Source organism: Opisthocomus hoazin, chromosome 3 (assembly GCF_030867145.1).
Source record: "Opisthocomus hoazin isolate bOpiHoa1 chromosome 3, bOpiHoa1.hap1, whole genome shotgun sequence".
Taxonomy (NCBI): domain Eukaryota; kingdom Metazoa; phylum Chordata; class Aves; order Opisthocomiformes; family Opisthocomidae; genus Opisthocomus; species Opisthocomus hoazin.
Genome location: NC_134416.1, coordinates 18,747,204 through 19,900,636, shown reverse-complemented (window position 1 = coordinate 19,900,636; position 1,153,433 = coordinate 18,747,204). Strand labels below are relative to the sequence as shown.

The following is a 1,153,433-nucleotide window of genomic DNA, read 5'->3' as shown; positions in this document are numbered from 1 at the left end:
TAATACATAATAATTAACAATTCTGCATAAAAAAAATTCAGAAATTCTCAAGGCCCATCTCTAGTTTGAAACTTGGGTTGCTCAACGGCACCAAACTATGTCCCCTCTCGTCCAGCCAGGACTCCACAAGGAAAGACAGGCCAACAAGGTGAGGTGGTGGAGTTGCTCTGTATGTGAGGGAGCAACTGGAATGCATTGAGCTCTGCCTCGGGGTGGAAGAAAAATAAGTTGAGAGCTTATCGGTAAGAATTAAGGGACAGGCTCATATGGATGACACTGTTGTGGGTGTTTACTACAGGCCACCTGACCAGGAGGAGGAAGTTGATTAAGCCTTCTACAAGCAGCTGCACACAGCCTCACAGTCACAGGCCCTGGTTCTTGTGGGGGACTTCAACCACCCTGACATCAACTGGGAAGATCATACAGCCAGGCACACACAATCCAGGAGATTCCTACAGAGCATCGATGATAACTTTCTGATGCAAGTGGTGGAGGAACCAACAAGGAAAGGCTCTCTGCTGGACCTTGTATTAACAAACAAGGAGGGACTGGTGGAGGATGTGAAGGCTGGAGGTAGTCTCGGCTGCAGTGACCATGAAATGGTGGAGTTGAGGATCCTGCGTGTAGGAAGCAGGGCAATAAGCAGGATCAAAACCTTGGACTTCAGGAGAGCTAACTTTGGCCTCTTCAGGGAGCTACTGGGAGGAATCGTATGAGTCAGGGCTCTAGCAGGCAGGGGGGTCCAAGGGAGACGGTCACTGTTTAAACATCACTTCCTCCATGCTAAGGCTCGGTGCATCCCCCTGAGAAAGAAATCTGGCAAAGGAGTGATTCTGTAAGAGATGCAGCCCGTGGGAAGGACTCATGTTGGAGTAGTTTGTGGAGAAGTGTCTCCCATGAGAGGAACCTCCATGCTGGAGCAGGAGAAGAGTGTGAGGAGTCTTCCCCCTGAGGGACAAAGAGCGGCAGAGACAACCTGTGATGAACTGACTATAACCCTCATTCCCCATCCCTCTGCACCACTCGGGGGAGGAGGGAGAGAAACGAATTGAAGCTGAGCACAGGAAGAAGGGAGGAGTGGGGGAAGGTGTTTTAAGATCTGGATTTTTTTTTCTTAATATCCTACTCTGATTTGATTAGTAATGAATTAAACTTCCTTTTTTCTCCTGAAGTTCAGTCTGTTTTGTCCATGACAGTAGTTACTGAGTGATCTCTCCCTGTCCTTGTTTGGACCCTTGAGCCGTTCATCTTATTTACTCTCCCCTGTCCAGATGAGGAGGGGGAGTGATAGAGTGGTTTTGGTGGGCACCTGGCATTTATCCAGGCCAAACCAAAATTATGGGTTAGTACAAAAAATTGCTACATGTCTAAGCAGAGGCAAACCAGCTTTCAAAAAAAAGCAGTGACACTCCTAGAGTTGCTTTTCTATGTGATGAGCTACAGGTTTAAAAGCAGTCATTGAAAACCCTCGTAAAATCACATAACATGGAAGAAAAATTTGTCGAAGTAATCACAGAATCACAGGATCAAAAAATGGTAGGGGTTGGAAGGGACCTCTGTGGTGAAACTAGTCCAAACCTCCTGCCGAAGCAGGGTCACCTACACTAGGCTGTAGAGGACCTTGTCCAGGTGGGTCTTGAATATCTCTAGAGAAGGAGACTCCACAACATCCCTGGGCAGCCTGTTCCAGTGCTCCATCACCCTCAGAAGGAAGAAGTTCTTCCTCATGTTCTGACGGAACTTCCTCTGCTTCAGTTTGTGCCCATTGCCCCTTGTCCTGTCACTGGACACCACTGAAAAGAGTTTGGCCCCATCCTCCTGACACCCACCCTTCAGATATTTGTAAGTATATATTAGGTCCCCTCTCAGCCTTCTCTTCTTCAGGCTGAACAAGCCCAGCTCCCTCAGCCTCTCCTCGTAGGGGAGATGCTCCAGTCCTCCCCTCACCATCCTTGTAGCCCTCCGCTGGACTCTCTCCAGTAGCTCCTCATCTTTCTTGAAGTGGGGAGCCCAGAACTGGAGACAGTACTCCAGAAGAAGCCCCACTAGGGCAGTGTAGAGGGAAAGGAGAACCTCCCTTGACCTGCTGGCCACACTACTCCTAATGCACCTCAGGATCCCATTGGCTATCTTGGCAGCCAGGGCACACTGCTGGCTCATGGTTAACCTGTCGTCCACCAGGACACCCAGGTCCCTCTCCGCACAGCTGCTCTCCAGCAGGTCCACCCCAAGCCTGTACTGGTGCATGAGGTTGTTCCTCCCCAGGTGCAGGACCCTGCATTTGCCTTTGTTGAAACTCATCAGGTTCATCTCTGCCCAGCTTTCCAGCCTGTCCAGGTCACGCTGAATGGCAGCACAGCCTTCCGGTGTATCTACCACTCCTCCCAGTTTGGTGTCACCAACGAACTTGCTGAGGGGACATTCTAACTCTTCATCCAGGCCGTTGATGAAGAAGTTAAACAAGACTGGGCCCAGTACTGACCCCTGGGGGACACCACTAGTTACCAGCCTCCAACTAGACTCAGCGCCGCTGATGACAACCCTCTGAGTTCTGCCATTCAGCCAGTTCTCAATCCACTTCACCGACCACTCATCCAGCCCACACTTCCTCAGCTTCCCTAGGAGGATATCATGGGAGACTGTGTCGAAAGCCTTGCTGAAGTCAAGGTAGACAACATCCACGGCTCTCCCTTCGTCTACCCAGCCAGTCATGTCATCGTAGAAAGCTATCAGATTGGTCAGGCATGATTTCCCCTTGGTGAATCCATGCTGACTACTCCTGATAACCTTCTTTTCCTCCACTTGCTTGGTGATGAACTCCAGGATAAGCTGCTCCATTACCTTTCCCGGGATGGAGGTGAGGCTGACCGGCCTGTAGTTCCCTGGGTCCTCCTTCTTGCCCTTTTTGAAGATTGGAGTGACACTGGCCTTTCTCCCGTCCTCAGGCACCTCTCCTTTCCTCCAGGACCTCTCAAAGATGATGGAGAGTGGCTCAGCAATGACATCCGCCAGCTCCCTCAACACTCGTGGGTACATTCCATCGGGGCCCATGGATTTGTGGACGTCCAGATCACTTAAGCAATCCCTCACATAGTCCTCCTTGACCAAGGGAAAGTCATCCTCTCTGTAGGCTTCCTCTCTTACCTCTGGGGCCTGGGATTCCTGTGGGCCTGCCTTGGCACTGAAGACTAAAGCAAAGAAGGCATTCAGTAGCTCTGCCTTCTCCGATCCTAATATTAATTAGAAGAAACGTTCCACTTCCCACCCATCACCCTAAAATATTAAATTTAAGGCACTTATAAAGAAGCATAACTCTTTTTGTTGTCTGCAGTAGAAGAATAGTTATAATCATATTTAACTAGTTAATGTTTACAAAGCACTTTAAATCCTTGGATGAAAGGTACTAGGTAAATTCTAAGCATCATCACCATTATGATTTTTCTATGGTCTAGTAACACAGTTAATGATGTCTGCAGTCTTTTCAACAAATAGGTTATAAGAAGTATTGATTTTTGAGTTATTTCTATTGACCGGTGTTAGATATGAACAAGGCTAAATTTTCTTTTCTTGTCATTTACAAGTTCATTTATAATTTTCTTCTTTTCATTCATCTAAATGATCAAATTTTGCTGGATTTTCCTGCCATACATATTTTTCAGTAATTCAGATGCACCTGAAGCTTTTTTAGAGGAAGATATATGCTTGATCATAGCTTAGCTGCTGACTGTAGCTTCTTATAAAATAAATGGAGGAAAACAAATGCAATATATTATACGTTATTCCATTTTTTCTTTTTTTCTTCAGTATCAGTACGTAGACATTTTATTTCAGACATGTATCAGCTGGTCCACTGATGAGCTGGGTTTTGGGATTCTTTGAACACTACAGAGCTCTTTGCAAATGCATTACCCTACATACAGGATCCAATGTTGTAATTTAGGCATTTCAAAGTCTGAGCTGAGTAGGTCATCCATCTCTCTCTTACAGGTAATTAGAATGTTTTTAAAGACAATTCATCCCATCGATTTTGGGTGTGTCCTGTTTTTCTTCTGCAAGATATACTGAAGAAAGGTGATCATCCTTTCAGAGAATTTCTGTTTTTACAGGGTAACCAGAACAGTACACATTTTTTTCATAAAGTATTGTTTTAAAGTTCAGCCTCAGGAAAGGGGCTGAAGGAGATTGCACCAGTACTCTTCTGCTCCTGTAAGATGCCATCCCCTTTAGATATATGCTAGTCTGATTCACATAAAGAAGCACTATCCATCTCTCCAGGGGAAGTGTTGCCATTATGAAGAAAATAAATGTAGTTTGATAAAGAAACTGAAGTCAGATTTGGAGAAAGGATGAAGTGTTGCAGAGAGAACAAAATGGACCATGCTGTTTAGAAAATAGGGCACAGTCACAGGGAGGTTGAGGAAACCAGGGTTCAAATTTCTGCTCTCAAAATCTTTCTGTATTTTATCCAGTGACAGTTTAATGACAAAACCGGGACATGTGTGACTTGCACAGTGGTAAGTCTCTAGGCACCAGTAGACATACAGTGAGAAAAAGTTCAAAGAAATTAGTCAGGACTTTTTAAAAAATTTCATTAATGCAGTTAGGAACACAGATCTAAGTTAGTAACTTAAGAACAAATCAGTTTTAGAACATTTTAATAACATCATTAGATTGGTACGTCAAAATGTAGGGAGGGGTTCCCAACTAAAAATTCTAGTTTTGTTTCTGTGTTAGGAGTGCTACTATAGGAGATATAGAAATTTTTTCTGATATGTTTCTACCATATTAGAATGAAACACATCAGTCCTACTGAAACGGGTAAGTCAAAACAAGATTGCTTTTTCTTTCTGAAAATTTAGCGGAAAATTTCTCAGCTTCAATTTTAAAAATAATAATAGTAAAAGAAGCAGTATTTTTGTTACACCAAGACATTAGGTTTTCCTGGTTTTGGATGGGATAGGGTTAATTTTCTTCCCAGTAGCTGCTGTGTTTTGGATTTAGTATAACCAGAATGTTGATAACACTGATTTTTTTAGTTTTTGCTATGAAATTAAAAACTTTTTTCAATTTCTCATGTTCAGCTAATGAGCAGGTGTGCAGGAGCTTGGAGAGAGCATGGCCAGACAGCTTCCCCATGGAGTTAAGCAGTCTTGAAACTGCTGGTGTCCTGCTGATCTAAACTGTCTAAAGGCTGCTTCTCACCTCTTCACTTCTTGTGTAAAAATTGCTACTTATACATGATTGTGAACTGAACAGAGTAGAGTATGGAATAAGCAGAGTAGCACATTCCTAGTAACCAGGCAGTCTGGAAACAATTTACCCATGTTCCTACAATCTGTGCATTCTTTTAGTTTGTTAGCTTCGCACACTGCCACAAGAACACTCTGAAAGTACTTTCTACCTCATAAATCCACAAGTTATTGCACCTAAGAAAGGCTTTTATTCTCCATCTTAGAGTGAACGTACTCACATATTTGTAAGCATACTCACCTTACCAGGAATTTGTATCTGTATCACATTTCTTGGCTCCTGGAAGCCATTTTGACTTACACAAATCAAAATGATGGGAAAAGATAAGCTGCGAGAGGATTCAAAAAATTAGGGTCAGAATTAACGGTTTAATTCAATTACAATGCTCAGCATTAATTGTTTAAACAAAAATGCCAGGTTTATTTGTTTTGGTTTTTGGTTGGGATTTTTTTCTTCAAATAAACACTCTGGTTTGTTCTTATTTTTATTTTTTTTAATAAACATAGAATAATATAAATACTATTATTGGTATTTTCTGGTATCTGAAGCCAGTCTCTATATATTACTTGTAATATATGAACCCCGAATACAGAGTTACCAGAATAAATGGAACAGGGATCACACTGTTCTATATTTGCAGTAAGAGGGAAACTTTTGACATCTACACCTTTCTATATTAAAGATGCTATCAGTCAGCTCCCGTGAAGTATTGTGAACAATTAATGGTGTCCAATCAAGTAGATCACTGTTATCAAGGATTAGAGGCTTCTTCTAATGTTTATTTTCCAGAAATAAAAATGCAGTTTCTATATATTTTATCATTTTTCCATTCCTTCCCCATCCAAATTTAACTAGTTTCACAGGGGCTGTCATGGCGGTAAGAGATTGTCCAGAGTTTGCAGAGGAGACTAAATCATGTTATGGTTCAATATGGAACCTGTGAACCACAGCAATGATGAATTTCTCTGTATTCCAGAGTTCAAGTGGTTCAGTAGGAACTCATGTAGGTAACTCCCATCCTTATTAGGAGGGATATCAGGGAGGATCAGAAAACATGAAGAGATTAGTTAGAGATACCTGCATGTGCATTTTTTTATTTGGGACAGAGAAGATAAACACAAATTACTAGTAGCCTGGAGACAATGCTACCAGTTACTCATCTTCTCTACTGCCATAAAGCACGTATGTGCCAGATCCTTAGCTAGTATAGCTAAGATCCTTAGCTATTACAAATTAATAACTTCAGTTCAGTAAATGAGCTTTACTTAAGCCTATGCAGAGTCTAGTAAAGTTTTCAGTCACCCTATATCTAATTTTTGAATCATTGGGTTCTGTATGGCGAAATGGGATTATTTTCCTGGAGAATATCTAGAACAATATAAATTATTAGGTCTCTGGTAGAAATGGAGTACAAACAGGACCAAAATTCTAGTCTATAATGAAGAAATGAAATACAGCATCTGACGACTGCACTTGCTTGAATGTTTCTTAAAGATCTTCGCAAATTTATGATTACTGCATCAAAAAAATTTCTAAAAGAAAAGCAATAGGCAGAAAGGAAAGGGAATGAAGTTGTTTGTTCACTACCATTGATTGATAAACTTTGTTGTATGTAACTGATCTTTGAATATAATAGAAAGAAATCTAGAAATATTCCTAGATATGCCCTTGTTTTTCACACTTGCGTTTGGATCTCAGCTTTTCCACATAGATCTTTAAAGACTAAATAGGGTTGTTCTTGAACATAAAAAAAATTTTCATCTGAGCATTCTTTTTAAAACTGCTTACAAACTTCTGATGTTTAATAGTTTTTCTACATTTCTACAGTTCTACATTTGTCTGTAAGTCTTATTATGCAATTTCTGAGATCATCCCAGCTTTGTACCCATTTTAATTGTACATGTTTTTGTCTCATCATCTCACATTTTCCAAGGTACTCTGTAAAAAATTATTTGATGCTTAGAATGCCTCAATTAAATATAGGCAATATCCTTATTTAGAAAGGGAAAATACATAACTCACAAGTACTTGAATAAAATGTATTAGAACTCAATTTTACACTGTAAATTTAAGCATCTTTGTTTTAACAGTTGTCTACTTCCTAATACATAATAATTAACAATTCTGCATAAAAAAAATTCAGAAATTGCTTTATTTTAAACTTGGAACCATAACAGTAGTCCATGTAAATATTGATTTTCTTTTTATATTGTCACAGCAGCACATAAAACTATACCATCAGCTTTCTATTTTGGGATCCCAATACAAGATGCCTGCTTCCGGTATTTCCATTTATTGCAGTATCAGATTCCTGAGCATGTATTAAACTTCAGTCCATTACTGAACCATGTATTGTTTCTTCTTGCTTAGATTTTCCTTTGTACAGTCTGCCTAAAGAAAATACTAAATGGACGCTCTTTGACTCTGCTTCCTCACGTTTTCTTTTCATAAGGACCTATCAGCCAATTCTTGAGACCTCAGTGCAATTTTGAACAGTACTCTTTATTAATTTAGAGAAGCATATACCATAACCTGAATTTACATTGTCCTTTAAAAAGAAATACAGAAAAAAATTGCTGTAGAAAATAAATATTACATTAGCACAGAATGCTGCCGCCTGTTTGCTTTCTTCCTCCTAATTTTAAATGTTCAAACTCAAAAGAATATCCCAAACAAGTTTCAGCCTGCTATGTCTAGATGGATATAGAAGCCTGGATATTCTTATTCAAGGTAAATAGTAAAACTAATTTTAGTTTCAGTATGATAGCTACCCAGAGCAAGATCTGTTGTTACTGGTTTACCCTTAAATTAAATTTAAATTGCTTAAAAAAAAAGGATAAATAAAATCCCACATGACACTTTTTTTCTGTTCTTTTTTCATGTCAGAAGTATATAGTCACAGAAACAAAAATTAGATGAGTCTGGAAGGCAGCTTTGTAGATCATCTAAACAAATCTTTTTAGCTCAACTCAGAATCAGGTGATGCAAGCTTCTCAGAAGCATGTGCATTTAGGCTTTGAATAGCCTCAAAGATGGAGTGTCCACAGCCTCTCTGTGCAACCTGCTTCAGTTCTCAACAGCCCTTGTAGCAGAACTTTTTTCTATATGTTTAAGTAGCTTTTCCTATGTTTCAGTTTTGGCCTGTTGTCCCTTGTCCTGTCACTGAGCACCACTGAAAAAAGCCTGATTCCACCTTCTTTACCCCTCACCCCCATGAACATTTTATAAACATAGATAAGATTCACCTGAGTCTTCTGTTCTCTGGGCTAAGCAGTCCCAGTTCTGTCAGCCTTTTGTATGAAAGATGCTTCAGTCCCTTTAACATCTTTGTGGCCTTTCTCTATACTCAATGCAGTATGGTCATGTCTCTCTGGTAATGGGGAGCCCAGAACAGGACACAGCGTCCGGAGGTATGTCACCAGTGTTGAAGGAGGGATCACACCACTCAACCCACAGGCAACACTCTACCCAGTGCAGCCCCAGAGGCTGTTTGCTGCTTTTGCAACAAGGGCATACTGCTGGCGCATGACCGACTTGCCCTCCACCAGGACTCCCAGGACTTTTTCTGCAAACCTGCTTCCCAGATGGTTGGCCCCAGCCTGTACTGCTGCAGGAAATTATTCCCCTCCAGCTACAGGACTTTACAGGAGCCATTGTTGAAGTTTACAGACTTCCACACTGCCCATTTCCACAGCCTGTCAAGGTCATTCTGAACAGTAGCACCACCACTGGTGAATCATTCTTCCTAGTTTTGTATCATTTCAGCCTTTTTGAGAGTACATTCTGTCCCATCGGACCACCATACACAACAGGTGCACATCAGTTTCTTAGCTCTGTGGATAAATCTTGATACAGTTCATAACAACATGGACTGGTTGGCAGTGTGTTCTCTTCCTCGACACATCAGTAGGAAACCGTGGAGCCCTGACTGGACGAGAGGGGACATAGTTTGGTGCCGTTGAGCAACCCAGGCTTTGTGCCGGAGATGGGCCTGGAGGGAAGTGGAAGCGGAGCACTACTGAGAGGGCAGAGTGGCGAGCGCGGAGCGCTGGCGCAGGGGGACTGCCGCACTGCTGCTCCTTGCCTTCTCGCCACTTCCTGCCTTGTCATCGCTTCCGCGTTGAGATGACGCTCTGCTCCAATCGCAGCAGTTGTGCCCATTCACAATCCATACAGCCAATCAGAGGCTGTATTTGTTTTGGTATATAAACCTTGTTTTGCTGATTAATAAAGGAGGACGATTTATGCTCATATTGAGTTGACATCGTTACTGCCGATCCGTCCCCCACTCCAACAAATGGTAGCAGAGGATGGTTGATTTCCCTGCTGCGGGGGCTGGTTCCCCGCAGAAATCTCCGAGACTGCCGTAAGCAGCGAGAGGAGGGGGAGTGGGTGAAGACGGTTGGGAGACGTGCTGCCTGGGTGCATAGTCGCAGGGCAGACATGGAAGACGTGCTGCCCGGGTACGTAGTCGCAGGGCAGACATGGGGGAGGTGCTGCCTGGGCGCATAGTGGCAGGGCAGACACGTACGGCTGCCTCCCAGAGAAAAACGGGCCCGCCGGTGCTGCCTGGAGCAGACACAGTTTAAGGTGAGGCCGGAGCCGCAAGCATGGAGGTCGAGGCTGCGGCGGCGTTGCTCATCGATATTCTCTCTAAGAGAGGAATAGACACAACAGCGGAGCAACTCGTGGAGTTGATTAAGTTGGGGCAGCGATGGGGTCACTTTGTGGATACCCGGCTACTGTATTCTGTCTCGGAATGGCAAAAGCTGGGAGAGACAATGTGGGAAAAGACAATAGTGGGAGAGGAAAAGGAAGAGAAGGAAATAAAGACTCTGCAGGGGCTCTGGCGAACAGTATTAGGGACTTTAAAGGCTATAGAGGCAGAACGAGGGACAGCGTGTGCGGCGGCACAGGTACTAGGTCCTGAATCCAGGAAGGATAAAGTGCCTAAGCCTGGGAAATTAGTACTGGTTTCTAATCTACCGGCGGTAAAAGAAATGACTGGGTCTACCTGTAAGTCGATTGCCATGATCCGGGCGAGTGCGGAGTGTAATTCGGACGCTGTTAAAGGGGTGGGGAACCTTGCCGGAAGTTGCCCTTAGAGAGGCCAAGCAGAGGAATGAGCCTCATCTGGAAGTGCTGCAACTCCCAGGGAGAGGGGAGGAGTGGCTAGTACCGCCCACGGAGGGGGCTAGGGAAGAGGCATGGCCTGCAGCATCGGCCCCTCCTCTCTATCCTCCGTTGCCACCCCCCAGCGGGGTGTCTTTGCTCTGGACTCCCCCTAGTGGTGAGCGATACGAATTGCAGGAAAAGAAAGCGTGTGATCTTTTACAACTGGTTGTACAGAGTCTTCAGGAAATGAACTTACAGTTACAGCATATGTCAACCACCGCTAGCTCCCCCAAGCTAGAAAATGAGGTTTCCTCTCCAGAATGTTTAATCGGGTCCCCAGCTTCGGTCAGACCTGGCTGCTGGGGCGGTGTCATGAGGGACGCTATCCTGGATGGACAGTGGGGTGCTGCTGCCGACATAGGAAGTACCCAGGCGTTAGCCTGTCCTGTGGCACAGGTTAATGGTCAGGGCAAATGGGAACCACATGACTGGAAGATTTTACAACAGGCCCGTAATACCATATCGCAATATGGAGTGAGATCTGAGGCCACTCGACAAATTGTCACCTGGATTTTCTCTGCTGACTTGATGTGCCCGCACGACTGTCGGAATTTAATGCGATTGTTGCTAACCTCTACTCAGTTCTTATTGTGGGGGTTGGGGTGGCAGCAGCGGGCAATAGATGAGGCCATGTGACATCAGGATCAGCGAGATCCTTATCATGGAGTAACACCAGAGATACTCATCGGACAAGGAATCTACGCTAACTTGGAAAGGCAGTTAACCTACCCCGCCCATGTGCTTCTGTTGTTGACGCGTCTTGCGCTGGAAGCTTTCCTTGCGCTGCCTGGTTCGTCTGCTCTATCCTTCGGAACCATTGTGCAGGGAGCCACCGAGAGTTAGAGTAACTTCATTGACCGGCTGTAGGACGCGGTAATGAATCCCCAGACTTAAACGATGAGAGCAAGCAACAGATGTTTCGTGTACTGGCTTTTGACAATGCCAACAGAACTACAAAGCAGGTACTTGCCAGTCTGCCAAAAGGAGCAGGAATCGAAGAGATGCTGTCCAGAGTAGAGAGAGCTAGTGCAGAAAAGCAACAGGCAACAGCTGCTGCCGCCGTGCAAAGTGCAATCAAAGAAGTCGTCCAAATGCTCGCAGCTGTGGTGCAGCAAAACGGCGCTCAGCAGATGAGGCAGGCATACCGCGGTAGTTGCTATCGGTGTGGAGAAGTGGGACACATCCAGCGTGACTGCCGTGGTGCCGTCTGGTGTGAGAACTGCCAAAAAACTACCTACGCCACAAGAGTGTGTTCAGGAAACGGGAGGAGGAGCGCAGAGAGAGGCCGCGTGCAGAAAGAAATGAATCCTTCAGGCAAGACAAGAGCTTTTTGGAACAGCGTCCAGCCGGAACCAGAGGCAGCTTGGGAATCGACTTGGAGACCACAATAGAAGTCATCCTCAACAACACGACCGTGCATGAGATTCCTAGCAGCGCGGCTGGGCCATTGATCAATCCGAACAGTAAAATAGAAGGACTTTTGGTGGGACGCTCCTCTGCAGGCGTCAAAGGACTCCTTATCATTCCTAAAGTTATCAACACCGACTATGCGGGGCGGGTCCACATTACGACTCATACCCTTTGTCCTCCTCTGTTTGTCCCAAAAGGCAGCCGGATAGCACAGGTTGTAGTGATAAGTAATCCGCTCAACCGTTCTTCAGCCACAACTTTCCGTGGGAATCAGAGCTTCGACTCTGCAGGTCCTGCAGTATGTTTCACTGCAAGGATGGACCAGCGGCCCACCCTGCGCCTCGTATTAAGCCACAAGAACGTGTCAGTACAAATCGACGCAATGCTAGATACTGGAGCTGATGTCACGATCATAAGCACTGTTGTTTGGCCAGAGGAGTGGCCAGTGGGTGCTCCCGCAAAAGCTATCGCAGGTGTAGGGGGACACTCTTCTCCCATGATGAGCAAATACCCTGTGCGAATAACCTTTCCCGAGGGGCAAGAGGTCAGTTTGAAGGTCTATGTCATGCAGCTGCCTGGAAATCTAGCAGCCCTGATTGGGCGCAAGGTTTTGAGTCAGATTGGAACTGTTCTGACTACTACTCCTTTTTAGTCATGGGAACTGGCGAGCAGTCGCCCAACCCACCATTAACCTGGCTTTCCAATGAACCCGTGTGGGTTGACCAGTGGCCCATGACGAAAGAGCGACTGCAAATAACAAGGCAATTGGTGGCAGAACAACTCGCTGCAGGCCACATCAAACCTCAGTCAGCCCATAGAATACCCCCATTTTCATGATTCCAAAAAAGAGTGGTAAATGGCGTCTCCTGCATGACCTGCGTAAAATCAATGAGCAAATGCAACCCATGGGAGCCTTACAACCTGGAATGCCATCACCTGTTATGCTTCCATCGGGTTGGCACGTGATCATTGTCGACTTAAAGGACCGTTTTTTCACCATTCCTTTGCATCCATGAGACACTCAGCAATTTGCCTTTTTAGTACCGGTTACCAACAAAGCAGCGCCTTCAGAGTGATATGAGTGGGTGGTCCTGCCGCAGGGCATGAGAAACTTGCCCACGCTATGTCAACTATGTGGCTTGGGCCTTAGCCCCACTCAGGAAACAATGGCCGAACACGATTATTTACCATTATATGGATGACATCCTTTGCTGTCAACGAGAAGCCTTCGGGAACGATTCCTTGACGCAACTGACTACTGTTTTAGCCAGCAAAGGTCTTGTTGTCGCTCCAGAAAAAGTTCAGCGATCCACACCATGGAAGTACCTTGGATGGCGCATTTCTAACGCCAAGATCCAACCACAAAAGGTGGAGTGGACAATGAACGTGCGCACACTAACTGATGTACAGACTCTACTCGGAGATATCCAGTGCGTGCGAACTGTGCAGATATTTCCAATGCTGACATTGCACCGCTGACGTCGCTATTATGCGGCTCACACCCCAGCAATGTGGTCACTCTATCAGAGACACAACAGACAGCCTTGCAACACATCGTACGGAAACTTCAGACAGCCTGGACCGCTAGACGACTTCTAACCCTACCTGTCTCCTTGCTTATTTGCAACCATGAAGGGTCGCCTTATGCCCTTGTTTGTCAGTGGCAAAACAAGAAGGGGGAGACACAGGACTGTGTAATGTCTTCGAATAGCCCCGACTCTGCCCCTGACAAGCCTGCTAAGGGCGATGATCCATTTCACATATTAGAATGGGTATTTTTAAGCGTGCAGCCGAAAACTAGTATACAGACATGGTCAGAGGCCATAGGAGAGCTAATCAGAAAAGTCAAGACGCGGGTAGTGGAAATGGCAGGACAGGAGTCAGAGGACATCAGTATACCTGTCAAGGCAGCAGACTTAGAATGGTAGCTGAGATATGCCCTACCCATACAGGAAGCCCTGATAGGCTATGGTGGGAGGATACATTCCCAACAACCAAAAGGGAAATTGTGGCATGTCTTGAAACGCAATCAATGGCTTGAGAAGCCCAGAGTTCAGGAGAAGCCGCTGGCCGGAGGGGTTACAGTATATACAGATGCAGGCAAGAGGCTGCGCAAGGCAGTCTGTGCTTGGCAGGAGGGAGGCCAGTAGTGTCATCGCATAATACAGGGACAGGATGGAGATTCGCTGCAGACCTTAGAATTGACCGCCGTGGTCTGGGCCTTAACTAATTGGCTGAATGAGCCTTTAAGTGTCGTAACCGACTCCCTTTATGTGGCTGGAGTGGTGCCACGGGTCGCAGATGCCTTGCTTAGGGAAGCGATTAACCCTGTATTAGGTAAACTGTTCATCCTGTTGTGGACCGTACTGTCTCAATGGGCCGCACCTTGTTGTGTCATCCACTTACGTAGTCATCAATGGGATCTGGGACTAGGGCACGGTAACCAGATTGCTGACAATTTAGTTAGTCCCGCATGCCCTATGCCTCGAGTAGACAAGTTTCAGCAGGCCAGACAGAGTCATGAAAATTTCCAGCAGAATGCGAAGGGCCTGCGGAGGCAATTTGGGCTGACAGAGAATGAGGCTCGTTATATTGTACAGGCCTGTCCCAAGTGTGGAAATCAGGGTCCAGGAATAGGCCAGGGGGGTAAATCCAAAAGGACTGCAGGCACTTGCGCTATGGCGGATGGATGCTACACACATCCCAGAATCTGGGCGACTGAAGTACATGCATGTTACAATAGACACCTTTTCAAAAATGATATGGGCTACTGCTTTACCTGGGGAGAAAGCACAACATGTTTGTAAGCACCTGCTTGCATGTTTTGCGGTGCTGGGTGTGCCTGAAATAATTAAGACTGATAATGGACCTGCCTATGTCAGTCAAAAGCTAAGATCATTTGTATTGATGTGGGGAGTTAAGAACACCACAGGGATTGCCCATTCTGCAACTGGGCAGGGGCTCATAGAGCGTACTCATTGCATGCTGAAAGACTATTTACACAAGCAGCGAGGGGTTGAAGCAGAAGCGCAACCAAGGTTGCATCGAGCTCTTTTTACATTGAACTATTTGTGCCTTATGGGTGATCGGGAAGCACCGCTGGTGGTTATACACCAGCAGAACCTAAGGTTCAATAGCTCAATGACTCTTCCGCAGTTTAAAGTAATCTATAGGGACCCGACTACTGGAGAGTGGGCTGGACCAGTAGCAGTAATCTTTACCGGTTGAGGATATATGTGTGTTTCCACAGATCGCGGTCCAGTCTGGGTGCCTAGCCGAGCCGTGAAGCCTGCTTTGAATCAGCAAGGAGAGTTGGCCGAGGAGCAACGAGCAGACTCTCACAAACAGAACAATCGAGTAGAACTCGTCAGGGTCGATGAGTCTTAAACCGCACACCAGTCAGATACAACTAAATAAGGCTTATTGGGCGGATTGCTCACCCCACCCTTTGGTAGTTGCCCGCTTGCCTTAAGGAGTTAATTGTGGAAGGTTTGCATATATGTATTGTGTTGATTGTTGTTGGAATTATAATGTGTCTTTGCTTTCACTGTCTTAAAAAACTGTTTCCAGGATGATCGACTACGCCTGGCTTGCTGAAAAACAGGAAGGGGGAGTTGTGGAGCCCTGGCTGGACGAGAGAGGACATAGTTTTGTGCCGTTGAGCAATCCAGGCTTTGTGCCGGAGATGGGCCCGGAGGGCAGTGGAAGCGGAGCACTGCTGAGAGGGCAGAGCGGAGAGCATGGAGCGCTGGCGCAGGGGGACTGTCGTACTGCCGCTCCTTGCCTCCGTGCCACTTCCTGCCTTATCGTCGCTTCCGCGTTGAGATGGCGCTCTGCTCCAATTGCAGCAGTTGTGCCCATATATGGTTAAGGGTAACCAGCCAATCAGAGGCTGTAGTTGCTTTGGTATATGAACCTTGTTTTGCTGATTAATAAAGGAGGACGATTTATGCTCATATTGAGTCGACATTGTTACTGCTGATCCGTCCCCCACTCCCACAGGAAACAAACTTAAAAAACCTAAAAAATACATTATCTTCCACACGCCTACACAGTCTGACAAGCCTGTCATTTTGACAACTAGATGTATCTTATTAAGGAAGTAATTATTTCTAAAGATATTGGCTTGACTGGAGGGAAAATAAAACTGTCCACCTTATGTCTTTTAATCAGATGTTACTTAGTGAACTTTGCTAAGCAAGCTACTCAGTGTCTGGCATTCTCTTTCTAATTAAAAATGGTATCCTCATGAGTGCAGTGGAGGTCTTGTTAAGATTAAATTTTCAACAGTTGTCTGTATCTATTGGTGACTATGTTTTAGAGAGTGTCAGAATGCTTACTATCCTGGAGCACCTTTTTGTAGACAGACTTAAGGGGAACAGCTGTAGGTAACAATCAATCATATTTGGTTCAGTGACAGAATTTAATTAGCTGACAACAAAGTGAAATGCTCTATAAAATAGATGACTTGTTATTCATGTACAAATACATTTCCTTTTCAGGTCTTTATTTAACATGTAAGAGACAAGTGAAATATCAGCATATAATGATGATCCATGACTGACTCCAAAATCAGAGGCAATATTATCACCCCTCCCCTCTTCGCATTGACAGGATGCTTGCCTTGTAATTAGTAGTATTAATCTTTCACCAATAACATTATTTTTGTTTCTTTCTTCTCAGTACTTAGTCTGATATATCTGCTTTTTTAATTGATTATTAATGTAAGATGTGTCAGCTGGTTACAGATATGTTGATTCTAGACAAATGCAAGACTTGTCGCTGCAGGAGTGAAAAATAGGGTCAGGTATTCTCTCACCGTTGTAATAATGATTCATGAAAGGCAATTTTAATAATGAAGTATCTGTTTTCTCGATATTTTACTATCTAGATGAATTTACACCCTAATTGGGTACTTTGGATCCTTTAGACATCGAGAAACGTGGTATAGCATAAGAGAAGATCTCTAGAAAATAACACCTTGAGGAAGAAGATGGCTATGATTGGAGAAATTCATATCCACCAGTTGGAAAGGACAAAAAAGGGGCAGGGAAAATTTTTCTCTGCTTGACTTAAATTTTGCCCAGAAGACATCAAGTTGAATTAGACTTTGCTTGGCGTGGTGGTGGGGGACAACAGCAAGGATTTCTTGTTATATCCAACAGTACAGTACTGAGCTGAACTTAGATATGGAGAACTGTTTTTATATTCTTCCTTTTCACATCTTCGATCTGTATTTTAATCACTTATTGAGTTATAAAGTGTTTTGAAAGTGGGCTTTCTGAATGACGCTTTGTAAAGTTAATACTCTGTGTAGAACAAAAAAATTAAATGTTACAGAATACATCATATGATTCAGCCAACAAACATTCAGACTCTCTGGCCCAGTGAACCATGATGCTGTGACTCTCACCAAAGCTTGAACTGTATAAGAAAACACTAAGTGTTTCAGCGACATCACAACTTTGGTAATTTTTTATATTAACTCACTCACTAGAGGTAGCATATTTCAGTCTAGAATTCCTTTAACAGAAATATGTGCACTGTGCTGTTCTTCCCACATGTACAAACTTGCTTCCCAGATGCATTAGCCTTCCTTTATCACTTCTGTAATACAGCAAAATGCACAATAGCTCCGCTCATGTAAAGAAGATCTAGACATGATCAGAGTGCATATGCTCTATGGACACTCGTGTTTCCCCGGTGTAGGAAAGATCAATCAAAGGTCCAACACAGATCTTAGAAAATATACAAAATTTCACCAAGTTGATATGTACAGATTTATTTTTTATGGAGGGAAAGGATGTGTGGGAAGATCTAGATGTATACACATAATGTTAAAAATATACTGAGTATTCCATACTTTCTTCAAATTCATGTATGCTTAAATGTCCACAATTTATCATTTTTCTTTTCATGTAATAGCATAGACACATGGCTCTCATCTAACTCACTCTCTCAGCATTCCGGATGGAGAAAAATAAGCATATTATGCTTGCATTTATCCTGTGCTGTTCCTGAACAATGTTTATGCTCTTTAGTGGCCTCTGCAGCCTAGCATTAGAAGGAAGAGCCCTTACGTTATTTAAAGACAGCAGAGAAGTTGCCTGTTCAGAGGAGAAGACGATCCAAAAGTGAGCTAAAAATCAATTTTCACATTCCTTCTGACTCGCCCCCAGTCATCTGACAAGTCACTAGCACATACTGTTCAAAGAGCACAGCATCTGTAGGAAAGGTGCTTTGGTGGAGAAGCACCATCAGACTGCAGTTACTCTTCCTTTCTCAAGGACACAGAAATATTTTAAATGTATAGGTTTTCTTTTAAATCAATAGCTTGTTCGTCTGAGATGTCTTGGACAAACTCTTCTGTAACTCTTCTCTTACTTCTTCTACTCTTCTGTAACTCATTATTGAAAACAGCAAATGTTATTTTGCGTGAACTGTGCCATGAAAGATATGAGAGTGTGAAATGATGGTGTGTCTTTATCAGTGAAGAATCAAGAAAATCTTAGTTATTGGTAATATACTGAAATTGTAGTGTTCACACTTTTTTTATTTAAATAATGCAAGCTGTAATAAGAATAGTTTGCAGGTTCATAAGACATTTACTTAAAACTTCTCTTACTCTGAAGTACAATGTGAAGGGGAAAATATAAATGTGCTACCTTTTTGTGTGGATTTTGCCACCATAAATTTCACAGAAAAGGTTGAAGCAGTGTCTAAGCCAATTATTTTCAGGTGAATGGTTTGGTTGGAAGTAATTTCCTGATTTGACTGGTGTTTTACTATTGATCTTAGGACATCCCTAATTTCATCCTTTCATATGCGGAGCTGCAGGGCAGAATTTTTAGCCTATGTTTACAAGGCTGTGGAGAAAATATAGCTCAGTTGTTCTATCTATTTTTGGAAGCTGGCTAATTGAGCAAAGAGGCAGATTGGTTCTAACATCAATAGATTATGGAAAATTAACTGGGGTTGATAGACCTGCATTTTAGACGTATTAGGCATTGTTTTTATTTGGCCTGGATAAATGCCAGGTGCCCACCAAAATTGCTGTATCACTCCCCCCCCTCAGCTGGACAGGGGAAAGGAAATATGAAGAAAGGCTAGAGGCTCAAGACAAGAACAGGGAGAAAACACTTACCAATTACTCTCATGAACAAAAAAAATTGAACCTGGGGAGAAAAGGAAGTTTAATTCATCACCAATCAAATCAGAGTAGGATAACGAGAACTAAAGCTAGATCTTAACACACCTTCCCCCCACCCCTCCCTTCATCCCGGACTCAATTTCACTCGCATTTCTCTACATCCTCCCACCCCAAGCGGCGCAGAGGGATGGGGAATGGGGGTTACGGTCAGTTCATCACACACTGTCTCTGCTGCTCCTTCCTCCTCAGGGGGAGGACTCCTCACACTCTCCCCCTGCTCCAGCATGAAGGTTCCTCTCATGGGAGACACTTCTCCACAAACTTCTCCAATGTGAGTCCTTCCCATGGGCTGCAGCTCTTCATGAACTGCTCCAACATGGATCCTTCCCACGGGGTGCAGTCATTCAGGAACAGGCTGCTCTAGCGTGTGTCCACCAAGGGGTCACAAGCAGTGACAACAAGCCTGCTCCCGCATGGGCTCCTCTCTCCATGGGTCCACAGGTCCTGGCAGGAGGCTGTGTCAGCATGGGGCTCCCCACGGGATCACAGCTTCTTTCAGGCATTCACCTGCTCCAGTGTGGTTTCCCTTCCATGGGCTGCAGGTGGATATCTGCTCCACTGTGGACCTCCATAGACTGCAGGGGAACAATCTGCCTCACCATGGTCTTTCAGCACAAGCAGCAAGGGCAGACTCCCTGCTCCAGCGTCTCGAGCTCCTCCTCCCCTCTGCTTCTTCACCGACCTTGGTGTCTGAAGAGTAGTTTCTTTCACATAGTCTCACTCCTCTCTCTCAACTTCTGCCTCACTGCAGTGTTTTTCTTCCCCTTCTTAAATGTGTTATCACAGAGGCACTACCACTGTCGCTGACTGGCTTGGCCTTGGGCAGTGGTGGGTCAATCTTAGAGCCTGCTGACTCTGCCTTTATCATACATGCGGGAAGCTTCTTGCAGCTTCTTACAGAACCCCCCCCCCACTACCAAAACCTTGCCACATAAACCCATAACAGATAAGCAGTTGCGTCCGTACTTTACAAGATCAGTTATCCTGATTGCACACACCAATCAGGTAAATGTAGGCTTAAATGCCTATTTATATGCAAGAGCAATTTATCCTGTCTACATAGACAATTGCAGATAAAGCATATGTGAACAGAGTTCACAGTTACATCTGCAAAAAGCAAATGGGTTTGTGTATTTATTCTGTTTAAACATGAGGATTTTGGGCAAAAATCTCCTGCTTGACCTGTGCTTTATTTTACATTTCTTTTCAACTGTGGAATTATGGAACTAGAAAAAATAATCCAAAGTGTAAAATAATACAGAACTTCACTAATGTTAAAAGTGAAGAGTAGTATTTAAAACAGATAAAATACTGAAGATTACTCAAAATAATATGCAGTAGCAACTTCATGAACATTATTTGGAACTAAGCATCACAATAGTTTCTTATCCATATGACAGTTTATTTCTGTACTCTTAAAACCACACAGAGACAGATGTGAGACATACTGCACTGGATCACCACACAAGAATAAAACCAGAAAGATTAATATCTTTCTAACAATCATGAATTTAAAAATATCATTTGCCTGTCATTGTAGCATGGGTATTTATGTGCATTAAGAATGTACTTTTGATTAAGAGTTTTCATGAGCTACGTTAAATCTGATCCGTTTCTGGGTTTAAATCTCCTTTGTTTTAACATTAAACTTTGAATAGCAAGTTTAAGTGGCAGATAAGAAAAAAGTGAATTAGTATACTGATATATACTGAAAAGTGAGTATACCAATTTGGAATACAGTATGGCATCCATGAGTCTCAGACTTTCCCAGTGGAAGCCGTGATATTATACCCTTTCAGCACTCAATCATATAATACAATTCAAGACCAAAGATTAATGTTGTTATTACCCATTTGTGTCCAGCAGAAATGAAATTTCTGATACAAAAATTTTGAAGTGATATTAACCTGTTGGGAGTATTGCCTAGCTTTTGAACATGGAAACGTTACCAGCCTAACTCTAAGTCAATACAAAGGGAACATTAATAAATGAAGCGTAACATCGCTACATTATCTACCAGGGGTTTTTTTTCATTACAGAGATGAAGAATGATTCAGGAGGCAAAAAATAGTTCTAGAAAAGATATTAAAGCAAAGGTGGACCAAAATCTCTCTTGGGAGCTGGCATAGGTTATCACTAAGTTCAGAAGAAACAGTGAACAATGTTTTTATCTGGTAGAAGAATGCCCTAGAATCACAGCATTTGTTGGAAATGTACTTCCCCCGGCTTGTATGCAGGAATAAGTAAAAGGTTTCCTTTAACATTCTCCACCTAATTAGACAGGCTGATTTAAAATGCCCCATCCTTTTTAATTATGTGTTTTTATTGTGTTTAGACATTAAGTATACAGTAGATTTCTTCTCTATTACTGGCATTAAATGTAATATTTAAACTCTAACAACCAAGCAGAAAAGTAAAATGCTGACTTCTTAATCAACAGGGAAATTCTCTTTCACTTTAGCAGCAGCTGGATCAAGCTCATGGAGAAGACTTTCTTTCAGTGCCTACTTTTCATTGGTGTTTCCGCCCTTGAAGATTAATTTCATATGATTAAGGAGTGCGGGAGATGCTGGGTAGGTTGATGAAGTGTGACGAAGAAGGACCAAGAGACCTGGCCACCACTGGAGGAGTCAGCAGGGAGCAGGGCCAGATGATTTTGTCTATACTATTTGGAGGACACTGTCCAGTGCAGGCGGGACTGGTGGTGCCTCACAGGGATGTGTGAGTGCAACCACCCCCAATAGCTCTCCACCTGGCAGCCCCCAGCTTCCAGCAGGCCCCTGGCCTGTCAGTCTGGCATGTGTAAAAGTCCAAGGTCAGGCACAGGTATGAGATCTGCCTGATGGGTTTGGGAACCCCAGCTCTCTAAGGACTCTTTGGTCCAGCTTACTCTTTGTATAGGGTCAGTGCAAACATTACTGCATCTATCTCTGAGTGTGTTGTCACAATGAATTCTGCACTTTATTTGCCTTTGCTTTAATAGATTACTCTCACTGAAAATGAAATGAAAAGTGACCTGTATCTGTTTATTCCTTGGACTACAGTACTAAAGGGATAGGATAAATAAAGTTAGACGTCTAACGTCTCTTAAAAAAAAGGACAGTCTTTTTGGATTGCAAGAGTCAGTGGAGATGGGAAAGCTGCTTAGATGGGGACTCAGAAAAGAACCTTAGCCAATGTTCCTTGAATTACTGTCTGCATAGTCTTTATTTTCCTCTCTTTATTGCTTTCTAACCTCAGCACATAGTAATATGATTACTCCAAAATACCAGTTGTCAGTGTGGGTAAAGTAATAGATTTTCTCTCCTCTGTCTTAATTGAGAGATTGGTCAGAAATAAAGTCATTTTATTCTTCACATCACTTGAAGGCAAACCAGGTCAGGAAGAAAACAAATCATTTTCCAATGTTTCAGTGTTTTGCACTTTCAGATTCCCTACTGGTCTGATTAAAAGAAACTGAAGAAACAAGTGGCTGAATTTGGGAATTAAACTGTAAGTCTGACATGATGTCTCTCTTGCAGTTTTCTGCTCAAATGGAACAATTAAATCATTGTTGCTTAACAACTTGTTTTTAACAGAAGTGTTATTCAAGGTAATTTTAAAACTCTCCCTCAAACTGCTTCAGGAAGCTGTTTTTTCTAAACTCCCAGTATTCAATGGTTTGCAGTCTCAATTCTACAGGAAACCCAGATACTGAAAGGTGGTTACAAAAGGAGGCATTATGTAAAAAAAAATTACTAAATATCTGAATTATTAAATGAAATCTCAAGAGCTGAGACTTCACAGAGAGATGGTCTTGTGTCTTACACTATGCTTTCTGAGTTAATTATATTCCTAATCTTCACTTTCCTTTGTAAGTGTTCATTTAATCCGTTCCAGGGAAAAAATGTTTTTAAAAGGTTTTCAGGAGGAACAAATCCATGTTTAACTAATTTAAGAGTAATCGTGTAACTCCCAGAGGAGCAAACTCAGAAATATGTCCTGACATCTATTTAGATTTTAGTGATAAGTCCTTTGATGCCAGAGACTATATGACTTTTATAAGATTTCTGGTGTATCCACAGATTTCAGTGGAAATTGGTTCTCTAAGCAGTCTTCGAAACCAGACATTATTTATCTTTATTCATGAAATATTTTCCTTTGCATTCTTACGGATGAATGTTTATATTAACCAAAGATATCAAAAGTAAACTTATTGTAAGGTTGTTTGCAATATTTAGACACAACATTAGGTACTGCTAATAAATTTAGACTTTTTAGGAATATGCTTGCTATTTGTTCATCTTGTATCCCTGTGGCAAGTGTAAGTGTTACTTAAGTTCACCTTTTGGATGTTTTTGATATTAACTGAACTTGCATTCACCTTGGAAAGGGTTTGGAGACTTCGAGATAAATTTTCATAACCTCAGAGGAATTATTGTGTTTTTAAATATATTATATTTTTACATTTAGTTTCATGTTGTATTTGAAAGAATATTGGAAATAAAGACATACATTTTTATTATTCATTCATTTTTATTGATTGGAAGAATCACAAAATCACAGAATCACAGAATCACAGAATCACAGAATCACAGAATGTTCGGGGTTGGAAGGGACCTCTGTGGGTCATCTAGTCCAACCCCACTGCCGAAGCAGGGTCACTTACAGCAGGCTGCACAGGACCTTGTCCAGGCGAGTCTTGAATATCTCCAGAGAAGGAGAATCCACCACCTCCCTGGGCAGCCTGTTCCAGTGCTCTGTCACCCTCAGAGGGAAGAAATTCTTCCTCATGTTCAGACGGAAGAAGAAAGGAAAGGGTAGAAAACGAATGACTTTTAGCAATTGAAGCCTGAAAAGGAGGCTCATATTAAAAAAAAATATTAAGACCAAAAAGGATGGTCTAGAACAAACAGATCAGGAGTAATTACAAATATTCTTTCTGTTCATTTCATTTAATTATAAAATGTAATACAGATAGAATTCTACAGTTGGTAATAAGGGATAGACACCATCACTAGTAGCAGATAAGACAAATCAATATTTTAAATGATGGTAGTTTGAAGGATGCAGCAGTTATGGATTAGGCATTAAATTACTTGGTACTCTAGGGATGAATATGGCTCTAATGCAATGATTATTCTGCACACGAAATTGTTTGGTAGCTGTTAATGTCACATGAAGCAGGAATGACTTTTGTCCCAGGTTGCAAGAGAAGGGCAAGGTATGAGACTCTGGAGTGCAGAGAAAATTAAAACAACTTCCACGAGTTGTTAACAAGAAAATGCTGACAAAATACACTCTTTAAAGAACAGGGTCATGGATAAAATTACATAATTGAGGCTGTCTGCTTACATTTCAGGAGCCATCTCTGATACGAGTAGGCTACATACTGTCTGAGCCGTATTTTCAGAGGCACTTAAAAAAGGGGTCACAAGTCCAGTTTTCAAAGAAGACTTTGACCTTTTTCCTCATATGAGTCATTTCTGCAGCATTAAGCCTCTAAATAGGGAATCATGGCACCTAATTAATATAGCCCCAAAATAATATTGAAGTGCCTCTGTATTTTAAGGATCTTGATTTAGGATCACTCAATTTGATTTTCAGAGTTCTAAACAAAGCCCTTAGGAAACAAAACTTTTGGAAGACTGCTAAATGGTACACAGTGCCACTCATAATTTTTAAATTGTGACGCTCAGCACAGAATCTCAATTTTGTATTACTTGTATATCATGTTTCAGAAATACAGAACAGGGTAGAAGACCAATACGTTTGGAATGATTGTCCAGAGAGTATGCGACATCTCCATCCTCAGAGATACTCAAAAGCTATCTGGACAAGGTCCTGGACACCCTAGTCTAGATGACCCTGCTTGATTAGGCGATTGAACTGCATAACTTCCAGACGTCCCTTCCAAACTCAGTCATTCTGTGATTCTCTCATTCTCTAAGAAAAAAGTTACAAAGAGCAAGGAACAGGAAACACTGAAGGCAGGATTTTGGGACACCACTGGCATGTGGGAGATATAAAAGTCTGTGTGCCCTTCAGTTGGATATCCTCTCTCCTGCTTCATTAAACAACTGAATCTGACCAGGAAAGAAATTAAAGACTGGCAGTACAATGTGTGAGAATCTTGTGTCAGGTGCAGGGGGTGTGCTATGGATTTGAGTGCATTAGGAGGACTAGGGGAAAAGGTCTTAACTTGTATGTCAGTCAGGATTAGCACAAGTTACTCTTGGTTTCTCCTGCCTGCCAGGCCAGCGACAGTTCTAGGCATGTGTGACTGACAGAACATATTTGCTCTCTAATTTCTGTATGCAGTTTTGTATTAAACTTTTTCCAATGAAATAGTAAAGTGGGCAGTAGAAAAGAATGCTATTGAAGTCTTGTGGGCAAGTATGACATTACCTCTGTCCTGAGAGATGTGTGTATGCTTCGCTGGGAAAACCCTCTGTACTTGGTGTGGAGCCAGCACCTCCTGGTGCTATAGTAAGATTAGGGGCATGGGTCATGTCAGGGTTGGGGATCACCGCTATGGAACTAGGAATCTAAAAGAAGGAATTTTCCTAGGGATTTAGAAGCTGTTCTATAGTTGTGTTTTAACCCCAGTATGCAGCTCAGCCCCACACAGCCATTTGCTCACTCACCTGCAGTGGGATTCTTGAGACAATCAGAAGTGTAAAAGCGCAAAACTCATGGATTGAGATAAAGGCGGTTTAACAGGTAAAGCAAAAAGTACATGTGCAAACAAATCAAACCAAGGAATTCATTCACTGCTTCCCATCAGCAGGCAGATGTTCAGCCATCTCCAGGAAAGCAGGGCTCCCTGATGTGTAACAGTTCCTTGGGAAGACAAACGCCGTAACTCCAAACATCCCTCCCTTTCCTCCTGCTTCCCCACAGCTTTTGCTGCTGAGTAGGACAGCATAAGGTGTGGAATATCCCTTTGGTAAGTCAGAATCAGCTGTCCCAGTGTGAGAAGCAAGAAAGGCCTTGACACTCGGTAAGCGCTGTTCAGCAAGAATTAAAACATTGAGGTGTTATCGATATTGTTTTCATCACAAATCCAAAACAGAGCACCATACAAGCTATTATGAAGAAATTTAACTCTATCCCAGCCAAAACCACTACATCTGTACAATATATTGCTACCTAGAAAGTCACTGAAAATTTCTGGTTTGAGTAAAAACCTTGAAGGAAGGACCCAGCAGTAAAAGGAAGGTGTAAAATTTGTTGTGGTTTCTTTTTTAATTGTTTCATCTGAATGATTTATCTGACTAATAGGAACATTTCTCTTTCAGTAGCTCTGTTTAAAACTCACCTTGTTTCCAGTTTATGGTTTAATTAAAAATCTCTGCTAAAAGATGTAAAATAATGTTGATTTTTAAAAAATGTATTTACCTCAAGAAAATGGTATAGTTAATCATTCTTCAGAGCATTGACACACAGAGTCCTATCACATCACGCAGAGATACTCAACCATAAAAACCAGAGGAACAGTAATACTGAAAATAAATTACCTGGGTTAGGCAAGGATTCAGATATGCAGGAGTGTTTCAATATGCCTTTATGCTTTTACCTACACATCCAGAACTCAAGGTAGACAGACTGGAAACATTAAATATTCTAAGCACTTTAGAAGAAAGCAAACAAAACAGAAAGGGGAACAAAAGATGTCTCCTCTTTTGCAGCTTGGACTTCATTTTTATGATTTAGTTAAACTTTTGCATGTATATACGTTGTTATTTTTTTTTTCCCCAAAAGTATTGCATTTTTCCTCTTTAACTAATTATAGTATATCCCTGGGGTTAGGGTTATTTTTTTGATGGATGTTTTGGGCTGTTTTTTGGGACATACTACTTATTTTTCTGCATATAACTTACAAGCTCCAATAGGACAGAATCATGGAATGCTTTGGAATACTTATTTTATTTAGAATATTATTATAACTAAAATCTCTACACTGTTTCTTTGTTGCTGCAAGATTCACAGGGCAGCAGGGCAGAGAAGAGATCAGGGTAACGTTATTTTAGACCTTAATATTGAGTCTAGCGGTTTACTTCCACTTCAGAAGAGAATGATGGCATATGAATTCTCTGCTGTAAACAAAACTTAGACTTTAACCTGTTTTGACATTACAGTTAATTTGAACTTCAGTTGTGTATTTTGTCATATAACTCTGTAAAAAACAACATACAAAATAGCACATAAGAAAGGAGCTCTTAGGTATTTCCTTCCTTTTTCCTTCTTTATAGGATATTGGTGGTGGGTTTAGCAACTTGTGTGAAAATAGTACAAAATATTAAAGAAAGTTTCTTCATATATTCCAGAAATCAATTTACAAACAATTGATGAAAACAAATATTTTAGAGACAGTTTTAATGTTTGGAACACTTTGAAAGAATAAAAATATATTGTATTTAAAAGTTTGGCACTGATATATTCATAACATCCATAAACAGCTACATGTATTTCACAGAATCACAGAATGGCAGGGGTTAGAAGGGACCTCTGGAGACCATCTAGTCTAACCCCCCCTGCCAAAACAGAGTCACCTAGAGCAGGCTGCACAGAACCTTGTCCAGGTGGGTCTTGAATATCTCCAGATAACCTCCCTGGGCAGCCTGTTCCAGGGCTCTGTCACCCTCAGAGGGAAGAAGTTCTTTCTCATGTTCAGACGGAACTTCCTATGCTTCAGTTTGTGCCCATTGCCTCTTGTCCTGTCTCTGGGCGCCACTGTAAAGAGTCTGGCCCCATGCTCCTGACACCCACCCTTAAGACATTTATAGGCATTTATAAGAGCCCCTGTCAGCCTTCTCCAAGATAAACAAGCCCAGCTCCCTCAGCCTTTCCTCGTAGGAGAGATTCTCTAGTCCTTTAATCATCTTTGTAACCCTGATATAGTTCATCATATACAGTTTCAGTTATTCTTTTTTTTTTCTTTAGTATAACAGGTAGTTCTACTATGTAATGTACTTTTTTACATATTGAGTTCACTAATCACATCTCATCTCTGTACCTTGGCTTATAATTCTTGATTGCTTTTCTTGTTTTTCTGACCAATGTACCCAATCTTCTCTGCCCTATGAACAAAGAGATATCCTCTAGCTGCTTGTAACCTATATGCATTGGTGTATGATCATTTCGGGCAGGTATCGGTCTGTTGACTGATCTTAAAAAATAAGCAAGTTATATGTTTTGTTGATCCAAAAGATCAGAAACATAATCAAGTACACTGTACTTCAAAGAATATCTAAGTAGCACTTGCTTTCCTGCTCCTTTTCACTGTTGCAGCATATTTGGTTTCAAGTCACTGGGCAATGGGAGAGTTTCTGTGTGCTGAGCAATTAAAATATTGAAAATGTTTGATACTAATGTGCATTGTTTTTTTCTGTATCACTCTTCTGCCTTTCTGATAAGCCTCAGGGCAAGATCATGTCTGTTTCCTGCTCCCTGGCAATCTCCACAAATTATTTGACAGCTTGTGGTCACCTAACTGTGAAGTGATATTGTACCAATGTGGGCCTCTGTCAGATATATGTTCAACATATGGTTCTCAACTGGAAAAGCTTTAGGCGATCAGTATGTGATAGTACATGATGGGTCAGAACGTTTCCATTAATACCACTTTCAGATATTGCTTCAGCTGCTGCTTTAGGTTTATTTTGTGGCCTGTTCTCACAAATTTCTTATTGCAGCTATTCTGCCACACTTCTTACAGTAACCTAACGCAGCGTATATTTATAAGCCTACTAAATACATTGGATAGAGCTATTTAACACATCTTAAGAGTTCTCTTAATTTATATTTTAAATGTGTGACAAAGCAAAAAGAAAAGCTTGAAATAACTCTAGTGGTAAACAGTTCATTTTTTAAGTTGATGTCTATGTACTTTAAAGCAGGTCATTAAAAAAGAAAAGCTAATGTTGAAGAATACTGCAGAGGTTTGCCTCAAGTTTTTTTTTATAGTTTTTGTTAACTCAGAACAGGTCTTCCACATTTGCAGGGATGGTATATGTAACATAAACATTCGACTAAGTTGTCCCATAGTATTTCTGTCATGGAAATAGTAAGTTTTCTGGAAATGTAAACAGGGATTTATTTTTTTAAACATTTTTATGTTTTATTTTTAATATTTCTGTATACTTTTTTTTTAAAGCAAGGATTTGGAAAGGGTAGGGAAGGAAGTGTACAAGGATGAAGGAAAATACAAAGGCAGAAATTAAAATTACCAGAAGACATCAGTGTGCTCTGGAAATAGTTACACTGTTGTCCTTCTTTCGGTATGATATGCATTAATATATCAGTCTTTATTCCAGTGTTTCTGTATGCCAAAAGAAGTAGCTAATTTTCTGCATGCTAATTGAAAAAAAAGATCAATTTTAAATATCCAACAAAAAAAGAGATATTACTTTCTGCGTTAATATTTATATTACATATTTGATTATCAGAAAGAAAATAAAGAAAAAAAATTAAAGGGCTCTTTCAGATAAAATCTATTTTTTATATTTATGTGTAGATTTAATTTTTAATTTTTTATTTCTTTTAAAGCTATTCTTGCTGTTTCCAAGTTACACATTCCACACTTGACTTTTCTTCAATGAAATTTATAAATATTTGCTTAAAATTAGTCCAGCTAATGGCATGCAAGAGAGGAGGGATGTATCTTCATTATTATTTACACTTATTTTTTCTTTAGTTATTTGTCTGTATTTCAGTGTTCAATTTTAATGGAGATCAAAGATTTTATGTTAGGCTGAGACAGAGAGGTTCATGTGACTGGGTTCTTATTTTAATGAGTATCTTCAAAAGAATGTGGCAGCACCAAACCCAGAACAAGTCATAGACAAAACTAATTAGCTGAAATAATCTAATTAGCTAAAATAACATCAGGTCTTGTCTTGGTTATATTACCAAAAAAGCAGTTCAAACACATACCCTACTGAGCATCATTCAACCAAGCAGAGATTTTACTCCAAGTTAATTTCAGGTTTTAAAGTTGGAACATGTTATAATGATTTTCTGAGAAGACAGTACAACATCCATTTTTAAAACATTTAATTCATTTCCTCACAGTTATATACAGAGCTTTAAAATCTGATGTATTAGAGATGCTGTGGTGCAGTTCTTCCAGTGATCCATCCTTGTAACAACCATTTTCAGAAAACATCTATAAATGAACTGCGTAATTTGAGCTGTATTGAATTTTTGAGTCATGAGCAACCTACGAACTGCATTATTATAACACTATACCGGCCTATGCACTTCCAAACTTCTGCTCCTGCATATGCAAATTCTACATTATTGCATGCCCCCTTTCTTTTGTCTCATATGCAAATTTATAGACTGATGGGTAAAAGATATTCTTAGAATTTGAAAGAGAGAGATGTAGTTATCATCAGGTTGGCTGGCGCTTGTATTTGAAGTTCTGTGAAAATGTTCAAATCAGTAAGCTTTACAGAAGGGAGGTCTATGTTTTCTAGTTAATTTTGTGTGCTTGTTATAAGCATTTGTGGCTGCAGTTCCAGCAGTGTTTGATTCGGAAAGTGTGTGTACTCTGTAAATGCTAAGATCACCTTCTTTGAGTGTCATTGGTGGTATTAGACCTAGTGCCATAGTCAGTTCTGTTCAGTGGATTCATACTAGTTTTCAAGTGAAGTCAGCAGATGAGGACTGAGCTCCAAGTTCAATTAAATCCAAAGGATGGAATTGAATCCAAACTGGTGATACTCAGAATAAACACTGTAATCACCAAGTACTGGATAAATGGAGGTCACCACTACCACCTTCTCTGAAAGATACTTTTCCTGTTCATCAGGGGTATAAGGTTACATAAGAGATTGATTGCTAGAGGTGAGAATGGCAGAAGAACAGCTGACGTTTACATGCTAGTAAAGCTTTAAAGGCTCTATTTCCAACCTCAGAGCTTGTGGGCAGTCTGCAAGTAGAAGGAATCTTATCAGCAGAAAATGAGATGCTAGGGCCAAACAAGAAGAGTAAGAGCAATTCCACTGTATTGCTAATTGATCGAACTTTGCAGCTATCATTCTTTTCTGAGACAACTAAAAGAATCATCGACCCTCTGGTGAAATAATTCGGACCTGAGATCACAGACAGTGCCTGAAATAAAGAAATTAATCTCTGTCTCTGGAGTGAATCTTCTGGGGTAGTTTCACACCCAGATTTCTTGGAGCAAGATGTTGACCACCAATTCATAGGATGTTCTAGACAAACTCTGAATAGCCTGTGATGAAGTTGCTCTTTTTTGCAATAATTTCATAATGGAAGTGAAGGGAAAAAATACTGGGAAGCCTTATTTCAGAACTTTCCAGAGATTTAGACTTGAGTGATTATTGAATATAAAACATATACAGCACAGAATAGAAGAAAGAGCAATTTCCTTTAAATGGGTCTAAGTTTTAAGACTAGTCTTCCTGAAAAATTTAAATTACCAGATTTTATTAGGTAATCCCTATGACAGTATTGTCATTTTGACGAAAACTAACATTAGACTCTGGTTTAAAAAATCTGTTTAGACATAAAAGCTGCATTACTATATAGAAAATTATCAGCTTCATCTCTGAAAAGAGTCTTTTAGCTTTATCATTTATTTCTATGATAAAGTAAACATTTTTCATATTCTGAAAAATCTTTGCTACTATGACATTTTTCTAAATATAAAGGCAGAACTCTCCACTCATCAGACTTTCAGTGCTGCAGAATTTGCTTATTTTCAAGTCAGAGCTACACCTATTTGCACTGTTAAAAGGATTCAATAAATCTATTTCTACTAAGTGTAAGGATTATTTCACAAGGTAATATATTCTACAGCTGCTGTCTTGAAACTCATTTTTATATCATTGTAGCCCATCAGCACCTCATATTGTTATGCTACTATTATTTTTTTTCTGTAATAATTCAAAATGACATAATTGAAAAAGTAATTATAGGCATGAGAGCTATTTTATACTACATTTTTCCAGTACAGACACCTTCCCCTGTGTGCACAACTGTAGTAATTAGTTTTGGTTTGTTTTCTTCCTCATCTGGGAGTTAGCAGGAATCTGGCCATAACTAATAAGTGTATGATTAGTTTAGAACCTTTTAATCCATGCACTCCTTTCTACAGACATCCTTAATAACATTTCTAGAGGCTCCACTGGGATTCTGAGTGGTGTGATCATGTTAATACAGTCACAAATTACATTCTAGTAATCCTGCATTTATTGAAGAGGATTCTTATTAGAAGAATAAATGCAACTAATTTTATACTTTGCAGATTTCAAGAAAAAAGCTCTCCAACTCTTTCCAGTGCTTCACTAGCATTTTCCTATAAATCTAAGATTTATTCAATGCAACAAACACGCACTGAACTCAAATGTAACTTCTACTCCTATGATGATGTATATAATAACACTTAGTAGTAATTTAGTGATTTTATGGGGTAATTAAATAAAAGTCTAATTTGACGAGGTCATCCTCAGATCTGTTTCAAATTAGAATGAAAGGTATCATGTATCATTTCTGCCATATGTCAGCATTCAGAATACTTAGCTAAGACCAGGAATCTCCATACTCTTAGATGTAGCAAAATAGAATGAAAGAATGTCCATCCACTCAAAAGTTTAGAATGGAAAAAGAAATACTGGTAACTTTACAGACTGGAGATGAGTAGAGGCTAAGTGACCCACTCAAGGTCAAGCAATAAGCCTACAGCAGGAACAGAACCCTTCTTAAGCACAAAATTATTTAATCAGTGTTTTCTGACAGTAAAACCAATGTGAACCTAAGGTATATCCTTAGATACTTCTTCTGTGCACATACAGTAATAACACTTCGGCATTATTATTAGTTTGAATATGTGTAAATTATGTTATATAGCACATACCAGCAAAGGAATTGATGTTTTTGATTAACCAAAAAATCCATGAATAAGTATATTTTGATTAAATAAAAAAGGATTTTGGAATTGGGAAAAAAAAGCATTTGAGAAAATGTAAAAGTTTTCTTATTGAGGTGCAGTGAGGACAACCAGGTGAGCAGGTCTGATTAGCAAAGGTATATGAAGGGCAGGTCCTGCTTGACTAATCTGATCTTATCCTGTGCATGGGTCACAAAAAACCCCGTGCACTACTACAGGCTTGGGGAAGAGTGGCTGAAAAGCTGCCCGGCGGAAAAGGACCTTGGGGGTGTTGGTTGACAGCCGGCTGAACACGAGTCAGCAGTGTGCCCAGGTAGCCAAGAAGACCAACGGCATCCTGGCTTGTATTAGGAATGGTATGGCCAGCAGGACTAGGGAAGGGATTGTGCCCAAGTACTCAGCACTGGTGAGGCCACACATCAAATACTGTGTTCAGTTTTGGGCTGCTCACTACAAGAAAGACATTGAGGTGCTGAAGCATGTCCAGTGAAGGGCAACAAAGCTGGTAAACAGCCTAAAGCACAAGTCCTCTGAGAAGTGGCTGAGGGAGCTGGGATTGTTTAGTCTAAAGAAAAGGAGGCTGAGGGGAAACCTCATTGCTCTGTACAACTAGCTGAAAGGAGGTTGTAGCAAGGTGGATGTCAGTCTCTTCTCCCAACTAAGAAGTGATAGGATGAGAGGAAACAGCCTCAAGTTGTTCCAAGGGACATTTAGATTGGAAATCACAAAAACTTTTTCACCGAAAGGGTTATCAAGCATTGGAACAGGCTGCCCAAGGAAGTGGTTGAGTCATCATGCCTGGAGATATTTAAAAGGTGTGTACATGTGGTGCTTAGGGACGTGATTTAGCGGTGGACTTGGCAGTGTTAGGTTTACAGTTGGACTTGATAATATTAAAAGTCTTTCTCAACCTAAATGATCCTCTGATTCTGCTGCCAGTTAACTTTCACCATTCCCAAAAATTCAATGAACTTTCACATTTGTACACAGGTATTCTATCTTTACTGTGGATGTTATTTGGAAACTATTTTCTCCCATTTCCAAGTTATTTTATATTTGTCTATTTACTAGTCAACCCTCTGACATATTGCCTTTGCTCTTTTGACGTCTTGTTGAAGCACAATGAATTCTCACCAATTAGTTTGTATTAAGATATTTGGAAGATATCACTATTTTTTTCCAAAATCTTCTAACCAAGGGGTGCAGGGAAGTGACACTGTATTTCCTCTAGCAAAATTCTCTTCGTTATATTTTTCCCTAGAGACAGATTAAAACAGCTATCTGCCTAGAGTAGCAAAACGAAACAAAGTCAAAATCCTAGCTCCAGCTCTTTCAGTTTAAATGTTTTTATAAATGTCTCAATCTCCTATTTTTCTCATTTTGCCAGGTTCATGCCATAAATGAAGAGATAGGTTTTGCAGAAGGATGGTATTTGGGCTATGCTTCCAGACTTATGGCATATTTAGGTGAACCTATGCCATGCAAACCTCTTGGCTTTGGTTTCCTTTTCCTTTTGGTTGTCTTACACAGTGTGCAGAACAGGAAGACACTAATAGTTTCTCCATTTTACCATCAAAACCTGATTACAGTTGGCCGTAACTTATTTTTAAAAATTTCCTTACAGAAGTTGTTCTGCAAAGACATGATTTGACTCACTTCCAGCAGCCAGTAGGCTGGTTTGGTCAACAGAAACCTTGCTTTCTTTAAATTCAGGGTCCTGACGTTACACTTTGCCTGACCCTTATTCCTCAGCACAGCGAACTCCACCAGCAAATGCTCACTGCATCTGGGGTGGCCTTCAATCATGATGTTTCTGATGAGCTCACTTGCACTGGTGACCATCAGGTCCAGTATTGCAGCCCCTCGGGTAGGGCTGTCTATTACACAGAATCACAGGATGTTCAGGGTTGGAAGGGACCTCTGTGAGCCATCTAGTCGACCCCCCTGCCGAAGCAGGGTCACCTACAGCAGGCTGCACAGGACCTTTTCCAGGTGGGTCTTGAATATCTCCAGAGAAGAAGACTCCACAACCTCCCTGGGCAGCCTGTTACCTGGCTTTAGAAATTATCCTCAAAGCACTTGAGGAGTCACCTGGACTGCCTGCAGCTCACTGTGCTACCTTACCAGCAAAAGTTGAGGGGGTTGAAGTCCAACAGCAGGATGAGAGTGTGCGAGAGCAATGCCTCTTGTAGCTGAAATAAGGAGCTTTTGTCAATAGGCACCTCTTGATTTGACTACCTGTAGTAGGCACCAGCCACAAGGTTCCCTTTATTGCCTTGGCTCTGATACCTACACCAAAGCTTTCTATGTGCTTGTCACTCTTCTTCAGAGACAGCTCTTCGTAAAATCATAGATTCATTAAGGTTGGAAAAGACCTCTAAGATCATCAAGTCTAACTGCCAACACAACGCCGTGTCTTTTAAACCATGTCCCGAAGTGAAATATCTACATGTTTTCTGAACACCTCCATGGAAGGTGACTCCACCACTTCCATGGGCAGCCTGTTCCAATGCTTGACCACTCTTGCAGTAAAGAAATTTTCCCTAATATCCAATCTAAACCACCCCTGATGCAACTTGAGGCCATTTCCTCTTGTCCTATGACTAGTTACCTGGAAGAAGAGACCAAAACCTGCCTCACTACAACCTTCTTCCAGGTAGCTGCAGAGAGAGACAAGGTCTCCCCTCAACCTCCTCTTCTCCAGACTAAACAGCCCCAGTTCTCTCAGCCGTTCCTCGTAAGACTTATTCCCAGGACACTTCACCAGCTTTGTTGCCCTTCTCTGGACACGCTCCAGCAACTCAATGTCCTTCTTGTAGTGAGCAGCCCAAAACTTAACACAGTATTTGAGATACAGCCTCAGCAGTGCTGAGTACAGGGGCACAATCCCTTCCCTAGTTCTGCTGGCCACATTATTCCTGATATGTCAGGATGCCGCTGGCCTTCTTTACCACCTGTTCATCTGGCTGTCAATCAACCTTCCCAAAGGTCTTTTTCCTCCATGCATCTTTCCAGCCACTCTTCCCCAAGCCTGTAGTGTTGCATGGGGTGGTTGTGACACAATTGTAGGACCCGCTGCTTGCTCTTGTTAAACCTCATGCAACTGGCCTCAGCCCATCGATCTAGCCTGTCCAGATCCCTCTGCAGATCTTTCCTACACTCCAGTAGATCAACGCTCTCACCCAGCTTGGTTTCATCTGCAAATTTACTGAGGGAGCACTCAATCCCCCATCCAGACATTGATAAAGATGTTAAACAAGACTGGCCCCAAAACTGAACCCTAGGGAATACCATTTGTGACTGGATACTAGCTGGATTTAACTCCACCACGACTCTCTGGGCTCAGCCATTCAGCCAGTTTTTTATTCAGTGAAGAGTACACATGTCTAAGCCACGAGCTGTCAGTTTCTCCAAAGAATGATGTGGGAGACAGTATCAAAGGTCTTACTGAAGTCCTGGTAGATGATGTCCACAGCCTTTCACTCATCCACTAGACGGGTCACCTGGTCATAGAAGGAGATCAGGTTGCTCAAGGAATACCTGCTTTTCATGAACCCATGCTGTCTGAGCCTGATCCCCTGGTTCTCCTTCACGTGTCCAGTGAGCACATTCAGGATGAATCGCTCCATAATCTTGCCAGACCTCAGGTCAGGCTGACAGGCCTGTAGTTCCCGGGATCCTCCTTCCGGCCCTTCTTGTAGACGGGTGTTACACTGTCGATCTTTCAGTCATCTGGACTTCCCCTGTTAACCAGGACTGCTGATGGATGACGGAGAGTGGCTTGGCCGTCTCCTCCGCCAGTTCCCTCAACACTCTTGGCTGGATCCCACTTGGACCCATATATTTGTGAGTGTCTAGGTGGCGTAGCAGGTTGTTAACTTTTTCCTCCTGGATTACGGGCATTTTATTGTGCTCTCCTTCCCTGTGTTCCAGCTCTGGGAGGCTGACTTCCCTGGGAATAACCAGTCTGACTGTTAAAGTCTGAGACAAAGAAGGCATTGAGTACCTCAGCTGCTTCTTCATCCTTGTTGGCAATGTTCCCCCCTGCATCCAATAAAGGATGGAGATTCTCTTTAGCTCTCTTTTTGTTGTTAATATATATGTAAAAATGTATTTTTGTTATCACTTACAGCAGTGGCCAGTCTGATTTGTGCCTGGGCTTTTGCCTGTCTAATTTCCGCTCTGCATAATGTAACAAGACCCTTATATTTCTCTTGAGTTGCCTGCCCTTTCTTCCAGAAATAGTAAGCCCTTTTTTTTTTCCTGAGTCCCAGCAAAATCTCCTTGCTTATCCAGGCTGGTTGTCTTCCCCACAAATTTTTTTTTCGGCACATGGGAACAGCCTTCTCCTATGCTTTTAAGACTTCCTCCCTGAAGAATGTCCAGCCTTCCTGGACCCCTTTTGTTGTCCCAAAAGTGGGATTGTTTACTTAGTGTGCAGTACACTAATGTAAACACAGAGCAGAGGTATTTTAATTATTGTGTATTTACCCAGGTATGGGTGTTAGGGGATAATTCCACAAAGCTAGCACACGGCTTAGCATAGTCACAACAACTACATATTCTTTACATAAACAAAGAAATAACTCATTACATTCTGATTGGTTCATCGCTTTGCACTCTTGTCTTAGAAGTATGCTCCTTCATTACATAGCTATGCATGCTCGAAAGATGGGAGAGTGCAGTCTTTTTGGTTCTGTTCTTAAATCCCTAGGGTAGCAAGGAGCTGCAGAATCAGCCTTTCCCATTTGAATGTGAACTATTTCTGGCTTTCTTCTGGATGTAAATAAAAGAATGAACCTTTCAGGTCCAGTACTGTAAAAAAAACATTATTCTCAAATACTTATCACAGAATCACAGAATGGTAGGGGTTGGAAGGGACCTCTGTGGGTCATCTAGCCCAACACCCCTGCCAAAGCAGGTCACCTACAGCAGGCTGCACAGGACTGCGTCCAGGCATGTCTTGAATATCTCCAGAGAAGGAGACTCCACAACAGCCCTGGGCAGCCTGTTCCAGGGCTCTGTCACCCTCAGAGGGAAGAAGTTCTTCCTCATGTTCAGACGGAACTTCCTGTGCCTCAGTTTGTGCCCATTGCCCCTTGTCCTGTCACTGGGCACCACTGAAAAGAGCGTGGCCCCTTCCTCTTGACACCCACCCTTCAGATATTTGTAAGCATTTATTAGGTCCCCTCTCAGCCTTCTCTTCTTCAGGCTGAACAAGCACAGCTCCCTCAGCCTCTCCTCGTAGGGGAGATACTCCAGTCCCCTCACCATCCTTGTAGGACTCTCTCCAGTAGCTCTTCGTCTTTCTTGAACTGGGGAGCACAGAACTGGACACAGTACTCCAGATGGGTCCTCACTAGGGCAGTGTAGAGGGGAAGGAGAACCTCCCTCGACCTGCTGGCCACACTCTTCTTGATGAATCCCAGGATGCCATTGGCCTTCTTGGCAGCCAGGGCACACTGCTGGCTCATGGTTAACCTGTCGTACACCAGGACACCCAGGTCCCTCTCCACAGAGCGGCTCTCCAGCAGGTCCACCCCAAGCCTGTACTGATGCATGGGGTTGTTCCTCCCCAGGTGCGGGACTCTCCATTTGCCCTTGTGGAACCTCATCAGGTTCCTCTCTGCCCAGCTTTCCAGCCTGTCCAGGTCTCGCTGAATGGCAGCACAGCTTTCTGGTGTATCTACCACTCCTCCCAGTTTGGTGTCATCAGCAGACTTTGTAAGGGTACATTCCAACTCTTCATCCAGGTTACTGATGAAGAAGTTAAACAAGACTGGGCCCAGTACTGACCCCTGGGCGACGCTACTACTTGTCAGCCTCCAACTAGACTCAGCGCCGCTGATGACAACCCTCTGAGTACTGCCATTCAGCCAGTTCTCTATCCACCTCACAAACCACTCGTCCAGCTCACACTTCCTGAGTTTCCCTAGAAGAATGTTATGGGAGACTGTGTTGAAAGCCTTGCTGAATTCGAGGTAGACAACATCCACGGCTCTCCCCTCATCTACCCAGCCAGTCATGCCATTGTAGAAAGCTATCAGATTGGTCAGGCACGATTTCCCCTTGGTGAATCCATGCTGACTACTCCTGATAACCTTCTTTTCTTCCACTTGCTTGATGATGACCTCCAGGATGAGCTGCTCCATCACCTTTTCCGGGATGGAGGTGAGGCTGACCAGCCTGTAGTTCCCTGGGTCCTCCTTCTTGCCCTTTTTGAAGATTGGAGTGGCACTGGCCTTTCTCCAGTCCTCGGGCACCTCTCCTGTCCTCCAGGACCTCTCAAAGATGATGGAGAGTGGCTCAGCAATGACATCCGCCAGCTCCCTCAGCACTCGTGGGTGCATTCCATCGGGGCCCATGGATTTGTGGGTGTTTAGATCACTGAAGCGATCCCTCACGCAGTCCTCCTCGACCAAGGGAAAGTCGTCCTCTTTGTAGGCTTCTTCTCTTACCTCCGGGGCCTGGCTTTCCTGAGGATCAGTCTTGGCATTGAAGACTGAAGCAAAGAAGGCATTCAGTAGCTCTGCCTTCTCTGCATCCCCCGTCACCAGGACACCCGCCTCATTCAGCAGTGGGCCCACATTGTCCCTAGCCTTCCTTTTGCTGCTGATGTAGTTGAAGAAGCCCTTCTTGTTTTTTTTGACATCCCTTGCCAGCTTCAATTCCAGGTGGGCTTTGGACTTCCTCGTCGCATCCCTGCACACTATGACCACATTCCTGTATTCTTCCTAAGTGGCCTGCCCCTCTTTCCACATTCCATGGACCTTTCTCTTCCACGTCATCTCTGCTAGAAACTCCTTGTTTAACCATGCAGGTCTCCTGCCTCCTTTGCGCGATTTCTTTCTCAGGAGGTTGCACCGCTCCTCAGCATGGAGGAAGTGACATTTAAAGAGCGACCTGCACTCATGGAGCCCCCTGCCTTCGAGTGCCTTGGCCCACGGGATTCCTCCCAGTAGCTCCTTGAAGAGGGCAAAGTCAGCCCTCCTGAGGCCCAAGGTTTTGATCCTGCTTATCGCCCTGCTTCCTCCACGCAGGATCCTGAACTCAACCAATTCATGGTCACTGCAGCCGAGTCTACCTCCGACCTTCACATCCTCCACCAGTCCCTCCTTGTTTGTTAACACAAGGTCCAGCAGAGCACCTTTCCTTTTTGATTCCTCCACCACTTGCGTCCAAAAGTTATCATCGATGTTCTGTAGGAACCTCCTGGATTGCGCCAGCCTAGCTGTATGGTCTCCCCAGCGGATGTCAGGGTGGTTGAAGTCCCCCATGAGAACCAGGGCCTGTGACTGTGAGGCTGCTTGCAGCTGCCTGTAGAAGGCCTCATCAACTTCCTCCTGCTGGTCAGGTGGCCTGTAGTACACACCCACCATAATGTCACCCTTATGAGCCTGTCCCTTAATTCTAACCCATATAGCTCTAACCTTGTTCCTCATTTGCCCCCAGGCCAAGCTCAATGCATTCCAGTTGCTCCTTCACATATAGAGCAACTCCATCACCTCTCCTTGTTGGCCTGTCTTTCCTAAAGTGTCTGTAGCCATCCATGACAGCACGCCAGTCATGCGAGTTGTCCCACCACGTTTCTGTGATGGCAACGAAGTCATATCTATCTGTTGGCGTGGGTTACGGAAACGTTGTAACGATGTGACGCCATTATGAGTATGATCGTTCACCTTTATTAGTCAGCAAAAACAGAGATTATATAGCAAAACTATTACAGCATCTGAATGGTTAAACCCCCAATCCATATATAGGCAAAACTACTGCAACTCGTTGTGATTGGTGCAGAGCTGCCTCTCGATGTGAAAACAGTGCGGTGGCAAGATACAACAGTGTGGCAGGAAGGAAGTGACAGTGTGGCAGGAAACGGTGACGTTCCCCCTGCTCCAGTGTCCCGAGCTCGTCGCTCTCCCTTCCCAGCAGGGTTCCGTGTCAGCCGCTCCCAAGGCTCACCTCCGGATTGGAACCTGGGTTGCTCAATGCACCAAGCTATGTCCCCTCTCATCCAGCCAGGACTCCACAATTCCTCCTTCTTGTTTTTGAGCAAGCCAGGTTTGCTTCGTCATCTTGGAGAGAGCCCTTTTAAGACAGCTGCAGGAAATACATATTATAATTCCAACAGCAAGTAACACGATACATATACGCAAAATTTCTATAATTAAACTCTTAAGCCAAGTGGGCAGATTACCAAAGATTGAGGTGAGCAATCCATAAAAAAATCGGCACTGCAATTACTCACTTGAATCTCCTTTGTACATCTGCCTGCACTATAATTACCAAAATGAGTAACATTGTAACTAGGTACTCCTATTAGACAGGTGCGAAAAGGTCCTGTTGCGGAAGCAAGAGACAAACAAAATGCTGATTGGCCCGTTTCGTTCACCCAGGTAACCCATAGATTTTGTCGGGGCTCAGTGCGGTAAAGGGTTTCTTCGCCTACTAAAATCTGACAACATGTAAAGAGTACGGCTAAGAGGGTAACCACTTGTTTTCCTGCCATTCCCTTCAAAACTGATGTAAGCATCGCACTCTCGTCTTTCCCCCTCCGCTTTGGGGACGGTCCAAACAGCAGACACTAACTTACTTTGACTATATTAAAAGAACTACTTACCCATACGGTTTTAACTCTCAGGTTTGCTAACCTTACTTACTTCAAGCGGCTACAGAGATAAGCATTGCTTCCCTTTGTCTTGAGCTTTGTAACAATTAAAACGCGAGCTACGCTGCACCCTATTAAAGGTACTGATCACACCTATGCTTCGCAAACGATATTCAACGTCGCTGCTATGGTTAGCAAGTGTAACAATTACATAAAACCCGAGGCTTACAGATCTTACAAAACATCACAGGTGGTATCAGTGACAAGTACCTCCTGGTAACCACTCATATACTCTTCCCTCTATTCAGGTTACTTCTACTTGATTGCTCTGCTCGTGAGAGTCTGCTTGTTGCTCCTCAGCTAACTTGTCTTGCTGATTCAAAGCAGGCTTCACGGCTCGGCTAGGCATCCAGACTGGACCGCGATCTGTGGAAACACACATATACCCTCGACCGTTAAATATCACTGGTACGGGTCCAGCCCATTCTCCAGTAGTCGGGTCTCTATAGATCACTTTAAACCGCGGTAAAGTCATTGCACTATTGAATTTTAAGTTCTGGTGATGCACCACAACAGGCGGTGCCTCCTGATCACCCATAAGGCACAAATAGTTTAAAGTAAAAAGAACTCGATGCAACCTTGATTGCGCTTCGGTTTCAACCCCTCGCTGTTTATCTAAGTAGTCTTTGAGCACGCGATGAGTGCGCTCTATGAGGTCTTGCCCTGTCGAAGAATGCGCGATTCCCGTGGTGTGCTTAATTCCCCACGTCAACAAGAATGATCTCAGCTTTTGACTGACATAGGCAGGTCCATTATTGGTCTTAATTTCTTCAGGGACCCCCAGTACTGCAAAACATGAAAGCAGATGTTTACAAACATGTTGCGCTTTCTCCCCAGGTAAAGCAGTGGCCCATATCATTTTTGAAAAGGTGTCTATTGTGACATGCACGTACTTCAGTCACCCAAATTCAGAGAAGTGCATGACGTCCATCTGCCACAGCGCAAGTGCCTGCAGCCCTTTTGGATTGACCCCTTGGCCTATACCTGGTCCTTGGTTTCCACACTTAGGACAGGCCTGTACAATATAACGAGCCTCATTCTCTGTCAGTCCAAATTGCCTCCGCAGACCTCTTGCATTTTGGTGAAAATTCTCATGACTCTGTCTGGCCTGCTGAAACTTGTCTACCGGAGGCATAGGGCATGCGGGACTGACTAAGTTGTCAGCAATCTGATTGCCGTTCCCTAGTCCCAGATGCCATTGGTGGCTACGTACATGAATGACACAACAAGGTACGGCCCGTTGAGACAGTACGGTCCACAACAGAATAAACAGCTTGCCTAATCTAGGATTGACTGCCTCCCTAAGCAAGGCATCCGGTATTCGAGGCACTATCTCGGCTACATAAAGGGAGTCAGTTACAACATTTAAAGGCTCATTTAACCAATTAGTTAGCTCTAAAATTTGCAGCGAATCTCCATCCTGTCCTTGTATCATATGATGACACCACTGGCCCCCTTCTTGCCAAACACAAACTGCCTTACGCAGCCTCCTGCCTGCATCTGTATACACTGTGATTCCTTTGGCCAGTGGCTTCTCCTGAACTCTGGACTTCTCAAGCCATAGACTACGCTTCAAGAACTTCCACAATCTCCCTTTCGGCTGTCGGGAATGTATCCTTGGACCATAGCCTAACAGAGCTTCCTGTATGGGTACAGCATGCCTCAGCCACCATTCCAAATCTGCTGCTTTGACCGGTATACTGATGTCCTGCGGCTCTTCCCCTGTTATTTCCACTATCCTCATCCTACCTTTTCTGATTAGCTCTCCCACAGGTTCTGATTGTGTCTGTGTACTAGTCTTCGGCTGCACACTTAAAAACACCCATTCTAGTATGTAAAATGGATCATCGCCCCTAATAAGCTTGTCAGTGGCAAAATCAGGACTATTCAACGATGCTGTACAGGAATGAGTCTCCCCCTTCTTGTTTTGCCACTGACAAACAAGGGCATATGGTGACTCGGCAGGGTTACAAATAAGCAAGGAAACAGGTAGGGTTAGCAATCGCCTAGCAGTCCAGGGTGTTTGAAGCTTCTGTACGATGTGTTGCAAAGCTGCTTGCTGCGTCTGTGATGGGGTGACTGCTGTGCTGGGATGCGAGCCATGTAGTAGTAATGTCAATGGTGCAATGTCAGCATTGGAAATACCAGCACAGTTGCACACCCCCTGGATATCTCCAAGTAAAGTCTGTACATCAGTCAATATGCGCAAATTTGTCACTAACTCCACCTTCTGTGGCTGGATCTTAGTGTCAGAGATGCGCCACCCCAAATGCTTCCATGGTGCAGATCGCTGAACCTTTTCTGGGGCAATAACAAGGCCCTTGCTGGCTAAAACAATACTCAGCTGTGTCAGCGAATTGTCATTGAACGCTTCTTGTTGACAGCAGAGGATGTCATCCGTATAATGATAAATGATTGTATTCGACCATTGCTCCCTGAGTGGAGCTAAGGCCCAAGCCACATAAAGTTGACACAGCGTGGGTGAGTTTCTCATGCCTTGTGGCAAGACAACCCACTCATATCGCTCTGAAGGTGTTGCTTTGTTAGTTACCAGTATCAAAATGGCGAACCATTGAGTGTCTCGGGGATGTAAAGGTATAGTGAAAAAGCAGTCTTTTAGGTCAACAATGATCACGTGCCAACCCGACGGAAGCATAGCAGGTGATGGCATTCCAGGTTGTGCAGCTCCCATGGGTTGCATTTGCTCATTAATCTTACATAGGTCGTGTAACTGGCACCATTTACCACTCTCTTTTGAAATGACGAAAATGGGGGTATTCTATGGGCTGACTGAAGGCTTGATGTGGCCTGCAGCGAGTTGTTCTGCTACCAATTGCCTTGTTATTTGCAGTCGCTCTTCCGTCATGGGCCACTGGTCAACCCACACGGGTTCGTTGGAAAGCCAGGTTAATGGTGGGTTGGGCGACTGCTCACCAGTGCCCACGAGTAAAAAGGGGTAGTAGTTAGTACAACTCCAATTTGACTCAAAACGTCACGCCCAGCTAGGGCTGAAAGAGTTTCGGGCAGCTGCATGACATAGACCTTTAAATTGACCTCCTGTCCTTTAGGAAAGGTTATTTGCGCAGGGTATTGGCTCATCATGGGAGCAGAGTGTCCCCCCACACCTGCAATAGCCTTTGTGGGAACACTTAGTGGCCACTCCTCCAGCCAAACACCCGTACTTACGATTGTGATCCATTAACCTGTACCACAGGACAGGCTAAGGCTTGTGTACCTCTCATAATGGTGGCAACGTTGCACTGTCCATCTAGGATGGCATCTCTTACAACACCGCTCCAGCGGGCAGGTGTGATCAGTGCCGGAGGCCCAGCTAAACATTTCGGAGAGGAAGCCTCGTTTTCCCGGTGGGGGGGGGTTGGCAATGATTGACATATGCTGGAACTGCAAGCTCATGTCTTGAAGACTCTGCAAAACTAACTGCAAAAGATTGCAAGCTTTTTTTTCCTTGCAATTAGTTCTGGCTGCCATCAGAGGGAGTCAGGAGTGGAGACGCCTCGCTGGAAGATGGCAAAGGTGGATAGAGAGGAGGGGCCGATGTTGCAGGCCGCGCCCCAGGAGGGGCCGATGTCGTAAGCCGCGCCCCTTCTCCCTCCCCCTCTGGGGGTGGTACTAGCCGCTCCTCCCCTCTTCGGGAAGGCAGCCGCTCCTCCCCTCTTCCGGAAGACAGTCGCACTTCCGCGCCCGACTCCTCCCCGCTCCCCGGGGGCGGTCATACTACCGTGTCCGGCTCGCATTTCGAGTTGATCTCTCTAGCGGCAACTTCCGGTGGGCCACCCCCCTCTGCGCCCAGACTGGAACCGCACTCCGCACTCGCCCGAATCTTGGTAATTGTGTTACAGGTGATCCCAGTCATCCCTCTAACGGCAGGTAGCCCGAAAACCCGTGCTAATGTCCCAGGCTTAGGCGCGTGATCTTTCCCGGGCTCCAGAGCTAGCATCTGAGCTGCAGCACACGCCACCTTTCGTTCAGCTTTCATGGCTTTTAAGGTCTGTAATACTGTTCGCCTGAGCTCGTGGACGGCTTTCATCTCCTCTTCCTCCTTTTCCTCCCCTGTTATCATCCTTTCCCACGTTGTCTCTCCTAACTCTTGCCATTCCGAGACGGAAAACAGTAGCAGGGTATCTGCAAAGTGACCCCATAGTTCCCCCAGTTTAATCAACTTCATGAGTTGCTTTGCCGTTGCGTCTATTCCTCTCTTAGAGAGAATACCGACGAGCAACGTTGCCGCAGCATCCACCTCCATGCCTGCGACCACGGCCTCCACGTTAAAATTTATCTGCGCCAAGCAGCCCCAGTGTGGCTTGAAAATTCCTGGGAGTCGGCGATCTGTGTCTGCCCTGCGCGTTCGCACCCAGGCAGGACCCTCCCAGCCGTTGTTCCCACGCCCCCTCTCTAGCCGCTCACCACAGACTGAGGGACTCCTGCAGGGAAACTGTCCATCCGCTGCTACCAAATGTTAGCGTGGGTTACGGAAACGTTGTAACGATGTGACCCCAATATGAGTATGATCGTTCACCTTTATTAGTCAGCAAAAACAAGGTTTATATAGCAAAACTATTACAGCATCTGAATGGTTAAACCCCCAATCCATATATAGGCAAAACTTCTGCAACTCGTTGTGATTGGTGCAGAGCTGCATCTCGATGTGAAAACGGTGCGGTGGCAGGAAACAACAGTGTGGCAGGAAGGAAGTGACAGTGTGGCAGGAAACGGTGACGTCCCCTTCCCCCTTCGAAGCTAGTTTAAAGCCCTCTCCTATGACAACAAAATATATGGATTAGGAACTACTGGATGCACATCAACTCATTTCCAGTTAATTTCTCTTAAATCCTGTACTCCTGTGTCCCGGCCTTTCTGACTGGCAAAACTGGAGTATTATATGAAGACTGACATTCTGTTAATAGTCTGTACTGAGTAAAGTAATTTATCAAATCCATTTTGGCTTCCGATTTAATAGGATGCTGTCTCTTTCTTACCAGTTGTCCTCCAGGTTTTGATTCAGTTTTTACCAACACAGCATTTTCACTTTTCGTGGTCACTTTTTTGCCCGTACTGTAGGTACCACAGAGTGCAGGATCCCCTCAGGGCTGTTGACATGTTCTTATTATTTCATAGTCAATAAACAAAATTTCATTTTCCAGGTAGTTTCTTTTGGTAGATGTAACAGTATCAGTTTATCAGAAAAGATGGTTTGTGTTCTTAATTTACAAAGTAAATATCACCCTAAAAGAAGAATGGGGGACGCTGGCATATAGAGAAACTCACGAGATACCTCTTTATCTCAAATTTAACATTCCATTGGTTTCAGAAATGGTTTCAAAGCTCACTTTCCCATGACCTCAACAATAGGATATATACATGTTACTTAAAGGTCCCTTACAACTAGTCACTACAAAGTGAGTGGTCCCCCATGCCTATCAGAAAATGTATAATTTCATTCCCTGAATTGGAACCAGGGGATGAGCTGAAGAATTTTAATGTTCTCCCCTCATCCCCTTCAGTCTGAAGCTGAAATTCCTAATACAGGAATATAGGTCAGCCTCCTGCAAAGATCCCCCTTGGGTAATCGGTTTCATCTTTGGGCATTCATTTTTCCAATGTCCTTCCTCCCTACAGTATGCACTCTGATCTAATCCTAATGAGTGATTTACAACAGGCATAGACCGGGGGTTCCAGCCCCGGCCTCTGACTCCTACCAAGTTCCCCGCAACTGCTGCAGCTAGCAATGGAGCCTGCAGCTTTCTGTCTTCTGTTTTATCCTTTTGTTTTTCCTTTTCTCTGTTTCACCCCTATTAATCTATTTCTGTCAATTGAGATGTAGACATTGCTTCTACTCCATCAACTTCATTTGCAGTTTCTTTTTCCTGCTCATCCTCTGCACAATTCTTGTGTTTTTTGTTTTGTTTTTTTTTTTTTTTTTTTTAACTCTGTTCTCCCTTCCCCTCGCCTCCCCCCCCCCCCCAGTACAGAAATACCAAATTTATCCAGGTGGTGCCTTGTGGACACAAACTGCTCAAATTTTCTACCAAAAGTCTAAATTTAAAGAAAGCTCTGCTGCAAAACTTTAAAGCCTATTTGTTGCATTCTGATTGGTTCATTGTGTTACACGCTTATCTTAGATGTATGCTCTTTCCTTACTTAACTACGCACACTCGCAAGCTGGGGGAGTGCAGTCTTTTTGGTTCTGAATTGAGTTGGTGGTTGCAATCTCCCCCTGCCGCCTTTACCTTTTTGCTAGTTACCCTAGATCTTTGTTAACTTCGTGCTTCTTCAGCATTAGTCCTGCTTTCAGCACCTTCTGGGCTGTATGTTCCCCTTTTATCAGTCTGTCAGCTCCTCTGCAAGACAGTGAATGTTAGTAAGGCATGCATTGTTTATACAAAGTAGTCAGGCCTAAATTAAACAATGTCACTACAACCTAAGCATTTCTGCCCTATGTCATTACAACCTAAGCATCGCTATGCTCTGAATGTTTCTATCCGATATCACTTTGCTGTTCAGGACTCTCCCAGGGGACCCTCTCAAGCAGCATCTTGAACAGGCCAAAGTCTGCCCTCTGGAAGTCCATGGTGGTGGTTTTTCTGACCTCCCTCTTAACTCCACCATGAATAGAGAACTCTATCATCTCATGATTGCTAAGCCCAAGATAGCCTCCGACCACCACATCTCCCACCAGTCCTTCTCTGTTCGTAAACAGCAGGTCAAGTGAGACACCTCCTCTCATAGGCTAACTTACCAGCTCAGCCTTCACACTCTATCCATTTCTTGATATGAAGGGTAACACCTTTGTCCTTCCTGCCTCACCTGTCCCTTCTGAACAGCCTGTAGCCATTGGTAGCTGCACTCCAGTCACAGGATTTATCCCATCAAATTTCAGTAATGACAAGAAGGTCATGGCTTTCTAGCAGCACGGTGGCTTGCAACTCCTCCTGTTTGTTGCCCATGCTGTGTGTATTGGTGTAGAGGCACTTCAGCTGGGTTGGCCTTTGGATGTGTGCCTAACACCTCAGCAGTCCCTGGCTCTTCTCTGTTTGTCAAACTTCATCCCATTTTCCCTCTAAAACTCGTTTAAAGCTTTTCTTATAAGTCTGGTCTGCTACTGGTGAAGACCTTTTTTCCCCACTGGGTCAAGTGAATTCCACAAGCTCCCAACACACCCAGCTTCTCAAACGGAGATCCACAGTCATAGAAGCCAACAATTGGAGTATGGCACCAGTCACGCAGCCAAACATGCATCTGTTCTATTCATCTTCTCCTTCCTAAACCCCTTCCTCTGACTGGGATAATAAAGGAGAACTTCACCAATGCTCCAAATCCTTTTAACGTTGCTCCAAGGGGCATATAGTCTCTTTTGATGGTTCTAAGTTGCCTTGTCACAGGAGCATTGGACCCCACATTGGATAGTAGAAGTGGATGGCAATCTGTAGGGTTCACCAGGCTCAGCAGTCTCTCAGTGACATCACGAATGCAAGCTTCTGGTAGGCAAAATTCTCTAAGTTGTTGGATGGCATCCAAAGTTGTTTGGATGGCCATCCAAAGTTGTTTGGATGTCAAATGGGTGCTTCAGTACCTTGCTATAAGGTATCCCCAATTACTAACACTGTATGCGCTTTTCTGGTGGCACAGGTTCTGACACAGGTTGGTGGATGGATAAACTTTGCATGATTGGCTTCTCTCTTCTCTTACTCACGTACTTAACTATCCACTTTCAATTTCAGTGACTTTTTCACTAATGGATCAGTATTGTGACATGTTTCTGGAAGTTCTTATAGGCAGCTTTAGATCTGATTTTTTTTTTAATCACTTATCTGCATACTTTGCCTCCTTAATATGACAGGTTCTCCTATATATGTTGGACAACACAGAAGCTGACTCGGACCTCTGGTAAATCCCAGAATTATTCCCCCTTTATTGTAAAAACTGACCATTTATTTTTGTCATTGGTTTCAATCATTCACTATTAATCTACAAGAGGGCATTTGGTATTTGCCTGTTACATCTCAAAGTTTTTAAGAGTTTTTGACAGCTGGCCTTGCTAAAATATTTTGAATATAAGAAGTATGATGTAGACTCCTAAATTAAACTTACTGTCTGCTACAAATAGTTATTCTGTGGGGCACAACTGCTCTCTGTAAAAGTCACATTGACTCTCCCCCAAAAATATTTACTCATGTATCCTCTAATACCATTTCTTCTAGGACTATAAGTGAGTTTCAAATGGAAATTGCTGGTCTATAATTCTCCAGAAGAAAAATCAAGATATGTTTATGAACCCTTATTTTATTTGCCACATTCTGTTCTTCTCATTTTAATGCTGATTTAAAAGGTATTTTGTACACCACAGTTTGCAGTTCAGTGAGTTTATGTTCCTCTAGCATTTCTTCAGCGAATATAATCAAGTGGTGGCAAGTTAGCACTATTTGCATTAGTAGTTTTGAATCCCTTCTATTGACACTTCTAAGGCAATTCCTCACATTTCTTGTCTTTTCTCTGCTGTAGAAACTTCCCTGTAGCAAATACTGAAACTATCTTCCTTGAGTATGGATTTTCTTATGTATGCTACTTTTTCATCTTACCTATATACTGGGTTAGTGCTAGCCTGCAGAAAGCTATTTGCTTAATATAAACTGAAATATCTCAATATTAGTTATAACGCCTTGAGAAATTTGCTTCTCAAAATCTCTAAAAATTTTTTTCTGTTCTACTCATTTTGATATGGTTTCTACCTTTGAAGGGTATTTTTTATCCACTAAAGGCCTATTCTAGGCTGCTTTCTAATCATGTTGAGGAATTATTTCCTTCCTTATGTAGTCTTTTCAAAGTCCATTTTGTAAGGCAATCTACATTTAGCCTAAGCTTCTAATAATGTATCATTCTGCAAGCATGCAATAAGCAGTTAAATTTCTTTCTAAAGCACCTCTTCATCTTCCGAGCTCAAAAGTAGAATTTTGGGCCCTCCCAGCTATTTAGAAAGATGTTTTTATGTACCTTTTTTTCTAATGTGAAGTGGCTTTTGTATTCTGACATCTCAAACTAGGTGTTGGGCACTTTTCAGGACTAAATCAGATGTTTTTTCTTATGTGAGTTTTCCAAGTAATTACTCCAAAAACAATAACTGTTAGCTTTCAAACATTTAACCTTCATTACATCCTGATGTATAATTTCTCTGGCCTGTATAGTGTCAGTCTACAGTTATTACTTTGTTTTCAGTGTTGGCAGATTATTTGATCGCCTGTAGCACTTCATGGTCTTTGTCCTAATCATTCACCCATGCCAGGGAAGCCATGCCAGGTCCCTCCATACACTGGAACCAGGTCAGGAGTATGCAGAGTGGAACAGTGGATTTACAGTCCTGCTCCAAACTCCCGTATTTAGATGCAGAGCTGCTTGACATGAACCATCAAATCGCACTGATCACATGATTTGCTACTCTTTATATTCTCTATTTCCCCCCTTTCTTTTCCCTGATTCTTCCCCTTCTACCACTCTGAACCCTTCCCAAATAAACAGTATTAATTAGTTTTTTATTCCATTAGTCACAGCTCTGCTACATGCGTACCTAGACTAATATTTCTGATACTGCTAATGGATGACCTTGGCGGTGCACAGTGCTGCTGACACAGTTATCTCAGTGCTGCTGGACTTGGGTCACTGTACTCCCTGAGGGGGTAAAGCACCCCCAAGGGTCTGTGAGGCTTAGCTCTTTCCCATGTAACTCTCCTTGCACACTCATGAGATCCAGACATCATTCGCAGAGCTGTCTGTGACACTTGTCAGCTTTTCGCAGTCATCTGTTTCATTCACTGGTTTCCTCATGTGATGTGCAGTCATTTCTCATGTTCAGTTAAATTATCTTAACCTCAGTCTAGGGTCAAATAAGTGTCTCAGACATTCTGCAGCCTTAACGCTCCAGTAAAGCTCAAAGATATTGATGCTCCTCAAAGCTTAAAAGAAAGGCTTAAACTCAAAGAAGTGTCAGATGTGTCACTGCCTTGTATTGGAATTTTCTTCACTAGTAACAGGATTTTAGGTATTGGATAACTTGCTTATTTGTATTTCTATTCCCATTGTTTCCTCTGAAAGACTACAGAAAATACAGAAAGGCACAACAAGGTGAATGTCCTAAGACAGCATGATTGTACCAGCTCATAACTAGTATCCTATCCTTGGCTGGCACACGGAAACAATAATAAACCCAACTATCTGAAATTGAAGAAGAGACCAAACAATTATTTGCATATAAAGAAGTTGTTCAGTTCTCCTTATAGCTTTAGAAAATCTTTGGAAATTGAGAAAAAATTCCAAAACACTGGATACAGGGCTTCAAAGGGTGAATCAGGTGAATCCTGGGAATTACTAGGGGAAACTACTGAAGACTGAGCTAGAAATAGAGTGAATCAGACATACAGAAAATGTAAGAACTCTTCTAGTCAAGAACATTAATCAAGACGTAAAAAGAACAAGATAACTGGAATTAGGTTTATGGTGTTCTCCATTTCAGAGGAACAAAAAATGGGAGAATTAATGCTTCACTGATGTGTCTTAGAACATTGCAGGGCTACGTCATATCAGTATATCATTCAAAGTAAATGATCCTTCTTTAATAACATTCATTTAACTTCAGTAAATTTTGTTTCATTCCATGACGGATTGTTTGTAGTGGGGGTTTTTGTTTGTTTATTATTTTGCTTTTTCTTTTGGAATCGGGCCCAGGCAGAGGGTGGCATGATTTCAATACTGCCAGAGAGGAGAGATTAAAGCAAAGAGGGGCAGTGGTGACCGGAAGCTCTTCCAAAACAAATAACAACCCTTCTTTGATATAAAAGAATCGGTTCCCTTATTATAGGTCTTCCACAAAAATCCAACCACTAATCCAACAAAAGAGTTGTCCTTACACATGGCCCCAACCATCAGCTTTCTAGAGAAAACGTATTTAAAATATTCATCCTTTTCTCCACCTCACTGCACCCACTGAACAGTGGTCTGTTCAGGATGCTAGTTGAGGGAGTCCCTTGGGAGAGAGTCCTGAAGGGCAAACAGGTCCAGGAAGGCTGGACATTCTTCAAGGAGGAAGTCTTAAAGGCACATGAGAAGGCTGTCCACATGTGCCACAAGACAAACTAGCGGGGAAGAAGAGCAGCCTAGATGAACAGGAAGATTTGCTGAGACTCAGGAAAAAAAGGAGAGTTTAGCAATTTGGAAGAAGGGGCAGGTGAATCACAAAGAGTACAGGGATCTCATTAGGTCACGCAGAGAGCAAATTAGAAAAGGTAAAGCCCAGGCAGAACTCAGGATGGACACTGTTGTAAGGGATAACAAAAATATATTTTTCCATATATATTAACAACGAAAAGAGAGCTAAAGAGAATCTCCAACCTTTATTGGATCTGGCGGGGGAATATTGCCAACAAGGATGAGGAAAAGGCTGAGGTACTCAATGCCTTCTTTGCTTCAGTCTTTAGTAGTCAGACTAGTTATTCCCAGGGAAGTCAGCCCCCCAGAGCTGAAAGACGGGGATGCAGAGCAGAATAAAGTTTCCAGGAGGAAGCAGTCAATAACCTGCTACACCACCTAGAAACTCACAGCTCTATGGGACCAAGTGGGATCCAGCCAAGAGTGTTGAGGGAACTGGCAGAAGAGCTGGCCAAGCCACTCTCCGTCATCCATCAGCAGTCCTGGTTAACAGGGGAAGTCCAGATGACTGAAAGATCGACAGTGTAACACCCGTCTACAAGAAGGGCCGGAAGGAGGATCCTGGGAACTACAGGCCTGTCAGCCTGACCTGAGGTCTGGCAAGATTATGGAGCGATTCATCCTGAATGTGCTCACTGGACACTTGAAGGAGAACCAGGGGATCAGGCTCAGAGAGCATGGATTCATGAAAGGCAGGTACTCCTTGACCAACCTGATCTCCTTCTATGACCAGGTGACCCACTGAGTAGATGAGTGAAAGGCTGTAGATGTTGTCTATCTGGACTTTAGTAAGGCCTTTGACACTGTTCTCCACAGCATCCTCCTGGAGAAACTACCTGCCCATGGTTTAGAAGAGTGTATACTTCTCTGGTTAAAAAAACTGGCGGAATGGCCAAGCACAGAGACTGGTAGTGAATGGAGTCAAATCCAACTGGCGGCTGGTCATAAGTGGTGTTCCCTAGGGCTCAGTTTTGGGTCCAGTCTTGTTTAACATCTTTATCAATGATCTGGATGAGGGGATTGAGTGCTCCCTCAGTAAATCTGCAGATGACACCAAGCTGGGTGGAAGTGTTGATCTAGTCAAGTGTAGGAAGGCTCTGCAGAGGGATCTGGACAGGCTAGATCGATGGGCCGAGGCCAGTTGCATGAGGTTTAACAAGACTAAGCGGCGGGTCGTACAATTGTGTCACAACCACCCCATGCAACGCTACAGGCTTGGGGAAGAGTGACTGGAAAGATGCATGAAGGAAAAAGACCTTTGGGGGGGTTGGTCGACAGCCAGATGAACATGAGCCAGCAGTTTGCCCAGGTGGTCAAGAAGGCCAAAAGCATCCTGACTTATATCAGGAATAATGTGGCCAGCAGAACTAGGGAAGGGATTGTGCCCCTGTACTCAGCACTGCTGAGGCTGTATCTCAAATACTGTGTTAAGTTTTGGGCTGCTCACTACAAGAAGGACATTGAGTTGCTGGAGCGTGTCCAGAGAAGGGCAACAAATCTGGTGAAGTGTCCTGGGAATAAGTCTTACGAGGAACGGCTGAGAGAACTGGGGCTGTTTAGTCTGGAGAAGAGGAGGTTGAGGGGAGACCTTGTCTCTCTCTGCAGCTACCTGAAAGAAGGTTGTAGTGAGGCAGGTTTTGGTCTCTTCTTCCAGGTAACTAGTCATAGGATAAGAGGAAATGGCCTCAAGTTGCATCAGGGGTGGTTTAGATTGGATATTAGGGAAAATTTCTTTACTGCAAGAGTGGTCAAGCATTGGAACAGGCTGCCCATGGAAGTGGTGGAGTCATCTTCCTTGGAGGTGTTAAAAAAAAGTTTAGATGTGGCTGTTCGGGACATGTTTTTGCAGTCATTGTGTTGTTGTGTTGGCAGTTGGACTTAATGATCCTAGAGGTCTTTTCCAACCTTAATGATTCTATGATTCTATGATCATTCTTGGGCTTGAAATAGTTGGGGATAGCTGGTTTACTTACATGATACTCTAACTAGATAAAAAGAAGAGCACAATCCTACCTTAGGCAAGAAGAAGTTGTAGCAACAATTTTAGTCCATTATTCGAAAGGAGCAGAGGGTATGCTAAGAATTATGCTAAAAACACATTGTCGTTTTTGAAAAATAGCAATATGACATAGGCAATATGAATAGGCCCCCCATGGAAAAGGTGTAATCACCTTCCCTGGAGGTGTTGAAAAAATATTTAGATATGGCACTTCAGGACATGATTTAGCAGACATGGTGGTGGGTTGACGGTTGGACTTGATGATCTTAGAGGTCTTTTCCAACCTTAAAGATTCTGCGATTCTATGGTTCTACTAACACAGCTCTACAAACTCTTTACTAACACAAAACTCATCCATCAGTCAGTCCCATCGTTGATCACTCTTTTCTTGATTCTCTACCTTATTTCACCCTTGTTAGCACTTTTCCAGAATAGAGAACATTTAACAGTGAACAGGTTTACTATGTAAGGATTAAACAGAAAGAACTTCCAGAGTAGTGCAAACATTGCATCCAAAATAGAAGCAATTCTCAGTGCTGCCAGACCAGTAACACCATGGCATTTACATGGGATAAAGAAACATACCTTGCCCGTCAATCCATAAATTTACTCATAATCTCATTAGATTCCTAACAGTCTATTCAAAATTTGTTGTTATTCAAGTTACAATGATGCTAATATTTACAATCTGAAGTTTCTAACAACACCACAGTTTAATCCAACGGACACAGTCTTTCCTGAATCTATCCCATTCCCTTGGCATTATGCTCACTCTTCCTACACCTTCTGTGTCCTAAAGTTCATTAGGCCATTTCACTTAGAATCATAGGATCATTAAGGTTGGAAAAGACCTCTAAGATCATCCAGTCCAACCGGCAACCCATCACCACCATGCCCACTAAACCAAGTCCTGAAGTGCCATGTCTACACATTTTTTGAACACCTCCAAGGATGGTGACTCCACCACTTCCCTGGGCAGCCTGTTCCAATGCCTGACCACTCTTTCAGTAAAGAAATTGTTCCTAATATCCAGTCTAAACCTCCTCTGATACAACTTAAGGCCATCTCTTCTCATCCTATCACTAGTTACTTGGGAGAAGAGACCAACACCCACCTCACTACAACCTCCACTTACGAAAGTGGGAGTAAGGTTTAACCGTAAACTATGTGCATCATAATGTTTTTTCTAGGACTGTGACATACATAGTAAGCATTTCTTTTTCCTCACTTTGGAATGTACTTGAGGTTATGTTTATGCATTTTGCTAACATATTTTACACCTTGGTCTTTCATCACTGATCAACAATTCCATATGATATCAGAATTTATTGCATGTGGTACCTTTTACACACACTGGACATCTGTTCTGTGTTCCCTTTGTTAGCCCTAAACCTGGTATCACCCTACTCCCAAGGTCTCCTTCCTTTAAAGACTGGTAATTAACCACTAATAATTTGTTTCTTGCCTGGAGCTTCTCATTTCCATTTGTGTTCATATTTTCAAGATTTCTGCTATCCTCCTATGCTTGCACTCCCCAGCATGAACACACATAATAAACACCCAGGTATTACTTCCTATTAATTACAGAAATGTATCAAAATTATAAGAACAGTAGGTGCTACTTTACAGAATTGCCCAAATCTAAACCGAAACTGTTACTGGCAATAGTTATCGTAACAGGGTTGTAATGAATGCCTTCTTTGCTTCAGTCTTCAGTTTTCAGGTTTTCAGTCTTTCAGGGTGATACTGAATGCCTTCTTTGCTTCAGTTTTCAGTGCCAAGGAAGGCCCTCAGGAATCCCAGGCCCCAGAGGTAAGAGAGGAAGCCTACAGAGAGGATGACATTCCCTTGGTCAAGGAGGACTGTGTGAGAGATCGCTTAAACGATCTGGATGTGCACAAATCCATGGGCCCCAAAGGAATGCACTCACGAGTGCTGAGGGAGCTGGCGGATGTCATTGCTGAGCCACTCTCCATCACCTTTGAGAGGTCCTGGAGGCAGGAGAGGTGCCCGAGGACTGGAGAAAGGCCAATGCCACTCCAATCTTCAAAAAGGGCAAGAAGGAGGACCCAGGAAACTACAGGCCGGTCAGCCTCACCTCCATCCCGGGAAAGGTGATGGAGCAGCTTATCCTGGAGTTCATCATCAAGCAAGTGGAGGAAAAGAAGGTTATCAGGAGTAGTCAGCATGGATTCACCAAGGGGAAATCATGCCTGACCAATCTGATAGCTTTCTACGATGGCATGACTGTCTGGGTACATGAGGAGAGAGCCGTGGATGTTGTCTACTTCGACTTCAGCAAGGCTTTCGACAGAGTCTCCAATAATATCCTCACAGGAAAGCTCAGGAAGTATGGGCTGTATGAGTGGTCGGTGAAGTGGATTGAGAACTGGCTGAATGGCAGAACTCAGAGGGTTGTCATCAGCGGCGCTGAGTCTAGTTGGAGGCTGGTGACAAGTGGTGTCCCCCAGGGGTCAGTACTGGGCCCAGTCTTGTTTAACTTCTTCATCAGTAACCTGGATGAAGAGTTGGAATGTACCCTCAGCAAGTTTGCTGATGACACCAAACTGGGAGGAGTGGCAGACACACCCGAAAGCTGTGCTGCCATTCAGCGTGACCTGGACAGGATGGAAAGCTGGGCAGAGAGGAACCTGATGAGGTTCAACAAAGGCAAATGGAGGGTCCTGCACCTGGGGAGGAACAACCCCATGCATCAGTACAGGCTTGGGGTGGACCTGCTGGAGAGCAGCTCTGCGGAGAGGGACCTGGGTGTCCTGGTGGACGACAGGTTAACCATGAGCCAGCAGTGTGCCCTGGCTGCCAAGAAAGCCAATGGGATCCTGGGGTGCATTAAGAGAAGTGTGGCCAGCAGGTCGAGGGAGGTTCTCCTTCCCCTCTACACTGCCCTGGTGAGGCCTCATCTGGAGTACTCTGTCCAGTTCTGGGCTCCCCAGTTCAAGAAAGATGAAGACCTACTGGAGAGAGTCCAGCGGAGGGCTACAAGGATGGTGAGGGTTCTGGAGTATCTCCCCTACGAGGAGAGGCTGAGGGAGCTGGGCTTGTTCAGCCTGAAGAAGAGAAGGCTGCGAGGGGACCTAATATATATAGTTACAAATATCTGAAGGGTGGGCATCAGGAGGATGGGGCCAAACTCTTTTCAGTGGTGCCCAGTGACAGGACAAGAGGCAATGGGCACAAACTGAAGCACAGGAAGTTCTATCTGAACATGAGGAAGAACTTCTTCCCTCTGAGGGTGACGGAGCACTGGAACAGGCTGCCCAGGGAGGTTGTGGATTCTCCTTCTCTAGAGATATTCAAGACCCACCTGGACAAGGTCCTGTGCAGCCTGCTGTAGGTGAGCCTGCTTCGGCAGGAGGGTTGGACTAGATGACCCACAGAGGTCCCTTCCAACCCCTACCATTCTGTGATTCTGTGATTCTGTAACAGATAGACAAGGAAGATCCTGGCAGGCCAATGTAAGCCCAGAGTAAGGAAGCTTTACCAATCCTATTCCTGAGGCCTTGCAGAGTCAGTAAGAAACCTTTTTTCTTTTAGTACCTGTAGTGATAGCATATTACAGGACAGAGAAAAGTCAGATATTGGGTAAGAGAGATGAATCCCTGATTGCATGTTGATTGCACTTACAGAACATGTATGGCCCCTACAGATGGAATGCATTTTAAAGGCTGCAGTTGTATGTCACAATATATGAGAGGATGTCTTGATCAACATCACTGGCTCACCAGAAATCCCTTTGACATATTATTTAAGAAATCACAACTATGTATGTGTCACTGGCGCTTGTTAAAAGAGGATGCAGCTGCTATAAACCAATTATGTATAAATTACATGAGGCTTGAAGGTCAAGAAAATCAGTAGCATTCAATGAAGTATTATGGGACTAAGCAGATCTTCTTATGTATAGCAAGAAATGTAGTTATATACTATTCTCAACTTATATTGTACCTTATCGTAACACTTCACCCTGAAAGTACCAGGTTGATCTTGAATATTTCAGTGTTCTCATATGGCAAGATTGTGCCAGAACGCCTTCTTTTTGTCCAGTTTACTTTTTCACCAGCAATTTAAACACGGAATTTGCTTCAAACTTCATGCCAACCCCCAAAAGTAGAAACACTTGCTAGACTGAACACTAATCAGCATAGTTCGGATCATCAAGCCTATCCATAGCTTCCAGTATCATGCCAACTCTGAGCATTATTCTGATTCAAAGTCCAAATTCCTCTCTGTTTTTTTGTCTTAGAGCTCCAAATGGGGTTCTTTCCTATCTCTAATAGAAAAGAAAAAATCCAAAATAATTTTTTGTTTTAGGATTTTGTACACCTGCAGCAGCATTATCAGAAAGAAGCCTAAAGCAAAACAGCTGTTAAAAGCTGACCATAATCCATCCTACTCATAGAATATTACATTGTATTATGTTTAACAATATTATCTTTGGGCAGGCTGTAGGCTAGTAAAGGCACTTACACTGAGGATCTCTTCCAGCTGCACAAAAGATAAGACTGGAGAGGAAAAGAAAAGTGTGCAGTGTTTTTTAAAACTCAGTATGCATTTATTCAATTGACATTATTTTCAAAGTGTGACTTTGAGTAAGTGTCTAAGGAAGGGTTCTGAAAAGTCGACCTCTTACAGAAGTCTCAATTTGGTGAGGGTAATCACTTCTATATCACCAAAATGCTCTTTAATTGAATGTCAAGCTGCCTGCATTTGTTAAAAAAGCCCTCTTTCCTCAAGCCCTCCATACTCTTTGGGAGCTTTTGTTTGATTTGTTTTCTGTTTTCTCCTCGTGACCTTACATTCTGACCAAGGAGACAAAGTCCCTTTTTGTTCCTTCAGAAAATATAAAAAAATTCTATATGTATCTATGCCTTTTTAAAAGCATAGGACATAGTACTCTACATTTAGACTGGTCTGTTTACAGACCTTTGTCTTGTACTTTACATCTTCAGGCAAGTGCACAGCTTGTTTTATGGACTCTGTCAACCCCAGTTTGTTTCAGAGCACTTATGTCTGTCACAGGTTGCTTGTAAACAGACTGCCTTAGGAATGTATACTTCTGTCACACATGTTTGAATATCATAAGTGGTCTTCCTTTCGCAATATACTTTGCTGAGGGAAAGTCATACGTGACCAACAAATTTGTCTCTTTTCTTTGCTCACAGTCAAATATCCTTTGTTTGTAAATATGAAAGATAAAATGTCTGCTTCCTACTAACCTTAACCAAATATATTACTATATGCTGTGAAAGCAATCTGACAATGCTAACAGTATTTGTCTGCCACATATATCACAGAAAAAACATGGATTTTTTTTCCCCCCACACCAAGTATTCTAGAATTATCATAAGATTTCTTTGGGATTTTGTTATATGAAGAACAAGTTTGTGAAGGCTGTTTATTTGTTATACATTCCTTCCATTAATCACAAAAATTCCTCTTTCATGTTTTGCAATAGTTGACCTACAAGTAAAGACAGTGCTCAGTGCCTGGCTAGTGGCTTAAAATCTTCGGCAAAACTTAGTACCTTGTGAACACTATCTACTAATCATAGTAGCATAGCACTCATTAGACAGGCTTCAAAACAGAAGTTACTCTGTGAGCTTAGGTTGATTTTAGTCAATATTGTTTGCAACATTCCATTAACTGACACTGCCTATATATTTTAACTGTAGAATTTTAAATGAATATGAGTGAAATTCCTGCTGGGACTCTGTTATACACTACCCAAACAGAATGAAGAGGCAGATGAAGTTTTGTACAAGAGGCTGGCAGAAGTCTCACAATCACTAGCCCTTGTTCTACTGGGGGACTTTAATTTACTGGACTTCTGCTGGAAATGCAACACAGCAGAGAGGAAACAGTCTAGGAGGTTCCTGCAGTCTGTGGAAGATATATTCCTGATACAGCTGGTAAGTGAACCTACAAGGGGAGGTGCCTCGCTTGATCTGCTGTTTACTACCAGAGTAGGACTGGTGGGAGATGTGGTGGTCGGAGGTCATCTTGGGCTTAGCAACGGTAAGACGACAGAGTTCTTTCTTTGTGGTGAAGTTAAGAGGGGGATCAGCAAAACCGCCACAATGGACTTCTGGAGGGTAGACTTCGGATTGTTCAGGACGCTGGTTGAGAGGGTCCCCTGGGAGAGAATCCTGAAGGGCAAAAGGGTCCAGGAAGGCTGGACATTCTTGAGGAAGGAAGTCTTAAAGGCACAGGAGGAGGCAGTCCCCATGTGCTGCAAGACGAACCAGCGGGGAAGAAGACTGGCCTGGCTGAACAGCGAGCTCTTGCTGGGACTCAGGAAAAAAAGGAGAGTCTACCACTTAAGGAAAAAAGAGCAGGTAACTCAAGAGGACACAGGGGTCCTGTTAGGTCATGCATAGAGGAAACTAGAAAGGCAAAAGCCCGGCTAGAACTCAGGCTGGACACTGCTGTAAGTGATAACAAAAATATATTTTTGCAAATACATTAGTAACAAAAAGAGAGCTAAAGAGAATCTCCAACCTTTATTGGACAATGGGGAGAATATTGCCAATAAGAATGAGGAAAAGGCTGAGGTACTTAATGCCATCTTTGCCTCAGTCTTTAATAGTCAGACTAGTTATTCCCAGGGTAGTCAGCCCCCCAGAGCTGGAAGACAGGGATGGAGAGAAGAATAAACTTGCCAGGAGGAAGCAGTTAAAAACCTGCTACACCACCTGGACACTCACAGGTCTATGGGCCTAAATGGGATCCACCCAAGAGTGTTGAGGCAGCTGGCAGAGGATATGATCAAGCCATTCTCCACCATCTATAAGCAGTCCTGGTTAAAAGGGTAGGTCCCATATGACTAGAGGCTTGTCATTGTGATGCCTATCTACAACAAAAATTCGAAGGAGGATCCCAGGAACTACAGGCCTGTCCGCCTGACCTCAGTGCCAGGCAAGGTTATGGAGTGATTCATTCTGAGTGCACTCACTGGACATGTGAAGGAGTTCATGAAAGTCAGATTCAACCTGATATCCTTCTATGACCAGCTGACCCGCCTAGTGGCTGAGGGAAAGGTTATGGATGTTCGGGACATGTTTTTGCAGGCATTGTCTTGTTGTGTTGACAGTTGGACTTGATGATCTTAGATGTTTTTTCCAACCTACGAGTCTATAATTCTATGAAAAGAAACCAAATAATGAAACTAATGTTCTGATTTCTTTATATTTGTCTTATACAGCTCTTCAAATTACTTACTTGTTTTGGTTTGATTTTTTCCCATTTAAAGGAAACTATATCAAGACCTTGTTATTTTTCTAGACTTTTGGCTACAGTTTGTGTCTTTTATTTTGCAATGTTCTTACTTTAGACAGATTTAATGAGCGTTTTATAGCACATTTTATAGGTGCAAATAACCATAATAATGGTGGCAGGAAGAAGGTTTCTGCCAAGACAATAAAATCTATGGTCAGTTCTTCGATTAAGAGCTTTATTTTATGTGGATGCAAGCAATAGGTATTTTTTTCTCACTTCTCTAAAATGATAACTTCTGAGTGAGCTCTGTTGCTTAGGAGATATATCACCTGTGAAAAATATCAAAGTTTTAGAAATTACAAGTAATTAATAGAGTTTGAGAACAATGTTAATAAATATTTTCACAGTTTGAACTGCTTTTGATTCAGTCATATCTGTACTTACTTTCTCTACCACAAGTTCTTGTGAGCAGTTTTTGTTTGCTCAGATCTGAGGGGATATTCTTCCTCCTTACGTAGCAACATTTGCTCTTTATTTGTTGAACATCTATGTCTTTCAAGTAGAGAAACAACTGTGATTCTCTTACTGCTATTAAAGCCAGTCTCATAAAGGTTATCTGTGCGAATACTAACGTCAGGAAACTATCAGTGAGAGGGATAGTTGAAAAAAAGTAAACAAATGAAGTTTTTTATAAGTATGAAGTTCTAAAAGCAATTATTTAGTTCTTATCCTTCAGAGTTTCAGACCAGTTTAGTAGAATGTCAGTCTCACCCTTGGCTAGTGTTGCAGTTCCCTTAAGGGAACAAAGCTCTTGTATGCTGCATCTATAACGGAAAGGGAAGAATTACAACACGTTAGTAGACTCTGGACAAAGATTTGAAAAATCTGTGTCAATTCTGAACTTGATTATATGGGTACTTCCACACTTCTAAATGCTTCTACTACAAGGAGTAACCCCCAGCCCCTAGACCAAGGCTATAAAGTGCTTGTAGTTCACACATCTTAGTATGAGACACTTCCAAAGCTGGTTGAGTCTTACATGGTATCTGGAGTTTCTCAAACACGTCTGATATTGCAGGGGGCACTTCAATTCTGTTTGTGAGTTAAAATGCTGCATAAAGCGTGCTGCAGTGCGGTACTTATGGTACATACCAGAGAAACTGAGGTGTGACAGAATGTCAGAGAAGCTCGAGAGGTGCTCAAAAGTGCAAAGCAGCCAGAGTAATGGTTAGTTCACTAGGCAGAGCAGAGGGACATAAACACAGTGCATTCTCACCTGTAAATATTATTGAAAGCATACCTGGAGTTAACTATCCGCAGAATCTAGCAATTGCATTTTGTTTTGGCGAAGGTTATTTTTCTTTCCAGAAAGAGAAGCCACAATAGTATGCAATGTGGACCATCAGGAGACTGAGACCTGGGAGTGAGCTAGAAAACTCAATTATTTTACAATGCAGATGTTTTCTCAGTTTGGTAGGGAGAACAGCAAAGCAAATGGCAAAATGTAATTATCTTCTAGGAAATTGTTACTATTAGCAAGAAACTACTAGACGCTAAACGAGAACAATTTCCTCAGATTTCAAGGCTCTGTTGTTACACCAAGAGAGGCAGAGCTGTTTAGTGCAAATGTGTTGTTGCACAGATGAAGGGTCTGTCTGTACTCAGTGATGTCAAATGTCCAGTAGGAAAACCTTGAAAACTGAAAGGCGTGATAGAGTTGAAGAAAACAGTTTGTTTAGGAGCATTTAGATTGCTGTATTAGCATAGCATAACCTGGAAGAATTATCAATGTATTCACAGGTAAAATCAAAAGCCTCCTTCCATGGAAGAAAAAAGCCCCACCTATGTTTGTCAGATTTGTCATTGTCACAAATATAGCTGTATAAGGCACATCCAGAATCCTAGGGAATCTGGTTTGCAACAGACATTTCTTGTTACTTAAACATCAAGAAAACTGAAGGAAAAGTCCCAAAATTCTCAATGCTTATTTGGTCAGCATGTCTTTGATTTTTCTGGGAACTAGATATTACTCCATGTAGTGTATACTTTGTGCAGTGTAGCTATTGAAGATGAGCTGTTTAATCCCATGTGTATATCGTCTGCATAGAGATGTGAATAAACTGAGTTGCACTGAGCAGTCATGATTATCTGTACTTCTACAGTAACTGGTACTTCAGCACCTTGATGTGTGTAAATACTAACGAAGTCACACAGTGTCATTCCTATTGTAAGAACTGCTATTCTCCATGTTACTGATAGGTCAGATATGGCTCAGAAAATTTCTATTTGAAGTTCATCATAAAATCAGTTAAGTACAACAATGGTAGAGCAAATACACTCGGAGAAAATTATTGTTATCTAACGTAACAATTTTTCTTTACAGATTGTTAATGATACTTTTACTCTACTGCTCTGTGATGTCGATCTCCATGATTTGTACAATATTAGCTGTGTACAGCTGACAACTGTTGATATTCTAAGAATAAGATGACTATTGAAGAAATAAAACCTGAATTTCTCCACGAATCCCTTGTAATTTCAATATTAGGCTTATATGAAGGAATGAAAAGTAATCAACTTTGGCAAACACAGCAGGAAAAAAACAAAGGCAGACATGGTAATGCGGTCTTTATCTTAAAGTTTATCACATCTGTAACCTGTTGAAAGAACTAAAGGAACCTCAGAGTATCCTGAAACACGGATGATGTGACCTTTCCATTTCTCATCCTACGTCTTGCCTGAAGCCAATGTAGATGGGAGGGATAAACAGAAGGTGCACCTTTTAACTTAAGGTAAACTGAAATGTTTTGGTTTCAGCTGTCAGAAAATATAAAATCCATAAAAATATTAACTCTGTTATGCTTACATATTTTATTAAATATTTTCCTCAAGACAAAATAAAAGAAAGATAAAATAAAAATTGAAACATTATGAAATTGAAGGTTTTTTAGTTTTGTGGGGTTTTTGAAAATCTGTTAGAAAGATGTAGTTATCATCTAGGTAATTATTGTAATAGACTAAAATAGGATCTAAGTAAAGGTTAACCAAATTCATAAAGCCATATGGTGCACAAAGCTTCTCAAAATTGAATAATCATAATAATTTACTGAAGATTGCCATGATGAACTCGTCGTTGCCTGGCACTGGTGTTATCAGGTGGATGTATGGGCTAAGATCTGTTACTGATACTCAGATAATGGCAGTAATCTGATGTTCAGAGGGAACTTCCCATGTCACACTTTGTGCTCATTGTCTCCAGTCCTGTTACTGGGCATCCTTCAAAAAAAAGCCGGGCTCCATTCTCTTTGCACACTCCTTTCAGGTATTAACATATATGAGTATGATCCCCCCTGAGTCTTCTCTTCTCTAGGCTGAACAGTCCCAGATATTTACTCAGTGATCAAGCAATCCAGGAACTTTCTGGAATGCATTGATGATAACATCCTTCTCCAGGTGACCAAGAAGCCAACATGGAGAGGTGTTATGCTGTAGCTTATTTTCACCAACAAGGAGGGACTGGTGGGGAATGTGAAGCTGAAGGGCAACCTTGTCTGCAGTGACCATGAAATGGTGGAGTTGAAGATACTTTGGGCAGCAAGGAGAGTGCACAGCAAACTCAGTACCCTGGACTTCAGGAGATGAGACTCTGGCCTTCTTCAGGGATCTGCTCGGTAGAGTGCCATGGCATAAAGCCCTGGAGGGAAGAGGGGCCCAGTAACGCTGGTTAATACTCAAGGATCACCTCCTCCAAGCTCAGGAGTGATGCATCCCAACAAAGAGGAAGTTAGGTGAAAATGTCAGGAAGCCTGCAAGAATGAAGAAGGAACTCCTGGAGAAACTGAAACACAAAAAGGAAGCCTACAGAGGGTGGAAGCAAGGAGATATAGCCTTGGAGGAACACAGTAACATTGTCTGAGCAGTCAGGGAGCAGGTTAGGAAATCTAAAGCCCTGATAGAATTAAATCTGTCCAGGGACAGCAAAGGCAACAAAAAAAGCTTCTATAGGTACATCAGTGACACTCTGGTCCCACTCCAGAAGGAAACCAGAGACCTGGTTACCTGGTTACATGGACAAGGCTGAGGAAATCAATCATTTTTTTCCTCAGTCTTCACAGGCAAGTGCTCCAGCCACACCACTGAAGTCGCAGGTGGCAAAGGCAGGGACTGGGAGAATGGAGAGCTGCCCACTGTAGAAGATCATGTTCAAGACTTCTAAAGAACCTTAAGGTGCACAAGTCCATAGGACCTGACGAGGTGCATCCATGGGCCCTGAGAGAACTGGTGGATGAAGTTGCTAAGGCACAATCCATCATAATTAAGAAGCTGTAGCAGTCCAGTGAAGTTCCCACTGACTGGAAAACAGGAAATATAACCCCATTTTCAAAAAAGATAAACAGGAAGATCCCGGGAACTACAGGCCAGTCAGTCTCCTCTCTGTGCGCGGCAAGATCATGGAGCAGATCCTCCTGGAAACTATGCTAAGGCACATGGAAAATTAGGGGGTGATTGGTGACCACCAGTATGGCTTCCCTAAGGGCAAATCACACCTGAGAAATTTGGTGGCCTTCTACGATGGGCTTACTGCATTGACAGAGAAGTGAAGAAGAAACTGATGTCATCTACCTGGACTTTAGCAAAGCATTTGATACTGTTCCCCACAAAAATCCTGTCTCTAAATTGGATTTGATGGATGGACCAATCAGTGGATTAAGGATTGGCTGGTGACACTCAAAGACCTACTGTCAACAACTCGATATCCAGCTGAAGACCAATGACTAGAAGCGTTCCTCCGGGATCTGTATTCGGACTGGTGCTGTTTAACATCTTTGCTGGCAACATGGACAGTGGGATTGAGTGCACTCTCAGCAAGTTTCCTGATAATATCAAGCTGTGTGGCTTGGTCAACACACTTGAGGGAAGTGATGCCATTCAGAAGGACCCAGACAGGCTTGAGAGGTGGGCCCACGAAAAACACATGAAGTTCAAAAAGGCCAAGTACAAGGTCCTGCACAAGGGTTGGGGCAATTCCAAGTGCAAAAAGAGGCTGGGCAGATAATGAATTGAAAGTAGCCCTGAGGAGGGGGGCACACGGGGCTAGTTCATAAGGAGCTCGACATGATCAGCACTGTGGTTCACAACCCAGAAGGCCAACAATAACCTGGGCCGCATCAAATGAAGTGTGGCCAGCAGGTTGAGGGAAGGGATTCTGCCCCTCTGCTCTGGAGACCACACCTGGAGTCCCGTGTACAGCTCTGGAGCCCTCAGCATAGGAAAGACGTGGACCTTTTGGAACAGAATCACAGAATCACAAAAATCACAAAATCACAGAATGGTAGGAGTTGGAAGGGACCTCTCTGGGTCTTCTACTCTAACCCCCCTGCGAAAGCTGAGTCACCCAGAGCAGGTTGAACAGGACATTGTCTAGGTGGGTTTTGAGTATCTCCAAAAAAGGAGAGTCCACAAACTCTCTGGGCAACCGGTTCCAGTGCTCTGTCACCATCAGAGTATAAGAAGTTCTTCCTCATGTTCAGATAGATCTTCCTGTACTTCAGCTTGTGCCCATTGCCCCTTGTCCTGTCGCTGGGCACTACTGAAAAGAGTGTGGCCCCATCCTCCTGACACCCACCCTTCAGATATTTATAAGCATTTATGAGACCCCCTCTCAGCCTTCTCTTCTTCAGGCTAAACAAGCCTAGCTCCCTCAGCCTCTCCTCGTAGGACAGGTGCTCCAGTCCCCTCATCATGCTCGTAGCCCTCCGCTGGACTCTCTCCAGTAGCTCCTCATCTTTCCTGAACTGGGGAGCCCAGAACTGGACACAGTACTCCAGATGGGGCCTCACCAGGGCAGTGTAGAGGGGAAGGAAAACCTCCCTCGACCTAATGGCCACAGTCCTCCTAATGCACTCCAGGATGCCATTGGCTTTCTTGGCAGCCAGGGCACACTGCTGGCTCATGGTCAACTTGTCGTCCACCAGGACACCCAGATTCCTCTCCACAGAGCTGCTCTCCAGCAGCCTGTACTGATGCATGGGGTTGTTCCTCCCCAGGTGCAGGACCCTGCAATTGCCTTTGTTGATCCTCATTAGGTTCCTCTGCGTCCAGCTCCCCAGCCTGTGCAGCTCTTGTTGAAAGGCAGCACAGCCTGCCGGTATATCCACCACTCCTCCCAGTTTGGTGTCATCAGCAAACTTGCTGAGGGCACACTCTATCTTTTCATTCAGGTCATCGGTGAAGACGTTGAAGATGACTGGGCCGAGTGCTGACCCCTGGGGGACACCACTAGTTACAGGCCTCCAACTAGACTCTGCACCACTGGTGATAACACTCTGAGTTTTGCCATTCAGCCACTTCTCAATCCACATCACTAACTGCTTATCTAGCCCACGCTTCCTGAGCTTCCCTGTGAGGATGTTATGGGAGACAGTGTCAAAAGCCTTGCTGAAGTCAAGGTAGACAACATCCACTGCTCTCCCCTCATCTACCCAGCCAGTCATGCCATCATAGAAAGCTATCAGATTATGATATTAACTAGCATGTTTCTGCTTTTTTTAATGGAAAATACCAGTAATTACTGTGATCCTTGTGCAACAGAAGTTGTGTATTATAGATGGCTTTTACATCTGTCTTGTATATTGATACCCAGCTAATTGTGAAATTAAGATTCTTGTGAAATCTTTAGTAGTTCTAAGGAATTTCATATTAGTCTGTGGTCAGTTGTCGTTGGTCAGTGTCACCCTATCACTTCTTGGGTGAACTGTAAAGACAGGATACTTGATTCCTGTAAAGCAAGTTTTTGCTCCCTCTCTTGGGAAAGGGAATGGAATGTAACATTAAAAAAATGTATTATTTGACAATATTGAAGTATTGCATGTTTTAATTTGATTGAGCCCAACTGATTTTAATTCTGCAGGAGAAAGTCAGCTGTGGCAAGAGTCCAATCACTAACATACTCTTTAAAGTATTTATAAGATTAGTACAATAGTCTGAATATTCCAGGATCTCTTAATGTCTATCACACCATTTGTCTTATCTTTTCATCGCAAATTTAACTATAAACTAAAAGGTCTGGTGTGTTATATGTGAAGTAATGTGCTTTTCCAAAAGAGTTTTACATCTTGTCCAGAAATATAAATGTGTGAACTGTGTATTGTTCAGTCAGAAGAATGACACTCATCTCCTTTGTAAAATGTCTGAAGATATCCTCATGAAAAATATTCTGCATGAACTAAGGATTGACATTGTATACTTTGACAAGGAGGTTACTAGAAGTACAAGAAAAAGGTATGTAAAGTTAGTATTATTTGTAGAAAAATTAAATACCACTTCTTTAGACTGACAGACTATTTCTTATAATTATTACTGTACTCAGAAATAATTCTACATTTGAATTAATCTCTCTGTTTCCTGTTTTTTTGAAACCTTTAAAAATATACCTACTAAAAATCTAATGATTCTAGGTCATGATTTCTATGGCATATTTCTTAAGCATTGTGTAAGATATCATGCTTGTAGAAATTCCTTGGGGAAAAAAAAAAAAACATAAAACACAAAATAAAGAAAAAATCTAAGCCACAGCAATATCTTGCTGTTAAAGTCAAAATTAACAAGTTTTATATATACATATACTATGTAAGTCTTTTTCTTCATTAATGCGTAGCATTTCTCAGATGATAGTGACAGGTGATACTGGTTTGGTAGGTATTCTACTTGTATCACCAGATACTGCTTTGCCAGCAGGTATCTGAACAGTTTCCCTACTTACAGCTTTTTCAATTCATTTTGCAGAGAAGATAAATAATTTCAAATATTTATTTCATGATTTGACCTATCCCAATTGCCGTTTTTGAATGGAGTTAGAGGAAAAATAAGGTCTATATGTAGAGCTCTGTTTCAGTAATGTTTTAAACGCAAGCTTTTAAAATGCATTCAGTGAGGACAGGATAAAAGAAGGAAATTAGCACTGTGTGGATAGAGGAATCAAACTATTCCTCTTGCTTCTTCTCAGTATTTCTTTCTTGCAACAATTGTCCTTAAAATATTTGACTTCATGACATACAGAGGTGAATTCTGACAAATAAACTGCAAAAAATTTGGCCTATGAAATTTACTATGAAATCCGCATCAGCAAGTAGAAAGCAAAATAAACAACACAATGATGCCAATGGAATGGTCCATGGGAAAAAAAAAGCATAAAGTAGTTCACTCGATTTTATGTGTCACATTTGTTGTATTCATCCATACTCCATATATGTGTCTTAATCTTCCTTCTCTAAACCAAATAAAGAAGGATTAGATTTAGCAGATGCAATTAGGTAACTTCATTCTCAGCTCTGCCTAAATGTTAGCTGACATAAGATCCTACACGAAAATAAAGGTAAAGAAGTAATTTTGACTGTGATTTCCAGCATCTGTCAGCTGCTAAAAAGTGTGTAAGAAACAACAGAGGAAAGGCTCTCTCTGTTTTGCTATGTGACTCTCTGAAAAAAGTGGTTGAATCTCAAATGTGGTTATTAACTTAGGCATATATTTTGCTATTTTAATCTAAAAGAGTGGTTTGCACAGTGGCCTAAATGAATTGTTACTGCTGCTTGTCATGCCTCTGGCACTTTGCTGCTTTATGCAACTGATTGCCATATGTATGCTTTGAAGCTGACCTCATAACCAGAATGAAAAGTATTTTCAATCTTTCCCATTGATGCTAGGTTATTACAAACCCAGGTTGCAAATTTGATGGAGACCAAAGGTGGTCAGAAAACAGCACTACTTACCAAGGCAGAAGGATTTGAATGTTATTTGTTTAATATAATACATACGAGGAACAAGTTGCAACACTGAATATTTTGGCTAGATATAAGGGAAAAATAAATCACAAAGAAATTGCTGCAAGAGGATGGCCAGAGTATGTGGAATCTATACAAGCTACACTATGACTAAATTGCAACAGTAGTTTAAGGGTCTGTTGAAACAGGTCATTGAACTGGTTTTCAGGGTCTATAACCACTATAAAACCTAAAAGAAAAATGATGTCCACAAAATGCATGGCGATATTTTAGTGATTTTTGCAATGGCCGTGGAACTGTGTAGCAATCCACTTAAGCTAACCAATCAGAACAGAGAAGAAAAGAAATATGTACATCCTCCTACCTCGGATGTATACACCTGATTCTGGGTTGTGAAGGGGTAGCTATTTCAGCTATTTCTTCTGACATAAAAGCAAGCTTAAAGAGACGTGGACTTCTGAAGGGCAGTCTTTGTACTGTTCAGAATGCTGTTCGAGAGAGTCCCTTGGGAGAGAGTCCTGAAGGGTAAATGGGTCCAGGAAGGCTGGACATTCTTCAAGAATTAAGTCTTAAAGGCACAGGACGAGGCAGTCCCCATGTGCTGTAAGACTAACTGGCGGGGAAGTTGACCAGCTTGGCTGAACAGGGAGCTTTTGCTGGGACTCAGGAAATAAAGGAGAGTTTACAACTTTTGGAAGAAGAGGCAGATGACTCCAGAAAGGTACAGGGATCTCATCAGGTCACGCAGAGAGAAAATTAGAAAGGCAAAAGCTGTGGTGGTGCAGCCTCCCTCACACCTGGCAATCCCAGAGCCAGGGAACATTGTATTCTTGCTTGCACTGCAAGAATAGTTTGCTGGAGTGCATTGAATTGGGATGACTCGGCACTTCTCTTTGTACAAGAGCTGTGAGATGGGCTGATCAGAGACCCCCTGACCGCACCAGAATTTCCTGATGCCTGGCATCGCACTTGCCTAGTAAATGTCAGAACTGTACATTCTGGGTAGTGCTAGAATTTGATAGTTGCTGTCTAAATATCAAGATTGTATCATGTGGCCTGTGACCAGGATGGAAAATTACTGATGCCTAAAGTCAATCGTCTTGAGACCCTATAAAGAGAGGTACCAAGGAAGGCCCTTTGAGCCCTTCTGGTCAGCAGCAGGCTGCACCCAGTAACTCCCTTTGAGGGGGATGCCTCTCAGAGTAACTTGTGAACTACCTGGGCTGACCTCCTTGAGACTCAACCCTCACCCATTGAGAAATCGATTTGAAGTGAGTATTTCACTGAACTTGAGGGGAATTTTTATGATTGAGTGCATGTGTGTGAATCCAGTCAAAAAATAACATTCTATTACTGAGACTGTAGTAGAAAATTACTTTAAATGAGTCTATAAATGCAAAGTTAACCAGTGATTAATAGTTGTTAAATACCTGTGATTCTCTCTTTAAACTGTGAATACACCAAGAATTGCTGCTAAGCGTATTCCTCAGACATAAACTGTTGTGGTCTACAGCTGGTTCTGGAAGCAGATCCAACCGCACCTAGGCTTCTCTTTGAGAAGGAATTCAGAAAGCATGGGGTCCAGTCCAAACCTTGTGACTCATGGGGGGGTCTCCCTACCCTCTTACACTTTTCCTTTAATCTGTAAAAAATATTTTCTACTCTAAACCTCCTTTAATTTTGTATTCCATATGTTTAATGAGTAAAAGAGTGAACCTTGCTAACGAACTTTGTAACATCACATTCTCTAAATTTCGAGAAAAATCTTTTCTTGCAAAATGTTTGAGTGATACTTTATGTGACCTAACGACTCAATCGCGACAAAAGCCCAGCTAAAACTCAATCTGGCCACTGTTACAAGGGAAAACAAAAAAGGTTTTTAAAAATGTATTAACAAAAAAGGGAGAGCCAAGGAGAACCTCCATCCTCTGTATGATGAGGGAGGAAACATTGCCAACAAGGATGAGGAAGCAGCTGAGGTACTTAATGTCATCTTTGCCTCAGTCTTGAACAGTTAGACTGGTTATTCCCAGGGTAGCCAGCCCCTCTGAGCTGGAAGACAGGAAAGGAGAGCAGAACAAACCTCCCATAATCCAGGAGACAGTTGTTAACAACCTGCTATGCCACTTGGACACTCACAAATCTATGGGGCCAGGTGGGATACACCCAAGAGTGTCAAGGGAACTGGCAGGAGAGCTGGCCAAGGCACTCTCCATTATTTATCAACAGTCCTGGCTAACAGGGAGATCCTAGATGACTAGAGGATTGCCAGTGTGATATCCATCTACAGGAAGAACCGGAAGGAGGATCCCGGGAACTACAGGCCTGTCCACCTGACCTGCTCTGTAGGGCTGAGTATTGCTTGTGATGACACAACATTCCACGCCAAGAGCCAATCAACACATAATAATTGACTTGGTCCCACCTCACGAAAAGATTTTCCAAACATATAAAAACTGGCACTGGAAAACTCTCTTTAGGAGGAGGAGCCAAACAAGAACTTTACCTGATGGATGGGTTGATAAGCCTGAACCTCTTTTCCTCCTGCAAGAAGGGACACCTTTTTGGTAAGAGTCGCGCCTCTGACTTTGTCAGACGTATCCCTGGGAACACATTGTTAACTAAAGCGCAAAACCATTACGTTGAGCTCAAGTTTCGTAGACAGTGCAATTATCAACAGCAATCCCGAATCTGTGATACCTGTCGCTTGAATAAATTACCTGTTGTTTCAACTTTGCAAAGCTGTTTCAGTGAAAGTCCTTGGAAGGGCTCTGGCAGGCAAGTTGAATCTGATCAGTGGCTACACACTTAACCCTTTAGACGTAAACCGTTGACCAAGTCTGGGACAGGGAGTAGATGCAGCTGCACCTAGACTCTTCTCTGAGAGAGAGTTTAGAATGCAAGTGGGTCTGCTCTGAACCTTGTGACTCAATGGGAGGGCTCTCCTTTTGCTGCTTATCAGACTCCTTTACCCCTTTTAATGTGACAATGACTACTCTCTCCTCATCATTAATTTTAGTTCCGTCAATCTTTGTGCCACCTGCTAATGTAATCAGCAATGAAGTGATATTTACTTTGAGACCATTCATGAAAATGTTAAATAATATTGATTTTATTATCAGTCAGTTTGGACTCCCCTTAAGAAATTTGCTATTCAAACACGACTCCCCACAGGCAACCATGTTTTGAAATACGTCAGTCCGGTAATACTTAATCCATGTAATATCTCCTAGCTTTCAGAGAATCACATAACAGATGATATTTGAAGGCATCTCGGGAGATCGTGTAGCCCAAACACACATGCTTAAAGTAGGGGCAACTAGAGCAGGTTACGCGGGGCCAAGTGCAGTCAGGTTTTGAACATCATCAAGGTGGGAGGAGACTCCACAACTTCCACAACTTACACTACCTCGTGGCAACCTCTTCCAAGTTTGACTGTGACAGCCTTTTCCCACATGACAGATGCTCCAATTATTTAATCATCTTTACAATCCTACTTTTCCTAAAACGTACTACTTTTTAAAAATCAAGATGTCACAGCTGTGACATTGAATTGTGAGCTGAGCAATGGTCCAATCATTTGTGACTTTGTCAGTCTCACCAAAAAGGACCCAGACTTTTAAGAGTAACATTATCTAGAAAGCCTTTCTGATTATTAGGAATTCTTTTCCTTTAACAACTTATTTGATTCTAGATCAGGATTTCTATTAATCTACCTAAAATAAAGTATTAAATTTATTAGTTCTAGTATTACTTAAATCATCTTACCTGTTTTTTTCTGAATATTGGCATAATTTTATTTCCTTTTTAGTCTTCCATAGTTTTCCATGTAGTCCCAGGTTACTCATCCTTGCTCCTACCCTCTGTATGCCTCCTTTTTGTGTTTGAGTTTGGCTAGGAGCTCCTTGTTCATCCAAACAGGCCTTGCATTTTCAACTCACAGAATCACAGAATCACAGAAAGTTAGGGGTTGGAAGGGACCTCTGTGGGTCATCCAGTCCAATCCCCCTGCTGAAGCAGGGTCACCTACAGTAGGCTGCACAGAACCTTGTCCAGGTGGGTCTTGAATATCTCCAGAAAAGGAGACTCCACAACCTGTCTGGGCAACATGTTCCAGTGCTGTCACCCTCAGAGTGAAGAAGTTCTTTCTCATGTTCAGGTAGAACTTGCTGTGTTTCAGTTTGTTTGCTTCATTTCTTGCTTGTTGAGATGGACTGCTCTCCAGAGCCTTATCCCATTGGACTCTACCAAGAAGATCCTTGAAGAGGCCAATGTTTGGTCTCCTGAAGTTCAGCACTGTGATCTTGCTTTTTGTCCTCCTCCAGCTTCTCAGGATCCTTAACACCATCATCTCACAGTCACACTGCCAAGGCTGCCTTCGACCTTCCCATCCTCAATAGGTCTCTCCTTGTTTGTGAGTAGGAGGTCCAGCAGAGCACCTCTCCTCGTTTCGCTCTTTTATCACTTGAGTCAGGAAGTAGTATTCCATGCTCTCCAGGAACCTCCTGGATTGCTTATGCCCTGCTGTATTTCCCTCCAACAGGTATCAGGGTGGCTAAAGCCACCCATGAGGACTAGAGCATGTGAACGTATGGCTGCTTCCAGCTATCTGTAGAGGGCCTGATCTGTTTATTCTTCCTGGTCATATGACCTACAGCAGACACCCACTACAAGGTCACCCATACCAGTCATCTCTGTATCCTTACTCCATAACACAGGGAAACAGGAGAGAGTTGTGAGTTCTGAAGATACTTTTACCTTCTGGACTGAGAAATGGATGAATATTTCATTAAAATCAAACAAAGAGTGAAGGAAAATTAAAGATCTCTAGTGACAAGAGATTTTATATGCTTCCATGTGAAAATAGTTCCTTTCTTCAGAAATGCAATAATTTCCATTAATATAATTCTTTGAAAAATTGTTGACATCAGTCTTAAGAAGTAGCCATTCCATATGTTGTTTTAGTAAGAATGTCAAAGACGTAAATTTGTATGAGTGAATATAAGACATTTCTAATCAGCTACATTACGAAATCACTACTTTAACATTGTTAATAAATTTCCCTAATTAACATATACTTATTGTTGCAGTAGTATAGCACACATAGCTAGAGATAAGATTTCCTTTTTCAATAGTCTGTATTTTTCCCACAAAGGCAGTTCATTATACAACTATATGGAAACTGATATGGATCATACCAGATGGGACAAATATTATGTAAACATAATATAGGTTAAAACAGGCATAAAATATTTTACACATAAGTGACCTTTAAAGTTATACTGAAAGCAAAATATACATAATCTAATATGGAGGACAGATTTTAATATTTGAAATAAAAGAACATTAGGGAAGAGTATAGAATAGCTAATAACAAAATAAGATCTGTGTTACTTTTCACTGCGTATTTAAAATATATATATATGATTTTCTCATTATTTCATGCTCACTGTTATGTATCAAACTTGTTTGATAATTAAGATTCTCCAAATAAAAATTATACTTATATATACATGTACATACACATGTAATCATGATACACATTAATAACTTCAACAGAAATTATAATTACTTATTTAATAGATCTTCCTTTTACTTATTTTGCACATCCTCAGTAATACATTTTGAAGCAGTAAAAACCCATCCATTCACAGTAGACATACCACCACATTAAATGAACACTATCCTCAGCAATACCTTTTGGAGCAGTAAAAACCCACCCATTCACAGTAGACATATCACCACATTAAATGAACACCTCTTGATTTCTGGATTTTTAAAAACCAAATGCTATTAATTAAATAAAAGCTCTGCACATGAGCATTTCAAATGTTAATTATTACAATTAAACTTGGATGTTAAGTCCTTTATTTTCTCAAGTTTGCTATTAGTTCTTTAGTGTCCACTAAATATTTTTGAATAATTCTTTGTATTTCCTATTTAAAGTTAATTGTCATTCAGTACTGAAATTAGCATGTAGAATCAATTACAGTGTATCATCTGGTGACTGAATGGACTTAAGTCTTACAAACAAGTTGTCATGAATAAAAATTACTTAACTTTATTGTTTTCACATTGTTTCTAGCAACCCTGTTATCAAGATCTCGATGAACATGAGCACAGTTGAAGTGAATTAATTGCTTCCAAAAGCTGAGTGAATATATCTATAATTTTTAATCAGCTAGAATTTATATGGCAAAACTTCCATTCTATAACTTATGCTCTAAAACATTCTGAATTTTCTTACCATGGAGAGAGTGTGCTCTATAGCTGAATCACCCATCAAACTGTTGATCTATAAAGTACTGTGAGCTGTTTAGAAATGTATAGTTTATCAGTATAGGACACACTCTTAAAGGATTTGCAATTAAATTTCTTGTGCCACTTGTACATCTAAAGTGAGAACGGAGGAAATTTAGTATAAAATGACATTCCTGCTATTGTAGTGATATTTATTTTTCCAGTTTTGGTAATTTTCACTTTTTTTACTGTAATTTTTTTTTTCTGGAGAAATTTTGTTCTTGCTTCTCTTCTCTTCTCTTCTCTTCTCTTCTCTTCTCTTCTCTTCTCTTCTCTTCTCTTCTCTTCTCTTCTCTTCTCTTCTCTTCTCTTCTCTTCTCTTCTCTTCTCTTCTCTTCTCTTCTCTTCTCTTCTCTTCTCTTCTCTTCTCTTCTCTTCTCTCCTCTCCTCTCCTCTCCTCTCCTCTCCTCTCCTCTCCTCTCCTCTCCTCTCCTCTCCTCTCCTCTCCTCTCCTCTCCTCTCCTCTCCTCTCCTCTCCTCTCCTCTCCTCTCCTCTCCTCTCCTCTCCTCTCCTCTCTCTCCCCTCCCCTTCCATTTCCTTCCTCTTCTCCTCTCCCCCTCCGTCCCTCCCTTCCTCCTCCCTTTCCCTGCTATTGCATTTATAGTGGTATTCTATATGGCAAATATTACATTCTCCAAAAACAAGGGTATCATATAGAAAATTTTTTTTGTGCAGGAATCAGCAATGTGTTATATAACCTTTTGAGTTACAAAATTGTATTCAGACTTTTACAATGAGAGATTCTAGTACCTGTTTTCTTTTCATCTCAGTCTGGTGCTGTGGTCCACACCGATGTTCCCAGTGCTTTCTTCAGATGATACGGAATAATCTGAACCTTTCTCTGCAGTCTTATGTCTGTGCTTGAATTAGCCCAGATTCTTTATTGTCTGGGAAAGCTATGCAGCCATAAGTTATTTCACTCCAGAGCACACTTCAGCATTTACTCTTCTACTGGATATTTTGGCTGAAAATCTCACACAAGAAGAAACCTCACATGCTGTGAAGGAAAAGAAACCAGATTTTTGCTTTCTTGGCAAATACAAGTCATAGAATGAGGGGGGTAAAAATATACATGACAGTAACAAATGGCACTAACAAAAATAGAGTCAACATTGCTGGATAATCCATGTTATATCTATTTCAGTAAGTATTTTATTAAATAAATACTTAGATCTACCAAATGTTAATTTAGTGGCTGCTCTTAAAGAGTATGGATTACTGTCTTGGTACGACAAAAAAGGTTTATTTTACTAATAGAAACAGCCAAATAAGAGCTTGGTAACTAGATAGCGTATTAGGAAGTTAATCTTGCCTGGCCAATGATTAAGGTTCCTCTGTTAGAGGAATTAAAAAATAAAATGTATGCTCTTCCAGAAAGATTAATATGGTTTTGGTGAATCCTGTGTTATTGATTTGTAAAACCAGTTATTTGTGACTTTGTATGTCAGCTGAATAATTAAACCTGAAGAAATTGTAGATTTTGCCCTAGAAGAGGACTAGGCAATCAGGTTTAAATCTTTGTTCTAATCTAAACAAAGTAGATAAGTAACCTGACAGTCGAGCTGAAGTTTCCATTGGGAAACTGCAACAGGAATGAATATTTTGCTTCATTCGTCTGCTCCAGTTTTCCTCACAACATGTTTCTAAAATGCATATACAGTCCTGAAACCAATTACTGAGGGTATCTCAAGCAATCCTTTACAATTCATTGAACTACAGTGAGTTGGATTGTGTATAAATTGTTGGCAACATTTGAAACAGTCTTTTACCAACAACTTAAGCAGAGTCAAATACAGACACTATTTTATTACAAGTGGAGGCTTTAAAGAAAACGTCACTGATAGAACACCAGGTTTAATTCAAAACTATACCAAGAAAAATCCAAGACTAGAGATATCTTTTGTAAAAAAAATATTAGCTTTCAGTCAAACTGATGTTTAAATAAGTCCCACCAAAAGAAATCTTTGGAAATGCATGCTGCCATTATCGAATGAATAATTTGAAAGTACTTGATAGCCTCTGGAAAAACATAAAATCATAAAATCATTGAAGTTTGAAAAGACCTCTAAGATCATCAAGTCCAGCTGTCAACCCAACACCACCATGTCCCGAAGTGACATGTCTACGTGTTTTTTGAACACCTCCAGGGAAGGTGACTCCACCACTTCCATGGGCAGCCTGTTCCAATGCTTGACCACTCTTGCAGTAAAGAAATTTTCCCTAATATCTAATCTAAACCTCCCCTGATGAAACCTGAGGCCATTTCCTCTTATCCTATGGCTAGTTACCTGGGAGAAGAGATCAACACCTGCCTCTCTACAACCTCCTTTCAGGTAGTTGTAGAGACTGATAAGGTCTTCCCTCAGCCTCCTCTTCTCCAGACTAAACAGCCCCAGCTCCCTCAGCTGCTCCTTATAAGATTTGTTCTCTAAACCCTTTACCAGCCTCTTTGTTCTTCTCTGGACACACTCCAGCACCTCAATGTCCTTCTTGTAGTGAGGGGCCCAAAACTGAACACAATACTTGAGGTGCGGCCTCACCAGTGCCGAGTACAGGAGCACAATCACTTCACTAGTCCTACTGGCCACACTATTCCTGATACAAGCCAGTATGCCGTTGGCCTTCTTGGCCACCTGGGCACTCTGCTGGCTCATGTTCAGCTGGCTGTCGACCAACCCCCGCCAAGGTCCTTTTCCTCCATGTATCTTTCCAGCCACTCTTCTCCAAGCCTGTACCATTGCATGTGGTTTTTGTGACCCACTTGCAGGACCCAGGACTTGCCCTTGTTAAACCGCATACAAATGGCCATGGGCAATTGACCCAGTCTGTGCAGATCCCTCTGCAGCGCCTTCCTACACTCAAATAGGTCAACACTCTCACCCAACTTGGTGTCCTCTGCAGACTTACTGAGGAACCACTCAATCCCCTCATCCTGATTTTTGGTAAAGATGCTAAACAATACTGGACCAATATTTAGAACAACAATTGATAATTATGAGATCAACATTCACTCCTTTCTTGCGCTTCATTTGTCTCTGGCTGCTTCCCTTGCGGGAGAGCAGAACTGCGGATCAGAACTCCGCACCCACTTCGTACTTGCTTGTACATCTCATTCACACACAGTCATATAACGTTAACTTGGAAACCAAAAAATGCAATAAGCCCACCCTCACGGACCCCACCCATGAACCGAAATGCTATCAGTCCCTCTCAGAGCCCACTTGTAAACCAATATGTTGTCAGCCCCTTTGCGGAGCCCGCCTGTGAACTGAAATGCCATCAGCCCCTTTGTGGAACCTGCCTGTAAACCAAAATGCCGTCAGCCCCTACTTCAGTCTTTTCCCTAATGTATTTGCAAGTAGAGTATTTTGCAGCTGCCTTTCATAGTAGGAAATTACTGACTTTCCCCCAGGCTCAAGTAGTCAAGCATAAATAAAGAATAAAATGCTAGTTCCCTTCTTGCTACTGGTAACTTTATCCATATACTGTGATGGTGCCATAGGACCTGCACAGTATACATAGGATTAAAAAAAAAATAACAAGGAAAAAAATTGCTCCCTTGTTTTTTGAATAATTTACCCATACAGGTATATAAAATTTCATTTGTCGTAATTCAGAAACTAACCACAAAGGGAAATTGAAAACCAAGACAGCAAAATTTTTAAATTTCAAATGTCAGTGTAGATCATCTGCAAGTTTTCTAAATGTAGGCGAAGTAAAGTCTCCCTGAACTTGGCTGAATTTTGAATAAACTTTTTTTGTAGATCTGTCTTTTCTTAGCAGATATAAGGGCAAACTTTTTTTTTTTCTATTTCATATTTTCATTTCACTTTGTTGCTTAAATGAAACTCTTTAGTTTAACAGAAATTAAAAAAGAATCATAACCTAGATCTTTACATTGTGGAGTCATTCTATTTTGGAATAAGGATTTATTCAGTCATTTTATATGTTTTTTTACATTAAATACATTACTGAATAACAGTCTTTCAAACTTTTATTAGCTATTAAATCTAAAGAAGATTACAGCAGTATTGACCTAATCCAAATAGCTACAATGTTTAATTGACCTTAGGTGAGTTCATTAGTGAAAGATACGATAAACCTTTGCTATCCTTTGCAATAAACTTGGAAGAAACCTGTTATAACTGCTTGAAGAAACTTTTTAAAATCCTGATAACAAGCCTGTATAGTTTATATATTTGTATATTTTCTATAATTATTTTGCATCCTTCTATTCAGTGTATAATTTGACCAGCCCTTCTGCTCTTCAAGAAACTTTCATTCTCATTAATCATAGTTTAATTTTGCTTTCAGAAAACTCTTCATTTTTGTGTACATTCTCCTCTTCCGTTATTATTACTAAAAATTTTATGGTAGGAGAATACAGAAAAAATTATAACTTGTTTTTTCTTCAGATTCTAGTTCCAAATTAGGAACATTCCCATCTCTCTCCGTTATTTCAATGCAGTTCTCTACCTGTCAAGGTGTCTCACTTTTCAAGTCTCCAGCACCTCATACTCAGGCACTTAGCTGAGAGTCTGAAGGACCTGAGCACAAACTTCTACAATCCTCAGTTTCTCAGAAGGCTCTTGTGATCGTTTGTGTCGTGCTATATCTTATACGCATGGTAGTAGCATAGAACTGGGCAGCAGATATAGAGAACAGATGAAGTTTTATGTATGGCAATTTTAAACAAAATCTTCTGCGATATAAATTGGGGTGAATCCAGTCAAGGATGAACTCAAAGAATTTGCGTAGCATTCCTCAGTATGTTTTTAAATCTCTCCTCGTTAGCTGAAATAGGTCACGCCTCAATAAAAAAGTGGACTCATGATTTGAATATTTTTAGGAAAGTGATATAGGCATTGTTGGGAGGAATGAGGGAAGAAGTTTGTGCCTTACTGTCTTTTTGCTTCAGTTTATATCAGAGCTAGTTTCCTTCCATGGTTGGATGATTAACAGAGGAGTGGGGACCTGAGCAGTTTCCTATGCTTTTCTCCAGTGTGGCAAGCTTTGATTAGCCTGACCAGTCAGCCATCAAGGAGAGCAAAGTTCAATTAATCCCCATTTCCTCTAAGACCCTTTGCAATGAAATGTTCGTACCTGAGATGCCTGTTAACAGACACTGCCCTGGAAGCTGCTGTAACTGCACACTGTGTGTATTAACAGGGCTGCCTGCAGCTATGTGAATGTCCAGACCCTTAAAACAAAACATCAGGTACATTATACAAAACAACAAAATGCCTAATTATTAAATATGAAAATAGAGATTGTTCAGCTGTTTTGTCTTGTTCTTCTTGTCAGAAGTTCAGTCTTTTTAGCTGCTTGAAACACATTGAGGTCGGAAGAGTAATAATTCCAGGTCTGCTCTGCTTGGGAGATTCTACTCTGCCTCCAAAAAGCTTTAAGTCTTAAAGTGGATCCAGAGAAGCTTGTGATCCTTATGATGAGACTTGTATATAGTTATGTGGTTACTGTTTTTCAATATTGATAAAAGTATTAAAAATTACAAATATACAGGATATGTCCAGAGGAAACACTATGTATTATCTATTTATGAGAAAGCAACATTAAAATACTTTGAACGAAACTGATTATCTCTGTCTTCTTTCATTTTTCCCCTTTAAGTACGAGCAGATGGTTTCAGCTTCTCTGTTTTTCAGTCTAATAAGTGCTTGTAAGTTTATGTTAAACTGACCTCTGACTTACAGAAAATTTATACAGAAGATTCTGTACTAAAATTGAAAAGAGTGTTTATTTTTATTGGCCTTTTCTATCATTTACTATTCTCAGAGCTTATCATTCTCCTGTCTGTAACGTCTCAGTTCTCCACAGTAGTATCCACCCACATTAATAGTTTGGAAAGCTGGCATCACAGAAGATGTTGAAATAAAATAGTAACAGGAGTAACTCACATAATCATTCTCCTGTCCTTATATTCTCAATAGCAATTAATCTCTCACAATCCTCCTCATATCAAAATACTTCTGTAGCCAAGAAATGATAACAGAAAATAAAAGCTAATATTTTATAAAGGCAAATTATTCTTTAACTGTGGTAAAAAAATGTCATTTGTCTGAACCATTACTCGCCTTTTCTTTGGGTTACCTTATGTTTTGAATTTTGAAATCTTAACTTCACATGCAAAAGATAAATACAGAAAACCCTTTTTACCCTACTTCTACCCTGTAGAACAATAAAATATTGCCTTTTTCAGTCTCTGCAGTGTCTAGAATGAAAAGTGAGTATGTAAGTGTGATTCGTCAATACAGGACACTTTCAAGACTGAGCTACCACTCATCCGGCATGGGTGAGTCATAAGTATTTACCCCTTTCCTTAGTTAGAAAATTCAAGTTTATCACCAGAATCTAAGGTTAAACAAACCTTTATAGAACTTTTCCAGCTTATAGCAATGCCTTTTTTTTCCACTTGAGTGAGAATATAAGAGCCTCTGAACACTTCAGGCCTTCAAATCCATATAGATTAAAAAAAACACTGAAAAAACCCAGAAGTTTAATCTATGCTCAGATAACCTATATCACCATCTTTATGCTTCTCCAGCATGCATAAGATGGGTTTTTATTAATATTCTGACAGAATATGAACAAAGCATATTATTGACGTCCAGATCGCTTAAGAGATCCCTCACACTGCTCTCCTCGACCAAGGGAAAGTCGTCCTCTTTGTAGGCTTCTTCTCTTACCTCTGGGGCCTGGGATTCCTGAGGGCCAGTCTTAGCACTGAAGACTGAAGCAAAGAAGGTATTCAGTAGCTCTGCCTTCTCTGCATCCTCCGTCACCAAGACACCCGCCTCATGCAGCAGCGGCCCCACATTGTCCCTAGCCTTCCTTTTGCTGCTGATGTAGTTGAAGAAGCCCTTCTTGTTGTTTTTGACATCCCTTGCCAGCTTCAATTCCAGGTGAGCCTTGGCCTTCCTCGTCGCATCCTTGCATGCACTCACCACTTTCCTGTATTCTTCCCAAGTGGCCTGCCCCTCTTTCCACATTTCGTGGACCTTTCTATTCCACCTCATCTCCGCTAGAAGCTCCTTGTTTAACCATGCAGGTCTTCTGCCTCCTGTCCTCGATTTGTTTCTCAGGGGGATGCATTGCTCCTGTGCATGGAAGAAGTGTCGTTTAAAGAGCGACCAGCACTCATGGACCCCCCTGCCTTCGAGAGCCCTGGCCCACGGGATTCCTCCCAGTAGCTCCTTGAAGAGGGCAAAGTCAGCCCTCCTGAGGTCCAAGGTTTTGATCCTGCTTATCGCCCTGCTTCCTCCACGCAGGATCCTGAACTCGACCATTTCATGGTCACTGCAGCCGAGTCTACCTCCAACCTTCACATCCTCCACCAGTCCCTCCTTGTTTGTTAACACGAGGTCCAGCAGCGCGCCTTTCCTTGTTGGTTCCTCCACCACTTGCATCAGAAAGTTATCATCGATGCTCTGTAGGAAACTCCTGGATTGCGCCTGCCTAGCTGTATGGTCTTCCCAGCTGATGTCAGGGTGGTTGAAGTCCCCATGAGAACCAGGGCCTGTGATTGTGAGGCTCCTTGCAGCTGCCTGTAGAAGGCCTCATCAACCTCCTCCTCCTGGTCAGGTGGCCTGTAGCACACACCCACCGTAATGTCACCCTTATGAGCTTGTCCCTTAATTCTAACCCACAAGCTTTCGACTTGTTCCTCATTTGGCCCCAGGCCAAGCTCAATGCATTCTACTTGCTCGCTCACATATAGAGCAACTCCACCACCTCTCCTTGTTGGCCTGTCTTTCCTAAAGAGTCTGTAGCCATCTATGACAGCATGCCAGTCATGCGAGTTGTCCCACCACGTTTCTGTGATGGCGACCAAGTCGTAGCCGTCCTGCTGTATAATGGCTTCCAGCTCCTCCTGTTTATTGCCCATGCTACATGCATTGGTGTAAACACACTTGAGCTGGCTGTCAATCTCACCCCTGGCCTTGGCATGCCAAGCCTATCCTCATCCCTAGTGAGCTGGGCGATGTCCCCTTCCCCCTTCGAACCTATTTTAAAACCCTCTCAATGAGCCCCGCCAGCTCGTGGCCAAGAATCCTTTTTCCCCTTTGAGGCAGCTGCGATCCACCTGTCGCCAGCAGGCCCGGTGTTGTGTACTCCTCCCCATGATCAAAGAAGCCAAAATTTGACCGATGGCACCAGTCCCTGAGCCATTTGTTAATCCGGAGAGTTTTCCTGCCTCTTTCAGTGCTGTTCCCTGCCACTGATGGGATGGAGGAAAACACCACCTGCGCCCCTGATCCCTCAACCAGTCGCCCCAGTGTCCTGAAGTCCCTTTTGATTGCCTTGGGAGTTCTTTCTGCTATCTCGTCCCAGCCAACCTGCATTACCAAGAGGGGGTAGTAATCAGAAGGCCGCACCAGACCAGGGAGTTTCTTCGCAACATCCCTAACCCGGGCCCCAAGGAGGCAGCAGACTTTCCTGTAGGATGGGTCCAGTCGGCAGATCGGGCCCTCTGTTCCCCTCAGAAGGAAATCACCTATGACAATGACCCTCCTTTTTTTCTTAGTTGAGGCAGTTGTAATTCTTGGGGCTGTCTGACTCATTCTAGGCAACCCCCCTTGGATGGAGCTTCACCTTCACCCACATCCTCTGTGGCCGGTCTCTCACATTCCAGACCCCCATATCTGTTGCTTAAGGGCAACTGGGCAGGTGAGGGAGGCCGGGGGGAGATTCGCTTGTCCCCGCGAGCAGGGACCCATTTCCATTCCCCCCCCATCTCTTAGGTCCCCTCTTTCTGCTCGGTGGCAAGAAAGTCCAGTTCCCATCTGCTGCTGAGTTCTGTCCAAGGACTACCTGGCACTGCCCAGTAGCTCCTGGTGGGATGCCAGCACCCTGGCACCCAACTCTGAGAAACTCAGTATTCGTTTTGTATATTTCACATTATGTCTTTTATCATTTTGTCTTTTATTATTAATATTATTAGTGTTATTAGCTAAACTTTTTGTATTCAATTTGTAAGTCTCTCCCCCTTTTCCTCCTTCTCCCTTTCTCTGGTGGAAGGGTGGGGGTTAATAGAGAGCATCTGTCACTCGGGTTATTGATGCCCTGCTTTAAACAGTGACAGATTATTATTGGCGCCCATCGTGGGGCTCGAGGGCTCAAGAGCAGGTCTGAGTTTGAACTCAGGTTCTGGCAGGAGATTAGGCTCGGTCAAGAAGTTATAAGGTTTTTCTTTGTATAAGGTTTTTGTTTGAGAGTTTCAAGGAGTTTGGAATTGAAGCAGGCAGCTTTCATTCACCATGCTGAGTGCCTTGACATTAAGCTTGATAGTATGCGACGCCTTTTTAGACTTCATTCAGACCTAGGTGTCATGGTACTGTTTGGGTTGTTTACCACTGGTTTCATGCTGTTTATGAATTTTAGGCGTAAGAAGAATGGCATTGTTGTGATGTGGGGTTTACTACTGAGCTTTATCATAAGATCAGCCATTATCATTCAAATGTCTCATTTTTATCGAGTAATGAAAATGAAAAGTGCAAAACCCAAACCAGTGCCAACACGTTCATTTGAGTACTACAGGAGTTACCTTGTGGATTTTTTCAGTAATATACTTTAAATTTGAGAAATCATATGTTTTTTTGTTATGCTAACCTGACTTTGCCAAAGTTTGGGAATTTTGGATGTGCTTGGAACTATCAAAACCTGTTGCTATCTTCAGTTTTCCTGAATGTTTTTCTGGTGTTGTGTGAGATTAAACTTTGGTGCAGGCGTAAGTGCCATGGAATTAATGTAGCTCTTTCATGAGAACCAGAGATAGTTATGCAGTCCTTGTCCCTGGAGGAGTTGTGAGGTACAAAGAAAGATTGTAGCCATCATGAAGGTGAGTCACTTATCACCTGGTTGATTCGATGCTGGGATTACGGGACAGATAGTTCTGGCTTAGATGGCAGGGAAGCCATATAGTTAGGATCCCTGGCCACAGATGGTGGCACTGATAAGGTTATTGGGCAAAGGGCAGAAAATCAAAGCTTCTGGAGGTGAATCTTGTGTGCAATAAGGATCGGATATCCCTCTAAGAGTGATATAATTGGCCGTCTAAGCAAATGGACCACCATGGCGAAAGGTATTAAGTATCTGAGAGAACTAGCTGTGTGAGAGATAATTCACAGAGACCCCCAGAAAATTGTAAAACCTGACAAAGTGCCATACACCCAACCTTTATTGCAGAAGGTTGTGCAGAGTGCACCATTGACATATGTCCACTTATTGGCAATAATTAACTTAATACAAGATGACAAAGGAGCAACTGTGGGTGAAGTGGTCATCAAATTGTGACGATTAGAAGACAGTGTATCTTCCCTTATACAGGCCTGCATCTCAGCAGTGGAGAAGATGACTAAGGCAGCTGAGAGAAATGAGAACATGTTACAAAAACTACTTGACAAACTCGATTTTCTATGTACAGGAGCCCATGCTGGAGCTGTTAGGAGGAAAAACCCTTTTTTGGGATCAGCTTGAGAGAAACAGAACACATCACGGGGTAACTTGTAGATTTTCCTGTGTGACCAGGGGGAAGATATGAGGAAATGGGATGGAAAACCTACTGCTGACCTAGAGATATAAGTATGTGAGTTAAAAAAGAAAGTGTCCAAAAGGAAAGTTCCTTCGGTTTGAAGTGGGCTGTTCTCCAGAAAGGGTAAGTGGACTTCCGGTTCCTCCCTAACGGACCCAAATAAAAAAAATTAGAGGGGCCCTGCCTCCAGCCAGGTGGAGGAGACGGATGACCGAGTTTATTAGACTGTGTGGATTTGATGGCCTGGTACGTCAGAACCATGTGAGTATAAAGCTTTGGGGATCCCAACAGCTAACTGTATGGGAGGCTGAAATGAGCCTAACCTGAAATGAGTGGCAGAAGCACCCGATTGTGACTGACCCCAAGGCTCCGTGCATCCTTGGCATAGACTGTGTCATGAGAGGGTATTTCAAGGACCCAAAAGGGTATTGGTGGGCCTTTGGCATAGCTGCTTAGGAGGAGGAAGAAATTAAACATCTGTCTATTTTGCCCATATGGCCAGTGAGAAAATCTACTGGAGAGTGCAGACTGACAATAGACTACCGTGGCCTGAATGAAGTCACACCACGGATGAGTACTGTCATGCCAGACATGCTAGAACTTCAATACCAGCTGGAGTCTGAGGCAGCCACCATTGACATTGCTAATGCATTCTTCTCAATCTATTTGGCAGCAGAATGCAGGCCACAGTATGCTTGCACTTGGAGGGGCATCCAGTATACCTGGAATCGACTGCCCCAGGGGTGGAAACACAGTCCCACCATTTGCCATGGACTGATCCAGACTGCGCTGGAAAAGGGTGAAGCTCCAGAACATCTACAGTACATCGATGACATCATTGTGTGGGCTGATACAGCAGAATAAGTTTTTGAGAAAGGGGAGAAAATAGTTCAGATCCTTCTGAAAACTGGTTTCGACATTAAGTGAAGTCAAGGGACCTGCGCAAGAGATCCAGTTTTTGGGAATAAAATGGCAGGATGGTGTCCTGGGTTAGGCCAGGACAGAGTTAATTTTCACCGGAATCCAGGAAGGGGCACAGCCGGGGCTGGCTGACCCCACCTGGCCAAACAGAGGCGGGTATTCCATACCATGTGCCATTATGCTGGGTTCTGGGGGGGGGGGGGGGGGCCGGCGCGGTGGGAACTCTCTCACGGTTCGGGAGTTGGCGGTGGCGGTTGTGGAGGGCGGCTCTCCGGGTTGTGCGGTTTGTGTTGGGTTTTCTCCTTTTCTGTATCGTTGTTGTTACTGTTCCTTTTGTTTACTGTTATGTTAAACTGCCCTTATCCCGACCCACCAGTTTCTGCCTGTTTATCCTGATTCGGCTGCAGCTGGCAACAAAAGTGCCATGCTGCCGCCCCTCCCCCCGCCATGGTGCGGAGGAGAATGGAAATAAAACAGGCAGAAACTGGTGGATTGGGATAAGGGCAGTTTAACAGAACAGCAAACTAAGGGAACAGCAAAAACAACGATACAGATAAGGAGAAAACACAACACAAACCACAAGACCCAGAGAGCCCCCCTCCATGACCGCTGCCTGCGCTCCCGAACCGCAAGTGAATTCCCGCCCCCAGCTTCCCCCCACCGAAACACAGCATGACGGCACATGGTATGGAATACCCTGCTCTTCATTTGATGTCACTTCCTCCATGCTCAGGAGCAGTGCATTCCCTCAGAAAGAAATTTAGCAAAAGAGGCAGGAGAAATGCATGGTTAAACAAGGAGCTTCTAGCGGAGATCAGGCAGAAGAGAAAGGTCCATGGAATGTGGAAAGAGGGACAGGCATCTTGGGAAGAGTACAGGAATGTGGTCAGAGCATGCAGGGATGCGACGAGGAAGGCCAAAGCCCACCTGGAATTGAAGCTGGCAAGGGATGTCAAAAAAAACAAGAAGGGCTTCTTCAACTACATTAGCAGCAAAAGGAAGACTAGGGAAAATGTGGGGCCGCTGCTGCATGAGGCGGGTGTCCTAGTAACAGAGGATGCAGAGAAGGCAGAGCTACTGAATGCCTTCTTTGCTTCAGTCTTCAGTGCCAAGGAAGGCCCTCAAGAATGCCAGGCCCCGGAGGTAAGAGAAGAAGCCCACAGAGAGGATGACTTTCCCTTGGTCGAGGAGGACTGTGTGAGGGATCACTTAAGTGATCTGGATGTCCAGAAATCCATGGGGCCCGATGGAATGCACCCACGAGTGCTGAGGGAGCTGGCGGATGTCATTGCTGAGCCACTCTCCATCATCTTTGAGAGGTCCTGGAGGACAGGAGAGGTGCCCGAGGACTGGAGAAAGGCCAATGTCACTCCAGTCTTCAAAAAGGGCAAGAAGGAGGACCCAGGGAACTACAGGCTGGTCAGCCTCACCTCCATCCCAGGAAAGGTGATGGAGCAGCTTATCCTGGAGGCCATCAACAAGCAAGTGGAGGAAAAGAAGGTTATCAGGAGTAATCATCATGGATTCACCAAGGGGAAATCATGCCTGACCAATCTGACAGCTTTCTACGATGGCATGACTGTCTGGGTAGATGAGGGGAGAGCGTGGATGTTGTCTACCTTGACTTCCGCAAGGCTTTCGACACTGTCTCCCATGATATCCTCACAGGGGAAGCTCGGGAACTGTGGGCTGGATGAGTGGTCGGTGAGGTGGATTGAGAACTGGCTGAATGGCAGAACTCAGAGGGTTGTCATCAGCGGCGCTGAGTCTAGTTGGAGGCTGGTAACTAGTGGTGTCCCCCAGGGGTCAGTAGTGGGCCCAGCCTTGTTTAACTTCTTCATCAACGACCTGGATGAAGAGTTGGAATGTACCCTCAGCAAATTTGCTGATGACACCAAACTGGGAGGAGTGGTAGACACACCGGAAGGCTGTGCTGCCATTCAGTGTGACCTGGACAGGATGGAAAGATTGGTGGGCAGAGAGGAACCAGATGAGGTTCAACAACGGCAAGTGCAGCGTCCTGCACCTGGGGAGTAATAATCCCATGCACCAGTACAGGCTTGGGGTGGACCTGCTGGAGAGCAGCTCTGTGGAGAGGGACCTGGGTGTCCTGGTGGATGACAGGTTAACCATGAGCCAGCAGTGTGCCCTGGCTGCCAAGAAGGCCAATGGGATCCTGGGGTGCATCAAGAAGAGTGTGGCCAGCAGGACGAGGGAGGTTCTCCTTCCCCTCTACACTGCCCTGGTGAGGCCTCATCTGGAGTACTGTGTCCAGTTCTGGGCTCCCCAGTTCAAGAAAGATGAAGAGCTACTGGAGAGAGTCCAGCGGAGGGCTACAAGGATGGTGAGGGGACTGGGACGTTTCTCCTACGAGGAGAGGCTGAGGGAGCTGGGCTTGTTCAGCCTGAAGAAGAGAAGGCTGAGAGGGGATCTAATAAATGCTTATAAATATCTGAAGGGTGGGTGTCAGGAGAATGGGGCCAAGCTCTTTTCAGTAGTGCCCACTGACAGGACAAGGTGCAAAGGGCACAAACTGAAGCATAGGAAGTTCCGTCTGAACAGGTGGAAGAATTTCTTCTTTCTGAGGGTGACAGAGCACTGGAACAAGCTGCCCCGGGAGGTTGTGCAGTCTCCTTCTCTGGAGATATTCAAGACCCGCCTGGACAAGTTCCTCTACAGCCTACTGTAGATGACCCTGCTTCGGCAGGAGGGTTGGACTAGATGACCCACAGAGGTCCCTTCCAACCACTACCATTCTGTGATTCTGTGATTGTCTGTTTGGACAGGTTGGGGTCAGCCCCCCTGCCTGTGTCTCTTCCTGGATTGTCCTGGCCAAACCCGGGACATTATCCACCCTTTATTCCATACCAACTACATCATGCCCAGGTCCCCCATTGTCCAGTTGATCACCACCACTTCTCCTGTCTCCAGATATTATTCCCCTAGTTTGTGGATCATCACTCTAAAGTGTCCGTTGAGTTCATTTATTCCATGACTTCGGGCTCCATCTGTCGTAACAGTCTTCCATGGCAGGAGAAGTGACGTGTGGTGATGGGCAGTCACTTGCTGCATCCGGAGCTCACGGCTGATGTATCTGGTGCGGCCCGTGCCCACAGTCTGCAGGTTGGAGACATCGATCTTGATGAAGTTGTTGGGTGCCAGTTGTTGAAAACCAGGTCCAGTCCCATCATCATTGTGATCTGCTAGGTTTTCATCAAAAAAGTCCATCCTTCTTTAATCTGGACTATTCTTACTACGATACCACTGGTACAACACATAACAATTATAACAGTGATAACAGACAGTGACAGGGTTATTTTAACATTACCTTTATACAATTTATCTACGGACTATTCTCACCCCAAATAAAATACCCATGAGATACACATCGGATTTCCCCATCCTTCTGCATTACCCACCAGGTACACCCAGGTCCTTGAGCAAAAGCATTCCCGCAGACGGGCTTGCCTTTGCCCGAGGCAGGATTAACTCAGACTGTCTTCCCTAACATGTTCTGCATGTGCACTACAGGGACTTTATCCCCTTCTACGGGGCGCTGAGGTTTTGATTGGGCAGGACCAGCCCGGTTCGTGGATCCTCTGGTGTTTACCAACCAGGTGGCCTTTGCTAAATGAGTATCCCAGTTTTTGAAAGTCCCAAACCCCATTGCTCTCAAAGTGTTTTTTAGCAGCCCATTGTACCCCTCGATCTTTCCAGAGCCTGGTGCATGGTAGGGGAAATGATAAACCCAGTCAATAACGTGTTCTTGGGCCCAGGTGTCCCGTTGTCTGACTCAATTATTTTGGGAGTGCCATGTCGCCACAGGACTTGTTTTTCAAGGCCCAGGATGGTATTCCGGGCGGTGGCATGGAGCACAGGGTAGGTTTCCAGCCATCCGGTGGTGGCCACCACCATTGTGAGCACATAGCGCTTGCCTTGGTGGGTTTGTGGCAGTGTGATGTAGTCAATCTGCCAAGCCTCCCCATATTTATATTTTAGCCACCGTCCTCCATACCACTGAGGCTTTACCCGCTTGGCTTGCGTGATTGCAGCGCATGTTTCACATTCATGGATAACCTGTGCGATAGTGTCCATGGTCAAGTCCACCCCTCGGTCACGAGCCCGTCGGTATGTCGCGTCTCTTCCTTGGTGGCCCGAGGTGTCATGGGCCCACCGAGCTATGAAGATTTCACCCTTATGTTGCCAGTCCAGATCCCCCTAAGCTACTTCAATCTTGGCAGCCTGATCCACCTGGTGATTGTTTTGATGTTCTTCATTGGCACGACTCTTAGGGACGTGGGCGTCCACGTGACGGACTTTTACAGCCAACTGCTCCAGCCGGGCAGCAATATCTTGCCACAATGGGGCAGCCCAGATGGGTTTGCGTCTGCGCTGCCAGTTGTTCTTCTTCCATTGCTGCAGCCACCCCCACAAGGCATTGACCACCACCCAAGAGTCGGTGTAAAGATAGAGCACTGGCCACTTCTCTCGACTGGCAATGTCTAAAGCCAGCTGGATGGCTTTCACCTCTGCAAACTGGCTGGACTCACCTTCTCCCTCGGCAGTTTCCGCGACTTGTCGTGTAGGGCTCCCTACAGCAGCCTTCCACCTCCACTGCTTCCCCACAATGCGACAGGACCCATCCGTGAACAGGGCATACTCTTTCTTATCTTCTGGCAGCTGGTTATACAGTGGGGCCTCTTCAGCACGTGTCACCTCCTCCTCTGGCGATGCTCCAAAATCTTTGCCTTCTGGCCAGTCCATGATTACCTCCAGAATTCCTGGGCAACTGGGGTTTCCCATTCGGGCACACTGGGTGATCAGCACAACCCACTTACTCCACGTAGCATCGGTGGCATGATGCGTAGAGGGGACCCTCTCTTTGAACATCCAGCCCAGGACTGGCAATCGTGGTGCTAGGAGGAGCTGTGCTTCAGTGCCCACCACTTCTGAAGCAGCTCGAACGCCTTCATATGCTGCCAGAATCTCTTTTTCAGTGTGAGTACAGTGGGCCTCCGATCCTTTGTATACCTGGCTCCAAAATCCAAGGGGTAGACCTCAAGTCTCCCTTGGTGCTTTCTGCCAGAGACTTCAGGTTGGGCCATTCTCCCTGGCTGCGATGTAGAGCATGTTTTTATCATCTTGCCCTGACCGGACTGGACCAAGGGCTACGGCATGAACTATCTCCCGTTTAATTTGTTCAAATGCCTGTCGTTGCTCAGTGCCCCATTCAAAATCATTCTTCTTCCGGGTCACATGGTACAGAGGGCTTACAATCTGGCTGTAATTTGGGATGTGCATCCTCCAAAAACCCATAACACCCAGGAAGGCCTGTGCTTTTATTTTGCTGGTTGGTGGAGACATAGCTGCTATTTTGTTGATGACATCCATTGGGATGCCACAAAGCCCATCCTGCCATTTTATTCCCTAAAACTGGATCTCTTGCACAGGTCCCTTGACTTTACTTCGCTTAATGGCGAAATCGGCTTTCAGAAGGATCTGAATTATTTTCTCCCCTTTCTCAAAAACCTCCTCCGCTGTGTCACCCCATACAATGATGTCATTGATGTACTGCAGATGTTCTGGAGTTTCACCCTTTTCCAGTGCAGTCTGGATTAGTCCACGGCAAATGGTGGGACTGTGTTTGCAGTGGGGCAGTGGATTCCAGGTGTACTGGACGCCCCTCCAGGAGAAAGCAAACTGTGGCCTGTGTTCTGCTACCAAAGGGATGGAGAAGAATGCATTAGCGATGTCAATTGTAGCGTACCACTTGGCTGCCTTTGACTCCAGCTGATACTGAAGTTCTAGCATGTCTGGCACGGCAGCACTCAGCGGTGGTGTGACTTCATTCAGGCCACGGTAGTCTATTGTCAGTCTCCACTCTCCAGTAGATTTTCTCACTGGCCGTAAGGGACTATTAAAGGTTGAGCGAGTTTTGCTGATCACTCCTTGACTCTCCAGCTGGCGGATCAGCTGATGAATGGGGAGAAGGGAGTCTCGGTTAGTACGATGTTGTCGCCGGTGCACCGTTGTGGTTGTGATTGGCACCTGTTGTTCTTCAACCCTCAGCAACCCCACAACGGAAGGATCCTCCGAGAGACCAGGCAAAATGGACAGCTGTTTAATTTCTTCCGTCTCCACAGCAGCTATGCCAAAAGCCCACCGATACCCCTTTGGGTCCTTGAAATACCCTCTTCTAAGACAGTCTATACCACGGATGCACGGAGCCTCGGGGCCAGATACAATGGGATGCTTCTGCCACTCCTGCCCAGTGAGGCTCACTTCAGCCTCCAATACACTCAGCTCTTGGGACCCCCATGTCACTCCAGAAATGCAAATGGACTCTGACCCTTTGAAATCTGATGGCATTAAAGTACACTGTGCACCAGTGTCCACTAGAGCTTTATACTCATGTGGATCTGACGTGCCAGGCCACCGTATCCACACCGTCCAATAAACGCGGTTGTCCCTTTCCTCCACCTGGCTGGAGGCAGGGCCCCTCTAATCCTCGTCAGAGAATTTGCTGCTCACCTGCTGTAAGAATGACTTGGAGGTCCCTTCCAGAGGATCGGAATCCAGAACAAACTGTCTACCTGGTCTGGAGAGCTGGCTGCTGGAAACTGGAGCGGCATGTTTCCTAAGAGAATCCCCTTTGGTGATTGTTTTACCTCGCAACTCACACACTCGTGCCTCTAGACTTGAGGTAGGTTTTCCATCCCACTTCCTCATGTCCTCTCCGTGGTCACGCAGGTAGAACCACAGGGTGCCTTGTGGTGTGTAGCCTCTGTATTCTTTCTCCTGAGCAGAGGAACGCTTGCACCTGATAGCTGAGAATCTTGGCCCGTACAGGTGGGGAGTAGGACATGCTCTCTTCGAGTCGCTGGAACTTCTGGGGACAATTTCCCATGGCTGAAAAGGGAGAGGAAGAGAAGTTTTCTTCATATTGCCCGAGTCGGACAGCTACCTCATCCACTGTTTGTGCCTCCTTACCTTTCCGGTTTACAACTGCCAGTGAGTTGGCATATGAGGAGGGTGCGCTCCGCACAAACTTCCTCCAAATAGATGGTGTGCACTGGACTTCATCTGGGTCTGTGGGTAACTGGTCTTCATCTGGTTCATAGTTAACCAGCTCCCGCGCAGCTAATTCCCTCAGGTACTGAATACCCCTCTCCATACTGGTCCACTTGCCAGGATAACATACAAAATCGTCACTGAAGGTGTACCTCTCCCTTAAGCCTGACAGAAGTCTCCTCCAGAGGTTCAGGACTTGTTCCTTTTTCCCAATGGCCTTGTCAATGCCCCCATCCCTGGCCAGGGATCCCAGCTGCTTGGCTTCCTTGCCCTCTAACTCCAAGCTGCTGGCCCCATTATCCCAGCACCGCAGCAGCCAGGTGACAATGTGCTCACCTGGGTGGCAGCTGAAATCTTTCCGCATGTCTCGCAGGTCGCTCAGGGACAGGGACCGGGTGATGATCTCTGTCTCTATCTCCTGCGATGATCCCGGCTCATCATCATCCCTCCCGGTGCAGAGGCTCGCGACGAGGGACCCTTTCTCCGGTGGCAAAACCGCAGCGGCGAGGCGGCAAAAAGTGCCGAGAGAGAGAGGAGACCCCAGCCCCCCCCCTCAGCGGAAAGCGGGAGGTGCCGACGAGCAGCAGCTCTAACTCAGCGTGGGCGGATTCGAGTGTGACAGTGGCCGAACCCCCTCACGGATAAGAGCAGCCCCCAGGGAGCGCGAGCGACCAGGAGCGCGGGCGAACAGAGGCGGCGCAGCAGTTCGCGCAGGCAGGGCGAGCGGGGAAGGCGACTGGCAAGGCACAGCCGCCCCTTCTGGCAACTCAAGTAGTGGGCATCGCTCTTCCAGGAGATATTCTAGCCATGGTTACCACCCGTGGTAAAGCTGTTGCTCGAAGGCGTGTGGGGACCCAGACGGAGGCCCCACGCAAGAATGTCGGTGTCCAGGTCTCTGGCTGCAGGGAGTGCCTGAGCCTGGCGCTCGTACCGGAGGACAGCAGAGACAACGGCTGTGTTCAGTGCGAGCAGGTGAATGACCTGCTCAGCCTGGTGGCAGAGCTGAAGGAGGAAGTGGAGAGGCTGAGGAGCATCCGGGAGTGTGAGAGGGAGATCGACTGGTGGGGCAGCACCCTGCCCTCCCTGAGGCAGAGGCAGCAGGACGCGGCTCCACAGAAAGCAGAGAACCCCCTACCCTCTTGCCACCGAGCAGAAAGAGGGGGCCTAAGAGATGGGGGGGAATGGAAACGGGTCCCTGCTCGGGGGGGGCAAGCGAATCTCCCCCCGGCCTCCCTCACCTGCCCAGTTGCCCTTAAGCAACAGATACGGGGCTCTCGAATGTGAGGGACTGGCCACAGAGGATGTGGGTGAAGGTGAGGCTCCATCCAAGGGGTTGCCTAGAACGAGTCAGACAGCCCCAAGAATTACGACTGGCTCAACTAAGAAAAAAGGAGGGTCATTGTCATAGGTGATTCCCTTCTGAGGGGAACAGAGGGCCCGATATGCTGACCGGACCCATCCCACAGGGAAGTCTGCTGCCTCCTTGGGGCCCGGGTTAGGGATGTTGCGAAGAAACTCCCTGGTCTGGTGCGGCCTTCTGATTACTACCCCCTCTTTGTAATGCAGGTTGGCTGGGACGAGATAGCAGAAAGAAGTCCCAAGGCCATCAAAAGGGACTTCAGGGCACTGGGGCGACTGGTTGAGGGATCAGGGGCGCAGGTGGTGTTTTCCTCCAACCCATCAGTGGCAGGGGACAGCACTGAAAGGGGCAGGAAAACTCACCTGGTTAACAGGTGGCTCAGGGACTGGTGCCATCGGTCAAATTTTGGCTTCTTTGATCATGGGGAGGTGTACACAGCACCGGGCCTGCTGGCGACAGGTGGAACTCAGCTATCACAAAGGGGAAAAAGAATTCTTGGCCACAAGCTGGCGGGGCTCATTGAGAGGGCTTTAAACTAGGTTCGAAGGGGGAAGGGGATATTGCCCAGCTCACTAGGGATGAGCCTAGGCTTGGAGTGCCAAGGCCAGGGGTGAGATTGACAGCCCAGCTCAAGTGTGTTTACACCAATGCACGTAGCATGGGCAATAAACAGGAGGAGCTGGAAGCCATTATACAGCAGGACGGCTACGACTTGGTCGCCATCACAGAAACGTGGTGGGACAACTCGCATGACTGGCATGCTGTCATAGATGGCTACAGACTCTTTAGGAAAGACAGACCAACAAGGAGAGGTGGGGGAGTTGCTCTATATGTGAGGGAGCAACTGGAATGCATTGAGCTTGGCCCGGGGGCAAATGAGGAATGAGTTCAGAGCTTGTGGGTTAGAATTAAGGGACAGGCTCACACGGGTGACATTACGGTGGGTGTATACTACAGGCCACCTGACCAGGAGGAGGAGGTTGATGAGGCCTTCTACAGGCAGCTGCAAGCAGCCTCACAGTCACAGGCCCTGGTTCTCATGGGGGACTTCAACCACCCTGACATCCGCTGGGAAGACCATACAGCTAGGCAGGCGCAATCCAGGAGGTTCCTACAGAGCATCGATGATAACTTTCTGATGCAAGTGGTGGAGGAACCAACAAGGAAAGGCGCGCTGCTGGACCTCGTGTTAACAAACAAGGAGGGACTGGTGGAGGATGTGAAGGTTGGAGGTAGACTCGGCTGCAGTGACCTTGAAATAGTCGAGTTCAGGATCCTGCGTGGAGGAAGCAGGGCGATAAGCAGGATCAAAACCCTGGATTTCAGGAGGGCTGACTTTGCCCTCTTCAAGGAGACCCTGAAAGGAATCCCGTGGGCCAGGGCTCTCGAAGGCAGGGGGGTCCATGAGTGCTGGTCGCTCTTTAAACAACACTTCTTCCATGCACAGGAGCAATGCATCCACTTGAGAAAGAAATTTAGCAAAGGAGGCAGGAGAACTGCATGGTTAAACAAGGAGCTTCTAGCAGAGATCAGGTGGAAGAGAAAGGTCCATGGAATGTGGAAAGAGGGACAGGCCACTTGGGAAGAGTACAGAAACGTGGTGAGAGCATGCAGGGATGCGACAAGGAAGGCCAAGGCTCACCTGGAATTGAAGCTGGCAAGGGATGTCAAAAAAAACAAGAAGGGCTTCTTCAACTACATCAGCAGCAAAAGGAAGGCTAGGGACAACGTGGGCCCACTGCTGAATGAGGCGGGTGTCCTGGTGACGGAGGATACGGAGAAGGCAGAGCTAATGAATGCCTTCTTTGCTTCAGTCTTCAGTACTAAGACTGGCCCTCAGGAATCCCAGGCCCCGGAGGTAAGAGAAGAAGCCTACAAAGAGGACGACTTTCCCTTGGTCGAGGAGGACTGTGTGAGGGATCGCTTAAGTGATATGGATGTCCAGAAACCCATGGGGCCCGATGGAATGCACCCACGAGTGCTGAGGGAGCTGGCGGATGTCATTGCTGAGCCACTCTCCATCATCTTTGAAAGGTCCTGGAGGACAGGAGAGGTACCCGAGGACTGGAGAAAGGCCAATGTCACTCCAGTCTTCAAAAAAGGCAAGAAGGAGGACCCAGGGAACTACAGGCCGGTCAGCCTCACCTCCATCGCAGGAAAGGTGATGGAGCAGCTTATCCTGGAGGCCATCATGAAGCGAGTGGAAGAAAAGAAGGTTATCAGGAGTAGTCAACATGGATTCACCAAGGGGAAATCATGTCTGACTAATCTGATAGCTTTCTACGATGACATGACTGTCTGGGTAGACGAAGGGAGAGCCGTGGATATTGTCTACCTTGACTTCAGCAAGGCTTTTGACACAGTCTCCCATGATATCCTCCTAGGGAAGCTGAGGAAGTGTGGGCTGGACGAGTGGTCGGTGAAGTGGATAGAGAACTGGCTGAATGGCAGAACTCAGAGGGTTGTCATCAGCGGCGCTGAGTCTAGTTGGAGGCTGGTGACAAGTGGTGTCGCGCAGGGGTCAGTACTGGGCCCAGTCTTGTTTAACTTTTTCATCAACGACCTGGATGAAGAGTTAGAATGTACCCTCAGCAAATTTGCTGATGACACCAAACTGGGAGGTGTGGTGGATACACCAGCAGGCTGTGCTGCCATTCAGCGTGACCTGGACAGGCTGGAAAGCTGGGCAGAGAGGAACCTGATGAGGTTCAACAAGGGCAAGTGCAGGGTCCTGCACCTGGGGAGGAACAACCCATGCACCAGTACAGGTTTGGGGTGGACCTGCTGGAGAGCAGCTCTGCGGAGAGGGACCTGGGTGTCCTGGTGGATGACAGGTTAACCATGAGCCAGCAGTGTGCCCTGGCTGCCAAGAAAGCCAATGGGATCCTGGGGTGCATCAAGAAGAGTGTGGCCAGCAGGACGAGGGATGGTCTCCTTCCCCTCTACACTGCCCTGGTGAGGCCCCATCTGGAGTACTGTGTCCAGTTCTGGGCTCACCAGTTCAAGAAAGATGAAGAGCTACTGGAGAGAGTCCAGCGGAGGGCTACAAGGATGGTGAGGAGATTGGAGCATCTCTCCTACGAGGAGAGGTTGAGGGAACTGGGCTTGTTCAGCCTGAAGAAGAGAAGGCTGCGAGAGGTCCTTATAAATGCTTATAAATATCTGAAGGGAACTTCTTCCCTCTGAGGGTGACGGAGCACTGGAGCGGGCTGCCCAGGGAGGTTGTGGAGTCTCCTTCTCCGGAGATATTCAAGACCCACCTGGACAAGGTCCTGTGCAGCCTGCTGTAGGTGCCCCTGTTTCGGCAGGGGGGTTGGACTATATGACCCACAGAGGTCCCTTCCAACCCCTACTATTCTGTGAGTCTGTGATTCTGTGCGATCTGCTGTCTTTGCGTCTTTCTTTAGTTTTACAGGGTCCACTGCTACCGGCACAGGTTGGTTATTGGGCTCAGCCGCGATGCCTGCTGCTGGAGCTAGAGCTGCAGCAACTGCCGTGCCCGCCGGGGAAGCTGGGACAACGCCGGGGAAGCTGGGACAATGCCAGTGGCTGCAGCAGCCGTGGTGCAGGTCGGGCGGGCTGTGACTGCCTGCTGGGCTGGAGCAGCTGAAGGGCCGGCTGGGGGGCAGCTCCAGTCAAGTGCCTGCCGCTTCTTTTCCCCCCCTTTCCCCTTTAGGGCACTGAATAGTGTTGAACACAGAAGGTCGGTAGGTGTGGGCCAGACCCCAGCACATTGAAGTGATTTGTATCTCTCTGGAGTTCCCAGGGTGGCAGCACACTTTTTGTAGATATTTTACTAGATTGTCCGGATTCTGTACTTGTTCAGGGGTGAGTTTAAAACACACCGGTGGTGCCCGCTGCTCTAGACTCCTGCCCATGTTGTCTCACACACCCAGCCACTCACAGCTATCCAGCCCCGGGGCAGGTCTCTGCATGATGTTCTTAACTACTTGTTTAACCCTAAACAAAACCTGCAACCCATTCAGGAGGCATAAGAGAAAGAGAGTGCTGGCCTGAGCATCCTACGGGTACTTGAAATTCTCAAAAGCAGTTAGGACCAGCCTGAGGGAGAGAGGGGAGGCAAAAGAGTGGGGGAAGGCATCCCCTCCGGTTTTCCCCACAGATCGGGTTGATTATTAACAGATTCTAACACATAGGATTCAAGGTATGGAAATGACCTCAGTGCCGCATGCAAATACAATCCTAATTTCAAGCACAGTGATGCTGTCATGTCATAAGTCAACATCATACAGTACAGTAAAATCATAGTCCTGATCCTTTTCCCCGAGGTAATGAACATCACCACAGGGAACAAGTACAGCAAGTACGGATTCCAAAACCACAGCCATCTGATCAAAAACAGAAACATTTTTATCGGCAACTGTTTAATTAACACAGTAAATATGTACAACAAATTATAACAAAATCTAAGAAAGCTGTTTTAACACCCACTGCTCAGCCTTGCGTTATCCCCACCCCATGCTTGGGCACCAAATTAAGTGTTCTGGTTCGGTTGCAGCTGGCAACAAAAGTGCCATGCCGCCGTCCCTCCCTCCACCGTGGTGCGGAGGAGAATGGAAGTAAAACAGGCAGAAACTGGTGGGTTGGGACAAGGGCAGTTTAATAGAACAGCAAACTAAGGGAACAGCAACAGCAACGATATATAAAAGGGGAATACACAAAACAAACCAGCAGAACAGAACCGCTCTCTCAGACTGAACCCCCGCTGTGCCCTCCCGAGCAGCGAGTGAGCTCCCGCTGCACCGCTCCCCTCACCAGAATCCAGCATGACAGCACATGGTATGGAATACCTGGCTCTGTTTGGCCAGGATGGGGTTGGGTCAGCCCACTCGGCTGTGCCCCTTCCTGGATTCTGGTGAAAATTAACCCTGTCCTGGCGAAACCCAGGACACTGTTTCTTTCCATTCTCCTCCGCACCGCGGCGGGGGGAGGGGCAGCCGCGTGGCGCTTTTGTTGCCGGCGGCAGCTGAACCACAACAGGGAGCTGGCCCAGGGAAAGTTAATTGCAGCTCGGGAGCATGCAGAACATTGGGTGGTAAGAGTTTTTCTCTGCTTTTCGCACTTTTGTTTTGTATATTCTTCTTATCAGTGTTCTTGTTGTTACTATTTGCTTCAATTGCTGTTTTTTTAAACTGCCCGTATCCCAACCCATGAGATTTTTTCCTTTTTCTTTCCATTCTCCTCCCCACCTCAGCGGGGGTAGGTGCAATAGAGCGACCATATGGTCCTTTGTTGTTGGCCATGGTCAATCAAAGACAAGCCCATTAAGAGCTGCCTCTATGCCCATAAAGAAGGGCAGTCTTGTCATATGTGGTAGAGATTTTCAAGAAGAAATATGACATATTTCAGGGATTTGGATTGTTTTTTTTAATTCTTACAATCCTTCATAAATATGTATTTTTTTTTACTGAGTCATTTTTATAATGTCGTCTATTAATTTTTTTGAAATCATATTCTCAAAAAATAAACTTTGTGTCTGATAGATAGCTTCATATTTTAAATCCCATTTGCCATTTCGTATACTTAAATTCCTCTGAACATTTAAATTAAGTACTAATAGGTGACCTGGAGTTCTCTCCTTTCTTCTGTTCTGGGGTTTTTTTTACCCTGTGGAAAATTATTCTTAAGCAAAAATATATGAACTCCAGTAAAGCAAGTAAGATCAGCGAAGGGCGAAGCAGACTAAAATTCAGTTCTGGAGTACAGATAATAACTATATGTAATGATAACAGAGTTGTCATAAACGTTTGTCTCTACCTTTTTGTTGTCCTCCATAATAGAGAGGGCGGTGTCCACAACGTGCACCTCTCAATATGTGAAGGGCTAAAAGAGTCACACTAAATGCACAATGCTGTTAAACAAGGACCATTATCATTAATAAATATTTATAAGATTTAAATAAATAAGAGTAGGGCAATAATTAGTTCCTTCCTCCTTCTTGCTTTTATTTTCTGAGAGTGTATCAGAAGACAGGATGATCAACAGACGTATTCTCACAACATGCAAAGTTTCATCACTATCGGGTCCTTGTTTCGTAATCCTCTCTTGTTCGTTTACCCTCTTAGAATCGTAGAATCGTATAATAGTTTGGGTTGGAAGGAAGCTTTAAAGGTCATCTTGTCCAACCACTCTGCAATGGGGTGGGACATTTTCAACTACATCAGGTGGCTTACTTTTACTGTCCTTTGAACCAAGACCTGTATTGTCTGAAGGTAGAATTCAGAACATATGAAGCTATTTCTAGTATTAACTCTTCTATATGTATAAAGATATCTCCAACTCTGAAAGTGTGCAACACCTGAAAAGAAGCAGGAAAAACAGAAATGTCTCCTTCCATAAACTGCCTACATTACATTTTAATATTTTCTCTACTGTGTTTTGGTGGTTCTGCTTATGTCAGTCTTCATGCTTTGTGTCAAAAATGAAATTGGTCTCAGGAATCACCTCTGGAGTCTGCAAAGAGTCATCACTTGAAGAAGTACAGAAATTTCTCTTCTTACAGAAAGGAGAGCTTAGACCTCATGCTGGTAGTTTCATAAAGCCTCAGTTAGTTGTCCAAACTAGCAGACTGTTTCAGCATCTCTACAAATAGGAGTTTTATAAGAACACTTGTTTTAATACTTTTCCTAATTTTCATTATGGACAACTGATTTTTGTTGCCTTTCCATTTTCCTTTCCACAGACCATTCATTTCAGCTACTTCTTTATTGACTTTTTTCTGGCATGTTTCCATTGCTTGGGATATTGGCCCACAGATTCATTACTTTAATGTCTGTGATTTGGTAGAATAATATAAGAGCTTATTTTACCTTTCTAAATCATGTCTGGCATACTGGAGAACTTGCTTCTTGAAGTCCATTGCTTGTTCTTACTTTTATCCAGCACAAATACAAACTCCAATGAAAACCTTTCTGTAGTTCTGCAGTTCTTCATCCCCATTTTCAGTTCAGACTCAGAACTACTATTGCTAGCAGTAATAATAGTAACTCAGTATTTTCACTGTGATTTACATTCATAATATAAAATACAGATGTTAGACTGTTTTCAACATCCTTCACTCTGTCAGATGAAGTGGGACAAAAAGTAAAGTTAATTAAAATAATTGGAAAAGTTGAAGTATGAGATTTTTGTTAAATGTCACAGAAAATCCCAGTCTGCAGTAGGATGTTGATATGTTAATTAACTTGTACTTTCACTAAAATAAAATGTTAAATAAGATCTCCACAGACTTTATAAGTAGAACAGCTTGAATAATGCTTATCCTTAATCTAAACAATCTTCTCATGAAATAATTATTTGGGCTCTATTACATTCATTCTTACAGTAATGTATTCTTATCTTCTACAAAGATAAGTAAAGTTATAATTAATTTTAATATTTAATTACACATATTTCTTTTTAGTTTTTTAAAGAGTATTCATCATAGACCTTTGGCTGAAACAAGGACACAGGAATTTGAAAATCCTTTCGTCATGAAGCTGGGAAAGTCACAACTTTCACATAGAAATTAAAATACAAATCAAGTTTCAGGGGCAACCTTTTGACCTGCCACTTTGACGTGATCCAGAACATAAGAAATTTGTCTCACATTTGGGGTAAGAGATAAATTTATAACGCAATCAGTTTTGGGTTTTTTTTTAAAATCCATTTCCCTTCTTTCAAAGAGGAATTTAGAATGTCTTGTTTCTGCAGCTTCAGTAGAAGACAGTGCTAATGACAATGTACCCAGTCCCTGTTCCAGTCAGAAAACAATATTCCAAAAGTATCTCAACTTGTTTTAGTTATATTTCCCATATTTATTTTGTGGCTTTAATGTCTTTTCTTCTGTTTAATGTTCCCTTTTCACTTAGTCCTCTAGGTCTTCCATAAATATGAAAAATGCAACAAAAAATAGTCAATAAAATGTCTGTGACTACATATGGTTTATAAATTACTTTTGTTTATTGAGTCAAGCCATGGCTGAATAATTCCTTATGCTATTTAATACGTGACCCACTTTATTATCAACAGCCTCTGTAGCAGGTTGTAGCTACCTGATATACAAAAAACTCTAACAGGTTGGTACAATAACTTACATAAAAGTATGCTTAATTGTCCCAAACCCACACTAGTACATCTTTATGATTTTATTAGAAAATGTGATCTGCATCTTTGACTGCACAGGACTGTGTGAATGGAAACTTAGAGCCTTAGAAAGCAGTAGCAGGTTGACTGGGAGAAGACTGTTCTATTATTGGTGTAGCAGCTGCCAAGCGTATACCAATCCAGGAAGTTCATATCATTGAACACATACTTATATGCCTTTCACTATTACTATGGCATTTTGTTGTAAGAAATCACATAATCAATGTGTGAATATTTCCTCTGTGTGCATTTAAGTTGGTAGTGGATGACAAAACACAGAATCACAGAATGACAGACTGTGATTCTGTGCACAGAAGTCTGGCATCAAATTACAAGCAAGACACCAGTAAGCTGGAAGAAATTTAGATTATGTGGAGAAGAAAACTATTTAAAAGATTTCTGTAGAGACACAAGTGAAGACAGTGTTTTTGGAAAAAGTGCAATTTTCTATAATAGGATAAAATGGGAAAAGATCAATTTGAGGCAAAATGTTAAAATTTGCTTAACATTCTGTTGAACTAATGGGGGCCTTATATTTAACTGATTTAGTAGGACTTATTAAAAACAGCTCACAATCTGGTATAAATATATGTTTTCTGTCTATCAAATTTATTAGATGAGGGTATTATATGTAGAGAGCTATACCATTATTTTGTAATTCCGTGTTTACAAGACATTTTGAAGTACCTTTTTATGCTGCATTTTTGGCACACAAATACAATGAATAGGTTTCTGTTGTCCACCATTATGGCTGAAAAGGAATGTACAGTTGAAAACTTTACAAAAATATTATTACTTTAAAATCTAGTCATATATAGAAAGTTACATGTACTATTGTAATTTTAGATTGATGGTTTAGTAACAAAACTGGCAAAAAGCCTTTTCTGCTGTAGGCAAATAGCCTATGAAAATTGCAGATATCTAACGTGACTTCTCAGTCACACCAGAATTAATTCACAGTTCTTTTTTTATTTTTAAAAAAATTCTTTCATGCTTTCACTTGAATTATAGCTTTAGTTGGGTGGGTCTACTACTAATGTGAATCTACTATGCTGCAAATACTTGCTTAAAACCTTTAAATGTCAAGAGGATGATGCTTAGCTTCCTTCAAGGCAGATCAAAAAGTCCAAAAGTTCTCTGGGGCTTTTCGGGCTTCTATTCACCATTACAGGATGTGAATCAGTTAAGACTTTCCCCTTGAACAGACCAGGCATCTGTAACACTCAGGTTCACATTGATGTCTTCAGTATTGCTTATTTTTAGACCTGGAGTAACACAGGATTAAAGTCTGCAAAGAGAGGACTGAGAGTCTACTGTGGATCTGCTGGTAGACCCCATGGAGGGTGAACAGATTGATGACTCTGTAGCTCTATCAGTCAGAGGTGTGAAACAACTCACTTCTCTGTAGACTATGTGACATCATTTTACCAGCACTGTATATTTATCTGCAAAGCACAGTATTGGTTCAAATAAAGCGAAATTCTGTGCTGTGACCACCAGTCATCACTGGTTTCCACCTGGACATTGAGCCATTGAATGCAACTCTTTGAGTGCCACCATACAGCCAATTCCTTATCCACAAAGTCGTCCATCTGTCATATTAATATTTGTTCATTTTAGAGACAAGGTTGTTGTATGGAACAGTGTCAAATGCTTTGCACAAGTCCAGATAGATGACATCAGTTGATCTTCACTCATCTACCAATGCTGTAACCCCATCATAAAAGGCCACAAAATTTGCAGGCATGATTTGCCCTTAGTGAAGTCATATTGGCTGTCACCAGTCATCTTCTTATTTTCCATGTGCCTTAGCATAGTTTCCAGAAGGATCTGCTCCATGATCTTGCCAGGCACAGAGGTGAGATTGATTGGGCTGTAGTTCCCTGCTCTTCCTTTTTTCCCTTTTTAAAAATAGTGGTTATGCTTATCAATTTCCAGTTACTGAGAACTTTACCAGCCTGCCACAATTTTTCAAATAAGATGTATGGTGGCTTACAGCAGCTTCATCCGCAAGTTCTCTCACAGAATCACAGAATCACAGAATGGTAGGGGTTGGAAGGGACCTCTGTGGGTCATCTAGTCCAACCCTCCAGCCGAAGCAGAGTGGCCTACAGCAGGCTGCATAGGAACTTGTCCAGGCAGGTCTTGAATATCTCCTGAGAAGCAGACTCCACAACCTCCCTTGGCACCCTGTTCCAGTGCTCTGTCACCCTCAGAGGGAAGAAATTCTTCCGCATGTTCAGACGGAACTTCCTGTGCTTCAGTTTGTGCCCATTGCCCCTTGTCCTGTCACTGGACACCACTGACAAGAGTCTGGCCCCATCCTCTTCACACCCATCCTTGAGATACTTAGAAACATTTATTAGGTCCCCTCGCAGCCTTCTCTTCTTCAGGCTGAACAAGCCCAGCTCCCTCAGCCTCTCCTCATAGGAGAAATGCTCCAGTCCCCTCACCATCCTTGTAGCCCTCCGCTGGACTCTCTCCAGTAGCTCCTCATCTTTCTTGAACTGGGGAGCCCAGAACTGGACAGAGTACTCCAGATGAGGCCTCACTAGGGTGAAGTAGAAGGGAAGGAGACCCTCCCTCGACCTGCTGGCCACACTCCTCCTAATGCATTCCAGGATCCCACTAGCATTCTTGGCAACTAGAGCACACTGCTGCCTCATGGTCACTCTGTCATCCACCAGGACACCCAGGTCCCTCTCCACAGAGCTGCTCTCCAGCAGGTCCACCCCAAGCCTGTACTGGTGCATGGGGTTATTCCTCCCCATGTGCAGGACCCTGCATTTGCCTTTGTTGAACCTCATCAGGTTCATCTCTGCCCAGCTTTCCAGCCTGTCCAGGTCACGCTGAATGGCAGCACAGCCTTCCGGTGTGTCTACCACACCTCCCAGTTTGTTGTCATCAGCAGACTTGCTGAGGGGACATTCTAACCCTTCATCCAGGTCGTTGATGAAGAAGTTAAACAAGACTGGGCCCAGTACTGACCCCTGGGGGACACCACTAGTTACCGGCCTCCAACTAGACTCAGCGCCGCTGATGACAACCCTCTGAGTTCTGCCATTCAGCCAGTTCTCAATCCACCTCACCGACCACTCGTCCAGCTCACACTTCCTTAGCTTTTCTAGGAGAATGTTATGGGAGACTGTGTCGAAAGCCTTGCTGAAGTCGAGGTAGACAACATCCACGGCTCTCCCTTCATCTACCCATGCAGTCATGCCATCGTATAAAGCTATCAGATTGGTCAGGCACAATTTACCCTTGGTTTCACACAGTATTTTACAGTTTACTTCATAAACTTATCCCTAGCTAAATGAAGTAGCATGGCACTTCTAAAATATATCTCAGTTGTTCTGTAGAGGCCATTGGTAGACAATTCAGCCATGTAGAATATGTCCCAAAGAAGTCATGTCTTGAAAAATACAGATTTTGGGACTCTGCCTTGACGTTGGATGGGGAAGCATCCCAGTGAAATGCAAATGTCATGATTACAAATACTGCAGAAAATAATAAATGAGCAGGAAACTGTCATTTGGAATTTATGTTGGAAAAGCTGCTTATACAGCCTAAAATCTTGACTAGAAAGTCAGAGACTGACCTTACAGATATCTAGTTTATAAATACTATCTTAATTAAGGCATGCTTTTCTTTACTAGAGCTACCTACTCAGTCAAAGATTGCCTTAGTTTTCTCTAAATGTTACTAGCTGTTCTGTCTCTTTGTTACAATGCTAGATGGTGCAGGGCCTGATGTATGACTAGTCTCCAACACCACTGCGTAGAACACTGTAAATATGTCAACCAGTACCTGCACTTATTCTGATTAACTGACTCCATGGACAGTTAGATCTTCAGAGAACATGTTTCTCATTATTTCTGCTGCTAATCTTTTGGAAAATATATTACATGTACAACAGCTCCATGTCTGCAAGTTACCCAGACCAAGACAATGGAAATGATGCACTTTATAATAACCATTGAATCATATGGGCTGTTAGAGCACTCAAGTTCCTCTACATTTTTCAAGCAGAATTTGAGGAGAGCTACTGAATGGAGTTGAACTACACCCTGTAAATAGAGCAGAAATTCTTACTTTCTAAGAGGCAGTGATTTGTTTTGTTTTGTGTTTAATGTCTGCTGTGATCACTGAAAATTTTCAAAACTTGTGTTTCTAGCTGCTTTCTATTTGCAGTGAGGTTGCTGTTATTGTCATTTACAGTAACAAATACGTCTTTTCATTTCTGATGATAAACTGGTCTTCCTACCAGGATGTTCTTTACAACATCTAAATGGAATCAGAATAATAAAATGGTCAATCCTTTCCGAACGAAGCGTAGTGACAGATGAAGTTGGCAACCCTCAGTGCTTAAATGAGTGCTTCACCAGTATTCTAAATGGAAGCAGATGGCAATTTCCCAGAGATTGTGCACGTTCCCCGGGGCAGAGGAGGAATGTTACAACACTCCACCATTGCACTGGAGCAGATAATTAGACAATTAGATCTATTAAAAGCTGACAAAGGGAAAAGTACAGATGAACCATCTCCTTAGGCTTAAATATGGCAATACTTGTAATAGCCCATATAGAAAGTCACAGTGAACACATAGCTTATGAATTTTAAGACTGATTTATTGTAATTTATGTATGTATGAGCATATACAGACCTAAGGTATACTAGGTATATTTTACATGTATACATATAAACATGCACATTTATACCCGTATATTACATATATGTGTGATTACAAATAATTATTTTTCTTTTGAAACAATGGTGAGTATGTTAAAAGTCCAAGGCAAAAGTAATTTATGCTCTAATATCTCCCATTGGACTTTATTCCACACAGATCTGTTTCAGGATTCCAAAATGTGAGTCTGGGACATATTCTCTCTCTCTTGGAGGCTAGTTATCTTCCCCAGTGCATCTGGAAGAGACAAATGTTCCCAAGAGTATTAAGAGGAGAGAGAACTTCTCCACTTCTTAAAGCATATATTTGCTAGGAAATGTCTTCAATGTGGACTGTATGCATGTGTGTGTGCGTCCTTCAGCACCAGCCAGATGAGCCCAGTTTAATGACTTGTGTCACAGAATTAAAGTTTTATAAAGTATTATTAGTTGTGGGATGTGTCATAAAGCTTCTTTGAAACCTATGAAAAGAAGTAGGTTTTAGGTAAGGGGATCCTTGTCAATGTTAATGTAGGAAAAATTCCACATGTAAAATCTGACATGAGACAGTCAGTTAGCAACTGTCTGTTCATGTGATGTTGCAGTTAGTAAATGGGCTGGTGGAATTGGAGCTAATTTCACTCTCATTATATTTGTTGTGTAAAACACTGACACTATAAATGCTGCAATTTAACTATATTAATTAGACCTGCTCATTTTTGGTGCACAGGTGTCAGTTATAGATTTTACACTTTGGTTCTTGTATGTTTCTTGCTGTTGAAGGAAAAAGGGATATTCAAAGGGCCTTTCCAATCTTCTCTTTTCTTAGCTGAAAAATGAAGTTGTAACTCTAAATCTCTGTCTCTCCCTGTATATCCAGGTATACATAGGCATTTTATTAATAATCTATTGTTAATTATGTAATTATATGCTCAATAGAATTTTAATATGATATTTATTGTTAATATGTTATCAATAAGTTATTAATAATATTATACTATTTTTTACCTCAAGTCATGACTCAGGAAGCAGTCATTGTGCCAGGTACTATACAAACACAGAAGAAGAAAAAAATGTATTAATCCACAGTTCAAAAATCTATACAATACAATATTTTAAGAAATGCATGTAATAATATGAATTAAATCAATGACAGATTGTGTCAAGTAATATCAAATCAAATAAACTTTGGAAGATCCTGATCATATGAAACTCAATAGATCACACAGATAATATGACATGAAGCAGAACATACCTTTTCATCTCTGATGTAGTGTGACATAGAACGGAGAAATGAAAATATAAGAAAGTACAAAAGTTCATCAGAATAAAATAAATCAAGGAAAGACAGAATCATAGAATCATAGAATGGTAAGGGCTGAAAGGGACCTTAAAGATCATCTAGTTCCAAGCCCCCTGTCATGGGCAGATCAAGTGTGAAGTAACAGGGAAAGAGACAGCAAGCAGTCACTAGGAGACAAAGCCGCAGCTAAACAATATCATCAGCTTCTAACGTGGTCAAGACTTTTCAAAACTGAGTTAATTAAAAATAATTTTTCTTTTTAAGAGGCAGGAAAACTGACTGCCTATAGCCGTTCAGTTGCTTGAGACTATCATGCTTGCTTTACTCTATATCAATATCTTCCCTCTTCTGTTGTTCTTTTGCATTGCATATCTAAGCAAAGTAGAAACTTCCTTAGGTAATTTCTCTGCAAACAAGGAGATCTTTTTCTAAATTGTTTTCCAGTTTTACTTACTTTTAAAAAAATCGTCTCCTTGAACTATCCCTGGCTTGTTCTGCACATCAGTGACAGTTTTACATTCTCTTCCAGTATTTTCTGAGTATTTTACAGTTTCTGTGACTTATTTTAGAGGCCAAGAATATAAATGGTCTTCCACCACTGTATTGTAATTCTAATGCCAAATATTTTTGCAGGTTTCAGAGAGCTAGTTCACACCCATGTGCACACAGATAGGTTTTATCCATATGTGGTTGTCATTGAGGAAAGAAACTAACAAGGACAACTCTCCTTGTCTTCATTGTACAGCAATGAAACCTGTTCATTGTACTGGTAAATGCCATCTTTAATGCAGGAAAGCTAATGTCTCTATATTCCCTCACTGCATCTTTTCAGAGTTTGATTTCCTTACATTCGCTAGGAGATTAACCTTCATCAGATAGTTAGCATCTTTGAAGTTTCCTTAAATGACTTCTCAGGGGAAGAAAAAAAAACAGAAAAAAAAAAAATTAAAAAGACTTTACAAGTAATTGGGCTTCATATAGATTAACTGGGAGGAACAAAAGTAGTTCAGGCTACACAATCCAAAGATTCCTTCTGGCATTAAATTCAATGAATCAGTGACTTGGTCCTTAACTACTTCTCCTTTCTACTTAAGTAATATGAATAAATTACTGAACAATGGAAAAGGCAAGAACGGAGTGAAAAGTTCATGTTAAAAGCAAGTAGTGATTGAGATATTTTTTTAGTATCATTAACACTGCTGTTCTCTGAACTTGAATGGAAGAAATAAAAGTTGTTTGTCTATTACATGGAGTGTAATCTACAAAACTTCTGGTAAAACAACGTGTCCTGGGTTTGGCCAGGACAGGGTTAATTTTCACCAGAATCCAGGAAGGGGCATAGCCGGGTGGGCTGACCCAACCCCAACCTGGCCAAACAGAGCAGGGTATTCCATACCATGTGCCGCCATGCTGGGTTCCGGTGGAGGGGAGCTGGGCGGCAGGAACTCACTCGCGGCTCTGGAGTGCGGGCTGCGGTCGTGGAGGGCAGCTCTGAGGGTCATGCGATTTGTGTTGTGTTTTCCTCCTTATCTGAATCGTTGTTGTTCCTGTTCCCTTAGTTTGCTGTTCTGTTAAACTGCCCTTATCCCGACCCACCAGTTTCTGCCTGTTTCTTTCCATTCTCCTCCACAGTCCAGCGGGGGGAGGGGCGGCCACGTGGCGCTTTTGTTGCTGGCTGCAGCCAAACTATAACATTAAATTTAGTGCTTAATGTGGGGCGGGGATAATGGCAGGGTTGAGCAGTGGGTGTTAAAACAGCTTTCTTAGATTTTTGTTAATTTTTTTGTTATACCCATTTACTGTGTTAGTTAAATAGTCGCCGGTAAAAAATGTTGCTGACTTTGATCAGATGGTTGTGGTATTTGAATCCTTATTTGCTGTATCTCTTCACTAACATGTTGTTCATTACCTCGGGGAAAAGGATCAGGACTATGATTTTGCTCTACTGTACGATATCGACTTATGACATCATAACATGAATGTGCATGAAATTAGGCTTGTATTTGCATGCAGTACTGCGGTCATTTCCATACCTCGAATCCTATGTGTTAGAATCTGTTAATAATCAAACCTGATCTGTGGGGAAAACCGGAGGGGATGCCTTCCCCCACTCTTTCGCCTCCCCTCTCTCCTTCAGGCTGGTCCTAACAGATTTTGAGAATTTTTAGTGCACGTAGGATGCTCAGGCCAACACTTTCCTATTGTTCTGCCTCCTGAATGGGTTGCAGGTTTTGTTTAGGGTTAAACAAGTAGTTAAGAACATCATGCAGAGACCTGCCCCGGGGCTGGATAGCTGTGAGTGGCTGGGTGTGTGGGACAACATGGGCAGGAGTCTAGAGCAGCGGGCACCACCGGTGTGTTTTAAACTCACCCCTGAACAAGTACAGAATCCGGACAATCTAGTAAAATATCTATAAAAAGTGTGCTGCCACCCTGGGAACTCCAGAGAGATGCAAATCACTTCAATGTGCTGGGGTCTGGCCCACACCTACCGACCTTCTGTGTTCAACACTGTTCAGTGCCCTAAAGGGGAAAGGGGGGGAAAAGAAGTGGCAGGCACTCGACTGGAGCTGCCCCCCAGCCGGCCCTTCAGCTGCTCCAGCCCAGCAGGCAGTCACAGCCCGCCCGACCTGCACCACGGCTGCTGCAGCCACTGGCGTTGTCCCAGCTTCCCCGGCGTTGTCCCAGCTTCCCCGGCGGGCACGGCAGTTGCTGCAGCTCTAGCTCCAGCAGCAGGCATCGCCGCTGAGCACAATAACCAACCTGTGCCGGTAGCAGTGGACCCTGTAAAACTAAAGAAAGACGCAAAGAGAGCAGATCGCACCGGGAGGGATGATGATGAGCCGGGATCATCGCAGGAGATAGAGACAGAGATCATCACCCGGTCCCTGTCCCTGAGCGACCTGCGAGACATGCGGAAAGATTTCAGCTGCCACCCAGGTGAGCACATTGTCACCTGGCTGCTGCGGTGCTGGGATAATGGGGCCAGCAGCTTGGAGTTAGAGGGCAAGGAAGCCAAGCAGCTGGGATCCCTGGCCAGGGATGGGGGCATTGACAAGGCCATTGGGAAAAAGGAACAAGTCCTGAACCTCTGGAGGAGACTTCTGTCAGGCTTAAGGGAGAGGTACACCTTCAGTGACGATTTTGTATGTTATCCTGGCAAGTGGACCAGTATGGAGAGGGGTATTCAGTACCTGAGGGAATTAGCTGCGCGGGAGCTGGTTAACTATGAACCAGATGAAGACCAGTTACCCACAGACCCAGATGAAGTCCAGTGCACACCATCTATTTGGAGGAAGTTTGTGCGGAGCGCACCCTCCTCATATGCCAACTCACTGGCAGTTGTAAACCGGAAAGGTAAGGAGGCACAAACAGTGGATGAGGTAGCTGTCCGACTCGGGCAATATGAAGAAAACTTCTCTTCCTCTCCCTTTTCAGCCATGGGAAATTGTCCCCAGAAGTTCCAGCGACTCGAAGAGAGCATGTCCTACTCCCCACCTGTACGGGCCAAGATTCTCAGCTATCAGGTGCAAGCGTTCCTCTGCTCAGGAGAAAGAATACAGAGGCTACACACCACAAGGCACCCTGTGGTTCTACCTGCGTGACCACGGAGAGGACATGAGGAAGTGGGATGGAAAACCTACCTCAAGTCTAGAGGCACGAGTGTGTGAGTTGCGAGGTAAAACAATCACCAAAGGGGATTCTCTTAGGAAACATGCCGCTCCAGTTTCCAGCAGCCAGCTCTCCAGACCAGGTAGACAGTTTGTTCTGGATTCCGATCCTCTGGAAGGGACCTCCAAGTCATTCTTACAGCAGGTGAGCAGCAAATTCTCTGACGAGGATTAGAGGGGCCCTGCCTCCAGCCAGGTGGAGGAAAGGGACAACCGCGTTTATTGGACGGTGTGGATACGGTGGCCTGGCACGTCAGATCCACATGAGTATAAAGCTCTAGTGGACACTGGTGCACAGTGTACTTTAATGCCATCAGATTTCAAAGGGTCAGAGTCCATTTGCATTTCTGGAGTGACATGGGGGTCCCAAGAGCTGAGTGTATTGGAGGCTGAAGTGAGCCTCACTGGGCAGGAGTGGCAGAAGCATCCCATTGTATCTGGCCCCGAGGCTCCGTGCATCCTTGGTATAGACTGTCTTAGAAGAGGGTATTTCAAGGACCCAAAGGGGTATCGGTGGGCTTTTGGCATAGCTGCTGTGGAGACGGAAGAAATTAAACAGCTGTCCATTTTGCCTGGTCTCTCGGAGGATCCTTCCGTTGTGGGGTTGCTGAGGGTTGAAGAACAACAGGTGCCAATCACAACCACAACGGTGCACCGGCGACAACATCGTACTAACCGAGACTCCCTTCTCCCCATTCATCAGCTGATCCGCCAGCTGGAGAGTCAAGGAGTGATCAGCAAAACTCGCTCAACCTTTAATAGTCCCTTACGGCCAGTGAGAAAATCTACTGGAGAGTGGAGACTGACAATAGACTACCGTGGCCTGAATGAAGTCACACCACCGCTGAGTGCTGCCGTGCCAGACATGCTAGAACTTCAGTATCAGCTGGAGTCAAAGGCAGCCAAGTGGTACGCTACAATTGACATCGCTAATGCATTCTTCTCCATCCCTTTGGTAGCAGAACACAGGCCACAGTTTGCTTTCTCCTGGAGGGGCGTCCAGTACACCTGGAATCCACTGCCCCACTGCAAACACAGTCCCACCATTTGCCGTGGACTAATCCAGACTGCACTGGAAAAGGGTGAAACTCCAGAACATCTGCAGTACATCAATGACATCATTGTATGGGGTGACACAGCGGAGGAGGTTTTTGAGAAAGGGGAGAAAATAATTCAGATCCTTCTGAAAGCCGATTTCGCCATTAAGCGAAGTAAAGTCAAGGGACCTGTGCAAGAGATCCAGTTTTAGGGAATAAAATGGCAGGATGGGCTTTGTGGCATCCCAATGGATGTCATCAACAAAATAGCAGCTATGTCTCCACCAACCAGCAAAATAAAAGCACAGGCCTTCCTGGGTGTTATGGGTTTTTGGAGGATGCACATCCCAAATTACAGCCAGATTGTAAGCCCTCTGTACCATGTGACCCGGAAGAAGAATGATTTTGAATGGGGCACTGAGCAACGACAGGCATTTGAACAAATTAAACGGGAGATAGTTCATGCCGTAGCCCTTGGTCCAGTCCGGTCAGGGCAAGATGATAAAAACATGCTCTACATCGCAGCCAGGGAGAATGGCCCAACCTGAAGTCTCTGGCAGAAAGCACCAAGGGAGACTTGAGGTCTACCCCTTGGATTTTGGAGCCAGGTATACAAAGGATCGGAGGCCCACTGTACTCACACTGAAAAAGAGATTCTGGCAGCATATGAAGGCGTTCGAGCTGCTTCAGAAGTGGTGGGCACTGAAGCACAGCTCCTCCTAGCACCACGATTGCCAGTCCTGGGCTGGATGTTCAAAGAGAGGGTCCCCTCTACGCATCATGCCACCGATGCTACGTGGAGTAAGTGGGTTGTGCTGATCACCCAGTGTGCCCGAATGGGAAACCCCAGTTGCCCAGGAATTCTGGAGGTAATCATGGACTGGCCAGAAGGCAAAGATTTTGGAGCATCGCCAGAGGAGGAGGTGACACGTGCTGAAGAGGCCCCACTGTATAACCAGCTGCCAGAAGATAAGAAAGAGTATGCCCTGTTCACGGATGGGTCCTGTCGCATTGTGGGGAAGCAGTGGAGGTGGAAGGCTGCTGTAGGGAGCCCTACACGACAAGTCGCGGAAACTGCCGAGGGAGAAGGTGAGTCCAGCCAGTTTGCAGAGGTGAAAGCCATCCAGCTGGCTTTAGACATTGCCAGTCGAGAGAAGTGGCCAGTGCTCTATCTTTACACCGACTCTTGGGTGGTGGTCAATGCCTTGTGGGGGTGGCTGCAGCAATGGAAGAAGAACAACTGGCAGCGCAGACGCAAACCCATCTGGGCTGCCCCATTGTGGCAAGATATTGCTGCCCGGCTGGAGCAGTTGGCTGTAAAAGTCCGTCACGTGGACGCCCACGTCCCTAAGAGTCGTGCCAATGAAGAACATCAAAACAATCACCAGGTGGATCAGGCTGCCAAGATTGAAGTAGCTTAGGGGGATCTGGACTGGCAACATAAGGGTGAAATCTTCATAGCTCGGTGGGCCCATGACACCTCGGGCCACCAAGGAAGAGACGCGACATACCGACGGGCTCGTGACCGAGGGGTGGACTTGACCATGGACACTATCGCACAGGTTATCCATGAATGTGAAACATGCGCTGCAATCAAGCAAGCCAAGCGGGTAAAGCCTCAGTGGTATGGAGGACGGTGGCTAAAATATAAATATGGGGAGGCTTGGCAGATTGACTACATCACACTGCCACAAACCCACCAAGGCAAGCGCTATGTGCTCACAATGGTGGTGGCCACCACCGGATGGCTGGAAACCTACCCTGTGCTCCATGCCACCGCCCGGAATACCATCCTGGGCCTTGAAAAACAAGTCCTGTGGCGACATGGCACTCCCAAAATAATTGAGTCAGACAACGGGACACCTGGGCCCAAGAACACGTTATTGACTGGGTTTATCATTTCCCCTACCATGCACCAGGCTCTGGAAAGATCGAGGGGTACAATGGGCTGCTAAAAAACACTTTGAGAGCAATGGGGTTTGGGACTTTCAAAAACTGGGATACTCATTTAGCAAAGGCCACCTGGTTGGTAAACACCAGAGGATCCACGAACCGGGCTGGTCCTGCCCAATCAAAACCTCAGCGCCCCGTAGAAGGGGATAAAGTCCCTGTAGTGCACATGCAGAACATGTTAGGGAAGACAGTCTGAGTTAATCCTGCCTCGGGCAAAGGCAAGCCCGTCTGCGGGAATGCTTTTGCTCAAGGACCTGGGTGTACCTGGTGGGTAATGCAGAAGGATGGGGAAATCCGATGTGTATCTCATGGGTATTTTATTTGGGGTGAGAATAGTCCGTAGATAAATTGTATAAAGGTAATGTTAAAATAACCCTGTCACTGTCTGTTATCACTGTTATAATTGTTATGTGTTGTACCAGTGGTATCGTAGTAAGAATAGTCCAGATTAAAGAAGGATGGACTTTTTTGATGAAAACCTAGCAGATCACAATGATGATGGGACTGGACCTGGTTTTCAACAACTGGCACCCAACAACTTCATCAAGATCGATGTCTCCAACCTGCAGACTGTGGGCACGGGCCGCACCAGATACATCAGCCGTGAGCTCCGGATGCAGCAAGTGACTGCCCATCACCACACGTCACTTCTCCTGCCATGGAAGACTGTTACGACAGATGGAGCCCGAAGTCATGGAATAAATGAACTCAAGGGACACTTTAGAGTGATGATCCACAAACTAGGGGAATAATATCTGGAGACAGGAGAAGTGGTGGTGATCAACTGGACAATGGGGGACCTGGGCATGATGTAGTTGGTATGGAATAAAGGGTGGATAATGTCCCGGGTTTGGCCAGGACAATCCAGGAAGAGACACAGGCAGGGGGGCTGACCCCAACCTGTCCAAACAGACAATCACAGAATCACAGAATGGTAGTGGTTGGAAGGGACCTCTGTGGGTCATCTAGTCCAACCCTCCTGCCGAAGCAGGGTCATCTACAGTAGGCTGTAGAGGAACTTGTCCAGGCGGGTCTTGAATATCTCCAGAGAAGGAGACTGCACAACCTCCCGGGGCAGCTTGTTCCAGTGCTCTGTCACCCTCAGAAAGAAGAAGTTCTTCCACCTGTTCAGACGGAACTTCCTATGCTTCAGTTTGTGCCCTTTGCACCTTGTCCTGTCAGTGGGCACTACTGAAAAGAGCTTGGCCCCATTCTCCTGACACCCACCCTTCAGATATTTATAAGCATTTATTAGATCCCCTCTCAGCCTTCTCTTCTTCAGGCTGAACAAGCCCAGCTCCCTCAGCCTCTCCTCGTAGGAGAAACGTCCCAGTCCCCTCACCATCCTTGTAGCCCTCCGCTGGACTCTCTCCAGTAGCTCTTCATCTTTCTTGAACTGGGGAGCCCAGAACTGGACACAGTACTCCAGATGAGGCCTCACCAGGGCAGTGTAGAGGGGAAGGAGAACCTCCCTCGTCCTGCTGGCCACACTCTTCTTGATGCACCCCAGGATCCCATTGGCCTTCTTGGCAGCCAGGGCACACTGCTGGCTCATGGTTAACCTGTCATCCACCAGGACACCCAGGTCCCTCTCCACAGAGCTGCTCTCCAGCAGGTCCACCCCAAGCCTGTACTGGTGCATGGGATTATTACTCCCCAGGTGCAGGACGCTGCACTTGCCGTTGTTGAACCTCATCTGGTTCCTCTCTGCCCACCAATCTTTCCATCCTGTCCAGGTCACACTGAATGGCAGCACAGCCTTCCGGTGTGTCTACCACTCCTCCCAGTTTGGTGTCATCAGCAAATTTGCTGAGGGTACATTCCAACTCTTCATCCAGGTCGTTGATGAAGAAGTTAAACAAGGCTGGGCCCACTACTGACCCCTGGGGGACACCACTAGTTACCAGCCTCCAACTAGACTCAGCGCCGCTGATGACAACCCTCTGAGTTCTGCCATTCAGCCAGTTCTCAATCCACCTCACCGACCACTCATCCAGCCCACAGTTCCCGAGCTTCCCCTGTGAGGATATCATGGGAGACAGTGTCGAAAGCCTTGCGGAAGTCAAGGTAGACAACATCCACGCTCTCCCTTCATCTACCCAGACAGTCATGCCATCGTAGAAAGCTGTCAGATTGGTCAGGCATGATTTCCCCTTGGTGAATCCATGATGATTACTCCTGATAACCTTCTTTTCCTCCACTTGCTTGTTGATGGCCTCCAGGATAAGCTGCTCCATCACCTTTCCTGGGATGGAGGTGAGGCTGACCAGCCTGTAGTTCCCTGGGTCCTCCTTCTTGCCCTTTTTGAAGACTGGAGTGACATTGGCCTTTCTCCAGTCCTCGGGCACCTCTCCTGTCCTCCAGGACCTCTCAAAGATGATGGAGAGTGGCTCAGCAATGACATCCGCCAGCTCCCTCAGCACTCGTGGGTGCATTCCATCGGGCCCCATGGATTTCTGGACATCCAGATCACTTAAGTGATCCCTCACACAGTCCTCCTCGACCAAGGGAAAGTCATCCTCTCTGTGGGCTTCTTCTCTTACCTCCGGGGCCTGGCATTCTTGAGGGCCTTCCTTGGCACTGAAGACTGAAGCAAAGAAGGCATTCAGTAGCTCTGCCTTCTCTGCATCCTCTGTTACTAGGACACCCGCCTCATGCAGCAGCAGCCCCACATTTTCCCTAGTCTTCCTTTTGCTGCTAATGTAGTTGAAGAAGCCCTTCTTGTTTTTTTTGACATCCCTTGCCAGCTTCAATTCCAGGTGGGCTTTGGCCTTCCTCGTCGCATCCCTGCATGCTCTGACCACATTCCTGTACTCTTCCCAAGATGCCTGTCCCTCTTTCCACATTCCATGGACCTTTCTCTTCTGCCTGATCTCCGCTAGAAGCTCCTTGTTTAACCATGCATTTCTCCTGCCTCTTTTGCTAAATTTCTTTCTGAGGGGATGCACTGCTCCTGAGCATGGAGGAAGTGACATCAAATGAAGAGCAGGGTATTCCATACCATGTGCCGTCATGCTGTGTTTCGGTGGGGGGAAGCTGGGGGCGGGAATTCACTTGCGGTTCGGGAGCGCAGGCAGCGGTCATGGAGGGGGGCTCTCTGGGTCTTGTGGTTTGTGTTGTGTTTTCTCCTTATCTGTATCGTTGTTTTTGCTGTTCCCTTAGTTTGCTGTTCTGTTAAACTGCCCTTATCCCGACCCACCGTTTCTGCCTGTTTCTTTCCATTCTCCTCCACAGCCCAGTGGGGGGAGGGGCGGCAGCATGGCACTTTTGTTGCCAGCCGCAGCCAAACCATAACACAACAGTAAATAATATTTGAGACACGGTAAAGAGGTAATGGTTTTCGAAGCTAAGTAATTAGAAGATGATTTCAAACGCATAGAAATGAAATAATGTGGCAGCTCATGTAAACTGTAATGTTAGAATTAGGATTATTTATGAAGACATGCATTTTGAAGTTTTACAGTAATTCGAGTAGTTTAGAATACTGTAAACAATACACTGAAGACATTTGTATCAAGTCTAAATTTAATGCTCTTTGAATCAGTTGAAGGAGGATTCAAGTTTTTTTTGTCAGCTGCTACTCAAATTAAAAATTTTACAAAATTTAGATAAAATAATTTAATTCATTTTATAAATAGATACTACTTTTATTATTATATAGAAACTTGATTCTGAATGGTTCTTTATTACTACTGAAAGAGTTTTGTGTCTGAACTTTTTACTCAGCTCATAGAATTGCTGGGTTTGAGGGAGCTCATAAAGGTATCTAATTCACTGTTTAAATAGCTTGATGTCATTTTTGGCAGATGCTCTTCCCGCTCTTTCTAACAGTGGTGGTGGAGAGTCCACAGCCTTCCCAATCTAGTGCAACGCTCTTCTATCCTTACTACCAGATGTCTCATCTCTTAAATTTCTTTGCTACAATTATTATTCATGCTGCATGTGTGTACATGGGAAATAGGAAAACAGGAGAACATAGCTGGTTTGATTAATTGTTCCAATATTTTTTCAGGAACTAATATTACACAAGGTATATCTTTATTTACTGATTCTTCCTTTCTGACTTTACAAAAATAGAGACTATAGTGCTTTTTTGAGTCTTTCAGTATCTCACCAAGTTTCCATGAGTTCTCAAGAGATAAATGGCTTTGGGTCTGAGATTTCATTAGCGAAGATCTAAGTGTCTTTATATGAAATTAACCTATAAAATGAAAACACACAAATTACCTGAGTACTTTTATTATTTCTTTCTTCTTCCTGACTAAGATTTTATCTTTCTCATTGTATTTACCACTTGTTCTGTGTTCATACATCTAATACAATGTGATTTACTTAATTTTTGTTGGGATCACTATCAATTTCATAGTCTCCATCTTGCTATTAACTTTCTTGTGTTCCACAATTGCTTGTGTATATTTTCTCCTCTTCCCACACATTTCTTTTGTGTATTAGCTTTTCTGATTTTGCTCATGTCAAATTATTCTTAGTACTTTGTCCTAGGTTTCACTTTGTCGATACATCTTTTTTGTGTTTGAGATTCACGAAGAAACATCCTGATTTATCAAAGTTGATTTTTTTAAAACATGCCCACGCTTTCTTGCAGTAGGATATTTCGTATGTGTTCAATACCATTCATCAAAAAGGAATAATATTGTGTGACTTATTTACCACTCTTGACCTACTTCTTAGGGTGTTTTACTTACTTTCAGAGTTTAATTATTTCAATGTAATATACTACGATACTACATAAAATATTTTTATTTCTGCATTTCTATTAAAATAATGCAAATGAAAATATTTTATTCCTTCATAAACTGCATTTTGATGTTGTTTTTTCTCCTTAACACAAGAATCATGAACATTCATTCTTTGACGACTCTGACCTAAATTGATTTTCTTCTTATAGTCTCAGTCTTCCTAGTTGTTGAATGAAATGTAAGACAACTTGTTTTGGAGGTGTTACATATCACTACATAATCAAAATAATCACTGGGATTCAGCTAAACAAACATTACCTCCTTGTCAATAGGTATTACATTTTCACTAGTGACCTAAATTGTCTTTACAGTCACTAAAAAAGCAAAAAGTTAATTGTAGGGCTGTAAATTATGTGATCTAGGCTAGGGTTTTATTTCCTTACAGGTAGTTTAGCTGATAAGCTCTCATGTAGCTACACAGAATCAGGTGAGGTAAAATTCTACTAAATGTGTCATACTGTTCTACCTCTCACAGTACCTAACCAGGTAGTTAAAGTATCCCAAAACCAATAATTCCAACCCTTTACATGATTCTGCTGTTTTCTCAAATAAATCTGTATCTACCTGCCCTTCTAGAATTGTCAGTTAACTCCTGTCATAAAGTAATTCATTAACTTTCTTCTCGAATACCTGTCACGTATTTTGGATTCTAGAAGATGTGCATTTGGTCTTGACATACAAGGCAAACACTAGTCATTTAGGAAGTCATCATGGTCCTTGTATGACACAGTAATGGACCTCTTCATCTCCATTACTTTGGGTGAACTTCTTTTCTTCATACTTATCCTTAGATATTTGTTAACACTATTACAGTAACTATAGATAAGAAAATTGTACTCTGTGCTTCCATAATTTTGTGATAGGAATGCTGATCTACCATTTCCTTCTCCTCTCACTTCAGTGATTACATACACGTCTGTCATCACCTCTTTAACTTCATTTCTACTATACTGTATTTCCTCATTCAAGAATCCCTTTCCTCTCACTTTCATGATGAGAGCTTTCTTCTTGGTTTGCTTAGCTGTCCTAAAAGTAAAAAGTATAAAATTCTATTGTCTGAATGCTTTGGTATCTGTCTACAACTCTTACTTTATGCTTCATATATATGCATAAATGTATGAAGCATAAAGTAACGTATCATATCATATCTTTTAATATCTTTTCACGTGTGTGTGTATATATATATACACACACTGACACATGCTTTTTGCCTTACCTTTATTTTTTTAACCCTTTTCCCTGTTTCTTTTTTATCAAATTTCATGTCGTGTTCATTCATTCCTTCACATCTTAATTTTTGGATTTCATGAACAGGCCATTCTACGCCTCTTTTAGATACTGATAACAGTAACAACAAATTAGAGATGCAGATTACTTCTTCCATAAGCCTGTTTAGTGCTAAGTACTCTGAGTGTGAAGAACTAGTTTATGAATTAAACATTTTCATGAACCTTTGAAATAAAGCATAGTCTGATTTCAGGCAATTACAAAACAATAATTCAGAAATAAGCTTACATCCTGAGGTAATTCTTCAACTCATGGTAAAAGTTGAAGTTGTTTGGTGCGATTCCACTGATAACATTAATGTATGTCATCATTGTTCAAAAGCCATCAGGGCTGTTAATTCAAATGGAAAAGTCAGAGACATGTGAATTTTTCCTTCCTGAAGTACAGTTCTTTTAATTTTGAAGTTAGGACTGAAGCTCTTAAAGCTATATTAAAACTTGATGCCTGACAATGCTATGCCGAAAAGGAGCTTTTGAAAAAAGCATGCAAGATATCCTCTGAAGATCTCCCTGAATAATCTAAGATTAGGCATTTTGAATGCATTTTCACAAATTGTCACAAAAGTAAACAAAATGAAGTGTTATCTTTTACATGTACTAATCTATAACGATTTTTTCAAAGTAGCATCAATATGGAATGGCACTTTTCTGAAAAGCAGGAACTTTCTCAGTTGTTAGGGTAACAATTTATTGGGATTTTTTTTAGCTAATAGGTTTATATAGCTGTCCTTTCCCTAACAAACAAATGTATTGTGTTAGTTAAGACTGTGTCCTAGATCCTCATCACAGGTAACTTAAAAAACTGCTGTAAATAAAGGAAATGTTAAACAGAATGCAAAAGAGATGCTAGCTTCTAACATGCACTGGATGCAGAGTATATATGAGGCACAGAATAAAAGCCCCATATTAGCATGTTCTGCAAATGGCTCTTAGAAGCTTTACAACAGGTAAGACTTTCATCCATATAACACGAAAGTGCTTCGTTTATCCCAGTTAGTGACAGTACATTAATAGACTTGATTATCATTTTCTGACCTCATTTCGCAGTTCCTGACATTTAATGCTGAGAATTTTTAGCAGGGAATAATACATTAAACCAGAACTTGTTTACTGCATACCTTGATATTTGGATTTTGCTATCTAAGTAAGTCAATTGCTCATCTGAGTATGCACAAATTGCCTTGATGAAAATCTAATATACACTGAAATAACCTGAAACTGTAACATCAGCTAATATGTCTACGAGCACATACATGTACATGCACATAGACCTACAATGACTTTAAATCCCCAAATTCTATGAAGTTCTTAACTTTATAAATTAATTCCTCGAAAGTTAGAAAATGAGAAGTCACATGTATAGCTTCATTTTATCCATGTACTCTTTAACTGTTTGATTTGTATACATATATTATTTTCAATAGTGCCTTTATGAGATGATGAATTTAATATTTTCTGCAAGATCTCTGTCTTTTTTTGTGCAGAAATAGAATTGTTCTGTATGTGAATCTTAATAGTATAGAATACCTATTATCTGGAAGAAAAAAGTGTCCCTCTATTACTGAATCTTAATTTTAAGTGGTTAGAGCCAGGAGATTATAGTACTATAAATGATCTTTTATGGTTATTCGAATATTACCTTTGGAACTGAATATTAAGCTTGCATTTGCTGCACAGTTTGCACATAATGTTGGACAAAGCAATTGCAACAACTTGACATGTGTTTTTAGTAATTTCATGTATAATTTCTTGAAAAACTTTTAAAGACAACACAACCAAGGCATTTGTTGAAATGTTATATTCACACCTTCCTCTGAAGTGAAGCTGAATTGTCTGCAGAGCAGTCTGCATTTCTAGTAGTATGCTAAATGGTGTCAGGGAACAGTTCCAAACACTGGAAATCAATTGTCTTTAGGTTGGGAGGATATTCCCCATTAGAATACAGACTTCAAACTCACAATTTAGCTTTGATTTCGATTTGCAAAACCCTCCTCAAAAAGATCCCAAGAAAGGCTCAGAGACTAGTATTGGCTACAGATAATTTCCAATAGGCAGTGAAGATGTAGTCATAGAATCATTAAATAGTTTATGTTGGAAAGGACGTTTAAAGGTCATCTAGTCCAACTCCCCTGCAATGAGCAGGGACATCTACAATTAGATCAGATTTCTCAGAGCCCCACCCAACCTGACCTTGAATGTTTCCAGGGATAAGACACTTGCTAACTCTCTGGGCAACATGTTCCAGTGTATCATCATCCTCATTGTAAAAATGTATTCCTTATGTCTAGTCTAAATCTACCCTCTTTTATCTTAAAAGCGTTACCCTTTGTCCTACCACAGCAGGCCCTGCTGAAAAGTTTGTCCCCATTTTTCTTCTAAACCACCTTCAGGTACTGAAAGGCTGCTGTAAGGTCTCCTTGGAGCATTCTCTTCTCCAGCCTGAACAACTCCAACTCTCTCAGCTTTTCCTCACAGGAGACGTGTTCAATCCCTCTGGTCATTTTTGTGGCTCTCCTCTGGACCTGTTCCAACAGGTCCGTGTCTTTCCTGTGTTGAGGGGTCCAGAGCTGCATGCAGGACTCCACGTGGGGTCTTACCAGAGCAGAGCAGAAGGGCAGAATCACCTACCTTGACCTGCTGGCCATGCTTCTTTTGATGCAGCCCAGGATACTGTTGGCCTTCTGGGTTGCGAGTGCATATTGCTGCCTCATGTCCATGATGAAATCCTATTCATAGAAATAAGAGGAGGTAATTTGGACAATGGATGCTTTCAGTGCGAGAGAATAGTCCATGGTGTGTATAAATTTCTGTTGTAGATATAGATACAGTACCCTACGTTTACTACTTCCTTTTATTTAAGAAAAGTTTCAAATAACTCATCAAGCTGAAAGACAGACGTTTTTGGCCATGAAAGAAAATGAAAGCTTATAGTCACAGAATACTCATTTCTTAATCTAGATAGGACATTAGTTTCTTTACTTTCTCCTGGATACGATAAGAGGACAATACACATCTCTAATGAAAGACCTCCTAATAAAAACTCCATTACCCTGGTCTATCTGAGCTGCTTGACAGGATGTTCATTATCCCTAATAATACTGTCCTTCTGTTTTTATCTCCCTTTGGTCCTGTAATAAAGGGATTAAGTGCTCATAGCAGAGTTAAGACTATGACACTACAATGGAAAAGCCAGCCGCACGTTCAGAAAATATTTCCAGGTTGTAATCGATGGCCTTGCTGGACTTGTCAAATGCAAGACAAAAGACAAACAGACTGAGGCATCAAGAGCCGAAGAGCTAACAAAGGAAGTAAATAACTGGTGCTTATCTTATCAGACAAAAGTAAAGGGGGATAGCCCATCACTGTAAACTCAGTGATCTGTGGGGCGCCGCGGAGGCTGCGCAGCCAGAGATTGCTTCAGAGATTGCTTTAGACAAAGCACAGATGGCCCCCAAATACACATACCAAGATGCCCGCTCCGAAGGCGTGTCACACTGCTGAGTCCCGCTTCTGATGACACGACATTCCATGCTAAGAGCCAATCGATACACAATAATTGACTTAGTCCCACCTCTCAAAAAGATTTCCAAACATATAAAAATTGGCACTTGAAAACTCTCTTTGGGAGGAGGAGCCAAGCGAGAACTTCACCTGACGGACGGGTCGACGGGCCTGAACCTCTCTTCCCCGCCCAAGAAGGGACGCCTTTTTGGTAAGAGTTGCGCCTCTGACTTTGTCAGACGTATCCCTGGGAACACATTGTTAACTAAAGCGCTAAACTATTACTTTGAGCTCAACTTTTCTAGACAGTGCATTTATCAACGGCAATTCCGAATCTGTGATAACTGTCGCTTGAATAAATTACCTATTGTTTCAACTTTGCGAAACTGTTTCAGTGAAAGTCCTTGGAAGGGCTCTGGCAGGCAAGTTGAATATCAGACTCCCCTTACCCTCCCCCCCCCACTTTAACGCGACAGTAGAAAAATTGGCATAGTTGGCAGGATTGCCATGGATAAACTGCTACAAAAATATAAGTGTGCACCTTCACAAGCAGGAATTGAGTGGGCCCAGAAATTCTGGAAAGATGAGGATAAAGTTGTAGAAAATATAAAACAATGTTTCAGTGAGCAAAAGATCAAAGGCACTAAAGGTAAAAAATTTATTTGTGCTGTATTAGGGGCTTGCCTATCTTGCGCGCAGAAAGAAATTAAAGAGTCTCCACCACCTGAAAAAATTGCAGATGTAGAACATGCTGCACTAAAATCAGAAAATGAAGTGTTAAAAACTTCACTGACTTTTGAAAAGGAAAGTCAAAAGAAATTTGAGACACAAATCGACACCCTAAAAGGCGAAATCGGTTATCTTAAATCGCAATTGTTTTGGGCCAATAGGCACGAAAAACATTTAGAAGAAAAATTAAATCTGTTATTAAACCAAATATCGTCCTCTGTCTCAGCTAAACACGTCTGCAAATTAACACAATATGCGGATCCCGAGACGTGGGATGGAGACATCTGAGACAGTGATGATAATGGTGAACTGGAGGAAATTTCTGATTATGATTTGGCCCCAGAACCTATACCTATTCGACCATTGATTAAAACAGAAACCACCGATGAGGGTGGAGAACAGGCTCGTACTACTGTACGAACCATTCCATGGTCTCCTGCTGAATTGGCAAAATTGCAGGAAAAATATTCCAAGCATCCGGAGGAATCCGAGACGGAATATGTGTGTCGAGTCTCCCTTACCGGGTGAGATCGAATCCTCTTAAATGAGGAAGAAGCAGGAGGCTACTGGGGTCCTGGAGTATTCCTAACTACCACTCCAGGTAATCATAATTATTCATTAATTATGCGAGCTGCTTATTGGGCTGGTGGCTTAGACCCACATGACAGAGGAGAACCTTCTGTTATAAAAACCTCAGGGTTCTCCGATTTGGTGACATCTGTGCAAAAGGCTGCCTGCATACAAGCAATGCATGAGCGGGATGTGTTAATAAGATCCCCAATCTTAGCCCCTATAGATCCAGCAAGATTAACTCCACTGATCCGAGGCCTCCCAGACAGTTTAAAAACATATGTGGCCAATATACAAGATCGACTTCAAGTCGCTCGCCTCAGACAAGGCCGACGCCCACGTCGAGGGCAGGATCAGGATCAGGACCAAGCTCAAAATCAAGTAATCACTTGGAGTGAATTTGTACAAGATATAGTAAACTACGGGCGCAGGATGGGATGGATCAGATCCTCACAGTTATCTGATCCACCACCTCGGCGACTTCGCCAGATTCACAGCCCTAAGGCTAAGCCCGAATGCAAATTAAAATTTGATACGAAGCGTAACGAGCTCTGGCGTAAAGCTTGAGCTATTGGGGTGCCACGGCATCTAGTGATTGGTATATCCATGACTGACCTAAAAATTCTCGTACAGTCGTTAAGCCATAAGCTTAATTCAGCAAAGACAGGTCAGCCGGCAGAAAACAAAGCAACTTTTAACACTGCACCCTCCGCCCCACAGCAGGAGCTAATTGATCTGACGGACCCTCAGACAAAAAACGCCCATCTGCGGGGAGGGCTGTGAGCCTCGTTCCTCGGCGGGTGCTAGCTATACAGTGGCTCTCTGATACACCTCCCGAAACTGTCATTGCCATCCCGGTGGGACCAAAGAAAGTTTTTGTAAATTTTCTCATTGATACTGGTGCTCAAATTTCGGTAATCACCACGGAGACTGCAACATGCTTAAATGTAAAACCTGGTCACCGTAAAGTAAAATTTACAGGCATTGATGGAGTCATAAGGAAATGCCCTACAGCAAAAATTACCCTGTGGCTCCCGGGCGAACAAAGATTAACCCACACTGAAGTATTGGTCGGTGCTGCTAACACTAATATTTTGGGATTTGATTTGTTGTATGGCAGAGTGTGGAAACTCCCTGATGGTTCAGTTTGGAGTTTTACTGGGTGAGAAATTAAACAGAATGAGCCTAAAAAAATTAATTTATTAGAAATGTCCATATCTTTACCACCATCAAAGATTACTAACACAAAACAGTACACCTTACCAGCAGCTGTGCAATCGGGTATTGACGGGGTGGAAAAAGACTTAGAAAACCGAGGCATCATCACTCGTACACACTCACCCTATAATTCCCCTGTCTGGCCAGTAAAAAACCAAACGGACAGTGGAGACTCACGATTGATTACAGGCGATTAAATGCCAACACCGCACCTTTAACTGCAGCTGTACCGAGCATTGCAGAATTAGTAACTCAGATACAGGGAGCATCTCACACATGGATGGCAACTTTAGATGTAAAAGATATGTTTTTTATGGTTCCACTCCAGGAACTTTATAAGGCCCAATTTGCTTTTACCTGGAAAGGGATACAATACACCTTTAACAGGCTGCCTCAGGGATATAAACATTCCCCCATGATTGCTCACAATGCTTTAGCTAAAACACTGAGTGGAATTCCTATTCCATTAGACGTTACTATATATCAATATATAGATGATCTTTTGATTGGAGGGGAACAATTTGACACTGTTAAACAGGCTATGGATGATGTGACATTGCAATTAACAACCTTGGGTCTGGAAATTCCCCCATCCAAGTGTCAGGGACCAGCACAGGAAGTTAAATTCCTAGGGGTCTGGTGGATCAAAGGAGCCTTCTCTATCCCTCCTGACACACTGGAGAAAATAGAAGAGGGACAGGATCCCTCTAATGTTAAGGAATTGCAACAAGTTTTAGGAACTTTAGTATACTGGCGTAAACATGTCCCTGGATTTTCTATCATTGCTCGACCCCTTTACAATTTACTGCAAAAAATGAAATCATGGGAGTGGACAAATCAACATTCTAATGCCCTGGAGACACTGGTAAAAGAATTGAGACTTTTTCAGCAGCTAGGTCCTGTACATCCCTCTGATCCAATTCATGTGGAATGGGGATTTAGTGAACACGGTTCTCACTGTAATGTTTGGCAAAAAAGACCTGAAGGGCCTGAGTGTCCACTTGAGTTCAGTTCAAAGTACTTTAATGATACTGAATCGCAATACTCAGATCTGGAAAAGGGACTATTGTCTTTGGTACGAGCTGTAAAACGAGTGGAACAAATACGAAAAAAACAGAATGTAATCGTTCAAGGACCTTTCCGCCTCCCAGACACAATTTGTAAAGGGACGGTGCCGCCTGCTGGCATTGCCCAAAAGCCCACGGTCCGTAAGTGGTATGCCTATCTGGAAAGCATCCATGACATTATGCCTATTACAGAGGGCAGCACTAAAGTGTCTAAACTGCAAAAAGATATAGATAATACTTCACTGTTCCAAACTCCTCCAAGCAAACCATCTCCAATTCGGGAGGCACTTCCTCTAACAGAAACCAGCAACCTCTAAGGGGTATGGTTCACTGATGCGTCATCCTACAGGCAAAATAAGGAGTGGAATTATAATGCAGTGGCACTGGAAGTGGCCACAGCAGAACGGGTCAGCGAAACAGGTAAAGGAAGTGCACAAGTGGGGGAGCTTAGGGCAGTCTTACTAGCTGCACAACACGGTGCTGACTATATTTACACTGACTCATATGCTGTTTTTAAAGGAGCTACCGAGTGGGTTAGTCACTGGGCAGCCAACGACTGGCAGGTAAATAGAGTCCCAGTCTGGCAAACTGACAGCTGGAAACAATTGCTAAAAATAGGAGAACAAAGGATACTGCACATTGGTTGGGTGAAGGGGCATGATCGATCAGCCTCTATTGCTGCCCAGTTCAATCAACAAGTTGATAGCCTCACACGGCTACACAAAATTGGTATTGTAAGTGATGAATTAGAATGGGAACGTTTACTTGAATGGTTACATGTAAAACGAGGGCACACTGGCTGAGCTGATTTGTATCAGGAAGGCATAGCCCGAGGATGGCCTGTGTCAACAAAACTGTGTGAACAAGTGGTCACTGCCTGTTCACAGTGTCGCCTGCGACTTAACAAAGATCATCCAAGTAAGGCACCTCCCATGAACATCCAAAATAAAAAAACACTGTGGCACACCTGGAAAATTGATTACATAGGTCCATTGAGACCCTCAGGGGGTAAAAAACATATGTTAGCAGGGGTGGAAGTTGTTTCAGGATTTACCATGGCAACAGCTGTCCCGGCTGCAACTGGAGATAACACAGTTTACAGCCTGAAGGAATGGTTCAGCACCCTCCCCCTTCCTGAGGAGATTCAAAGTGACAACGGATCACACTTTACAGCTACAGTGGTACAAGACTGGGCAAAAGAAGAAGGAATTCGGTGGGTATTCCATACTCCGTACTACCCCCAAGAAAATGGTATTGTTGAGAGAACAAACGGGTTAGTTAAGCGGTTTGCTAAAACCCACGAATCTGGGTGGCATCTGCGATTATCCAATGCCATCTATCAATTAAATAATAGATGGGCTGGAGACGGCTGTCCCAAAATGAAAGCATTCTCTGCTCCTGCCACAACTCTGGTGCCAAAGGCACATGTAAAACCAGAACACCCTACTGGCTTTTACGCAGGCCAGCCAGTGCTGGTTAAAATGCCTGAGACTGGAACAGTGGCACTAGTATTAACAAAACCAAAAAATCTTTACGCTTGGGAATTGAAAGTTAGCTCTGGAAAACTGCGTCGAATCAGTGCTAGATGAATAGTACCTACCTTTTAACCTATTATATGCCGGTTTCAATGACAACCGAGCGTTTTCCTTTCTTTTCTGTTTACAGGTATTTTCCAAATGCTGGGAAACTACGCCTGAAAACACAGACTGTCACGTGTCAAAACAGACTGCCATCAAGGACTGCTAATTTATACTTCTAGTCCTAATCTGTGGAATCATCTGTGAACCAAAGTTTCCAGAAGGTCGAAACAATCTAACAAAAAGGACAATAGTGATTTAATTTTGATAGGAATACTGATTTCTAATTTTACTTGTATATTATGTGACCTTTTTTTTTAGTTTTTACTTTATTGTTTGGGTTACTGTTTTTATAATGCACAATAGTTTTATTTTGTTATGGTTTTGATAGTTATAATTTACTATAGAATTGTCAATATGAATCTTCTATCATGCATTGGCAGTGGTACACAAATATGTGTAAGTTTAACATGTGTTTACATATTATGTGTAACAATTGTGCATGTGTTCCATAGAGATTATAATCAAAAAACAAAGAAGTCTTTGGGTATGATAGAGGAAAACACAGCCTTTAAGTTGTTACAAGGATTTCTTAGAATGATGAATTGGACTCAGGGAACCACTTGTCTTATGTTGCCAACGACCCCTGCAGAGGGACTCTCTTTTATGGTTATTCCCCTTGACTTAAAAGGAGCACTGCTGGATTTATGGGAAATGAAAGACAATATCATCTCCATACCATGGGGAAGTGGAATTACCTACAAACATTATACTTATCCTTCAAATCTTAACTATACCAACATATGGTCTAATTCTAACTGCACTCGAGAGCTTGACAAAAATTTCCTGAATTTAAACAACAAGATAAAATTGTCTATCGACTGCACGGAGGTACCCTGGCTTGACCAGCCTCCTCGACCATTCTGGGGTGTACCTATTACCTTTAAATATAGTATCCCAGTACAAGCTGAATGGTGTATTGAATTTCCCTCAAACTATGGATCTAAGTGTAGTCCACAATCTAATGATGTACCTTGAATGTGGACTATTGCTGATCATAGAACTCGTTTTACACAATGGGGAGAAAAGCCTCCAATTACCATGCCGCTAGGGCCAGTCCAATTATGGAATTGTACTAACAAGATAACTTGTTCTAATATTGATGACTACCCATGGGTATGGATGGTTGCAGACCTTTACCATGCTTTAAGAAGTGTATGTTTATGTCATAGTTATAGTGCTCCAATCCCTAAGACAAGGTCAGAGTGTATGATAAAAGTGGATCCCAAACAGCTTAACACATGGGCATATCGTATAGTTTCTAGCAACAATGCTGAGCCACAGGCCAAAAGATGCCGAGTTCCTTTCCAACATTATCTAAATGGACATAATAGCCTCGATGAACTCGAAAATAGTACGTGTAGCACTTTAATGCTACCTGCACCGCCTGAAACTGTATGGGTGTGTTCTAATGGACAAATATCAGACTACATTCAACCCTACTGGGATGGATTAGAATGTACTCTAGGTATTCCAAGCTTGTGTCCTACTATAGCTTTTAATTTCATTCAATCCTTAACAAAATCACGAGGACATAGAGCTAAAAGACAGTCTCAAATGTGGAACTCTATGCAAGAAAATGGTAATCTTTTTGCTTGGCCGAGCTATTATACACCAGCAATGAGAATAAACTTGGGAATGAAAGCTTTTTGGGGTTATTGGACAGTAATTACCAATAATCGATTATATATAGAAAATTTGACATGGCAAGTAGAATCCCTAGCAAACTGGACAAAAACAGCAATTAATGCAGTTGACTTGCAGCTGCAAGCTACATCCAAAATGACCCTACAAAACAGGTTAGCCTTAGATAAGATTTTGTTAAAAGAAAGTGGTGTTTGCGGATGGCTAAATGCCTCCTATCCTTATGAAACCTGTTGTGTTTCTATCCCAAATGTATCCGTCACTTTACATCAAGCCATGGATGAAATGCGTAAGATTGCGGAACAGTCTCGAGAACTCCGTGAAAATAAGAAGCAGAAGCCCTGGGAATGGACGGGGTGGATCTCGAAAGTTTTTAATGGACCTGGACTAAACATTAGTGGATGGATACAAAGTTTGATTCAATATGTACTGATGTTTATTGTACTCCTTATTGATATTTGTGTGGGTTTATCATGTGTACAATCTTCATTAGCTAAAACTTTAAGTACGCATATTAGAATGCTTAAAGTTCATAACCCTGATTATGTTCCTTTAATTCCTTCTCCTATTAGGGAGGAAGATGAGCCCCTCAACCCGTCTGAACCTAAATTCATCTAATATTCCTTTTTGACGAGATGTGACTAAAGTCACGGGGTGGATAATGTAATTGATGGCCTTGCTGGACTTGTCGAATGCAAGACAAACGGACTGAGGCATCAAGAGCCGAAGAGCTAACAAAGGAAGTAAATAACTGGTGCTTATCTTATCAGACAAAAGTAAGGGGGGATAGCCCATCACTGTAAACTCAGTGATCTGTGGGGCGCCGCGGAGCCTGCACAGCCAGAGATTGCTTCAGAGATTGCTTTAGACAAAGCACAGATGGCCCCCAAATACACATACCAAGATGCCCTCTCCGAAGGCGTGTCACACTGCTGAGTCCCGCTTCTGATGACACGACATTCCATGCTAAGAGCCAATCGATACATAATAATTGACTTAGTCCCACCTCGCAAAAAGATTTCCAAACATATAAAAATTGGCACTTGAAAACTCTCCTTGGGAGGAGGAGCCAAGAGAGAACTTCACCTGACGGACGGGTCGACGGGCCTGAACCTCTCTTCCCCGCCCAAGAAGGGACGCCTTTTTGGTAAGAGTTGCGCCTCTGACTTTGTCAGACGTATCCCTGGGAACACATTGTTAACTAAAGCGCTAAACTATTACTTTGAGCTCAACTTTTGTAGACAGTGCATTTATCAACGGCAATTCCGAATCTGTGATAACTGTCGCTTGAATAAATTACCTATTGTTTCAACTTAGCGAAACTGTTTCAGTGAAAGTCCTTGGAAGGGCTCTGGCAGGCAAGTTGAATATCAGACTCCCCTTACCCCCGTCTTTAACGAGATACAGGTATATTAAATTTACAAATAAAGACATAGATACATGCTGCCTATTAACGCAAAAAATTCTTCCCACACACTGGACCTTCAACCTTTCAGATCGTATAATGAAGGATACTTTTATTCTTAATCACTAAGAGCACAGACCTTCTGCTCTGGTGAGACCCCACCTGGAGTCCTGCATCCATCTCTGGAGCCCTCAGCACAGGAAAGACATGGAGCTTTTGGAGCAGGTCCAGAGGAGGAACACAAAAGTGATCAGAGAGCTGGAACACCTCTCCTATGAGGAAAGGCTGAGAGAGTTGGGGCTGTTCAGCCTGCAGAAGAGAGGTCTCCAGGGAGACCTTAGAGTAGCCTTCCAGTACCTGAAAGGGGGCCTATAAGAAAGCTGGAGAGGTACTTTTTACAAGGACATGTAGTGATAGGACAAAGAGTAGTGGCTTCAAACTGAAAGAGGGTAGATTTAGTTCAGATATAAGAAACAATTTCTTTATTCTGAGGGTGGTGGGGCACTGGAACTTGTTGCCCATAGAAACTGTGGATGTCCCCTCCCTGGAAATGTTCAAGCCCAGGCTGGATGGGGCTTCGAGCAAAGTGATTCAGTGGAAGGTGTCCCTGCCCAGGGTAAGGGGGTTGGAACTAGATGATCTTTAATATCCCTTCCATCCCAATGTATCCTATAATTCTATGAAAAAAGGACTTGTTCAGACCCTAAATAAAATAAAAACTGATCACTGCCTCTGCTCAGAACGTCCGTGTCCTGGAATTACCTAAAACTCAGTAAACACATCACTGTTCCCTAATTCTAGCCACCTGATCTTTAGAGCATATATATCTCAGCAAATGGCTGTCTGCATCCTGCCTGAGTCACAAGAAAAGTAATGAACACCTAGACAGAAAATAATTACACTCTCTCGGTGGCCCAGTATATTAGGATGTGATTAAATGAAATCTACAGCATGCCAGAAGATTCAGAACATTTCAGAAATGTCAATACTGTATTTGCTTGAAAAAGTAGTTCATTGTAGAGGAGGAGAACGAGATACCATCAACTTTTTACAATGACCCAAAGTTTAGAGCCTCTGTTCAAGAAGTAGTAGAGCAGAAAATTCAGTGCCCTTCCTGGCTTCAGACCTCTCTAACTTCTTAAAACATCTTTTTAAGCTCTTCTCTGAGTATGCTTTGTTTATATGTTGTACTTCTATATTTGAAGGCTTTTAATCCAAAGGCATGGGCAACCCAGGGACTAGAAACTCTAAAATTTGATTTCTCTGGATGCATGGATACTCTGACCACTACTACACTGAAGTCAAGTTGCCTTTTTCTTGTTTAATATATCACTCCATGAACCATTCTTTTTTTGTTGTTTTCCTATATAATGGCACAGATGCAGTAAGGTATGGAAGAAGAATCAGGGTGCCACTAATGAAAATTGGTTAACATTTAACGTACAACTCCTGGGGGACTGCCTAGTTAACTTCACCTCAACAAGCAGAAACATTAAAACCAATTTATCATAGATGATTCTTTTGCTCCTAGGTTGTTAGATATGAGTCAGGAATCATCCATAGCTCCTACAGCTGTGTTATTTTGAAGGCTACAACAACTGAACTATTGTGTTATGCATTAAATGAGCAGTCTGAAAACCTACGGAGCTGAAGTCCAGAGACTACTTAGATTTCCTTCAGGTTTTGAGAATACGTATGATTACCAAAAGGTAGTCCCTGTCTCAATAGAAGCCTAAACTCAGTCTACTTATCTTCTTTTAATGAAGCTTTTGAATGGGATGCAGTTGAAAAGACATAAACTTAAAGACTCTCTCCTGAATTCAAAAAAAAAGAAACAAAACCCGTGGCTTGATATTGTTACAAATCATATTATATTTCAGTTTGAAAAGTTAATGTTTGGAAAAGTAGCAATCAACTGAAAATGAGATCTTATAATGGGAAATTTGTGTTTCCTGCAGTATTATGTGACACTGCCAACACCACAGTCAGCATATGAGATTCTACACATAATCTGACAGCAAAGAATATAGTTGTAAATACTGAAATAATGAATATTGCACAAATACGTTGGAATAAAAATCTGAATAGAAATCCAATCTTTTGCTGAAGGGAACAGGTTAGATAATAGATTTTGCATATGTTCTTAAAGTATTTCATCTAAAACATGAACAGTAACTCTAGTATTTCACAATATTTTTTCTAAATTGGCGATCACAAATGCAAGTTAAATGTGTTCATTAAAGTACAGAAAACAAGACCATAAGTTATTTATAATATTGTACTACAATTTTGCCAGCTAAACTGATTAAAGCACTGTTGTTTCAGACTGTACTGAACCAAAAAAATATCATTTTATGTTTGCATTTTTCGTATCTTGGAAATTTCCCTAAAAACCCATGTAATTACTGTGCTGTAGAAATGCGAGATCAGAACATGAGTTTTCCTTACAATTTCCTTAAAATTCTGATATGAATAAATAGACAGTAGTTGAGGGGAAGAGAAGTTTCGACCCTCTTCTTAGAACACGGGAACTGTTGGAGCAGTAATACTCCTTCTAGGCAATAACACAATCACAGAATGGTAGGGGTTGGAAGGGACCTCTGTGGGTCATCTAGTCCGAACCACCTGCCAAAGCAGGGTCACCTACAGCAGGCTGCACAGGACCTTGTCCAGGCGGGTCTTGAATATCTCCAGAGAAGGAGACTCCACAACCTCCCTGGGCAGCCTGTTCCAGTGCTCCGTCACCCTCAGAGGGAAGAAATTCTTCCTCATGTTCAGACGGAACTTCCTGTTCCTCAGTTTGTACCCATTGCCCCTTGTTCTGTCACTGGGCACTACTGAAAAGAGCTTGGCCCCATCCTCCTGACACCCACCCTTCAGATATTTATAAGCATTTATTAGGTCCCCTCACAGCCTTCTCTTCCTCAGGCTGAACAAGCCCAGCTCCCTCAGCCTCTCCTCGTAGGAAAGACGTTCCAGACCCTCATCATCCTTGTAGCCCTCCGCTGGACTCTCTCCAGTAGCTCTTCATCTTTCTTGAACTAGGGAGCCCAGAACTGGACACAGTACTCCAGATGAGGCCTCACCAGGGCAGTGTAGAGGGGAAGGAGAACCTCCCTCGTCCTGCTGGCCACACTCTTCTTGATGCACCCCAGGATCCCATTGGCCTTCTTGGCAGCCAGGGCACACTGCTGGCTCATGGTTAACCTGTCATCCACCAGGACACCCAGGTCCCTCTCCGCAGAGCGGCTCTCCAGTAGGTCCACCCCAAGCCTGCACTGATGCATGGGGTTGTTCCTCCCCAGGTGCAGGACCCTCCATTTGTCTTTGTTGAAACTCATCAGGTTCCTCTCTGCCCACCAATCTTTCCAGCCTGTCCAGGTCATGCTGAATGGCAGCACAGCCTTCCGGTGTGTCTACCACTCCTCCCAGTTTGGTGTCATCAGCAAACTTCGTGAGGGTACATTCTAACTCTTCATCCAGGTCGTTGATGCAGAAGTTAAAGAAGACTGGGCCCAGTACTGACCCCTGGGGGACACCACTAGTTACCAGCCTCCAACTAGACTCAGCGCCGCTGATGACAACCCTCTGAGTTCTGCCATTCAGCCAGTTCTCTATCCACTTCACCGACCACTCATCCAGCCCATACTTCCTGAGCTTCCCTAGGAGGATATTATTGGAGACTGTGTCAAAAGCCTTGCTGAAGTCGAGGTAGACAACATCCACGGCTCTCCCCTCATCTACCCAGACGGTCATGTCATTGTAGAAAGCTATCAGATTGGTCAGGCACGATTTCCCCTTGGTGAAGCCATGCTGACTACTCCTGATAACCTTCTTTTCTTCCACTTGCTTGTTGATGGCCTCCAGGAGAAGCTGCTCCATTACCTTTCCTGGGATGGAGGTGAGGCTGACCGGCCTGTAGTTCCCTGGGTCCTCCTTCTTGACCTTTTCGAAGCTACAGTGTCACTACATTGACCTTTCTCCAGTCCTCAGGCACCTCTCCTGTCCTCCAGGACCTCTCAAAGATGATGGAGAGTGGCTCAGCAATGACATCCGCCAGCTCCCTCAGCACTCGTGGGTGCATTCCATCGGGGCCCATGGATTTGTGGACGTCCAGATTGCTTTAGCGATCCCTCACACAGTCCTCCTCGACCAAGGGAAAGTCATCCTCTTTGTAGGATTCTTCTCTTACCTCCGGGGCCTGGGTTTCCTGGGGGCCAGTCTTAGCACTGAAGACTGAAGCAAAGAAGACATTCAGCAGCTCTGCCTTCTCTGCATCCTCCGTCACCAGGACACCCGTCTCATTCAGCAGCAGCCCCACATTTTCCCTAGCCTTCCTTTTTCCTGCTGATATAGTTGAAGAAGCCCTTCTTGTTGTTTTTGACATCCCTTGCCAGCTTCAATTCCAGGTGAGCCTTGGCCTTCCTCGTCGCATCCCTGCACGCTCTGACCACATTCCTGTATTCTTCCCAAGTGGCCTGCCCCTCTTTCCACATTCCATGGACCTTTCTCTTCTGCCTGATCTCTGCTAGAAGCTCCTTGTTTAACCATGCAGGTCTTCTGCCTCCTTTGCTCGATTTCTTTCTCAGGGGGATGCACCGTTCCTGAGCACGGAGGAAGTGTTGTTTAAAGTGCGACCAGCAGTCATGGACCCCCGTGCCTTCGAGAGCCCTGTCCCAGGGGATTCCTCCCAGTAGCTCCTTGAAGAGGCCAAAGTTAGCCCTCCTGAAGTCCAAGGTTTTGATCCTGATTGTCACCCTGTTTCCTCCATGCAGGATCCTCAACTTCACCATTTCATGGTCACTGCAGCCGAGTCTACCTCCGACCTTCACATCCTCCACCAGTTCCTCCTTGTTTGTTAACACAAGGTCCAGCAGAGCGCCTTTCCTTGTTGGTTCCTCCACCACTTGCATCAGAAAGTTATCATCGATGCTCTGTAGGAAACTCCTGGATTGCGCCTGCCTAGTTGTATGGTCTTCCCAGCGGATGTCAGGGTGGTTGAAGTCCCCCATGAGAACCAGGGCCTGTGATTGTGAGGCTGCTTGCAGCTGCCTGTAGAAGGCCTCATCAATTTCCTCCTCCTGGTCAGGTGGATTGTAGTACACACCCACCATAATGTCACCCTTTTGAGCCTGTCCCTTAATTCTAACCCATAAGCTCTCAACATGTTCCTCATTTGCCCCCAGGCCAAGCTCAGTGCATTCCAGTTGCTCCCTCACATATAGAGAAACTCTACCACCTCTCCTTGTTGGTCTGTCTTTCCTAAAGAGTCTGTAGCCATCCATGACAGCATGCCAGTCATGCGAGTTGTCCCACCACGTTTCTGTGATGGCGACCAAGTCATAGTCGTCCTGCTGTATAATGGCTTCCAGCTCCTCCTGTTTATTGCCCATGCTACGTGCGTTGGTATAGACACACTTGAGCTGGGCTGTCAATCTCACCCCTGATCCTGGCACGCCAAGCCTGGGTTCATCCCTAGTGAGGTGGGCGATGTCCCCCTCCCCCTTCGAACCTAGTTTAAAGCCCTCTCAATTAGCTCTGCCAGCTCATGTCCAAGAATCCTTTTTCCCCTTTGAGATAGCTGTGATCCGCCTGTCGCCACCAGGCCCGGTTCTGTGTGCACCTCCCCATGATCAAAGAAGCCAAAATTTCACCGATGGCTCCAGTCCCTGAGCCATTTGTTAATCCGGAGAGTTTTCCTGCCCCTTTCAGTGCTGTTCCCTGCCACTGATGGGATGGAGGAAAACACCACCTGCGCCCCTGATCCCTCAACCTGTGAGGCTCAACAGTGCAGCATAGTAGAATATTGTGAGGAGAGCAAAAAGAGAGTAAAAACTCCTTTTCTTATAGTCTTCATGGCATACACCAATAAAGAATCTTTAAAAACTAGATCGCAAGTGAGGCAAAGTCAAAATTCACTGCCACATTGCTCAAGATTTTACTATTAAGCCCTCTGGGTGTTATAAGTCACCAACTCAAATCTTCAGAAGCCATGTGGCTGTGATTTGCATGCCTTAAAAATCTACACAGTTTCACAGTCTGTCCTGGCTTTTTACAGGTCCAACTACTGTACTCTAAGATCATGTTATCATGCTGATGTTATTAGACAGCTAGATCCAGGGTAAACTCGGCAATGTCAGCTCTAAGCTCCTAGTCACTTGGTTCTTCACACAGCTTGAAATGTGCATTGTTAAGTTTTTTCAGTCAGTTCAGGCACACTAATAGCCACATGATGTAATCTTGACTCTAGGGATTCATGTGAGATATTTAGGATTTTGAGATACTCAAAAGCAAATAAAAAACAATCATTAAGATAGCCGTCAGCATTTAACACGAGTGTAGCATCTTATTTTTTCGTGATCTCAACCTGAGAACTACCATCAGGGGCAAGTTATATCTTGGAAAGCTTGAAATTCATAAGAACTAAAAATAGGAACTTGCACTAAAAATTGCCGAGCAACTGTTTCCTGTACTGTTTTAGTTATCTGTCTTTGACTGGCTTCTGCTTTTCATATCTCATGCAGTTCTGTTATGTCTTGCTGTGTCTAGCTTGAATTCCTACCTCCCAAGTTTATGAATCCCTTGTAGAAATTACTGGAAGTTTATCTATATGCCATCCTGGAAGTCATGTTCAGTGTTGAAGCATCACTTTCACTGAAGATAGGAGCAACATTTCCCACAGTCAAAGGATATGGGTGAAAAAGAAATTAAGCATTTGAAAGAAATGGGAGGACTATGACTACTGAAAAATAGAAAAAATTAGTATGCTGTAGCCAAATAGAGACTATTAATATGTTTGTGACCAGGCTAAACTATTACAGAGACTTTATCTCTCAGGCACTAAATGAATATTCATCTGTATAATGCTGAATCTCTTTCTTTATCAAAGAAGATTCAATAAAGAACCAGATAAAACTTTTTAAAGAAAACTTGTCAGCAACAATTTTCATACATATATTTTCTGTTGATTTTTCTTTCTTAGTTCTTTTTGACAGGAGCAATATTCTTTATATATAGTTCAAATGATGCAGAAGACATTGAACTGTCATAAAACTGAATAAGAAAATTTCATAATTTTATGGCTACGGAAGAGTCCTGTTCATTTAGATCCACATCAATCTGTTACTGACTTTGTGTAAGGGAAGGACTAAAACATATAGGACAGAAGTGACAAATCTTGTACAATATTTATAATGTTTTGTAGAATAAATAAATTATTCATAAAATACGTGCAAGGGAAGGGTTTCCTTCTTCATTCTATCAGCTTATCCTACAAAAAAGTGCAATGGGATGTGAACCTAAATAAAACCATTCCCTAGATATTATTCCACATTTGCATATCAACATTCATTAATCCTCCTTGTACTTTAACAGTGATTCATTCCTGTGCCTGATGCTATTAGGCACCTTTTCTTCTTTTCTGTCAGATCTTTTTCCTTTTAGAGTACGTATTTTATTTAAATTTTATAGTGGTGTAACTGTATTTCTCTAACTGCTTCCAAAGTCCCATTGTTTTCTACTTTGTCCAGTTCTGGGCTCTCCAGTTCAAGAAAGATGAAGAGCTACTGGAGAGAGTCCAGCAGAGGGCTACAAGGATGGTGAGGGGACTGGAACATCTCTCCTACGAGGAGAGGCTGAGGGAGCTGGGCTTGTTCAGCCTGAAGAAGAGAAGGCTGAGAGGGGACCTAATATATGCTTACAAATATCTGAAGGGTGGGTGTCAGGAGGATGGGGCCAAGCTCTTTTCAGTGGTGTCCAGAGACAGGACAAGGGGCAATGGGCACTAAGTGAAGCATAGGAAGTTCCGTCTGAACATGAGGAAGAGCTTCTTCCCTCTGAGGGTGACGGAGCACTGGAACAGGCTGCCCAGGGAGGTGGTGGAGCCTCCTTATCTGGAGATATTCAAGACCCACCTGGACAAGGTCCTGTGCAGCCTGCTGTAGGTGACCCTGCTTTGGCAGGAGGGATGGACTAGATGACCCACAGAGGTCCCTTCCAAACCCTACCATTCTGTGATTCTGTGATTCTGTGAGACTAATCACTGAGGTAGGTGAACATTGAACTAGCAGGTCATTGTTTTCAGATCAATATTCTTTCTAAATACCATTCTTCCTCCTTCCATATTTCTGAAATGTACCTTTCTGTCAACTTTCAAGACACTTTAATAGATGTCAGGAATTTCCTTAACAGCTGGTAGTTAAAATAATTAATGAAAGGATTGGCTTCTACTTATTCATAAAGAACTATCAATTTTTTAATGTCTTGTCACTGAAAGCTTCTGGTTTTGAAGATTTGCAAGGTCCTGCACATGGGTTAGGTCAATCCCAGGAACAAATACAGGCTGGAGGCTGAAGGGGTTGAGAACAGCCCTGAGGAGAAAGACTTAGGGGTGCTGGTTTTTTAAAGTAATTTAAAACTAGAATAAGAGAAGAGTTCTTATGTGGTGAACTCCTCAGCTAATTTCTGAATCTGAAATGGCACAAAAATTTCTGAGTTCTAAAAGATTACAGAATTAAAAACTGAATTTCTGAAAACCTCATTAATTTACTCTTCTGGAAATATTTTGGGAGGAATTTTAAATCTTTTCAGTAATCATAAAATGAGAAATATGCCTATTATCCAGTTGTTACAGATATTTTCACTCTTAGATCTTGTTTAAAACAATGGGAACATTTGTTCTTAAATTCCTTTGAAGTTCTGATTACATAAATCTCATTAAATACCTACTTTTTAAGCAGCTTAGTCTCAAGTCCTCATAAAGTCTCCTGCCATTGCTGGGCTATAATTCCACTTTTTCAATCCCACTGAGCTATGTTACAGCTGGTTTTCTATGTCTAGTCACTGATATTCCCTGATAAGTAATATTAGCTTTCCTTATTGGAAATGTTTATTATTATATTGTTAGAATTTGATCCAAAGTCAGGCGACTGGAATACCTTTCTCATTAATGCATTTATTTATAATGTGGCAATTTCACTCCATGATAAACTTAAGCTAAATTCGTCACGAGATATCTACCGTTCAATTCAGAGCTTGCTCCTCTATTCACATTTTAGTGGTTCATGCTCTAGTGTTCCTCCAGTGCGAGAGGGTCAAATCTATGTACCCAGCAGCATCAACAATGGAGACAAACATTTGTTCAAGGATGTCATTTCATATGTCTCTTTCAAATCAGTCAGAAAACTTAGTGACACAACGATTAAACATTGGCTTGACTATTCATTGTCATTTTCTTTCTTTCTCAATCAACATTTTGTCCTAGCAAGTCTTTCGAGATTATTGAAACAGCTGAGAGGACATCTGATTTCTAAATACTCCTTTAGATCTTCCAGGACATTGACTTGAGCTTGGGAGTTTTAGCAGACCACAAGGTCTTCCTAAGTTCTGTATAAATACTTACGCAGGATCCTTGAAGGTTTACACTGTTGAAATTCCAAAAAATGGTGGTAAACAGTAGGTAAACTTACACAAGGTTCAATCTTAGGCATCTGAGTAGATTTGAAAATATGAGTTTAAGAACCAAGTGGTCTTTGAAAGCAGATCTTTTGACATTTCATTTAAGTAATTGAATAATTTTTCATATATTAAACAGTTCAAAATTAATCACTTCAAAGCCTACTAGTGCTAATTATGGACCAGAGGTTACACACCTCTTTGGATGTGGGAGACACATGTTCAGGGACTATTTCCACCTGAAAGGCTGAAACCTGTATTCATACCTCCTTTGTTAATACTTGTTCCATCAAATCATTGGACTTTCTGTTGTGGAGCTATCTTAGTGTCTCCTGATGAAGCAATTCAATATCTTACATAATGAATACCATTTTCTGGGTTAGAGGAATAATTTAAAGATAATTCAAGACAGAAAAACTATTTAAAATATCATTTAGTAGACTTTTTATTTCTATTGGAGGATTCTGAACTTGGATGCTTATGACCCTAAACAGGTTGTGGCTTCTTTTTGTGTCACCTTGCTACATCAAAATATATCAACAGTCATTTTTTTGGCTGTTATCCAAAACTCACTAGACCTTACCTGGGACTTAAGCTTTTGAATCTTTTTCCTATTGGCTGGCTTATGTATCTGGAACTTACAGTCTGCTGGCTTTCTCATCCACCTACTATTTTCTATGAAATGTACTCAGCTCCTAATGCTGTCTGCTTCAAACGTAGATACTGCTGTCGTTGTACAGGTAAAGTTTTTGGTGAAGTATACCATTAAATTCCTTTTACATTCCCAAAGAAGTTGGACTGTATTAGATACCTATTTTTATTTTCAGCTCTTCTTTCAAAACTTTGGTTTCCAGAAACATGAGAGACGTGCCCACCAGAACTAGACTGAATATTCATCTTTATTTTTCTAAGTTGTATCTTAAAAAAAGGAGATTAATATAAATAGAATTGAAATATACAAGATTCAGCAAAGTATATTTATACTAGAATATAATCTTTAGAATATTTTTGAAAGCTAAATCCCTACTTATGTTAAATACTGTCTTCAGAAAAACCAATTGTTTGCTTCAGAAAGTAAAACTGAGCCTGATGTGACTATTGTCACTAAGCAATCTGAAATAGAATTAGGTGAATGACTATAAATTATGTAGTTATAGATCTTACACATTCCCAAACATAAAAACAAAAGTTATCTTAAGTTATGTCTATATTACAACTGAAGCTGGGACTGCAACATGGAGGTAGACTGAGACAGTGTTTTTTTTTCCTAAAACTAAGTAGAAGGAAGTGTGCTGAAAAATTCTCAGTGTAATTGAGGTTTGAGCTTATTAGAGAAAAGAATAAGCTAAAGGCTGACCTGTAATAGCTTTTTCAAAATCGTCTCACATCTTCACTGAAGAGGCTACTTGTGGTTTCCAAATGAAAACATAAAAATGCTTATTCCTTCTGTGATCACAACTTCTCATCACATATATCTCTGATGAACTGCATGCATTCAGATCAAATTAGGTATGTCTGAAAATGTAACGTAAAGTGTTATACTCAAGTGTTAGCCACTGAACATTTAAGAAAACAAATTTCTTGCTCATCCACGATATAAAACAAGGAAGCATGTAGAATCCAATATAATCAAAATTTTTCTTTATTTAATTTAACTTGGGCATAAAATTCCATTTATTGGCCGTTTCAAGCAACATAATGTTTTCATAGTTAGTGGGGTGTGTTGGAATCAACAAATTAAGTGGTCCTCTGCCCAACCCACCAGAGAATGTTTGTGGTACTGGTTACTGCAGAGAATATGACTGTGGCTGCTATATTCCTTTGTAACGTACTTACAGTTGATGCAACTGCCTCAGCTTCAAATCTAGTGAAGCAAAATCCCATCTTCCTTAGAAGTGCTTGAAGCAGATCGCAGGCCCTTTCCCTTGTTTAAACTCTATTACTGTGCAAGAAAGATAAGCTATATATTTTGACTCTACACAGTCATTGTAAAACAACGTAAGATGATAAACAGTACTTGAAGTAAGCTAGAAACTCTACCTCCTACTCCCAGGGGACTCTCTGAATAGCCTTCTGAAATACCAGATATTCTGTGCTTCTTTCTCTCCATGTCTTCAATTATGGTATGGAAATGGAACTGCTTCTATGGGAAAGATGATAGCACAGTGTGTTATAATATCATTGTCCTGGGTTCGGCCAGGACAGGGTTAATTTTCACAAGAAGCCGGGAAGGGACACAGCTGGGCGAGGGCTGACCACAACTGGCTAAACAGAACAGGGTATTTGATACCATGTGCTGTCATGCTGGGTTCCAGGTGGGGGAGCTGGCCAGGGGGAAGTGAGTCACAGCTTGGGAGCGCATGGGGCATCAGGTGGTAAGAGCTGCTCTGTGCATTTCGCTGTTTGTTTTGTATATCTTTCTTATCAGTATTACTGTTCGCTTTGCTGTTCTGTTAAACTGCCCTTATCCCAATCCATGAGTTTCTTGCCTTTTTCTTTCCATTCTCCTCCCCACCCCAGTGGGGGGAGGGGCGATAGAGTGACCGCATGGTCCTTTGTTCCTGGCCAGGGCAAACCATGACAGAAGCTTTGATATTATCCCTGCAATTTATACTGTGACCAATTTGGGAATCCATATCAGCTAACTGATTTCCACTGTACTTTTAAATTTACTTTATCTCAGCTAATATTTCTTCATGATGCATCAGGCAGACAGTAGAGAGTAGAGTAGCAGAAATGGCATCAATTACAAGAATAGAGTACTGCAGAAAAACAGATCCCATGACTTAGCCCTTTATAAAGAATTTTCAGTAGCTGCAGACATTTCAGAAGCTGACATTCTGCAGTTCTTCCAATACACTGAAACTCTTCTCATTTGCTTTGGGATAGTGCCAATAACTTTATTGTTTTGTGGGGTTATTTAAGGTTTTTGTGTTCTTTGCGTGAGAAGAAATGTTGACAATGACAGACGGATTCTATACTTTTCTGTCTATTTGAGAAGCAGTGAGACTACATGATCCTTTCCCAGAAGAAAAAAGGAAACCCTTAATCAAAAGTAGCCTGTTTTCTTAGGGGATACAGACACATCCAATTATATCACATAACAGCTGCTGACACCCTTCCAGAGAACCACAAAGTATAAGTCAGAGCAGGAACTGAAAGTTGTATCTTTTAATATGTAGCCTTACCATATAGAATTGTCATTGCTAGTAGCAGTCTATGAACTTTATACCGCGATTGCAAGGCTCAGGACTAGTGTTTGTCAGGCTTGGTGTGTCTGAATCCACCAGTATCCCCAAGTCCTTCTGTGCAGGGCTGCTTCCAACACATTCATATCCCAATCTGTATTCATACTGGGGATTTCTCTGACCCAGGTGCAGGACCCTGCGGTTGTCCTTATTGAACTTCATGAGGTTCACACTGATCCACTCCTCAAGCTTGTCAAGGTCCCTCTGGATGGCTTTCCTTCCCTCAAGAGTATTGACTGTACCACTCATCCTGGTGTCATGTGCAAACTTGCTGAAAATGCACTCAATCCCATCGTCTATGTCATTAATAAAGATATTAAATAGTATTTGTCCCAGTACGGACCCTTGAGGGACACCACTCAGTGGTTTACATTTGGAGGCTGAGTCATTGACTGTAACTTTGGATGCAGTCATGCAGCCAATTCCTTCTCTTTCAAACAGTCCATCTTTCAACCCCATATCTCTGCAATTTAGAGGTAAGAATGTTGTGGATGACAATCATAAAAGGTCTTACAGAAGTCATTCCATTGTAGAAGTGGTTTCAGGTGGAGAAATACTGGCCTCGTGATAACAGAGTTCTTTAAAAGTGCAGAAACAGGATGCAGCAATTCATTTTCAATGTAAGTTGGAGACGCTGGCCACTGAAGAAAAAGCACTCTACCAAACATATGAAAATGACTCCAAGTGGGCCGTAGAGAGAGGAGGAAGAAACTATCAATATGAACATCATATCTGCTCATCTTGGCAAAGGGCTCCAGATACTAAGAATTCACAGTAATACTCCACCACATGTTGGGGTCGATATAGCTTGAGAATTAGCACGACTAGGAGGCTGCTGGTAAAAGACAGCTAAGAAAAGCCGTTGAGAAAGTTCTGATAGTGCACATGGTATGAGTTAGCAAAACAAGATGTGTTCAAGGACATGCAGGCAGTCTGTTGCTATTTTTGTTAGTGCATAGTTACCAATTATAAGGGAATGTGGGGCGTGTGAACAGTGTGTGATTTATGTCTGTAGCCTATCCGAGGTAAGCGTAATCGTGTGTACAGATATGGTAAATGTATATAACCGCAGAAGCGGGGGAATAAAAGTATCCAGCTCTGTATCTTACCAATGCATGTGAGAGTCGTTCCCGTCCTTTCACGGATGCTGAGACCCGGCATTATGGTGACCCTACGGATTTATTATCGCAGCCAGAGAAAAAAAAGGCACAGAACTGCCAGCTGGTGAGGTAAGCCGGGCTGCCCGAGAAAGACAGGAGTGGATCCGCGGCACGCCAGGGGGGGCATGAACATCTGCAGCATGGGTTCCACTGTATCAGCATCAGAAAACATGGCGCTGAAAAGCCTGTTGGAATTGGCAGATCGAGCCAACGCTAAGTTAACCAAAGGAGACACATCGGGACTATTATTATGGTGCCGCCACCGAAAGCTGATAACAATGGATCAGCTATTCGATCCATATGCGTGGCACAGAGTTGGGACGGACTTGTGGGACTCTGTGCAGGTCGGAAACAAAGAGGCACGGCAATTAGCCCCTGTTTTCCGAACTGTTAAAAATGTGATTGCTGATATGAAGGACGATGCTACTGTGGCTGCAGCTGCCGCGAGAGCTGTTTATGCAATCAGTCAACCCGCTGGAGAGTGTCAAGATCCCTGTACGGCGCCCCACGTGTACCCCGTTCGTTCCAGTGAAACTGTGTTTTGGGAAGGACCGAGTATTGAATTGGGAGACTGGGCACCGGCGCCACCTATGGCCCCACCATTGCCGGAGAATGTGCCGCTCCCGGACTCTGATTCTCAAGAAATGGATACTGACTTGCCCGAAGGACCAACATCACTATTATACCCAAAGATTCATGAAAGTGAACTTACAGACATATTAAGAAAGTAGCAGGATCAAATGACAAAGCTGCTGGACGAGATGCAATGACTAGGTAAAGGATCCCGTAACGCCACGATTAAACAGGCATATTGAAAGGCTCACGAGGCCATAACGGATGGTTTGCGAGTGGTCGAGCAGCACATATGTGGGGAGTCGGACGGGATGGGGGACGTGATTTCAGGGGGGTCAAATAATGGAAGCATTAACTAAAGCTCACTGCCAGAGCATTTGCAGCGGCGCTGGGTTAGGCCCTTGTTGGAAGACGGGGAAATTAGCTTAGCTGATGCTGATCACTATTTACGCAGTAAATACGGTAAGGGGGTGGGGGATGACGAACGTGAGACGTGGAAGTGGGGCATGAAGTGGAGAGAGCAAGGAGGGGGGGCATCCGGTGTTCAAAAGCCTGATTGTGCATGCGGTGGGTGTGGTTTGCAGGGACCCGGCAGTACAGAGGGGGGTGGTGTGGCCGCTGGAAGTCAGAGTGGACACGGGACACCCCCGATACGCGACCCTAATTTTAATATGGGACAACGATGGAGGAGGGTAATAGAAAATGCTGTAATTGAAGGACTAATGCTACCATACAGTTTAACAGCATTCCCGGTGTTTACGCAGGGGAATCAACAGATATGGGCTCCTTTTGACTGGAAAACAGTGAATCAGTTACAAAAAAACGTAATGAACTATGGTTTGGATAACAAGCAAGTTATGACGCTGCTTACCACCTTTTTCAAAAATCAGATATTAGTGCCAGCTGATGCCCGAGCGTTGTTAGAATTGGTGTTGCCCCCCACTGCCTTTATGTTGTGGAAGGATAAGTGGCAGGATAAATGTGAGGTTGCAATGATGCAAAACCTTCACCTAGGTGGCGATGATCCTTTACGTGTAGTTACACTAGACCAGCTCATGGGTACTGGCGCTTTCCACGACTGGGCAGCTCAAGCAGCGCTACACCCTCAAATATTGCAACAGTCACAGAGCTTAGCCCTGTCCGCTTTAACTGAGTTACCACAGATTGGGAAGCCTGTGTTACCTTATACGCAGGTTCGTCAGGGTCCTGATGAGCCGTACATGCACTTTATAGACCGATTAAAGGAAGCATTAGATGCGGCACCGAATTTGCCAAGTGAAGCAAAAGGTGCAGTAGGAAAGGATTTAGCTTTTCAAAATGCCAACACTCAATGTCAACAGATAATTGCATCCCTACCTAGTGGGTCTAACCTTAGTCGGTACATGGAGGCTTGTTCCCGATTATCTCGCTTAGCGGAGGAAAGAGAGAAGGTCAGAATATATGCGGCTGCTATGGCCACTGTTTTACGACCAGCCATGCAAATGGAGAAAGGGGATCGAGGTGTTAAAGCAAAAACTGGTGTCTTATTTGCAGAGAGGAAGACCATTACAAAAGAAACTGTCCTCAGATCAAGAAGCAAAAGGTGGTGGCTGATGAATTTGTAGGGACATGACATAGATGTGGCAAGTTTGGGCATAAAGCAGCTCAATGCAGGTCGCAGTTTAAAAAGGATGGTACTCCCCTGTTGGGAAACAGGCAGAGCAGCGCCAGGATGGGGGGCGCGAGGACAAGAAAGTTCCCCACAGCTATGGCTGTCTCGACGAGCTCCGAGCCACCACAAGCGGCTCCGCAAGAGTCGATCTGACTGTGGGACAAGACATCACTATAGAAGATGATAAGGTGCATGTCGTTCCCTCGGTAACCACAGGACCTTTAGGTCATGGACTGAGTGCATTGTTAGTGGGGCGATCCTCTGCATCTAGTCAGGGAATTTTTGTCCTACCAGGGGTAATTGATGCAGATTCCACAGGCCCAATAGGGATTATGTTACAGGTATTCACGCCACCATTAACCATCAAATGAGGCAGCAAGGTTGCCCAACTGATTCCTTTTATTGCTCAGGTCCCCCCAGCTGACCCTAACTATAGGGGAAGTGACACCTTTGGCTCAAGTGGACCCCCCCTGGTGGCATTCATACAACCTCTTTCTACAGAACAGCCCATAAGAAAGATCACTATTAAAGGACCAAACAGCATTGTACTAAAAGACCAGAAAATGTTGCTAGACTCTGGAGCAGATGTTACTATAATCCTGAGGGCCCAATGGCCAGAGTCATGGCCATTGACGGTAGCGTCGGGCATGGTGACAGGAATCGGTGGTGCAGCAGTGACACAAATGAGTACTGAGTTCATTACATTTGTGGACCAAGATCATAAGTTGCTGGCACAAATGTGGAGCCCTGGCTGGACGAGAGGAGACATAGTTTGGTGCCGTTGAGCAAGCCAGGCTTTGTGCTGGAGATGGGCCTGGAGGGCAGTGGAAGCGGAGCACTGCTGAGAGGGCAGAGCGGCGAGCGCGGAGCGCTGGCGCAGGGGGACTGCCGCACTGCCGTTCCCTGCCTCCTCGCCGCTTCCTGCCTTATCGTCGCTTCCGCGTCAAGATGACACTCTGCTCCAATAGCAGCAGTTGTGCCCATATATTGTTAAGGGTAACCAGCCAATCAGAGGCTGTAGTTGCTTTGGTATATGAACCTTGTTTTGCTGATTAATAAAGGAGGATGATTTATGCTCATATTGAGTCGACATCGTTACTGCCGATCCGTCCCCCACTCCAACAAAAGGTAGCAGAGGATGGTTGATTTCCCTGCTGCAGGGGCTGGTTCCCCGCAGAAATCTCCGAGACTGCCGTAAGCAGCGAGAGGGGGGGGAGTGGGTGAAGACGGCTGGGAGACGTGCTGCCCGGGTGCAGAGTCGCAGGGCAGACACGTACGGCTACCTCCCAGAGAAAAATGGGCCCGCCGGTGCTGCCTGGAGCAGACACAGTTTAAGGTGAGCCCGGAGCCGCAAGCATGGAGGTCGAGGCTGCGAAGGCGTTGCTCCTTGGTATTCTCTCTAAGAGAGCAAAAGACGCAACGGCGGAGCATCTCGTGGAGTTGATTAAGTTGGGGTAGCGATGGGGTCACTTTGTGGATACCCGGCTACTGTATTCTGTCTCGGAATGGCAAAAGTTGGGAGAGACAATGTGGGAAAAGATAGTAGTGGGAGAGGAAAAGGAAGAGAAGGAAATAAAGGCTCTGCAGGGGCTCTGGCGAACAGTATTAGGGACTTTAAAGACTATAGAGGCAGAACGAGGGACAGCGTGTGCGGCGGCACAGGTACTAGGTCCTGAATCCAGGAAGGATAAAGCGCCTAAGCCTGGGAAATTAGTACTGGTTTCTAATCTACCGGCGGTAAAAGGGATGACTGGGGCTAACCGTAAGTCGATTGCCGAGATCAGTACTGCAGCAGTACAGGCTTGGGGTGGACCTACTGGAGAGCAGCTCTGCGGAGAGGGACCTGGGAGTCCTGGTGGACGACAGGTTAACCATGAGCCAGCAGTGTGCCCTGGCTGCCAAGAAAGCCAATGGGATCCTGGGGTGCATCAAGAAGAGTGTGGCCAGCAGGACAAGGGAGGTTCTCCTTCCCCTCTACACTGCCCTGGTGAGGCCTCATCTGGAGTACTGTGTCCAGTTCTGGGCTCCCCACTTCAAGAAAGATGAAGAGCTACTGGAGAGAGTCCAGCGGAGGGCTACAAGGATGGTGAGGGGACTGGAGCATCTCCACTATGAGGAGAGGTTGAGGGAACTGGGCTTGTTCAGCCTGAAGAAGAGAAGGCTGCGAGGGGACCTTATAAATGCCTACAAATATCTGAAGGGTGGGTGTCAGGAGGATGGGGCCAAGCTCTTTTCAGTGGTGCCCAGTGACAGGACAAGGGGCAATGGGCACTAAGTGAAGCATAGGAAGTTCCGTCTGAACATGAGGAAGAACTTCTTCCCTCTGAGGGTGACGGAGCACTGGAACAGGCTGCCCAGGGAGGTTGTGGAGTCTCCTTCTCTGGAGATATTCAAGACCCGCCTGGACAAGATCCTGTGCAGCCTACTGTAGGTGACCCTGCTTCGGCAGGGGGGTTGGACTAGATGACCCACAGAGGTCCCTTCCAACCCCTACTATTCTGTGATTCTGTGATTCTGTGATCTGGGCGAGTGTGGAGTGTAATTCGGACGCTGTTAAAGGGGTGGGGAACCTTGCCGGAAGTTGCCCTTAGAGAGGCCAAGCAGAGGAATGAGCCTCATCTGGAAGTGCTGCAACCCCCAGGAAGAGGGGAGGAGTGGCTGGTACCGCCCACAGAGGGGGAAGGGGAAGAGGCATGGCCTGCAGCATCGGCCCCTCCTCTCTATCCTCCGTTGCCACCCCCCAGCGGGGTGTCTTTGCTCTGGACTCCCCCTAGTGGTGAGCGATACGAATTGCAGGAAAAGAAAGCGTGTGATCTTTTACAATCGGTTGTACAGAGTCTTCAGGAAATGAACTTACAGTTACAGCATATGTCAACCACCGCTAGCTCCCCCAAGCTAGAAAATGAGGTTTCCTCTCCAGAATGTTTAATCGGGTCCCCAGCTTCGGTCAGACCTGGCCGCTGGGGCGGTGTCATGAGGGACGCTATCCTGGATGGACAGTGGGGTGCTGCTGCCGACATAGGAAGAACCCAGGCGCTAGCCTGTCCTGTGGCACAGGTTAATGGTCAGGGCAAATGGGAACCACATGACTGGAAGATTTTACATCAGGCCCGTAATACCATATCGCAATATGGGGTGAGATCTGAGGCCACTCGACAAATTGTCACCTGGATTTTCTCTGCTGACTTGATGTGCCCGCACGACTTTCGGAATTTAATGCGATTGTTGCTAACCCCTACTCAGTTCTTATTGTGGGGGTTGGGGTGGCAGCAGCGGGCAATAGATGAGGCCATGTGACATCAGGATCAGCGAGATCCTTATCATGGAGTAACACCAGAGATACTCATCGGACAAGGAATCTACGCTAACTTGGAAAGGCAGTTAACCTACCCCGCCCATGTGCTTCTGTTGTTGACGCGTCTTGCGCTGGAAGCTTTCCTTGCGCTGCCTGGTTCGTCTGCTCTATCCTTCGGAACCATTGTGCAGGGAGCCACCGAGAGTTAGAGTAACTTCATTGACCGGCTGTAGGACGCGGTAATGAATCACCCAGACTTAAATGATGAGAGCAAGCAACAGATGTTTCGTGTACTGGCTTTTGACAATGCCAACAGAACTACAAAGCAGGTACTTGCCAGTCTGCCAAAAGGAGCAGGAATCGAAGAGATGCTGTCCAGAGTAGAGAGAGCTAGTGCAGAAAAGCAGCAGGCAACAGCTGCCGCCGCCGTGCAAAGTGCAATCAGGGAAGTCGTCCAACCCCTTGCAGCTGTGGTGCAGCAAAACGGCGCTCAGCAGATGAGGCAGGCATACCGCGGTAGTTGCTATCGGTGTGGAGAAGTGGGGCACATCCAGCGTGACTGCCGTGGTGCCGTCTGGTGTGAGAACTGCCAAAAAACTACCCACACCACAAGAGTGTGTTCGGGAAACGGGAGGAGGAGTGCGGAGAGAGGCCGCGCGCAGAAAGAAATGAATCCTTCAGGCAAGACAAGAGTTTTTTGGAACAGCGTCCAGCCGGAACCAGAGGCAGCTTGGGAATCGACTTGGAGACCACAATAGACATCATCCTCAACGACACGACCGTGCATGAGATTCCTAGCAGCGCGGCTGGGCCATTGATCAATCCGAACAGTAAAATAGAAGGACTTTTGATGGGACGCTCCTCTGCAGGCGTCAAAGAACTCCTTATCATTCCTAGAGTTATCAATGCCGACTATGCGGGGCGGGTCCACATTACGGCTCATACCCTTTGTCCTCCTCTGTTTGTCCCAAAAGGCAGCCGGATAGCACAGGTTGTAGTGATAAGTAATCCGCTCAACCATTCTTCAGCCACAACTTTCCGTGGGAATCAGAGCTTCGACTCTGCAGGTCCTGCAGTATGTTTCACTGCAAGGATGGACCAGCGGCCCACCCTGCGCCTCGTATTAAGCCACAAGAACGCGTCAGTACAAATCGACGCAATGCTAGATACTGGAGCTGATGTCACGATCATAAGCACTGTTGTTTGGCCAGAGGAGTGGCCAGTGGGTGCTCCCGCAACAGCTGTCGCAGGTGTAGGGGGACACTCTTCTCCCATGATGAGCAAATACCCTGTGCGAATAACCTTTCCCGAGGGGCAAGAGGTCAGTTTGAAGGTCTATGTCATGCAGCTGCCTGGAACTCCGGCAACCCTGATTGGGCGCAAGGTTTTGAGTCAGATTGGAACTGTTCTGACTACTACTCCTTTTTAGTCATGGGAACTGGCGAGCAGTTGCCCAACCCACCATTAACCTGGCTTTCCAAGGAATCCGTGTGGGTTGACCAGTGGCCCATGACGAAAGAGCGACTGCAAATAACAAGGCAATTGGTGGCAGAACAACTTGCTACAGGCCACATCAAACCTCAGTCAGCCCATAGAATACCCCCATTTTCATGATTCCAAAAAAGAGTGGTAAATGGCGTCTCCTGCATGACCTGCGTAAAATCAATGAGCAAATGCAACCCATGGGAGCCTTACAACCTGGAATGCCATCACCTGTTATGCTTCCATCGGGTTGGCACGTGATCATTGTCGACTTAAAGGACCGTTTTTTCACCATTCCTTTGCATCCACGAGACACTCAGCAATTTGCCTTTTTAGTACCGGTTACCAACAAAGCAGCGCCTTCAGAGTGATATGAGTGGGTGGTCCTGCCGCAGGGCATGAGAAACTCGCCCACACTATGTCAACTATGTGGCTTGGGCCTTAGCCCCACTCAGGAAACAATGGCCGAACACGATTATTTACCATTATATGGATGACATCCTTTGCTGTCAACGAGAAGCCTTCGGGAACGATTCCTTGACGCAACTGACTACTGTTTTAGCCAGCAAAGGTCTTGTTGTCGCTCCAGAAAAAGTTCAGCGATCCACACCATGGAAGTACCTTGGATGGCGCATTTCTAACGCCAAGATCCAACCACAAAAGGTGGAGTGGACAATGAACGTGCGCACACTAACTGATGTACAGACTCTACTCGGAGATATCCAGTGCGTGCGAACTGTGCAGATATTTCCAATGCTGACATTGCACCGCTGACGTCGCTATTATGCGGCTCACACCCCAGCAATGTGGTCACTCTATCAGAGACACAACAGACAGCCTTGCAACACATCGTACGGAAACTTCAGACAGCCTGGACCGCTAGACGACTTCTAACCCTACCTGTCTCCTTGCTTATTTGCAACCATGAAGGGTCGCCTTATGCCCTTGTTTGTCAGTGGCAAAACAAGAAGGGGGAGACACAGGACTGTGTAATGTCTTCGAATAGCCCCGACTCTGCCCCTGACAAGCCTGCTAAGGGCGATGATCCATTTCACATATTAGAATGGGTATTTTTAAGCGTGCAGCCGAAAACTAGTATACAGACATGGTCAGAGGCCATAGGAGAGCTAATCAGAAAAGTCAAGACGCGGGTAGTGGAAATGGCAGGACAGGAGTCAGAGGACATCAGTATACCTGTCAAGGCAGCAGACTTAGAATGGTGGTTGAGACATGTCCTATCCATACAGGAAGCCCTGATAGTCTATGGTGGGAGGATACATTCCCAACAACCAAAAGGGAAATTGTGGCATGTCTTGAAACGCAATCAATGGCTTGAGAAGCCCAGAGTTCAGGAGAAGCCGCTGGCCGGAGGGGTTACAGTATATACAGATGCAGGCAAGAGGCTGCGCAAGGCAGTCTGTGCTTGGCAGGAGGGAGGCCAGTAGTGTCATCGCATAATACAGGGACAGGATGGAGATTCGCTGCAGACCTTAGAATTGACCGCCGTGGTCTGGGCCTTAACTAATTGGCTGAATGAGCCTTTAAATGTCGTAACCGACTCCCTTTATGTGGCTGGAGTGGTGCCACGGGTCGCAGATGCCTTACTTAGGGAAGCGGTTAACCGTGTATTAGGTAAAATGTTCATCCTGTTGCGAACCGTACTGTCTCAATGGGCCGCACCTTGTTGTGTCATCCACTTACGTAGTCATCAATGGGATCTGGGACTAGGGCACGGTAACCAGATTGCTGACAATTTAGTTAGTCCCGCATGCCCTATGCCTCGAGTAGACAAGTTTCAGCAGGCCAGACAGAGTCATGAAAATTTCCAGCAGAATGCGAAGGGCCTGCGGAGGCAATTTGGGCTGACAGAGAATGAGGCTCGTTATATTGTACAGGCCTGTCCCAAGTGTGGAAATCAGGGTCCAGGAATAGGCCAGGGGGGTAAATCCAAAAGGACTGCAGGCACTTGCGCTATGGCGGATGGATGCTACACACATCCCAGAATCTGGGCGACTGAAGTACATGCATGTTACAATAGACACCTTTTCAAAAATGATATGGGCTACTGCTTTACCTGGGGAGAAAGCACAACATGTTTGTAAGCACCTGCTTGCATGTTTTGCAGTGCTGGGTGTGCCTGAAAAAATTAAGACTGATAATGGACCTGCCTATGTCAGTCAAAAGCTAAGATCATTTGTATTGATGTGGGGAGTTAAGAACACCACAGGGATTGCCCATTCTGCAACTGGGCAGGGGCTCATAGAGTGTACTCATTGCATGCTGAAAGACTATTTACACAAGCAGCGAGGGGTTGAAGTAGAAGCGCAACCAAGGTTGCATCGAGCTCTTTTTACATTGAACTACTTGTGCCTTATGGGTGATCGGGAAGCACCGCTGGTGGTTATACACCAGCAGAGCCTAAGGTTCAATAGCTCAACGACTCTGCCGCAGTTTAAAGTAATCTATAGGGACCCGACTACTGGAGAGTGGGCTGGACCAGTAGCAGTAATCTTTACCGGTCGAGGATATATGTGTGTTTCCACAGATCGCGGTCCAGTCTGGGTGCCTAGCCAAGCCATGAAGCCTGCTTTGAGTCAACAAGGAGAGTTGGCAGAGAAGCAACGAGCAGACTTTCACAAACAGAACAATCGAGTAGAACTCGTCAGGGTCGATGAGTCTTAAACCGCACACCAGTCAGATACAACTAAATAAGGGTTATTGGGCGGATTGCTCACCCCACCCTTTGGTAGTTGCCCGTTTGGCTTAAGGAGTTAATTGTGGAAGGTTTGCATATATGTATTGTGTTGATTGTTGTTGGAATTATAATGTGTCTTTGCTTTCACTGTCTTAAAAGGCTCTTTCCAGGATGATCGACTACGCCTGGCTTGCTGAAAAACAGGAAGGGGGAGTTGTGGAGCCCTGGCTGGACGAGAGAGGACATAGTTTGGTGCCGTTGAGCAACCCAGGTTTTGTGCTGGAGATGGGCCCGGAAGGCAGTGGAAGCGGAGCACTGCTGAGAGGGCAGAGCGGCGAGCGCGGAGCGCTGGCGCAGGGGGACTGCCGCACTGCCGCTCCCTGCCTCCTCGCCGCTTCCTGCCTTATCATCGCTTCCGCGTTGAGATGACACTCTGCTCCAATAGCAGCAGTTGTGCCCATATATGGTTAAGGGTAACCAGCCAATCAGAGGCTGTAGTTGCTTTGGTATATGAACCTTGTTTTGCTGATTAATAAAGGAGGATGATTTATGCTCATATTGAGTCGACATCGTTACTGCCGATCCGTCCCCCACTCCAACACACAAGCACGCCCTTATGTCTTGAATACTACTCTTTGACTATTAGGCAGAGACATACTATCACAATCGGGTTGTGTCATTCAGACGCTTTTTTCACAGCGTCCATTGAAGCGAGCGCATCCAGGCCTACATTGAAGCTCACGTGGTTGACAAAAGAGCCGATCTGAGTGGACCAATGGCCACTGTCTACTGAAAAGCTCGCCCATCTCCAAGAATTGGTGAATGAACAAGTGAAGTTGGGGCACTTGGTCCCGTCCACTTGTCCTTGGAATACTCTTGTGTTTACCGTTCAGAAAAAGTCCGGAAAATGGAGACTCTTACAAGACCTAAGAGCACTTAATGCAGTAATGCAGGATATGGGGCCGCTACAACCCAGACTGCCGTCGCCAGCTATGATACCTGAACAATGGGATATCCTGGTTCTAGATTTGAAGGATTGCTTTCTTACCATCCCGTTACATCCGGATGATTGTGAAAAGTTTGCATTTACAGTACCCGCCATTAACAGATCATCACCCATGAAGCGGTACCAATGAGTAGTGCTGCCACAAGGTATGAAAAACTCACCAACAACATGCCAATGGTATGTGGATTTGGCACTGCAACCTTTCTGACGATCTCATCAGGAATTAATTTTGTATCATTACATGGATGACTTATTATTGGCCTCACGATGTCCAATCCAGGATTTCATTGTTCTTGAATTAAAGGGGATGTTGGAAGATTGGGATTTAGTGGTGGCTCCTGAAAAGATTCAACAACAACCCCCATGGAAATATTTGGGCATGACTTTAAGTGAAACCATGATTAGGCGGCAAAAGTTGACTATACATGCTAACAACATCAAAACCCTTAATGATGTCCAAAAGTTGGTGGGAGACCTTCAATGGATTCGGAACGTTTGTGGAATAACCAATATGGATTTACAGCCCCTGTATGAACTATTGCAGGACGGAAAGGATCCTCACGAATCACGCCAATTAACACAACCAGTAGAGGCAGCACTTCAAAATATTGTGCAGAAGATTTCACACGGTTCCATCTCCCGAATGCTTGAAGGCTCCCCGATCCAGTTATATATATTTATGACTCTCGGAAAGAAATCTTTGGGATATTGGCTCAATGGCGGGAGCAACAATCAGACCCATTATGCATCCTGGAATGGATTTTCTGTCCTAGCCATTTCAAACAAACTGTGACCACAAGGATTGAGGCTATTGTGGCTATAATCCATAAAGGATGCCAACGAGTAAAAATTATTGTTGGAGTTGTACCACACCAAGTAATAATGCCACTTACATCCCAATTGGTCGCACAGTGTTGTCAAACCAATGATGAATTTGCTGCGGCTGTACTGAACCAACCATTTAGAATCATAGAATCATAGAATCATAGAAAGTTTTGGGTTGGAAGGGACCCCTAGAGGTCACCTAGTCCAACCACCCCGCAGCGAGCAGGGACACCACTAACTAGATCAGGTTGCTCAGAGTCCTGTCCAACCTGGTCTTGAATGTTTCCAGGGATGGGGTCTCCACTACATCTCTGGGCAACCCGTTCCAGTGTTTCACAAACCTCATTGTAAAGAATTTCTTCCTTATATCCAGCCTAAACCTACCCTGTTTTAGTGTAAAATCATTACCCCTTGTCCTGTCACTGCTGTCTCTACTAAATCTACTTGTAATAGGTAATCATTGCCCACGTCACCCATTGTTTATGACATGTTTACGGTTGTTGCCACGGAATATTGTGACTGATTGCCCGCTAGACGCATTGACAGTGTTTACGGATGCGAGCAGCAAATCGAAGCGTGCTGGGCTTGTGTGGCAACTACATGGCTACTAGTACTCGTACACCCTTATCGCGGAAGGATCTGCTCAAATTTTAGAACTTTTAGCAGTAGTGGAAGTATTGAAACGGTGGTCTCAACAACCTCTTAATATTGTGATTGACTCACTATATGTCTTTGGTATTGTACAAAGGTTACATTTTGCATTCATCGGTAAGATACAAAACCCATTGCTGTTCAGTGCCATAACTCAGTTATGGCACATGCTTCAACAGCGGCAAGAGCCACTATTTGTAGCTCATATTAGAAGTCATACTTCCATTCCGGGGGGCCTAACAGAAGGTAACCACCGTGCGGACCAACTAGTGACAGCCACTCCCGTACAACTGTCCACGAGCTTTGATGCTGCACGAGCAGCGCATGATTTTTTCCATCAGTCTGCGGCAGCGCTGCAAAGACAGTTTTCATTATCTAAAGCAGATGCGCGTGCTATTGTTGCAGCCTGCCCTGACTGTGCGAGACTCACTCCTATACAGGATGGTGGTGTAAATCCTCGAGGTCTACAGCCCAGACAACTTTGGCAAACCGATGTGACCGAGTTCCCTCAGTTTGGGCGTTTGAAGCATATCCATGTCTCTGTTGATACGTGTTTGGCTGCCATCTGTGCAACAGCAGCTACTTCTACCAATGCCAAAGCAACCCAACGACACTGGGCGCAAGCCTTTGCTGTGTTGGGAGTACCTGAACAAACTAAAACTGATAATGGCCCAGCCTACAGGTCTAAGGTGGTGGCCCGTTTCCTTCAGCGGTGGGGTGTTAAGCATGTACGGGGCATCCCATAAAACTCCACCGGTCAAGCTATTGTTGAGCATTCGCATCGCTTACTAAAAGATCATTTAAATATTTTAAAAAAGGGGGGAGATCAGTCCCCGATAGACTGTCTACACAAAACCCTTTTTGTCCTGAATTGGTTGAATGTTAGAGGAGGTCACAGTGACCCCCCAGCTGTTCGGCACAGGAGAACAAACAAAAATGTCTATGACAATGATGTGGTGTTAGTAACGGTATTCTGCCCGGATAAAGGGGTTTGGGAAGGTCCAGTATGACTACTCACTTGGGGGAGGGGTTATGCTTGTATTTCTACAGATAATGGACAGACGGAGTGGGTGCCGGCAAAATGGATCAAACCCATCTTGAATGAACACGGAAGAAGAAGGGGAGGCGATAAAAAGACAGTGGGCCCGGTTAACGAAGATGCTACATCCTAACGAAGGATAGCTGTTATCTGTACTATCTGACGAGTGTCAATATGAGCACCTGCTTTCTAGGGCTCTGGAGTTAAGTTTTGGAGAGTGAATTATCTTGCTTCTTTCTGGTAGTAGAGTTTGGGTACCCAGGTAGGACCCTGCTCTTGAACATCAATGGTCCCAGGGATCGCAGGACCTCCAGCCGGCACCGAGGGATTCTCGGGGAGAACCTCTGATCACTGGACCAAAAAGTTCTGAGCAGGGACTATTAATAAGACAAAGGCATTCTTCCAGTATCACTTTTGTTGCCTGCCTGCTGTCTGTTCATAAGTCTTTGTAATATTTGGATTTATGTTGAAAACTTGGTGTGCCTGCCTGTGTGTCTCTGTGTGTGTGTGTGTGGTCGCGACCATAAATGTGTGATTTTATGTTATGGTGTTTGTATTTCTGTGTTCTGATGGATTTATTTGGTTTTTGTGGTCTAATGGATTTGTCTGGACTAAGTAACTGCCTTTGCGTCTTCTGGTTTGGTAAGTTTTCCGGGTTCTGCCTTTAGACTATTGTATCTGCATTCTGATTTATTGGGGCTGCAGAAGTATTTGACGCAGCAGGAAACAGATGGGGAATTTCTGGCTGGTCAATGTCACTAATCAAAATGTTATTGCTTATTGTTGTAATGATTATGGCAGTGATTATGTTGGTCCCATGTATAATACGCATAACGCAAGAGGCACTAGAGGTAACCGTGAAGAAAATTTTTGTGATGCAACTAACACAAATTGAGCAAATGTTTTTAAGGTAATGATAAGATAGCTTAGCTTTTTGAAAAGAAAAAGGGGGAGATGTTGGGGTCGATTTAGCTTGAGAATTAGCACGACTAGGAGGCTGCCGGTAAAAGACAGCTAAGAATAGCCATTGAGAAAGTTCTGATAGCGCACTTGGTGTGAGTTAGCAAAACAAGATGTGTTCAAGGACATGCAGGCAGTCTGTTGCTATTGGTGTTAGTGCATAGTTACCAATTATAAGGGAATGCGGGGCGTGTGAACAGTGTGTGATTTATGTCTGTAGCCTATCCGATGTAAGTGTAATCGTGTGTACAGATATGTACACATGTATATAACCGCACAAGCGGGAGAATAAAGTATCCAGCTGTGTATCTTAACCTATGCGTGTGAGAGTCGTTCCTGTCCTTTCAAGGATGCTGAGACCCAGCAACCACACACACCAACACCAGAAAAAACTTAGGATACAGGAGCAGGGGAAGGGTGAGCATAACAGCAGGAGAAAGAGTAGAAGCTCAGAATTGTTTATTTAACAATTTTAAGTATATTATTATTTTTTGTTTTCCTGTAATAGTTATCTGGCTAACAATTATTAGATTTCAATTAGACTAACAATAAAATCTTTCCTTTGTATGTATATGAAGTGTTCTTTCTCTTTGCCCATAAACAAGATTTTGAGTGTAACACCCTGTGGAAAAGATATCCATAAAGCTTTCTTATTCTGGCATTAAAATTCTTGGGGGTATTTTTAGAGACTTTTTTCAGCATCTCTGTTCTGTACAAGACACACAAGTGTAGTGGAAAATCTGGGAGTGGGAGAATGACTGGATGAGTCAGGAGCACAGGAAAGAATAGCTTTGTTGCTTGCAGGAGGAAGAACCAACACACATGCTGTAGAGATATTGGATAGATATATAAAGGTTTTTCAGGTGTAATTTCACATGCGTATCTGTTCCAGAACAGACTCTTAAGCAAATTGACAGCATATATTTAGTGAGTTTCTTTCTGAACTGAGTTTAGCCTTATACCATGGTGTTCCAGTGCCTGCACTGGAGTTACTCTTAATTTACACTGTAGTAACTGAGATTACAGTTTGCTCCAGTGCTTAAAGCAAACATTTAAGAGGAGTTGGGCATGCAGGAATAGACTCAAGTGACATCCAAAATATCATCAGTTGTGCAACCGGAAAAAGCAACAGTTAACAAGCCCAGTGAAGCAATAATAAACTGGGACTTGACATTCCTCCCTTGACTCCAGGCTGTTGGCTTGTGCAGTACAGAGCACTAACTGTCCATTCACTGAATTTTGTCAGTCTGATTATCTTTTTTCACCTGCAGGGACTATCCAGTGTAACAAGGCCTGAGAAAAAGATCATCATTCTTTTAGCCTTTTAAAGTAATTGAAGAGACAGCTTCTAGATGGTTTAACCCCAGTGCCATTTATGAGATGAATTTGTGGATGCTAGTGGGTGTCTGGAGTTGTTTGTTGCTCTTTTTTTCTGTAGCCATATCGTAACTCAAAGACCCAAGCTCCCTGAAAAGCCATTACTTCATTGTTCTTTTCCCTGACAGTAACTTTAGTGCTTCTATTATTCCATTTAGCCTCTGTTCCTCTCTACACCTTCCTGCACAAGATGGAAAGTGTAAATTCTTAACAACACTCATCTCCCAGCCATCATCTAGCATGGAACATTTATATCTGTTAAATTATGCAGTGTCTGTGCCCTGCAATCATATTCTGAAATCTAGACCGTAGACCTGATCTTAAATATCTCCACAGGCAAAACATTTGCCTACAGGCTCTACTCAGAATGTCCTTATGAATTTCTGATTAACAGTGATTCATCCAGGGTTCTCCAAGTGATATAGCTTTAGTCTGACTTTGGTCTCAATCAATACCTAGTTAAAAAGTAATCTCCCTTCCATCTTCTGCGGTAGCTTATTTACTTGTATTTTTGTGCTGTTGCTTACAAGGACCTTGGCTTTCTGATTTCCTTGCCTACATTTTGTCCTGTGTTAATTTCTGTAGATAACCCTGCTACTGGACCTTGTTTACTATAAGGTTGTCTTAAAGACTTCACCAATGCTTTGCTCAGCAAAAGGAAATTGAGCAGTTAATAGTTAATAGATTCCCATGCTTATGTTATATTTTGATACAGCTGCTAAGCACTGCCTTCTGTCCTGCAGCCGATTCTGAAGGCCTATGACAGTTCATAGGATAATAGGATAGTTCAAGTTAGAAGGGACATCAGAAAATCTCTAGTCCTACTTCCTGCTCTAACCAAGGTGAACAATGATAATTTTGATGTCATAATTTCAATTATTATTGTTAGCCTTCCCCTTACTTTCAGCAGTAGTGCAGAATATGTTCATTGGGAAGTAAATTGTGCGTCTAAAATAACGACATACCCTGTTCTTTTCAAGTAACTTATTATTTGCTTTATTGATTGATACTGAAAACTGAGCTGATCTTTACATCAAGCTGTTATGTCCCCATGGTTTCCATTCTGACTATTAATGATCACATAATTTAAATACATGCATTGATTAGCTCACTCATGATCACAGAATCATAGAGTGGTATGGCTTGGAAGGGACTTTTTTTGTAACTCCCTTTTCTACAATGGAAAGGCCACTTAAAGGTCTCCCTGGAGTTTTTTCTTCTTCAGGCTAAACAATCCTAATTCTTAGCCTTTATTTCATAGGAGAGGTGTTCTAGCCCTATGAGCATTTTTGTGACCCTCCTCTGGACCCGCTCAAGCAAGTCCATGCCTTTATTGCACTGGGGACACAGAGCTGGATGCAGTACTTCAGGTGGGGTCTCACAAAAGCGAAGTAGAGGGGGAGAATCAACCTCCCTCAGAGGTGATTCTGGCCATGTTTCTTTTTATGCAACCCAGGATATGACTGGCTTTCTGGGCTGCAAGAGCACATTGCCAGCTGCTATCCAATTTTTCGTCTAACAGTATCCACCTATCAGAGAAATGATCAGAGACATCAGTGTCTCCTGTAAGTGACAAAACTCACTCACTTTCTCCAGGACTCAGAGTGGTAACCTAGAGTTCTGGAGCCTGCTAAGTATATGTGAAAGAACTGTACCTCCTTTGCCTTGTCCTGTTGGGATGGTCCTTCATAATCCTTTGCAATCTAAATTGTATCACTTCTGTGCCCTTTTGCAGATCATCTTCGAATCATTCAAACTGTATAGTTTCAGGAAAGTGATGATGAACATCTTTTGGTATTTTAAGAACAAAAAAGGTCTTCAAAAGTGACTGAGCATGTAACAATGGTATTTCACAGGCAACTCATTAGACAAATTGAAATTGTATAGGCAATTTCACTAATCTAAGGTAGGGATATGTGCCTGCAAGGAATCTCAGGAACCCTTATAGCATGTATTTCACAGTGGCTGACAAAACAGGAAAACTGTGGTCATGAGTTCTGCAGGGTAAGTGTGTCTCAACAATACATCCACTTCCTTATTTCCTGTATATCCCCCTATAAGCACAAAGACAGATAAGTGCTCTGTTACCAAATCTAGTGCAGGAATACACCCGTATAGAATGCCTAATCCACCAACTCTAAGATCTTCCCAGATATTTTAGACACTGTTTGGATAATCAGTGGAACTTTGGTATTTTATAGCGTTTCTGTATGTTCAATAATCTGAAGAAAATCTTACCTCATACTCACCATCACACTGTAGATGTTCAATTCTTGTTGCCTGGAGTCAGTAGCTGGAATGAACTATGTGCCTAAAATTAATTACTGGAAAAATATCTATTAGTTTCGATGTAATTTCAGCCCTTCCAAAACAAGCAGCACTGGACTGAATACGAAGGAAGTCAGACAAAAATGTCAGTTATATATTTTTAGTCAATTGAAATGTGAAATTTGCATTCTGAGCTAGATTTGTAAAAAAACCAATGTTCAGAGGGTAGTACACTACCCGTAACTTCCATTCAATTAGCAAATCTCTGAAAAATCTTAATTTGTATTGAAGTTTGAAATACAATGGCAATAGAGAACTGGATTGATTGCTGGCATTCTAATTAGGAGACTATAATTCAGAACATTGTGATCTCCGCTAATTTCATAGCACTGATTGTATTTACAGTTGTACTCGATGATCTTAAAGGACTTTTCCAACCTAAATAATTCTATGAATCTATTTTAACAAATTATCTTAAGGTCCAAAATATCAATCTCTTTCCTGTGACCCACAATGATCTTCTCCCTCCTTTCTCAATACTAAATCAATTGTTTGCATGACTATTCAAAATATGGAAAGTTTTAATGTCCGTATCTTTTCCTAGTTTTACTTAGCTACTGGAAACAAAAGAACATTATCACATGTCAGTTATTGCCCAGTGAGCTGCATTTTAAGAAAGACTGTGGTGACTAATGTTTTGAAAAAAAAGTGAAAGAAGTGCATTTATTGCTGATATCTTTTAGCTGAAGTAACATAAAGTAATGCCTCATGAAACTTCCAAATAAAGTTAATGATGAATTTATAACTGATAAATGTTTAGTCTAATAACTTTAATTATACATCAATATTGGAGGGCAGCAATTTACTGCCTAGTAAATTAATCCCTATCCTACACTTCCGCTTGTAAATTTTCCCCCTTATCGTGAGTACTATACAGTTATGACAGTCTTGCTAAAGGAACTATGCCTTTCATTTGGTGAATCAGTGTTATATGGCATAATTAAACGATTAAAATGGATAATAACTATATACAAAAATTCTACAAAGAATATCAGAAGAATAACTAAAATGGAAAAATGTGAGTCATGACAATTATTTTAAGAGCGAGATATTTGTAATACACTAATGGAGTACCCCATATTTTGCTCTCCGTGCTGAGTGTGATACAATTGTTGCATCTGTTACATTAAATACAATTTTCAGGAATAAGTGACTTTATTATGATCATCATAAAAATTAATATTAAGTTAGTACTTATTCTGTCTTTCTCTTGACAACAAATGCTTACTCACAACAAATAAAATTGACGTCTATTGCATGTATTTTCCTGTAATGTTTTTAATTTATTAATACACAGTTTTAGTGATTTTAAGTATGTACTCAAATAGCTTTGGATTTAGGTAGTTTAACAAATTCCAGAGTAACTTTTGTAGTATATCTCGAAACCACCATCATAGGCTGCTCCCTTAATAGTCATTGAATAAAAATCTATATTGATAAAATGCCATATATAATATTACATAATTATAATACTCTGTGATATCTTTTAGATTTATGCAAACACAATAAAAGTTGTGTAATAAGGCTAGTTAGAAATCTAACTATCTGTTTGTACACACATTATATCATTTTTCTTTCCCTGTACGACTGAATGCATGGGACCATGCTGTCTCTAAGTAGTATGACGATGTTGCACATATCATTTTCATTAGTACTAGCTTACAGCTTGAAACCAGAAATTGTAATGTAAAACTGGATATTATCTACTACAGAGCAAGAAATTGGCTTTTATATTTTTATATAGTCTGTGGACGACAAAGTCTTCTAACACTGAAGTCTTGCATTGCCTGCAGCTGTCTTCTCAGCAAGCCAAGTAATTATTTTCTAAGATTCAGTGTATTGAACATGATAGCACCCAATTAAAATGCCTCATTGTCTTTAATTTTGAAGCTTCAATTAACTTGGATTGGTTTCTTGAAGAAGATTAGACTGATATGCTAAATGCAATAACAGAAGCTTTGAAAAATAAAGATTTTTTCCTCACATTCCTTCTTTTGTGAGAACTGTACATGCTTTGCAAGTAGAAAGTTTTTCTATTTCAGAATATACTGTAGATTTTTACTCTTGCTTTATGACGTATCTTTCTTACACCTATTTTGAAATGTTGTCATAAGGTTTTGTTTTCAATTCTACCCAAGGGAGCTGAGCCAGAATTTTTTTCCGTTCTCCTTCATTTTTCTGAGATTTTAAAAAAATCTTCTTCTGCATCCAGAAAAAAAGTCAGAAAGAGAATAAGAAATAGTCCAGAAGCTATATGAATGCGTGATATCAGTGGTGAGGAAGTTTAGCAGGATACTGTGATAACAAAAGCTCTGTTTCACCTGATTCAAGCCAGAGGTTTGCATTTCAATGCTAATCATCCTACAGAGGCATACTAGCCTTTGATGTTGAATGTTGTGGAACAGGATAAGGCCCTTTCCTTTGCATCAGAGCAAAGACAGAAATATGGATTTCCCGTTTATCTTGTGTTACAGTCAGGGAAAACCAAAGTCCTAGAGACTTGTTATTAATCCCAGAGTGAGGTTAAGACACAAACTAGGTCAAATGCTGCCAAACAGATTTACTGATCACTTGTTCAAACAAAGGTACAAGGAAATGGTGACAGGAAAGAGAGGAAAAGACAGGAAAGAAAGAAACCTAGCAAGCAGTCTAGACAGAGTTGCAAGAGATAGTCACTATCACGGATCCAACAGCATCCAGTTGGTCCATAGCTTCAGTGCGAGTTGGTGGGGGGGGGGGGTCCCTGTGTCATTTGGTCACACAGCCTTTTATAAGGTGTTTAGGGACTTTGTTCCTTAGGCAATGGCATGTACCCCATGTTCACCCAGTCCCGTGCATGTGTTTTTTCTCAGCCCTTGCTCCGGCAGGTCAGGGAGGGGGTCGGTGTCTAGACACATTTTCCGCAACAACATACCCATCCTCTAACTCCCTTCGAAGCTGGTTTCAGGTGCCTGTTTATTCCTTGTCTGGTTTGTATTTGGTTGCAGTGAGCTGGGCTGCAAAGAAGCTTTGGCTGAGCTGCCAGGAGGTCCTGCAGCAAGCTTTTCAAAAAAGCTTTGAGGCTATTGTCTTAAGATATGGTCTCCAACATCTTATGGCTTCCCTAACAAATGGCCTACTGCATTATAAAGTTTTCCTTCCCCAAAGAGATAGATGAGGTTCAGAATCCTTTTAAAAAATCTGTCTAACAGCTCCTGTCTAAACTTTAATTTTCCTTCTTTTGGTAATGCCATCAAAAATAGAAACTAGTCTGGTTTATCATTACCTATAGAATTGTTATTGAAGTTAGATAGGAACTCAGGGTAAATCTGTAGAAGGATATACATTTTGTTGTAATTTGTGTTATATTGTATTCTTGTGGGGGTTTGAAATAAGAGGGTTTAAGTTGCACTGACTGAATGATGAATTACCAAAAAGCCCTGTTAAAAAAAGTAAAATCACTGATAAAGCATAATCCACAGTGCTGTAATTATGTACCTCAAGTGTGCATTTTCTGATGCTTCTGTATCTTTTAATAAGTTTTGCTTAGCAATGCAATAAAATATGTCAAAGTTTCTTAGGAGATTAGGGTAATAGATCAGCTTTACAAAAGCATTTAATTTGTTAAAATACGGATCACAGGTTTTGGAGAGTCTTGCTTTAGAAAACTGATCATGTGCCAAGGCTGTGAATTTGTTTCCTGTGGCCTCGGCTGAGAGACAGTTCAGACGTGTGCAAGTGGCAGGCTTTATGATGCCTCAGCACAGTTCATCCTCTGTTCTGCTTGGGGCTTGATTTCAAGTTCAAGAACTTGCCCTTGGTCTCTGTCTGACCAACATGGCAGCTTTGCCTTGAGCCTGGTCTCCTGTCTCCAACCCGGCCCACAGACATTCCTTTCTGTCTTGAGCTTGAACCTGCCCTACACTACAGGTATGTAGGGTGAACACTGGACTCTTGGCTGCCCCCAGAGCTGCCCTGCTCACCTTGCTCAGCTACAGCAGGACTGCGCCCAGCTAGTCTAGTCCTTTCCCCACCTGCCCTTCTGTGACTGCCACCCCTCAGTCTCAGCTCGTAGATCTGCCTCGCTCTGCTGCTCCCTGGCATTGCTGTGGGGAAGCAGAAACAAGTATGCAAGTATGGAAAGAAAGAGTCTTATTTCTCAATTTTTCTCCACCCACTTATAAGAAACACAAACCCACATGCAGATAGACTATGCTTCTAGCAGCAAGATACATGAGGAGGAGAAGAAGGTACAGTTAGACATGTTATTATGTAAAGTACTGCTTCTATACCTGCATAGTGCTTTTCAACGCTTGAATATTAAGACAATTTACAAGTATTGATATCTGAACACTTTCTAAAATAAGACTTCATCGATTATGTAATTTAGCAAAAGAACTGTATTAATATTGCTTCTCCTTATTACTGTTTGCTTTCTAATATACATTCCACCTAAGAGTTGTACCCGTATGCATTGTTAGTATGCTTACATGTCTTTTGAAACAATAGTGCAAGCTGTGAAAACAAAAGTAGCATTAAATTCTAATCAGTCATGCAACTGTTGAACAATACAAAAAATACAGTGTATTGCTAAATTAGTTTCTTTTTTCCTCTCTGTTAGCAGGTTTTCTGTGTTCTGTTGAGTATTTTGTGAGATTTTTGCTTTTTTCTCACATAATTCTAGTTTGCTTAACTTAATTGTAAGCAGCTTTATTTTGAAAATAGAAATGTAAGAAATGTATTTTCAGGGTTTTCTGGTTATAGGGTAATCTTCACAGTAATTCCATCTTACTTAACAAACAAAACTGGTGTGCTTTCTGAAAAAAGTCATCAGCGAGTAGCTGGTTAGCTTCCACTACTGTCTTTCTATTTTACGTATAAAGAGTGAAGGATATGATATCTGTATTCTCAGACTTCCTGTGAAATGATCCTGAAGATTTACTAACTCTGAGGTTTGTTGTAGGCTTCTTTAAGTACAAAATCAAGAAAATAGGTAATTCTTATTTTTATGTTTAAATTTTAAATATTCTTATTAGTTCTAAATCCAAATGTATTTACTTAAAACTGATAATTGCATAATCAAAAATCTTAATTAAAGGAAGGAGCTATCCAAACCATCTGGCGTATAGTTACTATGAGTCTTATAGGAATAATTGACAAATAACACAATTCCATCTGTTGCTGTTTAAATCAGAAAATATAATATACATAACATTCAGAAATGCAATATCCCTTTGAATTTTCAGATAAAGATGTTATGATTCTTCTATGGAAAAATAAAAGAGATTCAAGCATTTAAATAACAAAGCTGAATAGGTGTACAATGTATTGGCATCAAAAACTTGCCCTCAAAAACTATTTCCTGTGCAAAATCACTGTTTCAACAAATTTGCAACAGTTTTCTCTGTTATTTAATTCTTGTCCTTCTATTTATAAACATGATTTGGAAATTTTGTGAGTACGTTACTGCTTAGTTGGAAAGACAACTGACAGAAAGGGATCCTGTCAAATGTTTGACTGATAGTGAAAAGCAGTGTGAGGTTAAGACACTCATTCTTCCATATCTCTTCCTTCAGAATGAAAGTTGCCTTTTTCTTTTATCTCCTTTCTTCAGCAGAAATTACAAAATGCAACATAAAACCTCATAGGCTGTGAAGACAGCATACAAAAATGCAAAGGAAAAAAAAAATTAAATATATTTTATCAATGTACCATCTCCAGAATTTCTTTTTTTCTTCTTGATCTTTTCCTCTGGCTTTGTCTGAGGTCCAACAGTGGTAAAGCCCTAGTAGGAGTGTTTTGCTGCTGTTGCTTTCCTTTCTGCTTATTTTCAGAGCACTTAATCCTTCTCAGATTTCTTTGATGACAAAATATTTGCTTAGAATCATAAAATAACCTGAACCTTTTACTCCGAATGTCTTCCATTTAAGATTAAAGTGATAGTTTGTGTTTCTTGGAAATGAAGAGGCCTAGAACTTCATCTAGTCAAAGCAGTTGTCTGGTATCTGTATTCCAAGTAAAGAGGAAAAATAAATGAGTAACCTATTTACAGACTGATCAAGTCTGGTTAGTAGCCTGGAAATGCAAAACAGTAAAAGTATTTAAAAAGACAGGTAATGTGACTTTGACAGCTCCAAAATATTAATCTAGTGTAACAATATGTAAATCATAAAAGCAGTTTTTGAAAGAAAAAGTGATTTGTGACATACAGGACCAAAAATAGCTGCTTTTTGAGATAAGTAAAATAGTTTGGGACTTGCCTGTCTGAATGTCAGTGAAGCCATCTACTACTGAAATGTGTGAAAAATTATTAAAAACACTAAGGAAGACCAAGATCCATAGATGAAATACGAGGAGATGGCTTACTAGTTAGCATCAGATGGTAAAGTATTAGTTTGGAATGAGAATACTGGAAATATCTACAAGCATTCGTCTAGTTTTGTGTTAATATTTCAATTAGTCACCAAGGCACAAAAATTAGTAGTGTGGTTATGAAATCTGCTGATGACACTAAGTTGAGACACTTTATCACTACAGAGGAGAAACAGAATATCACAGAAGAGGAGCAACTGGAGAAACAGAGGATAAAAAACAGTTCTAAGAAATGCAAAGTTACAGTCTTAGGGTCTGTTAAAAGTACTGCAATTTGTTGCGCTCATTAATTGGAAATAATCGAGAAGGAAAGGATATGGATGTGCTTGTTGATGAAAGCAGATCATATAAGCAGAATACTCCAAGACAGATATTTTCATTAGGAATCGAGCAGTACTACTTTTTTATAAATGGAACAGCCAAGAACACATTTGAAATTCTGTATACAGCTTTCGTTCTCTGTGGTCATGAAGATGAACTGAATTGGAACAAGTGGACAAGAAAGACAGGCAGGATGACTAGGGAAATGGAAAACCTATCTTATAGATGGACACTACCAAAAAAAGAGAAGGCTAAGAAGAGACAAAATACTTGTCTATAACTAGCTATTTCCTTAATTGTGTAGTAATAAAACTTATGCCTTAAAAAACAGACTAGAAACCTTAGGGAGTGACTCTATGAAATGTTCTACTTCGAACATCATCTACTTGAAATAATATCTTAGGTACTCTACAGTCACTTTTTTTTCTATGCCACACATCTGGCAAAAAAGTCATATGTGATAATAATGTTGCTGAAATATACTATATATAGGTATTTTCTCTGTCTTTTAAGCTCTCTTGTTTTGAAAAGAAAAAAAGGTAAAACTGTCTGAATGCAAGCCTGGGCATATTATTTATCATTTGCTGTAACCAATGGGCAAAGATCGGTATTATGAGAAAGAAAAACTATCTTCACTAAAAACACTTTCTCTATCTGCCTCAGAACATCAATATAACATATGTAGGTGCAAGTCCTCTACATTTCAAGCATTTTATAGTTTCATTGTCCTTTTTTTTAAAGGCATTGGATAAAATGATTTTTTTTCTGAAGATACACAGTGTTAGGAATGTCACAAATCAAAACAAGGGCAGTCAATTGTTTTGAGTCAATTTCTTCGTCAGATGTTACTGTCTAATTAGTAGACTGACTCAAAATATTCACTGACTTCTGAAACCAGTTTTAAAGTGCTTTATATTTTCAGAACTGGAAAGTCTTATTCCAGAAATATTTTACTTATTTTCTTGCCAATCTTAAATTGTAAGTTTTGTTTAAATTAAAGAACAAGGATTTTTTTTAAGAAGTAATATATCAGTACTTGCTAATATTGTTAAGTTCAGGCCAAATCTGGGGCTCAGGGGAGTTCTTCTCCCCAGTCTGCTTGCTGCTGTTCCCCTTTGGATGTCCAGACAGAAACAAGTCTGAGCATGTAGTCCAAAAACTCCAGACACACACACACACAATGCACAGAGTCCAGCTACACAGACTGACACAAGCAGAGAGCAGTGTTCTTCCTGGCACCTGCATAAACCCCAGCAGCACTCACAAAGACATGAACAACACAGACAAATCCTGTTCCTTTTCTCCAGCTCACCAGGGCAGGAGTTCCCCAGCTAACACTCTCTCCGAGCCCAAACACTCTCTTGATCCCCTGACACATGCATGTCTGCAGGTCCCTCAAACCCTCACCAGTCTGTCCCAATCAAACCTACTCAGAGTCCTTGACCACTCCCTGGGCTCTGTTTGTCCAGCCTTCAGTCCTGACCTGTTTTATTTCAGATTTTGGTGGTCCCTAACTTGCTGGCCAGTTCAGCTTGAGGGTAAATAGCAAATCCCACATACAAACACATACATGCATGCACACACATGCACACATGCACAGAATAGAGCTGGTTGAACCTCTTTAAGTCTGTGCTTGTACCGTTTTCTTGAAAGACCGACTGTTAGTGACCTAAGATTTCTGGTCTTTGTTGCTTTCTCAGAAATCCACTCTTCGTTATATTTTGTGTGTCTATGGTTTTAATTTATTATTTATTCTCATTTTTGCCTTTGTTGTGAACAGCTGTTACCAAATACCCTTATAAATCATACTCTTACAAACATATTGCTAGATAAACATTTTAGCTTGAAACTACTCATCATAGTCAAATCAATTTCAGGATGATGTTAGAGACCAGTGTTATATAAGACTCTCATATGATGCAGTGACATGTTTTTGCCTGTTGAAAAAAGACGAAAACTGAAACCTGGAAGCCAAATGGCTACCAGGGAAGACAAGGTCATTTTCTGTATCTCTGAGGACTGCTTCAAGTCATGACTTCTTGTAAAAAAATAGACTCTTTCATAAAGAAACAGCTGGTTGTTAGAAATCCAGTTTAAAAGTATCACAAAATAATTAAAATATCAGACTGACCAGCAGATTTTGGACCTCTCGTGCTTGTTGGTAATTGTATGAGAGAGAAAAGACTGCACATATGATGATCATGCAGAAAAAGCTTGTAAGCGAATACTCTATTAAAATATTGATCTCCCTTTTTTTCCCAGAGAAAGACTTTGAACTCACTGCACAAAGAGAAACATCTGCTTTAGTCTAACAAAAACTTTGCTAAAGAATGTGCAAAATCAGTGGGTAGATGTATATCTTATGTTCTAGCAGGTGCTTACTCTTAACGGGCATTTATATATTAGCCTCCTCAGGTACTCTTACTACTAATGTGAAGAGAGATATTTTGTTACTTAATGGAAAAAGCAGGTCTACTTGCTTCAGTGTATCAATGACTAGATTTGTAAATTGTTTTGATAAAAGACCAGAAGACATTTAGCCAAGTTAATGTTTTCTTATGCATGTAAAACTGTTCTGTGTCCATGAATTTCCTATATATAGTCACATGTGAAATTTTGCAAGTCAGTCTGAAAGGATTTTCCTCAGAAGTTAGCAGGGACAGAATTTCACTCTGGAATAATCGTTTGTTTTAAAATGATCCTCAGACCTGAGATTTGATTATTTTTTTTCCTCCACTACCATAAGCTGGGCTTTTGTCTATCTACCTTTGCTGTTTTAAATCTGGCCAGTTATTGTGCACAGTCATATAAATGAAAACTATGTTGGGATTCATTAAGTCAACTAAGAGTGAATGTTCAATAGAAGAACTGAAAGACTTCACAAAAGTTAAATAACTGCAGAGTTTTCATGGTGACGTGATTTTAAACCATTGAATCAGGATCGAAGAAAACCTTCTGTTTGTGTTTTAACTGAGTTTATGTCAATTAGCATAATGATTTGGAACATAGTATAAATTAAATGAAAATAAATAACTTTTCAATTCAAATAAGCAATGATGCAACTGTCAATTAAGTAAAGCTTGGTAGACTTAACTTAGTTTTTCTCCTGTCTTTGACTTTGTCTTCTGCCCCTCCTAACACCTGCTGTTTCAGTCACAAACTTCATGTAACTCTCATTCCCTAAGCTCAGAAGCTCCCTTCTGTATTTATGCAGTTTCTTCATTCTTTTATCCAGTTTTGTCGTCCTTGTCCTATCTGCCTTGCTTCAGCCTTGTCTAGTCTTTGACATTATTGGTACTGAAGTAACTGAGCATCTGCTTTTAATGATCTGCAACATTGTTTCAAGTACAATCCTTTAAGTGATGATTTTCCTTGCCTGTCTTTTTAGTGTACTGCCATTTACTTACCTGATCTTGTTAATCGATATAAATACTTTGTGCTGTTGGTGGCATTAGTTGAGTCTCACAATTCCAATGACAACCCCACTTGAAGTTACTGGGATGTGCAGGCTTATACAAAATCTTCCCATCAAAGCAGCTGATTAGTGAGGAATTGCATAAAGACATCTCAACTTGTTCTGTGGAACAACTAGCGAAACAAAGAGTTTGAAGGCAAATAATTTATTCAAATGTGGTTTCAGTGGATTTGTCTGTTGATAGTGTTTGAAGTTATTTATTTAGAGGTAAAACACAAACCAACTCTTTCACAGCTGAAGATTACACATAAGCAACAAATACCAGTGAACAGACATGGAAGAGAAATATCACCTGATTACTCTAGGGTTTGGAAAACATTGATTGAAGCTTCCCTGTGGTTAGAATATCATAGAACTCTCCAATGAGCTTGACAATATCTAGTGAAAATGGACTTTATGCTGCTAAAAATGCTGTAAGAATACCAACAAAGGGTTTCAGGAGAAGAAAGCAAAACAAAACCTTTTGCATTCAACAGAGTTCTTAGAAAGAATCTACTTCCAAATTTTCGAAGTTTACATGAGCAGGAGAATCAGAACTTGAACCCTGATGAACTTAAATTATTCCAAAGGAAGCAAAAAAAAATTAGTAGGAGATAGAAGAATCAGGAAGACAAAAGAGTAACAAATAAAGAAGGAAAGAGATGGAATAAGTGGAAAGTGATGTACAGACTTCTGCAATGAGTGGGGAAAAAACTTCTGGCTGACAAAACATGCAGTTTTCAAAAGCTTTCAACACTGCCTCTTGTCTGCAAGTAGGGAGGTTAATCGGAGTTTTTTCCCCCTGATTCTAGTGAGAGTTGTTGACTATGTAACACTCGATATATTTGCATCTCTATATCTCAGTATGATCCTATTTTTTCAAAAATTATTCAGCAAACATAGATAGGATACTATGTAACATTAAAGTGCTGAGTTTTGTTTATGTTTACAGTACTATATTTGACATAGTAGTATCCTGAAAAACTTTACTGTATTTTAATATACCAAAGTATTCATTGGTACATGATGTTATATTCTTCAAGAGGACATAGAGGCAATATCAGATTTATAGTGAAATGTTTATGTTCAAAGTAAAAGTATGATCATTTATTGCAGTTTTGAACCCACAGTCTCATAGGCTTAGATTACACTACTTTTTAAACATTCTGAACTGCTGATAATGAAAGTTCTTTTATCAGCAGTGCTACTCAGGGTTCGCAGTGATAAATGAATGTGTGTTCCACACAGAATAAGATAATCTACAAAGTTCAAGGTCTTGAGTTTGAAAAGACTAAACCAAATCTAATTTTTCAGAAGAGAATGGATTATCTCTTAGTCTCAATGGTGTGGATGTTTTCCTGGTTGCGTTAATACTGAATTTTCTCAGACTGCTTTCTTTTTGCGCAAAAGTCTTTATTCTTGTTATCTTTTTCTACCATACATAATAGAAAGGATTCTTGGTCCATGACTTCAAGTCATGTAGCTGCTGCTAAAATACAGCAAATAAAGCAACACTAATTTAAAATAAGTCTGAAACAGAGATGAGAATTCAACACACTAGAGGAGATGTCTCCAGTTGTGGATCATTGCTACGACGGTTTCTTAGTTAGTTGGCAGGTAGTTTGGTTCCAACTACTTTAACCTTAAACTTTTATTCAGATAAAATCCTTTAATGCAATTTATTCTTACATGTGTTTCAGCTCCCATGTTGTTAGAATAAATCATATCTGCCCTCTCTCTCTCAAAAAATACATGCAATTGGGACAAGCTTTAACCTAATTAATGCTATAATAACTCTTTTTCTCCAAGCTACTAAGCAAAATAAATGAAACTAAAACCTCCAAACAAAACAAAAGAAAAGATCCAGTTTGACAAAACAGCTCCAAGTACTGCTACAATCAAAAGATATCCTGAAAATAGTGTAGGAAATCAAGTCATGGAGGGGGGGTTGTTTCTTTTGCCTGGACTGCTAGGCAGTTCATGAGATAATGCTTTAGTAATTTTCACTCAGACAGGAATCCAGACATTTATGTCTTCAGAAAAAAAAAACACAAACTTTTGAGAAACTGATCACATGAAGAAGCAGATAGAAATTGTATCCATCCTTGTATATTTCTGATCATGTCTCAGAACACATCATTCCTACCTAGTATTTCAATTCTAGAGTGGTTAATAAAAAAATAGCACACAAGACTACTCCATAATACAACCATCTACACCTACCTTTAAAAAATACCCACATCATCACAAACTCACGATTGTAGAAATACTTTAAACTCTGTTAGTCTGCCTCAGTGGTAGCATCCTTTTGAAACTGTTTCTGCGAGCACTTCATCTTTCATTTGAATTTACACAAGAACACCTTTTTATTTACAATATAACAGTAAAAGAATCAGGAACTAAAGTAAAGCACACCACAACAACAAAGTGAAGCCTGAAATGTGCAATGTGTGTGCCAGTAATGAGGAGAATACGGTCATTCAAGTCTCAGGATTTTGATATTGTCATGGTAGAAGCTGATGAAACCCTTCTGACTAATCTTTTAATCTTGAAGTTGTTGATAGTCCAGTCATCTGTTAAAGCGCATGTTTAAAACCTCTTTTCGTCTGCCCAGTGCTACAATGAATCTCACTAGGTTCTTTCAAAAGGAAATAAACTCTTTCAATGCTCCTTTCCTCACTTTTTCTGGCACACATAAAGAAAGTAAGTTTACACCTACAAGTTTACAACAGCAGTGCTGGATTTTCTTTGTGCTATTTTGAGCACAAACAGCTGTTTCTTCTCCATAGTCAATACAACATCCTTTATCACCAGATAATATGCATTTCAGTTTTTACTTCCAATAGTATGAGCTTCTCATGATTTATATCTACATATCACTATGAAATCTTAAATTTAAGGGAGGCTTCTCACCAGTGCCACTGAATGACTAAAACAGTATGGTAATAAGGTAACAATTAGCAGTGGAAAATTAAATAAGAACAATTAGTGCTGGGATTTTAACTCAATTAACTAAACATAATGTTATTTCTGATATAGGAGAGTAGTTCACTGAGAACTGTTTATCTTTTATTGGTTTAAAGTTTTAAGTGGTAAGTGCATTATTTTACCATTCACAGTATTAAGGCTGGAACTGAAAGTTCAAATCATTGTTAGCAAAATGCATTATTTTTTCTCTCAGTTATTTGCTGAAAATATGGAAAATATTTGTATCAGTCAAGGAAAGTAAAGAATGACATAGTATTAATACCATGCTGCTTATGGAGGGAAAAAGAAGTAAAGACATGCAGTTAGGAAATGGAAAATTGAACCTGGGTGCTAAGAAAATTCCAGCTTGGAAGATTTCTGTCTGAGAACATGTCTCCAGAGAAGCAGTAAAATCCAGTCAATTAAGGTATGTAAGACTAGAATCTCTAAGCAAAGTGCTCAAACATATGCTGGAGGAAACCTTAATGAAAGAAATATGACAAAGATCTGTTTTAGATGTTACTGAATTTACTCGTGTCACAAATGAATATTGGTACTGTCCCTCATTGCCAAATTCTGTATGGTAATTCAAGAAAGAATCAGGTGCAGTAGCTACATGGTAGATGGCAGAGCTGAGTGTGTAACTTGTTTCTCTGTTTAGCACACATAATGTCTAAGTAGCAGGCATTGTTATTGTTTTTTAAACAAATCGCAACATATATATTTCATAGTCACAGTTAGTTATCTGGATAAAATAAATTTGCAGATAAAATAGCTTGCCTTTTGCTGCTTAGCAGACACCCTTACCCCCTTTTAACGTGACAACACAGTCCTCTAACAAATTAAAACAAATCTCAAGTCCCAAAACATCCCCAAGTGGCACAGAGTGTCATCTCAGGCCATTTGGGCGGAGCACAGGAATGTTTTCAAAGCATGCAAGGAAACTATGGGGAAGGTTAAGGTCCACCTGGAATTAGTTCTGGCAAGGGATGTCAAAAACAACAACAAAAGCTTCTTCAAATACTTCAGCAGCAAACGGAAGACTAGGGATAATGTGGGGCCGCTGCTGAACGAGGTGGGTGTTCTGGTGACAGAGGATACAGAGAAGGCACAGATTACTGAATGCCTTCTTTGCTTCAGTCTTCACTGCTAAGGCTGGCCCTCAGGAATCTCAGGCCCTGGAGGTAAGAGAGGAAGCCTGCAGAAAGGATGATCTCCCTTGGTCGAGGAGGACTGCATGAGAGATCAATTAAGCTATCTGGACGTCCACAAAGCCTTGGGCCCTGATGGAATGCATTCACGAGTGCTGAGGGAGCTGGCGGATGTCATTGCTGAGCCACTTGCCATCATCTTTGAGAGGTCCTGGAGACAGGAGAGGTGCCTGAGGACTGGAGAAAGGCCAATGTCACTCCAGTCTTCAAAAAGGGCAAGAAGGAGGACCCAGGGAACTACAGGCCCGTCAGCCTCACCTCCATCCCAGGAAAGATGAGGGAACAACTAATACTGGATGCCATCATTAACCAATGGGAGGAAAAGAAGGTTATCGGGAGTAGTCAACATGGATTCACCAGAGGGGAAATCATACTTGACCAATCTGACAGCTTTCTACGAGGGCATAACTGGCTGGGTAGATGAGGGGAGAGCAGTGAATGATACCTACCTCGATTCCAGCAAGGCTTCTGATACTGTCTCCCATAACATCCTCATTGGGAAGCCCAGGAAGTGTGGGCTGGATGAGTGGAGAGTGAGGTGGATTGAGAACTGACTGAATGGCAGAGCTCAGAGGGCTGTCATCAGTTTCAGAAAAGAGCATTCAGTTAAGAAGTTATCTGACAGCTAGGTGTATTCCCCCTTCACAGAGTTTAAAATGTTCAGTCTCTGAGCTATAAAGATGATATGAAAAATAAGGTGAGTCTTTTATGAGTCTATTTTTATTCCATTGTTAGCATTAACTTTTGCAGATAGAGTGACACTCTAATATTGTCACTCAAAACAGCATGGGTCCTAACAGTATATTCCACACAGCAATTTACGAGCATGTAGTTTACCATTCTAACATATTTTAAAGCCCTCAGTTATTGAACAGATAGCTGGGCTTGTTTAGCGTGAAGAAGAGAAGGCTGAGAGGGGACCTTATGAATGCTTATAAATATCTGAAGGGTGGGTGTCAGGAGGATGGGGCCAAGCTCTTTTCAGTGGTGCCCAGCAACCGGACAAGGGGCAATGGGCACAAACTGAGGCACAGGAAGTTCCATGTGAACATGAGGAAGAACTTCTTCCCTCTGAGGGTGACGGAGCCCTGGAACAGGCTGCCCAGGGAGGTGGTGGAGTCTCCTTCTCTGGAGATATTCAAAACCCACCTGGACAAGGTCCTGTGCAGCCTGCTCTAGGGGACCCTGCTTCAGTACTGGATGACCCACAGAGGTCCCTTCCAACCCCTACCATTCTGAGATTCTGTGATTCTGTGACCTTGTCATTTTACTGTAAATCCCCATGAAATGTCCATTTCACCAGCCTCACATTGTAATAGAAACACCAAATGAAGAAAAATTTTCAAAGAAAAATAATCTTTTAGAACCAGATAATGTCACTGAATTCCAGGGATGGAGGAAACCTTGTGCTCTGATCTGAATGATTCCAACATCACAGCCACAGTTTCTTATTAAGAGAATCTCTGCCATGGCATATGAAGCAGATGAGCATAAATTAAAGCAGTCCTGAATTTCTCTGATAATTCTGAATGGCAAAGTTCAGGTTTTGCATTTCCAATTAAAATAATCTGTGCATTAAGATTGGACACATGTTGCTATTTTTAATAGTAAGTCATTACCTATTAAGACTTCTCAGAAAACTTTGTGTATTTTCTGTCACTTGAAGCCTTTAAGACTTTCCTGAAGCTATGGAATGTCCTTGCTGAATGTATTTAATGAAGAAACTACTTGATGTTAATTTTGGCCTGTTATACATAAGACTGGATTATATGATCGTACTAGAAATTTTCATAGTAAATTTTATTATTTTAACTATTTTAATTAACAGTTAAGGAAATTGCGTAGATGACTGAGCTCTTGGAAATATATAACAGTGCTTATCTAGAGTTATTTAGATTCTCCAGCTGTTGTAAACTTTATTTTGCAACAAAGTTATCTGTCCCTCTGCATGGTCCAGTGTAACATTTGTCACTCTTTTCCACCATAGCTTTCCAGTAACTCCCAATCGATTTTTTCTCCTCCAACGTTTCATGATCATCCAACAATTTTCAATAGTTCCTTACTGAAATGAATGAGCTACTGCTGAATTTAGGTGTCAATTTTAGACCAAAGTAATGTGGGTCAGATTTATGCAGTTAATTTTTTTATAGCTCAGTTTAGAACCTAACCGTTGTAACAGTATTTGAAGTTAGAGCAAGAGAGAAGACATAATCTGAAGCCATTTTCCCTAGCCCTAATTTTCAGTAATAGTCTTGCTTAAACATTCTTGCTCTCTAACGAACTAATAAATGCCCAAATCAGTCATGAGGCCTGATTAGCCCAGCTCTTTTCTAGTAGAATGAAACAGTAAGAGTCTCTCAGCTTTTCTTCCTGTTCAGAGATGTCATTATTCTTAACTCAATTATTAGAATGTCTAAAAAATGTAATTGCTAGACAAGTCAATAACAATGACAACAATAATAATAACCACCACAAAAAATATAGCAACAATAACGTATATATTTTCCAGCACTATAGTGTGATAGTAATTTGAAAGTAATACTTGGTTCAACAGAAGTTGTGTAAAGTCTTATAAACACCTTTGGCTTCAATATTTATTGTTCTAAAATACGATTATATCCTCACAAATAAGAAAAACCCTGAAATTATCATAATAAATTCTGCCACTTACATGAACAGAATGCTAAAACCTCTAGACTAGTTCAAAGTAAAACAAAGCATAAATTCATTCCTTTTGTGGTTTGGCTGTGCTTTTGGTATTTCTAAAGAGAAAAATCTGTGCACCAACCACCAATTTATTGGAGCATTGCTAATTTGCCTATTTAATTTTCAGCTGTACTAATTGCCTTTGCAAATGCCAAGTTTGTTTATTAGTCATTTCTTATTTTCCTGAAGGAAAAGTCTATTTACAAAGAAGCATTCTATATAACAGAAAAGTCATTATCCTGGGACCTAAGGAAAAAAATAAACCAACATTTAAAATATATCATTGCAAGGTACAACTCTTTTTTCTTATATGATGAAGTTTTACAATTAAGTTAGCAGATGCCTCCAGGCATTTTGAACTGAGGCATTATTTCTATTAAGTTTTTCATTTGTTTTAAGTATAATAACTTTGAAAGTTTGGATTGCTCTGCAAGCAGTACATGAATATTTTCCTTTCTGTTTTTTTTTACATGGATATGTCACATATAGTGGTACAACTCCAGACATAAAGTATTATGAAGTTTAATTCATGTATGCCTATTTCATTTAAAAATAAATAGTATAATCACTAAGATGCCTCAGTCATGAAAAGAATTTCCGTAACTGGCCTCTGTGGTTAAACGGGTTTCCTTTAGTTATCTGCCTTCTAAAATATCCAACCATAACAAAGTTAGTTTTACCATGCTTAGAACAGAAATGGTTTAACGTTTAAGGTTTCATTTTATCTGTGATAAGATGACAGAAACTGCTAAATCTAATACTGCTGTTATTATACTAAAGTCTGAGATGTAAATAGAAACTACTATGGAAGTAGGGGAGTAAAACATTTAATGGAAAATATTTTTCTTTCTAATTAAATTTGAATAAGTGCAATAATAATATTTTAGGTGAATATACAGGACTTTATCCTACACCATACTTTTCGATGGAAAACTTGAAAATTCACTTTCTTCCTCCCTTTGAGAACTGCTCAATTATCACATTTGTCTCTTTCTTGTAATAAGTTCTACCTATGTATGCAGCCTGAAAAGAGCAACTGTTCTGATGAATCAATGCAAATACACAGAATTATCTTTATCCTCTGGTCAATAAATTGTCTGACCAACTCTTATATGTGCAAAAATATTAGCTGAGTTAGAGAAGATATTTTTTTATTTCGCTAGGTAAGATATCTGTGTTTCAAGAACTGAAGCTCATGACTACTATTCCACATGATACTTAGATGTGGTTGGCTGTGTTTCTGTGTATGAAACTGTGCATTATATGAAATATTTCAAATATTTGAAATTATTGCATTATCCTTGAGAATGTAAAGGTTGAGGTCATTTCAATATTTACAAAATTCACCTATGGAAACAAATTGTATACAAATACTTATTATTGGTCTACTGACTACTCTAATAATTTAATAGTGTCTTAAAAAGAGCATAAATTGCTTATTCTGAGTGCTTGATGAATGATAATGTTAGCATTCAGATATGGGACACATAAACACTGAGAACACTGTACACATGAACAATAAAATAAAACTGATATATTGATGAACAATAAAATAAAACTGATATATTGATAACACCAACAAACAGTAAATAAGGCAAAAATATAGTAATTTATATGATTTTATTTTTGTTTAATTCCTGCTAAGCGTAAATATTTTTATGCTTACTTTAAATTGTATTGTTAGCAAAACTCAGAGAGGCCTATTTTTCATTTTAATGTTGTCTATTTAATAACACGCCTTTAGTTACAAATGTGGCAATTAACCTGAATAGGACAGTATGGTTTAATAATTACAAAATAAAAATAATGATATGTGTGAACAGAGTCACTTTATTAAAGTCATATTTTTGGTTCTTCATAAGGTAGATAGGTATCAAAAATAGTAAGATATTTATATTATGGGGTTTTGATTCAAAGCTAACATACAATTCAAAAAAACCCCCTCAAATCTATCATGTCAAATTGCCATAATATATCAGCTCTGAGACCATGTCATGCATACTAAATGAATCTCATACCTCAGTATTTCCCCATGTGTCTGCTCCGATTCTTAGATGAACCTCCAAGAATGATGTGTTGGAATAACTAATAAAATGTAAGAATAATTAGTATTCTGGAATGCTTCAGTCTATACAAATCCTTCCTGAGATGATTTAAAAAGGGGCTAATATTCTGAGAAGTAATGCTCTGTACACTTTTTATACATCACTCTTGAGCATCTTTACTGAATCACAAAACAGTAGGGGTTGGAAGTGACCTCTGGGGATCATACAGACCAACTCCACCCTGCCAAAGCAGGGTCACCTACAGCAGGTTGCACAGGACCTCGTCCAGGTGTGTTTTGCATGTCTCCAGAGAAGCAGACCCAAAAACCTCTGGGCAGCCTATTCCAGTGCGCTGTCATCCTCAAAGTGAAGGACTTCTTCCTCATGTTCAGATGGAACTTTCTAAGCTTCAGTTTGTGCCCGTTGCCCCTTGTCCTGTCGCTGGGCACCACTGAAGAGTCTGGCCCTGTCCTCTTGACACCCACCCTTAAGATATTTATAGGCATTTATAAGGTCCCCTCTCAGCCTTCTCTTCTTCAGGCTAAACAACTCAGCTCCCTCAGCCTTTCCTCCTAGGAGACATGTTCCAGTCCCCTAATCGTCTTCGTAGCTCTCCGCTGGACTCTCTCCACTAGTTCATCTTACACAGGATCAAAGAATCACAGAATCACAGAATGGTAGGGATTGGAAGGGACCTGTGTGGGTCATCTAGTCCAACCCCCCTGCCGAAGCAGGGTCACTTACAGCAGGCTGCACAGGACCTCCTCCAGGTGGGTTTTGAATATCTCCAGAGAAGGAGAATCCACAACCCCTCTGGGCAGACTGTTCCAGGGCTCCATCACCCTCAGAGGGAAGAAGTTCTTCCTCATGTTCTGATGGAATTTCCTATGCTTCAGTTTATGCCCATTGCCCCTTGTCCGGTTGCTGGGCACCACTGAAAATACTCTGGCCCCATCCTACTGATACCCACCCTTGAGGCATTTACTAGCATTTATTAGGTCCCCTCGCAGCCTTCTCTTCTTCAGGCTAAACAAGCCCAGCTCCCTCAGCCTTTCCTCGTAAGAGAGATGCTCCAGTCCCCTCATCATCTTTCTAGCCCTCTGCTGGACTTGCTCAAATAGCTCCTCATTATTCTTGAACTGGGGAGCTCGCTTCCATCTGAGTTTGGCTAGAAGTTCCTTGCTCATGCGTGCGGGTCTCCTGCCTTCTTTTCTAGATTTCTTTCTCAGCGGAATGCACTTATCCTGAGCATGGAGGAAGTGACATTTAAACAGCGCCAAGACTGGTGTGGGTGTTTACTAGAGGCCACCTGTAGTGGTCACACCTTGACCATACCTGTTCAGCCTGAAGAAGAGAAGGCTGCACAGAGACCTTATAGCAGCCTTTCAGTACCTGAAGGGGGCCTATAGGAAAGATGGGGAAAAGATTTTCAGCAGGGCTTGTTGTAACAGGATAAGGAGTAATGACTTTAAACTAAGTAAGGGAAGATTTAGACTAGACATAAGGAAGACATTTTTTACCACGAGGGTGGTGAGACACTGGAGCAGATTGCCCAGAGACGTAGTGAAGGCCCAGTCCCTGGAAACATTCAAGGCCAGGTTGGACAGGACTCTGAGCAACCTGGTCTAGTTGAAGATGTCCATGCTCACAGCGGAGGCCTTGGGCTCGATGACCTCTAAAGGTCTCTTTCAACCCAAGGCATTCTATGATTCCATGATTCTATGCTATTCTATGCTGCTAATGCCCTCTGATCAAAGGCATCACTCTTCCGATATGTTAGGTGCTTTGAACTGTAAAAAAACTCATGAAAAGCATGTCTGAGGAACACTCAATTTAAATACCACTGCTCAGTGTTAGATACCAGTCCACTCCTGAAATGGTTAGAAGAGAAACAGAAACCAATGACTGCAGCTGGCTGCACAGCAAGATCCTTCTCCCAGAATGCTTTTCGTCTGTTGGAAAATAGACATCTAATCACACAGTTATGATTAGCATCTTTCTAACACAATCTTTAGGAACTGTCAGTTTCTCCAAAACAGTTGTGACTTTATTGTTTCGAAAAACAAAGAAAGATAAGGGGCTTAGCTTTAACACCTTAACCTATTTGTGAAGGACTTTTCTTTGAATTATATTCTCTTTTCTATCTGAAGAGATTCTAATAAATCCCTTCCAACTTCCAAGAGAGCACCCTACTTGTCAAGATACATATATTGATCTAGGTGATGTCATACTTTTCTGCCCACGTTGAGTCTAAGCTGCAGCCCAGACAAAAGCACCTATTCTGAAAAAATAATTTTATGTAATGTCACATAGCTAATATGTCATTACGACATATATTTTAAAAGACAATGTGGTCATAAATTTTTAGTTTAGATTTCGATTCTGATGAAAACTAGTGTCATGCATGTACAGTTAAAAATAAAATATAAAAATATTTTCATATACTAATCAGATTTAAAAATCTGATTCTAACTGTTAATTCTTCCTGTTAAACATTTACAAGCAAATTATGTGGAGAATGCTAGTAGCAAGTAGAACAATCTCTTAAAATTTTAAATATTTTTAATAGTTTAAGAGTTCTGTGAAGGAGAAATGTAAGCACAGTGTGGATATGACAGAGAAGAAAGGGGAAAAATATCTGCTGCATTGTGAGAGCTTTTTTCCACAAGCCTTATTAGTAGATGAGGCAGAAAAGGGGGACTGTCTCTTCCAAGTTTGCTAGTAACTCTATGCATTACAGAGACAGATGTGGAAAACACTGAGTTTTTTCACTACACATGCTGTTTCTGCAAACTCTTCCATATCACTGCTATAGTATGACTGCTTTTTATATGTAGCAGCAGATGATTAAGATATCTGATACCCAGCAGGTTGTTCTGACATGTGGGTGTAAGAGAACATTCACATACAAAGGTTAAACTACTCATTCTGTCACTGATGCTGCTGTGGTTGCCGATTTTCATGCCTTGTCTGAAGATGAACATCATAGCAAGGTTATAATTGGATACAGTCTATCTTTCCAAAAGACAAACATATACAAGCAGGACTGTAAGCACTGCGTTTCGTATCAGCTCTTTAATGATGAACAAGCACTTTTATAAGCACCTGCAGGCTCACTGCTAGTTTTCTTCCCTATGACAACACAGAGTAAAATAGACTCTAATTTAGGCAGGACTCTGAGTCATTGTACACCTTGCATAAACTGCATTTCATTCCATAATACCCAGTAATAAAACAGATGAATCATGTACAAAGACTTCCGCCACTGCAGTATCTCATTCGAAAAGTGCTTTTAAAATACTGCTAGGTTTCTCCATAATTTCTTAACTTCAAGAACCTACCACTACAGGATTTTCACGGTTCTAGTTCTGTGAAGATACCTATTTTAACCACTTGAAGGAAGTATGACTAAATTGCTGAGAGCAGTTTTCTTCCTAAGACAGAAAAACCTTATTTAAAAAGGAAAAAATTCTCACAAATTTGGACCTTTGGAAAAAAAATTCTAAAAGTTCCAAATGAACAAAATGTTGTCCAGAAGGAGTAAAGTCCAAAACACACTTTCAGCTTGGATGCTTATAACAACTGATGCTTAACAGTGTCTAACAATTCTAACAAATGTGTCTAATAAATAGGAAGTCAAGCAAAAATGCCAAGAGGTCTACGTGGATGAAGAAGGATCTCCTCACCAAATTCAAACAGTAAAAAGAAGGATACAGGAACAGGAAGCAAGCAGGGAGTTCTAACCTGGGAGGAATGCAGAAACATTGTCTGAGAATCCAGAGATAAAGTTAAGAAAGCTAAAACCCAAACAGAACTGAATCTGGCCGGGGTTGTCAAAGAAGACAAGAGGGGCTTCTATAAGTACATAGATAACAGAAGGAAGACTACAGAAAATGTGAGTCCACTGCTTAACAAGCATGGGACCTGGAAAATCAAGAGGTACTGACTGCCTTCTTTGCCTTAGTCTTCACTAGCAAGATTGACCTTCAGGAAGCCCAGAGACCAGGGGAAAGGCTGGAGCAAGGAAGATACACCCTTGGTGGAAGAGCATCAGGAAAAGGGAATACTTCAGCAAAATGGGTGTACATAAGTCCATGGACCGTGACAGGATGCACCCTCAAGTGTGGAGGGAGCTGGCAGATGTCATTGCAAGGCCTCTCTCTATAATCTTTGATCGATCACAGTGACTGGGAGAAGTGCTAGAAAACTGAAAGAGAGCAAATGTCACTCCTATCTTCCAGAAGGATGAGGAGGACACAGAAAACTAGAGTACAGACAATCTCACCTCAAACCCTGGGAAAGTGATGATGTAGCTAACACTGGAAAGCATTTCTGGGACCATTAAGGGTGAGAAAATAATCAGGAGTAGTTAGCTTCACCAAACAGAAATCTGCTTGACCAACCTGACTGCTAAACTGCTATGATGAAATGACTGGCCTGGTAGATGAGAGGAGAGCAGTAGATATATAGCAGGTTGCGTACCTGGGCTTCAATAAGACCTTTGACAATGTCTCCTATAACATCCTCACAGAGAAGCTGTTGATGTACAAGCTGGACAAACAGACAGTGAGGTGAATTGAAGCCTGGTGGAATGGCCAAGTCCAGAGTGTGGTGATTTGCAGCACAAAGTCTAATTGGAGGCTGGTAGCTAGTGATGTTCCCCAGGGATCAATACTGGGTCCAGATTTGTTTACCATCTTTATGATGAGGGGCTGAGCATACCCTCAGCAAGTTTGCAGACACTATCAAACTGGAAGGAGTGGCTCATACATTACAGGATTCTGCTGCTATCCAGAAGCACCTTGACAGGCTGAAGAAATGAGCCGACAGGACCTCATGAAGTCCAGCAACGGGAAGTACAAAGTCCTGCACCTGGGGAGGAGCACCCCTGTGCACCAATTTATCCTGAGGGCGATCCAGCTGGAATGCAGCTTGGCAGAAAAGGACCTGGGGATACTGGTAGACAGTAGGTTGAACGTAAGCCAGTAATGCACCCTTGCTGCAAAGAAGGCTAATAGTATCCTGGGCTGCATTAGTAGGAGTGTTCCCAGCAGTTCACTGATCCTTACCCTCTATTCAACACTGGTGAGGCTACACCTGGAGTAATATGTCCAATTCTGGACTCCTCAGTACAGAAGAGATGTGAACATACTGGAAAGAGTCCAAAAAAGAACCACGAAAATTATTAAGGGACTGGAGCAGCTCTCTTGTAAGCAAAGGTTGAAAGACCCGGGACTGTTTAGCCTGAAGAAAAGAAGGCTCAGGGGTGATCTTATCACTGTGTATAAATACCTGAAGGGAGGATGCAAAGAAGACAGAGCCATAATCTTTTCAGTGGTGCCCAGTGACAGGACAAGAGGCAATGGACACAAACTGCTGTAGAGTAGGTTCCAACCGAACAGTGAGAAACACTTTTTTACTGTGAGGGTGACTGAATACTGGCATAGGTTGCCCAGGAAAGTTGTGGAGTCTCCCCCCTGGAGACATTCAAATGTTGTCTGGACATGGCTCAAGGTAGCTTTCTGTAGGTGGCCCTTCTTGAGCAGGGTGGTTGGACCAGATAATCTGTGAAGAACCCTGTGATTCTGTGATGATTTATGGTGTCTAACAATTTAGGGTTGTGGATCTTCACATATCTTCTCACCCACCCTCAAATTTATACTTTAAGTGAAGGAAAACTGGATATAAATCTACACTGATAGCTTTATTCATATATCATTATATTGATTATCATGTCATAATGGGTGAGAATTGAACAGATAAGGTTGTTCCAGGGAGGCCTTCTGCATTTAATATACACTCTGAAATGGCCAGAGAAATAGTACGGAAGAAAGCAATAATTCACTAATGCCTAGATCAAACAGTCCAAAGAGGTCTAAAACTTTATTTCCTATATGTATTTTCAATAGAAAAAAGAAAAAGAAAATCTCAATTTAACCAAGTACTACAATAGTTAAATCCCACTTATTTCAGTGTGTAAGGTTGGAAATGTAAATATATGTTCAATATATTGTTATGGATTTGTGTAGCAAGGTTTTGATGGCAGGGGGGCTATAGGGGTGGCTTCTGTGAGAAGCTGCAAGAAGCTTCCCCAGTGTTTGATAGATCCATTGCTAGCTGGCTCTAAGACGGACCCGCCGCTGGCCAAGGCCAAGGCAATCAGCAACACTGGTAGCACCTCTGTGATAACATAGTTAAGAAGGGGAAGAAAAAAACTGCTATGAGATGGCAATTGAGAGAGAGGAGTGAGATGACATGAAAGAAACAACTCTGCAGACACCAAGGTCAGCGAAGAAGAAGGGAGGAGGAGGTACTCGAGATGCCAGAGCAGAGAATCTTCCCTTGCAGCTCGTGCTGAAGACCATGGTGAGGCAGGTTGTCCCCCTGCAGTCCATGGAGGTCCATGGTGAAGCAGAGATCCACCTGCAGCCCATGGAAGGGACTCCACGCCAGAGCAGGTGAATTCCTGAAGGAGACTGTGACCCCATGGGGAGACCACGCTGGAGCAGTCTCCTGCCAGGACCTGTGGACCCATGGAGAGAGGAGCCCATGCCAGAGCAGGTTTACTGGCAGGGCTTGTGACCTTGTGGGAAGGACCACGCTGGGGCAGTTCATGAAGATCTGCAGCCCATGGGAAGGACTCACATTGGAGAATTTTGTAGAGAACTGTCTCCCATGAGAGGGACCTCACGCTGGAGCAGGGGAAGAGTGTGAGAAGTCCTCCCCCTGAGGAGGAAGGAGTGTCAGAGACAACATGTGATGAACTGACCATAAATCTTGTTCCCCATCCCCCTGTGCTTCTAGGAGAGGGAGGATGTAAAGAAACAGGATGGAATTTGAGCCTGGTTAGAAGGGACGGGTGGGGAAAAGGTATTTTTAAGATCTGGTTTTATTTCTCATTATCCTACTCTGATCTGATTGGTGATAAATTAAACTTCCTTTTCTCCCCAGGTTCAGTCTGTTTTGTCCGTGACAGTAATTGGTGAGTGATCTCTCCCTGTCCTTGTCTCGACCCTCGAGCCTTTCATCATATTTCCTCTCCCCTGTCCAGCTGAGGAGGTGGAGTGATCGAGAGGTTTTTGAGAGCACCTGGCATTTATCCAGGCCAAACCAAAACATATATTTCAATTATTTGACACGAAGCAATCTTATCTCGTATAAGAAACGTGAGAGTTGCAGGGAGAGATTGCTCATATATTCAAACAGGTCTATGATATAGATGTGGGGAAATCAAACCACCCACAATTTGATGAGGTACTCAGGCTTTGTAAAAACGTCAGTGAATTTCTTCCTGTCTATATAGCATGCAGCTGAACAACCGACCAAATCTTCTCAAACTGCTTTTATTTTCAATAAAGATAGTACAGAACTTAAGAATGGAATTTGCACTTACAGTAAATCTGGCATTAGTATCTTCTATTGATCCGTTAGATTTCGCTAATATTATAGGTGCAGGATTTAATATCAGAGTGTGAAAAACGTTGTTGAAATTTTAATGCTGTTATCTATTTATTAGCATCAATCAAATTAAATCGTATGCATGAGTATTTTTAGATGTTTATGAAAAACAAATATTCCAATGCAAATTACTTTTAACTTAAAAGCTAAATACTAAGTGCAATTACAACCCTTTCACATTATATTTGTATTGGACGTAAAGTGTAAAATGTCATCCTTACTGTATACAGCTAGAGTCTTGTATAAATAAGACATAGTTAAAGATCATAAAGAGATGAATGAAAATCACAGCAATTCTAATTAGGATACCATGGAATCAACTTTGACAAAAGCACAAGATAGGGCCCAAGACACAGCCTTTTATTCTAAATTCCTTTGCCCTTTTTCCCCTTTTGCACACAGGAAGTTTATATCAGCTGTGAGAGAGGAGGCAAAAGAAAGGATATATTCCCCATGTTACTTTCGGTTTCCCAGTGTCGTGGTTTAATCCGGCAGCTGGCAACTAGGACCCGACAACTGCTCGTTCACCCCTCCCCTTTCCCCGCAGTGGAATGAGGAGGAAAAATGGACAAAAAGTAAAACTTGTGTGTTGAGATAAAGACAGTTTAATAAGACAACAAAGGAAGTACTAATAACACTAATAATACTGATAAAAAACCCGTGGGTTTCCCAGACTTCATGAATTTTGCGGATTTTGCCAAACTCATGAATTCTGCATAACTCCTAAAACAGACTGAATTCCTGGAAAAGTTTGAACTCCTAGATAAGAGAAGATTTGAACTCATGGAAAACAGAAATATTCCTTGCCACCAGCCAACCCCCATTCATAAACTGAGCATGACATCTATGGTATGGCAATATTGCCATTGGCTGGCTTGAGCTAGCTGCCTGGCTATGCTCCCTCCCAGCTCCTGCACACCTGCTCATTAGCTGAATATGGGAGACTGGGAAAGTCCTTGATTTCTTAGAAACAACTGGAAACATCAGTGTTATCAACATTCTCGTTGTATTAAATCCACATCACCACAGCTACCGGCAAGAAAATTAACCCTATCCCAGCCGAAATCAGGACACCCAGAAATGCTGATTTTCCTAGAGCAATTAATAATTTGTCTTTGAAGCTACAGTATTGTCTCCTTTCTGTATGCACGTTCTAAATACCTAGAAATAATTTTGCCCAGCCCTACAACAAACATTCAATATGTTCTGTCAAGATTTTCGCTGATTCAGACATTTTTAATTTTGTTTTAGGACTGAAGGATTTATTTTTGAATTAATACTTTTACAGGTCAAATTTATCCTGTGTCGTAATCTGAGGTCAGAACATGTTCAATTTCATTTCAAAATCGTTATTTATTTCCTCACTGGGCTTATTTTTACCTTCATTCTTTCTTGTATGTGTGTGTACTTCTCTACCTTTAGGAAAATCGCTGTAACAAGTCTGTAAAGTGTTATCCACAGTCTCTATTATTCCTTTATTTAAAGAGAATATTTCTAACAGCTACCGTGGTACTTGTGTTAGTGCTCTTTGTTATACAGTTGAATGGACACCAACAAGGTCTGGCTTACTCTCACTTTTCTACATGCTTTTGTTCACAGGAAAATTATAAAGCTTGAATCTCAGGTAATTTTTGTATTTGATCAGGAACTGCCAAAGAATAGCTGAATTGTTCCCTGACTTTCCTGTCTTTCAAGCTGTTAAACACCTACAGACATATCATCAAAACAGATACAAAACCTGTCAGCTACATTAATGATCAGTCACTGTAAAAACAGATTGTGTAGGTAAACAATGCTTTGGTCATGTTGCTTGTCATTATCCAAAAACAGTTGACGGAGCAATTGAACCACACAGATACGTGCCAGATGCAGAATATTTTTGAACCATAAGTGGTCTTCACATAAAAATATCAATATTGCATCTTAGAGAAAAGAAAGGTAAAATTTACCTCTTAATAAATGTGACAAGAAACTCAATGGTGTCAGTAAAAATGTGGACTTTATTAACTTTTTTTTTTCCCACAGCTTTAGAAGGGAAATGCTAAAAAACAGATTCTTACATGGTCAAAAGTATAATAATTCGCTTTCTTGATCAGACTTTCTTTTCTTGACACTTAAGTGCTGTATGGGTGAAACCTTCACGTACTCCTCTCTTTTTAGTAAATTTATCAGCTTACATCTTTCTCCTGCTGGAGATTTCTCTTGGTGCTCATGTCTCAACATCTTGGAAATCTTGAGATTCTTGGGAAAATAATGTGAAAACATACATTAGTGTTTCTACTTCAGTTTTGAATTTAAAATATAAAATCTTTGAATTTTACAGTATGTAACTACCCAATAAAATCATTATCTAGTAATGATACAATTTTATAACTAAGTTTGATTTCAGTGAAATATTTTTACCTTAAAAGTATCCATGTACAAAGAATGAAATGACTAACCCATGATCTTTACAGGTCAGGTATTAAACAGGGCAAAATCTTTTGCTCCCACTAGATCATAGAAAAATCACTGTGAACTGATAAGATTTTTTTCTTTTAAGAATAGTTATTTAGAACATTTGGATGCTTACCTTCTTCAGTGACCTTTTAAACTTAAAAATGAAAAACTTAAAACTTCTTTTCAGCTGCTGCTTAACCTGGAGGTGTGTAAACCAACCAGAAAGTTTTATCAATATTTTCCTAAGTTCTGAACTGGTTTGGTTTCATTCACAGATGGTTGGCATTTTCTCAAATTATCAGAAAGGGAGAGAGTTTTATTTTTTTAAACTCTGTTATAGTTTGGCTGCAGCCGGCAACAAAAGTACCATGCCGCCGCCCCTCCCCCCACCGGGGTGCAGAGGAGAAGGGAAAGAATCAGGCAGAAACTGGTGGGTCGGGATAAGGGCAGTTTAACAGAACAGCAAACAAAGGGAACAGGAACAACAACAATACAGATAAGGGGAAAACACAACACAAATCGCACGACCCACAGAGTCGTCCTCCACGACCGCGACCGCGAGCTCCCGAGCCGTGAGAGTTCCCGCCTCCCAGCTTCCCCCCACCGGAACCCACCATGACGGCACATGGTATGGAACACCCGGCTCTGTTTGGCCAGGTTGGGGTTGGGTCAGCCCACCCAGCTGTGCCCCTTCCTGGATTCTGGTGAAAATTAACCCTGTCCTCGCCAAACCAGGACAACTCATGCAATACATTCATAGAGCAAAAAATGAAATCATAACTGCCATTTGAAATTATGAAATCATAATCTGCATAAGTGATCCAGTCCCTTTTTAAAAATGTCATTGATTAAAAATTCCCCCTAACCTGACATGTGGTTAAAGCACTAACTTTTCCCACTCTTCCAAGGCCAATTAACCCCAAATAATTTATATAACTTCTTAGCAGATACAGCTGAATATTGCCCCCACATTCTGTCCAACAAGTTCTATGGGCACTTGCTTGGGGCACTCTGTATTACAATAAAAAATGTGGCGTTGAGTCCTTGCAGGTAAAAATGAAATTCCATAGGTGTCTTCTACTTCTTGAACAAATATTCCCTGTCCCTCATTATCCTGGAAATCAAACAAACAAATAAACAAAGATTGTCATCATTACTGTGAAATTAAAGCACCTCCTTACTGCCATTGTGAAAAATAGGGTAGAGATTTTGGCTGTCAGAACAGTTGCTTCTGATTGCAGATCGCATGTGAACAGTTTTTCTTGCAGTTTCTCATTCACAAGGAAAAAAGCAATTTCAGTCAAATCTTTTTCATAATCATTTTCTATTTACTAGGTGTCAGCACATGACCATTCAACGTAATGGCTGTTTTAGGTGCTATTCCAAGATTCTTATTCCTCGTCACACATCAGAAGTTAAACTGGGGTGTCTCATTTTGGTCTGCAAGGGTTTGTCACCAAGGGCCAATAACTGCAGCATCTGAATGAACAGCGGCTTCCTGAGGATTTGTTCATTCACAGCAGTGGGTAACATATTCGACTCCCTTCTATCTGTCAGTCTTCTTTTGACATAGCATTTTGATACAAGTCCAACACTAAAACCTGAAATAAATTCTGCTGCTTATAATTTTTGTCTTCTATAAAGAGAGAGGGTGGTGGTGGGGTGGTTATTATTATGAGGTGAGGGTTTTTTTTCATAAACTGGTCTGGTTTTAAAGAGAAGAAACACAAATAACAAGTTCTGGTACAAGTATGACATTGTTTCAGACCCTTTGACAATTTAAAGTGTCTCCTTGGTGTTATTTTATTAACAGCAGCTATCCTCTTACAGTCTGTTGTAGTCTCATAGCCCTCAAGTGCCATCACAGGTCTATTTATTATTCTTGTGTATTTCCCCTGCTGTCATGTCTTTTGCATTTCCTGACCCATTTGCATCTTCTTTTCTCTTTGTTTCGCTCTTTATCATTCTTCACCTTCCAGGTCTCTCCTGTTGTATGATCTAGCATCTACCTTTTTTAATTTCTGAAGTTTAGCTGTAGCTCATTTCTTTACTGTGTTGTCCTGAGACTTTTTTTTGTTTAATTTAAGCCTTTTCTTCTAACACCTTCTCCACAAGAAGTTTTTATTTTCCTTTCCATTCTTTGGTCATTTGATCTCAAGCCAGCCTGGCATTATGAATGTTCTACTGATTGCATGACTACTGCTTTTGAAAACTTTTAAAATGCTATTGGTATTGTCTTATCCATTCAGCATAATTACAGTTCGGTGTCCTCTTTTCCTGTGCCATTCACAAATTAAGTACTTTCAAAATACAAATGCAGTTGTACTTCTACTTCCAAACTCATTTCAGAGGAAAAAACTCCAAACATCAAACATGAAGAAAGCAACAAATATTATGATATTTGATTTGAAATAATAAAACGAATCTGACCTTTGCAGATACAAAGTTTCTGTTTAATTTAAGAGTAAACATTGTTAATATGGTGATCTGTATTTTTACTAGCAACCATATACATATTTACGATTTAAACATTAGTACCTTTAAAGAACTTTATAAGAAATATTTCAAATTTTCTAAAACTTTTGTTTAAAAACTTTTAAAGATTATCTTTTCTCTGTCTGTAGAATTGCTGTCTTTAAATCTTAGACAGCTGTTTCCTGGAAATGGTCAGTCTATGGAATCTGATTGGGAGTTCATTAGTCCGAGTGAAAACATTCTTATTTTGTGAGTTGTCCAACATCCTGACATTGCCTTTGACACTTGTGGTGTTAATTATCATAGTTTTGACTAGTTCCATTATTTGTATAGTTGGATGAGTATTGATGCTTTCCTAAGTCTATCAAGAAAAATAAATACCTTCTTCCCCTCACGTGTGGTCCAGTAAATATTCAGTACTCAAGTTTCTTTCCATTTTTGCACATTCTTACAGTGTTTCTTAAGGTTTTAACTTTCCAAATATATTGGGGGATTAAAAAATACACTCATTTGTCATATAAAATCAGTAAAGACTGTAATGAATATTAATTTACTTTCACAAATACCTCTTTACAAGTTTCACCGTATAGCACCGAACAGCCGTAATACACATATTTACCTTACAATACAATATCCTCCAGTCAGAATTGTAATTAGCACCATCAGATACATCACTGTTAATCAGTTTCCCACACTTTTATAACCTTTCATTACATCTGAATCCAAATTATATGAGTGGATCATGCATACATGCAACTGTAATCAGTATAACTATAAACATATCTGAACAAAAAATATGTAACATATTTCCGGTGCCTACTGAATTTATCAAAATTTCCTGCAAGATTTCCCAAAAGCTAAGACAGACTACTTAAAAAACTTATTTTGTCACTGTATCATTTGTATGTTGCTTATTGTTGTATGCCTGTGATTCCCTGGCATTGAAGCTATAATACATTAAAAAGTAGCAAATATGAGAGGTATGTCAGGTGCTTGGGTGTATAACTCTGTTGAGCTGAGCCCTGAAAATCTCAAAGGATGGATGGTCCACAACTTCTCGAAGTAACCTGTCTTGTGTTTCACCACCCTCACACAAAATAAGTAAGTATGCAAGTAAGTAAATAAATAAAACCCTAATACGTAATAGAAATTTCCCAAGCTTCAACTCATGTCTGTTGCCTCTGTCCTGTCACTGTGCAAAGTGTGACTCATATTCGCTCTATTCTCTTATCATATATTTGAAGACAGCAAAATTGTCTGCTCTTTGCCTTCTCTTTTCCAGGTTAAACAGGCCTGGCTCTTTCAGCCTCTGCTTGTACAACCTGTGTGCCGGACCCTAATCATCTTTCCAACCTTCACTAGACCATCTCCACTATGTTCTTGTCTCTCTTTTACTGGGGAGCCCAGCACTGGACACAGCACCCAGATGTGTCTCACCAGGGCTGAGGGAAAGGATCATATCTCTTGACCTGATGGCAACTCTCTGCCTAATGCAGACCAGGAGACTGTTGGCCTTTCTTTCTGCAACAATACACTGCTGGCTCATGGTCATCTTGCTCACTAGGACCCACAGGGCATTTTCTGTGAAGATGCTTCTCAACAGTTTGGACCCGATTGTGTACAAGTGCATGGGGTTATTCCTCCCCAGGTGCAAGACTTTACATTTCTCTGTGTTAAACTTCATGAGGTTCCTGTTGGTTCATTTGCCTGGACTGTTGAGGTCACTGTGATGGCACCCCTACCCTCCTGAGTACTGACCACTATCCCCAATCTGGTGTCCTCCAGAAAGTTGCTGAGAGTACACTCCACCCTGTCATCCAGCTTTATAAACATTAGATGTTAGATGTTATTAATTCCAGTACTGATCCCTGAGGGATGCCCCAAGTTTCTGGACTTTGTTATTTCCTGGTTCACTTTCTTCATTAAACCACATCTCTGCAACAAACTTTACATCCTAACTTGAAAAGTCAAACACAAATTTTGTACTTGTGTGAGCAAAACTTAATGTGAAGTCAGTAGAATTTTCCTGTTGCTGTTTTAGTTGAGTTTTCAAATTATAAAAGCTACATTACAAGAACTGTATAGACTGAAAAAAATCTGCTGAGAAGATGCAAAATTTTATAACAAGGTTAGATGTTCTAAAAACTCCATACTAGTCCTTGTAACAGAAGGTTTAATATATGGTTACCTTGAAGTATTCCAAAAAGAATTTACTCATAATGCCCTTTTAAAATAGCTCTGTTGAAAATTGCCTTTTGTAATGTAAAAAATGCTTTAAAAAGAGTGATCCATGATATCTACTACACTAGCACTATTCTGTAAAGAATAGCCGATCAATATGCATTTGCTTCTGTTATACGTCTACCACTGAACTTTAGATGAACCATGGAGGAATCATAGAATGATAGAATTGTTTGAGTTGGAAGGGACTTTTATGGACTGTTGCAGTTTAGCTGTGGCCAGCAACAAAGTACCATGCAGTCACTCTATCACCCCTCCTCCCACTGGGGCATGGAGGAGAATGGAAAGAAAAAGGTAAAATACTCGTGGGTTGGGATAAAGGCAGTTTAACAGACCAGCAAATGAAGCGACCATTAACAACAACAATACTGATAAGGAGAATATACAAAACAAACAACAAAATGCACATAGCAACTCTCACCACCCGATGCCCAGTGCGCTCCTGAGCCATGACTAACTTCCCCCTGTCCAGCTCCCCCACCCGGAACCCAGCATGATGACACATGGTATTGAATACCCAGTTTGGGTCAGCCCCTGGCAGTCCCCTCCTGGCTTCTGGTGAAAAAGTTAACCCTGTCCTGGCCAAACCCAGGACATAGGACACCTATCCCAACCCCCCTGCAGTGAGCAGGGACGTCTTCAACTAGACCAGATTGCTCAGAGTCCCATCCAACCTGGCCTTAAATTTTTCCAGGGATGGGGCCTCCACTACCTCTCTGGGCAACCTGTTCTAGTATTTCACAACCCTGCTTGTAAAAAATTTCTTCCTTATATCTAGTCTAAATCTACCCTCCCTTATTTTAAATCCATTACTCCTTGTCCTAGAACAGGCTTGATTGAGCCCTTGATTTACAAGGTGAGAAACAGTAAAAAAATGGGAAATGCCTGTTCACTTTAGCTGAGATGATAATATAAAAGGTGTCTGCATAATTCTCATACAGCACAGCAGCTTATGTACAGCAAACAGAGAGACATTTTTCAGGTGAGGACAACAATTTGGTATCAGAGAGCTGCTACTGACTTTGTATTGTCTTTTTCAAATTTTTCTTTCATCTCTAGCTACATGCTGCTTCTGTCATCTTTGAAGTTTTCTACATTTCCTTCTGTCATGTATGAAAAGGGCAGCAGCCTTGTAGAAAATCTGATTTTCAGCAGAAATGGAGCTCATGTTACACATATGGCCTGCTAGGACATTGGGAATTGAACTCCTAGCAGTATCTTGGGAGTTTCAGTCAGAACTGAGTAGAAAAGAAACCTTTCCTAAACCCATCTTCTAGATGGCCCCTAGTTTTCAATGATATTGATGCTGAAATACATTAAAATTTTATTTATCCACTTCAGCGAGTGAAATTCCAGAGGAGTCTAAGATTTGTGCTGAAAGGGCTGGCTTTGCTCCAGATCAGAGGCATTTTGGAAATACCGTAATTCAGAAATAAAGTATTTTCTAGTATTTTTCTAGATTGAATCCTATGTGAGATAGTGATGTCAGTGAGAAAAGGCTCACACATTGATTTCTGTAATGAAAAGCTGTAGGTATTATATTGTTATATTAAACTTCCTTTGCAGTTCAGTTACGTGAAAACTAATGACTTGTTTTTCCCTTTTCTTCCAATTAATTTTTTCTATAAATGTGAGCATCCACATGTTTAAGTGGATAAAAAATACGTAAGTGTCCTCTAAGTTAAGAGGTGTAATAGACATTGAAGTGTAAAAGATAATTTCATCTTCATGCTTACTCAGACTATGATGACCACAGTTTCCCTTCAACATGAAGATGAAGCAATTTTTCTGTAAAAGAAAGTGTCTATAACTGTTACCAACTGCCTAGGGGAAAAAAAATCCCGCATTAATATTTTTTAAACACATTTTTGTTAGTATGGGAAAGGAAGTTGACAATGTGCCAATAGCTGACTATATTTGTTTTGGATCTACCTTTTTTTTAATAGCTATCTTTTCACATCTTTTATTTTAAGCAAACTGTTGTTTGTTTGGCTATGTTAGGTATGTTATAGCCACTTCAGACATTTATGTGACTCCTCTAGAGTAATATGCATGTTTGTGATTATTTCCTGCAATGAAAAGAGACAGTGCAGACCTTTTTGAATTGGTAGAGTACAAGCAATCAAGATGATTAACCTGCAAGACTGCAAAAGGTCATGGAAGTAGAAAAAGCTATTTGACAGTAAGAGATTAGACTGAGTTTCCGCACTTCCTGCCCATGTGCTGCTAATGACAGTGAGGTCTTGTCTATAAGATTAAATTTATGCATAGCTTCATTTCCTACTGACACCTACAACATGTCAGAAAAGGGAAGAAATGACCTATAAAAAAAATTTTTCTTTTCATTTTAGCTAAAGCATTTAGATCCCCTTTCATAAGGGAGTCTAAATATCAATTTAGCCAAGGTTGATTTTAACGAAATGGAAGAATTCCTTGTTATTTTGTCCCTTCTTGGGATGGCTGTTTCATGTTTACTGATGAAGGTTTCCTATTATATTCTAGTTACTTCTTCTGATCAGACTGTGCCAAAAGAAGGATCGCAATGTCCCTCTTTTTAAACTTCATAAATTACATTCTGTTATCTTTTTCTCTGTACTTGTACACGATAACGTAAATATCTTTGTTTCATGCCCCCAAACTAGTCTGCTTTCTTGTCCAAAGGCTTAGAATAAACTCTAAATTCCAAGACAATGTTGGTTATATCTCAGCAGGCAAAAAGAGTAATCCCTGTACATTTGCACATTCTGTTTTGAAAAAGATAGTAAATAAATTGTTACAACATATTTAGCAGAAAGCTTGTAATTAGCATAAATTGCAAATACAAGATGGGTGTTAGCGCTATTAACAGGACATTGACTATTTTAACAATAATTGGAATTGTAACAGAAAGAGTGAAACACTATTTCCAATGTAGTTGATATTACTGGTAATTTCATTATTTTAAGCTGGATGGCAGAACATATTTTGTACTTGCAAGTGCTGGCTCAGACTATCAACTTGAAGGGACTGAATATCTCGAAGGTCAGATACTGCAGTTTGTGATTTGGTGCCAAACATGGCAAGCAATGCTTTTCTGTTGATTTTATTAAAGAAAAAATGCAACAAGCAAAAATTGTTCTGAGCTTGCCTTTATCTCCAAATGATTAGAAGAAAATTAAAAAGAAAAAAATATTTTTTAAAGAAATAAAAGGATGTCAAAACCAAATACAGCTTCAACAAAGGTAATCTTAAAGTAAAAGCAAAAAGGGGGGGGTCTTCTAAAAGTTTTTGGGTTTCATTTTTTCTCAAGAAATGCCAGAATTTATTCCAGCCATTAAATACGATATTATTTTACTTTAAAAGAAAAGTACATTCGTTTTGCTGACAACAGCATTCAGAAACTTAAGGATAGAAGATCATACTTTAGGAAGAGAAACATAAAACATTAGCATGTATTTCTTGAGTACGTAGGGCAGCAAAATCTACTTTTCTCAGTCCTCTTTAAGTATCTCAAGATGGCAGTGTTTCAGAATACTTCAAATTTCTCTGTTCTACATATTCTTAAAACTTATTTGATTACTGTGTTCATCATAATGACTGCATCTCAGGGTTTGAACTAGGTGTGGGCAGAATGCGAGGTACTGGAGAGATCAACTCTTTCTGTAATGTTATAGAAAGCCCATTATAGGAAAGGTATGTAAAATATGGATCTTGCTTTCAAAGGCCACTGGCATGTCCTTTTTTACACTGAGTCTACAAATTTTGTCAGGGCAACAATTTTTGTCACAACTGAACCTTATTTCAATTTGCTAAGCAGAGCTCCCAGCTTGCACCCAGGTGAGAGCGGTGAGAATTGCTCTGTCCATTTCACTGTTTGTATTGTATATCTTTCTTATCAGTATTATTGTGATTTTTTTTGTTTTGTTTGCTGTTCTGTTAAACTGCTGTTAGCCCAACCCACGAGATTTTTGCCTTTTTTTTCCTTTCTTCTCCCCACCCCAGCAGGGGAAGGGGCAATAGAGTGACTGTGTGGTCCTTTGTTGCCGGCCACAGGCCAAAACTATAACAGTAATAACAGTAACCTCAAAAATGTTATATAAAAAAAGATTCCTAATATCTACACTTTTCCTCTAGTATTTATGCTCATCCTTCCAATTTTTCTCTGGATTTCATGATAAACGGCAACAGTTTTTCCCAAGCAGAGAAGTGATGGTGTGTCAGAGGGAGTTTTCAGTGTCCTGAGGTCTTCACATAGCAGTAATTCTCATAGTGGGGATCCCTTGCTCCTCAGTCTCAGAATCTGCTTGGAGCGCTTGTTATGGACTTTCTTGTCACAGTCTACTTTCTTTTCATTAATCTTCAGCTACAATTTGTCTGTACAATTTGTTGCTCAATAGCCTCCACCAACTTCAATTAACATAAAAGTCTAGTACTTGTTACAAAGTGATCACCTGGGTTTGTCAGAAATTACCATATTTGATTTTCAGAGAGAGTAACCTCAGACAAGCTATTCAAGATTCATTTAGCCATTAGGAACTCCATAAAGGAAGGAAAAACCAGCTCTGGCCAAGTGTGGTAATGCAAACCCCCCTCACACTTGGCAATCTCGGAACTAGCCAACCTTGCATACTTGCTCATAATGAGCAGGCACGACCAGCCATTATCTCAAAACCAGCCAACATGGTATTCTTGCTTACATTGCAGGGATAGTTAGCTATTGTGACTGGCCATTTGTCTTGCCTTTGAAACAGAGCATTGAATCGGGATGGCTTGGCATTTTTCTTGTCTTTGTACACGAACAGTGAGTTGGGAAGATCAGGCACTCCTTGACCTTACCTGTAACTCCCAGCTGTTGGAGTGGCACCCACCTGGTAAATGTCAGAACTGTAAATTCTGGGGAGTACTGGAATGGTGTAGTTGCTGCCTAAATATCAGGATTGCATCATATGGATTGTGACCAGGATGGAAAATCACTGATGCCTAAAGTTAACCATCTTAAAACACTATAAACAGTGGTACCAAGGAAGGCCCTTTGAGCTCTTCTGGTCCGCAGTGGGCTGCACTCAGTAACTCACTCAGAGTAGGGAGCTTCTCAGAGTATTTTGCGAACTATCTGGGTTGATCTCTTTGAGACTCAACCTTCACCCATTGAGAAATCATTTGATTTAAAGTGAGTGTTTCAATGAACTTGAGGGGAATTTTTATGTGTGTGTGAATAAATTCAAAGCATAATATCCTATCCTGCGATTGTAAATAGACATGATAGTCTGGGTTTTCATAGTACAAGGACTTCTTCACCATAAATGGGTTGTTTGTAGGAAAACACTCTAAAATATTCAGTTAGGAATAGACCTGATAGTATGTTCATAGAATCATAGAATGTTTTAGGCTGGAAGGGACCTTAAAGATCATATAGTTCCAACCCACTTGCTTTGGGCACTAGCTCAGGTTGCCCAAACCACCATCCAACCTGGCCTTGGACACTTCCAGGAAGGGGGCATCCATAACTTCTCTGGGCAACCTGGTCCAGTGCCCCACCATCTTCACAGTCAAGAATTTCTTTCTTGTATATAATCTAAACCTACCCTCTTTCAGCTTGAAGCCATTACCCCTTGTCCTATCACTACATGCCCTAGTAAAAAGCCCCTCTCCAGCTTTCTTGTAGGCCCACTTCTGGTACAGGAAGGCTGCTATGAAGTCTCCCTGCAGCCTTCTCTTCTGCAGGCTGAACAGCCCCAACTCTCTCAGGTTTTCCACATATACGAGGTGTTCCATCCTGCTGATAATTTTTGTGGCCCTCCTCTGGACCCATTCCAACAGGTCTGTGTCTTTCTTGCGCTGAGGACTCTGGAGTTGAACACAAGACTTAAGGTAGCATCTCAACAGAGCAGAGTAAAGGGGCACAATCACCTCCCTTGACTTGCTGGCCACATTTTTTTTTGATTCAGGCCAGGACACGGTTGGCCTTTTGGGCTACGAGTGTGCTTTACCAGGTCATATTGAGCTTCTCGACAATGATCACTCCCAAGTCCTTCTCCTCAGGGCTGCTATCAATCCATTCTCCGTCCAGCCTATGTTTGTGCTTGGGATGGCCCAGATGCACGTGCAAGACCTCGCACTTGGCCTTGTTGAACTTCATGAGGTTTGCACAGGCCCACCTTTCAGCCCTGTCCAGGTCCCTTTGGATGACATCCCTTCACAGAATCACAGAATCACAGAATAGTAGGGGTTGGAAGGGACCTCTGTGGGTCATCTAGTCCAACCTCCCTGCCGAAGCAGGGTCACCTACAGTAGGCTGCACAGGATCTTGTCCAGGCGGGTCTTGAATATCTCCAGAGAAGGAGACTCCACAACCTCCCTGGGCAGCCTGTTCCAGTGCTCCGTCACCCTCAGAGGGAAGAAGTTCTTCCTCATGTTCAGACGGAACTTCCTGTGCCTCAGTTTGCGCCCATTGCCCCTTGTCCTGTCACTGGGCACCACTGAAAAGCTTGGCCCCATCCTCCTGACACCCACCCTTCAGATATTTGTAGGCATTTATAAGGTCCCCTCTCAGCCTTCTCTTCTTCAGGCTGAAAAAGCCCAGTTCCCTCAACCTCTCCTCGTAGTGGAGATGCTCCAGTCCCCTCACCATCCTTGTAGCCCTCCGCTGGACTCTCTCCAGTAGCTCTTCATCCTTCCTGAACTGGGGAGCCCAGAACTGGACACAGTACTCCAGATGAGGCCTTACCAGGGCAGTGTAGAGGGGAAGAAGAACCTCCGTTGTCCTGCTGGCCACACTCTTCTTGATGCACCCCAGGATCCCATTGGCTTTCTTGGCAGCCAGGGCACACTGCTGGCTCATGGTTAACCTGTCGTCCACCAGGACACCCAGGTCCCTCTCCACAGAGCTGCTCTCCAGCAGGTCCACCCCAAGCCTGTACTGGTGCATGAGGTTGTTCCTCCCCAGGTGCAGGACCCTGCACTTGCCTTTGTTGAACCTCATCAGGTTCCTCTCTGCCCAGCTTTCCAGCCTATCCAGGTCACGCTGAATGGCAGCACAGCCTTCTGGTGTATCTACCACACCTCCCAGTTTGGTGTCGTCAGCAAACTTGCTGAGGGTACATTCTAACTCTTCATCCAGGTCGTTGATGAAGAAGTTAAACATGACTGGGCCCAGTACTGACCCCTGAGGGACACCACTTGTCACCAGCCTCCAACTAGACTCAGCGCCGCTGATGACAACCCTCTGAGTTCTGCCATTCAGCCAGTTCTCTATCCAATTCATCGACCACTCATCCAGCCCACACTTCCTCAGCTTCCCTAGGAGGATATCATGGGAGACTGTGTCGAAAGCCTTGCTGACGTCAAGGTAGATAACATCCACGGCTCTCCCTTCGTCTACACACGGCTCTCCCTTCGTCTACCCAGCCAGTCATGTCATCGTAGAAAGCTATCCCTTCCCCCCAGTGTGTTGACTGCACCACACAGCTTGCTGTGATCAGAAAACTTGCTGAGGGTGCATTCAATCCCACCATGAATGACACCAACAGTGATGTTAAACAGCACTGTTCCCAAGACTGACCTTTGAGAAGATCACTCATCACTGGTCTCTATTTGGATATTGAGCCATTGACTACAGCTCTTTGAGTGCAACCATCCAGTCAATTCATTATCCACTGAGCGGTCCATCCATCAAACCCATGTCTCATCAATTTGGAGACAAGGATGTGTGCGGTACAGTTTTTACATTGGAAACTTAGTATAACAGCGAGGAAAAATACTGAAGTAACTAATTCTAATTATAGACTCCTCTATCTTGTTCTAGAAATTGACGTGATTTGCCACAACTCATAGATGCCAGTCGATCATTTGCTGTATTTAACTTCATGAACAAAATTTTCCTCTGTATGGGAAACTTGATTTATTAAAACCAGTTTTCCAACTGGAATTATTAATATACACCTACACTTCAAACATATATTCATTTTAAGTCAGGCTGATATGATGCCTTGTCCTAAAGTATTACTATAATTATGCTTTGGCTAATTATCTCTCTCTGGAAACAGTATAGTCAATTAGCTCAATGCAGAATGACTTTCATATCCCATTTTGGTCATTCAGTATTACTGTGGACTGATCACGTCCTATTCTAAGCATGTTTTCTTTTGCTGTTTATATAAAAGTTATACAACTCTTCAGTTTATCCATACCAGATTAACCATAGTCATCACTAGATCATCTATAAGTTTCATTTTCAATTGTGTTAAGACCTGTGGGTATATTCTAAATGGACCTGAGTCTAGATCAGATTCAAATAATAACTATAAAAAAACAAGCTGATCTAAAAACTTTCAGAATCATGTGTTTAACTGTAATGGTAAATTTTCTTATAACAAAGCCTGTCCTCCTTCAGTTGCTGAACTGGTTTATCAGGAAAAAAATTGTTAAGTGCTAAATACAGTATCTAATAATTAAGAGGAAGAGTAAATTTTCCATTATATTATGCAAGTAGAAATTTCCAGCAGTTACTATTTAAATTGAAGAGGTGCAAGGTGGAAAGATTTTTCTGAATCATATTTCATCTTCCTTTGAAAACTGCATAGCTTGCATAATCAAAGTCACAGAACTCCTTTTTTGCTGATTATGTGCTCAGGTATTCAGCAGACTTAGAGCTTAGCTTTCCCTAATTCCTGGGGAATTCTACCTGTTTAAGGGTGGAGGTGACAAAATAAGAAGTTATGCACCTCGACATCGTCTTAGCATATAATTAGGAGGAAAAAAGAATGTTGTGTTGGCTTTTTTTAATATGAAAAACTGTCTAAATAGTACAACCATTTTGCAGTTAGGGACAGAAGGACTTTAAAATTCATTCCTAGAATCTTAAAAAGTAATTACTGAGTTTTGACCCAGCCACACTACCAGAATTTGTAAGATCATCATTCCTTGTCATGGATCCACATTTCCTATATAACTGGGCACCTAGTTTTGAAGGCAAGTTTAGTTTGTAGCCAGTACATTACACATGCAAATCTCCTTCTTTCTCCTAGTATTCCCAGTGCAGTCTTCTGAAAAGCAAGTAAAACAACAACATGACACAAGGGGATTTACAATCTATGCGATAGAAGATGATCCTTTGGTTTAATAACATGTATGTGCAACGCCAAAAAAAAATGCTGTCAAAATGTTGTCATCAATGGATAAGAACAACATATCAAATTTAATTTTGTTGTAATTAATAGTGTATTTGCTACATTTATTTAATTATAGCATTTAATGCTATTAAATTCTTCATTTACATCTGGAGTCTCCTGTTAAAATCCAGCAATAAATCAGATGAAGTGAAGAATGCTGCCACAGTATAGAGATGTTAAGGCAATTCACTTTAAAAAGAGGTTTGCATGTTTGAATTTCGTAAAGTGAGGATTCTAAACTGAAGTGAGAAATTACTAAAGTCATATCACAAATGTTGTCTTCCACTAAAAAACCCGAAGAACTTAATGCAAAATTATCTCTACTCATATACCAAGATATCTTTGCACCTGTTGTTGCTGTTATTATTATTATTAACTGTATTTATGTTCACAGAATACCATTATTACAAAACATGAAGAGACTTACAGATTTTTACTGTTTGAGTAGAAAACTGTCAGAAAAATTTAGCTTCATCTAGTGCCAAAAATTTATTTCTTATGTTTCAAAAATAAATGATCACTCACAGTATCCTTTTACTCTGGAAAATGTATTTTTCACGTTAGTATTTTAGAGTTTGCCTTTTTCTTTTCTACACCACATGTGCTCATATCTTCAAAATATTATTTGGCTTCTAGGTGGTAGCTTTCTATTTCTGTTTGTAAAAGTCCATGGTACTAACATGATTAAGTGCAGGCTGTAGTAACTGAACTGCTCTAGATGGTTTCATCGGCAACTGAGAGCAGTAAGTTGTTGACAAGAGGGCTGGAATGTTGACAGTAATGGCTTCCAGAGTGGTCTTGCACAGGATGCAAAGAGAAGTCAGTTACTATATGAAGCTATTTTTAACATCTGAATATGCAAGCAACATTTCTGGGAGGAAGAATAATAGATTAAGAAATCAGCCCCAGGGGAAAAAAATAAGAAGCATGTTTTATATGTTTTCAAATATAAACTTTATATTGAACACCTACATTATAATATGCATCAGAAGAAGTATGGGCAATGTGTAAGAGGAATGCTAGCAGACTTACTATGAAATATTTTTTATTTTAATAGTTATCCACATCATTGTCTATAATACAAAACATCTCAAAAAGAACTAAAAATATTTTCTATGTAGGTTCTTTTGTTTTTTCCTTGACTGGGAAATTATACCTTGAAAGGCAGTGGGCAGCTACTGTTGCATGCTTACAATTACACTGAGGTTTGCTTTCTTTTTAGCATATTCTGAAAAGTCAGAATGCTGATCTGTGCTTCAGTAAACCAATCCCATCCAAGCGTATGCCTTGCCAAGGAAACAGAGTGACTCCTTTTGCTGTATTCAGTCTTAGATCACCACAGAGTTTGCTAACTTTAAGTTTTGTTGCTCATAAATGATAGCTGCACAGAAACCTTAAACAGACTAATACCTATTCGAAAAGTATCATAAATCATGTTCCAAAGAATGTATAAATTTATGACCATTGATAGATGCAGTTTCTCTTTCCAGCTTAAATGTACCAACAAGGACCTCTCTTTGACAACAAAACTCCAGAGATTTCTGTGCACTGGGTAACTAGAGTCAGAACAGATCTTCTTTTACCATTTTTAACATTAACTGCTCATTATAATCACTTGCTGGTGCCATATCACCAAACAGAGCTGATCTTATAGAGGAATGGCTCACACCATTCATGTTTATGGTTTAAGGCAGCTGGAAACGGCTTGCATCCGTTGAGGAGTGTGAAGTAAAAACACAATGTTTTGCAAGTGAATAGCAGATTGCAAATGCAGTCATTCAAAGGATTTATGTAGTATTACCACATGCTACTATAGCTAACTTGGCAAGAAGATAATTATGTGTCCTGACTTTGGCATCTGTTTTCCTCAGCTTCTTCTGTTAGGTCACTAATCCAGGTCACAGCAATGACCCGGTGTGGGCCATGCCTCAGGCATTAAAAGAAACATTTAGTACTTGTCTAGAAAAGCCTTGTGAAAATGGAAACCACTTGTCATCAGTTTGGTTGCAGTAGATGGAAAGTATTGCCTTCCACACTATGTATCCTGTCATGGTCCTGGACATGGCCCCTCTGCCCAGGACTTTGGCTGCCAGGCTTATGACGAAACATTTGGCCAGCTGGTAAGAGCTGCTGTGAAGAAAGCCATAAGTAGCCTCAGTGAGGGCCTGTTCTTCTTGCCCAGGGAAGCTGCTTTTAAGCTGAGGCTCTGCTGTTAGTTGCCCCCAAGCTACAGCTCCTGCCATTTTGAAGCCCAGCCCTGCCCAGCCATGGGATATTTGATCCTAATCCCCACCCACACACTGACATCCAAGTATGGTGTATTGGGTTTGCGTGGCAAGTTTTTGGTAGCAGGGGGGCTACAGGGGTGACTTCTGTGAGAAGATGCTAGTAGCTTCCCCCATGTCAGATAAAACCAATGCCAGACAGCTCCAGGATGGACCCACTGCTGGCCAAGGCCAAGACAATCAGCGACTGTGGTAGAGCTTCTGTGATAACATATTTAAGAAGGTGAAAAACCTGGATAAAGGCATTTTGGAGCAGGAGAAAGAAGTGAGATGACGTGAGAGAAACAACTCTGCAGACACCAAGGTCAGTGAAGAAAGAAGGGGAGGAGATGCTCCAGGCACCAGAGAAGAGGGTCCCCTGCAGCCCATGCTAAAGACCATGGTGAGGCAGGTTGTCCCCCTGCAGTCCTTGGAGGTCCATGGTGGAGCAGATACCCACCTGCAGCCCGTGGAGGAACCCGCACCAGAGCAGGTGCATGCCTGAAGAAGGCTGTGACCCCGTGGAATATCCATGCTGGAGCGGGATCCTGCCAGGAGCTGTGGACCCTTGGAGAGAGAAGCCCATGCTGCAGCAGGTTTACTGGCAGGGCTTCTGACCCCTTGGGGGACCCACGCTGCAGCTGTCTGTTCCTGAAGGACTACACCCCATGGAAACAACCCTTGTTGGAGCAGTTCGTGAAGATCTGCAGCCAGTGGGAAAGACTTCTATTGGAGAAGATCATGGAGAACTGTCTCCCATGGGTAGGACCCCATGCTGGAGCAGGGGAAGAGTGTGAGGAGTCCTTCTGCTGAGGAGAAGGAGCGGAAGAGACAATGTGTGATGAATTGATGCAATCTCCATCGCTTATCCCCCTGTGCCACTCAGAGGGGAGGAGTCACACAGTCACTCTCTCACTTCTTCCTGCCCTGTTTGGATGGGGAGGAGAAAGAAAAGGCAAAACCTCATGTGTTGCAATAGAAACAGTTTAACAGAACAGCAAAGGGAGAAGAAAATAGCAAGAATACTGATAAAAAGAATGTATAGAGTACAATTTTCTTACTACTTAATGTTCAGCTCACTACCAAGTAGCAAACTACCCTACTCCAGCCAGCTCCCCCACTTAAATACTGAGCGTGACATCACATGATATTGAACATCCCATTTGACTGGCTAGTTTTGGTCAATCTAACCAGCTTCTTATGAAAATTGACTTTATCCCAGCCAAACCCAGGACATCTGGCTTCAACCCATCCCTACTGCTCTGCCCAGCCATCTCAGGGACATGTTTAAACCCCATTCCTCTCATGAAGTCTGATCAGGACCCCAGCAGGTTGACGTCCTGGTCTGGCCTTGGCCTGCCCTGTCCCTAGGGAGGTGTCTGCTGCCTAGGGCTGGGGCTGCCTCTGACTGCTTCCCATCCTGCCCTGCTCCCTGGATGGAGTGATGGGACTGGCTGTGATGTATGGTGCCCTGTCCTGCTGATACCCATGGGGACCCCTGAGCAGTCACACTGCTCAGTCTTTTTTTTTTTTTTCATTTCATGAATCTATCTGCATGCTGGCTGATCATCAATTTTTGAAAGTTACAAACTATTTATCAGATCACCCTTGCCAGTAACACAGGTTAAGGACTGCAGTTCCGCTTTCTGTCTTGACCAGGCCATAAGATACAATCTTATCACCTCTGTGCTGGATCCTGCAATAAAAGGTTAATGAAAATGTTTTCGTGATGAAAGAATGTTTAAGATGCACTTGTCTGTCGGTTAGTTTGTTCTAGTGACTAATAGCCTCTTACATTGAAAATTTAGTCTTTATTTCCGACTTGAATTTGACTGGTTTAATTTAGCTCTCTGGTCTATTTCAGGTACTTCTCAGACATACATTGATGGATCCATAACTATGACATTTGACATCCATTTGAACTCTTTCATGGCCAGTGGCTGGACACCATCTAATTAAAGCAAAATTGGATGTAGCAAGTGTGTTTCTCACATGAAACAATTCAAAAGCATTTTACTACTTCACATGAATGAAGAACAAATATTTTTGTCACAAGTCACTTTACGTATTCAAACCAGGAATAAGATAGCCATTTATGGACCAGGAAGCAAATAAAAGGGGAAGACACAGCCAGACTGAGTCCAGGCTGTTGCAAAACTTCACCTATCCAAAGGCACCACAGACTCTCGTCATGTCTACTGAGATAATGCTTCACCACAGAGTTCGGCAATATGTTGGATCCCAGGCAGAATAAAATCTGGTTATCAGAAAGAAAAGAGCTGTGGAGTTTATCTTTTGTTCCTTTAAAAAGCACAACTCTCTCATGCTATGAACTATTCTGTCCAAATTAGCACTGCTTCCAACACATAAATCTATGTATATCACAGAATCACATAATGGTAGGAGTTGGAAGGGACCTCTGTGGATCATCTAGTCCAACCCCTCTGCTGAAGCAGGGTCACCTACAGCAGGCTACACAGGATCTTGTCCAGGCGGGTCTTGAATACCTCTAGAGAAGGAGACTCCACAACCTCCCTGGGCAGCCTGCTCCAGTGCTCCGTCACCCTCAGAGGGAAGAAGTTCTTCCTCATGTTCAGATGGAACTTCCTGTGCTTCAGTTTGTAAAGTATCTGTGTTTCAGAAATGAAGAACATGTTTCTCAAAATAAGAATGCAGAAGTTCCTCCAATCTACTTTTGAAAATCTAATTTATTATAATACAGTAAGTTTACGTATGACTAAATATGCTATGGAGGATTATGTGGAATTGCATAAACACAAACTATCAGAAAATTCCAGCAAAAACTGCCTGAATATTCTGATTTTATAATTTACACCTGGGAAAATCTAAAAACAGAAATAAAAATTTAGTCTTTAATATTTTCTTTTCGTTTATCTTTCAGGACAGTGAAAACACAAAATACAGCACTGATTAAACACAGATGCTTAAATTAAACACCATGATAGAAATAGAAAGGCATTTCATAATGAATGGCAAGAGTTTCTGTGAGCACTAGGCTAAAAGGTACTAGATTACGGCAGTTAGAGAAAAGAGTTGTGAGAAAGCAGTGAATGTATAGTGTTTTCATTTCATTGTATTTTTTTTTATAATGTTCTGCACATTTCCAAAAATAATAACCTGGAGGAATATATTTTATATTTCTGCTTATCAGTTAGTCAAATATGGGTTTGTTTTATATTGTTTTTTCACTAATATCTGTTGTCTAGACCAGCCTGGTAAGCAAGTAATTTTAAATTAAAATAACAAGAGTAGCAGTTTCCATAATGCAGTGAGAAAAATGGATCTGAAACACAGCCCAACCTGTATATCTCTTGTGCCCAGAGACAGCATCATGTTACTATTTTGTGTTATATCTGTTTTTTATGAGGAGTATGAGATAGCAAAAAAACCATCATATAATGCTGAGGCATAGGATGTCCAGTAATGCATAGAAATACAGAAGTATCAGACACATGAAGTAAGTGCTTTTATACAAATTGTTATTTTATATAAATTATTTTTTTGAGGGCTTGGGAGTCTCCACTCTCCTCAGACATAATCACTGCTTTTTTTTTGAATCTTCAACGTATGCAATCAGGGAAAGTTTCCTGCCCTCAAAAAAGGTTGTCTAAACTTATTTTCAGGAACTACAGGCCTGTCAGCCTCACCTCAGTGCCGGGAAAGATTATGGAGCAATTCATCCTGAGTGCGCTCACCGGGCGTGTGAAGGACAACCAGGGTATCAGGCCCAGCCAGCATGGGTTCATGAAAGGCGGGTCCTGCTTGACCAACCTCATCTCCTTCTATGACCAGGTGACCCGCCTAGTGGATGAAGGTAAGGTTGTGGACGTCATCTACCTGGACTTTAGTAAGGCCTTTGACACTGTTCCCCACAGTACCCTCCTGGAGAAACGAGCTGACCATGGTTTGGAGGGGTGTACTCTTCGCTGGATAAAGAACTGGCTGAACGGCTGAGCGCAGAGAATGGTAGTGAATGGAGTAAAAGCCAGCTGGCGGCCGGTCACTAGTGGTGTTCCCCAGGGCTCAGTTTTGGGTCCGGTCTTGTTTAACATCTTTATCAATTATCTGGATGAGGGAATTGAGTGCTCCCTCAGTAAGTTTGCACATGACACCAAGCTGGGTGGAAGTGTTGATCTGCTCGAGGGTAGGAAGGCTCTGCAGAGAGATCTGGACAGTCTGGATTGATGGGGCCGAAGCCAACTGTATGAGGTTCAACAAGGCCAAATACCGAGTTCTGCACATGGGTCACAACAACCCCATGCAATGTTGCAGGTTTGGGGAGGAGTGGCTAGAAAGCTGCCCAGAGGAAAAGGACCTAACGGTGTTGGTCGATAGCTGGCTGAACATGAGCCAGCAGCGTGCCCAGGTGGCCAAGAAGGCCAACAGCATCCTAGCTTGTATCAGGAATAGTGTGGCCAGCGGGAGTAGGGAGGTGATTGTGCCCCTGTACTCAGCACTGGTGAGGCTGCACCTGGGGTACTGTGTTTGGTTTTGGGCCCCTGACTACAAGAAAGACATGGAGTTTCTGGAGCATGTCCAGATAAGGGCAGCAAGGCTGGTGAGGGGTCTAGAGAATAAGTCTTATGAGAACTGGCTGAGGGAACTGGGACTGTTTAGTCTGGGGAAGAGGAGGCTGAGGTGGGACCTTGTCACTCTCTACAACTACCTGAAAGGAGGTTGCTGGTCTCTTCTCCCATGTAACTAGTGATAGGATGAGAGGCAGTGGCCTCAAGTTGCATCAGGGGAGGTTTAGATTAGATATTAGGATAACTTTCCTTACTGAAAGAGTTGTCAGGCATTGGAATAGGCTGCCCAGGGAAGTGGTGGAGTCACCATCCCTGGAGGTTTTTTAAAAACATGTAGATGTGGCACTTCAGGATACGGTTTAGTAAGAATGGTGATGTTGGGTAGATGATTGGACTCGATGATCTTAGAGGTCTATTGCAACCTATGATTCTATGTTTCTATAAAAAGCCCCACAAAAAAACCCACAAACCCCAAACAAAGAAACCCAGCCCCCATAAACAGAACATGTGAACTTCTAAATCATGCAGTGTAACAATGAATCTAAAGTCTACTAATCCTATGGTTACACCTAAGCACCTCCCAGGTGATAATGGGTTTTCACTCATCTTATAATTTAAATAACATGTGACAACTTTACACTTTGCCAAAGGTGCCCATCCATGTATTTCTCAGTGGAGCACACATACATCTCTGGAGGTGCCTTACAAGTCTGATTATTTCCTATATAGGAAGAAATCAAGAGTTCTTTTGGATGTGTTTTTATGACCCATTTAATTCTGCATTATATAGCTCTGGTTGGATGATTCATCTCTTAGTCACAGGGAAATTACTGCACCAGATACTGATAGAGAAAAAGATTCTACCTTGTCCATTACAGTGCTGAAGAATAAGCTGAAATTTTCAGAGGGCATGACTGAGTCTCTTGTTCTGGTGGCCAAAGACAGATGATGTTCTACCAAATTATTTGAAGTTTTTTAGACTCTTTTGGAAAGCAGCAAATGGACGGACTTGGCATAAATCTATCAAACAAATACTTCAAAAATAATTTAAAATACTAATATTTAAAGAAAAATACGAAGAATATGCTTGATTCTTAGGTTAAACATAACATATACATAAGGGTGACAAGGTAGAGAATGCATTAAAATAGTAAAAAAGAGTGGCAACTAACAGTGTTATAAATGAGCAGGAACTCTTTTGATTAGAAAATGTAGCCCAGGCAGTACAGAAAATAATTATAAATAATCATCAAGGGAAAGGTTGCTTGCACTGTGGCAGTGAATAACTGTTAGAATATATAAAATATGAGAAAATAAAAATTCTTCAGAAAAAAAATCCAATTAAAATCTCAAGTAATGTAATGAAACACTTTGCTGTATTGAAGGCTTAGCAAGCAGAGTTACTCACACATATCTGAAAAGCAGTATTATTTGCAACGTTTAACTTGTCAGTCAAGCCTCAGTTTCATTAGAGTTGATCTACTGAGGTTTTTTGGAGACCCAGGAACCAGCCTGAGCTCAACCCTGCTATGCCTCTTGATATTTTAGTTGTGTCAGCTGTCTGATGGTTAAATAGCCTGATGCTGATTATTGATTATGACATAAAAGGCACTCAGAATTTGAGACTGAATTTATAAAGCACTGTAAGATTGTTTATGGTGATATTGACAGCTTATGACATTGCATTGTTTAAATGCAGGAGCACAGTTCCTGCACTGAATTTGTGTTAAATATGTCCATGAGGTTACATTTTTGATTCAATAATTCAGTGCAGTCTGCTTTTGAACTGTATTTTAACTACAGTTTTCAGATTTCTGAACCTCCCTCGCATGCTTCAGCTTCATTTTCAATGTTCAGTTTTCTGGCATACATTCACCAGAAACTGGAATTTCATTGGAAGCTTCTCACATCTCTTGTGATGTTTTAATAGAATTTTTTCAGGACATAGCCCAATATCACTTTTTTTTGAGATCTCGTGACCTTTTAAAAGGTCTTTCTTTCTCTCTGACTGCCTTCTATTCTTTCGTGTGAACAAAATACAAGCAAATATGAGCAAATACTTGAAACCAGCTACATGCTGTAGTTGACTAGATGGGTGAAAATTTGCATTGAAAATATACACATCAGACTTCCTTTCAGAGAAGTGTCTAGAATTTTAAAAGCTAAGTGGCTGTTTTTAAACAGATACAGATTTATTCCAGGCATAAAAATTGTTCGGGCCATGTGAAGGAGACATGTCACAATTAGACTTTGTTCCTGTGCTGCTGCTATTCTCTCTGAGTCACACTGAGGTAACTGGATTTTGAGTTTTACTCTTTCAGAATGTTTTGAGCTTTGTCAATTGGCTTGTCTCTATCAGCAAGAAATGTTTTATTTTTTGGTCAGAAGGAAGGTACATAAGCATTTGATTTGTGAGTTCATTCGTAGTGTCAATGTAGGGTTTTTTTGTTTTGATTTTATTTTAACATACAAAACTGAACAACCAGGATCTTAATCTGCTTTTTCCGTCTTGGTTTCTCTTCTTCTCACAGGAGCTTCATGCATATACAAAGCACATTAAAGAATGCATTACTCATTCTCGTATTTTTCTTTAATGACTGCACTTCTACTTGCTCTGTAAATTCGACTGTCTTCCTGAGACTGCAGTGAGAACTAAAGGACAATCATTCTAGAAATGTAGAAAAACTCTCAAATAAAGTCAAGAATTAATTTTAGTTTTGAAATTTGAACTTTCAGGAATATAAACTCAGAAGTACTTTCTAGATTAACTTGTAATTTTACCTGTACTCCACAAAACCTGATCAAAGCCAACATGTTATCTAAGATAATCAGACAATCCAATGATAAAGAAAACTTCCAGAAATTATTAGTCTGCATCTGTTTTCTGTTTTTCTTGAAGTTTAAGTTTTAAATACATTGGCAAAAACTTTAACTTGAACTTCAAGACATTGTCTTCATTTTATACTTACTGAAGTTATAACAGTAGTAAGACTAATGTGCTGACTCCTGGGACCTCACATCATAAGATTTTAATGGCAGCTTGGCATATAAATCCTACTGCCAAACACAGTAAATCATACTTAAGTCCTAATCAACCATGGTGAAGGACAGTTCTTGTCCATGGTCAATTTGGATTTCTTCTTCCACTATTTTCAAACTGAGACTCATTATGTTATAACCAAGTATTATACTGTTTCAGGGAAAAGCACATCAGGAAAGTATCTCAATTAAACAATGAGCTCTGTCAGTGAGAAGCAAAACAAAAAGAAGAAATGGAAAGAAGGAAAGCAAGCAGACTCCACCATGGAAAACGGTGTGTGATACCTTTCTAATCTGTCAGAGAAAGGAAAGCACTCAAGGAAACAGCCTTTCCTTATTGTGATAAGGAAAGTTCTGTTCTTGACAATACAGAGCTGTTGTCATCTCATTTTTACAGAGGACGAAAGCACATGGCACTGAGAGAAAAGAAAGCTTTGTAAAGTCATCTTACATTTGCTATCTTACCCCATGGATCATTACAGTACTCTTAAACAAGCTTCAGACTAGTATCTGTGCTAGTGCTTCAAAACTGCTTGGACCTGCTTTATCCAAACATTATTTAGCAGAGTTTTGTTTCATTTGGTATTGAAAATTCCCCAAATGATGCTCATTTTAATTACTTTAATCACTTGGTATTGTATCTCCCCAAAACCAAGAGTCAAATCATATCTTGTGATCTGATTTCAAAGGAATTTACTGAGCATGAAACAGCTCCATATTATGTACAAATTTTGGGTCACTCCATGGTCTTCTCTACAGTACTCCATTTTCCTCTTTCCTTCAAGTTTTGAAGTTTTGGCAATACCTCTCTGTTCCTAAGAGACTGGAATTCGTTAGCGGTATTAATGATGGAATGGAAAACAGAGGTGGGGAGAGCAAGTGGTCTTATCAGCACTTTCAAGGTCAGTAGAGCTTATATTTTCCAGCATTATTTGTTTCGCCTTTCTACTGCAAATGAAGACTGGAAATTCAAGATTCCACTTTACACAATGGAAAATCAAAACAAACAAAATTCTGAGAAAAACTGCTTGAATCCTATTTTCTTAATTTTTCCACAACAGTATGAATCCAGTTCATGACTCCTTAGTGTCATTGAGTATCATGGCTTACTGTTACCAAGGTGAAATAGTTATTTAGTGGTTTGTTGTTCTTTTTCGGGGGGGGGGGAGGTTGTTGATTTTTCTTTTTTTTGGTTACTTTTGGTTTTGCTTAATTTTTTGTCCCTGTACTCACACACCCACTCATCAAAGGGACATACTACTTTTTTTCTGTCACAATTTTTAACCTTGATGATGCTCTTCATATTGATTCTTTTCTTCTGTGAGATAATCAGTGATTATGAGTAACAGACTGTTTAATCCCTCCTTCCAGATCATTATTCTGTAAAGTACAACAGTAGCTATTATCGACCATAGAATTCTTCCTTCTTGTTTCCCTTCTATTTCTCAGGGTTTGATTCTTGATCATTCAGAGGCTTTTAGCTCCAATAACCAGTGTGTCCTGGATTCAGCTGGGATAGAGTAAATTTTTACAAGAAGCTGGTTGAGCTGACCCCAACAGCCAATCAAATGGGGTATTCTGTACCATGTGATGTCATGCTCAGTATTCAAGTGGGGAGCTGGCTGGAGGAGAGGCTTTTGCTACTCAGGAGCAAGCTGAACATCAGGTGGTGAGAGCACTGCATGTTGTATATGCTTTTTATCAGTATTATTGATTGTTGTTTTCTTCTCCCTTTGCCATTCTGTTAAACTGTTCTTATCCCAACACACAAGATTTTGCCTTTTTCTTTCTGATTCTCCTCCTCATCCCACTGGGGAGGGGGAAGATGTGAGAGAGTAACTGCGTGGTTATTTGTTGCAAATTGAGGCAAAACCACAACAGTTCTTGGCGCCTAAAGTGGGGCTCAAATACAATGGCAGTTTTGTACTAAATGTACCATAGCTATAGTCATTATTAAGTGGCAAGCTCCTGTGTGGGTCACAGAACTGGTTGTTTGTGCTTCCTATCTCTTTATTTTGTTGAGCTTTGGAGCATGTTAGTACAAACAATGACTACGTGCTTTGTCCTGGTGTTGACAACCTTGCTGTGTTGCGGAAGTTACCTTGTGGAGCTGATGAGGGAATACATCTCCCTTTCCCTACCTGGGATTTCTGTGGACGGTTTTATTATACAGGTTCCCAAGGTCCTTGTTCACCCTCACATGAGCTGTCTAATACTATTAATTAATACTGTTGGCATATTATGGGTTTTGTGGAATGTGGTCTCATCCTAGTGTAAGAGAAAACAGATTCTGGGTGAGGCGATACTGAAACGTGTCCTAAAACAGCCAGTCCCTGGGTGGCAGGGTGTGTGAAAGGATCTGGGCAGGTTCTTAGGATGGTTATCCCTCCCATAGCCTGGGACTGTACACCTGAACAGGCAAACAGCCCTGGAAAATTGATATGCCACCTAATAGAAGGGTGCCTTGTTTACTCTGATGAAAACCAGCAGCTTCTAGCACTGACTGGGTTCTGGTCTGTGCCTATCGAGCCACAGTTCAGTACTCTCAGAGACTGTGCCTGAGGCAGGGACTCAGACTGCACCTCTGTCACATTAAAGGAGGGGGGTAAGGGGAGTCTGATATTCAACTAGCCTGCCAGAGCCCTTCCAAGGACTTTCACTGAAACAGCTTTGCAAAGTTGAAACAATAGGTAACTTATTCAAGCGACAGGTATCACAGATTCGGAATTGCTGTTGACAAATTCACTGTCTACAAAAGTTGAGCTCAAAGTAATAGTTCAGCGCTTTAGTTAACAATGTGTTCCCAGGGATACATCTGACAAAGTCAGAGGCGCGACTCTTACCAAAAAGGCGTCCCTTCTTGGGGGGAGAAGAGAGATTCAGGCCCGTCGACCCATCCGTCAGGTGAAGTTCTCGCTTGGCTCCTCCTCCCAAAGAGAGTTTTCAAGTGCCAATTTTTGTATGTTTGGAAATCTTTTTGCGAGGTGGGACTAAGTCAATTATTGTGTATCTATTAGCTCTTGGCATGGAATGTCGTGTCGTCAGAAGCAGGACTCAGCAGTGTGACATGCCTTCGGAGCGGGCATCTTGGTATGTGTATTCGGGGGCCATCTGTGCTTTATCCAAAGCAATCTCTGAAGCAATCTCTGGCTGCGCAGCCTCCGCAGAGCCCCACAGATCACTGAGTTTACAGTGATGGGCTATCCCCTCTTACTTTTGTCTGATAAGATAAGTACCAGTTATTTACTTCCTTTGTTAGCTCTTCGGCTCTTGACACCTCAGTCCATTTGTCTTTTGTCTTGCATTCGCCAAGTCCAGTAAGGCCATCGATTACAACCTGAGGACAACAGAGTTGAAGTAGGGACCCAAAAAACAACAACAGTAATTGCCTTACTAATGAAAAACACAAAACAGTAGACAAGGGAAGCAACAGGTCCATATCTTTGATTAGTAAGAGAGGAAAAAGAAAAGAAAACTTTGATCAAGAATCTGGTCCTTAAACAAGAGAATTAGAGAAACAAGTCAGAGAATCGAAAGAGAAAGAGGAAATTACCTGGTCCCTGACCTCAGCAGAACTTCTAGACATGTGGAAAGATTACAGCCACCAGCCAGGTGAGCATATTTCTGCCTGGCTGCTCTGATGCTGGGATAATGGAGCTGATAGTCAGCAACTGGAAGGGAAAGCAGCCCAACAGCTGGGATCCCTTGCTAGAAACAGGGGAATTGAGAGAGGACTTGGAAAAGAGACAGCAATTTGCAGTCTCTGGAGAGCTCCTCTCAAAGGTGAGGGCAAGATATCCATTCAAGGAAGATCTTGTGAACTCCCCAGAAATGTTGACTACTGCAGATGAAGACATCTGGTACCTGAGAGAATTAGCAGTGCTAGAAGTCATCTACAATGATCTTGATGATGATAATGTCTCCAAAGATCCAGAGGATGTCCTGTGTTTATGGGCCATGTAGAGGAAGGTGATTCAAGGTTTCCCAGCATCATATTCTAACAGCTTAGCAGCAATGTATTGCCTGGATAGGGATATACCGACTGTGGAGAGAGTGTCTTCTTGGCTCCAACACTTTGAAGAAAATCTCTGCACCTCCTTATTGCTACGGGACAGAGTCTCGGGTGTCAGGAATGCCCCAAGAAATCAGTCCTCTCCTGGGCTGGTCAGAGGAAAAGGGAGCCACAGACACATGCTGCATGGCGCACTCTGGTTCTTCCTGCATGACCAGGGGGAGGATATGAGGAGGTGGAATGGTGAACCTACCTTTAAGATGGAAGCCCGTGTATGCAAACTGAGGGGGAAGACAGCTGTTAAGAAAGAGCCACCCAAAAAGTCTGTCAGTGCCATTGCTGCTGAGAGACAAGAAGGCCATCAGCGATCTGTCAGACACAGAAGAACTGAAATCACCTCTGTTGATCCTGGTGAGGGGATTTCTGGTCTGACACCACAAGGATCAGACAGGGAATATTCTGACCAGGAACAAGAATAAAGGGTCCCTGCTTTCGGCCAGGAGAAGGAAAGGGGTAATCGGGTGTACTGGACTGTATGGATTCGATGGTCTGGCACTTCAGACCCACAGAAGTATAAGGCTTTGGTAGACACTGCTGCACAGTGTACGCTGATACCATCAGGGTGCAGGGGCACAGAATCCATCTGGATCTCTGGAGTGATAGGAGGATGCCAAGAATCTTCTGTACTGGAGGCTGAGGTGAGCTTGACAGGACAAACGGGAAAAGCACCCCATCATGCCTGGCCCAGAGGCACTTTGCATTCTTGTCATAGATTAGCTGAGGAGAGGGTACTTCAACGGCCCAAAGGGGTACCGATGGGTGTTTGGTGTGGCCACTGTGAACACAGAGAAGATCAAACAGCTCTCTACCCTGCCTGGCCTCTCAGAAGATCCCTTTGCTGTGTGATTGCTGCGAATTGAAGAACAGCAGGAGCCAACTGCTACCAGGACGGTGCACTGGCAGCAGTATCACACAAACTGAGACTCCTTGGCCCCCATTCATGAGTTGATTCATCAACTGGAGAGTCAACGCATGATCAGCAAGACTCACTCATTTTTTAATAGCCCTCTATGGCCAGTGCAAAAGTCTGATGGAGGGTGGAGGTTAACAGTAGGCCGTCATGGCCTGAATGAAGTCACACCACCACTGAGTGCTGCTGTATCAGACAAGTTAGAGCTCCATCATGAACCGGAGTCAAAGGCAGCCAAATGGTATGCCACCACTGACATCGCTAATGCATTCTTCTCCATCCCTTTGGCAGCAGAGTGCAGGCCACAGTTTGCTTTCACCTGGAGGGGCATCCAGTACCCCTTGAATCAGCTGGCCCAGGGGTAGAGACACAGTCCCACCATTTGCCATGGACTAATCCAGACTGCACTGGAAAAGGGTGAAGCTCCAGATTATCCACAGTACATCGATGACATCATTGTATGGGGTGGTATAGCAGAGGAAGTTTTTGAGAAAGAGGAGAAAATAGTTCAGATCCTCCTGAAAGCCAGTTTCACCTTTAAACAAAGTCAAGGGACCTGTACAAGAGATCTAGTGTTTAGGGATAAAATGGCAGGATGGGTGCCCTCAAATCCCAATGGACGTCATCAACAAAATAGCAGCTATGTCTCCACCAATCAGCAAAAAGGAAGCACAAGCCTTCTTAGGTGTTGTGGGTTTTTGTGGGATGCACATCCCGAATTACAGCCAGATTGTAAGCTCTCTCCATCAAGTGACCCAGAAGAGAATGATTTTGAATGGGGCCCTGAGCAATGACAAACTTTTGAACAAATAAAGACAAATGATGTGTTTCATTGGTAAAGATGGGCTTTTGATAGCGTAATATGTGTAAGGAACTCCACAATACTTGGCTGTGTTGTCATTGTAAGTTTTATCACAAAGGGGGTCTTTATTCCCAAATCCCCGGGAGGGATACCCCCAACATGTACATATGTCCCTTACAAGACCTCTCACTCCTTTCAAGAACCATGTTTCAGGGGTATCCTCTGGACCCGCACAACAGTTAAGGACTTTGTTACACTTAAAAAGGTCAGAGGAATCATGCAGTGGGGGATTTAAAATCTCTAAAGGTTTCAACTGAGTTTTGGCTCATGACCATGTCTGTTGAATACTGAATAAATTCCTTGTACCAGTTTCAGTGCTGTTGGGTAGATATATAGACCAGGAGGGGGTGAGGCTCAAAAAATAAAGGGCCTCATAATAGTCTGGTTGTTTTAAAGGGTGGAAAAATGGGTCGAAAGGAAAACCAAGGCTAGACACAGAATATTCATCTCTGAGAAGGCTATAGACCCCTGGTAGGAGTGACAAATTTTAGAACGTAAAGGCTTGTGAAATCCCAAATATTTGTGCTGTCCTAAAGGTAAAATTTAGTTGTGGATGGGAGGCATTGCCCTCCCTTCTTTTAAGATTGCCACGTAAATCATATAAAAAGAAAGAAGTATCATTCAGTCCCAAGATTATGTTCAGGACTCCAGGTCAGAAATATGTTTCACTATGACCTTCTGTCAGGAGAAAATCTGCTTTCCACTGAATAGAGCCTGCAGTGTTATCCCCCATGCCCCAATCCCACTCAGCGGGGAAGAGGACTTAGGGGATCTTTGTAGTCAAATTCCTTGTTAAATCACTGGTCATATTGACACATATAGGAAAGATAGAAAATCTCAACCCTTGTTCCACAGATTGGGGAAACGCTATACACATTCCCTGATTGGTATGGTTCAAAACTTTTGCAAACTCCTGAATCAATTACCACCTAAGATTCAGAAATTGTCATCTCTTTCCCTCTTTTCCACCGGAGGAGAGGAAAGAGGATTGTCCAAAACAAAAATGATATATGCGTACTAAGGCCATTTAAACCAACAATTAGAACCATTAAGCAAAGGCTAAAAGCTAACTTGTCATCACACCAAAACCTGTTGAGATGCTGACAACGTGGGCGCTTTTAACAAGCAAAGACTGGTTTTCTCCCTGCAAGAAAAAACAAGAGAAAACGCAGTCCTATCAAATCGATTTCAAAAGGAGGGGATTATCCACTGGGTATTAATTCTGTGCTCTCTGCCGTGACCATCTGTTGCTACCCACTATTAGATGTTTATAGGAATCTTGAATACCAATGGGACTTGCCCCACTGTTGGTCGGTCTGCCGACAATGGCTGACGCAGATAATATGAAGAGTTTCTGGGGTCATCTGGCCCTTCATCCTTAGGAATAAGAGATGGTGGCTGTGGGGCAAAAGCTAGTGAGTTGTGGACACCTGTTTACCCCTCACCGATCATTTACCCTGGTCACAGCTTCCCATAGACCTCAGCCTTTGAGGTGGCTGTTTTACCACAATGTTTGACACATTAACACATTTTAACTCTTTCAGTCTCTCACACAAGGATATTCCCATATTAGAGCTTGGATGGAAGACATTAAAGCCTGGGAATGGTCTTATTTCTATAAATCAGAGGCACTTTTTGACATATGACCTGAGTTACACTACAAAATTTTTATTTCCTTGATTGAAATCCTCTGAATTGAGCTTTCCATTTGAATCTAGCTGAGAAAAATCTTGTTCTTATTTCTTTGTCAGTTGGGAAAAACACATGAGGATAGTGGTTAGAAGGAAGTTACATAAGATTAGAAATCAAAGGACACTTTCTACAAACCTTTGCTCCCATTTCTGCTGGCTGTCCAGCTGCGATCCTGCATATAACTGGGAAAGAAGTGATAAGCTGCCATCTTAACTACAGCAACAATTATAGGCTGGAATGTTTTGTGGGAAGAGACATCATTGTGCATTTGTCTCTAGAAGTACATCTTTCTTTATGAAGATGAGATTTTTAAACAAGGCAAAAAATAGGTCAATATGAAATAATGAAGAAAGATAATGTCATCTTCCTACATGACATTGACAAAGCAGTTCTTGTAAGGTGGATACAGTTAGGTATTCAAAGACATAAGGGACTGCCAAGGTCAGTGAGTCCAGAATTTTGCAATTTAGCATGCAGTGTAACTGAAATTTAGTCCATATCAAAAGAGAGAATATCACAGTTTGCATACATTCACACAGTATAAAACATAAAATATCCCCCAGCCCTCTATCACAACACTGAAACCTTTTCTATTTGACACACAAATACTGTAAAGCACTGGAGAGGGGGAGCAGGAGAGATCGAAGGCAACATTGTAATAGGGATAAGAAAATTTTTACAAAGTCTTACAAAACTGTTGCTAGAGTATTTTGTGGTCTGATTAATACACCTCCTAATAAGAAATGTAAGGAAATCACTATATAGTTTGTTGCAAAGAAGATTAAGAAGCAACTTGATCACAATCCCATGAGATCCTGTTCTAGAATTGAGTAATTTAGTTTTGTAGGCAAAAGTATAACAAGATTCATCTACTATGAATTAGAAATACTTGAAATAAGTATTCAGATTTTTACTTGACTTGAAATAAGCTTCAGATTTTTAAAGTTTTATTAAACATGAATAGCTAAAAATAAAAGTAAGTCTCCTAAAAGAAAAGAAGCCCAGAACCTTAGTGTAATTCACATGAGCTAATTGTTGAAGTTGCAAACAAAACTATACAGCAGAGTTAGTGTAACAGCTCAGTCAGAAGACCCATATGATTATTCTGCTCTTAAGATGCCTAATCACTTCTAATCACTAATGGCTAATCACTTCTTTTCAAATGTACTACTGTCTCTACTAGACCTCCAGCTAATTTCATATGCTGATTTGCAAATACAATTCTCTCAATATGAAATTTTAACTTTAACAGGTCTGCCAGATATTGGGTTAATTCAAGAGACAAAGTTACCTAAGGACCTTCATGAGTCTAGTATCAACAAAGTGTTCTTTACCCAGCAACTCCAATAACACTGAATACATTTCTGTGGAATGTATATAAACAATGTTTTCTTACCAAAAAATAGCCTATGCAATAAAAAAACTTTAAAGAACAGAGGACATGCAACAGCTTTGGAGAGATAAAAAGCAGCAGTGATAATAACTGTTCTTTGAGAAAAAGAAAACATTCACATCAGTTGAATATATCATAAAGAAATAACCATTTAAACTTCATTTATCCCTTCCTTTTAACTGAATATGACATTCACATTTAACCATTAAGGACGGTACAGTGCACATAACCCAAGTTCCTTTCATATCATTGCAAAGCCTCTAGAACGAAGCCATACGTATAAGTACGTTACTGTTGTCTGCCAGAGTCCCAAAAATAGTGAGATTTATTAACTTGTCAAATTATTGTGTATGAAGGTAGCTATTTTAGAATGTTTTAACAGCTTAATGGTAACTACTGAGATAAAATGCACTTTCAATAAAAACACACAACTAACTAGCCCATGAACTGCCTGGCTGATAAGGCTGATTTGTCTAAATTATTCATAGTCATAACTACTTGGTCATGCACATCAGCACAGCTCAGCCTGGCTGAGCTCTAAGTTGGAAAAATGTGAACTAGCTTTGATCCAAATGCCATAGAGCCTTGTAAGGACAGCATTGTGTCCAGGTTAATGTTCCCTTTTGAGAACTCCATTCTAGGTGCACATAAACTGATGAAAATAACTGGCCTGACAACTGGGATATGCTCTAAAATCCCCCTCTGTCACTTCAGTATTTTCTGACTGCTCTGGTATCTCTCTGTTCAACTTCTTATCTTCGCTTTCTTAAACTCCTGTCTTTCCAGCACATCCAAGATATAAACGTTATACTGCAAATGGAAGTACAGCCTTTTTTGTCCAAGTGGAGTTTACAGTGGCCATGTTGATCATACTACCTTTCCATAACCAAAGCATTCCCAAAAGCAGTTCTTTAATTGCAAAGGTTTCAAGACTTACTGTTATGTGTAATGGTTGTCAGAGTAAAAAAAAATGTTTTTGGAGTTTCATTCTCCTTGAACAGTGTCTTGAAAGATACAGTGTATGCTACTTCAACTGTTATAATGGAAGAACAGCTACCACTACTTCAACTATTATAATGGATGAACAGCTACCCAAGCAATATATAATCCAGAGACCATTCAAAATATGGCAGGTATTTGTGTGGTCTTTTTAAAGCAAAAAGTAAAACTTAAGCCATATAACTCAGTTCAGTCTTTATGAAGATATATGCAATGTCTTACAAAGCAGTTGTTCTGATGACTGTTTTTAAATAAGAAAAACATCTAAGAACTGAAGAATTTCCCATGAAGTAAAAAAACAAAAGGAAAGACTTGTTGCAAGCAGGACATGGCCTGCTACAAAAATGTCTGAACAGACAGAGGTATTCTAGCCTCATGCTGTAATCTCAGTTCACTACTGGATGATGGGTGGAACTTTTACACATGTGAAGTCAAAGGGAAAAAAACTGTGAACTTGAGAGCTCAGCAGAGCAGTTCAAGATAAAAAGCAGAGATTACAAGGATAACAGGGGAATAAAATGAAATAATTTGGAGTAGAGGAATAAACCAGGATAGCAATTGAAAACAGAATGGAGACACACTGAGTGGTCGTTGTGAATAGTGAGGGAGGAAAGTGATTACTAGAAGGCAAAATAGACAGTACTGGATGGCAGAGTATTTTTTATAGTATATTGAGGAGAACAGCACTGTTGGCAGGGTAGAAGAATAACACAATAGATTCCCACTGAATGTGGACAGAGTCACCTAATAACCCAGATGAAGCGTGGATAAAGAGCAGTAGGAATGGGGATAGCCATCAACCCTCAAAAGACAATATTCAAGGAGAAAATGACCTTAAGTTTCAGATTAGTAGAGAGCTGTATAAGACTTCAAAAGTTAATACCTTGAAGGAAGTTAAAACAAGGGATTACAGAGAAAGACCATGATATTTGGTTTTGTGAAATACGAAGTATTTCAGGTGTTCTACTGAAATAAAACAGCAGCTTGTGGTTTGATACTTGAGGTGTTTAATGAAAGTTTTGTGTCTGCAAAAATTAAATTCCCAATGAAATTATTTCTTCCAGAAGAAGAAATAAATCACACCTTTCTCAGAACTTTTCAATGTTTTTCTGTATTTTTTTTTTCTTTTCATTTGTCCTTTGCCTCACAGGAGCTGAAGCTTACTACTTTAGTTGGGAAATTCTTACCTATAAAAATAGATTAAATGAAGTTTGAAGTGATTTTACATCATGACATTAATGTACATTCCTCATCTCCTTTTTCATTGTCCCTCTTTCACATGACTTCTAAATGCAAAGAAAAAAGCTAACTTTAGCCATATATTTCTGTAGTTTAAAAAGAATTAATTAGATGGCATTTCCTGGCCACTGCAGTCACCCTACAAGTATTTATAAATGGCCCTTACATGCATTGTCAAAATATTTAAACTGAAGTACAATCATTTAAATAATTTATTCATCTCCTTGGTACTACTATCTTTTTTACAGTAAGAAACATATTCACTGATACAAAAAAGAAAAATGAAATTGTTTTGACCCAACATGAACCAAAAGTGATAGAAGGACTATAAGAAGAATATAATTATTTTATTCTACTATTTACAAGCTCTCTGTTCTTACATAACATCATGTTTTTTCCTACAGGAATAAATACATAACACTACAGAAACATAGAGAAAAAATTCAGAACGGTGAACCTATAAACCAACATCCTTGCACTATTACCAGCAACAATTCCTAATTTGTGGTTTGATTCCACCACTTTGTGCTGTTAAGTCTGACCTGAAACAGAATATGTCAGTTTTTTTACTCTATGTCACTGAAATGTTACAGTTACAGACTGACCTAACATTTTTTTTGTACAACACCTATTCACCAAAATCGCAGGTTTACGTGAAGTGCTAGTATTCACATACTAAGGAATAGATGTCATGAATTGTTGCCCCCTCCCCCCAAAAAACAGAGGGAAATTAAAATGTCAGAATGGTTTATCACTATCCTTCTTAAGAAATTATAGTTTTTCAAGATAAATTCACATCAGTAATCTCATCATTACTCACAAAATACAGAAAGCTGTAACACTGTCAGTCTTCATCACATGAAGTTAGTGCTTAGGACATTGATATAAAATAGCAGATATAATATCAAATCTCCCACTTCATAAGGTTAACTTGAACTTTCATTTGGTATTTCTTTAGTGATTATCATAACCACCTCATAGTAAGTTCTACTAAGTAGTTTTCTTCTTTTTTTTCTTTTTTTTTCTCTTCTCCAAATAAACTTTGACTGTTTATCCTAATCAGTATGGTTAAGTAAGACAAAAATAAAGAAACGCACGCAGGTGTATATTTTATACTTTCTAGTGCCTGAAAGTGAGTTAATTTCTCTCACAGAAGAAGAAAATTGACTAGATTTTTGACCTCCTGCATAAGTACTGTGACATTTTGTCTTTGGAGTAACAAAGTCTGTGGCCTTGTAGGAGTATGGAGCTTTTACTTCTCATTCCAGGAAGATGCTTCTTTGAAGTTGAGTGAGGCAGGCACTGCAATAGCAGAGGCTGATTAGCTATAGCACCCTCGTCCTTGGGGTTTCCTCTTGACCAGCTGAGCAACCCTTTTATGGATCTGTTCTCAGTATATGCTGTATAAATTGTCTATTGGTATACTAATAAAGTAGACATGGATGCATGATTTAAACACTGCTTCAAAATAGTTCATGCTATTTAATTGCTAGCATGTTTCCAGAAATGATTTTGGCCTTTATCAACTTGTGCTGTTCCAGATGATTTGCAGGCAGTTTGGGGGACTTTGTTGTCCAGGGCTTGTTCCTCCCAGCAGCATGAGGGACAGATCTCTGTTTGCAGCAGGGTGAGAGTTTAGGTAAATGACTACAAGCCATGCTGCAAGTCCTGTCTTCAAGTTCAGAGAACGATCCAAAGCCCATTTCTTTTTCTGTCAGAGACCATAGTATATATCTAAGGATTTTGTATTCTAGCATGTTATATGCCTGAACATCATGTACTTTGCCTTTCTCCAGAGCTATTCCTTAGTGATTTTCAAGATGTTGGGAACACTTCTCAGGCCAAATACATACCCTTTGAAGAATTCCGGGTTATATTCTTGTAACAGTACAGAAGAGAAAACAAGAATTACTCTTATAACCTCAGACTTCCTATCAACACTTTATCTTTTACAGTTCTCAAATTCAGCTGATTACGTAGTCCTCTAAGACATATCTATAATCAGCAGTAGATAATGAGCTATTCCCTTCTAATCAAATAGAGAAAATTGAAGTAAAGAGTTGAAAGATGAAATAATAAAGATTTAGAGCAAAGAAACAGATGATCCTCTTTACGGCACAATTCTGAGAGACGATAATATGTTTAATATTAAGCATATATTTCAGTTTCAATTATTAAGTAAATATTTTTTTCACTTTCAATATATATTATAAATATTTTTAAAATATTTGCTAAATACACCAGTTGTATATTTTTTTGCAGTTCTAAAAATATGACCTATTTTTACCCCAGCAGCTTAGAAACCAAGAGATAAAACACAAACAAACAAGCAAGGCAGCAGACCATCAAAACCTCCATGTTTTAAAAATCTTGAAAAGGTATCTTATGTTCACTTGCCTTCTAATATCAAGATTTTGAAAGGCAAAGTTGATTAAATCATCAATTTTAGACTTTCAGAATGACAGTTACAAAGTTTTTCTTAAAATTGCTGTTCTTACTGTAAAATTACTGTTTAATACATTAATACAGAAAATATAGAGAAATATTTTGCTATGATTGAGAGAAAAATTAACACTAAATACAGATGGAAGCTGCACATTTATAAAGCATGACTTCTGTGTTTTAATTGTAAAATTGCATAATCTAGCAATAAAATCTACCATTCAGATGATACCAGTAAAGAAATGACACTGCAGAAGAGATCAGTTGCAGAAGAAGGATTAGAAATGGATTCTCTTGTTTCACGATTCGGCATCTTGCTGAACCATAGGACCATAAGGCTTTTCTTAAGGCCAAACAGTGATACTGTTTCTGTTGTAATCTTTTCAATCACTCTTGAGTGATTCTGGTGGCACTAGAAGTGGAGTTTGGCTCCGAGTTTTTAATAAAATTCTAATTCATTTTATGTCAAAGAACATATGTCTTATATTCATTTTATTAGAAAAACAACAGACACACACCTTTGGAGTACTTATATGCACATTATGTCATGCCAGAGTACTCTATGTTGGCCTGTTTGTACAGATGAAGTATGCATTTTAATAGAAGGTCTGTCTTGGTGCTACATTATTTTATTAGTTAGAGTGTAGATTAGCACCAGATGGTGTTTTGCTACTCCTATCAAGCTGGGGAAAAAAGAAAAAAAAAAACACAACCCAAAGGCACAGTGTATTTTGTGGGCTGGTGTGAATATGCGTGCTTTTCCATTAGAAAGCTAGAGAAGCAAATGATGATATTGGCATTTTTCCATTTGAAACGTGGAGAAGCAGATGATGATACTGACATTATATGACAGTGATGTAACAGTAGAGCTATCATTATCTGAAGACTGCGAGAGACACTTGAAATACTCAGAGGAAATGTGCTGCAGTTTCACTCATGCAGTGCCATGACCTCCTCTTCCAAACACTTCACTTACTTACACATTAAACTCTTCTCATCAGGTTGACACTGAAGGTAACAAATCCTTGAAGATGTATCTGATCACCGACAAATACAGAGCTTCTCTTTTGAAACTTTATTATACCTAAAAAACTGCAGTCATTAATATTTTACGTATACACAAAGAGAAACAAGAAGTTCAAAAACATTAAAAGAGATGAAAACAGAATAATTGCAAAACTCTTTTCTCTGATATGATCTGTTTAAAAGATTATTGCATAATTTACTGTTTTCTTTTGCCCAGATATTGACGATATATGTAGCTTAGTAAAAGTAAGACATCATATTATTTCATTTCTCTTTGAATCTCATAGATAGAAACAACTACGCACTTAGCATTTGTTTCATTATCTTCTACTTATTTCATAGAATTGTGTCATAAGGTAGTAATTCATATCAGCATGATTATTTTTTTAAAAATTAACATTTTAAAGATGTGTTTCCAAAGTTTTGGGAGTTTAGCGGGACCCATTAACTAGCTTCAGAAATTGTGCATATTTCACATAATTTTTCTCCAGAACACTCTATCCATGAAAAAAAAACCAACGCATTTTGAAGAGGTTAGTGAGATGCTTAAAGACAGAAAAGCTAAACTTCAGCTATCACAGTATATAAAAGCTAAATATAAGCAGAAGAGTGTTAGATTTATCTCGTAAGAAACTCACACTATTTTTGAAAAATGTTTCATTTTACCCTTAATATGACATTGGAGATGCTGACTTTCACATCCAAAAGGACCAGTTTCTGCTTTTATTTTTCTTCATCTGAAGCCCTCCCAGATGGGCATTTTCTCCTACAGTCTGTGTAATGAAAGCATATTTTCACCCCCAATATTTTCATTTACCTCAGAAACACACTCCACCTGCAATGGATATTCACTAAGACTAGGTATGGGTGCAAGTCAAGTGTATACAGTTGCACGAGGGGAAAGTCTTTGGAAAGTTCGGGCCCAGTCAATCAACTTATTAAGGCAATTTCTACACTACTAGATTAAATAGTGCCAGAAAACACCCTGTGGAACTGTTCAATTCACAGGTATAGTCTTATCCTAAATTTTGGCCCAATCATCAGGGTGCTGTCCTCAAATTTGATTTTCTCAGAAATACTTGAGTTTTCAAAACTGGTTATCATAAACATTACAGACAACCTGTAATGGCCTTCTTTTTACTCAAACATGGAGAACGCTTCTGCATGCATGAGCACTTAAACCACTGGCTGGAGTGCTCTTACACTTCCCTGTCCATCTAGTCATGGAGTGATGTGCACCCTAAAACTGAAACAGAGTCATAAGCCTGACCCTAGCAACATTTAGTGCTTTCAGGAACCAAAGGAGCAGATGTGGAAAATCATACAGAAGTATCAGAATGACACGTACAATGGTAATATCATGCATATGTCGATAAAATAAATGCTTATATGTTAAGATAATTGACCCACAAAAGTAATTAATGTGTAAATGTGATTTATTCTAAACCATATTAAATGATTCCTTAGCAGGAATTTAAGGGAGAAATTCAAGGGTGATCAAAAGAGACTTCAGAGCCCTGGGACAACCGGTTAAGGGATCAGGGACACAAGCAGTGTTTTTCTCTATCCTTCCAGTTGCAGGTAATGATGAGGGAAAAAACAAGCAGACCCAGCTGATCAATACCTGGCTCTGTGACTGGTGTCACCAGTAGAATTTTGGGTTTTTTAATCACGAGTCTGTCTACATAACACCAGGCCTGTGGGCAACAGACGGGGTACACTTTTCTCAAAGAGGGGAAAGGATTTTTGCACGAGACTTTACGGGCTCACTGAATGAGCTTCAAACTAAATTTGAAGAGGAGAAGGGAGAAGCTTATTCTAGGAATCATTGAAAAACACTTGAGAGACAATGCAGTCATTGGTCATAGCCAGCACAGCCTCATGAGGTGAACATCCTTCTTAGCTAACTTAATTTCCTTTTATGACAAGCTCATCCATCTAGTTGACCAAAGGAATCCAGTAGATATGTTTTGGGCTTTTTTATGTTAGCAAAGCTTTTGATACTGTCTTTCACAGTATCCTTCTGGATAAACTGTCCATCATTCAGCTAGACAAATCCACAATGCAGTGGGTGAACAACTGGCTGATGGGTCTCGCTCAAAGAGTTATAGTAAATGGGGTTAAATCAGGCTGGAGTCCAGTCACCAGTGAGGTTCCCCAGAGCTCAGTTTTAGGGACAGTGCTCTTTAATGTTTTCATAAAAGATCTGGATGCAGGAATAAAATGTACATTAAGTTTGCTGATAATACTCAACTACGAGGAGCTGTGGATTCCCTGAAGGGTAGAGAGGCCTTACAGAGAGATCTGGATAGACTAGAGAGCTGGGTAATCACCAACTGTATAAAATTTAATAAGAGCAAGCACCGCTTTCTGCACCTAGGACAGGGTAATCCTGATTACGTGAACTAATTGGGAAATGAGAGGCTGGAGAGCAGCCCCAAGGAAAGAGAACTGGAGGTTTGGGTTGATGGCAAGTTGAATATTACTAAACAGTGTGTCCTGTCAGACACGGTGTAAGCCCAACCGTGTCCTGGGCTGCATCAAACACAGCATAGATAGCCGGTCGATGGAGGTGATTGATTGTTCTCCTCTACACTGCACTGGTATGGTCCCACCTCGAGTACTGTGCACTCACATATAAGAATGACATCAAATTATTAGAGTGTGTCCAGAGAATGGCAACCAAGATGGTGAAAGACAAAGAAAAGAGAATTTATAACATATAAAAAGAAAAATAATTACAGAACAGATAGAGTTTTTACCCGTGGCTAATGCGGATGTCACTGGAGTCCAATACTTTGGATGACTCTATAATAGCCAATCAGTATAACAGATAATTTTAGTAGGGCCTGTAGCAATAAAACAAGGGGTAATGCTTTTAAGCTAAAAGAAGGTAGATTCAGACTTAATAAAAGGATGAATTTTTTTATGATGAGGGTGGTGAAACAGTGGAACCGGTTTCCCAGAGAGGCTGTAGATGTCCCATCCCTGGAAATATTCGAGGTCAGGTTGGACAGGGCTCTTAGCAACCTGATCTAGTTGAAGATGTCCTTGCTCATTGCAAGAGGGTTGGACTAGATGACCTTTAAAGGTCCCTTCCAACTCAAACTATTCTATGAATTTATAATCAGTCAGTTAGACAGACTAAAAGACTGAAAGGTGACAGAGACGTACCAAATGTTTTCATTTTATAAGAAGGAAAATTTTCAACTTTCCTGTAGCATTCTTTTTCTGAAATTTTCAGTAAGTATTTCCAACTGCCTGAGATTGCAACTTTTAACAAAGGCACTATATCCCATTCAATTTTTTGTTTTAAATAAAACAGTGTAATTGTATTTAACAGGCAAAAAAAATGTTTAACTTGTAATTCAGTAACTCCTTTTTTTTTCAGTCTTAGTCAATTTCTAAAAAAGACTAAAAAAATCCATGCACTATTGAAAATGTAAAGAAGATATGAATTTACGTTATATTTTCTGACCTTCTCCACTGGATTATATTAAAATTGTATCCATCTTTACCTCATGAATTATCATTTGCCAGCAGACAGGCTGAACATCTTATTCCATCTCATATACTTCAAACAAAATGGGATAAAAATTTAAGGAAGATAGTCTAAATTAACATGCATTGTAGACGAGATATGTTGAGGATGAAATATTATGTATCATTCTAATGATGTGGCTTTTAGTGCTATTGTTTATGTATTTTTAATGAAAATGGTGGGGAAAAAGTTAGAAGTCATGGTTTATTACTACCTTTTTGCCTCTTACACAGTGTTTCACTGCAGCACGCTGCTGGAAGTCAGAGATTTCTTGCTGCATGAAAGATGATATCTCAGTCATGGAAAAGATGACACTGACTTCATGCCAGTAAATACACATTAAAAAGGAAGAATTCTGAGTATGTAATTAACACCTGGAACATCATATTGGAATAAGCAGAAAAAAATGTCTAGTGTTCCACAATATTACTTTTAACTTATACAGCAGTTCAAGATAGAATAGGTGGGATATTTCAGGCTGAAAGAGACTTCAGGAGATTTCCAGTCCAGCAAGGTCAGCTGTGAGATCAGTCCAGGTTGCTCAGGGCTTTAACCAGTTAGTTTATCCAGGTCTAGAAAACCTCCAGGGATGGAGTCTGCATCCTCAACCAGTCCTGCACCCCCTCAAAGCTGTCCCTTCTGCAGGCTGATTGAACCCATCAGCCTCTGCTCACAAGGGAGGTGCTCCAAGTCTCAACCTGCTTGGTGTCCCTTCATTGAACTCGCTTCAGTTTCTTCATGTGTCTTTCGTAGTGGGAGCCCAAAACTGGATACAGTATTCTACAAGTGGTCTAATGTATGCTGAATAATGGAGAATAATAACTTTCTTCAATCTATGTGCTGTGCTTCAACCTCTAATTCTCTGTGAACCTTGGCTACGTGCTGATACCAGTGTTTTTGCTTCCAAGGTTTAAGAGCTAATGTATAATGGAGAAGTATAATGTAGTATTTAAAAAAAAAAAGCTTGAATTTTCACTCTGAAAATATATAGAGTTCACAGTTGCTATTTCATTTTTCCCTATAACAATGCATGAGGTTTTCCAATACATTACTAATTTGCTGTAGTGCTTTAAATTGCTCTGTACTTTCAGCTATTATTTTCTTCTTCTATTCTTTTTTTTCACCTCTGGGAATATTCTGTTCCTGTTTTAAACATATCTTTGCTTTTATTTATCCCCAGTTGATGATTTTCTTGTAATAGGAGTATTCACCTCGTCAATATTTGGAAAGAACCTAGTACACACATTCAAATGAATATTTAAAATAGTATTTATCACCATTTATTACTTTTTATTACTTTTTTTTATTGGAATGCACAGAGAAGTAGAAACAAATATTAAAAAAACAACTAAACAAAAAAATCAAAAACTCCAACCAGAGCAGAAATAAACAAGAGTTTTCTTTTGCTTAAATTAGGATGGATACTTGCAGCCTTTACAATGTTAATCTGTGCTGACTGAGTTTTGTACCCACTGCTGCCAGGGGACCTCTTGATGGAGCTGCTTCCAAACCTGACTGTCTCACCATCAGAGAGTGTGACAGATGCTCTTGACCCCTTAACCAAACTAGTGGTAATTAGGCACAGGCTCCAAAGGAGGTAAAGACCTGAGCCGTAGGTGGGCCAAGAAATCCTCTAGTTTCAATCTATTCTCTGAAAACCGACAAAGGAGCAGAGTGACACAGTAAGTATTAATACATGATCTTGGAATAGCGATCATGAGATTAACACTTGAATAGTAGGTGGCTTTTCCAAGACTCATTTATCAAGGAACAAGTTCACTTGTGGTACAAGGCATCTCATACATAACTTTCCCATCACATGTAATTTGACTACAAGCCAGCTGCTTTATTCCATAAATATGACAGTCTAAGAGAGCCTTCTTCGAGCCCTCCCAGATAAGTGTGGCTGCATGGCGGTCATGTCCCCTTGATATGGGGCAACCCTCAAGGTTGCTTCTCAAGGCAGAAAGACCTTTTACCAATGGCAGGTCATTGGTAAGTGATTGATATTGTACATAACCTTGTAGTATGGTAACGTTAATTTGTGCCTAACTAACTTTAATTTTGTCTTGGTAACTTTGATTTTTGTCATGGTAAATATGATTCTTCCTTGACAGTTTTGAATTGTTGTTCAAATGATTGTGCCGTACAGCAATAGAGTGAACCCTGCCATCTGCTGCGGTTTAATCCAGCAGCCAGCAACTAGGACCATGCAGCCTCTCACTCGCTCCTCCCCTCCAAGTGGCATGGGTGGGAGAATGAAAGAAAATTAAACTTGTGCATTGAGAAAAAGATAGTTAATAAGACAACAAAGGAAATACTGCTACTACTACCACTGCTACTGCTACTACTACTAATAACAAAGAATATGCAAAACAAGTTATACAGAATGCAATTTTTTCTCACCACCTGATGACCGATTTGCAGTGCATCCCCGAGCACTGATCGCAGAACTTGCAGATTTCACGGATTTTCACAGAATGCCCAAAAATATTTGAACTCACAAAAAATTTTGAATTCCCAGAAAAATGAGGATGCCTTCCCCCCAGCCAACCTCCACTTATAGACTGAGAATGACTTTTATGGCATGGAATATTTCTGTTGGTCATCTTGAGCTAGCTGCCTGGCTATGCTCCTTCCCAGCTCCTGTACACCTGCTCATTAGCTGAACATGTGAGACTGGAAAGAAGTCCTTGATTTCCTAGCAACCACTAAAAATATCAGTGTCATCATCATTCTTTCATACTAAATCGAAAACACAGCAGCTACTGAGAGGAAAATTAACTCTATCCCTGCCAAAAGTAGGACACCATCAAATTGTGTTAAGCTGCACTTTTACAACGTCATATTAAAACCAGTTTTGCTAAAATCTTTGACAGTGGTTCTTTAAGTGATCCGAATCACCCATTCTCAACAAATTAGCACAGTCAGCAAGATCCTAAATCAGGATTCGTGGCAGGGAGCAGAAGGACCTCTAAGGATAAGGGCACTTCAAAAGTTACATTTATTTAATTCTGACCCATCTGAATTGCTTGCCCAGAGAGTGCTTGCTTGCAATATTTTCAGCTCCCAGTGTGGAAATGTCTTTTTTCCAGATATTTTAATTTTTCTGTTTTTTCCCCAAAGGGCCCAGTTTCTGGAAGAGATTACACAAGAGAGAAAGACTTCCTGTTTATATTTCAAAGAATAATTTCTTTTTTCCAAAAAAGTCAGTTAAAGAAAAGCCCCCAGTCTTTCCCATACATAAAAAACATGTTAAAATGTGTGTAAAAAAAAGATCATGACTAAAAGTCATGCTTTAATGCAAATTAAACTTGGTAATTTTAGAAATTACAACAGAAATATTTTAAAAAGTCATTTTGGGGAAATATTTTATTTTAAACAAAAGAGGTTAGAGTTAATCTGCAAAATAATGAAACCTTTAAATACAAATTGAAATATAAAGAACCTTTTGAGCATTGGAGAACATAACAGAGAGGAGGAAAAAGAGGATGTTTTTCTTGTTGTAACAGTACTCATTTTTCATCCAATGAAAGGACAAAAGAGTGTCAGTAGATCTCTGACGCAGGCATTTTATATCATCTGTATGTCCTTATTCAGCTGGGTGTAACACTCAACGTTAGTTTTATTAGGCTTAAAATATGTTGTTATCAGAAAAGTAACACCACAGGTGCTCAAATATTGACAAAGAAATTGAAACGGATTTCCTCAGCTAGTGACCCAAAAGCAATCAAATAGACACTGTGATGCTAATGCACAGTATAAACCATGCTAGCAAACATGGATGGTTCTCCCAGAATGTCTGGGAGTAACTTGGAATACGAATAGGAGAAATTAAACTCAGTTGTATGGTCTGATTGCACAGATGGATAATGCTAAAATGGATGCACACTTGTATGTTTGTATCAAACTGCAGAATCATAGAATACATAGAACCATAGAATCATTACTAAGGAAGGAAAAGACCTTCAAGTGTCTTTAGGGGAGAGAATGTGACTTAAACACTTCCATGGCCAGCCTATTCCAATGCTTGACAATCCTTTCAGTGAAGATTTTTTTCCAAATATCCAAAATAAATCTTCCCTGATGCAACTTGAGGCCATTGCCTCTCATCCTATCACTTGTTACTTGAGAGAAGAGACCAACACCTGCCTCACTACAACCTCCTGTCAGATAGTTGTAGAGAGCAATAAGGTCTCCCCTCTTCTCCAGGCTAAACAATCCCAGTTCCGTCAGCCGCACCTCATAAGACTTGTTCTCTTGACACTTCGCCAGCTTCATTGCCCTTCTCTGGACATGGTCCAGCACCCCAATGTCCTTCTTGTAGTGAGGGGCCCAAAACTGAACACAGTATTCAAGGTGCGGCCTCACCAGTGCCGAGTACAGGTCACCTCCCTCCTCCTGCTGGCTATTCCTGATACAAGCTAGGATGCCGTTGGCCTCCTTGGCCACCTAGGCACACTGCTGGCTCATGGTCAGCTGGCTATTGACCAACACCTCCAGGTCTTTTTCCGCCAGGCAGCTTTCCAGCTACTTTTCCCCAAGCCTGTGGCGTTGCATAAGGTTGCTGTGACCAAAGTGCAGGACACAGCATTTGGCCTTCTGGACCCAAACACCGGACCCAAAACTGAGCCCTGGAGAACACCACTTGTGACCAGCCACCAACTGGATTTAACTCCATTCACTAGCACTCTCTGGGCTCAGCCATCCAGTCAGTTTTTTACCCAGTGAAGATTATACCTGTCTAAGCCAGGAGCTGCCAGCTTCTCTGGGAGAACAATGTGGGAGACAGTATCAAAGGCTTTAGTAAGTCCAGGTAGTTAACATTCGCTATCTTTCCTTCATCCGCTGTTCATAGAAGGAGATCAGGTTGGTCAAGCAGGACCTGCCTTTCATGATCCCATGCTGGATGGGCCTGATCCCCTGCATATGCCCGGTGCACGCACTCAAGAGGAACTGCTTCATAATCTTTCCCAGCACCAAAGTCAGGCTGATAGTCCTGTAGTTCTTGGGATCCTCCTTTTGGCTCTTCTGCTAGAAGGGAGTCACATTGGCAAGCCTCCAGTCATCTGGGACCTCCCCTGTTAGCCAGGACTGCTGATAGATGATGGAGAGTGGCTTGGCCAGCTCGTCCACCAGTTCCCTTAGCATTCTTGGGTGGATCTCACGCAGCCCCATAGACTTGTTAGTGTCCAGGTGGCATAGCAGGTCATTAACTGTTTCCTTCTGGATTACAGGCAATTTGTTGTGCTTTCCTTCCCTGTCTTACAGCTCAGAGGGGATGAATACCCTGGAAATAAACCACATCCATATGAAGACAGAATAAAATATGAGCAAACCGATTTTAGAAGGAACAAAGACAACAATGAAGTAATATCCAACATAGGCAAAAGCCACTATATATATTGTATTTGGATGCAGTGTGGAACTGCAGATCCATGAAGAAAGGGCGAAGATGTGAAAGTGTATAAAAGGAAGTATACTGATAAATGACATTTGGAAAAATGACGCTTGATGGTCTTAGAAGTCTTTTCCAGCCTATGATGCTATGACTTCAAGTGGGTCCTAGAGTGAGGAAGAAGAAACCGTCAATATGCACATCATATTGAAAATAATGAAACATCATAATGAAAGTCTCCAAGAGCTTACAACTCATTGTAACACCCCATCACCACCATGATCGGAATGAAACCACCAATCTTAGAACTCAAGGGCAAAGGTAAGCATAATACCAGGAAAGGTGCAGAAACTAAGTGTCTATGTAACAATTTGAACCACAATGTTATTTTTAATTTTTCTGTACGATTTGGTTTGAACTAATAGTGATTAGAGTCTTAAGATTTAAATTATGACAATTGTAATAACAATTTGTTGGCTGTATCTAAACTACTGCGTATACACAGACTGTCTGTGCACGTGTCTCAGGAAATCTTTATATACAAATACTCCAGAGGCATCCAGCATGAATTAGTACAGCTCCTTCAACTGACCAAGGGTAATAAGGAGAGAAAAACCCAATTTTCTGAAAAGTTGAAGTGCCTTAACCTTACCTTTGCTCAACTCTTTCCATCAGCCAGCCAACCTGCATCTCCTGAGAAGTCTCTACTTCTCTCTCCAGGAAGAAAATATCATATCTCTAAAGATAGGGACATGAGGACTTTATTTTGTTAGGAGTAAACCTAGGTAGGAGTGACATGTACAAGTTTTGTAGTATTAATTGAAAGAGGTGAGACAAGGAGTCACAACCAGATCACATCCACCACAATCACTTTCTCATTTTTTAGTCTGGTGTCGTTGCAGGAACTCTTGCAATTGCCTTGAGCTCAGTGCCCAGCTTCCATATCCAGTCACTATTTCCATGTCTTGGCACATTCTTAGTGAGCCTGGAAATTTTGAAGGAGCTGTGTGACGCTGGAATAAGGAATGGCATTTACAGAGATTTTGGGAAAACAGATAAGTTCTGAGAAATGCTTAGAAACTGCAGCAAAACCCTGGACATTCTGCTGAGGAAAAAAAATACTTTTTTAAAACCTTGTGTGTCCCATCAGATTATGGCAGGTTTTCTGGAGGACCTCAAAAGGCATATTTCAGATGAAGGCCTCCTGAATTTCTATCCCAGCTATAGATACGCTGCAACTATTCAAACACAAAGGAAAAAAAAAAGCTTTATAAAACTACCTAAATTATCCATTTTTATCAGAAGAAGAAGTAACTGAATTACTTAACATGAAAGTTCGATAAATTTTCAGACATAGATCCAGAAAGAAAAAACTAGTTTGAATGTTTAGATACAGATAATAAAATCTGTAAAACAAGAAGTCAGTCATGTAAAAAGTACATCCAACTATTAAAAGCAGAGGAAAAAAATTTTAGGAATAGATAACTGCAAATAACAAGACTATTTTTACTGCATCTAAAGTACGTTAATCAACACTACTGTCAGAAACATGGGGTTTGTTCTTCTCTCTGAAAAAATAAAAATCACTGAATCAAGCATGTGTAGCAAAGCCAACTATAAAATGACCTTTTGAATTTCAAGTGCAATGTAAATTATAATCCAAACTCATAACTGTAAAGGTACAACTATTATTAATACATATATAGAAGTGCCTGAATCATCTTATGTAGTTCAGGCATCTGTATTCAATGGATAAGACTGATCCTTACAAAGGCTTCCAGAGGAGATTCAACTGTCCTGCGATATCTCTCTCCAGTGTTTGTAGAAGGAATACAGAAGTTTAATTAGGCTGACTATTTCACTACTTATCGTAAAATTCAGTCACAAGTTTAATACAAACCCACACTACTTGACTAAAAAATTCACACATATATCTGCAAAAATGACTCTATCTCTCCCCAGTTTAGTGTCCTGGGTGTGGTGAGAAAATTGCACTCTGTGCATTTTTTTAATCAGTATTCTTATTGTTATTTTCTTCTCCTATTCCTGTTCTGTTAAGCTATTTTTATCCCAACCCACGAGTTTTGTGTTTTCCTTTCAATTCTCCTCCACATCTAATCGTCAGGGGGAGGAGTGAGAGGGCGACCATGTGGTTCATTGTTGCCAGCTGGGGCTGGACCACGATGTTTAGCATTGCAGAGATTATCAAACGGCTGGCACATTCATTCTTTCATGCATCACATAAATCAGATAGTATTCAACATTGTATGATTAACATTGAAAAGGTTGTATCATCTTTTGAAGCATTAGGACAATTATAAATCCAGTCTGACTTGTCTGCAGTAGGTGCTCCTGATAATTTTGAAATGGTCAGATTTATTTTTTTTTCGGTTTTCTAATAACCATTGGCATACGGTATACTTTTATTTTGTTATATATGGGATTATGTCATCTTTATTGATAAAACAATGTTAAAAATCTGTAACAAGTGTTTATAATGAGGTTGACTGGACAACAGTTTATTAAAAAAAAGGATCCAAGACATCAGATGAATATTTCCTATAAAACTGCACTACATTATAAAAGTATCTCTTTGCTTACATTGTCTTACCCAAATATTACCCTATCCAATTACTGATTTATTTCAATTTCAGATAAGTGGACATACTAAAGCTAGTTATTCAGCTGGCAGATTGGAAGATGAAAATCTATTTTGCATATGAATAGATGTAATTACCAATTTTCGTCCAAATCTAAATTTATTTTCTAAATTCTAACTGGCTTTTATGTATGTCCATTACTTTTTAATCTCAGATATTGTAATAACTTCATTTCTCTTCCTCTCCATCTAAAAATAGTCTACAGTAATTTTAAGAATTGGAAATAATATAAATCTTTTAGAGTCACGACACATATTACCACATCAAAATAGTCCCACAAAGTAAAAAACATGTATTACAAATTTATGCTAGTTTTGGTCTGACTATCCCTGCCATGTTCAACAGCTCAAAGCAGGCAGAATGCAGTTGAACAGGATTATGAGATTTTGTTCTTGTGAATGAGGTAGTCAGATGTTTTCTGCTTTCAGGCCTTCATACTGCTTGACTGATTCAATGTGCCCATGATGCTAATTGGTTAAGCTTTTAGAAGGTCAGACAAATTTATTGGCAACTGTGTGCCACTTAATATTAAAAGCATCTTTACTTTGTCCTTGCCTTCTCTTAGTCTGAGGTCAAGAAAAACTTGGCTGCACTAGTGAAAATGACAAACTGCTGCTGTGTGATAAAAACAGATGATCATTTCTAATACAACATATACATGGTTAAATGCTAGTATTTTTTTGTTCACAGCATTAACGAAGTTCCTTCCAAGAAACAATTGTCTGGGTTTTTTTTAAACAAAATATATTTCTTCTGTAATTTCACTGAGAAACCAAGGAAGGAGGGGTATATCTACATACATTTGATTCCGAAACCCTAAATAATACTACAAGTGATGAATGAGACAGTCTGCATTCGTGTGGGCAGCAGGTTGACATGCAGAATAGGTTACTATACCTTGGAGACGTGGTTTCTGTTTGCTAACGATATTTCAATTTTCTTGATGTAAGATAGACTCTGTTTAAGTTGCACTCCAGAACCTGTACATCTCCTGAGACCCATTTTAAGTTTGGAACTGCTTTGCCATCGATATGTGAAAAATGAGGACAAGATTAAAGCTCTTATAGTAATTTATTTCTGGACTTGTCCTTCTCTGGAGCTGTTCTTATCGCAAATACATGTGTGGGTCTTCCAAAAATTTTTAGTGTTCTTTGCTTTTGGAGATGTCATATTTCTTCTTGAAGGTATGGCATAATTACATATTTTCTACCACACAAATATAAGGTAAATTTGTTATACTTAATATCTTTTATACTATTGATGCATTCTTAGGAAAGGAACAGGCAAGGCCAAATTCTCTCAATAGATTGCTATGCATAGAAAAATACTATGCAAAAAAATTACACTATTTCTACTTCTATCCAGCCATGTTCTACGGTAGCTAACAGTTCTAAAAAGCCCCATACTATGTATTCTACAACTTCAGAAGATACTCACAGTTACCTGCTGTTTCACTATTTTCAGCTCTTTCATATTAGATAGTTTGAATATTGCTGCCCTCAAGATGCTGTAACAAGGTAGCAGGAAACTATGCAAGTGGGACAATGTAGCAGAGTTGGACTTGCCATTCCCACTGCCACTAAGGGACAGGCAGAGGGACAGACGCAGATAATGTTACCTTTCCATGACATCAGTGGCGTCAACATGTTGGGGATTTTTTATTGTACCTCTTGAGGTAAATTAAACACACCTTTGTGCTTAAATATAGTAAAAACCAAAAGAACAAGGCACCGGACAGAGTCCCACCACCATAAGCAGTTCTATATGGAGTCTGCAAAAATGCATCTTGACCCAATTCCTTACATACATTTACACCAGCATGAATCCTGTGAACTTTGGCATGGGGTGCCTCATCCCATCCCTGATTCCAAACCCCAGCCCAGGTCTGCTGCCCAGAGGTGGCCACTGAGTGTTCACGTTCCAGGACGGCTACATGACAGGTTAATGCTGGCTGTTTCGTGTCTCATCACCAAGGGAAACTTGACTCCCTTACAGGGAGTCACTGTCTCTGGCATTGCTGCTTCCAGCCAGTTTAACCCCTTCTGCATGTCTTCTTGCCCTCCATGCCAGATCATTCCTTGGTCACAAAACACATTTGCTGAGCAGATACAATTTGAATTTCCCCTTCAAGCAGTAAGCAAGAAGCCTGGTTTAGGAAAATCATAAATCAGCAGATATCTTATAACAGCATGTCCTATTGTCAAATTTGTCCATGCCTAGAGACAAAATTGTCAGCCCACTTAAAGAATAAACTTTGCCAAATTCAAAACATTAAACTGCTGTTTGTGTCATCTTAATTTGAAGAAGATAGCTCTGTTACACCACCATGCTCAGACACAGAAATTTTCATCCTGAGACTCTCGGAACAACAACTCTGAGACATTTTTTGCTATGTTCTGATCTCTTTATGACAACTGTCATAGAATCATAGAATCATAGAATGATTTGGGTTAAAAGGCACTTTAAGAGGTCATCTAGCCCAATCCCTCTGCAGTAAGCAGGGACATTTACTACAAGATCAGGTTGCTCAGAACACCATCCAACCTGACCTTGAATGTTTCCAGTGGTGGGGCAGCACATCCCAGAGTTTCACCACCCTCAGTGTAAAAAAATTTTTCATTACACCCAGTCTAAATCTACCCTCCTACCCAGCTAAAAACCAATACTCCTGTCCTATCACAACAGGCCTTGTTGAAAAGATTTTTCCTATAGGGCCCCTTTAAGTACTGAAAGGCCATAATGAGATGCCCACAGCCTTCCCTTCTCCAGGCTGAACAGCCCCAGCCCTCTCAGCCTTTCCTCATAGGAGAGGTGTTCCAGCCCTCTGATCATACCTGTGGCCCTACTCTGAACATTCTCCAACAGCTATGTGTGCTTCTTGTGCTGGGAGCTCCAGAGCTGGAAGCAGAACTCCAGGGGAGGTCTCACCAAAGCAGAGTTGAGGGGCAGAATCACCTCCCTCGACATACTGGCCATGCTTCTCTTGATGCAGCCCAAGATACAGTTGGCCTTCTAGGCTGCAAGTGCACATTGTCGACTCATGTCCAGCTTTTCATACATCTGTATCCCCTGCTCTTTCTTGGCAGGGCTGCTCTCAGCTTGTATTTATTTCAGGGGTTGCCCTCATGATGTTCACACAGGCCCACTTCTCCAGCTTGTCCAGGTCCCTCTGGATGGCATCCCATCCTTCTGGCACATCAACTGCACCACTCAGCTCAGTGTCATCTTCAAACTTGCTGAGGGTGTACTCAATCTCGCGGACTATGTCACTGATGAAAATATTAAACTGCATCAGTCCTAGTACGGACCCCTGAGGGACACCACTTGTCACTGGTGTCCATTTAAACATTGAACTGTTGACCACTACCTTCTGCATGTTTCCATCCAACCAATTCCTTATCTACCAAACAGTCCACCAATCAAACATGCACCTCCCCAAATTAGAGAGAAGGATATAGTGCGGGACTGTGTCAAAGGCTTTACAGAAGTCCAGATAGATGACATAATCACAGAATCACAGAATCAAAGAATGTTAGGGGTTGGAAGGGACCTCTGTGGATCATTTAGTCCAACACACCTCCCAAAGAAGGGCCACCTAGAGGAGGCTGCACAGGACCTCCTCCAGGTGGGTTTTTAATATCTCCAGAGAAGGAGACTCCACAACCTCCCTGGGCAACTTGTTCCAGTTCTCCGTCACCCTCAGAGGGAAGAAGTTCTTCCTCATGTTCAGATGGAACTTCTTATGCTTCAGATTGTGCCCATTGCCCCTTGTCCTGTCTCTGGACACCACTGAAAATAGTCTGGCCCCACCCTCTTGACACTCACCCTTAAGATATTTATAAGCATTTATTAGGTCCCCTCGCAGCCTTCTCTTCTTCAGGCTAAACAAGCCCAGCTCCCTCAGCCTTTCCTTGTAAGAGAGATGCTTCAGTCCCCTCATCATCTTTCTAGTCCTCCGCTGGACTCTCTCCAGTAGCTCCTCATCTTTCCTGAAGTGGGGAGCCCAGAACTGGACACAGTACTCCAAATGAGGCCTCACTAGGGCAGAGTAGAGGGGGAGGAGAACCTCCTTCGACCTACTGGCCACACTCTTCTTAATGCACCCCAGAATACCATTGCTTTTCGCTCATACACTGATGCAGTCACTCCTGCAAACAAAGACACAAAGATGGTCAGGCAGGACTTGCCCTTGGTGAAGCCATGCAGGCTGTTTTGAATCATCTCCCTGTCCTCCATGTGCCTTAGCATATCTTCTAGGAGGATCTGTTCCATGATCTTCCCAGGCACAGAAGTGAGTCTGAGAGGTCAGTAGTTCCCTGGGTCCTCCTTCTGACCCTTTTTAAAAATGAGTGCAATGTTTCTCTTCTTCCAGCCACCAGGAACTTCACCTGACTGCCATGACTTTTCAAATATTACGGAGAGTGTTCTGGCAACTCAATCGGCCAATTCCCTCTTAAGATTTAAATTCCAAGTCTCCCTGCCATGGCTATTAAATAAGTTTATGGCAAATAGAAGGTAAATAAATTATGAGATTCATAAGTATGTCATCAAAATAGATTGAATTTTTCCCATAAAAAATGTAAGATATGGTGCAAATCCTGCCATGAGAGATTTCAGCCCTGGCCAAGCAATATCTTTTGTCTTGACTATTATTTAATATTCCCTTGTTTTTTCAGAGTTGTTCCCTATTATTTCTGGCAATTCTCTACTCAAGCTGATGCACACCATGCCATTTCTCTCTATGTTACACTTCTTTCTGTGGACATCAAGATCTCTTGTGATATTATTACTGCCCTCTAGCCTGGCATCTAGTTTCCTGGAAGCTAACACAAACTCCAGATCTTCAAGTGATTCTTGGTGAAAATAGCAGAGGAACTGTTACATTAAGCACAGCATTATTATGCCACTGTCAGTATATAATAATACAACCTATAAATGTGTGTTGTATAATAACACAACTTACAATGTCAGTACTAGTTTAATACTCATTTCTGGTAAAAGAAGGCTATTTCTTTACTTTTTTTCCACTAAAAATGAGAAATTTATCCTTGTTGCAGCAAGAAGTATATTTTTCTGAATTTTTACGAAGTTTTTCTTCCATTCCTCTGGGAATGAAATCTTGAACTCCACATTGTAATTTTCTATGTCAGTTTCCCATCATACTTAGCATCACGTGACCCAATGGAATAATGAACTTTCTTCTAAAATACAAAGCAAGCAAAAAATTACCCTATAGGAACACGCTGTCAGCTCATTTTAGTGAATTGAATACAAAGAGTCAATACATAATGTGTAAAGTCTCAGACTCTAAGTTTTTCTTCCTCTGCTAGCTAGGCATGTCTGAGTTTTGCACTTGCCTGTCAAAAATGTTAAACAGATTAAAATTTACAGCTCAAAGGTGCTGAATTCATCAAAAACTTTTTTGAAAATTATGTAAAACTGTCAGTGGGAAACAGATGTAATTCTGGTGACTGTGAAAATACTCCATAAGTTAACTTTCCACTCCAGATCTCGGGCAGCTTTGTATTTTTCAGAGGTAATTCCCATATATCATACAGAACTTATTGCCAAGAGAGACCAGGTGCTGTATGCTATGGGGGAAAAATAAAACCAAAATAATCTCTCTGGTGAAGGCTTACTGTATCATAAGTTAATGATAATAAATAAAGACTTAACTGACATTTTATACTCCTTCAAATGTCTGGACTGTCAGAGGTTCTGTGTAAGTTTTTCACTATTCACTGATCAGAAGATCCAAAAGGTGATACCACCATTCAGTCCAATGAGCTCAGCTCATTCATGTCTGAAGAGTTACAGAAACATATATGCAAAAAATGTTAGATTTTTCTCATGTAAGGAGGAGCTTATTCTTGGAGGCTCGGTTGTGTGGCATGTCAAAAAAGTATTGTATAAAATATGTGTACAAAAATCCATAATTATTCTTGTATTCAAGTGTCAGCACATTTCTACCTGTAGCTATTTAACTTGCATTTGCAGGTTCAACAACTGACAACTTGTGATACTTCAACAGTTCCAATACATTTTATAATCTGATCTCAATAGGAAAGAACCCAGAATAATTACTCTTCTCAGCTTTTCTTCATATTGTATTCTAGTATTTGGAAATATTGCTGAAGACAGAAGGTGAACTTGCAAATTGTAGAAAGTGATAGTACTTTCCTAGTCTTCTTCTGCTTTAAACTTCCAATATAAATGATCTTTAATAATTTCATCTTTCAATATTGATCTATTGCGTAACTTCTTCTGTGTGTCTTAATTCCTCATTCCTCCACACTTCAGTATTATTTCCAAATACAAATGCAGTTGAAGAAGTATTAGTGGCTATCACTTTTTTACAAGAACTTGACCTTTTGATTGTTAAATATTATTGGAAGTCCACTACTGAGAGGAAAACACCTGCAGTATCTTTAAAGATTGCATTCTAAACATACACTAATATGTGTGGGCCAAATTCAATTATGATAACCTTCTCATGAGGCAAAATTTTCTATGTCATTTTTGTAAGAAAATCACAGATAGATGCAAGAAGAATACAGTTTTATTCTCCTTTTGCAGAGTTTTAAAAAGCAGTAAGCATCTTTCCCTGCATTCTAGAAAGTACAAAAGATGGTTCTTGCTTACTTTCTGTGTCTTTGATGAGGGAAATCCAACCTAGTTAGCCATCTAGGAAAACACATACAAGGGCATAATCCCTCATCTGAAGAAAGACTGTGTCTGATCACATGATTGTTGTAGAAGGACACCCTGTGACCAACAAAACACCACAAAGTGTGCATGCCAGGTGATAACTGGGCCTGTTAGAAAGCAAAATTCATTGAATAAATATAATCTCAGGAGTAGCAGTTCAAATACATAATCTCACACTCCTAATTACTGAAGCAGAATAAAAAACTGCAAATGCTGGCACCACCAGGACATAGGAAATAGGAGTGGAGCAAGACTCAGGTGCAGAGCTGAAGATTGATCAAGTCTATAGCGGACTCCAATCCAGAGCGCACCAGAAATCAAATGAAAGCTTAGAGCAGTTTCCGCATGAATTTTTGGCAAACTCCGAGTCTCAAAATACATGTAATGTGTTATTTACCGTGTTACCATACTGTCACGGTTTAAAGCAGGGCATCAACAAACTGAGTGACAGATGCTCTCTATTAACCCCCACCCTCCCATCAGAAGAAGAGAAAAGGAGGAAAAGGCAGAGACTTACAAACTGAAGATAAAAAGTTTTACTAATAACACTAATAATACTAATAGTATTAATAATAACAGAAATAAAACAAAATATACAAAACTGATACTGACTTTCTCGGAGTCGGGTCCCAGGCGCTGGCGTCCCATCAGCAGGTGCTGAGCAGCACCAGGAAGTACTGGATTGACCTCAGAAGTGGGCAGGAACTGGACTCAGGGAGGCACAGATCAGGATCTGGATCAGGATCGCAGGTAGAACAATCAGCAGAGTCCTCTTCAGAAGGTATCCATGGAAGAAGACGGCAAGACCCTCATGATCCCCCAGCTTTAAACTGAGTACGATGTAGACGGCATGGAATACTACGTTGGTCAATATCGGGTCACCTGTCCTTTCTGCCCGCCTTGCAAGTATGACCCCTTCCAACTCCTCACTTGCGGGACCTAAGAGATCTGTCAGTGAGCCCAGGCTTGGTGTGCCAGGCTCAGGGGTGAGATTGACAGCTCAGCTCAAGTGTGTCTATACCAACACACGTAGCATGGGCAATAAACAGGAGGAGCTGGAAGCCATTATACAGCAGGACGGCTGCGACTTGGTCGCCATCACAGAAACGTGGTGGGACAACTCGCATGACTGGCATGCTGTCATGGATGGCTACAGACTCTTTAGGAAAGACAGACCAACAAGGAGAGGTGGGGGAGTTGCTCTATATGTGAGGGAGCAACTGGAATGCATTGAGCTTGGCCTGGGGCCAAATGAGGAACAAGTTGAGAGCTTGTGGGTTAGAATTAAGGGACAGGCTTACACGGGTGACATTACGGTGGGTGTGTACTACAGGCCACCTGACCAGGAGGAGGAGATTGATGAGGCCTTCTACAGGCAGCTGCAAGCAGCCTCACAATCACAGGCCCTGGTTCTCATGGGGGACTTCAAGCACCCTGACATCAGCTGGGAGGACCATACAGCTAGGCAGGCGCAATCCAGGAGGTTCCTACAGAGCATCGATGATAACTTTCTGATGCAAGTGGTGGAGGAACCAAAAAGGAAAGGCGCGCTGCTGGACCTCGTGTTAACAAACAAGGAGGGACTGGTGGAGGATGTGAAGGTCGGAGGTAGACTCGGCTGCAGTGACCATGAAATGGTGAAGTTGAGGATCCTGCGTGGAGGAAGCAGGGCGATAAGCGGGATCAAAACCTTGGACTTCAGGAGAGCTAACTTTGGCCTCTTCAAGGAGCTACTGGGAGGAATCCCGTGGGCCAGGGCTCTTGAAGGCAGGGGGGTCCATGAGTGCTGGTTGCTCTTTAAATGTCACTTCCTCCGTGCTCAGGAGCGGTGCATCCCCCTGAGAAAGAAATCGCACAAAGGAGGCAGGAGACCTGCATGGTTAAACAAGGAGCTTCTAGCAGAGATCAGGTGGAAGAGAAAGGTCCATGGAATTTGGAAAGAGGGACAGGCCACTTGGGAAGAGTACAGGAATGTGGTCAGAGCGTGCAGGGATGCGACGAGGAAGGTCAAAGCCCACCTGGAATTGAAGCTGGCAAGGGATGTCAAAAACAACAAGAAGGGCTTCTTCAACTACATCAGCAGCAAAAGGAAGGCTTGGGAAAATGTGGGGCCGCTGCTGAATGAGGCGGGTGTCCTGGTGACAGAGGGTGCAGAGAAGGCAGAGCTACTGAATGCCTTCTTTGCTTCAGTCTTCAGTGCTAAGGTAGGCCCTCAGGAATCCCAGGCCCCGGAGGTAAGAGAAGAAGCCTACAGAGAGGACGACTTTCCGTTTGTCGAGGAGGACTGTGTGAGGGATCGCTTAAGCAATCTGGACGTCCACAAATCCATGGGCCCCGATGGAATGCACCCACAAGTGCTGAGGGAGCTGGTGGATGTCATTGCTGAGCCACTCTCCATCATCTTTGAAAGGTCCTGGAGGACAGGAGAGGTGCCCAAGGACTGGAGAAAGGCCAATGTCACTCCAATCTTCAAAAAGGGCAAGAAGGAGGACCCAGGGAACTACAGGCCGGTCAGTCCATCTACACCACCCCCAAGTCCCCCATTTTCCAGCTAATCACCACCACTTTTCCTGTCTTTAATGCATACACACAGGTATCATTCCCTTAGTCTGTGGATCATCGATCTAAAATATCCATGGAATTCATTTAATCCATGCTGTTGGGCTCTGTCTGTTGTAACAGTCTTTCAGGGCTGGAGAGATGACGTGTGGTATTGGATGGTCACAGGCTGAATTCAGAGCTTGCAACTGGTGTATCTGGTGCGGCCCGTGCCCACTGTCTGCGGACTGAAGATGTCGATCTTGATATAGTTGCCGGGTGTCAGTTGTCAAAGTCAGATCCAGTCCCACCACTGCTGAAGTTTGCTAGGTTACATCAAAGTCGATCCTTCATTAATCTGGAGGATTCATACTGTAATACCATCGATACAACCTATAGAAACTATAGAAGTGTTGTCAGACAGTGACAGGTTTATTCAGAAATTAATGTTATACAAACTATTTATTGACTCTTCTCACCCAAAATCAAATCCCCATGAGGTACACATCGGACTTCCCCATCCTTTCGCAGCACCCACCAAGTACACCCAGGTCCTTGAGCAAAAGAAATCCCTTGGATGGATTGACCTTTGCCCGAGGACTAACCCAGACTGTTCTCCCTAACATATTCCTCATGTACACTACAGGGACTTTATTCAATTCTACAGGGCATGGAAGTTTTGATTGGGCAGGGCCAGCCTGGTTAGTGGCTCCTCTGGTTAACCATGAGCCAGCACTGTGCCCTTGTTGCCAAGTAGGCCAATGGTATCCTGGGGTGCATTAAGAAGAGTGTGGCCAGTAGGTCGAGGGATGTTCTCCTTCCCCTCTACTCTGCCCTAGGGAGGCCCCATCTGGAGTACTGCATCCAGTTCTGGGCTCCCCACTTCAAGAAAGATGAGGAGCTACTGGAGAGAGTCCAGCGGAGGGCTAGAAAGATGATGAGGGGACTGGAACATCTCTCCTACGTGGAAAGGCTGAGGGAGCTGGGCTTGTTTAGCCTGAAGAAGAGAAGGCTGCGAGGGGACCTTATAAATGCCTATAAATATTTTAAGGGTGGGTGTCAGGAGGACGGGGCCAAGCTCTTTTCAGTGGTGTCCGGAGACAGGACAAGGGGCAATGGGCACAAATTGAAGCATAGGAAGTTCCATCTGAACATGAGGAAGAACTTCTTCCCTCTGAGGGTGACGGAGAACTGGAACAAGTTGCCCAGGGAGGTTGTGGAGTCTCTTTCTCTGGAGACATTGAAGACCCACCTGGAGGAGGTCCTGTGCAGCCTGCTCTAGGTGGCCCTTCTTTGGGAGGTGTGTTGGACTAGATGACCCACAGAGGTCCCTTCCAACCACTAACATTCTCTGATTCTGTGATTCTAATCCTGGTGAGAGAATTTGTTACTCACTTCCTCTAAAACACACTTGGAGGTTCCTTCAAGAGAATCGGAAAGAAGATCAAACTGTCTACCTTGTCTGGAGAGCTGGCTGCTGCAAACTGGCGTGGCATTTTTCCTAGAAGAATCGCCTTTTGTGATTGTCTTTCCTTGCAACTCGCACACTTGTGCCTCTAGGGTTGAGGTAGATTTTCCTTCCGACTTCCTCATGTTCTCTCCCTGCTCATGCAGGTAGAATCACAGGGTTCCCCATGGTGTGTAGCCTCCGTATCCTGTCTCTAGAACAGAGAATCACTTGCTCCTAATAGCTGAGATGCTGCCACCTGTGGGGATTAGGACCTATTGTGTTTGATTCGGTGGACCTTCTGAGACAATTTTCCATGGCTGAGATGAGGGAGGAATCACAGAATCACAGAATCACAGAATGGTAGGGGTTGGAAGGGACCTCTGTGAGTCATCTAGTCCAACTCCCTGCCAAAGCAGGGTCACCTACAGTAGGTTGTAGAGGACCTTGCCCAGGCGGGTCCTGAATATCTCCAGAGAAGGAGACTCCACAGCCTCACTGGGAAGAGAGGCTTTCGTCATATTGCTGGACTCGGACAGCCACTTCATCCACCCTTGGTGCCTCTTCACCTTTCCAGTCCGTTATTGCCAATGAGTTGGCATATGAGGATGGTGCGCTCCGTACAAACTTCCTCCACACAGATCATGTGCACTGGACTTCAGCTGGGTCTGGGGGTAACTGAGAATTGTCCACATCCTAATTAACCAGCTCCCACACCACTAATTCCCTCAGGTACTGGATACCGCTCTCCATATTGGTCCATTTGCCTAGATAGCATACAACATCCTTGCTTAAGGTATGCCTTTCCCTCACACATGAAAGGTGTTGCCTCCAGAGGCTGAGGGCTTGGGCCTTTTTTCCATTTGTCTGTTCATTGCCCCCTTCTCTGGCCAGGACTCCCAGCTGCCTGGCTTCCCTGTCCTCTAGTTCTATGCTACTGCCCCCTTTATCCCAGCTCCGGAGCAGCCAGGTGACAATGTGCTCGCCTGTGTGGCGGCTGAAATCTTTCTGCATATCACACAGCTCGCTCAGGGACAGGGACTGGGTGATGATCTCTAACTCTGCCTCCTTCTCCTGCTCTTGTGATGACCCTGTTTCACTTTGATCCCTTACAGGCTGAACCGACTTCTTTGCATATTTCTTTTTCTCTATAGGGGCGACTGATACTGACATGGGTTGGTTTTCTGTTCCAGTCACTGTGCCTTCCACCGTGGCTGGATCAGCTGCCTTGACACAGGGTCTGAGGCAGCCGTGGGGGTCTGTAAGAAAAAAAAAAAGGATCACAAATTTAAATGAATTGTGGAGGAGACAGAATGTAGAGGAATATATGCTCGGCATGACATTATAGACCTTAAGAAGTGGGGAGACAGGATGTGATGTAGAGCAGCAGAGGCATGGGATGAAAACAGATGGGACACTGGCTTGGCACTGGAGACCTCACATGTGTGATAAACTTGCCCATGGTCAGTTAAAAAAGTGAAGACAAGGAGTTGAGGAAAACTTATTCTAGAGAGAACAAGGGGAGTAAAGAATTAGTATCCAGTGTATATAAAAGCCACCATATGTGGCTCAGCATCCACCTGGAAACAGTAATGAGTGATATTCCTCAAAGGTCCATACTGGGACCAATATTATTTAGTGACATCATCATCAGTTTCATAGACAGTGAGGTTGAATGCATCCTCAGCAAGTTTGCAGGTACACCAATTTGAGTGGTGCCGTTGATACATTAGAGGGCATGGATGCCATCCAGAGGGACTTTGGCAGGCTTGCTGGATGGGTCTACCCAAACATCAAAGTCAAGTACAAGGTCTTGCACCTCCATCAGGGCAGTTCCCAGTATCGATACAAACTGGAAGATGAACAAATTAAGAGCAGCCCCACGAAGAAGGACTTGGGATGTTGGTGGATGAAAAATTGGACACGATTCGGCAATTTGCGCTTGCAGAAAGCAAATTGCATCTTGGGCTACATCAAAAGAAGCATAGTCAACAGGTCGAGGGAGGTGATTCTTCTTCTCTACTCTGCACTGGTGAGAGACCAGCTGGAGCACAGTGTCCAGTTCTGGGGTTCCCAGTGCAAGGAAGACATGTACCTCTTTGACTGTGCCCAGAGAAGGGCAAGAAAAATGATCAGAGGGCTGAAACATCTCTCCTACGAAGAAAGACTGAAAGAGTTTTTGTTGTATAGCCTGGAGAAGAGAAGGTTCTGGGGACACCTTAATGCAGCCTTTCAATATAGAAAGGAGACTTACAAGAAAGAGGGAGAGAGACTTCTTACCAGGGCCTGTAATGATAGGACAAGGGGCAATGGTTTTAAACTGAAAGACAGTAGGTTTAGATTGGATATAAGGAAGAAATTTCATACAGTGAAGGTGGTGAGACACTGGACCAGGTTACCCAGAGAAGTTTTGGATTCCCCGTCTTAGAATTGTTCAAAATTACATTGGATGGGGCTTTGAACAACCTGACCTAGTGAAAGATTTCTGTGCCAATGGCAGGGGAGTAGGACTAGATGATCTTTAAATACTCCTTCCAATCAAAATCATGCCATGATTCCATGACATACAGTGCATTTGGATCTAATTTGGAGCTTCAGAACAATGAAGGTATAAAGGTAAAGTGTAAAAATGTGTTAACAAACATTAAAATTGCCTCAAGTGGATCCTAGAATGAGGCAAAGGAAACCATCCACATCATATTCTTCCTGGATGAATTAATGATACTGATGACTCACCTTAACACAACCAGTGCTAGCCTGAACCTTAGGACCCAGAGGAGACATGATAGGGTGGCCATAATATCAGGCAAAGAAACAGAAATAAAGGAAGTGCATGTGTATAAATTTTATCTGTGTTATTATTATTGAGAATACTTATATATAAGTATTCATTTTTATTTTATTTTATTTTTCTGATATTTAGACCTGGACTAATGATTCTTGGATGAAGCTGTTAAAATACATTAATTTTAGCCTAGATGATTAATATGGATACCCAATACTGAATGTTATGGATGTTTGTATGTATGATGAGTATACCTATAACCCATGAGCAAATTTGCTTACTTTATATCATTGATCCACCATTATTTTGACCTCTGATATGGTGGGATGCATCCCCTCCAATTGGTAATAATGATATGTTGTGGTCAGGAGGTGCTTGGGTCCCACCATCCACACAGAAAGAAAATTGGATGCAAGTAAATCGATCTACCCCCATATGTTAGGTAACAGATTTGCCATTAATATGTACCATTCTCAGGCTAATTTGACCCTTCTTTACACCCAGCAGGTTATGGTTGGCACTCCACATCTATATGTCTTTTTATTAGCATTTGTGTTCTTATATTTGTTTTTAGTGTTGCAGTGTAGCGGGACTGTTACTGGACCATAATGCCAAAAGTGATGCTTACGCACGTCAATGTACTGCTTGCTTTAAATTTATTAAATATGAATGAGGGAGATGTAGAGGACGGGGACAAAAGCACATTGCTGTAACAAGCAGAAGGGAAAAATGCTGAAGTAAACAGGACTTGTGGATGTGCTGAAGGAGCCGAGTACGTGATAAGGAGTTAAAAAACAGCGGTGGTGTACTGTCAGCCAGCGCATGGACAGCGTATGATCAGCAACCTTATTGGCTGACCTGGCGTGTGACAAGGCTATGGATTGGACAGAAGAAGAATAGAGAACCTCGTACAAATAGCTGCCCTATTGGGATAGAACGTTCCCAGGGAACTAACATCCGGGTAAAGATGTGTAAAGCACTTGCTTGTAAAAAAACCCCACAAGTTTCTGTCTTTTTGTTTCCATTCTCCTCCTCACCCCAGTTGGGGGAGAGGCGATAGAGGGACCGCATGGTCCTTTGTTACCGGGCAGGGCCAAATTACTACAAGATAGATGAATATATATCATCACACCTCTGTTTAATTTTCTCTGTTGTGTTCTTCGTAAGAAAGGACGTGGAAGTAATCATTCTTGACTAGTCAAAAAGGGTAGGTATATAACAGAGACCTAGATAGACTTTGTGCAGTTAATTTTTATGGAAAAAAAGGAAAATAAATTCTGCAACTTGATGTGTATTTTTTAAAAGATCTTTACTTGTCTTTACTTGTCTTCTGAAGATTGTACTGGTTTATACTGTGCAAACTGGTGACCAATCCAAAGGAAATCTGGTCACTTCAATAGAATTCAAGAAAACTGAGAATTTTTTGCTAATCAAATTAGGCAATAGTTGGTACCACTGACACAAGAAGAACACTTTTTGATTGGCAAACTGAGGAAGTCAACAGACTGCGATCAATAAATTAATGGGGAATAAGTGTTCTTTCATTCTGCTTAAGAGTTAGTGAAGTTACTGTCATGTTTGGGACAATGTGAAGAGAATGATATGGAAGGTGTGCCTAGGATGTTGCATAGGGTTCATAAACACAAAGCAGAGTTGTGGAGGCTCCTTCACAGGATACTTTGGGTGCAAGTTGCAGAGAAATCTAGAAAAAATTATGAAGGAGAAATTTGTTGAGAATTGTTCAACACTTGGAAAGAGTCTTAAATTTTAGAAGTTACTGGTCAATTTAGGAAGAATTGGGAGGAAATACATATGCTTGTACTGTTCTTATACTCTTCCACAGGCATTTGCTACTTCTAGAGTCAGGATACAAAGCTGGATGGATCTTTGATCTAACTCTATAAGGTTCTTCTGATCTTCTTTCTTCTTTCTGCCTCACACTAGTCTTCTTTGGTTTTAATTGTTTTAACTTCCTGGTTACTGGCAGTACTACAGTAGTTCAATGCTGTGATCACAATTACCCTTGGTGATAATTATCTTTTTAGTGTAATCTTTTCCTGAAAGTGTCATGTATTTAAGGAGATAGCTTTCCCATCACATGTAGCTACATTTGAATTATTTTTTAAAGACGAAAAAGCATTGGTGTTTGATAGTAATGAACTTGTAATGATAATGAGATTTGGGGTTGAAGTTTTCAGTTAAAACTATTAAAAAAAAAAACCAGCAGAAATGTGGTGTTTATACTTCTCCTAAAATTCACCCCATTCTAAAAAATTTATTGACTTAAGTAGTTGTAGTGTTGAGTCATGCAAGAAACAAATTCGAAAACCTGCAGAAATGTGTAATCACGAATTTTTTCCATGAGTGATTCCAAAGATGATATCCGGTGTACAATAATTAGCTAACTAATAAATTAATATGTTGAACAAATTATTTAGAACAAAATAGGCAAAAAGAAGGTTTTAACAGAAGGGCACAGTAGCCCAGACAAATGATCAACATAATGATATCAGAGACCTACAGGCAGTGCAGAAGATGCCAATGCCACTGCCTGAAGAGTCTGCCAATGAACCAGATGCTGCTGCAGGAAAAAAATCTTTCTCAGCTGGCATCTGGGTAGCGTTTGTCATCTGAAACAGAAAATGGCATATGATTATATTGTAGTGGGGTAAACAGTACTATTCCACCACTGTACAGTCGTCTTTATTAAGTGTCTTTGGAAATCCGTTCTGTATGCGGATTTCACATTTCATATTTCACTTGTGGACCTCATCTAAGTAACTAGGTGAAAAGTATTTACATGTCTGATAGATAAATGATAGCACAGATAAAAAATGTTTTCTATTTTATCCATAGAAAGAACTGCACTATCCCTTTACTCTTTGCATTTCAATGCATGTTTTTTCAGACTGTTTGAGAATAATAATTAATATTTTTTCTCTTGAGAATGCACAAAAAAGAAGTTAAACTGGCATCAACAACATCGAGATTCAGAGCAGTTTTTATCTAGCTGAAAAATTCTGAATGGATACTTCATAGATTTTTTATATTTCTCTCTGTATAGATAGATCACACATATCTATACAGATATATCTATATATATATAAAAAAACAGACAGAGCAAACCAAACTCCTTCTTACACTATATGTAAAACAATCAGCCTTAACCTTTCAACCTTTCTCCCACTAAAAGACCCTCAAAACAGAATTATCAATGATCCAGGTGGTGCTTTACTGCTGAATATATGAAGGGTCTGGAACTCTGCAGACTTCAGCAGAGTCTTCATGAGTTGGTAAGGGATTAAGAATGTAAAAAGGTCAAAAAATGTGGCGTAATGATATATCAAATTGTTATAAGAGTTATTTCTTTTTAATCTCAGTACATTTAAATTTAAGTTTATATTCTTTGCGCATTCACTGTAAAGAGATCTAGTGATAAATTGCAAGTGAAAAAGTCAATAGACAGTGAAATAGCTGGTTTTCCTACTGGATGAAGTGTGACAAGTGAATGCACGGTATATAATCAATTTATAAAAACACTACAGTTCTTACACAGCTAAGACATTTTAAGAAGCTAAGTGCATAGTGCAGAATAGGCCATGGGTTTCTTTGGGAGTATTTTGTTTGAAAGAATGCCTCACATCCCTAGTTAGGGTGCATCCTCTGTGTCTCTGTGTTTGTCTGTTTGTTCCAGTGTAAGTGATGATAGCTTTTGTACTTCCCTAACACTGGGTTTCTGTGGAGCACCAGTAAAGCTAGAGTACCTTGTTTCACAACAGAGAGTCTGGAATTGGAATACGCCATGTCATCAGTGGGCATTGTCAATACCTTGGCCGAATGGTGCTTCTCCTAGCCAGCCTATCTATGTTAAATATAGAAACAGAAAGGACAACAGGACACCTGGCAGCCTTAGCTGCTGTCATAGTTTAACCTGACTGTTGGCAACTAAGCGCTAGAGAGCTGCTCGCTCACCCCTCCCCTTTCCCCACAGTGGCATGGGGAGGAGAAATGGACAAAAAGGGGAAACCCATGGGTTGAGATAAAGACAGTTTAATAAGGCAGCAAAGGAAATATTACTCCTACTGATAATAATTATAATAATAATTATTATTATAATGAATATGCAACACAAATCATATACAATACCATTTTTCTCACCACCCAGTGATGGATTCGCGGTCAGTCTCTGAGCAGCAATTACAGAATCCTGAAATCATGAATTTTGCAAAATTCACCATAAAATTTGAACTCTCAGACAAAAGCATGTTCAAACTCACAGTAACGAGAAAATACAGACAGGTTCCTGCCCTCTGGCCAACCTCCATTCCTAAACTGACCATGACTTCTATGGTATGGAATACTTCCACTGGTCAGCTTGGCTATCTGTCTGGCCATGCCCCCTCCCAGCTCCTGCACACCTGCTCATTGGGTGAACATGAGAAACTGGGAAAAGTCTTTGATTTCACAGCAACAACTGAAAACATCAATGTTAACAACATTCTTCTCATACTAATCCAAAACACAACAGATACTGGGAGGAAAACTGACTGTATTGCACATGAAACCAGGACCGCTGCACTGGGACCACTCATTATTTGGACAATCTTTCAGTGGTTTTAAGGATTTTCTGCACTTGAAAAAAGACTGTAGGGGAGAACCATATCCCCTAGCATAGAAAGCCAAAACGAAATTCATGAAGGTAAATGTCACACCGTACTTTATTTCTATTTTGAAAAGATACATACAATAAATTTAATGTCTGAGAGATTCAGCAAATTAGATATGTTTCATACTTCTAAAACAAAGTGTAATAAAAATCCTACCTTCCAGAACAATATACAGCAGGTCAGAATTAGAATTACCTTGGTACTACATCACATAATTATAGAATCGTAGAATCACAGAATCATAGAATAGCCCAGGCTGTAAGGGACCTTGAAAGCTCATCTGGTACAACCTTTCATGGGAAAGGGAAGTGAGATGGGATTATCTAGTAACCTGTCCAGTCATATCTTGAAAACCTGAGGTATTGGGGGCTTCACCACAATCCTGGGGAGGTAGTTACAGTGGTTGATTGTTCTCACTGTAAGAAAATTCTGGTTTTTATCAAGATAAAATTTCTCCAAGTGTAACTTTGCACTCATTACTCCTTGTCATCTCCAAACGATGATCAGAAGTAGAAGATCAGACGTAGGACTTGTGCTAAGACAAATGCATATAGCATGTGCAACAAACAGGAGGAGTTGGAAGCTGCCATGCTACTAGAAAACTATGAACTAGTTGCCATTACTGAAACTTGGTGGGAAGAATCCCATGACTGGAGTGTGGCTATCGATGGCTACAAGCTATTCAGAATCATAGAATCATAGAAACACAGAATGCTTTGGTTTGGAAGGGACCTTTAAAGGTCATCTAGTCCAAACCCCCTGCAGGGAGGAGGGACACCCTTAACTAGACCAGGTTGCTCAGAGTTCCATCCAAACTGACCTTGAATGTTTCTAGGGATGGTGCATCCGCTACCTCTCTTGGCAACCTGCTCCAGTGTTTCACTACCCTCACTGTAAGAACTTTCTTCCTTACATCCAGTCTAAATCTACCCTCCCTTAGTTTAAAGCCATTACTCCTGGTCCTGTCACAACAGGCCTCGCTGAAAAAATTGTCACCATCTTTCCTATAGGCCTCCTTTACATACTGAGAGGCCACAGTAAGGTCTCCCTGCAGCCCTCTCTTCTTCAGGCTGAACAGCCCCAGCCCTCTCAGCCTTTCCTCATAGGAGAGGTGTTCTAGCCCACGGATCATTTTTGTGGCCCGCCTCTGGACCTGCTCCAACAGGTCTGTGTCCCTCTTGTGCTGAGGGCTCCAGAGCTGGAAGCAGTACTCCATGGGAGGTCTCACCAGAGCAGAGTAGAGGGGCAGAATCACCTCCCTCGACATACTGGCCACATTTCTCTTGATGCAGCCCAGGATATGGTTGGCCTTCAGGGCTGTGAGCAAACATTGGTGTCTCGTGTTCACCTTTTGATCCACAATACCCCCAAGTCTTTCTTGGCAGGGCTGCTCTTAATCCCTAACGCGGTGTCTAATATTATTTGCTAGAGTTCACTCAGTTGACAAGAAACCACACACGCAACAGATAGACCTTCTAAGACTGTGGGGCTGTAAATAATGTCCTGATACAGTAGTTTCTTATGGGAAACTCATATTCCTTTATAGACGCAGGTTAAGCTCAGGAAGTGTGGGCTAGATGAATGGACATTGAGGTGGATTGAGAACTGGCTGAATGGCAGAACTCAGAGGGTTGTCATCAGCGGCGCTGAGTCTTGTTGGAGGCCAGTAACTAGTGGTGTCCCCCAGGGGTCAGTACTGGGCCCAGTCTTGTTGAACTTCTTCATCAACGACCTGGATGAAGAGTTAGAATGTACCCTCACGAAGTTTGCTGATGACACCAAACTGGGAGGAGTGGTGGATACACCAGAAGGCTCTGCTGCCATTCAGAGTGACCTGGACTGGCTGGAGAGTTGGGCAGAGAGGAACCTGATGAGGTTCAACAAGGGCAAATGCAGGGTCCTGCACCTGGGGAGGAACAACCTCATGCACCAGTACAGGCTTGGGGTGGACCTACTGGAGAGCAGCTCTGTGGAGAGGGACCTGGGAGTGCTGGTGGATGACAGGTTGACCATGAGCCAGCAGTGTGCCCTGGCTGCCAAGAAAGCTAATGGGATCCTGGGATGCATTAGGAGGAGTGTGGCCAGCAGGTCAAGGGAGGTTCTCCTTCCCCTCTACTCTCCCCTAGTGAGGACCCATCTGGAGTACTGTGTCCAATTCTGGGCTCCCCACTTCAAGAATGATGAGGAGCTACTGGAGAGAGTCCAGCAGAGGGCTACGAGGATGGTGAGGGGACTGGAGCATCTCTCCTACGAGAAGAGGCTGAGAGAGCTGGGCTTGTTCAGCCTGAAGAAGAGAAGGCTGAGAGGGGACCTAATAAATGCTAGTAAATACCTCAAGGGTGAGTGTCAGGAGGATGGGGCCAAACTCTTTTCAGTGGTGCCCAGTGACAGGACAAGGGGCAATGGGCACAAACTGAAGCACAGGAAGTTCCATCTGAACATGAGGAAGAACTTCTTCCCTCTGAGGGTGACGGAGCACTGGAACAGGGTGCCCAGGGAGGTGGTGGAGTCTCCTTCTTTGGAGATATTCAAGACCCACCTGGACGAGGTTCTGTGCAGCCTGCTGTAGGTGACCCTGCTTCGGCATGGGGGTTTGACTAGATGACCCACAGAGGTCCCTTTCAACCCCTACCATTCCGTGTGATTCTGTGTGATTCTGTGATTCTGTGATTCTGTTATGATGTTGAAATTTCATAAAACACAAAATATAGAAACCAACGAATTTTTCAAGGAAACTGATATTGTCATTTACTCTTTTATGAGTTTTGATGATTGACTTATATTTGTGTGTCCTCCCACAGATAAATAATAGTAGTTGGGGAAAAAAATGATTAAATCAAAAAGTCTGATTTGGAAGATTAATTTTTATGTTCATCAGGGATAAAACATTTTCAAGCCTATTTATTCCACCCATTATTCCAATTTCTACATTAAAAAATAATTTCTTACTCTGTTCCCCTATATTTAGCCATTCTTGCAAAATGGCAACTTTTCATAAGCAAGATTTCTGTTTATATGCTTATTGGAAATCTTGTTCCCACCTATACTGTAATAGGAAAATAATAAATTATATTTTTTTAAAATAGCCATTATTATTTGCAATACTTTTTTATGACATTTTCTGATAAATTAAGTAGCTAAATAGTACATCTGTTGCCACAGGTACCAGGGGATTTCAAAGGTATTTCTGAACAGGTCACTCTCACTTTAACCATCTGTCATAATTTAATAAAGTTAAAATAATTTAATTGAATTTGTGTTTTTCCAGTGTGATGACAGCAGTGCTACACTTAGAGGACTGTTTTTTGAGTATAGTGACTTGGAAAGGGATTTGTCAGCTGTATTCAGTGTCTGATAAAGCATGGGTTCCTTAAGAATTTCCCAGCTGACAATAATTCTACATTTAAAAAATAATAAATGCCCACATCTATTTGTGGGGCAGTCCCATTAGAACCTTCTATTGCTCTAGTGTGTTAGCAAAAAACACACCAGACATATCTGAAGTAAACTGCTTGGAGTAATGGAAGGCCAGAAACAATTTGACTTGTGAATTATTTAAGAATAATAACGAAATGTCTATCCAATGGTTCCAGAAATATGACTCGGTATCTCCTGACTAGTGTACATCAGTAATCCACTGATTTGCCACTGGAATCTGCTTTAAAAAATCTCTTTAGAAACTTTTTTAAAATTCAGATTAATGTTTACAATATTCTAAACGAACCATAAATCACATTCATTAAATTTAATAATGATAAATGTCCTTGTTTGCATGAAATGGAAATGCATCAGAGAAAATTGGAGTAATACGAATTAATTAGTTCACAAAATTGGGAGATAGTGGGGATGCCAAAAAGATGCAAGTAAACAAATGGTTGAATGAATAGTACATTATCAATTTGTATGGAGGCTGTTCTACAGTAGGCACAACCGTTTCTTTCAGTTCCACAGGGAATGACTGAAAAGTTAAACTAAATAACAAATTGATGTGCTGTTTTTTAAGGGAAAACAAATCTGCAAATGAACGCCACAGAGTATTTGACATGGCAAAATAAAATTCAGCCTTACCTTTTCAATGTTATTCATTAAAGACTTGAGAAAATACATCAAGATGAGAAAATTATTGATCAAATGCAACCAATTTTTGTTTAATAGAAGCGGGTGAAATTTCTAGAATTTGGGGGCTTATTTCTGAAATATTTACTATACATTATTACCTCACAAAAAAGTTGTTTTATTCGGACTTTGAAATGCATACTGCGTGTGTTCCTATGTATTTTTTTCTGTTCTCTGATGAGCTGACTTTGTAACTAATGAACTCTGTGGGAAGTCTGATTATCATAATCAATATATATCATTCCGAATTTGCTTTCTGCAAATACAGGCCACAAGAGTTTAAAATCCCCATAAACACTCATTCTAACAATGGCTGCTATACCTAACAAGATGTAATTTGTCACCAATAACAATATTTTTTCCACTGCATAACCTCATTGTTATTTTGCTTTATGTATCTTTCTTCCACTTATTCTGAATCCTCAAAAAAATTTGTCAAGTCTATCATTGCATGTTATTTGCAGAGTGCTCATCACCTCATAGTCTTTATTGCTGCCATAATGCAAACAGCAAATAATAATTCTAAAATTATATTCAGTTTCTAGGGGTACTAGAGACAGATAAATACACATACAAAAATAAGACTGTATTCATTCTCATGTGATTGAGGTGCAGATGAGGATGAAGCTCCACTGTGATAGGCACTGTACAAATAAACGAAGTCTGGATGAAGCAGTGGTGTGGGTGGAGGTATGTGGCTATGTGGCACATTTCTGTCTCATGAGCAAGAGGAAATTCTGTGCCAGGAAATGACAGCAAGTAGAAGCAGGACTGCTGGCTGCTGTCTCTAGCCAAGAATGTAATGCAACAGCAAGGAAGAATCATTATCATGCCAGTGACTAGAGTTGCTAGTAGAAATTGCCATATGTGAGTTTCTGTGCTATTAGCTCCTCTAGGTTGCTACTTTTCCATGTTTCCTCTGACATGAGAATGCTCAAATCATATATGCAACTACTGACTATGATGATAGGATGGGGAACAGAAAGGTTAGCTTGAGGTTCTTTTGGAAATTTTTAGTCTTTGATTCTTTCACTAGCTATAAGGCAAGAATTCATAGTTTCGAACTCAGCCACTGGAAACAACAACCTACAGGACTAGGTGCTTACAGAACAAAATCAGCTTGGATAATCCATACACTCGGTGTAATAGTATTTTGTAACAGGTGTGTCAGGCCATTTTCCATTACTAATTTATACCCATGGATGTTTTTGAAGCCACTGTTCAGGTGTCTGTAACTCTTTAAGTAAAACTTCATGTATCACCTGTAAAGAAAACAACAGAATTAAAAACACAGACCTCCTTTTTTTTAAAACCATTGCCTATGAAATAACGAATACTCTGAATAAAAGCTCATTGTAATATAAACCAGTGAAATTTTAGAATTATAAGACCTACAGAAATTTGCAAAACCAAAACCAGTGTCATGATTTAACCACAGCAGGCAACTAAGCACCAAGCAGCCACTCGCTCACTCCCGCCCGGTGGGATGCAGGAGAGAGTCGGAAGGGTAAAAGTGTATGCAGAAAGCCTTCTGTAGCCTATTTCGTCCAAGCTAATATTTGTTATACTAAGTTTTACTAAGTAATTTTATTTACTTAAGCTTGGGTGTTTTGATTTGGGGCAAACTTATGAATTTTCAAAGCATAGATGATGAGTCACATTGTTCAGATATAAATTTAATTTAATTTATTTAAGGAACATGTTTATCACAGCTATAAATCACAAGGAAAATATATGCATTGTAACTAGAAAATTCTTGATATTATTCTTTTGTTATTTGATTCCTAATTCATAGTGTCTGCTATTGACAAAAATAGAGCAAATCACTTAAGCAAGATTTTCTCTGTGGAGAGAAAACATTTAACAGTGATCAACAGTGGCCCAACAGAGTCATCGTAGTCTGAAAAAGTAGGTGTCTAAGCTGGGAGTGTTTGCTATACCATGAAAAAAGAAAAAGAAAAAAAAAAGAGAGGAAGATATTTATAGCCCTGACAAGCAAGTAAAATAGCCCCAGAGCGTGAATAAACATCACAATAATGTAATCATTTATGTGAGAGAAAATGTCCTAGAAAATATATTGTATTTACTTAATCCTGTCACCCTAGGCTTGCAAATGTAAAGAAAGTGACTTAGTGGTAAGTGATTTGTGTTATGCAATGCTGTACTTTATTTGACTGGCTGATACTTTAAGACAGACTTTAAAAGACAGCAGCATTAACCTTGTCCCTTCATCCCATATTATGCAAAATAATTTATCTTTCTGCTTCATTAGGTGTCTAAATCCACTGCTCAGTTACCTGTGACGTCTTTCAAAATATATGTTAGTTATCACTAACTCAATAGGTACTTGCCAATTTGGTGAATGTGAACCAAGATATTTAAAGTAACAATATGATAGAAATTTCATCTGAGACCTCTCTGGAGAGAAAATCTCAAGCCAAGTGTTCCCCAGGCGCTAACCTCAGAAGAGACTCTTTCATCTGCGACTATCTATTTTTTGCTTGGGCTGCTTGAGGAGATATACAAAAATATGCAGGTCTGTGTGAGCTGAAGCTGAACACAGATGTCCAGGGTGATGATCAGGCTTCTCTCTGTTCTGAGATATCTCAGTATATGCCTCTGGCAGACATGTTCTGCTCTATAATCAAAGGACTAAGTGAATCTAGGGATGAAAGAATTTGTTCATATTTTTTGCAAAAAAGTTTTCAATCTTGATCTTTCACATCCCTTTGGGAGGTGGCTATCTCAAGTTAGGGGGTGTTCACGGGTAAAGTGTTGGTTCTGTTCTTTCAGAGATATGACAGACATGAATCTGAAAGTTGTGTAATGACAGCTTTTGAGCAGAGGACAATAGTCATCCTTGGGCTTGTCAGGAGTAATTTCGCAGGCACAGTTTGGCCAGGATCTGTTATCAAATATCAGTTTTGTTACACTCAAAATCTGGTTACGAAGAAAAAAGGAAACACCTTACACTTAAACCCAGGAATTTATTGCTACTACAATTAAAATCTAAGGGCATAACTCCTTAACTATATAGGCTCAAATCAATGTACATAAAAGCATAAATCTGCATACATCACCACATCTATTCCCTGTTGCATCAAATGCTTCTGCAGGCCCAAGAAATGAGAGTCCAAATACAACAGTCCAAAGTCAAGAACCAGAAATAATCAATACCTGCAGAACTTACCGAACCAGAAGACATAAAACCAGTTACTTAGTCCAGACAAATCCATTAGATCACAGAAACCAAATAAATCCATCAGATCACATAAATACAAACACTATGACACAAACACATAAAACCACACAATTATCATCGTGACTGCACACGCACAGGCACACCAAGTTTCCAACATAAATCCAAACATTACAAAGACTTACAAACAGACAGGGACTTACAATAATATTCATCATTTAACAGACAAATCCCCGAGCCTCGGTTTCAGGAAGAGTGCTCTCTTTTCAAGTCCATTTTAGGAAGGGCACTTTCTTCTGTCCCTGGAGACCCAGCCCAACACCGCAAAGACTTCACCACAATTAACTGGCAGTCAGAAAGAAACAACATTGGAAGAATGTCTTTACCTTATTAATGGTCCCTGCTCAGAACTTTTCGGTCCAGGGATCAGAGGTTCTCCCCAAGAATTCCTCGGTGCCAGCTGGAGGTCCTGTGATCCCTCAGATCATTGATGTTCAAGAGCAGGGTCCTACCTGGGTACCCAAAATCTACTACTAGAAAGCAGCAAAATAATTCACTCTCCAAAACTTAACCCTGGAGCCCTAGAAAGCAGGCAATCTCTACTGCAGCGCCAGATGCACATGGGACAGTTCCGCCTAAATGTGTGTACCGTATTATCACTTTTTTTTTAAGAACTCATTATCATATATTAATATCATAATCAGCTAGAGTGGCTTGCAGCAATAAGGATTCTCTGTTTAACACCACTCGGTTTTCTGTAGCCAATGGCAGGTAAATGGCATCAGGATCACATCCTGTCAATTGCTGACAATGATTCTGACCTCGTGCTGTTAAGGACACTATCATGTCTACCTGTGTAGTTAATGTTTTCATAGGCGTATGAGACAAAAAAGATCCATTCCAGAGTCTTTAACTCCTGCACATTAGCACACTACTGACCTAAAAGTGCATAGGGCTGGAAAAATTATATACAAATCTATTGGTAATTTGACATTAATTCTGGAGATAAAGGCAGTTGCAATTTTATCCAAAACTTTTTGTAAGACAGTTTTTGCTTTTGGCATCAATCTTCTGAAAAATAACAAATCTGAGTCCCTTGTAACAAGCTAAATAGAGAGGAAAACTCCTCAGTCGTGATGCCAATATTTTCACCTTTTAACAAAGAGTGAACAACATCATTTAGAAAGGTCATCTGAAACATGGAAAGATAATAAAGTCCAGCTGTTTGTCCACAAGGAATTCTACTGCAGTAATTGAATTGTATACATTTTTTCCAACCAAGGGCTTGAATGCAAGGAAGATGGTTCTTGACGTACTGCTTCTAGGTCAGGCCTGGCTGTGTGGAAGCGCCAGGGGTGGGGATGGCGGGGACAGGATGTCCCGTGCCACCAGTTGCTGAGCGAGGGGAGCCCGACCGTGGGAAGGGGTGGCATGTGGCAGGTGTGGCCCAGGGGGGACACAGGGCCCAGCAGTGTCAGGTTCGCTGACCCGTCCAGTGTGGTGACTGCTCGGGCTGCGGCCAGACCCAGCCCGGTGCTGCAGGCTGTGCTGTGTCGGAGGGGTTTCATGGTTATACTCTGGAATTCACCCTGCTTTGATCTCAGGTCGTGTACGCCAATGGCTGTAGAGGGACCCTGTCGTACATGCTCGGGGTGCCGGGTTTTGCACCCCACTTCCCGTTTCTCTGGATTTAAAGAATCGTCAGGTTCCAGCGCATCTACCTGCCGCATTTCTCATGTTGGATTAGGAAATATCATCATATGCACGGTTAAATATATCAAAAGACTGCAGCTCGATCTGTTCACAGAATCACAGAATCACAGAACGGTAGGGGTTGGAAGGAACCTCTGTGGGTCATCTAGTCCAACCCCCATGCCGAAGCACAGTCGCGTACAGCAGGCTGCATAGAAAAAGAAATACACAAAGACATCAGTTTGTCCTGTAAGGGGTGACAATGAACCAGGGCCATCACAAGAGCAGAAGAAGGAGGCAGAGCCAGCGATCATCACCTGGTCCCTGTCCCCGAGTGAGCTGTGAGACATGTGGAAAGATTTCAGCCGTCACACGGGCAAGCACATTGTCACCTGCCTGCTCCGGTGATGGGATAACGGGGCCATGAGCCAGCAGTGTGCCCTGGTTGCCAAGAAAACTAGTGGGATCCTGGGATGCATTAGGAGTAGTGTGGCCAGCAGGTCAAGGGAGGTTCTCCTTCCCTTCTACTCTGCCCTAGGGAGGCCTCATCGGGAGTACTCTGTCCAGTTCTGGGCTCCCCAGTTCAAGAAAGATGAAGAGCTACTGGAGAAAGTCCAGCGGAGGGCTACGAGGATGGTGAGGGGACTGGAGCATCTCTCCTACGAGGAGAGCTTGAGGGAGCTGGGCTTGTTCAGCCTGAAGAAGAGAAGGCTGAAAGGGGACTTAATAAATGCTAGTAAATACCTCAAGGGTGGGTGTCAGGAGGATGGGGCCAGACTCTTTTCAGTGGTGCCCAGCGACAGGACAAGGGGCAATGGGCACAAATTGAAGCAGAGGAAGTTCCGTCTGAACATGAGGAAGAACTTCTTCCCTCTGAGGGTGACGGTGCACTGGAACAAGCTGCCCAGGGAGGCTGTGGATTCTCCTTCTCTGGAGATATTCAAGACCCCCCTGGACAAGGTCCTGCGCAGCCTGCTCCAGGTGACCCTGTTTCAGCAGGGTGGTTGGACTAGATTACACAGAGATGTCCCTTCCAACCACTATAATTTTGTGATTCTGTGATCCTGTGATAAGGTTAAAACTAGAAGACCAAAATACATTTTCAGCAACTGCTACCACAACACATTTTGTCCAGTACATCCAACCAATAACATAGACTCTTGCCGTGTCTTCATGAGCAAATCTGAGAACTGTTCTCTGGAGCAAAATTTCATCAGTATTTTCTGATTGCAAGCATTAATTTATTGAAAGCCTTCTATATTCACTACAGTAACCTGGAATATGCTTTAATCTCAGTTGGATGGAAAATATTCACTCTTTATAACTATTTTTATTAAGCTGCACAAAGGAAAAATATAAAGGGTGAGAAAATAACAGCTTCTAAAATGTGTGGACATTTGTGAAGTGTGAGTTGCAATGAAAATAACCAGCAACCCAACTGTAGAAATCCATTGATACAATAATACACTACAACGATCACCATCATTTAAGTCCAAAAATCCACCATCACTACACTTATTTTAATACTTGTATTTTATTCCTATCTAAATATACATCAGTCAAAGTTGAGTAAAACCTTACGTTGGAAGATGTGATAAATGAAAATATTTAGCTTTAAGAAATAATAAAAATGTACCCAAAATGGAAGCTATCTATCTTTCAATTACAGTTTGTAAAAAAACCTTTGTGTGTTTGATATAACACTGTTGCATAATCTGCTCTTGAAGAGAAACAGACTCCTCTTTGCTTTTTATTTATTAAATAATACAAATAACATTAAAATCACATTTTAAAATACCTTTGACTATTATTTTGTGCCTGGCCTGTATATGTGCTGCAAAATGCATAATTTTGCTTTGAAAGCCACCTCTGATTTGCTTGTAAATACACATCTTTTGGGGACAAACATCGAGGGTGTATGGCTTGATATGGTGTAATATGTAGTATTATAGTATACAGTATGTTAAAGAGTTTTCCACAGTAGAAAACTCTGTGAAAGCAAGGCGTCATCACGTATAACAGTTAGTTGGGAAGACAAATGCCATCATTCCAAACACGTCCCCCGACTTCATCCTTCTTCCCTCAGCTCTTTATTGCTGAGCATGATGTTGCATGGTGTGGAAAAACCCTTTGGTCATTTGGGGTCAGCTATCCCAGTTGTGTTCCCTCACAGCTTCGTGTACACGCCCAGTCTACATACTGGTGGGGTGGTATGAGAAGCAGAAAAGGCCTTGACTCTGTGCAATCACTGCTCGGCAATAACAATAACATCGCTGTATTGTCAACACTGATTTCAGCACAAATCCATAGCCCCACACAAGCCACTCTGGCAAAGCCACTGAAGGAAAAGGGCTCTGGAGCGGAGGCTCACGCCGAGGGACCCTTCCTGAAGTGGCAAAACCGCAGCGGCAAGACGGCAAAAGTGCCGGGAGAGAGGAGACACCACCACCCCCACAGCCTCACCCCCCTAGCGGGAAAGAGGGAGCTGCTAAAAAGCAGCAGCTCTGACTCAGTGTGGGCAAGGATGAGTGTGACAGCGGCCAAACCCCCTCGCAAAAGCAGCCCCCAGAGAGCATGGGGGAACAGGGCAGGAAAACAGGGTCAGCCTGGGTATGGCTCGACAGTTGCACGCAAGTTTGGGCAGGCAGGGTGCGTGGGCAGGGCACAGTCCCTCTCCTGGCAACCCAACTAGTGGACATCGCCCTCTCAGCTGATATTCTAGCTATGGTTTCCACCTGCATGAAAGCTGTCACCAGAAGGAGCGTGGGGACCCAGACGGACGTCCCACACAAACACAAGAGCTGTCCAGGTCTTTGACTGCAGGGAGTGCCCGAGCCTGGCGCTTGTACCGGAGGACAGCAGAGACAACAGCTGTGTTCGGTGTGACCAGGTAAATGATCTGCTCAGCCTGGTGGCAGAACTGAAAGAGGAAGTGGAGATGTTAAGGAGTATCAGGGAATGTGAGAGGGAGATAGACTGGTGGAGCCGCGCCCTGCCGTCCCTGAGGTGAGACAGCAGGAGGTGGCTTCACAAGAAGCAGAGGACCCCCTATCCTCTTGCCACCTAGCAGAAAGAGGGGACCTAAGAGATAGAGGGGAATGGAAAAGGGTCCCTGCTTGGGGTGGCAGACAAATCCCATCCTGGTCTCCCTCACCTGCCCAGTTGCCCTTAAGCAACCGATAGGGGGCTCTGGAATGTGAGGGCCAGTCAAATGAGGATGCGGGTGAAGCTCCATCCAGGGGACTGCCTAGGACAAATCAGACAGTCCCATATATTATTACTGCCCTGGCTAAGAGAAAAAAGAGGGTAATTGTCATAGGTGATTCCCTTCTGAGGGGAACAGAGGGCCTAATATGCTGACCAGATCCATCCCACAGGGAAGTCTACTGCCTCCCTGGAGCCCAGGTTAGGGAGGTTGCTAGGAAACTCCCTGATCTGGTGCGGCCCTCTGATTATTACCCCTTCTTGATAATGCAGGTTGGCGGGGATGAGATATCAGAGAGAAGTCCCAAGGCCATCAAAGGGACTTCAGGGTACTGGTGTGACTGGTTGAAGGAACGGGGGCTCAGATGGTGTTTTCCTCCATCCCATCAGTGGCAGGGAACAGCACTGAAAGAGACAGCAAAACTCACCTGATTAACAGCTGGCTCAGAGATTGGTGCCATTGATGGAATTTTGGCTTCTTTGATCATGGGGAGGTGTACACAGCACTGGGCCTGCTGGCGACAGACGGAGTCCAGCCATATCAAAAGGGAAAAAGGATGCTTGCCCATGAGCTGGCAGGGCTCATGGAGAGGGTTATAAACTAGGTCCGAAGGGGGAAGGCATATATAACCAGGCCTGGCATGCCAGGGTTGGGGGTGAGATCAATAGCCCAGCTCAAGTGTATCTACAACAATGCACACAGCATGGGCAATAAACAGGAGGAGCTGGAAGCCATTGTGCAGCAGGACAGCTATGACCTGATCGCCATCACAGAAACATGGTGGGATGACTCACATGACAGAAGGGCTGCAAAGGATGGCTATGAGCTCTTCAGAAAGGAAAGGCGAGTAAAGAAAGGCTGTGGGGTGGCTCTGTATGTTAGGGACTGCTTCGATCGTATAGAGCTCGGTGGTTGTGATGTCAAGGTTGAATGCTTATGGGTAAAGATGAGGGGGAAAGCCAGCAAGGCAGATATCCTGCTGGGGGTCTGTTATAGAGCACCTACCCAGAATGAAGAGGTAGATTAAGTTTTCTACAGTCGTCTGGCAGGTGTCTCACAATCGCTAACCCTTTTTCTCATGGGGGATTTTAACTTACTGGACATCTACTGGAAATACAACACGGCAGAGAGGAAACAGTCTACAAGGTTCCTGGAATATGTGGAAGATAACTTCCTGATGCATCTGGTAAGACAGCCTACCAGGGGAGGTGCCTCACTTGACCTGCTGTTTACTGATAGAGAAGGACTGGTGGGAGATGTGGTGGTCAGAGGCCATCTTGCGTTCAGTGACCATGAAATGACAGAGTTCTTGGTTCGTGGTGAAGTAAAAGAAGGGAGACAAGCAAAACCACCAGACTTTGTACTATTCAGGATGCTGGTTGAAAGGGTCCTCTGGGATGGAGCGTGCTGAAGGGCAAAGGGATCCAGGAAGGCTGGACATTGTTCAAGGAGGAAGTCTTAAAGGCGCAGGGGAAGGCTGTCCCCATGTGCCGCAAGACGAACTGATGGGGAGGACATCCAGCCTGGCTGAACAGGGAGCTCTTGCTGGGAATAAGGAAAAAAAGGAGGGTCTACAACATATGGAAGAAAGGGCAGGCAACTCAAGAGGAGTACAGGGGTCTCGTTAGGTCATACAGAGAGGAAGCTAGAAAGGCAAAAACCCAGCTAGAATTCAGGCTGGCCACTATTGTAAGGGACAACAAAGCATTTTTTTCACAAATACATCAACAACAAAAAGAGGGCCAAGGAGAGTCTCCATCCGTTATTGGATGCGAGGGGGAATATTGCTAACAATGATGAGGAAAAGGCTGAGGTACTTAATGCCTACTTTGCCTCAGTCTTTAACAGTCAGACTGGTTATCCCCAGGGTATTCAGCCCCCAGTGCTGGAACACAGGGATGGAGAGTTGAACTAACCTCCCACAATCCAGGAGGAAGCAGTTAATGACCTGCTGTGCCACTTGGACACTTACAAGTCAATGAATCCACCCAAGAGTACTGAGGGAACTAGTGGAGGAGCTGGCCAAGCCACTCTCCATCATCCATCAGCAGTCCTGGTTAACAGGGGAGGTACTGGATTGGCTGGAGGATCGCCAGTGTAACATTCATCTACAAGAAGGGCCGGAAGGAGGATCCTGGGAACTACAGGCCTGTCAGACTGACCTCGGTGCCAGGCAAGATTATGGAGCGATTCATCCTGAGTGCACTCACCGGGCACGTGAAGGACAACCAGGGGATCAGGCCCAGCCAGCATGGGTTCATGAAAGGCAGGTCCTGCTTGACCAACCTCATCTTCTTCTATGACCAGGCAACCATCCTAGTGGATAAAGAAAAGGCTTTGGATGTCATCTACCTGGACTTTAGTAAGGCCTTTGACACTGTTCCCCACAGTATCCTCCTGGAGAAACGAGCTGACCATGGTTTGGATGGGTATACTCTTCGGTGGATAAAGAACTGGCTGAATGTCCGAGTGCAGAGAGTGGTGGTGAATGGAGTTAAATCCAGCTGGCAGTCGGTCATGAGTGGTGTTCCCCAGGGCTCAGTTTTGGGTCTGGTCTTGTTTAACATCTTTATCGATTATCTGGATGAGGGGATTGAGTGCTCCCTCAGTAAGTTTGCAGATGGCACCAAGATGGGCAGGAGTGTCGATCCGCTGGAGGGGAGGAAGGCTCTGCAGAGAGATCTGGACAGACTGGATCGATGGGCTGAGGCCAACTGTGTGAGTTTCAGCAATGCCAAATTCCAGGTTCTGCACTTGGGGTACAACAACCCCGTGCAGTGTTACAAGCCTGGGGAGGAGTGGCTGGAAAGCTTCCCAATGGGAAAGGATCTTGGGGTGTTGGTTGACATCCGGCTGAACATGAGCCAGCAGTGTGCCCAGATGGCCAAGAAGGCCAATGGCATCCTGACTTCTGTCAGGAATTTTTGCGGCGGGATCTAGGACTTGATCGATACGATCCATAACAGTCAACTTTATTAGCAGAGAATCTGGATTATATAGACAGCACTCTGTACAGCACCAGGTTATGATTGGTCACTCTTTATAGGGCATCTATTAATAGAACACCCAGATTATATAGGCAGTACTTGACTATGATTGGTTACTATTCATAGAATATCTGTTTACCTGCAGCCGGCCTTGGGGCATCTGTTTATCCACAGCCGGCCTCTCGATGGCCTTGAGGCCTGTGCTGCTACAGACCAATCAAGTCCATATTCAGAGTGTCTGGGTTGCTCACAATATGTCCCCGTTCTTCCAGAAATCCCACAAGGAATAGTGTGGCTAGCAGGATTAGGGAGGTGATCGTGCCACTGCACTCAGCACTTGTGAGGCTGCACCTTGAGTACTGCATTCAGTTTTGGGCCCCTCACTACAAGAAAGCCATGGAGTTACTAAAGCATGTTCAGCGAAGGGCAACAAGGCTGGTGAGGGGTCTAGAGAACAAGCCTTAGAAGGAGAAGCTGAGGGAGCTGGGCCTGTTTAGTCTGGAGAAAAGGAGGCTGAGGGAGGACCTTAATTCTCCTTACCGCTACCTGGAAGGAGGTTGTAGTGAGGCAGGTGTTGGTCTCTTCTCCCAAGTAACTAGCAATAGGACAAGAGGCAGTGGCCACAAGTTGCATCAGGGGAGGTTTAGATTAGATATTAGGAAAAATTTCTTTACTGAAAGAGTGGTCAGACATTGGAATAGGCTGCTCAGGGAGGTGATTGGATCTCCATCCCTAGAGGTGTTAAATGTGTAAACGTGGCACTTTGGGATATGGTTTAGTAGGTATGGTGTTGTAGGTGAATTGTTGGACTTGATGATCTTTCATGTCTTTTCCAATTTACAATTCTATTATTCTATGATTCTATTAACTGTACGCCAGCCAAAACCTACACATTCTGACCATATTAACTGTGAGGTTTGGTTGTACTCAGGTTGAGTGCTCTTTCAGGTAACTGGAAAAGATGCAGAACTTTCATGATCTAGTTACTACAAACCCTGTCTTCTGAAGTGATACCCTATAATTTGTTTTTTATAATGTTATACAAGTACAACAGAATTTAAACTGTCCCCACTACCAATTGCAAGAGGGGCTTAGTAATCAAGAAATGACACAACAAATGGATTAAGCAATTATAGGAAGGGAAAGGATAGTGAAAAGATGAGATACAATTATCAGCATGGATTTTTTGGCTGAAGTGTCTTAAGTATGTATACTTTGCAGCAGCAAGGTACACTTTTACTATAATTGGGTGAGGAGGTGTTGATGATGGATTAAATACACAATTTAATATAGTAGACTGTATTTGCCCTTGTAGAATGATTATAGTGGAAAAAGGAATCAAGTGCATGGAGTTGCTATGTTTATAGCTTTGGTGCTCTGTTCTTGAAGTTATAAAAAACTAATACACAAATATATTCCATCGTTCCATGAATTTTTATTCAAGAATTTATATTAAATTGTGTGTTTTTCCGGCTTTGAGAGTACATTGATATCATAAGGTTTAATTATAAAGATTTTTTTAAAAAAGTGCTAGAAAACATATTTGATTTTCATTTCTTTTCTCCTGAAACATAATATTAATAGAGTATCAAATGCACCTCAAGTAAGACTGTATTCCATTTATTATTGCTAGCTGTGCATATACACCGACATTTCATTAGGTGGATCAAATATTTTTTCTCTAAGGAAAGAAATAATAGAAAGAGGCAGTATTGCAAATGTATTAATTTCACTTTACTACTAGTGAAAAAATGTGATGTTGGAACGTAGCTATACTAAGGTGTGTGGCACCGTAGCCCGAAGAGAAGAAATAACCTACAACAGTTACTGGGGAAATTTCCATTGACATTCACATAATTGTTATAGAGCTATAAATGCGGGTGGTTTTCACCATAATTAAGTAAGTTCTCTCTGATTTCCAGTAATTCATTCCTAATGCTAAGTTTTAGATTAAAAAAAAAGAAAAAAGAAAAAAAAAACAGAAACTTTGATTTTTACTATCATAAAAACAATACTGAAGAATATTTTGGTAGAAGCATGAAGAATTACCCACTGATTTGTATTTTGTATAAACATAATAAAGGGTTAGATATATTTTATAATCAGAGGAGCCAAAGCTATTGAGTCAGTACGGCTTAATGAATTATCATGCATCAGCTGAGTCCTAATAGTTGCCTGCCTCGATTACACAATTTCAGTTCTGATGTAATCTTCTTTATCTTAAAGTACCATTATGTTGAGTCAATGAGCAATAAGTCACTAGGATCTGTTAAAGAAATCACCTTTCTTCATACAATCAAGTAGTTAAGAAGTTTCCACTGGCACAAGAAATAATTCTTGAGTCTTGATTTTCATTCTTTAGTCTGTATTTTCATAAGACAGAGGTGAGAAATTCTATGCTTCTACCCATTTAGCAAATCTGTAGACAAATGTTTGTAGTTGATTATATTTGCAAAATAGCAGGACAGAAATTTTCTCAGCGAAACATTTTGCACACATCCAGCCATAACTTTCTGTGTAAATGAACATATTTTAAAAATTTACAGAGCTGAAAAAGTGAAAACTGATCAGTGTAGAGATGGCCCTGTTAAATCAAGACAGTAATTACAGTTTTTTTGCCAACAGCAATAATAACTGACAAATTTCTACAGTGGATTAACTTGGTGTAATCGTCACAAAATAGGTCCATTACTTTCTGTATTCTCTGAGAGGTATTTACTTTAAAAAAGGGCATAGTTTCCAACTCCTATGCTTTCCTCTGCCTTTCAAAGAAGAAAAGACATTTGTATGATGTGTAGTCATTATCCTCTCATTTCAGACAGGGAGAAAATCTTTCTGCTGAACAATGATTTATTAAGTGTAGGCTTTCCAAAAACACAGTGACGTTTTACTTCAAGTATAATTTATGAACACCAACACTTTTTTGGAAAGTTTCCTGAATTCCACAGTTTATATAATTAATAATATCTGCAAAATCCCCCCACTTTTTCTTAATTAGTATTCCAGTAGGCTAGTACAGAAAACTTTGTGTAAAATGCTCTCACTTTAAAATTAAAAAAAAATATTAATTTATATCTTTTTTAAAGCCTTTAGCAGTTATATTTGCTGAAAACTCACAGTGTTAAAAGAAGTATTTTCTGAACTTTGTTGGAAGAATAGACTAAAACTGGAGACAGACAAAGCTGAGGTACTGAATATGTTCCTTGCCTCAGCACAGAGAGACAAAGGAAGATCTTCCAGTAACATTGTGCTCCTGGCCCCCGTGCTAAAAGGCAGGGTTCAAGGAACAGACGTATCAGCAGTGAGTGAGAGGTAAGTCAAGGATCATCTCAGAGAACCTGAGCCACATAAGCCCCTGGGGTAGACAGCTTATATCCAACAATGCAGAGAGCTGGCCAGTGTCCTTGCAAGGCAACTCCATAATTTTGAAAAGTTCTGTAAATCAGAAGAAATCTCCAATGATGAAAGCAATGCAAATATTTCACTCATGTTCTAAAAAGCTTGAGAAGAAAATCTAGAGAACTACAGGCTTCTCAGCCTCACCTCAGTCCCTTGGAAAATCATGGAATGAGTCCCTTTGGAAGTAATTTCTGGGCACTTGGAAGAGAAAAATGTGGTTGGAAATAGCCAATGAGTCGGGTTTTCGAGTAGGGGATACAGAGGACCGGAGGCCCACTATACTCCCACTGAAAAAGAGATTCTGGCAGCATATGAAGGAGTAAGAGCTGCTTCAGAAGTGGTTGGCACCAAAGCACTTCTCCTCTTAGGATCATGACTGCCAGTCCTCAGCTGGTTGTTCAAAGAGAGGGTCCCCTCTACGCATCATGCCACCGATGCTACGTGGAGTCAGTGAGTCGTGCTGATCACATAGCAGGTCCGAGTGGGAAAGCCCTGTCACCCAGGAATTCTGGAAGTAATCATGGACTGGCCAGAAGGCAAAGATTTTGGAGCATCGCCAGAGGAGGAGGTGACACATGCTGAAGAGGCCCCACTGTATAATAAACTGCCAGCAAATGAGAAGCAGTATGCCTTGTTCCTGGATGGCTCCTGTTGTATTGTGGTGAAGCAGTGGAGGAGGAAGGCTGCTCTGTGGAGTCCCATATGACAAGTCACAGACACTGCTGAAGGAGAAGGTGAGTCGAGCCAGTTTGCAGAGGTGAAAGCCATCCAACTGGCTTTAGACATTGTTGATTGAGATAAGTGGCCTGTGCTCTGTCTTTACACTGCCTCCTGGACGGTGGCAAATTCCTTCTGGGGGTGGCTACAGCAATGGAAAAGGAACAACTGGCAGTGCAGACGCAGACCCATCTGGGCTGCCCCATTGTGGCACGATATTGCTGCCCAGCTGGAGAAGCTGGTTGTAAAAGTGTGTCACATGGATGCCCATGTCCCTGAGAGTTAGACCACTGAGGAGCATCAAAACAACCACCACGTGGGTCAGGCTGCCAGGACTGAAGTGGCTCAGGTGGATCTGGACTGGCATCATAAGGATGAATTGCTTATAGCTCAGTGGGCCCACAACACCTCAGGCCATCAAGGAAGAGACGTGACATATAGATGGGCTCGTGACTGAGGGGTAGACTTGACCATGGACACTATTGCACAGTTTATCCATGAATGTGAAACGTGCTACAATCAAGCAAGCCAAGCAGGTTGCTTACTCACTGTGGTATGGAGGATGATGGCTGAAATGTAAATATGGGGAGGCTTGACAGATTGACTACATCACACTGCCACAAACCCACTAAGGCAAGCGCTATGTGCTCACAATGATGGAGGCAACCACTGGATGGCTGGAAACCTACCCTGTGCCCCATGCCACCACCTGGAACACTATCCTGGGCCTTGAAAAGCAATTTGTGTGGAGACACGGTACATCAGAATGAATTGAGTTACACAATGGGAGTCATTTTCTGAAACAACCTCATACACATCTAGACCAAAGAGTGTGGTGTTGAGTGGGTGTATCACATCCACTGTCATGTGCAAGCCTTTGGGAAAATTGAACGATATGGACTGCTAAAAACCACTCTGAGAGCAATGGGGGGTGGGACTTTCAAAAACTGGCATACTTATTTTGCAAAGGCCACCTGGTTGGTGAACACCAGAGGATGCACCAACTGTGCTGGCCCTGCCCAGTCAAAACTTCCACACCCTGTAGAATGGGGTGAAGTCTCTGTAGTGCACCTGAAAAATATGCTAGGGAATACAGTCTGGGTTAGTCCTGACTTAGGCAAACATAAGCCCGTCAGCGAGATTGCTTTTGCTCAAGGACCTGGGTGCACCTGATCGGTGCTGTGAAAGGATGGGGAAGTCCAATGTGTACCTCATGGGGATTTGATTTTGGGTGACAATAGTCAATAAATAAATTGTATAATACTAATTGCTAAATAACCCTGTCACTCTGTGTCGTCACCACTACAGTAGTTATATGTTATATCAATAGTATTACAGTGATAATCATTCAGACTAATGAGAGATGGACTTTGATGAAACATAGCAAAGTGCAGTAGTGATGGGACTGGACCTGGCTTCAACAACAGGCAACCAGTAAATTTATCAAGCTCAGTATTTTCAACCCACATTGAGAGAGTCGGTCTGTGTATGCCCTTGGTTTTCTGTATATTCCTCTTATCAGTACTATTGTTGTTACTGTTTGCTTCCATTGCTTTTCTGTTAAACTTCTCCGGACCCACAAGTTTTATCATTTTCTTCACATTCTCCTGTCAGCCCCAGCAGAGGAAGGGGAGATACAGCGGCCATGTGGTCCTTTGTTTCTGGCTGGGGCTAAACCATGACAATCCCATAAACTGAAATGTTCCATGTCTATATTTTTTCATATTATTTTTGAGATATATGGAGACATAGATTTGTGACTGAAATGGACAAATACAGTCTGCTATATGCTGTTATAAAAAAGGTGTTATTTGACCTAACTTCGTCACCATTGTTCAAAAGTATTATTTGACCTAACTTTGTCACCATTGTTCAAAAGTATTATTTTTTTTTGTTTTAAAGAGTTGGAAATCAGAAAGAAAAAAGAATTTTTAGAAAACATTTATTGACAAGTGTAGTTCTAGATGAAAAGTTTCTGAGCAATACGATCCCTAATGAAAATAATTAAATTTTCTTTTTTGTGATAAAGAAAATACTGAGGACATACCTATTGTGGGTTAATCCTTGATAAGTAAATTTATAGAGGAAATGTTTCACATTAAAATAAACAGTAGACTATGTCAGTAATTTCTTATCTGAATAAATTGGTCCTTTTGAAATCAGATTTAATAGATTTATAGATGTTTCTTGTAAAGAAAATAGTGAATTCATCTGCAATTAAATTAAAAATAGCCTTACTGAAATTCTGTCTTCTCTTTAGTGGTGAATGTCTTTCCTATTAAGCTATACTATAGCTCAGTTCCCTATGTTTCTTACTCTTTTACAAGACCATTGCAGTTTCTTGTAGTATCTTTTATTTTTTAAAGGGAAAAAAAATTAAACATCCTTTGATTTTTTGTTTTTTTTTTTAGCTTTGTAACAGCAAGTACTAATGCTGAATTAAGACTTCTAATAAATGTGAATTTACATCAGGGAAAACAATTGTTGTTTTCATCTCAATTACTCTTATTTAAAATACATTGCATTTCTGTTCTGTTTAGTAAATGAAGTGGAAGGAGAACAACACCTTTGAATGTCCTTCTTTCTCTTCCCAAAGTAGACATCAAGGACAGATAAATGCAGATGCTGAATTTGAGAGTCTTGGACTTTTGCATGTCTCCCACAGCACTAATATAGCTTAGTGCATCCCTTTAAAGACAGATATTTTCAAATGACAGCTACGTGGAGGAAGCCCAGGAAGTCTTACTTACTTACTGAAGTCAAGTAAAAGAGCAATTATTGTCTGTGAAGACAAAATCTAGAAAGGTCTTCCCTATGGAAGAACTGAGATTTTCAATGAATAATGAATATTAAAAAAAAAATGGGGGGGGGGGGGGAGGAGGAGATATCTACCCATGGATTATTTAAACACAAATTAGATATAGTTGCAATTCCACTTTGGAAAATGAGGAAAAATAATTCAAGCTAGAATGTCAGATTCAAAAGCTGAGAAGAAGTAATCTTAAGAAATTTAGCGCATAGCAAAGGATAGTGATAATATTGCTGATAAATATTAATATCAGAATCCCTAAAGCGGCAATGTTGAATGACAGACAGGGAATAAAACAGTTTAGTTTAGTTCATAAATACAATAGTATGTTTTACATTAACCACTTTTAATATCTGGTATTTGGGATAAGAGTTTCTAACTAGATGACCCACAGAGGTCCCTTCCAACCCCTACTATTCTGTGTGATACTTCTACTATTCCGTGTGTATGTCATCTAGTGATAGCACTATTCTTTAAGAGATGATTTTTCTCTTGTAGAGCTACATTCTCCTTATTCACACACACAGAAGTAAATTTAGGCCCTCTTAATCATACATAAATTTGAACTTGGTCATGCACCATTGACCTTATTCTTCAAAAAAGCCTCAAGAAGTAAAAATCCACATTGAATCTGTGAAATTTATTGGAAGATTTATTTATTCATATAAAATCCACATCAATTTTGAGCAGATCCCACCACCCAGATTCCCAGTCTACGGGAACATTTCCATTAACATCACAAGGAGCTGACCACTGCCCTGAAACTGTGAAGGCAATTACTTTAAAAACCCTTTGATCCCAGGACTCTAGTCATGAACAGATAGTTCACATTCCCTCTCCTTTCCTCATTCCAAGCATTTTCTCCACAGAGAACAGTCTATTTACATAGAAACTGCAAACATTATTTACATAGAAACTGCAAACATAACCTTTTATGAATGTACCACTTACTGTGTGCTTTATTTCTGCCATTCTCCCTCACAGGTCTTGTGAAGGATGAACATTACAATAATGCATACATATTCATAAAGCAATACTGTAGGCTAATTTTCATAAGGCTGTTATTATTCACAATTTATAAATTAATTATTAAAAGCCACTCAAATCTATAAATAATCATCACATAGTAGGCTTTGTTGGTCAAATTAAGTCATTTAACTGCAGTACAATGACTAACAAATATGAAGATTTAACATCAAGCGTACTTCCTTTTAACACAGAATTAAAAAAAAGGTTATGACATTAGCCAAAACACAAATTTGAGGTGGAACCACCTCACAGTATCTTATGCATTAACTTTTGTCCATAAACTTGCATCTCACTATCACATTGCAATGGACGTATATATTGTTGCAGAGCAGTCAAGGATTCAGCTGACCAAATACAGAGATCAGGCTTAAGACGATCATAATGCATCAGTGTTACAGTTCATTGTGACCTCAGTAAGACAGGCATTCAGACTCTGTCTTAATTGTACCATTTATTAGACCAAATGCTATAAAGAAAAAGAGGGCAGATAATCTTACGTGTCTTCAGGTGCTGGGAGTCCCGAATTGTGCCATGCTGAATGGACCTTCAGCCATGGCAGGGCAGGCTGCTTGCCGTGGAAAAGTTCACCAGCATTATGGTCTTTAGTGCTCTTGTAGGATTTTCTTAGATTTAAATAATTCTATTCATTATTTTTATTGTCAAGCAAAAGGATACCTGCATAAGAACATGCTTCACTTTTGGACAGGGAAAAGGACTCACCAGTGGTGCAAGCACTGGTGCCAAGGGGGAGCTGTCTACACGCTGCTCCATTAAAATTAGCCAGCTAAGTTTATCCTGTGGCTAGGATAGGACCACTACAAGTAGGCACTAAGAGGTCCTTAATGTACAGGAGATAAATTGCCACCTTTTCTAGAGTGATTGATTTTATTACAAAGTAGAAGTCCAAAACAGGTCAGATTAATTTTTCCTCAGAATTACTTACTTCTTTTCTTTAATTACAAATGGAGCCTGGAAGAAAAATATCAGTGTAGATATTTACACTGTAGATTTCTTAAGTTGCTGAGGTACGCAAAAAGTTGCTGGTTTATGTACACATTACTAGAGATGAGCTTCTGTAACACATTTTATTGTTTCTAACTCCCTTACTTTCGTCAGTCTGAGAAGAGTTGGTTAGATTTCATTCTTCGCATTATTTCATTAAGACAAAATTTCAGCTTCCATTTATTATTAAAAAAATAGTTTCTAGAGTTCACAATTAAATAATCTAAAATGTAAACACAAAACATGACAAAGCAAACTAAAATAGTCTAGTGATTATCTACCGTACATTATGATTTTGGATAGGTGGGAGCAATTTCATTTTTAGGGCTACAGCAGTATCAGTAAATTAAGAGGTACTGTGACCTATTCTCAAGTTAAACTGTCCCCACACAAATCAAGGCAATCTTTTCCATAATATATTCTGGGAATTCCTGACTCGTTTGTCCCCTAAACAAGTCCTGGAATTTAGGAGAGTGCTAGCTGACCTGGGATGAAGCTGTACTAGAGATTAAGCAATTAAGGAGTAAGCCTGATGATATTACAGTGGTTACATTATCTTCTTGATCCTGTGAAACTTTGTAATTCAGACAAAAGCCTTGATTCCTTGTCATTATCACTGTCTCAGGTAATGGGAGAGACATATACATGCAAACAAAGGGAATAACCACATACATACTTTAAAGTATGATGAACCAATTCTGACTAGTATTTTGGAGTGTGTTTGTTTACTTGAGAATTTCAGTAATATATCATGCTCTCTGGAAGCTGATAAATAGAACTGGACATTTGTGGAATCTGTTCTGGTGAACAAAGTGCATAATTATAGCCTACACAGTTTTTATAATCTAAGTATTGAAAATGAATTGCAAACAAAGAGCTAAAAGTGCCTAGAAACAGTGCAAAATTCCAGCATGTTACCTCACTTGTACGTACCAGTCATAACCATATGTACTTTTCCTTGAATTCACAGTCAAATCTTTATCAGCGATTTTAATTACTCCAGAAAAATTTAACCTGTATGTAAGGCTGGGGTTTCGGTAGACTCTCATGAGAGTCAGAGGCAACTGGGAAGATTTCCACTCCTTTGGATATCTTTGTGTACATGTCCTTCCCATTGTTTAGACAGAGTCAAAAAAAAGGCTTCCAAGATGACAAAGGGACTGGAGCATCTCTCATACGATGAAAGGCTGAGAGAGCTGGAAATGTTCAGCCTGGAGAAGAGAAGGCTCAGGGGATCTTACAAAGATATATAAATACTTGAATGGAGGGTGAAAAGGTGACAGAGCCAGGCTCTTTTCAGTAGTGTCCAGTGACAGGACAAGAGGCAATGGGCACAAACCAAGACACAGGAGGTTCTGTCTGAACGTCAGGAAACACTTCTTTGCAGTGCCTGAGCAGTGGCACAGGTTGCCCAGAGAGGTAGTGGAATCTCCCTCAATTGAGATAGTCAAAAGCTCTCTGGATGTGGTCCTGGGCAGCCTGCTCGAAGTGGTTCTGACTGAGCAGAGAGGTTGGACCAGATGACCTCCTGAGATGCCTTCCAACCTCAATCATTCTGTGATTCTATGAAAAAGAGGTATTACAGCTCCACTGTACACTGTTTGTCAAAAAATGGTGGGATCCTGCCCTACTCTGATGCCAAAGGAAAACTTTCACCTTAAAGAGGAACAGGCTTCATTTTCTAAGATTCCCACAGATGTCTTTGCAGGTTGGCTTGAGGTACAAATTCATTTGGTTTACAAGCTCAGTAGAATTGGCTGGATTTGTGACTACACTTTTGAAATTTTATTGAGATCACTTTGAATACATGGTAAGTCTTCTAATAAAAATAAGTTGCATTCTGGCAAAATAGTGGGTTATGTTCTTCCTTACAGAATTAGAAACAGAGTTACAAACACTCCTGTCCCTGCCACCCTTTCCCATTTCAAATGAAGGAAATGTCGAATAAGCCTAAAACTATGTTCTTATTTCTTATCTTTAGAATTTCTCCAAACATCTGCCAGCTGTGGTAGATAATGGTCAGCAAATGGTATCTCTCTTTATGTATCATCTTCAATGCTGGGTCTTGCCATGTATCCCATATCACCTGAAATTAATCTGCAAAATACTTCCTTTCATTTAACTTTCCTCTGGCTAATCAGTTTGAGGAAATAAATTGTATAAGTTGCTTTGATTGGCATGTCTTCAGCATGTAAGTAAAACATAGCTCAGGCTTATGTAAGGTTGGAATTTACACAGTTACTTAAACTACCTTGGTTTCCTATCTTGGAAAAATATTGTAACCTCTTACCTCTCATTTTTAAAAACTTTGACTGGCACAATTTTTCTTTCACAGCTGCTAGTACCACATCTAATCTGAAGCACAAGAAAGACCACACACAGAACAATAATTGGAATGGGAAGAATGTGGACAAAGCTCATTTCTCAGTTTTGCAAGGTTTTCAAGATATGAACCTTTACAAGAAATAAGAAATGACTAAAGAAGGCAAGCAGTAGATGTATTTAGAAATGAAGCATTCTGGAGCACTTCATGTTTTAAACCAAAAAAGTTTTTTGCTCTATATTTTTGTTCCTTCTATCTCATATGTGGATCCTGAAAAAATGACCATCTAGCTTACGGACTGAGGGCAATTTAGTTTAGAACTGAGGAACAGAAAATTTTCTAAAATTTTCAGTGTTTGAACAATCCATATAGTATTTTATCCTTTAACTTCACAGTTAACAATTACCCTTTCTTCTGCTCTGTTTTGTAGACAAGAAAAGATTGACAATAGTTACTTTTGTAAAGGGTACAAGAACAACAACAAAAAACTGACCTGGGCATGTCTGTTCTAAAATTTTTACTATTGCTTGCAACATACTGCATAATTTTTATGTATCAAGTGGAATGACAGATCAGGTTCTGTCAACAGCTGAAAGCCACTGTTATTGACATTGCAGTTTGTAATGTAAATCTGACAATAAGAAACACAAAATCCCAGACTGCATCACAAGAAGCACAGCCAGCAGGATGAGTGAGGTAAGTCTGCCCCTTTACTCCACTCTCGTGAGAGCCCACCTGGAGCTCTGTATCCAGCTCTGCAGCCCTCAGCACAGGAAAGACATAGAACTGTTAGAGCAGGTCTAGAGGAGGGCCACAAAAATTATCAGAGTTTTGGAACACCTCTCCTGTGAGGAAGACCTGAAAGAGTTGGGGTTGCTCAGCATGGATAGGCTCCGGGGAGACCTTAGAGTAGCCTTCCAGTACCTGAAAGGGGGCCTGTAAGAAAGCTGGACAGGGACTTTTTACAAGGGCATGTAGTGATGGGACAAGAGGTGATGGCTTTAAACTGAGAGAGGGTAGATTTAGATTCGTTATAAGAAAGAAATTCTTTACAATGAGGATGTTGAGACACTGGAACAGGTTGCCCAGAGAAGTTGTGGATGGCACCTCCCTGGCAGTGTTCAAGGACAGGCTGGATGGGGCTTTGAGCAACCTGATCTAAGTGGAAAGTGTCCCTGCCCATGCACTGGGGATGGAACTATATGGTCTTTAAGGTACCTTCCAACACAAACCATTCTATGATTTTATGATTCTATGATTCTATGATTCTATAACTGCAAAAGTTTGATGCAAACTTGGCAAACAATTGTTACTGTTGCAGCACTCAGCATAAAGCAGGCTCAGAAGAAAGGGGAAAATAGGACCATATCCTAGGAGACAAACATAAAGATTATTAGAGGTGCTCGATTGTGTCCTCCTTAAATCATGTACGTGATACGGAATTCAACAGATGACCAAGGCAAGGGTTCACTCTGACCACATGCTTGCCGAAAGGCACAAAGGGTCACTCTGAGTCACCACAGTGCACAAAACTACCAAGCGTAGCAATAGGCAGAATTTTTTTTAAAGATTAATATTAGGAGAAAAATATGTATTGAAACCAAAGCCAAAATTAGTCTGAACCAGAAACTTTGAAAAGACTTTTTATAAAAGTACAATTTTTTTTTAAAATAAGTACATATGAGTCAGCAATTTATTGAAAGTAACGAAACAGAAGCACTTGGATTTGTCCTGAAAAATTTGTCCTTTAGCAAATAGTAGCATCAAAGAATCGGTGAATATCTCTGAAGTGCTGAGAGACTGCAGAGTGGGAGCAGGAAGGCAGACAGAAGGACAGGTGAAAAAACTTTGTATTCTAAAAGACAATATCTAGTGTTCTAGTCAAGCTGAAATACATTTTCAGAAAATGGAAATCCAACATTATTGAATCTAATAGAAAACATCAAAAATCTTAGAGGAGAAAATGGATAGTGGAAATAAGAAAACCAAAGTGAACATTTGAAATGTGAAGATGAAGAAATCCGTGTCATGGGATACTTGGTTTAAGAACCAGGAAAATTTGATGAAGATCAGTTATGCATCACAACTCAGTGCAATGAAATGCATTCCTGACCAACACTCCCTGAGAACAGCTTTATACAGATAAGTTACAACTCTGATTAAGAACGGGAGCATTAACAAGAAACAAGATTATTTTTATAAGGCCACAATCTATCTCCTCCTTTTTTAGTGATTATCAGCAACTGAAGCATAAAAAAAAAGAAGAGGTTGAAATCCATAGTAAATTATGAAGATTAAATATGTCAAAAGAAGTCACAGAATCTTACAAGAGTCGGACATATGAGATGGTTAAAATACTACCCATGAACTCTCATGAATGTATTTTTATTGTAAAGGACATGAGAGATACAGTACTTGATTGGAAAGAGATAAGAGGAAGAAGACTAAAAGAAATTGTTGCTTTAACTGCACCACTGCAGTATGATTATAATGGTGGGTTGTAAGTAGAATTGATGTTAGAGATATTTATCGCTAATTTGCATGTAAATAAGCTTGATAAAATCTGAGAAGATGGTGAAGAGCTTTTCAGAATTTAATAAAGCTTCTGGCATGGACAGTACAATGTTGGATAAAATTCCCTGTTGAAAATGACAAGGCCATTCACAAATTGCGCTAGAACAAAACTTTCTAAAAAAACCAAAGCAGTGTCTGGACAAAATCTGTTTGTTTTATGCTAATAATTGGTTGTTTTTTTCTTTTTTTTTTTTTTTTTTTTTTAATGAAGATATTATTGGGCAATTATTCCGTTGCCCAGAAATGGAATGGAGATGCAATTAAGGCCATATTGCATTAGTTGGAATGTCGATGACTACAGCCTTAGTTTTTCTTCTACCGTATTCTGGAAATAAATGGTGCTGGATACTGTTAAGTAAGGGAGGCCTAACCAGACAAAACATTGGTCAGAATCACAGTGAACCTGCGTTCCCATAATTCTCTGATAATCTCCCTACCTTGCACCAATGCTCCGCCTCCCTAATTATCCTTTGTTATCTGCTGTTTCCTTCTTCATTGCCAGTCTAGTAAATTGGGAAAGGGAAAATAATTGATAAATACACTAAAAAAAAATAACTAATGCATCGTTTTGTTTGTGCTTTTGCCATTCATAATAATTGCAGCCAACATACTAATTCAAGAGAATAAAACAGAACCAAACACAAGCAATTCCTTCTACAAGTTTTGCAGGATAGTTGCAGTATGCATCTGTGAGGCCGTATGGTTTTTCTTTTTTTATTAGCTAAATGCTATGAACTCAAAAAATCTGTAAAAAAGTCTGAAAAAAGCCAGTACACAGACAAAATGGCGGATATCACCCAAGACATAGCTAATAGATGCAAAACTACACAGTATATAAAAATGATATTCAGTATAGGTAAACATGAATTCTATCAAAGACAAAACTATGAGATGTCACAGCAAAAAGTAGAGGAAAATATTTTGTTAATTTAAGTTCACTTAATAGCTCAAGTTGCTTCCTAGGCAGAAACAGATTGCACTAATACAGTGAACAAAAGTACAGTTACTAACCTTGTCACAGTCATTTTTCATTTTCAACCATCTGCAAACCATTTAGCCATCTGCCTCTCTAGGTTCACGGATTTCATAAATGGAAACACAGTAATATAAATGTTTAATGAAGATAAGTATCTTGAGGGAAAAATATGCATTACATGTAGAGTGTCTGTTGATTTTAGTTCGTTGGTTTTTTTGAAAGATAATTTCTAGAAGATGCACAGTATAACTCCTGGAAAAATCCTGTTAGACCTAACCCTACAACAACAGAAGCAGTGCCTCAGGCTCAGCCTACACTTAGGGCTAGGGTTTGGGTTGAGACAAAAACAGAGCTACATGTGCTGTAGAGCTGGAAAGGCACTACGAAAAGGAACAGCAGGCTGCAAAGAGCCCTGGCCTGCGTGAGATTCTTCCCTGGGCCCGTACTGGGAGCTTTCTCTAAGGTGCAAGGGAAGTATACGGGTTAGAGTTAGGGTTGAGAGAAAGAGAAAACCTCTCTTTTTATTGTTGCAAGTTCTTGTGGGTAACTTCGTGACTTGTCCTTACTAATGCTGGTGGTCTACTATCTGCAATTCTGTGATCTTTCTTTTTACTTACTTAGGCAGTATTTTCCAGTGTGGCAGCACTTTAGCTTTTGAGTGCTCATGCTGTTAGTCTCAGATTGCTTTTTCTCATTCTCATGTACCCATATACTTAGATTTTATTGTTTTAATGTGTTTTCATGGAAAATAGGTTATCAGTAGTCTCAGAGTCACCTCTCTTCTCCCCTGTCCTGGTTTTGGTTAAAACAGAACCAATCCTCTTTTAGTGAAATTTCCTCTCATTTAAGTTCTTCTATGTAACTGCATTTTTCTGAAGTTGGCTGCATATTTTTCAGACATTGTCCACTCCAAAGCTGATAACACCTAGTGTTTATAGGTTTACTGAGCTAACGGTAGTAATGGAAGGCAGAAAAAGGCCCCTGTTTATAATTATTACTGTAGCAGCCAAGGTCACTGATCAATCTTTTATGTTCCGCAAGTGAGGAGTAGTAAAGAGTCATAACTGAGGGGAGGGGTAGACAGAACAGGTGACCCAATATTAACCAACTAGGTGTTCCATGCCATGTACATCATACTCAGTTTAAAGCTGGGGGATCAGAAGGGTCTCACTGTCTTCACCAATGGCTGGCTTCTGAGAAGGACCTTGCTGGTTGTCCTGCCTGTGATTCTGATGCATATTCCGATCTGTGCATTCCTGAGTTCAGGTCCCATCTACTACTAAGGCCAGTCTTGGTCTTCCTGGTGCCTGCCTGACAGCTGCTGGCACAATGCCAGCCTACACTGTATGCAACTCCAGGAAACTCAGTATTGGTTTTGTATATTTTGCCTTATTTCTCTTATTATTAGTACTATTAGTAAAGCTATTTTAACTTCCAATTTGAAAGTCTCTTTCCCTTTTCCTCCTTTTTCTCTTCCCCTGGTGGGGAGGGTGGGGGTTTATAGAAAGGATCTGCCACTCTGTTTATTGCCACCTTGCTCTTAGTGGTGACATCCCCATTTCCTTTTCATCTCTTCTTTGTGAACTCTGGCTTATATTAAAGAAACAAAAGCATAATTCTCAACAGATTGGATAATAGTCATTGGAACTTGACAAAAATTATCTAATCATGTGAACAGCAGCTAAACAGCCAATCAGTGTGCAATTTTACACCCGATTAACATACATACTAGAGGTAAAGCACAACAACAACAACAGCAGGTCATCATCTTTATCATTGCCACCTGCTGCATTGGGGAGAGCTCCCAGTGGTGAATGCTCATCTCAGACCATGTTGCTTCTCTTCCAGTCAAGCCAGCTGGGGAGAGCTTTCCTTTTTCTGTTTCCTCTGTCTCCCTGTCTCTCTTTCTCCCTCTCTCTCTCTTTGTAACCTTTCTGTTTTTTTCTTTCATTTTGAGTAGCTTTTATCATTGAATTGATATATGCTTTCAGCTAGACTCTCCACTAACTGAGCTCTGCATGCAAGCCTGTTGCAGTCTCTTTTGCGCAGCAGAAGAGAACTGGGCTGAGAGAACATTTTCCTCTGGGCAACAGGTAGGTGTTCTCTAAAGGTCAGCAGAAAAGTTAGAGCTAGTATTGAGAGAAAGAGTAGAGTAAGTGGGAGTGGGGGTAAAATGGTGTTTTCAAAGCAAAGGCATTGTCCTAGAGATTTTAGTATTATTTTCTCATGATAGAGATTTTTGCCCTTATTTTTGTTCCCTACTTTCAGCCAGATCAAAGGCTTAATTTTTTGTCCAAGTTTTGTAGTATTCTTCATGCTCTTTAGATAACTGCTTTTTATACTAAGTGTCTGGTGGGTCTTTTTATACTAGGTGTCTTATACTCCTCATTGGTGGTGAGGAAGAAATAGTATTATATTTGCTACAGTGGCTCCTAGAACTTATTTTCAGGGATTGTTACTTACTGTCATCGTGAAATGCATATGGAAGAATAGAAATGGAATATTTCTAATCTGAATTCAACAAATTCTGTCACAAGTACTGAAATACTCTATTGTTAAGGACAGCATGCCTGAGTATATGCTAAGGCAAAGACAGGAAACAAGTCTTACATGGTCTCTATTGAGCAGAAGTGCAAACATACAGCCTTGCACAAACTCCTACCTCTTGGCTACTCTAAGTCCTTTGTTTCACCTTCTCATCCATTTTCAGAACAATCAGAATTCCCTCACTTACAATGCAATTTTTCTTTTATGCTTCTCTTTTATGGGAGTTTATTTATCCCATATTTGAGCTTTTGTGTTGGTTTTTTTTTCTGAAAAGAAGGCAATAAATTCTGTTTCAAAATATAAAAACATAAGCCTGTGTCCAGAAGATACATGCACACAGACATGCAGAGGGCACTAACATAACTAGCCACACAGACTACCGCAGACAGGGCACTGGCTTTAGCAGCAGCCCCATGAACACCCACATAAAGCAGTGCAGTCCTGCTCCTTCTTTCCAGCTGATCGGGACTGAAGTGAAAATTCGCATGCATCCTCACTCTGTAGATTCACAAGCACACACAAAGTTATGGATCCCTCAAGTATCCACATGGCCTCTCAGTCCACCTAATGCCCATGGCTGGACCCTTACCCAGCATGCAGGTCTCCTCCTGTTCACCAACTAGAACAGGTTGATGTTTACTAGAAAACAGATGTATGCATTTGCACACTTGCCTCACGCTGATGCAGTCACAGATCCCTCGACCATTAGCACAAAACCTAAATCCACCTAAAATCCATGCCCACCACCTGGCTCAGACCTTGTGCCTTTCCAAATGTTAGTCTCCTGCTTGCTGGCTAGTCCAGCTTGAGGTTTGCTAATGAATGACACATGTACACAAACATCAACAACTTAAATTCACTCAGGAAGGATAAATACACCCATGTCTCTCCAGTTGCTCCACACAGAGCTACACGCTCCCAGCTTCTTTTCCTTTTGCTGACACTCACATATTGCAGCACTCATATAGGATAGTGAGGTTACAAAGAAAAAAGTAGTTAAGGATTTAATAAAAGGATAGGCTAGACTGCATGGATCTTATGCGGACTGCAGTCAGAAACTCACAGGGGTAATGGTTTTAAACTAAAACAGGATAGGTTTAGGCTGGATATAAGGAAGAAATTCTTTACAATGAGGGTGGTGAAACACTGGAACGGGTTGCCCAGAGAGGTAGTGGAAGCCACATCCCTGGAAACATTCAAGACCAGGTTGGACAGGGCTTTGAGCAACCTGATCTAGCTAGCGGTGTCCCTGCTCGCTGTGGGTGGGTTGGACTAGATGACCTCTAGGGGTCCCTTCCGACCCAAAACTTTCTATGATTCTATGTGATAGGCCCCTTTTACCCACTCATGCCTGTTCTCCCATCCTTCTTCCTCCCTGATCCACCTACTTCATTCCTTTTCCCTGCTTTTGGCCATTCTTCTGAAGATATTACAGTAAGTTTTGCACAGTCATACATACATACTCTGAGCTGCGCCTCAAAGAGCCTGTCCCTCAGTGGCTGATGAGTTCTGGTCTTCTCTGTTGTCTCCATTGCCATCCAGTCCGTAATTTCTGATTGTGCTTAATTACTCAACTTCCTTCTTATTTGTTGTTCCTTTCATACTGAATACTCCTTAATCAGATCACTTAATGAAACATATGCTTTTTTATCCACATAACCTTACAGCTTTTCTTCAAGATCTGCTGAAAATGAACACATCTGAGTGTTCATGAATGAAAAAACAGCGAAATCTGAAGTTAAAGCTACTTTTATTTTTAGTATTGCATATGCACTTTAGTTAAAACATTTAACTGACTTGGAGTTAATTGCATTTCCATCAAGTGAGCGAAGAGGAAATGTTAAATTATAGTTTCTGTAGGTTTCATGTTTCTGATCTATAATGGCCTGATCAAATATCTGTTGAAAATCATTAGAAATATTGTGTTGACTTTACAAGTGCATGTATAATTTTCTATAACTATTAACATCTCAGCCACACAACAAGAAGTCTATATTAAAATGCCGTCTTATATTTTTTTTCATATTGATAGAATTAGTATGCTGATTTGCAATAGTCATGACAAGTTCTATTTTTTCAGTTCTTTTTATCTTGTAAGCTTCCAATCATAGTGTACTTTCTTAAAGACCTTGATAAATACTAACATGATATATCTGTGGAATTAACCAGGGATGTATTCTCATTACAAAAAGATTTTATTGCATTTATGTTCAGACATTTGAATACTGTCTACTACTTAGAGAATATTGGCATAGTGTAAGGATCTGAAGACTTTTATTGCTTATCTTCATGGACAGAGTGTTTTAGTTTTTATTTCTGTAATTAGAATCTTACAGGTGTTCTCTAAAATGAAACAAGAAAACTAAATCAAAGACCACAATAATGTTCTTAATGGAAACCTTTAACATACTGCTCTTTTCTGTGTGTATCAACAATGACTCAAGCTGTCTCATTATTTTTAGCGACAAGGTCACCTCTTCCACACTGTATTGTAGATCCCCACTAAATTAACTGAAGTCAAGATAATCACACCTATTTTAAACAAGAGGTATTTATAATCAGAATCAGGTTCTCCTGCATATAAAGTAAAGATTAACTAATGGAAAGTCAGTTTGGCAGCATGTAGGAGAAGAACAACAGAGAGATTTATCAGATCTTTATCAGACATTTATCAGGACTTTTGGACCTTTGAATGACAAAATTTAGCACAGAGTGAAAAATCTTGGTTCTACAAATGCTCAATGGAAAAGTTTCATCAAAAAGTGATTAGGATTATACAAACAAACAAAAGAAAAGTTTGAATAAAATATTTTCAGAGTTTTTTGAATGCAAATTTTGAATTCAGCTGCATAACTGTTCTTGTGGTTGCTATATATCATAACATAATGTATCCAGTCTTTATGTTAATTTCTCATTAACCCCCTCAAAAGTGGATGAGAGTCTTGCACTTAAAAAAGTTCTATATCACTTTTTCTGTGTAACTATAAGAGTACTTTCCAGAATGGCAGTGTTCCTATTTCTTAGGAAAAGAGGTGATTATTTAGCTTTTATTGCAATAATTCGATAAAATTTACCTAAAAGGTTTTGAGATTGACATCCATCTTTTTTTTTAGTTTTTGTTTTTCCTCATTTCACTTATTTGGATCATCATTTTATTCTGAATTTAATTAGCTAATTCACTAATTTATAAATTATTTTAGAAGTATTTTGTTTTACTTAATTGCTGATATATTGTTTCGCTTACTAATGTGTGTTTCAAGTTAGGTCTTTAGAAAGTAATAGAGCTATTATTAGTGGATTGTTACATGTCAGCAGAGAATAATAAGTTTCCAAGACCACTGCGCATTAGTACACAAAGGAAGACAAGTATAGTTACAGGCCGTTTTGCTGCAAGGTAAAGTATTTTCCTTTTAATTTATTTTTTATAATACTCAAGGTATGTTTTCTAATAAAATGTGCACTAGTGGTTATGCCTAAAAGAAGCATATTAATCTGCTTTCAAAAAATGCAGAACCATTTTGTTGTGGCAGAGAAATTTCTATTAATTAGTTTAGCAAAGTGACATCCTGAAAAACTTCTCCGATGTGCTGTTTTGACACCCTTAGTCCTACAGATCAGTTCATTCAATGAACAGATTATGCTGAGATTATTTATAGAGAAAAATACTGTTTGAAAGAGTATATACCTTTGCATACATTAAGGTTTTATGAGCTTTACATCTTTTGCACTTATTCAGTCTTTTGTTTAAACAAGATGGTAGCTTGAGCACATCACAAAATCACTTTTTCCTGTTCAATCTTAAGTTACTAGGAAATTTCATGTTACTGTTTCCCATGATGATTCCAGCTCACCATTGTGCACAATAAGATTTTCCATTCTCTAGAGATGACATACTTTTTTTTTTTCCAAACGAATTCTTCTCACTAGACTATTTCAAAACTCAGTTTTTTGGATTGGTAGATCATAAGATTTGTAATACGGAAGATTTGTATCACTGTGTTACTGACCTGTCCACATTATTTATTACCAAATCAATTTGTCTGACATCTGCAGCCTTCACTGAACATTTAATATAATTTTTTAATTAATCTATAAAATATTACACAGTGCTGGATCTAGACCAATTTTTGTTTGGATCCTTACTTCTCTACTTTCCCAGATGATTTCAGTAAAGGGCAGAATCCTATGATAAATCCTAAAAATCTTAATATTAGGAGATTCTTTGTGAAGAAAGGCAAGTGAGTTTACATGAAATTCCCTACATTGTATGACATAAAATTGTTGCTTCAGATTAACAACTAGAATGCCTTTCCTTCAGAATTCACCAGTGAATAGTAAAACTAACAGAAATTATCTCACAGAACCATTTGTTATAAAATTATGATTTCATAGGTTGTATAAAAAAGGCCAGAAAGAAGAGAAATTATGATATTAAGAAGCAATGATAAAAATTATAAAATCAAGGAAAGCTATTCATTTAAGAAATTTTCTTCCTCAATCTTGTAACTAAAGTCTGTAGACAGTAAATATCCCAGCATTGTGGTGTTCTGATAGCTATTCTGTATTAATTTCTGTGCTTTGCTCCAGATATAAACTACTCACCCAATCATAAACATTCATTTACATAAAACTGGTTAATAACTTCCACATATGTTTAAGCAAATGCAGTGATACTACTACTACTACTACTAATAATAATAATAGTAAGTTAAAGCTTAAGGGATTTATCGTTGCATCTGAACATTCTAAAATTCTCTAAACAAAATTACTCAAAACAGTCTATAATCCATTTATTTTACCTTAGCGCTCTAAGCATGCTTGACTACAAACAGTCATTTTGATATGAATAATGGAAAAAAAACAGGAACACTGTTGTTCTCTATTTTTCCTGATCAAATATGCAAATTTTCAGGGAAAGGGAGAATGAGGAAGGGGACTTTACAAAGATTTATTTGCAGCAGAACAATCTATTTAATGTGCCACCATTAGTGTTCCAATACATATGGAACAGATAAAAAAAACATATTAAAATTTCCCTGAAGAAATAGATAGCTGGGTTCTTTGGATGCAGAAAGATTGTTTAAAAAATTTCTATTTTCTGGTCAATATAATTGATAAGGAATAAGTGAAGAAATATTACCTTGTTATCCCAATGTGAATCTTTAGTGCTATATTTTATGAGTCCTACTTAATATATTTTCTTATTTCACAAATGTTCAAAAAACTTTACACTAAAAAATCTAATTATTTCATCATTTTTCAATGTTCTCAGTCAAGAGCATGCGGCTGGTCTTCAATGATATGTTTCTTTTTAACAGTCACAGTAACCAAAGATTTTCCTTATGATGTCCTAAATTCTGGAATTCCTTAGATACTTCTCTGCAGGGGAGTCAAATAATTTGATCAGCAAAACCACCAGCTGCTTGTGAGTAATTCATTTTTCCCTGATATATCTCCAGAAAAATGCAGAATTGTCTGCTATAAATGTATATATTTGTTCAAATAAAAGTTATTTCTTAATATCTTGAGTACATATAAATGCTCTATGTGTTATTTTATTCACTATTTTGTAAAGTAAGTGTTTTAATATGAGGTCATGAATTAAATTACAAAGTTTCATGTTTCAGAGATAGGAACATATTTTATCTGTACCTCTGACAGTGCAGATCTTTTTCTTATGGTAGTTTTTAGTATAACTGTTTCAAAAGATTGCAAATAATAATGTTTCCTCATAATTAAATGAATCTCACTTTTAAAGAGAGTTTAGTAGATGTATAGTTTGCAACAATTTCAACACTTAAAGATATAACTCTTTCATCACAATAATTATTCCTCTATTTCAAAACGAAACACTTGCAACATCTATACCTTTGTCATCCCATAACTCCTTAAATTTTCTGCCTGAAGTACCTTCCTTCACCACTTAATCACTTTCTTTACTTTTCACCCTGTCTTTTCCAGCATGCTAGTGTTTCAGATGTGAGCTGCAAACAAATGCAGAATGTCTCAAATCAGTATGAGTGATTACAGTTCTGTTAACCAGCGTGGAACATTTGTTCATGCAACTCACAAAAACTCCACAGTCAAACTTACTCTGTCATGTTTTTTGGACTTCTGACCTAGAAGCAAAAGCTGTGGTAATAATTTAACATGGATGTTTTAATCTTTTCTACACAAAGTAATGAATAATATCATTGGTTTATTTGCTTTTCTGGAAACAGAGTTCATCATTGGCTTCAAAACAGAGCATTTCTCCCTACGTTAAGTGAAAAACTTAAGACAGAAGAGTAGACAAAAGACAATGTATTCTGTGATCTGTGTTTTGTCTGATCATTTCATTACTTACAGACCACCAGCAAGAGCAATGCAGAATGCCCACACTTTCAAAATTCTACGTACCACATCAGCCTTTGCTGCACATATACAAAGCCTTTGTCACCATTCATCTGCTGAATGGGCTACGGGATTTAACTGCAAGGACGGATAGATGTGCTCCATCGAGATGGCAAGTAACATATGTACGGGCTTTTCCCACTCTTGGGTATCAGGGACTCATCATTTCTACCTGATGAATCTTCAGCTCTTCTTCAGTGGTGACAGGTTTTAAACTCTGAAGGGGAAAGGGGATATAACCAGGGTCACTAAAGATGAGCACAGGTGTGGCATGCCATGGTTGGGGGTGAGATCAATAGCCCAGCTCAAGTGTATCTACAACAATGCACACAGCATGGGCAATAAACAGGAGGAGCTGGAAGCCATTGTGCAGCAGGACAGCTATGACCTGATCGCCATCACAGAAACATGGTTGGACGACTCTCGTGACAGGAGGGCTGCAAAGGATGGCTATGAGCTCTTCAGAAAGGAAAGGCGAGTAAAGAAAGGCTATGGGGTGGCTCTGTATGTTAGGGACTGCTTCGATCGTATAGAGCTCGGTGGTTGTGATGTCAAGGTTGAATGCTTATGGGTAAAGATGAGGGGGAAAGCCAGCAAGGCAGATATCCTGCTGGGGGTCTGTTATAGAGCACCTACTCAGAATGAAGAGGTAGATTAAGTTTTCTACAGTCGTCTGGCAGGTGTCTCACAATCGCTAACCCTTTTTCTCATGGGGGATTTTAACTTACTGGACATCTGCTGGAAATACAACACGGCAGAGAAGAAACAGTCTAGGAGGTTCCTGGAATGTGTGGAAGATAACTTCCTGATGCATCTGGTAAGACAGCCTACCAGGGGAGGTGCCTCGCTTGACCTGCTGTTTACTAATAGAGAAGGACTGGTGAGAGAAGTGGTGGTCGGAAGCCACCCTGCGCTCAGTGACCATGAAATGACAGAGTTCTTGGTTCGTGGTGAAGTTAAGAGGGGGTCAGCTAAACCACCACAATGGACTTTCGCAGGGCAGACTTTAGCCTGTTCAGGACACTGATTGAGAGGGTCCCCTGGGAGAGAGTCCTGAAGGGCAAAGGGATCCAGGAAGGCTGGACATTGTTCAAGGAGGAAGTCTTAAAGGCACAGGAGCAGGCTGTCCCCATGTGCCGCAAGACGAACTGATGGGGAGGACATCCAGCCTGGCTGAACAGGGAGCTCTTGCTGGGAATCAGGAAAAAAAGGAGGGTCTACAACATATGGAAGAAAGGGCAGGCAACTCAAGAGGAGTACAGGGGTCTCTTTAGGTCATGCAGAGAGGAAGCTAGAAAGGCAAAAACCCAGCTAGAATTCAGGCTGGTCACTATTGTAAGGGACAACAAAGCATTTTTTCATAAATACATCAACAACAAAAAGAGGGCCAAGGAGAGTCTCCGTCCGTTATTGGATGCGAGGGGGAATATTGCTAACAATGATGAGGAAAAGGCTGAGGTACTTAATGCCTACTTTGCCTCAGTCTTTAACAGTCAGACTGGTTATCCCCAGGGTATTCAGCCCCCAGTGCTGGAACACAGGGATGGAGAGTTGAACTAACCTCCCACAATCCAGGAGGAAGCAGTTAATGACCTGCTGTGCCACTTGGACACTTACAAGTCAATGAATCCACCCAAGAGTACTGAGGGAACTAGTGGAGGAGCTGGCCAAGCCACTCTCCATCATCCATCAGCAGTCCTGGTTAACAGGGGAGGTACTGGATTGGCTGGAGGATCGCCAGTGTAACATTCATCTACAAGAAGGGCCGGAAGGAGGATCCTGGGAACTACAGGCCTGTCAGACTGACCTCGGTGCCAGGCAAGATTATGGAGCGATTCATCCTGAGTGCACTCACCGGGCACGTGAAGGACAACCAGGGGATCAGGCCCAGCCAGCATGGGTTCATGAAAGGCAGGTCCTGCTTGACCAACCTCATCTCCTTCTATGACCAGGCGACCATCCTAGTGGATAAAGAAAAGGCTTTGGATGTCATCTACCTGGACTTTAGTAAGGCCTTTGACACTGTTCCCCACAGTATCCTCCTGGAGAAACGAGCTGACTGTTGGGGTCGATGTAGCTTGGGAATTAGCACGACTAGGCCGCTTAAGCAAAACAGCATGATTCAGCAGGCTTGCTGGTAAAAGGCAGCTAAGAATAGCCATTGAGAAAGTTCTGATAGCGCACATGGACGTGGAGGCATTCTGTTGCTATTGGCATTAGTGCATAGTTACCAATTATAAGGGAATGTGGGGCGTGTGAACAGTGTGTGATTTATGTCTGTAGCCTATCCGAGGTAAGCGTAATCATGTGTACAGATATGGTAAATGTATATAACCGCAGAAGCGGGGGAATAAAAGTATCCGACTGTGCATCTTACCAATGTGTGTGAGGATCGTTCCCGTCCCTTCACGGATGCTGAGACCCGGCATTATGGTGACCCTACGGATTTATTATCACAGTCAGAAAAAAAAAAGGCACGGGACTGCCAGCTGGCGAGGTAAGCTGGGCTGCCTGAGAAAGGCAGGAGCGGATCCGCGGCACGCTGCGGGGGGCATGAACATCTGCAGCATGGGTTCCACTGTATCAGCATCAGAAAACATGGCGCTGAAAAGCCTGTTGGAATTGGCAGATCGAGCCAACGCTAAGTTAACCAAAGGAGACATATCGGGACTATTATTATGGTGCCGCCACCGAAAGCTGATAACAATGGATCAGCTGTTCGATCCATATACGTGGCACAGAGTTGGGATGGACTTGTGGGACTCTGTGCAGGTCGGAAACAAAGAGGCACGGCAATTAGCCCCTGTTTTCCGAACTGTTAAAAATGTGATTGCTGATATGAAGGACGATGCTACTGTGGCTGCAGCCGCCGCGAGAGCTGTTTATGCAATCAGTCAACCCGCTGGAGAGTGTCAAGATCCCTGTATGGCGCCCCATGCGTACCCCGTTCGTTCCAGTGAAACTGAGTTTTGGGAAGGACAGAGTATTGAATTGGGAGACTGGGCACCGGCGCCACCTATGGCCCCACCATTGCCGGAGAATGTGCCGCTCCTGGACTCCGATTCTCAAGAAATGTATACTGACTTGCCCGAAGGACCAACATCACTATTATACCCAAAGATTAGTAGAAGTGAACCTACGACACATTGAGAAAGCAACAGGATCAAATGACAAAGCTGCTGGATGAGATGCAATGACTAGATAAAGGATCCTGTAACGCCATGATTAAACAGGCATATCGAAAGGCTCACGAGGCCATAACGGACGGTTTGCGAGCGGTCGAGCAGTAGATATGTGAGGAGTCGGACGGGATGGGGGAGGTGATTTCAGGGGGGTCAAATAATGGAAGCATTAACGAAAGTGCGCCGGCACAACATGCGCAACGGCACTGGGTTAGGCTCATGCTGGAAGACAGGAAAATGAGCTTAGCTGACGCTGATCACTATTTACGCAGTAAATACGGTAAGGGGGTGGGGGATGACGAACATGAGACGTGGAAGAGGGACGTGAAGTGGAGAGAGCAAGGAGGGGGGGCATCCGGTGTTCAAAAGCCTGATTGTGCATGCGGTGGGTGTGGTTTGCAGGGACCTGGCGGTACAGAGGGGGGTGGTGTGGCCGCTGGAAGTCGGAGTGGAGACGGGACACCCCCGATACGTGACCTTAATTTTAATATGGGACAACGATGGAGGGGGTAATAGAAAATGCTGTAATTGAAGGACAAACGCTACCATACAGTTTAACAGCATTCCCGGTGTTTACGCAGGGGAATCAACAGATATGGGCTCCTTTTGACTGGAAAACAGTGAATCAGTTACAAAAAAACGTAATGAACTATGGTTTGGATAACAAGCAAGTTATGACGCTGCTTACCACCTTTTTCAAAAATCAGATATTAGTGCCAGCTGATGCCCGAGCCTTGTTAGAATTGGTGTTGCCCCCCACTGCCTTTATGTTGTGGAAGGATAAGTGGCAGGATAAATGTGAGGCTGCAATGATGCAAAACCTTCACCTAGGTGGCGATGATCCTTTACGTGTAGTTACACTAGACCAGCTCATGGGTACTGGCGCTTTCCACGACCGGGCTCAAGCAGCGCTACACCCTCGAACATTGCAACAGTCACAGAGCTTAGCCCTGTCCGCTTTAACTGAGTTACCACAGATTGGGAAGCCTGTGTTACCTTATACGCAGGTTCGTCAGGGTCCTGATGAGCCGTACATGCACTTTATAGACCGATTAAAGGAAGCATTAGATGCGGCACTGAATTTGCCAAGTGAAGCAAAAGGTACAGTAGGAAAGGATTTAGCTTTTCAAAATGCCAACACTCAATGTCAACAGATAATTGCATCCCTACCTAGTGGGTCTAACCTTAGTCGGTACATGGAGGCTTGTTCCCGATTATCTCGCTTAGCGGAGGAAAGAGAGAAGGCCAGAATACATGTGGTTGCTATGGCCACTGTTTTACGACCAGCCATGCAAACGGGGAAAGGGAATCTGTTTGTCTTATTTGCAGAGAGGAAGACCATTACAAAAGAAACTGTCCTCAGATCAAGAAGCAAAAGGTGGTGGCTGATGAATTTGTAGGGACCTGCCATAGATGTGACAAGTTTGGGCATAAAGCAGCTCAATGCAGGTCGCAGTTTAAAAAGGATGGTACCCCCCTGTCGGGAAACAGGCAGAGCAGCGCCAGGATGGGGGGCGCGAGGACAAGAAAGTTCCCCACAGCTATGGCTGTCTCGACGAGCTCCGAGACGCCACAAGAAGCTCCGCAGGAGTCGATCTGACTGTGGGACAAGACATCACTATAGAAGATGATAAGGTGCATGTCGTTCCCTCGGTAGCCACAGGACCTTTAGGTCATGGGCTGAGTGCATTGTTGGTGGGGCGATCCTCTGCATCTAGTCAGGGAATTTTTGTCCTACCAGGGGTAATTGATACAGATTTCACAGGCCCAATAGGGATTATGTTACAGGTATTCACGCCACGATTAACCATCAAACGAGGCAGCAAGGTTGCCCAACTGATTCCTTTTATTGCTCAGGTCCCCCCAGCTGACCCTAACTATAGGGGAAGTGACACCTTTGGCTCAAGTGGACCCCCCCTGGTGGCATTCGTACAACCTCTTTCTACAGAACAGCCCATAAGAAAGATCACTATTAAAGGACCAAACGGCATTGTACTAAAAGACCAGAAAATGTTGTTAGACTCCAGAGCAGAAGTTACTATAATCCCAAGGGCCCAATGGCCAGAGTCATGGCCATTGACGGTAGTGTTGGGCATGGTGACAGGAATCGGTGGTGCAGCAGTGACACAAATGAGTACTGAGTTCATTACCTTTGTGGACCAAGATGATAAGTTGCTGGCACAAGCACGCCCTTATGTCTTGAATACTACTATTTGGCTATTAGACAGAGACGTACTATCACAATCGGGTTGTGTCATTCAGACGCCTTTTTCACAGCGGCCATTGAAGCGAGCGCATCCAGGCCTACACTGAAGCTCACGTGGTTGACAAAAAAGCCGATCTGGGTGGACCAATGGCCACTGTCTACTGAAAAGCTCGCCCATCTCCAAGAATTGGTGGATGAACAAGTGAACTTGGGGCACTTGGTCCCGTCCACTAGTCCTTGGAATACTACTGTGTTTACCATTCAGAAAAAGTCCGGAAAATGGAGACTCTTACAAGACCTAAGAGAACTTAATGCAGTAATGCAGGATATGGGGCCGCTACAACCCAGACTACCGTCACCAGTTATGATACCTGAACAATGGGATATCCTGATTCTAGATTTGAAGGATTGTTTTTTTTACCATCCCGTTACATCCGGATGATTGTGAAAAGTTTGCATTTACAGTACCCGCCATTAACAGAGCATTTTCCACGAAGCGGTACCAATGGGTAGTGCTGCCACAAGGTATGAAAAACTCACCAACAATGTGCCAATGGTATGTTTTTTTGGCACTGCAACCTTTCCGATGATCTCATCAGGAATTAATTTTGTATCATTACATGGGTGACTTATTATTGGCCTCACGATGTCCAATCATAGAATCACAGAATCACAGGATGGTAGTGGTTGGAAGGGACCTCTGTGGGTCATCTAGTCCAACCCTCCTGCTGAAGCAGTGTCACATACAGCAGGCTGCACAGGACCTTGTCCAGGCGGGTCCTGAATATCTCCAGAGAAGTAGATACCACAAACTCCCTGGGCAGCCAGTTCCAGTGGTCCGTCACCCTCAGAGGGAAGAAGTTCTTCCTCATGTTAAGATGAAACTTCCTCTGCTTCAGTTTGTGCCCATTGCCCCTTGTCCTGTCGCTGGGCACCACTGAAAAGAGCTTGGCCCCATTCTCCTGACACCCACCCTTCAGATATTTATAAGCATTTATTAGGTCCCCTCTAAGCCTTCTCTTCTTCAGGATGAATAAGCCCAGCTCCCCCAGCCTCTCCTCGTAGCAGAGATGTTCCAGTCCCCTCACCATCCTCGTAGCCCTCCGCTGGACTCTCTCCAGTAGCTCTTCGTCTTTCTTGAACTGGGGAGCCCAGAACTGGACACAGTACTCCAGATGAGGCCTCACCAGGGCAGTGTAGAGGGGAAGGAGAACCTCCCTCGTCCTGCTGTCCACGCTCTTCTTGATGCACCCCAGGATCCCATTGGCTTTCTTGGCAGCCAGGGCACACTGCTGGCTCATGGTTAACCTGTCGTCCACCAGGACACCCAGGTCCCTCTCCACAGAGCTGCTCTCCAGCAGGTCCAACCCAAGCCTGTACTGGTGCATGGGGTTGTTCCTCCCCAGGTGCAGGACCTTGCACTTGCCCTTGTTGAACCTCATCAGGTTCCTCTCTGCCCAACTCTCCAGCCTATCCAGGTCACGCTGAATGGCAGTACAGCCTTCCTGTGTGTCTACCTCTCCTCCCAGTTTTGTGTCATCAGCACACTTGCTGAGGATACATTCTAACTCTTCATCCAGGTCGTTGATGAAGAAGTTCAACAAGACTGGGCCCAGTACTGACCCCTGGGGGACACCACTAGTTACCAGCCTCCAACTAGACTCAGCGCCGCTGATGACAACCCTCTGAGTTCTGCCATTCAGCCAGTTCTCAATCCTCTTCACTGACCACTCACCCAGCCCACACTTCCTGAGCTTCCCCTGTGAGGATGTTATGGGAGACAGTATCGAAAGCCTTGCTGATGTCAAGGTAGACAACATTCATGGATCTCCTTTCATCTACCCAGCCAGTCATGTCATCATAGAAAGCTATTAGATTGGTCAGGCATGATTTCCCCTTGGTGAATCCATGCTGACTACTCCTGATAACCTTCTTTTCTTCCACTTGCTTGATGATGGCCTCCAGGATAAGCTGCTCCATCACCTTTCCCGGAACGGACGTGAGGCTGACCGGCCTGTAGTTCCCTGGGTCCTCCTTCTTGCCCTTTTTGAAGATTGGAGTGACATTGGACTTTCTCCAGTCCTCGGGGACCTCTCCTGTCCTCCAGGACCTCTCAAAGGTGATGGAGAGTGGCTCAGCAATGACATCCGCCAGCTCTCGCAGCACTCGTGGGTGCATTCCATCGGGGCCCATGAATTTGTGGACGTCCAGATTGCTTAAGCGATTCCTCACACAGTCCTCCTCGACCAAGGGAAAGTCATTCTCTCTGTAGGCTTCTTCTCTTACCTCCGGGGCCTGGGATTCCTGAGGGCCAGTCTTAGCACTGAAGACTGAAGCAAAAAAGGCATTCAGTAGCTCTGCCTTCTCTGCACCCTCCATCACCAGGACACCCGCCTCATTCAGCAGCGGCCCCACATTTTCCCAAGCCTTCCTTTTGCTGCTGATGTAGTTGAATTCAGGATGACATTGTTCTTGAATTAAAGGGAATTTTGGAAGACTGGTGTTTAGTGGTGTCTCCTGAAAAGATTCAACGACAACCCCCATGGAATTATTTGGGCATGACTTTAACTGAAACCGTGATTAGCCGCAAAAGTTGACTATACATGCTGACATCGTCAAAAACTTTAATGACGTCCAAAAGTTGGTGGGAGACCTTCAATGGATTCAGAACTTTTGTGGAATAACCAATACAGATTTACAGCCCTTGTATGAACTATTGAAGGACGGAAAGGATCCTCACGAAATACTCCAATTAACACAACCATCAGAGGCAGCACTTCAAATTATTGTGCAGAAGATTTCACACGGTTCTTTCTCCCGGATATCTGAAGGCTCCCCGATCCAGTTATATATCTATGACTCTTGGGAAGAGATCATTGGGATATTGGCTCAATGGCGGGAGCAACAATCAGACCCATTATGCATCCTGGAATGGATTTTCTGTCCTAGCCATTTCAAACAAACTGTGACCACAAGGATTGAGGCTATTGTGGCTATAATCCATAAAGGATGCCAACGAGCAAACATTATTGTTGGAGCTGTACCACACCAAGTAATAATGCCACTTACATCCCAATTGGTCGCACAGTTTTGTCAAACCAATGATGAATTCGCGGCAGCTGTATTGAACCAAGCGTTTGTAATAGATAATCATTACCCACGTCACCCATTGTTTAAGACATGTTTACGGTTGTTGCCACGGAATATTGTGACTGATTGCCCGCTAGACGCGTTGACAGTGTTTACGGATGCGAGCAGCAAATCGAAGCGTGCTGGGCTTGTGTGGCAACTACATGGCTACTGGTACTCGTACACCCTTATCGCGGAAGGATCTGCTCAAATTTTAGAACTTTTAGCAGTAGTGGAAGTATTGAAACGGTGGCCTCAACAACCTCTTAATATTGTGATTGACTCACTATATGTCGTTGGTATTGTACAAAGGTTACATTTTGCATTCATCGGTAAGATACAAAACCCATTGCTGTTCAGTGCCATAACTCAGTTATGGCACATGCTTCAACAGCGGCAAGAGCCACTATTTGTAGCTCATATTAGAAGTCATACTTCCATTCCGGGGGGCCTAACAGAAGGTAACCACCGTGCGGACCAACTAGTGACAGCCACTCCCGTACAACTGTCCACGAGCTTTGATGCTGCACGAGCAGCGCATGATTTTTTCCATCAGTCTGCAGCGGCGCTGCAAAGACAGTTTTCATTATCTAAAGCAGATGCGCGTGCTATTGTTGCAGCCTGCCCTGACTGTGCGAGACTCACTCCTATACAGGATGGTGGTGTAAATCCTCGAGGTCTACAGCCCAGACAACTTTGGCAAACCGATGTGACCGAGTTCCCTCAGTTTGGGCGTTTGAAGCATATCCATGTCTCTGTTGATACGTGTTTGGCTGCCATCTGTGCAACAGCAGCTACTTCTACCAATGCCAAAGCAACCCAACGACATTAGGCGCAAGCCTTTGCTGTGTTGGGAGTACCTGAACAAACTAAAACTGATAATGGCCCAGCCTACAGGTCTAAGGTGGTGGCCCGTTTCCTTCAGCGGTGGGGTGTTAAGCATGTACGGGGCATCCCATACAATTCCACCGGTCAAGCTATTGTTGAGCGTTCGCATCGCTTACTAAAAGATCATTTAAATATTTTAAAAAAGGGGGGAGATCAGTCCCCGATAGACTGTCTACACAAAACCCTTTTTGTCCTGAATTGGTTGAATGTTAGAGGAGGTCATAGTGACCCCCCAGCTGTTCGGCACAGGGGAACAAACAAAAATGTCTATGACAATGACGTGGTGTTAGTAACGGTATTCCACCTGGATAAAGGGGTTTGGGAAGGTCCAGTATGACTACTCACCTGGGGGAGGGAATATGCTTGTATTTCTACAGATAATGGACAGACGGAGTGGGTGCCGGCAAAATGGATCAAACCCATCTTGAATGAACACGGAAGAAGAAGGGGAGGCGATAAAAAGACAGTGGGCCCGGCTAACGAAGATGCTACATCCTAACGAAGGATAGCTGTTATCTGTACTATCTGACGAGTGTCAATATGAGCACCTGCTTTCTAGGGCTCTGGAGTTAAGTTTTGGAGAGTGAATTATCTTGCTTCTTTTTGGTAGTAGAGTTTGGGTACCCAGGTAGGACCCTGCTCTTGAACATCAATGATCCCAGGGATCGCAGGACCTCCAGCCGGCACCGAGGGATTCTCGGGGAGAACCTCTGATCACTGGACCAAAAAGTTCTGAGCAGGGACTATTAATAAGACAAAGGCATTCTTCCAGTATCACTTTTGTTGCCTGCCTGCTGTCTGTTCATAAGTCTTTGTAATATTTGGATTTATGTTGAAAACTTGGTGTGCCTGTGTGTGTGTGTGTGTGTGTGTGTGTGGTCGCGACCATAAATGTGTGATTTTATGTTATGGTGTTTGTATTTCTGTGTTCTATTTGGTTTTTGTGGTCTAATGGATTTGTCTGGACCAAGTAACTGCCTTTGCATCTTCTGGTTTGGTAAGTTTTCCGGGTTCTGCCTTTAGACTATTGTATCTGCATTCTGATTTATTGGGGCTGCAGAAGTATTTGACGCAGCAGGAAACAGATGGGGAATTTCTGGCTGGTCAATGTCACTAATCAAAATGTTATTGCTTATTGTTGTAATGATTATGGCAGTGATTATGTTGGTCCCATGTATAATACGCATAACACAAGAGGCACTAGAGGCAACCGTGAAGAAAATTTTTGTGATGCAACTAACACAAATTGAGCAAATGTTTTTAAGGTAATGATAAGATAGCTTAGCTTTTTGAAAAGAAAAAGGGGGAGATGTTGGGGTCGATTTAGCTTGAGAATTAGCACGACTAGGCCACTTAAGCAAAACAGCATGATTCAACAGGCTTGCTGGTAAAAGACAACTAAGAATAGCCATTGAGAAAGTTCTGATAGCGCACATGGTGTGAGTTAGCAAAACAAGATGTGTTCAAGGACATGCAGTCAGTCTGTTGCTATTGGCATTAGTGCATAGTTACCAATTATAAGGGAATGTGGGGCGTGTGAACAGTGTGTGATTTATGTCTGTAGTCTATCCGAAGTAAGCGTAATCGTGTGTACAGATATGGTAAATGTATATAACCGCAGAAGCGGGGGAATAAAAGTATCTGACTGTGCATCTTACCAATGTGTGTGAGGATCTTTCCCGTCCCTTCACGGATTTTGAGACCCGGCAGCTGACCATGGTTTGGATGGGTGTACTCTTCGCTGGATAAAGAACTGGCTGAATGTCCGACTGCAGAGAGTAGTGGTGAATGGAGTTAAATCCAGCTGGTGGTCGGTCATGAGTGGTGTTCCCCAGGGCTCAGTTTTGGGTCTGGTCTTGTTTAACATCTTTATCAATGATCTAGATGAGGGGATTGAGTGCTCCCTCAGTAAGTTTGCAGATGGCACCAAGATGGGCAGGAGTGTCAATCCGCTTGAGGGTAGGAATGCCCTGCAGAGAGATCTGGACAGACTGGATCGATGGGCTGAGGCCAACTGTAAGAGTTTCAGCAATGTCAAATGCCAGGTTCTGCACTTGGGTCACAAAAACCCCATGCAGTGCTACAAGCCTGGGGAGGAGCGGCTGGAAAGCTGCCCAGTGGGAAAGGATCTTGGGGTGTTGGTTGACATCCGGCTGAACATGAGCCAGCAGTGTGCCCAGATGGCCAAGAAGACCAATGGCATCCTGACTTCTGTTAGGAACAGTGTGGCCAGCAGGTGTAGGGAGGTGATCATGCCACTGCACTCAGCACTGGTGAGGCTGCACCTCAAGTACTGCATTCAGTTTTGGGCCCCTCACTAGAAGAAAGACATTGAGTTGCTGGAGCATGTTCAGCGAAGGGCAACAAGGCTGGTGAGGGGTCTAGAGAACAAGCCCTGTGAGGAGTGGCTGAAGGAGCTGGGGCTGTTTAATCTGGAGAAGAGGAAGCTGAGGGGGGACTTTAATCCTCCTTACAACTACCTGAAAGGAGGTTGTAGTGAGGCAGGTGTTGGTCTTTTCTCCCACGTAACTAGGGATAGGACAAGAGGCAATGGCCTCCAGTTGCATCAGGGGACATTTAGATCAGATATTAGGAACAATTTCATTACTGAAAGAGTTGTCAGGCATTGGAACAGGCTGCCCAAGGAGGTGGTTGAGTCCCCATTCCTGAAGGTGTTTAAAAAACATGTAGATGTGACACTTCAGGATATGGTTTAGTAGGCATGGTGGTTTTGGGTTGACGGTTGGACTTGATGATCTTAGAGGTCGTTTCCAACGTATGATTCTATGATTCAGTGGTGAGATCTGCAAAGGGGTGCATTTAGATTGGAGTAAATTCTAACCGTCAAAAAGCCATCTAAACCCAGCCTGTACATTATCCAACACTGTGTCTATGCAGGCAGCTAGTCAAAGAGCAATTAGTGATGTCTCTGCTAATATACTTCAATGTTTTAAAATGTCAGCTTTTTGTTAGGGACACAAGGAACTGAACTGCAAGATAACCCAAATGGGAAACAGGAAAGACAAGAACTCTAGTGAAGAACATGCATTTATTGACTCTTTTAGACCTGTAAATGAGTACTTCGTGAGACAGTTTAACTGCAACTTTTGTTTCTAATTTGATTTGGAGTAATTACATCCAATAAAAATCAATCAGTTTAAATATATTTCCTCAACACTCTTTCCTGACTTATAAGCTCCAAAAAGCAGTAAAGTGAAAACTAAAGCTGCTTATCATTCTTGTGTCTAGTTTGTGTTCCTGAAGACAACAGCAAGCAAACCTATGTTCAGCTGCACTGACATCAAAGATGTACAATACTGTGCTGCCCTATGCATAATGAGTGCCAAAGTCAAACCAGATGGAATATCTTCTTTAGACTGTTTGACTGACAATTGAGTCTTCAACTTTGGCTTTTCACGGCATCAGCTTGAAGGTTGATGTCAACACTGACAATATTATTCTTACTGATTCAATTTGTCCTAATCATCTTTTTAGTGTGATTTGCATTTTTGGTCAGGAGGTTAATGTATTCCCTGAAATTTATAAACAAAACAATAAAACCTCAGATGACATCATTTGCATGTGTAAGTCATACCTGGTAGTGCAAGTTCCACAAAGCAGGTCTTACTCAAGCTCTCAGTGATGCATAAGACTGTGAAAATGCAATGTATGTTTACAACTCAGTAAGCTGCCACTTCTCTTTCTCTCTTTTTTTTTTTTTAGTTTTTTTTGGGTTTTGTGTTTTCGGGCTTTGGGGAGTATATAGTTTTTAGATTTTTGTTTTGTTTTGTTTTGTTTATTAGCACTCTGGAATTGTCAATAAATTTATTTTAACAGTGTGAAGGTTTTCTTAATAGAGTAGATTTTTTCAAATAACATCACTTGGTAAACAGAAGAATTTATGAGGAAGATTAATAGTTTCACTAATGCAATAGCAAGATTTGAAAGATACTTTCAACCTACTTGTTCACCGTACTTTGTGCACAGTCATGTAAGTACTTAGACAGTCCTTTGGGCAGTTTAGCTCACTTGCATTCCTTTCCTTGAGTTCCTCCCAGGAAAAGGCCAAACAAAGCAGCTAGCAAATTGTATGCCTCTGGCTGTGAAGATACTCTGTTTTCCTTATTGTCTTGTCCCATTTTTTGAAGGCGGAAGCGGAGGTGGGGCATTTACAGCTGAAGAAGTAACTTGTCAGAATGGCATGGCGAGGGAGACAGCTGTTTACTTGTTAAATGAGTAATGAAGGGTGAATGAGAAAGAATGAGCAGAGCTCATCTAATCCAGTATGAAAACTTTGTTTCCTCATTTCCACTAGAGAAAATATGTGACTGCACTCAGGAACCTTTTTCCTGTCTTATTCTCTACCTGGATGCCCTGTCACCCTTCTATGACTTCTTCAGAACCATAGAAAAAAATTGTTGGAAGGATCCTTTGGAGGTCACTCAGATTAACCCCTACACATACTAGGCCCGGTTAGGGATGTGTCCAACTCAGTTTTGAATGTACCTCCAGAGATAGATGGAGATTCCACAACCGCTATGGGCAGCCTGTTTGAGTATTTGATCACTCCCACAGTAAAAACCATCCCCAACCAACCTGACTGCCATTTATAATAAAATTGACTATATTTACAGGTGGACAGTACTAACGTAATTCAGCTAAAGTTCGATAAGGTTTTGACAGTGTCCTAAAATACTCCTGTATCTGAGTTAGGACATTATGGTCTGCATGGATGTATAACTACCTCGGTAAAAAATTGTTTGGGACATCAGGATCGAAGGGTAATGTTTCTCCTAACCAAGAGGTTGGTGGTGTTCCACAGGGGCCCGTTCAGGAAACCTGTCCTGTTTAATATCCATGTCAATGACCCAGAGGAGCTGAGAGAGTGATTTCTCAGCAAATCTGCAAATGACAAAGTATGAGTGAGGGAACAGCCAATACTGCTGAGCACAGTGCTGCCATCCAAAATGTCCTACGCACGATTACAGGAAGCTTATGAAATTCATCAAGAACAAATAGGAGGACTTGCACCTGGCAAAGACATTCCCCTGGCTACAATACAAGATGGAGAATGACTGCAGCAGGGGAAGCCTTGCTGAAATGTCTCTGGGAGTCACAGTGGGCAGCAAGCTGATCATGAGCCAACAGTGTGCCTTGCAAGCAGAGGGCCAAAGGCATCCTGGGCTGTGTTAAGAGGAATCCAGCCAGTAGACTGAGGGATTTCTGTTTTACTCAAGACTTGTAAGACAGCATCTAGAATACTGCAGCCAGTTTAGAGACCCCCAAGACAAGAAAGATGTTGATAAATTGGATTGGCCACCAAGATGATTGAGGACTGCAAGCCATGTTTTGAGAGAACTGAGGGAGCTGAGTTTGTTTAGCCTGGAGAAAAAACAACTTTGCAGGTAGGACTTAACGCCATTCTTCCAATACCTGTGAGAATGGTCTCAAGAAGACAGAGACAAAATCTTTGCAGCAATACATGACAGGAAAACAAGAAACAACTGACAAAATTCATAAGGGAAGGGCTCCAGCTTAACACACAGTTTCCCCATGAGGACAGTCAGGCTGTGAAAGGGGTTACCAAAGAAGGCTGTGCTGTTTCCATTCCTAAGGATTTCTAAGACCCACTTGGATAAAGTCCTGAGCAACCTGGGCTGACTTCAGAGCTGACCCTGCTTTGACTAAGACCCTGGAATAGAGAGCTCCTGATGTACCTTCCAGCCTGAATTAAGCTGTGATCATCTAATCCTATGATTCTATGACTGAGAACAAAGTGCTTCAACTTTTTCCTATCCCATTGTCATATTCCTGGCTATGATAACTGCATTTTTGCATTATTGCTGAACAGTCCAGAAGAGTCTGAGCTTGAAGTTGAAAAAAATGGACGAGAAAGACTGAGAGTTTTATATGTATAATTCAGTTCTGAGAAATTATAATTTTGTTTCTACGTCTAACGTGAGTTATAGAGCCTTATCTCCTCAACAGAGAAGTGACTGGTAGAGATTGTAAAAACATTTTCACAAAATCTTTTTTTTCCACAGAAAATGTTGCTCTGTCAAAATAGATATATTTTGTAAAGACAGTTTAAATATCAGCACAATACTGCAAGAAACCTGTTAGCTTTGTTTAGTGCTTAAAGAGAGTAACATGCAGAACGTGATTCTAGCTGGACACATCTTCTGTCATAAACACTAAACAAGCCTCTGAACTTTCAAAACTCTCCACAGAATGAAATTAAGTGAATTAAGTGTTTTCTTAGTAACTCTTACGGACTTTCGATGACTAGGAAGCAGAACTGACAATCTGCTTCTCTTTGATATCCTTATTACTGTATCATTTATAAATGCTATATGGACCTCCCAGAATTCTTCCATCTTTCTCATGTTGCACAGCAACATAGAATCGTACAATCATAGAATCATTTAATTTGGAAAGAATCATTTAATTTGGAAGAGACACTTAAGATCCTCAAGTCCAACAGCAGATGTATTATCTGTTGAATCTTTACGGGTCTCAGCTAGGGAAGGATTTGGCTGATGTTAATATTTTCTGTACCCTTTTTTTTTTTTTTTTTTTTTTTTTTTTTACCTTTTGTGCTTACTAAGGAAGCAACAGTTAAAAGCACTTTAAAGAGGTTATTGCTTTGTCTTTAAGCACCATATTTTACCAGTTCTGCACATAGCAAGGAAAAGCTTTTTGGGTTTTTTTCTAATAACTTAGTCCTGGTATGCTAAAGGATGGAAAAGAACAGATAAAAGAAGGCATGTATCACATTACTTTCTGTTGCCTCATAATTCTGTGCTGCCTGAGCATAGGGTTCAGATCTCTTACATGTTTCTCAGATCTAAGGTTAGTTGGCAAAATGAAGCTAGATATGCCAGGGTCATGGCATTCTGCTTAGGCAAGTTGCCAGGCCTTACCCACGGAGGTAACAAGAACCATGATAAAGGGAAGAGATACATGAGGTTGGTTATTTTTATTGTGGTATAATTAAATTATTTTAATTTTTAGAATGAAAGCATAGAATTATGGCATGAAGCATAGAATTACGTTACTATATTGAAAAGGTCTTAAAAAGGTTTTAAGTTTTTTTAAGACAGGATGCCACTAATGACTAAGTTCATAGTAGGTGTCTACTAATATGGAATTTGATACAGTACCTTTTTCTATTGTTTATGGTGTATTTGTAAAATTTCTTTGTACATTGCGTGAGGTCACAGCGTTAGCTTTTGGTCTTTAACATTGATGAATTCCACCTCAAACATCTTCAAGAATTATTTACATTGTACTGGTCCATAGTTCTGCCACATAATGGGGGAGACTTACTATTGTATTTTCTAATTCCATTTAAAAAAAATCTTGCCATATTTTAATGAAGACCTTTGTAATCCCTGTATTTTAAAAACTATTTTAGTCTTCTTGGTGTAATAAAAAGACTCTTTTTCAGACACCTACACCTTATCTTCTGTGAACATAAAGGCACTTACAAGTCATACTTCACACATAACTTTCTAACACTAAATATAACATGTTAGCATGTTAGTACAGATACTGGATACCCTTATTACCATAAGCATTTACATTTGTATTTATGTACAGACAAGGTCTTTCTGCAATTATGGCCCAGTAAGTGGTAAATATATTGCAATTTGATGCAATAAATGTTTTATGAGGATCCACTACTTGCAAAATTCACATAACCACAGAAGTAAATGAATACATGAGTATATATATCTATACCTTTACATTTTATATATATAATATTTATTATAGTATCTAAAAATAGTATATAACCTATATATTATAACTATAAACTATTACATATATGGTGGTATAGTAGTTATACATAACATAGATATAGTATATATTGTATATATTTTGGTTTTCTATTTAAAAAATAGCAAAAATTTCACCACCTCTAGCTTGATTTTACATGTGATGCGTGTGTAGATATACATAGTTTATCATTTATTATATAGTGTATATATATATTGTGTATATATGTGTGTATACATATACACAGGAGACATATATATATACACTCCTCATTATCTTCTGGACATGCTTAGGAATGATATGAGACATCTTCATTAACTGGTTCCTCAACCGTCAGCTCTTTATCTTTTGTAATTGTTTTTGTCACTTCGCATTATTCTCTGGAGCCCGTGGCTGTGGTAAGAACAGTTGCCTGTTCTCCTGAGTTTTTCTTGTGCTATATAATCTCTTTCTCAAAGGTCAATTGACAGTTCATCTTAGCTCTTTAACTTGTGGTAAGTATCAATTTCTTCATTTACAGGAAAGCTCTGTACTCCAGGCCAAATGTAATATTTTTGCTATTCACTAGTGACAAAGTCCATCATCATCTTATTTTAGAATCACAGACATGACGGATATTGAGCAATTAGCTATTTTTTACATCTGGTTAGAGACTATCTATATCATGTTGATATAGTTTCAGCATCCAGAGAAGATAATAAAAGAGGGAAAGCATAGTTACTTTTTTTGGAAATATGTTTTATTTAATGAGTCTTACATCTAATATAGGCCCTGCTTCATCTTTGGCAATCTTAGACTTACTTGCAGGCATTATAAAAATAGCATGAGTAAGTGCAGTGAGACCTTTTCATTCATTTTCTCTTTGTCCATCACTTCAGAGATAAGTATTGTATTCTACACAATATCAAGTGGCAGACTGTCTCGACTTCATGTATGTACTTTAAATATGTATTTTAAAAATAAAATCAGAAATAGAGATTTACAAGTCCCAAAATATTTCTGCACTTTGATGTTGGTTTAAGAGATATATTAATTTTACTTTAATAGAAAATAAAGCCTACAAATGCTATCAAAATCATATGAACCATATTATCCCCCTGAGAAAGAAATCGAGCAAACGAGGCAGGAGACCTGCATGGTTAAACAAGGAGCTTTCTAGCAGAGGTCAGGTGGAAGAGAAAGTTCCATGGAATGTGGAAAGAGGGGCAGACCACTTCGGAAGAGTACAGGAATGTGGTGAGAGCGTGCAGGGATGCGACGAGGAAGGCCAAGGCCCACCTGGAATTGAAGCTGGCAAGGGATGTCAAAAACAACAAGAAGGGCTTCTTCAACTACATCAGCAGCAAAAGGAAGGCTAGGGACAATGTGGGGCCGCTGCTGAATGAGGCTGGTGTCCTGGTGATGGAGGATGCAGAGAAGGTAGACATACTGAATGCCTACTTTGCTTCAGTCTTCAATGCTAAGACTGGCCCTCAGGAATCCCAGGCCCCGGAGGTAAGAGAAGAAGCCTACAGAGAGAATGACTTTCCCTTGGTCGAGGAGGACTGTGTGAGGGATCGCTTAAGCGATCTGGAAGTCCACAAATCCATGGGTCCCTATGAAATGCACCCACGAGTGCTGAGGGAGCTGGCGGATGTCATTGCTGAGCCACTCTCCATCATCTTTGAAAGGTCCTGGAGGACAGGAGAGGTGCCCGAGGAATGGAGAAAGGCCAATGTCACTCCAATCTTCAAAAAGGGCAAGAAGGAGGACCCAGGGAACTACAGGCCGGTCAGCCTCACCTCCATCCCAGGAAAGGTGATAGAGCAGCTTATCCTGGAGGCCATCATCAAGCAAGTGGAAGAAAAGAAGGTTATCAGGAGTAGTCAGCATGGATTCACCAAGGAGAAATCATGCCTGACCAATCTAATAGTTTTCTACTATGACATGACTGGGTAGATGGAGAGCCATGGATGTTGTCTACCTCGACTTCAGCAAGGCTTTCGACACAGTTCCCATGATATCCTCCTAGGGAAGCTCAGGAAGTGTGAGCTGGATAAGTGGTCCGTGAAGTGGATAGAGAACTGGCTGAATGGCAGAACTCAGAGGGTTGTCATCAGCGGCGCTGAGTCTAGTTGGAGGCTGGTAACTAGTGGTGTCCCCCAGGGGTCAGTACTGGGCCCAGTCTTGTTGAACTTCTTCATCAATTACCTGGATGAAGAGTTAGAATGTACCCTCAGCAAGTGTGCTGATGACACCAAACTGGGAGGAGTGGTAGATACACCGGAAGGCTGTGCTGCCATTCAGCGTGACCTGGATAGGCTGGAAAGTTGGGCAGAGAGGAACCTGATGAGGTTCAACAAAGGCAAGTGCAGGGTCCTGCACCTGGGGAGGAACAACCCCATGCACCAGTACAGGCTTGGGGTGGACCTGCTGGAGAACAGCTCTGCGGAGAGGGACCTTGGTGTCCTGGTGGACGACAGGTTAACCATGAGCCAGCAGTGTGCCCTGGCTGCCAAGAAGGCCAATGGGATCCTGGGATTCATCAAGAAGAGTGTGGCCAGCAGGTCGAGGGAGGTTCTCCTTCCCCTCTACACTGCCCTGGTGAGGCCTCATCTGGAGTACTGTGTCCAGTTCCGGGCTCCCCAGTTCAAGAAAGACGAAGAGCTACTGGAGAGAGTCCAGCGGAGGGCTACAAGGATGATGAGGGGACTGGAACATCTCCTCTACGAGGAGAGGCTGAGGGAGCTGGGCTTGTTCAGCCTGAAGAAAAGAAGGCTGCGAGGGGACCTAATATATGCTTATAAATATCTGAAGTTTGGGTGTCAGGAGGATGGGGCCAAACTCTTTTCAGTGGTGTCCAGTGACAGGACAAGGGGCAATGGGCCCAAACTGAAGCACAGGAAGTTTCATCTGAACATGAGGAAGAACTTCTTCCCTCTGAGGGTGACGGAGCCCTGGAACAGGCTGCCCAGGGAGTTTGTGGAATCTACTTCTCTGGAGTTATTCAAGACCTGCCTGGACAAGGTCCTCTACAATCTACTGTAGGTGACCCTGCTTTGGCAGGAGGGTTGGACTAGATGACCCACAGAGGTCCCTTCCAACCCCTACCATTCTGTGATTGTGTGATTCTGTGAACCATAGTTTTTAGCAGGTCTTTAAAATTAGATGAACCCTGTTCACAATAGTTTTCCAATGTCCAGTCCCTGAGAGTTGCTCTTCAGAACTTTTTTTGTATCAAAGCACTTTTCGAATCAGGTAAGAAATAACTGAAAGGATAAGAGATGGACGAACAAAACTTTTTTTCCAAGAAATGAGTAAAGGTGGAGGTGGATATCTTGTTCTCTGGAGATATTCAAGACCCGCCTGGACAAGGTCCTGTGCAGCTTCCTGTAGGTGACCCTGCTTCGGCAGGAGGGTTGGACTAGATGACCCACAGAGGTCCCTTCCAACCCCTACTATTCTGTGATTCTGTGATTCTGTGAATGAAGATGTTAAACTGCTCTGAGGGCCTTGAAGAGAAAATCACATCAGCCTGATACTACTGACCTGGTTTTAGAATCACTAATGAAATAGAACACCATTTAGCTTGTTAACATAGAACATACATCTATTTACTCCTTTATGCTTTCCCAGACTCCTTTTTGTTTTTTCTTTACATACCTTCAGGTTTTTCTGACTTCTTTTCTAGCAGCAACCTGTTACTGAATGCACGAGTGAAAAAAAAAAAAAAAAGAATCTTAGGGATTCATTACTCAAATTACACTACTGGACATTCTCTTGGTGGATTAACTACAAATGTGGTGACACCCCATGGATCCACAAATTCTTCAGTTGATATATGGGAGCAGAATCCTTATGTGTTATGCTTCTCTTAGAGAAGAGTGTATCCTTCACAATTTGAAGAGGTTGTTTTTATTTTTTATTTCCCTGTTTCTGAATTCTAGCACTTCACGGACTGAACTCTTCTCACTGCAGAATATGATAAAACACCAAGTAGAATGTCTCATAAGAATCACCACAGGAGACTTGGAGTGTTCAGATATAATCTCTTGTCAATTAAGTATTTGAAAAGAGGATGACTATATAATTAATTTACCCCTATGTAGCATCTTTTATTTTAGGAATATAAATTATTTTATGAGTACTAGGTAATTGAGATTAAAGTTCACTGTGATAAACATTATGTATTTTCCTAGAAATGCGGATATGCAGCTAGCGCATAAAATTCTGGACACTTATTTATGTGGTTTAAGATGTTACCTTAAAATGGATGTACAGCTTCTTTGATGGAAGTTACCTTCTCTTCAGTGTGTTTGGTAGCTAGGGCACTTTCTACAAGTGTGTTCTCAATATCATTCAGACAAAAAGATATTTTGACCTGAGCAGTTTAATCTGGCTGATTTGGGATGATTTTGTGTGCAGCGAAGTATGGAGCACTGATAGATATTTACTGGATACTTGGCTAATCGGTAGAGAATGATAAATGGCTTCAAAATTCGAAATTTTTCACAAAATGAGGAGACCTACTTTTCAGAACTACCACTATACTTACTCCTGGTTGCGCAAGTCAGGACATTATGTTGCCATAGTTTCAGCATCAAGAAGATGATAATAAATAGGGAACACAGCTATGTCACTGGAATATATTTTATGTAGTCAAATGTTTGTTTAATATTGGTCCTGCTTAATCTTTGACACTATAAAATCTAATTCAGAATTATTTGCCTGAAATATTACTCCTTGTACTTATTTTACTATGAAAGGAAACCAAATTATGAATCATTCTCTCATTGTCTTAGGACGGACAGCAGTAGAAAGTAGATAACAAACTAAAGGATCAAACAGTGGTAGACTTAGTCTGATACTAAAGATAAAACCAACCTGGTGCAGAAAAGACAGGACTTCATTTGTTTAAAATATGCGAGCTGGGATCCCACAAATATTTTGGAAAATTAATAAAGTGCAGAAATTTTAAACACAAAAGCATTCCTAAATGTTATGTCACGCTTCCCTCAGGTGAATACTCTCTTCTGTATGAATTTATTATTTCATAGAGAAAGATATAAAAGTAGATAAAGAATAACATATTTAATAGCTAACCAGTAATAACAGATTTTATTAACTTCCAGCTTTATCAGAACACCAACCCCTTGCATCTTTCTCCATCATGTTTGACTGAACTTCTGATGACTGAATCAAAATGAAATCACTGAAACTCAAAAAAAAAAAAAGAAAATATTTGGGTTTTAGAGATGCTGAATAGATTTTCTGTAGTACTATGTAAGGCTAATAAAACTACTAACAAAATATGTGTGAAAGGAGCTGTGGAAATCAGTTGCTGAGTTTACTTTTGCTTGGGTGATCCTCCTGACACAGACTGTTCATGTACCTATATCAATCCTGAAAGACAATTTGAAGTCGGAAAATATTTTTACAAATTAGTCCAAAAAATATTGTGGGATTTTAATATAACAGATTTTAATATTTTAATATAACAGATTATATAAGCCATTTTTACTCCATATCTGATCATCCTATAAAAAAGCATGCTGTAACACATACTGATTTGTTCAGTGTGGAACAAATCATCTTTTATTGGCAGAAGCACATATGGTGAAAAAAACGGTATATTCTTGCACAAGAGATCTATGCTTTGCTGGGACACTGTAGTAGCTGGGTAGTTGTAGAGGAACGGGACAAAAGCAGATTGCTGTAATAAACAGAAGAGAAAGATGCTGAAGTAAATAGGACTTATGGATGTGCTGAAGGAGCCAAGTACATGATCAGGAGTTAAAAATTATTTTAATGGTAACCAACGCATTTATCTGAATTGCACCTTAACACCATTGTGCATTCGTTGTAAAAGAATCAATACTGTAAGTGAGATTTATTCAATCCGCTTATATTGGTTTCATGTATAATACGCATAACACAAAAGGCACTAGAGGCAACTGTGAAGAAAATTTTTGTGATGCAACAAACACCAATTGAGCAAATGTTTTTAAAGCAATGATAAGACAGCTTAGCCTTTTTTTGAAAAGAAAAAGGGGGAGATGTTGGGGTTGATGTAGCTGGAGAGTTAGCATGACTAGACTGCATAAGCAAAACAGTTAGCATAACTGAACAGGCCGCTGGAAAGGGCAGTTAACAATAGCAATTGAGAAAGTTCTGATAGTGCACATGGTGTGGGTTGGCAAAAACAAGATGTGTTCAAGGACGTGGAGGCGGCCTGTTGCTATTGGCGTTAGTGCATAGTTACCAATCATAAGGGAATGTAGGGCACATGAACAGCATGTGATTTATGTCTGTAGTCTATCTGAATAAGCGTGATTGCATGTACAGATATGAAAAATGTATATAACCATGCAAGCGGAGCAATAAAGTGAACTGACTGTGCATTGCATCAATGTGTGAGAGTCGTTCCTGTCCCTGCACGGATGCTGAAACTCGGCAGGTAGTAGTTACTTACGACTAAATCTGCACACTGGGATACAGATAGGCTGACATCTTTGTGCAGTGATAGCCAAGATTTTAATTTCCCAAATTTCACTAATACTGGAAAAAATGATGAATATTTCACAACACTTCCGTCAACTTTACTAGTGGGTTGAGATACATGATTTTAAGGCCTGGTAAACAAAAGCTGTCGTACAGGCCAGTAAGTCTCCCCTCTGTGCGTGGCAAGATCATGGAGAAGGTCCTCTTGGAAATTATGTTAAAGCACACAGAAAATAAGGAGGTGATTGGTGACAGCCAACATGGCTTCACTAAGATAAAATTGTGCTTGACAAAATTGTTGGCCTTCTACAACATGGTTACTGTGTTGGTGCATAAGGGAAAAGTAACTGATATCATCTATCTGGACTTCAGCAAAGCGTTTGACACTGTCCCACATGACATTGTCTCTGAATTGGAGAGAAATGGATATGATAGATGGACCACTTGGTGGATAAGGAATTGGCTGGATGGTCACATTCAAATTGCTGAGGTCAAAGGCTCGAGCAGGTCCAGAGGAGGGTCACAGTAATAATCCAAGGGCTGGAACACCTCCCCTGTGAAGACAAGCTGAGCGATTTGGGTTTGTTCAGACTGGAGAATGCTCTGGGGACACCTTGTAGCAGCCTTCCAGTACCTGAAAAGGGTCTTACAAGAAAGCTGGAGAGGGATTTTTTAGCAGGGGATGTAGTGATAGGACAAAGGGTAGTGGCTTCAAATTGAAAGAGGGGAGACTGAGGTTAGATATAGGAATTAAATTCTTTACTCTGAGGGTGGTGAGCCTCAGAACAGGTTGCCCAGAGAGTATGTGGATGCCCCCTCCCTGGATGTGTTCAAGGCCAGGTTGGATGATGCTTTGAGCAACTTGGTCTAGTGGAAGGTGTCTCTGTCCATGGCAGGGGGTTTGGAACTACATGACCTGTAAGGTCCCTTCCAACCCAAATGATTCTATGATTCTATCTAAATTAATAGCTTAATGACTTGGCTATAGATTCACTTTACTTCCCAGTAGCTCTATAGAAGAGATTGTAAGGTTTATAGCTATTAAATTATTTCCTTGACAAGAACATCCTCTTGTATGGTTGTCAGGGAATTCCTCCAGGATAAGATGTCTACATAGTACTGCCAGCTCTGTTTCACAAACCAGTGTAAAATTAGAAATTTATAGCTCCATTTTATAACGGTCTTGTTGTTCTAAGTAGTTATACTAGAACTGCTGCTTTGATGGGTTTAGGTGATACTGTGTGGTTTCTGGATTACAGTAATGAACAAATTGTACTATGACTTTAAAGACTTAGTGGACAAGTTGGCTCTTGACATGCAGATAACGTAGAATTAAAACAGCTTAGTGCATTTCAGAGACAGCTAGTCTCAGTACCTCCAGAGTAACCCAGTTTTGTGCCTATTGATTATAGAAACTTAAATGTAGTTTTAAATCTCACTCTATAGTATTGCAGAAGCTGCTTCAGTCTTGAAAAGACTCCAGGAGATGCATAGCAATCTCTGTATTCCTGCACATTTTCTCTGAGTAGTGTGTTTACTTGCATAATGCAGCCAAAGTGCTTAGAGGACAAAAAGTCTAATTAATTTCACATATCTTCCTAAGAAAAAAAAGAAACACGGTGTAGACTGTGATAACCAACTCTAACCAAACAATCAAAACTGGAAGTTCCATATGCCACAGCGAAAATCAATCACTCTGCTACTAGAAAATTGAACAGTTCACAGAGTCAAACAGCTCAGGAACTGCAGTAAAAAAACCCAAACAACCAAACTACTCAAAACCAAAACAAAATAAAAAACCCAAACAGATTGAACCCAACAACAACAAAAAAACCCAATCTCTTATAAATAGTTCATTCTCTATTACAATCAAGTCAGCAGATTTCTTGAAAAGTGCAAGCTGGATACTAGCTTAAGCATTAATAGAATTGTTGAACAAGTTCAATATGAGTTTTATTTACTTTTATACGTTAAAACATATAATGCATAAATCAAAAAAGGAAGAGCTTAGCTTCGGATTCTAGGTTACATGTGAAAGTTTGGCCACTGTGAAAAAGGATTTCTTTTGCGTTTCAGAATCAACCCTTTTTCTCTAGAATCCCCCTGAAAAGCATTAGTACATGATTCTCACAGTATCATTTTTAGAGTGACTCCTTGCTCCTTTTTCCAGTATATTTAACAACACAGTCTCCAGTGATTTCAACGTAAGCCTGTATGGGCCTTTTTAGTTTATACAGAGCACCAATCAGAAAATAATATTGACTTTTTTTTGCCTAGCTGTCGTATGAATAGCATTTCAGCTCAGCATTTGTCATCTACTTTCCATGCTTGTAAGCAAAAGCGGTAGTTAAAAGAGAGTTTTAATATTATAGTAAAATAATGAATATCCTCCCCTCCAGTTCAATGTCATAAAAAAGACAATACCTAGTTTTTTAATGTCAGAAGATAATGTATCCATTGGTACTACCTGTTAATATGTATGTCCTGTACATTTCTGCAGAAAGGTAGAAAACTAATGTGCAAAGTAGGCTGTCTACAATTTTGAGGACCACTAAGATTTTCTGAATAATTTTTTTTTTTGAAGTAAAAAAAAAAAAAAATTTCTGTGCTTTCCACTGGGTTGACAAGTATAGGCTTTTTTTTTTTTGTTCATCTGCTTCCTCAAATCAAACAGAAAATTTATTTTAGTAAATAGATAATTTTACACATTGTGCTCATTGGCTATTTCTGAAAGTAATCTAAGTCTTGCTACTTCACCTAAAATACATAGGAAGATTAAAAAAAAATAACATGATATTAAGACCCACAAAAATACCAAATATGAATTATTAATTTGGTGATTTTCTCATCTTCAAAACTGAAATGAGTTTAAAGCTCATCTTCCAAAGAATAAACATGGTTAAAAAAAGCAATTGTCCATTTTTATTTTTTGTTTACATTGCACTGAAAATTTACATCATACTTTTACAAATCCTTTTTCATAAAAATATACTTCTTTACAAAAGTGTATGCATTAATATAAGAGGAGTAGCCAGTTGCAGAAGAAACATTTTAAACAATCTCAAATGTATTAACCTTAACATTAATGAATGAATTATAGTTATTGCAGTCATCTGAATAAACAAGAATAAATAACAACCAATGGTATAAAATATAAAACAGCGTCCTTTTAGTAGAATACAGTTTGACACAGTTGTATGAATATTCAAAACAAAGTGTTGTAAAATGGTTTATAAGAAATTCATCAAACATTATAGAAATCCAAGCAGCAGTCCTGGGTACAATGATTTTTGGTAGGCACTCTCTATTACGGTAATAAAAAGTTCAGATTTTCACAGAATTATTAATGTCTGAAAGGGACAATAACAGATAATTCACACTGGCTAACACACAGCATTTGCGACTCATGTTATGAATGGAAGACAGTGACCTACACCAAATAAATTACTGAGTTGGCATTGAATAATTCTGATATGAAATACCTGTAAAACTAAAAAATTATATTTCCTTAGAGATGATTCTAGAATGTCTAAAACTTGTATCCGAGGGCTGTGGAATCTGAGTTGTCCCTAACATGAATGGATTGTCCCTAATAAAATCATGGCTTTATAAATATATTATTTTTTAAATCATTAGCTGTAAGGATTTGTTTCCATTAAGTACAGAATATATAGATAAAATAGATGCAGAAACACAATATTTCCAAATTATAACTTGCTCTTGCTTTGTATGTCTGATCCAAAGTTCACTGGAAGTCTGTTAGAATCCATCAACTTCAATGGGATTTCGCCATGCTTTGTGCATGCATTTTGATAAAACGCCGAAGGAACAAACTGATGTGATACAGTCTAGATTTCCCTAGCATGGATTGAAGAATGGACTCTTCAATTTTTGATATATGGATTTGATTACTAATGTTACTGTAAACTGCATTTTAACTAGAAATATCATTAAATTATGTTTTCACATTTGAAAAAAACTGAAGAACGTAACTCTTTTGAATGATCTTCAACAGTAAGGAACATAGCCACGTGACAAAGCTCAATTCATACTAGCTTCTTGATTGTGAAATTTGTCTTGTATGACTGACAGAAGAAATACAGAAATATTACCATTTTGGGGTATTGTTAATGGAAACAGAGAAACGGATCTTGACTTGGAACATGAAAAGGAAGAAAGATATGAAGCAGGGAAGGAAATCAATTAAATAAAATCATGACATTTTAACTTTTCTTCTGTGACATGAAAAGTGTGAGTGGTACTTGCTGATTTCTAGTTACTACATCCTGGACTTAAAAAATTAACTGTTCTGAGAAAAAAAAATACTAACCAGACTGAATAAATGAAAATAAAGGTACAAACTCATGAGAAAGATGTAGCGTATGACTGTTAAAGAGAAATCGGTGACCTATTGTCTCCTGTAAGTATAGCTCTTATTTTCTGTCTATATCTCTTTTTTAACCAGTCCCTCTTCTATAGTTTTTATAAAGCACAGAAATACTGATAGTGGATGCTCCTCCAATATATGCAAATATGTTTTATGTTTTAGAATAACCTCCTTTTTTAAAAAAGCAAATAAACTGTGAGTAGCACTCATGGAGTGCAGCAATTTTTTTTTTAAACTCTCCGTGGTATACACGAAGAAGAATTGTGATCCAGTTTATGAAAAACAAAATCAAAACAAAATAACCACAACCCATTCTTGTCTATCATCCTCAGGAAAAGGTGACCCAGTATATCCTGAAAAGTGTGCTTTAATTTTTTTTTTTTAATTTCTTTTTTTTTAATCAGTGAACAGTGCGTGCACTGTGTTTTGTGTCAGTTTCCAGACTTTGAAGACACATCGCTACCACATTATACCATTGTGCAAACGGTGTTCAAGTTGGGGTCAAATCGTACCGCTTTCCCTTCCGCCGACTTCGCATTCGTGTCATACATAGGGTTTTCAAAAGCAGCTTGTCCATTATTATTTTCATGTGCAGAGCATCCTGTATACTGTGATTTAGGTGCAGTCCTGTAGCAGAAAGACAGAATATTTGTAACTTCAGCTTTCCTCACTCACTTGATGTAGTTTAAGAATCTGAATAGAATTTAGCTCCCAATTCCAACTATGGGAGCTAAGTATAACATCTCTTTTTTTTTTTTTCAATATCTGTGCTAAGAATTAGGACTCTTTTTATCAATGTTTAAGTGATTTATGATTCATTTAAAATGGTGTTCACTTAAAACTTTAGTTAACAAACTGAGAAGAGGTACGTATTTCCACTTGGGTGATTGGATGATTGGTAGGAAAGAGTACATCAAAACCTTATAAAAATGCAATAATTCCCCTGCCAGATGACTGAGATTTTCTTTCTGCCTTTGGGGACTCAACAAGTTTATCAAGAATAACTTTGTAGTTGAAAAATTTTCTTTCTCGTTAAATAACTCAAAACATCAAAAGTTCAATCCCTTGAAAATATTTCATCTATATTGTTGTGCAAAATCCATACTGCATTGTAAATCATCAATATAAAATGTGAAGACAAGTGCTTACCATACACAGGTAGTAGCAAATGTATAAAAAAGTTACATGAGCACTTTTTCATATTCCGAAGCAGTTCAAAAACAAGTGGTACTGTTTAAAAATGATGGTACATGTTTTAAACTAATGTTATCCTGCAGAGTATATTACAATTTTTATTGTCAGGCTACCAGATGTAAATCACCATTTTGACAGTTAGTAGGTAATGAATTGTCAGTAAAGTGATTAAATTTTCTTTAAGCTATGCAAAGAGATTACTTGACACTAAATCCAAAGAACTGATACTGGTCTCAATAACATGAACAAAACTCTTGAGCCTAGACTAATGAAATTGAGAAGACTGGTGACTATGTAACATAATTGCATATGAACTAATAATTTCAGATGCAGAAACAGTTCCATAATGAAGACTCTCAATTATATAATACTTGCATATACGTTCAAGCTTATAAACAGAGCAGGCACTAAAATAAATTACTCAAGATATGACTCATAATTCTGCCACTTGTAAAAAAAAAACAGGCAATCTACTGTAAGTACACACAAAGCCTGTTCATTATATTATTCCCCATATGGCAATAATGTATAGCATTCATTTTTTTATCATAAGGAGAGAAATTTAGAACATCTTAAAGAGGTAGGAATGAAAGTATATCATGGTACAATAAACTGATCTCTAAGTCATTACGCCAGACCTTAATGGAGGTAGGAAGAACTGTCTGCATGCATATTTAGCAGATGTTTTCTAGTTTTACAGAAAACTTCATTCACACTAACAAAGATTGAAGGCAATAGAATCACCAAGTCATACCGGAACTCTATATATATAATTTTTACTTACCTTTGTTTATAAAGATAAAAGCCAAAACCAGCAAATATAAGTGCAAAGAAAGGCACAAGGATAGCAATGGCCACTGAACTACTATTTGTACCATGTGGCTGATTAGAAGAATTTGAACTCTCAGACATGTTAAGACCTAAAAAGAATAATAAGAAAAAACAAGTAATGTAATACGTCTGTCTGTTACCCCTGGCATGTACTGCTCCATAAACTTCAGAATTCAATAACACCTTGTGATTGGGTCATCATAATGTCTTCAGCTGTATACATACAGCTGTATGCTGAGACCACCTGGAAAGTAAATGTAGTCTAAGAGATGGATGCAATATTTTGGGAGAACAATACGTATACTGTGGTACAGTAAATATCTTACTGCATAATTCTGTATGGCATTCAAGTCTTGGATGTTATTAGTACACACTAATGTACTGTGTTACAGAAAATCGAATTTATAATAATGCAAATGTTTGATTGTATTACCGATTACAAGTGTTCATTTTAGAAATTCTTAATAAATACTGCGTGTATAAAAAGAAAATGTAATTTGACGGGACAAAGGGCAATGGGCACAAATTGAAGCACAGGAAGTTCCGTCTGAACATGAGGAAGAACTTCTTCCCTCTGAGGGTGACGGAGCACTGGAACAGGCTGCCCAGGGAGGTTGTGGGGTCTCCTTCTCTGGAGATATTCAAGACCCGCCTGGACAAAGTCCTCTGCTCCCTGCTGTGGGAGACCCTGCTTCGGAAGGAGGGCTGGACTAGGTGACCCACAGAGGTCCCTTCCAACCCCTACCATTCTGTGATTCTGTGATTCTATGATTTCAAGGAAAGTGTAAATCACATGAAGAGGCAAAACGAAAATTCATCACGCTGATTTCATTAGGCACTGCTACTGATACATAGTGTGAAAGAGGTAGGAAGAATTTTGAAGAGTTAAAGCTAGATATTAACCAAAAAATACGAATATGAACTGCTGCATGGTTGAGGAACACATTATCTAGATTATCTACTCATATAAGTGAGGAAAGGAACCTTCAAAGTTAATTTCTAAGCTTTGAACTGGACCTTTAAAGAACTGCATAGGTCACAATATTTTCTGATTTTCTTGATCTTACAAGGAATTATAGAGAAATTTTAAAAAAGAACAAACAAATAAACAAAAATAAACAAATAAAAATTAATGTGAAAAACAAAAATTACTGTGAAAAATAAAAAATAAAAAGAAAAATAAATTAAATGTTCAGAAAAATAAGTGTTTTGAGGAAAATTGCATAGGAATAGCAATCAAAATGGTTTTTTTTCAGATAAACTATTTTTGTGTTTGTGTGCATAAAATAATGAAATGGTAAACATGTTAAACAAGATCTGTTCAATGATTGTAAATCTATCTGTAACTGTATTATTGACTGTATTCACTACAATTAATTCTTGTACAGAATTTACACCTGAGCGAAATACTCTGTTCCTAGATCATATAAACCAATAAAAAGTACCTTCAATGTATTACAGAAAAGAATCTCACAATTAAAAAAGAAAAATAAAGAAATAAAAAAACCTCAGAAAATCAAATTAAGAGATACAATTTTCACAGGAAACTATCAAAACACTTCATTAAGGACGTCTTGTATATTAATTTTTGTTAGAGGACTTTTAAATATTTTGAAGAAGTTAATAAAGGGAAATAGCTCTTTTTCAATTCATTTAAAGGAAATATTTCTTGATAAAGATATTTCCAAACATTATTTTTAAACTATTTGCATATGCAAATAAAGTGAGAGTCAAGATCCCAACCAGTACATTTTACCATGACTTAGGATTGTAAAAAAAGACAAATTTGCCTTCAGGTCACACATTCACTTATAAATCCTTCCAGCACACTCAAGAATTAAAGAATTTCCTAGTTTTACTGAAAAAAATAAGACTGGACAATACTTTACATCTGAAAGAACCTTCTTTTGCATCCATGTATAGGAACTTTACGTGAAGATAAGCGCTCTATCTAAGGAGTCATTACATTAGTGAAAAGCAGTCCCTCTTCTAAAACATACTCAATAATATTTTATCATTCAAGAATTCACTATTAACTAAATCAACATTTTTGTTGAAGGAGAAATGTCGCAGCTCTTAGGACAGTATCAGAAAAGTAAATAAAATTCTTTTTCTTAAAAAGTATAACAGAATGTTATCAGAGCTGTCTTCTCCAAGAAAGCATAAATAAAGACTATTAGTTTGGTGTAGAACCGAATGTATACAATCAAGAAGACAATTTTTAGGAAAATAATGCTCTCAGGTAGGTAAGCTTTTGCTCTTCTTAAGAGTAACATAAAGGTTTACTGCAAATACTTAGCAGTTTCAGTCTTCTAGCAAATGTTTAGGTGAAATGCTTTTTCAGCACCATGAACAAGGCATCAGTTTAGCAGAGCATTCTATAACCTGGCTTTTAAATTAGTTATTTAGATGTGAAACTAAATGCATTTTGCACATGTTCGTAGAGTAGCATTGCTCAAAACATTACAAATGTATAGCTATACTAAGCAGTACATTGCAAGGCATCTGTAATTTCTTACAATTTCTGACAAGACACTCTTTGTAAGTATTTAAAGATATAAATATCTCAATATTCTATAAATTGCCAATACTGATAACATCCTGCAGATACGTTTATACCACTGGACATGATAAATAAGAATATGGAAAAAAAAAAGAATATGAACTGGAAAATACTTAGAATTTGCTGAATACCTAGTCTTTGAAGACCAAATTGTCCATAATCTTTACCCTGGATGAATCCTTGAAAAACATATGTTGCTCCATCAGGTTCTGCAGAAACCTGTAAAAAAAAGTACTCTGAATTAAAAGGGGAAAAGTTTGTTACAAGTATCTGTTTGGAAGAGAGATACCCTGAATGCTCGACTGGTAGCTGTTATTCCCCATTAAAAACACAGTTTTTTTTTCTAGGAAGTCTATAAATTTCAAAAGAAAAGACAGAACTGTTAAAGGCACAACTTAGACACAAAGGCTTATGGTCACATATACTGCCTTTAACTGTATTATTTTTAAAAACAAAAAAAACCTTAAAGTTTCTAGCAATTCAAGTTGTCAGTATTTCTAAGTATCTTACATACTTCATAATTATCTGATTTGTTTAGGAAGTAGATGGCAAAACTTACATTGTAGGTAATCCTAAGGATGCATATATGGAGGTTTAAATAATTTCTTTAAAAGTAATTTAAAAGACCTCATGTTCAACTGACAGTTCCTTTGTTCTTTATAAGTGCTTATCACAATAATTACTTTATTGTACAGCTGTAGAGCACAAGAATATTGAAGAAGGTTTTGGTACAAGAACAAAATGTGCTAGTATAAACTAAAAACCTGTGGGAGGGAGGAAAGGGTTGTAATCCTATGAATATCTACCTTATTAGGGTAAATACATTCTAAACTAACACAGTGTGTTCAAATTTACAGGTGATTGCTTCCCGGGATAGTTACTAGGTTTAATTTCAGAGGTCCCAAGTCATGTTCCTTCAAGATTTTCCTTTCAGCTTCCCTTTCTCAAGGCAACAGTAAGTCTTCAGCAATGACCTGAAGTTATGTTTTCACTGAAGAAAGGGTGCATTTCTCAGGTGAATTTCTTACTTTGGGGGAAAGCAGCCTGTCTGAGCTTTTCCAAGATTTAAAAAAACAATAAAATTGTCAAATAAGAACACTGTGTAAATAGCATATGGAATGTAGAAACTGTACTTTGTACTTTCGTACCTTTAAAAGACTTGTTTTACCATATCATTTCACCTCAGGACCATGCTTATGCATGTTTGTACAAAACCATAGAGTTTATGTAAGACAAGGAGTTAAGCCCTTTTACAAGTATATTTATTGTTAAGCTCCAGCAGGTCGAGGGAGGTTCTCCTTCCACTCTGCCCTGGTGAGGCCCCATCTGGAGCACTGTGTCCAGTTCTGGGCTCCCCACTTCAAGAAAGATGAAGAGCTACTGGAGAGAGTCCAGCGGAGGGCTACAAGGATGGTGAGGGGACTGGAACATCTCTCCTATGAGGAAAGGCTGAGGGAGCTGGGCTTGTTTAGCCTGAGGAAGAGAAGGCTGCGAGGGGACCTGATAAATGCTTATAAATATCTGAAGGGTGGTTGTCAGGAGGATGGGCCCAAACTTTTCAGTGGTGCCCAGTGACAGGACAAGGGGCAACGGGCACAAACTGAGGCACATGAAGTTCCATCTGAACATGAGGAAGAACTTCTTCCCTCTGAGGGTGATGGAGCACTGGAACTGGCTGCCCAGAGAGGTTGTGGGGTCTCCCTCTCTGGAGACAGTCAAGATCCACCTGGACAAGGTCCTGTGCAGCCTGCTGTATGTGACCCTGCTTCAGCAGCAGGGTTGGACTGGATGACCCACAGAGGTCCCTTCCAACCACTAACATCCTGTGATTCTGTTATTCTGTGATTAAGGACTTTTTGCTTTGGTTTTGTACCTTTTTTTTAATTATTGAAGCAGTGCAACAAGTTATACAAATACGAATTTATGCATACATTTCAATGTACACCTCTTCTCTTCTTTTGGCCTGTACACCCATATTGATGTTCCTGCAGTGTTTTATCAGAAGGCCAGTGGGTGAAACATAAGAAAACATATTCCTTGACAAATTAGATGGTTGTAGTAGGTATATATGAGTGTTTATCATCATCCAAAGTATTGAAGGTCCTTTCTTTTCTGAAAAATCTACTTTCTTCTCTGGCAAATAAATTGTCTCAGGCCCCCAGCACACTCAGCTTTTTCCAGCCTTAGCATTATCTTGGGCAATGTTTGTTTTTCCTGTCTGTTCTCTGAAGGGATTTCCTTTTCATGGTTTAAACACATCTCAGCCACCTGGGCTGTTGCTTCTTTTCACCCCTCTCCACCTCTCCTCCTCTCAGTTACGTGCTCTCTTCTTCTTTTAAAGAATAAGCTCAGTCCCAGCACTTCCAATGGGCTTAGTGCTCAATTGGAGCAATCTATTTTGTTTTCCCCGTACAAGTAACAGTTCATATTTTTCTTGGTATTTCTAAAAATGTTAACAAAAAGTAAAACATGACTGGTAGCCTAATGATAAAAGTCACTATTATATTAATAATATATATTATAATGTTATTGTAAGTTGATATTATACTATCATGATGATAAAATTTCTCAATATGTTGGAATAAAATTCAACGAGATGTAAGAGAATAGCTTCTGTGCTAACATGCATTGTAATTGTACCTACATAGTATGACTATTCTCATATTTTCCCTAAGACTGATCTCCTATATCTTACAATAAAATTTTAATTTCATTTAATGAATCAGCATTGCTAACAAGGTTCCACTTGATATGTCTCAGGAGTTTTTGAGTGTAGAACACCAGCATGATTTCAAACAAAAAAAATCTTTCTCTCCCTTTTGTAGCAGAAATATACTCACAAAACCATCCATAGCCCATTTTTCGTCTTTCAGCTTGCTCGCAGATGTATGGGAAGGTGCTTTAATGAGATATATGTGGAGCATTAGCCGAGCTTCCTGGCTTTTATACACTCCTGTAGAATATAGATTTAAAAATTTATATTTGTGTTTAGTAGAGAAATAATTTAATCTTTAACAATAAGCATTTAATCTCTTGCCTTAAAAAGGGAAATCGGAAAGAATAGGTAACATTGTTATCAACATTTTAGTTTCACAAGATACATTCTTTTGTGAAATTGTTTCAGTTATCACAGGATTTCAGTAGAAACTGTTTTTAGCTTAGCCTGTAGAGAGGACAGAAGGGAAACCCTACATACACAGCCATTACTTAACAGTTATGGTAACAAGCATTAGACAGAGCAAACTTTGACAGTGATCTGATTTGACATGGAAAATACTGTTCTGAATCAGGAAGAGTGTATTTGAACCTCACGTTCCCACTTTCAATATTTGTAATTTAGTCATCAGGTAAAGAAGGTGATGATGGGAATATCCACATCTAAATTATTTTCCAAAATCTGGTGCTAAATTAAAAATTTCTAAATTTGACAATGTCTCAAAAAACAGAACTGTTCTTCATCAGTCAATATTACAACATGGTTTCTTCCAGACAATAAGACTCATATACATATATAACCTTATTTCCTTCGTAGACATAATTAATTGATTTATTTTCATTCCTGCAGAAGAAATATTTAGAACCCAAATAACCTTCTTTGTAAATTTGGAGAATAAAAATAAAATAGTACAATATACTTAGCGGTTTAATCTTCCCTTACAAAGACAATGGCGAATAATGAAAGTACAGTCTAGATATTTTCCCCTACATTTTTAACCACTGTTATCAATTAATGGTTTAAAACTTCAGATTTTAAATAGAAGACCTTTCCAGTATCATCATTTCTTTTATGGCAGAGCACTGATATTACTGTTCGTTTCATATCAAGTCTTCTGTTTGTACAGTCACACAAGGTTATATTGCACTTTAGATGAACAAAAGCTAATGATGTCTAAAACTTTAACGGAAAAAATAACTAAAACCAAAATTAAGAAAAAAAAAACCCCAAACCCGAAATAGTTATACTTTCACCTCCAGAAAATTCCACCAAACCGAAATTAAAAATCACTGATTTATTGACTCCATACATCACAGAACAGACTTCATACTGTAGATGGATTAAACACTGGCTTTTATCCCTCCTTTTTTGTTGTTTTAAATTTTTATTAACAAATGTGAATGACTTCAGACTAGGTTTAGTTAGTATGTGTTAGCTATGCATGAACCTTCAATGATCTCTTTTTATTAACTGAAACCTCCAGTAATATAGCAGTATCCTTAATTTTGGTCATTTCCCACTTTTATGTTAATCCAAATTCTGTAATATGAACAAGAACTGGACGGCACTGAGAAGCAGGAGGAGGTACTGGCTCTCTCTACCGGGTATGAGAGGCAAGGTTTTGGTAGCAGGGGAGCTGCACAAGTGGCTTCTATGACAAAATGCCATAAGCTTCCCCCATGTCCAACAAAGTCAACGTCAGCCATCTCCAAGACAGAACCACCGCTGGCCGTGGACAAGCCAGTCAGCAACAGTGGTAGCGCCTCTGTGATAACATATTTAAGAAGGGGGAAAAACCCACTGTGCAACACCACCAGCAATCAGAAGAGAGGAGTGAGAAGATATGAGAGAAATAACTCTGCAGACAGCAAGGTCATTGAAGAAGGAGGAGGACGTGGTCCTTCAGGCACTGGAGCAGACATTTCCCTGCAGTCAGTGGAGAAGACCATGATGAAGAAGGCTGTCCCCCAGAAGCCCATGGAGGTCCACAGTGGAGCAGATACTCACCTGCAGCCTGTGGAGGAGCACATGCTGGAACAGATGGATGCCCCAAAGGAGGCTGTGACCCCCATGGGGAGCTTATGATGGAGTAGGCTTCTGGCAGGACCTGTGGACTCATGAAGAGAGGAGCCCACTCTGGAGCACGTTTGCTGGCAGGACTTGTAATCCTGTGGGGTACCCACACTGGAGCAGTCCATTCCTGAAGGACTGCACCCAGTGGAAAGAACACGTGGAAAGAACACTTGTTGGAGCAGCTTGTGAAGAACCGCGGCCTGTGGGAAGAACCCACGTTGCCAAATTCGTGGAGGACTGTCTCCTGTGGGTGTGAGTCTACACTGGAGCAGGGGAAGAAAGTGAGGAGGAAGGAGCGGCAGAGACAATGTGTGATGAATTGATGCAACCTCTATTCCTTATCCCGCTGTGCCACTCAGAGGGGAGGAGGTAGAGAACTAGAGAGTGAAGTTGAGCCCAGGAAGAAGGGAGGGATAGGGTAAAGGTGTTTTAAGATTGGTTTTATTTCTGATCACCCTACTGTTGTTCAACTGAAAAAATATTAAATTAATTTCCACAAGTTGAGTCTGTTTTGCTTGTTACTAATTGGTGAGTGATCTCTCCCTATCTTTGTCTTGACCCACTAGCCTTTCGCTGTATTTTTCCTCCTCTGCCCAGCTGAGGAGAGGGAGTGATAGAGTGGCTTGGTGGGCACCTAGCGTCTAGCCAAGGTCAATCCACCACACTCTCCAGTGAAAAAATGTATAACTAGGGCTGCACAAAAGCACTAGCTAACACCATAGAGGAAGCAATAAAATATTCAGATATCTAGTGCTCTTTGCATCTTAAGGTAGAGAAGGAAGAAATGCTGGCACAACTGCGTAGCTTAATATTGGACTGCAGTGTTACAAAGAGACAATCTTGGAGACTGCAGAGTTTTCGGACTAATAGAGTTTTGTACACATTGTCAGAAGAAAATGATGGGTGATGTTAGCGTGTTCAAATGAATTCCAGAGTGGAAAAAGCATGGTCACATCTGTCTTGATGGCTGCTAATCTGAGAAAAACCAAAAACTTTCAAAATGGAAACAGATCACATGCCCAAATATATCACAACTAAAAAAAGACATTTAAATTTGTCCTCTCCATTAGTTTATTCATTCTCGGATCTCACTACAGACTACAGCGAGACGGGCATCTCAGAAGTTCAAATCAGATTGAGATGCAAACTTCCTAGTTCTCTTCAGACACTGCAGTAAGAGACAGTAAGAGAGATTCCTAGTTCATGTTTCTCATTTACGTGCCTAAATTCACAGAACAAAAGCCTTCTCCACATTAAGGACAGAAGATTGCCTTTTAGGAGGTGTCGTTATATATAAATAATTTCTGAGCTAACAAGCAGACTTACTTCATGTTGACTCTGCACTCTGCTCAAATGAGCAGTGTAGTGTAGCTGGAGGCCTGCAGCTAGTGGTGCTCCCTAAGGGTCAGTACTCAGCCCAGTCTTGTCTTGTTCAACTTATTCATTGGTGTCCTGGATGAAGGGGTGGAGTATACCCTCAGCAAGTTTGGTGATGATAAAAAACTGGGAGGAGTGGCTAATACACCAGAAGGCTGTGCTGCCATTCAGTGAGACCTGGACAGGCTGGAGAACTGGGTGCAGAGGAACTTGATGAAGTTCAACAAGGACAAGTGCAGGGTCCTGCACCTGGGGAGGAATAACCCCATGCACCAGTACAGGCTTGTGGTGCACCTGCTGGCGAGTAGCTCTGTGGAGAGGGACCTGGGTGTACTGGTGGATGACAGGGTGACCATGAGCCAGCAGTGTGCCCTGGCTGCCAAGAAGGCCAATGATGTCCTGGAGTGCATTAAGAGGAGTGTGGCCAGTAGGTCGAGGGAGGTTCTCCTCTCCCTCTACTCTGTCCTAGTCTCTGTCCTATTGAGGCCACATCTGGAGTACTGCATCCAGTTCTGGTCTCCCCACTTGAAGAAAGATGAGGAACTACTGGAGAGAGTCCAGTGGAGGGCTACAAAGATGATTAGGGGACTGTAGCATCTCTCACACGAGGAAAGGCTGAGAGAGCTGGGCTTGTTTAGTCTGAGGAAAAGAAGGCTGAGAAGGAACCTTATAAATGCATATAAATATCTTCAGAGTGGCTGTCAAGAGCATGAAAAAGTACATCTGCTGCACCTAATATCCTCATAGAAATTGTATGTCTGAAACTAAACAGACATCACATGATAGAATAAATTCACACAGTCAAGACAAATCTGGTTACCAGTCAGAAAATATTTTATGAAACAGTCAGGCCATCTACATCCTCTCAAGTGTGACTCTTCAAAGGGCACCTAGAAAACACCTTCAACAGACAAACCTAGTGACAAAAATTCACCACTGCTAGATTCTAGAAACTAAGAGCTCAACAGAGACATGGATTCTTTGGTCCATTACATCCTTCCTGTAGACCACCCCTCTCAGAAACATACGGGCTAAAATTTCCCCCTTTTTTTCCCAACAAGTTCACTTCTGTCCTTGCTGACACCTCTGGGAAAAAGAGTGATGTTAAACTACTTCAGAGAAAGGGGTCTTTAAGTGATGAACATGATTAAAACCAGCAGTGTCCAGCCTATACATAACTGCAATTTTTAGGCTTCTTCACTCCTTACAGAAAGTGTTGTAGACAGAGGGCGAAGTTTCAGGAAACTACGTCTTGAGTGATAATATTGATTTCAGGTGTTTCTTTCATGCTTATTCACACCCCTGTGCTATAACCTGCCACTTCTGTGGTGTGACAGGTCCGTGGTCTGTGTGGCTGAGATGTCTCAATCAAGGGACTGTCAGAGTTTGAAAAGCAAGCAAAAACTATAAACCCAAACATTTTTTATAGTATTTTTCTTTCCTTGCTTGTCAAGCCATATCTGTAGTTTCTGCTGATGGTTCACAGCATAGAGAACTGTGCATATTGTGCCAACATAACCATGGCAACAGTGCTCCATGTGGCAAGGACTGTGGAATATCATAAACCAAGATTGCCATAAAGGGCTGCTTCTGAAACCACAGTAAAGGTAGCTACTTTTTTCAGCTGTATCAGCTAGTCTAACAACTGTCATCTCTTGTTACTCTCCATGTTCATTAATATGTCTGCCTTGCTAGGTCAACTTATTATCAATCTTATCATATTGCTTATTAGTCATTAATAAGCTATTGTAGGGAAATTGTACAATAATGAAATAAGAAAATCTCAGGAACAGTAATTTAAGTTTATTTGTAATGTTTAAGGAAGAAGCATGAGAATTAGGATGATTTCTTCACTCCTTATTAGCTATTAACTCCAAATACGATAAAAACCTGGCAAATTAAAAAGAAAGGAGAAAAGGAAAAGGTGGAAAAACTCCCTACCTTTGGAAACAAGCTGAACTAGAATGAAAAATTCCTTCATAAGCTAAGAAAATTTCCAGAAGATGTTAAAAGTTAAAATGTTATGCATAAAGTCACAGAGAACCAATGTACATAAGGCAGAAAAAATTAAATGAAAATGAGTTTTTCTTATCCCATACCTGACAGCAGCAATTCCATATTGCTGTTTGTAAGTGTTGCATTTACTCTTCCTGAAGTTGCATTGAAACTGGTTACTGTCAAAGTCATGGGCTGTTTCTTGCTTTTGTAATTGTAAGATCCTTTCCATATATAATTTTGGGCAAATACATCATCAGGAACTATACAGACATCAAACACGTTTCAATACATTTTGCAATATTTATTACTTATGAAGTCAAGCATCCAACAAAATGTATGATAAATACGAGCATTTTCTCTACTTAACTCTTTCTGTTTTTAAGTCTATTAGGCATTGTCTTCACATATAAATCATACAAACCTGGCATGAACATCTAGGAAAGAAATGTATTTGTACTGAAGAACACAGCCATAGCTGTGCCTTCATTTGCTCCTTTCCTTAAATATGGACATGTACTAAAATTAAACTAACTTCACAAAATCTAATTCAACAGCTGTAACCAAAAGACCAGATTCCTCTCACTGCAGAATCATTTCTATGCCAGCATAGACAGACAGGGACATACAGCTAGGATTAAATTTTGCAGAAATTGATATTAATTTAGATATCAAAATTTGTATATTTAAATGACTTTAAAAATTATAAGCATCTTCTTTATTACCTAGTCATTTTTTCTAATGATAGATTTGTATAAGAAGTACTGTCTTGTCTTCAAATGCTTAAAAACATTATGAGCTTCACCAGGAGAAAAAATAAATCCCCAAATTTAGAAATTAAAAGAGATCATAGACTGCAGGGAGAATAAATGGAGTTATACTAGATTTATACCTTTAGATACAATATTTATCATTATCCAGCCTTTAAATGATCAATTTACATAATGCTATTCCATTAACAGTATGATTAAAAAAAAATGTTGCCTTTTCAGTAAGAACAAATACATGCAAACCTTTACTGTCTTAACATGAGATTACCATTTAAACAATTAAATTGAAGGTGACTTAGGATGGGTTTGCTACACCTTCCAAAGGAAATGTATCAAACTTTACCCTATAACAAATAATCACTATTTCATATCGGCACTTTCACATTATTATGAGTCACTCACACTGAACGTAAAGCTCTGTGTTCATGTATACATAGACATCTCATTTCAGATTAACACAGGAGAATACTTGCCCCATTCTGTCTCAGGATATCCTAAAATTCAAGACTGGGGCACACTGGAATACCCAAGAGTCTTCTTTCATAATTTCTCTTCTGGGTGAAAGAGCTTTCCTAGATGTCTATTTGTGTATGTATATGCATAGATGTATATATTTTTTGACAAGTAAACACATAAAAACAAAACACCTGGATACTGGACCTGCAAACTGCAAGCAAGGAAACTGCATGGTGCAAACAGTCTGATGTTGTTGATTTGTGATCTGCCTGAAATTTCTTTCCCTACTTCAAGGAAAAATGATCTTTATGTACTTTATTTGTGATTAACGGGGATTGTAAAAAAGCTTCTGAAGGAAAAAACATCATAATATGAATACCGTGCAGTATATCATTGACAAACAGTTTTGAAGTAGTGTACAACCTGTTAGGAAAAAAAAAAAAAACAACAAAACAAAGCCACACAAAACCCTACAAAACCCCCTGTTATAGTCATAGGCTAATTTTAGTTAAGGAGACTTCTCTCTTCAAAAAGTCTCCTCAGTGGATAGAGAAAGGTTTCTCTTGCATCTAGTCAGGACATACAAAGATAATCTTCTTTATCAAGTTGGTTAAAACTGGAAATCACTTTAGCCAGAGCTGGAGAGACTACCTTCTCAATACTAAAATTATCTTTTTTGAAGGCTGAGTTGAAGAGTAATACTGAAGTATTTAGGTGAAGTAATTTAAATTGGCAATATGTAAAAGAAGCGCAAGACTGTGAAAAAACTGTGAAACAACATGTCTTTAAACTTTATCTGGGTGAGTAATATAGTTTCTGAATACATAAATTGCATAGGATCTTACACAGAACACAGTGATTTCAGTGAAACCAATGAAACTCTCATCATATCACAGTTAGAAATTTTGTATGTATATAAATAATACCATGTAGTCTAGACAGACTTAAACATTGGGAAATAATTTAATGAATGATGTTTTTGTTCTGTTAATGTAATGCCTAATCTAACGCCCTTTATTCATTCTAATCCATTTAATGCAGTCTCATTAAATCTATGTGTTTCCTGCAGAAATTGTTTAAAACTATATATACTTCGAAGTACTTACCACTTAGTTTGGGACTTGGTGTTCCCAAAGCTGGTCTGGGGTCCTTCACTAATATTTTTGAACCAGCTGTTAGAAAGAATGAATGACAAAAAGAGAAATCAATAGCAAATATGTTACTTGGAAACTAGGAAATTAATTTCCATAATGTAATATATTTGTAACAAAGGATAAAATATGGTGTTTCAAACTCAAATACGAATGAGATTTCAGTCGGTATCAAGCCCTAGTATTGCAGGAGCACATGCCCACTGATTTCTCCAATGTCGTGTTTTCTCTTAAGTCAGTCACCTGAATGCTACCAAGTCATCTGCAACACCCAAACAGTGTAGGCTTTCACTTCAGATACCACATTTCAGAATTCACGGTCCTGGGCTACACACCTAATATGTGAGAGTCTTCCAATATTTCTTCTAAGGCAAGTTGTGTTATTTAAATCAGGATCCACACAACGTATCACTGTGAATAATATAGACTGGAAGCAATGTAATACAAACAGTGAAGAGACATAATAAGGGTGTTTTAAATCATGTTCCTCTTCAGGACTTAATTATCTTCAACAGTACTGACTGAGAAATCTTATGTTTAAGACTGAAAACCCAAAGATGCATGCCTAATCTCTTAACAATGGAGAAAATCACCATTTCTTTAAAGAACAGCAACAGAAAGAAAGAAACAAGTCAGGCTGTACACAGTATCTCCAACTGCTTAGGTGATTTGAGCACTGGAAATTCATGAAGTTATCCTCTTCTCTGCTTAGAGCAGGAACTCTCCCACTGCTGAAAGTGGTGAACTAAACGCAATGGGACAGTGCCATTTCCTGCAGCTGAAACAATTTTTTTTTTTTGCAGAAACTCATTTGGATTCACTGGGCTATAAAGAAGACACATAATTCTGCCTCCTAATGTGCGAAAAACTTTTAGCTTATTACAGAAGGATTCTTTTTGGTACATAGATTAAATCTGGCAAGAAACAAGGGCAGGGGTTGGAATTCAAAGTGAAGTTCTCATGGCCTGTTACTGCTGATTGATTAATCTCTATTTCCTCTCTGTTTTGAAAGAAACTTACCGAATTTCACTGTATATGGCTGACCTAAAGGGCATGCTTTAACAGCATATGCTTTTTGACTACACCAAGCTTAGGTTAGAAATATCTGGAACATACTTTCCAAAAGGCTTTAGTACAACAAACTGCTGAGTCAAGCAGCCCTGTCAAGTAGGATACATTTCTAGTCAAGTTCAGAACTTAAATTTTAAATACAAAATAAAATTTAAATACATATTTTAAATATAAACCCAAAACAAAAACAAGTTACCTATGAAGCTGAAGTTTCTAGGTCTATATGTTTGCTGAGTAGGGCTTTCCATATTACAGTTTTGTATTTAACTCCCCTAAAGATCTTTTAGAGCTCTCAACTCCAAATATTTCATTCCTTTTCATCCATTTCCAAGTTATTTTTGTGAAGTTCACAATCACTGGTGAACAACCTGACCTGGTGCTCTTCTCCCTTCCATAGGGGAAAGATGTTTCACCCCTTCATAATAGGTAAAATTGAAAATATTTGAGAGATATTTTAATTTATCTATATAGAGTAAATAAGGTATGTTTCTCACTCTTACCTTTCTCCACTGTTAAAAAGCAAGAAGCAAGGCCTGTGGTCCCACAAAAATTTGCATTTCTGTAACATTTTCTCAGGACATCGGGAAAATAAATTGTATGACAAGGTAGATACACTCATAGTTACCACTTAATACTTTTTAAAAAAAATCTCATAAAGGTTCTCTACTATCAGATAGGTCAACTAGTACTACTTGCTTCAATATCATAATCAGAAAAATCTTCTATCAAAATATAACTAATGAATCATATTTGGCAACCCTTCCAGAGTATTGAACAAGTCCCAAACAAGTCCCAAAGCTCAGCTCTGTTTTCCACCAGCACTTGTCTGGCAATATAAGGCCAGGGCACCTGTTTTTTAGTAATGCAAAATATTGATTTCCTATTTGCCTTCCAAGTAGCAGTGTTTGGCTATACAGCTTTTGAATGCCTCTGTAAGTGCCCTGGGGATAATCACATCTGAAACACTAGGTATCAATAATCAGAAAGGTGCTTTATTTATTCAGGAAACAGAATTCCAAACAGTTGCTATACTTGAGGATGTTTCTTATCTCACATAAAACCCACCATTCTCACCATAATTTTGCAATGAGTTTTTTCATGCCTTGCCATGACAAAGTAAGTACTAAAAATTAGAAACAAAATGTTGGAACATCAAGGACAAAATAGATACATTTTTTTTCACAAGTAGCATTATTACTGCTTACCTACAAATATAAATTATTAAACCCTATGGATTAATTCCATGTAGTGATTCAGACATGTACTTGGACTTCAGGCATCCTTCTCTAATACTAGATTAGAATTAGAATCATCTGGATTGGAAAAGATCTCTAAGATCATCTAGTCTAACTATTAACCTAATACTGCCAAATCCACCACTAAACCATGTTCCTAAGCACCACATCTACGTGTCTTTTAAACACCTCCAGGGATGGTGACTCATCCACTTCCCTGGGCAGCCTGTTCCAATACTTAATAACCCTTTTGAGGAAGAAATTTTTCCTAATATCCAATCTAAACTTCCTCTGGTGCAACTTCAGGCCATTTCCTCTTGCCCTATCGCTTGTTACTTGGGAGAAGAGACCAACACCCACCTTGTTGCAACCTCCTTTCAGGTAGTTGTAGAGAGCAATAAGATCTCCTCTGAGCCTATTTTTCTCCAGGCTAAACAAACCCAGTTCCCTCATCCGCTCCTCACAGGGCTTGTTCTCTAGACCTTTCACCAGCTTTATTGCCCTTCTCTGGACATGCTCCAGCACCTCAATGTCCTTCCTGTAGTGAGGGGCCCAAAACTGAATGCAGTACTCAAGATGCGGCCTCAACAGTGCCAAGCACAGGGGCACAGTCACCTCCCTACTCCTGCTGGCCACACTGTTCCTGATACAAGCCAGGATACCATTGGCCTTCTTGGCCACCTGGGCACACAGCTGGCTTATGTTCAGCTGGCTGTCAACCAACACCCCAAGATCTTTTTCCACCAGGCAGCTTTCCAGCCACTCTTCCCCAAGCCTGTAGTGTTGCATGGGCTTATTGTGACCCAAGTGCAGGATGCAGAACTTGGCCTTGTTGAACCACATGCAATTGGCCTAGGCCCATCTATCCAGCCTATTCAGGTCCCTCTGTAGAGCCTTTCTACCCTCAAGTAGATCAACAGTCCCACCCAACTTGATGGCGTCTGCAGACTCACTGAGAGAGTGCTGGGCATTGGGCAGTGAGAGTTGCTCTGTACATTCCGCTGTTTATTGTTATGGTTTGCTTCATTTGCTGTTCTGTTAAACTGTCTTTATCCCAAACCACAAATTTTGTCTTTTTCTTTCCATTCTCCTCCCCACCCCAGTGGGGGGAGGGGCAACAGAGCCACTGCTTGGTCCTTTGTTGCTGGCCAGGGCCAAACCGCGACAGCCTGATCACCTGGCTGTCCTGTACATGCTGTGCGATGGCACTCAAGATGACCTGCTCCACAACATTTTCTGGCACCTAGGTCAGAGAGGCCTGTAGTTCCCTGCTTCTTCCTTCTGGATCTTCTTGTAGATAGGTGTCATATTTTCTAACCTCCAGTCAAATGGGACCTCTCCAGTTAACCAGGACAGCTGATAAATGATTGGAAGTGGTTTGGTGAGCACATCCACTAGCTCCGTCAGTACCGTTGAATGGATCCTCTCCAGCCCCTTAGACTTATGTGTGTCTAAGAGGTGTATCAGGTCACTAATCATTTCCCCTTGGATTATGGGTGCTTCATTCTGCTCCCCTTCCCTGTCTTCCAGCTCAGGGGACTGCATACCCCAAAAGCAAATGTTCTTACTTTTAAAGACTGAGGCAAAGAAGGCCATAAGTACCTCAGCCTTTTCTTCATCCTTAGTCACTATGCTTCCCCTGACATCAAATAAAGGTTGTAGATTCTCCTTAGCCCTCCTTTTGTTGCTAATATATTTATAGAAACATTTTTCACAGTCTTGTATCACAGTAGCCAGATGAAATTCAGGTTGGGCTTTGGCCCTTCTTATTTCCTCCCTGCAAAACCTCATGACATCCTTGTAGTCCTTCTGAGTTACCCACCCCTTCTACCAAAGGTCATAAACTCTTTTTTTTTTTTTTTTTCTGGAGTTCCAGCCAAAGCTCTCTGTGCAGCCAAGTCAGTCTTCTTCCCCACCGGCTCATCTTTTGGCACATAGGGATGGCCAGATCTTGCACCTTTAAGATTTCCTTCATGAAGAATGTCCAGCCTTCCTGGACTCATTTGCCCTTCAGGACTGCCTCCCAAGGGACTCTGTTAACCAAGCTTCTCAACAGGCCAAAGTCTGCCCTCTGTAAGTCCAAGGTAGCAGTTCTGCTAACCCCGCTCCTTACTTCTCTGAGAATCAAAAACTCTTGTCACTTCATAATTGCTATGTCCAAGACGGCCTCTAACCATCACATCATCCAGAAGTCCTTATTCATTCGCAAACAACAGGCCCAGCTGGGTGCCTTCCTTAGCTGGCTCTCTCATCAGCTTTGTCAGGAAGCTATCTTTCACACAGTTTGGGAACCTCCTAGACTGCTTCCTCTCTGCTGTACTGTATTTGCAGCAGACATCTGGTAAGTTGCATTCCCTTACAAGAGCAAGGGGTAGTGATTGTGAGACTTCTCTCAGCTTTTCTCAGCTCGGTATAATAGAATATTTCAGCTGCCTCTTCATCCTGGCTGGGTGGTCTATAACTGACACCCACAATGATATCTGTCTTATTGGCCTTCCCTCTGATTCTTTCTCATAAACACCCAACCCTATCATCACCGTCATAAACCTCTATACAGTCAAAGCACTCCCCAACATACAGGGCCACCCCACTTCCTCTTCTTCCTTGTCTATCCCTTCTGAAGAGTTTATAGCCATCCATTGCAGCACTCCGATTGTGTGAATCATCCCACTATACTTCTGTGATAGAAAATATATCACTGTAGTATTGCAACTGTCATAGCTGTCTTGCAGGTGACACAGTCTCTGTGAATAAAATTATCCTGATCTGTGTTTAGTATGCATGTGCAGAAACATCGAGATGTCACTTAGTTTATGAGAATGTAGTCCACACACAACTCAGTCAGAAGTCTAAAAGCAGGTGTTACCCAAGTATTTGTCCTCCAGAATTATATCGGAATTATAATTGACACCACTAAGCACCCAAATGCAAGACAAATACATGAATACATACATCCCATTAAACACAACTGACAAAAGATTAGAGTTATCCTCTTAGTTGTTCGCCCTCCTGGTTCTCCTTGCCATTCTGCCTTACCTTACTAGACTGCAAGTAAAGAAAAATCACTGAAATATGATAGATGAGAGTTGCAGCAGGAAACAGAAGAGCTTACCTTCACAAACTGGAACTTTCCCAGTCCATGTGCCATCAGACCTACAGGCTCTATGTTCTGACCCTCCTGCCAGGAAGAATCCTGGCTGACAAGTGTAAATCAATGTATAACCAAGAGAGGGAAGATCCATTCCTGCAACATTAACATGCGTTGGGGTTTCTGGTTGTTTACAGCTGTGAGCTACAAAGAAAAGGTAAAATATCATTCAGTCAAAATGTTGAAAATACTTCTAAAAAAAATAATCTATACTCATTCTGACAGGTAACTAATGAAGAAAAATACACTAATAAATGTAACATTAATATATTTTTAATTCACGTTAAAATTTACTATATCGTCTATAAAATACTGTCTTGAGCCTGTAAATACAGTCTTGAAAACGGACCTTTCTATTTGAAGGGACCTAGAACAACCTAAATGCACTTGTACGACAAAAATTCTCTGCATATGGGAACACAAATAGCGTACACCTTACCACAGTTAAAAGTAATCATGGCTTGTGACTTACTTGACATGATATATGTGTAGCACTGAATAACAGAAAATAAATGGGTAATTTGGAAAACACTATGAAAGGTCAAGGAGAAATTTTAGGTAAGACAAGTTTTAAATATCAGGAAGAAAAATTAATTATAATTCTTAACCTTGTGCAAAGTCTCTTACATCTTTAACAACGACCAGAATTTGAGAGCCTTGTGTTATCTTGAAACCAGCATACCTCCAAGAACAGAGCTCACCTTTCAACACACTGAGTTACTGATTTGCTATTTGCTTAGCGGGAACTCTAGCACCAACTGAAACACTAATGCTTTTTTGTTCTGTGGATATGCTCTCTATACACTGAAGTGATTCTGTAAGGTCAGACCTTATAACGTGAGACTATTTCCAGAAAAATACAGCCGGCTAGCTGAAAAAATAGAAAGGTTAGCCAAGATGTTATACCTTCAGCAAATTAGCAAGATTTAGCAAAGTGAAAAGATCTATGAAATGAAATGCTACTTCCTGTACCCGAGTGAGAAAATTCTCTCCATTTCAGATTCAAATATTTCCAATTACAAACTCCATTTTCCCCCTTCTTAAAATACCCGACTCCTTTGTTGGCAAAGAGCTCAAACTCTTTACTAGAACTAATTGTAACTATCTGCTCCAATAAAAGTTATGGTTGTGCAGTGCTTTCATACATGTCCTGTTCTCACCACCTCCAAACTCTTTCACTCTTTTCATTGGAAAGGCTGCACCCTCGTAGATAGAAACTTACTATTTTTAGCACTTTAGCACCTCTCTGGATGAAGAGCTGGCTTTTATTATAATTATTTTTGGTGTTGGGTTTTTTTTGTTTTTGTTGTTTTTTTTTATAATTCTATAGCCTATTGTAGAATTGACTCCGAAAAACACATTTCTATCTGCTGTAAGCTAATAATGCAAATCTGAATTAACGTTAAGTTACTAAAACTATATAAATTAAGTTAACTTTATAGCAATGTTACTGTAACTAAATAGCCTAGATAAAATGATAGATCAAAAATCTATCATTTACTTACGTATACATTCTGGCTGGATTCCACTCCATGTAAGGTCAGGAAGGCAAGTTCGTGTTGTTGAGCCATGGAGAAGGTGTCCTTTTTTACACTGAAATTGAACAACGTTTCCCACCTGTTGAGAAGTAGAAAAAGAAGTAATACTGTTATGAGGAAATATCCATTTTGTTTTTTTTTTTTTCCAAAGACAGCAAACTCCTTCACATAATACAGGAAGAATAAACTATGATGCTATTTCTCTAGAAAGTAAATTAATTTCACCGAGCATTTTGATATGAAATAAAAATTTGCATTATTCTCATTAGTATTACTCTCCTCCCAATCTGAAAATCCTCTGTGGAAAAGAATCGAAACCTTGTCTTCTGTAGCCTCTCTGGTGTGTTGATTTAGTCCTGGAACACTTGAGGAACTGTGAGTGTGGAAATCAAGCTTACTGTGGCTTCCTAGCTCTGGACCAAGGAGGAGCCAGTAAGGCAATCATGCAGCAAACTGAGGAAGTCATAGAGATGAAACAGGTAATTGATTGTGCTGGAACTTTGCTGAACTAGACTCCCTTTGTGGAATGCTGGCTGAATTCACAAATTATCATGAGAAAAATTTCATTAGAACACACAAAGCCTGCTCAACAACACTGTCTTATGCTTCACAAACTATAAACCTATATTTATTTTTTTTTTAATGACAAGAGGTAAAAAAGAATCACCCTTTGTACCATGCAGATAATAGAAACTGGAACACAAGTACATTACAATTTACAATAGCAATTCATGTGAGATTAGTTTTTAGTTATTGCTCTTATTATGGGTATGCGTTGCATAAAAATAAAAATTGAATTCTTTAGTCAATAAAAATTTCTGCACAAAAGTAACTTGGAATAACTTGTTCAGCATGTCCAGTTATGGTGACATTGATGAAAATGAAAATAATTCTCAGTTTCCATCAAAAGCAGGGAAATTAGATTACAAGTATATCACTCAGAGAGTAGTTTATTATACGCCATGAGTGGTTAAACTGAAATTTTAAGGTGCATAGATCATATCTACTGTTCTGTAGTGACCCATATTAATGTATTTATCAACTCACCTTTAAACAAGAAGTTGAAAACTTTTAACTATATGTGACAACACATTTATGGTTCTGGTTTTTTTTTCATTATTTTGTTTAAATGTATAGCACTTCATTCAAATTGATGTTCAAAGTTAAAATGTGGAGCCTTTCACAATAGCTTAGTCCCGGGAAGCAGAATTTCACTGCTGTAAGTAGTCATTTGAAACTTTATAGTAGTATTCCATTTCAGTGCAAGCTTCTCATCAGAATGAAATTTAATAATAACCCATGAACTACAGACAGTATGTCACCAACACAGTACGTGATTTAAATTTAGTCTCCTTTTTTTTTTTCTCTTTACTGTGCTCACTGGACTATGTAATTACTTTTAAAAGATTTTGAAGAAAATACACTAAATCACTTTCATGATTAAGCACAAAGTGGGAAAACACCATAAGTTCTAGAAGTTGCACCAAAAAGAAATCAAAAAGTACTTTATTGCATGGTAAAGAGCTTAGTTAAAACACCCACCACCAATATACTACTTTACAACAAGTACTAGTCTTATGAAAGATTTCTTCATTTCAGTAATCCGCCTCTGTCGAAGGAATCTCCATTCACAACTATGGAAGGAACACCTGGAGTATTTAATCTTTAGGTATCAAGGAAGACAATATTTTGACACCGTCTTTATAACCAGGACCCTTTCACCCTTGGTCACATCAAAAAAAATCTAACCAAAAGTAAACCTCAGCTTTATAGCTATATGTAGTTTCTTAAAATACATCTGAATAGGAACTTAATTTTCTTTCCACTTTATTCTTTCAATGTTGACCCTATGATCTTTGTAAATTAAAAAAAAAATACAATTGCTTTGTGATGTGGAGTAGCTATACATCATGGAAATCAATAAACAGGTTAATTGGTTACTCATACTCAGATATCTAATTCTAAAATGTAATGAAGTCAGAGATTCAAACTCCAGCAGTAAGTAGCAACTCCAGAAGCAGCTACTGTATCACTTTAACTGCTTAGTTATACTACATCACTTATTTTCAATTAATATTTTAGGTGCTATGCTGTCTTTTTTCAGAAAAAAAAAGTATCTTCTTTCAGAATCAATACAGGCTGGGGGATGATGGGATTAAGAGTAGCCCTGCCATGAAGGACTTAGGGGTGCTGATGGGCGTAAAGCTGGACATGAGCCAACAATCTGCACTTGCAGCCAGAAGGCCAACTGTATCCTGGGCTGCATCAAAAGCAGCTTGGCAAGCAGGTTGAGGGAGGTGATTCTGCCCCTCTACTCTGCTCTGGTGAGACCCTACCTGGAGTCTTGTGTCCAGCTCTGGAGCCCTCAGCACAAGAAGGACATGGAGCTGCTGGAGCAGGTCCAGAGGAGGACCACAAAAATGATCCAAGGGCTGGAGCACATCCCCTGTCAGGAAAGGCTGAGAGAGTTGGGGCTGTTCAGCCTCGAGAAGAGGAGGGTGCAGGGAGACCTTATTGTGGCCTTGAAGTACCTGAAGGGGGCTTATAGGAAAGATGGGGACAATCTTCATAGAAAGGAACCTGTAGAGGTCATCTAGGTCCCCACAGTGAGCAGGGACAACTTCGACTAGATCAGGTTACTCAGAGCCCCATACATCCCAACCTTGAATGTTTCTAGGGATGGGACGTCCACTACTTTCTCTTGGCAATGCAGTGTTTCACACCCCGTGGTAAAAAATTTCTTCCTTATATCTAGTCTAAATCTACACTCCCTTAGTTTAAAACCATCACTCCGTGTTGAAAAGATTGTCCCCATCTTTCCTATAGTCCCCCTTCAGGTACTGAAAGGCTGCTATTAGGTGTCTGCAAAGCCTTGTCTTCTCCAGGCCCAACAACCCCAGTTCCTCGTAGGACAGGTGTTCCAGACATCAGATCATTTTTGTGGTCCTCCTCTGGACCTGCTCCAACAGTTCCATCTTGTGCTGAGGGCTCCAGAGCTGGACACAGGACTCCAGGTGAGGTAGCACCGGAGTAGATCAGAGCAGCAGATTCACCTCCCTCGACCTACTGGCCCCACTAGTAACTACTAGTGAAACTGTTTTCCTTATTTCCTCAAAAAAACCAGATGTTTCCTGTATTATCTGTGTTAGGGAAACACAACCTTTACATATATAAGGACCAAAAGTAGCATGAGAAATACAGCAGTTGCTCATGTGATGACATTTTTAGAAGTTGTGATGATGTTTTTAGAAGTTGTGATGATGTTTTTAGAAGTTCTGCCACGCCATTCAAGATGATAAACAAATAAATAAAGGAGTAAGGCTCCCTGCTCCTAAAAAAATTTAAAAAGCTTACAATAATATGTAATTATGAAAAAAAAAAACCAACACTTTTTGGGAAGTCTATTTTCCAACATTTTTGTGCCAGCGGCAGCAGGTGGCATTACAGTACAACCTTCTATGCTCTTAAAAAATTTCCGGTCTTGTGCTGTTCTGATTTGATTTCTTTGTTGTGCAGCTTGAATAGAAGCACTAGTGAGGAGAGCTGGGGAGACAGCTGAAATATCTTTGTTCACTGTACTCGCTGGTTTTAGGGAAGGACTGCTTTGTGTGCAACTGTGTTTACATTCAATCCTGAAAAATAAAATTATTTCCTTGTCTATTGCTTGGTCATGTCTGTTAAATAGCTACATTTTCCACACTGTCAGTTACAGTTTGGATATTCCCAAAATCAACATCACTAACTTTTCGTTTTGCTTAGAACCAAAGACCACATATTTGCTATTCCCTAAGAGGAGAAATGGCAATCTGAGATGAAAATGCATAAATATTAACCTGCCTCCAATTATAGAGAATAGGCTAATGCTCTAGATACATTTATTTCACCAAAATAATATTATAATCATGTATAATAATAATAAATTATCCTTATTATTTCTGATATTCCTTACAAGAAGAGAAGATATTTCTAGCTTTCATAAATTATTCTACATTCAACTTTTTCTCAGACTTCAGTTTACCAAAGAACATGAAGATACTCTAACAAGCTTCTCCATCCACAGCAATTCAAGCCAAAGGATCGAGAGGCTAAGGGAACGTCAGTTATTTCTCTTCACTAAGTTTTAGCATCATATTTTAAGTGAATGAAAGCACATCTCAAAGTCTTTGCTGTATCTGTAGTTTAATACCTGAGTAATACAGTATTGCCACTACTAGTATCAGGCTATTGAGTTTGCAAGACCCCTGGGCAGTGGCTTGCCAGGCTTCCTTTGTCTGAAAGTGTCTTGAGCTGTCTGGAGTTTTGGTTGTGTTTTTTTTTTTTTTTTAAACTTGGTTTAGCTGTAACATCAAATTTTATTGTGATCTGGTGGCTGTGACTAATTTTTATGCCTGCCTTTATCTTTGTATGGTACAACTACAGCTTTACCTCCACACAAGAAGCTATTATGTGCAGAATGAGCTATTTACCACTAATGTCATGCTGTACAGAGAAATACAGGCCTGGCACTGGAATAATACCAAAGGCCTTGAGAAATGGAGACACAGGATACAGTGAAGAAGACTACATGTGTGGGTGTGGTAAGAGATGTGACATATGCTCGACACTGGAGATCCCATTGCTGTGAACAAATCACCCATGGTCACTTAAAGAAATGAAGACCTGGATAGAATCAGGTTTCAAAGGTAAAAAAGAACAAGTATCTAATACATGTGAAATGTGCCTCGTAAAGGAGATATTGAAATGTCATGTGGAGCTGCAGTATGACTGGTGTAAAATTGTGTTAGAAACTTTATAAATAACCCCAGATAAATCAAGAATGACAGAGACCAAACAAAAGGGAAGGAAAAAAAGTCAAAATCACATTCCTGCCAATGAAGAACCTCAGATTCTGACACTAGCATCCCCCACTGACACCAGGCTGAGACCACAGATCTCAGTATCCTCAGAAGCAGAAGGAACCAGAAATAAAACGTGGAGTCTGATAAGGCTTAAATTATATTTTCATTAATGCAGTGATGATGTCAGCTGTGCTAATGGAGACAGCCATTCTGTGGTAGTACAGGACTTCTCTTGGAACTTCATACTAAAATTCAATCAACACTGAAGTTTTTATATGCATGACATTCACAGAGGGAGATTATTTGCAAGGTTGCTCCACATCTGCAGATCAAGTTTTATACAGCTTTTCACAAAATAGAACCAAAGAGCTAATACAGTGCTACCACTACTGTTGTGTTGCTACTTTCCTTTCTGAATTCAGACTGTCCTTTGGCTCCTTTCAGGCTTTAAAGTAGATGAAAATAGCTGAATTTCTCCTAAAACGTATGCTGGAAAGGTATGAGAAGTAATAAATCTTGTACATATGACTGATTGATCTAAGCAGTTCTAAACATTTTCTTCAATTCAGTAATATCTTGTGTTACAACAACTTATGGTGAAAGTGCTATAAGCAATTTTCTATGGTACTAGCAATATATCTGGGCAAATATTTCAAAACCATAGTTTCTTTTCAAGGAGCAATTTATTTTCCAGATTACAGACGGAGTCAGTATTCACGAAGTTCTAAAGATTTTTTGTCTTCGTTGCAACACACTGTTAAAGCAGATCTGTCAAATCAAAAATACTCAGATGAAAGGTAAACAACCTAGAAGTACATATTCATAACAATTAGAGTAGGTGATGCTATTCATTTACATGCCACGCCTGATATCAAAGTAGCACTAAGCTTGTGCTTTGATGTTATTTGACCATGGAAGAATATGATCTGCTTCTGCCTGTAGAATTCAATACTGAACTATAAAATCCATGCAAAATTCTGTTATCTCTTTGTTACAAAGTTCCTATTTAACAGTTCAAACACCATTCAAATAAGAGGTGGTGATATTTGTGCTTCTGTTAGTGCAGGTTCCAGGAGGTCAGGTTTTGATATTCCTTCCAGTCATGCCTGGAATTACGCTGTATATGCCTGAACTTTCAATGCAATCAGTGAGATAGGAAAACAGATAATCAAGAGTGAGGAAAACAAGAACAGAAAAGCAGTGCTGTGGAAGTTCCTGACTTGACATTAGTAATATGAAAAGCAAGTGACAATTAGTGATATAGTCAGGTAAAAGAGGAGGTATTGTCGTTTGTTGAAAAACACTTAAAACAGGACTCCACATATGAAGACTTGAACTCTACTGTCAGGCTACATCTTGATTTTTTTTTGTTACGAGACAGAGACACAAATTTAAAACTTAACAATTGAGTCACTTAAGTAACCCTATTAATATTAGTTTAAATGTGAAGTGTCTAAGAGAGTTAAAAAAACAAAACAAAATAAAACCAAACCACAAAGAACAAACAAAAAACCCCACCAAATGCCCAAATGAGAAAAAAACACAACCTCCCTGAGTCAGAGTCAGAATATCATCTTATATGTTCAACAGCAACAATTCCTTGATATGCATTTGCCAACTGCAAAACATTTTGCTTTATGTTACATAAGCTTTTTTGGTCTATTATTTAAAATAGTAGAGAATTGATCTATCAGACAAAAGAAAATCAAAGCCATCTCATCTTCAGTATTCTGGTATAACTTATCTATCAAATTTTTAATCTATTTTTTGCCTTTCTGCTGTGGATGGAAGCAAAAGTAATTATCCCATTCATACAGGAAGTTAATAATAGAATAATATAAATTCATTTATAATATGTTTGTGGTTTAAATGAGTCATAACATTATTGAATATACAGTAATGTAATATTTCATTCCAGGATCTACAGACAATAACTTGTCTAGAACTGATCATTTTCACTGTCATTTCTACCCAGTAAAGAGCTAAAGACAGTTTCATCTGTGCAAATTATATTCCTACCCTGTTCTGTATTAACCAAGCAATCATATTTAGAGTAACCAGAAGATGCATGCAAACATTTAGTCACTGTGTAAAACCAAATTCACTACATGAGTTTGAGGATAAGTTGTGGCTGGGTAAGGAGACTGTAGCTCATGCAGTTTAAAACTGCTAGGCACTAACTTTACAGCTGCGAGATCAAGGTTGTAGATTCCGCCAGCAGCTACATTTCTTTCAGAAATTATTTATAGGCTGACATTTTTGCCTGGTATTTTGACAGTTCTATGCTAGCTGTGAGCGATGCTTTCCTTCAAAACTACAACAACTACACCACAAATGAGAAAGTCTGCATTAGCTTCTTCAGTGATAGAAGGCTCATTAATATGCCAGAGACACTGTAACAATAAAATTGTAGAAAATGGTCATTGCAATGATTCATTTCCTATACAGTTAAATAAAGAGTTGCCCTCTAGCATAGTATTGTATTATACTTTAAGCAAGTCAACCCAAGGACTGTCCCTGTGTATTCTATCTTGGTGTGAAACAGCACCACACTCCCTGGAGAAAACTGAGAAAATTGTATTACCACTTGCATCTGATTGTGATCTACCACAATCCGAAAACACAAAGATTGCTAAAACAATCACTAAGCAGGAGGAGTACTGGTTAAAGGCCACCAACATGATAAACCAAAGAAATTTATGGCCATGAAGCTTTGAAAAGTCTTTAGCTACAGCTTTGCTTTTAAAAACTAATTTCATGTTATAAATCTGTTTAAATTTCAACTAGCCCTTTCTTGCATTTCTGGAAATCATCAGTTTTTATTTAACTCCTGCTACTAGACAGGCACCACATGCAACCAGAGAGCTACTAGCTTACTCTTCTGCCTAGTGCTCTTCACATGTCTGGAGCTTTCAGCCCTGACACCAAACACAGATGTAGCAGGATAGTTTAGACTCTTTCTTAGTTTGTTTGCAGCTGCCTTATCAGATTCCTAGCAAATTACAGGACACATGTTGGCATCTGTATACCATTCACCCATGCAAAATATCTCACTGACATCACTGTTATGTGTGATTCAGAAAATCAGAAATTCAGAAGCATTTTCAATTTCACAATTCTGTTTCCAACAAAAACATACGCAAACACCATTTGCCACAACACATCCTTGTAGAGAAGGCAGCCAGCGGCCTCCTAGGCTGCATCAGGTAGAGCACTGCCAGCAGGTAGAGAGGGGTGATCCCCTCCGCTCAGCACTGGTGAGACACCAATGGGTGCTGGGTCCAGTGCTGGGCTCACCAGTGCAAGAGAGACAGGGACATACTGCATTGAGTTCAGTGATAGGCCACAAAGGTGATTAAGGGATTAAAGCATCTGTCAAACAAAGAGTGGCTGAAAGAGCTGGGATTGTCCAGCCTGCAAAAGAAAAGGTTCAAGGGGAATCTTACCAGTGTATATTAAAACTTACTGGGGGCAGGAAAGGTGATGGAGACAAACTTGTTTTCAGCATTTCTAAATGTAACAACAGAATTGCTCTCACAAAAAAAAAACAACCAAAAACACTGTTTTTTAGAGTAAATCTACACTAGCAGCTTGGCACTCACTATACACACTTCTAAGGAGAAAAAGCCTACTTGATACAGTAAGGAACACACATATTGGTGGGGAGACACTGAACTCCTTCAAGGTGAAACAAAGAAGAATTTCATCACCAGGGCTTCATCTAATGCATTGATAATAAGAGCACAAGGTCATTGTAATCCAACAGCTAGAAATAAGGAAACTCAGCAACACTCTAGCAATCAGCTCTTACAAGGCATGAGCAGTTTCTGGACCTCTAATCAGAAGTTTCTAGACTTTGTGGTAGTATAAAATTATTTGAATATGCTAGTTAATAAAAAATAGTATACTTTACCTGATAGCCAAATGTGTTGTTTTGTGACCCATGCCTTGGAACTCCTGGATTTTCACATGCTGTGCGAGTAGGTTCTTAAAAAAAAAATTGCAATAAATTAAAGACAAACCAAATTACAATATTTTAAAGAAATACAGGAATGTATCACAAAATTAAGCTTGTTCAACAGCATGACAATGATAGAAAAAAAAATGTGTCATTTCTCAAAAAAAAAGTGGCTTGATTCTTAGACAGTATAAAATAATATCAGGATAATTCAAAATAGCTGAAAACTCCTCAACTGACTTAACAGGATAAGGAGTAATAAGCATTTCAAGAAATTTCAGTAATGTGGATGTAACCTTACCTATACATCGAGGAGAAGAACCACTCCATGTGCCATCTGCTTGGCAAATCCTGGTGATGGAGCCAACCAAAATAAAAGGAGGATTACAGCTGAAAGAGACTTCTGACTGATAGATGAAGCTTTTGCCTTCTCTTTTCCCTTGAGCAGGTATTCCAGGGTCACCACAAAACTTTGCTGTAAGAAAAGACATGATAGAAATGGAATGTATCATTTATTAAAACACACAAAAATAACACTTACCTGAACTCAGTCAAGGAGTTAATCCAAGTTGTATGTTTATTTTTCTAAACACAGGTTAAATACAGAAACATCTGATAGGAATTCAAAGAGAGACTAGATAGCAAATCTTTAATCTGCTGCAGTTTACAGTAGTTTTGCTAGCAGTTCAAAATGCCTACATAGTGGGCTTGGTCAGTAGCTTGAAGTTGACATTCAAGGTTACACAACTGATTTTATTAAGCCCCAAGTATCCTCAATTCACATATGCCCCAAACCACATCAATCTGCAAATCCTCCTACAGAGAGCAATCAGAGAGTGTACCAAACCTTCATGTCAATCTCCCGTTCTCTCCTGTTTTCTGTCACCTACCCACTGCCCAGCATTTTTGTAGAACTAAAGGATCTGTCAGACCCATTTTAGGAATCATAAATTCTTACTTCCTAATCCTGCACTGAAACATAAGATTTGGTGTGTACGGAAGTACAACACTTGAAAGTTAGTACAGTTAACAAAAAAATACCCAAACCAGTAAAGAAATTTCAGCAGCAATCTAAAAGTCAAACTCTAATAAGCTGTTATTAGGTGGGATAAATTTGGCTGACAAGAACATATACTCAAATTGATCTTTTTACTTTATACCTGTCTCCTAAAGATTCCTCATGTCTATAGCATAGCATAACTAAGTAAAGGCACTGCTGGCAAATTTACTGGCCTTCTAAACTACTCCTTATTTTCAGAAGCTCAACTGAATAATTGATTCAGGAAATGCAATCAGCTATGGTAAACCCTGTGCCATTAGACTATATTATTCCCTGACGCACAAGGAATTCCAACATTATAGAGTCTAATTTCATATCAAAGACAAACTGCCGTAATACACACAAAAAAATAAAACACTACCTCAGATGTGTGCAATTACATATTTATGTAAAGGCATGTTGTACAGACATTGGAGTTTTCTGCTCTATCTTTGTCTTCTGCAAACAAATTTAAACAACATCTTTTAAACACCCACCTTCAAAATACATTTCTAATATAGCTATCTTTGTCACCTATGCCTTCAGCTTTCCAAAGGACCTGCTCACACGAAATGCTCCTGCCCTCTACCTCTTACTGTAGACACTGACTGCACAGGAAACCCATGCACGCACACGTTGCTAAAGAGAAAGAGCTTAATCTCCATTATCTTTGAGAGGTCCTGGAGGACAGGAGAGGTACCCGAGGACTGGAGAAAGGCCAATGTCACTCCAATCTTCAAAAAGGGCAAGAAGGAGGGCCCAGGGAACTACAGGCTGGTCAACCTCACCTCCATCCCGGGAAAGGTGATGGAGCAGCTTATCCTGGAGGTCATCAACAAGCAAGTGGAGGAAAAGAAGGTTATCAGGAGTAGTCAGCATGGATTCACAAAAGGGAAATCATGCCTGACCAATCTCAAGGCTTTCTACAATGACATGACTGTCTGGGTAGATGGAGAGCCGTGGATGTTGTCTACCTAGACTTCAGCAAGGCTTTCGACACTGTCTCCCATAACATCCTCCTAGGGAAGCTCAGGAAGTGTGGGCTGGATGAGTGGTCGGTGAGGTGGATAGAGAACTGGCTGAAAGGCAGAACTCAGAGGGTTGTCATCAGCGGCGCTGAGTCTAGTTGGAGGCTGGTAACCAGTGGTGTCCCCCAAGGGTCAGCACTGGACCCAACCTTGTTTAACTTCCTCATCAATGACCTGGATGAAGAGTTAGAATGTACCCTCAGCAAGTTTGCTGATGACACCAGACTGGGAGGAGTGGTAGATACACCAGAAGGCTGTGCTGCCATTCAGTGTGACCTGGACAGGATGGAAAGTTGGGCAGAGAGGAACCTGATGAGGTTCAACAAAGGCAAATGCAGAGTCCTGCACCTGGGGAGGAACAACCCCATGCATCACTATAGGCTTGGGGCGGACAAGCTGGAGAGCAGCTTTGCGGAGAGGGACCTGGGTGTCCTGGTGGATGACAGATTAACCATGAGCCAGCAGTGTGCCCTGGCTGCCAAGAAGGTCGATGGGACCATGGGGTGCCTTAAAAAGACTGTGGCCAGCAGGTCAAGGGAGGTGCTCCTTCCCCTCTACACTGCCCTAGTGAGGCCCCATCTGGAGTACTGTGTCCAGTTCTGGGCTCCCCAGTTCAAGAAAGATGAAGAGTTACTGGAGAGAGTCCAGTGGAGGGCTACAAGAATGGTGAGGGGACTGGAACATATCTCCTACGAGGAGAGGCTGAGGGAGCTGGGCTTGTTCAGCCTGGAGAAGGCTGCGAGGGGACCTAATAAATGCTTATAAATATCTGAAGGGTGGGTGTCAGGAGGATGGGGCCAAACTCTTTCCAGTGGTGCCCAGTGACAAGACAAAGGGCAATGGGCACAAATTGAAGCATAGGAAGTTCCATCTGAACATGAGGAAGTGTTCTGGTTCAGCTGCAGCCGGCAAAAAAAGCGCCACGCGGCCGCCCCTCCTCCGCCGCGGTGTGGAGGAGGATGGAAAGAAACAGGCAGAAAACTGGTGGGTTGGGATAAGGGCAGTTTAACAGATCAGCAAACAAAGGGAACAGTAACAACAACGATGCAGAAAAGCGGAATATACAAAACAAACCCGCAGAACAGAATCGCTCTCTCGGACCGAACTGCCGCTGTGCCGTACCGAGCTACGAGAGTGTTCCTGCAGCGCCTCTCCCCCCCCACCGGAACCCAGCATGACGGCACATGGTATGGAAAACCCTGCTCTGGTTGGCCAGGTTGGGTCAGCCCACCGAGCTATGTCCCTTCCTGGAGTCCGGTGAAAATTAACCCTGTCCTGGCCAAACCCAGGACAGGAACATCTTCTTCCCTCTGAGGGCGACGGAGCCCTGGAATAGGCTGCCCAGGGAGGTTGTGGAGTCTCCTTCTCTGGAGATATTCAAGACACACCTGGACAAGGTCCTTAACAGCCTACTGTAGGTGACCCTGCTTCGGCAGGAGGGTTGGACTAGATGAGCCACAGAGGTCCTTTCCAACCCCTACCATTCTGTGTGATTCTGTGTGATTCTGTGTGATCTATGCACACCAGAAAAGTATGCAATGTCATGGCTTGAAGTGGAGTGGGACTGTATGCAGAATTACAGGCCAAATTCAGAAAAGATCTATGAATTGGGGATAGTGACACACAGTGAACATCACTGTGTGACCTACAATGATGGTCGTAATTTACATACTCATTCAAAAATTCTGTGGAACTCTTAATGTGAAAATACATGAAATATTTAAAGATTTTTAACACAGAGGCTTGAAATTGTTTCCTGAACAGTTCTTCATACCAATGAATTAGCAACCACTCTGCAGGAAATAAAAATCCTCACATTAAAAATTGGAGGGTTTGTAAGTTTATTAATTTTTTATAAAACTAAGTAAACTCCACCACCTGGTTGTCGGTCAACTTTACCCAGTTATTAGATAGCTACTGAATACTTTCTATATAAGTAACCACGGAAATCGGGGATCACGGTAAAACACGGCAGTTTTCCTTTGATATTGGAACAGCAGACTGCAGAGCAAACTACTGTTGCAGTAAACTGGAAGCTCTGTGAGTGCTCCCACTCCCAATGGAAATATTTCCCTGAGGACTCTGAGAGCCTTTAACAGAGACAGGGTTATGGAGCTCTGGCACTGAGGCTGTGAGGCTAGCCTGCTTCTTCAAAGACATTTAATTGATAAACAGCAAGTTATATCTGTAGTTAGGAATTTTCATGTATGAGCCTGTATTCTTTTTTTTTTTTTTGCCATCTATTGCCAAGATTATGAAAATAGCAGTACTTTACCCAAATTACTGTATGAATGATTAAGCAGATAAATTTACTAGGTCATAGATGACAAATACTCAACCAAACACATGACCGTACTCCATTCTGAATAATTATTCCATGTTATAACTATACCTTGCATATCTCCATCCACAGTCTTTATGGAACCAAGCTGGGAATTAAATTTATGATGTCAAGAATTGCTTAAAGATTGTTCACTGACAATGACTTTCACCATCTCCCTCTCATTTCTACCAGATGGCAGCTAGTTTAAGCTCTTTGACAAGCACTGGCTGCCAATTGACTTCTCTTGCAAGGCAATGGGTAACCATTGCACATCAACAACATTCAGTTAATGTAATCTCTGCATGAAACAGCCTTTAATTCCCAGGCAGCTGCATTCTATGCTAACTATACCTTTTTAAAAGTTTAAATGTGGAGCCCCTTTTTCAGAGCATACTGCAGTATTGAGTATTCCAACCTCAAAGAGGGCAGATAGCTTGTGGTATCCAAAAATCAATGTAAAGACACAATATTTCAACCAAGAACAAATGATGAAAAGAATTTTTCAAGGTCTTTAATGTTCATAACAATGGACTCTAAAAAAGTTCCACCTAGAGAAATAAAACAACTAATGATTTTTTTTTTTTTCTTCCCAGAAACTATGCCATTCACCACGTTCCAGCTCTGGTACATACAATTTTAGCAGAACTAAGCAACTGTTGTAGATAACATAAGAATATCATCAGGAAAAAAAGGAAAAGATCATCTATATGATATGCATTCATAGTAGTGGGATATAGGCAAAAGAGAGAACATTTTTGGAAAGAAGAGATGAAGAATAGAAAAACAGTAAAAGAATAAAGAACCATATTTTGCAACATTTAGCAAACTACCTGGCAAGCTCAGCTACTGGGCAAGCTCGAATTAAACTTCAAAAACTGTAAAACCATGAAGACTAAATTTTCTTCTTCCAGCTAGACTTCTTGCTCATGACCATCACAGAGTTTCAGTGGTATGGATATTTTACAAATAACTACACAATCTCCTTTTTCAGTGCAATCCATTGAATGTCTCTCAGAAGCATCATAATCACTTCTTTGAACAGATTTTTAAAATAATGAGGGGAATCACATGAACCTTAAGAAAAAGTTAATTTGCTGTTAAGATATTTGTAGCAATATAAAAATCCATCAATGGTACAACTTTCAGGTTAACAAAATTTACTGCATAAAACATATAACTTAATTTAGTGTAGGGGGAAAAGTAGACAACTGTCAAGCATTTACCCTGAGGCCTATTCAACATTACCAACAGAAAAAAACCTCTGTGATATCAGAGAAAGTTTAGGATGACTAATGAGCAAATAAAAGGGATTATAATGAAATTTCCCCTATTCTACATGCAGTCAGAACTGAAAACAAGACAGCATCTCTTAATCTTGTTTAACCTTGGATCATTTGGTACCCATTGCCGTAACATTTTTTTGTGTGTGTTTGTGTTTAAGGATTCTTATATGCTCACAAAAGATTTACAGATATTCCTATGTCTTCCTCAGTCTACAACTTTTGTTACAGTTTTGGAAAATATAGGTTTGTATTTTTCCCAGGTGTGAAATTAACTGAGCTACTGCTGGGGAGGAGGGGTAGGAAAGGGAGGAGAGGTGAAAACTTTTAAGAAGTAAAAAAGCATTATAGTTGAATAAAGAAATACAGGACCATAAAGCAAATACATACGCAAGCACTGAGGTACTTCACCACTCCATGTTCCATTCCCAACGCAAGTCAAAACAGCGGGAAAAGACAGTTCATATCCTGAAGAGCAGACATAGCTAATGCTAAATCCCCAGTCCAAGTTTGTTCCTTCCAACCTTCCATTAGAGATCTGCGGAGGAGTTGGGCAGGTAACAGCTGCAATAATATTCAACATAATTAGGCCCAGCTGCTGTAAATATCCCCAGTGTACAGAATTACTAGGAGAACCATATGTGCTAATTTCACCTTTTTTAGAGGACAATACGGTCAGGACATATTATCTTCCTCACTATATTCTTGCCACATTTTTTGAAGTGAGTACTTCTGGTTTCCTCCATTTAGGAGACTGTGGCTGACAGATGAAGTGTCTTAAATAAAACCGGATGCTGCATTAACCAAATAGGAAGACTGCATAAAAATAGGTGTGGAGACTAAGAAATGTACATTTAAGATAGGTCTGGTAGTACACCGCAAAATTATTTTTTTTGTCTGTTTAGCCAAGATAGAGTACACTTCTCTTCAGTTACCATGATAATAGTCAAATACTTTCTTCCTGTTAGCCATCTTAGGCATTTTCTGGATATTATGGCTAGGGATGAAATTCCAGGATGATTGCTCAAAAATATGACTTGAAAGCCTGCTTCTAAGTACCACAGTTTGGTTAGTATTTGCTTCTTGAATAGCTCCTCACCAAAAAGCATCTAGCTTCTACATAGAGGGAGAAAATTTAAAGATTTGTAACCACTGGAAATTGTCAGTGTTGCTATCTTTAAGGCCGCCAACAAGAAGCATTTCAGTATAGTTTCTCATTTCCAGGCCTCCCAGGAAAAAATAGAAATATTTTCTACTCAGTTGTAGGAAAGAGGGCTGAAAAACTCCACAGGAGGACAGTAGCAGTAACAGATGTAACTGTAGTGATGAAGATAAAAGTCCTATTCACTGGATAATGGGGTAGTAACAGACAATTGCTAATTGTGAGCTGAAGGAAAAAGGGTGTAAAATAAATAAAATGAAAAAAAAAAAATCTGAATCAAAAAGAGAAATGGGGAAATTTAGGCCAAAGTTACTACAATGAATGACAAAGAGAAAAGGGATAAAAAACAGAAAAGTTGGGACAAACTGTGCTAGCAATAGAGAAAGAAAGCAAATAAGACTGCTATGATTTAGTTTAGTGGAGACAGCTGGGGTAAACGAGAAGAGGTGGTGACTAAATATAAAGCTGAGAACACACAAGTCACAAGAATGGAGGAAATAATGAGCTCCACTCATAACCTTTAAACTTATGTTTAGACAGCTGTCATCTTGAAGGCTCATAAAAGTCAGAAGCACTAGATGAAGAGTACTGCGTATTTGAATGTGATCTGCAGAAAGTTCACCATCTACCATTGCTCCATTCTTATTGTACAGTACAGTAAGTGAATCTCAGCTATTTACACCACAAAGATGTTCTGCAGCATCATTCCTGGCTGTTTCAGAAAGCTGGATGAAATTAGTACTATTACCAAATAATCCTTTGTCAACCAATAAACTAAAAGTAAATAACAAGGCCCTAACTTTTAAACTTTCTCTTTGTCTTGCTCTGCTTCATAGTTTAAAAAAATCCCACCAAATAAGCAAACCAAAAAAGGACATGATAGCTTTTTCAAATTTTCATGATGCTGTAATAAAAGTAAATAAAAATAAGTACTTCAAGCAGCAAAAGTCTGTCTACATTCTTGAGGAGCTTCATTACCAGTTCTTTTAAAAAGATCTATGTGTTTTAACTTCTGAGTTGAATAATAAAGGAAGAAATACTGGTCTAGAAGTAGGAAAGAAGACAGAAGTAGCATGAAAATTGGTGTAATATCAGAACTTTAGGTTGAGAAAAGCAAAACAGAACAACACCCAGTAACAAAGCAAAATACATCTCTGGATGTTTTGGTCACAGATTTAACCATAAATACGTACAGCAATATTTTTTAGTGTAAGCGCTGAAAGTGTATTACAAATTCAAGTCTGCAGAAAAGACAGTGCTTGAATAGTTAACTATTTAGTTTCAAATGAACATGCATCCTTTTACAAGTAGGCAAAGGCACAGAATTATTTATATCTTCTATTTAAATGGCACTGTGACAATTATGTATCCATTTTCTCTCCAGTTTGTTTTCCAATTATATTAACTAAGTGGTACAGAGGACCCTAGCTCTTCCTCCTGACAGTAAGAACTAATTGTTGTACAATTCAAACACACTAATGCGTGTGTATATTAAAACTATAATATTTTTAATTACACAGTCAAAAAATGGGGATTAATAACTTACCTAATGCACTCACACAAACCTGTGTGGAGTAGAATAAAATTCTGAGAACGCTAGACATTCTGCATACAATTATTATTTAGTATTTATACAAGCTATAAATAAGTATAACCTAAAACCAGAAAGACTCAAAAACTCAAAGCCAAAATTGACAGTCTAACTCTTTCTTTGTACAGTTCTGTTTGAATCAAATCAGAGTTAGATCTCTTGCTCCCTGTTAGGTGCCCTGTAGTCCATAACAATTTGAGGCTAGGAGACTATATCTTAAATATTTGTTCTGTCTTATGATCTTCTAGCTGTTTGCTTACAGCTACTCTCGGAGACAGACAGACTTTTGGTCAACAGGACTAGTATCACCGTACATCTTAAAACCAGTTTTGTATTTGAAGCTGAGGCTGGCTAAGAGCACAATACAAATAGAAAAAAAAGTGAATTATTAAAAGGATCTCAAAGTCTGACATCCTCAACAATGTGTTGGGAAAATGACTTTAAAAACTGCCATTGTCAAAGGTGAATTAAAATTAAACTGGACGTGGTAAGGTACTGGGAGAATTGTACTCATCAAGGAAAGTAATTGCAAATGAGGTGGAGATTTGAAACCTATTTATTTGATCTGTTTTCATGAATGAATTCAGGGGAGGGAACGAGAACTGCTGAGCGTGTATGTAACCATACTTCCTGAAAAGAAAACAGAATGAAGATGGATGAGAACAAAGTAAGTACGAACTTAGCTGACTAAGTTTTAAAAAAATAGAGATCAAACATATTTAGTGTGAACCCAAAAAGAAAACACCAAAACAGTATGCTGCTTCTCTACAGCTGTGGTATCAAGAAGAGTGAGAAAAATGACTCTAGAGAGAATATGTTTTAGAGTTTAGCAATCGTGTGAGTTTCTCAGAGAAAATTGTTTTGCTGACACAGATAAGGCGGTCTTTCAGTAATGTTCAGATTAATTGCTGTTTAAATTTCAACAGAAAGCATTAAAAAAATTCCAATAAAACAGAACAATCAGGAATGCAATTAGTAAAATAGAGAAAAGAAAGATCTTCAGGTTAATCCTTTCAGTTTTCACAGTAGAGAAAATAACATGAAGCAGAAAAATGTTTATTAGGAATTTCGCTAGAAGGATTTAGTCTTTTTGCTGAGTGTGTCGATACAGCACAGTGATGCTCAAAGGTGCACATTTAACGCAGGAGCGATCAGAGAAAAATCTTAGGACTATGGATAAAATAACCCAGAACAATTTGCCTTTGGCAGAGTTCAGTTGTATAAATGCAGACCTTTCCTAAAGATGTCTATCTTGTGCTTGAGTGGTCTTTTTGTAAAGACAGGGACATATATAAGGCCATTTTTGGTATGACATATTAACCTTAAAAAATAAACAAAAAAGCTAAACCATTATTTTGTATTGGCTCATTCAGTTTAGCAGCAAAGTAATAAAAGTTACTCTAAAGCTACAACAAAGCTTTTCAACACACTGTGCGGGTATGAAAAATAAAAGCAGAAAAGAAGCAAAGGAGGAATTCACTGTTGCTGCAGACAAAAAAACATTCAGTGTATTCATACTGGCAGTAACTTTTGATTTTTGTGGAAATACTTGGCTGAGTCATTACAGTAAGCAGTGGATGTAAATGTAATACAAGAAATAGCTGACAATCAAAATAAATATTGTACCTTTGCATGTTGGGATTACTCCACTCCACGTGCCATTGCTCGTACAAGTGCGAATTAAGGAGCTATTTGATTCCATTGTGTAACCAGGTTGGCACACATAAGTAACATTTTGTCCAACAACGTAATCATCACCATATCTCATGCCATTGGCTGGGACTCCTGGATCTCCACAACTGATAACTGCAAGTAAATAGTTGAGGAACAGATTTAAAATCTAAAAGTGATTTATTTGTATGTGAGGGGAAAAACCTAGGAATTTAATGGGTAAAAAAGGAGAAAGAACAAGTATCAGAAATCTTATCTCCTTCAAGAGAAGCTAAACATGAATGTTATCTGAATTAGCTACCAAACACAATATGTGGAGCTGTATAACAGTTGCATGCGGGGAACAACTATACATCTGTTCAACAGTAGAAGTAATGGACTGTAGAATTTTGATCAGTAAAATAGCAAGATTATAAAATGAAAAAAAAAAGAAAGAAAGAAACTATATGCCACTACCACCCTTTGATATCCTCAAATTTTCCTGTCAGTTCAAAGCTTCTTTATTAAGGAAGCTGATATCTAGTGTTTAGTTTACTTTTCCATGGGTACATCTTGAAAGGAAACAGTCTGGAAAAATGAAGCTATATGTCTGGAATAAGCTCCCACTTTTTAAATGCTCATATCATTACTATGTACATAAACAGATGAGAATGTTCAGGCAACCCCCAAACATGGGCCACGGCTTATGACAAAATTAGGCCTATAGTACTTTAATGAGTGGACATGGTTGTAAAACCTCCTGTGACTTCCGATGTCAGAAGATACTTTATCCCCTAATGAGATAAAATATTCATAGGGCGTTCATACAGAATTACATCATTATAGTCTGAGAATAGTGTTAAAATAGGTGAGTTTATCTCAGATCTAGTCAATTCGATCTATCAGTTTCTGAAACAGCTTTCAGAGTAAGAAATCTTGAGAATCCTAGTGGCAATGATAAAAAGCTGTTGTTTTCAGGAAAGAAACAAACACCAGGAGAGAAAATCTAGCTCATACAAAACACAGCACCCACGTGTTTTACAGTTTATCTTCTAGTAAACTTGACTATCCTCCTACAGCATTGTTACTACTGGTGGATAATTGTGGGAGGCAGTTTCCTGGGCAGAAAGCACATCCTGGCCTCTTCTAACTCAATGCCAAAGCATGACCGACGTGAATGGCACCCTCTCTGTATCCTGGTTTCCAAAATGAGAAAACGCAGGACTACATATTTGCAGTGTATTCTGGCCAGGTCCCTTGATCTAAATAACTGGGGAACTGAGAATCAAAGTATATAGTATGCCTGCTTTACAGTTTATTACAGTCTGAGTGAGCAGATACTAATTAAGATGCATGTATCAAATCTTAAAAAATAAAATGTCCCACACAACTGTTGTCTATGAATACAGAAGAGACTATAAAACACACCTCAGGGTTACCTGGGTTAGTCAAAAGGTGCAATGATAAAGAAAATTGGAGATTAGTCTACTTTATTTTACCTAATAACATGTAATTTAAAAAAAACCCAACTTTAAAAATCATAGATTTTTCTTTGTCGTTCTTCAGCAAATACAGAGCTGTGAAAGATAGAACTGTTTCTCTTAGTTACATTAGTATATTCAAATACTTATCATGTTCTACCTTTCTTTGTTTGACATATTCCTTTTACTGCACTCAGTGACGCAAATTCGAATGATACAATCCTTGATATTTTTCCAGGTATGTTGTTGTTTTCCCTGGATTACAAAATAATTCTCATGCCTTTGTCCTGTTTTCCCTAATCCTATTTTCATCTCTTTAGATTTTCCTGTATGAAGAATATTTCAAATCATTGCCTTATGAATTGAAGAACATGCAAACACCATACACCACATAAGATCAAACAGCTCCACAAACTATCAGTTTATGTTACACTCTTGAAAACTATTTTCATTGTTTATTTATATCCAAATAAATCCATGTTCTCAGCTTTTTCATTCACTTTCTTCACAATCTCCTTTTCTTTCTTTTGGCAATTAATACAAAGTTTTTGCTTCTTCTACTGTTACTGTTACTGTAATGACTGTACCTTTTCCTGCCACTGCCATTGTAGCATTGATCTGTTATACAGCGAGACCCACTACAGCTTTAGCAGATCTCTAGATTGTTCTACCTTCTCAAAATTCCTACCTTCCTATCATTAACTTTTCAAGCCATACTTCAAAGAAAGAAAACCCAAACAGCCAGATATGCTTTTCTTTCATGTGTTTTTGCCCTTCTCTACTTACTAGTCTTTGTCTTACTCTAAGCAAGCGAGTTGCATGAAATGAAAGACTTAGAGGAACAAAGAGTCATTCTTCATATCACTGTGTTGTAACATTAGAACTGTTCATAGAGGTGAGTTAGGTAAGGAAAAGATCCTTTTGCTTTTTTGTCTTATACTGCAGCATTTGACTTTCAAAGAAAGAAAAAGCAGATGTAAGGAGGTGACCTAGATTTTTCCAAGATACTGTGTTTTGTTATAAACACAGGAACAAAGTTTTAACTAAAAGAAACATGTAGTAGCTACTTAGTAGGCTCAGTAGCATTGTCTGCAGTTCATAGATTTGGACAGTCAGAGAATCACATAACGATGAGGTTGGAAGGGACCTCTGGAGGTCACCTTGTCCAACTCTCCTGTTCAAGTAGTCCATCCAAAGATCCAAAGTTGTACCACCTCCACTTAAGTCACTGTTGTAGGCAAAAACCAGTTTAAATTGTTGTAGTGATCCTGAGCAGAAGGCCACTGTACATCAAGGAGCCAGTGATCCATAATACAGTTAACCTGAGGTCTGAGGCTTGTGATGCACATCCAGCGTGGCCTTTAGAACGGTGCTGTGCCACACTGATCTCTTGGCCAGGGCACAAGCTCGGCTACCTTATTACAGTAGAGGAGCTGCAGGCAGCTCCCACTCAATATCAGCATTTACACCAGCTACATGTCCCTGCTTTTCATCTAGCAGTGCAACAAGAAATTCTCATGAGAACATTGTTTATGATCAACTGTAGAAATGACAAAGTTGTATCCTTGTAAGAAAATACTATAAAGATACTTTCCCTGTTAAGATATTTTTCTAGGTTTTAAGCAAAGATCCAAGGTTTCTACCCAAGAAGTGTTTTTTTTGAGAAGACTGTTCTAGCATGTACTTTAGCTAAATGTCATTCTAAAATACAAGAAAAAAAATACAGATGCAGTTACGATCACAAAACACCTTTATCCTTGGTACAATTAATCTGTTTCTCATTATAACTTCGAAAATAATAAATAAACAAAAGGATTGGGCTTTCTCACAGATTTACAGACTGCAAAAGCAGCTTTTCACATGCTTATCATTAAAGATGGATTTAAAAACAACACAAGAAGAAGTAGTTTTCTTCATCATCTCACTTTTCGCCACAGTTTGGGTTACTGTGTGTGTCAAGTACTCAGCTCTATGAAAACTAGGGTGCTAGTTCAAAATGTAAGGAACAGTTTGCTATACCTCTGATGAGTTTATATTTCCTCAAAATGTTAGGCAGTCTCATGTGTCATATAAACATAAAATTTTCATAATTGTTGCTAAAACTAGAACCAGGATGTGTAATAAAACAGAAATAGATGGTCTTTAAAATAAAAAATTGCAAAATTCTTATCAAGAATGTGAAACAAGCCAAAATATCTTTTGTTAGCTGAGTAACCAAAGCAAGTATAAGGTTAATGAAGAGGCCAAATACAAGATATTATCTGAGAGTGGGACAACAGTTTTGACCTCAGAGTCATTACAAAAAGAATTCTCAAGTGTTCATTTCAATGTTTTTATTTCCTGCTCTCTGGAAGACCAGAATATTATACTACTAAGTTTTGGGGATGAAGAAAAGTAATTAAATGAATGATGTCTAAATATAATATGACAAATCACAAAATATAAACAAGATTAAAAATATATACTGGGAAAGAATTAAAGTAGGTAGGTCATGTAACCATATAACTCCTTTAAACTGTAACAACAGTCTACTTATTTTACTATGCTGTGTCTGTCTTTAAAAAAACATCTTCTTATAGAATTATAGCTTTTAAAGATATTTCATGTACAAAGTTATGCAGAAGTAGAACAAGAAAAAGATGATGACTTAATTTATTTGCATCCAATTTTCACATTGTACTTTTTGTTGTCTTTTAGAGGAGAGAAAAACAAAGACTATTCATTAGAGACACGTGTCTTACTTGTGCAGTTTGGCAAGGATCCAGACCATGTTCCATTAGCAGTGCATTGTCTTACAGATGATCCAGAAAGTATGTATCCTTCCATGCATGAGTAAATTACTGAATTAGAGAACGTAGTTCCATCAATACGAAATACTTTTCCATTAGCGGTAGTTCCTGGATTACCACACTGCACAGCTATGAAGCAAAATGTGAAATATTTTTTAAATGTAGTAAAGATAATTTCTGAAATAGTAATGTCTAAGGGAAATCTTGCTACCAGCAGTGTTATATGGTAGAAGTCTGTGCTATTATCCTGAAAATTGTAATTTTCACCATGTACTGATAAAGCTTGTTGCACAGTAAATAGCTGTTTGCATAACTATTTGTTTTCACCCTTTTGTATGTAAAGAAACACAGCCATGAATTTAACTTTAAAATCTACATTAAAGGAAAGCTAGTTTAGCGGCAAAGACAAATTCTGAATTACATGAAAATGCCTGATCTATAATTATCACTGTAGATTTAATTTGACTCTAGTAGTCTGCATTTATAACATCACCAAAGTACACTTCTTACCTAATTCAAAGCACAGGATAGAGTCAAAATATTACTTCATAGGCAGGTGTAAGTCTGATTTTTCCCAATTCTTAAGTGTTCAACTTTGGAATTTGAATGTGTCTTTCTTACATGACTGCACATATACAGCTAATCTATATGACCTAAACTAGTACAATATACCTGAATGTGCATTATACACACCTATACATATATATATCTGTGAACCAGATTCATTATTTCAAGATATCTTTCGGGGGAAATAACACCAAAAAGATCTTGAAATGTAAACAGGGCAATTCACTCTTGTAAAACATCAGATCAAAGAACAGCAAAAAGTTCAGTTGGACTAAGCATATCCCTTCAGACACCAACATACAAACACATATATATATTTACGTTGTGTCAGCATCACAAGCATTCAGCAGAAAGGGTATTAAAAACCACCTTGTGAAATAAGTTCTTAAAATGAGATGACTATTTCATAGAGATAACACAGACTACAGTGATAAAGTGGATAATAAGAGTACATATTTTCAAATTATTTTCTGTTTTTCAGGAAGCTTTTCTTTTACGAATATTTTGTTGGGAATTATTTCCTATTTTTTAAACAAGATAATTAAGGTAATAAATGATTCTCTATAAATATCCTGTTAGAGCTTTCTTTTATGATAATACATCTAGCAAGAATTTTTAAAATTATTTTTTCCAAATAAACTTGTTTCAGCATTACATTTTCTATTGAAAAATAATAATGTCCAACAATAAAATTTTTAAGCCAATCGTGTATGACGTAGATACATCTAATAAAATCCTGACATTGAAATTTTCCTAAAAGTCAGCTCTTTTCTCTGAAATTTAGCTGTATAATATCGTGTATGACGTAGATACATCTAATAAAATCCTGACATTGAAATTTTCCTAAAAGTCAGCTCTTTTCTCTGAAATTTAGCTGTATAATGGTGTAACTAAAGGTCAGGTGATGGTAAGCTTTTTAAAGGAAAAAATCTTTCAGCAAAAATTGAGCTCTATACGCTTTATCTATTTCTCTTTTTCTTTAGTTTTTTGTACTGAATAACATATATAGTTGATGCTGACACAAGACTGTGAACAAATAAACAGTTTGGTATGCTTTTGTTTCTCAGAACTTTTTAAACATGCAGTTTCATGGGTGTCAGGAACTGATTTCAAATTTGTCACCTGCTGCCAAGCCATTGCTATGGTGCAATAACTTCTTTGAAAAAAATTAATGGTCAGTCCAAAATAAACTATATACCACTCACAACACAAAACTGGCAATGAACAATTTATTTTCTGTTTAGCATTTTTAATAATACTGTTTGAAAAAAGAATGGATCTTCTGTGATTTACCTTTGCACTCAGGTTGTCTTCCTGTCCAACTTCCATTTGGCATACAAGTTCTTTCTTCTGAGCCATGGAGGATATATCCAATATCACAGCTGAAATGTACCGTGCTTTTAATTTTAAAACTGTTTTCTTCTCTAGAACCATGACCTGGAATACCTGGATCACCACAAGAACCAGCTGTATCACCTAGAATTTAGAGTGAACATATTAGAATAAGCATGAAGTATTACTATGATTTAATGCATTTAAAAGATATGTTTCTGTGCATTTATAAATAAATATTTACATTTTTAGAAATAATCATATATCTCAGTGGATGTGAATCCATTTAATTACAAAATTATTTGATTCATAAATCATTTCTTTTTATTTACTTTGTGTAAGTACATAACAGAAATTATGATTGTCTCAAGATTCCCCTTAGATCATGCTAAAGTTTCGGTAACAGAATCCTCAAACAAGAATAGGGAAACAAAAAGAAAGCCACAAAATCTTGGTCATTTTTCATTTGAAATAAAGAATCCTGAGGAAAACCAAGTTCCTGATCATAAAGATAAATTTCTTGTTTGCCTATAACAAGAGTTCATAAAATACTTTCTAGTCTTATTATATCATTAGAGTTTTAACAGTTTTACCATTGAACGAAAGCTCTAGTCCACAATTTTACATACAACTGACATGAAGCGTTTCCCTGATTTATAGAAATGTTGAAAGTTCACTTCAAGACTGCCTGACAGCTAAAATCTCCCTCAGCTAGAAATGTTTAATCAAATTTTAAGATAGCGGGTCAATGTTTTCTACTATCTGTTCTATGTCAGCTTTAAAAGAATCAACATAGTCATAATAACAAAAAAATCTGTGGTTATACATCTAAATCTTCATTAATACTGAGAACTTTTAGGAAACTTAAGGTAATGATATATTTAGACAGAATGTCAGTTGTTTAAATCTTTTAGTATGTACTTAAGATCCGTTGTTTTATCTTTCTAAAGGTCTTTTAGCTAGTTTTCTATGTAATAAGAGATTAAGGTATATTATATTACTGAGTTTCAACACAGGAGTTAAATTCTTGAATTCTCGGAGCTGCGCTGTTCAAGTTTTCTCCCATGTATATTCAGCTTATGGTTTTCTGTGACAAATTGCAAAAGAACTGAACAGTATGCTGTACAAAAAATAATTCAAGCATCATAATATTTTTGAAAGTATATCTCCATTATTTTGTATTTAGTTACACTAACATAAAATAAGAAGAAATATTTTAAGAATCAGCTAGAAAACTTTAAATCAACTACTGAAGAGCATCCTACTATAGCTTCACGTTAGAGAATTATATTGAAAAATTTGTACAAATTATGTAAAGAATTTTTTCTGTTTAACAGCTATACTTTTCTGGTACTTATATATGCTTACATAAAAGTAATAAAAGAGGTCCTTACACAGAAGTAATAAACAAAATTTTCTGCTCCAAGTACCCAGAAGACCGTAAGTGACAAACTCATTATCTATGGGTTCTATGGGAAGTTAGGACCCTGGGGTGGTAGATGCAGATAAAGAAAGACCTTCCCTTGCCTTGGTTGGCACTGTATGTGTGTAAACTATGCTGTTAGAGTGACTGGTTGGACACATCTCTTTGCTAACAAAAGCATGTACAAAACTGAATAGTGAAAGCAAGATGAGTACACCCCACTTGCTTTGCTTTGACAGTTATGGTGTATGAGCAAATACTTGCTTTAGTCCGCTATGTTCAAGAAGCTGACCGTATTTTTGTCACTTTAGAAGGTAGTTCATGTGCCAACCTGCAGCTTTGTAGGTTATGATTATTACTTTTTATTTATTTCCTTTCATACAGGCCATGCCTCCTTCCTTCCCCACAAATCTGTTGAAAAACAGTATCACCAAGTACCTCACAGGAGCTGATCTGCACAACTCCTATAGGCTTGTGGGAAAAGAGAATACTATGGAGCCTCGGTCTGAAGACTCATCTGGAAAGTCACAGAAAGGGGCAGGACTTTGCTTGAAATGCAGAAAAGAATAAACCTGGCAGTTCACACTACCTATCCAACCCCTTCCTGAAGCAGCTGACAATGACCTCTGCAACCTCTTGCTGAAGTAGCTAGTTGTGAACCACTCTAATTCAGGAGCCAATTTTATCATCAATTAAGTTAACCAAGCTTAAACGGACACCTTTCATTTAAGAAGAATCAAACAAACTAATGTAGTCATGCCTATTACACTGTGAGCTTTCATAGCATGCATTTGCAAAAAGTACATGTATTTTAATGCTTTCGGAAATTACAAATTAAACCAAATAAGCAGAAGAGCTAGCCAACTGTCTGGTTCAAAATCACTGTCTCAAAAGTTTTGATTCTTCTTTGTTTAACCATTTCATTATGTGACACAGATCAGTAAAACAGAGGGCTGGCCCTGTTTAAAAAGAAATTGTAAATAGTTCCAAACTACAGTGATAAAAGAATTTTACGAGCTTTCAAAATACCTCATGTCCAAGCTACTTCGGTGACTTAACATCCCTCTAGTTTGAAAATAGTCTGCTACCTATTTTTATAATAATTTTAATATGTCCTAAATCAAAATATTTTTTCTTATATTTTACAGTATTATATATTTATACCATAAAAGATTTGGGGCAGGGTGTGTTAATTAGTCTATACTTGTGAAGTCTTTATGATAACCGCTCAGTTTTCGGCAAGTTACATGGCATCATGCCTAAAATAATTTTATGATGAAAGAAAGAAAATAGGCTTTTTGCTATGCCCAGCACAAATTACGTATTTCTTTTATAAATGAAATCACGTATTCTAAGTGCCTAATTATTTCTGGGAATTATTACTCTTTCAATATTAGGGAGGTTAACTAACAGCTCTTTTGATTGAAGGTTACAGAAATAATTTTTCTAAAAGACTGATCACATTAGTGAATGACAGTGATATAATCAATGATATCATAACAGAACATATTTTTATTACCTGATCCAGACATTCAACTAAGTGATTTTTCACAGTCAGTTATGAGCCATCCTTCACCCACATGTGCAACGAATTCTCAGCTGGCATTTAATTTTAATGAAAAGGAGGATGTTTAGATCACTTAGGCAAGTACACAACCATTGCTGCCCTTCTGAAGAACTCTAAGTTGGTGCAAATTTTTGACTCCAGCTGATACGCAAGTGATGACTGAAAACTAAGTTTCTGAATCCCAACAGATATTAGTGGGACAATTCCTTCTAGCTCTAGGATGTGAAACATAAAGTGCCATGTACAAAAAAGAAACCTGTCTTAGGTATGATGTGACAAAATTTGGCTACCTTACATTTGCTGACATAGCATTTTCTGTTTGAATTCTTCACCATGTATGAAAAGTACAAGTATACTGTATCTTTCGTCAATTGAACATTCTACATTATTTATTATTAATATGGTAAGAAAAAAAAATACAAAGCTTGAGACTTTAACATCTATTACAACTAAGAAATGAAATTATAAAGGCTAATAAAGGAAGCAAATTATTTCACTTATTTTTAGATACAAAATATGGAAATTCTGTATAATAATATGCAAACTGTTTCACATGAGAAAGTATTTCAGATACACACTTTGAAAACAAAGCCTCAAAATGTCCTAAACTAGAATTTTAGTTTGGTACACTACAGCTGAAGAAAATAATCGTTTGCACTTTGTCACAATTTCATTCACTATGATTCACATTCAAATCTATGTCAAAGCAATGTTTCTTCATGTACTGAGAAAAAAATTATTAGATATGATTAAAGTTTCCTATCTATGGGTACAAAACTCATCATCAGAAAAAAAGTATTTTCATGTATATCACTTGCAAATGCTTATCCCAAGATACCTGAACAATTATTTAATGTAATAGCAGGATGATTATAGAATAGTCCTATCTTCAGTAAGGTTTCTTTGATATTTTCATGTATATTTTTAGGCTTCCTAGTTGATTCCTTGACATTTTTCTTTTTGTCTTTATTTTTTTTAAATTCACAATTTAGTTGTTTGTTGTTTTTTTTTTTATGCTTATAATGACTATGGAAAACCACAATACATAGTCTTAGATTTTATCTAGTGGGCTTTTCCCTGAAACAAATATGTATGCTTACTAGCTGTAAAAACATTTTTAATAAACCTAGTCTGAATTTGCAATTCACACAAATGTATTACTATTTATTAAGTAATACACACGTCAGAGGGATGGGATGCAATGCAGAGGGACCTGGACAAGCTTGAGAAGTGGACGTATGTGAACCTCATGAGGATCAACAAGGCCAAGTGGAAGTTCCTGCACCTGGGTCGGGGCAACACCCATTATCAATGCAGGTTGGGGAATGAAGGAATTGAGAGCTGCCCTGAGGAGAAGGACTTGGGGGTACTGGTGGACATGAGCCACTAATGTGTGCTTGCAGCCCAGAAGGCCAACTGTATCCTGAGCTGCATCAAGAGAAGCGTGGCCAGCAGGTCAAGGGAGGTGATTCTGCCCCTCTACTCCACTCTGGTGAGACCTCTCCTGGAGTCCTGCATCCAGCTCTGGAGCACCCAGCACAAGAAAGACATGGACCTGTTGAAGCGGGTCCAAGAGGAGGGTAACAGAAACGATCTGAGGGCTGTAACTCCTCTCCTATGAGGAAAGGCTGAGAGAGTTGGGATTTTTCAGCCTGGGGAAGAGAAGGCTCCAGAGAGACTTTACAGTAGCCTTTCAGTACTTAAAGGGGGCCTATAGGAAAAATGGGGAAAAAATTTTCAGCAGGGTTTGTTGTAACAGGACAAGGAGTGATGGCTTCAAACTAAGGGAGGGTAGCACTAGCTTGGGTATAAGAAATTAATTTTTTACAATGAGGGTGGTGAAACACTGGAACAGATTTCTCAGAGAGGCAGTGGAGGCCCCATCCTTGGAAACATTCAAGGTGTTGGACGGGGCTCTGAGCAACCTGGTCTAGTTGAAGATGTCCCTGCTCGTTGCAGGGTGGTTGGGCTAGATGACCTCTAAAGATCCTTTCCAATCCAAAGCATACTCTAATTCTATGATTCTAACAATTCTATGATTCTATATTATTTTATATTAAGTTTTGATTTCTGATGCATAGCTGTAAACATCACAGGTCATAAAAACTTGATCTTTGCTTCAGTTGTGTCAAATTTCCCTCTGATTTTATTGATAGAAAGTAAAAGAATTAAAATAGATGCTCACATTTCCTTGTTTCTGTCCCATTTTAGGTTGTAATGTAGATTACTGAAAGAAGAGGAACTCATAGAGCAAGATAATAACATTTAGATTTTTCTTGTCTGCAACCACTTCCTGAAAGCTTGCACTGGAAGTTTCAGATACTGAAAAATTCTTCCAGTCCTTTGGGATTTAGTGGAAGATTTTAACCAAGGATTATTTTCATATTTTTTATTAATTTTTAACCATTTCTGTGCCATGGGCTGTGAAAAAATGCATATTCTGAAACAGCAGCTGACATAATCAGTTTACACCTGAATATACTAAAGAGTAGAAGGCAGAAGGAAAAAAAAATGGACTGGAATATCTTAGACCCCACCTGAAGTACTGTATCCATTTCTAAGGTCCCCAGTACAAGAAAGACATGGACCTGTTAGAGCGGATCCAGAGGAAGGCAACAAAAATGGTCAGAGTGCTGGAACACATCTGGAACACATCTCCTATGCAAAAAGGCTAAAGGAGTTGGAGTTGTTCAGCATGGAGAAGGGAAGGCTCCCAGCAAGAGCTTATTGTGGCCTTTCAATATACAAAATATGCAAGAAAGGTGGAGGAAGACTTTTTATCAAAGCCTGTAGTGAGAGGAGAAGGGGTAATGGCTTTTAACTGAGACGGTAGGTTTAGATTGGACATGTTTTTGCAATGAAGGTGGTGAGATAGTGGACCAGGTTGAGGAGAGTTGTGGATGCCTCGTCCCTGGAAGTGTTCAAGGTCAGATTCGACAGGGCTTTGTGCAACCTGAGCTAGTGAAAGATGTGTCACTTGGATTTGTCTTTTTAATTTCATCTGCTGTTAAAGTGAATCAAACCAAAGTTGTGAAAAAGAACATTCCTAAGCATTAAGTTGTCCAGCAAACATATCTTGGTTTTGGTGAGGGCTAATCTATTAAAAGGATTAGATGGTATTCACTATAACTGACCATCCAATCCTGAACTTATGTGGAGCCCACTGGGCCTTGTTATAAAGATGGATGTATTATACATTTAAGGTATACACGAAGTATCATTAAGTCAGTAGATATTTTGCAAGTTAAAAAAAAAACAAAAAAAATAACCCACGATCTTGAAGAGATAATGATGCAAAGTTTCCCTGTGCACACTGGTACTCTTTCCAGAAGTCACATAGAAAATATTTTCAAAACAAGCCAGTTCCTTTAACATTCAATTTGCAATTTCCTCTTCATGTTAAATATCAATGAGAGAGCCTGATTCTCCCAAATTACGTTCTTGCTAACAGAGTTTTTGCTTATTTTGAGTTTACTTTTTCTACTTCTGTTGAGATGGTACTTCACATTTATACATGATTTTCCAGATTTTAAAATGACCTTCCAACAAATTAAAAAGAAATTCACAACAACCTCAAGGCACACTCATTAATTCAAAAACATTACCTGAGCAATGAGGAAGAGATCCGCTCCAGTGTCCATTTAACTGACATGTACGAGACGACTGCCCTAACAGTGATCGTCTACCTGTGCAGCTATAATGAACAGTGGACCCAAATGTATATTTATCTCCAGACAGGACCGCGTTAGGAGGAACGCCAGGATGGCCACAGTCAATCACTACAATGCATAATTATTGGAGATAAAAAAAGGTTATTATCACTGATCAAACAGTTTGGAGTTATCACTTTCATAACTCCACACATAAACATTGTGAAGAGGCTGACCTTTTTAGGGTTTGGAGGAGAGAGGCACATTACATGGTTAGAAATGCAACATACATTACAGACCAAAATCTGTGCAACAAATGTTTTTCATCCATTGAAGTTAATTGCACAGAGATTGGAGGGAATTTCTATAGGATCTCAATCTCAGAAATTGTCATGAACTCCCTGTCAATGGTTTATTGAGTAAATTTTGTTAAATAATAGTTAGTTATTTCCATACTGTGGTTATTTTTAGTACTCTTAATCTTGACATTTTGGTGATTTCCACTTGCATTTTGCACATAAGGGTATCCGACAATTAGCATATACACACTTAATTTTACTAGTTGTCTCAAATGTCACGAAGTACATAAACTCAAGAAAAAACAATGGGAAAACATAACTTGATATCTTTTGTCCTTTAATTACCTCTAATACAGAAAATTATAAGTGGCTCTTGCTATAAATGGTCAAAGAGAGTCATTTGTTTAGGAATTAAAAACAGGCTAAATAGCAGAAACCTGATCTAAACTCAGGATAAGACCACTGAAATAATTTCAGCAGCTTCCTATCTACTGTAAAGTTGTATAAAGTAACTGTTAAGCTACCCTGCCTAGATCAACAGGAAGCTAGTTACTCCATAAGACTAAGGTAAAATTACAGCAGGTCTTATGCATCGTTATGGAGAACATTGTCTACATGGACAATGTAATGAAGACGAAGTTCTGTGTTGAAAAGAAATAGCTAATCTGCCTTTTAAGGTAAAGAGCACATATAAAAAAGCACAAAAGAAACCCCCTCAACATGCTGAATTAATATAGAGAAAACTTTTAAGAATTCGGATCAGGGAGTTCATTTAAAAGCAAGATAAATATGTCAAGTTCAGGAAATGCAGTTAAAATCCATAAACCAAATTCACTCTTTTCACAGAACAAATCTAGTATTGCATGTTTGATTCCTTTTTGTCTTACACCTGTACATGGCATGTAGCATATCATGGCCAAAAATATTTGTATTTATGCATCATGAAAACCACAAATTGTAGCTGCAAATATTAGGCTACTAGAACAGTCCCCTAAATAATACAAATGTATTTTTTATCAATAAATACAATTTTCACCACCATAACATTTCTAGCAGGATTTTTTTTTACCAAAAAAGTGAGATCAGAAGCCTGCTAAGGGTTGAAGAGTTCTCTAGCACTTCAGATGTATACAACCGTACAACAGTTGTACAACACAACATACGACCAAAGTCATGTGTGGTGATCCACCTTCCTCTAATGATTACTTTTGGTATTAGGGCTTTACATTTATACACACATTGAATTGTATGCACAACCATCCTGATAACACCACAAATGATTTAGGAATGTGGTATGTGATAGATTGACTTTGATTCCTACCTAGTGCCATTGACGCCTGTGACCATTTTGTAGGTTGCAGGACTTTGAGGAAACTGGTCAGAATGATTTGATTTACAAACTGGGCACTTGCTTTTAGCATGCTATATGTTCATTCATTTGCTTATAAATAAAATCTATTATTAATTATGCATGATTGTAGAGAAGGCAAACTTAGAATATTGCTAAAAAAAAGTCATGTTTGTCACATAGGCTTCAGTGAAATGAAATTATTTCTTCGTGTGAAAAATATTCACAATTTTTCAGAGTGTGTTTATTATCTGCATTTTTTTTGACTGATTTTTTTACCCTTTTCAGATGTTGTCATAGAAGGAAGTTAATTTCTTACTGGTGCCCTACAGCTTTCTGTTTTGGGCTTTCCTATACATATTTGTCTTTTATGTTTAAAGTTATGTCTAAAAGTCCTGGATTACTAATAACAGATTTAGAAAATTATACAACCCTGTAATGCTACCCTTCACTTGATTATATATATTACAGAATTTAATTTTATATTCATATTCTGAGGGGAGATTTCATATGAAAAGTTGAATATATTTCTGCCTTTTTTCTCATAATGCTAAGAAAAAGAAAAAGAAATGAGAATGATATCACTAGTCTTCTTCAGAGTATCTAAAACCATAAGGTCAAATTTTATTTTTTCATTAGTATGGCAATATCAATCAATTTCTGTCACACCAAAACCTTGATTTCCTTAAAAAAGAAAACCAAAATCTGAGAGAAAGATATGCAAATAATGCTTTTGCCAGTGTTCTTTTGCCGATGTGACATTTAATGGCTGTTTCTTTCTCCCCCCATTCCGGAAAAGCAGAAAGAAGTATAAATTCACATCTATTTCTCATCAAATATGACGATGTATTGTTCCGGGTTCAGCTAGGATAAAGTTAATTTTCACAACAAGCTGGTTGGGCTGACCCCAACAGCCAATCAAATGGGATATTCTATACCATGTCATGTCACGCTCAGTATTCAAGTGGGGAACTGGCTGAAGGTGAGGCTTTTTGCTACTCAGGAGCAAGCTGAGAATTGGATGGTGAGAACACTGCATGTTGTATATGCTTTTTATCAGTATTATTGATTGTTGTTTTCTTCTCCCTTTGCCATTCCGTTAAACTGTTCTCATCCCAACACACAAGTTTTGCCTTTTTCCTTCTGATTCTCTTCCCCATCCCACCGGGGAGGTGGGAGGAGTGAGAGAGCAACTGCGTGGTTCTTTTGTTGCAAATTGAAGTAAAACCACAACATGTATTAGTAAAATTACAGCATTATTAGTTTAAAGCCCAATTAAATTTACAGATGTTCAATTAAATTTACAAATGTTATAACCTAATTATTGAATACTAAATGAAAAAATACACTTGAAGTTTCTTTAATCTGTATAGTTGTCAACAATTCTTATCATTCTATCTGACAGCTGAGAATAGCTGTATATGTAGTACTGTGAGGGAAGAAATATCAGGACAAAGTGCTGTGATAGAATTATGGAGAGGATGGCAGAGACACCAGCAAAGAACTAGTCTAAGTTATCTGGATTTCGAGCTTGGAAGGCGTAGATTGTGTGTACTCACATCTCAGTAGCTTAAAAATAACAAATCAGAGTATGTCTCAGAACTAAACTGAGAATACTTTGCACTACAAAAAAAACTTCATATGGTCACTGGAATTCTTTGAGGTGTGTTGTCCAAACATCTACTTCATTTTGAGTACATTTCAAATTTAAAGTATTTTTATAGCAACATGTGCCTTAGTAGCATATGCCCCTGAAAGTCTTTAATTCAAAAGGAGAGTTGAAAGAGTGTTATGGTCCAGGCCAATGCTGAATTCTGCTTCTTAAAGAATTTATAGTAGCTAGAAATACTCTAACTACTACACATTTCAAAGGAATTGAGTCACTTTGTAGGTGAAAATCTTTTCCTTTGTTACCATGGCTCTTCTCCATTACCTAGAAATATTTCAGAAAAAGGTATGTTCTTTGATACTACTTAGAGAGAGACTGAAATTCAGCTAGGTCAAAAAACCAATCCAGCCTGGGTCAAAGAAAAATATCGTCAGATTTGGACTTCTTTTCACTTGTTCTTACAGGGCAAAAATAAGCTGACTACTAAATCACTGCCCTGCATATGCCCAAAAGGGAAACAATTTGCAAAACACTCCAGGGGCTAAAAAAGCTCTTATAAAAAAAATCTTAGGCAGCTGCATCAGAATAAGTTTTGGTAAGGTTTATGATTACAAAATATCATGGATGGTATGAAGTTAGAATTCATTGACTCCTCTATATAAATGACAAAAATAAAGCTGAGGATGCCCTTTCAAAAGCACATATAGCACTGTTACTCCCAAATGTTAGCTTAAAGGCAGAGTAAAACCTGTAACACTGAATTACTTGTGACAATTCTGAAAGAAGATTAAGAGATAAAAATAAAAAAGTAGAAAAAAGAAATATATGCATCTATACCTTCAGAATTTCATTCTCTTTGAAGGTATTTTACTATTAAGTAACATTTATCTTTCTGAAATGGTAATGTTACCTAAAAATTTAATATGAAACTGTTAGAACTTTGTTATAAGTTTAACTGTGACTTGCAATCAAGCTATTTATCCCATCGAAGAACGGGACAACTTCCAGAACTAAAGGTTTTAACAGCAAGAAGAAATAAAATGTCAGAGTTGTTTTTTTTTTTTAGAGAGAGGATAACAGAATTGGAGAGACCTCAGTTAAAGAAGACTAACAAAGGTAAAACTGAGAACTAATGTCTAAAATATTGCAAATTTCACTGCATGATTCCTAAATAAGGAACACTTAGACTGTTTTCCCTTTAATCTCTAGAAAATAAAGCTTTTAGCCTATCTCAGAGAGAAATTTTTATCCCAGAACAAAATCTTTTCCACAGACTTATAGGGAACTGGGTAAACCAGCTTTCCCAGCCAATGAAAAACCTATGACACATCTGCAGCTGTATCTACACCAGACTTAGAAAGTTGTTTATGACAATCCAGAATAAAAACAACTTCCTTGTGTTGATCCACTTGCCTTAGTGGATAGGCTGTATATGACTATGAAGTTCAGGTACATCTGATACTGTGGTGAGCTGAGGACATGATCCAGAGGACGCTTCTGATGCTCTACAGTACCATTATTGTTAGCTTACTGTCTTCACAGTTAGTCTGATCTTGCTGCTGTCTCAAATGACATCCAGAAAGTACTGTCGTGACAGAGGTCAATAATTGGGTACTACAGTTTTTAAGCTTCGGTGTGATTATAGCTCTGTGGACAAAGGAGGCCATGTACTGGAAAATTCAATGGATATGTTTTTACTTTCTATCCCTGCTACCAGGGATCATTGTGCTGAAGCATTCGGAGATGTTTGTTTCAGTTATCGTATTTCCCAAGGTTTCTGTGTTAATTTCTACATACAATAACAATATAACTGTGCTAATTCAGCTGCTACTGAGACCTTCCATCATTACTGCACAATCACAAATGTATATAAATGTGATTATTCTAATTGATGTCATGAGACTGATAGAAATGTTGTGTAAAATAATACCTAGCCTAGTTCACATTCTTTATACAAGCATACACATTATCTACTTACTAATGCATTCAGGTAGAGGTTTGTCCCAGTGGCCATTTGGCTGACAAATTAAAACTGAAGAGCCAAATAAAAAATATCCAGGATTACAGTCATAAAATACTACTGTGCCATAAGTGAAATTTCCATGTTCGATTTTACTTTCTCTTATGGAATTTGCAGGAATTCCAGGATCAGAACAATTGACCACTGAAAAGAAAAAGAGCATAGACTTGAGAGTCATATAAATACAGCCTACTAAAGTGGTCTTTAAATGGTCTTCTATATTTTCTATTAGAAAATTTGAATGTGTTGCTACCTTGATTTTATATACCCTGATTTTATATAAGATGGTAATGAATTAGGAAGATGAAACAAAACCAGGAGATGTTAAAACCGTGAGATGCTAAAATCAGAGCAAATAAAAGGAAATGTTTCTTCTATTTGCCACTAAAAATGACTGTACATACCAATATATTCAATTTATACTCTTGCCTTGACATAAACTATTGCTCACAGCAGGAAACAGATTATTAGGCTAGATGTGCCTTTGGTCTAACCCACACAGCCATGCAAATACACTTATATTCCTATACTAACGTTTTGATAATGGAGCACCTTTCAGGCAGTTGTTTTGAGCTAAAGGGCAGATGATCAGTTAGGGGAGACCGTGGTGATTTTGCTAGAACAGAGAAATACCCCAACAAATGGGTATACGTTTTTATTAATATGTGTATACTTTGGCGGTTAAGAGTACTGATGGATTTTTTGAGTTCCCAACTACTTTTGGATTCATATATATGAAAATCATAGAAGACAGATTTTCTTTTTTTTTGTGACTTACAGCTGTCTAGGGAGTGGAGTATAATACTTATTTTGGGAATCATGGAGATTTTTTTACAGTTTCCATGCAATAGACTCCTCTGGTCAAATAAACACATCAGCATCTATTTAAAAAATAACAACTTCTCATCAGCAAAAAAGCCCTTGGAAATTTGAGTTCTGTAGAGTATTTGCCAGTATCGCTTAAGGCAAAGTGATGAAGAGAAAGTAGAGGACACCTATTGGAAGCAAATATACAGTGAATTTAATTACTATAAATGTATAATATGACTTAGGCTGCATGAAGATAAAAATTCATAGAAGCTGCTTGGGAGATGCTGAAAAACAGTCAATACAATTTCTGCATATGTGCAAGCAGGTTACAGGAAAGAGTGCATTTTTCTAAATGAGGACAATTAAAACATTTAAAAAGCACATAACAACAGACTTAAAAAGGACAACGGTGATAAAACCTTTCTAAAGAGCTTATGAAAACTCAGGCAGAACTAATTTCATAACATTCCTTTATTTTCAGCAAAAGATATTAAATTTAATATCCGGAAGTGTCGAGAAGAAGCCTGAATGGATTATGCTAACAAATTTGAATTAAAAACAAAAGTCAAGATGATCAGTCAGATCAATGGAAATGTAAAGGGAAAAACGTGTATTTTCCTCTGGACTTAGAACTGTATTGGCTAAGAATGCAGAGAACATTATTTTAGAATTTAAGCTGTTAATTTTCTTTGCATGATTTTGCTTTAAGGTACTGGTAGAAACCACTTTAAAAAATCGATACAAACTATAGACACATTAAAAAGTTTCTCTGCAACAGTTATCCTGGCAACCTTCTGAATATAGAACAGATCTAACTTAAAAATGAAACATATTCTTTAATAATTTGCTGCATGTTAGTAAGAGAGGCATAATTTTGTCTTTACAGATTTTCCCTTTCCCTTCAGTTTATTTTTCTACCTTGATTTTCCAACTAGGTTTGAAATCTGTGAATGCTTGCATTCTTACCTTTGCATATTGGAGGTGGGTGGCTCCACTGCCTATTAGATTGACATTGTGCTTTAGTTGGTCCTTGCATAACATACCCAGTATTACACAAGAATGTCACAACGTCATTGAAGTTGAAACCATTTCCACTTGTTCTTCCATAAATAGGACTACCAGGGTGACCACAGCTAACGGCTAGCATAACACAAAAAAAAAACAAATAGAGCATGCTGTTACCACTTGTCGTGATTTATGATATAATAGATAATCATTATAATCATTACATAATAGTATTTTAAAGTTTTCATATTACTAGATGCTGAGTACTTTCCATGAAAAATTCACAGTTCTGTGAACTGGGTAAGAAATAAGACATATTTTAGTAAATGTTCAAGAACTTTTAAAAATATTTAAATAAAGTTGATAGCAGTAACCAACGCAAATGAAGAAAACTTCTGAAGCATCAGGAGAAAAGCAAGTACTTGTTTTTCATCACATATAGTCTGAAATTGAAAGGAAATATTTCAGTCTGTTCATTCCTCAGGAACTACTTCTTACAAATATGTCTTAATATTCACTCATTTTGTTTTATCTTTGAGGCCTAAGTACTTAATGATATAAATTTATGACTGAATATCTGAAACATCATGGGCACTGTGAAATTTTTCTTCTATTTATACAAAAAACGACTACAGAAGGTAAAGTTCCTTTTCTCTGCCCACAAAGATAAGATGCAAAAATAGTAAGGAAAACAAATCACAAATTCATTTTCCCAAAATAATTCCAAAATCTATAAGCACTTTATTCTATGTTTTTAAAAATTCCAGTAGCTGATAAATAAAATATTAATCAGTAATTAAAAGTGAAAAAAATCACAGAATAAATTAATTCACTGTAAAATGGTTATCACTGTAGAAACTTCATTGCTTTTCTAAATCAATTTTGTTGGGTCTCACAAATACATGTTGTTTTTCACCACGTAGAACAGACTTTTCATAATAACTCTAAAAGAAACCCATTCATATAATCAAAGTGAAATAAGATCTTTAACAACATGAAAAAAATTAAAATGGTACTTAAAAATTAGTACAGCATACAGACAAGTCACAGTATATTCTGTGAATGGAAGTTAAATTGAATTCTGTACGTCCTATTACTATCACTAAGTTATTTTAATTAAATATATTATTTTTATGTTACAGGCATCAGAAATTTTTGTATAAGAAATTGAATTTTTTCCCCAAAAGAGTAATTGGAGTTGTACACTAAACCTTTAACACTTGTAAAACTGTCAGGCAAAGATACACATTCAGCCTACAGAGGTTTTTTAATGTATAGATATTAATAATAAAAACAATTATTTTGAAATTTTCATAGAAATTTGATTTTGTACTAATACATCTGCCTATTGAATGAGGAAGAATAATTGTGAATTCAAAAGTGGAAAGGTCAAAGTCAGTAAATTTAAACACATAATCTCAGAAATTCAATTAAAACTTCTAAAGTTAAATAAAGATATGTGAGACTATTTTTATACACTTCATTTGAACCTCTGATCTGAATTGGAGCTTTTCCTAAATATCTGTAACAAAGTTAGAGGCAGCTGCTGTTTATAGCAGCCTTTTGCAAGCCTAAACTTTTTCCAAGGTCTTGCGTCCTTTTCTGAATTGCTGTATTGCGCATCCCCCTGTACTCAAACAAGCAACTTCCATTTGATTAAAGAAGACACATCCATTTTCTCTGCTCTTAGCACATCCATTAAAATTCTTTTTCAGTTCTAACAATGATATTAACATTTTAATTTAGAAATTCCTGATTAATGGTGTCTAATTTTATTGCCTTAACAGTTACCTATAGTGTGTTGATCTGAAATGTAATATAAAGAAGTAATGATCTATTACTAGATCATAAAATGGAAACAAAATTAAGAAATACTTTTATTAAAATAGTGTAATGTGTATCTAGTTCCGCATAAAATAGAGTGGGCAATAAGTGTAACAAATTAACAGTGTGTGCTATGATTCATCATTCAGATAGTTTCTTCTAAAAAAATGTAGCTATAAAATAGAATATTTGGAGGCAGATTAATGCATTTTCAATACACTGATATTACTGACAGTGTATTATTGAAACATACTTGTAATTTACTTGAAAATCCTTAGAGAACTAAAAATTTTCCTAAATGTAATACAGTACTTTCTGGTATTACGCCATAGTATTTCATGTGATATGTTGACATACTTATCACACAAAAGAAGCCTCATTAACAAAAATGTAAAACTTGTGCTAGAAAAGTGAAAACCCAAACAGAAAACAAAATAATAATATCTCTGTGAGAAGACGAAAAAAAAAGTATGTTAAAGAAAATATTTTAATCATCGGTGTTGTCAGTGTAATTAAAGACTATTTACCCAACTACCACAGTCAAAGGAAATGTACATTAAATATTTCCAAAAGCCACTAAGTGACTTTTAAAGCCATTTTAAAATTTAGGTACCTGGGTGCCTAAGCCCCAGCAGTTTTTGAAGAGGTTTCACATTCATATACAAATGACAGGTCATTTAGTAACCAAAAGATGCAGAAATTCAGCTGAAATTTTAAGTGACAACATTAAACTTTACCTGATAGATGAATCATAGATTTCAGGTGGCCACATACCTTTGAGGATCTGCTTTAAATAATTTTTTCTGAAAAATAAATACTAAGATGCAAAGTCACCCCTTATCTTGTCTGACATAGACATTCCTGTAACATAAGTCACTATGTGTTACCACGCTTACTTACGCACACAGGATGGAAGCTGACCAGACCAGTTGTGATCCTGCTGGCATATTCGTACAGAAGAACCAATCAACCGAAAACCAGGACTGCACTGGTACACAACGGTGTCTCTGTACCCATAATTTTCTCCAATTACTTGACCATTGACTATAAAATCCGGAACACCACAGTGACCAGCTAAATTTTTCAAAGTAAATTTAAAAAAAACACAAAAAAGGTAAGTAAATATGCCAGCAAAATTTTATATATACTTCCATAATTAAAACAAAGAAATGCTGAGTAGGTTTTCATTTTTTGTACTAACTTAATTGAAATGTTTACTTTTGTTAACTTGTGGAAAACTGCAGTATTGCATTTGCATAGGCAGAACTGTACACATCTAAAACTTATAAAAAGACTGTGTAACAAAGACATTAAATGTCATGTATATTATCAAATTTCTTTTCAAAAAGTATGAATGACTCCTTTTTATTAAAATGTGTAAAATTCTATACTGGAATAAGTACATATAATATAAATATTATATTGCTCCCAAATATAAATATTTAGGAAGGACAAGCAAGGGAGATGAGGAGCAGGTGTTGCCCGCTATGTCAATGACCAGCTGGAGTGCATGGAGCTCTGCCTGGTGATGGACGAGGAGCCAAAGGAGAGCTTATGGGTCAGGACTAAAAGCAGGGCACGGACAGGTGACATTATAGTGGGGCCTGCTACAGGCCACTGGACCAGGAAGACTGAGTCGATGAGGCCCTCTACAGGCAGATAGGAGCAGTCTCACATTCACAAGTGCTGGTCCTCATGGAGGACTTCAACCACCCCAATATCTGTTGGAGGGACAACACAGCAGGGCGTAAGCAATCTAGGAGGTTCCTGGAATGCACTGACGACAACTTCTTTCTCCAAGTGATAGAGGAGCCCACAAGGAGAGGTGCTATGCTGTTCTCACTACCAAGGAGGGACTGGTGGGGAATGTGAAGCTCAAGAACATTTAATCTAGAGAGAGGCATAGAAAAAGGATGAACCATGTATGACTTATTGCTATTTTAATTCATGACCTCTGGAAAAAGGGTACTGTGATTCAGTAAATAATGTGGTAATGGAAAATCCTTTGAGAATGGTTTACCTTGTGGATAATGCGACATATGGCAGAGAACTCACTGCAAACACAACTAAGGCAAGCAAGAAGAACAAGCAGTGTTTCATCTAGTACTTTAGTGAAAAAAATTATTACCAGCCACCTAAACCCCTTTGTTCTCCTTTTCTCCTTCACTTGTCCTCAAAACAAAACCCACAAACAAATGTCAAAACATGGGGTTGCTAATAAAAAAGCACATTCAGAAGCAATATGGTTTAGATGATTTATTCCTTTGAACTTCAAGGTTTTAGAATACTGTGATGTAATTTTCAGCATTTTACCTCAATATTTCAGGGCTAGAAACTTCCTAAAAAAAAAAAAAATTGCAGATCAGAGATTTTCTCATAAGTTGTTTCTGGAAATTTAAACCTCATATAGTGTTTCATTGTACGAATCATGATAAAATTGTCAGAATTTACAATGTAGATAGCATATGACCCTGCACACAGATTAAATTGATGAGTGCAATTCAACATCTGTAGAAGAAACAGAAGTCCAAGTCTGGTACTGTTCAAGAGTATATTCCCCTTTGTCCCCTCTCCATTTCCCTCAGTGTTATGCAAGAACCAGGCATACTTGAAATTTGTTTTATGTTTTCTGGGCTAAGATGGCATAATACATGTTCATAAAATTTTTGTCAGAGTACTACTTGATTCTCCAGGAAAGTTGTAAACTGTTCAGTACGTAGCAGACCTTCTTGAACATGACACAAAGGGCCCAAGTTCCCTATCCTACCACATTTTTGATGAAGATAAACAGGACTAACAAGATGAGGACTGAAAACTGAAAGGGTTCAAAGGAGGCCCACAAAGAATCAAAGGGCTGGAGAACCTACCCTATGAGGAAAAGCTGAAGATGTCGGTTCCTGAAGAAGAAAAGGCTCAGGGGGGACCTCATGACAGTATTCCAGTACTTATCAAGGGCAATTACAAGTGGACGGAGGATTTCTCTTCACATGGAGTAATGTCAAGAGGACAAGGTGCAACGTGTACAAGTTGCATTGTGAGAGTTTTCATCTTGACATAAGAAAGAACTTTTTTTTACAGTAAGAACCAACATTCACTGAAACAGCCTCCCCAGGGATGTGGTAGAGTCCCCATCACTGGTTTTCAAGATGTGACTGGACTGGGTGCTAGATAATCCCATCTAAGATCCATTTCCCATGAAATAGTTGACCAGATTATCTTTTGAGGTCCCTTCCAACTTGAGCTGTTCTAAGATTCTATTACTTCCGATCACTCTGTCTTGATTATCTCCTCCCACTCTGCATAACAGTTACATCTTTGGAGTACTAACTATACTGTATGACTAATTGTGATGCAGTCACTGTTAGTAAAGAAGTGTAAATACTCCTATCCCCATGCAAGGTTTCCAAACAGAAAAATAAAGAAATCTAGATGGCGGAGCACTGGAACAGGTTGCCCAGGGAGGTTGTGGAGTCTCCTTCTATGGAGATGTTCAAGACCTGCCTGGACAAGGTCCTGTGCATCCTGCTGTAGGCGACCCTGCTTTGGCAGGGGGGTTGGACTAGATGACCCACAGAGGTCCCCTCCAACCCCTAACATTCTGTGATTCTGTGATTATAAAACTGTAGTTCTATCATAACAAAATTCTAAATCGATGTATTGTGACAGTGTTAAGAAATTAAATAACATTTAAAAACATAATATGCCAGACTAGTGATACATTTTGCATCTCAATTTTAAAAACAAATAGAAACCATTTGGGATTCACAGGACTTGTGTCCAGTTTTCACTCTGCTTTCCAGAGGAAGTTTTGTCTGAGAGACATAAAAAAAATTAAAAACAAACACCACTACCACCCCAAAAAAAACAAAGCAAAATGATGGATTCATCCTTATTTGTTTCATAGTCAAAATACCATCTGTCATGTAAGTGAATGTGGTAAACAGTTCAGTCTGCTGTTGAAAGTATATAATGGTATACATAGTTCCTGTTAAGAAAACCCGTGAGAACTGAAATTCCATTAATTTGCGCAGATGAATAAACTCTCCAGGTTGCAATACAGTCAGAGACTCATTAATATTTTCCAGAGTTTTTTTTCTTTGTCTGCTTTATGTTCCCACCCTATTACACATCCACAGAGCTGGTCTCCCTCAGAGAAAATAAAAACCTTTCACTTGTAGTAGTTGCTATCACTACTTCTCCAACACCAAGAGGGGAAGAAAAATATCCCCAACACCTAGACCAACAAAAAACCCCACCACCTTCCACACCCATATCTGGCAGAGTAATTATGACTTAATTGCTCTTCCATTCTATTCCGATTTTGTTGTATTTCTTCTGAAAGCAAGGTGTTTATTTCTTGTTCTCATGGCTATTAGTAGATTTCTCCCCTTTTCTCATTTTTGTCTTAAGACTCCAATGAAGAAAAGAAGGACATGTTCGAATTTATAACTGCATATCCTGGTATTTTTTATGTTCAGTTCTGCTGTCATTTGTTTTTCAAGACTTTCACTTTAAACTGTTATTTTAAGGGATTTTTGACAAATAAAGATATTTATTTCCCCTTAATAGCATTCTGAAATGAATTTTTGAAGTGCCATACAGAAGTCTTTGGTGCCTTTTTTGTGTATCATACATTTGCATCTATATCTATAGGTGCATATATATCTATAAGAATAGTGAGTTTGGGGTTTTAGAGGGTTTCTTTGTGGAAAGCTTTCAAAGCTTTCAGATTACTTCTGATTCTTTGGTAGTCTTAGAAAAACACATACTGCACATGTATAGTTTTCTGAGAAACTGCCTGTATTTCTGAATGAGACATACTTACTGTGCAATGGCATCAAAGATCAACTCTATTTCTTCATTTTATCTCAGCTGTATCTCTAAAACATTTTTCTACTCAATTTCTTGTATTATATACGTATCACCAACATGATGTCATTGTTGTCACATCTATTTAAACACGGAGTAACATACAGACTTCTCTACTGCAAAAAGTAGTGCAAAGTCATAAAGGGACATAATTGTAAATCTGTTCTCGTTTGAGAAATACGTCACACTTACCCCAACTGAATCATCATGGAAGAGTAACAGTTTAGTTGTGAAATCTGGTATAATAAAACTGAGTAAAAAGATAAAACTGGTTGTTGTAACAACTAGCCTTCATTCAACATGACCATAAGGTGTGGTTAACTGTCTTTTTGCAATGAGGTAGCTAAATTATTCCTCCTAAATGCAATCCAGATACAAAACTGCCCAGGAGCTAAGCTCTCTAGGTGGAGTGTTTTCAATGGGGACTGAATCGAAATACTGCAAACTGGGTATCTTATTGAGAGAGGTCTCTATAAATATGAACAAAATCTGCCAGAAATACTATGGCAGAAAACTGAAAACAGGTGCAAAATGATAAAGAAGTAGAAAGCAAAGGAATGCTGAGAAAAAAATAAAAGTACTGCTGGGAATACAAAGGTTCAAATATTGAGCAACATCATTGTGTCTTGTTTTTTTTATTTTTCTTGTTTGTCAGGAAATTTAATTTGCCAATAGGTGAGAAAGCATTTAAGAAATACTAATTCTGTTACAAATTTACACTCCTGTTTAAACAGCCAATGAGTCATTCAGTACTTAATTATCATGGACAGAATACTGTAGGCTAGTGCTGTTATTATCTAATGGACCATCACTTTTTTACCCACCAAGTAATATTCTGATTCTAAGACCAATTACGAGTAAATCTAAAACAACTGTAGTCTCCTTGGAAGGGTACTGAAAACAAAAAATGAAAAACAATCATGTAAGATTTGTGGGAAATATGGGACAGAGGAACTGGTTCAAGCAGTAAGATCAATATTGGACTTCTGATCTACATTTATCAGAATGAATGAATGAATGAATGAATGAGAAAAAAAAATACACCCTTGCATGGTACATTACCAAATGCAAACATGTAACAAATAGAACATTTACTGCACTTCATGAAGAACTGGATCATGGACAGAATAAAAGCTGAAATAAAATTAGCAAATGTTAAGCAAAATCTCCGTTCAACAATTTGCAATAATTAGATTATCATAACTACTGTCACTGAGGGAAGAAAAAATCATTCTAACTCCCTAGTAATAAATAGCTGACTTCCACTGTGTTAGAATTCTAGACTATTTTAGACTAGGCTATTTTAGACTGTCTTCAGAATAGCCTTGTTGCTTCTCAATGTCTTTATTTTAGTGCTGTATCACAAGACTGGGTGTATTCCCATCTTCTCTGTGATATGGATGTAAAAGACCTATATAGCAGCTCTATGAATCCAGTTGAGGCCCCTTGGTCTTAAAGTAACCTGTAATTTATAAAACTGAATGAAAAGACGTGACTTTTGTAAAGGCAACGAGTGAAAGCTACAAAGAAAGAGATAAAATGGGAAGTTTTGTTGTGTAGAATATTTGAGGGGGGAAATAAGCACTATAACATTCTCAATTTCCAGTCTAGCAAAGCTTGAGAAGAATAATTACATAAAATATTATTAAGAAACAAAATTAGTAAAAAAGTAATATTGAAGGATATTAATAACGTGAACACCAAATTAATTACTTGACAAGATATCTAACTCTAGCAATGAAGAATGAGCATAATAACAGTGGCAGAACCTTAGAAACCTCAGCTGCAAATGAGGTTTCTTTTCTGCACGTTCATCTTTGAGATGCAAAAGCAGCAATGAGTTAATACAGAATCTTTGCATTAAATGGCAAAAACTTGCCTATGCTTATTTTAGCAGTCAGTGATGTCAAGCATGAGCATAATAGTGAGATAAATCTGTATATCAATATATTATTGAAAAAAGAGCTTATGTTATTATTCAACAAAGTTAACCTGTCAAGATGACCTCAGCTGAGGAGGGAAGAATTATTTGCTGGAATTTCTTTCTTCTCTATAGGGCTTGCATTTCTTATAAGGATATATTTTTTTGTATCCCCTTGTTCACAGACATCTTCTGTAGAAAATCAGTGTTGAAATGACACTGGCACAGCACTGGTCAAAACAGGGTTTGGAGTCCTTCTCCTGCTGGTTTCAGAAGATCCTCACCTTGACAGCTGTTCAAGCTGTACTAACACTGTTCAGGATGAATGGTAATGTTCTTTTAAATCTTTTTTGGTCTATGGCTCAGAAAAGGAAGTTGTCTGCTGAATTCCTTGAAATGCCTGAATTATTCTTCGAAGAAGAAACTTCATATACCTCATTCGAAAGTCTAGTTGTAAATGTTATGCAATGGTATTGAAGAACAAAGAGAAGCATATGACTAAATCTAAATATATGAATTCAGTATCACTGGAGATACAGAATCCCTTTTAGCTGAAATATCACGAGTTTTAAAAAAGTTTAAAAACAGTGAAGAGGAAGAAATTAGTTTCTAGTATGTTTTTCAAAAAGTTTTAAGTGTTTAAACAGTGGCAGAAAGGCTACACTTCAGATGATAAACAGCCACAGAAATCTTTCAGTGACTCAAAGTTGATTAGGAAAATATGAATAATACAGTTCCTGTGTCTTTATAGGATAGAAATTTAAAGGTCTGTCACTCCTGAGGGTGCATATTTTCTTCTCAAATAAAGGAATTGAAAGATAAGTTTCCAGTTCTACTTCTTTACTTTGCTCTTCCAAATATATAAATTGCATATAATGTAAATATATATATTTCAATTCCTGATTTTCTTGATCCACACTATGCATAAATATAACATATTTTCATATCTTCTAATTTGAATATCTAGCTTCCTCAGTGGTGCTTTTATTCACTAATGTACATACATGTTGTAAATTGGACTTCTGAAAAAAATCTTTTCATTCCTTATCACGTTATCTTTAAGTTATGAATCGACTGGAAGTGTTAAATGGCAGATCCTTACCTTTCCCACATACCTTTCTAGAGCACTGAGTGATTCATGTAATGCACATTCTTCGTTGTCAGCTTACATGGTTTCTCTGCCCCAGTGAGTATGTCTGCTCCTCTTTTCACCCCATTGACAGCATTGCTCTGTACACAACTATTTAATAACTCTTTTCTCTTATGTCATCACAATTTCTTTGCAAGTAGCAGGCTGTCACCAATGAGTCATTAGTGTTTGGAATTAGCATTTTTGTATAAAGAAAGGAAGAAAGAGTTGAGTAAAACCGGGGTAAAAATTCCTCAGCTAACAAGTGTCACGTTGTGTTTACATTAGCATTTTGGTTCAGATCCTCCTTGGAACTCTTAAATGTGCTGAGTGATTTGGCTGTGAACAAACTATCTTCCTTTCAGAGGAAGTACGTTGAGGACTCAACTCTAGGTGCACAAAACAAGTGTTTCACGTCCTTTTGGAGACAAAGTGGTCAAAATTATTGACAATTCCTTTTGACAGCTTAGAAGCATATGCAAACTTTTAGGAAGTGGTTGCAGACAAGGACAATCTAAATGTAATTACATTGCTCTATGAGTGCCTCTTCTTTCAATAATCTGCCATTACAAACTAAAATGTGAGAGAAACCAGAAAATGTGAACACCTAATTCTCTAGAAATACTTGAAAAGAGGTTGCAGCAAGGTGGATGTCCGTCTCTTTTCCCAAGTAACAAGTTACAGTACAAGAGGAACTGGCGTAAAGTTGCACCAGGGAAGGTTTAGACTGGATATTAGAAAAAACTTCTTCCCCAAAAGGGTTATCAAGCATCTGAACAGGCTCCCCAGGGAAACAGTTGAGTTACCATTCCTGGAGGTATTTAAAAGACATGTAGATAAGACACTTAGGGACATCGTTTAGTGGTGGACTTGGTAGTGTTAAGTTCACAGTTGGACTCGATAATCTTAAAGGTCTTTTCCAACCTAAATGATTGTATAATTCTAGGATTCCATGAGTTATGGTGACAATTAGCCCAGAGAACTAGACCAGATACTGTCCAAGGAAAATTCTCTGAATCATATGTAATGCAGATATAGAGAGCTGACCAATTATTTGTCTCATGATCTGCTCCTTTCTGCTGGGTTATTTGTTAATGCAGACAAACACACAGTATGTGAGGTTTACTATGAGATGAAAGGTATGTCTGACACTTAACAGCAGGACTATGAACAAATGCTGATATTCAATGCTTACTCTATCTCAATTAACTTTTTTTGTTACCTGTCTTTATTGAGAACTCCTCTAGTATTAGCTATGTATTGGAAACACACCTCCATATATCTTATGGATTAAGTAAACTCCATTCTTCATTTCTGCACTTTAATTCATATGGATATTCAGCATTTTATAAAGGTGAATTTATTTCTCTGAGTGAACTAAATATAACATCATTTAATAACATCAAGATTAAGAACAAAATATGAGATCTTATAGACCTTTAAAAAATGTAATCATATCTCATTTTTTTCTTTCATATCAGATTTAAAGCTAACTCCGAGAACTGAACACACCTATCATTCCAGCAACTGCTTATTCCTCCTAGGACATATGAAGGAAATGACAGCAACAAATTTTGGTAAATAAGGGAGATAATATCAACAGGTCTTTTTTATCAGTATCTTTAGATGTCAGAAGGAATTGAGAAAGAAAAAGGAATTAAGAAATGAGGGTTAAGTGTAGTTAAGAAAACAGCTGCTGCTTTTAAGTATAAGAAGACTTGGTTTCAATAGAAATGTTTTTCAAAGCATGCTATATTGTTGTTTTGTAACTTTACTTGTTCTTTTTTTCTTTTTAACTAGGTTTTCTGAAATGCTAATCAAAATAATCCAGGAAACATTTTAAGAGCCAACAAATGAGATCAAGAAAATTAATTTCAGCACATACTGGTCTCCACCACAACAACTGTTATGCACAGCCACTTTAAAAATTGTGCTGCTTTCTGGAAATGTCTATGTATTTCCTCCTACCAACCTACATTAGCCAAAAAAAAATAGTAGTCCTGATCCTCAAATCATGATGTTGTACAAGCAATGATCTTCTGATAGTGGTTCTCCTTTGAGTTAATAAAAAGTCTGGAAATAGTGCTAATGAAGAAGAGGAAGAAAATCTCAGTGTTAGAGAAATCTTAGGAAATGATGGGAAATTTTATTCATCATTCACATCTCTGTTAAAAAATCTGAAAGTACCATGGAGTTAACCAAGAAGACCCTATATATTCTGCTCTAGGAAACGCTTATTTTAATAAATAGCTGATTACAGGCAATAAAATAAATAATTTTTTTTATTGTTATGAAAATGGATGTTTTAATTATCATTGTTACTCATGTCACTAAAATAAAGCAAATAAAATTAATGTCATAAATAAATAAAAAATGTAAATATCCTAAGTTTTCATATAAACAGAAACAGAACAACTAATTTCTTCCCCCAGAAATCGATATAATGTTTTCAGTATAAAAAAAAATCAAGCACAATAAAATGTGAGTGGCAGTTTGTAGTCTCGGAGACACAACAGTTATGGTTTTTGTCTTTGAATGTTACTTTTTTTAAACGATTAAAATGATTTTTTCATATTTGTTCACCATAAAATATTGTGAAAGATTTATATGTTTTTAAGGTTTTCCAACAGAATTACTTCAGGAGCTCTCAGTTGTTTTGTTTTGTTTCTTTTTCAATCTGAGTATTGTTTCTTCTCACCTGCTATGGAGTGAGAATAATACTAATCCCGAACTCAGTTCCCCACTACATTTGGTGAAGGATCAAACCAAGATCATTACATTAATATGATTACTCACACAATGCTACCTTGTTCTTTAGTTATTCTACCAAAAAACCTGAGGTTCAGAAAGGAGGGCTATTGTGTTAGATGTTCTCTTTGCCATTTACTGTCCCCTGAGATTCAATAGCCATAAATTACTATCCTTCTCCTTGCAATAAAAAAAGCAGGAACAGAAAAAAAAAAGACCAATAAGGGTTGTGAACACTATCAACATATTTCGACAATGTTAAGGCTGTCATTAGAATCATGCACTACTGTCCACAACGTCATGGAATTTTATTTGCATTGTAATACAATTTACATTTGAGTCAACATTTTTGTGATTTAAATCTTACCTGTGTTCTAGTTAATTTCTATATCTAATTAGGTTCACCACTAACTAGTTTTAGGTTCTGTTGCTAACATTTATCTTCTTATTTATTCCACCTTTCATAAATGTTTCAAATTACACATAACTAGAATGAAAATTAAGCTAACACAATGATTAAACAAAACAATTTGAGTAAGACTTCCAATAAAATAACTTGTATTTTTAAACAAAACACTTGGAAAAGGATTATTTTATCCTGTAGGATTTCATTAATGTAATCTAAGTGTACTCTAAAGGGTATCTTCAATGCTTAGAATAGAATTACAGTGGTAGCTACATTTTTCAGGAAGAGGAAAGGGTCTAAGATAAATGACAGAAAAGGTTTCTGGCTGTGAGGAGAAAAGCTTCAGAAGTAGAAAGTGAAATTTCAATTTTTTTCTTACAATTCTTCAGTGACTGAAAACAAACACCAGAATTTATTCATACGTTGCACAAAAAATGTGTTTCTTGGAATATTACAACACCTGCTCTGTAGATTTTCCTCCATTTTCCCACATTCTACCATTCCTTTAATTTCCTCCATTTCTTCTGTCTTCTGACAACATTTTCTTTCTCAACCTTCTTGAACTAATTTCTGACTTCTGATCTGTTGTTAGCTGAAGCCATGCTCCCATCTTAAGTCTCACATTACTTGTTGAAGAAACAAGAACGGAACTGAGTTAGTCTGAGTCTTTCCAGAATTCTCATTTTTGCAAAATCATGTAGCACAGCAGGCAGTGTTGCTGCAAGAGCAATTATCATAGCAATTACTCTTTCCGTTTTCTAAATTTGCTCTGTCACTAGCTTTTCTTGGTTTTGTTTTTTTTTTCCTTAACAAGCTATACATGCTTTTTTATATGCTATATATGATGTACAATAAATTCTATTTCTGTAAGTACAACATTCATGTTCTCTTCAACAATTTGCCACCGTTAAAACATTGAAGATACACGTTTGAAGATTTATTTTAGCCCTATTAGTCTGATACAAAATGTATCTTTTAGATTTCTGTTTTCCCCTCTAGTCATATAGCTGTTTTAATACATTTTTTCATATAGTTGTTTTAACACATTTTCTTAACTGCTTATTGTTACCAGGCATTATAGTATATAAACTTAACGAATCTTTGCTGAGAAGTGACAAAAAGGTTTGTTTCCTCTGAAAATTGATTACTTCAGGGTCTTCTTTTAACATTCCAGCAAAGGTTATGCAACCTGTTAGTATTATTAAGCTTATGTTACATTTTTATTTCTACAGGCAAATGTAGGAGAAACTAAACTCATTTGGTATTGATCTTCACTTGGCATAAAGTAATTTTGATAAAATTCTTAAACACAAGTTTTGTTCCGAGGTGCTGTTCACAACTAGAAGACAATTTTGCTAGTTCTATCTTAATATTTCTCTGACGAAAAATTTTCACATTTATCCAAACTTCAGTAGCTGTAATCTTTGCAGATAAATTAGTAAAAATGAATTTTAAAAAGTCAGAACATTTTGATTACACACATACTATGATGCCCCCAAACTTTTAGATGTAAAACAGCCTGTCTTAGCATTTCTGACAACTTAGAAGAAAAAGAAAGTCATATGTGAAGATCTTTTCTTTTTTTCCCCCTCTGCTAAATGGTTTTCATTGTGAAAGTGAAACGTGAACAAAGCCTGTCTGTTCCTTCAGCTATGTCAGGAAACATTCCAGCTTCAGACTTGTAGATTGATAAGCAACTTTTTTGCTCCTTCAAGAGTCATTCAAATTTAGCTAAAATGAAAATTTGCACCAAATAATGCTGTATTGCAGAAGGAAAATTATTTGGGATGGACAGTAGTCTAAAAAGGTAAACGGTAATCTGTACAAAGAGGTATTACAATAAACCCCTGTATTTAACGTACATAGTAGTTCAGATTCTTCTGAAAGTCTCCTTTTATGGATATTCTTTTACACTATCGTGTCCCCACAAATGATAAGGTACAATGTGACTTTCATATTGCATTCTACAATCAGAACATTCATAGCTTTGATTTCTACTGCACCTAAAATGTTAATTGCACATAGGGTTAAAACTAATGTCTCTACAGTTAACACAATAATCCGCATCATAATAGGGAATAACGAATTAAAAAGAAGCCTTGAAATTGTTTCGCAGAGATCACATGTTCATTTTATTATTAAATGTTTCAGGGACTGGTATCTGAGTATTTTAACTAAGTGAAGTACAACTAAAGGGTGTCAAATTCCGTAAATAGTGCCTGGATACTGATTGTCTCTCAGAAACAAGGTTGCAGTGCTCCTGTCAAAGTTTCCAAGTTTCCACAACTACTTTCTAATTCTACAACTACTGAGTTCAGGTTTACTGTGCGGATACTTTACTGAGGATATGTATTAAAGCTGACACATTTGGAATCAATCAGTCTTGCTGTTTACTTATAGGTCTACTTTAGAGACATATACAGCAATTCAGTGACACAGGTTTTGCATGTAGGGAAGACATTGAAAAAGAGATTCAGTCTGTGGAAAGGTAACCGTAGTTCTAATTTGATAAGAAAAACAACTCAGTCATAGACACTTTTAAAATGCAAAACTCTCTTCAATGTCTGTACTAACAGAAAGAGACAAGTTGATTCACTTTGCTTTCTTTTGTCTGCTGGAGAGAAAGAAAATAGGTAAGCCATGACAGTAGTATCCATACCTAAACATCTGGTCTCAGTTCCGCTCCAGAGTCCGGAAGACAGACATTCCCTCACAGCAGAGCCAACTAGCATGTATCCTGAGTCACAAGTAAATATAGCTGTAGATCCATATGTGATTTGAGTTCCAATCTTATTCCCATTTGGAGGTGTAGGAAGTTCTCCACAAGAAATAACTTCATGGCAAAACCGAATCAAAACAAAAATGTACAGCTGAGTATCACAAACACACATACAGTAATATTTATCAACAAGTAATACTTCTCAACCAGTCAACCAGACAAATAAATTTCACAGTTTGAAGAATTTTGCACAGTAGAAAAAATAGACTAAAAACTCTGCATACAAATACTATTATTTCCCCAGAAATAATACTTTAGAAAGGGGAGGGACACATACATCAGTTAAAATTGTCTCTGTAAAGTTAAAAATTGCCACTATTCAGAAAATTATTAATTGCTATTTAATTACCTCAGTTTTATCAATTACTTTCTTAATATTAGAATATCACAGTTGTTGCCATTTTAAAAATAATCTTTGTTTTCTTTGGAAATATGTCATTTTTATCTTCTAGTTCATAATGAAATGCTTGCCCTAGCATTCACACAAAACATTGTTACACTGAATGAACAATGTGCATAGAATTCCTTGCTATTTATTTAAAATTCAAAGCACCTTTTAATGCAAAATCATATTTTTTCTTTAATAATTTTCTTTTAATAATTAGTAAAAGGAACTTTACTGTTAGTAAACAAGATGTTGGATTGTCAAAGTGTGAAAGCAGCTAGTGAAATTTATGCTAAAAAAACACTAAAAAAAACCTTCCCAAAACATAGTGAAAAGTGTTTGTCTTTTAAAGGTAAAAGATTTACGAATACATATACAGTATGTAAATATCTGTATACACAGAGAGATACATAGATACAGACATATATACAATATTTTTAAGAGTAGCAAAGGTGAAATACTGCCATTAACTTTTAAAAATCCTCTAAATTATAAATGAAATTTCCAGTAGGTTATGAAGAATTAAAAAATTAAGGTTAATTTCCAATATAATATATATATAATTAATTTCCAAAACCACAGTAATATCCCATTCTCTCAGAGTGTATGTTATGTGGTGTTCCACAAAGGAAGAATTTTGGGCCTTCAAAGCATACCCAAAACCACAGAATTTTGAAAAACAGATGTCTAAATTTAGATAAAGAAACCTGCTTTTCACAGGGGTGGAGAAGGGGAGAAGAACTGTAGCCACACATTTAACTTGTTTTAAGTATCTGAATATTCATTACTTAGTTTTTTGAAAAGTAGCTATTTCAGGTTATCAGGATACAAGCTAGCGGTAGGAATGGTGTGGATTTGCACAATATATACTAACCACCTGAAAGAAGAAATTATTTATCAAGTGTGCAGACAAGACACAAAGTTTTTAAATTTTTCTGGTCTATGCAACATTCCTGCCCTAGAAAAATACATAGGAAAATGTTCTCTATTACTTATTTGTACCTTTATAGATTTAGGGACCTTTAAGATCCAAAAGCGTACTTACAGATATTTCCTTGAATCTAAATCGAATGGATTGTATTTGTAAATAATAGCCTTTAGAATACACAGGAATTCCATCCAGGAAACATTTTTTCTCATTAACTTATTCTAATATTTCATTATTTAACTTCTAATTCAACCAGTAAACTATTTTTATCTGAATTCTGTGCAGCAGATTCAGATACAACACGTACTCACTTTGGCAGTAAGGTCGTTCATTTCTCCAACTCCAGGTGCCATTAGCAAGACACTCAATTGATGCTGGTCTCAAACCATAATACCCTGGATCACAACTGAAAACTACTTTTGTTTTGTACTCATAATGTGAACCATTCACTATTCTCCATCTTCCATGTTCCAGTGTAAAAGAATTGATGCTTGGACATGTAACAACTTTCAAAGTAACAAAAAAACATAGTTATTTGTGGGTTAGTACAGGCAAAGTAGGAAAATCTGCATCATTATTAATTCAGAAATAGATTTTAAACATGGTGATATAATGTTTTAAAAGTAAGCCTGTGTTTGAAATTGCCTGTGGTTAACAGGTACAAGTTCTCTCATTTAATTAATAATGATCATCAGCCCAGACAAAGCAGTGACTGTGTATGAAGAGCTATACAATTGCTGTAGATAGAATCTATAACATGGTTGAATACATTGTAGACTGATAGTCTTGGAACTCCTGTGACACCTCACAAAAGACATCAGAATCTTTACTAAAGTGTTAACTACATTTCAATACAGGAATTATTTTTCTGCACAGGAAAATTCTATGAGATCTTAAAGACTCATTTGGAGAGGCTGCACATTGGTGACAGACAAAATACTATCCATATCCAAGATGGTTTTACAGCAGCTACACATTTTTTATCTCATGTCTTAATTTGATGTATTCTTCCTCCAGAAAGCAAATGAAAAACTTTTGCAACCCTAATCTAATAGAAAAAGCTAAACAAGCATAACAATTTTTTTCCATGGTCAAAAGGCACAAAGGAAAATCTTTGCTGGATACTACTTTCTTTCTCTCCATTCAGGTTGTTCTTTAGATGATAGAAGAAAAGGCATGAGGGAATGGAATTTATAAGAACAAGAAAAAGAAAAAAAAAGGAAAAAGGAAAAAATCCTTGAAAATTATTCTAGGGTTTGTTTCGTTTCCTTTCCAAAACTAATTAGGTGAGATAATCAAAATATTAAATGTGCATCGGACACTCTGACATTTCTGTATCAGTCTTAAAATCACCGAGGGTTTCATACCCCATTAATAATTTTGGTGGTATCCACTTCTCTTTGGGACTGAAAATACATTTTCTCTTGAGTGACATTTTCTCTAGTTTAGGTGGTGTAGAATTATAAATAATAAGCAGCATTTTCAAACAGGTATCCCAGAGTACCAGAGACTTTGCAATTCTGGTGAGTAAATAGGGTTTGTTAATAGTATATGAACTGTGCAGCTCTCACTGAAGAGATGGCTTTTACATAAACTTCTGCGACTGTTAACTTTGATTTACCTGCAAATTGTTTATCACTTTGAATGTATTCTGTAATCTTTAGTGTACTTCTGCTCCTGTAGAATGTTTCAATATATATCTCAGATATACATTTGAAATATGTATCTCACAATAATTTAATACCAGCAATTATTCATAGTTTAAAGGAACCTGAAGCTGAAAGTTTAAGTAATGTGAAGATTTGCACCTTGGACAAACAAATGCAGTGAGGTTCTTCCTCACTGGAGTTTTTACATGATACTTACCTACACAGCGAGGTGTTTTATTGTGATTGCTCCAGGTACCGTCCGGCTGGCAGACTGCAGTAGTAAATTCCTTGGCTGACAGTCTATATCCATCATTGCAAAAATACGTAACCCGGGTGCCAACTAAGTAATCTGTAGTTAATATCCCACCGTTTAATGGAGCTTTAGGAATTCCACACGATATTGCTGAGTAAAGAGAAAGACATAATTATTTTGTATCTTCTTCACTCAAAGTTTCTGCTCATCTCAAGGGGTTTATGCACTGTAACACCAAGTCTTAAATGCACAAAAATTACTTTTTAATATGTATTTTAAGCCTACTAGTAAATTCCCTAAAATATTTTAGGGAATTAAATCTCAGAATGTTTTTCTCTTTGGTGGAGGAGGTTAAAAATAAGAACAAAGGTTCATAACTCTGCAGCTATCCATTCAAAATGCAGAAGATAATCAAAGAAGAGGCAATAGAGAATATTTGGAAAAAAACTGGTCAGCATGGTTGAATGAGTAAAACACCAGTCTGAGACATCAGGAATCTAATTTGTATATCAGGTTTCTTCCATCAGACATACTGTGTGACCTCTGGCAAAGCACAGATATCAATTTTCAACACTCTATGTTTCCTCCTGCAAAGCCGAAAGAAAATACCCTTTTGAAAATACTGAGAACTGGCAAACAAAAGTGTAAGCCTTTTTTTTTTTTTTTTTTTAATTATTCGGCAGAAAGAAAGCACCAGGAGACGATCTGGCTCTAAATAATGCTCTGTCTCTTTTGGGAATAAAATCAAAACTAAATCTTTTCCACATTTTAACACCATATATATAATGCAGGTCAGATCCAAAAAAAAAAAGATTTAAGTGCTTAAGACCTCAGCTCTTAACAGCTGTACTGTTTCATCTGATATCACTGAAGACAGACACTAAGCATCCATGACATTAAAATGAAAACATATATCAGATATTTTGTAGATACAGCCTGAGATGTTTTGTATCTACCACTGAGGTTAATTACTTTTTCAGTATTCAAAAATCTCTGTTAGTGACTTGATAACTTTTGCATCACGTTATCCACATTAACAGAATCAGTCTTGTGTCACAATAAAAATACATCCCTTGCTTAACCTTAAATTTTGAAGAAACAGTTTTCTTCCTAGCACATCAAATGCTTGATAACAGCCTTTTGTATAAACCACAGAGGTCCCAAGGAATCACTCAATGACATTTTTAGTTTAAAGCAGTTACGAGCTGAATTTTATGTGTATGGAAACTTGCTCAGTTTAGCTTTTAGTTAAGGGAAAAAATGTGAAAAGATCAAGACAAGTTATTGCTACTTCTGACAATTTGACAGGAAAAAAATGACAAATATTGAACATTCGAAATGCCCAAAAAACAGGTCTATCACAAAAATGTTTGGTCATTTATGTCAGCTTGGGCAGTGCAAAACAACATCATAACTGTAATTGCAACTGAAACATTAAAATCTCTACTTTGTTCGCAAACTTCAGAACACAGTTCCAATTCCAAAGACGTGCACATACGGCCCTTGGAAGACCTTACTTTATTAGTTCTCAAAGACCATCAGTACATTCTAAAGACCTATCTGAAATTTCAGAAATCATCATTAGGCGCAAGTACTTAAATACCCTTCGCAATATGTTAAAGCATTATTAAAAGTTTCTATGATGATTACAATTTCCCAAACAGAAATCGAATTATTAATCCTATAAATGACCTCTTATCCTTGAATTTACTCTGCCTCACTTAAGAATAACACTTATCAGATTCCACCTCCTAAGGATACAAGAAAAAAATTATCAATGGACATATCAGCATAGAGCTAATAAGATTTATCAGAAGTGTTTCAAACATAGGCAAGACTATGGAAACAGTTCAGTGATATACTGCTCTGAACTTAACTACTTGGACATTCAACCTGTAAAGAATTAAGAAATTTTATGAAAATTAAACTTCCTGTAGATTGCCTTGCAAGCCATTTTAAAGGATGCCAACTATTTCTTCGGCATTTAATAAATTACTGAATTTTCACACCAGTCCCAATACAGTTATGCATTTGGAAATAAACAGCAGTCTATTTTGATTAAATAAAATACTTATTTACCTTATACATAGCTATATTAATTGTTCTAATGTATATGAATATGACTATCTCAAACCTATATCCATGTCTAAAGTAATATAAAGATAGAAGGTGTTATGCTCTACATATCAGACATTTGTTCCAGACCACTACAAATGTACTTTAGCTTAATTTTTGAGGAAATCATAACTCATCAGGTATTGCAACTCACCAGGTATTCTTGGTTTCTCTTTTTTTTTAATGCTTTAGTATAATTTGCCTAACAATCACCCGCTTTGCCACACATTTGCTGTTACAGACAAACATTACTGAGCTATAGATTTCTTCTGGGTATAATGTCATGTTTTAAACTTTACTTACTTCACATATCTACCTATAATTCCTGTAAAAGGCTTTGCCTGTTATCCATATATGATATTATAAATTAATAATACTGACTTTTGATGAGGCTTGGGTGAGACAATGTCTATTCGCAAGATAAATTTTTCATAATTTAAACCGAGAATCATGTGATGTTGGGATAAACAATTAAAAAGTAAAAAATAACTGTGAGAAAAACAAATGTTTTAAAATACTTTGAAGTTTCTGAGATCTATGATCAGTTGTAAATATTCAACCATTTACACAAATTCATATTAATTCTTCTACTCAAGCAAATCATTGTAAACCTACTCATTCTTTCAAAGGCTTGTTGTAATCAATGCTCATAATTTAGTTAACCATGGGAATCTTATTTTGACTTGTGATCAGAGGCTTAATATCATTAAAACTGGCATGGATACATGGATGACAACACTTTCACATTACTATTCACTTAGTATATGTCTATATAAAAACAATAGCTAATATCTATAAAACAGAACAGTAAAAGTTTGTAATTAATTTGTATTATTGTTACCATTATCCTAATACAATATTAGATTTTGAAGTAGTTTCCTGTTACTTCTTTTCATGACAGAGGAAGGGTACTTTTTTATTAATTTTGAAACACTTTCCAGGTAATTGCTGAAGTCTGGCATGAGATGTTTCTTTTTGGTTTCTTGCCACTGCTTTGAGTCTTTTCTGCTGAGATATGTTTAGTTCTATAAACAATGTAAAAAAGCTTACATCCAAGCTTAAAGTGTGTATCTGGATTTTTCAGGTTCTGTCAGTCCTGTAGTGCAAGTGATTTGAAGAGTGGCTGGTATTATCTATTTAGAGAGTCAGAGATCAAGATTTCTATTCACATAGATATAAGAACAAGAACTTTAAATATTACTGTAACATTACTCATGAACTTGGGAAAAAAAGGTGTGGTGGAAAAGGCTACTGGTATTCACTAGTTACAGGAGAAGATTCGGAAGTGGTAATAATGGTACAGATGCAAAATTTAAAAAGTAAAGAGAAAGCATTAGTTTAAATACAGTCATGAAATATTTTCAGGCAGTAAAAAATATTTGCCAAGAAACGGACTTAGTATTTCTAAAAAAAACCCCACAAATCACTAGCTGTGCTGATTTTAGAGGTATCATTAAAGAATTCATAAACTTTGAGTTCTTAGACTTCTCATTTCCTATAGGATGATGCCAGTAACTACTACTGTGATTTGACCGGTAATCTTCATTTGAGAGACAGAAAACAAATAGATTAAAATGAGATGCATTGTTATTAAAGTAATTGCAAATAATTCTTTTTTTCCGTTGCATTGCATTGTAAAAAAAAAAAAAAAGGCTAATACTTCTTTTTTTTGTGTTAAATGTTCATCTGTCACAATCCTATGTTCAAATGTGTGAAAACTGATTAAAACAGCTTTTCTAGCTATGCTATTAAAAATAAAGAATGTGAAGTAGAAGGCAAGATTGTGACATTGTCATATGATATCTTCTGGGCAAAACAGTAAATTCTCACGGAGAATTGTAATAGTTGTCAAAACAATGCTCATCGTCTATATCACGAAGTTCTAAAAAAAAGTAGAAAAAAGTGATAGAACTACTTTGTGGTGAAGCTGTACTTCTCAGTAGTAGGGGGAATAGCAAAGACCTTGTGCCTTGTAAATATTCTCAGGAAAACACGGAGAAGCTTAGATGTATGACTGATGTACAGAAGCAGCTTATTCCTGAGGGTATTTACAGCAAAAATGTGTCTTTAGGTTGAACCTGAAGAATTTGCTGTTGTGAGTTGCAGCTACTTATCATGGCTATGAACCACTTTCCACACACAATGACTTACTGGAAGAATTGAAATTAAGTTCATATCATGTCTCAAAGCTAGCTCTCACTAAATGCACAATTAGAACTAATTGTTATTCAATTAATACATACATTCAATAGTTTTCTTTGCACTAACAGTTGGTGCCAACAATATTTATACTTGGTCAGACACCATGAGATTACTAAACACTTAACTCCACTTATTCCTAAAGTATTATCTGAGTATTGCAACTATTTCCATTATTTGAATTTGTAAGTGGTTTGGTTTTGCTTTAGAAATGTACAGTTTAAAGACTTTTTGTCAAAAAGAACTCATGGGAAATTAACGTGTAACATTTCTATAGCATTTGTCTCCACTGGTCAACAGGAACAAAATGTACACATTTTGAATAAACGTATCTGCAAATTTTCATGAAAAAAACCCATTCTAATAGTTCACTGAAAAGTGACATAGGTAAGTTATTTGAACAATAGCATTCCTTTCAGGAAAGGAAGAATTAGAACACAATTGTGATGGGTATCAAATAACCAATTCCTTTTCCATGTTAAGTAGAATATGGTTTATTTATATATGGCAGAAGAAAGTAAATATACAATTAACCCGATGAATTATCTTTTCAATTTCAATTTAAACCATGAAAGAATAGAATGGCATCATAGGCAATGTTTTTTGGTCCAGTTCCTTTTTCTTGGAAAGATAGCATGTTTCAGGTCTTTCTGTTTTTATATAATTTTTGGACCATGACAAGTGGTATTTACTAAATATTCAATTTCTAATGAACTTTTTCAATAATTTCATATTTTAAATTTGCGGGGTTTTCTCTCTCACTGTGATGTACATTATTTTTGGTATCTGCCAGTCTTAGAAAAACCTGCTGAAATACTCTTTCTGAAAAATACATTTGTTTCTGTAAGTTTTATTAGGTAGAAATTTCTGGTAGAGAGACATGACCATTAAATGACTACTTGCTATTCATTTTAAGGCAGAAAACTGATAGCTTACATTAGAAAAGGAAAAAGAAAGTTTCTTAGGATGTATTATTTTATAATGAAGGAATTTACCTTGACAAGCTGGGACTGGAACATCCCATGAGTAATAACCATATGGAGACTTCCTGCATACAGCAGTACTTTTCCCAATGAGACGAAAACCTCGGTCACAAGCCCAGCGAACCATACTGTTGAGCTGTCCACCTGTCTGACTGACAATGAAACCATGTGGAGGGGACTCTGGAGTGCTACAGTAGAGAGCTTTAAACATAAATATTGTATAAATAAAAGATGCATTTGGAATCCAGATCACAGTTCTTGACAAGTTCTTGATGAATTCAGTGGACATCTGATAACAAGCTGAGAAAACATCACTGAAAGTTGTTGTATTTTGTATCCTGATCATACATACATCAAGAAATTTCACTAAGTATAAACATGAAAGAGTAGGCTTTATAAGCACTTCAGGTTTTAGGAGCCTCAGAGACTCACTTTTATAATTTTTTCTTTTACTATCTTCTTTTTTTAAACCAACTCAGCTACAGAATTTTAGTTCATGATGAAATTTATTGCAACTGTATACATTTCAGTTGTATACAATGTTTTTTTTAAGAATGAAACATCAAGGGCACACTGCACATAATTCTTTTCAAATAAACTTTTCTTTCTGGTCCTAAATAAGTTGTTTCTTTTGAGTTCTGTGATACAATGAACTGAAGTTGCGAATCTCTAATAGATTTTAATCATATTTATGAAAGTCACCATTAACCTATGGCAAAACACTGCCTTTTATTTTGAGAGATTTCTTTAGAACACAGAAAGTCCTACAGAATTCTTATCTAGATGCTATGAAAACAAATTCAGAAATATTTATGAGAGCAAAAAATTCTTTAAGAGATATAGTTGTTACCTGAGATGATTTGCATACTTTAAGACTCTCATACATTTAAGATTGCTGACTTATTATACTGTCTTTGTGCTTGTATTTCTTTTAACTCCCTTGATTTTTAAGTCGATGAGTACACTTGGTTTTGGCTACCTTGCCAAAGGAGTGGACCAGACGGGACTTATTACCTGGTCATCAGTTTATGCTAAAGGTTGTTTTTTCAGAATTTAACTTCGTCTCTGATTGTTTTGGTTCAAGGACAGCCAAGACTGGTTAGCCAAGATGGCCATTTTCCCATTTTGTAGAAAGTTAAGTTGGAATCACAGAATCATAGAATGGTAGCGGTCGGAAGGGACCTCTGTGGGTCATCTAGTCCAACTCTTCTGCCAAAGCAGGGTCACCTACAGCAGGCTGCACAGGACCACGTTTAGACGGGTTTTGAATATCTCCAGAAAAGGAGACTCCACAACCTCCCTGGGCAGCTTGTTCCAGTGCTCCATCACCCTCAGAGGGAAGAAGTTCTTCCTCATGTTCAGACGGAACTTCCTATGCTTCCGTTTGTGCCCGTTGTGCCTTGTCCTGTTGCTAGGCACATCTGAAAAGAGTCTGGCCCCATCTTCTTCACACCCACCCTTCAGATATTTATAAGCATTTATTAGGTCCTCTCTCAGCCTTCTCTTCTTCAGGCTGAACAAGCCCAGCTCCCTCAGCCTTTCCTCGTAGGAGAGATGTTCCAGTCCCCTCACTATCCTTGTAGCCCTCCGCTGGACTCTCTCCAGTAGCTCTTCATCTTTCTTGAAGTGGGGAGACCAGAACTGGACAGAGTACTCCAGGTGGGGCCTCCCTAGGGCAGAGTAGAGGGGGAGGAGAACCTCTCTCGACCTGCTGGCCACACTCTTCTTGATGCACCCCAGGATCCCATTGGCCTTCTTGGCAGCCAGGGCACACTGCTGGCTCTTGGTCAACCTGTCATCCACCAGCACTCCCAGGTCCCTCTCTGGACAGCTGCTCTCCAGCAGGTCTGAACCATGCCTGTACTGGTGCATGGGGTTGTTCCTCCCCAGGTGCAGGACCCTGCACTTTCCCTTGTTGAATTTTATCAGGTTCCTCTGCGCCCAACTTTCCAGCCTGTCCAGGTCTCACTGACTGGCAGCATAGCCTTCTGGTGTATCCAGCACTCCTCACAGTTTTGTGTCATCAGCAAACTTGCTGAGGAAGCTTTTTTCCGAGTGTTTGTGTTGTCTCACAAATGGAGTTTGACACCCGAGTGCAGCACTCATGTACACACAGACCCAAGATATCAGTTTATTTCATTTTTGTGCAGAGATGGGTGATAGGTGGTTACTCCACAAAGTTAGCACACCTGATTACAATCACATTGCATATTTACACAGTTAAGAATGTTATTTCCACCTGTTAGCCATACCCTCATAACTAAGACTGGTTAGTTCTCTTTTAGCTTCAGGCTGCAGACACAGTACTCCTAAAATTTACTACACATGTCCAGTAGATAAGGGTCTCTGCTTGGGTTGGGATCTCCAACTCAAGGGGTGTTATTTTTAGTACTATAACGAGGATCATTTTTTTAAGGCCACTCTTTATCATTCTTCTGCTGTTAGTTCCAACTTGTTCAAAAACATCTTGATTAGCTTATTTCTCCAAAATATACTTCCTTCCCAAACACAGTAGTTCCTGTTTAGGCACTCCTGTATCAACTATTCCTGTCAACATCTTGGTCTCCCATTAACCCTATGCATTCTTGTAAAATGCTGAGTTCAATTGACTACACTTCCTTCGTGCTTTGAAGAAATGTTGGTAATTATTGCTATCTATTTTCTCAGGCAAATAGAGAAGTGCTGCTTCTCTTGCTCTTTAAGCTTTTCCATATTCCGTGGCTTACTTCAGGTGAATGGTTTTCTCAGGGAAAGGCTTCTTCTGATCAGGATGGGATCATGTGGCTGTTTGTTTACTCTTTGTTAAAGTATTGCCATATATCTTAGAGTATATACTATGAAAATATTTTCTTCCTTGCACTAAATAGCTTCTGCATTATACTCTTGGAAAAACCAGTGATACAGACACTTCTACTTCTTTAGTGTAGAAGAAAATACACTGTTATTTTCTGAGTGATACATGTCACTAGTAAATATTTCCTGTCTACTTCTCAATAGTTCTCTTGCTGCCAGAAAGGAAAGAGTTTTAAGAACTTTCTCTTCATTGCCTTTTAGCAGATCCAACGGGTACTACAGGCAATGAAAACAAGTACAATATAAAATTTGGTGTTTAGCCAACAGTGAATTTTACCTAGCTATACAACATATATTTTACCTCTGAGAAAACTGTCCTCTCCTAAAGGGAAAGATGACATTGATACTGTTTTACAGACTTTTGTGAACCTAATTGTTTTTCTGCAACAGTCAAGTAGACAAAAATTTAGTGCGGAGGGGGGAGGGAAAACATAGCATAAAGAATAATTTTATATTTATTGTCTATTGCTTTCTCCACTTCATAAAGTGAAGTTTTTTTATGACAATAACTTCTCTAATATCTACAAACACTATCCCCAGTACTTTTCATTCTGTGTATTTCACATCCTTTGTAACGATAAAATAATCAAATATAGATTTAGAGCTATTGCTGTAAATTGCAACAGACCTACTTTACCTTGATTAATGCACATTATTGTACTGTAAAAGTTGATACTATAGAATAATTATATTAAAAATTACGTAAAAATCAATCTTTGTTAAGTACAATCCTCATGCACTCTTCATAAATATGTTCATTTGAATTAATAACACAAACAATGTTGACTTTATTGACGTACTAATTGATCTCTTCTAATATGATTTGCTGTTTCTGTTGAACTTTAAATTAAGGAGTCCAATCCTTCAGGGTCTTACCTTTCCACCTTATAGCTATTCAATCCTGCCTTCTTGCCACATCTTCCTCTGCCCCACCAAAACTCTTAATGAGGAATTGCACAAAGCTCCAGTATGAAGAACAGAGGCACACGAGTGCAAATAAATGATGTGAGGGAGAAGATGGAAGCTGCTTCGTTCATCTTTAGTCATGGCTTATGCCATTTTAAAGTCCTGTGAAACATTTGCTTAAATCTCTACAGAGCATGTGTTTCATATGTCCTGAGGTTTTTTTTCCTCACAAAATCAGTATCATCAGGTTCATATAGAAACCAGATTGGATTTACTTTCAGTCTGGACAATTAAGTTACAAAATATAGCCTACTTTACCCTTTTGGCATGAATAAATAAGTTCCATATTGAAATTTTATACACATTAAAGAAAGTTTGATTTACTTACCTATATATCTTATCCTGAAACCTTTTTTATTGGTGCCATGATCTGCTGACCACCGGAGAAACACTTCATGGCCATTGCTGGTTATATTTAGAGAAGACGAATAGTCCCCACTGAGCGAAATGAGCAATGGGCTATGACTATTTGGTCCTGCATACAAGAAAGAAAAAAAGAAAAAAAAGAAAAAAAGAAAAAAAGAAAAAAAAAGGAGTTACAAAGTCTAAAATAACATGCAATAAATTATATGCATCCAATTAATATACATTAAACACTTCCCCAAGTAAATGGTAAATTAATCTGAATTAAAAATGGAATTTGACTTTACATGTTGCAAAAAAGAGTACTTCTTTATTCAGAAACAAAATTATTTCTAAGCATAATTAATGCAGTACAGTAATCTAACAGTTCTTTTTAGCACAACAAACCCAGATAACTGCTTATTTAAGATTTTTTATACTGACAATTTATGGTATACATTAAAAATAGTGATTACACACACACAATCTAAAATTACATATATAGAGAAAAAGTATCATCCAAAGTTGTAGATCCTATAGTTACCATCAAACACCTCAAGTATGTCAAATTCTTTTTCTGTCTGGAAGAATTCAAAGAACATGCTGATATTATAACCCTTTTCCACAGTAATGGTCCATGCACACATCTGGAGATTTGGGTAGCTGTCAGGATATCCAGGGCTCAGTATTACTCCTGTTGAATCCAGACGCATTTCATTGGCTGGACAGAGCACTGTGAAACAGAAAGATTGGTAGAAAAATCAAAAGACCACTCTTTCTGTTTCATGTGATTAGCAAGACTTTTCTGCGATTAAAAGACCTGCATTACTCATTTTATTTCCAGAAATACAGAAAGACTGACATTTTAGAAACAAAGCCAGTTAGAAAAAATATTCTAAAGCAATGTTAAGCTTGAAAATAAGGCCTGCAACCCTCGGAAGTTACCAGTTCATGACATATTTCTTCTTTCATCCTCTATTCTTCTTTCTCTTTCTATCTCTTCTAGACAAGACTTTTTTGTAGGCTGCGCTTCAGTACTGAATTATTGCATTGTTTAGAAAGTGAACCGCAGATTCCGCCCTCCCAGATTACTATTACTGTCAGCAACAGAATCACAGAATCACAAAATCACAGAATGTTCGGGGTTGGAAGGGACCTCTGTGGGTCTTCTGGGTCAGCTATCAGCTGAAGAAGAAACTATAAAATTCTGAAGTTCTTAATTGCTGACAGGCTTTTTCACAAATTTAACTCTAGGGAATAAGAACCGGAACATGCTTTACTCTTTTATCTGAAAAATTGCTGGGAGAGACTAGACCCCACAAGATGAGAATGTTTCCTGCAGGGTTAAAAGACACCTGCTCCTTCCGTGATGACTTCTTCAGCAGGTATTGCCTACCACACCTTCTCCTTATTCTAAAGAATTATTTTTTCTTATTTTCCAGATAATATTCTGAAGTTATTAATCTTCTACTTACAGCTGTGCTGGAAAATACATAGCAGCTCTGGCTATTCTTAATTGTCATAGCTTCAGGAAGGATAGAGGATGCTAGCAGGAAAAATGCTATTTTGTAAATAAGTTATCACCACTATTTAAAATAGTTGCTGAAACTGAGCAAAGTGATGTTTAAAAGTATCATGGACAGGCCTGATTTTGAATTTATCTGGATTCACCAAGTCTACAGAGAACAACAATCTCATTAAATAAAAGTATTTTATATTATCATGTTACTGCAACTTTTTTCAAGGACAAATTTTGCTTCATGATGTATGAATTAGTGCCTACAATTTATTCAGAACTGAACACTGCTAAACGGGAGCCTTGAAATCTGGTTTTGATATTCACAACTAACCCTTACACGAAAGTGAGTTAGTACTGAGCCATTTACAAGTTAAAAAATAAAATAATAGGATCTTAGATTTCTCAAAGAAATGAAAATCAGAGAAAGAGAGAGAAAAAGAATAATCATCTTCATAAATAACGCTCACAAGAATAATATAATCATATCATGGTTTGGGTTGGAAGAGTCCTTTGATGATCATCTCGTCTAACTCCTTGCTGCGGGCAGGGACATCCTTTGCTAGATCAGGTTGTTCTAAGACCCTTCCAACCCGACTTTGAAAAAAAGAAATTAATCTGTACATATATTTTCAAATAGCCATCTCTCACTTTCAAAATTAGTATCTAATGCTAAATTTAAAAAGTTGTTTCTCAGGCCCTGTATTTGTTTCAATTAATCAAGCAGGCATTCAATATAACATCTCCATTCCACATAAGTAAATTCATATGACTAGAATATGGCTGTCAAACTACAGTACTGGGCCACTTATGATACAGACTTTACATCTAGCAAATGAAAGAACTGATTCTCTCAAGCCTTATACGTACACACGTATATATATATCAACACACTGAGAGGTGTGGCAGGAAGGCAGGAAGACAATCACAGTCATCTGGCTGCACTAGCTTAATTACAGCTAGTTTTGCTCTCCGTATAATTCTGCTTTGCAAACTGTCCTCAGTTTCAAGCTCTCCAGGTAAACATCCTTCAGGAATTTTATAGAGATCTAAAAGACCTGTTTCCCTTTCAAACTGGGTAGCTAAGTTTTTTCATGAATCTGAGTAAATGCATTTGAGGTGTAGCTCTGATACAGCTCAGAGTCATCACTGAAGAATTTTCTCAGGGTCCTCTAATTATGATGCAAAACACAGTTTCAATCTTCTTACTCTGAACCTTTCATTTTATCCAGAAAGTAGAATCTAAATTCAAGGAAAATTAAGAGCAAATTTACATGCTGCTTGTGGGAAATGATCTGTTTTAACAAAAGAAGATGATAGGCATTGGCATAAGCTTGTAGATGTCAGTGATTAATTTCTGATCTAAAGAACGAAATCTTCAAAAATTTTAAGAAATACTCACCCAACTGATACATGTTACAGATAAACAGAAAAAAAGGTGAATATAGTTTTAAAAGGTACTACATGTCGTGTAAACTAAACTGTGAAAATTAAAATCACAGAATCACAGAATGTTTGGGCTTGGAAGGGACCTCTGTGGGTCACCTAGTCCAAACCTCCTGCCGAAGCAGGGTCACCTACAGCAGGCTGCACAGGACCTTGTCCAGGCGGGTCCTGAATATCTCCAGAGAAGGAGACTCCACAACCTCTCTGGGCAGCCTGTTCCAGTGCTCCGTCACCCTCAGAGGAAAGAAGTTCTTCCACAAGTTCAGATGGAACTTCCTATGCTTCTGTTTGTGCCCATTGCCCCTTGTCCTGTCACTGCGCACCACTGAAAAGAGCTTGGCCCCATCCTCCTGACACCCACCCTTCAGATATTTGTAGGCATTTATAAGGTCCCCTTGCAGCCTTCTCTTCTTCAGGCTAAACAAGCCCAGTTCTGTCAACCTCTCCTCGTAGGGGAGATGCTCCAGACCCCTCACCATTCTTGTAGCCCTCCGCTGGACTCTCTCCAGTAACTCCTCATCTTTCTTGAACCAGGGATCCCAGAACTGGACACAGTACTCCAGATGGGACCTCACTAGAGCAGAGTAGAGGGGGAGGAGAACGTCCCTCGACGTGCTGGCCGCACGCTTCCTAATGCACCTCAGGATCCCATTAGCTTTCTTGGCAGCCAGGGCACACTGCTGGTTCACGGTCAGCCTGTCGTCCACCAGCACTCCCAGATCCCTCTCCACAGAGCTGCTCTCCAGCAGGTCCGCCTCAAACCTGTACTGGCGCATGGGGTTGTTTCTCCCCAGGTGCAGGACCCTGCACTTGTCCTTGTTGAACCTCATCAGGTTCCTCTCTGCCTAACTTTCCAGCCTGTCCAGGTCACGCTGAATGGCAGCACAGCCTGCCGGTGCATCTAGCACAACCTCCCAGTTTGGTGTCATCAGCAAACTTGCTGAGGGTACACTCTAACTCTTCATCCAGGTCATTGATGAAGAACTTAAACAAGACTGGGCCCAGTACTGACCCCTGGGGGACACCACTAGTTACCGGCCTCCAACTAGACTCAGCGCTGCTGATGACAACCCTCTGAGTTCTGCCATTCAGCCAGTTCTCAATCCACTTCACCGACCACTCATCCAGCCCACACTTCCCGAGCTTCCCCTGTGAGGATATCATGGGAGACAGAGTCGAAAGCCTTGCTGAAGTCAAGGTAGACAACATTCATGGCTCTCCCTTCATTTACCCAGCCAGTCACGCCATCATAGAAAGCTATCAGATTGGTCAGGCATGATTTCCCCTTGGTGAATCCATGCTGACTACTCCTGATAACGTTGTTTTCTTCCACTTGCTTCATGATGGCCTCCAGCATAAGCTGCTCCATCACCTTTCCTGGGATGGAGGTGAGGCTGACCGGCCTGTAGTTCCCTGGGTCCTCCTTCTTGCCCTTTTTGAAGACTGGAGTGACATTGGCCTTTCTCCAGTCCTCGGGCACCTCTCCTGTCCTCCAGGACTTCTCAAAGATGATGGAGAGTGGCTCAGCAATGACATCCGCCAGCTCCCTCAGCACTCGTGGGTGCATTCCATCGGGGTCCATGGATTTGTGGGCATCCATATTGCTTAAGCAATCCCTGACACAGTCCTCCTCGACCAAGGAAAAGTCATCCTCTCTGTAGGCTTTTTCTCTTACCTCTGGGGCCTGAGAATCCTGAGGGCCTGCCTTGGCACTGAAGACTGAAGCAAAGAAGGTATTCAGTAGCTCTGCCTTCTCTGCATCCTCCATCACCAGGACACCCACCTCATTCAGCAGCGGCCCCACATTGTCCCTAGCCTTCTGTTTGCTACTGAAGTAGTTGAAGAAGCCATTCTTGCTGTTTTTGACATCCCTTGCAAAATCACCAAATAAAATCTTAAATGGATTTTGCTTCAATATTTTGTCATAGGGATACCTTATTATTTACAGCTATATCTTTATTGCAGTACATTAGATTAAAAACTAAGATACTGTTATTTAAATTCTATTCAGCACGAGTCTTCAGATTCAACAAAATATTGATTTTTGAATGTGGGTATTTATTTATTTCAAGTTAAAAAATGAAGCAAAATTCAACCGAATCTCATTTAACACTGGCTTAAATGTCTAACGCATGTACAAGTCTATGGCAACAGAAGCTAACATGATGAAGTCTAACAAGTAAATGTATGCTCTGCCTGGTGAAAAGAATTACTAAATTAATACAGATACGAAGCCATAGAAGAGCTGAGTTTTTTCCTGGAGAGTGACTCTTCTGTCATGTGTTATAGCCTGCACACTTAAAGTATTATAAAATATGTGCTGAGAGAATGCCTTAGGATCAACACATACATCTCTGTTTGTCCTATTACGTCATTTTAAATTTTAAAGTAATTCCTGGATGTTACTACGGTTTTCCATCATTTAAAATCTATGAGCCTGCTAAGTTCGTATTTAATATAAATTGGGGTGTTGGAAGCTATTCCTAGATGCAATTGTATGTAAATGGATGCATTGAACTTCAGAAACTATCAGTTAAAGTTCTAATAAAACTCACAAATCAAGATCACTTTGCATCTTTAAGAACTAGACTTACTGCTGCAACTGGTCTTGATTTTTGCATAGTTTTGTGCATAAAACCAGGGGAAAAAAGTTTATTCACCAGTAGTAGTTGACCATTCCAGTTTTTCAAGAATGCAGGAAAAGGGTATATTTATAAGACAGTAATTTTTAAGCCTTCATCTGAAAACTGTGTTGAACATTGTAGTCATAATTAAGTCCTAAAAATCAACATACTGACATTTAAATTTGTTACAAATAAATTGTGCACCAGTTTGAACCTTCAGAAATTACTAAAAACAGTCAGATATTAAAGCTTTACTTGTAAAAGTAGTAGATTTATTCACAATTATTTTACTATTTCCAAATAAATCTTTCATCTTGAGTATTTCGTAGATATGTTAAGTAATTAAAATTTATGGGGGAAAAAACCCAAAACAATATCTGATTGGCATCATTTTTCATTTCATACAAATGTAAATCAACTGCATTTATTACAACTTATTTGGGAAAGTAGATGTTAGATTGTTTAAACTCAGGAGTAGATGGATCATAAAAGAATATCACAATAACTAGCACAATTAAAATTTTTTTTAAGCATTAATTATACTTATATGAGACAGTGAAATTTTGGTCTTTTTTTTCCCCTCAAAAAGTCTTTATCATACATGTTTATAACTCTATGTCATTATTTATCTTTCTGGGAATAAATCGAAGAATTAGTAAGAAACCATAAACACATGTTCATGACCGAAACTTTAAAGATGTTCCATTTTTTTAAATAAATCACCTGAAGTGTTATGCCCATTAGCTCCCTAATGAGTTCAGTACGAAAGAAAATTCTTCAAAAAATGATGGACAAAATCTATTGTAGCATAATACATCAAATATCAGTTTCATAAAGACTGGTTTAAACTGTGGTGTTAGTGGTTGGCAGGATTGTAGTCTTGTTTCGACCTGAACAGTGAGGTAGTGCTATATCTCTCTGTTCGCGGTTTTCAATAAAAGGAGGGAAGTATGAAAACACAAAGGCGCACACACACATACAGAAAACCTACTCTTTAGAATATACTGAATAAAAATGGAAGCACTTAATGATGTCGTGATCTTGCTCACCTAAATCCATGCTATACTAATTTAGTTTTTCTTAAAATTAACTTATAAATTTTCATATGATTATGTTCTAGATAAAATGAAATAATCTCATTATTTACAAGATTGAAATTACCTCTAAAATAGAATTGTGAAATTATATTCACAAAGTAAAGCAGCAGTCCTTTAAACTTCTCAAATTCATTACAACATTATTAACGACTTTGCATCAGTTTTTGATAAGCATTCACCATAACAGAGAGTGATAATGTTCAGAATATCATCAAAAAGTCTGAACCATTTTCAGTGTGCCATCTCATGTCAAGAGATAGTAGAGGGTATTTAAGGAGTCACCATTCAGCTGGTCTGGTAGGAGGAAAACTTAAATGAAAAAAACCTTGACAAGTAGGTGGTGCTCCATCCATCTGAAGCCTTTCACCTAGTCGGCATGTCAGAATCTCATTACCAACCAACGTAAAGCCTGGTTGACACTGGTATCTTATTATGTCTCCTGTTCGGAAAAACAAAACAAGACAAAATACAAACAAATAAAAGAAACATTAAACAGCAATTAACAAGGACTTTTAGCTTCAAACACATTATTGATCAATGAAGTTTGTTGCTGCCATCTATAACGGGCTAAACGACCTCTGGCATAAAACAACTTCGATTAGTCTAAGAAATGTGGTAAATTAGCATTATGTTGCAAGCTATGCTGTATCTACCACTGTTTACCACCACATTATTAGTTGGATAGTTTGTTAATTTATCTGGGTCTGACTGATGCTTTGTGAACCATGGGTCCACAAAGATTTAAGCAATATAATCTATTGGATAACAATTTTGAGACAAAGTAAAGGGATGAGATCCAGTCAGTAACTCATACAATCCTGAGGGGAAAAAAAATAAATAGGACCCAGATTTAGTTGATGATATCTAAATTTGGCATGGTAAGAATAACAACTTGTGATTTTTTTTTTTTTTTTATTTAAGAAATTAAAAAAATGTATAATTTTATGTACCAAAAAGCAGTAAAAGTTTGTATATCCCACCAGTTCTCTTTGGTCCAGAATACAGAGCAGAAAGAAAAAAAAAAAGTCTATTCTCTTTGTTACCGATATAACTAATCAAACAATTGTATGTATCATACATAAATTTGTTTTTCTTTACCATAATGTGAGCGAAGCTAGCTTGTCAGAAATCTGATGTCTGATCATATAAGTCATATTTCTTTGAATGTTAGGTGATGAAGTAATATTACTAATATGTCTTAGAAGGTCAGAATGTCATCTCCTTTTCAGATCCTCCTAATTTTTCAAATCTGATTTTACCCTTAAGGTCACAGAACCATATTCTGGTGCAGAATATACCATTGTCTACATGGTTTTTTGTGGGTTTTGTTTGTGTCAGTGGAAGACATTGTTGCATATCAAACATTATGAAAATTATAAATTGAAATGAAGTTCATTAGAAAGGAGTTACTGTGTTACTTATACATAATCTCTGAAACATAGACAATATTCAGGTAGTACAGGGAAGAAGAATGTCTTCTTAAAAACTGTATTTTCAAATATAAATCTAACGTATCACAGGCATGATTTGTATTCGAAAAGCAAGAAATTTTTGCGCATAGCAGGCTTTTTTTGAAACAAATATTGCTCTCATTTTCTCTTACATTACCTATTTCAAACTCGTCATCCTCAGTTAGAATTTCAGCATTTGGTATATTTGTTGGAGACTGGCAGACCCGGAGCTGATAGGCTATAAGCAGGAAGAAAGCACAGTTGACATTCCCATACTTAGGCATTTAACATAGCCATGCAAACATTACTGAGTTACTACCCATATTAACACAATAAAATTGAACATCTATTCATTTACTTTCCAATTTTTAAAAGAATCAAAAGAGAAGAAACATATGATTTTCAGAAGTAATGAAAAATCGTAAGTGGCATCTGTGTTCTTCATTAGTCATTTAACATCAGTGGCAAAATCCTCTTCACAAATAACCTAAGAAGCTTAGAAGTGGTTGTCAATTTTCTCACTTAAGTGATCTCATCTGAAAAACAAATACTTTTTGTATTGTGCAATGGTTGTTTTGTTTGTTTTATTTTTTTAACAATACATTTCTACTGCTGAACTCTTCCATCTTTGAAACTTTTTAATAATGACAAGTTTTAGAAATCAAAAGATTCTACCAAGAGGCAGCATAACTGATGGACAGAAGCATACTGAATATGAAATTTCCCAGTAAATAACTAGTTGTGGAGCACATCTTACCTGCAGAACGAGACAGAGAATAATTCTGCTTTCAAACTTCTTATTTGAAATCTAACATGCAATAGTTTTCTGAGTTTCAACACACGTATGCAACAGCCAGGCAAAATAATTAGGTGAAACAAATGATAAAAAAGACTTTTAAGAAGAGTAAGCAGAAGCTATATAGCTATATTTTTTTTACAGACGACCTATGAGAATGTGTGTTTGGATGCAGATGAAATTCCCTTCAATCTGAATGCAATTAGGACAGAAATCCAACCAAAGAAATCACACTGAAGTATTTATACTGACAGTGTAGTCTTCTGCATTTTTAAGTGTACACTCAGGTCCATCAATGAGACAAGTATCCCTGGTTTTCACTGACACTACATTTTCAAATAGCATTGTTTTACAGGAGCTCTCATTAGCAAGGAAACATCATTTACTTATGGCAGATGACGTTTCAGCTTCAGTTATACATCTTTGTTACTTCCTTGGATAACAGGATCCTGTGCTTGGGTCCTTTCATAATCAAATTGATCAAACTTTTGTCAATCAGAAAATTTATATTTTATCCAGGTAAGATTTTTTTTTGCTACTGAGTCACCTATGTTTGTCATCCTCCTATTCCACTCTTTTTTGTTGATCATATAACGAAAAAACAAATCAGTGAGTCAGAAAGCTAACATCCTACCTTAGGATAAAGTAATTAAAAATAAAACACACCAAGCAAACATGGAACAGCATGCATTAAAAAAAACAAAACACACCAACATAATTATAAAATGGTTTATAAACAATTCATACAATTCATATCAAATATCTCGCACATACGTTTTAAACCTCAAATTATCTATTTTAAACAAATTTGACTTCTCTCACTGCCTTGCCTTTATTGCTATAATTGTATCTAGCTGATATGAAGGATGACAGACTCAGGGATACTGAAAGAATTATCCTCACAATATCTAACCAAAAAGTGTTTAAGGTTTCTTCATGAATAATCCTTTGTGCTGCTCAGTTTGCATTTTTATTAGAACCTGTAATTGTGGCATGACAATGTCCACAATAACAAAAGAAAAGAGTATAAGGAGTTCAAGCTCTTTAGAGTCACTGTATTACTAGGTATGAGCATTTTTATATGTGTTTGGTCATATAGTGATGTATTGATATGTATCAATACACTTCCATTCATATAGTGATGAATACAAAGGGTCAGTCTGTTCTTCACAAACTGTTACATACAATTTAGATGCCCAGATTTGGAATGAAACTTCTGACCCTCCTCTGCTTAACCTTAGTGAGGTCTGTACTCCATAATCAATTCAAGTGCTGTTGTCGGGTTCTTTTGGTTGTGAGATTTAGGGCTTTTTCATTATGCTTTTTTTTGTTTAGATTAAAGCTCTTTAAATCCTCCCAGTTCTGTCTGTCTGTATTCACCTTGGTCTTTACTAAGTCAAAAAGAAAGCCTTCTAGATCCAAATTCTAGATCCAAAATCTGATCAGGATTCAGAAAACAGTCTGTAGTCTGTCAGTGTTTCCTGGAATAGTCAATCCAACAGGCATTCACAGAGCACCTAAAACCACCCTTGCTTCTGAATCTGTTTCCTTGTAATGACAGGAATGGAAGAGATACTTGGCCACAGAAGTTTTCAATGATTGCAAAAAGAGGTAAAATTTGGAGCGTTAAAATACTTACGCATTTTCATTCAGTCAGCATTTACTTCAAGAGCAGTTTAACATGAACTACACGGTATAGTTCACTATCATTGACATTTCTAGAACAACAGTACTTCCTTCAAAATATTCAAATACCTACAAGACTTTGAATGACCCCTACAAACATTTTGATTACAAAGGAATTTTAGAAGCATTGTAAGCAGTGAGAAGATGAGCACCTTGAACTGCAGAGTCATGATGCTACCTTCTTTGCTCATGTCTCTTCACAATGCATTCTTTTTTTAACTGACTACTAGTAAATTTAATATCTGGTCAAGAGAATATCTTGTTTTCATCATTCTTGTCAGTCTTTCATATGTTTGCCTTACTCAAATGGTGGGCAGTCATATTAACAATAACAACTCTTCTGTGCAATTTGTCACACTTACCATGGTAACTAAGTACAAAGAAGCCACTGGTAGTAAAGTCACTGTGGAACTTGATCAGAATCTGATTGGAAGTGCTGTAGACTGATTCTAATGCAGTGTTGCCACTAAATTGTCCAATTTGAGGAGAAGTTTGGTCTGGTCCATCCCTAAGAAAAGCAGATACAAAAAGATTTTTTTTTTTTCCAAATAAATAATTTAATTTCTCCAAATTTTAATATAATGAGGTAAAATTTCTCTGGATTACTCTAAAAGGCATGAGTCATCTAAAATCATATAAAACAGATATTAAAGGGCTGAAAGCCTACTGAAATTCTGTATATGGATTGGAGTATAGCAGATAGTAGCTTTGAGGACAATCAAAATTTGTTAGAGAGAGAGAATGTTCCATTCAACTGCTTTTGGATGTAATATTCATATTTTTAAACAAAAGTTAGAACAAGCTCAAAATTATTGAATTTGTGATCGTACTTCATCTTCCTGCCACTAACTCTGCTGACATTTTCTTGTCCATGTTTTCAAATGTGGCTATCAGAAAATAAATAAACTTAGTAATTCTCATCTCCCCCAGCCCTTTGAATTTAGTCATTTCTAGAAAAAATAAGACCTGAACAATATTTAATTTTTAAATGACAATGAGTGAATATTGCCTTCACTAAAAATTAAAACTAAATGCTTATATTCTGCTAATTACAAGATTCTAATTTAAATCTGCATGTGGGCATTTATAAATGCAGATCTGATTTATAATGACTATTTTAAGGATGCTACTTTTAGAAATTCTCTAATGTCAAAATTTTTTCCCCTATCTTCCCCCCCAATCATATGTTATAATGCTACAATTTATACTTTATAGTACATATGGACACATAAGAATTAATGTACAAATTTTTTTTATGACTAGTTTAGAGTTTTGTAGACCAATTTCTTGCTGAGAGAGATGTGCCATGCATTTTATATAAATAATTTGGCTCAGGTAAATGTTCATATGAATGCTGGTAGTTTTACAGAATCACAGAATCACTGAATATTCGGGTTTGGAAGGGACCTCTGTGGGTCATCTAGTCCAACACCCCTGGCAAAGAAGGGTCACCTAGAGCACGTTGCACAGGACCTCGTCTAGGCGGGTCTTGAATATCTCCAGAGAAGGAGACTCCACAACCTCCCTGGGCAGCCTGTTCCAGTGCTCCATCACTCTCAGAGTGAAGTTTTTCCTCATGTTCAGACGGAACTTCCTGTGCTTCAGTCTGTGCCAAACTAAGTATGACATGCACTTGACTCATTTCTTAAATCCTTGTTCACATACATTGATTGATATTATTTTGTGCTATTTATTATGATTTAGACAATACATATACTGCTGGTGAGATCACTGCTACCTTGTGGAAGAATGAAATACTCATTTCCATGGAAAAATTAAATCAAGGTCAGTACTAAATGATAGTAGAACTGTACAGAGGACAAAATCGTAATGCAAGGGCATTACATTTTTGTACTTACCTTATTCCAGATCGGAATTGATGAACAATAAAATTTTATATTTTCCAATTGTTATTAGCATAAGATACTTTAGCTGAAAATAATTTCAAAATAAAACTATAGATTATTTTTTTTTAAATTTAGTAATAATACATTTGCCCAAATTCTCTCACATTGCTGCTTCTCCTGTTCTATCAGGGAAATAATATGATTTAAAGAGGTATTTGAACTGTGAATAAAATGAGGGTTTTTTCCATTGGAAATGGCTATCAAAATTTCTGATGAGCTCTGTAGATAAATAATATCCCAGAAATGGCATAAGCTATTTAATCATATAGCTATCATGTATATATATATATACATATATATAAAATACAGCTTATACAGGTATATGAACCATACATATATAACACACATGATATATACATGAATAGTATTAATAGATGCTTAAAGTTCAGAACATTCTCCTAAATGGGTTGTTAATCTGAATAGGATACAAATATCTAAAAAAAAATCAGCAAAGAACACATAATGAAGTAAACCAGAGGTTTTACATTTATCATAATATATGCAATTTTACTGTAAGAACTAAGTTTGTAATACCTCCAGGACTATAGCTGAAAACACATGAAATCACATGGTAGAAAGGAAGAGCTGAATGGAAGAAGCACTTGAAGTGGACAGTAGTTTTCTAGTTTGTGTGGGATGAAGTAGAGAAAAGGTGTCCATATGCACATGAAAGTATAATTTAATTCAGGAAATATTCTGAAGGTCAGCTCAAATATGATACACAAAACAAGTGGTGAACTGTTAAAGGGATTCAAAATTCTCTGAGTTTTATCAGGGCAATAGTCTAGGTATATATTCTTATCAAATTCTGGTTATACTTTAAGGCAAAGAAATTAAGTATCTGGGATGCAGGGCAAGACAGTTTGTAGTAGACAAGATGCAAAAAAAAAAAAACCCTACAGAAATGATCACAAAAGTGTATAGAGAACTGTTTAATGTTTAGGAAAGTAAGAACGAAATCCTGAGTTATACGAATTCATATGAATCCATGATAGATTTCTGTGCAATGGAAACATAAAATGAATAACCAATATTCCAAATTGCATCTCATTATTTTGCACTACTCAGACTAAAAGACTACTCTCTCAAGCTGACGATTTTAAATCTGTAGATTCAATAATCAGCGGATTATTGTTTTAGGCAAGCTTCCAAAAGGTCTTAGCCCCTGTTAAATTGTCTAGGAGACTCACTAACAGTTTCAAGATTACTATAGGAGCTGTTACACTTCATTACAGCCTCCTGCCTTTATGAACTTTGAAACTAAGAAAAATGGGGGCTTCATTATATGAAAAGATTCATTATAGATATGGATTCAAGTATACACAGAATATAATTTGTTTACAGCTATCGTTACCTCAACTGTTTTTGTCATAGCCAAATACAAATAGAGTCTCTCCTTCTAAGTACTCGTAACAGTTTATAAGAAGCCAGCATGGAAGAAATGAAGAAAGTGTCACTGTAATTGCTTGTATTAACACTCTGAAACATTGCAATACACACAGCTGCAACTGCTTATTATCACTCTTGAGTATTACTTCTCTTGGTTGTTGATAAGCTGTCATAGCATACTTCTGAATGCTTTTCTTCATTGAGAAACTGAGGAACTATATTACTATTTTTGAATTCTTAAGACAAGGGTTTTGAAACTTCATGTCCAGTCCTATCTAGAGAAAATGGTACTTTGGAAAACATGGATGAGTGTAAATCACCCATTTCCCCAAGAGAGAACACCAGTGTCGAGGGAGAATTCTCAAATATACCCTTTTTAATTCATACTTTGTTAGATAGTGTCACATGAAGATTAAATCAATGCGAAAAGTGTTTTCTTACCAGACAGTTATGAAATCATATATTGGCTCTGTTTGGAGAACTGTGAAATTGATGTAGATTCCATTCCCAGGTGGTACTCTTACAAGCCAGAAGCAGTCTTGAAAGTTTGGATACTCATCAGGGTATCCTGGAGAGTATATGGTGCCATTCATTGCAGTTATATTTCCTCCACAGAGAGCTATAAAAAAGACATTTGCTTGTAAAAAAATATTAGATGCTTCTTACCTTCTTCTTAGACTATATAAAAGCCATACTCTTAAACACATTAGGTACACTATAACTAGATTATATAAAACTGTTGTTGTGTATAGAAAACAGATTTTACTGAGCTTTTCGCAGTCAGAAGCCTATTTTGACATTATTGGTCAAATCTAAATAAAATGAAAAATAATTCTAATGTCATAAATACTGTCAGAACTGGAACTAAAGTAATTTTTAGACATTGGTTTAAATTATTACCTGCAAAATAGAAAAACACTTTGTTACAGCTTAGTCTAAATGCCAGCTACAAATTAACAGCAAAACACATTAATTGCTTTCATTTATTGTCACAAGAAGGTAGCGAACCAAAATCATCAGGTGAGAGAAGAGATATGCTAAGTTGACAGAGGATGTGTGGGGGGAAACTAGAGGGGAATTTGAAAATAAAAATGTTGTGTGCAACAGTATGAATAACAATTTTGCATTTCTTCAGACAAATTCTGGCAGACAAAGTAAAAGACCTTTCTATAACTCTTGTGGAAGTGCACAAGTTTTAGACATCATACAGTGCAAGACTGATCATACAGCTTTTGGACTTTCATAACTATGCATTTCAGGAAAACTGAAAACTATATGATTTTCTCCACAGAGGTTTCAAATGCTTGTTGAGTATGACATCAACCTATTACTGCAGAAGGGAAATTATGTTACAGAAGCCTAGTTCTGGAAAAGTATGAAAAGCCTAAAATGGCAAAATTTTCTTTATTTTCTGTACATTCCTCCCACTGCACCCCAAACAGACATGGAATGGCAATTGAGATTCCCTAAAATACGCTTAAGAACCTCTAAGCAGAGAACAGGTCGTTGCAAATATAGGTTTGACATATAGGAGTCATGTATTGTTTGTATTTAGGTAAAGTATGTGTTATGGTTTATGTATATACTTCAGTGATGAACTGCAGGGTAAGGAGACTTTCACAGTCACATCTCATCCATCCAGACTCAACAGCTGGTATATCGCCTTTCTTCACCTTTTAGCTTCAAAGTCTCAAGGGCTTTTGAGCAGTGCAGACAGAACTGATTTTGCAGCAGGGTTTTAGAGGAGTGAAGACATGGGCTGATGACTGTCAGGCAATGAGATTTCTTGGAAAACAAGAGGGAATAGATTCCAAAAGAATGAAAGTGAGTGAGATATATTAAGAAGGGTCAGAGAGTGTTAGACAGTGCTAAGCAGTTAAAGGGATTTTAGGTGCATGATGATGTGAGGAAAAGAGAACGAAACAGGAAGCCCATTTAGTGATATTTGCTTCAGATCATCTGCTGCAAGAAGCCTGAGACATCATATAAACCTTAGTATATGCTGCCTTACCATACAGATATTAAATCAAATACAGATTTAAAACATACTGTATATTTCTGGCACTAGGTATACACAAAAAAGCCCACTTCATTGTAATGGTTTCGAACCCAAGGCCTTTATCTCAAATCAAACCAAGTACAAAGAGAAGATACATAATTACCTTTCTTCCCTCGAGAATAAAGAAAAAAAACCCTAAAACTGAAAAACATAAACAGCATATAAAAATGTCAAAAACTCTTTACTAAAAATACCAGAGTAAATATTTGCACAAAACCCCATATCATTTAAGAAATTTCTCTGGGAGCTGAGTAGTGTTGGCAATCTGTAATCATTCAAGCACAGGACACATGTTAGATCCCCATTATGAATTACGTTGATTTTTTATCTGCATCTTTTTATATCACATTAAGTAGAAATAAAGAAATTCCAGCTGCTCTTCAGGAACTTCATCAAAAGCTATAGACAGTACAGCAACATGATTTGAGCATCTTAGAATTTACTAATTAAATTCCTGGTTGCGGTAAGGTAATTAAAAGAAACAGAATCACTCCATTCAGCAAATTACTTGTCTGGATTCTGAGGCAAAGAAAAAGCACCTAGAACTAAGTGATAGTGAGCAGCTAAGCTGTTTAGCAGTAGACATGAACCATTACTATTCCCTCAGGATCCAGAAAATGGGAGTTGAAAACTAATCGTGATAAATTAACTTCTTCCCCTTTCAAAAGACATATAGTCTAGGTGTCATCTCTCTTTTATATGATAAGGCTTCTCCTTCTGAATTCAGGATCAGACAGGTCTTAATGTAGCTAGCACATACCCCAGAAATGCCTGTGGCTCACTGACTCCAGAAGGAATTCTGAGTAATGAGACTTCTAAGTTAAGTATCTAAATTTAGGTAGATGATTCAGAATACAATGCAAAAATCAACAAAACAGGGCAGCTTGTTATTTTCTTTTCTTTTCCTTTTTTTTTTTCTTTTTTTTCTCCAGGCATTCCTCTTCAGCATGGTTGGTATTGAGGATCCCGTTCTTAATATTGAGCTTTTACCATACAATACAGAAGGAAGTTAGGCCTTTAACTCAGGTCCTGAATACCCCTCCTGAAACTGGAGGAGTATTTATGGTGTACGAAAGTAGGCAGTCAACACCTTGTACAGGTCTCATCTCTGTGGAAACCTACGTTTAGGCATCTAGAGACCTTTACAGTCAATAACTTAATTGCTGTGTTTGGATCTTATGGTCCTAGGACTGTAGGATTTTAGGATGACAGTATTGAATACAAAGTATTTTCACTGTGTCCATGTTTCTTCAGGAATCTAACACTGCTCTATGAATGTTGCCACATTTGTGACAAACCTGGAGCTTCCAGAAGAAAGTAATAGTGTGGTGCACAGATTTTTCTCAATGAGATTTCTGTGTTACTAAAACATCCAGCCTTGTCTGTTTCAGAGTCTGATGACAGTGCATGACTGACCTACTATGGCCTCCTGCTTAGATACAAGTTCCTCTCAGCACAGCTAGGGATAAGATAAACACCTTTATAGAATCATCATATACATTCATTCTGTCTCCTCAAAATTTCAGCTATGTGGAAGGCGCAGTTCCTTGAATCTGCTTACCTGTTGCAAGCATATCAGTGTGAAAAAATGTAAAAGGTTAAAATATGTAATTTAAAAAAAATGCCCATTCACAAAAAATATGAGTACAAAGGACTTCACACGGCACTGAATAGAGCACAACTGCACTTTATGTCACCTTTAATATTTCTTTCTAACTGATAAGACAGAACACAAGTGGCCAGAGTTGGGAAATTCACTTTTTGAATCTTTTTTTCTTGATTCAGTGCAGAGCTTTTACTCTGTAGCCCCACCTAGACTAAAAAGCAGCACAGGTCTCCACATTACAGACCTTCAGCCTAACCTTCCAGAAATAAACTTCTTATCTATATGTCATAGTTTAACCCAGCAGCCAGCAACTAAGCATTAGACAGAGGCTCGCTCACCCCTCTCCTTCCCCTCCCAGCAGGATGGAGAGGAGAAATAGATGAATGGTAAAACTCGTGGGATGAGGTAAAGACAGTAAGACAACACAGGAACTGCTACTACTAATACTACTACTACTACCACCAATATCTATGAATATGCAAAACAAAATAGACACAATACAATTTCCTTATCACCTGATGACTGATTTGCAGCCAGTCCCCGAGCAGCAGTTGCAGAACCCAGAGCTCATGGATCTGCATATTATGTGGAACCCCCCAAAAAGGACTATCTCCCAGAAAAGTTCTATCTCCCAGACAAGAGAGGCTTTGAACTCACAGAAAAGAGGATAAAAAAAAAAGAAGATTCCTGCCCCTGGCCAACCCCCATTTATAAACTGAGCATGATGTCCATGGTATGAAATATTTCACTTGGACAGCTTGGGCTACCTACCTGGCTATGCTTCCTCCCAGCTCTTGTACACCTGTTAGCTAAACACGAGAAACTGAAAAACATCCTTGATTTCTTAGCAACAACTAAAAACGTCAGTGTTATCAACACTCTTCTTGTACTAAATAAAAAACACAGCAGCTACTGGGAGGAAAATTAACTCTGTCCCAGCCAAAACCAGGACACTCAGACACATTTTCAGAGATTTCATGTTTCCATGAAACGTTTCAGCTTCTCTGCACAAATTTTCATGTGCAAAATTGAATACGTCCTCTGCAAAGACCACAATATAAAAATATGGGCCTCTGTAAAATGAAAAGCTGAAGTGATTTCAGCTAACTGTCCATAGGAAGCCTTACAAATAATGAAGTGTTCATAGGTCACAAGAACATACCTTCACACCTCGGGAGAGGATGATTCCAGTTACGACTGATGCCATGAAGACAGGTCAGAGCTGAATTTCCAATTAATGTGTAGCCAGGAAAACACTCAAATGAAATAGTTTGTCCCACAGTAAAGTCATTCCCAATAACAAAACCATTACGAAATGGTCGAGGGTCAGGACAGCTTTGTAGCTGATATGCTGAAATAAATAAATAATAATAATGAGAAAAATATAAGTAAAATACAAATTCTTATTACTTAAAAAATAAAAGATTTTTATTAGAATAAAATTAAAAAATCATAGTCACGCCATACATCTTAAGTTCCATCATGGTAATAATCCAAATAATTGGTCCCACACTAGGAGAAAGACAGTCAAACATTCCCACAGCAATTTTGGAAATATGCATAGAATCTAATTTCCAATTCCAAACCTCATATGGAAAACATAATACTATAACCAAAGCTTAAATTGTCTTGTGGGAGACAGGGACAACAAATTGCTGCAGTAAGCAGAAAAGCAAGACCGAAGTGCTGAAGTAAACGTGATAAGCAAGAGAAAGGGGTCCCTGTTACAACAAACCGCAAGCGCATAGACAACGCGTGATCAGCAATCGCATTGGCTGGCTAGCGCGTGATGTGTCTGCAGACTGGCTCAAAACTGAGTGAAGAATTCGTGCAAATAGCTACCTTGTTAGGATGGAAAGTCCCTAGCTGACTAATGTCTGGGTAAAGATGTATAAAGCACTGCTTGCAAAATAAACTTTGTCTCACTTGCACTACAAGTTGAGTCCGTGCCGTAATATGCCACATTGTCTAATGTTCTTTATACTTCGGTAATATATGTGTTTGTGTGTGTGTATAAAGAAACAAACAAAAAAATACCCAACATTCTCCCCTACATTTTTTTGGAACAGAGTTCATAAAGGCAAAAATAAGACTAGACTCTGAATTTTATCTTTTAATTTTAATAAGTACAGGAATACTACACTACAAAAGAAAAGAGTAGAAAAGGATTTAGACTTTGTGTTTTCTCCACTTACATCTTCAAAAAGGTAGGCCACTAACTGGCTCTTTAGGACTACATATTGCTTCTAAGTGCACCTTTAATTGCACCCTGATCAAAATGGATCCAAGCTACTGACAAAGAAAATTAAAAATGTTTTAGAAGAGTACATAAACTAGAAACATACGAAAAAACTAACGGTACAGAAGACTGATGTGATGCCATGAGAGGGAGGAGGCTAACAGCCCATGCACCTCTAGAAAAAGTGCAGGAGAAAGACAAACAACAGAATTACAATAAATAAGAAAAGCAAATCAGGTAGCCTACACTGTATGTTGAGTGATGTTCACTGTATCAAGGAACAGAACAAGGGCCAAACTAAGAAGCCTTTTCACACCAAAATAGGAGCCTAAAACACAAGAGGTGGGATCTAGAATGCTTGAACCAGCCAAGTGCTCTGATGTGAAAGGCATGGCATAGAGCAGCATGATGCAGTGTTGCCAGGTGACCACCTTTCCAAGACTGAGAGGGCAAAGACTTCCAGGTGGAAGAGCAGCACTATCATTTAGAAATTATATTAAATGCCATAGTTGAAAAATATTACAAAAAAAAAAAAAGAAACACTACAGTATACTAATAGATGGAAATTAAAACTCCAGAAATCTGTGTAGCACTGAGCTACTTCTACAAACGTCTAGACAGGAAAATTACAGTGAACAGGAAATCTTAAGTAAAATTAGAGAAGCTTCAAAAATACAACAAGTAGTAGTACTGGACTAACCAATATTCACCTCACCAGGGTGACTTCAAGAAATAAAAATTTGAATTCAGGAAATAATTATTCTGTAGAACAAGCAATCTGAGCACCCACAAAAAAAAAGATGTAATTTTATATTTCAACCAGCTTGGTACTCAAGCCTTAGTTTAACAGATATTCATGGGAAACCTGCTCCATAAGAGCAGTCATAATACAGTTTGATTGTGTTGGGAGAGAACAACTCAAATAAACCCAGCACAGGGATATTAAATTATCTGGAAAGGAAATCATACAAAAATAAAGTAATGTAGATTGGAATCTGCTAATTGGCACTACTTTAAAAGACAAGGTAAAACATGTTTTACAATTCAGAATAAAAAAACCACTGAAGTGGTTCAGAAAAATGTCTATGTGACTCATATTAGGAAAGTTAAAGATGCTGCAACAGGGAAAATGTTGGCATTTAAATAATGAAAATCTGCCTTTCCAAAAAGTCATAAAATATAACAGGTTAAATTTAAATAGAAAATAAACACCAAAAATAATTTCAAAAAATATCTTGCAGAAAATGTCTCAGTTGATCACAAAAAAAAAAAAATTGACAATATCAGAAGCAAGAATTCAGCTAGCAAGGTGGTGGGATCGTTTGACGACAAACGAGAGAAAAGGGACTCCTATGGATTAGGATGCCATAGAGAGAAAGACTCAGTAAATTCTTTGTATCTGTTTTTACTGCTGAAGACTGTGTAGAGATTTGCAGACAAATTATGGTGCTTGTATTACACAGGTCTAAGTCACTAGATAAATTTGATGTAAATACAAAACTACTACATTAAATAGATAAGGCAAAGGACCAGGAACAGATGGATTTCACCCAGAAGAGCTACTGAAAGATGTGTATCATATCATTTCAAGATCTGATCTAGGGAAGTGGTGATTTCTCAGGGTAAATCACATCTATCTTTAGAGAAGATCTTTGAAATGACAGATCAGTGAGTCTGACTTCTATACCTGGCAATACGATACAGTCTATGATAATAAACATTACTGAGTGCATGGCTAAACATGGTTTCTTGGGAAAGAGACTGGGGGTGATACGACTGAAGTGCACAAAAATCGTGAAGACAGTGGAAAGGCTGATCTCGAAACTGCCATCAAATCCCACAGTAATGGAGTCTGACAACAACTGTGGACACCAGGAGAGTACAAAAGAAACTGGCTAGGTTTCTGTGCTGCTGAGTAGCATTTCTTTTTGTCACTTGGAGATACCATAGTGAGTAAGATGCAGCTTTTTTCTGATCCAATAGGTTTTCATTTTTTACATTCTTATGTTTAAGGAAGAGGAGAAATAAACTTGTCTATAATTGTCTTGTTTTTCTTGGAAGAATTAAAAGGCTCTACAATGAACTGTGAGTATCAAAGATTTTAAAGCAAACAAGTAAGATTTGAAAATAAGCCTCTCACATCTTGGTGATATTTTACAAGAAGATTTAAAGCATTAGCTTGTAATTACAGATCTGAGAACGAACACGCTGTGCAAAATTAGTAGGCATGGTGGTCATGGTCTGACGGTTGGACTTGATGATCTTAGATGTCTTTTCCAACTTTAAGGATTCTATGGTTCTATGAAAATCAGAAGATCACAGAATGTACTTTTGAAAAAAACAGTTCTCTCTTATGTGTTTAAAAACACAGGAGGGTTTTTTTAATTCTTTGACAAATAACAGCATTTCCAAAATCATTACTGTTATTATTAACAGCAGTAATAATGTACGCTCTCAACAGTAGATTTTAAAGCTGCCTTACTCGTACAAATTGTATCATATTCCAAACAAGAATTGAATAAAATCTTACCAGGCAATTTAAGTCATAAACTAACTTTTTCTTTAAAGGCTAACACTTTTTACAGTGGCTCACTTCCATAATGTTACACAGAGTTCAAGTCAATTTGGACTTGTTACTATAGAAAGAGTAACAGGAGACTGCTATAAAGTAGAAGCTCTTAAAATCATTCTTTGATATTATTCATACAATGAAAACAGGTATCATTTAAAATATACATTTGACCTTTTTCTGTGAACAGTGGTGACCTTTTAAATGAATCTGCAATATATAAATAGAATTATGATCTTGCAGTCTTCACCAGCTCTGCATGACCTATGTGTGTATGACAGAAAAAGAACCTTCCAGTGATATTTCCAATTAGGAAATAAAATGGATTTGGAGATTTCTGAGTTGGCATTGTTCTGTACTAGCTTACATGAACCCAATACTCTCAAACAATATTTGGATCTTCCCCTTCCAGAACCCAAGACACAAAATTGAGATTCCCATAGACAGAACAATGGACATGCTTATTTTGTAAAGCCATGCAATGTAAATTAATATGCCAGTCAAATTCAGACATGGGTAATTATCTGTTTGCGTACATTTGAACTGATTATTTAAAGAGAATGTGCAATTATTTTTCCTTTTTCATCTTAATTTTCTATATTCTTCTGTTTGTTCTCAACGCATAACACTTTGGTTTGAAATACACAAAATCCTTTATTTCATGTTTATCTTTTAGAAATGCCGAAAAAAGCAATAACCTTCAACAGCCACCTTTTCTCACATAAGAATGTCAAAATCTCACCTTGATACAAAATATGAAATCCTTGTTTGTTCTGTGAGTAATCACTGTGAAAGTATAAGCTGGTTTCATGAGTTGTGCTGAACAGAGAGGCTGGCAGCTGCGGGCCACTTAGTCTCCCAATAACAGTGCTAGTTTCTGTAGATCCACTCCTAACTTCTAAGTAATCGTGAATGGTCTCTGTCGAGAAATTAACAAATTGCAAATGGACACCTGAAAAATATCAACAGTAAATAAAAGCCATCAGTATCAAAACCAGGAGGGAAAACAAAGTGTGTACATTTTACACCTATAATATCAGAAAATAATGTAACCAGTGGCAATGTGTTTGTTACACTCCCAGATGCAGTCCATGGAACTCAGTATGAAGCATTCTTTCTCCTCATGCATTGCTAATTCTGAAAGGCTGGTAAGGTAAGAAATGCTAGCGCTGAGATATTAACATGATCTAAGGCACTGAACTGTAGGTTATTTACATACTGCTTTTTGGCAGTTTGTTGTTTGTGCATTTTTGGCAAATTTCAGTTCTGGACTTTGAATACCTTAAATTTAGTTAAATCTTTCCTGTTTTCAACTGCATAAAATAGTCTCCAGATCTATTAAAAGAAAAAAAATCATGTGTGCCACACCTGGAAAAAAACAATGACACAGTTCTATCCCAGAGATAGCTGCATATTGGTTGTACACTAACTGATCTGTCTCAGCTTACATATATTAAATATATATATATAAATGAGGCACAGTAAAAATTATGCATATAATATGGATTATATATATTGTAAAGGTAAGTGGAAGGAGAGTGTCTGCTCCTTTAAGGGTATCTGGTCAAGGAAATTGATCAATGAAGCAAGGGAAAATAAGGAAAGGGGGAAGCCATAAACTAGAACATACAGGTACACAGACTTGAGGGAGGCAGAACTGATCAATCACACCAACAGATGAGGTCAAGTGAGAGTGTAAGAATGTCTGTTACAGCAAGGTTATCTAATCAGGGACTTTATCAATTGGGAAACCAACAGAAAAGGGGGAAACCAGAAACCAAAATATACAAAGACACAGACTTGACAAAGCGAACATGGAACCAACGACAAGCCACAAACCTTGCCAGTCACAATAATTGATGGTCTGTCAAGAAACTACAGACACAAATTCCAGAAAGATCAGCCTGGACTTTGCAACTGGTAAGACAGTAAACCAGGAGGACCCCATAGAGGGAGGGGTGTAGGAATTGGTAGACCTATCCAAACCACTGAGGGGACACACAAGGGAAAGGGGAGTAGGCAGAAACAAAGAGGGGGGTAGGCAGAAAAGGGAGTAAAAGAGGCTCGTTGTGTGTAGAATCGGGCTGGTCAGTATATTTGTCTGGTTGAGCCCTGCACCTGATCACCAGTCTGTCCTATCATCTCCTATCTTTTCTCAACTATCTCTCTGTGGAGGTGGCTGGAGCGGGACTGTGTGTCACAGCCTCTGTGCCTGGTGCTGGCTGCTGAGAGGACAAATATCTATATCTTCTCCAGTTCTGCTGTAGGGGGGGTGGGGATGTGTCATCTGCTAACAAACTTCAGACTGGTCTAGCTGGTGATTAGGAAGGCTTTGGGTCCAGCCCAGGATACCAGGCAGACAGAGGGTCCATGCTGGAAAAGATGAATGAGGAGTGTATGAGGGACAAGTGTGTGAGTGTTGCGCATCCGCAATGACCATCAAGCTGGACCAGCCAGTGGATATGGGACCTGTGAAGTAGGTAAGGGGACCTGACAAGCAGACAGGAGTGCCAGGTGGACACTCAAGGGATTCTCAAAAGTGTGCATACTGTGAACCTAAAGAGTGTTCTGTGTGCGCCTGCACTAGTGGCCTTCTGTCTTTGCCAACCCAAGAGGAGAAGCGGCCTTGGCTGCCTGTGCTTGTATTCTATGTGAATCCTTTATGTAGGTGCTGTTGAATGGACCACCTTCTCTGTGGCAGTCTGTGTGACTGGTCATGTCATTGTCCTCTGTGTGTGTGTCTGTGCCCAGCTTTGTTGGTGTTTGAATCTGCAGATAGGAAAGTGACAGACATGTCCCTTGACCTGGGCAGAAACCTTGCATCCCTGGGCATCAGGCTGGGCTCCAGAAGCTGGACAGCAGAGTCCTTGACAAGCATCACTGCAGGAGGTGGCTGCTCCCCTTACATCACTTAACATATATATTATTTTTGACTAACAAAAAATGTAAAAGTTACTATCTAACCATCATTCACCAGTACCTCTTCCATTAAAGAAGCAGTTCAATTATGTATTTCTCACACCCTGTGGCATATGATGATCTTGCTGACATAAATTTCTGATTACTTGAATCAGTAAGGAACACGAAGGTAGCTTAATATCCATTAGCAAGTTATCTCTCACAACCAGGCGATGTATTACAACAATCGTGTGGCAGGAGGAGAAATGTTCAGCAGCAGAGTAATTATAGGGGTCTTTAAACCTTTCCCTATTTATACATATTTCTATACAAGTTACAACAAAATAGAATTTGAATTTTATCTGGAGTTATTGCAACTATGGAATAGTAATGGAGTACTTTCATTAAGAAGATGACTGAGTCCCACTGGTGTTTCTGGCAAAGACAACCAGCATGATTTCATATAAAATTGAAAGGAGAAGATATAATGTCAGATTAATTATTGAAAAGTCATAAATAATTTTACAACTCTTAAACAGTAATAGCTAAATGGTGTTTGTCACTGTCTTTTAGAGCTTTCTCCCTAGATACCTTGTAAAGTTTATGAGTGGTTTTCTGAAGCAGGTAATGTTTTACTTGCTACAGGAAAAAAGGTTGGCGGATAATTAAATTACTGTTACCTTGATCATTCCTGTCCCTCTTTATATGAAGAGTCTATATCTGCTAAGCAAGCTTCTGCTTATAAGTGTCTTTCTTTGACTTAGCCAGACTTCCAAATATTTCCTACACAGAGAATGTAGTTATATCCAAACATCCCTCTTTCTCTATCCATATTTGTAGGGTGGGCCTTGTATTTGATCCTGTGAACCAAACACTTGTCCAAAGGTTAAGCTGTCATTAATAACTTGCAGCTCATGCTAACTTACTGTCAATTTTTTTCTCTTTCATCCACTTTGTTTGATACAAAACCAGCTCCAATATATTCTTGCCCATCATTTCACTCTCTGCATGCTAAGGTCTTTCACTACGAGTCTTGAACCACATCAAACTTCCAAATTATTCATCCTTTGCTCAGGCTGTAGCACCTGCCTCTGTCTCAGATTTCTGCTTGGTAGACTGTTTTTTTCTATGGCTTTTTGCAGTTTAGATACCTCTCCTGAATGATTATTTCATATATTTATATATAAAATCTAACCATAAATGTCAGAAAAGAATAGCAACAAATCATATAAAATAACTTTTAAAGTTGATTGTAAATCAACGTAGTGTCATTGGTTTACATTAGATCGTTAGCTAACAAAGTGGAAAAGCTTATGATATGTAACTTCTAACTGGCAAATAATCTTGTTAGAAACAGTTAAAGAAGTGAAAGCCTACAGAAGGTTCCCATCACGGTGTTTTTGAGTTTTTCTATTTACTTCTCAGAAGAGTTTGTTGTGTGTGCCTCCACTGGACTAGAACCACAGCATCACTAATACCAGTCTTAGCCATCAGTTTTTCAAATATCATTTTTCATTGTTACAATGAAATTTAAGTTTAATTTTCAACTCAGCTTTTAACATAACTGTTTAGAAATGGTCAAAAATGTCAAGCACTTTTCCTTCTGTGAAGTTTTAGTTTTCTTCTAGAAAAAGGAGCATGAACAGCAAAACTAGCAGGGATCTGCATGGGATCTGAAGATTCTAGACAGCATTACAACTCATGATGAAATACTAGAAGCTGTCATATCGAGCTGTCTAAAATTCAGGTAATGGCAGAATTAAAGTGTCGACTCTATTTCTATAAAATGCTAATAAAATAATCAATTATTGACTTGAATCTTGCTACTTCTGAACAAAATGCAAACAAAGCAGTTAGGTTCTATACGAAAATCCCTATCCTGACATAATGTATTTTCCACAGATAGATTCTGTTAAGTCAATATTACTGAATGTTTTGTTTGAACATTTGACTTTCATTTAAATCATAAGTGAAACAGGCTCACAGGACCTATGATCAAAAAGATCACAGAAGTGATTTTAAAAAGAGAAGAAAAAGAATCTGAACAGATGCAGAAGGGAAAACTATTTGGGATGTCACATTCACTTACTGTGGAAGACCCATAAATTTTGTATCATCAACTAGATTAGATGACAGGAGATGGCAGATATTAAATAGAAAACTGTGAGGCATGTCTGAGTAAACAGCATGCCATTCAACTAGCATATAAAGAAAAAAATCCAAGTTCATGTGCTCCTACAAAAGCATCACAAGCATAAAAAATTAGATGGGACAACTATATTGGCCAGCTTTGAATGAAGATTTTGCAATAATAGATATACAGGATCCACCTAATGTTGCTCAAGGGATTAGCCAACGTAACTGAAATGCTGATATTACGTATGCAAAATAGTGGGGAATAAGAGAAGTTCTGGTGACCAGAAAAAATATGAAGATACACCCAGCTTTAAGACAAGAAAGAGGACCTGGGCAATGGCAACTGCAGGTTCACTGCAGTCAAAGGAAAGATTATGGAACTTGTCTAATTGGAGGCAATTTCTAAATACATAAAAGACAAAAAGGGAAAAGTTAACATGGGTTTACTAAATCACAGCTGATTGACCATGATTTCCTTCTATGATTAAATTGATAAAGGGAGAAGAGTAGAAATAATATATTCAATTCTGCTATGACTTTTGACTCAGTCTTGTATAGCATTCTCATCTGGAAGCTGAACATGTATGAACTTGATAAATGGAGAAGAAGCAGGTTAAAGATTAGTGGAGCTTCAAGGCTCCAAGGGTGATAATCAGTCACTCAATCTCTGGTTGGTTGCCAGTAACAAGTACAATATTCCATGGGTTGATATGCGAGCTTACACTATTCAAAGTCTTCATGAGAGACCTGGATAATGAGAATGTACCCTCCACAAATTTGTAAAGGATACTAAACTAGGAAGCGTGGATGATATACCAAATGGCACAACTTCTGTCCAGAGAAACACTGAAAAACATGAGGGCTGAATAAACAAACCCTTCTTGATGATGTGCACAAAGAGAAGTGTAAAGTTCTGCATCTAGAGCACAAGACACTTCTGTGTTGGTACCGGCTGGGAATTGATTAGGTGAGTAGGAGCCCTGCTGAGAAGGATCTGCCAGTAGTAGTGGACTCGATCTAGTGTTACTGATAATTTCACTTTGAGTAAAACGCTTGACAACTTTGAGTGGGAGCCTTCTAGAGATCCCTTCCAAGAACATTTCTATGCTGCTGCAATATTCATCTAGGACATGCAAAGAAGCTTAATAATAAAATAATGAACTCAAATGTAGCTTTAACTTCTCCTAAACTGATACTGACTTCGTGCAACATATTTGTAATCACTATTTTTTTGGGGGGGGTTTATGACATCACAAAGGGGAACTAAGTCTGTTAAGTAAGAAAATTTTAATTAAATAATTTTGTCTTTATCAGGAAATTTGCAGAGAGATCTGGACAGACTGGATTGATGGGCCGAGGCCAACTGTATGAGGTTCAACAAGGCCAAATGCCAGGTCCCGCACTGTTCCTGCATGACAACCCCATGCAACGCTACAGGCTTGGGGAAGACTGGCTGGAAAGATGCCTGGAGGAAAAGGACTTGGAGGTGTTGGTCGACAGCTGGCTGAGCATGAGCCAGCAGTGTGCCCAGGTGGCCAAGAAGACCAACAGCATCCTGACTTCCATCAGGAACAGTGTGGCCAGCAGGAGTAGGGAGGTGATCGTGCCCCTATACTCGGCACTGCTGAGCCTGCACCTGGAGTACTGTGTTTGATTTTGGGCCCCTCACTACAAGAACGACATTGAGGAGTTGGAGCATGTCCAAAGAAGGGCAACAAGGCTGGCGAGGGGTCTACAGAACAAGTCTCATGAGGAGTGGCTGAGGAAGTTGGGGCTGTTTAGTCTGGAGAAGAGGAGGCTGAGGAAGAACCTTAATCCTCTCTACAGCTACCTGAAAGGAGGTTGTAGTGAGGCAGGTGTTGGTCTCTTCTTCCAAGTAACTAGCGATAGTATGAGAGTCAATGGCCTGAAGCTGCATCAGGGGAGGTTTAGATTAGACATTAGGAAAAATTTCTTTACTGAAAGAGTGGTCAGGCATTGGAATAGGCTGCCCAGGGAGGTGGTTGAGTCCCCATCCCTGAAGGTGTTTCAAAAAACTTGTAGATGTGGCACTTTGAGATATGGTTTAGTAGGCTTGGTGGTGTTGGGTAGATGGTTGGACTTGGTGATCTTCAAGGTCTTTTCCAACCTGTGATTCTATGATTCTGTGAAATTGTAATACATGTTAAATGAAAAATCAAGAATCTTGTAACTTTTCTAGTCTAGCTTTCTTTTAAGGTTTTGATAAATTCTTTAAATGAATTATAATTCCTTTTTTTCATTCTTTTTTTTTTTTTCCCCAGGATAAATATTCACAATATTTTAAATCTATGTTCAGTGTTTTGGATCCATAAAAAACCCAACTAGTTTAATCCATGAAAGAACACATACCAAAACCAATGGGCAGCTTTATTGTCCATGTGCAATCCAAACTGCTAGGATAGTTGCCAGGAAACCCAGGGCTGAGGATCACTCCACTGAAGTCTGACGTGCCACCACCACATTGTGCTGCAAAAAAACGCAAAGTAATTTTTCATAGGAGTAGAATAAGCTAAGAATTAATCCAGAACATCGAAGATCCTTCCAACGTCAGTAATACAATACTAACAATGTTTATATTTCAAAAAATATGCAAACATTTCCTTGCCACTAAATATCTGTAGCAAAGTTATTTACAAGCAGGTACTTTGAAAATATGTATCTACTCTGAATTGACTAGGTTTTAATCTGGGGGGCACATGCACCAGAAAAGAGAATAGAAGTTTACTCTGCATTATGTCTGCATGAACTACCCTCATGAACAGGCAAGCAGCACACATCAGGTCATAGCAGCATTGACACAATTCCACATTTGTTTGTAAAGGAGCATCTGAATAATATAACATAATAATGTATTTTAAAAAGATTCTGTACTCAAAGCATTTCAAGAGGCCTTTTAAAAACTGCATTTGTATCCTGCTGTTCTAAAGATGTGACAAAATAAACAGATTTAGAAAATGCACACACTCACTTATTTCCAGAAATTGAACTAAATCGATATTTGAACTTCTTTTTTTTCAGGCATGACACCCGTGAATAAAGTAACGTACACTTCGGTATTGGATTTGAAGATGTTAATTATGGTAAATACATTATTTTAAAGAGTATTTTCCAATTAAAAGTTGCTACATCCTTAGAAACACATTTAAAAATCATTACTTGGAAAAAAGAAGTAAAACAGGAAAAGCAAAACCCCTAAAATTTCAACACAGCATCTTTGTCTTCAGAATTTGCCACAGAGCAGTGGAATTATTGTATCAGTCTTCCTACACATATGTTAATGCATATTGATGGAAACTGAAGACTTACTGTGGAAAAAATTCTTAAAAGTATCTGAATGTTATTGAATATTTATTAATTCTAAGTGGAGTTACCTCAGTACATTGTAGGAGGTTTTTAACACCTCACAGGATTAAGAACAGGATTATGTGAGGCAGCTCAAGAGGATACACTATCTGTCTTGAAGAAAAGCAAAGTATAAAATCTTTAATGACATCTGCAGCATCCTCCTTGCCACACATTCAAGATAACAACTACAGATAACTTTTACTGTTAGGGAATCCAAACAAAAAGGCAATTCTGTTCAGTGAAAGAGAATACAGTTTTACATTCTTCGCATTTATTAATCTTATAAAAAGCATACATTTAAATGCTCTTCAGGTGTTTCATTTGGGATTTAGTAATATTAATATGGTCATGTACATAGTTTAATTTGAATAATAACGTATCTTCTTAAATTTGGCAGACATGCCTTATGTTGAGCTTATTAGAGATGAAAATGTAATATTTCTATTTTAGTATTTTCTATAACAGTCATCACTCTGCTGTGGAAATGATTCATAAATAAATTAAATGTTTCAAGGGTCTCTGGAGGTCTTAACACTGACAAGTGAAATGATGATAGATTCTGAGTAGAATATATTTCATTCTTTCTTCTTCTGATTAGACATTTCAGAAAGGCTTTGCCAAAAAAAATACAGTTCGAAAATCTTCAGCTTAATTTGACCGTTTTCACTTTTACTTAAACACTTCTTCCTGTTCTTTCCCCTATATGTATCTCTTATTTTTGAGTTCTCCGGGTTTCTCATTCTGGCTTATTTAAGAAAGTTTATGCATGTCGAACATACCTAAACATATTGGAATCGGATAATTCCATCTTCTTACTGGTCCAGGCATACAGGTGATATGCGAATGTCCCTAAAATGACACAATATTTGCTAATTCATACAATAAAATATATGGTATATGGCACATCATTCCTATTTAAATAAAAGTAGTATATAATTTAAAACATCATCAAAATATATAAGAACAATAAGGTATAACATTGTCATTGTACATTGTGAATAGTAACATACCTTCAGTGCAACAAAGAAGACTGTAATTTCAACTGTGACTATGCCGTTAAAATATTATTTCAAACAGTATAACTATATCCAGCTGAATTCTGTAATGCCAAGTTTACTGTAAACCAAGAGTCTAGAAACTAAAAGTCTAATTGAAGCAATGTTTACACAGCACTGATTTGCATCATTTGTGGAATATTATAAAAAGATACAAACTATATACATTACACAGTACCAACTTTAAATCTCAAATTCGTTATACCCATTCTAAATATAGTCCTTACTCTCACCCCCAAAATAGTTGGCTTAAGTTGCTAAAAGTTGAGACATTTAAGGACCCTCTTTACAATATGCTTTCCTTTACATAAGATGAGGTGTTACAACTTCAAGGCAATCTGTTACATCCCTGGAAACATTCAAGACCAGGTGGGACAGGGCTCTGAGCAACCTGATCTAGTTAGTGGTGTCCCTGCTCGCTACAGGGGTTGGACTAGATGACCTCTAGGGGTCCCTTCCCACCCAAAACTTTCTATGATTCTATGATTCTATAAGTTCCAAGACCCACCAGAGCGACCCTCTGTGTTGTTCATTAGTCTCACGTAATAGTAATTGTCTTCCAGAGACAGCAAATGAAAATGAAGTATCTTACAGAAAACTACTTGGAATATCTTGCAAAATCATGTAGTATACACTTAAGATGACCTAGCAGAAAAAAATCAGTAGCTTTTAGCCTATTTTTTCAACCTTCATACAAAGAGAAAAATTAGTTTTTCATGTTAAATCTCCTTAACTATTCAGAACCTGTAGCATCTGAGGGAACCAAATACCTCTTAAGCATCCAGGGTAACTGTGAACAGATTATTCATCAATCTGCAGCCCATTTTTTTTTTCTCCTAGAAGAAAAATAAGCACACTTTCTCCATAGTGCGAGTAGGTATATCTGCACTTTGCTAGATGAAAAAAAAGTAAATGGCCAAGTCATAATGTATAAGCCAGAAAAACAATAAGCAGGGAAGAGGTTTTACGTGTGTGTTTGCACAGTCTATGCTCCAATGTTCTTTACATTTGCTTTACTTCAGCCATTTACTGTGGCTAGTCTGCTCACACATTTGTATTTAAGTATGAAATTAAAACAAAGCAGAAAAAAAATAAATGACAATTTGTTCTTTAAGAATGACAGGCTAAAATCAGGCAATGTAAGAAGTAAACATCAATAGTTATCATCAGAGCTGCAATCACAGAGCATTTAAGTTATTCTTGAAATGCTAGAAGGCTGCAGGCATGACTAAGAGCTCTTGAAACTGGAAACAAGGGATACAGGTCCCAAATCCAAACAGCAGTTGAGATCTGGAAGCAGGCAAGTTTGTGCTTTTTTAAAATTTTTTTTCATCAAAAAAAACAATTCAGTTTCTCTTTTTGACACAGTACATATGGCCCCAGCATTTAGATCTTAATAGAATTATGTAAAATGAAAGTTTGAAATTATTTGCATTTTCAACGTGACACAGGCCAGACTGATGTTAATGAAGAAAGAAAGGCCCGTAAGTTATCCTTTTGCTGTTTTACTCCAAAGGTATCAATAACTCTGTTAGCCATTAAACTTGTGCTGTTATATACAAAACTTTTTCTCCCTTTCAGATGTTTCTTTTTACTACGCATAAGTATTGTGATTATTTTCTCTCTTTTTACAGTGGATTTTCTCTCTTTTTACAGTGGATTTGGTTCTGCAGTGTAACTATCCAAATTTTCTAAAATATTTTCAAGCTCTTTCCTGTAGTCAGACAGGTGTCTACTGGTTACATATGCTAAGTAACTCAAAAGAGGCAAATTATCACAGTTTACAGTTACTGCACTGCTCCTAGTTATACATTTTGCTAATGTCAGAGCATAGAAAATTTGTTTGGCAAAAACATAACCATATTTGAAAACCTTTTTGGATAAAAAACACCAAGAAATTCCTGAAAGAAAGCAACTGTTGCTATCAGAATTACTGAGAAAAACTATTATTTCCTTCCACATTGTTGGTTCTTATTCTACTTTTTGACTTACTTTCTTTTTCCTCATGTACATCAGCAACTATTGATAATTGCTTATCAAATTAGATCAATAAAATTGATTTTAGAGACCATTTAAACAATCTGGACACCCACAAAACCATGGGACCCAACGGAATGCACCCACAAGTGCTGAGGGAGCTGGCAGATGTCATTGCTGAGCCACTCTCCATCATCTTTGAAAGGTCTTGGAGGAAAGGAGACGTGCTCGAAGACTGAAGAAAAGCCAGTGTCACTCCAATCTTCAAAAAGGGCAAGAAGGAGGATCCAGGGAACTACAGGCCGGTCAGCCTCACCTCCATCCCAGGAAACGTGATGGACCATCTCATTCTGGAGGTCATCATCAAGCAAGGGGAAGAAAAGAAGGTTATCAGTAGTCAGCATGGATTCACCAAGGGGAAATCATGCCTGACCAATCTGATAGCATTCTATGATGGCGTGACTGGCTGGGTAGATGACGGGAGAGCACTGGATGTTGTCTACCTCGACTTCAGCAAGAATTTTGACACTGTCTCCAATAATATCCTCACAGGGGAGCTCAGGAAGTGTGGGCTAGATGAGTGGTCGGTGAGGTGGATTGAGACCTGGCTGAATGGTAGAACTCTGAGGGTTGTCATCAGTGGCGCTGAGTCTAGTTGGAGGCTGGTAACTAGTGGTGTCCCCCACGGGTCAGTACTGAGCCCAGTCTTGTTTAAGTTCTTCATCAATGACTTGGATGAAGACTTAGAGTGTCCCCTCAACAACTTTGCTGATGACTCCAAACTGGGAGGAGTAGTGGATACACCATCAGGCTGTGCTGCCATTCAGTGAGACCTGGACAGTCTGGAGAGTTGGGCGCAGAGGAACCTAATGATGTTCAACAAAGGCAAATGAAGGGTCCTGCACCTGGGGAGGAACAACCCCTTGCACCGATACAGGCTTGGGGCGGACCTGCTGGAGAGCAGCTCTGTGGAGAGGGACCTGGGTGTACTGGTGGATGATAGGTTAACCATGAGCCAGCAGTGTGCCCTGGCTGCCAAGAAGGTTGATGGGATCCTGGGGTGCATTAGGAAGAGTGTGGCCACTAGGTCGAGGGAGGTTCTCCTTCCCCTCTGCCCTAGTGAGGCCTCATCTGGAGTACTGTGTCCAGTTCTGGGCTCCCCACTTCAAGAAAGATGAGGAGCTACTGGAGAGAGTCAGGCAGAGGGCTACGAGGATGATGAGGCGATTGGAGCATCTGTCCTATGAGGAAAGGTTGAGGGAGCTGGGCTTGTTTAGCCTAAAGATGAGAAGGCGGAGACGGGACCTTAGAAATGCCTACAAATATCTGAAGGGTGGGTGTCCGGAAGATGGGGCCAAACTCTTTTCAGTGGTGCCCAAAGACAGGACCAGGGGCAATGGGCACAAACTGAAGCAGAGGAAGTTGCATCTGAACATGTGGAAGAGCTTGTTTACTCAGAGGGTGACAGTTGGAATAGGTTTCCCAGAGAGACTGTGAATCCTGCTTCTCTGGAGATATTCAAAACCCGCCTGGATGAAGTCCTGTGCAGCCTGCTGTAGGTGACCCTGCTTAGGCAAGGGGTTGGACTAGATGACCCACAGAGGTCCCTTCCAACCCTTACCATTCTGTGAAGTCATCTAACTCGATTTGCCAACACTTCGCAGTTCAGCTGTGAATACCAAATATGCCATCATTAATAGATGACCAGTAATGCAGAGGCAGCACAGAGCCATACACTTCTCATGGAATATTTGGATAGTTGCTAATTTAATACTTGGGAGAAAACCTACCAATCCTGCAAGCTTATCACGTATTCAAAACTCCTGAAGAGTTCAGTGTCCATTTCATATTGGCAGACTCAAATGTAATGATGTTAAAGAACCAAAAGCTACCATTTGAAAAAGGAAACTTGGCTCACCTGAAGAGAATAACCCTGATCACATTGGAAAGACACAACGTCTCCAACCATGTATCTGTCTCCAATTTTGATCCCATTGCTTGGGGTCTGTGGTTCAGGACAGGAGTCCAAACCTATAGCTGTGAAAAAATGAGAAATTTAGACATCCTAAGGAACATAAAATGTGATTTTAGATTCACATAGAACTTCTGTGTACACTGTCCATAGGCACACTCTATTGAGCTGTTTTAGGCAGCTCTTCAGTACCAGCATTTTATCTGTGGACAAGAAAGTGGCTTGTTATTTTGAAACAACTGTTATATTAGGAGAAAAACCTTCTTTTTCTGAGTAAAGAAAATGGAAAGAAATAATCAGGGTGGCAACAAACATGTCCCAATAATCTGCAGTCTCAATTCAAACTCTCCTCTATTTCCACTACTTCCTGGCTCAGACTCACTTATTTCCACCTTCAGTCTCACTCCTAATTACAGTCTACCTAATTCAAACCGGGAGTGCCCCCCCTTTACTTTCGCAGCCTCTGTTCCAGTGGATGCTGGTCAATACCACACCAAGTGCAAAGCACAGGAAAACCAGTGCAAACTGTAACTGCTTACTTACATTCAATCCTTCACAAGTCTGACTCTTCCATTCATGTACAGACACTCACACAGACAGAGGAACTATTTACATCAGATTTCACCTAATCTGCTCTTTTTAATGAAATATCTATGGAGTTATAACACAATATTCTGAATTTCTGATTGCAATAGTTCTGAAAGCTCGTTTGCCAAGAGACATTGTATGTAAAAATGCAAAAAAAACCCAACCTCAAGTAGATTTTAAACTGATAATCTAGTTTGTAATTCGTGTTCTTAAAAATGCATAGGGCACATGACAATTTATATAAAAGTATATTAAAAGAAAAAACTGTTTGAGCTAAAATCCTTGCAATCTACAGTTTATTCAAATAAGTAAAACTCAGGACAATGACAGTAAAAACATCCTGCTACGAAATATAATACAATTCTAAACTGGAAAAAAAACTTAATGCCTTTGCAGTCTTTATTTTCTCTGCTGAGAAGAGTAATGAGAGGGAAAAACATTTTTTACTGCAGATACCTTTTGATGGGAATCCAAAATAACTGACAGTGATCCACAAACTGAGCAGATGTACTCATTAGTCTCAGTCACTGATAACTTCATGAATTTTTTTATAATTTTATATTTTGGTACTAAGCAACTTATAGAATTAACAACAATATTTTTACCATGATATTCAATACTAGTTTGCATCATTTTGTGTGGAAAGAAATGTCTCTATTTTGAAAAAGTTAGTATTTACTTTGTCACTCCAATCTTCAAAAAGGGCAAGAAGGAGGACCCAGGGAACTACAGGCCGGTCAGCCTCACCTCCATCCCGGGAAAGGTAATGGAGCAGCTTATCCTGGAGGTCATCACCAAGCAAGTGGAGGAAAAGAAGGTTATCAGGAGTAGTCAGCATGGATTCACCAAGGGGAAATCATGCCTGACCAATCTGATAGCTTTCTATGATGGCGTGACTGGCTGGGTAGATGAGGGGAGAGCACTGGATGTTGTCTACCTTGACTTCAGCAAGGCTTTCAACACAGTCTCACATAATATTCTCCTAGGGAAGCTCAGGAAGTGTGGGCTGGATGAGTGGTCGGTGAAGTGGATTGAGAACTGACTGAATGGCAGAACTCAGAGGGTTGTCATCAGCGGCGCTGAGTCTATTCGGAGGCCGGTAACTAGTGGTGTCCCCCAGGGGTCAGTACTGAGCCCAGTCTTGTTTAAGTTCTTCATCAATGACCTGGATGAAGAGTTAGAATGTACCCTCAACAAATTTGCTGATGACACCAAACTGGGAGGTTGTGGTAGATGCACTGGCAGGCTGTGCTGCCATTCAGTGTGACCTGGACAGGCTGGAAAGTTGGGCAGAGAGGAATCTGATGAGGTTCAACAAAGGCAAATGCAGGGTCCTGCACCTGGGGAGGAACAACCCCATGCATCAGTACAGGCTTGGGGCAGACCTGCTGGAGAGCTGCTCTGCAGAGAGGGACCTGGGTGTCCTGGTGGACAACAGGTTAACTAACCATGAGCCAGCAGTGTGCCCTGGCTGCCAAGAAGGCCAATGGCATTCTGGGGTGCATTAGGAGGAGTGTGGCCAGCAGGTCGAGGGAGATTCTCCTTCCTCTCTACACTGCCCTGGTGAGGTCCCATCTGGAGTACTGTGTCCAGTTCTGGACTCCCCAGTTCAAGAAAGATGAGGAGCTACTGGAGAGAGTCAGGCAGAGGGCTACAAGAATGGTGACGGGACTGGAACATGTCTCCTACGAGGAGAAACTGAGGGAGCTGGGCTTGTTCAGCCTGAAGAAGAGAAGGCTGAGAGGGGACCTTATAAATGCTTACAAATATCTGAAGGGTGGGTGTCAGGAGGATGGGCCCAAACTCTTTTCAGTGGTGCCCAGTGACAGGACAAGGGGAAATGGGCACAAACTGAAGCATAGGAAGTTCCGTCTGAACATGAGGAAGAACTTCTTCCCTCTGAGGGTGACGGAGCACTGGAACAGGCTGGCCAGAGAGGTTGTGGAGTCTCCTTCTCTGGAGATATTCAAGACCCACCTGGACAAGGTCCTGTGCAGTCTACTGTAGGTGACCCTGTTTTGGCAGGAGGGTTGGACTAGATGACCCACAGAGGTTCCTTCCAACCCGTACCATTCTTTGATTCTGTACTTCAGGGGTCTCATCTTCAGCTTCACAGAAGAGGATGTAATATTCTTTTCTCTGTGACAATAATACTTATGTATATATTGATCACATACTTACCAATCCTATATAGATCCCATGTTTGCCATATACAAAATGATGCGAGTATTTTGCAGCCTATTTCTACATAACAGAAGACTTTTCTCTTTCAAATTCTTTTTTTTTCTTCTCAAACTACAAACAAAATAACACCAAAGAATCTATTTTGAAAGGAGTTGATGGGCTTATATCCACTTTTTACATTTTAGAGATCCAGCTGGTGATCCAGCTCGTGTGTAAAGCACAAATGCAAATCCATTTTGAACAGTTAAAGAAAAAGTTAATAGTTTTCAGTTTCCAGTTGCTGAACCTTCAGCTGAAATGCAAAATCTAACTATGTGAATACTCAGGCCATGTGCAGTGAAATGAGTTCTTTTAAATGCCTTTCTCAGAGTAGGTGCCTTAACAGCTCAAACCGGATCACAAGTATTTATCCTGTTGTGCTTACACTTTGTTATGGTTTGGCTGCGGCTGGCAACAAAAGTGCCATGCGGCCGCCCCTCCCCCCCCCAGGGTGCGGAGGAGAATGGAAAGAAACAGGCAGAAACCAGTGGGTCGGGATAAGGGCAGTTTAACAGAACAGCAAACAAAGGGAACAGTAACAACAATGATACAGATGAGGAGAATACGCAACACAAACCGCAAAATCCAGAGAGCCGCTCCCACCACTGTCCACTCCCGAGCCGCGAGTGAGTTCCAACCGCCCCCCCACCAGAACCCAACATGACAGCACGTGGTATGGAATACCCTGCTCTGTTTGGCCAGGTGGGGTTAGCCCACCCGGCTGGGTCCCCTCCGGGATTCTGGTGAAAATTAACCCTATCCTGGCCAAACCCAGGACACACTCCCTTTGCCAGCAGCTCCTAAAGCTCAGTATGTAAAAAGTTACTAGTGTATTTTTGGACAGTGCATTCTGGGACTACACAAGCCTTGATACAATAGCCCTTTTATTTTTTAAAATGATTACTGCAATTTTTTTGGAAATATTTTAGTATTTATGATGTTAGAACTATACACCGTACAGTTTAAATACATAGATTTCTCGGGATTATATTTTAGAATGAAAATTAGTGTGTCATATTTTTTAGTAATTTTAAATAGATACATAGTGTTATAGAAATTATGTATGATGCAATCTGACAAACTCAACTAATCTCAAAGAATACAACTATTTAGTTATAACCATTAGTAAAACATAATAAATTACCTAAATATCAAAACTTTAGTTAGAGAAAATGAGGACTAAGTTAAGTTTTATAGTGGCATAAAACATACAAACATTATGTAAATATTTAACAAACCATTCTGTGGTGCTCTTCATTAATGTAATTCAGTAGATGCAATATATTTCATATTTAAGGTGTGTGTTAGAGAACATAAACAACATGTTATAAATATAATAAGCATTTAAGGATTCAATAAAGAAGTGACAATATTCCAGAAAAAAGATTATTGATAAGACCACTAAAGGGTTTTGGAATATGAATATTTAATTCCTTATGTTTGAGTATCATTTAATTGGTCTTAAATATTTCTTCAACAAATAAACTTCCTTTTGTTTTATTTTATTTTTATATTAAAAAAACTGCATTTGGATTTTGTCGCCATTCAAAAGATGAGCCAGAATGGACAGCATGAAAAACCTGTTAATAAATGATGAAAAGAGATATTGGAAATGAAATAGAATTAAACTTTCTTGCAGGAAACCATGGTTGAGATGAAACAGTAATGATTTTGGCAAGAGAGGTGCACTTTCCCTGAAACTTGTGTCTCCTAGAATACATGAACTAGACTTGGAAGATGCACTACATCTGGAACAAAGAAAGTTTATTGCTAACTCACTTGAAAATTGCTTAATACAAATATTTAACTCTGATGTGATTTTCAATGAGAACTATGCACCTATACTTCAAAGAGTAAGACTTTAGTGTAGCTGACTCCTTATGACGAACTCTGCCAGTATCGGCTCCAGTGAAATGCAATAAATGTGTTAAACACTGGCATTAAAATGTGTCCATTACTTTCTATTTACTAACTATTTTTAAAAATATCATCAGAACTTTTATAGCAGGAAGTGTTGTCCGAGAGTCAGAGATGGCCAGGACAACTGAGGAGAGTGAACTCTGTTCTGATTGGATGCATTTCTGGAGAAATTTCAGTAGAAATACAGCATTATTGTGAGTTCTGGAATCCTAACAAAAATTCCTGTCTTTCCATTGCAGAAAGCTTCAAGAGACAAAAATACAGAAGATACACCAGGTGCAGTTTCTGTTTTCTTCCTTCCAGCAATGACAAGAAAGTATTGCCCCTTAGCTTAATTTCCTGTATCAAATTAGTGATTCCGCCCAATGCAGAACTTTCCATAGACTTTTATTGAAAAAAAGTTAAGCTACAGATGAAAAAAAGAAATCATAAAACTTTCTTCCAATCCACAGGTAATAGAGACTATGTCTTTCTCAACGAGTAGTAGGGAGTAATAATCATGGATCTGTGGACTGAAACAGCTGGTGCCTAGGACTCAAGACCCACACTAATTCTTAAGACAAAGGGTTTTATTATTATTAGCTTTAGTTAGTTATGTCCTATAGGCTGACTGTCTATTACTGTCATTAGCTGAAATCATAGAATCATAGAATCATAGAAAGTTTTCGGTCGGAAGGGATCCCTAGAGGTCATCTAGTCCAACCCCCCTGCAGCAATCAGGGACACCGCTAACTAGATCAGGTTGCTCAGAGCCCTGTCCAACCTGGTCTTGAATGTTTCCAGGGATAGGGCCTCCATTACCTCTCTGGGCAACCCGTTCCAGTGTTTCACAACCCTCATTGTAAAGAATTTCTTCCTTATATCTAGCCTAAACCCACCCTGTTTTAAAACCATTACCCCTCATTCTGTCACTGTTGTCTCTGCTAAAAAGATTGTCCCCATCTTTCCTATAGGCTCCCTTAAATGTTGAGGTAGACCCTCCTATTAGTTTTGCATGACAGGAATCCAGTTTGCATGCTCTGAAACCACTTTTTAGTTAGGTGGTGTGAGCTAGCAAGTGGTAAATGAACAAGGATGCCTAATGCTTTACATTTTTCCACATTTATTCTACAAAAGCATTTTATTATTTTGTAATTTGCACTATAGGATTTTAGTTACCATGTACCTCTCTTTTAAACATCAAAATGATCTTCTCCATATTTTCTATTTTATTTTTCCTATTAATAGTTTATATGTTGTGTATTCCACAGATTTTATGGAGGTATTTTGGTCACTTAATCCTATTCTGTACTTTGAATACCACAGATTTTACTTCAAAATTCCAACACGTGCACAATAATTTATGTTTATTTTAGAGTATATCTTTATAAAATATTTCACATTTTGCAGAAAATATTAATTCAGAAGTCATCATAGTTTAGTCTCTAACTGCAATTCTTTTCTTGCCACGGAATTTTTGCCCTTAATGTTTATATTTGTTTCCAATAGAGATTACAGATTTAGACATTGTTTTGCAATTTCCTCACTCTGTCCCAAAATCTATATGATGTATTAATCACATATCTCTATCACCTTCACATGAAAAGTTAATTAATCATTAATCTTGTAAAATGACATACTTCACTAAGCTACGAGTTAATTTGGTATCTACTGAGAGACATCAATATTCTTTCCTGAGTCACATTTTTTCAGCCTATACTTTAGGTTTATACACTCACGCAGAAATTGTTACTTATGTACAGATTCACACATACACCCTTGTATAAATACATACACACATACATAGCTATTGCTCTTTGCACAGACCAATACTTTCAATGATATATTGTGAATTCTTGCTATATTTAGAGGTGAAATTTGTATAGTGGCAGTACACTACGCATTTCAGTTATTTGGATACGTAGGAATACACAGATGCCTTTTTTTACTTTCACTGGATTCAGTCTCATTTTACTTTGTTTTCATAGCTTCCTGCAGCTTTTTCCCCTTTGAAGTTTCAAGCAGCTGAGAGAGTATCTGGATGTCAAGGAAACGGCAGGAAAATTCTAACCTATAATTAATGTTTAGTTATAGACAAGAGATCAGGCAGCAATTTTGCAAGGCCATGTTCTCCAACTGGCTAATCAGACAACCAGAGCATGGGATTTTCATGCTGTAAAACTGAGAAGAAATAACCATGACACTATTATGCAGATCAGACACCAGAACCAATATGAGCAGAGGGAACTGCACAGCTGGGAAGAAAAAAAAATAAAATCTGCAACAAAATATTAGTGATTGACAGAATTCCTGTCAGACATCTAAGGCAATCTCAGACAGAAATTATGTATGCAATTACAGCCTTTTCCACTGCTGAGGTACACAGCAATAACAAAAATATTTTAAATAATTCTGCTGTGTTCCCACCAACCTGTGAGCATTTGTCAGTTAGTTAAGAAGCACAGCTGCTATTTTCAGTTTATTCATTCTCTCATTTTCGTTGAGAGTGATTAATTTCCATGTCCTACACATACATACAAACTATATGCTATATAGTGCATATATTGTTGTATTGGGTATAATTTGCAGATTTGCCAGGTTTTGGGTGCTAGGGTGCAGGGCTGCAGGGGTGACATCTGTGGGAAGAGACCTAGGGCTGTGCCAGACACAGTCACTTCCAGACGGCTGCTATGGACCCACCGCACGACACATCTGCACCTACCAAAGCGGTTTGTGGTGCCTCTGAACCATTCAGATGCATGTCTGTGAAAACATATTTAAGGAAAGGCTGTAAGCAACAAGAAAAGGAACAACAGTGCCAGAGCAAGAGGAGAGAGGAGACCTCACTGAAGGAGGACAGAGAGAAGAACATGACTGAGCAGAGGCTGCAGCTGAAGCAGCTGGCTGAGCAGGGGCTGGAGCCCGAGAATCCACCCGAGCAGACACTGAGAGGTGGGGCCCTAAAGGGACTGCAGGAACTACAGGACCCTGACCCAAACCGCTGCGCTGCGCTTGCCTCACCAAAGGGACAGAATGCAGTGTGTGGCGAGAGCACTGGGGAGCAAAAAAGTGTGTGTGCAGGGAGCTGTCTGGAGGAAAGTGGGGGAGTTTTTCACAAGATTTTGTTTGTTATTATTTTTCTTCAGTACCAGAATCAGTAATTAATTGCTAATTGGCAAAGAAGTCAAACTGAAATCACCCAAATCAGTATGCTGATTTTGCCTGCAACAACTATATAAATATGTTATATCTTGGTACTAGGATTGTCATGTGAGCATATCTGCACTTATTCCTTGCTGCTGTAGGTTCAGAAAAGCTTTTCAGAGAGCAAAAGCAAATTAAAGGTGAAAGAAAGACAAACAAAACTTCCCAGTCCTTAAAGCATAGGTTTCAGGAGTGATCTTGCTCCCTTGGAATTAAAAGAGGATTTTACCAATGACTTTGAAGCAATGGTATGTAGCTCATTATGCACAATAGGACTGAATATTCCTCTTTAGTATAGTTTAGGTACACCTGATGTCTGGAACCAGAAAACACTCTTAATTAATTGAACATTTCTGCATTACCTGTATACTCAAGATGAAATCCAGCAGCTGAAACACTGATATCAGACTGAAAATTTAGGTACAGATTATTTGATGTGCTGTTGAGAAGTGGAGGTATGGTTGTTCCTGAAAAGAGAAACCAAAATATTATTGAAATGCACAGAAACTGAACTAAATGCATATATAAATGTATGTGTGTGTATACAAAGAGAGAAAGAGAAAAAGAGAAAGGAAGGGAGTGGGGAGAGAAGACGGGAGGGGGAGAGAGAGAGGTCGCATAACCAATTCCACCATATTTTGTCATCATGGATGTTATTAATATCTGTCGTTATAAAATTTTTATTACATTTTCAGTGCACCATAATATCAGAAACACAAACTGTAGGCACTTAGGGAAGCAGGGTCTAAAATCAATTTATATTACACGCTTTCATCTGAAAAAAGGAGACATTCGCTAGGGCTTTCATAAAACCAAGACCAAATCCTGTAACTGGATTAATTTTAAATATTACCGTTAACTATATCTAGCAGCTCTGAACATGTTTTGTAGGGCTATTCTTTGAATTCTTTATTTGTGTTTCAGCACTACTGTCTGTGATCTCATTCCATACACATAAATAAAGTAGAATAAAGGAAAACAAAGCAAAACGGGAAAAAGTAAGGCAAACAGAACTGTCTCTTTTATCTAAAATAAAGATACAGAATGCATCCTTTAGTCATGTACAATTTCAAGAAGCATCTCTTTTAGAGGTCTGTATTTCTGAACCCTGCTATAACAGTGGGAAAAAAATAAGATTAATAAATATCTAGTTTATTTAATTTCTAACATTTTTAAATATTCAGTTTTATGAAAATCTGCTAAGAGGTGACTGATTAAAACAGAAAGAATACTCCCTGTTGTTAATTGTAGGAGAAACACACACACACACGAACTTGAAAGAGCTGTGTGTTTACAATAAAAAGTTGAATTTATGAAACACTTCTTAGTCACCTGAATAACTTCCAAGCCTTGGAGCATTGTTGTCACCACCATCATAAAAGTCTAAGGAATCCCAGTTGTGTTCTGTGGCAAAACTCACCACTTGCACCTATGAAGAAATATGAGGTAAACAACATAAAATTCTTCCCCTCTGTATTCAAGAACAGATGAATGTGAATTGTAGCCTTTGTTGTTGTCAATCACGAAAAGTTGTGTCTTGCTCTCATTGCCAAACAGAATAGAAAATCATCATTAAGTGAATAAAATTACATTGCTACATATTTTTTTAATTTAACTGCCAGTTCAGACTTCTAAATCCTGTAACCCTTAGTGACAACCACGTATTACTGCTGACAAAAGCCACACAACTGTGAAAAACATCTGGGAATAGAATATGATTCCCTTGTTTGGAGGACACTGAGGGGAAGAAAAGCTTGGTATTGTCAATTACTGTAGTTTCTTCGTGATTCTCTAGTTTACCCAGGGCTACAAAGAGTCCTACAGTGATGCATGCTGCTTCATCTATCTTGCCATGTTCAATTCCGCCTTTGGGTAAGAGCAACATCCTGTGTTTGGTTACTTTCATCATTGACTCATCCTCTGAGGACTAGCACTCACTAGCATGCTACAAGCAAAAGCCAGAATGTTTGCTTCATCCTTGCAGAAATGACAACATCCTTCCACTCATAAGGAGGTGCAAAGAGGTAAGCAGATAGACTGCAAGAGGGAAGGTATTTTGGTTCTCGTACAGTGAAAACACTCCCCACAAAGTAGACACATGCAAGGTTCCTGTTTCTGTTTTGGTGGGCAGAGTCTGGCAGTTTTTAGTTTTAGTGAAATGACTGTTTAATGAAAAGCATTTGAAGAGTGACAGAAGCACAGATGAAATTCCAACCACTCTGAAAAAAGGGGTACCGTAGCCACTAAGTTAGAGAATTATGCTTCTTTTACTGTTCTTCTGCCTCACATACTCTTCCTTTTAATTTCTTCAAAATGGAATAATTTGAATAAAACAAATAAGCACTGGTTCCAGTACAACTAGGTAACAAAGTTGGGTTTTTTTTGTGAAATATATGACTTGGACTTTCTTCTAGGTAAAAAGAATGTTCAGTTTGGCTACGTATTTCTTGGATGAGTGCCTTAAATACTGCACTTTTGGTAGGAATTGGTCAGATACTACAGCTGAAGTATGGTATTTTCAAAAAAAAAAAAAAAAGAAGCAGTGAAGAAGCCCTGACTCTTAGCATGTGTTAGCTGCTTGGAGGAGGCCCACTGGATCTGGTCTCTCAGAAAATTTTAAGATTTTTTTTATTTTTTGGTTCACAAGGGATTTAAGTGAAACTTCTAGATGTTGTTTCTGGTAGCAATATTTCTGAAGACATATGGAATTGAAAGTGCAGACACCTAGGAAACCTTCAGACCAAATTCCAAATTATCTATTATTTTTTATGTGTTTTCAGGGCCAGATTGCTGCCGACTATATTTGTCATAAAACACCTAATTTAAAACATCTGTTCAAGTGCAACTGACACTAATTGTCCTAACCTCCCCATGTAGTCAATAAATAGACATAGCAACGATTCAAAGACATAGTCTATATTAGATGTTTTGAATTATCTACCTGAGGTGCCTTTCTTCCCTACCTTTGTAAGGAACCATGGTAGATTAATTTCCTGATATAAGGTATTTAAGTTAGGTGCCTGAAGGCAGGCTTTTAGTGCACGCTTTTCATATTTACCTACATCTACTTACAAATGTGTGCTTTTCCATTTGATATGAGACAGCTCAGCATTTACGTCTATTCACATAGTTTCAACAAATTCAACAATGTAATCATACACATTGATAGCTGTTTATAGCTAGATAATTTAAAATTCCATTTACACATTTCAGAGAGGAATATACATTGGTGATATGTTCTTTTCATTTCCTTTAAAGCTGGGAAAGTGTCTTTATTACTTTGGTGGAATAGATACCGGTCGGGAAAAATGTCCAGATATTTTATCCATTTACATAAACACAAAAGCATTAGCTGTCGCAATATATTGACTATCTGTATTTCCATACATTCTCAGGTCGGATAAAATCAGTCACCTAAGTTTTCAAATGTTGCCTCAAGTAGATGACTTTCACAGTAATAATTATGTGTTTATATATATATATACACACACACACACACATATATTCAGGTGTTTTTCTTTCCTATGAAGTGAAAAAAATAAAATCAAAACAAACCTGATGTCATTTTTTTATGTCATCAGCAGATAAAAAGCTAAGCTCTGTTCTGAAGAGTAACTCAGTAAAAATGGTATGAGATCTCTGAGGTGTACTCTGTCTTAGTGAATCAGCTGTACTCATTTTACTGTATCAGGGGCTTTAGCTTCTCAGACATAGCCCTGAAAAATCATACAGGATTCAAAGGACCAAGCATGAATATCTCACTTCATGACTGTCCTGCTTCAGTGACAGTATTAAACATTCTACAGCTCTAATTGCAATCATACAGGTACACCCATGAAACTTCTCTGTTGTCATTACATTTATACAAGTATAAATGAATAACTTATTCAGTCACTGATAATAGAAAGGAAGGATGGTATTCACTATCTCAGAAAAAAAACTCAGGAGAACTAGAAAAAAAAACCCCAAAGAGTACATATTTCTTTTTTCTTGTAATTCTGGAGCAAAAGAATACAGTGCAGATTAGACACCTAACCTGAAATCTAAGTTAGTAATTTAGTAACCTGCTGCAGTCTGTGATAGGAGATAAACACTTCCAAAAAGCAACAGTGACTGCCTAAATTAGGATGCCAGTTATTGCCTGATTAAAATCCTCTGAACTATCCTCCTAGCGTTTAACTTACATTATTGATTGTATAAGAAATACACAGCAAAATACCCTTAGTCAACTATGTAAATCAAGTAGTGTTCCTCAAAATTAATCTCAAAACTGATTTAGTTTATTAAATAAAATTGTAAATGGAAATTTGTGGCTTTGAATATTGAACTCATAGATGTTATCATGTATGGACTTAGGTTGTATTTGTGATGGTTTCTGTGTTCTGTAAAGGTTTTGTTTTTCTTCGGTATTTTTATTTATTTAAAACAAAAAAAAGATTTTTCTGAATGCTTATAAAGTACAAGTAAAAACTCATGCTAGTTTTAACAATTACTGTGACAGAACTAAATACCTTAAAAGCTCTGTTATGCAATTTATTAAAAAGACATCTTTAATAAAATGGTCACAGTGGTTTTCCTGATTTTCATTATTAAATCTTTACATGCAGAAACCGAGCTCTTTATTTATTCATTTCTACGGTAGTTATATTTTGAACCAAGTGTAGACATAGGAAACTTGCTACCATGGTTTCTTGATATGTGTTTTGCTAAGAATCTGATCAGATGATCAGATGTTTTCATTTATTAAACACAGATGTCTTCCCAATAACCATATTTCTGTCAGTTTCTTTAGTGAATTCTAAAAAATGAGATATACATGACTTAGTTTAAAGGATACTTATCTGCTATGTGTTCAACGAAGTTTTTAATCTAGATGTTAGTAAACAAGAATTCCGACAATGTTTTGAAGGATCCATTTCCATCTCGTGTTGAAACATGTTGTCTTTATAGTACAATGAACTTTCACAACTATAAAGTCAGTAACAGAGTTTCTACAAAAACTTATATAATTTGTCCACGGAAGCAACCCACTTCATTTCACTCAGTGGAGGTTAATCCATTTTCAGAAAAAAAAAAAAAAAATCACAAGAAAGCCTCTCTATTTTGTCTGGCTTACAAGGAGTTACTGACCTATTGAAATAATACATTTTAAATTATTGGAAATTTTCTTCTAAGTAAAAAGTTGCAAGTGTATTTTTTAAAATTTTTGTAAGTCTTGTACTTTTAATGACTGCGTGTATAAAAGATGTGCAACGAATTCTATCGTGAGAATCATGAGTGAGATATAGGAAAATGTATGAGTAAATGATATTTTCATGTTCTTGCATTAGGAAAAACAGCTTTAAACACAAAGATAACAAGCAAATAGCAAGCATACTTACTTGAATCCCAGCTCCCTCTGGTACTGTAATCTTCCACACACAATTCAGATTGTTGTCATAAGGCTCAGGGTAACCAGGAGACAAAATGGTCCCTTTGCGCTTTGTTAAAACTCCACCACAGGGCACTGAAAGAAAATGCAGAAGAGAAGAAAAGAAGTACGAAGCTTCAGAAGTTAAAAAAGTTATTATAAGAGCTTACACAACGTTCAGCATACTATGGCTGAAAACTTTTGTAAATTTATGCTACATTAAAAAAAAAAAACTATTTGCTTCAGGAAAATAAAATCTTGGATCTCAAAAACTTTCTTTTAAATGGCCAAAAAAGAATAAAGGACAATTGTAATTATGTCAGTTTTATACCTGACAAAATCATACTCCTATTCCTCTTCTTTATTTGACCTTTAAAAAAGTGAAATCCATTCCATTGTCTCCTAGTAATCTTACAAAAATAAAGCATTATTTTTAGGGGTTAAGAATAGAGTTTGAACAGTTACATATTGTATTAGTATTTTAAAAAAAATAAAAAAGCAAAATATTGTTACTTTGTTGTTGTTTAAATAATTAATGGCAGCAGTATCAACTCCTCGACTGTTCTCTTTGTTTGTGTGAGTTATCCCATTACAGACTACGGATCTATTGTATTAGTAAAGAGATTGCTAAATGCTTGCCAGACTGCACTCATCATATCCTTGTCCATGGATTAATAAAAGTGTTACACATGAAACAGGACAGAGGTATTCAGTGCCATCAAGTTTCTCTTCTGAACATTCAGCTTGAATATATCTTGTCTAAATCATTAGATGCTCTAACAGAGACAAAGAATATTACAGTTTAATCTAGATACAGATATTCTGTTGGTATTTAAGAATTTGAAGGAAAAATTGATGAGATGTGTTAACAAAACCTTTAGAATCTAATGTATCACTTCTGTGCAACACTACTAAGTTCCGAACTGATTACATTAGATACAAATATGAGGATTTAGAAAATAGGTAGGAGAATGCAACTTATCTTAATAATGAATACTGTAGCTACATTGTGTGTGGCATATAATTGACAGGTTCTGTTAGGAATTGCATGGACAAACTAAAGATCAATTTCACATAATATTTTTAAATAATTACTCATAAAAGGACGAACAGACAGAATGACTGATGTCTGCTATCTGTAAGGAAATATTCAAGCATTCACTAGAGTTAAGGAAATTTAATATGGTCATGTCTGTTACTTCAATTATTAAACTGCTTTAGTTCAATGCAATTTTCACCTCATATATATTTTATTATTTTTATTGGCAAAGTGATTTTCACACATAAGATGTCCTGTAACCCTTTCTCAGTTCAACTTGCTTAGAGAAAGATAACTTTCTCTTTCAGAAAATAAATCATGTATTAAAATATCAATAATATATTGTGATCAATGGTCAAAATAATTATTTTAACACTGTTGAGTTGTTATTTCTGAAAATCAAAAGGAATACATTTCAAGGGGGAAAATAGTACAATTCTACTGATTAAATTGTAAACACCGAGAATACATGAAATACAGTTATATACTTCAGTTTCTTAATGGTACATAAATTCTGGATTTATTCCTATGCCTGAAACACAATAAATGTTATTTAATTAATAAATAAACATTATTTGTCTATAATAGTCGGTTAATCATATTTCATTAATATTACCTCAGTGGTACTTTGCTTTCATCTCTATCAAGATTTCAGTATTTTAGAGAAAATATTTTGTTTTATTGAAAACCACTCAGACTCTACCATGCATTAGAAGCTGATCACAGAATCACGGAATCACAGAATAGTAGGGGCTGGAAGGGACCTCTGTGGGTCACCTAGTCCAACCCCCCTGCCGAAGCAGGGTCACCTACAGTAGGCTGCACAGGATCTTGTCCAGGCGGGTCTTGAATATCTGCAGAGAAGGAGACTCCACAACCTCCCTGGGCAGCCTGTGCCAGGGCTCCGTCACCCTCAGAGGGAAGAAGTTCTTCCTCATGTTCAGACGGAACTTCTTGTGCCTCAGTTTGTGCCCATTGCCCCTTGTCCTGTCACTGGGCACCACTGAAAAGAGCTTGGCCCCATTCTCCTGACACCCACCCTTCAGATATTTGTAGGCATTTATAAGGTCCCCTCGCAGCCTTCTCTTCTTCAGGCTGAACAAGCCCAGTTCCCTCAACCTCTCCTCGTAGGAGAGATGCTCCAGTCCCCTCACCATCCTTGTAGCCCTCCGCTGGACTCTCTCCAGTAGCTCTTCATCTTTTTTGAACTGGGGAGCCCAGAACTGGACACAGTACTCCAGATGAGGCCTCACCAGGGCAGTGTAGAGGGGAAGGAGAATCTCCCTTGTCCTGCTGGCCACACTCTTCTTGATGCACCCCAGGATCCCATTGGCCTTCTTGGCAGCCAGGGCACACTGCTGGCTCATGGTTAACCTGTCGTCCACCAGGACACCCAGGTCCCTCTCCGCAGAGCTGCTCTCCAGCAGGTCCACCCCAAGCCTGTACTGGTGCATGAGTTTGTTCCTCCCCAGGTGCAGGACCCTGCACTTGCCCTTGTTGAACCTCATCAATTAGCACAGAAGGTTCAAAATCAATGTAAGGAAAACATGTTCTCTATTTTCCTTTTCTCCACTCATTTAAAAATCTGTTTATGTACTTCTTAATTCTGGAGTCAATATAATAATTTGGTTTATGCAACAGGTTAGGAATATTTTTGTAAAAAATGTGCTTTCTGTCAAGAAAAGTAAAGCAACTTTAGCTCATAAATATATTTACTGTTATGGTTGGGAATGGAATTCTTCAGATGTCTTAATCTTCACAATTAATGTATAATGCAGTCAACACTGCAACAGATGTTACAGATGGAAAAGTTAGATGGCATTGCAAAAACATCTGTGCAAATGATAACCAATTTTAATTCATTTATAAACAACTGATTTTTTTCTATATAAAAAACCAAGCAAGACTCTTATCAAAACGTAATATGTAAATATGCTGTATTTGGCCTTGACATAAAACTATGGAAAAAAGTACCTTTAGAATTTTATCTCTTTACTGTGGGTCTTTCTGGCACAGTCACCCAATTTCCAATTGGTGTAAATCAGTTTTATAAATTTAAATGGATGTACATTAATTAAGAATTTGATTTTGAGAATTTAATCTTGTATGACTAGAATCCTACAAAGTATATTTTCTGATCTGAAAATGTAGTGGTTTTTTCTGACAAGCAATGAAATACTAGCATAACTATTTCTAAATCTTTTATACAGTACTGTTCTTTCTAATAGTTTGCAATATCATGTTGGAGATCTTCAAGGTGAGAGCATCCTAGTCTTGCAAGCAGTCAGGGCACAACCTGATATTTCTGAGTCTTGATTAAGGGACAGCCAGGGACTGTCACTGATATTAATGTAAAAGCATTTAACATATAATTTCTAACAGCACAGTATGTTCATGAAACTCATGAAATGTCACAACAAGGTTATAATAGGAAGGGGAATAAAATCTTAACCCTGAATGAAGAAAGTGAATAAAAGTAAGCAAGAATAAAATACTGTACAGATGAAAAAGAAGGAGCACATTATGCTACAGAGAATGGTCTACACTTTAGGCAGTAATTATTTGTATTAAAAAGCCTTAAGCACTCACCAACACATGTAGGGAGTGAATCATTCCACTGTGCCAAGGCATTTGGTACTGTATCACATCTAATTGCTGTTGACCCATGGAGGATATAGCCTGGATTGCACTCAAAAAGAACCAGTGACCCAACTGCAAATTCATTTCCAATTCTTTTTCCAAATCTCGGTTCAGGCACAGAGCTGCACTGTGTTGCACTTGTTCTTGGAACCGCTGCAAACATACAAACAATTGTGAATTCTTAATTTTAGATTTGGTGAAGGAATACAGATTTTAAACCACAAGTATTCAAAATGACTGGAAGTAACATTCAGTTATTTGTCAGTGAGGAACATTTTCATAATCCCCAAAGGAATCTTCATAATAAGTATTGCATAATTTTGATGTATGAGTTACTATTTAGAAGAGCACAGCATTGATATCCTTGTCAAGATTTAAAGCAATGTATAAAATCCACATCAAAACCTTTCTAAAATGGCATTGGAAAGAAATACTGCAATGAATTACCCAGCTAATACATGATTTCAGAATAACATTTCTGTGTCAGATTGATATTTACATTTATTCTTGAGGATTTCTAAATATGTATTCTGACTGCTAGATCAGGGTTTAAATTTAATGAAAGAATGAATTGCAGTAACAAGTATTGATGTATAATGATTTCTACATTTGACCCATAAAAAGGCAAATAATATAAACCAAGATAAGTATCTTAATAACAGCAAGATCACTGATTCATCCACAGGTAATAACACAGTGATTCATACTTAAATTGAGAGATAAACCAGTCTGAGCAGTCAGATGGATCAAATATTAGTCAGCCAGATTAGCAAACAGAAACAGCTGCTTTGTATAAACCGTTGTCTTAAATTTGGAATGTCTCTTATGCTTCTTCAATATTTGATTTAAGCTTCAAAGTACAAATAAAAGAATGGTCCTAAACTTTTTCCAAAACATGCAGAAATAGTTAAATTTGTTATATTTTTAACAGGCTACAACTTTTCTCTACTTTCTCATCCTGTTCCTCTCTGATGCTTTACACTTTGTGATTAAAGGAACAAATGTACACATTTTTCCAGATTCTCTCACCTTGATAAACAAAATGAAATCCTTTAGCTGTTATTGGTCCAACTGAAGTAAATCTAACAGTGATCTGGTTACCTGAGCTCAATGGAAGGGATTCACCTACTCAAACAAAGCAAATACAAAGCTATCATAACCATTTTTTACTAAAGAAGCATTCCAAACATCTGTCAACATCTTTGCACCTAGATATAACCTTCCCAAAACCCCGTTTTGCTTCAGTAAACTTTTTAAGATAGATGCGATTTCAATACTTTATATTGGCAGTATTCTGATTTCCTAGAAAAACGGGGACTAAAACTCATTTCAGTCATTAGAAATTCTTAGTGTTTTTTTCCTTTACCAAAAAAAAAACCACAAACAACAAATCCTGTGTCTCTTTTAACTGAGTCAATGTGCCCATAATCCATACAACTTGATTTTGCTATAAATATACTCTGCTTTCCCTTTTAAATACTTAACACCCATTTCAAATTGCTTACTAGATAAAAGTCATAAAGGCACAGAGTAAGAAGCCCAAAACACTCACTATAATAGCTAAATATCAGAAGAAAAAAAAAAACTAAAAAAGAAAAAATATTCCATTTTACTTCCTTTTATTCATTAATGATTTTATATATTTGCCTGAATACTTTGCCTAAGAAAATGACAATAACCTTTTTCTTCTTCTTCTTCTGCCTACCCTGTCTTTCTAAGTTCATAAAAAATAACAGTTTAATGACAGTTTTATTAAAGGATACCTGAATGAGATCCTGATAGAGAGGATAACAAAGATGACTGCAGAGTTGGGCCATCATATACTTCAACAACATCATGGAGTGAAGTCTGGAAAAATACAAACTGGCCAAAAACCACTGACCATAAAGGAAAGAGAAAAAGCAAAGGCACCAATGGTCAAAAAAAAGGATAACAGAATAAGAATCGAAAAACAAAAAAAGAAGAGAATAGTATGTACATTAATATATTTAAAAAAAATATTTAAATAAATAATGTATTTATTGATTGATTTCTCTGATCACTTTACTAGCTGTCCTGGTGTTTTAAGTTATTTTTCATACAATTACAGCAGTAAATGAATAAAAATGTAATTCTGTATTTATAAAAGAGGCAGTGAAGGTGCACAAACCATCCATACACTTGTTAAAATCCTCCAGCAATAAGGGAAAAAAAAACATTTTTCTGCTGTTGAATATACTTTCAAATTCTCTGCTCTTCGCCACCCAACAAACATCTGAATTTTCAGTGCAGTATCCTCATTTGTAATTCTAGGCATATTGCTTTATACTGTGTTTTATTAATTAGTTTTGTTGATAAGCTTCTGTCAGTTTTACTTACATTAGAATGTTTCATTTTTCTTAAGAACTTTAACATTCAATGCATCTGTACCTTTATGAAATAAATGAGCAACTGATTCAAAGCAACAAACACTTTTCAGAATAGATATACTGAAGTGTAAATATATATTTTTTTAAAGCATGCTAGTAGAACAACTCAATTTAATAATGTTATTTTTGAACTTAAATTCAAAGGTCCGTGCAGCACATTCTCATCACAGGTGTTTGCACTTTCCACATAAGTAAACAGTGAAAAGAAAAAAAAAAAATTTAATTCTGGCCCTAGTACCTACAAAACATTTACATCCTAATTTTATCACCATTACTAGCAATAGAGGGGAAAATGACTTAAGGAGTATAAAGGTAAAAATGTGGAATTAGATATTCATAGGTTCTGAAACACCTATAAAAAGAATTAGTTCTGGTTCATTATTCAGGTTAGAGATTTTGGAATAAATACTCCAGTGTGTTTCTACTAGATTATATCTGTTTGCCATATGTTCTATATCATCTTTATCTGGTATATTTTGTTGTAAAGGACAAAGTTAGGCATCTACAATCCTTCTCATTTATACATCCTTAAAGCTTTAAAAACAATATATTAATAATGTGAAGTCTTCCTTTTTTTTTTGACCGATCTAAAAAAAGGCAGTTCCACCTTGCCAACTCAGAATCTCATCACACCCTCTTTTCAAGAAAAAAGTAAGTCAATCTTTGAAAAGAAAACCTCTTTTTAAAGAGAAAGGCTGGATTTCATATTTATAAAATACTCAAACAGAAGTAATGTTAAAACTGTCTGCAAAACACTTCTGCAAATTTTTGTCCATTTTTAGGAAGAACCGTGAGATGCCAAACTACCTCCGTCATTTTTCCTCCAATCTCCAAAAAATTAAACACTGATATTTTTACTAGCTCTATTTGTCTTTAATATAGTATTTAGCTACATTCAAGTCTTCTCTTTGGTGTTATTAAAGTTAACTAACAAACTTAGTCCAGCTAATTGTTTCTGTCACTTTTGTACTTTTATTGAATCTTATTTTCATACTCAGTGAATTTCATTTTGCCTTTTAGCCAAGTGAAGTTCCTTGTGACTTCCACTGCCATTTCCTATTTTGAATAAAGTTGCAAACTATGTATGGAAAATTCAGGCAAGTGCTGAGGCATAACTTCGCAAGCACACATAACTATTACCAAGAGATACATCATGAGAAAACTGTAAAAATAGAATTGATAAGCTATATTTGTGTTGCAATGTACCTGACCAGCTGAGATTATATCAGAAGAAGTGAAATTCTGATTATCAGAAAGAGAACAGTTCACTGTTCTTGTGTTTTCTGGGTGTCACTGTTGTCTACCCCATTTGGTGTGTATTTATGCTGTTTATTTTCTAGTATTTGAAAAGAAGTTTCTTAAAAAAAACCCAAAACAAACATAATTTGAAGACAATACCAAAAATACCTTCTTCAAAATTAACAAAAAATTGATAAACTCTAAGTGTGAGTATCCAGTATAACCTCACTTGAGAAACTCCTTAAAATAATTACCAAGTCTAAATAAAGATCAAAGCACTTTAACTGAAGAATTTGAGGGGGGAGTGTATTTATTTTAAAATTATGGATGAATAAGTATTCTCCATCGAATGACTCACTGTCAGAAATTGCTCACTGTGCTGGGTTTGGCCAGGACATGGTTAATTTTACAAGAATTAACCGGAAGGGGACACAGCCAGGCCGGCTGACCCAAACTGGCCAAACAAAATGGGTATTCTATACCATGTACCATCATGCTCAGTTCTGAATGGGGGAGCTGGCCGGGGTAGGGGCGGGGAAGTTAATCGCGGCTCAGGAGTGCGCTGGGCATAAGGCAGTGAGAGCTGCTCCACTCATTTCGCTGTTTGTTTTTTGTATTCTTCTAATCAGTATTATTGTTGTTACTGTTTGCTTCGTTTGCTGCTCTGTTAAACTACCCTTATTCTGACCCACGAGTTTTGTCTTTCTCTTTCCATTCTCCTCCTCACCCCAGCAGGGGTAGAGGCGATACAGCGACCGCATCCTTTGTTGCTGGCCAGGGCCAGAACTGCGACACTATCTCCTGTGAATGATCATGAGAGACTGGAAGTCACCTGTCCAAACTTGACGTCTTCAGAATTGTCTTCAGAAATATACAAAATACATTTCTATGTTGTTTACACTTTTTCATTTGTGTGATTTTTTTTTCTGTCAAAATTCCAGGAAAACTGTAGTATTGCTACTGTCATCAATTTAGGAAATCAAGGGAATCCATTATTTCAGAATATATCAGCACAATCAAGCTCCCTTTTAACCATGCAAGAGGTAGGCAAAATAACTTTCCAAGCTTCTAAATATCTAGATGTTTCTGTGGCCTTCACCACTATAACATCTGGATACTTTTAATGACTTTGGGAAGCATCTAACAACAAATGGAATTGGCACAGAATAGTTGACTGGTTAGAAGTTTCATCAAAGAACTTTCGGTTTCATTTTTGAAGTGAGAAATAAACATGTATGGAGTATACTTCTGTCATTTAATTGACCTGTTTAAAAAATAAGAAGAAGTACTAATATAATCTAAATAGTATTAGATTAATGGACAATATTCTCAGAATAATTCCTGTCACAAAATCAGAGAATAACAGATTATAAGTCTCCAGAGATCATCTAGTCCAGTCCCCTTGCTCAGAGAAGGGTTACTTAGGATAGTTTGCTCATGCCCATGTCAAGTCATGTTTAAAAAAACTCAAAGCATGGATAATCACAACCTCTCTGACCAACCTGTTCCAGCATCCAACCTCCTTTACGATAACAGATTTTCTCTTTTGTTTAAAGGAAATCTCCTGAGTTTCCATTTGTGCCTGTTGCTCCTTATTCTGACACTGGGCACCACTGAGAAGTCCGACTCTGCCTCCTTTCCTTCCTAGGTATTTATACATATTGATGAGACCTCTCTGCACTTTCTCTTCTGCAGGCTGAACTGTCCCAGCTCCTTCAGCCACTACTTATAGGTGCAGTGCTCCAGTCCCTTAATTATCTTCATTGCCCTTTGCTGAACTCACTGCAGTATGCCCATGCTTCTCTTGTGCTGAGGAGACCAGCACTGGATACACCACCCCAAATCCATCCCACCAGTGTTGAATAGAGAAGAACAAGATCCCTCGAGATGCTGGTAATGCTTTGCTGAATGCATCCCAGGAGGCTGGTGGTGCTCTTTGCCACAGAGGCACATTGCTAGCTCATGTTGATTAGGACCCCCAGGACCTTTTCCGCAAATCTGTTCTTAAGCTAGCTGATCCCTAGTCTTTACCAGTGCATAGGGTTATTCCTTAGTTCTTCATGAGCTTCCAGTCCCCCTATTTCTCTGAGTCTTTGAGATCCCTCTGAATGGCAGAAAAACTATATAGTGTATCAGACACTCATCCAGTTTTGTATCATCTGCAAGCTTGCTGAGAGTGAACTCTCTCCCATTATGTAGGTAGTTTATGAAGATGTTAAACTGTACTGGCTGCAGTATCGATCCCTGGGGTACACTATTACTAACTGACTGCCAGCTATCCTTCATGCTGTTCAGACAGTTTTCAATCCACCTCAACATCTCCTTATCCAATTGGTTCTTCATCAATTTGTCAGTGAGGATGTTATGGGACACTGTGTTGAAAGGCTTGCTAAAGGCAAGATAAACAATGTCCAGGTCTCTCCACTCAAGCACCAAGCCAGTCATCTCATTGTAGAAGGCTACCAGCTCTGTCAGGACTGATTTCCCATTTGTAAATCCGTGGTGACTACTTTCCATCATCCTCCTGTCATTAATATGTTCAGAGAAGGTGACCAGGACTAATTTCTCTGTCACTTTCCCAGGTATAGAGGTGAAGTCAACTGGTCTATAGTTCCCTTGATCCTTCTCCTTGCCCTTCTTCAAGGTAGGAGGGACAGTTTTCTTCCTTCAACCCTTGGGAATCTCCCTCAACCTTCATGATCTTTCAAGGTAACTGACATCCCTCAGCAATCATGCATGCATCCCAACAGGTCCCATGGGTTTGTGTATGTCTAGTTTCTTTAAGTGCTCCCTCACTTGCTCCTCATCCAAGATATCCTTGCTCTAATCTTTTTTACTGGTCACAGGGGTCTGAGATTACTCAAGGCTGGTTTACCAGTAAAGAATGAAGCATTGGAGGCATTTAGTAATTCAGTCTTCTCTGCACACTTTTTCACCAGAGACATCACCCCTTTCAAGAATGGACCCACATCTTGCCTACTCTTCCTTTTGTTTCTGATATTTCTGTAGAAGTCTTTCATGTCCCTTTCCTGATTCAACTCTAGATGGGCTTTGGCTTTCCTAATCCACCTTTGCATGCTTGGACAGTGTCCATATTCCTCTTAGGACATCTGACCCTTCTTCAAAATCCTATCAACTTAATTTTTTGTATTAATGTTTTATCAGTAGCTCTTTGTTCATCCATGTGGGCCTCTTGTCACTTTTGCTTGATTTTGTGATCATTGGGGTGGACTTTTCTTCATCTTGGAGAAGGTGATGCCTGAAAATCAATTGGATGTCCTGGACTTCTCATCTCTCCAGAGCCAAGTACCATCAGATTCTTCCAAACAGATCCCTGAAATGCTGTCACTTCTGTCCAACTCAAAAGTGAAACCTTTACAGAGAGCATAAAATTGCTGTTAACATTGTACTAATATCAACCTGGGTAAAATATATGCTTATGCCAGGTATCAAAGCTAAAGAAACATGCTGAATAACTTATGTGGATATCAGTGGAGTAAGACAAGCTGTCTTTCCTCACCCTAGGTTTCCCATTCACGAGTGGGATATTTTGTGTGCCTAACGTTTTATTGAACTCAGAAAGCCCTAGTGTAACATCAAGTCCATGGCTGATGTAATTCATTTGCGTTTAAGATATTACCAAAGTGACTAACATGGCTTAAGCACTGTTGTTATATAAATTGAAATGTGCGTTTCATATAAGTCCTCCTGAGAAAGCTCAGATTTTTTCTTCAAGACTGAATCTGCACTTACAATGATAGGTTGTAGTAATTGTCACTGACAAAGGAAAAGGAAAATCAACCCTATTAATTAAAATAGGATCCAAATTACCTCTGCAATTCTTAATATACATGTCCAATCAGGAACTATTTCAAAACAGGAGTAAAAAAAAAATCTGTTTCAGTCTGGGAAAGATATACATGGGCTATATCATGTTTGTTATTTTCTACAGTAACGTCACTATTTCTCTTGTGTAATCAATGGTCTTGCTGGACTTGTCAATGAAAGATGAAAGACATGCTCGGACTCTAGCACCAACAGCCAAAGAGTTAACAAAGGCAGCAGTTAACTTGCACTTATAAGACAGAAGTAAAGGGGGATAGCCCATCACTGTAAATCAAGTGATATGTGGGACACGGTGGAGGCTGCTCAGCCAGAGATTGCTTTGGATAAAGAACAGATGGTCCCTGGAAGCGCATACCAAGATGCCCGCTCCATAGGTGTGTCACACTGCTGAGTCCCGCTTGTGACCACACGACATTCCATGCCAAGAGCCAATCGATACACAATAATTGACTTAGTCCCACCTCACAAAAAGATTTTCAAACATATAAAAATTGGCACTTGAAAACTCTCTTTGGGAGGAGGAGCCAAGAGAGAACCTTACCTAACAGACGGGTCGACGGGCCTGAACCTCTCTTTTCCCCCCAAGAAGGGATGCGTTTTTGGTAAGAGTCGCACCTCTGACTTTGTCAGACGTATCCCCGGGAACATATTGTTAACTAAAGCGCAAAACCATTACCTTGAGCTCAAGTTTTGTAGACAGTGCATTTATCAACAGCAATTGTGAATCTGTGATACCTGTCACTTGAAGAAATTACCTGTTGTTTCAACTTCACAAAACTGTTTCAGTGAAAGTCCTTGGAAGGGCTCTGACAGGCAAGTTGAATCTGATCAGTGGCTACACACTTAACCCTTTAGACCTAAACTGTTGACCAAGTCTGGGACTAGGAGTAGATCCAGCTGCACCTAGACTCTTCTCTGAGAGAGAGTTTAGAATGCAAGGGGGTCTGCTCTGAACCTTGTGACTCAATGGGAGGTCTTTCCTTTTGCCGTTTACCCCTTTTAATGTGACAGCTTGTACTAAATTAGTTTTGAAGAACTGAAAATAAAAGCCCAACAAAGGAAAACTCAGATAAAGCAATTCTTTTGTTATGAATGATAACATTAAGTTGTGCTTGAGTATCGTGTTTTAGATAAATTCGTGTTTTAGATAAATTGTTTCGACTATGTTTAAAATAGGTTTCTTCTGATTGTGAATGAAAGATTAAGGTGTTCAGGTATCTAACAGTTCTGGTATACACACAGGTCTTATTACAGATTTAGAAGACTTCCTCAGAATTTGAACTTACTCTGCAGAAGCTAACTTCTCATAGCTTCAATCAGAATTTCTGTCATCAGATTAAATAATCTTTCCAAAGGAGTTTTGCTCACAACAACATAGAAATTTTATTTCACAATGGAAAAAAAACCACCTGATTCTTCATCAGCTCCACTGATGACATCCTCTCTTTGCTTATGATTTAGCTGTGATATTTCTCCTATCAGATAATGCTATATTTAGCATATATCACTATAATACCATATTTAATTTTTTTTTTTGAAAAAAATAAAGCAATATTGTTCAGAAGCTGCAACCTTCTTTAAAAGACAGGGAAAGAGAAATCTCTCACTAGAGGTGAGGTCTCTGTGGTGATTAAACATAACAAGTTAACACGAAGAAACAAGAAATGCAAACTTCTCATGCATATTAACTCCCAAGTCTGGAGACACCATTCACTGTGCTAAGTGGTGGACTATGGCCAGTCAGCTAAATGATAAACTCCAATAGAGAAAAGCCATGCTTTACATAAGCATGATTCAAGTATAACTACAAGAAGCAGAAAGCAGTGTTGAGATAACTGTGTGAGATTCTTTGTCAATGAGAAAGACTCAGCAAGGCTTTACAAATAAGGGTCATCAATCAAATGATCATCTGACAGCAGAATTTCTTGTGCCCATGCTCATAAGAAAAATAAGAATTCTCCACAGGATCAGACACCTGCATTGAGATCTGACTACGCTAGTATGACAATCACTCTAACTGTCATTGCAGGAGTTAAAAGTTTAAAGTTAAGGTCCTTTATTTATTCATATGAAGTAGCTGAACATTCATGTACTGCAAGCCAAGAGTTATACGTTAAATAGTTTAATCATAGAACGTACGGTTAATTAATTTTTACAGATGATAAAGGTAGAAAGGTTTATTATGACCCATCACTGTCTTAACTTATGGTGCTAGGAGAAAAATTACTTTTACTATATTGTTGAAAAAGTCAGAGGCTACCTTCTGCTACAACTTATATCTGCCTACTCCTGCTGTAACAGCTTTTCTCTGTGAGTAATCACTTCAAGTATTTAGCTTCATAACAAGCAACCAATAAGAAAAAATGTATGAAAGGATGAATTAATAATACCCTGTAATGATGGACTGACTCAATATTTTAAATTAAACTATACTCATGTAGACACCAAATAAACTGATATTCACGCACTTCTGCCCGAGAAAAATGTCCAGAAAAGCTGCAAGATAACTTGAATGTATGCTGGGCTCTTTGAAAAGAAATTGTTCAGTAATCACCGAGAAAGCTTTTGAAGGGAAAGACTGAAATATTATATCCTAAAGAGATGATCTTACAGTAAAGAAACTTAAATAAATGTTCACCAGCTCACATAAACAAATTGGAAGATCTAATCTTGCACTGTTCAGTGGAATACTTCAGTGTGATATAACAATAACTGAGTATCTCTTCGCAGTGTTACTATCATTATTTAGCATTTAAATGTAGTTAATAACAGAGGTGTCATTCTTCTGAAGGTTTCTCCTCTTACATTCCCAAATATTTGGTGGTCTGCCAGTTACTGTTAACACATTCAGTCTACTTTGTGTCTGTAGGCGTAATCTTTATTGATATCTGTTAGATTTCTCCACTACGGTTAACACTTTTTAACATATGCCATAACAACAGGAAAAGTATTAATTGTTTGTGAGTACAAAGTAAAGTCCTCACTAGTAGTATCCTGCTGGGTAAATCTCAATCCATTTCAAAGCGAATACCAGAATAAAACAGTTGTGTAGTGTTCCTGAACTTGGAAGTGGTAAAAATTAATTCTAACCATATAAGCCTCTTGGGTGTACTGCAGACTAGATGTCAAAATAAAGCTAGTGATGGGTTTATGTGTAAACCACGAGAAGAGGTATTTTTACTGACTTGAGTAAGGGTAGAGAACTGTTTATCCTCAATAGATAATTATTAATAAGAGTAACTAAATAACTGAAACTGAATGGAGTTGATACAATAATGTTACAAAAAAAATCAGATATAAAATTAAAGAGAAAACATGAAATTACTGAAAATTAAAAGTTGCTAAAGATGTCAAAAAGTAAAAGGAACTCATATACATACAGGTAATACACATAAATATATAATTATATACATTTTCCATAGCTACTGATGCTATAGATTGCCCTTACACAAGTTTCTCAATGTATAAAGTTATGACTATACAATGTAAACCTACTCCAAATGTAATGGAATTGTATGCCAATGTCATTATATGTATAGCACAAGGTTACTGTTATTTGAAAATTAAATATGCTTGAATAACGTGATATCCAATATCAATAATCAACTTAAAAGTCATGGAGATTTTCCACACCACACATGGGCGTGCCAGCTAACTGTACTTGGATAGGGCAAATTAATGTGAATTTATATTTGTTCTTCAAAACAGATGTGACATGCACCACTATGTAGTTCTTAATCTCTTAGTCTATGAAAACACCTTTTACTGAACTAGCTGCCTTTCATTTCAAGCTATTGGTGCTCCATCAGTAATCTCAACTATTGTTCTCTCAGGTAGAATCCTCCATTTCCTGGCAGGACATCCAGAACATTAGGGAGAACAAGAAAGAATAAAAGATTCTTTCTGCAAACAAGGGACAGATAAGGAAAGGCGGAAAGAGTTCTCAGGTGCTGTTTTCCTCCCCTGCATGAAGGCAAAGAAAATACCTGTCTCAGACACAAAAAGCAGGAGTGCACAGATCTAGGTCTGCGCGGTAAGCCGTACTCTGATGTTCTTCCTTTGTTTTTCTTCTGTAAAGAAAGTGTTGACTGAAAACATGCTCGCCTGCCTTCTTTCTAGTTACTGTATTCCTACATTCCCAAACTAGGAAGGGAAGAAGGACGTAGGAAATGCTACAACTCACATTTGAGAAAATAAACTGTTTATCTAAATGTATAAAAAGACAATAAGAATGCATTTGTAGACAGGAGATGGGGCAGCTAGAAACACTAGAAGCTCAGAATGAGGATTTCAAGTGAAATTTCACAGAAAAAGATAGATGCGCATTTCCCCAGAAATGGTCATTATTCCATAAACAAATGGGAAAAAAGCAAGACTTAGGCCTTTTCTCAGAGATGGAACAAGAATGTACTGTCCTGAGTAACACCTTTCTTGCTTTCTCCTAAAATCAATGAAGTTGATTACATTATACAAATTATCATTCTCCTCCAGGCTTGAAACCTCAGTCTCCCTTTCTGCTTCTCCTTTTCTACAGCTCATATCTCTCTCCCCTGGCTTGACTCATGCACATATGTGAAACCCCTTCTGGATCTGCAACAGCATGATACTGGAAGAAAAAAAGTCAAACCAGTGTATTTTATTTTAAATAATATGTATGTTATGTTTTGTTATGTTATGTTATGTTATGTTATGTTATGTTATGTTATGTTATGTTATGTTATGTTATGTTATGTTATGTTATATTGCATTATATTTATTATATTTGCAATAACAATAAATAATACTAATATGTTGCATCTACTATATAATACAGAACCCTGAAAGAAACACTACACCATACCACCTTCTCGTCTATATTGTTTTGTTTCAATTCGAGTAAACTGAAATTCAAGCATCCATTACTATTATTTCTTTAAACAGACAACATTGATTTATTTCCTCTTATAGACAAAAACTGTATCGTACCATTTTAACTACCTTTAAAGGTCTTAAGATTGATTTACATGCAAAATATATAATTTATCTCATTTTGTCTAAGCTACTTAAAAGTGAGATAATTTTGGGGGGCTTATTTCTTGATATTTTTCCTGAAGTGGAATGAATCATGCTCTGGAGGGGCTTGTATTTCTCCATTAAATAGCCTGGGAACCTGGACAGCAAGTGTAAGCTAGATATTAAATTTTTAGGTGGCTGAAGAAAGCTGAGATGAACCTCATCCATAATATTTTTACCTTAGAGACACAATTTATTCCTCTTGTCTTACAAAGCGGTCTTTTAAAAACTTGACTATAAACTGAAGACCTGAAATTATATTCCACTAAATAAAAAATAAATAAACGTGGGTTAAATAAAGAAATGTGATTTCACCTATGCACAAGGTGACATAACATGTCAAGTCCAACAGTAGAAAATAAGTTTCCTTCAGAGCATATCATTTTGTTCATTTTTTTTAAAGAAGGAAATAAGGACCTATGTTGTGAAAAGCACAAGGGCAGAGCTCCAGAAGATGGTATGTTGCTTTGTCATCCAACATCAATATCAAAACATTCAATTGTAATCTGACCGAGTATTTGCCTTTAATGAAACTTCTTATGCTATATTTTCTTTACTGTGCTTATATGCAATTACTTATAAAAGTGGAAGAATAAGATTTCTCCAAAATTTACTTTAAAATCTATAAAATCAACGATCCATTCAAATACTAATAATTTACATTGGGTTTTCCTTCAGTTAATGAGATTCATCAATTATAATGAACAGTAAAGTGGCCAGCAGGTCGAGGGAGGTTCTCCTTCCCCTCTACACTGCCCTGGTGAGGCCTCATCTGGAGTACTCTGTCCAGTTCTGGGCTCCCCAGCTCAAGAAAGATGAAGAGCTACTGGAGAGAGTCCAGCGGAGGGCTACAAGGATGATGAGGGGACTGGAACATCTCCCCTACGAGGAGAGGCTGGGGGAGCTGGGCTTGTTCAGCCTGAAGAAGAGAAGGCTGCGAGGGGACCTTATAAATGCCTACAAATATCTGAAGGGTGGGTGTCAGGAGGATGGGGCCAAGCTCTTTTCAGTGGTGCCCAGTGACAGGACAAGGGGCAATGGGCACAAACTGAGGCACAGGAAGTTCCATCTGAACATGAGGAAGAACTTCTTCCCTCTGAGGGTGACGGAGCACTGGAACAGGCTACACAGGGAGGTGGTGGAGTCTCCTCTGGAGATATTCAGGGCCCGCCTGGACGCGGTCCTGTGCAGCCTGCTGTAGGTGACCCTGCTTCGGCAGGAGGGTTGGACTAGGTGACCCACAGAGATCCCTTCCAACGCCTACCATTTTGTGATTCTGTGATTCTGTAAGTATTCAGTATAAAATAAGTTGATATATCAGTAAGACAAGAAGCGTTAAACTATGACAAGGTACCGGTGTTATAAGTTTCTAGTGCATTAGCTGGCATGAAACTAAGTGGTGCTTCTAGCCAGAAAAGATCTTCAGAAATGGTTTACTAATGCTTGATTAGTTATGTAGTATTGTTCTGTTGATGTGTGTACATATCACATACAGATTGTATTCAGCTGCCATTTTAAGGAAAAGTTGTTGGATATCATTTTATCCAATCTTCCAACATACAATATGTAAACCAGTAACAGTTAATGAAAAAAACCTTTACAAATATTATCTGTTTCTGCATTCTGTTCAATATGGAGAACATTGACTATACTTCCACTCAGAAAAATTACTGTATTATGCTGAATGAGAAATGGTAAGAGACGTGTTCAACATTAAAAACAATCAAACATCACAGATTGGACTGTTCAATGTCAACATTCATACTCTTTCACTTAGGTTTGTTTAGTTCCTACAAAAGAAGAAGAACACAAAAACACAGAGAATAATAATATGGGAAAAAGAGGGAAAACAAAACACTTGTGAAAGCTACTGAAAACAACAGAAGAAAAACATACGTACAGAAGAAAAATAAATTACAAACCAAGATATGAGCATATGCGCTAAATAGAAAAAAAGTAACACTACTACACATGTGATGACATTTTTTCTGATAGCTGTGGCATGCTGGCGACCTTTTGAATTTTTTATACCCTATCTTTTTTCCATTTAGATCAGAATACTACAATTAAAAAGAGAAGGGCCTCTATTCCTGTGACATTTACTTAAGACTTCCTATTTTTTCTTATTTTATTTTTTGGAAGAGTGTCAGTCTCGAAGTTTTGAGTAAAAAAGATACCTTTTCTTCTTAAATATTGTCAATGGTATTCCTAATCCAGGCAAAAGAGTTTGAAATGGTAATACAGTCCGAGTAGAACAGTTTGTCAAAAAATAGAGATAGACAGCTATAAGCAATAACCATATTTTATTTAGTAGACAGAATAACGAGAGAACTGTGTTTCATATCTACCTTGCACAAAACTGTGTTTTCCAAGGCTGTTTTACCAAACCAATCGGCAAAGCCTGAGAGCCTAAACATCTATGACACTGGATAAATTATTGCTACTTACACTAAGTGATCCTGCAAGATGACTAATTAGGTCCTTCTCTATCATGTGTTTAACTTTATAACAATATTGGCCAAAATCACTATGACATGTTATGAATTGAAAAGCTTTTATCCCCTATTTCGATATAGTCATATTACATGACATTTCTATGCAATCATGTAGGACACAAGTTAGATTTTTTATCTTAAGGAAATGATGCAGATGTTAACCATAAAAAGAATCTCAAGTCACAATTTCCTAAAAGCAGCCGACAAGGTATTTCAAACAATGCTGCTTAAAAGAAAATAAATTACATGGTTTAGGAAAGCAACAGTAGGCATAAATAGTTTTCTTCGTGCACAGAGCTGTGCAGGGATGTGTGTCAGGAATTGTGATTTTCAGTATATTCTCAGACTATTTTAAAAAGGTGCAAGTAACAGTTGCAAAATATCTCAAGAACACTAATTTGTCAAAGAAGTAAAAGTAAGAACTAACTGAAGAGTTTCAGAAAGACATTATGGTAATGAATGACTAATGACAAAATATTAGATAAAATTTATTGTAAAGTACTGTACACGAGGAAAAAATAAACCTACTTTATATTCACAGTGATGGGCTTTGGATTAGCTATTAACACTCTGGACTGAGATCTTCATGTTATAACAAATAATTCCTGCAAAACATCAGTTCAGTGTTCAGCAGTGACAGAAAGGGAATCAAATTTTTATTATATAATAGTTATTAAGAAAAGAGCAGAGAACAACAAGGAATTATAACACAAATGTGAAAATCCAGGGTGTAAGGGATAGACATTTTGCTCTGCCCTCTGCAAAAAAGAGTGAAATTAGAAAATGTATAAAGAAAGATCAGCAGGATAACAATTATGTAATGGTCTTTCTTGCATCATGAATAGATTTGCATTCTTCATTCTGAAAAGGAGACTATTAAGGCACAAATATGATAGGAATCTATGAAATCATGAGATGTATGGAGAAGTTGAACAAGCAATGATTTTTAGAGTCTTTTCAAGTATAAGAAATAGAGAGCATCAAGTGAAAAAGACAATAGCACTTTTAAAACTGGAAACTTATTTCTTTACAGAATACACCTAAGCAGTCAAAGTGCTTGCTGCAGGATGTCATAAATGTTAAACCTAAATGGGCTAGAAAAAGTTGTTAGTAAACGAATGGATGAAGAACTCATGAGAAACTACTAAAAACAAAAGTACTACCTTGCAGATCAGCAGCTGCTTCAGTCACAGATTGCTGGAGACTGAGATAGTACTTCTGCGATCCATCAGTAAGCATTATCCTACGACTATATTTTTCCTGGATTTCCACATTTATTGCTGCTAAAAGGACACTGTGTTGAGAAGACACGTTTTTTTGGACCTGGTATTATAATGATTCTTGTGCTCCTGGTCTATAGCTTTAGAATTTACAGCTATTAAGACTAGAAGGTCTTAATTTAAATACTTTAAGTGACGAAAATGCAGCATGTATTTAGGCAAATTATTCCTTTGTCTGGTACTTTTATTGTTTTAGATTTTCCCCCTCTGTGTATTCCTAATTTATTTAGGTTTAATTTTAATCAGTATAACCCTGACTACACCTACAGTCTTCATGATTTTTATATGAATACTGATATACTCAGACTTCAGCTGTGATAATACAAATCGTGATTTCTAATGTATGTAACTATAAGGATATTTTCTTAAGGAATTTTATTTTGTAAAGGTACCAAGTTTCAAAATGTGAAATTATTTCAGTTCTGTTATACATATCATAGGATATTTTCTTCTTCAAGCAGAGTGGAGTATACAATCAACCAAAAAGGACAGCAACAAAGATGTTTATACTCAACTTTATATTAACTAGTTGTATATGCACATTGCAATCACATATGTTGCAGGTCACATAACATCATTCCACATTTGACTACAGTATTGACAGTCTTAATTTTCTCAAATGGTATTAAAAAATCCAGAAGGCTTTCATCTCAGTAACTGGTAATTTACGAACATTAAAAATGGAGACCTGATTGAATACATTAAAATATATTACATAGAATACCTATAATTACACTTTGAACAGTTTTCTCAACCAGGAGGTCGAATCTCCTTCAACTGTTTTTCTCTCAACAAGAAATTAACCTTCACGGCTGGAAGATCAAGTGATTACGTACCTTTCGGAACTATTAGCTGACAGTTTATTTGAACTGTGAAACGTTATAAAGAAATAAAAACTGTTAGCTGCTTATTGTAAATTAACTCCTTTCTGTGTCCCAAAGAAATCATCACCATTTTTTAGAAGCCAGTTTTCAGCTTTTGCCCCTCAGTTCTTACAGCTTTCTATTTAAAATTCTAGCTTTAAATCTACCTTGAAGGGAACAGCAAGGGAGAAAGAAGTATGTGTTCACTTCTCTGAAAGTCTGTCAGTGAGCAAGCTAAAAGTAGTAGGAAAGAAAATAAATTTTTTAAAAGAATCATTGATACCATTTTTTATTACTCAAACTAACTATAATATTTTAAAGAGCAAAATAATTTTCTGCCTTAGAAAATTGCATTAAACTTTACCAAACAATAGAAAATTGCACCTTTTGTTCATTTCCATATAGTTTTTGTTATTGAAATCTTCAGAGTTTTAGCCTGCAAACCCTGCACCACATTGTGATGCATTATGGGTAATTCAAGAGTACATTAGTTACAAGAAAATGGTAGGACTCCAAAGGGAATATGTGAGACCATAAAAATCAGTTCATTTTTACCGCTGGGTTTCATGCTTTTGCTTGGTGTAACATAAAACATAGGACTTATATTTCGCTTCAGCTTTACTCCGTACCTTTTTGTACTTAACTGTTTAAGTGTTACTCCAATTAATTTTCATAGGATTTCTTTGAGGTTAATGTTATTATACTGTCTTTACAGATGGGCAAACAGAGATACAGACAGGTTAAGTGCCCAATTAATCTATGGATACAACTATTTGTTCTCCCTTGATATTTTATAAACATAATTTTTACAAAATGAATTCTGGTTCCTTCTCTCCATTTTTCCACTTCAGTTTAAATTCTCTCATCCTCTGGGTAGCCATAATGGACAGAATCCCACAAAGAGACACACAGTCTAAGTATCTCACTGCAGAACTATTTCCTTATTGCCACAGATTTCTTTGTTTTTGTCTTAAGGGGACCAGGAGTTCTCTGCTATTCACTTTTAAAAAACAGTTTTCAAAACAATAGTCTGAACTTCGCCTGACTCATTGTCCGTGTAACTGTCTATGTTTGACCTCTCTACCTACAAAAGGATATTTTCTTAATTTCTTCAGCCCTTGGGCATGTATTCACATTGTACAGTGTGAATACATATCCACATTGCAGTTGCTTGGCAATAAGCTATTTGCAGCTAGATTCAATGGAACTTCTGTTGAAGAAGCTATTTGCTGGCATATCCTTTCATCTACTGTATTGCATGATGCGTCTTATTAAATAGTATGAACTCACTTAAACAGTATGATTTCTGAAGCTGTACACTTTTACCAGCAAATTCTATTGTTTCTTATTTGATATCATTTTTATGGAGCAAAACAGATCAGTATATCCCCAAGACGGGCTCTTCTTGATATTTCTTCTGACTTCTTTGGGTTTTGAAACTGAATGTTGGACAAGATTCCCAGCTGTAGTTATATAGCTCCCCTGAGGTACAGAAAATGTTTCTAATACTTGTTAATTCTGGATCTGCTTTTTGCTGTACATCAGATGTTCTGTTGTTGGTACAGAAAGCAAAATCAAATTTTCAAAAGACTTTTTTCCATTTTTGTTATGTTTTCTTTTTATACACTATTTACATAGGCAATGATTTTAAACTAAAAGAGGGTAGATTTAGATCGAATGTAAGGAAGAAAATTTTTTATCATGAGGGTGGTGAGACACATGTTGCCCAGGGAATTTGTGGATGCCCCATCCCTGAAAGTGTTCAAGGTCAGGGCTTTGAGCAGCCTGAGCTTGTGAAAGATGCCCCTGCCCTTGTCAGGAGAAGTGGACTAAATGAACTTTAAAAGTCCCTTCTAACTCAAACCATTCCATGATTCTAGCACCAGTCACAGACTACATGATTATTTACAAACACAAGTGCATTTACAGACACAGAATTACTGATGGAGATAGGGGAAACACATACACAAAAATATTGGTATGGATTTACCAACACTGCTGCAGAGTCTGCAAACATTCCCTTAAAGAGTAATCAGTGCATCGAATGACTTTCAATAAAAATACTTTCATAAAGATTATAATTGCTGACATTACTGCTGTTAAGTTTTTTGTTAATATTTTTGCATTTGTTTTTGATATATAGAGCTGTGGGGAATTCACAATAACGTGGTTAAGGAAAAGTGTGGTAGACTCAGTTTCTTTGCCTCCTTCAACAAGAAGATATCTTATTTTTTTTCCATTGAATTACGTTCTAGAAGAACAAAGTAAACTTGGACTATAGATGCAATGAGTGCAAAATAAACCACATTGAATAGAGTCCAGGAAACAGACTAACTCTTCAGTGGGTTTATTTTGAAAAGCATATAGAGAATTTGATTTAATGAGATTCGTGTAGAACAAGACCTTTATTTTAATTGTGAAGTCTCTTTTGGGTTTTTCGTTGTTTTATTTTTCAATTTAATAATCTTTGGAGGAATAGTGATGACAAGTTAACTAGAAAATAAATTATGAACATGAATTATTGTTAAATTTAAAAATCAAAACCATAGAGTTCTATTTAGTTTTTTATATGAGAAGCCATATTGAAGCATGATAAAAATTTTAATTATCACCCTCTCAGGTTAATTTCTAATTTGATTAATGACACTATACAATTTAGTTCATAACTGCAGAAGCCAAGAAAAATGCTACTGATTAGAAATAATTATATAATAAAAATTATATAATAAAAATACAGTATCCTCTCTCAAAATTAAGGACAGATAGAAAATCTTTAAAAGCTTTTCTAAAAAAGGTACAGAAGTTGAATATATCCTTTTTCCAAATGTCATTCTCCCTGTCCACAAATTTATTTTCTAAAACATGAAGTATTTATATCCATACAATTACAACCCATATTGTGATCATCCAACTCTAATTCCCAACAGTCTAATTACTTTCCTAGTCAATAGAAAACTGAAAAAAATAAAACCCAGATAGATTAATTTAAAATAGCTTTTCTAAAGTATTCTTAATAAGAACATATGTCTTTCTATTTGTTATTATAGCTGGTACAAAAATAGTGCTAACAGGAAGTTCAGTAATCACATTCATTTTAAGGCTCACTGAAGCTGATATTAATTCCATTTATTTTTAGATACTGTATCTCTAAATTAAAGAACTATTAATATTAGGTTACTGAGCCAGACTTAAATTGAAAGAATTGTCTGTACAATGGTTTTAGAAATGTTTTATTCCAATATGCTTTTAATTTCTTAGCAAAGTTGTTAAAGGTAGATGGGAGGAATTTTAATATACGTACTGAGCCATAGAAATCTACAGAAAGCTCTTGCCCTATACAGGCCTGCCAGAACATGCTTCTTTAATTTAAGTATTTAATTTACACTTTAGACTCTGTAAATTTAATTTATTTCAAGCATTAGAGACACATTCTGGCTTTTTGCTTTAGTTTAATATAACAGATGTATTAATGTTTCTAACTCTTTACTAAGAACATCAGCAATGAGGAAGAAGGCAATGAGAATAAGCAGATACGAGTCAATTACTAAAGGTAATAATGGGAAGGGGAATGTTTCATTTCTTAGTATCCAGGTATTAAAAACAAACTCTTATCGTTGTGTTGTCACTTCTACTTTATTGCTCCATTTCTTAATAATCTCAGATCACGTTAAGGATCCTGGGTACTGAGGCATAATATGAATAGTGCAACTCTCCTGTTTACTTAAAAGTCTCCTTTCTGCTTTTGTGCAAAAGCTTTTATTCAAGTCCTATATATAAATGTACTTATTTCCTTCTCTACAGGCTCTTACCTAAATGAAAGACAGTTCTTTGCCATTATGACATGCCAGTAGGCAGGATACCCTGAAAGTTAAAAGGCAATTAGGTTGCACACTTCTCTCTTCAGCCCAGTAATTGTAGCCTGCAGCTGACAAGCTTTTTTTATAGTCTCTTGTAGCGAACGTGTGAACAGGATGGAGGGAAAAAAAAATCCAAGACTCTACAGCTAACAATTACTGACATTTATTTTATGCTGAATTCAGGATAATAATATTCTGAGACCAGTAGTGTGCTTTGCTTGCTTTGTGGTCACCTCTCTTGCTCGTTTTATGAAGGAAAAATGAGTGGAATAAGTTAGATGAAGCACAGCGGAGGAGGCAATTGCCATGCTACTACAAAAGTGTTCTGAATTGTGTCTGCATCTTGGAAATGTGAAGATCTTGTCAATCTTAAGCACAGGCAGCATTTTCTAGTCCTGCTTCATTGCTTCTTTATGTAATTGCTTATTTGCTTTTAGAAAACAAATCTGAATCACACTTTTATAGCATCTGACTGTCTAAGCAAGATTGTATGGAAAGAAAGAGGACTGCACTGGTAAAACATCTAAATTTTGTTTATTACTTATTTTTATATTACAGTCTTTGGACTGCAGAAGAAACAAAACGTGCCTGTAACTTTTTTTTGTTTTCCTGTAGATTTTAACAGTGGCCTATACATAACAGAATGAATACTGCTAGAGATGACAGATTAAGAAAAAATATTTTTATTGATGGTTCTTGGGACTGTAACCACAAAATCATTCGCAAAATTGTTATCCCCAAAGACTAAGACACAAACAACATGATGCTCAGCTTAGTTGCACTCTACAAACCTCTTCACTGTAATTTTGCCAAGAAATGATTTTCCAATGTAAGAAGATTGTGACCAAAAAAATCTAGTAAACTAACATGAAATTGGCAAATGAGGTATTTAAACAAGGTGCCTAAATTTGAAAGCTGGTCTTCTCTTCATAAATTTGTAGTTAAGCTTCTCTCTAATGCTTATGTAGGGACCACAGTGACGCTAATATCTTAAGAAATATGCATAATAGAAGGAATAAACAATATTAACTCTGGAATAACAACAACAATAATAATAGTAAAACAATGTTACTTATTTGAGGTACAATTAAGAATAAAATCTTATTAAGATACCAGGTTTAATTCAATCCACTTTATTAATTGAGCAATAAATGTTCTTGAGCTAATGGAAAAGTCACTTTGAAAAAGCTGTTTGGTTCTTCAATCACCTCTCAGCTAATTTAGAGCTACTAATTAGAAGAACAACAGCATTCTGAGTGAAACAACTATCTTTTATTATCGTACTAGTAAATGCTATTTTTAGATCAGATGATTCATCAATTCATTCATCTGAAACAAATCATCACTTCAGCTTACTGAATGGTGTAGATGAAATTAATAATTGAATAATTATTTTTTCTTTTCATTAGTAGCCGAAAGCAAAACAATTCCCGGTGGAAAATAAGAAAATATAATTAGGAAACTGTGACAAATTCCTTCATACCTATTATCAAAAAGTGTATAAAGAAAACATGTGGAAAAAAAACCCGAAAATATTTCAGCCATTTAATAGCTGTAAATAGGAAAATGAGGACATCACCAATACGATCCCTAAAGTAGATGTAACCATTTATCAGAGTTCCCAGTCTGGCAGCAGTTGTGTTGATAGTCAGCCTGAGTCTATAACTGAAATGTGAACTCAAAACAAGGGAATGTCTCGAAGTAAAGTGTTTCAAGACTCACCTGCGAGTGTTCCAGTCACGCTACCCAAGTTACAGGTGGCAAAGGCAGGGACTGGGAGAATGAAGAACCGCCCATTGTAGGAGACGATCAGGTTTGAGACCATCTAAGAAACCTGAAGGTGCACAAGTCCATGAGACCTGATGAGGTTAATCCAAAGGGTCCTGAGGTAACTGGTGGATGAAGTTAATAAGACACTATCCATCATATTTTAGAAGTTGTGGCAGTCTGGTGACGTTCCCACTGATTGGAAAGGGGGAAACATAACCCCCATTTTTAAAACACATTAAAAAGGAAGACCTGGGGAACCACCGGCGAGTCAGTCTCCCCTCTCTGCCCGGGAAGATCCTGGAGAAGATCCTCCTGGTAATGATGCTAAGGCACTTGGAAAAAAAGGAGGTGATTGGTGACAGCCAATATGGCTTCGCTAAGAGTAAATTATGCCTGACATATTTGGTGGCCTTCTACGACAGGGATACGACATTGGTGGATAAGGGAAGAACAACAGATGTGATCTAGCTGGACTTGAGCACAGCATTTGACACTGTCCTGCATGACTTCTTTGTCTCTATGTTGAAGCAATATGGATTTGATGGATGGACCACTCGGTGAATAAGGAATTGGCTGGATGGTGGCACTCAAAGAGTTGAAGTCAATGACTCAACGTCCAAGTGAAGACCAATGATGAGTGGTGTTCCTCAGGAGTCAGTAGTGGAACTGGTGCTCTTTAACATCTTTGCTGGGAACATGCATAGTGGGACTGAGTGCACCCTCAGCAAGTTTGCTGATGACACCAAGCCATGTGGTGCGGCCAACATGCTGGATAGACAGGATGCCATCCAGAGGGACACAGGCAGGCTTGAGAGGTGGGCCAGTGTGAACCTCATGGAGTTCAACAAGGCCAAGTAGAAGGTTCTGCACATGGATCAGGACAATCCCAAAGCAAAAACATAGGCTAGGCAGAGAATGGATTGAGAGCAGCACTGAGGAGAAAAACTTGGGGGTGCTGGTTTATGAGAAACTCAGCATGACCTGGCAGTGTTCATTAACAGCCCAGAAGGCCAATCACGTCCTGAGCTGCATCAGAAGAAGCGTGACCAGCAGGTCGAGGGAGGTGATTCTGCCACTCTGCTCTGGTAAGACCTCACCTAGATCCTGAGTCCAGCTCTGGAGCCCTCAGCACAAGAAGGACATGGACGTGTTGGAAAGGGTCCAGAGGATGGCCACAAAAATAATGTGAGAGATGGAACACCTCTTCTATGAAGAAAGGCTGAGAGAGCTGGGGCTGTTCAGCCTGGGGAAGAGAAGGCTCCGGGGAGACCTTACAGCAGCCTTTCAGTACCTGAAGGGGGCCTACAATAAAGCTGGAGAGGGACTTTTTACAAGGCCATGTAGTGGTATGACAAGGGGTACTCCTTTAAGATGAAAGAAAGTAGATTTAGATTAGATCTAAGAAAGAAATTCTTTACTGTGAGGGTGGTGAGGCACTGGAACAGGTTGTCCAGAGAATTTGTGGATGCCCCCTACCTGCAAGCGTTCAAGGCCAGGTTGGGTGGGGTTTTGAGCAACCTGGTCTACTGGAAGGTGTCCCTGCCCATGGCAGCAGGTTGGAACTAGATGTCCCTTCCAACTCAAACCATTCTATGATTCTATGAAGAGCTAAATGAGAAACTTTTGCTTGTGGAGAAAGTGAATCTTGCATAACTACAAGCTTGTAATTATATTTTTAGCAGAGCATCAGCAAAGCTGTGATAGAGAATGCATCCTAGATATGATGAGAATGCTATTATTGAGTTTTTTATTTTCATAACGAAATTGCCATATTTTCCTTATTTGAATTAATAAATGTTATCGTAATTAAATGTAAAAATATTATAAATTTGTAGAAATTCATGATTCAATTCACGTTAGTTGCTCTGCATTTCTCAAAGTGTTATGAATGAACCTGCTTTACAATCCTGAGTTTCTAGTGGAAATTTTCTTCATCTACAGTCAACATACTAGAACACATTGTATTTCCTGTCAGCTGCGGATTTTATCACACATTTCACTACACATATCGATTATTTGATGTTACAATACCAAAAGCTGCACCTTTGAACAAATCTAGGTAAATCAAATTTTTGAGGGAAAGGTAGATCATCAGCATAAGATTGTAAATAGTAATAAGCATGCTTATCTTAGGGGTATATTAAACTAATTTAAGGTTTTAACTGTGTACTTTCATTCTAAAAATGAATTTTAAATATTTAATTGGATGTGATGTATAAACCAAAGATAGGAACTTTTAGTTAAAATACTGATTTCTGTAAATTGTAAATCTAAATTTCACCAGACATTGGTGAAAAATGCTGATACCAAATAACCACCAAAGTCATGTTATTACAAGATTTACCATCTCTATACAACACAACATGAAGCCTCAATATTTTTAACAATTCTTACTAGCATATGTTAATATTTTGAGGATTTTAACTCCTCTTGACACTACCACTGAAAGTATAGACAAGCAAGTGTGCCAAAACACTTTACTTAAGGATCCACAGTCCTTTAAACAGACTAGAAAAGCGAAAAAGTGGGAAGAGAGCAGGAGGAACAAGTGACTTGGAGAAATAGCTGTTTGACTTGGTTATTCAGTCATGAAAAGAAATCTCACAAAAAAAATGTTTTTGTAGAAACTAATTTCTGAGTGACTGTGATAACTTCTAAACAGCACAAGTGAATGCTCACCATCACGTATGTTTAAAAATAACAAGTCTGTGCAGGCCTCTGATACTAATGCAAAAAGCAGATTGGTCCATCCATTGTTACAAATAATACTTATACTGTTAGAGTGAAATTTGGGTGTGATATTCACAAGAGAACCACACCACTCAATGGCATATAATCCTCAATATATTTACAAAGCAGGGTGGATAATGTAGTGGATAGAAGTAGTAGTGATAGTGTAAGATTTCTGTTCTGTGACATATATATAACTTCACAGTCACACTGGCCAAGACACCAGCTCCTCTGGTCAAGCTGTGACCAGTACCATACATGCAGGGAAACAGAATACTTGCACCAAGTGCTTGACACGTCTGAGTCTTGCCTGACATCCTGGTGCCTATGTATACCATTTCCACCTTAGAGTAAATCTTTCACAAGGTTCGTCTGTGGGTTTGCTTCTTCTTTTCTGTTAGACCCGGACAGAAGTGGTACTGGTGTCTTTTAGCTGAGCAGTGTTCTTGCATAGGTCTCACCCCACGGCAATAACAAAGTTTGTGTTTGTCTTTTTCTTCCCAGTGCATGCAACACTCATATACTGGAGTCTTATTAGCCAAGTGTGGCTCTCAGGGAGGCTTTATGCTTTGAGACTGTACATGCATATGCATTTGTATCTATACATATGTATATACTCAACTTTTCCTGTTCTTCCCATCATTTCTGCTATTCATCCCTTGTAATCATTGAATAATATGGTCCTCTTCCATTCTCCTGCCTAACTGAAACATCCCAGGTGCAACCTATCATCATCATAGATGTACTAGGACTATCGCCCTTCACTGGCTTTGCACACCTGCAGCCAAAACAGAAATTCAACAGCTTCTCTAAGTAAAAACTTTAAGAAATTTCTTCTCACCAAATAGCCATATTTTGACAGTCTTTCAATGACTTCTCAAAACACATTTCAAATTCTAAACTCATATAAGAAGGGATTTTTGCCACTAAATGGGTGCAAGAGCCTGGCTTCAAAATGCTTTTTTTTCCTTGGAGGATTTAATCACATTTTCTTGAAATTCACTGATGTTAACAGAGCAGATGCAATTCAGCTCTATGCCAAGTTTAACTAAAATATTTCTTTTTAAATAACTATAAATAAGTAATTTGATACAAACAGCAAATAGGTAGAAAGACAAATCTTTCTTCAGTAAAATAGAGTGTTCAGAGATTCTGTTTTAAGAGTGCAGAATGCTCACCCATTTTGCAGTCAGGACTGCGATTAGAAGAAACACAAAGCAAAGTAGTGAAGACTGCAAACACTATTTTATTTGTTTTCTAAACAGAGGTAATTACAAGGAAATCACTAAGAGAAACAAACTGAAAGACTCGGGGTGGGGCGGGGTGGGGCGGGGTGAAGGGCAGAGTCACAATGCTCAAGCCATCCCATCTGGCTGGGGATTAAGAGTGACTAATCAGACCAGGGAAAAATATTCCTCAGCTGTGTCCCAAACTGAGAAGCAAAAGACCAACAACCTTAAGGGTGGGCATGGACACAGCAGATCCTCTTGCAACCCTCCAGTAAAACCAGCATGCTGGAGTTCCTCACTGAAATGTCTGTATACCAATGCATGCAGCACAGGCAATAAGCAGGAAGAATTAGAGATCTGTGTGCAGTCGCAGGGCCACGATCTCATTGCAATTACAGAGACATGGTGGGACAGCTCGCATGACTGGAATGCTGTCATAGATGGCTACACACTCTTTAGGAAAGACAGGCCAACAACGCGAGGTGGAGGAGTTGCTCTGCATGTGAGGGAGAAACTGGAATATATTTAGCTCTGCCTTGGGGCAGATGAAGAACATGTTGAGAGCTTGTGGGTTAGAATTAAGGGACAGCCTCATATGGGTGATGTTATTGTTGGTGTGTACTACAATCCACCTGACCAGGAGGAGGAAGTTGATGAAGCCTTCTACAGGCAGCTGCAAGCAGCCTCACAGTCACGGGCCCTGGTTCTCATGGGGGACTTCAATCACCCTGACATCAGCTGGGAAGACTGTACAGCCAGATACATGCAGTCCAGGAGGTTTCTGCAGAGCATCGATGATAACTTTCTGATGCAAGCGGTGGAGGAGCCAAAAGGAGAGGTGCTCTGCTGGACCTTGTACTAACGAACAAAGACGGACTGGCTGAGGATGTGAAGGTTGGGGGTAGCCTTGGCAGCAGTGACCATGAAATGGTGGAGTTCAGGATGCTGCGTGGAGGAAGCAGGCCGATAAGTAGGATCACAACCTTGGACTTCAGGAGAGCCGACTTTGGCCTCTTCAAGGACCTACTGGGAGGAATCCCGTGGGCCAGGGCTCTAGAAGGCAGGGGTGTCCAAGAGAGCTGGTCACTGGATGTTGTCTACCTTGACTTGATTTTCGGCGAAGCTACTGAAGGTGAAGGGTTCTGGAGCAGAGGCTCGCGCCGAGGGACCCTTTCTCCGGTGGCAAAACCGCAGCGGCGAGGCGGCAAAAAGCGCCGAGAGAGAGTAGACCTCAGCCCCTCCCCCGCCCCCGAGCGGGAAAGCGGGAGGTGCCAACGAGCGGCAGCTCTGACTCAGCGGGGGCGGAGTCGAGTGTGACAGCGGCCAAACCCCCTCACGGATAAGAGCAGCACCCAGGGAGCGTGGGCGAACAGAGCTGGCGAACAGAAGCGGTGCAGCAGCCGAGGAGCGGCGCGGCAGTTCGAACAGGGAAGGCGACAGGCAGGGTGCAGCCGCCCCTCCTGGCAACTCAAGTAGTGGGCATCGCTCTTCCAGGAGATATTCTAGCCATGGTTACCACCCGTGGTAAAGCTGTTGCTCGAAGGAGTGTGGGGACACAGATGGAGGCCCCACGCAAGAATGCCGGTGTCCAGGTCTCTGGCTGCAGGGAGTGCCTGAGCCGGCGCTCGTACCGGCGGACAGCAGAGACAACGGCTGTGTTCGGTGCGAGCAGGTGAATGACCTGCTCAGCCTGGTGGCAGAGCTGAAGGAGGAAGTGGAGAGGCTGAGGAGCATCCGGGAGTGTGAGAGGGAGATCGACTGGTGGGGCAGCACCCTGCCCTCCCTGAGGCAGAGGCAGCAGGAGGCAGCTCCACAGAAAGCAGAGAACCCCCTACCCTCTTGCCACCGAGCAGAAAGAGGGGGCCTAAGAGATGGGGGGGAATGGAAAAGGGTCCCTGCTCGGGGGGGCAAGCGAATCTCCCCCCGGCCTCCCTCACCTGCCCAGTTGCCCTTAAGCAACAGATATGGGGCTCTGGAATGTGAGGGGCTGACCACAGAGGATGTGGGTGAAGATGAGGCTCCATCCAGGGGGTTGCCTAGAACGAGTCAGACAGCCCCACGTATTACAACTGCCTCGGCTAAGAAAAAAAGGAAGGTAATTGTCATAGGTGATTCGCTTCTGAGGGGAACAGAGGGCCCGATCTGCCGACTGGACCCATCCCACAGGGAAGTCTGCTGCCTCCCTGGGGCCCGGGTTAGGGATGTTGCGAAGGAACTCCCTGGTCTGGTGCGGCCTACTGATTATTACCCCCTCTTGGTAATGCAGGTTGGCGGGGACGAGATAGCAGAAAGAAGTCCCAAGGCCATCAAAAGGGACTTCAGGGCACTGGGACGACTGGTTGAGGGATCGGGGCGCAGGTGGTGTTTTCCTCCATCCCATCAGTGGCAGGGAACAACACTGAAAGGGGCAGGAAAACTCACCTGGTTAACAGGTGGCTCGGAGACTGGTGCCATCAGTCAAATTTTGGCTTCTTTGATCATGGGGAGGTGTACACAGCACCGGGCATGCTGGAGACAGGTGGAACTCAGCTATCTCAAAGCGGAAAAAGAATTCTTGGCCACGAGCTGGCGGGGCTCATTGAGAGGGCTTTAAACTAGGTTCGAAGGGGGAAGGGGATATTGCCCAGCTCACTAGGGATGAGCCTAGGCTTGGCATGCCAAGGCCAGGGGTGAGATTGACATCCCAGCTCAAGTGTGTTTACACCAATGCACGTAGCATGGGCAATAAACAGGAGGAGCTGGAAGCCATTATACAGCAGGACGACTACGACTTGGTCGCCATTACAGAAACGTGGTGGGACAACTCGCATGACTGGCATGCTGTCATAGATGGCTACAGACTCTTTAGGAAAGACAGACCAACAAGGAGAGGTGGGGGAGTTGCTCTATATGTGAGGGAGCAAGTAGAATGCATTGAGCTTAGCCTGGGGGCAAATGAGGAACAAGTCAAAAGCTTGTGGGTTAGAATTAAGGGACAGGCTCATAAGGGTGACATTACGGTGGGTGGGTACTACAGGCCACCTGACCAGGAGGAGGAGGTTGATGAGGCCTTCTACAGGCAGCTGCAAGCAGCCTCACAGTCACAGGCCCTGGTTCTCATGGGGGACTTCAACCACCCTGACATCAGCTGGGAAGACCATACAGCTAGGCAGGCGCAATCCAGGAGGTTCCTACAGAGCGTCGATGATAACTTTCTGATGCAAGCGGTGGAGGAACCAACAAGGAAAGGCGCGCTACTGGACCTTGTGTTAACAAACAAGGAGGGACTGGTGGAGGATGTGAAGGTCGGAGGTAGGCTCGGCTGCAGTGACCATGAAATGGTCGAGTTCAGGATCCTGCGTGGAGGAAGCAGGGCGATAAGCAGGATCAAAACCCTGGACCTCAGGAGGGCTGACTTTGCCCTCTTCAAGGAGCTACTGGGAGGAATCCCGTGGGCAAGGGCTCTCGAAGGCACGGGGGTCCATGAGTGCTGGTCGCTCTTTAAACAACACTTGTTCCATGCACAGGAGCAATGCATCCCCCTGAGAAAGAAATCTAGCAAAGGAGGTAGGAGACCTGTATGGTTAAACAAGGAGCTTCTAGTGGAGATCAGGCGGAAGAGAAAGGTCCATGGAATGTGGAAAGAGGGGCAGGCCACTTGGGAAGAGTATAGGAATGTGGTGAGAGCGTGCAGGGATGCGACGAGGAAGGCCAAAGCCCACTGGAATTGAAGCTGGCAAGCGATGTCAAAAACAAAAAGAAGGGCTTCTTCAACTACATCAGCAGCAAAAGGAAGGCTAGGGAGATTGTGGGGCCGCTGCTGAATGAGGCGGGTGTCCTGGTGATGGAGGATGCAGAGAAGGCAGAGCTACTGAATGACTTCTTTGCTTCAGTCTTCAGTGCTAAGACTGGCCCTCAGGAATCCCAGGCCCCGGAGGTAAGAGAAGAAGCCTACAAAGAGGACGAGTTTCCCTTGGTCGAGGAGGACTGTGTGAGGGATCACTTAAGCGATCTGGAAGTCCACAAATCCATGGGCCCCGATGGAATGCACCCACGAGTGCTGAGAGAGCTGGCGGATGTCATTGCTGAGCCACTCTCCATCATCTTTGAGAGGTCCTGGAGGACAGGAGAGGTGCCCGAGGACTGGAGAAAGGCCAATGTCACTCCAATCTTCAAAAAGGGCAAGAAGGAGGACCCAGGGAACTACAGGCCAGTCAGCCTCACCTCCATCCCAGGAAAGGTGATGGAGCAGCTTATGCTGGAGGCCATCATGAACCAAGTGGAAGAAAACAACGTTATCAGGACTAGTCAGCATGGATTCACCAAGGGGAAATCATGCCTGACCAATCTGATAGCTTTCTACGATAACATGACTGGCTGGGTAGGCGAAGGGAGAGCCGTGGATGTTGTCTACCTTGACTTCTGCAAGGCTTTCAACACAGTCTCCCGTAATATCCTCCTAGGGAAGCTGAGGAAGTATGGGCTGGATGAGTGGTCGGTGAAGTGGATTGAGAACTGGCTGAAAGGCAGAACTCAGAGGGTTGTCATCAGCGGCGCTGAGTCTAGTTGGAGGCTGGTAACTAGTGGTGTCCCCCAGGGGTCAGTACTGGGCCCAGTCTTGTTTAACTTCTTCATCAACGACCTGGATGAAGAGTTAGAATGTACCCTCAGCAAGTTTGCTGATGACACCAAACTGGGAGGTGTGGTAGGCACACCGGAAGGCTGTGCTGCCATTCAGCGTGACCTGGACAGGCTGGAAAGTTGGGCAGAGAGGAACCTGATGAGGTTCAAGAAAGGCAAATGCAGGGTCCTGCACCTGGGGAGGAACAACCTCATGCACCAGTACAGGCTTGGGATGGACCTGCTGGAGTGCAGCGCTGCGGAGAGGGACCTGGGTGTCCTGGTGGACGACAGGTTAACCATGAGCCAGCAGTGTGCCCTGGCTGCCAAGAAAGCCAATGGGATCGTGGGGTGCATCAAGAAGAGTGTGGCCAGCAGGACAAGGGAGGTTCTCCTTCCCCTCTACACTGCCCTGGTGCGGCCTCATCTGGAGTACTCTGTCCAGTTCTCGGCTCCCCAGTTCAAGAAAGATGAAGAGCTACTGGAGAGAGTCCAGCGGAGGGCTACAAGGATGTTGAGGGGACTGGAGCATCTCCCCTACGAGGAGAGGTTGAGGGAGCTGGGCTTGTTCAGCCTGAAGAAGAGAAGGCTGTGAGGGGACCTTATAAATGCTTATAAATATCTGAAGGGTGGGTGTCAGGAGAATGGGGCCAAGCTCTTTTCAGTGGTGCCCAGTGACAGGACAAGAGGCAACAGGCACAAACTGAGGCATAGGAAGTTCCAGCTGAACATGAGGAAGAACTTCTTCCCTCTGAGGGTGACGGAGCCCTGGAACAGGCTGCCCAGGGAGGTTGTGGAGTCTCCTTCTCTGGAGATATTCAAGACCCGCCTGGACAAGTTCCTGTGCAGCCTGCTGTAGGTGAGCCTGCTTCAGCAGGAGGGTTGGACTAGATGACCCACAGAGGTAGCTTCCAAACGCTACTATTCTGTGATTCTGTGACTTCAGCAAGCCTTTCAACACAGTCTCCCATAGCATCCTCCTAGGGAAGCTCAGGAAGTATGAGCTGGATGAGTGGTCGGTGAAGTGGATTGAGAACTTGGCTGAATGGCAGAACTCCGAGGGTTGTCATCAGCGATGCTGAGTCTAGTTGGAGACCTGTAACTAGTGGTGTCCCCCAGGGGTCAGTACTGGGCCCAGTCTTCAACTTGTACATCAATGACTTGGGTGAAGGGACAGAGTGTCTCCTCAGCAAGTATGCTGATGACACAAAACTGGGAGGAGTCATGGATACACCGGAAGGCTGTGCTGCCATTCAGTGTGACCTGGACAGGCTGGAGAGTTGGGCGCAGAGGAACCTGATGAAATTCAACAAGGGTAAGTGCAGGGTTCTGCACCTGGGGAGGAACAACCCCATGCACCAGAACAGGGTAGAGGCTAATCTACTGGAGAGCAGGTCTGTTGAGAGAGACCTGGGTGTCTTGGTGTATGACAGGTTAACCATGAGCCAGCAGTGTGCCCTGGCTGCCAAGAAAGCTAATGGGATCCTGGGGTGCATTACCAGGAGTGTGGCCAGCAGGTCGAGAGAGGTTCTCCTCCCCCTCTACTCTGCCCTAGGGAGGTCCCATCTGGAGTACTGCATCCAGTTCTGGGCTCCCCACTTCAAGAAAAATGAGAAGCTACTGGAGAGAGTCCAGCAGAGGGGGTACGAGCATTGTGAGGGGACTGTAGCATCTCTCCTATGAGGAAAGGCTGAGGGAGCTGGTCTTGTTTAGCCTGAAGAAGACAAGGCTGCGAGGGGACCTTAGAAATGCCTACAAATATCTCAAGGGTGGGTGTCAGGAGGATGGGGCCAGACTCATTTCAGTGGTGCCCAGTGACAGGACAAGGGGCAATGGGCACAAACTGAATCATAGGAAGTTGCATCTGAACATGAGGAAGAACTTCTTCCCTCTGAGGGTGACGGAGCACTGGAACAGGCTGCCCAGGGAGACTGTGGAGTCTCCTTCTCTGGAGATATTGAAGACCTGCCTGGACGTGGTCCTGTGCAGCCTGCTGTAGGTGATCCTGCTTCGGTAGGGGGGTTGGACTAGATGACCCACAGAGGTCCCTTCCAACCCCTACCATTCTGTGATTGTTTGATTCTGTGAAATCCTGAGTCTTTGAATATTGTATCTGTGTATGCAGTGGTGAACACAACCATCTGAGTCAATATAGATAAGCTTACTTGGCAGAGGAATGGTTTTTATTCGAAGGATTATAATGAAGAGAAAAAGTGAGAAGTATGGATTATAACTACATGAGCGGTGCGTAATACTGAGGAGTTTTATAAGCAGAAGTCTTTTGTAAAAGCATTTTTTGCCTTTCCTATATCCTAGTCTGATCCTAACAAACTCCCTGTAATATAGCAGACCACTTCAAGATGGAAACTTGGCAATCGTCACAATGTCTTTGCATGGACTCTCTGGCCAGAGACTCTCTGTCTCTTACTGCCAACCAGTGAAACTTCTGTATCAGGAAAGAGGCACTTGGAGATTCCTCAGCTGTTCTGTTAGGATGACTTTCCTACTTATTTTTGCAGCTACAAATGTGGCAAGATGCAGAAAAAGAACCCAAGGGAAATAAATGGCTAGTCCAAAACCTTGTGTCTACTACTGAAAATACATTGAACTTCAAAAATTTTAAGGTGATTTAACTGAAAGCTAATTATATTTAAGAATAGCTAAGTAACGATGACCATTCATTTTACAAAGCCAGGAAGAGTTATCTCCAGAACTTAGTATTTGACTCATAAGGCCAATCTGCCAGTCCCCCTAGCAGAACACCATTTGCTTAGGTTAAGTCTAGAGTTGTTTGTGGGGCTGGTATGATTTGCATTTTTCATAATCTTGTATAGCCCATTAGTTAAGGAACTAGGTGAGTAGGTGAACAGAGTTTTAGACTTTCTGTAGCCTGAAGGACATTGAAACCTCATTTCTACCATCTGAGAAGTGTGCGCAATCAGACAAACCATATCTTGTTCAAAATAAGAGCACTGTTAGCTTTTCCACTTGTCTGAGATTTCATTTATTCATATACAGAGAATTGATGTTTCTAGAAGAGACACAGGCTGTGGGAACTCTCTTTTTCCATCTGGAAAAACTGATATAACCCATTTCCACTGGTTATTTTCTTATCTATAAAACTTATTTCTTATATATAACAGGAGTGAGGAGAAGAGCTATAAATTTCCACAGCCTATCTAATCCTTGAAGAGTCAGCCTCTCCAGAGAGAGCTTACATGCTCTCTTCCTGGTTTCATATGCAGCTAAGTGGTTTCTGCACTGGACTGTGGCCTTTTTCCAACAGGAGGAAGAAGGAAATCTCCCATCTCATGCAGGTGTTTGTCGGGCAGGAAGCAGGATGCTCCTGAATCTCAGAAGTCTGCTGGTCAGAAGTAAGCAATTTTGCACCACCTAATCGATGCCACGCTGGCCAGGCTTGAAGAGTGAAAAGCAGTTTTTTCACTCATACAGAGATTAAGAATAAAAATAACACCTTCATTTTTAATATAAATTTACATTAAAAGTGTCTAATCAATGGTGATGCAAGCTTTTGGTGTTGTGCTGCTGAAGTACCTCAATCCTGTCCTAAGAAGTGAACATAGCGAAGAAGAAGAATTGTTTAGAAAATCTACCACCACTCAGTCTCACCCCCAGGATAGTAACATGTATTGGAACGCATATTAGTGACAAATATAACGTAGTCTCTTCTCTGTCATTTGGAATCAGAAACTCAGACTAATTTCAGCTATTTTAATAACAGCTTTTTCTGTGAATAAGTTTTGATAATTAAATATTTGGAGCAGCTGGGGCCACACTGCTCAGACAAAAAAAAGAAAAAAGAAATCTTTAGATATCTTTCATCAATTCATCGGCATTATAGGCAAATTACTGTACTTATTGTGAAGCCATGAATTTCTTTGAAGACCAGATGTCTTCTAATCGTCAATCCACTTTGTTATTAGGCCATTAAAAAGACAGCTATACTGTTGCCATATCTTTATAGTCAAACTCAATAACTTAAGCTATTTCATGGTCTGTATTAAACTGACCATTGTTATATTCAAAACCATCATCAATATTTGAGCCAAAACTAATCATTTTTATTGAAAAAATCTAAAAGAAGCACTGAAAAAGTGACTTCAAATCATAATAAGCAACTAGAATAGTAAATTTCTTCAAATTTTGTTTCAAAAATACATTGAGTATTTTGATCTCCCTTAGAAGTTACCCTATGATGACTTTTTATTGACATCTGCTTGCTTGGCAAGCATTTTAAGTACTGAACCAATGAATGAAATACTCCTCAGCTGTGAGTTTGTGTATATAAAACCTGCCAGTTCTTCCTCTCATAAACCTAAGGAGATTCATAGATAAGTGGAAAGTAATGTGAAATTACCTTCTGGCGCTTCTTTAAATTATATACTCAGCATCTGAATGACACAAACATGACCTTGACTTAGAAAAGCAAACCAGAAGTTAATAGTTATACAACTAATGCTCATCTTTATTCTCCTAAAATCTTAGACTGCAATATCAAGCTATTTTACAAACAGCAGGTAGCACAGTAATTCATGTGTACTTAACAGTGTGATAAAAATATATTCACTATCTACCAGGTATCTTCATTATACAATATATTGCTACTAGCCTATTCATTTCCAAATTAAGTAGTTAATATTATTGCTCTGTGTTTGAAATATAATGAAATTAAAAATCTGTGCACAAACTTGTTAAAACTTGCAAAATAGTCTTCAAAGAAAGAAATTTTTACATCAATGGGAAGGTAATTTCCTAATTTGCATATGTTACCTAAATTCTTGCATTATAATTCATTTATACCAAACCTTGAAAACATTCATGTTTAAATAGTACTTTAAGATACATTTATTATGTATTCTAATGTAATACTTGCCAAATAAAACCCCCACAACACAACAGATAATATTTCCAGCACAAAACTAGTTGTGTCTTTCATTTTCTTGTTCAAGATGGCAACATAAATCCATTATGTATTCATTGTGTAGACAGGCTATAGGCCACAGCTTCCTGTTCCTGTAGAATATCTAACATAATGCATTCTGTCACCTGAAATTCTTCTTGAGTATGTGATCTAACAACATTTAAACAAGTAGGAATGTTATTGTCAAATATATGCTTAATAAAAAGACACAGATTTTGTTTGCTTCCAGTGTTAGAATTAAAAGATTTGAAGATGAGGAATCACTGAGTAAAGCTTGAGTCTGAATCTTCCAAGCTCAAGCACCTAAATGGCTGCTAACTGAAATGTATCTGAAATTGCCAGCCTTACCATATACTCACAAGATAAAATCATGAAGCTATATGTGTCCAGCATGACTACTGGATGGATGTAGATTACAGTAGCAGCAATGTTCTCTAATTCATTTAACCAACAGTAGCTGCCAGAACAAATATTAGAAAATAAGACTGTGCTGTTTCTTTTACATTACAAAGAATTTATCTCCTTCCAAAACTTGCAGATAGATGTTTTAGATGGGAAGAATCATGCCATGGGAATATGTATCTCTCTTTGTTGATAACAGCAAGCATCTGAATGGTTTAAACTAGATATCAAACTTCCGTAGTTATGTACCTAGCTAAACCGAGAGGAAATGTATCCCACCAAAGGGTTAAATTACATGTATACACACCAATTTGCTTTGCATGCAAGCCAAAAAAATATCTGCACTTAAACCAGCAGTGTTTAAGGGCAGTTCCTCAAGACAAGATACATTCACAGATTTAGAGCACCCCCACTTGGATTATACAGATTAAAACACAAATCATGTCACTGCATTTGACTCCAAAGGTCCAGATCTTACACTTACTGATGAAGATTTTTTTTCCATTTAGCTTTTTATGTCCATTTATTGTGCAGAAGATAGACTTCTAAGTTTTCTTAAGTTTCTGGCTCACCACTTGTACATACTTTTCTTGCTAAAATGCACACAATACAATGAGCCAGATTCTACCCATTTTTATGATATTTATTATACAGTTATATAATATTCTTACTTTAAGAAATAAAATAACCTTAAAAATGTATCGCACATTTCAAACAAATAGTTTATGTTCTATATTTAATCAGAATAATAGTGGAAAATAAATCCATATCTTATCATTAAATGCACATTAAATGCACATCGAGAATATCCAATTTCCACTGTTGGGAGGGTGTATTATTTGTTTCTAGCACAATATACACAACCTACATATTTTTCTGTCTCTAGGCAAACTGACTCCATTCTTAACCCCCTTCAGTTTTCTTCATTAACTCTCAAAATTAACTGACAAAAGACTCAAATGAAGAGGTATGTACCTGCCACAGTTAAGCCCACTCAAAGTATTTTCAAATCAAAACAATATTCTGGCAATGAGACAAATTAACATAAAGCAGCATTCACACCAGTGTTGCAAATGTTTCCTTTCCACATTGATAATACATTGTAAAAAAAAAGAAAGAATACTTTGCCAGTTATATGTCTGATTGCATATCAGTTTGATTAAGATTATCATCTCTGGGATGAAAATCACTTTTGTGTCTCCATGATACCTTTTGCGCAATGATGTCTCTATTCTGGCCAGACTTTCTAAATTTTGTCACAGATAACACTGCTGTTTACATACTTTTGAATGAAGCTTAGTTATCTGACCAGAGAAAATGCAGAGAAACACTTGCATACACTTTTTAATGCTGAGCTCTCTAAGCTCAGTTTTAAGAATTTAGTAAACATTATTCTCATGCTTTTGGAGGCTAGTACAAGATCCTTTGAAAATCTTGCAGTAAGAGAATGGTGTTAGAAAGAGAAATGACAAGAGGACAACAGATTTAAAAGAATGACAAGAAAAATGGAAGAGTCATGAACTTTATCATCTATTGGTTTTACTCATACAGCAAATACTTCTTCCTGTTGTTAATAATAAATATTTGTATGTACAAGTTGTAATCGATGGCCTTGCTGGACTTGTCGAATGCAAGACAAAAGACAAAGGGACTGAGGTTGTCAAGAGCCGAAGAGCTAACAACTGGTGCTTATCTTATCAGACAAAAGTAAGGGGGGATAGCCCATCACTGTAAACTCAGTGATCTGTGGGGCGCTGCGGAGGCTGCGCAGCCAGAGATTGCTTCAGAGATTGCTTTGGGTAAAGCACAGATGGCCCCCGAATACACATACCAAGATGCCCGCTCCGAAGGCGTGTCACACTGCTGAGTCCCGCTTGTGACCACACGACATTCCATGCCAAGAGCCAATCGATACACAATAATTGACTTAGTCCCACCTCGCAAAAAGATTTCCAAACATATAAAAATTGGCACTTGAAAACTCTCCTTGGGAGGAGGAGCCAAGCGAGAACTTCACCTGACGGACGGGTCGACGGGCCTGAATCTCTCTTCCCCCCCCAAGAAGGGACGCCTTTCTGGTAAGAGTCACGCCTCTGACTTTGTCAGACGTACCCCCGGGAACACATTGTTAATTAAAGCGCTAAACTATTACTTTGAGCTCAACTTTTGTAGACAGTGAATTTATCAACGGCAATTCCGAATCTGTGATAACTGTCGCTTGAATAAATTACCTATTGTTTCAACTTTGCGAAACTGTTTCAGTGAAAGTCCTTGGAAGGGCTCTGGCAGGCTAGTTGAATATCAGACTCCCCTTAACCCCCCCTTTAACGCGACACATGTTCGCTATTGCATGTTGTTCACTTTATATTTCAGAAAACTGAGAAAATAAATCAGAAAACTGAAGTACTATACCCTAATCTAACTAGTTATCATGCTCAACTATATTGAATTTAATTAAATTTCTGGAATTGAATCATCTTTTAAAAATATTTTTAGTTTTTACATGAAGTGTCCTGTGATACAGTCAGCTTTTCTGTCATTCTGCAAAATTCTTGTGAAAGCATGTGTAAAAAGTAGAAGATTTTTTCACAAAAAATATAGTTTTATGATTACATGGAAAAAATACGTATTTTTCAAAATGTATAAATAAATAATGGTCACTTTTCTCAGAAGTCATGTGGTTTTGAAGTCATTCTCTTTTGGGGAAAGAAAGGTGGGCGGACTTACTTTTTGTAAAATATGTAGTACAAGAAGGATCATTATCCCTTTTTCCTGAAATTAGTGTCTTAAGCCTTTATACATTTAGGCAAACAAGAATTTGGAGCAGTCTTTTTGATTTCACTCCATTTTGCTGACAATCGTTGTTTGGACAATGCAGTCTCACTGACTTTGAAGTGAATACTTGCAGGAAAAGAGGGAATAAGATTCCCACCTATGGTAGCTGTTTTGATATTTCAGATCATCCTCTATCACCTCTACCTCCCATTCAGCAAAGTATTGCTTAATTCAATAATTGCTTAGTGAATAATTGAGAGTATTAAAGCTAGATATTCAGCCAGATATTTCCATCCATTTTAAGATGGAGAGTTAAATGCTTTGCATTGTAAAAATGTCAGTCCATACATGTCTGCCACATTTCTTAAATGAAAGTAAGATGTACACAGCAGTGATGATGGATTCAAGTTATTGAAAGCAAACATTTTACTGTAATGCAGTAAAAATAAATACCATTTGGTTCTTATTCCCTCTTGATGCAAGTTTGTCATTTGGGACATTCTGATACTTATGATCTGTCCTTGCCTATCTTTTTTTCTTGCCAAACGTAAACTGAGTTTGAAATCAAATTAAACAGTATTGAAATAACTCTAGTGTGACATGGCTTTTAAGCTGTCTAACAATTCTAGGTGTAGTGATCTGTCTAACAGAAAAAACATGTTGACAACATTGTTTGCTCAATGTGTGTCTTCACTGGCAGAATAAAAGTTGTATGCATACTTTCCAGTATTTGCAAAATAAATAGGAAAAAAATGGAAACTCTTTCTAGGATCTAATTAACAACAACAACAATAATAATAACAATAATAAAATAACAACAACAATAACAATAATGATAAAAATAATAATCCCAAACCCCTGCTATTTGGCTCTATTTGTTTCTTCTCTCTGTTGCTTGTTTGCAATAATTCAGGGCTATCTCCTAACAAGAAGAGACACAAAACAATCTGAAAATGACTTCACTGTATGAAAGAAAGATGTTTGTCAATACAAGCTATTCAGGAATTGAAGAGAATAGTGGGTTTTCACTTCTCTGTTTACTGTAAGCAAACTAGGTCTACCTTCACTGCCAAAATTCTAAGAGATCCCCAAATGTCATGCTTATCAATAAAGTGCTTGTCGTGTTTTTAATATTATATCTTGCTCTAAATGTAAAACAAATGCACAGTCTCCACAGAAACAAGACATTTTCCCAATTGTATACATGGTTTTTAGCTTCTTTGTAGGAAAAAAGAGCTCTGATTTAAATTTCATATTTTTGATGGCCACTGAGAATCAATACTTAATTTTCTGATAGCATAGCTCATAAACCACACTTGCATACCTTACTCTGTACATTCATTCTATCTTTTAGCTGTAACAGAAAGGAAAGCCATTTCCTGAGGCAAGTTGATATAAAATTTATTTTACTGTTAATAATCTTAATTTAAATAGTATAGACAACACCATTATGAAGAGCGGAGCATACAATATCATTCATGTGCATCACGAAAACAAAATAAAATCTGAGACATCTGCATTTTAATTGTAACCAGGGCTGGATTTCAGTGTTGAACAATTAATTATCATTACATGATTCTGAAATATCAGTGGGAGAGTGTCAAAGAAGATGAGTCTTCCATGTTTACAAAAGATTTTGCCTGTAGCATACTGTATGCTTTTGTAAATCATTTATCTTCTAGCTTAAACCTGTCATGGTATGAAATATTGTAGCAGTGATTCTGCGTGACAGAATAATGAAACATTGAAAAAAAGTCCACACTGCCATGACTTTTCCACAGAATTTTGGGCCTGAGAACCTGAAAAGCTGCACATGAAATAGCTTTTATTTTCACTCCATCAAAAACTAATCCAGGCCAATGAGTTCCTTTCTACATAGGGAATACGCTATTCCACTGTTTGTGGATTTTCCTATATTGACCCGGCTTTAGCTTTTTTTTTAAACTGTGCTCTATTATAAGATCTCATATACTGTACTGGATGCCAAAATAGTTCCTGAAGAGGTTTCATTCAGTAAATATTTGAATGCTATATTTCATGTTGAAAGTTGGAGCCATCGGGAAGATTACAGAAGAAGAGTTTTTGCTGTTTTCTTTAGGAAAAATACTTTATCTTATGTCAGCATCTTTACTGGAGTACGCCTTCATTCTGCAAAAAGCTTGTTTCAACACTTTGTTGTTGTGAACAATCTCTGACAAATCTACATGTCATGGTGCACATTAGCAAGTGAATTCAAGAAGAAATTTGGTGTCTTCTTCCACAAAGACCAGCATTTTTTGAGGACCATCATGTCAGTGAGTGATTCCTACACAACTCTCATCAAGCACTGAAAGCAAAGACTCTTTTCTTAATGCAATGTCTTCTATCAGGACTCAAAATAATACAGTTACAGGTAAGAATTTCCTAAAACTGATCTTAAAGAGCTCAGCTTTAAAAACTTATGGCTATCCTCTGCAACTGTACTTGAATATATTGTGATGAGACAGATATGAAAACTATTAGACAAAACACATTAATTACACCAATCTTTAAAATTTCAGACTGAGACAAATCATTATCTTGAGTGTAGAAAACAGATTAAATTGATTGTCAAATTTACTTTGACTTTCTTAACGTTTGTTACTGGAATAATTTCAGTAACGATAGATTAGAGAAAAAGCATGGGTCAAGGAAAAAGCCTTTATTAATAACTTAAAAAAATAACTATAATTCAAACAAACATTTATATTTTAAAATTAGAGGTTTTGGGTGCAAGGAATTCTTCTCTTTTTTATTGTAGGAGTATGATTGAAAAAAAAGCAGTTAAAATGGAAGTACTTGTTTTGTCTTATTCGATGTATCATGTCATCCTCATTTTTGAATGGCTACTGCCAGGAATGATTTTTATCTTTGTCTTTCAAAACATAAGCATTCATGTTTTCTACATTCACAGAAGTGGATTAAATACTTCCATGATATATTCTATAGGTACCTGGTGTAATTTTCCAAATATTCTGTTTAAAAACAAGAAAAAGAGTGAAGGACTGTCACTAGGTAGGACAGACAAAGAGCTCAAGAAAAATGACATATATTCTATCATAATCATATCCCTAATATGTCATTGAATCCTTGTATGGCAGGGTTAATCGTATCTAATCCATGATTTTCTTTCTTCATATCAGCATTTTTGGGGTTTTTTTTGTGTAGGCACTGTGAAATGGTCAAACAGAATTTCTTAATACTGATCTTAACATGCGTAGCATGGAAAGAAAATTAGTATTTGTCTAATTATTCTCAGTAACTATGCAGAACAGTGGGATTTTTCCCTTTTTCCATGTCTTGTTTTGGGAATTCTGTCTTGGATTCCAGAAATCACAAAATGACACTTCCATCCAGAATGACAAAGATATGAACTACAGACCATTAACATTTTGAATATGTTATTACTGTAATTTTATCTCTTTACTTCTTGACATCTGTGTGATAAACTAAGAAGTATCAGATTTGATGGAAATGGGAGGACATACTGTTTCCAGTTTATCTGGAACAAACTAGCTAGGTCAAAAGCATGTATTTGTAAAGGCTAGAAATATCAAGGAATGTGCAAAGGTGTTTAATTTGCCGCTGCTGAATGAGGCGGGTGTCCTGGTGATGGAGGATGCGGAGAAGGCAGAGCTACTGAATGCCTTCTTTGCTTCAGTCTTCAGTGCCAAGGAAGGCCCTCAGGAATCCCAGGCCCCGGAGGTAAGAGAAGAAGACCACAGAGAGGATGACTTTCCCTTGGTCGAGCAGGACTGCGTGAGGGATCACTTAAGCGATCTGGAAGTCCACAAATCCATGGGCCCCGATGGAATGCACAGACGAGTGCTGAGGGACCTGGCGGATGTCATTGCTGAGCAACTCTCCATCATCTTTGAGAGGTCCTGGAGGACAGGAGAGGTGCCCAAGGACTGGAGAAAGGCCAATGTCACTCCAATCTTCAAAAAGGGCAAGAAGGAGGACCCAGGGAACTACAGGCCGGTCAGTCTCACCTCCATCCCGGGAAAGGTGATGGAGCAGCTTATCCTGGAGGCCATCATCAAGCAAGTGGAAGAAAAGAAGGTTATCAGGAGTACTCAGCATGGATTCACCAAGGGGAAATCATGCCTGACCAATCTGATAGCTTTCTACAATGACATGACCGCATGGGTAGACAAAGGGAGAGCCGTGGATGTTGTCTACCTTGACTTCCGCAAGGCTTTCGACACAGTCTCCCATGATATCCTCCTAGGGAAGCTGAGGAAGTATGGGCTGGATGAGTGGTCGGTGAAGTGGATTGAGAACTGGCTGAATGGCAGAACTCAGAGGGTTGTCATCAGCGGCGCTGAGTCTAGTTGGAGGCCGGTAACTAGTGGTGTCCCCCAGGGGTCAGTACTGGGCCCAGCCTTGTTTAACTTCTTCATCAACGACCTGGATGAAGAGTTAGAATGTACCCTCAGCAAGTTTGCTGATGACACCAAACTGGGAGGAGTGGTAGATACACCAGCAGGCTGTGCTGCCATTCAGCGTGACCTGGACAGGCTGGAAAGTTGGGCAGAGAGGAACCTGATGAATTTCAACAAAGGCAAATGCAGGGTCCTGCACCTTGGGAGGACCATCCCCATGCATCAGTACAGGCTTGGGGTGGACCTGCTGGAGAGCAGCTCTGTGGAGAGGGACCTGGGTGTCCTGGTGGACGACAGGTTAACCATGAGCCAGCAGTGTGCCCTGGCTGCCAAGAAGGCCAATGGCATTCTGGGGTACATTAGGAGGAGTGTGGCCAGCAGGTCGAGAAAGGTTCTCCTTCCCCTCTACATTGCCCTAGGGAGGCCCCGTCTGAAGTACTGTGTCCAGTTCTGGGCTCCCCACTTCAAGAAAGATGAGAAGCTACTGGAGAGAGTCCAGTGGAGGGCTACAAGAATGGTGAGGGGACTGGAACATCTCTGCTACGAGGAGAGGCTGAGGGAGCTGGGCTTGTTCAGCCTGAAGAAGAGAAGGCTGTGAGGGGACCTTATAAATGCTTACAAATATCTCAAGGTGGGTGTCAGGAGGATGGGGCCAAGCTCTTTTCAGTGGTGCCCAGTGACAGGACAAGGGGAAATGTGCACAAAGAGAAGCATAGGAAGTTCCGTCTGAACATGAGGAAGAACTTCTTCCCTCTGAGGGTGACGGAGCCCTGGAACAGGCTGCCCAGGGAGGTTGTGGAGTCTCCTTCTCTGGAGATATTCAAGACCCGCCTGGACAAGGTCCTGTGCAGTCTACTGTAGGTGACCCTGCTTCGGCAGGAGGGTTGGACTAGATGACCCACAGAGGTCCCTTCCAACCCCTACCATTCTGTGTGATTCTGTGATTCTGTAATTTCTTCTGAATGTTTTAAAGGAATAAGCAGAGATTCCCATGGCTTGGGGGACAGTACTTTGAGCAACATGTTATTTTTTTAGGATGCTATACACCTCTATGCTATACATAAGAACAAATTAATTGGATATTAAGAGACTTCACTCATCATGAGTATGTCAGATGTACATACAGCTGTTCAAGCATTGTCTTTAAACTGGATAAAAAGTTTGCAGAATCAACATGAAGGAAGATTAATAAATACCCATTCCCAGGCACCTGTTATTTGATGAACTGAAGTGTGAGCAGTGGGTCAGAATGAAGCCCTACTTATCCAAGAATAAATCTGAAGCACGGATATTTAAAGAATGCATGATATTCAGTATGTGGCATACTGCTTACCAAAGAGTCAAAGTAAACAACAAGCTGTCAGCTGTCATCGAACAGAAAAGTGAGATAAAATAATTCATAAACCCAGAAAGATAAAACAGTGCTGTAAAAGCTCTGTCTTTGTGTGGGACTGAAGACCTCTTTAAAAGATTCATCTAGTTATCAGAAAAAGTGTTACAATGGGAGTGAAGTTTTGATGGAGGATCTGTGAACCTGCAAAAAACATATCACACAGATGCTGTTCTAATTTCATTCCTCAGGAAAGACTATGCCATTGCCTCATGATGCAGAGAAGCCAAGGATTATGAAAGCAATATTTCTGTACATTGAAGACAAACATTTCTTCCTCTGCTTACGTGGACTTACTAGAGCCTTTGCACATGATCTTAGGTGAAAAGAAACTTTAACTGGTACCACTAGTATATTTGGCTAACATCACAGCAATATTCTGTGTTGCATTTTGTTTGTCACAGTGTGACAAAAGTAAATGAACAGCAATTTCAAAAGATAATGGCAAATATAACTATTTTGAGAAAATAGCGCACAATAAAAATGATCAACAGTACAGAAATATCAGTTTAAAACAGCTTTTTCACATTAATATGTTTAATATAAAAGTAATTATAGAAATCATCAAGAATTGTCAACAAAAACTTATGAGACCAGATTTACTTACCAAATTCCTTAGGAACGGTGATAGAGTAAACACAGTTGTGACCAACACTATAATTCTTGGGGTAATTTGGTGATAACACAGTGCCTTCAGAGCCTGTTGACCGGCTTCCACAGGGTGCTAGAAAGTGAAGATAATTGGTTTTGAATAATATAATATCACAAAAAAATTCTGTTTAAAGTTATTCGTTGTGTGTTGCTATATGCTATTACAGTAAATTTTATCACACTTCTGAACCAGATTAAATTTGTATATCCTGGGAAGTACTGAGTATGCAAAACCTTCTCATATATCAAAAGAGAATTGATGGCACTCTGCAGTTTTCCAGATCAATTATTGTTCTTCTTTATCGCTTATCAGCCATCTTAATAAAATAATGATATTCTTTATACACAGTAGTCTATTATTCACAGCACACAAAACTATTATTCATTCGTACGATGCATTATACTCTGATAAAGGCACAGATTATATAGCACTTTTGCACACTAGTAAATTCTTATTTGTTCCAATAGACGTATAATTCAAGATAATGTACAGAACTACTCAAATAAGAAAGTCAGGATTCCTTGACTGAAAATGATGCACCATGTATTTATATCTCCATTATTTATAAGATTATGTATAGAAAGTTGTGAGCAAACACTTTTCTTTATCACATAAACATCATGTTTATTCTACGTTAATAGCTCTAATACTTGATAAAATAGCAGATACACAATGCTATTTACCACAACAATGTATTTTTCTAAGGTTAACAATGGAAGTCATCATTTGAGAGTATTCAAAACTGTGAAGCAAGAAACAGTGCTTTTTCTTCTTTTCCTTCATCAGATGCTCATGTGTATTTGTATGAAACAGTCATAGATGTTAGTGTTTTCCTATGTCTATTACTTGCTTCTTATACATACTTTGTAAATTAGTAGTTGAATCTATTGTCAAGATTCTGGCATCTGTTTAGAATATCTCTTCTAATCACTTTGGACTATAAAGTATTTTTTAATGAGTTTATAGTTAACATATCTATTTAACTAATTTTTCTTGTCTGTTAAGAAATGACTTTCTAAAATAAGTACCACTCAATGTTTCATTTACTAAGAACAAAAAATCTGTTTTTTGTGGTATGCTCTCAAAACATTAACATCTTCTGAATTATATTAAGAAAAAGATGTTTTTCTTACTATTGTTTCAGAAGATTTTATGTCATTACTAGTCATTCTAAACATATGTGTTAATGTAGCTACAAACCATGCATTTTAACACTACATTCAATTCACACAAAATGTAAGGTAGAGTATACCATGAAAAAAACACATATTTTAATGCTAGCAACTTAAGGCTCTGATGCTTTGAGCATGGATTTCTGTAATTCGCATTAACAAAGGTTTCTTTCAGTCTGGTGCAGGTGCCGAGTTTGACAGACTGTGTACCTGAAATGGGAGCAGATGGTACCTATTTCTCCAGTCTGCGTATACAATTAGCAAACAGTTTAATGGGCTAGTGTGAAAGTCATGGTATTTGAAATAGGTCAATAGAAGGATCTTGACTTTTGCTTGTGCATGTGTGCATGCATGTGGTAGAAGTGGCACATATATTAGAGACTAGCAAACGAATCAGGACCCAGAACAGGACATAGTCTTGCTGATGCTCAGTACAGCTTTACCAGTATGGACCCACTCTGAGACAGAGAGCAAGCACTAAGACTACTATACACAAGATTGTTTTCTATGGCTACATGAATAACCTCAGTGTCTTGCCTCAATCTACAGTCATGTAAAATATCAGAAATTCATGCTTTCTTGTGAACAAGTGTTTAGATAATAGAATTGATATTTTTGGCCAAGAGGCAAGAGTCCTGGCTGAACCTCACATCCAGAGACTTACTTGCTTTGAGTTATTTGAAAAACACAAACTAGAAACTCTTCACTAGCTATATGTATTAAATATTTTTGATGAAAACAGAGCTGCTTATTAGCTTGTAAGTAGTCAAGATTTTCTATTCCAGATTTTGGATGAAACAGAAGAGAACATGGAAGAATATAAGCAACAAAAGGACTAAAACCAGAGAAATAAGATTGCCAAAAAGCTTATTACTTCTCCCTAACACCATTTCCTTCTTCACTGTTTGTAAGTTGAATATATGAGTTAATACAATAAAGATGAGTAATACCATCCCACTCCAACACTCATATCAATATTATACTTCCCTAATCAGCAGATGTACAATAATGTGCAAATGCAGGGTAAAATCATGATTCTATTAACATCAATGCCGTTGACACAAAAAGGGATAGAATTTCACCCTTAACTTTTAATAAAACTTGGAGTAATAACACGCAATAGTAATAAAATTGAGTTAGTAGCTGTATATTAGTACTCAGCATATAGTGGACCATTACTTATAAAGTCTATATTTTTTATACCCCTGTTCTTTTCTATTCCTTCAAGTTATGCAGTTAGGCAAGGTATTTGTGATTTTACAAAATTACGAGTATATTTAAAACAGAACAAAGAAAGAAAACCCAATGAGTTTCTTTTAAATAAACATATATTTTTTTCCATAAATTCATTTAACATGCTTAATTTTTCAAACAAAAATAAAATTTACTGCAAGTTTTACAAATTTTTATTCACTTTCCTGTAATGTCTTACACTAAAAACTGTTGCTATTAATATCTGTGTATATAAAATCAACAGCAACATTTGAGAACATTTTTTTAAAGCTAGGAAAACAGAGAAACTAATTATGTTTGTGTCATACACAAGAATTTAAGAAAGCTAGTATGCTTTTAAAGTATACTTGATTCTCTGAGATAGAATTATTATTTAACTATGTATACGTCAAGCCAAAATACTTCACAATATGCGAAAGGTAGTATTATCACAGCTGGTGTAAAAATAATCACCCAAAACAATTTCATTAACAAATGCATGTAGATTTTTAAAAGTGATTAAAACCAGCAATTTTTACAAATTAAAAAATGATGCAAAATGCAGTTTTGCCTAGCTTGCTGAACTGCAACTTCGGTTTTATTTCTTATTGTCCTACTCTGATTTAATTGGCGATAAATTAAACTAATTTCCCTAAGTTCAATTTATTTTGCCCGTGAAAGTATTTGGCAAGTTTTCTCTCCCTGTCCTTATCTAAACCCATGAGCATTTTGTTGTATTTTTTCTCCCCTGTCCAGTTCAGGAGGGGAAGTGAAATACCAGCTTTGGTGGGCACCTGGCATCCAGCCAGGCTAAACCACGACAAGCACCTTCAAAAATCTGCGTGTTCTCATTAATACAAAAGTCTGATTAAAACAACTTCAATGTCTCCGAAACCTGAAGATAATGCCATTTTCTTTTAATAGTTGATATTAATTAAAATGTTTATATGACACATTGTCTGAAACATCTAAATATTTTTCCCACACATTGAATCCCATGAAAGCAATATACAGATGTATTACGTAGTAGGCACATATCTGGTCACATAAGAGGACAAGAGACACAGTACAAGGCTGGAAGCAGGATTTCCAGCAGGGCAGCTTTAGGTGTGAAGTGTCTCAACAGAGTTCCCTGCAGCCTGTGCTATGATGTGCTCAGTGCAGACTGGACTTATTTGTCACTCTGACATATGTGAAGTTTAATTTACAGCAACAATAAAATTCTTGCATTGAGTACTCCATGGCAGTTTATTTCACTTGATGTTCTCATTCTAGAATTTTTCATTCTGCCCTTTCTGAGTTTACCTTTTCCCTTATGGTCTCTCCCTGTTATTTTCCAACTGCTGCTACAATAACTCTATCCTCACAAGAATTCATCTTCCTGGGTCTCAGAAACAAATAGTATAACAGAAAGTTGAATCAAGATGTAAGCACACAGCTGACCTTTGCAATCTGAGAAAATGTTTAACTTCATAAATCTTTAGGTGATAAATAATTTAGGTCTTACAGCAGCAAGACTATCCTCCAAGACCTTTCTGAATGTATCAGGAAGGAGGAAGAGGTTTTTTCGGTATTTTAGGAAATACATTACCTTTTGGGAAATGCTTACTTTAAAATGCCAGAAGTTTCAGGAAGAGGAGATTCTACCCCAGCCAACACTAAACATTACTACTCAGAAATCAAAGATGGATCCGGGGACATGAAACCATAGCTATAGAGAACTAAAAAACATTAATTTGATACAAAACCAAAACACATTTTTGCCTCTGGAAAATATCTAGTATCAAATTGTCTGACTGGATCTAATTATTCCACTGACACAATGCTACCAATGCTATTTCTATTTTAGTTTATTCTCTGACACATAGAAGTACTTCTCAGTATACTGTCCTTGTCCTGCTTTCCAGGATCAGCAATGGGACACTAATAGGAGAGAAAGGCACTAGACTATGGTAAGAATGTGGTAAGAATGAGTGTTGATGCATTGCTCACTGTTTCCTTGAAACATTGTTAGGCATTAATGGCAAAAAGTTCCTTTCCTGTTTGTGCTGAATTTACTGTAATGGTATCTTATCTTGTAAAGTAGCAGTCCCTGCAACCCTTGAAAAAGCTCTGTCATAAGAACAATGAAGTATCACCTACTCTGTATCTTAAACTGGTAAGCTTTTTTACCTGGAAGGTTACCCATCTTGATTGTTATTACTGGTGCACCTTTGTTGAAGAACTAAATTCTACCTCTTTACGGCAAAGCATTCATAAGTAGAGAATACAATATAAAATGCATTACCATCAGCAGTGACAACTTTTGTCACATTTCAGCATACACCAGCAGTAAAAGAAATGTGGACAATCACTGCAGAGAGGCAAAATCACACAACGGAACCACAGATCCCTGTAATCTATGCCTAAATAAAGCAATAAAGTAAAATTTTCCATAGCTCCAGCAAAACATTACAGGGTTAAAAACCCCTGCCATGTCCTTGTTGTTCATATGTTCTCCATCATGCCTTTGCAGTTTACCAAAGAACCAACAAGAAAAAAACTTCAGTAAAAGAACTGTGAAGAATGGACTATGTAAATATCAGAATCAAACTCAGATATCTTAATCTTTTGAAGAAATGAATATTTTTGCTACTGAGTATTATTGTGAAGCTTGAAGCTTTTAATTCTGACTCCTGCTTTTGGATTACCTATTTTCTAGCTCCTACAGCTAAGATCTAACAGTATTTAGTTGTAATTGTAGATTTACGTGCCATATTGCACCACACATTTTTAAGCAGCATTCTTCAGTGGAATCAAACAGCATTCTTCAGTGGGGAATACTGCTTAAAAATGAATGGCACAATATGCCTTTATGTCATACAGATAATCTAATTACACAGGTACAAAAATTTAAAAAAAAATGAAGAATAGCTATGCATAAACTCTGCAAAAGGAGGAAAAATATACCTTGAAGAACTGCTAATGGGATACTAACTTTTTATCTAATAGGCCACAGTTTCAAAACCCACATTAGAATACCTAATATTTAGTTGGTCTAAATCAGTAGATTAAGAAAAATAATTATTTGGTGACATGATGTATGTTTTTGGAATTTAATACAGTAAATCATTGATTGCTATTTCTCCTGGCCTGATATAAGACAATATCATTCTATTTATCCTTTTAAATCCAAATGACCAGGTTTTCAGTTGTAATGATTTCTTGTAATGGTTAAGTCAAGACTAATACACAGGCAATAAGAAAACAAATATAGTGACTGATACATCATCACCAGAAACAAAATAAGAAAAAAAATGCAAAGGAAATCCTAACAGATAAAAATGGTAGACTAATTTTTTTTCAACTTCCAAATTAGAGATACTTATCTTGTGGATAACAGCCTGCAAATGTGAATGTGATGAAGCACCTAAAATTGTTTTGAATACACAATGAATATGGAAAACGCAATCTGATGTAGAAATACATATTTTGGTTGCTGTTTGAAAATACATAATACATTAGAAATAAAAAGACAACAAATACAGAGAGAGAGAGAGTGCATGATCATACAGCTGGAAAGCAGTACCAAAGAAAACAATATCATAAAGAATATGGAAGCTTTGCATGCTGTCATCTCTTCAGTCTTCACAACACAGTTTAATTATGACAATCAAAATTGACTTAAAAAATGAGAGAGAAGCTCAGGCCTATATGTGTTAATAGTATTTGAAAGTGGTTAGTTGAAACAGAGGCCAGCAGACATTGGCAAAATCCTCTCAGGAATCCAGAAACCTATGAAAGCAGGACCTGAATCATTAAGAGAAACTGGAGAAATGATAACATTAAAAACAAATAAACCAAAGAGAGAAATTTTAATTAGCAACTTAAAAAAATATTAGCAAATGTAGAAATGCAAAATCAAAAGCACCTAGCTAGATATTGTAGAAAAACTTACTGGGTCAAATATTTGAGTTTCAGCACAACGTTACCATAGACAAAGACACCTCTGAGCAAGGCTTTCTTGTATTAGATGTAGAAGGTAACATTTCTGCTCCATTCAAGAGCACTAAAGTCTCAGCAGGAGCACCACATCAAGTTTTTGGCAATAAACAAAAAAAGAAAAAATAGTAAGAAAAAAAGAAGGTTCTATTATGATCTAGCAGGAAATTTTTAAATAATTGATTTTGTTCAATGTCCGAAAGAGAAGAATGAGACCATGAGCAGACTGCTTACTTTCTGAAGGTGTGGCAGGTAGAGAGAAAGATTAGAGAAACAGATTTTTCTATTCGTCCGTAGAAGATAGGACAAGAAATAACTGCCAACAATCTCAGTAAAACTAGTTAATTTTAGATATTCTCATAACTACTTTTGGGAAGTTACTGGATTTTTTAGCAATTCCTGGAAGAACAAGACATATAAATTTCTGTCACAATCTGTTAAGTATATCCAAGCAGACAAGAGACAGTACTTCACCTTCTCGTAACTGGTTATGTATCTACCCATATTAATTGATTGTAGCATGAGAAAGGGGTACATTCAGTTTTCTTGGTGCTGGCAATACTAAAACCACAAATTGAGCTGTTATAGTGTGATGGGTTATTTTATTTGATTTTGAAGAGGAAGGATATTTTTTCATGCTGAAAGGTAAAACTCATAAAGAAAAAAGTTTATTAATAAAGAAGTACAAAATGGGAGAGCCCCCAAAGGGCAATTCTTCCAATATTAAAAAACTATCATAAACTTGAATTATAAAATATTTGGAAGTTTTCTGAAGCATGTATTATCAAGAAAATCTACCTTACAAGGAGAGAACCAAGGAACTCAAAATCTGTGTAGTTTAGCAGAGAAGGATGATTTGATACATTTTAAGGAGGACATTTCAAGAGGTACATCTTTCTTTTCAATAAAAAGAAGCAAAAGGAAATTTAGCAGAAGCTAAAGCTATCTTTCAACTTGTGCTTTTGTTGTTATTTTATACATAATGTACATACACATATATAAAATGCAATTAGTCACACAAATTATTTCTCTGTAGATTTATTCAACAGTTCATCAAGTTTTACCTCTAAAACCAACAAAACCACCAACAAATCAAAATAACTTTGTGTATTCAGTTTCCATTCCATGAACTTTAAAACAAAACTAAATGTCTTTCTGAAGATATGATAAGTAGATTTTATGCAGTTGAATATGAGATATGCTTTTACATTCAGGAGAAAAAAAAATACAAAGGAGGATAGTTTTAGCAAAGCTTTAGAAACAAGTTTTGCTCTCATTTTAATGATTAATGATTATTAAACTTTAATTATTTTCCTTTTTTTCCATATGAACTCTGGTGAACACAATTTTAAAATGTTCTATATTGTTTTCTTAGATACTGAAATAATATGTTGCTTATAAGTTGTTTGCTAAATTTTCTTATTTTAGCCAAGTTTGCGGAAAGTCTGAAATTAATTTTCTGATGTGAACTGAGATGTGGCAGAAGGTTGATATCCTACATTTTTTCTGCTGCAGAATGTGACCACAGCTGATAGCTCCTTCATGATATTGGCTGTTATTCAAATAGTCAAAATACCATCTATTTACAAATTTATTTCTTCCTTATTTTTGCTGTATTTTTCCTGAACAAATGCAGTTAGCAGGAAATTAGGCATATTTCTCTTTCTGTCCTGTCTGAATTAATCTATGTCCATTTCAAATAGGCAGTGGAGTGCAGGAGTATAAAAGCAAAATCCTGTGCTCCTATTTAAACTGTCAAAGTACTAGAGCAAAAATTAAAGAAAAAATTGAAAAGTGAGAGTCCCACTTATAAAAAGTGAAGGGTATGCTCGACCTCTTGACCAGACTAGCAGTGGCTTGGTGCAGGTTCCGGAGAAGGTAAAGGCCTCAGCCATGGTCAGGCTGTGAACTACTCTGGTTTCAGTCTGTTCCTTGTAAACCCGCAACGGAGCAGAGTGACACAGTGAGCATCAATGCATATGAGCTTGGAGCACTGAACATGCAATTAACTCATGAATAGCAAGTGGCATTTCCAAGACTCACTTGTCAAGGAACAAAGAAAGCTGTTGGTACAAGGAGTCTCACTCCCATCTTTCCCATTGCATGTAACTTGACTCTAAGCCAACTACTTTTTTCCATACATATGACAGCCTAAGTGAGCATTCTCAGAGCTCTCCCTGCTAGGCAGAGTGGCTGCACAACTGGGATCTCACCTGGAGCTGGGATGCCTCTCTTGCTCCTTGAGGCAGAGAGACCGCTGCAGATCTTTAGTAAGTGACTGAGATCGCGCATAACCTTGTAGTACAATATCTTTAATTTTGCCTTGGTAACTTTGATAGCATGCTGAATTGATGCTAATGAAACATTTATATATAATCATTTAGATATAGACTGTTGATCAAGTCTGGGGCTAAGTCTGGATCCAGCTGTACCTAGACTCCTCTCTGAGAAGGAGTTCACAAAGCAAGCAGTTCCATTTTGAACCTTGTGACTAAAGAGGAGTCTTCCTTACCCTTTTGTCTCTCATCTCTCTGTGAATCGTTCCAGCTTGGGTGTAACTCACTTTTCCTTTGTATGTTTCTTCCATGTAGTAAGAGAGTGTTAAGTGGCATATTTATAACATCATATTAAAACCACTTCTGCTTAAACATTTTACAGTGGTTCTTTAAGGATCCTAAGTCACTCATTTGTGACAAAGGGTAGAGCTAGACATCAGGAATAATTTATTGTCAAAGCCTGTGGCATATAGATGTCAAAATATCTGGTAGATAAGCATAATTAGATATTAAATAAATATGTTTAATGTCTTAATAATGTATTTATAAAACTAAAAATTTAACCTGATTGAAATTAGGCTAAAATTAGGTGTCTTGTTAAATCACTGTTTAACAGATACACTAGCAAATTTTGAATCAAAAATAGCTAAATTGCAGACAATTAATAATCATAATTCTTCATTTTTCTACTAGTAGTGCAACAGATAGCTTTCTGTAAGAAAAATAATTCAACAAGTAGCAGTGGTATAAATTAATTTCCGGTGTGGTGCAGTCTTCTAGTCTCTTAAGTGGTGTTTAGTGCACTAATTTTTAATTAGCTTTTCGAGGAAGTTTATGCAGCTCATGAAGACCTCACTGAATAATCACATTGCCTTTCTGCAACAGGTAAAGACTTTTTAAAATGTTGCTTGCCTCTGGAACAAAGGACAGGATTGAGGTCTCTCTGGCTTACTGTTCCCAGGCAAGCTGGAGGATGGTGAGGTGCCTCCACTCTGTCACATTTCTCACTGCAGCAGAGATCTCTGGCTCCAGTTGATAAATACACTACAACACCAGGAGATATGTTTCCAGGAGTCTGGCTCACTTCAGAAAGACTCACTGAATAAGGTTGTGGTTCCTTCATTTAAGTAATGTTTTATTTCATCTTTGCAATTTAGTGGAGTTAAAGTAGCAGGCTCTGAGAATGGAGACATCTAATAAGAGAAAATGTTGTCTAACATATGCTAAGTCTTGGCAATGAAACAATCTCTGCTCATAATAAATAGAAGTGGAATAGGCCTTTGCAGTCAGCCTGTGCCTCTGCACAGGTTCACTCTTGTGAAAGAGCACACCAGAGTTATAGCTTCCACAGCTGAAAAACAATAACTAAATGAAAATTTAAAACTGCTTTTCAAGTCAATCATCTGCAGCAAAGTTTTGACATGATATTTAAGGAACTTCTAGAGGCAAACAATCAATTGAAAACAATTTATCTACCAACACAATAAATGAATAAAAAATAAGAGAAAAGAAAATTGGCAGTAGTAGTGTCTTCTGGGAGAAACCATTTGGGAGTCTTTCAAGTCTATTTAGACAGCAAGAGGAAAAACGTATGACATGATGGATGTGTAGAAGTAAAAATAAGTCCAAGCTTAACAAAGCTTAACAAATTTTCAGCTACAATAGCAGAATTGAGACATTGACTTATGAGAAAGTACAAATGAAAGATGTGTAAGGATTTACAGATCTCTTCATAAGAAATAATCATCCGCTCCAATCAGAAACTTACTTCCTTTTCTTGGAGGCCATGCAGCTTCTGTGTTATTTGTTTATGCACCTGTGCACTCTTTATATCTAAATTGTATTTCATCACTCATTTGGTTTAAGGAAGAATCATTCCTATTATGTGATGAAGAGTGTGATGACTGCTTCTAAGTCATTTGATAGACAATGTAGCTGAGGTCTCACTGAGAATATTTTTTTTTCCATAAACTTAGTGGACAAGGACATACTTAAAACATCTTCTCATTTTGTAGAAGAAGAAACCTACAAAAAGTGAGGATCAAGTTATAATTATGAGCCTTCTTTTAACTCATTAACTTTATGAGTTCATTTAGAACTGCACAGAACCAAGAATATACTTATTGCTGGAGAGCTGGTAAGTGATATAATCTCCTGAATCTTGTTTTGATAACAAGACTCTCACTATTTTAGGGGTGGGGAGGCTGTAACGAGTGTATCACCCATCCAAAATCCTTGATGTTGTTGTATGCTGCCCATCTGCATGCCTCGAGAATGTCTCTTTCCCCAAATGAGTTTTCTAGTACTAGTAGTGAATCATACCTGCTACAAAGAGTAAGACTTTTCTTGAATTATCTGAGAATATTATTACTACACTAGAATGAAACCCTATAACTCATAGCTTCCAAGTGATTGATGATCAATTGATTTCCAAGTGATTTCCAGTATTTTGAATGTGTGTGTCCATTGGCAGTTTGAAAAGAAATTACAATAACAGTTAATTAATTTAATTTTAAATTTGAGATCTGACAACTAAAGATAAATTAACTGAAGTCACTGCAATCTGCTCAGTCTTAGCTTTCTTTGCCATCATTGCTGCTTATGTTTGCAACATAGACTTTTAAGTCAATTTTAAGAAGACAGAAGTCCCGACTTTCCAAATTCCCTTTTTTAAATGATTCCCTCTTTCAATTTTCACCCGTACTTGTGGGTAATTAAATTTACCAGTGGATTGATACCTAAAAAGTAAATATCAGTTTGCTATAAGAAACTGTTCTTAAGAGAAAAAAGTCAAGCTAATAAGTTTCCTAGAGAATAAAATGCCATGGTACACCCAAAATGATATGAACACTAATAAACACAATTCTGTGCTTAAAAGGGAAAAATACATTAAATTGCAAACAGTAAGAACAGCTATCTCAATTCAACTACTTAAATACCTGACTTAATTAAAGGTTTACATAAGGTCATTCTCAAAGCAGTAATAAATTAAACATGACAATTCAATAATACAGCTGAAAGAAAAATAAGTATACTAAAACACAAATAATACAAGCAAACAACAGCAGCAAAGCATTGCTGGTGTTAAATACACGTGTAAAGGAATAAAGTCAAAAAGAAGTAAGATTTCCCCAGAGCATGTTTCATCTCACCCTGTAGGATAGACTTGTATGTGACTGTTTCAAATGGCAAGAGAAATGTCTTTTAACATTATTATAGATGAAGCCACAGATTGATGTTCTTAATTCTAGGGTTCTAATACACAGCTGTCTAGTCACCTATGCACTCTACATGACCAGCAGAAGGAAAAACACATTCTATTATTCCCACTCTGGAGAACTCTAGTTCTCAGCTACTAATCAAGAAGTTGAAGAAGTATCAGACTAAAAAAAGCGCACAAGAGAGGAAAAAAAAAAAACAAAACAGAAAAAATCCCCCAAATCATACACAATCTATAAGTACAATCACATTCCAGTTAGAAGAAAACAAAAATAATTAGTTCATCCCAGTCAGTGAGGAACAAGGACCCAATTCATGAAACACAGGAAAGAAAAACAGGGTAAGACACAACTGCTAACAGTAAAATAAACAATAGTCATAATAACTGGTCTATGGAATGAACAGCTATAAGCACAAATGCAGATTAAAAATATAAAATAATAATAATACAATATTGGCCTTTAAAATAAATAAACAGACAAAAAAATGAAAATAAAAACACCCACAAAACTCACTAATCTAGCCTAGACTGCTTTTGCGCAACCTGGTGGAAGTGGGTCTACATACAAAAGAAATACTTTTTCTGTAAAAGACAGCTACATTACTCTGATATTGCCAGTAATGTCTCTAATTGATTTTGAATAACAGTATAACTTGTCAGCACATATTAAGACATTTCAACCACTGATTATGGATTTATATAACATAAGACTAAGAAGGGTAATTTTTATGGTTGTGGCCTCTTGCATAACATGAAGCACGGAATTTCACCAGTGTAAAACTCTCAAACTCTTTCTTCTTGGTTGAGCTAAAGAATATCTATGCATATTGCTTACCTCTTCTGTGTGTAGCTACTTTCTGATTACACTGTATCTCTTGCTAACTCTTGAATTCTTTACTATATTTAAAGAAAGATTACAACAATTACATTTCTAATTTCAAATGTTTTATGCATATCCATTGCAAGTCAAGCTTTGGGTACACAGAAGAAAAGCAAATGTCTAGGACAGAGGATAGACTAGGAAGGAGAGGAAGATAAAGAAATACATGAAAAGGAGGGAGGTCATGGTTTCAGATGACATAGTCCTGACAGCTTCTCTTCCAAGTGTATACAGAGGTGACAACAAAAACTGGAAAGACCCTAGCTTCACAGTTTTTTCATGGCTGATTTTGTCAACAGCAGTAATGCAACACATTTAGATGAACTTCCTGTCTATGTCTAATATGTCCTTAAAGATTTTTAATAAAATTTTGAGTCTATCTGCATATAATTTCTGGAGTACCTAAAATCTTCTTTTACAGAATCTTTGTTTGATTTCCTTAACATTCCTTTTGATTCCTTGTATTTTAAATATAAAATGAATTAAATATGTTACATGAGATAGATTTTCAATGAACTGTACTGGTTAGAAATGTTTTAAAAATTTAGAAAGGAGCTGTTTCCTTTTGAGCCCTGTTAAATCTAATATTTGACAGGTGTGGTTATTTTAAGAAAAAACAGTCATTAAAGATAATATGATTCTTGCCTTGAGTAGTGACTGTAGATTTCAGCTGCATGAATTCTAAATTCAGTTGAGATGCTAGACAGAAATGCAGGATAATATATATGTGTTACCCACATGAAGCAAAAGTTAGAAAATCACTATCCTGTTTTGAGTACATTGAAACAAGTTAGTAGTTTGTGACTCCTTTGGCTAACAGCCTTCACTTCTGAACATGCCCAGGACTAGTCTAGGAAAGTTCAACTGTCTACAGTTAAATATTAAATTGCAAGTATCTCTGATAATTCTATTAAAAAAAAATGTTGAACTGATACACAAAAAACAGGTATCTAGTCTCTGAGGAAGAGGAATCATCGCAGCTGGTTTTTGCTAAGATTTTAAATGGGATCGTAGAATCATAGAATGCTTTGGGTTGGAAGGGACCTTTAGAGGTCATCTAGTCCAACCCCCCTGCAGTGGGCAAGGACATCTTTAATTAGTCTTTGAATTATGTTAATTGAAGAAGATCTCAATCCCTAGGGATGCCTTAAGACAAAAACAAAACAAGGTTGCTGATTTTTGTGTGCCTGGAAGACCTTCACATGTTCTTAACTTGCATCACTGGGATTCTTTAGTGGTCAGCAACCCAGAGAATCTTATTTGCTTCATTTCAAATCACCAAGCTGAAGAAGGCATAAGCTACAGATCTACTTCTCAGTATCAGAATGATAGATTTAAGGCATTTTGATTCATCCATTTAAAAGTATTTTTAATTGCATTTCTCAGCAATCTAAGACTGTTTTATTTCCTTGTAATAAGGATTACATGTGAGAGTTTCAATTTTACTTTTCCTTGAACTCTGAGGTCTGAGAAATAGACTCTCCTATATCTGAAGGCAAGACGCAAACACCACTTTCATGTTATCTTTATTTATTCTAGTGTTAACACTGACTCATCAGAATATATGTCATGGGCTAGGATGCTCTATGAGGAAAAAAAAAAAACCTTTTAAATATAATTCTGCTAGAATTTTAACAATCCGCAGAGGACTAGTCATGATTTCAAGGTAATTTACCTAACTATTAAAAGCTAATCGTCACATGTCTATACTCAAGGTCATTTCTTCTATGAGCATTTATCCTGCACTTAACGGAAGTGAAATTGATGCTGAATTTACTCCCTAGTCACATAGTATTGAGGATTTATCTTTGTGCATTTGACTCTAGATTTGATTATGCAGTATAATTTTGTGACATCTGTGAACTTCGCCATCTCAATTTCATGTGAAGTTGTATTAGATGACACAATTCTCAACACAAATACACATGGAGTCTTTGTGGTAAGCTTCCTTTATTGTGATTATTTTTAAATAACCTAAAACCCACTATCATACCAAAAACTTTCAATTCTTACCTTGCAATCAAATATTAATCCTAACACATCATGTTACATTTCCCTTTACAAATAACCTTTCTTCGTGGAACTGTGTCAAAAGTTTTTAAAAGTTCAATGATATGATATCACCTGTGGTGAATTTCGTTCTTATGCCTGTGGATCTCTCAGACTTCCCATTAAGCTTCACTTTCCTCTTCAAAAGTTATATTGATTTTTCTTCAACATGTTTAGCCATGCATCTCCTAGTTCTGTTCTTTTTTTACAATCTCTACCACTTTTCTAGCTGTGGAAATTGACCAGTTGCTCATCATGGAAGATTTTGGATATACTCACCACCTTCCACTACTTTGATAGAAAGGCTTACTTAACCTGAAGGTCAGCATTAGTACTTCAAACACATCACATCTAGGCTCTTTCAGAACTACACAGGAAAGGTTGTCTCATCCTAGCAACGTGCTGTGGTTCTGTTTATTGATCTTCTTTAACATCTCTCCTATAACTGCTTCCGTTTTGACACAGCTCCTTAGAGCCAAAGGAGTGTTTCTAACGCCAGACCTTTCTGGTTACCTCTGTAAGGTAATATAAAAAAACCTAACCTAACCTAACCTAACCTAACCTAACCTAACCTAACCTAACCTAACCTAACCTAACCTTACAGACTCTCTAGGAAAGACAGACCAACAAGGAGAGGTGGGGGAGTTGCTCTATATGTGAGGGAGCAACTGGAATGCATTGAGCTTGGCCCGGGGGCAAATGAGGAACGAGCTGAAAGCTTGTGGATTAGAATTAAGGGACAGGCTCACACGGGTGACATTACGGTGGGTGTATACTACAGGCCACCTGACCAGGAGGAGGAGGTTGATGAGGCCTTCTACAGGCAGCTGCAAGCAGCCTCACAGTCACAGGCCCTGGTTCTCATGGGGGACTTCAACCAACCTGACATCAGCTGGGAGGACCATACAGCTAGGCAGGTGCAATCCAGGAGGTTCCTACAGAGCATCGATGATAACTTTCTGATGCAAGTGGTGGAGGAACCAACAAGGAAAGGCGTGCTGCTGGACCTCGTGTTAACAAACAAGGAGGGACTGGTGGAGGATGTGAAGGTTGGAGGTAGACTCGGCTGCAGTGACCATGAAATGGTCGAGTTCAGGATCCTGCGTGGAGGAAGCAGGGCGATAAGCAGGATCAAAACCCTGGATCTCAGGAGGGCTAACTTTGCCCTCTTCAAGGAGCTACTGGGAGGAATCCCGTGGGCCAGGGCTCTCGAAGGCAGGGGGGTCCATGAGTGCTGGTCGCTCTTTAAACAACACTTGTTCCATGCACAGGAGCAATGCATCCCCTTGAGAAAGAAATTTAGCAAAGGAGGCAGGAGACCTGCATGGTTAAACAAGGAGCTTCTAGCGGAGATCAGGCGGAAGAGAAAGGTCCATGGAATGTGGAAAGAGGGACAGGCCACTTGGGAAGAGTACAGAAACGTGGTGAGAGCATGCAGGGATGCGACGAGGAAGGCCAAGGCTCACCTGGAATTGAAGCTGGCAAGGGATGTCAAAAACAACAAGAAGGGCTTCTTCAACTACATCAGCAGCAAAAGGAAGGCTAGGGACAACGTGCGCCCGCTGCTGAATGAGGCGGGTGTCCTGGTGACGGAGGATGCGGAGAATGCAGAGCTACTGAATGCCTTCTTTGCTTCAGTCTTCAGTGCTAAGACTGGCCCTCAGGAAACCCAGGCCCCGGAGGTAAGAGAAGAAGCCTACAAAGAGGACGAGTTTCCCTTGGTCGAGGAGGACTGTGTGAGGGATCGCTTAAGTGATCTGGATGTTCAGAAATCCATGGGCCCCGATGGAATGCACAGACGAGTGCTGAGGGAGCTGGCGGATGTCATTGCTGAGCCACTCTCCATCATCTTTGAGAGGTCCTGGAGGACAGGAGAGGTGCCCGAGGAATGGAGAAAGTCCAATGTCACTCCAATCTTCAAAAAGGGCAAGAAGGAGGACCCAGGGAACTACAGGCCAGTCAGCCTCACCTCCATCCCGGGAAAGGTGATGGAGCAGCTTATCCTGGAGGCCATCATCAAGCAAGTGGAAGAAAAGAACGTTATCAGGAGTAGTCAGCATGGATTCACCAAGGGGAAATCATGCCTGACCAATCTGATAGCTTTCTACAATGACATGACTGGCTGGGTAGACGAAGGGAGAGCCGTGGATGTTGTCTACCTTGACTTCAGCAAGGCTTTCGACACAGTCTCCCATGATATCCTCCTAGGGAAGCTGAGGAAGTGTGGGCTGGATGAGTGGTCGGTGAAGTGGATTGAGAACTGGCTGAATGGCAGAACTCAGAGGGTTGTTATCAGCGGCGCTGAGTCTAGTTGGAGGCTGGTGACAAGTGGTGTTCCCCAGGGGTCAGTACTGGGCCCAGTCTTGTTTAACTTCTTCATCAACGACCTGGATGAAGAGTTAGAATGTACCCTTAGCAAGTTTGCTGATGACACCAAACTGGGAGGTGTGGTAGATACACCAGAAGGCTGTGCTGCTATTCAGCACAACCTGGATAGGCTGGAAAGCTGGACAGAGAGGAACCTGATGAGGTTCAACAAGGGCAAGTGCAGCGTCCTGCACCTGGGGAGGAACAACCTCATGCACCAGTACAGGCTTGGGGTGGACCTGCTGGAGAGCAGCTCTGTGGAGAGGGACCTGGGTGTCCTGGTGGACGACAGGTTAACCATGAGCCAGCAGTGTGCCCTGGCTGCCAAGAAAGCCAATGGGATCCTGGGGTGCATCAAGAAGAGTGTGGCCAGCAGGACGAGGGATGGTCTCCTCCCCCTCTACACTGCCCTGGTGAGGCCTCATCGGGAGTACTGTGTCCAGTTCTGGGCTCCCCAGTTCAAGAAAGATGAAGAGCTACTGGAGAGAGTCCAGCGGAGGGCTACAAGGATGTTGAGGGGACTGGAGCATCTCCCCTACGAGGAGAGGTTGAGGGAACTGGGCTTGTTCAGCCTGAAGAAAAGAAGGCTGCGAGGGGACCTTATAAATGCCTACAAATATCTGAAGGGTGGGTGTCAGGAGGATGGGGCCAAGCTCTTTTCAGTGGTGCCCAGTGACAGGACAAGGGGCAATGGGCACAAACTGAGGCACAGGAAGTTCCGTCTGAACATGAGGAAGAACTTCTTCCCTCTGAGGGTGACGGACCACTGGAACATGCTGCCCAGGGAGGTTGTGGAGTCTCCTTCTCTGGAGATATTCAAGACCCGCCTGGACAAGATCCTGTACAGCCTGCTGTAGGTGACCCTGCTTCGGCAGGGGGTGTTGGACTAGATGACCCACAGAGGTCCCTTGCAACCTCTACTATTCTGTGATTCTGTGATTCTGTGAACCTAACCTAACCTAACCTAACCTAACCTAACCTAACATAACCTAACGTAAGATAACCTAACGTAACTTATCCTCACCTCACCTCACCTATAACTTACTTAGCTTTTCTGCAATAACATTGTCCTTGAAGGTATTTTGGGCTTTGAACTTCTATTGACACTTTAATAAGTATCCTCCTTTTCTTATTTTTGAAAAAGTGTATTCGTGGTTAGATTGGGTTCCCATGTTTTAAAGTTGTTTCTCAAAACCCTGTTGGCCAATCTTACTACCACCTTCTTTTGAACATGATTTCCTTTTCCTGGAATACATATTTTAATTTCCATTAGATTCCTTGACTGTGTAGTTTAACCACCTCTTTTGGTGATACTTTTTAGATTTGTGACTGGTGAGACTCTAAAATGGTATTACTACATGATTTCCAGGTCATCAGTAAATACTTACCTTTTTGCTGTTGTCTTCAAATTAATTTTAGTGAGCTTCCTTAGTTTGATACAGCTCCTCATACAAAGTACAAAATTACCTTTACTTTTTTTCTTTTTTCTTCCATCCTTCCAATGTGTCCAACTTAAACGTGTTATGGACACTTTGGATACGTTCTGAACACGTTATTTTCACATTTACTCTCATGGAGAAAATCTGCTCTGCCTTAGGCCAGCTCTTTCTCAATTCATTCAATACTTTCATCTTAATGTTGAAATAAAAAGACATTAATTGAATCACTAATATTTGAACCGTGGATAATTAAAATATCACTGTAATGTTGTCTGATCTTCAGTTACTTATATGTGTTCTCAACTGTAACTCTAAATATAGCTTAATGTCTGAATGTATGTTTGATTAAAAATTCACCTCTGAACCAAACCAGTATATTTCCTGGCATGCTTCATAAGTTAAGCTTTAAATTACCAACTTGGTAACTTCTTATCAAAAAAATAGATAAGTATAAAATGAAGTGCAGTACAACCGTAAACGAAACTTAGCCTATTAAAATTATAACAACAGAACAACTTCTGTGGTAGTTGGAGTACACAAATATGTGCTGTGATTCACTGTACTAACTTCTGTTAGCACACAGCTACACTTCTGGATATAAAGAAGAAATCTATAATAAAAAGGTTCCAGTAAATACCTAAAAACTAGAAGAAAAGTTTAGTTATGGAAGATTCTGTTCCTTAAAGAGAATGTGAGATCCAAAAAAAATTACACGTGCAGCTTCTGAGTGAAAGATCAAGAAACACAAGACCTTAAAACAGACCAGTATCCTCTTCAAGCTGGATGATGATCTTGCTTACCATTCCTTTAGTGGGTTGACTAACTGCTTTGTGTAGCCAGGTCATGAAGGAAAAGAAAACTGGATTCCATTTTAAAACCAAGCAGTGTCTTAACTGCAGGTTTTTCCATTCCACAGAACCCTCCCCAAGTCCCCACTGCGATAGTCAATGTGGAGATGACATATAACTTGTGCAAAGGCTGAAATATGGGTCTTTTACATGTAACCACCAGAATATTCTGCCTAACAGATCTTCTTCCAGTTGAGTGGGTTACTGAAGCCTTATAAGCAGGAGTGAAGACCTTCAGACTGCTGCCCGAGGTTAAGTTAGAAAAATGCATATTTATCCGGTATAGCCAGTGCAGATGACTGGATTAGCTTCTTTAATTCCACTTATTAATTAACTGGCTTACCTTGATTACTGACTGACACCACATTATCCTATACTAATTCAGTGTCTTGCAGTCTTTGGATAATAAATATTTGCTTATCTGTGTGAATAAATGGTAGGGATTTTTTTCCGTCTAAAAACAGAATACGCTGCAGCCACCTTGTCTGTTCTAAAAGATCTTCAAAGAAAAATGTGTACCTATGATGATGATAACACTTAATACAGAAATAAGAATATATTTACTTAGGCTAGTGCTAAAAGCTGTTTTTCTTGCAATCTCAAAAGAAATGATGGAATAAAGGTTTTTTTAAGGAATAACAACAGTTTTCAATCTTCTAATGAAAAATTTACATATTCAAAGCAAACTAACAAATGTCTGGTTTTAGTATTCTAAATAAAAAAAAAAATCACATACCTTATTCTGAATTTTCATCTGCGCTTTCTATATGCTTTTATTGACAAATGAATTAGAAAATGTGTGTCAGTTAATTTACGTATTTTATCGCTTACACGCTATTCTCACTAATATTTACCTAACTGTTACCTGTTACCTAACTGTTACCTAATCTTACAGTTAGGTAACACTAAAATTCCCTGTTACATTTTCCTTGCTTACTCATGATGTTTATTCAAACTAAGAGTTGCATCTAAGCAGACCAATTTGAAATTATGGCTTGCATATACGGGCTTGATTTCAGATAAATTTTTTACAGTAAAGAATGTAAAATATTAAGGCTAAAAAAAAAATCAAAGTATGCTTATCTTAAAGTATTTCTCCTTCTTTCTTATGTTTCCTTCATTAAACTACACTTCTAAAAATTGATAGCAGATTTATTTCTACAGAAAATGAAGTACCTGGTTGTATAATGAGCTCTACTTAACTAAATCATTAAATACTTTGAAAATTAAGATTCTGTGGCAGCTGATTTTAGTAATATCATTGTAATTAACTAATATTCGTCATTTTTAATGCTTTATTTACCATCATATTATATTAATACTTCTGTAATGGAATCTTGGAATAGTTGCACATAGCATTTACTATTCAATGGACATTGTAAAGCCATATTATGAATTCCAAATGTATATGCAAAAGGTCAGACACTCAAAGTAACGCTTCGTGTGGGTATATGTCTTTTTCTGTATTTATTTTTAATTGTTTTCTGATCTTTCTAGATTTATTAATCTTTATACTTCATTTCAGTAATGTATTCAAACTTTCTCCAATATGAAGAGAAGAGCAGTTTTAAGAAAAGCTGACATTTTATCTTAATCACATTTTTCAAAAACTATAGGGCTTTTGGCAAAATATCAGATATCTGTATAGCCATACAGAAAGATCTTCTTTTTGTTCCTTATTCCCAAAAAAATTTGTGTATTTCACAGTTAACCGTCAGTGGCTTGAGAAAAATGAGCCTGTTATCTCCAAGAAGTACATACTGATAACCAAATCTCTACATAATTACTGCCAAATCCATTAGATGGAAGCTAGCTTTTCTCTTTTTGGCTTTTTGACTTGATAGTTCTTGGTTCACAATGGTTTCCTTTCCATGGAGGAGGAATATTGAGTGAGTTCATACAGGCAAGTATCTGCAGTGTGAGGTTTATAGGTTAGGTATACTCAGACCTAGATGCTTACTCCTTTACTTTCTCAAGAATCTTCTCAATGCTTAATTTTTACACATATACACAAAAAGTAACCCTACAATCCCTCAAAAATAGTGTTGTTTGTATGCTTTAATCTCAAGCAGTATTGCTTCCACACAGTGTATTCAGATATTTCGCAATATCTAGTATTTCCTAGGTTGCCACTCTAAGTCACACTCTGCTGAGCATGCAAGTACGGTTAATCCTGTTCATGCAATCCAGACGAAAATGGAAAAATATACCAACCTAACAAGCTCTTTGAATCCCCTTTGGTGACCTTTTAACAAACCTGTCTCTCTCCACTGACTGTATTGGGAGGAAAGCTTCGAATGGTGAAGAAAGGGGCATATATTTGTAGAAAATGGGCAGCGGAAACTTGGGATCCAAAATTTGGTGTTAAGAAGACTAAAAAAAATCCTTTATATATTTTTCAGTAGTCCTTCATTTGCCTTTTCATGTCTGACCTAACTTTTCAGAGTACATTTCATTTGAGTAGCATTTTACATATTGAAAACAAAATCCTAATTTATTCCAATTGTACTTCTAAGTACTCAGGTCGTGGTTTATGTGATTCTATAAAAGAGACATGTTATTCTGGGCAAAAAAAAAAAGAGAAATGGTTTGTAAATAGCCAACATATGACAATTTTAAGTAAAGTATGCTTCTTAAGTGGTTAAACTGAACATTATTTTGGAACTATAAAACACGAACAGAGTCTCATTCACAGTAACGCTCAGCTTCATTAGCTGCAAGAATATTCTGCACCTTCTGCAATTGCCTGACTCATTCCTTACATGTTTTCAAACTTTGAAATAGATTAAATAGTGGGCCTTCATATGGTGACTTTAAACATGAGCAACTCTTTATCATCACTGGATCAAAACAAAACAATTGATGCCCTCTCCCCGCCACAGTAGTATATAAGATCGCTGTTGAAGATGTTCCAAACACACTCTCACCTGCATAACAATCGTAATTCCGTCATTGACTAAGTTTTCAGGGTTAGATTTTTCAGCCTTAAATTTATTCTTTTGTTTGAACATAAATACCACATCAGTTTATCATTTATAATGGTATAATACTTTTACTCACATAAATTAATTACTAATAATGGTTTAATACTTCCACTTACATGTACATTATACTGCACTCTCTAATAATAAATATGTTTCTTACTACTTTAAAAGACAAATTTTCCCTTCTTACACACTTCATCTTTCCTCTCCTTGTGTGTCAATTCATTCTTCACAACTTTAAACACAAAATGATACAGAGTAATTTGTGACATTGCACAGTATCATAAACACAGCCACTCCAAGGGGCTATGGCTTTTTTTCTCCCTCCGACTACTGGATTTACAGATTTTATTTATAAAGCCTTAAGGGAACTCTTGAGTAGTTTTCAGATAAAAACATCAACCTTGTCATTTAGTTTTGTGTTATAAATGCCATGAAGTTGAATTCTCTACCTACTTAAAGATGTTGTTCATGCATGACAGTGCATGGTAAAACTGTACAGTATGAGCAAAATAACAGTTATACCTTGTATCAACACTAATTGAGGAAAGTTTTCTGAAGTAGACAGTGAAGAAATCTAGTCAGAATGGCCCCTCAGTATTGAAAATCCAAGAGCAGGTGGCACAACATGTGCACCTGCCCGTGACAATTAATGAATTTCACTCTGTAGTAGCATTTAGCTAGTCATAATTCAAATGTAAAAATTTCTTTTAAATGCAAGTGTTATGCTTCAGGAAGAAACAAATGGATGATTGCAATTGCAGCATCACCGATGCCACCATGTGTTTTAATGCCTGTGCTACTTTTACTACTTTAACAGAATGCTCACTAAGGTTGATGTTTGCATTCCAGTGCAAAGTAACACTCTCAGTGACTCTGAGTTACTGGCCAAGGTCTTTTCCTAACATGAGAAAGACAGACATCAATCTTCTGACAATTAATTTGAGATTTTGCAAGAACTCTTATTTAATGATTATAAGCCATATTGGCTTTGTATTCTGATTGTATATCTGCTTCTCTTCTACTATCTCATTCATTCCCCTGCCACCTCCAAAGTGTGAAGACGTGTTTACTGTAGACTTAATTCTCTGTCACAGATACATTATATTAAAGTGAATTAATCACACTGAGGAGCAAGCCTCTTGCAGAAAGCTGCAAAAGCAAAAATCGACTTGGCAAATTAAATCAATAAAACAATTAAAAGGACTTAAATATAAGTGTGTTTAGCAAAAAAATAATTAGAGACCATTAACTGTAGACAACCCAAAATATAGTTACTACTATTCATCTACAGTATACATGTAATAAAATCTGATCCTGCTCTCAATTTCATTTTAGATACTGTCTATTAAAAACAGTTTTATCTAGAAATATATTTTGCTTGGTTTTTTTTTTAATAAGGATGAAAATGTTAAATACCACAGATGGAAGTTAATGACTGTTAGGCTTCTAACAACTTGTGCCTTTCAAAATCTTCTTTTTAATTGCTTATATATGATATTTGAGGATATGGGAATTAATCAAGCATTCTGCATTTGTACTCCAAGAATACAGAATAGGACAAAAATGTTAATGAAAGTTCCAACCGCTAAGATCAAAATTTTTACTTCCAAAATATCATAAACACAAAAAAACCCCTTGATTCTTATATGTCTAAAATTGACCATCATATGTCTGTTCTATGTGATTGTTCTTTGAACATACTTGAGTATTTTAAAGAAATGTAAACTAGATTACCTAGAAATTCCACCTTGTCTTTACCTACCTATCTGAAATAAAAATCACCCAGGAAAGTATTTTAGCCTAATGTGCCTTAGTCTTTTATCTTCCAGACTTACACGTTTGCCTGTGAGAAGAACAGTCTAAATTCTTTCAATACGGTCAATAATGGTGGAAATTATTATATTCATTTTTTATTGCAATTTATAGTAGCACACTATCTGACTATGTTTTATCACGTAAAAAATTGGCTCATTAAAATCATGGTTTCGAAAGACCACATCAGTATGCAATAACCACATTAGAATCATAGTTTCACTATGTAAGAAGTGCATAAAAATGTTATCTATAAAAACTCTGATCAAGTTATCAATATTGAACAATTCATGAAAAAGCTGTCTAAAATTCAATATATTACAAAATAATAAATAGTAAGATTAAACTTTTCTGTGCAGTCTTCCATACAAGAAGATTTTAGATGTAAACCTGACCTGAGCTATGTCAAATAGCTGTGACGTGTTAATATAGATGGATGGAAACAAAAAAATAACATTAAGAAAAGTATGAATTACTGCAAATTAAACCAAGAGTTACTATCACAGCCAAAACAAAGAACAGGTACTTCCTCTGACATTTCAGTTTTCAGGAAAACATTTCTTTAGGAGAAGATGAGGCTGCAGGCATCCCTTTTCCCAGCTCCTAATAATGTGAATTATCCCCCAGATCATATGACGGAGGAGTGGACATGAAGTTCAAAGTCCCCTCTCCTTTCTCATAATGCATATACATCTGGTTTTTAGCATTGTCTTTAATCACTAAACCACCATGGCTATAGTATGTCATTGTGTACATAAGACTAGGAATTAAGATTTTTTGTTGTAACCATAATTAAGAATGTTTCTATTGCTTTTAAATATTACGATATGGAATTGCTCTGACAGCAATTCCAGGGCTTCTTTGATTTTCTTTGAAACAAAAGATAAACAGTACGTATGGATATTCTGAATATTGATGTTTTGTTACCAAAAAAAAGCAAATAAATCATAGGCAGTTCATGACTGTCCTGGGTTTGGCCAGGACAGGCTTAATTTTCACTGCAATCCAGGAAGGGACATAGCCGGACGGGCTGACCCAACCTGGCCAAAGAGAGCAGGGTATTCCATACCATGTGCCGTCATGCTGGGTTCCGGTGGGGGGGAGCTGGGCGGCAGGAGCTCACTCGCAGCTCGGGAGCTCACGGCGGTCGTGGAGGGCGGCTTTCTGGGTTGTGCGGTTTGTGTTGTGTTTTCCCCTTATCTGTATCGTTGTTGTTACTGTTCCCTTTATTTGCTGTTCTGTTAAACTGCCCTTATCCCGACCCACCAGTTTCTGCCTCTTTCTTTCCATTCTCCTCTGCACCCTGGGGGGAGGAGGGGCAGCCGCGTGGCACTTTTGTTGCCGGCTGCAGCCAAACCATAACAATGACAATAACTGAGATTGTTAGATATATCTTTCAGATACACGTATTTTGAAGCCTGGATTCAAATATTTCCAAGGATTAATCAACAGACTATAATGAAATGTAGCAATATTTTTTAGTGATCAATAAATTATTTCTTCTCGCAGGAACAAGGTTTTTGTGCTCAGTCACAAATATGATTTCCCACTACAGGTTTTCTTGTTAATTTTTAAGAAAATGTTGTTTGCTACCAAAAATTTAAAATTAACTGTAGCTGGTGAAGCTAAGAGAAATCATTAATAGCCATCTCAGTCATAGTAATATTTAATCTGCATATGTTAATTACATCCTGTTCTTAACATCCACCATGAAATGCCAAATAGCTTAGCATATTAGCCTGGATAATCTTTGCATGTGTTCATAAAAGAATGAAGCCAATAATTTTATTCACTTCCCATACTTACTAGAGTGGCTCAAGGTCATTTGAAATAATGATTTCTACCAAATTCAAGTCATGCGTAATGCACATAGGACTACGCCATAAAAAATATTTGGTGCATAAAGGTACAGTGGCAAAAACACCAGCTTTATGAACTGAATAGATTTTGGAAAACTAGCCTTCTGTGATACTGAAAGCCTCTGCTCAGCTTTTATCTCACTCCAAAATCACCAGTTATTGACTTTCAGGGTTTGTAGATACCTGCATTTTCTAGTTTTGCACATTCCCAGAAAAACAAGTTTTGACAGACTGAGCAATTCATCAGCCAGTTCATGCTGAAGCTTGATGAGACCCAGAACACCAGTGTTCCTCAACACGGATTTCCTATGGGGCTGGATATCTTAAGACATTTTCGGAGAATGCTTAAAGCCATTCCAAAAGGTTGCCCTTCCAATATTATAGAGCTATGGCCTTAATTTTCTTTTTAATTCTGAAAGGAGAAAGTATTGTGACCACATTTTATCTAAAAGGTTAGACTTTAAAGCAAGTAAGAGCTATAACTTCTTTCTCTATGTGGGCCGTTCAAACTCATCTACTGTCTCTCAGGAGTATGCCTTAAGTTATGTCAAGTTATTCAGAATGGGTACAGAGATGGTACTACTATCCTCCTCTACTGAGATTCTATTTAGTGAAAATATCCATATTAATTACAACAAGAAGAGATTTTACTTAATAGGGTCTGACTTTGGAATCCTGTATCAGTTTCACCCTCATAATATAGAAGTTATTTATCTAGTCATTTTATTCATGGAAATGATAAATGCTACTGACCCAAATTCTCTTACAAGAGAAAAAAAATTTCTTTCATTCTTTGAATTATACTCTTTATAAGACTAATTCTATACATTGTAAAGAATGTCCCTTAAGCCCAGAGAGCCATTTGGAGTGTTGAAAGTTTTCCCTTCCTCTCCTCTGAACTATGTAGCTCCAAACATAAGTAAAACGAGAATACTCATTCACAATATTTCTCTTTTCCATATTCTGAGATGCCTCACTTCCTCTACAAAGCTATATGACTAGATATGTCTCAAAGGAATTTTACAGAAGAACCTGGATTCCAAATTGATATTAAAAATGTAAAAATTTGTAAAGAATGATACGTAACTTTTAAAAAATGTTTACTTCATACCTAAAGCATTAGATCAAAATATTACAGGTGTAAAAGAGGTTCAGGTTCTCAATTATTTTTTTTTCTTAAAAATAAATAAGAAGATTAAAAAAATACATATATACTGAGGTGTATTGCATGTCCCATTTCATTATAACTGTATCAGTTTATATAGAGTTTCGAAAATATGACTGGCAGAATGGAGGAATCTCATTTCTCTACTAAGCAAATTTTTTACGTAGGTGAGACTGGTGGTCGGGAGGCAAAAATCAGCCCTCAAACTGTTTCTGCCAGTTCGATGTAATTGAAAGCTAATCAAATGATACCTTTTTCACAGCTATATAAATGTTCTGTTTTTCTTGAGCTAAACATGCAAAATTGGAAAGCATTGATTACCTCGTAAAAATGTAGCATAGTATGTCACAGTAACATATCTGCAAACCTTCACTGACTCTGAACTGGAAGAAAAAGCAATACAAGAAAAACAAGTGAAAACTGCAAAGCTAAGGCATTTTTATGGAGCCTACTCTGTGACATCATATCATGAAGAAGTGTGGGTTTGTCATCTTTGAAATATTGCCTTGTTCATCCAGGAAAGAAAATGATCCAGACAGAATCAGTGTCAGATACCCAATACCTCTTTTATAAGATTTCTTTTCTTTTATTAAAATGGCAAGCCTTCCAAGAAAAGCACTCTCCCTTTAATGAAAGTTAAAATAGATGGCATTGGAAGGTTGCTAACTAGTTTATAAGTGGCACAAATAGACACAAAGAAACTCTTTGTCTTTCATTACCCATGAAAAAGACCTTCCGAAAGAAAGAAACGTTTCTCCTCTTAAACACAACAGCCTTCCTCACTGACTCCATTCTTGAAAATAAAATTCAGATCTCAGTTTAAAACAAGGAAGAAACTTTTGATTTCCATTTCACATAGTCTACAAATTGGAACACATTTCCAAAAATTTGCTAGGGTCAGTTTTCCAGTCTGATGCTATCGAAGTTTGGTGCTCAGTGTCATGATGGTTTTAGTGGATAATGAAAATACTGAAGTTCTTCAAATGCTTATAATATTGGTTATTCTTTAGAGCTGACAATTTTTTTTTCTGTTTTGCTTGTAAGCCACCATCTAATTTGCAAAAGAAATTCAAGTGCAAAGAAAATCCGTATTCTATTTAAAATAAATATACTCAAACTGGAAATTAATTTAACAGCATTTTTGTTTTCAAATTATGAAAAGAAATTGCAATTAACATGATGATGAAGAGATTTTAATTTATAAAGAAAATATTAATCTCATAATTTGACATTTTTAGGTTGTTTATAAATTTCTGGATACATGAGAGAGGTTCTGTGCTTAATCTCACAGAATATGTGAAAATATTGGATATTTTTCTGAAGCGGCTGTCAATTTCTTGTAATTTTACTGAATCAGTAAAATAAAAATTGAATCTTTTCTTAAAGTTTATATCTGAAAATGTTTATTCTTGAGATAATCAGTGATAATATAACTAAAGTCAGGAGATTCCCAAACTGAGTGGAGTTCTTCATATACATAAAAGTTTGAGTGACTGGATCAGCATTTCAAGGCTGAATTTTTCTAGAGACCACATGTTCAACATGTTAAATTGTGTAATGTTTTATATACATTTTTATATATTTATATTTATTTTTATATTTATTATTTATATTTTTATATATAAATTGTGTAATGTTTTATTTATAAAATATTTCATCTATGCTGTTTAAAAAACAGTAATAACAAAAAGAAACAAACATATATCATGACATTCAGAGTATACTTAGTGCTCTGTTTAAATACATATTTAAATGTATTATTCATATTTAAATACATGTATATGGTATAAGTCTCTACATTTTACTGAAATTTGCTAATTCAAGAATACCGGGTGGCACAGAGGGCAATGTTATTATTAAACTCGATTCACAATAGTGACTTGTAGCACTGTTTATCCAACGTTACTAAAAACTTTAAACAACATTTATCATGAGTAATTAAATATCCTATTTTTATTAAATATATGATTGAAAAGGGCTTTGTCCTAAAAAAAAGTTTATTAAATTTGCTTCTTCTAATTTTGCAACGGTTTCTTCCATATGACAAAGCAAGAATAATAATAACAGCAACTACAATAAATGAAAAAATGCTCCTACCATGACAACTGGGCAGGGCTCTGTTCCATCCAGGTCTTCCATCATCTCCCATGATACATGTTAGTGTAGAATATCCTTGAAGAACATAACCTGCATCGCAGTAATATGTGACAGTTGACCCCAGTTTATAATCCATTCCAAGTCTTGTTCCATTCATTATATTCCCAGGATCAAAGCAAGACTCACGAAGTTTTGCTATAGAGGAAACAAATGCAAACATAACTCCGAATATAATCTAAAAAGTTACAAATATTTTCTGGAGTTCTCACAAGGTCTGCTTTGAGCACCATGTAAAGACATAATGTTCCTCTTTTTCTTTTTTTTTTTTTTTTTTAAATAAGAATTCTTCGATTCTACAACAAATGTTCTCTTTCCTTAATTTTAAAGACTGTACATATGACTCTATAATGACCAAAACCACATCTCCTATATTTTTCCTAGGTAATTGCTATAGAGCTCCATTACAAGAACTGTTTTTCCAGAGTTCATTGTGACAGATGATGTAGCTACATAGTTAGATGAAGTTACATCTATGGATGCTACTCCAGTAGATAAGAAACATCCTAGTTTTAAAATCAGTGGTCTGAAAGCTGGTAAGTGGAGGAAAAAAATATAAATAGTTTGTCACAAAAGAAAAAGCATGCAAACAAGAATTTCTTCAGAATTAATAAACCTCAAATGAACATCTGTATCTGCTCATATAACCTACTGATATATTTTTATGTAGCTTTTTTCCTTACTGGAGGACAGCTCATGAAAATATTCCTTAAATTTACCTCCGTTTTTGTTATTTACAGCTATATCTTTCAAAATATTTAAATAAATTCGAACATATGCATATGCTCTTATTTTTGTTTCCCTCTTCCTGCTATAATTTGAATACCAGTGTGTTTAATAACCAGGACATAACAAACTGCACAAAAATAACCACTTGGCACTTTTAATCAAAAAATTTACTATGCAGAAGAGAGAAAAGGTAAACATTTTGGAAAAATTTGCAATGTTTTTCTGTTAAGGAACAGCCAATATACTTACTAGAAAATGGTAGGTGCTGGAATGCAACAAATGATTTTGTGCTATGCAGGATGGAGTTTGGAGTAATTTATTTTATCAAACAGAAGATAGAAATTTCAGACTTTCTTCATTATCATTTAAGGGTCTTGTGGACAATATCAATAAGGAACACTTATTCAGTTTCTGCAAGATCAGTGCCAACTTTCTATTACATCAAAAGAGGTTTTTTTTTTTACTGGGCACATTTGCACTGAAGCTTTCTGCTACAGGTAGTTACTTACAGATAGTAGAGAGAAATGATTACAGATATGACTCTTATGTAGTTTCCCCACTTATCAGCTATTAGTCACTACTAGACACAAACTAATGAACTAAATGAATTGTTTTTTTGACCCCCTAAGGATATTTTTATGTTGTAATATTTCTGAGAGGAGAGAAAGAATTACATTGCAAAACCATAAAAGTACATTTACATTTGAAGATGGAAACACAGAATAATTCTTTTGAAGTTTCATCTTCACATATTCCAAAAGAATATGAAGATCTCCTAGTGTGGTTAACAATTTATTAGGATTTGCATATCCAATCTACAAACCATGCTTCTGATATGAAAAATAGTACAATAAAAACTAATAGTTACATCGCATAGTTAATTATTAAGAACATGTATCTGATATCCACATTGATTCATTTAGGTAGTTGTAGTATGGTGATGTAACATCCGTCTTCTGTTCTCCATGGTGAGGCTTAAAAATATGATGTGACAGTAAATAAAGAAAGCCTAAAACCTTTGTAACCCTCATATTCAAAAATTAGGGTGTACAATCAAAAGTTAAAAGATGCAGTTTACTAGAAATTCTGTAAGACATCACAGAGATATTAATAATTATTATTTAAAAAAGAAAAATAAAATATCATTTAATTTAGGATTATAAATAACATTTTGACAATGGCAAGAAAACATTTTTTTCCTCTAACAACTCATATTTGTGTTGATACAGAACTGATATTTTAAAATCACAGTTCTTGAGTTTATGATAAGAAATCCATGTTTCGTAGTTCTAGCAGATCTTTGGATAGAGATCAGTAGTACATGAGAAATTAAAGAGAGAGGAAGATAAAGTAATCTGTCATGTTTGGTGCATAAATAAAAAACTGAGGAAAGATATGATCTGTCACAGCACAAATTTTCTCTAGGGAAAAATTACAGCCCTGTAATTTTCTTTTCTCCAAAGGTACAGTTGTGACAGACTCCTGAAGTTGCTGACTAAACAGTAACAATGTCACTATAGAAATACAGTTTCTTAATCACTATTCTGAAAAACAAAGCCTGAAATACTTAGCACCTTCAAACTACTTTTGCAAATCTGAAGTAGCTGCTAAAAATGAATTTGTAAAGAAAGTCAATATACCATGCTACAATATATGAAGAATGGCGTCATAAGGATTCATCAGGTTTAGCTGAGAACTAGTTAAAAAAAGATAAAATAAGAAGACTGTACTAGCAAATTTATAAAAATTAAACAGAAGTGCTCCATGGAGACAGGAGGAAAAATCCTTCACCATCAATGTCATATTGCTTGAACTGAAGAACTCAAGACATTTGTGACCCCTGTAGCCCTTCCCCTTTCTTTCCAAAGAACACTAGTATCACTAAGCTGAAAACACAGAAGGACAGTGGCAGGCTTAGCAGAACATCAGACAAAATTTTGGAAAGTGTGTGTGCTACAATTTTAGCTGTATTGTTACGAAGATCTTTTTCTGTAGCAGTATTTTTTAAGTTCTTTTTCTGTAATAATTAGATGTGGAATAAAAATAATTTTTCCATTCGACAGTTAAGATTTGAGTTACAGTAACATCGTATTCTTGGCTGCACATAATGGGTGTAAATTACTTTTGCCCATAATAAAATTTTGCAACAATCTTCAAGAAAAACAGCAATTACTTCTCTGATAACTTTGGCATACCACTGGATCAGTTAAGGCTTCTGAAAGACAGACTGAAAACAGGTAATGATATGTGCTGCTGCGATCTCAAGTTCAGCAAGGACGTCTCTGTTGGCTAACATATGGCAAGGATGCCAAAACCCTCTAGAATCTAGACAAGTAACTCAGTGCATGGAAAACAACACTGGAAGCCAAAAGAAGCAGGTGCTTTGTCCAGAACTTGATGACTTACTTCTCCATACCTAAGTATCCAAGAGCACAAAGCCATAATAAGCTTCTTGGAAAGAATATTACAGATATACCTAAGCATAGCAAACATTCCATAACCGTTCTCCAGGCCAGTTATCAGAACTAATAAGATGTTACTCCATTATAAAATAGAAGTGAAAGGAAAAACAAAACCCAGCCAGAAACATGATTGCAGATTGAATCCCAAGACATGGATCACATTTGAGATTTGTATCTGAAAAATATGACCTGCCAGTAAAGTAGAACTTGGGTACTCCTGCCACTTAATATAGGATTAGTGTATATATTGGACACGACTGCAGCTGCTACAATTTGTGTGAAACACTTAAGTTCTTTGAATCAGAACAATTTAGGTTAGAAGAGATGTAGCACAACTCCCATGCAAAGCAAGGTCAATTTGATTAGGTTGCTCAGACCTTTGTGCAGTCCAGTTACAATTTGAAAGGATTCAAATGACATGCTCTCAGGGCAATCTGTTCCAATGTTTGACTAGCCTCAGAGTGGTTTTTGTTTTTTCTCAGTATCTAATTGAAATTGCTCTTGCTACAACTTGTGCCCATTATCTCCCATTTTAACACTATGTGCTCCTCAGAAGAGTCTGTCTCTGTGTTTTCTATAGACTCATTAGGCAGTTGCAGCAAATCCAGATCGCTCGGCTTGTCTTTGTATGTTATATACTCCACCCTCCTAATCATCTTGGTGACTCTCCATTACACTGAATTCTGTATGTCAAAATCGTTCCAGCTCTGGTGAGACCTTAAATGCACTCCAGGTATGATATGAGAAGATCCAGAGGGAAGAATCCTTTGCCTGGATGTGCTGATTCCACTCTTGCTTCCAGTCTTCCACTCTCAGCCCAGAAGGCTGCTGCCCTTCTTTACCACAAGGACACACTGCTGGTTTATGGTCTATTTGTACACAAGGCCAGATCAGATTGAACAGTACATACATCTAGGTTCACCATCAAAATGTTAGAGATCTGCTTTTAACTTCTTAGGATTAGGTCACACTGTGGAGACAACTTCCTTTACATCTGTAGAAGTCACTGACTTTAGGAATGTAAAAAGACTGTGAGTTTGCCAAAGCAACAAATGCATCAGTCTTTCCCTTGCATACATTTACATTTACTCATTGCATATATGCTGTTAAGTTTCATCACCGCATCATTATTTTTGAAACTTGTAAACTGCTGTCTCAATTTTTTTTTTTTCTTTGGAATCGTGTATTTAACATTATCCTGTATCAGCTAAAGGAAATAATCTAGAAGCTTTATCTTAAGTTAGTACCCTTATAGTATTATATTTTTAGGTATGGATAATATGCACTATCACACTCTTAGGCAAAACATTACCAGGCAGAAAACTATGAGAAATTAAAACTGATTAAAATTTACATCCACGCATTGAATGTTTTAAATAGAAAACAAAAATAATTTTATTTACCTTTGTACTCTAGGTGGAATCCAGTAAAACTAACAGACCCATCACTCCGAAAAGCCAGATGCATGGTATTTGAACTGCTTTCTATCCTCTCTGGCAGCTTGCTATCTTGAAAGCTCCCAATCAGTGGGCTATTACCATCTGGCCCATCATAGATATAAAGAAAATCATAATTTGGTTCTATACTGAAACTGTAGAACAAGAAAGAGAAATATTAGATAGAGTATGCTTTGCCTAATATTACAACTCTTATTAGCTGAAGTAAAAGTTTACTATCACTGTTTTCATAAAAGGAAAAAAACTGCACTGTCAGATCAATGGTTTCTAGAACTGTTTTGTTAGAAAATAACAGAAATACTGTATTTATTTGTTCTCTGCTTAGAAACAACATTTTGCTGCTATCCAGAAAAAAAAAGGTAAACCTTTTAAACAGAGAAAAATGAATAGCAATATTTCTAAAGCTTTAGAGAAATAAACAACTTGGGTGTACTTGAACACTTGGCAGAAATGCTTTATGATATAAAGCAGTCAGCTGCAGAGTAGAGTCTACACAGCTTCCAGTCAGACTGAACACTTTCACACAACCTGGGGATGATCTTCCTGTAACCCTGAGAGGAAGAACCATTTTGCCTATAATCAGTTTAAATGAAAAGATGTAGTATAGAAACCTCTCATTTTCTTTTGAACTTCATGTTAGTTAACTTTAAGACTTAGTTAATTTAGTTAATTATGTGACTATAGTATATTAACTAACTTAATTGTTTAACTTTGAACTTAATTTGAGTTAGAGGCAGAGAGTTAAACAAATTCACTTAAAGATTGTCACTGTACAAAAATGTTTTAAAAAGATTGTTAGTAAAAGAATGAAAATCTAACCACTGGACCTATGTTATCTATGTGACATTAGCTGGCAATTAAAATAATTGTAGACATTGAAGATCTGATACAGCTCCTTCAGGGGAAATATTTTTTAACTTCTTGATTATTTAAAATATATTTTCTTACAAAAGAAATGCAAAAGTCAAATGTCAACAGATTTGATTTTTAAATTTCATAGTTTGTCTTGAGTTTAAAAAGGTTAGCTGGAGTAAGTCCCACTCAAAAGCACATTTAACTGTACAGAGTTTGATTTATACAGGAAAGGTTTTTTTCTCTCTCTGGAACAGTCTGTGTGTTGTGAGTCAAGTCTCAGTAAATATGAAATCTACTTTGACCAAGACTAAGGTTGTCAGCTTCTATCAAGGATCATAGCAATTATCCAGATTTTAAGAACAACTTGGCAATATTTGGGATCTCTAAACTGTTCACATGCTACACTGATTCACACTGTAAAATGTTGTTTTTGTTCTAAGATGGAGGATCTCGTATCTAAATGTGCAATATAAAGAGCAGAACATTCTTAAATATTTTGAGATTGTGGTATTTCACCAAACAACAAAAAAAAGTGCTACTGCACAGTAGAAAGTTGCTTAGCAAGTTACAGCATGGTGAAATCACCAACAAAACAGTTAAATTTTTAACTACGTAAATATAACTGAATGATTAATTTGCTTGGAATAAATTTTTCAAAACACATACTTTATCACTGAACACAGAAAAGACAATTATATGACCTACATAACTAAACGAGTCATCACATTATCACTAATCAGAACAATAAAGTCACTGTTATACAACATACAGTGTAAGAAGGACTTAAATTTGACGTGATGTTACAAGTACAATTTTCAGCTTTTCTGTGACATGATCATATACACCAGTTAGGATGCATATTTTGCACACAAAATACATATATTAATTTACTTCATGGGTTACATACAATACAGTCAGCAAAAGTTCCTCTGTGGATTCTGTTTAGCTCAGTTTAATCTTGTGTTGTGACAGTGGAAAATACTAAAACAATTCTATTTAATAGCCAGTACAACAGGAAGTATCCTGTTGAAGTATCCTGAGATGACATGGACTAATAAAACTAAATTTAAATACTACTTTTGAAATTTTGCTTAAACAGCAGGTGAGTGTCTCATACAAAATATTATGTATCAATAGGCTTCATCATTTAAGACCGTCCTCCTGGGTTGGCGACAGTTCAGTGAGTTGCTCAGTGTTTCCTGCCTAGGAAGAGAATCTTGGTAAATTGAGCACCATCCACCTCCACATCAGTAGGTGTAAACTGAGAGTGCTTTTAATCGAACAGGAGCAATGGGCTTCCAAGCTCGACCTCTATGTGTATTGATTACACTAATGTGTTTCTTAGGACTGCTAACAAAGATAACAACTACTAATCACTTTGATGGTTATATTAAGAACACGTATGTTACCCTACAAAGCTCTGGAAAACAACAAATAATAAAGTTACAAACAAGACTTCAAAAATTGTGAGCAAGTAGCAGTTTACCTGATAAATGCTAATGATATAACATAATCATTATTAACAGTGATAGTCCAGTCACAGTCTCTGCTATGAGGATAAGGATGAGGGAAGTTTGGTGAAAGTATAAAACCTGATGAGCCAGTCAAGTTTCCTCCACAGGGAGCTGTGAATAAAAATAAATTGGAATTGAGGAAAGAAGGTAAGAGAAAAAGAAGTAAGTACCAGCAATCTCTTCACTGACTTTTAACGTCCTCCAAAAGCTAAACAAGAAACAAGTGAAGTATTTACAAAGCTTAACATAAACAAAAAATGTATTCACTTTTCTCCTTAGACAAATACTAATACTACTAAGTGAAGCACTGTTTTTGAATGTTGTGTCCTTTATTTGATTGCATAACATTATGTCAAGGTTTTCCTGAAAATACTGTGAACTTGAGAAATGCTCTGGCTGCAGACATAAAAACAATTTGACTAGGTGATAAGCTTTCCACTTTCTATTTCTTGTTAAAGGCATTCTAGAATAAGCTTCTTAGGTTATGAAATATGACTACGTAAACTGAGAGTGCAACTACCTGCATTTTCAACAGATAGCACTGATTACTATTGAGGATCAAGACTGATGTAATAGAAATGAAATTCAACAAAAACATTCTAGTGATTGCAGTTTTCAATCTCAGAGCTAATTAAAATACCTTCCAAGCACACACAGAATAGAACAAAATTATTTATGTGTGATTTTCAGGTTCCTAAAAGTTGTGTGTCTCTAGCCCAGAAAAGTAAACAAAAAGAATGAAAAGTATCACTACCCTCATGAAGTTTTCTACTTCAGCATTCTTTAACTGAGACTTCATAAAAGAATAAGCATATTTTCTAAAGATGTTTTTTAAAAGAACTTCTTCAATTTTGTTCAAAAGATAGGATTTATAAAGACTTATTCTGCAAAACTGAAATGTAGAAAGTGATCATCTGCAGTACCAGGTTTCTGTAACAGAGATTCTGTGAGCTCAAAGGTTACTGAAATAACTCATGGAATAATAGAATTATTTAAGTTGGAAAAGGCCCTTAAGACCATGGAGTCCAGCTGTTAACCTAACGCTGCCAAGTCCACCACTAAACCATGTTGTTAAGTGCCACATCTACACATCTTTTAAATACCTCCAGGGATGGTGATTCAACCACTTCCCCTGTGTGGTGGTGCAGCTCCCCCCTCACACCTGTCGATCCCAAAACCAGCCAGCATTATGTTCTTGCTTACTCTGCAAGAATAGCTAGCTGGCGTGACTGATCACACCTGGCACCCAACAATTAATCAGCATTGTATTCTTGCTTACACTGCAAGAATGGTTAGCTGGTGTGACTAGCCATTTTTCATGTCCTTCTATAAGTGCAGTGATTTGGTACAACTTGGCACTTTTCTTTGTGCAAGCATAGTGAGTTGGGTCAATCAGGTACCTCTTGACAGCACCTGGAACCACTGATGCCTGGAGCTGTACATGCCTGCAGAACTGTACATTCTGGGTGGTACTGGAATCATATAGTTACTGTCTAAACGTTGGGATTACGTCATGTGGACCAGTGTGATTCTGTGATTCTGTGAACAGGATGGAAAAATACTGATTCCTGAAGTCAATCATCTTGAGACCCTAGAAACAGCTTGGAATGGAAAAAGAAAGGCCCTTTGAGCTCTTCTGGTCGGCAACGGGCTGCACCCAGTACCTCCCTCTGAATGGGATGCTTCTCAGAATATCTCACAGAATCATAGAATGGTAGGGGTTGGAAGGGACCTCTGTGGGTCATCTAGTCCAACCCTCCTGCCGAAGCAGGGTCACCTACAGCAGGCCGCAGAGGACCTTGTCCAGGCGGGTCTTGAATATCTCCAGAGAAGGAGACTCCACAACCTCCCTGGGCAGCCTGTTCCAGTGCTCCGTCAACCTCAGAGGGAAGAAGTTCTTCCTCATATTCAGACGGAACTTCCTATGCTTCAGTTTGTGCCCATTGCCCCTTGTCCTGTCGCTGGGCACTACTGAAAAGAGTTTGGCCCCATCCTCCTGACACCCACCCACCCACTCGAACTCTGTTGGCATCACCTGTGCTGATCTCCTTGAGACTCAACCTTCACCCATTGAGAAATAATTCAATTTGAAGTGAGTATTTCACTGAACTCAAGGGGCATTTTTGTGTGAATTGATTCAACGTAATATTCTATTACTGTAATTGTAATAGTAAATTTTCCTTAATCACTTAGTAAATGTTTAGTTAACCAGTGATTAAGAACTGCTGACTTCCTGTGACTCTCTCTCTCTCTTTAACTGTGAACACATAAACATATTCTTTAGACATAAACCATTGTGGTCTATGGCCTGTTCTGGATCCAGCCACACCCAGGCTTCTCTCTGAGAAGGAGTTTAGAAAGCAAGTGGGTCCATTCTGAACCTGGTGATTTAACGGGAAGGTCTCCCTATCCCCTTACACTTTCTTACACTCTTTACAAATTATTTTCTACACAAAACCCTTTTTTGATTTTGTATTCCATTTATTTAATAAGTAATAGAGTGAATCTTGTCAACAAAATTTGTAAGATCACATTTTCTAATTTTTCATTAAAATCTTTCTTGCAAAACTTTTGAGTGATCATTTAAGTGACCGAACCACTCATTCGTGACACCTGGGCAACCTGTTCCACTGCTTGAAAACTGTTTTGGTGAAGAAATTTTTCCAATATGTAATCTAAACCTCCCCTGGCACAACTGGAAGCCATTTCCTCTCATCCTCTCGCTTGTTACTTTGGACAAGGGACCAACACCTGCCTCACTACAACCTCCTTTCAGGTAGTTGTAAAGGGCAATAAGGTTCCCCCCTCAGCCTCCTCTTCTCCAGAATAAAAAACCCCAGTTCCCTCAGCTGCTTCTCCCAGGATTTGTTCTCTAGACCCTTCACCGGCTTTGTTACCCTTCTTTGGATGTGCTTCAGCACCTCAATGTCCTTATCGTAGTCAGGGGCCCAAAACTGAATGCAGTACTCAAGGTGTGGCCTCACCAGTGCCAAGTACAGGGGCACGATCACCTCCCTACTCCTGCTGGTCACACTATTTCTGATACAAGCCAGGATGTTGTTGGCCACCTGGACACACTGCTGGCTCATATTCAGCTGGCTGTTGACCAGTACCCTCAGGTCCTTTTCCACCGGGCAGCTTTCCAGCCACTCCTCCCCAAGCCCGTAGCATTGCATGGGGTTGTTGTGACCCAAGTGCAGGACCCAGCACGTGGCTTTGTTGAATCTCATAAAACTGGCCTCAGTCCATTGATCCAGTCTGTCCAGGTCCCTCTGCAGAGCCTTTCTATCCCCAAGCAAATCAACATTCCTGCCCAACTTGGTGTCATCTGCAAACTTACTGAGGGAGCACTCAATCCCCTCATCCAGATCATGGATAATGACATTGAACAGAACTGGCCCCTATACTGAGTCCTGGGAAACACTAATTATGACCTACCACTAGCTGGATTTAACTGCATTCACGACAACTCTTTGGGCTCGGCCACTCAGCCAGTGTTTTACCCAGTGATGAGTACACCTATCCAAGCCATGAGCAGCCATTTTCTCTAGGGGACTGCTGTGGAAAACAGTGTCAAAGGATTTACTAAAGCCAGGTAAACAACATCAACAGCCTTTTACTCATCTGCTAAGCAGGTCACCTTGTCACAGAAGGAGATCAGGTTAGTCAAGCAGGACTTGACTTTCATAAACTCATGCTGATCAGGCTCGATCATCTGGTTGCCCTGTACATGCTGTGTGATGACATTTAAGATGTTCTGTACAGCTCAGGATGTTATGTACAGATATAAATCAACCAAGTGTGAAATACACACAGTATTTTCTAATGTCACAAGAATTAAATCACACATTATTTAACAACTGAAGTAGTGCCATTAGAAAACTTGTGTAGATTAATGTATCCGCAGTTACAATGCGCATGAATATAGTCTTTTCACATTTTACATTTTTTTCTTATATTAAAAAGGAAGAATGGATAGCTAAATTACCTGAAAAACAAACTAAAATTAGAATGTTCCATTATATTTTGGTACTATATGTGGTAATGAATTCCAAAATCACCATTTTAATTAAAAGCTCTTAGAAGCTGAAACACCATCTTGTTCTAGGAACCCATAAATATTATAAATCAATAGCACTAGCAAATGCATATAATAATTTTTCCAGACCTAGCAATTTTTTTTTTACTTTTTTTACCAATTGTCAAAGAAAAATTATATAATACAGCATTTTCTCAGAGGTTTCCAGTTGCTAGAGAAAGTTCCATTAGCTACAAGTGAACAGGCTGTGGAAGTTTCTTCTAGTATAAAACATTTACTTAGTTTTATAATAAGGATAATAATGGCAATTTCTCTGTCTTCATGGTTTTAAATTGGTATTGTTTCTAATCAGAACCATCTTTTGTTTGGTGTTCTTTTGTTACAATTCAGAAACAAAATAAGATGAAATTATTACAAAAAAGTGTTCTTCCTGTAACTGTAAATGAGGTCACTGTAACCTTCTATCCTGCTGTACTAAACATTCATGCAAAAATGTCTTGAGCTGTGAAGTTGTATTGAACATAAAAGCTGCTCATCACCTGGAACTAGTGTTCTTCAATATAACCCTGCACATTCACGCTCTTGAAATACTTCAGTGGTTCAGGCTGCACTACCTGTGTATCTCAAGAATGAAAAAGTAACAAGTACCAAAAAGGACATTAAGGTTATTCAGTGCAACCTAGCTTTACTGAAATGACCCCTAACTGTGTGTGTCTGATGATCTTTTCTGAGGCACCCTGAACTTGCATATGATGATACAAAGATATTAACTCAAACTATTATCTCCCCATTCCACACTACTTTGTGCCAATGTCTGTGTTCATGATACTTTCCTGATGTGGTGTTAATCTAGTTTAGTTCTCTGTTAAGTTCATTGATAGAATATTTGCATATTAGTAGCTTCTTTCTTATCTACTTTCTGTTTCATTTACACACATTGGCAGTTACTTTTTCTATTACAGTGAGACTGGTTCTTTCATTCAATCCTTACTAAGTTCTAGATAATAATCAAAAAGACTTTCCAGGGAATACATGGAAAGTACACAACGTTAGACAGTCAAAATATATTTTATTTCAACCTATATTGTTAACAGCAGTAAAAAACCCCATTAATCTTAAACTTTGTAAAATATCTCCAGGTAGAATTTTCTTCAGATACAAAATGTTATTAGATGAAGTTATATTTTTGTAGTTTACTATCTTCTCTAAAGTTGTTTAAAAACTTTATTTCTCTGTGTGCTTGAAATAAATTCTTTTGTGTTTAAGAATACATAATTTTCTGAATTTAATGTACACAATTTTATTATTAAGTGTCATAACTTTGTTTTTAACTGAGGGCAGACCAGCTCTGAAAACAGTTTAAAGGACACCTATCTTTTACAGTATTAGACGCAAGACCTAAGACTGAACAAATATAATAATCCATCTAGAAAAAAAGGCAAATGTCAGTACACTATGAAAAAAATGTATTTTTAATTTATCATACAGTGAAAACTAGATGTACGTTATGTCAACCTGTCTTTATAAACCTCTGTGTAGACACAGTGGTAAGCAAGCACAGTGCCAGTTTCTCTGTATGATGATCTTAGCATTTTTATGGGATGAAGTACAGATTGGATACTTTTTTATCTAAAACCTATTTAATTTTTCTGGAAAGCAACAAAGTACTATTCCAGAAATTTCTGGCTTTTATTTATTTATTTGTTCACTGAATTACATCTTAACAAAAAAAACAGGATGTATGTTTAATTAGCTGTTTTTTTAAAAAATAGGAGATATTATAGAAATATAGAACTATAGAATCATAGAATGGTTTGGGTTGGAAGGGACCTTTACAGGTCATCTAATCCAACCCCTCTGCAATGAGTAGAGACATCTTCAACTACATCCAGTTGTCCAGAGCCCTGTCCAACCTGACCTCGAATGTTTCCAGGGATGGGACATCTACAACCTGTCTGGGAAAACTGTTCCAGTGCTTCAATACCCTCATCGTAAAAAATTTCTTCCTTATATCTAATCTGAAGATATATTTAAAAAATTGCAATTAAATGCAAAATAACAGCTGAAATCTTCCTTTGCATTAGTGTCATATAGATCCCATTTTGACAAAAACACTACTGGAATTCACTGTTTACAAAAAAAAAAAAAAATTGTGTAGTTATAAAAATGGTAACCAGACATTACTTAAAACAAAATAATAGAAACAAATAAAACCAAGCTACAATTAAAAAAAAAAAAGTAACATATGAATTTCCTAAGAAAGTCTGAAGCTTCTGGGAGACAGTCCTTATTTCACCTAAATGTATAGTAAACCTGAATACTAAAACAACATTTTGCGTGTTGATATTTTTAATGTTATCCCTGAGCAAACTAAGCGAATACAAACATTTAGGATTCTGGTATCTAAACAAGATTCAATCCAGAAAGTCCTTGGAATGGAAAACCTCTAGCTATTTGGGGCACCACAGGCATAAGCTAAATGACTGTCTTTTGGCAGAGATATATTTTCAAATCTGTAGTTTGTCAGAATATCTCCAGTATAGAAGAGTCTCTAATTTTCATCATTCATTCAAATAGCTGAATCAATATTTAGCTCTTTGTAATTTTCCTATTGCTATTACCTTTGAAATAAAGATGTTCTTAAAATTGTGTTGCAGGCAAGACTGAAGGTATCTAAACAACCGAGGTAGTCCCAGAGGTAAGAACAACTAACAATTACATTTACCTAGTTTTGAGCATTAACAATTAGGAGGTTCAAGGAGACAGTTTGGAATGTAAAGAACTAATAAATGAAATCTAGATCGTGCTACAATGATACATGTCAGGAATTATCCCTACCTCTTATTCTTCCATCAAAATGATGTTTACTTTTTCTAAGACTTCGATAAACCATGATGATGTTGAAGTTATGTGCAGAATAAGCCTTGTACAGTTTTGATTTACAGGCAAGGAAACAATAAAAGTGAATATATTACAAGTTTGGGAAAAAATTGATGAACTTCTGAATGTACTGAACTACAACAGACATTTTTAAAACCTCTGGGCTCCAAGCCAAGGTTTGCACACCCTACGCTAGTTTATTAGCAGCTTATATTCCCAAAAAATGTATTATTATAGGAAATCAATATAAAATAACTTCATGTCTGATATTTGGCCAATGTCACCATAATAAGCATTCTTGATACTCTATGTACAGTAGGTGTTTGTTCATAAAGTGTGAAATTACAAGTAGTAGGTAAATGGATGCATGCAGTTAAGAAAACAAGTGCATGCATATTTACACATGTACTAAGGACAGAATCACAGGTAAGCACCTACATATAATCTATTTAATAATATCAACTCAGTATTGATAATGATTAAAACTGTTGGCATTACTTTATAATAGGGTAATTGTTTTTCAGTTGAAAAACATTTTTAAACCAGCAATACCAAATAAGGCCACTATGATACAATATATTCATTATAAGGCCTGTTCCTCGAGTACCATCATTCCTTTCATTTTTTCCCTTCAACACTTACAGATGTTCATTTGTTATTATGATCAAATACATATTTAGGCATAAAAGAATAATAAGAGACGAGTAACAAAATATTTCTTTTCTGCAGTCTTTCAGCAAATAGTGTAGACATTATGCAGGAAGGCATAGTAAGGACATTAGAAACAGACAAATACCATTCTGATGTGGCAAGTAGAATAGCCACAGACATGCATGATGGGGGGGAGGGATATGTGTGCATGTGTGTATATGCAAATAGGATGCAGATTTTATTTTGTAACAGCTAAGGTCAAGTTAAGTTTATTAAAGGCAAGTGAGTGTCTGAAAGCTATACCATCTTTCCTAATAGCTGCAGTGTCTGGCTAGTTCCTCCTTGCAATGTTTGCCCAAGACCAGACTACCAGGGATCGCAAAGCACGAAGGATGCCCGTGTGGAGCTGATGTTCTCACAGTTGCAGTGCCCACTCTACTTCACTCTGGGTCGAAGAGCTGTTGTCTGATAATTCTAGGTGCCCTTATTTTACTCCCCTATTTTCAGACGCTCATTTCAGATAGCTCTGCTTTGGACAGGACAATAAGCACAGTATCTCGTAATGACGTGACTCAGGGTAATACCACTGCAACTGGCCTATCCAATATTCTTCTGCTAGCACGTCCTTGGAGTGACCCATTTTTCTTCTTTTCTGCACCACTAAACTTGCAGATCCTGTTCAACAGCTTACCTATCACAACCCTTCTGGAATTTCTGGTCAGCAGCTGCTGTCCTTTGAGACAAAATCTTCTGTTATTCTACATCATGATATCACATTTGACTCCATTAAAGAATATACTGCTCAAATAAGAATCATTACATTATTTAATGCACTAGCCCAGATGGGTAACCTCATGACGATTTATCACTCTACCTCTACATAAGTTTTTAGAAGTGATATTGTAGATATTTTCTAGATCAATAATAATAATTACTAGGATTGCCTCAGAGATTACCAGAAGGCTACTATCTACTAAAGACTTTTGTAATTTCTTGTTTTCATCTGGATTCAGCTAAACAAGTTAAATGCTTTCAAAATCCATTTAATATGAGATATGTTAATCAGAATAGCATTAGAGACTGAGACAATATTTCCAGAAATAATTATTTTTACTAATGAAAATTCTGTTCTTTCTAAAATAGTGAAGAATGCCATGGAAATTAAGTTACTAGCTTCTCACTCTTTCCTCTTGCGGCCTACTGTAGCCCTTGCATAATTTTACCAGGTCCATAAATTTGCTAGTTCGTATGAACTTTAACCAAATCCTCCACACTTATCACCATTTGTCAACTTTTCAGGCAAAGCTAATAGTGTCATTTTGTGTCACTTTCATTAATTTTCTTACTTTCTCTGTCATAGATCTTCAAATTATAAATGATATGGCCCTGAGAGGGAAAGAATGATAACTATTATACTCACAACTACAAAGGAAATGTTTTGCTAATATCCATCGAATTTTTATACACAATAGTTTATCAGATGTGCAGTACTTGTATGCATTTGTTCTTCAAAGAAAGTTTGTAGACCAGCATGTTTCATTACACCAGAATTTCAAATTTTAGGAAAGCATTATTTGATTTTTTTCTGCATACCTATACAGACTGGTGGGTTGGGCTGCCAGAAGTATCGATTTTCTACCTGAATGCAGGTTATTCTTTCATCTCCTTGCAGTTCATAGCCAGGGTCACACTGAAAAATTACAGTGTCTCCAGGTTCTCTCCCGTCGCCATTTCTAGTTCCATTCATGGGGACACCAGGATCACGGCAGGCAGTAGCTACAGAACCTAGCAGAGAAGGGAAAAATAAATGATTTGTTTTTAAAAGCCATATTATCAATCCATTTTTGCCCCATTAAATTTTTCTAATCCGAAGTTCTGCAAATCCAGAATTTTCCTACTCACTTCTAAAATTTTTAGAAATCATTCAAAAATCTGCTGGTTTTATGCTACTAATTTTTGCCACCTGCTTTAATTATTGAAAGTGTCTAATTTTTTGTTTAATCTTTACAAAAAAATAAAATCTGTGGAGTATTGCAATGTGTAAAAAAGAAAGTAGGAGAGTTCCTAGTACCCTGGACACTAAGCACTTGTAACTTAGAGGAATTTTTAATATGAATAGTGGAAAGAACAGATTAAGAACCTCAGTTTGTCCAATAAGCTATGCTTGTACACATCTTCAGTTCTCCACAATTCTACAGTTCTTAGACGTAAGTATGGTGTGACTTTTAGCAGTGAATTTGAAAGTGAATTTCACTGATCACTCATATCTGTACCCTTGCACTTGACATATATACCACGCTAAGCTTTTTTAATAATATTAAAGAAATCACCTACACAAAAAATACACATGGATTTAGTCTGAGAGAATATATATGCACCAAAATATGTAAACTTATGTGAAAAGCAAGCATTCACTCTATAAAGCTATGGAGCTTTTTACGGGGTTGACTTTCCACATAAGAAGTCCTGAGTAAAAAAATAAAAAACACAAAAAAAAACCCCACAAAAATCAATGATGACCAGAAGTTAAGGAAATTTTTCCTCCTTATTCCTCAAAGATTAAATAAATATTTGTTGAAAATATTAACTACTTCATAATAAATGAATGATGGGGGTTTTCTATATAATCATGCAAGTTTTTAAAATTTCTGCTTTAGACACAATGATCAGGACTTCTGTTTATATCTTTAAATAAGCTGATGGTTTTTAATTTAGAAAAAGTATTACTAAGAGATGGAATTATTAAATTTCAGTGCACTATGCTAGCATATCTTGCAAATGCTGCATGCAAGAGAATAAGATGCTGGAGCTAGATCACGCAGGAGTGAAACTTCATCAGATATGAACAGGTTCATGACGTTAATGCAGGTCAGAAGTGAAAATGAAATCCTTAAGGTAAACTTAGACTGAAGCAAGTAGTAAAACCAGTCATATAGTAACCTGCATTCCTCCCTGCTGAGAATACAGAACACACTGTATCTTTTGATTAGTATTGGCTGGTTAGAGCACTCCATATTGGAGAGAAACCGTGTTCTGCCCGCTTAAATACTTAATCTTGAATCTTGCCGTAATCCTTGAATCTTGCCGTAAGCAAGAGTAACACCCCTGTGCCTTACTTAAAACATGCCAAAATCAATTCTAGAAGAGTGGGAACTAATACTTGTAAACAGTCTTGAAGTGCTCAAGAGATGGTTGTTGCTATAAAATTTGCTGCGGGCTGTACATCATATTGTTTTTACTAGATTGTATCATTCTGCAAAAGAATCGTATAACGGCTGAAAAAGAAGGTAAAGAGCCACCCAGATCTATTTGGAATTCCTGATACAAGCTGTTTGGGTTTTTTTAATCACTTAGTAATAATTAGGCTAATTAACTTCATAATATGAGATACATATGCCAAACTAATAACCTTTTTCTTATTTGCCATACATAGTAGCCTTCCTGCATACTTGCATGTTTGTTCAACCTACTTCTTGCTCTTTTAGCTCTGTAGCCAAATTGGTGAAATATGGATTGGATAGATGGAGTATAAAATGGATGGAAAACAAGCTGGTCTGCCAGGCTCAAACAGAGCCTATGATCCAAAACCCAGGCTGCAGCTGATTATCAGCAATATTCTTCATGGGTGGATGTTGACTTCAATATTGTTCAACAGCTACATTAAAGATGGGCATGACTGGACTGAGTAAACTCTTAGCAAGTTTACAGACATTGGAGAATTAGCTGATATGCTGTAGTGTGGCAATGCTATTTAGGGAGATCTCAGTAGGGTGGAAAAAAGACCTGAAAGAGACCATGAAGTTCAAAAAAGGAAATGCAAAATCCTGCATCTTGGACAAACCAATGCCATGAAACAATTTGCTGGAAAGCAGCTTTGCACAAAAGGAATAGGGAAGACAGCAAATCTACTTGGAAGTATGCAGCAAAAGCACAAACAAAGGATTCAGAGGTTGCAAGAAGCTAAATTCCAACTACATAAAAGAAAAAAAACAATGGTTCACTACAAGGGTGGTCAAACACAAGAACAGTTTTTCCAGAGGAGTTTTGTTATCTCCAACCTTGGAGATATTCAAAACCCTAAGCAGCCTGATTTGTTTGACTCTTTTGTGACCATTGAGTTGGACTAGAGGTCTCCAGACGTCCATTCCAACCTAGATTATTCTGTGACTGTTGTTTAACTTTGCAAATTCATATTAAATACACACAGATTTCAATTAAAAGTAAAAAGACTGATTTAAGCCTGATTTTTGCACTGTAGCGCTAGAATGAAAACGGCAGGTTCTCTGCTCCCACAGTGGAAGTAGATAAATTGTTATTAAGTCTGGGTTTTAGGCTTTTAAGTATTCAATCTCTAAAAGTCTAATTCTTATTTTTCAGAGCTTGTTCAGCAATTTGCAAGGTTCTATTAAGAATATCAATTCTAATTGAAAGATTTATGAAACAGTCTGACAGACAAGGTGAGCTACTATTTTAGAACAAACCATGAATGTCATACAGAAATTCTCATAAGGCTGATAAAAAATAAATTAATGTATTCTTAATGAATAAAATGTAAGAAAGGGAAAGAACCCAGGGGCAGAATCTTGTTTCAGAGTTTCATAGCAGCCAAGCCATGTAAAAAATTTCCCCTCCCCAAACTTATCTGGATTTGTCTTGAGAGTACTCATATGAGCAGATTCATATGTTCTGAGCAGTTAAGATTAGAAGAGGGAGTATATTAAATGATCAGTTGACTAGCTGTACTTCACTGTACAGCTCCTACAGAGCTGCGGAAGCCATTAAACCAGCATTCAGTCATACCCAGAAAGAGTTTAAACACTGATCTGTCTACAAATTTCCTTGATGTGGAGTATAAAAACATTTTGATACACCTTTTTAATAATAACACACTAAAATACATTTAAAGAATAAATCAGATAATAAATGTTGTAAATTGATCATTCCTGCTTCAAAAATTGTATGTTCCTGCAGAGTCCAATGTTTTCTGACAGTTCATAAGCACAGGCAATTTGATATGCGACCGTAATGTCCTAAGAAGACAGCTCCATTTTCATGCAGGAAAGATACTTTGAAAAATGGCATTAAAAGTGTGACAGGGCAGTAATAGATGTCACTGATGCTGGGATCAATATAATAAATGTCTTGGGATATCTTGCTGTTAACAATGATTTCTAAATTTAGTTTTCTAATGCATGCCAAGTCTAATATCAGTAAAGAGTCTGAACTGCAATGCTGAGACAAAATTATTTCTTCATGTTGATTAATTTGTCCATGTCTTCTGGAGAGAAAAGAAAGAGGAAATTTATTTGTTTATTTGAAAATTAAGGAAAAAAAAAGGGTTTTTTTTTTCCTTTTTTTTCCCAAACCACACAATCAGGGCAGAGCTCTAAGCCTTCCAAATTTCAAGCTCTTCATAATGCACAGCATGTCAGAAAAAATTATTCTTAACCTGTTTAAATCAACATGTTCTTCTAAACTCCTATCACTTTAAGTAAAGGCTTTCTATAATTGCAGTCTTTCAAACTTGCATCAGCGTGAACCAATTCTGAGAGACAGCACCTTCAAAATTGAGCTGTCCCAGACTCCACCTTTACCTGTATGGACACAGCAGTCTCCCTGCATCTCCAATATCAGGTCAGCCTGGTATGTGCTATCTCGTATCCAACATTCTATACAACTTTTCCTCAAAAACAAAGAATAAAAGGACTACAGTGTTTTTATTCAGTCTTCTACTAACAGAAGCACTACTGAGATCAAATTTTTTGTCTATTTTTAACTACTGTTTCTACTGTAGATCTAACAGAGATTTAGGAGCATAGCCATCATAATTCTTAAGTAAATTCTATCCATAGAGTCTGTTGATTTTGCATGACTTCATAGATTCTATCAAAGTTTTTCAGTTAATATCTGAAGATTAAAAGGGGAAAATATTAAGACTAAGGCTCAGAATCAGAATTTCATTTGGGACAGTGCACTCCAACAAAAAGAGTTTAACATTTTGCAAAATCAGGGTTTTCTAGGTTGTCTAGGCAAGTTCTCTGTTTATCTAACTTTTAGCTACATCATCTTAAGCACTTATCTTTGGGTTTAATTCTTTTCAGATTCTGCAACAGTAAATAAGTGAGGAGGCGTAAAATAGGTCAGGTTTATTTTCCATGGGAAAAAACAAACTAACAAAAAGCCCCCCCAAAAAACCTCAAACAAACAAAAAACCCCCAAACACAGAAATTAGTAAACAGGGGTAGACCATAGTTCGAATCTGCTTTAATTTGAAGCAGAAAATAGAATACATATTGAAGTGGCTTCTCACATAGAACTTTCTGACTAGTTCAAGAGTCAATAGCTCAAGGCTTTCAATGCATAGGCCTAGCTGCAGTTTCTGTTTCAAATAATGCTTAAGAATTATAAATGAAATAAAAGTTTGGAAAGAAAATAGCTAAGTCATTAATATAAATTTCTGTTGCAGATCTTCCAAGAAGACCAGACAACAGATGAAATTCTTGAATGAATTTCTGGAAGAACAGAAGGTCCAAGTTGAATATCTAGAGCTGGGACAGCAAATTGGCTTGCTTCTCTTATTGCCGTATAGACTGTGAGGGATGATGGAGCAATACATGGTGTGGATCGTCAATAGTAACTTCCAAGTCACACACTCCAAGCCTTCTCAGAGCCCCAGCAGCAACCACCTTGACTATCCAAGTCTCTGGCATAGCCAGCAGGTCATTTTGCTGCCCACAGCCACAGGAATGGTACTTATCTTGCAGATAGCAGGGCACATCACCATGTCTCTATAACTCTCAGTGAACCTTTCTGAGTCTTATTTCCTTCTTAGACCAAGTACTGACTGAAAGAATCCTGTAGCAGCAAGCCTGGTACTGCACATCAGCAAGGGACACAGATGACTGAAGAAGGTTTATACACAGGAATAGGAAGGATAACACTTTTCTCCAGTATCTGTCTGTGGGAATTTCCTTGGCTGCCTCTGAAGTCACAGGGACCACAACTTGGGCAGAGCAAAGAAATGGGTGTGTAACACAAAATTTGAAATTTCTGACATCCCAACTGTCCTATGTACTTGTGTACAGTCTTTTTAAAAATGTAATTGTCAAAGATACATTTTGTGCATGCTATTGCCAACAGAAGGGTTAAGTCAAGTAGAGTGTTCTGTCCTGAAAAACAAGTTCACTAAGTGAGTTATGTATTTCTTGTGAATTTGTGCACCTGTGTAGTCCCTCAGTGGGGATTTCACTGGCTGTTCCCAGGCTCAAAGCAACAGGTAAGCCACAACTTGTAAAGCTGCATGAGAAGATGCACGCTGGAGACTGCTGGAAGGTCCTTTACAAGGTAATGGCTTTTATTTTTGCTTTTTTTGTTCTTTCACTGTTTCCCAGTGTATAACAAATAATATTCATATTTTGGTAATATTATCCTCATAATAAATAACCTGTAGGGTCTTTGTATGGTATTGTTCTCTTACACTTCTGTTGCATGATATGTGGGCACATGCACAGGCTCATGCATTCACATCCACACATACACTGAGTAAAAAGATTTCTGGGAGATCTTAACCTGCAAAAAAGCATTAGAGGTAACCTTTACTAGCAATCTTTTGAAGACATTTATTTCCAAAAAAAAACAATAGAAACAACAGTAACAATAGAAAGTAAAGACATGTCTGGTAACCCCAATGACATACTATGCTCTAGGTACACATATAACAAGTGGGAAACAGAATAGATCTGGGGAAAATGACTACCAAATTAGGCAATATAATCCAGGGATATGACTGGCTGCAGTCCATCCAGGAGCCAAGCTCCCTACAGCATAAGGCAGAAGGGTCTGTACAGGAGCCAAGCTCCCCGCAGTGTAGGTGCAAGGGGTCCATCCACAGGGCTGAGACCAGCACTCCTACAGCATTGCTCAGGAGCTTTGTGCTGAGCTGAAATGTGGCTCATGGCCAAGGGATAAGGAGGTTTCCAGAAAAGGATGCTCAGGGCTAGTAAAGCCTGTTTAGTGCACTCAGAACCCTGACACAGGGAAAGAGTATTTTTGTTAAGAAACTTTGGAAGAAACCACAAACAGATGAAGTTTTAAAAAGCTGGAATAATCCAAGTTTTAAAAAAATGTTTTACTGAATTTTCTGCTCTGAGAAAGACTTAATTAATTACTTAAATTACTGTGCATATAATTGGCTTCAAGGATCCCATTCTTAGCTACAAGCTAAGCACTTTATTTTCATAATTTTATTTGACATGTAGGAGAGTTAGGAGTCATTCTGGGTACAAAACCAAACCAAAACAAAAAAAGTAAATTTGGCCAGGGCCTTCAAATAAAAGAAAAAGAAACATCAGTCTGGCTTGTGTTTGTGTCTTTCTCCTGCCACAGATGCATGTTTTTTTTACTTAAAACCTTATATATATTTGACATGTAACAGAGCTCATGAAGAAATTCACTCCATACATAGTTTAATCTGTGTAGATTCTCCTGTTACATTTTCCAAGAAGGCTCAACAATAGAGGTAGTTCTGAAAGATATCACAAATCGTGGTGATCAGAGATGCCAAGTCCCATTTTACAAAATATTCATCACGTTGATTTTGTTTTGAATTGCACACATTTTATGAAATCTGGAGATTTATACTTCTGTGTTTCCAACAGCAATGGTTATATGACTAGTAATGTTAACTTTTAGAACATTTACCTAGTAACTCAAGTTGGAAAACACAGACTAATTGTCAAGGCGCATACTTAAATATGATTTAATTGCTATTGTATTCAGAATACATATTCAGATCATTTTATGCATTCTACTGATCATCCATGAAACATATTTAATAGCAGCTCTCCTGAGGCAGGGACAGGCAGCAGACCTGCCTTCAAAAGGTGTGCCCAGATAGAGTTACATAGCTAGTTCCAAGCACAGTCTGCAGTACACCCGCAGTCCACAATCAAACAGCAAAGAACTCCCCTACTGGCCAAGGTCCTACAAGGACCAGCAGCAAGAAGACACTTCCCTCAAAGCCTGAGGTGCCCTTGCGAAACCGATTCACCGCTCTGCGGACTGAAGAGGAAAGACCCATCACATCAGGACAGATGCTGGAGCTGAGTAAGGCAGCCCAATCTGCTTGCCGTGTAACAATCAGCACAACTAAGAATAGGCCATGGGTGATAATAGCAGGCGACTCTCTTCTGAGAGATACAGAGGCATCCGTTTCCCAAATTGATGCACCCTCTAAAGAAGCGTGCTTCTTACCAGGGGTTTGTATCAGGGGCATCACTGAGAGACTACAAAGCCTCGTACAGTCCACTGACTATTATCCACTGCTGTTGTTTCATGTGGGCACCAAAGATACAGCCATGAGCAGGCTGAGGAATACCAAGAAGGATTACAGAGCCTTGGGAGCAGCAGTGAGACACTCCGGAGCACAGACAGATTTCTCATCAGTCCTCCCAGTCGAAGGGAAGTGGTTTGAAAGGGCCAGTTGAAACTCACAAATCAACAAATGGTTACAGGACTGGTGCCACAGCCAGGGGTGTGGCTACTTAGACTATGGAAATCGCTTTGAGAATCCTGGTCTACTGGGGGCTGAGGGGGTCCATCTGCCAGAGAAAGGGAAAAGCATCTTCTGTCACAGCCTTGCCAAGCTGGTGAAGAGGGCTTTAAACTCAAGTTGCTGGTGAAGGCGAACCTCAGTCCATTCCACTGCTTGATGCCAGTGCCAGCAGTAGATGCCCAAAGCCTGGACAAGGATCACAGGTCAGCAGGAGAGCACCTGAAGGGCAGCACAAAGGAACTCCAGACAGTAGGTGAGCTTCACTGGGCACCCAACTTCAATGCCTCTATGCAAATACACCCAGCATGGGGAATAAACAAGAGGAGTTAGAGACATGAACATGCCTGCAAGGCTATGATCTCATTGACATCAAAGAGATGTGGTGGGATGGCTCCTATGACTGGAGTGCTGGAATGGAAGGTTACAGGCTGATAGGAAGGACAGGCAGGGAAGATGAGGAAGAAGTGTTGCTTTCTATGTCACTGACCAGCTGGAGTGCATAGAGCTGCACCTGGGGATGGGTGAGGAGCCAACTGAGAGCTTATGGGCATCAGAAACCAAGGAGGTTCCTGGACGTTGTTGATAACAACTTCCTTCTCCAAGTGATAGAGGAGACCACGACAAGAGGTGCTACGCTGGACCTGGTGCTCACAACCAAGGAGGGACTGGTGGGGAATGCGAAGCTCAAGGGCAGCCTGGACTGCAGAGACCATGAAATAGTGGAGTGCAAGATCCTTAAGGCAGTGAGGAGGGTGCACAGGAAGCTCTCCACCCTGGATGTCAGGAGAGCAGACTTTGGCCTCTTTGGGGACCTGCTTCGTACACTACCATGGGATTAAGCTATGGAAGGAAGAGGGGCCCAAAAAAGTTAGCTAATACTCAAGAATTACCTCCTCCAAGTGCAGGAGTGATGCATCCCAGCAAAGAGGAAGTTGGACAAAAACACCAGAAGGCCTGCATGGATCAACAAGGAACTCCTGGACAAACTCAGGCACAAAAAGGAAGCCTACAGAGGGTGGAAGCAAGGACAGGTAGCCTGGGAGGAATACAGAGAAACTGTCTGAGCAGCCAGGGACCAGGTTAGGAAAGCTAAAGCCCTGATAGAATTAAATCTGGCCAGGAATGTCAAGGGCAACAAGAAAAGCTTCTATAGGTACATGAGTGATATAAGGAAGACAAGGGAAAATGTGGACCCTCTCCATAAGGAAACAGGATTTCTGGTTACCCAGGATATGGAGAAGGCTGAGGTACTCAATGATTTTGCCTCAGTCTTCACGAGCAAGTGCTCCAGCCACATCGCCCAAGTCCCAGGTGGCAAAGGCAGGGACTGGGAGAATGATGAACCACCCACTGTAGGAGCAGGTAAGGTCTGAGACCATCTAAGGAACCTGAGGATGCGTGAGACCATGGGACCTCAGGAGGTGTATTCTCAGGTCCTGAGAGAACTGGCAGATGCCTTTGCTAAGCCACTATCCCTCATATTTGAGAAGTCGTGTCAGTGGGGTGAAGTTCCCACTGACTGGAAAAGGGGAAACATTACCCCCATTTTTAAAAAGTGTAAAAAGGAAGACCCAGGCAACTACAGGCCAGTCAGTCTCACTTCTGTGACTGACAAGATCCTGGAGAAGATCCTCCTGGAAACTACGCTAAGGCACATGGAAAATAAGGTGGTGACTGGGGACAGCCAACATGGCTTCACCAAGGGCAAATTGTGCCTGACAAATTTGGTGGCCTTCTAAGACGGGTTACAGCATCGATGGATAAGGGAAGAGCAACTGATGTCATCTGCCTTGACCTGTGCAAAGCATTTGACACTGTCCCGCACGACTTCCTTGTATCTAAATTGGAGAGACGTGGGTTTGGTGGATGGACCACTCAGTGAATAAGCAGCTGGCTGGATGGTGTCACTCAGAGAGTTGAGGTCAACAGCTCGATGTCCAGGTGGAGACCAGTGACGAGTGGCATTCCACAGGGGTCCATATTGGGACTGGTGCTGTTTAACATCTTTGCTGACAACACGGACAGTGCAACTGAGTGCACCCTCAGCAAGTTTGCCTATGATACCAAGCTGTGTGGTTCAGCCAATACACTGGATAGAGGGGATGCCATCCAGAAGGACACAGGCAGGCTTGAGACTTCGGCCTGTGCAGATCTCATGAAGATCAACAAGGCCAAGTGCAAGGTTCTGCACATAGTTTGGGGCAGTCCAAAGAAAAAAAAATAGACATGGATTGAGAGCAACCCTGAGGAGGATTTGGGGGTGTTGGTTTATGAGAAGCTACACGTGGCTTGGCAATGTGTGGTCACAGCCCAGAAGGCCAACTGTCTCCTGGGCAGCATCAAAAGCAGTGTGGCCAGCAGGTTGAGGGAGGTGATTCTGCCCCTCTACTCTGCTCTGGTGAGACCTCACCTGGAGTCCTGCATCCAGCTCTGGAGACCTTGGCACAAGAAGGACATGGACCTGTTGGAGAGGGTCCAGAGGAGGGCCACAAAAATGATGCGAGAGATGGAACAGCTCTTCTATGAGGAAAGACTGAGAGAGCTGGAGCTGTTCAGCCTGGAGAAGAGAAGGCTGCGTGGACACCTTATAGCAGCCTTGCAGTACCTGAAGGGGGCCTACAAGAAAGCCGGAGAAAGACTTTTTATGAGGGCATGGAGTAATAGGACAAGGGGTAATGGCTTTAAACTGAAAGAGGGGAGATTTCGTTCTGATACAAGAAAGAAATTCTTTACTGTGAGGATGGTGGGGCACTGGAACTTGTTGCCTAGAGAAGCTGTGGATGCCCCCTTCCTGGAAATGTTTAAGGCCAGGCTGGATGGTGCTTTGAGCAACCTGGTCTAGCTGAAGGTGTCCCTGAACGTGGCAGGTGGGGTTGAAACTAGAAGATCTTTAAGGTCCCTTCTAACCCAAATGATTCTATGAATCTATGATTCTATGAATTATTAACTCAACTTTTATAGTCTTGTTTTCATTGCAACCTAGTATAGTCTCACTTTTTTTTTTGAGGGATCAAGTTCTTTCCTGTGGGACTTTATCTGATTTTATTGTCAGATATATTTTATTTCTTAGGGAAACAGACACAGGTTTAATAAGATAGCCTAATTTTCTTTTTTCTTATTGTCCTTGTTTTTATCTATTTACATTAGTTATGAAAATGTATTTTGTTAAAACCATCTGAAGTACTACAGTGTTCTTATCATGTCTTATTGGACAACCTTATGAGAAATTTTTTCTCAGTTCATAAGTAGATCTCTTTTTCCAAAAATATGAACTCAACAGTTCTGAACATCTATTATCCCTAAGCGTTTGCTCATAGCTTTGGTACCCAGGCCCAAATAAATTAATTGACATACGGTTTCAGATAATTACTGGAACTTCACAGAAAATGGATACTGTGACAATATGTAATCATGCTGGCAATGTCTTCCAGCTGTGGAGAAGTGTTTTGAAAATCTTTATTTCATTTAGATTGTGTGTTTGGGGAGTTGGATTTTTTTGAACTATAAGGGGTTTTAAGCTTTTTATACCATATCTATCTTTATTTCAGATGGCATATTTCTTTATATGTGTGTATGAATACAGGAAAGTAGAACTAGCTTCTCGGAAAGAAGCAATCACTAGTATCTTGGACCACAGAAAAGGGCTACTCATGCACTGAAAAATCTTACCACTGATCACCCAGTTTTTAATACCTTTTCTACTGAAAAAGTCATTAAGATGATCTGAGTGAAAATACATCTGTTTAATTTTATTCTTTACAGAATAGTGTTCAACCTGATCTGCTGCAACTGTGAAGGATATAGTTGTGAAACAGAGAACAGCACTGCTGGTTTGCCTTGTCCTTGGTTTTGCACTGTGGGTGAACTGAAATCCTCTGAACAGAGGGGGAGGATAATTCTATCTGTATCACAAACTGTATATTCGTATTACAGGCTTATAGTTTCAAAACCCTGCTAATATTTTGGGAGTTCTTAAAGACAGGGCCCAATTTGGAGCTCCTAACACCTGGTAAAGTAAGAAGGTGTTTAATCTGACTGAAGTATTCAGTTTTTGTTGACCTTTTGCTTTAAATGTTTTTTTCACTGACATTGAATAGTTTGGCTTTGATACAAAATTGGCCTCACTGTTTGGTAACATTCTGTCCACACACTTGAATGTCATTACTCTGATCTTTGTTAAGATAACTAAAATTTTGATTTAGGAAAGCATTATATTATGGTCACTTGTAAAAAGTTACAGAACACTGTCAGAAAACAGCTTCTGTTTTCTTTAGTCTCATTATACAGATTACTCCTTCCCAAGACAACTACAGGAATATAAAGAAAACTATAAATCGATTCTTATTTTAATTTTCTTTTGAAATGTTTTAAAATTTCGCTGTGTAAATAAATTATAACTCAGACTTCTTGTCTAAATATGTCAAGCCAGTAACTGAAGTTACAAGTCCACAAAAAATTTTTCCACAGTCACAGAAGACTGAAAGATGCACATCCCTGCAGTGAAGTGTCTTTGCTACATCTGTCTTTCATGAGATCAGACAGCTTACTGAAATGCTTTTAAGAAAAAATAAATATTTCTATGGCAATAAAATGGCAGCAAGAATGTTCCTTCAATTTAACTATGTCACAAACCACCCAGCCCTAGCCAGGAATGGGGTAACAGGGAAAGTAAGGACAATGAGCTGACAAACTTGAATTAACCTCCATGTTAAGAACTACTCTCGGAACTGAAGTTAGAAAATGTATATAGGATGTGAAAATCTATATATAGGATTTGAAAGAATTAACGCTTGAGAAAGAGGCTCTGGATTCCACTAGTGGAAGCTTTTCAGAAGGCAGCAAAATGAGTTACAGAACATGAAAAAGTATCACTGATGGAATGTAAATTTAGTTTGAAATGCCTTCAAGGAATTTCACTTAAATATATTTCGGCTGTTGTCCCAAAATATTACTTCTCTCTAGATACCTTTTTGTGATATGTTCATTCTGTTACAAGCTAGTAATAAAACTTCCAAAACACTTTTTCTTATGATATGAATTACATACAATAGAAAATGCACTTCAGTTATGCTCATTGACTGAGAATGAGAGATGCATAAGTGAGTGGAGGATACGACCCTGGAGAAACAGAAGATAAATCTCAAAATAGTTGTCACTCCTGTACATTTATGCATTCTGCTGTAATCTGAGTGTAGAAAAAGGGTAACGGTCTTGAAGATGTATCTGTACTTGCAGAAGAGAGCCCATTGTTCATACGTGTGTGTATACATGTGTGTGTGCATGCACTCATATGTGTGCCTGTGTTCATATCTATAAAGGATGAGATACTAAAAATGACAAACAGAAAACCCATCTCTAAAGTAGCATTAACACAATACCAGAATTTATCAATGAAAACAGAGCAGAATAAATATGTCACCTCATTTATTTACCCTTGGAAAATGATTTCCCCAGTCATGCAACTTAATTTCAATTCCATGCTGTTTTCTTCTGCGTTTTGTACCAAATATTTAACAAGATACCTTTTTGGAGAATACTGAAAAAACAGCCCATTACTACTTACAAAACATATTGTAAGATGATATTTCAGTGAGGCAGGATGAACTTCACTTAAAGGTGCAAAATTAGCAAAGGACATACATTGATGTTTTTTTTCTTTTAAGATAAAAATATAGCTTTACAACAAATATGTAAGTCGGGACCAATTCTTTCCATAACAAAGTCAGAAATATTGTCATTGATTTCAATCGTTCCCAGCACTACATTTATCTGTGAGTGAACACAGATGATTATAAAAAAAAGAATTTAACTTCATCAACTTACTTGAAAACTGTATGGCGAATCCAGATTTACTGATATAAAAATCTGTGTCAAACTGGATAGTTACGATGTTGAGAGTACTGTGTATGCCTTCAGGAACAAGGGATCCACTAATTTCTTTGAGTAACATCTCATTCTCAGGTGGACCATCCCAAACTCTTAGAATGTCATGGGATGCCTCAGTATCAAAAGCAAGAAACTGGAGGCTGTAAGAATACAATTATTTCATTATCAGCTTTCATATTACTCAACAACATATCTTTAGCAACAAAACTAAATGAAAAAAGCAAATAAATTTTGATTTCCAAGAGTGTTTTTCCATAATGTTTCACGTCTTTATCACTGGGTGCATAAAAACCCAATACAGAAATGTACTTGAAACAAAAATTCTTTTGCAATTAACAATTTTTTTGCCTACCATGAAGTAAATATATTGGTTCAGCAATTCAAATAATCTATAAGTATCGACATAAATTTTTCAAAAAATATTTTTTTTCTTAAGACAACATTACGTACGGCATTCCAATCAAGACAAATTAAATAGAACTGTAAACTCATGCAGTTAGCCATACAGTGTGAATAAATGTGTAACTAAAAAGAACTACTGAAATATAAGTTTTTTTTAAAAAATGTTGACTCTTCCACTAAACAATTCTGCTGATTCCAGCACTTTTTACTTTGTACATACTCGATCTTGTAACTTTGGCATTAAATTAGCATTCAAATCACATAATTTTTAAACAGATTTCCAGTTAACAGTTTTCATTTATATATATGTTTGAATATAGAAATATGTGATTTAAAAAAAAAAAATCACCAGCGTTTCACAACATTATAATCAATTTTAAAGCTTTATCTTCATCAGACAATGTCTATTAAAAAACACGGTTTCAACAGAAACCTATATATTCAATCTTAGAATGGCCAAAATACTGGCTTTGACCTGCATCCTAAATCTTATATCTTAGATGCCTTCTTTCCCCACTGTACAGGTAAGATTTGGTTATTATATAATCAAAAAGATTTTTCATAAATTTAAGGTTTGTTTTCAGTACCTGACAATATTTCCTGGATCTACTTCAATCACCCACATGCAACGCAGATTGTTGTCATAAGGAAAAGGATATCCAGGAGATAAGATTCTTCCTGATGATTCTCCTTTGAAACGGCCTCCACATTCAGCTGATAAAAAACAACGTTACACTATGCGTTACTTTTAATTCATTACAGATAGTCTCCCATCTAATCATCTGAGCAATCCATTTATACATCTACTCCCTTGTTGAATAAGTAACACAAATAACCTGACTGTGCCCTAAGAATGTAACACAAGATACAAGAATTGAAATGCCTTGGGAAAGGAACCTGTAAAAGTGGTTTTCTTTGAATATTTTTTGTATTTTCCTTTGGCACCTGTGTTTTTCTAATAGTTTATAACACATCATAATAATTAGAAAACATACCATTATATAAAGAAAGGACTATAGACTGTTACTTTAAAAAACAAAGAAAAAAAAAAAAACACAAACTGAGAACACCATGGCATCCTAAAGCATTAGAACTAAATTAAGAAAACTAAATAAATAAGTAAAAAATAAAATATATATTTTTTTAAAAGTAGAAGAAGCACACAAAATAAAAGAAGATTATTCAAAGAGAATATAATCTTTCAGCCTAGAAAAAGAAGTTGTAAAACTTCTTACTCAAAACTTGTCCTCACAGTGAAACTATAGTATTTGTTAGAGGATAACAGATGGTAAGTAGCTCCCTCTTAGATGGCCTCAGCCAGTCACTAGGCAAAACTGAGTATCTCATAATCTTAACAGCTAATCTTTGAGAAAAACTAGTATTTTTTAAAGTAGATCCCTGAGGCTTTTAAAGGCTTCCTATTTTCCTTTCCTCACTTTTAAAGTCCCTTCAATGTTTCCTCTCTTGTGAAGTGCAAAGCCAAAATAATGCTTTGATTAGATCTCTTGGTATAATTACTATGCAGTTTTACTTTGATGTAACATTGCCTGAAATATTTAGTAGGGAGATTTATTACCTTACAATCTGTGAGTTCTGTGATAAAATATCATTGAAATGCTATTCTTGATGGATTTTCTGACATAATAAAAGCAAATTTGCAGAGACAGGTGGCCTTTCATATCTTTTCTAACCACTTTGCCAATCTGTCAATAACTAAATACTTCTATGAAAAAAAAAAATCTTTCATAATTACTTGGCTCAGAGGATAGCATAGTGTATTATTCTTCCAGTAGAGTAAGGATATAAATAGAGTACACTATAAAGAAAAACTTGCTCACTGGCAAACTGAATGAAATTTAAAATTAATTGTGTTGCATCCAGGACCACTGAATGACTGTAAGTTTACAATTTCTAGTTTTCATAAAAGATAACCAGTTTGCTTTTTTATTATGGTTTTAAAGGTTCCCTCTCTCTCCCCAGTAGATTATTTCTGCCTCTTCAGCAAGGTTCCAGCTTCACAGTTTTGCTGGTTGTGAAAGAGCTGTGCAAGTGGTGAATTCTCAGAAAGCAGCATCTTCTCAGACTGCAGTCAGAGCAAAATCCTTTTTATCTTACATCTCTAGACTGCTTACTATGAAGATAATCCTAATTAAGAATCTTAATTTTGCCTCCAAGTGTCAGTGCGAAAGATTCTTCTAAGGATGTGAAGGAAATATATATTATACTACATTTCTTCCTGTAAATTCCATGGATATTATGTTGTATTGTAACATTTACTAGATGTTTAAGAATTATGATTACGATAACTGCTTGAAAACATTTTTGCTTCTGTCTTGTCAATGTCACATTCTTCCATAAAATGATACTAAAACAAGAACAGTAGCATTTTTAAGCCAATTTTAAGCAAATTAAAGTGTCTGTTAACTTACGCTGCTCATAAATATCCAGGAAAGCATCTTATTTGTACATGTCAATGTAAAACATTTCATGTAAAGTATCACTGTCTTCACAAATTCTCCGGGTTTGCCTGAACAGTCTGTAGATCATAAAAGATCTTGTGGTGGGCTGAGACCAAGTTCTTGTAAGCGCAAAACTTGAATGCATACAGCTACTCGACACATAAACAAATACTCTGGAAACAAAGGCCATCAGTGTTGCAGTAATTCTTTTTTTTAAGTTTCCTTTCATAGCAAAGTAGCTTAATTTCAATCTGATTCTAACTACAAGTGAAGGTTGAAAGAAGGATTCCTATAAACCAGAAATGTTAGAAGAGTTATATTGCTGATTCATCTTCACTTCCTGCTATTTAATACATTACTGAATTTGAAGTCTCAGAAATTGACTGCTTTGATCACAGACAAGTAAGAGACGTTAGGACGTATTAAAGAGATATCTAAATATCTCTATGTCCAAACAGAGATATCTAAAAGACGTCTCAGTCCTGTACAAAAAAATGTTGTGATGCAATTTTGTTGTTTTCTTTGAAGAACATTTCTAATCTGAGCATGCTTTTTCTTGCTGATATTGTGCATTTCTTAACCGCCTTTCTGCTTCCCAGTTCTCTTCTAGCCAGTTTCCTCATGTATCATTACTAAGACATCATTAGTCTTTTGCTATGTACTTTTCAGCCCAAGAAGACATCAACTGATGTCTAAGACGTTTTGTAGGATTCATATTGCATCCCTTCAAGAGCATTTTAAAGCATCTGCAGTGATCCTGAACTAACAATAAAACCAGAAGGTTTGTGGAATTCAAGATCATTATTTGTTACCATCATTTAAAGACTTTTTGATTTCTTAAGCTTCTCTAAACTAAATCTCACTTGTGTTATTCAAAATTCTTTTAAAATCTATTTAGCTAAACCTATGCAATCCTCATGTTGGGATGGACGCTACTGCTGATACAGACAACAGCTTTACAGCTGTTTAACTCTTCTCTGAATGCAAATAGCATATTTTATTACTTGGCTATGGGGAAATATCTGATTGAAATAAACAAAACCAATATAAATAATTCCTAAGTTAAATTAAATGACATCATCTATGTACGTTTGTTTGCTTCAGGAAGAACAGTACAAATACCTGGCATTCTGAATCGGACGGATAAGCAACCTCCCTGTAAATAGCAGACTAATAGATATGTTTTGAATAAGATCAATCTAAAACTCAAGAAGTTTATAGTACAGATTGATTCACATTCTAAATAGATTCACTTCTACAGAATATTTTGGAATAATTATAATGTGGTTTTCACAAAGAATCAGGTGGCAGTAGAAAACCTAGGTGCTTAATTCATATAACCTTTTTGAAAGCTAGTGATTTGGGTTGGATGGTTTACCACTACTGAAACAAAAAAAGGATATAAAATATTGAGTATATGCAGCATATTTTCACTTCTAACAAAGGTCCAGATTTAACTCTGGATTTCAGTTTGTTGACATTTTTTGTTAGTTTATATCAGCTCTGAATCTGGTTCACTTCCTAATTCAAAAGTGGCCAACCTATACCTTTTGAGCTGTATGCACATATTTTAGAGAAGGACTGTTGAATAACTAAATCCAGGAGCCTTCCTCCAAACAGCCTCTGTCATGTAGGGGACACAAAACAACAGTGTTCAGCTCCCATCTGTAAGCTATTCTAGCAAACCCCTTCCAATGAATCTTCTAGATTTGAACTATATGAGGTTTTGAAACTTTGCTTAGAATATGAGAAAGTTGAATTCCCACAATTAGTGTAAATAGTGGACAGTACATAATCTAGAAAATAAATTAAATAATAAAAGAATAATTTTAGAAATATTTGCCTTGATCTGTTTTAAAACTAAGCAAGAACTCACCCATATATATATATATATCTGAGTGTCACTACAATGATACACCCCATGATTTTTAATGCTTATAATGGAACAGAAAATGAAATTTGTTGTTCAAACTTTTAATTTCAACTTCCTAGCACCTTCACATTTTATTTGATCTTTTTCACAGAATTACAGAATCAAAGAGTGGTAGGGGTTGGAAGGGACCTCTGCGGGTCATTTAGTCCAACCCCCCTCCCAAAGCAGGGTCACCTACAGCAGGCTGCACAGGACCGCATCCAGGCAGGTCTTGAATATCTCCAGAGAAGGAGACTCCACAACCTCCCTGGGCAGCCTGTTCCAGTGCTCCATCACCCTCAAAGGGAAGAAGTTCTTCCTCATGTTTAGATGGAACTTCCTGTGCTTCAGTTTGTGCCCATTGCCCCTTGTCCTGTCACTTGGCACCACTGAAAAGAGTTTGGCCCCATCCTCCTGACACCAACCCTTCAGATATTTATAATCATTTCTAAGGCCCCCTCTCAGCCTTCTCTTCTTCAGGCTGAACAAGCCCAGCTCCCTCAGCCTCTCCTCGTAGCAGAGATGCTCCAGTCCTCTCATCATCCTCTTAGCTCTCCGCTGGACTCTCTCCAGTAGCTCTTCATCTTTGTTGAACTGGGGAGCCCAGAACTGGACACAGTACTCCAGATGGGACCTCACTAGAGCAGAGTAGAGGGGGAGGAGAACCTCCGTCGACCTACAGGCCACACTCTTCCTAATGCACCCCAGGATCCCATTAGCTTTCTTGGCAGCCAGGGCACACCGCTGGCTCATGGTCAACCTGTCATACACCAGCACTCCCAGGTCCCTCTCACAGAGCTGCTCTCCAGCAGGTCCAAACCAAGCCTGTACTGGTGCATGGGGATGGTCCTCCCAAGGTGCAGGACCCTACACTTGCCCTTGCTGAAATTCATCAGGTTCCTCTCTGCCCAGCTTTCCAGCCTGTCCAGGTCACGCTGAACAGCAGCACAGCCTTCCGGTGTATCTACCACACCTCCCAGTTTGGTGTCATCAGCAAACTTGCTGAGGGGACATTCTAACTCTTCATCCAGGTCGTTGATGAAGAAGTTAAACAAGGCTGGGCCCAGTACTGACCCCTGGGGGACACCACTAGTGACAGGCCTCTAACTAGACTGAGTGCCGCTGATGACAACCCTCTGAGCTCTGCCATTCAGCCAGTTCTCAATCCACTTCACGGAACACTCACCCAGCTCACACTTCCTCAGCTTCCCTAGGAGGATATCATGGGAGACAGTGTCCAACATCCACGGCTCTCCCTTGGCTTTCGACAAGTTTCCCAAGGCTTTCGACACAGTCTCCCATGATATCCTCCTGGGGAAGCTGAGGAAGTGTGGGCTGGATGAGTGGTCGGTGAAGTGGATAGAGAACTGGCTGAATGGCAGAGCTCAGAGGGTTGTCATCAGCGGCGCTGAGTCTAGTTGGAGGCTGGTGACAAGTGGTGTCCCTCAGGGGTCAGTACTGGGCCCAGTCTTGTTTAACTTCTTCATCAACGACCTGGATGAAGAGTTAGAATGTACCCTCAGCAAGTTTGCTGACGACACCAAACTGGGAGGTGTGGTAGATACACCGGAAGGCTGTGCTGCCATTCAGCGTGACCTGGATAGGCTGGAGAGCTGGGCAGAGAGGAACCTGATGAGGTTCAACAAGGGCAAGTGCAGGGTCCTGCACCTGGGGAGGAACAACCTCATGCACCAGTACAGGCTTGGGGTGGACCTGCTGGAGAGCAGCTCTGCGGAGAGGGACCTGGGTGTCCTGGTGGACGACAGGTTAACTATGAGCCAGCAGTGTGCCCTGGCTGCCAAGAAGGCCAATGGGATCCTGGGGTGCATCAAGAAGAGTGTGGCCAGCAGGACAAGGGAGGTTCTCCTTCCCCTCTACACTACCCTGGTGAGGCCTCATCTGGAGTACTGTGTCCAGTTCTGGGCTCCCCAGTTCAAGAAGGATGAAGAGCTACTGGAGAGAGTCCAGCGGAGGGCTACAAGGATGGTGAGGGGACTGGAGCATCTCCACTACGAGGAGAGGTTGAGGGAACTGGGCTTGTTCAGCCTGAAGAAGAGAAGGCTGCGAGGGGACCTTATAAATGCCTACAAATATCTGAAGGGTGGGTGTCAGGAGGATGGGGCCAAGCTCTTTTCAGTGGTGCCCAGTGACAGGACAAGGGGTAATGGGCACAAACTGAGGCACAGGAAGTTCCGTCTGAACATGAGGAGGAACTTCTTCTCTCTGAGGGTGACGGAGCACTGGAACAGGCTGCCCAGGGAGGTTGTGGAGTCTCCTTCTCTGGAGATATTCAAGACCCGCCTGGACAAGGTCCTGTGCAGCCTGCTGTAGGTGACCCTGCTTATGCAGGGGGGTTGGACTAGATGACCCACAGAGGTCCCTTCCAACCCCTACTATTCTGTGATTCTGTGATTCTGTGATTCGCCTACCCAGCCAGTCATGTCATCGTAGAAAGCTATTAGATTGGTCAGGCATGATTTCCCCTTGGTGAATCCATGCTGAGTACTCCTGATAACCTTCTTTTCCTCCACTTGCTTGATGGTGACCTCCAGGATGAGCTGCTCCATCACCTTTCCGGGATGGAGGTGAGGCTGACCGGCCTGTAGTTCCCTGGGTCCTCCTTCTTGCCCTTTTTGAAGATTGGAGTGACATTGGCCTTTCTCCAGTCCTCGGGCACCTCTCCTGTCCTCCAGGACCTCTCAAAGATGATGGAGAGTGGCTCAGCAATGACATCCGCCGGCTCCCTCAGTACTCTTGGGTGCATTCCATCGGGGAATCTTTTTGTTTCAATTTCTGTCATACATTCTTTGTACATCTATTTTCTACTTACACATTCCAATGTCACACTTTTCCCCTAATTCTTTAGTTTCACATATCTTAAATGATGTAGAAATCAGTTAAGGCTTATCCAAACTTTACAGTTTAAGTGTTTATCCCCTAATTATTAGTCTAAGAGAGCTGTTCCGTTCTTATTTATTATATATTTTTCCTAAATAGCTTTTATGTCTTGATAAAGATATGTCAAAGTCCATTGCTTTCTGTCAAACTTAAATCTAGGCACAGAGTGCGTTTCACCCCTTGGTTCCCCTGCTTGCTCAATCCCAATTTCCTCTAAAAGGAGATGAAAAGGGAAGAAAATTACTAGAATATTTAAGTCTTGTCTCCTTTTTGCTCTCCAATGGAAGAAATTGAGCCTGGAAGTACCTGCACTACTTATAAAGTTACTGTAATATCATAATAAGGTGTATAATACTGTGTTATTCATCATAGCAATGTAACAGGAACAAAGTGACAAAAAAACAATATAGCTCTATATCTCTTTCTATCTGTAAAGTTTTATTTTAATTCATTTAATAGCATTTATATGTAAATATATGAAAAGTTTTCTAGCTTAATGTTACTTAGATACAACTAGAAAAAAACCCCAGTATCTTACAACCCCTCTTAATACATATATGGTCCTGGCTTTCTGGTTAAGCTATCTTTTTATGTTTACAATTTTCTGACTATAACTAGATTTTCATGTATTAGGAATTTTAGTATGCACTAATGTTTAATAGTTACTACCTTTTTTAAACTTAAAAAAGGCAACAGCACTCACATAGGGTTAAAAGAGATCAATGCAAACTGATCTGTAAGTGGATATGTAAATAGATGTGTTTACATACAGTTAAGAGTTCACATAGATCTAAAAAGCCTTACAATTTTTCTGTTTGCTATATTCAGATAATAGTTTAAGTAAATAAAAAAATAAAACATAAAAGAGTCTAATACCAATACATGATGGTAGAGGATAGTCCCATGCCCTTCTTTCCCCAGTCATACACTTTAGAAGGCTACTTCCATGGAGTGTGTAACCTGGATTGCATCCATAAATTACAGTGCTTCCAGCAAAATGGCCTTGGTCACTGATTTTATATCCAAACTGTGGCACACCAGGGTCCTCACAATGCGAAAGCTCAAAACCTGTGGCAGGAATAAAACACTGTAGTTAAAAATCAAACAGATAAATACATCAATGAAAGTAAGATTTTCTGTTTTCCAAATGGAAATCAAATGTTTTTAGACTTCACGTAATAACATATTTAAGGCTTCTTTGTTTTCAGACAGTCTAAATAGGACAATGGTCTCTACCCCTCACTTAGATCATGCAAACCAAACGAATCTCACAACATTTTTCCTTAGAGTCCAATTAAAGACTGAGAAGGAAATTAATTATCAATATCAATAATTTCTAAAATGATATGATAAATTACAAAACGGCGGCTAAAGTGACTGCCATTTACTTTGATGACAATCTAGTTTCTGAATAGACTTTTAAAGGCTCATAAACAAAATTGCACAGCAGATTTGTTTGTTGTTCTTGTGCACAGTAACACCAACAGCACAATAGAACCTATGGCACCAAAGAAATACTGTTTTATTCATCAATCCTTACCATAATCCTGCATTCAGTAGTTTGTAAATTAAAAAACCACATGCAGGAAGCAATAACAACGATGATATAGAGAATTCAAGCCAAACAATTTGGACATTTTGGAGAATAAAGAGACGTGGAGCAAGAAGGAAATAAAATCATGTGCATTATACAGAAACAGAAAGCATATTAACATTTGGGGAAACATAAATTATAATTTGAAAGAAAGATTGTCTATTCCAAAAAAGATTTTCTGTTATTAACTAAGAAGCAGCTTGAAACCTCATTTTGTTCAACACCAAATGTATTTTGTCAGTATCATGCAGCTCAAAATCTTTGTAGGTAAAAAAGGCACATTGTGTCAAATTGATATTCCTATATGTAGGTGACGTAGGAGCAAATGAAGGGTTTTTAATATCTACTTTGTTCAGTGAAGTCATTTACAAAATATTTGTCCATCCGGTCAACGGTAGCATTTCACAATCTCTCCTGAGGTACTGAATCATTGCTATTGATTGATTGAAAAAAGAATCGTTATTTTGTTTTACAGACAAATGCTTCAGGCTGGATAAGGCTGTTTGCTCATGTAAGGAAAAAAAGCCACATCAAATGCTGTCTCTTCCCAGTTCTTCCCTCAGCTCATTCATTGTCACACTGAAAATGACTCATCTCCTGAAGAGCCTCCACAACCTCTGAGCTGAATACTTCTCATTCGTAGTTAAGCTATTGTTTCCCATTACAGACTGCACTGCAGCAGCTCTAAAATGGGCTAATGTGAGTTCCAAATTAAGAACCTTTTTTCATATTAAAATGTGCCTTGGTCCCCAGGATGTCCTCATCTCTGGATGGCCTACTTATAGACACAGCATCAAAGTAGTCTTTTTAAGTGATCACTTCCCTTTTCAGGGTGAGCATGTAACTCCATTGCCTAAGTATAGGTACTGGCAGCACTTTTGCAGCCGTAAGTGTATTTCAGCTATCCAAACAGTGCTGACAGTTCTGGCAACAGGACCAAAAGGAAGACTGTATTCTGGAGAACCACTGGGTAGCTAGGGACATAGTGAAGGTGATCAGCAATGGCAATAGTTGGCTATTTTATGCAACTGAAAGAGCATGAATACCCAAAATGTGCCCCTGAAGACACAGAATGTTTCATTACAGTTTGTGGGGATTTTGTTTATTACTTAAAACCATCAAGATAAGCCCATGGTACTTTTGGAAGTTTGCATTGTCTATATCTATGCAAAACAACTATTAGATGTATTTCTCACAATGGAAAATGGCCAGTGGGTGATGGTCAGTGGCACACAGTCTAGATAGAGGCCAGTAACTAGTGGTGTGCCCTAGGGGTCAATATTTGGTCCAATCTTGTTCAAAATCATCATTAATGATCTGGATGATGAGGCAGAAAGTGCCCTCACCAAGTCTGTTGATAATACGAAACTGGGAGGAGTGGCTGGTACACCAGAGGGTCATGATGCCACCCAGAGCGACCTTGACAGCCTGGAGCAATGGACCAACATGAACCTCAGGATGTTCAACAAGGAGAAGTGCAAAGTCTTGTACTTGGCGAGGAGCAACTGCACCACCAGAATATGCTGTAAAGCAGCTTTGCAGATAAGTACCTGGAGATCCTGGTGGATGCCAAGCTGCCCTTGATGCAAAGAAGGCTAGTAATATCCCGGGCTGCATTAGGAAGCATGTTGCCAGCAGGTCGTCGTCGGTGATCCTTTCCCTATACCCTAAGCACTGACGAGGCCATATCCACTACACCACTGGAGTATTGTGTCCATTTCTGGGCTGGCAAATATGAGATGTGAAGCTAATGAAGAGTCCAGTGAAAGGCCAATAAGATGATTAAGGGATAGGAGCATCTCTCCTATGGATAAAGGCTGAGAGAGCTGGCACTGTTCAACCTGGAGAAGAGAAGGCTCAGGAGGAATCTTATCCATGCATATAAATTTGCAGGGAGAGTGTAAAGGAGATGGAGCATACTGAGTCCAGCTAGGATGGAGTTAATCATCTTCATAGCAGCCCATATAGTGTTGTGTTTCAGATTGACTAAACCAGTTTCGACAACACACTAATGTTTCTGATGTTGAGCAGTACTTGCACAGCAGCAAGTCTTTCTGTGTTTCTCACTCTGCCTTTGCAGCAAGTAGGCTGGAGGTGGGCAAGAGGCTGGAAGGGGACACAACTGGGACAGTTGACCTCAGCTGACTAAAGAGATATTCCATGCCATACAATGCCATGCTGAGCAACAAAAGTGGAGGGTAATCTTTCCAAAGGGGCCATTGCTCAGAGACTGGTTGGGCATTGGTCTGTTTGTGGGAGGTGATGAGTGACTGCCTTTGCATCACTGGGTTTTTCTTTTTCCCTTTCCTCCCTGTTTTTATTTTGACCCATGAGTTTTTCTCACTTTTTCTCTTCCAGTTCTACAAATATCTACAAAGAAGATTCAGCACTGTTCAGGCAATTAGCTATTCAGACTGCAAAAGTGTATTACACAAGAATGCCTCTCTCAAAAGACAGGAAATATAATGATGAGGGTCAAGTGGTGGGCTTGAACGCACCTATAGAAATAATAAAAACTAAATACCTCAGCATTTATATATTAACACAGGGAAGGTCTATCTTTAGTCATAGGGTACAGCCCTATGATATCACAGGCTATTATGTGGTATAATTATACAACTTTCACCTGAAAAACAATTGCATACTCTGGTAGTATCTTGAAACAATTTCCTTTCATTCTGTTAAACTGATGTTAGTTTTATTAGAAATAGTTTTAAAAACATGATGGAGAATTTCTGAAATGTAAGAACATTTTTTGAACAGGTGAAAATGAATGATTTAAGCACAGAGAGAAAAAAGGGTGTTGATAGTTGCATTGCAGAAATGCCTTACTGTTCTGGGTTCAGCTGGGACAGAGTTAATTTTCACAAGAAGCTGGTTGGGCTGACCCAAATAGTCAATCAAATGGGATATTCTACACTATGTGGTGCCATGCTCAGTATTCAAGTGGGGAGCTGGCTGAAGGAGATGGCTTTTTGCTACTCAGGAGCAAGCTGAGCATCGGATGGTGAGAATACTGCATACCGGATATGCTTTTATCAGTATTATTGATTGTTTTCTTCTCCCTTTGCCTTTCTGTTAAACTGTTTTCATCTCAACCCACTAGTTTTTGCCTTTTTGCCTTCAGATTCTCCTCCCCATCCCACGGCAGAGGGGAGAGGGGAGTGAGAGAGTAACTGCCTGGTCCTTTTGTGTCAAATTGAGGCAAAATCACATCAATTACAATACTGCTCTGCTTTCTAAAAAATCGAATTTATATAATATTTCAATGATGATGAAATAGCTACACACTAAAGAAGTCATATACACTATGTGTCAATAGACACATGTAACAACCATATACATTTTCAGAAGTTGCCACTTGATAAAATAGATGTCACACTTTCCTGCACATCTTCTAAGCCAGAGATCTGAAAAGATTTTTCATCTTCTTATCTTCATAGTTTAATTTTGTCAGTCTACATATAGGTGAAAAGTTTTTATTAGGAATCTTTCTTTATGATTTTTGGTTCCAAATTAGACTATTTTAAATAATAATCCAAACACAGAAATTGCTACTCTAATGCAAAGTTAGTATTGGGCAGAAGTCTGAAGAATGTCTTTTACTAATTAATTATCTTTATGAAACAATGGGTTTTGGTAACACATTTAAAACTACTCACACACTTAGATACTTTTATATGCTAGTACAATTAACTGAAAATGATCCTATTTTTTCTTATTCTTACCAAGACTGAAAAAAAATTTAAAATAACCCTTCAGAAAAAAAAGACAGTGGTTTAAGTATCAAACTACTCAAAGTACTGACAAAGCAAGGTTTCAGTATTCTAGACATTTTGGGGTTTTTTGAGGTACAGTTATGAAACTTTTGATGAGTGATCAGTGGTTCGGTGTTGATTTTATTATTATTTGTCTTTTGATTACATTTACATCTTCTCAGCAAAGAATTTTCATTCCTTTAAAATAATAAATGTATTATTGCTGTTTTCTCAAATACTTACTGGTATACACAAGCTGAAAACCTTCATCAGTGCCCTCCATATCTGAGTTAAATTCCAACCACAAATGATTTGAAGTACTACTTAGCGTCAGGCCTCTTAATGATGCCCCAGTATACGCACCCAGCAAGTGAGCAGTGTTGTCTTTGCCATCATAGATCTGTAAAACAAATGCGAGTTTTACACTTATGAAGAAAAAAAATGAGGTATTTCATTTACAGAATAATTCTGTACATCTGCGTTAAGAGGGAGGACAGCTCTATTGCCAGTCAACCCGAAGTACTATATAGACGTGCTGTTTGCCTCTTTTCAGTTAACTAAATTGTGGTGATTTTTCAAACGCACAATTTAAAATATGTCAGTTCCTTTTTTTGCATAACAATAGAAGTGGGCAGAAGTGACGTATCAGCTCAATGTTCTTCAACCTCTATGTTTCCTTTTTCACTGCCAGTATTGTAATGCTGATCACAACCTATCAGCAAACATCTATTTTGTGTAGCTGTGTCTGCATCAAGTCACTGAAGAGGTGTAATAGAAAAGCTCGCATCTCCCCAACTCCTGCTTATTAAATAAACCTCTGAACTGTTTCTCTATGTAAAGAGAGGTTCAAATACAACCATAAAGTAAAAGAAGACTAGGAAATAAAACAAATTGAACAACTGCTTCTGTAAGTTGAAACAGTAATGTAATCTATATGTAAATTGGAATATAGCACTTTAATTATTTATGTTTTTCAAGAGTTGTTCTTTTCCATACTTGAAACAGAAACTTCTATCAGGCTACTAAATATATAAAACAATCTTTTAATAATTCTCAATAAATATCCTTACAAGCTTGGTTGCTTTAAACCATCACAGTTTGATGCATTCCTATCATTTCTAAAAATAGTTAAACTATAACTTAACAATAACTTGTAACCCAACCACTACGTCCTGTAGTGTTTATTTAGTGATCTCTATAATAAGTAAAACTTTGATAAATGTGTTTTAAGAAAAATTTCACTTGCAAATCAGTAAACTGACTTCTGAATCATTTTCAAATTGCAATATGGAACAATTCTAAAGCTTTAGTAAAAATATAGCAAATTGATGTCCAGTTCTAGATAAGATCTAATAGTATTAATCTGAAATACATTTAAAGCTTTCATTTGTAAACAGAAATCTATATCACCATGAAATCACAGCAAATACTTCAGCAACAGTAGTAAGGCAACAAATCGAATGTGAAATATTATGATGCCTGTTCCCCATCTGGCAGAAGGACTTCTACATGTAAATCCTATTTTGCAGAAATCCTCATGACTCTAGTAATAGCAAAGATTTTACATTAATGACATATTGAAATAAAGCAAAAGCCATTTCTAGCCACCTCTACTGAATAAATAATTGTACAGCAGTTTAAGAAGCACAGCAAAATTACTTGGCATCATTCCTTGTTTTTTACTGAAACAACCAAAAAAATATCAAGCAAACTTCAAATTTAAATGTCAATATCCTTAAAAAGAGTAAATGTAAGAAACGGCCATTCCAGGTGAATTACTGCTATTCCACAGAGACATTTGCATCATGACAGACTTAAAGAAAACCCAGCTTGAATTTAATGCTTTTTCTCCCTTATCTCTGCAAGCTACTTATAGCTAATAAAACCCAAGGATTCAGGATTTATTTTATTTTTAAACACCACATAAGAGTAATCCCTTTCCTGCTATGTATGTTTCACTAATAATTAACCCAATGAAGCTATTAATAAAGTTATACCAATTACTCTCAGTGTTTCATCAGAAATTCCCATAATCCACTTTATGATACAAATTTTCTTCATGTTAGAATTTCCCCACACATACTTTATAGCTAATTTTGTTAACTGTTCTACCATACTAATCCTTTCACACTGGCACACTGACATCTCTACAGAGTTGACACTAATTCTATTTCATGGGCTAACTAGCTGTCCCACTGTGTAATACTTCTAAGCCTGTATCACTTCTCTGAAGGAACAAAATTTAAAGTACCTTAACACTTCTGAAACTCTATGATTCTTTGAGTAGGAGAACTGCTTTTCGATGAGGGAGGGATGTGATCAATTTGACAATGAAACAGAAATATTTTTTTCTTTTGGTTGCTGACTTTCAGGTATTCAAAGTAACATATACTTCTCTTCTTGAGATAGTGGGGTCTCCCTTAGGAGACAAATGGATGCATATATTGTAATATAATTCTCAATTTAAGTTACATTGTCTTTTTTTGTGCTTCGCTGAAGTTGACAGGCACTAAATAGATACTTGTAGATGTAATTTAAATGATACAGTTTAAATTGCAAAGAAAGTGGTAACAGCCCACATTCTCCTGTGAGATTTGCAGAACCAGCATTTTCTTTCTAGGCTTCTAAAAGCAGGTGGGAGTTTTGCTAAAGATTTTGAATGAGTTAGAAATTCTGCTTCAAAATTCAATCCAGAAGACGAGATTATATGTGAATTAAGCTAGCACCATTACCTTTTTGTTAATACAGGACTATTCTTTCTTGTAGGCCTTGCCACCACATCTGGATTTACTTGGCTTGGGTGCTAAATGTATGGCCAAGAATAATCGCTATGAAACTATTATTTGGTTGGGTGTATTTTCCTTAAAGTCATCCTGTAGCATTAATGCAATGATAATTGATTCATGACTATAATGCCTGAATATGCCAGTGATAAGCTATTCAGAAAACAGGTCCATCTTTATCAGCTATTTAATGGCTAGGTCTGTTAAATTATTAATTCATAAGGAGGAGCAACGGCACAAAAAATTGCATTAATATTCTTCATACCACATGAAAGACATATGGATATGAAGATCTGTGCCTTTATAAAAAGAAGAAATAACATAAAATCAGCAGCTCAGAGATGAGACTGTCAACACCTTGTCAAATGTATAATTTCTGTGACTTGCAAATAGAAGCACTAATATATAGAGAGAAAAGGACGCGTATGTTTGGGATTATTTTTGTCCCTTGCATTTATTACCTGTTTCTCACTCATGTTTTCAGGATGATATTTCTAAAAGGATTATGATGGCAAGTGTGGAGATTATTTAGAAACAGATCAATCAAAAGCACTGAAGATTAGCTCCCTTCAAAGTCTTTGCACAAAAACTCTCAAACACTGAACCGTGTGCACATATTTCAAAGCTGGCCCACCTATGAGACAGCTAACTAATGCAGTAAAACTGAATCCTCCATGTTTTGAGGACCACAAAGAGTGCTGAGCTAAGCACAGGGAAAGGGAACCCTTAATGCCAGGTCTTCTATTTGGTTTACTGACCCCAGTGTTACCTGCCTGTTGATGCACCGAGTGTTTTAATAAAAGGAAAAAGATCGCTTCATCACAGTATTAAAAATAATTCTTAAAGCCATTTTCTTCCACATATGTGCAATCTCATCTGACACATCACAGAACCACAGAATGGCTTGAGTTGGAAAGGACCTTACAGATCATGTAGTTCCCTCATCATCCTCGTAGTCCTGCTCTAGACTCACTCCAGTAGCTCCTCATCTTTCTTGAACTGGGGAGCCCAGAACTGGATGCAGTACTCCAGATGGGGCCTCAATAGGGCAGAGTAGAAGGGGAAGGAGAACCTCCCTCGACCTACTGGCCACACTCTTCCTAATGCACCCCAGGATCCCCTTGGCCTTCTTGACAGCCATGGCACACTGCTGGCGTTCTTCTCCTCTACTTGCTTAGTGATGACATTCAGAGGTCACCAAGTTGGTCAGGCACGATTTGCCCTTGCTGAAGCCATGTTGGCTGTCCCCAGTTACCTCCTTGTTATCCACGTGTCTTAGCGTATTTTCGAGGAGGATCTGCTCCATCATCCTGCCAGGCACAGAGGTGAGACTGGCTGGCCTATAGTTACCCAGGTCTTCCTTTTTTTCCCTTTTTAAAAATGGGGGTGGTGTTGCCCTTTCTTCCATTGGTGGGGACCTCCCCAGACCGCCACAACCTCTCAAATATCATGGAGAGTGGTTTTGCAACTTCATCTGTCAGTGCCCTCTGGACCCGCGAATGCATCTCATCAGGTTCCATGGACTTGAGCGCCTTCAGTCCTGAGCCTGGTCTTCTCCTACAGTGGGAAGTTCTTCATTCTCCCTGTCTTTGCCTTCTGCAACTTGCGCGGTGTGACTAGAGCACTTGCTGTTGAAGAATGAGGCAAAAATTTTTGATTTGCCAGTCTCAACTGGCCCTTTCAAACCCCTTTCCTTTGACTGAGAAGATTGATGAAAAATCTGTCTGTGCTCCAGAGTCTCTCACTGCTGCTCCCAGGGCTCTGTAATACTTCTTGATACTCCTCGGGCTGCTCATGACTGTATCGTTGGTGCCCACGGGAAACAACAGCAGTGGATAATAGTTAGTGGACTGTACAAGGCTTGGTAGTCTCTCAGTGATGCCTCTGATCTGATACAAACCCCTGGTAAGAAGCACGCCTCTTTAGAGAGTGCATTAATTTGGGAAATGGGTGTCTCTGTATCACCCATGGCCTATTCTTAGTTGTGCTGGTTGTTACACAGCAAGCAGATTGGGCTGCCTTACTCGGCTCTAGCATCTCTCCCGATGTGACAGGTCTTTCCTCTTCAGTCCGCAGAGCGGTGAATCCATTTCGCAAGGGCACCTCAGGCATTGAGGGAACTGTCCTTTTGCTGCTGGCCCTTGTTCTTGCAAGCTTCCATTCTTCTGAATTTTTGAGGCCCTTCCCTTCTGTGTGTTCCAGTAGGGGAGTTTGCGGTTGTTTGGCGGTGGACTGCGGGTGCACTGCAGACTGTGCCTGGAATTAGCTGTGTAACTCCTTCTCAGCCTCCCTGATGTTACACAGCCTTCTCATGGCCTCCTGTAACTCAGCCACCTGCTGCGGGAGGTCCTCTACTGTGGCACAACTTTTGCAGGCAGGTCTGCTGCCTGTCCCTGCCACAGGAGAAAGGTCTAGGCATTTTCTGCAGTCCGAGGTCTGCACTGTGGCATCTCCCTTCAGCATCTCCGTCTGGGTGGAGGCATTGGCCACCTCTGGAGCAAATGCTGCAGACCCCCAAGCCAGAGCTGCAGCCTTTGCTCTCAGATGAGTGCCCACCATTCTCCCTTGAGTTTTGGGCAGGACGAGTTCCCTTGACCTCTGCAGATGGTCACAGAATCATGCCCGGTTGCTGGGTTATGTGTACTGCAAGTCTCCCACTTGGCCGGCTCCTCTGAGTGCTGCTGGCTCCTGGCAGGTCTCTGCTGCCCTGGTGCTTTGCTGCCTCAGCAAAACCCCCTGTGCACCTTGATCTGCTGCTCAACTGCATATTGGACTGTCTCCAGAGCAGATGTCCTCAGTGACTGACCGATCAGATCTCACTCTACTTACTGCCAAGCACATAACCTACTACAAAAGGAAAATGACAAACCCCATGATCAGCTGATGTTCTCTTTCCATCTCAGTCCTTTTCATATTGTTGTTCCTTTCTCTTTTGTTTTAGTTTCACTTGTGGAATCTGCCTGCAGATTTTTTGGGGTGGGGGTTTGTTTTTTTTAACATTAACAGAAAACTTCTCATTAATTAGTACCATGTATAGGTACATTGTTGTTTATGTTGAAATCTACCGGAAATAAGAAAGCAATCATATTATCTTTGTTCAGTCTTCAATTTTAAAAGATGTGTTTCCCACAGTAAATTAGAAAAGTATATTAGAAGATCTTTGACATAAAAGAACACTTTCTACATTCAGCTGATTTCAACACAAAGAATGTTCATCACTAGCAATGGACAATTCAGGCAAGTAGAAGAATGGCAACTCTGTTCCTTTCAGTGCAGATCTAGGGGATTTGATTACAGCTACCAAAGACTGCAGAGCTTACAAGAAAAACTGATGAGTGGAGATAAAAGCAGGGGAAAAAAGCAGGTAGAAATGTTTTCATACTTTGGAAACCAAGTATTCTTTTTCCCTGCCTCCCACATAGCAGTTTACTCTAAAAATTATGATTTCTGGAAACACAGTGCACAAACTCATTTATCACGACAATTACAAAGAAGGAAACAATGGCTATACAGTTTCTGAGAATAATATAGAGTGACTATACTGATCTTAAATTCTTTATATGAATCAAGAAACTGTCATGAATATTAAAACAAGATGTGACCCTATCACAAGCAGGTTATAGACTTACAGAAAAAAAAAAAAAAAGTAGAAAAACATATATTTCTTATTGTTTCCTATAAAAGCCAACAAGCCAAAAAAACTCAAACACCTAGAACATTAATCTAAGTAGCCAGAGCACTTACATCAATAAGGGAAAAAGAGAACTGTGTACTAAATGAAGCGAATGAAAAACAAATTATATGCACTGAAACCTGTGTTCTATACCAGTTCAGAACTGATGAATGGGAACTCCTCCTTCTCTGCCTGAGGGGTAACAGTAAGGGCAGTGATTTATTTTGTTATAAATTTGCTGTCTCCCTCTACATCTGTGTTCCCAGTCCACCAGTTTCTTTGTTTCAGTCACAGTGCTTGTCAGTTATAAATTTGATCTATAATCAATTAATTCATGTAGTAAGCAGCAGACCCCATAACTTGATTAAATGGCACATCAAAAGTTTAGTAGAATATTGTCTATTCAGACTTTTAATAGAATTTTATCTGCATAGTTCCTGTAATCTGAAATATTAGCTGACAGATAAAGTAACAAAAAGTATATGATTAGCTTATTTGTAAACTTTTTTATCTATGAGTTCTGAAGAACAGAGATGCATTACCCATTTCTTAAACAAAGTCTGTAGCTAAAAGACTGAGCTTTAATTGTGAAATATTATGGGGTTTCTTCATTTGTGTTTGTGGGAAGGAAGCCCTGTCTGGAAGCTGTTGTTTAAGTATCTTGGTTTCCAAATGGTGAATTCCTTCCCACCCCTAGTTCAGTTAAAAGGGAACTGTGTACTATTCTCTGTACGCCACTCAGCTTTTTGCTGTAAGACTGGATCATATATTTTGTTTGAACATAACTTCCTTCCATTGCCATTTTTCTTTCCAGAAGACTTCATTATTCTTTACTTAGCTCAGAAATTTCTAAAGAGTTTGGTCAAAACATTAAAGTTTATATACATGTGCAAAGAAGTAATATATATTACATAGGTTTACAGTATTTGTTGAATATTATTGATTGATTTAAAATTAAAGTATAAACCTAATGTCCTACTCCTGTAGCCAAAAGTGTATTCTCCACAGTGAGCAAATTAGGCAGCATTTTCCATATTTTCATTTTCATTACCAGTTCTACAAATATAAAAGTAGGTTCATGCGAATTTATCTTCAAAGAGGTTTTACTGAGATTAATGTAAATCAGTAAGAGAATACAGGAAAAAGATGTGGATAACCAAGACTACTTTCCTGATCTTGAAAATATTAACACTAAATACTAAGCACATTCCCAAGTTAGTCACACATCAAATCTTCCACTGATTCTTTTTGAGCTCCTGGAGATGATAGCAATTAATAATGATACGAATCAACAGATGACATCAGAACTGGTTCCACGAGAAAATATTTGGAAGTTGTGACTGCTGCTTGGTATTTCCTAAAACAAGACTCCCTCATGAAACGCACACATGGAAAAAGAATTTGATGGGATTAAGACATTTTGTAAGAGTTTCAACTGAGAGATGAGGCAGAAAGAAACAGAAGAGTATAGAATAGAAATACACATTAAGGCAACAAGGTTTACATTTTCAATCTCTTTTTTAATTATATGTGATCAGGAAAATATGTTTTAAGGAAGCACCTCAAGTGGTTTAATTTTTAACTTTTTATAAATGGAACTGGTTTAGATACATATTTTCTAAGAGATGTTTGACAGAAAATTGCGTGATACTGTACTATCACAGACTGATAAACTTCAATGATATGAGAAACTACAAGTTTAGAAATAACAAATAAGTTACATGTTGACATACCTTAAGAACATCTCCTTGGGCTAAGTGAAATGTTCTGGCAGAAATATTGATTCCTTTGCCTGCTTGTACCTGAATGCTGTAAATACATTCATGGTTGTTTTCATAGTTAAGAGGATAATTGGGGGACAGTAGGATTCCTTCATTATTTGTCGTGGAGGCTCCACATTCAGCTGCAAGTAGAAGAAAATGTTAAGTTATATTTTAATAGAAAACTTAAATATTTTTATTAATGGTGATAATGGGAATGTTAATGTAACCTAGTTCAAGATTATTAACATTTATCTAAAATCTTGTTCTAAATATATGTTCATGTCAGTGATTGAAGGCTACTAGAATATTTCTAAGTTGCTGCAATACTTTAATAAAAATATGTTGAATAATATGGAGAGTTATAATCATATTAATAGCATATTCCATAATTATAATGTTTTAAAGGATCTTTCTTGAATTTAATTTTGGAAGAAATACATTTGTTTTTATTACAGCTTATTTCTCCAACACAGAAATTCATAAAGACTTGCAAATTAAATGCAAACAAAAGTACTCTAGAAGTGTATATGTGTATGTATTTATACATACATGCACAGGTATAAATATACATACACGCAGATACACACATTTCCACACAGATTAATGACAAAAGAGAATTTTTCTCTACTATTAATTTACTAAAATAAACCTCATAGTCAATGGTATAAATTACAGTAGAAAAAGAGTTATACTATATCTACCAGCTAATCAATAGAAAAAAATAATTTCATTAGTAAACAGGTGCAAAAATAGTAACTCCTAAGGAAAGAAAAAAAGAGAATGATAAAGGAATTAAATAGTTTTAAGATTAAGAGTTAAAAATAAAAATAAGAAAGTGTTTTCAATTAATACTGCTATTATTCCATAAAAGTAACAGTATAATTGAGGACTTTGGTAACTAAGTTTAATCACAAAAAGCCCAAACATAAAAATTTGTGGCAATGCTGCATTAGGCATTTAATAACTAACTTTCATTTACTATCATGTTTTAGTGTATTTACACAAATTTAATTAAGACATTTTTGGCATTAAGGTACCAGGTTTTTTAAATTAACATTGACAAAATGTTAGACTTCTTTCCTTCCCTTTTTATTTAGTTTTCACATGTGGTCATTACAGTGCAAAGACAAGAGCATTTTATCTCTTTTAAACAGATTTAGATTAATTTTAAATTTAACTGCAACTGGGTTTATGTTTGTTTTCAGGATCATTCCTATATTCTTGGTATTTATTTTACCCAGTCTCATGAGAATGCAACCCAGTTGTTTTAATCTGGGAAATTAATTGTTTTATGGTTTCCTAGAGCAAGAAATTGTATTGTGCAAAACCATGTGGTACTTTTAATAGTTTGAAAAAATGTTAAATAATCTATAGTATCTATTTTAAGAGCTATTATTATTTATTAGCACTATTGTAATTCTATCACCGGACTTGTTTGAGTGAAATCCAGGATATTGAAATACATATTTTCTATATGAAGTTTGTACATTAAATGACAAAAAGCCATTGATTAACTATTCTTTCTGTATTCAGCTAAAATAAACACTGTGCAGAAAGACAAATTAGGGACTGACAAAAGAAGAAGAAATGCTTGATGACTATGTTTAATTCCGTAATAATACAGAACAAGAACCCAGATAATTCTGTTGTCACCACTTTGTCTTAGGACAGTTGGAAACACATAACCTAGGCAGAAGTGGAAAACCTTCTAGTTCACATGATTGTGTCTATCCTTTTATTTTATTCTCAAATAGGAGCATATCTGCTACTCTGAAGATCAGTAGGTCTGTTTGAATTACAACACATAGGAGTAAGTTGATCGTAACTTCCAATTTGAGATTCCAGGCACAAGGTATTTATGGTATTAAGTTGATCCAGAAACTCTGTTTTTGCCATAACTGTAATTCAAAGCAATTTTTAAAAATCTGAACACAGCAGTGCCCAAACATTAGGACATTTTTAACTAATATTTGAGAACTTTGGTATGTTTTCTCTTAAAAATAAGGAAATTGTTCATATCATATAATATTTATCAATCTGATTGTACTTTTCTTAATATAAAGGGAGAACGTTGTGTTCCAAGTTATGGATGTCCCATCACTGGAAGTACTGAAGTCTATGTTGGATGGGGTTTTGTGCAACCTGACCTAGTGAAAGACGTCCCTGCCCATGGCAACGGGATTTGGAACCAGATGATCTTCAAAGGTCCCTTCCAACCCCCATGTTAGCAGACAAGGAAGCAAGTTTAGTAACCGTAGTCTTGAAAAGACACAGTGTAAAAGAATTTCTCCCATAGCATTCATTTACATTATTACAGTTCCATGGAAGCACACACTGTAGCCTACAACAGTAGCTTCTTTTGTACACTTCTCAGAGTGATTGTCACAAAATCAGCAGTTAGTCCCCTGCTTTTCTGCTTGCCTCCTGTCAGTGCAAATTATGACTTTAAAAAAACCCAAACCACAAAACACCAAACACACACACAAAAACCAGCAGCATAATTCTGAGTAAGTGAGAATATCGAACTGAGAAAACACGTGATTAATATTAGAAGACTTTCCAAACTATATCATAGTTCTATCTGCCAATCTCCCCTTCTATTTATAAACATGAACAGGCAGCTATGTTGCTAAAAATTAAGTGGAACTTCATGTTACCTATGGTTGTCTTCTATCCTTTGATGTTAATACTATATCATAAATCAAAAAGGATCAAAATACTTCCATGAGCAGTTAAGTGCTGAGTAAAAAAGTGTCAGGGAAGAAAAATGTTAACTGAGTTTTTAGGTTTAAAATGAATACATGTGATGAATGAATAGCATGAATACATTAATACCATGACCACCCTTTAAAAACATACTTAGAGCTGTTGTCAGTAATTACAAACATTTCTGCATTGCCTTAATGGTTCATTTTAGTAACACTCTCTGTTTATTAGAGATGAAATTCAGGTTGGTTTAGTGACAGGTTTTTTTTTTAAAAATCCACTTATTTCAGCTGAAATTTGGAAGCTCTCCTACACACTTTATTTGTAGGAAAAAAAAGAAATATTTGAACATCCAGCTATGTTTCCACAAAGAGTTTAAATCATCCTTATATGAAGTACAAGGATATAACACTAGGATTGAAGTAAATCGCTGTTTCTGGACTTTGCCAGAAATATAGAGCCATTTCAATATTAGAAGGGAAAATAAACAAAAACACTAAGAAAAAAATGAAAGGGCAATCCAAATATAATGAGCTATTTATAAGAAATTACTGTTATGCTTTCGGTTATGAATGTGTGTTCATTGCACATTTCCATAATACAACAGATGAGTTTGAACTACTGTTTTTTAGTGTATTTAAATTCTGTAATGATGTAAAATGCCATTGCTGTTGAAATCAAGGAATGAAATGCATCTGTTTGGGTAACTTAAACATTTGAAAACAATTCTTGAATGAATGGCTTTTTTTAAAAAAAATATGCTCTATTAGGAGAATTTTGCAAATTTTCTCACAATTCAGCTGATGAAATGCTCACCATAAATAATTACCAAACAAAAAAATGTGACGTGCTGCTAGAGATTAAAATTCAGCTATTGCTTTCTTCAAGACAATCTATTGGAACCAAAAAGAACTTTAAAATAGCTATAAATAGCAGTTTGGTATTTTGAAAAGATGTTATTTTCTGGTTAGGAGAGTAGCTCATTGCAACACTTGACTGGGCAAGTAAGTGGAAACATATTTGAAAAATTTTATCTTTATTCAACAGTAGTAGTAGGTTGCAAACCAGTAGCTACTTGAAAAAGTGTATCTGAATTCAGCAGTCAATAAAATGTTTCTTATAAAACTGTTAATCTTCAGAACTTCTACCTCTCAAATTGACGGCAGATGTCAGCAAGAAATTAGACTTGTCAAAACAAAACAAAACAGAGGAAAACAAGACAGTCATGAAAGGATTAAGTTGTGACTGAAGCATTCCTTTCTTGAATAACCTATGTTACAAGGTCATTCAATTTTTTCCAAGTGATTTTGGTATCCTGACAGAGTTAAGTACAGGGAACCCTACGCTGATGAAGAAAATAAAAGGAACATTGTCTTCTTCAATCAATAATAACTGTGATTTTCATTTTTATTTTATATTGTTCTAAAAGACCAGGTTTCCTTTCATAGAGCCAAAAATTAATAACTGCATTTTCTTATTATATATCTGCAGTGCATGCATCGACATCAGAGTTGATCTTAAAATCAAAAGATTCCTGTAGCTGCCTGTGTATTAAATTTATTTTCAATATACTTTGCACTTACTTCTTTGGCTGTTACCTGACTGCATCATTTATGTTATAATGAAAGACACTACTGTCAGATTTGTGAAGGCCCTTTTTTTAAGACCTACATGTTACTTTACAGATATTTCTACTAAAATGGAAACATACAAAGGAAGTAATTGTTGGAAACAATTATTTACATTATTACAACTATTTTTCATAATTAATAGCTCCATTTCTCAAGAATGGGGAGGAGTTCCATATACTTTAAACAATAAGGTCCTGGACCGCAACTGACCAAAGGCGGATGTAGAAATAGCATGACAAATGAGCTTCTGCATTAATATTAACCTGGTAAGATGTATTAACAAATACATATTCTATATTAGGAGAATCTAAACAACCAATGTGCACAATCTGCCTTTCAACTAACAATGACCGTCTCATAAAACAAACAAAAACCAAACAAATCAACTAACCAACCAACCCCAAAACATAAAAACCCAAAAATGAAACAAAACACAAAATAACTCATAAAACAAACAAAACCCAAACAAATCAACCAACCAATAAACCCCAAAACACAAAAATCCCAAATGAAACAAAACACAAAATAACTCAAGAACAGTTGGAACTTGGTGAAAATTTCCACATATTGAACAGGAGCAGTTACAACTTTATGTAAAATATTAGAAAACATAAGAAATATTTAGAAAGTGCTTATCACATTGTAATGCCATCATACTAACAGATGGTGAGCCCTCAATGGCTGTATTTTGCTTTGTTCAGGATATCCTGTCCCTGAAGAAAATAACAGAAATACAACTGGTTCAGAAATGACAGGAGAAATATTTAAAGGAATAAATTTGCTTCTAACAAACAAGAGAAATATTAGGATTACATTGTTCTGAGAGGAATCCATGACACTTTTGCAAGTGAACATCACAGGTCTTAAACTGAGAATTCATGCTGCCAAAACTTTTCACATATTAAAAGAAAACTCAGATAAAACTAGGAAAAGGACAACTTTTCAAACACAAAGTATTAAAAACAACCTTTGCCTTAAATTTTGTGTATGCACAGAAATAGAGAAAGCTATGCAGAAAAACTCTAATGGCAATATAGAATAAGATATGCAGAGGGTAGCTAATGGCTTTCCTGCTAGTTAAGGGATCTTGCAGTTACTGCAGGCATATTTGCAGTAGAACCTTCACTTCATTGGTTATTTAATGGTGCTTCAATTCAACACCGAAGTTATTTTTTCTGTCATACAATATAACCTTTCAGACATTTCTATTTTTGACTTCCCAGGTATTCCCTGAAAAGCACCTTAACTCAAGTTCGGCAAAGAAGCTACATTCATAAACAGGAAAAACTTCAGCAAAACTTTTTACTAGCAAAGCTTCATAGACAATATTATCTGACAAGTGTCCAATAAACACGACGGGAATGAATGGATTTGCCCATAGATTTCTTATGTTTGTATGTCTGCTTTTCATAACTGTAAGGGGTATAGTTCCTGGGAAATATGCATGACCAGATCATCAGAAGCTCTGACCGTAGCTGTTTAGGATATACTGATAAACACGGACAGAAAATGTTATAAGGAGAAATACAAGTGGAAGTAGCGTATGAACACAAGAAAACAAGATTTCAAAGTCAGAGTCTTCTAGCTAAGGTTTAACAGGCTGGAGAGAAATTGTATGGCCCTGAGAGAGCCAAAGGAAAATGCTGTACACAGTTGGGAAGCCGTGGAGAGCTTAGACTATTTTCTTAACATAGACGTAGAAGCAATTATGGTTATAAAGTTTGACATGACAGTTTTAATGAAAGTTAAGGCAATTTGGCTATTAGGTAGCTTTATAAGAAGGAAGAAAAAAGAAAAGGAAAAAAAAAATAAAAGGGAAGAGAGCAGGGGACGGATAAAAAGGCACGAGAAATTCTGGCATAAAAGAGAAAACTTTCTACATTTGGCTAGAGATAGAGGTAATTCCAAGAAATCAGTGTGTGTGCTGACTATGAACACTGCATTTGGTGATTGTTTGAATAAAGAATGAAAAGAAACTAAAAAATGACACTATTCTTGCAGATCTTTAATAGTCTTCATTCTGCAATTGATTATGAGAAAAAGCTTATTTTTTTCTATTTCATTATTTTTCCTTGAACGCAACAATAATTGCCCTTGCTTGCTCTTGTCTATAACATAGTTACAAGGAAATTCAGACTGGCTTCTTGTAAGTAGCTATGGCATTGAAAATTATAAAGAGCAGTAGGCACAGACATCTGAACTCTGAATGCATGAGAACCAGTTCAGAGTCAGTACCACCCTATGAAAACAACTGAACTGCATATTCACAAACTGAAGATGATACCTGTGCTCTGTATCACACACTGGAGACGCCCCTAGTATAACGTTGAAAGTGTTGATTACTTGAGATTATCCAGAGCTTAGATTTTGCTTCCAGAAAAAGTTATAAATGAACAAGTATTTATACTTACTTTTAGTAATTTTTAAAGAATCTCTTACTCAGAATTGAAAAAGATTTTTTTTTCACTGTTCATGTTGAAGTTCAAAACAAGCAGTTTAAAGATTCTTACTCTTTTTCATCCTTAGATTACATCCGTTTATTAACAGATTGTACTGGGTTTGGCTGGAATGGAGTTAATTCATAGCAGCCCATACAGTGTGTTTTAGATCTGTGACCAAAACAGTGTTGATAACACGCCAACATTTTAGCTACTGCTGAACAGTACTTGCCCAGCATCAAGGCCACCTCTGTTTGTCACACTGCGCCCCCATTGAGTAGGCAAGAGACAGTTGACCTGAATTGACCAAAGAGGTATTTCATGCCAGAGAGTCTCATGCTCAGCAATAAAATTGGGGGAGTCTTTTCAAAGTGGTCATTGCTTGGAGATTGACAGGACATCAGGTGGGTGTCTGCCTTTCATCCCTTTTTTTTTTCCCATCACTTACTAAACTGTATTTATTTTGACTCACAAGTTTGTGTTTGTTTTTTTTCTTGCTTTTGACCTTGCAATTCTCTCGCTCATCCCACTGAGCAAGCATCAGGGCTGGATACTCCTCTGCCAACTGGGTCAACCCATCACATAGATTAAGATCCTATAACATTCAGATTATTTCATAGTCATTTCAGACACTATTCAGACTATTAAATATATGCAGCACTAAATAAAGTAGACTCAAAAAACTAGTCTAGTGCAAAATTTCCTGCTACTACTTTTCTTTTCCTTCTTTTGCCTTCTCCCATTACATGCCTTTCTGAATGTTACTGAAAAATTGAGGAATTTGCTTGAATAAGCCAGAGGACAACTCAATAAAATTAATGCAAAGTTTTATGATTAGTCGTCAGCTCCACAGAATGATAGAAGTTAAGGGCTAAGAGTAGATAAAAAACTTTGAATAGCTCACCAGTATGTCTGACTTCCTCATAATAACATGAGATTAAGAAATATAAATGTGGATACTGTCCGTGTCTCTCCTGTTGGATAGTGGTAAAGCCTCAGATTTTAGTAATATATTGACGTTGATTTCAAAGGATAGGTAACTGGATAAGCATAGAAATTCCAGAGGCAAGAAGCACAAATGACCACAAATCTGAAAAGACTGACAATTGTTATGTTTTGATGCAAACTATCAGTCTTTCAGATGTGGAAGCAGTTAAAGAGAGAAGTGGAAAGACTTATCTACTTAAATATACTTGGTTTCAACAGTTATCTCTTCCCTCAAGAGTAAACCACACACTACACCCTCCCCATTTTTAGTTATTTTCTTGAAGAAGCATTAACTTTCACAGGACAAAGTACGTGATATTACTTCTTGCTATTCACCAGAGAATAATTTCTCACTTATTGTTATGGTTTATTACAAGATTATTCATTGCATGTTTCTAGACATATTGGTTTTAAACAACTTATTTGGTTCAGCTTTTATTATGATTGGCTACTCTGTTTCAGAACTCAGCACATTGTCCTTCTGTGTATCCGGAAAGGGATGCTTGATAAATGTTCTGGCAAGAATTCTGACGAATCTGATTGTCCAACTAAATCTACAATTGCTTTTTAAATTTCTTTATGTTGTTGACTTATTTCCACAATTTAATTAAAGTTGAAGGGAAAACTATTTACTTATAACAGTTTTAGTTATTTTACAGCATTATTTTCAGCTGAATGGCCCTTTACATTGCATTAATTGAAAAGATAATTGAATCGCTTGAGCTAGTTCGCTTTAGCCATTTATTATAGGAAAACACTCCCATCATCTCTCTTTTTGTATTAAAACTTGTACAAACTCATAACCTTTTTTTCCTATCCCTTCTCTGAACTTGCACCAGCTCTGCAGTATTTTTATGGAGCTAAATCTGGAAATATTTCAGGTGAAACTACAAGTAACTGTAAGCAGTCTCTGTCCCCAGTCTTTTGTATGAATTACTATATTGTTTTTATTTTGTTTTCAGCAATTCTTAAATCAACATCTTTGGTTAATAGCACTTATTAAGAATTTTTGAGAAGTATAACTGCAATGAGAGGGATTTTTTTCCCCTCATGGTATTTATCAATCTTACATTCATTTTATCATACAGTTTATCTATTCATGCATCTAGCTTATTAGATGTCTCAGGTTCTTCAAAGTTTTCTTCTGGTTGTCGCTATTCTAATCAACTGCTATCACAGAGTTCACTTTCAGACCAGTAATGAGCATAAGTTTTGGTTTGACCTGGATAAATGCCAGGTGCCCACCAAAACTGTTCTATCACTCCACCTCCTCAGCTGGACAGGGGAGAGGAAATGTGATGAAAGGCTCAAGGGTCGAGACAAGGACAGTGAGAGATCACTCACCAATTACTGTCACGGACAAAACAGATTGAACTTGGGGACAAAAGGAAAGTTTAGTTTATAAAACACCTTCCCGCCACCCCTTCCTTGTTCCCAGGCTCAACTTCACTTCCGTTTCTCTACCTCCTCTCCCCCGAGCATCACAGGGGTACGAGGAATGGGGGTTACGGTCAGTTCATCACATGTTGTCTCTGACCCTCCTTCCTCCTCAGGGGTAGGACTCCTCACATTCTTCCACTGCTCCAGCGTGAGGTCCCTCTCACAGGAGACAGTTCTCCACAAATGTCTCCAACATAAGTCCTTCCCAAGGGCTGCAGCTCTTCACAAACTGTCCCAGTGTGGGTCCCTTCCCATGGGGTGCAGTCCTTCAGAACAGGCTGCTCCAGTGTGGGTCCCCCACAGGGTCACAAGACCTACAAGCAAACCTGCTGCGGCACGGGCTCCTCTCTTCAAGGGTCCGCAGGTCCTGGCAGGAGCCTGCTCCAGCGCAGGCTCCCCACGGGGTCAAAGATTCCTTCAGGCATCCACCTCCTCCGGTGTGGGGTCCCTTTCACAGGCTACGGGTGGATATCTGCTCCACCGTGGACCTCCATGGACTGCAGGGGAACAACCTGCCTCACCATGGTCTTCATCACGAGCTGCAAAGGAAGACTATCTGCTCTGGCGTCTCGAGTACCTCCTCCTCCTTCTTCACTGACCTTGGTGTCTGCAGGGTTGTTTCTCTCACTTTGTCTCACCCCTCTCTCTCGAATGCAATTTTCTCCCCACGGTTTTTTGTTTTTCCCTTACAGTTGCTGAATATCATCCCTGGTATCCTAGCATCAGACCAGCCAGGCAGCAATACACTCACCTGGCTGGCGGCTGTAATCTTTTCGCATATCTCAAAGTTCTGCTGAGGTCAGGGACTGGGTAATTTCCTCTTCCTATTTGAGCTCTCTGATTTCTAACTCCAATTCCCTTGTCGAAGGACCAGCTTCTTGATCAAATCTTTCCTTTTCTTCCTCCTCTCTTCACAGAATCACAGAATCACAGAATAGTAGGGGTTGGAAGGGACCTCTGTGGGTCATCTAGTCCAACGCTCCTGCCGAAGCAGGGTCACCTACAGCAAGCTGCACAGGACCTTGTCCAGGCGGGTCTTGAATATCTCCAGAGAAGGAGACTCCACAACCTCCCTGAGCAGCCTGTTCCAGTGCTCCATCACCCTCAGAGGGAAGAAGTTCTTCCTCATGTTCAGACGGAACTTCCTGTGCTTCAGTTTGTGCCCGTTGCCCCTTGTCCTGTCACTGGGCACTACTGAAAAGAGTTTGGCCCCATCCTCCTGACACCCACCCTTCAGATATTTGTAAGTATATATTAGGTCCCCTCTCAGCCTTCTCTTCTTCAGGCTAAACAATCCCAACTCCCTCAGCCTTTCCTCATAGGAGAGATGTTCCAGTCCCCTCACCATCCTTGTAGCCCTCCGCTGGACTCTCTCCAGTAGCTCTTCATCTTTCTTGAACTGGGGAGCCCAGAGCTGGACAGAGTACTCCAGATGAGGCCTCACCAGGGCAGTGTAGAGGGGAAGGAGAACCTCCCTCGTCCTGCTGGCCACACTCCTGCTAATGCACCCCAGGATGCCATTGGTCTTCTTGGCAGCCAGGGCACACTGCCGGATCATCACTCTAAAGTGTCCTTTGAGTTCATTTAATCCATGACTTTGGGCTCCATCTGTCGTAACGGTCTTCCATGGCAGGAGAGGTGATGTACGGTGACGGGCAGTCACTTGCTGCATCTGGAGCTTACGGCTGATGTATCTCGTACGGCCCATGTCCACAGTCTGCAGGTTGAAGATGTCGATCTTGATGAAGTTGCTGAGTGCCAGTTGTTGAAAACCAGGTCCAGTCCCATCATCGCTGTACTCTGCTGGTTTCATCAAAGTCCATCCTTCTTTAGTCTGGGTTATTCTTACTATGATACTACTGTTATAGCATATAACAACTACAGTAGTGATAACATAAGTGATTATTTATTACTTTATATATAAACACATAAACACATAAATATTTTTATATTTATATAATAATAAAATTTATTATTATTTTATAACAGGGTTATTTAGCAATTAACATTTTATAATTTGTTTTATTGACTATTCTCACCCAAAATCAAATCCCCATGGGGTACACATCGGAATTCCCCATCCTTTCGCATTACCCACCAGGCACACCCAGGACCTTTAGCAAAAGCAATCCTACGGACGGGTTTACCTTTACCCGAGGCAGGACTAACCCAGACTGTCTTTCCTAATGGAGCACTGGAACAGGCTGCCCAGGGAGGTTGTGGAGTCTCCTTCTCTGGAGATATTCAAGACCCGCCTGGACAAGGTCCTGTGCAGCCTGCTGTAGGTGACCCTGCTTTGGCAGGAGGGTTGGACTAGATGACCCACAGAGGTCCCTTCCAACCCCTACCATTCTGTGATTCTGTGATTCTGTGATATTCCTCATGTGCACTACGGGGACTTTGTGCCCTTGTACAGGGCATGGAAATTTTGATTGGACAGGGCCAGTGTGGTTGGTGGATCCTCTGGTTTTCACCAACCAGGCGGCCTTTGCTAAATGAGTATTGCAGTTTTTGAAAATCCCACCCCCCTTTGCTCTCAAAGTGGCTTTTAGCAGTCCAATGTATTGTTCAATTTTCCCAGAGGCTGGTGCATGGTAGGGGATGTGATACACCCACTCGATACCATGTTCTTTGGCCCAGGTGTCTATGAGGCTGTTACGAAAATGAGTCCCGTTGTCCAACTCAACTCTTTCGGGGGTGCCATGTCGCCATAGGACTTGCTTTTCAAGGCCCAGGATGGTATTCCTGGTGATGGTGTGGGGCACAGGGTAAGTTTCCAGTCATCCAGTGGTAGCCTCCACCTTTGTGAGTACATAGCGCTTGCCTTGGCGGATTTGTGGCAGTGTGATGTAGCCAATCTGCCAAGCCTCCCCGTATTTGTATTTTAGCCATCGTCCTCCGTACCACTGAAGCTTTACCTGCTTGGCTTGCTTGATTGCAGCATATGCTTCACATTCATGGATAACCTGTGCGACGATGTCCATGGTCAAGTCCACCCCTTGGTTAAGAGCCCATCTGTATGTCACGTCTCTTCCTTGATGGCCTGAGGTGTCATGGGCCCATCGAACTATAAAAAAATCACCCTTATGTTGCCAGTCCAGATCCACTTGAACCACTTCAGTCTTGGCAGCCTGATCCACCTGGTGATTGTTTTGATCTTCCTCAGTGGTCCAACTCTTAGGGACGTGGGCATCCATGTGATGCATTTTTAAAACCAGATTCTCTAGCTGGGCAGCAATATCTTGCCACAAGGGGGCAGCCCAGATGGGTTTGCCTCTTCGCTGCCAGTTGTTGTTCTTCCATTTCTGCGGACACCCCCAGAAGGCATTGGCCACCATCCATGAGTCAGTGTAGAGATAGAGCACCGGCCACTTCTCAAATATGAGGGATAGTCACTTAGCAAAGGCATCCGTCAGTTCTCTCAGGATCTGAGAATGCAACTCCTCAGGTCCCATGGACTCACGCATTTTCAGGTTCCTTAGATGGTCTCAAACCTTACCTGCTCCTACAGTGGGTGGTTCATCATTCTCCCAGTCCCTGCCTTTGCCACCTGGGACTTGGGCGATGTGGCTGGAGCACTTGCCAGTGAAGGCTGAGGCAACAAAGTCACTGAGTACAAAATTTGAAAACAAAATAACAGATTGCACAAGCATAATATAAAATGACAGATTGGTAGAATCATTTTTGTTGGACAAGACCTTTAAGACCCTGAAGTCCAACTGTGAACTTAACACTGCCAATTCCACCACTAAACCATGAAGATTTGCATTATGATATGACAGCTCCAGCTTCCAACCTTCTTAGTGGCCCACTACCAAACTTGTTCCAGTTTGTCTGTGTCTTTCTTGCATTGCATTCTTTTATTGACAAGCTGAACACAAATACTATGAACAGTGCTTCGTGTCCAGTTGAGGCTGTGTGTATGTGAAAGTGTGCATGATATCAGAAGCACTAAAGGTCATGAATCACTTTGCCGGGAAATGTTAAACATAAGCAACAGTAGCAATATGTAAAGTTCTGAATCAAACAAAAGTGGACAACAGGAATTTCTTCTCTCCAGTTTTTTGAATTTTATTGCTATCACATATAAATTAAGCACAAAGTTGAAAAAGGCTTAATATTTGTGGGAGTACAATGGCTGATTAACTCATTCTAGTGGAGACTGTCTTTCATTTTCAAAGGTAACGAGAGAATATTTTTAGTGGAAAATAATTTACTACTGGCATTCCAGCTTTTCTCTTCTCCCCACCTCAAACACACAAATATAAACATTATTTCTATGTCATGAAAACTGAATCGCATTTTTTTCATTTATGCTTCCGTGCAAGTTCTTGTTTAGTGATAGTTTACCAATTCATTTTCAGTATACTAACACTTCTAGAAATTTATTATCAAAATTTAACCTGTTTTCACAACTCTGCATGCATTCCTTATGATTCTTATGGTTAAAAATTCACCAGCCCCAGCACAAAAATAATTTTTATTCATGCACTACACTGTCTCAGTTTATAAACCATCTCTTCTGTAAAGACATACAGTAGCGTCACTTATGCACATGCCAAATTCAGAACTTTTGTTATACTGAGGTATGCATAGGAATAGTTTGGACAAGTAAATTAGGATACAGTAACTAACACTGGATAAGAGCAAGTACATAATCAATCAGTGGTTATTATACAATCAGATTCTGAAAGAAATTTATGTTTTACTATCATATGATTTAGTATGAAAAATATAAGATTTTAAATGCATATTGATACAGATATCTTTATATATAAGCCTTCCCATATAGCACCTACATTTAAATAAATAAATAAATAGACACTTAAGTAGCTATCTTACATTTTAGATATTTTGTTATTTTAACAGCTCTCAACAGAACTATAAATCAAGACATTTATAAAGAATTTAGCCCAGAGAACATTAGCCATAAAAGTTATGTTTCTAGTCAACGCTATTTATGTAGGCTTCCTACCAGTTATCTTAGCTATCATTTTAAAACCAGAATAGCTGTTTTGAGGATATTCCAAGGATATTCTGAGGAGATGATAGTTCTCTACTCTAACTTACATAGCAAGCCCAGGTTGATTGCACTCCTATACATGGATGTAATTTGATGAAATAGCTCAGGTCTAATTTCTCACTTGGAAGCTTACATTAATAAATAAGAGTCAATTATTAGGCATCTGAACTGATAAATGCAAATTTAAATTTAGACTCAGTTTTCCTAACCTATTAATCAAAATAAGAATAAGCATTGTGCCCACATTGTGACACAATTTGAAATGCTTTGAAGTACAGACTATGAAGTCCACTGATAATTATAATACTAAACATATTAAGAAAAGATTAAATAAATTTGACTAAGGAGATATGGAGAATATGAGAGGACGTTAACAAGTAAGAGGTGTATTACCATGCTTTTCCATGCTATAAATCTGCAAATACATGGACAATGACTATACATACAAGCAAATGAAAGCAGCTGACCACGTACCCACACACCTTGGCAGAGGTGCACTCCATACTCGTCGGCCACCACCAAGACAAATAATTTCTGAAGCTCCTTCTAAACGATATCCAGATGAACAGGAGAATGTCAGTGTATCTCCCACTCCAAAATTCAATCCTATTCTGTTACCAAATTGCGGGATCCCGGGATCTTCACAAGGTTCGAGATTATACTCTAGAAACAAGAGAGCAAGTCAACTTGTACAAGTGAGTACAACATGTTTTCTGTCAGACCTACTTCTAGTCTTCCAGTCTAGTAATTCCTATATATTTCCACCTGATTATCAATACAGATTTCAGATTTAAAAATAAAATGAATTGGTGAATATTAAATCGGCAATTATGCTATATTAAAAAGTAAGACTAATTAATATATTCACAATGTTTTGAAGATGCATAACACAAGATGCTTTATCACTCTTGTAAGAGCCATAAATGTCCCAGGTACATAAAACAAACAAAAACAACGGCACATCAAAAAAACTAAATGATTGACTCGGGCTTATCTGGAATTTCACTAACTGAAATTAGAGTGGTTCTTTTTTCTCCCCTCACTTGATAGCGTGTCTTACAGTTTACTGCATTTTATTTTTCATGTAGCAGAAATGTCTCTACAGTGGCAGAGAAGTTTACTTGTTTTGATCGTTGTGCTTAGGAAACCACTTCTATAACTACATGATCCAGTATATGTATTCATCAAAATCACTTCAAGTTTAAATTCTCCCCCCCCACACACATAACATACTGAAAGAATCTTTTTCAGGAGCCAAGTATTACAGGTATTTACTTACCAGAGAAAGAAATATTAAATCCTTCATATGATATTGAGAAATCCGAAATAAAGCGCAACTGAGCCCTGAAATTTCCGTAGAGACCAGCATTGATTGGTGAAGGAAGCTCTGAGCCAGTCAGACGTGCTAATGGCTGTGTGAAACTGCCATTCTCTGTTATTAGTAAGTAGTCATGATGATCCTCCAAATGAAAGGTGTAGAAGGTGAACTGAACTCCTATTAGAAAAAGTACAATTAGATTTAAATATCACACTGTTAACACCAGTATAATTAAGCCAAGGATCAAAATCATGCATTTCATTATGAATCCTGGTTCAGAAAATTAAGGTAATAATTTTTTTCTAAAAATTAGTATCTTTCCTGTTTTAATATTAAAATATCTTTGAAGCACAACTTTTGATTTTGACACTATCATTCACTGTTGACTTTAGCTGCAAAATGTGGATACTTGATTTATAGAATTCAAAGACATATGCTTGCATTTTTGTGTAAAATCCAATGATATGCTGAATATCCTGTTCATGGCAGCATGGGAAAGGTAAGACTTATTTCTTACAGTCACCACTATTCTTGTATAGCAGTAGTGAAAGGAAAGGTTATAAAATATATGACATTTTATTCTTATGGTACATACATTAACAGCAGCACTTCCTCCCCTAAAAAGGGAGATAATAAGATGTGGCATATGTCAACATTATAGGTTTTTGCGAATTGTCATATATAAATCAGATATCTAGAAAGGATGATCTCTCGTGGAACACAATGGCAACAAAATGACTTCAAGGTCAAGACAGGCAATTAAATTACTTTCTCTGCATTTCTGTAACAAAGAGCTATACAGCAAAAACAAACCGGAGAAGACATTAGCTAGCTTAAGTAATTACTGAGACCTGTAGTGTAATAGCATTTTCAGTTTTATCATAAAATTTATAAACCAATGATTCAGGCTCTGTAAAATATATTTAATGATGTAATACTTAGGAAGATCCATTCACGTGATTGAAGATTAATGTGATATATGAAGATTAATAAACTTCAGGTACTCTCATGGATAACAAATTTTTAATAGTAGACACAATTTAACCAAAAAACAAACAAACATTTCCCCTTCCTACTTCTTCCCCTGCCCCTGCCAAAGAACTTCCCAAACAGAGTAACAAAATCTAAGACTTAAGCTAGATCGACTGTGCTTGACTCCTTTGTCTAAACACAGGAACCTCACACCCCTTTAGGCGGTTATCTTTTCTAGACTTCATATGCAGCTTTAGAAGCTCTCAGTACAATTCTCCTGTAGTATTTTTTATAATATTTTGGATCCCTGAGGTTGTCTTAAATGGCATTAGACATTTATATTAATGCAACTCAATTACACCTAGTAAATACAGTTTGTAAGGGTACCTGGAGTGTAAGGACACCTGGTTTAGGAGGATACATAGTCAAGGACCTTTCAGTATAGAAAGCAAAGACAAGAAATAAGGGTAGTGATAAATTATATGCACATATACACAAGTTTAACGAGCAGGATTTAGAGCAGACATTAACAAAGACCACAACTCAAGTTTCTGACTGACGAACCATTGAATATTTTCTTGCAATCTTGTAGCCGTCCAGCCAGAACATACAAACTGATTAGAACAGGGGAAAGATTATTTTGAATCTCATGGAAATTAGAAATTTACTATGGAGTATTTGACGGAATTTGTGAGACTGTGTAAAACTTAGCATGAGATTTTTAAATGGTATTTGGAGACTGCAAAACTTTTTGTGGTATGTTTAAGGCCTAAGGCAGATAAGGGGAGGGATCATGGTGGATAAGGGAGAAAAAGGTGTGGGAAAATGGAAGGGTTAATTCTCTCTTACTAATCCCTGCACCTAACCACTGCAGCCTGTCCCCTATTCTTCTTAAACTCTGTTCCTGACTATTTAGTGTTTAAGTGTGTCCTCTGTCCAGGGTGAGCACATGTGTGACCACTAGTGAATATTGGTACAGACTGCCTGGTGAGCAGGTTGATGTCAGGGGCCAACTACTGGAAAAAGGGCCATTGGTCACAGGGTGGCAGCACCTGCAGGGAGTGGGAGCGGGGGTCCAACTCTCGGGCCAGAACCGGGAAGGTGGTGGGAGAACATGAATGTGCATGTTTGAGCCTGTGTCACTCCTAGCAAACTCCTGTTCTGACCAGTTCAAATGGAGAAATAGGATGTGACTGCCTGTGGTGTTCCTGTCTGTTTCAGTGCTTTTGGTGTTTCTGTGTGTGCTGACAAAGACACTTGTCTCTGTTCACGTTAGTCTGTGTGACCAGACATATATGTGTATGTGTATATTGGCATCTTGGGAATACATGCATAGACTTGCTGTCAGATGGACACAAAAATGGGAGCAACAGGAGAAATTCATTGGATCTTAGAGACGTCTCTATTGTGCTTCGCTTAAAAGAGACTGGAGAACTATTCAGCCTTTTCAAGCAGATACCTCCTTCTCTTACAGCTCCACACACCCCAGCCTCCCAACTTGCTGTAGCTTCCAGATCCACGTAAAAACACCCTAACTTAGTATCACAGATATAGAAATTACAGGACGGAGTTGTGTTTTATTCATAGGATAAAACTAGGTAATTCAAGAAATCTCTTCTGGATCTAAAAAATTCTTAATTTAATAATTATAGGGGCAAAGCCATTCATCTTCCTTGAGCATCCTATTTATTCTCCTAGATTGTGTGACAATAAATTGGAAAAATCACACACTGAATTTTGGAGTTAAGGTTAGGTTACATGTCTTTTGAGCTAATGCATATCAGTTTAGATTTGGGACTGATAAATTCTTAAATGGTTTATTTTTTTATCATAATTTTGCATAAAGACAGTGTTCATCTGACATCTGAAAAGGACCTCAAGAAAAAAATGTGATATATACAGAACGAGGTTGAAATTCAGGCCATATTTGTCGCATTTACTGCACTCCAAATTTATTTTTGCCCTTTTTATGCATGCGTGAATACTACTACAACAAAAAAATGCCAAAGGAAATTTCATGGTAGTAATTCCAGTGAAGCAAGACTGAGTTTCACTGAGCATTGTTCTATCACCAAACTCAAGATTTAACTCCAGGGAATGTTTCAATCAATTTTCAGACTGCCAGGTCATTTCTAAGCAGCACCCCAAGGTATATGCCAGCAGTAGCTGTACAATTTAGTTTTATTCACAAAAGATTCTAATCATACTAATATATGCTGTGTGACAGATGTGTCTTCTCCAGAGAAGAATTTTAAAAGATATGTTCAGGCAGATTCCTTCTCATTCTGCCTAACATGCCCCTTTCTTTATAGAAGGGAATATTCAAAATCTGAAATAAAGACAGGAAGACATAACACTTTAATGCCATTTCTCAATATTACAATCCAGACTGTTGAGGCATGGGTAAATTAACTCTTCTATTAGTAAATGATTTAAAATATACTATTGATACTCCACAAATTTCACTTCACCTTATCTTACATTTCATGGTAACCACAGGAAAAATACAATAATTGTTGTCATGTTCCTTTCCTCTTCATAAATATTACCACTTACTACGCATATTAACTGCATTTAAATTTCATGTTCCTTTCCGTAGTTAACAAATTAAAAAAAAAAAAAATCATATGAAGTTTTAATGAACATTCAAGAATTGTAATGCTGGTCCACATGAACACAAATGAAAAATCATTGCAGAATTCTACAAATTTACATACACTAGATCAGTAAAGTTAAAATATATATACTTATATTGCAGATTATATTATTTAAGACATTATATACAAGCACAGAAACTGTTTCTCTTATCAGTACAACATACACAGATGAAAAATACAATTTTTAACTAAACATGCATTTAATTGCCTGCAATTAATTGCCTGCTGTTATGTAACAGCAGTATGAAGTTGCAACATAAAGCTGTGTGTTTAAAAACGTACTCCACAGCATTCTGGAACTACATTATGAATATTTTCTTGGCTGTCTGACATTAAACCACTAAATATTGTTCAAAACAAAGAACTAAAGAAAACCAATTATTTTTTAAAAGTCGTATCACTAGTTAATGGCCGGTAGAAGATATTGCTTGAGATTCTGAATTTGGAAATACGTTAGATGTGAAATAGAGCAGAAAATGAGATTTCCAGAACAAAGTTTTTCTCTCTCACTTTAAAATAGCCCATTTATGTGTATGGGATTACTTTTCTCAAATAGTAACTATGTAAAACTTAGTCACTCAGTCTCCCCATGGACAATTAATCTGTGGACTGTATAAACCTCCACGGATATTGTATGATAGAAACAAATAGGCACCTGCAAAAGATGGTTCATTCCATCTACTTTGGACACTTTTTCAGGGTAAAAGGACTCATAATCCTGAATATATATGCATTCAACCATTAAATACAGAAGTGGCTTAATGGACTAGCTTACTCAGACATAGAACTTTACTGTTAGAAGTTTAAAGTTAAGTAAGTCTGTGACTTATTTTCATAAAAGTGAGAGCTGTCTTCCTCATGTAGTACTACAGGAGGAGCTTAAAGTATTAATACCTTTTTGCCAACAAGAACAGAACATTTTCCTACTCACAGCAAATCCTCACTCTTCAGGTGTTTCCAGCAGATTTTTGAGCAGCATGAATTAAAATGCTCAAGTTAAATTACAACACAGCATTCATATTTAATGTGGTTTTCCTTAATATTATTTCTATAAGATAATATAAAGTTTATTGATACAAAAATGTGTTTGTATTGATATGTGTGTATATATAAATATCACTGTATATGTGCTTACAAATGTGTATGTTTATACTATTCTCTTTCGCTGTATGTATTATTTCTGTAGATTTGTTTTCTCAAGATTGTAATTATATAAGGTGTTTTTTCAGTAGCCTCACATAAAATGTAATCACACTGAAAATTTCAGCTTTTATTTATCCCAAATTTTAAGTGCTTCTCTAACTGAGGGTTAAAGAAAGAAGATAAATTGCAAAAAAATGTTATAGTTTTGGCCCGTGGCCGGCAACAAAGGGTCACGCGGTTGCTCTGTTGTCCCTCCTCCCAATGGGGTGGGGAGGAGAAATGGATAGAAAAGGGCAAAAACTCCTGGGTTGGGATAAGAGCGGTTTAACAGAACTGCAAACGAAGCGAACAGTAACAACAAAAATACTGATAAGGAGAACATACAAAACAAAACAGTGAAATGCACCGAGCAACTGTGACCACCAGATGCCCATCACAGTCCCAAGCTGCGACTCACTTGCCCCTGGCCAGTGCCCCCTCCGCCTGGGAACGCAGGATGACGGCACATGGTATCCAATACCCTGTTTTGTCTGGCCACTTTGGGTCAGCCCACCCAGTTTTGTCCCCTCCTGACTTTTGGTGAAAATTAATCCTGTCCTGGCTAAACTCAGGAGAAAAACCTACTTAATTGTACAGAAAAAAAAAGAAAATCCCAAGTACTTTCCTCAGTAATATATTTTTATAATTTCAGAAACATGAAAATGTTAATAAAATATCTTTCAAGAGTCCTGAAAAATATGATTTTATCTGGGCTCTTGTTTACTATAGAATTTATGTAATTTTCAGTCGTGTATTATTCCATGAAGCTAAACTCTTATCCATCTCCTACTTCTTTTTAATGCCAGATTATAAAGCTTGGGCTGGTTATCCAATGGCTTTTCAGATAGGGTGCATACTAAATGACTACAGGGCTAACAGGTTTTTTACACTTTCTATCTGTGTTTCTTGCTTATCCAAGAAAACAGTTATATTCTTGCCACATCCTTTTTCCTTTTCCAAAAGACCCACAGTATGTTATTTTCATGCAACTCTAAAATTCTTATATCACACCTAGAGGTAAGAAGGGCAAATGTAGTATCCAATGTAGGCTCAGTAATTTCATAACGCTTTTTCACTGTGGATACTTACACACAAATTATATTAACACAATGGCACAATTTGGTAGTAAAAAGAGACTGGAATAACTGAAGCAATAATTTTGAGAGATACAATTTACCACTCTAAAGCTGTAAGGAATTTTAAAAGGGACATCCCGTCAGAATGATTTAAATGAGGAACTATCACACTATTTGTACAAAATAGAGCAAGGGCATCACAGATCAGCACAATTGTCTGTGAAGAAAATCTTATTTTTTATGTTATCAATAACTCTTTCTTAGAGGAATACATCATTTTCCCTCCCTCACAGAGAAAACTGATGACATTCAGAACTGAACTAGTCTTCCTTCTTCTCCCTTTCATTTGTTTTTTTTGTATTCTTTCTAGTGTTAAATGTGTAATTGTCCTTTTTCTGTTCTCATCACTTCACCCTGTTTCTATTCAATTTCTCTTATGACACTTACCTCTCTTTCTTTCCTTCCTCTAACATTAAATTCTTATGCTTCCCTAGCTCTTTCCACTGATAGTACAAGAATACTACGCAGTCACTCCCATACTTAAAAACAAAATACCAACAAAAGTTTGACTGTCTCTTCTCATCTAGTCCCAAAACCTTTCACCTGAAATCAAGTAGGACACATTATTTCAAGGAGATCTTGCTACCTGGAATTGCCAAATTCTACTTGTGTTCTAAGCATTTTCTAACCTCTCTTCTGTGTCTTGTATTTCCTTGAAATAACTCTTACTAAAATCCTTTCTCAGAGAAAAGTTAAAATCAATATTACATCTTTGTCCTGAAATCTCCCTTCAACAAATAAACATCCTTTTCTTATAAGTGTCCTGTTTCTCAGCTTCTGTGATCAGTCATTCTAGAATTCTTTTTTACCTCTCTAAATTTTCTCTCTTACTGGGTTCCATTATTTATTATTTTTCTTTCTACATTTATTTCTAAACTGTATTATTTATTCAATACATAAAGGCATATTAAACTGTCATTTATGTGCTGCCACACTGAAAATATGTCTCAGTAATCTGAAACAGTTTCTTTTCTTCAAAATAATAAGACTTCTCTTTCTTACATTTCCTTGTCAACAGTTAGTCATAATGTAAAATTTATCATAATGAGCAATCTTTTAAGAAACGCCTCTCTCATTAACTTCATTCCTTTTCTATGCCATAACATGAATAACATCTTCACTTAAGTTGTCACTTCAGATTCTTCTGTTGAAACCAAGTCTAAATATCAATGACTACTTCCAGCTAATCTTTCTCTAAGGTATGGCATTTCCTCCTCAACACAGAAAAAAACATTCATCCTGTTTCACTTGCATGAATTAATGTACACATAAACTTTTAGGGCCTTTCTGCTCTGTGGAAAGCATTAGGGCCTAGTCCACATCTGGAATGCTAAGAATTATTACAATAAAAATAAACAAACCCGAAAAGCATTAATACAGTTCCTAGTTTGTTGCTGCAAACCTAGATCTAAATGTATAGCTGAGAATACTGGGCTTACATATTAATAAACAAAATAGGTGGAAAAAAAGAAGAGGATTTATTTACCTTTTCCATGGGTAACATCCACAGTCCACGTACAATTCAGCGAATTTGGATACAGATCAGGATACCCAGGGGACAGAATTGTTCCACTAGGTCCTCTAACATCTCCGCCACATAAAGCTACAAATAACAAAGAAAATAATATCAAAATAATTAATATAAAACATAGAGATGAGAGAAAATATAAATTTATAAAGTTCTTAAAGTTTTAAAAAAAAAGTGAAAAACTTCTGGCTTTAAAGCGACTTATAAATAGTTGGTTAAATGAGTCAGCAATTCCACATATAACTACAGCCCATTTGTACACTCTATGAAAAGAAATATAATTAATAAATAATTAGCATGTTTTGCAATAGGTACTAAGAAAATGAAAAGTGAGTTTCCTTAGCTGTTTTTCCACATTTTCTTGACACTCTGAAAGTCACAAGTTCAGCAGGAAGATGAAGGCAGAAGAAGACACAGAGCCAAACAGTATAACTTTAGCCAGAAGGTAAGGCTGGAGAGTTAAAATAGAATAGAGTGAATCTCGATATTGAAGAATTACTGACTGAAAATATTATTACAGGGAAGCGTGACTTCCTTTCTTGTATCTAGTTTTTAGATATGCATCCATATCTATAATGCATGTGATTGATAATGACAATTGCAAAAGAAGAATATGTCTTTCTACAGTATCAATAGTGACTTTGTAAAAGTAGTCAGTAATTGAACAATATAAAAATTAAATTACAGCTTGAATTAATACAAAATACAAAAATAAAATCTTGCAACACTGGCATAAATAGCACAATTCACCATTACATTTTAATGGTGATTTTTCCTTTGCAGAGCTTTTGAAATACTAAATTAATTGAGTATTTTTAGTAGTGAAGAGGCTGTTATACTTTAGAATTAAATTTTATCAATAAGAGTGATTAAAACTCCATACCAAGCAGTTATTACATCATAGTTCTCTGAATATAGATTATCCCAGAAGAGCATATATCATAAAACAAATGAGTATTCCTACTTTTATTTTTTTTGCTTCAAGATTAAAAACATCTATTCCTTTTATTCTTTTTAGCCTCAGTATATGCAATACCAAATTTATTTTGTAGAAATGTTCCAGGATACAAAGAAACAGTGAACTATGTTACTGCCACCCAATTTAAATAAAATAATATGGACTGTTTTAGGAAAATTGATTGCAGTTCTTAATATGAGCAGGAATTACTCTTCCAAAGTAATTAACACAAACTCTCCCTTTTCAGCCTAAGTAATCAAGCTCTCAGCCAGTGTCTTTTCAGAATTTTTATTGGTATTAACTATAGCTTCTCTGAGTCTGAACCTTAACCTAAGACAGTATTCAGCATTCTCATTTTTAACAATAAGATTTTCTCTTTAGCACACGCTAAAGCTGTTGAAAGGCAGTTTGGGAGACAGGTAAATGGCAGTTGCTTGTCTGCAATTCCAATCAATAGAATTATCAAACCCTCTTCCTCTTGTATAAGGCGTTGCTCAACTATTGCTCAGGTCTGTGCTTCCCAGCCTGCTACCATACAAGCGAGGGTAAGGGAAGGAGCCTGTCACAGGCTGGAGAAGCAGTATCTCTTTCCGAGTGATTCTGCCCTACTTGCACTTGCTGGTTTAACCTGCTCCTACTCCTGCAAACGTAAGCAGCAGCTGCCAACCTAGCACTCAACAGTTTGGATCGTAAATGTAAGTGAAGTTTGGCCTTTCAACATACAAAGAGTGCTCAAACGTCGTCTTCATACCTCTTCAGGAAAAAGGTGTTCTGAGTAACTTGTTACATCGTGCCATTTATTCCACTATACCTTGCTATTTATTCTACTTCCGAAAATTTCTGCTACACGTTGATGGGGTAAATAATGCAAGTTATAGCTTTTGTTATTAATGTTCTTTATTTGAGAATGAAAATATTGATTAGTCATGATTTTCTGTTTGTAGAAGTACACTCAAAACTGATTTGAGGACAAGCCATACAGTGAATCAAGAGAATATCCAGAATGTACCTTCCGTCTCACCCTGTACCTAAGTAGACATTTGTCTCAAGGAAATACATGCATTTTTCAGATATTTCAGTAGCACCGTGGAATGTTTTCATAAAGGTCAATAGTTTTTCATAATGGGATTACTGCATTGCATGGCATCACTGTCTTTAGGGCACTGAATAAAAACAAATATAACAAAAATTACTGTTTTCTTGCAAAGCAGAAATGGCACCATCCTTTAACCTAGGATGAAGATCACCCTGTTTTGCCTAGCTAAATTTGATTGTTCTAACTACCCACATTTCTGTTTTAAACATTTATATTTGACTGGGTAACCTCATGATTTCTTTGTGTGTGCTATTTCTCTTGACAATTTTCTAGTCTTTTTAACCTAGTTGTAACCTGGAAATTTGCAGATCCAGTACCATAGGCTGAAATAGAACATTCTAGGATCACAACTGCCCAATCTCATAATTGTTGCCACAGAGGAATAATCTCCCAGCATACTAATTTTCTTCCTTGATTCTCTGATGAAGAGACAATGAAGGTAACTGCTGTCCACTTATCTCCTAATCTTATTATATTTAGGTATTAGTAAAACAGAATCAGGGCTATGACAGCATGTTATTGGAACTTCTGATGGTAACTACCTACTTTGTCCATATCTTAGGTCAGCCCTAGCAAATAAGAAAATGCAATCAGTTTTAATAATCATGGGAAACAACCCAAATAAATAATGTATTTTACGGAGGGTGTTTGGAAAGCTGTTCAAGAATGCAAGTGGTGACAAAACATCTATGGCATGCTATCAGGCACTCAGTGTAACTCTATGAAGGCTAGCAGATGGCAAAAAATGGCATCAAGTACTTTACAAAACAAAGCCAAGTTGACAGATCTGAAATACAAAATGTGCAGTGGTCCTGATAAGATGGCAAACAGCCCAAGCATATAATATCACTACCAGTATCTGACTCTTTTTCAGAGTGCAAAGTAAAACAGAAACACAAGAAAATAAAAACAGCAGAAGATAAACTGCACATTTTTCCAGATTCTACAAGGAACCTTTCTTTCACTTTATCTGGTTATACAGAGGCAGAGGCTAGGACAAACTAAAAGTAGAATGAATATATAAGAAAAATACCGAAACATCAGTGTGGTGTTCTAATGTGGAAAATGGAATATTGTGTTGCTAGCACGTTAATTACTAATTTCTTTGTTATGCAAACAGAGACGCTGAATCAAAAGATGTCTAATTTTTTCCCCTCCATTACTTTGTTTTCAGAATAGTGAGAAACAAAATTAAAAAAAATACAGAGAACAAAAAACAAAGAGAATGAAAAACAAGACAACAAAATATAGAAGGGACTGTAAGAAATACCGATCAGTGCCTGGATGTGCAGTACAAAATACCTCTACAGCACTGTGGTGATCAGAAATGATGTGACCGCTTAAGAAGTAAGTTTTGGATAACTGTGAATGAAGATTAATATTTAATAGTGGAGTTCAGTGGATAAGCCAGTTGTTTAGGTGAAATAAATCCTTACAGTGTTGGGTTGATTACTTTTACTTTCTTTTGTTGTAAATGATCACAAGTGCATTCGTTTTGCTCAGTAACATGATCAGTCACAAGGAAGAGTGACAACAAGCAAGCCTAGCTTAGAAACTGGCCCTGCATATTTTGAAAATAATTTCTGGCCCAAACAATTTTAGAACCTTTATTCAGGCTACTCATGTCTCAATTGGAGACATGCATGCCGTGCTTCATCCCTGAAATACATGAATAGCTGTAATGAAAGTACTTGTGTCGTTCATAAAAATATCTAATTCCATTTCAGGCAAGCCATATTTCATGCTACTACAAAACTGTTAAAGAAAATCGATCTTCCAATACTAGAAAAAAACTCATACTTTCTGCCATAAATTTATCTATGGTTCATTTTTACCAGCTTTTCTTCTGTTAAACTGTCATTATGTTCTTTTCCCTCTTGGGGACTCACTTTGGAAGGCTGGCAAAGCACATTAGTATCTCTGACTTTGGATTACATAGATGAGACAGATTTCCTTAACCACTTCTAAATACGTTCCCCATCTTTATGACAACAGTATCACCAATTGCAAGTACTTACCTGTCTTGTTACAGCAGCTGAGTTACACAAACATATTGCTAGGACACTTCACATTGTGGCAGTGGCTAATAAACAAGGAAGGTGACATTTTTGCGCATAGATGTTTTTTTTTCCGCTTTTTTTTCACATTTCCTGTGTTCTATTTTTCATGTATTTATATTTTACTGCCGAAGTCAGTCAGTGTAATCTCTTCCTGCAGAGGTCAGTCTGCATAGTTACCTTCATACTTCTTCACCGAAAAGTCTCTTACCTCTTAAATTTTGCTTTTTATACCATGAAATAAAACTTGACAACCTCTATTTATGTTCTCTGTCATCTGAGGTCTTTGAATAAGGTTTACTACCTATTTTAAACTATTTTACTTTGATGTAACACAAGTCAGTCTCAGAGTTGTGAAGGATCTATCAATAACATGAAATTATCAAGAAAATTGGATGTGAGAAGAAAGGGGTCACCATATCTCAGAAGGACAGAAAACTATGAAGACAATGTATTTATTATTTCAGTAAAGCAAGAGAAAATAACGCATATATATAGAAATACATGTATCTATATATTTCTACATACGGTGTTGACTAGCAATGCCGTAAAAAAAAAGCCGTATCATTGTCACTTTGTAGCCTGACTGAAGATATCTGGGAAATTAACAACATTTTCCGTGTTTCCAAAGTATATCACCTACCATTTTTATATACAAAGATTTTTCAAGAGACTAGACATAAGTGCCCAATCACAACTCAGAAACTAACATGCAATGATGTTTCTCAATTGTCTCAAAAAAGAGAAAATAAAAGCAAGAAGAACAGAAGATTTCAGAAAAGAAAGTTACTTTTTTCAGTAAGGTCAGCTTGCTGTAAATACAAATAATTGAAAACTCTTTGACATAACTCCTCTGCCATATTTCATACATAGGTTCATCATGATAATGCAGAAATATCTGCCAATTTCTTTGGACTTCTAGGTGTTTTCGATACAAACATTAAATATTTTCTATTTTGCTTGAACATTTTTCTTGCTATTTATTAGTTTTCTTAAATAAATGAAAATCAAGTGGAATGACAATATTTATTCTTCGTTCAAATAAGGAATAAAAAATATATAAGCATTCCATTTCAAGTTATGATGAAGTGGATATAAAGCACTTTACACTCTTAATTAGGTATCTCACTTTTACATGAATTTTCCAGTCATGTTAATGTGATTAATGCAATAATTTCTATAGTGGGTAGAATAGGTTTTCTCACATATATTCAAAACTTAAAAGGAAATTCTATTACAACAGTCATATAGAAAGGACATGATAAGACAAATTTTGTCCTATTTGTTAAGCACTGGGAGGAGATTATAGCCAAAAAAATTCAAGGGTGTCCAGATATATATATTCACAGGTACCCAGTGAATCATATGTAAACGTGAGATAGGAACGGTACTAATGTAATACATGTAAGTAATATTTTCCAAGCAAACTCAAGCACAACTATTTTCTCTCTCTTAAGTATGACTATTTCATGAAGGTCTGTACATATTCTCGTTTGAAAAGAATGGTTGTTATTTATTTGTAGGGTTTATTTCTTAGGTAACGTGTCCCATGTAATGAAAAATTACAGAATGGTAGGGATTGGAAGGGACCTCTGTGGGTCATCTAGTCCAACCCTGCCGCAAAAGCAGGGTCACCTACAGTAGACTGCACAGGATCTTGTCCAGGCGGGTCTTGAATATCTCCAGAGAAGGAGACTCCACAACCTCCCTGGGCAGCCTGTTCCAGGGCTCCGTCACCCTCAGAGAGAAGAAGTTCTTCCTCATGTTCACATGGAACTTCCTATGCCTCAGTTTGTGCCCATTGCCCCTTGTCCTGTCGCTGGGCACCACTGAAAAGAGCTTGGCCCCATCCTCCTGACACCCACCCTTCAGATATTTATAAGCATTTATAAGGTCCCCTCGCAGCCTTCTCTTCTTCAGGCTGAACAAGCCCAGCTCCCTCAGCCTCTCCTCGTAGCAGAGATGCTCCAATCCCCTCACCATCCTTGTAGCCCTCCACTGAACTCTCTCCAGTAGCTCTTCATTTTTCTTGAATTGGGGAGCCCAGAACTGGACACAGTACTTCAGATGAAGCCTCACCAGGGCAGTGTAGAGGGGAAGGAGAACCTCCCTCGTCCTGCTGGTCCCACTCCTCCTAATGCACCCCAGAATGCCATTGGCCTTCTTGGCAGCCAGGGCACACTGCTGGCTCATGGTTAACCTGTCGTCCACCAGCACTCCCAGGTCCCTCTCCACAGAGCTGCTCTCCAGCAGGTCCACCCCAAGCCTGTACTGGTGCATGGGGTTGTTCCTCCCCAGGTGCAGGACCCTGCACTTGCCCTTGTTGAACCTCATCAGGTTCCTCTCTGCCCAGCTTTCCAGCCTGTCCAGGTCACGCTGAATGGCAGCACAGCCTGCTGGTGTATCTACCACTCCTCCCAGTTTGGTGTCATCAGCAAACTTGCTGAGGGGACATTCTAACTCTTCATCCAGGTCGTTGATGAAGAAGTTAAACAAGGCTGGGCCCAGTACTGACCCCTGGGGGACACCACTGGTTACCAGCCTCCAACTAGACACAGCACCGCTGATGACAACCCTCTGAGTTCTGCCATTCAGCCAGTTCTCAATCCACTTCACTGAGCACTCATCCAGCCCACACTTCCTGAGCTTCCCTAGGAGGATATCATGGGAGACTGCGTCGAAAGCCTTGCTGAAGTCGAGGTAGACAACATCCACGGCTCTCCCTTCATCTACCCAGCCAGTCATGTCATCGTAGAAAGCTATCAGATTGGTCAGGCATGATTTCCCCTTGGTGAATCCATGCTGACTACTCCTGATAACCTTCTTTTCCTCTACTTCCTTGATGATGACCTCCAGGATAAGCTGCTTCTTCACCTTTCCTGGGATGGAGGTGAGGCTGACCAGCCTGTAGTTCCCTGGGTCCTCCTTCTTGCCCTTTTTGAAGATTGGAGTGACATTGGCCTTTCTCCAGTCCTCGGGCACTTCTCCTCTCCTCTAGGACCTCTCAAAGATGATGGAGAGTGGCTCAGCAATGACATCCGCCGGCTCCCTCAGCACTCGTGGGTGCATTCCATCGGGGCCCATGGATTTGTGGACGTCCAGATCGCTTAAGCGATCCCTCACACAGTCCTCCTCGACCAAGGGAAAGTCATCCTCTCTGTGGGCTTCCTCTCTTACCTCCAGGGCCTGGGATTCCTGAGGGCCTGCCTTGGCACTGAAGACTGAAGCAAAGAAGGCATTCATTAGCTCTGCCTTCTCTGCATCCTCCGTCACCAGGACACCCACTCATTCAGCAGCGGCCCCACATTGTCCCTAGCCTTCAGTTTGCTGCTGATGTAGTTGAAGAAGCCCTTCTTGTTGTTTTTGACATCCCTTGACAGCGTCAATTCCGGTTGGGCTTTGGCCTTCCTCGTCGCATCCCTGAACGCTCTGACTACATTCCTGTACTCTTCCCAAGTGGTCTGCCCCTCTTTCCACATTCCATGGACCTTTCTCTTCCGCCTGGTCTCCACTGGAAGCTCCTTGTTTAACCATGCAGGTCTCCTGCCTCATTTGCTCGATTTCTTTCTCAGGGGGATGCACCACTCCTGAGCATGGAGGAAGTGAAGTTTACACAGCGACAAGCACTCTTGGACCCCTCTGCCTTCGAGAGCCCTGGCCCACGGGATTCCTCCCAGTAGCTCCTTGAAGAGGCCAAATTTAGCCCTGCTGAGGTCCAAGGTTTTGATCCTTCTTGTCGCCCTCTTTCGTCCATGCAGGATCCTCAACTCCACCATTTCATGGTCACTGCAGCCGAGTCTACCTCCGACCTTCACATCCTCCACCAGTCCCTCCTTGTTTGTTAATACAAGGTCGAGCAGAGCGCCTTTCCTTGTTGGTTCCTCCACCACTTGCATCAGAAAGTTATCATCGATGCTCTGTAGGAACCTCCTGGATTGCGCCTGCCTAGCTGTATGGTCTTCCCAGCTGATGTCAGGGTGGTTGAAGTCCCCCATGAGAACCAGGGCCTGTGATTGTGAGGCTGCTTGCAGCTGCCTGTAGAAGGCCTCATCAACTTCCTCCTGCTGGTCAGGTGGCCTGTAGTACACACCCACCGCAAGGTCACCCTTATGAGCCTGTCCCTTAATTCTAACCCACAAGCTTTCGACTTGTTCCTCATTTGCCCCCAGGCCAAGCTCAATACATTCCAGTTGCTCCCTCACATATAGAGCAACTCCACCGCCTCTCCTTGTTGGCCTGTCCATCTTCAGATGGACTATTTCAAAATAAATAAAGGTACACAGTTATATTGGCTGTATTTCTCTGGTCTGTGTGGATAAAAAAGCTGTTAACCCATGAAACAAAGAAGGAAAAAATATTGCGAAGTCTAGGCCTTGATCAGTGCCACCTCTTTTGAAAAGAAATAAAAAAGTGTTTTGCTAAGGCATGTTGCTGTACATAACGAAAGTGACTTCCCCGATAAGGTTTTTGTGATGCTTATCTGTGTAACATCCAAACACCTCATGAAAAAATTAGTTTACACTCCTTCAAAGAATAGAATTGCTGTCAGCGTGATCTTCTACTTTGACGAAAAACTGTTTCTAAAAGGTCTAAATTTTTTCCTTTTCTAAACCCTTCTCATCCTGCCAAACACACTCATGAGTTGTCACGATCTGTCTGCACAATTATCGTGGTCTGTCTACATGTCACTACATGATATAATTATCAAAAAGAGATGCAATTATCAAAAAAAAAAATCAAGAAAGAACTCTGCTCCTCAGAAAAGGTCAGAGTAATTTATTGAATGAGCAGGAACAGTGACCAATGTGTTTATTAGTGGCATAATAAATATAAACCCATCTCAAAGTTTATGTGAAGAACAGCCCATTTAACAAATGCCTCTTTTTCCCTGGGGGTGCAAGGGCTCTGGATCCTATTTAAAAACATTCCACCAGAGAAAAATTTCAGCAATGAAATTAAAATGAGTTTAGCCATGAAGTGATTAAATTTACTAGAATAAATGTACTCAGTCCTGACTTTAGAGCATATTTATTCAGTGGACAATTGCCATTTAGTAATGTGCTGTGGAGAAAAAAAAAAGTCTCATTTACTTAATGAATTACCTCCTAGTTCAGCGTCTTGAGGAAGAAATTTATCACAATATGTACGCTTATTTCGCAGCAGAGCACAGTATTCATAGGCAGTATGTCTATGGTGTTTGTTTTAGATGGTTAGCATCTAGTGCCTGTCTCCGTAAGAGAACACGTCTTATGTTTATGGCCTGTTCAGCAAAATATAGTCCCCTTGATCATGAGCTGTAGGAACCCTTCAATTCTTCATTACAAGAACCTGACTAAACAGCAGAATCCTTTAGGAAATGGACTTGCTGAACTGCAGAGTGTGAATTTCAGGAAAGTTCATGCCTCTGTCTACCACCACAAATTTTGAGTATCATCATATACTGTTATGTTCAACCTATTGAAATATAAAACCCAAAGCGTATGTTACCAAGATAAGCTGAAGGTTGAGAAAACCCCTACCATTTCATAAAGAAAGAAATACAGTGAAAATGAATATATTTCCATATGATAAATCACACGTGATTCAGTGAGCTTTTTTAGTCTTCATTCAAACTCAGCTTTTTCTTTCTGAGTATCCTAAGACACTAAGAACTGTCACACGTGATTCAGTGAGCTTTTTTAGTCTTCATTCAAACTCAGCTTTTTCTTTCTGAGTATCCTAAGACACTAAGAACTGTTTTAGCAAAATATACTACCATGTGCATCATGTAGCTCATAAAAGTTCAGGAGTATTTTTTTTGTTGTTAAATACTACTCTAGAACTAAGCGGCTACATTATTCCTGATAACAGTTTTATCATTAGAAAAGCGTGTGCTATGCTCAAAGGAAAAAAATTATTCTGAGAGGAAAACATTCCAAATTCACAACTCAATAAACATTACAATATGCTTTCTCAATATTAAATATAAATGATATCACCCTAACCTGGAAAATGGATTAAAATTAAGAATGGTGACTAAAACTAGTAAATAATTTTTCAGGCAGACTTTTTTAATGATATGTTGGAGACTCTAAAAAATGTGACTTTACTCAATACCATTTTTGTCTGGTTTAACAATTGTACACTTAATCATCAGGTATAATGTGGCTATAACCAATGGTTATTGAAGGGTGTCAAGTTCTGTTAACAAGTTAGGAACACAGTGATCAACATGAAATGGGAGAAAATGCAGCTTTTCAGTCAGGTATAAATAAACCACATCATGTTTCATATGACAACACACCTTTGTAGCTTGTAGTAAGTGCTTTAGAAGCAGATATACATTAACTTTGCATGCCTTAAGCTAATTGGCAATCAATTAGCTCACAGTAACATATATATTCATATAGACATAACTTCAATTATCTGCTGATTTAAAAAATTATTTATTATTCTCTACTTTTATTACTAAATATAACATCCTACTGAGGTATATAACATTTATTTCCTCTAATTATTATTTTTTACCTCAAAAATGAAGGTTTTACAAACTCCAACTTTTAACTCATTTTGACTACCAACATTTTGGCAAAATGTATATATTTTAAGCTACTTTGTATTTTATCCATTCATCCTTACCATCACAAGTTGGGAGTGGGTGACTCCACCAGTGGTTTTTTTCACATAGCAAAGGCTCCTCATGACTCAGCCTATAACCTGGATCACAACTGAATGAGACAGTGGAACCTATAGAGAAGTCATGTCCATAACGACGTCCATGCACTGGTATGCCAGGATCCAAGCAAGAGTAAGTATTAACAGTAACACCTAATTTAAAAAAAAAAAAGAGAAAAAAAAAGAAGAGTTTTTTTATTAATTTCAGTAACTCACTGTGCTGTGAGTGAGGGTGAAGGCTTCATTTTCACATATTTTCCGTGAATTATCCTTGCACTATGTTTCTCTGTGTTACCATTGTAAGAAGTTATGGATAATGAATTGCATTCTGCCACTGTTGCGGAGAAAAACATCACATGATTTACAGGTTATTTAGTTTGAGCCAATCTCAGTAACATTAATTGATTTTGTCCTTGATGCTGATGTTGAAAAGCTTTGATGATCATTCAAAATTCCGATTTTATTTTTGACTGATCAAATTTGTTATCCAAGCTAAAATGCTTTTTATTTCTTTTGATATTTATCCTTGAAATATTTACATAGATCAATTATTTGCATATATAGTTCTCATATCTAAATGTGAGAAACTGAAAAGATAAAAAGTAGCAGAAAAAGGAGTAAAGAAAAGCTGACTTTATAAAGAGAATTTTAATGTGCGCTAAAAACTTAAACCGTTTAAATTATTTCCCAGTGAGAAATTTGACTTCATTATAAAAGAATCAGGGCAAAACAAAGAAAGAAACAAAAAACCCTAGGAATATTACTGAAGTTAGCAATTAGAAGTAGTAGTATTCAGTATAAAATTTTCTATAGGTTTTATTACTTTTATTTCTACACAAAAGCCATGACATATCCTTCCTCACAAAGAAATTGAGTATGAAAAGAAAGAATTGGCATAGAAAATAAGAACATGTAAAAGACTTCAGCTTTCAAAAGGATATTTGAAATGAGAAATGCTGAATCATTGAATCATAGAATCATAGAATCGTTAAGGTTGGAAAAGACCTCTAAGATCTTCAAGTCCAACTGTCAACCCAACACCACTATGCCTGCTAAAGCATGTCCTGAAGTGCCATATCCACACATTTTTTGAACACCTCCAGGCATGGTGACTCCACCACTTCCTTGGGCAGCCTATTACAATGGAGCACCGTTAATCATTATTATCATCCAGAAAAGAGGAACCAGAATTGGGTTGTACTAGATAATATAAGACAATGAACCAGTAAGAATTAGGCAAAAATACAACTAATACTAGATGTCTGTAAATAAACAGAAGACGTTAAGTAGTAAAACTATTGAAAATGGTTTATTTTGTGTAAAAATAGTAAAGATATATGTTTTCAACGTTCTCTGTTAGTATAAATTTAATTTTCATTCTTCACTATTGTAAAGAGAACTGTGGAGTGGAGATCAATTTTAGAACGGGATTTTACAATGAAATTAAAGAATTCATTTTAATGACATTTCAGATTTCTTTTCCAGCTTTACTTAAACGAAATGGTTTGACATAAGGATGTTTGTAATAAGTGCAGCTTTCCTCTTTTTGCTGTTTTCTTTCCCAAAGTGTAATTTCTACCATTTAACATTATTCATTTAGCCAATTATTTTAAGAATTTAGTGGTTCTGCTGGCAATATTAATCTAGTTTTCCTGATGTGTAAGTATAGCCATCCTTCAAACTTCAGAAAGGATGAGAATTTAATAAAATCATCACTTCTTCACAATGTAGAATATGATACAAATGGATGCATGTGGGTGAAGTCTGGGACAGTAATGAATTTTGGAATAGTAATACAATTTTTGCAACAAACAGCTGGAACTTGACATATAGGGGAGTTTAAATCAGCCCAAATTTTGTCTGGCAAGGTCATCTCCACATGTATTACATTTAGTATCCTTATCACTAGTGGTCAGGAGTAGGGAAAATTGCCAAAAATAACGTAAAATTTAAGAACATCTGAAAATTGCTTGGTGGTAGTTCCAACAAGTGGAGTATGAAACAGAAAAGGATAGACAGAAACAGATGTTGAGAGAAATGGACAGTAGTTCATGTATTTACTTAGATTTTCACAATCTACCTCATCTCATGCAGTTTTATGCACACAAAAATGCATTGTACAAAGGATAAGAATAAAGAGACATAAAAGCAACATCTAGAAGCAAAGCATTTGCTTCCCATTCTCATCTTGTGATTCTTAAAGTACGATACATTACATCAATAATACTAAATTCTAAGTGAAACCACTGGTCATCCCTTTTGCAATTTAACATCACTACATCTTTCTCAGTTTGAGAAATAACAGGAATTTACCAAAGATGACACCTGCGCATGTTTATGTATTTATGACTAGGATAAGCATTGATGGGGAAATCAACTCACAGAATTCTGAAAGACTTACTTTCGTAGTGAATCTTGAATCCATTATTAGAACGACTGTTGTCAGTTGTAAAGAGAAGATAAATAAAATTGCTACTGCTAAACAGGAATTGTGGGACTTGTGTACCATTATAAGATCCCAGAAGTGGAGACAATAAGTTTGGTCCATCATGAACTTCCAAAACATCATAATTGAGTTCTGTCTGAAATCTGGAATTGAGGAAACACACAGAGGCAAAAATATAAGAAGCAGTTAAAATAAATACAATAAACACATACAAAGTAAACCATATTTTAAAACTATCCTCCTTTTCTGATCATATTATTTGAATTATTTATCCACATATCTATTTTATGAAATCAATATTATAGTATTAATTATCATATATAACTATCCTATATAACTATTACAATAACCAAATTTTAGGTTAGTGCCTTAGTAAGATGAAAAATAAGTTTAAAATTCTGGAGCTGATTTGTATTCCAGGAAACAAAAGCCAGAAACACATCATCTATTGGCAAAGATTAATATTACTTTTATATATTACTTTATAGGACAAAATTATTTTTCTTTTTGGAAAATTTAAGTAAATTATATAGAGGATGTGTTGAAGCATTCTTTCATTATGTCCGTTCCATTTGGCACAAATATCTTCAAGGTACTTTATATTATCAAAGAATCATATTCTGAGAGTCTACCCTCGTAATCATCTATTAGCAGGAATAGAATTATTTAAGTCTTCTCTGAGACTCCTGTGGCTTTGTGCCACTTCAGTCTCAGCCCAAAGCAGTAGCAGAAGTTATGGCAAAAAAATATTTGAAGTTCTATTTATAAACCACTATAATGTCTGTTTACAGGCAGCATGTATACTGAAGAACTCTGTATTTCAGTATTTATATCCCATCAGTCTGAGCCTAATGTTCTAAACAAGTCTGATGAAATATGAGAAGCCAAATTAAACCCCCAAAACATGTTTTCTTTAATCCTTGTCCCACTCCTATGAAATAATATGGGAAAAAAGCGCAGAAATAAAGTAATAAGGAGTTATGGAAATGGAGCAAGATCAGCCTAGAAGCAGGAGAACTGAAAATTTCTTGTTTCACCAGATGCCACATAAACTCACAATGATATGTTGGTGAAAAGCTACTAGGCAATAACTTCCTTTTTCCAGTACTTGTTTTTCCCATTAATCCATACAAAACAGAGGCAATTTTGGAAACAGGTCTTTTAGTCTTGCTGTGTTTTCTTAGTTCCTTTATCAAAATCATACTTAAGACAGAAAGTGTAGAACAGCATTGACCTCATAAATGCAAAGCAACTATCAGGTCAGTCAAGACATGATGAAATTGAGTCTCCAATGACATAACAGAAATCTTCTCATAAGTACTCATTGCTCAAAGAATAGATATGACACCAGCAAAGAGCAGAAAAATATGGAGATGAAAAAAGTAAGTGAGTGCATAATAAAAAAAGTGAGGACAGTTTTTCAGTGACATGAGCTGAAAGAAATTTGAAGAGGGGATTATGTAAAATGCCTTTGCTTTGTCGTTTGGCTGAGAAAAGTGACTTATCGAACGTATTTACATATCCCCTGATTATTCACTGGTGTAAGAAAGCAGTACAGATTTATAGGAAACTGAATAAAAATGCTTTGTGTATATGTAAGACCACTCCAATGTTCTTTCCTACTTAACTAGTCACTGTTCTTAAATTAACCTGAATGGCTTCATTACTATGTGAGGTCTGTTCTTATGGAGGACTCATAAAAATTCATTTCAAACACATCGGAGTAAAACAAACTTTAACGCTGGAGGTGACACACACTTTTTCATCTTGTTCAAACAGACAGAGCTGCTTTAATATTTACAACAGGCACCTTTGTTTCTAACAGGCACCCTATCAACTCAGTGCAGTGTCAGTATATGGGTAGAATATCCTGCTGTACAGTGTATACTCATTAATCAAGTGTGACTAGTACTCCAGTCAGTAGTTTGCTGATTAACATCCCTAGTATTTAAATACTGATAATTAGGCTTCATGATAAACACTTCATTACAAAGAAGAATGGCACTCACATTTCACTTCTATCATATCAGTTGAGCCTAAAATGCTACTGATTTATAAAAAAAATTCAACATATTATCTGTCATAGCTATGCCTGTACAAAAGGAGTAAACTCATTGTGCTATACATGCACGATCATCAAACAAAATATGAAAAAGTGGTTAAGAAACCTTTCAAAGCACAAAAATTGGTAGTTATTATTTATTTTGTCTGCAGATCTCTATCTTTTCTCCTATGTCTCTGGCTCCATGGCACAGGAACACTTCAGCACACTGTCATAGAATGCAGTACCTCATAATATGGAATGTCATAAGAGAGAATCATAGATTCATAAAATGGCTTGGGTTGGAAGGGACCTTAAAGATCATGTAGTTCCAAGTCCCCTGCCATGGGCAGGGACACCTTCCACTAGACCAGTATGCTCAAAGCCCCACCCACCTGGCCTTGAAGACTGCCAGGGAGAGGGCAGCCACAACTTCTCTGCACCATCAGTTCAGGTGCCTCACCAGCCTCATAGCAAAGAATTTCCTGCTTATATCTAATCTAAATATACCTTCTTTCAGCTTAAAGGATTACCCCTTGTCCTATCACTACCTGCCCTTGTAAAAACTCCCACTCCAGCTTTCCTGTAGGCCTCCTGGAAGTACTGGAAGACTACTATAAGATCTCGCTGGAGCCTCCTCTTCTCTGCAATGAACGACCCTAACTCTCTCAGCTTGCCCTCACAGAGGAGATGTTCCATCGCTCTGATCACCTTTGCGGCCCTCCTCTGGACCTGCTCGAGCTAGGAACAGAATTGTCTCCCTCGACCTGCTGGCCATGCTTTCTTCAATGGAGCCCCAGGATGATAAGAAGACTGGAGATTAAAAGGAAATAAACTGCTGTGCAAGTGAGAAACTGATGTAATGTGAAGGTGTCACCCTGCAGGAAATGTGTATTAGTAAGAACTGTTCCCTTCCTTCTAGAATATGGAAGAAGAAAGGATCTAAACATTCTAGACATGTACTACAAATGTTTTACACTGACCAAGAAACCAAAAAAAAAATCCTTTCAAATAACTACACACATTGATGAAGTCAGTATTTGCACCAATAAAGGCTAGAAAAGTATTTCTTTGTTTTTCAGGGCAAAGGTGAAATGTAAAGAATGGGTAGAAATATGAGTTGGTTTTTCTTTTAATTAAATGGGAAAGCCATTTGGCTGTAGTTTTAAATGTATATATTTCAACAAAGTTAACCTTCTGTTTTAAGATAAGTCAAGCTGAAGATTTGCAAGCAGAAGGAGCAAAACAAGGACAGTCAGACTAGAATGTGTCTTTAAAAAGAAGCTATTGTATGTATGTCTCAGAATGCATATTTAAATGTTGTGAAAAATAATAAAAGTCTAAGTAAAAAAAATAATAGTAATAGTTTACAAAAAGTTTGCTTTCAGTACACTGTGGAGATTTATTTCATTATTTGGTTTATGTAAAAAATTTTTATTTACATCCAAACATGTATTTATTTATCTAAGTGCATTTATGTGAACAGATATAGATGTATTTTTGCACGTGTTCATGCACAGAAACACATAAGCATACACACAGATATAAGTAAGCAGGGCATCTCCGGATTCTCCTTGTTGCATCTGAGCAATATGCATATCAGTCAAATTTATGGCAAGTGACAAGAGTATCAAGAACAAGCAACAATGGAACAAGAAGTGTCATAATGTCATAATGAGATTAGGTTATAAAAAGTGTAGGAGCTCTTTCTGTGATCTGGAGAGCCATCTTGTTCTTATCAATCTTACCTACAACAGTAACAGAGGTAGTGCAATTCTATGACAAGGTGTTAATGAATTACAAACAAAAAGTGTACACAAGACACTGCCAAATTTAATGAAACTCAGGTGCAAAGGAAGAAAATCCAGATGACACAGAAATTTGCATATATAAAGGCAAATGCTTTTCACTTTGAAATGACTGTCTACATCAAATGTATAGTTGAAAATGAAATAATAAATTATTTGAAACTATTTTTTTAAAATCTTGAGTCAATGAAAGTTCCCAAAATTTTATTTTTCTTTTTTATTTACAAGACAATGAGTAAAACTAATGATTTTTTTTTAATTTCAAATGAATATGAATTTGATTGAACTCTGCAAGACAGTGTTATTCACTTTTCTTTTGTATTTTAGAAAAAAAATGGTAAAGCTTCATTTAAGCTGATGCACACCACTAGGGATTTTGGAAGACTAGAACACTTTATTATAATGTAAACTACAGTACTAGAGAAAAATTTTAAACAAACTTCTCACAATGAGAATTTTATGTCAGAAAAGACGGCAATTTTCATATCCTGCTAAAAACAACGTTTGAACTGTATTAAAAGGAAGCAATATCTTCTCTTTTGAGTTGAATTTGACCAGGAGTAGTCAAAATATGCTGCATAAATAGCAACTGAAAAGTACTTGCATGATATTTGTGCACGATAACTTTGATCACCAAAGGCCCTTTGTTCCTGGATCATCATCTAAAATTATTAAAATTTTACAAGTAAGAAGAATTTAAAGCATCCTTGAGCACAGGTAGAACACGTAGCATTTTTTAAATTACATTTTCTCTTTTGCTTTCTCATAAAGAGCCTAAATGAAATGTCCATGTCTTACTATCATGAGAAATTTAAGGTCCTTGGTACATTTCACTCCTTGGAATCAGGAAGCGACCTAAGTAACAGGCAGTAATGTAGGAAAAGTGTAACGTTGCAGTAAGTTGAGGAAACTGGAATTTGATCTTGAGAGCACACAGTCCTTTCACAAAAGAGATCAGCTGATTTGATAGTGAAAGATTCATGGTGGATAAAAATATAAATGCGTTTGGTTCAGTTTTCGCAGTTGATTCAGATTTTCAGTCGGAGATTATGAAGGTTTGAGAGAAAACAATTGCTTCATAATTCATCATAGCAACTTGGTTACAAGCAAATGAAACATGTTCATCTTTAAAAACAGATAAATTTTTAAACTAGGCCAGACAGGCTTAAACATATGCAAGAGAGTAGGAATTTCAAAAGCTTTTCAGTGCATCAAAGTAGAAATTACACTAAAGATAAAATTTATGCTCTGAAGACACTAAGGTGTTTTGGAAAACCCTACCTGATAATACAATTGCTTGATATTAGACCTAGTGCAAATTAATGTTATGACAGAGCTAACAAACTCCTGCTCTGGGTAAAAACTGGAAAATATTAAGTAAGAAAAATATTAGCCAAGACCTTTCGAATGTAATTTTGATAGAGTGTCCTGGTTCAGCTTCTATCACCCATTCACAATTCAAGGAATCTTTATAATACCCTGGCCAGCCTGGAGAGAGGATTACTCCACTGGGAGATGAAAAATGTCCACCACATGGAGCTAAAAATGAAACAAAGAGAAATGTATAATAATACAGACTTATTGTATGTAATTCATAATTGTAACTTCAATATAGGACATCTGTATTAAACAAATTTAAAAAATAACTTTTGCAGGAAGGCGCAACAAGTCTTTGAAGATGACAGACTGTGGGGTTCAGAATTAGATGGAGACAACAGAATGAAAACCATAGAAAGATAAAATAAACTGTTCAATAAGTTCTGACAAAGATTTTTACACTGAATTCTTATAGGTACAATGTATTTTCCTGTAATAAAGGACATAAAACAAAACATGATTTATAAAAAGTGTCTTCTGCTTTTAACTGTGAGCAGAGAGATTTTAAAAACTTGCAAAAGATTCAGCTGGGTATCAAGCTAGAAACTAGTCAATTTTTATTTTAGCTTTGACATGGATCCACTGTCATACCACACAGTTTTTACTGTCATGTTGGTAGTTTAGATTCCTCACTCATGAAAAAGACGTACTTACCATTCTTACAAGATTAGTTGATATTTTTGAAGCATTTGGCAAATACATGTTAAATACTGTAATATATACATCTTCAAGCAGAGTTTTTCTCTCAGAGATAGTAAGTAAATGTAAGCTAGGAAAACAGTATTAAAACATAATTAAAATCAAAGTTGTTCGTAATCATATTTGAAGTTTTTCAGTGGCTTAATGTCACATTAATTACAGGAATAATCTCCACAGAGGTAGGTATTTCAAAGATGAAGAGTATTTCTTTGATAACAATTTTTCTTAAACAGTTGAAAACAATCTGGGACAGAACAAGGGAAGTTTCTACTAGAAGATCAGTGTCAAGACAGTCAGTCATAGGACAGAAAAGAGATTCTCAGAAGTAATAACATGTTTCACTGGTGCTGATTTTGGCTGTGGAAAGGGCTAGTCTATACCAAAGATGGTATAATCTCACAGGTGGGAAGAATAAGAACTACAAGACCAATACTGCTGAAGGACTGATCTTTTAGGTTTAAGTCCTGCAAAGCTCCATGCAGGTTTTTAATCTCATACATGAATGCAAACCCATTATGTCTGATGGATCTACACATGCATGTAAAGTCAAGTGCATGTGTCATCACACTTCCGTGACACCTTCTTCTCCGCAGTGGTATGGATGGGTGAGAAAAAGACCGTGAGAGTTCTTGGTATGTTTTTTGTTGTTTGTTTTCCATAGAAGTCTGATATTCCTTAAATAAAGAAATCAATTAATAGAATTATCTTGAATTCTAGACATCTCAGAAATGCAGCAATTCCATCACTGGAAGTATTAAAGTTTTTAAAATAGGTAGCAAATCATAATGTTTTTCTAGCAAGGTAAAATATCTAGGACATCTTATGGATGTAATGGATATTCCATGTGGTAAATTGAACATACATTGTTCAGCACAAGTGTAAACATCTGCAAAAGACCATATCTATGTATCTTTCTATACATGTATTATGCATATATGTGAATACACTAAACATACCTATATAGAAAAATATATCCAAAAAAAGGCTCCTTGCTCAACAGGAGACAACACAGATAAGCAACTGATCTCTGATAATATTTTCCTCTAGAAGTATAAGATATATTTTCGTTGAGTTGCAATGTTACCGACCAAATAACTAATTTCCATTTCTTATTTCTTGGACAAAATAATTTGTAAAATACTGGACTCTTAACTAAACTTTTTCACTCACTGAAGTCCTTGAAAATTGCTGTCCTTTAGTGAATCCAAACTACTTCAGTAATAACTGTTGCAAGTAGGGACAGTTAGTAAGTTGGTTTTTAAAATTATCATGTTTTTTTTTTAAATAGAATTGATTACCTGGAATTCTAAGTATAGAATAGGACATTAGGAATAATACTATAAGAAAAGCTTTTTCACAGTTGCTCTGACTTGCGTGAGTGAGCATTACTTGCAGTCTTACAAAGAGACCTAAACAAGCTTTCTCTGGTAAAAATGTTGTCCAAAAAAGTGGGATTGTTTAACCCAGTGTGTGATACGCCAATATACACACAGAGCAGAGGTATTGTCTTTATTGCATATTTGCACAGATATGGGTGCTAGGTGATAATTTCACTAAGCTAACACCCCTCTTAGCAGAGTCACAAGGACTATATACTCTTACAAAACCAAGAAATTACTCATTACATTCTGATTGGTTCACTGCATTATATGTTTATCTTAAAGGTATACTACTTCCTTACATAACTGCACGTGCTCGCAAGCTGGGGGAGTGCAGTCTTTTTGGCTCTGAATTGAGTTGGTGGTCACGATCTCCCCCTGCTGCCTTTATCTTTTTCTTAGTTACCCTAGACTTTTGGTAACTTCAGGTTTCTTTGGCAATCGTCCAGCTTTCGGCACCTTCTGGGCTGGGTGTTTCCCTTTTATCAGTCTGTTAGCTCCTCTTCAAGAGCATAATTTTTAGTAAGGCATGCATTGTTTATACAATGTACTCAGGCCTAAATTAAACAATGTCACTATGACCTAAGCATTTCTGCCCTTTATTAATATGACCTAAGCATTACTACGATCCAAAATTTTCTGCCAGATATAAAAAATGCAAGGTGCTAAGCACCTGATAAGGTGATAAGCCCTATTGTAAGGAAAAAGAAAGCTAAGAAAACTGTAGTAGTGTAAGAGCTGATTTTCAGTCGACTACCATAAGAGCATAAACCTGTAAAGCCTTATTTAGCATACCAGATTATAATTTAGAACCTGAGAAATATAAGCTATATCTTATTTCTTTTCTACAACAAGTACGTTTTCCATGATGATCAATAAAGCAACATATAAAAGAGTAAATCATTACATGAAGACCACAGTCTCCTATGATGAGCAGCCTACAAAGTGTTTATTGTCAGAAATTGCTGACTGTTTTATGGAAAATGAAAACTGCAGAATGTATTAGCTATTAAAGTTTACATTAAAACTAACATTTCTGTCACAAAATCTTTTTGATCAGACCTATTTGTATGTCCTCTATGTGAGGCAAAGAAGAAAACAAGCAACATAACTCTTCAGTGCCTTACGCAAGCAGGCAGAAGCAAAATTCATTGCTTCCTCAAAATGTCAGCCATGAAGAAGGAGGTAGCACCTTTTGTGGACAGTACTAAATCACACAAAGCAGACAGTAAACTTAAACCATTTACATCACACTCTTTCCATTACTGTCTGTTGTGTGGTATAGGTGTGCATTGATGCAACCTGGATGAGAATAAAGATTTATTTGTCAAATAGTTCTTAACAGCACAGTATCATATGAGACAGAAAACAAATGGAGTAAAATTGAATCCTCCATATTTTGAGGAGCTCAAAGAGTGCTGAGCCAAGCACAGGGGAAGGGGACCCTTAATGCTAGATCTTCTATTTGGTTTACTGACACACTGTTACCTGCCTGTTGCTGCACTGAGTGTTTTAATAGAAGGAAAAAGAAAGACTGCTTCATCATAGCATAAAAATCACAGTATTAAAAATAATTCTTAAAGCCATTTTCTTCCACATAGGTGCAATCTCATCTGACACATCACAGAATCACAGAACGGCTTTGGCTGGAAGTATCTTTCTCCTACTGTCTGGGAAAAAAAAAAGAGTTTCTAAAATCTATATAAAGTTCAGAATTCAATATGTTGAAAATATCTCTAAATATGCAGCTTTAATAAATGTTTTCCTCACTGAGTGTTTTAAAACAGTGTTTCTCACCTCTGACCTTACGATCCCCTTTGTCATACTACATTCAGCTAACAGTACCAGTCAAACAATAAGGTATTTAAACTCATATTCACCTCAGCAATCAGAAGGTTAACTCTCTAGCATTCATCATCGCTATATTTTATGGTATATAACCACTCATACATATTCATAATACTTGTGGAGCTTATAAACTACAAAATATATCAACAAGAATAGGAATACCAGATGGTCTTATTTGGAACAAGTGTACTACCATACTTGGAATATAGTATTGCTAAATTTGAACATTTTCTCAAAAAATATACATGAAACTGTTTAAGACTGTCTTTAGAATACAAAAAAAGTAACTATCTTGCAAAAATACTCCTATGAATATTGAGTGAAAAATAACACCCTTTACAAGATTTCATTTGATTTGCTTTCAGAGCAATTTCTCTTTGTATTTGGGATCTAACAATAGCAGAGTATTTTTCTGTTGGGTTATATATTTTTAAAAAATGTTTCTTACCCTTCCCCTGAATATGGTTCTTCCTGATGCCTGCAGTGGAAGATACAATAGATTTTTTATTTTGCTTTCACTGTCACATGCTGATTTCCTGGACCCAGGAGTCCTTCCCTTCAGAATAGTTGGGTGACTGAGCTTATCTTAAAGAGCCTTGCTTTTTAGAAAATAAAACTATCCAGTGTTCTTGGCAAAGGATTATTTCCCTGACCATTTTTACACTGATTTTCAGCCCATGTTCTTCCAGTTCTATCTGATGGTTGCCTGGTAGATTCATATGCACTGTCAGCATGTTAAAAATGAAGCACTAGAAATATAGTATAAGTAGAAGTTGTCATCAAACAGAACCTCTTTGTCAAAAAATGGTCTATGCCAAATACTGAAAGTCCATCTTAACCTGATCTAGTAATTCTCAAAAAGTCATGTCTGTTTATTTCTTTGTGTAGTAAGGTGCAGGGGTTGAGGCAGAAAATTTCTGTACGTGAGTATGAAGAAACCTTTGAGGAGTACAGGTTAATCACTGAACATCTTGTAGATTCATAGTTTAAGGACCTTTTTTCAAGAGCTTATCACCCATGCTGCAGAACAGCAGGATATTAAGCATTACAGGAGTTATGCAGGAAGGCCAAGGTTAGAGCTGCAGCACAGGTACAACAGCATACTATTACAAGAGATTATGGGAAAATCCTCCATGTACACAGGAAGGATGCAAGGCACAAGGACAGGAATCCTAAATTCAAATGCATTAGGGAATAGCAAAGGCAGGGCTGCTTTACTAGAAAAGAGATGCCAGGAGCCAAAGGCGATCATATACACATGTAGAGTTAGTGCCCTGAACAACAGAGCATCATGCAGCTTCACCTGAGCAAGGTGAGGAGGACTGGATAGGTGACAGGAAAAAGATATGGTGGCAGCCAAGTGACCATCAAATTAATGCAATTTGATGCGTTAGGTCTGAGGTCAAATCAAGAAGTCCCATGAAGGTGCTGAGATCAACTGAGAATAGGGCTGGAGACCAGCACTCTTGTGGCGTTCCTGGAGCAGGGACCCACAGGACCAGGCTGAGCTGAAATGGGATCCTGGGACATGGTCAGGGCTGAGAGCAAGCCCCAACAGAGGCTGGTCAGGATTGCCCGGAGAAAAGAGTATGCTGACCCAACCCATCTGAACATTTATCATTAAACGGCTGCCTCCTATGTATTGTAGTAGCTGACATTTCCGCAGTGGTCAACTATACAACAGTCACGTTCAGTGTCTCCTAGTCAGTACGTGGAGTTTATGCCTTTGATTTGATATATATGACATATTTAAATTATGAGGTGTGCGTAGGGCAAGCAAACTTCACCTTACATGAAATGACTATGTGTTATAGACAAATATGTACACAGTCCTTAAAAATTCTGAACATATCAACAGACCAAATTACATTATTAGCTTAAAAATATTTTCATTCTTCTTCAAAATTTATCCTAAATTTTAAAAATGTATCTAAATTTACAGTTGATAAATACATCTAATTCGAATATATCAGTGTCCCAACCTCTAGAATTCCAATAAATGTTCCATTTAGAGTCTCAGACCACCTATGGGTCAGATTATCTTGTGCATGGACAGACTTTTAAAAATATTCCCTTTAATTTAAGTTTTAATGTAACATTGAAAATGCAACCTTATATTTTATTAGCAGTGTATAACAGCTCCATGAACCTTATAATAAAGCAGGTGCATTATAGCCTATACTAATCTTGTCTAGGAAGACTGACCCACCTTATATCTAGGAAACAATAATAGTTCACAGAAAGTAAATTGGATGAAAATTGTATGATAAGGAGTCACATTCATGTATTAAATGTAAGCATATTTTGTTAGGAAGGCAGCCACATAGTGAAAATAAGAGCTTAGCTTTTATTTAACAATAAAAGTAACAAACTTTAAATCAGAGATTATATCATCACTGATTAAATCATATATGTTCAAAAAAAATTGTTACAAGAAACTGAGTTAATTTTTTTTTCCCCTTAGGAGAAGAGATCATAAAATACAGACAATTAATAAAGCAAAGATATAGATATATTTTTATACTGATTAATATAAACAAGTGAAGTAAATATACATAACTTTGTGGTTTAGAAGTGTGATATAAGCAAATATTTAATTTCTATAAATAGGAAGATCAATTGCTAAAATAATCTTCCCCAGCGTAGGGGACAGAAGAAACATAAGCACTGCAACAGATAGCTAAAAACTCTCAAATGGTTGTAAATACCATAGCTGAAGACCTGAAATGAAATCAACATCTTTATTTTAATCTAATGTTTTATCAGCAAATGTCACTGAGCACTGAAATGATTTTAAATTTTTCATCTGTCTGAAGTAGGAAGTCAATAGCTGTATTTTGAAGAACATCTTCTATATGAAACTGTGAAAATAATTTTTAAGAGCCTAGTAAAACCAAAAAAAACCCAGACTTCCTGATTATTTAAGAACCTTGAGTGACAAGTTAAACAAGAGATTTAAATATGGAAGTTGAAAAATAGAAACCTTCAATATACTAAAATAAGATTCAGTGAAAACAGAGGATTTTCTTATGTTTTTCTTCTCTGTTATCTCTTTCTCCTAGGTATTCATGAGGCCAATCATGATACTGATTGTGCTGAACTTCAGAAATACAGAGATCAGTATTATTGGTGTATAGCTGGCACTGAACATTATTGCTTTAAACAGTTTCTCAAATTGGACAAATACACACTTGTCCTGGGTTCGGCCAGGACAGGGTTAATTTTCACCAGAATCCAGGAAGGGGCACAGCCGGGTGGGCTGACCCAACCCCAACCTGGCCAAACAGAGCCGGGTATTTCATACCATGTGCCATCATGCTGGGTTCTGGTGGGGAGGGGCGGGGCGGCGGGAACTCACTTGCGGCTTGGGAACGCGCGGCGGCAGTGCGGTCCGAGAGAGCGGTTCTGTTCTGCTGGTTTGTTTTGTGTATTCCCCTTTTCTGTATTGTTGTTGTTACTGTTCCCTTTGTTTGCTGTTCTGTTAAACTGCCCTTATCCCGACCCACCAGTTTCTGCCTCTTTCTTTCCATTCTCCTTTGCACCCCGGTGGGGGGAGGGGCAGAGACATGGCGCTTTTGTTTCCGGCTGCAGCCAAAACCAGAACACTTAATTTGGTGCCCAAGTGTGGGGTGGGGATAACAGCAGGGCTGAGCAGCGTGTGTTAAAACAGCTTTCTTAGATTTTGTTAAAATTTATTATACGCATTTACTGTGTTAGTTAAACAGTCGCCGGTAAAAATGTTTCTGTCTTTGATCAGATGGCTGTGGTTTTTGAATCCGTACTTGCTGTACTTGTTCCCTCTGGTGCTGTTCATCATCGCGGGGAAAAGGATCAGGATTATGATTTTACTGTACTGTACGATGTCGACTTATGACCTGATAACATCAATGTGCATGAAATTAGGATTGTGTTTCCATGCGGCACTGCGGTCATTTCCATACCTCGGATCCTATGTCTTAGAATATGTTAATAATCGAACCCAGCCTGTGGGGAAAACCAGAGGGGATGCCTTCCCCCACTCTTTCCCCCCCCCTCTCCTTCAGGCTGGTCCTAACAGCTTTTGAGAATTTCGAGTACCCGTGGGATGCTCAGGGCAGCGGGTTTCTATTGTTATGCCTCCTGAATGGGTTGCAGGTTTTGTTTAGGGCTAAACAAGTAGTTAAGAACATCCTGCAGAGATCTGCCCCGGGGCGGGATAGCTGTGAGTGTCTGGGTGTGTGGGACAGCATGGGCAGGTGTCTAGAGCAGTGGGCACCACCGGTGTGTTTTAAACTCACCCCTGAACAAATACAGAATCCAGACAGTCTAGTAAAATATCTGCAAAAAGTGTGCTGTCACCCTGGGAACTCCAGAGACACACAAATCAACACAATGTGCTGGGGTCTGGCCCACACCTACCGAGCCATGTTCAACCTGATTCAGTGCCCCAAAGGGGAAAGGGGGGGAAACGAACCGGCAGCGCCTGGCGCTGCCCCCCCAGCCGGGCCAGCAGCCACTCCAGCCCAGCAGGCAGTCACAGCCCCCCCGACAGGCACCACGGCTGCTGCAGCCACTGGTGTTGTCCTGGCTCCCCCGGCAGGCATGGCAGTTGCTACAGCTCCAGTTCCAGCCACAGTCACAGTGACTAAGCCCAGTGACCAACCTGTGCCGGTAGCAGTCGGCCCTGTAAAACTAAAGAAAGACTCAAAGAGAGCAGATCGCTCCGGGAGGGATGACGATGAGCCAGGATCATCGTGGGAGATAGAGAAAGAGATCATCACCCGGTCCCTGTCCCTGAGCGACCTGCGACACATGCGGAAAGATTTCAGCCGCCACCCAGGCGAGCACATTGTCACCTGGCTGCTGCGGTGCTGAGATAACGGGGCCAGCAGCTTGGAGTTAGAGCGCAAGGAAGCCAAGAAGCTGGGATCTCTGGCCAGGGATAGGGGAAATGACAAGGCCATTGGGAAGAAGGAACAAGTCCTCAGCCTCTGGAGGAGACTTCTGTCAGGCATGAGGGAGAGGTACCCCTTCAGTGACGATTTTGTATGTTATCCTGGCAAGTGGACCAATATGGAGAGGGGTATTCAGTACCTGAGGGAATTAGCTGTGCGGGAGCTGGTTTACCATGAACCAGACGATGAGCAGTTACCCACAGATCCAGATGAAGTCCAGCGCACAGCATCTATGTGGAGGAAGTTTGTGCGGAGCGCACCATCCTCATATGCCAACTCACTGGCAGTAGTAAACCGGAAAGGTAAGGAGGCACCAATAGTGGATGAGGTGGCTGTCCGACTCGGGCAATATGAAGAAAGCCTTTCTTCCTCTCTCGTTTCGGCCGTGGAGAAATTGTCCCAGAAGGTCCAGCGACTCGAAGAGAGCATATCCTACTCCCCACCTGTATGGGACAGCACCTCAGCTATTACGGGCAAGCATTCCTCTGCTCAGGAGAGAGAATACAGAGGCTATACACCACGAGGCACCCTGTGGTTTTACCTGTATGACCACGGAGAGGACATGAGGAAGTGGGATGGAAAACCCACCTCAAGTATAGAGGCACGAGTGTGTGAGTTGCGAGGTAAAATAATCACCAAAGGGGATTCTGTTAGGAAAAATGCCGCTCCAGTTTGCAGCAGCCAGCTCTCCAGACCAGGTAGACAGTTTGATCTTGATTCCAATCCTCTGGAAGGGACCTCCAAGTCATTCTTACCACAAGTGAGCAGCAAATTCTCTGACCAGGATTAGAGGGGCCCTGCCTCCAGCCAGGTGGAGGAAAGGGACAACCGTGTTTATTGGACGGTGTGGATTTGGTGGCTTGGCACGTCAGATCCACATGAGTATAAAGCTCTAGTGGACACTGGTGCACAGTGTACTTTAATGCCATCAGATTTCAAAGGGTCAGAGTCCATTTGCATTTTGGGATTGACAGGGGGGTCCCAAGAGCTGAGTGTATTGGAGGCTGAAGTGAGCCTCACTGGGCAGGAGTGGCAGAAGCATCCCTTTGTATCTGGCCCCGAGGCTCCGTGCATCCTTGGGATAGACTATCTTAGGAGAGGGTATTTCAAGGACCCAAAGGGGTATTGGTGGGCTTTTGGAATAGCTGCTTTGGAGATCGAAGAAATTAAATAGCTGTCCATTTTGCCTCGTCACTCGGAGGATCCTTCCGTTGTGGGACTGCTGAGGGCTGAAGAACAACAGGTGCCAATCGCGAGCACAACGGTGCACCGGCTACAATATCGTACCAACCAAGACTCCCTTCTCCCCATTCATCAGCTGATCCGCCAGCTGGAGAGTCAAGGATTGATCAGCAAAACTCGCTCACCCTTTAATAGTCCCGTATGGCCAGTGAGAAAATCTACTGGAGAGTGGAGACTGACAATAGACTACCGTGGCCTGAATGAAGTCACACCACCGCTGAGTGCTGCCGTGCCAGACATGCTAGAACTTCAGTATCAGCTGGAGTCAAAGGCAGCCAAGTGGTACGCTACAATTGACATCGCTAATGCACTCTTCTCCGTCCCTTTGGCAGCAGAGTGCAGGCCACAGTTTGCTTTCACCTGGAGGGGCATCCAGTACACCTGGAATCGACTGCCCCAGGGGTGGAAACACAGTCCCACCATTTGCCGTGGACTAATCCAGACTGCACTGGAAAAGGGTGAAGCTCCAGAACATCTGCAGTACATCGATGACATCATTGTATGGGGTGACACCGCAGAGGAAGTTTTTGAGAAAGGGGAGAAAAAAGTTCAGATCCTTCTGAAAGCCGATTTCGCCATTAAGCGAAGTAAAGTCAGGGGACCTGCTCAAGAGATCCAGTTTTTGGGGATGAAAGGGAAGGACAGGCGCCGTCAAATCCCAGTGGATGTCATCAACAAAATAGCAGCTATGTCTCCACCAACCAGCAAAAAGGAAGCACAGGCCTTCCTGGGTGTTGTGGGTTTTTGGAGGATGCACATCCCAAATTACAGCCAGATTGTAAGTCCTCTGTACCATGTGACCCGGAAGAAGAATGATTTTGAATGGGGCCCTGAGCAACGACAGGCATTTGAACAAATTAAACGGGAGATAGTTCATGCCGTAGCCCTTGGTCCAGTACGGTCAGGGCAGGATGTTAAAAACGTGCTCTACATCACAGCCGGGGAGAATGGCGCAACCTGGAGTTTCTGGCAGAAAGCACCAGGGGAGACTTGAGGTCGACCCCTGGGGTTTTGGAGCCGGGGATACAAAGGAACCAAGGCCCGCTATACTCCCACAGAAAAAGAGATTCTGGCAGCATATGAAGGCGTTTGAGCTGCTTCAGAAGTGGTGGGCACTGAAGCACAGCTCCTCCTAGCACCACGATTGCCGGTCCTGGGCTGGATGTTCAAAGAGAGGGTCCCCTCTACGCATCATGCCACCGATGCTACATGGAGTAAGTGGGTCACGCTGATCACCCAGCGCGCCCGAATGGGAAACCCCAGTCGCCCAGGAATTCTGGAGGTAATCATGGACTGGCCAGAAGGCAAAGATTTTGGAGCATCGCCAGAGGAGGAAGTGACACGTGCTGAAGAGGCCCCACTGTATAACCAGCTGCCAGAAGAAGAGAAACAGTATGCCCTGTTCACGGATGGGTCCTCTCGCATTGTGGGGAAGCAGTGGAGGTGGAAGGCTGCTGTATGGAGCCCTACACGACAAGTCGTGGAAACTGCCGAGGGAGAAGGTGAGTCCAGCCAGTTTGCAGAGGTGAAAGCCATCCAGCTGGCTTTAGACATTGCCAGTCGAGAGAAGTGGCCAGTGTTCCATCTTTACACTGACTCCTGGATGGTGGCCAATGTCTTGTGGGGGTGGCTGCAGCAATGAAAGAAGAACAACTGGCAGCGCAGAGGCAAACCTATCTGGGCTGCCCCATTGTGGCAAGATATTGCTGCCCGGCTGGAGCAGTTGGCTGTAAAAGTCCGTCACATGGACGCCCACGTCCCTAAGAGCTGGGCCACTGAGGAACATCAAAACAACCACCAGGTGTGTCAGGCTGCCAAGACTGAAGTGGCTCAGGTGGATGTGGACTGGCAACATAAGGGTGAACTCTTTATAGCTCGGTGGGCCCATGACACCTCAGGCCACCAAGGAAGAGACGCGACATTCCGATGGGCTCGTGACCGAGGGGTGGACTTGACCATGGACACCATCGCACAGGTTATCCATGAATGTGAAACATGCACTGCAATCAAGCAAGCCAAGCGGGTAAAGCCTCAGTGGTATGGAGGACGATGGCTAAAATATAAATATGGGGAGGCTTGGCAGATTGACTACATCACACTGCCACAAACTCGCCAAGGCAAGCGCTATGTGCTCACAATGGTGGAGGCCACCACTGGATGGCTGGAAACCTACCCTGTGCCCCATGCTACCGCCCGGAATACCATCCTGGGCCTGGAAAAACAAGTCCTGTGGCGACATGGCTCTCCCGAAACAATTGAGTCGGACAACGGAACTCACTTTCGCAACAGCCTCATAGACACCTGGGACAAAGAACACAGTATCGAGTGGGTTTATCCCATCCCCTACCATGCACCAACCTCTGGAAAGATCGAGCTGTACAATGGGCTGTTAAAAACCACTTTGAGAGCAATGGGGAATGGGACTTTCAAAAATTGGGATACCCATTTAGCAAAGGCCACCTGGTTGGTTAACACCAGAGGGTCCACCAACCGGGCTGGTCCTGCCCAGTCAAAACCTCAGCGCCCCATAGAAGGGGATAAAGTCCCTGTAGTGCACATGCGGAACATGTTAGGGAAGACAGTTTGGGTTAGTCCTGCCTCGGGCAAAGGCAAGCCCGTCCGCGGGAATGCTTTTGCTCAAGGACCTCGGTGTACCTGGTGGGTAATGCAGAAGGATGGGGAAGTCCGATGTATACCTCATGGGGATTTGATTTTGGGTGAGAATAGTCTATAAATAAATAAATTGTATAAAGTTAATTGTTAAATAACCCTGTCACTCTCTGTTATCACTGTTGTAATTGTTATGTGTTGTACCAGTAGTATTGTAGTAAGAATCGTCCAGATTAAAGAAGGATGGACTTTTTGATGAAAATCTAGCAGAGCACAGCGATGATGGGACTGGACCTGGTTTTCAACAACTGGCACCCAGCAAATTCATCAAGATCGATGTCTCCAACCTGCAGACTGTGGGCACGGGCCGCACCAGATACATCAGCCGTGAGCTCCGGATGCAGCAAGTGACAGCCCATTACCACACATCACCTCTCCTGCCACGGAAGACCATTACGACAGATGGAGCCCAAAGTCATGGATTAGATGAACTCAACGGACACTTTAGAGTGATGATCCATAGACTAAGGGAATGATATCTGGAGACAGGAGAAGTGGTGGTGATGAACTGGACAATGGGAGACCTGGGCACCACGTAGATGGTATGGAATAAGGGGTGGATAATGTCCTGGGTTTGGCCAGAACAGGGTTAATTTTCACCAGAATCCAGGAAGGGGCACAGCCGGGTGGGCTGACCCAACCCCAACCTGGCCAAACAGAGCCAGGTATTTCATACCATGTGCCATCATGCTGGGTTCCGGGGGGCGGTGGGTGGGGCGGCGGGAACTCACTTGCGGCTTCGGAACACGCGGCGGCAGTGCGGTCCGAGAGAGCGGTTCTGTTCTGCTGGTTTGTTTTGTGTATTCCCCTTTTCTGTATTGTTGTTGTTACTGTTCCCTTTGTTTGCTGTTCTGTTAAACTGCCCTTATCCCGACCCACCAGTTTCTGCCTGTTTCTTTCCATTCTCCTCCACACCGCGGCAGGGGGAGGGGCGGCCGCGTGGCGCTTTTGTTGCGGGCTGCAGTTAAAACCAGAACAACACTTCAAAAAAAGAAGAAGGAAAAGGCAGAAATGATCCTTTCAAGCATAAATTATCTCTGGGAATTTGTAGTTCCACCAGTGCCAAATGAGAGCTATCTGAAAGTATGACCTGCATAGACTATTCCCATTCCAGTCCTAATAAGTTTCTTAGATAAACCTTCATTGTTACAGGGTTTATATAGCAGTGCTCACATCACTGATGTTTAAGCCATTTTTTTCCATGTTTTTCTTTTGTCTCTATAACAGTTATGAGAGAAATTCACTCCTGCAGACTGGGTTACAGTAAAAGCTAATGCCTCACAACTCCTTTATTAAGGACAAGGTTTTACAGGAGCTTTTTTCTACCTGTTTGCAAAAATCTGAACTTCATTTGATGACAATATGCAGAAGATATTACAACAAGTTCTCTGGAATCAGAAAGAAATATTATACATACCTCCACACTTAGGAATAGGCCCACTCCACATTACTTTTCCATCCATTAGCATGCAAGTAATTGTTTCAGTTCCTTGTGTTTTAATAAATCCTTCCTCACAAATAACAGAAATTGAGCTCCCCAGTTGAAAGTTGTCACCAAAACGCCGAGCGTTGATGGGCACTCCAGGATCAGGGCACTCATTATGTCCAAATGCTTTTCAAAAGAAAAAAAAGCAAGTGGGAAATAGTGTGATAATTTTTGCAAGTAAGATGACATTTTTAGGATTTTATTCTGCTAGTAAGAACAAATAATTTATATTAGGAAACAATCACAAGCCAAAGCTTGACCAATGGCATGAAATGTATACTAGTATAAAAAATGTCTTAAAATATAATGAAATTATACCAGCAAGAATCTTAGTTTGGACTCCTAGGTGCTGGCAGTTTTCAGTGATGGCTACATTCTCCTTTCCAACAGCACATCCTATCTAATGTTACAATGGGCCAGAAGCAGCCATCAGAAGGGGAGGGCAAGCACCTACGATAGAACAACTTCAGTCATCTTTTGTATTTACAATTACTGTCACGACCATTCGAGCCATACTGACCTCAGAGTGACTGACATTGCCATAGTCTATTTTGTTTCCTGTACCAAGTGCCGATGAACAGCTACAAAATGGATGAGGTTCGCAAAAGAAAGAAAACCTGAAACTTTAACCATATTGTTATATTTAAGGTCAAAAAACTTCCTAGTACGTACCAATCCGTCTGAAAGGTCAAGTTTATCTATAGGCAAATTAAAAAAGTTGTAGTTTCCCTGTATATATCTAGATACTAGAACAAAGATAGTCCATGACTTTTACTACGGAACACATCTTACACTGGGAAAACAAACAAGCTTATCTTCCTACCAGAAGTGAGCAAAGTCATATTTACAGCAATATCATTTAAAGATACGTATTAAGTATTTATTATATTTTGATGTTTTATTTGTTAAGAAGAATGCTGCACATAAATCTTAGATTCAAAAAAAAGTTGATTTTTCAGTGAGAACAAATATTGCAAGAACTATATCCATCTTCCTCAGGTGATGACTTCAAATAATATCTTCATAAATATGTTTACATATGAAGACATTAGAAAGAACTGTCCTAAAAAGATAATTTTCACACGATTTTTCTGTGGTTTTACCAATGCGTCTGCTAGACAAAACATATCCAAGCTCCCCCACGAAATTTAAAAATGTAATACTTCATTAACTTAGCAGAAAGATTTCTCAGATATTGCATCACAGAAGTGTTAACAATCATAAAAACAGACAAGAGGAAGCATTCATTTATGGACATTTTGATTTAAGAAATGCCACATATATTGGGGGTGAAAATAATGATTTAATTGAATAATTGTCTACCATTTCAGGATGGCATTAAAAAATTATGAAATCCCATACTTTTTCATATGGTTACAAAATCTTTTTTGATAGTTTATGCACAGCCAACATGTTCAGTGAGGGGACTGACAGCCTTCTTATTAGACTGAGACAACACAGAGATAGATTTTCAATATTGTTATCTGCAAATGTAGATAAATGTTGACTCTAGCTATAGCTAGCTTGTGTATGACACCAGTTTATTAAGGCTTCAAAATCACAGAATCACAGAATCACAGAAATGTAGGGGTGGGAAGGGACCTCTGTGGGTCATCTAGTCCAACCATCCTGCCAAAGCAGGGTCACCTACAGTAGGCTGCAGAGGACCTTGTCCAGGCGGGTCTTGAATATCTCCAGAGAAGGAGACTCCACAACCTCCCTGGGCAGCCTGTTCCAGTGCTCCGTCACCCTCAGAGGAAAGTAATTCTTCTTCATGTTCAGCTGGAACTTCCTGTGCTTCAGTTTGTGCGCATTGCCCCTTGTCCTGTCGCTGGGCACCACTGAAAAGAGTTTGGCCCCATCCTCTTGACACCCACCCTTCAGATATTTGTAAGCATTTATAAGGTCCCCTCGCAGCCTTCTCTTCTTCAGGCTGAACAAGCCCAGCTCCCTCAGCCTCTCCTCGTAGCAGAGATGCTCCAATCCCCTCACCATCCTTGTAGTCCTCCACTGAACTCTCTCCAGTAGCTCTTCATCTTTCTTGAACTGGGGAGCCCAGAACTGGACACAGTACTCCAGATGAGGCCTCACCAGGACAGTGTAGAGGGGAAGGAGAACCTCCCTCGACCTGCTAGACACACTCTCTTGATACATCCCAGAATGCCATTGGCCTTCTTGGCAGCCAGGGCACACTGCTGGCTCATGGTTAATCTGTCGTCCACCAGCACTCCCAGGTCCCTCTCCGCAGAGCTGCTCTCCAGCAGGTCCGCCCCAAGCCTGTACTGATGCATGGGGTTTGTTCCATCCCATGTGCAGGACCCTGCATTTGCCTTTGTTGAACCTCATCAGGTTCCTCTCTGCCCAACTTTCCAGCCTGTCCAGGTCACGCTGAATGGCAGCACAGCCTGCTGGTGTATCCACCACAGCTCCCAGTTTGGTGTCATCAGCAAACTTGCTGAGGGTACACTCTAACTCTTCATCCAGGTCATTGATGAAGAAGTTGAACAAGGCTGGGCCCAATACTGACCCCTGGGGGACACCACTAGTTACAGGCCTCCAACTAGACTCAGCACCGCTGATGACAACCCTCTGAGTTCTGTCATTCAGCCAGTTCTTAATCCACCCCACCGACCACTCATCCAGCCCATACTTCCTGAGCTTCCCTAGGAGGATGTTATGGGAGACTGTGTCGAAAGCCTTGCTGAAGTCTAGGTAGACAACATCTATGGCTCTCTCTTCAATCAATTCATTGCTCTGTATTTCAGCTCAGGAATCAAGAGATGTGGCTTTTCCTGCCGCTTCTATGGAAGTGCTTGTACAGAATTGAATGACTATGGGAGGCAAGAGAGTGAAAGACAACCCTTCTCAACGACAGCAATCAGTCTCTTAACCTTGTCTGGCTGCAGTTACATCACTTGATAAGTAAAATTCAGTCTGCCTATACTTCTGAAAAGTTTTTTGCTGGGGCTTGGATATTGAATAAAAGCCTTAAACTGAAAAGAAAAAGAACACAGAGATATATCCTTAATATTAATATTTCACCCATCATCAATAAATCAAGAAACCATGGAAAGGTTGCTTATGTAATATTATCTGTAAAGAGGAGATCTAGTTTTCTGGGCATTTATACTCATCAACTATCATGATTATACTGGTATTTAAGTAGTATCTGGAAAAAAGTCAGTCAGAGTAATCACAGCACAGGGTGATGTTGGAGTACTTTCAGTTCTGATATTAACTCAGAAGGACGTTAAGACCTGCATTTTGTATCAAATAAATGTGAAGGGAAGGAACTGGAGAGATCTCAAGACATAGGAAGGCAGGAATGAAGCTAACTATAACTCATCTGGTTTGAAGTCTGCTTTGAAAGGTCTTTGGAAATATGGCCAGAAAGGAGTGGTCCACTGGCATGATTGTTTTGGTAGATTGCCCTGTGACGAGTTTTATCCGATAAGTCTAGCAATAGCTTTGGAGAAAATTTAACCCTTTCAGAGGAAAATATCAGAGAAGAAACAAAAGTCTAAAGAACAGCAAATAACAAAGAGATACTTCATAAAAAAAACAATTGTGAAAAATTGTTTAAAGCTATGCAAAAACCTTGTAGGTTATTTAGTACCTTGACATGTAAACTCATTCTTCTGTGTAGTATATAACAGTTCTAAGAATTCTATCTTTGAAAGTACTGAAACTGAAAAAGTCTAGCAGAAGGGAGTGCCTGCAAAAGTGTGCCATGATGGACATACCCTATCACAGCAGTAAAACAGACTAAAGCAGTCTTTGGCTATAAAAACAAGATCTGGAGTTGTCAATGTCTTGGCCTACTGAGCTGAAATCACTCAAGTAATTAGGCTGATGTCAGATGCTCACATCTGTGGCGTTTCGCTGTGTAGTTCATAGGGCTGTAATTTTTGCTAGATAAAGCACAATTAAAAAGTTGTAATGAAAACAGCAACAAAAACATCTGCATAACTGGCAGAAATTACAGATCTAAACTTATAGACAAATATTTGCCCAGCACTTCCTACACCCCAATCAATGAGCAACAGCTCAAATCAGTCCACCATCCAGCCAAAATCAAACAAACCGGAAGATGCCCTCCACCTCAAAGCACTGGTACACCTCAGCCCAAAGGCTCCTGCAATGCCTGCCAAAGGATCACCTCCAGGGATGCCTGGGACCAAACTCTCACAGCTGGAGCTGATACACTGTCTCCAAACCACTGACAACACCTGCTTCTACCACTGAAGAAAGGGGAGAGAGAGACATGATCACTCATGACTTTGTAGTCTTCTTTGCATTAACTCCTTTGTCACAGGCAATAAATATCCATTGTCCTTCACATGGCTCCAACTGTTGCATAGCAATTAGAGTGTGCATTTTGTCTGTCCTGTCCTAAACTAGGAAACCCAGACTGAAGCAGAGAGGCTATATAACTTCATTGCTTGCAATTTATGTGAATATATTCAGATACTGTGTCTAGTTCTGATCTCCATAACCAAACAAAGATGTAGATAAAGTGGAAGCATTCATAAAGGAGTCACAAATATGAGAAAAGACTCAGACTTTCCCCTGAATTGTGGAATTCAATTCATATAGCTTATTAGAGGGAAGTTTAAGGAATGACTGAGTTCGTAAATACCTTCACAGGGATCAGAAATGTCATTAAGGGCTCCTGGGTGTTGGATATAAAATGGAAGCAAGAAGCCAGGTGTAAGTATGCAGTTCTATAAAATCTTAAACCAATGTAATTTCAGGTTGCTATGTTCCTGTGTTTTGCTGTACCCAGTAAAGCACCCACCTGCCTCATTACCCCTTTTGCATCAAAAGTAGTGCATAGCCAGATAGAAATAAACCAATAAAAGGATCTGACCAAGCTGAAAATCACAGAGTTTTTTTATTGGGCCATTCACTGTGTGATTGGTTTTCAAGTCACACATTTCTGTGCGCTTGTCCCAAAATTTCACTTATTAGAAATCTCTGTCAGACTTCGTGAACTAACTCAAAGATAAGGCATTTGAAAAATAATTTTTGTTTACTTCTAACAGAAGATGTATTTATGTTTAGTTTTACTGGAATGAGAATAGTTATCTGAGACAACATAAGTTGCCATAATAAAAATAAACATGAGATAAAAATAGATGGTGCAATACTATTTAAAAATCAGATTAAGTACAAGTAACTCAGTTTTTTTCTCCACCCTATACCTCAAAAACATTAATGAAGTTATTTACAAAATCACAGAATCACAGAATAGTAGAAGTTGGAAGAGACCTCGGGGGATCATATAGTCCAAACCCCTGCGTGGAGCAGACTGCACAGGACCTTGTCCAGGTGGGTTTTGAGTATCTCCAGAGAAGGAGAATCCAGAGCCTCCCTGGGCAACCTGTTCCAGGGCTCCATCACCCTCAGAGGGAAGAAGTTCTTCCTCATGTTCATATGGAACTTCCTATGCTTCAGTTTGTGCCCATTGCCCCTTGTCCTGTTGCTGGGCATCACTGAAAAGAGTCTGGCCTCGTCCTCCTGACACCCACCCTTGAGATATTTATAGGCATTTATAAGGTCCCCTCTCAGCCTTCTCTTCTTCAGGCTGAACAAGCCCAGCTTCCTCAGCCTCTCCTAAGAGGAGAGATGCTGCAATCACCTAATCCTCCTTGTAGCCCACTGCTGGACTCTCTCCAGTAGCTCCTCATCTTTCTTGAACTGGGGAGCCCAGATCTGGACAGAGTACTCCAGATGGGGCCTCACTAGGGAAGAGTAGAGGGGAAGGAGAACCTCTCTCGACCTGCTGGTCACACTCTTCTTAAGGCACTCCAGGATACCATCGGCCTTCTTGGTAGCCAGAGCACGCTGCTGGCTCATGATTAACTTGTCATCCACCAGGACACCCAGGTCCCTCTCTGCAGAGCTGCTTTCCAGCAGGTCAGTTATGTTAGTAGCCTATATTCTTTTTAGAAAAGGTTGATCACGTTGTACCTTTTCTGTGATATACTGTATCTACTTTTGAAGGGGACTAAAAGAGACTCATAGTTTTGAAATATATAAGCTGCAGTGTTAGCAGAAAATGGTTATTGTTAATTAACTTCAGGTTTACAAATGCCAACACTGAGTGAAAATTATATTAATTCCTTTTTTTATCCTCTCTCTTGGCATTAAACTATTTATTATGGAAAGATTACTTCTGAAATTTATCAGATTGCAGCTATCTTTACTGAAGACAGATTAGGCACATCTTCTGGAGATACTTTTGCTTTTGTAAGTAGATTTTATCTACAGAGTTTAGCAAACAGATGCACACCTCCATTCTAGCTTAAACACACCCATGAAAAGAAATAAAAATATAAATATGTTAACCTACGGAATTATAGAAAACAGTTCTATAAAACAATTTTTTTCAGGGTGAGTGAGTTCCATTATACAACTTGTAGAAGTTAATATTGCATTGTTACTTCTTTATAAAAATCAAAATTGTACCATTTCATACTGTCAGCATGTACTTTAAGTGACTGTTAATTGAGAGATATCATAATCAGACCACCACATGCCCAAGGAAAGCTGCAAATTTTTTAAAGGACTAGAATTTATTCTGATAAGTATATTTATATGGCACTGGAATATTAAACCTGAACTCTTGACAGTGTTTGATGAGGTTTTTTATTTCTAGATAAAAACTAGGTAGAAGGATTATTCCATGCTAAACATCTGCATCTTTCATTTTTACAGTAAATCCTACTTTAACTGACCTATATTTCATTCCAGTTCTTCAAAATTGGATGACTTGAGAATATCCATTTATACAGAGGCCTAATTTTTATCCAAGAAAAAGCCTTAGACTGTCCAATATTTTTTTCCTAGTCACTAGATTTAGGTGTGACACCATTGAGCACACCAGAGTCAAACATTAAAGAAATATGCAGAACTCTTATAAATGGACATGAATCAGAAGAAAACATACAGCAAATGTTGCAACTTCTGTTACGAAACATGGATCTTAATTTTCATCATAACTAATTTTGTATTTCAATAGTACTGAATAACCTCAGATTTTCCAATAGTTAGTTATGGTACTAAGATACCTCGCCACATCTCTGAAGTTTAGCTTGCAGTTATGACAGGTAGCTATAGAAACCAGTAAGAAGACACCACATTTTCTTCACATTCTACATTTGTGAGAAATGACCTGAGGATGAAGCAACTAAGACAGAGGGCTGGGAGCTGAAATATAAAACAGTATCAGAAAAAGAATGTTTACACAGTAATCTGTTGTCATCTGATCTCAATGCTATTTAGACAGCAGTGTTCAAGGTAGGCCAGAAGAAACACTTCTCTGAAAGACTGATAACCTAAAACAAAACAAATCAAAAGAAAGAGGAAAAAAACAAATGGAGAGGCGAACTGTGATGTAAGAAATGTAGAGAACCACAGGAGAATTTAGTCCTTGCAATCTTATGAAAACAATACTAGTTACTAACATTCCTTGGAGAAAAATGTGAAGTCTGGGTCTCTCAATTACCAAGCTCACTTCATCTCATTTCCTCTTTGGTTTAATGGATCTTTTTTTTTTTTTTTTCAGAGTAAAACATCTTCAACAATAATGATCATTTTTTTCATACAGCCAGGCATGTAACACATTCTTCTGGGAAGGGGAGATGTGGGTATACAGCTCTCTATAATGTAGTTGAATATTCACTTACATTCCAAATAAACCTCTGGAATTTTACTCTTAGGTGTTAGGGAGCAAGACAGGAATGGGACCAGTTACTCATGACATCAGACTTCTGGAAATGCCAAAAAGTCCATCATCTTTTGCTTATTTTGTCTACCTGTTGGCATGGAAAACTGCTCTGTTACCTCTCCCATAAGAAATAAAAAAAAAAGAAAAACAAAATTCAAATGTGTGTGTTGGGGTCGATGTAGCTTGAGAATTAGCACGACTACGCCGCTTAAGCAAAACAGTGTGATTTAACAGGCTTGTTGGAAAAGACAGCTAAGAATAGCCATTGAGAAAGTTCTGATAGCGCACATGGTGTGGGTTAGCAAAATAAGATGTGTTCAAGGACGTGGAGGCAGTCTGTTGCTATTGGCGTTAGTGCATAGTTACCAATTATAAGGGAATGTGGGGCGTGTGAACAGCATGTGATTTATGTCTGTAGCCTATCCGATGTAAGCGTAATCGTGTGTACAGATATGGAAAATGCATATAACTGCACAAGCGGGAAAATAAAGTATTCCGACTGTGTATCTTAGCAATGCGTGTGAGAGTCGTCCCCGTCCTTTCACGGATGCTGAGACCCGGCATGTGTGAGGTGGGGCAACTCTGGCTGAAGAATGTGATGATCCCCCAGTAGCCACTCTCTTATCCCTGCCATCTTCTATACATAGCAGTAGGCCTGATACTACAGGCATTTCTTCTCCTTCCAATTTCCTTCCAACTCCCCCAAAAAACAACTTGGCTAAACCCAGCCCTTCTCACTTCACTTCTGGGATGGCAAAATTCAGTTTTGCATATGCTCCCAGGAAAGCTTCACGCTGTATTTTGCAGTGTTATTCATGCTGTGGGCTTACATATTACATCATAACGTCTGACCTAGCTGGGAATATATCCTGCCTGGGCTGTGATAAGGGATAAATGCCAAGTAATTTGATAGCAATACAATATAAGCATTTCTTCATATGTCCTTCAGAAAAATATAATGACTTTGCCAGCAAAAGGTAAGGTGAATAAGTCCTAATTGTATTTAGTACCGGAGAAGACATTTAATGTCATCATCTTCAATTATTATGCTGTCAGTAAACATGGTTCCAAGTAGTAAACGTGAAGCTATGTATGTTTTTGGTTAGTGTCAGCCTTTTCACCTCCCATAGGACAGAAGGGAGTGAAATATACAGAAATCCATTTTAATAGAAATCTCTCTGTTTCTGTGTAATAGTTAAAGTAGATACAAAAGGTGACAGAATATTCTGATTTCCCTTTCAAAAGCTACAAATAGGTAGGTACAATTCAGAGCGCTCAAGACAGAAGCCCAACTACTATTTACTGCATTTACTCTGAATAGCAGTCTAGAAATTTCTCTCTCTGTGGCTGTTACAGCTGTAAGTTAAAAGTGTATTAATGAGGATATAATTAATATGAACTTACCTCCAGCCTATATACAAGTATACCAAACCAGAGTAACTAAGAACAGTATGTAAGTATTCTTATTAGCATTGTAATGGTGTAGCCAGTCACAACATAGAAACATTTTACATAAACATGTTAGCCATTTGATCACCAAAAGGGCAAAGACAGACAGGTGTAGTTGCACATAGAAGGCATCCGAGTAGCAAAATACTGCTAAACAAAAGACAAGCACAAGGGACTGCAAATAGGACAGGCGTCCTCCGAGTACACAAGGATGACTGGCAAGACAAAAAAGATCAAAGAAAATACCACCAGGACAACAGGAGATCTCCTGTTCTGGGAGTGGGAAAAATAGCTTAAAATCATCAGCCATCAGGAAGGTATAACAGAGAAAAAGAAGAAATGCCTATTGCCGTTTAACTTCTCTGATCAAAGAACTCGTACAGCTGCTCACATTAACCCTGGTGACAAAGAGCTAGCATGGACTGCAGCCATCAGCTCTGGGGTATTATACACATTCACAGCTAAATGAGCATATGAGTGTTCAAGAGCAGCAGTTTTGTACAGATGATGATGGTGATTAACATGATGTAGGATTTAACCAGCAGCACAAAGTGTGCTGTTAGAAAGTTTAGTAAAGTTCTCTTTCACAGTTTGAAACTGGCCTGGTTTGTCAGTCTTCTAAACACTCCCATCACAAAGATCTCTAATGCCATAAAAGGTAAATATATATCTATTTTCAGCCCTAACACTGTATTTGTAAGACAATCTAAAAACCTAAATTAGTATTTGTAGGTAGATAGGATTTTTTTGAAGGTGTATTACCATAACATCATTTTTACATGCTTATGCATATCTTCTAAACAGTATGTTGAAAACAAAACACACACATACACAAAACACACACATACATAAAAAAGCACTATCACTCACTGTTATAGGTGATGTTAAATCCACGTCCTGACATTGAATGGTCAGCTTGAAATTCCAGACGCAAAATATGACCATTACTGGTAAGATGGGAGGGAACTTCAGCACCAGTAAATGTTCCTATTATAGGGGAATCTGGAGAGTCACCATCTTTAACTGCAAGGAAGTCAAACTGAGATTCCAAGTCAAAGTCATTAAAAGACAGGTGGATTCTGCTCCCAGGGTCTGAAATTATTGTCCAGATACAGTTTAAATTATTCCCATATCCTTCTGGATAATCAGGTGAAAGAACTGTTCCCATTGGTGCAGTGAAATTGGAAAGGCAAGGAACTGACAAGAAAGAGAAAGAAATTAGATAACAGAATAAAACATTTCAATAAGGATTAATTTTATTACTAAGTTTTGTAAGACATCCTTAAACTGGCTGATTACCTCAGCTGAATAATTTAGTACTTGTTATGATCTGTGAATCCAGAAAAAGGTTCTTTTTTTTTATCTCCTTATTCCCTTCCACCGCAATAGAACTACCTCCCAAGAAGAGCCCCCAGGTATTAAAGAACATCTTTGTTGCATTGGAAGCTCACATCAGCCCTTACGATTTACCCATGTTCAACAATCCTTAATCACTTGGCACCTCTTGTTCTCTCCTTTCTCTCCTTTAGGGAACTGTTTAGATGAGCAGACCTCTCACTGAGCACTTTAAAGAGGCAGAAAGTCAATAGTGCCCTTATCATTCGTTGTTCACACAAGAGCTCAAGAAATTAACTAGCCTCAAAGAGACAACAGAGTTGTTTTGTTGTTATCAGGATAATATTTCATAGTCAATCATTTCAGTTAAGCCATATTAAATTGAGTTGTGGGGATGAAAGCAACTGATTGCACTCTAAATATATTTGATCTATACTACTTTAGTGGAAATGCTAATAAAGGTGTTGCCACAAATATGTGCCACAACATTGGTTTTACTTATGCTGTATAAAATAACTGGAAGAGAGCTGTAAATGTCTATGATCTTTTGAGCACTAGAAGATATTCATAGATAATACATGGAGAAAAAATGTAAATAATTTAAACGCTTGATGACAATTCAGCAACTTCTAATTTAAGGAAATACATTAACTTATAAGAGTAGCTATAAAAGTGAATCATACATATAAAATCTACAGAATCCTACAAAAAGCCAATTATAAAACATTATATCAGCTCACATAAAGAAAATGGCTTTAATAGTTGCTAGTAAAGAAAACATATTTTAGCACTTCTAGAACCTGTCCTGGGCATAATCATTAGGAAAATCCACTACCAAACAAAAGGAAATTCATCCTGTCAGTGGAATGAATTGCATTGTGCTAACTCTGTAATCAATCACATAAAATTTTTATGTACAAGGAAAAACTTATCATAAGGTTATGTATTAAAAATAACAATAAAAAAAGATTTGGTACGTACAAATACAGATTGGTATGTTTGCAGACCACTGGTTGTTTTCTTGGCAAATGATAGATTTCTCTCCAATTAATTCAAATCCAAACTGACACTCAAACCTTAAAACATCACGGTTAGAAAATCCATCCGCTTCTCTAATACCATACAATGGTGTTCCAGGATCTCCACAGCTTTCCTTTTCAATTTCTGTTGAAATAAATAAGAAATTTATATCTAGAAGAACAAAACATACTCCTGGTGGGTATATGCTGACATCTAGAAAATAACTATACATTATTATAAGCCAATGAAAAACATCTACATAACAGTTGCTGAAACGCACCGCTGAGTCTGATTCTATACCTCAGTTTCTTAAGGGAGAAATGCCCTGTAAGGATTTTTGAAAAAACAGAGCTCTTTGTGTTAATAGAGTACTTGAAATTAAAAGGATGTGAGGAAGTTATTACTACTTCATTCCCTTTTGTAAATTTTAAGCAATAATAATATTAAGTAAAATATCATTTGTAGTACGTGAGTGCTTCAAACTAACAACAGAGACCAGCATCCAGCTGTGTAAACAACGTCCATTTTCCAATACAGCTTAAATTGATGAACTAATGACATGGCAAAAAGGGGAGCAGTGACACAAAAAGAATTGCCCAAAGTCCCAAGAAGGCTACATAACTATAAAAGTATATATATACACACACATTTATATACACACACATTATGTACACACATGTAAAACTAACTTTTCTACACTTGAATAGCATCTTACCTCAGCAGACTATACTGCACGGTATCTGAGTGATTCTCTCCTATTTCTGCAATTGTTACAGCTATGATCTTCCCTGAAGTTTCATACTGTCCTGAACTTTCAGTGGTAGATACAACCACAGAGGCATCTTCCAAAAAGCATTTCTCACTGGTATGCATTTCACGAGCTCATAGGACAATTCAACCTGATTTCATAGAATGGGTTGGACTGGAAGGGACCTTAAAGATTGTCTAGTTCCAAGTCCCCTGCCACAGGCAGGGACATCTTCCACTAGACCAGGTTGCTCAAAACCCCATCAAACCTGGCCTTGAACATTTCCAGGCAGGTGGCATCCACAACTTCTCTGGGCAACCTCTTCCAGTGTCTCACCACACTAACAGTAAAGAATTCTTTCCACATATCTAATCTAAATCTCCCCTCTTTCAGTTTAAACCTGTTATCCCTCATCCTACAACTACACTCCCTGATAAAGAGTCCTTGTCCAGCTTTCCTGTAAGTCCCCTGGAAGTACTGTAAGGCTGCTATAAGGTCTCCCCAGAACCTTCTTTCTCTGGGATGAACAGCCCCAACTCTCTTAACTTGTTCTCATAGAGAGGATGTTCCATCCCTCTGATCATCTTCATGTCCCTCCCTTGGACTTGCTTGAGCAGGTCCATGCCTTTCCTCTGCTGGGGGCTCCAAAGGTGAACACAGTACTCCAGGTGGGGTCTTACAAGAGTGGAGTAGAGGGGAAGAATCACCTCCTTTGGCCTGCTGGGTATGCTTCTTTTTATACAGCTGAGAATGCGATTGGCATTTGGAGCTGCTACCACACATTGCTGGCTCTTATTCAGTTTTTCATCCACCAATACCCCCAAGTCCATCATTTTAGGGCTGCTCTCAATCCACTTGTTGCCCAGCCTGTATCCATGTTTGCAATTGCCCTGACCTATGTGCAGGACCTTGCAGTTGGTCTTGTTTAACTTCATGAGGTTCACATGGGCACACCTCTCAAACTTGTCAAGGTCCCTCTGGATGGCATACTCTCCCCCTAGAGTATCAGCCACATGACTCAGCCTGGTATCATGTGCAAACATGCTAAAGGTGCACTCAGTCCCACTGCCCATGTTGTCAACAAAGATGATACTGGTCCCAGTACAGATCCCTGAGACACCACTCATCACTGGTCTCCACCTGGACAATGCGCCATTGACCACAACCCTTTGAGTACCATGATCCAGCTAGCTCCCTATCCATCAAGTGGCCACCTGTCAAATCAACGTCTCTCCAATTTAGAGAAAAGGATGTTATGTGCGACAGTATCAAATGCTTTCCACAGTTCCATGTAGATGATATCAGTTGCTCTTCCCTTATCTACCAATGCTGTAACTCCATCATAGAAGGCCACTAAAGCTGTCTGGCACAATTTGCCCTTAGTGAAGCCATGTTGTCTGTCACCTATCACCTCTCAGTTCTCCATGTGCCCTAGCATAGCTTCCGGGAGGATCTGCTCCATGGTCTTGCCAGGCACCCAGATGAGACTGACCAGCCTGTAGTTCCCCAGGTCTTCCTTTTTACCCTTTTTAAAAACAGGCATTATGTTTCACCTTTTCTAGTCACTGGGAACATCACCAGCCTGACACAGCTTTTCAGATATGATGGATACTGGCTTAACAACTTCATCTGCTAGTTCCCTCAAGACTCTTGGAATCGTCACATCAAGTCACACAGGCTTGTGCACATTCAGGTTTCTTGGGTGGTCTTGAACCTGATCTTCTCCTACAATGAGCAGTACTTCATTCTCCCAGTCCCTGCCTTTGGATTCTGTGAGTTGCGCGGCGTGGCTAGAGTTCTTGTCGGTGAAAACTGAGGAAAAAATGTTGTTGAGTACCTCAGCCTTCTCCCAGTCAGTGCAGTTGTATCTCTCTTCGCTCATCAGAGCAGGTACAGTTTCTTTCATCTTCCTTTGTTGTCCTATGTACCTGAAGAAATCTTTCTTGTTATTTTGCATGTCCCTAGCCAAGTTCAGCTCCAGCTGCAGTCTTTCCTTATCCATTCTCTATGGTCCCCTGGAAGGGACCTCAGAAGGTCTCTAGGCCTGGCTCCTGTTCAAAGCAGACCCAGCTTCGAGGTCAGACCAGCTTACTTAGGGCTTTATCCAGTTGGCTCTTGAAATATTCCCAGGATTGAGACTGTTCTGAGCAGCCCGTTCCACTGCTTGACCATATGTGTGGGAAAAAATTTTCCTAATATCCGGTCTGAACTTCGCTGCTCTAACTTATCCTCATAGTCTGCGCATCTTCCCATTATGTACCAGTGTAAAGAGCCTGCCTCTGTCTTCTCAATAACCTCCCCATAGCTACTGTCAGGTTGACATTAGACCCTACTTCTGCAGGTTAAACAAGTCCAGCTTAGTCAGGTGCTCCTCACAGGGCAAGTGCTTCCCCCTTGCCAGCCCTCCACTGAACTTGCTTCAATTAATCAGTCTCTCAAAACTTGATGGACTATTCTAGATGGAGAATAATCACTTGCATAAGCCTATGCTCCTGTTAATCCAGCCCAGGATGCTTTTGACCTTCTCCCCTGTCAAGGTATGTTGCTTGTTTACCCTCAGCTTGCTGTCCAGCAGGGCATCAAGGCCTTTTCTGGAGAGTCACTTCTCAGCCTTTACTGTGTGCAGGAGTTATTCACTCCCAGGTGTGGGACTTAGTGCTTGGCTTTGTTGAATTTCATAGAGCTCCTGTAGCCTACTCGTGTCGCTTGTACAGGTCCCACTGGATAACAGTATGAGCGTATTTGACTGTTTCTCCAAACTTGATGTTACCTGCAGACCTGATGAGAGTGCACTTCATGGCCTCTTCACCGTCAATGACAAAATAGAATATGCCACAGTAGACTCTTGTGTTCTCTTCTTGCCCCTGGCTTCCAGTACAATATGATCCATTAACCAATATCCTCTATCCTATCATCCAAACTGTTTTTTTGGGGGCTTTTTTCTGGAGGGAGGTGTCTTTGTTTGATATGGGATTTGGCGGGGAGGGAGAGTTAATTTGGGGGGGTGGGTTTTTTCACTCATCTGGTTATCTGCTATGGTATTCTTGAATCCAAGTCAGGGCATTGTATTCACTTAATGAACTCTGGGTGAGCGGATGGAGAGAAAAGCCTTGATAAGGTTGAGGTAGGTAGCATCCACTGCTCTTCCCTTGTCCAGCAAGCTGTTCCAAATAAGTTTCTTCACATGCCAGGAAATGGCTTTCAAGAGGACTTGATCCATGATTTCCCCAAGAACTGAAACAAAGGTCAGCCTGCAGTTGCACAGGTCAAGCTCTTGGCTTTTGTTGAAGATAACGCAACTTTTTTCCAGTCTTTGGGAAACTCTCTTAAGCTCGACAAACTGTCAAAGATGATAGAAAGTGGCCTTGCAAGGAGATTCACCAGCTCTCTCAGCACTCCTGGATGCAGTCTTTTATGTCTTAGAAACTAGTAAAGAAAACATTGTACTCAAGATATGAAACTTAGGAATAATTTATCATTTACAAATACAGGAAATACAGTACATACGTAACGAAAATTGAGTACATTTTTTTTTCACAAATTTCTTTCAAGAGATATCCTAACTATAAAAAGGACAGAAATATCAAAGCAAAATTATTTTATCAAGTGTAACACTAATAGCAACAAATTTCCCTAAACCATAGTTTGAAAATTTCTCTTTAAAGATCTTGTTGCCACTCTTCTACATTTCCACATTTGGTACTTTGACTATGAGAAAAAAATCAAACAAACAGCAAATGGTTTTATTTTCACTCAAATAGTTTTTCTAGGGTCGTATTGTCAGCAGCATACACCTCATTTCTCAAATCTTTCAGCTATTAATGCTCTGAATACAATTGAAATGTGAAAAAAAGCAAATAAGGAACATTCCATTTCAACAAGGAAATGAAAAAGCTGAAGATTATTTAAAAAAAGACTTCACGGAGATTTGAAAGTCTTTATTATTCTGTTTGATTAAAGAAAAATCAAAACCAACAAAATCATCTAACAAAAAGCACAGTGAACATCAACTTTTTTTATTCCATTATTTGTATTTGTTCAAATAGATCTAGGAAAAGAAGAATATAATTCATAATCTAAAAAAAAAGATAAAAGCCGAGGGCAAACTCTCCTCAGAACACAGTCCTCCAATGAAGTTAAAGCTGTCCTGAAGAAACAACTTAAGATATCCCAAAGAAGACACAAACATCCCTCGTACCTTAAATGTTGATGAGGTTATTACTGTCAAACCTACAGAACTACTCAGTTTAAAACTGCCAGAGAAATACAAAGTTTTCCTAGGCTGTTCTGGTAGATTAATAATATTCTAAGTCCGTAAGTCACTTCACATTTCATTTGGAAAAACAAATGTATTCAACAAACTAGTTCTCCGACAAGTGATTACATCAAGTAGCGTCATGTAGTTTTCTCACAGAACATATGTTAGACAGTAAATATATTCATACCTGCTTATATTTATTCTCTTTTGGGGCTACTATTCTGAGGTAGCGGAGCCAGCAGTTTTCTCTAATTATTATTTTATTCTAAACAACAAGAGTTTCCACTTTATTTTTGTCCAATTTAAAAAGATATATAGCTGAGCAAAACTGATACAGTGAGCTTGCTTATCTTGTCTTATATCAGATATCCCTATTAGGAAGACTTTAAGGAACTGATTCTGCATTCAACATTTCTTAGGTAGATTATAATTATTTACAGGAGCTAGCTGAAAAAAAAATTCTATTTTCCTTTATCCTATGTGATTGCTGCACTTGAGAGATTACGTCCATAGGCTTGTATTTCATTTGCTTTCATAAATGGAATTAAGTTGAACAAGATGTTATTTGAATGACAGTTTTAAATGAAATAAACAATCCCTAAACCCTATTCATATCAGTTTACATTTATAGCAAATCTTTTTTATATTACTTTAATCTTCTCTGCATGCCCTTCTTACACATCTATAGTCTCTGTAAATTTCATGCTAGCACCAGTTCATTTCTGAATTTGAAATAGAATATTTTTGTGTCATTACTTATTTCTCCTTAGGAACAGAAACAATAGGGTTTTTTTTCGGATTAAGTGCAAACAGCTTTTAGAATTTTTTAGAGAATATCAACAAAATTCCTTTGAAACAGACAGGGAAAAATAATACTGCGTACTGGGCTTTTGTCAGATAATCATGTTTTAAATAACATGATTTTAGAAAAGACCACTATTTTGCTTTGTTTGAAGTCACTAAGAGGACAAATGATATTAATATTCACATTTTTTACTGCTAGCCTTACCACTTTTGTTTCCTCTCCCATGTTGCATATTTGTTTCAATGACGACTAAGAAGTCAGAGCCTGACAACGTCTCATTTCCTGATAAACTCATGTAGTCCCTCATTGTAAATAATTCATTTATGATAAATAGAAATTATTTCTGGTTGTTGAAGATTATCAGAAGAAACAGTAAGTTTCTAAACAGCTCAATTAATAATGCCATAATTAAAACTTAAACAAAATAATATAAAATTGGAAACTTCAGTATGAGTCACTAAATCATGAAGAGAAATAAAAGGTATTAAGGGCTACCCTCTTGTAAAATGGTTTGAATTCCTACCAACAAAGAGTCCAACACTTTAATGTTTTAGTTGTACTAAAGATGTCACTAATTACAATCCATTCTTTCATACAATGCATATGTCTGACAAAGTTCCAATTCACAGTAGAAGTTGTTATAGACTATAGTGGAAATACTCTTTCTACAGGGTAGTGCATGGTATAAGCATTTGGAAGAAGTTTATTACATATAATGGCTACCTTTGAAAAGTCAAAAGAAATCTTAGTTGATTAAGCACATTTTTGTATTTTATTTTATATTTTGGCTACTTTGTATTTTCACATTTTGATTTATATTCTCTTTTATGATTTATTCTACTTTCTAAAATTTGCAGTTCGTGTTGGCTACAATAAGAGATGACTAGGATGGATTTCTCTTTTCCTGTGGTCGCTACCACTGACTTGTAAATCTGTGATCCAAAAGATGAGTATTGCTATTTGTGCCTAAGAAAAGAACCACTTATGCTAATATTATTTCTATTAGATTCATTCTTGGTAGTCTCATTAAAAAAGAGAAATACATCTCAGCATAAATACAGTTTGTTAAATGTGTTAATAATGAATCAGGTGTGATCTTTAGAAGTTTAATTCTTTTGAGAAGGAAAAAAGATCCATTTTTGTTTTCAGAAATTTTTTCACATGGAAGGACATCAACAGTAAAAGAAATCATGATTTCTGGTGATGTTAGAGATCTAATTTTTTTAAAAGAATAACTCCATTGAGACTGTTTAGGATACTCATTATTTTGGAAACTTGACGGTACAGAATTGATACATTTGTGATCTCTGTGCATTGAATTGAGCTAATAAGAACTACCTAGAAAACTTATCAAATTAAGAGAAAAATAAAAGAAATATAGAAAGAAAATTATCTCATTTTGGTTCAAGTTATCCTTGTGTTACTTTTGTGTATCTCACAGAAGGGTTTTGTAGATCTCCAGACAGTGATGCACTGAACGGAGAGCCCAAAGCAACAGCAGCTACCAGAATAGGGATACCAAGATAGGAATGTTCTTGTTCTCCTGTCCTCTGTGAAGGGCAGGCACATTCTGGAGGTGACCAAATAGGCCTTGAGGAAAAGCAATGGTCACTTACTACAAAAATGCATTTTGACAGAGTTGCACCGGAACTGGGGCTTGTCTCTTTTCCCTCCTGTAACTCAAGGGTAAATAAAAGATAAGAACATATTTCTTATAAGGGAAAATAATTTTGAAAGAAAAGAGATCAGTGGAGTACAGTGGAAAAGTACAATACTGAAGACTTGCTCTCACTTCAGCAGAGATACAAAATCTACTGTACTTCAGGGAAATATCAGGCAAAGATCATTTTGTCTTTAACAGCATTTTAGAATAATGCCCATTTTTTGTTTCACTGGCCATATCAACGGAAATATGACAGACAACTAGATTTATTTTGTCATTAATAAAATTGCATTTGAATTCACTACATGCTATTTGTTGCAACAAAGCATACCAAATTAACTAAATACTAGTATATGAAAAGAAACAGAGTTTCACTATAGAATTCAAAAAGAATGGAGCTGGTTGTTTGATATTTTAATTTGCTATGTCACAAGCTACAAACATTCACCATAATATATTGACTTAATGACATTTTGGAAGATCATGGGGAAAAATCTGCATAATCCCACTTTGAAACATGAGGGTATGTACAATTTATGTATACAGTACTGAATATACATTACATGTCTAATTTGGTTGTGAAATTGCTGTGCCAGTGTTCCCAATGCAGGACTTGCTTATTCAAAGAGCAAGGAAAAGATACCGTTATATATTTGTACAGCTTTTACTTCCAAAGCACAAGGAACAAGCAATAGTATAATCATCTATCTTGTCTTGAATATCAGAAGTTGAAGCATAACAAGAAAAAGCACTCAAAAAGCAGTAAGCAGGAAAATAAAAATTAATAACATTAATCAAGAACATATATTTCTTAGTGTCAATCAGGATGATAAATAGTACAAGCAACTGGTAAATTATGCCATATGTCTGTATATTTAAGAAGAAGAATCTTAAAGATACATAGCAATCAAATAGTTATGTATCAATTTCAGCAAGATCTTAGAGTATGCTTACTGGCTTACATGGGAAAAGGTTGTAGGTTTGATCACATTTCATGTAATAGGGTTTAGGTATTGCTATGATCAGTAAACAACACAGAGAGCAGTTTGAATAATGTAATAGATCATAGCTTCTGCTAAATATTACTGTGTTTATGTGTGTCTTCAAATAAAGGAAATAGTTTTGTCTATTAACTGTTATTGTTAAAGCACGAGTATTTTTATAAACATAGGATGGAGGTTCATTTCCAAAAGAACAAAGAGCTGAGTGTCATGTGATTTTCAGTTCTATTTCAGAGGTTATCAATACCCTTGCTTCATTCTATATATCAGATTTTTATCTACAGATTTCACATCTTGGGAATTCCCGATACACAAAAGAATTTCCACCTTAACCACTATTCTTACTAAGAACAACTAATGTGTTCTTACCCAGCACAACTAGCCTCAATTCCAGACACAATAGGTTTTATGTTTGCTTTGGGGATTTGTTTGCTCGTTTTCCTAGAAGACAGGAAAGAAAGATTTGCTCTTCTGTATGGTGAGGCTATTTTTCTATCAAATAGCAAGTATGAGAACAGGGAATGAACCTTTCTTTGAGCTCAAATACAAATAGGCCGGAATGATCTCTATATCAAAACCATGAGAAGGTGCACTCTACAGGACCTCCTCTTCTACCTGACTGTCCCAGGTGAGAGACCCATCAGTGTTGCAGCACCTTCTTTGTGCTCCTGGGTTCCCTTACAGAAGAAACAGGTATGCAAAGGCAGCAAAGCAGAGAAAATTTCCAAAAACCTGGGGGTCCATGATTTTTGCTTGGGGACTGGCTGTGGAACTGTCATTGGGTGGTGAGAAAAATTGTATTGTATATAGATTGTTTTGTATATTCATTACTATCAGTATTATTACCATTACACTTACTAGTATGATTATTAATGTTTCCTTTGTTGCCATATTAAACTGCCTTTGCCTCAACCAAGTATTCCCTTATGTCCATTTCTCCTCCCAATCTGTGTCTAAGAAAGGGGAGGGGTGACTGAGCAGCTCTCTAGTGCATAGTTTCCAGCTGCAGGGTTAAACTACGACAAGCTCATATAACTGGAGAGTTGGAATGGTAGGATATGGGCTCTTTAGGAAGGATAGGCAGGGGACATGCGGAGGGAGTGTTGCCTTCTATGTCAGTAGCCACCCGGAGTGCATGGAGCTCTGTCTGGGGATTGATGAGGAGCCAGTCGAGAGCTTATGGGTCAGGATTAAAGGTAGGGCACGGACAGGTGACATTACAGTGCAGGTCTGCTACAGGTCACCCGAACAGGAAAACTGAGTGGATGAGGCCCTCTACAGGCAGATAGGAGCAGCCTCACGTTCACAATCTCTGGTCCTCATGGAGCATTCAATCACCCCAGTATCTATGGGCGGGACAACACAGCAAGGCATAAGCAATCCAGGAGGTTTCTGGACTGTGTTGATGATGACTTCCTTCTCCAAGTGATAAAAGAGCCAGTGGGCGGAGGTACTGTGCTGGACCTTATTCTCACCAACATGGAGTTGCTGCTGGGGAATGTGAAGCTCAAGGGCAGCCTTGACTGCAGTGACCATGAAATAGTGAAGTTCAAGATCTTTAGGACAGTGAGGAGGGCACACAGCAAACTCACAACCTTGGATTTCAGGAGAGCAGACTTTGGCCTTTTCATTAATACCACAATGGACATTATAGAAAGCAGCCATTCAAGTGAAAAATTCAGGAAAGAAATATGTAGCCATTATAATATGTACAGTTATAAGAATTAAAATGAGTACTAACAACAGTATAAAGCACACAGAAAAAGCTATAACATATTTCTTTCTCATACCTCACTAGAGGCACAAAAGAGATTCATAAGAATAGCTAAAAGCTAATTTCCATACCTCACCTTTTTATTCAGTAGTTTAATTTCTGTCCAACTTCACCTCAGATTTATTCTTCACTTTGACTTTGGATTAATTTAACAGTAAATCTGAATTTACTGGTTTCTGGGTTGGATGCTGATAGTATTTTGATTCATTTCAGGTAATCAGACTGAATAAATAAAAGGTGAACCAATCCTTTACAGGTATGTGTTCACTCACCAGCATTTTAGCTTTCAGGTGTTTTTTTGTTTTGTTTTGTTTTTGTTTTTCCTAAAACAGTAAATAAAACAATAAACAAATCAAAAAACTAAATGTAAGTACATATTTTTTTTAATCTAGTGATTATTCTGCTCTGGGAGCGTTGCAGTAACTGAAGTAGCTAGAAGCCACTGCTAGAATATTGGTGTATATCAAAGAAGTCAGAGAAGTGGGTAGTCCTATTTTTACTCTTCCATATTCCTCCTGCTTCTAGCATTTACCAAATCTCTGTGGAAATATTGCTAAATCCCAGTAGTCTATTAATTCCAGATTTGCTTGCAAAAAGCATCTGGTATTTTATCATTTGATAAAATTTCACTTAAAGTTGTGAGAATCATCAGCAATGTTTGTCTTCCATCTATGTTGTGCTCAGGAGATCTCTGCTTCCTGCACAACTTTATTCCCCAAAACCCTATGAGTATGGTCTTCCTCCTTCAGCCTCATTGCAGAAATATTTGTTGTCTTTCAGTATAATTTTGATGTGAAGAGAAGATGCACGATGGGGGAGGCATGTTTCATCCTCCCACGATGTTCTTCTGAAGATGCAGTGTGTATACACGTCTTTATTTTCCTGTTTCCCTGTTCAATCCTCTTTGCTGCCCAGACACTACAGCTTTGAATCAACCACACCTTTCCTCTTCAGCTAATTTCCTGCTATCAAGAATCTAGAGAAGGGGCAAAAAGAAGGTATGTTTCATTGTTTTCATTAACACAGCTAGTCTAGCCTGGGAGAACTGCATTTGGGCATAGTTAGCTAATTCCTGGCAGCTTTCCTCTATGTATCCGACTTTAGCTGGAATAAAGATTGATTGCTGGATAAGTCGAAGAAAGGTTCCTGCAACTGTCCACATTTTTATTTTAAAGGTTGAAATACAATTCTCCACTCTGGATTGCTATATAACATAGTTACACCTTCAAAATACAAAGTAGTTTTTGTTAAAAAGAGAAAACATCTATCAATTTCAGCAGCTCTCCCTTAATATAACTTTCAATCGCAGAAAACTGTTCTGTTAGCTTTTCTTATGGGACTACAGAAACTAGGCACTAGCAAGAAAGAGTAAGTGGAAAAATAATACCAAGGAATCTTATCCAAGTCTGCAATTCTTTACACGAACCGTTCCAATGAGAACACACAGAATATCCCTTAGACCAGTGGCTACTTCTTGACCTGTCAAAACTAAACAGCAGTTGAAGCTGAAAAAGTGTCCTTAATTAATAAAATATTTGCAAGAGAATTGTCAAAACCACTGAAATATTCCAAGATGAAAGATGCTAACAAAAACTGCATAGTCCCTTCTGAATACATCTTTCTGATTCCTGATGTTGAAGTTCTTCTTTAGGAAAATAAGTGACTGGAAGCAACAGTTGTAGCTGTGTTTGCAAACTTTATAGTTTGAACATGGCGATAGTCACCACGTGCAGAAACATCTGATATAATTTTTAAGGTAGCATTAAGACTAAAATCTATTAGCAGTTACATAAATTCCATAGTTTCTGAGTTCCCTTTAATTAAGCGGAGAGGATTTTTCTCAATTTAAAATAAGAATGGTTTTCTTCCACAGACTAAATAATTTGATTTCAATGATAAAAATATAAATGTGTTGTTAATCAACATAAAGAGATTAAAGCTGTAGAGAATGTGGTCCTTTAATGTTTACAAAATATTCTAAGTTTTGATAAAAACATGCAATATACTGTTTTACTAACATAAGCAGCAGCAGGAAACTTATCTATGTCACGGCTGACTTAACTAAGATATTTCATTCATCTGTTTAGAAAATCTTCAGGAAAACAGAATATTTCAATATATTCAATAGTTTCATTTCCATCTATCAGCATGGTTTTGAAGTCCATGTAAATGAAAATGAACTACTTCAAGTGATATTTTCTGGCACCATGGGAGTCAACCAGACTTGTACATACACTGTTGATCCTTCTGTTCCAAATATTGCCATTCTTTTTCTTCTTATATGGTAAATGTGTGCAGACAGAAGTCCAAACCCAAGACTATTGAAGCTGTCACCCAGAAATTATCTGTCATCCAGAGTGTCTCTGCTGACAACTGTGAATTTATTTGCAGCTAGTATATCATATGTAGAACCTTTCAAATCTGTCAATGTTACTTTTACTGACAATATCAAGGCAATGTTTCAACTTGCACCATCTCTGCAACTCTTCTTTAATGGCAATCAATGAATCTTGTCCTCCGATGCCTTTGATGATTCCATGATGGTTATTGGCATCATATTCTGAATATATGTGTGACTGTATAACATCACCAAGGTTTTAATTCGGTAGCAGTGTCATTAAAACTTTCCAGTTTCTGAGACAAACATCAATCAGGACGTAAGACTATTAGTTCCAACTTGCTTTTGTCTTAGAAACATTTGAACATTGAACTAGAATTGTGAGGACACTCTAAAATTTACCTTGGATCTGCTCAGATCAGTGCCAATAGAAAGAGGAAAAAGAGGCTGGTGACAAATCTATTATTAGGGTTTCACATCTGGGATGAAGCATCCAGCCAAGCTGAAGGTTATAGACCAGAGGCAAAAAGGAAGTCTATAGAGAAACAGTTGCCAATTCCTATCAAAAGAAAACCCAAACAAAACATGCTGGACCTGTGTGTTGATCCACTCACATAGGAGTAATAACATGAAAGGCAAAAATAAATACCTACACAGCACTGAAAAAACTAGTAGTTATGGGAAATGGTGGAACACCCTGAACCTCTCAACTCGAATTAGACAACATAAGCTACATGGCAGGAGACTGACAATTATTATTTATAGTGATATTTGCTCCTCAATATCAACTTTCATTTTAGCTGCATCTGTCTATTGTCTGTTGACGTATTCTCAGAGACAAAGCACACTACTGCAAAGTATCTGATTGGTCTGTATCAGCAAAATCCTCCTGTGTGTGACTTAGGTTACTTGCTTTAGCCACTATTACACTAGGTTATGATAAATTATATTATAATATGGTGTATTACTATTACTGCCCATGTCAAAATTATTTATTCATCACATATTCTTTATGCGGGGTTTAACTCATGTATCTCACTTATCGAAGTGATAAACCTCTTCCATTCCACCTCTGTTTCAGAGAGGCCTCTCTGTTTCTAGATAGAACTTTGGTTTCAGATGGCTTTAGACTGTCTATGTGGCTTGCTTTCTTGTCCAGGGTTCTTGTCTCATGATCCTTTGTCCTACTTCTTTCAAGTTTGGTCAGTTATTCACTTCTGGCATAAGGTAACCATATCTTTCCAACAGGAAACTAGAGCAGAGTAGAAAGAAAACCAAAACCACAAAAAACCCCGACCCCAAAAACCCAGAACAAACACTACTGTCCCCCAAAACAAACTTAAAAAAACCCAATTCCCAGATTCACTCTAAAAAGACAGAGCAGGGTTTGCTCCTATAAAAATCATATAGTGAGTTTGTATTGGGTTTAGATGGCAAGGTTTTGGTAGCCAGGGTCTGCAGGGGTGGCCTCTCTGAGAAGAGGCTGCCCCAATGTCTGAGAGAGCCAGCTCCAAGAAGAACCTGCTACTTTCCAGAGCTGATCCTATCAGCAATGCTGGTGGTGCCTCTGTGAGAATATCTTTAAGAGAGTGTAGAAAAATGCTGCAAAACAGCTGTGAGAGAGGAGCAATAAAAATGTAAAAGAAACAGCCCTGAAGATGTGAACTTGTATAATAGAGAAAAAAGATAGAGTGGAAAAAATAGATTTGAAATTAGTATCCAAGAGCTGTTCAAGAGAAGATGACACATTCTGTTATACACTGCCTTTGAACAAATGGCCATTCTGTATTTTATTACACTTCCTACTCATGACAAATATGACACTGCACTCCTGGCATTAAAGTACTATTGTACACATAACGTATGAGTCATAAATGCTGTGAGTTTCAACAAAATTCATGTTAACTTGAAAAAGCAAGAGGACCTTGCTTCTAAATGGATCACAAGAGAGTATGAGGCTATGGCATATTAAATGACAAGGAATCAACTCATGGGATAACCAAGATGAACATTCACGTAATTGTGTCTTGGACTAAAGGTGCTGTTCCCCATGCCTGTTAGTGTCTAATAACATGCTAAATTTAGCTTGGTCAGCTCTGAATTGATCAGGCATTTGGACTAGATGATCGTTGTAGGTCCCTTCCCACTGAAATAGTTCTATTCTGTTCTGTTCTGTTCTATTCTATTCTATTCTAAAGAGTGCTCACTACAGACATCACATTATGAAGGACTATAAACACTGCTAGTAAGGATAAACTGGTAACAGCAGAAGTAGAGTTTATAATCATGATTTATAACAAAAAGTGAACTAGATTCAACTCTGGAAAACACTATAAACAGGGTTTTAGAAGCTACACATAGAAACTTACAGCATGGAAAATACAAAACTACAATGTTAGATTACAGAAGCATAGACATAAATATAAACAGGGGAAATTATGCTGCCATTGCCACCTACTCATTGCACTAAATATACTAAAATTACTTATAAAAAGAGTTCAGTGTAAGTACAGAAGAAATGCAGATGTAGTTTGATAAAGTATGACATAACTTCCCACCTAAGAAACAAATATGGCCACCTTTTATTGCTTGTGTGTAAACAGAAGGAGTCTCAAGTACTACAGCTGCATACATCCTGTTAATTGTTCTGCTATATCATAAAGACAGCTTAGACTACCTGAATATATTGTGTTCTGAAACAGAAGGTGCATTAAAATAACAACGCAGGGAGAGTAATTCCATACCTGATGAAATCTGCATTACGTATATTGGATACTTTTATACTAAGCAAAGGTTTTTTCCGCTTCAAGCATGTAGATGAGTAATAAGACTGTCATTCCAAAATTACCAAAAAGTGTTACAAGACTTCAGTTTTGTTCTTATAAAAGTCACTAACAAAAAAAAAAATGTTCAAAAATATCAAAATGCGACCTACTGGGATGCTTATGACAGAGTTGCTACACAACTGTCATGTACCTTTAAAATGCATTGGAGAATTAGTAAAACCCCTGAATCTTCTCATAGTTGTTCTCATCAGTATTACAGACAAAGCTGAAGAATAGGAATATTCACGTTTGTATGGAATCAGGTAAATCATTGACTGCGTATAAGATTATTCTGTAAATAAAGACACTGCAAAGGTTATTCACAGATGTCATTTAGTTATAAAGCCATTGTTTAACCATGCAGAAGCTGCATGTCATGGAACTGCAAACCTGTCCTTATCAGGTGGGTCACATGTTATTTTTGAACCAGTGTAAAGAGCTGATCATGAATAGTCATACACTTACATTGCTAGATGCTGTGTTACTACACTGTTAGTACTGGTAGCTCTGATTATGCAGCTGGGCCAGTTCTTTCTTGAATCCACAGGAGCAAGACTGAGAAAACCTTGCATCCAGAGGAATTACATCAAAGCACTTAAAGATGGAAAAACTTTTATTCAAATTGTACATACATGACATGACAGCCTCATTAAAAGGATTCAAGCAAATGACAGTGTGGATAGCCTGGTGGCCAGAAAAAATACTTTAACCTTCCTATTATCATTTTCATTTACCTATCACATGAATTGTAGATGATGAAGTGAAAAAGTGAAGCTGAATAGTATTTGCAAACCTGTTCTCTTTCTCAGAAGCTCAGATGGTGTAGAAGTAGTGATAAAGACTACAAGTTGATTCAAAAGAGCAACTAGAACTACTTGCTTACTGTTTCTGATTCAAGAGCAACAGCATGGCTTCCTGATAAGATGGCCTAACAGTCTCAAACACCTTAAGCCATTTCTGCTAGAACACTGAGATGACAGCATGAGTTTTCCCAACAAAGTAGCTGGAGATAATTATAGATTTATTATTCCAAGTGATATGCCAGAAAACAAAATACACCTGGGCCATGACAAATCCAAAAACTCTTAGAATAAGACAGCAATTATGCAGCAATTACCTTCATTGTCAGAGCTGAATGTTCAACCTGAAGTTGATAAAAATTGCTGTTCACTTTCCAATTTCATGCAACTTCTAGTGACTGCACTGCCTTTACAATTTGCTCCTTTATCCTACCTGTATTTAGGGAAAACTTTTAACTGGCATTGTAGGAGCAACACTTGATTATTGTCTTGTAGTATTTCTGTCACTACTTCATCTGCTACTGTAGAGTTCCACTTTTCCAAGCACTGTTTTGAAAAGAGCCCATTGTTAGACAGCTAACAGTAATTCAAACGTCACCTCCTTACAACTGGAAAGTTTTCTGAAAAAGAGAGTTGTTCCAACAGGATCTCACTATGCTACTCTCAAGCTAATGCAGAAACTGAAAATTTCACAAGAAATTTGAAAGAAAGCTTACAAAACAAAACTCAGAAGGAACAGCTTGAAAGACATTCACCACAAATTTTCTTTGGTGTTCAACATTGTCAGAGGCTGCTTGTTACACTTCACTTAGGAATTTCTTCTACCACTAGGAAAAATCAGTAAGTCAAGAAATATTTCTAGGTTAGCAGAGCTTATTTAAAAATGGAGTATATGATTAATGAAGGTGAATAATATTTCTTTCCAACCTTAAAATCTAGTCACAATGGAGTTAGGCTGCTGAAGGCCAGCATATCTAGCTTAGGTAAAGCACTAAAAGAACACAAGCACTAAGCTAAAATTAAAGGTATGCATGTCAGTGTAAAATTTTTACTCATCTACCTGCAGCATAATGTAAAATAAAAATGACCAAATGTTATCCCAAAGTAATACAAAGGTTGTCAAGCAAGTTTTAGGATGGGCTTCTGTGATCTTCTCTAACTGCTACAAGAATGTAAAAAACATTATAACATTCTTTACTTTTTTCAAAAAAACCCAATTTTTAGTTACATCATTTCATCTGCAGTGATTGATAACCAGCAGCAGTATGCTTCGTTTTTCTCTTCTGTAAGACATGCATCAGAAAATTATTTTCTTCCCCCATGAGTTTGCACTTTTCAGAGCCACAAAATTTTGCCTGTACATTCCTCTTCTAGGAAGAAATTAAATCCCCTTTTAGGTATCACTTTAATGCACATACTCCAAAGAGAATTGTTTAAGAAACTAACTTGGAGACAACAGCTATTTTCTAGTGCAGCAAAATAAACCACTCTCAGTTTTGACATGGAAAAACCTCAAGAGAAAACAGTGCAAGACAGACTCTCCAAACAAACAATAAGTGATGTAGTCAAATGTATTGGGTCTGGCTGGGATGGAGCAAACTTTCCCCATAACAGCCCTCATAGTGCTGTCCTTTTTAAACTTCATCAGGGGACAGTATCCAAAGAAGAACAGGACTCAGTTGTCTTGAGATCAAACAGCCCAAATGCTTTAAATACACAAAGATAAACTGACAATCAAATTAGTAACCTATATACTTAGTAAAAGGAATATCACAGAATCACAGAATGGTAGGGGTTGGTAGGGACCAACTGATAGGGGTCAGTACTGGGCCCAGTCTTGTTTAACTTCTTCATCAACGACCTGGATGAAGAGTTAGAATGTACCCTCAGCAAGTTTCCTGACGACACCAAACTGGGAGGAGTGGTAGATACACCAGAAGGCTGTGCTGCCATTCAGCGTGACCTGGATAGGCTGGAAAGCTGGGCAGAGAGGAACCTGATGAGGTTCAACAAGGGCAAATGCAGGGTCCTGCACCTGGGGAGGAACAACCTCATGCACCAGTACAGGCTTGGGACGGACCTGCTGGAGAGTAGCTCTGCGGAGAGGGACCTGGGTGTCCTGGTGGACGACAGGTTAACCATGAGCCAGCAGTGTGCCCTGGCTGCCAAGAAGGCCAATGGGATCCTGGGGTGCATCAAGAAGAGTGTGGCCAGCAGGACGAGGGAGGTTCTCCTCCCCCTCTACACTGCCCTGGTGAGGCCTCATCTGGAGTACTGTGTCCAGTTCTGGGCTCCCCAGTTCAAGAAAGATGAAGAGCTACTGGAGAGAGTCCAGCGGAGGGCTACGAGGATTGTGAGGGGACTGGAGCATCTCCCCTACGAGGAGAGGTTGAGGGAACTGGGCTTGTTCAGCCTGAAGAAGAGAAGGCTGAGAGGGGACCTTATAAATGCCTACAAATATCTGAAGGGTGGGTGTCAGGAGGATGGGGCCAAGCTCTTTTCAGTGGTGCCCAGTGACAGGACAAGGGGCAATGGGCACAAACTGAGGCACAGGAAGTTCCGTCTGAACATGAGGAAGAATTTCTTCCCTCTGAGGGTGACGGAGCACTGGAACAGGCTGCCCAGGGAGGTTGTGGAGTCTCCTTCTCTGGAGATATTCAAGACCCGCCTGGACAAGATCCTGTGCAGCCTACTGTAGGTAACCCTGCTTTGGCAGGGGGGTTGGACTAGATGACCCACAGAGGTCCCTTCCAACCCCTACTATTCTGTGATTCTGTGATTCTGTGACCTCTGGGGATCACCTAGGCCAACCCCCCTGACTAAGCAGTGTCAACTAGAGCAGGCTGCAAGGGATCTTGTCCCGGCAGGTTTTGAATATCTCCAGAGAAGAAGAATCCAGAGTCTCCCTGGGCAACCTGTTCCAGTGCTCCATCACCCTCAGAGGGAAGAAGTTCTTCCTCTTGTTCACATGGAACTTCCTGTGCTTCAGTTTGTGACCGTTGCCCCTTGTCCTGTTGCTGGGCATCACTGAAATTAGTCTGGCCCCATCCTCTTGACACCCACCTGTAAGATATTTATAAGCATTTATAAGCTCCCCTCTCAGCCTTCTCTTCTTCAGGCTGAACAAGCCCAGCTCCCTCAGCCTTTCCTCATAGGACAGATGCTACAATCACCTAATCCTCCTTCTAGCCCTCGGCTGGACTCTCTCCAGCAGCTCCTCATCTTTCTTGAACTGGGGAGCCCAGAACTGGACACAGTACTCCAGATGAAGCCTCCCTAGGGCAGAGTAGAGGGCAAGGAGAACCTCTCTCGACCTGCTGGACACACTCTTCTTAATGCACCCCAGGTTACCATCGGCCTTCTTGGCAGCCAGGGCACACTGCTGGCTCATGGTTAACCTGTCATCCACCAGGACACCCAGGTCCCTCTCCACAGAGCTGCTCTCCAGAAAGTCAGCCCTGATCCTGTACTGGTGCGTGGGGTTATTCCTCCGCAGGTGTAGGATCCTGCACTTGCCCTTGTTGAACTTCTTCAGGTTCCTCTTTGCCCAGCTCCCCAGCCTGCACAGCTCTTGCTGAATGGCAGCACAGCCTTCCGGTGTATCCGCCACTCCTCTCAGTTTTGTGCATCAGCACACTTGCTGAGGGTACACTCTGTCCCTTCATTCAGATCATTGATGAAGATGTTAAACAAGACTGGGCCCAGTACTGACCCCTGGGGAACCCCACTAGTTACAGGCCTCCAACCAGACTCTGTGCCGCTGATCACAAACCCCTGAGCTCTGCCATTCAGTCAGTTCTTAATCCACCTCACCCTCCACTCACCCAGCCCACACTTCCTGAGCTTCCGTGGGAGGATGTTACAGGAGACAGTGTCAAAAGCCTTGCTGTAGTCGAGGTAGACAACATCCACAGCTCTCCCCTCATCTGCCCATTCAGTCATGCCATCATAGAAAGCCATCAGATTTTGGAATATATGCAAACAAGACAGAAGTATTTTTTATCTGTCTTTTCCTCTGTCTTGTATATCAGCCCATCTTCTTTATGTCATCTGTTATATTGTAGGTCATTTCTCCGTTATATAGCACCACATCTGTGTTGAACAAATTGCTTCCTTGACATTTTGATATGAGGAAAAAGCATATTTTGTTTTTATTGTGTAAAATATAAGTGGAAGAAAAACATGCGTAGACATTCATGTAAGTCTTCTCACACCTTTCCTTGAAGTGTCCCTGCTCACCATAAGGACATGGAACCCATTATTGTCTCTCATATCTGTTACTTCTAAATCTCTATCAGTCTCAGGAGAAATAATTATTTTGCTTTGATCTGTTTGGTTTTGCTCTTTTCTTTGTCTTTATCACTTTGTTCACCCCTTTGAAGGCAAAAAACGAACTACCATAGTTCTTTTCTTTTGCTAGCTGTCCCTTTCTCTGACTGTCACCTGCCCATCTTTCAGTTCTGAAAAATAATGGAGAGAATAAACAGTTTAGCATTAGTAAAAAAAACAGACTGGTAATCTGCCAATTTCTGAAAGAGTTTGTAGTATGTCCTGTGATACTGTAATTCTGTATTATTCATCTGGAGCAATCTAAATTAAGTTGGTTTTAATCCCATGGACAACATAGGAATGATGAAATTATTCCAGCTAGCCTCAGTCCAGTGCAAAATAAATAATGGATTCAGTTCAAACTGGACATCAAAAATACCATCAACTTACATCTGATCTCCTCATAACCTCTTTTATTCAGAACTTGTCATTGTCTCCCTTTTCTCAAAGATGTAATAAACAGTTAAAGCTAGTTTCCCCCCAAGTCTGCAGAAGTACATGAGTTTTAGAGGGAGGGGAGAAAAAAATAGGAAAAAAAAAATAAATAAATTGTATGGCTTATTATTATTTAAGTGAAAACAGTGCAAAAATACCTATATGCATAACAATTTAAGAATTACCACGTCATTACACCAAACCCAAACATACAACAAAAACCAAACACTGAGAGCATCCTGAAACACATGGATAGGATACCATTAACACTTGGTTTGATGATTGTGACTTTTTTTTGTATCATGAGTTTACTACAGCAGAAACAGGAAGCAAAATTAAACACACAACTGTATCAGAAGAGCAATTTTAAAGTAGTTGTTCTGGCTTTCAATACTTTTTTGGCTTCATAAAATAACATAGCTAGCAAAAGGTAAAGGTATAATCTAGTGAAATACTAACACCATATTTAAAATGCAATCTTTTTATATTGTTTCATCAAAAATTAATTTTTCTTTGATGTTATTAAAATAAGACTGTTCACAATTTTTTATTTAAGTGAAATTTCAGTGATTTTTTTTTACAGGTACATCGTGTCTGCCTGAACAGTATTATCAAAATCATGGCAGTCTTATAAGTATTTTATCAGAACCCCAAGTGACATAACAGTCAAGCTCATAAATGTCTTATCAACACATCCTTATAACCAATGTAAAAATGTTCCCATAGACACATGGAAGCTTATGTTATTCCAAAAGACTATTATGTTATGTTAGAGCATCATATCTACTGCTCTAATTACGATTTAACAACAACAACAAAAATCAAATTATTACACACACAGTTTTTTACACTTTTCTGCTTCAATTACTAACGTCCAAAAACTATGTTGTCATATTTCACTGTTTTAAAAAAAAGTAATAAAAATCACTAAAAAATAAAGAGTTACTGTGAAATAAAGCTTAGTCCCTGATTACTATATATGGTTTGTATAATTTCTTCCATAACTCTTCCTGAGTTTTGTGACATCTGTTGAAAATTCATCAGGTACGAAAATTCATCAGTGAAATATTTCTTGCCCCCACTTCAGTAGTAAAAGAAAGGCAGTGAAAAACAACTAAGAGAAACAAATGGACAACAATTCCTTAGAACATAGACCTAAAAATTCATTGCAATATTATCACACCTCTTTAATTTCTTCAGGAAAACATCCTGTTGTTATTCTTTCTCGTGGGTAAAATAAGAAAAAAGTAATCACTATCCAGAAATATCCCGGTATACAAATCTGAGATCTAGAAAATGGCTCAGAGATCTGTATTATTGTATCAGAGATGTTACTGTACTGAAAATTTCCTCCAACAAAAAGCCTGGCAGAAGAGTATGGTTCTGTGAAATAAGCAGTAAGACAAAACTTTGTGGATATAAAACTCCTTAACATGCTTAGGGATTTGAAACAACTCATGTGATGCTGCCTGCTTGCAATATACTGATGAGAACAGGATATAAAGCATATTTTCCATGTTAAATATTTGGGAGGGAAGGGCTTTTAATCTATAAAAACAGGCCATTTTTAGGCGTAAGTCAGCTAACAGCCCAGGACAACTACTTTATAAACAATAATTTTTAAGTAGAAAGAGGTGTAAAATGATTATGCTACCCCATGAAGTGTAACAAAGCAAATAAAGATTAAAAATACCATTGAATTCTTGAAGACTGCATGTTGCAGTAATATATCACTACATAATAAAATCCATATTCTTAACTGGTGACTGGCCACCAGCCTGATGCAACCCCATTCACTATAATTCTTTCAGCGAGACCTGTCAGCCAGTCATTCACCCAACATATTATGGACTTGTCTAGCTGTGTGCTGGACAGTTTAAGTAGAAGGATACTATGAGAGACAGTATCAAAAGCTTTGCTAAAATAAAAACACCACATCTACTGGCTTCCCTTGGTCAGCTAGGTGGATGAGCTTGTCATAAAAGGGAATTAAGTTAGTTAAGCAAGACTTTCCCCTTGTGAACCTATGTTTGCTGTGACTAATGACTTCACTGTCTCTCAAGCATTTTTCCATAACTCCCAGAATAGCCTCCTCTGTAATTTTACCAGGCACCGAAGTGAGACTGATAGGCCTGTAATTACCAGGGTTTTCCTTCTCACTCTTTTTGAAAATTGGGACAGTATTTGCCAGCCTCCGGTTGACTGGACCTCTCCAGACTCCCAAGATTTTTGAAAAATAATAGAGAGATGTTCCGTGATAATATTGGCCTACTCTTTCAGTACCCTGGGATGAATCTCATTGGGCCCCACAGATTTATGTGCATCCAGCTGGAGCAGCAAGTCTTGAACAAGTTCAGAGTTGTCTGGGAGTTTATTATCCCTCCAGTCACAGTCTTCCAACACAGGACTCTGGGGGTCCCCGGGTCCATCATCGGTGTTAAAGACAGAGAAAAAGAAAGCATTAAACATCTCTGCCTTGTCTATGTCTTTATTTTGTGAGATGATTGATCTCTTCGAGTAATGGACTAATGTTTTCTCTGATCCTTCGTTTGCTGTCAATATATATAAAAAAGCCCTTTTTTTGTCCTTCACAGTGCTGGCCAGCTTGAACTCTAATCAAGATTTGGCGGTACAATTTTTCTCCCTACAGTGGAGTATAGCATCTCTACAGTCTTCCTGTGTTACCTGTCCTTTCTTCCAATGTCCACAGAGTTTCCTTTACTGCCTAAGTTCTAGAAGACCCCTGTTCATCCAAGCCAGCCTTCTGCTCCACTTGCTTGACTTCTGACACTTTGGAATTGACTGCTCCTGTGCTCTGAAAAGATGTCTCTTAAAAAGTGACCGACTATTGTAACACTCCAAGTCTGCAGTGATCAGTAATCTCAGATAGTGCAAGAGAAATCATTTTTCCGATGAGGAACAAAGTGATAGATGCTTAAGGTGAGAAATAAATAGGGAGTTGACATAGTTGTTCACCATCACAGCTAAGCCTAACATAACAAGACCATTAAGAAAAAAGCAGAAGACTTAAGATCTTAATTAACCTTATTGTAATGGCATTGTATTTTGACAGTCTAAGGCCTTAGGCAAGGCTGGGTTTGGAAAAGCAACTGAAAGAGTTTGAGGAAACATAAACAAAAAAAATAATATTCAACAGTTTGCTGTGGTCTGACTAGAAGATTTATGAATCCTGAGATGGTATAATAGTGTTAACGAAATTTGTATGGGCCTTTCTTACTCTGAAGAGGTGAATTTATTAGCATTAACTTTAACCACAGACAGCTTAAGGAAAACCCAGATTTTACTGACAATTTGTAGTCTAATATGCTTAAGAAGATTTTCTTCATAGAACTTTTGTATTTCCTTGATAAAATTGATTGAATTTTGAAATGCATTTTCTTCTCGTCTATTTCCCCCCCAAACTGGCATGTGTCCAATCAACTTGCTACAAAGTGTATGGAAATAAGGTTAGGACAATGTGTTACTCCCTTCTTATGTAGCTATAAGCTCAGTCTAAGAAATAAGCATGCAGGTAAACTAATAGACACCTGTAATACACATAAATGCAGAAAGCGGAATTCCTTTGGCTGTAAGGTATACTGCTAGGCAGGGAGATCAGAATATTGACAATTAGGTGTTAAATCTGTTAAGCAAAACAAACTAGAAAAGTTTATTGTAGGAAAAAATATTGATGGAGTGTATCTATTAATAGGAGTTGCTCAAATACAGGTTTTACGGGTGAATTTTTATTTATGTCATTTACTCTAGTTCAAAAAGTTGGACTATGTTTACATAAAGAGATATAACTTTTTGACATACTGTCAAAGTAGAAGAGAAAGTAACATGAGTAACATGAGCTGAGCTATCTGAAGACAAGAGCAAGCTCTTGCAGTTAAAAACGTGATGAGAAGAATCTCAGAAGTTGCAGTTTGTGACGTGTTATATATGCTAGCCTCTTTAGTTGGATGATAACAATTAAAGTATGTGCCCAGAGCGAATAATAACCTACAATTTTAACATCTAGCCACTTCCCATTTCAATTTCATTTCTGGAGTATCTAGGTTGAGATTCTGGTACCTGAGAAGTAAAAAGTGTGAGCAATCGGAAATATCAGAAAGTAAATGAGAGATGCAATGCATAAGCTCAACAATCACCTAAATTTGCAGTCTGGTTAGCAGCAATAAAGCCTGAGTTGTGTATCACGAAGTAAGAAGCTTCAAAAGCAGTTTTGCCACTAATTCATTAACAGGTTCTGATTTATCCATATCTCATTTTCTCCATGTATAACACTAGGATGATAATGATTTTTTTTATCCCGAAGTGGAGAAAAAAGCATTACAATCTTTCTAATGATTACAAAATAAGATTATATACATGCTAAAACCAAAATAGAATCATTGAGTATTTACTGCAAGAAGGTGCACATAGAGGACGAAATATGCTTTCACAGATAGCTTACATTCTGACGCTTTCTAATTTCTGAACAATTGACTTTGCAAAAAGACTACCCTCCAAAAAACCCACCCCATAGTTCCTGAATTCAATCCACTCCATACCTAGCATAAGCAAAAGGCAAAAATGCAACTTAATATTTAGATAAACTTTTTACCTCCATCATATTATGTTCCATATTTAGATAAGCTTTGTACTTCCTTCATACTGTATTGCATTATTATTTTTTGAAAATGAACTACTGCAGCACAGACTTAACAATCGATCCAAAGTTAAACAGCTTCTGGAGAAATCCTAATTCCAGCACAGTAGAAAAGGACCACTGGGACCTGTGTAGTGCTCCACTTAAACACCATCCATCCAGGTGCCAAAATAAGATGAAAGCCTTGAAAGACTAAAAAGGTTTCTGATTCATGCTTTCCTTTCTACCTAAACAATACTGACTTTTAAAATATTACTGGATATGCGAGTTAGCTCTTCATTAAAATGAAAAGGTCACTTAAAATAGCTCAAAGCTGTAATTATGGACTCAGTCAAAATTTGGAATATTAATTATATTTGAGATAAAATTTCTAGACACAAATATTTTTATAAAAACCATGAGACGTACTCATTTTTATTTTAGAAGCATCTACATTTCAAGATAATGAGCATATAGCCAATCCAAATAACATTTTAAAGTAGATATTTTTCTCTATGACAGCTTTTCAATTAAGAAATTGTCTTGCTTTCAAAATATTATTATTCAATTAGGTTTGTGTAGGCTTATGTTAACATAATGGGTATTAGACAGTCATCTAATAAGAGCCAGAAAGGAACGACATTCAGACAAAATCAGTCTTTGGGGTTTTTATATGCATTGTTACGGTCCAGACATTATCCAACACTTTTATGAAAAACTAAGTATTCAAGAATATAAAGAACTGTGAGAAAGCTAAGTAGTTATCAGATAAGGTCCACTTAGATTTCATAGTTAGAATTTTGCTAAGTGGCAGGCTATTAGTATCTAAGACATTACTCTATTTATGGTTTATGGAGAGAAAGTAGATATCAAAGCTATTGCCAGAATATTTGTTTCAACTTTAACCCGTGCTGTTGAGGTGTTTTGAATGAATGTGATATTTATTGATCTGCGTAATGTGGCATATGCAGTGTCTTCAATCATGTATAAAAAGTTTACTACAACAGGGCAGAATCTCCCTTCATGGTGTACCTTTTGACTGGAGACTGATGAAAAACAAAATAACTGTTGCTTTTCAATGACAGGCAAAATTCAGTTATTCATTCTGTTAAGAGCACCCCAATTTTGCCAAAAATGTAGGCAGGCAATACTATTATCACGTCTAACATCTATCAAAGAACCAACCACATTCTTTAATTTCTGGTTGTTTCCACGGAAGCTAAGTAGATTAACTGATCACTTTTTAAGAAGGACATGTGCAGTACTTCGGAAATTATGCAGCCTGAAAATCTTCTTCATTTGCTGGAAGAACTGCATAGTTATGGATCACACATTTTTCAAAACAAAAACTAAATCAAAATCATGTGTCTAATTTTTTAAAGAGGAGATACAATATAACAGAAAAATGAGTTGGAACTATTGTAAAGATCATAAAAAAAACAAAAAACCAAAAAATTACATAATTAGGTCTACATTGGTCCTGCAGTTTCAAGGTCAGACTGCTATGTTTACCACAGCCATGGCACAGAAAATAAAAGCAGGGAACCACATCAATGACAAAGTAGGGTGAAGTATATAAAATAATTAATTCCAACAAGTAGTGCATCTTCCTCTTCATCTTCCAAACAAAGTTACTCCTCTCCTGACCACCAAGAAAGATATTTAAATTCAGATAATTTAGACTTCCTTACATTCCTTGGAACTCTTTTAAATGCATTAACAGTCTCTAATGCATGCAAACACATGCACAGCAACAGTCTAAACCAAAATAACAGATTTAAAACCAGCCAGAAAATGTGCAAGTGCTAAATATGGGTATTGCACTGTAAGTTATACTTTATAACATTCTAATGTAAAGAGTTTTATTTAGTGGCAGCTCCCTACACCTTCTAGGTGTACGAGTTAAACTGGGATTCTTAAGTCTCATTGAATTAAATTCACTGATCCAAGAGGCTGAATGTAAATTGTGCTCTCTATGGGAGACTAGGGGGATTAAGGAGGTACTATGTAAATGTCCACTGTCATCTAAAGGAAGTCTGAAAATGAAGTAAAGAAATGTGAAATGAAAGAGTAATGAGAGGGAAGACATAATGTTATTATAGGTTGGTCTTCAACGTGACATAAATTTTGCCAAGACATAACTCCACAAGCTACGTGAAGACAAAATAAAAACACATGCCTAACAAGATTTGTGTTTTAGCTAAGTTGGCAAAAGAAATGTATTTGTTCAGAGGAACATCTGAAGATAGAGAGGAATCAAAGCTGAGAGTCTTTGAGTTCTACAGCTGGAAACTGTTTTGCCTATTTGAAGACTGACAGATATTAAAGAAAAAGTAAAAATCACATATATTCTAGCAGATGCCAGTTACTCAAAAGCAAGTTCAACAAATCTTGCTGCAAATATAATATTCTCACACATTTATTTAAATTTATAAATGTGATTACTAAATGCAAACTCACGATGGCAGTATTGAAAAGGCTAAATTTTCACCTTAAATATCTGACTAATGAAAATGACAATGGAATCTCCAACAAGATATGGAACCACTTAGCAAGCAAAATAAAGATTCACTTTATCAATAATCAGCTCACTACCACTACTGAAAGTAGCGGTGTAAGTGGTTCTTAAAAACAGGAAAGTAACAAAAATGATATAACAGTAGAAAGTATGAAAGATGAGAAGTCAAAAGAGTGACATTTATTCTTGGATCATTTCAGATGAGATCTCGTGGGATGTGACTTACACTTCATTTATCTCACTAAAAACACGCAATAAATTATTTCAGTTCCGTAACATAGGTGGACAAGAAGCAGTTCTCTATATAACATGCTTTGTGATATAATTCACATTGTCTCTAACATTTTCCATTCCACGTCCACGATACGATTTGGAGAGGCTGTGCTTTAGCATGGGGTGCCATCCGTGCTTCTGAAGATGACAGTCCTATGAAACTGTTCAATATCTAAGTTTGGTTGTTAACACCAACTCCATTGCTTTAGCAAGAGTTCAACTTTCCTTTACACTGCCCCTCACTTGCTACCAATCATTTTAATGAAATTACAGTGACTTGAAATTAAATTTTAAGGCAAATGTTCACTATTCCTAGAAGATTTAATATCTGCCACTAGATATTTCCTTTCACAGAAAAATTCTGTAGACATCTAACTTGCTACAAAAAGCTGAAAAGAAGCTAAAAACCTCAAGAAACCAGCTACCTCATTCTCTTCCTTATTCAAGAGGCTGAAGCTTTAAGAACTTATCCTATACTGACACTGTATGTACACATGTATTTCACTGAACAAAAGAAACTTGGATACAAAACAAAATTCTACTTGAAATACACTAAGTAATCTGCTCATTAAGAAAGGTTTCTATGGCAACAAAACCTATCATCATCGAACCACACTAATTTTTTAAGTATGTTAAGTATATTACTAGTAGTTCAGTAATGGTGGCAGAGGGATTGGAGTAATGTAAAACTGCAGCTGCACTGGGCCCAGATGACCCTATGTTCCTACAATTCAACTTCACTTTCCGTTTGGGCCATAATACAGTAGCAAATTCCTTATAATCTTCCATGGCTTCCTCCAGTGAATCAGTCCAGGGTTCAACTCTACCATACCCTACGACTATGACAATTTTATAAAGAGTATTTAAGTTTGACAATGATAATTTACTTGAAATGTACCAGACGAAAAAAAATATAACTACTCAATACATTAGCAAACAACAAGAAATCATTCATATTTACCATAAACCAGGTTTTTCAGAGGTATAACTGATAAAAAAAAAATAATTTGTAAACAGCTGAGCTGATTCACAGCATAAATGATAATATGCAAATTACTTAGCATAGCGGGAGTAGATCTAAATGCCATTATCTTGGCTGCATTACAGATTGAAAACCAAAGCTACCACTGCTGACTTTATGTTCAAATCAACATGGGCATAAATATAACCAGAATTCAACAGATACAAAAGTATTTTCCTAGGTGACATGAAGTCATATTTTTCCAAAGGTCCTAGGAATAAATAGCCCAATTTTTGCAAACAACAACTTACATTTCTTTTCTGAAGATGCTGACAAAGTTTGTGCTTTTTTATTCCTCACTTGTTTAATTAAAAAAATTATCTAAAGGACCTTATTTTAAAATAAATGTGCCAATTTAAATATTTTTCATAACATGTTTAAGTGGAGAAATCCCTAGACTTTTAGAACACCTCTGACCCCCTTACAGGGAAATTAATGGAATGTATTTATGAGGAACAAAAGAAACAAAAAAAAAGACAAAATGCTTTCATATTTCTGCTTAATTTCTACTGATTTTGAAGAAAATACTAAGTGTGAACGTGTGGTGAGATATTAAGCTTCTTTAGTATTATTGGGCTCATCAGAAATAAGAAGCTTACTATTTCTGAGGAAGGTTATAGAAAGATGATTCTTTTACTCATGTTAGCTCTGGCTTGATGACCACAAAGACAAAAGGAAATAGCTGGCTTAGTGTTCGCTCTCCAGAGACTACCTGCACTCAGCTTCACACTAAGGGAAGGTAATTCTTTGCACCTTTTCAGCTTTTTACTCTTATCAGAACAATATTTTAAATGAAAATATTTAACCCAGAACTTACCTAACAGAGTGTTCTGCTTAGACAGACATACCTATCAGAAAAATTTCAGAGAAGTGAACAAGAGGTGATCTGCAGGAAGAAAATGCTGGCATAGAACGTAACAACTAGACACCACTTAGAGAGCAGAAAGAACAAAACTCTCAACAGTTTAGAACATGCCACAAGTGTACTGGTTTTAATTATGGTTCACATGTCCAGTCAGGTGTCCTAAATATAGCTATTGTCAGATTATTGGAAAAGACATTTAAAAGAACTAAAAAAACCTGTAGAAGTCACGGAAAAAAATTTCCAGGCATCAGTCATCTGAGTAATAAGGCCATGTAAAAGCCATTTAGTTTTAAAACCCTTAATAACTTGCGGAATAGACCAAAATTGGCAAAATTCCAATCTCTACTGTACATCTTTATATGATTGTTTCTAGCCTACAACAGCATTTCGGATAAGTAAACAGAAAAAAAAGGTATACACATTGAAAAAAAAAACACAAAACAAAACCAAAATCCCACAGTTTTAAATACTGCTAAAAACAAGGCGTGGAGGACTGGAGGGAAAAAAAGTAAGCATTCGAAAAAGACACTGACAGTCTTTCTTAAAGTCCCCACTGGGTAATATGTCACCAATAGGAGTGGGGCCTAAAATTGTTGAAAGTGAATAAAATTTGACCCACCATCAGTTTATCTTAAAAAGAGACAATTAGTGATTTAGTTGACTTGGCACTCTATGTATTAAAGTACATATGTCACACTAGATTAAATGATATGGTTCTTACAAAGTTGTAGAAAAGATGCCTTGAAGCTTTCAGATTACTCTTATTTCTCGGGGTCTGTATTTTAGAGACTTTTTTTTTATTTTGACAAATACTTTGTCCAGGGTTTAAATTCTCCCATGTGCAGCTTTTAGTCTTTTTAAATGCAGTGCTAAAGTAGGAAATAATGCACCATACTGCTATGCCAAATGTTATTTATTATTTATTACACTGTGTTCATACTTTCATTTTATGAACCCTGCAGCTGGACTGTCAGATTTCAGGTCTCCTTTAAGTAGATATAAAAAGTTAACAGTAGAGATCACCATGTTAATAGAATACGTAAAAACTTCCTACCTTTCAACTATAAGACTTTTTCCCAGCTTAGAGATACACTCACAAAATGTATATTTTCAGGATTTTTGTCCGTTTAATTTCTCTGTTTCTTCCTATATATTTACATAATTAAGCATATGGGGATTTGGAGTGTAGGTGAAAAATAATGAATCTGAAGCAAAAATAATATCAGCAAAGTAAGATTTAATAAACAAGTTGCAACACAGTATATTTAGATAGCCATAGTGCTCAATGTTTGTTATCATCATATATATATATGAACATATTTTGTAACTTAAATATCATTTAGAAGTGTCATGTAGAAAATAACTAGAACACACAATAGGGTTTTTTCATACTTTTTATAGCTAAGATTATTATAAAATTTGTTATGGCAGCTATGTATATAACCTATAGCTGTTACGTTCATATCTATTTTAAGCAACCACAAGCTGGCTCCCCCTTCTTCATTCATTCACATCAAGTATTTATACACATGGATAGGATTACCCCATGCCTTCTCCTCTCCCAGCTGAACAGCTCCAGTGGTCTCATCCTCTTCTCAGACGAAAGCTGCTGCAGCCCTTTAATCACCTTTATGACTCTGTAACTTCATCCAGTAAGTCCATACACTTCTAATTGACACAGTACTCCAGATGCAAGTAAAAGCAAGTTACAGAATTCCTTCCTATGGCAGATGTAAAATTTCAAAAATCCTATTATATTCCACAAGATTTGGATGGGCAGAGAAAGTTTCAACTGCTTTTGTATACAGAAGTAAACAAATATATATTATTCATATGGGTATATTTCATTAATTGCTTTCTTCATAGGATAATGATTTTTTTGATTATTTTTTTTGTTAGAAAAAGTGATAATTTATTAATTTTTCCTTATTCTTACAAGCGGCTTGGCTATTTAAAGGAAGTGTCATAATTAACATGAAATTACATTCTAAAACTATTCTCTCATGTACTGTCAAATTCTGACTATCTTTGTCTCAAACTATTAATGTCAGTTTCTAAATTCACAAGTGTAGAAGCTTTCACTTGAATTTTAGAGATACAACAAAAAAATTTTCATTCTGAATATTCAATATCTTTTATACTGAATGGGACCACAGATTTTGACAAAAGCACTAAATTCGACAGCACATTTTATGGAAAATCATTAAGTTCACCTAGTCATATCAACTTGGAACTTTCTAGGGTTTTTTTGCTGCCCATTTTCTCAGGTATGCAATCAGATTTCATTAATGTTCCTGAAGGTAAAAGGAATTTTAGATCATCTACTCTTATCTTGTGTTACTTCAGCTGATCAGATGTTCACTCTGTACAAGATCTGCAAGAGTTTTGATATGCAAAATATTTCAGCCTAGAGGGTAGTGGGACAAAAAAATGAGAAGAAAAAAAAGGGAAACGCAAAAGAAAAAAGCAAAAGAAAAAAAAAGCAAAAGAAAGAAGAGAAAAGAAAAAAGAAAAAACAGAAAAAAGAAAAAAAAAAAACAGAAAAAAAACCAAGAAAAAAATTAAAAAAACCCCAAGCAATAGAAAATAGAAAAAAGAAAAAAAAAAGAGAAAAAAGGAAAAGGTGAAGAGTAGAGAAGACTAGAAGAGAGTACCCCTGGTGCACAGACCTTTTCTTGTCAATGGAAGGACTTTTCTACATCTGGAGCATCTGTTAACTGCAAATAAGAGAAGATATGACCAGATACTAAAACGCAGAAAATGAAGTAAAACAAGTTTGGCAGGTAGTTTGGGCTGTTGCTTAGAGAAAACAAAGGAAAGACTCCTTCGCTGGACACCTTAGGACCACCTTGGAGCATTGCCCAGTCCATGCAGTATTTTTTTTTCTGATAAAATTGTATCTGTTCTGCACATGCTGCAAGTGGTTAAATAAACAAACAAAAAAAAGAAAGCTAAAGACCAACGAAGTGCCATCCTCCTTCCACCTATACACAACCAAAAAAAGAAACTATGATATACCTCAGGGGAAACATTCCTTTCCACCAACTGACCAGATGACACTTATATACAATAACTAGACTGTTCATGAGTTGTAAATTAATCAATTTGGAATCCCTTCTTAATTCCCAGAATATATAAAATACATAAAAAAAGAAAAAGCTCAGATTATAATTCAAGGACAGAAGATGATGGTCTTCAATTTTTTGATGTGACAACACAGAGACAAAGTCACCCTCTTTCATGATATTAAGACATTGGATTTTTGTTTCGGCTTTAAGGAATTCAAACTCACTTTACACATTTCACAAATACTTAATAACAAATTTATGGCATCTTGGGGATCTTCTATTTATCATTCTGGCACTTTTCATATATTATCACAGAATCACAGAATCACAGAATCACAGAATAGTAGGGGTTGGAAGGGACCTCTGTGGGTCATCTAGTCCAACCCCCCCGCCGAAGCAGGGTCACCTACAGCAGGCTGCACAGGACCTTGTCCAGGCGGGTCTTGAATATCTCCAGAGAAGGAGACTCCACAACCTCCCTGGGCAGCCTGTTCCAGTGCTCCGTCACCCTCAGAGGGAAGAAGTTCCTCCTCATGTTCAGACGGAACTTCCTGTGCTTCAGTTTGTGCCCATTGCCCCTTGTCCTGTCACTGGGCACCACTGAAAAGAGCTTGGCCCCATCCTCCTGACACCCACCCTTCAGATATTTGTAGGCATTTATAAGGTCCCCTCGCAGCCTTCTCTTCTTCAGGCTGAACAAGCCCAGTTCCCTCAACCTCTCCTCGTAGGGGAGATGCTCCAGTCCCCTCACCATCCTTGTAGCCCTCCGCTGGACTCTCTCCAGTAGCTCTTCATCCTTCTTGAACTGGGGAGCCCAGAACTGGACACAGTACTCCAGATGAGGCCTCACCAGGACAGTGTAGAGGGGAAGGAGAACCTCCCTTGTCCTGCTGGCCACACTCTTCTTGATGCACCCCAGGATCCCATTGGCCTTCTTGGCAGCCAGGGCACACTGCTGGCTCATAGTTAACCTGTCGTCCACCAGGACACCCAGGTCCCTCTCCGCAGAGCTGCTCTCCAGCAGGTCCACCCCAAGCCTGTACTGGTGCATGAGGTTGTTCCTCCCCAGGTGCAGGACCCTGCACTTGCCCTTGTTGAACCTCATCAGGTTCCTCTCTGCCCAGCTCTCCAGCCTATCCAGGTCACGCTGAATGGCAGCACAGCCTTCTGGTGTGTCTACCACACCTCCCAGTTTGGTGTCGTCAGCAAACTTGCTGAGGGTACATTCTAACTCTTCATCCAGGTCGTTGATGAAGAAGTTAAACAAGACTGGGCCCAGTACTGACCCCTGAGGGACACCACTTGTCACCAGCCTCCAACTAGACTCAGCTCCGCTGATGACAACCCTCTGAGTTCTGCCATTCAGCCAGTTCTCTATCCACTTCACTGACCACTCATCCAGCCCACACTTCCTCAGCTTCCCCAGGAGGATATCATGGGAGACTGTGTCGAAAGCCTTGCTGAAGTCAAGGTAGATAACATCCACAGCTCTCCCTTCGTCTACCCAGCCAGTCATGTCATCGTAGAAAGCTATCAGATTGGTCAGGCATGATTTCCCCTTGGTGAATCCATGCTGACTACTCCTGATAACCTTCTTTTCTTCCACTTGCTTCATGATGGCCTCCAGGATAAGCTGCTCCATCACCTTTCCCGGGATGGAGGTGAGGCTGACCGGCCTGTAGTTCCCTGGGTCCTCCTTTTTGCCCTTTTTGAAGATTGGAGTGACATTGGCCTTTCTCCAGTCCTCGGGCACCTCTCCTGTCCTCCAGGACCTCTCAAAGATGATGGAGAGTGGCTCAGCAATGACATCCGCCAGCTCCCTCAGCACTCGTGGGTGCATTCCATCGGGGCCCATGGATTTGTGGACATCCAGATCGCTTAAGCGATCCCTCACACAGTCCTCCTCGACCAAGGGAAAGTCGTCCTCTCTGTAGGCTTCCTCTCTTACCTCCGGGGCCTGGGATTCCTGAGGGCCAGTCTTAGCACTGAAGACTGAAGCAAAGAAGGCATTCATTAGTTCTGCCTTCTCCGCATCCTCCGTCACCAGGACACCCGCCTCATTCAGCAGCGGCCCCACATTGTCCCTAGCCTTCCTTTTGCTGCTGATGTAGTTGAAGAAGCCCTTCTTGTTGTTTTTGACATCCCTTGCCAGCTTCAATTCCAGGTGAGCCTTGGCCTTCCTCGTCGCATCCCTGCATGCTCTCACCACGTTTCTGTACTCTTCCCAAGTGGCCTGTCCCTCTTTCCACATGCCATGCACCTTTCTCTTCCGCCTGATCTCCGCTAGAAGCTCCTTGTTTAACCATGCAGGTCTCCTTCCTCCTTTGCTAAATTTCTTTCTCAAGGGGATGCATTGCTCCTGTGCATGGAAGAAGTGTTGTTTAAAAAGCGACCAGCACTCATGGACCCCCCTGCCTTCGAGAGCCCTGGCCCACGGGATTCCTCCCAGTAGCTCCTTGAAGAGGCCAAAGTCAGCCCTCCTGAGGTCCAGGGTTTTGATCCTGCTTATCGCCCTGCTTCCTCCACGCAGGATCCTGAACTCGACCATTTCATGGTCACTGCAGCCGAGTCTACCTCCAACCTTCACGTCCTCCACCAGTCCCTCCTTGTTTGTTAACACAAGGTCCAGCAGCGCGCCTTTCCTTGTTGGTTCCTCCACCACTTGCATCAGAAAGTTATCATCGATGCTCTGTAGGAACCTCCTGGATTGCACCTGCCTAGCTGTATGGTCTTCCCAGCTGATGTCAGGGTGGTTGAAGTCCCCCATGAGAACCAGAGCCTGTGACTGTGAGGCTGCTTGCAGCTGCCTGTAGAAGGCTTCATCAACCTCCTCCTCCTGGTCGGGTGGCCTGTAGTATACACCCACCGTAATGTCACCCGTGTGAGCCTGTCCCTTAATTCTAACCCACAAGCTTTCAACTCCTTCTTCACTTGCCCCCAGGCCAAGCTCAATGCATTCCAGTTGCTGCCTCACATATAGAGCAACTCCCCCACCTCTCCTTGTTGGTCTGTCTTTCCTAAAGAGTCTGTAGCCATCTATGACAGCATGCCAGTCATGCGAGTTGTCCCACCACGTTTCTGTGATGGCGACCAAGTCGTAGCCGTCCTGCTGTATAATGGCTTCCAGCTCCTCCTGTTTATTGGCCATACTACGTGCATTGGTGTAAACACACTTGAGCTGGGCTGTCAATCTCACCCCTGGCCTTGGCACTCTAAGCCTAGGCTCATCCCTAGTGAGCTGGGCAATATCCCCTTCCCCCTTCAAACCTAGTTTAAAGGTTTATTATGAAATATTTTATGCATAGAAATACACCATGCAGGAATGAAAGGGGAAAGAAAAAAAGAAAAGAACACAAAAATTTTTTGCAGTCTTTCTGAGAGACAGTACAATGGTTAATTCCAAAGTGTAAGCCAGTAATTAAACATAACATGATTATGGATTTTAACTGATGGATACAAGTTTTTATTTGTATTCCATCCCTAACAGGTGTACTAAAACCCATGTACTTAGTGCTTTATTTCACATGTATAATTTCTGTAAGAATATGTCAGTACAGTAAAAAAAATTACTATTTCAGATATAATGATGAAAAGGGATGTTCAATATATATTTCAGATATTCAACATGTATTATCAGACTACATAAGCCTAAAGACATGTTGTAAGTTAAAAATTAAAACTCTCTATACTGAAGATTTTCTACAAAAGCAAAAAAAAGGCACATCAGGCAGAAATCCACATAATGTTCTCTGTGCCATAGAAACTAGCTTTTAATAAACTATTGCTTCAGCATCAGCAAAATACTACGAGGATTTAGTCATACCAAAAAGCTGGCAATAACGCCAACTAACATAAAAGTACAGACTCAACAGTCCATAAAGTACTTAACAAGTTTAATGCAAGGGAGTTTAATCTTCAATGCACTAGCTGTGCACCATCTTTGGAAGTAAGCATCATCATATCTCAAGCTGGTGCACTAGTTATGGCTGGAATAGGGTTAGATTTCTTCACAGAGGCTCATATCATTCTCTGTTTTGGATTTCTGATGAAAATAGCATTGATAACACACCGATGTCTTACCTACTGCTGAGCAGTGCATACACAGTGTCAAGGCCTTTTCCACTTCTCATGCTTCCCAATCAGTAAGTAGGCTGGGATGCAGAAGAAGTTGGGAGGGGACACAGCGGGGAAAGCTGACCCCATTTGACCAAAGGGATACCCCATACTGTATGACATCACGCTCAGTAATAAAAGCTTGGGGAAAGAAGCAGGGAGAGGGGAACTTTCAGAGCTATGGAGCCCTGCTTGCCTGGAAATAGCTATACATCTGCCTGCCAATGGGAAGTACTGAATGTATTCTTTATTTTTCTTTGCTTGCATATGCAGTTTTTGCTTTACTCATTAAACAGTCTTTATCTCAGTCCACGACTTTTCTCACTTTTACCCTTCTGATTCTCTCCTCCATCCTGCTGGGGTGGAAGTGTGTGAGCATGCGGCTGTGTGGGGCTTAGCTTCCTGGTGGGGTTTACTCATAACAGCTGGGCAAATCTAAAGCTTTATAGCTCACAGGACTGTTTTTCTGGAAATTTTTTACAGAAAATGCCAACCAACAGCAAACTGAAACAAAAAGACATCAACAAATGTAAGATACAGTCTACTCTACTACAATATAATTGCTTAATAGAAGTTTCTCAGAATGTGAAAGTATCATGATGAAAAGGCACTGCCAATGTAGTTGTTTTCTAGCATAATAGCACTTAGAGAAATTAGTTATTGACTTGGGGGAAAAAGGAGGGGACAAAAAGAACATTCTCCTGGCATAATTCTTGGCAGTACGGAAAACTCAGAAGTCCAAGGAAGAGAATTACAAAACCTCAACTGGTTATGCCAATTATTCTGAGTGTTTTAGCTGGGAACATTTTGAAAAACCTCCATACATACACACATTTTAAACCTAAGTTCTGACTGTATTTGAAATATAGTGACTACCTGCTTATAGCTGTCCTACGTACTGAAGTATACAAAACGAAACAAGTAGCTTCACTCTTCATCCAAGTGAAATAAATTTCTAGCTCTCTGTTCCACGAAATGCCAACAGCTACAGAAATTCAGCAAACAAATATGCCGTGGTGTTACTTCAGCAGACAAACAGGTAGGAATCTTGCTTCTCTCACCCTTTCACAGGCTGACGTAGCAGGAAATGCATCTTAATGTTTTGAAAAAAGATGTTGCCAGAGGCTGCCACACACAGTTCTTCACTACTTCAAGAAAATAGGGGCAATGCAGCCACGAGGAGGATCTCCATGAACTTAGATTCAAGTGTGGTAAAAGGACACTAACGGGGCATACCAAATTCTCTCACTCTTGAGAAACATGCAGAGAAAGAAGCCAGGCTTCAACTAAGACATCGTGGCTAGTTGGTGGAGAACACAACAAATATGTATTGTAAATAATGAAGTAAATTCATTCAGAGATAAATAAGATGCTAAATATGGACAAGAACTCTATATTCACGGCATTTTTTAGAGCTCTTCCACTCAAGGTATTCTAACTGCTATTCTATCACGTTGGGGTTTCAAATTCTACCCTTTTCCCAGAAAGATATTTCCAAAAGCATGAATTGCTTTAGTTTCTGTCTACGGGTTCTTGCTTTCAGTTACACAGATAAAGATCAGAAACGATCATAAGAAAATTTTCACTTACCTCCCACAAATAAACAAGCAATTTTGGGTGTATTTTTTACCCCAAACCAGAGGTAAATAGTTATTCTCTTGTAACATATATGCTTAATGCATAAGTTGACACAACTGAATGCAGGTAAATACATACTGAAATGCTGAGGAGGAGGAGTCAGACTTAACAGCCGTGTAGCTCATTGTCCCAGTTCAAGCAGTAGCTAATGCTTAAGGACATAGCAAAAGACGACCTTTCACAGAATCACAGAATCACAGAATCACAGAATCACAGAACGGTAGGGGTTGGAAGGGACCTCTGTGGGTCATCTAGTCCAACCCCCCTCCCAAAGCAGGGTCACCTACAGCAGGCTGCAAAGGACCTTGTCCAGGCGGGTCTTGAATATCTCCAGAGAAGGAGACTCCACAACCTCTCTGGGCAGCCTGTTCCAGTGCTCCCTCACCCTCAGAGGGAAGAAGTTCTTCCTCATGTTCAGACAGAACTTCCTGTGCCTCAGTTTGTGCCCGTTGCCCCTTGTCCTGTCACTGGGCACCACTGAAAAGAGCTTGGCCCCATCCTCCTGACACGCACCCTTGAGATATTTATAAGCATTTATAAGGTCCCCTCGCAGCCTTCTCTTCTTCAGGCTGAACAAGCCCAGCTCCCTCAGCCTCTCCTCGTAGGAGAGATGTTCCAGTCCCCTCATCATCCTCGTAGCCCTCCGCTGGACTCTCTCCAGTAGCTCTTCATCTTTCTTGAACTGGGGAGCCCAGAACTGGACAGAGTACTCCAGATGAGGCCTCACCAGGGCAGTGTAGAGGGGGAGGAGAACCTCCCTCGTCCTGCTGGCCACACTCTTCTTGATGCACCCCAGGATCCCTTTGGCTTTCTTGGCAGCCAGGGCACACTGCTGGCTCATGGTTAACCTGTCGTCCACCAGGACACCCAGGTCCCTCTCCACAGAGCTGCTCTCCAGCAGGTCCACCCCAAGCCTGTACTGATGCACGGGGTTGTTCCTCCCCATGCATTACATTTCCACATGTAATGTATTTATATTGCTCAGCAGGCTAATGTCAGAGCAGAGAACATCCTTCTGGTCTTCTTTGTAGATAACACTATCACAAAAAGTTTGATTACTAAATGTTTTAAATTAAATATAGTAAAGCAGAAAGGGTGACCTATAGTTTTATTGAACAAAATTAAAAAATCTTGAGAGTCACCTTCAAGTAACTATTTGTCTGATCAGCTCTCCACTGACATGAGGGAAGGTGTAGAAACAGGACCATAAATTTTGTCTCATTGAATTAATTACCCTTCTTTTATTAAAACAAAACCATTAAGTAGAAATATGAATATTAAATTAAGAGTTGTTGAAGACAAATAACCTCATTTTATAAATCAAGTTGGAGACTATACTATTAGACAATATTAACATGCAGAGATATTAGAATCAAAATGAATAATCAAAAAGAAGTAGCACGCACCAGTAAATAAATATTTTGGGGAATCAGAGAAGTGAAATAGAGATAAAACTCATAACTTCGTTTTCTGAGAACATGCTTTTATACTGAAGATTTGTTTCATCTATTTGGTAAAGTTAACAGAAACATGAAACTTTCTCAATACCCAAAATATACTCCTTCCAGCAATTCTTTTAAAAGAAAACAAAAAATCCCACACTCAAATGCATTCTGATGCAACTACTTTCTGAGGTACAGTTTATTATTGGTTCTCATAGGACCTGAGACCAGTATATTTGTATTGAAAGTTTATAGAGTTACAAGCAATACTAGTAATAATTTATTGAAAAGCTAAATTCCAGTAGCTGCGCAAAATTTTATAATTTTTTAACCTCCTACTCTATGATATTTTTAAGACCTTCATTGTAATGGAACCTGCACAGCCTAAGTACTCAGAAACACCATTTAAGAAGCTATGAAAGATCAAATCTGATGCCGCATTGATCTATATTTCTCTCTATAAAATATATCAATCAAGTGTATTGTTTTGAACATTAATTATGTACTAACATTTGAATTTTTCTTGAACAAAAAGTTTATATGTGTGTGTTTAAATACACACATGCATAGTCTGATTGCTGCATGCAGTATTGACTACAAGTAGAAAACAGGTGGGTAGAACAGCATTAGTCTTTTTATTCAAACTCAAATGCAAAACATCTGTCTTAGGACAGATAGGAAATTTCTTCTCTCTGCAGTACAACAAGCAAACTTTTCTAATAATAAAGATGAACTAACAAAGACTGAGATGTCAAAAGACCTACTGGAACAAATTAGTACTTAAAAGAAAAAAAAGCCCAAAACCAAAACATACAAAACCTATCTTGATGGTATGCATCAAAGTTTTGAAAGAACTTAAGTTTCTATCAAGAACACATGATCATTTGTAAACTGCATCCCAAATAAACATAAAACCTACCAACAACTAATAGCTAAAAAAATAGATACCTCATCAGAGAGAAAAACAGAAATTTCTTATTTGCCTAGCTGTTTCTGCAGGTACTATAAAGCAGTAGCAGAAAATCTAAGTAATATTTTGGACCTATGGTCACAGCAGAAGAGCCTGGGTTGGGGCCTCTTTAGACTTCTGATTCAAAGTGCAGGTAGAAAAGTTTAAGAAATGTCTGACTTGATCCTTAAGGTGATTTTAGCACTGTAGGACACAGTGACAAATACAATGTCTGTTTTCAGAAAGAGTTCCAAGGGGTGTCTGAAAAGTACAGAAGTGTAAATCTGAGATACAACAAGACTATAGAAATTATAATCAAGAATAGATTCAGCTGACAGAAGGATAAAAATGACATCCACAAAACAGCGTGGCTTTTCTAAAGGAAAGTCCTGCATTCCAGGCCTACCAATGCTTTCCAGAGAGATTAGTCAGCACAGAGATGAGGACAACCGCAGGTGAAGAAATAAAGAAAGCTCCTGCAAAACTGAGTAAGCAGTGAAATGGTAGATTAAATACACTGTATTTTCTGTGAACAGAATGAAAAGGCATCAGACTAAGCTAGTAAAACTACTGTGAATAAAAGGAAATACTCATTGGAATGTCCTTGCCATAAAATATTCAGATTACTAAAAGTCTACCTGGGCTTAAAAGGAAAAATAGACGAAGTCATGAATGAAAAAAATCTGTCATGAGTTACTATGAATAGACTGGATTTAGGAAGTGTCTGTGTCACAAACTGTTAAGAGTGCAGGAAAGCTGTTTTCACACTCTTACAATCTAGGGATTACAAACAGGAACTCTTCTACCTTATGTCAAATATATTGTTTGAGAATTAAATAAAAAGATTAATAAAACACTTGGATAGTACTGACAGAGTCTATTGCCAAAAAATCTTCCAGTGAGTTGTGTTCAACAAAGCAGGAAGAACAGAGACTAAAATACAGCACCAATTTTCATCTTGGCAGTAAGTTAACAAGGAAGGTGCTCCAGTTTTCTGCAGTGGAAGGACTTTTGCTTAATATAAGCAAGAGACATCTGAAATACAAATGAGCTTGAATTACAGAACTTGTCAATAACATACTTTCTGCAGAAATGGAACCCAGGACAAAGAAAGTTGTGCTGTACTTGTAAACTATTGTTTAGTGGAGTTGCACAAAAAGAAGTGTTCATTTTTTTATACAAAAACTAAACAGTATTTGCATTTGAGAATTTGAACTAATCATGAGACTTACAAGGTTTAAAATCATTTGCATTGATTTAGCACAGGGATTTTTACTATTAATGTGAAGCTGTCCTTGTCATTCTTTCTGAAAAAGCAAGCTAGGATGTGCAAGGAATATAATTGAGAGTATTAGAATCCAACTAAATGAATCATTGGCATGATCCTGTCTAGATACTGCACCACAAAACACACATAAAGAAAACAACCACATGACAAGAAACACAGAGGAGAGTGGATACAAAGGCAATGGAAATCATCAGAAGAGTGAAAATACCGCAAGAGAATGTAAACTGAAATGGATAAGACTGAACTGTTCAGAAAGGAGAAGTGTGACAGAGATTTAATTCCTGATTTTGAAGAGCAGCAAGGGCAAAAAGCTTCATTTCCCGCTTACTCATAAAAGAAGGATTAGGTAGTATATAACAAACAAAAAAAATCACCTTTCTTACGAAACCCAAAATTACACAATGAAAACATCCACGAACTCACTGAGTTCAGTTATTTAAATTTTTTAAAAACTAGTCTATAATATGAGCGAGAAGAATTAAAGCTATGTTTTTCTTAAGAGAATGGACATGAAGATACATTTTTCACAGATAAGCTACTCTTAACTTGTTGAGATGAGACTTTTCTGAAGCCTATATTATGGCCAAAGTATCTTAATTTGCACATACTTCTGAAACATGTGTTTCCAGACATAGTCAGACTGGATTAAACTATCTACCTAGTTCAAATCATTCAGTGTTCTGTCACTAACAGAAAAGCAAGCACTGTTGAGCAGTTAGTCATGTAAGAACATCTCTGTTCCATCTGTGACAAAAAACCTCAGATTTATCTGCAACACAGTGCTTACTGCTAGGGAAATGTGATCCGCATTTTATCCTACACTCCAGAAGGCTACCCCAGGCTGCAATAGTACCCCAAGCACTCAGGAACACATCACACTGGGTGAAGCAAGATGAAAGTCATGCTTTAAGCAAAAAGAAATCTTCTGAAATACTGGATGTCAGAGTGTAAATCGCATAACCTGAAATTAGATCTTCGATGCAGAAAATTGAATAAGCAAATCTACTTTGCTTCAAATTCACTTTTTACTTACACCCCTATTTAGTTTGGCATCTTAGACAAGCCTCTTGTGAAAGTAATCATTACACTTCAGTCAAAGTAACCTTCTTCAACTTTATTTTCGTCAGCGATTAAAATTAGAGTATGCCTGATGTATTATTATAGTTAACCACAAAATCATACAGATTTTGTCCTGATAGGAGGCAGAGCTATCAGGAGAACCTGATGAAATAAGAGGTTTTGTTAGTGTGTAGCAAGTTACTTGAAAAAAAATAAAACAGATACCTCAAAAGAAAAAAAAAATCCCTCCGATCTGGCCACTGCTCAGAAACTGAGGGTGTGATACTGGGACCCAACAGAACTAGACTGTCCTTTGTTTCAGAGGCCTCAACTCTGACCTAAACAGAAGTTTAGCTTGTCAATATTATGCTAATCCAGGATGATTTTGTACTATGTGTTTATATTACTGATTTCATTCTTTAAAATAGTATTTCCTATGAATTTGTATCATGATGATTTACTTTATTCTTTAACACCACAACTTCTATGATAAGAAGTTTATTTTTAAAAAGTGTATAAGGCATATTTTTAGTTTAATTTATTCTGTCACGTATATCCAATGTTACAAAAGGAAGCTACTGTATGTGAAATCTATTGCAGTAGAGTTCGCATGCATAATTTTCCAGGAACCATAATATTCCATTGCTAGATTCTCAATCAGTTTTTGTGAAATGAAAGAAAGTAACAATTCTTCAAAATATTATGACCTTGCAAAAATGGGTTTCTAGTCTTCGAAGGCTGTGCCACAGTTTTATCAGTGTTGTATTTTGTGCAGCTTTTTTTTCCTCAGTTATAGACAAAGATCATTCAGTTTCAGTGTTTAAATATGTTGGAGATTGTTTCTCCGCTATTATTTAGATAGACACTGCTTTGCTCTTCGCCATGCCTTAGGGAATAGAAGTGCTACTTTAACATTATGGCATGATTTACTGAAACACTGAATTTTACAAAGTATTTATGCAACTTGTCATCACTAATAACTCTTAATATGTAGTTTGCTTTCACAGCACTGATGTCGGAAGCTTAAAAAGAATCCATTATTCATTTGGTTTATTTGGTACTTACACGAGCACCACATTCCAATCTCATATCAAAAGGAAGGACTACGGTTTTCAAATAATCCCCAAAATTATGACTTGGAAATACTGCACTTAAAACTTCAGATTGTTATATATTCAGTGTTTTCACATTAAAAAAATCTACACATACATTTGAAGCATGAAAAGAAAACAGCTTACATAACAGTGAGATAATAGGCAAAATATATCTCTAATAAGGCAGTGCTTGTATTTCTGTCCTGCCCATTCCTGATATTTATTATTCTACCTTCCTAAATAGTTTTAATTTATGGGATACCAGAAAAAGAATATCAAAACATCAACAACAAAAACTTATTTACTTTAAAATGCTTTCTCCAGTGCTCAAATTTCTGTTATATATTTAAATAATTATAGTGGGATCTAAATATTAAAACCATGAAATAGCTTCAGATGCAAGATCTTAATCTAGCAGAAGATGTCAAAGACTTTTATTATTTCACAAAGACTTACTAGATTCTCTCAAATGGCAGATACATAAAAGAGAATAAACTTAGTTTCTGTAGTAACAGAAATAGAATTCTTCAGCTGAAAACCTACTAATGCAGAGGTATTTAAAAATTCATTTGTCTATTTCTGTCATTACAAATCATATAGCATATTCAATTCTTTCCCAGTCAGAACGGCTGTGACTTTCTGTCTCGCAGCTTGAGCAAGTATACCATTTTGACGGACAACAGGTAAAGACCACTGGGTAATGACATCCCATAACCTGCTGTTCTTCCCATCATATTCCATACAGAACTCGGAACAATCTATATTCCAAAAATGCCTGCCAGACTCAGACCTAAATGTCAACTAAATTGAAGAATGTCTATGAATTTTGATGGGATGAGGCATGTACATCTTCACTACCTCTGTTGTTAGTTGAGACTCAGGATGCAGAGAAGCAGATATTTAGGCATCAAAACATTTTAGTGGGAAATTATTTCAGCTATTAGCAAGTACTGTTCTAGAGTACGTTATCCAGTAATTAACTCCGATATAAGCAAGTCCATAAAGTGAAGCAATAGAAGATACAGTATCTACAAGAATTTCATTGTGTTTTAGTAGTTTGACTTTGGATAAGCTTTGTCAGGTCATGTTAAAAGCCCACTAGGAGTTGGAGCACATAAGAAATACTATTCCCAATGCTACTGAAGTTCATCTTATGAATTACCTCAAATGAATGTAATTTGTGCTGTCAAGATTGCTCTACGATGAAAACTAAAGTAAGAGGAGTGGGAATGATCAGAAGAAGATTCAGTTCAAAAATCACACTGCTGGATCTAATCTAAAATGCTAATGTAATTGCACGTTTTATGTAAGCAGAAACTTACAAGATCTAAATATATAATATATATAAATAGATACAGTAACAGTCATAGTTAGGTGTCTGAGTGGATAATGGAAACTGTGAGGTGGAAGAGGACAAGTTATAGGAATGGAATTTGATCTGTCCATTAAAGAGAAATACAAGCAATTTGGGCATGCAGTCTTAATAATGCATGTAGTCAAACTAAAATTTCCTCTGATCCTGACTCCCAAAAAGTGAATATTTTTGAGAGAAAAGTATTTGCAATTTTTTTAATTCTAGTAGTCAGTGATGTGTCATAGTCCTGAATGCAGTGTTCTAACTCACTCAGTTTACCTCATTTGACTTTCTCTAAACTTCCAATTCATAAGTTCCAAAATCTTAACTGCAAAACAGCTGCTTATACAAAATACTAACTGATTAGATGTCTCTTTTCAGAGTCTACCATCATTAACAATAAAGACTTAAAAAAAAAACAACAAAAAAATATAGCAACCCCCCAAACCCACCTGCATTCTCCCTTTCCCTTTTATTTAAGGGAACATTGCATGGTTTCTGGCATCTCTAACAAACACATCCTTCTCAGGGATTAAAGCATAGGCAACTGATATAAAAAATTTATCCCATACTGTAGATCTGGGTAAAAAAAAACAAAATAAGAAAAACCACCACACAGTGCCTATCCTTTGAATGCTTGATGCATTCAAATACTATTTAGTAAGCTAGTATAAAGCACCAGTATAGGGCAAGAGAGAAATACAGACTTATTATCTAGGTGTGCAATCACAAAGTTGATTATATGGAGATGAGATTTTGAATGTTCACCCTTTCATATTCAATTAATTTTATTTCACAGAACTACAACTTCCAAGAATAAATGAAACATGAATAAAACAAGACAGTGGTACATTTTAAGATACTAGACAATAATCTGCCTTCTGCAAACTAAAATTGTTGCAAGTAAAATTAATTTTATTAGAAAAGAATCCTCTAAATAGGAGAAACAACTACTTGAGCTGTGCAAATTATTTCAAGTTCAGATCCAAAAATCTGCCTTATCCACCCAGCTATGGCTAGAGTTTTGCTATATTAACAAATTCTTAGACTTGTTTATGCTAATAATTTCGTCTTGACTATTTCAATAGCTGGAATGTGGAAATTCTAGGTCTTAATAACTAGCATACAACAAAGTAGTAAGATCTTTCTATCTTAGTCCACTAGATCCGAATATCAAGAGTGCACAAGCACACTTGTGCTATACCGCTATAGAGCTTAATATACATGAGCAATGTAAGGAAAGATATGGACAGAAAAAAACAGCAAGTCACATTGTGCAAGTTTACTTCCAATATGTTTATTTACTCCACCTGCTCATCCTCAACATCACCTCCATTTCTAATACAACCAGTGGTTGGTTTAAAATTTGTCTTTCATCTCTCCCCTTTTCATGAATAATTTTGATGAATAACCATACTTTCTATACTATATGGTTTTGGTGGTAGGCAGGAACCATGCAATTTAAAAATTGATTTCAAGAAATACATGCAGCTACGTTAAATCTAATATAAACATAATTATATTAAATATAAATAAATAAAATAATATAAAGATATATATATAAAAGATATATATATGTATAAAGATAACTAATACATGTATATGTTATTCCTAAGTTTCTGGTTGATTCTGCTGTTCATGCTATATGAAGACTGTATGTTTTCCCACAAGCATCAAATAACAACTGTTTTACATTACTCATTATAGATCCTTCACATTTCAAGATCATAAAGAACAACATTATTAGGTAAGATTTCCTTTGTCTTGACATAAAACTCATAAGTAATTAACATTCTTCACTTACAGTTTTTTTTTCTGTTGTTGTAGGCAGGATTAATTTTCAAAGGAATGTAAGAAGCATTCATTTTCTTTGTACATTTAGCTTTAAATAATCACAGAATTATTTCATTTTAATATTTTTCAACATGATGTAACAGAAAATAAATACAAAACTATATCTCAAATTCAACTGCTGTAAGAGAATACCAAATAAAAAGTGTGCACTTTCATGTGACATAAGACCTTTAAAGAGAACCAATTTATTTTTTGTATTTTTTTCAATTCAGCTTGCATTTTCTTGGTTTTAAAACTGACAGAACTATAAATAGAATGTATCCCCCCAATACGAAAGAAAAACTTTTCATAATATTGGCTTAATTTCTGGTACACCATTAAATTCTCTTCCAATAATGTATTGTTACCTTTGTAGTTAACCTTGAAACCGATTGAGCCCACGCTTTCATCCGTTTGAAGGTGCAACCACATTTGATTGCTCATGCTCACAATTAAGTCTGGTACAAAGCTTCCAGTTAACCTATAGATAGAAAAAAAAATCTGTAAAGCCATGAAGTATTAAGTAACTAGATTTTTTTTTTTCTTTTTGTAAGGAATCTAAATAACTACTAAGTATTTTTTATGTTTTTTGTTTTTAATTTCATTGTATTCAGCTCATACCAAATTAGTTACCTACTGGCTGGTTAGCCATTATAGCCCTCAAGATTCCAATGACTGCAGATTTAATACCAATCTATAAACACAAGCAACTACTGCTTGTATTGTACTGAAATAATTAATCTCGCTTTCAGTTGGTGGTCCAGAAAGACATGCATCTCCCCCAATCCTGAACCTGATGTGGCAGTCCTGTTTGCTGAATGACATAGCATGATAGCAAAAAGGAAATGTTGTGGAAGCTACTGTTTTATGGTGTATTGCATTTTTTCCAAAAATTTTATCTCAAATTTGGTAAGAGTTTATCAGCTAAAACAGAATGGTGAAAAGTACCAAAACATTTTCCACTCTTGTACAACGGATTGCAAGCACAAGAGTATAGGAGTGAAAACTGTTAGTTTGATTTTTGCAGTTCTAACCCTACCTTAAAGCTAGCTGAAACTTCACATGGACTATTTTAAATATATTGTGCAGTTAATTTTAGTTCTCCCCTCTGGTCTTTTTTAGCTTGTTTCTGTATGAAATATTCAGCTGTGGGAGGAATTCATGTCTACATCCCACATCTGTGTTCACAGATGGAGCTACAACACAGACTCTTGCCAGAACTGAACAAGTAAATGCCCGGCCAAAATAATGTGCTAACCGCTCATTCCCGCACTAAGGGAAAATGTCTTCAGTGAGTTCAGTCTTTGCCAAATTAACAGACTAACAGGATGTTCCTCAGAAACAAAACTCAACGTAGTGGCTAATAAGAGTTCTGTGATTGTCATTGGTGACTTACAGTACGTTGTGGGAAATTTAAGGCCATTGGGAATATTAATGTCTTTGTTGTGCCAAAAAGAATAATCCCTATGATAAACAGCTGTCAAAAGCTTTATCATTTCTAGTTTCTGAAGTAAATTATAAATGCATTTTTAAAATGCATACAGTTTTCAGAAATTATATTTTTAATTTAAATAATATATTGGGAAAACTTACCATGTGAAAATGCATTTTAAAAAATAAGAATCAATCAACAGAACACAGAAATCACTTGTTCTTTTTTAAGTGCTTAGGGATCCCTGTAGAATATTTGGGAAGACTTTGGGGCCACTGAACAACAAGACACAGAAAATACAGCATTATGTGAAGGAAGTTATTTAAGACAGTAATGAAATTCTGCAGTTATCAATTATCTTTCTTTTCTCATGGGGTTTTTGAGACTTCCTCTACCCTGGATTCATTACCTACATTCCTCTCCTGGAAGTAGGTTCTTACACCTTCCCTTTCAAAAGCTGAGGAGTGAACACTGTCAACAGCACAAATGGATAGATGCAATTATGATTCCTTCCTTTTTATTAAACAGCTTAACACTTATGACAGTCAGCAGGGTGTTTTCAACCTCTTTCTCTAGGACTGCAGAACTATCCCTCCCACATTCTAGTGATAGATATTCCCCTAAGAGAGTGCACTGAAGACTACTTTAGAGGATATTCAGAATATCACAACACTCTCCCTTCCATCTGCGAAGATGATCTGTAATATGGGAGATTGGATACATGGGCACTCAACACAGCAAGCATAACAAAGAGAATGAGTTTCATTCCATGTGCACTGTATTTTCCAAATGTGTTATAGAAACCAGTGTCCAGATGCGTACTACATAAAAGTCACCTGCAGCAACTGTCAGACCAAGTTGCTGAAAGCAGGCTTCCAAATATTCTGAAAAAGTGACTGGTGTATGAAGGAGAACCCACGATCTCTCCTCCTTTTCCTTCTGCCCTATCCCTTGGTATTAAAACTTAATACTACTCCATCTTGCAAAGACCTCAGTTCCATGGGAAAGCACTAAGAATGCCTTCATATTAGTCATCTTGTCAAACACACAATGAATTCCGTCCAGATATAAGCTCACTTAAATGCTAAGCTCACTAGCCTGGAGCAGTCTGTCATATTGCTGGGTGCATGTATATCGACACAGAATTACAAGCATCCAGGGAAACTTAATGGCAAGCAGTGAAATGGCTTTGGAGTTTAGCTCTTTCTGTGATTAGCACCAACATAGCAGAAATTATCAGGACTCAAATTCTCAATTTAGGAAGCGTGATTCTATCTAAATGCTATTTAAATTCAGGTTTTGGTTCTGAATTGTCCTATCTAGAAGTGCCCGGTAAAACTAGTGGTTCAAATGCTTGAATAGGTTTCCTGATTAACTTTGACAAACTGGAAGAAAAAAGGTTTCACATAATTTACACACAAACCAGACATATTCAACCCAATGTTCTTCAGCAATTTGTCAGAGGAAAAAAAATTATTTTAAAATTTAAAATGCAAAATTGAATCGTACCATAGCTCGTATATTTGCTATGCATCATATCTCAGACGAAGTCTGCATGGTTCACAGGAGAAAAGATTTACAAGTTTTTTTTAAAGTATTTGTTCTGGTTCGGCTGCAGCCAGCAACAAAAGCGCCACGCGGCCGCCCCTCCCCCCGCCGCGGTGCGGAGGAGAATGGAAAGAAAGAGGCAGAAACTGGTGGGTCGGGATAAGGGCAGTTTAACAGAACAGCAAACTAAGGGAACAGGAACAACGACACAGATAAGGAGAAAATAAAACACAAACCACAAAACCCGGAGAGCCGCCCTCCACGACCACCACCGCCAACTCCCGAACCGTGAGTGAGTTCAGCCTGCGCCGCCCCCCCCCGCCGCGGAACCCAGCATGAAGGCACATGGTATGGAATACCCTGCTCTGTTTGGCCAGGTGGGGTCAGCCCGCCCGGCTGTGTCCCTTCCTGGATTCCCTTCCTGGATTCCGGTGAAAATTAACCCTGTCCTGGCCGAACCCAGGACAGTATTCACTTAGGTTCCATCTTCCATGTAATATTTTTTAAACATTTCAATCCTAGTAACTTCGAAGTTGGTAATTCTGAACATAGAATAATCAATGATCATTCCACAGGTAAATAAAAATAATATATTTGAGGCTGATTATACCACATTATTTAATAGTAAACCCCCAGAAATTAGTTGGATGACTTTTTGCTTTTCCAGGATCCTTACAGCAATAATTATTTCAAATTATTTACCTAGTTAATTACAAAACAGATTCTCTTATGTTAATACTTGACAATTATAATTAACTTTTTTAATAAAGAAAAATACTCAGAATTCCTTTATATTCATGACAAGTTTAATCCTGTAATTTCATAATTTCTTCCCAATATAGGTCTCATCATCAGACATAATTTTATAAAATACTAACACCTTTAATGAAATAAAATCTGGACTAAGTGCTTTACTGCATTACTCAAAATTTTACATATCGTACTGTGCCTCAATGTGTTACTATAATTGAGGTACCAATGAAAAACAACACTTTAGTTACATGTTAATGAGACCTGGTGACTTGGTACTTAATAAATGCTCTTTCCACATCAGAGGGTAGTCAATATAGTTTAGGAATCTAAGAATATCTGAAATTGAATTCCAGCATTATCAGAAATATATTTTGAAGGCTTGATTCAGTCAGTGCTTATAAAATAGAAATTACAGTACTTCACCACTTCTCAAAACTATTATTAGTAACAATTAACACATCTACAATCCATTGAAGAAACTTTGTATTATCCTAAAGTAATCGCACTTGAAATACCTGACCAAATCCTGGTCTCATCATTGATAAGTGATAGAATGATTATAAAAACAATTAAAAATGGAAGGTGAGATAGTCTGTCCTCCGAAAGATAATTCTTAGGAGGAAATCATGATGAAAATCTCTAAATCTTGAAACAACTGGCTTTTCTGTTCAAAGTTTTGCAATCAATAATATTAATGAGATTAAATTCGGAAAGAAAAGCAGGTAAACATCAGTTTTAAGGTATTCAAATGAAATTCTTGATATCATTCTTAAGATGAATAATGGAAAGCTACAATATATAAAAATAGCATGAGTACGTTTCCATTAAGCATAATGAAGCTGATATCATTGTAAGGAAACCTGATTTTGCTATTTTTTTGCCTTTTTATTCAATACATTGTGTACTAAACATTTATCACATCTCCTTTTCTGATCTGTGTTTTAAATTTGTAACTCATTTGAAATAGTGATAACATAAGGTACTTGCTGAGAGTCTAGTTTGCTTAAAAATAATAGCTAATATTATTTGGCCTTTTCAAATAATGTTTTCTAAATAGCAGAGAATACCTTATGGGCAAAATATAGCTTCTAAGTAATAAACAATATTTTTGTTACTTGTTTCATTAAATTGAGACAGATTTCAAAAAAATATACACAATGTATTTTAAGGTGCCTTCATGTCTCCTACAAAACACTGAATTATTTATTCAAAATGGAAATAACATTACATAAAATGACAGACTACAAGTAATACCTAGTTACAGTGTTCTGCATATTTTCAAATAACCAGGAATAAACAGAATCATTGGATTATACTGCTGTCTTCAAAATTTTACAAATTAAAGAATACGATTCTGAATTTGTTGTTTTGAGACTGTTATTGTTATAAGACCAGTTATTATCACAAGTATCTGAGAAAAATGAATTCTGAAGTTAACCAGCTGTTGTTATGCATATATCTCTCTCTGTATATATATTAGGCTCACAGATTCCAGAACAACGCTAATGGATGATAAAAATCTTATTTAATTCTCAGTGCTGTCTGATTTGTAATCATCTGTGGTTTAGGTGATATCCTACTCAAATTTTCTCTGTAGCAATTTTCTTCACTATACTAACTAATTTTTTGAGTTATCTACAATAGTCAATAAACACTTGAAGGTCAAGATCCTATAGTACATCTTTTGTCACCCAAAGCTTGCTTGGATTTTGTAGAAGATTATGTGTAAGTCGTCCATCCACTTATTTTCAATAAAGTTCTTGCTTACTTTTAATTTGAGAACTCACTTATGAAGGGAGAACAATAGCCCCTAAAAATGTACAAGTCTACACGTGAATGTATAGATTATATATTTTAAAATTTCTGATTTCAGTCTATCTTTTTCTTCTACTGTCTAGCTCATCTCTTTCTGACTTCAGAACAGTGAACATATAACCATGTATTTAAACTGTCACCTTCAGTAATTGTAGAAGCTCAGAAACATTAGTTGTTGTTGAGATTTACCTGATTCTAATCAGTACTCTTATCAAAAAACACATTAGTGTTATTTTGTAATGCATACAAATTGTAAACGCAAAAGACTTACACTTGAAGCACAGTTTTAGGATCACCCACTTCTCCTCCATCACCAATTGTCAGTGTGTCATAGCCAATCTCCAGATCAAATTCTTCAAAATTTATCTGAATAACCTAGGGAAAAAGAAAAGTAAATATATTTCAGAAATAAACATACCTGAGAGATCAATCTGTAAATAAGCTTTTCAGCAGTGTAAAAAGAAATAGATATTCCAACTAATAATTACACGTAACGTTAGCGTATTTTACAGTAAATTATTGTAATTAACCCAACAGGTTTGGTTTGTGAAATAAGAATTATAACAACTTCAAGGTATCATCACTCTGCTGACCTCCTCAAAGCACTGTCATTTCACTTATTTATGTAGTTGTTACATGGTTGATACAGTTCTGAATAATTGCATTACATTTTGATTAAGATATACTCAAAGGGCAACATAACTAATTTCAACACTATTGTCTTCAAATAACACCTGAATAATCATACTTCATATGTAAATGCAGCGAAGGTGAAGAACATCATTTACTCCTGACATCTGTAATCTGGCTCAAGTAAGATAAAGCTGGATCAAAGGTAAAAGTCATTGTCTAATTACATCAATCTGAGTAAAATGCAACTATCAGAAGCACGAGCATTTTTTATATCCTGTAATTTAAATCTCAATATGCATATTTAATGCTGGAGGATAAATATTTCAGCTATTTTACAAATCCAATGAATTGGAGGATAAATATTTCAGCTATTTTACAAATCCAATTATTTTTTTACTTATAGCAAAATTAAATCATGTTATTAGAAAAGAAAAATAAAGCATATGGTTTTCAGCCGTATATCAATCATCCTAACTCTATCATTATGGAAATAATATAATTTTCTCAAAATTTCATATAGATAAAAGCAACAGCATACTTATGTGTAGGAATTTATAATACTTATGTCTGTAATAGTGGTCTTAAATTATTGTTATAACTGAGAACTAAGAGTATTTGTGATTAAAGTTGTGGATGCCATTCTGATGGATTAATATCATGTCCTTCAAAGCTCATATTACTTTGTTACACTTGGGTTCTAATAGCTGTTTGAAGAAGGACTTGTTTTTACAAACAAGTTATACAGGCAAGTTGGAGAAATTTACATGTATTACAGGCATTGTAATTTGCTCCAAAGGGAGGAGAAACACTTTTCTTTAGAGGTGTAAATGGGAACAAAAATACACCAAGGAACAGCCAATTTGGCATATTGACATATTCAGACGTACATCTGTCTGTGTGTGCATGTATGTGTGCATTACACCCCAGGGAATTCAGTCAAGTTTGGAGTTAAGAGGGCCCAGATGGAAAGGACATGGAAAATTGTGTAGGCAAGTAGCTGATTTCCTCTAACTATCTGAGTAAAGCAGCAAAACCACATATAATTCTTCTTCATCTTCCTAGTGTGAAACAAATATTCTGGATAATTTGTGTTGTTCTAACCACAAAATTTGTAAATCTAGATGTAAGAATTTAAACTGAAATCCATAACTAGATTAAAGGCTGACATAATAAAACATTTCTGAGTTTCTGTGCAAATAATAGTAGTATTGCATTCAAGTTGAAAGTATGTTTCACTTGTTAACAGTAAAATATGGTTTGTGATAATAGCAATACTTAAGTGCTAGAAAATTTAGCATAGAAAATTTAAATTTGTGTTTGCAATAAGAAATCCAAGATTTATAGAAAAAATTGCATAACTAGTTCATCCACTCATATCTTCATCGTGTTTCTCATCAAACACAAAAAAATCTGATTGTATTGTAATATATTTCTTAAGTGCAATGGTACTCATTATTTAAAATTAATATAATTCCAGATAATTTGTATTAGTTGAGTTCCATAAAACTGACACAAAACAACTGTCTTTTTGTAGTTGAAGTAGATGTCTTTATAAGCGGCATCAGAAAGCTAAACCAGCTTTTTTTTAGCACATCAGCATCATCCCATGCTATATGTATTTAATTGCAGAGGAGAGGGTAGAAGTTAAGGAAAATATAAATTCATTTACAAGTGTTTCAGGATACAGTTTTTTTAATTAGAGCTGACCAGAAAGAAAATATATATCTTTACACCTATGATAAATGTTCAAATATTTTCTTAATTTCACTGGAGTAATGTAAGATCATTTTCATTATTTTTTAGCAACGCTGACAAGTGAAAAAGTAAGGGAATTCCATGAAAAATATCTGACTCATTAGGGAATACCATGGAACGTGAAAAAATAACTACATTTCATTTTTTGTTCAAATCATAGACTTCAGCTTGAATCTTTTAACTAGTCTCTGATGAATCCTCAAATTATTGATGATTCTGTTGTGATCTAGCAGGTTCTTGCCTGCTCTGATGTACTCCCTCATTCTTCTGCAAGCTTTCTTTTCTGAGATAAAAAAAAAAATTTATTCTTAATCAAAACAGATGTACATGCAAAAAAATATTATTATTTGTTTTTTCTGCATTAATAATTTTCAGAGAAGCATGTATTATTAAAAGATTTCTGGCCCACTCTTTGTAACTCCCCTAAAAGAGTGATAATGGGAAAAGCATGACTTTGAAAAGTGTAGTGCAATGTTTCATAACTCCAGATTATTAAAGGCTAACAAACAGCCCATTAGGTTTACCATATCACACCTGACCTGATGTGCATTTTACATGCATTGAAGTGACTGTACATGCAAAGTACATAAGGTACAATACAAAATGCACTTGAATTCTTTGCAAATATACCTGAATGGCAAGAAAATATGTACTTTAGTGATAAGACCTATGTCCAGAGTCCTCATTTTACAATGTCAGATTTAGTTTGATCAGACCCAAAGATGGCATGACTGGCAATGCTCATTATATTGACTGTTTCCTTTAGAATACTGAAAAGGTGTTTTGATGATATTAACACTTCAAATTGAGCGTGCTGGAACCCTTCAAAATAAAATGTGAGATTTAGGTAAGAAAAGTAAATAACTTAAAACTTTGTAATAAACTTGCAAAAAAATCTGCTTTACCAGTCATTTCCTGTTGGAGGAGGCCCAGAGGAGGACCACAGAAATGATCAGAGGGATGGAACACCACTGGTATGAGGAAAGCCTGAGGGAGTTGGGGTTGTTCAGCCTGGAGAAGAGCAGACTCTGGGGAGAACTTATTGTGGACTTTCAGTACTTAAAGGGGGCTTATATTAGACACGGGGACAAACTTTTACCAGAGGCTCTTAAAACAGAACAAGGCGTAATAGTTTTGAACTAAAAGTAGGTAGATTAAGACTAGATATAAGGAAGAAATGTTTTACAATGAGGGTAGTGAAACACCAGGACAAGTTGCCCACAGAGGTGATAGATGCCCCGTCAGAATCACAGAATCACAGGATGGTAGGGGTTGGAAGGGACCTCTGGGAATCACGTAGGTCAACCCCCCTGCCAAAGCAGGGTCACCTAGAACAGATTGCACAGGACCTTGTCCATGCAGGTTTTGAGTATCTCCAGAGAAGGAGAATCTACAGCCTCCCTGGGCAGCCTGTTCCAGTGCTCCATCACCCTCAGAGTGAAGAAGTTCTTCCTTATGTTCAGATGGAACTTCCTATGCTTCAGTTTGTACCAATCGCCCCTTGTCCTGTCGCTGGGCACCACTGAAAAGAGTCTGGCCCTATCCTCCTGACATCCACCCTTAAGACGTTTGCAGGCATTTATAAAATCCCCTCTCAGTCTTCTCTTCTTCAGGTTAAACAAGGCCAGCTCCTTCAGTCTTTCCTTGTAAGAGATATGCTTCAGTCCCCTCATCACCTTTTTAGCCCTCCACTGGACTCTCTTCAGTAGTTCCTCAACTTTCTTTAAGTAGGGAGCCCAGCACTGGACACAGTACTCCAGATGGGGCCTCACCAGGGCACAGTAGAGGGGGAGGTGAACCTCCCTCGACCTGCTGGCCACATTCCTCTTAAAGCACACGGGGAACCCCTTGGCCTTCTTGGCAACCAGGGCACACTGCTGGCTCATGGTCAACCTGTCATCGACCAGCACTCCCAGGTCCCTCTCCACAGAGCTGCTCTCCAGAAGGTCCACTCCAAGCCTGTACTGGTGCATGGGGTTGTTCCTCCCCAGGTGCAGGACCCTGCACTTGCCCTTGTTGAATTTCATCAGGTTCCTCTCTGCCCAACTTTCCAGCCTGTCCAGATCTCGCTGAATGGCAGCACAGCCTGCTGGTGTATCCACCACTCCTCCCAGTTTGGTGTCATTGGCACACTGCTGAGGGTACATTCTAACTCTTCATCCAGGTCATTGATGAAGAAGTTGAAGAAGACTGGGCCCAGTACTGACCCCTGGAGGACACCACTAGTTACAGGCCTCCAACTAGACTTTGCGCCGCTGGTGAAAACCCTCTGAGCTCTGCCATTCAGCCAGTTCTCAATCCACCTCACTGACCACTCATCCAGCCCACACTTCCTGAGCTTCCCTAGGTGGATGTTATGGAAGATTGTGTCAAAAGCCTTGCTGAAGTCAAGGTAGAAAACATCCATGGCTCTCCTTTCATCTACCCTGCCAGTCTGCTGTAGGTGACCCTGCTTCAGCAGGAGGGTTGGACTAGATGACCCACAGTGGTCCCTTCCAACCCCTATTATTCTGTGATTCTGTGATTCTGTGATTCATGCCATTGTAGAAAGCTATCAGATTGGTCAAGCGTGATTTCCCCTTGGTGAATCCATTTTGAATACTGATAGCCTTCTTTTCCTCCACTTGCTTGTTGATGACCTCTAGAATGAGTTGTTCCATCACCTTTCCCGGGATGGATGTAAGGCTGACCGGCCTGTAGTTTTCTGGGTCCTCCTTCTTGCCCTTTTTGAAGATTGGAGTGACACTGGCTTTTCTCCCGTCCTCGGGCACCTCTCCTGTTCTCCAAGACCTTTCAAAGATGATGGAGAGTGGCTCAGCAATGACATCCGCCAGCTCCCTCAGCATTCATGGGTGCATTCCATTGGGGCCCCTGGATTTGTGGGCCCCCAGATTGCTTAAGTGAGCTCTCACGCAGTCCTCCTCGACCAAGGGAAAGTCATCCTTTCTCTAGGCTTCCTTTCATACCTCCAGGACTTGGGATTCCTGAGGGCCTGCCTTGGCACTGAAGACTGAAGTAAAGAAGGCATTCAGTAGCTCTGCCTTCTCTTCATCCTCCGTCACCAGGACACCCATCTCGTTCAGCAGCGGCCCCACATTATCCCTAGTCTTCCATTTGCTGCTGATGTGTTTGAAGAAGCCCTTCTTGTTGTCCTTGACATCCCTTGCCTGATTCAATTCCAGGTGGATCTTAGCCTTCCTTGTTGCATCCCTGCACGCTTTTACAACATTCCTGTACTCCTCCCAAGTGGCCTGCCCCTCTTTCCACATTCCATACACCTTTCTCTTCCATCTGAGCTCTGCTAGAAGCTCCTTGCTCATCCACGCATATCTCCCGCCTTTTTTGCTAAATTTCTTGCTCAGTGGGATGCACCAGTCCTGGAAGAAAGGTGAGGAGGATATGATGCTTAAACAGTGACGAGCTCTCTTGGACTTCCCCTACCTTCTAGAGCCCTGACCCATGGCATTCCTCCCAGTAGCTCCCTGAAGAGACCAAAGTCAGCTCTCCTGAACTTCAAGATTGTGATCCTACTTATCGCCTTGCTTCCTCCATGCAGGATCCTGAACTCCACCATTTCACGGGCACTGCTGCCAAGGCTGCTTCCAACCTTCACATTCTCAACCAGCCGTTCGTTGTTCATTAATACAAGGTCCAGCAGATCACCTCTCCTTTTGGCTCCTCCACCGTTTGCATCAGAAAGTTATCATCGATGCTCTGCAGAAACCTCCTGGACTGCATGTGCCTGGCTGTATGGTCTTCCCAGCTGATGTCAGGGTGGTTGAAGTCCCCCATGAGAACCAGGGCCTGTGACTGTGAGGCTACTTTCAGCTGCCTGTAGAAGGCCTCATCAACTTCCTCCTCCTGGTCAGGTGGCCTGTAGCACACAGCCACCGTAATGTCCCCCTTATGAGGCTGTCCCTTAATTCTAACCCACAAGCTCTCAACTTGTTCTTCATCTGCCCCAAGGCAGAGCTCAATATGTTCCGATTGCTCGCTCACACACAGAGTAATTCCTCCACCTCTCCTTGTTGGCCTGTCTTTCCTAAAGAGTGTGTAGCCATCTATGACAACATTCCAGTCATGAGAGCTGTCCCACCACGTTTCTGTTACGGCGACCAAGTCATAGCTGTCCTGCTGAACAATGGCTTCCAGCTTCTCCTGTTTAATGCCCGTGCTACATGCGTTGGTACAGACACACTTGAGCTGGGCTGTCGATTTCACCCCCGACACTAGCATGCCACACCTGGGCTCATCCCTAGTGAGCTGGGTGATGCCCCCTTCCCCCTTCAAACCTAATTTAAAGCCCCTTTGAGACAGCTGGACTCCCATCTGTAGCCAGCAGACCCGATACCGTGTAAACCTCCACATGATCAAAGAAACCGAAATTTCATCGATGGCACCAGTTTCTGAGCCACCTGTTAATCAGATGAGCTTTCCTGTCCTCTTCAGTGTTCTTCCCTGCCACTGATGGGATTGAAGAAAACACCACCTGTGCATCTGATCCTTCAGCCTGTCGCCCCAGTACCCTGACTTCATTTTTGATGGCCTTGGGACTTCTCTCTGCCATCTTGTCACCGCCAACCTGCATTACCAACGGTGGGTAACAGAGGGCCACACCAGACATGCCAGGTCAGGCTGGATGAGGCTCTGAGCAATCTGATCTACTGGTAGATGTCCCTGCTCATTGCAGGGGGGTTGGACTATATGACCATTAAAGGTTCCTTCCAACTCAAACAATTCTATGATTCTATGATTGTATGATTCGAATAAAACCTCAAGGAATTTCTACATCTTAGTCTGCTGTTGTTTGTAACAATAAACACTCCAGGAAAAAATGTGTTGATCTATTACTATATTCTACGTATTTTTAAACCAGATTAGCATTACTGAATTGTGCTACTCATCTGGTTAGTAGATGCAGAGTAAGCAGAAGCACAGAGATAGGTATTCTTGATCTGTAAATTCAAGTAAAGATTTTTTTCCAGTATCCCAGAGCAAAATATAAGTGTCATTGATATAAAAGAAATATAGCCCATTGTTTCTATTTATCCATACAAACAATGATCATGGTTAAAATATATTTATGTATTTGTTGCTTTTATTCTCTGCCCCACAATCTCATTTAAATGTGAAAAAATAAAGTGCGGAGGGACAGCAAAATATTTTCATATGGCCAGGTATACATTCAAGGAACTATACCATGAAAAAAAAAAAATTTCATCAATGTTTTATCTAAACTAAAAGATGCTAGATAGGAGGATGATACTCTCAAAAGTGGGTTCTGGAAGGTAGGCACAAGAGGGAAATTTAAAAGATGAACAGTTCCACCTGAGACATTTTACTACAATCGTCATGATCTATCATTTCACACAATAGAAGTCAACTAATGATTTCAGATTGTATCTGTATGGCGCTCAGAACTGAGAAGAATATCTTTATTTAAAATTAAGCAATATAATAGTTACTGTTCTCTCCTTTTTCTGAGTCAGCTATGCAGTAGGCCCTGAAATTTTGTACTTTTATAGTAAGCTTTTGTGATGTATCCAGCAGGTAGCAGTAGTAAACTATACTGATACAGACTAACCATATTTATAATTTTGTTTCAGAGGATATTATTAAACATATATGATGATCCACAGAGGTCCCTTCAAGCCCCTACGATTCTGTGTCCCTAGACACTACTGTCAGCAAAAAGCAATCTTTTCTTTCCTCTTCCTCCATATACACACATATATAGAAACAACAAATATATTTAAAGTATAATATGTTGACCTGTGCATTCCTTATTCACTAAAATATATACAACAGTAGATAACAGGAAAGCAGTAGTCCTTCCACATCCTGGTCTGCTTTTGCTATCTATAAACCCAGGAGCAATAAACAACTTGTAATTGCTGCATTAAACTAAATTTATAAATCCAGAACCAAATAAACAAAAAAAGACAGTAATACTAATTATTATTGTCCAAGCTACATAGAAAAAAAGTTCTATTTGAAAAATAATTTTCTGAAAATTATGATGGTGTATTTTTGCAAGCACTTTTCTAAAGGAAGAAATGGGAGCAGAGATCTAATTTCTAACAAATTTTGGTAGACATACTTCCTTTCTGTGCCTTGGAAGATATCCTTTGGAAATCACTGCTTGGGCAAAACCGAGTGTTTTACCCAGCTCAGAAGTAACACAGCAGAATACTATTGAGAAGTTGATGGTTAACTTGAAAACTTCCTACAACTCTTCAGAGGCAGAATACGCTTAGAAGGATACGTTCCAGACAGCAATGTTTCCAGCTAATTGTTCAGTATGACTGTGAGTCTAGTTCCTGACGGAACTAGCTCCCCAAAGATTTTTTGGATAGTAACGTTCCAGGTGAAGTACTCATCTTTCTAAAATTTCAAAGCATACAAAGCCAAACGGTGTGGAACAGAAGCAAGTATATGTGCTTCAGACCTGCTTTTGAAGGGGAAGTGTAAAGATTTAAAGTTGTATGTATTACTGTACGTGCATCTGTTATCCTAAATCTTCCAATGCAAATGTAACTCTAAAAATATTTTTGGAAGTATAGTAATGTTTTCACTCCATAAAATTTGACATTTTACCAGTAAGATAGCGATGAAGAAATTTCTAAAGATGTTATGAATCTTTTCTCCCTCAGAAGACTGCCTAAAATTTAAGCTAAGATATAGCTTAAATGTGCTGTATCTTTGATGAGATTAACAGCAAGAAACAAATTTAATTAAAAGATCCTGCCAAGAAAACAATATTATTACATACTATTTTGCTGCACATTACATATAATTCAATGGTTCAAAATATCCAAGAACTGCTAGCAGCAGTGTAGAATAGTAATAGTGTAATTGGCTTCTTAGGAGTCACCTATTACATGAACAAAACACAATGCAAAAGGAAACTGCCTAAATATTAAGCATTTTTGTTCTTTCACATTTAATCCTTGAGTATCACAAGGGAAGAGAAAAGGGGGAGAGGGGGAAGAAAAGGATAAAGAATACTTGGAGCTTTCTAGAACATTCTAGAGAAAAGCAGGTGACACACAAAGCTGTAAGACAATTCCAGGAGACAAATGCTCATTAGATGAACTGTTGAGTTCATTTGTTGGCAATAGGATTCATTATACTTAACTGTAGACATCTACAGTACAAACATATATTTGATGTAGGCTTCTTCATAACTAATGAAAAAATATGCCTAGAGTGTAAAATATTTCATCAAAAGGTAGGTAACACAGACTAGATCAAACACAGATTAGAAGTACCTATTTCTCTGCCTTGACTATAAGTGAGATTAGGCTTATATATATGAATGTCTACACTATGGACATCTAAAATGGAATTTACTCACATAAATATATTTATTCACCTTATCCTGGAGGTCATCAACAAGCAAGTAGAGGAAAAGAAGGTTATCAGGAGTAGTCAGCATAGATTCACCAAGGGGAAATCATGCTTGACCAATATAATAGCTTTCTATGATGGCATGACTGCATGGGTAGATGAAGGGAGAGCCGTGGATGTTGTCTACCTCGACTTCAGCAAGGCTTTCGACACTGTCTCTCATAACATCCTCCTAGGGAAGCTCAGGAAGTGTGGGCTGGGTGAGTGGTCAGTGAGGTGGATTGAGAACTGGCTGAATGGCAGAACTCAGAGTGTTTTCACCAGCGGCACAATGTCTAGTTGGAGGCCTGTAACTCGTGGTGTCCCCCAGAGGTCAGTACTTGGTCCAGTCGTGTTCCACTTCATCAATGACCTGGATGAAGGGTTAGAATGTATCCTCAGCAAGTGTGACAATGACAAAAAACTGGGAGGAGTGGTGGATACACTAGCAGGCTGTGCTGCCATTCAGCGAGATCTGGACAGGCTGGAAAGTTGGGCAGAGAGGAACCTGATGAAATTCAACAAGGGCAAGTGCAGGGTCCTTCACCTGGGGAGGAACAACCCTATGCACCAGTACAGGCTTGGGGCGGAGCTGCTGGAGAGCAGCTCTGCAGAGAAAGACCTGGGAGTGCTGGTGGATGACAGGTTGACCATGAGCCAGCAGTGTGCCCTGGTTTCCAAGTAAGCTAATGGGATCCTGGGATTCATCAAGAAGAGTGTGGCCAGCAGGTCGAGGGACGTTCTCCTCCCCTTCTACTCTGCCCTGGTGAGGCCCCATCTGGAGTACTGTGTCCAGTGCTGGGATCCCCACTTCAAGAAAGATGAGGAGCTGCTGGAGAGAGTCCAGCAGAGGGCTACAAGGATGATGAGGGGATTGGAACATCTCTCCTGCGAGGAGACACTGAGGGAGCTGGGCTTGTTCAGCCTGAAGAAGAGAAGGCTGAGAGGGGACCTAATAAATGCTTATAAATATCTCAAGGGCGGGTGTCAGGAGGATGGGGCCAGACTCTTTTCAGTGGTGCCTAGCGACAGGACAAGGGGCAATGGGCACAAACGGAAGCATAGGAAGTTCTGTCTGAACATGAGGAAGAACTTCTTCACTTTGAGGGAGATGGAGCCCTGGAACAAGCTGCCCAGGGATGTTGTGGAGTCTCCTTCACTGGAGATATTCAAAACCTGCCTGAACAAGGTCCTTTGCAGTCTGCTGTAGGTGACCCTGCTTCAGCGGGGGGGTTGAACTAGACGACCCACAGAGGCCCCTTCCAACCCCAAACATTCTGTGATTCTGTGATATTTAAGTACTACCATCTGAGATGCTGTAAAGCAGCCAAAAGATCCGTACAAACCTGGCAGATACAGGATCTTCAGAACTGTGCTCTTTTAGGAAGGTAGCTGAAGACCAGATGGAGTTATCCCGGAGTATTATATGTCAATGTTTACCGGTACAGACAGCACATGAATTCTTCTTTGCAGGCTCATTGGGAAACACATCATGTAATTTATTTCCTGCAGTTCTCTAAAGGGGGTTTTTCTTTTGTTCGGGTTTGTTTTTTTGAACTCTGATACTAATGCTAAATGTCAATTGTACATAAAGGATAACCCTGAAGCCAGTTATTTATAAAGGTCATGTAGAATTATTTACTTTGGATCCACACTAATTGAAAACAAATGTATAATGCTTTCTTATCCTGAGAACAAATACTAATGGAAAGTCTTAAAATGGAAGGACAGCACATTAAAATAACAGCATTGAGAATTATATTTCTATTTTTCATGTTGTTCTCTGTTTGCACAGAACTAACACTTGTATTGTCTTGGCCTGAATTCACAAGAAGAGTTTCTGAGATTGATTAATCTGAGGAATACAGTCTCAACATTTAATCAACCTACACAGCCCCAATAAAAAGAAGTAAAAAGGAAATTATTTTGTAAATAAGGTCTTCTCCAAAGAAAGAAAAATAAATAGTAATTACACAATTTAATTCAACTATCAATATAGTATCCACAAAGGGAAATAAAGAAGTGCAAATAAATCATTAAGGAAACACATTGGCTTTTACTTAAGTCATTGTGTTTATCGTGTTCCCAACAACATAAATTATTATATAACTTCTATGTTGTGAAATAGAATATTGTGTTGTGGGTTTGAGATTCTCTTCACCTCTAAACAATTATGTCAGATTGGATTTTGCCATATTTTCTCACATTAAATATCTTAGCCTTTGCAAATACTGTCTCATTATACCTCTAAAAATCACAAGTGGTTGTACATAAAATGAAGTTAATTTCACATATTTTTATTCAGCTACTGGAAAAGAAGGTAAAATTTTTGATCTAGACACTGTGTGGGAATGGTATGTGTACATAGAAGACAACAAGAGAGGTAAAGATTGGACTTAAAAATTTTGGCCACCCCTCCAGTGCCAGAATGTCTATTATTGAACTACAAAGAAATCTATTTCTGCAAACATTATCTTGCAAAATAAAAACAGTATGAATGGTCCAAACATACTAGCAACAGCAAGAAATCCTCCTCACTGAAGCATATCCACAAGATATTTACTTTCATCAGTTTTTACTGTTAAGTCTAGAAAAAAAATCACCTATAGACTACTGATAAAGTCATGCCCTCCCTTTGCTCATCAATCAAAAGGAATTCTCTGGTTGCATTTTTCACTGGTAGAAGTGAAACTAGTCAAGCAGAAGAACTTACATCCTGTTTATATCTGTATGTCCTCATATGCTCTCAGGATGGTTAACTGCTTTTGTGCTGAGTATGTCTGACTTCTTCCTGATAAGTAAATGATGTGCATTCATATTTGATGGTATAAGCTATGAAATGTTGCTGTCTGATTGATGCAATTTACCTCCATAATTTTCCACAGAATCACAGGTCTCTCCATCAAAATAATTGTGTTATTATATATTTGATTATACAAGAACAATTTCAGTACAAAAATATATTGAATCTATCATTTATTGTAAGACTGAGGTACAAGCTTATTTAAATTATTTACCTTGAGGTATAACTTTATTTAACATTAGCACTGCCATGGTGCAACTAATCCTGGAAACTGTTTCCAGGAACATTGAGAATTGTCAGGTGTAGTCAGCATGGCTTCACCAAGGGGAAATCATGCTTGACTAAATTTGATAAGCTTCTATGACAAAATGACTAGCCTGGTAGATGCGAGGAGAGCAGTGAATACTGTCTACCTGGCCTTTGACATTGTCACCCATAAGATACTTACAGACAAGCTCTTGATGTACAGGCTGGGTGAACAGACAGTGAGGTGGCTTGAAAACGGAATGAAAGTCTGGATCCAGAGCATGGTGATCAGCAGCACAAAGTCTAGGTGGAGACCAGAACCGGTGGTGTATCCCAGGGATCAATACTGGGACCAGTCCTGTTTAACATCTTCTTTGGTGATCTGAATGATGGGGCAGAGTGTACCCTCTGCAAGTGTGCCACAGCACCAAACTGGGAACAGTGGCAGAGGGTCAAGCTGCCATCCAGAGGGATCTCAACAGGATGGAGAAATGGAACAACAGGGACCTCATGAAGTTCAACAAAGAAAAGTGCGAAGTCCAGCCCCTGGGGAGGAACAACTCCACACATCAGTATATGCTGGGGGCCACCCAGCTGAAAAGCAGCTTTGCAGAAATGTAGCTGGGGGTCCTGGTAGACACCAGATTGAGCATGAGACAACAATGTGCCCTTGCTACAAAGAAGGTGAATGGTATCCTCAGTTGCATTAGAAAAAGTATTGCCATCAGATCCTTCTGCTCTGCTCAGCAGTGGTGAGACAGGTCTAGATATGGTGTCCAGCACTCACCAGTACTAGAGAGACTTGCACATACTGGAAAGAGTCTAACAAACAGCCGCAGGAAGGATTAAGGGACTCAAGCAACTCTTCTGTGAGGAAAGACTAAGAGAGATGGGACTGTTCAACAGAAGGCACACAGGCGGTTTTATCAGTGTATATAAATACCTGAAGGGAGGGTTCAAAGCAGATGGAGACAGGCTCTTTTCACTGATGGGACAGGATCAGAGGCAACGGGCACAAACCAAAACACAAGAGTCTCTGTATGAACATTAGGAAAGAGCTTTTAACTGTGAGGGTGACCAAGCACTAGCACAGGTTGCCCAGGGAGGTTGTGGAGTCTCCCTCCTTGGAGATATTTAAAAGCCATCTGGGCATGGTCATGGGTAACCATCTCTAAGTGGCCCTGCTTGAGCAGGGAGGTTGGACAAGAGGTCCCTTCCAACCTCAACCATTCCGTGATTCTGTGAAAATTGAATCAACTGAAAATCAGGCATCTCCTCAAAAACGATCAATTACTATCTTCACTGCTAGTGAAAAGAGAAATTAATCTTACCTATTTTGGACATTCCTCTTAGGATAAATATAATTGGTTTATATATAATATATATACTTATGTTTTATTATTCATCAGTACATTAGTATTTGTACCTTGACTGAAATTAATATCTCTTCATTAACCGGAGAGAGAGATTAAAAAAAAAACCTACCAACTACGTCAATTAACATTCTGCTGACTAAGGTTAGATGACACTGATCTACAAAAGGTTTCTCTCTCCCATAAAATTGTCCTTCCATATCTTCTTTACTGCTCTTGTGAAAAAGACAGTGTGGGTTGATGGCCTTGCTGGACTTGTCAATGCCAGAGGAGGACTTGCCGGACTCACGTGTCAAACACTGAAGAGTTAACACAAGGGAGTGGTTCAACTTGAACAACTTATCAGACAGAAGTGTAGTCGATGGCCTTGTTGGACTTGTTAATGCAAGACGAAAGACATGCTTGTACTTGGGCATCAAGAGCAGAATAGATGACAAAGGGAGCAATTAACTTGCAAATAACATCCCCCCTTATCAGACAGAAGTAAGGGGGGATAGCCCACCACTGTAAATCAAGTGATCTGTGGGGCCCAGCAGAGGCCACGCAGCCAGAAGTTGCTTCAGATAAAGAACAGATAGCCCTCCTGAGCACATACCAAGATGCCCGCTCCGGAGGCATGTTGAACTGCTGAGTCCTGCTTGTGAGGACATAACATTCCATGCCAAGAGGCAATCATCACATAATAATTGACTTTGTCCCACCTTGCCAAAAGATTTTCAAATGTAGAAAAACTGGCACTTGAAAACTCTCTTTGGGAGGAGGAGCCAAGCAAGAGCTTTACCTGACAGACGGGTCAACGGTCCTGAACCTCTCTTCCTCCCCCAAGAAGGGACGCCTTTTTGGTAAGAGTCATGCCTCTGACTTTTGTCAGACTTATCCCCGGGAACACTTTGTTAAGTAAAGAGCAAAAATATTACCTTGAGCTCAGCTTTTGTAGACAGTGCATTTATCAATGGCAATCCCAAATCTGTGATATCTGTTGCTTGAATAAATTACTTTGTGAAACTGTTTCAGTGAAAGTCCTTGGAAGGGCTCTGACAGGAAAGTTGAGTGTGATGAGTGGCTACAAACTTAACCCTTTAAACATAAACCGTTGACCATGTCTGGGACTAGGAGTGGATCCAGCTGCACCTAGACTCTCCTCTGAGAGAGAGTTTAGAACACAAGTGGGTCTGCTCTGAACCTTGTGACTCAAAGGGAGGGTTTTCCTTTTGCCGCTTATCAGACTCCTTTACCCCTTCTGATGTCACAAGAAGTAACAGCCCGGAAGTGACACTCAGATCAACTGTGTGACATCTGGGGTGAAGCAAAGGCTTCACATCCAGATGCTGCTTCAGTTAAAGAACAAAAGGCCTCCCAAAAGGACGTACTAAGCTCTTCACTCCGAGGGCGAGGGCGTATGGAACCACTGAGTCCCTCTTCTGACAACACAATGGTGCTATGCTAAGAGTCAATCGACATCTAATTGACTTAGTCCCACCTCACCAATATCTGCGCCAAAAGATTTTCAAAGGTTTAAAAATTGGCACTTGAAAACCCTCTTTTGGAGGAGTCATACAAAAACCTTACCTGACAGACAGGTCAATGAGCCTGGGCCTCTCATCCCCCCCCATGAAGGGACACCTTTTTGGTAAGAGTTACACCTCTGACTTTGTTGGACATATCCATGGGAAAATATTATAAACTAAAGTGCTGAACTATTAACTTGAGCTAACTTTTTGTAGATTGTGCATTTATCTATGGCAGTCCCGAATATGTGATACCTGTCGCTTGAATAAATTGCCTATTGTTTCAACTTTGGAAAACTGTCTCAGTGAAAGTCCCTGGGAGGGCTCTGACAGGTAAACCTTGACTCTGATAAGTGGCTACATACTTAACCCCTTAGACATAAACCGTTGACCAAGTCTGGGACTAGGAGTGGATTCAGCCACACTTAGGCTCCTCTCTCTGAGAAGGAGTTTAGAAAGCAAGGGGGTCTGCTCTGAACCTTGTGACTCAAAGGGAGGGCTTTCATCCCTTGCTGCTTATCAGACTTTTTGAAATCCTTTGATGCTACAGATGGGGATGACTCTATTGAGAATAAAGTGATAATTATTTCCTATTACACTTTTCTGAACACAATACCCTGCCTGGAAAGCATTTGATATTGTAGCATGAGAATAAATGAAAGGAATGGTAGATTTTAGACAAAGGTGAGAGAAGATGCCATTGATTACAACTTATAGGCTATAGAAAACATGGCTTTGTGTTTAAAAAGAAATACATAACCATATTAGGAAGCTGGACACAGCTAAGCTAAGATCTCATTTGTTTTCTTAGACTGTCCAAATTCAGAATGGCAACAAGGCCAGCTGTAAACAAAAAAGATAAAATAGTTTTGAAATATCTCTAAACATTAATAGTCAACAAAAAATGATGGACCAGAGATCAAAATGCTAATAAATTAAAGTTTACAAAAGCCAGTAAAGCTGATTTTGTTTGTGGGGGTTTTTTTTGATAATTTTTGTGGCCCTCCTCTGAATCCATTCGAATAGGTCCATTGACATCTGTGGGGTTGCTCACAAACCATGGAAATGACTGATGAGTTTCAAGACTAGTTCCAGGCCACAGTATAAACAGATATCTGAACTTTGAAGCCGTGAGCCATAAAATCATGGGTAGACACCACTTAACTTCTAAGGCATTTAAACTCACAACATAGGTCTGATTTTGACCTGTATATTCACCAGATGTACCAAGGCTATGAGGCAGTATGTGAGAACATTTGAAATTCTTTTTCTTAGTAACACCATTTTCACAGTGGCAATGCGCATTGCCTGTCCATTCAGCTGATCAGACAACTGTCAATATTCCAAACTCTCAGATCGGGTTCCTCCTGTCTAATCTAGTCTTTTCAACATGTTTCATATATCTTAGGAGAGCATTCTCCTGTGTTACTTTGAGAAAATTATGGATGACTCTCACTGCCAGATAAGCATAAGTTGGAACAGCAATAAGAGCCACAAATGTTCTAGTCTTTTTGTTTCTCCTAATAGAGGGATACGTACTGATTACTAATAATAAGTTTTTTTACAAGAAGATTTGTTGTATTTGGAATTCGTATCCTCACTGATTTTTAGTGGTATTTGAGCACTTAATGCTATGCCTCTTTGATAACATCAATCTTAAGGTTGAAAGGCTTTATAGCAATTTACTTAAGCATCTGGTGTTATAAAGGAGGTGAAATGTATTTCATTAATTATATCATCCCAGTAAATAACAAATAAAATGAGCTGATACTAAAAGATCACACAGAGTGTGTGATAGAGTGTGCATAGCAGAGTAAGACTCAAATCTAAGAATATTTCTAAAGAAAACAAAAGTAATTTTGAAACATTGTATTTAAACTAACTTTAAATACCTAATATATCATGAGTTTCATTATCTACTTTTTCAAAAGCTATTTTTGTAGTAAAACGCATCAGCCCATTTTACTACTTTCCAAGAAGATGTGTTAGAAAAACCCTGGAACTTTTTGTGCCCTTTTGCTCTAAATATATTTATTTTTTTTACTTCCACAGATAGAGAGACAAAAATGATCCAAATAACCTAAAAAAATATGGCTTAGCCAGACTATTATAAAAACTTCCACAGACAGGGAGACAAAAACGATCCAAATAGCCTAAAAAAATATGGCTTAGCCAGACTATTATAAACAACTATCAAGAGGTATAAGCAGGAAAAAATCAACCAATCTATAAAAGAACAATGAAAAAATCATTACTGTCCTTCCCTCCTAAAACCAAGTTCACTGTCAGAATTGAAAAAAAAAAATCAGTGTTCTTAAACAGCAAGATGATTGCAATCATGGGAAGCGGCTGAGGACTTCTAATTAACTTGCCCCTGTTTCTGTTCTTCCATTCAGTAGCTAGCCAAAAGTGATATCCTTGCATGCAGCATAGAAGTCTACGCTTTTTCATCCCACTGAGGGTCAGCAGTCTGTTCCAAAAGAAAACAGAGAGGTCAGTAACTGGTGTCAATCTAACCAGATGAGTAGCCACACATCTCAAAGAGGACAGAAACACAGAGTTATATTAGTGACTTAAGTCTCAGTGGATGTCCCTGCAAACATCACCTTCAGTTTGTATTGTGAATGTGTATTGGGTTTACATGACAATATTTTGGTAGCAGGGAGGGACTGCAGGGTTGACTTCTGTGAGAACTGATGAGGAGCTGCCCCCATGTAAGACAGAGCCAGTTCCAGGTTGCTGCAAGATGGACCCGTCACTGGCCAAAGCTGAGCAAATCAATGATGTTGGTATCGCCTTTATGATAACATATTTAAGAAAGGGTAAAAAATGGCATGCAACAGCAGCTGAGGGAGAGAAGTGACAATATGCAAGAAAAACAACCCTGCAGACACTAGTCAGTGGAGAAGGAGGGGGGAGGAAGCACTCCAGGTGCCAGAGTGGAGATTCCCCTGCAGCCTGTGAGGAACACCATGGTAAGGCAAGTTGTATCCCTGCAGCCCATGGAGGTCCACAGTGGGGTGGATATCCACCTGCAGCATATTGAAGATCCCACGCCAGAGCAGGTGGATGTGCCCTGAAGGAAACAGCGGCCACATGGGGACTCCACACTGGAGCAGGCTCCTGACAGGGCCTGTGAATCTATGGGGACCCAGACTGGAGCAGTCCACTCCTGAAGGACTGGACCTCACAGCAAGAACCCATACTGGAGCAGTTCATGAAGAATTGCAGCCTGTGGGAGGGACTGAACGCTGGAGCAGGGGAAGAACATGAGGAGGAAGGAGTGGCAGAGATAAAGTGTTATGAATTGACCACAAAACCCATTTCCCATCCTCTATGCACTGTTTGGAGAGAGGAGATAGAAAAATCAGGAACAAATTTGAGCTTGGGAAGAAGGGAGGAGTGGAGAGAGGGTATTGTTTTAAATTTGTTCTTATTTCTCACTATCTTACTATAATTTGATTGACAATAAATTAACTGAATTTCCCAAGTCAAGTTTGTTTCACAGATGATAGTGACTAGTAAGTGATCTCCCTGTTCTTATCTCAACCCATGAGACTTTTCGTTGTTTTTTCTCCTGCTGTCGAGTTGAGGAAGAGGAGTGATAGAACAGCCAGCCAAGGTTAACCCACCACAGAATTTTACCATGAACAGTTAAAGGAGTCGCTTCATAGAAAACAAACAAACAAAGAAACTACCAGCAGCTCCATTTTTGCCAGTCAAATATCAGAAAAAGGTACACATTGAGAAAAACAATTTAGTATAAAAATCATTCACAAGAGCAACTAAGTGAACTCAACTGTGGAGGAAAGTGCCAAGTCTCTGTGACAAAAATTCATCAGACAAAGAAGACTGAAACATATCAATTGCTCAGAGTGCAAGCACTAGAAGATTCCTATCAAAGTCTCTGGGTCATATGCATATGTCTTTTTCAAAGTTCTAGCCTGGGTGTGCATATTCAACATCAGTACAAATAAGAAAATACGTTTGTCTTCATAGTGTATGGGAGACATAACTTACAACAATTTCAGGAACTTATAAAAAGTCACACAGAACTAAAACTCAAATTCAACCTTTAATTCGATCTGAAGTTTCAATCAAAGGCAGAGTTAAAACCTGAAATTCAGGTTATGGCTAGAATCTAAAATTGCTGATGATTGAAATAAAAGTAACTACTCCTGTTGCAGTTATCGCAATATACACAATGTCTCAACTATTCCTTATGGGTAGATCATATTTTCAGAGTATAAAACATCACTCCTATAGTCACAGAAAGGGCAGGAAAATATTTAGTGAGATAAAATCTAGAATAATTAAGAAAATGGACCTGTCCTTCTTTCATGATGAAAGTGGAGATGTATTAAAATTACAGGACAGGAGGACAAGTCATTTATCCATCTGCAAAGGCTTTACTTTTTTTCCTCCACATTGCTTTTATTTTACATTTTTCTCCAACACATAATCCAAAGCATATGCACATACCTCCTGACTCCAAATTCTTGAATTCAACAATTGATTCTACTCCCTCACTGCCGAACCTGCTAACTTCCTGTCTTAAAAATAGCTGGATTTCCTTCTACGCTCTTACTCCACCAAGACAATCTCCCGTCCCTCTACATATATTTCTAAGATTTTTTTTTAAATTGCGGTATATACTTCACTCAGATTTTTTTAACTGGATCAAAATGTTCATGAACACTATGGAAGAAAAATGTAGCTAACACTACGAAGAAATTGAATGTGTTCTGAGCAGAAGTTAAATATTTTTTACATTTTCTGGTTTCGTATAGTATAAAAGCACATTATCTCCTGTTGATAAACACAGTACCAGCTTTTTTAATCTGTATGGCTGAAAATCAGGATTATGGCTAAAATATGAATGAGCTTAAGTATGCTCGTACTTTCTAATCATTTCACTGACTGTAACACCCGCAATACATCTGTACATTAGGTTTAGGAAAAGCCAAGTTTGAGATATTTGCTTGTAAAAAGACCTGCAATGTAGTTTGTTCTAATAGGCCTGACCAAGACAGACTTCACGAAATGAGTGCTTGAGTTCATGCTAAAACACCCAGCCTGCTTGAGATTTATACTGTCAACGTGAGTAAGTATGGATGGCAACTAGTTTTAGGCTTGACAGCAAGCTGAGGAAATGATACACTGACAGTTTTGACATGGTTAATGAAATAACACAGCTGTGGTAAATTCAGTGTAAACACTCAGCTTTCGCTGAATTATTTTGCTTATTTTCGCCTTGGCCTGAAAAGCATAAAAACTCAGAAATGAAAAGATTAAATTTCTGCAGGATGAAAACAGCAACCTCATGATGTAAGGAAAAAGTGAGGGATGAATGGAACATAATAATGTGTAAAAAAAGATAATATCTTAATATAGAGTGATTAAATGGGAGCCATATTTAATATTACTTCAGTAACAGTTGCAAGTTATTGCCTCAGTAAATTTCTTTAGACTTGCAGAAGTAAGTAGATTCCCAGATATTTTGAAATATTACCACAGTTTCTTAGAAAGTAAAGGATTACAACAGTTGGAAACAGATGTCATAAATATTCAGTAGGCTCCGCCATTATGTCAAAATTTAGATGATAAAATTCCTAACAGAATTTGACATCCACAAAAAAACCCAAGCAAAAATAACTAAAAAGACTAAACCTAAAATGAAAACCAAAACCCAACTATCTCCCAACTGCCAGACATAAATCCTTATTGATTTAAAAATTATTTCAAAATACAATAGATTAAAAGATAAGAATGTGAACACTGGCAAAATTTTGAAACCTATATTCTAAAGAATGCATTGTAAAGCACACACATATGCAGGTAGTAAGAATATTTTTATGCTTGAAATACACTGAATGTAAAATTTAGAATATGACCTTGACAAACAGATAATTACATGTAATCATATAAAAATCATTTTCTATAAATTTCCTGCTATGTAAAATTAACAGATCTATCTAAATTTAACAATGAGCTTAGATATTTAATTTCTCATTATAATTTTGGAAAACAGCTTGATTTTTTTTTAAAGGAACCCTTTTGTTTATTTCTCTTCTTAATGCAAAGTGGTGAACGATAAGTGGTGTGAATATGGCTGATATCTGTCAGAAAGGCTATCATAGCACTGACATTTTCCACAGTGTTTCTGTCACTGCAGGTTAGAAAAAAATCAGCAACTATAACTCAGAAGACTTCAAATCTAGTTAACTTCAGCCCTAATTAAGATTTACTGATATTTTAGCCTGCTGTTAAATTTAAACTGATCATTTGGGAGCTCATCCTTTGAAGGGAAAAATCAAGAGTCATAATGGCAATTTTCTTATCCCACATGCTATTGAAGCAAATAACCTGAACTATGTTTTAATGTAGCCCAGCAAATAGCATTTTCCCATTACTAGTAAAAAATCCACAGGATATGTATTGACTTGGCCATGAGAATCTCAGCATTATTTGGCTTTCGCTTGGCCTAAAACTGGTTTTAGCATGCTTATGCTATGATTACGATTATCTAGCAATTACTGCCTAATAGGTCTGGTTTATTTCTCTGAATATCACATATGGTAAAAAAAACCTAACAAATCAGGGCAGGCACTGTCTAACAAACAACAGCCCTTTATGTTAAGTGAAACTGAGGAAATTGTTCAACTTTCAAACTTTATCTTGTAACAAATGAAAAGGAAGCAGGTGAAGATACAGAAAAAATAATTGTGCCTTGGTACTGTGCTGGAAACAGCTTTCTTACTTCATTAGCAATCAAGACAACTTATTTTGTCAAGGTAAAGCAGAGGGATACAACAAACTAAACTATTGTATATAACATAGGAAATTTGTATTTTTTTTATATTAGCTAAGAATGAAAGAATAAAATTTACCGTTCTTATATCGGCAACATATCTAGAGAATTTGAAACACCATAACTTAAGAATGCCTATAATGAAGAATTGCCATATGATTTAACTCCACCTGTCAAAAAGGTAGTTTGCAGATTTTACAATCTACAAATGTCTTTCATTTTTTTGTTGTTTTTTTTTCTACAACATGCATATTAGTATCAGATAACAGATTTCTTTCCCTCACTCTCCAGAATGTTATCATGTAAGTCATTCATTCTGTGGTTTAAAACTAACAACAAAGATTTTCTGAAAAACGTCAAGGAACAGCTGTATAATCTGTGTCACTAAAAGCAGCAATAGATATTTGAGTTATGGAAGCAATAAGACATACAAAATGAGGTTTTGTGATTCAGAAAACACTACACAGAAAATTTTGCAAATATTTATTACAATATGAAAATGTTTTCTTGATGATAATTCCTTAAGTTCAAGAAATGGCATTTAATGTTTTAGAACTAAATTGTGATGCTTGCCAGCTTTAGCAAAAAACGCTAAATCAATCCACCCAGTGTTTACTCTGGCAAGATGAGACATTTGCTGGCGCAGGGCTCTGGAGCGGAGGCTCATGCTGAGGGATCCTTCCTGAAGTGGCAAAACCACTGTGGCAAGGTGTCAAAAGCACCTGGAGAGAGAAGGACTGGTGGGAGATGTGGTAGTCGGTGGCTGTCTTGGGCTTAGCGACCATGAAATGATAGAGTTCTTCGTTCGAGGTGAAGTTAGGAGGGGTGCCATCAAAACCACCACCATGGACTTTCAGAGGGCAGACTTTGTACTATTCAGGGCACTGGTTGAGAGGGTCCCCTGGGAGAGAGTCCTGCAGGCCAAAGGAGTCCAGGAAGGCTGGACACTGTTCAAGGAGGAAGTCTTAAAGGCACAGGAGCTGGCTGTCCCCATGTGCCACAAGATGAACTGATGGGGAGGACGTCCAGCCTGGCTGAACAGGGAGCTCTTGCTGGGACTCAGGAAAAAAAGGAGGGTCTACCACCTACGGAAGAAAGGGCAGGCAACTCCAGAGGAGTACAGGGGTCTCGTTAGGTTGTGCAGAGAGGAAATTAGAAATGTGAAAGCCCAGCTAGAAATCAGGCTGGTCACCACTGTAAGGGATAAAAAAATGTTTTTACAAATACATCCACAACAAAAAGAGGGCCAAGGAGAAACTCCATCCCTTATTGGATGCGAGGGGGAACATTGCCAACAAGGATGAGGAAAAGGCTGAGGTACTTAATGCCTTCTTTGCTTCAATCTTTAATAGTCAGACTGGTTATTCCCAGGGTAGTCAGCCCCTCTGAGCGGGAAGACAGGGAAGGAGAGCAGAACAAACTTCCCGCAATCCAGGAGGTAGCACTTAATGACCTGCTATGCCACCTGGACACTTGCAAGTCTATGGGGCCGGATGGGATCCACCCAAGAGTGCTCAGGGAACTGGCGATGGAGCTGGCCAAGCCACTCTCCATCATCCATCAGCAGTCCTGGTTAACAGGGGAGGTCCCAGATGACTGGAGGATCACCAGTGTAACATCCATCTACAAGAAGGGCCGGAAGGAGTATCCCGGGAACTACAGGCCTGTCAGCCTGACCTCGGTGCTGGGCAAGATTATGGAGCGATTCACCCTGAGTGCACTCACTGGGAACGTGAAGGACAACCAGGGGATCAGGCCCAGCCAGCATGGGTCCAGTCATGTTTAAACAACGATCTGGATAAGGGGATTGAGTGCTTCCTCAGTAAATTTGCAGATGACACCAAGTTTGGTAGGAGTGTCGATCTGCTTGAGGGATCCGGACAGACTGGATTGATGGGCCGAGGCCAACTGTATGAGGTTTAACAAGGCCGAATGCTGGGTCCTGCACTTTGGTTACAACAACACCATGCAACGCTACAGGCTTGGGGAGGTGTGGCTGAAAATCTGCCCGGTGGAAAAGGACCTTGGGGTGTTGGTTGACAGCCAGCTGAACATGAGCCAGCAGTGTGCCCAGGGGGCCAAGAAGGCTGATGGCATCCCGGCTTGTATCAGGAATAGTGTGGCCAGCAGGAGCAGGGAGGTGATTGTGCCCCTGTACTCGGCACTGGTGAGGCCACACCTTGAATATGGTGTTCAGTTTTGGGCCCCTCACTACAAGAAGAACATTGGAGTACTGGAGTGTGTCCAGATAAGGGCAATGAAGCTGGTGAAAGGTCAGAGAGTAAGTCTTAGGAGGAACGGCTGAGGGAGTTGGGGCTGTTTAGTCTGGAGAAGAGGAGGCTGAGGGGGTCCTTATTGCTCTCTACAACTACGTGAGAGGAGGTTGTAGTGAAGCAGGTGTTGGTCTCTTCTCCCAAGTAACTAGCGATGGGACGAGAGGAAATGGCCTCAAGTTGCATCAGCAGAGGTTTAGATTAGATATTAGGAAAAATTTCTTTACTGAAAGAGTGGTCAGGAACTGGAATAGGCTGCCCAGGGAGCTGTGAGCCCCCATCCCTGGAGGTGTTCAAAAAATGTGTAGATGTGTCACTTTGGGATATGGTTTAGTAGGCATGGTGGTGTTGGGCAGATGGTTGGACTTGATCTTGGAGGTCTTTTTCCAATCTTAGTGATTCTATGATTCTATGATTCAATGATTCTATGAATATAGTGTTCTTTGCATGCTATTGGTTGGACATAACTGTACTTCTTTGGCACTAAAGTGAAATACAGATTTGGAGATAATTATGCGCTTTCTAAAATGGTGGGTAGATAAAAGGTTTACAAAGTTATTTGGAACGATATTCAGATACGTTTATAGTTTTCAGTATAAACAGAAAAGTTGTCTAACACTGACTAGAAGAATCTTGAAGTTAAAAGAAAATAAGATCATCTTACATGTTCCATCAATTTCTTTTTAGCACATATTGAGGAATCTGCATGTATAGTTTTTGCTCACATAATCAATGGTTTAATGCGTTCATTTTTGATTCATGCTAACATTGTCTTATTTTTCTGAACTCAGTAGTGTTTGCCTTGCATGACTGATAAAAGGCATAACTTTTGATTTTTGCCTTGAAGTCAAAAATATTATTGGTGTGTAATGAATATTAGCCTTTAAGAGTCATTTATAATAACTACAACAAATTATGTCATGATTTTCACTACAAAATGGCAATATATACAATATTTTATACTGCAGCTGAAAGAACCATGAGGACTTATTGATCCTGGTAATTCGTGACTTATTGATCTGGTATTTCACAGCTGCTTTTGTTGAATCTTTTGCAATAAAATATCTCAGAAGTTGAAAGTTTTCTAAGGGAGAAAGCACTAGAAAGACCCTGAAAAGATCTTTAACTCTTGGGTAAATAGACATTCATCCCATGTCTACATGCCTATTCCAGGACTGAATCTCGCCCTTCTTGTTGCATTCATGTCCTTTGCCAGACTTCATCCCATATGGGCTTTGGCTTTCCTAGAAATATCCCTGCATGCTCAGAGGAGTGTCTCTATACTTCTGGGTGTCCTAACCTTGATTCCATCTCGCTTATGCTTCCATTTTATGTAGGAGTTTAGCCAGGACCTCCTTGTTCATTCATGCAGGCTGGCTAGTTACTTTGATGGTTTTCTGTTCATTGGGATGAACCATTACTGAGCTTGGAGGTAGCAATCCTTGAGAATTAATCAGGTCTCTGAACTGTTTTCTCCAGAACTATCTGTGTAGGATTCTTCAAAACAGAACCCTGAACAAAGTGTGTTCTCCTTTCAGGGTTGTGTTGCTGCCTTTTGCCTTGCCTCTGTCCTTTCAGAAGGAGATATTGGGGTGATTGAAATTCCCTGTGAAGACGATTAGCTGCACATGTGAGGCTTCTTCAACAGTACGTGACTGAGGAAATTCATGGACAGTTCTCCCAATTCTAGATTATCTTAACATGGTTTCCACTCATTTTTTTATATAGGTCAAGCACATGATTTTTGCCACTGTTTTGTCCATGACTACTGTGGAATCAACTAAAGCTTTGTTGATAAAGAAAACAAAACTATAGTTCCAGGGATCTGCCTAAAAGAACATTCAAGAAAATAATGCCCCTCTGTGGTACTCTAAAGGTGCAACAGGATTTAAAGTTCTTTGCTTTGGCCTGAACTGTGATTCTCATATTGTTAACCCCTTGGGTCCATAGGAAACATTCTTGTGAGTAACTGGACAGAAACGCAAATGATGATTTCTTGGTTTGAACTCCACTTCACTACTTCTCTCACATCTAGTAAGGGAAATGGTACTTGAATATCTCATGGGATGTTGTACAAACTCATCAGTTCGGTTTTGGACAATGCTATGAATTGCTGGTAATTTACTCTGACATTAGGTAATGTGATCTTGCAATTTTATGTTTATATTTTGAATATATTAAAAAAATCTCTGTATTTTAATGGCATAGTTCCCTTCCCCTCCCCAGAAGCAGTGAATTCTTTCTACTTCTTTTGTCCTAAAATTTTTAAACTTTTTTTCCTTTCAGTGTTTCTATATCAGATCAGATGCTTGAGTAACATTTCTTACAAATAAAAAGCTGGAAATATAGTTTATAACTTTTTATGGCATCATATTTTATTTATTCTGTCTCATATATGAACTCTATGCAAAGAAAGCAGGTTGCAGGCTGAATTTTACACTTAGTTGAATCTTGCTTCAGACTAGTCCTTTTCTCAGGCCCTGTTATGACATATTCTTCATGGGATTGGTAACATAAAGTTGGTTTGCCAATAGACTAACAGTCCTGCTTAAAGGGAGACAGCAGTTTGCAAACTCTGAGGTGGAAAAAAGAAACCTAGAGCAGAAGACTTACTTTATTTAGAGATTTGTGTGGAAAAAACATAGGCAAAGGAAGCTAATGATTTCTGATTGGCTTAACCAAAACAGAGATTTAAATATATATATATATATTTAAGCAACAGCGAACAGAAAATAGAGAAAAGCCATTTCTGTGAAAGCTACTTCAGCACAAACTATGATAACTTTATCTACTTCTTTTTAAAGAAGTTAAGAATTATCTTTAAATTTCCCTGCACTAAATACCTACAATCATAGAATCATAAAATCATTAAGGTTGGAAAAGAATTCTAAGATCATCAAGTCCAACCATCTGCTCAACTCCACCATGCCTACTAAACCATATCCCAAAGTGACACATCTACACATTTTTTGAACACCTCCAGGGATGGGGGCTCAACCAGCTCCCTAGGCAGCCTATTCCAGTTCCTGACCACTCTTTCAGTAAAGAAATTTTTCCTAATATCTAATCTAAACCTCTGCTGATGCAACTTGAGGCCATTTCCTCTCGTCCCATCGCTAGTTACTTGGGAGAAGAGACCAACACCTGCTTCACTACAACCTCCTTTCAGGTAGCTGTAGAGAGCAATAAGAACCCCCCCTCCAGACTAAACAGCCCCAGTTCCCTCAGTCGCTCCGCATAAGATTTATTCTCTAGACCCTTGTTCAAAGTGTAAGAGCTGCATTTAATTTCCTCAAAAAATACAACAGTAAATTCTATCCACTACCACTTTTGACAGAACTTTCTGTCAGAAATTTGAGAAATGTCCAGATTTCATCTGGCTTACGAACAGTTTTTCTTTAAAGAAATAAAAATATAAAGCTTCATCGGCTCAGAGAAATGGATCTTAATTGTCATTTTTGAACTTTGTGCCCATCTGTCGGAGAAAAACTGCATGCTCTTTCAAGGACTCTTGATACATTTTGATGATCTATAAGTTGCATAAATTGGATTAGCAGTCCTTGAAACAACGATAAAACAACCAACCAACCTTCGCTACCCTGCCCAAACACAGATACCATATTCATTTTACATATTCTAATCGCTTGGTTAAATATCTCTTTTTCTTCTTCCACACAGGAATTTGCAACAGATGTTGATAGTCTTTATAAAACTTTCCTGATTTGTACAGCTACTTTTTGTTTTGTCACATCTAAACAAGTCCATTACACTCAGTTTAGATAAAATGATACACTAGGAAATAGAACATAGTCATTGCTGCCAGGTGCCTAGCTCTTGAGTTTAAAGACAACCTGTGTCACAACTTCACATTATTGCACTACTTTAACTCATCTGGCATTATCAGAACTTCTAGTACTTTTGGTTTAAAGTTTAGGTATAAAGTGCATGGGATTTTAATACAGTGGCTCAGACAATGAAACAAATTACGCTTCAGAGCAGTCTTTCATGAAGTAACATTGTATTAAAAAACTTCAGTGATTAGTAGTCTAAGGCCAAATATATAAACAGCCTTATACACAAAAGATCTATTGATTATAATATAGTATTAGTGGACCCATGACATTTCTTCATACCATTGGATAGTTGCTTCTGGGAATTCATTTAGACAATCCCTTAAAACATGATGGCATCTATCTGGCATACAAAAAGCAAAACACTCGTAGGGGAAACAGCAGGTTTTAACATCTGTCCATACCCATCTAATGTCAACAATTTCGTAGAAATGTTTGCAATGCACCAAGCCGAACTGCAGAGATAAATCATATTAGTGAAAAATGCAATGGTCTACAAATCCTTTTGTTTTTTTTTCATTAAAGAAAAGCCAAAATTTTAAACCTACCTTATTAGTATTGATAGCTGTGATGACCCACACACATTGAGCATTGCTGTCATACTGGAATGGAAAATTGGGTGATGTGAAAGTGCCTCCAGGTCCCTGAAGATTGGATCCACAAGTCTTGACTGCAAAAGGAAAGTTGACATTTTAGTTCACGTGAAAAATTCATGTAGCAGATGCATAAACTAATATCTAACCTATATTAATGAAGATGTGATAGATTTTAATACCATTGACCAAAAAAATAGCTACATCTGGTAGTACAGCTGCCCCCTCCCACTCACTGGTACATCTGGCAATCAATATTGTGTCCTTGCCCGAAATGCAAGAGTATTGAGCTGGGACAACTTGGCACTTTTCTTGTCTTTGTACGAAAGCAATGAGTTGGACCAATCAGGCACTCTCTGACCACTAACAAACAGAGAGAGATTGGTTGAGGATGTGAAGGCTGGGGGCGGTCTCGGCTGCAGTGAACCCGAAATGGTGAAGTTCAGGATACTGTGTGGAGGAAGCAGGGCGATAACTAGGATCACAACCTTGGACTTCAGGAGAGCTAACTTTGGCCTCTTCAAGGACCTACTTGGAGGAATCCCATGGGTCAAGGCTCTAGAAGGTAGGGGAGGTCCAAGAGAGCTGATCACTGTTTAAGCATCATATCCTCCATGCTCAGGATCGGTGGATTCCCATGAGCAAGAAATCTAGCAATGGAGACAGGAGACCCACATGGATGAGCAAGGAGATTCTAGTGGAACTCAGATGGAAGAGAAAGGTCTATGGAATGTGGAAAGAGGGAAAGGCCGCTTGGGAGGAATACAGGAATGCTGTCAGAGTATGCCGGGGTGCAAGGAGGAAAGCTAAGGCCCACCCGGAATTAAATCTGGCCAGGAATGTAAAAGATAAATAGAAGGGCTTCTTCAAGTACATCATCAGCAAAAGGAAAACTAGGGAAAATGTGGGGCTGCTGATGAACGAGGTGGGTGTCCTGGTGATGGAGAATGCAGAAGATGCAGAGTTACCGAATGCCTTCTTTCCTTCAGTCTTCAGTGCTCCGGTGGGCCCTCAGGCATCCCAGTCCCTGGAGATATGAGAAGAAGCCTACAGAAAGGATGACTTTCCCTTGGTCGAGGAGGACTGTGTGAGAGCTCACTTAAGCAATCTGGATGCCCACAAATTCATGGGCCCCGATGGAATGCACCCACAACTCTCCATCATCCTTGAAAGGTCTCGGAGGACAGGAGAGGTGCCCGAGGACTGGAGGAAAGCCAATGTCACTCCAGTCTTAAAAAAGGGCAAGAAGGAGGACCTAGGGAACTACAGGTCTGACCTCCATCCTGGGAAAGACGAGGGAACAAGTCATTCTAGACGTCATCATCAAGCAAGTGGAGGAAAAGAAGGCTACCAGGACTAGTCACCATGGATTCAGCAAGGGGAAATCATGCTTGACCAATCTTTGACCAGCTTTCTACGATGGCATGACTGTATGGGTAGATGAGGGGAGAGCCGTGCATGTTGTCTACCTTGGCTTCAGCAAGGCTTCTGACACTCTCATTCATAACGTTCTCACAGGTGAGCTCAGGAAGCGTGGGCTGGATGAGTGCATAGCGATGTGGATTGAGAACTGGCTGAATGGCAGGGCTCAGAGGGTTGTCTGCAGCGGCGCAGTCTAGTTGGAGGCCTGTAACTAGTGGTGTCCCCCAGGGGTCAGTACTCGGCCCAGTCTTGTATAACTTCTTCATCACAGAATCACAGAATCACAGAATCACAGAATAGTAGGGGTTGGAAGGGACCTCTGTGGGTCATCTAGTCCAACCCCCCTGCCGAAGCAGGGTCACCTACAGCAGGCTGCACAGGACCTTGTCCAGGCGGGTCTTGAATATCTCCAGAGAAGGAGACTCCACAACCTCCCTGGGCAGCCTGTTCCAGTGCTCCGTCACCCTCGGAGAGAAGAAGTTCCTCCTCATGTTCAGACAGAACTTCCTGTGCCTCAGTTTGTGCCCATTGCCCCTTGTCCTGTCACTGGGCACCACTGAAAAGAGCTTGGCCCCATCCTCCTGACACCCACCCTTCAGATATTTGTAGGCATTTATAAGGTCCCCTCGCAGCCTTCTCCTCTTCAGGCTGAACAAGCCCAGTTCCCTCAACCTCTCCTCGTAGTGGAGATGCTACAGTCCCCTCACCATCCTTGTAGCCCTCCGCTGGACTCTCTCCAGTAGCTCTTCATCCTTCTTGAACTGGGGAGCCCAGAACTGGACACAGTACTCCAGATGAGGCCTCACCAGGGCAGTGTAGAGGGGAAGGAGAATCAATGACCTGGATGAAGAGATAAGAGTGCAAATTTGCTGATGACACAAAACTGGGAGGAGTGGTAGATACACCGGAAGCCTGTTCTACCATTCAGCTAGATCTGGACAGGTTGGAGAGTTTGACAGACAGGAACCTGATGGAGTTCTACAAGGGCAAGTGCAGGGTCCTGCACCTGGGGAGGAATAACCCGATGCACTAGTACAGGCTCAGGGCTGACCTGCTGGAGAGCAGCATTGTGGAGAGGGACCTGGGTGTCCTGGTGGATGACAGGTTAACCATGAGCCAGCAGTGTGCCCTTATTGCCAAGAAGGCCAAGGGGATCCTGGGGTGCCTTAAGAAGAGTGTGGCCGGCAGGTCGAGGGACGTTCTCCTCCCCTTCTACTCTGCCCTAGGGAGGCCCCATCTGGAGTACTGTGTCCAGTTCTGGGCTCCCCAGTTCAAGAATGTTGAGGAGCTACTGGAGAGTTTCCAGCGGAGGGCTACAAGGATGGTGATTAGGGGACCAGAGCATCTGTCCTATGAGGAAAGGCTGAGGGAGCTGGGCTTTTTCAGCCTGAATAAAAGAAGGCTGAGAGGGGACCTTATAAATGCTCGCAAATATCTTAAAAGTCGGTGCCAAGAAGATGGGGCCAAACTCTTTTCAGTGGTGTCCAGTGACAGGACAAGGGGCAATGGGCACAAACTGAAGCATAGGAAGTTCCGTCTGAACATGAGGAAGAACTTCTTCACTCTGAGGGTGACAGAGCAGTGGAACAGGTTGCCCAGAGAGGTTGTGGATTCTCCTTTTCTGGAGATATTCAAAACCTGCATGGACAAGGTCCTCTGCAATCTGCTCCAGATGACCCTGCTTTGGCAGGGGAGTTGGACCACATGATTCCCAGAGGTCGCCTCCACTGTGGATTTTTTCTTGCATATGTATTGGTGTATGGCACGTCAGCTTTTTTTCTGCTGTACCACTGTGCAACCCTTTGAACCAATGGCTGAAGCACTGAAAACTATAAAGGAAAGTTTTTAAAAGTTAGACTTACACATAATTGTGTTATCTGTTTTTAAAGACAATGTCTGTATGGGTTTTTTACAGTAGCAAGTCTTAAACAAATACAAACTGATATCCTTATTTACTGTAGGTTGTATCTCACATCACAAATAACACAAAGAATATGAACTGTGTCCTTTCTGCTCAAGAATGACAGTTTTAAGTCTGCTGAAGTCAATAAAAGTTTCATTGTTGAGTCCTTGATATTCAGAGCTTTGCTGAATGCACAGTTGTTTACCTTTTCCTGTATGGAGCTGTAGAACTGACAGGCAACCTCAGCTAAACAAGAGCTTATTTTATTTCTCCAGTGTTTTTTATGACACCAGAAATAAACTGCAGAAGCTAATTATTGCTTCCTCTACATTCCGACAAATCATTCGACTTAATTGAATAAAAAACCTCACACTAGATATGTGAAATTACCATACAGTTGTATTGCACTTTCACAAAGCTTATTTGATCAATAATGAACACAGGAAGATTCAGCTGCTGCAGCGTGAAGACTTGTTTCTTCCCCCCATTTAGCCTCTAGAAAGAATGTCATTATTACCACCCAACCTGCACCACTTTACCCCTCAGAGAAGCAATACTCTGGTGAAGAGTCTGTTCAACACCACACTAGAACCCTGAAAACAAGGAGATGAGATGGAAGGATGGAGATGAGATGGAAGGATGGAGATGAGAGGAAGGCTCCTCATTTATGAGCAGTAGCTGAAGCCATTGAGGTCATGAATGGGAATAATACTGAGCACAGCTGTTTGTCTATGTTTTTAATAAGGACCTGTACAACTCTTGCACTCCTATCTGTGTGGGGGAAGAAGGTCAGGAAGGGGAAATGTGAGTGTTCTAGATATGATCTGCTGCTCCATCTGAACATTTGAGTCCATCTTCTGGGGCAGAGTTGGGACTTAAAGCACATCTCCTTTGCGTATGAGCTGTGGTAAAGTTCTGTTTTTACTGCCTTTTCTCAGGGTAGCCTCATAGCAGAGGTCTCAAAGGAAAGCCATGTCATTCTATAGTGTAATAGTCCCAATGAAAGCTGAGTCCTTATTTCTATTATTCCTATTCATTTGAAATATTCCTAACAGACATTTGCTTTTAGTACCACAGTCTGAAATCCAGAAGAAAAAAAGCCTGCAAATTAAATCAATCACATGATTTTCTAACGTCTGTCTAAGGAGGAAAAAAAAAGTGATTAAAATATGAATCTTCATATGTTTGAAACTACAAATAAATTAGCTATACTTACTTACAGTTTAGGAAGGCTTCTGATACAGCAACACAAAATACTGAAGTGTTAGGGGCTAATACTAAATTACTTTGGCGTTAAATGGAGAAAAGTGTACATCTTTATGGTTTTAACAGCTATGTATGATAGATGTCACAGCGTTTGTCAAGTCACTGACGAATGAAGCACATCCATGTTTTCTGCTGAGTATCAGAGTACTTTCTGTTCAGCAATAACTATAGCGAAAACAATGTTCTACCATAATATGACAATACAATACTCTAATATGTTAATATTGTATGTTCAAGACTATAATCTGCAGGTGACCAATAAAATTCAATCAAAAAGATTTTTATGTGATTTCTTTACCCAGTAATTTAACTGCCTCTGAACCTCAATACTGTATTTTCTCCTTCAATGCCTCCATCTTTGCTTTTATCCCATTACCTGTTGTCTTTATCTCAATAAGTATCATGGGTTTCCTGCCTCTGCCTCTGATTTTGTGTGAATCACATGAAGATCTGTTCTCAGTCACTGTAACCTTTCAAATGCTGCAGCGTAGAGGCACTGTAGTATATACTTGTAAAACTGAAATACATTCTTATTTAGCTTTTATTATTAGAAAAATCTATCAGAGATATAACAAGTGGTCTACACAAATTTTTTGCTTTATTTATTGAAAATTATAAATACTTCCTATATCTTTTGTTTTAAGACATTCTTTGACAATCCTTTGGAATTCAAGTAATTGCTCACAAGACAGTTCACCTAAGTATGCACTGCTTCTTATAGCTCTGTGCTGATTCTTACAACACCACAAAGAGTAAATAAAGTAGATGAAAAAATAAAGTATTATTTCCACTGGATTTTGGAAGTACTGCCTCTGACAATTGATTTATGTCGCTATTCAAATGAGTAAGTGTCCTGGTTTTGGTTAAAGCAGAATTGATTGTCTTTTAGTGAATCTTCCTTACAGCCAAGTTCTTCTAAGTAACTGCATTTTTCTGAAGCTGGCTGCATATTTTACAGACAGTGTCTGCTCCAAAGCTGATAACACCTGATGTTTATAGTTATACTGAGCTAACGGTAGGAATGGAACACAGAAGAAGGCCCCTGTTTATAATTATTACTATAATAGCCAAGGTCACTGACAGATCTCTTAGATCCTGCAAGTGAGGAGTCGTAAAGGGTCACACTTGCAGGGAGAGGCAGACAGAACAAGTGACCCAATCTGTGTATTCTTGAGTCCAGTTCCTGTCTACTGCTGAGGCCAGTCCGGGACTTCCTGGTGCTACCTGGCAGCTGCTGGCAGACTCCAGTGCCCCGGCACCAAACTCTGAAAAACTCAGTATCAGTTTTGTATATTTTGTTTTATTCCTCATATTATCAATATTATTAATGTTATTAGGAAAACTTTTTATGTTCAATCCTCTCTCTCTCTTTTCCTCCTTTCTCCCTTCCTCTGGTGGGAGGGCAGGTGTTAATAGAGAGCATCTGCCACTCAGTTTATTGCCACCGTGTTCTTAATGGTGACAGTAAGTCTATTTAACGTGAGAAGAGTTCATAGATAAACTGAAAGTTACAAAATTAAAAAAAAAAAAAATATAATGGTAAGTTAACATCATATAACACCTTTTCCTGGGCTTCCTGAGTCTGTTGCTACTTATTTTACGCATTTGAGAACGCTGCCATACAATCTTGATATTGGTTAGTTGTCACCTACATGGGTGACTGGCTAACTGTTTCCAAAATACAACTAAGAACGGAAGTTCCACAGGCATTGAGATCATTCAGATTAATTCCCCATTAATAGATCTTTCTGACATAAGAAGCCTCTTCAGATATAGACATATTTGATGCCTAAGTCTGTCAAAATTCATTGGTTACTACTTCAAGTCAAGATTATGGCAATACAAGCTAGCCTCAAATCATTAGTCAACATCTGATCTTCTGTGTTTTGGAGAAATTGAAATATGAAAAGTATGAATATCAAGAAATGAAATATTATTATCATTAAGAAGAAGACCAGTTCCTTCGCAGCTTACTCTTGTGTCTTTGGAGGTTGCTGTCCTGGCTTTGGTTCATAATTATTGAGCATGAATTTGCTTTCTTTTTTGGAACTGATCTAAAGTAATGAATTAGATTACTATTCTGATGCAGATAATTAATGTGTTTCAAAATTAGTACTGATTTTGATTCTGAGTATTTTATATGGCATTTGGCAATACATAAGCATAGAGACACAGATATCTAATATTGTCAAAATCTAACAGCTTACAGTCACAGATGCATACTGAACACACTCAATCACTTTACTTAATGACAGTAGTAACAGTCTGACCCCTAAAATTTTTCATAAAATAGGGATTTTTACTACACACCTCTAGAAGCAAATGACAACACGCTGATATGTACAATCTACCATTTGGAGCTCATGAGGTTTTTTATTTCCAAGTCACCACTTTCATTTGAAGAGCAAAATTAAATTGTCTTACAGTACCAGATCTGATTTCAGACATATTGTAAACACAGAAAAAAGACCATTAATTCACTTCATGTGTAACAGATAAAAATAAGTCATAAGACCTCACTGTCCTCTAAGCATGGAATCATCTCTTGTTGGGAGATAGAAATCAGTAAATTGACAGAAAGCTTTTGCTATTCCGGTAATACAATCTACTCTTCAGAAATTATTATGAGTTTTTCCATTAACTTCAGAGATTCATATGAATTTTGTATTTCAGTTTATTATGAAGAAAGAAAATACATGATCGGTATGGCTAATAATTTAGCTAAGCAAAGATGATATACATAGAGATGAAATTACAAAGCTTGCACAAGAATGTGCAGGGTAACAACTCTGTAGTCGTAAATGGTGAGTATCGGAAAACTAATATGATCAAAGGTGGGGAGAAATATTCCTTATGGAGTAAGATTTCTCTTCTGAGCTACATAATATTATATTTTGAATAGCTGAAATTTAACCTCTCTCAGTATGTTTAATTATATATTGAAGTGTCCAAGGCCAGGTTGGATGGGCTTTGAGCAACCTGGTCTAGTGGAAGGTGCCCCTGTCCATGGCAGCGGGGTTGGAAGTCAATAATCTTTAAGGTCCCTTACAACTCGAATCGTTCTGAGTTTTCACCAGTTCACGTTAACCACAAAGCAGTAGTGTGCCGTTGCAGCCAAGAAGACCAATGGTATCGTGGGGTGCATTAAGAAGACTGCGGCCAGCAGGTCGAGGGAGGTTCTCTTCCCCCTCTACTCTGCCCTAGGGAGGCTGCATCTGGAGTACTGCGTCCAGTTCTGGGCTCCCCAGTTCAAGCAAGATGAGGAACTACTGAAGAGTATGCAGAGCAGGGCTGTGAAGATGATTAGGGGACTGGAGCATCTGTCCTATGAGGAAAGGCTGAGGGAGCTGGGCTTGTCTAGCCTGAAAAAGAGAAGGCTGAGAGGGGACCTTGTAAATGCCTACGAATATCTTAAGGGTGGGTGTCAAGCGGATGGGGCCAAATTTCACATTCTGTGATTCTGTGAAATGCTTCCCAGTGGTGCCCAGCGACAGGACAAGGGGCAACAGGCTCAAACTGAAGCATAGGAAGTTCCATGTGAACATGAGGAAGAACTTCTTTACTCTGAGGGTGACGGAGCGCTGGAACAGGCTGCCCAGAGAGGTGCTGTGGAATGTCTGTCTCCGGAGACATTCAAAACCCGCCTGGATGAGGTCCTCTGCAGCCTGCTGTAGGAGACCCTGCTTCGGCAGAGGTTTTGGACTAGATGGTCTCCAGAGGTCACTTTCAACCTCTCCCATTCTATGGTTCTGTGATTTAATGATTCTATGAATTTATTTCAAATAAATGAAGATCCATGGTAGTTAAGGAAGCTTTACATATCCATAGGAGACAAAAATGTGATTTATCAGTTAAAAAACCAGCATCATTTTTAAATTGTCTCACTTGTCAATAGAGATTTATCCTTTGTAAAATATAAATCTTTGCCTCACACGCTTAAAATATCTAACTTCCTGAGATGTCTGCTCCTCTCTTTCCCTTGTAATTGCTGAAGACTTTCTGAAAGATAGAAACGTATTCTACCAATGCATATGTGTGCTTTCTAACTGCCAGAAAAAATGTGAAAACCACAAAGTTAACGCAAGCCTACACAGAGAAATCATGACTGACAATTATGCATATGTCATACAAACTCTAAAAGACACTAAAACTTAGCAGAACCAATTAACTATGATCACATATAAATGTAATAGAGAGAAAATAGTAAAGATCATTTTCTTTATGCAGTCCTTAACACTGAAGGCAATACAACTGAAAATAAACTGTTTGTTCTATGAATACATATAAAACTCCATCAAAAAAATCTACCATCATCACCATAAATATGAAAGCATAAGAAGCAGTGCACTATCCTGTGAAGAAAGATAAACAAGGGATACTTTTAGTATGAGAAAGCTGATTAAATATATGCAGTTTATTAAAAAAATATAATCACTCTCTTAAAGTGTGCACAATGCTCAGCACTACGTGTAAAACAAGAAAGCTCAGCTTGATAGAGTTCCATGGAAAAGTTTCTAAATTAAAAGAAAAAGTCGAGATAATCAGAATTTAATTGGATTTTCAAAAAGCTATTAGCAAGGCCACTCACTCAGAAGTTCCTCAGTAAGAAAAAGTGAAAAAAGTGATAACCAGTTAAGGAGTTGGAAGAAGATAAAAATATGAACTTAGCAACAGAATATTTTTCACTGAACTGATACAAAGACATTTTCATCACTGTTCTTATATACAGAATACAAAAAAATATCAGAGATATATATGTGTACATATATGTACAGATGTAGAAAATGAATTTGTATATTAACTGCAGAAAAGTGCAAATTTAGCATACTACGTAATACACTGAAGCCTTACCAGACAGCAAGAAGTCAAAACTTTTTCAATTTTCCTTAAAGATTCAAGTAAAGAAAGAAAAGAAATCTTAAAACTTTTTTTTTTTTTTAATGAGCTACTTGGTTTACTGAAATTTTCTGGTCACTAACATTTGCAAAATTTAGTCTTTCAAAATTTCCAGAAAAACCTTCCTATTCCTGATAACTCCTATCTGTAAATAAGTGTTCATCGGGAAACTGATTAGCACATAATAGTAAAATTTTTATAGAAGCTTCACCTTTCATAGATTTAACTAGGCTCTGCAAACTAGAAGCTCACTAATAGAGAAGTAATGAGTATGTTTTGGCTATACCTTACTTGAAAAGAGTAAAATGAGATATTTTAGAAGTTTAATATTGGCTACTATGAGTTGCAAAGAATAAGAAAAGTTCTTTCAAAAAATAATCTGTTTACATTTGACAGCTGCTGCTGTTCAGAAATGATTTCTGGCTACCACGTGAGTTTATTCAGACAGCTTGTCTCAGTAAATTTTGTTGTTGCTATTGCTCACACTGTAAGCAATGACACATTTCAGAATAATAAAAAACACACAGTAGAGAATTAAAAAAAATATATCTAATTAGCGTACTAAGAGTATATGGAACAGTAAATAAATCCCAATAATCTCAGTGAAATTTTCAAGATTAAGAAGGTATTACATTTTTGTGATAATTAAAAAGGAAAGGATTTCTTTTAATGACCCAATTCAGAGTAATGAACAAAGCTATTTGTCTGTTTTTATATTTTTTTTTATTTTTTTCCTCTCTATGCTCAAGTGTACAAGACTCTGAAGTTAAATAAGGCTGATGCTCCCACTCAGAATAGCATCACTTTTGATGAAGGACAGTTCCTAGAAATCCAGAATCTGCATTTCAAGATGGACACACTTCTCTTAGATAGATGTTTTCATGGATCTGAAGCAAAGTTTCAAAATGTGAACTAAACCAGTGGTCTCCAAAGTGGGATTTGTGCACCCCAGGGGGTGAGCAAGGTAACCCACTTCAGTGCAGGAAGAAAATAGTAGAACTTCCATAGTACATGTATATAACAAATAAATAAATAAACATATACTAGGGAGGTGTGCTAAGAAATTTTTATTGAAACCGGTGCTCGATCAAAAATGTTTGGAGACCACTGAACTAAACATATGACAATGAAGTTCTGTCCCATTCTGTATAAAAGAGATGTCATGAACATAGACACTTTTAATGTAGTTTTAACAACTCATGGAAATTTTTAATAAAATGTTACTTTTAAAAGTAACTTCTTAAAGAAAATAGTACTTTATAGATTTCTTAAAAAATCTAATTGTAGAAATACAATTGTTAATATTTTTAAAACATTGTTGAATATTTTACTAGGAATTCTTTACTGGCATACTTTATGTAAGAAGCAGAGCTAACAGCACCTCCTGTGACTACTGTACAATTAGTCTAAGCTACTATAAACCTGGTTCATTGCCTGTCTAATCACCATTAAGAAGACGGTGACTTACGATCAGACCAATACAGTTTTCAGATACCAAAAGTGCAAGTTTAGAGAGAAAATCACTGCGAAGGTGTCCATGAGTTCACTGGTAGCCATGTATTTCCCAGACACACTGAAATTTTTTTACTGTATATTTTCCAATGCTATCATGACTGACATTAATATTTGTAGAAATCTCATATCAAAATGTATTTTAAAATTTGGAAACTGCAAATCCCCTCATAGAATCAATTCAGTAGCTGGATTCAGAGCACACAACACACTAAACCCACTTTTGTTTAAAGGCTGGTCACAGTGGGAAATGAAAAAGATGATTTTGGTAGCACTCTAACTTAAAATTTATCATTTAAGAAAAAAATTACCAGGATTTTACCTTGAAAAACTCTACTGTTAGATAGTGCTTAATAGGAAAAAAATATTGAAAAATAGCAAGTTTGTACTAGTAGAATATGATAGAAAAGGGAGATTCTTTTGGTGGAATACGTTATTTTTTTCTAGGGTAGCTTCTTCTAGGACCAAATCTGAATTAATTCCATCACTGATTCCCATAATTCTCTTGAGATTTCAGGGCATTTGTTTTGGTCTATAGGACACACAAGAACCCTGCATCAACACTGCGTGAAGACCTATTCATTTAGTGCCTCCAAATTGTAACACTTCTTGCAATGTGCCCTCCATACAACAGACAAAGCTCTGCTGATACGAAAAGGAAAGGGATGTTTAGTTGCTAAGGCACAGTTGACTATTACTCTTCAGAAGAAAAACCTGTAATTTGTGAAGAGAAACTGAGTTACCTGAAAGAAAATCTTGAGGTGTAGGCCACAATAGATTAAATGGCGTTCAACTGGTAGAATTTATTCAACACTGTGCAAGTTATGCACAGACTAAATACACTGAACAGAAACACTAATTATATGCAAGTAATTCTCTTGCTTTATATAGATGCTGAACTCAAGAGCTTAATGCCAACATAATGCTCTTTATTCTCATTAGTATCAAGTAAACATGAATTTTAGCTGAGTCACTGAAGAGTGAACAGAACGTTGTTCATTTTCATAAGACTGGAAAACATTACAGTGCCAATATAGAATTGTAATCTGAAAATAAGTAGACTAAGATGTATTTCAGAAAATTCTATCTCTGGAAATTTTTACAATCTCTGCTACTTTCTTAAGTGCTAGACAGAATTAGGTGTGGGTAAGTTTTTCAGAGATTTTGTTTGTTTGTTTGTTTCAAACTTGTATAATTTATATTCCCTATGAATTTTTTGAGATGGAAATTTGAAGACAAGTAACTGTAAAAAAGCAGACATAAATCCTCTTGAATACAAGGGATGAGCCCTTTCTTTAATTACCTATCTACCGATTTGAACAGCTCTTCACTGTTTGTCTCAGTACTTTATATTAGAAAGATTGAATTTTTGTTGAAATTAATTCAGATACAAAATGCTGCAGATGTGATATTTTCAACTGACAATGTCACATTATACTGTCAGTCAAAGACAAAGCTGAAACAGAAAAAGATGGAAAAAACAGAATATCAAAGGACTTAATAAAGTTAAAAAAATAGAGTAGATTTTGAACAAGCTTCCAACATTTTTCTTTTAGGAAAAAACCCTCATTTTTATTAACATAAATTGGGTTATAAATCTGAGATATCACCTCACAGTTGGTACTTAACATCAACCTTTTAGAAAAATGTTATAGCTTTTTAAAGCAAAAGGAAAAGATTTTTTTGGAGAAGTTAACAGTTTTATACCATTCCCAAGAAACTCCAATTAAATGTAGACCAATTTTCTAGTCTGTAGACAGATAAGTACAGCAGAATCTTCCAGCTTTATTGAGGAGAAACAACTATGGCTGTTACTGCTGGTACAGACAGAGCACAGTTTGCAACTTTCTCATGGAATTGAACCCGTAAGTGTTGAAATTCCTTAAGCTACAGTACCCTGTTTAAAGAAGATCTATATTTCAGCTTAGAAAAATTCCACCCAAGTTACCAGACTGTTATGTCGTTCTCTCTATACAAGCATAAATATCTCAAAGGTGGGTGTCAGGAGGATAGGGCCAGACTCTTTTCAGTGGTGCCCAGCGACAGGACAAGGGGCAACGGGCACAAACTGAAGCACAGGAAGTTCCGTCTGAACATGAGGAAGAACTTCTTCCCTCTGAGGGTGACGGAGCACTGGAACAGGCTGCCCAGGGAGGTTGTGGAGTCTCCTTCTCTGGAGATATTCAAGACCCGCCTGGACAAGGTCCTGTGCAGCCTGCTGTAGGTGACCCTGCTTCGGCGGGGGGGTTGGACTAGATGACCCACAGAGGTCCCTTCCAACCCCGAACATTTTGTGATTCTGTGATTCTGTGACAGGATTCCTTAGAATTCCTTGTTTACATGTAAAAACAAAATAATGTTTGTTACCTTAACTAGGAAGGTGAGGAGTCAGACAGCTGTACACTTCACATATTTTTTCAAGGCAAAGGATACTCCTGTCAACTTGGTAGCATGTCTGTGCAGATTTTTAGAGTAACATTTTTGTCTCAGCTCTCATTTCCTCTGTATTCTCAGCTATCCAGCTTTCAGATGCTCCAAGTTGTTTGTTCTCGTTTCTTATTTTCTCTGGACAATACTCTAATTCACAAGTATTTTTTTCGTAAATTATTAGTTTTAATTACTGGTTTTCAAAATTTCTGTTGGTACTCATAGGTGCTCAGGTCTTTTGGAGATCGTGTATTTATATACAGAGTAATTAGCTATGTCCATCTAAACGCAGTGCAATACCAATATTTATATATTTCAATGAATACAGAAGCTCTGACAGTATGCTGGGTTTTAATCTTATTTCTAAAGACTGGAATACATTTAAATGTAAGTCTGTAATTTTTTTCCGTACTTGTTTATATAGTGTCTCTTTAGGTGATGTTCTGGAAACTGGAATAATGAATAAGCAGGACTGAAATAAGTAATGATAATATCTCCATCTTCACAAAGGAGAATGTACATACAGGCATATAGGTAAAACTTAACGTACTTTACTAGGTATATAAAGGTAGATAAGAGCTAAAAGGATTTTATTACATTTACAAGCCCAGCTGAGCTATCTAACATGGTGCTCAGGGGAGTTTGCTGAACCGGGTAAACCTCAGAGGACCTGACAAAGCTGCCAGGAGCCTGTAGCTCATGCGACAGTGGCTGAGGGGACCTGGGCAGGGCCATGTCCCACCCTATATCAAAGAAGCCCCTGGAAAGCACACCTGTGGGAGGTGCATCTGGGTAGAGGAACTCCTCTGCCCAGTGACAGAGCTCTGAGAGGAGGTGAGTAGGTTGAGGAGTATCAGGGAGACTGGAGGTGTGCAAGCTCTTCGGAGGGAACATAGCCAGGACAGCTGACTCAATCTAGTTGCTACTAGACAGGCGCAACAGGCAGTCAGGATGCATGGCACAGAATATTCCCTATTTCTTCTCCACTTGGCTGAACATGTTTACTTAAGGGATAGGGGGCAATGGCGACAAGTTCATGCCCAGCACTGCAGGCATGTCTTCTCTGTGATTGCCTCACCATCCCAGGTGCCCTTGGGTAACAGGTCTGAGGCTCTGCAAGTGGAACTGAACAATGATGAGGACGAGGGTTCATCTAGGTTGCAGGAGTTGCCAAGGTTAAGTTGGCCTATGTCCTACATCAAAACTGCTTACATACAGAAAAAAAAGACAGGTCATTGTCATAGGAAACTCTTTCCTGATGGGAACAGAGAGCCCAATATGCAGACCAGTCCCACTTCTTAAGGAAGTCTGCTGCCTCCCTGGGCCCAGGGTTAAAGATGTGAAGAGAATCTGCCTATGCTGGTACGACACTCAAGTTATTATCCATTACTGATTTTTCAAGTAGGCAGAGATAAAGTTGCAACAAGTCCAAGGGAAATGAAGAGAGACTTCAGAACCTTGGGAATACTGGATAAGGGATCAGGAGCACAAGCAGTGTTTTCCTCTGTCCTTCCAGCTGCAGGGAATGATGAGGGAAGAAATGGGAAGAGCCAGCAGATCAATACCTGGCTCATAGTTTGTGTCACCAGCAGAATTTTGGTTTTTTTGATCAAGGGTCAATCTGCACAACACGAGGCCTGCTGACAACAGCCAGAGAACACCTGTCTCAAAGGGCAAAAAGAACCTTTGCAGAGGAGTTGACAGGGTTCACTGAAAGAGCTTTAAACTAGATTTGAAGGGGGAAAGAGATAAAATCAGGCTCGCTAGAGATGAGTCTGGGGGTGTCACGCTAACGTTTGAGGAACGGTGTGCTAGTGAGGTCCTTCAGTCTGCCATCTCAGTGGAGCTAGGGGAGGGAGAGCCATGCAGAAGCAAAGGTGCAAGGGTTATTGAGGTTTTAGAAACCATGGAAGCTCCTGGGAACACTCACATAGGAATTGAGGCTTGTCCCCCCAAAAAAGGGGGCGGGATCAATAGACCAACTCAAGTGCATCTACACTAATGTAAGCAGCAAGGGCAACAAACAGCAGGAGCTGGAAGCCATTGTGCAGCCGGAAAACTATAATGTAGTGACCATCACAGAAACTTGGTGGGACAACTCACACAACTGCAAAGCTACAATGAATGGCTATCAACTCTTCAGAAGGGATAGACAAGGAAGGAGAGGTGGTGGGATATCCCTTTATTTTAGGGAGTGCTTTGACTGTATGGAGCTTGACGATAGTGACGATAGGGTTGAGTATTTATGAGTAAGAATCAGGGGGAAGGCCAACAAGGCAGATATCACAGTGGGAGTCTGTTATAGACCACCCAACCAGGATGAAGAGACAGACAAACTGTTCTACAAGCAGCTGGGGGAAGTCTCACAATCGCTTGGCCCTTGTTCTCGTGGGGGACTTCAACTTACCAAATGTCTGCTGAAAATACAATACAGAGGAGAGGAAACAGTCCAGAAGGTTCCTGGAGTGTGTGGAGGACAACTTCCTGACACAGCTGGTGAGGCAGCCAACTAGGGAAGGCACCCCACTGGACCTCAGTTCTTGGAGAAGTAAGGGGAGGGTGGATTAGCAGAACCACCACCTTGGACTTCTGGAGGGCAGACTTTGGCCTGTTTTATTTACTGAGGGAACACTCCATCCCTTCATCCAGATCAATGATAAAGATATTAAACAAGAGTGGCCCCAAAACTGAGCCCTGGGGAACACCACCCATGACCGGCTGCCAGCTGGATTTAACTCCATTCACCACCACTCTCTGGGCTCGGCCATGCAGCCAGTTTTTACCGAGTGAAATGTGCACCCATCAAAACGATGAGCATGGTTTAGTGATGAACTAGACAGTGTTATGCTTACAGTTGGACTCAGTGATCTTAAAGGTCTTTTCCAACATAAATTATTCTATGATTATACTGCCTTTATGAAGAGCTACAGTTAATGCATGTTCTAGCTGTTACTAATTTACAATATATCACAAAGCCGTACCACATTGGAGTAAAAAATCTTTTCACATGTACCAAGACTTCTACTTAAAGATTTAAAGATCATTTATAAAGACTAATTATTTCAGTTTGATAATATTTCTGTGAGGTAGAAAGGCATGTATTGGTAGCTAGCAGGGTGTTGATAACACACCAGTGATTTGGCTACTGGTGAGCAGTGCTTGCATAGCATCAAGGCTGTTCCACCAACATTCCTCCCCACCAGTAGGCTGGAGGTGTGCAAGCTCTTCTGAGGGAACATAGCCAGGACAGCCGACTCAAAATTGATCAAAGGGATATTGCATACCGTATGATGTCTGCTCAGCAATAAAAGCTAAAAGAAAGGAGGAGGGAGTGGGGACATTCTTTGTTGCAACTTTTGTCTTCTAGAGCAACCACTAAGCGTACTGAAGCCCTGCTTCTACTGTAAGTGGCCAGACATCACCTGCTGATGGGAAGTAGAGAATAAATCTTTTGTTTTCCTTCACTTACCCACACGTCTTTTGCTTTTGCTTTATTAAACTGACTTTATCTTGACCCAGGAGTTTTCTCATCTTACTTTCTGCATCCCCCATCCTGGTGAGGAGGGGAGTGATAGAATGTTTGGGGGGGGGGACACACCTAGCATCCAGTCAAGCTCAACTCACCACACTTTCCCTCAAGGGGAAGGTATCTTCCTCCCCAAATACACAGACATAACTTTTCCATAACCAGGCATACCATATAATGGGATGTAGTTCCTGGAATAATTTGTTAAAATATTTTGAAGAATATCAACAAAGTTTCAAGACCAGCAGGGAAAACAAATTACTGGCATTTAGCATGCCAAATATTAAATTTTCATTTTAATTTATTTCATTTGATTTTACAGAGGTGAAAGTGTCTTATGTCAAGCAAATCTCTCAGCAGAATGGAACACATTAATCTCTATGGGAAATCCAGACTCCTAATTCTGATTTTTAAAATTTTATCCTGTTCGCCATTTCCAGTGGCCTTTTTTTTTTACAATTACAATCTTTTCCTAAAAAAATTTCATTTATAAACCAATTACATCAGTTGCATGTGTCACTGTATGTGTACGTGGAGAAAAACAAGCCTGTTTAAAACAGTCGTACGTCCACCTCAGAACCAGACATACTTTCTAACTTTGGAGCAATCTTCCTGCATCTCCATTCATTCTCTCTCTGCCACAGTTCCTTATACCTTAAATGGTGAGGATAATAATTTCTTGTTTCTTGATAAAACTACAAAAATTTCCTGATTTTATTAGCCATGCTTGAGCTAAGAAGCACTAACACACCCCTCCAAATTAAAAAAAAAAAAAAGGGCAATTTAAATAATATATTATATTTGGCTAAAACTATGTTAATTTTTCCACTCAGTATTGACTATTGAACAGTGAAAGATTTATATGGGCATCATGTAATAATATAATATACAGCTGTGGCCTCTGATTCATAATGACACTTTGAGGTTTCCTGTTATGTGGTAACATTAACTATCTAGCTATGTGTTAATACCTAGCTCTTACCTGGCACATTTCAGATCATTTGTAAAGAATTTTAACAACTCTATTCTTATTTTTGTCATTGCCCAGCCACACAAAGAGGATTTGGGCTATAAATCTAGCCTTCTAGATAATAAGTACTGTCACCGTCCGTATTGTTTAGTAAAGACCTTGTTCCAGTCTGGCTGCAGAGATCATTAAAATTTAACTGGGCATATTTTTAGAGTTTTACAACCACATATGTGTAGATGATACATTCTCACTGACACATGGGCTTTTACTTTGATACTTCTGTCTTTACAGAAGTATTACAAACCTTTTAAATTATATTTTATACACTCTAATTTAAAATACATTCAAGTGATGATACAATACCAATCTTTGAATTTAGGACATCATTTATCCATTTCACCTCTCTGAGTTGTTTTTAAATCTATGTTTCCCTGACACTATGATAAGATATATGGTATTTATGTCAATATACAGGAAGCAGCAGATACAGGCTTTTTTTACAGATAGTTTTCTTCAGTCGTGCTTAAGTTAGTCACTCACAAAGTACAAACCATAAACTAACACTAATGAGTTTTTGGTTACCATTGCTTTAAAGTAAATTCAAAATACAGAGGTTTTGGGGAGTCTTCCCAAATTATTACTGTCATAGCTATTGCATTTGTTCACAATTACTTATCATCCCAGTTAAAAAAAGGGATTATTTTTCATGTTGCACCCCATTAGTGAAGACACTGAATAATATTTAAGCTACTTGAAGGTCATTTTTTCTTCAAAGTTCTTTTGCAGTATAACATACTAGATTTCTTTAACTTCAGAAATCTGCAATGCATAACATTAAGAATATTTAAGGACAATAGTTACATCCATGTTCAAAAACCTGAAGACGGTAAATTCTGGTGAGCTAATTTAAAAAAAAAACTGTCTTCTTTTGCTTGAAGAGTTCAGTTTCTCTGCTGATATATACAGTAGTACATCTAGCTTTCTAATGGTGTTTCAGTTACGTTAGATCTGCATTAATAAGACTTTCACCACATAGTATGCACTGAATTTTCAATTATTGATATGACTCTAAACAAACTCAAAATCAAAAGTAATCAGGAAATAGAGGCTTTTATCATTTAAGATTTAAGCATGCACTTTATTCTTCCCTCTTTGTTTAGGAAAAATACAACTCTTCTATGTTTCTGTATAGCAGTACTGCTTATTTAATTTTGGTTTTGTTTCCGGAAGAGAATGCAGGACTGCATGTCCTAATGTTTATTGCGTGTAAACTATACCTATGACTTTAATGTGCAAGCAGAAGAAATGAAAAAGAAAAAAAAAAAAGAAAAAATAAAAAATGCTTAAAAGAGGACAAAATTCTACTTTTGAAAGGCCAAAATTGTCGAAACAAATTGCCATGGCCAATAATATGAAAATCAGTTGTGTCAAAAAATTAGTATGGAATTATTTCATTTGTAGCCATTGTCAACAGACAGAAAATAACCAGTACAATCAATACCGTCTTGGCTCTTGGTCAGGCTTGTAGGGAAATGGTAAAGCCTTGGTGTTCTAACTAGGAAAAAAAAATATTCTATCTTATTTTTTCTGTGGATCTTTGCTGAGGATGGAAGATGCTATAGCATAGCAGAGTTTTTGCTATGTTAACCACCTTCTGGGAATAGTAAGAGAATCAGCTAATATCAGAGAATTTATCAGTTCCTTTGTAATTTTTCTGCCGGGTAACCAGTATTCTAGTACTGTAATCAAATCCATAGATATGCCCATAATGGAGTTTTTTCACTTTTAGTAAATGGCGAAAAGTTGATTTTCAGCCTCTCTTCATCCTTTGTCATAAGTTTTTCTCACGTTACCTTGAAGAATTAATAAAAGCAAATGAGTAGGATAAAAAAAATGCCAGTAAGTAGTGCCTATAAACTGAGGACTGAATAATGAGATGAAGAGATGGGATGGAGACATGAAGTCAAATGTCTGTCACCTCTCTGGAATATGAGGCAGCACATCTCTTCACTAGACCTAATGAGTTGTTGCTAGTTTAGAGACTTTTCTTCTCACTGCATGTCAAATTGAAAGACCTTAAAAAAAAGTTCTTCAAAATAACCTAACATACATAAAAATGAAATTATTCTAGAGCTATAATTCTTCTTCAGAAGAATTTCCTTAAACGTCTTAATGTGGTTCGCTGATAAATGTGACCTGTACTTGGGAAGATGTAGTCATTCTACATGTGCAAAATTGAATTAATACTGAATAAATGCTAAAAGTATGTTGAATTATGTTAAAACGACAATAGAAACTGCATATTTTATATCAATAAGCACCATTGAATTGCCTACCAACTTAATTGATGACTGTAAGGTAATGTGATGATTATCTAATACCAGGTTATAAAAGGAATAGTCTCCCTGAGGAAGTGGCTAGATTTCCCACCATAATCAAAGTTTTATGATGATAGATTTTCTCTCCATTTTACACAGCTAACAGAAAACATCACTACAATTTTCTTTCAGCTTTGAATGCACTTACAATAGTCTGTAACATTAATATAATCTACAATTTGCCGTCCACTATTGGGACTCTGCCTTCTTTTCACAGTTGCAAGTGCCCATCTAACTGCTTAAAGGCAACTTTGATGTAGTGCAGCTGTAAACTGTGATCAGCCTGCTGGAAAGTGTGTGTGACATAGAGCTATGGTAAGCCCTCTTAGTGCTCACTCCACTCAGGAGCTGGATCTGACAGCTCAGACACGTGGTCCTGGCCTGAGCTACTTTGCAGTGTGTTCATGCATGGAGTCTGAGAAACAAGCAAGACAGGGACTCCTTGTTTAGTCAAAGAGTTATGATATCACTGGAAGTATAGAAACGCAGTGTGATAGCTCACACGACTGAAGTACTGCAGTGGATGGTTACAAGTTATTCAGGAAATGAAGAAAGCGTAGAAGAGGAGTGGTTGCCCTCGATGTAAATGAGAGGATCGAGTGCATGGAATTTATCGTCAGCAGAAGGACAACTCTCTAGAGAGCCTTTGTTTCAAAATCAGTGAGATCCGCATCAGAGATCTCATGGTAGACATCTGCTACAGACAACCTGATCAAGACCAAGCCTTCCCCAGTTAAGCCATGGAAGCCTTGGATGTACAGGTCCTAGTTCTCCTAAGGGACTTCAATTACCCAGAAATTTTCTAGGAAAGCAACACTGTGGTGCAAAAGCAACCTGTGATATTTCTGTTGTGAACTTTAGACAACTTCCCAACACAGCTGCAGAACGTGCCAAACAAGAGTGCTGCCTTTTCAGACCTACTGTTCCAAAATAAGAAAGACTTGTTTGGAGTTATGACCCTCAATGTCGGCCTTTGCTGCACTGACCTTAGTTTCATTAAGTTCAAGATCCTAAAAAGCATGAGAAAGACAAGTAACAGAATAAAGACTGGACTTCAGAAGTGCAGTCCAACTGGACCAACCTGGTTGCATCCTATGATGAAAAAACACGCTCAGTGGATGAAAGGAGAGCTATAGACATAATTTATCTCTAATTTAGTAAGATGTCTGACAGTGTTTTTCAACACCTTCATAAATTCATAAAGCTTGTTTGGGATTAACAGACCACAGGATGTTTGGAAAACTAGCTATAATGCAGAGCTCAAAGGATGGTGGTTAAAAGCTGAAAGTCAAACTGACAGACAGTTACGCGTGGAGGTCATGGTGCGTTAGCAATGGATCTGATAGTATTCAATATCTTTAAAACTGATTTGAATGGTGGGACTGAATGCACACTTGACAAGTTAGCAGAAGGAGGAGAGGTAGTTGCACCAAAAGAAAGAGTCACTATAGAGACCTCAGTGGGCTGGAAGAGTGGGTGGAAGGGAATTATATGAGTTTTTGCAAAGATAAAGTCCTACACAGGGGATAATAAGCCCCAGCAGCAGTGCAAAGAAGGGCTGACTGTCTGGGGAGCAGTTCTGCTGTAAAGGTACCTGGGGGCCTTGGTGGACAGAAAGTTGAGCAAAACCCAACAATGTGCCTTGGCCAAAGCAGACAAACTATCCTGGGCTATATCAGTAACAACAGAGCCAGCAGATGAAGAGGTATGATTATTCATCTCCACTCAGTATTTGTTAAGCCATATATGGAATACTGTCTGGTTTTGGTTCCTCCATATTAAAAGAGACACTGAGAAATTGGAAAGGGTCCAGTGGAAGACCACTAAAAAGACTGGAGAACTTGACAGATTAAGAAAGCTTGAATGAACTGTATTTGTTCACCTTAGAGATGAGAACATTCAAGGAGGAATCTAATCACAGTACTTTGTTATCTAAAAGGTAATTATAGAAAACATAGAGCTGCTCATTTCACAAGGATGCATAGAGACAGAATAAAAGGTAAAAGGTACAAGTTTCTTCAGGATAAATTCCGTCTGGATGTAAGAAAAAAAATTCTCCCTCGTAAGAAATATTAAACATTGGAGGTCATCAACAAGCAAGTGGAAGAAAAGAAGGTTATCAGGAGTAGTCAGCATAGATTCACCAAGGGGAAATCATGTCTGACCAATCTGGTAGCTTTCTACAATGACATGACTGGCTGGGTAGATGAAGGGAGAGCCGTGGATGTTGTCTACCTCGACTTCAGCAAGGCTTTCGACACAGTCTCCCATAATATCCTCCTAGGGAAGCTCAGAAAGTATGGGCTGGATGAGTGGTCAGTGGGGTGGATTGAGAACTGGCTGAATGGCAGAACTCAGAGGGTTGTCATCAGCAGTGCTGAGTCTAGTTGGAGGCCTGTAACTAGTGATGTCCCGCAGGGGTCAGTAGTGGGCCCAGCCTTGTTCAACTTCTTCATCAACGACCTGGATGAAGAGTTAGAGTGTACGTACCCTCAGCAAGTTTGCTGATGACACCAAACTGGGAGGTGTGGTAGATACACCAGCAGGCTGTGCTGCCATTCAGCGTGACCTGGATAGGCTGGAAAGTTGGGCAGAGAGGAACCTGATGAGGTTCAACAAAGGCAAATGCAGGGTCCTGCACCTGGGGAGGAACAACCCCATGCATCAGTACAGGCTTGGGGCAGACCTGCTGGAGAGCAGCTCTGCAGAGAGGGACCTGGGTGGCCTAGTGGACGACAGGTTAACCATGAGCCAGCAGTGTGCCCTTATTGCCAAGAAGGCCAAGGGGATCCTGGGGTGCATCAAGAGGAGTGTGGCCAGCAGGTTGAGGGAGGTTCTCCTTCCCCTCTACACTGTCCTGGTAAGGCCTCATCTGGAGTACTGCGTCCAGTTCTGGGCTCCCCAGTTCAAGAAAGATGAGGAGCTACTGGAGAGAGTCCAGCGGAGGGCTACAAGGATGGTGATTAGGGGACCAGAGCATCTGTCCTATGAGGAAAGGCTGAGGGAGCTGGGCTTGTTCAGCCTGAATAAAAGAAGGCTGAGAGGGGACCTTATAAATGCTCACAAATATCTTAAAAGTCGGTGCCAAGAAGATGGGGCCAAATTCTTTTCAGTGGTGTCCAGTGACAGGACAAGGGGCAATGGGCACAAACTGAATCTTAGGAAGTTCCATCTGAATATGAGGAAGAATTTCTTCACTCTGAGGGTGACGGAGCACTGGAACAGGCTGCTCAGGGAGGTTGTGGAGTCTCCTTCTCTGGAGATATTCAAGACCCGCCTGGACAAGGTCCTCTACAATCTACTGTAGGTGACCCTGCTTTGGCAGGATGGTTGGACTAGATGACCCACAGAGGTCCCTTCCAACCCCTACCATTCTGTGATTCTGTGATTCTGTGATTCTGTTGCTATGAGAAGTGGCAGAATCTTCTTCACTGGAAGCAGTGAGGATTTGGTTTGAGATAGCTATGGATTACCTAATCTAAGGCCCTGTTTGCAACACGAGATCAAATGATTTCCTGCTGTCCTTTCCAGCCTAGACTTCTCTGATTCTTGATCAGTGTCTCAGTGTCAAAAGGAAAGAATAATTGAATGGGATTTCGCAGAGGTTTTATTCTGTGTCAGGTTCATTCAGTACTTTCATTAACAACTTGGACAGCAGTATATAGTAATAAGTATGAAATGCATACTTATTAAATCTTCATGTAACAAAGAGCTGGAAAGGACACTGAATACATTGGCAAACACAATTAGAATTAAAAATGAGAAACTGAAGAAATGACATTAAAATAGGATGTAATCAGTAGAGACAAGTGTAGAACAAAGCACAAAAGCAGGAATAATCTGTTCACAAATACAGTATAAGCAGCAAGTCTTTCATCAGCACGTCTGCAGAGGTTACAGTAGCTCAGAAACATAACCTGTGTAAAAAATATCCTACTGTTATGAAAAGACAATCCAACTGTAAGATATGCACGTAGTTATTGGTAGAAAAATGTGTGAAGATGCAAGAAAAATTTCGTCTCTCCACTGAGCACTGGGAAAGCCCATTCAAAATACTAAGCCCATTTTTAGAAAACATATTTTAAGAAAGATACAGACCTATTGGAAAAATGATAAAGGCTGGAGGTTTATAAATATGACCTGTGAGGAAGAACTGACTGAACTATTGGTTAGTTTAAATAAGAGCAGTTATTCTTGAAATAGACAATAAGCCATTGTTAGTCAGCATCACATTTAAGAGATCCAGATACATGTCCGCATTTCAGAAAGAAGTCAGGCAAAGATGGATTTTTCAAAAATGTACTAAAGGTAAGTAAAAGTATTTATAAAGGTTAGATCTAAAATTCATAATGTACATTCTGTTTGTACATCCATGTTAATCAAACTGATGTTTACAGTCTATCAAATGAAAGACACTGAGTCCATTAACTCACAGTTGTTTTGTAAGTCACTTTAGTCACTGAAATAAACTGACCAAAATTGTAATACGAAGCAAAAAACCTGTGTTCTGAATTTGTCAGAACCCAATTCAAATACATAGTACCATTTGTCCCTTTTTCTACTAATCATCCATAGTTGTTTGTAGCTTTCCTGTTAATTGGATGATCATGATTTAAACCATAAATACTGTCTCTCCGTTAGTTTTCTCAGATACAAAGATTTACTTCAAAAACACTTTTTCTTTCTACAGATTAGATGAGCTTTTCCAAAATGCTGTACTTGTTGCAGAACTTGTTGCTGACTTGCCAGCAGACTTATAAAAGGAAGTATTCATAAATGTTTCACAGGGTCTGAGAAACAAGCAAGCAGAAAACAGGAGTGGCAGGCATGAAAATAAAAAGGCGAATCGACGAACTGTGAATAGATCGATCTGTTTCATTTCCTGAAACGTAAATGAGAGGAAGAGATTTATCAACTGGCAAATAGTTTCAAAAGTAGATAATTGTCTCTGCTTAAGCAAGTTGGCTTTGTAATAATGGCATTGCGCTGCAGGGGAATACTGAATCCGTGGCTGATAAATAAGTAGAGTCTCAATCCGGAAGTGTTTAAACTTTCTCTCTTCAATGAAGCATTTCTTGGGATATGAAATAATGAAGAACTGCAGAATTTTCATCTTTCACAAAACAGACTTCAACTGTAACACAACAGAAAAAGAATTCCTGGGCAAAGATTCTCTTGTCATCTTTTGAACCTTTTTTTTCTTTCACAGGAAGGATAAGAAGGCATTTTGTGTTCTGCTGTCCTGTAAAAATGGTATTCTACAAGATCTGCATGAGGCCAATTAAAATGGAACAAATCTTTAAATCTTCAGCAGAATTTTAGGCTTGCATGATGCATTGATCTTGAAAAAGTCGAGTTAAAAAAACAAGTGTCTGAGACGATGAATCTACTTTAAAATTTCAATAAAATTCAGAAAGTGACCAGTTGATTTTCAGCTGCAGCTTATGACAATTTGTCTGCTTGTAGATAATTTACAACATAAAGCCATACTTTCCTCACAGCTCCAAATTCTAACTTCCTTTCAATATACCTTGTCCATAAATGACAATGGTGCAAACACCTTCATTTTCTTCTCCAGGTCCATCTACCCAAGCAACTGCTATTTTGCTAGAGTGATGCAAGACATAAATTATAATATATATTTAAAAAATAAAATAAAATATTAAAAATGTCAATTGTTGGCAAATTACAAGATAATCTAACTTCAGTTAAATCTAGTCAGGATATATAATAGAACTTTACAATTTTTGTACAGTCTCTTCTAGAATTCATAAAGTTCAGAAATCAGCCAGACCTCTGGAGTATCATTTTGCTGGAAATTAATCTTAAGGTCTAAAAGATGTTGATGAACTAGAACATTTGCTTATATTTTGGAAGTGATGTATCAATTTTCTTTCTCAAAGTCCTAATATATTTCTCCTGTACAAATTCACTTGCATGACTATGATCTTCTGCCAGTTTCAGCTGGTATTATATGATAACTCCAAAAGAGAGTTAATCGTTCATTTTTGGCAGGCAGTTCTACTCAGTCACTCGTATGCCCTGTGAGAACAAGTCCTGAGGATTTATGATGTCAAATCAAATGTATCTAACAGAACTCAGAAGTTCTTGTTTAGAACTCTGCCCAGTCGCAGTGCATTAATACAACTAATTATTGATACTCACCATTTTTAAAAAATTTATCATCAGTGTGGAACTTCTGGTGTGTGCACAATATAATTTATATGGGTGAAAATACACATAAAACAATTGCAAGCTGTACTGCTTGAATAGGAAACACCACATGATAAAAAGCAGCACTTTAACTTACATTTTAAAAAATAACAGGTGGAGTAACTGTGCCCTTGTTATCTGCAAAGCTGCATCCATTCACAAGAAAATATTAATTTCTTGCATAGAACACCATTTATACATGATTGTCTAATTTGTTTGCCCAAATGGTTTGTACACAAACATGTAAGTTCAACAAGCAGATGCACACATATTTTTGGAGATACTTTCTTCATGTTACTATGTGATATTTATGCTACTTATGCAAAATGCTTTCAAAATGTTTATTGTACGTTCTGTGCATGAAACTTAGAGAAGACATAATTATTAGTCTAGAAGAAATGTTTATATTCCAGCTTTAGTATATCTAAGAGTATAATTGAAACATCTCGTTAATCAAAAGAACCAAAATTATAGCACACCAAAGGTAATGAAATCAGTAATTTTAATGCAACTAATGACACTCTAAAGCATGTCATATTTGACAAACTATAATATCTATACCATCTGTCTGTTTTTAATCCATATGGCATTGTACCAATTCCTAATAACTTTCTTAATATTGGTCCTCTGCTTTTTAAGGTGAAATTAGCTAGTTCTATGAAATTGGTGAATGTAAAGAAGTAAAATGCTGTCCTTTTTGTTGGGAATGACATGTTCTACCTACGAATAATGGTGGGTTTGGATATTTGGTTAATATACATTCTGCAGTTTCACATTTAGACAGTAGGTTATCAGAACTGCTACCTTCCAATGGATTTATTGCTTTCTTTTCCTTCCTAGTTCAGTATTAATGTTTACTTTATCATTAGACACATATTTACAGAAGTGATTTGTAAATCAATATACAATGTTAGTTCTAAATATAGTCATACTGGGAAAAAAATAAAAAATGGACTGAAGAATGAGGTTACCATCTTATACTTCAGTACTTTGATATCTCCTGCTATTCAGAATTCAAAACTTACACAAAAATGAAAAGCCACATATTTAACAACCATTTATGCTTGAAGGCCATAATATCCAAAAGCTACTGAGCTGCCTTTCTAAACTTACAAGTAGGTATGTATGCATCTCAGTCTTATCACAGTACTGCTGATAACTTTGTTGTCTGTTAGGAGAGAGACTGTTAAAAAAAATCTGACAGTGTGCAACTTAATTTTGGTATTGATAAATGAAATGCTAATTGTAGTATGTTTTCCTTTTAAAGTGACTTTTCAATGAGAAATTACAAAATTGTATTATCAAATACATGTTATGCAGAGGATAGAAAGATTTGCAGTACAATCACCATTAATGTTACCATTTATGTGGGATATGAAAACTCGGAATCTTTAGAATGTCATTTTATCATGGTTATCATACAAGAATGTATAAATCCTGTCATGTAGCCACACTTACGTGTGATCTTAATGATGATTTTTATTTTATTTTTCCACAGATCAGTTTTGAAATCTGGGTGCTTTTTCACAAGTAAAACACAGAAAATAGGGATTAGAAGTACTTTGAAAAGACATTTAGTCCATTACCCCAGCTCAAGATAAGATTACATATATTCCGACTCCTTGGATATATGTATATCTCACATGTTCTTGAAAGCTTCTACTCGCATACCTAAATATTCTTTACTTTGGAATGTTTTTGCTAGTGTCCAGCAATAAACCTTCCTTTGCACAATTGTAGCTCATTATGTTTTATGCTTTCCCTCTTCCTTCTCTGGATTCTTCTTTCTCTATGTGAAATATTCAGTTATGTTTTTGAGAATTTTGATGCTTTTTAATATTTTCTTTTGTCCTGCTTTCACTGGTCCACACCTTTCTTGAAACTTCTTTTCTGTAGAGAAGAAAATCAGGGGTACTCACACTGCATAGCTTTAGGCATCTAAGGTGGGCGATGGGATCCTTGATTTATTCAGCTGTGTCTGAGAACCTCCTCCAGCAAGTAATTAACAGACAAAACTACTAGATGCTGTCACACTGTTCAACAGTGCTTGTGAACACCTTTCTACAAGTATACAACACTCAGATGGTTACGTTGGAAGATTAGAAGACTACCATCCTAAGACAGGCACCTAATTTAGGATATGTGAATACGTTGAAAAACTCTAGTAGATAAAGCCTTACTAGTTTTACTATAAATAAAGCTTTAATTTATGTGCATTACATGATTAATTCTGCTATGCATGCGTGTCTGTTTGTGTGCATGTCTTTAGTACTATCGAGTAATTGTACATACAAGTCGTACACAGTAGTAGGATATAAAATGTTAATATTATGTATATTTATACATATACAACTGAACTTTTTACTTGGTTATGTGGCATGTTATTACTGAAGCATATACTGCTGTGATCCATTGCAAACCTATTTCTGCAGCAGTAACATCTATTATGTTTTTCTTCATTTCAGATTTTGGTAGCTAATTAATCCAACCTACATCTAGCACTTCGTTCTTATCCATAGCAAGTCCCATTTAGACTGTCCTGGTATTGTATCAGCCAAAAAAAAAAAAAGAAAAATATCACCCATGTATTTTTCCAGCTTTTGTGGGTTTCCACTATAAACCATCTGGATACCACCCTCAGATCTTTTTGTCCTTTTCCACTGTTAAAAACATCTCAGAACTCTCTCTGGACATTAGTATAAGTATCCATAGCCCTGAATTACAAGATAAATGTCCCTTCTGTTTCCCATACCCAAGTGTTCTTTGTGAACAAAATGTACTCTTCAATAGTAAGCTTTGCTTTTATGCCAATTTATATGTATATGTATATGTACACACTATTTTCATTATAGATACTAATATATATAATATATATGCACAGTATTAAATTCAGTCCTTGATTCAGCTATTCATTGTACTTCTTTCCATAGTATTTGGACAGCAAATATATTTGGCAGAATGACTTTGTTGTTTTCTCCTTTTACATTTTTCTGTATTTTTTGCCCTTTATCCATTTGGTCAGGGTTGAAACCATAGACTTACTTATCCAGTCCTTATTAATCCTAAATTCAAGGCTTTCTCATCTGCTTAGAAAATATGTAATGAAGATGCTTCATGAACAACTGACTGTATTTTAAACCACTGCAATTTTGAAATCCTTCTTGGTAAGTCTTAATATTTAGCATGTGAGAGATTTTCATCAGCTCATGATGAAATTAACTTCTTAATGTTAGTTCATAAGTAAACTAAAGCATACTGAAAGACAGACAAATTTCATATTAAATAAAAGAGTATAGGTGGGACCTTAAGATTAAAGCTTCAGGTACTTACAAAATACTAATTTAATAGGATTGGCTATCAAACAGTAGATAGATGTGAAATGAACAAATCACTGTAAGAGTAAGAATTCCTCTTTACCTTTACACACAGGTCTATGATCACTCCATGCAGCGAAAACTTCAGCTATCCTCTGACAGGTGATACTTTTTGAACCTTGTAGCACATAATCTTCATCGCAGGAGAACTGTACTGTTGCTCCCAAGCTAAAATAGCACAACGACATGAAAAGAAGCATTCTTTTACAAATAGATATCAGTCATTTTTTTCCATTCTTTTAGGTATGGTGGTTCTGATAAATAATACAAACATGTAATCCAGTAAATATGATTTTTTGCTCTCCACAGTAAAAGGCTGCAGGCTATATACTGGCCTGACACTGCACAGCATTCAGCCCTCTCTGGACTTAATTTGGCAAGATCTGGTTTGTGTCTTTTTAAGTCATCTGGAGGTCAAGTAACTATCTTCTGTCCTAACTTCTGACTTCCATATAGTAAAGGTTCAAAAAAACTGGACACTATATAACAAACAGTAGCTATTTCTGTTAATTGAAGCTAGGAAACAATGTCAATATCTCAGGCCTTTCTCTGACGTCAGAATCTTAGACTCCATAATTTCAGCTTGCTATTTTTAAAAGATTGTCTGTCACAGTTTGTAAAATATTTCTGTAAACTGTGTCTGTGGACAACCTGTGGTGTCACAAAGGTCTTCAGAAAGCACCTTTTACCTTGTCAGTTGCTAAATGATCATCATTATGTTTAGGAATTAAAAGCTGGTGTTATTATTTATCCTTTTACTCATATAAGATCGATGAGGAAGAATCATAGATCTGTGATTTAGTGTGTTACCTCATGCTTGTGCCAAAAAATGGATGATGTTTGGTAAATTCTCTTCTTTTCCCCTCCAGTTAAGAAAGAATAAACCAAAAAGACTAAAGCAGAGTTGTTATCAAAGAAATTCTGAGAAGTGTGAAGTAAACTAAAAATTAAGATTTTTTAAATTGTATGGATTATGATAACGCATTATGTAGTGAAGGATATTTTGTAAGTGGATTTTGGAGGAGTATCATTGCTTTTATCCCTCTTATATCAGGTACTAATAAAGATTTATGTTCTCGTATTAATAAAATGTAATGAGACCTTGCAGAAAAAAATCATACAGAATTATTTACCAAACTCCACAGTGATTATGTAAAGATACTTGTGTGACCAAGACTACCATTTTACAATAAGAAATACAACAAAATATCTTATTTTGAAAAGGCTTCCAAAAGGAAAATGTCATAAAAGTGGAAAAGCACAAACTCCTTTTCCTTCAATATCCTTATTATTAGATGGCCTAATATTAACAAATATTTCCTGTATATGTAATAGCTAACACAAATTACATTACCAATGGTATTCCCTAGTCTAGGCACAGCCGATACTGTGGATATTAGTAAGTATAAAGCACTACGGCACAAAGACCCAGCCATAACCTAACTAAACATAGGTGTGCTGATATTCTGTGAAAACAGAAGAGCAGTCCTTATTCATGTAGAATAAGGGAAATACTGATGTAAAAGCAAACAGCATGGTGAAGTAAATTACTTTTTAGTGGCGTTCATCATTGTACTTTCTTTACCATTTCCCAGTGATTTTGCGTACTTACTTATCAGTATATGAGGCTTATAAAAATTAATTTAGAAACCTGAACACCTCAAAACAATGTAAGGTTTGGTATTCTCTATTAATTCTGATATAATTAAATAGCTTCTTTATTTAACTACCTGTGCAGAAAAGGAAATAGTTTGGAGTTTCTTATTATTTTGGTAGAGTTTCTTGAAAAATCTTCCCTCCTAATTTGATCATTGGGAAATTAGTATACCATCCATACTGAATAGTAGCAGGGCCTTTCATTCTAACAAAATATCAGATCAGAGGCTCATTGATTTTGAAGAATTCTGTCTAGATTTACATCTACATTTAATCACAACCCACATTAACTCTTTTTCTGTGATAATGCTCAAAGTAAGTGCTTTTCAGCTCTATTCTAGTATAAATGCAGGGTGGCTTTTTTTCCATAACATATTTTTTGTATGGAAAATTAGCTACCAGATCTTAGCATCAGGTCTTTATTTTAGTTTTTTCTTAATGTATAACCCCTCAAAGGAGTAACACCCCCAAAGTCTTGTTACAGCAGCTTTCCTGGGTGACCTTGTAAGTCATGGAATTATATGACCCTCCTCAGATGTATGCCATATAACTCTATCGCATTTTCCAACGATTGCCATGCCACCTATTTTAAAAAAATTGCTTTCCAAATCTCTAAGCAAAGCCTCTGCACTAGCACAGTTGCTCATTTATCCAAATAAATGATTTAAGGCTCCTTTATGACTCTCTAAAATTGGCACCTCTGCAAAGAGCTTGGAAGAGGTCTGAGGATATCACTCAATAGTGATAGCATATCACTATTGATTTGGCTGGGTTCTTCAAATCTGGGTTTGATCCCAGGTATAGCATTCCTTCTTCCTGAAACACATACTAAAATTAATTTTTCTCTGCAGGATTTGGCTTGTAAAGAATGAGTCCTGGGGTTTGTTTTCCATATAGATGGGGATTTTACTGCTGCAATACTAATTTCAGTTTCAATTTACAAAGGCAGACAAATACTAACAACACTGAGCACACATTCCAGAGGTTGACTAATGTGAGGTAATCAATTCAAATATATCTATGATGAAAATAACTACTAAAGAAGATTGATACTAAACAGAACAAGAACTAAATTAAGGCAGTTACAGATGTTAGACGTTTGAAAATGAATGATGTCAGCACAATATAGCTGATGAAATTTGGGGAGTACCTGGGCTTTACAGAGACATAAGATAATAAGTAATGAGGGTGTGAAAGATGATACAATCAATCACCTGAACAGACATCTCAGAAAAGGAGGATTGGATAGTGGATAACAGCTCTATAAACTATTCCAATAACATTTCCTGTCCGTATAAGAAGTAAGCATGCTTGCAAAAGAAGGGGATAAAGAAGAGCTGCAAAGTGCATGAAAAACAGAGGACAAAATAAAAGCGAAAAACTGAGAGAAATAAAAAAGTAAACCTAATGTAAAGGCCCTTGCAAGGTAAGGCTGAAAAACTCCTATATGAAAATGGGGTAAACAAGCCACAAGGCAGATCACAGAATTGGAGGAAATTTCAAAATTATTAAACAGAAAGTTGATCTTATCATTAATGTTAAAAATTATACTCAGCTACTCCAGGGACTATATGATTAGGAAGGTTCAAAAGGCAGCAACTGGGAAGACAAGAATAATTTTCTGAAGATTAGATTTTCATGAGAATTTATCTGCCGTAGAAAGTCATGTTGAGAAAATCTGAACCCTTTTTATTGTTAAAAACAAAAGAAGCACCTGAGAAAAAAACATGGAAATGTATTTCTTTAACTAACCATGGACTGATTTAAAGAGATAACACTGAGCAGGAAGTATACCACTTACTAAAAAAGTCAAACTGATGGTATAAAAAATGTAACTGCCAAAAATTTGAGACTGTTGAAATGATTATGGAGACTTTACAAGCCTGATAATTATTTTTATTGCCTCCAGAAGTATAAATAACACTCATATTACTCAGTCCACTTGTTTAAATCAGTTTTGATATTAAACTAATATTTGATAGTATACAACTGTAAGCATACAGGACTCATAAACACAGTGAGACTGAAAATTTTACAAAATCTGTAACATGTATGCCATGTGAGTGAGATCTAATAAAAGCAGTTACATAAGCAGATGACAAAGCACTGGTCTAAGAAAGAAAATGAGAGAGACAGAGATCGGTTCCTATGGCAGATCAACTAAAACAACCAATAATATCAAAAATCAAACAAGCACTTCCTGTCTGAAAGGTCAAAGAAAAAGCCAAAGAAATAAAATCCTACAGTAAATCTGTATAATCCTTCTGGACTTGTAGTCGAAGAATGGCATCCATAAAGACCGGCATATTGACTGTCATGAATGTTTCAAGAAAATGTTTAGAAGATGGGTCTCTCTGGAATTTAAAAACCTAGTCAAGATTAGTATTTTTTAATGTTTTCCCGTTCTTATAAATCTGTACAGTCTTTAAAAACATATTCCTAGACATCTGCGTGTACCAGAATGATTTGGGAAGAAAAGGGACATCTAATACCGGGAAGCAACGGGTAAAAGGTGGTTATGATCTAAGGCAAGGGGCCAGAGAGCTTTCACCAAAAGGTTCTGCAAAAGCAGGCTAATTCTAAGCAAGGCTGGTATCATCTATGAAGAACTATGATGATGATGAGAAGTTCCTACTGTCTGTAGAAATTCTAACATTACATGAATTTTTAAGAAAGCCAGGGAGAAGCTACGAACCTCACATCAATCCCAAGAAAGAAAATGTCCTCTATGAAAGTACAAAATGAAATCAGAAGCACTTACATAAGTTTACAAAGGTGAATTATATGTCATCAACCTGATTGTCTTCTGTGACAAAATGGTTGGATACGTGAACCTGTGGTACATGTTATATAGTGGTTCATGTTTCAGCGCTCAACATCACCAAGGTTTTTGACACCATCCCTTGCAGCAATCTTATGAAAGCTGACAAAATATGCATTGGATAGATAGATTCAAAATTGTCCTGGCAGCTGCGCTCTAAGGGTAGGAATCAGGTCCTTTATATTCAGTTGGTGGCCAGTAATAAGCTGAGCACTAAGACAATATGGGGTCTTGCGCTGTTTAATATTTTCGTCCTCAGCCTTGATGGTGAGACAGACTGAACTCTCAGTAGATTTGTGGATCATACTAAACTAGGAAAAGTAGCTGACACGCTGAATAACAGAGCTCCAATCCAGACACTTAACAGACTTCAGCGCTTGGCCAACAGAAACATGAAACACAACAAGTAGAGGTACTAAGTTCTGCACTGCTGATCAGTAACATGTTCTCATCCTGAATAAAACAAACCATATATTCAATTACATTGAATGTGGTAGCAGTAGATCAAGATAAATTATTACTCAACAGGTGAGGCTGTATCTGCAATATTAAGCCTGGTGTTTGATCTCCCACTTCTAGACACATATTGATAAGAACTCCAGAGGGTTTGGAGGTTAGTCAGAGGCTTAAAGCACATGACCTACAGTAAAAAGTTGAGGCAGTTAGGCTTAATTTAAAACCATTACCCCTCGTCCTGTCACTGCTGTCTCTACTAGAAAGATTGTCCCCATCTTTCCTATAGGCTCCCTTTAAGTACTGAAAGGCTGCAATCGGGTCTCCCCGCAGCCTTCTCTTCTCCAGGCTGAACAAGCCCAACTCTCTCAGCCTGTCCTCATAGGAGAAGTGCTCCAGCCCTCGGATCACTTTTATAGCCCTCCTTTGGACCCACTCCAATAGTTCCATGTTCTTCTTGTGCTGAGGGCTCCAGAGCTGAATGCAGTACTCCAGGTGAGGTCTCACCAGAGCAGAGTAGAGGGGCAGAATCACCTCTCTCGACCTGCTGGCCACGCTTCTCTTGATGCAGCCCAGGACACGGTTGGCCCTCTGGGCTGCCAGTGCACATTGCCGGCTCATGTCCAGACTTTTGTCTATCAGTACCCCAAAGTCCCTCTCAGCAGGGCTGCTCTCGATCCTTTCATCCCCCAGCCTGTATTGATAGCGGGGATTACCCCGACCCAGGTGTAGGACCTTGCACTTGGCCTTGTTGATCCTCATGAGGTTCACAAAGGCCCACCTCTCCAGCTTGTCCAGGTCCCTCTGGATGGCATCCCATCCTTCTGGTGTCTCAACCGTACCACTCAGCTTGGTGTCATCTGCAAACTTGCTGAGGGTACACTCGATGTCACTGTCCATGTCATTGATAAACATATTGAACAGCACCGGTCCCAGTACGGACCCCTGAGGGACTCCACTCGTCACTGGTCTCCATCCGGACACTGAGCCGTTGACCACTACCCTTTGGCTGTGACCATCCAATCAATTCCTTATCCACCGAACAGTTCACCCATCAAATCCATGGCTCTCCAATTTAGAGAGAAGGATGTTGTGGGGGACCGTGTCAAAGGCTTTACAAAAATCCGGATAGATGACGTCCATTGGTTTTCCCTTGTCCACTCTTGTTGTTACACCATCATAGAAAGCCACTAGGTTGGTGAGGCAGGACTTGCCCTTGGCGAAGCCGTGCTGGCTGTCTCGAATCACCTCTCTGGCCTCCATGTGCCTTAGCATAGCTTCTAGGAGGATCACAGAGGTGAGGCTGACAGGTCGGTAATTGCCAGGGTCTTCCTTTCTACCCTTTTTGAAAAGGGGCACAATGTTTCCCTTTTTCCAGTCATTGGGGACTTTCCCTGACTGCCATGACTTTTCAAATATCATGGAGAGTGGCTTGGCAACTATGTCAGCCAGTTCCCTCACGACTCTGGGATGCATCTCATCAGGTCCCATGGACTTCTGTACATTTAGGTTCCTCAGGAGGTCCCGAACCTGGTCTTCACTTACAGCTGGAGGGATTTTATCCTCCTGGTCTCCTTCATGCCATCCATCGACTCAGGAGGGGTGAGGAGAGAGGTTGCCAGTGAAGAGTGAGGCAAAAATGTTGTTGAGTACCTCAGCTTTCTCCTCATCCGCTGTTACCTGTTTGCCGATCTCGCTCATGAGCAGGGGTACGCTTTCTTTGACCATCTTTTTCCGGCTGACATACCTGTAGAAGCCCTTCTTGTTATTTTTCGCATCCCTTGCCAAGTTCAGCTCCAGCTGTGCCTTGGCCTTCCTGACCCCATCCCTACACAACCGGACAGCTTCCCTACACTCTTCCCAGGAAGCCAGTTCCTTCTTCCACTGCCTGTGCAGTTCCCTCATCTTCCTTAGTTTGACCAGCATCTCTTGTCTCAGCCATGCCGGTCTCTTCCCTTCTCTGCCCGACTTCTTACACTTGGGGACTGAGAGCTTTTGCGCTCTGTGGAATACATCCTTAAAGACCTGCCAGCTCTGTTCTGTTCCCCTGTCCCTGAGGACCGTTTCCCAGGGAGTCCTTCTGACTATCTCCCTGAAGAGCTGGAAATTTGCCCTCCTAAAATTTAGGGTCCTGACTATGCTCTTCATTATTCCCATTTCCCTCAGTAGCGTTAGTTCCACCAGCGCGTGGTCACTGCAGCCCAGGTTACCTCCGATCTTGACATCCCCAACGAGCTCACTTGCATTGGTGACCACCAGGTCTAGTTTTGCAACCCCTCGGGTAAGGGTGCTTATTACCTGGCTTAAGAAGTTGTCTTCAATGCATTCTAGGAACCTGCTGGATTGCCTACAGCTTGCCATGTTGCTTTTCCAGCAGATGTCGGGGTGGTTGAAGTCCCCCAGTAGGACGAGAGCCTGCGAGCGCAAAGCCTCCTGGAGTTGGAGGAAGAACGCTTCGTCTGTCAGCTCCTCTTGATCTGGCGGCCTGTAGTAGACACCAACCACCAAGTTCCCTTTGTTGCCTCTCTCTCTGATTCTTACCCATAAGCTTTCGACCTGCTCGTGGTTATTCTTGAGGGACAGCTCTTCACTCTGTCGTGTTTTCTTGATGTAAAGGGCAACACCCATGCCCCTGCTTCCTTCTGAACAGCCTGTAGCCATCAAGAGCTACATTCCAGTCATGGGATTCATCCCACCAAGTTTCCGTGATGGCAATCAGATCGTAGCTTTCCAGCAGCACGATTGCTTCCAACTCCTCCTGTTTGTTTCCCATGCTGTGTGCGTTTGTATAGAGGCATTTCATCTGAGCTGTCGGCCTCGTTACCTTCATAGCAGAGCACCCCTTTTTTCCCTTGAGGTGTTTCATGGGTATTTTCTTGTTGGCACCTGATATCTCAGGCACCTCCAGCTCCCTTCCACAAGACTTCCACATTGCTCCAGTGTCCCTCACATGCTGCTAGGCAATGGGTTGAGGGCTCCTACTAGCCCCCCATCCCTCTAACCATTGTGTATCATCCCCTAGCCTGTCGCTGGCAAGCCTGATAGGTTCCCCTTCCCCCTTCACCTCTAGTTTAAAGCCCTGTCAATGAGCCACGCGAGCTCCTGGGCAAAGATCCTCTTCCCCCTTTGAGAAAGCTGGCTCCCATTTGATGCCAGAAAGCTTGGTGCTGTGTATGTCGTCCCATGGTCAAAGAATCCAAAGTTGTGGCGGTGACACCAGTCACGGAGCCATGTGTTAACAGACTGAGTCTGTCTATGTTGCTGAAAGTTTCTGCCTACCACTGGAAGGAGCGATGAAAATATAACCTGTGCTCCAGATTCCTTTACTAATCATCCTAGGGCTTTGAATTATTTTTTAATTACCCTCGGGCTACTTACTGCAACTTCATCCGCACCCACGTGGAAAAGCAGCAGAGGATAATAGTCTGAGGGTCGGACCAGTCTAGGAAGTTTCCTAGCAATGTCCTTGACCTGTGCTCCCAGGAGGCAACAGACTTCCCTGAGAGGAGGGTCTGCCTGGTATATCGGACCCTCTGTTCCCCTCAGCTGGGAGTCTCCTACAACTATGACTCGTCTCTTCTTCCTTGTGGAGCTGGTAGTAATACAAGAGGGAGGTCCTTCTTTGTGCCTCCTCCAATGTGGATGGGTCAACCCCTGCACCATCCACCGTCTTGTCCTCCACGTCTACAGCCTCATACCTATTATGCAGAGGCACCTGTGGAGATGTTGTGGGCAAGGGAAAGGTTCGCCTCCTGCCCCGACTGCGGACTCGCTTCCCCTCGCTATTTTCCTTTGCGTCACTTCCTTCAGCCTGATGAGGGGAGGTTACTAGTGCCCTTTGGTCTCGGGCCTTTTTTACAGGTTATTCCTGGGTAGACTCCTGGGTTGTCAGGGCACGGCTCCACCAGCTGATCTCCTGCTCAGCCTCCCTGATGCTCCAAAGCCTATCTGCCTCTTCTCTTAGCTCTGCCACCAGGCAAAGAAGATAGTCCACCTGGTTGCACCTTATGCAGTTATTCCCTTTGCTGTTGTCCGTTTCCAGCCCTAGCTGGTGGCACTCGCTGCAGCCAGAGACCTGGACAGCTGTGTGCTTTCCAGGGACCTCAGTCTGGGTTGAGGCTTCCTTTCTGACCAGCAGAGAAGAAGCAGCCTTCTGACGGTGGGGTGCCATGGCTGGGCTTCCTTCCTGCAGATGAGTTTCCCGAGCTTGCCTCAGGAGCTTGGGGTGGGCCTCTGCCTTCCCTGCACGCCCTGCCTGCGCAAACTGCCGCGCAAACTGCCGCGCCTCACCTTTCTGACGTGTCACACCCTGTTTGCCCACCCTGTTCGCCGCGCTCCTAGTCACTTGTGCTCCCTAGGGTTTGCTCTTGTACTCAGGAGGGTCACGCCTCTGTCACCGCTGACTCCACCCCCACTGAGTCAGAGCTGCCCGCTTGTTAGCAGCTGACTCCTGCCTGCTCTGAGGGGAGGGGGGGGTGCTGGGGTGCCTTCTCCCTCCCTGCGCTTTTGACTTCGCAATTCTGCCGCTTTAGGAAAGGGTTCCCCGGAGCAGTTGTCCACTCCGGAGCCCTTCACCTCAGTGGCTTCACTGAAATGGTGACCTCATATGAGGTCATGATCATTGTCGTATCTCCTTTGAGTTACTACCAGTCAAGTAAGTTCAACTAGAATGATCTTACAGGTAGGTCACTTGCAGAGACAACACTAGAAAAGGACTTGCAGATTCTCTCTCAAAGCCTTTCTCTACCAATCCATATTTCTGAAGTTAAAATAAAAAATACTGGCCTAACTAATGATTCTAGAAAGCATGACAGTTAACAAATACAGTTCGTTCTTTTTTATTTCTCTGGAAATATTCAGAAATCATTTTTTGTCTGTAATGTCCGAAATAACTTTCCATATAAAATTAGCTATAAAACTTTCTCTGATGCACATTGAACTTTTTCTTTTCTCAAAACTAGAGAAATAGAGAGACTATAATAATTAACTGAGAAATTATAATAACTAACTGACTGCCAGCTAACACATTTACTTTGGATATCATTGTCAATCCTATGTCCTGCTTGATTATGGGGAGAAAAGGCAAAACAAAAAGAAAAAAAGTACAAGAAGTTATGTAAAAAAATGAATATAATTTCGGAAATCTTTGCTCCTCTCCCAGATTACTGTAACACATCTTCAAATGTTAGGAAATGTGCTGTGTGATCTATAAAATACATCTTTTAAACAAAACTGAATGTAGTAAAATCACTTATGGAATGGTGGTACATATGGAATTACTAATGAGGAAAGGCTGAGAGAGTTGGAGCTGTTCCACCTAGAGAAGAGAAGGCTCTGAGGAACTCTTATTGCAGCTTTCCAGTACTTGAAGGTGACCTACAAGTAAGCTGGAGAGGGACTTTTTACACGGGCATGTAGTGATAAGACAAGGGGTAGTGACTTTAAACTGAAAGAGGGAAGATTTAGATTAGATACAAGGAAGAAATTCTTTGCTGTGAAGGTGGTGAGGCACTGGAACTTATTGCCTATAGAAACTGTGGATGTCCCCTCCCTGGCAGTGTTCAAGGCCAGGTTGGATGGGGCTTTGAGCAACCTGGTCTAGTGGCAGATGTCTCTGCCCATGGTAGGGGGTTTGGAACTACGTGATCTTTAAGGTCCCTTCCAACCAAACCATTCTATGATTCTGTGATGGTAATTAACTTAAAACGATAAATCTCCCTCCTACTTATTTCTTCCTTTTCTCTTTCCTCACTTAGTAGCACATGTGTGCTCAATATTTGTAAATCTAATACAGTATTTAGATGAGCAAATTAGTGTAATTTGCCTTCAATATAATTTTTTTCTAGATTATGATAGATACCTGCTCTCTTCCAAGTAGATATTTTATCTTCTTTGCATACTATGTACAGGCTATATTGCACTACATAATTTTATAAAGAATTCCATTTCACTTTTTACTGAGAAGTTCTGTTTTGAAAGAGCAGCTCAAAAACAGCCATAATTTTTTAACACATATATTTTCCATGTTCAGTATTAGAGAAATGATACAATGGTAGGTTTAGATTTTACCTAAAATCTGAGCCTATCCGTTTTCCATTTTCTGGTTCTCCAGGATCTGGACACAAATTGGATGCCTGTTTAATACCTCCCTCATTTACTGGAAAAAAAAAAAAAAAAAAAAAAGAGAAAAAGAGTTAAAAAATACAGTTTTTAGGAAATACAGAGTTAAGCAATAAACAAATCAGAAAAAGTACATTATCTGCATTTTATGTCCTTTATAACAGATTTTCTACATAATATGATCACCATATAATCTCTAGTTTCAATACATAAGTTTCTCCTCCCTATAATAACCAAAGCATGTGTTTTTTGGTTTTTGTTTTTGTTTTGGTGTTGTGGGGTTTTTTTAAACCACTTTATTTTTATAAGTTGTATTGATCAGCTATTTGTTTGCTTGCAATATTAATAAAACCACATGGAAATGTTATTACTATTCCTTTACAAACATTAGCATTTAAAGGAGTGTTCATCAAGTTTAGAGCTGTAAGATTTTAGTCTGAACATAATATGATAAATGTCATCTCCACTAAGACCTGACCTTTTCTTCTTGAATTATAATAAAATTTGAATGCATAGGCTCATGTTGAGAGAATGGTCCTTAATCAGTATTGAAAATGAAGATATCCCCAAAATATGGTGATCTGAATGTAAACTCAAAATACCAGATTGCTTTGCATACATTTATGTTACAGTAAACTGAAATGGATCTTCAGAGAGAAATTTCCTGTAAACATTTCAGTGTGTTTTTCCAGAATTTTTCATGTAATTATCTATCTCTCTGCATATTCAACTACTTGTTCACTCATTTTTCTTTTAAAGCATTATATACTGTCTCATAATTTTTATAGCTTGCAAAAGTAACCTTTGAAAAACAGTTTTAGGCCAAAATAATTTTATTAATTTTGTGCTTTTTTTTTGAAGTTTATTGAACCAGGAGGCAGCCGTTCCCCAAAATCATTAGCAAAGGAGGTTGGTCTTCCATTACTTGGCAACTTCATGGCCCAATAGAATATTTTTTCAAAAATACAAGTTTACATGAAACCAAGAGATTTATACTAAGTAGAAAGAGTTTTTCAACTTTATTAATTTTTGTTTCTGATGAACCAGACCAATGGATTTGCAGTATTAGATTTTAACTTCCCTTTAAAGAAAAATTTGCATATAGTTAGGCTTATCACATTACATTGTAAGTTGAGTGTATCTGAATAAAAAATTGTAGTTTCTAACTACACTTCTAAAGAGTGGTCATTAAATTTCTGCTTTTAATGAAGGACAATAGCATTAAGAATACTTGGGGATTATTCTTTCCTTGAAATTTGTATTCTTACACACACAGAAAGGGAAGAATTGGTTTGGTATCCCTAAGGAAGTCAAAGGTCAAATGAAAATGTTACAGAGGGTGAAAAGGAAAATGTTTCAACTTAGCACACTTCTTAAAAAAGCTATCAAGCTCAGTCCTTGTCGGCTGGAACCACAGTATTTACCCTCCTCTGCTACAGAAGAGCTGTACCGTGTACAAGTTTATTCTAATAACAAAGGCAGTCTCTGTTCATCTGCATCTTTATGCTCAGGGGACTTCTGGGCAAGGAGGGCTCTTCCTTAGAGCCCATCCATATTACTGGCTTTCAGTCTTTTCCTCCCCCAGTACTTGTAAGTGTGATGAAAGCATATTAGCTATAGAAACCCAAGTTCTTGATAGTGTTGGAATATGTATCTCTCTTGCAATGACAATGACTTAAGCTCCATTTCACAAGGCCATCTAGTAGGAATTGGATGGGAGTTCATTTAGAATGAACTCTCTCTTTGAAATGTCTGGTATGCCTTTATATAGTTCCAAAGCCTATATAAAGACATTAGAAATTCAGAATCGTCATAAGCAGCCTTTATATATAGAAGAGCTCTTAAATATTTGGTTAGACAGGATTCTCTGAACAATGTAGGAAGAGAAAGGAAGTAAAGTATATTTGAGAATGAGTAGGGAAAAAGATAGTTGGTTTTGTGACAGTTTGTTAACTTTTTCTGACATTAAAAATATGTTGAAACTATAGTTAGAAACTTATTCATTGTTCCTGACAACAATATTAAAGAAATTAAAATAAAATGGCACCATTTGGGAGCCATATCATTTACCTATGCACACAGAAGAAATTCTTTAGTATGAAATAATAAAGTAAAAATATTGTTTAAGCAGAATTATTTCTATTTATTTTAATACATGTGTTAATATTTCAACTAATTATTTTATTTTTGTACACTATATTTCCCCATACACAGGTAATAGAGTGACTATTCATATAAGATAAAATGTTCTATTGGTTTTTAAAGCACAAGTACTACTACATACTTCAATTGCTACCAAAAATGGAAGCTTGAAAATCCTGTGGCTTTTTGACATCTTCTGTATAAAGTTCTTAAAAAATAGTCTATGAATTTTTTTATGGATTTATTAATATTCATAAATAAAAATATAAAGGCTTATGTTTAAGAAAATCCATAAAATAGTTACAGCGACAAAATTAAAATAAGATATATACCACAGTACAAAGTCAGAAGAAAAAGTTATAAGTAGAAGTCATTAAACCTATTTCTGATTTCATCTCAAATCAGAAATGCATTTAAGCACAAACTTATATCCATTCTGTTAACTATTTGCGAAAAATAAATGCACATTTTATTATTTTTGCATTGATGTTACTTTTCCAGACATAGTGCCATAATGCTTGATTTTTCAGTCTACTGGAATACAGGTCTACATAGTTCCCCAGAATCTTTCTTTCTATCTATCTATCTATCTATCTGTCTGTCTGTCTGTCTGTCTGTCTGTCTATCTACCTACCTACCTACCTACCTACCTACCTACCTACCTACCTACCTACCTATCTATCTATGTTTGGTTTATACCCCAGATAGTCATGTGACAATAAGCGATGAAAGGATTTCCTGCAGTAAATTAAAGGCTTCTCTACATAAAGCACTCATTCATGGTTTGGACGTGAAACTAGGAGAAATTCCAGACTTCTAGTTCAGATAGAACTGGGTTCCATGATGATTTTCTTTTTTGTTAGTCTCAAAACTTTCAAAATGAAGTTGATGGATACTTGTTTCAAAGTATACCGTCATATCAAATATGATTGTGACTTTACTATGTGCAAATCACCTGTGAATTAGTATTGAATGTTATATACCTGATACATTAAAAACCAGTAAGATAGGGAAAAGATACACGAGAAATGTTAGATGGTAATTTCTAAACACATTGCTAATACAAGGCATAATGTAAAACAGGTATTCACCTATCCTTATCTTATTTCCACTAATAGTTGAATGATGGTCATCCTTTTTTAAAGGGCCCTACCTGTCATTGTAATGCAAGCACAGATCCAGCTGAGGCAACATTGAGAATTTTCGCTAAAGTTTACAGATAAATACACAGGCTTTTCATGAAATACTACCTCTTCAATTTCCTCAGCTAGCAAAGCGGCTAGCTAACCAAATGATAGATTATAATATAAAATCCTAGTTATCTATTTATGACAATATTATGATCAGTAAAGGTATAAATCATAAAGGTTTTCACTTTCACTTATTATTGACTCATACAAGTAATCTGCTTTGCATAACCAATAAAACAAGATACAGATGTTTTCAGCTTTACATAGAATATAATAACATATGAAATTAAAGATTTTCAAAAATATATTGATAAATTTCATCACTAATTTCATAAAAATCACCTTTAGATATCACAAGTGTCTGGTACTTTACTGTAAATATGCCATGCCTATTAATGTTTATGTAGTGGAATACTTAATGATTTGCGCAAAATAAATTTATAGAGAAACAGTCTGTTTTATCAGCTATTGTACTATTCTCATTTGTAACTATAAAAGTACAGGTGGACCATCAGACAGAGACCTTAGTGGTATACCTTATGAACACTACTGTAACTATCTTACTGTTATTACTTGTTGTATAATTACATTTGTCACCCCATATGTATAAAAAGAATACCTGTTTTTAAAATCTTCATATAAAGTTTTCAAATAAACCAGAAATGCCTTACAGAACTAATTAGGTGATACAGTTTACAGAAAAGTTGAGCATGGCAATATGCTATTTTATAAAAACTAAACAGAAGTGTGTTTTCCTTTATTTTTCTTACTTAGTAAACCTTAAAGGGTCTTGCTGCTTGAAGACAACTTTTTAATATAATTTCCAATATGTTGACAGTTTAAAATCTAAAACTAAAAAATGCAGTAAAAGTTATGCCAATGTGCCCTGCAAAGTCCTGGAAACTGAATCCATCACTGACACTTTAAACAAAAAATTAATGCAAATGTGTTCAACCTAAGGAGCTTCGAAAGCATGTCCTTTCACCCCTGTGAAGAATAACGAAATGATTTATAAACAGACATAGGCTAAGCAGTTAGTCCATCCTTATTTTAACCAATTACTTCTAAATATTTAAAATGTGGTTCTAGTCCAAAAAAGGAACTCTATAAAAATGACATGTTCTTTTGCAAAAGTTGTCCTTTTTAGTGTATTTAGAGTCATACCTGTTTAATTTATGTTAGATAGCTGCCTGACTCCTCCTGATGAGTTAACCAGGACTCAGTCCTGCAAGGTGCCAAGCACTTTCAGTTTCTATTTTCTGTAACTAAAATGGAAGGCACTTAACATCTCCAGAATTTGTAAAATTACAGTTAGTTAATTAATTAAAAAATGCCAAAATTAGTGAAGAAAACAGAAAGCGACCTCATGTGTGTTGCTTGAAAAAAAAAATGTGGTTGCCCATTTGCAAATGACAATAGGCTTTGGTTTGTATAGCCTTTTGCTGCTAGTACTAATTTTCACTTAAATTAACATATCTTCTTTTCACAGCTAAGATTTCAACTGACACCTGGGAGACTGAATATTTACTTCTTTGGAAATATGGCAAATTTAATGTGAACGTACTGACAAAATAACATGTCATTCTACGATGCCAGATTTATAGAAAGCCTGCCTTTAGAGTAGAACCATATTTAAAAATTCACCATGCAGACTGGAGAAACAGATTTAAGTAAATTATATTGTCAGAAATAAGTAAACTATTTTGGAAACACACAAACCACACAGACAGCACAAACTTCACTCTTGCACTAGAAAAATGTAACAAAAAAGGAGTACACTCACAGATAGAAAACTTGTTGCTGTTGTCTTTCCCTGGAAACAATTTAAATCCTCTAGATTTAAAATCTATGGCCTTTTTCACTAGTTAAAAAAACAAACAAAAACACATATCAGGCAACATGGTCTAAAATATTTCACTTCATTTGACAAATTTTATCATGGAGGTATATACAAACTAGAGTACCAGCTACCTAACAAGCTCATATTGTGTACCTTTGGTGAGAAGCAATTTACAAAAACGAGTATTGAGACCAATTAGTGCACCTGAAAAAGGAGAGGAGTAATATTTGTAACCTAATTTTTCTCCCTCATAACTAAGAAAAACAATTATGGCCAAAGTGTTTATTTCCAGGCACCACAAAGTTGTGTAAAGCATTATCACACATTTATGGAACCTGGAAAATGAAAAGAATAATAGATATGTTTACTCTAAAACAGTTGAACAGTTGAACCTTATCTGATGTTTCGTCTGTATTAGGAAAGCGTATAACAGTAGTGTTTATCCCCTGCTCCCTCCATTTAAATAAAAAAAAAAAGAAAGAAAGTACAGAACACTGTCATATCTGCCAACTGAAAAGTGAGCAACCTTTTAGAAAAAGATACTAAGACATTGTTTAAACAGCTGATTTTTCTGTGAAATATTAATTCAATTATTTTTCCCAGTGACAGAGAATTTAAAAGGAGAGAAGGGTCATCCATGACATGTTATTGAAAGCTCACTGAGATGATATATATATGCTCAGATCTGAATTCCGTAAGCATCCAAGCAATATGGGACATATAGTAATCCACATATACTCTTAAAAGGTTTAATCAGCAGCACAAATGCCAAGATATTTTTTGTCAACATATTTTGCCTGCTACTTCAGATATTAAAAATTACATTAAAAGTCATTATTACATTTGGGAAAAAGACAGAGCAGAAGCAACACATAAAAAATTACAATGTTTTAGTACAAAAAAGTCCTTCTAAAGTAGCACATTTGACACATTCTCCAGATCTACAGACATCCTGATTATCTCCTCATTCTAAATGTATCTCCACTCATTGTTTTCAAGATCTACCTGTGTTCCTAGCTTTAGAATAATTTTTATTCAGGAAATACTGAGAATTTGTTATCTGTGTTTAGATTACACAGACAAAACTGAAATATTTTTTTTCATAGAAAAAATACTGCACTATTAAACAAAGTATATCAGGCTAATTTTCTGTTTTAACTACAGAGATATGGATACAACAAAAATGAAACACAATCTACTGTTGTGCTGTTGGTTCTGCAGCTGGTCCTCTTTCTAGCTTGAAAATTGTTATTTGCAAAGTGTGACATGAAAGATAGTTGGGTCCCACCCCACGCCTAAGCTCACTGGTGATTTCCTTCTATAAAAGCCCTTTGTGATACAGGTAGTTTTCCCAGGCAAACCCTGTGGCCTCAACAGGTTTTTGAAACAAAACAACTGAGGAAAAGAGAGTAAAACCAAAACTTAACTGATGTCAGAAGGTAGGAGAGAATAAAGCAAAAACAGCACAAGATATTTTTTCTTTCAGTCATTAAACTAAGTGCCTCTTTCCTCCAATTAACTCTGCCAGGGAGCAATGACCCATACACAAAAACTGACAGTCTAAAAAAATTTAAATTTTAACTATAGGTTAATTTTAGGTATATTTAACTCAAGTGACTGTAGATTAGACATATTTAAAAACGATATGGATTAAGATGTTGTATGTTGGCCACAAGAAAATACTGCTGACGAAGACAGCAGATGTTAAAGGAAGTAGGTCTTAGAGAGGCTAACCCAAGAAGATAGACAGTACATCATCGAAGAATTTTTCAGCACTGTTAACTTCATATACAAAATGAGTGAATAGTCAAAGAAACTCTTACATGAGACATAAATATAAAAATACCAAAATACTATTTATGTAATTACATAAAAGTAATCATTACCATGCACAAGAGCAGAACAATATTCAGGAAAAAACAGCACACTACTAACAAAGACAATTTACAGGCTGGTTATAGGACTTGATCATAAATATTTTTACATTTCTGGTGGAAGAAACCATATTTTCTTCTAAATACATAGAGGCTTTTATCGCAAAGGGCAAAATCTTGATTTCCTTGTGTATCATCATAATGTAACCTACAAATACTGCTAATTGTTCTGGGAAATATGTTACATGCAGGAGTGTAACTTTTCTGTTGGCACAAAATACTGTATTTTTGAGTTTGTTTTTCTTTAATCCTTAATACTTAGAAGCTCCTCACCACCACCACCCTACCAGCCCGCCCCCCCTCAAATTACTTGCAGCCCACAAGCAATTCTATCCTCAATGGAAGTCATGGACCCAAGAACTGAACCTTCACGCAGTAGACCCACAGAAGCATAACAGTGACGTTCTGTCGTCGTGTGAGATTTCTAAGACGCCTTTTCTACACAAATGTGGGAGTATAGCTATGAGATTCTTTTGGCCTTCTCTGAGCATCACTGTAAAATAACTCCTCACAAATCAGACATATCAGAAGATAGGTCTAGTTATTCTTCCAACACCGAAGTAAAATTGGAGTGGGTTTAAATACATGATCTCAGATGCAGGGATAGGTTTAAGTACTCGCATTAGGGAGACGCTTGTCCTATATTTTCAAAAATAATCATAGCACTTTAAAGAACAAAGATTGGTTTGGATTTTTTGTTTGTTTCTACTAATCCTCAGATACCTGAGTGGTATATCCATGGTATTTGTAGACAAGAAACAGCATTCACAAGATCTAGAGTGGAAGTGAAAATAGTTACAGGAGTGTCTTGGTGAATACATTATTTAAAACAACCAGAGATTTTTATAACTATTTTATCACTTTGCCAAGGCTATTAAATACTACTAGGAAAGCAAGCAACTCAAGATATCTGAAGTATCTTTACACTCCAAAAGGATAATTTTATTTTTAACTGGGTTTTGTGTGCTGATTTATTAAGTAGTAGTTTCTGAATCCACTGTGAAGGAATAGTTATAGAAATGTATTTGGTCCAAATATGCCATCACTAAACTATGTGTCAGGCTGCATAGGCATGTACATACATAAAACACGCCCCATCATTACCAAAAATCCCATACCAAAAACACAGTTAATACATTATATAATACTTGGTAAACTAGGCATTATTTTGTACATGTTAATGTGGAAACCAGAGAGGAAAATGGTAACTGTTGAAAAACATTTTTAGCATTCTGAGAACTACACGAGACATAAATTTCAAGGCGGACAATTTACTTCTACGATGTGGAAGCACTGGGATATATGGCCATGTGAAGGATATGTATTCAAAACACTGACAACCTACAAATTCGTATCTTTGTTTTAGTTATGCAACAGCATTTATGTAAAGAAATTGTCCAGCTTGTCTTGTCTACACTTTGTAAACATTTAAACCATGTATAAAGTACATTTAAAATGCTGATGACGAAACACCAAAATTCTGTGCAAAATAGACACTCAGGCTGCATTACTACAAGTAACTATACAGAGTATTAACCATGGAAACTTGGGCCTCTTCCGAAGTTACATACTTCTTTCCCTGGGTGCAGCCCAAAGCAGTTCAAATGCTGAAAACAGCCCCTGCTTTCTCCTGAACCTTTCCTACATGACATTAATTACCATTCAGCTAATGGAGATGGAGAACAATATCATAATATCAAAGTCATTATTTCAAGATTGCACGTACAGCCCGCTTTAAACGATGTGCAGAAATATAACATTATGTGAAATAAGGTAGCAGATTTCTTAATTGGCTGTACCTAAATGTTTATATTGCATATACATAAATGCTATATAAGAAGTTTAGAAAATATGTAATATCTCTGGAAATAAGGGAGGGTTTTCTGCCTCCTCACAATCCCCGTATTTTTCTCTTTCTCATCTCCAACATTTATTTAAAATCAACTGCAAAGGATTCTGCTTGATAGTGTCTGAAACAAAAATGACTGTTAAAAGAAATTCTGAGGTGAAAGTCTTTGAGACTGTATTAAGACTTTTTTCCTTATTTTCACAAAACCGAGAAAGTTAATCTTTCCTTTGAATTTACATTCTCAAATTCCTTCCCACCACACTATTATTATTAAAAAAACAGAAATCAATACCCAGAAAGAAATACCCTTTTTTTTTTACTTTGCATTGGGTCCAGATGTTAGGGAACACAAACTGACATTAAAAACACTTATAGATTCAGAATTATATTATCTTCTGCATTAAGTATATTTGCGCTAAGTATATTTGCTGGATTTATGTTGTCCTTGCAATAATAAGTAATTAATGCACTAACTACTCTCTGAAGAGACAGAAGGTATTTGTTTGGAATACAGTGCAGAACTGATTCTGACTGGCGTAGAACCAGTAATTCACTGATTGTTCAAGAACCTCACTATCTGACAATGGCACATTTTGCAGCAGCTGCTATTTCTAATGACAGAAACAGGAGTCTAATATACTCTGGACTTGCAACATTTGGTGCTCATGTGCAGATATGCCAAATAAATTGTGCGTGGTACTTCCAGCTTGTCTTGGCCATAGGTCTAATTCATTGTATTTCCTCTAGAAGTCGATCTACACACACAGCACATCCACAGCCTGAATACACTGAACTTACTACTCACGTACAGGTCAGTTCCATCTGGTTTTGCATACACTGCATGTTCACTGCACATGTGATATAACTAGCTATCCAGAATTTCCAGTCTCTGACAACACTACCACTAGATATCCAGGCATCTTAGGGATCACAACTTCAAGGGATTGCACAAATGGCAAATCGAGGGTTGGGGAGGGGGGACAGAAGATATAGCAACTTACTTACTTCTTAGGTGATGGCACTTTAAGCTTCAGTATTTTAAACTAAAAATCTCTAAACCTTGCAGTTACCCAAATAAACTTCACTGCAATGCAACACACTGACTGATGCAGCACTATCTTCCAGAGCCTTTCTGCACCTTGAAAGTTTGCACCAGAGGACGTGAATTTTCATCCATTTTTGTAGTACAGCTACGACTGCGTAGGTTAATGATTTCTTAAATATGAAGAACCATTCAGAAGACGAACAGACTCTAAAGTGGTGAACCATCCACTTTTCACACTATTCCATTTTTTGCTTTTTACATGAGCTTATCTAAGTTTCTCTTTTACTATTCCCCCCACCCATGCCCCCTTCAACCCTGAAGTGCCCTGGTCAAAGCAGTTTGCATGGAAGTTTTATACTTCAAAGTACTGCAGCTACTGCATTACTCTAACGAATTATTGCACTGTATTACTAATTACTGCAGTAACATACTGCATTATTACAACAGGTAATAAATATTTGTTTCTTGAACCTCCAATGTTTAAATATGATGTGGTTGTGGACAATAAATAGAATGACTAAAACAGTGAAAATGACTTTCTGACTCCTTGCTAAAAGTACAGATGTTTCAAAAAAGTTACTTCTCCTTATGATCAAATAAAGAGATAGAACTAGACCTTTTATTTCCTTTTAGGTGTTTCGGGTTTTCTCACCGGAGGCTCTATTTCAGTGTTACCTCATAGTCAAAAATTTTATTCAGAATGGAACAAAATGTGAGAATGAATGTAAAATTTTCTCCATAAAATGAAATGCTCTGATAGTTCAATGCACATAATTATGTATTTTAATGCAACATGCCAGAGGTATGTGATTCTAAACTAATGTGTGCATTTCATGTTTATATTAAAATTTAATGTATTTATATTTTATTTTAATATGATACATTTCCATTTTAATTGTGCAACATTTCAGGCTCATTTTTTATCTGTAGAAGAAAATCTATGACAATTTTCAGAGAAGAGTATGATATAAGCTATGTATAATTTAATTTGCATTTGAAAAATTCTCATTGTGTTCTTATCTCAGTTAAAAATACACCAATGATCCACTGAATGGAAAAAACCCTCCTCTTGACTGAAAAGTATGATTGGCACAGAGCACAACTGGAAATTTAAGTGTTACTGTGCTATGTCATTTGTCAACAAAACTGTATGTGGAACACTCCCAGATGACAATATTTTCACTAAAATTTATAAAAATAATTTACTTCATTAGGTAAGTCCTAATTAATATAAAGAACAATTTTGTAAAATAAAATAATGCAATACTAAGACTAACTATGTAAAATCAGTCAGAAAATGTATTGATAAAACAAAATTATTTTTATAATGGTTACAGTTATATATATATATTTGTTATTTTGTATATTGGTATTGAAGTAAGAAAGATGAGGAAATATAGTTAGTTTACACAGATGGTCTTTATCACAGATCACAGAATGTTAGGGTTTGGAAGGGACCTCTGTGGGTCATCTAGTCCAACCCTCCTGCTGAAGCAGGGTCACCTACAGCAGGCTGCACAGGAACTTGTCCAGGTGGGTCTTGAGTATCTCCAGAGAAGGAGACTCCACTACCTCCCTGAGCAGCCTGTTCCAGGGCTCCATCACCCTCAGAGGGAAGAAGTTCTTCCTCATGTTCAGACGGAACTTCCTGTGCCTCAGTTTGTGCCCGTTGCCCCTTGTCCTGTCACTGGGCACCACTGAGAAGAGTTTGGCCCCATCCTCCTGACACCCACCCTTGAGATATTTATAAGCATTTATAAGGTCCCCTCGCAGCCTTCTCTTCTTCAGGCTGAACAAGCCCAGCTCCCTCAGCCTTTTCTCATAGGACAGATGTTCCAGTCCCCTCATCATCCTTGTAGGCCTCCGCTGGACTCTCTCCAGTAGCTCCTCTTCTTTCTTGAACTGGGGAGCCCAGAACTGGACAGAGTACTCCAGATGGAGCCTCCCTAGGGCAGTGTATAGAGGAAGGAGATCCTACCTCGACCTACTGGCCACACTCTTCTTGATGCACCCCAGGATCTCATTAGCTTTCTTGGCAATAAGAGCACACTGCTGGCTCATGGTCAACCTGTCGTCCACCAGGACACCCAGGTAGCTCTCCACAGAGCTGCTCTCCAGCAGGTCTGCCTGTAATCGATGGCCTTGCTGGACTTGTCGAATGCAAGACAAAAGACAAACGGACTGAGGCATCAAGAGCCAAAGAGCTAACAAAAGAAGTAAATAACTGCTGCTTATCTTATCAGACACAAGTAAGGGGGGATAGCCCATCACTGTAAATTCAGTGATCTGTGGGGCGCCGCGGAGACTGCGCAGCCAGGGATTGCTTCAGAGATTGCTTTGGATAAAGCACAGATGGCCCCGAATACACATACCAAGATGCCCGCTCCGAAGGCGTGTCACACTGCTGAGTCCCGCTTCTGACGACACGACATTCCATGCCAAGAGCCAATCGATACACAATAATTGACTTAGTCCCACCTCGCAAAAAGACTTCCAAACATATAAAAATTGGCACTTGAAAACTCTCTTTGGGAGGAGGAGCCAAGCGAGAACTTCACCTGACGGATGGGTCAACGGGCCTGAACCTCTCTTCCCCCCCCAAGAAGGGACACCTTTTTGGTAAGAGTCGCGCCTCTGACTTTGCCAGACGTATCCCCGGGAACACATTGTTAACTAAAGCGCTAAACTATTACTTTGAGCTCAACTTTTGTAGACAGTGAATTTATCAACGGCAATCCCGAATCTGTGATAACTGTCGCTTGAATAAATTACCTATTGTTTCAACTTTGCGAAACTGTTTCAGTGAAAGTCCTTGGAAGGGCTCTGACAGGCTAGTTGAATATCAGACTCCCCTTATCCCCCCCGGCTTTAACGCGACAGTAAAAAAAATTTGCGTAGTTGGCAGGATTGCCATGGATAAACTGCTACAAAAATATAAGTGTGCACCTTCACAAGCAGGTATTGAATGAGCCCAGAAATTCTGGAAAGATGAGGATAAAGTGGTAGAACGTATAAAACAGTGTTTAAGTGAGCAAAAGATCGAAGGCACTAAAGGCAAAAAATTTATTTGTGCTGTATTAGGGGCTTGCCTATCTTGCGCGCAGAAAGAAATTAAAGAGTCCCCACCACCTGAAAAAATTGCAGATGTAGAATATGCTGCACTAAAATCAGAAAATGAAGTGTTAAAAACTTCACTGACTTTTGAAAAGGAAAGTCAAAAGAAATATGAGACACAAATCGACACCCTAAAAGGTGAAATCGGTTACCTTAAGTCGCAATTGTTTTGGGCCAATAGGCGAGAAAAACATTTAGAAGAAAAATTAAATCTGTCATTAAGCACAATACCGTCCTCGGTCTCAGCTAAACAAGTCCGCAAATTAACACAATATGCGGATCCCGAGACGTGGGATGGAGACATCTGGGACAGGGATGATAATGATGAACTGGAGGAAAATTCTGATTATGATTTGGCCCCAGAACCTATACCTATTCGACCATTGATTAAAACAGAAACCACCGATGAGGGTGGAGAACAGGCTCGTACTACTGTACGAACCATTCCATGGTCTCCTGCTGAACTGGCAAAATTGCAGGAAAAATGTTCCAGGCGTCCGGAGGAATCCGAGACGGAATATGTGTGTCGAGTCTCCCTTACCGGGGGAGATCGAATCCTCTTAAATGAGGAAGAAGCAGGAGGCTACTGGGGTCCTGGAGTATTTCTAACTACCACTCCAGGTAATCATAATTATTCATTAACTATGCGAGCTGCTTATTGGGCCGGTGGCATAGACCCACATGACAGAGGAGAACCTTCTGTTATAAAAACCTCAGGGTTCTCCGATTTGGTGACATCTGTGCAAAAGGCTGCCTGCATACAAGCAATGCATGAGCGGGATGTGTTAATAAGATCCCCAATGTTAGCCCCTGTAGATCCGGCAAGATTAACTCCACTGATCCGAGGCCTCCCAGACAGTTTAAAAACATATGTGGCCAATATACAAGATCGACTTCAAGTCGCTCGCCTCAGACAAGGCCGACGCCCACGTCGAGGGTAAGATCAGGATCAGGACCAAAATCAAAATCTAGTAATCACTTGGAGTGAATTTGTACAAGATATAGTAAACTATGGGCGCAGGATGGGATGGATCAGATCCCCACAGTTATCTGATCCGCCACCTTGGCGACTTCGCCAGATTCACAGCCCTAAGGCTAAGCCCGAATGCAAATTAAAATTTGATACGGAGCGTAACGAGCTCTGGCGTAAAGCTCGAGCTATTGGGGTGCCACGGCATCTACTGATTGGTATATCCACGACTGACCTAAAAATTCTCGTACAGTCGTTAAGCCATAAGCTTAATTCAGCAAAGACAGGTCAGCCGGCAGAAAACAAAGCAACTTTTAACACTGCACCCTCCGCCCCACAGCAGGAGCTAATTGATCTGACAGACCCTCAGGCAAAAAACGCCCATCCGCGGGGAGGGCTGTGAGCCTCCTTCCTCCGCGGGTACTAGCTATACAGTGGCGCTCCGATACACCTCCCGAACCTGTCATTGCCATCCCGGTGGGACCAAAGAAAGTTTTGCCAATTTTCTCATTGATACTGGTGCTCAAATTTCGGTAATCACCAAGGAGACTGCAACATGCTTAAATGTAAAACCTGGTCACCGTAAAGTAAAATTTACAGGCATTGATGGAGTCATAAGGGAATGCCCTACAGCAAAAATTACCCTGTGGCTCCCGGGCGAACAAAGATTAACGCGCACTGAAGTATTGGTCGGTGCTGTTAACACTAATATTTTGGGATTTGATTTGTTGTATGGCAGAGTGTGGAAACTCCCTGATGGTTCAGTTTGGAGTTTTGCTGGGCAAGAAATTAAACAGAATGAGCCTAAAAAAATTAATTTATTAGAAATGTCCATATCTTTACCACCATCAAAAATTACTAACACAAATTACCTTACCAGCAGCTGCGCAATCGGGTATTGACGGGGTGGTAAAAGACTTAGCAAACTGAGGCATCATCACTCGTACACACTCACCCTATAATTCCCCTGTCTGGCCAGCAAAAAAACCAAACGGGCAGTGGAGACTCACGATTGATTACAGGCGATTAAATGCCAACACTGCACCTTTAACTGCAGCTGTACCGAGCATTGCAGAATTAGTAACTCAGATACAGGGAGCATCTCACACATGGATGGCAACTTTAGATGTAAAAGATATGTTTTTTATGGTTCCACTCCAGGAACATGATAAGGCCCAATTTGCTTTTACCTGGAAAGGGATACAATACACCTTTAACAGGCTGCCTCAGGGATATAAACATTCCCCCACCATTGCTCACAATGCTTTAGCTAAAACACTGAGTGGAATTCCTGTTCCATCAGACGTTACAATATATCAATATATAGATGATCTTTTGATTGGAGGGGAACAATTTGACACTGTTAAACAGGCTATGGATGATGTGACATTGCAATTAACAACCTTGGGTCTGGAAATTCCCCCATCCAAGTGTCAGGGACCAGCACAGGAAGTTAAATTCCTAGGGGTCTGGTGGATCAAAGGAGCCTTCTCTATCCCTCCTGACACACTGGAGAAAATAGAACAGGGACAGGATCCCTCTAATGTTAAGGAATTGCAACAAGTTTTAGGAACTTTAGTATACTGGCGTAAACATGTCCCTGGATTTTCTATCATTGCTCGACCCCTTTACAATTTGCTGCGAAAAAAGAAATCATGGGAGTGGACAAATCAACATTCTAATGCCCTGGAGACACTGGTAAAAGAATTGAGACTTTTTCAGCAGCTAGGTCCTGTACATCCCTCTGATCCAATTCATGTGGAATGGGGATTTAGTGAACACGGTTCTCACTGTAATGTTTGGCAAAAAGGACCTGAAGGGACTGAGCGTCCACTTGAGTTCAGTTCAAAGTCCTTTAATGATACTGAATCACGATACTCAGATCTGGAAAAGGGACTATTGTCTTTGGTACGAGCTGTAAAGCGAGTGGAACAAATAAGAAAAAAACAGAGTGTAATCGTTCAAGGACCTTTCCGCCTCCTAGACACAATATTTAAAGGGACGGTGCCGCCTGCTGGCATTGCCCAAAAGCCCACGGTCCGTAAGTGGTATGCCTATCTGGAAAGCATCCATGACATTATGCCTATTACAGAGGGCAGCACTAAAGTGTCTAAACTGCAAAAAGATATAGACAGTACTTCGCTGTTCCAAACTCCTCCAAGCAAACCATCTCCAATTCGGGAGGCGCTTCCTCTAACAGAAACCAGCAACCTCGAAGGGGTATGGTTCACCGATGCGTCATCCTACAGGCGAAATAATGAGTGGAATTATAATGCAGTGGCACTGGAAGTGGCCACGGGAGAACGGGTCAGCCAAACAGGTAAAGGAAGTGCAGAAGTGGGGGAGCTTAGGGCAGTCTTACTAGCTGCACAACACGGTGCTGACTATATTTACACTGACTCATATGCTGTTTTTAAAGGAGCTACCGAGTGGGTTAGCCACTGGGCAGCCAACGACTGGCAGGTAAATAGAGTCCCAGTCTGGCAAACTGACAGCTGGAAACAATTGCTAAAAATAGGAGAACAAAGAATACTGCACATTGGTTGGGTGAAAGGGCATGATCGATCAGCCTCTGCTGCTGCCCTGTTCAATCAACAAGTTGATAGCCTCACACGGCTACAAAAAATTGGTATTGTAAGTGATGAATTAGAATGGGAACGTTTACTTGAATGGTTACATGTAAAACAAGGGCACACTGGCCGAGCTGATTTGTATCGGGAAGGCATAGCCCGAGGATGGCCTGTGTCAACAAAACTGTGTGAACAAGTGGTCACTGCCTGTTCACAGTGTCGCCTGCGACTTAACAAAGATCATCCAAGTAAGGCGCCTCCCATGCACATCCGAAATAAAAAAACACTGTGGCACACCTGGCAAATTGATTACATAGGTCCATTGAGACCCTCAGGGGGTAAAAAACATATATTAGTAGGGGTGGAAGTTGTTTCAGGAATTACCATGCAACAGCTGTCCCGGCTGCAACTGGAGATAACACAGTTTACAGCCTGAAGGAATGGTTCAGCACCCTCCCCATTCCTGAGGTGATTCAAAGTGACAACGGATCACACTTTACAGCTACAGTGGTACAAGACTGGGCAAAAGAAGAAGGAATTCGGTGGGTATTCCATACTCCGTACTACCCCCAAGAAAATGGTATTGTTGAGAGAACAAACGGGTTAGTTAAGCGATTTGCTAAAACCCACGAATCTGGGTGGCATCTGCGATTATCCAATGCCATCTATCAATTAAATAATAGATGGGCTGGAGACGGCTGTCCCAAAATGAAAGCATTCTCTGCTTCTGCCACAACTCTGGTGCCAAAGGCACATGTAAAACCAGAACACCCTACTGGCTTTTACGCAGGCCAGCCAGTGCTGGTTAAAATGCCTCAGATTGGAACAGTGGCACTAGTATTAACAAAACCAAAAAATCTTTACACTTGGGAAGCGAAAGATAGCTCTGGAAAACTGCATCGAATCAGTGCTAGATGGATAGTACCTGCCTTTTAACCTATTATATGCCGGTTTCAATGACAACCGAGCATTTTCCTTTCTTTTCTGTTTACAGGTATTTTCCAAATGCTGGGAAACTACGCCTGAAAACACAGACTGTCACGTGTCAAAACAGACTGCCATCAAGGACTGCTAATTTATACTTCTAGTCCTAATCTGTGGAATCATCTGTGAACCAAAGTTTCCAGAAGGTCAAAACAATCTGACAAAAAGGACAATAGTGATTTAATTTTGATAGGAATACTGATTTCTAATTTTACTTGTATATTATGTGACCTTTTTACCTTTTTGCTTTATTGTTTAGGTTACTGTTTTTATAATGCAAAATAGCTTTATTTTGTTGTGGTTTTGATAGTTATAATTTACTACAGAATTGTCAATATGAATCTTCTATCATGCGTTGGCAGTGGTAGACAAATAAGTGTAAGTTTAACGTGTGTTTACATATTAGGTGTAATAATTGTGCATGTGTTCCATAGAGATTATAATCAAAAAACAATAAAGTCTTTGGGTATGATAGAGGAAAACACAGCCTTTAAGTTGTTACAAGGATTTCTTAGAATGATGAATTGGACTCAGGGAACCACTTGTCTTATGTTGCCAACAACCCCTGCAGAGGGACTCCCTTTTATGGTTATTCCCCTTGACTTAAAAGGAGCACTGCTGTATTTATGGGAAATGAAAGACGATACCATCTCCATACCATGGGGAAGTGGAATTACCTACAAACATTATACTTATCCTTCAAATCTTAACTATACCAACATATGGTCTAATTCTAACTGCACTCGAGAGCTTGACAAAAATTTCCTGAATTTAAACAACAAGATAAAATTGTCTATCGACTGCACGGAGGTACCCTGGCTTGACCAGCCTCCTCGACCATTCTGGGGTGTACCTATTACCTTTAAAGACAGTATTCCAGTACAAGCTGAATGGTGTATTGAATTTCCCTCAAACTATGGATCTAAGTGTAGTCCACAATCTAATGACGTACCTTGTATGTGGACTATTGCTGATCATAGAACTCGTTTTACACAATGGGGAGAAAAACCTCCAATTACCACGCCACTAGGGCCAGTAACAAGATAACTTGTTCTAATATTGATGACTACCCATGGGTATGGATGGTAGCAGACCTTTACCATGCTTTAAGAAGTGTATGTTTATGTCATAATTATAGTGCTCCAATCCCTAAGACAAGGTCAGAGTGTATGATAAAAGTGGATCCCAAACAGGTTAACACATGGGCATATCGTATAGTTTCTAGCAACAATGCTGAGCCACAGGCCAAAAGATGCTGAGTTCCTTTCCAGCATTATCTAAATGGACATAATAGCCTCCATGGACTCGAAAATAGTACGTGTAGCACTTTAATGCTGCCTGCACCGCCTGAAACTGTATGGGTGTGTTCTAATGGACAAATATCAGACTACATTGAACCCTACTGGGATGGATTAGAATGTACTCTAGGTATTCCAAGCTTGTGTCCTACTATAGCTTTTAATTTCATTCAATCCTTAACAAAATCACGAGGACATAGAGCTAAAAGACAGTCACAAATGTGGAACTCTATGCAAGAAAATGGTAATCTTTTTGCTTAGCCGAGCTATTATACACCAGCAATGAGAATAAACTTGGGAATGAAAGCTTTTTGGGGTTATTGGACAGTAATAACCAATAATCGATTATATATAGAAAATTTGACATGGCAAGTAGAATCCCTAGTAAACTGGACAAAAACAGCGATTAATGCAGTTGACTTGCAGCTGCAAGTTACATCCAAAAGGACGCTACAAAATAGATTAGCCTTAGATATGATTTTGTTAAAAGAAAGTGGTGTTTGTGGATGGCTAAATGCCTCCTATCCTGATGAAACCTGTTGTGTTTCTATCCCAAATGTATCCGTCACTTTACATCAAGCCATGGATGAAATGTGTAAGATTGCGGAACAGTCTCGAGAACTCCGTGAAAATATGAAGCAGAAGCCCTGGGAATGGACGGGGTGGATCTCGAAAGTTTTTAATGGACTTGGACTAAACATTAGTGGATGGATACAAAGTTTGATTCAATATGTGCTGATGTTTATTGTACTCCTTATTGTTATTTGTGTGGGTTTATCATGTGTACAATCTTCACTAGCTAAAACTTTTAGTACGCATATTAGAATGCTTAAAGTTCATAACCCTGATTATGTTCCTTTAATTTCTTCTCCTATTAGGGAGGAAGATGAGCCCTTCAACCCGTCTGAACCTAAATTCATCTAATATTCCTTTTTGACGAGATGTGACTAAAGTCACGGGGTGGATAATGTAATCGATGGCCGTGCTGGACTTGTCGAATGCAAGACAAAAGACAAAGGGACTGAGGCATCAAGAGCCAAAGAACTAACAAAAGAAATAAATAACTGCTGCTTATCTTATCAGACACAAGTAAGGGGGGATAGCCCATCACTGTAAACTCAGTGATCTGTGGGGCACCGCGGAGGCTGGGATTGCTTCAGAGATTGCTTTGGATAAAGTACAGATGGCCCCCGAATACACATACCAAGATGCCCGCTCCGAAGGCGTGTCACACTGCTGAGATCCACTTCTGACGACACGACATTCCATGCCAACAGCCAATCGATATACGATAATTGACTTAGTCCCACCTCGCAAAAAGACTTCCAAACATATAAAAATTGGCACTTGAAAACTCTCTTTGGGAGGAGGAGACAAGCGAGAACTCCACCTGACGGACGGGTCAACGGGCCTGAACCTCTCTTCCCCCCCCAAGAAGGGACGCCTTTTTGTTAAGAGTCGCGCCTCTGACTTTGTCAGACGTATCCCCGGGAACACATTGTTAACTAAAGCGCTAAACTATTACTTTGAGCTCAACTTTTGTAGACAGTGAATTTATCAACGGCAATTCCGAATCTGTGATAACTGTCGCTTGAATAAATTGCCTATTGTTTCAACTTTGCGAAACTGTTTCAGTGAAAGTCTCTTTGGAATGGCTCTGACAGGCTAGTTGAATATCAGACTCCCCTTATCCCCCCCCCCTTTAACGCGACACTGCCCTAAGCCTGTACTGGTGCATGGGGTTGTTCCTCTCCAGGTGCAGGACCCTGCACTTGCCCTTGTTGAACTCCATCAGGTTCCTCTCTGCCCAACTTTCCAGCCTGTGCAGGTCTCGCTGAATGGCAGCACAGCCTTCCGGTGTATCTACCACTCCTCCCAGCTTGGTGTCATCAGCAAACTTGCTGAGGGTACATTCTAACTCTTCATCCAGGTCATTGATGAAGAAGTTAAACAAGACTGGGCCCAGTACTGACCCCTGGAGGACACCACTATTTACCGGCCTCCAAGTAGACTCTGTGCCGAGGTCAAAATCGCAGTTTTGCTATTGTATTCTATATTATATGTATCTCATATTTCTCTAGTTTTGGAAAAGAATTGTTTAAAAGAAAACAAGAGTGGTTAATAGATATATATTTTAAAAGTAATGTATGATTATACTAATGATAAATTGTTTTTTATATTCTAACAACAGTGTATTTGATTTATGCCAATGTGTTTTGGTCAGAATCAGAAAACCGGAATTACTGAGGGAAAAGAGTGACACAACATGTCAGAAGACAAATACCAGTTATAGAACTAAACAAGTATAATATAATGAAAAACACTTAAGAACTGCAGGTACTGCAAGAAAAATACAGAGAAATAAGAAGTTCGGAGACTAAAATCAATAGGCAATATAAGGAGCAATGATTCAAAGAAAACATTAACAGAACTCATTTCTTGAAAACAGTATGACTGATTTTCTTTTTGCCTGTCTTCCTTCTAATCACGCGGGACTTGACAATTATATGAAAACTGATCTCCTTTCCTACGACTTCTTTGAAATGCAAAGATGTCAAAAGGTCATTATTTTCAGCTTTTCTCTAACAAAAATCTTTAAATTAACAAACTATGGGTTATAAAGTTCATCCACCAAACAGAACACATGTGTGTGACTCTGCACATATTAAACAGGTATTCCCAAAAATATTATGAAATGTTGAACAGATATAGTTCATTGAGTAAATGCTTGAGTGCTAAATTAGATCTGTGTTACACAGTAAGCATTTCTTAGAATTTTTTAAATTATTCTCAAAAATAAATTTTAAAAATACACAAATCTTCTAACATGCAGACTTTTTTTATTAGAAAGTTAGACTTTCTTCAGACTCCCATTTTTGTAGTTCTGGGTTTCATCCACAAAAAAAAAAAATAGTCTCGGACAAAAAAACACCTGAGGATATATGCACATTGATTTCCTACTTGACTCCTAAAAATCTTTAGCAGCAATTCAGAAAACCTCTCCTTCCCTGCTCCTCCTTTCCTTTTCCAGCTTCTGAATAAACCTCATAAAAATTAGCATATATTAGTATTTTTTCTAACAAATCCTTAAAAAGTTTACATCAAATAATTCCAAAGCAGTTCTCTACTATTCACTGAATCTTAAAAAAAAAATCACAAGAATTAAATAACTTCCTCTTAAATCCTTTCCTTTTCAAAAGCTTCATTAGCATCTGGTTTAATTTCTCATAATAAATTTTAAAAATCTTTAAAAACATCTTCTTGCCTACTTCCATCAGAAGTTCTGATGTAACACACAGCAAAAAGAAATGCTGGTTTAATGGGGAACACGCATCAGCAAGTTCTTTTTTCCCTGATTCAATTTTTTCCTGGCTATTACAAAGATACTATATAAACTCAGATATAAAAAAGTATAAAGCAAGATGCGATAGATAAATATTCTTAAACAATAAAAGGGAAAGGATAGAGAAATGATAAAACTTTATAAGAAGTCAGAAAAAAAAAGAGCTGAAAACATAGAGAAAGAAAAGAGAATGAACCTATCAGTAAAATGAATACAATTTTGAAAACAAATACCCAAGTAAAATCATCAAAATGAATATCTATGCTTTCATCCTCAAACTGAACACATATGGTTAAAAATTTGCAAATGCTTGATGACATTTTTGCTCTGTAGAAAGAGAATAGATGTTCAGAGTACTGAAATATGTTTGAATCTAAAATTCTCTTGAAAACAAATGGGATTTAAGATCCTAAGGAAAGCATTAAGTCACTTTTTTAATAGCTACCTGATGACTTGTGTCATCCATTAAGATTTCCTCGTACTACTTGAGTTTGATAAGCAGCTGTTTTTCTCCGATCTTTATATCTGTGTTTCAAACTGATTTTTTTTCTGTATTTCATTTATGAATTACAAACTGTACCAGTGGTCTTGTTACACTGCGCCTTGTATTCTTTTGTGTCTATAGCTCAAAGGTTTACTTAAGAAATCCCTTTAGGATGGGTATTGTCTTGGAATCCAGAACTTCTTCATGCTAAACTAAAATCAATTAAGTCTAAAAAGGATTTCAATCTTTTCCCCTTTGTGACTTTTTTGGTGCATATAGTTATATACCTGTCAATATTCCAAATATTCCTTGCAAATATTCAGTTCATTGGAAAAAGACTACAATATCTTATCTCTTCATTTTTCCGTGTACGAAATTAAAGCACTGTTCAATTGCCTACACTGCAATTGGGAGAGATTTAATTGCTAATTAAAAATTATAGCCAAAACTTTTGGCTCTTCCTTTAAAAAAAAAAGACGGTTACTGTAAATTATTTATACTGAGTTTGTCTTACGTGACAGGAGTTAGTTCTTATTCATTTCTGGGGTAGAAGTCGAGGTTCACTACAAAGAACAAAACTCCAATGACTTGATTGGAGATAATTCACAGAATCACAGAATCACACAATGGTAGGTGTTGGTCACCCAGAGCAGGCTGCACAGGACCTTGTCCAGACGGGTCTTGAATATCTCCAGAGAAGGAGACTCCACAACCTCTCTGGGCAACCTGTTCCAGGGCTCCATCACCCTCAGAGGAAAGAAGTTCTTCCTCATGTTCAGGTGGAACTTCCTATGCTTCAGTTTGTGCCCGTTGCCCCTTGTCTAGTTGCTGGGCACCACTGAAAAGAGTCTGGCCCCATCCTCTTGACACCCACCCTTCAGATATTTACAAGCATATATTAGGTCCCCTCGCAGCCTTCTCTTCTTCAGGCTGAACAAGCCCATCTCCCTCAGCCTCTCCTCGTAGGAGAGATTCTCCAGTCCCCTCATCATCCTCGTAGCACTCCACTGGACTCTTTCCAGTAGCTCTTCATCTTTCTTGAACTGGGGAGCCCAGAACTGGACGCAGTACTCCAGATGGGACCTCACTAGGGCAGTGTAGAGGGGGAGGAGAACCTCCCTCGACCTGTTGACCACGCTCTTCTTGATGTATCCCAGAATACCATTGGCCTTCTTAGCAACAAGGGCACACTGCCGGCTCCTTCAGTAGAACAAAGGTGGTTTTAAAAAATGTTTACAATCATTTGTAAAATCATATAAACTCAGTTTGTGATCATTTTAAAATCTCCAGAAGTGTAATATCATGTCAGCAAAAGCGAGAACCAGACTGGATTAGTTTGACACTGGTAGATCAAGGATACTTCTTAATTATATGGGAGAATAGAAACCTCTGCTGTATCAACATCAGCAGCTTTCATGTTTATTTTATTCTTTCCTTGCTTCGATCTTAAGAATTACCTGGAAATCCTTGTGTTCGTTTTTCTCTGTTGCCACTGAAACCAGAAGATTGCCACTGTTCTAAGGGATATTTAATTAGGATGAATATGTACTTCCATATTAAAATAAACACATAGAATAGAATAGAATAGAATAGAATAGAATAGAATAGAATAGAATAGAATAGAATAGAATAGAATAGAATAGAATTCAGTTGAAAGGGAGCTACAATGATCACCTAGTCCAACTGCTTGACCACTTCATGGGTGACAAAAAGCTAAAGCAGATTATTAAGGTCACGGTCCAAATGTCCACTTAGCATTTGGACATGGACCTCTTAGCACATCTTTAGACAGCACAAATATGCCATAAAAGCGCTCCCAAGAGAAAGTTCTAAAATATCTCTCGTGATGTTTGCATATACTGAAATAAAATTTCTACAGCTTTAAGAAAGAAATGATGCAGTTGATACAAATTATAAAACAATCTGGTAGCACTAACAGCATTACTAAACTGAATTCTTAGTGTATGAAACATGGATGGTAGAAAATACCAAAAATGTCAGATTATCCTCTACTATTACAGTTATGGTCAAGCTAAAAGTACTTAAATACTTAAACAGAGAATAAACAAGGGAAAAAATCGCATTTAAATTCCTTCCTGATTTCACATCTGAAGAAGACAGATAATACATGTGGTATGTAGTATCCAGCTAAATTGCTACTGAATGCTCGACATTTGAAGTTTCTAGATTTAAGTGAATGAAAGTGGTTAGGTAGCTCCTTTTTTTTCCCCCTACTTCTGAATAGAGGAAGAGATACACTTTCCTCAGTTTGAGTGCTTGGTTTCGTTAGAAGTGAGGACACCAAAGATATTGTGTTTCTCTTTCAACTATGATAACTAAATATATTTTTCATTAGCCTATCAAGTTCCATCTTAGAAGTAAGCTTTTAACACTTCATCTACTCCCTCCTGCTACCAGAAGGCTTTGTCCTTCCAATAACAAGCATTTCTTCTCACTCCTCTCCCTAGTGCATCTAATATATCTAATGTATATTTGTATATTACCTACCCATTTTTCCTTATTTAAGCTCTCCACATACTGGAATTCACCTCCTGAAACACTTCTTTCATCCCATCTTACATTTTATTTTGTAAGGTGTGATGGTCAAAACAATTTAACACTCTTTTAACTCTTTTATTTGTCTGATTCAGTATGAATTATTTTTGATGCAGGAACTATATTCATATACAGTATTCCTCATGAGATCTCACTGTTGCCTTATAAAATGATACTTGTACATTCGTATTTCTAATGGAAGTATATCAACAAATGCATTTAAGGTTCATTTTTCCTCTCTTAAATAGTCAGAACACAACGTCTTCTTATCTTCTATGATTTCTAACTAATAAGCTTAGAGAAGAAATTCTTCAGCCAACCTTTGACACAACCTACAACTATTGTTGAAGTCCAGACAGTGAGTGTGTTAGACTAATTTACACCTAGCAGTTTAATTTCAGATAGGCAGAGACCTCTAGTTCTCTCTCTAGATCTCTATCATATACACACTTCAAAAAATATCAATTTAGCAAGCAAAATAGTACTGTTATCATTTACTCATTTTAAAAGATCTTAGTCATAGAACAATCTATGGAAGTCAACAGTACAACTTTTTTTTTATAGTTCTCATTTTGCACCAATGCCAACGTATCATAAAACAGCACTATTCTGATCTCACTAGCAACATTCTCAAAAAAGCCCACAGTGAAGGCTGCATGTACAGTACATTTTCAACATTTTAAATATAGACATATATGATTTAGCAACTTTTAGTAAATTATGATTAGTGTATTAAATTTTATCTTTTCAAGTATTAATTAATTTGCATAACTTTGGGAGCGTTTCTTAGATTATGATCAAAAGCACAGGAAAAATACATTTCCAAAGTAAAAATTAATTTTTACTATCTAATAAATAGAGAAAAAATTTGAAAATTAATTTCTATAAACTTCTTCAGTAGCTCATATATAGTTCCATAGTAATTTAATATGCATGGCAAGACAAGTAGTTTTTTATACTTTTGAGAATATTTCATGGTTCAAGAGATGCTAAAATACTTCAACAGAAACCTACAGAAAACTCTATATAAACATCTGTGGAATATCGCCTCATAACGGAAATTTCTTCAGGTCAGTTAACAGTAGTCTCACATTCACAAACATTTCTTCAAAATGTGTCTGTGTCTTTGTAGTGAGGAATATTTTATGGAAGACCATTACAGGTTATTTGATGAAGGGCAATTTGATAGGTTTTCATGGCTATTATAAATATACTATGAAATATTGGTGTTTGCAAGCAAAAATGGTAATTTTTTACACAGTACATGAATACTCACTCTAACAGCATATACACATAAGCATACACTCTTCTGTGGGTATGATACAGTAAAAAAATATTTAAAAGATGTTATACAAAGAACGCTAGCAAAATTGAGACTTTAAATGTGGTATGAGGGAATAAGCTGCACGCAGAAGTAGATATGGTCTTTCTTCTCCAGTAAGGTCTATATAAGGTTGATTTCATCTGTATGTGGGCTATGGTACCTTTCAGTACTGTGGTACTGCTCTAGTATGTGGGAAATAAGTACCTGAAAATTAGTTTACCAATATCTTGGTCTCTAACTTCTTTTTTTTTTTTTTTAATAAGGTAAGGTTTAGCACTTTAATATGACAAAGTATTTCAGAAGTAGTGCCTTACCTATATCTTGTATTAAAGGACAGGTCAGAGAAGAAAAGGACAGAGAGGAAACAGTGGAGAGGACATCGTAGTGTAAAGATTACAAACAGGAGATGGAAGAAACTGCATGTATATCCCAATTACCACCAAATTTAACTGCTAAATGAGTACACTCTCGCATATTTAAATTAGAAGAGGTTATTACAGGCCCTCAGATACTCCCTCATAACTAGAAAAAAGTTAGCTTTTTTTAACTTATCAAAGATGTTCTAAAATGAACGCATAGCCACATAATCAGTACAAACCAGTCTATATTAATTAATTTATACCTGTTGACAACCACAAAAATATTGAAGATTTGTATTGAAATTCATGCAAATGAAGCATAAATAACTGTTTAATGATTTCTGTTTCATGTGCAAACCAAATACATTGCTTGTTTTTCAGTTATCCTACTTAAATATTTTAAAATTCTGTAGAAATGTAGCTATGCTGTTTCAATAGGGGTTAGTGAATGAAGCTACAATAACTTATACTAGGTCACTATCTTATCCAGTAGGACAACAGATTCCAATCTAAAGTTGTCTTTACAAAATATCAACCATATAATGAGACTTCTACAAATTTCTTGTGTTATAAAACATTTTCCTTCTCCATATATTTGTGTTTATAAATTCTTTATGCACAATAGATTAACATGAAAAAATGGCTTAGCACACAATAAAAATTAAAAATATATAATGAAGAATATTCAACAACATTAACCTGCAAAATTAAACTGCTCTTTCCCTGAACTTGTGTATGTGTAAAAACATACCACATGCAATTTGTTTCTGAATGTCTAAGCTAATTAAGACATTCCAGTATTGCTGTTTCTCAGCCTCATGTTTCAGATATCATAATTTACCTTTTAACACAATAAATAATGCTTTGTTTATACTCCAAGTGTTGTTTATTTTAAGTACTTGAGCATATGGACCAAATTATCTGAATATAGGCACATATAAAATCTTTAGCTTTACTATGTTAATACCTGAGACTGAATTCCCTATTGTTCTAAACTTTGGTCATTCATTGATTTCATGTTTGATAGAACAAAAATGTACAGAAGTTTTAACATGCCAAAATTTTGCTGAAGATTTAAGAAGAAGAAAGATGATTAAAACTGCATGACCAATTAGTTTAGAAGAAACTTATTAGTTTTTTCTATCGATAAAGTGCATATTTAATGCTATAACTGATTAAATTTAAACACATGTGAAGAATAGATTAATATTTTAATCTAAAGTGCTTAATCTTCATCATATCTCACACTAGGCTTTATAGTGACATATAATGATATAAGCTATACGTAACATCAAAAGAAAACTACTTATCTTTCCCTTTTGTCTTTTCATATGTCAAATTAATTTAAATTACTACAAAAGTATTATTATTAATTTATTTTTTCCATCTGGCTGCCCCACTAGACCTCAATTTTAAGCAGATTTAATCCCTTTCCCATTTGGTTCAATTATATTTTCTGAATGGATACCTAACCTTTCACTTTTAATTTATACAAAATATTTTTCCATAACTACATGGGCACAAGTAAAATAATATCCAATACCTCTATGAGTAACAACTGCAAGTTCTTTAGTTCTTTCTATCTGCTCAGCATTTCTTGGTCGTCTTCTTGAGCTTTGTAAATTTGCTTGATGGAGGGAGAGTGCTTCCTTGGAAGTGGCCGACTCCAGAACTGATTTTCTTATATTCATAGTTTGCACTTGTTGTTCTTCAGAAGGTTGTCTATAGGTGGTCACTGCACTGGATACAGCAACATCAGCAGATGTGCTAGCAACAGTAATAGCACCAGTAGTGGCCGCAATACGCTCCTCTAACTCACCAGTGGAGGCAGTTTTGATCAAAGTGGAAGAACCTGTGGGACACACAGTAGCACTGGATGCTAACATTTTCTTTTGAATTGTGTTTTCCTGAGCAACCTAAGAGATTAAATTCCCCTCTGTTTAACATAGTAAAGACAATTGACATGAAAAGAAGAAAGACAATATGCTTTATTTAAAAGTTTGAAGTAATCATAACATTTTAATTTCTAGTGAACATTTTGTAATTATAGTGATATTATATGTTTAGCTGTAAATGTTCTCAAAAACTTAGAGTATAAACTTTTATATCAGTCAGAATGACAGCACATAATTTCCACCGCTGCAAAGTCGGTCCTGAAATCAGCACAGCTAAAGCAAAATATACATCTGTGTCATTAAAAGGGACCCTGTGTGTAGAAAAGTGTTAACTGCCCTATTGAGTAGTGATACAGCAGCATTACGTAACAACCTAGGTAGCAGGCAAAGCTTTTGTACTCCAACTGCTAATAAGGCTGCCAAATATGTTCATACATTTGATTCCTTTCATCAAAGCTTGACAGGGCTCTAAAAGCTCATTTAAACTTGATACAAGGCCAAGGGTAAATGGACAGTAAAAGGTACATTTTAAAACAGAATATCTAAGAATAATCATCTATACTTGATAGTGGAGAAAGGCTGAATCTGTAATTCTCTTTTTGCTTTCTGATTCCTGTAAAAAGCCAGATTATTTTACTCAAGAAAAACCCATCCACAAAATGTTTCATGAGTTAAAAAATTGCCTGTGCACTGCTTGTGAAAACATTAAGTCAACAGTTCTAACTTGTCAAGTAGCTAAAATACATAACCAATGTGGGAATTTTTAATATTTTGTTAATCTTTTCATCCTTCCCCATTCCCCAGATTTGGCTGCAAATGTTTGGAGGCCAAGTCTCTCACCTTTGAGCATTTAGAACATCTAACACAGTAGCAATTCCATCTTGACTGGAACAAACAAATGACTGGGCAATGCATAATAAAATTCATAATAACAAATTAGCATAAACAAAGCTGATGTACATGAACGATACTATGTTATACTAGTATCTTTAAAACATGGCTTTTTTGTTCCATAATAATGATTAGGGGCCTCTTGAACAGTCACTGAAATAATAATATTCCACACTTGTCTTTTTACTTCTGAGCTGTCCTCTCACAGACTTTGAGACTTGTCCTTTATGTGTAGTGGGTAATGACAGGATGGAAAAAAAACAGAGTTTTTGCACTGTTAGAAGAACCTATGTGTTAGAAAATAGAAATAAGACTTCCAGAGAAACTGAGTAGTGCACGGTACCTTTCATGCACAAGGTATATCAAATCTATTGACAGAAATATCAAATGTGCTGTATAAATAAAAGGAACAGATTCTAAAGTAAAAAATACTTAGTCTTGCTAATGAAGTCTTTTTTGTTTATCGCAGAAATTTTAGGCTGAAAATGTTATATTTTGCTATGCTATTAAAAAAACCCAACCATAACAGAATACTTAAGAATTACACAGACAACTGATAGGACTGGTGTGGTACATATTTTTTTTTGCTGTCTTACATTTAATTTCTTGATATTTCTTTTGTAGTACAGCACTTCTAAATCATACAGTGATGGTTCCCCTTGCAAAACTAAACAACCTTAACAGCACCAGGGAAAACTCCAGGTTTATGTGTCAGAGACAGAACCAAAAACTACTTGCTTTCTAATGATGACAGTGGTATAAGTAACTAATAAATATCTAGACCTTTTTAATTCTTTATTTCAGAATATAAGAAGAGAATTGTCACAGCAATGAATAATATCAAAAGACCAGACTATCTATGATGAAGGATACAATAAATGTTGACAAACTTACCAGAATTAAAATACAGAAAATACAAGTGTATGGTCAAGAGATGTTTTGGACTAGGATAATGTTGATTAAAAGAAAGAAATCTTATTGCATGTTACGTAACCACTGCTATGAAAGCAAAATCTATGTGAATGCATCTTTGTCATGCAAAGAAATATACAGCAACAAGCAGTCATTTGCTCCTACTATCAAGCTCAAAGCAAAATCATATTCAGAATCTCAGCCAAATGGCATGTTATATCCTAATGATTTAAAGACGCACAGCACTTTGAAAGAATTAAACAAGCTAGGAAAGTTCATCTCAAAAGAAAAAAATAAGAAATATTATTCTTACTTAAATCTTCAAAGCTTATACATTGAGAAGTCCTGTACTACTTTTATACAGAGGTAACATTCACGCGAAACAACTAACTTGTTAGGCATCCACATCCACTTACACAGCAAAAAAGAACTCTTGCAGAAGATCAGTAAAAGGTAAACAGTGTGGTCTGATTTACATGGAAGATTTTAATATAAAATTAATTTTATTTATAAACAATCAGGTAAGTATCAGCTACTGCATTGAATAGATGCATTCATGTTTGCTTAAATATCATTTGTACTCTGTAAAGCATGAACTTTCATGTCTTAGTATTCTACAAAAACAGGTCTAGACCAACTGAAACACGTATGTGTATGGGCAACGTAACATACTCTCCACTTCAGTCATCTGCAGCCAAATCTGACATTTCAGTTTGTCAATGAGACTATTTTAGAAATTGTCATTTCCTAGATGATGTAAAAAAAAAAAAAAACCTCCACATATTATTTTCCCTTAATATTCTGGTTTTAAAATATATACATATATGTTTATATATATATAAAAGGACAATCCTGCAATGAGAAATCGTACAAGAAGGAAGAAAGGAAGACAGATTTCTGCTTTTTGGATGAAGTTTAAACCAACAATTTTCAGTCAGGTGGGGTCAACTCAGAGGTAGGTCATCACTTTGAATTTACAATCACCAACTGAGAAAATTTGAGGCTTAAGGAACTGCCACACTGCACCATGGGAGGAAGCAATAAAGGCATGGAGGCAAGAAAGAGTGTTGCTTGGGGCATGGGTTCACAAAGAAAGGGAACCTGATCAGCCCAGACTAAAGCAGTCCGAGTCCTACTAAACTGGACGACCATTTCTCTAAATGAATCCCTGTGGATGCAGAAAAGATTAGAATCAGTAAAACTGAGGTTCTTTCGTGTGTTAAATTCAACTACTTAGTTGAAGAAAGATTTGAAGTGGTATTTACACGTAAAAATTTGCGGCTATTGGGAAATGAAAAGAGATCAAGCTGATGATCTATGGAGCCATTCAGTTCAGAAAACTAGTGTGAATGAACCATTATTCAAAAGTGTTGTAACTGCTATAACTGTGGATAATTCAAACATATGGAAGACCCATACGCCTTTCTATTTATATAGGGGTGGAGGTTGGTCCTGATTCCAGGATCCTGCTTTGTAAAGAAAGAGGCAAGAGCCTTTGACATTTGCCTGAGACAAAGCTCCAGAAATAGATTATGAATCTGTGCTACATGCACACACTTTGCATATGCAATATGCTACAATTATGCACAGGGTTCCTGTGCAAACATGACAGCAAAGAAATTTACCCCAGAAAAACTCAGAGTGGAGGTTCTCATTAGATTAATCTAATGGACTAACTTTTTACAAGTAATCCCTAAGGGAATAAAATAATCTAGGGAGATGACGAATACCTTTGCCCACTCTGCAGAAGTGGTTAGTCAACATGCATTAATACATGATTTAAGATTGTTATTTTTTTTCATAAAATGAAAATAATTAACTACTAATATTTAATTGTCATTCTTTCTTATAAGATACAACTGAGAATTATGCTTTAACAGGATTTAAACATATAGGATTTTAAGGAAAATTAATTAATTCACTAAATTAAAGTGATAGTGTGAAACCACAAAATTACCATGCTTTCAGATATTAGCCATTGACTCAACTGAAAGAAAATATTTCCAGTGCAATGTAATTTTAAATAAAACTTTGACATGAAGTATGTTAGTATAATTTCTGTTGTTAAAAGACAAATATTATAATTCTACAGACTGAAAGCACGGATATGGCCAGTATAACTCGATTAAATTGAAAGCCCGACACTAAATGTCTGAAATGCAACTAAAGAAGTTCATTCATAAAGAAGTATTCAGCAAAAATTTTAAAGATTTTCTAACTTTGCTTTTATTTCAGAGACAACTGATGAACAAACAAATGATCTAACACTGTTTATTGTCCACTGGTTAGTAATACCATGCTGATTAGGAATCAAACTGATCAAAAAAGAGTGAAAATTCAGTAGTGTGAGTTTGGTTTGTATCACACTGGGATTAAAACAATTTTTATCCACAGGATCATAGAGTAACTGAAGGTGAAATGGACCTCAGGAGGTGTCTTGCTGTCATGACAACCTAAAGCAAGGTCAGCCACCAGGTCAGACCAGTTGCTCACGTCTTTATCCATTCAAATCTGGAGATTTTGGTCCCATATGCATATTCAGTGAGATTGCACTCTGTCACTGATTCAAGCTCATTGATAAACACATTGAACAGAACTTGTACCAGGATGGACCCCTGCAGTACTCCACTTGCTACTGGACTCTAGGTAGAGTATGGTCCGTCCTCTAAATTTAGATGTTTTTAATTTCAGCAGTGGAAGAACATATGAAAATGGGCAAATTGTTCATAAGACGAAATAAATGGGATCTAAGGCTACTGTTCAACAGCTATCCTAATTCATTAGAATTAGTTTTGCTGATTAATTCCTAAGAATCACACTGAGCTCAAAATGTGAGAGCAAATTGGAATACTCAATATCTTGTTTATTCAGGATGAATTCAAGATGCAGGACTTTTTTAGTCCTTATGACACATATGATCCAACCACAGACTTCTCAAACAAAGTTCAAGGTCCTTAATGCAGAGGACTCTAAATGGGACTCTCTATATTAAAGTGTTAATGAAGTCAGCCTGGGTTTTCCTGTGTACCTTAATAGCAAGAAGTAAGCTATTCTATCCATCTGGAATGGGTAATTCAGAAAGAAGAGCTGACAGTCTTAAACAAAAATAAAATGCATCTTTCATTAAAGAAAAAAAGAAGTGATTACAATTATGTATAGAATTTCAAAAAAAGTAATCACTATATTCCATCTTCATTCTTCTTTCAGATGTTCAAGGACTTGCAGTCAAGTTATTTAGTATCCTTACTAAAAACCTTCCCACAGTTAACTAACTTCGAAGTAACCCACCATTAAGAAGGGGTTACTTTGCTAAGTTAGTGTAGATATAACAGCTTATTTGACTCTTTTAACATATTTTTAGATGTTGTTCTAGCCTTATTAATTTCATAAATCTCTTATTATTCTTCATAAATTTACCTGCTTTTAAGTTTAAATTACAGTTTTGCTTCTGCTGATTTACAAGTAAGCAACAGAAAAGAAAGGAATCCGAAACGCATATATACATTTGAGAATACTAAAACAGTATAAATGGCTGATGTAAAACATTCTTCTGACCAAAATGATTTTCCATTCCTACCTATTCAGGAAGGAAATAAAACTGAGGATTTCAAGAAATGATGTAAAACATTCTTCTGACCAAAATGATTTTCCATTCCTACCTATTCAGGAAGGAAATAAAACTGAGGATTTCAAGAAATCTATAAGATCCTGTAAAAACATGGTTCAAAACAAGTTTCTAGACTTCAGTTCAAACAGGCAATGATCCCTAGATTTATAAAAATAGAAAAGACTCCAAAAGCTATCTAGACAGAAGTTTAATATATTTCCTTTTCACTTCCTTTTGTTTTAATTTTGCTCACAATTTGTGTGAATTGTTTCAGAATTTTATTTTTTTTTTCTTTTCTGGTACCAGAAGGCACTTCTTTGCATTACTGCATTCTCCTACATTGTTTTTTACTTGCATCGTTTTTCTTTCTCTCTTCTTTCAACCTCTCTAATGTTGTTTCTTCACTTTCTCTTTCTCTTTCTCTTTCTTCTGTATTAATTTAAATGTAAATCGACTGCTGCAGTAAGACATATATCAGAACACTCTGAAAATAACAATTAAGCATTGACTACAAATTGTCAGGCATGCAGGAGATAAAGACTTTTGTCATCCTTCGGCACATATGAATGCATGTGTCTACGATTTTCCAGATGCTTCTCTCAGTGAATTTGCGATCACCTGACATTTTTTAAGTAGATACTGAAAAAATGGTAAATCTATGTATCTTAATTTTATTAAACTGATTAAATTTGAAAATCTGAATTTCTATGCAGTCAAAATTAACCTTCTAGTTTTTGATGGTACAGAAATGCCAAACACCTTAGCATGGTGTATCTCCCATCTACTAAACACAGGACATAAACAAAGAACTACACTTTTTTGTTCTTTTACGTTTATCTATTCAAATAACAGATCCTATTCTAGTAAAATACATTTTTTTCATAAAAAAACAATACGAAAATGACCAACATAGTCACACATATGCAACTGTTCTTTCAGTTGGTTTAACTTCAGTGATAAAATATTTTTTGAATGGTCTGTTACTTTTAAGAAAAAAAAAAAACCAAAACCAAACTTCAACACAAATGAATGTTCATAAGTGAGAAAGCAGTAAGCAGTGATTTGAAATACAAAAGATTTATTTTCATATGATAATTTGTTGCATAGATATAGTGATACTTTGCTTTCTTCTCAAAAGAGGTGTGCATCAATGCAGGATAAATCTGTGGAATCCACCTAAATCATATAAAAAACCTCATAAATTCTTCAAGACACTCTTTCAACAGTATTACAGGAATCTAAGAAATGAATGATAAAATGTTGGGAATAGAAAGTATTCACAACTATTGGCCTTATATACTTGTAGTTATCTTACAGAAGAGTACCTTTATTATATTTGTCAACTAAAAAGCCTTGCCAATATTGTCTCATATATTTAATTTCCTTGTAATTTATTCTTGTGTATCACATTGCAACAGAAAGATTTATTTTCCCTTTTTAAAGACAGAATAACATCAAACAGAGAAATCTTTAAGAATACTGTGTACATAGCCATGGATATAGCAACCATGTAATTAAAAGATATGTTTCTTTCTGTCTCAGGAACTACTTAGGACAAAAGGAAACTGAATGCATTTTATACATTCTGCAGTGCAAAATATAACCCACTGTGCTTAGCTTGGAGCATGCACCACAACAGAACCTGCTGCTCCACTCCTTTATGAATGGGATTTTAATGACTGGGTTTTTGACAATTTTGGAAAGCACCCTTCTCTGAGATTTTAAGAACAACCAAGAAATAACAGGGAAAATATTGTGACTTTAATTTATTGCTGGTATGTGTGCGATAACTTGTCTTAAGAAAAAAAAGAAATTTAAAGCAAGTTAAAAACTATTGTAAAATATTGCATGTGCCTTTTAAAAATAATACTTTGATGTGAACATGTATCATGGACATTTAATCAGAGGTTTCCATAAGTTTAAAATTTAGAGGTTCTAATTACTAATTCTGTTTCTTGAGTCACCTTCAACATGCCATTATATTCTAGATCTCTCATTTCTTATGAGCAAAATGAAATTTACGCTTTCCTTTTACTGCCAGAGAGATATTAATATCAGTTGCCTAATATTTGTTCAGTGCCATAAGCAAGTAAACTAGCATGCGTACATCAAATATACAGTTCCAGATAGAACAATGCTTCCTAACACCGGAACTGCATATTGATGTGACTTTGACACTCCTACTTTTTATTTTATCAATGAAGTTCATATGCATGAAAAAATAATGAATGATAAACCCAGTAATAATCTACTTTAATTTACTCTTAATATAAAAAAAAATCTTTGTATCATTGCTCTCAAGTATCTAGGTCAGGTATCTAACCTTTGCCCTAAGCAGGCTAAATGCCCAAATCTTCTATTCTAAATCTAGTGTTAGGCATCAAAGAGCTATTTGACACAAACTGAGTATGAAAAATTACTAAAGTAATTTAAGACTCCAGAATTTTATCCAATATATTAATCTTCACTGCAGGGAAGATAATTTTAAGAGGTAATAACTTTTTTTCTTTTGTTTTAAATAGGTTAGTTCTTGTTAGAAAAAGTGTGAGGTTCTTAGAAAGGCTGTTCATTTACTAGGCAAATGGCAAAGGCAAGCCTGAAGAAAAGGTAACTTGCCAGTTTACCTTAGTATCAGTCTGTGTATGTTCATTGCATATGAAAGAAACCAAATCTTAATACTTAAGCACATCTTTTGCATTGTTTGCTCTACCTGTGTCTAGTAAAATTAACAGAGAATGATACTGAAATTCTGAAGATTGTAGCCTAGTAAGAATAATTTTGCCATGAATAATACGAGGCCACAGGATTTGTGTTGACCTCATGAAGGCTTGCGTTAATCTGAGGTTGTTTTCACTAGTTTTGATAATCTTGTAGTGGTCAAGTGAGTACTTTCTGACCTGTTTGTATTTCAGGAATATGGTGCTCTGAGAATACTGTGTAAAGTAAAGCTCTGACAACGCTATGTAGTCACTGTGTAGCAAGCACCAGCCCTTTATACTGACTGAGGCTGAGGGAGCCTGATGTGCAGCTTTCAGATTTTAATAAAGAACAATGAGGAAGAAGCAGCCGGTGTTCAGGAAACAGAGAAAAATGAACAATTGAAGTCTAAGATTGACTCCGATTATTTGCTGAGGGGAGCTGCTCTGGAGTTGGTACTATCTGCAGCAGAGTGGCAGATCTCAGCACACAGGGGGTTTTCCAGAGGCAGCAAAACACTGGGGCAGCAAAGACACCCACCAGGAACCAGCAGCTCTAGTCCTGTGCATTGCCAGAGCAACCACGACCACCTCCACACCTAGAAAAACCAGCCTGGGGAGTACAAGTGACAGGGAACACTGCAAACAGAGCGGGCAAACACGATGTGGCACAGCAGTTTGTGCGGCAGCTTGCGAGGGAGGGTCACTCATCTGAGAGCTAAGGCCACAGCTCTGGCTTGGGGGTCTGCACCATCTACCCCAGCAGTGGCTGATGCCTCCACCCAGACAGAGCTGCTGAAGGGACCTCAGAGTGCAGAAAGTGCCTAGACCTTTCTCCTGGGGCAGGGACAGGCAGCAGACCTTCCTGCAAAAGGTGTGCCCAGGTAGAGAACCTTCTGCAGCAGGTGGCTGAGTTACAGGAGGCCATGAGAAGCCTGTGTAACATCAGGAAGGCTGAGAAGGAGTTACACAGCTAGTTCCATGCACAGTCTGCAGTGGACTTGCAGTCCACGGCCAAACAACCAAAAACTCCCCTACTGACACACACAGAAAGGAAGGGGGTCAATTATTCAGAAGAATGGAAGCTTGCAACAGCAAGGACCAGCAGAAAGAAGACACTTCCCTGAGGTGCCCTCGCAAAACTGATTCACCACTCTGCAGACTGAAGAGGAAAGGCCCAGCACATCAGGAGAGATGCTGGAGCCAAGCAAGGCAGCCCAATTTGCTGCTGTATAAAAACCAGCATGACTAAGAAAAAGCCAAGGGTGATAGCAGTAGGTGACTCTCTTCTGAGAGGTATGGAGGAACACATTTCCCAAACTGATGCACTCTAGAGAGGTGCACAGCTTACTGGGGGCTCATATTAGGGATGTCATTGAGAAACTACCAAGCCTCGTACAGTCCACTAACTATTATCCACTGCTGTTGTTTCATGTGGGCATCAACGACACAGCCAGGAGGAGCCTGAGGAGTATCAAGAAGGATTACAGAGCCCTGGGAGCAGCAGTGAGAAACTCTGGAGCACAGACAGATTTTTCATCAGTCTTCCCAGTCAAAGGGAAGGGGTTTGAAAGGGCCAGTTGAAACTGGCAAATCAACAAATGGTTACAGAACTGTTGCCAAAGCCAGGGGCTTGGGCTGTCATCAGTGGTGCAGAGTCTAGTTGGAGGCCTGTAACTAGTGGTGTCCCGCAGGGGTCAGTACTCGGCCCAGGCTTGTTCAACTTCTTCATCAATGACCTGGATGAAGAGATAGAGCGTACCCATAGCAAGTGTGCTGATGACACAAAACTGGGAGGAGTGGTGGATACACCAGAAGGCTGTGCTGCCATTCAGTGAGACCTGGACAGGCTGGAAAGTTGGGCAGAGAGGAACCTGATGAAGTTCATCAAGGGCAACTGCAGGGTCCTGCACCTGGGAAGGAATAACCTGATGCACCAGTACAGGCTTGGGGCGGACCTGCTGGAGAACAGCTCTGTGGAGAGGGACCTGTGTGTCCTGGTAGATGACAGGTTAACCGTGAGCCGGCAGTGTGCCCTTATTGCCAAGAAGGCCAAGGGGATCCTGGGGTGCATTAGGAGGAGTGTGGCCAGCAGGTCGAGGGAGATTCTCCTTCCCCTCTACTCTGCCCTGGTGAGGCCCCATCTGGAGTACTGTGTCCAGTTCTGGGTTCCCCACTTCAAGAAAGAAGAGGAGCTACTGGAGAGAGTCCAGCAGAGGGCTACAAGGATGGTGAGGGGACTGAAACATCTCTCCTACAAGGGGAGGCTGAGGGAGCTGGGCTTGTTCAGCCTGAATAAAAGAACGCTGAGAGGGGACCTTATATATGCCGATAAATGTCTTCAGGGTGGGTGTCAGGAGGATGGGGCCAGACTCTTTTCAGTGGTGCCCAGTGACAGGACAAGGGGCAACGGGCACAAACTGAAGCATAGGAAGTTCCATCTGAACATGAGGAAGAACTTCACTCTGAGGATGATGGAGCACTGGAACAGGCTGCCCAGGGAGGCTGTAGATTCTCCTTCTCTGGAGATATTCAAAACCTGCCTGGACAATGTCCTGTGCAACGTGCTCTTGTCGACCCTGCTTTGGCAGGGGGGTTGAAGTAGATGACCCACAGAGATCCTTTCCAACCCCAGACATTCTGTGATTCTGTCATTCTGCGATTCTGTGATTATTGTTAAGGCTTTTCTTCATTAGATAATTTAGACTATCAGACTGTTACAACTTAAATTGGAATAACAGTAATTGGAAACAATGAATTGTTATATCCGTAAGAATTTTTTTCCCTTCTATGGTAACATAATTCTTAGTGTAATGTTAATTTACGTAAGTTTGCTACAATCCAACTAACTTTAGATCTGTACTTTTGTATACCAAGTACATATTTTATTTTATTTACCTTATACCACTGCTCAGTCACTGTCTGGAATCTGAGATCTCTACTCAGTAGCACTGCTCAGGCTCCCTTGGGCCTCCCCTCTCCCATACCCATTCCTCCAAGACCGCTAGTCTGGGGCCATCAATGCCTGCCTGAGTGATGCCACAGTGGTGCTGGTCCCCAGCTCCCCGCAGCCCTGCCTGGCCATGGGGCTAATGTCCCTGTCTGGCCTTGTCCTGTGCCCATTCCTATGGAGGTTCCCTGTGCCCAGGGCTGGATCTGTCTCCGGCTGTCCCCCAGCTTGCCCTACTCCCTCGCTAGGGGCAGTGGGACCAGCACTGGCTGCAAAGCCCTGCACTGTCAGCCCCTACACAGATCCCCTGAGGTCCCCACCTTGCCAGTCCTCAGAGTCCCATCAGCCCTTGATGTGCACTGACAAATACTGTCTCTTAATCACTGTGAAAAATACAATGCCTAAGAAAAAACTAGAGGGTTATATTTAACAAGAAGTATTATTCTTCTCTGATTTCTCGCTCAGAATAAATAAATGAAATAAATGTCTAAAGAGAGCAAATGTTAATTATGAAGTAATGCAAAGTTCAATGATTTGGAAATGAAACTATCCTCTTTTATTTTTTTGGTTTTATCTAAAAGGTCAGGATAAGCTGAAAAATAATACCTTTTAAGAAAGGTCAAGTCCTAAGTGAGATGAAAACAATTCTCTGGGAAGGAAGAAGGTTCCTTCAGTATAGAAACTGATACAAAATCCACTTACACTTTACAGAGATAAAGCTATTCCTTAGGAACATTATGTGCTGTCAGCATCAAGAGGGCAGTAAGTGAACTTTTGAGCTATGAAGAGGGCATCCAGTGCAAAACTAGAACTTTGCCTCAGTGAAAGCTTCCCTACGAGATGCTCCTAGTGATCCATTAGCTTACAATTTGAAGACATCTTAAGCTAAATGCTTACACATTAAAATAAATTTCAAATATATTCTTAGAAGAGTTACTTATTTATTTCTTTAATGACCATTTCAGGCAATTTTGCACCACAGTACAATGATAGTAATGAAAGAGTTCTCTTTCAGTAGTCAAAATGGTTACTCATATCCAAAATAGCTTCTTCAGTTACTGCAAGGGTCTTTCCTCAGCAGTTTATTATATTGCACAGAGAAATGCTCACAAAGAGGCATCTTCTACAGGAGAAAGATATATCGACTTGTCTAAAAATATAGCAATTTGATTTTCAGAAATGGCAGCTGGTTTTGGATGTTTCTCATGTTCCTTAGCTGACAGAGCTTAAGGAGGGCAAAATTTGAGATAAGTGGTTACTGAGCATATTTGAACACTTCAGGTTTTCATGGAATGATGGAGGTTGGAAGACACCTCTGGAGATTGTTTACTCCACCCCAATCTGCTAAAAGCTGGGTCAACTAAAGCAGGTTGCTCACAATAGTGTCCAGTCCGTGTCCAGTCTCTGTCTCTACAGGGACAGAGACTCCCACAACCTCCCTGGGAAACTTCTTTTATTTTTCAGTTACACTTACAGTAAAAAGGTTTCTTCTGTTTAAAAGGAATTTCCCATATTTCATTATATGCCCAGTATCATTTATCCTTCCATTTGCCACTACTGAAAACAGTCTGGCTCCATGCTCATTAATACCTCCCATTAGATATTTACAGACATGTGCACCAACATCCCTGTTTATTTTTAAAAATAGTGATCTGTTGAAGTGTCTTAAAAACCAATATTCTTTAAATTGGAATCACTTATTTTCAGAAGTGAGCATTTGAACTATAAATTCAGAATAATATACATTCTACACATTCTTTCCACTTTTTTCCTTTTCTTCTGAAAATACTCTACTCTCAATTTGAACTGTTTCCTGTGACAATCACATTCTTGGATATAATATCTGTACGTCAGCAAATCAATATATTTTCCAGAAAACCTCAAAATCAACAGTGGAAAAAAATTTCTTTGAGAAGATCACATGTCATTTTCACTCTAAAGAAGAATCTCAAAAATAAAAATTAAGTTTGTATGAAGTTATCAATGTTCATTAAGTTTGTTGAGACCATGAAACGTCCTTTGAAGCCATTCAGCTTCCTTCAGTCATCTGAAATGCCCCTTTTACACAAATCAAGGACATAAAGATTCCTGGACTCAATCACAAAACCTGTTCTTCCATGCAAAAATGGAAATTCAGTATTTGTCACAGAAATTTGCAATATTCTAGACTCATGTCAGAAAGCATGACTTTCTGATTCTTGGTTTTGGGACCCTGCTTTCAGCAATTTCTCTATAAAAAAGTTAACTACATTAGCAGGTGCATTCATGTCATTAGACTATGAAGACAGTCAAAGAGGTACTCATAAGCAGAAGTAGAATGCAGGTTTCAGACAACAAAAGGAACAAAAGCCAGAAATTAGGATTAATATTAGGGTTAGTTACTTGGAAAAAAGCATAAATAGCAGCCTGTAGAATCAGGGGACTGAAATGCAGAAACCAGTGCAAGCTCTCTACCTCAGAAATTGATCTTAATGTATCATAACACATAGTGGGATGCTTTCCATATAAGAGAAACTTCTGATAGTGAGAGCAGAAAAAGACTTAAAGACATTATGTAGAGTAGTTCATATATTTTTGTTACTCCAGAAAACTATGAATTAGAGGCTGAAGATTCATTGAATTTAGGTTGCTTCTGAATGTCCTTTTTTTTTCATTAGAGAGGAAAATTATGTGAAAATACTGCGTATAAAGAATAAAAGGGTTTTTAATTCATTCTACCACAGTTATGATACTTTTCCAATGAAGATACTACAAAATAAAAATGGAATGTTCCCTTATTTCCAGCATACTGATATTAGTGTCAGGATCGAAGACTCAATAAGAATGTACTGTAGAGAACAGGAGGTAGTTCCATGAGTTTTCCTCTCTGAATCCCACTGTGGTTACTGTGATGGGAAAAAGACAGTCTAAGAAAATACCTGAAACCAAAGTCAATAGACTAAATTTACAGTATTCTAAGGTCCACCACTGACACAAAAAGGGAGAAAAGAAAGCAGGAGGCACTATACTGGATTTAGATGCTCTTTGCACCATCATAACTACTAGAATATGAATATTCTGTATATTCTTTTGTGTGGCAGTAATTCCCAACATCTTATCAATGGATTATGCAATAATTCACGGGTTTCTAGAGTACAGAACTTTATTGGGAATGCTATGATTGTCACTAAACTGATTTTTTTTCTGTTTGTATTTTTATTTATTTCCTTTAATTTAGTTTTATACCTTTTAAATGAACCAAGTTCCATTCTTAATATCCCTGAGGAAAAATAAAATCCTAAATATAAAAAATTACAGTTGCTCTGTTTTTTTCCTTGCAGAAGATTCTGTTATTCTACACAAGAATGTAACATTCTTTGCAGTATATATAATTTCTTAGAATTTAAGGTCCTTAGTGGGTAAGAAGTTGAAATAACCGTCACTTTAATATTACTGGAATTAATACCAGCAAAAATTATAAAAGACATCTCTAAAACAATTTTCATATCTTCTTCTGTACAAACTAACTCACATAGCGTTGTGATTTGAGAATGATTTATACAAACTTATCTTGATAAGAAACCACTTTGTTTTAAACGTATCTTTCCTGGAATTATGTAAGCATTTCTGACTTGCAGGAAATTTTGTGGGGTTGTTTTGGGGGACAAAAAATCAGCTGCAAACCTTTTTCTTCTTAGAAACGAAAGTATGAGAGACATCAGAAACGTTTTGAACAGGTCTTGAAAAATATTGAAATGCTCAGTCTTTAAACTCCAGTTCTGTTTGATACTTATAGCACATCATGTTCTCTGTGTCTTTCATTAGGTTCTATTTATTTCTATTTGGAATCTGGCTCCCGTCAAAACCGTAAACTTTTTTACCACCGTTGATAGACACTTACTTTACATAAATTAAATGGCACTATGATCATCCTTGCAGAGGCAAGAGCTTCTGAAAAATTCTACAGAGTTCCAAAGTAACTACTTTCACATGTAAGAAAAACTTACTGGATAGCAGTGATTGAGAAGTTTCAGCAAATATCAAGTAAACTCATTCCCCAAGGAAATAATAATTTAAAATCTTTTAAAAAAATCCAAACCTTCCTCCACAATCCCTCCCCCCCAATAATTCTAGCACAAAATGAGTACCAAGATGAGTACAAAAAGAAACATTTTGCCTCTGTACAAAGACCTTGAGATAGTTAAATGTCAATTAAACAATCAAAATGACATTGTGATAACCTCCACAAGAGGTAAAAGGATTAATTTCTTCCAGATTGGTTAATATTCATAAATTCCCATTAAGGTCATTGGGTACTTGAGTGATTAACTTAAGTACTATCGACTGATTTTCTCTCAGTGTCAAAACAGTGTGCTTAAATGGCTTAAAAAAAAAAAAAAGCAGAAGGTCAATTTCCTAAAACTGAATTTTCCTTCGAGATCAGAATTGTAATTTTTTTTTTTACCATTAAATTATTTAACACTTAGAAGTTTTAGAACTTTCCAGGGGAAACTATGATTTAAACATGTGGCTTTTATACCTCTTTCATGAAAAGAAAACCTACCTAGTGCCAGGCTGCATACAAATGAAATGAAATCCTTTCTTCTTGTATCTCCAGTTATAAACCTGCAATGCTAATTGCCTACTTGTTACACCTATGCACTAGACATACATACTAGATTGTCTTCACAAGTATTTGTACATATCATAGTGCACCTAGGCAGCACTATACACTAAAACAGCACTACCTAAGCAATTCTGCCAGCTTTGTGAGTGGAAAGTGGAAGGCTTAGTGTTACCTAGTTTTCAGCTGCCCTGGATGGTGCTTAAAGAGCTGGTGCCCTACTCCACTGGTAACTTTCTGGGTGACTTTGGGCAAGTCACTTCATTGGTATGCGCCTTAGTTTTGGCATCCAAAACAGGCATAATAACTGTTTCCAGTACTATCCCTGTAATTCTTTATTTTCAAATCTGTGTATCTCCCCTTCTTCCACAGCTCTATTTTTCAAGCTACGGAGTCCTACACTAGTCAATCGCTTTTCAATTGGAATCTAATACATATGTTTAATGATCTTTGCTATCTTTCTCTGAACTTTATTCAACTTTGCTACATTCTTCTGAACTGCAGAGAGACCACAGCAAAACCAGAGTCAAGCTGAAGGTCGATTTATAAAGCAGCATATGTCTTCTGTTTTGTCTTCGACTCTTTTCCTAATATTTAGTTTAAAAAGCACTTAGTGCTTTTTTAAGCACTCTAAGTATGGACCTGAGGACTATGTAGTGCTCTTCATATACTAACTACCTTAGAACACAAGAGTTTGCTGAGATTACTAACAACAGCAATGGTCAACAGATTCCATTATGTTATTTGCAGATTAAGATGATTTTGCAGTGCTCACTATGCAAAGAGAGTTACAAAGAAGCAACACAAGCTAAAGTCTTTTAATTCCCCGCAAGTACAGCTGGAAGACTACATGACTATAGCCCGGACACACCAGTCACTTAAAGATAATTTGACTGATTCAGTGATGGCTTAGGAAGCAGTGGTACAAATCTCATGTGCTGTTAAAAGAAAACTTTACCTAAACTGAGTGACTACATTCTGCTGTTACTTGAAGTAGTAAAGGTTCCCCTGACAAAGTGTAGCAAGAGCATCTTTGCCAACACTATGGACAACCTGCTGACGAGAGGTTTATACTAAGAATGATGGAGAGAGAGCTAATGAACCACATTTAAGTGGCATAGTGGTGCAAAAAAGCAGAAAGGAAATGAAAGATTTACAGGAATATGAGAGACTTCACGAATAATAAAATCACGTGAAGAGGACCCTGTCTCCTGTTTACATACACATATGCAGTCAGCCTGGGACAGAAACGGGAGGAACTGGAGCTTCACATGCCAACACAGAATGGTGACATCATTGGAGTAACTGAGATGCGGTAGGACAGCTCACATGGCTGGAGTGTGGTGATGGGTTTTTGGAAGATACCAGGGACAACTTCTTGATAGACATACTGTATGGGCCAGCCACGGGTGATGCACAGCTGGACCTGCTACTCGCTAACAAGGAAGAGCTGGTTGGAGATGTGGTGATCAATGGTATCCATGCTTGCAGTATACTGTGAATTTAATTCAAGACCCTGAGGGGAGTGAGGAGGGCAAGTAGCAGAGCAGATCCTGGTTAGACGGTAAAGATCACAGGTTTGTGGTTAGTGGATCATACTCTTCCTAGAGGATTCTAATAAGGGAAGCACTGCAGGACTTTATCCTGTGACCTCTGTTGTTTAATACCTTCAGTCATGAGGACGAAGCGATGGAGTGGACTCTGGTTATGTTTGCAGGTACATCAAACTGGGGGGAATAAACAATATGTTTGAAAGCAGGCTTGCCATCCAGAGGGACAAAAGACAGGCTGGAGGAACTGGCAAACAGGAATCTTATGGAACTAAACAAGGGCAAATTCAACCTGTGGCAAGAGGAAAGGAAGGGGTCTGACTGGTTGGGGAGCAGCTCTGCTGAAAAGACCCTGTGGGCCCTGGTGAAAAGCAAGATGAATGTGAGCCAGCAGTGTGCCCTGGCAAACAGCATCCTGAACTGTGTTTACAGAACCATGACTGATACGCGAATGGAAGGGATTATACCCACCTCTACTTACAGCATGATAGAATCACAGAACGGTAGGCGCTGGAAGGGACCTCTGTGGATCAATTAGTCCAGCCCCCCTGCCAAATCAGGGTCACCTAGAGCACGTCGCACAAGACCTCGTCCAGGGGGGGTCTTGAATATCTCCAGAGAAGGAAAATCTACAATCTCTCTAGGCAACCAGAGTGCTCCAGAGTGCAATCCAGTGCTCCATCACCCTCAGAGGGAAGAAGTTCTTCCTCATATTCAGTTGGAACTTCCTATGCTTCAGTTTGTGCCCGTTGCCCCTTGTCCTGTCGCTGGGCACCACTGAAAAGAGTCTGGCCCCATCCTCTTGACACCTATCCTGAAGATGTTTAGAGGCATTTATAAGGTCCCCTCTCAGCCTTCTCTTCTTCAGGTTGAACAAGCCCAGCTCCCTCAGCCTTTCCTCATAGGGGAGATGTTCCAGTCCCCTCATGTGGAGGAATGGCTAGCGGAGCAAGGGCATTTTGACATAGAAATGCTAAGTCATCAGGATCTCAAGAAGTATCGAAAGCAACTAGTTTAGGAACCAATCAGGGACAAGGTCAGACTGTCCTTGTTTACCAGATAGGCACGGTATCAGGAACTTGTGGTTACGAAGTTATGAGAAGAATCCGTTAGAACAGGATGTCGAGGCGGGACTTGACTTTTAGACTAACAGCCAATAAGGAGCTTAGCTTTTGCAATATGTATGAGCTAGTTAAGACTGTTATAAATTGTGTAACCAAACGGCAATAAACGAAGCTTGCTGATCTCTCATATTGAGCGACTGCTTCTTCCCTCCGTTCCGGCAAATGGCACGACAAATTGGCGCCCGAACAGGGACCCCGGCGACCTGATAGCAGAGTCCGGAGCCACGGTCGGCGGAGAAGTTGGAGCTGGTCCTGTAAGCAGCGCAGGAGGCGAAAGGGATTCCTTCCCCGCGCTCGGGAGCACCTAGAGAGGCTGTCCCGCCAGCCACGCGCCGCCGGAGTCTTGCAAAGGCTGCAACAGCGCGCTGATTGAGGTATGAATAGACAAGCGGCGTATAATCTGCTCAAATGCTTCTTAGAGAAGCGGAGCATTGATAGAATAGATTTGAAAAAGGAACTTCATGATCTGTTAGATTATGGCGTACTTAGGGGGGTCTTTACCGACCCCAATACGGTCTTCGAGGAGGAGGAGTGGCGAAAGCTAGGGAATAAGTTGTTTGATGCCGTTATTAACGAAGAAAAGGCAGCGAAAAAATTGATGAAACCGTGGCGGGCAGTAACAAATACTCTCACCATGCATAAAGCTGAACAGCGGGTCGCTGCCGCTGCGGCTGAAAGGTTGAGTAGTGCGGCCCCTGCTGGAGTGTCCTCCACACAGCCAACGGCCCCTGATTGTCCCTTGCCCCCTTCGGTACGGACCGTAGTCGTCCCGCAGAGCTCCTCCGCTGGGGCTTGGGACTTGTCCCGTCTGGGCTCTGCGTTGGAGGGCAATTCGACGGAGCCTCCGCCGTCAGAACGGGTGACCCAGGGGGAAATGGCTGCGGCGGACCTTCCTGCAGACACGAGCAGGGCAATGAAGCCAGGGCCGGATGCTGATACCCCGGTGTCCAAGCGTGGAAACAATCCTTTTTTGAGCCATAGGACAGCGGATTTAGTTTCTGAGCGCCAGCGTTGTTGGCAAAAGGTTGCAGAAGCTGCTATGAGCGAGGGGGACCGAGAGGTTGCAATCAGCCTCATGAGTGAGGCAGGGGCGTTTCCCGTCATATATCAACCAAATGGACAGGGCAATTTAGTAGCCACCCTCCAGAATCTAGACTGGAAATTGCTTTCACAGCTACGTGCTACGGTTAACGAGTCAGGGATAAAAGGGGAACCTACACAACAGATGCTAGACTATCTCTGGGGAACTAACATTTTACTCCCGGGGGATATACGGAGCATTATGAAATTAATCCTTACTCAGCATCAGCAGCTACTGTTTAATGCACATTGGCAAGCAGCTTGCATGAGGTCTGTGGCCACGGCTAGACAACCAGGTGACCCCTTACATGGAGTCACACTCGATGAGCTTATGGGTTTTGGCGCGTATCTCCGTTTAGAAGCTCAGGTATTAATAGGCCCAGATAAAGCCAAAGAAGCAATGTTGCTTGCGCGACTAGCTTTTAACCAGCTCAAAGTACCAGGGGGAATTCCTTCTTATATGGGAATTAAACAAGGTAGGGAGGAGCCTTTTGGGTTATTTATCGACAGAGTAGCTGGTGCCATACAGGCGGCAGGTGTTCCTGATTATTTGAAGGGTTCCATTCTAAAGCAGTGTGCAATTCAAAATTGCAATCCTGCCACCCGAAATATCCTAGCTACTCTTCCTGGAACTTGGACTATTGAGGAGGCCTTGGAGCGGATGGCACAGGTGCCAGTAGGCCCACAAGCCATGTTAGTAGAAGCAGTGAGAGAGTTAGGGAAAACTTTACAGGAGCATACCCAAGCATCTCACAGCCAAATTATGGCAGCCCTTGCACCTTTGCAAACTCCAGTGGCTCGTACGGCGCCCCGCCAACCAACCCGCCTCCGATGTTTCCGCTGTGGTTTGGCCGGACACTTGAGAAGAGAATGCAAGGCGGGACCGGTCTGGTGTAAGCGGTGCAATTCTGGCTCACACGCCGAGACAATCTGTCGACGAGGCAGATAGGGAAACGGGGTGAACAGCGGGAAGAGCCGCCCCGCGTCGACACAAAATGCGGCCGCTTACCCAGTCGCCAACAACAACAACCCTTTCCTCTCCAACCCGCCACCAGCGGAAGCCTCGGGTTGGATTTGGCAACAGCAATAGACTGCACCCTTTTGGATTCCAAGCCCGCACGAGTTGCAACTGGTGTACAAGGACCCATCAGAGTGAACGACCAGGCCGTCGGAGCATTATTAATTGGTCGCTCCTCTGCTACAATGCTCGGTCTCACTTTATTGGTAGGCCTAATCGATAAAGACTATCATGGGGAAATACAAATAATGGTTCAAACGCTGTTCCCGCCCTTATTTGTTCCCAAAGGATCGAAGATTGCACAGTTAATCCCCATACCCCACTTAACTGAAAATGTTGCCCCCGTGCAAGTGACGCCGAGAGGCAGTGGGGCTTTCGGGTCAACGGACCAAATGGCTTTTTTAACCATCGGACTGAGACAACAACCCCGACGAACAATCACCGTGCAATATGCGGGACAAACCATCACCCTCTTTGCGCTACTAGATACTGGTGCAGATGTCTCTATCATTAGTGAGCATCATTGGCCACCTAACTGGCCGTCCCGCACTACTGGAGCCACTGTAGCCGGAGTCGGAGGGCTTACTCTGGCTCGCAAATCACCCCTCCTTCGATGGACTATAGATGAAAAGGTTATCAGCTGTTGCGCCTCCATTATCCCGCTGCCCGAAGGAATGCAAGCTCTGGTGGGGCGCGATATACTTGCTCAGATGGGAATGGTCCTAACTACCGAGACCCCAGCCCCTTTTTAGGTACGGCCATTGCTTGGACTTTCCCAATCCCACTGAAATGGAAGACCGATTCACCTTTGCATGGATCTAGAGGATAACTCTGGCTCCATACACAGAGAGATTAAACAGCTGATGGATCACTCACAAAAAATACAGAAAGATGTTGGGGTCTTTGGCCTGGAAGGTTTGACTAATTGGTTGGGGTTGGGGGGATGGTTCAAAGGGATAATACAAAGCCTATTGATGATACTAATAATTGTTGTATTAGGGCTTGTCATGTTCAGTTGTGTGGTATCATGTATTAAACGGATAGTAATGCAAACAACAAATAATATCTTGTTGGCACAAAATAAAAACGGGGGAATTGTGGAGGAATGGCTAGCGGAGCAAGGGCATTTTGACATAGAAATGCTAAGTCATCAGGATCTCAAGAAGTATCGAAAGCAACTAGTTTAGGAACCAATCAGGGACAAGGTCAGACTGTCCTTGTTTACCAGATAGGCACGGTATCAGGAACTTGTGGTTACAAAGTTATGAGAAGAATCCGTTAGAACAGGATGTCGAGGCGGGACTTGACTTTTAGACTAACAGCCAATAAGGAGCTTAGCTTTTGCAATATGTATGAGCTAGTTAAGACTGTTATAAATTGTGTAACCAAACGGCAATAAACGAAGCTTGCTGATCTCTCATATTGAGCGACTGCTTCTTCCCTCCGTTCCGGCAAATGGCACGACACCCTCATCATCCTCACAGCCCTCCGCTGGACTCTCTCCAGTAGCTCCTCATCTTTCTTGAACTGGGAAGCCCAGAACTGGACACAGTACTCCAGATGGGGCCTCGCTAGGGCAGAGTAGAGTGGGAGAAGAACCTTCCTCGACCTGCTGGCCACATTCTTAATGCACCCCAGGATCCCCTTGGCCTTCTTGGCAACAAGGGCACACTGCTCGCTCATGATTAACCTGTCGTCCACCAGGACACACAGGTTCCTATCCATAGAGGTGCTCTCCAGCAGGTCTGCCCCGAGCCTGTACTGGTGCATAGGGTTATTCCTCCCCAGGTGCAGGACCTTGCACTTGCCCTTGTTGAACCTCATCAGGTTCCTCTCTGCCCAACTCTCCAGCCTGTCCAGGTCTCGCTGAATGGCAGCACAGCGTTCTGGTGTATCCACCACTCCTCCCAGTTTTGTGTCATCAGCACACTTGCTGAGGGTACACTCTATCTCTTCTTCCAGATCACTGATGAACAAGTTGAACAAGCCTGGGCCGAGTACCAACCCCTGGGGGATGTCGCGTTAAAGGGGGGGGTAAGGGGAGTCTGATATTCAACTCGCCTGCCAGAGCCCTTCCAAAGACTTTCACTGAAACAGTTTCGCAAAGTTGAAACAATAGGTAATTTATTCAAGCGACAGTTATCACAGATTTGGAATTGCCATTGATAAATTCACTGTCTACAAAAGTTGAGCTCAAAGTAATAATTTAGCACTTTAGTTAACAATGTGTTCCCGGGGGTACGTCTGACAAAGTCAGAGGCGTGACTCTTACCAAAAAGGCGTCCCTTCTTGGGGGGGAAGAGAGGTTCAGGCCCGTCGACCTGTCCGTCAGGTGAAGTTCTCGCTTGGCTCCTCCTCCCAAAGAGAGTTTTCAAGTGCCAATTTTTATATGTTTGGAAATCTTTTTGCGAGGTGGGACTAAGTCAATTATTGTGTATCGATTGGCTCTTGGCATGGAATGTCATGTTGTCAGAAGTGGGACTCAGCAGTGTGACACGCCTTCGGAGCGGGCATCTTGGTACGTGTATTCGGGGGCCATCTGTGCTTTATCCAAAGCAATCTCTGAAGCAATCTCTGGCGGCGCAGGCTCCGCGGTGCACCACAGATCCCTGAGTTTACAGTGATGGGCTATCCCCCCTTACTTGTGTCTGATAAGATAAGCAGCAGTTATTTACTTCTTTTATTAGCTCTTCGGCTCTTGACACCTCAGTCCGTTTGTCTTTTGTCTTGCATTCGACAAGTCCAGCAAGGCCATCGATCACAGGGGACACCACTAGTTACAGGCCTCCAACTAGACTCTGTGCCGCTGATGACAACCCTCTGAGCTCTGCCGTTCAGTCAGTTCTCCATCCACCTCACTCTCCACTCATCTAGCCCGCACTTCCTGAGCTCTTTTTTCGGCGAAGCTACTGAAGGTGAAGGGTTCTGGAGCAGAGGCTCGCGCCGATGGACCCTTTCTCTGGTGGCAAAACCGCAGCGGCGAGGCAGTAAAAAGCGCCGAGAGAGAGAGAGGAGACCCCAGCCCCCCGCCCCGAGCGGGAAAGCGGGAGGTGCCAACGAGCGGCAGCTCTGACTCAGCGGGGGCGGAGTCGAGTGTGACTGAAACCCCCTCACGGATAAGAGCAGCCCCCAGGGAGCGCGAGCGAACAGAACCGGCAAACAGAGGCAGCGCAGCAGCCCGGCAGCGGCGCAGCAGTTTGCACGGCAGTTCGCGCAGGCAAGGCGAGCGGGGAAGGCGACTGGCAGGGTACAGCCTCCCCTTCTAGCAACTCAAGTAGTGGGCTTCGCTCTTCCAGGAGATATTCTAGCCATGGTTACCACCCGTGGTAAAGCTGTTGCTCGAAGGAGTGTGGGGACCCAGACGGAGGCCCCACGCAAGAATGCCGGTGTCCAGGTCTCTGGCTGCAGGGAGTGCCTGAGCCTGGCGCTCATACCGGAGGACAGCAGAGACAACGGCTGTGTTCGGTGCGAGCAGGTGAATGACCTGCTCAGCCTGGTGGCAGAGCTGAAGGAGGAAGTGGAGAGGCTGAGGAGCATCCGGGAGTGTGAGAGGGAGATCGACTGGTGGGGCAGCACCCTGCCCTCCCTGAGGCAGAGGCAGCAGGAGGCAGCTCCACGGAAAGCAGAGAACCCCCTACCCTCTTGCCACCGAGCAGAAAGAGGGGGCCTAAGAGATGGGGGGGAATGGAAACGGGTCCCTGCTCGGGGGGGCAAGCGAATCTCCCCCCGGCCTCCCTCACCTGCCCAGTTGCCCTTAAGCAACAGATATGGGGCTCTGGAATGTGAGGGACTGGCCACAGAGGATGTGGGTGAAGGTGAGGCTCCATCCAGGGGGTTGCCTAGAACGAGTCAGACAGCCCCACGTATTACAACTGCCTCAACTAAGAAAAAAAGGAGGGTCATTGTCATAGGTGATTCCCTTCTGAGGGGAACAGAGGGCCCGATCTGCTGACTGGACCCATCCCACAGGGAAGTCTGCTGCCTCCCTGGGGCCCGGGTTAGGGATGTTGCGAAGGAACTCCCTGGTCTGGTGCGGCCTACTGATTACTACCCCCTCTTGGTAATGCAGGTTGGCGGGGACGAGATAGCAGAAAGAAGTCCCAAGGCTATCAAAAGGGACTTCAGGGCACTGGGGCGACTGTTTGAGGGATCGGGGCGCAGGTGGTGTTTTCCTCCATCCCATCAGTGGCAGGGAACAGCACTGAAAGGGGAAGGAAATCTCACCTGGTTAACAGGTGGCTCAGGGACTGGTGCCATCGGTCAAATTTTGGCTTCTTTGATCATGGGGAGGTGTACACAGCACCGGGCCTGCTGGCGACAGGTGGAACTCAGCTATCTCAAAGCGGAAAAAGAATTCTTGGCCACGAGGTGGCGGGGCTCATTGAGAGGGCTTTAAACTAGGTTAGAAGGGGGAAGGGAATATTGCCCAGCTCACTAGGGATGAGCCTAGGCTTGGCATGCCAAGGCCAGGGGTGAGATTGACAGCTCAGCTCAAGTGTGTTTACACCAATGCATGTAGCATGGGCAATAAACAGGAGGAGCTGGAAGCCATTATACAGCAGGACGGCTACGACTTGGTCGCCATCACAGAAACGTGGTGGGACAACTCGCATGACTGGCATACTGTCATAGATGGCTACAGACTCTTTAGGAAAGACAGACCAACAAGGAGCGGTGGGGGAGTTGCTCTATATGTGAGGGAGCAAGTAGAATGCATTGAGCTTGGCCTAGGGGCAAATGAGGAACAAGTCGAAAGCTTGTGGGTTAGAATTAAGGGACAGGCTCATAAGGGTGACATTACGGTGGGTGTGTACTACAGGCCACGTGACCAGGAGGAGGAGGTTGATGAGGCCTTCTACAGGCAGCTGCAAGCAGTCTCACAGTCACAGGCCCTGGTTCTCATGGGGGACTTCAACCACCCTGACATCAGCTGGGAAGACCATACAGCTAGGCAGGCACAATCCAGGAGGTTCCTACAGAGCATCGATGATAACTTTCTGATGCAAGTGGTGGAGGAACCAACAAGGAAAGGCACTCTGCTGGACCTTGTATTAACAAACAAGGAGGGACTGGTGGAGGATGTGAAGGTCGGAGGTAGACTCGGCTGCAGTGACCATGAAATGGTCGAGTTCAGGATCCTGCGTGGAGGAAGCAGGGCGATAAGCAGGATCGAAACTCTGGACCTCAGGAGGGCTGACTTTGCCCTCTTCAATGAGCTACTGAGAGGAATCCCGTGGGCCAGGGCTCTCGAAGGCTGGGGGGTCCATGAGTGCTGGTCGCTCTTTAAACAACACTTGTTCCATGCACAGGAGCAATGCATCCCCCTGAGAAAGAAATTTAGCAAAGGAGGCAGGAGACCTGTATGGTTAAACAAGGAGCTTCTAGCAGAGATCAGGCAGAAGAGAAAGGTCCATGGAATGCGGAAAGAGGGGCAGGCCACTTGGGAAGAGTACAGAAACGTGGTGAGTGCATGCAGGGATGCGATGAGGATGTCCAAGGCCCACCTGGAATTGAAGCTGGCAAGGGATATCAAAAACAACAAGAAGGGCTTCTTCAGCTACATCAGCAGCAAAAGGAAGGCTAGGGACAATTTGGGGACGCTGCTGAATGAGGCGGGTGTCCAGGTGACGGAGGATGCGGAGAAGGCAGAGCTACTGAATGCCTTCTTTGCTTCAGTCTTCAGTGCTAAGACTGGCCCTCAGGAATCCCAGGCCCCGGAGGTAAGAGAAGAAGCCTACAAAGAGGATGACTTTCCCTTGGTCAAGGAGGACGTTGTGAGGGATCGCTTAAGCGATCTGGATGCCCACAAATCCATGGGCCCGGATGGAATGCACCCACGAGTGCTGAGGGAGCTGGCGGATGTCATTGCTGAGCCACTCTCCATCATTTTGAGAGCTCCTGGAGGACAGGAGAGGTGCCCGAGGACTGGAGAAAGGCCAGTGTCACTCCAATCTTCAAAAAGGGCAAGAAAGAGGACCCAGGGAGCTACAGGCCGGTCAGCCTCACCTCCATCCCGGGAAAGGTGATGGAGCAGCTTATCCTGGAGGCCATCATCAAGCAAGTGGAAGAAAAGAACGTTATCAGGAGTAGTCAGCATGGATTCACCAAGGGGAAATCATGCCTGACTAATCTGACAGCTTTCTACGATGACATGACTGGCTGGGTAGACAAAGGGAGAGCCATGGATGTTGTCTACCTCGACTTCAGCAAGGCTTTCGACACAGTCTCCCATGATATCCTCCTAGGGAAGCTGAGGAAGTGTGGGCTGGATAAGTGGTCGGTGAAGTGGATAGAGAAATGGCTGAATGGCAGAACTCAGAGGGTTGTCATCAGCGGCGCTGAGTCTAGCTGGAGGCTGGTAACAAGTGGTGTCCCCCAGGGGTCAGTACTGGGCCCAGTCTTGTTTAACTTCTTCATCAACGACCTGGATGAAGAGTTAGAATGTACCCTCAGCAAGTTTGCTGATGACACCAAGCTGGGAGGAGTGGTAGATACACCGGAAGGCTGTGCTGCCATTCAGCATGACCTGGATAGGCTGGAAAGTTGGGCAGAGAGGAACCTGACGAGGTTCAACAAAGGCAAGTGCAGGGTCCTGCACCTGGGGAGGAACAACCTCATGCATCAGTACAGGCTTGGGACGGACCTGCTGGAGAGCAGCTCTGCGGAGAGGGACCTGGGTGTCCTGGTGGACGACAGGTTAACCATGAGCCAGCAGTGTGCCCTGGCTGCCAAGAAGGCCAATGGGATCCTGGGGTGCATCAAGAAGAGTGTGGCCAGCAGGTCGAGGGAGGTTCTTCTTCCCCTCTACACTGCCCTGGTGAGGCCTCATCTGGAGTACTGTGTCCAGTTCTGGGCTCCCCAGTTCAAGAAAGATGAAGAGCTACTGGAGAGAGTCCAGCGGAGGGCTACAAGGATGATGAGGGGACTGGAACATCTCCCCTATGAGGAGAGGCTGAGGGAGCTGGGCTTGTTCAGCCTGAAGAAGAGAAGGCTGCGAGGGGACCTAATAAATGCTTATAAATATCTGAAGGGTGGGTGTCAGGAGGATGGGGCCAAGCTCTTTTCAGTGGTGCCCAGTGACAGGACAAGGGGCAATGGGCACAAACTGAAGCACAGGAAGTGCCGTCTGAACATGAGCAAGAACTTCTTCCCTCTGAGGGTGACGGACCACTGGAACAGGCTGCCCAGGGAGGTTGTGGAGTCTCCTTCTCTGGAGATATTCAAGACCCGCCTGGACAAAGTCCTGTGTAGCCTGCTGTAGGTGACCCTGCTTCAGCAGGAGGGTTGGACTAGATGACCCACAGAGGTCCCTTCCAACCCCTACTATTCTGTGATTCTGTGATTCTGTAATTTTTTCAAAATGATAATAGAATGGAATTATAGCCAACTCAGCATGACACTAATTTTAACAAATCGTCAGTCCACTCTATACAGTACATAAAACACCTTGTTGCCCCAAATATTTCCAGTAGGTTTCAGCTATTTCATGACAGGAAGGAACATATTCATAGCTGTGTAGTGGAGTTTGAGGGCACTGCCAGAATCGTTTTTGAACTCTTCTCTCTGTACACACCATCTTACACCTCCCACAGTCTGTCCTGGTTAACTGTTCAAGCCAGTTATTCTCAACTAGCACAGACTAGATTCCAACCAGGCTATACATTATACAGGAAGTTTTCTAATCCAGTAAATCATAACTATTAAACAGATTCGCTCCAGGTTCAATCTCCTTATTACTGCTGGTCTTCTCACCTAAATATTTTCCTTATAATTCCTCAGTTCTGACTCTAATCACTTATCTTGGCTCTCTTTTTTTGTCCTACATATTCTCTTCCATTAAGAACTGTCAGCTCACAATTTTAGGGTTGCTGATACCAACATTTCTTTTCCTCCTTCCTTTGTTTTCTCGCCTAATCCCAGTTCTCAACCTCCATACCTCAGTTCATACATAAACTTCTTCTCATCCCTCATGGACAAAGCTTTGTAAATTAGCTAAAAATAGGGGACATTCAGAAAAAGTCATGGGTCATGTTAATAATCATAAAAAATTATCTTTTTGAAAAAATTACATTGGTATTGAAAATGTATAAACCAATGTGAACTGGGCCAATTTCATTTCTGAAAAGGTAAATCAATGTTAATATCGATGCAAGATTCAGCCAAAAAAAAAAAAAATTGACATCTCTAAAAACAGACAAGTAAATAAACATAAACCAAACAAACAAACAAACAAATATTACTCTTAGAACATGATACAAACACTTTAGTATTCACACTGCTATTCTACCATTGCTCTGGCAATTTTCAGACAGACTTAGAAACAGAGAAGTTATGGTCAACATGATTCTCAGAGGGCTTTTATCAAGTTTTCATTCATATATATTCATATTTCATTCAAATATGAATGGTACATAAATTTTACATAATGAAGATCTAAAGAAATTACATAACCAAGAATCTCTGTGGTACTAGCTAGCAATTTTAGAGATCAAAAAATTCCATATAATAATATTCAATAATAATATTGAATATATTATTCAATATAGTATGCAAGATTTATTGCCTCAGCTGCATTTAAGTCAAAACACTTTGTTAAGCAGAGGTGTATGTTAAATGAATTTCCAGGTGCCTGTGAATGGGGAAAAAAAGTTTCTGGTGCTGCCTCTGATACAGTACACAAATGAAACCACTCATGTTTTGAAGTATATAAGATTTATTGACTGGAACCAAGGTGGAGAAATTGTAGCTGGAAACTGAAAAGGTAGTTCAGAAAATTCTTTCCGTCCTTACATGGAATGGAATTAAATAAAACATTAACTTTTAATTGATTAAGTTTTACTCCTTATTTACTAACAAGTTTGGGAGATACTTTGCAAAATGTACTTTTACTTCTGGAATTAGATAATCTTATACTTAGTTCTGAAGAGTAAAGCCAAATGTCCTCAAAATTATCTATCCTGGGAATCAGTAAAAACGGTATTATGTTATTTGACACTAAGAAATAACTCCTGATATAACATATTGCATGGGTAACTTCCATATTCATGTTCCAGGGCAGAATTTTGGATCTAATGTTTTTATTGGACAGAGAATAACTTTTAACAGAATCACAGAATCACAGAATAGTAGGGGTTGGAAGGGACCTCTGTGGGTCATCTAGTCCAACCCTCCTGCCGAAGCAGGGTCACCTACAGTAGACTACACAGGACTTTGTCCAGGCGGGTCTTGAATATCTCCAGAGAAGGAGACTCCACAACCTCCCTGGGCAGCCTGTTCCAGTGCTCCGTCACCCTCAGAGGAAAGAAGTTCTTGCTCATGTTCAGACGGCACTTCCTGTGCTTCAGTTTGTGCCCATTGCCCCTTGTTCTCTCACCGGGCACTACTGAAAAGAGCTTGGCCCCATCCTCCTGACACCCACCCTTGAGGTATTTGCTATCATTTATAAGGTCCCCTAACAGTCTTCTCTTCTTCGAGACACCCAGCATGGCTTCACCAAGGGCAAGTCCTGCCTCACCAACCTAGTGGCTTTCTATGATGGTGTAACAACAAGGGTGGACAAGGGAAAACCTACGGATGTCATCTATCTAGATTTTTGTAAAGCCTTTGACACGGTCCCCCACAACATCCTTCTCTCCAAATTGGAGAGCCATGGATTTGATGGGTGGACCGTTCGGTGGATAAGGAATTGGTTGGATGGTCGCAGCCAAAGGGTAGTGGTCAACGGCTCAGTGTCCGGATGGGGACCAGTGACGAGTGGAGTCCCTCAGGGGTCCGTACTGGGACCGGTGCTGTTCAATATATTTATCAATGACATGGACAGTGACATCGAGTGTACCCTCAGCAAGTTTGCAGATGACACCAAGCTGAGTGGTACGGTCGAGACACCAGAAGGACGGGATGACATCCAGAGGGACCTGGACAAGCTGGAGAGGTGGGCCTGTGTGAACCTCATGAGGTTCAACAAGGCCAAGTGCAAGGTCCTACACCTGGGTCGGGGTAATCCCCGCTATCAATACAGGCTGGGGGATGAAAGGATCGATAGCAGCCCTGCTGAGAGGGACCTGGGGGTACTGATAGATGAAAGGCTGGACATGAGCCGGCAATGTGCGCTGGCAGCCCAGAGGACCAACCGTGTCCTGGGCTGCATCAAGAGAAGCGTGGCCAGCAGGTCGAGAGAGGTGATTCTGCCCCTCTACTCTGCTCTGGTGAGACCTCACCTGGAGTACTGCATTCAGCTCTGGAGCCCTCAGCACAAGAAGGACATGGAACTATTGGAGTGGGTCCAAAGGAGGGCTACAAAAATGATCCGAGGGCTGGAGCACCTCTCCTATGAGGACAGGCTGAGAGAGTTGGGCTTGTTCACCCTGGAGAAGAGAAGGCTGCGGGGAGACCTGATTGCAGCCTTTCAGTACTTAAAGGGAGCCTATAGGAAAGATGGGGACAATCTTTCTAGTAGAGACAGCAGTGACAGGACGAGGGGTAATGGTTTTAAACTAAAACAGGGTAGGTTTAGGCTGGATATAACGAAGAAATTCTTTATGGTGAGGGTGGTGAAACACTGGAACGGGTTTCCCAGAGAGGTAGTGGAGGCCCCATCCCTGGAAACATTCAAGACCAGGTTGGACAGGGCTCTGAGCAACCTGATCTAGTTAGTGGTGTCCCTGCTCGCTGCAGGGGGGTTGGACTAGATGACCTCTAGGGGTCCCATCCAACCCAAAACTTTCTATGATTCTATGATTCTATGATTCAGGGCTGAACAAGCCCAGCTCCCTCAGCCTCTCCTCGTAGGGGAGATGTTCCAGTCCCCTCATCATCCTTGTAGCCCTCCGCTGGACTCTCTCCAGCAGCTCTTCATCTTTCTTGAACTGGGGAGCCCAGAACTGGACACAGTACTCCAGATGAGGCCTCACCAGGGCAGCGTAGAGGGGAAGGAGAACCTCCCTCGACCTGCTGGCCACACTCTTCTTGATGAATCCCAGGATTCCATTGGCTTTCTTGGCAACCAGGGCACACTGCTGGCTCATGATTAACCTGTCGTCCACCAGGACACACAGGTCCCTCTCCGCAGAGCTGCTTTCCAGCAGGTCCGTCCCAAGCCTGTACTGATGCATGGGGTTGTTCCTCCCCAGGTGCAGGACCCTGCATTTGCCTTTGTTGAACCTCGTCAGGTTCCTCTCTGCCCAACTTTCCAGCCTATCCAGGTCACGATGAATGGCAGCACAGCCTTCTGGTGTATCTGCTACTCCTCCCAATTTTGTGTCATTCTATCTTTAGGCAGGAGACTATTCAGCATATCACTCGGTCTTCATGCATGTCATGTGACTAAAATGTTCACAAATCATAGAGAGAGAAACACTTAAAAGAACAAAACAACTATATTTCACATAATTTATGCCTCAACATGCAGTTATCCAGTTCATATAATTAAATTTAAAACTAAATTACTAGTCTATCTTTATCCGCAAGGGTATGAGATTATGATTTCTGTCAAAAGTGCAAGTGTTCTCGAGCAACTAAACAACAGCCAAACAACTTTGTCTTTAGGCCAAAGAGCAGAAACTGTGACAGAAAGAAGACATAATTCTGCATAATAACTTATGCAGTCTGATTAGAAACTACATTGGAAACTCAAGTATGAAGCAAGAACGAAGAAATCCCACATTTGGTTACTTCATTATGTAATTTTCTACATCTGGCTGTTATTTTCTTATAAAAATTATCTCTTTCATTGTGTGGGTTGCCCCTAATGGTAAAAAAACCCAAAACCTCCAAAATGAAAAATTACTTCCTAAAATTAAAGAAAGTGTAAAGTGCTGAGTGGGGGAAGAGGGAGGGAAGGAAGTGGGAGTAAATCATCCAGCAGAAATAATTCTAATGTTTCTGATGTTACTGACAGTATACATTTTAACATTTAAAATCTGTTTTCCAAATTTAGGCCACTACAAGTTTGTTTCCTTTGGTGTCTAGTAAACTTCATAATAGTTAAAGGTATTCAAAAACTAACTGGAATGGCTTATCACTTTTGATTACGGTGAAATGATTTTTGCTGCAGAAAGCATAAATCATTTAATGAAAAAGTTAAATCATATTATGGGAACATTTGAATGTCAACATATTTCAAACGAGAAACAAAGTGTTCTAACACTTTATCTCAGTAAGACTAAATATCCTGAATGTAAACATGTGATTTATCCCAGATTTTTCCCTCAGTTATTTTATCATCTTGACATGAACAGATTGTCAGTGCAATATACTATGCTTTTTCGTGGTCATGAAGCATACAGATATACAGGTTGACATATTAATGTTCTGACCTTGTCAAAATGAAGTCTTTTGAAGGTCTTACAAAATCTACAGTTTATGTACTATTAGAAGAGCTCCACTGCTAGAGAATATTTACTTTAATAGTTATTTTTTCTTGAATTTTAGTTGATTTCCTTAGAAGATTCCTTTTTTGTATGTATAAAAATTATATACACAATGCATACGTTTTTATATGTTGTTATATATATTTAAAATATTTATATATATGTTCATATATATATATAAAAATAAGATCATTAAAACCACACTGGTTTTTAAATACTTTTTTTTTCCTTTCCATACACCAGGACTGTTCATATTACCTATGGATTTTATAGTTTGAGTATCCCGTTGTTCTATACTTTTAATTGTTGTTTGAACTCTTCTTTTCATTTCAATTTATAAATTCCTGAACTTCCAACAAAACTGACCTGATTAAGGAAAACTCTTTCTAAGTATTACCTATATTGAAATAAAGAGCAATTCACAAGTATTTTTCTCTTCTGCAGAGTGGAAGGAATTACTTACAGTCAGCATTACACAAAATATTGTCATTTACTTTTTTGTAAACAATGAACAGAAGTGTGTAATATAGTAAATGAAGCAGAAATATATGAAAATGTTTGAATGCACCAAAAACTTCAGCAGTTTTTCTTTAGAATAAGTATGAAATTAAGAAGACATATTGGTTAAATTGTTAAAAAATGGGAAGGACTCCTTACTGCATCACTTAACATTTATTCATAAGCAAATTACAATCCATCAATTTAAACATTAGCACAGACTGCCATGTTTTCATATTTAACTTTAGGTCTATTATATTTTTTGATGAATGATGATCTTATCTGAAGTAGAAAAAAGTGAATTAGAATTTTAGAAACAGATCTTTCTGGACCTGTATACAGTGTCAGAACTAACTTAGCTAACTGTCAACAGTCATGTGTCTAAAACCTGTAACTGGGAAAATTCTAAAAATATATACTTTAAAATGGGGGAGGGTCAACAAAATGCAGCAATTTTTCTCCTTTCTGACTTGACTACAGCAAAATCAATGTCATTCTGTGCACTGTCGTTGTGTGGGTGTATAGCTGTGAATAAAAAACATCTCAAGATTGCAAAGGTGAAAAATCATCTGTTCAGGAAGTATAGCTTAGTGTAAGCTCAAGTGGAGCTGAAAGACCCATGAGTATGAAAATCCCCTAAAAACATTTTCTTGTGTTGCAATGTATGCAACTTAAATTCTTGTTATGCCTGGAGGCAAAAAAAAAAAAATCTGCTGAGAAGCTCTGGTGATTTCCTTTCGTTCTGTGAAGAGAGATGTCGTGATTTAATCCCAGTCAGCAGCTAAGCAGCACAGCTACTCACTCACTCCCTCCCAGTGGGATGGAGGAGAGAATTAGCAGAGTGAAAAAGGAAACACTCATGGGTTGGGATAAAGACAGTTTAATAGGTAAAGCAAAAGCCACGTGTGCAATCAAAGCAAAACAAGGAATTCATTCACTACTTCCCATCGTCAGGCAGGTGTTCAACCGTCCCCAGGACAGCAGGGTTCCATCACGTATAACGATTACTTGGGAAGACGAACACCATCCCTTTATATGTGTGTCCCCTCCCCTTGTTCTTCTTCCCCCCAGCTTTACATACTGAACATGACATCATACAGTATGCAGTATCCTCTTTGGCCAGTTTAGGTCAGTTGTCCCCTTCCAGCTTCCCATGCATCTGGCAGCCCAGGCCAGCATGAGAAGCTGAAAAGTCTTTGACTGCCTAGCAACAACTAAAAACATAATTATGTTATCAGTGTTATTCTCATACTAAATCCAAAATACAGCAATATTCCAGTTACTAGGAAGAAAATTAACTCTATCCCAGCCAAAACCAGGACAAATTCGTTCCTTTTTCCTCCATCCATTGCAAATCCGGGTAGCCATCTGGGCTGTTTGGACAATAGGAGTTCAGGGTCTGAAAAGTCACAAACTTACAATTCTGAGAACTAAATATTTGTCTAAAAAGAAATTTAAATCTGTCATCCGTCAAAGAAATTACCAAAGCAACAAGCAACTTATTTACACTACCCTAAGCAGAAGGAGGCATAGCCCTTCTTTAAGTAGCAGACTTCCACAGACATGACACAAGTAATGCAGCACCTTAATTTCTCCCAGGGAATCTCAAGACCATGAGCGTGCTGACAGTAAAAAGCTGTTTCAGTAAGTCAGTAGTCACGTTATGTGAGATTCAACTTGAGATTAAGACACCTACATCTGCTTGTCTCTACTGGTACTAGTTATAAAAACTGTTATAATAAATGGAAATCTAGTTAGTGTATTCAGTGGAATGCAGTGTTTTAATTCATCTTAAAGTGCACACTTTGGATAGGACATAACAGCTGCCTATATGCTGTTTGTTGTCATTTTAGGTGTTCTTCTCTGTCTACTACTTTCTATGCCCGAACAATATGGTCTCCTGTAAATTCTAATTTGCCAACACCATGCAGACGTCTCTTTTACTCTCACCCCTACTACGTGGTCAACTGAATCACTCTGTGACCTACACTGACAGGATTAGTTAGGTGTGGGGAATCACAGAATCATAGAATCATACGTTGGAAAAGACCTCTAAGATCATCAAGTCCAACCATTTACCCAACAGCACCATGTCTACTAAAACATATCCCAAAGTGACACATCTACACATTTTTTAAATACCTCCAAGCATGGTGACTCCACCACTTCCCTGGGCAGCCTGTTCCAATGCCTGACAACTCTCAGTAAAGAAATTTTTCCTAATATCTAATCTAAACCTCCCTTAATGCCACTTGAGGCCATTGCATCTCGTCCCATTGCTAGTTACGTGGGAGAAGAGACCAACACATGCCTCACTACAACCTCCTTTCAGGTAGTTGTAGAGAGCAATAAGGTCCTCCCTCAGCCTCCTTTTCTCCAGACTAAACGGGCTCAACTCTCTCAGCTGCTCCTTCTAAGGCTTGTTCTCTAGACCCCTCATCAGCCTTGCTGCTCTTCTCTGGACATGCTCCAGCACTTCAATGTTCTTGTAGTGAGCAGCCAAAAAATGAATGCAGTACTTGAGGTGCGGCCTCACCAGTGCCAAGTACAGGGGCACTGTCATTTCCCTGCTCCTGCTGGCCACACTCTTCCAGATATAAGCCAGGATGCCGTTGGCCCACTGCTGGCCCATGTTCAGCCAGCTGTCAACCAACGACCCAAGGTCCTTTTCCTTTGGGCAGCTTTCCAGCCACTCCTCCCCAAGTCTGTAGCATTGCATGGGGTTGCTGTGACCCAAGTGCAGGACCAGGCATTTGGCCTTGTTGAACCTCATACAGTTGGCCTCAGCCCATCAATCCAGTCTGTCCAGATGCCTCTGCACAGCCTTCCTACCCTCAAGCAGATTGACACTCCCGCCCAGCTTGGTGTGATAGAATAGAACCATAGAATGGTAAGGGTTGGAAGCTACCTTAAAGATCATCTGGTTCCAACCCCCCTGCCATCAGCAGGGACATCTTCCACTAGACCAGGTTGCTCAGAGCTCCATCCAACCTGGCCTTGAACACTGCCAGGGAGGGGGCAGGCACAGCTTCTCTGGGCAACCCGTTCCAGTGTTTCACCACCCTCATGGTGAAGAATTTCTTCCTAAGATCTAATCTAAATCTGCCCTCTTTTAGTTTAGAGCCGCCCCCCCTTGCCCTATCACTACACACTCCTGTAAACAGTCCCTCTCCATCCTTCCTGTAGGCCCCCTTCAGGTACTGGAAGGCTGCTAGAACGTCACCCCAGAGCCTTCATAGACATCATAGAAAGTTTTGGGTTGGAAGAGACCCCTAGAGGTCATCTAGTCCAACCACCCCGCAGCGAGCAGGGACACCACTAAATAGATCAGGTTGCTCAGAGCCCTGTCCAACCTGGTCTTGAATGTTTCCAGGGATGGGGCCTCCACTACCTCTCTGGGCAACCCGTTCCAGTGTTTCACCACCCTCATTGTAAAGAATTTCTTCCTTATATCTAGCCTAAACCTACCCTGTTTTAGTCTAAAACCGTTACCCCTCGTCCTGTCACTGTTGTCTCTACTAAAAAGCCTTTCTCTTCTCCAGGCTGAACAGCCCCAACTCCCTCAGCCTGTCCTCATAGGAGAGGTACTCCAGCCCTCTGATTATCTTCGTGGCCGTCCTCTGGACCCGCTCCAACACATCCACGTCCTTCCTATGTTGGGGGTTCCAGAGTTGTACACAGTATTCCAGGTGGGGTCTCATGAGAGTGCAGTAAAGGGGCAGAATCACCTCCCTCGACATGCTGGCCGCTTTTCTCTTGGTGCAGCCCAGGTCACAGTTTGTTTTCTGGGCTGTAAGCGCACATTGCCGTCTCATTTTGAGCTTCTCATCCACCAGTATCCCCAAGTCCTTCTCCTCAGGGCTGCTCCGCAGCCATTCTCCGTCCAGCCTGTACTTGTGTTTGGGATTACCTCGACCCATGTGCAGGACCTTGCATTTGGCCTTGTTGAACTTCATGCGGTTCATGCAGACCCACCTCTCCAGCCTGCCCAGGTCCCTCTGAATGGCATCCCTTCCCTCCAGTGTGTTAACCACACCTTCAAACTTCATCTTCAACCTTACTGAGGGAGCACTCAATCCTCTCATCCAGATCAGTGATAAAGATGTTAAACAAGACTGGCCCCAAAATTGAGCCCTGGGTAACAACACTTGTGACAAGCCGCCAGCTGGATTTAACTCCATTCACTACCACTCTGCGCTCGCCCATTCAGCCAGTTCTTTATCCAGTGAAGAGTACACCCATCCACACCATGGGCAGCTAGTTTCTTCAGGAGGATGCTGTGGGGAACAGTGACAACGGCTTAACTAAAGCCCAGGTAGATGATGTCCACAGCCTTTCCCTCATCCACTGGGTGGGTCACCTGGTCATAGAAGGAGATCAGGTTGGTCAAGCAGGACCTGCCTTTCATGAACCCATGCTGGCTGGGCATGATCCCCTGGTTGTCTTTCCCATGCGCGATGAGCACACTCAGGATGAATCACTCCTTAAGAAGAATCAGTTGACCATGCATAGTCTGAGTTGGTGCAGTTTTGTTACTTTATAACTAGTGCTTTGCAACACCTTGATTTGTCTGCCAGAAGAGCCTCTGCAATTCTGCCACTACCATAAAAATACCCAGGATACTCTAGATGATTTCGTACACCAGAGCACATATACTCAGGTACCGCTGAACTGTGCCCCACAGCTCCCCAATTTTAATGGCTCTTTAGACACCTACAGGTATCTAAACTTGTAGGTTACAATACATAGACAACTTCATTTTGGTGTCTTGGAGCTGATTCTCACCTGAGACTTCATTACGACTGCTGAGTCTTCCAGCAGTAGTACTGTTTATTGTTAATTACAGCTTTTGAGATGAGGAATGAATGACAAATTCTGTTTAAATTGTTAGATGTCCTGAAAAAAATTGATAAAGACAGTTATCCCCTTCTGGTGACTCTAGCCATGATGTTCTGAGGCAGCTTAGTACGACTTACTTTTGTTCTTTGCCTGATTGTCAATTGCTTCAAATTCTCAATCAAAGTAAAACCAACAAAAAGTCTAACTCCATAAATCATTTCTGAATGAAGATACATTTTTATTCATATACAAAATGACAGAAAAATAAAGAAAATAACAATGGAATATCAAGCAGAGAAAGAGAAATCTATTCAATGTCAGTTCTGTCCATATTGCATCACACAATGAAAGTGCTAGCATTTATTCATCTTCAGCTTTGCATAGCTGACTGTCAAGTATTAAGCAGAGAAATCATTTGCATGTTTTTCAACATGAGCAGGACAACTAAATTTTGGTCTATGCTGAAAACCTTATGGATATATTTCTTCTCTTCATCTATATTTTCCTATATGCAAAGATTCTTGATGGAAGGCACTCAATGAAGATTTGATACTAGTTTGTTCATAGTAGAAGCGTTAGTTTTTACATGGGTTAAATGGAGGTAAAGGGAAGGGGGAGGAAGTAAAAGCAACTAAGAAATGGGTTTCACAAGTGAAATAAATAGCAGGTGTAGGGCTACTACTGAGACCTACCAGGGCTTTAAAGGAGGGAGGGAGAGATGGAGGATGCTGGGTCTCGAAAGATAGCAGTTACAGCATCTTAAAGCAATGTTTAATGATCAGAAAACAAAGCATTCATTTCCAAGAGCCCTTTCAGAGTCCAGGTATGCTTGACATAAAGAATATTGAAGTTTGTGTATGCCAGCCTGTAAGACTGGAAGCTGTAAAGCTAAATTAATCCCTTCTGTCCACTTAGATAATATTGTGGATTCATACATAAGTGATAGATAGCAAAGAGTAGCCAACAGAAAGCAGCAAGCACCAGGAACTTTTACAGGAACTATAAATGGATGGAGTAAAGAAGCACCTCTAATTTTAGAAATAGCAAAAGAGGATTACCAGTGCCAAGGAACACTGAAACAGCAGCTTTAGGAAGATCCAAAGAATCTTTGGTTCTACTTCCGCCAACAGTTTCTAACTCAAAAGGAGTTTTAACAAAGCAGTAAGGACAGAAAACATCAAGACAAAGAACCCTCAGTGAACAGAAAGAAGTGCTGAAACAAGGTGATCAGACAAGGAAGCATAAGCATGTCTTGTTTATGACACCACAGCCTGGGTAAGAAAACATTTTGATTCTCTTCTAATTGAGATACATCACTTTTATTATTTACCAACATCTTTTAAATATTGTAAAATTCAATATATTTCAAGAATTAAAATGCCTGTTAAAAGAAATTTAATACACATAACCTGCATAATGAAGTACTTACACAAAACTGAGAATTTTCCATAGTTCCATTCACCTCATTGAATTTCATTTGTTCTGTATAAGCCAGTTTAAACATTTTTGCAGGTGTTTGCAAGACTGAAGCCTTAAACAGAAAATTAGGCAAAATATGGTAATTAAAGAAATTCAAATGATGTTTACAAAAGATTATGTAATACCCTAGGTTTTCCATTGTTTCTATTTTTTTCATGTGCAGCCAGGTTTTAAGACCTTGAATAGCATCAGTTTTAGTCTTCTTCTCAAATGTCCAGGGCACAGTAGCTTTAGATATTACACTGAAGCTAGGCCACGTGAGGCTGCCTTGTGAAAATGACTCTTAAAAAAACAATTTTCATAAATTTAGGAGAATAGAAGGGAATAAGATTTAGTAATTAAGTATCCTGCCTAAAAAGTGGCTATAAAACTTGTTTATTTTCTTTTGTTTGAATAAAATAACCATCAAGTACTTTTTCAGATTGTAATTGGTATAAACGGCAGGTAGCAAGTGGGCAGGGTGGTTGCACATGTGACCTCTGTGATAGGAGGTCAGGGGCTGCACCAAGTTGGTTACAGCTGGTTCCAGCTGACTCTACAATGGAGCCACCACAGGACACAACTGTGCCCATCAGCAGAATTTGTGGCACCTCTGTGAAAAAATGTTTAAGAAAAGTCAGTAAACACTGAGAAAAAGAAACAAGGCCAGAGCAGGAGTGCTTCATTCCAGAGCTAGTAACACCCTCAGAGTACCTGGAGTCCATGGAGAGCACACACTGGAGCAGGTTCTTCCCCTAAGAGACTGTGGCTCATGGTCAACCCACACCAGAGCAGAGGAAATGAGTAAGAAAGCAGGAACAACAGAAAAAAATGATGCGAAACAAGGAGCAGCAGAAAGAATCTCCTACATCTTGACCTGAGTCTCCTTCATTGCCCATCACATCATCGAAGAGACTAAGCGTAATCTGTGGTGGCATAGAGGAAGGAGAAGGAGAGGTGTCTGGAATTAAGTTAAGACTGTGAAAGGGGAGAATCATATCATAGAATCACAATATCATAGGGGGGAAAAGACCTCTAAGATCATCAAGTCCAACCGTCACCCCAACATCACCATATCTACTAAACCATGTCCCGAAGTGTCACATCTATAGGTTTTTTAAACACCTCCAGGGATGCTGACTCCACCACTTCCCTGGGCAGCCTATTCCGATGTCTGACCACTCTTTCAGTATAGTAAGGAGAAAAGATGTTTCCTTAATTGTTTAAATGTTTGTTTCCCAACACTAAAATCAGTAATTAAATGTTTTAAATTAAGACTAATTTGCCCAGGACAGTAGTTTATGAGATATTTTCCCTGTCTTCATTTCAACCCACGGTTTTCTCACTCTTGTTCTTCCTGTTTCCTGCCCTGTTCCCCTGTGAGGACGGAGTGAGCAAGTGGCTGCGCAAGCTCTTTGCTGCTACTGAGGGCCAAGCCACCACCCAAATATACTAGCACAAAATGTGCAGTTGGGCAAACAAAACCAGCAAGCCAAGGCAGTGATTAACTGAAAAGAATAATGAAGTGCCAAGAAGTGATGCAATAAGAATTATGCAGTGTTCTGATGTTCAGAATTTGGAGTTTGGCTCCTTCGAAAGATGCAACAATAGAATTAAGAAAGTTAAAGTAGATGAAATAGTAAGAAATCGCTAATTCTGGTTGTAGTGGTACTATGTAGGAAAGAAGTTTCAAGGAGGAAAGTCAGGAAGAAGTTACAGTAATATCTATGTCAATTAAGCAGGGGAAGAGTGGGTTTTTACAATATTTATTGAAGTGCATTACAGTGATAATACAGGCTACTGAAAGGATTAATAGACACCCTCTCAAAAGTGATGAAAAAAAAACCTCCTGATAAGAAAAACAGGTACATGTACCTGTACTACCTGGCTCTTCTGAGCACCTTTTTTGGTTTTTATCCGTTATCTGGAAGCTTTTGTGACAATTTATGTCAGTGCACAAGTAAAACTACTGTTTGAAAATAAGCTTTACAAACAGGTTTAAAATTGTCTCTAACTGAAAATTATAAAAGTTTCAGTTCTTAACAAACTGAAATATTTTGTGGTATGCTTTTTTATTTGTTTTCTAAGTATATGAAATTTTTTCAATATGTTTGTTGAATTTCCTTACACTCTTTCCTCTAGCCTACCACTGACCCAGAAATCACTCCTCGCTACTACCTGGCAATGTAGTTTTCTATTTTCTACTATCAGGGTTAATTTTTGATGATAATATTTGGTTGACTATGCACATTTAATGCTTTTTTCATGTTGAAATTATTTACTGCCTACATACTTTTTTTCAAAGAGTTGTAATATTTTTTTTTTATTATTTTAAGCATGGTGGGTTACCGCAGGATTTCACAGCTTAGTACAGAATACACTTTAACATACATTCAGCAATACACTGTTAAAAATTAAATGACCAAATAAAAATAATAGTAAAAACCCCATAATGCAGTCACTACAAACTTAGGTGGTGAATAGAAATAGAAGATACACAGCATATTCACATCTCCCACACTTACCAACTCACATGTTTTATATGACTTGCAGAACACTCAATTTGAAACTAAAAAAAAGTCTATTCTCTTTCATTACCTATTACCTCACACTTTCAACAAGAATGCAAGTGTGTGCATCATCTAAGACATACTTTTTTCTCCTTTTCTCAATAATTCAAAAATTAACATCTCAACAATGCAAGTTACTTCACACAAACTATCAAAATAGTTATCACACGGTTTCTCGATTGCAGGGTGGGATCTAACAGACAAAGTTCTTACTTTGTGTCTTTTAACACTCCCATAATTTAGCAATTTCCCAGGTAAAGAGTGTGGTTTATCCTATTTGGTATGAAGGATGCAAAAAATGAGTCAGTGCTTTTCATAAACAGTTACAGCAGCCCTGGAGCTACAGTAGGAAGGCTCCTTTTACCTAAATCCACTCAGAATACACATTTCAGATCATCTACGAACTCGGGAAATCTAAATAGACATATATTTGCTGAAATAATAATGAAATTTGCTCTGTTCATTTATAGAATATGCTGAGGCAATCACAGAGTTCTAAGTAGTTTACTATTATAAAAGATCAATTACGTAAAAAAAATAGTCCTAGTCTTTTGTTAGATGCAATTTTTACATTAGTTAATTAATTTGATCAGATTCTGCAAACATTTATGTAGCTAATCTCTTCCTATGTTAAATTTCCTATAGAAAACTGTAAAAGAAACTTCTGAACTAAATCTCGTTCTGAACGTTGTGATTTTTTTTCATCAGATAAATGGAAAAGCACAAAAGCACAAAAATAGTTACTGTTCCCTGAAGATCCATTGACACACTGTAGCTACTAAAAAATATTATTTACAGTAATGCTTGTGAAAAAGCAGACAGTATTACCTTACACTAATGAAGCTCAGTTTTCATTAGCACTTCATCATTATAATGACCTTGTTCCAAATGGTGATATTGCCAAGTTAGTGCTTCAGATGCTTTCACTCTTACTCAAAATAATATTTGTTCGTAAAAACAGTGGATAAGAACCTTACAGGTTAATTAAACACTTAATAGCAAAATGCATTCAGAAATAGGCAGTACGAGATAACAGTGATTAAATGCTAGATTAGCAAATAGAGGCTTACTCACTGTTTTACAAACATGGCTTAAAAAAACGTAGAGGCAAATACATATTTTAATGTTAAAAACAACATTTTTGTTTCTGTTGCACAATGTCTCTCAGAATATTAGGACCATTTTAAAAGCTAAGTATTTGCTCAGGGTAAAATTAAGTAGATATATGCTGTCATTTTTTTTATAACTATTTTTAAATACACTAGATAATATGCTACCCATATTCTAACATACTGTAATTTGATATAACAGATTTTACAGATTAATTTGTCATTTATGCAAACACATACTATGCCTTTACGAGGATTTTTCAAAATGGCCTTTCCCATTTCCTCGACAATTTCAGGCACCTTTTTTTCCTTAACAAAAACAACCATAAGAAATTTATTTCTTTAAAGTTACCTTGGTAATGAGCACTAAATCCATGGTATCGGTGATTGCTGTCTGTTACAAAGTGTAGTCTGAGCCAGTTTTTGTTGCTGATAACTGGAGGAGGTATATTTATTCCAGAGAGCCTGAATTAAAACAAACAAAGAAGTAATAATTATTATTAAATGATTAAAACATGATCAGGGCCAAAGATCAGTAGATTTTCATAAAGCTTCGATAAAGGTCTTTTTTTTTTCAAACACACGTTCATTGACATGCCTTCTGCGGGACTTCTTTTTTATCAGCGAATAGTTTGTTATGACAAGAATGAACAGACAACATTGTCCACTCTGCACAACAAAGTGATGAGATACAAAGCAGTGCTAATCCAGAAATCACGTTGTCATATTGTTGGTCAGGCACAGCACTATCATGATGCAAGTACCTGACACTCAGACAAGAAAAACTTTGTGTCTATGCAGGTCAGTCATCAGGTTAGGCAGAACACTGCTCCGGACACCAGGAAAAGTTATGCAGGCCAGCACCCAAAAACATAAAATGAACACCTGATTTTCAAGAGTAAGTATTTTTCTAAATTCATGTTACAAGAAAATAAAAAATACTCCATCACTTCATTTAATTTGAAAATCATATATCAAAAGTATAAGAAGAATAGGGAGCTGTGGTGGTTTGACACCAGCTAGCAGCTAAGCAACACACAGCTTCTCACTCATTCCCCTCCTTGTCCCTGACAGCAGGAGTGGGGAGAGAATGGGAAGAGCAAAAGCAAGAAAACTCCTGAGTCAATATAAAGACTCTTCAAGAGTTGGTTTAATAAGTGAAGAGGGGAGAAAAAAGCACAAAAACCCCAGGTGATACAAAGGCAATAATTCATCACATCGCACATGTAGATCAATCAAGCCAGTCTTCAAGCAATGGCTACCTGCCCCCCAGCCCCTCTCCTCATTTTTTATTGCTGACCATAAAGTAACACGATATGGAATATCTTTTTGGTCAGTTTGGGTCAGCTGTTTAGGTTTTGCCCTTTCTGTTTGGCCTACTCACTGTGAGAACACAGTGAGGCAAAAAACAAAGCCTTGATGGTGTGTAAACACCGTTCAGCAATAGCCAAAACATTGGTGTGTTATTTACTGTGCTTTAGCCACAAATCCAAACCACAGCACCATATGGACTTCCATTAAGAAAATTAACTCCAAGCCACTAGAGCCAGTATGCAAAATCATCAGGACATTTTTGGTTTTTTTTCTGTTTGTTTTTTTAATGTCAGGACATTACTTCAGTTACTGTGGTCTTTCATCTTGGCTCGCTTATTAAGAAGGTCTGAATTAGAGATTGTTTTTTCTTTATGAAATGAGATGTTCTAGCTAGAAAGAAGGTGAATAAGCTTTAGATAAACTATCCTTCCATCAAGCCAATAATCCAAGATCTGTTTCTCACCAAAACCAGAAAGGTAAGTCACATTTTCAGGATGTCAACATACATATCTATCTCCTTCCATTTATTTATAAAAAGACCTCTCACTGCAGATAGAATAAAATACTAGCAACGAAGTATACCATTTTATATTCAGACATTGCAGATTCTTCTTCTATTTCGAAAGAAGTTAAAAATAAAAGAAAATAAAAGAAGGTCCATAGTAAAATATTTCATAAAGCTACTCAGATGATACACAAATGAAAGAATGAGTGGATTCTGCTTTATAAATTTCTTGATTTTGCAAAGGACTTTTCATCTAACCTTTGAAGTGGCTTTGCAAAACGCAATAATGTCATTATCAATACTCTTATCTCCATTTTACAGACAAAGAAATTCATGCACAGAGAGGGAAAGCAACATCAATCATCTAGCAGAACATTAACTAAAAGAAAATTGTAAGAAAAAGCCTCCAAGCTCGGAGCTCTGACTTTTACAACTAAAATCAAATTAGCATTGTCTGGTGAGTGGCTGCACGTAGTCTTCTGGAATGCACAGCCCTCCGCTACCCCCCTTTATTCAATTAGAAAATTTTGCTTTCAGTGTTCTTTCACAAGGCATGTTTTTCCTGTTTCAAGTAGAAAACAATTTTACAATTGGAAATTCCTTATCAAATAAAAAGTCTGAAGAATTTTATATGTTGCTCAGTGCTGAAATAGTACTTCACTTTTAGTTTAGTGTTAAGTGTTTTTCCAGCTGTCCTATGAAAGTGTTTGTAGTAAAGTTAGATGAATATGATAATTTTAACAATTACAAGTGATGCACTCAAAACTAAGAAAATTAAAATAAACCAAAATATTTCACCATCTTAATAAAATATTTTGACTCTATTCCACTTCAGGTTGTGTCAACATATTCTCATTAGACATCTTAGTTCCTTTAAACAGTATTTCTGAAAATAAATTTATTACATTAAGTGTTTGGACTATCACCTGTAATACACCAAACCTTTGACTGGACAGAACAATGACATCCTCTAAACTTCAATTCTTTGCATCACAGTCAGTGTATATCCTTGTCCACAACAGCATTTGGCCATCTGAAGTTCAAACCACTTCCCAAGATTTATTTTGTGGCTTAATGTTTGTTTCAAGGTTTGGAATCATATTGTTGTAGCAGTATGTAAGAACACAGCTAGGTAAAACAGTAATGCAAATTAACAGCAAGATCAAGAAAGTAATGGCAAATCTCTGGAGACCGTAGTTTTGTTCCTTGCTTATTTGTCCTCATATAGTGCCTAGATCTAAACTTGAGCTCGGTCCTGACTTGGAGCTAATAAGCTTGGAGCTGGTCAGCTCAGGTTCTGAATACTAGTGGCTTTTTTAGATGCAGAAGCCTAGATTTAATTTCCAATTATGATAACCAACCCAGGGAAACTGCATTTTTCAGTTGATAGCAGTCCCTCCTGTAACATATGATCATATTATTTTAATTTAAAGCATACTCTTCTTTAGAGTGCAATAGCCCCTTACTCACTACATGCATTCTTAGCTCCCTCAAAGGGAAAGATCTATGTTTCGTTTTATGACTTGAAGTAATTCCTGAAGTAAGCTTCTGTACAAATCTCCCCCAGCTTCTATAACACTTGCCTTTGAGGGTTGGGGAGGTAGGGTTGGGGAGGGAGGTGGCTAACAATCAATAAAACAAACTGGCATATATCAATAAATAATTTATATGGAAAATTCTTGTCTTTTGTAAAACTAATGTTAGAGCTTCCACTCATTCTTTCCCCTGGTAGTCCGTTTTATTAAGAATGATACATTGAATAAGATGTGTGATAGCTTTGAAAACCACAACCAAGAAAACTCATGTTACCTATTCTATGGATGTCAACATTTTCAATAAAAAATTTAGCTAGAGATTTTAGTTTGACTTGGAGACTATAGTGTTAAATATATTCTTAAGAAATTACAGAACTTATCCAGGAAACTGAACGTATCAGTTTAATCCTTGTTTCAGACACAGGGGTAGGAATCCAAAAATGTCACTTAAGGTCATCATCCTTGACACAAGATGTATAGAGAGAGGCAGTCTCTATACAAATATGTGTATTCATTTATGTGCACTTTCTACCATTCATATTACTAATGTGCCACTGTGCAAAAGGATCAAAGTATTCGTCAAGCCAGAAGGAAAATGAAAACTGATCTAGCCTTCAAAAGTTAGTGTAGGCAGAAGACATGAAAAGGAAACCTCAGCTCTCCAACTCTCTTCCAAAATTATTTATGCTTTTTTGACAACCAAGTTCCCCCATGAATCTGGATTTTAGTGGTAGACACAGCCTCTGGCAGAGAGAGGTTCCCATTCTGAACAGCCATGTTAATCATTTGTCTAAGAAGAGCATCCTTCTTGGTTTGTGTTAATAGTGGAAAGGCTCATTTTTGTATCAATTAATTGCTCTCATTTATTTATCATTTTTAACTAAATATTTCTTATATCAAACTAATATTTGTGATGTGAAATTTTGACCGTCAGTAAGATCTATAGAAACATTTTCATTCCAGTTAAGCCTTTAACTAAAGCCAAAGAAGCAGCCTGCTTGTGTTGCTTATTAGCCAGTCTTTTGGCAGCTGGTTAGCCTGGTGCTGCTTTGCTGCAAGGCTGCTAGGCTAGCAATGGGCCCCCTAACTGCCTGGTTATTCATCTGCTGGGCTTGGTGGGCCTTTTAGCTCTCTTTTTCTGATTTGCCATCCAGTTAGTACCAAAAAGTTTTCTTTCAAACCACTGGAGATTTCATAAAGTTGTATACAGGTATACTGATATCCAGAATTTAATGAAAAAAAAGCCACCAATATAGATGAATTTACTTTTCTGGTTATTTTTACTATATGTCACATTGTTCTAGCTAGCTATTAAATTGCATTTGCACATTGCTCTGTACTGATTAAAGTGAGAACTGCACTGTAACATGCTTAGCGTAAGAGGCAGAAGCCTACATCTTTTGACTAGAAAGCATGAACTCTTTCTGCATTGTCACTGTGAATTTCAGCATGAAACATATTTTCTAACAGCCATGAAGTGACTTGAGCTGTTACAAATATCATGTTACAAATGTAAGAAGAATACTTTAGTTTTATGCTTGTTTTTTTTCTTGGAAGGTAGAGGTTTAATCAGCTGCCCTTTTTTGTATGGCTATTTCGCTGTATAATACTATGATGTAATGATGCAAGACAAAATAGCTCTTTTATTCAAATTCTCATCCTGTTGCTAATTCTTAAGCAATATAGAGGCAACAACATTTCACTACTTACATATTTGAGAATAAATGTATTACTGGAAGAGGTCTTACTGAACAATTGAAATTAAAATAAGGCTGTAAAACACATTTCCTAGCACCTATTTTGACTAGTATTTATTCTGCGTATAATAAGGTTTCTCTCTAATAATCACAAAAAAGTGAAAAATAAATTACAAGTTTATTGGCCAAGACAAGAGATAACTTCCCCATTTAAACAACTAGCCATTTAAATATGCTCGTGGTAAAAGAGTAGTTTTATTTTTAAAATAGTTAATATCTAGTTAATTCTACTTATAAAATCTATTATTCATTATCATACCTATCATTGATAGCTATGGGTTATACTTACGATGATTCTAACTAAGCACATGATGATATTAGCTGAGTTTAACTAAATTCACAGTTACTAAAATCCGATCTTTATGGTTCATTATTTCGATGGGATTGTTCGCAGAAAGTAGATTTGCAAGCTGACAGATTTTATAATGGCAGCTGGCAGAAAATGACTGCTTATTCTGCTCATATAACTGCCCCTTTTCTTATAAAGCTGTTCAGCATTACCGTAATGCATTGGCAGTCTAACTTACTTCTGTGCCAGCTACTATTCCAAGCATAGTTGCACTGCATCATCTACAGTATTATCCTACAAAGAAAAACACCGTATCTGCCATATAGGAAATGCAGCTGTCTCATCTTTTTTTATAGCTCAAAAGATGAAGCTCCCCCAAAAACTGCACAGAATCCTGCATAGCAAATGTAAGTCAACAGACAGTAGGCTTGCTTCTGCAATTGTCTTTCATGAACTTTTAGAGATGTTCATGGAGAATCTTCATATCATTGGTTGTGATGTAGAGATTTAAAGTATCTCACCACTATGTGTAATCAACAACATTTACATTAGATAGTCTGTTATCTGATGTAAAATATATTTAAAAAAAAAAAAGTGCTCACTGAAATAATATACCTTAGTTTCTAATCAGGGGACTAGTAAAAGTGTAAGACTATGCATGTAGATGCATCAGTGAAGTTCCCATCTTTGTAGCTTATTTGGTTTGAGAATGTGGGTAAATCACAGTTTACAGAAGAAATAAGGCACTAATATTATTGAGAACCAAAATTTTATTTTTCTTGCACTTCATTACAACAGTGTACCTCCATTTCCTTCTTTTCTGCACTGTTTAGGAGGTAATATTCAAAAATCATTCTGCTTTAGCTTAGCTCTGATCCAGCAAAGTCGATAAGTAATTTATTCTCCCTCAAAAATCTAACACGTAATTCACACCTTATATTGCAAAATGGAATACAGGGTTGGCTTGCCTGGGTTTTTAATAGCATAGTGCAGATCCTCCATTTCCTCCACAGACATACTGACATAAAATGCTAAACACTTACTTTAACATTTGAAATGCAAACTGCCAGCTGACTATAATCTTTAAAAGTGGTTTTCAAATCCCTGTCCTGTTCATGTACCAAACCACTTTTAATTAATAAAAATCTTCTAAAACTATGTTTCTTACAAACAGAACTTAAAACAGAAAGAACTGTCTTTTTCTTTAAAGCCGGAACACAAATAAATGAGGAGTAGAAGACACAAATGATAAGACAAAAATGCTTGATTTTGTACAAATTTCAGAGATATACTATTCCTCATTCTTACAGAAATGACAGCAAACTATTTACCATCTTTTATTTTTGGTACATTTTTTTATCTGCAATGATTTCCTTTGACATCTTGTTAAGAAGTGGCTCAGAAACTTATTCTAGATTAGTCAGATAGAATACAGTTTATAACATTCAAACAAAGGAAGTAATTTAGACACGATATAGGTACTAAGAGAGACAAAAAATGCCCAGATTGTGAAGGTCCAGTCAAAGCTCAAAATCAGATCAGAGAACAAACATGTAAAAACTTCAAGGAAGCATATAAACACTACAAAATATGCATATAAAGGGTAGGAGATAAAAAAAGGAGTCAAACAGGCAGTCCTCACTCTATTTAAGCGCCCATTTCTATTTTGTTGTGTTTGAAGCTGTATGAAATGATGGCAGAATTTAAGCTTTGTGTGTTACTTATTTATTGTGAGCAGAAATCGGTGACACTGAATCAGGTATTGTTTTAGTGAAATTGATATATTGCAAATTATGCATTTTATTTTTGAAGAAAGTTTGTTATCAAATAAGAAGCATACAAGCCCCACTAATACAAGCCTTAGCTTAGGCATTAAACATGTCCAAAAATATTCCAAATGGAGAAAGTTTTTATATTGGAAAAATATACAGCAAAGTTTTTAACACAAAACATTTTCATGAAGCACACAGTTCCTACATTTCCTCACAAGTCAGGAGATTCACAGAAATACAACTGATCAAAAAGGGAATTTGAGGTTGATACCCTATCTATAAGCACTGCTGAAACCCATTCTAATACTACTAAAGCCTTCAGCTAACACACACACCTTAGCATGACTGGGTGCGTACATAGATCTCAACACTCAAAAATCTATTGATTAATTTTAGAGTTATTCACTTAGAGGGATAAAAATAATTCACCCTATAACTCTTTTTATCAAGTTCAGTGTGGTGACTGGAAGACTGAAAAAAAGTCTTTGTTTTAAAAATGTCAGTGTTGAAATATGTGAAAGACCTATCATGCCTTTGTTAAGTTGGAAAATGTTCAGCTTTGAAGTAACATTACTGTCATATAAAGCAGGTCTACGAGAAACCACTGCATGATCTTTAAGGACTGAACAAAGGTCCAGCTGATGATTAATGAAAGTTTGTAGTACCGTGGATATGAAATGTTGAAAAGTGCCAGGATTAAGAAATACTTTTTAACTTCAGAAGTAGATCGCATCTTATAAAGCCAGAAGTTCACGTCAAAGATTTTCCAACTAATCTTTTGACTTGGCAGAGTTATGATTTATGACGAAAGGTAGAAGGAGACCTCCAAAGGCACCTACTATGAAATGTTCATCTATGATACAAGTAATGTGTTGTTTGTGACAGAAGTAATAAACATAACATTGATGGACGTGCTGCTGTCCCAGTTGCCTGAAGGACTTGTGTCTTGGCTTGGGCTATGATAGGGTTAATTTTTCACAAGAAGCTGTGACGGGACACAGCCGGGACAGTTGACCCAAACTGTTCAAGCAAACAGGGTATTCGATACCGTGTGACATCATGCTCAGTTTTGAGAGGGGCAGCTGGCCAGGGGAGGTCATTGTTGCTTGGGAGCATGCTGGGCATCGGGCAGTGAGCGTTGCTCTGTGTATTAGCTTCGTTTTCTGTATTCTTCTTACCTGTATTATTGTTGTTACTGTTTGCTTCCTTTACTGTTCTGTTAAACTGTCCTTATCCCTCCCCACAAATTTTACCTTTTTTCTTCTGGTTCTCCTCTCCACCTCACCAATGGGGAGGGGCAATAGAGTGACCACGTGCTTCTTTCTTGCCAGCTGGGGCTAAAGCACAACAACTTTTAGCATAAGTTGCTGATTTTCATACAGATGGCAGGGACTTGGAAGGAGTCATTATTCATAAATGTGATGCAAATACCTCATATACAAAATGACCTCGCGCTTAGAGCTAATTTTCTTGTGCAGATCAAAGAATCAACATATTGACTTCAACTGGGCTGCACATGATGGTTAATGTATGGGTCTTTCTGGCACACAAGCTGTGGCAAGTTACATAGCTCTGTGATGTAATTGAGGAGACCAAGCCATGGCCAGGTCAGTCAGCAAGGAGCAGAGTCAGGTGGGTTTGAATGCACCACTGAGAAGATACAGCCCCAGCTTGAGCAGGCTGTGTAGGTAAGGCGTCCCCCAAAGCCATTCATCTTGGTGGCACAAAAGTTATGATAAGGTGGACACCAAAATCTGCTACAGGATTTATTTTCCTACATGTGCTGAAGCAAACCGGTGGGACACCATGTCTTTCAAGAACCTCAAGTCTCTGAGGGCCTTGGCTGGAGAACTGAGGATCCTGAAGAGCTATAAGGATGAATGTGATTATCATCTGAGTGTTTTCCCTGGAATCCCTGGAATTCTGCACGTTACTTCCCTCTGCTTTCACGGCTGCTCTAAATAAAACTGAATTGAACGCAACTTGTATCTGACCACTTACTTTTTTGGGTAACAATCAAACTGAATAATGACCATTATCTGTGAGAAGTTTACATAGTTTACCTCTTTTAGAATGTTGCCAACAACTTGCTATTTCATAACCAGTTATTTCCTTTGCTTTCTTTCTTTTTTTTTTTTAATTCTATATAGCAAATTATTATACTTACAAGTCTACTGCCTGAATAGGGGAAGGAAGCTTGTTCTTGTGCCTTTCTGGTAAGTGTTAATATATAAAACAAAAAAAACCCCGATTACGCCTAGTACTATAACATGGTTCTTAATAGACCATATATGCAATAGTATTGTATAGCTTGTTAAACACAAAATCCTGTTGGTATGGAAGAGGAAACCCCACGCATGGAGCCAAAACTTACTGCTAGTCCAGTTAATGCTTTAATCGACTAGTAGTCTAAATATCAAAAAGTCTCACTAATAATACTAGTAACTTCTTTGATTAAATAAATCCTCCTATTATCTATCCATTTTGTCTGGTGTTATGCTCACCCATTCAGTCTCCCTCTGTTTCCTGAGATCAGCATTTCCTTCTTTCCCAAACAGAAGGGGAAAATATTTATTGTGAATCATCAGTATCCGGAGGTCATCCCTGGAAAGCTGTTGAAGATAAAACCCCCCTTCCTCAACCCTGATTCATTTTAGGGCTATTTGATGTCTTCTTAACAGAGCTTGTTTTTTTCTCATTGGGTCCCAGCCTTCCCCAGACCTAATTAACAGAGAGAGCCACTGTGTGTTGCACAGGAACTGCCCAGGATTGTCAGACCTTTTCTATACATGCTAGTCACATAGTCACTTGACCAGTAGGCAACTGTCAGACCTCAAACAAGCTAAAATCATCTCAGGTCAAGACACCTCAGAAGAGTACTAAGACAATCCCGCTGTCAGTTCAGTACAAAGCCTGTGGCCACTTCCCAGTAATAAGGGAAAAGGCATATTTACTGGGCTACCCATTGATATTAGCATTGTCAGATTCACACTAAAAAATCTTGGAGGCATAGGAAATAGGATAGAAAGAGTACTTCTCCCTGCAGCTAACTATCATTTAACTTCTCTCCCTAATCTTTAGGACTTCATATAACTACAGTAGTTAAAATGAAAAGCACACATAGGTATGCAACATTCAAACTGGTAAAAGACTCTAATTATATTTCCCGTACAGCATGAAGGTAAATTGGTCTGTAACTGGCTGGAGATAAAGTTTAAAATATACTTCAGATTACTCCCACTCTGAGACAAAATTAGAGACCCCATGGGTCTTATTAGAATAAGTACTTTTAGAATCTGAAAGTTTTCCTGAGTATCTGCCACTCTAGTTACTCATAGTTAGATATTAAATCCAAATGCAAATGCATCTTAAAAGATCCTTAATATTGGAATAAAAATTCAAAATGCTGTCATGTTAGGCCTGACTCAGTTATGTTACTTTATCTTTTTTAAAGGTGATAAGACAGTGCAAGTCCTGAAACACCTTTGAAAAACAACTCATCAGTAGAAAGTAAGCAGATAAAAATTAAGCAGCTTGACTCAATAGGTGATCTTTTTCTGAGAGTTTACTCCTTCCAATTTCCTATTTTCTGCCTCTGAAGGTGTATCAATTTAGATACTGGAATCTCTAAGAAAAGGCTGCTCCTACATGTAATCGATGGCCTTGCTGGACTTGTCGAATGCAAGACAAAAGACAAACGGACTGAGGTTGTCAAGAGCCGAAGAGCTAAGAAAGGAAGTAAATAACTGCTGCTTATCTTATCAGACAAAAGTAAGGGGGGATAGCCCATCACTGTAAACTCACTGATCTGTGGGGCACCGCGGAGGCTGCGCAGCCAGAGATTGCTTCAGAGATTGCTTTGGATAAAGCACAGATGGCCCCCGAATGCACATACCAAGATGCCCGCTCCGAAGGCGTGTCACACTGCTGAGTCCCGCTTCTGAGGACACGACATTCCATGCCAAGAGCCAATCGATACACAATAATTGACTTAGTCCCACCTCGCAAAAAGATTTCCAAACATATAAAAATTGGCACTTGAAAACTCTCTTTGGGAGGAGAAGCCAAGCGAGAACTTCACCTGACGGACGGGTCGACGGGCCTGAATCTCTCTTCCCCCCCCAAGAAGGGACGCCTTTTTGGTAAGAGTCACGCCTCTGACTTTGTCAGACGTATCCCCGGGAACACATTGTTAACTAAAGCGCTAAACTATTACTTTGAGCTCAACTTTTGTAGACAGTGAATTTATCAACGGCAATTCCGAATCTGTGATAACTGTCCCTTGAATAAATTACCTGTTGTTTCAGCTTCGTGAAACTGTTTCAGTGAAAGTCTTTGGAAGGGCTCTGGCAGGCTAGTTGAATATCAGACTCCCCTTATCCCCCCCTTTAACGCGACAGAAAAGAAATTGGCGTAGTCGGCAGGATTGCCATGGATAAACTGCTACAAAAATATAAGTGTGCACCTTCACAAGCAGGTATTGAATGAGCCCAGAAATTCTGGAAAGATGAGGATAAAGTGGTAGAACGTATAAAACAGTGTTTAAGTGAGCAAAAGATCAAAGGCACTAAAGGCAAAAAATTTATTTGTGCTGTATTAGGGGCTTGCCTATCTTGCGCGCAGAAAGAAATTAAAGAGTCCCCACCACCTGAAAAAATTGCAGATGTAGAATATGCTGCACTAAAATCAGAAAATGAAGTGTTAAAAACCTCACTGACTTTTGAAAAGGAAAGTGCAAAGAAATTTGAGACACAAATCCACACCCTAAAAGGTGAAATCGGTTACCTTAAATCGCAATTGTTTTGGGCCAATAGGCGAGAAAAACATTTAGAAGAAAAATTAAATCTCTCATTAAACCCGATACCGTCCTTGGTCTCAGCTAAACACGTCCGCAAATTAACACAATATGCGGATCCCGAGACGTGGGATGGCGACATCTGAGACAGTGATGATAATGATGAACTGGAGGAAAATTCTGATTATGATTTGGCCCCAGAACCTATACCTATTCGACCATTGATTAAAACAGAAACCACCGATGAGGGTGGAGAACAGGCTCGTACTACTGTACGAACCATTCCATGGTCTCCTGCTGAATTGGCAAAATTGCAGGAAAAATATTCCAGGCTTCCGGAGGAATCCGAGACGGAATATGTGTGTCGAGTCTCCCTTACCGGGGGAGATCGAATCCTCTTAAATGAGGAAGAAGCAGGAGGCTACTGGGGTCCTGGAGTATTCCTAACTACCACTCCAGGTAATCATAATTATTCATTAACTATGCGAGCTGCTTATTGGGCCGGTAGCATAGACCCACCTGACAGAGGAGAACCTTCTGTTATAAAAACCTCAGAGTTCTCTGATTTGGTGACATCTGTGCAAAAGGCTGCCTGCATACAAGCAATGCATGAGCGGGATGTGTTAATAAGATCCCCAATGTTAGCTCCTATAGATCCGGCAAGATTAACTCCACTGATCCGAGGCCTCCCAGACAGTTTAAAAACATATGTGGCCAATATACAAGATCTACTTCAAGTCGCTCGCCTCAGACAAGACCGACGCCCATGTCGAGGCCAGGCTCAGGATCAGGACCAAGCTCAAAATCAAGTAATCACTTGGAGTGAATTTGTACAAGATATAGTAAACTATGGGCGCAGGATGGGATGGATCAGATCCCCACAGTTATCTGATCCGCCACCTTGGCGACTTCGCCAGATTCACAGCCCTAAGGCTAAGCCCAAATGCAAATTAAAATTTGATACGGAGCGTAACGAGCTCTGGCGTAAAGCTCGAGCTATTGGGGTGCCACAGCATCTACTGATTGGTATATCCACGACTGACCTAAAAATTCTCGTACAGTCGTTAAGCCATAAGCTTAATTCAGCAAAGACAGGTCAGCCGGCAGAAAACAAAGCAACTTTTAACACTGCACCCTCCGCCCCACAGCAGGAGCTAATTGATCTGACAGACCCTCAGGCAAAAAACGCCCATCCGCGGGGAGGGCTGTGAGCCTCCTTCCTCCGCGGGTACTAGCTATGCAGTGGCTCTCCGATACACCTCCCGAACCTGTCATTGCCAACCCGGTGGGACCAAAGAAAGTTTTTGTCAATTTTCTCATTGATACTGGTGCTCAAATTTCGGTAATCACCAAGGAGACTGCAACATGCTTAAATGTAAAACCTGGTCGCCGTAAAGTAAAATTTACAGGCATTGATGGAGTCATAAGGGAATGCCCTACAGCAAAATTCACCCTGTGGCTCCCGGGCGAACAAAGATTAACGCGCACTGAAGTACGGGTCGGTGCTGTTAACACTAATATTTTGGGATTTGATTTGTTGTATGGCAGAGTGTGGAAACTCCCTGATGGTTCAGTTTGGAGTTTTGCTGGGCAAGAAATTAAACAGAATGAGCCTAAAAAAATTAATTTATTAGAAATGTCCATATCTTTACCACCATCAAAAATTACTAACACAAATTACCTTACCAGCAGCTGCGCAATCGGGTATTGACGGGGTGGTAAAAGACTTAGAAAACTGAGGCATCATCACTCGTACACACTCACCCTATAATTCCCCTGTCTGGCCAGCAAAAAAACCAAACGGGCAGTGGAGACTCACGATTGATTACAGGCGATTAAATGCCAACACTGCACCTTTAACTGCAGCTGTACCGAGCATTGCAGAATTAGTAACTCAGATACAGGGAGCATCTCACACATGGATGGCAACTTTAGATGTAAAAGATATGTTTTTTATGGTTCCACTCCAGGAACATGATAAGGCCCAATTTGCTTTTACCTGGAAAGGGATACAATACACCTTTAACAGGCTGCCTCAGGGATATAAACATTCCCCCACCATTGCTCACAATGCTTTAGCTAAAACACTGAGTGGAATTCCTGTTCCATCAGACGTTACAATATATCAATATATAGATGATCTTTTGATTGGAGGGGAACAATTTGACACTGTTAAACAGGCTATGGATGATGTGACATTGCAATTAACAACCTTGGGTCTGGAAATTCCCCCATCCAAGTGTCAGGGACCAGCACAGGAAGTTAAATTCCTAGGGGTCTGGTGGATCAAAGGAGCCTTCTCTATCCCTCCTGACACACTGGAGAAAATAGAACAGGGACAGGATCCCTCTAATGTTAAGGAATTGCAACAAGTTTTAGGAACTTTAGTATACTGGCGTAAACATGTCCCTGGATTTTCTATCATTGCTCGACCCCTTTACAATTTGCTGCGAAAAAAGAAATCATGGGAGTGGACAAATCAACATTCTAATGCCCTGGAGACACTGGTAAAAGAATTGAGACTTTTTCAGCAGCTAGGTCCTGTACATCCCTCTGATCCAATTCATGTGGAATGGGGATTTAGTGAACACGGTTCTCACTGTAATGTTTGGCAAAAAGGACCTGAAGGGACTGAGCGTCCACTTGAGTTCAGTTCAAAGTCCTTTAATGATACTGAATCACGATACTCAGATCTGGAAAAGGGACTATTGTCTTTGGTACGAGCTGTAAAGCGAGTGGAACAAATAAGAAAAAAACAGAGTGTAATCGTTCAAGGACCTTTCCGCCTCCTAGACACAATATTTAAAGGGACGGTGCCGCCTGCTGGCATTGCCCAAAAGCCCACGGTCCGTAAGTGGTATGCCTATCTGGAAAGCATCCATGGCATTATGCCTATTACAGAGGGCAGCACTAAAGTGTCTAAACTGCAAAAAGATATAGACAGTACTTCGCTGTTCCAAACTCCTCCAAGCAAACCATCTCCAATTCGGGAGGCGCTTCCTCTAACAGAAACCAGCAACCTCCAAGGGGTATGGTTCACGGATGCGTCATCCTACAGGCGAAATAATGAGTGGAATTATAATGCAGTGGCACTGGAAGTAGCCACGGGAGAACGGGTCAGCCAAACAGGTAAAGGAAGTGCAGAAGTGGGGGAGCTTAGGGCAGTCTTACTAGCTGCACAACACGGTGCTGACTATATTTACACTGACTCATATGCTGTTTTTAAAGGAGCTACCGAGTGGGTTAGCCACTGGGCAGCCAACGACTGGCAGGTAAATAGAGTCCCAGTCTGGCAAACTGACAGCTGGAAACAATTGCTAAAAATAGGAGAACAAAGAATACTGCACATTGGTTGGGTGAAAGGGCATGATCGATCAGCCTCTGCTGCTGCCCTGTTCAATCAACAAGTTGATAGCCTCACACGGCTACAAAAAATTGGTATTGTAAGTGATGAATTAGAATGGGAACGTTTACTTGAATGGTTACATGTAAAACAAGGGCACACTGGCCGAGCTGATTTGTATCGGGAAGGCATAGCCCGAGGATGGCCTGTGTCAACAAAACTGTGTGAACAAGTGGTCACTGCCTGTTCACAGTGTCGCCTGCGACTTAACAAAGATCATCCAAGTAAGGCGCCTCCCATGCACATCCGAAATAAAAAAAACACTGTGGCACACCTGGCAAATTGATTACATAGGTCCATTGAGACCCTCAGGGGGTAAAAATCATATATTAGTAGGGGTGGAAGTTGTTTCAGGAATTACCATGGCAACAGCTGTCCCGGCTGCAACTGGAGATAACACAGTTTACAGCCTGAAGGAATGGTTCAGCACCCTCCCCCTTCCTGAGGAGATTCAAAGTGACAACGGATCACACTTTACAGCTACAGTGGTACAAGACTGGGCAAAAGAAGAAGGAATTCGGTGGGTATTCCATACTCCGTACTACCCCCAAGCAAATGGTATTGTTGAGAGAACAAATGGGTTAGTTAAGCGATTTGCTAAAACCCACGAATCTGGGTGGCATCTGCGATTATCCAATGCCATCTGTCAATTAAATAATAGATGGGCTGGAGACGGCTGTCCCAAAATGAAAGCATTCTCTGCTCCTGCCACAACTCTGGTGCCAAAGGCACATGTAAAACCAGAACACCCTACTGGCTTTTACGCAGGCCAGGCAGTGCTGGTTAAAATGCCTCAGATTGGAACAGTGGCACTAGTATTAACAAAACCAAAAAATCTTTACACTTGGGAAGCGAAAGATAGCTCTGGAAAACTGCATCGAATCAGTACTAGATGGATAGTACCTGCCTTTTAACCTATTATATGCCGGTTTCAATGACAACCGAGCATTTTCCTTTCTTTTCTGTTTACAGGTATTTTCCAAATGCTGGGAAACTACGCCTGAAAACACAGACTGTCACGTGTCAAAACAGATTGCCATCAAGGACTGCTAATTTATACTTCTAGTCCTAATCTGTGGAATCATCTGTGAACCAAAGTTTCCAGAAGGTCAAAACAATCTGACAAAAAGGACAATAGTGATTTAATTTTTATAGGAATACTGATTTCTAATTTTACTTGTATATTATGTGACCTTTTTACCTTTTTGCTTTATTGTTTAGGTTACTGTTTTTATAATGCAAAACAGTTTTATTTTGTTATGGTTTTGATAGTTATAATTTACTATAGAATTGTCAGTATGAATCTTCTATCATGCATTAGCAGTGGTAGACAAATATGTGTAAGTTTAACATGTGTTTACATATTGGGTGTAATAATTGTGCATGTGTTCCATAGAGATTATAACAAAAAACAAAGAAGACTTTGGATATGATAGAGGAAAACACAGCCTTTAAGTTGTTACAAGGATTTCTTAGAATGATGAATTGGACTCAGGGAACCACTTGTCTTATGTTGCCAACAACCCCTGCAGAGGGACTCCCTTTTATGGTTATTCCCCTTGACTTAAAAGGAGCACTGCTGTATTTATGGGAAATGAAAGACGATACCATCTCCATACCATGGGGAAGTGGAATTACCTACAAACATTATACTTATCCTTCAAATCTTAACTATACCAACATATGGTCTAATTCTAACTGCACTCGAGAGCTTGACAAAAATTTCCTGAATTTAAACAACAAGATAAAATTGTCTATCGACTGCACGGAGGTACCCTGGCTTGACCAGCCTCCTCGACCATTCTGGGGTGTACCTATTACCTTTAAAGACAGTATTCCAGTACAAGCTGAATGGTGTATTGAATTTCCCTCAAACTATGGATCTAAGTGTAGTCCACAATCTAATGACGTACCTTGTATGTGGACTATTGCTGATCATAGAACTCGTTTTACACAATGGGGAGAAAAGCCTCCAATTACCACGCCACTAGGGCCAGTCCAATTATGGAATTGTACTAAAAAGATAACTTGTTCTAATATTGATGACTACCCATGGGTATGGATGGTAGTAGACCTTTACCATGCTTTAAGAAGTGTATGTTTATGTCATAATTATAGTGCTCCAATCCCTAACACAAGGTCAGAGTGTATGATAAAAGTGGATCCCAAACAGGTTAACACATGGGCATATCGTATAGTTTCTAGCAACAATGCTGAGCCACAGGCCAAAAGATGCTGAGTTCCTTTCCAGCATTATCTAAATGGACATAATAGCCTCGATGGACTCGAAAATAGTACGTGTAGCACTTTAACGCTGCCTGCACCGCCTGAAACTGTATGGGTGTGTTCTAATGGACAAATATCAGACTACATTCAACCCTACTGAGATGGATTAGAATGTACTCTAGGTATTCCAAGTTTGTGTCCCACCATAGCTTTTAATTTCATTCAATCCTTAACAAAATCACGAGGACATAGAGCTAAAAGACAGTCACAAATGTGGAACTCTATGCAAGAAAATGGTAATCTTTTTGCCTGGCCAAGCTATTATACACCAGCAATGAGAATAAACTCGGGAATGAATGCTTTTTGGGGTTATTGGACAGTAATTACCAATAATCGATTATATATAGAAAATTTGACATGGCAAGTAGAATCCCTAGTAAACTGGACAAAAACAGCGATTAATGCAGTTGACTTGCAGCTGCAAGCTACATCCAAAAGGACGCTACAAAATAGGTTAGCCTTAGATATGATTTTGTTAAAAGAAAGTGGTGTTTGTGGATGGCTAAATGCCTCCTATCCTGATGAAACCTGTTGTGTTTCTATCCCAAATGTATCCGTCACTTTACATCAAGCCATGGATGAAATGCGTAAGATTGCGGAACAGTCTCGAGAACTCCGTGAAAATATGAAGCAGAAGCCCTGGGAATGGACGGGGTGGATCTCGAAAGTTTTTAATGGACTTGGACTAAACATTAGTGGATGGATACAAAGTTTGATTCAATATGTGCTGATGTTTATTGTACTCCTTATTGTTATTTGTGTGGGTTTATCATGTGTACAATCTTCACTAGCTAAAACTTTTAGTACGCATATTGGAATGCTTAAAATTCATAACCCTGATTATGTTCCTTTAATTCCTTCTCCTATTAGGGAGGAAGATGAGCCCCTCAACCCGTCTGAACCTAAATTCATCTAATATTCCTTTTTGACGAGATTTGACTAAAGTCACGGGGTGAATAATGTAATCGATGGCCTTGCTGGACTTGTCGAATGCAAGACAAAAGACAAACGGACTGAGGTTGTCAAGAGCCGAAGAGCTAAGAAAGGAAGTAAATAACTGCTGCTTATCTTATCAGACAAAAGTAAGGGGGGATAGCCCATCGCTGTAAACTCACTGATCTGTGGGGCGCCGCGGAGCCTGCACAGCCAGAGATTGCTTCAGAGATTGCTTTGGACAAAGCACAGATGGCCCCCGAATACACATACCAAGATGCCCACTCCTAAGGCACGTCAAACAGCTGAGTCCTGCTTGTGATGACACAACATTCCATGCCAAGAGCCAATCAACACATAATAATTCACTTAGTCCCACCTCGCAAAAAGATTTCCAAACATATAAAAACTGGCACTTGAAAACTCTCTTTGGGAGGAGGAGCCAAGTGAGAACTTCACCTGATGGACGGGTTGACAGGCTTGAACCTCTCTTCCCCTCCCAAGAAGGGATGCCATTTTGGTAAAAGTCGCGCCTCTGACTTTGTCAGACTTATCCCCGAGAACACATTGTTAACTAAAGTGCTAAACCATTACCTTGAGCTCATTTTTTGCAGACAGTGCCATTTGTCAACAGCAATCCCGAATCTGTGATACCTGTCGCTTGAAGAAATTACCTATTGTTTCAACTTTGCGAAACTGTTTCAGTGAAAGTCCTTGGAGGTGCTCTGACAGGCAAGTTGAATCTGATCAGTGATTACACATTTCACCCTTTAGACCGAAACTGTTGACCAAGTCTGGGACTGGGAGAACATCCAGCTGCACCTAGACTCCTCTCTGACAGAGACTTTAGAACACGAGGGGGTCTGCTCTGAACCTCGTGACTCAACAGCAGTGCTGTCCTTTTGCCGCTTATCAGACTCCTTTACCCGTTTCAATATGACATATATATGCTGAGATATTCAGAATAATGCAGACATATATTTTTTGGTGTGTTTTACTATTTTTTTTAAATTTTATTAAAAAAAATAAAAAATGCAACATTTGTGGTAAATCTTATGAGAAATGTGACAAAAGGTATTTTTGTTTCTTGAAGTATAAATATGTATGCACATAAAAATTGTTCTATTCATGTCAATTCTTCATATAAAAGTGTCTGTAAAATCACAATTTATATATTTATTTTCCTTCAAAAATTAAATGCTGCTTTCAGAGATGAGCATACGCATCAGGGAAACTACTACATGGGTCTGACTGCTAGCCACCTGCTGTTTCCAGCAAATCGGACTGTGAACTAGTGATCCATGTCATAGCACTATAGCCTCCCCATCCTTTGGAACCCTGCCTCTAAGCTGAACATTTGTAGTTTAATTAGTCCAAGAGAAGACATCATACTTCCTGTTAGCAGAGGCCATACTGAAGATTTCAAGAGCAATAAATATCTAAAAGAAGAGTACAACAAGAAATTAGGAACTAAGAAGAATGTATGAGATTCTCCTGAGTACTATAAACTCTCATAGTATATTTTAATTGTGAATAATTAATACTATTTAAAATAACAAAAGATGATTAGCAATTGGGAATACTTCAATATGATTTTACTAGATCAAGCCATTATTTAGAAAAGTCTCTGAATTCAAATGTCTTCAATTTACAGCTGTTAAAAGCATGTATTGAATGTTTCTGTCTTAAAATGTAAATGTAAAATTTTCATTGTGTTATGAGCATGTATCATTTGTTCTTAATTCTTACCTCTTTGCCTTCCCCTCTCCCCAAAAGACTGTGAGCAAAGTAGGCCCACTAAAGAAATTCTGGCCTCTATATAAGACACAAAGAAAATGTTTATTAAAATATTTATTTATAATAAAATTCACGGAAGTGTTCAATATATTGACTAATACGTATAAAAGCTTTGCTAGAGAGCAAAAATAAAATTTAGAAGATTTACCAATATTCTGTGTTGTTAGAATAAAATATCTTATACTCTAGGAAAATCTAGTGCCTTACTTAAAAGAACAGCTCATTACGTAGATTCTCCAGACTGCAGCAGATTGTAAGTAAAAATTCATTAGAATAATAAATTTTATTTACTTTGCCATATAAATGAATTATTACTGCCAACATTTTAGTTCCATTTCACAAAAAGAATTTTAACTTTGTCCATGATATTTGGCTGGAAAGTGATATGATGTAAACCATGCAGTAAAAAGCCAACTACATCAGCTTGAAAATATCTTGTATCAGAGTTTAGTATCCATCAGCTTCTGTCCTGGGTTCGGCCAGGACAGGGTTAATTTTCACCAGAATCCAGGAAGGGGCACAGCCGGGTGGGCTGACCCAACCCCAACCTGGCCAAACAGAGCCGGGTATTCCATACCATGTGCCGTCATGCTGGGTTCTGGTGGGGGGGGCGGCGCGGCGGGAACTCACTCGCGGCTCGGGAGGGCTCCGCAGCGGTGCGGTCCGAGAGAGCGGTTCTGTTCTGCGGGTTTGTTCTGTGTAATCCCCTTTTCTGTATCGTTGTTGTTACTGTTCCCTTTGTTTGCTGTTCTGTTAAACTGCCCTTATCCCGACCCACCAGTTTCTGCCTGTTTCTTTCCATTCTCCTCTGCACCCCGGCGGGGGGAGGGGCTGCCGCGTGGCGCTTTTGTTGCCGGCTGCAGCCGAAACCAGAACAGCTTCTTATATGATGCCTTTTACTGACATTAGTGGTAATGATGATAGTGTTATATGAGGACTCTGAAAGACTTTGCTCTGATACATCTGAGTTGGAAAGTTTGCAAGTATTCAGATCTAATAACCGATATAATAGATCACTAATTCACTTGCTAGAAATTAAGACTGACCTTTAAAATATTGCGCTTATAAGATTGTAATGACTAGGAAGATAACCAGACCAGACTACACACAAGCACAGGCAGGTGAAAGAAAGCTTAGGTTCTACAGCTGTAGCAGTGTACTTTAGTCCTAACCTTCAACACCCATCTTAGCATGACACAGAGAACAAATATTAGGCTTACTGAGCTACAACACCAGCTAATGACTTAAGATTGTTTCGATTTTTTTTTCTATTTTTTCAGCAAGATATACTGGGAAATACCTGATTAGGAAACATGAAAAGATTTATATAACTACTAATGCAGTTTTAAAGGCTGTATAAACATCAAATATAAATTTCACTTGCAAAGGAACTTAAATTTAATTTTTTTTTCAGCTACTTCAGAATTCAACACTTTGCAGCACCCTCATTAACCCTGTCTGCAACTTATGAAGGTTGTGTACCTGTATAAATGCAGGGCAATGTCTATAATAAGAACTTACTTTTGCACACACAAAAGCATGCGCATGCACACACAATTATGTGAAGAGTGCACACAAGGACATGCTGTTCACTAGTGCTTATTATGACTATTTACTTTTTGTGTTTTCCTGATTTACTTAGTGGGTATTATTCCTCTGTCTGGGTATTTATTTCTTATTTGTTATTTACACCTTTGTCTTCTTCATTAAGTCTACAGCATTTTGTACTTGCCTGAAGTAAATTTCACCTTGATGATATATGCATGTTCATTTTAATCTATCAAGCGTCATTTTGAAGTATGCTTCTGTACTCTAAAGAGCCTGCAACCCCACAGAGTTCAGTGTCATTAACAATATTTATACATAATTATTGTTCTACTATCCAAAATATAGCAAAAATATTTCACGTTTCCAGGCCTAAGCCATCTAAGATGGAACATGAAATGACTCACAAAGACTAACTAGTAACTATTATAGAATCACAGAATCACAGGATCACAGAATGGTAGGGGTTGGAAGGGACCTCTGTGGGTCATCTAGTCCAATCCTTCTGCCGAAGCATGGTCACCTACAGCAGGCTGCACAGGACCTCGTCCAGGCGGGTCTTGAATATCTCCAGAGAAGGAGACTCCACAACCTCCCTGAGCAGCCTGTTCCAGTGCTCCATCACCCTCAGAGGGAAGAAGTTCTTCCTCATGTTCAGACGGAACTTCCTATGGCTTCAGTTTGTGCCCATTGCCCCTTGTCCTGTCTCTTGACACTATTCTTTGTATGCATTTTCCCAACTAAGTACAACAGGTATTTAGAGGCAGCACTGAGTTCTTTCTCCCCTAGTTTGTAAGAAAAATATAGCTACTAAAGAGAACTAGATTTTGCATTAAGCAATTTTTTGTCACTTACTCCATTATTTCTTTCCAGAATTTAGAGTTAACTGGTTTCTTGAAACTTCCCAGATGTCCCTGTCCTTTTTCCATCTGTTATTTGCTTTGCACTGAGGACCTGTTTTTCCTTGTTTTATTTTTACTTCTAATGTATTTATAAACTCTCTCCAACATTGTATTTTATATCCTGTGGTAGTGGTAATTCAGCAACTGTGATAGCCTTTCTTACTGTATCCTCACAGCTTCCTATTATTTTATGCTTTTATTAACTAGTCATGTGGTTCTTTTCTCACCTTTTGTCAAATTTCTTTGTGATCTGTATATCCTTATGGCTGCACCAGGAGCTTTAATGCTCTCTTCCTATGATTTATATCTTTCTTTTGTATTAGGATAGTCTGTCATTACATACTTAATATATTCACTTCCACTTACAGCCAGATCTTCTGCAGATTATCCCAACCATTCTTTTTTGAAGTTTGTTTCGGTGGGGTTTTTTAATGTCTACAGTCCTTGTACTCAATACTGATGTCTATTTACCCATCATTAATAATAATATTTCACTCAAATTGCCTTAATGTTTCATATTCTTAGACAGATTCTTTCTGTTTCTCATAACTGAAGCTAAAGTAACCACCGTCCTAATGGTTTCTGCAATGAAAAACTGACCTAGCTTGATTCTAAAAAGTTAGTTGACTCATATCCTGCCATTCTGCTCTTTCAATTGATTTACAGACAAATTAAATCCTCTTTTTCAACAAATAACGACTTTTAGGTGTTTCTGATTATTTTTATGAATAGAAAGAATGCCTTGCTCTTCTAATTAAACATTCAATAATGGCAGCACTAGCTTTTTATTTTCTTTTTTTTAATACAAAATATGTCTTCAAATATAATATTAATGGTTATATTGTAAGAAATCCATCTTTTTATTTCTTGATTGACGTAATATTAATAAATACATATATATACAACAGATATTTGACACATATTTCTACTTCCTTTTTTTTGCCTGTTTGATGCAATACCTGTCCTGGTTTTGGTTAAAACAGAACCGATTCTCTTCTAGTGTATCTTCCTTACAGCCAGGTTCCCCTAAGTAACAGCATTTTTCTGAAGCTGGCTGCATATTTTACAGACAGTGTCTGCTCCAAAGCTGATAACACCTAATGTTAATAGTCTTACTGAGCTAACGGTAGGAACGGAATACAGAAAAAGGCCCCTGTTTATTACCATAGCAGCCAAGGTCACTGGTAGACCTCTTAGGTCCCGCAAGTGAGGAGTTGGAAGGGGTCACACTTGCGGGGAGGGGCAGACAGGACGGGTGACCCGATATTGACCAATGCGGTATTCCAAGCCATGCACTTCATACTCAGTTTAAAGCTGGGGGATCACGAGGGTCTCGCTTTCTCTGTTCCTCTGAAGAGGACCCTGCTGGCTGTTCTACCTGCGATCCTGATCCAGATCCTGATCCATGCATTCCTGAGTCCAGTTCCTGTCTACTGCTGAGGCCAGTCCGGGACATCCTGGTGCTGCCCAGCAGCTGGTGGCAGAACGCCAGCATCCCGGCAACAAACTCTGACAAACTCAGTATCAATTTTGTATAATTTGCATTATTTCTCTTATTATTAATACTATTAGTATTATTAGTGTTATTAGTAAAACTTTTTATATTCAATTTTTAAGTCTCTCTGCCTTTTCCTCCTTTTCCTTTCCTCTGGTGGGAGGGTGGGGGTTAACAGAGAGCATCTGTCACTCAGTTTATTGACGCCCTGCTTTAAACAGTGAATTCTGTCTTCAGAATAGAAAGAATGCCTTGCTCTTCTAATTTAACATTTAATAGTGTTAGCACTAACTTTTTCTTTTCTTTTTCTCTAATACAAAATATATATTAAAATATAATACCAATGGATATATTGTAAGAAATCCTTCTTTTTTATTTCTTGATTGACGTAATGTTAATAAGTATATATATACCAGATATTTGATACAGTATTTCTACTTCCTTTTTTTCCCTCTTTGATGCAAAACCATAAAAATTACCAAATTTTTAGCTGGCTGCCTTATTATTCTCCCCATTGGCAGATACCAGTGGCATCCTACTCCTAATTGTGATTTCTTTTAGGGTTAGTTGTAGACTTCAGCTGAGAGTGTTTGTTCCAAGATCTTTTTAATGGCAAATACATATATATATTTTCTTGAAAAACCCATTTGGTTTTCATCAACTGGTTTTCAGTCTGAACACCATGCCAGATACTTCTGTTATGAATTATAAGCCACTAGAATTTAGAATTTAAATCTATGTCCCATGTTTGAGGATGCAGCTGAAGGAAAATTAGAGACCAGAAATACAGTATAAGTTGCAAAGTACTATGGACCCTACTATGTAAACTGAACTAGGCAATTGCAACCATCAGCTTCATTTTTACCTAGTTCCTGCATCAGTAACAAGCTTCGCAAAAGGTAAGAGGAACAGTCATGCTAAATAGATAAGGCTTGAATTTAATTTGAGTTGCATTAGTTTTTAAAAAGCAACACATCTTTGAAATCACAAATTTGGGGATTTAAGATTTATTTCTGTGTATTGAATCTTTATACAATAGAATAGCAAGTAGACTGTGCTTCGCTGCTTCACAGATTTGGGGACTCTGTGTCCCAAGTCACCAAGAGCAAAAGGAATGGCAGCATTCCAGTGTATGGCTATAAATGTCTAATGCATAGACTACAGCAATAAAAATAATTTCCATGATTTTAGCATGGAACATTTAGCAAAGCTATAGTTTCATATTTAGCAAAATTTTCAGTACAAACATAACTTTCAGCTAACTAGTTTAAATCCATTAACAGGATTGTGGAAGGTCTTGCTAGTAGATTCATCTGTAATTCAAAAGTGAATAAAAACTAATACTCTAAGGTCTGTTTCTGTTGTCATAATCATCTCTCATTTCTCTCCCACAGGAACTGAACTCTGCTTTTAATTGCACTCAACACTGTAGCACTTCCTTAAATCCATCTTTTTAAGGAAAATCCCCTTTATTATAATTAACTCTCTCAAAAAAAAAACAACAAAAGGACCCCCCAAAATATCCAAAACACAAACTAGAAAAGATACCGGCATTTTGGGATTGAATCTCAAATTGTGCAAGATACACAGGATTGGAAAGTTTTGTTAAAAATTTGGAAGCTTCAGTTCAAGACTGGTTGTGGTTTTTTTTGAAAGACATGGTGTCAGCTATTAAGCAGAAATTAAGCCTCATTGACATAGTCCTTCACCTCACCCTTAATTTCATTGAGGACATAGGGACTAGTATGTTCTTGCTCAGCAAATAGAGATGATGGTAAAAGTTTATCCTCTGACATAAAAAATAATAGGGAAAAGAAGTTGTATGACAGTGCAATATATCCTTGTGAAAGATGTTAGAACCTGTGTTATACATTCCAAGGATGAGAGAATATGTGCTATCTGGCAGGTAGTTTTTCTGTTGATTCAGATATACTAGAGTCCAACACTGCAACTTTGGGTACAGAACAGGCTGATGGAGAAATGTGAAGGCTCCAGCAACTTGCTTACTGGATCTTACACAGAAAGATTTAAAAAGTCTACTCAGCCAAGAAAGAAGACTAGGAGTCTGCTTAATAAAGATATATAAATATCTTCATTAATAAGTCTTTTAGTACAGGGAAGAAAAGTCCAATAAGAATTCCTAATTGGCTGGAAAATGAAACCAGACAAAAATGACATTAAAAGTATTGCTCAAATCTTAACTTTGAGTATGATTAGATAATATTAGATAATACCAAGTGAAATATTAAATTCTTTATTTGCTGCAGCCTTGAATAATGACTTAGCAGCCTTAGGTTTTCTTATCAAAAGCCTTAAATGAAGACAGAATATTCTTACAATTTAAACTGATCAGTTCTGAATTTCAGCCCCCAAAATGTTGTAAAGAGGCAAAATTACTACTCCTGATACATATCAGTTGTGATAATTCCTTTGGTTTATATAAATAATGCAAACATATCTTACTGGCATGACTGGAATTATAATACCCTGCTTGATGGTATCTAAGAATGTATGAACTGGTGTGTTAGAACAGAAATACACTGAGACTAATATTTTATTTCTGACAATGAGCAGTAACAGATAATTCACCAGGAGTGTCACAAAATGTGATTATACAGAATGAGATTCATCCTTTCATACATCTTCACAATTTCCTACAATTTTATGGACTGCGGGCTTCTTGAAAGGAGCCCTTGAAGCAGGCCTTTATTTTTAATACCCTTTCACAATTTTTCCTTATAAGAATTTCTGATCCATTTTTCAATCTATTTATAACTTCTCTATCTATAAAATCACATGCTAGTGACTTCCACAACTTAATTATGTATGCTACAGAAAAGTTCTACCTTTTGTTTTAAATCTTCTGTCTGATAAATCATTGAGAGTTGCTATTTATTTTAGTGTAAGAAATGAAGAATGAATGTTCCTTATTTGCCTGAAATATAACTTTCATAATTTTATGAAACCTTCATACCCTCTCTTACTTATTTCTTTTTTATATTTAAAAGCTTTGGCCTATATTGTTCTTCTCCTTATAGACGCTTTTCTATACCTGTTTCCATCCTTTTTGCCTTTTCTGTACCGTTTCTCATGTTATGATACCTATCTCAACATAGGGTATCAGCATATTAATGTGGTTCAGGCATTAGGTCACAGGGAAATCACATTTAAGTTCCAAATGCTTTCATTTTTAAAATATACTTAGATTACCCTCAGGGTTTCAAAATGATGAAAACTCATTGTATTTCATGTGGAAACACGTAAAACTGCTTACCACAAAACCAGTTTAAAAGCCTATTGAATATAAATATTGAAACTGATATTTGAATAGGTTTTTTTAACTTTGGGGGGAGGTGTTGGAGAACAAGTCATTTGTTCAAGGCTCATTTTTGAAGCTCTAGATAGTGGCATTTTAGGTTTTTTTTCACTTGACCTATTGTACGCAGAAGAAATAAACATACAGTAAGCATAAGTGAATGGCTTACTTTTTGTACTCTTAGGTCATGATTAGGAAGCTGTGGGTTGTGACTGGTCACCAGCCTATTGGGTGGCATGTAATTATTAAAAATGGCTCTGACAGTGGTTTGAGATTGTTTCAGTCGTTAGTATAGAGAAATCACTTTAGCAGGTTCATAGGATGCTTAATGGTTTGTTTTAGTTACTGGTTCATTTTACAGCTTAATTTACACCCTAAATCTCCTAAAGTAATTTTCATAGGTGAAACAGATGGACAATGACAAAAAGAAGAAGCAGCATCTGAAGTTCTGAGTAGTCTGTAGGCCCCATATAAGCAAAGTTTTATCTTGTTGTCAGGATTTATTCATGAACTCAAAGGGTTTCATTCATGTATTCAAAATAGTATACTTTTGGCTGTTATGGCTTGAGACATAAAAGATGAAATTACAAATGCATATAGTTTACCCAATATACAAAACATACTAATGATTTTCATCCAGAATCTAGAAACAAGAGTGATTTGGGATTATCTCTGCAGGAATTACAGTTCTCCCACATCCCGCCAATTACTTTGCTGAATACCATAAACAGAGTTCATGGCAGGGACTCAGAACACGACAAGGAAGTGTGAAGTTTTAATTACTCTGGAATGATAAATGAAGCAATTGCATGTTTTGGTTTTGGGATGTTTTTGTTATTTGTGGGTTGGCTGTGGGTTTTCTTTCCCTGCCTTATTTTGAGATTTATGTTTTCCTCTGCTTTATGTGTAACATCCTTTCCCCTCCCTACAACTTAGGCAACACGAAAAAGAGTAGTTTCAGGCTTACTTGCGAGACCTTCTACTTCAGTCACTGATGAAGTCAAGAAAAGAGCAATCCATCTCCCTCACTACCCCAGTAATTGCCATCCTGAGACAATAGTCAATGGTTACATCAAAACAAGTGCAGTTTTCTGCTGGAGTAAGCACAGTGAAAGTGTTCCCTGTGAAATTATTAAACCGTCTTCCTATCTGTTTTTTTTCCAGAAAGTGCTGATTTAGACACTCCAGATTTTTTTTTGCATCTGTCAGTTTTTATTACTGACTATTCTGTTTAAGTATTCATTAGTAAAATACCCTAGGTCTAGACTATTATTTATCTGGTTTCTACAAAATAGAGTTACAAATAAGCAATACTGGAAGCACTCTGGGCTGTTCCATCCAAAGATCCAAAGAGGGTTAAAGGGGGCCATGGAAGTACAAACATGGTAGTCAGTAAATCTTTGCCCAAGAGGGATGGTGGAAAAACCTGAGTACTCTACTATCATATAAGGATTCATGAGAATTATTTTTCAATTTATTTCTGAACATTGGTAAGACTTTGGGAAATAATATAATATAAGCCTATCTCTGTTGAGAAAAATGTGTGTAAAAAGCAATCACGGTGACAAATTCCCCTCCTCACACTCCTTTGGGCCTGACTCTACACATTACTGAATGCACTGTGCTTCTTGGACTGCTCTGAACGGCCTCACAAAAATACCACAGGTGAAATGCTGAACCGCCAGGTATGAAATCAAACCACAGAGGCAAACACTTAAGGGACAAAAATGTTTGGTTTCTATGGAAAGCTTTTCTTTCCAAGAAAGCAAACCACTTCATTTCTGTTCTCAGTCCTTCAGGAAAAGAAAATGAAAAGTAGAATATCCAACATATAGATCATCAAAGACTCAATCCAGACAATACTTCTGTCATTAATATTAGTCCTATTCCCGGCTTTCTGCTTGCCCTGTTCCATAGTTAAGCATTATCTCTGTTCTCTTCTGTTCCCTGTTTTATAAGAGGAGAAGGACTTAGGCACTCCAAAACTTGGCTGCTTTTTGCAGTTTCATCTATTTTTTTTGCAGTTAAATCCAAGAGAAAATTCTGTCCACTCTCAGTAAACAAATACTCTGCTAATCACTTTTCAGCAGGTTTTTATGACTGCACTTTGTTTGCCATACTAATTGAATAATTTTTTCCACCTTTTTTTCTACAACCGCAACTATGTTCTGAAGGCATTTTTCCTGTATTAAGCACTATAATTTTGCCACCATTCTTTAAATTTGAACACAGTTGTATCAGATTACAAATCATCTATCATTTGGGTCATTCAACTTCCTTATTAGGATCATATTATTTGTAAACATTACTTTCCCAAGCCCTTTCTCTGAGCATTAAGAACAGCTTTTAAAAATTTGCATAATTACTGATGAGAAAAGAGTAATAATTTCTAAGGCAGCATCAACAGTCTTCATTAATAAAAGAGAAATAGTTATACTTGTCATTTTCTGATTTGAAGTGATTTTTAAAGAAAACAATTGCTGGGCCTGAGGTGGGGTATTTTCCCCCTGTTTTAAACTCTTCTTATGACTACCTGTGCTTCTTGCCTTGTCTGTTCTTTTACTACAACACTCCAATTTTCATTGGTACTTGTACTATTGAAGTGATTGTCTATCCCTGTAACACCACATTTATGTCAGGCAGAGGTTTTCCTCTGTAGCCTTACATAAGAGCATCCTTTGATCAAGTACATATTGACTGAAAATAAATCTCACCTGTGCAGACACTGGATGGCTGCATAAATCAAGTAACTGTATTGTTATGAAGATACTACCAAGAATCTGTTGTGTTAATGTGTGCATCTGTTGTAGATTAATCGTCAACAACAGTATATTTAATTTTTAAATGCCTCCTGTAAGTTAATTTCTATTGTAACTGAATGGGAAGTTAAAAATACCATGTAGCTGTCTAACATAAATTACCTGTATCTTCTCCCCCTCCAAAAAAAACCCCAAATAAAACCCTTTTTCGTAATAGTTATAACTGTCTGTTCATCCCCACTTTGCTTTTAATTTACACTAGTTGTATTCTTCACTAATAATGCTTTCAAGTTCTTCAAAGCACTGAATGTTTATCACTTTCTTCTTTCATTGCGCTACTAAAATGGGATGAAGAGTCAGGAAATACTAATTTTCACCATAATTAAATTGCAAATGACAGCAAAAGCATGGAAAGTGGCACATAAGATCCCACACATATTTTAGAAAAAGTATTTTTGAGGAATATGAGAGTGAGTGATTTTATATTGTAGATAATACAGGAGGCCTATAGAGCTAAAACCAATTGTCCCATGGAATGATCCCAGGGCATCAGGCCTCACATGCAGAGTCACACTACCTAAGGCTCCATCGAGCAATATTCAGATTGGGTAGCACTTGGACAAAGTTTCCTCTGGGCCCTTCTCCATTGTTCTAAGATATATTTTTTTCTGTGCTTACTCCTCAAAATGTCTGAGGTAATGTACTGTTGTCAAATGTATTGTAAACCCCCAGGGTGATGTTTTTACAACATTGTATAAACGCTACAAGCTTGTGAAAAAGTGTGATGCTATCAAAATGTATAATGCCATCCTGGAATAGTGATCAATGACTAAATTATGAATAAGGAATACGAACCCAATGTATTCTTGTTCATACTGTCAACTGAGGTGGAACCTAGGACATATTTATCCCACTACTGTATCTGATTTATCCTCAGAAAGAGGTGAATCTTGAAGAAAACTGATCCTCACACAACACTGATAACCAGGTATCCAGGACTTGGGAGGAAAACGAGGAGCTAAGTTATTTCAAAGTGAAGAGAAAGCCATGAGCTGCTGTGCTTCACTTTTTCAGTGAAGTGATTAAAATGGTAAAAAGTAAGACGACTTGTAGATATAGGGATGAACACAAGGAAAGGGGTGATACAGTTTCTGTAGAGGAAGGTTATGACTGACACATTAGTAAAGGTTATTTTAAGGAATATATGATTGTGTGAATATCAGGGAACTCATTGACACAGCCTGCTTGGATTTAAAAAAGCAAAACAAACTCATTTGGTACTCTCCAGAAGGTCTTGAAGAATGACCCTCGAAGAATGACTGATTAACAGAAGAAAGCCCTATTTACAGCTATTTAACATATTATTTTAAAGCAAGTGTTCAAGAAGTTCCTAAATCACTAACTACCGAAGCTAGGAGTCTATGCAAGGGGGAAGAGCATACCATATCATCCTGGTGTCTTCTACTCTTTTCCTAAGCAACTACTATTGCCACTATCTGACACTGAACTCCAAACATAAATATTTACTGATCCAAAATGCCTATTCTTAATGCTGTTCAGATGCCACTGCAATACCATGCTACATCATCACCAAAATTTTATAAAATTAATTTATTCTCCGTGAAATTTAACTCAGAGATAAATTACTTTTAGTTTTTTTAAGATAAAGTTTATTTTTTATGAATACTTGTTTAAGCATGTTGTTTCTCTATAAAACACTGTATATTACTTGTCTAACCACTTTCTAAACATGCTATTAACATTTTTAAAAATTCATTAACAGAGTTTGTAAGCTTCGCTTCAGAAAAAAGCCAGCAAGTGCAATATTACTACTACAGTTGAAGTTAAAACATAATTATCTTCTTATAAAATGTAGAAGAGTATCTAATGTGAAATTCAAGAATGCTGTGTTTAAAGCTGCTGAACAATCAGTACACTGATATTATTTATTTAGGACTAGATGTTTCTTCATATTTTTATTTTCAGTTTCCAACTTTCATAAATCATAAACCTTTTATTTTTAAAGGAGAATAGACTTCATAGAGCTCTTACTGGGAAATTACAATTGACGTAAATTTCTAATGAACAAAGTGAGCCCAATAAATGGTCCTTAGCCATGCTATACAGAAGAGTAAACAAATTAAGTTTACAACATAAAAAATTGAATGGAAACACCTCATATCCACTGAAAAGTTAACCAGTAATGATTCCAGGGCAACAATAGATCCAAATTGATAAGAAACAAATAACTAATTACTTGGAATAAATTTTGATTTGGCATCCCAAACAAAGACCCGCATTTTTGTGTTCTTATTCTTTTTTGTTCATACAATCTGCAAGGGAGTCTAAACCTAACAAGATGTCTCGAGGAAGTTTATTATAAGGATCAAAAGAGTTTTAAGTATTTAGGCAAAACCTTTTAAAACTGGATGGGGGTTTAGTTGCATCTAAGTTAAGGGAAAGATCTTTTCACAAAATGTACTTTAATTCTCCACAGAATATTTAAAATTAATGCAAAGGGAGTGTTTCTCCGGGGAAACAAATGTGCAAAATCACTATTGCAAGAGAGAAATTAATTTTGTAAACCATTATTCTCTAACAGTTGTCTATTTTAACATAATTGACATGATACACAAAATATGTAATATCAAACAATGAAATATTTAAATGTATTTCAGAAGAGAAATAAATTGCTTATGGTTTCACGAATGTAAATTTCATTCAGTATGTATCATTTTTACACTTTAGCTGGATTTATACAGGAAAAAATTATAATTTGGCTAAAATCAGAAACAAGAGTGATGGTGTAGACAATACAATACTTCAATTTGCTATGGAAAATTCTAAGCCTCCTTTACAGTTTAGGAAAATTAAATAGGAAATATTTTTAAGTACCAGGAATACACTAAGTGAGGTGATATATTTTGTTTTAAAAGCAGTAATTACATTATATTTTATATTTATTTTTGATAACGGAGTACTTAGGTGTCTTACTATTTTGTACGAACAAGCGAGTAGTAGGTCAAATGTTAGAACACTACATAAATATTTTCTTAGAAGTGTACTCTCACCCAGAGAGAATAGAGCTGAAAACTCTGGTGGGTTGTTTTTTCTTAAGGTAAAAGTGAAGTGTATTTTTCCTACAATATTTGAGACACTCTACATTTGAGACACTGCTTCACTTTCAAACACCTTCACATTAATGCTTGTCTTCATGTTAATAAATAAAAAAATATTTGCATGAATTGTTATTTGAAAAGAATTTGTGGTCTTTATTGAGACTACAGCAGTAGTTCTCTGAATGAAAGCTCTAAGCATACGCTTTATTACAACTATTATTTTCTATTACTTTCCAGTCTATCTACCAAAAACATGTTGATTAATTCAAAACTAATAATCATTTCAAGATCAATTAGTCTCATGCCTTTACTCGTGTGGGGTTTTTTATGTAATAACCAAGCTCTCCAAACACATAGGAGGAAAAATTGTCAATTTGTATTTCAACAACTGCTAAATAAAGCTGGTAATCAGGAATAGAAGATACAGATTTAATGTCTTTGCCTAGGACAATGTGAAGTATATACTTTCCATCCTCACCTGCTCTCATCAGGAGACTGCTCTAAGTACATCTTTCATAGAGTATTCTGGGAAGGACATTCTACCACTTTGTCAAGAAAATTTAACTAGAGTCTTAACAATTGTCTTAACAATTCAGAGTAGAGTACATGCTGGAATCCAGGATACCCATGTCAAAGCAGCCTAGAGAATTATTCTAGTTTTCCGCTCAGTGATTACTAAATATTCAATTAAAAGTAACCAACAGCAAAATAAGAGATTCAAACATTCTAACTACAGTATCCTTGAACATTAGAAAACTCTTACGTCTTCAGACAATTTAGAATATTTAACCCTGAACTTCCATATGCTGGATAAATAATCCCGTAACAACATTGCTATTTCTTTCACCAATGAATGTCTCAAAACCTAACTTTTCACTTAGATGAAAAGGAATATTTCACTAGATTCCATTTATTTTACATTTTTTGTTTTCTTGTGGAAAAACGGGGAACATCATTTCCTCAAACTAATAAATTTCTCTCAGTTTCACTTCTGAAATGAAAAAACCCCTTCATTCAATTCAAGCTAGCAAACATCAGACTCAGCCTTTGACATCAGACAACAAAAGCCCTGAAGTGCATCTATGCAAATTTTTCCCACTACTTAAACAAAAATGGCCTATCAAGCGTTTCTTCAAGAAAGGACTTGGCATAACTTAGGTATTCTAATGAGGGACTGGAAGATTACGGAAAGTTAACGCTTCATGAAGAATTCCAAGTCTGGTCTTGTGGATAGCCCCAGACTGTCTGCTTGATGTACATGCTAGCTCATTGTTCTACTTACAACACAGACTTGTTACACAGCAGATGTGCAGAATAAGAGAAGTTTATGGGTTTTTTTAAATCAAGAAGTGTAATAGTCACGTAAAGCAAAGGAATGTCTAAGAAAAAAATTTTTAATACTACTTACTATCCAGATATGATATGTTTCTCGTAATTTTACAAATTATATGTTATTTGTTTTACAGAATGAAAGATGGAGAACCTGGGTTTACCTTAATAAATATATTTCTATGTAGACTGTACGAACCAAGTTATTTGGAACTAAATCTCAAGCTGTAGTCTAAGGGGACATAAAGTATTAAGACTGTAAATCTACTTAAGAAATTGTTGTTAATTAAGCTTTCCAAATGTATTTTTCCCTGACATGTGAGGATACTTTTCAATAACTACAGTCTAATTTAGGGAATATAAATGACAACCTGAAAAAAGAATATGATTTCAATCTGCTGCTCCACATGAGCAATTATTAAATTAGCATTGTAATTTTTTATGATTTTTTTTAAACAGATAATATGAGACCTTCCATATGTAAAGTAAACTTATTATGTCATTTAAATATAGCCGAAGTTTTTTATAGATAAAAAAAAATCATTGTTTGAAGCTTATGACTGAATACAAAATGACGGAATCATAGAATGTTCAGGGTTGGAAGGGACCTCTGTGGGTCATCTAGTCCAACACCCCCTGCTGAAGCAGGGTCACCTACAGCAGGCTGCACAGGACCACGTCCAGGCGGGTCTTGAATATCTCCAGAGAAGGAGACTCCACAACCTCCCTGGGCAGCCTGTTCCAGTGCTCCGTCACCCTCAGAGGGAAGAAGTTCTTCCTCATGTTCAAGCGGAAGGAACTTCCTATGCTTCAGTTTGTGCCCATTTCCCCTTGTCCTGTCGGTGGGCACCACTGGAAAGAGTTTGGCCCCATCCTCCTGAAACATAACAGCAAGTTATGTATTGGCCAGAAAGCCAACTGTATCCTGGGCTGCATTAAAAGCAGCGTGGCCAGCAAGTCGAGGGAGGTGATTCTGCCCCTCTACTCTATTCTGGCAAGACCCCACCTGGAGTCCTGCATCCAGCTCTGCAGCCCTCAGCATAGGAAAGGCATGAACCTATTGGAGTTGCCTGTGGAGTTGGCTACAAAAATGACCAGGGGGATGGAACACTTCTCCTATGAGGAAAGGCTGAGAGAGTTGGGCTTCTTCAGGCTGGAGAAGAGAAGGCTCCGGGGTGACCTTAGAGCAGCTTTCCAATACCTGAAGAGGACCTACAAGAAAGCTGGAGAACGACTTTTTAGAAGGGGATGTAGTGATAGGACAAGGGGTAATGGCTTTAAACTGAAAGAGGGTAGGTTTAGGTTAGGTATAAGAAAGAAATTCTTTACTGTGAGGGTGTTGAGGCACTGGCACAGGTTGCCCAGAGTATCTGTGGATGGCCCCTCCCTGGAAGTGTTCAAGGCCAGGTTGGATGGGGCTTAGAGCAACTTGCTCTAGGGGTTGATGGCCCTGCTCACTGCAGGTGGATTTGAACTAGATGATTTTTAAGGTCCCTTCCAACCCAAACCATGCTATGATTCTGTGATAAAAGACATTCAGTAATAATCAAATGCACATTTAGCTATTCAAGTGATTCATATTGTCTGTATGTCATTGGTCTTACTTTATTATTCATTATAAATTATTGTCTAAAAATTATTTTAACTGACAGCTAGTTCAAAAGATTTCAGTTTAACAGCTTGAAAAATTCAATGGCAATTAAGTAATGTTCTAATATAGGTAATTAAATACATAGGTGGCAGTATGAATGAACTCAAATTATGAAATATTATTTGCTAAAGCTGAGATTTAGTGTACAGGCTTCTAGTGTGGCTAGCCAACTACCTGCTGTATCACATGTTGTTCAAATGTCTGTTGTACAGAACCTTTATAATGCTTTATGAAACAGTTAACAGCTTACTGTTTTACTGGTGAGCATCACTCTTATTTATGGTTCTGTACATGTCCTATTTTTTGTGAACCAACAGTATATTTAAACCAATATAGCAAACACAAGGTTTTATCCTATTCACATATTTCTTGACTAGTGTGATGCTATGTTACCATAAAACTACCAGGCCAGAAAACCACAAAATGTGTCAGTTGTTTTTTTTACTTAATTGAACCCAAACTTGAAAGGGGTTGTTTACTATTTTATTTCTTCTGCTTTTTTACACAAAGAATCTACACTGAGATTCATAATTGCGGAAGCCAGTCTAGTAAAAATATTGTTACTACTGCTAAGTCAACAAGCAAATAAGCAAGCAAACAAAGAAACAAACATAAATCCTCTCTAAAGGCACTATATTTGGAATAATACTAAAGCCAAGAAGTGCTGTAGATAGCTCAGGGTGTCATATCTCACTGATCTGAATGGAAATTTCTAAACAAGTGAAACACCAGCCGTAACTCCAGGACATTATTTAGTGAGACCACACACATGGTTCTCTGTACAGAGACACCTCCAGAGAGAATCTGTGACCAACAGGTGTGACCAATGCTGCTTCCCCAGCTCTGTGCTGAAAGGACTCCATGCCATTCACTTTCTGACATTAGGAAACTCTCTGAAGGCTCCACCAATCTTACCAGTACCACAGTCCATTCCATTCTGTTTCTAAATATATACATTTTTAATACAATAATGTTTAGAACGCTTACAGACAACGAGTTGAATGAGTTTACAGTGCCTTTCATCTCGGTGTTACATCTTTGGAATATATTTGGAAATTGTTTTACAGCTTCAGTAAGAATATCAACATTTATTCCATACTAACAACCATTGTCATTTTGGGGTTTTTCTGTTTTCAGTAAGACTATCTATTGACAAAAGGAAAAATAACAGAAGTTATCTTTCTACATTTCACAATACTTATTTATCACATTAAAATTGCCATAGTTGACTTACCATATTGTAGGTGGTTCAGAACCTTCTACTTCCAAATAATCATATTTTTCTTCCATTTGGAAATCTGTAAATATGAGTGAGATAGTATCACCAGGCTCAGCCACAATTGTCCATGTGCAATCCGCATTATTATGATATTCATTAGGAAAGTTGGGGCTAGAGATGATACCACTGGATCCTCTCATAGTTCCTCCACATGCATCCTCAGCTGTTAAAAAAAATAATAAATGGAATTATAATCACTCCTTAGAACTCTATATCTTCTTGTTGAGGATAGAAGTTTCTTAATTTTAGAGGAACAGTTGCTTAAGGTTTATTAACATGTTAGACTTGGAATACTGCTGTAAAATTACACTGTTAGCATGTGATTGCTTTAGATTTCAATTTATAAATTATTGCACTTGTGTCAGCACATATTTTTACAATCTACTATTTACTATTTTCTTTAGCGTAGTTTCATTCACTTTACAATAGTATGCAAAAATTTCATCATTTCCTCTTTTGATTTAAATGAAAATGTTTTCATAAAGCAAGTTGAGTTTAATCCCTGTCGTATGTAGTCTGACACATGATTTGCAGCAGTCACATTATACAGAGAAAAGAAGTATGAGAATCCTACCCATCTTATTCTACCTGTAGTATCGTATTTTATTTCAGTGATCATCTAGTGATGTTTAAGTTTGTTCTCCCATAATTTTTTAGAAATTTTCAAACAGTTGATCCAATTTTCAAACCCAAGCCATTCATGGGTGGTTCCCAAATGTTAGATACAAGACACTTTCACAGTTAAGATGTCTACATCAGAGTCATTTTAATGTGTATAAGTTTTCATAGATCAAGTATTTAAAAAATCACAGAATGACAGAATCATAGAATGTTCAGGGTTGGAAGGGACCTCTGTGGGTCATCTAGTCCAACACCCCCTGCTGAAGCAGGGTCACCTACAGCAGGCTGCACAGGACCTCGCCCAGGCGGGTCTTGAATATCTCCAGAGAAGGAGACTCCACAACCTCCCTGGGCAGCCTGTTCCAGTGCTCCGTCACCCTCAGCGTAAAGAATTTCTTCCTCATATTCAGACGGAACTTCCTATGCTTCAGTTTGTGCCCATTGCCCCTTGTCCTGTCATAGGAATACATTTTTTCGTGATATATGAATAACATGAAAATTATTTGACCAATTATCACAATCAATTATTTATTGATTGTGAATACACCAATAAACCTCTAAAACAGAAAAAGGCTCAGAAGAGATGGGCAAGGGTGATGTGTCCATAAAAACAGGGTATGACAGAGCACAGCTGTTGCAAAGAATCTGACATATCTCAACACAAAGAGGACAGAAGGTGGCCTTTGTTTTAGATAAACAGCTATCAACAGTTGAGTGGCTTTACAGGTGGTGGAAATGCTGCTCCCTGAGTTCATTAAGAGAGCGAATGTGTCTCTGAGTGAGCTGGACCAGCAGGGAGGGAGTGAATATTTAGCTCGACCCAAGACAGAGTATAAAACCTAGACAAAACCTAGCAAAAGAACTTCAAAGACAGCAATGGGTTAGAGCTCGTTTCAAGCCATGTATTCTTTCCAGTAATTGGGGATGCTCTGTGTTATGATGGTGAGCATATTACAGATACCTGTAATGGGAATCACACTGCTATTGTGATAAAACGGTATACTGCAATTGCTATATACTTTGTTAAGTGTAACCTACATTTGTGGTTTTATGCAATATATTTTGTATCACTCTGCTAAATTAGAAGTCCTGTGTAACACTCGCTATCTCTAAATAAGTAAATTTGATATTAAACATTACATCTTCAACATGTGGCATATCTAAAAGTATCTGGTCAGAGTATTTGACTTTGACAAAATAAGGGTCTATTTTCTAACGTACAATATTATGCTGAATAAACTAGACAAATATTGGAGATTCGTAAAATCAGTTCTAAATCAACAGAACTAATTCTATGAGAAAACTATTCTCAAATAGTGATTCACAGAATTTATTTGTTAAGGTAAGAGAACATGACTGATGTTGTATATCTTCTACCTTAATGGTACATACATGCCTAATAACTCAAAAATTATTCTTGATACTCTCATCAACACTTTTTTCTGTGAGCTAATAAAATTGATAGTGAAAGTAGTGCTGTTACCAGATGGAAATACCATATCACATTACTTATTCAGTATATTATTCAAATGTTTGGAGCACACTTGAAAAGCAATTCTTGTTTCTGCTCAGTTAGAGTGCTAACATGAATAAAAATTGCCCTAGAGTTTCAAAAAAACAGTCAATATTGCTGAAAAATTAATGACAAGGATAAAAAAAAATTAAGGAGTATAGCATCGCAGAACAAAAGTTTTAAAGAATTCTGACACACACAATGACTCACTTCTAATTGAAAGAAAAATTTTAATGACTGTAAGAAACCTCTTAATTAGAGTAGTTTAGGAGTTTGATATACCAGGTTTTGTCTCTTAAAAATTCTGCTAAATTATTATATGATTACACAGAAAAACTAAAGTAAAAATGTATCTTGGGCTTCATCTTACTAATTAGCCAGTGCACTTAGCATCCAATAATACAAAAAACCTTAGGAACCTCATCACATCACAGGTTCAGGTCCCTTACTGTGACAGGAATAAATAATTATAAAAAAGATAACAACAAAATTTTGTTTTCTTTCATTAAGGACAATAATAATAAGAAGAAGAATCTTTAATTGTTAGTTCACAGAAGTAAAAATTCCATAAAAACATGAAGTAACATACTGGTTCCATGATTTTGAAAGATCTACATATTGATTTTTAAATATTGGTTGACATATGTTTTATCAAGTACTGATCTGAAAATGTTCTAACAGGTAAATTTTCATAGATAAATTACTGAAGCTTATGCAAATTGGAAAGACAAATAGTAGCATGTGAAATAGCTTTTCAGCTCATGTAACAAGTTAAAACCAGAGGAGTAGGAATATCATGCAACACTAAAAACTTTGGAATATCTTTCTCTCAGACTCAAAAATAGAAGTGCTTTTGAAAAGTACTGTACTAGAGAACTCATTTTTTTGCTTTTCACAAATGAATTATAAACAAACCTATCCTAGTTCCTAGCAATATAAAAAAAAAATGTTCACTACAAATGTTGCTATATACTACCAATACTTAAAAGAACAAATAGAGTTACTGTGTTTAGAAACATGTGTGTCAGTGAACATGTCTGCTATTTTGAGTCATGTCTGTTTAGACATTTTTGCCAAAATGCAATTTTGATACCATCAGCAATATCACCCAGACAAATCATCAAGTATTTTGTTCTGATTCATGTAGCAAATTAGCTACAAATAAAATTCATACTAACTACATTTAAGTGCTGTAAATATAACCAAGAGCATATCAGATATCATCTTTGCCTCTGTAATGCAAACATTAGCTCAATAAATAGTAGAACTACTGTGCTGTGTTCCTATATTCCTCCACCTGTAATAGCACATTTATTTGGTTGCAGTCTTGCAGTCAGATTCTCATAGGTAAAAGCTCACATATGGGAGAAAGCTAACAAACTTTAATCACAACGAAAATCTTTGGTGCCTTAAATTGTGAAACCACTGGAAAAAAAATGGAGCTTCAAGTAAACTGACAAACACTGAAGTCGTCAGCAGTTCAACCACAGACTTCATAGTGCACAAAAACCCTGACAAATAAAAGAAAATGCAATTATTTTTGTGCAACCTGCTTTTAACACCTGTATTTCTGTCACATTGAAACAGCGTAAATGCTTAGATGCAGCTATGAATCACTGCAATAAATAATAATAAATTAGTAAAAGAACATTTATGAAGACTAACAGTGGCCCATCTTTATCACTGTGCAACATATCCAATAATGGTATGTGAACAAGGAAGAAAGCTAATCTTTGCAGTGGTTTCTGTACAGAGCCCTGAGAATATCTCTGTTTCTCTGCCTTTCCACAACTTTCTGAATCACCTCTGTCAAACCGCTGAGATAGGAGTCCTCAAAAATACTTAAGTGCCTAACACTACAATCACTGCAATCAAAATGTAAGACCTAACCTGCAGTTAAGCACCTAAATGTACTGAAAAAATTGTGTATCCATACCTGTTCTTTTAATTTCCTAATATGTAAAAAAACATTCACAGAAGCAGCGAGAAGGCAATACTTTGGTTAAGACTTGATAGAATACAACATTACAAAATTACAAATACATAGCTAACATTGATGACTTTTTTTAAAAAAGTGTACTTTTAAATTCTTATCCCATTTTCAAATTAAATTTATTTTGTCATGTACTGGGAAAATTTACCTAACCTACAAACTTGCAAATGTGATAAGAAGGCATAAATGCAAAAACTATTCATACAGCCAAGATGTCATTTTTCCAAACATACTTCTCTGATCTTAGCCATATGCTGAAAAGGGAAGATATTTCAAAGTGATATGCAAATGGAGACTTGGCTTAGAAAAGCTTTTCAAGGTATTATGAATTCAAATGAAGATCTGTGTTTGAATTTGCATAAGGGTTCAGATGCAGAGGGAGTATCACTGATATTATGATGTGAGTGATGATTATAGGAGTACACAGGTTTTGAGGGTTTAGGGGTTTTTTTTTGCTTTAGTCGGCATAGGCTGTTTTTATTTATATACGTAAGATATATGCAGCTTTTTTCCTTTTTTTTTAAATGATGGCTAAATGCTTGTAAAAATTAATGTGAAATGTGTATAAATTTACATAATTTCTGGTAAAAATTATTTAATAAAAGCTTATATTTTATTTTCTAATCATCTTCCTGGTTTGCTGTTCACTTACTTTTTCATAACAAATTTAAAAAATATATTCCTCTAGTTAGTCTTATTTACATTTAATTTTCTGCTTATTCTGGTAGGTTTCAGTGACATTCACAATAACTTTACTTAAATATTGAACTGAAATTTTCAAGAAGATAGAAGATCAAAGACAGGCAATGTTATCAGTGATTTACAGACCATGCAAATTCATTTATTTCAATGAGATTGGATGGTAGATCAAGCTTTTACCTGGCACACAATTTATTGCATGATCTTATCTATCTAGATATTTATAGTGTTTGAACAATTAAATTTAAGTCCGTAACTCAACTTATCACAGAGTAATAGACGTTATCGATTCTTGAAAATAATGTGAGAATAAAAAGAGTGTTGTAACTTCAAGTTTAAACAAAGATCTTCACAATAACCAATACAAGTTCTGAGAAAGCTGAGCCACTTTTGAAGAAACTCATCAAGAAAAGCTGAGAGGACCTTCAATAATCCCTTTATACCTTGATGTTAGCTACGCAGCATCAGTGAAATTCATGGCATACTCTTCACAGTGCGGTTCTGGTAAAACCCCAGACACATTGTTGTCTGCTGCTTCAAATTTTAGACTGTCTTATTTCAGACAAATTAGCTGAGCAATCTAAAGGAATCAGAACTCTTATCACCTTCACGAAAGCATTTTATGGTCATATTAATTATTACTCTTAAACATAAATAGTAGTAACTACCTTTCTTCTGAAGATCACGAAAGATCTTTACACGAGAAAGCAACCAATACTTTGAGAAACTCCAGTTCTCTTCAAAAGAATTTAATATAGGCAAATACATAACACTAACTACTGATTCCGTTAGTGTTCTGAATAACTATTTTACCTGTTTCTGCATAGCAAACACACATACATATGCATGTGTCTACACAAACTCTAACCATTTACAGAATTTTACTCAAGGCTCAACTGCTACCTTAAATAATGGTAATCTAAATGTTAAAATTTCTGATGGGCAACTGAAGAAAACGGGGACTCTGACACTCTTGTAGAGTTTCTACGCATCTATTGCAGGACTCCAGCGATGCCAGCTGTTCTGCTATGGCTCTGTGACTTTAATAATGACATTGATCTGTGACTGCATATGAATTTACAATTCCTATGTTTCCCGTTGTTTTGGTTTCGGCTGCCGCCGGCAACAAAAGCGCCACGCGGCCGCCCCTCCCCCCGCCGGCGTGAGGAGGAGAATGAAAAGAAAGAGGCAGAAACTGGTGGGTCGGGATAAGGGCAGTTTAACAGAAGAGCAAACAGAGGGAAACAGGAACAACAATGGTACAAATAAGGAGAAAACACAACAACGAACCGTACGACCCAGACAGCCGCTCTCCCGCACAGCACCAGCGCAGCGCACCCCCAAGCCACGAGTCAGTTCCCGCCGCACCGCCCCTCCACTGGAACCCAGCGTGACGTCACATGGTATGGAATACCGGGCTCTGTTTGGCCAGGTGGGGTCAGCCCCCACCCCCCGGCTGTGCCCCTTCCTGGAGTCCGGTGAAAATTAACCCTGTCCTGGCCAAACCCAGGACACCCGTGCAACACGTGTTTGTGCACAGGCATTTGAGATGTGTCTCTGGTCACCACACTTCCTCAAAAAAGTGCAAGAACATCCCTCATTGCCCTTTCCTGAGCATGCTTCCTGCCATCCCCTCTTCCCTGAAAAACCTGCACGCTTTGGTCACCAACCCTGATAAACCCAGTTTAAAGACCTTCTCACTAGGTTAGCAAGTCTCTTGGCAACAGTGCTTTTGCCCCACTAAGTAAAAACTAGTTACCCAACAAGTTTTAGTTAGTCTTGATAATCTAACATGTAGAGTCAGAGAATAAATGCACGGGTCTTTAAAGTATAGAGAATAGCAATTGAAGTATAATGCGTATTACACTTCTTTCATGTAATATTCCGATACATTCTAAAAAGTCCAAATATAATGAGATATATATAGTTTCTGAGAAACATTTATATGTTGGCTTTTTCTACAAACCTGCAATAGTAAAAAATGTCAGCCTTTCCTCATAATTTATCCACAGAATAACCTTACAGCTCTCAGAAATTTAAAAGAAATTATTGCAAAATATCCATCAACTGAAAAAAGATAGCTTCCCAGAAGTTTTGTCATTCATGACTTACACAGAATTCATCCCAATTTTGAGAGAGGGGTATTTCTTGAGGACATAATGAAGTCTTATTTTCTATGGCTTTGTGTTATAATTTGTAAAACTCACAGATTTTAAATTCCAAATAAACTCAAAGGTGATTATAAATTGACATGAGCACATCCTCAAATTGCATCACTTTGCACTTATACGCTCAGTATAGTTGCAAAACTTTTACAGATTGGACAGCCAGCAAAAAATCATATAATGGCATCTGTAGCTAAAAAGGTGACGAAGGTCTGGAACTTAAATGGTGTTCTAGCAGAAGTTAAATGGAATAAACTGCCTCCTAACCTGCCTCTTTTGAGACAGAACCACAAAAATGAGCTATGCCATGGGGAAAACACTACCAACACCCATACAGTTTGTGTCTATCTGGAGCCCTGTACTAGGCAAAATTGTTAGGGCAGATGCAAGGGTGACGTGTGTGGGACGAGGCCGTGAACTGCCCCATGCTAGTCCAAGCCGGTTCCAGACAGCTCCGTAACGAGTGGCGCTGACTCTCCGTGTGACAAAGTGGGAGCCACAGAGGAGCCATTGGAGTGGGCAGGAGGCAGCATGGGAGGAAGCACAAAGGGAAACATAAGAGGAAATATGTAGGTACATGTGAGGACACACTGAAGACTGTACAGAAGGGACGTCCTGAAGCGAGCAGGCCCCTGCAGGAACCCATGCTTGAACAAAGGATAAGAGCGGGAGACTAGTATGATGGAAAAATTAAACCAGTAAGGTGCTGTCACCTCACACATCTCCCCCTGCTGCACTTCACTGAGGGTGAGGTGTGATGTGCAGCAGAACCAAGGGAAATGGAGACTGGAATGCAGAAGAGGGATCTGGAGTAAAGCTGACGCACACAAAGGGGGCAGACAGGTCTTTTCCCTAAGTGTTTCTTTTCTTCTTTTGTTTTGCAAAATCAGTAACTAAACATTTGTGTTAACTGGTATTATTGTTTGGTTGCAGCCAGCAACAAAAGCGCCACACGGCCACCCCTCCCCCCACCGGGGTGCAGAGGAAAATGGAAAGAAACAGGCAGAAACTGGTGGGTCGGGATAAGGGCAGTTTAACAGAACAGCAAACAAAGGGAACAAGAACAACAACGATACAGATGAGGAGAAAACACAACACAAACCACACAACCCAGAGAGCTGCTTCCGCTGCTGTCCACACCCGAGCCGCGAGTGAGTTCCCGCCGTCCCCTCACCGGAACCCAGCATGATGGCACATGGTATGGAATACCCTGCTCTGTTTGGCCAGGTGGGGTCAGCCCGCCTGACTGGGTCCCTTCCTGGATTCCGGTGAAAATTTATTGCCGAACCCAGGACAACTGGCAATAAATTAAATTTCAGCGAGATCCTCTTAGTTGTCCCCACAAGGAAACATCATGTTGTGGGTATGATTTCAGTGAGCTGGGCTCTTCTGAAGTGTTACCAAAAGGAAGAGTAACTGGTTTCTAATAAATATTGCACAGTAACTTAATTTATTATTTTATCTATAAAGAAGGAAGGAAAAATATTAATGTTGGAAAAAACTTGGTACATTAAGCCCATAGTTTCATTTTTTATACAAAAAAATAAGATGTCCAGTCTGCTGAATTCTGACCTGTATATTTAGAAAACATCAGAAGCTGTTTGGTTAAAAATGTATGTAGGTGGTTCATTCTTTTAAATTGTCTGTTATTCTAGACTAAGACTTGAAATTCGATGGATTAACTCACAAGTATGTTCTACAAAGAAAGATAACCCACCAGTCTATACACCAGCCAACTGTTCCTTCACTACTGTTTTCCAGCAAAAGAATGAAATACATCTTTTTCTTGCATAAAAATGAACATTGGGGAGGGATTGGTGCTTTTATTGTTTTCAAACAAAATAAGGTAATTTAAACAAAGATATTTGAAGAGACTTTCCTTGTGTGAGCACAACAGAGGAAAAAAAGAAAAGATTTCTTGCTGATCAAACTGTTTCCAAGCGCTTTGTGAAAAAACTAAGCTTAGAAGTTCTGCAGTGTTAAATTAATATATTAATTCAGATTTCATCATTTCATCATAATTTACCTGTCCTAACACATTTAAGGGTTAAGGGATAAATTTGGATGTGTTGAGACCTGAACAATAGGAACAGTATGGTTTCTTTAATCTAAAACTAAATCCATAGCATGGGACTAAATCCTTTGCTGCCTCTGTGACACCGAAATTTGAATTGAAAGGTTTATTTGCAGGCTTATTTCATTGTGGGCACTGACAGAACTAATGTACTCAAGCTGTTGTATAACAATTCTAAGCTCATTATTATTCTTTTATTTTCTGAAACATGTAGATCCAGACTAATTATGATTATTAAGATTTACATTACACCAGCAATAAATTCTTGGGTTTATTTAAATACAAGGTATGCTTCCTCTTCATCCATACAAATTTCAAGCATAACAGTATGTCTCCACAGAAATGTTTATGAGATATTGCTGTAAAGGACATTTATTAGACTTCCAGAAAGACTTCTTCATTTTAAACCTCATTCATAAGAATTATGGTATTTGGGAAGCAGATTCAGAAAGAAAAATATATTGAAGTATACAATATAGTATAAAGGATTTCAATTATTTTGACTTCTTTTGGGTAGAACATCCAATCTTGGCTGAAGTAAAAGCACATAGTGGAAAAAATGGAGTCAGACATTTTTCCAGGGTGCACAGCAAAAAAGACATGAGACAATGGTCAGAAACTGTAAATTAGGATATTCCATTTAGACATCAGGAACAAAAGAAAATTGCTATTTGAGAGGTTGACTGTGATATCAGGTTACCTGGAGAGGCTGTGGAACTTCCATCCTTGGAGATTTTCAAAAGTGAGCTGATCAAGAACCCAAGTAAATATATCCATATTCAAAGTCAGATTTCAGAGGTATGTTGGATTTGACAACCTCCTCAGGTCCCAAAATAAGTTCTCCTATCATTTCTATTACAGCACAAATTGAAAGAAAATAAAACAGAGGAATGTGTATTGCCTGATTTAACTCACTTTTTTAAACTTCTCTGCACGTAATCTAGTGGAATATCTAGAGCAAGATCCGGGAAAAAAAGGAATGCTTCTCTTTATTTTATTTGCAACGGTCTTGGCCTGATATTTAAAGTTGTATTTTTTCCTTGGAACAAGTCATCGACTTCAAGTTTTACCCCATCCGATGGAGAAAGAACTGCAAAGCACACCTCTTCAATCATTTTTATCTTTGTTATAAAAATTGTGGAATGATATCACTTGGATCTCTTTTTGTGTAAATCATCATGTAATCACCTCTTGTTAATTTTCTACTTTACATTCAGTATAGGACCTTAGTAGGACAAGAGTCTGTTTTCATTGTCTAGTCCTTTGAAACCTCTGGCCTCATGACAACTAGACTACAAGGAACACGCAGCTTAAAATAGTTTACTTTCATGAACTGAAGAAAAATGTAAATGTTCATCAAAAGAGCTTTTTAAAATGTACACTTCCATATACTTGGGTTTATAAAACAGCTAAACAAGAGGATGTGTTCTTACCTAGCAGCATGCAAAGCAGGAAGCATAATTTCTGTGGTACATTTGTGATCTCTTTACTCCTATAATGTTATGTACCTAAAAGAATCTGCCTTCCATCCAAGCACAAAATTCCTAAGGAAGACAATGTTTTCAAGATTTCAGAGTCAATATTTCTGTAGTTGCTTATTTATGCAGAGACCTTAAAATTGAGCACTCCTGAATGTAATCTGTGACTACAGTTTCACCAGAAGAGAGAAACAGGACTTAACCTCTCCTGAAGACATTTTCTCAGCCAATTTAAGATGACTGCTTTGGCAGCTCTGGTATCTTTTTTTGCCAAAATTTAGCAAACTTAAGTCTGTTTGCATTTGAAAAGCTCATAGACACGTTCAAATTTGGAAAACTAAAATCAGAACTAGAAGGAAAAGATTTTTACACCACAGAAGCATTTAGAAATAAGAGCTTCAGTTTTCTTCTTGTGGGTTGTACAAAGAAGTTTTTCAAGCAGAAGTTGAATATATGTCCTTCCTGTATACAAATGCCTCAGTCGCTCATATCTCATCCTACCACACTCAAAATCTTCTTGTGGGCAAAAAGGAACACACAATGTCTATGCAGATAAATTATTTTTCATCTGATTAGTGATTGAAGGGTAGCTAATAGTCCAAATCACCTAATGAACGCAGAGAAACCTCATTAACTTTGCTGCTATCATTATCTGTTTAGTACCACAGGAAATGGAGACTCCATGGCGAGGAAGGCTGGAAGCCTGTGACCTCTGACACCAAGGGGACAGCTCCTGCTCCTCCTGCAGCTCTGTAGCTACAGACTAGGCCAGTGCCCTGGTAACAGAGGACGGGCTGAGATCTGTGTCCAACAAAGCACTCGAGCCAGCTGAGCCTGAGCTCTGCAGCCAAACCAGGAGGAAGTGGCAAACGATAGTAGTGGGAGACTCCCTGTTGCAGGGGATGGAAGTCTTCACTTGCTGACCTGTCATCTAGGGACGAGGGTGCTTGACATGGGCTCAAATCCCAGACACTGCTGAGGCTTCTCCACTCTGCGGATGCCTGCTGCTCTTCCGTGTAGACATTAATACTGCAAGGTGAGAACTGGAAAATATTATGCACAGCTATACAACCCTGGGGTGAGGCTCAAGGGCTGGGTAAGGGCTCAGGTGTTTTTTTCCTCAGTCCTGCCAGCAAGGGGAAAGTGTGTGAAGGGGAGTGAACAGATCCTGTTGGTCAACAAGCTGTTACACAGCAGATATGGACAATGGGCATTCAATTTTTACAGCAATGGGACTATCTCTGAGGATTCACAACTGCTTGAAAGAAATGGGATCCAAGAGGTGAAGCAAAAACCTTTGCGAAAAGGCTCACCAAACTGGTGAGGCCTGCTTTAAAGCACGAATGACAGGGGGGAGATGGTGGAGGAAGCAGATGGGACCTTCTTCACACAACGGGAAGAAGCCTCACATTTGCAGGCAGTGGTCCACCTGGGGACCTGCACTGCCGGAGATATGCCGGAGGAACAACAGAGAGATCACAAGCAATCCACAAGTTTGGTACAGTGCACTGCAGACAAATTCCAAACACAGGTATGTTATACCTTCTACAGGTACATCAGCAGCAAAAGGAAGACTATAGGAAATGTGAGCCTTCCGATACTGGGGCTAGGAATAGGCCAAAGTACTCAATGCATTTTTTTCCTCAATAAAACTTGCCTTCAGGAATTTCAGACCAGTGGAAAAGTCTGGAGCGAGCAAGACTTAGCCTCGGTGGTGGAGGATCAATGTAAGGAACATTTAAACAAACTGGGCATGTGTAGGTCCACAGAATCTGGTGGGATGCACGCATGAGCTGGCCAATGTCACTGCAACACCACTGTCAATTATCACTGACAGGTTGTGGTGACTGTGGGGAGGTTCCCAAGGGTGGGAAGAAAAATATAAGTCACTCCTGCCTTCAAGAAGGGCAAGAGGGGGAGATTCAACGAGCTACAGGCTGTTCAGCTTCACCTCATTCACTGGAAAGGTAGCAGAACAAACCTTTTTGAAAACCATTGTGAAACATATGAAGAACAAAAAGGTGATAGGAAGTAGTCAGCCTTGATTCTTAAGATAAGGAGAAATGCCGAGCTAAAGAGATAGCCGTCTACAATGATTTCACTGACATGGTATGTTGGGGTTGATGTAGCTTGAGAATTAGCATGACTAGGCCGCTTAAGTAAAACCGTTAGCATAACTGAACAGGCCGCTGGAAAGGACAGCTAAGAATAACAATTGAGAACGTTCTGATAGTGCACATGATGTGGGCTGGCAAAAACAAGATGTGTTCAAGGACGTGGAGGCGGTCTGTTGCTATTGGCGTTAGTGCATAGTTACCAATCATAAGGGAATGTGGGGCGCGTGAACAGCGTGTGAGTTAGGTCTGTAGCCTATCCAAATAAGCATGATCGCGTGTACAGATATGAAAAATGTATATAACCACGCAAGCAGAGCAATAAAGTGAACTGACTGTGCATTTCATCAATGTGTGAGAGTCGTTCCTGTCCCTGCACGGATGCTGAAACTCGACAATGGTAGATGAGGGGAGAGCCATGGGTAATATCCCCACTTTAGCAAAGCTTTTAACAATGTCTCCCATAACAACCTCATAAACAAATTGATAAAGTAAGTGGTAAATAAAGAGTCAGTGAGGTGTACTGCAAACTGACTGAACATCTGGAGTTAAATGGTGGTGAAGTGCATCACAGAATCACAGAATCACAGAATCACAGAATAGTAGGGGTTGGAAGGGACCTCTGTGGGTCATCTAGTCCAACCCCCCTGCCGAAGCAGGGTCACCTACAGTAGGCTGCACAGGATCTTGTCCAGGCGGGTCTTGAATATCTCCAGAGAAGGAGACTCTACAACCTCCCTGGGCAGCCTGTTCCAGTGCTCCGTCACCCTCAGAGAGAAGAAGTTCCTCCTCATGTTCAGACGGAACTTCCTGTGCCTCAGTTTGTGCCCATTGCCCCTTGTCCTGTCACTGGGCACCACTGAAAAGAGTCTGGCCCCATCCTCCTGACACCCACCCTTCAGATATTTATAAGCATTTATAAGGTCCCCTCGCAGCCTTCTCTTCTTCAGGCTGAAAAAGCCCAGTTCCCTCAACCTCTCCTCGTAGTGGAGATGCTCCTGTCCCCTCACCATCCTTGTAGCCCTCCGCTGGACTCTCTCCAGTAGCTCTTCATCCTTCTTGAACTGGGGAGCCCAGAACTGGACAGAGTACTCCAGATGAGGCCTCACCAGGGCAGTGTAGAGGGGAAGGAGAACCTCCCTTGTCCTGCTGGCCACACTCTTCTTGATGCACCCCAGAATCCCATTGGCTTTCTTGGCAGCCAGGGCACACTGCTGGCTCAAGTGCATCAAGCTGCACAAGGTCCTGCTAGAGGCCAGTTACCTTGCATCTGGAGTACTGCAATCAGTTCAGGGGTCTCCAGTATGATAGGTATAGATGTACTGGAGAAAGTCTAGCAAAGAGCCACAAAGATGATTAAAGGACTGGAGTGCCTGATGTGGGGAGAATCTGAGAGACCTGGGACTGTTCAAACTAAGGTAAAGAACATTCAAGGGGGATCTCATCAATGTGCACAGATACTTGAAGGGGGCGTAAAGAAGATGGAGCCAGGCTTTTCTCCGTGTTGTAAAGTGAAAGGACGAGAGAGTATTTGGCACAAGCTGAAATAGAAGAAATACAGTTTAAATATAAGAATTTTTTTTTTACTTTGCAAGGTTCATTGAACACTCAAACAGGTTTTCCAGGAAGACTGTGGCATCTCTACCTTTACAAATACTCAAAACCCAACTGGACATGGTCCTGAGCACCCCACTCCAGATGGCCTTGCTTTGAGCAGGAGACTTGGACTACATTATATCCAGAGGTGCCTTCCAGCCTCAGCCACTGTCTGTTTCTGTGATTCTGTGACATGGGGATATTGTGCCCTTACCTAGGTCAAGAGCTGAGTACTGTACAGACTGTGGCGAGCCATGACAGACAGGACAGTGTAAACAAGAACCAAGTGTAACAAGCCTTGGCACTAGCCACAGATTAATACCAGAAACTGGTGCAAAGGTGTATAGTGTGGGTCATTGTGGACTGATCTGATTCACTGCAAAGACCCTTGTCTATAGAGATCTGATGGAAAGATTTGATCACATAGAAGCAAAGTGCTCACCGTAGAACCATTCTGTGCTGAAGCCAGGCTGCTGCACATGAACACCAACACTGAGAATGGCTGGAGCGAGCATTGTCTTCCCTGCATTTAGCTGACATCGTCTCGGGAGTGGTGATCACAGTGTATGTCAGTGTGACTAAGATAAAAGCTTTACCCTGACACATCAATCCCTCTGTTCTTCTGCTTAAAACATTGAGCTCTGGCAAGTTACATTTTTTGGTATTACTTTCCCCCCATGAAAAATTGTCTAGTGAATACATACATGTGCACACACACGTGTTCTTTATACCTGTGCATTTTGTCCCTTCGTCACAGTCAAAACAAATATGCATAATGGCTCTTTTTAACAGCCACTCTTATAGAGCCATAAAGGCCTACAATATACAACCTTCTTATTTCACACATCATATACTCAACAGGTACTAATGGCATCTTCAGAGTCATTCTAGTTTATGATAAGAATCTAAAGCATTAAAGATATATGCCCAAAATAATTTTAGAAATTTTCCTGGAGAATTATAGTGCATATGTAATAGTCAACCTAAAATCCCAGCTTGGTGTCCATTTTACTACTTACTTCAAACTTTGAAAGTAACTGGATCATGGTCTAAGTGTTTATCTTTCTTTTTTCAGTAGCTTGTTATCAGTTACTAAAAATAACAAAATTTCAGTTAGTAGGACTTAAACATATGATAAAACATGGAATAATAACCTTGTGAAAAAAGCAAAGATAGCGGAACTGAGCTGCTCATAAATAAGAAATAATGTGTCTTTCCAATGCTTTTTTCAAATAAGGATGTTGCAATGCTTTTATTGATATTAAGGGTCACAGCATTCTGTATGTAACTGTATGACCACAGTTGTTACAGGCACTTCTCAGACTGAAGGATGGGTGAGTTGAAGAGCAAATATCTAGAGACATCAGTCCCAGAATCAAAACTCTGAAGTCCACATGACAGAGCTGATACTAAACCACCTTCCTGAGTGAATACAGAAAGGAATAGTGAATTCTGAAAAAGACCCTCTTTATTGCCGTGTTCACCCTTTATTCCCCTATTCGTCCTCTAACAGCATATGTGCTACACATGCTGCTGATATATGTTCTTCTGGCATTGATGGCCATTTACATATCAGGCTTTATTTTGCACCTATTAAGTAAAACTGATCTTTATAGATTACTTCACTAAAAACACCTAACCAGGTCACTAAAATCCAGATTTACGCTATTCTGCTATCATATGTAATAAGCCCTCACTATTTATTTGTAACAGTTGAAAATAGAATATCAGAATACAATGGAATTATGCTGTTGAAGCCCCTGGGTGTAATAAATATAAAAGGGAATGAATACAGACATCTTAACTCAATATTACCAACTTCACATCAGACAGAAAGTCAGTGAGAGAATTAGAATTCCTTTTTTTCTTTTTTTTTCCCCTCTGACTTCTGCAGCTAGAGCAGAGTTCTATGAAACCTATAAATTAGAAGTTCATTAATCCGAATATAATTAATATTCGCTTACCTTGAACCCCAATATAAGTGCACTGAAACAGTGTAACCATTGTAATGGCATAACCAGTAGTACATAAGCAGTTTTGTGACATTTTGCTGCCATAGAGAGACACAGTACACAAGCGTTTTTGAGATGTATGTGAGCAATGTGATCACTAAAGGGACAAGGATATTTGTAGCTGCACGTGGGAGTTATCCAAGTAAAAAAAGTTGCAAGATTAGATAAGCACAATTAACTACAAACTAATGTCCTGATCTTTACAAGAGAATAATTGGCAAGGATATGTTTTCAAAACTAGCAGTTTTGTATAAGTAGTAATGCTAATCAATAATATATAAGAACTAACTGTTTGCACAAAGTATGCTATTAATATGTGGATTTCACAGAATCACACAGAAAATTTCACTTTTTAAGTTTAAAACTAGTTTGATTTCTCAGTTTATAAATACTCCATGACAACAGAGTCTGACTCCCTGATATATAAGTGTGGACATATTTACATATTCATTTGCAGCACTACTCATCCAATACTTTATAGATCATAATGCTTATGAAGATGATGGATGGTATGTGTACTGATGGATAGATTTTGCAATTCTGTCTGGACCAACCCCATTACACAGGATTCACTAAAGCAAATATTTACTCAGTAAACGTGTTTAGAGGTACATGAGGAAAAAAAAACCTAGGTCAACATGCTAAATTTGATATAAAAAGAATTGTAAAAGATTAATTCTAAAATGAGTCGGGTTTTAATATCAATGCTGATACAATGCAAACTCCAGTTCTGTGTTTGAGCATGGTCAGTGCAGAAACAGCAAAGAAAATCAACAAAAATAAAACTCAGCTGAGGAAAGTCATACAAATCATTGGCTGCCAGAACATTTGCATTAAGTGATGATTCTCAATGCACACAATGTAACAATACAGTAATAAAATTCATAACACACTGTTTTCATAACAAGGTCGGTGTAACAGAACCAAAGAAAATCACATTCCTTACATTACAACACAGACTGAAAAAATTTACCTGAATGTTAAATAAATCAACTGCAGCATAAATTACTGTCATATAAATTAAACATTATACTTATGAGAACATAGTGTACACGATTACTTGTCTAGCAAAATGCAAAAGAAACACAGGACTGCATTGGTGAAAGTCATTGCTGAAATGATTATACAAACACTAAGAATTTCAGCTTGGCTTCTTCCCACTCCAGCAGCTTTTGAATCCATAGCCTAACTTGAATCAAATTCAGCAGTACAGACACATTTTGAAACACATTGCTAAGATTTTAATGAAAAAAGGCAGCTGGATAGAGATAAATTACTGTCTCGTTGCAGAAGATACTGGAGTGTGATCACAATCATACTACTAGGCACTGAAAATCCACAGAAGGGAAACCACCAGAGAGCTAAGATTTGTAAATCGTGCTGCTCAACATTTTTATTAGACTTTTGTGCTACTGCCAACCATCTCCACGGAAAATACGGATTTGTATCTTGTTTTTTTTGTTTGCGTCTTTTTTAAGGACTAGAGCTGTGGCTGAATAGAACATACTAATTTTCTTACCTTTTACTTTAAATGTTGAAAAATCTTTGTTACTTACAACTCTATTAATTACTTTTTTATCATATTCTAAACCTAAGTATTTTCTGTAAGTGGTTATATTTCTCTCAGTCTCCAATTACCTCAGCTAAATGAGGATGACTACTATTTCGGAACCATGTTCTACTTCTTACCCTATTCTCTAACTCAGGAACTTCATATACTTCTGCAGAAATTATTAAAAATTAAGATTAAAAAAAATATGCTTTTAAAATATGAGAACTTATGAAAAATCAGAAATACAGTTCTCAGGCTGTAGCGTACCACTTCAAAAATATGAATGAAATATTTTACCTCAAATATAATATCACAAGGTCATGGATATATGTAGAAAGTTATACCATTAGTGTTTTTATATAAATTTATATTTATGTGCTTTATAAATAAATATTATCTATATTATAATGTATATTATCTATATTTAGATAGACCTGAAGGGGGCCTATAGGAAAGATGGGGAAAATATTTTCAGCAGGGCTTATTGTGATAGGACAAGGAATAACGGCTTTAAACTAAGGGAGGGTTGATTTAAACTAGATAGAAGGAAGAAGTTTTTTACCAGAAGGGTGGTGAAACATTGGAACAGGTTGCCCAGACAGGTAGTGAAAGCCCCATCCCTGGAAACATTCAAGGCCAGGTTGGACAGGGCTCTGAGCAACCTGGTCTAGTTGAAGATATCCCTGATCATTGCAGGGCACTTGGGCTACGTGACTTTAAAATGTCCCTTTCAACCCAAAGCATTCTATCATATAAAAATAAAGTATTCAGTATTTTTGTTTTATCTTTATGGATATTATTTGAAGAACACAGATGAAAAATGCAGAAGATTGTTGTTAGACTTTTCTAGCAAAACTATAATTTCATTAAAATTATTCATTTTAAATACAGCAGATTTGTGAAGCTTACCTTGCTGGATTTTTTTACTTTCTTGTTATGAACATACGACACTGTAATCAACAAATCCTTACAAGCCCCTTGGATGCAATTAGACTGCTTGCCATTCAGTCTATTAGCTTGTGGACAAAATAGTTTTCATGTTATTCTTCTTGCAACACTGAAAATCTTTAACTGAATTTGGCAAAGGGGAAAGCATCATTTTTGGCGGAACACATTACAATGGTTGTAGCATATAAAAACCAGCAGCCTCTCTATAATATCATATGTTGTTTCACAGGGAAAAAAGAGAAAAGAAAATGTAGACTTCTACAGTTCATCTTCAAAAGTTTGGATGTTTTTCAAAACACATTCATATACATGCAAGGAAACATGCAAGGAGCTTTTGCTCTGGAAAAATTTCAGATTTTTTCTAGTTGCATGTATTTATATCCTTTTGCAAACCTTGTCCATTCCCTCATCAGTGCCTCAGCTTTGACCTTCTCTTTTGGCCTTTTTATCAATACCCTATAATCACTGTATATTTTTACATTTTATTTGATGTTCTGTCCCATTTTTGAGTTGTGGGGGATTTTCCATTAACAGCATCAAAACTGTCTATTCCATTTCTCAGGATCTTCTTGCCTACTATCTCTTGTCTTCTCTCCTATTCCTCCTTATTCATAATCTGGTACTTTGAGACAGATTTTTCCAGTAGTTTCTTTCTCTCTGCATTTGCAGAATCCACTTAACATATGGAACTGGACATCTCACCTAGCTTTTGATATTTATACATAGTAGAGTTCTATGTTTGAGCTAGTCACCTTAAGTTTTTTTCATAATTATTTATGAGAATTAGGTGCTTTTAAGGTGCACCGTATCTAATTTAGTAGTCCAGTACGGGAAAGATATAAGCATATCGGACTGATTCAAGCGAAGTGCTGCCAAGCTGATTTGGCATCTGGAGCATATGACATGAGGAGAAGCTGAAAGAACTGGATCTCTTCAGGTTGGAGAAGAGAAAATTTGGGGGAGATCTTACTGTTGTCTTCAAATATCTAATGGGAAAGTACAGAGAAAATTGAACTAGTTTCTTCTAAAAGATGCACAGTGAAAGTAGCAGAGAGAATGGACACAAGCTGGAATGTGGGAAATTCTGATTCAATATTAAGGAAAAAGACATTTTCTATGAGTGAAGTCAGACAATGGAACAGAGGCTCAGAGACATTCTGGAGTCTCCATCCTTGGAGGTATTAAAAAATCAACTAGACATGGCCCTGAGAAACTTCTTGTAGTTGACCTTACTTTGAGAAGAAGGTTGGACTAGAGACCTCCACAGACCCCTTCCAACCTACATGATGTCATGATTCTATGATTTATTTTAGCAGTGAACATTAGACAGACCATAAGTGCTTTATCCTTCCTTGTGGCCTTAGATGTAGTCCAGACAGCTAATCAGCGTGTAGACTTCTATATTGAAGGTCTTTGAAGGAATCCCTCACATCCTGCCTATTCCAAATCCAGCTAAACACCACTCCAATTTGTAGCTTCACCTAAGCTGATCTTACAGGAAGCATTTTAACTCTTTTGTCATTAAACACCCTTCCCAGCTTCTAAACATTTTGAGAACTATCATAAAATGAATTAAAAATATTGAATGGTGGTTATGTCAATTAGTCACATAAAATGAAAATGAATTATCATGAGAAGAAAGGCACATTTGAGAAATGCAAAAAGACACGCAAAAAAAAGCAGTCTTCTTTAAACTCCTATTTTTCATAAATCCCGTAACAGAATATAGTGCTTCTTTCTTTTTCTAAAATAACACAGCTTTATTTCCATTGCAAACATAGATTTAACAATGTATTTACTGCTATCATGTTGAAAGACTCTTTCATTAAATTTTTTTATCTGCTAAACAATATTTTTTTGCAAGTATGATTGCTCTGCAGTTGCCATCAAGCATCTCAGTTGCATACACATAGTTCAGAGCCCAGCAGAAAAGTTTAAAAACAAGCATTTCAATCCAAGAAAAAAAATCACACTCTTAAGTGTTAGTGCTTTTTAAGCACTGTGGAAATTCAGAGAAGGAGTAAACAAGTTAGTAAGCTGAATTAAATCATGTGATGGAACTGAACTTGTTTTTTTTTTTTTTTTAAGCAATACAACAAGTAAGCATGACAGAAAAATTGAAGTCTTGGTCACTTTTCCTCCTTCACCCTCAGTCTTCAGTTTTCACACAGCTTAATTCTGCTTTCACTCATTCCCACTGTCTTTAATAGGAGTAATACTATGCCATCAAGAAATAATGCACACACTATATTTTTGTGTATTTTAATACTTATAAACCTTTTACTTATCTTTACTTCTTGTATAAATTTGGCTCCATTCTCTCACTTCGTAAGAATTTATTGGCAAATTCTGGATCTGCCAGGGCTAGTGAGCATGGTGGTAATGAGAACTATGAATTAACTACTTTCACGTCTACCCACTCAGAAGTTAATTTGCTACAAAGTTGCAAATTTAAAAAAAAATCTTTGCTTGAAATGAAACACTTATGCACAACATTAACTAGCTAAAAAATGGGAGGGGAGAGAAACTAGAGAAAGTCAGGACTTCTTGGAGTCTTTAATAGGGTTGTTGTTTCCATGGAAACCCTGACAGTGTGCTAGATAGAATGCTGTAGGGAACTGGTGATCAAATCATGCAAGACTTCCTACTAGTCTAGCAACAACTTGGTTTATGTTTTTAAGTACAACTCCTCACTTATTACCACACTTATATTGCCAGAGAAGTACACAGGTTACATTTCATAAAGAAAAGGAAAACAATGTAACATGCAACTACCCTACAGAGAAGGACAAAATTGTTTTAGGTTGACTTACAACAATTCTACTGTTGCACAAAGTTTAAATATAGAAATATGTATATAAATGTGTAAATTAGAAATTAAATAACATAGAAAGCAATACAAATTTTAAGGACAAATATATATAAAATAGATATACAAAATATATTCCGAATGACTCTGTCAAAAACCTCCTAAATCTACATGAGCTGAATTGAATCCAGTCATCTAAAAAATCTGATGTCAAAACAATCTACATAAACAACACAGCACTTCTTTTTGTATAGAATATCAGTGAGAATACTCCTATTTTTATACATTTATCTGCATATTTAGTAGAAGAAATAATCTGCATATACACATATGCGTGTACAAAATATTAGACTTGCTTCGCGTATGAAAAACACTCCATCATACACAATGAACCTAGAATTGCTGTCAACGAAGTTCTGAAACACAACACATACCAGCTCTTCAGGCACTTGCAAATAGTTGCCTGACACTTATGCCTAAAAACAGGACTGTCCTGAGTTCATTGCTTTATTTGGGGCAGCCTGTACTCCAGTCTCATTCTTAAATGGACTTTCACATCTGTCTTCATTAACCATCTCTGCAAAATGGTCTTTATGCACTCCTCATTTCCAGATTCCACAAAAGGCTTCAGTTTGCCTGGTTCTACGTCACTTGTCAAATATTTGGTCACATTAAACACTGTCAATTGTTTTCTGAATTTTTAATCTATAGTATTACTAGATAAATTGCAACAAGGTTTGCAGCCTCTGAACCTTGAAAATTGTGTGTTGACTGTTTACCTACCTGCTAGAAGTGTCTGTGACTTAATCAGTTCATTTATCTCCATTTGCTATTTTGGTTTGCTTTAGATTTTCACGCGAAGCTGAAATGGTACTTTCACAATAAGAAACCTTTGGAGGTAGCTATGACAAATGTTATACTTAGACATGAACAGTTTGTCTTCAGAACTCGCTAACTAAATAGATGAGAGGGAGGGAAATGCAACTCAAAAGAAAAGTATATTTTTGTTCCAGAATTCTGTTTTCTTTCCTCAATTTACAAGTTATACGACAGGCACCATTAACTTCAGGTTAAGTTTGTTTGTTTATTTGTTTGTTCGTTAGATTTAAATGTTCACATTTAATCCTTGAATTTTTACATATTTTTCTATAAATGTGTGTAATATTGATCCAACAACTGAAAGCTCTTATCTAACAGAGGTGTCAGAGCACTGTCCAGAAATAAACTTGTTCTGTTAACGTTCCAGGAGCTGATGATAAGTTTGAAGCTATTGTTCATAATATAGCTAAATATTGATGGAAAAGTTGTTTACTAGCATTTTCTTGACGTGGACCATAGATCTTTCAGACTGTTATGCAAATAGTGGTACAACGATTAAGAAGGAAGATTGATCTTTAGAAAGAATGGAAGAGTGAAATACTGGGGATGACAGAAAAGGGAGCTTTTAGTGTAACCATTTGTGCACTTATAGAAAATCTCTCAGTTGGACTTTCTATGTGCTAGGTTAGCCGGGAAATGGCTGAAGTGCAGCAGAGTCTACCAAGCCTGCCAACTCCTGAGCTGACAATGTGCAGATTATACATTAATTTATTCTGGAACTAGAAGGCTACAGAACTGCTAATGTCTATAGACCATCTCCATAGTGCTGGCACAAAGCAGATAATATGCAGTGTTGGAATTTACGTCTGAGAGAAAATTATTTGGCTAATAGCAAGATCATTACAGCACGCTTGTTCAAAATGGCAGGTAGTCTTGCAAATAGCATGGTAGACTTGAGACACAAACAAATTTAATCCAAAAATAACTAAAATTAGGATGGTTGTAAGTCTACATGCAAAAGCATGAAACGAACAGAATTAACATGCAGTGTCATGCTTAGCATTTCAGGATACATGACCCTTTTTGTCTGGCTCTTGTATGCACGTAAGAACCTTAGGCCAAGCAATATATGTAAGAGTCTAGGTGTTGTGCAGCAGGTAATATTCATAAAGGGGAAAAAAATAGTGTAAACACTAATGTGTTATCACAGACTAGAAGACGATACTCTGAAACCAGATTAGCTTGTAGATTTTCCAGTAAACAGAGCTTTGAAAAACTGTAAGATAATTTCACTCACTGTCCAAAATCAGAAATCATATCTGGATTCTAAGAATAAGCTTATGCTGTTGAAAAAATACTGTTTGTAAAGCAACCTTAGCTTCTGATACTTAAAGCAATTTTTTTGTGTTTCTTGTGGATACCTCCAGAGTTATGAGAGGCAGAAAATTTGATAGAAGAAATGCCTGAAAACTACAGTTCTGAAAGACAGGTTTGTGTGAAGATGCATGTCATCCTGGATTTACATACGCTTTTCCAGAGTCTTCTTAGGAGTTCTGTAAAAGGTAGGGTGGGAAAAAGAGACTACGGATCCAAGATACAAAATTAACTCAGTTTTATACTAAAACAGAAGTCATATAACGGGCTTCCTAGATAAAGTCTTCACTATGCAACATTCTTACACTCTTATATAAGATTTTCTTTCTTACAGTGTAGTATCTCTGTTGCAGCAGCATCCTTTGAATACTTATTTTGTCTGCTTCACATCTTATTTTCTTTTTTTTGTTACCATCATCATTAAGTTCATTGGAAGAATTCCCCTTTAGCAATTCATTATATTATTTTTCAGCATCCAAGTTCCCTGCCTTTTTTACTTCATATAGCCTTTACCTAAGTATTGCCACCAGTTACCTGAATTTTAAATTAATCTCTTTTCTTTGATCTAGCACTATTAAATTGTTTCATCCACATCACTCTATTCCCTGTCCTTATTCTTATTTCTGTACAGCCTTTCAGAAGGCATTATTGTGCCAGACAAGCTACCATATAACTTCCCTGGCTCTTTATTTGGTACACAAAAATTCTAATTCAAATAAACCCATTTGCCCAATAGAAGTTGACTTACTCCCCACCCACCTATGCAATATCTACAGCTGAATTTGACTTACCTGGAGGACAACCTGAGGTCATAACCAGGAACAGACAGCAAGGCTTTACTAGATCTCTGCTCCGTATACTGTGTCATTGCTCAGAGGCAAAGAAAAAGACCTTCTTCTGAGTTTCTTTCCTTCCATCTCAACACATCTGTGTTATATAGGCATTTCACTTTAAGCTGTTTTTAATTGGTATGTATGCTGCAGGTTTTCACATTTTGATAATGTCCTAGTAACTTATGTAGTATTTGAAATATGTTTGACAAACAGTCATACAAAAAATGTTAACAGTCAAAACTAAAAGCAATCAGCAGGAAGCTTGTTCACAAACATGAATATTCCCTTACATAGTTATACGCATGCTCTAAGAAGAATTACAGTTCAGAGGGAAAATCAAGTATCATGCTAGGCAAATGTTACCACTGTTTTTCATAACTACAGAACATTGAAAGAACCAGCAAATCATAATTTGCTAAACAACATAGTCATTGGATAGCCTGACTCCTACTGAAAACTCTAAACCTCCAGAAACAATATCACAAGTTTCAACAGACAATACAAAGTATGGAAAACATATTCTAAAAAGCTATGGATATATTTTTACAGTGCAACTCCATTACACAGCACTAAATCAATGATTTAAAATACATTTTTTTCTATTCTAGGAATTAAGAAAAAAAATTTAATTCAGTGTTGAAGGTTTTTAATATCACCTTCCTTACAAAAAAAAAAAATGTAGAAAAAGTTTGGTTAAAAACAAATTCACATATACAGTTTACTTGAAAAGCCGCAGTGACCAGTAAAGGTGGATAATGGACCACCCATGCATCCAGGTACACCAGAATAACTAGAACAAGCATGGATGCTTGGAACAGCTAGAAAGAGCAAACTGTTGACAAGTCACTTTGCTGATTTAGCTGCTTCTTAGATGAAGCTATGCAATTAGGCAAGGAAGATGACAGCACCCTGGAATCATTAATCCTGTACTATGTGTGACACATAACTGCATCATACATGAAAAGAACAGACTATCCTAGCAGTTGCATCATCAGCAAATGAGAAAAGAGAACTGTCATTATCGTATTTTGAGCATCCAGAGCAGTGAGTTATTGATTCATCTATTGTTCATTCTTTTCCTTTCTCCCTTCAGTGAAGCAGTGCTCGTGTCCATTTTCTGTACAATTTATGAGTGATAAACTTTAGCTTAGTGACTATCAGACAGCTTAATTTGATTTTCCCAGATTCCTGGGATGTAAGTGTTTCTCAATGATTATAAAATTTAACCTCAGTCTTTAGTGTTCTTAGTAATGATAGAAAGTGAACACTTTATGAAATTTTTTGTATATGGATGATATCCACATGACTTGGATAACTGACAGAAGGTCTTTGGACTTTCACCCCCAATGAGAGGAAAATTTCCAAAATGGTTTGTTTATGAAGTTATGACCATTATTTTTATTCATGAATCTCTGCTTTTTCTCGTCCTGTTCAGATTAACAATTATATAGAAAGCAATTTTCATTATATATTGACTGACATGGAGTAAGCAGTGCATCAATATTTTTACTTGATGCCCAAAACTGCAGGAGGACTGAATCTCCAAATATTTATTTGTCAGTTTTTGAATTAAATTAAATAGGAGTAAATGAAGAGTTAAACCACAACATTATTCCCTTTAAATGTGTACACTTTGTTTTTTAGTTCATATAGTTAGAAAATTGGAATCTGGCACTGTATTTTTGGCGAGCCTGGAGATATATAGATTGCAGTAAATAAAAAAAATATTATTCTGGGACTTCAGCTAGATTTCTCTAGAGTTCATGGAGACCTTTTATTTGTGCCTTACTGTACATGCTTCATTCCATGGGAAATATAGAAAGATAAAAGCCTTGTCTGTCTACCTGGAATTCAACAGTTAAACCATTCTAATAGAAAAAAAAAAAAGCCAAAATCAAAACCAAAATTAATGAAAACAATATTCTTTGTTAACAATGCCATTTAAAACACAGAGCCTTATTTTAAAGTGGAACGAGAGTTGCATTATCCCTTATAGACTAACTAGGTGAATAACTGGACATACCAGTACTTCAGAGAGCAGAATAGAGCATGCTGTAACTATAAGCTGTGATCAATGGATCACAAAAATTCTTATCCACTCTTTGCTAATTGGGGACCAAGACTTCAAAAGAAAGCATGAATAACTTTAAAACAATCTAAAGGAAATGAACAAAAATTACTAGTGGTCTTAAAAACATGATTTGTGAAGTAAAAGTGCATGAGGATTATTGCAGTTAAAGAAGAGAAGATCAAAGCTAAACAAGTAAAAGGAAGTTGCAAAGAAGAATAATTGGGTTCTAATGGGCACAGGTACAGAGCTATACAGGAAATAAGATAACATGCTTAAATTTTAACTAGAAAAATTCATGTGGAATAAAAGATAAAAACACTTTCTAATAATATTCAAAATAAAATATGGGAAAATAATGTTTTTGGAAAATGGGAAGGTGTTTAAAGGACTATCAGGACAAATATCTACTGGGAACAAATCTTACTGTGAAACATGAGTATGGATCCTTAAAGATCTTCTGAATTCTTTACTGTTTGCATCCTGCCATATTGCCTTTCCAACACATATCAGAAAGGATAAAGTCCCATGAGAACTACAGTTTGTGAATTAGAGACTTCTTTGAGCTGTTTAAAGAACACTTCCCACATTTCTTCACCCTTCTCCAGTAGTATGCAACACAGTCCCAATGTGTGTTCTCTGATTGTTCTATTGTACTCTGATCCTGATACACAAGCCCTAAATCAGCCCATTCTGCACTCCCAACAACAGATCCATACATGTAAGCTACTCCTTCACACAGCAGCCACCACACCATCCACACCACACCACACCACACCATACCACACCACTGCCTGTCTTTGCTGAGCAGTTTGTATCCATCCTTTACCACACTCCAGCCCTGTAAGCTGTCCCACCATGTATCAGTTGCTCCAACAGCGTCACTGTTCTGTGAACACATGTGGAGCTGCACTTCCTTCTATTAGAGTCCCAGGCTGACCTGAGGCAGATGTCCAGATGTCCCTTCACCTTGCTTTAACAATTCTGAAGTTTCCCATCACTCTGCATCCTTTCCTTTTGACACCTGTCCACTGCTACCTGACTTAAATGTGGGTCAAAATGTCTGTTTCCCATGGCTCCTAGGTTAAAGCAGTTTTCAACTTGATTACTTTGTACTAAATATTGATATCGAAAAAGGTGTCTTTTTTCCTCATGGTTTATTTAATAAGAGAAAACTGGGAAATAGCAGGCCTCAAAAACAAAGACTATATTAATTTCTTTCATTACACTTTAAAAAGTTTTTAAAAGTTCAAAGACATATATGCACAAATATAAAATATACATACTTACAATGAAATAGGAAAAAAGTTGTAGAAAATATATAAAGTATAGAATATTGAGATATGACATCAAACATTAAAAATGAAAGACAAGATGGAAACAATCACAGAATCACAGAATCACAGAATCACAAAACCACAGAATGGTAGGGGTTGGAAGGGACCTCTGTAGGTCATCTAGTCCAACCCTCCTGCCGAACCAGGGTCACCTCCAGCAGGCTGCAGAGGACCTTGTCCAGGCGGGTCTTGAATATCTCCAGAGAAGGAGACTCCACAACCTCCCTGGGCAGCCTGTTCCAGTGCTCCGTCACCCTCAGAGGGAAGAAGTTCTTCCTCATGTTCAGATGGAACTTCCTGTGCCTCAGTTTGTGTCCATTGCCCCTTGTCCCATCACTGGGCACTACTGAAAAGAGTTTGGCCCCATCCTCCTGACACCCACCCTTCAGATATTTGTAAGTATATATTAGGTCCCCTCTCAGCCTTCTCTTCTTCAGGCTGAACAAGCCCAGCTCCCCCAGCCTCTCCTTATAGGAGAGATGCTCCAGTCCCCTCACCATCCTTGTAGCCCTCTGCTGGACTCTCTCCAGTAGCTCTTCATCTTTCTTGAACTGGGGAGCCCAGCACTGGACAGAGTACTCCAGATGAGGTCTCACCAGGGCAGTGTAAAGGGGAAGGAGAACCTCCCTCGACCTACTAGCCACACTCCTCCTAATGCACCCCAGGATGCCATTGGCTTTCTTGGCAGCCAGGGCACACTGCTGGCTCATGGTTAACCTGTCGTCCACCAGGACACCCAGGTCCCTCTCCACAGAGCTGCTCTCCAGCAGGTCCGTCCCAAGCCTGTACTGATGCATGGGGTTGTTCCTCCCTAGTTGCAGGACCCTGCATTTGCCTTTGTTGAACCTCATCAGGTTCCTCTCTGAATGGCAGCACAGCCTTCTGGTGCATCTACCTCTAGTCCCAGTTTGGTGTCATCAGCAAACTTGCTGAGGGTACATTCTAACTCTTCATCCAGGTCGTTGATGAAGAAGTTAAACAAGACTGGGCCCAGTACTGACCCCTGGGGGACACCACTGGTTACCAGCCTCCAGCTAGACTCAGCGCCGCTGATGACAACCCTCTGAGTTCTGCCATTCAGCCAGTTCTCAATCCACATCACCGACCACTCATCCAGCCCATACTTCCTGAGCTTCCCTAGGAAGATGTTATGGGAGACTGTGTCGAAAGCCTTGCTGAAGTCGAGGTAGACAACATCCACGGATCTCCCTTCATCTACCCAGCCAGTCATGTCATCGTAGAAAGCTGTCACATTGGTCAGGCATGATTTTCTCTTGCTGAATCTATGCTGACTACTCCTGATAACCTGGCTTTCCTCCACTTGCTTGATAATGACCTCCAGGATAAGCTGCTCCATCACCTTTCCCGGGATGGAGGTGAGGCTGACCGGCCTGTAGTTCCCTGTGTCCTCCTTCTTGACCTTTTTGAAGATTGGAGTGACACTGGCCTTTCTCCTGTCCTCGGGCACCTCCCCTGTCCTCCAAGACCTCTCAAAGATGATGGAGAGTGGCTCAGCAATGACATCTGCCAGCTCTCTCAGCACTCGTGGGTGCATTCCATCCGGGCCCATGGATTTGTGGGCATCCAGATCGCTTAAGCGATCCCTCACGCAGTCCTCCTCGACCAAGGGAAAGTCATCCTCTCTGTGGGCTTCCTCTCTTACCTCCAGGGCCTGGGATTCCTGAGGGCCTGCCTTGGCAGTGAAGACTGAAGCAAAGAAGGCATTCAGTAGTTCTGCCTTATCCGCATCCTCCGTCACCAGGACACCCGCCTCATTCAGCAGTGGCCCCTCATTGTCCCTAGCCTTCCTTTTACTACTGATGTAGTTGAAGAAGCCCTTCTTGTTGTTTTTGACATCCCTTGCCAGCTTCAATTCCAGGTGGGCCTTGGCCTTCCTCGTCGCATCCCTGCACGCTCTGACCACATTCCTGTACAAGAGTACAAGTGGCCTGCCCCTCTTTCCACATTCCATGGACCTTTCTCTTCCACCTGATCTCCGCTAGAAGCTCCTTGTTTAACCATGCAGGTCTCCTGCCTCCTTTGCTCGATTTCTTTCTTAGGGGGATGCACCGCTTCTGAGCATGGAGGAAGTGTTGTTTAAAGAGCGACCAGCACTCTTGGACCCACCTGCCCTGGCCCACGGGATTCCTCCCAGTAGCTCCTTGAAGAGGGCAAAGTCAGCCCTCCTGAGGTCCAGGGTTTTGATCCTGCTTATCACCCTCCTTCCTCCATGCAGGATCCTGAACTCGATCATTTCATGGTCACTGCAGCCGAGTCTAGCTCCGACCTTCACATCCTCCACCAGTCCCTCCTTGTTTGTTAATACAAGGTCCAGCAGAGTGCCTTTCCTTGTTGGTTCCTCCACCACTTGCATCAGAACGTTATCATCGATGCTCTGTAGGAACCTCCTGGATGGCGCCTGCCTAGCTGTATGGTCTTCCCAGCTACTTCCAGTAACTGATGAAGCAACTAGTGATGCTAAATTCTCACTGTTCAAGTTTTTTACCCCCTTCCAGACAGTCTTAGAAGAACCCAGAATCAACTTTATGACACAGAGCAGCAAAGAGAACCTTTGTCCATGAACTGCTCTGTTCTGGTTAAATAAGGTCAGCTCCACTGATCAACAGAAATGTGAAAGAAATTTTATCTGCTAAATTTGTACAGATCTACTGTCAAAGGTTTCATCCTGAACAAAACTCAAGCCATCATACAAGACAAATGAGTTAACTAAGCAGACCTCTTACAGTCAGTCCTGTATGAGATGAAGTCTGTGCTGTTGGGCCTTTCTTAACCACCTTAAATACAATGGAATCTTTCATATACATGTAGCAAAACTCTGCTACAGCTTCTGTTATATTTAAATGCCCTTCCAGCATCAACACAATTTATAGCATATTATTTTTAACTTCTGATTTTGCAGAGCTGAATAAAAACATGACTGTCCCGGTTTTGGTTGGGATAGGATTAATTTTCTTCCTAGTAGATAGTACAGTGCTCTGTTTTGGATTTAGTATGAGAATTATGTTGATAACGTAGTGATGATGTAGTTGTTGCTAGGTAATGTTTATACTAAGTCAAGGATTTTTTTAGCTTCCTGTGCTCTGCCATTTGAGGAGGTGCACAAGAAGCTAGGAGGAAGTATAGCCAGGACAGTTGACCCAATTTGACCACAGGGATATTCCATAGTATAAGATGCCATGCTCAATATATAAACTGAGGATGAGGGATGACTAAATTTTGTGAAAATCCACATTTATTTTTTTAACACGAATGAACCGTCAGTGGACAACTTTAAATATTTTCTCTTTAAAAACAGGTTACAGATCTGAAATTCATCTCACAAGACAATGTTGTCTTACTATTTAAATAAATCAACAAACCTCCTGCCAATGACAAGAACAAGAAGATTAATTAATGCTAAAGAGCAAGATTCATGTTCCACAGGCGAATCAATAAGCATTCTTTGGGTTAATAAAGATGCAGTCTTGAAGAATGCTAAAATGTCATGCTAGAATTTTAGCAAAGCAATATTTTGCCTGCAAAAAACACTACGGGCAATCAATTGTTCTCTTGGAGTAATATAGGAAGGACATTAAAGATGCCTCAGAAAAATAGTTTGTTATGACTTCTGCTTTCCAGATGTAATTATAGCTGAGTTATAAATCAGGGTTTGCAAAGTTTCTATTTCAAAATTTATATTTATACCCTGGTAAATTCTAATTTTAGGCATAAATTCAGAGATACAGAAAGTTTCTCAAGCCGTAATTTCAATAAACTGAGGAAAATATAGTCTATTTAAAAGCCTATGGCAGCAAAACCTTTTTGGATTAACCATCTTAGTAAATTGTGTTAATGAACCTGGGATTTACCAGTAATTGCTTTCAAAGTATCTCAAATTATTTTATAAATTTTATTTATGCCAAGTAATCACTAGTGAGGATTTATCCAGGAATGCCACATAGAAAACGAACCTAAGAAGAATGTAAGAGGTTATAGGGAAACAATTACCTAGCATAGGCAGAATTTACTAGCCCGAACTGGAATCGAGCTAGAGTTATGCCTCTCATCTTAAAATAGTCTTTAAGGGTTTCTAACAAATAAACTTCATTTGAAATATTTTTTAAATTGCGTGTGAAAGACTGGGGCTTTGCTGGAATTAATAACTCTAGCATTGTCCTTCAATGATTGCATTGTACATATTACCAAAACAAACTATTCAAATTGTTGTCAATTATCAGCCTAAACCAGTATTTTACTTTTCCATGTTCCTCCTTCCCATTCACTCATCTTGATCCTTCAGACTAATCTTGTCCCCTTTCAACTGCAGGTATAATTCTCACTGTTGACCTCAGTGACAATTTTACAACATGATTTCAATAGTATATGTGAATATGGTCAATACATCATTTACTTCTATATCCTTTGACCTTCCTTAAGAAAAATCTTAAGCAAACAGAACATAAAGCCAGTGTTTCAAGCTTTTCATTAACCACCCCTGCTAACTTCCACCACTTGTCATATGAAGTCTTAATTCCCAGCCTTGAACACAACTGTGGGCTCGAATATTTTGGTATTCAAGAAGTTTTGTTTTGTTGAGTACTATGTTAGATTTCTTGAATTTAAAATCTAGTCATTCTCTTTTCCTCTTCATTGCCTGTATCAATTGTTCTAACAGTTTTTTGTTATTATATTTGATCTTATTGGCACTTTTTTTCCATTAAAAGTAGAAAGATCATGCATTATTACGTCTGTCTTTTCCTTACTTCTGTGCGAACTACAACTGTCTGCAAACTTTCCTTTCCTGTAATAATTACATATAATTACTTTCTTTTTCTAAACATAATTTATTTAGAAACAATTCCGTTCTGCTGCTTTCCCCTGTCCTCTGTATACTGTTTATGAGATGTAAGTTAAGAGATCTCTTTTCCAAATTACTGCACTGATGAATGCTAATTAGTTTGATCCAAATACCTTTGTATTGGATCAAAATAATTATATATATAATTATATATACTAATTATATATATACCCAGTCTTGTTTAACTTCTTCATCAACGACCTGGATGAAGAGTTAGAATGTACCCTCAGCAAGTTTGCTGATGACACCAAACTGGGAGGTGTGGTAGACACACCGGAAGGCTGTGCTGCCATTCAGCATGACCTGGATAGGCTGGAAAGTTGGGCAGAGAGGAACCTGATGAGGTTCAACAAAGGTAAGTGCAGGGTCCTGCAACTAGGGAGGAACAACCCCATGCACCAGTACAGGCTTGGGGTGGACCTGCTGGAGAACAGCTCTGTGGAGAGGGACCTGGGTGTCCTGGTGGACGACAGGTTAACCATGAGCCAGCAGTGTGCCCTGGCTGCCAAGAAGGCCAATGGCATCCTGGGGTGCATTAGGAGGAGAGTGGCCAGCAGGTCGAGGGAGGTTCTCCTTCCCCTCTACACTGCCCTGGTGAGGCCTCATCTGGAGTACTGTGTCCAGTTCTGGGCTCCCCAGTTCAAGAAAGATGAAGAGCTACTGGAGAGAGTCCAGCGGAGGGCTACAAGGATGGTGAGGGGACTGGAGCATCTCTCCTATAAGGAGAGGCTGGGGGAGCTGGGCTTGTTCAGCCTGAAGAAGAGAAGGTTGCGAGGGGACCTAATAAATGCTTATAAATATTTCAATATTTATAAATATTTTGGGTGTCAGGAGGATGGGGCCAAGCTCTTTTCAGTGGTGCCCAGCGACATGACAAGGGGCAATGGGCACAAACTGAATCTTAGGAAGTTCCGTCTGAACATGAGGAAGAACTTCTTCCCTCTGAGGGTGATGGAGCCCTGGAACAGGCTGCCCAGGGAGGTTGTGGAGTCTCCTTCTCTGGAGATATTCAAGACCCGCCTGGACAAGGTCCTTTACAGCCTACTGTAGGTGACCCTGCTTCGGCAGGAGGGTTGGACTAGATGACCCACAGAGGTCCCTTCCAACCCATACCATTCTGTGATTCTGTGATTCTATTCTGGACTATATCACAGCAGCTGGGTTTTACCCACTGCTAAGATAAGTTGCTAACAGATCTTTCGACAGCTCTCTTCAGTACTAATAGGAATCGCTGAAATCCCATGAGGAAGTGCAAAGCTAAACTATGTAAACCAAATGAAAGTGTGATTCTGATATTCAGATGAGTATTCTGATCCAGATATAAACATTTTTAATGAAAGGACAAGGAAAATATCTTAAGATATTTTGTATTGCTTCATAAGCTGTTAACTATATTCTGATCTGTTGTATATCTCTTAATCACCTTTTGAACATTTAAATCTTGATTAAAAAACACATACGAATAAAATTAAATTATTTTTTTGTTAAACAAGTTTCCATAATGAGCTTGCTTTCTAAAAATTAGCAATTATTTTTTTTTAACATCGTCACTGCTACAGTAGCACATTTTTACACTGTGACTCTTCACAGATGAGCACAATGAGTACTTACAGTTCTCCATCCATCATAAGAACTTTGTTATGTGTCCAGCATTATCATAAATGAACAAACAGAGTTTTTGGACACAAATCTAATATGTTAAAACCAATCAGAACTCTCACAAATAATGTTTTTTGGTTAAGGAATATGTGCTATATTAGATCGTCATTATTACTCGTACATTTTCAGAGAGTTCCATTTAACAGACATTATATATCAGTGACGCTAATATTGCTATTGTTAGCACACTAAAAGGAGTATATATTAACATTTGGATTAGGAATATATGACAATTCTAATAGAATAAACATTTATCGTTCTGTATCAATTTCGTGGTTCACAACACATCAATAGTGTCTTAAAGTAACTTCAAATAATTCAGAAAGTTTCACCACTTCCTTGAATAGTAAAAAATCCATGGATCTGATCACATGTTAAAATTCACACGAGGATTTCCTATTCTTCAGGTTTAGATATATTTGTTCACTTAAGTACACTGTGTATTTATGTGAAATGACCCTAATAATGAGAACCAGATACTATCCTGTGAATAACACTAATATAATGAGAAAAGACAAGTATGGTAGGGTACACCAGAGAGCAATTCCAATGCTTTTCATAGAGGCAAAAGTTTGATTCTGTTGCTCTTAAAAATTACACATTTTAAAAACAACTAAAATAAGGAATTCACGAAGTCCTTTTACTGCAAAAACTCAAAGCAACAGAAGGTAATGTAGCTTTCGTCATTAAAAAAGTAATTCAGGGTATTATTTTGTAGTTTCCGGGCCCTGCTTGAAAGCATACGGCGTTCTGCTTGAAAACACACAACATCTACATTATACTACTGTTTCAATAAAAAGGTAGAACTTTTTCATCATTTCTCCTCTCCCCTCCAAGTCTTAATCAGCTTCTTCAATTTTAAGGGAGCATCATTGCCATTTGTAGACCGTTTACATTTTTTAATGTACCGATCTGTTGTAGTTTAACCTGGAAGCCAGCATTTAGGACCCAACAGCCGCTTGCTCACCCCTCCCATTCCCCCCCAAAGGGGTGGGGAGGAGAAATTAATAAAATGGGAAACTCGTGTGTTGAGATAAAGATAGTTTAATAAGACAACAAAGTAAAATACTAATACTACTAGTAATAGTAATGACAATAATGAATATGCAAAAAAAACATATACAATATAATTTTTCTCCCCATCTGACAACTGATGCACAGCGTGAACAAAATTTGAACTCCTGGCCAAGAGTGGATTAAAAAAAACCCCAGAAAACCAGAAGCTGAAAGCTTTCCCTGCCCCAGCCAACTCCATTCATAAACTGAGCAGAAAATTTATGGTACGTAATATTTCTATTGGCCAACTTGGCTGTCTGTTTGGCTAAGCTCCCTCCCGCACACATGCTCATTAGCTGAATATGAGAAACTGGAAGAAGTCTCTGATTTAAAGCAATAACTAAAAAGATCAATGTTATCAACATTCATCTTATACTGAATCCAAAACACTGCAGCTATTGGGAGGAAAATTGACTCTATCTATCCCAGCTGAAACCAGGACACAACCACAAAAATGTTGGTCATTCTATGCTACTGATTGACAATGTCCTGTAAAGGAACTCTGGAACAGTCTCTGGAAAATTGCTCATTCATTAGTGTCAAGTTATCTTGATATCTTATATCCAAATATGTCATTCTGCAAAATCCTTTTGTTAGTTTTCTTTCTGATATTCATTACACAATCCAACATGTTTTTAATCCAGTCTCACACAGGTATACTGGGGATTTTCCCAAGAATAACCAATGACTACTGATTATATATGAAAACAGGCTTCAGACAACAGATTGTTTGTTCCTCGTGGGATATAAATTGTTCCTGTCTTTAAGTTAGAGCACTTTATTTTCCTGTGTGTACGTTGTCTGTTCCACTACTTCACGCACTGCATGGCATCTGGGGCTTTGAGTAACCTGATCTAGTGGAATCACAGAATCACAGAATCACAGAATGGTAGGGGTTGGAAATGACCTCTGTAGGTCATCTAGTCCAACCCCCCTGCCGAAGCAGGGTCACCTACAGCAGGCTGCACAGGACCTTGTCCAGGCGGGTCTTGAATATCTCCAGAGAAGGAGACTCCACAACCTCCCTGGGCAGCCTGTTCCAGTGCTCCATCACTCTCAGAGGGAAGAAGTTCTTCCTCATGTTCAGGAAGAAAATACCTGCCTATGGCAGGGGGGTTGGAACTGGATGATCTTTAAGGTCCCTTCCAACCCAAATCATTCTAGGATTCTGTGATTCCAAGCACAGTACTTTGACTTTATCTTCTGCTTTCTTCTCTCCACAGCCTACAAACCCAGCTTACAACAAAGACTCAGAGGCAGAGTCAGCTTATTTACTGCTTATATTACTAGGTTCTATTTGGCACATTGTCAAAAAATCATTTATCTACCTGCAACCGATTTTGTCTGTCTGTGAAATGCTTGCATTGTCATATGACTATTTCTTGGTAGGTATGTGAAGTTCAACTGTTTTTTTTTAACATTACACATTATTATAGGCTGTATGTAAACAGAGGTATCCCTTCAAGAAAGTGTACTGGAGGGTCTACAGGACTATTAGTTATACTTTTATTTCATTTGAAGATGCTGTGTTTCATTTGACCTATAACTTACCTCATGTAGTTGAAATAGGTGTAGTCATGTATCTATGTCATCACAGAATTATATTAGTGACTTGCAATTAACAAATTTTCCTCTCAGAGGGTTCAGAACACAGGAAATAACAAAATACTTCAATAGTGAGCTGAAAATTCTAATATTCAGTTTGATGCTTGGTAGATCACTTTTTAAAGTATGAGCTTGTAAATACATCTATCCAGTTTATTTGGAATAAATCCACCGAAGAAGAAGAAACTAAGTATATAACTGTACAGATAGGTAGAAATAAACATATCTTTATATCTACATATATATATATGTTTCAGGGGAATTACAGAATTCCCAGACTAGGAAAGTAGTAACAACCTCTTCAGTTTTTCAACTGTCATGACAAAATATGGAAAAACAACTCAATATCCTCCCAGACAAATAATAAACAAAGCAGAAATATATTTTGTCCATGTCGAAAAAGTACCTACAGTCAGTGGATTGTGCACTTGTCTGACCAAACTGCATGTCAATTCAAACAAGTGGAAAAACAAAGCCTCTTGTTAAAAATATGAACAGAAGTTTTATAGTGACAAATATTTTGTACCTATATGTACAAGCAATAGTAAAAATATTTTAATATAACTTCTAGGAATACAACTAAAACTATATTCTGTTTTTGAAATTTCTGAATTCTAAAAACCTCAAATTTTAGAATGAAGATTCTTACAACATCCATTTTACCCTGGAATAAGAAAAGTGTTAAAAATATAAAAGTCAGAATACTTCTTTATTGTGAAAGTGTCTAATTATTATAACCTTTATAGAATGACAATATTTTATATAAATGTAACCTTATTTATTAGCCTCAGTAAATTACTCCTAACTTTCTGCATTGTGGAGAAACCGCAAGCTGCAACATTATCTCAGGAATAGGTGATAAGATAAATCTGCTGTCATGTTTCACTGTGGAAAACAACCTTATCAAAATAATTTGTCAGGGAAGAAGGCTTTATTTAAAAACTAGTCACGGGTTGTGCACAGTATAATTGACCACAACACAACAAATCAAATTTAGTCTTCTTTTAATTAAGGTATTTTTGCACTTCTAGTAAATCTAATAAAAATTACAATATTTAATTAATATCACAACATGCAAATAATAGGTGAAAAACTTTGTACATTCAGACTATGTTCAATGAGAAACAGGATATCAAACAAAGCAATTGTTAGATATGTACACTGACTGTGCAATGCAATCCTATGGAGACTAGTAAAGAGAAAGGAAGCCACTAGAGGAATAATTCTTTTCCTCATGAAAAAAATTTGTCCCAAAAATGCATAACTTAAAAAAATATAAATATCAGTGTTATGCACCAAATTTAAATGATAAACTTGTAATAGAGTCTCATGTCTGGATACTTGTGGTGATACAAAGCACCGTTGATTCAAATGAAATTTCCCTCACTGAGACATCAACTCATAAGAATTACATTGCTGAAACGCAAGTATGACCTCCTCCTGATGTCTTCATCTGAAGTGCAGGCAACGTAAAAGGAATTATCTAAAAAAAAATTCCTCCTTATATTTACGTGTTCTGAATTACAAGAGGCAGACGACAGTGACATTTACACACAAATGATGTAAAGACATTTATGAGCTTAACTCCACTGACATTTGAGCATGCTGTAAGTTCAGAGCTTTGTTCAATTTATTTTCTATATGTAAAAACAAACAAGTAAACAAAACCACACAAATTGATATTGAATAAAGTACAGTTTTGTGATATTCTTGGGACTTTTTTCTAGCAAACGAGACAACGACATTTCCTAGGACATGGCATTGAAATACTCTGTATTTCCCCAATCCAGCTAACTATATTAAAATGAATGAGTAGTATATGCATGTCTGGAATAGACCTCACCATCTACCACAAATCAGTAGTCAAGTTGTGTAGCGTTGAGAAAAATTAATTCTTACACATATACCCTCAAAATTACACACTACTTCACTTGTTTGTCTCAGGATTCTCTATTTTAGATGCAATGACCATTGGCAGGGAACAATAAGACATTTATAACAGGAACTCTTTAAAGATGAATGTTTAATCAAAGACAATCTCCATGGCAATCGTAAAGAGGCAAGAAGCTCATTAGTGGGTAATTACCTTTAGCAATCTTCTGCAGAATTAGGTGTTGGATAATTGCCGTAAACAAAATTAGGACAAGAACCACAAAGGTCTCTGTATTAAATGTGAAGTTACATGTTTCTGATATCAAACACAGACTCACAGAAGGAAATGTTGAAAATAATTAGTTCATTTTTTTGTCGAACATAGACCAAAAATACCATAACAGTAATTTGGTGCATTAAGCCTTTAAGCCATTATGCCTGATGTTAACACTTACATCAAGAATCCATCACATTCCTAGGTTATGTTTCAGTAATTTGTAACTACCACTATGAAAATAAGTACGTAGGATTTTTTTACTTTTTATTTGGCAAGGTTTTATCCCTCAGATTCTTCACTGCTATTTCTTAGACCACTGTCTTCTCCAAAAAATATTTCCTTTCTTCTTAAACTTCTGCAGTAAATTGTCACCTCTTCATCCTTCTTCGCTCTCCTGGGTTCAGCCAGAACAGGGTTAATTTTCACCAGACAACAGGAGGGGACACAGCCAGGAGGGCTGACCCCACCTGGCCAAACAGAGCAGGGTATTCCATACCATGTGCTGTCCTGATGGGTTCCAGATGGGTGAGCGGGCTGGGGGGGAAGGCAGTCGCAGCTTGGGAGCGAGTGGGACATCAGGCACTGAGAGTTGCTCTGTGCATTTTGCTGTTTGTTTTGTATGTTCTCCTTATCTGTATTGTTGCTGTTACTGTTCTCTTTGTTTGCTGTTCTGTTAAACTGCCCTTATCCCAACCCACCAGTTTTTTGCCTGTTTCTTTCCATTCTCCTCGCCACCCTCGTGGGGGGAAGGGTGACAGAGTGACTGTGTGGCCCTTTGTTGCTGGCCGCAGCCAAACTACAACGTTCGCATACACTGAAAAGTTTTAGTTCCTTCAGTCTATAGACAAAATGACACTTCTGAAACCTGAACAAAATTGTGTTCTCTTTTTCTGAATCCTTTCCAATCTGTCAACTCTATTTTTCCCTAGAGAGTGACACTATTCAGATAATGACTTCTGTAATCACAAATAAAAATAAATATGTTTTAATATTCTTATGTGATAGTCTTCTGCTTACTCATTAGACTTATGTTTAACCACAGGACTGCTTTGGGAGCTTATCATTCCAATTCAAATTTACATGGTGTATTTTCACATCCCCTTGAAATAAAAAAAAAAAAACCTATCCAAAGTTCTACTGAAAAACATTGTATCAAAAGAAAGCACGTGTAACACTGTGACTGTGATGACTGACTGGCAAGTGGAAGCATCAGGTTCAAGTCTGCCATCTTCCTCATTTAAGAGTACAATTTTTTATGCCAATTCATTTCAAAATTGGCAGATCAAGAGTATGAACAATGGTCTGCAGTGAAGTCAATTAGCCTTCTATATTATTAGAAATGTAAATTCTGTGCAAGTTAACATATTTTCATAAAATCTTTTTATAATCATCTCCACAAACAAAATTTGGACTTATGCCTTGATTGTGTACCTTCTTCATTATTGGGTAGCATTTTTATGGCAAATAGGAGGGGAAGATTTGGGAGTTATAAACAATTTTACCAGAAAATAGTGTTATTAGCAATAACTTTATATGTTCTTCAAAGTCATGGATAAAAATGAAATAGCTCTAAGCCAAGAATAGGACCCATTAGTATGGTATTTCCAGTGATACACATTTCCTACACACAATTACTTTTTTATGGTACTGGTTAACCAGGTTTTAACCAAATGGAATTTTGAGTTTTTTTAACTAGAAATTTATCAGAATGCTGGTTTCAGTTGGAAAGTTTTTGTAGCCCTGCAAGACTGTGTCAAAATTTTCAGACAAATTTAAATGTTACTTTCTGTAAAGTTGACCTGTGAATCCAGAAAAGGATCTCAAGCTTGCCTGACATAACAGTGTTTCATCAAAATACTACCTTTATTGTATTTGGCTGTGCATAGTAGTGATAGATTCTCAATTTTATCAGCTTAGCTCCTTTCATTACTCTGCAAACATTATTGCTCTCTAATAGTCCCAGAAAATCAAATTTACCCACAAAACAAGATTCCCTACTACTGCTATATTTCTAATGTTGGCAAGGGAAATGGATTTGTCCTACAATATTTTTTAGAATACAAGGGGTATCGTATATAGAAATCTTAAGATATCATATCTGACTGAGAATGAGAGGAATTCTCTCTAATTGAATTGTTTTGGTGGTTTCAAACATCTGTTCGCTCAGCATCCAAGTTAATGCTCGATGAAAAGTCAGTCCTTAGGAAGTATGAATGGATCCCAGATTTACATTCCCATGGCTGTTAACATGCTGAACATAGACATTTATATCCTACTTATTACTATGTTTCTAGTTCTCATTTCATTGCATATATTTTTAAATAAATGAGAAATATTATTTCAATAGGATGTTGACTTAAAAATTAGTAGGTGCATATACTGAGGTCGAAATATTCAAAGGCTTTTATTTCTTTAACCACAGTCTAGAAGTTAATAATTAAAACAGAGATTTAAAGTTGTTCATATTGATAGATATAATGTATTTATTTGAGAACATTACTGTAACATTTCTCTTACCTCTACAGATTGGAACAGGGAAGTCCCACGATGCTGTATTCACAGAGTTAGCTACGCAAGTAAGCTGAGGGTGGCCATCCAAAATATATCCAGTTACACAGCTATATCGGATTTTGTCACCAACATCAAATCTTGTACCATACAAGATACCCTTCGGTGGAACTCCTGGATTGCCACAGGAACTACTCTGTAATTCTAGAGAAGACGTATTTATTATTACTTATGATGTTTTTATAAATCAATACCGCATTTTGCTGAAGAATATAGAAAACCAAAACTATGGCAGTTTTCAGCAGATAGTGTGTTTTCATGGATATTCTACAACTCTTCACACCGAAGAGCCATTACTGGCTTAGTCTATTATGTATCTGTTTCTGTACCCTTCTGTCCAAAGGTAGAATATTATATGAAACTGAGCACAGAGTTTTCCTTAGGCTCCAGCTAGAGATATATTCATATATTTTGCTTAATTTATAGCAAAGAACCCATTATACAGGAAGAAGAAACAGAGCAACTTGATATATTTCTGACTCTTAAGTTATAAAAATGCAAAACAATAAACAAAACTGTAATACAGACATGAAAGAACAACAGATTCAAATCAATTAAAATTTGGAAGAGTAAGGAAAAGTACTCAAGACAGAACACTAGAAGGTTTTACCAGACATAAGCCTGAGCATGATCAGGAAGCAGTTGGATGATTTCACAGATTTTAGATAATAAAGCATTATTTATTATTAATATTAATAAAGTGGTGAGATATTGTGGGCAACTGATTTCTGAGCAAAGGATTGGTTAATTTAAACATATGGAATACCATAGATATGGGTGACTTCTACCCTAATGCAGAGCTTTAAACCACTGAGAATCCAAAATACATCGCATCTCTGATGTTAGTTTGATCTCTGAGGACATTAATTAGAGTCCAGTTTTACCAGGTGATACTAACACTCCGACTGTGTACCCTTTTGACTGATGTTTCAACATCATAAATAACTTGATTGCAACATTTCCCATCATTTACTGTGAAGTCCTTTATTAAATGGACAGAAAAACAGATTTTGCACAAGTGTGAGCACGAGAGTTTTCATAACATCATCCTGAGCTCATTAAAGCTTGTGCCTAGTATGCTTACCAGCCTAAAGCTAATAGGGAAGTGGCAAATCAGGTAAACCTGTACTTGGATTCATAGCAAATTTCCCTAATCTACAAAGTAAGGAAATAAAATGGAAGAATGGAAGGGTGTATATGTGTTCTCTTCCATCTCTTTCCCCGAGTTTCAAGTAACTCAGTTATTCTTCTGCATCCCTGATGTGTTCATGAGTGTGTGCACGCAGACGTACACACATGTATATATTAACTTATTTAGAAATAACATAAATACAGTATGGAAAAAATAATTTGAACTGTTATAGTAGGTTTAAAATAAAGAAAAAAGATATAAATATTTAACAAAACAAGCAGTATGGCTCATGAGATGTTACATTGTCAAACTTCTGTGCCAAGAACTACCAAGAGCTAGGATACATTAGATTTCTGATACCAGCCATGAAACAAAACTCTGAAAGAGATTTTAAAAAGAAGAATCCAGTATATTTATTCTACATATACTATATATGTCTATACATATATAAGCTGTACATAAAATACATACTAACAAAGTGTTGATGTGCAAGACTTGCTGTATCAGCCATGTTTTGATAAGAATATGTTAAATATGCAGCTTAGTTGCTGATGTCATTGCTGCTATTGCTTCCTTTCTCTTACATAGTAAGTTTTGTGGAACAGGATTTGACTTTCATTGCCTTGCAAAAGGACACAGCACAGAAGTAAGAAGATAGCCTGTCTCATCTTGGTTACTTCAAAGCTCACCTAAATGGTTGATATTATTACTACTGCTTTATCACGCTAAACGTTCTGTCCTCCCATAAACCTCCCCTGTTCTCAAATATGCTTGAAAGCTTTACAAAGAAGGCAACACTGCAGTTAACTCCTGTACATTTTTTCAAAGGGATTTCTCTTAAATCCTTTAAAGGTTTTCAAGGCCACCCCAGTTATTAAGTGTCATCATAGCATGTCAAAATAGAGATAAGAACACAATCCTGTGGATTTTGGTTATCTTATGAATCACATTATATTAGCCTGAAAACTCTGCCCGTACACAGTGGTTTTATTTTTGGCTTCTCCAAGAGGGTGAAATCTTTCAGAGACCTGTATTTCTCAGTGCTTTGTAAAAAGGTCAGAAAAAGATTATCTGTCCCTTGAAACGAAGAATATAAAGATTAGTGATGTCTAAAATTGCTTGCTTTAGTCTTACAGCTGTCTCCTCAAGAAGTACCCACAGAAGAGAATATATTTTTGTGAAATTATATGATATTATAAACCAATAATTAAAAATCACCCTCTTTCTAAAATAAAACCAATTTTCTAGTTGCAATACTATATGACTTGTCTAAAAAGATTACTTGGCATTTTCCATTTACTTTTTAATATTATGAAAGTGGCTAGGCAGTATGTTACTACTTCAAATCCTTCAAGTCATTTTGTTCCTGATTCTAAATAAGAAAGTGGATAAATTGTACAATTTAAAATATATTAATTTCTTCTGTATTTCCATTATGAACACATATCAGTGCATTATTGTAAGGGGGATGTGTCTAACTGACCAAATAACTGCATTAGCCTTCCTTGATAAGTAGTATCTATTTTCAAATGGAATGTGACACTGTACTATCAACTCCCTACCATTTAAAGCTACAGATTGTTGCCTTCAGATTGTCATCTGTCAGGGAGCACAGGATTTGCCAAACTAGATTATAATTATTCTGCAGCTCTGCACAGATTCCTGACTTCAGTGACATTCTGATATTTAGTAATGATTTGGAGCGTGGAAAAGCATTTCCTTTTAAATTTGCCATATTGTAATTTGGTTTAACTTCTTGTTCATGTACTCTGAAAATAAACATAATGGAATTTTTTACACCATTCCACTTTCTACATTTTTATTGTGTATTGTTGCTCATCTCCTTTTTAAAGAAAGCTTTCCCAATTGTTTCAATCTCTCTCCAAGTAAGAATTGTCTTTGTTCTAGATTTGTCATTTGTCTCTGAAATCATGTGTATTGTGTGCTTGTGCAAAACTAAAATGCTCTTTTAAATCAATATTCCACCTGTAACTGAGGTATGTATGAACTTATTTGTCCTCTATTTTTTTTTTCACATGATGATAAAATACGAAGATCAAAATACTCTTCAATGTTTTTAAAGAAGTTTCTATATTTCATTAATTCCTACTAAAATCAATGGAAATTCTGTTCAAAGGCTGTGAGTAAAATATGCCTCAGAGAGTTCTGCTTAGTAGAAAAGCACACACTCCTTTAAAAAGTTTTATTAGCAGAAATTCTGCCACTTAGAAATACTAATTAATAAGCTATTCATGTTAAATAATATTAAGTATAATTTCTTTGTGACAATACTGTAAAAAACAAGGTTGGCAGAAATTGACACTTTCTTTTTCTTAGCATTCACTCAAGAAGAAACAAGTCCTAACCAGATATGGAAATTTCAAATTTACTTCCTTTTTACTCAGATTTTAAGTCAGGAATTTTTTCTTTTATGTTATTCAAAAAAGCAAGAATAACACCTGTCCTCCCTAAATTGTTTAAGCATGAAATTTATATTTTCATGCCCAAATATCCAGAACAAGTATTTTCAAATATTCCAATAAAAAAAAAATCGTCACATTCTTGCATTGCATTCAGCTCAGTGGAAAATATTTATTTTTTTCTCTCCTGAAGGTTAATGATCTTCACACACTAAATCTGATATTAGAAATGTAGGAATATAAAGAATTTTGTGTTTTTTTAAAGGGTTGATACATATCTTTATTACAGTTTTTGGTCACAGCTAATACAAATCATTATGATACCATTTTTCCCCAAACTAAAATGAGAAACACTCTCAATATCAAATGTATATTTTCATGAGTACCTACTCTTTGAAAAAACTACGAAATATCCCAATAAAGGCTAATATTTGTTTCATTTATTACTTTTGAAATTGAGTACTCCTGATATCCCTACATTGTCATTTGGAAATCTCCCTGCATTACCGCACAGCACTAGTCCTAGGCTGCTTGTTCATTCATGTCTGCTATTTTAAACAGTAATTCCTCTGCCAGACAAACAGGAGTGTGGCCCAGGGAATACACCATTCTAGGGACCAAACCAGTTGGTCTTTTGGGACAGGAATTAACGTAACTGGAAATACTAGAACATGGCTGTGCACAGATATCCCTTGGAAAAGCAATGCATATGTAGTTTGTCTTACTGACAGGCGAGAATGCTTTGGTACTGAAGACTCAATACTTATTTCAGAAGTGCTTCATGTAGTACGTGTGTGGATATAATGAATGCTATACATTCCAAGGGTCCCAAATATTAGGAAAGGTGATTCATTTGTAATGATATAAAGTACCATGAAATTTAGTTGTCCAAAATTCATCTATCTCAAAGCTTATAATGTTTTTTTTAGTTGCACATAGTTTTCCAAAGGTTTTATAAACTCAAAATGCAACTTAAATGCATAGTTTCTATCTCATAATGTTTTCCTTTTTTTCTTAAACTGTACATTTTGCTTCCTTTTTTTCTATTCTATTCTCATTTACATTGCTCTGAATATATGAGTAAGGCATCTAGATATAGATCTAAAAGGAAGCAGAAGAATTAACTGATGAGTATGGAAATGCTGTTGACTTCCAACACACGTATTGAAATCTATATATATGTACCCGTCCCAACTCAGTTTACAGGGTGAGGGAAACCACAAGAAAAAATGAAGTGAAGGAAAAACTGAAAAACTTAATATCTAAGTAGCAATATAACTGCACAAATATGTATGGTTCAGAGAGCAAAGAAAGAGACACTATAAATGAATGCTTTCAAGAATCTACCATGAGAACTACAGATTTATTAAAACATAGATAAAATTAAAAATATCCCCTGCTTCAAAATCCAGGTCTTTCCTTTGTAGTAATTCAATTATAAAAGTGCTTATTCTTTGATTCCTACAGAACTCTCACCTCAAGATCATCACTATCCCGAAATTCGTATGTTTTTTTACAGCGGTGATAGAAATAAGAGTTTGTCTAACAACCAAAACTTCTCTGAAGCTTTTCTTTTGCTTTCTGCATTTTATGTGGGTCAGTCAGAAGAGACTGTCTTAATCTGGTATCTGTCGATAAATAGGTAGGAAAGAGGATGTGTAAGAAAGATTTATTTTTATCCCTAAAGGAAAATAAGGTAAAACATGTTTATTCTTCTGTTCTTAATTGCTCTTCCTTGATAGACAAATATCTTTATAATAGTAACCTCACTGAGGGGCTCTACTGTTCACAAAAAATAATACAACTAATCACATTGCATAGTATCTTACCTATTTTTTAATGAATGACACAGTTTTGCTTTTTTATTCCCTTTGAAATTATTTTCAGGCCAAAAAATGACAGAGGAACTTGATTATCTGAAATAAAGCCAATGATTAGTATAAGGGTGTTTTTTAAAACTGTGTCCTGAGGGAACTTTAAATGCAGATTTTTTAACTAAGATTGATTTTGGTTCTAAGTACATCGAAACAATCACTGCTTTTGCCTTCTTTGCAAGTAACACAAGAATGTTTACTTATAGCTTTAAAATCATAGGTTATTTTTATAGGGCCGAACCTGTTTCAGCATTAAGTAAATTAGAAGTGCATTCTTACAATTCTTCTACAAGCAAAAGAACAACAGCAACAAGAAGCACAGAAAAATACCCCTCCAGGGTATGTGAAGGAAACAAGTGATAATGTAGTACTGTATGAACATTGATACAGAGATCATGACAAATGTAATACAAGAAATGGTCCAGGTTTTGCAATACATTCCCTTCACATGCAATACACTGTTCAGAATATCTGTTTAAATCACCCGAAGACAGAGAACAACACTAGAGAGCTGAAACACCATGCAAAAAGACAATGGCAGTCACTAATTTTACTACGTGACAGCATAATCTAGCACCAAGTAAAATCAACAGAAAGGTGACTATAAGCTTCAGTAGATATGATTAAATCTGACATTTCCCCACCAGACACTCTGCTAAAGTGTTAGCTGAAGGGAGTGACAAACAGCTGAAGACCCAATAGTTAGCTAAGAGAGCTGTACAGATAACAGCACCAGCCACCCGCATTTGCCTGTACCAAATTCCACTTGATTTCAGTTAAAGGTTTAGCTGCAATAAATTGCTGTATAGCTGCTGAGGGCACCAGTTATACCCCAGGTATGGCTGGAAGGCAAAATCACATAGTGTATGGACTGAGAAAGATCACTGGAGACTACATGAAGTTTTGGAATGGGTGTAGAGTTGCTAGTGTCACAGAGACTGCTCCATCTACACTGTTCTGAAAGTATTCAACCCTATCCATATAGTCCAAAGCCTGAGGTACTGTATCTACCACATGTGGCGGTAGTTCAGCTTCCCAACTGGATTAAGCCCAAACAGATGCACCCTGCACAGCCACTCAATGGCTGTGTAAATATGTCCATATATGAGTGATAACAGGATTGTTCCATTTAGTCTGCAGTGATTCTAAGAGCTTTTTTTCACATACCTATATTCTGCAGGCAGATGGGAAGAGGCTGTTGTGGTTACAGAGTAAAGATTTTTTCAGAGCTCGGGAAAATCTAGAATAAAAAATAATCCTAAAACATATAGAATCGTAGGATAGAATCATAGAACCACTAAGGTTGGAAAAGACCTCTAAGATCATCGAGTCCAACCATCAACCCAACACCACTGTCATTGTTAAACCATGTCTTGAAGTGTCATATCTATGTGTTTTTTTAACACCTCCAGGTATGGGGACACTACCACTTCCCTGGGCAGCCTGTTCCAAAGCCTAATCACTCCTTCAGTAAGGAAATTGTTCCTAATATCCAATCTGAACCTCCCCTGATGCAACTTGAGGCCATTACCTCTTGTCCTATCACTAGTTACCTGGGAGCAGAGACCAACACCCACTTCACTACAACCTCCTTTCAGGTAGTTGTAGAGAGCAATAAGGTCCTCCCTCAGCCTCCTCTTCTCCACACTAAACAGCCCTAGCTCCCTCAGCCGCTCCTCATATGACTTGTTCTCTAGGCCCTTCTGTAATTGATGGCCTTGCTGGACTTGCAAAGCAAGACAAAAGACATGCTTGGACTCAGGTGCCAAGAGTCGAAGAGTTAACAAAGTGAGCAATTAACTTGCGCTCATCTTATCAGACAAAAGTAAGGGGGGACAGCCCATCACTGTAAATCAAGTGATCTGTGGGGTGTAGCAGAGGCCACACAGCCAGAGATTGCTTCGGATAAAGAACAGAAGGCCCCCAGAAGCGCATACCAAGATGCCGGCTCCATAGGCATGCCAAACTGCTGAGTCCTGCTTGTGATGACATGACATTCCATGCCAAGAGCCAATCAACACATAATAACTGACTTAGTTCCACCTTGCAAAAAGATTTCCAAACATATAAAAACTGGCACTTGAAAACTCTCTTTGGGAGGAGGAGCCAAGCGAGAACCTTACCTGACAGATGGGTCAAGGAGCCTGAACTTCTCTTCCCCCAAGAAGGGATGCCTTTTTGGTAAGAGTCGCGCCTCTGACTTTTGTCAGACTTATCCCCGGGAACACATTGTTAACTAAAGCGCTCAACCATTACCTTGAGCTCATTTTTTGCAGAAAGTGCATTTATCAACAGCAATCCCGAATCTGTGATACCTGTCACTTGAATAAACTAACTGTTGTTTCAACTTTGCGAAACTGTTTCAGTGAAAGTCCTTGGAAGGGCTCTGACAGGCAAGTTGAATCTGAGAAGTGGCTGCACACTTAACCCTTTAGAACTGTTGACCAAGTCTGGGACTGGGAGAACATCCAGCTGCACCTGGACTCTCCTCAGAGAGAGAGATTAGAACACAAGGGGTTCTACTCTGAACCTCGTGACTCATCTTTCCTTTTGCCGCTTATCCGACTCCCTTACCCCTTTTAATGTGACACCTTCACCAGCCTCATTGCTCTTCTCTGGACACGCTCCAGCACCACAATGTCCTCTTGTACTGGGGAATTTAACATATCACTATTATGTCTGCAATATGCATTTTTTGTTATGCCTTTCAGAGTTATACAAAAGAATTTCTTTTTCAGTTTCTGAATTGTTATGGTAAGAAATATCTTGTAGTATTATTGATTTCATTCCACTGTTGCATCAGTGCCTCACCTTGTTTTGCCTTATGCTAAGTACTTTATAAATGCTGCATTGTTCCTCACTGGCTATCCTTACTCAAAGAATTTACGTTAACCAAAGATATAAAAAGGTAACTGAATTTAGTAAAAGGCAGGTTACCCACAGAAAGAGGATTTCAAAGCACAAACAAGTTGCATGGTATCATATAGACAGTATCTCCACACGAATTTCACAGACAAGAATAGATATATATGTCAAATAAATTTCATTAATTTTGTATATTTGATGTACTGTCATATCTAGATTCCCACTGAAATTAGCATTTCATTTAGCAAGACGTAACACAAATATTACGAAGATGTATAGAGTTTACATTCAAGATGACAGGAATACTGAAAGCAGAGAACAGAACGAAATAGAACACATTCTGTGGAATAGTACTGTGACTTCTTGAGGAGACTTAAGAAGAAATGTAAGAGTTGACACATGAGCACCGATAGGCATTGCTAATTAGTGAATTGACTCTTAACCTGTTATAAAGGCTAATCTGAAAGATTTATCTTTTAAATGATTGTAAACTAGAGACCGGCTAGTCTTAAAAAGAAAGTATGCAACATTTCTTCCAGCTTCCTGTTGGCAAAGGTCATCTGAACTCACCAGTATATAGTCTGAGGACACATATACATGCCCACAGCTAATTAACCATGCCGCATGTCTAACATACTAACTAAGGCTTCCCTGCCACAGGCTTTCTTGACAAATTATGTCTTAACATTCAAGGCAGAGAACTTCTGGTATGTTTCACTTTTCATCTTGCTTTTTAAAAAAAGAGAAAAATTATTTCTGCTACAGTGGATCAGTCAGGGTTTAAAACTGGAATTTAAAGTGTAAGATGTAGATATGGGATGTGTCATGGTGTGCAGCCCCAGGCTGGATTGGGCAATTGTTGCAAGCATCCGTCTTGAGAAACTGGTAAACATGTGCGAATTAACCAAACTCCTAAATCAGACTTTGTGCTTTGGGAATTTCTTTACCTTGATAAGGGAGTGTGGGACACAGGTAGAGTGTTGGCTTATGAAATCCACCTGTGCCACGTAGGCAAGGAAGTTAGACACTTGCCTTTGGGTAGGGGGGGAGGTGATGGGACAATGAGACCACCAAGACCTCCCTTCATGCCCACAGACTTGTTTTCAAGACCTTTCGGGAAGCTAAGAGGCAGGTACCTGAAGGATATGAAAGGAGAGGGTCTAGCCCCTTGCTGTGCTTGCCCACCATCAGAGGACCCTGACCACCAGGTGGGCGCCCACCACTGGAGGACCCTCGACCACCAGCAGAGATCACCTCTGGATCTAACGATGGTGAAATCTTTTCTCTTATTTCTTCTCTTACCTCTCATTTTCCTCCCTATCTCTGACTCTCTCGGCACATAAGACTAAATGTTGTAAGTTTATTAACCTGTTATATTCTGTGGTTTTGTGAAATCAGACACTGTGTTGTTGAAAATTTTGTCAAGTCAATATCCATTTCCATCCCCACTGCACTAAAAGTAATATTATGAAGTCCCAAAGTTATAATCTTTTGTAATTCCACTATCATTCCAAGTAAAGCTTTGTTTTTAGTGAAGCCTCTTGGTCATTGTTTTGAATCTTTAGTACCACACAGACAATTAAAAAGCTTGCCTTCCCCTTTTCCCGCTGAGTGTGAGGGGGCACACAGACTTACCATTAAATAGTGGCATAAAAGGACACAAAGGAAATCAGTTTTCTCATCATGAAAGGGACTTTGACACATGAGAACTGGGTGCTAGGTGGCATCTGAAATATTCAGAGCTGTTATATGACCTGGCAGAGTAACAAATATTTCCTTCCATATTGTATCAGTGATAACCTAAAATTCTAATTTTTTTCATATGCTACATATGCTTGCTACATGTATGTGATGGTATATATATGTTTATACATAGAATTACTGTTAGGAGACACTGAAGTGCCCTGTTAGAAGTACAAATGTTTGATGTTTTCTCAGAGGACATGCTGTCTCTTACAGGGAAATTACAGTCTGGTTTCCAACATTATTGCTGATAGGAAAGATTCCTTAACAACATAGTTTACAGAAAACGTGTTTACAAAGTTAGAGCTATAGCCCTGCACTAATTTTTTAAATGTTTCTGATTTGGCCATTTTGACAAAAGAAAAGTGGGCCTTAATTATTTAATTTAGCTTTCATTTAGATAGTTTCACGGTTTAGAATTTTGCTTTAGAAGATTGAATCATTACTCCCTTCAAAGCATGTACCACAGCTGTTTTTCCAGCACCACCATTTCTTGATAGAATTAATGTCACTGAACCACAGAATGATAGGGGTTGGAAGGGACATCTGGACATCATGCAGTCCAATCCCCCTGCTAAAGCGGGTCCAACTAGAGCAGGTTGCTCAGGATTGTGTCCAGGCAGATTTTGAGTATCTCCAGAGAAGGAGACTCCACACCCCGCTGGACAGCCTGTTCCAGTGCTCTGTCACCTGAAGAGTACAGAAGTTTTTCTTCATGTTCAGATGGAACTTCTTATGCTTGTTTATCCATACTGTATTTCATGGCAAAGCGTCATGATCACACCTGTGGAATATCATGATGACATTACCAGACTCTTCGGACGTCTTTTCTTTTTTATGTTTCATAGCAAATCTCAACTAGCTGGTCAAGACTACTGCTCAGCAGGTAGGATAAGTAGTGGTTAAGCAGTGCCTTTTTTTAGGTAAGATTAGATTGAGTCCATTGCTTTTCTGAATGTTCTTATCATATCCTTTCAACAGAATATCTTTTATAGAAAACACATACTCTTTATTCCTTTATGTGTCTCAAGGTCTCAGCAAATCAGGTGAAATTTAAAATCCTTAGTCCAGACTTCATTTTAAAGTATTTTCATGAATGCTTCATGTTGGACCAGCATATCTTTCAGACTATGGGTGGATATGGTACAGCTTATTCAATTAGTCATGTTTTATTACATTGCTTAGCTGTCATTAATATGTATTCGTACTCTCAAGAGTGTAAATTTGTGGTAATGTATAAATAAATATAAAGTAAAAAAATTACATTACTTTCTCAAATACAACATGTATACTGAATCAAAATATTTTTATCAAAACACTGAAATAAAATCTCCACTCTACGTCAGGATGGAAGTGTAATCCCTATTTTTACATTAAACTGTACTCAAGGATCCTGCCTTCAGAATACAGCTGAAAACACTGCTGATCTATTATGCAAAGAAAGTTTATAGTTAAAAGTATAGAACTAGCAGGAATAAAACTGTTTTATTTTGCTCATTTTTCTCATTGTTTATGATATGACTCAGAAATACATCCAAAATGCAGATCTTGCAAAATAAAGTCCTATTCTTGAAGTCATTTTCTAACCACAATCATAGTTTTAAGGTCTGAGGAAGATGGCCACCTAATAAAGCCCTTATTATTAGAAAAAGTCTCTTTGGTTAATGTTCATCTCAGGTATAATATGAATTCTTTAGTAAAAATATCCAGACATGAGAACATTTAAAAATAGTGGGTCAAGGTTATATGCAGGTTTCTGCTTTTAATGGTACTTACCCTGATAATTTCACAGTGCTGAATTGCATTATGGCCTAATGACTCTACTGCATAAGGTGAAATAATACAACATTACTGATCTTGTTCAAATTACTTACATGAAGATTCTTTAACCAGGAAAGACAGTGTGATTAAATTAATGGATTATAATGTGAATAAATAAACATCTGCAACAGGCCATTCATCAACAGCAAGCACAAAACCTTTGAATAACTTATATTCCACAAAAATCTGGTTTATAACGTAGTGTTGAGCTGTGCACAGACATTAATGTACCTTCCAAAACAGTCAGCTTTCCACATGGGAGGAAAAGCAGAATCTACTTCAAACACAAAAGCATGAAGTTTACTTTTCCGATCTACTCCACCTTTTCTTTTCAGTTTTACTAAGAATTCTCACATGACCTTCACTTGGGAAGCAGTTATCTATAATTGTTATTTTATTTCAGCATTATGCTATTATTTTCTTTTTGCAAGAATTAACATTAGTGTTGGTATTCAGCATTCTGTTATCACCTTCATTGCATGGGGTTGTGCATTTCTTAGAGAACATCTCTCCATCCTCAAAATTTGTGTGCTTTACCTTATGCTGGAGGCAAGTTCCCTGACACATTTAGGAAAACATTTTCAGAATTCTCAAGCATGGAAAGATGAAAGTGGTGTATTTTCTGATGAAACATATAATTTCTTACGCAGGAATGATTCAAAATATCTGAAAAAATAAAGAGCTTTCAAGTTAAATATGTACCAACATTCTTCTATAAGCAAGTATCACTTGGCATAGGGGGAACTGCTTTATATAAGCTATGTCTTGTGGGGTTTGGTGAAAAGTACTTAACTATAATTTTTTTCTTTTTAATAGTGAAAAAGTAAATATGATTCAGTACAATATTGCCTCTGGGCTATGGACTGTTATTGGTATCTTTCTTTTTTTTTTTCCACAGGTTTTAAAATCAGGAAAGGCTATTTTTAATTTCTAGTCTGAGTCCTGCAGGAGCAGAAATCAGTTTCCTTTGTTATTCTTGCATGAAAATAATTGTGTTTGAGACATAAGCTGTAAAAAGCATTTAATCTTATTTTCTAGATACAGTGATGGAGAGTATCTGCAAAGTAGTTCATGTGACACAGACATATCAACCGTCTTCCTTCAAAGTCTTTTTTAAGTAATAAAAGCTTGAAGGCATATAGTCAGCCTTCCCTCAAATCATGTTAGCAGCCAGAATAACAGCTACTTTTATCCCTATCCCTTCAGGTTACCTGCAGTGGGTCTTTTCTCTCTTGACTAATCTGTTATTGGAATAAGTAGTAAGGGTCATAACTGAGGGGAGAGAAAGGTTTATCACTAAAACAACTCAAGATCTGAATTAACTTCTTATTGAACATCTATGTAGGCCGCTGTTTCTCTGGCTATCTCTACGTGTCAGGTTAATATTGAAATGGCATTGCAAGTGATGTCTCTGAACTTACTGGTGTTTTTATATTGAGACACTATTTGAACAGCAACCCTTTGACTTCTGCCTTTAAATACTTTCAGTATTCTTTGCTTTTACTGAGAAGAAGAAAAATGTTCTAGGAAAAGATAAGTTTAATAACCTGTTGCAGTCCTTCTGAAATCACTGTTTGACAGAGCTTACGAAGTGTTTGTTGCGGTACTAACTCACTGACAGATCATATGTCTTATAGAGATCTTTGCAAAACTTCTTCGAAGAGTGACAGATTGGTATGTTAGAAGAGCTAAACAGTGTCAAAGAAATTTATGTTATACAAGTAGCCTGTTAGCGCAGTGTGAAATGGTAAGGAATATGTAGAAATATATCCTCAGGTCTATACCTGACATGTTCAATCATATGATATTTTATGATTCTATATATATGATATATATGATTAATATGAATACTACTTTAATGTATAAGGAGAAAAAAAAGTATAACATCAACTGATGGACCAAAAAACTATTTTCAGCATTCATTTTCCATTTTTGGTGGAAAGGCACTAATGAACTCATGAACATTTCAGTTTGATTTCCCCTTATTTTTCCCCTGCAAATAGAGGTTAACAAGAAAAATTAAGAGAAATATCCATTTTTAACTTTGTTTATCAACCAGTTTAGAAAGATATGTTTTCATTCAGGGAAAAAAGTCTATTTTCATCAGACATGTTTGTGACAATTGGAGTACTTTTGCAAGTAACTTTCATCTGGCTATCAGATGTTTACTGTATTAATGTACTGGCTAAGTGTAAATAGGAGACTGTAAGGGGAAAAAAAGATGGAGTTGGGCGACAAGGAAATATATAGATGTACACACTTCTTAGTTTGTGTCTCAGCACCCTGAATGCTCAACCCAGCATGCAGTTGCGATAATTTTGGCAGTGAATTTTCTGGTTGTTAATGATGGCTCAACTTATACATATTAGCATATGAGCATCCGGAAATCCTTAAAAACTTTTCTTCTTTATCAATTATACCTGATCAAATATTTACTACATAGACAGAACCACAGTGTTGATGTGATTTCTGTATTATCTAGAAAAAATACACAGCTCTTCATTATGATATATTTTCTTTCCTCTACATACTTGTTACATTAAGATAACTGAAAATTGAGTTATTAACTCTTAGTTATATTAGATTATTGTGTTTATATAGCTGAAACTTTCAAGTATACGCTTATGTCTCTGTGCATTAGTTTATTCCATTTTAATTCTCTCACTTACTTGAGTCTGGTAACGCTTTGCCTTCTCTCACATTATCAACCTTTGCACAAAGATACTGGGAATATGCTGGAACGTAAGAAACATGTATAATCTTTTAAATGGAATCAATATGTGCATTTCTACTTCCGTATCTTATTTTTAGAAAAGGATTTAAGTATAAAGTCTGCAGTTATGATAGAGTTGACTACAGTAAAAAGGTAACAAATCCTACAGTAATCAGATTACAAACTGGAGATAAACTGGAGATTAGCATGTCTAATTTGTCTTGTGATCCCCCACATTCATAATTTTAAAAGGCATTATTCGATACAATTGAAAAAGCTTCAAGGCTAACTGTTGTACTTTAGATCTGTAGTATATTAAAAATTAGATGGAGAGTAGGGAATAAAAATCCTTACTTGTTTACAATATTTTATTTGCTTTGTGAAACCAAAGATATTTTGAAACACATAATGATTTACTAAAATTGAGAGAGTTACAACTCTCCTTAGCAACTGTTTCATAAAGGATGATATTATTGGCATTGCTACTTTGTTGATATAAATAAAGCCTTCTCTTCCAATATTACAATATATGGGATTACTTAGTTATTAACACCCTTGAGTTATTTAGTTGTGTTTGAACAAAAACTTAACTGTGTGAATAGATACTCAAGCTCCAGATATCTAAGGACTTACTGTTCTTGTTGATGAAGATTATTATGACTGAATAAGGAAATAAACCTTATTTATTATGTTGCTGAGGGGACCTGATCCACGGCCAGCCCAGTCTGCAGTGGAGAGGCAGATCTCACAACACAGGGCGTTTTTCTGAGGCAGGGGAATGCCAGGGCAGTGGAGAGACTCACCAGGAGCCGGCAGCTCTCGCAGAAGACACTGACAGGGCCTGTGCATTTCCAGAGCAACGACAACCACCTCAGTGCCTGTAAAAGGTAGCCTAGAGAGAGCGAGCAACCAGAGCAGGCAGACCGTAGCTCATCAACCATGGCATGGTATGGTGTGACAGATTGCACAGTAGTCATCCTACCAATTCAAGAGATGAGTTCAACTGGTGGTCATCACCTTCTCAAGAGCTTAGCTATGGTATCCACGTGGTGGAAAGCCATGTCCTCTTCACTCACCAGAATGGAGGTGACAACCTAGACAGAGCTCCCACAAAACCATGTAGATATGCAGCTCTCAGGGCACAGAGACTGCCACAGTCTTTCACTGGTAATGGATGGTGGTAGTGAGAACAGCTGTCTGAGGTAAGACCAGGTGGATGACCTACTCAGCTGCGACAGGAAGTAGAAATGTTAAGGATAATCTCCAGAGAAGGAGACTCCACAACCTCCCTGGGCAGCCTCTTCCAGTGCTCCGTCACCCTCAGAGGGAAGAAGTTCTTCCTCATGTTCAGACAGAACTTCCTATGCTTCACTTTGTGCCCATTGCCCCTTGTACTGTCAATGGGCACCACTGAAAAGAGTTTGGCCCCATCCTCCTGACACCCACCCTTCAGATATTTATAAGCATTTATTAGGTCCCCTCTCAGCTTTCACTTCTTCAGGCTGAACAAGCCCAGCTCCCTCAGCCTTTCCTCATAGGACAGATGTTCCAGTCCCCTCATCATCCTTGTAGCCCTCCACTGGACTCTCTCCAGTAGCTCTTCATCTTTCTTGAAGTGGGGAGCCCAGAACTGGACAGACAGACCCTCCTCTTATGCAAGTCTGCTTCCCTCCTGGGGCCCAAGGTAAGGACATCACTACGAAACTTCCTGTTCTGGTGTGGCCCCTGGGCTATTACCCATTATTGCTCTTCCATGTGGCTGGCGGTGAGGCGGCAATGCATAGTCCAAATGCAGTCAAAAGAGACTTCAGGACCTTGGGACAGCAGGTGAGGAAATCTGAAGCACGGGTTATTTTTTGCTCTCTCCTTCCAGTTGTGGGCAGCAACACTGGAAAAACAGACATGCCCATTCTATTAATAAATGGCTCAGTGGCTGGTGTCACCACCGCAGTTTTGGGTTTTTTGATAATGGGAAGACCTACACAGCACCAGGCTTGCTGGCGCCAGATGGGATTCACCTTTCTCAAACAAGGAAGAGGGTCTTTGCTCACAAGCTAGTGGGGCTCATTGTCAGAGCTCTAAAGTATACTTGAAGGGGGAGGAGGGATAATATCAGGCTTGACCGTGAGAAGCTTTGGAATGACACACCAAGGTTAGAGTGAAGGGGTGCTAGCGAGGGCCCTCAGCCAGTTGCTCTGAGACATGCTGGCTATGCTGCAACACACTTGAAGTCTTACAGAGATGAGCCCCGGGCTCCTGAAGTAGCGTGCCGATAGGGAAACACCAGTAAAATACCTCAAAGGGATTAAGGGGTGTTCCTCTAGGAAAGTGGCATGGCTGACAGCCCAGCTGAAGTGCCTCTACACCAATGCATGCAGCAAAGAGGCAACAAACAAAAGGAGTTGGAAGCCACTATGATACTAGAAAGCTATGACCTAGTTGCCCTTACTGAAACTTGATGGCACAGTTCCCATGGCTGGAGTGCAGCTAAGGATGGCTACAGGTTGTCTAGAAGGTACAGTCGAGGAAGGAGGGGCGGAGGCTTTGTCCTCTACATCAAGAAATGGATTAGAGTGTGAAGAGCTGTCTCTGAAGAATAGCCACCAGCACATTGAAAGTTTATGGATAAGAATCAGAGACAGAGGTAACAAAACGAACCTTGCAGTTGGTGTGTACCATAGGACACCCAATCAAGGGGTGCCTATTGATGAAGCCTTCTTACTCCAGCTATAGAAGGCATCATGCTTACAGGCTTTTTTCCTGCTGAGGGACTTCAACCACCCTGACATCCGATGAAAAAGTAGCACGGTGAGCTGTAGGCAATCCAAGAGACTCCTAGAGTGCATTAAGGATAGCTTCTTAAACCAGATAATAGACAGCCCTACCACAGAGAATGTGATACTGGACCTGATGGTCACCAACACAAGTGAGCTAATTAGTGACGTCAAGATTGGAGGTAGCCTGGGCTGCAGTGATTACATACTGGTGGACTTTGCAGACCTGAGGGATAAGGGTTAGGTGAAGAGTAAAGTCAGGACCCTGAATTTTAGGAAAGCAAACTTCCAGCTCTTCAAGGAGTCAGTCAATAGGACCCCTTGGGAAACAGTCCTCAGGGACAAAGGAGCAGAACAGAGCTGGGTGAACTTTAAACATGCTTTCCATAGAGCACAAGAGCTCTTAATCCCCAGGTGTGAGAAATCAGGAAAGAAGGCAAGAGAGCAGCATTGCTGAGTTGAGAGCTGGTCAAACTAAATGGAAAGCAGAAAGTGTACAGGCAATGGAAGCATGGACAGGTATCATAGAATCATAGAATGATTTGGGTTGAAAGGGATCTTAAAAATCATCTAGTTGCAAACCCTTGCAATGGGCAAGGACACTTTCCGCTAGACCAGGTTCCTCAAAGCCACATCCAGCCTGGCCTTGAACACTTCCAGGGAGGGGACTTCCACAGCTTCTCTAGGCAACCTGTTCCAGTGCCTCACAACACTCATGGTGAAGAATTTCTTCCTTATATCTAATTTAAATCCACCCTCTTTTAGTTTAAAGCCATTAGCCCTTTTCCTATCACTACATGAACTTGTAAACAGTCCCTCTCCAGCTTTCTTGTAGATCCCTTTCAGGAACTGGAAGGCTGCTATAAGGTTTCCCTGGACCTGGGAAGAGTATAGCGACCTTGCCCAGTTGTGCAGGTTTGGAGTCAGGAAGACCAAAGCACTGCTGAAGCTGAACTTGTCAAGGGATGCTAAGAATAATAAAGAGGGCTTTTACAGGTATGCCAGCCAGAAAAGTAAGATCAAAGATGAGCAAGACTGGCAGATTGGTAACAATGGACAAGGTGAAGGATGAGGTAGTCTACAACTTTTTGCCCCTAAGCAGAAAGTTGCTAAGTTACTCTCAGAGGTAAGAAAGGGGCATTCAGGGACTACTTTCTCTAAACGCAGGACTGAAAGAAGTGACAATATCCTCTTTCTTGCAAGAAGCAGAGAAAGGATAAGTTGGTTATATTTGCTGGTATTTTGAGATGTTTTCATGATGAAAAGTAATTCTGGTGATGGGAGAAATAACGGTACCATGGTTTCCTAATGTGCAAACCTTCTCTTTCTTTAATTTTTTTCCTTCATTTTCTGCAATGCTAGAGATTTGCAATATTAGTGATCATGCAGATCTTTATATATTTCAAGACACCGATTGCAATATTCTGCATAATATTAACATTATTCATAATATTAAACAGTAAAGCGAAGATCTCATCAATGCTGCAGTAAATTTGAAATAATGTAGACCTATTGATTTTAAATTGGGCCAACTGCTCCTAGGCATAGGTTAGATTAATATCAAGAGCATCACTGACTCCTGGAATATTCTGCATTCATATCAGTTTCAAATGAGGCCAGATTTTGCCTGATATGTTTTGTAGATTAAGAGGAGGTAGTATTTTAATATAATATTCATCTATTTCTCTGCAGTTAGCATCTAATTTGACCTTATGCCATTCATTTGCTTCCTTCCGGTTTTACTTCACTTCTTTTTATGTGTCTGCCAGAAAAATCATCTCTTGAATGAGTGGAGAAATCAGAGTCTAAGGTTAGAAGTGGTATGTCACAAAAATCCTAAAACTTGGGGATTTAAACATCAAATCAACAGTTAGATGTATTTTAAGATACCATCTGGTAGTTTTGTATATATCAACACAAATTTTGATATTAAAGGGAGTATTTATTAAGCAATTATGGTTATCTCAAAGCATTATTACTTCACTAGTAGTGATGAATTACATGAAATGGAGATTATTAAGCAGCATCCATTTGTGACACTATACTAGCAATTATTTGTTCTTTTATGTTTAATGGCTCTCATATTAAAGTTAACAGACAAAGCAAAGATTTTGAATGACTTAGAAACAAATAAATTACCTTAAACTATGAAACAGGAAGCATTTTCAAATATACCGAAGTACCATAAGCTTAAAAATATTATTTTTTAAAAGGGGTCTTTTTCTCAGCTGCACATGTACCTGCTCCCTTTTACCAGAATAAAGATGCACCTTTCATAACTGCTAAAAGACTGTTCCTGAATTATGAAACTAATTCTTAGAAGTTCTTCATCTTAAGATGAATGATTCTTTATCTCCTGTCCAAGACTGTGTGCCTTGAAACGATTGCTTCTTCCAACGCTACCAAGCCATCTTAAAAGTGATTTTTCCTTTTTCCTGTCATAATCTTGAAATTGTTAACTAGTTGTCTTCAGAATGGTTTTGAGAATAAACTCAATGAAGATATAAGAGTTGAAAAGTTACCAAATCCTGTATTGCCTTATCTACTTTTTAAACACCTATCTTCTAAGGTCAAATCTGAAAATCTACATTCCATGCATTATACAATGGAAAAGCTAAGTACCAAGGAAAGATAGTTCGTAGATATGGATGTTGAGCATAAGAACATACAGAGCTAGATGGATGGTAAAACTATGCACAAGGCGTGTTTTTTATATGCATGTCACCTGGGAGGTTGAGGCTACATATAGTATCCTATGGCTACTGCTACATATAGTTGCCATATTTCTTTACATTACATAGTAAAGAAATAGGTCAGCAACTGTTCTCTACCCCTGGGAGCCAGTGGCAAGGAATGGCTAAAATCCTTACCTTCTAGTACTTTTCCTAAACCATAATGGCCTCATCCATACATGCAATCCCCCACATCATGCCCGGGAAGTGTGTCAAAGTGCTAGTTGATACAAGTATAACACATGCCAGGGAACAAATATACTGACAAATAAATGACAGAGATGATCATCTGCTGGGATTTGCAGTTTACTAGTATCTACACAACCTAAGTGATTCAGTCAGTGCTGCATAAATGCCTTTCCATCTGTTCTAATGAGGATCCTTGTTAATTAAAAACACTGGAACTATTCTTACAAAGCTCAAGCTGGGAGCACTGTTTTATTTTTCATTTTGGTGCTGTTGCAAGAGCAAGATGTGATGCGGATGGAGGAAAGGCATTCTCTGATAGATGACTCTATATAGGAGACTCTGGGAATCGTTGTTAGCAGCAGTATAAGCAGAAGGCAGGCCCCTATCGTAAATATTTGAAATTGAATTTCCATAATAGTGGAAATATTTTTGAGAAGCACTACATGTGGAGGGAAGAGATACTTGTGTTTATCTGTATTGACACCATTTGGACAGAATATAAAGTCTGTGTGGCAGCAAGACTGCTGCTAGGGCTGATGAAAGATGCTGGGGTAGGGCTTTACCTTCCTAATGTAAATGACTAACAGATACCAGATAAATTGCATACTTAAAGCATTCCTCTTTCTCCTACAGCTAAAAATGGAAGCTTACAGTGTCTAGGTCACATAATAGATATATGCACTGTAGATACCTAAAGTTAGCTGATATGAGTCCCAGATGATATGTTGTATAGACATGCTCATACTATAAGAATCTGTTTCAGTAGTATCTAACCAGACTACTTAAGCTTCTACATTACTTTATAGGCGACTAAAATAGGTAAAATGTGGGTTTGGGCATTTTCTTTCTCACCTTAAGTAAACGTAATATCATATGACTTAGCATTTCTTTTTTTTTAATGTGAATTAAAATATAGGACTCTTTGCCAACTATTTATTCAACAAATAACTAGCTTCCAGTCACTTCCCTGAATTTTAATTTGTTAAAGTACATTAACATTAATATTCATATCCTCTATTTAATAAAAACAGCAAAAAAGGCATCACAAAAAACCCCACAGTTGTACTAGTCAAAACTATGACTAAAATTTATTTTAGTCTTATACTCCTCCACATACTAATTGAGAAATTTAAAAGGCAGTAAGTATCCAGAATGCTTTCAGAACCAGCTTCCTGTGGACCAAGAAATAAAAATACGTTTTAATAGGGTTGTTAACCAACAAGTTTTTGCATGACTAGTTTCCCAAACAAAGATAATTCAAAATTAACAAAGCTGCTCATTATTCTTTTCCTCCAAGAACCATACTACACGTCCTTTGAAGTCTATCAAAGTATCAGAGAGAGGAGAAGTGCTGAAGGGTGCCTTGGGTTTGGAAAAAGCACAATTCTGTAGACACTAATACACAGTACACATAATATGCTGGAGAAGTTTAAACTATTTCTAATGATCATCTGTGCTGGTAACCCAAACTGTGCTTCCCTAATTTAAATGTTCAGGAACTCTTACATGAAATCTCTGCTGACAATTTTATTTCTTTCATTGTGAAAATTCTAGTTCAGTTATATTTCCTGATCTTGATTGTGCCAGCCCGACCTGAGTTACAGAGATGAAAACCAAGTCACCTGAGGAACATTAATAGCCTGGAAGAACCCTTTAGAATGGTTGACAAATATAAGCCTTTTATCATAGACAAAGGTGAACATGGCACAATAGTTCCTTGTAATTAATGTTGTTTCCTAGGTCATGATTAATAAAGCTGATGACAGTAGTGCTGCTCAACAGACAGACATAGCATAACAGCTGAAATAACTACTCCTAATACTCAGAAGTAGGTCATATGCATCATTCGTTATTGTTTTGTCAGAGCAAGTGCTTAAATATTACCTTTGTGCAAAAGCAAAACAAAATATAGCAAAGAAAATTCAGGACCAGGAAGCAAAAAACCAGACTTTCCAGGACAACAGATGATTGTAATAAATGCAGACAGCTATAGTGGAGATATCTATGAATTGCTCATCTGCATTCTGTATATAATTAGTTGAAAGTAACATCTGTAAAGAGTAATTAATCAGCTTAAAGAATGACAGTGCTTGAGGCTGTCTAAACCAAGCTGGGTGGCTCATGCTTTATTTCCCTTCACCTATAGTAAAAGAAAAGTAGAATAATCAGCTCACCTCCAGACATCAATGCCATAAACAACTGTGATTACAGGAGATTAACCTAACCCATAATCTCTTCTGACAGAAGAGTCCTTAACATTATTTAACCAAACTAAAAAGTAAGAACTAAGTGTTGCCCATGTTATTTTGTCTTCTATTTCCACAAATCAATATTTTAATATGCACATTAAGTTTTTCTGCATACAGTGCAGGTTTTATATTTTTCAAAGATGAAATCGAAGAAACTCCTCTAGCTATACACACAGCAGAACAGATTAGAAATCTTCCTCCCACAGAGATTCCAGAACAACTTCTACAGATACTGCAGATTTTCTATTTAATCTGCACTAAATTGAAAGTGGCTGTACTATGTCCTATATAATTAGATATACAGTCTCAGTCTTCATCAGATATGCCTGTAGGAAGTTGATTTGATTACTTTGCAAAGTATCAAAATTCAATTTGACCTCTATAACTTTTGATAGAGGGGTGAATGTTGGAGATCTGGAAATGAGAATATATTTAATGGGTTTATAAACATCACAAGGCATGTGCAGAAACATGACATGAGTAGGAACTTCAGAGGCCAACGAGTTCCTTGGGATAACTGCCTTTCAATAAAGCTTTCAGTTGCAGTGCACGAGCACTGAATTTTAAATATGTACATGAGTAAGAAATGATTTATTTACTATGAAAAATAATAAAAAATCTAATAATGAGAACATTCATGGAAAGGTACAAAATGCAATATGCGATATGGTAGTAGATTCTCATTTCATTAAATTTTCTTAAAAAGTTGAAGCTGAAGTCATGAAAAGCAGGACATACGACCTAGCTTGTTTTTAGTCCTCTTTCCTGTAAGAAACTGAATTACATGCATCCACTTTCTGTATACATTTATTATTACTATTAACATACATTTAACTTACTGTATTGTTGGTGCGGTTTCTGTGCAACACAAGTTAGTTGTACACAGTGCAAGTGTCAGGTTAATTAGGCCGCATTTGTGCCTTCAGTTCACCCATACAATTCACTGAAAGTAATTGGGAGCTGTACTAATGAATCAAGGCAAGAAGTTAACTTTAAGTCCTGTGGCCTTCTGGAGCATTGTGGAACTGCCAGTTTGCATTTGGGGACATCTCCTTGCTTTTGGTATTCTGTGAAAGGACTGATAATTTGAGGTATAAAGCAAAGGTTTGTTTCCATGATACTGACTGCTGAGTATTTCAGAGTACTTTTTCTGTCTAAACAAAGGGTACTATTTGGTCATCCTAACTTGTGGGTAGTCCTTCCAAATTACAGGGTAGATTTTATCCTTGCCCTTATTTGCACTTTGTGGGCAACTATGCCAGAACTTACAGGCAGAATTTGACTGATGTCCAGACATAGCAAAAAAGAAAAATCCTGTAATCCAGAAGCAGAGCAAACAGAAAAAAAAAAAAAAAAAAAGCCAAAACATGCAGCATATCAGTTTATCTGCTCTTCATTTTATCTTCGTTTCAGATTTATGTGGCATATTTTCCTACTAAAATAGCAGATACCACTCCCCCAGCTTGCTTGATTCATTGTACTAATACCCTCATAGCAAAGAGTCTATCATTGTGATTGACTAATGTAAGTAGAATTCCTCCCAAGACACCTTTATACAGAGCCTATTCCAGCCATGCATACCCCAAAAAAACCACTTATCCTGAAAAGGTGACTGCGTTGCACACAGACTACATTTACATTTCTACCTTGCTACTGTATTAGAAAGCTTTACACAATGCATCTCAATTACTACCCAAAGCTCTCCATGCAATCTAAACCACACTGTGCTAGTGCAAAGGATAGGAAGGTCGTACCAGCTCAAAACCTGCTTTTCACAGAAACAGAGGATGGGCAAAAGCAATATGCTCCTGAACAAACTGGTAAGAGGTGTGAGTGTTGTCATTAACTTTGCATGTCCTCATTGATATTTTCCTTTTTATAGGTATGTCCAAATACAAGCTGGAAATAAAATGATAAAGGAAAATAGTAATTAAAAAAGAAGTTGGAAGGTAAGATGAGGAAGATTTTAAAGACTACTCCTAGCTTACTATCCTATCTCTTTAACAAGTCCTCTTATATTAGTGTTTGTCAGCTTGAGCAAGTGCTCCCAGATTGCACAGCTCTTCCGCAATCCACACAAGAAGATTATACAAAATAAAAATAAAAGGTTCCAGTTTGCCCTGGAGCCAAAGGCCTGGGACTCTCAGCACCTGAATACTGAAATGGCCTGCACAATTCCTCCTTCACAATTTAAAAAATGTCTTATCAGTTTTTCTGCTGTTATTATGTTGTAGGAACAAGAAATGTTGACAAGAAGCATTTTTATTTCAAACTTTCTGTTCAACAGCTCATAGCAGAGAAGTAGCCTAGACTTTAGATCTTCCATGGCAGCCAAGCTGGCAGTTACAGACCCTGTAGAAAATATTTTTTAAATTTCACTGTTTCTGCAATGAAATATTACAGTGTCCTGGGTCCCACATGCTCTATACAGACTTGAGATGGGGGTCAGGGTGTCTGTGTAGACAGAGTCCTTTTTTTTAGTCTTGAACATTTTTTACCCTCAATGGTGAGTTTCTCATGAAGGTTTTAATAACTATTTCATTTTCTTTTTTTTAACTTTTCATCTGACAGTATGGACAAAAGCTGCTTCTTCACTTTTGCTTTTAGTGTTTATTCTCTAAATTCCATGAGATGAAAATTAGACTACAATAGATCTACATTAGAGAGAGAACATATGAAGGGTTATTAGAATTCAGTGAGAATGTAGTGAATGTAACAAACATTTCTTTTGGGAAAAGGGTTTCTTAAAGTTTACTTTGGTCAGTTGATAAGAAAATACCTTTAACATTCTCAAGGCTTAATTAAATAACAACAAAGACAATAAAAAGAAAATTCTCTCACCACAGTGAAACTCATAGAATCATAGAATGGTTTGGGTTGGAAGGAACCTTAAAGATCATCTAGTTCTACTCTCCCTGTCATGGACAGGGACACCTTCCACTAGATCAGGTTGCTCAAAGCACCATCCAACCTGACCTTGAACATTTCCAGGGACGGGGCATCTACAGCCTGTCTGGGGAACCAGTTCCAGTGTTTCACCACCCTCATTATAAAAGATTTCTTCCTTCTATCTAGTCTAACTCTACCCTCTTTTAGTTTAACATCATTACCCGTTGTCCTATCACCACATGCCCTTGTAAAAAGTCCCCCTCCAGCTTTCTTATAGACCCTCTTAATATACTGGAAGGCTGCTCTAAAGTCTCCTCAGAGCGTTCTGTTCTCTATGCGGAACAATCGCCCACCCTCTCAGCCTTTCCTCGTAGGAGAGGTGCTCCAGCCCTTGGTTCATCTTTGTGGCCCTCCTCTGGACTCAGTCCAACAGCTCCATGTCTTTCCTGTGCTGAGGGCTCCAGAGCTGGACACAGGACTCCAGGTGGGGTCTCAAGAGAGCAGAGAGGCAGAATCACCTTCCTCGACCTGCTGGCCATGCTTCTTTTGATGCAGCCCAGATTGACCTTCTGGGCTGCTAGTGCACATTGCTGGGTCTTGTTGAGCTTCACGTCAACCAGTACCCACACATCCTTCTCCTCAGGACTGCTCTCAATCCATTCTTCACCCAGCCTGTATTTGTCGCTGGGATTGCCCTGACCCATGTGTAGGACCTTGTACTTGGCCTTGTGCAACTTCATGAGGTTCACACAGGCCCACCTCTCAAGACTGTCCAGGTCCCTTCAGATGGCATCCCTTCCCTCCAGTGTGTTCACTGCACCACACAACTTGGTGTCATTAGTAGACTTGCTGAGGGTGCAGTCAACCGCAATGTCTGTACCACCAAGAATGATGTTAAACTGAGCCGGTCCCAATGCGGGCCTCTGCGGAATGCCACTCATCACTGGTCTCCAATCGGACACTGAGCCATTAATCTCAACTGTTTGAGTATCAGCATCCAGCCAACTTCTTATCCACCAAGTGGTCAATCCATCAACTCCATGTGTCTCCAATTTAGAGACAAGGATTCCATGCAGGATGGTATCAAATGTTTTCCTCAAGTCCAGGTAGATGATGTCCGTTACTCTTCCCCTATACATCAATGCACTAACCCTGTCACAGAATGCCAGCAATTTTGTAAGGTACAGTTTGCCCTTAGAGAAGCAGTGTTGGCTCTTACCAGTCACCTCCTTATTTTCCATGTGCCCTAGCACAGTTTCCAGGAGGATCTGCTCCATGATCTTGCCAGGCAAAGAGGTGAGACTGACTGGCCTGTAGTTGCCTGGGTCTTCCTTTTTTCCATTTTTAAAAATGGGGGTAATGTTTCCCCTTTTCTGATCACTGGGAACTTCATCTGACTGCCATGACATCTCAAATATGATGTAGTGTGGCTCAGCAACTTCATCTTCCAGTTTCCTCAGGACCCGTGGATGCACCTCATGAGGTCCCATGGACTTGTGCACTTTCATGTTCCTTAGATGTTCTCAGTACTGATCTTCTCTTACAGTGAGTGGTGCTTTGTTTTCCGAGTCCCTTCCGTTGCTGCTTGTGACTTAGGCAGTGTGGCTGTAGCACTTCCCAGTGAAGACTTGAGGCAATAAAGTCGCTGAGTACCTCAGCCTTCACCATATCCTGGATATCCAGGTCTCCAGTTTCCTTCCGGAGAGGGTCCATATTTTCCCCACTCTTCCTTTTATCACTGACATGCTTATAGAAGCTTTTCTTGTTGCCCTTAACATCCCTGGCCAGATTTAATTCTATCAGAGCTTTGATTCTGTTGGGGCTTTAGCCTCATCTCTGGCTGCTTGGACCATTTCTCTGTATTCCTCCCAGGCTGCCTGTCCTCGCTTCCACCCTCTGCAGACTTTCTGTTTGTGCTTGAGTTTGTCCAGGAGCTCCTTGTTCATCCATGCAGGCCTCTTGGCATTTTTGCCTGACTTCCTCTTTGTTGGAATGCATTGCTCCTGAGCTTGTAGGAGGTGATCCTTGAATACTAACCAGCATTCTTGGGCTGCTTTTCCCTCCAGGACTTCATGTCGTGGTACTCTACCAAGCAGATTCCTGATAAGACCAAAGTCTGCTCTCCTGAAATCCAGGGCTGTGAGTTTGCTGTGTGCCCTCCTCACTGCCCTAAGGATCTTGAACTCCAGCAATTCATGGTCACCGCAGCCAAGGCTTCCCTTGAGCTTCAATTTTTCTAGATCAAAATGGTTGCTTTATTTAAAATAAAACATATCCATATATAGGTCTATTAATTAACTCATTAGAATGTTATGCTGCCTGTTAAAATATTTAAATACTGCATTTATAGCATCATTAAAATGCAATACATTTTTGTATTCATAAAATAATACGATATAGTAGCATTTAGGATTTTTTTTCCTAGTTTGCTGGCCGAAGACACCACATCAATGTTACATTAATGACAAAGTAAAGAAGGACGTTACAGTGTGTCAGGTAAGAGTGCTGGCTGTTGTCACTACGCCTGTAACAGTTTAGCAGTCTCAGGGAGAAGTTAAATACTGAACAATGAAAAGTGTTGATCTAATCCATGTCAAGCTGCTATCAAATTGCAATCTCCACAAATTTGCTAGTCTGTGAGTTCCTGGACTGGACGGTAGAAGGAAACGTCAATGACTAATGATGGTTTAGTTTCACATTGCTTCCAAAATGCAACAAATAGATCATGCTGGCTATTTGGATTGTGCCTTTTTCTCTTTCACTTTTAAAAAAGAATTGTATGAAGATTCTTTATTTGAAAGGCTCATTCCAGAAAAAAAATACTCAGTAGGAGTCAGTACTGCAAAGAGTTCTTCCTCGGTAAGGTGCTGGTACCGTTCTGGGGGTGAGAAAAACCTGGCTACTGTTTTGGTGCTGTTTGACCGAACAGGAGCAAGCTTTAATAGAAATCACCACCAGGGCTCCTCCTTCTCAAAAATCATACCAGGAATGCTGTGTGGGAAATAAGACCCATTGCAGTACCCAGATATTTGTTTATAAGGTCTGAGACTCCATACAAACTCTGAATCTTGCCTTTGCTCCTGCCATGAGAAGCCATGGTGTTTCAGGTGGTACTTGGTTTCTTTGGATGAAGGAAAAATACATAAATATATACTAGTATGAAACTTGTACTTCAGTAGAGGGAATGATACAGCAAAGAACTATAATTAATAGATCATAACAGTATGCAACAGAACGAAAATATAAATGTGAATATTTATTTATATTACTTTATCTTCATATATCTGTTACTATGATTTATCATGCTGTACTTACTATTTCTATTCTCCTTTGTTCATCTGATCCCCAAAAGGTCCACATTGTGAAATATTGCTATTTTAAGGAATGAACTTTAAGCTGGGCAAAAAGTTTTGTTTACGATGTAGTCAATTTTTTTTTGCTTGTGCTCTATGAAAAAAAAGTTTTTTGTGTATCACAGAAAGCGTGGTGTGTTTTCTTACTAAGGTGATCTAAATGTTTGACATATAAAAAGGATTTAATTCTTCGGTTGTAATGTTACTCAGATCCTGTGAATTAATAATTTTCTGTCACAGACTTTTAACTGCATGTAAAATGCTTGGAGTTCATTACAACATCACAGACTTTTAAATGCCTGTAAAATGATCAGAGTTCATTAGCACAAACTCAGAAGAACAGATTCAAAAAACATATTGCTGCAAAAAATAATATTCTTAATACCAAATTTATGAATGAGAAAATAATTTTCTTCATCTTAAAGCAAAGCTAAAAAGAAGATATGAAGAAAAGTACCTAACTGGTTGGTACAAATCTGCTGGGAAAGGAAGTTAACTTTATAGCTTCTTTGAATAATCACCTGGAATAAAAGAGACTGAAATCCCTGATTAAATAAGTACCTAATTGACCATGCAAGTGGAACAACTGCAACAATCCAGATTGAGAGACACCCACTACAGAGTATCTGGTAGCAAGTTAATTAATGGATTCACATAGTCTAGACCTTGAATAAGTGCCCAGTTTAAATTCAACTACATTTTCAAGCAGGATGGTAATTTAAATTTAGATCTATTCTTTAAGAAGTTAGCTAATCAAGACAAGGAATTCTGGACCAGCTGACAGGTATTTTTTGCAGACTGCAAAGTTATTCAGCTACTGTATCTGGTTCTTCTATAGGAGAAATTATTTTTACATTTCTATACTTTACTGTAAGATTGAGCCTCATTAAGAAGGCCAGTTACTTATCTAAGATTTAAATTCCCATTTTTATTTAAAAATTTAGACAAAGTTTCCTTTTGTCATCTTTCAGTCTTCCTGACAACCTCTACTTTCATAGTTCAGATTGTGAAGTCATGCTCTTACAAATTAGATCTCTCTAATATTACAGTAAATATTCTAGTGACAGTACTATGAGTTTCAGAGACTCTCTCACTTGAAATACATCAGTGACAACATAAGTTTGGCTCCAGGTAAATCACAGAATGGTCGAGTTTTACTACATAAAAAAAAAAAAAAAAGAAAAATAGAAAAAGAAGAAGTTAAGGTTAAAAACCAAATCCAGTCTTTAAACTAAGGATTCCTTTATATTATATACTAGAATTGTTTTTTTCTTTTTCTTTTTAAAACGCTTCTGTTTGCCAAACAACAGGTCACATATTAATAAATTCTGCTAATAATGTCTCAATTATTTGTTGGAGTAAGTAGATGAAGACGTACCAGAAAAGGTAAAGGAATGTGCCATCTATTTCAGGAGCTCACATGCCACAGGATAAAGATAACAGCATTTAAACAGAATAAGGCACAAGTCCTTTATTGATGGCAATAACCACTTAACTACATTTACGTTTTTCAGAGTTGGTAGCTGGCCAGAAAAATTAACAGAAAATATGCAAATAGTTCTCTGTATTGAGTTTACACAGCTTTAATTAATGTAATTTAATTAATTTAATTGCTAATCCTGCTCCAGGAGGAATGAACATTCAAGAAGGTATTCTGTAGTGGCAATGTAATTTAGGCATTTAATCCAGGTTTATAAACTTGAAGTAGAAATATACTCTTTTAGAGCTTTGTCTTGTGTGTATTCTGTAGCACATTCGACTTGCAAACCTTTCAGGAGCAGGAAACGTGTTTTACACATCTTTGAAAAATGATATGTAATTTTATGACATTTTTAAAATATCTGAAATATAATTCACTTAATTTTATCTCACCAGATGACAAAGTGGTACAACTACATTTTTAAAAAGGAAATGAAAGTCACTATCAATATCAATATGATGAGTTTTGCTTGCACTCAGTATCTATTGCATCAGGTCTAGAAGTTCCCTTAATAACTGGAAATTTACTTTAGTGCAATGATATTCTAATTGACTGACATGCTACACAGTATCTATATATACATTTCTATGCTAAAGATTATGCCATGCAATGAAGTAGCAAACTAAACTGTTGCATAAACTTTTAAGTCTCAGAGCTGAGTATGGGCAGATAAAGTGTGGCCAGTAGGACGAGGGAGGTTCTCCTTCCCCTCTACACTGCCCTGGTGAGGCCTCATCTGGAGTACTGTGTCCCGTTCTGGGCTCCCCACTTCAAGAAAGATGAAGAGCTACTGGACAGAGTCCAGCGGAGGGCTACAAGGATGGTGAGAGGACTGGAGCATCTCCCCTACGAGGAGAGGTTGAGGGAACTGGGCTTGTTCAGCCTGAAGAAGAGAAGGCTGCGAGGGGACCTTATAAATGCCTACAAATATCTGAAGGGTGGGTGTCAGGAGGATGGGGCCAAGCTCTTTTCAGTGGTGCCCAGTGACAGGACAAGGGGCAATGGGCACTAAGTGAAGCACAGGAAGTTCCGTCTGAACATGAGGAAGAACTTCTTCCCTCTGAGGGTGACGGAGCACTGGAACAGGCTGCCCAGGGAGGTTGTGGAGTCTCCTTCTCTGGAGATATTCAAGACCCGCCTGGACAAGATCCTGTGCAGCCTACTGTAGGTGACTCTGCTTCGGCAGGGGGGTTGGACTAGATGACCCACAGAGGTCCCTTCCAACCCCTACTATTCTGTGATTCTGTGATTCTGTGATTATTTTTTTCGAGGACCACTCTGACAGCAAAGATATGTGTTGAACTCTTTTGACAAGTTTTCTACTGAAACAAAAACATTAACATGGTGTCCACAGTCGGGTTCCTACTTTCGTTCTCAAAGTTAAGAGACAATGTTTTCCACAAAATCAGAAGAAAAAAAATAGTTCCTTTTCAGAGGGCGATTTAGAGTTCAAATTATATGCTCTAGATTAAACTAAATGCCTTAATCTAGTGGTGTAAACACTGCTTCATGATGCTTTATGAGGTGTTTTGAATGTAGGGGTCACCTGGTTACAAATGTTAAAATTGCAGTCCTGTGGAACTTCACACAAAGTTTTTTCTGACCTATCAGTTCAGAAACATTACAAATTAACGATGTAGTAAAGCTTAACAGAGCATATCTGCAGACTTACAGATTTCAGAAGAAAAATACCTAGTGAAACTGCAGGGTCTGCACACTGTTGCAGCTATCACGGTTCAAAAAAGGACTCCACATATGTACACAAAGTACAAATACCTTAGAATAACCTGAAGCAGAATAAATATCAAGGCCCTGAGAACAGCAATAGACCTTATCACAGAATCACAGAATCACAGAATAGTAGGGGTTGGAAGGGACCTCTGTGGGTCACCTAGTCCAACCCTCCTGCTGAAGCAGGGTCACCTACAGCAGGCTGCACAGGACCACGTCCAGGCGGGTCCTGAATATCTCCAGAGAAGGAGACTCCACAACCTCCCTGGGCAGCCTATTCCAGTACTCCGTCACCCTCAGAGGGAAGAAGTTCTTCCTCATGTTCAGAAGGAACTTCCTGTGCTTCAGTTTGTGCCCATTGCCCCTTGTCCTGTCACTGGGCACCACTGAAAAGAGCTTGGCCCCATCCTCCTGACACCCACCCTTCAGATATTTATAAGCACTTATTAGGTCCCCTCGCAGCCTTCTCTTCTTCAGGCTGAACAAGCCCAGCTCCCTCAGCCTCTCCTCGTAGGGGACATGCTCCAGTCCCCTCATCATCCTTGTAGCCCTCCGCTGGACTCTCTCCAGTAGCTCTTCATCTTTCTTGAAGTGGGGAGCCCAGAACTGGACACAGTACTCCAGATGAGGCCTCACCAGGGCAGTGTAGAGGGGAAGGAGAACCTCCCTCGTCCTGCTGGCCATACTCTTCTTGATTCACCCCAGGATTCCATTGGCTTTCTTGACAGCCAGGGCACACTGCTGGCTCATGGTTAACCTGTCGTACACCAGGACACCCAGGTCCCTCTCCGCAGAGCTGCTCTCCAGCAGGTCCAAACCAAGCCTGTACTGGTGCATTGGGTTGTTCCTCCCCAGGTGCAGGACCCTGCATTTGCCTTTGTTGAACCTCATCAGGTTCCTCTCTGCCCAACTCTCCAGCCTATCCAGGTCACGCTGAATGGCAGCCCATCCTTCCGGTGTGTCTACCACACCTCCCAGCTTGGTGTCATCAGCAAACTTGCTGAGGGTACATTCTAACTCTTCATCCAGGTCGTTGATGAAGAAGTTAAACAAGACTGGGCCCAGTACTGACCCCTGGGGGACACCACTTGTTACCAGCCTCCAACTAGACTCAGCGCCACTGATGACAACCCTCTGAGTTCTGCCATTCAGCCAGTTCTCAATCCACTTCACCGACCACTCATCCAGCTCATACTTCCTGAGCTTCCCTAGGAGGATATCATGGGAGACTGTGTCGAAAGCCTTGCTGAAGTCAAGGTAGACAACATCCATAGCTCTCCCTTCGTGTACCCAGCCAGTCATGTCATCGTAGAAAGCTATTGGATTAGCCAGGCACGATTTCCCCTTGGTGAATCCATGCTGACTACTCCTGATAACCTTCTTTTCCTCCACTTGCTTGATGATGACCTCCAGGATAAGCTGCTCCATCACCTTTCCCGAGATGGAGGTGAGGCTGACTGGCCTGTAGTTCCCTGTGTCCTCCTTCTTGACCTTTTTTTAAGATTGGAGTGACATTGGCCTTTCTCCAGTCCTGACCAGCCTCACCTGGGACCCTCATCCCCTCCCATGAGCTCAGGTGTCACATTTCTGCTGAGCCTGGGGCCATCAGTCCCCTGCCGCAGCAACACCATAGGAGTGACAGTCTGCAGCCAGCCTCCAGATATCTGCTGGATAGACCCCTTGCCCCTACACTGCAGGGAGCTTAGCTCCTGCAACAACCTTCAGCCATATGCTGATACTCTGTCTCCAGCTTGGCCCTAGCCTCATTTCCTTTTGCTCTCTGGATGCACCCTGGACCTGGGCCATTGTTTGCCATGTTACCATGTTTATCAATGAACCCTGTTACCAGCCCCTAGCTCTGTCCCCCATATTCAGCCCCTGCGGGACTGTACCCATTGAAAAGGGCACAGCCTGAGTGGAATGACCCTCAGAATCTTGTTCTTTGTCTTCCAGTCCTTGTTGCTCTCTGACAATAAAATTACATTTGACTGAATGTACTCCAAGCCAACTCCAAAATCTGTCTATATTTACAGGAAAATAAATCCTTCAGGAATGCACACTCCATTTTTGTGTGAGAATATAGAATCTTAAAATAAATCAGGTTGGAGGAAGCTCAGGAGGACTGTAGTGCCACCTCTGGCTCAAAACAGAGTCAACTAGAAGATTGGACCTCAGGGGAATAGTTCACCGTCACTTTGTGCAATCTCTTTTTTTCAGTTAGGATGTCTGTCTTGCCAGTCTTCTCAGTGGAGTCCCCTCTCACTTGGCTCCTTATAGGTATTTGAAGAATGCTTTGACACCCCCCTGTTCCCAGCCATCTCCTCTCCAGTTTGAAGAAGCCCATCTATCTCCCTTAGCCTCTCCTCGCAGGGCAAATACTCCATGTTGGCCCTGCCCTGAACTTGCTGCAATTTATCAGCATCTTTCTTGTAAGGAGGATCCAATATTGGATGCTGTATTCCAGATTCAAGAGCTGAAGAAAGGGAAATAATTGCTTCTCTTAATTTACAGACTACAATTTTGTTGATGCAGCCCAGTATGCTATTTGCTACCATTGCTTGCAGTGTGCACTGTTGACTCATGTAACAAGTAGAGACTGTTGCATTTATTCTATTACAAGAACAAAATTTTCTATTCCATTAAAGACTGGTGTGCTTCCAAAATAACCCACTAAAAGAAAAGATGATTTTAGGCCCAAAGGTATGACATGAAATGAACAAGAGCTTCCAATACATTCATTTTCTTTCAAAACACAGCATAGCGTGTCTATGAGAGCTTAAAGAAAGAAAAACATTCAAAGGAGTCTGATATGAATCATAAAAAAGCTATTGGTTTATTTTTCCCTGAAGATGACCTTCTCTGTGATGTGAAAATCAACACTGGATATATCTTGCAATACTTAACAGAAAGACAAGAAGGGTCTGTGTCTCAAGACTTGAAATAAAGTCTTTGATTTTCTTCAAATTTCTAATCCTATTGCCCTTCAACAAACCTACTGTTTGAACGTCTGGATGTAGCAGCAAAGAATACCAAACAAACAGATTGAATTGTTGCTGCAGAATAAAAACAGAGTGACTTTGAGTAGATGTCCAGTCTGCTGTATCTAATTAGTTACTTTAGATTGCTCCTAAATAGAATATTTCTCCTTTGTTGAATTCCCTTGTTTCTGAGAAAAAGAAGGAATGAAACCTATTCCTTCTGTATTGTTTAATTTGGGAGTAAAATAAATTCATAACCTTCCTTAGAATTCTGTATCATTTCTGTCAGAAATGTAAAGTAATGTTTATGTTCTTCTGTGCTACACTTACACAGATTAAAACTGGAAGATGAAACAAATGTCAACCTTAAAGTTGTATTCTTAAAATGGTGTGAGTGCAATTAGCAATATTCAGTATAAAAAAAAAGTAATAAATTGGAAAGTTACTTTAGCTTTGCATTTTCCACTGTGCTTTTACACTGTGGAAAGAGATCTGGGGGTTTGGGTTGATGACAAGTCTAACATGAGTCAAAAATGTGCCCTGGTAGCTGAAAGGGCCAACGACAACCTGGGGTGCATCAAGCACAGCATAGCTAGCCAGTCGAGGGAGGTGACTGTCCCACTCTATATCACACTGGTTTGTGCCCCACCTCGAGTACTGTGTGCAGTTTTGGGTGCCTCGATAGATGAAGGACATCAGACTATTAGAGTGTGTCCAGAGTAGAACAACCAAGATGGTGAAAGGTCTCGAGGGCAAGACTTATGAGGAGCAAGTGAGGTCGTTTGGTTTGTTCAGTTTGGAGAAGAGAAGTCTGAGGGGGTGACCTCATCGCAGTCTGCAAATTGCTCAAGGAGAGAAGGAGGTGCTGATCGCCTTTCTCTGGTGACCAGCAATAGGACACGAGGCAAAGGAATGAAGCTGCAACAAGGGAAGTTCAGATTGGACATTAGGAAAGGTTCTTCATGACAGAGTGTGTTCAGTCACTGGAACAGGCTTGCCAGGAAAGTGGTCACGGTATCAAGCTTGTCAGAGTTCAAGAAACATCTGGACAATGCTCTTAGTCATATGGTTTAATTTTAGTTAGTCCTGCAAGGAGCAGGTGGTTGGATTTGGTCATCCTTATGCGTCCCTTCCAACTGGAGATATTCTGTGATTATATGATTCTTAAATAGTCTTTTGGAAACATTAATCACCAACTTATTGAATCTGTAATTTTTTTCTGCTTGCAAAAAGTCTATGAAAGAAAAGAATTTATACAATTTGTAATTAATTTAGGTACGCTCCAAGTCAAAAAAGAGGCAACTGATCAGATGAACTGTAGTGAAGTCCCAATTTTGATCAGAAATGGAGACATACATACTTAGGCCAAATCTGTAGGCCATACCATTAAATCTAGAGCAAAACCAAACAAATTCTTTGAATAATATATTTCCTGCCTTCAGACTTTCGAATAAGTGAATAATTCAGAAATATGCAGAAATCTAGTCTTGCCTTCATTGCAAACAGGTTAAATCATCAGAAAAAACCACAGACACATGTGAAATGGTCATATAAATTGGCTGTGGGTAGGAGTACAGAAGAGTCTTTGACTCATCCTAGTACTCTGATGAGGAAAAGGTGAATACAATTGAAATACTGCTGTGGCTTCTCAGCAGTCCAACCAGTTGAAAGTCCCAGGTGCCCTAAGGAGTCAATGTGATGTTCATCTGCTTGTAAGACAACAGATGTGACCTGGAGGCAAGAGCAGCAATAATGCCAGAAGCACTTATGTTTTCCACTATGTCACCTGCACTCATGGAACAACAGTGGTCTTTAAACTAATGAAAATTTCTGGGGACAGGGTGAAAAATGCTAATATTGTCATTTCCATAGTAGTTTGTCATATATTCTGTCAAATGAGTAAAAAAATACCTGTGTGTTACAGTTGTGGCTATGTATGGCTTATATATACACCTATATGTACTAGTCATTTATGCTTACTTTGCAGCCAGTAGTGGGAAAAGAAATGGGATGGCACTCTGGAATTTTTTATCTCTGCCCTCTAGTATGCGGGAAGTCTGCAATGGCAATACAGGATACCGACACCAGCACAGTAATGTGTGTTGGAAATCTTGTGAAGTGAATCCCGACACATGTGATAGGATTTATAAACAGACATAGCAGTCTTTAGAAGTATTACCTACAAGATAGTATACTTGGCTTAAAGGAATGAGCTAAGGAAAGTGCGCAATAGAAATTAAAATGAAAATTTTAAAAGTCTCCCTAAAAAAGGAAAACAGTCTCAGAAAATAGGGTTGTATCCTTGTATCCTTCACCTCCAGTACTTTTGCCACAAGTAGTACTGGAGGTAAAGACTGATGCATACTGTGATCATCATAAATTCAGGACATGCTCTCTGTCAAATAAATGAACTTGAATGGAGTTCTAAACTATAAAGACAGAAGACGAGAAAAGAACTCCATCCCTTAGAAGGGAGCAGTGACAGCAGAGTCTGAAATGCCCAACACGGGAAAGCCAGTCTTAGAACTGAAGGGGTTCGGGGGAGGGGTTGGAAAAAGGAGACATAAACCTCAGGGGAAACTGAAGCAGTCCAGGAGAAAATTTAGTGCTATGTGTATGTTAAAACTGAAACTTCTTAAACTAAGTTCCTCTTTTGTAACTATTTCCAATATGTAATCCATATTTAATCTTTGGGATTTTTTTTTTTTTTAATGTTTCGTTTCAAGTCTGTATAGTGATCAAACTGGATTCAGGTAAGTAGAACAGGTACACTGTACAGTACTTCCATGAAATCCCCAAATCCAAACTCTACAAACTTGCTCCTTGAATCATTTGCAACCCAAAATAATCTTGGGAATCCAAGACATTGTGATACATTTTCTTCTAAACAGCAATAGTTTTGTGTACTCAGTAAATCTGCTAGCAGGCATTAAACAATAGAAAAGCAGACAAATGGTGAGAAAATTTACAGCTGTAAGACTGTTATGATCTCCTATTGTCATTCTGTATTACACATGTTGCATCGAGATGCAGTTTGATAGTTGTTTTGAATTAACGTAAATGGGCTGCTCTCACAGGAACGATGTTTTCTCACACCATCAATTGTATGTATCTGATTCATGCTTTGGGTTGCTGTTAACACTTGTGAGCCATGCAACAGGCTGGACCAGAGAAAATTGTGAGGGAAAAAAACAGAGGCAAAAAAATGATACATTTTCACCCATACTAATTCCCTGCTCTGGCTCTCTACATAGCCTTATGAGCGCTACAGTGAGCAAACAGGAAGGAAAGAACATGAGGCTGGGGACCAGACTAAGTCCGTAGCACCTCAAAAGCAATAATGACATTTAATACAAAAATTCAAGTAATATTCTCTCCACTAGATTTTCAATTTCTTTGCCCACTCTTTAGTTCTCGCTTAGTCTCACCAAATTGATGGTTACCCCCCTGAAATCTTCTCTAATACTGCACTTGTTTGTCTTGGTCCATTGGTCAAAATTGCAATCTCTTGCCCACCAACACCAATGTTAGAAAATCCTGTGCTAAAAGAGTCTTTGTACCATTTTGCAGTTATAACTAAAGGTGTTTTAATCAAAGCTTAGCTTCTGTCTCCTTTTCTATTATCGTCTCCCAAGATTTCTTCTTTTGATGTCTTTTGTCCAATTAACTCCTTGGTTTTGAGGAACTTTTCCTGGGTTTGTTAAATATTATTTTATACTGTAGTTTAAAATGTATTCAGTGAATAACAAATAAGTATATGTACCTAATTGATACAGAAGGCTTTAGAAAAAGACCCTTTCAAGTAACTGTAGAGCCTTGGAAAAGATTGAGTGTGTATTAAGGAGTCCACATTTCATTACACCTGAACATTATGTGAAGTTGGAATGCATTTTAGATGTGACAGTAGCAGAACTGTGGATGGAAGTAGAAGATTTTTCCATATGAAGATGATTCATCCCCAAATAATATGTTCTTATTGCTTGCAATAAGAGCTCTTGTGACAAGTACAGATTCGAGCAATGCTACACTGTAAAGATGACATAGCATGTTGTTATTTTACAACACTTTTTTGTCTATAAACATCTTATTCTTGTCATCTAGTTACTAATAACTAGTACACTAGAGAGAAAGGGTGATGAAAAGAGTAAGTGTTCAGCACAGGCTTTCATTTCTATATCACCAATTCAGACAAGGACACAAACTCTCATGATGAGAAGTAGTAGCATTTTTTTTGCTTGTGGTTTCAAATAATTTCCCAGATGATGCACATCTTCACCACAAAATCAGCTCTACAACTGTCACTAAGTGTGCGTCTTTAGAGAGACTGGGAATTGAATTCTACAAATGGCAATGATATCTGGTCCTGAAAGAACTAAGAACTCTTATTCCTTAGTGGCACACTGACAGAACTATAAGGGAAAAGCAACATAAATGCTAAATTCAGTTTAAAAAAAAAAATAATCTCTGTGCTCATAGTTTCTTCTTTAATCAAGCAGTAAATATGTAAGGAAGTTTCCTAGTCTTCTGTTTTTAATATGGAAGAAGAAGGGTTGCTTTCTCGTATCAGGTCTACTCACTTTCTCTGTACTCACTTTGGATGCAGGGAAACTACAGAACGTAATATGAAAACCAAAAGCACAGAAGGTGTAAGAATCCTGCACCAAAACATGAGCTGGTATTTTTGTGAACTGTTTAATGATTCTTTTGTCATTGCCTTCAGAATTTTTTTTACAAAAGTGTCTTAAATATAATGAACTGAGTTTTTTCAAGTATGTAAACTTCTAAGGTTTTAGATCAAAAATTTATCAAGAATTCGTTAAGATTTTTCCTTAAGATAAACTTCTCTGTTTAAAAGAAATTGGTTAGCTTTGGAGTTTTAAAGCATTGCTAATGCAAATCTGCATTTAAAAAAGGAAGCCTTCAAATAGCATCAATTACATCTATAGTGTGAATCTTAGATAAGCAGCTTAGCTAATTAATTTTCAGCTGTAACATGCAACTTACGGTCCATGGAATTTTAGTGGCCTGCTGCTAACCATTTCACAAAGGAACGGCATTTTTTATTCTTTATGCTGTTCAGGTAGGGCTTCATCAACAGCAGAGCAGAATTGCCATGAAAGAATGGCTCCTCCACAGCCAGAAGACTAATGTTTATTTGTAGGTACAATTGCTTTCAATTATTTTATTTTTTCTTTCTTTTCAAATTGTAAGGCATTTGACTAACCATCTGGTTCACAGCATTATTATCTACCCATTCTCATAGCTGTCTAAATTTACACTGAGGTTTGTTTGGATGACCTTATTGGCTAATGAGCAATTGTCTGCTAAGAATTGATCTAAAAAGCAAATATCTTCCAAAATAACTTCTAAAAAATTTTATTTGATTTTAATAAGCAGAGAATTCCAGTGCTGAGTAAGCAATCAATCTCCTCTTCCTATTAAAATAAAATTGTCATTATAATCATTGCTAAATAGCTAGAATGGTATTGTTTTGGACGATGTCAGTGACTGACACAACTGGATGCTTAATTTACAAACCTAAAATAAAGTTCACCTATTGCCAAGCATTTTATATGTCACATAATTTGTATCGATCCTAGTAGGAGTTCCTGAATGCTCAACAGTAGGAGTATCTTGTTATGGTTCTGTGTCCAAATATGAATTATAAATTTAACTCATGTTTAAAAAATTGGCAAAGTTTGAAAATGTTAAAATGACAAAATGAGTCTGTTCTTAGGTTACAGTTCTGTGTTACTGAGATGCGTGTTCTCATCATGAATAAACCCCTCCACCTGCAGAGTTTCCTACTGACTTTTGAAGAGTTTTTAAGATTGCGTGCTGAGCATACGGAACCTGTTCTTGCAGATCTGTGTATTTTGATCTTACTGATAAAGAAGTTCTATCAAAGCTGACACAAATGAAAGCCAAAATTCCATCAAATATCAAATGTGGGTTGAAGGATTCAGCCATGTAGTCCTAGAGGTAGAAGTGTCATCTATGAGCAGCTCCATTTTTATGAACTTTATTGATATTTTAAAGCCCGCCTCAAAATTTTGTTGAGCTGTAACTAAGGAAAGGCATGAAAGAAGGAACTGATATAAACATGGAGCTGCATTTAATTTGATATTTTTATGAGCAGTATATTAGTTCCTACAAAATACTGTATCAGCTATATTGGATTACAGTTATCACTATTTGTCTAGACATGGGATCAAAATGTGAATCTTAAATTAGATGGCCTTAAGATTTGCTTTTGTCAGTGTATTGTACTTATCTTAATAATATGACAGTCCAATAGCTGAAGAAGGTAAGTTCACAAAGAAAACCTCAGAATCTCTGGGGAAATTTCTGTCAAGACTTGCAGTGTGTATTACCTTTTTCATTAAAAATGACATTGAAAATATAAGAAAAAAACTAAATTAAGGCTGACATATAATTAAAATCTTAAATTAATTACTGAGTTAAGCTTCAATATGAGGCATGTATCAAAATGATAAATTACAGTACCATAGGTTGACAAATATGGCTTATTTAACAACATTATTCTGAAAGAAATAAATTAAACAGAACATTGAAATAGCAAGTGGATTTTTTTCCATACTAAAGGAGAGGCATTTTTTCTTCCAATAATTAAATATTTCTTAAGGCAGAAGAAATGACAGGTTGCTCATTGGCTTTTAACTTTCATATAATGACTTTTTTATATATGTTGAGACAAACGAATATATCTCCATTCATTTTGCCTGAACAAAATTATGCATGGTTCTGTGGTTCATTGTTCTCTCTAATCAATCAATATTTTTATTTATTTCTTAAGATTTATCAAGGACAATTTAGCACCTAACAGACAACTACTAAAGTTCATCTTGTAGTTATTATAGAATACAACATTAGATCTATAATGAAGCACATGTGCATAAGCTTTTTTTCCTATAAATGATACATTATTTTGCAAATGAAAGAACAAGGAAGAGAAGTCTATCTAGAAAGGATGGCAAATTCTTGGCAGCAGGAACAATCTTTAACTGTACTTTTGCATACTGTTAATAAAGTGACACGGGCATCCATACTGAGCCTTTGAGTGGTACTAGTGGTTAGATACTCCCTCCTGCATGGCACAGTGCCCTGCCTGCAAGCCAGACCTATAGTCTTGGACTGTGTGCTTCTTGCCTGGAGCCCAGACCCATAATTTCACAGAGCAATCGCTGTTTGTTCAGCTTCATGTGCTATTCACCCATGTGAGCGGTAGTAATATGGCCAAGGGAAATCCTAAGCAGATCAAAGGTTGATATGGGATTCTGAGGGGAAGAGTGAAGAGGATATGATCCCAGATGCTGTTTGTATCCTTCTCAATCCTTCTCATTAGGAGAAAATCTCTGGCTGTGAGCAAGTGCATCCAGCAGACCAATGTCTAGCTGTGCAGTTGTCTTCAAGGGTTTTGTCTCCTTAATCACTGTACCTCATCTGAAGATGAAGTAGAACTGCTTGGAAGAAATTAAACTACCTGATCAAGGCAAAGAAGAACATAACTGCAAGCAGACTACCTCAAAAGGAGGCCCTTTAAAAATAGTCTTGTCAGTGGACAGGGACCTAACTACAGAGTAGAATAGAAGAAAATTGAGCCCAGACTTAGAAGGAAGACTGGGAAGTAAGTAGTAAAATTGGGACTCTAGACTTTAAGACACCACATTTAGATTTATTTGGCGAACTGTTAGTCAAAATCTCCTGGGAGGCAATTATAAGGAGGAAGGGCAGCCAGAGAGACAGCTGATTTTTTAAAAAATCAACAATCAACTATTTTAAGTGGAAGTGAACTTTGGCAAACAACTCATGAGGCTAACAAGCGATTTTCTTAATGAACTGAAATGTAAAGGGGTACATACAAAATAAAATGGAAAAAAGGATAGATGACAAGAAAGGAGTATAAAAGTGTTGCTTCAGTACTTAGGGACAAAATGAAGAAGGCCTAAGTCCAAGGGGCACTAACACCAGTAAGGGATGTTAAGGGTTATAAAAAGGGATTCTACAAGTATGCTAGTAGTAAAAAGGTGGACAGGGAAAAATGCAGATGCACTGGTGAGGGGAGAAGACAACAATGGACTACATGCAAAAGGCCAAAGAACTCGATTCCTTTTGTGCATCATTCTCCACAAGAAGAAACGTCTTCATGTATCAGTACCATTAGGAAGGAAAGACACAGTCAGTTCTGGGTATGCAGTAAGTGAGGGATTACGCAGAGGAGTTGGATGTAGTCACATTCACAGATTCACCCAAGGGTACAGAAAGACCTGTCCCACCATGACTGAAAAGCTGCTGTCTATAATCCGTGACAAATTATGGTGATCAGTGGTAGTCCCTCATGACTAGACAGACTAGTTATAGACGTCCTAATGAAAGCAAGAGGAACAACCACAGGTGCTATAAACTAATAACGCTTTCCTCAGTTCCTGGAAGTAGCCTGAAGAACACGCTTTTGTAATCCATTTTTCAACACCTGAAGGATTATGGCAGTGGGGAACAGTCAGCACAGACTTACCAAAGGTAAATTGTTCTTGATGCAACCAGATGACCTTTAAGGATGTGAAGGGAATTTATAACCATTCACTGTCTCCAGCAGCTCTGGGGCTTGAAGGTTTCTCTTGCCTGGCCATAGGATCCCAGCCTGGGTCACCTTGACACTTGGGGGTGTCTGACTCAGGCCAGTGGACCTTGTTGATGTTTTCCTGTTTGCAGGTTTACCTAGATGCGCAGCTGAGTACGTATCCCAGAGAAACACACAGACACACACCAAGAACTGATATGACTGGCTACAGACTGCCACAGACAAGGTGCTGCCTTCAACAGCACCTGCCTACAGGACTCACACAAAGCACAAGCACTAGCAGCCAAGTCCCCTCTTTGCCTGGCAGACGCATGAGGCCACTAGTGCAGGCACGCACATAAGAACATCTGGGTTCATGAGCACATGTACATTTGTATACCCCCCCCCAAGTATCATCATGACACCCCTGCCCAGATCCCAGGCCTTCTTACCTGCCCCATAAGCCTCCTACTCGCTGGGTGGTCCAGCTTGATGCTCACTAACAAGCTGTGCATCACTTGCACACTCATCTAGCATAGACCTTCGACCCACCTGATTGCCTCATCCCAGATCCAACACCTCCTACCCACTGGCAAGTCCAGCTAGAAGTGTACTGGTGAACAACACATGAACACCTGGTTTGGAGAAGATACAGACAGTTTCGCTCCAGACTGCCCCAGCACCAGGCACATGGCCTGCTCCAGCTGCTGGTGCTGAGTCCCTCACTCTCCTCACTCAAGCCAGTTCCTCCCGTAGCTGGCTTTTGGGACAGACACTGTGCCCCACCCAGTGAGTGGCAGCCCAGACCTCCACCTATTCCAGTAGGTGGCACTGAGACCCTGCTTGCTCCAGTAGCTGATACTGCAGGCCAGGACCACCTACACCCCCAGTGTGACTCCAGTAGCTGGCACTCAGCTCTGAAGCCCTCAAACACAGGGTAGAGAATGAGATTGAAGATTGCATTTGCCATTAAAAAAGAATTTAATAAGCAGATAGGACAGATGGGTGATGTTCAGGCACAGGGCTAAGCCAGACAAACTGACATTTTTCACAGAGACATCACACCCCTGTGATGGATGCCCTTGATCCCCTTAATCAAACTAACAGTAACTGAGCGCTCCCTGAATAAGTTTGCAGATGACACCAAGTTGGGTGGGAGTGTCGATCTGTTCGAGGGTAGGAAGGCTCTTCAGAGGTGTCTGGACAGTCTGGGTCAGTGAGCCAAGGTCAGTTGTATGAGTTTCAACAAGGCCAAGAACTAGGTCCTGCACTTTGGTCACAACAACCCCATGCAATTGTACAGGCTTGAGGAAGAGTGGCTGGAAAGCTGCTGGGTGGAAAGGGACGTGAGAGTGCTGGTTGATAGCTGACTGAACATCAGCCAGCAGTGTGCTCAGGTGGCCAAGAAGGCTAACGGCATCCTGTCTTGTATCAGGAACAGCGTGGCCAGCAGGACTGGGGAAGTGATCGTGCCCCTGTACTCGGCACCGGTGAGGCCCCACCTCAAATACTGTGTTCGATTTCAGGCCCTTCACTATAACAAGGACATTATAGAATCATAGAATCATAGAAGGAGTCTCATGCATACCCTTCCCATGGCACGTAACTTGAATACAAGTCAACTGCTTTATTCAATAAATATGACAGCCTAAGTGAGTCTTCTTTGAGCTCTTCCTGCTAGGTAAGGTGATGGTGGTGATCTCCCCTTGAGCTGGCATGCCTTTCAAGGTTGCTCTTTGAGGCAGAGAGATCCTTCACCAACGGCAGATCTTTGGTAAGTGACGGATATCACACAAAACTCTGTAGTCTCATAACTTTGGTTTTGCCTTGGTAAATTTGATTGCATGCTGAATTGATGCTAATGAAATATTTATATTTAATCCTTTGCTCATAAACCATTGATCAAGTCTGGGGCTAAGTCTGAATCCAGCCACACCTAGACGCCTCTCTGAGAAGGAGTTTAGAAAGCCAGGGGGTCCATTCTCAACCTCACAGCTGAACAGGAGGGTCTTTCTTACCTTTTTGTTTCTAGTCTCTCTGTGAATCATTCTAATTCAAGTGTAACTCAATTTTCCTTTGTGCTTTTCTTCCATGTAGCAAGTAATAGAGTGAACCTTGCCATTGAACTTTGTTAAGTGGCACTTTTACATCATATTAAAACTACTTTTGCTAATACCTTTCACAGTGTTTAGTTAAGCGATCTAAATCACTACTTTCGTGACAAATTAGTGTAGTTGGCAGGATCTGTAATCGATGGCCTTGCTGGACTTGTCGAATGCAAGACAAAAGACAAACGGACTGAGGTTGTCAAGAGCCGAAGAGCTAACAAAGGAAGTAAATAACTGGTGCTTATCTTATCAGACAAAAGTAAGGGGGGATAGCCCATCACTGTAAACTCACTGATCTGTGGGGCGCCGCGGAGCCTGCGCAGCCAGAGATTGCTTCAGAGATTGCTTTGGACAAAGCACAGATGGCCCCCAAATACACATACCAAGATGCCCGAAGGCGTGTCACACTGCTGAGTCCCACTTCTGACAACACGACATTCCATGCCAAGAGCCAATCGATACACAATAATTGACTTAGTCCCACCTCACAAAAAGATTTCCAAACATATAAAAATTGGCACTTGAAAACTCTCTTTGGGAGGAGGAGCCAAGTGAGAACTTCACCTGACGGACAGGTCGACGGGCCTGAATCTCTCTTCCCCCCCCAAGAAGGGACGCCTTTTTGGTAAGAGTCGCGCCTCTGACTTTGTCAGACGTACGCCCGGGAACACATTGTTAACTAAAGCGCTGAACTATTACTTTGAGCTGAACTTTTGTAGACAGTGAATTTATCAACGGCAATTCCGAATCTGTGATAACTGTCGCTTGAATAAATTACCTATTGTTTCAACTTTGCGAAACTGTTTCAGTGAAAGTCCTTGGAAGGGCTCTGGCAGGCTAGTTGAATATCAGACTTCCCTTACCCCCCCCTTTAACGCGACAGGATCTTAAGTCAGGATTCACTACAAACTGGCGTAGTCAGCAGGATCTTAAATCAGGATTCGCAACAAATACTCATCAAATGAAAATGCAAAAGAATAACAAAAAAAAAAAGATATTTACTATTTAATTTAAAGTCTTTCTCCCTTTTCCTCCTTTTTCCCTTCCCCTGGTGGGAGGGAAGGGGTTAATAGAGAGCATCTGCCACTCTGTTTATTGCCGCCCTGCTCTTAATAGTGACGGTGATTTGGAACAAAATACTTTATGTTAAGACTTTAAAAGCCCATATTAAAGAGAAAGAATATTCTGAAGTGTGTGATTTTATTGCAGTGCATATGAACCTTGAAAAAGTACTAACAGATGCTAATACCAAGGGCTCTGAAATATAGCAGATAAAAGCAGAAGAGCCAGTGACAGGAAGTTTAAAAATCAGAGCTAAAAAGTCTTACTTTTAAGTGAGGCAGAGTGATCAGTTAAATCAAAGTGATAGTTTCTTAAATCCTAATGTCTTTACTAGTTGAATTTTTTTCCAGAAGTTACTCTTTAGCCAAATCCAAATTACTGATTGCAATATCAAGAAAATGGTGTGAAATGAAATAAAAATTAACCAGATTAAGTCCATAGGACTGTTTTTCTTTAGTCTTTAGTGGGAACAATATAGGCAAAATATTTTAAATTAATAAATCACTTTGCAAGAAGATCTAGCACCGTATTTTATAGCTTACATGTTTATTCTTTCTCTAAATTTTGTTATGATTTGATAACTCCTCTTCATTTACTAAATTAATTTTCAAATGTTGTAAATCTTATCTTTCCCTTGCCGTTCCTATGCCAAGTGAGCTCAGAACCACCTAGCATGTTAATGACTGTCTTGAAGAATCGTACAGTGAAGTCAAAGCCTGATAAGCATCTTTCACTTTTTCTGTTTCCCTGAATATACAGCCATTTTATTTCCGCATCACGTGCTATGGATAGTAGGTACAAGTCTATTAAGAGGCATTGTTGGGATGTTTTCCATCCAGAGTTACCATTCCAAGATCTGGATATGCTAGATGATTTTATATGACTTCCTAGACAATATGGAAGATACTCATACACCGAGCCAAAATAAAGGTACTCTGGCACTTTTTTTTTTTCTTGTTATTCAACAGGTGGAAAGGAAGTAAAACTTCAGAATTTGGATTGTCGTCTTCTCTTTAGTATGTTTCCTTGTTAAATTTAGTATGTTTCATTTTCAAAACAGCAATTTAGGTAATTTAAGCATTCTCTATTTTAATTATTTTTTTCTCTTTGTTGACATTTCTTTCAGCAACACTAGGAAAATTCATTTTAATTCTGTTTTTATTAATGGCTTGCTGAACCAATCTTATGACAGAGAGTAGCCATGCCCAAAATAGCTACGGCAAAATGTGAACAAAAAAAAAAAATCTGTAGTGTCTTTCAGATAGTAAGCCTGGTGACAAATTTACAGCTGAAAGTCTGCGGCTTTTACAAATCCAACCTGAGAAACACTTTCTGAGAGGACCTTTTATAGAGGTTCACTCCAACATTACACAATAATTCATTAACACTCTGAAATTTTTATATGAAGTTAGTAATGATATTATTAGCTTAATATAGCTCCACACAGCTTCATGAACCTTACCTAAATGCAAGATATAGATTACTTGTAGCCACATTTCTGAATTCTGATATGCAGGAGAGCTAAAATAGTTTATCCTATTTGTTAATATTCTCTAACTCTGTACCAGCTGTCAAGATTATTTTTAGCATCCGCACTCTGGCATATTTAAGTCCTAGTAATATTTCTGATGTACTTGCTTGCTTCAATAATCTTGTACATCAGCTATCAATTTTTCTTAATATTGCTGAAAGAAATACAAGATGTGTCCCTAGAAGTCACTAGATGGAAATCTTATTCTGTTAATAAACACCATCTGCTGCCTTCTTTCCTGTCCCCCCCCCCTCCAATTATATGTAAAGATGAGATTAGTCTTCAAATTTTTAACACTGCTCTCAAATCCCTCTCAAAAGCATTTCAGCAGAGTTTCTGTGTTCCTATAGCACTATTTCAGCACAAACTTTAAAACTATTTCATTATTTACACAGTGTCTACTAATTCGGTTTTATAATTCAGGTTTAAAATATGTCTAGCAGTACAAAACAGATACAATTATAGCACTTATATATAAAACTATAGCACTTTTATAAATACATGTGATTCATCTCCAGGACAGTCAGAACTTTCACTATAAGAATAATCTAGGCATTAAGTTCTTTTTTATTCTCCATGATCAATAGGATAGCACAAAAATTTCTGACATATTTACTTTGAATAAAAATTGCCACAAATTCTAGCAGTAAATTTGTTAATGAAGTCAATGATTTTAACAGTGTCAGCTACCTATAACCCAGTAAGAACAAAAGAAAGCACTGTTCAAAGCAGGACTGCTTTCACTGAAGCCCCTTGCTGTATGGGCCAAGCTGCTGTGTCGCCTTCTTTCTCAGCAGCTGTATTTCCCCTCCCATGCTCTCAAAGAATAAAGCTCATTATGTATCTCAGGACAACAGGAAATGGAAAACTGCATCAAATTCTTCTATTCCAAAATGAAAATAATCTCATCAGAAAGAAAATAAAAAGGACACAGCTACACAATTATTTGGCCAAAATTGTCTAATTGGAGATAAAGTATAACATTTCTCGTCTATACATTAATACCCATACATGTTACACAGACCCTGAAAGTTACTAAAAAAAAAAGAAAATGTGCCAGAAACTTCTCCAGAAAAAAAGAGGCATGGAGTCAGTAGACTTTTAACTCCCCATTTCTCACTCCAGCCAGCAAAGCTGTGTCACTAGACAGTGGTTAAACAATAAATTGCTGTTGGTAATTATTGTAGCTCAATCTTTTTTCTTAAAATCCCTCCTTAATTTTCAATGCTTCTCATCATTTTCTGTTGTCACTGTAAACAAGGTCTCTTTCTTTTGAGTAGTATCTTTCAGTTTTCTCTCATGAAATCCTTTTTCTCCAGGGGTATTGTGCTCTACAAAGAGCTGCATTTTTCAAATGTGTTCTTTCCCAAATAATAGAGAAACTGAACATAAAGAAGTATGCGCACAACAGTCCCAAAGTTAAGCCAAATATGCTGCTTGAAAGAAGGTGAGGAGAAACGGGAGAGAAGGATGGAGGGGTGGAGGGTACTGACTGAGGCTTATGATGTTAATTGTAGGAGGCCAGTGTAGGTATTTCTGTGGTCTATTGTGTACTTAGTTCAACTGGATGCAATTGCAGGGGCTTACTTATAATGGCCCATCATAATAGTTCTATTGAAGATATAATTTTATAGCATTTTTATCCACAGGAGATGAGAAAATTATGTTCCTCCCTGTTATGATCAAGAAAGTCCACAGCAGATTCATAGTTCCCACTGATTCTGGCAGGTACTCAGGAGTTTCTTGTCAACTTTCAGCTCAAATGCAGGTATGTCAAGGAGGGTGGGAGGCCAGAATAAGAGATATTGATGGCCTTTGTTTATTTGACATTTTTGGGGTTTTGGGATTTTTTTTAGAGATAGAGAACAGTAATGCATCCCATATAAACATCTATGTCCTCTATTTCCAAACATTTCAAAGGAAAGTATTTTAAATGCAGGTCACACCTGGATCTAATCGTTTCCGATATGTGTGTCTACTGCTCATCCTGTCCTTGCATGCTATCTCTGTCTATCATTTTGCCTTATTGCAATGATAGGTTGCTAATCACTTCTATCTTAGGTTTCAAATTACAAATCCATAATGAAGTACTTAAGTATGTGGTCTGATATTTAGGGGTAGTAAGTATGCAAATGTTTCATCAGGAAGCTAAAAAGGAGCTACTGGGCAATCAAAATTTTTGAAAATTGGATACTAGATAGAACTAGATCTGAAAATGTTGATTGCAGGGTTATAGACATTCACAAAAAGTACAAGAACAGAAATAGAGATTGCCCTGATGTGATTATCATTTAAATACATCTATTCTTTCATGTTAAGGAATGATGCATGAGAAGAATGTAACGTAATGAGTTTTCATTTCTTTGCAAGCTGGGTATAAAGACAGGTAGTTTCATAGGAAGCCAGGAATTGAAAGAAAAATTCTCTCACTGAATATAGCTGCCTTGATCCAGCTCTTAAAAGAGTAGATCTGGCCGTGGGAGGAGAGACTCCAGTGAACTAAAACTTTGGGGTCCACCTTAACTTCTTGCAATATTCCAGATTTCACAAAATAAAGCCTCAGATTCAAAAAAGAGAAGTACCAAATTCAAGGTAAAAGGTTATGATTTGTTCTAAAATGCTGATTTCTGTGGTCAAAGGTAAAATCTCCCCACACTTACCAGTGACTGAGGAGCTTGAGTTCTATTACTCAGCACGTTATTTTAGCCTAGAAAGGAACTATGTGAGGAGTCAGTCATATGTGCAAATTGAATTCTGTTGGTGCTCTTCCATTTTAGGTTTAACCATTCTCTTTCGTAACTGAAAGGCATGGTACACTATGTGTATTTAGTAGTGCAAAACCTTTTGGCAAGCAATCTATGAAGACAGCAGCTGGTACCATATCTAGAGAATTTGAATTTCCCAATTTATGACACCAAATCAATGGTAAAAATTTCTACATGTTTTCCTAAAGTGCATAAGAAGCATATACAATATTGTGCATATTAAAAATCCATAGGAATTACACAGTACATTTTCAGATAATATTTTTGTAATAATGCTGCTGCTGAATAAAGTTACTGAACACTTGAAAAACTAACAGACTACAGAGTAGACATAATCTAGACAAAAAACAATTGTAACACTTAGCTTGAATTAACGGACTACAAAGTAGCTATAATGCAGTCAAAATCGGTTACACATAGCTTGAATTTCTGTTTTGTGAATTACCTCTTGCTTACAAGCAAGACAGAAAAAAGTGTGTGTAATTGCCTCACTGAATTTCTATAATAAGAACAATAAAGCCCTGAGAATTCTTTTACATTTTTCATTTCATGACTTGACAGAAGTACATATAGGAGGAAATTTCTATATGAAGTATATTCTAATGCATCATACCTGAAGGTAAACTATGTCGATGGCTGAAGACATTTTACTACAGAGTGATTCTGGGCTCTATATCTGTGGCAGCCCATCATTGCATTATCAGTTTTTGGATATTTTCTTAGCTTCCAAAATGTTAGACAGCTAGTTAACTCTCTCAGAGATTAGTTTTGTTGCAGATGGGACTGGTCAGGGTACAACAACGGCCTAGAGCCTCTCCAGGCAGTCTACTATAGGTCCTGGTTTGCTGACAGAGACACCTAATGGAAGCAGAAAGATCCAGTGTCTTCACAACAATCAAAAAAAAAAAAAAAAGGGAAAAAGAGAAAACCAATAGTTTCTGTTTATATCCTATATATACATATTAGAGTTCTTAGTCCCAATGCCAAGAAATTGATTAAAAAACGTGGATGGATGATATATTCCAGCTCTTAAACATTACTAAAGTGAGCTCGATCATAAACAAGATCCTTCCTGGAGCACACATACATAAATATGCCAGCTCACTTACTTCAGTGTCTGTGTGAAAACTGTACACATTTGTGAAAACTGCAATAGGGAAGTAGATTTATGTCAGTTCAGAGAACTGAGTCAGCATTTCTCCTATGCAAAAGTATGAGAAGGAATCTGTCCATAAAACTTCCACATATAAATTCCACTACCTAGTGAAATTCAAGAGTAGTTAGTAATGTCTTGACAGTAACTTGAATAAGCATACCTTAGATGGACCAGAAAGATGCGGATTACTATTTTCAGCATTTGAATAACTTGGCACTATTAAAGTAAAGGTCATAAAACATTCGTGTCTAGATGGGACTGCAGGCGGTAGAGTTTTAAATAGTTTGTTTTCAGATGTGAGTCTATGCATCTGAACGACTACAAGAAAAACAAATCTAACTTGGATAAGGTTATACATGTGTATTTGTATAAATTTTTTTGTGAGACATTTAGTTTCATTATGTACAGAGATGAGAGAAAAAATCCAGAATGATTTGTTAAGAATATCTTACCTTCATAGTAAACTTTAAACCCATGAGCACTAACTGCAAAGTCACTTGTCAAGCGCAGTGAAAATACAGATTTTGTACTTGTCACAGGTGGAGGAAGGTGAAATCCTGTTAACCTAAGAAACAAAAAGCACAACTCATGGTTAGTTGTTTGAAAAATAAAACTGTGTGTGACAGGTTGCTGTTCCAAACAGTATTTTGTCATGGAAAGGGCAATAAGCTTAAAAGTATATAGTTTATCTTACTTGAGAAAATAATTTTTATAGTATAGTTTAAGGAATCCATATAAAATTTTAGCAGCTTTTATGAACACTTGAACGGGTAAGGTACACTGGTTTGAGAAAACTCTGCTCAGTAGAGATAATAGTAAGATATAGAAACTGGACTTTAAAATGGTCCAGGTAATCAGTAGATGGAAAAAAACTCTACAAATTCCCAGTCAATTTACACTATCTAGGGTTATGTTCAAACATCTGTTGTGTTATATATTTTACACAGACTTCTGTTAAAATTTGTAGTGGATGAATTTTCTGCAGCAATATGATGAAAGAAAGGGGACCGTAATTCACTTTAATGAGGGAATTTAAGATTGTTTAAACGATGTTCTTTAGCCTCAGAGAAAATATTTCTGTTCTCAGCTCAGACAGGAAACCCAAAGAGCATCATGGTGAAATCATACATCCATACATCATATACCCATTGGGGGTTGGACTAGATGACCCACAGAGGTCCCTTCCAACCCCGAACATTCTGTGATTCTGTGTGATAAAGAAAGCTCTCTTGCAAGGAATTACAGGTCTGTTAGGGTGGGTTTGTGTTTTTGGTTTTTTTTGGTTGATTCATTGGGTTTGTTTAGTTTTATTAAAACCACTGTGTTTGAGGTGCAGATGAAAGAGCAATTTTTGTGTACTTTTAGCACTGCTGATATGCTCTACTGATACTCAGCTCTACATATTCTTTTCATTTGATGTACACACGGTAACGCTTTCAGCATTCTAAGAGAATAACCTCATCAGGGTTTATACCAGACCAACAAAACCCATAGTATTTACCTGTCAAAAATGCATAAAGAACAAGTTGAATAATTTAACTATGTATACTCACCTGTGGAATCTTGGCATACCTTTTGGAGCCCAGTTAGCTGTGTGTGGCAAATTGTGTAGCAGATTTAGATGATTTCTTTTATTAATGATTAACACTAAATTGCTTTCATGTGTTTGTAGTCAAGCTCTATTTTTACTTACTACTTTGAATTTAGAATTACAAAAAAATTTAGGTCTGAAGGGTCCTCTGGAGGTCAGATAGTCCAGCCTCAATGTCCAATGCTCAAAGTAGGCTTCACATGAGAGTTAGTCCAGATTGCCCAAGATTTACCTTTTCCCGCTCCATGCTTAGAGTAAATTCACCGTCTTTTTCTTTCATACATACATTCACGTCCATGTTTTATTTTACTGTTATATGTAAAACATAACATTTAGTGTACACACACACACAAACAACCTCCAAAACTCTTCACTACTTTGTTAAACACCTCCTGTAAAACAGCTATGTATTAAATAAGAGTCACAGAAACGTTGGATATTGTAATACATCTTTATAGGATTCCAGAACACCCAATCCACAGGTTGGTCTCGTGGACACTTAAAGAAAAGATGTAAACTGTGATATTTTTTACTAGAAGAAAAGATACATAGTTTAATTTTGTCTGATAGAAGTACTGCAAACACCAATGGTGTTTAATGTTGGTTTAATACATTTTCTGCTGCTAGTGCTGAAATTCAGTCCCAGCCTTCTTCTGAAATGAACAGATAATTGATCTCCTGCTATTATCAGTATTTCTAGCCTCACCAGAAGGAAGAACAGAGAGTGATAGGAAGCCCAGAATTCGAAAGGTCAGAAATTGGTTTTCTGAGAAGTTCGTGTAATTACAATATTAGCATTTATTCTAAGGTCTTACTCTTTTAAATGTTAAGATACCTTTAGATGAGTTCTATACATTGGGCCAGTAATTTACCATGAGACTTATTTGCTGTGGTGATCATAAAAAGTTTTGTATTGTTCTCTGGTGACAATCTACTTAGTGTTTTTAACAGATACTCTACTCAGAATTATATTGTTTTTTCTTAAGCAATCTTTGGCAAAAAAGAATAAAACACAATAGCCTGTCTCTTTTTTTTCCAGGGAAAATTCATTCATTACCCTTGGCCCTTACTGAAACCATTGTTAAAGACATTGCAGCAGCCAATGTATGCTATTGGTTATAATCATGACAGGTATGGAAGTCAAATGATAAGATAGCATTACTTACAGCGTAATGACCAGAAAATTGAAAAATATGAACAGAAGTAGAGATGACACTTAGAGACATGTATATATTTATCTGTATATACGCAGCAAGTCATCAATGTGTGTATCCAGAAAGATATTCTTTGTTTTGTCATTGGCATCTTCATGAGTAACAATATTAAAACAAGACTAGATTAAAGAATTTATATTAATATGCAAAGATGGAAAATTATGTACAGAATATTTAAGATTTAGGAAATGCATGTTTTATTTGATTATGAGATTTTTTTCTAAAAATAATAATAAAAAAAAATATTTACCTCTCCCAAATGGGCGTATGTATAGTTCTTTGACAAATCAATATAAGTGCAATTTTTTCCCAGTAGCTTATTCATAAAACAGTTAATATATTAGTTTATTGGTAAGTATCACTATTTGAAAGTAAGCTGACCTAACGTAAAATCAAGCCAATAAATTGAATAAAATGTCAATTTGCAACACACAGCAAATCTAGCTAGTATCTATTTAGTTTCTCAATGATTCAAGGGAATTGTGGGTATAAACAAATATCCAGCAGAAAAGACATACACATTTATCCCAAATTATTTTATTTTGTGAGTGGTGCATATGGACAACTTAGATAGGTAGGGGATTTTTAAAATGAACGTATAAGTTACTAGTGTGGCAAGCATTACAACTCCTCATGCAAAAAAGATCATCATTAGAGCCATTTGATACAATTTATCTTTCAAGTGTGTGCCTTTTATCACCATCACTATGCCACATTTACTAAGAAAAGTTCAGCTTGTTTCTAATTTGGTTTCTACATCTAAATTTACATGAAAAAAAGCAGAGGTTTTATTTGTGGTTTAGTGGAAACAAAATTAATTAAAAATATTAAGAAGTAAAAATACCACAACATGCAAATATACCACTTGGTAAAACACTATATATTTTCAAAAGAGAATGTAACGTAATTTGCTCAGGCAACTGAAGTAACCTAATACTTGAGCACTGTTCACTGGGTACTATAGTGCATTGACCTCAGAGCTTAAGTCCCAATTGCATGTAAAACTCTACAAAAAAAGTCATAAATGTTGGCTAGAATAGTTTTCTTTTCCATTTAAAATGAAACATAGAAAGTACTTAAAAACTGCAAGAGAGATGTCAGGTAAGCAGCAAAATGCCTGTAAGATAATGTACGTGCATAGGTCTGACTGATTGTCACTTCTTCATACCAGTCACAACTAAATGTTTAACTTCAAGAAAGTACCCTTGTAAAAGCAAAACTTTAGGTGGGACACTTACGCAAAACAAGCAGTCATCTCCTTAAGCTGGTATTATCTGCATATTAAACACATTTAAGGTTCATATTTCGTGTAGTAGCTGAGGTGTTTTTATCTATAGCAATTTTCTCCCTTACATTCTATTTGCATATTTCATTCCATTTGCATCAACTTTTTTTCAAATTTAAAATACCAAGTGGAGCAGTTCAGGTGTTCCTCTACTGCTATCTTAGACACCGTTAGTTATTTGAGACATTAACACAGAGCTGATAGATGTGACATTGGACCAACATGAGATCCATGCTCTGCCGGAGAGCTGGAGGCCAGGCAGGATCCTTTACAGATTCTGGATGTGCCTACATATTATGTTAGGCACTTCAGTTACCCCTTTATAGTCTACCACTTTGGCAGAACAAATTTATACTGTGACAGGCGGGCTTTTTTTTTTTTTTTGGATGGGATTTTCATTCACCCAGTCCTTATCCTCTTTCCCTTTTCAGATCTGGAATTGACTAATTTAGTGTTTTCTGAAATACTTCTAGATATCCTGTAGGCAGCTGACACTGGCAAGAAACAATGTCTACAGAAATCTGAGATCGAAATACAGATCCTTCTGTCTCAACTCTTAAAAAAAGAAAATTTTAAATTGTAACATTCTACTGGAATATTTGATTCTGATGCTGCAGTTTAGCTGCAGAGTGCTATCCAACATATAATGGTGACACAAATTTGTAAATTAATACACTACATACTAATGCAAAGGTTTGCTTTGTTCTTACTGCTGTCTTAGCAAGCTTGTCACATACCTTATGCCCACAGGAAATGGACAGGTTATGTGACCACTTAGTAGGCTTTGAGGCTGTGAAATCGGCTGGGTGGATACCCAAGGACTACAGATAATGTTGGGAGTGTGGGAAAAGGTTGAGAGATATTTTTATTCATTCAGCTCTTCTACATTAGGAAGATCAGATGTTCCTCCTGAAAAACTTCTTGTCTATACAAATTCTGAAACTCCAGTGGTAAATATGGTGAAATTAAAGATCATATATCTTGCAGAGACATAATATGTATTTAAAATTTAGATATTATTTAGATGCAAAGTTATTATGCTTTGTAAAGTAGTTTCAGTAACATGTAAATCTGGCAAAGTTTTTGTATTCATCTCACTGTATAAGAAAGAATAGAGAACAGAAACACCTGGTAACTGGGAGCCAGAGAAATGAACATATGAGATATGACTAAAGATATGTGTATAAAAAACTCCAAGTAGACAAAAGACAGAAAAAAAGAAAATCTCCATCATCTTCATCATACCCTTCAGCAAAGAATTGATCCTGGTGGTTGTTTAACATGAATATCCTCTGGTGCCATCTTCATGCCCCTGAGGAAAATCAAAGTTGTTGAGGATCGAGAGGGACATCAGAAGGGTGAGAATATCACCAGAGAAAAGTGGTAAATTCTAGGAAGTTTCTGTAAAATTGTAACTGTATTATCAATAAGATTTTTCTTTAGTAAGTTACTTGGAGTACAAGTGCTAGTAATACAGTCGATTAGTAATAAAAACTGTTATATTCACTGTTATTTTTTTATTTATTAAGACTTCTTGGCAAAACAAGACAGATTATGAGTTCTTAGATGTCTCTAAATAGTCAAGATGCAAGTGCAGAAAATCTCCAGATATGAAAAGTGACTAAAGGATATCAGTTTCCAGCTGAGAGACTGGTTTTGAAGGAACAGGATCATAAAAGCACAGAATGGTTTGTGCTGGAAGGGATTTAAAAGGTCATGTAGTTCCAACCCTCCTGCCACGAACAGGGACACCTTGCACTTCACCAGGCTGCTCAAAGCCCCATCCAACCCGGCCTTGAAAACTTCCAGGAAGGGGGCATCCATAACTTCTCTGAGAAACATGTTCCAGTGCATCACTGCCTTCATAGCAAAGAATTTCTTCGTTACCTCTAATCTAAATCTATTCTTATTTAGTTTAAAGCCATTAGCACTTGTCCTATCACTACATGCCCTTGTAAAAGTCACCCTCCAGGTTTCTTGTAGGCCCCCTTCAGGTACTGGAAGGCTGCTCTAAGGTATCCCCGGAGCCTTTTCTTTTCCACGCTGAAAACCCCCAACTCTCCCAGCCTGTGCTCATAGGAGAAGCCTATGAGCATTTTTGAAGCCCCCCGATCATTTTTGTGGCTCTCCTCTGGCCACCCTCCAACAGCTCAGAATCACAGAATCACAGAATAGTAGGGGTGGGAAGGGACCTCTGTGGGTCATCTAGTCCAAACCTCCTGCCGAAGCAGGGTCACCTACAGCAGGCTGCACAGGAACTTGTCCAGGCGGGTCTTGAATATCTCCAGAGAAGGAGAGTCCACAACCTCCCTGGGCAGCCTGTTCCAGTGCTCCGTCACCCTCAGAGGGAAGAAGTTCTTCCTCATGTTCAGACGGAACTTCCTGTGCCTCAGTTTGTGCCCATTGCCCCTTGTCCTGTCACTGGGCACCACTGAAAAGAGCTTGGCCCCATCCTCCTGACACCCACCCTTCAGATATTTGTAGGCATTTCTAAGGTCCCCTAGCAGCCTTCTCTTCTCCAGGCTGAACAAGCCCAGTTCCCTCAACCTCTCCTCATAGGGGAGATGTTCCAGTCCCTCACCATCCTTGTAGCCCTCTGCTGGACTCTCTCCAGCAGCTCCTCATCTTTCTTGAGCTGGGGAGCCCACAACTGGACACAGTACTCCAGATGAGGCCTCACCAGGGCAGTGTAGAGGGGAAGGAGAACCTCCCTCATCCTGCTGGCCACACTCTTCTTGATGCACCCCACCATCCCATTGGCTTTCTTGGCAGCCAGGGCACACTGCTGGCTCATGGTTAACCTGTCGTCCACCAGGACACCCAGGTCCCTCTCCGCAGAGCTGCTCTCCAGCAGGTCCAAACCAAGCCTGTACTGGTGCATGAGGTTGTTCCTCCCCAGGTGCAGGACCCTGCATTTGCCTTTGTTGAACCTCATCAGGTTCCTCTCTGCCCAACTCTCCAGCCTATCCAGGTCACGCTGAATGGCAGCACAGCCTTCTGGTGTATCTAGCACACCTCCCAGCTTGGTGTCATCAGCAAACTTGCTGAGGGTACATTCTAACTCTTCATCCAGGTCGTTGATGAAGAAGTTAAACAAGACTGGGCCCAATACTGACCCCTGGGGGACACCACTGGTTACCAGCCTCCAACTAGACTCAGCGCCGCTGATGACAACCCTCTGAGTTCTGCCATTCAGCCAGTTCTCTATCCACTTCACCGACCACTCATCCAGCCCACACTTCCTCAGCTTCCCTAGGAGGATATCATGGAAGACTGTGTCGAAAGCCTTGATGAAGTCAAGGTAGACAACATCCACGGCTCTCCCTTCGCCTACCCAGATAGTCATGTCATCGTAGAAAGCTTTCATATTGGTCAGGCATGATTTCCCCTTGGTGAATCCATGCTGACTACTCCTGATAAGCTTCTTTTCTTCCACTTGCTTGATGATGGCCTCCAGGATAAGCTGCTCCATCACCTTTCCCTGGATGGAGGTGAGGCTGACCGGCCTGTAGTTCCCTGGGTCCTCCTTCTTGCCCTTTTTGAAGATTGGAGCTCCATGTCTTTCCTTTGCTGAGGACTGCAGAGCTGGATACAGGACTCCAGGTGGGGTCTAACCAGAGCAGAGCAGAGGAGCACAATCACATCCCCTGACATGCTGGCCACATTTCTTTTGATGCAGCCTAGGTTGGCCTTCTGGGCTACGAGCACACACTGCCAGGTCACACTGAGCTTCTCATCAACCAGTGCCCACAAGTCCTTCTCCTCAGGGCTGTGCACAATCCATTCTCCACCCAGCCTGTGTGTGTCTTTCGCATTGCCCTGACCCTGCACTTGGCCTTGTGCAACTTCATGAGGTTCACACAGGCCCACGTCTCAAGCCTGTCCAGGTTGCTCCAGATGGCATCTCTTCCCTCCAGTGTGTTCACTGCACCACACAGCTCGGTGTCATTGGCAGACTTGTTGAGGTGCAGTCAATTGCACTGTCCGTGACACCAAGAATGATGTTAAACTGAGTCAGTCCCAATACTGGCCTCTGAGGAATGCCACTCATCACTGGTCTCCACTTGGACACTGAACTGACAAATTTCGAAATATTCTGAAACCATTCTTTAAAATACAAAAATAATTTCTAAGAAATATTGATTATGTTTGAAACCATATGAAAATCTGTAGTAATATTTTTTTGGTATTATATGTGATTGAAAATTACAGAATTATTTTCCTTCAAACATGCCATTTACAGTGTGGGTCTCTGTGTCTCTTCTTCCTATGAGTTACTATCTTTTGGCACATACTATAAATTCACAAAATATGCATACAACCGTAAACAGTTGAATCTGCTTTCCTTTTTTAAAGTGGATTTTAAAAGACTGTTACTCCAGGAGTAGTTATCATATTTCTCACTCTCTTCCTTTAATCATCTATACCACCATTTAAAAATGGCAAGTCATCTTAGATTTACAGCTTCCAAGCTTTCAAGCGTTCTGACTGGAAATTTCTGAAGTTTTATCTTTTTCTGCTTTTACTGTGATTTTGCGATAAACCTTTAATCATATATCAGGTGAACTTTTAACTGCATGCTGGATCTCAAACTCGCAAGTCCTTAAGGAAAGACAAGCTCCCAGCTACAGGATCAAATTAGAGCAATCTTTTCATAATTACTAAGTTAAAATGATGGAAAGCACTCTTGATTAGTCATACAGAACTGTTCCTAGATACATTGTTTACTTGAGATTGTAGTGTGATAAATAAGATGACAGCTTTTCGTCATTGCCTGTGTATCTCAGATAACTGCTGTCTGACAAAGCATTGATTACCCTTTTAAATATGTAATAAAAAAAAAAAAACATTTTAAAGGTTTTTTTTTTAGGTTCACAAAATTCTATCTACAGTCTGTTACCCATTTCAAAGAAAATACAGTTCTTCTAGAATGTTGAGTTTGGGTTGGATAGTATACAAGGAGATTAATCAAAAGATCTTTTAAGTAGTCTTTCACTTGATCTCAATAAACTTTTGATTAGCTTGTAGGAATTTTACAACAAGAAGAGTCCTTGGCTACTCTGAAATGTGTATTAATGGCCTCAAGTTGCATCAGGGGAAAGTTTACATTGGTTATTAGGAAAAATTTATTTACTGAAAGAGTTGTGAAGCACTGGAACAGGCTGCCCAGGGAAGTGGCGGAGTCACCATCCCTGGAGGTGTTCAAAAATGTGTAGATATGGCACTTCAGGGCATGGTTTAGTAGACATGGTGGTGGTGGGTTAACGGTTGGACTTCATGATCTAAGAGGTCTTTTCCAACCTTAATGGTTCTATGAGTCTATGAAATGTTTGTCCCTCATTTATATAAAATAATGCAGAAACATAAAACATGTCAATGTGTCAAGCCGTTATAACTTTGACCGTAAAATTAGAAAAGTCCATCCATTCTCACTTTTAGTGTGATCTCCAAAGAATTGTTTATTCTTAATGTCGAAAGAAGATGGATTCTAAAAAGAATAGTCATTAGAAACAAAACGCTAAGTATAAAATAAAAGTGTATAAAATGAACTTGTTTATACCTTTACTGAGAATCTTCCCCACAGATAAAGTCAAACTTTCTGAAGTCAGTAGAAATCATAGAATTATAGAATCATAGAATGGTAAGGGTTGGAAGGGACCTTAAAGATCATCTGGTTCCAACCCCCATGCCATGAACAGGGACGCCTTCCACTAGACCATGTTGCTCAGAGCTCCATCCAAACTGGCCTTCAACACTGCCAGGAAGGGGGTATCCACAGCTTCTCTGGGCAACCTGTTCCAGTGTTTCACCACCCTCATGGTGAAGAATTTCTTCCTAATATCCAATCTAAATCTGCCCTCTTTTAGTTTAAAGCCATTCCCCCTTGTCCTATCACTACAAACCCTTGTGAAAAATCACTCTCCATCCTTCCTGTAGGCCCCCTTCAGGTACTGGAAGGCTGTTATAAGGTCACCCCAGAGCCTTCTCTTCTCCAGGCTGAACAGCCCCAACTCCCTCAGCCTGTCCTTGTAGGAAAGGTATTCCAGCCCTCTGATCGTATTTTTGGCCCTCCTCTGGACCCGCACCAACACGTCCATGCCCTTCTTTTGTTGGGGGCCCCAGAGCTGGACTCAGGACTCCAGGTGGGGTCTCACGAGAGCAGAGTAAAGGGGCAGAATCACCTCCCTCGACACGCTGGCCACACTTCTCTTGATCCAGCCCAGTGTATGGGTGGCTTTCTGGGCTGCAAGCACACATTGCCAGCTCATGTTGAGCTTCTCATCCACCTGTACCCTCAAGTCCTTCTCCTCAGGGCTGCCATGTTATTCAATATTTTTCTGTTGTCAGGAAATTGAAATATCTGATATATTTAAAGCATAGATATATTACTTTTAGTCATTGCTTTTGCTTTTATAATACTAGTGTTTTTTTGGGGAGTTTTTGTTCTTTTTTTTCTGTTTTTCCACCAATAAGTTTTGTTCTCAGTGATATATATGAAACTTGATAACCTTCAGAGAATATTATTCTTAAAACCCATAGTACATAAACAAGTGAAGGTGTGTAACCAGTAGATTTCTCCCATTAAACTAAATATATTCCTCCTGCTAAATGCGTTGTTTGCTGCTATGTCCAGTAACTTACTATATATTATTTATACGGACACCACCATTTAATACTTACCAAATAAATATAACTTAAACTTTGTAAGGTGCTGCTGGGGTTTAGTCTTGCTGGACTACGTGCTGATGAATTCATTAGTAGATGGTGGAGTCTTGTCTGTGTGTTTGTGTATTTATATACACGTCTGTTCATTTTCTGAGTAACAGATGATTAGATTTACCATCTGTCTAGCCTGATGTTATACTGATTCAATTGCAAATTTAGTGAAACCAGGTCTTTTGCCTGCCAAATTCTTGTTTAACATTTTCCTGCTAGCTCCGGTTATTGGAAAAAAGGAAATTTAAAAAAAAAAAATCATAAGGGATTGCTTATTTGCGTTTGCTAAGATAAAAGAATGCTCTTCTCACCCAGTTTGCTACTGCATATGTAATCAGCATCTGGTTGACTAAAATAAAAAATTTCTTCAGTATTTTTTACTAGGTCCAGTTTTATTTTTGTCTTCTAGCATTCATCAAATATTTGTTTCTGAGGACCCTATTCCCTTACTTGTAAATATCATGGCATTTTCTTATTTTGAATACTGAGATATTGTACAGAAGATATGATTACTTATTAAAGTATGAATTTTAAATGTTCAATGTATCCAATTTAACATCCGAGATTCTGACTGCCACTTTAAAATTACATATTTCCCTACTCGCATGTTTCTTGTTTCTCTCTTTTACAACAATGCAAAATCTAGCATGTGTTTCTTTTTCAGTCTGTTTTGTAGCCTGTTTTCCTTTTGTCTCTTCCATAGTAATTTATTAGGCAGGTAAGCATCTCTGATCGCTGAACAACAAACCAAGCATCTACCAGTAGAAAGCTCCAAAAGCACTGAAAACTAGTGAAGTAGCAGCAGCAGTCAGTCATAAGAGGTAGTCAATAGAAAATCTAGGAAATGTGAAGTAATGTTCTTTTAAAAATTAAAATATAAATTTCATTTCCAAGATCTTTGACAACTTTTTTGACTTTAAATACATTATTTAAATGTCAGTGATGTTTTTATGTTTATGGAATTAAGAAATTATATTACTTTAAAAAATGAAGTTACCTACAACTGTTATATACATATATCTTTGCTTTTGAATAAGACCATGCACCTTTATAGTAGCTCAAAACATGTTAACCCAATGTTTCTCCTTCCCTGAAGCTGAAGTCCATACTCCACACTTAAAGCTATGTAGGTCATTCAGTCTGAAGTATATCTCATGATGCTATCTGATTTCTGTATCAAATTCCACAGCACAATGCTTGAGATTCAGCTCTAATAATTTTAGCATCTTTTACTCTCTCTGTGTCCACTGTAAACTAGGATGAATGCCACAAGAGAAAGAAGGAGACTTTTTGCAATTTTATTTTGGCTTTCCCATGCAGTTTACCAGAATTAATTTAAACTTCTCCCCGCCCCCCAAAACAAAGAAAACTATTGAAAATATGAAAAATACACAGAAAAGTTACTGTAAAAAGATTATCTGGATATCCCTAAATATTCATCCTACAACACACTCTAACAGGGTTGTTGGGGTTGATGTAGTTTGAGACTTAGCATGACTAGGCTGCTTAAGCAAAACAGCATAGCTGGACAGACCGCTGGAAAGGACAGCTAAGAATAAACATGATGGGGTTAGCAAAAACAAGATGTGTTGAAGGACATGGAGGCGGTCTGTTGCTATTGGTGCTAGTGCATAGTTACCAATCATAAGGGAATAGGGGGTGCGTGAACAGCGCGTGATTTATGTCCGTAGCCTATCTGAATAAGCTTGATCGTGTGTACACATATGGAAAATGTATATAACCACGCAAGCAGACCAATAAAGGGGAATCGGCTGTGCATTGTATCAATGTGCGAGAGTCATTCCTGTCCCTGCATGGATGCTGAAACTCGGCACAGGGTAATTCAGATTGAAAGGGACCTCAGGAGGTCTCTATTCAGGCCTCTTGCTCAAAGCAGGGTCAGGTCTGAGCACAACCACGTTGCTCAGGGCTTTATATAATTAAATCTTGAATATCTACAAGGATGGAGATGGTCCAGCCTTCTGGCCAGTCAGATCCAATCCTCAAAAGCAGAATATGTTCTGGGTGGAAGGGATCTTTAAAGGTCATCTACTCAAACACCCCCTGAAATGAGCAAGGAAATCTAGCACTACATCAGGTTGCTCAGAGCCCTGTCCAGCCTGACCTCTCTGGGCACCCTGTTCCAGTGTTTCACCACCCTCATTGTATAAAATCTCTTCCTTATATCTAGTCTAAATCTACCATCCTTCAGTTTAAAATCATTACTCCTTGTCCTATCACTACAGGCCCTACTAAAACATATGTCCCCATCTTTCTTATAAGCAGTTTAAGTGTTGAAAGGCTGCAATAAGTTCTCCCCAAAGCCTCTAGTTGAGGGAAAGGGGAACAAAACAAAGCTCATAGAACAATACTAAGGTACTGTAGAGGTTACCAAAGCCGAGAAAAAGCAATGTCTAACAGGAGCTACTGGGAGGAATCCCGTGGGCCAGGGCTCTTGAAGGCAGGGGGGTCCATGAGTGCTGGTTTCTCTTTAAACATCACTTCCTCCATGCTCAGGAGCCCCTTGAGAAAGCAATCTAGCAAATGAGGCAGGAGACCTGCATGGTTAAACAAGGAGCTTCTAGCGGAGATCAGGTGGAAGAGAAAGGTACATGGAATGTGGAAAGAGGGACAGGCCACTTGGGAAGAATACAGGAATGTGGTCAGAGCATGCAGGGATGCGATGAGGAAGGCCAAGGCCCACCTGGAATTGAAGCTGTCAAGGGATGTCAAAAACAACAAGAAGGGCTTCTTCAACTACATCAGCAGCAAAAGGAAGGTTAGGGACAATGTGGGGCCGCTGCAGAATGAGGCGGATGTTCTGGTGATGGAGGATGCTGAGAAGGCAGAGTTACTGAATGCCTTCTTTGCTTCAGTCTTCAGTGCCAAGGCAGGCCCTCAGGAATCCGAGGCCCCGGGGGTAAGAGAAGAAGCCCACAGAGAGGATGACTTTCCCTTGATCAAGGAGGACTGCGTGATGGTTCGCTTAAGAGATCTGAACACCTACAAATCCATGGGCCCTGATGGAATGCACCCACGAGTGCTGAGGGAGCTGGTGGATGTCATTGCTGAGCCACTCTCCATCATCTTTGAGAGGTCTTGGAGGACAGGAGAGGTGCCCCAGGACTGGAGGAAAGCCAGTGTCACTCCAATCTTCAAAAAGGGCAACAAGGAGGACCCAGGGAACTACAGGCTGGTCAGCCTCACCTCCATCCCGGGAAAGGTGATGGAGCAGCTTATCCTGGAGGTGATCATCAAGAAGTGGAGGAAAAGAAGGTTATCAGGAGTAGTCAACATGGATTCACCAAGGGGAAATCATGCTTGACCAATGTGATAGCTTTCTATGAAGGCATGATTGGCTTGGTAGATGAGGGGAGAGCCGTGGATGTTGTCTAGCTAGACTTCAGCAAGGTTTTTGACAGGGTCTCCCATAATATCCTTCTAGGGAAGCTGAGGAAGTGTGGGCTGGATGAGTGGTCAGTGAGGTGGATTGAGAACTGGCTGAATGGCAGAACTCAGAGGGTTGTCATCAGCAGCACAAAGTCTAGTTGGAGGCTGGTAACCAGTGGTGTCCCCCAGGGGTCAGTACTGGGCCCAGTCTTGTTTAACTTCTTCATCAACGACCTGGATGAAGAGTTAGAATGTACCCTCAGCAAGTTTGCTGACTACACCAAGCTGGGAGGTGTGCTAGATACACCAGAAGGCTGTGCTGCCATTCAGCGTCACCTGGATAGGCTGGAGAGTTGGGCAGAGAGGAACCTGATGAGGTTCAACAAGGGCAAATGCAGGGTCCTGCACCTGGGGAGGAACAACCCAATGCACCAGTACAGGCTTGGTTTGGACCTGCTGGAGAGCAGCTCTGCGGAGAGGGACTTGGGTGTCCTGGTGGACGACAAGTTGACCATGAGCCAGCAGTGTGCCCTTGATTGCCAAGAAAGCTAATGGGATCCTGGGATGCATGAGGAAGAGTATGGCTAGTAGGTCGAGGGAGGTTCTCCTTCCCCTCCACACTGCCCTGGTGAGGCCTCATCTGGAGTACTGTGTCCAGTTCTGGGCTCCCCACTTCGAGAAAGACGAGGAGCTACTGGAGATAGTCCAGCGGAGGGCTACGAGGATGATGAGGGCACTGGAACATTTCCCCTACGAGGAGAGGCTGAGGGAGCTGGGCTTGTTCAGCCTGAAGAAGAGAAGGCTGCGAGGGGACCTTAGAAATGCCTATAAATATCTGAAGGGTGGGTGTCAGGAGGATGGGGCCAGACTCTTTTCAGTGGTGCCCAGCGACAGGACAAGGGGCAACAGGCACAAACTGAAGCATAGGAAGTTCCTTCTGAACATGAGGAAGAACTTCTTCCCTCTGAGGGTGACGGAGCACTGGAACAGATTGCTCAGGGAGGTTGTGGAGTCTCCTTCTCTGGAGATATTCAAGACCCGCCTGGACAAGTTCCTGTGCAGCCTGCTGTGGGTGACCCTTCTTTGGGAGGGGGGTTGGACTAGATGACCCACAGAGGTCCCTTCCAACCCCTACGATTCTGTGATTCTGTGATTCTATGTCAACCTACAAAACTGTCTGATGGTGAAAGATAAACTTCACTCTAGAACAAATGAATTAATTTTATTCTGTGCCATCTCTCCAGTAGAAATAAACTTATTCCCATGTAAAACAGCTATAAACCTTTGGTTGTACATATTGCTATTGATTCTTTGTACAGATCTTACAAGGATATTTACATTTGCAAAAAGACACTCTACTTTCCTTACTTTTCTTTCTGATATATGTTTGGGGTGGGTTTTCAGAGTTGTATTTTTATTTTTTATTTCTTGGTTAGATAGAAGATTTATAGAAAACAAGTTTCACACTAAGAAAAAGAGAACGTTTCAAAATGAGTACACCAGAACATTTCTGAGTATAAAACTATTTACATTATACATATGAATTTGAATTTCTGAAGATCTGAGAGTCCTGTGTCTAACCTGATGGATCACACCAACAGTATTTCCATGGTTATATATTTCTGACTGCTCTGTTATCTGTCAGAGCAAACCTAGTTTACCTTTAACTTCTCAATGCCGTGGACTTTTCTCACATCCATATTCTATGCACCCACATATACATCCCTGCCTTTTGGACCTTTGAGCAGAACAGATCATGTCTGAACAACAGATTCCAAGAATGCCAAAGGCTAACACGTCCAGCAATAGTTGCTAAACCGAGAGATGATCAAATATGCTCCAAAAGTATTCTGATGAATTGGATCACACAACCCATCATGATGGCAATCAAGTCACTACTCACACTTTCCAATGAATTCTGGAGGGCGAAACAATGAGTTAAATTTTGCATTTCCATCTTTTTGCAGATAGGTTTGAATTATTTTTCCAGTATTGTATTAGAAATTAAAATAGTCCAGAATAATTAAAATTATAATAGATTCCTTTTTAATCCTTCCTACTTCAAACTTTTCCATTGACCAAGTTTATATTTTCCTATAGTACTCAAATAATCAAGCATCATGCTCTTTCTGCTAGTATTCTGCTGTACTTTATTAGAATAATAACTATTTTAATTTAAAAAGCTATAAAGGTTTTCATAATACAAGAAAGAATTATATGAATTTTAAAGCAGTAAATTAAACCTAAGATGAATTTAGATTATCTTGTTGAATTCGTTCTTTTATTAACCCAAGAGTTTAGAAGGATTCAGAAAGGGATTGGACATGTAACTAACACATAAATGCAGAGTTCAGCAGTATATCATTGAAAGAATTGCTAGAGCTTTAGTAGGGATATGAAAATCTCACAACTGAAGAAATCAATTTCTAGGCAGTGAGTTAAACTAATACTCTGTACTGTGTGTATTTCCTGCGTGCATTGGGTGCAGGTGTCAGGGTTTTGGTAGTGGGGGAGGGTCTGTGAGGAGAGACCAGGGGCTGCCCTGTGCTGGACACAATCGATTCCCGCCAGCTCCAGAACAGACCCTCTGCAAGACATAACTGAGACCATCAGCAAAACAGGTGGCAGCTCTGTGAACACATGTTTAAGAAGGGGCAAAATGCTGCACAAGCAGTGAGGATAAAAAGCGTGAAAAACAGACATGTGAACACCAGTGTCGGAGAAGGAGGAGGACATGCTCCAGTCAATACAACAGAAATTCCCCTGCAGACCACAGAGGACCATATTAGAGCAAATATCCACTCTGCAGCCTGTGGATGACCATATACAAGAGCAGATGTCCCTGAAATAATTGCAGTCCATGGAGAAGATCCACACTGCATTAGCCCATGGAGAACCAAAGCTGGAGCAATGAAAAGTTTGAGGAAAAAGGAAAAGCAGAGAGGAACTGTTACAGACCAAGCACAACCCCACATTCCCTGTCTCCTCTGTGCTGCTCATGAACAGGGAAGGTCGAGGACATAACGGAGTGAAGTTGAGCCTGGGAAGAAAAGTATCAGCATGCGGGGAAGGTGTTTTAGTTTTTGTCTTTGTTTCTCACCATCCAACTCTCTTTTTAATAGGAAATTAATTAAATTAATTTTCCCCAAGTTGAGTGACAGTAACTGGTAAGTGATCTCCTCATCTTTGTCTTGACCCAGGAGTTCTTTCATCTTATTTTCTCTTTCTGTCCTGTCGTTGAGGAGGAGTGATGGAGTGGCTGGGTGGGCTTCTGGCCGCCAGCCAAGGTCAATCCACCACAACATCTAACACTCATTCTTACACACCAGTTCAGAACAAATATTTCTGAAATGTCAAAAGTGTGTTGGAATGGGAAAATACTTCCCTACTAAGTAACAGAAAATTAAGTCTGAATCTAATTAGTGTTTAAATTTTTTTGGGTGTATGTGCATGTGTACATGCACTTCTACATATTGAGAAGTTACTAAAAGTGATGAACTGCAGCTCAGAGTATTACAAGCTTGGTCTGCAGCATCCTGATAAATTTTGACTGATGTTTGATCTTCCAATTTTCCTTCCAAGGAAGCACTTACTTACACACTGAATTAGGAAGAAATTAAGGAATGTAAAGGCTTCTTTAAAAACAATTCCAACTCAAATATGAATAGGAGTAACTCCTACACTTTTTATATGTCTATTTAATCAGTTAAAAATAAGTAAATAGAATTTGTCTTAATAGCCTATAAGACAAAGCAAATAAGATTGAGCAGAAGTGGCTGACTGGGTTGAAATTTTACTCTCACTGAAAATATTAATAAAAAGATCTTATACTTTATTCAACAATTCATTAGCAAATAGACATATGATTTATGACCTAATTTATTTTTGTCAGATGCTAATTTTTCCCTGTCAAAATGCAAAACTGCTCATGCAATCTATTATTTTAAAATAATGATCATAGGTCCAGGCTAAACATTTTTAATTGAACAGTTGCTTTGAACTAAACAATAAATTGCTCATCAGCTTCTGCCATGGTCATTATATTCTTTACAAAACATGTTTCTAAAAACTGCTACTATCCATTATGAGTGTGCAACTTTTATTATACACCTCTCCACTTTTTATTAGCACCAGAAATGAAATAGACTTTATAAATAATTATCTCTTTAGTAACAGTCAATTTATTTTAATACCTAAAAAATAGCAAGTAGAACTTCAAACAGTAAATAAGAAGAACCGGGTATCTCACTATCATACAGTCTTTAAAAACCTCTAGAGTGAGGATTTACCCACTACTTAGATAGAAAGACTGATCAGAACAAAATATACCAAAATAATCACTTCTAGAGCATGCAAAAATGTTCTAGGTCCTTAAAGTAAGAAGAATTAAAAATTTATGGAGGAAGCAGTACTTATTTTTGGCCTCTAGCAGCTAGAAATTATGAGAACAAAGTTTATTTTCCTCGTCTTCTTAAAGCTAAGTAAAGATGTACAGTATATTTTAGCAGGTCTTGGAGCTTTCTAAACACAGGAGGAGAACCTGTTCCTCCCAATTTTCCCACAACTCTGACACCGACTTCACACTGGTTCTAGTGATTTGGATTGTCTCCTGTGAACTGGTTGATTTAACCACCCTGATCAGGAACTAATCCGTTAAAAATAAACCCAAGTCAATTCAGCTAGCAAAGGGAAACACATCCACAAAGGCATATGCCTGATGAGTGCCAGAGCTGATGGAAGGGAAGGGAAGGATCACACAGCCAAAGTCAGAGGAATATGGGAGACGGATTTGTGTCTAGAAGTGTCAACATGCTTTTAGATGAGCTCAAACACTTTTTGTAACTTTGCCTTAATGTGTGAAAATAGCACAATATGGAAAAGAGAGATGTCATGTTTTGCTTATCGTGGTTATAGGTGCCAGGAACTTCCAGAACACCTACAACTTGTACTAAATATTCTGTAGAGTTTTGGAATTCATCCATGAGCAAAATGCTTGTGACATTATCACCACATATGCTACTTCTGTTCTGATACAGAGATAAACTTGTAGTAGCAGGGCACGTAAAGGAGGAAAGGCTATCTCCATATATTTTGGAATCTACGCTTTTAAAACGAAAAACTCACTGTCTTAGAATATGATGTCATCACTGAGTAACAGTAACAAACAGGATAAATCTTATCAATTCATTGGCTAAATTAACTGGAAATCAGATAGCAATAGCTCAGAAAAAAAGGTCCATGGACTTTATTTCATTTGTTTTCTTCCAGAAAACTTGAACTTTGAATCTAAAGCAACCTACATTTCTCACAAGCCCCTGTTCAGTTTAATGGAGAAAATATAGGCAGAGTATGCAGCAGAGAGTAACAGAAGGAAGTCCAGAGGATGCCAGAAGGCGTCTCTCCTCCAACACTGCGTATTGCTATCTTTCTACAGAGCAGTGTGGAGCATATGGTGCTTCAAGGCGGAGCCTGGATCCACTGCAGTGGAGAAAGAAGTATGTATAAATATTTTATTTTTGACCACTGCTCTGAGAAATTAAGCTCGGAATTGCACATATCCATTCTGAAATGCCCTTAGGGGGTGTGGTAAGAGGAGCAGCAAAACTTTATATTTGCATGGGAAGGGATTCTGAACACAAGAAAAAAAAAAAAAGAAAAAACATAGAGTGACAGAAACAACCAAATAATACACAAAGTGAAGGAGAAGAAAGGCAGGATGTCATGGAAAAGATTTTTCATTTTCAGATATGAAATTCTGAGACAGACAGATCTGAGAAAAAAGCCGTGACATCTGAGACACTGTTTAACTCATGAAGACATAAATGAGACCCCATAAAGATCTCTACAAAACCAGAAAAGGTTTGTCAATTTATGTATCTACTACTTAAGCACAATGTATATACTGCATAAGCATAAAGAATACAGATATGTCATTTTCAGTCTCATAGCGGGTAAATATTTAATTGCGCATTGATAATCATATCTAAAATTCTGTAGCAAAATTTCTAGCACAAAAGTGAAAAGCACTTTTCAAAAAATCATATTTCTGTTTAAAATAGAAAATAAGGTCACTCTTCAAAGACAGAAATATCTAAATTTAAAATTTGAGTTTAGAAGTTGTAGATATTAAGCTTTAATTTTTCTCCTTCCTCCACAGAAAATCAGTGCATGTGGAGTTTTTTTCCCTTTCCATCTCCATAAAACAGAAAGGAGAAGACTTTCTAGGAAGACAAATACTCTGTACAGTAGAATTAAGTTTCATATTTGTCTTTAAAAAGATTTCAATAATTAAGTATAATTTTTCAGATTGAGTGCTTTCTTCAAACATTTATGATATGAAATGAAAAGAAAAAAACAGCAAGTATGAGAGGATTATTTTTTACATGAAACACAGTGAAACATTTTAAATTAAGTGTAATATAATGGAAGGGTGTCAGGTACCTTATTCTAATCTCTGCTTTTGGAAACCTTCCCTTAACTGATCTAACGAAGAAGAAATCTTTCCAAAATTAAAAACAATGTAAAATTAGTAAAAAAATAGTTGTATCATGCCCATCACCACTTTTATATATAGAAATTCTTAGTGTCCATTGGGCAATGGATTTAATACAAAATGTGTTGTAACCAATTAGAATCTTCCCACCAATTTCTATGGGCTTTGAGTCACACCTTTAGCTCTTCTGCAATCCAGATCTGAACATTCCTACTAAAATGAACAGGATCTACATTTATTCAGTAATTCAAAACCAAGCTTTTACTTGGCTTTCACAGAAGAACCACATAAAGGACCACTGAAAAGAAGCACCTATCTGAAGCAGACCATTTGGCACACAGAAGTACAGAGCTCTTCTTTTTTAGGTGCATTCTATTTTCCTGACAGTTATACTAAACATAAGTAAACATTCCACAAGTTTGTCCAGGGTATGGACAAAATGCGGTTTACCCATTACAACAATAAATGTACAACTGGAATATTCTTCTCTTTTTTTCTGTATGCCTTAACACTGTAGTCTACTGCATGCCATTCTGCTATGCATGAAAGCATACAATGTAGTACTATTGTTAAAAAAATAAAGGATTGCTTTTCTAATATTTTTACATATTATGGAATAACTGGAACTGTTATTGCAGCAGGGACCAAAGAATTATATTCACAGTTTTAAAAACACACTAGTCTGTGAGTATCTATACCGTTCCACTGTTAGAGACCGTTCTATGAAAATCTGATACTGCTTTTCCTTACAAAACAACATTTTCACTAAACACTACTAAGAAAAGTCCAGTATGACAAAGTCTTTTTGATTACATGCTGAGAACCACTGTTTTAGCAGATACATTTATTATCACACATGGAGCACCACAACAATTTCAGGAAAGAGGTTTTTCAAAGATTCTGTGACTTTTGCTGAAAAGAGGTAAGAAAAATCAGCAGGTGTTTGTCTCTCTATTTAGGACTGAATAATAACTATGCATGTATAAAATGCACATCTGTAAATAGTAACAGGTCTGCCAGGTCCACATCTAGCATGTACCTTTTTATAAATGGGGATTTAATAAATGTAAATGCATAATAAAAATATGAGTGCATTTAATCAATCTGTTTTGCGGTCATGAAAGAATAGGTTAGATTGTGTTATCTTAATTACATATATGAGTACTTTTGACTTACATTGAAAAAGATTCTGAGTAAACAGAGTTCAATAGTGGACTAAAGATTTTTAAGGGAAATAATCATTACTGCAAGCAGGACATCTCACAAGAAAAGAGGACAAGAGAGCTACTCACATTTCACGCCAACACTAGCAGTTACAATTCTTACTTTTTACTACTCTAACTGATAAAGAGAGTAAAAAAACAACCTGCACAGGCACTTTAAAACATTTTAATTGTCCCTGCATTGTTTGGATATATGTTTTATAAAAATGCTAAATATAATTTTTTCAAACCACTGAGACACATAATGCAAAGTGTGAAACCAATAGAAAATTATTCTCAGGACACATTCCATTTAGCAGGGTACACAGTGAATACGGTTTTTTAGAACATTGAAAGTTGATCTGGTCCTGTATCTTCCTTGAAATTTTACCTTTAAATTCAATACCAGGAATAACTGACCACTTCTCTAAATACCAATCTGAAAAAAGCACCTTGTTTAAGTAAACACATTTTTTATTAAAAAAATAAAATAACCCACGAAAAGCATAATAAAAAAAATTGTTTTGAGGGTTATAATTATTTTGAAAAGACAGTGACTCCCCTGTTTTTGAAACAGCTCCTTCCTGGCTTCATAATTTCAAAAATTTTTTACAGCTGCACCGCAGAAATCAGTAAGAACCACTGCCGTATAAATCTGGATCACATTAATGTAATAATGAAACCTGGTATTACAGCATTCTGATCAATAACTTAGTGTGGTTCTAAACAAGAAAACAATGTCCAGTAATATTCTGAGAAAAAAACCAATTTAATTTCCCTAGACAATCATTGAGTAAACCTTAGTCAGAGAAAGATTGAGCCTACTTCACCCAAAACACAGGGACAGAGAAGTAATTTTTAAATCCTCCACATAAAACTGAGCAGTCATGTCAAAAGTAACTCCAAGATTCCAGATACCCAAAGCTGAAAGCCTGTCAGTATCTTGCTTATTACAGGTATAATATGATGATACATATAGAAACTTGTATAAAATTATTGGTTGAGGGCTTTTTGTAATTTTAGTTAAGGCCACTCTGAGTTCTTAAAAAAAGAGGTCTTCGGAAGTGACAATTTCACAGATAGAGACTACAAATAGGAAATGGTAAAGTCAAAAAAGGAAAATTATGACAAGATAAGTAAAGTAGCCTTAGAAAGGTAGGACAGAGACGGATAAAATAATTTTACCAAGGAATGTGGACTAGAATAGAAAGGAATTGAATGGGAGATGAATTATAGACAATAGTTTGATAGTGAAAGCAATATTGTGAAAAGAGGAAGGCATAAATACATTCAGAACTTATTTTTCATGGGAAAGCCTAGTCAAATCCATTCTTTCCTGTTTTAACTTTAAAAAAGAGCAATATCTCCATTTCAACTTTTTTCCCTTTCTGTAACCATAATAACAAAATTCATAATACACATCCTGAGAATGAGACATGTATATAGAATTTATACGTGGAAATACATTCTGTTTTAATAATACTTTTTATAATATGTAATTTGGAAAAAAACCCTTTATCTTGTTTACATAGAGAATAATACTGTTTTTCATACCTCTGAGCTATATACTTTGGCCATTCAAGAAGTTTACTTGATTTTTCTATTTTTTTCTTGGCATAGAGGAATTTGTGATGATTGTATATTTAAAATATTTTTTTCAATTCAATATTTAAATATATTTTCACTTCCTGTAATCACTTGAAATCACAGATTAAATAAAAATAATTAATAGAAACTTATAACTGATTCATTTTCACATGGTCTGCTACAACACGTTTACAATGGCACTGGAACTAGGCAAAGAATATTTTTGCAATTATTCATAATCAAATAGCTATGAGAGGCAATTACTTTGATTAGCATGTCACTGTGAGTTTTTCATTCAAGTTCTATTTATAGAGTTGTGTTATTAAGTGCCATACTACATACTTCCTATGAAGCGAGCAACCTATGAAATTTCTTAGTTTCAAATTTCAAAAAAAAATATACTTTGACTTAATTCCAAATTTTGTCATGGTAGAAAACTTGTGTCAGTGGTTACAATCTGAAAATTGTGTCCTTCAATATTTATGGTTGCCTTGAAGGTATACAAATCTTTTTGCACTTTATCAACAGTTATTTCTAAATGACATCTGAAATACTACATTATATGAACATTTACAGCACAGAAATAGCCTAGAAATACAGCTGTTGTCACTCAGGACTTTGCCACTTTTGTGTATGTAGAGTTCCATTTGGGAGTTGACATGGGTCTGCTATACCCTTTACACCATCTATCTCTTCCAATTCCTGTCATATGTTACTTGTTGCTTACCAAAATTTCTCATTGTTTTTAGAAACTAGTGTAATAAAAGACATATATCAAAGATGCTATCTGTCCATCTATCTATTCCTATATATGCTATCTCTTCACAACATTCCTCCGTTTAATACTTAGTGTTTATTAGTTAGATCATCACACTGAGGCCTTTTCATTTCACTTTTTCCAACACCCAAAAATACGAGCTCCATTCTTTGTACATAGATACTTATTGCTCTAGAGAATTGATCTCATAAACAACTTTAATCATCTTGTAAAAGAGTATTTGAGAAAGGTCCATCTGCAGGTTTTAACAACAGATATCTTTATTGGTTTCTTGCAGGCGATAGCTAAGAATGAACAGCATTTTTCCCAGAAAAGTTTTATTTTGTAGAGTACTGGAAAAAAACTGAAGGAGATGAGGATTCTTTCCTTGCAATTCTCAGTTAAAACTTAGTCTACTTAGATAGTTTTAGTATGGTGGATGTACAGAAAGTGACTTTAAAATGCAAGAAAAATAACTTTCTATCATCTTAACAAAACTTCTAATATTCTTTAAAACAGGAAAATACACATTTCTCTTTATGCACAACTTATTTCATATTATAAGAAAGCAATATTTAACTACCAAAATTACTTCATTCCTCTGTAGAGATAGTACCAAGCTAAGTTTCCAATATACCTTCAACAGCAGATGTATAGTATATGTGTCACACAGAATCACAAAATCACAGAATGGTAGGGATTGGAAGGGACCTCTGTGGATCATATAGTCCAAACCCCCTCCCAAAGCAGGGCCACCTACAGCAGGCTGCACAGGAACTCGTCTAGGTGGGTCTTGAATATCTCGAGAGAAGGAGAATCCACAGCCTCCCTGGGCACCCTGTTCCAGTGTTCCGTCACCCTCAGAGGAAAGAAGTTCTTTCTCATGTTCAGACGGAACTTCCTATGCTTCAGTTTGTGCCCATTGCCCCTTGTCCTGTCGCTGGGCACCACCGAAAAGAGTCTGGCCCCATCCTCTTGACACCCACCCTTCAGATGTTTACAGGCATTTCTAAGGTCCCCTCGCAGCCTTCTCTTCTTCAGGCTGAACAAGCCCAGCTCCCTCAGCCTTTGATAATAGGAGGGATGCTCCAGTCACCTCATCATCCTTGTAGTCCTCCGCTGCACTCTCTACACTAGCTCCTCATCTTTCATGAACTGGGGAGCCCAGAACTGGACACAGTACTCCAGATGGGGCCTCACCAGGGCAGAGTAGAGGGGAAGGAGAACCTCCCTCGACCTGCTGGCCACACTCCTCCTAATGCATCCCAGGATCCCATTTACTTTCTTGGCAGCCAGGGCACACTGCTGGCTCATGGTCAACATGTCGTCCACCAGGACACCGAGGTCCCTCTCACAGAGCTCCTCTCCAGAAGGTCTGTCCCAAGCCTGTACTGATGCATGAGGTTGTTCCTCCCCAGGTGCAGGACCCTACAGCTACCCTTGCTGAACTTCATCAGGTTCCTCTGCGTCCAACTCTTCTCTCTGTGCAGGTCTCACTGAATGGCAGCACAACCTTCCGGTGTATCTACCACTCCTCCCAGTTTAGTGTCATCAGCAAACTTGGTGAGGGTACACTGTCCCTTCACCCAAGTCATTGATGAATAAGCAGAACAAGACTGGTCCCAGTACTGACCCCTGAGGGACACCATTAGTTACAAGCCTCCAACTAGACTCAGCGCCGCTGAGGACAACCCTCTGAGTTCTGCCATTCAGCCAGTTCTCACTCCACCTCACTGACCACTCATCCAGCCCACACTTCCTGATCTTCCCTAGAAGGATGTTATGGGAGACACCTTGTTATGGGAAAACCTTGCTGAAGTCGAGGCAGACAACATCCACGGATCTCCCCTCATCTACCCAGCCAGTCATGCCATCATAGAAAGCTTTCAAATTGGTCAGGCATGATTTCCCCTTCGTGAATCCATGTTGACTACTCCTGATAACCTTCTTTTCCTCCACTTGCTTGTTGATGACCTCCAGGATAAGCTGCTCCATCACCTTTCCCGGGATGGAGGTGAGGCTGACCGGCCTGTAGTTCCCTGGGTCCTCCTTCTTGCCCTTTTTGAAGATTGGAGTGACATTGGCCTTTCTCCAGTCCTCAGGCACCTCTCCTGTCCTCCAGGACCTTTCAAGGATGATGGAGAGTGGCTCAACAATGACATCCACCAGCTCTCTCAACACTCGTGGGTGCATTCCATCTGGGCCCATGGTTTTGTGGGCGTCTAGATTGCTTAGAAGATCTCTCACCTGATCTTCCTCGACCAAGGGAAGGTCATCCTTTCTCCAGGCTTCCTCTCTTACTTCCAGGGCCTGGGATTCCTGAGGGCCAGCCTTAGCAGTAAACACTGAAGCAAAGTAGGCATTCAGTAGCTCTGCCTTCTCTGCATCCTCTGTCACCAGGACGCCCACTTCATTCAGCAGCGGCCCCACATTTTCCCTAGTCTTACTTTGGCTGCTGATGTACTTGAGGAAGCCCTTCTTCTTGTCTTTGACATCCCTTGCCAGAGGTAATTCTACATTGTTCTATAATGTGAAAATGTAAGCACATTTGAGTCATGTAATTTGGTCAAGACCATAGAAGAAAAGTGTAATATGACTGAATTTGTAAGTTGTAATGAAAGAGATATTCTTGCATAACTATCTATGTCACTACATTCAGCAACCAGTTAAAACAGACTGATCATAACAGTTAAAATATTCTGTGGATCAGCTGAAAGAAAAATCAATGACTCCGTGATCAGCACTTTAAAGATGTTTCCAAAGCACTGTATTCTTAATTCAGTCCTAATCAGCTCACAGTTTCTGTTCTGGTTGCCAATTTGGACTGAAAGTGAACAGCTACAAGAAAAGAAAAGTACTTGTACTTATGGCATAATAAACAATCTGAGTGGAAAAAGCTCTAAGAGCTACGGTTGCCTCTGATGATAATGGTAGCCTTTTGAGGTTTAGTAAATGGTCCATTGTCTCTCTATCAACAATTCTTCGTCTACATCAATATCCAGAAAGACTTCAACAGGAGAATGAAAAAGGAAGCTTTGTATCTTCTCTGGTTGTCAAGGTTAGTTGGGATGAAAGACCCAAATGACTGCAAATATTCCACTCTGACATGTCTTACAGGCTTAATAACCAAACACTCAAAGAGATTTTATCTTTGTTAGATTTAATCTAGAACCTCACAGAGCTGCCATTTTTTTCTTTATTTTTTTAGCACGGAGTCTGCTAACTTGAACGACTTTTATGATAGTAGATGAAAGGTACAGAATTAACTTGGAGGATAACTCTAATAGCAGGATTTGAAATGGCAATAATACAAGCCAAAAGATAACAATCCCCAGAAAAGTTATTTATATGGTTTAAGTAAACAAGGCATTGCTTATATGAGAAAAAACATTAGAAGAATGAAAGGTTACACATGCATGAAGTAAAATCAAGCTATATACAACATAGATTGGATTTATAAAGGAGAATCAACATGCTATCGTGCTATTTTGCCCAGACAAGATGTTGGCACTAGCTCTGGACACTGTGTACTATGTCTTGTACTGCCATACATCACCTACAGACAAAGGAAGGTAGAAAGGAAAGAACGAGTAATACAAGTCTTGAAGTCAGTAAATTCTGTAAGTGGAAACCTGGACACAGCAGAAGTGGAGGAAGAAGCAGGCAAAAGGAAGTTAAAAATGTGGGGCTTTTTTTTTGTCTTCTGGTTTTGGTGAAAGTTAGTATGAGAAAGATTGGAGCACTTACTAACAAACAGCATAATAGATTCCTGAAAAAAAACTAAAGCAAGGAGTTTTTCTGGGACATGGTAAAGGATGGATATAAACCATCCATGCAACATGGATATAAACCTTCACAAAGAATTAAGGTTAAAGTTCTAAGGACCAGAAGAGGAAAAGAGTCTGAGTCAGAAGAAAAAGATTACTGTAGCTGCTAGGGTGGCATTAGGTGACATTCAACAATCTCAAGGTTGCACTAATGTTAGTGGCATAGCCTACTTGCTGGCTGTTTGACACAGACATCTATCTATTATAAGGAGAAATACATATTCAGCATAGTTAGAATAAGAAATGGGAAAATAAAGCTGATCTATTAAATGAGGGCACTGGAAGTTTCTACTGTTGCCAACATTCATTCTTTTGCTAGACTTCCTTATTTGTAAAATTTCTGGAAGATAATTTTAATAATTTAGCATAGGTAAAATGTAAATTATAATTCTTCCACTTTAAAAACAGGAACTATTTTAGGCAAAATCTAGTCCTCTAGAAATATATTTTTCCACTTTCAAAATTGCGAATTTTTAAGTATTTTACTTAGTGCTTTTTATTTTTTAAAGTAAGAACACAGAGTTTCTAAAGTACCCTTGATTTTACTGGCGGGGAGTTTGTTTGTTTTGATTATTGATTTGAAAATTTATCCCATGTTCTGAATATTTTACAATAAAATATTAGATGCAAAAACAGAATGGATAATGCTAGCATTTCAACACTGTAAAATGAAAATAATGTATATTATTCAGATAAAGTACAACTTATGTTTGTGACTTGTTTGGAGCTAAAACACGATGCTTTTCAGTAATACCTGGCACTTATATGATGCAGAGACAGTTATCAGGTCAGGAGCAGGCACTGACAGGGTGACAGCAGGGTGGTCAAATCATCTATGTGGGTGTTCCCTTACCAGCTGGGGAAAACACTCATCCTGCTCCTACTGCGGTCCTCCAGACCGCTGAAGCAGGTCCAACTTCTATGGCATGGTCAGAGCATCTGGGTTGGCTTCTTGTCCTGGCATCTTTAATAGTTTTCCATGCCCTTTTCAGTTAGCATACCCTCAGCCCAGAGCCAAGAAAACAGCCAACTCACCTACCTGCAACCCTAACAATATTTGGTATGAATTCCTAAAAAGGATTAATTGCAATTTTGCATATTTCTACTCACAATTTTTTCCTCTGCTCTTCATTACTTCGAACAAAGATATTAATTTTAATTTTATAGTCAGTACCACCCGTCTAAGTGGTGCAATAAATGTTATTCCATATGCTATGGAATTTAAAAAATGAAGTATTTTATTTTTATTTAAGTTTAATTATAAGCTTATTCTTCTGTTATGTGATAACAATTCCTTTTTCGAGTACTTTGCAATACCATTATCAAAGTATGAGTCTGTCTATCACCAAATTCAAACATTTAGAAGTACTAGGGTGAAGAGAACATATCCAATTACACTTAACACTAAGAGCATCCCGAAATTTTAGAGATCTACTTATTAATCTTCTGAAAACTTTTTTTCTCTTTAAGTGGTTGGGGAGTAAATGGTACTAATGTAGGCCTACTCAGGGAGTCAGATGATTTGAGAAAAAACAATCAATAGAAAAAAGGCAGTAGATGTCTCCAGTAATTTCAGTGAATTTGTCCTATGTGACTCAGAAGCACCGTGCATTTGATTTTTGTTTGCCTCAGCAGGAAATGTAGATGACAGGATGATTCATTTTGCTTAAAAACAAGAGATTAGAAAAGAATAGTATTAGCTCACCTTTTAAACATTGAGAACATTAAAGATTCCCTCCATTCAAATTTCCTAAGAGGAAATTAACCACAAGTAGGCAGAGAAAATTTTTAATTCATCCAATGAAATCTTTGGACACAGTGACTGTAACAACATTTAAAAATACCTCTGTAGATACATTCTGGTCTTGCAGACTCCCAAACACAAGCAAAATGTATATTTATTAAGTATTCAAAAATTTCAGTTCGTGCCAGTTTGTCAGACTTCCATTTCTCATGATTTTAAATAAACATATCCCTACTTCTTTTCACTTATGCAAACAAATCAATAGCTGTCACAAAATTATTATGTCTTTTTGCTAACAGTGGAGCTTTCCAAAACCCCATACTATGGCTGTCCTTTTGAAGATCACACATAACGAAATTTTATCTTTTAAAAGTAGTGTTTAATTCTAAGCACCATACTCCTTAAAAAAAAAAAGGACAAACATACTCTTTGATATTTACTGATAGTATATTATGTGTTCTGCTCAGAAATTGCACTAGAACAAAGAAGAAAACAAAATATTATCCTAGTTGTAAAGTGAAATACTTGCAAGGCAATGTCAGAGTTGAGGTTGCCATTCTTTCATCCACCTACATATGCACCATGTCACTGCCACTAACAGTGCGGTATAAAATTAATTGTGGTTTCCATACGACTATTCAAGTAGTGACATGAAGAGTACCCAATGAACAGTTTGTATAATTAGTCTCATACTTGGTTTCGTACACTTTCTAAATCTTGTTAAAAAGGCAAGAACTTGAATAATTTTCTCCTAGATTTTTCTGTGCAGTGTCAAGACCCTGAGGAAACCAATAGACCTTCCCGGCCCTGACCAGCCTCAGATGGGACACCCACCCATCACTGTCCCTGGGTCCTAGGAATCCATTCCAGGACACTCTGAGGCATCCAGACCCTGCTACAACTCTGTCCCTGCCTCCTATATGAGTCCCTCAGGCCTACTCTGTGGGGAGCTTAGCTCTGTCCCGGGCCCCATGACTTTCTGCTCACACCTGTACTCCCTGGAGGGACCCTGGACCTGGTTCATTCTTTGCCATGTAGGGCACTGTGAATGGACCCTGTTACCACTCCCCAGCTCTGCCTCCCATGTTCAGTCCCTGCAGGACTGTGCCCTGTCTGTGAAAGCACAGCCTGAGTGGGGTCACCCTCTGCTCCTAGCTTGTGCCCCTTGTGGAGCAGTCCTGCTCCTGTCACTCCCTAACATGCGGTAGTAGCTACTGCAATTAAATATTTACAAGTAATACAAATAAAATACAGAATGCAAAAATATTTTCATAACATTCAAGAGGTATCATCAGATGACTCCAACTGGATTTTACAATGCAGTTAATTTATGTGAAGTTTTATCAGTTCATATCTTACCTTCCATTAACTCCATTTAAAAGTGGGATTTCTTATCACCAGTGTGAAAAGAAGTCTTTTTTCTCAACCCAAAAAATTAAAAACCTGTTGTTGATATGCATCCTCAAAAAGCTTGTCTGAAATAAATCGTCTACACAAAAGTTATGTGAAAGGCAGAAATTTTGAAATAATGGAACAGGAGTTCCATCTGGAATTGCAATATTTTCACTCAGAATAGCAGTCAGAAGTATTAGCTACTTTCCAAAATAAGGTGTATACAAAGTTGCAATTTAAATGTAATCATAGAAAAACATTTCCTGATCTATTTTTTTTGGAGGGTAGCTAGACATATAAATGTGAAAGAAAGGGTAAACAACAGTCAAAAAGATGCACAGAGAGGGCAACAAGAAAGCCCTAAAAATAGACAGTGTTTAAGACATGACCCAGAAAAACTCCCAAGGATGAAATTTTGCTGAAAGCTTGGTTCAAATACAGTAAGTAATACTACCTTCCTGCAAACAGATTTTTTTGTAGATGATTACAAATACGATTTATGAAAAGTGGGGGTTTTTTTGCATTTAGTTCACAGCTTTAAATTATTCTACATTTTCTCTATTTAAAGTTTGAGGCAAAGACATAGCATATTAAACATGCTAGATCAAGCATATACAGTAACACAAAGATGAAAGTGTAATATTGATTGTACACTTTCCTTAATGGCCATATTTGTCACGCTTTTCTGACATTTATTTTTGTTTAGCTGTCATTTAAGTACCATCTTTATAAGTTAAGGTTGTTAAACATTCACTGAAGACAGTCAACGACTGCAAATTTCAACTAGGTTCAAATCTGAGGAGAACAATTAAACACAGAAGTGCAAAACTGGGTGAGGATGGAGTCAGAGGTCATCAACATCACAAATAGCCCAACTGCAAAATCTTTTCCAGTCATATAGAAACTTCTTTCAATCAAAAAATTGAAGTAGAAAAAGGAATAGTGGCCTTGTGTATGAGACAAATTTTTTTAGCTGTCCAGTTATATATTTTACAAATATATTTGTATAGTCCCCTGAAAACACTTCTGTCTTTTATGAAAATAAGGTGACTAGTGTAATTTGATTACACTTTCATTAATGTCACTAAGTAAAATGACAAAATTCACTATCATGCTAGAAAGAAAGTTTCCACAAGCAACTGTACCTCAGTAAGACTTAACTTGTTTAAAAACCTTTCACAAAAACTAAACTCTAGGAAACATCACCTTACTACCTGCTACAGGAATCTGAGAAAATAAACATCACCATGAAAGATTTAGTAAAACTTGCATAATTTCACTATCACACTTTCTTAATTTAAAACCCAATTCTCCACTCACACAAATGTGTACTATTTTTCTACTGTACCCACACACTGGCAAGATCTTGTAAGTCTTGCAAAAGTAGTTTATTTCAAGACCTATATGGAGGCTTAATTGTCTTTTCATTTTTAAGTGCTGACCCATTCTATTCTCTTCTACAGAACTCCTTATCCTTTTCCACACCAGAAAGTAGTGGCATCCTAAATACACAATAGCAAATCTTATGAGCGTGCCAGGCTTCTTTGACTATCTTCTCAAGATATCGACATTTTAAAAATGTGTATCCCAAAGCTCCAGCTTTGAAGGCTTAGTTTAGTATAAAAAGAATCCTGCACACACATGTCTATATATGTAGATAGGTATCTATACACCTTTGCGTACAGATAGATATACACAGGTATGAACATATATGTGCATAAAAATGTATATAATCCTTCTTGGTAGCTTGAGCATGACATACAAATAAAAAAATCTTTGCAAGATATTACTCTCCTATTCCTTCCATCCTTAGAGCTTCCTGGGTTTTCTGATGCTCATTAAAACTGTAACTCAGTAAGGACCGTAAGCTCATAACAGTAATAATTGTTTTATTCTTTTTCACCTGTGCAGAACATTGTTCACATACTCTTTGAGATTACATCTAGAGTAGATTCACCAACAGAAGTCTTGATTGATAGCAACGGCCTCTTTGAACACCTACATGTGAACCTGTGTAAATTTCATCTTTTGAGAAGTGGGAAGAAAGTACGAAAATTACATTTTCTTTGTTTTTCTTGTGAAAAACAATGATCAAATCTTTTAGTTATGGGCTCCTTCTTTCCTGCAGCTGGTATATGAATTGCATCCAAGCACTCATGAAACAGGAAATACAAATGGAAACACAGAAGTACAAAGAAAAAATAATTTCATTAGAGATATATTTCTCCATATCTGTTGACTATTACCCATTTGACAAACAGAATTCACATCCTGCACAGATTCGAGATGAAGAATTTTACTGTTCTGATTTCCTTGCAGTACTATGTTATATTTTCTTTGTAGTGGACAGATGCTAGATTGTTTCATGATAGTTTAAAAAACAAAAAAATTATTACCAGTGAATCAACACTTGCATATAATATTATGAAAACACATCCCTTTACTGGAGCAGCACTATGCAAAGTAAAATGAAACTGGATGTTCCCTGACTAGGAATACATATTGCATTTATTATCACTGTGCCACAGAATGGTATAATCATAAAATGGTTTGGGTTGGAAGGGACATTGAAGACATAGGGACATCACCTAGTCCAATCCCCTTGTCATGGGCAAGGGCATCTTTCACTAGATCAGGTTACTCAGAGCCCCATTCCACTCAAACCTGAACACTTCCAAGTATAGGGCATCCATAGCTCCTCTAGGCAACCTGTTCCAGTATCTCACGACCCTCACTGTAAAGAATTTCTTTCTTATGTCTAATCTAAATCTACTCTCTCTCAGTTTAAAACCATTGCCCTTTGTCCTGTCTCTACAGGCCTTGGTAAAAAGCTCTCTCCATCTTTCTTATAAGCCCCCTTTAAGCATTGCAAGGCCACCATCCAGTCTCCCTGGATACTTCTTGGCTGAACAAACCCAACTCTCCCAGCCTCTCCTCACAGGACAGGTGTTCCATCCTTCTTATCATTTTTGTGGCCCTCTGGACCCAATCCAACAGGTCCATGTCTTTCCTGTGCTGGGTGTTCCAGAACTGGATGCAGTACTCCAGGTGGAATCTCACTAGAGCAGAGTAGAGGGGAAGCATTATCTCCCTTAACCTACTGACCACACTTGTTTAATTGCAGCCCGGGATACAGTTGGCTTTCTGGGCTGCAAGTGCGTATTGCTGGCTCTTGTCCAACTTTCCATCAACCTATATCCCCAAGTCCTTCTCGAAAGACTGCTCTCAATCCATTCATCCCCCAGTCTGTATTGATACTAAGGATTGCCTCCACATCGGTGCAGGATATTGCACTTGACCTCACTGAACTCCTTGAGATTCTCACAGGCACAACTACTCAAGCCTGTCAATGTCCTTCTAGATGACATTCCTTCTCTGAAGCGAATCATCTGCACCACTCAGCTTGGTGTCATCCTCAAACTGGCTGAAGGTTCACTCAATCCCACTGTCCTTGTCACCAACAAAGTCGTGAAACAGAGCCGGTCCCCATACTGACCCCTGAGACACACCACTTGTTACTGGTCTCCATTTGGACATTAAGCCATTGGCTGCAACCCTTCTGATGTGGCCATCCAGCCAATTCCTTATCCATCAAGTAGTCCACCAATCAAATCCATACCTCTTCTATTTAGCAACAAGGACGTTGTGTGGGACCACGTCAAAGGACTTACAGAAGTCTAGGTAGATGGCAACTTGACTTACAGAAGTCAAGACAGATGATAATAAAGATAACTAGCAAATGTATGGATGCTATATCAGTAGTTATTGCAGAATTATTATGGATCCCTCAAGCTACAGCCTTCCAAAACTTGACATCTTGGCCCTGACTTTGAAGTAGACACTGATAAAAAATGTTCTGTGACCCATCATACTTTTGATTTTTCGCACTGTTTTTTTGTAATGCTTTTGTGTTAGAAGATGCTCATACACAACTGCAAAAAAGTTACCTATTCTTTCTATTTTAAATACGTTATCTTTTTCTGATCCCTCTCAAAAGCCTTCTGTTGCAAAATTATAAAAGTTCCACCACTACTAGATCACGTAAACTGAGACCTCCACGATCTCATATTCACTGTACATTCATTTATCCATGCTCTTATCCTTCTTAATTAAATTTTGTTGAGACAAATTTTATGAGGGCTACATTAATTTTTGCTCTTACTTTAGAACTAAAGCACATGATATAGACTTTAAGACATTTATGTTTAATTAAGGAAAGTGCACCTTAAAGTCTATATAAGGAAGAATCCATAAATTAAAAATACTAGCTTTAACTACTTTCTCAGGTATTATTAAGATATGAATACAATTTACTTGTTACTAATGTTTATTCTTTACCTTGTCCTAAAGTTTGCAGGATGAGGATGCCCATCATATAATGACAAATAATCATATTCTTCTTCTAGAGCAAAAGACTGAAAGACGATCTGTATTCTGTTTCTTTCTTCTGCTATTATAACCCATGTACAGTTTGCACCGTTTGGATATCCATATGGGAAGCCAGGGCTTTCTATAGTGCCATTAAGTCCTTTCAAAGTTCCACCACAGGTATAAATAAATCCTAAAAAAAACCAAGGAAACAAAAGTTAGTAATCCATTTTTACATCAACCTTCAGTAAAATGTATCATTGAAATTAATAATTTCTAAAAAATTTTTCTCAGCAAGTACTGCATTTAGGAAGGTAAAGCCCATATTTTAATACAAATCCTGGACACTTAATGCAAAACAAACCCACCCACTTAACAAATGTGTTTTCCATGCTGTTCATTTAAAGACATATGGTAGCATCTTTGCAAATAAATGTATACAAACAACATCTATGAGTAAATTTTCTTGTCCATGAGGCAACCTATTTGCATCAATTCCCTTTTTTGTAAAAAAGGAGGAGAAGCAGTCAGAGGAAAGTAAATTAGTCTTTTTCTTTTGGTACACGTCTGATACAGATTAGATCTATTAACTTATTGCTCCTCCACAGATTTTGGGACCGGAAGAGGCTGAAAGCTTATTTATTAGGAACAAGTTTTCCCAATGAATAATTCTATTTTCTGAAAGCTGTATACAGTATACTTAAAGACTCAAGGTGAAACAGCCATCTGTTGCATCATTATACTATCTCACGTAAATAACTGCAATGTGTATTTGTAACCTATACCTAAATAAAATATTAAGATTCACAGCTTATGTGTTTTGACTGACCCCATTTGAGTGTTATGTTTTAACCTCAGTAGGCAGCTCAGCCCCACACAGCTGCTTGCTCACTCTCCCCTGGTGGGGTGGGGGTGAGAAAGTGAAGGATAAAAGTGAGAAAATTCATGGGTAGTGATAAAGACAGTTTAATAGGCAGAGCAAAAGCTGTACATACAAGTGAAGAAGAATAAGGAATTCTTTGACTACTTTGACAGGCAGGTGTTTAGCCATTTCCAGGAAAGCAGGACTCCATCACACCTAATGGTTACATGGGAAGTCAAACACCACAACCCTAAATGCACCCCCTTCCACCTTCTTTTCCCCAAATTTTATTGCTGAGCATGATGTCATATACTATGGAATATCCCTTCGGTCAGCTCAGGCAAGCTGTCCCAGCTGTGTCCTCTCCCAACTTATTGCCTATCCCCAGCCTATTTCCTGGGAGGGGCCGCATGAGAAACAGAGAAGACCATGATGCTGTGTAAGCACTGTTTAGCAATAACTAAAACATCCTTGTGTTATCAATACTGTTTTTGTCACAAATCCAAAACATAACACCCTAGAATCTACTATGAAGAAAATTAACTCTATCCCAGCCAACAGCAGTACAGTGGGTCAAAGATGAAAGGTGGATCTGCCAACAGATCCTTTTTAACATAAGTATCTCCAAATGTCAGAAATGGCCCCTATATTCAAAAGACAAATTTTCTTAGACTATAAACAATTTTCTTTTTATACAGAAAATCCATTTTTTAATAAAAAAATATAAAACAAGAATAAATATAAAAATATTTCCCCCGAGTCTCTGTGTCCTGGCAGGGCAAGTCCTTTTCTATACTCTTGCTCTCAGTCCTAATGCTCAGTTACAGCAGTTCCTTACTCCACTAGGTCCTTAAGATGCTTTTTTCTTTCCAACAGTTTTGCAATCTGACTTCAGGTCTACATATCCCTTCTCCAGGCATTCTGCTCTCTTATCCCTTAAATATTAGCTCAGTTTTCCTGCTCCGCCTTTTCACCCCCAAAGCTTCTCTTTCCCAAGTGATAGAGGGGATTGTAAGAAACATGAAACTATAACAAAGCCTGCTCAGAGCAGGACCCCTCTGCTAGTGGGGGGTTTTGACAACTGAAAGAAAGCACAAAGTGCTCAGCTTCTCAGCATGCTCGTTCAGAGAAACATGATATAAATTTCATAACAAACTACAAACAAACAAATCAGATGCTGTCTCTTTAATTATACACACATGTATGTATTTAAGGTGTATTTAACATGCACTTTAATCTCTGCTTTTAAATGTTAATCCTTCTAATGCTCTTCACCGTGGCACATCAACTTAGTTACATTCAAAATAGACAACCTGCATTAACTAACTAGTCTGATCAAATTTTGAAGATATGACATCTAATTTCACAAGGCAAAAATGAATCTGAAATAACTGGTAACATACATTGTGATCTGTTTGATCTAGATTTCACAAATAGCATTCAAATCAGAATTTACCTGCAAACTATTTTTCATTAAAGAGATTTTTTGATTCAAAGCAGGAAACAAAGAATTTTGAAAAGCTTGAAGTTAGACAAGAAAAGAAAAATACTTGTTAAAGTAGCATGAAGATGAAGAACACTACTGATGATATTCTCTTAATAGCTAGTATGAGTCAAAGTTTCCATCATATTGTTTTCTACCAGATTTTAAAATTCAGATGTATAATTCTCATCAATTTTACATGGATAAATATTTTGTGAAATCATAAAACACAGTTGTTTTTCCTGGTTTCAGTCATTCTTTGATTCATTGTGGGATGAGAGTAAGCATCATTAACATCAGTTCGTATTTAACCTGTTTACTCAACTTTCATTACCTTCTAACAAAGGAGGTAATACTTATGCCATATCCATACCCTTTGCCCTTGGATGTCCCACACCTTTACTCACTCTGTACACAAGATTTTCTTTTGTTTTTTCTTTTCCTCCTGACCATTCTACTGTTTAATAACATAATCCCACACTTCTCACCTTCCATGTACTCCACAGCTTTTATTTAATCTCCTTTGTTTAACATAATCTTTAATAGCAATCATCATCATAAGATAATTACACTGTGCCAGTGTTGATTAACACTCACACATTTCTAAGTTGCTTGTGTATTTCCTTTCAAAGAGGTATTTAATACTAGCTATCATTTACTCTGAAAGCAAACTGAGAAAATGGAAGATGATTTGTTCACATGCTGTTTTTTTTCTTCTGTATCTTTTCTGGTATCCCGAACTTCTTTCATCTCTTTCACTTGCACCCATCTTAAAGCACAGTCAGTCATATAATTAAGTACTCCTTAGCCACATCATCCATCCATGTTCATCTCCCTTTTTTTGTACAATCTATTTATTTGCAAAGTTATCCTTTTCCCCCTAAATGGTGGTCCTCTTCCATTCAGAATCCATGAACTTTACTCACTTGTCTCTCCTGCTTTGCATGTTTCTGCAACACCTTTTTCTGTTCATGATCTTTGATCACCTGACTGTCTTTGGCAGCAAGGAGCAGCTAATTTTCATGATGACCATTAATCAGGAAGGTTTGTTCTCCTAATTCTCTTCTGTTGTGCTGGATTCTCTTTCTGTTAACTTGCATTATCATCACCTTAGGTTTTACGGTGCCTGTGTGTTCATCCTTTTTATTTCCTTGTTCTTCCCTGTAGTCTTGTTTGTGAAACCTCTTGCTTTTGTAGTTCTATGTTATACTCTCACATCCGTTTCTTAGAACTTCAGGGAATCTATTACAATGCTATAGTGACAGATATCACAGTGATGTGAACCTTTCCCTATTTCGTGAAACATTTTCTCCCTCCTATCAATCCTTCCTAGTTTCGGAAAATATGTACACACTCTTTCTTTCTGAACCACCTCATCTTCTCTATCATTTAATTGTTCTGACATACCTTACACCAATATCTTTGAGCCCATTTACAAAATGGAGAAGAGGAAGCTCTCATCAGGTGTAATGACTGTATTTTACTTTGGACTATGTTTGAAATTTTACTTTTTATCTGTTCTCATGAAGTCTTAGTTCTCTTGCATTTATGCTTTTCCATTTCCTAATAAGACTCTTTTGTGCATAAAACAAGCCTTCTGTCTCTAACCTCAACTTCCAGCACAAAGTTTTATTGATTTATTTCGCATCAGTACAAACATGCAAGATAATTGCCTCCTTCAATGTACTAGATTTAGTTCCTTCCTACTCTCCACCTTTTTCTCTGCCTCCCTCAAATGTCCAGTGGCTTGCATACTTCTATCTTTCTCTACTGTGCTTTCATAACAGGCATGACTGATGACTTTTAAACTAAGGACAGTCACTGGTGTCCATTCCCACCAGAACATTATAATGCCCTGGTTCTTTCTGAGTCTCATTTTCCTCCTGTGTTAGACATGGAAGGTGCACATACCAGCAACAGCCCCGCACCATAGTACACCAGAACAGAAGTACACTGCATCTGTGTAGCAGTTCGCAGGGTGGTAGAGATCCATACCAGTTACAAAGCATTAGAGCTGCTGCTGTTTCAGAAATGTCTATCCTGTATTCATATAGATGTCTATTCCTGTTTAACCCAACACTCTCTACTTCAAAGAATCCTTCTCACTTCCATCTCATTTCCAGTAACAGCTTTTACAATGAGCTTTTTACCAGCTGGGCAAAGTCTACATGTAATATTTTGCCTGACCTTTTAAAAACGGACAAAAGCCATAGAATAAATAAGTGATTTTCTTCATTTTAAGTTCCCAAAATAGTAATAACTTTATCTGTTGTGGTGATGTCTATCTCTGTGGACTTATTTTTTAATTTCTATTTTTGTAAATCATTTTTATTTTACATATAATGCTTACATTCTTAATTTTATACAGTTTTTTCTAGTCTAGAGAAATACCAGACATACTAAATAAAGCCTTGTAAAAAACACAAAAATCCTGTATGTGTGAAGTGCACAATGTAAGAACCCCGTTGTAATGCCTCTACAAAAATCATATCTCAGGAGTTGGAAGAAATGCAGGATTTCTTATTTAAGCTGCCATTTCATTTTAGTTTGTTCTTAAAAACATTTGCTTTCACAAAGAAGATATTTGAATGCTTATTCTCTGCACAGCTTACTGGAAATTGTACCAATATGTAGACATTATAAAGCATTCCAAAGAAGCTTAAGACTATGATTTGCATCATATTAAGGTTATGAGAAAAGATAGCTACTCTTCTTTGCAAATAATTGGGTAAGATAGATTATCTTGCCGTTGCATAAGCTGCAACAAAATGCCATAATGACTTTTCCAATCTTTTCATAGGGCTGACTGCAAACCCTGTAACAAGCTCAGTGGAACTGCTACAGAATACCAGCCAAAAAGAAGTTATCACAGTAAAATAATTATCACTGCATTTGAAGAACTTTTTGGAAGTACTGTTTTTCTTCCAAAGAGTAATTTCTTATCTCTGTTTCAGCCACCTTTTCTGAAAGAGGTTCAGAAATATTTTAGAGTTGTCTTGCACTTGTCTCAGCTGTGAAAACTGGAAGACGGACAAAAGATTCTGCCCTCTCATGTCAACACTGAGCATGTTTCTTCTTTTAAGAAACATCAGGTCCAAAAAACAGCAGGACTGCTCATGTTCACATGGAATCCATCCTGAGGAGCAAAAGGTTTAAAATGGTAAGTGTCCTGGGTTTGGCCAGGACAGGGTTAATTTTCACCGGCATCCAGGAAGGGGCACAGCCGGGTGGGCTGCCCAACCCCAACCTGGCCAAACAGAGCCGGGTATTCCATACCATGTGCCGTCATGCTGGGTTCCGGTGGGGGGGGGGGGGGGGGGGGCGGCGTGGTGGGAACTCACTCGCCTGCAGCGCCAGTCCTGTCCGGCAGAGAGGGTCTGTTGTGCGAGTTTGTGTCGTATTTTCTCCTTATCTGTATCGTTGTTGTTACTGTTCCCTTTGTTTGCTGTTCTGTTAAACTGCCCTTATCCCGACCCACCAGTTTCTGCCTCTTTCTTTTCATTCTCCTCCTCACCCCGGCGGGTGGAGGGGCGGCCGCGTGGCGCTTTTGTTGCCGGCGGCAGTTGAAAGCAAAACAGTAAGGTGGCAAAATAAACAACTAGATCTCACTTAACAAATTCAACTATAATATTTTTTTTTACAAATATTGAAATAAGTATTTATTGTTACTGTGTGTATTTCTTGTTCTACCACAGAAAACTGCTAAGAAGTAATTTCCTATAACTAAAACCAGAAAGGCTTTAACTTCAGTAGTGTCACCAGTCTTTGAGGAACTTTGGAAAAGGATGTAGCATAAATCTACCACTCTGTAAGTCATTGAACAGAAAAAGATTATCACTTTCACAAGAAAATTCCCCTTATCCTTATGCACTTAGTTACTTAGGTTTGTACATAACTCTATGACAGGAAATAGCCTTCTGCTCTGGTGAGACCCCACCTGGAGTCCTGCATCCAGCTCTGGAGCCTCAGCACAGGAAAGACATGGACCTGTTGGAGAGGATCCAGAGGAGGCCACAAAAATGATCAGGGGCATGGAACACTTCTCCTATGAGGACAGGCTGAGAGGGTGGGGGTTGTTCTGTGTGGAGAAGAGAAGGCTGCAGGGAGGCCTTGGAGCAGCCTTCCAGTACCTGAAGGAGGCCTACAAGAAAGCCGGAGGGGGACTTTTTACAAGGGCCTGTAGTGACAGGACAAGCGGTAATGGCTTCAAAATGAAGGAGGATAGATTTAGATTAGATATAAGGAAGAAATTCTTTGCTGTGAGGGTTGTAAGGCACTTGAACAGGTTGTCCAGAGGAGCTGGGAATGCTCCCTTCCTGGAAGTGTTCAAGGCCAGGTTGCATGGGGCTTTAAGCAACCTGGTCTAGTGAAAGGTGTCCCTGCCCATAGCAACGGGGTTGAAATTAGATGATCTGCAAAGTCACTTCCAGCCCAAACCATTCTATGATTCTACTTGCATATTACAACACAGACTGCCCATCATCGCTGCCATCACTGTAGTATGCACAGAGGAATGCAAGATTGCCAGCATCGCAATGAGAAATCTCTCACCATTTTCCATCAGTACTATCTGAAGCCATCACATCTTGTTTGTAATGGCAGGAGCATCAAGCTGGTTTTTTCATCTTCTTCTCCCTGCAACTGGTTCCTCCCAGAACCAAGATGTGGGGAAGGTAAGTAGGCTGCTCAACTGCTGTCTTCCTTGGCAGGACAAGGAAATGCAGGGAATCCCACAACAGAGTTTCAAGTCCTAAAATTAGACCTTTTTGTGCACAGAATGAAGTTGAATGAGACACAGCAGTGAGCGAGATAACAGTGTGTAATAGCAATGCTGTTTAACCAGTTCTTCAAGAGAAACACAATGAAAATTCTATCAGCTCTGCAGCTGGTGCAAATGTATGCTCTGCACTTGGTTTCTTTTTAGCATGCACCAGATCACATTACACCAGTGAGTAACAGCAACAGCTTTAAGCGAACAAGCATAGGCATTCAAACAAGGGCTAGAGAGCAAGAATAGTACTCACTGAAAAAAATCTTAACAGTAACCCTCTGTCTTCCTCCTTCCAACACAAAATATCTCCTCTTCTTTTTGTTACAAAACTTCTGTATCTGTGCAAAATGTGATGCAATAATGAATTTTAATTGGTACTTAGTGTGCCAATAGAAGTTTCTACAGGAGTGATGAGTGGTATATTCTTTTCTCTCTTATTTACTACCTCTATAATTAGGACTATGTAATTATGCTATCAGTGCAGTGAAACGAAAATGGAATCCACACCCAGTAAGAATAATAGATTCAGTCTGCGTGGAAATTACAGAATTTTCAAACAAAAAGTAATTAGATTTTTCTGTCTTTCTTAATTACATTGTTGTAATTTTAGGGATATCAATAAGTTATTAATGCAGTGTAATAAGCTGAAATCAACACACAGTGAACCTAACAACTTTTTAGAAATAGCACTTACTTCTTGGATGTAAAGGAAATGTTAACTTTGTTGAATAACTGCTGCAAACTGAATATGATTTATGTGGGGAGGAGGGAATATAACTGCTGCTCAATGCATTCAAAAATCCAGATTGCTAGGCTATAATTGTGTGCTACTAAGACAGCATAATTGTTAATATTGGAAAGCCTCCTTGAATATAGAAGGTTGTTATAATGATTTGGGTTGATTAAGCGAGTAACTCTTAGAGCTCACCGGAAAGCCTGAAGACAGCAGTTCTCCATTTAAAGGAGCTGAGTATCTGTATGCCCAGATTCTGCGATTGCTTTCAGAGCTTAAAAGTTTATAAAAGCTCTTTGAAAATTTGGCATATGTGCAAGAAGAAAATTCAAAGAGGACTTCTGAGTACTTCAAAACCAAAACTAATCATGGGGACCACTCCCAGATGGTACCTGTGAAAAAGAATCATGCTAGAGTACATTGTATTTGTACTTGTCTAAAAAATGCTTATAAGAACTTGAAGAGCAAAGAAGAACTAATTTTAATTGTGGTTTTTTTTTTTAAGTGACACTGCACAATGTATTAAAATCTATCCATTATCTATACTTTGAAATAGATTAGATATCAAGGATGTGTCCTAATATTCAGAAATGCTGAGAATAAGGCAGCTCCCGAGAAGAATCAGACTGTTCATTTACATGAGTAAGTAATATATTTCTAGATTTCATTTAGAAAGTATTATTACATTATTTAATTTCCTTTTGTTCATTTTAGAATTCTGTTCACAAAGCTACTTCACTAAAATTGTTCACCTGCTCACAAAAAACCCCTTGTGATAGTCCAGCAGAAACTGTGAAAAAAATTTTAAAACCCCAACCCTATCCATCAAAAGGAATGTATAATTTAATAACATCTAAATTTATTTCAAGAATTATATTCAGAATAGAGAAAATCAGAAGATGTAACTTTCATCCTTTCTTTATACATTATTACCTTATCAATACTTCGTAAAAAAATGTATTTTATCTTTACAACATTTTCTCAAAGAAGACCGATCTCTAGTTGAGGTAACGTCTTCCTAGATGGTCCTGTTCAGCAAAACAAGTAACTACATTCTCAACATGAGAGATTCTGTCCTGCTTTTTGTGTAGATTTAATTAATGTTTTACTTAGGTAAATCTATAATCCTGAATGTTCATAGGGTTAATGACCCCATGTAGAGTAATAAATAGCAAGAATAATTAAAATAATCTATTTAAAGATTGGTTTATGTCTCTATGAAATCATGAATTGATTTTTTTACTGTAGGAAGTAAATCAAAACAACTTGTTTTTTGCAGTTCACAAATAATTAAAGCTTTTGTTTTTTAAAGATATAAGATATAGATTATATTTTAATTTAAAACCCATAAACATTGCAGGCCCAAACATTATATTAAACCCATACTTTGGAAAAAATATCAGGTAACTCCAGCCTGCTTAACAGATTTTCTTCTGAGCATTAATCATTGCACTTAAAACTAAATAATTCTCAGTTTTTGAAATAACACAAACTATGCCATCATTAAAATGCATTCCTATCACAAGTATTTTTGCACAAATACTCTCTTTATCTTAACATACTATGTAGCAATGCAAGAAAAAAAAAAACTAAAATACCTACTGAAAGCTTCTCTATATCCTTATCTTTGATAATTAATTTTACTTAGGACACCAAAAAATGAAATTCCCATATAAGGTGAAAATTGTAAACATTACTATAGCTGTATCATTGTATGATGGACAAAATTTAGCATCTTGGAAAGCTTATCTGTTTTTATTTCTGTTACTTTAATTTATTTCATTAAATATTTGCTTCATTCAGTTACCCCATTTTTTCTTTTTTTCAATATTTGCTTCTAGCTTCTGCATGCATTTTTTTCTTACTCATTTCTTACTCTTCTTTATTACATCATAATAAACAGTACACTTTTTTCTGCTTCAAGTTTTTTTCTGCATTTTTTTGACTATTTGTTTAAACACTGCTTCTCTAATCTTTCTTCATATTACTATGTAAGATGAGAAAAGTGGAGATGAGTATTTTTTAGGAACAAGCTAAAAGAAAGTATTAATTGACTGTCAACAGTAATTGCTTTTAAATCATATCATCGGTGAAAACATCTCTTGATCTGTCTTTTAAACTTCATGTTGTGGGAAATTGTTGCCTGCTTCAGCTAGTAACGTTTCTGTGGCTTGCATTACCTGCTACAGGGGAAGATGACGTTGAGATATTATAAAGAAATATGCTGAAATATTCCATCTGGATGAGTTAAAAAATTTGCAAAATGCCTAAGGAATAATGCAGAAATATTAGCCACAGTTACACTTCTCATCAGTCCCTAGACGTCAAAAAAATTTAAGCCTCAACAACAGGTAAATATAATTGTATCCCTGTGAATTTTACACTTCAGGGAGTGACCCAGAATCAGGAAGATTATTACAGCTAATCAGCTCAGGAAAGATGAAAGAACACTTACGAATTTACACTGAGTTGTTACTGGGTTCAAAAATTATGACATTCCTGGCCACTTTTCTCTTTAATTTTCTCTAACTTAATATTTCTTGGGATTTGTTATGGAAAAACATTTATATAAAAAGTTAGAGAAAGGAGTTCACTCATCATAGTATTAATTCATGAGGATCAGACCTAAATGATTACAAACTGTCATAGCAACATTGATTTTGAGCTAAAATAACCATACCACCTGTAGATCTAGACTTATGAAAACAGGAGAAGGAAAGCCACTGCAACTCTACACTATGGTATCTATAAAGTGCATCACCCTTAAAATATATGTAAATGTCTCATTAAAAAAAGATATAATTCTCCAAGACAGAGAACAGTAATGTCCCACCCGCAAAATCAGCAGAACATTTCTGAATGAAATGTCCTTTCCTTTTCTGCCACTAGCATTTTTTTTCTTCTTTATTAGTGTACAAAATGCACTCTAAAATATTTGTTACATTATTGCAATTAAAATAAATTTATAACGAGATAGGACAAGGACGGAGTCATGTGTTGCAGTTCTTACAGGGTTTGGATGCAAGGACTTTTACAGGAATTATGACATTTACATGAGATTTGAAAGACCTCCTTTCAAAACACATTCACTGCGTAAACTTCTGTGCTCCTTACCACATCTCACCACTTTCAGAAATGGAAAGCAAATAATAACAGTATATATTATTCAGTTTGCTTGTTTTGCAGGCACATTGGTATAAAATTCTTGGTTAATTTTAATTTTCAAATGAAATTTACAGTTAAGATGCAGTAAATGAGATAGATAGCATTATCATTTCAGCAAGATTACTAAGGAAAACTGACAACTAAAGGGTTATTCATACTTCCTCTTTTGAAAAACTTGTTGCAACAATCATGAAAGTTATGGCATTCAGAGGAATACAATCCAGACAGAGTCAGTGGAGCAAGTTAACACAACCTGGACTGTAAGAAAAACAAAGAAAAATTGTGTCTGGAGACTACAGGGTCTTCAAAATAGTGTCACAGAGGAGAAACAGTTGGTATGACTTATCTGAACGCCTAAAAAGCTTTGGGCAAAGTCCTTAACGAAAGCCTTTTAAAGACCGTAAATTGAGCAGCAAATCAGGGTGAAAGATAACTTGTTGGTACAGATAGTAGTAAGGAGGTGAGTAGAAGTACATGATTAATCATATTTATTATGGCAGCATCTATGAACAAGGCAGAAATTGATTTTCATTGTTCTAACTCCCTACGAACACAGAATAGAAAGTTTATCTACCTGCATTAGACTGTAAGTTGTGTGGAGCATTAAGATCGGAGAGAAATAACACTCTGTACTGCAACTCTTTTATTTTTTTTTAACATGGGTAATGATTTTGGTAAAAGGTAAAGGAAGATGTAACATAATTTTACAGTGAAGAGATCATTTGAGAAATTCAAAGATAGAAAAGGCCAGGAGGATGTTCGTGAGTACCATAAAAAACATTTGAGAAAACAACAGTGAGTAAAAAGGAACATGGCTTGATTTGATTTAATACACTTCTAAATGAAAAGTAACTGGTTTAAAATTAACAGAAAAGAAAAAAAAAAAAAGAAGGCAGCTAGGACATCTTTCTGTTTATCAGAATAAAATCTCAACTATACTGAAGCAATGATCTAAAATTATAAATAAATAAATAAATAAAAAGTAGGTAATCTTACAAAATTTGTGCAATACTGTTATTTTGAATCAATGTACCTGAAAATTCTTCCACCGAAATACTAAATCACATCCTTCTCTGGCATGCATTGGAATAAATTCAATGAAGCCAAGCAATTTACAGTAGTATAAGACAGCTGATAATTGTTCAGCATTCATAAACAGAAAAAATACAGGAACAACCAGAAAAAAAATGTCCATAGTCAATGTGAAACTTGAGGAGGCAATTTAAAAGAGATCAGTAAGAGTGGGATACATAAAATGATGGAGTGATTAAATGATAGGTCAGATAGCTCAGATAATATGCTCTGGAATGATTGTTTTGCATAATTCCTAAGTATTAAAATAAAGGAATTACACACTGTAAAGTTCCAAAAGCACACTCAATTTAACCAGTGTGTTCTGCAGAAGTTGTTCATACAAGAAAATGCTTAGCACATGAATTTACTAAAAATGCAAGATAAGCTATTTCAATGGAAAGAAAAGAATCCCAACAAATACATTACATAGGCATACAAGCAGTCACGTTCTAGATGTTAATACCTGTAACTACATTATGTGGTTGTCAAATTTCAGCCACTGAATTTTCCCTCCTGGTATAATATCTCTAGTTCTACAATTTCTAAGAATAAAAAAGACACCAAAGCCCTTTCTCCAGAAATGTCATCCTTTCTTAAACCTCGAGCATCCTGAAAAAACCTTTTGGATTAACTACTAACTGAAGATGCAGCTGAACAGGCAGAATTTAGCTCCATTACAAAGTGCTCTAGAAACAACCTTTTCATGCTTTATTCTTTCCTTCCCCAACTACACAATGATAATGAGTATAAAATTATACAGACCAAATAATAAATGGAACATACCTATTGTGGCTACATCAGTCTCTGAATCTCCATATATTTTCTTGTTAAACAACTCAGAGAAAAATGATGGAATAACCTACCAGTTTATATACGTTTGTCCTGTATTTCTTCTCTGTATTAAAATGATATAACATCACTATACCAGACTACAGACTCACTTTGATGGCCATCACTGTAATTTTAAAATCTGCAGCATTCATTTCTTTCAGATATAGGTTTTTTTTAGTAAATATTGTGTCCTTTTTTGTTAATCAAATACACTGATCCGTATTTTTCTAGATGACTTTCCTGTATACACACACAGGTGCCTTCTCTTTTCCTTACTATGCATACAGTGTCTCCCAACCAAACAGTACAGGTTCTCACTGGTGGCCTCTCAGGCAAGGAAACAAAAAATAAGGGAAAGAACTTCTGGTACTGGCTGAAATAATAGGAAAACACATACTTCTGACCGCATCCAGATTCTCATAAACATATGTGAGAAAATAAAATGTTTTCTTTCGTATAAAATCTTGGTGAAGCCTAATATGCTTTTTTCAGAAACATTTATTTTCAAAAACTGGTAAGATTTGACCTTTTCAGTATGAGTAACTTTGAACTGGATTGTGAATCTGCTGTCAGTATTATCTTTCTACAACTCCTTCTCTGGTTTGAGAGAAAAAGAAACAGTTGACTTGAAGCTCCTGTAGAATAGGAATATTTTTGTTTTGCTTTTTCTCCAAGAAATGTTTCCACCAATGAACCATGATAAAGATATCCAGCTCAGATCTTCCTACACAAAAAAGATAGACAGCACCATTACTATTCATCATACTTTTTCTTATGCTATTATTGTTTTGATTTATTTTTACTCAAGAGGAGATGCAGCATTTTAATTCAAAACTGAATGTGAAAATATTTCAGAGAGCTCAATGGCATTAAGCTTGACATGTTGCTTACATTTCTTTGTCATCACTGTTAATATTCAAAATACTTAGTGGGATGATACAGCAGAGTATTATTTTTATGAATTGAAATTGAAAATGCATTAAATATGGTAAATTACACAAAAAATGACAGTAGAAAATTATTTACTAGAGAAATAAAAATATCCGACATGTTAGATATTATATTAAAAAAAAAAAATAATCTGCTTGGCCTTGCATGCAATATTTATTCATGGAAGTATTCCTCCAGATGAAATTACTGTTAGTCAGATAAGGAAAATGATACATTAACATTATTATTAATTACATTAACATAGTTATAAACTTTATGATTGGAAAAGACTTTTTCCCTTTATGGACTGAATCCTCTAAAAAGATCCAGTCTTTGTTTGGAAGGTGTTTTTGGGGGGGAGGGCAGTGAGGGGCTAATGTCGCCAAGCACTTGCATTTTTTCTGGTAAGTCCAAAAGTCTAAACAAGCCTAGTAGCTTAAAGAAAAAAGGCCCTATGTTTCTAATTTGGAAGAACCTACATTTTCCTCCAAAATCAAAAACCACAAACAACCCCACGCCCTCAAACCATAACAAGAAAACCACACCTTTAGGATAGGTTTTCAAGCTTGCTTTCAATTTTAAGGTAGACGGTAGCCTTTGCATTTCTGAAGTCCTTTTTCCCCAAATATTTATTATTTGTTTTTCTTCATAAAATTTCAGGCATATGTCAAGATAGAGTAGCATCAGAACTTTATTTTTATATGATTTTATGACCTGCAAGTTAGAGATACAAATATCCCACATGGGAAGTGTAATTTTGTATGAGGCACAATGCACAGAACACTGAGTATCTGGAATATTAACCAAATCTCAACCACTTACTAAAGCAAAGCTTTGTCCCCATTTGTGCAAATTACTTTTTAAATTGCAGGTGGGACAAACAGAAGGACAAAAATTAAACTTTGACCACTGTACTCTTTTACTGTATTTCTGTATTTTATTATGTGCTAGATTTAAAAAACATTTCAGTCTCTAGAAATTAAATAAATCATAATTTCTTTTGCATGATTTTATGCTAAATAATCAATAGTACAAAACGCTATGAATAGAGCATACTGAATATGACATAAATTGAAAAAACTCAGATGACAAACAGACAAGATAGTCCATTCCAGAAAGGGTACAGTAGAACAGAAAACAAAAGTTTTTGCAAGGGAAAAGATTGTCTGCACCACATTTACATAAACTAGCTTAAATCTTGTGAGTGTTGAGAAAGTGTACTTCATACAGAACTTCATTCACAGCTAATAATATAGAAATAATATTTGTAAATGTAAGATGGTTTTCATCACAGCTGCTTTGCATTTCAAAGCTGTTAAGCATTTGGTTGCTTAAAAGGCAAAGTGCAACTGCTGTGATGTAAGGGTTAGTTATCAGCTCTTCTGATGAAATTTGAAATAACTGTACTCATCAGAGTAAAAGAAACACTCCATCTGCTGGCTTTCAGATGTGTTGCAAAAATGCAGTACCATATGATTTCTCAGTGAAGTGTTCTCACATTTCCCTCAGCCAGCACAAACTGAGCAGCAGCATTAGTAATGTATTTCACAGCTCACAGGCACACTCTCTGAGATTACATCAATGACGTCTATCGTCCACATGATCACATAGTAGGCAAAAAATTTGTATTAGCCATTCATAATTGTCTAACATGCAAGTGTTGCAGAAGTTCACAGAATCACAGAACAGTAGGGGTTGGAAGGGACCTCTGTGGGTCATCTAGTCCAACCCCCCTGCCGAAGCACGGTCACCTACAGCAGGCTGCACAGGAACTTGTCCAGGAGGGTCTTGAATATCTCCAGAGAAGGAGACTCCACAACCTCCCTGGGCAGCCTGTTCCAGTGCTCCGTCACCCTCAGAGGGAAGAAGTTCTTCCTCATGTTCAGACGGAACTTCCTGTGCTTCACTTAGTGCCCATTGCCCCTTGTCCTGTCACTGGGCACCACTGAAAAGAGTTTGGCCCCATCCTCCTGACACCCACCCTTCAGATGTTTGTAGGCATTTATAAGGTCCCCTCGCAGCCTTCTCTTCTTCAGGCTGAACAAGCCCAGTTCCCTCAACCTCTCCTCGTAGGGGACATGCTCCAGTCCCCTCACCATCCTTGTAGCCCTCCACTGGACTCTCTCCAGTAGCTCTTCATTTTTCTTGAAGTGGGGAGCCCAGAACTGGACACAGTACTCCAGATGAGGCCTCACCAGGGCAGTGTAGAGGGGAAGGAGAACCTCCCTCCACCTGCTGGCCACACTCCTCCTAATGCATCCCAGGATTCCATTGGTTTTCTTGGCAGCCAGGGCACACTGCTGGCTCATGGTTAACCTGTCGTACACCAGGACACCCAGGTCCCTCTCCACAGAGTTGCTCTCCAGCTGGTCCAAACCAAGCCTGTACTGGTGCATGAGGTTGTTCCTCCCCAGGTGCAGGACCCTGCATTTGCCCTTGTTGAACCTCATCAGGTTCCTCTCTGCCCAGCTTTCCAGCCTATCCAGGTCACGCTGAATGGCAGCACAGCCTTCCGGTGTGTCTACCACACCTCCCAGTTTGGTGTCGTCAGCAAACTTGCTGAGGGTACATTCTAACTCTTCATCCAGGTCGTTGATGAAGAAGTTAAACAAGACTGGGCCCAGTACTGACCCCTGAGGGACACCACTTGTCACCAGCCTCCAACTAGACTCAGGTTAAAAGTTAAAAGTTATGGACTTCTGGCTTACAGAAATATAGAATGCCGCAAATGTTATTCAGTCATGTGAAAAAGTTGGCAGGGTCAAAAATTCCAGAACTATTTTTAGTGCCCATTCCATCCTGTCCTGCTCCTATCACAGTATCTTTCCTAATCAGGACTTCATAAATTCTTCTGGCTTTAAAACTACAACAATGGTCACTGTGTAATGCACAGTATTTGAGAACAGATCTGTTCCTTGGATCCTTCTACCAATGAGAGGCCTCATCTCATTCTTTCTCTTCTTATATCTTCTAAGAAGAATAAACTTTATTGAATCACCTCGTACCCGGTTCTGGAAGAAATTATTTTGGTAGCAATAAGGAGCTGCATTGGTCATCCAAGCAATAATCTGCATCGTAACATCAAAGGTCAGAATATGTCCAGACATAAGTTTCCACATCTAGATCCTACTTTTGAGGTCTAGGCAAGCACAGAGGAAAAACTCTCATGCCATGTAGCAAGGGACAAGAGCGAAAGAGCACTTCAGAGACAAGAAGCAGTTAAGTATCAAAGAAGGATGCTGCTGCTGCACAACTGCAAGTATCATTATCTATCTATGCAGCACTCTTGCCTTAATTTAAAAGAACGATTATGAGTAAGACACCTGTGTAATTTCGACTAGAATCTTATAATGAGTTTGAATTTCAGTGGTTCATAATAGAAAACAAATTAGTGTTTTTCTTTTGATTTTACTTTGCAGACAAAGCATCATGAATTTAATTCCAAAGTTTATTGAAAAACAGTATATGAAAATTGTGTGCAGCTTTTCCGTGCTACATATTATCTTCTCTAGTATGTTTTTTAAACTGAAAAGAAAAAATTGATCTGGAATGCATACAGATGTTTAGAAATTGTTCTAATAATATAGGTGTTTTAACTTATATTCAAATAATATAAACTAAGCTGTCATCCTTATTTCTTTATATACAGTAAGTATGAAAACATAATAAATGAGGATGGTATGAAAAGGGGTTTCAGTAAGGACCTCAGATTCTTCTGTTCCTAATCATACTGATGTCCCACTGAAATCATTGCAGATTTGATTTATGTGGACAGAATGTAAAGATTTCAAGGCTTTTTAAGAACAGTTAATATTTCTTATGTATGTTTGAGCTTTAAATTAAGAACAAAAAGTCAAAAGGAAAACAGGAAGTGTATTTTATTCATTTTATCTAAAATATTCATGAAGGCTGGCATAAAAATACTGTATTATTTTCACAATTATTCTAGTCATTAAATGGTAGGAAATGAGTGGTTAGTCACACACTACATACTATAGGTATACTTATTATATGCCAAGCATAACATTTTCTCTCTGTGTGCAATTATAAAATTGTCTGCAATAACAGAATTGCACACAAAGAACAACAAATATGAAAACAAGTTAAGAAAGGTAAAATAAAGTAAGTCCTATGACTAGAAGCAACGATTAGAGAGGTAGAGCATAGGAGAAAATATTTATGAATGGAAGAATTTAGTAAGATGAGAATCACAGAAAATTCTTTAAGGTTAACTTTCAGTTCTTTATTCCATCCCTTTTTATGCAATGTTATGATCTTAATTAAATTTTTGTGACTCAGTATTCCATCTGCAGGAATTGAATAATAAATTTTCATTTATCAGACATAATATCTTTATTTACATTAGACTTTAGTAAAGCTAATGTACAGCAGGTTGTTTGGGACAATCTGTAGTCACATATGGGAAAATCCTAGCTATCAAACTGAATTTTATTCTTCTTTTCTATCTTCTGCAATGGGTAAAAATAAGCAATAAAAATATTTCAACAAAGATCAGTTTTTCAGCTTTACTAAATATTTTTGTATTTAAAATAGTATAGCTAGTTTTATATTCAATGCCACAGGTGAAGATGAACTTTAATTTAAATTTTTTAAACAAGTCAAATTATTTCACAATGTTATTTTAGTGTATTCAATGGATTTTGTGAAATCTGGAGGTTGCAAATTTGTGTTCCTTTCCAAAAGGGAAGCAGGTTCTGAAATCACAGTATATACACCAAAATAATTTCTGAATGGCTATGCTAATGTGTTTGGCAGAATGCCCCTCTTTTAATTAGCTTTTTATGTATGATATTTAATATAGTACTTTAACAATATACAGCAACATTATGTGGGCAAGAATGTTACTAATGTATTACACTTCATCTATTTAACAGACTACTTTCACGCAGTTAATGTAATGCATCCCGGGCTTTGTTTGTCTGTGTAAGCATGCCTTGGAGACTTTTCACCTTGGGGTACTTCTAGGACTTGGCACTATTTTTGCTTACAGGCATGGAAATGAATTTTCTCATCTTGGGATATGAGGATCCTAATTGTGTCTGCTCAGCAGCAGTTCTAAACCAGTGATTTGCATCCCTAAGATACCACTTCCAGTTAGGTCAGCCTTTGTTTTACAGGGATCATAACAAACTGGCCACCTCCTGAATTATATGTCATTCTTCTTAAGCAAAGATCAGACTTCAACATTCAAAATTAGTATTTGATTTTATACTGTGGTAAATCAATACAAAAATAACAAATACAAAGCCTGCAAGTGAAATGGCAGAGACAATTTTACCATTGAAATAAAATGTGTGTGTCTTAGACAAACTCCTCTGCAAGTATCCAGTTATCAAAAGTGTAAACATGACTTCACCAAAAAATATCCTTGCCAGATTAGGTAATATAGTTTACAGGAGAGGAATTGAAGCAAATAGTCTTAAAATATAAAAGTTATTACAAAGTTTGCATTTAGAGTCATCTAATTTTTCACACTATTTAGCATTACGTAAGCTTTTGTAGGTTCATACAAGTTCAAACACATGTTACTGCTGGTGTCCATTAGAACTGTAAGTCTTAGTACTCCTGAAAACTCAGCTGCTGGGACCTTGCATTGGTTACTAACAAACATGCTACTACTGATTACCTTAAAAATTTGGTTTAAGCCACTTATGTAGCATCATTAAGGACTCTGGATCACAGAGAATGTATGTGGATTTTAGGCACGTAAATCCAGACTTCTGATCCTGAAAATCCTCACTCAGCTTAATGTAGGAGGTGTCTACAATTCATGAACAAATTAATTTGTCACTTCAAGCTCTTTAGAGGCTCAGAAAGGCAGTCTTGTTCTATGCAGATTTCCAGTCTAAATAGTGTGCCAGTTTGTCCTAATTACTTCTCTGTGGAGCCATACTTGGTTTTTGTTTATATCTGGGAGTGATTTGTCACTAAGCTTTGTTGCTCAGTGTTGTGAAATGGCTTAATAATATTCTAAAGGAACAGTTACACAAGTATGAAATGTTATTTGGATTCAAATATTTTCTTTGGAATTAAGTTAAAATCCTTTATAAAGTCCCACTTTTACTTTTTAAAGTGTGAAAATCTAAAAAATAAAATATTAGAAATTTTAACGAGAAGTGCTGCCCACCAGTGCTGTCTACCCCAACTGCAAATTTTTTCATTGTCACCTTTAACTGCCAGTCCTCCTGACTTCCAACCCTTTCTCTGTTCTCTGTGTATCATGCAACTTTAACTGCCCTTACTGCACAGCAAAGGATACACCGATGCAGAAAAATACAATAAATGGTGTTTGCCTATCATTGACAAAGATTAATTGTAGAAAATGTTGTCAATGGACAATATAATATTATAATTTCCTTTCACATTTTCATGACACACTTAGCTTTATTCTCTGATGGTGCAAGGAAGAAGAAAACGCTTTTAATAAAAAGTCATATTCATATTCCTGTTCAACTCTACTTGTCTCAGTGGAACCGGAAAAGCCATGTATGCTTACCCAGTGCTGTTTAATAATATTTTTTTCTTTTAGTCAGAAAAGGTTAAAGGGTCTAAAAGATCTGGAGTTGCAATCCTTGAAATTCTTCCTTTGCTGTCCAGGGAGTCTGACAGTCAGCAGAGACGAGATGCTTCTCACATCTGTTGCTATGCAACCTCTGTGGCATCCCACAAGCTCATGTCTCTGTCCTATACTACATACACAAAATGGGGAGAAGAGCTGCCAGCTTGGGGGGTTCTACCACTATTTTCAGCTTACTGTTTACTTGAGACAAGTTCTCTAGAAAGATCTAGAATAACTGAAAACAAAGACTGAAAGAAAATTTAACAATGAGCAACATGATAATAAAAAACAATCTATATCAACAGCTTATACAAATAGATAAATAATACTTTTGTTCAGAGTACTCCTGAATCCTTGATGCTTTTTTTCTTGACTTATAACAAGACCAGGGATATTTTTTCTGAACATCCTGTAAAATCTACATTTCCAACAATATTCCCATTTGGAAAATAACAAGCCTGAGCTGAAAATAGGAACATAAGAGAAAAAATAAGACAGAAAAGACAAGGAAAAGGAGAACTGGAACTTTTACTTGGATATCTTGCACCCTGATCTTCATTTTATTGACTGTTACATTCCTTATTAAAGTAGAAATAAAGCACACCTTTTCTATTAAAAAAAAATGCTGAATGATGAACTGAAAGCTTTTTTCTTTCTATTATGCCTGGGTTAGTCTCCTTGCTTCTTCTGATGATTTGCAGACAATTTTACAAGCAGCTTGACACTGTAGTAGCGTATGCAGTTTCTAAGTTCTTTCAGTTCACCTGCGTTCATAACGATGAAATAAGTGCTTGAAGGTAAAAAATTATTTTATAGGAAATTATATCATACCATCTAATTTTATCAAGAACTGGCACCCAAGTTAGTAACTCCATATGTAGTTAAACCTGAGTGTTTTATGGCATCGTAACTCAGATGATAGTGGAAAATTCTGGTATTAGTATGTCCTAATTAAGTGCAATAAAACTTACAAACAAAAACCCAAAATGAACTTCAGATACATTACTTTGGTGTGAAAAATAAAAAAAGCCATTTAATTTTGTGTTGCCCTACTTATGACAGCATAGAAATTAAACCTCCAACCTAGCAGCCAGTATGATCACTAATTTTGTGATATCTGCCAACACACCTTTCTTTGGCTTTCTCCTCCGTTCAAGAAGTTTTCATACTGATAAGTTCCACTGAAAGACTGTGCACTGAGTTAAGTCAGAAGCAGATTTTAGTTCATAGGGTTCTTAAAACAAGGACTGTATAGACAGCAGCTCTGTTGATAAAAGAGTGAAATGGATGTAGATTTGACATGGTAAATAACAAAAGGTAATGGAGGTTGAAGGAATGGCATACATCATCTCCGGATGGAATTAAAGATATTGTCTTCATGTGGTATTTATTCCCAAGTGACTGGTCTAATTTCCTCTGTACATGGCTAATTTACAGAATAAGAAATACTGGGCAGGTCCTACTGAATTTTTAAAAACACATAGTGGAAATTAGACACTTTCAGCTGTTTATCTGCAAGTTTATCTGAAAATTCAGTATGAAATTCTGAGTATTCCCAACTTGGAAAATTAAGTCAAATGTATTCAGATGGTTAGCTAGGTATTTGCAAGACAGTTTTATTTAGATCTTATTACACTTTCAAAACTTAATAATTTGAAATTGAGTTCGAGAAAGATCTTTCTCCTACATTCCCATAAAACGAAATAAAACAAAGAATGACCTGTGAGATGTAGCTGCACTCTGCTAATCTTTGTGCAGGTACTGTATCTTTCTGAATACTCTTTTTGCTCTATTTTATAATAGATTAGTTAATCACCTGACATTCAGGTTAATTCATTCTGTTATTTCCCAGACACGTTTCCTAAGTCGTTTAGTTTGTGTGGTGACTTACAGCACTTTAAAGGAGGTTTTACTGAGTATAAATTTTTACATTTATTTTCCTCTCATTTTGCTGTCATCTAGAAACTAGTGAGAGTGTGTTCCACAGCCTTCTCCCAGCCATGGGTAGAGCTGTTAAATAACACAGGCCCAGGACCCTCCACTTGTTACCTGCTTCCAGACAGAGTTCAACCCATTAACCACTGTTCTCTGAGCCTAATCATCCAAACAGTTCTCATCCATCCAGTTTTCCACCCACCCAGATCATAACGTTTAACGGTGGGTAATAGTGTCACAAGTCTTGCTAAAGTAAATTATATTCATTGCTCTCTCCTCAACTGCAGACCCATCTTTTTGTCATAGAAGACAATCAGGTTCATCAGATGTGATTTACCCAGGTAATCACAGCTCTGACTCTGCAGAGTTGCACATAGATTTTTGCCTCTTTGAAATTACTTTGAGTTTACTTCTAGCAGTCCTAACCGGATCCTTTTTCCGTCTTCTCAAATGTTTTCAAGATCATTTAAATCCAAGATTCAGTTTATGGTTGCTAAATTTACTGTAATCTCATAGAAAATATTTTTTATTTGATGTTACATTCCTTGCTGTCAAAACTATATTTGCACCTTAGGCGATGAGTATATGCTTATACATTTAAATATATGTTCATATACAGATATCATTTTCCACAGCAAGGAAAGTCTTCTTATTGCAGACTTTGATGTAATGACAATTAAAAAAAAAATAGGAACCAACCAATTACAGTTCTAACATAGTGCAAATTGTGGTATAACAATGCTCAATTCATTTAGCGACAAGGTAGATTTGCAATGTTTATTTTCTTAGGATCTTCAGAGAAAAGAAGAGCACATTTAATTATCTTCATTATTTAGGAACTGATATGGCAAAAAATAATCGAGTTTCAGAGAGAAAGTCAGCATGTGTGAGGAGCTTTGCCTTACACAGAAGAGATTTAGAATATTTGCTGGCTTGGTTTTCAAGTGTAGCATACAAGTTTACAAGTGTAGAAGTTTAAATCATTGTCCATACATATACACAGACTATATACTACTCTATTCACAATAGAGTTGGAGTTCTGTTTTTAGCATTACATCTTGTTTTTCTTCAAGCACTTTAATATTCTTTCCCATTTTGAAAGTATTTCTTTTCATGGTGAAATCAGAAAAGGCCTATGTGAAATTTCGTAATCAGACACCAGATCAGATTGCAGAGAGTGCTTCCTTCCTTTCCTCTTGTGTGACTATTTTAAGGGACAACCTGGTACTATTAAGGAAGATGTGTAGCTGACTAGATCCATTTTCTTGTCTTGTTGAAGACTTGTGCATTAAGGAACGAGGTTAAAGAACAAAAAAAGTTTTAGAAAATGTATTCTGATAGCTATTATAGCTCAGCTCCTATGCTCTCAGGATCAAAAAGAAAACATGCATGCAACAAGTATGTCACAGTTAGACATGTATTTAAAAGCAAATAGGACAGTCCACCACTTATCCAACGGATAAACTGTTCTTAAATAGAATTATTATCAATGTAGCTTATTTGAAAGGAATTCCACAGTTCTGGTCAAAACCCTTGTGTAAGAAATATGTGTACCAGGGACAAGTCATTAAATGTATTGATTCTACTAAAGCAAAGCTTTGCTATGAAGTAATTTATAACCACAGGAAAATGTATAGGTTCCTCCAGAAACAATAAGATAAAGGTTGTTTAACTAAAACATTTTCATGTCCTAAAATCACCAAGTGAGTGATACCTTCTAGGCTATAAAGTATTTAATTGTCACTTGTATAGTCACGGCCCTAATAAAAAGGCATACTTCTCTTAGTAAGTCACCGGATGAAATGGAGGAATGGAGAATGGAGAGCTAGGTTTCAGATGCATTTGCCACAAGTGGTCACAGATGAAAATGTATTTTTCTTAACCACAATTCTCATTTTTCTACCTCTTTTTTTTTGTCAAGTTGTTGATATTTATTTACAAACATCACAATGATGTATATAGGAAAGCATATATTCAAATCTGTATCTCCCCCTTCTAAATGTGCAATTTTGCGCTTCAGCGTATGCTTGTAACCTACTATCCCAAACCCCCCAGTTTTCCTCTTCACTGTCAAATTAGACTGTCAAGTGTTATACATTTAACCCTCGTCTTCCTCTTTATTAGGATTATACTTTCTGAATGTAAAACCTGCAGATTTTGGTAAATCAAACTCAACTTTCACACAGTTCCCCACATTTTTTAGTATATAAAATGCAATATATATAAATACACATACATATACATATACATATGCACATGCACATACATTCCTTACTCAAACTTTGAGGCTTAGCCATCCCTGAATCACTGCTATAGCTATCATTCAGAACACACAGATTACAGAGTTGCTTGGATGAGAATCCTTTCTCTTATCATCCATTCTCGTGACACTATCTATCTTTGGAGAAGGAAGAAAAAAATCTAAAGTCAGTGATGTCCACACAAGTTTTGAAACATGAATCATGAAATGGACAGGAGTTTCACTTTGAGTCTTGGATATGTAGATAAAGACAGTAGTACTCTGCTTCTGTTTTACGTGTAACTTGCCTGTTCCTTCAGAATCTATTAAAAAGCCCACAAAAATTTAGTGACCAAAAATCCATTAATCCATGTTCTTTAATCTGGAGACCTAGCATCAGGAATTTCTTTAGAGAAATACTTGTGAAGAATGGTCACCTGAGAAACTGCCCGCTGTTTCCTCTCTGCGCACTGCCCCAGCCACTGCTTGTTCTCTGCCCTGTTTTGTTTTAGTCAGGCTTCTAAAGAAGCTCTGACAGCCAAACACTTCTGTAAAGAAGTATTCAGACCATCTAGACTGTATTTTGATCTTTTCAGATAGATTCACACAGGTAGCACACACAGACTTTAAAACATATTGCATCTAATCACTTTATAAAAGTTGACAATCTCATGCAGAAGGCCAACAGTGCATTCCCCATTATCTTGAAGCTTGAGAGAATAAAAAATTTTAGATAATTTGGATTTTATGAACATTAAATAAGTTCTCAGAATAATTCAAAACAAATACATGGCTACATGGGAGGACATGAAAACACAACACCATTATTAATAGATATCTAGGTATGCAGAGCGCAGCTATTGTATGATCCTCAAACAAGAATATTACCCAATGTATTACAAAAATAACGTAAACATGGAGCAAAGTACAAACTGTGTCTGATAAGTATTATCTGATATGTGATATTACCTACTGATATGTGGTAAAAGTAATTCTGATTCTTTTCTACTACACTTAAATTCTGTTGTTTAATTTCTGAACATGAATTATGATCAAGAACTCACGAGTAGAGAAGTAATAACAATAAAAGAAAATTAAAGCCATCTTGACTGAACCAAAGAAAACAAAGCAAGAGGAAAGTTTTAAGAGGATCCTGAATAAGTGACTGAAAAAATCAGTGACTGCAGGTCAGACTCCAATGGTTTGCTGTCTCAAAGTAGGAATGAATGTCTATATGGAAGATGTGCTTAAGAAAAACGCCATTTTGTTCTTATGAGTAAAGATATTGAAATATTCTTATCATGATCCTATTATACAAGAAAATATTTAATTGTAACTTTGGCCTTCAAAGCAGCCTAATTCTGACAGTGTTAAATTATAATTCCTAAATCAAATAGTAGCACAGACACTGACAATAGTAAGTCAGCATTTTCTCCTTCATCTCATTTTTTAAAAGAAATTTTTGCATCGAGTTCTCAAATCAGTAATTTGAGTCAGATTTGTAGCTATCACAAATCTTAACAGTGTTTCAAATTTAAGAACATCTTATTAGGTCTTAAAAAAATATAAAAGAAGAAACCAGAGAAAACTCACATCCTCACTGCCAAATTCTTAAACACACTGTGATATTTAAAGCTTCAGTTCTTTAGAGAAAAAGAGACAAGAGTTCAGTAAACATATTCTACCATCTGCTTGGGATTCCATAAATTAAAGATGTCTGGGTATTTTTAACTCCATTCATACAGAGTTGGATATATTTTCTCTGTTTTGCATCTGTCGTGTTTAGCTCCTTGGTAAAACTAACAGAGGGAGTCTAAAAGATATGGGAAATGCTTTTACTTCTGGATTGTGATAAAGTGCAAAAAGATACTTACCCACAGTTCTGTTGAAGATGTTAAAATTTACTACGAGGTGTTTACTCTCTTTCTATTAAACCCTAAAATTCATTCTTCATCTATTATCTTTCTACTTGTTGACAACTTCCAGGAACTTTAGCAGGAAATCTAAATGTACAAAGGAAGAGCAAGTAATCTTCCCTTAAAATACAATATGTCATTAACTGATCAGGTTGCAGTTTTTAGACGAATAAATGATCACTAACAGTTTTTTATCTTATGGTAATAGATTATTTTTTGTGATTTCACTACATTGAAAAATAAATTTTGGTTTTCTAAATGCTTTCTTGAAAGCCTGTGGAAATCAGATAATTTTGACTACAGTTACCAAGAATTTTCAAGAAACTAATCAAAGAAAGAATACATCTGGAAATGAATGGCACGGGGAAAGTTCTCATTATAGTTCTTAAACAGGCCTCCAGTAAAGATAAAGGAAAGTTTCAATTTTGTTCTATTTTATAGTTGAGGGTAGTAGCAGCCAGAACTATTTATTTTCATCTTTACGAAATATGGAAAGAATTAATATGTATTTTCTACACTACTGTTGTCCCATTGTAGGGTACTCCTAAAATACTTCTCTTCCATACAATCCTCATAGCGAAGATGATGAAGTATGGGCTAGATGAGCAGTGAGGTGAGAAAACTGGCTGAATGCGTGGGCCCAGAGCATGGTGATCATGAAATCCAGTTGGATGCCAGTAACTAGTGATGCACCCATGGGGTCAATACTGGGTCCAACCCTCTTTGGCTTCTTCATTAATGAGCTGGATGATGGTGCAGAGTATAGACTCAGCATGTTTGCAGATGTCACAAAATTGGGAGGAGCAGCTGGTATGCCAGAGAGTCATGCTGTCATCCAGAGGGACCTTGACAGGCTGGAGAAATGAACCAACAGGAATCTCATGAAGTTCAACAAAAGAAAGTGCAAAGCACAGCCCCTAGGGAAAAAAACTCAGCCCACCCTCGCGCATGGTAGGGGCCACTCTGGTGGAAAACAGCTTGGCAGAAAAGGCCCTGAGGTCCTGGTGAATAAGAAATTGAACTTGAGCCAAAATGTACCCTAGCTGCAAAGACAAATGGTATCCTGAGCAGCATTAGGAGTAGTGTAGCTAGCAGATTGAGAGAGACAGTCCTTCCACTCTGCTCAGCACTGGTGAGGCCACACCCGAAGTATTGTGTCCAGTTCTGGGCTCCCCAGTACAAGGGAGACATTCATACGGTAAAGAGAGTCCAACAAAGGACCACAAAGATAATTTAGGGACTCAAGCATTTCTCTTATCAGGAAAAGCTGAAAAAGCTGAGACTGTTTAGCCTGCAGAAAAGAAGGCTCAACAGGGATCTTATCAATGTATATAAATATCTGAAAGAAGGGTAAAAAGAGGATGGAGCCAGGATCTTTTCAGTAGTGTCCAGTAACAGGACAAGAGACAGTGGGCACAAACTGAATTGCAGGAGGTTCTGTCTGAATATCAGGCAACCCTTTTTTTACAGTAAGCATGACTGAGCAGTGGCACAGGGTGCCCAGGGAGATTGTAGAGACTCCATCCTGGGAGACATTTAAAAGCTGTCTGGACATAGTCCTGGACAATCTGCTCTAAGTAATCCTGCTTGAGCAAGGGGGTTGGAGTAGATGACTTCCAGAGATCCCTTCCAGCTTAGACCATTCTGTAATTTGGTGTTTCTGTGAAACGTGATACAATATAAACCATTTCACTTCTGCCAACTAACACATCAGCTAAGTTACCTACTTTGCTAATATTTTGTATGGATTGGGGTGAATGAATCAGAACTTTATTTCTCAACATCTTATTTTTTTTTTTAACAGAAATTACTAGATGATCATAGATTTGTAATCACATATTACATTTCCTGGCTGACTTGGTGAGCTTTAAGATTGGCAGTGGTGGAAAAGGCATGCCAGACAGAAACAACATATTAACAAACTGTGAATTACAGAACAGAAGCAAAAGTGCAAAAAGATTTTAGAAGATCATCAAAGCCTTTTTAGCCAAGTAATTAGCAAAATATCAAATTAGAAATTTCAAGGAAAACACTGAAGTGACTTTTAGAAGTCAGAGAAGCGTATTGATGGTATATCTCAGAAATCAGATCTGTGAAAGTATTTAACAATTTTTTTCTTTCTTTCTTTCTTTCTTTTTTAATACTAACCATGGACATAAGCAGTAATTTGTACGTTAATGCATTCAGGAATTTTTTCCCATTATATATGCAAATGGAGCTAGATTAATCCACTGTTGTCTTCCATTTAGTGTGACAGATATTTATCCAACTCTGCAATCACACTTTCTTTTTCTAGAATATAATAGATAACAGTATTAATATGAAACTCCTTCCTGTAATGATACAGTATCACAGTTAACTGAAGAACGAGATTTATGTATTCAAATACATGTAACTCGTTTTTGAGCAACTCTCAATTAGAAACTATAAAAATGTCCATATTTGCCCAGGTAACACAAGTGTCCTCGTCCCATTCTCAAAAATGAGGAAAGTATTAGCTATTTATGAGAAAGTGTTTTTGTTATCTTTTGCATCTTTAGATTAATTCTCTAAAACAGAATTTGAGTAGCATATGACAGCCCTATGGGCTGGTCAGATGTGAACGCTATCTCACATGGCTTTAGAATATGCTGCCATTCTGACTTTACTGGGACATATGTGCAAATACAAATACACAGTGTCCTAGCATCAGACTGACATCCATAATCTTAAAGACCAGATGGCCTCTACAGAGAGTCACACATTGGAGACAGAGATAATATCTATCACTTCCTTTATGCAAGCAACCGCAATATGATAATACAACGCACTCTTAAAAATTTTGAAGTCCTAAAGGAAACAAAATATTCAGATAACTGAAGTCTCATGTAATTTAAGGAATTCGCAGTTTAATCATGACAACCTTTTTAGAAAAGAGAATTTTTATGCAATTGAAATCATGGTATGATTTCATGAGGAAGAGGCTTGTGGGAAGTAGTCATATTTTTGTTGCAGTGGCAAATGTAAGTTTCCAAAATCAACTTCATGGGAAGAGCTGATCCCAACAACTTGTTTTCCCAGCTGGCCAGATTGTTTTGGGCCATCAACTTGAAGGCTGCATGTTGGAATCAATTGCCTTCATCATTACGGTTTATGGTTGCATATGACTCAAGAAAGGCAAATGGTATTCAGACAAAAGTCCTTTCACCCAATGAAAACTGCATTGAACCAGATGCTTGCCCTAATAGTTCCAGAAGCAAGTATTCATATCATTAGATTGGATGAGCTTCTGCACTATAAATTAAAATGATGCCTCAGATCATGTGGTCTTGCATGTCTAGGAAGTCTGAATCTGACTCTTTCCTGCTACAGTAAGAAGACCGTACCTCTACTCAATGGAAAAGTAATTAAAAGCTACAGTGAAATTTAAAACTAGATAGTAATTATTCAGACAGATCACAGAATACATGTAATACACGGTAACTTCTACCACTTCATTTGAGATCATGTTTTGCTGACACTACTGAAGCTTTTAAAAACTGTGGCTTTGTGGTTGGGTTTTTTGTTTTGTTTTACTTTTGGGTTGTTTTTTAATGATCCAAGTGCTAATTAGGTTCAAGAATCCATCTAAATGTACCCTTATGTCCTGCATTTCAGACAGGGTGGTATGACCTTCTATTTGAGCCCAATAACTACATTTGTGAGTTGAGTGCAAGAAAGGGTACTGTGTTCCTTTCCATTCTCTGTGAAGCAGATGGTTGAGAAGTAGTCCCCAAAAGCCGTCTTCAATCCATTCTAGGCGAAGAAATAATTGAGAGCACTCCCCTATCCTCAAATAGCACACTGGGACTAGACATAGGTTTTTTCTGTTGAATGAGCAGGTTTACTGGCAGGGCATGTGACCCCATGGGGGACCCACAGTGGAGCAGCCTGTTCCTGAAGGACTACACCCCATGGAAGGGACCCACGCTGGGGCATTTCTTGCAGCCCATGGGAAGGACTCATATTGGACAAGTTCATGGAGAACTGTCTCCCACGAGAGGAACCTTCATGATGGAGCAGGAGCAGAGTGTGAGGAGTCCTCCCTCTGAGGAGGAATGAGCAGCAGAGACAACGTGTGATGAACTGACCACAACCCCCATTCCCCATCCCCCTGTGCCACTTGGGGTGAGGAGGGAGAGAATTCAGGAGTGAGGTTGAGCCCGGGAAGAAGGGAGCAGTGGGGGCAAGGTGTATTAAGATCTGGCTTTGTTTCTCACTGTCCTACTCTGATTTTATTGGTGATAAATTAAACTCCCTTTTCTCCCCAAGTTCAGTCTGTTTTGTCCGTCACAGTAATTGGTGAGTGATATCTCCCCGTCCTTGTCTCGACCCTCGAGCCTTTCATCATATTTCCTCTCCCCTGTCCAGCTGAGGAGGGGGAGTGATAGAGCGGTTTTGGTGGGCTCCTGGCATTTATCCAGGCAAAAACAAAACATATAGGAAGAACAAAACCTGTTCTAGGAGGGATGGAAGTGTGATCAGCTTGTGACCTACAATGTCACTTCTTTTTTTCATTGATGATAAACTATCTAGAATATGTTTTTTAAGTGTTGATTTTTAAATATTCTAGAAATGTTTTGTGTTTTTTTTTTTTTTTGTTTTTCCTAAATTTAACTTTTCCTGAAGCTGCTCATCATCTGACATAAATTAGATAGGTTTCTTAGCCTGTATCCATGATTAAACACAGATAAACAAAGATTCAGCTGGCTTGTTTGAGTGTGAATGAAATGTAATTCCATTGATTTCAGTGAAAATATTAAGCAGTTTTGAGAAAAGCCAACACCATTTCCTTGCCTGTTGAATTTATTGTAGTAACATCCCTGATCTTGCTACAAGTATCTGTAGTGACCACTCAGTAGTGTGTTACAGCACTTAATTCAGAGCTGATCTACAGCTGCACTGCAAAAAAAAGATGTAATTAAATTACATAAGCAGTTTTCCTTTTTTTCTAGAGGAAAAGTATCACTCATACTCTTTGCATGAAAGCTCTTACATCTGTGCTGTTGCCCATTAAACATGATAAAAAATACACTTCTAAGTTCAGACAGGAGCTGTTTTAAATTAATGCATTACCCAGAATCTCACTGCTGAATAACACAGGATAGGCCAGTATTTTATTTTTGTTAATGTTTTGGAAAATTTTCATTTTGATATCTTACATAAAGAATGTTCTAATTAATATATCAGGTCACTATAGTTCATTTCAATGAGTTTGCCATAATCGTTAGACAGACTGAGGGCTGTCCAGATTGGACAAAACATTTTTTTCCAAAATTATTTTTAATAGAAACCTTTAGTACATTACTTTTTTTCATCGACGTAAAAGTTTTTTTGCATACTATGAAGGTAGTGGATCTTCTCCAAAATTTAGTAACTACAGATTCTGTGGGGCGTGTCCAAGTAGTATTTGGGCAGTGGTAGTAGACTGTAACAGATGAAGGAAACATAAAAAAAACATAAGCACAGAAACCTCAGTCCAGCAAGTAAGCTTCACTCCTGGAAGAGAATAAGCAAATGAAACTGCTGAACTACAGTTCCCACGGTATAGTGTGATAGTATTTTTAAGACCAGTTTTCTCCATATAACAAAATCCAAAGAGATTTTGAGATCTGTGGAATTTCCACAAAAGCAAACACAAATGTTAGTGTTTCTAGTGATGAATAGAAGGAAGAGTAATTCCCAGTAACATGACTGCTCCCATGCTAATTCCTCCATCTCTCTGCTGGGACTTGCATGACAGATCATAGTAATCATTTATGATAGTCATAAACTATATGGATGTTCATACGTGTTCCATCAAATGCATTTTACAAAGTGGCCTAACAGTTAATCTTATCTGACTCACAGGCCACTGAATAACCAAGTAGTAAAAAAATCTGATCTGAAACTTATATCTGTGTCCTAAATGCTGAAGTTCTTTTGTCTTATCACTAACTTCATCCTATTTGATATTTTAAAATTCAGTGCTCAGTAAGACCTGTTTTCTTATGAGGATATTCTTCTCATATTTGTCTATATTTTAAAAACGAAAAAACTATAAAACAGAAACTCAGAAGGGATTAGAAATTCTACTGTGAAAAATTAAACTAAATAGCTGTGTGTTTTCCACTGATTGTGTTGGATGGGATTTTTCTGACCTAATTTAGGTATCTAAAAGCTGTACTTCTAAGCCTGGGCTAGTCATTCTATGTTTCCATTATACACAGAGGAGATGAACGGACATCTCTATGTACTATGTACTTCTTCATCTTGTCTTCAGATTAACATTTCAGGAGGACCATGTGAACAACCCTTTACTACTATTTGTTTCCGTACGTTGATTGTAAAAAGACCTTTGGCTGACTGGTTAACATTTAGCCACAGCTTTTAAGAATCTAAATTAGACCTAATGACTTTTACCATTGTTTTTCATTTCAAGTGACAATTTTATCACACTGCTAGTTGGGAATAGTTTTGTAAATGGTAATTAATATCTAACCTTCTGCCCACACTGAGTTATGTACAATCCTTATCTTAGGATAAAAATATGTAAAACTTAGTCTAAACTTTCCATAGAATTTTATACAGCTTTTTGAGCCTTTTAGAACTATAAAAAATAGTTGGTTTTGCTAACATTTTATATTAGGAAAGAAGCTATTTATCTCATGAAGGTTGCTTGAAGTCTTTATTGTATCTCAATGTTTTAAGAGAGAAAATCCTCTTACACAGATTTCTGATTTATGCTTTAATTCCTAACGTTACAAAACCTCATGAAACACAAAGGCACAAAATAAAGCAAAAAACCCTTTGAAAACTGGTTATCAGTATGTAACCCCAAACCAAACTCAACATTAAATTAAAGAGTTAAAGAGTAGTATGGATAGCTCAGCAGGTATCAGACGATTGTTTTCATTTTTTTTATTCATGCTAGTAGCTAGTTACTTGTTATCTTCCCTCCAATATAAGCCACCAAAACTGTGAAGAAGAAAGCGTAAGAAGAAACGGGAACCTTGTTAACAGAATAAAGAATGTGAAGGAAATAACACTATGCATATAGTATTTTCCCAGGCATTCTAATGCAAAACAAGACCATGAAGAGCAGCAAATGATTTAAAAAAAAACCTAACACACGCAGAGCTGTTGAATGAAACTACTTGTCTTCATTAGCTCTGTCAAGTTGTAGTACCAGAGAACACAAAAAAATACAAGTGTCTAGACATCAGTTCACATGCATTCACCTCTTCTCACAAACAAAACATAAGAAAACACATAGAGTTTTATTTTATCAGCATGCTTGTACATCACAATCTTTGCTGAAGAACAGAAGGAAATCACCTAAGAAGGATTAAATGCAGTAATATCAGGTTTTCACCAATTTCAGCACAGAAGACAACATGGCTACCAACCATCCTTCCTAGATTTATCAATCCTCTGCAGCTAGTGATTTAATAACTACATATATTTCAAAAGCAAATAGTTTACATAACAAGTTCACATAAATATCCTTTCAGATGTACATTGGGCAAACAGGAGTTAGTTTCTTTAATGGGCCTTGAATGGTTTCCTTTACAACAATTTATGTTTTTGCAGTAACTATTTTCTTATAAAGTGATAATTTATGTTTCATATCAGCTTTTTTTTTTAATCAAGAGAAAATAATGCAGGTTTTCTTTACCACCGTAAATATATCCTGGGGCATGAATCGCATTACACCTATGTTTTTTGTTGTTTGGAAGTCATAAACATTAGTTAAAAAGTGTTGTTTTCCTCACATTGCTATTACAGCCCTAATAATGAAGCACACTAAAATTTAGACTGGCCTACCTCTTGCGTGCTATGCTAGTCAATAAATGGAATTCTTGGAGAAGAATATGAAACAAGATGATCATGCAGTGAAACTTCCTTGGTGTATTCTACAATCAAATTCCTTGAGAATTTATGAATTTCAGATGTATCCCTTTGTGTTTAATAGTACTCAATGGATTTTATTTCCCTTTTTTTTTCTTGGGGGACACCCAATTTAAACATTAAGACAGACATTCAGAAAAGATGTAATATATGTGAACTCACTGCTTTTAATATTGTGAAAAGCTGGTTTCAAAAATCTCTCAACAGAAAGAACCTGTGTTGGTTGGAAAAAAAAAATCCTTAAGGAAGGTATGGGAACAAAATGCATCATATATAACAGTAATAGCTCATTGTATTTGTTTTACAAAATGTTTCAGTTCTTTTAATGGATCACCATAATCACCTTCCCTAGTAAGCACTTCTGTTGCTAGCTACTGCCAAACTGATAAGTTTTCTTTTAAGTATACCAATGACAAACTGAAATGATTTAAAAGTGCAAATTTTCTCCTACTTTTCTACTTTCATTCTGATTTTCTGTCTCTAATAGTCCAAATTACTTTGGGTGAAAGCATTGCTTTATGTTGAAAACATCTATGCCATTGAAATCCATCAAGAAGCTGGTGTCAATAAGTGTATAGCAAATTTTTTTAATTCTTTGTCTAATTCAGATTAATTTTCCTTGCCTATACCCAGCATATGCTGTCAGTACACTGCAATGTAAGGAGTGGAACATCTGTGTCTCACAGTCCCTGACTACGTACATTAGAGACACACTATTTTCCACAGTTTATAAAACAGTTCTTCCTTCCGTGTGATTATAGTAAGTAAGCACTTGATGAGGGTGGGCATTAAAATCAGTGGGGAAAATATCTCAGCAGTGGAGTGTTGTTCTGAATTTTTGTCACAGTGAGACATAAATTGCCATAGCAGTTGAAAAAATTAACTGACAAATTCTCTGGTTATTAAAGAGAAACAAAGGTATCTTGCGGTGTAGTTTTTTTTGAACAATGTATTCCTTCCCCACTGACATCGTCCTATTTTAACTCTCCAGTAATTAAAAGCCTAAACTGTAGAATTCTTCAAGACTTTGTGTGCAATAGATCTGTCCCTCGTGTATTTAGTAGATACTCACGGGAAAATTCTTTGTAATGGTATCTGCAGATTGAGCAGTAGCGTGAAGGCTACTTACCTCTAATCATTGGCCTTGTGGATGAATAAGGAAAATATTGCTTAGTTTGTAGCATTGCTATGCAATTTGGAAGGAAAATCTTTTCCACCTTATCTGTACATGCCTGCAGTACTGTTTTTCAGGTGTCATCTTGGGATTTTGTTACTTCCCAGGTTCAGTGGTGGGCCAAAAGTCTACTCTGTTCTAATATGCTCGTTTTCATGTCCCATTAAAATTCAGTTAGTTTGGAGGACTAGTGAGCACATCCAGAATTAATTTACTTCGTGATTTGCATTGGGAGCAATGACTGACTATTGGAGTCCTGATATTGTGTTACTTCACACAGAGGATGAAATCAATGCAATATAAGCCAGTCTCATATTTCATCCCCAAGTCTAGCTGGTAAAACTTACAAAGTAAATAATGATGAAGTTAGTACAGATATGTATATGGTACCAGCTAATTATTATCAATGTATCACCTATAAACTAGAAAAGTAATAAATTCTGCCCGTTCTCTTCATTCAGTCCTGAAAACAACATCCTACTAGCAGGATTATCCATATAAGAAAGCAATCTAATGTCCTCTGATGTCCTGTACCAATTTTTTGTTCTGAATTTTCAACACCTCCTGATTCAGGAAGCCTGAAAAATGTTAGGAATTTTGTTCACTGTATCTTGCTCACAACAGACATGCAGAGATGGCAAAATCTGAGGGAGGCAGAAGGGATTATTTTAAACCTCTAAGTGACGGGGTAAATATAAAAGCGTGAATTTAATTAATCTTAATTTAACATGCTTTTATAAGGCCAAAATTCACAACATCAGGGTATACAGAATGTATTTCTTCAAGATTAAATACCTGGCTCTAAAACTGGAAGCACTTCTGTATCCGTATAACAGGGACTTCAACATTAATACAAACAAAAATGCTTATCAGAACCACATGCAAATAAGAGAAAGAGCTCAATGATTATGATATCACGGCCCTTGAGTAAAAAACAGTTAATTCAGACAGAAACTAAGAATTAAATGTCAGTTTTCTACCAATTGCTTGTTATGTTCTACATGAAAGTTAAAAACCTTTGAACTGAGGGCTAGGCATCTCCTAAGGCAGATAGAGCTGTAACTGAGTTGTTTATGTACCATTGAAATTATCACTAAACGCACACCTGTACCTTCTGACATCTCTCTATCTTTAGAAACTTATGCTGGTTTTACTTTCAGGGCAATTATTACGAAGCTAAATACGTTATTGGTTATGAAATAAACAGTCAGTGATAGGCTTATACTGGGAAGAGGTTATTCCTCTGTGCATGAGGGAGAAGCAAAAAAAAAACCCGCAACTTGTCCAGCATGCTTTCATATCTCCCAACCAGAAGGATGTGTGTTCATGCAAGTGTGGTCTTAATGTCAAAGAAGAAAATAACTTTTCATGCTGAGGTTTTCATGATGAGTATGACAGCTGCAATACTCAGTTTTGCAAAACTTATTTACTGTACAAAAATATTTTTATTCTTGGACATAGTTTCAGCACAGTGTCTGATTTTAAAGATTAAAGATGCCCATCCTTAGGAAACTGTGGAGGAACATGTCTCTGCAGAGGAAAGGAATCAATTTTCTTTTAAGTTTTCTTTTTGCTATTTGTATAAAATTTAATTGTGATGACCCAAATATCTACTTTGTGCTATCATTTTTTGTTATTTTCTGGACAGGGAGTATAGTTTAATGACAGCTACAGAAAATGGGAAAATATTTACCACCCACAGGAAATTTTAGCAAACATCATTATATCCATATCACAAGGAATTGTTATTTATGAAAGAGAGAATAAAATGTATTTTGAAAGCAAGGAGCTTAAAAATAATTTCTATGGAGAGTGCTGTAGACTTCAAAATCAACTTTCAGTTTTAGTCAACTGAAACAATCAAGGTTGATGCTCAAGGAACATCCAATATAATTATTTATACAGCACCATGAACTTCTTGTTTCTTCACACGCATAAGCAAAGATGTGGATTTTTTTCCTGGAAAAAATTTAATATTTTATAAGACTAGTTATTATAGTCTCATTAGATATAAAAAACTTATAAATACTTCTTTTCAGTCCACATAACTAAATGGAAGAAGCATCAGTTGTGTTTCTTACACTATACATCACGTGTATCCCTCAAGCTGCATTTTAACCATCACTTCGTAATCCCATTTTTCTAGACATAATTTAAGGTTTAGATTAGCCATTGTTCACTATAAATACCAAAACCCAATGTAAAGAATAACTGGTTTCTGGCTTAGATGAACTTTCAGTGTCTCCTAAGAGACTATAGGTCTAACTCTTCTGTTTTCATGGAGTCAGGTAGCAGAAACTGGACTTGTAAGAACATGATTTAGAACAATTCTTCACTGAGACAAAATTAAGACTAATACTGCACTGCAGTCACCCAAAAGGGTGACTCTAAATACAGCTACTTCTGGCAAGAGACGAGGAAAATCAAAAACAGAAGATTTTTCAGGGACAGGAGGGAAGATGAAATTGAGATTTCTCTAATTTAAACTGTCCATTTAACTACTTTTTCTAACTTCTACCCTTTCAGGATATCACTGTTCTCCACTTACCAGTATGATCTTGAATTCCCTAACCATTTCATCTAAGCAAATAGGGACTGTGGGTGTTAGTGTCAAGGTTAAATTTAGTTGTATAGGACAAATTATATTCTCAGTTACATCTCACTGTAAATACTGAGTAATTGAAATCAATGGACCTACTCCTGCTTTGTATGAGTGTTGCCAAAGGCAGAATTTGATGTCTCTGAGGTCAGCACCAAGGGTCTTGCACACAAAGAATTACATTAACTTATATCAGTTCTGCAACTATATCAAGTGTACTGCTATGTGTAAAGCTGCAACATTTTATCCAGACTGAGAATTAACTGAATCCATAACAAAAAGCCCTCTTAATGACATTTATAAGTTTCCATAATGGAAGTGAAAAAAGTTGCAGCAATAGTAACCATCTTCCAAAATATATATCCTGGTCACTTTAATGCTGATACAGTTTATACTGGCAATCAGAAACATAAACACTATTTGCATGAATATGAAGATATCCCATTATTGAAATAAATCTTTATTTCCTTTTATGACTTCAAAATGTTAGAAAGTTTCAGGGAAATAAGTCATAGTGAAACCAAAAAGACAGCAAAGATTAGATGGAACTGGCTGGTTTCAGTTTACATTTAAAATCATATTGTCAAGTAAATATTACTTAAAATTATTCTAAATGCAAGTAAATTTTATACATGTAATGATTTGCCATCCATTTTACAAATTGCATTTTAGTGCTTCAATATTTTACTCAGCTAAGGCATTGAAAATTTTCTCTTATAATTAGCTGTATGGGCAATATTTTCAAATGGGACAGCTTAAAAAAAGTTCTTAAATCATTGCCTAATTTTCAGAAATACTTAGTTTGTTACTGATTTTTAAGTATAAATAAGGTGGGTGTTGCAAAAAATGATATAATTCTATACTGTAAACAAGAATATTTCAACAATCCCATGCACCCATACAAGCTTGGGCCAGACCTGCTGGAGAGCAACTCTGCGGAGGGAGACCTGGGTGTCCTGGTGGACGACAGGTTAACCATGAGCCAGCAGTGTGCCCTGGCTGCCAAGAAGCCCAATAGAATCCTGGGATGCATCAAGAAGAGTGTGGCCAGCAGGACGAGGGAGGTTCTCCTTCCCCTCTACACTGCCCTGGTGAGGCCTCATCTGGAGTACTCTGTCCAGTTCTGGGCTCCCCACTTCAAGAAAGATGAAGAGCTACTGGAGAGAGTCCAGCAGAGGGCTACAAGGATGATGAGGGGACTGGAACATCTGCCCTATGAGGAGAGGCTGAGGGAGCTGGGCTTGTTCAGCCTGAAGAAGAGAAGGCTGCGAGGGGACCTAATAAATGCTTGTAAATATCTGAAGGGTGGGTGTCAGGAGGATGGGGCCAAGCTCTTTTCAGTGGTGCCCAGTGACAGGACAAGGGGCAACGGGCACAAACCGAGGCACAGGAAGTTCTGTCTGAACATGAGGAAGAACTTCTTCCCTCTGAGGGTGACGGAGCACTGGAAGAGGCTGCCCAGGGAGGTTGTGGAGTCTCCTTCTCTGGAGATATTCAAGACCCACCTGGACAAGGTCCTCTGCAGCCTGCTGTAGGTGACCCTGCTTCAGCAGGAGGGTTGGAGTAGATGACCCACAGAGGTCCCTTCCAACCGCTACCATTCTGTGATTCTGTGATTCTGTGAGGAGCTACTGGAGAGAGTTTAGCGGAGGGCTACGAGGGTGGTGAGGGGACTGGAGCATCTCTTCTGTGAGGAAAGGCTGAGGGAGCTGTGTGATTGTGTGAAAACTAGAAAAAATTTATCCAGTGAAAAATAAAATAAGATCTAAAAATTCCATGAGCAGCAGATTTGTGAAGTCTGGTCTGTGAATACTATCTTGTAGTTATATTATTTGGCAAATTCTAAGGCCTGACTGGAAGTATTTTTTTAATCCAAAAAAAGTTTTTTCACTCTTCTGAGTGGGTTTTCTATTGTCTGACAGTCTAGCTGATTCCTCTTGGAACTTTCTACTGGCATAGGATGGAAAAGCACCGTTCAGGTTTTCTTCTCCTTACTTTTCACAAAGCCCGTAGAAATGGAAACCTCTGTAACCTCCAGCCATATGTTGACATTCGTTAAAATGGTACAAGAAGTGCAAAACTGATTAGAGTGGGACAGAGGAAAGCAACACAACTTTTCAGAGCTTGTTTTCATAGAAAACTGGCTTAAAATGTGAGCCCCTGCTATCTGAACAAGCGAGTTCAAGGAACCTGGCACACCTCCCTAGTGGTGCTTTCGTACAGCTCACAGGCAAACTGAGACATACAGTATCCTCCATCTCAGCTCTTATTAAGGAAAGTAACCACTGCTGTAGGCATGGCAGAGGATCCTCCTTTACAATCCTTTGGCAGATCCCATTTATTGAGAATAAATATGGAATGAAACTGTCGTTATGAGTAGCTAGCAAAATCTGCCTAAACAAAGCTGATACAGAAGGCATTCAGCTACGGAGAAGCCCTAATACATAGGCTTGAATAATGGAATTTAGCATAGCAGGTGGATTTCACCTTCCTATAGCATATTTGAATACACCCTGAAGGCTTAGATCAAGTCACGTATACTGAATGCCATCCTAGGTGTAATAATTTTGTTCAGAGATAATTCCTTTGGTTTGAACTTCAGCCTTAGTTACCCTTGTATTGAAAAAAAGTACTACTCAAGCAAACCAAAAACTAAAAGCTATATTTAAAATAAAGAAATAGGCCACTGAAGTCATGCTTCATGAGTATTGAATAGCACTGGGACAAGTCCTATCTTTACTTACCAAAATATCTCACCCAACTTTCTTACCAGAGGCAGAGAGAGTAGAATAGCACATATAGCTTTTAGCAGACTATCTGTCTTCTTTCCCTTGCTATTATTTGTGTAATCTATCAGCAGTATTTGCATAGGAGTAGAATGCAACTTGAATTTACTTAAGCTGGTCACTGATGGGTTCCCTAAGAAAAAAGAAATTAGCAATGTCAAAGACTTTAGCAAGTAATTTGTGTGCTGCTTGCAGCACTGTTACATAGATGACAAACTAGTAGGACAAACATCTGACTCATAAAACAGAACTGGGGGATTAGTGGAAAGTGAAGAACCTTTTTACTTCAAAGACGGAAAGATTAATAACCAATTCCATCAGGGGAATGCACGAATTTAAATGCAGGGCCCACTATATTTTATTTCATTCTTCTTGCTTCTTCTTCCCTCGTTCTCACTCTATAACTGGACCAGATTTTGCACATCTGTTTTTGTTTTTGATTTGTCTGTAATAAAAATTTTACAAATTATTTTCAGAGTCAGAAAAAGAAGAGGAATAAAATTATCCTAGCCTTTCATTCTTATTACCCAGACTTCAAACTTGACATTGATAACCAGAATATTCTTTTATGTACTGTTCTACACAAATAACATTTATGAGTGTATTCTTTTCTTATTTATTTAATTTCCAAGTAAGAATGAATAAATAAATAACTGAGCTAAATTAGAAGAGGTAAGGCTTTGTCACAGAGAAGCTATAGTTTAAAAGAGATTGACTTTTCTGAAAGGTATATGCTTCCGTTTTTCTACACAAAAGCAGCAAACTACTCCACCCTGTCCACATAAGTGTGACCTGGAGCAGCCACTTCCCAAGCGCATCCTTCCTTATGCCAGACCTGTCAGCGGTAACAATATTGGCTGTGTTAATTCATTTAGTGCAATGGATGCTCTCAAAGTTTGTTTAGAGTATGTGTCTTTGTTTGAGAAGACACAAATGGGAAAAAAGCTTGAAGAAGATAGCTATTTACTACAAAGAAACACAAGAACAAGAGATAATTCTAAAAGGACTTTTTCCATAAAGAATCCTACTTACAAATTTCAGGAACAGTGAAAAAGTAGCAGAACCACTCACAGGCAGTTCACTATTGTTACTCCCTCCCTGTTCTTGCTGTCATGCTCAGTATTCCCTGAACACCTGAACTCACAAGACTTATTTTCAGGCTCTATGTTTGGAGTTCATGATTTTTAAATGTTTCAAAAAATTGAAAAGAATACAGAAAATTAATCTAGAGCTCCCTTCCACCCAAATTTCTGTAATAATCTGAATGTTACTGAACAGGATGGATAGGATTTTCAACAGCCCTCAGCTCTGACAGAAATTCCTTTTTTTCCAGCCACTAGAAGTTTCTGAAAAGAGAGCAAGATTAGGTCAATACTAAGGGCTTTCAGAATCTCACCCCCTGTATTTTGCAAAGTGAGAATTTATACACTTTAAGAAGGCAGTACACTACCTACATATTCATTTTGCATCCATTATTAAGCAATTGAAACTTTTTTAAAAAAGAGAAAAACAAAAATTCTGTACTTTAATAAATCAGTTTGTTCCCATAAGCAAGCAGCCTATGTTTTGCAGTCACCCTTTTTGGCTCAGTTTTCAGTGAAATGAATGGTTAGGTTTTGCTCTAATTACTCAGTTGGATTTCCAGCAATGGAAGACACTGAGATGCTATGAAAGACATTGGCATATGTAAATAAAGTATGAGTCACACAGGAGCAGGTCATGAGTGAAAGAGAGCAAAAATCCTATTGACTATGCTTGAAAATGCACTCTGGTTTTCAAAATAATTTGGAAGGATCAATTCTGAGTAGTGATAAGCAGTGCTGGAGAACTAATTAATGCATTATGGCCTGTAGAATGGCCTTTTACAACCAAAAGGTAATGGACCTGCTGGGAAATAAGTGGGTCTTTGGGAGGTTAGAGAAAAAGCTGGGAATCCTGATGCATTCATTGCAAATTTACCAATAAAAACCAGTAGTTTGGATATTTAAGAGGATTGCGATGAAACTGGGGTGGGGAAACCTTATCATTGACAGATTCCAAATCACACAAACCAGGCTTGCGAAAGCGTACTTATTTTCCTGCAATGTGAAAAAAAAAAAAAAGAATCCAAACCCACACACCTTAGTTTAAAACCATTCAAAAGTTTCTTTGCTTTAGATCAAAAAATCTAATACAGTAAATATCTTTTGCCTAGTCGTTCGATCAGAAAGTCAATGTCTGTTGTAAAGAATCATTTCACATTGGCTATTATCCAAATCCAAACTATAGTCAGATTCTTTAAATTCTTTGCCTTTTTTTCTACCACTTGAGTAGCAAAAATGAGTAACTGCTGTCTGTTGCCCAGGAATGTTTCATAATGTTTCATAATATCCGAGAAATGAAAAAAAAATCCCTGTAATTCACAGAAATACTTAAATTTAATTGTATAATTTTAAGTATATGCTGAACTATCATTTATTTTAATGTAACTGCAGCTTTATGCATAAGGCTGTTGAAGACACTGTCTGCCACCAAAAGGGAGTAAGATATTCCTTTAAAGGCTTAAGACTTATTTGCTTTCCTTTGCTTTTCTCCTCTCTATTCATTTAATTGTATTTTCAAGGGTTTTTTTGTATCTCCACTTTACTTAATAAGCTTCAGAAATCATCTTCTAAAAAATAACAAGAAAATACATTGGATTATTTTTGTTTCAGTTGGAATTGCTTTTGCTCTAAAATATTCTGGGAAATTGTCTCTGAGAAATTTGCTGTAACAAGTAACACTGAAATGTTTTACGATATAATAATTAAAGCATCTATTCAAGTGTATAATTATACAGTCGATGGATATATGAAAAATATTCCAACTCAACGTTTATTTCATCATGACTTTTGCATACTATGTCAGTTGATTTCTGAAGGCAAAAAGAACCGTTCCGTACATATGCGTTCATCGCACGCACATTTTTCCTGCTTTTTACATGTACTTGGTAAAAGTGGATATGCAGGCTGTAAGTTGATCTCTATGAAATGTATAAAATCTGGCTGAAATGACTTCAGAATTTTGCTGAAAAAATAAATGCGCTGGAGGCAATCTAAGCTTTTACCTGAGTAAAACACAAGCCGCACACAGACAGGAATCAAACAGCTCTGCTCTAGCTTACAACATATTTTTTCAGATGGCCTCTGGAAAGAAGTGGAGGAAAACAACAGTACTAGGAGAGAAAATAAATGCTTTTTTTCTGTGATATCCATGTAACTGAATCTAGCCACACAATTAACTTCACATAGTAGGAAATTTATCTTGTTCTTCAGGACCTGTGGGAGTTCTGCTATTCACTTGAACAGGAAAAGAACAGGAAGGGGTTAATAAGATTATTTCACTGTAAATTAAATTAAACTTGTGTCTGCAGGATCAGGCATAAAAGTAAGAACATACAGATAGGTGTTAGGCAGCATAAAGTATAGGTATTTCATAACTTTCACTACTATTTCAGCTCAGGATCATAAAATCCTTTGCAAATATTAATTGCTCCCTATGATATGTCTTTAGGGAAAGAAAAAGAATTTTCTTTGTTTACAAAACATTTTTTCAGTAAAGGTGAATCTGTAGCAATAAATTATTGAATTTTACATAGGGGTTTGAACACTTATTTTTTGATATACTGTGCATTAGTAGTATCACACAAGCAGAAAATCTATGTAGCTCGTAAAAAGGATGCTTTATATATGATTAAATTGATGCAGTTCAGAATTCACATGCTGTATTCATCTTATACATTTTAGACCCACAAACAAAGATTTTTAGGGCTGTCAGCTTCATGGAAATGAATAAGCTAATGCAGGATAGATAATGTCAGAAGCCTGCCAAAAGCAGCAGACTAAAGAGGTGAGAGACTGACTTTCCATTACCAAAATGCATTGATAAAGCAAAGTAACTGTATCCACTACTTCTTGAATCCTGAAATATTATTTTAGTATTATTGCTGTGAACATTTCTTCTTTAAAAAAAACACACAAACACACAAACCCGCACCAAAAATAGGTCCAGCTTGTTTAGTTTCAGCAGTCGTGTACAGTAAATGAAAGCAGCTCTCTCTCCTAGCAATATAGCTGATAAAGAAGGTCCATGTGCATGCCAAGTTTTTCTGCAGACGTTGTAGCACAAAAGAGAGAAGGTTTAATCCCTAATAGCACAAAGAGTTGCATTGGCTTGAAGTCGGCTATAAGAAACAGAGCAGTTACTGTTTTTTCACATGTAGCATTTTCATTCACAGACAGTGAATTACTTCTGATGCTTTCATGCTTTGGGAATTTACAAAACCACGGGGAAGGAAGGGGTAGACACCCACAAGAAAAAAAGATCCACAGACTTCTTTAAATACCCATCCAGAAAATTGCGAGAAGTCATAAGCAAATGTAATTCCTGGAACAAACCATATATTATTCAACAATTAGTATTAGGTCCTGGTTATTCAAACAAATCCCAATGTAAGAAATTTGACAAGGTATTTTAATTCAAATATTCTTCATAAGCATTAAGATTTGTCGTTAGTACATACTCTTTTGACTTAGTAAAAATCCTAAACAAAACTTTTTCCAGTTTTCCAACCTACAGATCCCCCAAACATACAGTGATGGATCATGAAGATATTTAATATAATCACATGTCCATAATGTTGTCTACTGGATAAGTGTTAATGTTATCTAAATATTCCTTTCAGCTTCAGTTGTTTTCAGAAAGTTTTGGGCAATACAGGAGTGTTACATTAAGTCGGAGATTAAAAAGGTTACTTGTAAAGCCACTGAAGCAACTGGAATTGGAGTCAAAATGTGAAATCTCTTAAATCTGTTTGAGCACTATAAAAAAGAACACTGTCTGAAATACCTTAAAAGCCTGGGTTCCTTTAGCCAAGAAGAGTAAAGACTAGATATTCAGAAAAAGATTTGTATGGAGCTCCAAAACAGACAGATCAACATCTGCTGTGTATCAGCATCAGTCATGACACTGCTCTGAGTTTGGCTTTGTTATTCCTACTTAATACTTTCAAAGTTGCCAAGTGGAATTATTAATGCAAATCAGACCAAGTCATATAAATAACATTCTTCAAGATATGACATGTGAGGAAGAGATGGATTTGGCATGTGAGCTACCCATCCACACGAAATTGTGTGGATTTATGTTATGAGATATTGCCTTATCATGCAGTGTGTTCCTCACTGCTGCATAAAGGGGGATTTGAGTACCTAAATTTTATCTCTGTGAAAATTATGATCCATACATCTCCTTTTCCACTGATGTCTTATGTGAGGATGAAAATACACTCAAAAAGTTACTTAGTACTTAACGCAAAAGTTCCTTGGGTACCTAAATAAACACGCCTTGCTGTGCTTCAATATGGATGGGATTGAGACACTGAGCAGCTATCTGATACTTCACTCAGACAGGGTCAAGGCCTTCCCTTTGCTCATATCTTTAGAACAAATAATGGGCATTGTCCAAATATACCTAATAGACGAGGTCAGTATTATGCATTTACGCGTATGAAAGGAGAGGATTTATTGTGGGTCCAATGTCAACAGAAGAGTCATAGAATCAGGAGACATGACTTCAGCTTTCTGCTTGATCAAAGACTTGTGCAACCTTGGGAAGTCACTTGGGACATTTTAAAAATTTTTTAGGATTATAAAAATATATTTAGGGTCTGGAAATCAAGATAGGCCACATCATGATTTTGAAAAATGTAGTACCTAATACCTACTGAAATGATGGGACTTAGACATGCAGGCTTCTCTTGGTTCCACGAGGAACTTGCCTGGGTCATTAGTTACCTAAGTTCCCTTAAAAAATCTGGCCCATAACTGACTCGCAGAAAGACTTTCTATCTGCAAGCAAGGTAACAGGTAATAGTATTCCCTCATGACATTGGTGTAAGGAGACATGCATTAAAGATTAAAGCACTGTTAGATACTAAAACATGGGGTGGTATATCAGTATGTAAGACAGATCATTAAGAAATGTCATTACATAATATTAATGGTGCAGTCTTATCCATAAAACTGCATACAGTAGTGCCCAGCCTGTACCAGAGATGACACTGCAGAATTAAAGGTGGTTTAAAGACTGTGACAAAAAGGCTGAAGTTCATTGAAAAAAGGTTTGAATAGATGTTGAAAGGAGTTGAAAGAATCCCAAAGACTAAAAAATCAAAAAGAAACCAAACTTGTTGGCAAGACCTTATGATAAATGAGCTAGTCTGCTCACTATACTAGATCCCCTGTACTTTTTATCAATTTACTTGCATTCACGTGTTAGACTAATGTGGTTTAGCTCTAGATATTTTCCTTTTCTTCTTTCCTTCTGATGCATTATTTGTCTGTCAGATATTTTGTAAGTAACAAAGCTATCATATGTTAAAAAGTCAATATCTGTATGTGTTTAATTTCAAGGTGTATCTTTGTCTCTGTGTTGTTGTTTGTTTTTTTTTTTGTCCTGAATTGGTTATCCTTTTATCTCTCTAGCAACTGAACAGATCACATCAACACTTCAAATGCCTGAAAAATTGTAAAAAATATATGATACCTGTTCATAGAAGTAGAAAGTATCTTAACCGTGATATGATAAACAACAGGTTACAGCTTGATAAGCATAATATACATCAGGTAACCAAAAATCAGCCAACTGTCCCAAAAACACCTAGGACTAGCAGACTGAAACGTGCCTATAAGTGGCGTTGAAAGACTTGTGAATTTAATGTGTGGTACTGCTAATGACTGAAGATTTTGCAGGGACTGATGAAATAACAACTGTTAATAAACTGAGTGACAGAAGATAATCCAAAGTGCAATTCAAGATAGACTTAAAAAAATTATAAATACTAAGAGTCACTACATCACAGACTATGTCTAATAGATCTGTTCTGAATCAGCTGCCTCTAGAATTGGTTCTGGGAATATTTCTCCTCTTCTTTCTTCTTCCTACCAGTTCTGCTTCACATAACTACATCTGCATTTTACTGTCATTTCATATTCTCTTAACAGACTTTTCGACCAGAAATTCCTACAACAGCATCTTTGCTGCATCATTGCATTATCTGTATTTGAAGGTAAGACAGTTACCCAAACAGAGAAAACCATACCTGGCACATGAGTAAAACAATTCAGTTAGAAATGGGTAAGATAGGCAGCTGTTACTAGGAAAAAGAGTGAATCTAACAAATAATCCCAGTTTCTAACAAAACACTCTGAAACAGAGAATGGGATGAAGAGAAACCACTGAGAAAACTTGGCCTGAGTGTTAATTACTTCAAAACATTTTACATACCACTAATAGTACAAATTTGTGTGAGAGCTAACATACTGACAGAGACTGAATAGACAAGAACAATTAAAATCCTCACAGTCAGCATGAAAGCTTTTAAAACATATTTCACTATCCACTGACTAGAAAGAACTATCACATTTTTTATGTCTAAGGAGCATTATGAAAGTCCTTTAAGGAAAATTTAGCTGTGCCAGAGATTACTAGAAAACTAGTGTCCGTGAAAGATACTGCTTCTTTGCTAACACAGTTCTGCCTCAAAACTGTACCAATATTTAGTAGCTGAGATGCCATGAAGTGCAGCTTTTAAACATACTACTCCTGATCAATGGTAGAGTGAGCAGAGAACTATATTTCAGAATAAAAATAAATCACTGGGCAGATCATCTGCCTGGGTTTCACCTTCTCCTATACAAACCTATTTCCCTTTCCACTAGTTCAAACACAGGACATTTGTGGTTTATTTTGGATGTTAAACCATGATTATATGATCATACTTTTTAATTTCTTTTTAGGAAGGAAAAGGAAATATTTCTGTGTTTCGTATTTCTAAACAATTAGTGATGGATTTACTGATGTTGAAGGGAGGTGATTCTGCCCCTTTACTCTGCTCTTGTGAGACCCCCACCTGGAGTACTGTGTCCAGCTCTGGAGCCCCCAACAAAAGAAAGGCATGGATGTGTTGGAGCAGGTCCAGAGAAAAGCCAAAAAGATGATCAGAGGGCTGGAGTACCTCTCCTACGAGGACAAGCTGAGGGAGTTGGGGCTGTTCAGTCTGGAGAAGAGAAGGCTCCGGGGTGACCTTATAGCAGCCTTCCAGTACCTGAAGGGGGCCTACAGGAAGGATGGAGAGGGACTTTTCACAAGGGTGTGTAGTTATAGGACAAGGGGGAATGGCTTTAAACTAAAAAGGGCAGATTTAGATTAGATATTAGGAAGAAATTCTTCGCTATGAGGGTGGTGAGGCCCTGGCACAGGTCGCCCAGAGAAGCTGTGGCTGCCCCCTCCCTGGCAGTGTTCAAGGCCAGTTTGGATGGAGCTCTGAGCAACCTGGTCTAGTGGAAGATGTGCCTACTCATGGCAGAGGGGTTGGAACTAGATGATCTTTGAGGTCCCTTCCAACTCTTACAAAAAAAAAAAAAAGTCTGTTTCACTTATTTTTAACTATTGCTGTGGACCTGAAGCTGTGTGAAGACTACAATGGGCCAAATGAACTTTGTATTTGTATTTAATGCAATGCTGAAATGTAGTGCTGTTTCTTTCATTTTTTTGGCAGTGCAAGGAACTGTATGTAATCTGGAAATATTGTGGTATGTATGGTAATCTTTGTGAGATACTGTGTTTTAAAGACTTGCCATAGGATCTTTTATTTAATTAATTCTTTTGTTCTCTGTTTCCACCTTCTTGAAATTGCTGAGCAAATGGTAACTAAAGCTGATTGTTATACAAATTCCTTCAATGGCTCACTTTAGAGTACTTACCTCATGTAGAATGTGTGAGGTAATCAACAGTTTCATTAAAAATGATTTCATTTTGTTTCTGCACATATTTTAGGTCCTTGCTAATCTGACATGTATAGGTATGAAGCAACGGACAAAAGTCTGCTTCAAAGGTGGTGTTAACTTTTTCTCACTGCTAACACAGTAAGGTTCCAACACTTCCTATTATAAATACTAACACAAGCTACATGAGATATTTTTCAGGTAGGAAACTCAAGAATATATAAGTTCAGAAATGTTGTTGTAAAATTCGGTACTTGATGTGATGTACAGGGGTGGTACGTGACAAGAGTGTATAAGAGTGGTAGGGAGTTTCAGAAAGATTAAGCAGAAAACAAAGGACTGGCAATCAGAGACCTCAGGCAAGAATGCACCAAAGGACATGTAACTAGCACATCCTAAAGAAGTGCAGATAAATGAGCAGACACCAAGGTAAGGAACTTGAGAAATTCACAAACTTCTCAGTGAGCCAACTCACAACCATATATGGAAGGAAAGACTCAGAATTCATGGAAAGGACAATAAGAAGTACCACTTCTGCAGCCAGCAGGGACCACCAGAGACCATCGAGGACCCCATGGAAGCCCCAGAGAGAGCCAGGCGACATGTGTAATGACTATGTAAATATGGTAATTAGTTCCAGGAAATAGAATAAATATGTATGAACATTGCAGGAAACTTAAAGCACATGTGTGTAACAGGGTGATACAAGCTTGGAGCGAGGTGCTATACGGCATGCATGTTAGGAGGAGCGATCCCCCATGCATCCAGCGCTGTGATAAAGAATGCTTGCTTTTTAATACTACACTGGCGTTAAGCAGGTTTACTCCCGGTTTCGGTGACAATGTCATAATTACATATTTCCCTATTTTCAAAAGCTGCAATCAAAGTGTTCTTCAGGAAATACATTAACATTTTGTCTATCAGAGGTATAATGTTAATACTATATACTGCAAGAAAATTGAGTCACTGCTTGTGGAAGGTAAGTCAAGACAAAGCAGAACGGAGGTAGAAAAGAAATCTATTTATTCTGCTGTAAAATTCCTTAGAAAGTCTTTTTCCAGCTGAAAAAAAAGTTAAAATAGACCTCCTTCTGCTTTAACTTTGTTGGGTTGAATGATTTTGCATTGAGATCTACAGATGGCTCCCTGAAGCTGTGATTCCCCATTAAGTCTCAACATGTCTGCGGTTCAGACATTGTCAATAGTGAAGGCACTTGTAACTGTACATAGTTTAGCTTTCTTTCATTATGTTCCCCTTAGAAAAATCACCTCCCATTCCCTTATCATTCACATGTCCCTCAAAGTACAAATGATTTCACACAACACAAGCACAATACAGTAATGGGCATGATCCAGAGACCCATGAACATACTAGAGTAAGAAAGCTGGCTGCCAGAGAAACTGGCCTTCATCATGACTGCATTTTCTTGTTCTTCTCTAGTGGAGGGGAAAGCACAGGGGTTGTTGCCAAGGGCATTATAAGCCTGAGAAATTTGCTATAAATTTTAGGCAAAGCGACAAGGATAGGAATATTGAATGCATCCTCAAGTATTTTCTATGCAGTGAGAAAGAGGAGAATTGTATTTTTGTTGAAAGTTTGCACCACTTTTTTCTTGTTTTTTTTTCTGACTAGCTTGGTATAAATTGGTAAAATTTAATAGTCAAGCACTGCTGATGTTCTTACCATTGTGTAATTTAGCTCTTATATTCAAGGAGGGAATAAAAGCAGAAAAAGAAATCTGTTATGTTATGCAACAAAACATTAATAAGAGAATACAGATAGAATAGGCAAACTTCACACAGGCTGCAGAAAATATCCTAGGAAAAAGAGAAGCATAAAGAGGATAATTTGAAAATAATACGATTTTTGTATGCAAAGATGCTGAAGATCATTCTTTTCTTATAGTATGTTCCATGAATTTGAAACAGGGCAGTGTAAAAAGCAGTAACAGTGAGCAAGAATGGTAGGAAACCTTTAAATGTTCAAAGGTGACATTCAATCATCTAAGACGTACAATATAAGTGAGTGTGAAATTGTTAGAACATGGTGGGAAACGGCCTACTTAACATAGAGGATGCCCCACTCCGCATGGCTGCTTTTGATCTGTGAAGGAGCATCCGACGTTCCCTGCAGATCTGCTTGCTCTGGACAGGTGAGAAGCTAGGCTGGCTCACCCACAGATAAACCTCCCAGCTGAGGGAAGAAGGCAATGGGAGGATACTTAACGGAATTGTGTCGCTCGCTATTAAAGTAATGTTTGCATGGTAGTAGCAACTTTTAACCCAAAGGATCACAAAGTGTATTGCAAACTGAAATTCAAACGGTCCTTTATCTGTCTCTACAGAGCAGTGTCTCTGGAGCCAGGCCAGAGCATATTGCCCTAAATGCACACACAAAGATTATATGGCTCTTCTTGCCTCCTTTCTCACTCCCAATAGGGAAAGTCATCCCTTGCTTATGAAAGCTCAGAATTATGCTGAGATAAAGAGAATCCCCAACTGTCTCCTCAAATAAGCACAAAACAAACAAACAAACAAAAACCTACCTCAAGAATTATAATGGAAACAGTAACAAAAATGGATTTTGATGAGATTGCATAAGCAGTTCCTATACCCAGGTGTTTGAATTGCATTGAGGAGAAGAAGTAACATTTTAAAGACAAAACTAAGTTCCTTAATTTAGTTACAGTTAAATGGTAGCTGACAGTAAAGTTTTCTCAAAATGAAGAAACAAGTAATGATTAGTTTTTCTTACTATTTTTGCAAATATAGAACTTACTTTCTCAAATTCGTAACAGAGTCTTTGAAATTTGTAAAATGAGAGGCACTGGGGTACTCTTCCCTTTTTTCCTTCCATTTTTTGGAAGTGAAACTTTTTTTAGGAATAGAGAGAAATAAGAAAAAAGAAAAATACGCTATTACAAAGGACTGAGTTCACGGCTGGTAGCAAGTGAAAGATGAAAGGATACACACATGCTCATGTGTTTATTTTATAGCGGTGTAACAGCAATTCAGGAACCTGCTGCCTCTCAGCTGAAAAGTGCTAATGGATTGTAGGTAGTAAATTATTTCAATGCTTGTAATCCTGCAAGTTTGCTCGTACTGTTGTACTCTGTGAACTGCATGAATGGACACAGAGAAAGGTTCAGAATCCAACACAGATGGTCAGCAAGCTCAGAAGGATGATACACTGAGCAGATGCATGAGTCTAAATGGCAATGTTGATACAGATGTTCAGTTGTGGTTTTAATTTTCCATACCTTTCAGCATTTTGAATAAGATTATTCACTCCACTAGACAGCAGGGAAATGTTTAGTTTCAGATGCAAGACATGGCACATTACTGAGCTGAAACTTGGAAATAACCCATGTATAAATGCAAAATGAAAAGTAATACAAATGTGAAAGTGGTATAATTCTCAGAAAAATTGTCTCATCCAGGTGTGAAAGAACTCTTATTCTGCCAATTTTGAAAATATCTCACAGTCTCATTCCCTAAGAGTATAGTGTTGCGGGTTTGTGTGGCAAGGTTTTGGTAGTTGGGGGCTACAGGGGTGGCTTCTGTGAAAAGCTGCCAGAAGTTTCCTCAGTGGTTATAGCCTGGACAAACTAAGGGAGATTTTCATGGGGAAAATTAAAAAGACGGTGAGAAAGAGCTCTTCCAGAGAAACTTCAAGACTCTACTCTAAAAATGGCAGATAAAGGAGTTTCTAAATTACAGAATTTCTAAATCACAGTCCAGATAACTACCTTTCTTTCACTTTTCTAATTATTATTCCACCTCATTTTCTGGAAAAGTTTTCTAAACAGATCATCCTCTATTTTCTTCCCCCCCACAGTGCAGAAGACTTTAGCACAAGTGGTAAGTATTACAGCAGTGAAATGTTAATTTCTGTATTTGTTGTTGGTTGGGAGTTATTTTGCTATGTCAAGCCAATGAAAAATTTATTCTATGACAATTTCTCATTGTTATGTTAAAAATGGTTGACTGGATCTGTTTACTCATACTTTACCAGAAAGATGACTCAAAAATACTGAAAAATGGAGGTTAGGTTAAACTTTTAAGCATCACTGGCTACTTTGACAGTTCCACGGAAAGTGCTACATCTTTTTTTCACATAATTTTTTTGTCACTGCCATCTCCATAAGTGGATGTCTGGAAGAAAATACAGCATTGCAACAGTTTAGCATTTCCAACATAAAGTTCCTTTTCTCCTCCTTTCAAGAATTTATATATTTAATTCCATTGTGAAAGATTAGACAGATAAAGAAGCTTTCAGCAGAATCACAATATAGGTAATTATGGGTCTGTCAGCGTTTCCATTATGAACTCCATTTAGCATTAAGGGCTTAGCATTTTTCCATCATTTCAGAAACTGTCAAACTGAAAGCTGGCATACAGATTAGCAGCCTGGATGCAAATTTGTTTACACAAAATATTTAAATCTACTCAGCTGTTTTTGATTTAGAGATCGGCCAGAAACTTTAAATTCTCAGGGTTTCTCATGTGTTTCTGCCAAATTCTAGACCAAATCACTGCTAAAAAAATATGATTTTTTAGTAAACCGTTGACTCGTTTTCTTCTAAAGTTTTGAAATTATTTTTGGCTTTAAAATGGGTTGTAGAATTTCTGCTTATCTTGCAACTCTAGTCTTTCTCCTGCCATCTTTATAAATGAAAGAGGAGTTAGAACAGGATTCAAAAACTATGATAAAACCTGATAGTAGTAATCCTAAAGTCTGAAACATTTTTTTTAGGACTCACCTTACCATCAAACGACAGTGAATAGAAATGGACCAAAGCCTGTAAGGTTTTTGAGAGTGTCATTTACTGAGCCCACTAGCTCTTCTACCATTTCAAGGTACTGGCCAAAAACAATCTGACAGAGTCCAATTGTTACAATTTTTCAGTTCCATCATTTTAGTCCCATGCATTGTATGAACAGTTTTGTAGAGTAGTCACACCCTAAAGAAATTCCTCTGTATTGAAAGGAAGTATCTGCTTTATTCTGCTGAAAGTCAGTGACAAATCTTTTCATTTCAGTGGGGACGAGCTCTAAAATAATCTACCAGCAAATATTTAGATTAGGTTATAATTGAATTGATGATCACTGTTGTTCAAAAATACACATCTCACTTGAGAAGTAAGAAGCTTTGAAGAAGCCATCAAGCAACATGAAACGGAAACACTGTTAGAAACATTGATTGAGCCATCAATAGAAATAAGATAGAGAAATTGTATTCATTCAGAAAGAAAAAAAAATTGTAAAATAAAGATATTCAAGCAGATAATTGGCATATTTAAAATCCTGATAAGAGATGGGCAACAAGGAAAAATCAGTGATACAGCTTCTCAAAAAATACAGTCATTCAAGTGTGCCAAAAAACAGGAACCTAGCCCCAAGCAGTCTGTGAATTAAAAGCATGAAAAATTATGGTACAAAAGAGATGGTGCAAATAAACTTTGTGCAAATGATGCATGGAGGAAGCAGATGAGGAGAAAAAAAAATGATCTACTAAACATATCCAAATCATTTAGGAAAGACGATATTGTCCTACAGGACACTGTGTAGTGGCTTAAAAATGCAAAAAGAATATAGCTTTTAAGAATGAAGAAAATGTTCTTCAGAAAACATCTCAGACAGCTTTAAAATACAGCTATATCTTCAGAAGTATCTGCAAACTCTTTAACAATGATTCAATGCTCACTGTATTGTATACTACACTTTTTGATACATAAACTATTTTCCTTACAATTACCTCAGACTTACCTTAATTTGTAGCAGGCAATTCATGACTTCTTAATAATTACAGAGGTTCTGCTGAGCAGATTCTCTACTTAGCTGATATCTGTGGCACACTCTGACTCTTTAGATTAGACATTTGTGTTAACATAGCTGTCATAGGATTTCAAAGAGGTGACCAGTACAAGAGGCCCCAAAGGGAGCAATTTGGAAGAGTACCTTTCAGAAGTCAGGTGCGTAGCAACCTCTCCTGATTTCACTGAAATGCTCAAAGTCAGTCTTGGAACAAGTAAGCAACAGAATCCCTACAAATCTAGCCCTGTTTTACTCTGTGTAATTTTTTTTGCTTTTTTTATTTAACATTTTTTTATTAATCTATGATATTCTGTAGAATTTAGAGTCCTGACTAGTATCTTCTGGCCATGTCAGAATGACGATCTCAATAAAGGATACAGTAGTAATCCTAGATCTGGAAAAATTCCCTTACCATGTCATATGGACATTTTCACTGCATACATTGGAGCTTGAAAAACAGAGGATACATCTTGGATTTTTAAAATGTGCCAAGTATCCAAATTTTAACCACCTGATTCTATAGTGTTTGTCTGTATCCTAGTAAAGATTAAGTTCCTGTGAGGTTTTGACTTTTTTTCAATTAAGTGTTTTGAAGTTTCTTTATTTGGGGTAAAGGGGTATCATCTTGGTTACCATAAAATAATCATGTAGACAGGCATGGTAGACTGAAGAATGAAAACTAATATGGATGAAACTCCACCCTTCCAATCTTGCCTTCTTGTGGATGATTTAAAAACCAAAGAACACCCTGAAAAAGTTAGCAAGTCTAATGTATGACTGCAAGGCTGGAAGGATATTTGATTTCCTAATAGATTACTCTTACATGGTTATTGCTGCGGGCCACAAGAGGACTTTATAAATGACAGAGAAACTGAAGAGAACTTTTTATATTTTACCACAGGCATTATGTTTTTGGGACTTCTCCAATGGTACTTGTGAAGTGGGAAGAGAGCTTGGGAAGGGAGCCCAGAAGTTCAGGGGAGGCTGGATAAATTGGGAAAAATTACAGAAGCTAGCTGATGAGCTAGAATTTGAGTGTAGTAAAAATATATAGATAGAGCTTAGGAGAGTGGTTTTTTTAGTGGATAGCTTAATTTAAAACTAGCTGAAATTAGTGTAGAAACTCATACAAATTTCAATGACTTACAATTGTAGTACTAGAGAGATTTAGGAACTTTGGAAGCACATCCTTCGGAAAGATGTGGAGGCAGGCATGCAGGAGTCACAAACACTGTTGCACTCTTTCTACATTAAACATTGATTCTGTTGCTCTTTGCTATTGCAGATAAATAGCTTTGAGAAGCATAAGTTTGTCAGGATGTTTACAAAAATGGCTGTGCCTTATGTGGTTGATTGGTGCAACCTTCCACTGCTGACAATGAAAATGCCGATAAAATGTATCTCACCTATTTGTCAGGGAAACTTGTTACCCTTGCATGAGAAGACAAGGGAGGTTCTGTTGGCACTGTAACATCTACAAAAAATACGGAAATGCTATTGCTAGTCTAGAGTCTATGTTACTTTTCTTTCCACAGAATGCAGCTGAAAGTTCAACTTTCTCAAAAATGCTGAAGTACTTGGGTAGAAAATTGGGCCACTGAAGTAGCATAGTAACATTCACATTCTTACAAGACGTCTATAATTGCTACAAGGAGAATACGGTTGAATTTAGGATATATGAAAATTCATTAAATAGAATCCATAAAGATCTCTAAATAAATATTCTCCCAAATGTCAGAGATATTTTATTTTCCTAGGAAGGAACTGCCAAGATTGAAATAAAGGGTAAAGAGGTGATATTATCAGAGTCTCTGAAGCTAATAACTATGTGAATTGCGTGAGGGATGTGATTGGCCCCCTTCAGAAGAACTTGCAGAAAGGAGCAGCTATTGAGAAGAAGAATTTTGAATAAAAATTGCAGGTACACTGAACAGTAATGTGGAAAGGAGTAGGTAATGATGTTCCTATTTGTTTTAAGTTGAAGATCGTATCAAGAAATTGAGGACTAAGCAGTCAGTTCCCCTCTGTCTGTTGTAAGAGGACATTTTTCAAGCGCATCAAAATGTAAAGTGTTGATTTTTTCCTTAGTTTTAGGACCCTTTATTGAAGGTTATAATTGGAGATGAAATCTTTTAGCAGTAGCATATGAAATGATTTCGTGTTTAGTAAATAATGTGAACGCTGGAAAAATCTTAGCCATTTTAGTAATAGTCCTAAGAGGGAAGGATTGTTGTCATAAGTATTGCTAAAACATTCACTTGATAAGGTACAATTTCTATCATGGTCCTTCAACACCTTAGACTCATGAAAATTCTCTAATCAGATAAGTACTTTTTTGAGCACTATATTGATATGAAGGTTTTGGAGCAAATCTCTTGCCCTTTCAGTTATATATTGTGAATTATGAAATGTATGTATTTCTTCTCTTGTGGTAATTAAAACTGCCATGTCATGCAACAAGCATTGCTAAAGTCAGTAGCAGTAATCATATGATTAAAGTTTAAGTGTCAGTTAGCATAGACGTATTCAAGGGAAAACACACAAGATGAGCATAGATAGGAATTAAGCATAGGTTCTTTTTGATAGAGCACACAGCTACAGATGCCTGCAACCAGAAGTGCTGGCGTGCGCACACACACGTTTGCATGCGTGTGTGTGTGCATGTCTGTGTTCCCACATGCAACTGGAGATGCATGAAAAAAATCATCTTTTACCGCAGACCTGATTGACTTGACTATGTGAGGTGGCCAAAGACGGATTCTTTTCTTCCGTTATTTTTGTAATCTTCAGGTTTATAATGCAATGTGAGTTTTCCAAATAGCACTTCTATTGAAAATTTCTAATGTATTATGAAATACACAGCTTCTGTTGTAATTTATATTTCCGGGTTAAATGAAATATATGTACAGGAAACTGTCATTCAAAATTCAGTATGAAAAAAAACAGAGGCAAATCTACTCTCAAAGGTCCTATTCTGGAGTCTCCTGTTTCTTTCAGTGGGCTCAAGAGGTAGTTTAGTAGTTCTTTTTATATCCTGTTTTAGAACTTCAGTTCACCTTTGGATCAAAGCTGATGTATAGAAGCAAAAATGCAATTTTTAGTATAGACTTTTAAAAAATAAGTTTTAATTAGACTAAGCTTCAATTTCCAAAGAAGATTGCACAACAGTCAAGAAAGCTATTTATAGTAGAATGTGTAGTTTTCCTGCTGGATCGATTAAATAATGGAGGAAAGGTTTTGTAATTCAAGTAGCTCCATCCCAACACTATGTTGAAAGGAGAAGAACATCCATACTTGTCATTTATGTAGCTCATTTCAGCCAAGGACTCCAAACTACACTTGCAGATATCCACGTGCTGGGTCTGAAAACCTGTAAGAAGGTAATGATTGCAGAGGGATCATTTCAACTGCCACTGAAATACAGCCATCTCTCAGATGTGATATGTCAGCCTCTTTAAATGATAATACCAGTATTAAAACAGAAAATAACTTTACTCCTAACATTTGCTAGCTATCACTACTTGCACTCTTGGATTTTCAGTCAAATCAGTTATGCAGTACAGTAGAACTTACTTCTGAGATTGGGAATACACAATAAGTTAAGAAGTAATGAATTGTTTAGGAAGCACATACATTTCAAGTTGTTACCTGGACCTTTGTAAGATAACAATGCAGTCTGTCGAATTTCTTCATAACTTAACTGCATATATGGATATAATTTCTATATATACATATTAAATATGTATGTGTACACATATGTGTATACACATTTCCATGAGAATGAAATCAAACAAGGTACAATGCATAAAGATATAAAGCTAATAAGATATGTAGATACAGGGAACAGATAAAATAGAATTCAAGGTCAGAAGCAGTGATGCATCATTTGTATAGTCCAAGTAATTAATCATTTCTGCCTCAAGCCTCCAGATTCCTTTAGTCCTATTGCAAAGGAAATCTGTGTTATTTACAGGCCTCCGGAGGTGAGAATTCATCACCTCGTGGATCTTTCTGTGGTTAAGTTACTTACTTTTATTCACCATATTTCTATGATACGATGTCAATATGACACATGATGCTAAGATGCATTTTGTAGAATCCAAACGAAAACGGACAGTCCATCTCTGTATGTCTGTGCTGGTTGCATCTCACCTTGCTCTTTGACAATACCATTCTATGACAGCACCAGTCCCAGTGAAATCCTTTGTATGCCGTTCCCCAATACTTTGAGAGTCACTCTCCGAGTAACACTGTCCCTAAATCTATAAACTTTTCCATCTAACATTTCAGACAGTGCGAAGCAGATGATGAATTTCCACCATTTCCTTCTTTGACATTTACAACAGTTTTCAGTACTTGTAATGCTGTGATTACAAAGCCATAGTAAATCTTATGTGATCTGTAAGAACAAGACACTGAGACCATGAATACAAATTTGCCCAGGAAAAGCAGACAGCTAAATGTAAACATGTACAAAAACGTCATGTGTCTCTGTGTGTGTGCATGTTTATTTTTAAAAGTGTCATAGTCTGATTTCCTTGTCCATTCCACTTCCCAAAAGAAAAGCTGGATGTTGGGAAGTAGATATTCAACATTTCCTAGTACTATTAAGCTTTTTTTTTTTTTTTTGAAGAGGCAGGTGACATCCTGTACATTACATGTGATGCACCCTTCCATTGAAGTCTAAGACCACTGCTAATGATTGTCCCTTTAATTTTTGATATATGCAAAGATTCTCTCTTTTTGTAGAGAAATCATACAATTTCATTGAGAAGTCAACATTCCTTTGTGAAATTGTTTGAAAGGCATGTGTTTAAAGCTCATAAGTGGTCTGGAATTTTTCAATAAACCTTAGCATGAAAATTATTCAATCAAAATGGTGATGTAAATTTTATAGTCTTGTAATAACTGCGTTTATCATATGCCTCTCTGATTTGTTACTCAAATATTGCTTATTCAAACATCTCGTGTTGTAAAAGCTCCCTTACAATTATAAGGGTCTATGAAAAAAACACCATCTTAAACCAAATTGTCTGTTCTCTGACTGTTCTTTGGAGTAATCTGGTACATTAATTTCACACAGAGATTTTGTTCTATCTTTTCAACCTTAACCACTATTCCAGAAATACAAACCGAATGACAATTATCAGCAAGAAGTTGAGTCTGATTTGTCATGACCCTGTTAAATTAGAATTGAAGTTTTCTATTTGTGGGGAAGGAAAAAAACATTTTTTTCAGCATATCATAAAACCTTTCATATTCCTACCAGTTCCAATTTATCAGATTATATAGAATTAACATTTTACGTGTCATTGTAAGTCATTTTATAGATGTTTTCCTTTAACTTATCCTGTGTCTCTCTGCCCAGTATTATAACTTGGCCTTGCTTCACAGGTGCTAACTAGTTTCCCACACTCTTACTGGAGCCAGCTGGAATCAGAAATGCTCAATAGCTCTGAAAATCAAATAATGTCCAAGACACCTGTTTTTAAAAAAGGAGGGATACAAGCCTATGTTATTCTTCATTAACCTTTTCTCTCAAAGGGTGTTACAATTGTGAAAATAGAGCCACCCCTATAGGATATTTCAAAATATTTTAAAATTTCTCTAAACAATTTTGTGCTTTTCTCTCTCATTACTAGATCCAAGTGCATTCCGTGGTTACAAGTCTCAATATTTTGGGGGTTGATCTATGTAGCACATCAATAACACTGGGTACAAAAAAGCCAATTTTATTACAAGCTTTCATACCATTCAGTGTTTTCAGCCAGATGCAGAGTGTAAAGGATAGAGGATGCATATAAGTGCAATGCTATGTAACTCGGGAAGGGAAGGCAAGGCAAGGCAAGGCCAGCAGAAGGAGAGAAAACAGACAGATGAGTGGAGCACAGCCCAGTCCATGCCTCTTAAAACACAACATTCCAAAAGCAGCCTCTAGCTCGGGAGACCCAAAACTGGCGGCTGCTGAAATCCAGGAGGATGCGCTAGTCACTCTGTACTTGCTGTGTTTCTCACATCTTTCCCTTGACTGCTGCTAATAGTCTGGAGATAAAGGACACTGAGATAGATGGACATAAAGGGCACTGAGCTAGATGGGTAATTGATCCTACTTGACTTGTTCCTCAAACACAAACAAAAAAATCCCCCAAACAAACAAGTGAAAAAACAGGAAGACTCTAAGTTTCTTCTGTTTATTGCATAGGAGTTTTGGAAAAAGAGGAGGGATTTGAAAGCACATCCACGGAGTACTTTGGGTCTCGTGGGCTGGTGCTTGCAAGCCGAGGTGTTGAAAAGGGAGCTGAAGATAGAACCTGTCCCTCTTCGTCCCGTGAGGCCGCGCGGACCCCCCAGCCCGCGCCGGGACGGGACGGGCTCTCCGTGCTCAGGGAGTGAGGGGCTACTGCTGTGTGCTGAAGAAAACAACGAGCAAACAAACCACCCTAGTGCTGCCTCAGACTTACAAACAAAATACTTTCGGGAGTCACCGAGCAGAAGAAAGCGAAGCCAGAAGGCGGAAGAGCACATTAGGAGGGAGTCTCTGGAGGTGCGGCCGCCTCGGGGGCTGCGGCGGCCGGGGTCGGGAGCGGGTGCAGCCTGACGGCGGGCTGCCACCGCTCCGGGCCGGCTCCGCAATGAAAGAGGAGACTGCGGGCGACGCTCCTCTGTGCGCTTTGCGAGTCCCTAATACCACCAGGCAGGGGAAGGAGAAGCTGCTGAGCAGGTTGTGGGTTTCTTCATTTCTGCCCTGCGGAAGAGGAGCCGTGCGATAAGCGGAGAGCGTAGCGGAGACCGGTTTTAGCCCTGAACTGAGGGAGAAGGATGGGGGTGAGGGGGGGTAACTTTGTCTGCAACCCAGCAGAACTGTGGAGCTTGAAAAAAATCGCTGAGGTGCTGTGCGCAGCCCTCTGAGCAGCAGCCCTGCGTGATCTGCGGGAGCTCATGGGAAAGCGGCACCGTAGAGGAGCCGAGCGCGTACGGAGGACTTGAAAAGGACGGACAACGCTGTCCCCGCTGCAGCCAGGTCCCCCTGCACCCCCGCGTGCGTACACACCGCGCACGCACACGAAGATGCAGCAGAGGCAGCGAACATCTGGAAGCGAGGAAGTCTGAGCCCGCTGTTACTCGCCCAACGGTTTCCGTTTCGGGGTCACAGCGAGCACCTCGCTGCGCCCACCCGTGCCCCGCCAAGGAAAGCCATCCACCAGTAACCCCATCAGTCGAGTGACCGGGAAGGAAGCGGTGGGGAGGGGCTGGCGGAGCCTGAAGGCAGTGGGGCTGAGGTGGGAATGGGGGAGATGGGGGACTGCAGAGGTGGCTCGAAGCAGCAGGGCACGCTTTGTCCCTGTTAAATATTCACACATGCCAGGTGCCCATCACTCGAAACAGAAATCCTTTCCATTTTCTCATCACTTTTTCTGTCAATGAGCCGTTTAAAATCTCTCTGCTTCATGTCTCTTTTATTTTGAAAGCTGCCCTTGTTCCGCTGTCACAACTGCAACAGAGGAACAACGGCAGCAGTAACGCTTCATTTTAGCCAGGCAGACAAAACAGCAGACCTCCGTGCTCTATGCACTCTGTCTTGGAGCAACAGCTAAACAGAAGAAATGGAGGAGTCTTGTGGTCTCTGGTCGTTTCGCCTGATTTCCTCTCTGGTTTTCTTCCACAAACAGATAACAAGCTTTTTTCCTTTTTTTTTTTTTTTTTTTGGTGGAGGGAGGTGCCAAACTGAAAGGGTGCAGGTATCAGTGATTTCTCCCCTAAATCCAAGAAGGCAAAGCTCATTGATGCTGCTTGTTTCATTTTTGCGTATAAAAGAACTGCCATGGATTTTACTTCTGTTGTTTTCCTTTTTCTTTTATCCCCTCTCCTCCCTTTTGTGTAAGGGAGGTGGACAGTGGATGTTTCCACTTGCTGCTCCTCCAAGCTTGGTTTATATCTCCTGTGCCTAAATGGTGCTTCTCATTTGTCCCATGGGAGGGTTGGGGAGAAGGGGAATGAGCTTCCTAGGCGTCTTGCACATCTAAAGGGATGAGTGCAGCATCTATCATCACCTGCAGCTGGCAATGAAAGACCCTCCTTGGCATTTTCCATAGGTTGGGCTGTGGGGTTTTTTTGTATTTTTTTTGTTTGTTTGCTTGGTTTAATGTCTCTGTGCCTTCTCTCACTCTTCAATGGTGCCACTTCTTTGCTTTTTTACTTCATATCTATTCAAGGAAGATCTTGTCAGAGTTTGATCCATGGCATAATGGAATGTGTAAACAGCTGAAGATTTTCACTGAAGCAGATACAATTCCTTTTTACTTCATCTCTTACTGTCAACCCTTCCCCAGCAGGTCTGACAATTTCCTTCATCTCATTTTCTCCTTCTTTCTTCTCCCTGTTCTAACCCCTCCCAAGTATTGTTGCAAGGTTCCAAAGAGGTGTGAAGTTATAGATAAACTTGAAGATTTTTTTTTTTCCTATATGGACATATACAAGGAGCGCATAATTAATCAGATAGGAACATGGCTCTGTAAGAGCCCTGGGATAGTCTGACACCTGTAACAGCGGAATGGCTGTGGATCAAGACTGGAGAAATGGCGGCAGCATGATGACAGAAGTAGGAAGGGCCGGAGAGGCAGATATTGAGCAAAGCTGTGGAAGTGGTCTGGATGATAGGAACCTCAGCAACAGTTTACATGATGTGATGTGGTGCTGGACTGTTCAGTAGAAGTGATAAAGGAAGGAAGGGTATGGACTAGAACTTTCAGAGGTGGGAGGTGGTGAAAAGGCCTTGCTAGGCAAGGGTAGAGCAGATGCAGGATCTGCGGAGTCACCTTGCTCCCAACATCTGAAATGTTTTAAACGGGCAGGTATTCTTTCATTGTTTGCCCCTGCCTAGGTTTCTGGGAGCAGAAGCATGTGCTGACACAATGAGAGTGTAAATCAAGGTAAAATGTATTCATTGACGGGTGTGGGGAGAGAACTAAGTATAAATGCCCAGAAGAATTACAGTGCTGCAGTGAGTCTAAGCCAACTCTATAGAGCTTGGCTGCCTGAAGGAGCTCTCATGCAGGATGTAAAATCTGACCTATTGATTTCGCAGTTGCTGGGAGGACCCCCCCAGTGCGAAGGAAGTCTACAGAAACTGCTGGAGTCAGCACCTGGGAAGCTCAAGCCCCGACAATAGGGAGGAAACCGCTTTACAGCATCTCCCTGGGACTCTACGTGGGCAGGAAGAGAAAGGGCCAGTTTTGCAAAGCCCATTTTTTTATTGGGTGTTTTGTTTTTTTTTTCCTTGAGTTGTTTTAGGTGCTTCACCCCAGCTTTTGCCCTCGGTATGCGGTATTTTTTGCTTCCTGCCCCGCGCCACGGGCAAGCGAAGCGGTTTCTCAACAGGTGCCGTGGAAACTTGCACGACTCCCGCGGCCATCGCGACACGGGGAGAACCGCCCGAGTCTTGAATTTTGTAGGATGCTGCCGCCCCGCGACTCTCGCTCACAAAGCAGCCGCTTCGGCAGCGGCTCCGGAGCCGCCCATTAGCCCCGGCGCCTCCGCACCGCGCCAGCTGCCGCGGCACGGCACGGCACGGCACGCCGGCAGCGAGCCCGTGACTCGCAAATGATCGCACCCGGCGCTGAGAATGCGTTAATGGCAGGGGGGCTGAACCGGGGAGAAGAAATGCCCCCAAAGCCCCGGGTGGGTCTTGACCGCAGACCTCCCCCAGAACGGGGCAGAGAGCGGGGAGCAGCTCGCTTCAGCAGACGCAGACAGAGAGAAGCTGCCTGTAATTAAAATGTGCATTAACGTCGCAGGCAAGCCCCCTCCCCTCGGATCCCCCGTGTCAGGATAAAGTGGGATGAGGTAAAAGCCCTCGACACCCCGCCTCGTGAAACACGAATGATCTTTTTCCACGCGATGCAAATGGGGGGACAAGCAGCTGCAAAGCTCTACAATAAACTGTTTAATCCAAGACAGAGCCAGCCTGAGAAGGCACGCCTTTGAATGCCCCCCCCCCCCCCCCCCCCCCTTTCCCACCCGTGCAGACAACCTCTGTAGGCGATAACCAAGTCTAAAAACTCGGAGAGGATCGATAATGTCTACTAAATATTCCGGGAGTGTGTGAGCGTGGCAGGGAGAAGGGGTGAGGATGGAGAGGGGGATAAAATGGTGATTAATCAGATATTAATCACTGGCCACAAACAAGGGGAGATTATTTCGGGTAGGCAACCGAATGTGGGGAGTTGCAGAATAGATCCTTTTACTGAAGGCACGCGTCATGGCATCAGCACTTCACCATTTAGCGATGCCTCTATAATTTTGAAGGTGCACGTTATTCAAGCCACGTATTTATTCTTTTCTCTGTGTGTAGCATTTCCCCTCACTATCTCCAAGCACAGACTTAAGGAATATATTTCTGCCGCTTACTAGAGGTTTCCTTTTAGCTCTCATTTCATGAACGCAGAACGACGAAGAAAGCAAAATAGCCCTTGAGCCGAAAAACAGACAAAAAAAACCAAAAACCCAAAACCCTACCCCAACCCTCCCCACACATCAGGGAAAAGGGACCAAAGGAGGAAAGAGAAGACGTGTCGATCTTTGCACCCAGCGGCAGACCATCGCTTCAAGGCTGAATTGCTAACGTACCTTTTCGACAGGCAGGGAGCCCTGCGTGCATACAAACAGCTGAGCGTGAGGCACATTTCGGGCTGCGAGACGGCTACGCACACGCTGGGCTCCTCCGTAACTTTCCCCACGCAACGGGTTAAACTAATAAGTGTATCCATACAGGCATTTCCGCAAAGAGCTCGTTGCTCGAACGAAAACCAGAAATGTAGGTAATCCCCCCACACTACCATCATCATCACCTTAAAAAAGTCAGTCGGTGCGATTTGCTTGAATATACACTAGTTAGAGGCTATATGAACCAACTCACGTCTCCGTTTAAGAATACTGCAAGAATATTTATTGAGCCCCAGCTCAGTCACTGCATTGAACGCCAAGCCTGGCAAGCAAATACATTTCCTATCTCCGAAGAGAGCTCTGAATCAACTCCTTCTTTCCTCCCCTCTTTAGCCATCGTTTGTATCTTTCCATTGCAAAGTACCCAGGGTAAAAATATAAAATAAGAGATAAATACATTTTTAAATGCACCTTGGTATAAGGCGAAAGCTTGCAACGCCGTGACCGAAAGCAAACGGACCCCTAAAAATGTACCCCTCAAATACTACCCTACCTTTCACACACGAAACCATCAATAAAAAGACGAGGTTCCAAAATGTAAATCCACTTTTAATCTCCATTTTCTTCACCAGGATGAAGTCCAGCCGGCCACATTTAGTACATCCTCTGTCCGAAAAGTCGGCTAATTTTGATTCCTTTTCACGGCTTTCCCCTCTGCAGATCCCTTTCATATTATTCTGGAGACCTCCTATTTCCTATTCCTCGGCCAGGCGCAGCGGAGTTGTTGATGGTGCGCGGTCACAGCTCGGAGTGAATGGTGTTTCTGGGATACCACAGCAACCTTGACGAGGACTCAACCATCTCTCCAACGGGGGCACAAAGTCTCAGCTACTCTCGATCGCGTCTTTTCCTTCCCCCCACCCCCTCCCCCGCTACCCCAGCTCCCTGCACAGCCGAAACCCACCACAACGCTGGCTCGTTACGGCATCCACCAGGAGCCACGGAAGAGCATCTTCAAGCTCAGACGCTCTCTCGAATAAACTCCAAACAGTATTTGCAATTGAAATTCTCCCCCCGCCCCTCCACCCCCCGAGAATCAGTTCTGCCTAGGAAAACGGCTCGGGAAATAACACAGCGCCGAGGTCTCCACAGCCTCCCGGAGGAGCCTCCGGCGGCTGGTAGCGGCGGGACTCATCCCTCCCGCCGCCGATTGCCAAAACAATCAGTGCCTCGTTATTAAGAATTCACGTGCTGGGGGGCTGCCATCGTCACCACTGGCGGGCGCGCACACACACACACGCGCGAGCGAGCGCCTTCGGGCACACAGCTCGCACGGGAGCGTGTGCATCGCCGCGGGGATTCGCAGGCTAATTGCTCTGCGCGGGGGCGTTAATTACAGGGCCGGTCTCCGCGGGTGCGGGGAGGTGGCGGGCACAGCCCCGCTCCCCAGAGCGCCCGGCCAGGGCCGCGCGCGCGGCGGGGGGGGGGCAGGGCGCTCTTTGCCGCCACGGGCGGGGGCAGTCGGCCCCGCGCAGAGCAGCGCCGCGCGGCGGGCGGGCGGGGCGGCAGCTGCCGCCGGGCCGGGCGAGGGCGGTGCCGCCGCGGCTCCGCCAGGAAGAACGCTGGCGCCACCTAGCGGCCGCTCCGCTGCGCCGCTCCGCGGGGGCGTGGGGCGCTGCGCGGGGGGATTCCCGGCGGAGAGTGAAGGGGGTGGGGCTGCCTGCCGGGGCCGCGGGAGCCGGCACTGGCCCCGCCGTGCAGGGCTCGAGACCCGCGCGTTCGGCTTCCCTCCTCTGCCCGGCGCCACTGCCGCGCAAGGTGCGCGGGGCGGCGGTTCCCTTCTCCGAGGAGGCCGGCAAGCCGCGCTCTGTGGTGCGGTGCGGGGGGCGTGCGGGGGGTGTCCGTGTGAGCAGGCCCGCGGAGGCGTTTGTTCGAGGTGTGTGGGGGCGGGGGGTGCGTTTTTATCCCTGAGGGGGTGTGCGCGCGCGCGTGCGTGCGTGTGCGTGCATGTGCATGTAACTGTCCCTGTGATGCCGGTGCGACTGTGCGGGCCTGCTGGCGTTCGCGCGGTGCGGTTTCTGTGGGGGCGTGCGTTGGGGCGCGCGCGTGTTGGCGCCTGGGAGCGTTTGCGCGTGCACGCGTTGGTGTGATGGTGTGCGTGCACGTGCTGCTGTATTGTGCGTGGGTGCGCGTGTGAGTGTGCACACACGTTTCTGTGCGTGCACCTGCGTGCGTGTGTGTGTGAGCACAGGTGTCTGTGTGTGTGCACCCACGTGCTCGTGTGAGTCTTACCATGTGAGTGCATGTGTGTGTGCATGCACATGGCTTATGTGTGTGTGTGCGTGTGCCTGAGTGTGCATGGAGCTGTTTCTGTGCCTCTGTGTGTACCTGTTTTGTGTGTGCATGCGCATGTGCATGTGTCTTCACACACGTCAGCATGTGTGTGCCTCTGCGAGTGCTTTTGTCTCACACAAATGTTTGTGTCTGTACTTTTGTGTGGACGTGCATGTGGCACACACGTGCACTTGTGCACGCATGTGAGTGCATGGGCACGATTGGGAGTGAAGTTCCCATGAAGCAGAGTGTGTGAGCTGGGAAATTTTGGCAGGCAGGCAGTCACAGCGCCTGGATCTTTGTGTGTGTGCCTGCGCAGGGTTTTGCATTTCCATATGTTGAACAGCGCGTGCAGTTTTTGTGTGTGCACGGAGTGCTTTTGTGGAGAGGTGTGTCCTGGCTAGAAACTGTTTTCAGCAGGGGCACGGATGTAATGTGAGGTTTTCTATATATGTGTAGGTGCGTGTGGGAATTTGTAGGAACACACAGCCATGTGTATATAAATTATATGTATATACAGTAGTACCACAATGTCATAGGAAATAGTGTTGAAGGAACCTGGAAAGGTAATGATTCATCCTTTACTCCCAAAGCACAATGTGAAAGAGGACGTCTGCATGGCTATGACTCTGCTCCCGTGTGGGTGTAGGGGTGAGCAGTACGTGCCTGCCTTCCACTTTACTTACAGCTGTGCCCTGTTTTAGTGAGGCCAACAGCATTTGGCAGAGTATGGCCCTGCGTGTGGCTGGCTGAACTCGTCTCTGTAGCTGTAAGACTGCGTGTTGCTGGCATGAGGAAAGGATATCTTCAGCTGCAAGCACTGACACTAACCGGCCCCATCGGATCCATACAGGTTTGTCTACCAGGGAGAAGTAAAGATATATTTCATGGCCTTGTGTACTGTCTACAGCCCTCTCTTGTAGACACAGAAGTCTTGGAGAGTGATTGTTGTAATTGAAACTTGGTGGGCTTGTTCACTTCCTCTGCAGCGGCTCAGGAATGTGATCTCACAGATGATACGAGCCCTGTGCTGGCATTAAGGACAGTGCCACCCTGGGATTAACTTTTTGACAAAATTTCAGTGGTCCCTGTTTTAGGTAATGTGGGATGGGTGAAGATTGCTCTGTTCAAAACCTGCCTACTGTATTTGTTAAAAGAATTCCAATGTATCTCTCTTTACTATATATGTGTATTTTCATTTATACATGTATGTATGCATGTGACTGGAATCCATTTTTCAAGAGTGATTCTAAACTGAAGGGAGACTTGTGCTTTCAGAATGGCGCAAATGGTCTCACTTCTAGTATTCAGCTTTTTTTATGTTCTTGGAATAAAGTTCTGCCCTTATTCCCCCAAGAACACTTTCTAGCTCTGGAACTCAGATCTCTTTGGGGTAAATTACCAGTTACAGAGGATAAGAAATAGATATTGAAGACCTAGATTTATTGTTTCTAATTCATGCATTGCATTGCTCAGTACTTCAATACGCAGCTTATTTAATAGGCTTACTTTGATGCTGTTGGAAGTCATGTCTGTTTGATGAATGTCTTACTGGATAGTAAGATTTACACTATGAGTTATCTGTATTAATTCTGAAAATGAATTTTTGGCTCATTGGAAGTTAAACGTGAACTAAGAAATGCTTACAGTTAAAAATGGGATGTCCAAGGAATTTTTGTGGCCAAATTCCTGCTAATTTTCAAAGACCCTTAGGTTTACAAGTAATTTAGATGCATTTTAAAAACAGTAATTCTCCTACTAAGGCAAATTTTAGCCCCATTTGATATTATTAATGCTAGGGATTGATTTTAATTTCTTTATAGAACACCCCTCACCCCAACCCTCAAACATTTTGATGTTGCATTTTTATTGTGGTTATTTTGTTGTTAAATACTAGTATCCCATAACCCTTTGAGTGATTCTGGGTTCAAGCTGTAGATTATGCTGTATGTTTCATATCATACAGTCTCCTCCTCGTCCTCCCTCTTATTTTTCCTTCCCCCCCTTCCTTTCTCTTTCTCTCCTTCCTTCCCTCCCTTCTTTCTGTCTTCCCCTCCTCTTCCCTTCTTTCTCTCTTTCTTCTGCTCTCTCACTGTTTTTTTTCCTCCATTTGTGTTTTTCTTTCTCTCCCTCATTCTTTCTCTTTCTTGCCCTCTTTTTTGTCTTTCACCTCTCTCCTTCTTTCTCTCTTGTTCCTCTCTTTTGGCATGGTCAAGCTTATTGATCGTTTGGGTACCAGTCAAGGATGAAAGTGACTTGGCAAGGACCATTAAGTCAATCACTATGATTAAATACTCCCAAGACTTTTAAAATGTGCTGAAATCAGAAATGGGCAGATACTTAAATTTCTGACCTGTCAGGCACACGAATATCAGCATTGCTAGTGGAAAATATGTATTGGAGACTTGACAGTGATGGTGCTCCTTCGTGCTATTATTGTTGGATGCTTCATAAGGTAATCTACACTGTGATGCCTTAGTTATAGTATCAGTAAGCAGGCATTCATGCTTCACAATCTCCAAGAAATAAATACACCAAAACAGTTCTACAGAATAATGTGCTACTACTCATATTCACATTTTCTTCCTTCACAGTTCCCTGTTCACTTTGCCAAGAGAGATCAGATTTAAGTTTTGATAATTACATTACAAATTCCTCCTACATTTTCAACTGCATTTGTAATTCTTCATCCACTGTCATATACTTTTGTGTAAGGTAGCTGTATGTTGTTAAATAACTCCTACATTTCACCCCCGGGTAATTTCACACTTAATTGTAGATATACTGATTGCTTTGATTTAAAAAATGCAGTGGGGCCTTCTGTGACAAATAACACTGTGAATAATACGATACACAATGCTTGCAAGCACAGACAGCATATGTAGGCATGTGTAACCCATATAGGCAGTGATATATTAAAATGTGTATTTGACTTAGGATACAAATCTCATTCACTCATATCACATAATTATTTTGAACATCCTGACCTTATGCAGAATGTAGAATTTCCTGAATTCCCATAACTTAGTCCATCTGGTTATAAACCCAAACACGATTGTTAGACCTAACCACGATCCTGAACTGCTTTCTTGACTGTTGGTGAGCCCTAACATTCTTCTCTTACCTTGATAATAGGAGAATGTTATAAATAATACTCCCAAACTGCCATTTTCTCACTTATGCTTTTCAACATGGGTTGGAGTCCTTTAGAGGAGGACACTGTTGTGCTGTTGCCAGGTAGGTGGCACTTCACTCCTTACCTCTGTTTGTTAAGCAGAATAGTTTTACTGGTGTGGAACATAATGAGGTTTGAATGGGAAAGAGCTGAGGCAGGGATCATTCCACAGAAGCTGGAGTAGTACTGTGTGCTGACGTTACTGCCACATGTTCATAGTGTGGGATACAGCCGTAGTGTGAAGATCAAGTAAAATACAACTTGAACAAAGACGCAGTAAAGCAAATACAGTGATGGAAATAGCTGGAAGGGAAAGGTGTCATAATACTTGCCTTTTTTTGACTTTTAACTTTTTAACTTAAGTTTTCATAAATCAAATTGTAAACTTCCTCTAGCACAAAATTTCTCTGTTCAAGAAAACCGGATAGCAGCAGTGTTGAAGAGTACCCGCTTACACTCCCAAATAAAGAAAACAAGGAATACTTCTTTCAGATGCACTGTTCACAGGGAGACAGAGATCGTATGTTTCATTATCACAATTAGCTGTGATTTTGTTATCTCCCTATTAAATGTTCCTTTCATTCTGCTACAGATTTCACATCTGCAATCTGTTTGGAGACAGGAGAGAGAATGCAATTCTATTTTATGCAATTCTATTTTAGGCCACATTTCCTGATTTAGATACTGTACTATATAACACTTAATTTTCAATTGGGATTCAAGGAATTAGTTTTGGTCTACTGCTACCAGATTTTGAAGATCTTAGTGGCTGAATTTATTTTTACTGTATCAGTGACAATCAGTCAAGATCATCTTGGTGTGTAGATGTGTTTGTCTAGGATTTGGACAAATGACATTCTCAGCAGTATCTGTCACTACTGTAGTGTTCTCCCGTCTCTGGTCAGCAGAATTTGAGTTTGATGATTTGGAAATCCTATAGATGTGTGAAAAGCAGAAGTGTCTGACTTCTTTACACAGGAAGAATGACTTTTTACATGGTATGTGCGGGGAGTCCAGGCTTACTAAGATGTGCTAGGCAGTCAGCTTGGGCAGAATTTATATATTGATTCCCCTGTCCTTAGTAATTGAGTGGCATATATTCAAATAGCTGTTTTAACACTAACTGTATTACCCCTTCGATCTGGCAGTTTAGGACCTTTGACCCATGACCAAAGGTGTCATTGTTTATTCTGCTCAATGCACAGCTTTGTTGAGATACATAAGTAGCTCCCGACAAGGACTTGCATGTGATACAGTGCAGCATTGTGCAGTGAAAGCTTGCCGAAGGAACACTTGAATGGTGGAAGTTTAGAAAAGATACTTAATGTCGTTGTTGCAACAAATACAATTATTTAGTATGTACTTAAAGACAGATTGTTACCTTGAGTTCTGGATACCATGGACATAGAAAAGGGAAATTCCATAGTAGGGAGTGGCTGCATATGGTGTCAGTAAAACAAAAGAGAAGAGGTAAATCTTGGGGGTGAAGAAGTGAGGTAGCAAATTGCTGTACTTTGAAGTAATAACTAAAAGAGAATTGTCTAGAATTGCATCAAGTATTATCCTTCCGTCATAACATAAAAGAAATCAGGAAAGGGTGCTGAAATAGAAAGAAATAAGATTTTGGTTTTTTAGTGGATTGTGTAGGTAGGAAAATGAGCAAGCTAGTGGGTGGAGATTTAAATATCCTTCCAAACTCCACTGTCCTGTTTTCATTAGATTAAGACGTAGTAAAGGTATATTAAACACATCACTTATTTAACTGTCGTTCAGTGATAATCAGATGCAGTGTATGTACTGTCATTCTTCATTGAGCAAACCTGAAATGCATTCTTAGTGGTACGTGTAGATTTTCTCACTAAATTTCTAGTGGTTAGCCAGAGGGTGAAAAGAATACTTTATAGAAAAAAAGGTTTTACTGCATCTCAGATTTTGTTTTAATTATTGATGTGACTGGTTTTTATCTGTATTTTTTGTTGCATTGTTTAATGTTTAATGTTTTTAATGTCTTTGTGTGGTTCTTGGAATGTTAGGGAAGATAAGCACTGTGGATATAAAATTAATAATTAATTATTCTTGATGATACTTACAGGAGTTAAATATATAAGTCCTCTGGTATTTGCAGGAGAACAAATCTAGAAGGCCTCTGTTTTGCTATTATTCTGCATGAAGGATTCTCGTTGGCTTGAACACGAATTGTTTGGATGGAGCTGCAGAAAAACTAAACCAGTAAAATACTGGTAACCTTGACTCTAATTTCAGATTAAAAATTATATAATGAACATTTATAAGTAATTCGTACCTAGAAAGAAGACTGGTGTTCTATTTGCCTGTCATATATTCTTTAACAAACACTTAAGAGTATAGAGACTGTTGACATTGCAGACAGAATTGATAAACTGTTTGAGACATATTTCTGGATAAGTAACTAAAGTATACTGCTGGCTTTTAGCCGCCATGTGCTGAGGTTATAAAGGCACAGATAGGTTAGGAAATTTTGATTGCAAGTGTTTGCATTTTTTAATCATGAAGAAAAGACAGGCAAAAATGGAACTTAAATGTATCTGGTGATGAACACAAATATCACAGCTGAGACATTTAATTTCGAGTCGTGACTGCATGATTAATTTGTCTAAGGGTGTTCAAGGTAGCCTCGTAAAATATTTCAGACTTTAGTTTGTATAATTTAATGTTAGACATTGATCGGAAGCTGGGGAGGGTGTTAAAGAAAGTGGGTGGAAAATGTTATTGAGCTAGTTTTAGGCAGTTTTTGTTTCAGCTAGATATTTGGCATGCACAAACATAGCTAGACACTTTTCCTATCTATTTTGCTCTGTACTCTACTCTCAAATGATTTATAATGTTTGAATTGCTTACCCTGTTTAGCCAAGTGCAGTATTACAGCAAAGAGTGTATCGATGCTGATTCTGAATAGCATTTTGCAGCCAGGTCTGCCTCTTGCTTCTTTTTCTGTAGGAACATCACATATCGCTTGGAAAATATGAGCTAAAAGTAATGAGTGGTGATTCTATAATTTTTTGTGCAGCTTGAAACACAGATCTGAGTGTTAGGGTACGTGATAAAAAGCTCAGCCCCCCCACACACAGAGGAGCACAGAGACATGAGCCCCTGCCCTGGCCTCCTCAGAGCTGTCCCAGGAGAGCATCAGCGTCACCAGCCAGGTGAGACCTGGGTGAGTCCCCAGGGGCAGTTCTCCAGGGCACCACACAGGGTGGGGGGTCCCTGCCCTGTGGGACAGGGCTCATTACAGGATGTAGAGGAAAAGCGTGCTGGGATTGTGCAAGACTTATTATGGGTTGTTTAGGGAGGAATAAAAAGTGGGGATATGGAGGGATCAGGGTGGTTTGGGGAGGAAGAAATTTGCAAAAATGGAGAGATAAGAAGATAAAGGGGACCAGTCACCTGTTGACACTTTGCTGGTCAGTACCCTTGTCTGCATTTCAGATGTTGGGCTACATTTTTCAGCACTATACATCTATAGATTACTTAGTTTGATGCTCTCAAATATGCTGCTTTTTACCTATCTATTGTTTTGATGGGTAGCAAAATTTGTTGGCATGATATGTACACCACTTCTGATTCTAAACTGTTCTGTGATTATTGTTTTTTACACGAAAATACAGAATATATAACATTACCCATTCTCATGAATAGACTAGATGAACTATGAAGTCCTCCAATTTCAGTTAATAAAGTACTTCAATAAATAGGAACTATAGTATTAATATCCAAAGGTACTAATTTTTTGTTTTCCGTACTGTGCCAATTTATCACATATAAAAAATTTTTATCATGAAGTTCCTCTGACTTTTTTTTTCTGATGTATTTTTACTGCTTTAGGATTTCCAGTTTCCTGTTAAGGTGTTATCTACCTTTCTGAAACAGTAATCAGTTGCATTTTTTTTTATTTCAGGCATAGGGTCTATCCATATATGTGTTTGTCATTATTAGAGAAACAAAGAAAAATGGACAGTAGTGTATTGTGTTATTGAATGTATGACTGTGCATCTCAGTCTATGTGTCTTTTTAGGAAAATTGTTTCATTTATAAGCAAGTAGTTTCTTGTCTGAAATCCTAAGCCTCTGGCAAAAGTATTTTAGAGATACAATAAGTGTCATAAAAGTATTTTATGCTAAATAAGAAATAAGACTTGCACTAGAAACATTGAAGGGCTACAACTAAAGAAAATAAAGAGATCTTTGAATATTGAATATGTTGAAAAATTGACAATGAACTCAGGTGAGTGTAAAAGAATCTTTAGTATCTCTACAATCATGAAATGGAGCAAGTTCAATTCAATTGCAGATATTTCAGAGTTACTTGAAGAAAATATGTTGGAAATAATGATGAATAATTGAAAGGCTACTCAAAATAATTGATTTGGTTTCATCACATTAAAATGTTGGAATATGTGTAGAATAAGATGGAATATAAATAGCAAAACACAATATATACTATATGAACTCTATATAATTTTTCAATAAAATTGATGCATAGTATAATAAAGCAAGCAGGTGGGGTAGAAGACCAGCTTTGCTGAACAGGGCGCTCAAGAGGGAAAAGAAACTCTATGGTCTCTGGAACCAAGATCAGGCTTTGCAGGAAGATTACAGAGCTGTGACTCACATTTGCAGGGAGAAGACACGAAAGGCCAAAGCTCAAATAGAGTTGAAAGTGGCCAGTGTTGTGTCAGACAACAAGAAAGGCTTTTTAAAGTATGGTAATAGCAAGAGGAGGTCTAAGGAAAATGTTATCTCGATACTTGATGGTCACTTGTCAAACAGGAATGAAGAAAAGGCGGAGTGTTCAATGTTTTTTTGCCTCAGTCATTAATAATACTGATAGACTTGGGCTGCCCAGTCCTCTGAGTTGGAGGACCACAGCTGTGGGAACAGTGACTTTCCATTGGTAGACACTGAAATTGTAAGGGATCAGCTGTATCTCTTGAAAGTATGTAAGTCCTGGGGGCCTGATGGTGTTCTTCCCAGAGTACTAAAGGAGCTAGCAGATGTTACAGCAGGACTGCACTCAATTACCTGCCAAAGGTCTTGGGAGTCTGGGGAGGTCTCTGCTGACTGGAAGGTAGCCATTGTTATTCCATTTTATAAGAACGGCATGAAGGAAACTACAGACCTGTTAGTCTAACCTCAGTTCCTGGAAAAAATTATGGCGATTATACTGGGTGCTATTGAAAGGCATTTAAAGAACAATGCAATCATCGCGTGGAGTCACCTTGGGTTCACAAAGGGAAAGTCCTGTCTGTCTAATTTGATGTCCTTCTACAGCTAGCTAGCGGATGAAGGGAAGATGGTGGATGTAGTTTTTCTAGATTTTAGTAAGGCTTTGGATACTGTCCCTCACAGCATCCTTTTGGACAAGTTGTTCAACTGTGGGATGATCGGGTTCACAGTGCTCTGTGTGAAGAACGGGCTGAACAGCAGGTCTCAAAGAGTTGTAGGGAACAGGGCTACATCTGGCTAGTGACTGGTCACCAGCGATATTCCTCAGGGTTCGAATCTAGGGCTGGTTGTGTTATATATATTTATCAACAATCTGGATGCAGGAGTTGAATACACCCTTAGCAACTTTGCTGATGATACCAAACTGGGAGGTGCTGTTGACTCTCTTGAGGGACAAGATGCCTTGCAGAGGGATCTAGATAGACTGGAGCATTGGTCTATGATTGATGGGGCGAAATTTAACAAGTCAAAATGCCGGATTGCGCACCAAGGATGGAGTAATGCCAGGCATAAATATAAATTGGGAGAGGAGTGGCTGGAGAGCAGCCCTGCAGAAAGGGATCTGGGGGTGCTGGTCAGCAGCAATCTCGATAGGAGTCAGCAGTGTGCCCTGGCAGCCAGGAGCGCAAACCACATCCTGGGGTGCATCAAACAGAGTATAACCAGCCAGTCAAAAGAGGTGATTGTTCCTCTGTATTCAGTGTTGATGTGGGAGGCTCACCTTTAGTACTCAAGTAACAACTTGAGTAAACAAGGTGTGTTTAGTTCTGGGCCCCATAACTTAAGATGGATGTAAAGGTCCTTGAATGCATCCAGTGGAGGGCAACAAAGCTGGTGAAAGGGCCAGAAGACGTGTCCTATGAGGAGTGGCTAAAGATTTTGGGCTTGTGTAGTTTAGTGAAAAGGAGGCTGAGGGGCTACCTCATTGTTGTCTACAGCTGCCTGGGGATGGGAATTGGAGAGGGAGGTGCTGAGCTCTTCTCCCTGATATCCAGTGATAGGACACATGGGAATGCTTCAAACCTGTGTCAGGGGAGATTCAGACTTGACATTAGAAAGTATTTCTTTACCAAGAGGGTGGTCAAACACTGGAACAGGCTTCCGAGAGAGGTGATCGATGCCCATGCCTGTCAGTGTTTAAGAAGCATTTGAACAATACACTTAATGATATGCTTTAACCTTTGGTCAGCCCTGAAGTGGTCAGGCAGTTGGACTAGATATTTGTTGTAGGTCCCTTCCAGCTGGATTGTTCTGTTCCATTCTGTTCTGTTCTATTCTATTCTACTCTATTATAAATATTTAACATGAATATATTGGCAAAATTGATTAGATATAGAGCAAAATACACCTTTAAAAAATTTTCCCCAACTGGTGTGTATAGATAGGGTTTAACTGACATAAGTAAAAGGATGCCATTTCACATTTTCAGTTTGTAATGGCCTTTACGTCTACCTCTTCTCACATCATTACACATAGAATTTAGGGGAAACAGCGTGAATACAGGATGGAAAATATATTAGAGACGAGGAAGTATTTCTGAATACAACGAAGAAGTTGGAACTTACTAAACTTTACTTTCTGTAATGGCCGTTTAGTAAGGTTTTTGTGTCGTATCTCCTAGGACTAGACATGTGTTTCTGTTCTCCTAAGAGAATACATTAATCATTGAATGCTTATTCATAAGCCTTTCTCAAGGGGATGAAGCATGTTTTTCTCCCTTGATCAGTGTCCATACTTTCCAGGTAGTATTTCTCCTATATTAAGCATCCAGTCTGACTCCCATAATCCTGGAAAGCTGTTTGCCCCTGAGATTTTTACTAAGCACAATTCCTTCCAGGCATCTTTTGGAATAAATGACTCAGCTGTGTTTCTTAAAGAAATGATTTAAGAACCAAGGTCCAGGAGAGAATTATAGGCTGATAATCCTCATATAAGAAAATCATTTCCCTCTAGCTGAGAAGCAGGTGTGTACACTCCTGACGCATTTTTTTCTTTATTTGCTAATTCAGGAAACTGTACTCAGAGGACTGGCTGTTGTCCATCTGATTACTGAATACCAAAATATCTTAATGCATTTTGCCTGGAACTAAGACTTTGAATTTAGGGCTTAAATAACTTCTCTTTGTGCCATACACCTTGTAGCCAAAGCAGAGGCCTATGTCAACTGGAAACTGCAAGCATCCTAATCAGTATTAACTTCCCTTGAACCCAGATATATGGGTGCTAAAATAAGGTAACCAGCATCAACACTTATGTATTTTGTAGCGCTGTGATGGCAGAACTAGACACAATGCATAAACACTTCACAAAGTATGTGAGGAATGTGATCATTAAAGGGACAAAGATGTATGTAACTGCATGCAGGACAAGTTGGGGAACACACAAGGAGCATGACTTGCAAGACAAGAAAAAAAAGGCAATATAAGCAGTTTTGATAGCAGATGAGACCCCTGCTTCCCCTTGGGAGGACCAAATAGTGTAAAAACATCAAACGTGGTAGAAATATGGAGAAGAAAGAAAATGAACCCCCTTCAGTTCTAAATTCTCTCATCAAAATCTCTCAGACTTGATCACCTTAATGCCAACAACTGGGTACCACCATGATGACCATAGCCAATGGTGTCATCATGAGCTCCAGGGAGTTGTATGCTCATAACTAATGTAGCATATTAGTGTTACTGACTGACAGTTTTGTATATGTAATGATGGTGATCAGTAACATGAAAGAACTAATTATTAGCACAAAATGTGTTGTTAATGAATAAATTTAGTAAAGTTTTGTTTTAAAGCTTAAAACTGGCCTGATTTGTCAGTCTTCTAACACTTTATCACAGAAATCTCGTAATATATATGTGCACATATACACATACATATTCAGTTCTAATAGACTAAAAGTTGAATGTCAAAGCACTGACCATCAGAGAAGGAGCACTATGTTTTGTCCTTTCAGCCACTTCATCTTCTGCAGATACTGCTTCCATCTCTGGATCCTTTCAGGTCTGAGGGTGTCCTCTTCTCTTGCTTTCTCATCCAGACTAGTGGACTCCTTATTGCTGCTATCACCTCTTCCCCATGCTGTCAAGCAAGGACCTGGTAACTTTTTTGCTGGCAACATTCACTGAAGCATCAGCTACTCAGCTTGTGGATACTTGCTTACTCAGAAGGACACTCTTCTTGTGCCATGCTTAATGCTGAGTTGTCCTCGGAGAATCCTAGATCCATATTTTAATAATTTAGATCCATAATTTAATAATTTCTAAAGTGAGAATTTTGTTAACAGATCCATTCAACATGACAGCTTTCATAGCATCTCACTGAAACACCTAGCATTACACAAAGTGTTTGAAAATTAGATTAAATGGATCTCTGATCTTGTACATCAGATGCTGTGTTCCTGTGAAAAAGATATGAGCTGAAAATAATGTTGTTTTGTATTTTAATGGATTTGTGCAAAAGCTATTCAAAGCAAATCAAATCAAAACTAACGTATCCAATTCAGAGGTAATAAAAGTGAAAATGTTGAGGAAGTTATGAGTTGCTGAAGCCTGTGGATTCCAGGACCATGGTTTCTTCTTTGCAGTTGCTGAAACCTAGCCAGGTGCAGCCTGCGAACCGAGGGGGTCTCTGCATCCCACTCCCATGGATGTTGCTGCTGCTGTTGCTGCTTGCAGGTTTGGGAGGTGGGGAGGCTGAGCCTGTGTCCCAGAAAGGTGTGCACACCAACCCCCCCCCCCCCCCCCCCATCAGGACTCTAGCATGGCTGGCAACACCCTGACTACTACACATAGGGTGCTGCCTTTAGCAGCAGTCCCAAAAACAGCACTCACATAAAGCAGCCCAGTCCTGCTCCTCCTCTCTGATTGATCAGGACTGAAGTGAAAACTCACACACACACACACAGAGTCACAGATCCCTCGAATATCAGTGTGGCCTCTCAGTCCATGTAATACCCATGGCTGGATCATGGGCCAATTAACCATTATGCAGGTTTCCTACTCACCAGTTAGTCCAGCTTGATGCTCATTAGCAAACAGATACATGCACCTGCACACTCATCTCACACTGATCTTGCACCCACACAGTCACATATCCCTAATATATTAGCAGAAGCCCTAAGCCTATCTAATATCTGCTCCTGGACAGTGGGGCCCTCACCCACCCCCTGTCTCAGACCTTGTGCCTTTCCATGCCGGTCTCTTGCTTGCCAGCTAGTCCAGCTTGAGGTTTACTAAGGAATGACACGTGCACACACACATTCAGGATTAAATTCACTGGGGAAAGAGAAACACAGCCAGGTCTCTCCAGTTGCTGGGACATATGCCTATGAGTGTTGTGACCCAGAGCCTTTTCTCCAGTTGCTGCTACTCATATTGTGTGCAGCACACACACATAGGATAGAGAATGTGAGAACACGGACAAAATAGGTAAGAAAAGGATTTAATAAATTAATGTGATGAAAATAAGAGATCTGAATCACAGAAAAATCAGAATAATTTGTTACAGTCCTCATTGAACTGTACATGTTCTTCAGGCTACCTGCACTATTTTCCAGAAGAGGCTGAAGTTGCGATTTAATTCCAGAGGATGGGTTTGGTTTTCTTCATTTGTTTTGAGCATTGTTTGCCTTTGAGCAAGGAATTAATTAACTTTTTCCATGGTTATGGGAACAGCATTGAAGAGGTTATGTTAGGGATGCAGTTTAGGGAGTATCTATCCTCTGTTTCAATTTTGGGGCAACAGATATTAATCATGGACTGCTCCGCATCACTCTGTAGAATGAAAAATCATTATTTTGCTCCTCTATTGTATTTTTCCACAATGATTTCTTGCCCTCCATTTTAGAACTGGAACACCTTTTTGCCCCTTAATGAATCCATACAAAGCCTTTTGTGCCTGATTGTGATGCTCAGCAAAAAGTAGAAAGACTACAGCAAGAAAAATGCAGAATTTGCTCTTCTGGGTTAGAATGGGAAAGAAGAACCAAAGACATACATTTTCATGGAGTTTTTGATTGGTAGCAAATGTTATCAGTATTTCTGAAGGTTCTACTGGTGTGAATCTAGAAAGTATGATGATTGTTTTAGCAGAAAATTGAAAGGAAATGTCAAATACAAAAGGACCATAAATTCCTCAGTGGATTTGAAGTAGATGGCTTTAGATGCATAAATGGTGGGACCAGTGGAGTCTAATTAATGAGGTGTCTTTTTACTTCCATACTTGGGGAAAAAAACAGGAAGAAAGGAGAGAGTTTAACTGAGCATCATTTAAGTCATTAAACACTGACATATGAAAGGTGTTCACTGGGTAAATTCAGTGCTTTAAAATTTACATTATTCTTAGTGTCTTTGTATACTTGCTCTAAGCATAGAAGAAACTCAATTTCCATGACTATCACAATGCATCTTTTCATCAGTGCTAAATTCTCTTCAAATGGTTTAAAGGAAAAGAAGAAAAAAGAAAAAGGCTTCCACAAGGGACATAAGGAAATGTCTTTTGCTTTAAATGCCTGAAGCCAACATTGTAAAGCTTAGAGTGATGCATCTTTTCTCCCTGAGTGTGAGACTGATGCTCATTAGGGAGAGCTTTCTAAAATATCAAAATACGAAAAACATTTATATGTAATCAAAAAAATCAAATTATCCAGCACTTGCAATTCCTAAGTACAGATTTTAATGAGAGATGGCTATTACTGAATAATTTACCAGAGCATATGTGTAAGAAATAAAAGCCACAGGAACAATGATTTCCATGATAGTAGTATTCACTTAAATATGTTATAGACACAGACTCAGATTTCAGCTAGCATTTCTGGAGCAAGTTATGATGTTCAAGGGTCTTAAAACACAGGTGAAAATTTCATACATTTTTGTGTACCATAACTCAGTTGTGGCTAAAAAGGAAAGGAAAATCACCTTTTTTTGAAAAATTGTCAGAATGAAAATGTATTACACATCAGAAAAAAGTTCAGCAGGGCAAAATGTGTACAGAAAATTAAAAATACTTCCAAAGGACTAGTAAGTTATGCTCAAACCTTATTTGATACCATAGAATATCTACGATGTGTGTTGCATGGATGAGTTTTTTATATAAAGGATTCACTTACTATATATAAGTGTGATTTCACTGTTCAGTTGTTCAATACAAAGTTATTTTTCAATAACTAATAGAAGGTGCTAGTACCCTGGGGCTTTTTATTCTTTTTTGTAATTGACAGACTTTGCAATCTGAGATGAGACTCATAAGGTTCCTTTTACCATAGGTACATATGTTTGTGCTGTAGCATCCTCATATTGAGTATATAAAAAAGCTAGATTCTCAGTATTTAACTCTTAGTTACTACTTACTGCAAGGTTTCAAAACATACAAAGAAATGTACATCCTTAAATTAAGATGGTATCATACTAATTTAATTAAGATACTTAACTTTTCTAGATAACTAGTATAAATCAGTATGCTCCCAGCTGAGTCAAAGAAGTTAGACCCTAACTAGCTGGTATTTTCCACATTAAATATACTCATGGTTTGTTTTTTTTTTTTTAAGTTGAAAAAGTGTTTAGTAAGTATTGTAATGGACTTATTTCAAAATAAGTCTTACTCTGTCATTCTAACAGATGATAGTATTAATGTAATAAAGTATAAATTAATAAATTGAAAATATGTAGTATGAGCTAAATGAATTATTCTTGAAGTACAAGCACAAAATGTTTTTCCCTTGTTATAAATATACACATGCTTGTATAAAGCAACAGCCAAGCATGTGCTACTATATTTTAACACCAATATGTAAATGCTAGTTAGAGGCCTAACTACTGCATTTGAGCAGAATGTATGTTGTTATGACTAAATACACATCTCATGAAAAATGTAGACAGACTCTGCCAACCTTACTGCTATAATCTCAGCCTGAACAGTGTTTATAAACTCATTGAATCTTTTAATCCATTACTCTGTTTATCAAAGAAAACGTCCATCATAAACTCATTTTGCCAGAGAGGGTACAATGACATGAAGTTCTTGAAGATATCATATCGAACACATCAGAAAGATGACCACTCCTTTGAAGCTCTTCTGTCCATCGTGTTACACTGACTCAAGTTGATCACAACAATCTGTTTTTCTTAATTGCTTTCTGCAGCAATTTTGTAGACATATGTACAGAAGAAATAGTTGTACACCCATATTAGATAACAGATGTACTTATCTGTAATGAAAGGTCATTCAATTTTCATTTTAAATTGAAGGAGAATGAATGAGACCAATTTTGAACAGAAAATGATGGTAAACATAACTAAAGTTGTATGTATGAAGTTCAGCTTTCAACAAAAATTTATTTGGGAAAGAATTCATAGAAAGTTTTAATGAACATCAGATAAAAAAAAAATCCAGTGGTGGATAATTATGTTTTGTTAACTTTCTCATAGAAGATGTGAGGTTTGAGTCTTCGCTGTCTTTCATGCTGGGCTGGCTTTTGAATCTGTGTGTATCCCACCAGCTTCTTAACCTCTGAACTACAGGATGCCGCAGAGTTCATTTCATACTGTGGTTTCTGATTACCATGAACATTTTTGAACGATGAGAGTTTTGTTTCACTGTGGAGTGTGAATTTTTTAAAAACCTCCTGTCTAACACCTCTATTCAGTACAAAGACAGCATGTGCCAAATAAGAGCAACTGTTGCTGAATCATTAAGTTTTCTATATATTGAGCTCCAGGGAGGACAGAGAATGTACATTTTTCCTTCCACAACAACACAAAGACAGAACTAGAAGTCAAATAAAATGGTCAACTGTGTTTTCACCTGCTGCTTCTCTGGCTTGATGATAAGTCTGTTTCTCACTGGTTTTGTCCTCAGAGACTGCCATAGACAGCAGAATTTCAGCATGATTTCTAATGGCTTGAAAAAACACTGAAAAATTGATGAAGGAAGACACAAATACAAATACAAATTGTCTCTCTAAAGTTCTTACTATAAATACTGTTAACGCTAGTGGAAATGGAATTCATTAGAGAAAGTATTCTGAACACTTTCAGTACAACATGAACGAAGTTATATTTTCGCGAGGATATTATTAACAAGTAGCCATTTCATTCTCCATTGTGCTGGTTTTGGCTGGGATAGAGTTAATTTTCTTTATAGTAGCTTGTATGGGACCATGTTTTGGATTTGTGCTGAAAACAGTGTTGATAATACAGGGATGTTTCAGTCCCTGCCTGAGCACATCTCTGACCCTGTCTGCTGGATGGGCCTGGGAGCTGCACTGCAGATATCTGCTCTCCTGGATGGACCCCTCAGACCTAAGCCGTAGCCTGGCATGCATAACTGTAGACATAACTATTCTATTCTATTCTATTCTATTCTATTCTATTCTATTCTATTCTATTCTATTCTATTCTATTCTATCCTATCCTATTCTATTCTATTCCCTGCGTTCACCATGAGTCGAGTAAAGATGAGACTGTTATTTGCCTGAAATGCCAGGGGTTTTTCAGCACCAAAAACACTTCCAAGGACACATATCACAAAGGTTACAGGTGGAAACTTTTATTTTATTTTATATTATTTTATGTTATTTTTCTGAGTCTGCTTCAGAGATGATGCTCACAGGCATTAACTCAATGTGCATGTGTAGCAAGGAGGAGACTGGTGCATTCTTCAGTTTATCTTGACAAAAAATATCCCTTGCAGTCTGGCAAGGCAAGTCACAGAGCTACAGAAATCAGCATCAGGAATACAGGCCAAGCAGTTCTCTTTTCCTGAAGAGTGAGAATTTGAAGAACAAGAATCAGGACCAACCATACACAAAAGAAGTGTGTGGTACTGTGGGGTATTTTCAAAAGTATGACACATACAGATGACAAGCATACTTTTTGCCTTCAAGAACTTGCTCTGCTGTGCTTCATGGCCAGTGATGCATGAAAAGCGCTGTTGTGTCTGCCCTGCACCTGTATTGCATGCAGGGAAAGCTGAAAAGTGGCTGCTCCTGAAGGCGCAGCAAGCCTGGAGCCCTTCCAAGTGCAGGCTGTTTTGCACAAGCAAGAACACCTGCAGAAATGGAGCCAAGAGAAGACCAGAGCTCATTCCCACTACAAACTTGCAATGGGAAAGAGAGCCAGAGGGAGCCAGGATACAAATGGCACCATGGTGGTGCAAGAGCAGCAGGCAAGAACCCAGCCAAAATGGGCCAGAGGAGCCCTGAAAAGCGGCTGTGCTCTCAATGCTTCAGAGGAAGAGAAAGACAACCCAGGAGACTGTTGACAGCCTGCCATGGGGGCAAAGAATATTTCCTCCGTCTGTATGCGGGGCATGAGGGCCACCTTCATGGAGCATGAGCAGCAGGCACCTGGCAAAGGGCCGTGCTTGGTGCAGTAGAGGAAGGCAAAAAAACCCTGGGCACCAGTGCCAGCCCACCCTGGGGAAAAAAAAGCCTTCCTCTCCCTGGCTACAGGGCACAAGAGGCCACTTTGGGGTGAATGAGCAGCAGACAATAACCTAGCCAAAATGCACCAAAGGAGGCCTGACAAGGGGCTGTGCTCAATGCTGCAGTGGAAGGCAAATAACCCCAAGGGACCAGTGCCAGTCTGCCCCGGGGAAAAATTCCTTCCTGACCCCAGAGCTGGCGATCAGCTGTTCCCTGAATATGTGAGCAAGACCTGCCTCCTCATCCCACAGGCTGGTTACGCCTCCCAGAAGATGCCCAACCCCTGTTCTCCCTCAACCCAGAGCCATATCATGGTGGCAAAATGCCTGATTGTCCATGGGGACAAAAATTGTTCCCGTGCCTGGCAGGACACCAGTAGGTGCTCCAAAGCACTGAGACCTCTTGCAAGTTCTCTGCATCCCGTTTCTTACAGCTGCTGCCCCAGGCTCCACAGGGGATGAGTATGGTGAGCTTTGCAGTGCTCCTCAATTGCCCCTCAGGAAGGCATTTGCTTGGTCTTGCCACTACTATCCAGCTGAACAGGCACTGTGACATGGAGGTGACAAGGCCCCCCACAGACCTGCCTGCTGCCCCTCCACCTAGCATCCTTCAGATGAAGGCCTTTGGGGTGCTGACCCTGAGGTAGTCCCTGTGGCCAGGAGGCTGTCCCTGCCCTTGGCGGCCCTGCACTGGGCAGAGCTACTGGTCATTCCAGACGCATCCTCTGCAACTCAGGTCAGGGGAGGGGAGAAGAGGGAGAGGGAGTTCTTCTCTATTCACAAATAACAAGTCTAGGAGGGCATTTTTCCTAGCTGACTCACTGAGTACTGGGGAGAAGAAATTATGTTCAGCAAACAGAGAATTTCCAAGAATTTTCAAGAATTTCCAAGACCTGCTCATCACAGCAGTATGATATTCCCAGCTGATGTCTGAGATTGAAATCTCCCATAAGGACAAGGGCTACAGATCTAGAGGTTTATTCTAATTTCTCCTAGTTGCCTACAGAATAACTCCTCAGTGCTGTTATGTCAGCTGGGCAATCGATAGTAGGCATCTTAATCCCCACACAGAGGCTCTCAACCACATCATCCCTAACTGCAAAGGCTGTACAGGAAACTTCTCCCTTACATACACTGAAACTCCTCCACCTCGGTTATCCTTGCTTATCCTCCTGAACAGCCTATAACCCTCCATCCAATTTGCCTACCTCACTTTATGGGAAGATGTTCAGATCTTATCTAAAACCCTGGCAAATCTCTTCTTCCTTTAGGGTTTGGTATTTGAGTACGGAAAGAGTAAGAAAGGTACTGTTCTTGTCATTTTATACGTTGGTACTAAAATTTGCATATACATGCAGACTATGTAAATAAGGGCATTTATATCATATACATTCATTTTGTGGTAGTGATGCCAGAGGTAAAAGAAATGGGTTTGGTTGCCTCTGCATGAACTTTTCAGACACATGGAAAGCATGCTGTTTACAGCAAAGTCTTCTTGGAAAGAAGTCCTGAATTGTTTTCTGTTCTGCCCAAGAGTTGGCAGGGCTTATCGAGAGGCGTTTAAACTAGGTTCGAAGGGGGAAGGGGATATAACGAAGCTCACTAGAGATGAGCCCAGGCGGTGCATGCCAGGGTTGGGGGTGAGAGAGATAGCGCAGCTCAAGTGCATCTACACCAACGAACACAGCATGGGCAATAAACAGGAGGAGCTGGAAACCATTGTACAGCAGGACGGCTATGACTTGGTCACCATCATAGAAACGTGGTGGGATGACTCTCATGACAGGAGGGCTGCAAAGGATGGCTATGAGGTCTTCAGAAGGGATAGGCGAGGAAAGAGAGGCGGTGGGGTGGTGCTGTATATTACGGACTGCTTCGATTGTATAGAGCTCGATGATTGTGATGACAAGGTTGAATGCTTATGTGTAAACTTGAAGAGGAAAGCCAACAAGGCAGACATCCTGCTGAGGGTCTGTTACAGACCAGCCATCCAGGATGAAGAGGTAGATGAAGTTTTCTACAGTCATCTGGCAGAAGTCTCACAATCACTGGCCCTTTTTCTCATGGGGGACTTAAACTTAGCAGACATCTGCTGGAAATACAACACAGCAGAGAGGAAACGGTCTAGGAGGTTCCTGGAGAGTGTGGAAGATAACTTCCTGATGTAAGGTAAGTGAGCCTACCAGGGGAGGTGCCCTGCTAGACCTGCTGTTTACTAACAGAGAAGGACTGGTGGGAGATGTCGTGGTCGGAGGCTGTCTTGGGCTTAGCGACCATGAAATGACAGAGTTCTCAGTTCAAGGTGAAATTAAGAGGGGGGCAGCAAAACACCCACCATGGACTTTCACAGGGCAGACTTTGGCCTGTTCAGGATGCTGGTTGAGAGTGTCCCCTGGGAGAGAGTTCTGAAGGGCAAAGGGGTCCAGGCAGAGCATCAAAGGGACAAGAAGATAACAACAAGAATACTGGAAAAAAAAAAGGTACAGAATGCAATTTTCTCACCACCCAATGCTCAGCTCACTGCCTGATGCTCAGCTTGCAAATTACCCTCTGCCAGCCAGCTCGCCGACCTAAATACTGTGTCCTGGTGACGGAGGATGCGGAGAAGTCAGAGCTACTGAATGCCTTCTTTGCTTCAGCCTTCAGTGCTAAGACTGGCCCTCAGGAATCCCAGGCCCCGGAGGTAAGAGAAGAAGCCTACAAAGAGGACGACTTTCCCTTGGTTGAGGAGGACTGTGTGAGGGATCACTTAAGCGATCTGGATGTCCACAAATCCATGGGCCCCAGTGTAATGCACCCACGAGTGCTGAGGGAGCTGGCGGATGTCATTGCTGAGCCACTCTCCATCATCTTTGAGAGGTCCTGGAGGACAGCAGAGGTGCCCGAGGACTGGAGAAAGGCCAATGTCACTCCAATCTTCAAAAAGGGCAAGAAGAAGGACCCAGGGAACTACAGGCCGGTCAGCCTCACCTCCATCCCGGGAAAGGTGATGGAGCAGCTTATGCTGGAGGCCATCATCAAGCAAGTGGAAGAAAAGAAGGTTATCAGGAGTAGTCAGCATGGATTCACCAAGGGGAAATCATGCCTGACCAAACTAATAGCTTTCTACGATGACATGACTGGCTGGGTAGACAAAGGGAGAGCCGTGGATGTTGTCTACCTCGACTTCAGCAAGGCTTTCGACACAGTCTCCCATGATAACCTTCTAGGGAAGCTGAGGAAGTGTGGGCTGGATGAGTGATCGGTGAAGTGGATTGAGAACTGGCTGAATGGCAGAACTCAGAGGGTTGTCATCAGCGGCGCTGAGTCTGGTTGTAGGCTGGTAACTAGTGGTTTCCCCCAGGGGTCAGTACTGGGCCCAGTCTTGTTTGACTTCTTCATCAACGACCTGGATGAAGAGTTAGAATGTACCCTCAGCAAGTTTGCTGATGACACCAAACTGGGAGGTGTGGTAGACACACCGGAAGGCTGTGCTGCCATTGAGCGTGACCTGGATAGGCTGGAAAGCTGGGCAGAGAGGAACCTGATGAGGTTCAACAAAGGCAAATGCAGGGTCCTGCACCTGGGGAGGAACAACCTCATGCACCAGTACAGGCTTGGGATGGACCTGCTGGAGTGCAGCTCTGCGGAGAGGGACCTGGGTGTCCTGGTGGACGACAGGTTAACCATGAGCCAGCAGTGTGCCCTGGCTGCCAAGAAAGCCAATGGGATCGTGGGGTGCATCAAGAAGAGTGTGGCCAGCAGGACGAGGGAGGTTCTCCTTCTCCTCTACACTGCCCTGGTGAGGCCTCATCTGGACTACTGTGTCCAGTTCTGGGCTCCCCAGTTCAAGAAAGATGAAGAGCTACTGGAGAGAGTCTAGCGGAGGGCTACAAGGATGATGAGGGGACTGGAACATCTCCCCTACGAGGAGAGTTTGAGGGAGCTGGGCTTGTTCAGCCTGAAGAAGAGAAGGCTGCGAGAGGACCTAATAAATGCTTATAAATATCTGAAGGGTGGGTGTCAGGAGGATGGGGCCAAGCTCTTTTCAGTGGTGCCCAGTGACAGGACAAGGGGCAATGGGCACAAACTGAAGCACAGGAAGTTCCGTCTGAACATGAGGAAGAACTTCTTCCCTCTGAGGGTGATGGAGCCCTGGAACAGGCTGCCCAGGGAGGTTGTGGAGTCTCCTTCTCTGGAGATATTCAAGACCCGCCTGGACAAGGTCCTGTGTAGCCTGCTGTAGGTGACCCTGCTTCAGCAGTAGGGTTGGACTAGATGACCCACAGAGGTCCCTTCCAACCCCTACTATTCTGTGATTCTGTGATTCTGTAATGCAATGTCACATTGTATTAAATATCCTGTTTCAATGGCTAGTTTGGGTCAGCCCTCCTGGCTTCTTGTGAAAGTTAACCCTATCGCAGCCAAACCCAGGACAGTTATTTATCCTATAATTGTACCTAAGGTCTCATAAAAATCATGCAAATGTTCTTTGTCGTAAAACAGAGTGTGGGGGGGGGAAATGTTTCTCTTCAAATATGTACTGTGCAATTGGAGAAGAAAACCAAAGAAATTGGTGCAGGAAACTCAAAAAGTAAGATGTAAGCTGATAAATACTTAGTTTAACTTTTTAAAGTTATCGAAAGTAAATGAAGCCGAAGCCAAAGGAAAGTGAAACTGCAGAATGATAACTTAGAAAAGATCACAAAAAAGGCAGAAAATGGAAAGATAAGAAACATTGCTTAGTAACTAACAGTCTTCACTTTTACTTCCTTTTTTAATATGGATTTAACCCGTGTTATGCACATAAAGTGAATTAATTTCAGGTCCATATGCTAGCAAGTACGTTGTCAGTTCTGAGCTAGTAAGCAATATTATTATGCTCAGTTATGCTTACAGTTTTCCAGGTTTTATTTGAAGACTCAGGAATTGTATTTCTCTCGTAAAACATCATCTGTATCTTCAGTAATACCCTATGGCTTGCCAAATGCAGGAGATTTAGAAGATTTTTTTTGGACAGCCAGCATATTTCCTTTGATTTAATAAATTTCTCACGTGAACATTTTTTCACATAAGTAGGTGCTACAAAGGCCATACTTTCATCTTTGGAAGGTATTTAAGAAGGAGTAACATCTAAGTTCTCAAGTTCTTTAAGTGCAAAATATTTCTTCAGTGAGAAATTTCAGCTTGGAGCTCAAAGACTTCCTGTTGCAAAGAAGATGGATTTTTGTTGCTCAGTTTAAAAATATGAATCACTCATCAAAAATCTGGAATATAAAATAGTCCTTTTAAACAGTTTGAAGATGCCTTTTGAATATTTCTGACATCCACTTGATTTATTTTTCTGACTCAGATCAAATGCTAACTGACCTTTTTTCTTTTTCTGGGGAGTACAAGTACAGAGAGTCAGAAAGTGAGAGGAAAGAAAATATTAATTAGCATACTGAATATGGCCAACTTAGTCAACTGTGTATTTTCCAGGAGTACGTCTTTGGTGGATCAATATGTTTTATATGGAAATAATTCTAGATGGGTACCTAATAAAGTTATACTCTGGGCTCATAATATCATTAGCTGAAGCGTAACAGAATGATTGTAAGGAAATCACAGATTACATTCTTTAATGTTGCTAGACATGAATCGTAAAACTACTAATATGATGACTTTTTATCAAATGGATTTTTCTTTTTATTTAGGTTTGTTTGACTGAACAGATTTACCTTATAATACCTTGTGTTTTTTTCCAAAATTTAGTGTATATGATGCAAATTTCACTGAAAGAAGTATTTTCAGTCTTTAGATGAAACTGAGATACATCTGAATTCCTTGCACGCGTTACACATGTGAAACTAATCAACTGATTGCTTGTTTTTCTTCATGCCTCTGTAATTCATATAGGTCAAGTGTTGTTTCATATCAGATACACTGAATTGTACGCAAGTATATGCATACATGCATTCTAGTAAAAAGAGACAACTACTTCATAAAAAGTCAAAAGGAAGATTAACTTTTCCTTCTTGAGAACCAAGAAATTCTTTGAGTGGGGATGTCTGTTCAACCATTACATTATCTAGTTCTTTACTGCTGGAACATGTTTAATTCCACAGCTCTCTTAAAGGCTCTGTGGAAATATACCTCCTTCCTCCTTTCTTGGGGGCCTACTTAGTAGGTTTATGAGATCAATAGACCAAACTGCATAAAACAGAATATAAAAATTTTTTCTTTCTTTAAAGGACTTTCAAACTAGCCAATAAGTTTTAAATTAAAAGGAGGCCTTCTACTGCATGAGGAAATGATCCATACAGCTAAAATGTCTGATGCAGTACAGTAGAACTGTAGGGACAACCTTTAAATAAATAACTGCTTTTTTAGAAATCCAGACAGAAGTACTGTAACTAAAGGTCACAGCTGGTAACCTTCAGTAGTTCTAAGGATATTAAAAATGTAAGCACAGAACCAGCTACCTTTGGAGTGTCTGTTTGCTAACAGCATGTGCTGTAAGTTGAATCAATAGACAGTCTCTGTATAAAGACCTTCTAGTATATCTGTAGCTTTCTCTTTTTTAAGGTTAATAGTTCTGTTAAGAAAAAGTTTGCTAAGTGGAACAAGACGAATTTTAATTGGAGAGAAAAAAAATCTTGCAATCTGTGTTTGTGGATTGTTTGCTCAAATAGCCTGATGTCACTGAAAATCTGTTTTCTTCTCTTTGCTGAACAGTTCAGATGAGCAAATTGATACTTCATATACCTTTGATGAGTTATTCCCGGTTCATTGTTATTACTTCAGCTCTGGGTAGTTTGGCTAATCAATTTATTACATGTGTAAAGACTGTGTGAATGGCTGACTGAAACTTTTAAGAAAGTTTATTAATTCAGAAAATTAATATAGTGTACATTTTTCATGCAAAAGAGCCAAATACCATGTTCTTATGGTCATTATTATTGGGAAATTGTTTTTTTCTTTACTAGGATCCACTCAACTATGAAATGCTGAAATACTGAAAAATGACAGGACCTATAAATACATAGGAATTCATAAAATATTTGAGATTTTGTTTTGTTTAGAAAATATTATTTTTTATTTTTCATTTTATTTTTTATTTCTGAGTAATATCTTCCAAACATAAAACCTAATATTGTTACAAAGCTTTATGTATTATTGATTCTATTTTGCTTACACATAATGATCTTTCTTCGGAGACATGTGTCTTTTGCAAAAACATAAAGCAAGATCTTGTACGTAGCTTTCATAACCTGTTCCACAGAGTATCTGTAAATTGGTTTCAGTTAAAATGACTGTCAATGCTTCAATATTATAGTTGTGCTCTGTGTTACAAAAAGATTAATTCTGTGATGGGCTAAGTATCATATGTGTTGTACTGAGTAGTCTTGTTCAACTCAATAGGACCCTGAAGTACGTGCTTAGCTTTCAGCTCAAACCAGTGCATATCATGAATGTCATTTGATTTCAATGGCATCAGAGATAGAGTATTCACTACTTTCCAAGTTCAATTTCAGAAACACTTTCAACCCACAGCTCTCAATTTCTGAAAAAAAAAAATAATCCCTATAATATCATATAGCTCATGCCTACTTGTAGGTCACCAGTCTCTCTGTACAAGATTTAGAGGTCTGTTATCTTAGTATTTAATACAAAGATCTGTAATGACATTCATATTTATGTATCAAGGTGTTTTATATAATAACACAATTATGTATTTTCTCACAGTTCTTAAGAATACCAAAGGATTTTTATGGGGAAGTGATAACATTGATTTCTTTCGGTTGATTTATTCAGTGTGATGCCTGAAAAACAAAAAAAATTAAAAAACCTGGTGGTTTACAAGATTCTTTCTCTAGTGATATTTGTCTTTACGTAAGTCTCTTTACAGTGGAAAGCAAGACTCTTTTCAAAAATGACAACTAGATACTCTGCTAAATAATTTACGTTGTTTATTGTACATCAAGTATCTAAAGTATAAAATAATCTGTATTTTAAAATTCAGTAGAGCTCTGAAAGCTCACAAGTCAATAAAATGGCGCTCCGACGCTACAGTTTTCTTTATTGGTCATTGTCTAGTGTAAAGAGCAATGAAAAAACACAAGCCATAATTAGTGAAATAGTGAACTTGAAGCAATTGATGTTAGACTTAACTTTATCTCAGCAAAGCAAGTAAAAGTTTTCATCTACATGTTGTACACTTGTTCTTTTGCTGCAGGAACTGTTCTCATCTCGTAACATACTTTTTCTTAACTATGTGCCAGAGTACACTTTTATTAAGTATATGAAGATTTATTGAGCTGAATGTAAGTATATGTAGTACAGTGGGAGAAAAGTAACATGGCATTTATGCATACTCAGTCTATTGCGATCATCCTGAGAGGAGGTACAGTCATAATAAACCCAGGAGTTTAATCAAGGATTAACAAGACTTTTAACTGCCTGGAAAAGACAGCTATAGGAGAGATAAGTGGTTGTTCTTTGGTTACAGTCCTCAGACAGGCAGTTCTCTGAACTCACACCTAATTTGGTTATAATTAGAACCATATTTGTATGTGCTATGTGCATTCTTAGTGCCTTCAATTTACTGTGGAAACTTGTATTTTAGGCAATGGAATATCACAAAGAAACGAAGCTGTTCTTGTTCAAGTTGGAAGGAATTTCGTGGTACTTCGTTCAGGAGCAATGCAATATTTCTTACAAGTCCATATTCTGACTCATTTGTATTAGTAATTTAAGAATAAGATTCTGCTTATTCTGATTAATTGTAGGATCCAGGCCTGAAAATAGGAGTAGACTAGAAAATTACAATATTTTAAGAGAAAACTGACAAGGTGAAAGGTCTAAAGTTAATTAGTGTGCCTAGACTGATTAATATCTGCTGTTATTTGTATTATTATGGAATCTGAAAGCTCATATTAGGTGAACCAGGTGTAACAGGTGAAAGTAATGAAAGATAGAGTTCCACATAATTTCACCAGTAGCTGTATCAATAATCTGCTTTGAAGCAGCTTATAACAAGATCCTGTTCATTCCAAAGGTAGGAAAACAGAAAAAAATGAGGACAGGAAGAAAAGGAAATTGTGCTATCATGTTCCTTATTCTTTGAAAGCCTGTATGTTACAAATATATTGGAAGAAAAGTTCATAGATATCTGTCTTCACTGTTGTACAATGAAGCTGTGTTTAGAATGAAATTGTAGCAGGTTCATGTTTACAGCCAGTATTTAGTAACACATAAAAAATATGTAGTGATGATGAAGAGAGCTAAAGATGGAAATCACAGATGCAGATTTGAAGGATAAATTAAAAAACATTCCTGCTTGATAGTGATTTCCTTCACTGAGGCTGATGCTATTGTAGAAATTAACTGTATCACAAGGCAGTATTCAAATAAACTAAAAATTATGTAGAAGTGTCTTAATGTGCAGAAAATTCCAGTGACTTACTGTGCTTTTTATCTGATTGAAGAAGGTATAAGAGGAATCATATCTTGAAATTATAAAATCTAGTGAATTTAGAAATAAAAAGCACATTTTTTATAAAAACAGAATGTGATTAAATGAATGAAATTGATAGAAAATAGTAAAGCTTCATCTTTCTGATTCTGAGTAAGGACTGGATGTTTTTTGAAAGATGTTGTTTATTGTATTCAGTCACTGAGATCACTAAAAATTACATTTTACAGAAGTCAAACCTGATAGTCTAAGAACTTTTTCTGGATCAATCCAGGCTGAGTTACAGCCTTCCAACAGGATAGTGGACAGCTGCTGCAGCACTGCAATAGACAGCCTGTTGTCTTAACCTTGCCAAAAGGCAAGGGAAAATTTATACTCTCATGAAGTTAGTTTAAAATAATACATTTTATCTCACAAGCTAGGGTGAGCTAAGTGTGAACATGTGGTCTGTTGTAACTCACCTGATGAACAGTGACTTGTAAAGCTGCCATAAACTGATTGCTTTTGATTGTGTGTCTGTATGCTTCTATGAACAGGAAATATTCCAAACTTTAGAGCTGTTACAGCTTGGCCCTGTATGGGTAGCAGCACTTTTATGAAATGTGGTGGGATCTGTAATTCTGATGGGAATAAGTACTTTTAAAAATTGGCGTATAAATGAACAAGTACGAATGAGTGTACGTCCTTATTTAATCATGATATGATTCACGGATGATAATAATGTTAGACATGTGATCCAATAAGATACACTTTGAGACCTTTGCTAACATAATTCATTTAAATCCACTGTTCTACTCTTTGGGAGCTTCTGGAAACATCTTTGTCTTACAAGATAACATCAAGGTTAAACAAAATTAATGAAAATATTTGATATAAAAGGGGTCAACATTCCAGAATCCAGGTACTACAATGAAAGCATCTTTCAATAATGCAAAAAGTATAAGTCAGTTCAAAACTACAAGCTAGAATAACAATTTGTATTACCACAGACAGATGATTACAAATTCAGGCTGAACACATGAGCCGTTAAAAGATAAAGATCCCATTTACATTTAAGGTGGTTGATAAGTGTATGAAGGAAGATGAAAAGTTTTTTTAAAAAAGAGATTAAATAAAATGTTTAAATTGTTTATAAACAAAGCATTCTCTAAAGAGTGCTAAGATGTATCTGTACTGTAGTGAATTAGAATTTCTAAATGAAAATGTTTTGATATATCTCTCCCAGTAAATTATATTAGCTTTACTTTTCTCAAGCTATACAGTGATTCATCAAATGTTTTTCATCAGAAGCTATGTTATTCTTCTACAATAACTGGCCTCTGTGTCAGCCTTTCATGGTGAACAAAGGAAATCAACAACCTTCTCATTCTTTCTCAGATGTGCTTCTTCTAAAACAAAGCTGAAACACCTGCCGGTATGTCTGTCTGTGAGAAGCCAAAAGTAAAGACACCTGCTCTGCAGAAAAATGTCAGTCGTCAGTGCTCTCAATGCAGTATCTACCGATGCTGTGCAGTTTTATATAACCCATTTTCTTATTTTCCATATGTCCAAGAACCTTGAATGAAGACAGGAACTTAACAGCTCATCATCTCTACTTGAATTAATAATTTTCTGTTTGTGATATCACAAATTATTGCTATGAAAATGATTATGATTTCACAAAAGGCTGTGGTAAAAAATACGCTGTAAATGCTTCTAGTCAAAGATACTCTTTTCATGCAAATGAAAATCTAATTAGAAGAGGAAACAATATGTTTTTACAGAGCACCATGAAAAGAGCTACTCAGCATTAAGTATAGTTTGACAAAGAAGTTGGCCTGAAAAAATCTACTGGAGTAAGTAAAAGTTATTGAATATTTAATCTGCTTTTTAGGACATAATCCTAAAATATTCAATCCATGGAACTTCTGTGAAATCAGAATAACACTTGCTTTTGAAGTCTTTGCAAAAGTTAGTCTTTCAATTTCTTTAAAATCTATGTCACTGGAATGGGGAATTCATTTTAGATACATTATCAGAGTTTAGTCTATTTGCACACAGAATTCTGTCATATAGTCTAATAAGATTGCCTAGAAGTACTGAAGACTATTACGCCAGGGTTCCAAGAATACCTGTCATACTGTATGTAAAACAATATTTTAGATTCACTTTTAATATATATTTTTTTTGTTTTCCTTTACAAATCTCTTCTGCTTTCTGAACAATTAATATTTTACAATGGAGACTTATAGATGTTTTTAATCCTAAATGGTGGTTGTTTCTTTCAGCTCTGCTCCTTCAGGACCCTGCTCCCAGATCAAAAACATCATCCTCATAAAGAAGGTGTTTCAAGCAGAAGCTTGCAGGCATGCATTCAGAATTAGAGTTAGTAGATGTAAGTATCATAAGGATACATTGGAATAATAAGGAAATGTATTTTATTAGAAAATACAAGTTTGTAAAGGCAAAAGCTCTTCAGAGAAGTGGAATGATTCTGAGAAAAACAAAATTAAGATAAATTTTTAATTTCAGAATGAAAAAATTCAAAGTCATGAAATAGTGAAGCTGAAGAAAACCTTGGAATAACTGAAAACATTTAGATCAAGTCTTCCCATTATTTTGCCTTCTTACATTAACAAAATCTTAAAAATCAGTTCATTAAAAACATTTTGACCGCTTTGACCCTTTGGATACCGGTTTGTCTTGCTTTTCTCAGTCTTTTTTCCTGTTCAGTAAAGCGTAATCACTAAATGAAGGGGAGAAACCCATGGCTCACTGGTTATAACACATGACACATGGTTTATAGGATATAGGTATATACTATAGAACTGAACAGGGCAAAGGAAGTATTTGAAATTGTGGCTGCTGTTTCCCACGTTAGTTTGAGAGGCTGAGGTTCAAGGTTTCTTATTCTAATTAGGCAAACCAGGGATGTGAACAACTCCACAGTTAGAAACTGATTGTAGCTTTTTAGGATAGTGCTGATTCGGTATAATCAGTTTTAATAGGAATAGAACTAGATGACCTTGAGGTCACCAAGAAATCACCTCAAAAATGCAAAAGCAGACTCAAAATCCTCCACCCAAACTGTGCTATGAGTTTGGGATGTTTAGTGTAATTTCTGTAGCTTGAATACAAGAAAATTAAGCACGAAAGGAGTCCAGGAAATAAAAAAATAATTTAATGCATTGTACACATTCCAGTTATGTGAAAAGGCATATATGCGTTAAATATATATTGTATATTATTCATTGAGTGCATGGTATAGTACAGACAAATTTGTTTAAAAAGTTCTATTAAGAGAAGGCTATTGGAATCTAAGCATGTATACACTGAAGTATACCTCTATACTACAGCTTCTTTAATAGATAAAAAATTTAATTTATATACAATTTCCATGAAATTTATAATGAAATTTATTTTATATATTTTTTATTGGTATACTGAAAGAAGATAATTTTTCCCTTTCCATATTGTTTCCTAATCTTTAATCCAACATTTCTTTATACAAAGCATGGGACATTTTGTAAATATACTTACATATGCCAAAATAAGTTTTTAAATTTATAGGAATCATTGTAAAAAAAAAAAGCTCAATTAACTAAAATCCAAATAAAAGGTGTAATATCCATATGTTGTTCTTATAATTGTAATTAAATTATAATTCTATTATAATTCTATTATAAAAGTAAAGGAAAAAGTGGGTTAGACAATGTGCTCCATAGAGAAAAAAATAGAGTGAAGCAATGAAATTTAGGAATTTGGGACAAATCCAATGAACAGTGTCAGCCTGAAAAATCCTGGATTGGGCTGCTCTTAAATTGCCCTTGATCATGCTATGCTATTTGTTTAATTATTACATCTAGGATTTAATATTTACATGCCAGTAGTTATTTAGCTGATTAAGATCAGAAGACTTGATTTTGCACTTCCCAATATGGATGCCTTCCTGAGCTGCAGTGTCACTTAATTAGGTGGGTGAGGGCGTGAGAGGTACTGTCTAAGCTCTGTGTCAACGGCTATTTATGCATGTTTCATTTAAAGGTAGTTGGATAAAATATATGATTGCCATTGGGAATGTTGACCAGAAAAGAAGAAGGATCTTTAATCAGAGACCTTGTCATACAGCAGTAGGATTTCTTTTTGCTTATTCTCTGCATGACTTCTGTAACGCTGCATTTGGTTACTAAAAAGTATCCCCTTTTCATCAGGAAGGTTAAGAGCTCAGCCCCAGGCTGCTCTACAGTTTGGAATTTCAGACACTTTCCCAGAAGGCAGAGCTATAGGTTTAAGCCTTCTCAAGCTGGACATCCTTTATGTCTCAATTCTGTTTCTTTAAGTATTTAAGGTACTATTACTACTAGGCTGCTGCGTGAAAAAATTATACATTCACTCCACTAGTCCTGTCTGCTCAGAAAAATACTTGGCATCTATTCCTAATAAAGTATTTTGATGCGAATCGTGTTTTCTGTTGCCTGGTTCTGTTAGTTGATACATCATTTGAAAGTGCAAGTAGGGGGGTGTGTCAGTGGAGAAAAGTAACACCTCCAAAAGATCTTGTTGATCAGCAGTGGATGGAGCGTGGCTGCCTCAGGGGATCCTGCTGGAGCCAGGAGACATTTTTATGTGTTGTTCTATCTCATGTAATATAGGTAGGCTGAATCTGACCTTGTGTTGCTTTACAGTTCATGGTCAGACCCTCAGCTGATAAAAAGCTGATGTAAGTCTGGATGATGTCAGGCCCGAGCCCTTAATATTCATTAGTAACACCTTGAATCCTTTTAGTGGTATCTTGTCTTTATTAATGTTCTGTTGTGGTGACATATCAATTTCAGTATTTGGACCTGCAGTTGGCTCTTTGTATTGATTTTTCAAATTAAGTTAGAAAAGGTTGTGAACTTTTTCCAGTAGGTATGAAATGATTTATCACTACAAAGAACTATATGTCTCTTCACTGGAATAGGAGAGATGGGCTCAGCTCCCACTATTAGCTAGGAGATCTTTTGTATATTGAGCTACACTTAAAAAGTTCAGGAAAGCTAGCATTCATTTAGGTTGATTTTACTATGATGGAAATATCCTTTTGTTATATAGATTGGAATAAATCTACACATTTTCCATAGCCTTTGGAGAATCAGTGTGCTTCATATGGCTAAGAATTATTTGGTCACCTTGCCATTTAGTTATTTCAGTTTGCTTACCTAGAATTCCTTCTTCTTTGGAGAGATGCAAGAAGTGCACCTGAACCAAAACCTTGGTGCAAAGTACCTTACACACTGCAAAAATAATAGAATGAAACTCCCAGTCTCAGTTTAGCTATGACTAACTCATATTTCAAAAAGTATATCTTTTATACAAAACAATGATAAGTAGGCTAGTAAATGGTAAGTTTTCCTAAGATGACAAAGATGGCAGCTATGAAGACAGCAACTTGGTGACACCCTCACTTGAAGACTGCAAATTCAGAATGAAATATGGTACCCTCTTCTTCACTGACTTCTGTAATAGTGTTTTGAAGTCATGGTGGGTTCTAGTGCACTAAAACCAGTCTCTTTCGTATGTCATAGCTATTTCCAGGCCTCTTCGCTGTTTCTTCATCTCACCCTCACAGCACACCTATCCTTCACATCCTTCACTCCTGCTCTCCCGTTTCTCCTTATCAGCTACTTCTACTAATCCATCTTTCCTTCTGTGGTTTTTTTTCACTTTATTCAATCATCATCTGTAGCCAATTAAATATCAGTATTGCCATTACAAGTACTGGATCCCAGGTTTTGTAGACTCAGGACTTATTTGTGCTTTTCTTGGCCTGAGTTATTTTATCTTGGTTTAAATATGTTAACAATTGCCTAATGATCAGATAACTTAAAAATTTTGCTTTAGTGCATAGTGATAACAAGTAGTTATTCTGTGCAGATTAAATTGTCTCAGAATAAAAGTGGTGTGGATGGTGGGCACAGAATGGTATCAGAAGCTATTCCCTAGTGTTGAAATCTTATTATATGCAGACCCTTTATATATGCAGTCAAAAATTTATTGTTCATACAGCTGAAATCTTAACAGTCTAATCAAAGAATTTTTATTAGCCCAGATTTAGTTATTGCAGAAAAAGAAAATGAAGTGTACTACCATTAAGGAAAAAAAATCTGTTATAATAAGGTTTAAATTGTTATACACACAGCCTAGTACCTAGCCCTTTTTCTGGTGTGATGCCCATCTTTCCACTGCTCCTCTGTATCCTGAGGTAAATGCACTCATTCTGGAGTGGGGTATGGGAAGTCACCAGCATCCTGAGTCCTTTATCTGGAGGAGTATGGTGTTATGATAGTTTTTTCCTCCTCCTCTCTCCAGGATTTACCTGGGGCTATTTTTATGTCTTTGTTAAACCCACTTTGCAGTTTGATCCTTCTTCAGTGGTCTGCAACCATATAATACATATAGTTCATTTTATGTATGTTGTTTACTTTTTCTTTCCTGTCTTTATGGACAAACCCTAAAAACAGCTCTCATGTCTGCATTTGTCTGAGTTGTTTATAGCTCTGAGGTCTGGAGCCTGTGTTCTGTCTCTTACCATCCCATGTTTGTACTTCTGTCTATAGAAAAACTACAGCTACTCTATAGAAACATAAGTAAAAGAAATTGGACATAGCCCCAGTCATTTTAAAAGTTTCTGTTACAGACCAATCAAACAAAAACAAAATTCCAGACAGGTTGATGCAAATTCAGACAAAGTAAACTTTGCAGGCCTCAGTACTGATGCCCCACAAAGTCAGTACACAGCCTGTTACTAACATTGGCAATCAGGTATTTACTGGGCTACAAGGCTAAAAAGACCTGGTCTGTAAACAGAAATCACAAACCGCAAATCACACCTGGTAGTGTTGAAGGTAAAATCAGTTTTAAAGTTAACAAATGGGATAGAAAACCTGAATAATTGATAATCACTGAACAAAATGGCACTGAGACCAAGCTAGAGGACCCTCACTGATAGAGTCAAACTGCCAGCAGACAGCTTTGAACTCTGATGACTTGCTGTGATGCTCTGTTGTGTTCTTATAACTTGTATATTGGTTAGACTGTTAGAATCAATTGACTAAAAATAAATTCTTGGCTTCTCAAATAAAATGTATTCTTTTCATGTCTGTAACAAGATTTTGAATGCAACTCTCGTTATTGTTTTTCAAACAAGAAAAAGAAAATATTGATCAGTTATTTGACAGAACTTTTAAGAGATTATTCTGTTTTTTCAATGCTTAATACATCAAAAAGATTTATCAGTGTCTTTCTAAAATCTAAAATAAAGAGGAAGATTTAGTCTTAATTTACTGCTTCCCAATGAAGAAATTAATATTCGTCAGCTGTTGGGACCATTTTTTCGTACTTTGTATTCAAACATACAGAGTTTCAGAAATCTCTGAATTCAACTCTGGATCTGTGCTTTGACTTCTTCTAACCTACAGCTGAATTGTCTAAGTTCTATTGTACTATAAACTGTGAACGTCATAAATGACACCTTTTTAAGGCATTTTTATCGGTTTTGTCATATTTGCCTTCATAAGAAGAAACCTAATAAGTAAATTAGTTGGAAAAAATCCCAATTAATACCAAAAAAGTCCAAATAAATACTAAAAAAGTCCAAAAAAGTTCCCTTCCATAAGTTGGAGGGGAACAGCTATCTCCTCAGTTGAAAGCTGATGAATGGATAATGTGGAGAAAAGAAGCAATGCAGATGAAAAATTTTCGTAGCAGCACACAAATGAACATCTGGATTCATGGAGAGCCTTTTTTTTCCAGTTTTTCTGTGTGTGTTTGGTGACTCTCTTTTAGCCTTTCCCTCATATGTGAATTCACTTTGTGAGCTCTTTGAAACCTGAAGTGTCTACCTGTTGATATTTCTATAACTCCTTGTTCGATTGTCCTAATCTGTAGGGACTATTATGAGCAGTACGGTTAATGGAAATCACACTATTTATTATATCTACTAAGTGATTAATTACATGTCCAGTCAAGGCAGTTAAGTAAGGTGCAAATCGAAGCATCTCAAGAGTCTGTTTATTTTACAGATGAAGAAAAAAGTAATTAATCCAGTAGGAAAATTAGAGCACCCTAAGGAATAGGACTAAAATATGGCATCTGTGAAGACTCCAATAAGTCAGGAATCCTAAAATTAACATCATGCTAAGACAAAGCTGTAAAAAAAATATAATAACCAGGGAGCTTTACTAGGAACATGATAAATAATGGTGTTATGGCCGCACAGGATTTTATTTTCTGAATTGTTTATTGGGGGCAAAGGGCGGCTGTTACTCATTGTGTGTTCTTTTTTTACTCATTTTTTTCCTTTGTTCTGCTTTCATGCTGAATGCCAGATAGACAGCTCTCATATACTATGTTTACTTATCTACAAACCTGTTACAGAATGTACAACAGTCTGAATGCTGATTAATGTAGGTCTGTCTGCATATCTGTGTTTAGCTATGCCCTGCCTGTAATGACCTAGCATTCAACAGTTGGATATTAAATAATTATGATCTTTACAGGAAAAAAAAGGAAAGTGAGATTCAAAACTTGAACTGGACTAAGTCTTGTTAATGTAACTATCTATAGCTATTGTTGATGTATTTTATAAGCTATATTGTAGTGTAACACATACAAACTTTCCCTCTTTCTTTTTGGAAATACTCTTTTCTTTCTTTGACACTTGCTCCTGGAATGGTGTACTGGCTTTATATGTTCTGCAGTGTCTCCTTGTTACCAAAACCTCCAGACTGCCTTATCTCTCATTTCTGTCTCTTAACACCTTTAGGTATGTTTTCTTTTTATCTGTTGTAGTTCTTGATAATGGTACTACAGCAGGTTATTTGATTTTTAACAGGTAGATTAGTTTTCAGGTTGTATTTTCACATCTGCTTTTCAATGGTTATTCAATGCTAAATGAAACCAAATAAAACTCAGTTTATATCCTATATTGATTTTCATGATGGCAGATTCCACTAAGTGAAATTCATTTAAAACATCCACATTCTCATCTCTATTTTTGTTGAAGTGTTTTCTTCTTTTTGATAAGTGATATCTTGGCTGTTTTGTAACTTAAACAATTTATCTTTTCTTCATTTTGCTTTATTCCAGGCAATAGAATTTATTTCTCTTTTTATTTTTTTTTTGCTTAGTGTAGTTTCAGTTCTTATTTGCCAGTTTCAAACAAACAGGTTTTTTTGTCTTGCTCAAAGCATGAAAAATTGAGGAATCTTTACAGTCAAATTCCTCAAGCAACCTGTGAAAACTCTTCAATCAGTCATGGAATAAAATATTACAAATATTATTAATAAAAAAATGAAAGAGAGAAATATTTCTTCCTTTAAATCTGAAATACTAGTCTTGATGTATTTAGTTCATAGGTCAACAAGCAAATTAAGCTCTGGTATAATTTCTGTGTTTCGGAGCATACTGAAGAATTGAAAAGACATTATCATTTTAGACAACTGGGTGAAAGTTTTGTTTTCAATGTATACAGTTTTACCTAACAGAAGTGTAGCATCTGGGACATGAAATTTCAAAGTCATATCTGTTACAGACTTCTTTTCTGACTTTCAGTTAATCATTTATCTCTCTTTATCTCTGTCTGCAAACTGAATATAATGATACCGCTCACTGTATAGTACTGCTGTGATGATACATGGAATACTGTGAAAGGTGAAATACCCTGTCAGTAAGCTGCATCTAAAGCTAATAAGGTGTGTAGAATTATGTATTAGGAGATGACAAAGAACAGATAGGAAGTTGTTTGGAATTTTATGTATAATGAATTTTCACTTAATTTCTCTGATTATGGTCTCTTCTCACCAGTAGCTCTTTAATGAAGTTATTTTTGTTTTCATGAGTTTAATGACTTTCTAAAACACAGCACTAGCATATTACAAAATCATTGAATAGTTTTAGTATGCAAAAGCCACTGGTGGTGCTGTGTAATTGACTGCTTCTAACATACACAAGTAACAAAATAAAAACTTTAAGCCCTAAGCTGCACATTTCTTATTTGCATATGATCAAAAACATCAAGATTAATACTGGATCAAAATCTTTCTTACTCATTTACTGAGTTGGTCCACTTAAAAATGTAGTTAGTATGCTTCCTAATTTTGAATCTCTGAAAGTCTTTACACAGAAATTAATTCATTAAGAAAGAAACTAATAAAGAGACACAAGCATGAACTCAGTATAGAGGGACTCTTACTGGTGATAAAATTCTGATCAGAAATATAGTGTTTACATTTTCAGGTTTAAGCAACAGGTTTGTATAATGGCCGGAAAAACTGCAAGCAGTTTTGATCATCAAAAGGTACTACATAAATAACTGATTAAATAATCTTAGCACTGCAGGTAAATTGTGTTCACTTTATAAAAGTACAATTAATCATTCTATAGTAGCTCACCAGAAACTTCACATGTCCTATTCCCAGCACAGTATGGTTTGCAGATGTTAAGCATCAAGCAAATCAATACTGAAAATGGCACTTCTTGAGAAATTCATATGGTCTTTGATACAAAATTAATATACATTAATCAGATAAATATATCAGTAAATTCTTACAAATCTTCCGTGTTAAAAAACAAAATAAAAAAGATGTTAAGCAATGAGCCATTTGGATAAACCAGCTCATTTTATTAGTTCCGTACTTTCACTGCAGTATATTCAAACAGAGAATGCTTTGAAGATCAGCAAGGGTATCTGTCTCATCACAGTTGTCTTTTTCAGTTATATGTTAATCATATTTTTCTGTTTTATCACTTGCTGCCCATAAACAAACTATAATACCTCTTGAAGTCACTTGGATCCTCTATTTTAATCTCTTTCTAAGGAAATGTATTTATGGTTGTTAGACACATAAGGTTTCCATTTCTGAAGCCTTTTCTTGATTTCCCTGGTGACTGCTGATAAGAACTTATTTAATTTCAGCTGTCAGTTTTTGTCTATGCTGCTTAGAGAGAGAAAGGTCTCCTGTATTGATCTTCACTGTTTTTTGAATTTATGTCTCTTTTCAATTCGGGAAAGTGTTAGTTTCTGAAGAGCCAAATCATAACACTCTCAATACAAGTGTTGCTCTGACAAACATTTCACTGCTTTTAGTAGCATTCATCCAGAATGAGACCGAGATCTGTAGGTATAAGGGACCTGCACTGAATTTGGAGTGATTAGTCTCCTCAACATCGTAGCAAGCTCCCTGAGAAGTGGAGAGATTACAGGTGATAAAAGGGAAATAAGTTAATTATAGATGACTATCTTATGCATCCTGTGATGAAGAACAGATAGACAGCTTATCTCAGTGAAGAATTAAGTGGGAGCACTGCAGACAGGACTTCATGAGACACTACTGGCAATACAGGGCATGCTACAAGAATAGAAAGCAGCCACTCCCCCCACCTTCTGCCTGTTTTGGAGGATTCCTGTGCTGCAGTCTCAGGTTGCACTGGCTCAAATGCAAGGCTTCAGTGAAATCTTAGAACTGCTTTAATTATCTAATGACTCTCCGGTCTAGACTGGTTTTGGTTTTCTGCCTCCCTCATACCTATTTTTCATCTTTGCAGTTTAGTTCTGTTGGTGATACTTCTATAAGAAAGATGTAACTTAGGTGTATTTTACAAGCAGTCAGAGATTCTTTTCTCACCACCCTCAAAAAAGGAAAAGAAGAAAAAATTTCCATTTAATTTTCAAAGCAAAATGGTTCTAAAATGAAATAAATGGGTTCTATGGAAAAGGGACATAGGGTTTGCTGACAAATGTGTGTGAGAGTTATATCCTTGCCTCCAAACTCACGAACTCATGCTTTAAATGTCAAATACATTTGATCTCTTACATGTATGAACTTTGCAAGTACTCTAAACATCCATGCTGTTTAAAAACATTACAGGAGTATTATGCATCCTGTGATGTTAGAAAAATAAAAGGATAAAACCTGGTTCCAAATGTGGCAGAAAATTTAACATTTTTAAAAATCTTATCAAAAAGCTTATAAAATTCAGTGTAATATTTCCATCTACTCTTTTTGAACTGTGTGAGATTCCCATAGCTATTTACAACCTACTCAAAGGTCTATATTCTCCTCAGTTAAAACTTGAGCTGTAATTTAGCTTTTTTTCTGTCATTTAAATAGCATTAAAGTAGGAAAAGAAGTGACAATGTTCGCTTTCATCTAATCTAATATATTTATGTTTGTACAGATACAGAAGGTCTGGTGCAACTAGATTGCTTGCCTAATAAGACACATAAACTTTTTTCAAAACTTATCATAGGACCTTTGTTTTTTTGTTCATATTTTGTTCATGTTCTCTTTCTTCTTTACTCATTACATCAGAGTATTCAACTGGGAAAGACCTCCTGCTCCTTGAGTCATCTCCTGTGATAGATAACCCAGTCATATAAGTTATTTTGTGAGCAAATTGAAGTTTATGATTAAAATAAATTGAAGTTTTTAATTGATTTTTGAATCCCCTTTGTCCTTTGTCCTTCCTTCCTTCCTTCCTTCCTTCCTTCCTTCCTTCCTTCCTTCCTTCCTTCCTTCCTTCCTTCCTTCCTTCCTTCCTATTTATATCGTTCCACTACATCATTGTCACTGAGATACTACTGGTACATTTTCAATACTTTTTAATTTCTAGGCTAAATAATAAGCTTAATAATAGATTTATTGAAAATATTATTTGATGCTCAATTTCTAATAATATTTTTCTTCTGCCAACATTGTCCTTTTATTCCTAGTGTTTATTTCACACATAATTACAGACCTTCATCTTCTTTCTTCTTTGCCCTTTTTTGCTTGCCACAATTTCTTTCTTGCCCTTCTCCCTCTCCTCTCCTAGTGGCTCTGATGCATACCAGATTCATTTTCCAGGATTACAGGAATCCGATTAATAACTGATCAGAATAAGCAAAATTCAGATTAAACCAACAGGGATCTACCTCTAAGAATGGTTCATTACCCATAAATTGTCAACAATATGCAACAAAGTTAAGTCTCAATGCGACAGCTCTACAGATGTGACCAGTATATTTTTTTTTTGCCTGTAAAAGGAACCGAGAATCCTTGAAAAAATAATGTCCTCCTTGTTATCCTTTATGTGATAAAATAAGATAGAGTGAAAAAGTGAGTCAATTCTGTGAGGCAGCAGAAGAAATGTAAGCTATGGGCTATAGAAACTGCTTTGAAATCTTCCACCCAACACTATTAAATGACTGGTAACTGCAAGAGGTAAGCATTCAGCACTTCTTCCCAGTAATATCTGGTAGAAATCATAGAATCACAGAATCATAGAATGTTTTGGGTTGGAAGGGACCTTAAGAGGTCATCTAGCCCAACCCCCCTGCAGTACGCAGGGACATCTTCAACTAGGCCACTGTTGCTCAGAGCCCCATCCAACCTAGTCTATATTTAGATCATAGTAATGCTTAGGTGATAGTAACATAGTGCAGAAAAGCTGAGGTCATAGTGACATTGTTCAATTTAGGCCTGACTACTTTATATAAACAATGCATACCTTGATAACAATTGTGCCCTTGAAGAGGAGCTAACAGACTGATAGAAAGGGAAGATCCAGCCTAGAAGGCAAGGAAAGCTGGATGATTTCTGATGAAGCATCAAGTTAGCAAAGATCTAGCATAACTACGGAAAAGGTAAAGGTATAGAGTTCTCTGTTAGAAGACTGAAATATCAAGGGAAGTAGGCAATCAACTGGCTTTTATGAAGGGTTAAAGCTTTTACAGTCAGGGTATGGTTTGACACAGATGTCTTTAGCCAGTTCCAATTCTGCCATTTACAGCTGCCCTGGCACTTCCTGCCCCAATTATTTGCACCGATACAGCTGTCTGTGGGGAATGAGATTATGAAATTGGCTCGATTTAAAAATACTTTTTGTTTCGTTTTCTTCCTCTTCTCCAAATTATTTTCATGAAGACCATTTCCTCACCAGGCAGTTCTGGAGCCCCCAGAAAATCCTACTGGCAGTTGGTGGTGCAGAGGGAAGGCTGTGTGGAGGGTTCAGAGGCTGCTTACCACTTGAACTGTGGCCAAAAGAAATCCATATCAAATCACAGCCTTGTCTAAAAACAAGGCAGGAAGAGCAGCTATCATTAATAAATAAATAAGTCGTGATCTTTGATGTTACTTTAACCCACTAGCTTTGGAATATGAAACACCTTGTACATAAGATGTACAGGGGACAAAAGGCAATATGTACTCATTTCATGCATTGCTACTTTGCACATCTTAACCAAATTAAAACAGAAGTCTTAAAACCCATATAAAGGCATCTTTTATAAACCTATTTAGGTGATAAGTGTTCCTGAAAATAAAAATCTCAGAAGTTCCTATTAAATTAATTTGGCTTAAATATAAACTTAGTAACTTGACTCTAATAATCCCTTTTTCATAATTATGACTCATGTCTTAAAAATTAGGGTTACAGTTTGTTGATTTACTCTTCTTTTAATCACCTTGAGGGAGGTGATTCTGCCACTATACTCTGTTCTAGTGAGACCCCCACCTGGAGTCCTACGTCCAGCTCTGGAGCCCCCAGCAAAACAAGGGCATGGACCTGTTGTAGAGGGTCCAGAGGAGTGCCACAAAAATGTTCAGAGAGCTTGAGCACCTGTCCTATGAGGAAAGACTGAGACAGGTGCTCTTTTTACAAGGGCCTGTAGTGATAGGACGAGGGGTAATGGCTTTAAACTGAAAGAAGGTAGATTAAGACTAGATACAAGCAAGAAATTTTTTACAATGAGGGTAGTGAAACAGTGGACCAGGTTGCACAGAGAGGTAGTGGAGGCCCCATGCCTAGAAAGATTCAAGGCCAGGATGGACGTGGGTCTGAGCAACCTGATCTAGTAGAAGGTGTCCCTGCTCACTGCAGTGGGGTTGGACTAGATAACCTTTAAAAGTCACTTCCAACCAAAAGCATTCTATGGTTCTATGATTCTGTGATTCTTTTCTATCTTTTTAATGTGTTTGTCCTTTGCAGTGTAAGCCCGTGACATGTCATGGTACCCTACAGGGAAGTCTGGACATGCAAGCTCTTATTTTAATAAGAAGAAAAGGAAAAATCCAAACAGAAACAAATATGAGGATGATTATCTGTATATCTCACATTCTGGAAGATTGGAAGTCATACATATATAGATAAAATTTGATGCAATTGCTCTTTGAAAACTGGAATCTCAGAATTCCATGTTTACTGTGTACATTTGTCAAACAAGTTTGGTTTATAAAATAAAAGCTGTTAAATTACACTTCAACTCAACAGAAGAAGTATCCAACTTAATGAAATAGGTATGAGGATGTGAAGGTTGGAGGCAGCCTTGGCAGCAGTGACCATGAAATGGTGAAATTCAAGATCCTGGGTGGAAGAAGCAGGGTGATAAGTAGGATCACAACTTTGGGACTTCGGGAGAGCTAACTTTAGTGTCTTCAAGGAGCTACTTGGAGGAATCCCATGGGTCAGGGCTCTAGAAGGCAGGGGGGTCCAAGAGAGCTGGTCGCTGTTTAAACATCACTTCCTCCATGCTCGTGATTGGTGAATACCCCTGAGCAAGAAACCTAGCAAAGGAGGCAGGAGACCTGCATGGGTGAGCAAGGAGCTTCTAGCAGAGCTCAGACGGAAGAGAAAGTTCTGTGGAATGTGGAAAGAGGGACAGGCCACTTGGGAAGAGTACAGGAATGTTGTCAAAGCCTGCAGGGATGCCACAAGGAAGGCTAAGGTCCACCTGGAATTGAATCTGGCAAGGAATGTCAAGGAAAACAAGAAAAGCTTCTTCAAGTGCATCAGCAGCAAATGGAAGACTAGGTATAATGTGGGGCTGCAGCTGAACAAGGTAGATGCCCTGGTGACGGAGAATGCAGAGAAGGCAGAACTACTGAATGCCTTCATTGCTTCAGTCTTCAGTGCTAAGGCTGACCCTCAGGAGTCTCAGTCCCTGGAGGTAAGAGAGGAAGCCTACAGAAAGGATGACCTTCCCTTGGTCGAGGAGGACTGTGTGAGGGATCACTTAAGCGATCTATACGCCCACAAATCCATGGGCCCCAGTGTAATGCACCCACGAGTGCTGAGGGAGCTGGCGGATGTCATTGTTGAGCCACACTGCACCACCTTTGAAAGGTCCTGGAGGACAGGAGAGGTGCCCGAGGACTGGAGAAAAGCCAAATTCAAAATCTTCAAAAAGGGCAAGAAGGAGGACCCAGGGAACTACAGGCCGGTCAGCCTCACCTCCATCCCAGGAAAGATGATGGAGCAGCTCATTCTGGAGGTCATCATCAAGAAGTGGAGGAAAAGAAGGTTATCAGGAGTAGTCAACATGGATTCACCAAGGGGAAATCATGCCTGACCAATCTGATAGCTTTCTACGATGGTGTGAATGGCTGGGTAGATGAGGGGAGATCCGTGGATGTTGTCTACCTCGACTTCAGAAAGGCTTTCAACACTGTCTCCCGTAACATACTCCTAGGGAAGCTCAGGAAGTGTGGGCTGGATGAGTGGTCTGTGAGGTGGATTGAGAACTGGCTGAATGGCAGAACTCAGAGGGTTGTCATCAGCAGTGCAGTCTAGTTGGAGGCCTGTTACTAGTGGTGTCCCTCAGGGGTCAGTACTGGGCCCAGTCTTGTTCAACTTCTTCATCAATGACTTGGATGAAGAGTTAGAATGTACCCTCAGGAAGTGTGCTGATGACACATAACTGGGAGGAGTGGCTGATACACCAGAAGGCTGTACTGCCATTCAGCGAGACCTGCACAGGCTGGAGAGTCGGGCACAGAGGAACCTGATGAAGTTCAACGAGGGCAAGTGCAAGGTCCTGCGTTAGGGGAGGAAGAACCCAATGCATGGGTATAGGCTCAGAGTGGACCTGCTGGAAATCAGCTCTGTGGAGAGCGACCTGGGAGTGGTGGTGGATGACAAATTAACCATTAGCCAGCAGTGTGCCCTGGCTGCCAAGAAGGCCGATGGTATCCTGGGGTGCATTAAGAAGAGTGTGGCCAGCAGGACGAGGGAGGTTCTCCTTCCCCTCTGCTCTGCCCTAATGAAGCCCCATCGGGTGTACTGCGTCCAATTCTGGGCTCCCCACTTCAAGAAAGATGAGGAGCTACTGGAGAGAGTCCAGCGGAGGGCTACGAAGAGGCTTAGGGGTCTGGAGCATCTGTCCTATGAGGAAAGGCTGAGGGAGCTGGGCTTGTTCAGCCTGAAGAAGAGAAGGCTGCAAGGAGACCTAATAAATGTTTGTAAATATCTTCAGGGTGGGTGTCAAGAAGATGGGGCAGAGTCTTTTCAGTGGTGCCCAGTGACATGACGAGGGGCAACAGGCACAAACTGAAGCTTAGGAAGTTCCATCTGAACATGAGGAAGAACTTCTGCACTCTGAAAGTGACGGAGCACTGGAACAGGTTGCCCAGAGAGGCCGTGGATTCTGCTTCTCTGGAGACATTCAAGACCTATCTGGACGAGATCCTGTGCAGCGTGTACTAGGTGACCCTGCTTTGGCAGGGGGGTTGGACTAGATGTTCTTCCAACCCCTACCATTCTGTGATTCTGTGATCTCTAGTGGCAACACAGGCTCAGGTACGTATAAATTCCTCTGTGAGTCCTGGTGGGCAGGAAGATACACATCAGTTAGCATCGCAGTAGGGCAGCAAGGGAGGCAAATCATGTCCTGAGCTGCATCTATAAGATCCAGCAAATAGATGTGTGTGATTAGTCCACTCTACTTGGAACTTCTTAGGCCACAACTTGAATAATGTGTCCAACTGTGGTTCCCGCAGTTCGAGTGAGATGAAAAACTAAAAGATTGGAAAGGGTCCAGCGGTGGGCCACCACTTTGATTATTAGAGGACTGGAGAAACTGATGCATGAAAATATTGAAGAAATTCGGAAAATCCTGCATGGGTGGGAGAAGGCTGTGTGGCTTGTGTGTGTTTAATTACAGTCTTCCAGCACCTGAAAAGTTGCTACTGCAAAGATGGAGATACTTTCTTTGAAAGAATGCATGGTGGCAAGGCAACACACAAGTTTCTTTGGGGAAAGCTTCATCTGGAAATAAGAAGCATAATCTTTCCTGTGAGAATAATGAAATTTTGCAATAAGCTGCCTGGAGGGGTGGTAGAATCTCCTTCGCTGGATATATTCAAGACTGTTTTAACAGAGCCATGGATAACCTAAGCTAATGTTGGCTTTCAGCAGAAAAGCGAACATGTGATCCTAGAGTTCCCTTCTAACTTGGAATTTTTTATGATTCTGTCATTTTTCTATGAAAATTTCTCGTTTATATATCTGAAGTATATGCAGGGGATTTGAAATATATGGTCTGAGGAAACGGTATTGGAGATGTATGACTACAAGAAGTTTTAATGATTCAAAGAAAGAAGTCTGACAGAAGAGATAAAAAAAGACACTCCTTCAAAGAAACAGTCAAGAATCACTGCATCCTAAGTCTACAGGCATTAATAAAAGTCTTTCTGTGAGTACAATGGGCTTTAGGAGTCCTGGTTTATTCTAGGGTTTTTTTTTTGGGGGGAGGGGGTTCTTTGTTTTTTCTTTTTTTTTCTTTTTTTCTTTTTTTTTGTGGATGTCTTGTCTAAGAATGCCTAGCATTGTGCATACTCTGTGTGCACACTGGACTGGGATTTTTTCATTTCGTACATCATTTGCAACTTACTATTGTGATTCCAGAAAAAAGGTATTAATCTTTATGGCTCTGAAAAAAAAAAATGACATGTATTGCTGTGGAATTAGCTATGTACTTTAATAACAGAAATTATATTGTATAAAAGAAGATTTTTATACTAATTTTAATGAATAAATGTAGAAATTTTAACATAATTTTGAAACTATATCTGAAAAAACAGAGAACATGTCAATACAACTATTCATGACAATGTATTAGCAAGTGTGATTAGTGCTAATTTAGTAGGCACTAATAAAAATGCCATAAGCCAAAGGATTTGAATTTGTAAGGATCTCTGTGTCAAAAGAAATGGGAAAAGGGAAGGGAAACTCTTTTAAAACATTCTGCTTTAAAAACAGAAGACCAACAAAAGACTCTTCCTGTTCAGTGGAACTGTCTGTGAATGAAAGGATAGCTCAAGTGTCGGTCTAACATGTTAATCTAAAAACCATACTTAGATATAATAAAGTACTTTTTTTTGCTTGTACAGCAGATTGCACGTTCAATAGTTCAATGCTGTCACCAGTGTACAATCTGCTAAGGAGATCCAAAAATTTGGGATGTACCTTTAGGGGATCTGGATATGTAATTTCTAAATATATACACTGAAGACTTTAAAATAGACAGATTGGGAATCACTAAATACATTTTTACTTGTCACAAATCTAACAACGTACACCTATCTAGGCTTAACCACCATTTAGGGGCAAGAGACAAGCACCTCTAATCATTCTGCGATCTGTATCCCAGACAGATATCTTGTCGATAGAGGCATCTTAAATACCTAACATTTTTACAGGCTAATGTTAGCTGTAATCAATCATGTTCTGAAGTTAAACTAGATATGTAAAATGGGACAAAAAAAAAATAGAGAACTAAACTGTTTTGAGCCTGATCCAAAGGCACTAAAGAAAATGAGATCTCTTTTATTGACTTCAAATTATTTTAGTATATCTATTAAAGATACCCACTTACAGAAAGGTGATGGTTCAGTGCTGTTAGAATGTAGAATATTTTATTTTAAAATGTACGTCTGATAACCAGAAAGACTAGGATCTTAGGCTCCTAATGCCTTCACATTCTGCACATTTTTACAGGAAAAAAATATCCGTATTTTGGTGTGAAATTTATTGTATTTTTATTTTCCTCAAACTACAAAATGAAAAAAATAGCATGATTGACATTGGACAGTTTTTCATAAGACTGTTATACTTAGTAAAAGCTCTGTTTGTTTTGTAGTTAACACAAAGTCAGCCTTTAGTGCAAAGGATATGCAAGTATTTGAATAAAGACAGAAAAATGTGTCTGTGTTTATCATACCCATACAAAATAAAGTAAAAAAAAACTTGCTGATTTGGATATTTGGTGGTTTTCGTTAAGACATCACAGAAGTACTGGAATTGTCAAATACTACATTTAAATACAGCCATCTTTTTATTACGTTTGAATGATGGATGTTAGAAGACTTAAAACTTCCTACGTTATAAGATATAAATTTAAAAAGAGATCTGAGATCAACTCAATTTTCTGTTTAAGAATAATAATAATTTGTAATGGGGTAACATTGAGGAATCTCTTTCTATTCTAGAGAATACTACACAGAACAAGAATAACTCATTCCCTCTGCAATACACAGAGAAGAGATCGAGAACAATGACAGTAAAATTAGAAGAAATTAATAACAGTCTAGCCTGTTTCCTGTTAAATTTAAGCCTGATTCCTATTACGTGACCACATGACTCCCATGAAACAGCAAAGAGAACTGTTATAAAATGGTAAATTTTTCTTTACAGGATACACCAGTGTAAAAACAAAAAACATTTTTGATGAGTAATATTACCCTGACAAGTAAGTCCCTCCATAGTTCCCCAGTCTGGTATGTTAACTCCAGAAGACAGCATTTCATTACTTGATTGTACTGTTGATAGTGTACTAATGTGTGGAAACTCACTGGACCAGCTCCCAGGCATGGGTCATTTCAACTAGCAATAGACTGCAATACACAAATGAACAACTGTGTTGAATTTAAAGTATTCTTCTATAGAATATTTGCTATATAATCTATTGCAGCCATGTTATGTTGGAAATGACGTGCCATTTTTTACTTCAGCCCGATGGGATAATTTTTCTTCCAAACAGTTTTTATTTATATATACTCATTTGCACTTTTCCTAGTTGGTTGAGATAGTATTTTGGTTTTGCCAAAGTGTCTTTAAATTTTCTTTCCCCTCAGTTTATTTGTGGTCTCACTGAATTTCAAAAGACTTTACTTCTGTACATTAGAAACTTCCTGCTAATATGACATGTTATTGCAAAGATTCGATTACCTTTCAGTCAGTTTTCAGTTCTTCTGAAAGTATTCATATCAAAACCCCAATGCATAATATGTATATTCATTTCTACAACAATTACTCTTTTCCAGCTCTTTTTGTTTTTGGCAAAGAAATGTTTCATAATCCCAAAAGAAGACTGACTGTGTTTTCCAGCTGAGCTAAAGCTCAGCTATTTGCAGCATTATTCTTTTTCCCATTTTTCTTTGCAATGGGGGAACCTTCCTGGGGAGGTATTTGACCTCTGCATTTGTCAGAGTTCCAGATGTAAGTTACTATTAGTGTTCACTGGGACTGAAAACAGAGAGGACATCTACGTAGCAATAAAAGTTATTAAAAAATATGAGTGCAATGACAAATCTATTAGCATCTTTACCAGTCTGATAGATGAAGCAGTTGTACAGTCTTCTCAAGGTGGACTTGCATTGGTGCATGCTAGTTTTGACTTAAAAAATAGTAGTAAATTAAAATGTGAAGCGGGTAGCAGTACCTCCTAACCAAATAAACTCATCATTAAGCCTCTAGAGATCCCATCTGTGTATGATTTCAATTTCAGATTTTCTGAATACAGAAAACATTTCTTTAGTCATGTCTTTAAGAGCTGCACCAGTAGTCTTCTTGGATTAGCGTAGCTCGCATTGCGGATCATATCCTAAAGGGAACAGAGAATTCTTCTGGCTTTAAGGGGGGATAGTTAAACAACATGCGAAAGAGAATCCTTCTGTTTTCTTCCATTCAGTCTTCCAGACTTTATCCAGAAGGGATTTTTTTGATATGAAATATTTCTCTTAGGAATGAGCAACTCTCACAGATACTGTCTTTCTATGTTCTGTGATCTGAGGATGATTTCTGCTCTTTTTTAAAGCAATGATATGCCTAGGCCACAAAGACTGGTCCTGAATTTGCAGTCTGTTCAGATTTATGATTGCAGTTTAGTTGTGAAAATTGAATCAGGATCCTGCTCCAACTTCAAGCAGAGTAAATTAAGACCAAGTGGATAGATTTAGATCCAGTGAAAATCTACACTCCCAGTTTAATCTGAATTCTATTGTTTTTTACATACATACACACACCCTTCATGTAGAACACAGCCTAAAAATATCCATATGAAACCCAATTAAAACTAAAAGTCTTCCCCCTGGCCAGGATTTGGTAATTTATTTAAATCTTTTGAGAAATTAATCCTTTTTGGTTTGTTCAGTACTAGTGAGTGCGGTGTGATTTTCTCAAACCAGTCTGAGAAAAAGTGGCTTTTCTCTTCATAGAATTATTACAAACACAGCTTTATAAATATGTAATGTTTCAGACTCAGGTTCTGTGGACTGGGTATGACTAACAGTAGAGGTGTCATGGCATTAAAGCTATTTCTTGATTTGACTATTTCTGGTATGGATATTTGAGTGTACAAGTTTGTCAATTAACAATATCTATGCTCTCATGTTTCAGAGCACAAGAAAGACTATTCCCATCTGTGAGTCCACTGGAACAATGGCCCAGACGGTTTTGTTTGCCTAATTAATTTTGCAAAGAACACAGATGGACAGAGCTTCAGAGAGAAAGAAACCTCTGTCCTCTGTTTATGTGAGAGGAACTTGAAATAGCGCTATCAAGCAAGCTTGACCAGGAATTCCTCTAATTTTCCAAAGCACTATTACTTTTTACAAACTCAGATTTTTCAATCTAGGCAGCCTGAAGTGAAAAAAATAGAGAAGTGGAAGGGGCTGTTAGCATAACCTTGATAACAATGATATAGCTAGTCTATCACAGAAATTTGAGATGTGTATGCTTAGATAGGTCAGTGAAATTAAGCAAACTCTCATTATACCCTTTCTTTCAAGCATTATGTGAAATTGAAATTGTAACACATTGAAGACAGAGAATGATGATGGCATTAGGTAACATTTCGCAGGAGAGCTGAGACAGGCTGGCTGAATATGTTCCTCATTTCAGAACTGAACACCAAACTGTGATAGGAGAATAATTTTCTGGATGAAAGGGAGGTAAATGGTGTGGTACTGGACTGTTTACCTGCTAGATACTCATGCCAGCTGCTGGGGAACCAAGGTAACTGTTTTCTGATCTTCTTCCTCTCCAAGACACTACAACTGTTTTATTTGTTATGAATCCACATTCAGTAATGATAAGTTTTATTTTCTAATAATGCATTTTTCCTTGTTTCATATGCAGAATCAGAATTCACCTCACCTGGCTTTAACAAAAAAGTTAAGAATCTAAGGGAATATTCCTAAAGGCTAGCTGTAGCCTAATGATTTTAATCTCCCTTCAATTCCTCTGTAATTGATGGAGATAATTAAGAATGTATCCCAAAGGAGGGACAAAGTGGTTACCTTCTAAGGGTACCAGGAGAATGTAGTGATTTGGAAAGTTCTGGCTGAGGATTCAAGTCAATAATAATAGTTCTAAGAGGAAAATATACCTATTTATACTCAGTTCTTGATTTCACTGACAATCTGGCAAAAGTATAGAGTAATATTGTAGGATAAGACATTTAGAAAGAACACAAATCAATCACTTTATCAATTAAAAATTGATAAAGGTGTTCTGTTTTGTTTAGTCTTCCACAGTATCCACAGTTTAAGATGATGGTTTTTTTAAATAAAAGAAATGAATAAATAGCCAGTCTTCACTGGCAACAGTTCATCCAAGTAATTGAAGAATTTAATCTAGGGTGTGTTTACTGTATTGCTCCCCCATTTTGTTGTGGTTTCTGTAGTCAATTTTACATTATTTTTATTGGATTATCTTGTTTTGTTTCTTGCTCCTTCTCTTCTTCTGAACTAAGGGAAATAGAATATAGGAACATATGGTTTTGAAGCACATTTCTGGGGGTCAGTTTGTAATCACTTGCATTTAGTTAATACTCTTTCATTTCTTCCCAGCAACTTTTCACTTTTCATTTTAAGATTTGCTTCCAGAATTAATCATAGGGTTTTTACTTACAAAAACAAAAAACATATTGCCAAATAACTGGTAGAAACACCGAGGAGTACTCTTTTAGCAAAGGAACTACTAAGTAAAAATGACCTTTGTGTTCATCATAATGTCAGTGTTATTTGTCACAATGAGAGATATAATGGGTGAGAACCTATGAGAATACAAAAGAGGTAATATTGCATTATTGCCATTATTAAACCTACTCTGGCATTCTGCTTCCATAAGCAGCTGCTTGTACTTGAAACTTCAAATAACAGCAAAAGCCACCATAATGCACCTGTCCATTGTTTAATGTCATAACAAGAGAAGTTCTTTCCTGACTCCCACAGATTACAATTTTATGCCCTGAAGCATATGATTTTATTGTAATTGTGTTAGCTTGCATAGTTGTAACTGTTATTAATGATCATAAAGTTGTATCTTTGCCAAGTAAATTTTTGGAGAAAGAAATAGGACAAAGTAAAATGCAACTAACCTTGACTTCAGTAGGAGCCGTGGGAGCCCAGCAACCAGGTCATTTACTGAAGTGTTGAAAATACAATTTTGGTATGAAGAAGTAGATGTCTAACGTGAGGAGGAGGAGGAGAAAGGAGTCCACATTCTTAAGAGTCATTATAATTTTATGGATTGTGAGTAGGTCACCTAAAGGTTTGCACAGAAAATGTGCGATGGCTGACATACTTTCAGATTGCCAGAAGGTTTAGGTGATGGCAATCTAAAAAAAGAGGGATGAACTGACAAGATATTTTAGCTGAAAAAAAACCTCTTCAAGTGGTTTTTGTTTAGTTTTGGTTTTGGTTTTGGTTTTGATTTTGTGTGTGTGTGTGGTGGTGTTTTCATTTTGTTTTTGCTTTTGGATTTTTAGTTCTCTCTAGGTTTACTTTGGTTGTAGTTTTTGATCAAGAGGAGAGAAACAGTACTCTATTCCCTTTAAAGATCATTCTGGAAGAAAAATGGGTAGTAGTATGCAGAATAATTTAGAAATTAAAAGCTGAAAATGAAAATGGAGCCTGTGCAGAAAAGGACCCTTGAAACAGCTGGAAAAGGGCTAAATGGAAATCCCTGTCCGAAAATGCCAAGAAAACACAATCAGAGGCTTAGCATTATAATGGGAAAATTTTGAAGTCTAATCTTGAGATGTCTAAATGTCTACTGAAACCTATGTAGTTAAATAAACTGTCACCACCAAAAGATTTTATCCATAAGCTACAACCAGAAAGGATTAAAAGAATAAAAGAGTTTAAACATTTTTTTTTTCCTTATTCTGTATATTCAGATTTCCCAGCGTGGATCATTATTCTTATTTTCCATCCATTTCCATACACAAATATGCCATATTGCAAAGACTAAGCATATTATACAATTTAGAAATTAAAGATTTTGCATTTAACACTGTGGAAAAAAAAACAACTATTGATTGTTAATAGGTGGAAATGTGTGATCTTCTGTGTTTTTCCATTCTAAGTTATGTTAGCACAATTACAATTTTCCTGTAGTGTACTTGTGACTACATGAATAAATTGTGAGTTAGGATAATGAAATAAGTGTAACAAGATGGTGTCTAAAATTAAATGCAGAACTAGTGGCTGCATTAGCATATTTGCATTTGTGTCAGTCTTTGACTTTAACAGGTTTGAAAAATACCAAAGAAAAGCACTCTGTACTTTTTATTCTTTGGCAGACCCTTCACAGGGGTCTACAAGTGCCTGCTTGGAGTAGGGATTTATGGTTGAGGTAGCAAGTTTCTCAGTATATGTCATTTCAATGAGGTTAGACATTTTGCTTAGGAATCTATTCTCTGTTACCTCAAGAACAAGCATGTTTTTATACCAAGAAAACAGAACCATCTTTTTTCTTCTCTGAGGATGCTTACCTCACTGCTAAAGATGAGCAGTAAACATGCAGCAAAAAATTCTTCTCCACTGTGTCTCCAGTAACTGGATATAGGACATAATAGCCACATATGATGTGTTTTGTTTTTAAAATCACTGTCTGTTACTACTGCTAAGTCTTCATGGACTAAGGGTTTGTTTTGGCAAGATATATGCAACACTGTTACTTCCAGAAAACAACTAAGTTGTAACTCATAACAATACAAGGTTATACATTAAAGAGATATCAATATCAGAGTTATAAAACTGCTATACACATATTGTATTATAGTACAACATAGTGCTGTACTATATATGTTATATCCATATACATACGCATAGAGGTTTCTGAGCTCTATTGTGCAGAGATAATTATCAATATATTTGGAATAAGAAAGTATGCAACCATATCACCACAAGACCGTAGCAGTCACGTCTGACCTTGCTTGGACTTCTTCCATCCTAAAAGTATTAGCAGAGATGCTGAAAGTGCAGCATGCTCCAAAGCTACTCTTGCAAATGACTTTTTACTGATATAAAGTTGTGCTGCACCTTAATGAAGGAACTTATACACAACAGTATAGGCAGAGCTGTCTATAAATTCTGTAGAAGACTACAAGAGACTCCAACAGAAAATAGATGGGTGATTTGCAACATACTTGAGAAACACATATGCAAATTGATCACTCATGTCTTGTAGGGTACTGCTGTCTGTGTAAGCATTGCCATTAAAGGGAACTGTAGCTTAGCATTTGCTCTATGGTTTTGTTGTCTTTATCTAGCCAGTCTACTTGCCTTTAAGAGTGGCTGTTAAATGTGAATGCAAAGGTTTTCCACAACTTTATAACTTGTTTGGTTCTGACCATTCCTTTGCAGGAGAAGATGGCAAAGATAAGAGAAATGAGGCAGGGGAGGAAGAAGTATTTAAATCATCTTCCATTGCTATCACTCTGTCCATATTCATTCTGCT

General features: G+C 39.1%; 1 protein-coding gene across 4 annotated transcripts; it reads right to left on the bottom strand.

The window, feature by feature from the left end:
- Nucleotides 1-330,166: 330,166 nt before the first annotated feature.
- Nucleotides 330,167-1,097,891, bottom strand: CSMD3 (CUB and Sushi multiple domains 3). Of its 4 annotated transcripts, XM_075415663.1 has the most exons (71): nucleotides 1,097,562-1,097,891; nucleotides 1,030,714-1,030,936; nucleotides 995,629-995,741; nucleotides 942,980-943,174; nucleotides 901,086-901,293; nucleotides 863,702-863,814; nucleotides 819,725-820,033; nucleotides 796,295-796,372; nucleotides 791,129-791,216; nucleotides 780,173-780,297; nucleotides 750,198-750,319; nucleotides 721,279-721,382; nucleotides 715,828-715,940; nucleotides 667,297-667,479; nucleotides 665,851-666,177; nucleotides 655,731-655,925; nucleotides 641,565-641,703; nucleotides 636,271-636,458; nucleotides 633,834-634,022; nucleotides 623,063-623,179; nucleotides 615,591-615,806; nucleotides 614,786-614,974; nucleotides 600,057-600,226; nucleotides 592,111-592,267; nucleotides 587,392-587,583; nucleotides 579,834-579,960; nucleotides 578,782-578,984; nucleotides 564,999-565,190; nucleotides 555,808-555,946; nucleotides 553,413-553,600; nucleotides 548,762-548,956; nucleotides 519,353-519,469; nucleotides 475,229-475,342; nucleotides 474,495-474,590; nucleotides 473,415-473,618; nucleotides 469,758-469,882; nucleotides 465,709-465,805; nucleotides 464,739-464,843; nucleotides 456,409-456,527; nucleotides 452,238-452,307; nucleotides 450,463-450,579; nucleotides 443,801-444,010; nucleotides 439,413-439,601; nucleotides 435,027-435,204; nucleotides 431,652-431,797; nucleotides 428,965-429,045; nucleotides 427,682-427,795; nucleotides 421,218-421,406; nucleotides 420,660-420,806; nucleotides 416,525-416,713; nucleotides 411,180-411,365; nucleotides 409,625-409,819; nucleotides 407,881-408,054; nucleotides 395,049-395,222; nucleotides 392,286-392,459; nucleotides 390,468-390,653; nucleotides 385,189-385,362; nucleotides 378,555-378,737; nucleotides 376,647-376,823; nucleotides 372,401-372,580; nucleotides 368,412-368,585; nucleotides 362,653-362,826; nucleotides 362,307-362,380; nucleotides 353,523-353,634; nucleotides 351,982-352,161; nucleotides 346,519-346,584; nucleotides 344,291-344,449; nucleotides 338,866-338,978; nucleotides 336,157-336,244; nucleotides 333,416-333,551; nucleotides 330,167-332,064 (listed from the first exon to the last, which is right to left on the bottom strand). In XM_075415663.1, the coding sequence occupies exons 1-71, from the start codon at nucleotides 1,097,737-1,097,739 to the stop codon at nucleotides 331,905-331,907; spliced, it is 11,121 nt and encodes a 3,706-aa protein (XP_075271778.1). In that variant the 5' UTR covers nucleotides 1,097,740-1,097,891; the 3' UTR covers nucleotides 330,167-331,904. The 4 variants fall into 4 exon arrangements, with proteins under 4 accessions (XP_075271778.1, XP_075271780.1, XP_075271779.1 ...); XM_075415665.1 differs by lacking the exon at nucleotides 819,725-820,033; XM_075415664.1 differs by lacking the exon at nucleotides 942,980-943,174.
- Between the last annotated feature and the right edge of the window lie 55,542 nt (nucleotides 1,097,892-1,153,433).

What these genes read in the sequence shown, in the direction of transcription:
- CSMD3 (XM_075415663.1), bottom strand. Translation starts at nt 1,097,739, where the DNA reads ATGAAAGGGATCTGCAGAGGGGAAAGCCGTGAAAAGGAATCAAAATTA. An exon ending in ATTTAATATTTCTTTCTCTG is followed by an intron (nt 614,975 to 615,590) that starts GTAAGTAAATAC and finishes TCTTGTTTCTAG; the next exon opens with AGTATAATCTCGAACCTTGT. An exon ending in AGCACCACCTACTTGTCAAG is followed by an intron (nt 421,407 to 427,681) that starts GTTTTTTTCATT and finishes TCTGTTTCACAG; the next exon opens with TGCTCTGTCCAGCCAATGAA.